Source organism: Lissotriton helveticus, chromosome 7, assembly GCF_964261635.1.
Source record: "Lissotriton helveticus chromosome 7, aLisHel1.1, whole genome shotgun sequence".
Taxonomy (NCBI): domain Eukaryota; kingdom Metazoa; phylum Chordata; class Amphibia; order Caudata; family Salamandridae; genus Lissotriton; species Lissotriton helveticus.
The window spans coordinates 754,319,610-755,473,042 of record NC_136068.1 but is presented as its reverse complement, the minus strand read 5'-3'; the positions used below and the strand labels follow the sequence as shown (position 1 = coordinate 755,473,042).

At 46.1% G+C, this 1,153,433-nt stretch overlaps 1 protein-coding gene across 1 annotated transcript; it reads right to left on the bottom strand.

Annotated features, from left to right (window-relative positions):
• Positions 1-190,831: 190,831 nt before the first annotated feature.
• On the bottom strand, positions 190,832-808,366 carry PDLIM4 (PDZ and LIM domain 4). The gene is made up of 7 exons (XM_078653108.1): positions 808,140-808,366; positions 657,046-657,197; positions 517,774-517,852; positions 341,016-341,203; positions 319,686-319,843; positions 211,058-211,178; positions 190,832-191,599 (listed from the first exon to the last, which is right to left on the bottom strand). The coding sequence occupies exons 1-7, from the start codon at positions 808,230-808,232 to the stop codon at positions 191,395-191,397; spliced, it is 996 nt and encodes a 331-aa protein (XP_078509234.1). The 5' UTR covers positions 808,233-808,366; the 3' UTR covers positions 190,832-191,394.
• Positions 808,367-1,153,433: the final 345,067 nt, after the last annotated feature.

The following is a 1,153,433-nucleotide window of genomic DNA, read 5'->3' as shown; positions in this document are numbered from 1 at the left end:
TCGAACGTGCCCAGCTCCCCACACCCTCTCCAGCAGAGGTCGCTAATGTGGGGGTCAAATTGATGACGGCACTCAGGTGTATGGTACCAGTAGGTGGCCACTTTGGTCAGGGTTTCAGTCAGTCCATCGTGATATGCGGAATGCCGTGCTCTATGATAGATACCGCTCCATTCCTTGTGTGTGAGGGCCCTTCCTAGTTCCCGCTCCCGCCGACACCTACCAGTGTTATATGTGTAAATGTTTGCAAGGAGGAGATGTTGGTACAGGTCAGAGATCAATTTTTTCTCGGAAGTGCGAGTGACCAGCCATTTTTCGTAGGGAGTAAGATGTCGTTGTGCTCCCGGTCTGACCTCAGGGTGAAGTGCCCAATGACGCACCTGCATATAGGCTAGTCTGTCATCCTCTGGGATGCCGTAGCCCTCCTTTATCTGTTGAAAGGAGAGAATATCATTCAGCTTAAAAAGATGTCCTAGGGCCCTGCAGGGAGAATGCCGCCAGGTCGCAAATGCTTTAGGATCAAGGCCCGGGGTCAAGTCGGGGTTGGCAAAAACGGTGTCAAAGGGGAGGGGAAGGATGTCAATTCGTGTTTGGTGGCGACCCGATCCCACACCTCCATGACCGTGCCTGTGATTTGGGATGCGTAGTGGTTAGGCGGCCGGTGGCGCTTGGGGAGAAAGGGAATCCCTTGAAGGGTCACGCCCGCCACAGCCTGGTCCTGGAAGAGCCAATTCTTGCCCAATCCCAACTGATGCCATTCCACCAGGCTCCAGAGTTGTGCCGCGTGAAAATAGAGTTGGAGATCCGGTATCCCCATGCCGCCATGGCCAGGCGGAAGGACTGCGATGGCATGTTTTAATCGCGGTCGACGACCCTGCCAAATGAAACGCGCCAGTTCAGACTGTGTCTGTTGGATCCAGCTCTTCGGTGGCCGTAGTGGAAGAGTCTGAAACAGGTAAAGAATCTGTGGCAGGAGAGTCATTTTGGTGGCAGCTATCCTCCCCAGCCAGGAGAGGGAATGGCGTTTCCATCTCCGGAGTTCCCCGTGGAGCTGCGTGAGAAGTCTGGCATAATTCGCTTCAATGGTGGCTTGGATGGTGGGGCCCAGGAGGACTCCCAGATAGGGGACCGTGGTGCCAGACCACTGCATATCATGTTCCCCCTGCACCTCGGCTAATGTCTCGGGTGACGGGAAAACGTTAAGGGCAATCGATTTGTCTGTGTTGATATTGAACCCGGAAGCGAGTGCAAAACTATGTAGTTCAATAAAAAGTGCAAGTAGCGATTGGGCAGGTTCGGTGAGGGAGAGTAAAATATCATCCGCATAGAGGCTGATTTTGTGAATGTCCCCTCCGAACGGAATGCCTTTGATGAGGGCGTGCTGCCGGACCCTCTGTGCCAGCGGTTCCATATAAAGGGCAAACAGGATAGGGGAAAGGGGGCAACCTTGTATGGTCCCCCTGCCAATCGGAAAGCGAGAGGCACTGTGGCATTAGGCTGTCTGTAGTAGTTAAAAATACGGGTACAGAGAACATCCCCTAGGCCGAAGAGGTGCAGGACCTGTTCCAGGTAGGGCCAGTGCACCCTATCGAAGGCCTTTTCGGCGTCAATAGTGAGGAGCATGCAATCCGGTCGCAAACGCGACCCCGCTTCAATGAGGTGGAGCACACTCCTGGTGTTGTCACTAGTCTGTCACTGAGGTATAAAGCCCGCCTGGTCTGGCTCCACCAGCTGTTGCATGTAAGGTGCGAGCCAGCTTGCCAGAATTCCCGTGTACAGTTTGAAGTCAATGTTTAAAAGCGAGATCGGTCGGTACGAACCACAGCGGGTTGTATCCCTGCCAGGCTTCGGTATGACCGAAATTGCTGCGTCCAAGAGTTCTGCGTGAATCGCGCCAGACTGGGCAAAAGAGTTAAAAAGATCCCGCAGGAGGGGGGCCACCTGGTGGCAGAACGTTTTGTAGAAATTTGCCGGGTACCCATCGGGACCGGGGGATTTCCCAAGCTTCAGGCGTGAGATCACTGACACCACCTCCTCCAAGCCTATGGGTCTATCCAGAAAGTCTGCCTGGGCCGGGTTCAAAGACGGAAGACGTGCCCCCTGTAAGTAAGTCTGACCTGCTTGCGGGTCAAGAGTGTCGCCGGCGTAGAGGGACTGATAAAACGTCCCGAAGGTCTCCGCTTTCGCAGCATCGTCCGAGACTAAGTCGCCTCGATCTGTCCGTATGGCCTGTACCCCCTGCCTCTGGCGCTGTTCACGCAGCTTATTCGCCAGTAGCCATCTGCACTGGTCCCCTCCTGCGTATTAGGCCCGCCGAAGACGGGGGGCTGCATACTCCGCAGTGTCTTGGAATAGAGCGGCTAACATCTTCCTCTCGAAGCACAGTTGACGCCATGCCCGCGCCGCCCCCGTGCGCTGGTGCATTTGCTCTAGCTCCGTCACCCGTTGCGCTATTTCGGCCCTTTTCTGCGCTCGCTCTTTATTATTGGCCGTGGCGATAGATATAAACTCGCCTCTTAAGAGCGCTTTAAGGGCAGCCCACTGAGTAGCCCGTGTGGTGTCGGTGTTGTTGTTGTGGGTCAGGAATTGTGTAATAGCGGTTTTAATCCATTCTACTGTCGAGGGGGTGTGGAGAAGGGTTTTCCTGAGGCTCCAGTGTCGTTGTGGGGTCGTTGCGGCTGGTAAGAGGAATGTGGCTACCACCGGGGAATGGCCAGATAGTGAGGCTGGCAAGATATCTACTTCCTGCGCTCGCGGTACCAACGGGGAGGCGCAGAGGAAGTAGTCGAGCCTGGCGTAAGACTTATGGGCCCCAGAATGGTAAGTGTAGGCGGTACTGCGTGGGTGAAGGTGTCTCCATAGGTCAGTAAGGCCTCGGAGTGTCCACCCTTGGAGAGGGCTCCCACCTTGCTTGTTCTCTGGCAGGAACGATCTGCTGTGTTATGGAAAACTAAGTTAAGGTCGCCCCCAAGCAATAAATTTTGTTCGGTGTTGGCTGTGGCTGCTGCTAACGCTGTCTGGAGAAAGGTTTCCTGCCCCTCGTTGGGCGCGTAGACCGAGCCCAGTAGTATTGTTAGTCCTGCTATTAGGAAGTGATATACCAAAAGTCGCCCTTTTATCTCCGCCTATCGCTGGAGAACTTTGCCCGTGAATGATTTGGATACCAGTATTGCTACCCCTGCCGCTTTTTTGGGGGAAGACGAGAAAAGTTGCGTGGGAAAGGCACAGGTTTTAAGTCGGTGCTGGTCTTTGGGTAATAAGTGAGTCTCTTGGAGGAGGCAGAGGTCGGCTGATGAATGCTCTAAGAGGGATAAAACCGCCCGACGCTTAATGGGGTTGTTGAGCCCTCTCACATTAAGGGAAAGGACTTTAAGTCTGGAGTGTGTCATTGTCCTTCAGGGTAGATTCCGGATCTCTGAGTAGCGTGTGAGAAATAAAACAGAAAAGAAGGTGGACAAAAGGGAGCCCCTCCCCCCAAACAAACCCTCCCAACAACCCCCCAAAACCTTCCCAACCCCCCCCAGAGCCCCAACCCCAAATCCTCCCCAACTAGTGAACATAGTCCCAGTCCTGCTCTCCTGCAGTGCAGGGCTGTGGTGTGTTACCTGTGTGGACGTCCAGCCACATCGCTCCCCGTGGCGCCCCCCGCACGTTACCCGGACCTGCGGAATGACTGATGCTAATGGTTACCCCCCTGGGGAGAAGAGGACGAGGAGCTCTTCTCCATGCGGCTCTTAGTGTCTCACACGGTCCGTTCGGCGTAGATACAGCCCCTGCATCGGGGGCCCCCAGGCACCAAGTCCCCTCCTCTGCTTCGGCCTAGGGTGGACGTGCGGGGTGACTGCTCCCTTAAGGACCTCTTCCACCTCTCCTCTCCTAGGTCGCGAATGTAGGCCGCAAGTGCTCCCACGTGGCTCCGGTCGGGCCGGTTGGTCGCGCCCCACTCGTCCTTCGGGCCCCTGATGTCTCCGCCGGCCCCCAGGACCCTGGTGTTTCCTGCTCAATTCGTCGACCCCTCCCAGCCGCCATGGGGACAGGCCGTTGTGGGGGGGGCCCCCGGCTCCTATTCGGGCGCTCTCGAGGCAGCGCCTCGGTGTCTGGCGTTAGGTAGCGCTTATGTGCTGGGCCCTAGTCTGCACTCCTGGCCCCCTTCCCGGTGGTCCCTCTCAGGCCCTCCGCAGTGCTGGTGGCTGCCGGGGAGCAGCTTTGTCGCGCTCGTGCAGCCGCCACGGTCTTCTCCAGGCGTCTCGCTGTGCTAGGCGGCAGAACAGGCCCGCGTGGCTGGGTCCTGGCACCTTCAGATGCAGGCCGAGTCCCGGCCTCGATTGCTCTCTACCCGGCCAAGTGTGCAGGAGGGGGAGCCTCTCCACAGGTCCCCAATAGTTGTGGGAGTGCCCGGTAGGTCCCGTCCGAGGCGTTCCACTCACCGGGACTCTCCGGGCTGCTAGGTCACCCCCCTGCGAGCTTTCCTCGATGTGGCACATCCGGGGGGAAGCAGCGGCTCTCCGGGTCTCAGCGGTTTCAGATGCGGGGCTCACGCTCCTCACCGCGCTCCGTTAGTGCCGCGGCCCCGGGACCTCCCCAGAGCCTGCCACAGGACGAGCCGCCGTTGCTGGTGTCTGCCCGCTCTCGCTTCCGCCGACCTTTGGATGGCAAAACCGGCTCCGTTCACAGATGGGGCCAGTCTCTTTTCACTCCTGCCCCCTGTGCAGCACTGTGGGGGGGAGATGTGCGGCATCAGGTGGTCCAGGAAAGGTAGATGCGGAGGAGCTCACGGAATGTGCGACTCCTCACTCCGTCATCTTGGCCACGCCCCTCAGTACATATGTTTTAAACTACTATATGTGAGTATTAATGTTTATAAGTGAGTATGTATGAGAGTGAGAGATTGGAAGAGTTCCTCTATAAATAAGTATGTGTTTCTATAAGTGATTGTTTAAGAGAGTAAGTATGTGTACGTTTCTGTAGAAGTAAATATAGTGGTGTGTGTATAGCTGTATATGCAACTAAATGGATGTTTGGTTCATTTGCATGTGTGAGTATGTGTGTAAGTAACTCTATGGATGAGTATCGGTGTGGAACAGGATGTATAGGTGTATGAGTACATATGATGAGTGAGTACATGTATGAGTGACTATATAGAACTGTTGGTGAATGAGTGGATGTGTATGTAGATGTTGGAATTACTGAATAGGTTATTGTAACTGGTATTGGTATCTCCATTTTTTTGAAAATTTTAGTTTCTATTTTTGAATGTGTCTATCAAAGGTTATATTAGGGTGAGAGGAGCTACCATTCTTTCACAAGGATGATGTCATCAGTGATGCCATCAGTGATGTCATTTGAGATGTCATCATTGATGTCATGAGTGATGTCACTGACCATGTCATGAGTGATGTAATATGTGACGTCATCAACAGTGCATTGCGGGCGCCCGAGTTATAGTTAGCGGAGCTAACTATAACGGGGGAATTTCAATGGTTTTGTATGAGTGAAATTTCCAGCTAACTATTACATGTGTGAAACCTATGAATTTTTCAGTGAATTTGCAAGGTTTTTTAAATGCTAATTCCTAACTATAACATGGCTGAAACCTATGGTTTTTTCAGTGAGTTTCAAAGGTTTAGTAAATGATCATTTTTAAATGTATAAATTATTACATTTCTTTCTTTTTATACTAATTTCTTACATTTTTATGAAAAATATTTATAATAATCTTATTTTTTTAAAATTATATTATATATTCTTAATGTAAAATAATAACAAAACTAAATCCCACATTATTTTTCTCAATTTTTTACAATTACAATCTCTAGTATTCCTTTTTCATATTTTTTGGGATAATCGCACCGTACGCGTACAGTGATCACACCACACTTTGTACGGCAAATGGTCCTCTGCGCATAGCCATGCACTCGTTACAGATACACTTTGACCTTGCGCATGGCATCAACGCTTTTGCATGACGTCATATATGGCGCCCCGTAAGCATACGGCGCAAAAGTTTCTAATTGTTCAATAACATATTTTTATGTATTTAATGTACATATTAAGGGAAGACAGTCTATAGGACAAACATGAAAATACTTTTTTTAAACTTTCAATAAGCAATTATTACTTTTAAAAGCAATTACGCAAATCGCAAAGGCACGTCGTACATACTCCCATCTTAAGAACACTGTAAGAGCACTGTAAGCGTACGCAAAGTCATCTGACCATAAAAGGAGAGTTTTGATTAGTTCATATTACTTCCTATTCCAACTGTTGAAAGAAGTCTCTCATTTTGATTATCCTACTTCGACTTTCCCAGGAAAAACATCTATTCAGTGGAGCTGTAGTCTTTTACAACCAAACTCTACAATGGCTTCTCTTTTAGAGACTTCATCAGTACATTACTCTAAGAAACATTTTGTTACTAAGCCACGCAGAAAAAGAGAAAAGAAGCATTCATTTGAAAGTTTTCTTCATTTCTGGAGGGACAGAAAAACGTGAATGTACCGAAAGTAACATGCAAGATCTGTGAAGTTACACTTTCCAGGGCTGACCCCACTAAAAAGTACTCTTTCGGGACAGCCTCAATGGTTCACCATGTCAAAAATTTGCATCCAAATATTTATGGAAGGATGTCAACACAAAGGTTCCAGGAAAACCCTCAACCTGCAGTTCCTTCCACCTCAAAAGCACCACCACCTCCTCCGTACATTCCGCATCCTATTATTGTGCCTCAGTTTGCAAATGTTACAATTCATTGTAAATTTTGCAGAGAACTCCTTTGTTACGGTGTTCAGTCTATTCACCTCATTGTGAAGAGCAAAGAAGAGCACCGTTGCCCAAAACAATTATGTATTTTTTTCTTTTTTCTTCCTGTTCCACAGTTTTTTTGTTTCCAGTTTCATTTTTTTGGTTTAAAAAAAACAACTAAAAACTTTCTGAAAAATAAAAAAAAAAGTAGAAAACTAAAAAGAAAAAAAACATTTCTTTTCAGAACTACCTCCACTGGCTTAAAAAATAACTATATTTCTATATTAGTGTCTAAAACCTTGTCAGAATGAATGTGTAGTGCATAAATGAACGAATGAATTAGTAGTGTATGGTGAATGTGAAAGAGCAAAAAGTATAAGAGAGTGCTACAGCATAAATGTATAAGGCGTTTACCTATACTACACTGTAGTACCTCCAAAGCACTTCAATGTAACACATCCATATAAGTATGTTAGAAGTCCATACTTCAATTTGCACTGCTAGTGAATCTGCCTGGGTGAATTTGTATGTGTTAGGAGCAAATTTACAACCCACTTCTACCTCTTTTACACATCTTTTCCGTCACTTCTGTGATGCTGCAGTGTTGCAAAAGATGTACCATTGTACCTGATATTTACAATGTGATGCATATGGAAGGTGCATCATATTCTAAAGCCCTGCGCCAGAAATACACTTTCCTGCGCAGAGAGGGGGGGAGGGAGTGCTAGTGTTCTAGCATAGGAACACCTCCTAAAAGTGACTGAGTGAAATCTATAATATTTAATTCAGTCACTTTTAGTGCTATGCTACATCAAAACCCTGCTCCTGCTTGAAACAGGTGTAAGGATTGACACAACTTTGTGAGCATAGAACCCCAAGAGCATTGCTGGAGCTGCGTTGCACTTGGAACGCAAGTCAAGCAATGCACCACCTTCACAACACAAATACATCACATATCTGTGCCGTTTTGGCTCCATAATACACTACATTGTAAATACGGTGCATCCATTGTGCTGATATCACAGTGCACAATAACTGCCATATCTCTGGGAATGTACCACTTATTGTACATCTCCTGATTACTGTGTCAATGTAGAGAATGGATTACTACACACTGATCAATGAGTCACTACAAAACTATAAGAGGAATGACAGAGTGTTTGCTGGAAGTTTAAGGATAGAGACTGGGGAATTAAAAATATAAAAGGAAAATTTGCAGGTACATAGAACAGTACATGCATAGTAAATAGGAGTGTGAAGCAGTCCATATACTAAGGCCTACTTTGCTCCATAATATTCCTTTTTCATATTTTTTGGGATAATCGCACCGTACGCGTACAGTGATCACACCACACTTTGTACGGCAAATGGTCCTCTGCGCATAGCCACGCACTCGTTACAGATACACTTTGACCTTGCGCATGGCATCAACGCTTCTGCATGACGTCATATATGGCGCCCCGTAAGCATACGGCGCAAAAGTTTCTAATTGTTCAATAACATATTTTTATGTATTTAATGTACATATTAAGGGAAGACAGTCTATAGGACAAACATGAAAATACTTTTTTTAAACTTTCAATAAGCAATTATTACTTTTAAAAGCAATTACGCAAATCGCAAAGGCACGTCGTACATACTCCCATCTTAAGAACACCGTAAGAGCACTGTAAGCGTACGCAAAGTCATCTGACCATAAAAGGAGAGTTTTGATTAGTTCATAATACTTCCTATTCCAACTGTTGAAAGAAGTCTCTCATTTTGATTATCCTACTTCGACTTTCCCAGGAAAAACATCTATTCAGTGGAGCTGTAGTCTTTTACAACCAAACTCTACAATGGCTTCTCTTTTAGAGACTTCATCAGTACATTACTCTAAGAAACATTTTGTTACTAAGCCACGCAGAAAAAGAGAAAAGAAGCATTCATTTGAAAGTTTTCTTCATTTCTGGAGGGACAGAAAAACGTGAATGTACCGAAAGTAACATGCAAGATCTGTGAAGTTACACTTTCCAGGGCTGACCCCACTAAAAAGTACTCTTTCGGGACAGCCTCAATGGTTCACCATGTCAAAAATTTGCATCCAAATATTTATGGAAGGATGTCAACACAAAGGTTCCAGGAAAACCCTCAACCTGCAGTTCCTTCCACCTCAAAAGCACCACCACCTCCTCCGTACATTCCGCATCCTATTATTGTGCCTCAGTTTGCAAATGTTACAATTCATTGTAAATTTTGCAGAGAACTCCTTTGTTACGGTGTTCAGTCTATTCACCTCATTGTGAAGAGCAAAGAAGAGCACCGTTGCCCAAAACAATTATGTATTTTTTTCTTTTTTCTTCCTGTTCCAAAGTTTTTTTGTTTCCAGTTTCATTTTTTTGGTTTAAAAAAAACAACTAAAAACTTTCTGAAAAATAAAAAAAAAAGTAGAAAACTAAAAAGAAAAAAAACATTTCTTTTCAGAACTACCTCCACTGGCTTAAAAAATAACTATATTTCTATATTAGTGTCTAAAACCTTGTCAGAATGAATGTGTAGTGCATAAATGAACGAATGAATTAGTAGTGTATGGTGAATGTGAAAGAGCAAAAAGTATAAGAGAGTGCTACAGCATAAATGTATAAGGCGTTTACCTATACTACACTGTAGTACCTCCAAAGCACTTCAATGTAACACATCCATATAAGTATGTTAGAAGTCCATACTTCAATTTGCACTGCTAGTGAATCTGCCTGGGTGAATTTGTATGTGTTAGGAGCAAATTTACAACCCACTTGTACCTCTTTTACACATCTTTTCCGTCACTTCTGTGATGCTGCAGTGTTGCAAAAGATGTACCATTGTACCTGATATTTACAATGTGATGCATATGGAAGGTGCATCATATTCTAAAGCCCTGCGCCAGAAATACACTTTCCTGCGCAGAGAGGGGGGGAGGGAGTGCTAGTGTTCTAGCATAGGAACACCTCCTAAAAGTGACTGAGTGAAATCTATAATATTTAATTCAGTCACTTTTAGTGCTATGCTACATCAAAACCCTGCTCCTGCTTGAAACAGGTGTAAGGATTGACACAACTTTGTGAGCATAGAACCCCAAGAGCATTGCTGGAGCTGCGTTGCACTTGGAACGCAAGTCAAGCAATGCACCACCTTCACAACACAAATACATCACATATCTGTGCCGTTTTGGCTCCATAATACACTACATTGTAAATACGGTGCATCCATTGTGCTGATATCACAGTGCACAATAACTGCCATATCTCTGGGAATGTACCACTTATTGTACATCTCCTGATTACTGTGTCAATGTAGAGAATGGATTACTACACACTGATCAATGAGTCACTACAAAACTATAAGAGGAATGACAGAGTGTTTGCTGGAAGTTTAAGGATAGAGACTGGGGAATTAAAAATATAAAAGGAAAATTTGCAGGTACATAGAACAGTACATGCATAGTAAATAGGAGTGTGAAGCAGTCCATATACTAAGGCCTACTTTGCTCCATAATTACTTGCGTACTGACTGCATGATTGCAATTCTGCAAAGAGAGTGCATGACTGAATTTATAAGCGTTTCAGGTTTACCACAGTACATATATATAAGGAAATACTGCTGAAAGGCTCACTACAATATTGAAACAGTAGAGTGAGAGTGATTGTGAAAGTCTAATGATACAGACTGGACTATTGAATGTTTAAAAAAACATATGTACACCTACATAGAAGAGTGCAAGCATACTATATACCGGTTTAAAGCAGTACATGGCCTAAGGCCTACTTTGCACCATGATTACTTGAGTACTGACTGGATAATTACAGTTCTGCAACGAGAGTGTCTGTCTGAATTTGGAAGAGCTTCATTTTTAGCACAGTACATACATAAGGGCATTCTGCTAAATACTTCACTACAATACTGAATCAACAATCACAAAGAGTTTGCTAGAATTGTAAGAACATAGACTGGATAATAAAAGCTATAAAAGACAGGTTTGCCCGTGCATAGAAGAGTGAATGCATAGTGTATAGGACTTTGAAGCAGCCCATGCCCTAAGGCCCACTTTGCACTATGACTACTTGGGTACTGGCTGAATTATTACAATTCTGCAAGGAGAGTGTCTAGCAAAATGTACAGCAGCTTAACTTTTAGAACAATGTATACATAAACACATACTGCTGAATGCCTCACTGCAATACTAAAATATCAGTACCAAAATGTTTGGAGGAAGTGAAAATATACAGATTAGGCAATTAAAAGTTTAAAAGCCAAGTCTACAGGTGCATAGAAAAGGGCATTTATTATTTAATAACCTTCCCAAAGCCCCAAGCGCCAGCACACCTTTCCGTGGGTAGGATTACGATCTCCAAATGCTAGCATTATTTAAATAAAGAACCATAAAAATAAAAAATATTAAACTTTTTTTTTTCTTCTAATGATAACGATATTTTTTATACCTCTTCTATTTAGATGCTTTTAATCATGAAAATGCAAAGAACACAGTTTACCGGGTAACACTTTTTAAACTCTCCAACGTTTGTAGATAATAATACCTTACACGTGTTACTATCAAAATCGAAACCTTTACAGCTTCACAGTTTGAAACCTTTCTGAACACGTGCAGACAAAAAACAGTTAAAACGTGAGCACGTATAAACTGCAAAACATGCCATCTACATAGGCGGAGCCACATCTTCCTTCCATAGACTACTAAACAACAAAAAACTATATAAACCACACCTACTGTGCAATTAGTTTCGCTTTCCCAAGTCATTTCTAAATCGCCAATCTCTGTTGCAGGTTCCGTTCTCCAGCATCGGATTCTCTTTTTGCATCAAGAAACATATTCCGGAGTTGTAAGTTGTTTCAAGATGGCATAGGCATAGTGCTTAGTTATAAATTGTGACTATTTGTCAATATTTAAACATTTATATGTAGAAAAAAAATGTATTGCATGTTTTTCCCTTTTTCTCTGTAACGTCAGCAGCTTGTTCTTAGAAACAGATATATTGTAACAATTACTCCTTTACTGGCTCCTTTTACCTTATATATAGTGACTTTTTATATTATAATATTGATACTGTACTTAGCTCGAGAGGTGTTAGTGACCCGTCGACGCAAACCCTAAAAATTTACAATCAATGTCACCATCTTCCACTTATTATTGTGTTTTCCCCTAGAGATCACATATTGTTAATATGTATATTATAACATTAACAGTCTTGGCGATCTTAGTGGAGTTCACGATCCGTCGTCACAAAGAGTAACGATAAGTAAGCAACGTTAACGACTTGCGGCTTTCAGTCTATTTTCTCCTTGTGATCATATGCTGTGAGAATATATACATATTATTATTCTCACCTTCATGATCTCAGAGGAGTTTATGACCCGTCGCCACGAAGATCGAATTTTTTCACCTCCCGGAGAAAAGAAGTTCAGTAAATAATTACCGCTCGAAACTATTTCATTATGGATGTTCTGTTAAAAACATAACTTTATTTTCCTTTTCTTTTTACTGTAACAATGGTATCAATCGTGATATTATAATAGATTTTCCTATTGCTACAGAAGAGGAATGGGAGATTTTTCAGCGCCATCTGTAATATAATTATCAAATATTTATAAAAACTTGATCAGATATTTTTATATATATTAAAATATAGCTATCATGCATATTTTCTTACTTTAAATATTTAATAAACCCTACATTTCTGAATGTTATTTTCTAATTTCTATTCTTATTTGTGATTCCTATTCACCTTCTCACTAAAGAATATATAGGACGTGTACTATATATTATAAAAGTAACATTCTGTATATTCTTTGGTGAGTATGTGATTTATTAGCGGAACAGTCTGCAACTTGTAAACACTATGACAGCATGTTTCTGAATTGTACAGATTACAAATTTTAAAAACAAGCATTTGCAATGCAATAGGTCTCGCAGTAGGAAAGTTTGAGCTATTGGTACTGTAAATGGCAATATTTCTATGTATGTTTTTAGTTTTGGAAATAGGTAAGTTTCCCTCAATGAAACATTATCACCCTCACAATACAACCACCAACACGTAAATCCATTACCTCCTTCCACCACCATGCTTCCATTTCTCGCAGTACTGTTAAACCAATCAATAGCCCCACACTAGCACCCCAAAGGGTTTGCACTACACTACTATGTAATAGTGTCTCTGCACTTTGCACGCATGCATAAAAATTTTATTAATGGCACAAAAAAGACGGAGACCTATTGGCATTGTCCGTACTTGTTCATTTAGACATTCATTGAGATAAGGGAAGTAATTCACGGCAAGGCTCTACTACTTAATAATGGGTTTCGTGCCTACGATCTTTACAGACGAAGCTGACACTGAACAGGTAATTTTTGCATCCCGAGGTAGAAAGGGAACTTGATTAGCTCACTATCATTAGCTCTTGTAAATTAATGACATATAGTAAGTGTTTTTATAGCTGAAATGTTGTTAAAATAAAAAAATAAAGGGGAAAATATTTTGGCACGGCTTTTCTTAGACTTTGACGGTTGCTGTTTTTCAAATATATGAATCTATTTTCCGATATTTATAGGCTTGTGTGAGAAAGAGGTCCTTACACAGGTTTGCCCAACTTGCGGTGAGGACTGCTTGCAGAGGTGTTAATAATGCTTCACTGTGGGAGAGAACAGTGCGTTCACGGCCCGGGCATGTGAGCAACGAGGCATAAGGAGCATGGAGCTCAGAGCCGGGTTTGGGCTCCACCGAGCTGAGGAGTATTGCAGCAAGGGAGACTACTGTATTGCTGTTGTGACTGGGTGTGAGGGCGGCATGCCTAGCCCCGTGGCACACCGTGATACATCGAGGTACATTGCATATCTCGCCTGGCACGCCCAGCTCATCCCTGCTTGTCCTGGACTCAGACTTTGGTGTAGCATCAGCGGGGCGACTGAACCTACCTTAGCTTCCAGGCCTTCAGTGGCCCTTACTGGACTCCTCAGCCATCCCGCCCTCCTTCCAGCGGAGCGAGGTGAACCAGGTGCAGCCAGGCATGGAGAGGAGGAAGGGTGAGACGGGATCAGGAAGGCGCGAGAGCGAGGCAGGGGACAAGCATTAGGTTGTAACCCCTGGGTTTTTTTGTGGCGCGACTGAGGAATGGGCCGCGTTGAACTACAAACGTTACGTTGGTCACGTCATTTTGTAGTTCAAAGCGGCTCGCCTCTCATCGGCCGCGAATGAAAAAAAGGCTTCAAGCGCAAGGGCTAAAAATATTTAATAAGTAAAGTGCCCAAAATTAATTCAAAGCTAGTGCACCACCTCTCCTTCAGGAAGACGATCTCTGGGCGCGAAACCGCGGTGGGAGCGCACGAGACGCCGTCGCCCGCCGTGAGCGTGCACATCGGCTGTCTCGGCGCAAGCTGTGGATGTGGATCGCGGAGAAGACACGCCGAGCTCCGACCCTGAATCAGAGCCTGCTGCTGCCGAGAGTGACCCGCTGGAGGGAGAAATCAGAGCCTGCTGCCGCCGAGAGTGACCCGCTGGAGGGAGAAATCAGAGCCTGCTGCCGCCGAGAGTGACCCGTTGGAGGGAGAGGGACATGGTAAAAGAGCCCGGTGAGTGAGGGGGGAGTGGGGGTAGAAGGAGGGGATGTGTGTGCATGTGTGTGGGCGGGGGGGGCGTTCTCTATGTATGCATGCGTGTAGAAGGAGGGGATGTGTGTGCATGTGTGTGGGCAGGGGGGCGTTCTCTATGTATGTATGTGTGTGCCTGTTGTATTGGAAAATGCAGTGCCGTGCGTGTTCCATAAAAAACAGGTGTAAACAAAACTGATTTCACACTAGTCAAAACGAAACTTAACAGCCACTAGCAAAAGCGCGTCCACAACAAGGGAATGAGGCAGGAGAGGGGCACGGCGCCGTGCGCGCTCACGAGGTCAAAACTGAGCAGATCTGCGCTCGTGCACCCTCTCCTGTCCACATTCCCAAAAACGGGTGACATTAGTTGTCGAAGCAGACTGCAATCAATGCTTACGCATTGAATGCAGGTCGTGCTTCGACCTAATAATAATGCATGCATTTCTATGTAATATGAATGTGGGACTACACTTTTACAAACTGTAGCACAAAAATGAACTATATAGCCACGCTTAACTGATATTATATGAAATTCCATTTTTAATTGTCACCCCTTTCATATATACTGCAACAGTTTCTGAAGAAAGTTTGTATTTGCTTAATAAAAACTGTTTTAAACCTAGACTGAATTTTTTGCCGCGCAACCACACCTCCCCATCATGAAAGTAAACACCAAATTATAAGTAAATAGTAGTACTAAGAAGTATGTCACCTACAAACTTGATAAAAGAATACAGCGCAAAACACTGAAATTTTTCCGCCATGATTTATACACCACACCGCAATTATATAAATGGCCCTTGAAACATATATAAAAAATTGTTTACCTCATAATTCCTCTCCACCACCTTATGGGCAATGTACACAGATAATAGTTTTCCTAACTTACCCTCTACTACTTTCTTTCCCCATACTCCTTTGGCAAATGCATCACAATATCACTGACAACAGTGAACCGTTCCCACCCAATAAGGAGCAAACTTGTGTTCGGAACACTTTAGCTAATGAAATGTCCATGTTCTCCAAAGACGAGCAAGGAATGACTGCCTTCTACTTTTATTACTATACAGCCAATGAACATTAAACTTCGTAAAGTCCCGCTTGGAGCATGTTACTATAATACTCCCCGAACAGGAATGAATCCTTAATAAAACTTTTCCACAAACTTCTTCTACGACTAACGGTTCCCATGAAAAAAAGAAATATAAATCTCCAGCACAGTAAGTATTTCAATTACCAACATATTGTGGTGAACTTCTAACCTCTCTACTCACGCAAGTGATCCATGGTAACAGGCAGGAAGGTAGTGGCTCTGCAAACAAACATTTGAAATGCAATAGGTCTCGCATTAGGAAAGTTTGAGCTATTGGTATTGTAAATGACAATTTTTTTATTTATGTGTTGGTTTTGAAAATTGCGAAATTATTAGCTTTGTCATTTACAATGCCATTAGTTATAACTTTCGCAAATGTGACACCTATAGCATTTGTAATGCAATATGTGTTGTATTTATGTGACTTACATGTATTGCTATTACAAATAACAATGGCTTTTAATTTTTTTTTATAATTATTATTCAAATAAAAGTTATTGTAATTTATAATGGCAATAGCTTAAACTTTTGTAAATAACTTTTGTGAAGATTATGTGCAGTGTATTTTATTGTGATGAAAATCCAAGAACAGAAGTGAAATATTAACATCTTTTTGTGACATTTGTAATAAAGCTTGAAACATTGAGAGAACATATTTGAACCACTGATGCTGTGGTGGTGATGAGTGATGCTGTGGTTGCGCTGAGTGATGCTGTGGTTGCACTGAGTGATGCTGTGGTTGCGCTGAGTGATGGTGTGGTTGCGCTGAGTGATGCTGTGGTGGTGCTGAGTGATGCTGTGGTGGTGCTGAGGGGTGCTGTGGTGGTGCTGAGTGATGCTGTGGTGGTGCTGGGTGATAATGTGGTGGTGCTGAGTGATAATGTGGTGGTGCTGAGTGATAATGTGGTGGTGCTGAGTGATAATGTGGTGGTGCTGAGTGGTGCTGTGGTGGTGCTGAGTGGTGCTGCTGAGTGATGTTGTGGTGGTGCTGAGTGGTGCTGTGCTGAGTGATAATGTGGTGGTGCTGAGTGATAATGTGGTGGTGCTGAGTGGTCCTGTGGTGGTGCTGAGTGGTGCTGTGGTGGTGCTGAGTGGTACTGTGGTGGTGCTGGGTGGTGTTGTGGTGGTGCTGAGTGGTGCTGTGGTGGTGCTGAGTAGTGCTGTGGTGGTGCTGTGGTGGTGCTGAGTGATGCTGGAACAGGCAGGAAGGTAGTGGCTCTGCAAACAAACATTTGAAATGCAATAGGTCTCGCATTAGGAAAGTTTGAGCTATTGGTATTGTAAATGACAATTTTTTTATTTATGTGTTGGTTTTGAAAATTGCGAAATTATTAGCTTTGTCATTTACAATGCCATTAGTTATAACTTTCGCAAATGTGACACCTATAGCATTTGTAATGCAATATGTGTTGTATTTATGTGACTTACATGTATTGCTATTACAAATAACAATGGCTTTTAATTTTTTTTTAATAATTATTATTCAAATAAAAGTTATTGTAATTTATAATGGCACTAGCTTAAACTTTTGTAAATAACTTTTGTGAAGATTATGTGCAGTGTATTTTATTGTGATGAAAATCCAAGAACAGAAGTGAAATATTAACATCTTTTTGTGACATTTGTAATAAAGCTTGAAACATTGAGAGAACATATTTGAACCACTGATGCTGTGGTGGTGATGAGTGATGCTGTGGTTGCGCTGAGTGATGCTGTGGTTGCACTGAGTGATGCTGTGGTTGCGCTGAGTGATGGTGTGGTTGCGCTGAGTGATGCTGTGGTGGTGCTGAGTGATGCTGTGGTGGTGCTGAGGGGTGCTGTGGTGGTGCTGAGTGATGCTGTGGTGGTGCTGGGTGATAATGTGGTGGTGCTGAGTGATAATGTGGTGGTGCTGAGTGATAATGTGGTGGTGCTGAGTGATAATGTGGTGGTGCTGAGTGGTGCTGTGGTGGTGCTGAGTGGTGCTGCTGAGTGATGTTGTGGTGGTGCTGAGTGGTGCTGTGCTGAGTGATAATGTGGTGGTGCTGAGTGATAATGTGGTGGTGCTGAGTGGTCCTGTGGTGGTGCTGAGTGGTGCTGTGGTGGTGCTGAGTGGTACTGTGGTGGTGCTGGGTGGTGTTGTGGTGGTGCTGAGTGGTGCTGTGGTGGTGCTGAGTAGTGCTGTGGTGGTGCTGTGGTGGTGCTGAGTGATGCTGTGGTGGTGTTGAGTGATGTTGTGGTGGTGCTGAGTGGTGCTGTGGTGGTGCTGAGTGATAATGTGGTGGTGCTGAGTGATAATGTGGTGGTGCTGAGTGATGTTGTGGTGGTGCTGAGTGGTGCTGTGGTGGTGCTGAACGATGCTGTGGTGGTGCTGAGTGGTGCTGTGGTGGTGCTGAACGATGCTGTGGTGGTGCTGAGTGATAATGTAGTGGTGCTGAGTGATAATGTGTTGGTGCTGAGTGGTGCTGTGGTGGTGCTGAGTGGTGCTGCTGAGTGATGTTGTGGTGGTGCTGAGTGGTGCTGTGCTGAGTGATAATGTGGTGGTGCTGAGTGGTGCTGTGGTGGTGCTGAGTGGTGCTGCTGAGTGATGTTGTGGTGGTGCTGAGTGGTGCTGTGCTGAGTGATAATGTGGTGGTGCTGAGTGATAATGTGGTGGTGCTGAGTGATAATGTGGTGGTGCTGAGTGATAATGTGGTGGTGCTGAGTGGTGCTGTGGTGGTGCTGAGTGGGGCTGCTGAGTGATGTGGTGGTGCTGAGTGGTGCTGTGGTGGTGCTGGGTGGTGCTGTGGTGCTGCTGAGTGATGTTGTGGTGGTGCTGAGTGGTGCTGTGGTGGTGCTGAGGGGTGCTGTGGTGGTGCTGAGTGATGCTGTGGTGGTGCTGGGTGATAATGTGGTGGTGCTGAGTGATAATGTGGTGGTGCTGAGTGATAATGTGGTGGTGCTGAGTGATAATGTGGTGGTGCTGAGTGGTGCTGTGGTGGTGCTGAGTGGTGCTGCTGAGTGATGTTGTGGTGGTGCTGAGTGGTGCTGTGCTGAGTGATAATGTGGTGGTGCTGAGTGATAATGTGGTGGTGCTGAGTGGTCCTGTGGTGGTGCTGAGTGGTGCTGTGGTGGTGCTGAGTGGTACTGTGGTGGTGCTGGGTGGTGTTGTGGTGGTGCTGAGTGGTGCTGTGGTGGTGCTGAGTAGTGCTGTGGTGGTGCTGTGGTGGTGCTGAGTGATGCTGTGGTGGTGTTGAGTGATGTTGTGGTGGTGCTGAGTGGTGCTGTGGTGGTGCTGAGTGATAATGTGGTGGTGCTGAGTGATAATGTGGTGGTGCTGAGTGATGTTGTGGTGGTGCTGAGTGGTGCTGTGGTGGTGCTGAACGATGCTGTGGTGGTGCTGAGTGGTGCTGTGGTGGTGCTGAACGATGCTGTGGTGGTGCTGAGTGATAATGTAGTGGTGCTGAGTGATAATGTGTTGGTGCTGAGTGGTGCTGTGGTGGTGCTGAGTGGTGCTGCTGAGTGATGTTGTGGTGGTGCTGAGTGGTGCTGTGCTGAGTGATAATGTGGTGGTGCTGAGTGGTGCTGTGGTGGTGCTGAGTGGTGCTGCTGAGTGATGTTGTGGTGGTGCTGAGTGGTGCTGTGCTGAGTGATAATGTGGTGGTGCTGAGTGATAATGTGGTGGTGCTGAGTGATAATGTGGTGGTGCTGAGTGATAATGTGGTGGTGCTGAGTGGTGCTGTGGTGGTGCTGAGTGGGGCTGCTGAGTGATGTGGTGGTGCTGAGTGGTGCTGTGGTGGTGCTGGGTGGTGCTGTGGTGCTGCTGAGTGATGTTGTGGTGGTGCTGAGTGGTGCTGTGCTGAGTGATAATGTGGTGGTGCTGAGTGATAATGTGGTGGTGCTGAGTGGTCCTGTGGTGGTGCTGAGTGGTGCTGTGGTGGTGCTGAGTGGTACTGTGGTGGTGCTGAGTGGTGCTGTGGTGGTGCTGGGTGGTGTTGTGGTGGTGCTGAGTGGTTCTGTGGTGGTGCTGAGTAGTGCTGTGGTGGTGCTGTGGTGGTGCTGAGTGATGCTGTGGTGGTGTTGAGTGATGTTGTGGTGGTGCTGAGTGGTGCTGTGGTGGTGCTGAGTGATAATGTGGTGGTGCTGAGTGATAATGTGGTGGTGCTGAGTGATGTTGTGGTGGTGCTGAGTGGTGCTGTGGTGGTGCTGAACGATGCTGTGGTGGTGCTGAGTGGTGCTGTGGTGGTGCTGAACGATGCTGTGGTGGTGCTGAGTGATAATGTAGTGGTGCTGAGTGATAATGTGTTGGTGCTGAGTGGTGCTGTGGTGGTGCTGAGTGGTGCTGCTGAGTGATGTTGTGGTGGTGCTGAGTGGTGCTGTGCTGAGTGATAATGTGGTGGTGCTGAGTGATAATGTGGTGGTGCTGAGTGATAATGTGGTGGTGCTGAGTGATAATGTGGTGGTGCTGAGTGGTGCTGTGGTGCTGCTGAGTGATGTGGTGGTGCTGAGTGGTGCTGTGGTGGTGCTGGGTGGTGCTGTGGTGGTGCTGAGTGGTGCTGTGGTGGTGCTGAGTGGTAATGTGGTGGTGTGAGTGATAATGTGGTAGTGCTGAGTGATAATGTGGTGGTGCTGAGTGATGCTGGGGTAGCGCTGAGTGATGATGTGGTGATGCAGAGGGCAGAAAGGCACAAAAAACGAGTCTATCAGAGGGCAGAAAAACAAGGGAAAAACGAGTCTAACAGAGGGCAGAAGGGCACAAAAAAGAGTCTAACAGGGGCCAGAAAGGCACAAAAACCGAGTCTAACAGAGGGCAGAAAGGCACACAAAAAGAGTCTAATAGAGGGCATAAGGGCAGAAAAACAAGGGAAAAATTAGTCTAACAGAGGGCAGAAAGGCACAAAAAACGAGCCTAACAGAGGGCAGAAAGGCACAAAAACCGAGTCTAACAGAGGGCAGAAAGACACACAAAAAGAGTCTAATAGAGGGCATAAGGGCAGAAAAACAAGGGAAAAACGAGTCTAACAGAGGGCAGAAAAGCACAAAAAACGAGTCTAACAGAGGGCAGAAAGGCACAAAAAACGAGTCTAACAGAGAGCAGAATGGCATAAAAACAAGGGAAAAACGAGTCTAACAGAGGGCAGAAAGGCACCAACAAAAACGAGTCTAACACTGGGAGGGGGAAGGATGTTGAAATAGAGACATCCTGGCGGCGTGAAAGTGAAAGTACGGCCGTGGGCAGCAACAGCAGGGGTGAATAATTAGGGGGGAGGAGAAATGCCTGAGGCCGAGCGCACGCTGGGGGAACCTTCAGATGCCTGTGGGAGGGAGGCTGATGGCTTTGATGTGGACGAGCTTTCCGCACGAGTGCACCACACGAACTGTAGGAAATCCACGATGGTTTAAGACCTTGGTTTGCCCACTATACTCTCGTCTATTATCCCTTGCGGGATTAATAGGCGAGACCTAAAAAACGTTATATTTCCCTTGAATCCTCTATAAAAAGAGGCCCTGGAGGTGGGGAAGGGGGGAGGGAATTGAGTGAGGAGAAAGTGGTCCCCGGCCATGAGTCCCCCCGCATACATATAGTTAAACATCCGGGGGTAGCGATCCCTGCGCAGGGGAGACCCTCTAGGCCCCCCATTTTGAAAAACAAATAGCCCCAGAGATTTGACCCCCCACGGAGGCTAATTAACAATAAAGCGGGCTTCGCGATTTTTTTTTCTTTTTCACCCAAAACGCGTACCCTGCGTCTTTTTAATGAGAAAATATATATCCCGCATGACGTCATATACGGTGCCACGTACTCCACATAAGATTCTAATTATTCAAAAACATATATTTATGTACTTAACCCCTTCGGGGCTAATGACGAGCTGGGCTCGTCATGGCACTTACCTGTCGTGCGCTGATGACAAGGCCAGCTCGTCATCAGCCCCACCCTCGGGGGAAGCGCTGGCGCTCCCCCCGAGGGTCTCTGATCGTGGTTGTTTTGCTGGGGGCGGCAGCGGAAGAGCTTCCGCTGCCGCCCCCCCATGGGAATCCCTGATGACGTCAGCGCGCACAGCGCGCGCTGACATCATCAGGGATTCCCAGCACTCGGGAAGCCATTTGCTTCCTGAGCGCCGGACAAACAGGTAGGTTTCTCGAGGCTGGCGGGGGTTTGGGGGCAGCGAAGAGGCATCAGGGGAGAGGAAAGAGATTTTCCTCTCCCCTGATGTCTCTTTGCAGGGCATTTCTGCCTCACGATCGCGCACAGCGTCGCGATTGTGCGGCGGAAATGCCCCCACTAGCACCAGGGATGTAATTTTAGAATATAGGAAGCGACCCCTTGGGCAAGGGTCGCTTCCAGGCGGCCTCTGATAATGTTTTCGTTTTTCTGCCCCCCCTGGGGGCAAATCAGCCCGTTTTTTCGGCCGTTTTGCCCCCAGGGGGGGCAGAAATTCCCCACTAGCACCAGGGTTGTTTTTTGGAGCCAAGATGGCGGCCATATTTTTTGTTTACGTTTTTCTGTCCCCCCTGGGGGCAAATCGGCCCGTTTTTTTTGGCCGTTTTGCCCCCAGGGGGGACAGAAAATGCCCACTAGCACCAGGGATTTTGTTTTTAGCTGTTAGGAAGCGACCCCTTGGGCAAGGGTCGCTTCCAGGTGGCCTCATATTTAACTTTTTCTTTTTCTGCCCCCCCTGGGGGCAAATCGGACTGTTTTTCAGCCGTTTGCCCCCAGGGGGGGTAGACATTTCCCACTAGCACCAGGGATTTTTGTTGGGGCAATGTGTTTGTTTTGGGAAGCGACCCCTTGGGTAAGGGTCGCTTCCAGGTGGCCATGTTTGTGTTTTTGTTTTTTTGTCCACCCTGGGGGCAAATCGGCCCATTTTTTTTTGCCGTTTTGCCCCCAGGGGGGCAGAAAATGCCCACTAGCACCAGGGAATTTAAATCTAGTTTTTAGGCGACCCCTTGGGCAAGGAGTAGTGCTTGGCTGGTGGTGTGTGCGGAGTGGCGCTTGGCTTGCAGTGTGCGTGGAGTGGTGTTTGGCTGGCGGTGTGTGTGGAGTGGCGCTTGGCTGGATGGTGTGCGTGCAGTGGTACTTGGCTGTCTGTGCACGGAGTGCTGCTTTGCTGCCGGTGTGTGTGGAGTGGTACTTGGCTGTCGGTGTGCGCGGAGTGGTGTTTGGCTGGCGGTGTGCGTGGAGGGGTACTTGGCCATCTATGCACGGAGTGGTGCTTGGCTGGCGGTGTGTGTGGAGTGGCGCTTGGCTGGTGGTGTGTGTGGAGTGGTACTTGGCTGTCTGTGCACGGAGTGGTGCTTGGCTGGTGGTGTTTGTGGAGTGGCGCTTGGCTGGTGGTGTGCTTGGAGTGCTACTTTGCTGTCTGTGCACAGAGTGGTGCTTGGCTGGTGGTGTGTGTGGAGTGGCGCTTGGCTGGTGGTGTGCGTGGAGTGGTACTTGGCTGGCGGTGTGTGTGGAGTGGCGCTTGGCTGGTGGTGTGTGTGGAGTGGTACTTGGCTGTCTGTGCACGGAGTGGTGCTTGGCTGGTGGTGTTTGTGGAGTGGCGCTTGGCTGGTGGTGTGCGTGGAGTGCTACTTTGCTGTCTGTGTACGGAGTGGTGCTTGGCTGGCAGTGTGTGTGGAGTGGTGCTTGGCTGGTGGTGTGCGTGGAGTGCTACTTTGCTGTCTGTGCACGGAGTGCTGCTTGGCTGGCGGTGTGTGTGGAGTGGCGCTTGGCTGGTGGTGTGCGTGGAGTGGTACTTGGTTGTCTGTGCACGGAGTGGTGTTTGGCTGGTGGTGTGTGCGGAGTGGTGTTTGGCTGGCGGTGTGTGTGGAGTCGTACTTGGCTGGATGGTGTGCGTGGAGCGGTGTTTGGCTGGCGGTGAGTGGCGCTCGGCTTGCGGTGTGCGTGGAGTGGTGCTTGGCTGGCGGTGTGTGTGGAGTGGTACTTGGCTGTCGGTGTGCGCTGAGTGGTGTTTGGCTGGCGGTGTGCGTGGAGGGGTACTTGGCTATCTATGCACAGAGTGGTGCTTGGCTGGCGGTGTGTGTGGAGTGGCGCTTGGCTGGTGGTGTGTGTGGAGTGGTCATTTGCTGTCTGTGCACGGAGTGCTGCTTGGCTGGCGGTGTGTGTGGAGTGGCGCCTGGCTGGTGGTGTGGGTGGAGTGCTACTTTGCTGTCTGTGCACGCAGTGGTGCTTGGCTGGCGGTGTGCGTGGATTGGCGCTTGGCTGGTGGTGTGCGTGGAGTGGTACTTGGCTGTCTGTGCACGGAGTGGTGCTTGGCTGGCGGTGTGTGTGGAGTGGCGCTTGGCTGGATGGTGTGCGTGGAGTGGTACTTGGCTGTCGGTGTGCGCTGAGTGGTGTTTGGCTGGCGGTGTGCATGGTCTGGTGCTTGGATGGTGGTGTGGGTGGACTGGCACTCGGCTGGCGGTGTGTGAGTAGTTACTTTCTGTTGGTCACTACACACACTGCTAGTTGAGTGACACTCTACGCAGTCCATCATTTTCTGTAGTTGCTGTGTCAGATATGTGGGCGTGTGAAAGTGATGGGCCCTTGAATGGCGCTGGCGGCTGGCGGTGTAAATGTTTTGTATGTGTCACACGTACAAAAGGTGTATGAATGTCCTTACTGCCCCTGTGTGATGGGGGTACTGGTAGGAGCAAAAGACTGACTGGCACCAAAGGGGTCAGGCAGTAAAAAAAAATTAAAAAATTAACCAGTGTCTTGATGTTAAACCTCATCTAATCCCAATTGGTCTAAGCCCTATTTGATGTCCCATCTGTCTGAATTTAAATTTGGGGGGCAAATTTGTGTGTTGTTGTTTTAATTGTTATATTGTTTGTGAAATGTGGTAGTAATTTTTTTTTCTTCTCTATTTTTGTCTTGTTTCAGGCTTTTGCTGTTTGGATTGTTGTAGGTTGCGTGTCTGTTTGCAGCTTGTGTAGTTGCTTGTGCTTGGTAAGTGAATGTATTTTGTACTACTTTCCCTTGATGTTTGTCTTTTTGAAAAAGGTTGTACTTCTAGCAGTTTGTGTGGCTCTGTGGTTTTTTTTTGTTTTTTTTTCAGCATTAGTGTTTGATGTGCACTTTGTTTTCTAATCTGTCATTTCAGTTTTTTCTTTCTAGTGGGATATCATTTCTTTTTGCTGTGTCTCAACAGAGTAGGTGCTGGTGAGTGTAGCTGTTTGTGGATTTGACAATGGTGACAATGTCAAGTCCACCAGCTTTTGCAAGAGGGGTTACCTGGGTTTTTGGCCCCGTGCTAGACAGCCATCTAGGGAAACCTACCAAACCCACACATTTCTGAAAAGTAGACACCCGGGGCTTCCAAGGAGGTATGGCTTGCGTGGATCCTCCAGCGTTCCTTTACCCAGAATCCCTTGCAAACCTCAATTTTAGCAGGAAAAAATCAGTTTTTTCACACTTTTTAGTGTGTGAAAGCGTGGCATCACTGGGCTCACACAAATTACCTCCCACCCAGCATTCCCTAAGGTCTCCCGATAAAAATAGTACCTCACTTGCGTGGGTAGGCATAGTGGCTGCTATAGGAAAAGGCCCAATTCTTACTGTGGAGACCAAAAAATTACCTTTAGCCAAACAATCCTATTTTTTGAGGGGGTCACCTGAGCCTTTGGCCCGGGGCTTGGCGGGCATCTTTGGAAACTACCAAACCCAAACAGTTCTGAGAACTAGACACCCGGGGGAGTCCAGGGAGGTATGGCATGCGTGGGTCCCCCAATGTTTTCCTACCCAGAAACCCCTGCAAACCTTAAATTTAGGTCAAAAAACCCACTTTTCCGTACTTTTTTGGGTGGGATCTCGCTGCCGGCACAAATGTCCTACCACCCAGCGTTTCACTTGTTCTCCCGAGTAAAATGATACCTCACTTGTGTGGGTGGGCCAAAGGCCTGTGACTAAGGCAGGGGGGCTTAATTTGTGAAACTTAAATACTACTTTTTTCAAAATTCATTTTTGGCCTGTTCTGCTTTGGGGCACCCACACAAGTGAGGTATCCTTTTACTCGGGAGAACAAGGGGAACGCTGGGTGGTAGGACATTTTTGCCGGCACAGAGATCCCACGCAAAAAAGTTTGGAAAAGTGATATTTTTACCTAATTTTAAGGTTTGCAAGGAGTTCTGGGTAGGAAAACTTTGGGGGACCCACGCATGCCATACCTCCCTGGACTCCCCCGGGTGTCTAGTTTTCAGAACTGTTTGGGTTTGGTAGTTTCCAAAGATGGCCACCGAGCCCCGGGCAAAAAACTCAGGTCCCCCCCCCAAAATCAAGGTAGTTTTGCAATAGGGTATTGTAAATTCACCACCGTACGATTTGAACCGTTTCCTGTTGCAGCCACTATGTCTATCCACGCAAGTGAGGTACCATTTTTCTCGGGAGACATAGGGGAACGCTGGGTAGGTTGAAATTTGTTGATCCACGCAGATTCCAGAACTTTCCACCAAAGAAATGTGCGGAAAATGTGTTTTTTTTGTCAAATTGTTAGGTTTGCAAGGGATTCTGGATAACAAAACCTGGGGGTAGGCAGACGTGTCACCCCATCCTGAATTCCGCTGGGTGTCTAGTTTTCAAAAATGTATAGGTTTGCTAGGTTTCCCTAGGTGCTGGTAGAGCTACGGCGCAAAAACAAAAGGTAGTCTTTTTGTCCAAAACGTGCTAGATTTCACTGGGCAATTGAGGTGCGACCATGCTGCGTTTTGCGCTGTTTCATGTCGCAGCCACTATGCCTACCCACGCAAGTGAGGTACCATTTTTTTCGGGAGACCTGGGGGCACGCTGGATGGGTGGAAATTTGTTGATCCACGCAGATTCCAGAACTTTCCACCACAGAAATGTGAGGAAAATGTGTTTTTTTGGTCAAATTTTTTGGTTTGCAAGGGATTCTGGGTAACAAAACCTGGGGGTAGGCAGACGAGTCACCCCATCCTGAATTCCCATGGGTGTCTAGTTTTTAAAATTGTATAGGTTTGCTAGGTTTCCCTAGGTGCTGGCAGAGCTAGGGCGCAAAAACAAAAGGTAGTCTTTTTGTCCGAAAAGTGCAAGATTTCCCTGGGAAATTGAGGTGCGACCATGTTGCGTTTTGCGCTGTTTCATGTCGCAGCCACTATGCCTACCCACGCAAGTGAGGTACCAGTTTTTTTCAGGAGACCTGGGGGCACGCTGGGTGGGTGGAAATTTGTTGATCCACGCAGATTCCAGAACTTTCCACCACAGAACTGTGAGGTAAATGTGTTTTTTTGTCAAATTTTTAGGTTTGCAAGGGATTCTGGATAACAAAACCTGGGGGTAGGCAGATGAGTCACCCCATGCTGAATTCCCCTGGGTGTCTAGTTTTCAAAAATGTATAGGTTTGCTAGGTTTCCCTAGGTGCTGGCAGAGCTACGGGGCAAAAACAAAAGATAGTCTTTTTGTCCAAAACGTGCTAGATTTCACTGGGAAATTGAGGTGCGACCATGCTGCGTTTTGCGCTGTTTCATGTCGCAGCCACTATGCCTACCCACGCAAGTGAGGTACCATTTTTTTCCGGAGAACTGGGGGCACGCTGGGTGGGTGGACATTTGTTGATCCACGCAGATTCCAGTACTTTCCACCACAGAAATGTGAGGAAAATGTGTTTATTTTGTCAAATTTTTAGGTTTGCAAGGGATTCTGGGTAACAAAACCTGGGGCTAGGCAGACGAGTCACCCCATCATGAACTCCCCTGGGTGTCTAGTTTTCAAAAATGTATAGGTTTGCTAGGTTTCCCTAGGTGCTGGCAGAGCTACGGCGCAAAAACAAAAGGTAGTCTTTTTGTCCAAAACGTGCTAGATTTCACTGGGAAATTGAGGTGCGACCATGCTGCGTTTTGCGCTGTTTCATGTCGCAGCCACTATGCCTACCCACGCAAGTGAGGTACCATTTCTTTCAGGAGACGTTGGGGCACGCTGGGTGGGTAGAAATTTGTTGATCCACGCAGATTCCAGAACTTTCCACCACAGAAATGTGAGGAAAATGTGTTTTTTTGTCAAATTTTTAGGTTTGCAAGGGATTCTGGGTAACAAAACCTGGGGGTAGGCAGACGAGTCACCCCATCCTGAATTTCACTGGGTGTCTAGTTTTAAAAAATGTATAGGTTTGCTAGGTTTCCCTAGGTGCTGGCAGAGCTACGGCGCAAAACAAAAGGTAGTCTTTTTGTCCAAAACGTGCTAGATTTCACTGGGAAATTGAGGTGCGACCATGCTGCGTTTTGCGCTGTTTCATGTCGCAGCCACTATGCCTACCCACGCAAGTGAGGTACCATTTTTTTCGGGAGACCTGGGGGCACGCTGGGTGGGTGGAAATTTGTTGATCCACGCAGATTCCAGAACTTTCCACCACAGAAATGTGAGGAAAATGTGTTTTTTTGGTCAAATGTTTAGGTTTGCAAGGGATTCTGGGTAACAAAACCTGGGGGTAGGCAGACGAGTCACCCCATCCTGAATTTCCCTGGGTGTCTAGTTTTTAAAAATGTATAGGTTTGCTAGGTTTCCCTAGGTGCTGGCAGAGGTACGGCGCAAAAACAAAAGGTAGTCTTTTTGTCCAAAAAGTGCTAGATTTCACTGGGAAATTGAGGTGCGACCATGTTGCGTTTTGCGCTGTTTCGTGTCGCAGCCACTATGCCTACCCACGCAAGTGAGGTACTGTTTTTATCGGGAGACCTGAGGGAACGATGGGTGGGTGGAAATGTGTTGATCCATGCAGATTCCAGAACTTTGCACCACAGAAATGTGAGGAAAATTTGGTTTTTTTGTCAAATTTTTAGGTTTGCATGGGATTCTGGGTAACAAAACCTGGGGGTAGGCAGACGAGTCACCCCATCCTGAATTCCCCTGGGTGTCTACTTTTCAAAAATGTATAGGTTTGCTAGGTTTCCCTAGGTGCTGGCAGAGCTAGGGCTCAAAAACAAGAGGTAGTCTCTTTGTCCAAAGAGCGCAAGATTTCACTGGGAAATTGAGGTGCGACCACGTTGCATTTTGCGCCGTTTCCTGTCGCAGGCACAAGGCCGACCCACACAAGTGAGGTACCATTTTTATCGGGAGACCTAGGGAAACGCTGGGTGGGTGGAAATTTGTTGATCCACGCAGATTGCAGAACTTTCCACCACAGAAATGTGAGGAAAATGTGTTTTTTTTGTCAAAATCTTAGCTTTGCAAGGGATTCTGGGTAACAAAACCTGGTGGTAGGCAGTCGAGTCACCCCATCCTGAATTTCCCTGGGTGTCTACTTTTAAAAAATGTATAGGTTTGCTAGGTTTCCCTAGGTGCCGGCAGAGCTAGGGTGCAAAAACTACAGGTAGGCACTTTGCCAAAAAAGGGTCAATTTGTAACTGCAAAATTTAGGTGTGACCATGTTGCATTTTGCGCCGTTTCCTGTCGCAGGCACAAGGCCGACCCACACAAGTGAGGTACCATTTTCATCGGGAGACTTGGAGTAATTTAGATTTGTAAATCAACTGTTATTACCAATTGAGCTTTCATGCATTTCTCCTTTTCAATGAAAGACATTGTGTAAAAAAAAAAACTTTTTGAAAAATGACCAATAATTCTCATGCTAGTATGAGTATTCCCAATTTTGAAAATGTGCAATTATATACTGTTTCTGAACTCTATAATTTGTACCCAATTCAGAAATACATAGGTGTCTTTCATACAGATTTTTCCTTGTATACATTTTCCAAGACAAAGTGCTGTGTACCCAGTAAATGAAAAAATACCATTGCAAGTTGCTGCTCAGTTTTTGGATCTGGGTTCATCGGGTTCTTGGTAAAACTACAAGTCCTATATATCCCCACAACCAGGAAGGTCTACCGGATGTAACGGTATATTGCTTTCTAAGAGCTGTTAAAATTAGAAAAAGTTATAGGTGAAAACGTTGAGACAAAAGGCTGTTTTTTTCAACATATTTTCAATTATTCCAATATTTAACTGTTAGTTTCTATAAAGAAACCTTCATGGATTTAGACAAATGGCCCCTTTCTAAATTCAGAATTCTGTCTACTTTTTGAAAATGTACAGCTTTCCAGGATCCATTATTGCTTTCATACTCAGTTCTACCATTAACTGGAAGGAGGTGGAAAGCTCTAAAAATAGCAAAAATAGGCTATGTCCCAGAAAAATGCCAAAACTGTGTGAAAAATGTCGGTTCTCTGACAAAAAACTGTCATTCCCTAAAAGCTGAGAAAATGGAGATTTCAGCCCCACAAACCCTTTTTTGATAACATTTTCAGGGAAAAACCCAGAGGCTTTCATTTGCAGCCCGTTTTTCCCATTTGTCTGAAAAAAACAAAAAAATCACTATATTTTGGTTAATTTCTGCGACCCCTCCAAAGGGAATCCACAAACCCTGGGTGCCTTTAGAATCCACATGATGTTGGAAGAAAAGGACGCAAATTTGGCGTGGATACCTTATGTGGTCAAAAAGTTACAAGGGCCTAAGCGCGCACTACCACAAAACGCCAAAAAAAGCCTTAGCACAGGAGGGGAAAAGGCCTAGCAGCGAAGGGGTTAATGTACATATTAAGAGAAAACATTATCTGGGATAATCATAAAAATTGTTTCTTTAAACTAAAAAAGCATATATTACATTTAAAATCAATTACGGAAATATCGCACGTACATCGTAAGAGTAAAGATAGTTTGAAGACTAATACATTTTATAAAACAATATAGCACTGCACACTAAAGAAGAAAAGTCAACACAATTATTGACCCCTCTACCAACATTTAAAAGCCCGTGGGGGAGGTGGTAAATTAAACGAGACTGAATATGTTAGTAAAGCCTACTGTACTTACGCTACCAGAAAAACACAACAACAGTACACAGCCCAGATTTCCATTGTAGTGATTTCTTAGTTGCAGGTCTAGTTGTCAGATCAACACACACTCTCTCATGGCTGGTATACACCCACACCACACCTATCCAGCACACCCGTCACTACACACGTGACCCTATGTATAAAAAAGACGGGGCGCACGTGTTCTACGCCATTTTAGAGTTGTTCCCAAAGCACCGAACAAGGGGCCCACTACCACATGCGTGGCCTCCTTAGTCACTGAGTTAGTGGTGCCCCAAGCACTGAGTGGGTGAAGAACCTGCGATGATGATGATGGGAGCACGAATATATGGTTAGCCATAGAGATATCAAGACTCGGCACCATATATGAGACTTCTTTGTTGGAGATCGGAACTACCTCATGAAGAAGGTGTCTTTTCCACGAAAAGGTGAGCAGTGAGACTTGAGTATGCATCGCAAGGAGTCAAAGGGTTGAAGCTGACTACATATAAAAATGCAACTTAGTATTTTAGACTAACGCACTGCTACATAATGTATTAATTTATATCTTTAATTTTTTTCCCCAATAGCAGTAACGTTTTTATAATCGCTGAAATGTCCGAAATATATTCACAATACAAACAGTTCTTAGAAATCCGACAATCAAACGTCTATAAAAGCGCGATATTATCTAACTCCCATTATTTTTGACTGGTTGCGCCTCTGGCTTCACGTACCCCTCCCCTGTTGTGTGTGTCTCTCCCACATTTTAATATCCTTTTTTCCCTTTCTCTTTCTTACTCTCTCACATCATTTCTCTTTCTTTTTTAAAGATTTGGACGCTGCTATCTCCACTCTGCTGTATACACCCTTATCTGAATTGAAATGAATAACTCCCTTGATTACAGTGAAGGGTTCTTCTACACGTAGAGCACCATGTTTCAATCACACCAATGGCACTAGGTAACAAACAATTTTGTTTCCAAAACAACAACAAATAACAACAAATTATCTGTGAAAGGAGTGAGTGGGTAGTGTGCACCAGCTTCACTGTCTAAAAGGTTAAATTAGCTCCGAGCAGTGACAACACATAGGTTACAACAGTCTGACAAACAGATCTACAAGCTTATTACGCCCCTTTTGTGTCACTTTTAACATGGGAAAAGTGACGCAAGCAGCTTGTAAGTCTGACTTTTCAAGAAAAAATCTCAACTCCAGACTCTGCGAGACAGTTTTAATGTTGTTTTCTCTCTCTTTCTTTCTCTCTCTCACTCTTTGACATCATTTCTCTTTCTCTTTTAAACTTATAGACACTGCTGTCTGCTTTGACGTCTAGAACAGTTGAACTCAAGTTGTGAACTCCTGTGGCCGCACTGTTTATACAACGGTAAGCACAGAGGCCTAGATATACAATGCCTTTATTACAATGCATTCAAAATAACTCGGCATATTTACAATACCGTTCTGCCACTTTTGTGTCAGTAACGCAGTAGGCACTTCCATATAGACACCACTTGATCGCAGCACTATAACAGAACTGAAATGTACTAGCACACTGGACACGTAAAACTATAGTGTTACCTTCATTTGTGAAAAGAGACAGTGAGTAGTGTGAACCAGCTTCACTGTGTTGAAATGTATAATTACCTCTGAGCAGTGACAACAGATAGGTTACAACAGTCTGACAAACAGATCTGAATGAATGAAAACCATCTTATAATGCGCAACTTAGCCATTCGGGCATCAAGGCGCCTATCAAAAAACATAGTATGGAAGCCAAAGTGCCAGATTACAGATAAGCCTCGGCAAAAAGCCACGTCTTTAGTGCTTTCCTAAAAAGCACGATGAAGGGTTGTGCTTTCAGTTCCGGGGGGAGGGTGTTCCACAGCTTAGGGCCCAAGAAGGAAAAGGCCCTTCCTACCCACCTGACTCTACGAACCCGAGGAACAGACAGGAGCTTCTTGCTAGATGAACGAAGATTTCTGCTGGGTAAATAAGGAACCAGCATAGATCTTATACCGTCAGAGCTTTCACCAAACAAGGCCCCATAGACCAGGCACAGGATCTTAAAAGAGATTCTGGCTTGAATCGGGAGCCAATGCAGGCTCTTCCTAGCTGATGTGGCAGAGGGGAGGCCGGGAGCAGCAAGGACAAACCTGGCTGCCGCATTTTGAACAGTCTGCAGGCGTTGTATCAGGCCTTTGTTAATGCCTAAGTAGAGCGCATTGCAGTAGTCTAACCGTGAGGCGACTAAGGCAACCACAATCTGTTTACGAGTTTGAGGGGAAAGATAGTGGGTGATTTTCCTAAGGATCCTGATAACCCACCAACAGGTGGAGACTGTTCTGTTTACTTGCTGGACCATGGTCAGCGAGGTGTCAATCATCACGCCCAAGTTCCGAGCAGATTTCGTGGACAGAGGACAGGTTTCAAGGGATGGGGGCCACCAGTCACTTGACCAGATGTCCTGATCTCCACCGAAGACCAGGACCATGGTTTTCTTTCCGTTCAGCTTCAATGAGTTCCAAACCATCCACTGTGCGACTGCCTCCATGCAGTTTCTGAAGCTGAAGGCGGAGGTACTCACCGAGTGGGAGAGGGACACCATGATTTGGGTGTCATCGGCGTATGACACCACCTCCATCCCAAAAGATCTTACTAGCCTGGCGAGCGGAGCCACATAAATGTTGAAACGAGTGGGGCTCAACGCCGACCCCTGTGGGACACCACATTGCACCGGTGTAGCAGGGGACAAGTACTCTCCCAACTTGACCTTCTGCTCACTCTGAGTGAGGAAGAAGGTCAGAATGCTCAGTGCTGTGTTCTCCACCCCTATCTCCCTAACACGTGCTGTTTAGATAGTGGGAGACAGGGTGTTGAAAGCTGCTGTCAGGTCGAGCAGGACCAGCAGGTGGCCTGGCCCTGGTCGACCTTCGCACGAATGCTGTTTACAACTATGGTGAGGGCCGACTCGGTGCAATGAAACTTCTGGAAACCATGTTGTGAGGGATCCAGGAGGCCAAAGGCATCAAGAAAGGCCGTCAAATGTTGGTTGAAGTGTGTCTCAAGCATCTTTGCAGGAGCCGGTAGCAGGGATATTGGACGGAAATTCTTTAATATCTCCGGATCTAATGTCGGCTTTTTCAGCAAAGGCTTGACCACTGCTTTTTTCCAAGAAGATGGAAAAATGCCGTCAGTCATAGCACAGTTCATTACCTCAAGGAGGTGGAGCAGCAGGAACTCCCTACAGTCCTTCAGGATCTTAAGGGGGAAGGGGTCCAGAGGAGAACCAGATTTAGTCTTAGTCAGAAGCAGGTCTAACTGCTGGTAGGTAAAGACTAGTCAGACTACTATAAGGATACTTTGGCCGACCTTCTGAACGGGGCTGAGCCAAAAGGGAAGGAGAACCCAACAGATCCCTTTGCGATTCAAGAGTGGCATAAATGTCAGCTATTTTAGAATGAAAAAACAGAGAAATCTTGTCGCACAACTCTTGGGAGCTTACAATAGGGTCAGGAGTTTGCAGAGTGGACAGGGAATCAACTATCTTAAACAGGTCCCTAGGGGAGGAAAGGGAGGCCGTTAAGTTGGAAAAATAGGCCTGCTTTTCCTTAACTACCTTCGCTTTGTACTCTCTTAGAAGGAATTTGTGCTTTTCCCTTTCCCTAGGATCCCAACTTGTTCGCCAGAGCCTCTCCTGTTTCCTACAGCCCTGTCTTAGAAGCTTGAGTTTTTCTGAGAAGCAGGGGGCTGAAGGTCTCTTCCTAGCAGAGTAGCGATATGAGGCGGGGGCCAAGAGATCCACTGCTCTTGCAATGGAGTTTGAAAGTTCCAGAGCAGCGGCACTGGCGTCCTCCAGATGGGATATCCTGGTGTTTGCCATTAGAGGAGCCAGAGTATCATTGGAGATTCTTCTGAAATTCCGTTTAAGTTCCCTTTTCCTGGTATCGCATGGCAGAGTAGAGGGAAGGAGGAATTTAAGTTCCAATGGGACAGCCAAATGATCGGACCATACAAGAGGAATGGGGGGACCCGTCGTTAACCTAGGGTCATTGGAGAAAACCCCATCCAGAGTATGGCCAGCTAGGTGGGTAGGACTGTCTACCAATTGCCGGAGACCACAAGCGGCCAAGGACTCTACCAGGGAGCGGGTTTCACTGGAACCTGGGTCTTCTAAGTGGAAGTTCAAATCTCCTGAAGGACGCGGGGTGCCGGGTGGGACCGTGGGGGCATTGGGGCTACACCTATAGTCCCCAACGTTTTATGTAAGCCCTGGGGATGGGGTCTTTGGGGATAATAAAAATTAGTGATTAGGGCAATTTTTTAATGGTAAAATGGTACGCTTTTCAATGCCACCAATGCCCGGGGCTTTATGTATTATGGGAGGGCCAGATTTTGTAGTGTCCCGGGGTGCCCATCCCGCCGTCCCATAACAAGGAAATATGTTTTCTCTTTCAAAACAGATTGCTTTTGCAGATGGAGAGCTGCATGTTAGTAGTTCCTGCTGTGGAAAGGTAATGGCGGCTCCCAAACCTGTAGAAGTTGTGCACCAAAGGTGCTGCAGTCGCGCACCTATAGATTATAAGTCGTGCATCTAGGGCGTCCACAACAGGGGGCCGCAGTGAGCTGGGTGCGCAACTTTTACTTTTTCCATTAAAAAATAGCCCCTATCAGAACTTTCGAATATTCCAGGGGATCGTATCCCCCGGTTCTTATAAAAAAATATTGGGGACCGGGAGGGGAGCCACTATGCCCCCACGGTCCTGCCGGCTTTCTGCTTTCTTCGGGAGCCGGCATTGCTTTTACACATGGGGAGATGCAATCTTGTTTGTATTTTGAATGTAAGAACAGATTTTATTGCTCTGTCTTTCAAAATGCAAACTAAGGACCATATTATCAAGAAAGGGCAATATATTATCACCGCTTTTATCGCCAGGAAGCTGCCAGAACACCAGAACCCGGGCTTTTATGGGCATTCACAAAGGCATATTATCAAGCCCATTATCGCCGGTTTAGCGGCAGTTTCCTGTCGATAAAAGCGGCTATAATTTATTTTCCTTTCTTGATAATATGGCCCCAAGTTTGCTATGGGAGGGCGGGAGCCAGAAGACTTACGTCTTCTCATAGCAAACAGCAAAACTGGAGGATCCGGCTCTGGGTGTGGCGGTCTCCAGGGCTCTCGAGGTCACCAGGCGGAGGGCCACGCAGCCCCCGTCACACAATACACAAATCTCGGGGGGGTGGTTGTGCCCGGGGTATGAGAGGCGTCATTGAGGCCCACACACTTTTAATTTTGTGTGGGGGGGCCTTGGATGCGAAAGTGGCACAAGGGGAATGTAAATCTGGTACACAGTGTTTTGTTTTATTTTGCTTTCCTTTCTGTCTTGTGGAGGATCCAGGGTAAATATAACAGTTTTTGTACAGCTAGTACCTTTCAACTCTACCCCCAAACGGCTTTTTGTCTGTTACCATAGTAACAGTTTATGGATCACTTACGTGAACACAGAGGTTAGAAGTTCACCACACTATGTTGGTAAATGAAAAAAGTTAGTGTTGTGGAGTTTTAAAACTTTTCTAATTGGAAGCGTTAGTCGTAGCTATAGACTCTGGTACAGATCTAGTAAATAGTCTCAGAATTATACTTCAAATTATAAATATCATTTCTATTGGGGATCACTACCCCCCACCCAAAAAAAAATACATATATTTTTTTAAATAACTTTTATTAAAACAACAATAAATAACTGTAAAAGTAACTTAAAGATAATAATACAATAAAGAACTACAAACATAACTTTAATAAAACAATATAATAAACAAAATGTGATGTGTACTCCAATAGACGGTAGGTAATCTGCAAAACAAAAAAGAAAATTAGTGTTTAAAATTAGATCGATGTGACTAAATGAGGCCAAACATTACAAGTCAAGGTAACACTTGGCGATATTTTCTTATTTTTATGTCTGCAGTGTGCCTGATACATTTTATTTGTCTTATAGGCCCACATTCAAGCGGTGTCTGTATGGAAGTGCCTACTGCGTCAGATTTAAATTACAGATCAACAGGTCTTTAAAATGATTCAGAGATGAGACAGAATTAGGTGAGAGATCAAGTCATTATGCAGGAGAATATTCTTTAGGGCTTATGTACAAGAGTCCTGCGCCACTTTTGTGTTACTTTTTTCATGTTGAAAGTGACGTAAAAGTGGCGCAAGGTGCTTGTAAATAAGCTCCTTTATTTGTAATGCATTTAATGGGGATATTGTATATGTAGGCCGCTCTGCTTACCTTCTGTAAACACTGTGGCCAACAGAGTTCTCAACTTGAAGTCACCTGAGGTTGTACATGGCGGAGTGGACAGCAGCGTCCATAACTTTAAAAGAAAAATAGAAACGATATGAAAGAGAGTGAGAAAGAGAAAGAGAGAAAAAACGACATTAAAATGTGGGAGAGAGAAAGTTATAGTGGAGCTGTTAATACTGGAGAAAATACTCGTAGCTCACGTTTTTCCTCTGTTGTGTGTCCAAGCACGTGCTGGTTCATAGTGCACCCTCCAATTTAGTGATCTGAAAGATTGTATATAGAGTGGCGTAGCAAGGCGCAACAAGGACAAATGTTTTCATTTCTCCTCGTTTTTTTTCCTCTTTCAATGCGTGCTGCATTCTACACACGCATTGAAAGAGGAAAAAGCTTTTAGTGATTGTTTTTGTGCAGGAGGGTGCCCCTTCCTGCACAAAAACAGTCTACCCTTGGCGCAGGCATCCTTGCACCATGGTTCAAGGGAGCCTGCGTCGGCGCATTGCAGCTGTTTGTGCGCCAGTATTCTTGTAAATATGTTGCATCCCTACGCTCTGAAAGTGCCGCAGCGTGGTGCAGCCAAAGGGCTTACGGTGCCACGCTGCCGCCCTTTCTTGTAGAGCTGTCCCTGCGTATCTAGACTGTTGCACCTCATTGACTTGTAGAGTCTGGAGGTGAGTGTTTTTCTTGAGAAGTCAGAGGCAGATTTACGAGGTCTTTGCGCTACTTTTCCCATGTTAAAAGTGACACAAAAGTGGCGCAAGAAGCTTGTAGATCTGTTCGTCAGACTGTTGTAACCTATGTATTCTCACTGCTCTGAGGTAATTGTATATTTCTACGCAGTGAATGTGCTGGATACTACCCACTCTCTCCTTTCACAGATAACTTGTTATTGTTTCGGAAACAAGCTTCTTTGCTTCCCTAGTGCCATTGGCGTGATTCAAAGAGGGTGCACTACGTGTCGAAGCAGGCTTCACTGTGGCCAAGAGAGTTCACTACTTGCACATAGCTAAGGTTGTGCACGGCAGTGTGCACAGCAGCATCCATAACTTTAAATGAGATAGAGGAAGGATGTGAGAGAATGTGGGAAAGAGAGAGAAAAAACTACATTAAAACATGGGAGAGAAAAAGTTACAGATGGAGCAGTTAATACTGGAGAAAATACTCGAAGCTCACCTTTTGCCTCCGTTGTGTGTCCAACCACGTGCTGGTTCATAGTGCACCCTCCAGTTTACTGATCTGAAAGATAGTATAAAGAGTTAGTAATAGTATAGTCCCACTTTCTCCTTTCACTGATGACTTGTCATTGTTTCGGGAACAAGCTTCTTTGCTCACCTTGTGCCATATGCGTGATTCAAAGAGGGTGCACTACGTGTCGAAGCACCTTTCTCAGAAGTTGTTAATATGTCCATGCATCATTGCAGAATCCTCGAATATTGAGTTTTAGAGGTGTTGGGGGGGACGCCAATTTGTGAAACACAACCTGTAAGATAAAAAGGAAGTTAACATTGTGTGTAATTTTTTTATCAAAGGAGAGAGGAAGTGACTGAGTGCCTGCAAAGAATATTCGCAGCTCACCTTTCTGTCACCAGTGTGTTTTTTCCCACGTGCTGGAACATAATGCACCCTGAAGCTCTACATCTAAAAGATAGTAAAAGAAAGATGTTATGATTGGTAATTGTTACTATCTTAATGTGGAGTTGGATAACATCGCCCTTCCACACACGTTCCTTCTTACATTTAAAATAATTATTTTTATAGTTTATATTCTGGACATTTGAGCGATTATAAAAACGTTCCTGCTATTGGAAAAAAAATATATATATGTAATTTGATACACTATATAGGACTTCGTTTTTCTAAATCGCTGTGCCGCTTTTTTGTATCCATCTGCTACAGCCCTTTCACTCCCTCCAATGCGTACCCAAGCCTCACTGCTCACCTTTTCGTGGACAGGACACCTTTTGCATCATGTAGTCCCGATCGGCCATAAAGAAGTCTCATATATGGTGCTGAGTCTTGATATCTCTATGGCTAACGACATACCCGTGCTCCCATCATCATCATCGCAGGTTCTTCACCCGCTCAGTGCTTCGGGTACCACTAACTCAGTGACCAAAGAGGCCATGCATGTGGTAGTGGGCCACCTTGTTCGGTAGTTTGCGCCTACATGAAGCGTGCAAACCACCTGGACGGGCCATCACATCGCTTGCGATGGGAGCAACTCTAAAAGGATGTACAGCATGTGCGCCCTGTCTTTTTTATAGGTAGGGTGACGTGTGTAGTGACGGACGCGCTGGATGGGTGTGGTGTGGGTGTATACCAGCCATGAGGGAGTGTGTGTGTGCCGTTTTGACAACTAGACCAGGAACTAACAATTCACTACAATGGAAATCTGGGCCATGTAGTGTTGTTGAGTTTTCCTGGTAGCGTAAGTGGAGTGGGCTGTACTAACGTATTCAGCCTTGATTAATTTACCACCACCCCCGGGGCTTTTAAATGTTGGTGGGGGGCCCGCATGGCTACGGGACAGTGCAGGAGCTGGCCCTGGGGCGTGGCAGTCTCCAGGACCTTCAAGGGCTCTAGGCATAAGGTCACGCAGTCTGTCTCACACAATACACTAAAAAAAAAGAGAAAGTGATGAGAGATGATTTGTCACGTGTTTAGGCTTGAGAGGCTGGATAATCATTAATTGGGGTCTGGCAGTGAAGTGTGTACTTATTCTGGAAGAAGCCTTCCGGGGTCTTGTGAAAGCAAGTCTTCTTTAATAATTGCTTCTCGCTGCATGTACTTGCAAGGTTATCTTATTTGCTCGTATGTTAAAAACAGATACTTTCAACACCTCTTTTTGATTGTTTGTGAAGCATTGTAAGGAGAAGTATTAGCGACCGAGCCCTTTCCTTGCGTAGATTTTAAAAAACATTTGATTGACTGTTGTGTGGTTACGTCTACCTTCCTGATGCTAATTTTGATTGGCCTTTTTTTATGTGACGTTACGATACACTCGTAAATTTTAATAACTGGGCCCCCGTCAGCGGTTAAAATAGGGCTGGGGATGTTTAGGGAGGCGAGTTACTACCCCCAACATCCATCAGTTGGTTGACATGTTTCAGCCAGTGCCTTAAATTAAATCTGGCTTTCCTCAGGACCTTTTTAAATATAGTGTAGTGCAGGTAAAAAAGGAGTGTAATCCAGGCTATGTGTTACACTCACTAAGGTGTTTATCTAAGTGTGAAAGTCCTCGTACTCCTATCGGAGTACGAGGCCGGTGCAACAGGTACAAGGCAGGCTCTGACCAGAAAAGCTGGTCAACCCCTTACCGCTTCACTCCTGGAAGCACTGGCAGCAAAATGTAAGCGCATCTATGAGACGGGAATCCCCTCTGATCCCCAGCCTTATTTTAACCGCTGACGGGGGCCCAGTTATTAAAATTTAATTTACCCTTGGGTACTGGGACCCTCGCCAAGCCGTTTTAACTCACACTTCACCTTACAACTCACACTGCACTCTCAGTAATATACCAGCTCCACTGTAATCAGGCGTCACAGCACACCCGGGACACATTAGGGGTCACTGGGTGGGCCCGATGATGAAGCATGCCACCAACTAGATTGGTGGGTGAGGGTTTCATGAACTCACCAACGAGGTGCCCATGACAAATCTAATTAGAGTCCTAACAATATTGGTCATATTTAAGCTAGTCTCTCTTGATAACACATATAAACCACGGGGACTCGGACTAGCTTTCTAGTCCTCTCTCTCTCTCTTAATACGCGTATGTGTGTTACGATACACTCACCATGTATGTAGCCCATTTTGTGACACACTTTATTTTACAATGCGTTTAAAAAAACTAGTTGTGGTAGGGTGTTTTTAACTTAACTGTGTACTCTGCTTACGAGTTTGTTGACTGTAAAGGTATTTAAAAATATGCACAAGCTTTCAAAATATTTTTATTGAGTCTTTTATATTCATCATATGGGTGAAATGCACATTTTTTTTATTCATTGGTATCATGTGATGGACCACATTTCTTTTATTTTATCATAAGCACTCATTTCTTTAGTTTACATTATATAAGTGTTGCCCCATCATTTTTTTTAAATGTTTGGGCTTTTTTTACCTTCAGATAAAGTAGAATAGTAGTGCTATGACAAACACTCCCTCACTACATCTTTTTTTTATGTACATTTCGGGGTCATTTCCGATACGGGGAACAAATCCGTCCGACGATTCGAATTCGTAGCCGTTTCCGTACGAATCGTACAAATCCGTCCGAATCGTGTAGGACGATCCGTAGTAAAAAAAATACGTCCGAATCATTGCGAACCGTACGAAAAGCAAGGGAAAATCTGTTCTATACGGACCCTCAAAGTGAACCGTACGAATCTTAAGCATGCCGTACAACCCGACAAGTAAGATCCGGACCGGGGAATGAGTACCCGATTCGTACGGTAAACGTCGCGTATGAGAAATTCGTGCGGAGAGCCACACAATCACATAGGGTACGGTTCGTACACCCCATGATCGTAGGGGTACGGTTCGTACACCTATGATCATAGGGTGCTGTTTGTACACCCCACGATCGTAGGGGTACGGTTCATCCACATACGATCATGGGATACGGTTCGTAAACCCCATGATCGTAGGGGTACAGTTCGTACCCCTACAATCATGGGGTGTACGAACCGTACCCCTAGGATTATGGGGTGTACGCACCGTACCCCTACGATCATGGGGTGTATGAACCGTACCCCATGAACGTAGTTGTACGAACCGTACCCCTACGATCGCAGGGTGTACGAACCGTACCGGGGGTCCGTTTTACACGCATTTCGAGTCCAATTCTGCTTTTCCGGACGTTTTGAGCTCTCGTAAAAAAAGAGTCGTATGGAGTGTTGACTGGACGAATCGTACTTGCTGAGTCGGAAAATGATGCTTCGATCCGTACAGACATCACGTACTGCGGATTCCGAATGCGATTCGTATGGATTATTGAGTCGTACGGGCTTTGGTACGATTCGGACGGAGAACTGCTTTGGGTATGCATCGTACTACATCGTACGTACGGGGACGTTCGAGGATACGATTCGTATGGGAAAAATACTCTGTACGGCTATTCGTATGGGATTTTACCGAATTGTAATCGGCCCCTTCATGTCATTACATTTTACAATCATTTTTAAAAAATGAATATTCGCATTAATATTTGAAGACACAATTATATTATTTTGTTGAAAAAAAGTACTTGCGAAGATAATCCTCTTGTTCTTCACGAGTGGAAATTACTAAAAGCACTACTCAATATAAATACTTTTAGCCCATTTTCACTCTAGAAGTTAAAGAGTATTCTCTTTTATTGCTAAGTATTTTCTTGAAAGCTGATTTATACTATATTTTTTAATCATTAAGAAATACTTGCATACTTAAAAAAAATCTCGGTTGTAAGTCATCCAACTCTAGTTTAAGGATCATAAAGTTTAATATAAATTAAAATATACATCAAAAATATGATCCCTCTGTGGAAATGAAAGATAAATTGAAGATTAGGACATTGCTTCTAATCATTACTTTGCACGGAGTAATTCCTGAAATAACCTATATTTCTTGTAATGGTTTTTTACTGAACTCATTATTTTATTCTATTTAAAGGTAATGATTGTGGAGAAGCGTGGCTCAGTGGTTAGAGGCGACAGACCCGGAAGCTGAGATCGGCCGTGGACCAGGGTTCGATTCCCCGCCTCGGCGGGTCTTGGGCTAAAAAATTCCACAGACTCGACAATTCTCGCTCCTGTGCCTACTCGACTCACGGGGTCACACTCTGCGACTCTGAGCTTGCTTAATCTCCACTACGGCACCTCGCGGCGGGATGCCTTGCTTTCACCTTGTGTACACCCTGCCGGGGTATCTCACAGGGGAATACCAGGACGGGTTCCCTAAGCAAGCACTTAGATACCGTGTCGGTGATTTGTGCTATATAAATACATTTACATTTACATATCACATTCTAAGATCATCTAAATATTTTTGCTTTCTTTCTTAAATATATAAAACATAAACCCATTAAGATAATTTGCCTCTCTTCGATATTCTTTCCTTTCTCCGTCGAAATTCATCCAACTCCTCTGGAGGGGGCATAATGTTTTATGTATTTTTAAATATACATTAACAATATGTTCCCTCTGAGGAAATGAAAGATACCGTCTAGATGCTTCTGCAGTCCTGAATCATTACCTTGGTCGTAGTTTCTTCGCCCTTATTGATTCTCTGAAACAAAACTAATCGTCCCCCGGGTGTGATTATATACTTTTTGGTTACTTTATAGTCTATGGGATCAATTTATTGCTCCTCCCACTTTTAAGTCACGTTTTTCAGTTGACAGGTGTTCTCATTTCCACTGTTTTAGTGCGTCATGTGTTTATGTAAACGTGCCTCTTTCCATACTTTTCAACTCTCGTTTACTTTCTAAAATGCTTTATTTATACTCATTTTTCTTATTAAAGCATTTCTATAGGTTATTTTTTTTAATTCGAGTATTAACATTCATTCCCCCTTTTTTTGACGTATTTTTCTAGTAACTTCCCTTTTTTTGTAATTCATTCAGTAGAGTAAAAGTGAACCAATTAAGAATTCATTCAGTGTCTTTACCTATATTAATGTAATCATTCACGCATTAAGCATGTACTCATGTAGTGAGGCAGGTTTTAGGGAATGGAGTGCTTTAAAGTATCTATGAGGTATGCATGGGTACGCGTACAGTACGGCTACCGTTGCGCAGCAGTGTACGAGGACGGTACGCGTACCATACGTTTACCACAAAAAAATGCTAATAAAATATAGAAAGAAATTTTCATATAATTGAAAAAATATATAAAATAAAAAAACATTTTTTTATTGTTTTACATTAAAAATATGTAATGTAATTTAAAAAATAAAAAAGCTAAAAAATATTATTATAAAAAATGTAGTAAATCAGTATAAAAAATAAATATAACAATTAATACATTTAAAAATTGGCATTTACAAAACCTATGAAATTCACTGAAAAAACATAGGTTTCAGCCACGTTATAGTTAGGAGTTAGCATTTAAAAAACCTTAGAAATTCACTGAAAAAAACATAGATTTCACACATGTTATAGTTAGCTAGACATTTCACTCATACAAAACCATTGAAATTCCCCCGTTATAGTTAGTTCAGCTAACTATAACTCGCCCGCCTGCAATCCACTGCTGATGATGTCACATATTACTTCACTCATGACATGGTCAGTGACATCACTCACGACATCACTGATGACATCTCAAATGACATCACTGATTACATCATCCTTTTTGAAAGAGTGGCAGACCTCCTCTCACCCTAATATAATCTTTGATAAACACATTAAAAAATAGAAACCAAAATTTTTAAAACAATGGAGATACCAATACCAGTTAAAATAACCTATTCAGTAATTCCAAAATCTACATACACATCCACTCATTCACCATCAGTTCTGTATGTACTCATACACCTATTGTTAGACCTGGCACCATTGGTGTGGGTCTCCCTTCCATTTTTCTGTGCCTCATGTGTTTTTGCTGGTGTAAGATGCTTTGGGCACTGTGCCACTGCGGTCCAGTGCCACATATTGTAAACTGATGTATGGATTAGTGATTACATGTTTGGCTATTTTGGTTTACTTGTCAGACCCTAGTCTAGTGCACTGAGTATGCCAGGGCGTGTAATCCAAATGCTGCTGGTTGGCCTGCAGCCCTGGTTGTGCCACCCACAGAAACAGCCTTGTAAAACGTGTCTAAGGCCTGCCATTTCAGAGCCTGCATGCAGTCTGGTACTGTCATGCTGACTGAGCAAGTGCACCCCCTTGCCAGTCCCTAAACCTTCCCTTTTCTTCATATCAATCACCCCTATGGTAGGCCGAAGGGCAGGGTGCATTGTAAGTATAAGGTAGGACAAGCCCTGATGTGTGTGGCATGTCCTAATAGTGAATTGCAGCAATTTTCTTTTTTCACTTTTGCAAGGCTACCTGTTCTCCATAGGCCAGAATGGGCTGTTAGAATTGTTACATTTTATAATCCTACCTGTCTCAGAGAACATGGTAGAAATTCGAGTTTAGTATGGCTGAACAATAAAATACATCTTTTAGTAAAGTTTATTTTAATATTCTGTGTTTGCAAATACCACTTTTAGAAAGTAGGTATTTGCTTGCCTAACCATTCAAACCTGCCTCTGCTAGGTTGTGTATTCCTATGTCTGGTTTTGTGAGTGACAGGGCTGGGAATTCCAGTAGACAGGCTGAGTCACCCAGTGGTAAATAGAGAGATCTGCATCTAGATGGGAGGGAGGAGTGCACCTGAACCTTGAACAGGGCTGTGCCTGCCACCACAATGCTGGCTCCACCCTCTGGGGAGCGGCTGATGTCTCTGCCCTGCACACTGAAAGAAGAGAAGGAGTCCTGTAAACAAAGTGCTCCAGGACTGTACTTGCCTTCCACAATGCTGGCTCCACCTCCTGTGGGGCGTCTGATGTGTCTGCCCTGCACTGTGAAAGGAAAGGAGAAGTCTGGTAAACAGAGTGCTTCAGAACTGTTTTGGACTGGGCAAAGGCCCTTCTTCCCTTGGGGAACAAAGAATTTTGGGGTATAAATATTGGAACCCTGCTCTGATGAAATTAGATCACTTTTTGACTACAAGAAGAAACCTTTACTGAGGAGAGGAACCTGAAGAAACTGAGGAGAGACTATTCCCAAGCTGAAGTGCTGCTTGGGGGATTGGCCTGCAGTGGTTACCTTACTGCCAAAGGAAGGAGAAAGGAACTTTGTGTACTTTGCTTTCAACTTGTGAAGGATCTCCAAGGGCTTGGAAAAGAGCTTGCCTCCTGCTAAAGTCTCAGGGACAACAGACTTCGCCCCCCAGCTCCCCAGAATTCTTGTGGAAGTGCCGTTTGCTGTTTTGGGCCTTCTGAGGAACTATGTGTCGCAAGGAGCTGGAAGCGCGACTCAATGAGAAGAAGCATGTCGCCATCACTGTGCCTGCCGTCGCAACTCCGAAGGCTAGAACTGTCACACTGCACTGCATTGGAGAGAAGCTTGCCGCAACGAAGAGGAAGCGTGTCGCCGTAGCTGCTGCAGGTGTTGCAACTCCGAAGAAGGAGGGTTTTGCCGCTGGAGCTATCGCACTGCACCGCATCAGGAGAAGAATCTCGCAACGAGGTCGGAGCGTGTCGCCGTCCCTGTACCTGCCGTCGCAACTCCGAAGGAGGGTGTAGCTGCTGGAACTGTCGCATTGCACCGCATCGACCAAAAACAAATGCGCAACAGTTCAGATACTCATTGCAGAACTTGTCAGACTTGTCAGGCAAGTTGAAAGAGTGGGAGGCAGCACAAAGCTCCTCTCGAGCCATTCCCTCTGATCAGTACCCCCTTTGAATGGGCGGGGATTGACATTGTGGGGCCACTGGCCCCAAGACAGCCATGGGCAACCGGTTCATCCTGGTCTTGGTGGAACATGTCACCCGGTACCCGGAAGCCATACCTCTGAGGCAGCGACGGCCCCCGTGGTGGGATGAGCACTGATGGGAATTATCTCCCGAGTGGGATTCCGGGGAACCAACTTCATTTCCAAGTATATGAAGTCCCTGTGGCAGCAGTGCGGGGTAACTTACAAGTTCACCACTCCTTACCACCCCCAAGGAAACAGGTTGGTTGAAAGGTTCAACCGGACCCTGAAAGGCATGATAATGGGTCTTGAGGAACCTATGAGGCGTAAGTGGGACGTCTTCTTACTGTGCCTACTGTTTGCATACCAGGAAGTGCCACATAAATCTCTAGGGTTCAGCCCCTTTGAGCTTCTCTATGGACACCCGGTCAGAGTACCTCTGAGTCTGGTTAAGGAAGGCTGGGAGCAATCTCCCAGAAAACCTCCTCAGGATGTATATAGCTACATGCTGGCCTTCAGGAACCAGACCAGGCGCTTCAGTGAACTCGCTCAGGCGAATCAGGAGGACAGCCAGGAGGAGATGAAGCGCTGGTATGACCAGAATGCCACTCTGGTAGAGCTTCAACCTGGACAGAAGGTGTGGGTCATGGCCCCAGTGGAGCCCTGTGTGCTCCAAAATAAGTGGACCGGACCTTTTGAGGTTGTGGAGCGCAAGAGTCCAGTTACCTATTTGGTGGACTTGCGGTCTCCTAGGACCCCCTTGAGGGTCCTACATGTCAACCGCCTTAAGCCCCACTTAGAGAGGTCTGAAGAGGGCTTGCTCTTGGGAACAGATTCTGGGATGGAGGAGACTGAACCTCTTCCTGACCTCCAGTCAGCCTCAGAGCAAGATGGGTCAGTGGATGGTGTTAACCTCTCTTCCACCCTGACTCAGGAGCAACAGAATGACTGCCGCCAGTTGCTGGGACAGTTTTCTGATCTGTTCTCCCTGGTTCCTGGTATCACAGATTGGTGTGTCCATGATGTGGACACAGGAGACAGCTTACCTGTGAAGCACAAGTCTTACAGGGTAACTGACAAGGTAAGGGCTTGCATTAAAGAGGAGTTCTCAAAGATGTTTGCACTTGGGGTGATTGAGTCATCTAGCAGTCATTGGGGCAGCCCAGTGGTCTTGGTCCCGAAGGCTGCAGGGCCGGGTGCCACACCCGAACTCGGTTCTTTGTGGACTACAGAGGGCTCAATTCAGTCACGAAGACGGACGCGCACCCCATCCCCAGAGCTGATGAGCTCATTGATCGGCTAAAGGCTGCACTGTACCGCAGCACGTTTGACTTAATGGCAGATCTCCTTGACTGATGGGGCCAAGGATAGGTCAGCATTCTCCACACCAGATGGGCATTTTCAGTTCTGTGTTATGCCTTTTGGGATGAAGAATGCCCCTGCCACCTTTCAGAGATTGGTCAACCAGGTGTTGGTTGGACTGGAAGAGTTCAGTGCCGCCTACCTGGATGACATCGCAGTGTTCAGTGCCAGTTGGGAGGAACATCTGCACCACATCTGGGAAGTGTTGATGGCGCTGCAGAAAGCAGGCCTCACGATCAAGGCGAGTAAGTGCCAGATCGGGCAGGGTTCTGTGGTGTACTTGGGACACCAAGTTGGGAGCGGCCAGGTGGCGCCCCTACAACCCAAGATTGAAACCATCCTAGTTTGTGAACCACCCAAAACCCAGACAGAGGTGAGAGCCTTCCTAGGTCTCACAGGGTATTACAGGAGGTTTGTCAACGGATATGCCAACATTGTTGCACCTTTGACAGAGCTGACTTCCAGGAAGCAGGTCAAGAAGGTGATCTGGGCTGACACCTGTCAATAAGCTTTTGAGGCCCTGAAAGCTGCCATGTGCACGGTGCCCATGCTCCTGGCACCCAACTTCTCAAGAGAGTTCATTGTCCAAACAGACGCTTGAGAGCATGGTGTGGGGGCTGTTCTGTCACAAATGAATGAGGAGTGCCTAGATCAACCTGTAGCCTTTATCAGTAGAAGGTTACTTCCACGGGAACAGAGGTGGAGTGCTATTGAGCGTGAAGCATTTGCTGTGGTCTGGGCACTGAAGAAGCTGAGACCATTCAGACAGACCACAGGCCCCTCAGATGGTTGATGCAGATGAGGGGTGAGAATCCAAAGCTGTTGAGGTGGTCCATATCCCTACAGGGTATGGACTTTACGGTGGAACACCTCCCTGGTACAGAACACGCCAACTCTGATGGTCTGTCCAGATTTTTCTACCTTAGTGAAGAGAACTCCCAGGAGTTACGATAGTTCTCCCCACTTTTCAGCTGGAGGGGACACTTGTTAGACCTGGCACCATTGGCGTGGGTCTCCCTTCCATTTTTGCTGTGCCTCATGTGTTTTTGCTGGTGTTAGATGCTTTGGGCACTGTGCCACTGCTGTCCGGAGCCACAGTGCAAGTGCTCCCTATTGTAAACTGATGTATGGATTTGTGATTACATGTTTGGCTATTTTGGCTTACTTGTCAGACCCTAGTCTAGTGCACTGAGTGTGCCAGGGCGTGTAATCCAAATGCTGCTGGCGGGCCTGTGCCACTGGTTGTGCCACCCACAGAAGCAGCCTTGTAAAAGTGTCTAAGGCCTGCCACTGCAGAGCCTGCGTGCAGTCTGGTAATGTCATGCTGACTGAGCAAGTGCACCCACTTGCCAGTCCCTAAACCTTCCCTTTTCTTCATATCAGTCACCCCTATGGTAGGCCCAAGGGCAGGGTGCATTGTAAGTATAAGGTAGGACAAGCCCTGATGTGTGTGGCATGTCCTACTAGTGACTTACAGTCATTTTCGTTTTTCACTATTGCAAGGCTACCTGTTCTCCATAGGCCAGAAAGGGCTGTTAGAATGGTTGCATTTTATAATCCTAACTGTCTCAGAGAACATGGTAGAAATTCGAGTTTAGTATGCCTGAACTCAGAATAATAAAATACATCTTTTAGTAAAGTTTATTTTAATATTCTGTGTTTGCAAATACCACTTTTACAAAGTAGATATTTGCTTGTATAACCATTCAAACCTGCCTCTGCTAGGTTGTGTATCACTATGTCTGGTTTTGTGAGTGACTGGGCTGGGAATTCCAGGAGACAGGCTGAGTCACCCAGAGGTGAATAGAGAGATCTGCAACTAGATGGGAGGGAGGAGTGCACCTGAACCTTGAATAGGGCTGTGCCTGCCTTCCACAATGCTGGTTCCACCCCTGGGGTATAATACATCATTATCTCGGGAGCAGGCTGTGCCCGAGCACACAGACCCTCTCCCTCACAGGGACAACCAACTCCAGCCTAACCTATATATATATCGTTGGAAGCGAAACGCGTTATGGCGGCTGGCTGGCTGAGAAATAAAGCACTCTGAAGCACGAAATCTGGGTCTGCTTTTCGTCATTTTCTACTAAGGCAGGAGCCTTGTCTTTGGTGGCGAGTTACTTATATATATATATATATATATATATATATATATATATATATATATATATATATATATATATATCACACACAACAGGTTACAAGTCTCTTCGCCTTTATCCATTACCCAACGCGTTTCAAGCAACTCTCTGCTCTTGTTCACGGGTAAAACAGGTGAGTTTAAACAAACCCAGCATGTTCTTTATACTGATAGTAAGTCCCCCCTCAAAGGCACCTGCCCTGAAGCATGCTGGTCTTAGTAGTTTAGTTAATTGTTATCCCAAGTGGGTGGCGGTGTTTTTCTCCAATGTCCTGTATTAAAATTCCAAGTGGTTTGGAAGGGAAACAAAACGGCAACGCTGTCCCATTATTTCATTCTACCATACGGCCTCCTCAGCTCATCTAAGCTTGGTGGTCACCAAACTCACGATCCGGATATCACCAGCAGAGCGTCTCCGCGACCGGGCGGGCCGCTTCAAATCACACACAACAGGTTACCCTTAAGGAGACGCCACAGGCTGAGAAGTTTAACTGCCTTTTAATGGCGAACAACAGCGTGGCAGTGATGAAGTCTCTTCGCCTTTATCCATTACCCAACACGATTCAAGCAACTCTCTGCTCTTGTTCACGGGTAAAACAGGTGACTTTAAACAAACCCGGCATGTTCTTTATACTGATAGTAAGTCCCGCCTCAAAGGCACCTGCCCTGAAGCATGCTGGTCTTAGTAGTTTAGTTCATTGTTATCCCAAGTGGGTGCCCGTGTTTTTCTCCAATGTCCTGTATTAAAATTCCAAGTGGTTTGGAAGGGAAACAAAACGGCAATGCTGTCCCATTATTTCGTTCTACCATACGGCCTCCTCAGCTCATCTAAGCTTGGTGGTTACCAAACTCACGATCCGGATATCACCAGCAGAGCGTCTCCGCGACCGGGCGGGCCGCTTCAAATCACACACAACAGGTTACCCTTAAGGAGACGCCACACGCTGAGAAGTTTAACTGCCTTTTAATGGCGAACAACAGCGTGGCAGTGATGAAGTCTCTTCGCCTTTATCCATTACCCAACGCGTTTCAAGCAACTCTCTGCTCTTGTTCACGGGTAAAACAGGTGAGTTTAAACAAACCCGACATGTTCTTTATACTGATAGTAAGTCCCGCCTCAAAGGCACCTGCCCTGAAGCATGCTGGTCTTAGTAGTTTAGTTCATTGTTATCCCAAGTGGGTGCCGGTGTTTTTCTCCAATGTCCTGTATTAAAATTCCAAGTGGTTTGGAATATATATATATCCACCATATGCAGGTTAGCCCCAAAGGAGTTCAACCACCAGAAGTTCACATAGTTCCACTATTTATTTGAAAACTTGCAAGCAGGTTGTAAACAGGATACAGGCATCAATAGAATCCAAATGCCAAACGCGTTTCAGGAGTCCCAATGTTCCTTTCATCAGTGGCAAAACATTATAAACCACTGATTCCTGTCCAAGGTATGTGTACAAACGCATAAGATACCACTCAGCTTTGTTGACCGCATCAATCTAATTAAAATGAAAATAGTACATAAATTTCATTATTTATTTAGGTCAATTCCATTACACCTTAACAACCTTTTTTTTTTTTAAACTTGATGGAATATGTAGTAGCTATATTTGGGGGTACAAAAAAGCTCGCAGATCAATTCAGTTATTGAAACTCCCAATTGAAAAAGGAGGTTTAACTTTCCCCGATTTTAGACTATATTTTTTCGCAACTTTTTTTGGTCGGATCCGAAGCCTGCTTAAAAACGAAAACTCGCTATTTTTTCATCAGCTTATGTTAGAACCTGATTGTAACCAATTCTTGGCTAAGGTTCATGATCCAAATTATTTCAAACGAGTTAAGTTGAAGACCGCCAGGGATATAATAAGAATCTGGAAGAAGATTATGATTTTTTGCAAGACCTCTTTTTTCATGCAGAACTACAGCTACTGGGGAATCTTCTCGGATAGTTAGGACCTAGTTTCCATAGGAAATCTTCGCAAAATTTTCAAAACTCGTGGGGCGCTCTGGTCAGCTCCTATCTTGAAAGTGATGGGGTGATTGGGCAAGCGGGGGCCGAGAAAAAAGGGTATCCCAAAACGTGTTTTCCCCTTATTATTTTCCTCAGGAAACTTTAGATACGGCAACAGCCCGAACTGCTGAACGGAATTTCAACAAATCTGTGGCTGCGAAGGGAGAGACGTCCAGGCCCGGCAAGGCCACAGTAGATGTAGTGGTAAGCCAGCAGGCGATATACTGGGGAGGGCAGCGTATGTCCCAGCCGGCCTCCCCCACCGTCATAAGTAAGGAAGCGAAGGGATGTATGCCCACTTGGGTGCAATACCAATGCAAATCCAGCAGTGCGTGCGTTTAGTTGTATGTTACTACTTGCTAATGCACAATTTAATGATGTCTCAATTAGAGGTTGTAAAATGTGAATTTGAACTATTTTGCACTTTAGTATACGATATAATGTGTTTCTACCTCGCGTCAATATTTACATTCTATATTTATGGATTAGATGTAAAAAAAACTACAAGTCTGTTGTCTGGCTCAATGGTGGTAGTCCTCACGTGACTGTATCACATGCACTGTTTAAAAAATTTGATTTTTTGACAAAAACACAGTTGGTGAACAAGCCTGCTGGTTCAGGCGAAACGCGTCCAACACAGCCGTTAATTAAATCCTGCTGGCGAATTGTCAAGACACGGTGTCGTCGTTTCTTTTGCTTCTCATTATTCGGACCGGGTTTGGAAGGTGAGTGCGGCAGCTGTACGCAAGCAAATTGAAGTAATTTGGTTGCTGCCGCCCCCTCCTTCACACAAGGAGCATTTGGTGAAGTTCTCAATGAACAATCCAGCGTGGGTAACGGCAGTCCAAACGAGTCGGAGGACCCGCGGAAGCACCGTGTCCCAGGTGAGGAGCGTTGATTGAGTGTGAAGAGAAGCTGGAAAGCCAGATTGTCATAGAGTCCTGTGTCCATGGAGTAAACAGCAGCTGGCGGTCCTTGCCCCGGTTACTTACCTGTAATCTTCATTACTCCGAGTCCATGTCTTCCTCGCCACAGTAATTACCCATGAGCTTCCGGCTCCACACAGAACTCCAAGCATAAAAAAACAGCGCTCTAGTCTCCCTCTCCCTCCTCCAAGATGGCCCCCAGTGGCTCAAGCCAATCCCATAAAGGGATACAGAAAGACCAACACGACCTGAAGAACCAAGCCGCAGACATGAAGCCACCAACAGGGCCGGGAGGGAAGGGAAACTATACTGTGGCGAGGAAGACATGGACTCGGAGTAATGAAGATTACCGGTAAGTAACCGGGGCATTACCTCCTCGTCCTGTCTTCCTCGCCACAGTAATTACCCATGAGCCGATACCAAAGCAATCAGCTTCATGCAAGGAAAACACTCCACAGAATCATGTAGAGAAACAAATTTTAACCACAAGAGGTACAATATTCCACAGAAACATACACCTCAAAAAATCCCTGCCGACAGTACAGAAGAGGCAAGGAAACAGAACCCCCACCCCCAATCCGAAGGTGATAACGGGACTGGAAAGTAAGCGGGGACGACCAAGTGGCAGCCCGGCAAACATCCACCATGGACACCCGCTGAAAAGCGGCCCATGAAACAGAAACAGATCCGGTGGACCGACCCCGAACAGACAGAGGGGGAAGAATAGAAACAGAACCATAAGCCAACAGCATGGCCTCCTCAATCCAACGACTGACAGTGGACAGGGAGGGCTTCAGGCCCTGACGAGACAAACCAAAGTTGACAAACAAATTGTCAACCGTACAAAAGGAAGAAGTGCGTGATAAAGAAACCAACAATGCACGACGCACATTCAACAGGTGGACAAGGCAATCCTCAGCCTAGGAAGGATCAGCACAAAGAATCGGAAGAACCACTGCAGCACAATGGTGAAAATAAGAATCCACTTTAGGAAAAACGTAGGACGAGGGTGCAAGACCACACGATCAGACAAAATTACCAAAATGGAGCAGACCGCAGGAAGGCACCCAGCACACCAACACGCCTGGCAGATGCAATAGCCACAAGAAACACCACTTCGAGTGTCAAGAACCCCAGGCCCACCGACTCCAAAGGCTCGAAAGGAGCCGACTGCAAGGAACGCCACACCAGAGGAAGGTACCAAGGAGGAGAACAGAAGATAGGACTTGGACGTGGCAAAGAAAGCGACTAAAAAAGCAGAGCCTACCAAAGACAGGACATGAAATGCCCGAACGGCGGCCCATAGAGCTCTGAGAGCGGAAATGGCCAAGCTCAAAAGGAAACCATCAAGTAAAATCTAGAATCCGAGCAGGGTCCAAAGAAGCCAACGACAGCCTGTGACACACACATCAAGAGGCAAAGTAATCCCAATGCTTAGCGTAGGACTGAAGAGTATAAGGCCTCCGAGATTGCAGAATGACGCCAGCAACCGCAAAGAACAACCTGCACGCAACAGCGATCCCCTCACAAGAGCCAGGCCCGCAGACCCAGGGACCGGAACACAGGCAGAGGCAGAAGAGGACCCAACAGAGGATAAGGCACGAACGGTAACATCCAGCCCGGAGATACATCCAATTCCAGCAATAGGGGATACCAAGGACGACGGCACCACCCCCGAGCAACCAGAAGGACAAACAACTGCTCCCACTTGATCTCCCGCAATACCTACGGAAGCAGGGGAACAGGAGGAAGGCACACAACAGGCCCCTCAGTCAAAGAAACGACAGAGCGACCACACTCCAAACATCCAGACAAGGCATAAACGTGTAAAAACAGCGGAATGCAGCCGAGGTCCGGGAAGCAAAGAGGTCTACAATCGGAGACCCAAACAACCACCGCAACAATCTGAACATCAAGTGTGGCAGGGACAAAAACCCCATGGATGGAAACACACGGTTCAGACAATCCATCACAAAGCACTCCCGACCAGTCAGAAAAAGCCCAAACAGGGTCGTCAGGCCCAACACCGCCCAACAACAAATCGACGGCCGAGGCAACTGAGGGAACGTGAGAGTCCAACCTGACCTACACACGGTGACCCTGCGGAGATCCGAAAAGGTCAACAGACCCAACAGGAAGGACCCAGCCTCTCGTAGTCGGAAGAACAAGACAACACCGCCTGAGGCCAAACCCCGAGTCATAGAAACCACCAGAGAAGTACCCTACCTCAGCAAGCCGGAATCGGCAGTGAGAAGCCGCGAGGGAACAACCAGAAACGGGCGGCACCTTGACCGACGACATTCGGCCAACCATCACACCAGAACCACCCGAACGCCCGGGGGGACACAGGGAACAAAACAGCCATATCCAGGGAACAGGGGTTCCAAATGCAACAAAAGTGCGGGACACCCACAGACATATGTGAAGGCGAGCCCATGGCACGGTCCACAAAGATGCAGACATCAGACCCAGAACCCGCAATCACAGGCACACATGAGGATTGAGGAGAAGGCCCCGACAACAGGGACCGCACAGCAGACTCAGGTACAGAACCGATCAGGGGGCAGGAACACCAACCCCAACTGAGTCCCTAACAGAGCCCCAAAGAAAGTCAATACCCGCATCGGAACCAGGGATGACCACGGAACATTCACCAGTAAATCGCGATGCTCCAGGACACGGCATAGCATCCGGAAATGCAACCTCGCCTATGAAAGAGAAGAAGTAGAACAATGTAACGACCAGACAGGGAAAAAAACACTAACGTCCCCCCCCCCGGAAATGGCCAATAAGAGGAGCCAGAACCCGAAAAATACCATGGGCGAAGAGCAGAGGCCAAAAGGCAATACCAGGAGCCGAGAGTGACGACCCAGGATGCAGCAACGGAGAAAAACTCAGAGAATCCGGGCAAACAGGCACATGCAGTGAAGCAACCTGTAAGACAAAGGAGTCCAAAAAATCCCCAAGAAAGATCAGAGGGAGGAAAGCCCGGAGGGAAACCATTCCGAAGAGGAACGAAAGCATATACCCAAACAAATCCTCACATGACCGAGAACCCCCTTGCCCAACGCCACCAGGAAGAGGATTGAATAAACCCTCAGAGATCGTCGGGTACGGGAATCATGTCTTTCCACAGAACAAGGGACTCGACACCCTCCAAAAAAGCCACCCGCAGAAGAGGGACCCTGGGACACGGAGAAGACCCGAAACAGCCTGGGGGAGACAGGGAAAATCCAAGATGAACCCCTTTGGATACCACCTGCAGCACCCACTGATCTGACCCAGACTCGCACCAAGAGTCCAAGAAGCAAGTGAGGCAACCCCCAACCGGAAACACTCCAGGAGCGACCCAGTCAGAACTTGGAATGCGGGATCGGAGTAGGTAAAATCACCGGAGAACCGGGACTTGGCAAAGGAAAAAGCACCCCGGCCCTGCCCCATCCCATGAAAGGGCTGACCAGCACGTACCCTCCGCGAAGGACCAAAAGACCTTCGGGAACCAAAAGCCCGGAAGCGGCCAGAACGCTCAGGAGCCAGAAGCAAACGGGCCTCCGCCGTCTACCGAAACAAATTCCCCAAATGAGAGCCAAACAGGCACACACCAGAGAAATGGATGCACATCAGCAGACCCATGAGTGCAGCATCAACCTACCACAACCGGAGCCACAACAGCCTGCACGCAGCGAAAGAAGACCCAGCAGCCAAAGCAGCCGTCCCCGAAGAATCATGTTGTACCATTAACGCCAGAGTAGAAGAGACATCTACCCCCTGGTCCAACAATACAGCCAAAGACTGAAAATCCATAAGGAAAGACTGGACGGCATATTAAGAACAGGCCACAGCCCGGATGGAGAAAGCAGCCGCTGCAAAAGTGCGCTACACCGTACCATCCACCTCACGATTCACAGGGTCAGTAGGAGAGGAATCCTCCCAAACAATCATCCCATGAGAGGACATACCGGCCATCAAGGAATCAACCTCAACAGAGGAAGGGATTGCCACAGCAAAGTCCTGCAGAGGATAGCGGTTATTCAAAAAACGCGGAACAGAGCCCTTGTCCACATCCTTCCACTCCGACTCTAAAACTATCAAAACAGAAGAATGCAGAGGCAAAGAATCAGGCTCAGGACGCTGATAATGACAAATAATCATCTTGCATAGGCACAACAGAGCCAGGAAAAACCAAGTTCCAGCGAATGTGACCCAGCACCACCTTCCGGTCGGCACCCTGCACAAAACGATCGTTGACGTCTACATCCTCCTCCGATTAAGAGTCAGGAGCAGGATTAATACAACTAGCAGAAAGTTTCGGTGAGATCTCTGGGTATACAATCAATAAGGATAAAACTGAGATCATGGAATGGAATCAGGGGGTAGCTACGGCAGGTTGTAGGACAGAAATGAGATATCTGGGAGTACACTTAGTTAAAAAAATAGAGGACATTCCAAAAATCAATCTGGATAGGGTTATAAAAGATACTACAGCCCTACTCCATCGTTGGTCATCTCTCTCATTAAATATCTTTGGGCGGGTGAACCTACTCAAGATGATTATCCTCCCCAAGATCACCTTTTTATTTAATTCAATACCCTTATCCTTTCCCTTGATAACTATTAAGAAGCTACAAGGGAAATTGGGATCCTTTATCTGGAACACGAAAGCCCCACGAATAACTTGGAAAAAGCTTAGAAGAAGTTTAAAGACTGGAGGATTAGCCTTCCCTGACTTATATATCTATTGCCACGCCTTCCACTTTAAACACTTCAGACTAATGGCCGGCAAAATTGACCAAACTTCCATGGGTGTACTATTTCTAGCACTGCTGCAGGATATCCCCCAGGGACAGGATTCTTTCTTGTTTAAGTTTGGGGACCCAAAATTCTTCAAGACGGTCAGGCTTAAGATTCTGGGGACTGCGGTTAGAAACTGGGTATTTGTCAGGAAGAGGCTTAACATTCCCTACTATGCAGTACAGGCCCCGATATGGGATTCCCCTGGGACACCAGCTTGTCTTGACGACCAACTGTCTCGACCATTGAAGGTAGCAGGACTGGAACACTGGGGGGACCTACAGGAAGGAACCCAGCTCCTGACATGGGACGCTCTTTCTAACTTGACAGAGGGATCACTCACCAGGTTCAAATACTACCAGCTGTCTGGTTGGTGGTCAACCAGAAGGGAGGGCAATAAAACCCCAAACCCAAAATTTGACGCAGTAACTAGAAGAGGAAGGTGGAAGAGTCAAATTGCATACTGGTATACATCGTTGCTCGAGGAGGATGATGTAACTGAACCCGAACTGAAAAAACTCTGGATGAATAAGTTAACCACGGACATTATCAACCTTAGAGACTGGTGGCTCGACTCCTTTGCTATCCTACATTCAGTAGTCGAACCCGCGACGTTAAAAAGAAATCACCTGTATACTATGTATCGGGTTTATATAACTCCAAAGAAATTAGCGAAGATCACCAAGCTAGAGCATTGTTGCCCGAGATGTAGCCATCCTGAAGCTGACGATGTTCACATGTTTGCTGACTGTCCCGAATTGAAAGGCTACTGGGAGAAAATCACCGACTTCCTGGGAGAGGTTCTAGGTGTCCCTATTGCAATAACTATAACTACCATCCTGACGGGGCTAAGTATGGGCTATAACATCAATGACCCCTCTACAAAACTTGTCTTTTATGTCATCCTTCTTGCAAGGCGAGAAATATGTACAGCCTGGATGGACACAGCCCCCCCCATCTTCCCATGCTGCTTACGACAAATCATCCTTACCAGTAAGTCCGATTTGGCATGCGATCCTACAAGTTTGGTTAAAGTTTGGGCGGCCCTCGAGGCATGGCAACACGGTTGATTGGTCTTCCAATGATTTATCTGGAGCCTTGCTGGTTCCCTTGACTCCAAAGTAGCACGGGGCACCAGTAAAACTGCGAAACGGAGTATGGATGGGAAAGCAGTGGCTACTTGAGGGATCAGGTTCACCTATCCCGCTTCTGGTCAAGCATAACAACAACGGCCGGATCAGGACGACCAAACAGCGCGAAGGTTACCAGTTTCCCATCAAGACTTCCAAGAATGGTATATGAGGATTACCAAAAATATAAAAAAAAAAAAAAAAAAGAGTCAGCAGCGGGAGCGACATCAGCCCTAGGCCATTTAGCAGGAGGAACCTGCCCCATATCCCGTAAGGCAGCAGCCATAGCATAAGCTATCACGCACAGCAATATTCCCACAGAAGGAATCGTTACCCCAGAGCCAGAAGCCTCCAAGGAATCAGGAGCAGCCAAATCCGAAGAACCACCCTCCATAAGAGCCAAACATGAGTGACAAACACAGGCAATCCACAGAAAACACCTGATCAAAAAAAAAATATATATCCGAGGTAGCCAAGCAACCAATGGAAAACACCCACTGCACGCCCCCAATAGTACAGAAAAGCAAGGGAAGTCTTGCGCGCATCCCGGTGAGAATGCCCGGACCCAACGTGCACAGGGAAAACAGCACGAGAAGCATGTCTCACCTCCCGCAGCCCCTGAATCATAGTCAGCAGAAGGCAAGTGCGAGTCACCGGGATCCCCCGGCCCCCACAGGCACCCGCAAGCGACCACGCACACAACCGCATAGCAGGACGCACCACGAGTCCACGGGAGTCCCCGGCCCCCCAAGGAAAACGTACCCGGCTGCGCACACACCCGCACAGCAGGATGCTCGACCGGGAGACAGAACACGGCCAGTAAGACCCCGCACAGCAGGACCCAAGGCGCATTCACAAGTAGCGAGGCACAAGGCGCCCAGTCCACAGAAACACCCCCAAGTCCGCTAGAGCAGGACCGGAGCACAACGGCAAAAGAAGGGGGAGAAAAAAACATTAAACAAAACAACACAGTCAAACCACCAAGGAATGGCAATACAATAACATCCCCCTTCCCAATACCAGAGGACAAGCGGGGCTGCTCCAGCAGTACCCCAGCCCCCACTCACCTGACCAGCAGGGAACACAGCACTCGGAGTAGTGCAGAAAAAAAGAACAGGTCGTGTTGGTCTTTCTGTATCCCTTTATGGGATTGGCTGGAGCCACTGGGGGCCATCTTGGAGGAGGGAGAGGGAGACTAGAGCGCTGTTTTTTTATGCTTGGAGTTCTGTGTGGAGCCGGAGGCTCATGGGTAATAACTGTGGCGAGGAAGACAGGACGAGGAGGTAATGTGGATTTAAGATGTTGGCAAAGGAAATGAAGGAGAGAGAGGAAGCAGCCCTTTCTATCTTTGATGATACAAAAAAATTACCAAGAGAAGCACAGGTGAAGGGAACGCTTTGCACAACGATAAAACGTCAGATGTGATGGTGAGATTGAAATGGTTTGAGAAGTTGAAACGCAGCGAGCTCTCAAAATGGTGGGAGGCTAACTCTCTGCAAAGATACCTAGAGGTGAAGCATATCCCGAGAGGCTTAAGAATCCTAGTCGCTACAACTTACGAAGACCCCAACCCCAACATGCTGCACAAGTGGGCAGATAACAACCAAGAATCCTCGCGCAGAATGCTTGCTATCCTGATCAAATACACAGACATTGATCAGACTAAAATAATGCAGAAAATACGGGCAGATAATTGAAATGTTAAATAAAGAGGTAGACCAAGAGCTGATAACAAAATTCATGCAAGACATGACGGAACGACTGCGGAAACTAGAAACTTCAATCAAGGAACGCAAGGCAGAAATTTTTTTAAGAATTAAAGGTGACTATGAAAGAGGACAGATCTACACATTCGCCAAGAAATTTGCAAATGTACGCAGGCAAAAGATGAATCCTGGCGCTACAAAAATAGGAGAGGTGCAATCGGGCCTCAGTAGCTTACAAAGTTCCGAGGTTGAAACATCAGCGGATGAAGGTTCCAATAGCCTCTTAAGTAATCAAGTACCCTCAGTCCTAGACGAGTTCGGTTTTTTACAAGAGGAAAGGAGGTTCAACCTCCACCCAAGAACCATAACGAATTACGCAGGGCAAGGAAGGGGAAGAGGCAAAGGAAAAAGAGGCGCAAAGGTGCAAAACAACGGTGCCAGAGATGGAAAAAACAAGAAGAAATAAATGAAAAATGTGCCGCTAATCAAACAGCAGTTATCAACTTGACGTCTATTCCTCTATCTAAAAAAGAAGAAAAAATATTACAATTAGGATTGTAATTCTGTCTTCCTGCAGAGTTCAATTATGTCTCCACTAGGATTGACACCTTCAAATACACCAGGATGTTAAAACTAAAAAAACATTTTGCACTAGATCCAGGCAAATATAGAGTACCGATTTCACAAAGAGGAACTGTGGTTCAAGAAGATCTGAGAAACCTACAGGTCAATTATATGGATCTGATAATGGAATTGGATCAACTGGGTACTAGTCAAGAGAGCACTGCAACCATGACATTACAAGCCAGTCTGCAACATCCTGAAGAGGCTGCAACAGAACAAGGCATTAAAATTGGGGATAGCGAACCGACCAGCTTCAGACCCCGGTCTAGATTTACCCCTGTTGCGATGAGAGACTCTGTGGATGTCTTCAATGAACTGGTAGTTAATGATTTAAAAAATCTAGAAAAATGCACTGGACTGAAATATAAAAAATGGTCACAGCAACACGATGAGTGTTTGAATCTTATTAAGAAATTGTTATCTAATAGTGAATGTATTGTTCAGAATGTGGATACGGGTGGGAACATAGTCTTGTGGGGTAGACAGAAATATCTAGATGAAGCCTACAAGCAGCTTAACAACAAAAATAACTATGTGAGAGTTCCCTCCCAAGTGATGATAGCTAGCCACGATGCATACAATAGGCATCTACAAGAGTGGTTTGAACAGAATCTACTAACGCATGATGAATTTCGATACCTGGAAATTAAGAACCCGGTTACTCTAGCTTTTTACCTAATACCGAAGGTACATAAAGATCTGAATCATCCAATTATTTCAGCCATTGGTAGTGCTTTAGAAAACATTTCCAGGGTCATTGACTCGTTTTTGTGCCCATTAGTGACGGTCCTGCCATCATTCATTCAAGACATGGGGATCTGCCGTAGTTTTCTCTGATGACTGTGTTTGGATTGCGGTGTATCCATATGCCAGGATATTTAACCGGGTCTGTTTGCCATTTCAAGGGATAGTCCAGTGTAGGTTGTGTTGTGGCCGGTGTGAGAGGTATGACTATTGATTTGTCCCAGTTTATTCGGAGTCCTGAGTAAGGTTCAAAACAAATATTTTCCCTTATGAGGGGATTCAGGTTAGTGTTGGGGTGGCGTTTATATAGGACCATATCATCTGAATATAATGATATGCTGATAGGATGTAGAGTGAACTGTAGAGCTGACTAAGAGTGTTTTTGACAGATATTGCATGCTAAAGGTTCTAAGCATAAGGCAAAAAGCATTGGTGAAAGAGGACAGTCCTGTATCGTTCCTCTTCTTATGTCAATAGGGTCTGATGTGTTCCGGTTTATTCTGACTCGAGCACGAGGTTCAGTGTATAGTAGTGCCATCCATTGCAGAAACGACTCAGGAAAGCCCATCCTACGCAGGACCGTGAACATGAATACCCATTCTATTGAATCGAAAGCTTTTGCCGCGTCCAATAGGGCCTCGGCCGCAGGGATATCGGGATCTAATTGATGGTATAGAGCAAATATTGTGCGTATATTTTGGCTGGTAGATCGTGTTGGCATAAAGCCCGCTTGGTCCGGTAATACCTGGTTACACAGTAGTGGCTCTATGCGTGTTGCTATAATTTTGGCTAATATCTTGGCATCTATGTTTATTAGGGATAGCAGGCGATAGGAGTCACACTGAGTTAAATCTTTATCTGGTTTAGGAAGTGCAATCAGGAGTGCTTCGCGTAGTGTTGTCGGAAGTTTACCCCTTCATAGGCCTCTTCAAACATTTCGGCCAAGTGTGGAATCAGTAGGTCACGAAATTCTTCTCCTGGAGGCCATCTAGACCAGGTGCTTTATTATTGGGGAGAGAGTTTATCTCGTCTATAATTTCATCTTTCATGATATGATGGCAAAAGTACTCTCTGTGTTTGTCCGATAACTACGCTAGCCCTATGTCGTCCAAGTACTCATGTATGTCCGGTGCAGAGATTGTCGCTTGAGTAGTATATAATTTAGTGTAATAGTCTGTAAAACAGTCGAGTATGGCAGGAGTACTATATAGTGGTTGATGGTGTGCAATCATTATCTGCGTAATGTACGTTGTTGTGTGGGCAGGTTTTATTTTATGTGATAGCGCGCGGCCGAGTCGTCCCCCTTCCCCGTAATTGCGTGCTGTGTACCTACGCGATATATATTTTAGCCTATCCTCTGCAAATTCATAATACGTATCTGTCTTTTGTCTGATTTCCGCTAATATTGTGTTGTTTTGCGTCATAATATCCCTCTCTACAATTGATAGTTGTTGTTGTATGTCCCAAGTATACCCACATGTTTACTTATGCAGTGACCCCTGACAGTGGCTTTGAAGGCCTCCAACAGTGTCCCTGCGCTACTAACAGATCCAGAGTTATGGTCAAAATAGTGTACTATCGCCTGGGGCAGTTCGCTGCAGAATACCTGATCCAAGAGTGTATGTTGTTGCATCCTCCATGTGAATTGTTGCGGTGAATGTGTAGGGATGGCCAGTATGAGCCGTACCGGGGCGTGATCCGATTATGTTTTGGGTAGGTGTTCAACCCCAGTTGTCCATGTGCACACGTCCTGTGTCACCAGCCAGTAGTCGAGCCTGGACCATGTGTGATGTGTTAATGACATGCAAGTTCCCTCACTGCGGCCAGGGTGTCTCAGTCTCCACATGTCTACAATTGCCCATTCTGCCAGTCCGTCCCTGAGAACCCTGCTTACCGTATCTCTCGTTACCGGTTGATCTTTCTAGGGCTGGGTCAAGGCATGTATTAAAATCTCCACCCCAAATAATGGCTCTTCAGTATTTGGACCATATGTGGTGATGATCATTATGACTGTGCCCCCGAAATTGTCTTGTATGATAACATATCGCCCTTGGTCGTCCTTTAGAGCCTTAATAATTGTAAATGGGGTATTTTGTTTGACCAGTAACATGACTCCTCTAGCATACGAGGAGTATGAGGACGCCATCTTGTATACCTCCCATCTAGTGCCTATTCTACCCTCCCTGAGGTCTGTCAAATGGGTTTCCTGTATGCAGGCAACATCTATCTAGTGTCTGTCTAAATAAGCAAAAACTTTGTGTATTTTCTGCTGGTTTTGGAGTCCGTCAACATTCCAGGTCATGAACGACAGTGTTCGGAAATGTGTCAAGTTGCTAGGCATGCACTGTCTTGGTTGCAATATCTATGTGCTGATCGGGTTTTAAGTTGCATGGTATCCTGTATACATATACTTCTAGGTCTGCCGTCGGTTATTTTTCCATATTAATACCCCGCCCCCCCTCCCACTCCACCGTAACGTGTTCATTTGAGACAATCCCCAAACGTGAAACATACGTTTAACCCCTCCCTCCCCGGATCAAACAAGAAAGAAAATTAAAACAGTGTGGTATACACAAGTGGGCGAGGGCCGCCGATTAGAAAACCCTGAATTAGTTGCAAGTGGGACACCAACTCTTTATTAGGTTAATGCCCTTTTGAGAATCCAGAAATGCTAGTCTAACCCACCACAGCTACCATTTACTTCAATGAGTCTGTCTGACATACTGGGGCGCCCCAAGTAATCACAAGGTTTGGGCCTGCATTCGTATGATTAGCATTAATTATGCCACAAGGACCCCCAGGGCCAATAAAAACAATTTCTTTTTTTAAAACAGCGTAATGCCCGCTGGGCACAGATCCGGACATTTTTTTTTTTAAACGAACCAAGGGCTTCCTCGCTTCGTTACTTTTAATCCCCAGGGTGGGCCAGGTCCTGGGGGGATTTTGGAAATTTAAAGCAGGGCCTGCGGGTGCCCGTGCAGCCCCGGGGACCACCACCTGCCGGGGCTCTGTTTTTTAAATTAAAAATACTTATGTGGGGGGCTCGAGCCCCCCCACATGCCCCGGGGACCACCACCTCCCAGGGGCTTTGGAAAAGTTGGGTGGGGGCTGTACAGCCCCCCTCCTGGAGCCTTTGATGGCCCTGGGGACCGCCAACCCCCAGGGCCGGCTCCTGCAGTGTCCCCGGGTTCTCACCCCCGAGACACTGCTGTTTGCTATGGTAGGGAGGGAGCACATCTCCCGCCCTACCGTAGCAAACTCTGGTTTGGATTTTGGAAGAGAGAGCAGGGAAACCTGCTCTCAATTCCAAAATCGAAAGCAGATTGTGTTTCCACAACAGGAGCTGCATGTCAGCAGCTCCCCATATGGAAAAGCAATGCCGGCTTCTGCAGGACGTGGGGAGCCGGCGAGACCGTGGGGGCATTGGGGCGTGGAAGTGGCTAGGCCCCAGGGGAAGGGGTCCCCGGGACGAATATAAATTACTGGTAGGAGCAGGGTTTTAAAAAAAAAAATATGGAGGCACGGCGCTCAGTGTGTCCTCCTTGTGTGAACGCGAGGGGTGATTGGCTCCCAGTGCGGCCCCCAGGTGTGAACTCAAGGGGTGCGCAGCTCCCAGCGTGGTCCCCTGGTGTGAAGAACCCTTGTGTTTATTGGGAGATTTTTGTAGCTTCATGTAAGTGCCAATGCAGAGTCTTAAGTTGTTGAGAAGGACTCTGTTTCCCTTATCTGTTAATATTAATGTTAATGTTATGGGGTACTTGTACACGCGCGCAGCTACTCCGTGGAGTGTCCCGGCGCTGGGAAAAGAAACCAAAAGACCCTGAAAAGAGAGACCCAATTTACTCCCGATCATGCACTTATTTCATTATTGATGAAACAGCCAGGTCTTGAGTTGGCGTCTGAAGCTTAAAAGCTCTGATTCTTGTCTCAGAGACAAAGGGAGTGCGTTCCATAGACTGCTAACTACCACCTGGAAGGAGTGTCCGCCCTTCCTGGTCAGACAGAATTTAGGCACCATCAACAGACGTTGGGTCAATGACCTCAAAGTTCTGGCTGGAGTATAGGGCAGAATTCTTTTTCTAATATACTGAGCCCCGCTGTTATGAAGAGCCTTAAAGGCCAACACTAGAGATGTAAAAGCAACTCTGTTCTTTACTGATAACCAGTGAAGTGCTTTCAGATGACTCGTCATGTGTGTTCTGGGCCCAACCATGGAAATTGCTCTTGCAGCTGAATTCTGAACAACCTGAAGACAGCTCAGTAGATACTTAGGGATACCTAAATGGAGCACATTGGCATAGTCCAGCCTTGACATTATCAAGGCTTGGACCACTGTCTTCCTGTGGGACAATGGCAAAAGTGAGAGGAAATTCCTCATCATTTTTAACGTCCTAAAACACATGCCAGCCACTGATTGCACCTGTGTCTTCATAGAAAGATCTGAGTCCAGCATCACTCCGAGATTTTTTAGAGTAGTAACAGGATTTGCAGGAGCCGGTTGATCCTGGGGCCACCATTTCCGCCATTCATCATCCGGAGTATGCCCGAAGAAAATAAATTTAGTCAAAGTCAAAAAGTACTTTATTCGGTTAAAAAAAAGCAGTAACCATAAAAGCGACAAGATAAGAATTCATTTACAGTGAATATTACAGCAAATTTCATCAGAGGCAAAGGAAGCAATTTTTACTGAATACATTTAAAAATCATCCAAACATAACGATTTTCGCAATTTAAAAACATGTTAAAAAAATTCTGATAAAGATGCAACAATAAAAACAGTGTCCATTCTTTGTAATTCTAAAAATGCTGGGCGGCATCTATTTAAGTTCATATCTTTAAGTGCAGGGACAATAAATTTTCTACGAGGCAAAGTATAAAATTTACAAAAAAATAAAACATGGATATCCGATTGCAGAGACAATTCATCACATGGGCACATACATAATTCATTTGACCAAGAGTTCATTTCTGGGAACGTCAATAACCTAAAAAGTATATTAAGTCTAAAACATGTTAAAAGGAATCTATCACGGTTCGACATAGGGAGGCTTAAGTATTGCTGTAATTTGTCTCCAGTTAAAATCAGCTGGTGTGCACAGACCGTCTTTTTCTTTATTTCTTCTGACAGTCTTTTTTCCCTTAGGTATTCCATACACATTTTTTTCAATGATTTTCTCGATATGTGTACCATTGTCAGTGGGTCCTCATAATATTGTAAACAATCAATTTCTGTCAGGAAGGTCTTTACATAATTTAACCACTTAAAATCACTCACATGATCAAGTTTTAACGCATCCTGGAGTAAGGCACGGTTTACAACACACTCGTTTATAGTCCATACTCTGTGCCACAGGAGGATGGGCTGTGTTCTAATTATATCAGAGATATATGGCTGCCCCAACTCCACGTGGCAGATAGAGTTTGCAATGCTTTCCGGTATGAACAAAATATGCCGCATAAACTTGTTCTCCACTAATTGAATCGATTTGATGTTGGAGTACCCCCACAATCCTGATCCATGCAAAGCCACAGATAGACACGTTGCGTTATAAATAGTTAAATTTTCCCTTATTGGTTTCTTTCCCAGTTTTTTAATGAAACTCTTTAAGGCCATTATTGTCTTTGAGAACAAAAGAGTTCTTGCTTTTATTGCACTTGCCCAGGAACCACTCTCATGAACCAGGATGCCTAAATAAGGAAAAGTAGACGTATTTTCTAAGGGAGCATTATTTATAAACATCGTTTTCATTTGTTTATTCGTTCGTGGTCCACAATTCATATAGAAGGTTTTTGCTGGAATTAATAATTAAATCCAGGCTGAGCATAAAGTTATTAAAGGAAGTTAAGAGTTTTTGCAGGGCCATCGGGGAGCGGGCCATTAAAACAGCATTGTCTGCATACAAGAGCGCAGGGATAGATCTTCTACCCACCATGGGCATATCCCTGCACTCTTGCAGGAGACGAGCCGCTAGACCATTTATGTAGATCAAGAATAAGAAAGGTGCCAGGACGCACCCCTGGCGTACACCACACCCTATTCCAAATGATCTACTACATTCCCCTCCTTTTCCATAGCGAACAGTAGCAGTAGCCCCCGAGTACAACTCCCTCAGAAACCGAATAATCGGTTCTTCCACCCCCAGCCTTGGCAGCAAATCCCATAGTTTATTGTGGGATACACAATCAAAGGCCGATGTAAGGTCGACAAACGTAAAGTATAAACGCTCCCTTTTTATCGTTATGTATTTCTGCTGAACGATAAATACGTTTAAGCCCTGTTCAATGGTTCCTATACCCTTTTGGAATCCAAATTGAAGATCACTTATTACCCCGTTGTCCTCAGCCCAATATTGTAATTTTTCTAAAATAACTCTACCAAGGATCTTTATCGATGAGTCAAGTAGGGATATTGGCCTATAACATGCACAGTTTTTAACATGCACAGTTTTGTCTATCTCCCTTCTTGTAAATAGGGACAATGATCGATGTATACCATGACGGACTCAAACCCCTTGATAAGGCTGCATTAAAAAGCTGCACCAGAATGGGACCCCCGATGTCACTGTTTGCTTTATACAGGTCCGCTGGGATCCCATCTGGACCTGCAGCCTTTCCACCCTTTGTGGCTTTTATACTCCTTAAAACTTCGGGGAGAGTTACCGCCAAATTTTGTACATCATCCCCTTTCTCATACACACTGTTTGATCCTTTTTTGGGTGTTTTTTTAAAGACCTATAAAGAGTAGAAAAATGTGCAACCCACTCATCTTCATTTATCGCAATTTCAATGCGTGCTTTGGTATTATCACAAAGGAGGGGGGCATTTACCACCCTCCAAAAGGCAGATATATCTTTAGATTCCGAGGTTGCGCATAACTCTTCCCAGGCCATTTACTTTATGGCGTTCTTTCTATTGGTCAGTGCCAAGTTATAACATTTTCTTAAGTCTCTTATTAAAGAGGGATCCCGGGGCACCCGATGTATCGCGTGTTTGAGCTCAGTCAGGGCCTTGGTACATTCCGTATTAAACCATCTTTTGTTATTTTTGGACCCATTCCTTAACTCCACCCTTAGATTCTGCTTAATAGTAGAAGCTATAATGTAGAAGTGTTCTATTATATGTTCGCTCATGGAATCTTCATCCAGGCAAACTCTAAAGCTATCTGAGCAGGCATTCACCAATTTAACTAAGAATTCATCCGGGACCACCTTACTCCACTTGAGTGTATACCCATTTTGTCTACCCAACATCACGTCCTGGGCTTCTTGGGTAGGGGACAGATATTTTTGCCGTGTCACAAATGGAGTATCCATCTCAAGGATTTGTGGGAGGTGATCACTCATTGGTGTATCCAAAATCTTGTATCCAATTAATTTAAGGCCATAGCTATTTGAACAGATAATAAAATCAATGGTGGTTGATGCCCCCCTACCAATAAAGTTCGGGGCAAATGGTGTTGGTTGATGGGCCACTTCATTTGCATATCCCAAATCATAGTTAAATAATATCTCATTTAACAGATCCCCAAGCAGAGTATGATCAAAATGTGTCAGATTAATGTCTTGTTCTAACATTAAACCACAAATGCCTTTTTTGCCCTTTTTACATAGTGGACAGTTAAAATCCCCCCCCCCCCACAGTATCATTACTTCCTTCCCCTTGCTATCTATTTCACACTGTAAATCATTACTTAACATTTTCAATATGTCCTGTATCGCACTACTTGGAATATTATTGTAGAAATTTATGATAATGAGACTAGCTCCCCTCCTAGTGTCAATTACCATTTTATGATAAAAATTACATTTAGAGTAAAAACGTACCCTCCCATATGACAAACAATTTGAGAGGAACGTAATTAAGCCACCCTTAGGTCCCCCATAAGCTCCTCCCACTGCCGGCAAACAGAAAGTTTTATAACCGTTCATATGTATGGGATCAACGGTCCAAGTTTCCTGCAAGGCCACAACATCATGATTATCTATAACAGTTTCCCAAGAAGGATTGGTCATTTTCTGTCTTAGGCCTGCGACGTTCCAGAACATCAGGCTACAGGTTTCTTTATTCTTATTTGCTGCTACCAAGTCGGTGACGGCGTTTCCCATTTCCTTCCCATTTTCTACTGAATTACTTTTACCATCGTCTTTTTTAGGTACAGGGAATTGACCACCCTGCCTCTTATATCCTGCTCCATTATTACATATGTTAGACTCCTTCTCCAGGTTTAATCTGAACCAATCAAACACGATGCTCAGACACAGATGTATTTGGCTTTCATTAAAGGACTCATCATTTTCATATGTGAACAGAAGTTGAGTCGTTGGCGTAGGTAAGGACCTTCGCCCCTAAGTTCTCTGCTAACAGTGCAAGAGGTGCCATATAAATATTAAAAAGAGACGGGCTCAAAACTGAGCCCTGAGGCACTCCAACATTCAACACAGGGATATCAGCTGAGAAAGGTGGTGCCCAGACAGACTGCTGATGGCCTTCTAAAAAGGAAGAAAACCACCTTAAGACGTGCCCACGAACCCGCATTCCTTAAGCCTCTGAAGGAGTTGCCCGTGGGGCGCGGTATCAAAGGCCGCCGAGAGGTCTAGCAGTATTAAGACTGCCTTAGCTCCTCGATCAAGGGTGTCTTTGATGCTTTCTGAAACCCCAAGTAAGGCGGTTTCAGTGCTATAGTTAGCCCTGAAACCCGATTGACTCGGGTGAAGAGCATTAGTGGCCTCAATAAAATCCGTAGTAACCTTATTTACATGCTTCTCCAAAGTCTTGGCAAAAAAAGGGAGCAATGTAATAGGCCTATAATTACTAGCTACGGTAGGGTCCTCTGAAGGTTTCTTCAGAAGTGGTAAGATTTTTCCCTGTTTCCATCTAGCCGGAACCTGTCCACTGGACAAGGAAACGTTCAGGACATTATTCACAGCAGAATTTAATACTTCAGCAACAGCTACTATTATCTTCGCTGGACATGGATCCATAGGGGACCCAGTCTTTAGTGTCTTCATAATGGTAAGGGAGGTATCCATAGACATCGAAGGAAACTCCAGCAGTAGTTCTTCTCTGGGGTCTTTCTTCAGGGAAAACACATTGTTCTGATTCAGGACAACAGGCATATCAAAAATATCTTAAATTGCCTTAACCTTGTCATAGAAAAAGTCAGCAATCTGAGTGGTCCATTCAAGAGTAGGAACAAAAGGATTTGGGGTAGCTTTAGGAGAAGCAAAGTCCTTTACAATCTTAAAAAGTTCCCTGCTACTGTATCTGGCTGAGAAAATTTTTGTAGTCAGGTACCTTTTTTTCTCATCACGTACCTTGAGATAATGTGCTTTAAGTGCCAGTTTATATATCTGTTTACTTTCAGAGTCGAAATTTTTTCTCCATAGGCGTTCCAGACATTTGCAGGCACTCTTGCTTTTCTTCAATGCTTCTGTGAACCAAGGAGCAGAAATATTTTCTCGAGAGGCCCTATGCACCTTAGGAGGAGCAAGATGCAATGCCCAATTCTGCAGCCAATTTTCAAGATTAAATGTTACATCCTCAAGAGACCCTTCTCCAAGGATAGGGTGGCGGTCTAGAATATCAGCCAAAGCGCCAGGTGTAATGAGTTTAAAGGATCTAAATTCTTTTGTTTTTCTCCCGCCCTAGATTGAAACTTGAACATATCTTTCTCCATCCAAAATGTTAACATGAAATGGTCGGACCATATGATAGGGAGAGGGTCATCAAGAACAATATGGTTTGTGGAAAAGATCGGTCTAGAATATGACTTTTTTCATGGGTGGGAGATATTACATACGGCGTCATACTAAAGATATCCAAGAATTCATATAACTTCTTAGATTCAGGGTCTTCCTTTCGGTCAAAATGGAGGTTAAAGTCTCCAAGTACCAAACATTGGCTGAATATCGTGGCAATAGCTTCTATGGCATGGCCAAAAAATGGCCGACGGCCCCGGAGGTCTGTCAATAATTACCCCAGCCACTGACTGGTGGGCAGAGACTGATAAAAGAAAGCCTAACCCATCTGCTCCTTCTAGGCCAATAATAGGTATAGATGAACATGGGAGGGTGTTCTTAAATATAATTGCTACACCTCCTCCTCTATTGCCCAATCTATCTTTTCTAATTATCCTATATTCTGGGGGTATAGCATTTGCTAAAGTGGGGTTAGATCCCTCATGTAGCCAGGTCTCGTTAATGAACAGAATATCCGGCTTGGCTTCTAAGAGTGAGTCATACATTTGGGATTCATGCTTCTTTATAGATCTAGCATTAATAAGGATAGCCTTAAGCTTTTCCACACTCAGATCCGTCAGGGGAGCTTGTGATATAGGGGTGCAGTTATTTCCAACAACAACCCTTCCCTCTGTCCCACTGCAAGCAGCCTCCCAGTTACAGGTGTCACATAGCAAATGCTCAGAGTCAGCAGGTATCCTCATAGGTAAATTACTTTCACTATGGTTCCCAATCTTCATGAGGCTGTCTCTGCTGTATTTGAGCATTAAGATATTCTTACCGCTATGACCTCCAAACCGATGGGCAGCATCTCCTGCGCCGGGCGCTATCGGGACACGGACGGGCACAGACAGGCTTGCATTTGGCTCGCCGAAGTGGCGCATCCAAGCGTCCCTTTTTATTCCCTCAGGAGCGACTAGACCGCCCCGCAGGAGGAAAGATGGCCGCTCGGGCGTGCAATCAAAGACTGTCTGCCCCCGGCTCAAGTCCCCAGCAGCTAGGTGTAGCACACCATCCCCAAATTCAATTCCCACACAGCAAAAATAAACACAGTAAAAACAATATTTTCAGTAAAGGCTGGAAGGGGAAATTCTATAAAAATTTGCAAATTTAAGCAAGATTAAAAGGAGCTTTCGTGGATAAGTAGGAGCAGGAAAAAGCATCTGCTCTCATCAAGGGTCGTGTGCGCTAGTGTAGCGTCCCTTTTTATTCCCTCCAGTGCGACTAGACCGCCCCGCAGGAGGAAAGATGGTGGCTCGGGCGTGCAGTCAAAGACAGTCTGCCCCCAGTTTGAGTCCCCAGCAGCTAGGCATAGCACACCACCCCCAAATTCAATTCCCACACAGCAAAAATAAACATAGTAAAAACAATATTTTCAGTAAAGGCTAGAAGGGGAAATTCTATAAAAATTTGCAAATTGAAGCACGATTAAAACAAGCTTTCGTGGATAAGTAGGAGCAGGAAAAAGCGCCTGCTCTCATCAAGGGTCAAGGGTATGTGAAATGTACACCATCGCTCCTGTAGATACCATCCTTATCAAAACGTAGATTGTTGTTGTAAATGGACCCCATACTGTGGTCTCTGAGATAAGCAGAAACAGCTTTATTAAAAAAAATTCTAGCTTTCTCAATCTGTTGACAGAAATGATTGGACCAGTTCCATTTATGTCTTTGGCATATGTTAGAGTACACAAAAGCAGTTTGGGGGAAAAGCAACATCAATTCTGCAAAGGTGTCCTTCATTAGCATTTCCAGACCTACCCCAGTCATTGTGCCTAGGTCATTGCCACCGCTGTGCTCAATCATGAGGTCAGGTGATTGGAGATTCAAAAAGGATTTAACCAATGGCATCAATTGGTGTCACTTTAATCCTCTCTGTCCAATCCATTTAATGTCTACATTTTGCAAAGCTAGGTCTTTGTCAATACCTCTGCTTTCAGCATACCTTTTGCACCAGAAAACATAACTGTGCCCAATAATCCACACAGAAAGCATCTTGAAGGGATCTCTGTAGGCAATCAGAAGATGTCTGTAGCTGAAGTAGGCAGGTAGTAGAATGAAATGTATCTAAAATGGTGGACAAGATGCTGTTTTTAAGAAAATAGGGATTTGATTGACTGTTTAAGAGGGAAACGGCCACTACAACGCGGCCGTTTCCATGAATACATTAACCACGCATGCATTACAACGCATGCGTGGTTACCACGAAAGCCTTTACCACGCATACCTTTACTACGAGGTATGTAGTAAAGGAATATGTGGTAAAGTTCAAATTAAAAAAGGGGAGCTTGGGGGGGGAATCACGTCAGAATGTGCGGGCAATCGGTGTCGTTTAAGACGAAACGGAGAGAAACTTCCGCTTCCTCTTAACGACATAGGACGAGGTTAAGCTTTGAAATACCATTCCGTTGTAACGCATGCGTGGTAAAGGCATGCGTTGCAACGGACACTGGGAAGCAATGCCATTTGTGGCCTATGTGTATATGTATGGAAAAATAGAGGGAAACGTTGCCAGTACTGGTTTGACTTTGGAAAGTGTGCTGTTCTATATTGACTATGTGTTAAACAGAATCCTGTCTGAGCGTGTGATATTTTTCAGTCAACAGATTTATTTAAAAGGTGAGTTATATTTTTTGAGATTTACTTAATAGAGAGTTGACAATTTCATGAAACTGTGCTGTTTAAATTAAATTATTAAATGTAGAGATATATATTGGGATGATTTCTATTGTATTTGAAATTTGTTTAGAAAATAGTATGTGCAGTAATATATATATTAAGTGTCTTGAAAGGTATAGTTGAATGATGCCTCTTATTTATTATTAATTGGTTAAATATGCACTAAGAATGTGTATTTTCAAAAATGTTAATTTAAGGTGCAGTTTATTAAGCATGATTATTTCTTCTCTGTAAAAAGGTATAGTTTAATAATATTGCATTATTATAGATAGTTTGGTAAAATGAGGTACAACTGTGTTGTTTGCAAGATGATCATATAAGGTGTTAATTATGATTCTGTTATTAGTTTGTACAGTTTGTGCGGTTTTTGAAATTCTCAGTTTGATGATGCTGCATATTTCTTGATTTAATTGTCAATATGTAGCTCAAAAGAAAACAGTATATTTGATTCTTTCTGGTATGTAGTAGTTATCTACTTAAGTAGATGGTATGTCATGACTCATGTATTTGTTTAGATTGTTTTTTTAAAATGTTGTATTTATATTTACTGAATTAATGAGAGGTACCTGACAGATTAGAGGAATGCAAAGGTAGTGAATACGTGGAAGAGGTGTGGCGCCGCGGCCAGGGCGACTGACTCCGGAATCTGGGGATCACGGTTCAATCCCCAGCACCGGCGGCAGATTAGCCCAGCACCATGTGACTCTGGGCAATAGCTTGCTTAATCTTCCTGACTGCCCCCAGCGCCTAGAGACCCTTACGGGTGATTGTGCGCTTTACAAATGTGGATTTAGAAATGTGGATTTACGTGATTTTATAAGCGCATGAGAAATTATTTACTGGTTCTATATTGTCTAACCTCGTAGTTAGTATTTAAGTACTATCCATGCATTTAAGGAGTAAGTCAAACAATAACTTATGTAGAGGTAAAATCAGCAATACAGTATAAATGCAATCCAGCAATTCCTTTGTCACTCCCTGTGGACTCTTTCAATCATTCTGCCATGTCCTTATTTATTCACTGTACCAAAATGCAAGCAGTAATACATTCACCATTCTATTAACGATGTCTTTATCTAATCACTGTGCCTGAAACATAAGCACTCATAAACTCACCCTGCTGTCAAGTACCAGCACTCTAACTATCCAGTTACTGTCCATGCATTTGTAAAATGACTCAGGCATTAAGATACGCAGTGCTACAGTCACATGTGCCCAATCTATGCGGTCCCATAACCCCCAGCAGACTACTGATTCACTCCTGAAAAAATCCAGGTAGCAGCCAAGAAGTTCAGCAATCACAGTGTTAGTCTCTGTGCACTCCTGCTATCATCCTGACAGAACTATATCCTTATCTAATCACTGTGCCGAAACATAAGCACTTATAAACTCACCCTGCTGTCAAGTACCAGCACTCTAACTATCCAGTTACTGTCCATGCACTTGTAAAATGACTCCGGCATTAAGACATGCATTGCTACAGTCACATGTGCACAAATTATGTGGTCCCATAACCCCCTGCAGACTACTGATTCACTCCTGAAAAAATCCAAGTAGTAGCAAAGCAGTTCAGCAATCACAGTGTCAGTCTCTGTCCACTCATGCTATCATTCTAACAGAACAATGTCCTTAGCTAATCACTGTGCCAAAACATAAGCACTTATAAACTCACCCTGCTGTCAACTACCAGCACTCTAATATCCAGTCACTGTCTATGAACTTGTACAATGCCTCAGGTATTAAGACACACCGTTCTACAGTCACATGTGCACAATCTATGCAGTCCCCTAACCCCCTGCAGAATACTGATTCACTCTTGCAAAAATCCAGGTAGTAACTATGCAGTTCAGCAATCACACTGTGACTCTGTGTCCACTTCTGCAATCATTCTGACAGAACCATGACCTTTTCTATTCACCATGCCAAAACACAAGCCCTTATAAACTCGCCCTGCTGTCAAGTACCAGCACTATAACTATCCAGTCATTGTCCATGCACTTGTAAAATGACTCAGGCATTAAGACATGCAATGCTACAGTCACATTTGCACAAATTATGCGGTCCCATAACCCCCTGCAGACTACTGATTCACTCCTGAAAAAATCCAAGTAGTAGCAAAGCAGTTCAGCAATCACAGTGTCAGTCTCTATCCACTCCTGCTATCATCCTGACCGAACCATGTCGTTATCTAATCACTGTGCTGAGACACAAGCACTTGTAAACTCACCCTGCTGTCAAGTACCAGCACTCTAACTATCCAGTCACTCTCCATGCACTTGTACAATGCCTCAGGCATTAAAAGACGCAGTGCTACAGTCACATGTGCACAATCTATGCGGTCCCCTAACCACCTGCAGACTACTGATTCACTCCTGCAAAAATACAGGAAGTAGCTATGCAGTTCAGCAATCACAGTGTCAGTCTCTGGCCACTCCTGCTATCATCCTGACAGAACCATGTCATTATCTAATCACTGTGTTGAATCACAAGCACTTCTAAACTCACCCTGCTGTCAAGTACCAGCACTCTAACTATCCAGTCACTGTCCATGCACTTGTACAATGCCTCAAGCATTAAGTCACGCAGTGCTATAGTCAAATGTGCACAATCTATGCATTCCCCTAACCCCCTGCAGACTACTGATTCATTCCTCCAATACCCCAGGTAGTAGCCATGCAGTTTAGCATAACACTCACTCTCTGTCCACTCAATAACAATAAAATACGTTTATTACAAGTAGAAATATATTATTTTATTATTTTTATGAATAGTTTAGATAATCTCTTGTCCCAATATGTACATTAAAGTTACATATGTATGGTTGTATAATGTAAAAACGTTTACGGGAGTCGCACACCCAGCGCGCCCCAGCACGTATATGACTTCACGAGGGTCCCACCACCGCGCAGATGTCACGTACCGTAATACATACGTGACGCGAATACATGGTAACGGGAGTCGCTCACCTGCCAATCACGCACATCACATAGGGCCAGATGTAGGTAGCCCAATACCGTTTGGTTACGGCCGAAATGCGGTAAATTAGCGGGTACCGACCGGTATTGAGGCCATCGAGATGTAGGAGGGCAAAAAGTAAGGATTCGGCAAATATGAATCGGTAAATACTGATTCATCATTACCGAATTCTTATTTATCGAATCGGAATTTACCAAATTCATATTTACCGAACCGGTATTTACCAAATTCTTATTTACCGAATCAGTAAATAACAAACGGTAAAACGAGAAAAGATGTGTAGGTAAAATCTGAAATACCGAATTTCATGAAATTTGGTATTTAAGAGTCGGTAATTAACACCAACTGGAAGCAGGTGGTAATCAGCCACATGGTATATAAGCAATCCCAAAATGCAACAGTGTGATCACTATGGCGGCTTTGTATGTCATTGCGAGGCGGCTACGGCTACAGGCAGCAGGAGAGAGGATCTGGAGACGGGAGGAGCAAGTCTACAGACAGCGGATCACACTCTTCCAACTTACTAAGGCAGAGATCTTGCAAAGATACAGGCTACACCCCCACACCATCCTTGACTTGATAAGGGACCTGCACCCACTCCTGGAACACCCAACACCGAGGGCGCATGCCATACCATCACATGCGCAGGTGCTCTGTAGCCTACATCTCCTTGCATCTGGCAGTTACCAGGGGGTGATAGCTGCGGTAGGCAGGGTATCTCAGAGTTGCCTGTCCCGTTTCTTTAGAAAGTTCCTGGATGCCATGATGCAGAGAATACACCACTACATCAGCGTCCCAAACACACAGGCGGAACTGCAGAAAACCAAGACAGACTTTTACCTGATGGCACAGTTCCCGCACGTCATAGGTTGTATTGATGGAACACACATTCCAATCTGCCCTCCTGCAGCCACTGAATACAAATACAGGAACAGAAAGTCCACCCACTCAATAAATATGCAGGTGATCTGCCACTCTGGCAACATTATTACTGACATTGTGGCCAAATTTCCTGGGAGCACCCACGACTCATACATATTCCAGAACAGTGGGCTCTACACATGCCTGGCTGCGAGAGAATTTGGGGAAGGATACCTGCTAGGTAAATTACTGTGACACACCCTGATAGATACTGCAGCTGAATGCTTTTTTCTGGTATGTAACTAATGGCACTCTCTTTCCCACCTAGGCGATAGCGCTTATGCTGTGCGGTCCTTTGTCCTCACTCCCTACCTGAACCCATCAACCCGGAGTGGGAGACGTTACAATGTGGCACACAAATCAACACGCAACTTTGTGGAGTGCACCTTTGAACTTCTGAAAAGCAGGTTCTGCTGCCTCCACAAAAGCAGAGGTGCACGTCAGTACACACCCATCATCTGCTGTAAAATCATTGCAACCTGTACTATGCTGCACAACCTTGCCACCAAGAAAGGTACAGAAGTTGAAATAACTTATCATGAGGACATTGATGATGGACTTGAACAGTCAGAGCCCTACGCAGCAGGAGTAGCGCCAGCAACAGATGTGAGACTGAGACGTGCAGAGATCTCACGCAACAATTTTTAAATAACTAAGGAGACACAGCCATGCGTTGCATGTGCATGACGTAGGTTATTGACTGGGCACTACGACAATTAACAAATGGCACACCATGGCAGTCCAATTGGTGACAACCTTACTAGGTAGTCACAGGTTTCTTCACCCAAAATATGTTCTTAAAGGTTGGGCAGCATTAACGTCTGCGCCCACTCAGAACAGTGCTGGATGCCTGCAGCTGGCTTTCCACACTGGCTGTTGAGCCAGGGCCCGCAGAATGGCACCTGCTGCTCCTTTGTGTGTCTAGTACAGGTGTGCTATTGCTGCTCCTGTTGGGGGTCTCTTCACTCTCCCCCACACCTAGAGCACCAGCGTTGGCTGACTGGTCGGTCAGCAGCAGTTCCATTGTGGATGTCACCCTCCCCATCCCCCTGGAGACATCAGTGCAGCAGTGCACAAGCCCCTCCTGCATTGCCACAGAGCGCCTGCAGATCATGGAAGAGGCAGTTGCCAGACGGTTCACCGCCTTGGTGTGCTGCTGCATCTACTGCCTCTCCCTGCGCCTTCTTGCTCTGTCCTCATCCAGTTTGTCACAGAGTACCATAAAGGACTGGGACATGTCCCGCATTCCCTCTGCCATTTCCCTGATGCCCTCCGCCATGGAGCTGATGCCCCGGTCTATATTTACAATGTTTTGGCACAAGTGCCGCATTTGTCTTTGCACTGATTGTATGGCCTTCCCCTGCAGGCGCTGTACTTTAACCACTGTGGCATCCAGCCCTCCGAAGACCCCGTCACCCTGCCAAGTTGTGCTGCGCTCCCGGACCCTACGGCGTCTTGCACCTGTGTGCACACCCTCGGAGGTGGACTGCAGCCCAGCATTGGTTTCCTCCAGTGGAGCATTTGTAGTGTCACCCTCCCTTGTGTCGTCAGAGGATGACTCCATGACATGGAGAGTGGGTACAGCATGCCTCCTGGGCCTTACCACTACCGATGAAGTTGAAGCTGGTGAGGCGGACTGTCCTTGTGAGTCCTGCTGTGGTGATTCAAACGGTACAAAAGGGGGTGGTGATGGACGGAGCATCTGACGGAGCATCTGAATCAATCAAACACTCACATCCAGTCAAAAGATCTGGATGCTTGTTTCCAGTCCAGGGAAGACATGGCTTGGCAGTTCGGGCTGGACTGTTCCCATGAGGCACAGGGTCAGACTGGTTTGCATATAGCCATGTCTGAACTGGGGTGGCTGAGTGAACTAAAGAATGGTGATGGATTAAACCCAGATCAGTTGACTGGGGGTGAGTGTTTGATTTGTTCAAGCGCTCCGTCCATCATCCCCTTTTGTATCGCTTTGTTCGCCCTAAGCGTGGCAGGGTATGCTCAGACGTGAGTCCCTTGTTCACTTGGCCACTGGATTCAAGATAGCCTGGCTGATGAGGATTATGATTCCGAAACCGGTCCCAGGATGCTTGTTTCCGGTCCAGGGAAGACATGGCTTGTCAGTTCGGGCTGGACTGTTCCCATGAGGCACAGGGTCAGACTGATTTGCATATAGCCATGTCTGAACTGGGGTGGCTGAGTGAACTAAAGAATGGTGATGGATTAAACCCAGATCAGTTGACGGGGGTGAGTGTTTGATTTGTTCAAGCGCTCCGTTCATCATCCCCTTTTGTATCGCTTTGTTCGCCCTAAGTGTGGCAGGGTATGCTCAGACATGAGTCCCTTGTTCACTTGGCCAGTGGATTCAAGATAGCCTGGCTGATGAGGATTATGAATCCGAAACCGGTCCCAGGATGCTTGTTTCCGGTCCAGGGAAGACATGGCTTGGCAGTTCGGGCTGGGCTGTTCCCATGAGGCACAGGGTCAGACTGATTTGCATATAGCCATGTCTGAACTGGGGTGGCTGAGTGAACTAAAGAATGGTGATGGATAAAACCCAGATCAGTTGACTGGGAGTGAGTGTTTGATTTGTTCAAGCGCTCCGTCCATCATCCCTTTTTGTATCGCTTTGTTCGCCCTAAGTGTGGCAGGGTATGCTCAGACCTGAGTCCCTTGTTCACTTGGCCACTGGATTCAAGATAGCCTGGCTGATGAGGATTATGAATCCGATACCGGTCCCAGGATGCTTGTTTCCGGTCCAGGGAAGACATGGCTTGGCAGTTCGGGCTGGACTGTTCCCATGAGGCACAGGGTCAGACTGATTTGCATATAGCCATGTCTGAACTGGGGTGGCTGAGTGAACTAAAGAATGGTGATGGATTAAACCCAGATTAGTTGACTGGGGGTGAGTGTTTGATTTGTTCAAGCGTTCCGTCCATCATCCCCTTTTGTATCGCCATGGTGATTCAAACAGCAGTGGCGATGCTGGCTCTGCTGTTGTGGCTGGCTGTGGTGTTGAAGCTGCATGTGGTGTTGGTGCGGTGGTGGTTCAGTGCTGTGGCCTGCACTTGTGCTGGCATCCTCAGTCCTTCCCTTAAGGGGTACCCTTCCCTCCTTCTCCTGCGCTGTCCTGCGGGATGACTCTCCTGTGGACAGATATGGACATTAGCTCAGTGGTCCTGCAACCCTGTATTTCAGTATTAAATTACAATCCTATCACTCTATCTCCATGTCCTCTACTGTTTCTGACTGATGTGTGTGGAATGCCTTGTTGTTATGTGTGATGACTGTCATGATGGGTGTTTCACTGACTGCATCTCCCATGATGCATTGCTGGTGTATTCCAAAACATGTACTGGAGTGTGGGTCACACAGCCATATTAGGGAAGGGGGACAGGGAAGGGGGGGAGGATTGCTGGGCACGCTCCTTACCTTGTTTTGTGGCTGCTCTGGCTGAGCTGTCTGCATCCCCGATCCCAAACACACTCTCGGGCTCCAGGGTCGACTCCACCAACTGCTCAAGGTTAGTGAGGGCAGGTGCCCTGCTCCTTCCTCCCCCTGTGACACTGGCCTCTTTCCTCCTTGCAGCCAGCTTCTTCTTGGTAATGATCCTGAGATCATACCACCTTTTTTTTTTTTTTAAATCATCGATCTCTCGTGGGCTCACCCCTATGGCGTTCACCTTCGCCTGAGTTGCCAGCCAGGTCTTCCTTTTCACAGCCTCTGCTACCTGCGGGGACAGTTTCCCAAAAAGCTGGGTGTGGTGTTTCACCACCTCCACCACAAGCACCTGAAGCTCACTTGTACTGAACTTCAACTTTCTTTTTCTGTCTGCTCCTTCCCTCTGTGATTCTTGGGATACCATCCTGCACTTCTGCTCAGCACAGTTCAGCCAGTGGCTCAGTTGCTCACAGCTCTCCAGGAGGTTCTGATTGTCTGCACCTGCGTGGGTGTGGCCACTTCCTGGTTGTGGGGTGGAGTGGGTGCACAGGATTGGTTGATTCCTCAGATGCTTGGTTGTGGGGTGGGGTGGATGCACAGGGTTGGTGGAATCCTCAATAGCTTGTATTTTGAATCTCCGATTCGGTATTTACCGATTCGGTATTTACCCATTCGGTAATTCCCATTCATTCCTATTGGCCTGGGCCCATAGGAATAAATGGGAATTACTGAATTGGTAAATACCGAATCGGTAATACTGAATATTACCGATTCTGTAAAATGTACCGAATTTTTATCTACATCCCATTTACCGATTCGGTAAAATTCGGTATCTTAGAATCAGTAAATAGGTATAACTTACATCTAGCCCATAATGTTTTAAGTATATGACGTAATATGAAGCTACGCACCCGTCGCAGACCCTAGGCGGATCCTTCGCGACTTTTCCAATATGACAGCTGGCATACGCGTACCCGCCATGTTAGGTGTGCGTTGGGTGCGTGACTCCCAGAAATTGGGGGGGGGGGGAATAAAAGACAAAGGACATTACATAATTATATTAAAATAAAAAAATAAAACCAAATAATCATAAAATATCACAGTTTTAAAAATTCTATTTTTTTTTATTGGAATTTTCAGAAAAGTATAAATTATTGTTTAATAAATATTAAAATTACAAATTAACAATTAAAAAACTCTAGAAATTCAGTAAAAAAATATAGGTATCACAACCATTATACTTACAAATTAGCATTTAAAAATACCTTGAAATTCACTGAAAAAAAACATAGGTTTCAGGCACATTATAGTTAGATATTAGCTTTTACAAAACCTTAGAAAATCACTGAAAAAAACATAGGTTTCAGAGACGTCAGAGTTAGAAATTAGCATTTGAAAACCCTTAGAAATTCACACAAAAAACATAGGTTTCAGGGTTGTAATAGTTAGTTGGACGTTTCACTTGTACAAAACAAGTGAAATTCACCGTTAGAGTTAGTTGAGCTAACTATAACTTTCGCGCCCGCAATGCACTGCTGATGACGTCACTCATGACATCACTGATGACATCTCAAATGACATCACTGATGACATCAGTGATGACATCATCCTTGTGGTAGAGTGGCAGACCTCCTCTCACCCCAATATAACCTTTGATTCACACACTCAAAAATATAAACTAACATATTCAAAATAATGGACATACCAATACCCATTACAACGTACCCATTCAGTAATTCCAAGATCTACACACACATCCACTCATTCACCAACAGTCCTATACAGTCACTCATACATGCACTCACTCATCATATGTACTCATACACCTATAAATACTGTTACAGACCGCCACTCATCCATAGAGTTACTCACAAACAAAGTATCACACATCCATTTACTTGCATATACAGTTATACACACACCACCACGCTTACTTCTACAGAAGCTTACACATACTTTCTCTCTTAAACAATCACTTATAGACACACATACTTATTTATACAGGAACTCTTCCAATCAATCAGTCATTTGTGAGTGCATTACTTACCTGCGAGGGTCTCAAGGCACTGGGAGGGGGGGCGCTACTGATCAAACAGCCAGGTCTTGAGTAACTTCTTGAAGGTCAGCAGGTCTTGTTTCTGCTTTTCACCCTGTGAGAAAGCAGTGGGCCAACGCTCCTCCGCCCTGGTGGAGGAGCCGCCCTTGGTAACCACAAGAAATGACATCACAGAAAATGACATTGCAGGACTATTGATCTTATTTGGCATCCCTGAAGAGACCTAACATGGATATCAGTAACATGGACAAAAAGATAAATATACAAATGAAATAAGTCCATATATTTTAACCCTTTCGACGCTGATGACGGAACCGCTCCGTCATCAGCTGCGGTGGCGCTGTGCTGATGACGGAGCGGTTCCGTCATGGCCCTGCCGCCGCGCCTGAGCGGCGCGGATTCCGAGCCTGCGCTGGGCGTTCTATTGAGCGGGCGGGGCCATGACGGACCCGCTCCGTCATGAGCACAGCCCAACCGCAGCTGATGATGGAGCGGTTCCGTCACCAGCGTGCGGCCGCCGCGCGGCCTCCCCGCCCGTTTAGCACTGCGGCGGAATAGCCACCGCAGTGAAGGTGTTAAAACTGAATTAAATGGATTACATTTGTCACATTGGATGGAAAAGGTAGGTGCAGGTCTCACAAAGATGTATATTATTTACTCCTCATTAACTGATTGTTTCGAGATGAGTGCATGATACAATTTACAGTTCTACCTCATAAAAGGGGGAGATCCTGTGAGGTAATGAGGGGCAGGATCATTCAAAATATAAAATGACACAAGAGAAAACCTCTCACACCATGGATATAATTGCAAAATTTCAAAAGACTCCCTTATCATTCTGTGCCATTATTGTGCTACCTTAGGATGACATTAATACTTCGTAATTTGTTTTAACATAAATCCCCTCTCTCACCTGTATCCCACACCCACATGCTAAGAGACGTAGGACAATCTTTTTTGTGTGTAGGCTCTTTACTTTCCAGAATTATGTTAAGTGTTAAACACAACACATATTGTAAAAAACATAAGGCTAAGGGAGAGAAAGACATTTGGACATCGCAGAACAGGATCATGGCTGCAAGGTGTAGGAGAGCAGGCTAGCCGTCATGCAAGCAAGGCAAATTGTGACTCCCCACTACCCTCTGGTCACTGACTGAGCAGTAAAATACAGCCATAATTTGGGTGCATTGGACGCATAACCCCACAAGACCATGGTCCCATTGCACTTTCTACACTAATGATAGCTATACCCTTCAGATGTCGCCTCTTGCCCTAAGCATGGAATTCATGAATCTGTGCTGCCTCTCAGCATTGGACGATGACAGTGTGGCCTAGGGGAGGGTGGGCCTTCTGTGTGCTGCACAGCAGTACTGGATCATGGCTGTGCGGTGCAAGGGAGAAGGAACCAGTGACATAGTAATGTTGTCATGGACCGTGATGCAAGAAAGAGCCCTGGTGCCAATGTACCTGCTGCACTATTGTTAACTACACCCCCTGCGAGAGGATCCATGGGCCTCATAGCCATGTTCCAGTGATGCTTATCTTATAGGAGGATGCCTCCTCTTGTGAGTATCGAACCATGGCTGTGATGCCCATGAGAGGGAGGGTCTCTTGCAGGCCTCACGGCTCTGTAAAATGGCTGTGAGGCCCATGAAAGAGAGGGCTGTAGCACCCCAGTGGTGCCATGGTGCAAAGTGAAAGCATCTCTCACCCTCGTCCACTGGCTGCACAGTACAGTAAAGCATAATATGGGAACATTGAGCTCTTAATATGCCTGAGCCTGGTGCCACACCACCAGCTGCACTATCGATTGCTATTCCTTTGTTAGAAACACATACACAGGGCCATGGTCCAGCACTGTGAGAATAATTTAATTGGACCCAGGGATGGGGCCCACACAATGTGCACCCCTCTCCTGTGCCTCTCAGCCATGGTGTAGCATTGAGAGGATTAGGATAGACCCATAGGCCTATCAGCACTGAACCATGGCTATGAGACCCAGGGGAGAGGGGCCCTCTGCAAGGCCTTTCAGTGCTACACCATGGCTTCAAGATGTGGACCTCCCCACCATAAGCCCGAGCTGTAAGGCCCAGGGGAGGGTTGTTCCATCCCCTTGCATGCACAAAGTTACGGGCCTAAATGAAAACTACAACAAAGGGCCAAAAAAGGCTTAGCACGGGGTTAGGCCTAGCAGCAAAGGTAGTTTAGGACCTGTACCCCCCAACAAATCACATTAGCCAGTGCTTGAACATGGGTGATGGAGTCCGAGCTCTAGCCTAAGAATTTGTACTGGGATAGCAGAGCTTAGGCTACAAATGTTTCATAAAATCTTCCCTTTGTATACATTTCAAATAGGTCAATTAAAAATGGGCATATACCCAAGGGCATAACTTGGGGTAGGCAACATTTGTATTTGATATATTTGCATTCGATGTTTAAAGTGTTTTTCTCTCCATAGATTTGTTAAAAAAAGAATTGTAAAACGTAGCCTAAGCCTTAAACTACTTGACACGGTACTGCCCAAATAGACATAATTTTTCACAATCAATTTTTTTCGTAACTACTAATTAAAAGGTAACTTTTTTCCCCTCAAAGCTTTGGGGACGCGTAACATTCATGCAGGACTGAAAGGAGGAGTAGAACACTACAAACTCTCCACCAGTGGAGACTGCCAAACATTTGCAAAACAATTAACATTTTTAACTGACCTGACACACAGCCCCTAGACTGAGAGAGCTCTTAGGAACGCAGAGATTGATAGCTATTTGCATCTAAATTACGGAAGGTGCTCCTGACCCTGCATGGTGCATGCCCCCCTCGTGTGCTACAACGCCTTCCTTTCTGCCACTGACCAGCATCTCTTTCGCAGCTCATCAGCATCTGAAAGAGTGAGAGTTACTTGTCTTTACAAATCGTTACAACTATCAGACTCCAAAATGCGTGCTCATTGGCACTGGAGTGGGAAGTGGACGGTATCCCCAATTACAGGTCAAACCTGCAAATGCAGAAGGGCCTTGCACTACATGTGGGCTGCACCGCCCAGGGAAAAAGGGGCCCCCTCCCTGTGGGTTAACAGACATTGTCCAGTGCTGCGCGGCACAGGGGAGGGGGCCTCTTCCCCTATTCCTACACATGCCTGCGAAGCCAAGGGGAGAGGCAGCCCTTCCCTGGGCCACGCAGTGCTCCCCACAGGTGCGAGGCCGGTGGGGAAATACTTTTGCGAGGCCTTCCGTTGATGGACTGAGCTCGGGCCCTGGGTATGCCTAGCGCCAGCCCTGTATGGATGAGGAGCGTAAAGGATATCCTCTTGTTGACGGGGAGCCAGTGCAGGTTTCTCAGGTGTGGGGTGATGTGGCTGTGGCGTGGTAAATCGAGGATCAGTCATGCTGATGCGTTTTTGATGCGTTGCAGTCGTTTGATGAGCTTGATCGGCGCTGCCGCGTAAAGGGCGTTTCCGTAGTCGAGTCTGCTGCTGACGAGGGTCTGGGTGACTGATCTTCTTATATCTTTCGGGATCCACCAGTAGATCTTGCGGAGCATGCGGAAGGTATTGAAGCAAGAGGTGGAGACAGCGCTTTCTTGCTGGGTCATGGAGAGCGTTGAGTTGAGAATGAATCCCAGGTTGCGTGCATGGTCGGTGGGTGTCGGGCTGCCCTCAGTGCTGTCGGCCACTAGGAGTTGTCTCAGGCTGAAGGGTTGGAGCTGAGGATAACGACCTCCATTTTGTCTGTGTTCATCTTCAGTTGGCTGATCTTCAACCAGTCGGCGGCGGCCTTCATTCCTTCGTAGAGGTTGGCTTTGGCGGTGATGGGGTCCTTGGTGAGGGAGAGGATCCGTTGAGTGTCGTCGGCGTAGGAGATTATGTTGAGGTCATGCTGTCGGGCGACGTGTGCAAGTGCGGCCATGTAAATGTTGAACAGTGTCGGGCTGAGGGAAGATTCCTGGGGTACGCGCAGATGATCTCAGAGGTTTTGGATTGGAATGAGGGGAGGCAAACGCTCTGGGTTCTGACGGAGAGAAAGGAGATGGTCCATTCCAGAGCCTTGTCTCTGATCCCTACGGTGTGTAGGCATGCGTGTAATGTGCAGTGGCAGACGGTGTCGAAGACGGCAGAGAGCTCCAGGAGGATGAGGGCTGCGGTCTCACCGTTGTCCAGCAGGGTCCTGATGTCGTCGGTGGCGGCGATGAGGGCGGTCTCGGTGCTGTGGTTGCTGCGGAACCCTGACTGGGAAGGGTCCAGCATTCTGTTTTCTTCGAGGTATCGGGTTAGCTGCCTGTTGACGATCTTCTCGATGACCTTGGCTGGGAACGGGAGCAGAGAGATGGGCCAGAGGTTCTTGGGATCTTTTGGGTCTGCCTTGGGTTTTTTGAGTAGGGCGTTGATCTCAGCGTGTTTCCTGCTCTCTGGGAAGGTCAAGGTCACGAGGGAGAGATTTATGATTTTGTGCAGATGGGGTGCGGTGGAGTTGCTGGCTTTGTTGAATATGCGGTGCGGAAATGGGTCTGACAGGGAGCCGGAGTGGATTGTGCTCATGGTCATGACGGTGGCATCTGTGCTCACGCTGGCCCAGGCTAGCAGGGGGGTCACGGTCAATGGTGTGCAGAGAGTCTGTTGTGTTGCTGTCTGTTGGGACTGTCTGGGTGTTGAAGCTGTCGTGGATGTCTGCTATCTTGCGGTGGAAGAAAGTGGCGAGGGAGTCGCAGAGGGCTTGCGATAGCGGGATGTAGGTGGTGTTGGGACTGGGGTTGGAGAGTTCCTTCATGATGTTGAAGAGCTCCTTGCTGTTGTTTGCGTTGTTGTTGAGGAGGTCTTTGAAGGAGGTCCTCTTGGCAGTCCTGATGAGGTGATGGTGGTTGCGGATGGCATCTTTGTGGGCTGCGTGGTTGCCCGGGGTTTGTTCACTGTGCCATTTATTCTCTAGATTCCGGCAGGCTCGCTTGGAGGCTAGGAGTTCTGGGATGAACCAGCTGGTCCTCTTGCTGGTGTCTCTGTGGGGGGGTTTCTTCAGCGGGGCGAGGGTGTTGGCACAGTCATCGGTCAAGCGTCTGAGGCTATGGGCAGCATCGTCGGTGTTGGAGGGTTTGGTGGGTGGGCTCAGAGCGAGGTTTGCGTGTAGTTGATCTTCGGTGATTTTGCTCCAGCATCGGCGGGGAATCTGTTTGATGCGGTGCTGTGTGTTGGGTTTCTGGAAGGTGAAGTGGATGCAGCGCTGGTCGGTCCAGAGGAGTTAGGTGGTGTGGCTGAAGGAGACGTGGGGGCTTGAGGTGAAGACGGGGTCGAGCATGTGGCCAGCGGAGTGGGTAGGCGTTGTGACGAGTTGCCTCAGTCCAAGGTTGTCAAAGTTGTCGATCAGGGTTGTGGAGCTGCTGTCGTTGTTGTTCTAAAGGTGAAAGTTCAGGTCTCCGAGGAGGATGTAGTCAGTGGAGGTCAGGGCATGCGTGCTGATGAAGTCTGCGATGGAGTCGCTGAACTGGGGTCGGGGTTCGGGTGGTCTGTAGACGAGGGTGCCTATGAGGGTGGAGTTGGGGTCTGTGTGGATCTGGAAATGCATGTGTTCGGCAGTGCTGAGAGTGTCGTTGGTGCTGGTCGAGACCCTGATGGTGTTCGTGCGGTCTCAGCGGGTGACCTTGTAGCTGTCTGGGACGGCTATAGCGATGTCGGGTGAGGAGGAGTTGTTCATCCACGTCTCTGTCAGGAAAGTGACGTCAGGGGATGATGTGCCGGGCAGGTCTCAGAGCTCGACGGCATGTTTACATGTAGAGCGGGTGTTCAGTAGGATGCATCGAAGGCGGTTGAGGTCTTTCTTGGCGGGCGGTTCGGCGGCTCTGAGGCTGGTGTAGCTGCAGTTCCGGCAGGTGAAGGGGCGGTGTGTGCATTTCGGGGCAGCCTTGAAGCAGGTGATGGCCCATCTGGAGTTGAGAGCATGCAGTGTGCTGGCATCGTAGTGGTGGCGGTCGACGTGGTGGGCGGGGGGACCAGGGGTTCTGGGGCTGGGAGCGGTCCAGGCACGGACGGGCACAGACGGGCTTGCCTTAGGCGCACACCGCAGTGGCCGACATATATGGGGAGGTGGGTGGGAGGAGCAGCTGCGCGGCAGGAGGCGGGAGGTAGGGGCAGCGAATGGGCAGTCAGGGGGTGGGGCTGCAGGGGACACAGTGGCAGGAGCGGCAAACGGAAAGGACGGCAAGGGCACAGAATCACGGGGGTCATAGAAGGAAAAGCGGGCACAGAATCACGGGGGTAACAGAAGGAAAAACGGACACAGAATCACGGGGGTCACAGAAGGAAGAACGGGCACAGAATCACAGGGATCACAGAAGGAAAAACCAGCACAGAGTCACGGGGGTCACAGAAGGAAAAACGGGCACAGAATCACGGGATTCATAGAAGGAAAAACAGGCAAAGAGTCTAGGGGGTGACGATGGGAACAGAAGGAAAGAAGGGTACAGGAGAAAATACAGGCACAGGGGGAAGTCAGACAACAGCAGTCACAGACAACAAAGAAAAATAAGGGCAATACAATGAATGACACCGACAATAGGACGGACCTAAGGCCTACTGCTGGCCACCAGGGATGAGGCGCAGGTGGTAGCCTGCGGGTGGAGGAGGGCCTTAACTTTCCTCAGCAGTGGCAACTGGGGCAGGGTCAGGACGCGCAGGCGGTGCTGTGCGGAGGGGGAGCGACCTACTTAACACGGTCAAGGGTCGCACTCACATATACTCACTTATATATACCAATACTCACATATACTAGTTTAAAACATATGTAGTTACATATATATGTATATGTAGTTGTATGACCAAAGTGATAGCATTTGTTTGTTCTCTGTTACAGGTCTCCTTACCCGCTTTTTCCTTCCTTTTCTTCCCTTGCTTGACCACCTTAAATTTTGGGGCTATAAGAGCAAAACAGAATTAGGGCTGCCAAGAGGTGGACCTATTGAGCATCGAACCGACCCCGAGGAAGTGGATAAGAGTACTGCTCCGCAACACCTGACAATTTCAGTTTCCTATCCATGCCGCATCTCCTCCTGGTAAAGGTTTACACAATCTTCTTATCTTTCATTCCAGAGCATCAATTTGGTACTCCCATTTACTTATTCCTCGCAAAGATAGAGAGACAATTAAGGTGGATCTATCCTGGGAACAAGACTTTAACATGAATTGGTCTATCCTATTGCGGAATAGAATATGGACCAAGATAAGGCAATCCTCTAGAGCAGCAAATACCATACAAACATACTTTAAAAAATAACAATGTTGGACTTAGCCCTTTTCGCAGGGTCATCTCTGAACTTTTTGCCTTCCTCCTGTATTTAATCTGACCTGTTTTTGTTGGTTTTATGACTCAGGACACTTTACCACTGCTGATCAGTGCTAAAGTGCATATGCTCTCCCTATTGTAAATTGATGTATGGATTAGTGACTCCATGATTGACTTATTTGATTTACTGTTAGACCCTAGTACAGTGCACTGCGGATGCCCAGGGCTGGTACATCAAATGCTGCTGGTGGGCTTGCGGCACTGGATGTGCCACTCACAGAAGCAGTCTGTAAAGTGTGTCTCAGGTCTGCCATTGCAGAGCCTGTGTGCAGTCTGGTACTGCCATGCTGACTGGGCAAGTGCACCCACTTGCCAGTCCCTAAACCTTTCCTTTTCTGCATATTGGTCACCCCTATGGTTGGCCCAAGGGTAGGGTGCATTGTAGGTAAAAGGTAGGACATGCCCTGGTGTGTGTGGCATGTCCTAATAGTGAATTACAGCCATTTTCATTTTTCACTATTGCAAGGCTACCTGTTCCCCATAGGCCAGAATGGGCAATTTGGTTATTACATCTTATAATCCTAACTGACTCAGGGAACTAGGTACAGCATGCCTGAACTCAGAATGATTAAAATACATCTTTTAGTGAAGTTGGTTTTAACATTCTGTGTTTGAAAATACCACTTTTAGAAAGCAGTATTTTCTTGCCTAACTATCCAAGCCTGCCTCTTCTAGGTTGTGTTTTCCTTGTATGGAGTTTGAGTGACAGGGGCTGGGGGATTCCAGGAGACAGGGTGAGTCAGCACAGGGCTGAATAGAGAGATCTGCATGTAGATGGGTGGGAGGAGTTGCACCTGGGACCTGAATAGGGCTGTGCCTTCCCTCCACAATGCTGGCTCCACCTCCTGTGGTGCGTCTGATGTCCCTGGCCTACACTGTGGGACACCTCAAGACCTGGTTATTCGAACAATAGCAGGCACCCCCTCCCTTCAGCGCCTTAAGAATCTCACGGGTGAGTAGCACGCTTTATAAGTGTATTGATTGATTGATTGATTGTGTTAAGTCTATATAAAAATACTTATTTTTATGCTACGATTTGTGTGGTGTCCCTCCGTAGTGTTGTCACTGGGTTACTGTATGTGTTCACAAATGCTTTACACAATGCCTCTGAGATAAACCTGTCTGCTCATACCAAGTTACCAAGGGGGTGAACACGGGTTATTTTAGGAGTGTACTCCCTTACCCTGACTAGATGCAAGGGACCCTATTTGGACAAAGGTGCCAACTAGAGACCCCCAAATCTAACAAATACTAATAGACTTCTCTTATCTCCTATGGTATTACCCAAAATACACATTGACTTTCCTGATACTTGTTGGGCTTGTTCCACCGCACATGCTGCTTTAAAACACTTACTCTTTACTTGTCCTTATGTACACCATTTTTAGAAGAATGTTTGGACTCAGAGTAACTTAATTTTTTCGTTTCACAGCTCCTTTTTCCATTGTTAACATATTTTAGGTACTCAATCTAATGATTGGAATACTTGTTCATCTAATGTAAAGATTTTAGATTTATTACTAGCAGTTGCTTTGTAGCAGATTACCAAAAATTGGAAAGATTTAACTAAATTATCTTTTTTCAAGCCTGGTGGTCTGCAGTTTGTCATAATCATAGATTAGACACAGCATATGTATACCCTGCTTCTCTCGCTGGGAAACATTCAGCTATATGGTCGCCTGTTACCCCATTCTTCAATGTCAATGGAAAGCGTTCTTTTGCCTGAACCTCTATTCAATAAGAAGTTTCTCAACCTCCCTGACTCCCCTTGTATTGATATCATAAACATTTGAGTATGCTTAATATTGCGGTCTTGTTCTGTAAATGATGATGTACTCATATATACCAACCAACCCAATTCTAGGAGGAAATTCCAGATTGTTTAAGCCTAAAATGGCTTTTTAGGTCTTGCCTAGTGTTGCGGCGCATGTTCTGCTCACTCTGCGAGGTCTATTGTCGTCGAGTAGATTTCGGAAGTGGAGTGGAAGCTCTGCCCATGCTTTTGATTGGCACGTGTCACAATTTATGCTAAACACTCATTTTTGATTTGAAGTGAAGCTTGTTTGTACCCTCCCTGTCTCCTTTTTGGCTCGCCCACACTGACTGGATCTTTTGATCGCGCACGGCGCCTCTTAATTATCCACTAAGCACTCATTTACTCGGCAGCTCATATGTCAGGAAGGGGAGAGGGGCGCCTGGCTGGAGCCGGTATGATACTAGATCTGTTTGAAGCACAGAATCTCAAAGGCAAATATTATCAGCCTGCTCCATGACAAGTAACAAACTTGTTCACGCTCACCATTCACTGCCAGCTCCACAGAAAACATATTTGTCAAGAAAATCTACATATCTGAGAGCCCCCTTCATGTTTGCATTAATAGAAATGAATTTGTAAATTGATGCTTCAGCAATTTGTCTTTGTTCCTCTTCAATTAGGAACACAAAAGAATTTGATACATGCCAACCCTTCTGATTCAGTCAGGAGACTACAGATCTCAAATCTATCAGAAAACAGATTCCTCAGCAGGCTTCAGCAGACAGGGACTGGTCTTGTGTGATTCTGAGTAAGTACTACGACCAGCCTGCTCCTCCAGGCCAGTGCACAATATTTTTGTCATGCTCTCTCTCTCTGACTTTCATAGTGAATTCTCTGTGCTCTAGAGTGTTAGACCTGGCTTTTTCAGTAGGTTTTTCCCCAGACATTTTGCTTTTTGGCCTCCTATTACTGACCGATGTTTGTTGGTTTTAGGACTATGGGCACTTTACAACTGCTGTTCAGTGCTATAGTGTGTATGCTCTCTGTGTACATTGTTAATATAAATTGGTGTTTCTATGATTGGCTATTTAATTTACTGCTAAGTCCGTGGTACAGTGCCCTGCGTGTGCTCAGCGCCTGTAAATCAAATGCTACTAGTGGGCCTGCAGCACTGGTTGTGCCATGCACAGAAGTAGCCCTGTAAAGGTTTCTGCCGCTGCAGTGTTAGCGCATAGTTTTTACTGCCATCTCGACTTGGCAAGTGCACCCACTTGCCAAGCCCTAACCTTCCCTTTTATTACATGTGAGTCACCTCTAAGTTAGGCCCATGGTACCTCTGTGGGCAGGGTGCAGAATTTGTGCGAGGTAAGACATGTACTTGCATGTGTGACATGTCCTGAGAGTGGAATACAGTGTATTTCGCTTTTCACTATTGAAAGGCTATCTGTCCCATAGGATAGAATGGAGAATACTTTGTTACATCTTACAAATATAACGTCCCATAGGGACAAGATAGAAAGGTGGAGTTTAGTATGCCTGAACTCAGAATATAAAATGCATCTTTTGGTAAAGGGGCTTTTTATTTTGTGTGTTTGGAAATACTACTTTTAGAAAGTGGGCATTTTCTTGCTTAGCCATCCTGTGTGCCTCTTCTGGTTTTTGGATTGACTGATTGGCTTTGGAGTGACAGGGGCTGGGGATGTGGATTCGCTTCAGACAGCCACAGGGGGTTGGGTTGTGTCCTGCCTTCCCTGGATGAGTCAGGGCTGGGCTGAATAGACTGAATAGACCTGAGCTGTATTTAGAGAAGGGGAGAAGATATCCGTGCCCCTGAATTGGCCTGGTCTGCCTTACATAATGCCCGTCTCCACCTCCTGCCAGGAAGCTGCACCAGGACTGGTTTTGACTAAGCACTAAGCATCCCTACCACCAGAGAACAAAGAGAAATTGAGTATAAATATGGGGCCCAGACCCCAGAAATTTAGAATACTTCTTGACTCAAGAGGAACTGCAGGGACCGGCACATCGGGGGACTGTGACTGGAGAGATCGATGCAATACCATACCTGCCGCTGCTAGAGCCAACACCTTCCGAATCCCCATGCATCACACCTGGACGCCAAGTCTACAACTTCGCCTGAGCCATAGTAAAAACTGACACACCCCTCCCCGCACAGTAAGGAATCAACGCATCATCCCCTCTCCAGTAAGGAACCGACACAACACCTCCCATAGGTGGCAGAAAGGAACCAACTCTTCGCCTCCCCTGGAGCAAGGAACCAACACATCACCTTCCTTGTGCCTAAAGAAGCAACACATCACCTTCCCTGCGGCTGTTTTTGTTTATGATTTTGACGCATCCAAGTTACTTTGATTTCAAACTGTTGCATATATAGATTGGTATGGACAGAACTGTTTTTACCTTTTAAAAGTCAGATCTTGAAAACTGTACGTTGGATTTTTGTCGTTTTGGTCTTGTTTGGTCTAGACAAACATTACTTATTGTTAGGTCTCGCCTGGTATTAGCAGCACGCATGCGCTGCCCTCGCCATGGCGAGGGCCTTTTGAAATCAATACGGATTAAAAGCGTGCACGCGGTGGGACAGAAGATGTGCATGCAGGGACTGGATACTTTACTGGCGGCGTGACACACTTGGGACTTTTTTATCTACACATCCTTCTGCCGTCACTTGTTAATGTCTTTTAACACTCGTCTGAGTAGTTCTTGATAGTCACGCTTGGCCTGTTTTGGGGGACTTTCTCTGACCTGGAAGTGGCATTCAGCTGAGACACGTAACTTTCTGGTGGGTGCTTCTGAATGACAACTTTGTTGGGATCCGGGTTTTGATTGGTGCACAAATAAAGTGGATTTCCCCGGCCTGGATTCACGGAGCTGAAACCTCCCAGTAACTTGAGATCGTCTCAGAAGGCAGACGGCCACATGGGCCCCTGGTGCAGGGAGGGGCACAAATTAGTTGCTGGGGCAGAGAAGCCCAACAGATAAAGGGACTGCACCGCCTCCCTGCAGCCAGAAACCAGAGGTAAGGCTGGCTGCATGTTACCCGCCTGGCACTTGGGTGTCTTGTCTGTATTTCATGTCTGTGTGACTTCACCTCCCTGCCCTGGATTTGCGCCTCTTGGGTCTTTAATATGCAGGTGGAGGGGACCCCGCTGGCTCTGAAGGGGCGCCAGTCCTGTGTGTACACAGACTTCTTTGTTCACAGGATCCTGGTCAGGGGTGCTCTGCTTAGAGGCACCCATTGTCACACTTTCACCAACAGGCTCTAACTGTCCTTACACACCAGACCGAGCTGGAAAGTAGCGCTATGGTGTGCACCTATGAGGACGCAGCAAGTGTGTGAGGTGCAGAAATTGTCTTCTTTCGTTTACTTCCTCATCACCGGGAAGGGGGGTTGCTCTTGGGTTCCCTTTCTCGCCCTTAGGTCTCCCTTTGCTAACACAAGTGTTGGTGCAGAAGAGAAGTGCATAGAACTAGTAAAACTTTAAATAGTGATAGTGTGTATAGCGTGAACCATAACAACACAATGATGAACACGGAGTAAGCTTTATAACACATATCCTCTGATATAATGGTACAACGATTTATTTGATCAAACACTAGCCAATGTCAGTTGAAATTCGAGGAGCTTTTGAACATGTGGGTGGCTTAAAATGAGGATGCTCGGGTGACAGACCACAAAACTGCCAGTTATATGCATTTTTCTTAATACTGCTGTCTCTCTGGATTTGCTGTTATTTCTTTGCTGTTTGTTATTTACCTGAAGTCCCCGCTGCTGTGTGAAGGCCGCAGATACCCCTCTGTATAGCGCAGGTACCTCTCTGTATAGCGCAGATACCCCCTCTGTATAGCGCAGATACCCCCCTCTGTATAGCGCAGATACCCCTCTCTGTATAGCGCAGATACCCCCTCTCTTTATAGCGCAGATACCCTCTCTCTGTATAGCGCAGATACCCCCTCTCTGTATAGCGCAGATACCCATTCTATGTACAGCACAGGTGCCCCTCTGTATAGCGCAGGTGCCCCTTTGTTTAGCGCAGATGCCCCCTATGTATATCGCAGATACCCCCTCTGTATAGCAGAGATGCCCCTCTGCATGGCACAGATGCTCCCTCTGTATAGCGCAGATACCCCCCTCTGTATAGCGCAGATACCCCTCTCTGTATAGCGCAGATACCCCCTCTCTTTATAGCGCAGATACCCTCTCTCTGTATAGCGCAGATACCCCCTCTCTGTATAGCGCAGATACCCCCTCTATGTACAGCACAGGTGCCCTTCTGTATAGCGCAGGTGCCCCTTTGTTTAGCGCAGATGCCCCCTATGTATATTGCAGATACCCCCTCTGTATAGCAGAGATGCCCCTCTGCATGGCACAGATACTCCCTCTGTATAGCGCAGATACCCCTTTTGTATAGCGCAGATACGCCCTCTTTATAGCGCAGATGCCCTTCTGTATAGCGTCTCAGTTGAGGATGCCCCGCACACCCAGGTCCGCTGGAGGAGGTGCAGATATCAGTACTGATCACTTCACCGTGGGTGGTAGCTAAACTAGTACTGAACAGAGAGTTCGGTACTGGCTCTGTACACAGACCTACCCTTTTGGCGTATGGCTAATTTGAACATGATGCAAAGAAGGGATGGGGGTTCTGTTCTTCTGGGATGGGCTCTAGTTAGAGCCTAGAGCTGCAGCCCAATGGGTGGTCTCCACTGCGGTTCTCCCGTAGACACCCAGCGCTGCACTGCTGGTGCAGGCCGCTTCGCAGCGCCCGCGGCTTCATGTTGATACACCAGGGCCACTGCTCTTGCGTCTGAGGGCCTGTGCCTGTCCCCGCTCTCTGACAGCTCTCGTGACATCACATGGCTCTGCTGCCAGCAGAGATATGTGTGTGTGTGGTACATCTCACCTCGAGACAGCAGCAGTGATTCAGAGAGATGCAGACAGACAGTCACCCTCTAGTAGGGTTCTGCCCCTCGACAGGGCTGCCTGAGCAAGGCATTGCCATTTTATCTATCTTCCCCTCCGTGTACGCTTGCAGCTTTCGTATACGAGATGAGTGGAGTGGATTACATATTTTATTTTGCTTAATTTTAGTGTGCAGTAATGAATGTATATACATGCAATACGGCGAGAACGTGTAAATGTATTTTATTATCTGTGATGATAAATTATGGCATACGGTTTGCGTGTGCCACACCTGTCAATCACTTTTTCCCTATGTGCAATGTTAAGTGACGTGTTGGCACCTAATTTGTTTAGCAGTGTATATGTTGAGTCCCCAAGCTTAAATGCTACTGCATTGTGAGATTAAGCATGAAAACTAAACTGCTTTCCTCGATTCTAGGATGCGGAAAATGTTAACACTTGTTGTTGGTCACGTGACGCTCGGTTGTATTTCCTTGTAATACGTTGTTGAGTGTGGACAGAGGGCGTGTGGTTTCGGACTCTGATGTTTCTTGTAGTTTACTTTCTCAGCCAAATAAATGCTACTGCTGCCCGCAATGTACGATTCTTTCCATCAGTGCCACGCATTTTCCCCTGGCGAGGCTGAGGAAAGCCTCATAGCCTGGGAAGTTGCCTTAGGGAGTTATATCTGAAAGAGACACGTTAGTGATAGATTCCTTACCTTAGAATATCCCCAGGCGTCAGACTGGATCCGTAAATTTTTGCGTAGCAGTACCCTTGCGCGTCGGTAGGCGTCGTCTGCGGCTCCGCGTCCGTCGTCGGCGTCGTGGGCGCCGTGATGACGTCGTCGGAGTACTTAGACGCCGCCTCCACGTGCAGATCTGGAAAAAGCAGAACTTTAGTCACTTTTTGACTAAACTTTTTGATCTCTTTTGATCATCTTTCTTGAGTCTTGCGACTCCGGACTGTGCCGATAGGGATGCCAGGTTTCAAGCCTTGTGAGGATTGCGACCGACTGATGTCGGTCACCGACCCTCACCGTCGGTGTCTCCACTGTCTCGGCGTCGACCACGACGACTAGACCTGCTCCGACTGCCGGGCCCTGACTTCGAAAGCTAGGCGGGAGCGGTCCCGCAAGCGACTCGAACTCCGGCAGTCAGCCCCATGCAGCGAGAGGTCCCGGTCCCAACGGTGGTCGAAGGACAGGTCGCCGGGTAGGAGCCATCACAGCTCCGGGAGTTGACATCCCTCCTCCGGGTCGAAGTCGTCGTCAGGTAAGCACAAGAAGTCGAAGAGACGTCATCGCTCTTCCGACTCACCCCGACGCTCGCGCAATGCGGCCGGGGGTTCGGGTGACACCGCCCACGCGGCTCCATCGGAGTCGCAGGCATCGCTGCCTGCTCCACACCCTCCGGTCCCTGGGCAGCACGCGACGCCGGAGGAGATCGAGCGCTTCCTCATGGCCATGAGGTCCCTCGCTTCTCCGACTGGCTCCGCGGCGCCTTCAGGCCTAGCGGACCCATCTGGGGGCCCTAGCGGGTCGGGGGCTTCGGTCCCGACGCCGTCGGGTGCCTCGGCTCTGACACCGCCGGCGCCTTCAGGCCTGGCGCCGTAGGGCCCCACTGGATCTGCTTTGGGATCTGGGTCGTCGCCGGTCGACCTAACGACCTCACTGGCGCCGGTCCCTCAGGTGTCACCTCCGGCGCCGTCCTCACTTTCGACGCCGTTTGGGGAGTTTATCTTCCATGAGCCGGCCCCATCCTTTGACAACCCTGATTATCAGGAGGTGGGTGATGAGGAGTATTGGGAGGGGTCTGAGGACCCTCTGACACAGGAGTGTCAGTCCCAGGAGGACTGGACAGGTGGACTTGGGGATGCCTGTGGTCTGGAAACCTCACCAGACACTGACTTTGTCTCGCCTCCTACCGTGGCTTCGGAGGCGGGGGCAACCTACAGTGTGATGTTGATGCGGGCGGCCAAGGCCTTGGGCCTTGAGCTCCCTGTCGCGGCCGTGAGGACTAACCTCCTCACTGAGGTCCTTAAACCGCAGTCAAGCTCGGCCGAGCCTCTGCTGCCATTTAATGAGGCCTTGACCGACGTTCTTTTGGGCACTTGGTCCAGGCCCGCTACGGGTCCGCCCGTAGATAGGAACGTGGCCAGACGCCACCGCCCGGCCCCGGCGACCCATGTTTCCTGTCCACCCACCCCACCCCCGAGAGCCTGGTCATCCAGGCTTCGAATTCCCAGACCGCATTTCCGCCGGAGAGGGAATCCAAGAGGTATGAGCAGTACGGCAAAAAGGTCTTCTCCTCCCTTAGTCTGGTGCTGCGGTCTTCCAACACCGCATCCCTCTTGGGCCGCTACACCCACTCTCTGTGGGACACGGTCGCGGAGTTACTGCCAGAGTGTCTGTTGGAGGTACGGGCCAAACTCGGCCAAACCCTTGTGGAAAGCCGGGATGCAGCAAAATATTCTATCCGGTGTGGGCTGGATTCCACCGACTCACTAGGCAGAGCGATGGCAACGACGGTGGTGATTCGTCACCACGCCTGGTTGAGGTCCGCCAACTTTTCAGCCGATGTCCAGAACACACTCATGGACATGCCGTTTGATGGCCGTTGCCTTTTTGGCGACAAGGCAGATCATGCGCTTGAGCACTTTAAGGACTCTAGCGCTACGGCCAAGTCCTTGGGTCTCTCGGCCCCGCGCCAGCAAACGGGTGCCTTTCGCTGCTTTCGTGGCCAAGGAAGGGGCACCCCCACACTTGCTGCCAGCCACGCACCGCAAACTAACATCCAACCCGGTGGCGGCTGTGGAAACCGCCGTGGCGGCGGTCGGGGACAACAGCGAGGTCGGTCCACACCTTCCCCCGCAGCATCGGCCTCAAAACCCTCCTAGTCCGTGCTTTCAGGCCCATGTGACGCCAGTGGGGGGCAGGGTCCGCCATCACCTCCACCACTGGCTCACTGTCACTTCGGACGGGTGGGTGCTGCAGATCGTCTGAAGGGGCTACTCCCTCCCCTTCGAGACGACCCCTCAAGCCATGCCACCACGATACCACCGCGTATCGGGGGATCATTTGCGACTTCTGGTGGAGGCCAAGGGGGCCATCAAGCGCGTTCCTGGGCCAGAAGTAGGGTGTGGTTGCTACTCCCACTACTTTCAGGTACCCAAGAAGGGCAAAGGAGGCCTACGCCCTATATTGGACCTACGGGACGTCAACGGCTTCCTCCGGAAGGAGAAGTTCAAGATGCTGACACTGGCTCAGGTCCTAGCTGCCCTGGACCCAGGAGACTGGATGGTAGCGTTGGACTTGCATGATGCTTATTTCCACATCCCCGTCCTGCCGGCCCTCCGGCGCTACCTGTGGTTCACGGTAGGCCATGAGCACTTTCAGTTTAACGTGCTCCCTTTCGGCCTTACCAGCGCCCCATGGGTGTTCACGAAGGTGATGGCGGTGGTCGCAGCTCATCTGCGCAGGTCAGGAGTTTCAGTTTTTCCCTACCTTGACGACTGGTTTTTGAAGGCGGGCTCGCCGCAGACAGTCGTCAGCCACCTCCAGACTACGGCAGACCTCCTGCACCAGCTGGGGTTTTCCATCAATGTGCCGAAGTCACACCTGTGTCCCTCTCAGAAGCTCCTCTTCATCGGAGCGGTTCTCAACTCGGCGCCGTTTTGGGTTTGTCCACCCGAACAGCGGGTCCGGGATATTCAGGCTCTCATTCCACTCTTTCAGCCTTTATCCCAGGTCTCGGTCAGGTTGACGCTGCGGCTTCTGGGGCTGATGGCCTCCTGCATCCTTCTGGTGCATCACGCCCGGTGGCGGATGCGGGCTCTGCAGTGGGACCTGAAGTTTCAGTGGGCCCAGCATCAGGGCAACCTATCCGACCATGTCCTGATCTCGGAGGGCACTGCGAGACAGCTGCAGTGGTGGATTTCGAACCGCGATTGGGTCAGCGACAGATCCCTCTCCCTTCCCCAACCGGAGCATGTGGTTGTGATGGACGCGTCCCTCCAGGGCTGAGGAGGCCACATTGGAGAGGCGGAGATCAGAGGCCTCTTGTCTCTGGCGGAGTCCCGGCTCCACATCAACCTTTTGGAGCTGCGGGCGATTCGTCTAGCACTGAAGGCATTCCTCCCCTCTGTCCGGGGGAGTGTAGTGCAGGTGTTCACGGACAACACCACCGCCATGTGGTACTGCAACAAACAGGGCTGGGTGGGGTCGTGGACCCTATGCCAGGAGGCTCTGCGCCTCTGGCAGTAGCTGGAACATCAGGGCGTGACCCTGGTGGTTCAACACCTGGCAGGTTCTCTGAACGCCAGGGCGGACGAATTCAGCCGCCGGTGCATGATGGATCACGAATGGCGTCTGAACTGGGACGTGGCGCAAGGTCTCTTTCTGCAATGGGGAGAACCTTGGTTAGATCTATTCGCCACAGAAGAGAACGCGCAATGTCATCAGTTCTGCGCATTGGAATTTCCAAGGCGGCACTCCCTCGGAGACGCTTTTCGTCACGAGTGGAGTTGCGTTCTGTTGTACGCCTTTCCGCCTATACCACTTCTGCCCAGAGTGCTGAAGAAGATCAAACGCGACCGGGCCCAAGTCATCCTTGTGGCTCCGGACTGGGCACGAAGGTACTGGTATCCCGAGCTACTCAGTATGTCAGTCGATCCCCCAGTTCGTCTGCCTCTTCAGGAGGACCTTCTGTCGCAGTAGCAGGGGACGGTCCTCCACCCAAACCTGTCCAGTCTCCACCTCCATGCTTGGAGATTGAGCGGCGACAGTTGAGGCCATTTGACTTGCCTCCTGAAGTCTGTAATGTCATTCTGGCAGCCAGGCGTCCTTCCACAAAGTCGGTATACGCCTGCAGGTGGAACAGATTTGTGCCATGGTGCACAGCAAAGGCTGTGGATCCTCTAAATGCCCCTCTTTCTGAGGTTCTCCTCTTCCTTCTTTCTCTTGCCCAGCAGGGCTCTGCTCTGGGCACTGTCAATGGCTACCTTTCTGCCCTTTCAGCCTTCTTGAGGCTTCCTGATCAGCCTTCTTTGTTCAAGTCCCCCATTGTCAGCAGATTCTTAAAGGGCATCACTCATATGTTCCTTCCTGTTCCTTTCGTGATGCCCCAGTGGGACTTGAACCTGGTTCTAACTTACTTGATGTGCGCTCCCTTTGAGCCGCTTCATATCTGTCCTCTACGTCTTCTTACGCTTAAGACTGTTTTCCTGGTTGCCATCACCTCTGCAAGGAGGGTGAGTGAGCTTCAGGCTCTTTCCTCTAAACCTCCCTTCCTTTCTGTCCATCCGGACAAGGTTGTGTTGCGTATTAAACCCTCTTTCCTGCCCAAGGTAGTCACAGCCTTCCACATTGGGCAGTCCATCACCTTGCCCACCTTCTTTCCGCCTCCCCATCCCTCGAAAGAGGAAGAGAGGCTCCACCGTCTGGACCCAAAACGTGCGCTCTCATTCTATCTGGATCGCACTAGTCAGTTCCGGGAGGATGACCAACTCTTTGTTGGTTACGTAGGCGCTAAGAAAGGACGGGCGGTGCACAAGTGGACCATCTCTCGGTGGATCATTTTGTGCATCCAAGCGTGTTACTCCTTGGCTAAGAAGGAACCTCCTGTCGGGCTCCGGGCCCACTCCACTCGGGCCACGGCGACTACTACTGCCCTGGGCCAGAGAGTCCCCTTGCAGGACATTTGTAAGGCAGCTACGTGGGCCTCGCTGCACACGTTTGCACGACACTACTGCCTGGACAGCCAAGTCCGGAGGGATGGCTTCTTTGGCCGTTCTGTCCTCCAGGACTTTCTGGTGTGATTATTGGTTCGCAGACCCACCACCTGGGTTGGAATTGCTGGGGTATCTATTCTAAGGTAAGGAGTCTATCACTAACGTTTCTCTTTCAGATGCACAGTTTACTACTTGTGTAACGATATATCTGTAAGAGACATTAGTTAGTGATAGATTCCTTACCGACCCACCCATCCTCCCCGTTCTGCGAACCGATATCTAGGGTTAAGGTCATCCCCTTTCAGGGCCCTAGTTTCAATGGAACCAGTGTTGGTTTTTAGCATGGCTCTGCGTTTCTGGCACGGAAAAGCTGTGTCTAAGAACTGACATCAGCATGCGGAGGCGGCGTCTAAGTACTCCGACAACGTCATCACAGCGCCCACGACGCCGACGATTGACTCGGAGCCGCAGACGACGCCTACCGACGCGCAAGGGTACTGCTATGCAAAAATTTCCAGATCCAGTCTGACGCCTGGGGATATTCTAAGGTAAGGAATCTATCACTAACTAATGTCTGTTACTACTCGTTACACAAGTAGTAACTTGTGCTTTAGGCTTGTTATTGGAAGCACATGCCTTAGGTCCATGGGCATCCATAGAAATTTTTCCTGGGGGGTCAAAATGTTAACGTCATCACCATCCTCCGACATGATGTGTGCCTGGTGCGGCACAAGAAACACTGGGGCGCAGAAAGAGCCATGGGGGATAGGAAGCAGGCTGCATATGATCCTATACACCATAGGGTTGGTGTGCCACAGCCATCTCTTTCTTTTGTGGACTTCGGAAGATATCATTCACATCTTCTAGCAGTTGGCAAAGAAAAAAGCAGAGCTCAGCTGCCGACAGGAGCGGCTCTTGGCCAAAAGTGAAAAAGCACAGCCATGCAAAGGGTTTAGAAACCTGATGCAAAATATTAATGGAAGGATCAAGCTGCCATTGTCTGATTAGCAATTTCTAATCTGTTTTTATGTCACCACTATTGAATATACCACATTATTCATACACACATGATCAAGGCAGTGAATGCACTATAACTGCATTATAAAAAAAAACATGTAAAGTCAGTCTACATTTGGTGTTAACATGCACAAACAAATGAGAGTTAAAACATATGACCAGTGTATTTATTTTGAAAATGTATTAACTTAAATACATTAAAATAAATAAAATCGAATATATTACCATAAATAAAATAGCAGCTGTTCTCTTCCAAATTGGAAAAAAAACATATACACTTAACCTGGATAACTGTTACAGGAACTGCAAACATGTAGAGTCTTGCTGAAATGTAACAGTCACATTTTTCAATGAGTAGTAGTTTTATACAGTTTTTGTTCGCTGGTTAGTTTACTGATCTCGAAAAAGGAACTGTAAATGTCTGTAGTCTTGTGCAAATTTATCAATTACTTTATCAATCAGCTGTTGTTTGTTTTCATCAATTTTTGCTCGATGTATGCTCATCATGCACAAACCCAATAAGCGATCTTCTGCCATTGTCGCCCTCAACCAGACAGCTATGGTACTACTTGTCATGTCTACAAAACGTACTCCAAGTGATATCTGTTCTTTTCCAGATATGTCAGCACTTTCATCGGCAATGATTGAAAATCCATTTGACCTATTGACTAGGGATACTAGATCTTCTCTTAATGTTTCTTCACATAATCTAATTAATTCATGTTCAACTCGAACAGATGTATAACGTGCATTAACTGGTGCATTTTCCAGATGGTTCTTTAAGGTGACATCTCCTGTTTCAATGTGAAATTGGTACATACTTTGCACATTTTCGGATGTACTTTTTTTCCCCATGTAATGCAATGTTATGTGTACCACAAAATAAGATAGATGACAAAATTGGAAATAACTTTTTCCGATTGTCTTCAACATGCCTTTTCACTGCATTGTCTATTTGGCAAACAATACTTGTTTCCGGTTTCTTTCTGATAGCCAAAAAGTGAGCTGCATCCACGTGTGCGTTTTTATGCCAAGACGTGCATGCACTTTCATGGAAGTCTTAATATTTAGTGAAAGGCGTAGTTATGAATGCTCCTTGTATCCCACGATGAACAGGCTGTGGAAAAACTGTGCAAACCCTGCAAATTGCACCTTTCAGTTGTGGAGAGTAGCTAAGCCATGGTGAATATTGATTAATCCACAAATGAAGGAAACAGCGTGTTCCACCTGAATCTTTTTTTAAGTCATACGTTTCTGGTGGAGTATACGTATTTATTAGAAGATTGCATTTGACGTCGTCTGTTCATTTTTTTGCTAAATTAAAATAAAATCCAATATCATTTATAGAATCATCAACATCATGGCTAGATTCTGTTGGAGCTGAAAGTGGACCTGCAGAACTACTTGTGCTTAGTTCTTCTGCCTCCTCCTGTTCACCATGTCTTGCCTCCGTAATATCAGATTCTACATCATCCAATTTTTGTTTTGAAAAAAAGTTTTGGATGTCAATCCCTAAAAAGAAATGGGGATCATTAAATACTCTGCTCATCACCAGGATGGCTGCATTGAATAAAGTTAGTTGTATATGGCCCCTGACCCCCTAAACTTATACATTCCCTGAACCCTAAAATTACCCCTGGCACTCCAAAACCCAAACACAGCCTGATCCCTAAAATCAGCCCCCTGGCACCCCAAAACCCATTCCCACACTGAACCCTAAAATTACCCCTGGCACACCAAAACCCATTCTGCAAAACAAACAAAAAAACTAAAATTACCCCTGGCACACCAAAACTCATTACCACCCTGAACCCTAAAATTACCCCCTGGCACCCCAAAACCCATACCCACCCTGAACGCTAAAATTACCCCTGGTACCCCAAAACCCATATACACCCTGAACCCTAAAATTACTCCTGGCACCACAAATCCCATACTCGCCCTGAACCCTAAAATTACCCCTGGCACACCAAAGCTCATTACCTCCCTGAACCCTAAAATTACCCCCTGGCATCCCAAAACCCATACCCACCTTGAACCCTAACATTACCCCTGGCACCCCAAAACACATATACACCCTGAGCCCTAACATTACCCCCTGGCACCCCATTACTCATACCAGCCCTGAATCTTAAATTTACCCCCTGGCACACCAAAACCCATATCCACCCTGAACCCTAAAAGTACCCCCTGGCACCCCAAAACCCATATCCACCCTGAACCCTAACATTACCCCCTGGTATCCCATTACCCATACCAGTCCTGGATCCTAAAACTACCCCTGGCACCCCAAAACACATATCCACCCTCAACCCTAACATTACCCCTGACACCGCAAAAACCCATATCCACCCTGAACCCTAAAATTACCCCTGACACCCCAAAAACCCATATCCACCCTGAACCCTAAAAGTACCCCCTGGCACCCCAAAACCCATATCCACCCTCAACCTTAACATTACCCCCTGGTATCCCATTACTCATACCAGCCCTGGATCCTAAAATTATCCCCTAGCACACCAAAACTCATTACCACGCTGAACCCTAAAATTACACCTGGCACCCCGAAACCCATATTCACCCTGAACCCTAAAATTACCCCCTGGCACCCCAAAACCCATATCCACCCCAAACCCTAAAATTACCCCTGGCACACCAAAACCCATATCCACCCTGAACCCTAAAAGTACCTCCTGGCACCCCAAAACCTATATCCACCCTGAACCCTAACATTACCCCCTGGTATCCCATTACCCATACCAGCCCTGGATCCTAAAACTACCCCTGGCACCCCAAAACCCATATCCACCCTCAACCCTAACATTACCTCTGACACCGCGAAAACCCATATCCACCCTGAACCCTAAAATTACCCCTGACACCCCAAAAACCCATATCCACCCTGAACCCTAAAAGTACCCCCTGGCACCCCAAAACCCATAACCACCCTGAACCTTAACATTACCCCCTGGTATCCCATTACTCATACCAGCCCTGGATCCTAAAATTATCCCCTGGCACACCAAACTCATTACCACCTTGAACCCTAAAATTACGCCTGGCACCCCGAAACCCATATTCACCCTGAACCCTAAAATTAGCCCCTGGCACACCAAAACCCATACCCACCCGAACCCTAAAATTACCCCTGGCACACCAAAACTCGTATCCACCCTGAACCCTAAAATTACCCCTGGAAACCCCAAAACCCTTACCCACCCTGAACCCTAAAATTACCCCCTGGTACCCCATTACCCATACCAGCCCTGAATCCTAACATTTCCAACTGGTATCCCATTACCCATACCAGCCCTGGATCCTAAAATTACCCCTGGCACCCCAAAACCCATATCTACCCTGAACCCTAAAATTACCCCTTGCACCCCAAAACCCATATCCACCCTGAACCCTAAAATTACCCCTGGCACACCAAAACCCAAATCCACCCTAAACCCTAACATTACCGCCGGCACCCCATTACCCATACCAGCCCTGAATCCTAAAATTACCCCAGGCACCCCAAAACCCATATCTACCCTGAACCCTAAAATTACTCCTGGTACCCCCACATCCATACCCGCCCTGATCCCTAAAATTCCCCCTGGCACTCCAAAACTCCTTATCACCCTGAACCCTAAAATTACCCCCTGACACCCCAAAACCCATACCCACCCTGAACCCTAAAATTACCACTGGCACCCCATTACCCATACCAGCCCGGACCACTAAAATTACGCCCTGGCACCCCATTACCCATACCAGCCCTGAATCCTTAAATTACCCCCTTGCGCTCCAAAACCCATACCCTCCATCAACCCTAAAATTACCCCAGGCACACCAAAACTCATATCCACCCTGAACCCTAACATTACCCCTGGCACCCCAAACCCATATCCACCCTCAACCCTAAAGTTACTCCTGGCACCCCAAAACCCATACCCACCCTGAACCCCAAAAATTACCCCTGACACAGCAACGTTTATTACCACCCTGAAACCTAAAATTACCCCCTGGCATCCCAAAACCCTTACCCACCCTGAACTCTAACATTACCCCTGGCACCCCAAAACCCATATCCACCCTGAACCCTAACATTACCCCCTGGCACCCCATTACCCATACCAGCCCTGAATCCTAAAATTCCCCCTGGCACCCCAAAACCCATATTCACCCTGAACCCTAAAATTACTACTGGCACCCCAAAACCCATACCCACCTTGAACCCTAAATCATCCCCTGGCACCACATTACCCATACCAGCCCTGAATCCTAAAATTACCCCCAGGCATCCCAAAACCCATATCCACCCTGAAAACTAAAATTACTCCTGGCACCCCAAAACCCATACCCACCCTGAACCCTAACATTACCCCTGGCATCCCAAAACCCATATCCACCTTGAACCCTAACATTACCCCTGGCACCCCAAACCCATATCCACCCTGAACCCTCACATTACCCCTGGCACCCCAAAACCCATAACAACCCTGAACCCTAAAATTACCCCATGGCACCCCAAAACCCATACCCACCTTGAACCCTAAAAGTATCCCTGGCACACCAAATCTCATTACCACCCTGAACCCTAAAATTACCCCCTGGCACCCCAAAACCCATATCCACCCTGAACCCTAAAGTTACTCCTGGCACCCCAAAACCTATACTCACCCTGAACCCTAAAAGTACTCCCTGCCACCCTTAAACCCATACCCACCCTGAACCCTAAAATTACCCCTGGGGTCCCAAAACCTATATCCACCCTAAACCCTAACATTACTCCATGGCACCCGACTACCCATACCAACCCTGAATCCTAAAATTACCCTTGGCACCCCAAAACCCATATCCACCCTGAACCCTAAAATTAATCCTGGCACCCCAAAACACATATTCGCCATGAACCCTAAAATTACCCCTGGCACTCCAAAACTCATAACCACACTGAACCCTAAAATTACCCCCTGGCACCCCAAAACTCATACCCACCCTAAACCCTAAAATTACCCCTGGCACCCCATTACCCATACCAGCCCTGAACACTAAAATTACCCCTGGCACCCCAAAACCCATACCAACCCTGAAGCCTAAAATTACCCCCTGGCACCACATTACCCATACCAGCCCTGAATCCTAAAATTACCCCCTGGCGCCCCAAAACCCATACCCTCCCTAAACCCTAAAATTACCCCAGGCACACCAAAACTAATATCCACCCTGAACCCTAACATTACCCCTGGCATCCCAAAACCCATATCCACCCTGAACCCTAACATTACCCCTGGCACCCCAAAACCCATATCCACCCTGAACCCTAAATTTACTCCTGGCACCCCAAATCCCATACCCGCTCTGAACCCTAAAATTACCCCTGGCACACCAAAGCTTATTACCACCCTGAACCCTAAAATTACCCCCTGGCATCACAAAACCCATACCCACCCTGAACCCTAACATTACCCCTGGCACCCCAAAACCCATATCCACCCTGAGCCCTAACATTACCCCCTGGCACCCCATTACCCATATCAGTCCTGAATCCTAAAATTCCCCCTGGCACCCCAAAACCCATATCCACCCTGAACCCTAAAATTACTTCTGGCACCCCAAAACCCATACCCGCTCTGAACCCTAAAATTACCCCTGGCACACCAAAACTCATTACCACCCTGAACAGTAAAATTACTAAGCGTGGGCGTAAAATTCGATTCGTTAGCGGAATTTCCGAATTTTGGGCAAATTCGTGGTCCGCGAATCGCGCGAATTTGCCCAAAAATCCGCATATTCGCAAGCTGCGGATTTTTTTGCTTGGTCGCGCTTGAAAAATACAATATTGCGTGCGCGGCGTTGACTTACCGTGATTCTGAGTCCGCCGAGTTGTTTTTCTCCTGGTTTGCGTGTGCTGCGCCATTTTGGATCTTGCTGCGCGATCGCACGAGAGTTTTTCAAATGCAATTACGTCATCGCGGCTCGCCATCTTGCACAGCGAGAGATTGACAACGCGAGTACGTCAAAAGGGCCCGCGATTACGCATTGCTGGAGTAAACAATGCCGAACAGGTAGATGCGACGCGCAGCTGACTTATGGCGGGAGATTTGAACAGCTCGCTTTCCCGATATTGCTAAAATTGCAATTCTGCACAAGAAATCCACCGCAGGAAGCATAAACCTTCTGAAAATGATGATTTTGATCAGAATAACTCCTCAGATTGACATTTGGCTGCACTTTTTGGTGCAAGGAGTCCATTTTTTTTGGGGGGGGTGGGAGGAAGGAAGTGCCCCAGAGTCTCCAAATTCCTGTTCCTGTCCAGCAGGCTCCTCCCAGTGCTTTGTCCATGTCCTGGTCACTTTTGATTTGGATTTGGAGCTGGAAGGATTACTTTTTGTGGCTGCTGCTGGATATTTGTATTTGAGGACTTTTTGGACTTTGAAGTTTGGATCACTTTTGGACTTGAGATTTCACAAGTAAGTTGGTGCTGTTTGTTTGGGGCATTGCAGTTGCTGCAACTACAGTTTTAAAACTTTTTTCACAAGTTTAAAACGATATATATTGTGGGTAGCCACAGTATCCAGTAGGCCCAGGGTTAGTCATGGGTGCATGATACAACTGTTTCTGGGATTTGTTTTTTTACTTAATTCTCATTTATGTCATGGAATTTTAGCTCACTGTTATATGTTGATTTTTTTAAATTTTGGGGTGCCTGTAAAGCCTCACTAGCCAGTAGCCCCAGGGGTAGTAAGTGGTGCATGGACCGAGTCTTTCTGTGGTGTGTCTTGAATTTAAACATCATTGAGGGCATGGATGGCATTGGATCGTGGTGATTTTTGTGTGTTTTTTTACTTTTTGGGGTGTTGTTTGGTCCTGGCCATGTGGGTGGGGGCCATTTTGAGGACTGGTACAGGCAGGGCCTGGCCATGTGGTGGGGGTCAAGGGGCCATTTTGAAGCCAGGCAGTGTGCTCAGGCCTGCACCCAGTTTGCCTTGCTTTCAACCATTATGCCCAGGGGTAGTCAGTGGTGCATGGACCTAGTCTTTCTGTGGGGTGTCTTGAATTTAAACATCATCGCGGGCATGGATGGCATTGGATTGTGGTGATTTGTGCGTGTTTTTTTACTTTTTGGGGTGTTGTTGGGGCCTGGCCATGTGGGTGGGGCCATTTTGAGGCCTGGTACAGGCAAGGCCTGGCCATGTGGTGGGGGTCAAGGGGCCATTTTGAAGCAAGGCAGTGTGCTCAGGCCTGCACCCAGTTTGCCTTGCTTTCAACCATTATGCCCAGGGGTAGTCAGTGGTGCATGGACCTAGTCTTTCTGTGGGGTGTCTTGAATTTAAACATCATTGAGGGCATGGATGGCATTGGATTGTGGTGATTTTTGTGTGTTTTTCGACTTTTTGAGGTGTTATTGGAGCCTGGCCATATGGGTGGGGGCCATTTTGAGGCCTGGTACAGGTAGGGCCTGGCCATGTGGTGGGGGGTCAATGGGTCATTTTGAAGCCAGGCAGTGTGCTCAGGCCTGCACCCAGTTTGCCTTGCTTTCAACCATTATGCCCAGGGGTAGTCAGTGGTGCATGGACCTAGTCTTTCTGTGGGGTGTCTTGAATTTAAACATCATTGAGGGCATGGATGGCCTTGGATTGTGGTGATTTTTGTGTGTTTTTTTACTTTTTGGGGTGTTGCTGGGGCCTGGCCATGTGGGTGGGGGGCATTTTGAGGCCTGGTACAGGCAGGGCCTGGCCATGTGCTGGGTGTCAAGGGGCCATTTTGAAGCCAGGCAGTGTGCTCAGGCCTGCACCCAGTTTGCCTTGCTTTCAACCATTATGCCAAGGGGTAGTCAGTGGTGCATGGACCTAGTCTTTCTGTATGGTGTCCTGAATTTAAACATCATTGAGGGCATGGATGGCATTGGATTGTGGTGATTTATGTGTGTTTTTTTGACTTTTTGGGGTGGTGTTGGGGCCTGGCCATGTGGGTGGGGGCCATTTTGAGGCCTGGTCCAGGCAGGGCCTGGCCATTTGGCTGGGGGACAAGGGGCCATTTTGAAGCCAGGCAGTGTGCTTTGAGCCATAGGCCTGCACCCAGCCTGCCCTGCTTTCACCCATTATGCCAGGGGTAGTGAGTGGTTCATGTACCAAGTCTTTCTGTGGGGTGTCTTGAATTTAAACATCATTTTAGGGCATGGATGGCATTGGATTGTGGTGATTTTTGTGTGTTTCTTGACTTTTTGGGGTGGTGTTGGGGCCGGCCATGTAGGTGGGGGTCATTGTTAGGCCTGGCCATGTGGTGGGGGTAAAGGGCCCATTTTGAAGCCAGGCAGTGTGCTCAGGCCTGCACCCAGTTTGCCTTGCTTTCTTCCATTAGGCCCAGGGGTAGTGAGATCAAGTCTTTCTGTGGGGTGTCTTGAATTTAAACATCATTGAGGGCATGGATGGCATTGGAATGTGGTGATTTTTGTGTGTTTTTTTACTTTTTGGGGTGTTTAACTGATGTTCCTCTGGCTTCCATTGCTTTTAGGTGCACAAGAGAACCACCTGTGCCAGGAAGAAGTCCTGCAGTGGTGTGTGCAGCACAATGTCACGTGACGTCACGTGTGGCCACAGACAAGACAACTCTGCAACTTGTGCAACTGCGGCCTGCTGCTCTGATATCTGAAGAAGATGGGCCCAAAGAAAGGTGGCCGTAGCGCCTCAGCGAAAAAAGTTGCCAGTGCCACTGTCAGTAAGAAGGAGCAGAAGAAGCAAGTGGCACCACCTACCAAGGAGACTGGTGTGCCCACCGACACCTTTTTTGGGAAAAAAAACACTACGCCTGCAGCAGCAGCGGTGTCCGCCGGGGACGAAGCTGGAAGCAGCACCTCTGCTTCATTGCGCTCAGTGCCACCACCGGTACAAAAGGGGGTGGTGATGGACGGAGCATCTGAATCAATCAAACACTCACACCCAGTCAAAGGATCTGGGTTTAATCCATCACCGTTCTTTAGCCCACTCTGCCACCCCAGTTCAGACATGGCTATATGCAAATCAGTCTGACCCTGTGCCTCATGGGAACAGTCCAGCCCGAACTGCCAAGCCATGTCTTCCCTGGACCGGAAACAAGCTTCCGAGAACCGGTTTCTGGTATTCCAGCCGTCTTCAGCCCGGCTTGCTTGAATCCAGTGGCAAAGTGAGCAAGGGAATCACGTCTGAGCATACCCTGCCACACTTATGGCGGCCAAAAGCGGTACAAAAGGGGGTGGTGATGGACGGAGCATCTGAATCAATCAAACACTCACACCCAGTCAAAGGATATGGGTTTAATCCATCACCGTTCTTTAGCCCACTCTGCCACCCCAGTTCAGACATGGCTATATGCAAATCAGTCTGACCCTGTGCCTCATGGGAACAGTCCAGCCCGAACTGCCAAGCCATGTCTTCCATGGACCGGAAACAAGCTTCCGAGGACCGGTTTCTGGCATTCCAGCCGACTTCAGCCCGGCTTGCTTGAATCCAGTGGCAAAGTGAGCAAGGGACTCACGTCTGAGCATACCCTGCCACACTTATGGCGGCCAAAAGCGGTACTAAAGGGGGTGGTGATGTGGAGTTCTGGACTTTTTGGTTCCGTCCAGAGGTGTCAGGGAAAACACCCGAAGACCCCGGAGTTCAACCTGTCTCGGTGCACAAACAAACAGAAACACGGGCTTCTCGATGGTGGCGTCAAAGACCAAAGGTTTATTACTGCAGGGACACAGAAGTCACAGAAACTGCACACGGGCAGTGTCTAGGAGCCTGTTCAATTTGTACAAAGAGGGTTGCTCCTTATATACTGAATATTCTGCTCGGGGCAAATTCTTTACATGTTACCACAGTTCAAAACATTTGTGTCTTAAACAATAAATATTTGGCGTTGCACAGGAATCGTCAACAGTATCTGATGTCAAAACATTACGAATGAGGGGTTCCCACTATTCCATCATAATCCCATGTCAATTTCTCATTCAAGACCCGGACCGCCTCATCGTAAATTTCGTTACCTCCCCCTAATAAAGGCCCAGAAGGAAAGGAGCAGAGCCAGGTGCAGAAGATAGAAAGACAGGATAAGAGATGTTTGTGGGTCGTAAATGGGCACGGTTACCAGCTTCGGCCGCCTAATCATGATCAGGCCAACGGACACAAGAACCAGTATAGCAGGACTGGCCTCAGGCTGGGGAGGCAGTTCTTGCCGAGTCATGCTGCTACAGCGTTGCTGGCCTAAGGTGCACGTGTCACTAGCAAGGTGAATCGCCGGTTAAAGCCTACGTGTCCTTTAATGAAGAGAGGTCATTGCGTGTCCATTGACTATGTGAGGGCAAGGAATACAAAATGGCTTCCGTGTTCTAAGATGGATGCCATGGGTAGAACAGAAATGTGTTTGTAACTGGAGTGCTCTTGCTCGTAGCATAGCGAAAACACCAGGATATACTAAATGGATCATTTGCGGTTCACTGATACCAAAATTATGTATTTAGGACAATGTTACAAACACGAGTAAAATCGTCACGGAACCTCAGACCCTCCTTTTGCCCTTACATAGGCAATTACTCAGTCTATATCAGAGTCAGAGTCTAATTCTATGCTCATTAGGTCAGTGACATGTTGTTGTATCATCATCCTGTCTCGTGCCTTTTCTCCAAATGCAGGTGGTTTTCTGAAACAGGTTGCAGCACAGAGACTACACAAAGCGGGACCACATTGGATAATAAGGCAGCACGAGAACAGAAATACTAGGATGACACCAATGACCATCAGAACCTTCCATCCCCACGCTGATACCAGAGTCCAAAACCACTCCATAAAGGACCAGTTTCCCTTATCTACGTGTATAGAGTCGGAAATCTTGTGTAGCTTAGAGATCGCTTCATAGACTGTTGGAGCATTATTTGGAATAAAGACACAGCAGCTCGATTGGATCATTCTGCATACCCCACCTCGATCTGCAAGTATTATGTCTAGAACCATTCGGTTCTGCAACGTCATGAGACGATCCGCCTGAAGCTCAGCTGTTAAGTTACTAAGGGCACCAGCAGTTTCTGTAATAGTAGATTCAACTACCCGTGTTAGTTGACGTAGATTTCTACTATTGGCCATAGGCCCCCAAAACGGAAGGAAACCTTTGAAGAAGTCTCCAGCTTCCTGACCAGCGGTATCTTCCTTGCTGAAGACACCTCTTGGTACTCTGGTTTTGTGATAATCTGAAGAAGCAGTGTATGTCGGAGGTAACAATCGAGCAATATAACATGAACCTGAAAAGTCAGCAGGCAGCCATGTATATGCTCTGTCCTGACAGATGAAGTAGGTACCCCTAGCAGTCAGAAAGGCAGGGGAGGAGTTAGACGGAAATACGTAAGTCTCAACGCACTCACTCCTCCCTAGCTGAGCTCTCAGATTTCTCCCATTTCCTTGCAAACAGACCTGACCTCGGTGAGGCACGACCCAAACTGAAGTGGAGCTTTTACGCTTGCTTTCTCCCAAACTAAGGCGATACTCTGTAGAGTTCCAACTCAAATACACCCGTAATTCATCTCTAGGGTAAGATGGAGTATTATTGACGTCTTTAATCATGTCAATAATTCCCTGGACTAAAGCTTTGTTGGCTGAGTTGTATTTAGTGGACCGTGGTGGACGCGGAGGATAGGTCTCAAGGGCATATGAAAAAATGGTCTGAAAGGCCTGAAATGATCCATTATAGCTGAAAGGCAAGACTAGATAGGGAATGCCTTTGTCCATAGTGTGAGGTATCAAGCCACACACCCAGCAGTCTGTAGTATTAACTACCAGTTGGTGTTGATGCAAGAGCTGTACAAATGTATTGTTAATAAATTCTGAGCGTCGAGCTTGTTCGTGTTCAGGAAATGAGTGAAAAGAATGCATAGAAGAAACCGTAGAAGTAGTAGGATCAAGGGGATGTACTGTAGTTACTGGCATAAAAATCAAATGTACACCAAAGACGATTCCACCCACCAACGTTATCAAAACAATTAAAAATGTAACTGCACATTGCATTAGAAAGCATTTGCTGTGAAGTATTCTGTACAGTCTATTTCTGCGAACATAAATTACATTTTCTCGTTGCAGCTCAGGAAGCTCCATCTTCTACGACCGTTCGCGACCACTGATGATGTGTACGTAGATGAAAATGCCTCTATCAGCCCTGGGAGTTCCCAGAACTAACAGAAAGATCGACCTTGTGTCTGACCCCCGCAGATTCAACTAGGCACACAGCCACGACCCTACGGCTACCCAGACGGCAAGGCAATTTTAAAACAAAAAGAAACAATACAAAGTATTAGCAAACTTCCTGGCTGGAGGCAATGTATAGAAAATTCAAATCTGAAAATAGGCAGTTTCCTGCTTTATTTGTCCATATTGCGAGGTCGCAAGTTGTATCTCAGTTTTGCAGGAGCTGTCTGGTCTGGAAACAATGTATTTTCAGCTGACGTTGCAATGTTCACGTTCGCAGATGGCAAATGTTCTTTTGGTGCAGATGGCAAATGTTCGTTGGGTGTGGATGACAAATGTTCAGGGTTCAAAAGAGCAGTTTCAGGAGGAGAGTCAGAATTTGGTGAATCCGTGATCAGTTCTGCATCGCTGAAAGGTATGAACCTGGGGATTTGTTCCGTTTCAGAGGCACCGATTCCTTTCTTTACCCAGTTGTCGTAAGGAAGTGGCAAAGGCACACGTTTGACATGTGTCGTATGGATCCAGTTCTTCCTTCCGGCCACACGAATAGCAGTTCTCGTTGCTAGTAGGACTTGGAAAGGGCCAATGAATCTGGGCTGAAGATTTTTCGTTCTTGCAAAATTTCTAATGACCACCTGATCACCCGGTTTCAGCTGATGGCCTGGACTCTCCGGTGGCTTTGGCAATGCATCGAAAACCTGTTGGTGAATAAGACTCAATTTAGCAGTCAAGTCGAAAAGGTAATCAATTAACATTGGGTATTCCAGCTGCTTGAATTCTTTTGGTCTAGGTACCCCCCAAACATTTGCAGGACGACCAAAAACTATTTCATAAGGACTAAGCCCTACTCTAGAATGTACAGTTGCTCTTGTTGATAGCAAAGCCAAAGGCAATGCGTCTGGCCAGGACAAACCCGTGGATGCTTGTATCTTAGCAAGTTTCAGTTTAAGGGTGCCATTGTAACCCTCGACTAAACCCGCGGACTGGGGATGATTCGCACTATGAAACTTCTGTCTAATCCCTAGGCCGGCACACACACTCTGCATAACTTTCCCTACGAACTCACTTCCGTTATCTGACCATACAATCCGTGGCATTCCGTATCTGGGGAAGTATTCTTTAAGAAGAATTTTGGCAGTGGATAAGGCAGTATTGTCCTTTAGCGGGTATGCTTCGATCCATCTGGAGAAAGCACAAACTACCACTAGGACGTATTTCAGATTATTACAACGATCCATGTGAATGAAGTCTAGCTGGATCACTTCAAAGGGGCAGGAAGGAGGAGCGAAATGACCTGCAGGTGTGGGGATTCCCTTGCCAGGATTATGCATCAAGCATACCATACAATTTCTCACCACTCTCTCTGCACACTTACTAATCCCATCATTCTTCCAGACCGGAGCCAACATCTTACAAATCCCTTTTGAACTGATGTGCGCTGTTCCATGTGCCATCGTTACTACTGCAAGCACATACGCATCAGGCAACATCCAACGCTGTTGTTCCGACAAGTCAATCCAACACCCACTCGAGTCCAATTTACCCGTGCTCTCTTTCCATGCAAGTTTTTCCTCCTCAGTCGCCTCTTTCTGAATTTCTTTCACGCTTTCCACTGTGTCTTCACACATTCCAGACTCAGAAATCCATCTTGCAGATGTTGCAACATACATTCTACTCATCATATTTCTAGCTGTCTGTTTTGCAGTCTCATCGGCAAAAGCATTCCCACAACCAACATCATCCGTGATTGCTTTATGAGCACTGCATTTCACAATCGCAACTTCAGTCGGCAAGGTTAGAGATTCCAACAGGTCATTAACTAGCTGGCCATGTTGAATCTTAGTCCCATGGGACGTAATGAAACCTCTCTCTTTCCACAAGCGGCCAAAACTATGGGCCACGCCGAACGCGTACTGACTATCTGTGAACACATTCACTCTCTTTCCCTTAGCTAAAACGCACGCTCTTGTTAGCGCGATCAATTCTGCAGCCTGGGCAGAATTCTGACTCACTCTTGCAGTCTCCACAATCGTACTAAAGGTCGTTACTGCATAAGCAGCAGTCACATCACCATTCTCTAATTTGAAGCAAGACCCATCAACATACAACGTTCCATCTGGATCTGATAACGGAGTGTCTTTTAGATCAATTCGTCCTTTTGTTTCTTCCTCAGTTTTGAAATAACAGTCGTGTGGTTCGGAATCACTCAACTCCTGACTAGTCGGCAACAATGTTGCTGGATTCAATACATTGCATCTCTTGATCTGAATATGACTAGCTAGCAATGTCAGTTCATAACCTGATAATCTAGCACTGGTAAGGTGCTGCGTCTTGGTTCGGTTCATGAGTGTATCCACAGCATGAGGAACCATAACCACTAGCATGTTGTTCATTACTAAACCAGCAGATTGTCGAATGGAAGCTGCAGCTGCGGCTGTAGCTCTCAAGCAACTAGGCAACGCTCTAGCTACTGGATCTAATGTTGATGAAAAATACGCACAAGGGCGTTGTTTATCACCAAATTTCTGCGTCAACACACTCAATGCACAACCTTCTCTCTCGTGGACATAGAGCGTGAATGGCTTACTGTAGTCGGGTGTACCCAATACAGGTGCTGAACACAGTGCATTTCGTAACTCAGAAAAACTCTGCTGACATTCAGCAGACCATGGTACCGGACTCGGAACACCTTTCCCAGTCAAGGCTACCAATGGTTTTGCTAAAAGAGAAAAATTTGGGATCCATTGCCTACAATATGAGGTAATACCTAAAAAGGCACGTACTTCTCTCTGCGTGCTAGGAACATTCATCTGTGTAATTGCCTTTATTCTCTCTGGGGTCAACTTCCTTCCCTCCTTTGACAAGAGATGACCTAGGTAGGTCACTTCTTGGCAGCAGTATTGCATTTTTGAAGGTGACACCTTGTGATTCAAATTTGACAAATGATGCAATAAAGAAATCGTAGCTGTTTTGCAAGTTTCCTTGTCATCAGCAGCCACTAGAAGATCATCGACATACTGTACTAAAGCAGAACCAAGAGGAAGTACGAAGGAATCTAACTGGCTTTTTAATGCTTGACTGTAAATGGATGGGCTTTCACAATAGCCTTGTGGAGCGCGTTTAAACCTGAAGCTTCGTCCTCCTAGAGAGAAACCGAAGATATCTCTGCTTTCTTCGGCTATCGGAATGCTGAAAAAGGCATTTTTCAAGTCGACAACCGAAAACCATGCTGCTGTAGCAGGAATCAACGTTAACAATGCAGTAATGTCTGGAACCACAGGAAACTGTGGAATCACAATTTTATTAACCTCTCTGAGATCAATTACAAACCTATATACTGGAGGTTTTGTAGGGTCAGTTCGTTTCAAAATAGGCAGTACAGGACTGTTACAGACATTACCTCTAGTTTCTTCTATTACGTCTTTCTCAATCAGATCATGCACTATTAGTAGGAGCGCACGCTCACCTTCACTAGAGATTCTGTATTGTGGAATTCGTGGAAGTTTGACATTCGCTTTCAAAGTTACTACATAGGGTGGAATTTCTAAAAGACCTACATCATTAGGACCAGTCGCCCAAAGAGTGTCAGGGAGTGAACGCAGCTCTGGTGGGAGCGCATCCATCGACAAGTACATCGGAGAGATTATTCTTTTACCCAACGTAAGCTGTACTCCTTCTGGAGAACAGTATAATGTCGCATATAGGCGTTTTAACAAGTCTAAACCAAGCAGATTTTCGTTACAACCTGTCGTCAAAATCAGGGGTGCTTTCAATTGACAGGGTCCAACAGAAATAGACAAAGGACCAGAAACAGGGTTATGAACAGGGGCGCCCGAAAAACCTACTGAAACGTTTGTTGAGCCAGACAAAGGTGCGCCAGGGAGTTTCGCATGTATGATAGAACTTTTTGCTGCACCAGTATCCAACAGAAACGGTTCGACTATACCTGATGTTGCTACTGCGACATAAGGCCCACTCTGATCTACTGGAACTGATACTACTCCCTCTCTTTGTCCATGGCTGTCCTAGTACTCACTTTGCTGACCTTCCTCACTAGCTTCATAATAGTCTTCAACATGATACTGTGGAGACCTATTCTGTTGGGCAGATTGTCCATTTCGCTGGTCGAAATAATTAGAAGGGCGATCACTCGTCTGCGGAGGCATAGCACCTCGTCCTCGACCTCTAGAGTTTTGCATAGAACTACCACGACCTCTCTGAGCTGCCGCAGCATTATTTTGTGCCCGAACTGGACACTCATTTTTGTAATGACCTTCCACTTTGCAATAAGCACATTGATTCCATTGGTATTGTGGCCTTTGAAAATTATAATCCGTTCTTTGATATGACCCTTGCTGCATATTAGTCTGATTCGTGCGAGGCGGATAAGCTTGCTGTAAAAGTACTTTAGTTTTTAAATCTTTCGTCTTTTTATCTGATTTTTCCTTCTCTTCTTTATCCCTATTTTCATAGTACTGGGCAGTCGCAAGTATTTGCGCAGTCGTAGAGACAGCCCACGCACTTTCAGAATTCTTTAATTTACCACTAAGTTCTGGCAACAGATTGTGCACAAATTTATCAACAAATAATCTCTGGCCTCCTTCTGTGCTCATATCCTGACCACTATGATCCACGAAAGTTTCCTCGAATCTTGTGAAAAAGTCGGAGACGCTTTCGTCTTTCTTTTGTTTGCACGCGGACAATTTGTCCCAGTTAACGCGCAATGCTGGCATCAAGGTTTTCATTAAATCGATTATTCTACCAGGTAAATTAGCAATTAGGGGTTCTGGTTTGGAACCACCTATTTGTTGACCATCCGCTGCAATTATAGCTGCCCAGTCACCACCTAGGGCAACTGGATGATTCTCTTTACGAATTTTAGCCCAAATTGGTTGTGGTACTACATTACCAAATAGCAGATCTATGTCAGCAAGATTCAATACACAAGCGTCAACTGTTTGAGCCAACTCTTTGTAGTACCCTGCAGGATTTTTACGCGGATCTGGCAAGGCCTGTTTTACTGCTAATACTTCAGCTCGCTTCCATGGAATATGTATCCATACTCTCTGGAATTGGGCCGGAGCGGCTGCAATACCAAGGTTTGCGTTAGCTTGCACAGCTTCACGCCAAATTGGTGGAACCTCTCTCATTGGGTATTGACGATTTTGTTTCGTACTACGTTTCTCTAACTCTCTTGGTGAACGAAGGGATGAGTCGGTCCTATAACTTAGAACCAGTTCCATCGCTTCTTTTATATTTTGTCCAACTATCATACCTGCAGCAAACTCTTTCTGAACATTAATTAATTCTTCTAGATTTAATTCAGGGTCATCCTCTTCCAATTCCTCACGTAGAAGGAAACACATTTCATCGAACACATATCGTTGTGTCGGTTCATTCCATTGCATAAATGTATCTAATACATTTTGTACATTATATCTTCCAACTTTTGAAACCCATCTAAGAGCAGTGGAATCTAGTATTCCTCTTTCTTCAGTACTGGGAAGCTGACTACGTCTCTGCACAGAGTCAGAGGTAGGAGTCTTAATCAGAGTTTTATAGAAGGGAGATAGAATATTGGAGACAGAATCAGTGATTCTCCGACGAACAGAAAGTGGAGTCATAATATTAGCAGAGGCAGTAAATAGAGTAGCAGTTGGAACAGATAGATCAGGAACAGTAGGAGTAGCAGGCAAAATAGCTTGTGAACTAGCAGGTGTGAGCGACACAGGCATAGGTAAAGAAGCCGGCAACCCTGGAAGAGGGGTTGTCAACGGAACATTAATATTGACCACAGGAGGTACAGGAACTTGATTCAGGGGAGCGGGAACACCAGGTTGTCCAGCAACCGGTAATTGAACATTCGGTATAGGTGGAGCCGTAGCACCCTGTGCATACGGTGGGGGTGATCGTAACAAGTAAGACAACAGGGGATCCTTTTCAGGGTCCTCTACTATCTTAGCCGTACTCGATGGCAAAGCAGGATAGCACTTGTCTATCGCTAAATTACGCTCTCTATTGGCCACCTCCATCGCTTTTTCAGACTCGTTGAGTTGCAGCTGCTTAGCAGACTGTTCTAAAGTCAACTCTTGCTCTTTCTGTTCTTTCTTCAACTTTTTAATTTCTCTCTGTTTAGATTCTTTTCGCCAATAACGGAAAGAATCAAACATTGCCGGCCGGGCTTTCTTCTTAAACAACCTTCTTTCTAGATTATCGAGAACTTCAGGTTCAAAACTACCATGTAGTGGCCAACTAAGGACACCATCTTTCTCTGTGAAGCGGATCCATACCTCGTTATAAGAGATAGGGCCCACACCAAACTTGCAATATAGATCATAAAGGGGAGTTCCAATCGGAGGAACCAAACACGAGTCCTCTAACTGGGAATCACTGTTGCAACTAAAACAAGACAACATACAATTTTTCCGACTTACCATTTTATAATCCGGAACACAAAACAAACAAGACACAAACAGAAAAGATGCGCACTCGAACCAAGAACTTAGGCCTACCAGAACTGACAAATGTATCGATACCTGAACTGAACAGAATGATTATCGTAACCAGAATAACCAGTGATAATCTTACAGAACTGAACTGAACTGAGAACTAAAAGGATTATCCAAACAGGAGCAACCCTCACAAAATACTTAACTGAGGCACTGAAGACGTCACCACGGAGAAACCCGTCACGTCTCGCCGTACTAAGGACTGCACCTCGGGTCCAAGACAGGGCGACGGTCAAGGCAACGGACCACTGCAGCCGTCTGAACGGGAACCCTCGTGGAAGAGAACGTCGGGGCCACTTTTGCGATATGCCGGGATCGATGAAGTGGGGCGCCTCCCTCTGAAATCTTCACACGAGGCTCCTCGAACTCTTCAGGCTTTTGGACCGGTACCGAATGACGTCGCCCCACGTTGGGCGCCAATTGGAGTTCTGGACTTTTTGGTTCCGTCCAGAGGTGTCAGGGAAAACACCCGAAGACCCCGGAGTTCAACCTGTCTCGGTGCACAAACAAACAGAAACACGGGCTTCTCGATGGTGGCGTCAAAGACCAAAGGTTTATTACTGCAGGGACACAGAAGTCACAGAAACTGCACACGGGCAGTGTCTAGGAGCCTGTTCAATTTGTACAAAGAGGGTTGCTCCTTATATACTGAATATTCTGCTCGGGGCAAATTCTTTACATGTTACCACAGTTCAAAACATTCGTGTCTTAAACAATAAATATTTGGCGTTGCACAGGAATCGTCAACAGTATCTGATGTCAAAACATTACGAATGAGGGGTTCCCACTATTCCATCATAATCCCATGTCAATTTCTCATTCAAGACCCGGACCGCCTCATCGTAAATTTCGTTACCTCCCCCTAATAAAGGCCCAGAAGGAAAGGAGCAGAGCCAGGTGCAGAAGATAGAAAGACAGGATAAGAGATGTTTGTGGGTCGTAAATGGGCACGGTTACCAGCTTCGGCCGCCTAATCATGATCAGGCCAACGGACACAAGAACCAGTATAGCAGGACTGGCCTCAGGCTGGGGAGGCAGTTCTTGCCGAGTCATGCTGCTACAGCGTTGCTGGCCTAAGGTGCACGTGTCACTAGCAAGGTGAATCGCCGGTTAAAGCCTACGTGTCCTTTAATGAAGAGAGGTCATTGCGTGTCCATTGACTATGTGAGGGCAAGGAATACAAAATGGCTTCCGTGTTCTAAGATGGATGCCATGGGTAGAACAGAAATGTGTTTGTAACTGGAGTGCTCTTGCTCGTAGCATAGCGAAAACACCAGGATATACTAAATGGATCATTTGCGGTTCACTGATACCAAAATTATGTATTTAGGACAATGTTACAAACACGAGTAAAATCGTCACGGAACCTCAGATGGACGGAGCATCTGAATCAATCAAACACTCACACCCAGCCAAAGGATCTGGGTTTAATCCATCACCGTTCTTTGGCCCACTATGCCACCCCAGTTCAGACATGGCTATATGCAAATCAGTCTGACCCTGTGCCTCATGGGAACAGTCCAGCCCGAACTGCCAAGCCATGTCTTCCCTGGACCGGAAACAAGCTTCCGAGGACCGGTTTCTGGCATTCCAGCCGTCTTCAGCCCGGCTTGCTTGAATCCAGTGTCAAAGTGAGCAAGGGACTCACGTCTGAGCATACCCTGCCACATTTATGGCGGCCAAAAGCGGTACCGCTAAAGAACGGTGATGGATTAAACCCAGATCTTTTGACTGGGTGTGAGTGTTTGATTTATTCAGCTGCTCCGTCCATCACCACCCTCTTTTGTACCGCTTTTGGCCGCCATAAGTGTGGCAGGGTATGCTCAGACGTGAGTCCCTTGCTCACTTTGCCACTGGATTCAAGCAAGCCGGGCTGAAGACGGCTGGAATGCCAGAAACCGGTCCTCGGAAGCTTGTTTCCGGTCCAGGGAAGACATGGCTTGGCAGTCGGGGCTGGACTGTTCCCATGAGTAAGTATGGGCAAAATTTGCGAATTCGCGTTTTGCAAATTCACGCGAAATCGAATTCGCGATCCGCAAAATACACGAATTCTTGCGAATTTGTGGATTTTTAGTTTTTTGCGTGTTTCCAGGTTTTTTGGCGTGTTCGCGGGGTTTTGTGAGTGTTTGCGGGGCTTTTTGCGTGTACGCGGGCCGCTTGCATGGCGAAGTTACCCATGCGGTCGTGTATGGGCACAGCACCCTGTGGTTCACCACTGCCACCCTCTGGTTAACCCCTGCCACCCTCTGGTTCACCCCTGCCACTCTCTGGTTCACCCCTGCCACTCTCTGGTTCACCCCTGCCACCCTCTGGTTCAGCACTGTCACCCTCTGGTTCACCACTGCCACCCTCTGGTTCACCACTGCCACCCTCTGGTTAACCACTGTCACCCTCTGGTTCAGCACTGCCACCCTCTGGTTCACCACTGCCACCCTTTGGTTCACCACTGCCACCCTCTGGTTCACCCCTGCCACCCTCTGGTTCACCACTGCCACCCTCTAGTTCATCACAGCACCCTCTGGTTCACCCCTGCCACCCTCTGGTTCAGCACTGTCATCCTCAGGTTCACCACTGCCACCCTCTGGTTCACAACTGCCACCCTCTGGTTCATCACAGCACCTCTGGTTCACCAGTGCCACCCTCTGGTTAACCACTGTCCCCCTCTGGTTCAGCACTGCCACCCTCTAGTTCACCACTGCCACTCTCTGGTTCACCACTGCCACCCTCTGGTTCACCCATGCCACCCTCTGGTTCACCCATGCCACCCACAGGTTCACCCCTGCAACCATCTGGTTCATCACTGCTACCCTCTGGTTCACCCCTGCCTCCCTCTGGTTCACTCCTGCCACCCTCTGGTTCAGCACTGCCACCCTCTGGTTCAACCCTGCCACCCTCTGGTTCACCCCTGCCACCCTCTGGTTCATCACTGTCACCCTCTGGTTCATCACTGCCACCCTCTGGTTCATCACTGCCACCCTCTGGTTCACCACTGCCACCCTCTACCGAGACCTTTTGTGACGCAGCAGCAGCACAAAAGATGCGCCATGGTGCTGGGTATTAACAACGTAACGCATCTGAGAGATGCATCACGTTGTAAAGCCCTGCGCCATCAGGAGGCGTTCCGGCACAGGGGAGGGCGTTCCTGCGCAGGAACGCCTCCTAAAAGTGGCTGAGTGAAATCTACAAGATTTCACTCAGTCACTTTTAGGCCAATGCTGCGTCAAATCCCTGCGCCTGCTTGAAGCAGGCGCAAGGCTTGATGCAGCATTGGGGAGATAGGGCCCCCCCAGAGCATTGCTGGAGCTGCGTCGCAAGCGCGACGCAGCTCCAGCAATGCACAGCTTTTACAGCACAGATGCGTGAGGCATCTGTGCCATTTTTGCCACATGGTGCGCCGCATTGTAAATGCGGCGCACCATGGGTGGCGGAGCTGCGGCGCACAATAACTGGCACATCCCTGGGGATGCGCCAGGTATTGTAAATCTGCCCCTATACATTTAGCCACGAGGGAGCACTTACTGATTAGACAGTAGACAGTACTTCAGTTGAGTAGAGGTATTGCACAAAAAGGTGGCATCTTCGTGGACAAACAAGCAGGGCGGATTCATTCTGCCCCCTGTTAGACTCGTTTTTTGTGCCCTTCTGCCCTCTGTTAGACTCGTTTTTCCCTTGTTTTTCTGCCCTTCTGCCCTCTGTTAGACTCGTTTTTCCCTTGTTTTTCTGCCCTTCTGCCCCCTGTTAGACTCGTTTTTTGTGCCCTTGTGCCCTCTGTTAGACTCATTTTTCCCTTGTTTTTCTGCCCTTCTGCCCTCTGTTAGACTCGTTTTTTGTGCCCTTCTGCCCTCTGTTTGACTCGTTTTTGTGCCTTTCTGCCCCGTAAGACTCGTTTTTCGTGCCCTTCTGCCCTCTGTTAGACTCGTTTTTCCCTTGTTTTTCTGCCCTTCTGTCCTCTGTTAGACTGATTTTTTGTGGCCTTCTGCCCTCTGTTAGACTTGTTTTTCCCTTGTTTTTCTGCCCTTCTGCCCTTTGTTAGACTGCTTTTTGTGCCTTTCTGCCCTCTGTATCACCACATCATCACTCAGCGCTACCCCACCATCACTCAGCACCACCACATTATCACCCAGCACCACCACAGCGCCACCACAGCATCACTCAGCACCACCACAGCATCACTCAGCACCACCACAGCACCATTCAGCACCACCACAGCACCACTCAGTGCCACCACAGCATCACTCAGCACCACCACAGCATCACTCAGCACCATCACATTATCACTCAGCACCACCACAGCACCACTCAGCACCACCACAGCATCACTCAGCACCACCACAGCATCACTCTGCACCACCACACCATCACTCAGCACCACCACAGCACCACTGGGCACCACCACAGCATCACCCAGCACCATCACAGCACCACTCAGCACCACCAGAGCACCACTCAGCGCCACCACAGCATCACTCAGCGCCACCACAGCATCATTCAGCGCCACCACATTATCACTCAGCACCACCACAGCACCACTCAGCACCACCACAGCATCACTCAGCACCACCACAACATCACTCAGCACCACCACAGCACCAATCAGCACCACCACAGCACCACTCAGCACCACCACAGCACCACTCAGCACCACCACAGCATCACTCAGCACCACCACAGCACCACTCAGCATCACCACAGCACCACTCAGCACCACCACAGCACCACTCAGCGCCACCCCAGAATCAATCTGCGCAACCATTCAACAACAACTGGTTCAAATATGTTCTCTCAATGTTTCAAACTTCATTACAAATGTCACAAAAAGATGTTAATATTTCACTTCTGTTCTTGGATTTTCGTCACAATAAAATACACTGAACATAATCTTCACAAAAGTTATTTACAAAAGTTTAAGCTATTGCCATTATAAATTAAAATCACTTTTATTTAAGTATTAATCATTTAAAAAAATTAAAAGCCATTGTAATTTGTAATATCAATACAGCTAAGTCACGTAAATACAAAACATGTTGCATTACAAATGCTATACGTGTCACATTTCCGAAAGTTATAACTATTGGCATTGTAAACGACAAAGCTATTAATTTAGCTATTTTCAAAACCGACACATAAATAAAAAAAATTGTCATTTACAAGACCAATAGCTCAAACTTACATAATGCGAGACCTATTGCATTGCAAGTGCTTGTTTTTATATGTCAGTGCTTCCTGTTGAGGTTTAATTTTCGTGACAGGCGCCTCATTGCCTACTTGTAACTATTCTCTGACCCTGCTTCAAGGGTCAGAGCAGGGTCAGAGAATAGTTGCAAGTAGGCAATGAGACGCCAGGAAGCACTTACAGGCTTACAGCAGCAGGTGCCCAAGTTGAAGTTAATTTCTTTGTAACCCTTTTGTAAAAGGTTACAAAAAATTAGCTTCAACTTTTGCACCTGCTGCTGTAACCCTGTAAGTACTCGGCTGAAAATGTGTCCCCGCTGATTCGCGGATTTTACCATTATTTTGCGAGATTTGCGGATCGGGAAATCGCAGAAAATCCGCAAATTCCGCGAGCGGAACAAATTTTCTGCCCATGAGGCACAGGGTTAGACTTATTTGCATATAGCCATGTCTGAACTGGGGTGGCAGAGTGGGCTAAAGAACAGTGATGGATTAAACCGAGATCTTTTGACTGGGTGTGAGTATTTGATTGATTCAGATGCTCCGTCCATCACCACCCCCTTTTTTTACCGCTTTTGGCCGCCATAAGTGTGGCAGGGTATGCTCAGACGTGAGTCCCTTGCTCACTTTGCCACTGGATTCAAGCAAGCCGGGCTGAAGGCGGCTGGAATGCCAGAAACCGGTCCTCAGAAGCTTGTTTCCGGTCCAGGGAAGACATGGCTTGGCAGTTCGGGCTGGACTGTTCCCATGAGGCACAGGGTCAGACTGATTTGCATATAGCCATGTCTGAACTGGGGTGACAGAGTGGGCTAAAGAACGGTGATGGATTAAACCCAGATCTTTTGACTGGGTGTGAGTGTTTGATTGATTCAGATGCTCCGTCCATCACCACCCCCTTTTGTACCGCTTTTTGCCGCCATAAGTGTGGCAGGGTATGCTCAGACGTGAGTCCCTTGCTCACTTTGCCACTGGATTCAAGCAAGCCGGGCTGAAGACGGCTGGAATGCCAGAAACCGGTCCTCAGAAGCTTGTTTCCGGTCCAGGGAAGACATGGCTTGGCAGTTCAGGCTGAACTGTTCCCATGAGGCACAGGGTCAGACTGATTTGCATATAGCCATGTCTGAACTGGGGTGGCAGAGTTGGCTAAAGAACGGTGATGGATTAAACCCAGATCTTTTGACTGGGTGTGAGTGTTTGATTGATTCAGATGCTCCGTCCATCACCACCCCCTTTTGTACCGCTCAGTACCAGCACGCCAAGTTAGGTCCAAAACCATGAGTGCTGCTGCGGCAGCCACTTTGGTTGTTCAATCACCATCGACCAGTGATATTGGCTCATCACAAGAAAGTACCATCCAATCAACGCCGGGTGTAACTCAGCTGACAAGTGTTCAACAACCACAGCTGCAACGACAACCACAGGTGCAACTAGTACAAGCGCAAGTTCATTGGCAAGGAGAGGCGCAAGGAAAGGCGCAAGGAAAGGCGCAAGCAGAGGCGCAAGGAGAGGCGCATGGAGAGGCGCATGGAGAGGCGCATGGAAAGGCGCATGGAGAGGTGCATGGAGAGGTGCATGGAGAGGTGTAACTAGAGGTTCAAGGAGCGGCACAACTGCCTACAACGCTTGTTTCTCCAGAAGTAGGGGCACATCAGGAAATTGATATTCAAGCGGAGTTATCATCCGAGGAAGCCACTCCTCCTGATGATGATCCATTGTCTTCCAGATCCCCAGCAAGAAAAAGGTCAAAGAGGGCTACTACTACTACAAGTTCTTCTTCAAGTCCCCTTCATTCTGATGACCTTGCTCCTGATTGGAACCCACAAATGCAGTCTGAGAGTGAGGCACCCCATGAGCCGACAAAGGTAGCTAAGCCTAAAAGGAAGGTTCCCGCAAGGCTTCGACTTATGTGTGATGATGATGAACAAGAAGTGGTGTCTTCTGCTGCTGATGAACAGTTTGACGACGACCCAGCCATCACAGACGTCACTCCAGCACCAGCGGGCATGCAGCAGATAGACATTTTCACCCTATCACGAAAGGCTGCTGAGCGGGATGTGGGCGGCGTGGCACTGGTACCACCACCAATGCAGTTAACTACAACACCAACACGACCTACAGCTTCCCTCTTTTTTAGTCAGAAGGGCCGGCAGGGACCTCCATCCAGCTCGACCTCCATTACCTCAAGTAGTGGTTTTTAGTCTAAAAATAATTTAATCGTTTTCCCTTGCTTTTAATCTACTCCGCATACCTGCACTATAATTGTGCCCCCCACCGCGGCTTCAGCGGCTCTCCAGCGCGCTCCCTGGGAGTCTCCTCGCTTCTTGGGGGTCTGAAGGGGACGTCGGCCGGACGCCATTGTGGTCAGCGCTCTAGCAGTCAGGCTGACTTGCTTGAGGCAATTGAGAGGCATATTTAAGGCTATGGGAAAGGTGGGTCAGCCTTGATGAGGCAACCTTTTACTGCGCGTCACGTTTTGGCATCTGTGCGCTGTCTGCATTTTTAACTCCCCGTTCTGTCTATTTTTAGTCTAAAAATAATGTAATCGTTTTCCCTTGCTTTTAATCCACTCCGCATACCTGCACTATAATTGTGCCCCACACCGCGGCTTCAGCGGCTCTCCAGCGTGCTCCCTGGGAGTCTCCTCGCCATCTTGGGGGTCTGAAGGGGACGTCGGCCGGACGCCATTGTGGTCAGCGCTCTAGCAGTCAGGCTGACTGGCTAGAGCCCTATTTAACCTCAGTATGCAAGCGCGCGGCGTGTGCGCGCGGCGTGGGTGCCGCAGTAACGGCGGAGTCACGCCAGAGTCCAGCCCGTCTGCGCCCGTCCGCGCTAAGGACGGGCTGGACGAGTGGGCGACTGGCCCTACCGGGGTGTACACGTTCGTATCAGGTATTCTCATCATGATCTGATCAACCTTAAACCATCTCGGTTACCGTGTCACTGTATGAACCCCCCGGAGGCTTTCCAAAAGTGATCCCCCTGTTGCAGGTGTTTTCGGACAAGCTGCACGGGATTTGTTTCGCCATCTGGACCCACTAAGGCAGTCACTAGTGGTAAACCTGTGCTTAGCACGAGGAGGGAAAATGGATTCCTTATTAATGCTAGATCTTTGATAAAGAACAATATTGCCTTTAAGGACTTTGTCTCGGATAGAAGACCCTCTTGGGTCTTCGTTACGGAAATATGGGCTAAAGACTCCTCGGGACCGGACCTGGTGGAGGCGGTACCGGAAGGTTATACGTTGGTTAGGCAGAATAGAGTGGGACGTACAGGTGGAGGGTTGGGCATCCTTTATAAGGATTCTCACTCCTGCCGTATTACCCCATTATTAGTCCCAAAGGATGCCTTTCAGGCCCTCTATTTGTCTATCAATGCAGCATATGCTGCTCCATTTATGGGCATTGTCATCTACCGCCCAACTAGGCCTAGAGCAGATTTTGGTCAGCATCTGCTCAGCATTTTAGAACCTTATTTTGGGTGTGAGCATTTAACGGTACTGGGAGATATGAACTTCCATCTAGAAAATCTAGAGGCCAGTGAAACCCTCTCTCTCCTAGATGCTCTATCCGCTTGTGGGCTGCAGCAGCTAGTCAAGGGTTCTACCCACCAGGCGGGCCATACGTTGGATGGGGTCTTCTCGAATGACAGTCGGCTGACTATCGATGTCCCTATCCCGCTCACCTGGTCGGACCACTTTGCGGTCCCCTTGGAATTGGTTGCTACTCCTGCAAACAGCAAGCGGAATGGACCTCGTAAAATGGAATCCAGGCGAAATCTTAAGAGTATAACTAATGACTCACTTGCTCCCCTGATTCCCATTATGGCTATTTCTACGGAGGAGGATGTGGGTTCGGCTGTACTTAAGCTAGAAAACTCCATCATAGTAGTGATGGACGAATTGGCTCCAGCCTCCCTACGCTACTCTGCCAGAAAAAGGCCGTCGGCCCCTTGGTTCTCGGAGTCATTAAGACTACTGAGACAGGTTTGTAGGAAGCAGGAACGACTATGGTGGGCCAGCTGGGCTACGCAGGACAGGGAAATCCACAAATCCCTTTTGAGGGGATATAAGGCTGAGGTTATGAGAGCAAAGCAGGAGTATTTTACCAATCTTACTACCTTGCTAACCTCGCCGAAAGAGTTGTTTAAGATCGCGGACTCGCTGTCTACCCTGCAGACCCCGGACCCAGTCGCTAGCACACAGCAGCTCTGTGACGATATTGCCCAATATTTCCATTCAAAAATTGTCGACATTTACTCGGCCTTAGAGTTACAAAGGGCGTCAATATTTTTCTCCCCCTCTCCATCCATCCCCCCTCAGTATCTGCCGGGGTTCCTTCCCTGGTGTGTTTGTCCAGTTTTACACCTCTTTCCCTTCAGGAACTGGATGTTCTCTTGAGTAAGACCAGGTCTGGGTCTCCCCTTGACCCTTGCCCACTTAAACCTCTTAAACAGTGTAAGGAAACTCTCTTGCCCCCATTACTGGACATTATGAACAGGGCAATGCGGGATGGCATTTTTCCCTCTCAGTGGAAGAGGGCGGTGGTTAAGCCCCTTTTAAAAAAGCCTACCCTAGACTCGGAGGTTCTTAAAAACTTTCGCCCAATTTCGCTGCTCCCAGCTCCTGCAAAGATGCTGGAAACCCATCTCAACCAGCATCTTGCAACATTTCTGGAAACCTCTGGTCTTTTGGATCACTCACAGCATGGATTTCGGAGGGGTCATAGTACGGCCCTTACCATAGTGCTTGATAACATCTGCACCAGAGCTGATAAGGGCCAGACTTCCCTCCTCATCCTGTTAGATCTTACGGCTGCTTTCGATACCCTGTCCCCCTCTGTGTTAATATCTCGGCTGAGGGAGATAGGGGTGGAGGGGCCAGCACTCAGTTTGCTGGCCTCCTTCCTTGACCAGAGGGAACAGAGAGTCAAGTTGGGGGAGTTCCTATCTCCATCCAATCCTGTGCAGTGTGGGGTCCCACAGGGGTCGGCATTAAGTCCGACCCTCTTCAACATCTATGTGACCCCACTTGCCAGGCTCATTAGATCGTTTGGGATGGAGGTAGTCTCCTACGCTGATGACACTCAGATCTTGGTGTCTCTCGCCCAGTCCGTCAGTTCCTCTGTCTCCAATTTTAGACACTGTATGGAGGCAGTTGCTCAATGGATGATTGACAATTCATTGAGGCTGAACGGCGAGAAGACAGAGATCTTAGTGTTCGGTGGGAAGGAGGACATCTGGTCCGCGGAATGGTGGCCTTCGTCGCTGGGAGCTTGCCCTGTACCCACGGCCCTGGCTCGGAACCTGGGAGTCTTGATCGATCCGGCCCTTGCGATGGGTCAACAAGTGAACAGGACAATATCCACTTGCTGGGGTATTATCAAGATCCTGCGGAAGATCAAACATTATCTGTCCTTGCAAGCCCGCAAGCAAATTGTGGTCGCATTAATAGCTTCCCGGCTCGATTACTGTAATGCCTTATACGCAGGAATAAACAAGGGCCTGTTACAGCTACTACAAATTGTGCAGAACGCTGCGGCTAAGTTTGTGCAGGACGTGCCCGGGCGCTCGTCAGCCACTGCCGCTAGGAAATCCCTGCATTGGCTTCCGATTGAAGCCAGGATTTCCTTTAAGGTTTTCTGTTTGATTTATGGGCCCCTTAACAGGAATGGGACGGGAGGAATAAGAGACCTGCTGGTTCCGTATGCCCCCTCCAGAAACCTTCGTTCCTCCAAAAAGTTCTTGTTATCAGTCCGCCGCGTTCGAAGAGCTAAGTGGGGAGGCAGCGCTTTCTCTAGCCTTGCTCGGAAGTTGTGGAACACTCTGCCCTGTGAAATCAAGTCCCTGCCATCATTGCAAGCCTTTAGAAGGGCTCTGAAGACATGGCTCTTTGCCAAAGCCTACCCTAAGTTTTGGGATCTGCCTTTTTTGTGATTTTTTCTTGATAGGCGCCTTGATGCCTCCAGGCTAAGTAGCGCTATATAAGTCCTCATTTTTTTCATTTCATTTCATTTCATAGTGGTGCTGTAAGTGATCAACAGAAACTAATTCAGCCACGCCCATCCTCCACTTCATCTGGCATTGAAAGTCAATGTAGCACCTCCACCACCAGCAGACATCTCCAGTCCCCAGCTCGGGACTTCTTTACTGTTAGCGAAAAGGCGGAAAACATGGTTGTTTGTTCGATTTGTAAAGTATTAGTTAGTCGGGGTAAGCTTGGTACCAACTATGGTACCGGAGGCCAGAGAGGTCATCTCAAAAAACACCACACTATCAAGTGGGATGCGCACCTAAGGAACATCCGGGAAGCCCAAAGTAGAACTGATCCAAATGTATCCATTCACATTGCATCTGATGCTGACGAGGGGCTTATTGTGCAGGCGGGAAGTCAAGAACCGACCGACATTTTTTCTGGTACACCCAGTACCCCTGGCAGCAGCACTGCAGTGGTAGCGCCCACACCCTCTACCCCTGCAACATGTATGAGGCACACTAAGAGTCTGGGACAGACACCAATGCAAAAAAGTACATCAATGAGCCTAACTGGTTTGAAGTCTGCATCATCATCATCATCATCACGTAAAACGGTCCAGCCCACCATTAGAAGCATGTTTTGGTCGGAGGTGCCATTTGAACGCTACCACCCAACAGTACGTCTGTATAACGCAAAGCTGGCTAAAATGCTAGCGCTGGACCTTCTCCCTTTTTCTTTCGTGGAAGGAGTGGGTTTTCTAGAATTTATGGCAATAGTCTGCCCTAAATGGAAGGTTCCTAGCCGGTCCTATTTTGCCAGAGTTGCGGTTCCAGCACTACATCAAGATGTGCTGGAGGTGATTGGGGCAACTTTGCAGAAGAGTGCTGTTCACACTATCCACTTGACAACAGACATGTGGACCAGTTGCCAAGCTCTTGATTACATGTGCATCACTGCACACTGGGTCTCTTTTGCAGGGGTTAAAGACAACAAGACAAATCCAGGTGTTGACCCGGACATAGTTTTTCAAGCTATTCGGAAGCATGCAACATTAGCCATATTTGCCATGGAGAAAACTCATACTGAACCTAACCTTTTGGATGAGTTTGATAGGAATGTCTCTGAATGGCTGCATCCAAGAAATCGCACAGTTGGTTATGTTTCCACGGATAATGGCAGTAATATAGTTAAGGCCATACATCAAGGTGGCTATTTCAGAGTGCCATGTTTGGCGCACAGTATTAACATCGTGGTGCAAGATTTCTTGAAAAAAGAAAACACAGTCATCAAGTTACTGACCATCTGCCGAAGAATCTGCACACATTTCAGCCATTCTTTTAGGGCCCAGAAGCAGCTGAGGAGCATTCAACATGAACGTAGACTGCCAGTCAAAGGACTAATCCAGGAGGTGGCAACACGTTGGAACTCAACCTTTTACATGCTTGAGCGTCTGTGTCAGGATCGTCAGCAGCGCAAGCATATAGAAATCGCCACTAACCTGTCTCCTGTGACCAGCAGAGACGATAACAGACGATATCCCTCCCTATTCCCTCTGTCGCAACTCCCGGCAGAGGTATTGTACCTACTGCTTGAAATTTGGCCCAAAGGGAAAAGGGAAGTGGAGAAAATAATAAACGTGCAGTAGCTTCTGTATCCCCTCAGGGTCTGGTCTGGTGGACTGCACGGCTGAGGTAGGGGGTGTGGGCTGCAGGACAAGGAGACAAGGAAACAAGTAGACAAACATTAGAATTCGCCCTCTCTCTCTCTGGTACTCTCTCTCTCTCTTTCTCAACTCTAACACGCTCAAACTCACCAGAAGATGTACAGCCTTGACTGTATTACGAAAGACAAAGTACATCGAAAGTCCACAGTAGATAATCACCCTAGACTAATAGTTTCTTAGAAGGATGCTACTAGGATCCCCAAAGTATAGGTGTTGTTATCGTCACAACACAAAAGAGGGAAGAACCAGACAGAAGAAAACACTCGAGAGTGAGCGACTACTTGTAGGACACCAGCAAGTACTTCTCTCACGGACCACAATTCATTACTCACGAGGAAAAAGGAAAATAATCGGGACTATAGATGCACTCCTTCGTGCTCCGAGTACAAACGAAAATAAAACAAGATACAAGATAAATATTCAATGGAAGGAGGCGAGCCCGCACTCCTTCCGCGATACCTGGGAGTCACCGAGGAACCTTCGGAAGTCAGGAAGCAGAAGTCCACAAAGCGGCGATGAACACAGTGGAACTGACCACGCAGGCTCTTGATCGGCGATGAGGAACTAACCACGCAGGCTCTTGATCGGCGATGAGGAACTGACCACGCAGGCTCTTGATCGGCGATGAGAAAACTGATTACGCAGGCTCTTGATCGGCGTTGGTTAGATCTCTGGCTGAAATCCGGCGGGGATACTCCAAACCGCCATTCCGGGAACTGGGAGAATTGTTAAGCACCTTCCCAACGTGTGGGAGGTGCTTATATAGGACCCGCCCTATACCGGGCTCTCATGCGCCCCATGGCCTGCTGGTAGTAGTAGTTCCTTCTCCTATGTAACAGCGAGAAAACGGGAACTACTCCGAACCGCTTCTTACGTCGGGCCGAAATCGCTACAGCACCCCCTCTCGAGGACAGCCGACACGGCGGTCGACCAGGTTTACCCGGATGATCTTCATGAAACCGGTCAACCAAGGCAGGGCAATGGAGGTGGTCCCTGGGTTCCCAAGTCCGATCCTCAGGACCGAACCCCTCCCAGTCGACCAAGTATTGAATCCTGCCCCTCACCAGACCGGAGTCCAAGATAGCATGGACTACATACTCCTCCTGTCCGTCCACCTCCACAGGCAGAGGCCGAGCCGGCAACCTCATACTAGGGGGACAGGGTTGAAGCAAGGAGACATGGAACACGGGATGTATTTTCCATGAAACAGGCAGTGACAACTTCATAGCTACGGGGTTAATAACCTGACTGACACCATAGGGTCCTGCATATTTCGGCTTCAGCTTAGCAACCCCTCTCAGATGTAGATTCTTTGTGGCCATACCTTGTCCCCCACCTTGTACACGGGTTCAGGGGACCGTTTCCGATCTGCAAACAGCTTTTGAGACGCCTGAGCCGCTTCTAGATTACGCCGCGCGTCTAACAACACCGCTTTGAGTGTTCGTGTACACAAGGAACTGGGGAATTGGCAGGCCATTCGAATGGGAGCATGTTGGGGTGAAACCCATTGAGACAAAAAAAAGGTGAACAACCTAGGGTGGCATGTGCAGCGTTGTTGTAGGCGAATTCTGCCATCCATAGGAGAGTAGTCCAGTCAGAGTTGTTCTGTAGGGTGAAACAACGGAGATATTGCTCCAAGGTCTGATTTAGACGTTCAGTCTTTCCATCGGTTTGCGGATGGTAGCTAGAGGAGAGCCGTGCTTCCATTTTCAAGACAGTACAGAGGGCTTTCCAGAAGTGTGACGTGAACTGAGTGCCCCTGTCAGTGATCAAGACACTAGGTATTCCATGTGCACGTACAATGTTTTGGAGAAACACCTGGGCTAATTCCAAAGAGGTAGGTAGGCCAGACAAGGGAATGAAGTGTCCCATTTTCGTTAGATGATCCACTACCACCAAAATGACTGTCTGATTTGCACAAGGAGGCATCTCCACAATAAAATCCATTGATAGAGTATGCCATGGCCGTGGAGGAATGGGTAATGGGCGAAGTAAAGCAGAAGGTTTAATATGGATAGCTTTTCCTTGAGCACAGATCGCACAATTCCTTACATATTCTGTTACGTCTTTACGTAACCCAGGCCACCAGAAGGAGCGTTCTACGTTGGCAGTGGTTTTATAGACACCCATATGGCCACCCAACACAGAATCATGCGCCCAATTCAGCGCTTGGTGTTGTAGTCTTTCGTGCGGTAAATACAAAGCATGGAAGTGATAGGCGAGATTATCTTTTTCGCAGCGATGTTCCGGCTCATCCTGTTTCCATGCCATAAGGTCCACATCTGCCACTGCTATTTTTACATCCTCCCTTCTGCACCCGGACCAGATGGTAGGCGCCACGAAGGTCAAGTTTCGTAAAGTAATGTGCGCCCTTCAGCTGATCCAGTAACACTGGTATCAAAGGAAGCGGGTAACGGTTTTTAACAGTTATCCTGTTTATAGCTCTATAGTCAATACAAGTCCTCAGTTCTTCGCAATCTTTCTTTGGAATAAAAAAGAGAGGTGAGGACGCTGGGGACGAGGAATGTCGGATGAATCCAGAGGCTAGATTGTCTTCGATATACGTTTTCAAATACTGCGTTTCTTTCTCAGTTAGTGCATACACACGACTGCAAGGGATATCTGCTCCCGGTGTCCATTCGATCTTGCAGTCATATGTCCTATGAGGTGGTAACTGTGTGGCTTTCTGTTTGTTAAACAGAGCATAATACTCACGATATTCCGTAGGTAGGACAGTGGCACAGCAGAAGTGGTATTGGGTGCAGGCAGCCGCCAGATGAGTAGCAGGTGATGGTATTTGGTTCTCAAACATGGATGTCTTGTTTTGGCAATGTTCTTTGCAATATTCTGATGTCATGGTAACAGTGCGAGAAGCCCAGCTAACCAAGGGATCATGTAAGGTAAGCCACAGCATCCCTAGGATGAGGCGGAATTGGGGTGCATTGATGAGGTCAAACTGGATATGTTCATGAAGGTCACTACCAAACTCCATCAAGAGAGAGTGAGTATGGTAGACCACTGGACCAGAGGAAAGGACGGTTCCGTCCACCGCTTTCACAGTTTCTGGTATCTTTTTCTTTGCCCATGGAATTCCCATTTTCATGGCAAAGTCTTGGTCGATGTAGTTACCGGTGGCACCGGAATCGAGCAACGCATCCACCTGCAAGCACTCCTGAGTATTTTTCCAGAGGGAAACACTGACGTTCATGTGGGCTACTGCCGGATGGAGAGTATTCGCTAGGACAGGGGAGACCATAGTACAATGTTGCCCCAAATCAGAGATCTCCTTCTGATTCGGGACCATTAGTTTTCCGCCGGTTCACTGGTTTTCAAGGTTGCTTGTAGTCGGGGAACAAAGGTTCTTTCTGGACCCGAATTTCTGACTCGGCAGTCTTTGATGAAATGCCCCCCTTTACCACAATATAGGCACAGTTTTAGTTTACGTCTCTTCTCTCTCTCTTCGGATGTGAGCGGCCCTCTTATTACTCCGATTTGCATCGGTTCTGGTCCTTTAGTGGTATTTGGGTGCTCTTCCATCAATACTTTTGTTTTGGGATAAAAGGACCGGCCTTCGCCTCGGCCTTTGTCTCCTTTTCTTTCTTGGAGACGGTGGTCTAACTGAACCGTCAGATCAATGAGTTCCTCACAGTTCGGTGGTAATTGTACTACCTGTGCTAGCACGTCTTTAAGCTCTCCTCTTAGCCCTTGATAGAACAAGGTTATTCTCTTGGAAGTAGGCCAATCCGTCTCAACCACTAGACGATTGAAAGAGGGGATATATGTCAACAGATCTTGGGACCCTTGACGTATGTAAGCAGTTCTTTGTCCAGTGATATCATATGAGATTTTCGATCGAATAACTTTCGTAATTCGAGACAGAAATCTGAAAAGTGGTGTAGGACAGGATCGTTCTTTTCCATCAAGGGAATTGTCCAACTAGCCGCATTGCCACCCATATAGGACATCATAAATGCTGTTTTTGCAGCCTCATCATGGAAGACAACAGGCTTACACAAAAAATGAAGACGGCATTGATTTAAGAAAGTCTCAAACTTCTTTGGGTCCCCGTAAAACCTCTCAGGGGGAGCCAAAGGTATTCCAGTATTTTGTATGATTTGAACCGTTGGTACGGTATCTGATGAGGCAAGGGGTGTGGGAGGTGAAACAAAAAACCCACCCCCTTGGGCGCTTGCGGAAGATGCCTGTGTGGCAGGAGGAGGCAGGGTGGCTGGTCTGATGTATGAATCCCTTCCTGATCCCCGGTGTGTAAGACCTGCTACCTCCCTACGCATTGTGGCCAATTCCCTATGTATGGTCTGATTTTCTAAGCGCGTATTTTGTACCTCCTGCTGCAATGCATTGACGCTTTCCAGCAATGAGGCCAAAACCTCGTTTGTATCCATCGTCCGGGCTGGGCGTTATCCTTGGGCTTGACAATCTGTCAGGATCGTCAGCAGCGCAAGCATATAGAAATCGCCACTAACCTGTCTCCTGTGACCAGCAGAGACGATAACAGACGATATCCCTCCCTATTCCCTCTGTCGCAACTCCCGGCAGAGGTATTGTACCTACTGCTTGAAATTGGGCCCAAAGGGAAAAGGGAAGTGGAGAAAATAATAAACGTGCAGTAGCTTCTGTATCCCTTCAGGGTCTGGTCTGGTGGACTGCACTGCTGAGGTAGGGGGGGTGGACTGCAGGACAAGGAAACAAGTAGACAAACATTAGAATTCGCCCTCTCTCTCTGGTGCTCTCTCTCTCTCATTCTCAACTCTAACACGCTCAAACTCACCAGAAGATGTACAGCCTTGACTGTATTACGAAAGACAAAGTACATCGAAAGTCCACAGTAGATAATCACCCTAGACTAATAGTTTCTTAGAAGGATGCTACTAGGATTCCCAAAGTATAGGTGTTGTTATCGTCACAACACAAAAGAGGGAAGAACCATACAGAAGAAATCACTCGAGAGTGAGCGACTACTTGTAGGACACCAGCAAGTACTTCTCTCACGGACCACAATTCGTTACTCACGAGGAAAAAGGAAAATAATCGGGACTATAGATGCACTCCTTCGTGCTCCGAGTACAAACGAAAATAAAACAAGATACAAGATAAAAAATCAATGGAAGGAGGCGAGCCCGCACTCCTTCCGCGATACCTGGGAGTCACCGAGGAACCTTCGGAAGTCAGGAAGCTGAAGTCCACAAAGCGCCGATGAACACAGTGGAACTGACCACGCAGGCTCTTGATCGGCGATGAGGAACTTACCACGCAGGCTCTTGATCGGCGATGAGGAACTGACCACGCAGGCTCTTGATCGGCGATGAGAAAACTGGTTACGCAGGCTCTTGATCGGCGTTGGTTAGATCTCTGGCTGAAATCTGGCGGGGATACTCCAAGCCGCCATTTCGGGAACTGGGAGGATTGTCAAGCACCTTCCCAACGTGTGGGAGGTGCTTATATAGGACCCGCCCTATACTGGGCTCTCATGCGCCCCATGGCCTGCTGGTAGTAGTAGTTCCTTCTCCTATGTAACAGCGAGAAAACGGGAACTACTCCGAACCGCTTCTTCCGTCGGGATGAAATCGCTACAGTCTGTCTGAGCAGTGATAGGTAATAAATGATTATGTCTATAAACTGGGTTCTACTATGAAAGACATGAGGCTAGAGTTGGAGGAATGGAAGCTAATTGCAAGCCTGAGAGACATGCTTCGTCCTTTTGAGGTCTTCACTCGTGAAGTCAGCAGGGAGGACTGTTCTTTGGGCAAAGCTATCCCATTGTTGGTCATGTTAGAGCACCAACTGAAGGCGGTGTGTTCAACATTCCAAGATGATGCTGAAAAGCAAGACGCATATCAGTTGGCGGAGAGGTTATTAAGCCGCCTAGTTGACAATGAAAGGCTTAAAAACATACATACCGAACAACATTACATTTGGGCCACTATTCTGGATCCACGGTACACAAAGGCAGTGGCCAGCAAAGCATTCATTCCTTTTGATGAATCAGATGTTTCAAAGTACAAACATTGCCTAGCTGTGTCAACCACTCGGTTCGAAAAAGAGCGGCAGAAAATTCAAGGAGCCGGCAGAAGTACAACTGAATCAGCAGGCAATCTGGCGTCAAGTTCCACTTCTGAATCTGTGGCCGAAGGGAGTCACTTTCCCTCACAGCCGTTAACGACACCAGCAGCAACCGTATCATCACCCTCACCTGCACCAGGCCCAGCCATAATATTGTCGGAAGCAGATTGGCTAACTCATCAAGCGTTTGCTCGTTCCAGTGCTGCAAAGACCACATATGGTACGCAAAGTGGAGCAACCGTGGAGAACATTGAGTCGATGGTGCAGGCCTATCTGGATGACCCAACAGAGGTCTTTATTAATCAGAACCCATTGCTGTATTGGTATAGGAAAAGGCCTCTATGGCCACTGATCACCAACCTAGCTTTAAATTATTTGTCTTGCCCACTCGCAAGCGTATCTTCTGAACGTATTTTCAGTGCTGCTGGTGCCATTGTAACTTCAAAAAGGACCCGCCTCTCGCCCACAAAATGTGGAGAGGTTAACACTGATCAAGATGAATCAGCACTTCATACCACCAGATTGCAAAATACGTGAATGCATATAGGAAGAAGAGGACACCGACTTAGGTCACGGAAGTTCTTCTCTGTTAGCTGACCTACTCCCGTCTCAATTCATAGAGTTTGAGGACGAGCTCTACTTCCCTGACACAGAGGCCTGAAAATTACTTCCTTTTTTTTGTCCTTATTCACTTTTATTCCTGTCTGTCTTTCTTTGTTTTGCAACTTTTACCACAACAAAACTCTCACAACAAGTCCATCAGCAGCACTGTCTTCATCTTATTTTCCTTATTGATTTGAAGGTGCCGCAGTCTGCATTCCTGAGGTTCACAAGTTCACAACTCAATCATGCTCCTCTATCCTCCTCCAGACTCCACCTATCCATTTCCCTCAAGGCAGATGGATTACGAATAAATAAACTTTGTTTTCATAGACAAGTCCCCCCAAGTGGGACAGAAATTACTGACTGACTACATGCTTGCTGATTGCTGACAGAGTTACTTCTGAAATTGACAGGAGAGACTGCCCTGAGGGCCCTCACTTTCCGAAGAAGATGCGGACAAAAAGTAGAACAGGTAATGAATAATTGAGAAGATGGCATGCAGTGGACAGCAATGGCTGTCTGGCTCTGATGAAAACAATTGCTGTTTGTTTTTTGTGCATGAAATGAATCATATGTCTTGTCTTAGTTATTATTTAATCTTTTACACAGTAATTGTAACTCATGTCAACTACTCTGTTTTTTTTACCTTGTTTAATTCAAATTGTACTTTAAATTCCGGGGCCACTATGTTGCATTTTACAATATGCAAAATGTCCTTGGAGTGGACTCACTTGCCAATATACCATGATAATTGATTAAGTAATATATTTTTTTTCTTTACAGTCACTCACTGGGATGGATGGATCATCAGCGTTGGTTTACGGAAGAACTATGGCCAATTCGTCAGTGGCAAACAGGTAAACCGGTCTACAACAACTACTACAGCAGAACTAGATGTCTGTCTATTCGTGGTATGTAGTGGTTGAGGGCGAGGCAGTGTACTGTTGTTGTGTTATGCCAGGCAGAGTCCACTCCAGACAACATTTCATGTCAAATTGGGGCTATGTGGCTTGCTGCGTACAATTAGATATGCTTTATCTGTTTGACAAAGAGCCTAGGTATGCTACATCAGGTTGCTTCACTCAGTGGTGCCTGCCTTGACCGTCTGCATGGCACTGCCTCAAGCTTGGGCCAAACATCCGTTATGTTTGTGAAATTTGCTGTATTTCGGTTTTTACGCGAATCTCGTGAAATTACAGAAAAGTCGCTAATTCTTGGGCGGAACGGATTTTTGGACCATGCTTGCAGCAGGGCCATGCAGACGGTCAAGGCAGGCTCCACTGAGTGAAGCATCCTGATGTAGCATACCTAGGCTCTTTGACACAGACAGACAAAGCATATCTAGGGTTTAGGGTTCAGTGCGATTTACTAGGGTTTTTGGGTTTAAGTTGGCAGGGTTTCTGCTGAGTCTAGGGCTCAGGGTCTGATGCCGGCTTCTTCATAATGATGTTGGCAAGGTTTTAGGGGGGTTTGGCTTTTTCTGCTCCAGAATTGGCAGAATTGTGGGCTTTTTTGGTGTTTTGCGTTTGTGAGACCTTCTTCTTCTTCTTCTTCTTCTTCTTCAAAGAGCGCAGTGGTTCGATTTTGTTCTGCCTTGCTGAGATTCTTGGGAATCGCTGGAGCAAGTGTCCAGGTAAGTTTCAAGAGGATCGAAGTAGTGGAAGTGCTGAAAAGTTGAACAGCAACTTTTGGTGAACAGTGCAATTTGCAATGTTTTGAATATACCAGTATTACATGTTTTTGGGGGGCTGTTTGGGGGTGCCCTAGATTTGTGGGGGTGGGTCGGGGGGACTGCGAGCACTGCTGGGATAGTCTAATTTTGATTGCAAGTGGTTTGAAGAAAATCTGTGGTGGAAAAGGGGGGTTTGGGCCTAGTTGCAGACAGCGTTTTGGCACAATTTAAACTGAGTCCTAGCAGTATTGTGTGTTTTTGGGGGCTGTTTGGGGGTGTTCTAGATTTGTGGGGGTGGGTCGGGGGGACTGGGAGCACTGCTGGGATAGTCTAATTTTGATTGCAAGTGGTTTGAAGAAAATCCATGGTGGAAAAGGGGGGTTTGGTCCTAGTTGCAGACAGCGTTTTGGCACAATTTAAACTGAGGCCTAGCAGTATTGCGTTTTTTTGGGGGTCTGTTTGGGGGTATTCTAGATTTGGGGGGGGTCTGGGAGCACTGCTGGGATAGTCTAATTTTGATTGCGAGTGGTTTGAAGAAAATCCATGGTGGGAAAGGGGAGTTAGGGCCTAGCTGCAGAGTATGTTTGGAGTGATGTTGGCTGGTAGTGTCACATTTTCCATTTTTGCTTTTGGCCTGTTTGGGGGTGTTCCACTTTTTTGCGGGTGGGTTGACGGGTCTGGGGGCATTGCTGGGAAGGTCTAATATCGGGCGCAAGTGTTTTGGATCAAATACATGGTGAAAAAGTGTTTCCGTTTTTGCTCACTTGCCTGTCTTTGGGGGGCTGTTTGGGGGGCTACTAGGTTTTTGGGGGTGGGTTTTGGAGTCTGGGGGCACTACTGGCACAGTCTAATTTTGATTGCATTTGTTTTTAAGAAAATCCATGGTGGAAAAGGGGAGTTAGGGCCTAGCTTCAGAGCGCGTTTGGACTGAATTGAAGCCAGGTAGGCCCTAAATTTTCTAAGTATGTTTTGCATTTTTGCTTTTGCCTGTTTGGGGGTGTTATACTTTTTTGCGGGTGGGTTGACGGGTCAGGGGGCATTGCTGGGAAGGTCTAATATCGGGCGCAAGTATTTTGGATAAAATCCATGGTGAAAAAGTTGTTCCGTTTTTGCTCACTTGATTGTTTTTGGGGGGCTGTTTGGGTGGGTTCTAGGTTTTTGGGGGGGTCTGGGGGTCTCGGAGCACTGCTGGGATAGTCTAATATTTATTGCAAGTGGTTTAAAGAAAATCCATGGTGGAAAAGGGGGGTTTGGGCCTAGTTGCAGACAGCGTTTTGGCTCAATTTAAACTGAGGCCTAGCAGTATTGCGTGTTTTTGGGGGGCTGTTTGGGGGTGTTCTAGATTTGTGGGGGGGGTCTGGGAGCACTGCTGGGATAGTCTAATTTTGATTGCGAGTGGGTTGAAAAAAATCCATGGTGGGAAAGGGGAGTTAGGGCCTAGCTGCAGAGTGCGTTTGGAGTGATGTTGACTGGTAGGCCGAAAACTTTCTAAGTGTCACATTTTCCATTTTTGCTTTTGGCCTGTTTGGGGGTGTTCTACTTTTTTGCAGGTGGGTTGACGGGTCTGGGGGCATTGCTGGGAAGGTCTAATATCGGGCGCAAGTGTTTTAGATAAAATCCATGGTGAAAAAGTTTTTCCATTTTTGCTCACTTCCTGTTTTTGGGGGGCTGTTTGGGGGGCTTCTAGGTTTTTGGGGGTGGGTATTGGGGTCTGGGAGCACTGCTGGGATAGTCTAATTTTGATTGCGAGTGGTTTGAAGAAAATCCGTGGTGGGAAAGGGGAGTTAGGGCCTAGCTGCAGAGCGCGTTTGGACTGAATTGAAGGTAGGTCCTAAATTTTCTAAGTGTGAGTTTTTCCATGTTTGCTTTTGGTCTGTTTGGGGGTGTTCTACTTTTTTGCGGGTGGGTTGACGGGTCTTGGGGCATTGCTGGGAAGGTCTAATATCGGGCGCAAGTGGTTTGAAGAAAATCCATGGTGAAAAAGGGGGGTTAGGGCCTAGGGTTAGGATTAGGGTTCTAAAATCGCAGTTTACACTTTACACCTAGCTTGAGGGGAAAGATCCGCAAATTTTGCCCACACTTATTTATCCTTGAAAAGGAGACTCAGAGTACACACTTTCGAAACGATGCTTGTATGTTTTGTAATACTGTCGACTCTGAAACTGAAAGTGTTATTTTTGCACTACACAGCGTACCGTATATTTTTTTCTCCGTGGTGTTTTAATATCACTTCCTGTTTTTCCATCAACAATTACAGGCCGGCTTTTACCCTGTGCAATGGCAAAAAGGATGACCTCAGGCTTAGCGACCCGCAATTCAGCATCTACCAGGCAGGCAGTGGACAAGGTGTTTTCTGGTCCCCAACATTGATCGGCGGAGCGTCAGATGGAATGGAGGAGTACCGCGAAAAAGAGGAATGGCTGGATGCATGCAACTTCCCAAATTCAACAGGACAACTACAACAACATACAGTTACAGAATCCATCTTAATTTCTACTTATCTTTTAAGTAATGTTATTGCTGTGAACTTCTGTGAGTGTGACTCTGTGCTTTTGCTTGCTCTCTGCTTCAATTCATCCCTCCAGCAATTGTGTACTTTTTTCTTTGCTATTTTTTAAACTAATTTAATGTACTAAGTGGTTCTTCTCTCTGAGGGCAGATAGGCAAGTGAAATTGTGTAATTAATGCAGCCCTGTACTGTCACATTGTTTCTTCATAGTTAGTACATTGTAGAAAGCACTACTTACTTTACAGTAACCTATCCATTTAGCAAACAACTTCATGCATGCAGTAGTGCATTCACTTCCGTTATGTCCCTTAAAAGATGTATGGATAGCTTTGTATCCAAAGATTTGTTTATCTTCATTTGTTGTTTGTCCATGCTGTGTTTTTTTTTTACTCTCTCCACAAAACTTTCCCCACAAACCCCATTCCCATCCAAGTTTCAAACCCTAACCCTCTTCCCCCAGGCTGTGTGGTTTTCATTGAGTTGTGAGTAAACTACAACAATAATTCCACACACTTGCTGGGGAGGATAAGGTCAAAGCAACAGAAAACATCCTCCTCCTACACGTGGTGAATGATTACGCTGCTGTGCCCTTCACCTTCAGTACTATTTCTTGTAGTAGGCCAAAGCCAAACTCCACGCAACTAGTATACTTTGGAAACTTTAGCATTTGTTAGGCTAAATTATGGCACTGTTCTTGTGTACTATGCTATCTATCGTACTGTTGTAATGATCCACTCTGGCCACTGAAGGTTTCATTTTCTTTTTTTTCATATGCTGCTACTGCCACTGTGTACCACCACTACAACCACAACGATACTATTCCATCCACCCGGGATTGCCAATCTTCATCGCCAGTTGCCATGCAGCCAGCCCTGTGCCTAGCCCTAGGCCTATTCTCAAACATGAATCACAGGTAAGATAAGCGTTTGGGGGGGAGGAAGAATAATGGAGTAGGAGGAGAGCAGAGAGACTGATGGTAGTACTACTAAAGTAGTAGGACAATTGAATTCACAAACTCTGTGAGTGGCACTTACTTTTGTAAACATTTGGGCGATTACTTAGACAATTTGAATCAAGCAGCCAGTTAAGTTTCAGGAAAACAAACGAATAGTTAACCCCCCCGCCTCCCCCGCAAAACAGTAAAAACGCGTATGCAATGTTTAAGTTGCAAGTAAATAATTATTTAAATCCATAACAAAAATAAACTATCCCGCAAGACCCGACCCACCCCCTTTCCTAACCCCAAAGAATGTCCGTGAAAAAACCCAACTCCTAATTCCCCCCCCAAAAGTCTTTAAAAAAGGGGCAAGGGACAGTCTCTCCTGCTCTACTGCCGCCGGCGGTATCCTTTCGCCTGGTGGGCCCGTTGCTCCCCGCGGAGGTTCTTCTTGAGCAGGCTTTTCATTCTCTCCATCTCCTGCTCAGGGTTGGACACCCTGAGGGTTAGAGGCTTGGGCTGACTGGCTGACCCAGGGAGCGCGGAGGAGGATGCAGCTGTCGCGGTGGATGTTGTGGTGGACTGCAACTGCGTGTCCTCCTCCTCCTGGGCCACTAGCCGTCGATATTCGGCGACAATCGCCTCCAGCTTCCTTTGCCGGGCCCGTCTAGCCAGCTCCTTCCGTGTCACTTTGGAAGGAGCATCTATATGAAGAAAGAAAGACATACTGTAACCAATGCTCTTCGAGATTAACACGAAATAATTCAGCAGAAAGTTGTGTCACAGTAGAACTAGCAACTTGCAAGCACAGTACATAACATTTGTGGCCTGTATCTATCTAACCTCCCACTTCGTCAGCCTCTGTTCTAACATTAGTGGGAGTGTCAGGAATCAATTCTACGAGCGCTATATGGACTCACTACATTAGAGTCGACTATGGCAGTACACCAGTCTTATTCTTCTTCTTCTCTCTTGTTTAGCGAAATTGGTACGTAAACTGCTGGAAGCCGGCATAATGCCAGCGCAGTCAACTTGTACCTGAGAAAAACAGACGCAAGCCATGATGACACAGACTTGCATTACTGTACCAGTCCAGTACATGCAGGTGGTGAAGCTCTTACTTTTCTATTATGGGTAGCACGGAGAATACTCTGTTACAAGGGCTACTGCTTAATTAATTTAACTTTCACCCTACAGTGCCAATGACTACTAGAAAAGGAAAATGAAGAAGATAAATAATATGATTATCCCTTCACAGGATATTTGCTTACATATGGGATGACTTTAGGTGCTTTGTTTTTTATTGAGTGAACACTGATAGGCCACACATGAATGACAGAGTTGTACTAAAATTATTAACAGAGGTAGTGAGTGGCCCCCGTAATTGCTGTGCTTGCAATACAAACTACTGCTACTATTCATGGTAGTATTCGGAAAAATTACAACTTCTTTTCCTTGCCTTTGCTACACTGGAACAGACGTGCGGGTGCGGTGTTACATGCTCTTCAAAGTAACACTTACTTCATCCGGTGACCGTCTTCTCTGTCTACATACACATATGTTATCTAGGAGTAAGATAGTACCATGATCCAGGCATCTATCCATTCAAAGTAAATGTCAATCATTCTTCTTAATGTCTCAACTGGACAAACCTTAGTTTTTCTCAAGGAAAAACAACATTTTCATTTTATTTTGGAAACCGCAAGCCATGCATCCGTGCTTGACTTGCATTTGAATTTGAAGAAAAGGATATATTGCACACACATACAGATTCTGTTTCACCCACCCAGGTAGTCCTCTTCCCTTTCTCCTTCCACCCATCCTTGCTTCATCCTTCAACCGGCCATGCATCATATTCCCAGCCACCTCAGGCAGCATTCAAAAACACGTATCATTCTTTGCCAGTCATCATTACTTTTAACTCGCTCATCCTTCCACACTTACTTACACCCTTCTTTCCCTTTTAGTTCATCCCATCCATCAAGTTCATCTCTGATCTTACTTGGCTTCTCGATAAAACTTTCACAGCTGAGATGAAGTCAATTTAGAGGAGGCTACTACCTGGTTGATAAAAACTTAGTTCTAAATTTGTAAGTCTTCTTAACAGTAAAGTATACTTGTACTGTACAACATATACACCCGTGCAGAGAGTACACTCTGCAGTCTGCGATCTTAATAAATAAGGAATATAATAGCTTACCACTGCCCGCCACTCCCGTGGCATCCCCCACAGCATTTCCCGCTGGCTGTTGCACCGCCTCCGCCCCAGGAGTGCCCACCTCCGCGCTGGCCCCGGCACCAGTGGATGGCTGTGCCAATGTTCCGCCTAGAAAATACATTTCAGATTCTTAGATGCCATATACACCACTCCCTAGTATTTTGTCTAGGAATGAAAAAATGTTACTGTGACTACACAAACAAATGTAAGAATTTGTGACTCTCTCGTCTAAACTACAAATTGACCTTTTTTCAGGGAAGGGTGTTTTTTAGTTATGCTGAGCCGTAACATGTCTTGCTACACTTTTTGACACAACTGATGAATGCTTGCTTTTTAACACGCACCATTTTTCTCATAACAGACAGAAGCTTCCTTTCTAAGAACAAGAGCAAGATCAGATCATCATCACTTGGACGGAGTCAGCAACGATTCAGCACCACAAAGAAGACTTGAAGTTCCAACCTGGTGAGGGCTCGCCCACAATTAATGTGTGAAATCACTAAGCACTTTTCAATTTTCAATCCACCATTTATGTTGTATGATGAACTTGATTTTAATAAATGTTTTTACTTTTAATAAAGCTTTAAAACTTTAAAACTTACATAGACTCTGTGGTTTTTGGTCATGAGTGAGTGAGCGAAAGGGTTTGCAATTTGCAAGCATGAGTACGTGGCTCTGAGAGGTCGGGACTCTGACTCCGTAGTCTTATGTCCTGGGTTGTATAATAATTGGGGATCAATCATCGATGAATTCGGGAGCTAAATGACTCTGACACACTAGCTAGTCAGTAAGGAGATTGGGGGTTTAAATTCTGTTATGACTGAATTATGTGGAAAGTCTGACTGCGCCTATTATAATTGATAAACAATGCACTATTTCATGCCCATAGTTCTGTTTGTGCAGAATAGTCCCTGCAACAGTAGTAGTATGGATTGTCCTCCTATCCAATCAAAAAGTAAACTAGTATCTTATTCTTTCTTGGTGGCCATTGACATTTTATTGTTGGGAATTGTCAAAGTATAAACATTTAGAAGACTTCCAAAGAAATTATGGACAGCACAGAGGACTGCACTCAGTGCATAGAGCTATTGCTGAATAGAATGGGAGTTTTGATTAATACCTTTTGCCAACTGTGCAAGCTTAGTTAGCTACACAGAAAGACAGGGAGTCATAGTAGAGGCAGGATAAGAATTTAGAAACAGTCTACAAGAAGATCAAAGACGATTTAGAAAAAATCGAATGAGGAACATTAGGAAAAAATAGGTGCTGTAAAAGATAGGGAAGTATAATTATTAATATTAACAGGAAAACTTACTGGGGCCAGCAGAGGAGCCCCCGCCAGACCGATCCTGGCCTTCCTGATCTTGTCCCTTCTCCGCCGGCGCCGCTACCTCCTCCTGTGTCCCCTTGCCCCTGGGGGGTGCTGATGTACAACATGAAAGAAAGACACAAACATGGATGATTGTTGTCAACCAAATCAAACATTTCAAAAAAACAATGACAAATTATCTCGGGGAAATAGACAACAATTGCACTAAATTTAGTGACCTATCTGTTGTGGTCTACTAGGATATTAGTATTGCTGGATTCGCGGACCATCTACTTGGAAAGTTATGTAACTCACTAAACCAACTACAAAAAGGTTCGACTAGGACTGGCAGGCAGCACTCCGCAGCACGCGAAGTGACAGACACAGTCCATCGTGATTGCAGACCAGTGAGAAGTTAAACACTAAAAGGTTTCTTAATAAATAACCAGTCATAATATACTCAAACTATCAATCCACCACCACTATCTCTTCTTAGTGGCAGGAGTACAAAGGAAGGACTGGACTTGAGTCTCTAGGGGCAGATTTACAAGCCCCTTGCGGCTCTTTTGCTTCGTCGTTGCGTGACTTTTGTGATGCAGCGACAGCGCAAAAGAGGCGCCATGGTGCGGGGTATATTAACAACGTGACGCATCTGGGAGATGCATCACGTTGTAAAGCCCTGCGCCATCAGGGGGCGTTCCGGAGTAAGGGAGGGCTTTCCTGCGCAGGAACACCTCCTAAAAGTGGCTGAGTGAAATCTACAAGATTTCACTCAGTCACTTTTAGGCCAATGCTGCGTCAAAACCCTGCGATGCTTGAAGCAGATGTACGGCTTGACGTAGCATTGGGGAGATAGGGCACCCCAGAGCATTGCTGTAGCTGCGTTGTGCTTGCGACGCAACCCCAAAACCCATACCCACCCTGAATCCTAAAATTACCCCCTGGCACCCCAAAACCCATACCCACCCTGAACCCTAAAATTACCCCTGGCACACCAAAACTCATATCCACCCTGAACCCTAACATTACCCCTGGCACCCCAAAACCCATATCCACCCTGAACCCTAAAATTACTCCTGGCACCCCAAAACCCATACTCGCCCTGAACCCTAAAATTACCCCTGGCCCACCAAAACTCATTACACCCTGAACCCTAAAATTACCCCCTGGCATCCCAAAACCAATACCCACCCTGAACCCTAAAATTACCCCTGGCACACCAAAATCCCATATCCACCCTGAACCCTAAAATTACCCCTTGCACCCCAAAACCTATATCCACCCTGAACCCTAAAATTACCCCTGGCACCCCAAAACCCATACCCACCCTGAAAATTTACTGGAACTTACTTAAAAACTGCTGCCTGCTCTTCTGATACTATTCGGTCGTCCTGGCATCCAGCCCCTCCCGAAGGTCTCACTGTGTAGATCGATGTGGGTCAAATGTCTCCTGGTTTCTCCTTGCCTGGGCCTCCTCTGCTTCTTTGTGTGTGCCCTTGGAGGCAAAAAGAGACAGATCCATGGCCCTGTTCACCATTTATCTGGTGAGCAGCACCGTGGATGTGTATTCCATACAAGTGCACAGACAGCGAGGGGAAAGGGATGGCAGTGCAGGTGACCTTTTCCTTTCTAAAGTAATTCCTGCTGGCGTCATAGCCCAGGGTTTGCTGTCTGTGCACCTGTATGGAATACACATCTATACAAGTTCACAGACAGCAAACCCTGGGTTATGATGCCAGCAGAAATTCCTATAGTAAAGAAAAGCGTCACCTTCATTGGCCAGCCCCTTTCCCCTGCTGTGCACATCTTCCCACTCCCGCCCCATAAGGAGGCAGTTAGAAGTGGCATTTGTTATTCTGAGGGGTGTGAATGTTATAAGAATGAGTGTGCCCGGCTGAGACAGCTTCCCTGGCTCACACACAGCCGCACCTGAGTACTTCACACAGGTCTTTAAAAGACCATTTACTTTGTAATGAGGCTTTGTTTTGTTTTCCCCCTACTTAGAGCCCCTGCATCTCATCTCTGCATATGGCTTTGGCTGGATGAATTAGCCCCCCCTCCCCCCGACATTTTTATCAGCCCCCTGCGAGTCTCCCAACTCCACGAGCTGACCGAGTTCTTTTCCCAGCACTGGCCTCTTCTTTCATGTGGTGGTGATAAGTGGGCTGCAGGGCGCCTGCACTTGTCACCTCTGTGTCATCACATCAGGTCAATCTGAATGCAAGGATTAGCCCCCCTCCCCCTCTTCAAACCATCAGAACCTGGAGGGGTCGCAGTGATATCCTGCCTGAGGACGAGCCCCAGCGCCAGGCCTCCCTGCGGGGCTATTTCATCATAATTATAATCACAAAAGACTGGTTTAAAAAAACACAAATCTGCAGCCTGCACATGGGCGTGTGCAGGCGGGGCAAGGAGGGGTGCTCCGAGAGGGGGGGGGCAAGCACACCTCCTTGCCCCCCCTGTGGACGCCCATGCTGAGGTCTGAATACATACAAGGCACACAGCACACTCCGGCCTGTTGCAAAAGTATGGGTTCAATATGTCACTAGAGCACTGACTTTAATTTAAGTAGGTTTCATTTTAAGCCCCAGTTCCTCTTGTGTGGGCTCAAGGGAGTTTTTGCTGTCACTTTGTGAGCAGACAGTTGAAGGGTTGATTTATTTCTGTTTTTTGCATTCCTTGAGTGATGTTACTGTTTCACTACTCAGCTGTAGAAGTCGGATCTTCAGTTGCTCATGTCGCGATGGCTTGCTGATGTTTTTCCGTCTGTTCCTTCCGGCTGTCAGAATAGAGGGAGGGTGGGGGTGGTGAGTTTAGTGCCAATATCGGCAACACTCATCACCACTCATGCAGCTTCATACCCAATAAATAAACAGACAAGACACTGTTTTCGTGGAGAAAATTGCTGCAGGTTTATTAGCATACCAACTATGCCAATATGGTGGGTTATCTTACAGGCGATCCAAAGGCAAGCTGCCCCTCGTGGCCTACCACCTGATGGGCCAACTTGCATCGTGTCCTTAGACAATCGGTGCTTAGCAATTATGGTGAGGGGATAGCCCCTCCCAGTTCCAGTGAACCGTCGGTCCACACCATTACTCACGCCCCCCCTACGAGGGGCAAAGCGTTCAAGCGACCCCCGGTTGTACAGGTTTCCAACCGCCCATAGGACAGACGGGCGCCGTCGCAGCTCAGGGTCCACCGCAAGGACTATCTGGGGATATTAGGCCTCAGCACCCTTTGTCCTCCTGAAGAGGGTACCCCTGAGTACCTTTCTGCTCTGGATTGCCCTGTAACTCGGCCACTGCCCTGAGCGTGGCGACTGTCTCAGCCAGGGCCCCCTCCAAGGCGGGCATTCCTACTTATATCCTGCTATTTCTAGGGCCTCCCCAGATCCAGCAAGAACAAGTCCATGCCTATTCTACGAGAGCTGTACCCAATCGTCCTTAAAACACCCTGTGGATTTGGCGTGCAGCAACCCATGTCTAATGAAGCCAAATCCTCGCTGCTTGGTAAATTTACACATAACGCCAGTCACCCTCCTGCGCGCAGACTCCATTGCCTCCCCTGACTGAGCTCCATGCCACAGGAGCCGAGAGGTGATCTCGGACCACCAAAGTTCACATGTCTCCAACTGGTTGCTCAATTTGCACATTTGTGGTCTTCATATTTTGAAGCAATGTCCTTTTCCCCAAGGCAGTCAGGTCATTCCCCCCCAGATGTATCACGAGAACGTTGGGAGGATGGGTGCGTCCCCAGTCTCTGCTCCAGTTTGCCCAACAACCCATTCCATTGCATGCCTGGGTGCCTCAGCCAAATTATGTCAGTGTTGGAAAAGCCATTTCTCCACTACCTGCGTTCAGACCACTGTGCCAGTCTCAAGACGCCAGAATGCCCAATTATCCAGACCTTTGTTCCTGGCAAATAAATAAATGTGATGTTGCAAAAACGTTTATTGACACCGCAGCACTTTAAATTGCAAACAATAAACTCCACTCCACAACACACTGCTACCAGTCACAGCGACTCCGGTGACTGAAACAAAATTAAGGTTTGTGGACTCATGGCAGTATGTATCTCTTAAAACCTTGAGATTCCCACCGCCCCACTTGTTTGATACCTTCTGCTGGCAAGCCTTCCTTAAATGCTGTTGTTGCTGCTCCTATGCGAAAAGAGTGACTGCAGAAGCGCTTGCCCAGATCAATGTTGTCTGACTACGCCAGGCATGCGTGCGTTATGTGTTCCAACTGGATATTTGTAAGTGGCGTGCCATCTGCATGCAAAAGAAGACACCCTTCTGCTGCCGGGCACAGGGCCAGATAGGCGGCGAACAGCCCACTGAGCAATACCTGGCATCACCCAGACTGTGTAGCCAGAACACACTCCCCTCCCCGGAATGGTCTGTCGTCGATCTTCTTAGAGTTAATTTGAGGGAAGCCCCCGAGAGCACAGCATCCTGAATCTTCAAAGCTACCCTTGACATGTTGTGCTTAGATCTAGTCACTATCTCACTAATTCTGAGGGCCCGATCAAAAAGCCAGGCTGAAGGTGGCAGCAAATAATGCTGCCTCAAACGCTGAGTGAGTAGCCTTGTGCACCCAGTCTAGCATCCCCTGCAGGGTCTTGAAGTCTATGGGGGACCTATTGTCTGGTGCCCTTGGTTCACTCCTGGCCCAACCTTTTAATGTTGCTCTAATCAAGAAGGATTTGGGGAGGTCGGACTGGCCCCTTAGTCTAGTGTGGTGACTGATTGCCGCCAGATGACCTGAAATGCAAGAATGACTCTTCCCATTGTCCTTGGCCCACAATATGAAAGATTGTACCCTGCTTTCTAGAGATGACCCGCTTTCCTCCCAGGATTCCACCACTGAACAGAATTTTACCACGCAGGACCTGTATCTCTTACTGGTCCTGGGTGCCAGGGAAACCTCACCCAGCCCCCTCAGTCGGTTTTCCACTTCAGCAGGAGGTGTGGTGGGAAAGGGGTAATCTCCTCTCTCGACCTCGCCTCCCGGAAACGGGGGCACTGAAAACGAGAGAGCGCAGCAGCTGTGTTCTGTACCCCGTGAATGTGCTGCGCTCTGCATTCGACATTATTGTACAGACACGCCCGCACCAACTCCCTCAAGAAGCACAAAACCAGAGGGCAACTCACTGACTGGTGAGGTTCCGTGACGATTTTATTTGTGTTTGTAAACATTGTCGTAAATACATAATTTTGGTATCAGTGAACCGCAAATGATCCATTTAGTATATCCTGGTGTTTTCGCTATGCTACGAGCAAGAGCACTCCAGTTACAAACACATTTCTGTTCTACCCATGGCATCCATCTTAGAACACGGAAGCCATTTTGTATTCCTTGCCCTCACATAGTCAATGGACACGCAATGATCTCTCTTCATTAAATGACACGTAGGCTTTAGCCGGCGATTCACCTTGCGAGTGACACGTGCACCTTAGGCCAGCAACGCTGTGGCAGCATGACTCGGCAAGAGCTGCCTCCCCAGCCTGAGGCCAGTCCTGCTATACTGGTTCTTGTGTCCGTTGGCCTGATCATGATTAGGCGGCCGAAGCTGGTAACCATGCCCATTTACGACCCACAAACATCTCTTATCCTGTCTTTCTATCTTCTACACCTGGCTCTGCTCCTTTCCTTCTGGGCCTTTATTAGGGGGAGGTAACGAAATTTACGATGAGGCGGTCCGGGTCTTGAATGAGAAATTGACATGGGATTATGATGGAATAGTGGGAACCCCTCATTCGTAATGTTTTGACATCAGATACTGTTGACGATTCCTGTGCAACGCCAAATATTTATTGTTTAAGACACGAATGTTTTGAACTGTGGTAACATGTAAAGAATTTGCCCCAAGCAGAATATTTAGTATATAAGGAACAACCCTCTTTGTACAAATTGAACAGGCTCCTAGACACTGCCCGTGTGCAGTTTCTGTGACTTCTGTGTCCCTGCAGTAATAAACCTTTGGTCTTTGACGCCACCATCGAGAAGCCCGTGTTTCTGTTTGTTTGTGCACCGAGACAGGTTGAACTCCGGGGTCTTCGGGTGTTTTCCCTGACACCTCTGGACGGAACCAAAAAGTCCAGAACTCCAATTGGCGCCCAATGTGGGGCGACGTCATTCGGTACCGGTCCAAAAGCCTGAAGAGTTCGAGGAGCTTCGTGTGAAGATTTCAGAGGGAGGCGCCCCACTTCATCGATCCCGGCATATCGCAAAAGTGGCCCCGACGTTCTCTTCCACGAGGGTTCCCGTTCGGACGGCTGCAGTGGTCCGTTGCCTTGACCGTCGCCCTGTCTTGGACCCGAGGTGCAGTCCTCAGTACGGCGAGACGTGACGGGTTTCTCCTTGGTGACGTCTTCAGTGCCTCAGTTAAGTATTTTGTGAGGGTTGCTCCTGTTTGGATAAACCTTTTAGTTCTCAGTTCAGTTCAGTTCTGTAAGATTATCACGATAATCATTCTGTTCAGTTCAGGTATCGATACATTTGTCAGTTCTGGTAGGCCTAAGTTCTTGGTTCGAGTGCGCATCTTTTCTGTTTGTGTCTTGTTTGTTTTGTGTTCCGGATTATAAAATGGTAAGTCGGAAAAATTGTATGTTGTCTTGTTTCAGTTGCAACAGTGATTCCCAGTTGGAGGACTCGTGTTTGGTTCCTCCGATTGGAACTCCCCTTTATGATCTATATTGCAAATTTGGTGTGGGCCCTATCTCTTATAACGAGGTATGGATCCGCTTCACAGAGAAAGATGGTGTCCTTAGTTGGCCACTACATGGTAGTTTTGAACCTGAAGTTCTCGATAATCTAGAAAGAAGGTTGTTTAAGAAGAAAGCCCGGCCGGCAATGTTTGATTCTTTCCGTTATTGGCGAAAAGAATCTAAACAGAGAGAAATTAAAAAGTTGAAGAAAGAACAGAAAGAGCAAGAGTTGACTTTAGAACAGTCTGCTAGGCAGCTGCAACTCAACGAATCTGAAAAAGTGATGGAGGTGGCCAATAGAGAGCGTAATTTAGCGATAGACAAGTGCTATCCTGCTTTGCCATCGAGTACGGCTAAGATAGTAGAGGACCCTGAAAAGGATCCCCTGTTGTCTTACTTGTTACGATCACCCCCACCGTATGCACAGGGTGCTACGGCTCCACCTATACCGAATGTTCAATTACCGGTTGCTGGACAACCTGGTGTCCCTGTTCCCGCTCCCCTGAATCAAGTTCCTGTACCTCCTGTGGTCAATATTAATGTTCCGTCGACAACCCCTCTTCCAGGGTTGCCGGCTTCTTTACCTATGCCTGTGTCGCTCACACCTGCTAGTTCCCAAGCTATTTTTCCTGCTACTCCTACTGTTCCTAATCTATCTGTTCCAACTGCTACTCTATTTACTGCCTCTGCTAATATTATGACTCCGCTTTCTGTTCGTCGGAGAATCACTGATTCTGTCTCTAATATTCTATCTCCCTTCTATAAAACTCTGATTAAGACTCCTACCTCTGACTCTGTGCAGAGGCGTAGCCAGCTTCCCAGTACTGAAGAAAGAGGAATATTAGATTCCACTGCTCTTAGATGGGTTTCAAAAGTTGGAAGATATAATGTACAAGATGTATTAGATACATTTATGCAATGGAATGAACCGACACAACGATATGTGTTCGATGAAATGTGTTTCCTTCTACGTGAGGAATTGGAAGAGGATGACCCTGAATCAAATCTAGAAGAATTAATTAATGTTCAGAAAGAGTTTGCTGCAGGTATGATAGTTGGACAAAATATAAAAGAAGCGATGGAACTGGTTCTAAGTTATAGAACCGACTCATCCCTTCGTTCACCAAGAGAGTTAGGGAAACGTAGTACGAAACAAAATCGTCAATATCCAATGAGAGAGGTTCCACCAATTTGGCGTGAAGCTGTGCAAGCTAATGCACCGCTTGGTATTGCGGCCGCTCCGGCACAATTCCAGAGAGTATGGATACATATTCCATGGAAGCGAGCTGAAGTATTAGCAGTGAAACAGGCCTTGCCAGATCCGCGTAAAAATCCTGCAGGGTACTACAAAGAGTTGGCTCAAACAATTGACGCTTGTGTATTGAATCTTGCTGACATAGATCTGCTATTTGGTAATGTAGTACCACAACCAATTTGGGCTAAAATTCGTAAAGAGAATCATCCAGTTGCCCTAGGTGGTGACTGGGCTGCTATAATTGCAGCGGATGGTCAACAAATAGGTGGTTCCAAACCAGAACCCCTAATTGCTAATTTGCCTGGTAGAATAATCGATTTAATGAAAACCTTGATGCCAGCATTGCGCGTTAACTGGGACAAATTGTCCGCGTGCAAACAGAAGAAAGACGAAAGCGTCTCCGACTTTTTCACAAGATTCGAGGAGACTTTCGTGGATCATAGTGGTCAGGATATGAGCACAGAAGGAGGCCAGAGATTATTTGTTGATAAATTTGTGCACAATCTGTTGCCAGAACTTAGTGGTAAATTAAAGAATTCTGAAAGTGCGTGGGCTGTCTCTACGACTGCGCAAATACTTGCGACTGCCCAGTACTATGAAAATAGGGATAAAGAAGAGAAGGAAAAATCAGATAAAAAGACGAAAGATTTAAAAACTAAAGTACTTTTACAGCAAGCTTATCCGCCTCGCACGAATCAGACTAATATGCAGCAAGGGTCATATCAAAGAACGGATTATAATTTTCAAAGGCCACAGTACCAATGGAATCAATGTGCTTATTGCAAAGTGGAAGGTCATTACAAAAATGAGTGTCCAGTTCGGGCACAAAATAATGCTGCGGCAGCTCAGAGAGGTCGTGGTAGTTCTATGCAAAATTCTAGAGGTCGAGGAAGAGGTGCTATGCCTCCGCAGACGAGTGATCGCCCTTCTAATTATTTCGACCAGCGAAATGGACAATCTGCCCAACAGAATAGGTCTCCACAGTATCATGTTGAAGACTATTATGAAGCTAGTGAGGAAGGTCAGCAAAGTGAGTACTAGGACAGCCATGGACAAAGAGAGGGAGTAGTATCAGTTCCAGTAGATCAGAGTGGGCCTTATGTCGCAGTAGCAACATCAGGTATAGTCGAACCGTTTCTGTTGGATACTGGTGCAGCAAAAAGTTCTATCATACATGCGAAACTCCCTGGCGCACCTTTGTCTGGCTCAACAAACGTTTCAGTAGGTTTTTCGGGCGCCCCTGTTCATAACCCTGTTTCTGGTCCTTTGTCGATTTCTGTTGGACCCTGTCAATTGAAAGCACCCCTGATTTTGACGACAGGTTGTAACGAAAATCTGCTTGGTTTAGACTTGTTAAAACGCCTGTACGCGACATTGTACTGTTCTCCAGAAGGAGTACAGCTTACGTTGGGTAAAAGAATAATCTCTCCGATGTACTTGTCGATGGATGCGCTCCCACCAGAGCTGCGTTCACTCCCTGATACTCTGTGGGCGACCGGTCCTAATGATGTAGGTCTATTGGAAATTCCACCCTATGTAGTAACTTTGAAAGCAAATGTCAAACTTCCACGAATTCCACAATACAGAATCTCTAGTGAAGGTGAGCGTGCGCTCCTACTGATAGTGCATGATCTGATTGAGAAAGACGTTATAGAAGAAACTAGAGGTAATGTCTGTAATAGTCCTGTACTGCCTATTTTGAAACGAACTGACCCAACAAAACCTCCAGTATATAGGTTTGTAATTGATCTCAGAGAGGTTAATAAAATTGTGATTCCACAGTTTCCTGTGGTTCCAGACATCACTGCATTGTTAACGTTGATACCTGCTACAGCAGCATGGTTTTCGGTTGTCGACTTGAAAAATGCCTTTTTCAGCATTCCGATAGCCGAAGAAAGCAGAGATATCTTCGGTTTCTCTCTAGGAGGACGAAGCTTCAGGTTTAAACGCGCTCCACAAGGCTATTGTGAAAGCCCATCCATTTACAGTCAAGCATTAAAAAGCCAGTTAGATTCCTTCGTACTTCCTCTTGGTTCTGCTTTAGTACAATATGTCGATGATCTTCTAGTGGCTGCTGATGACAAGGAAACTTGCAAAACAGCTACGATTTCTTTATTGCATCACTTGTCAGATTTGAATCACAAGGTGTCACCTTCAAAAATGCAATACTGCTGCCAAGAAGTGACCTACCTAGGTCATCTCTTGTCAAAGGAGGGAAGGAAGTTGACCCCAGAGAGAATAAAAGCAATTACACAGATGAATGTTCCTAGCACGCAGAGAGAAGTACGTGCCTTTTTAGGTATTACCTCATATTGTAGGCAATGGATCCCAAATTTTTCTCTTTTAGCAAAACCATTGGTAGCCTTGACTGGGAAAGGTGTTCCGAGTCCGGTACCATGGTCTGCAGAATGTCAGCAGAGTTTTTCTGAATTGCGAAATGCACTGTGTTCAGCACCTGTATTGGGTACACCCGACTACAGTAAGCCATTCACGCTCTATGTCCACGAGAGAGAAGGTTGTGCATTGAGTGTTTTGACGCAGAAATTTGGTGATAAACAACGCCCTTGTGCGTATTTTTCATCAACGTTAGATCCGGTAGCCAGAGCATTGCCTAGTTGCTTGAGAGCTACAGCCGCAGCTGCAGCTTCCATTCGACAATCTGCTGGTTTAGTAATGAACAACATGCTAGTGGTTAGGGTTCCTCATGCGGTGGATACACTCATGAACCGAACCAAGACGCAACACCTTACCAGTGCTAGATTATCAGGTTATGAACTGACACTGTTAGCTAGTCATATTCAGATCAAAAGATGCAATGTATTGAATCCAGCAACATTGTTGCCGACTAGCCAAGAGTCGAGTGATTCCGAACCACACGACTGTTATTTCAAAACTGAGGAAGAAACCAAAGGACGAATTGATCTAAAAAACACTCCGTTATCAGATCCAGATGGCACGCTGTATGTTGATGGGTCTTGCTTCAAATTGGAGAATGGTGATGTGACTGCTGCTTATGCAGTAACGACTTTGAGTACGATTGTGGAGACTGCGAGAGTGAGTCAGAATTCTGCCCAGGCTGCAGAATTGATCGCGCTAACAAGAGCGTGCGTTTTAGCTAAGGGAAAGAGAGTGAATGTGTTCACAGATAGTCAGTACGCGTTCGGCGTGGCCCATAGTTTTGGCCGTTTGTGGAAAGAGAGAGGTTTCATTACGTCCCATGGGACTAAGATTCAACATGGCCAGCTAGTTAATGACTTGTTGGAATCTCTAACCTTGCCGACTGAAGTTGCGATTGTGAAATGCAGTGCTCATAAAGCAATCACGGATGATGTTGGTCGTGGGAATGCTTTTGCTGATGAGACTGCAAAACAGACAGCTAGAAATATGATGAGTAGAATGTATGTTTCAACGTCTGCAAGATGGATTTCTGAGTCTGGAATGTGTGAGGACACAGTGGAAAGCGTGAAAGAAATTCAGAAAGAGGCGACTGAGGAGGAAAAACTTGCATGGAAAGAGAGCACGGGTAAATTGGACTCGAGTGGGTGTTGGATTGACTTGTCGGAACAACAGCGTTGGATGTTGCCTGATGCGTATGTGCTTGCAGTAGTGACGATGGCACATGGAACAGCGCACATCAGTTCAAAAGGGATTTGTAAGATGTTGGCTCCGGTCTGGAAGAATGATGGGATTAGTAAGTGTGCAGAGAGAGTGGTGAGAAATTGTATGGTATGTTTGATGCATAATCCTGGCAAGGGAATCCCCACACCTGCAGGTCACTTCGCTCCTCCTTCCTGCCCCTTTGAAGTGATCCAGCTAGACTTCATTCACATGGATCGTTGTAATAACCTGAAATACGTCCTAGTGGTAGTTTGTGCTTTCTCCAGATGGATCGAAGCATACCCGCTAAAGGACAATACTGCCTTATCCACTGCCAAAATTCTTCTCAAAGAATACTTCCCCAGATACGGAATGCCACGGATTGTATGGTCAGATAACGGAAGTGAGTTCGTAGGGAAAGTTATGCAGAGTGTGTGTGCCGGCCTAGGGATTAGACAGAAGTTTCATAGTGCAAATCATCCCCAGTCCGCGGGTTTAGTCGAGGGTTACAATGGTACCCTTAAACTGAAACTTGCTAAGATACAAGCATCCACGGGTTTGTCCTGGCCAGACGCATTGCCTTTGGCTTTGCTATCAACAAGAGCAACTGTACATTCTAGAGTAGGGCTTAGTCCTTATGAAATAGTTTTTGGTCGTCCTGCAAATGTTTGGGGGGTACCTAGACCAAAAGAATTCAAGCAGCTGGAATACCCAATGTTAATTGATTACCTTTTCGACTTGACTGCTAAATTGAGTCTTATTCACCAACAGGTTTTCGATGCATTGCCAAAGCCACCGGAGAGTCCAGGCCATCAGCTGAAACCAGGTGACCAGGTGGTCATTAGAAATTTTGCAAGAACGAAAAATCTTCAGCCCAGATTCATTGGCCCTTTCCAAGTCCTACTAGCAACGAGAACTGCTATTCGTGTGGCCGGAAGGAAGAACTGGATCCATACGACACATGCCAAACGTGTGCCTCTGCCACTTCCTTACGACAACTGGGTAAAGAAAGGAATCGGTGCCTCTGAAACGGAACAAATCCCCAGGTTCATACCTTTCAGCGATGCAGAACTGATCACGGATTCACCAAATTCTGACTCTCCTCCTGAAACTGCTCTTTTGAACCCTGAACATTTGTCATCCACACCCAACGAACATTTGCCATCTGCACCAAAAGAACATTTGCCATCTGCGAACGTGAACATTGCAACGTCAGCTGAAAATACATTGTTTCCAGATCAGACAGCTCCTGCAAAACTGAGATACAACTTACGTTCTCGCAATATGGACAAATAAAGCAGGAAACTGCCTATTTTCAGATTTGAATTTGCTATACATTGCCTCCAGCCAGGAAGTTTGCTAATACTTTGTATTGTTTCTTTTTGTTTTAAAATTGCCTTGCCGTCTGGGTAGCCGTAGGGTCGTGGCTGTGTGCCTAGTTGAATCTGCGGGGGTCAGACACAAGGTCGATCTTTCTGTTAGTTCTGGGAACTCCCAGGGCTGATAGAGGCATTTTCATCTACGTACACATCATCAGTGGTCGCGAACGGTCGTAGAAGATGGAGCTTCCTGAGCTGCAACGAGAAAATGTAATTTATGTTCGCAGAAATAGACTGTACAGAATACTTCACAGCAAATGCTTTCTAATGCAATGTGCAGTTACATTTTTAATTGTTTTGATAACGTTGGTGGGTGGAATCGTCTTTGGTGTACATTTGATTTTTATGCCAGTAACTACAGTACCTCCCCTTGATCCTACTACTTCTACGGTTTCTTCTATGCATTCTTTTCACTCATTTCCTGAACACGAACAAGCTCGACGCTCAGAATTTATTAACAATACATTTGTACAGCTCTTGCATCAACACCAACTGGTAGTTAATACTACAGACTGCTGGGTGTGTGGCTTGATACCTCACACTATGGATAAAGGCATTCCCTATCTAGTCTTGCCTTTTAGCTACAATGGATCATTTCAGGCCTTCCAGACCATTTTTTCATATGCCCTTGAGACCTATCCTCCGCGTCCACCACGGTCCACTAAATACAACTCAGCCAACAAAGCTTTAGTCCAGGGAATTATTGACATGATTAAAGACGTCAATAATACTCCATCTTACCCTAGAGATGAATTACGGGTGTATTTGAGTTGGAACTCTACAGAGTATCGCCTTAGTTTGGGAGAAAGCAAGCGTAAAAGCTCCACTTCAGTTTGGGTTGTGCCTCACCGAGGTCAGGTCTGTTTGCAAGGAAATGGGAGAAATCTGAGAGCTCAGCTAGGGAAGAGTGAGTGCGTTGAGACTTACGTATTTCCATCTAACTCCTCCCCTGCCTTCCTGACTGCTAGGGGTACCTACTTCATCTGTCAGGACAGAGCATATACATGGCTGCCTGCTGACTTTTCAGGTTCATGTTATATTGCTCGATTGTTACCTCCGACATACACTGCTTCTTCAGATTATCACAAGACCAGAGTAGCAAGAGGTGTCTTCAGCAAGGAAGATACCGCTGGTCAAGAAGCTGGAGACTTTTTCAAAGGTTTCCTTCCGTTTTGGGGGCCTATGGCCAATAGTAGAAATCTACGTCAACTAACACGGGTAGTTGAATCTACTATTACAGAAACTGCTGGTGCCCTTAGTAACTTAACAGCTGAGCTTCAGGCGGATCGTCTCATGACGTTGCAGAACCGAATGGTTCTAGACGTAATACTTGCAGATCGAGGTGGGGTATGCAGAATGATCCAATCGAGCTGCTGTGTCTTTATTCCAAATAATGCTCCAACAGTCTATGAAGCGATCTCTAAGCTACACAAGATTTCCGACTCTATACACGTAGATAAGGGAAACTGGTCCTTCATGGAGTGGTTTTGGACTCTGGTATCAGCGTGGGGATGGAAGGTTCTGATGGTCATTGGTGTCATCCTAGTATTTCTGTTCTCGTGCTGTCTTATTATCCAATGTGGTCCCGCTCTGTGTAGTCTCTGTGCTGCAACCTGTTTCAGAAAACCACCTGCATTAGGAGAAAAGGCTCGAGACAGGATGATGATACAACAACATGTCACTGACCTAATGAGCATAGAATTAGACTCTGACTCTGATATAGACTGAGTAATTGCCTATGTAAGGGCAAAAGGAGGGTCTGAGGTTCCGTGACGATTTTATTCGTGTTTGTAAACATTGTCGTAAATACATAATTTTGGTATCAGTGAACCGCAAATGATCCATTTAGTATATCCTGGTGTTTTCGCTATGCTACGAGCAAGAGCACTCCAGTTACAAACACATTTCTGTTCTACCCATGGCATCCATCTTAGAACACGGAAGCCATTTTGTATTCCTTGCCCTCGCATAGTCAATGGACACGCAATGATCTCTCTTCATTAAATGACACGTAGGCTTTAGCCGGCGATTCACCTTGCGAGTGACACGTGCACCTTAGGCCAGCAACGCTGTGGCAGCATGACTCGGCAAGAGCTGCCTCCCCAGCCTGAGGCCAGTCCTGCTATACTGGTTCTTGTGTCCGTTGGCCTGATCATGATTAGGCGGCCGAAGCTGGTAACCATGCCCATTTACGACCCACAAACATCTCTTATCCTGTCTTTCTATCTTCTACACCTGGCTCTGCTCCTTTCCTTCTGGGCCTTTATTAGGGGGAGGTAACGAAATTTACGATGAGGCGGTCCGGGTCTTGAATGAGAAATTGACATGGGATTATGATGGAATAGTGGGAACCCCTCATTCGTAATGTTTTGACATCAGATACTGTTGACGATTCCTGTGCAACGCCAAATATTTATTGTTTAAGACACGAATGTTTTGAACTGTGGTAACATGTAAAGAATTTGCCCCGAGCAGAATATTTAGTATATAAGGAACAACCCTCTTTGTACAAATTGAACAGGCTCCTAGACACTGCCCGTGTGCAGTTTCTGTGACTTCTGTGTCCCTGCAGTAATAAACCTTTGGTCTTTGACGCCACCATCGAGAAGCCCGTGTTTCTGTTTGTTTGTGCACCGAGACAGGTTGAACTCCGGGGTCTTCGGGTGTTTTCCCTGACACCTCTGGACGGAACCAAAAAGTCCAGAACTCCACTGGGAGTTGATGGCCTGCACTACTGCCAGGTTGTCAGACCAAAAGAGGACGCTCTTAGTCACCAGTACTGCAGGCCACAGGTATAAAGCTACCACTATTGGGAACAACTCTAACACTATGATGTTGGCCGTGATCTTCTTCTTGTGCCAAGAGTTGGGCCATTTCTTAGCACACCATTCTCTATCTAAGATGGCCCGAAACCTTCTCTGCCTGATGCATCTGTAAATAGAGCTAGGTCCAGACTGCCCGCCCAGGGGGCCCTCCAAATTACTGAGCCATTAAAATTGGCAAGGAACTGCGCCCACATGACCAGGTCCTGTCTCATTCCTTTGCTTAGTTTCACCATGTGGTGCTTCTTTTGAACCCTGGCAGTGGCCCGGGCTATCCCGGCAAACACCCTTCCCGCTGGGATGACCTTGGCTGCAAAATTCAGTTTCCCCAGGAGGCATTGGATGGATTCCAAGGTGGCCCTGTCCTGCCTCACCGCTGACTGGATTAGTTGTGCTAGGTCATGGACCTTGTCTGTTGGCAGTCTGGACTACCCTGCAATGGTATCAAGCTCAATCCCCAGAAAAGTTCAAACCTGCGCCGGACCCACCATCTTACCTGGTGTGAGTGGGACCCCCAAGTGACTGGCCAACTTCTTGAAGTCCACAGGGACCTGATTACAGTCCTGCGTGCCATCACTCCCTATGAACAGGAAGTCATCTAGGTAATGGTTCAACCCTTCCACCCCATAGGTCTCCTGGAGAGCCCACTGCAGAAGCAACTGAACACCTCAAAATAAATATGCACAGGACATGCATTTGTTGTAAAAGTACTTGCCCTCCAGCTGAAACCCAGCAGGTGATGGCTGCTCGGGTGGACTGGTAGCAAGCGATAGGCAGATTCGATGTCTGCCTTGGCTAACCAGGCCCCATTGCCCGCCCTCCTGACTAAGTCCAATGCCACGTCCAGAGTATAATACGACACAGAGCAGGTGCCCTCCTCCAGCCCATGGTTAACTGATGCCCCTTCCGGGTATAAAAGGTGGTTATTTGCCGAAAAGCCCCTAGTTTCTTCTTAGGCACCATCCCCAGGGGCGAGACCACAAAGTTGTGCAATGGGGTTGCAGGAATGGACCTGCTACCCTGCCCAAGGACCTCTCCTTCTCTACCTTGGCACAAACTACCATGGGTCGCTCCCTTGCCGATCTAAGGTTGTCGGCCTCCCTGCTGCCCAGAGGGCCCACATAGGGGATCTTGAAGCCTTCGCTAAAACCAGCCAGCAACAGGTGGCTGTCTTGTTTGTTGGGGTACAGTCTGAGGAAGGAAGTGATGTTGGCCAGGCTGACAGGGGACAGACCTTTGACTGTGTGAACGGATGCTGAGGAGTGACTCTGGTGATCTTTTGGTCTCATCTTTGTTGCCCGCCTTTGCCGGCTGGCTGTCGATCCTGCTTCGTGTGGCAAGAACACTCTGGGTGGGGCCCGCCACATATGTTGCATGCGTGCAAAAACTTGCACGTCTTACCCAAAGAGCAGGATCCATAGTTAAAAATGTGGCATGTCCTCGGGGGAGACCTTCTGAAACCCCCCCTTTGTTCCCCCCCACCTGTGAGATCCCCGAAAGGTCTGCTTGAAGCCTGTGTGCCTGCCTGAAAGGCCCCCCTGGACAAAGACTGTCCCACCTGTGTTTTCACCTGGGAGCCTACACTCTGTTGCGTGCTGGAGCCCATGTGGTTCATCCAAAGCTGAACCTCTTTTTGGTTCCACCCCATCTCCGGGCACTAGGATATTTTCCTCCTGAATTCCTTGTCATAATTCAACCAGCCACCTCCCCCACACTTCATAGACTCGTAGTGTATCATCCTGGAATACTGCACCAGGCCGAGGACCAACTCTGGAAATCTCTCCATCGTCACGGCGGCCAAGTTAGAGAAAGCCTCAAGCAGGTTCTCTATGTTCTTCTCTGGCCAAGGCTGGTACTTTACTTTTTTATCATCCTCCTTCTCCCCTATTTTCCTGGCGTCCAGACTCTCCTGGCCTAACATGAGCAGGGTAAAAATGTCTATAAACTTGCACCTCCAAATTCCTTCTTTGGCTGCTTGGGGCACTTGCCAGGCCAGCGAGCAACGGCCTAACAGCAGCTGGCGGAGTTGACTTGCCGGTCCGTGGGGGTGTGAAGGGGGACCGGCGTACTTAACGTGGGGGCGAAAGGAGACACTACAATTGCGGCCGCCGTACTGGTGGTGCCCAGAGTTGGCACCGGGCTGGGTGTTTGGGGGGAGCACGACTGGTGCTGGCGTGCTGATATCTCCCCCTGAGGTAGGGGTTGAAGAAATACCCGCCGGAGGGCTGGCCCCATCCTTGGATGCCTCCCGGGTTACGGCAGCAGTGGCCCCCCGCTGCTCCAACGGCTCACTAACATCTGCTGACCCTACACTCACAGACGCTAGCGTCCCCCCTTCCATTGAGCTAATATTGTTACCCATATGTGCGGGGCTGTGGCCCCCAGGACCCGCTTTAAGCTGTGAAATAAAACTGTTCATAGTGTCAATGAGCTTGGCAAACTTGTCTCTAGTAGCATAGTTACCTGGGGCTTCGGTACTGTCCATCGGGGTGGGCGGCCACTGGGGTTACGGCAGCAGTGGCCCCCCGCTGCTCCAACGGCTCACTAACATCTGCTGACCATACACTCACAGACGCTAGCATCCCCCCTTCCATTGAGCTAATATTGTTACCCATATGTGCGGGGCTGTGGCCCCCAGGACCCGCTTTAAGCTGTGAAATAAAACTGTTCAGAGTGTCAATGAGCTTGGCAAACTTGTCTCTAGTAGCATAGTTACCTGGGGCTTCGGTACTGTCCATCGGGGTAGGCGGCCACTGGGGTGGGGGAGAAGTCAGAGCTGGAATGTCTTCCTTGGGTGTCAGAACTAGTCTGCTTCTGGTTGGTGGCAGCGGATCTGCCAGGAAGTCCCTGATCGTGGGCCTGGGGACCCGCTTGGGCCTAGAGGGGCCTGCATTTGGGCTGCTGTTCTCTAGCTAGGGAATCGCTGACTATGACAGAGTTCTCCTGCTCGGAAGCGTTCAGAATGCCAGTGGCCCACGCCAGGCCTTAGACATTGGTCATCTCGAAGAAGGTCACCCATTGCGCGTCTTGGGAAGTGCCTGGCATCGAGGCCTCCACTTGGGACCTCTCCGGGAAAAGGGGAGAGGAGCCCTGGCTATCCATGCTGGCCTCTGTCACCAATAGGACTACCAATCTGAGGAGAAATTTTTTTGATCAGCAAATAGGATTCACTGCGTTGCCTAGGGCGGACCTCTCAGTCCCCTGCTGCCACAGGCGCCCCATGCCCACACCTTAACCCTATACTTACTTATTGTGCAGTAGCAGAAATGGACCTGGAGAGTGACTTGCCAAAAGGCCGGTTCAGTGTGTGCTCTGCATGTGAGGATGAAGGGGGGCCTGGGGGGACCCGTGGCCCATACATGCTCCTATTTCATGCTGTTCCTCCCTTTTAGCAGGACCGCCTACGAGGTTGCCTCACTAATGAGCCGCTCTGACCTGGAATAGAAAAGAGAGTTTTAATGCGCTCCTGGACGAGTCCTGTGTCCTGGAACCCATTGTACGCTGCCGCAGTGACGCTGGTGACCCATGGTACCTGCTGAAGCTCGTGCGTCACCAGACGGTTCGCGAAAAGTAACAAACAACATCGAGAGACACAGCCCCTGCATGTAAACATATGTTAGTAAAGCAGTACATGCATTAGTGTACATTCACCCCAGGTCTGCATACCTGTCCCAAGCCTTGATACAAGACATAAAAGGGGCAGGCCCGCACCACAGCCATCCAGGGCGCTGCCTGTGCCTCCACGCAAAGAAACCCATTTTTGAAGGTGTTTTTTTTGGGTGGGGGATTGATATAGCGCGAACTCGCCCATTTGTTTTGACGCGCATTCCACAAGCTCACGCGAGTTTACGACTTCCTCCCCCAAAGCAATGCCATGTTTGCGCTATTGGATGGCTCCCGCCCCGAGGCGCGGCCTTGATGGCGTTAAGAGGTGGGGGTAGGAGACAGGGCCAGCCACACAACAGCGATGAGCCGACAGGAAAGGGGCGGCCGCACGGCCCCCACGCACATATGGCGGGGTGACCCGGCTTCCACCCTCCCCCCGTATCTTCGGTGGTGGGGAGTGCCCGCCCCTTATTGCCGCATCTTGATGACGCGGCGGGGGTGCCTCCACCACCGACTGATGCCGGTCCCACTGTTGACCCAGAAGCAGTAGAAGTGCTTCCGGGTCAAGGGGAGGGGAGCTGGACAGTCCCCAGGACAAAAGGGGACTTTAAAAGGCCTGGGGAGCGCAGGAGGCGCCCTCTTGCACCCACGCTCCCCAGGCTTGCTCAGTGCCCCCCGGCGAGGGGCAGAATAATTTTTCCCGGGCCCCCAGCGGCCCGTAATTTCGTTTTCCTCTTGTGTTCCCTCTGCAGGTTTCCGTCGTGAGCTGTGGAATCGACAAGCCAACTGGTCTCGCCAGCGGGGGAGGCGTGGAGAACTTTTGGGAGACTCGAGCGGACACCATAGGATTTTCCGGTCGGAGGCAGTGCAGCATGGTGGGCAGCCTAAGCAGCGCCGGAGCATCATTCGTCGCGGAGTGCAGGGCACACCAATTTCCCAGGCCAAAAGGTTGCCGTGGGCACAGGGGCGGATGGTATCTCGTAAGTTTCACCCGCCATGTATTGTTTCAATGTTGAGCGCTGGGTAGCGAGCGGTGGTCGCAGACCGAGGCTTCTCTGTGTCCTTTCTTGTGGGACGCCGTATAACCTAATCAGGGTATGTAGCCGTGTGTTGTTTCAATGTTGAGCGCTGGGTAGCGAGCGTTGGTCGCAGACCAAGGCTTCTCTGTGTCCTTTCTTGTGAGACGCCGTATAACCTGATATGGGGATGTAGCTCAGTGGTAGAGCGCGTGCTTCGCATGTGGATGACCCCAGGTTCAATCCGTGGACTCTCCTGTTATATTTATATAAATGTGCTTTTAAGAAATGCTTGGGGGGGGTGAGGGATAAATGCTCCCGCCTTCGTAGATGCCTTATAACCTGGCAGGCACAAATGGGGTTATGATTTGTTTTCAGGCCTGCCACTGACACGTCCTTTTGTGTGCTGTTATGTTTAGGAAATACTTTGGGGGGTAGAAAGATTAAATGCGCCCGCCTGCATAGACGCCGTATAACCTGGCAAGCACAAATGGGGGTTATGATTTATTCATGCCTGCCACTGATGCGGTTTTTTGTGCGCTGTGCTGTTTTAGGACATATTTTGTAGGGCGAAGGATGAATGCTGCCAAAATAGAACAAGCATTAGAAATGCAATCGGGCTCGGATTTATTTGAGTTTGAGCTAATGGCATTGTAAATGCCAATGTATTGTTGCTATGTGTTATGGAGTGTGTTCATGTGGTGTGTACTGCCAGTGATCTCATTGTGAGTGTGAGAATATTGCACCGTTACTGCCTGTGTTGTCCTTCTTGTGAGTGTGAGAAGCTTGCACCTCTGCTGCCTGTGGTCTCCTTGTGAGTGTAAGAAGCTTGAACTGCTGCTGCCTGTGATGTCCTTCTTGTGAGTGTAAGAAGCTTGCACTGCTGCTGCCTGTGATGTCGTTGTTGTGAGTGTGAGAAGCTTGCACAGCTGCTGCCTGTGAGTATGAGAAGATTGCATTGTGCATCTCTGTGCTGTGCCTGTTCTTTATAAGGGACTCTTGCTCTGTTGCTGCTGCTGCCTTGGCACAGTACCTGCTGTGAGTGTGTGAGGGAATCTTGCACCGCTGCTGCTTGTGATGTCCTTCTTGTGAGTGGGAGAAGCTTGCACCTCAGCTGCCTGTGGTATCCTTGTGAGTGTAACAAGCTTGCACAGCTGCTGCCTGTGATGTCCTTCGTGTAAGTGTGCTCTGTCATCGGTAGTGGAGAGTGGTAGTGGAGAGTGGAGAGTGTTAGTGGAAAGTGTTAGTGGAGAGTGGTAGTGCAGAGTGGAGAGTGGTAGTGGAGAGTGGTAGTGGAGAGTGGTAGTGCAGAGTGGAGAGTGGTAGTGGAGAGTGGTAGTGGAGAGTGGTAAGTGGTAGTGGAGAGTGGTAGTGGAGAGTGGTAAGTGGTAGTGGAGAGTGGCAGTGGAGAGTGGTAGTAGTGAGTGGTAGTGGAGAGTGTTAGTGCAGAGTGGAGAGTGGTAGTGGAGAGTGGTAGTGGAGAGTGGTAGTGGAGAGTGGTAGTGGAGAGTGGTAAGTGGTAGTGGAGAGTGGTAGTGGAGAGTGGTAACTGATCTAGTAAGAGACCACAGTAACAGGCGGAGTGGGGGCCTCTAAGGAGAGGTAGAGGCCACGCTGAGGAGGCAGATATCATGATATCACATTGAAAGGGAGGCCGGGGGTACTGTAGCATGCAATTCTCCACAGGAGGTTGCTCGCCGGATGACGGTCAGCTCAGCGTTTCTATGACACACACATACAATCTCGCTGTGAAACGAGGGGCATCCCCCATTATTGCTTTCTACACCCTTCGAACCTGCAAGGAGCGCAAAAGGGGGCCGGACGCAGGCCAGATAGAAATGACGTCTATAAACTGAAATTTCTGCAGGAACTAAAGAGGGAGACAGGCCGCCCTCCCTCCGGCGCGGAGTCACACGGCGAGGTCACCTTCCTAATATAGAAGTATCATGCCATGCTGCCGGCGGGTCCTGTGACCGAGGGAAGGGCGGGGGGCACCAGGGGGAGGCCGCCCCGCACACCCTCAGCGGCATTTCTATGCATCCACCTAGAGGTCCGTTTATTCATTCATCTCTTTGTGCGTTTTAGCCTGAGGTTTGTATAGCGCCAACATGCCCCTTTTTCTGATTCAGAACGCTTCGTAACCCTGGAAGGGAGAGAGGGGGGACAGAAATGCCTCACCGCAGAAATAGCAACTGCACAACTCAGTATAGGAATGCAGAGCGGGTCGACACCTACTGCATAACCTTTATCAATCTCCCGTCTGCGGTGGCACACCCTGATCAAAGTCCCTAATAGTCAATTATTCTAATTAGTTGAAGTGATTTATAGCGGCCACATACAAATAATCTCGTCTGTACCTATATTTACTGTCGAGAAAGTTTTTCGCTGAAACACAAGGATACCTGTCCGATTACATAAAAAATGTTATTCCAAAATAAATATTAGGAAAGCGCCCCGTGTCTTTGCCGAATTCCTGGGCCACGTGGGTGGTGAGTGGGGACAGGCATCGGTGGGTGTCTATTACAGCAGTGGTGTTATACCTTCGAAGTACCTGTCATTTTTACTCAAATCAATAGTATTCCGTGTACAGACTTCGCGTAAATGAAAGGCAGAACCAGTCGTGCCCATGTGATCCCTAATCTGCATACAGCACTCTTCATCAAGAGTGCTCAACCCGCCGAGCTATCTCACCGACATATCACGACCCGGTCCTCACCTCCCGTGGGGTCTGCGGGCCTCGTTCCCTTGTGGCCCGGCGACGGCTCCGGTCCCGCTCCTAGGGGGCTCCCCCACCTCGGGTTGGCGCGGCTCGGCTGCTGCCCGGTGGCGCCCTCCCTGGCTCTCCCCGGCTGCAGGAGACGCTCTGCGCCGCTCCACTGGCGGAAATGGACCGGTGTCAACAGCCGTGGAGGAGGCTGTGCTGCAGTGACAGCTGCTGCCTTCAACTTTGCAGGCCAAATAACTCAAGCGCCGACAGCTGAGAGCCGGAGACACACAGAACACGCTTCGCGAGACACACAGAACACGCTTCGTTCCCGTCATCACATGTGCGCAAAACCGAGCCCAACTTGGAGACACCCAGCCCGCGAGAGCGCCGAGCTGGAATGCAGCATCGCGGGGCTATTCACGGGCTCCAGTGCGGCCGCAGCGCCGCTGAAGGGCGTTTCAGCACAGATACGGCAGAGCCGTGTCACGCAGGAACCTGTCTGCAGAAATAAAACACAACGGGCATCTGTGGGTCAAATGCACTTCCTCTGTATTGATGAAGGGCATGCGGTCCTTGGCTACGTCATTGAAACCAAAAGCTATGGGCACGCACTCCTGCTTACCAAAGTGAAAAACATTATACCCGATGCTCCGGTTGGGAACCTGCTTCCTGCAGACCAGAGAGAATCAGTGAACGCGCCCGGCCATCTGGATTCACTTACGGAGGCACCCTGACAGCTCCTAATTATAATTAATGTACTTCTTTGCGCGAGCACGAACGAAATATGCCCAAGATGGCGGAACAAAACTACATTTACCCTATCACTTCAAGCCTATTAAAACGACAACACAACGAAGACGAATCACTGGCCAGATGACAGAACACGCTAAGGAATGTGTGGAATTTGTCTCGGCCAAAGCCCTAGGAGATACTTCTTTTTTTCTTCTTCAACATTAGTTCTCAAACTCCTCCCACTTTCAGTGGGGAGGAGTCCGAGCCCTAAAAAACAAACCTAGTTGGTTACCATTAACGTTTCGTATTGCATTGAAAGGGCTGACCATAATAGGACGCGACATTTTTCAGAGGAGAGCATTTATGCCACCATGGCCTGCGTGGCGTTTGTTCTTGTGCCTGAGTGTCTAGCACATTTTGCAGTATTATACCTCAGATTGTACTTTGTTTTCTCTTGTGGCCTGCACACTGGTCACTTTTCCTCCTGTGCACTTTTTGGCTACCTCATGTATTTTGTTTGCTCGCATTTGTCACTTTTACCTTACGTAACTTAACATCTGCTTTTGTAATCTGTTCTCGTGTAATGTTCTCATCATGTATCATTTCTGTTCCTATCGTGAAGCGCTCTGACGCCTTTGGGTAAAGTCCGCGCTATATGAAAAGGCATAAATAAATAAATGAATACACTGCGAGTCCACGCGCAATGCGGCTCGGGTTAGTATCGCATTAGGGCATACAGCTGGCTGAAAGAAGATCATTAAGATGGAGGGTATTACCAAGTCGATAGGCCTCTCCTTTCCATTGCTCATTTTGTGGAAGGCTTCGTAGGTAGCAATTTTAAACACTGCACATACTGGCATGATTTAATGAAGATGTACGGAAGCAATTATAATAACAGGTGGTGAGATTCGTTCATGATACAGTAAATTGGATTAAGCTGTCTGTGCTGCAATCTAGTGGGCCAATAACGTCACCGCACGCACAATACAGCGAGAATAGATAGTCATTGTAAAGCACATCTTTCATTATGTGTGATGTGTTAGTCCCTGGCATGGGTTTGGGATATTAACTCCTAACATTTAGAGATGAGTTGTGCACAGTACTGGTGTTCGGTTTAGGCAAAGGTAAATTAAATGTTACATAATAGTGTCTCATTTCTCTAATGAACACTAATGGTAAACTTGGCTAGCCACAACACTGTCAGTGCTTGAAACAAAACACAAACTTTTTGCTCAGCAGAGGATTATCCAGTTTCTTCTTTCATATTTGCTCCTCAGTAAAGTTTCTGTTCATACATTAGTGGGTAATGATGATCAATATAGACTCACCTTTGCAATCAGGTCAGACAAACAGCTACGTCTTCAATGTATTCTAAATTCACATGAGCATGACACAGAGGCATCTGTAGCCTCATCCGGTGATTCGTTCATGATACAGTAAATTGGATTAAGCTGTCTGTGCTGCCATCTAGTGGGCCAATAACGTCACCGCACTCACAATACAGCGAGAATAGATAGTCATTGTAAAGCACATCTTTCATTATGTGTGATGTGTTAGTCCCTGGCATGGGTTTGGGATATTAACTCCTAACATTTAGAGATGAGTTGTGCACAGTACTGGTGTTCGGTTTAGGCAAAGGTAAATTAAATGTTACATAATAGTGTCTCATTTCTCTAATGAACACTAATGGTAAACTTGACTAGCCACAACACTGTCAGTGCTTGAAACAAAACACAAACTTTTTGCTCAGCAGAGGATTATCCAGTTTCTTCTTTCATATTTGCTCCTCAGTAAAGTTTCTGTTCATACATTAGTGGGTAATGATGATCAATATAGACTCACCTTTGCAATCAGGTCAGACAAACAGCTACGTCTTCAATGTATTCTAAATTCACATGAGCATGACACAGAGGCATCTGTAGCCTCATCCGGTGAGCTCTAGACAACTCGACAGCCATAGATGACAGGGTGAAAATGAAGGCTTTGTTACAATTACGAAGACTTCCGTTGAGCTTTAGACATAGATGACAGGAAAAAGAATGAAGGCTTTGTTACAGCTACAAAGTCTTAATTTTGCTACAACCCCCCAAGGGACAGATGGGAAGCCAGTAAGAGCTCTAGCAGTAAGTGATTATGTGAAGACAATGACATGTGTGGCAAGGTCAACATTAACATATCGAGCATAACGTCCGATATGCCAAACCTAGAGGTCCCAAACCCTCAATTAGTTCAAGTATGAGTCCATCCAATTGCTTCTCCTGTTCAAATGAAAGCTAATTAGGATGATTGCTAAATAAATCTCCGATTCCTCAATCTAATCACATCTCTCATCAGAGGTGGATTAAGATGACATGCATTTGCATATGTACTTTACCAAATAACAGAGATCAACCCCGACCCTTTATATGGATTACTCAGAGGAAATATTGCCTCTGTTGGGATGCAGTTATTTCTCATCCACTGTCTTAGGTAGGGGGCAAGAATGCCTCTTCGGTCTGCCAGTAAGAAGTCTGATGGGGATGTTAAACTTTGTACCAGACATTGCTGGGATACAGTATTGTATCAGTTTAACTTGGACTGCATCTTTGTGAAGAATGGATGTCGAGTAAGTTGTCACAGTGAGACAGTTTAACCTTGCAGGGGGAAGGATGATTTTACTTGCTCCATCTATGTCGGTGTGTGTCATGATCTGCTGCACCCTGTATCAGTAAGAAGTCTGATGGGGATGTTAGACTTTGTACCAGACATTGCTGGGATACAGTATTGTATCAGTTTAACTTGGACTGCATCTTTGTGAAGAATGGATGTTGAGTAAGTTGTCACAGTGAGACAGTTTAACCTTGCAGGGAGAAGGATGATTTTACTTGCTCCATCTATGTCGGTGTGTGTCATGATCTGCTGCACCCTGTGCCCAGTATCAGTAGGGATTATTTCTCTGAAGGTTACTATTTAAGATGATATGACAGTACAATAGCGATTGCTCTGTAGGATTCGAAATGCATCAGGCTAAATACGGCCAGGCTTAGACTCTGAAACCGAGTGTTCCATGTGCACACCGAGGGTGTTTTTAATACAGTCAGTGCTTATGAGGCGAGGCCATGAAAAGGTCTGAACAGACCAGAAACATGTTGCAAACTAAACAGCATCTAGCTCCAGAGAATGCACAATTTATTGAGAACTAAAAAGCATCTACACCAGAGCATGCACCACTTAGTGCAAACTCAACAGCCCCAGGTACACTCGCAGCACTGACTTCAAGACAATACACCCCAAGCTCGGTGGTCATACCATCAAGGGTATCCCTAGGCATCAAAGGGTGGTACGTTTAAGCGTTGGGGGGGGTGCCATGTCACACAGTACGCTTATACACGTAGGTGTGGACAGACTTCGTAAATGCCCATAACATTGGCCTGGCAGGAAGTGTGCTGGGCTGCAGCATACCTTTTAGTAATCATGAAAGCTGTTTCACTGCACTTCACACTATGTACTGCCCATAAGTAAGCATGGATGGGCTATTGCATTCGCGGGGGACTCCAGGTCTATTCCTGCAGGAAGGTAATACTACCAGGCACCTTCGCGGTAACACTAAGTGGAATGCTCCGCATGTGACACAAATTGATACTAGGCTGGACACTTGTGGTTGCATGTTGGATGGATATGCATCTGGTGCTAATCTTAGCTAAAGGATTAGCAGGTGACAGCAACGTAATACGCACATATGTACTGGATCTTTCGTCGGGAAACAAGAAACACTGATCATTTGTGTTTGTGTTTTCATTTATGTGGACAAAGGTGCTATTGTGTTCAGTAAGGACCCCAGGTCGATTATTTACTGAGGATCATACTATCGGGCACCATATCTGTAATTCTAGTTCAGATACTCCACTTGTGACACAGACTGATGCCGTGCTAAATACTTGGGGGCAGATTTATGAAGGCCTTGCTCCGCCGGTGCGTCACTTTTTACATGGGAAAAAGTGACGTACCGGCGGCGCAGGGCCTTCATAAATCTGCCCCTTGGAATGGTGTGTTTTATTGGTAGTGTCTGGTGCTAATCTTAGCTAAGGCTTAGCATGAGATGGGGATGTAATACAGGCATGTGTACTGGAGGTTTCGTCAGGAGCCAGAAACACTAATCGTGTGCTTGTCTTTTCATGTTATGCATGGCCGGGGGCATGGCGGATATCTGGGAAGTCCTACACACCCCAACAACTGGACAGCCAAAGAGACGTGAACATCAGGTACAGGAACGACAAGCAACGACCTCAAAAATGATGGCTGATCCTTGAAGGGCTCCGGGGTGCCAACACTGGTTTAAGTGTTTGTTGGTGTGTTAACCCCAGCTTTTGCTGGCCATGGTAATGCAGGGAGAGGTTGCTGCACATAAAATGTCAGTAAGTTCCTTATCAAGAAACTGTGTGGCTACAGTAACGGCGCTGGTGCTCGCAGGGCACCGCAGTTACATTAGTATATTCATAGGTTGCCAATTGGTATAGTCAACGCTGGTAATTGTGGCAGTGCACAGAGGGATGCCTGGCCAAAGCCTGGAGTAAGAGGCCTTTGCAACACCTCAGCACCTCTCGTCGGGAACCGGGTCCCTACCGTCACGGGTCCTGAGCTCCCAGTTGCCATTTTAGTAGGCACAGCACGTTTGGGGACTTCCATGGTAAGGAGGTAGTCGCCCTAGCAGAATTGGCACACATTGTTAGGGGCTGGGTCCCGGAACGAGCAGGTACGCCAAGACGCCCGGGTAAAAGGGGATCGACCTGTCCATACCTCTGGTACACCCCGGCTCAGACAATTTAGAACCCCCAAAGTGGGGAGGCAAGTCTGGGAGGCCATATACGTCGTCCGTTGTGCACGTGGGGGCTGGGAACCATTGCAGAGAATTTTCTCTTGCCTACAAAAGGCATTATAGGGACAACATATGACCTTTGCAGGGAATTGATAGGGCCCGATAGTGGGACTGAACATGGAAGGGCTAGGTGTAGGGTTTATGACCTTTCAGTGATAGAGGGTAGCAGTTGATACTTGGGCTGCATGAAGGGAGGGAGGACCTTGTTAGGGCGTTGAATCACTCGGTAAAGAGGATCAACAACAGGTCAGAGAAATAGTTTGAACACCTCAAGTACGGAGTATTCCACATGGGTGCATCTGGGAGGGACCAATTTAATTTCTGGATGGGTTCCACTGGGCTGAGGCAGGCGACGTTACTAGCAACAAATATTGTAGCATGGCTAGAAGGTTCACAGATAGACATTATCTAACTATGTGTGGGAGGGTATACTCAGACGTGAGCCCCTTGCTCATTGCACCATCAGGATTCAAGCAAGCCGGGCCGAAGAAGGCTGAGATGCCAGAAACCGTTCCCCGGAAGCTTGTTTCCTTCCCAGTATAAGAATTGGCTTGGTAGTTTGGTTTGCCCTGTTCCCATCATGCACTGGGACAGGAACAGACTAATTTGCATATAGCCAGGTTCTGAGCTGGGATGGTGCAATGAGCTAAAAACGGTGATGGATTAAAACCATGATCTCTTGACTTGGTAAGAGTATTCTGCATCATTCAGAAACTCTGTTCATCACCACCCCCCTTTTCCAAAATCGGTTTTATCCACACTATGTGTGGGAGGGTATACTCAGACGTGAGTACCTTGCTCATTGGACCATCAGGATTCAAGCAAGCCGGGCCGAAGAAGGCTGTGATGCCAGAAACCGGTCCCCGGAAGCTTGTTTCCTTCCCAGTATAAGAATTGGCTTGGTAGTTTGGTTTGCCCTGTTCCCATCATGCACTGGGACAGGAACAGACTAATTTGCATATAGCCAGGTTCTGAGCTGGGATGGTGCAATGAGCTAAAAAACGGTGATGGATTAAAACCATGATCTCTTGACTTGGTAAGAGTATTCTGCATCATTCAGAAACTCTGTCCATCACCACCCCCCTTTTCCAAAATCACAGATAGACATGACCTTTCAGAGTAGGAGTTTGTTGGGGGGGGGGCAGATCGTCGGTCAACAATCTGGCCTGTGGCGGTAAGGTCGTGATCGGTGAGCAGCAATTTAAGGTCCTTAGGGGGCGTCAGCATTCTTGAATGGGGTCGCCAGGGGGAGGGGCCAATGGTCTCTCCCAGAACTTCAGGAGCAGGATATCCGCTTGGTCTGAAGGGTGCGGGGGAGGGAGTCACGCTTTCTTCAGGTTGGTAGCCACCCCGCACATACACTATGACGTCATCAAATGGCGCGAGTGTAAGGGCCCTCCTGTTATGGTTAAATGGAGTTCAAGGTATGTACGAGGGTAACCAGGAGAGGTACGTACTCTCCCGGTAACCGAGCCCTTGTTGCGCATGCGCACTCATACGTGAGTGCGCAGCTGGAAAAAGGATCTGACACCGTAGTTAGCGACCTTGCCGTAGGCCTCAGTATTTTTTAATGCAAAATTGGTAAGTAGGATGTTAGATTTGGTTAGGAACACACTGTATTAGACATTTGTTAAGGTTAGCCCTTCATACCTGTCTACCTTGCTGTAAATCTAATGTCAGAATTTTGCATTTAATAACTATGTAAATAATGTTTATTTTACCATTTTTATTTGTTTTCATATTTTAATAAATACGGCCGGGGGGTCCCGTGACCCCCTGCCTTCCAAAGAAAACTCCTCGCATGACTGATTGCTTTAGGGGTTTATGTGGCGGTATACACGACAGGGAGGGGGTGGTCGGTAGTCCCAGACCATAAGGAATGGGGGGGCGCTCGGCCCCCGCGCACATATGGCGGGGCGACCCGGCTTCCACCCTCCCCCCGTATCTTCGGTGGTGGGGAGTGCTCGCCCCTTATTGCCGCATCTTGATGACGCGGAGGGGGTGCCTCCACCACCGACTGATGCCGGTCCCACCGTTGACCCGGAAGCAGTAGAAGTGCTTCCGGGTCAAGGGGAGGGGCCAGAGTGAGCTGGACAGCCCCCAGGTCAAAGGGGGACTTTAAAAGGCCTGGGGAGCGCGGGAGGCGCCCTCTTACACCCGCGCTCCCCGGGCTTGCTCCGTGCCCCCCGGCGAGGGGCAGAATAATTTTGCCACCCACCAGCCCTTGAAGCAGAGGTTCATTTGAACGTTAGGTGGAATAACCGTTGAAAGTGCTTTAACATTGTGAATTATTGGGGTAATTTTCCTTAGTCCCTTTTTCCCTTTTACAGGCAGTATGAGGGGGAGGGGTACGAATTGTGTGCAGTTTGAGGTAGGTGTACTTGGTTTTGTCTTTAGGCCTTTTTTTCCCTTTCACAGGCCACTTATTTGTTGTATTCATTATGATGTATGGTCAGGGTACTTGGTTTTGTCCTTAGGCCCTTTTTCCCTTGCACAGGTGACTTATTGTCGTGTGCGGTTTGATGTTTGGTCAGGGTACTTGTTTTTTCCTCGGGCCATTTTCCCCGTTGACAGCTGACGTCTTTGTCGTATGTATTGTGATATTTGGTCAGAAACTTGGTTTTCTCCTTAGGCCCTTTTTCCCTCTCACAGGTGACTTATTTGCTGTATTTATTTGAATGTTTGTTCAGGCGCTTACTTTCCTCCTTAGGCCTTTTTCCCCTTTCACAGGTGACTTATTTGTCGTATTTATTATGATATTGGGTCAGGCGGTAAGGTCATGATCGGTGAGCAGCAATTTTAGGTCCTTAGGGGGCGTCAGCATTCTCGAATGGGGTCGCGGGGGGGGGGCAATGGTCTCTCCCAGAACTTCAGGGGGCAGGATATCTGCTTGGTCAGAAGGGTGCGGGGGAGGGAGTCACGCTTTCCTCAGGCTGATAGCCACCCCGCACATACACTATGATGTCATCAAATGGCGCAAGTGTAAGGGCCCTTCTGTTATGGTTAAATGGAGTTCGCGGTGTGTACGAGGGTAACCAGGAGAGGTACGTACTCTCCCGGTTACCGGGCCCTTGTTGCGCATGCGCACTAGTACGTGAGTTCACAGCTGGAAAAAGGATATGACACCGGTTAGCGACCTTGCCGTAGGCCTCAGAATTTTTTAATGCAAATTGATAAGTAGGATGTTAGATTTGGTTAGGAACACACTGTATTAGACATTTGTTAAGGTTAGCCCTTCATACCTGTCTACCTTGCTGTAAATCTAATGTGAGAATTTTGCATTTAATAATTATGTAAATAATGTTTATTTTACCAATTTTATTTGTTTTCATATTTTAATACATATGGCCGGGGGGTCCCGTGACCCCCTGCCTTCCAAAGAAAACTCCTCGCATTACTGATTGCTTTAGGGGTTGATGTGGTGGTGTACACGACAGGGAGGGGGTGGTCGGTAGTCCCTGACCTTATGGGGCCTGCAGAAGCACCAAAGTTACTGCTCAGAGGGCAAAGGGTTACCGCACAGGGGGAAGAGGGCTTGAATGCATTTTGTATTTCACGTAATTATGGTGCGGGGGATCGCTGCGTGCTTAATTCGGCACCGGAGCAGGCGACCAGGGCCTAAACCTCCGTGGATGGTGCCCCCGCATGAAGCTCGGCCCCCAATGCACCGGAAACCTGGGTGTATCCTGTGGCACACGGGCCTAGCGACCCCCGCAGGATGCCCCGACACAGAACCTGACAGTCAATTGCATACTCCAATCTGCCATAGTAGCCCCCATCACTGCTTATAAGTCATTTAAAGTGAGTGACTCAATTTTCAATTTTATATAACTCACCAACATGGCGTGTTCATTTTTTAAATACACGATGTCGGGCGGGCATCAGGCTTTGCCCGGCTTTCTTTACGCTATAGTCGGCCACTCTAGCCTTGCGCCTCACCTCACCCGAGCAAACGTGGTCACTGTACTGCCCACGACAATACCCCATAAATACAGTTATTCTACCCGTACTCGACTGCAGAGTGGCAATGGATAATTACTGACTATGGTCTGCGAAGTCGAGGGACCAAACACAGTCATAGGCCCTGTAGGCCCTATCCACCACCCCCACACTTTGCATACAGGGGAGCGCTTAAAAATCCACCCCCGGGGATGGGCTCTAGGAAGTGGAGGACCTCGATCTCGAGCACCGCCGGCACCCAGGCCCGGTTCTAGAGGGTGGGCCGGGTGGGCCGGGCCCACCCAAACATGAGCCTGGCCCACCCAAACACAAGCCTTGGACTGAGGCCTGATGTGAGCCGTTCCTCCCCCATCAGTGTTCGTGCTGGCTCTCCTGATCCAAAGTCAAGAGGCTGCTGCAGCCTCTGCGCAGACCAGCACAGATTATCGCGGCCCATTGTCACATATAGAATGACAATGGGCCAAAGCCAGCAGGCACAGCATGTGGTGGGAGCTCCGGCCCTGGCCTTAGGGCACAGGTCTTCAAACGGTGGTGCACACCTCCCTGGGGGTCCGTGATTGCATTCCCAGGGGGGCACAACTGCGTCTGCAAGGAAGGAATTGTGAATGAAGATCGCCTGCAAGCGTCGACGTTTATAAGGTGAGTTCACAGGCTGTCTTCTTTTATATGCAGAAGTTAAACAGCATAAAAAGTTTGCACCTGTAATCCTGAGTGTTTCCTGGGGCACTGTCAGTGAGTAGGGAGCCGGGGTTCAAGGGTAAAGACAATATGCTAATAACTATGTAATTTTTTCGTCTTCATATAATTGCATATTTTAAAAAAAGCGCACACACAGTAAATGAAAAAACAAAGCAAATGAAACGAATTTTGCAAAAATATACTCTCTTACGTTATAAACCTCAGTTATCTAAAGCAATCACTGCAGATTTCTGTGTCTGACCAGAGAGTCGCCGATTTGAATCCTGGTTTTCACAGTGGGAAATAGTAACTAGTGTATTTATAGAGCTACACATTCCATGCCTGTGGTAAAAAGCACTTTGGCATCACATAAAGAATATATTAGCTCCTCGGCTGCTTTTATGTGTGTTGCTTAACCAGTTGCATAGGGTCCAGTGTCATGAGAGGCCTATTAAAGCCAGGGTCACTGGAATCATGCGGCAGGGGAGGACAAAATCATGTGGCAGGGTTGACTAAATTATGTGGCAAGAAAAGGAAACTTATGTGGGGTTATGCAGAACATTTTGTCATGCATCTACTTTGTCATTTTTACATTTGGTAAAAACTATCTGGGCATTGATTTTACCTCATTAATGCTGGTTTAATACCCAAATATAGCAAAAAGCAAAAGAAAGGTGACAAGTCAAGCTTTGCGAAGGGCGTTTCACAGAGAGATGAGAGCACCTTCACTGCGAAAAGGTGGGGACAGCCCATTGGAGGTCATTATTTCTAAAAGGGAGGAGTTGTGTCCTAATGGCAAGAGCTTCCTACTTTGGAACCTAGTTCAGGTCCTCCTGTCAGCTCAACTCAAATCACTTAATAGTCCAGTGCCTAAAATAAAAAAATATATATAATACATTTTATGAACTTGTATTTGTGTAATGTAAATGGTGCTTATTTAAAGTTTCCCAATGCCCTTGGGCCGGGTCTTCCTTACGTAAAACCAAAAAAGTGATGGATAACCTGTTTCAAGATTGGAGTGATAGCCATGGTCGGTAAGTTGTGAAAGAGGCAGTGGAGGTAGGGGCTAATTAGGGCCTCAGCTATAATTAGTGCAGTACATAAAATTCCATTGGGGCCCAGGAGTGCGAGGGGCTCACAAGAACCAATTTATTGAGAGAACAGGTTTTTTGTCAATTTCTGTTATTGCTTGATGATTTTCCCTATCATATGTTTCTCATTTACAGTGGATTATGAGCTACAAAAAAGTGTCCATGATATGATCTCAAAAGCTCTGCCTTTGCTCTCAGCCCTGCCTCTCCTGTCCTGCTTGCATCCTGGACAGGAGCTGAGAAGCCGTGGCACCCGGTAAGCTACATTTAAAAAAAAGATATTATTAAATTACCCCCCCCCCCCCGTGTGACCCCCCTGCCCCCTCTCCCCGCGAGTCATGCCGGACGCGACTAACTCAGTGGCCCACCCAAATACACCATTGGCCCACCCAAATAAAAATTCCTGGAGCCGGGCCTGCCGGCACCCCACATCCTCCAGACGGGCTTCTAGGGAGCCCACACAGGGCCCGGGGTAGATCGGCGGAGACATCTCAGGGTAACAATAGCTGCCCAAACCCCCCCCCCCCCAGGCGGCTCGTACCACCAATAACTCTCTAGGCTGCCCTGGGAGGTGACGAGCACACAGCTGCAGTGATAGCCGCTGGGCCTGGGTCACCCCCTGTGACCAATACGCCTGACCCGGAGATGGCGCCCCTTGCCGCCGGATCAATCGGTGCCGGCCCCCCAGGCACGGTGAGGCCACCCACTGGGGCCCCAGGAGGAGGGCTACGTGGCATCCGCTGCCTCCCAACGACAGGACCCTAGGCTGTCGACATAACAATCAGCCCCCCAAAGCAGCTGGAGCACACAGTGCCCATGCGGGGCAAGGCCAATCCTCAGGCACCAGCTGCTGGAGTCCACTCGGGCCACGTGGGTGAGGCCCCATAGGGCCTGCGGACAGCTGCCGCCCCTAACACCGATCCCCACCCTCCCACCAATGTGAGGCCGGGGAAAGGGCTGGATACACCTTATCCATCCCCAGGGAGCTGCCCCGACCAGGCCAGCAGCCCCCCCCAAGGCACCAAGGCAGCTCGCATGACCGAGCCACCCTTCTACACTATTCAACCCCGCTGGGGAGACCGGGCATTAGGGGGGGACTGGACAAATGCACTCACCGTGTAAGTAATGCTGGCAGCTCTCGCGGGGCACGTCAGAACGGCGTCAGGGGTGAGGAGAATGAAGCCACTAGGTGGGCGGGGAGGCACTCATGCCTCTACCCTTCTGACACCCGGGCCAGACATGGCGAGCGGGACCCCAAAGGGGTCTCCCGAGGCTGGGCTTTCCCGTGTGCCATCCTGTGGCACTAAAAGGGCCGCCCTCTTAGAAGGGTCCCCTTCGTGGACATCGGGCAGCCCACGTTTGGGTTACTTGGGCCTTTTGTTGTATTTAAAGTATGTCACTTGGTAGTAGCCAGATACTCCGTGTGGTTGACTGTTCCCTTTGTGTTACTTTGAACTAATTCCCTCTAGGATCTGCTGGCTGCCAAGAGCCGAAGTTGGACCTGTGCGAAAACATGAATGTCTTGTTTTTTGTGTGGTTTTTTTCACTGTAAACTAAAGTTAGAGAACACTAACCATTAGTAAAACCAAATTTCACGAAGAGGCACAGCTTAGTTACCCTTTGTTTTTTCTTTGTATTCAGGGGTTACCCACTTAAGGTGCATGACTAAACATCTTGTGCAGCCAGTGGAGTACCCTGAGCTGGCCTGCCCCAGAATGCAGCAATGCGAGCTGAAATGGTAGAGAGAACCTTCTGGCATGTTTGTATTTTTATGCCCTGAATTGTAAATCAAACAGTTGTTTTCCGCGTCACTTTAGCCGACGCACGGGCCGTTTATTTTGTTTTCACTGCTGACTACTTGTGCGTCACACACGTTGACTCTGGATGCAAGTTGTTTACCTGGGCGCAAGCAAAGGAGAGGGTTCCAAAGCCTTTGCGCGTTGTTCAGGCTCTCATTCGTGGCACACCCAGCTAGTGCACGTGCCTGACATTGGCTGCCATCACCCTTAATTGATATTTGATGTGATGTGACAGTGCTGGCACTCTCGATGCTCGGGGGGGGGGGGATTCAGTTGTAGTGCCACGCAGAGGTAGAGCCTCACTTCACTGCAGATATCTTTTTGCAGCTAAGTGTGTTAACAACGTTATTTTAAAGTCAATCTTTATTCGAGTATTCGAATAAATAGATTATATCTTATTAAACAAAGTTGATTTATGCAAACTAACTACTGATTTTAAAAAGCATCCCACAGATTTGCAATTTGTTTCACATTGTTTAGCATTTAAAGAAAATAAAATGCTGATCTGCATTTCTCTAAATTGTAGTTCTTCAATGCAGGAATTAAAACAAGCGCATGAGGTTGGTAAATGTACAGAAAAACAAAGTGCAGCAACGTCTGTGGTGAGGATTCGTCACGGCCAAACAAGGACGGATTTTCACTCATATTGGCCCAATGGGACACTGAGAAGACTGGGTATGGTTCCCACTCCAAATCTGGTCTACAAAGATCTTTTCCAAAGGGGTTACAACCATCAATAAATACGGTTTGGCCCCCTAGAATAGATTTCAGGACTGCATAAGAATGGTTTTTGAAGTTCTCGGCCACTCTGATGCAATTTCTACCCAGTCCAAAGTTGTCTTTGACCCATTTGCCACCCGATGGTTGATCAAGTGTAAGGTCCCATGAGGCCTTTGCCCGTGCAGAGCGAGGGCTACCTGTTTGATATAGCGAAGCTGTGGACTTTTATATCCAAATCACAGCCTCTGCTGTCCTCAATAATACACCTATTTAGACTAGATACATCGTTAGATCAAACAGACAACCATAAAAGTATCTGAACTTAATTAATATTGTCCTCAACATAAACTAAACCCAATTATTTATGCGTCAAACAATGCGGGGAACTGGTGGTAAGGCAAGTAAGGCCCCTGCGGTAGCTGTTTTCTTCCTCCTGGAGGTTATTAGCTCTGACGTAGCCTCTAGCCCCATAAGTTAAACAAGTATTGGCATAGGCAATAGGTCTCGCCTTTGGGACCTTATAAGTGTTTAACCATGCAACAGTTAATGTTGTTGCACCAAGGATATTGTGCGCATAACTAAATACTTATAAGGTCCCAAAGGTGAGACCTATTGGCTATGTCAATGCTTGTTCTAAACTGGTGTGGTGTCTATTTGTAGTGTTTTCACTATACTACTGAATGTGTTCACAAATTCTTTACACACTTCCTCTGAGATAAGCCTGTCTGCTTGTGCCAAGCTACCAAGGGGGTGAGCAGGGGTTGTTCTAAGGGCCCAACCCCCCTCCACACCCTGACTAGGAGCAGGGGTCCCATACTTGGACAAATGTGCAAGCCAGTGCCTCATTTCTAACATTGGTGGTCAACTATGAGGATTAGGACTTGCATTTGTGCCTAACATCGGTTACTTACTGCAGCCCCGGTGTTGTTGTAGACTTGGCACCCGGTACAATGCATAGAGATTCGAGAGGCATCGACTCTCGAGGTGACGGCAGCAACAGCGTTGCGTGGATCTCTCCAGCCAAGGTCCCCCAATGTATCAATTCTTGCAGTCACACAGAAGGGTCTGTGTAAGAGTCGCAGCGGTGATCTCGGACTTCAGAGGTTGGTGTACGAGACTCGGCATCCTGCCTTTCCTGGATGACTCAGGCCTGGGCTGCATATAGAGTAGGGGGAGGAGATTTCCTTGCACCTGAAGGGGCCCCATCTGCCTTACATAATGCTGTCTCCACCTCCTGCCGGAAAGCTGGACCAGGGAGGACAGAACTGGTTATGAATAAGCACAGTGCCACAAGAGAACAAAGAGATATTGAGTACAAATATTGGAGAAACCTCTGCCAGGAAGACGACCTGGGAAAGCTGAAGAAGTACTGCGCCCTTGCAGTGTGCTGTCTGGGGTTGGCTTGCAGTGGCTGTTTCTGCCAAGGAAAGGACAATTACTTTGGTGTGTGTTGTGTCTCCTGCTTGAAGAAGATCTCCAAGGGCTTGAAGTAGAGCTTGCCTTCTGTTTTGAAGTTTCAGGGACACAAAGACTTCTCCACCAGATCCCCTGAGCTTCCTTGCTGGGAGTTCTGACCTGCCAAGAGTTGTCTATTCCTGTGTTGGGCCTGTGGAGGTTGTTTCTGCTGCTTGGAGCTGAAGAAAAAGAAGCAAACAAAGAAGCATGATGGATCAGCACCAGTTTCCGACGCAACACCGCCGTGCCGGAAGAATTCTCACACATCACCCGCGTGCCGCTGAAGAAACAGACCCAGCGCGTGCCTGCGGCTGTAGAAATCGCCACACGCCGAGTCTCTTGCACCGACCTCTGAAGTCCGAGATCACCGCACCGACTCCGACGCAGACCCTGCTGTGCGACTGCAAGAACTGATGCATTGCAGGACTTTGGCTGGAGAGATCAACTCAACGTTGTTGCCGCCGCTGCCACCACGAGAGCTGATGCCTCCTGAATCCCCATGCATCGCACCTGGGTGTCAAATCTACAACAACACCGGGTTCGCAGTAAGTAACCGATGCATCATCTTCCGGCACAGTAAGAAACTGACACATTACCTCCTCTTCAGTAAGGAACCGACACATCACAGAACTGTTTTTACCTTTTTAAAGTCATACCTTGATAACTGTATTTTGAATTTCTGTTCTTTTGGTCTTGTTTGGTTTAGATGAAGATTACTTATTTTTCTAAAATGGTCTGGTGTCCATTTATAGTGTTTTCACTGTATTACTGTATGTGTGCACAAATTCTTTACACACTGCCTCTGAGAGAAGCCTGTCTGCTCGTGCCAGGCTACCAATGGGGTAAGCAGGGGTTGTCTAAGGGCGTAACTCCCTTCCCTTGACTAGATACGAGGGTCCCTACTCGGACTAAGGTACATACTAGTGCCAATGAGAGACCCCCGTTTCTAACACTGACAGGTAATAAAAAACATGCCTTTACATTTCTAATATCCAATCCTGCAGCAGCACACTTACTTGCAAGACCCATATATGACAGTAGACCAGATTCGGGCCACAATAGAAGCCAACGGAAAAAAACATTCTCCCGATTATTATTTTTTAAATCTCTCACTTCTAAAATGTTGACATGTATGGAATTTAGCACCTTCAGCGCGGCGCGAATTTTCGCGCTGTGCTGAACGTTCTATTGAGTGGGCGGGCCATGACGGAACGGTTCCGTCATAAGCACAGCCCAACTTGGTCTTACCCTAGTATAAATAGAAGCAGAAGTATATCACTGTGCTAAATCTTGAGTGTAAGGAAAATACTTCTGGACAGAGGTCATGAGCCAAAGGTCAGGGCTAAGTATCGTTCTGGGTTCACAATTGCTTCTGCTAAACTTATTTTAATCAGATTTCGTGGAAGAGGTGTGGCGCCGCGGCCAGGGCGACTGACGCTGGAATCTGGGGACCACGGTTCGATCCCCGGCTCCGGCGGCAGGTTAGCCCAGCACCATGTGACTCTGGGCAATAGCTCGCTTAATCTTCCCGACGGCCCCCCAGCGCCTAGAGACCCTTACGGGTGATTGTGCGCTTTACAAATGTGGACTTTACTTTACTTTGTGGTCTTCACAGATTCAGCACACAAAAAAAAACTAACTCCAGTGTTGTGTTTCTGGAACTCATCTTTATGATGGGGACCAGGTGGAAACAGATTTTATCATTTGGAAAAGTCACAAGGCAAAGCGGTTAGTTTATTGCATTTCTGCATTAGTGAGGCCAAAGGGAAATATGCTTTTTTTTTTAAAAACAGTTATAAATCTGCGTTTCTTCTCTTAAAGTGCCTCATTTGCAAATATGTGCTGTTTTTTTCTTTAATAGCATTCATGTATCTGTAACGGAACTACAAAAAATATATACCAGTTTTATTGCTGCTGCATTAGAAAACGCTTCTTGTTATTTACACAGACCTCTATAGATGCCAGAGCAGAAAACTGAAATAAAACGCACACAAACATATACATTAAAGACCTCAATTATCATAAACAACGTTCTTGTTAAAAAGGCAACAGCGTTCGAACACTTCCAATGTTATATACGCTTTAGATCTGCAGTGTATTTGAACCATCAATCTTCTAAAATACAGTCATCTGGTGATGACGTCAATTCTCTGGAAAGAAGATAACGCATGCTCAGAGGCCTTTTGCCTCCTTGGAGTCAAAGAACGCAGTCAGACAAGTTCAACTTTAGAGTTGGGGTAAACGGCTACCACGTCGTAGCCTTCCGGGGGCTTCACCCTCTCCTTGGCGTGAGTTTCACAGAACAGCTGCTCCTCGATGAAGAAGTAGCCCCTTTGCTTTAGGTTCAAGCCACAGTCATAGCACATGAAGCACTCTGGATGGTACAGCTTATCCCGCGCCTTGACGATTGTGCCCCTGGAGAGAAAAGACCAGAAAGAGGCGTTAGTATCAGGCAAGCAACACCCATTGGGCTCACGGGGCTTCAGCCCCCCCCCCCCCCCCGTCGTGTGTCAGCCCGGGCAGAGACAGCTTCGCGGGCTGGCGAGCATCTCATTGCAGACCATTTACTTGCAAATGAGGCTTTTGTTGTGTGTTGACCCCTTCTTACAGCCGCTCTGTCTATGGTGGAAGAATTAGCCACCCCCCTTGAAAAAAAATTCAGCCCCCCCCCTGAAATTTGGCTCTAGTTGCCCGCCTGGTTAGTATCACTAGCGTAATGAAACTAGAGCCCCCCCCCTGCAAACCACATGGAAGGGACCCCCTCCGGACTCAGTCATGCTAGGGTACTGTGCTGAGGGGGCTCCCTGAAGTTCGGGGACCCACCCGCACCGCGGGGGCCTTTGTTACGCCACTGGTTAGAATCTGCGTGGACAACAAAGTCACAGACATACATATCCAAGTAAGCAGTGCAATGTTAGCAGTTGCAGGCGGACATCTTTCTCGAGAGAAGTAGCCCATGAGGATTTTCAATTACATTCAGCAAAGCTAGTAACCACTACCACCATTTCTAAAATTCATCTAGGCTGAAAATAGACAGATTGTATCTTTAAGCTTGCAACTAAGGCACAGCTTTTAATAGTTTTGAAGGCAGATATGTTGAAATAATGATCAAAAAGGTTTGTTTTTGATCTGCTTCTGGTAGAATTCATCTAAAAGTGTTACAGCTTGTGATAGAGGAATCAATGATGACTCTTGGAATTCTTGTTTTATTTGCTAATGTTGTCATTAAGATAATTATCAATTTACTAAGTCATTTTTTGACTTTCCAGGAAATGGTCTGATGAAATCCTTATAAAAGACATAAGCATAGACATACTTTTGTACAATTGCTATTTATTTTTGTGGCTTCTCTTTATTTACCACACAAATCGGTTTATGAATGTAATCACTATAATGGTCAAGTGGACAATTACATCCTAGACATTCAGGGTCAGATTTGCAATTAAAGAGACTCAGTGTGTGCCGCAAGCCAGGGATGCAACAAATGTACAACATTGTCACATCTCTGTGCTTCCCCCTGCTCTGGCGCTCAAGTGCTGCCATGTGCCGGCACAGGCACCCTTGCACCATGGTGCAAGGGTGCCTGCGTCATGGGGTGATTGTTTATGTGCAGGAAGGGTTCTCTTCCTGCAGATAAACAATCAGAAATGCCGTTTTCAACTTCTATGTGTGTTGCATTAGCACACATAGAACTTGCAAAACGTCATTGTTTTACTGATTGTTTACGTGCAGGAAGGGATACCTTCCTGTACATAAACAATCACCAGAGGTGATTTCCTCTTACTGTGGGTGCTGCAGAATGCAGCGCAAATAGAAAGAGGAAATAAATGAGGAGAAATTAATACATTTCCCCTTGCTGCGCCTCTCTACACCTCCCCTGGGGAAGCATAGCATTCAGACGCATTTCTAGATTTGCGATTTCTCGTAAATCTGGAAATGTGTCTGGTTCTATGGGTGTTGCGTGGAACACCCCTTTCACGCAAAGTGCTGCGTGCAAAGGTGCCATTTTTACAAGAACAGGTAAAGTCAAGCAGGGTGGCTTTTCCAGTCCTTGCAAATAAATGGCACTAAAATGCGCCGCCGGTGTGTCACAAAAAGGGATGCACCAGTAGCGCAAGGGGCTTGTAACTCTACCTCTCAGATTTCAACAATGCTGATCGAAAGCCACATACCTGAAGCAAACTAATAGGGTCCCTCACAAGCGAGGAACCTGAACAAAACCTGTCGCATCCGAGGACCGCTCACTGCCTAAGCATCTAATTAACTCCTTCCACGCGGGGCTAATTCCCCCGCAGTGCGGGGAGGAGGAGGGCCGCGTGTGGCTGCGCGGTGCTCGTGACGAGCTAAGCTCGTCATGCTGCACAGTGGAGCTGTGATCATGATGAGCTGAGCTCGTCACGACTCCGTCCACTCTGTAGAACGCCAGCACAGGAGGGGAATTAGCCCCGCATGGGCGTTTCGCTGCTGTTATGATGAGCTCAGCTCATCATGAGCACAGCTCCACTGTGCCTCATAACGAGCTGAGCTCGTCATGATCGTCGAAGGGGTTAAGCAAGACCCTCACATGTGAGAAAATATGACCACAGCCCCTTTGTGCCAGAACCCTGTAGCTTTGAGAGTGTCAGCCAAGGCCTCTCAGCTGTGAATGTATCAATTAAGGCCCTTGCAAATACTCTAAGTAAGAGACCTTATATGAGAGTAGTCTGAATCTGAGCACGGTCTGAGCGTTTGATGTGAGGGGTCTAGATCAGGTTTCCTCGATGAAAGAATCTTGTTAAAGCCCACATGATGATTTGTACCAGGACTCCTCAGATAAGAATGGCTCAGCAATCGTCCATCACATGTGAGGTGTTCAGCCAGCAAATTCTCAGATATGAGAATCCCAGAGAAATATGAAGTTTTATGCCACTACATTTTGTGCAATAAAAGCATAAAAGCATACACTCGTTACATGTTTATTCACTGGGGTTAACCACCTCAAGGTAGCTGCTTGCGGGGAGATTGAGGCAGGGCCTGGTTGCAAGCCAGGCCATGCGGCCAATCCCATACCACACACAACGAAAGGCGATGCGCTGCATGGGGTTTGTCACCTCCGGATGGCTGCCTGTGGGGAGTTGGTCTCAGGGTTTGGCTGCAAGCCAGGCCATAGGGCCAACCCCACGCCGCACACAATGAAAGGCTGTGTGCTGCGTGGGGTTGACTGCCTACAGGGTTGTTGGCTGCCTACGGGTGGATTGGTAAAAGGCAGCGTTGTTTACCCTCTGCTGTGCATGGCCGAAATAAACAAGTTGCCATGAATATCTCCTTTCTACTTCTCTTATGTTGGATGTCATGCATTGTACATATATAAATATACATGTTATTCATAGCAACTGTACTAATAAACACACATTCACATGTGTATTACTATAGTACATAGGCCAAATTTGAGTTTATTACCAAAGCACAAAAAACAGACACGCCAACTATTGTTTACAGCCTCAAAGATTGCATGTAAAAATTATTTTACACAAGGAAACATGTAAAAATAACTTTACACAGGGAAACGAATCTCCTAATTGTCACTAGGATATTTGATTATGGTGTGCACAAATGTAATGCATTCCATCCTCATTTTGGTTAAATATCGTTTGTTACAACAATCACAAAAGAAGTAGGTTGCCTTTACCAAAGCGGTCAGGATCCTGTGGTAAGATGTCAAGATCTAAATGCTTTAAGTCATATATATTACAAGGAGGTCTAGAAGACCATCCTAAATGGAAGAGGATGCCTCACACACAATATTGTGTCCTCTCCCCACTCTGGTAAGATGGTACTACATGGGCAGACTCAACCCTCGCGAAGACTTGGCGAAAGGAGGGAGTTATTGCATAAAACTTACAGGACAAAAGATGGGATCCAGTTCAATTGAAAATACCTTCATATGCCTCGGTTGTCACCTTTATTAGTGAGGACCTGAGGTACGTTAAAAACAAACACGTTGATGGATCCCACAGAGAATAATGTCTCTGATCCATCTTGTCATAAGCCAACATGTTTCTGCCCTCTCAAAGAGCCTTCGTCAGGGCTATCAGATCCCTATCGAGTCGTTATCATGTGTCCCTTGTATCCCTAAATGCTAATGTGGGGGGTACACCTAAGGTGTGCCCAAGTGACTCCTACCTGGAATACTTCTTAAGCGCAATACGTCAATCACCCTAACCTTTAGGGGATACCAAACACTTCGGTCAAAAGGAGGGGTGTGACCTTCGTAGTCACACATTCTTCAGAAAGCCCGCCACTTAGAAGAACCTACTGAGTCTGCTCCCAGCTGGATGTGTGTTTGTTAACAAACATATTTAAAAATGCCCTGGCATAAAATAGGCAGGTGCTCAGAGTATTTTATGCTCATCATGACCCACTCGCCGATTCGCCTCTCGGGAGTCATGGGTGGCTCCTTCCCACACTCATCAGTGGTAATAAATCTCATATTACACTCTGCACATCTGCATACATACCATACACACATGGATATGGTACTCATTCTTTTTTTAGATAAGTGCTTCTATTCTTCTGGGAGCACTTTTGAAGTTTTGGACAAGCAAAAGCTTTAACACATAACTTAAGATTTCAGTTTCCAAGTCGAATCTACCTATCTGGTACCTTGACCATGGTTGAAACAGATCGCAGTTCCATCTGTTGCACATGGCTCAACATTATAGTCCAATTAATGTCCTAATGGTGCTGATGACAAGCCCCTTCAGCCTGCCTTGTCCTCATAAAAAAAGTACTTTATTAGATTGCTGAGTGCGTTGACAAAAAACAGAATGCCACAAATACACATTTATGAGAAATGCGATCTGAAATCAAAATTCATAGTGTGCCTAGATTCAAATATTTCGGCCGCCTCTAGAGCAGAGGTTTATTGTTTCCACTCCATGCTCTTTTCCATCTTTTAAATGCTTTTCATAACATTCCTGTATTAAACCTTATGGGGAAAGGGCGACTGCGCTAATGATTCAGCTTTGCAACATCTGCATGATCCCGTGTGCAGGGTTCAAAACTCAGCATGGCGCACGGTTTTTAACAGCATTCAACATCCTGAGCACTTTGTCAGGCGCCAGTAGAAGCAGAGATTAAACAAACATAACCTGTAGTTTTATAGACACATAGCAGATAAAATTAGCTCCAATTGAAAATGAATGAGTGAATCCACGTGTAGAGATTACACACTGCAGAAGAAACGATCTGTTGTAAATTAAGGAGAAAATAAACACGAAAAGGGGGGAGTCGGTAGAGTTAATTTCCGTTTGCAGTGCATGCATACTATGCTCTCCGTCAGTGCGCACTTGGCCATATGCTCGTAAACCACTGTCCTTCCGTGAGCAGGAAGGACCACTCGCGTGAGAGAGGAGGCGGTGCCTAGGAGTGGGTGGGACCTAGGAGTTGGAGCTCTGATGCTGTCACTGCCTGAGCAACTGTGGAGGAACCTTTGTGGGTGGGTCTTTGTGCCCAGCAGTGCAGAAGAAGCCTGCCAGCCCTAGACTCCGCAGAAATACCCACAAGGCTCACCTTGTGCTCACTGTGTGATATCTCTTCCCTGGGAGAGTGCCACTGTGTTTATTGGTAGGCTTGCTCCAGTACTGAGGGGCATATTATCAAGGGGGTTTATCTCCGCTTTTTTGGCTTTAAAAGCCAAGAAAGCGGAGATAAAATTATCTCCCTATTACCTAGCTGTCGCTAACACCAGTTAGCGACAGCTAGTAGGAGATAGCGACCATCTTGGGCCCCACTTTGCATGTCAGTGATATTTATCACTAATGACATGCAAAGTGGGCGTGCCAAGATGTTAGCGACTGGAAACAGTCGCTAACATCGCTATCTCCTATTACCAACTTTTGGAGATATTCGCGCTAAGCGCGAATATCTCCAAAAGCTAACACCTGCCCCATAGCAGTTCTTAGCCATGTTATCCAATGTTAGGTGGATAACATGGCTAAGAGCATTAGCTCGGTAATGCATGAATATCGCGGACTTTTCAGCGATATTCATGCATTGCGGCCGATTTTTATCGCATCTGCGATAAGGTATCTGCGATAAAAATCGCCGCAGCTCAGCGGTAAATTTTTGTCTCTAACCAAGCAATAGCGATAATTATCGCTATTGCTTGGTAATATGCCCCTGATTTTCTACGAATGTCCCACATGTTCTAGATTTTGAAGTGGGAGGCACCTTCATGTATACCTGTACACAATTAGTCAGAAGCACTTATGTAGAAGTAAATTAAGTGCCAAATGTTTTGGGTGTCAACGGTTGCTTTAAACTGCAAGCCTACTGTGTCATTAGCTGGTCCAGGTTTTTGTTTTTGAAAATATCTGGACACGCTGCCATAACTATTTCATTCTTGAACTGTGTAGTGTCTGCTGAGTAATAACACCAGCTAGTGTCAGTGTTATTTAGTGTTCTCTTGAGCTCTAGATTTGCTCATATTCAAATATGTTATATTAGAACATTCATATTAACATTTATAAGCAAACTAACAACGAGTAACAACTTCTAGGTTTTGACAAAACTACAGCATCTTCATATTCTTCTCGGAAGCTTTATGGTTTCCAGCTCTAGCATATAAAAGAGGATTCCAGTGAGATGTATGCCGGAATATCGACTTCAAAACTCATTATTGTGGTACAAAGATATGGTAGCCAAAATATTGTGTTGTATATTTATGAATGAATGAACTTTGTGTGTTTACTAATATTTAATCTGTCTTAAGGTGACTTTCTTGCACAAATTTTTTTCTTTAGACCTTTATTTTTCAGTATTTTAAGAAACAAGTGAACAGCAGATATCGGAACACAAGACAGAGTACATCAGGCAAATTTCAGGCAGACACATTAATAGCAGATTATCCCACAAATAAGTTACTTAGTTTCGGTAATGATATATCTACAAGAGACATATATTAGTTATGGATTCCTTACCTTAGAATTACGCCCAGGCGTCAGACTGGATCTGGAGAAATTGTTATCGTAGCAGTACCCCTGCGCATCAGTAGGTGGCTTCGGTCGACTCCGCGTTTGTCCTCGGCATTGTGATCGCCAGGATGACATCGCGGTCTCTACATAGACACCACCCGTGTGCGCTAACGTCAGTTCTTTACACAACATTCCACACCCGAAGCGCAGAGCCATGCAAGACACTGACCAATGGTGCATAAAACTAGGGACCTAAAAGGGAGTCCCTTACCCTAGAAGTCAGTTTGCAGAAAGGGAAGGATGGGTGGGGCGGTAAGTAATCCATAACTAATATATGTCTCTTACAGATATATCGTTACCAAAGGTAAGTAACTTGTTTATCTGAAAGAGACATAGTTCTGGATTCCTTACCTTAGAATAGATACCCCAGCAATACTAACCCCGGAGGTGGGTCTGCAAACAAAGTTCACACGAGAAAGTCCTGGAGAACTGAACGGCCAAATAAGCCATCTCTTCAGACTTGGCTATCCAGACAGTAGTGCTTAGTGAACTTGTGCAAGGAAGCCCACATAGTTGCCTGGCAGATGTCATGAAGGGGGACTTCACGTCCCAAAGCAGTAGTGGCTGCCGTCGCCCTGGTGGAATGGGCGCGCAGCCCTACTCGAGGTTACTTTTTCACTAAGGAATCGCGATAGCGGAAGGACGACCGAGTAGACTGCCGACGCAGTTCTCCAGGGATTCTACCCTCACAAATTGAAAAACTGGATTCTAGTTTGGAAAACTTTGCACATAAGATGAAGAATTGTAAAGAACAAAAAATATTGTAATTAGCCTTGAAAAAGCCCTGGCGCAAATCGCCATAGGGGCGAAACACGTGTCGGCTGTGCATGTTCTTATCAAAACAATTAAAGATCAACTTTTCTACTAAATAAGGATTTCTGACTCTGATTATACAAACAAGGATTGAGCCTAAGGACACTTATAATGGATACTTAACACACTCATTACCCCCCTCAAAACTTCATTGTTCAAAAACTCAAGAGGTCCAGAGTTTTTTTGAGTGTGTTACCAATATAGAAACTGTGTGAAAACTGATATGGACTTGGATTTTCCTGTGGACCACCCTCTCCTTGTAGAAAGCTTAGTGAACTTGTGCAAGGAAGCCCACATAGTTGCCTGGCAGATGTCATGAAGGGGGACTTCACGTCCCAAAGCAGTAGTGGCTGCCGTCGCCCTGGTGGAATGGGCGCACAGCCCTACTCGAGGTTACTTTTTCGCTAAGGAATAACAAACTTTAATTCGAAGAACGACCGAGAGAGAGATGGTTCGCTTTTACACGGCCCGACCTTTCTTGGCACTCACATCGCCAACAAAAAGCTGACCATCCATCCGGAATTGTTTTGTGCGATCCAGGTAAAATGAGAGAGCATGTTTTGGATCCAGACGATGGAGCCTCTCCTCCTCTTTCGAAGGATGCAGGGGTGGGAAGAAGGTGGGCAAAGTGATGGTCTGTCCTATGAGGAAAGAGTTAACCACTTTTGGAAGAAAAGAGGGTCAAGTTCGGAGGACAACCTTGTCCGGATGAACAGCGAGGAAAGGAGGCTACGAAGAAAGAGCCTGAAGCTCACTCACCCTGCGAGCAGAGGTGCAGGCAACCAGAAAAACAGTATTTAAGGTCAAGAGTCTGAGAGGACAATTCTGTAGCGGCTCGAATGGAGTGCACATAAGGTAGGGCAGAACCAGGTTCAAGTTCCACTGGGGCATTACAAAAGGAATAGGAGAAAACAAATGCGTAATGTCCTTAAGAAAACTATTTACAATAGGGGACTTGAAAAGAGAAGACTGATCAGGGAGCTGAAGAAAGGCCAAAATGTCCAAAAGATAGGCTTTAAGAGTGGCCAGAGCAGAGCCCTGCTAGGCCAAAGAAAGAACGAAGAGGGGAACCGCTGAAAGAGGGACAGAGAGGGGATCCACACCCTTTGCTGTGCATCATACCACAAATTGGTTCCATCTACAGGTGTATAACATTTTAGTGGAGAGATGCCTGGCTGCCAAGATTACATTATTGACTTCGGGAGGAAGGTAAAAAAAGTTGCCAACTGTCACCGCTCAATATCCAGGCAAGGAGGTGGAGGCTGGACAGGTTAGGGTGGAGGACTGGCCCCTGTTGCTGCAACAGAAGATCCTCCAGAAGAGGCAGGCTGATCGAAGGATCGATGGCCATGTGCAAGAGCTTGAGATACCAGACTGTCCATGCCCAATCTGCAGCCACAAGGATGACTTGGGTCTGGTCACGCCTAATCTTCTTCAGCACTCTAGGCAGAAGTGGTATAGGTGTATAGAAGACAGCAACTCCGCTCACAACAAAAAGTGTCACTGAGCAAGTACGGCCTTGGAAATTCCAGCAAGCAGAACTGCTGACATTATGCATCCTCTTCAGTGGCGAATAGATCCAACCAAGGCTCTCCCCACTGCTGAAAGAGACCTTGCACCACCTTCGAGTGAAGAGGCCATTCGTGATCCATCATGCACCTGCGGCTGAGTTCATCCGCCCTGGCGTTCAGGGAGCCTGCCAGGTGTTGAATCACCAGGGATATGCCCTGATGTTCCAGCCATGTCCAAAGGCAGACATCCTTTTGACATACAGGCCACGACCCCACCAGCCCTGTTTGTTGCAGTACCACATGGCAGCGGTGTTTTCCATGAACATCTGCACTACTCTTCTTTTGACAGAAGGAAGGAATGCTTTCAGTGCAAAACGAATCGCCCAGAGCTCCAGAAGGTTGATTTGGAGCACAGACTGTGCCGGAGACAAGAGACTTCTGATCTCTGCCTCTCCCATGTGACCGCCCCATCCCAGGAGTGACCCATCTGTCACCACTGTGAATGAACTCTGGTTGGGGAAGGGAGAGGGATCTGCTGTTGACCCAATCCTGGTTCGTTAGCCACCACTGCAATTGGTGTGCAGGTGCCCTCTGAGATCTGGACGCAATCGGAAAGATTTCCCTGATGTTGTGCCCACTGGAACTTCAGGCCCCACTGCAGAGCCCGCATATGCGACCTGGCATGATCCACCAACAGCATGCAGGAGGACATGAGGCCCAGTAGCCTCAGGGTTATTCTGACCCGGGATAGAGGCTGAAAGATCAGAATCATAGCCCAAATATCCCAGACTCGTTGTTCGGGAGGATAAGCCTGAAACTGCCTCATATCCAGAACCGCTCCGATGAAAAGGAGCTTCTGAGAGGAAATCAGATGTGACTTTGGCATGTTGAGAGTGAACCCCAATGAATGTAGGAGTTCCGCCATAGTCTGGAGGTGGGAGATGACAGCCTCGGGCGAGCCCGCCTTCAACAGCCAGTCGTCAAGATTGGGGAAGACTGGAACCCCTGGTCTGCGCAGATTAGCTGCCACCATGCCATCACTTTCATGAACACCCAAGGGGCACTGGTAAGGCCAAAGGGGAGCATGATAAACTGAAAATGCTCATGACCTACCGTGAAACGTAGGTAACACTTGTGGGCTGGCAGGACATGGATGTGAAAATAGGCATCCTGCAAGTCCAACGCTACCATCCAGTCTCCAGGGTCGAGAAAAGACAGAACCTGAGCCGTTGTCAACACCTTTAACTTCTCCTTCCGGAGGAAGCAGTTGACGACCCAAAGCTAAGATAGGACGCAGGCCTTTGACCTTCTTGGTCACCAGAAAGTAGTGGGAGTAGCAACCACGACCTACTTCTGACACAGGGACGCGCTCGATAGCTCGATTGGCCAAGAGAGCGATTACTTCTTGGCGGAGAAAGGCCAAGTGATCCTCCGACATGCGATAGAATGTAGGTGGCATGGATGGAGAGGTAGTCTCGAAGGGGAGGGAGTATATCCTTCGGACAATCTGCAAAATCCACCTGTCTGACGTGATGTTCTGCCAGTGGGGGATGGCGAATCCTGCCGCCCATTGGCAACTGGTTGCCCTGGAGGTTCGGACTAGGAAGGTTAGGAGGCTGCTGCAGAGGGGGCACTGGTGAACTGGTCTGCCTGCTGTTCCCCTGACCCACAACTCTGTGTCCCATGTCCCCGGTCGCGCAGAGTCTGAACAGTTTGTGCAGGCCTGTGGCTCTGGGCGGAACGTCATGCGGCACCCCTTCTGTAGCCAGGAAAGGGGCGAAAATCAGACTGCATGGGGCGAGAGGTTGTAGCGAGGCCCAAGTATCTGCCCGTGGCCCTAGAGTCCTTAAAGCGCTCGAGCGCGTTGTCCTCTTTGTCGCCAAACAAGCAATGGCCATCAAAGGGCATGTCCAAAGGAGTCCATTGGACATTGCCCGAAAAGCCAGTGGACCTCAGCCAGGTGTAGTGTCTCAGGGATACAGACGTTGAAATTGTTCTGCCTAGCAAGTCGGCATGTCCAGTCCACATCGTGTGGTGAACTTCGCTGCATCACTACCTTCAGCAACCGCACGGGTGCGCACGGCCCGGGCCATCTACCGGCACTGTGGCAGCACCTGCACAACCGTGTCCCACACAGAGTGGGTGTAACGGCCCAAGCGACATGCAGTGTTCACCTACCGCAGTCCTAAGCTGGCGGAAGAAAACATCTTCTTCCGAAGGTGATCCAGCTTCTTGGATTTCCTATCAGGTGGAGCGGTAGGGAATGCGCCCTTGGAACCAGAGGCTTGGACCACCAAGCCCTCGGGGTAGGGTGTTGGGAGAGGAAAATGGGGTTGACCGGGCTGTGGCGTTGAGCAATCATCCTATCCGCAGGGGCCCCTTCGCTGGGCTTGGACCAAGTGCCAAGCAGGATGTCAGTGAGGGCCTCATTGAACGTCAGCAGGGCTCCGAAGAGGCTGATACTGGTTGAATCACCTGGGTCACAAGGTTAGGCCTGACCGCTACCATAGGAAGCTCAAGGTTCAAGGCCTCAGCCACCCTATGCAACACCACTGCGTATGATGCACACTCCTCCGTAGCCACTGTAGGGGGAGAGAGCATGCCAAGGTCTGGAGAAGTGTCCAGATAATTGGCCTCACCCAACTCTTCTCTCCAGTCCGGTTCTTCCAACAGGTCTGACTGAGGGTCCACAGACCCCTACTAGTCTTTCTCAAACTCTCTGTTTGCCACTCAGGGCGATAAGGAACACCAGGGTAGGACAAGGGTACAAAAGTATAAGTCTGCGCCGGTACCGGCGTCTGTTCGGCTCCGTGTCCATGTCAAGGGAGAGGCCAGGGTTGACGTTGGTTGGGGACAGACCTGGCATCGGAAGGGACGGGGGGGTCAACTAATGGATTTGACACTGGAGGAGGTGTTGTAAGGTCAACCGGCACCAATTTGGATCCAGGCCTGGATACCTGGAGGCCATGCGGCGCCAGGGTCGCAGCCGCCGGCATTGAAGGCCTAGAACCCCAGCCGAGTCCGCCGGGCCCGAAGGCGCACCGGCAGACTCGGGCTACTCAAAGATGGAGTGGGGGACTTCGTAAAAGCTACAAAGTTTGGCAGGGGTCGCTCAGGCTCCCGAGAAGGGAGGGAGGCTTAGGGCCGACCCAACAGGCTCTGTGGGCAGAGCCGGATGACTACCTTCCGCATCCTGCATTGCCCGATGGACGGGTAGAACATGAAGAGCGACGGTGCTTCCTCGCCTTCTTTTTGTGCTTCGACTTACCTGAAGACGAAGACTTCGGCAAGGAGTGGGGGTGATGACTCCGAGACCGGTCCCACAACCTCCCTCTCGACCGGGACCTCGAGCAGCACAGAGCCAACTACCGGGCATCCAGAAACTTTTGGGCCATGGCCCAACAGTCGGAGCACGACTTTGGGTCGTGGTCGGGCTCCACACACCAGAGGCACACTAGATGTGGGTGCGTCACTGACATTAGCTCGTGGCAGGAACCACAAGGCTTGAAGCCGGTCCGTTGAGGTAACATCCCTGTGCACCTGGAGTCAAACGACTCAAAAAAGAAGTCGACAAAAGTCAAAAGAAGACAGTAAAGAAAATTATTAAAGGTACCGTTCTCTCTGGATCTGCGCTGTCTGGTGCGCAGGGGTGGCGTCTAAGTAGATTCCGCAATGTCATACGGCGATCATGTCGCCCACGAGGAACGCTGAGTCGACGGGCGCCACCTACCGACGTGCAGGTGTACTGCTACGAAAAAAAATCTCCGGATCCAGTCTGACACCTGGGGGTAATCCATAACAAATGGTCTCTTTCAAATATCTGATTCTATAGAACCCAACCAGAGTGCACACACCCCTCACATTCAGACATGTCACAATGTGCTAGACCACTATGCAGTTTCCCCTTCCCCCACTGTGTGTGTGTCTCCCTCACCCTTATCGTCAACGCTGTCACTGTCCATGGAGGCCGTAGTAGACATGGGGTCTAGTAGCATGTCACAGAGATCCCTCCAGACTGTGAGATCATTGTTTATCTTCTCAACTCTCCTACTTAGCTTCATGTGGGTCTCCTCTGCTAAGGCCCATTCTAATATGTCTTAGTGCCAATGGTCAAAGTCTGGTGATCTCTGACCCATCCAAGTGAAGGCTATCCTGCGTCGGTCCAAAACCAGTTGCAGTTGTAAGAATATATATGCCACCTTCTTGTCCCTTGGACATTTGACGCTGCCCAATAGGCAGCACTGCGGGGTCAGTTCAAGGGGTAGGTGCAACATCCTCTTTAAAGTCGGCAACCATCAGGGTCCAAAAGCACTGGACCTCATTGCACACCACCATTACCACATAGAGGACAGCTGTCCGATTTGGGGGAGGACACTCAATGTAGGTCTCAGGGTGAGATAGATCTAGTGCAGGAAATTATAGGGAATCAGATTGAAGCGGGCATTGTATGACACCGTGTGGATAAGGCTATGAACACAGACCCAATCCCCATTCTCTAGATATGTCTTCAGATCTGCGTGCCATGATATCCGCAACCACGTAAGTACCCGCGCCGTGTCGGTTCTCATTGCCTTATATAGGAGAATATTCAAGTGATGGCCAGAACCTAAGGTTAACAGTATGCCTAGAGTTTGTGTAGGTGCAGGAGCGGTGCGGTTGGAGGGGAAGGTTTCCTGTGCCATGGCTGCTAAACCAGCATGGTGTATGAAGTGGCCGGGTCCAAGAGTAAATGTAAGACAGGACTCTTTGAAGGATATGAATGTCTCTCCGGGATACAAGTCTCAAAGAAGCTCACACCCGCCCTTGCGCATTACTTGAAAGGACATATCAACCATCATTTGTCGTATGGGTGTTATTATCCAAATCAGTAGTTCTCTGTGGAATGGGACATTTTTCAGCACTGACTAGGCGAAGAGCTGCCACAGTGCAGACGTATCGCTAACTATGTGTGGGGCATCTTGTGGGCACCCGTACCCTCCACCAGGATTCTGTATAGGCGTCTGTCCGGGACCATGCCTGCAAGCAGGCGTTTCTCCCAATTATCATCTGGGTCTAGCCATCTGGCAGAAAGCTGTAGGTGACATGCAGCATAGGTGGAGTCGAGGGACCTGCAGCCCACCTTATTCATACAGTCGTGTAAACGATTACAGGGCCACTCTGCTACGTTTTCCCGCCCAAAGGAGGGCTATGAGAATCAAACCCGGAAAGATTCTCTGAAGTGTTCTATTAACTGCAGCAGTACTGGCATGGCTGCGTGTCGTCCTCATAGAGTGAAATTATGTGACGGGTATCTCTGTAACATATGCTTTAGTATTGTAATTTAGAGTGCAACCAAATCGCCAGTGCGAACAGGAGTGGCGGAAAAGGACAGCTATGCCACGTCCCAATGTCCAAGCTTCCGGGCTCTCGGCTCAGTATAGAGCAGGCATAACCATATACGAAACTGGTGCTCGAAACTCATGAGCAGGTAGCCCCAGTCTTTTGTATCGAAGGCCTTCTCCAAGTCAATGGCGAACTGCACCATTTCCCTGTCCTGTGTTTGGTTTCTTGAAGCATATGGGATAGACACCTCAGATTCATCTCAGTGTTACGGCCTGCTGTGAAACTGCACTGGTCCTCATACACAAGTGTGGCATGTGTGCAGTCAACAGAGTGGCAAGAAATTTACAGACAACTTTCATATCTGAGTTGATCATCATGAGGGGTCTGTATGCAGCCGGATCAGCCTTGTGCCTTAATGGTTTCAGATGCAAAAACAGGTGATGGACAGAATGCAGAACAATGTCATACATTCACCCCAGTACAGAGATCTGGGCCTAAATCCATCATTTTTTTGCTCACCATGGCATTACAGTTTGAACCCAGCCATATGCAAATCAGTCTTGACCCTGTACCTCATGGGAACAGTCCAGCCCGAACTGCCAAGCCAGGTCCTCCCTGGACTGGAAACAAGCATCCAAGGACCGGTTTCGGGCTTTCTGCCCTCATCAGCCTGGATAGCTTGATTCCAATGGCATGGAGAGCCCGGGACTCACGTCTGAGCATACCCGTCCCCCAAGTAATCGCGTTACCATTTATGGATATGCCCCAATGGCCGAAGCATTGCATGATCCCACACTTGCCATCAACTTACAATCACTGTAATAACATTCAACCATCCCGTCAGAGTGTGGCTTTGAGTCACTTCCTTCTAGCAGTCTCCCATTAAGCACTCAATCAGCCTTACTCGCAAGAGCATCAGCAGTCGCCCCCAGTCAGCCATTTCCACTCTTCAGTTCTGGAGCGGACAAGGTGTCAGTCACAATGTTCATTGTAAGGCTCGGGCTACAACCACGGCCATCCGTCTGTCTTGCGATAACTCCCTCCAATTCCAGCCATTTCCACTCTCCACTTCTGGAGCGGACAAGGTGTCAGGCACAATGTTCATTGTAGGGCTCGGGCTACAACCACGGCCATCCGTCTGTGTTGCGATAACTCCCTCCAATTCCAGCCATTTCCACTCTCCACTTCTGGAGCGGACAAGGTGTCAGGCACAATGTTCATTGTAGGGCTCGGGCTACAACCACGGCCATCCGTCTGTGTTGTGGTAACTCCCTCCAATTCCAGTCTGACCCCTGCGTTCAAGTTCATGGTACCATCCTCACTTATGGGCCTCAAGATGGGAAGTGTTCGGGTCTATACCTACTTCCTGATATCTGTGGGGGTTTCTTCAGGGGCGAGACCCCCAGAATGCACACTGGCCATCTCCGGAGCGGGACATTGCAGCATTGTTCCTGAGTTCAGACCAGTCCCATACATCTTCTGAGCTATCAAAGAGGTGGGCTCCATCTTAGAAGATGACATTTAGCCTTGCTGGATACAAGAGCATATATCGCATCAGGAGGGAGCTTAATTTTTGCTTACACTGAGAAACGATTTGCGTTGCTCTTGAAATAGCTCTGTATAGTCAGGATAAATGGCAATCATACTGTTGCCGAAGAGGGGCAACCCGCTCACTTGTCGCTCACAGAATTCAGTCCATGTCACAATAACTAGGAATTTTAGTGATTAATGGCCTTGGGGGAGCCCCGGGCCATTGGGGAAGCACCGGAGCTCTGTGAGCTTCACAAACAGATCTGACAGGCCCTGGGGTTTTAGCTCAGTCTGCACCCAGTCTTCCAGAAATTGTTCAGTTGATGCCCCTTTCAATTTCTCGGGCAATCCCAGTACGTAGATGTTGTGACAGCATGAGCGGCCCTCTGCATCTTCCACCCACTTCTCTATCTCCGCAGCCTCAGTGGACATCTGAGCCATTTGGCACTTAAGGGCAGCTACCTCCCCTTGCAGTTCCGTGAGGTTAGATTCTGCGGTCATGACCGTGTCTGTTACCCTTCTGAGGTCAGCACGTAGGAGAATTACATACTGGACTAAGCCTTATTACTGTTAAAATGTAATCTTGAGTAAATTTGTATATATATATATATATATATATATATATATATATATATATATATATATATATATATATATATATATATATATATATATATATATATATATATCTCTCTAACCACTAGTATATGTAGTAGACATTTGTACTCACTACCATTCCGATGTGATTTTAGAGTTTATCTGTTTGTATCTCTTCATTTAGTGACTTTACAACTGCTGCATTTGCAATTTTTCCCTCCTTTCACTCCACTTGTATATATAACTCTAACCACCAGTATATGTAGTAGAACTTTGTACTTACTACCATTCCTATGTGATTTTAGAGTTTATCTGTTTGTATCTCTTCCTTGAGTGACATTACAACTTGTACATTTGTAATTTTTCTCCTTTCACTCCACTTGTACATTTGCAATTTTTTTCTGTTGATATCTCTTGTGTAACTCATGTAATCCAAAGTCCTTATGTAACGCAACTGGTTCTTTTGTAAATCACTCTGACACCTTTGGGTAATGTTTGCGCTATATAAAATCACAATAAATAAATAAATAAATGGATACAGTTTCAATCTTGACCTTCAGAGCTTTCCAAGATCCCTGTACAGCTGTCAATAGTCCTGCCCTAGAGGGTTCAGCATCACCCTCTGCAGAATCCCCATTGTCCGTAGCCCCCATTTGTCATGTGATCCTTTGTGTGGGCTGGCATGGCATGATGTACTGGGTGATGGTATGGGAGGCATGGGCCGGCTTGTTCTTGCCCATGATGTCCCCGAATTAGGGCCACAAGTGTCCGAGATGAGCAACCATGTTGTAGCTAACCTCCCCGGTTAAGGTTTTGCTCAGCAGGACCCATGGAAGATCCTGCAGCAAGGGACCACCATCGCCAAGGGGGGGGGATCCCCAGTGAACTCTACTCCCGTATTGGAGTGTCAGGAAATGGATCTGCCAGTTTCCGATCAGAATGGATTCAGGGCTCCCCATGCCCAGGTCTACACCAGTGGAGCACTTACAGGAGGGGATCCGGGGTCTGAGGCTTCTATTCTCAGTCCTGAGGGTTGTTTGGCAGGAGGGAGAGGATCCCCAGACAGCCCACCAGGGGAGCCGCAGAGTTGCACCAGAGTTTCAGAAGCATACATCGCACAACTTTAGTATGGCAGAAGAAAGCTGTTATATAGCCACTCGCACATTGGGCAGGATGTGTATGTCAGTGAGAGTAATATGTCATACATATAGGTACACTGGCAGTTTAAGCAGGGCACTTCAGTTTTATGCACGCTGAGTCGTCTATGAAAGCAGACATTAAATGTGTGGTCTCCTCTGGAATCTGCCGGATCATTGCTTGTGCCACAACCTCTTCAATAGCACAGAGGTTCTGTGCTTCGCCCCTTTTACAGCAGTGTTCCTGCATCTCAATGGTTCCACTGCCACCAGTGCTTCTCTATTGGTGTCTTACCATCACAAACACATTCTCTAGTCACCCGCTGGGCAGATATGGTGCACTATATACTGCCTAGTGGGTCATGATGACTCTCCATAAGGTCACTGGTACACACACAAGGCTGGCTGGTGCACCACATCGAATTGTCCACACAAAAGACAACGCAAGAAATTGTACTTGGTCTGACCTCTGTGAAATGAATGATAATTAGTTAAGTCGCACATTCTTGTGCTGGGTCACACTGGCTCCCCACTCACTTAAATTATATTGCCCAATGTTAATATAAATACCACATATGACGCGTGATACTCCCCACCCTGGTTTTATTTAATTAGATTCTTATTTATGAAATGGAGATATAGCTTCATGAACTCCGGCATTTGTAATGATGGAAAGACATTTTCAAACATATTAAACTATCAAAACGAGTGGCTACTTTAAACTACTATTATGTGCAATGAATGACAGGTGTTTTCTCCCATCTTATTTATATACTGTATTACTGTAGTTTTTGGTGAAATCTGTGAACATTATAAACCTCTTTGCTCGATTTTTACGTCGGGTCAGTTCAAATTTAGGAGGAGATGTATTCCCAGGGTAGGAAACTACGAGTACAGCTGAAGCTGATGCACACCCTGGGTCTCCTCTTCTGTTGAAAGCAGGAAGAATTGATGTGATAAAATGGCCTGAAAATGGGATTCCGCATGTGTGAAATTGACCAGTAATTCAAGCCCTCCATTTTAGGTCTTGGAATTTGGGGCCTGATACAGAGTTTGTCAGAAAGGGTACCCCATCACAACTGCCACAGAGTACCCTCTCCGCTAAACCCTTGGCCCACCTGCCAGAATTGATGTAGGCAGACCTTAAGTATGTCATCGACGGAGCCTTCTCCATCGCTGGCATACCCACTGGAACTGACCTAAGGTGTGAGAGTGGTTGGGCTACCATCTGCCCGATTTGGAGTGGAATGCGCTATGTATTTTTTGGGCTGTTTGTCATCACCAGGTAATACTTGGTGGTGAGAGACAGGGTCAAAAAAAGTATGACCTCCCACCCAACAGGAGACCAATCCTATGGTGTGAGGGTCATTCGTTTTTGCTTTTTTAAAACACAATCCCACCCATCAAGCTTGCTAAATGTTTGGCGGGCAAGGGTCGGGTTTGACTGGATCGGCCATGAGAGCAGTTCCTTCCAAAGACTAGAGATGGCCATAGGGCTGGTGGACATCTCTAAATGTGGAGGACGGGCACCCTTTCAAGGCGACAGGGTATTTTACTCCATTGCCCTGGAAATCTAAAAACTGTATTCCACAATTTAAATCAGGCCCTTGGGATAGTATTGTGTCAGGGAGGGGACAGGGGGAGGGGGGGATTACTGTACAGAATGCCAGCCCCACTGCACTGCCCTCGCGACCTGCCTGTAATTTATGTCAACGACAGAAATCTGGTGCACTTTCTACAAGCACAGTTTAAGGAGTATGCAAGAGTGAATACGAGTGGTATTTCATTCTCAGTGGTAATGTGATAAATAGATAAATACGTTTTTGGTAATCCACAGAATTCTGATTGTTTTAGCCCTCTTCCCTGGATCACAGTAATGTATGTGTGTAATATTTATTTAGCGTGAACCTAGCCAAAATGTTTTTAAATGTTGGGACAAGCTTCACTTACACAATTCCATTTCCACACCCAGTGCACTCAGGAAGCAGCTGTAAACCAGGCAAAGGACTGCCAAGTTTTGACACTGGGGACTTTAAGCCTCTTGTGTTTGCTGACCGTTCGGGTCTCTCACCTGCCGAAAGTGGAAAAAAAAGAAAAACAAATGAATCATTCATATAACAATGGTTTTATGTTAGCTTTATTGCCAAGAATCAATACTTTGTACTCCTGTTTAAAACTGCCTTTATGTAATAAATGTGAATGCAAGCACCAATGCGTGACTAAAGCTGACTTCACATGTAAAAAAAAAAAAAAAATGGTGTTCCCTGTGGTATACCTACTCGCTCTGTAGGAACACCAGTGTAAGAGTGCTTGCAACTATTTTATTGCAGTTTGGCACCAAATTACCACGCGTGCTTTATTTCTGTGCTGAACTGCGACACAAAAATCAGCGTAATAATAAAAAACTCGTGACTTCGGGATCTATGGGTCTGTTGCATATATTTGGAGCAGCACTGTGCTCTTCTTTGCTGCTTTCAAATGTATTAATATTTTTTAACTTGCTGGCGCATGGGTAGTTGCTCCCCATGTGCATCTATTTTTGAAACAAAAATGTTTTAAATGCAAGCATCAGTCCAGAAAAGCAGGCCAGCCGCATCCTCATGCCTGCTGCTGGCACTACGGGGGATGTGATGCTGGAACAATGTGCGCGGGTACTTGAGAAGGGGTGACCTCCTCACTATTCTACATTGCCATGACATAAGTGCATTGACTAGCGCAAGAAGGGAAGACGCCATCTTGAAATGCAAGTCCAAAAACCTGCAGGGCACCTGCTGAGCTGTACCTATTCACTGAACCTTCTGGCAGCGCAAGCTGCTATTGGGGGTTGGCGCCTCAGCAGAAAAAAAGCAAAATGATGCTGAAGATGAACATCAGATTTACTGCGGAATTTAAAATGTAAAGAAATCCCACGTCTGATAGGAAACGAGATGTGATTGATGTTCATATATTGGATATCTCCATAAACCTAGGCTGGGAATTCTTTCATCAGCAAGTACAAATTGGCAAATGTCAAAACAGAAGATTACATTATTCAGTGGCAGAGACATAATTTGTTGTTTAGTGGTGTACAGTAGCATTTTAATATCATTGATTTTCTATTAGCTTTGAGTGTATCCTCACTACTCCCATTATATGCATGAGGGGCTGTTTTACATCAGAACCACATTAGATTTAAATATGTATTTCATATCTCCATTGTACATAGCAAGCAGTGTCTTTTACTTCAGTAGTCTATCTTAATGTTTGTGTCAGGACTGGAGTACGAGTCTAAGCCCATTTATGATATCGTATTGTATTGTAATTGCATTTTTATAGCGCTTACTACCCCTGACGAGGCGTCGAAGCGCTTTTTTGCCGAGTAGCACGTTACTCCGGGACCCAAAGAGGATTAGTGTTGAATTAGTATAGTGAAACATGCAAGTACATTTTAAGTGGTGGATAGGTTAGTCAGTTATTTGGTTTTGGAATGATAGCAGCAGGATAGAGGAGGAAAAATGTATGTATTTATATAGGGCTTGTTGACTCACGCTATTGAGGAAGCCCATAAAGGATTAGTGGTGAATTAATATGGTGAAATATGAAGTAATTTCAGTGGTGGATATTAGTCAGTTATTTGGAGTGAGAAGGATAGCGGAGGGATAAAAGGGGAAGAAAGGTTTGCATTCATATAGCCCTTGTTACTCCTGATGGGTGTTGAAGCGCTTTTCTGGCGAGTAGCACGCCACTCTGGAACCCATAAAAAGGATTAGTGTTGAAAATTAGTATAGTAAAATATAAAGTCATTTGAGTAGTGGATATGTTATTCAGATATTTGGGTAGAGAAGAGTTGGAAACCTGATTGCACATGCCAGGCTCAACACAAGAGTCCTGATGGCGGATCTATCCGGGTGATGGAGGACTACTTTGGGACTCGTTTTGCCTGGATGATGGAAACCAACTAAACCTGGCTGCTTTCAATTGAAAACTGAAGGCACGCCTAAACAAAGCTCTGCTCCAATTCCCAAATCAGAAATACGAGGGCTACTCCTCTCCAAAAACGGACAGAGCCCTTTTGAGCGCCTTTTTGAACCCCTTCCAAAGTTCTCCCCGTTCTAAGTTCACATCAGAAATCTCACGTATACTCATCGACCATCACCCTCGAAGGGAGCTGCTCATATCAGGACCTGCTTCATAAATAAATACTGTGGTCGAATTAAGTTCATCTGAATAACCTCTGTAATGTTTTTTACTTAACAAACTTTTATGGTGATACATTTTTAAATCACTTTTATCTAGATCATGACTTAATAATAAAGGATTGCCTATACTTCGCAACCTATCCAGTCCAGGCTAAAGAACATTTACCAAAACAATAGCCATGAACAAAAGCCAATTTGCATCTCAAAGATTTAAAATCATTGATGTGGGCAAATAGAGACTTTGGTTTGAAAACGTTTGGAGAGTTTCCAGCTTCAGTAAATTGGTTTTCTCCCTACAGAGACAAGCCTGAAACTGAGTGAGGCAGGAGTTTCAACCTCAGTCACCATCACAAAACGCCAAGGACTAATAAATCCTAGCAGTGTGACTTACTTCAAAGCTAAACGAGAACATACATGTTGTCTTTTACTGCATACCATGCTTGTTTCTAAGACTGAATCTTAATTCAAACAGGACTGCCCATTATAACTCATCCATCTTTTTATAAAATGGCCGACACTGTAACTCAACACTCAATTATGGTGCATAGGTTGAATGAAGCATCAGTATATGCTTAGCACTGTACTTCATCACATTTTGTGCTGTGATTCATAAGGTGTAACTCTCATCGTTAAGTTATGGGTTCAGGCTTAAGGTCTCAAGAGATCAGTAAGACCGCAGTCCATGTAATGGGAGGCTCTGGCCTTCGTTCCCTGGTGGTGGACTGCCATCCACATTTTGAGAACCCTATCTATGTGGCATGCCCTGCATGAAATTGGGCAAGGAAATTCAGTGACAAACACCCTAGACTAAATAGGGTTGTGTGAGTATCATCTTAACCTAGCCGCCATGTTGTGGAATGACTGACGGGTCAATGTTTTTTCGTGGTGGAGCCAGCTGGCGCTCCTCTGTCAGGAACCTTGCAGCTCCCCCATCTCTAAATGGGGTGAAGGAACCACAGGTTTGGAGAGGAAAACCATTGACTTTTTTTGCAAGATGACATGCGTCCGCATAAGTCAACATGACTGTCTCACTTTCAGGATCTCTTACATTAGGCTTTTCACTGGATTTGACACATTTCCTCACATGGTACTTGATTACTAATTTTTTTTATGCAAAATCTTTCTCCGCAGAATTGTGACCAAGATGGGTTGTCTTTCTTGATACGTCGTTGGAGTAATATGTTGCCTATTGAATTTTAAGTTTGCTGTTCATTTTTAGAAACAATTAGGAAACCTACCAGCAAGTCTAAGAATACATTAAATCCCATATTACCTAAAGATGGTATATGTACAGTGAGAGTTGAAAGTATAACTTATTTAAGTGATACACAGAAGTAACTTTCTGTTGAGGTTCACATAATTTGTTAAAGCATTCTATTACACTGATACTAATCTATCGTAATGTGTGACTCATTATAATTAAGCGAATATACAATGAAACATTGGCAGGTTACAAAACATTTAATCAAAAAAACAGTAGGCAACAAAGAAATTCAGTAGTAAAAATTCAGGAATAACAAGTAAGTAGGATGGACGGGTTGATTAACACCAGCATATGAGGATTTAGGGTTAATCAAAGCAGACCTATGAATGTGTTATAAATTATTCAAGTATAACTTGAAGAGGACAGTCTGAACTAAAGAGGCCCTTTTGATTTACAATACGTGAAGAGACCAGGGTCTTCCGTTTGAGGATGGGTTGGCATCACTAGGGCGAAAATCACCTTGGGCCTCATTTATGAAAAGTGACGCATCGCTGCGTGAAAACAGCGAAGCGTGACTTTGCACTGCGCCCTCCTTGCGAGACCAATGATGCGTCATATTTACAGTATGACGCATCATGACGCAAGGAGTTACAGATACGTCATTATTTCTGACGTATCTGTATGGCGCAAAAGTGACGCATTGTTGGAGTGTGTCACAAAAGTGACGCAACTCCAGCAATGTGTCCTTTCACATGGGGCAAGCCCCATGTGAAAGGTTCTGAGTCAGTCTTACGCCTGCTGTGAGACAGGCCTAAGAAAGTAACGCATTTGTGTCCTAGAAGTGGCGCAGTGAAATCTCATAGATTGCACTGCGTCACTTCTATGACCCTGTCTTGCGTCAGAACGACCCCCCTACATACATTATACCTGGCGTAGGTATAATGTAGTGCAGGGGTTTACAAAGTGACGCATCTACCTAGATGCGTCACTTTGTAAATATGGTGCAACAAGGCACATTTTTTACGCTGCTGGTGCGTCACAAAAAGTGACGCACTGGCGGCGTAAAAGTGACACACGGCCTCATAAATGAGGCCCCTTGTATCTAGCGGCATTCAGGGCTCTGATAAAGTAAAGTTTTCTGCAGACTATGTAGCTTGCGGGATCTTTATTTCTTTATCAGATTTATAGATCTCAACTTCCCGAACAGCATGTAACGTGAAATATGGATGAGTGGATTTAGTCGGGATATTATAGTACTTGTCACAGCCAGTGAGAATCCAGGATAGTATATATTCATGTAAAGGCCAATATGCCATCTTGGCCATCAGCAATGTGCCCAATCACACAAGCCCCATTGTACAATTTGCCACAGTTTAAAAATAAAATGAGAGTGAGAAATACTTAGGCTCGTTGAATTCTTACATGAGTTACAAATGTTAGTCCTAATATGTCATTATGCATGGATTGTTAGCGTTCACCAAAATTCAAATTTCACCTCCAAAGTTAAACAAAGTTTACTAATGTTGCCTTTTGCATAGGCTGTAAACTTATGCTAACTAACCATGGGTGCTGAATCTCCTCTCTTCGCTGAGTTAGCAGAGTTTTCCGCATTCTGCAGAATTCCCAAAAACTCTGCTCTGCTCAAGCTCATGTTGTCAAGCGAGAAAAATTCACCTTCCGGCAAGAGTTTTTTTTCCTCGCCAAGGTCTAGTTGGCAATCGTAAGTGAGGAAAATTAACCTCCTGGAAAGATTTCTGAACGCGGGTGGTCGGATGTCTCAATGCGATTGGTCGCAGCAGGTCGCGACCACCCGATTTGAGAAACCTTCCGTTTGTGTTGAGAAAGCTGAAGCTCAAGTAGACAAATCTACTTCAGCAGCAGAAATGAAGCTGTGTCTCTTGTGCTGCTCATGGTGCAGTTCACAATGATTTCACAACGCAGGACAAACACCAGGCGCACAAAATCCCAATAAGCGGCATGACTATAGCGCACTCCGCTGCTCGCGGAACTCCGTGTAGCACAGTGGAGTTTTTTTGTCACGCGGAACTATGCGAACTCCGCCCAGGCCTACTGTAAACCTGCAAATCTTTCTTGCAGGAGGAATCTCTTGTTAAAAATATTTTGAGAGAGAATTCTTTCATCGTTTAATACTTCAGCTGACTTTTCGTACAGGAAAATCTACATTTGTGGATATTTTTTCTCTCAATTTCAGCTGCACAATTATGGAAATATTGCAGAGCTTCCAGTGCTACAAATGTTCAACTATGCCGAAACCTCTGACATGGGGGTGGCTGGATGCCTTTACGTTAGATGCACAATTGCTTCACAGCTTTTTGAATGCAATGCATAGCTTCAAATCCTGCCACCCACCGGCAAGATTTTCAAAGAGTAAATTACATGAGCGGAAATCTCAATGGACCCAGAGCGAATTAGTTGCCACAGTGAAATAGATTTGCGTAGACTGCTACTTGGTGTATTTCCAAAATCTTTCAAATAAAAATGTCTCTGCTCCTCATCACCACCAATTCCATTTTTAGGTCTCGCCTGAGCTAGCGCATGCTCTGCTATGCGGGACATTTAGTTGGGGCTTTTAAAAGTGCTGCCACACGGCCTAGCGCTTGCGTTCACGCGTGCGTGCACGTGCGCAGCCGCAACCTTTCAGCGCCCTGGCTCTGCTTTATGGTTTTCCTTTTCTGCGCACACAACTGCTCCCCCTCCCGCCACAGAGCGCATCTCGCGGCCACGCGTCTCGCTTTTTTTATTTTTACAGTTACGAGCCGTCATGGCTCATTAAGTGCTTTCGCGCGCACCACTGCCCATACGCCATGACTGCGCGGACTAATTGAAATCAAAACCCTCATGAATAAAATAAAAACATTTGAAACAGATACATTTGTTGCCTTATCACAGCCATTTGGAACATCACCTTTGCCCCCAAACTGCCAAACATATTTTAAACTAGAGGTTTGAGAGTGCACTCGCTCTTTGGTATGCAGTTTCTTAAAAATTTTAAATACATGGCTTCAGCGATCCAGCATAGCCAACACCCCTTAAAGAAATACCTTCTGCAGGTTCCTGACCTGCACACTCTCCACATTAAAGCTGTTGTGTCTGATATGAAACCCCAGCGAGATCTCGGAATTTTAAATCCGCAAAACATGGTGCTGTAAAGAAATGCCAGCGAAGTAAAATTTTCGCCTTTCATGGAGCATTTCTCACAAACACAAATAATATTTTGGCAAAACATCATTAAAATAGGTCTCACTCTTAAGAAAGAATTCTTAGCAAACGGCTTACAAACATATCAAGCATTGACAAAGCCATTAGGTCGGTCTTTAATGAGCAAACCCATGCGAGGCAGCATGTTTATATATCAGCGTTAGAACGTGGCAGCATATTAAAGCAAGACCTTTTGGGTTTCCCAAGTGAGACCTGGATCCTAATCATGAAAAGCTGCTGCAGTTGGTGAAAACCTGCAGTTCTCAGGAAACTTCCCAAAACCAGGTGGAACTCTGCAATGTTGGCACAGCCCATCACATGGTTACTACCCACCACACGGTGTTTGTATGTGTAATACCCATATAAATGTGGCCAGACTCTCGTCTCTACTAATATGTGAGGCATTTTACTATTACAGTCCCCCTTAAAATGGTGGCCTGAAAGAGAGAAATGTGCCCAAATCAACCAGCCGGAGTAGTGCATTGATCCAGATCTGTCCATTTGACAGATTGTTATGTAATGAGCAGAAGAGAAAACACCACTTGACTCAAGCAATTAAAGCCTTGGCACCTGACACACTATCCTGCAGGGACAGAAACACAGACGCTTCCATATGCACTTCTCAGGGTCTGACATGTTGCATATGAGCACCTTTATCATGAAAGCCCCCTGTACACCTGTGAATGAGTGTGTGTGTTTGTCTTTGTGGAATGTGCGTTTCAGAGTGCTCCGGTGGGTGCGTGTTTGCACCTATGTAAGTCAGTATGAAATGCGTCAACACGAACATTTGTGAGTTTTTGTGTAATACTCTAGATTATATTCGTGACAGACCAATATCATGGAACGAGGTAAGATCAAATGATGAACCCTGTTAACACGCACGTTTGGTGTGGGATCGCACTTTGTAAGGACGATAGTAAAGCTGAATTAAAAGTAAATAAGTGCGGGACTTGAAGAGAATTTCAAGACCTATAAAGACCTATATGAAATGTAAAACTATCTACTGTGAAGAAAGAAATGCTCTACTGCAGCCTCCTACTCAACTGTAATTTAGCTTTGTGGGTGGATGGACATTAGCCGAAGAACATATTCACACCACCACACACTCATTATGGCACACATACAAGTCACTCTGGCTCCCACAATCACAAGAGCGCACACCCTTATACAAACTAACACAATCACACTTACTCTATCTTACTCCATCTTCCTCGCATACCTACAGGACCACACATACAAAACATGCACAAACAAACACTCGTGCAGCCAGTCCATCACCCTCATTTATGCTATGCTCTTCTTCAAAAACACAGGGATACACGCACACAGAAGCACCTTTAAAGTCACAAAACCAACTCTTTCTCCCCTCACACCTACATATGTACTTGCCTTTCCTCACACACAAGCTTGTACAAACTCACACAAATACACACTTGATCTCGAACACACACACACACACACACACACACACACACCTGCAATTAATATAACCAAGGTCCAAGTTAACCTTTGAACAGCGTGGCATAAACATAATTTGCAGAAAGTGAAAAATCTGATATATAGTGTTAGCTGCTCTTTGAGGAGAGCAACAGAGCATATTTGATGAAACAGACTGTAGCACAAGTGCCAAAGTAACAAGCATTGGCATAGCCAATAGGTCTCTCCTTTGGGACCTTCTAAGTGTTTAGCCATGCTACAGTTGATGTTGTTGCAGGAAGGATGTTGTGCTGCATAACTAAATACTTATAAGGCCCCAAAGGCGAGACATATTGGCTATGCCAAAGCTTGTTCTGAATAGCTCTTTGCTAATTAGCTTCTAATTATCCCACATTGATTCAGCCATGTCGCCAAAACGATTAGCGCTTTATTTGACTTCTACCTACAAATGTATTTTGCATATTATAATGAATATTATTTTACAGGCAGCCAAAGTGGTTGTCATTTATTTTTTGCTGCTGACAATTAACCCGAGTCCAGTGTGAGCATTGCAACCTGCAGACCGGTGCTCACTCTATCCCTTCATTTTCTCCAGCTCCTAAATGCCTTTCTATATTTACCTGCCCATGGGCAGTCTGTTTTATCTCTGCACTCTCCCTCCTCACAGATTCTTTCTCTTTGTTTCTTTTGCGCCCCCTGCCGCTCTCTCCCCTGTTTCTTGGCCCTTTTGTTATTCTCTTGGTGTGCCGCGGTCTAGTCTCAGACAGGCTGTCTACTGTCTGTTAACATAAGATGCTTATTTTTAGGGCTCGGACTCCTTCCCAGTGAAACTGGGAGGAGTTTCGAGAACTAATGTTAAAGGAGAAAAAAAGAAGTATCTCCTAGGGCCTTGGAGAGAGAAATTCCACACATTCCTTAGCGTTTTCTGTCATCTGGTCAGTGATTCGTCTTCCTTGTGATTTCGTTTTAATAGGCTTGAAGTGATAGGGTAAATGTAGTTTTGTTCCGCCATTTTGGGCATATTTCGTGCGTGCTCGCGCAAAGAAGTACATAAATTATAATTAGGAGCTGTCAGGGTGCCTCCGTTAGTGAATACAGATGGCCGGGCGCGTTCACAATTCTGCAGCGCTCAGCGCGCAGCTTCCTTGTTTTGTTAGGCACGGTGAGATTAAGTGATTTGCTCGTGACGCAAGGCCTATAGTTACCGTGTCTGCTTTCCAGGAGGACAGCACTGGCCGCGCGCGGCGATCTGTTAAGGTCACGCGCACGAGAACGCGCTCGCGGCCAGTGCTGTCCTCCTCGAAAGCTGCCTCCCTTCCCCGTGCAGGGCGGGCCGCCGCGCTGCCTGCGGCGACCCGAAAGCATTGCCGGCCAAACCGGAAAGTCGGAGCCAGATTGCTGGATACCGACCGCCTTTTAACTGCACGCCCGCTTTCATTTTCACCATTGAGGGTTTTATTATTTTTATTTAGAGGGCGCACACCTTTTCGTGGGAGAGCAGGCCAGTCGCTGTTGCACTCCTCTGCTTCTCCTGCTATCTGTAATATGGTGCCCCTGGTATCCGTCCTCCTCTCAAGCAATGGGGCCAGCGCACCTTCCTGCGGCTCATCTGCCGCCTCGCCGCAGCACCGCCCCGCCTTCACTCTCCCCAGGGTGTCTCCTCAGCCCAGCCGGCCGATATTAAGGCCCGCGCACACACGCCAGTCCACAGGTTTTCAGGCGGTGCTGCAGTATGCTGCTCCCGCCACCTCGCCAGTAACTTTGCCAGCCCCGGGGCTCCTAATCTTACCGCCACAGATGCCCGCCGCCTCCACGTCACCAGACAAGGACTCCAGTGCCCTCCTACTTCTAGGCGATCCACCGCAGCGTCACAGTCGTCTCTCCGGCTGCGGGTCCCACAGCCGACAGGAACGTCTTGCAGCACCTCCTCAGTCTGCAACGGGGTCCGCTCTCTCGGTGCAAGAGCCAGCGGGTCTCATAAATCGGAAGGCAAGCAGCGTACCAGCAATTCCCCGCACGTCTTCCAGCAACGAAGCTCAGCACAGCCCCGCCTCCATGTTTTGCTCCGAGAACTCAGGGGGGGGGGGGGCCAAGGCGATTTTCTCCGGCAATCCAGCATATAGCCGCGATGTAACTAGCTGATCCTAACCCCGCTGCGTCCTGACTTTCATCAAAGGTCAGTTTGAGTTTTTAGAATTGCTTGCCACTTGTTTTATTGTATATCGTACTTCAGTACTGAGCTGCTCTACAAGCCCTCTGGGTATAGGTTTTGATTTTTATAGAACAAAATACGTGCTGCAATAGTGATGTCGTCCAGGGGTGTCTTCTCCTACTACCCTCTAGCCCCAAGTTTCCAGGAGCGTGTATATGTTCCGAGTTTCGTCTCGATCTAATCGCTGGAGGTGAGGAGCTTCATAGTATCACTAGTCGCCTCTGGATTTGTAAACCGGCATGCGTGCAGTGGGTCCTAATATCTCTTGGCCTCGACCTGTGGGCAGTAGTTCTGCATATATCAATATCTGTTCTTGCCATAGGAGGAGATCTCCGATCCAAACTTCACATTTGGGCGCCCTCCCTCCGTCCCACCTGCATTCTGCACCCCACCCTCCGCTTAGCTAATAAAAGGCTCAGTGCCGTGAATCTTTGGCATGCCGAGGGTATGTCTGCCGTGTAGCCCATGAGTGCAACTACAGGAGTTTGTGTGATATCTGTCATGATCATGTGCAGAGTGAGAGTGACAGCAGAGTGAGAGTGACAGCAGAGTGAGAGTGATAGCAGAGTAAGAGTGACTGCAGAGTGACAGCAGAGTGAGAGTGGCTGCAGAGTGACAGCAGAGTGAGAGTGACTGCAGAGTGACAGCAGAGTGAGAGTGACAGCAGAGTGAGAGTGACAGCATGAGTGAGTGTGACTGCAGAGTGAGTGTGACTGCAGAGTGAGTGTGACTGCATGAGTGAGTGTGACTGCATGAGTGAGAGTGACTGCATGAGTGAGAGTGACTGCATGAGTGCGAGTGACTGCAGAGTGAGTGTGACTGCATGAGTGAGTGTGACTGCATGAGTGAGAGTGACTGCATGAGTGAGAGTGACTGCATGAGTGAGAGTGACTCAGCAGTGTGAGTGTTCCAGAGAGAGCAGTGTATGCTTGTGCGCTTACACTGTGTGTGTGAGCGTGCAGGTTGAACATTGTGTGAGTGTGTAGGGTGAGCAGTGTGTGAGTGTGCAGGGTGAACATTATGTGAGTTTGTAGGGTGAGCAGTGTGTGAGTGTGTAGGGTGAGCAGTGTGTGAGTGCGTAGGGTGAGCAGTATGAGAGTGTGTAGGGTGAGCAGTGTGTGTGTGTAGAGTGAGCAGTGTGTGAGTGTGCAGGGTGAACATTGTGTTAGTGTGCTGGGTGGACAGTGAGTGAGTGTGCAGGGTGAGCAGTGTGTGAGTGTGCAGGGTGAACATTGTGTGAGTGTGTAGGGTGAGCAGTGTGTGAGTGTGTAGGGGCAGTGTGTGAGTGTGCAGGGTACGAAAACTCGAACTAAGTCCACCACACACACACACACACATAAGACCACACACATAAGATCACACACACCCACACACACCACACACACACACACACTCACACCACACTCTCACCACCACACACTCACCACCACACACTCACCATTACACACTCACCACCACACACGCAATCACACACACAACCACACACACACACCACCAGCCGTCAGTGCATGCTTTCACCGGGCACAAACACCACCAGCCGTCAGTGCACGCTTTCACCGGGCACAAACACCACCAGCTGTCAGTGCACGCTTTCACCAGGCGCAAACACCACCAGTTGTCAGTGCAGGCTTCCACCAGGCACACACCACCAGACGTCAGTGCACGCTTTCACCAAACACACACACACCACCAGCCATCAGTGCACACTTTCACCATGCACACACAACACCACCCGTCAGTGCACGCTTTCACCAGGCACACACACCACCAGCCAGCAGTGCACGCTTCCACCAGGCACACACACCACCAGCCATCAGTGCACAATTTCTACAGGCACACACACCACCAGCCATCAGTCCACACATCAATTGTAAACGCATCCACAATTAACTATTGTAGCAATCGCAGTATGGTGCAATTTACTTTTAAACTTATTCATCTAAAGTGCAGCATTCCACCATTGCTACAATTCCAATCCAACCCACATAATTCCACTACACACCACATGCATACACTCCATAACACATTGCTAAAAGACATTGCCATTTACAATGCCTTTAGCTCTAACTCAAATAAATCCGAGACCTATTGCATTTCCAATGCTTGTTCCTTTTTGGAGTGGCCCAAGACCGAAACACTCTTCAAAGCTTCAATGAATTGAGCATAAAAAAACAAAAGCCAAGTGTTAGAGAGCCCAGAGATTCCTCCCATAACCGTGTCAGACTCACCTATTCACTCTAGGAAAGCCTCGCACACCCACACTTGAAAGGAAGCTGTAATTAGCTGTTGGTAGGTAAAAATGCCCTGAAGTTCATAGAGGGACCAACTTACCAAAATTAGATTTCATTGTCGGCGTTACGCAGATTCGGTTTCTTTTGTAGATATAAAGTAGTAAATGCCTGCAGTCAAAAAAGAATGTATTAGAGGAAGTGCAGTTACAGCACCCTCCGTCGTTGTCATGGTACCTGGGTAGCAGTCTATTTACTCTTGTTACTTGCCTTCTCCTCCAAGAAGCTAACGACCACAGCATAAGGCCGAGAGACAACATTTTAAGTTTGAACGTTCAGGCCCTCACCTTGTTTACAATCCCATAGGTTGACTTTGCCACTCCCGTGAAGTATACTTTCCGGGTCCGTAGCTCAAGCCTCGGCCTCCTTCCTTTGTTGCTATGTACAGTGCTTGTACCTTCCACCCACGGAAACTCCAGTGGTCCATAGTTTCCGATCAGTCACTGAATAGCCTGCCTCCATGCCATCAGTAACATCCTAACTAGGTATTGGTTCAATACTCATCTAGTAACCTCCATCCCTTCACCTTTTCTATGTTTTGGTTTATCAAGGTGACCACACTGGTGGCTTTTGACTATCACAACTGTGATTGACATTACAACACAATTGACTGTCACAATTGTGCTGTAATGTCCACCATTATATGAGTTACTCTATTGCTCCCGTCTTCTTGGACTTCCTTCTTCAGTGCTCTGATGCCCTTGGTGGAATGGTGCTCGGTATACAAATCCTTAAGAATAAAAAAAATAGATAACACATAACTTGCCCCTTGATTCACTGGGGCAGCCGCGCAGTGTGGTTGCAGTACAGCGAGGCACAACCTAATTATGATGATTAAATTAGGGGGCTGGTGGCATCCCTTTGAAGAGCAATCGTTTCCAATTCTATTATTTCGGCAGGCAAAAGAAAATGGGAATGCTTTACATGTGGATAACGCTAATCACTGCAACTTTTCGCTCTAATCTATGAATATTTTGAAAATGATTACCCTTTGAGTCATAGGATGTCTGGGGACTCTTTCCCCGACAATGTTTCCAGGAAAGGGGGGGGCGCTCGGCCCCCGCACGTATGGCGGGGCGCCGGCCACCTCCTTCCCCTGATCTCTATCAGTGGTGCGGCGTGCCCCTGCCGCGTCTTGATGACGGTGGGCTTGCCCCACCACCAATTGGTGCTGGCTCTCTGGTTGACCCGGAGGCAATATAATTGCTTCCGGGTCAAAGGGGGGGAGCCACGGGGGGGGAACAGTTGCAACTGGTCTGCCCCGGAGGGGTTAAAAGGCCGGGGGAGAGCGGGAGGTGTCCTCTTGTTCCCGCGCTCCCCAGGCTTGCCCCTTGCCTCAGCCTCCGCTAGGCCCCAAATAATTTTGTTTTTTGTATTACTCCAGGTGGACCGCGCGAACAGGGTCTGGATACCTTCAACAGAGCTCCGGCATCGGCGATACTACACCGGCGGTGTCGGCATTCCCCGGGCCTCTCCCGCCGGCCCCTCTTGTGCTTTGTATCACTCGGGCTGAGGCTGCAGATGCGACTGACATCAGGAGCGGGAGCAGACCGCTGATCAGCGTCGGGGGAAGGGCGAAGGTTTGATCGATAATGAGGTACGGGGATCTCGATTGGGCAGTGTGTACGGGCTGAGGTCGCTGCACGGGTTCAGATCCAGCCTGAACTGCAGCTGCGCGCACACCAGTTTTTTGGGCATTTGTTTAAAGCAGGGGTGATGCTCTGATTGTTTTTAATCAACGAGAAGTACTCAATGTGCTGAGCGCTTCCTCACCTTTTAGCGATCTAGTATTTGTTTGAACTGACTGCATAAGAGCATGCGAGTATTTAAAGGGCATAGGGGGGTTCGAGTGTGCATGCGACAGGCATTGGGGCGGCTGGGTTAAATCCCGAGTGAGGATTTGTGCAGGTGAAACGCGATATCTAGGAAGTGAAGCAGGCCATGGTTAGTACTTGGATGGGAGACCGCATGTGAAACGCTTGATTAAGCAAAGCAAAGCAGGGTCGGGCCTGGCTAGTACTTGGATGGGAGACCACATGTGAAATATCAGCAGCCTTCTAATTTTTTACATACCTTGAGGGGTATACACAGGTCAGCTTTGCGTATTTTACTCTGTGGGGAACATTTTAGAGTGAGTGTGGCAACAAAAGGACATTGTTTTAATAAACACGGTTGTGGGTAAGCTAGTGTCTTCAAAGGGAAGGGGAGTAATCGTGTTGTAGTGTAACGCTTGCCCATTTCGTGGTTACCCAGCTTGGAGGTTGTTCGCATTGCATTTGAACGACATACTTGTTTTGTTGCTAATCGTCTTTTCATCGTAGAACTTCAGTGAGGGCGGCACGGTTGCAAAGACTGCGGGGACCGACGCGGTGGACAACGCAATCTGGGGACACAGGCAGGCCTGCATTTCACTGCTCCTGTTGGGCCCCCAGGCTAGAGTACGCTCAACCACCACTCAGGTTAGCTGGTGTGTTCCGCGGTCACAGTTGCATGGTGCTTATGGCCAGTCTGTGTACCTCCAACTTGGCACAGGTAAAAGCCAGGTCAGGTCCTGGTGGGTGCAGGAATACATTGTGCTCATAGGGTTGGCACAAGTGTAGGTGGTTTTACCTGTTGCAAGGCAAAAGAGGATGGCTAGTAGACGTGGCGCTAAGGGTTCCCGCTTGGAACATATGCTGCAGGGTGTAGGAGAGTGGGGTCTGCAATCCCATGGCCACCCCAGATTTTTGCTTTTTGCTTCACTGATTTACGACTTTCCCTGGCTGTGGGCCTGCTAATCAGACCCACAGCCTAGCTGTTCTCTCTCTACATTACAATCATGTACCCTAGGTGCATTTACCAATTGGTACTGGGCCACCTTATCAGTCCCTGTACAGTATACCTTAGGTATCCAGGGCATAGGTGTACCCAGGGCCTACCAGGGGCTGAAGCATGTATTATGCCACCCCTGGCTGGCCATCTAAACAGACACAACTGGCTGCACGACAGCTGGGGCAAGGTGGTGTAATCACCCTTTGCTTTAGATATAGTTCCCTATATCTAAACCTAAAATGGACACATATATTCCTATCAGTCACTCCTATGGCAGGCTTTATCAATCCTGAAGGCAGAGTGCTTGGAATTATGTGAGATGGTGCTCTGGCATGAGCTGAGCTAGTTTGCAGCTTGCGGAACCAAGTCCTAATAGCTGTTCCATGATAACGCTATACCATATACTCTTAGGTGCATTATAATCCTCGCGGTTAAATGCTAACTTTGGCATAGCATTATCAAAACATGCCGAGTAAGGTGTCATACGAATTGGAATACTAACCCCTCGCCAATTCTGGCGACGGGGTTAGCATTTTACCCTTCTAGAGGGGCACGACATGTATGTAACTGTGAACCCCGGTTAAAGTCGAACACAGCCTCAGCTCCACAAAATGGATGCTGCCACCGAGACACAAGTCTGCCCTCCTGCTGCTGGGAGTACTTCCAGCGAGGGAGGCTTGGACAAAGGGTTTCCTGTCAGGGGTGGTGCCAGCACCATCCCAGACAGGATTTTGTGTATCCCAGGTAGGCAGTGCTGAAAGGAAGGTGACTGCAAATGGCACCCCGGTGCTCACTGTGCATATGCCGGCTCAAACCAATTCCAGGGGCACCCCAGCCCCTGAGCTGGGGAGAGACCGGACAAAGGAGAGGGGTGTAACCACCCCCCTCCTGGTCCCACCCATGGGCAGGACCTAGTCGCGTGCCAGCCCCTTTTCTTAGGATAAAGGTAGGAGCAGGCCCCCTTCCCAAATTAGATCATCTTGAAACTTGAACTACTTTCCACGAAAGGAACTCTTGTCACTCTCTGAAGACTCTCCCTTGTGGCTAAGGAGTAGCCACCCTGCACCAGCAGGCACCATCTAAGCGCTTGCGGTCTGCTGCACGTCCATCCTCCGGATCAAGACTGACCAGCTCGACGAGACCCGGTTTTCCCGCCATCTCTGACCTCTACCTGCATCATCAGCCCAGCTGAGATTCGTGGGTGTGACAAGACCCGTGGGACCGGCTACCTTCAAGACCTGCACGACGCTTAACCAGCACGACCTCCGAGGGACCCTCGAGTTAGTGCACTGGGGTTTGAGAAGCCCCAACCCTAAGCAGCTCCAGCACCGAAGTCCAGCCCCCCAGCATCCACGAAACCTGCGTGGGGCCCTTCTGCTTCTTTGCTGCTTGCCACGTTGTCCGGTCACTTGCCCGTTGGCTAGTGACCCTCCTGACGACGTACCATGACGTTTTCACCGCTGGCCTAGGTCCCCTAGACTGGCCCTTTCTCCTTGTACAACAAGAAGTATCCTGGACCCTCCTGGTCCACTAAAAGACGCCATTTTGACTCCACCGCGTGGGCTTGTCTTTGCCAAGGTTTGTTGCTCCAATCTTGGATCCAGCATCGCCAACAGCAGACACCATCGTGGGACAGCTCGCACCTCCAGCCTGGACGCCGACAACGCCTCTTGGCCTGTGTGACTGCAGAGTCCAGCGTCGCCCACTCACCTGATCGCGGTGACTTCATCCGGTGCCATCCTGGTGCCCACACAATCACTGGCTAGTGATTAAAAACTAAGTCCCCTCTGCTTTCAGGTCGTCTCCTTCACTGATCCAGCCTTGGATCACACCGAACTTCTTCACTGGTCGCCTGCCAGCAACATCTTCTTTCAGGCTCCATAGACTACAACGAGGATTCCCGACGTCTTTTGAACCCTATGCAGCCGCAGCCCCTGGGCTAGGTAACTCGAGCATTTCGGTGCTCCAGCACAGGTTCACTATCCTAGTGTCCAGATCCTTTTTCGTTTTTAGTCTACCTAGTCGGATTCGTCCGGAATCAGTAACTTTAAGAACTGCTAGCATCCATAGACTTTGTCCGGCATCCCGCATCCCGCGTAAGAGTTCCCACTCTGCACCCGGGTTCCCTAGGCCTCCTGCTCCTAACCTGAGGGTTCAGTAAGGTAGTCCTAGCGGTCCTGAAGCCTCTGGATCGTGTTGCTTACCTGCTAGTATTTCGCATTCCACTTTTAGAGTATATGGTTTTTCGTGCCCCTCGGGCATTTGTGTAAATTGTGCAACTTGTAGTATTTTCGTAAGAGTTTTGTATTGTGCTTAGCTGCCTGACTCATAAAGAGTTCAGGGTAGACTTGTTATTAATAAATATCCTTTATTTTTATAACAACTTGTGTGGTGTCCTTTCACTTGGTGTTCAAGGGGTATATGTGATGGTAAAACAGCTGGCTTAACACGCCCTCTAGAGTTTAGCCTAAAGACTGCTCTTGTCCACGCTACTAGGATAGCTGGTCTAATAAGGGTGACTTACAACCAATCATCAATAAGGGTTGTTTGGAATGATACAGAGTGATCACTAGAATAGTGAGCACTATATATCAGGCCAACTTCTCACATTGGTGAGCAGCGGTGGGATTTGAGCTTGCTGTTGTTTTTACCACACACGTATCCTAAGAATATCATTTGAAAGATCACATAAGTACCAAGGTACATATAACTTAACTTAGACTACTCTGAGTTCTACTGAACCAGCTGCTGTAGGGTAACAGGGCTTAGCACACCCTGACTACAACTCTTAGCAAGGGATCAGTAGGTAAACCCATAGTGTAGGTAGGTGCATCACTTACACCACACTAGAAGCATGTCTACCCATGGAGAGTCTTCAGAGACTCCCCTTGTGGCTAGTGACCCTCCACAGGTCCTTTCCAGATATGCAGCTCTCAGTTTCCAGGAGATGAGACAATTGTGTACCTCCAGGAAATTGAAACAGGGTTCTAACCCTACCACTCCTTTTCTGTTAGGTCTCTTAGAGACTTATGATGCTAGAAAAGCTTCTCATACAGATGGGAGCATGCCCCCCTTAGAAGGTACCCTTGGTGATCCAGATCTCCCTGAAACAGAAGATGTAGAAGAGGAGGAGGAAGAAGAGGAAGTCTCTGGGGATGAGGCAGACAAAGGTCCTGAGCTAGTCAGCAGACTTACTAGGGCCAACTTAGACCGACATAGGGAAGGATCTGGGGGACCCCCAGTACTGACACTAAGCAGGCCTAACTTTGGAGTTAGAAGAGATAGGTCTCCTTCTAGGGACTCCAATAGATCTGTGCACTCTCATGCCTCTTCTCAGAGGAGAAAGACTTCTCCCCAGAGGAGAATGACTTCCCCTCAGAGAAGAGAACATGAAGCAAGAATGAAACAAGCTAATCTGAGGATTGAGAGGGAAGAACTTGCCCTTGCCAAGGAGAAGCTTGCCTTTGCTAGAGAGCAACAGTTGAGTGGGGTAGTCCCCACTGGTGGCAGCAATATCCCTAAGGATGAAGACAGGAGTTTTGATACTAGACACCTGAGTAAAATAGTGCCCCCCTTTAAACAAGGGGATGACATCCACAAATGGATGACTGCTTTGGAGAGGGCCTGCACTGTCCAGTGCATCCCCCAGAGTCAGTGGGCAGCTATATTGTGGCTCTCCTTTGAAGGCAAAGGTAGAGATAAGCTCCTCACTACTAGAGCTGAGGATGCTAACAATTACCAAGTCCTGAAGAATACACTGATTGATGGGTTTGGCTTAACCACTGAACAGTACAGGTTGCTGTTCAGAGACACCCAGAAAACTCAGTCTCAGGATTGGGCTGACTTTGTTGATTGTGCCAATAAGGCTTTTGAAGGCTGGTTACTGGGAAGTAAAGTTACTGATTACACAGGATTGTATAATCTAATTATGAGAGAACAAATCTTAATTAATTGTCAAAATCAGTTGTTGCATCAGCACCTTATTGACTCAGATCTGACCTCTCCCCAAGAATTGGGAAAGAAGGCAGACAGATGGGTCAGGACAAGGGTCAAGCAGCAGACCCAGAACCAGGGTGGTGGCCAAAAGAAAGCAGATTCCAAGGGTAATGAGAATAAGCAAAATGACCAGAAGTCTTCAACAGGGCCCCAACAATCTAAAGAGGGTGGGTCCCAGAATTCCCAGAATTCCCAAAAGAAGAAGAATAATGGTCAGAAGAAACCATGGTGCCAATACTGTAAAAGTAATACTCACTGGTTTAGTGAGTGCACCAAGAAAGGCCCAACTCCTACCACTACTGCCCCTAAGGCACCTGCACCCCCTAGTTCAGTTAGTAGTGGTAGTAATCCTCCTAAGGCTATAGTGGGGTTAACCCTGGGGACTGAGGCGGGCTCTGACTTAGTCAGAACACCTACTCATGCTGTTCTTGTTTGTACTGGGGACATGGATATGACCCCTACAATAAGTCCCAGTACTCTGGGCAAGTACAGGCAGACGCCTTTGATTAATGGAAAAATGGCTCAGGCCTACAGGGACACTTGTGCCAGTGTCACCATGGTGACACCAAACTTTGTGGACCCTGACCAGGTAATACTGGGATCAGACTACCTGGTGACCAATGCTAGCAATGCCACTACCTCCCATAGTATGGCACTTGTTAACTTCTCCTGGGGAGGTGTAAATGGCCTCAAAAGGGTTGTTGTTAGTTCAGACCTCCCAGTGGACTGTCTTTTGGGCAATGATTTGGAATCCTCCTTATGGTCAGATGTGGAGTATAGGACTCATGTGGACATGTTAGGTTTATCAGCACATGTCCTTGCTGTGACTAGGTCACAGGCCAAGAAATGCCCAGCTGAACTAGTGCTGGATCCTGGAACAATGGACCAGACACTAACCAAGAGAAAGAGCAGTAGGGGTAAGGTTGACCCTTCCCCCCTGCCTCAGGTAGAGGATCAGCTCTCTCAGGAGACTGACCCCAAGACCCCAGAAGGAACTGTCCTAGGAGAGCTTGAGCCTGAACAGGTTGAGTTTCTTGGGACAGGGGGCCCTTCCAGGGCAGACTTGAGGCAGGCACAGTTAGACTGTTCCTCTCTTGAACCCCTCAGACAGCAGGCTGCTGCTGAGGCTGCAGGGAATGCTACAGGTGCCCATAAGGTATATTGGGACGATGGACTCCTATACTCTGAGGCAAGAGACCCCAAGGCTGGTGCTACCAGGAGGCTGGTCATCCCCTTGTCTCTTAGAGGTTTCCTTCTCACCTTAGCCCATGAAATTCCCCTTGCAGGTCACTTAGGCCAGAACAAGACTTGGGACAGGCTTGCCCCACACTTTCACTGGCCTCATATGTCTGAGGACACTAAGAACTTTTGTCGTTCATGTATCACCTGCCAAGCCAGTGGCAAATCAGGTGGCATAACAAAGGCCCCCCTTATACCACTACCTGTGGTGGGGGTTCCCTTTGAAAGGGTGGGGATTGACATTGTTGGACCAATGGACCCCCCAACAGCATCTGGGCACAGATTTATACTGGTGGTAGTGGATCATGCCACCAGGTACCCAGAAGCTATTCCCCTTAGAACCACTACAGCTCCTGTTGTGGCTAGAGCCCTGGTTGGAGTTTTCTCCAGAGTGGGGTTCCCTAAGGAGGTTATCTCTGACAGAGGTGCAAACTTCATGTCAGGATACTTGACTGCTATGTGGAAGGAATGTGTTGTCAATTACAAATTCACCACACCCTATTACCCACAATGCAATGGGCTTGTTGAAAGATTCAACAAGACCCTCAAAGGGATGATAAAAGGGTTACCTGAAAAGCTTAGGCGAAGATGGGACATCCTTTTACCCTGCCTTCTGTTTGCTTACAGAGAGGTCCCACAGAAGGGGGTTGGTTACAGCCCTTTTGAGCTTTTGTTTGGACATCCTGTAAGAGGACCCCTATGTCTTGTGAAGGAAGGATGGGAGTTACCTCTCAAAAAGCCTAAACTTGACATAGTGGACTATGTACTTGGTCTCCGCTCCAGGATGGCAGAGTACATGGAGAAGGCATCTAAAAACCTGGAGGCCAGCCAAGAACTTCAAAAAGCTTGGCATGACCAAAAGGCTGTCCTAAATGTTTACCATGCAGGACAGAAGGTGTGGGTGTTGGAGCCAGTGGCCCCAGCAGCTCTCCAAGACAAATGGTCTGGACCCCACATCATCATTGAGAAAAAGGGAGAAGTCAGCTACTTAGTGGACATGGGAACTCCCAGGAGCCCTCAAAGAGTACTTCATGTGAATAGGCTCAAAGCATTTGTTGACAGGGAGGACATGGGCTTGCTCATGGCCACAGATGAGGGACAGGAGGAAGAGAGTGACCCTCTCCCAGACCTGCTCACTCAGAACCCTGATGATGGGTCAGTAGATGGTGTAGTCTTTTCTGACAGCCTCTCTGAGCATCAACAAAAGGATTGTAAGCAAGTCCTTCAATCCTTCAGACAAATGTTTTCTCTGACCCCCAGTCAGACAAACTGGTGCACACATGAGGTGGACACTGGAGACAGTCTGCCTTATAAAGAGTACAATCTACAGGCAACCTGACCACGTCAGGGACTGCATAAAAACTGAAGTACAAAAGATGTTGGAATTGGGAGTCATTGAACCCTCAGAGAGCCCTTGGGCTAGTCCTGTAGTTCTAGTGCCTAAACCTCACACCCAGGATGGTAAGAGAGAGATGAGGTTTTGCGTAGACTACAGGGGTCTCAATGCTGTCACTAAGACAGATGCCCATCCAATACCTAGGGCAGATGAACTGATAGACAAGTTGGCTTCTGCAACTTTCTTAAGTACATTTGACCTGACAGCTGGTTATTGGCATATCAGGTTAGCTGAGGATGCCAAAGCCAAGACAGCATTTTCTACCCCAGGAGGTCATTACCAATTTGTGGTGATGCCCTTTGGTTTGAAAAATGCACCTGCCACTTTTCAAAGGTTGGTGAACCAAGTTCTCACTGGGTTGGATGACTTTTGTGCAGCATATCTAGATGATATTGCTGTCTTTAGCTCCACCTGGGAGGATCACCTGATCCACCTGAGGAAAGTTTTAGAGGCCCTGCAAAAGGCAGGCCTCACTATCAAGGCTACTAAGTGCCAGATAGGGCAGAGTCAAGTTGTATACTTGGGCCACCTTGTAGGTGGAGGCCAAGTTCAACCTCTGGAGAGCAAGATACAGGCCATAAAGGACTGGGCTCCTCCAACCACCCAGACACAGGTCAGAGCTTTCTTGGGCCTGTCTGGTTATTACAGGAAATTTGTCAGAAATTATGGAACCATTGTGACTCCACTTAATGACCTGACAAGTAAGAAAATGCCAAAGAAAGTTTAGTGGACAGTTAGCTGTCGGGAAGGCATTCGATGACCTAAAGCAGGCTATGTGCACTGCACCTATTCTCAAGAGTCCAGACTACTCCAAAATCTTCATTGTCCAAACAGATGCTTCTGAGTTGGGTGTGGGAGCTGTTCTATCTCGGCTGAATATTGATGGTCATGACCAGCCCATTGCTTTTATAAGCAGAAGGCTGACCCCTAGAGAGAAACGTTGGTCAGCTATTGAGAGGGAGGCCTTTGCTGTGGTTTGGGCCCTGAAGAAGTTGAGGCCATACTTGTTTGGTACTCACTTCAAGATTCAGACCGACCATAAGCCCCTCTTATGGCTAAATCAAATGAAGGGTGAAAACCCCAAACTTCTTAGGTGGTCCATTTCCCTACAGGGGATGGACTTTACAGTGGAGCACCGCCCAGGGACTGACCATGGTAATGCAGATGGTCTCTCCAGGTACTTCCACTTAGAACAAGAAGACTCACCTGGTCAAGGTTAGTTTAAAGTCCCTAAGTTTGGGGGGGGGGTTATGTAGGAGAGTGGGGTCTGCAATCCCATGGCCACCCCAGATTTTTGCTTTTTGCTTCACTGATTTACGACTTTCCCTGGCTGTGGGCCTGCTAATCAGACCCACAGCCTAGCTGTTCTCTCTCTAAATTACAATCATGTACCCTAGGTGCATTTACCAATTGGTACTGGGCCACCTTATCAGTCCCTGTACAGTATACCTTAGGTATCCAGGGCATAGGTGTACCCAGGGCCTACCAGGGGCTGAAGCATGTATTATGCCACCCCTGGCTGGCCATCTAAACAGACACAACTGGCTGCACGACAGCTGGGGCAAGGTCGTGTAATCACCCTTTGCTTTAGATATAGTTCCCTATATCTAAACCTAAAATGGACACATATATTCCTATCAGTCACTCCTATGGCAGGCCTTATCAATCCTGAAGGCAGAGTGCTTGGAATTATGTGAGATGGTGCTCTGGCATGAGCTGAGCCCGTTTGCAGCTTGCGGAACCTAGTCCTAATAGCTGTTCCATGATAACGCTATACCATATACGCTTAAGTGCATTATAATCCTCGCGGTTAAATGCTAACTTTGGCATAGCATTATCAAAACATGTTGAGTAAGGTGTCATACGAATTGGAATACTAACCCCTCGCCAATTCTGGCGACGGGGTTAGCATTCCACCCTTCTAGAGGGGCACGACATGTATGTAACTGTGAACCCCGGTTAAAGTCGAACACAGCCTCAGCTCCACAAAATGGATGCTGCCACCGAGACACAAGTCTGCCCTCCTGCTGCTGGGAGTCCTTCCAGCGAGGGAGGCTTGGACAAAGGGTTTCCTGTCAGGGGCGGTGCCAGCACCATCCCAGACAGGATTTTGTGTATCCCAGGTAGGCAGGGCTGAAAGGAAGGTGACTGCAAGTGGCACCCCGGTGCTCACCGTGCATATGCCGGCTCAAACCAGTTCCAGGGGCACACCAGCCCCTGAGCTGGGGAGAGACCGGACAAAGGAGAGGGGTGTAACCACCCCCCTCCTTTTCCCACCCATGGGCAGGACCTAGTCGCGTGCCAGCCCCTTTTCTTAGGATAAAGGTAGGAGCAGGCCCCCTTCCCAAATTAGATCATCTTGAAACTTGAACTACTTTCCACGAAAGGAACTCTTGTCACTCTCTGAAGACTCTCCCTTGTGGCTAAGGAGTAGCCACCCTGCACCAGCAGGCACCATCTAAGGAGCTTGCGGTTTGCTGCACGTCCATCCTCCGGATCAAGACTGACCAGCTCAACGAGACCCGGTTTTCCCGCCATCTCTGACCTCTACCTGCATCATCAGCCCAGCTGAGATTCGTGGGTGTGACGAGACCCGTGGGACCGGCTACCTTCAAGACCTGCACGATGCTTAACCAGCACGACCTCCGAGGGGCCCTCGAGTGAGTGCACTGGGGTTTGAGAAGCCCCAACCCTGAGCAGCTCCAGCACCAAAGTCCAGCCCCCCAGCATCTACGAAACCTGCGTGGGGCCCTTCTGCTTCTTTGCTGCTTGCCACGTTGTCCGGTCACTTGCCCGTTGGCTAGTGACCCTCCTGACGACGTACCACAATGTTTTCACCGCTGGCCTAGGTCCCCTAGACTGGCCCTTGCTCCTTGTTCAACAAGAAGTATCCTGGACCCTCCTGGTCCACTCCAGACGCCATTTTGACTCCACCGCGTGGGCTTGCCTTTGCCATGGTTTGTTGCTCCAATCTTCGATCCAGCATCGCCGACAGCAGACACCATCGTGGGACAGCTCGCACCTCCAGCCTGGACGCCGACAACGCCTCTTGGCCCGTGTGACTGCAGAGTCCAGCGTCGCCCACTCACCTGATCGCCGTGACTTCATCCGGTGCCATCCTGGTGCCCACACAATCACTGGCTAGTGATTAAGAACTAAGTCCCCTCTGCTTTCAGGTCGTCTCCTTCACTGATCCAGCCTTGGATCACACCGAACTTCTTCACTGGTCGTCTGCCAGCAACATCTTCTTTCAGGCTCCATAGACTACAACGAGGATTCCCGACGTCTTTTGAACCCTATGCAGCCGCAGCCCCTGGGCTAGGTAACTCGAGCATTTCGGTGCTCCAGCACAGGTTCACTATCCTAGTGTCCAGATCCTTTTTCGTTTTTAGTCTACCTAGTCGGATTCGTCCGGAAACAGTAACTTTAAGAACTGCTAGCATCCATAGACTTTGTCCGGCATCCCGCGTAAGAGTTCCCACTCTGCACCCGGGTTCCCTAGGCCTCCTGCTCCTAACCTGAGGGTTCAGTAAGGTAGTCCTAGCGGTCCTGAAGCCTCTGGATCGTGTTACTTACCTGCTAGTATTTCGCATTCCACTTTTAGAGTATATGGTTTTTCGTGCCCCTCGGGCATTTGTGTAAATTGTGCAACTTGTAGTATTTTCGTAAGAGTTTTGTATTTTGCTTAGCTCCCTGACTCATGAAGAGTTCAGGGTAGACTTGTTCTTAATAAATATCCTTTATTTTTATACCAACTTGTGTGGTGTCCTTTCACTTGGTGTTCAAGGGGTATATGTGATGGTAAAACAGCTGGCTTAACACGCCCTCTAGAGTTTAGCCTAAAGACTGCTCTTGTCCACACTACTAGGATAGCTGGTCTAATAAGGTTGACTTACAACCAATCATCAATAAGGGTTGTTTGGAATGATACAGAGTGATCACTAGAATAGTGAGCACTATATATCAGGCCAACTTCTCACACAGGGTATGATGCCTAGTATGGCAGCAATGAAGAGGAGATGGGGGAAAGTGGACCAGATAGGAAAAAGCGTGGCTGAGCTCAGACAGAGGTTGGATGATCAGGCTGGGCCATCTGGAAGACCCAAGCGAATAATAGTGCCCCCGCAGCCCAGGGGGGAATTGGATCCTCTGCCCAAGCGGGCCAGGGCCAAGAAGGGTAATGGTCAGGTCCCCAAGCAACAGGGCGAGGGGGATCCTTCTGGGGGGGGTCCCTGAAGGGGGGGCTTATACCACCGGTGGTTCCTATGCCTACTCCCCTAATCCCGGCAAGTGTACCTGTAACACCGGCACCTGCCGCACAGGTGCCAGCACCAAGCACAGTGCCTCTGGTTGTCCCAGTGGTAGTCCCGGTGGTACCCACGTTTAACCCGGCACCTATCCCGGTACCCAGCACAGCAGCTCCCATCCCAGTTTCAGCACCTCCAGGGGTGGATCAGGTCCCTCCGGAGCTAGCAACACAGGTAGCGGCAGTACTCCCTTGGCTAGGGATAGGGGGGATGTTACCTTCTTCTGTGGGCGCGAAGGAGAGGGGGAGGGTCCTTTGGCAGAGGCGCATAAAATGGTGGCAAGGATCATGACTGCCCCTGGTAGCGGAGGGGGCAAGTGGGCCTATTACTCCACAAGCAACATGTCCAGGCACCGACTCCGGAAAGGACAAATTGTAGAACCAACACGAGCCGGGGAAAGTGGTAAGGATGTGGCATTACCAGTACTAGGTGAAGGTACAATACCCTCCAGGAGGGAAAATTTGGCTCAAAATGTAACACAAGAAGTGAAGGATTTGATTTGGGCGGGCAAATATGTCAATATGTTTTCTTTGCTCGTGGATAACAGGGAAATGGAGTATGCTAGGAAGCAGAAAGACTGGATGTCGCCTAGCGAGTGGCGGGGAGAAATGGCAAGATTCAGGGTGGAGGAGACATTGATCAACTGGATTAGAGCCTTTTCTGTGTTTATGGCGATTACAGCCGAGCGTTGCCCTAATTTGCAGGCAGAGATGGCATGTTACCAGAGTAGGATCACAACTTTCAGTGATAAATATGAAGGGGAAGGGTGGAAGGAGTATGACACGAGTTTTAGGAAGGTGAGGGGTTAAAGAGTTTAACCCCTCACTTTCCTGGGATTGGGTTTATTCCATTTCATGATATGGCCAGTTTACAGCAGGGCAACCTGGTAGTGCGGGGCCAAGTTGGAACAGAAGCTACCCCTCCAAACCCCAGCAGCCCTTTCGGCCGGCACAGGGTGGTGGCACTGCCCCTAAGATAGGGAGCAGTGGGGGGAGAAAAGGGGTGTGCTTGGATTTTAACAAGCGTTCATGCACCAGGGCACAAGGCACCTGCAAGTTCAGGCACACATGTTCCATTTGTAACCAACCTTCCCCCCCAGAAACAACTTGCCACAATAAAGGTAACGCCTCTGGAAACAGGGGAAGAAAGAAACAGGACTAGGGAGGGAGGACGGCTGGTATCGCAATTACCCATTGACGTTCTGGCTATGACTCCTTGGTTGAACAGGTACCCAGACCATGCCTCTGCGAGGATGTTGCAAGAAGGTTTTTTGAAGGGCTTTAGGATCCCAGCAGTGGGATACACTGGAACAGCAGAGTGTAGGAACCAACTATCTGTTAGGGACAACCCAGATGTGGCAGCGACAAAAATTGCTAAGGAGCTGCGCCTAGGCAGGATAGCGGGTCCTTTTAATAACATCCCTGTGCCTAATTGTGTTTGTTCGCCTCTCGGCGTGGTGCCAATGAAGGAGGAGGGCGAGTTCAGGCTCATTCATTACCTTTCAGCACCTAGGGGCGCTTCTTTAAATGACGCCATCAATGAAGACATTTGTAGCGTTAGGTATGCGTCCTTTGACCAGGCAGTGGATATGTTGAGGATTCTGGGACCTGGAGCCTTGTTGGCAAAGTCAGACATTAAATCTGCTTTTCGGCTACTGCTGTCTCATCCCCTCGATCAGCATCTACTAGGCTTCTCTTTTCAAGGCAAATTCTATATGGATAAGTGTATGCCCATGGGTTGTTCTGTTTCCTGCGCCTACTTTGGAATGGGTTTTTAGGCAAACGACAGGACACCACCATGTCATGCATTACCTGGATGACTTTCTCTTTCTCGGGTCGGTGGGCTCGCAGGAGTGAGCATGGGCATTGCAGGAATTTTGTGTGCTCATGCGGGCCTTTTGGGTCCGGCTGGCGCCTGGGAAAACTGTGGGTCCAGCAACCACATTGGAATTCTTAGGCATAGAATTAGACTCGGTTGAGGGTTGTTTCAGGTTACCAAACGACAAAATCATGAAATTTAGAGCAGCTCTCCAGCAATGTCTGACCAAAGACAAAGTGACATTACAGCAGCTACAGCAAACTGTGGACCAGTTGAATTTCGCACTGAGAGTGATACCCATGGCACTCCCATTCTCCCGCTCAATCTCACAGACCATGACGGGTCTGCGGGAGAAACACCATCGCACGAGACTGCCAGCTGAGGTCAGCCAGGACTTGCGTAGTTGGATCGCATTTCTGAAGGGCTTCAATGGCAGAGTAGTGTGTTCCGCCCCCCCCCCCACTACGTCTGCATAGTTAGGTTTATGGACTGAGGGATTTTGCGCCATACTTGGAAACAAGTGGGTGGCACAACGGTGGCCGGTTTGGTGGGAGGAGAGCGGCCTGACAACTAATATCGGTTTCTTTGAGCTATTTCCAATCTGGGTTGCATTAACAGTTTGGCTTTATCAGTTGTGTAATCAATCTGTAATCTTCTGGTCGGATAACATGACAGTAGTTGAATGTATCAACCAGCAGGCGGCACGGTGTAAATTTATACTTCGCCTATTGAAAGAAATTGTGCTGGTTTGCATGAAGATCAACATACAGTTTAGGGCCAAACATGTTCCAGGGGTGTTAAATAATGTAGTGGACGCACTCTCTCGCTTTAAGATGCAGGTATTCAGGGAACATCTTCTATCTGCGGAGGCGACGCCTACACACTTCCCAGCAACCCTCTGGCAAATTGGTGCCCCCAGCTACAGAACCTCGTGGCAGCTAGCCTAGCGCCCAGGACCAGAACCGCTTACGAAGGGGCGCTTTTGTCTTATTGCTCCTTTCTGGGACAGGATTGGGTGGAGAAATGGGATCAGGCAGGGAATTTCACTCAGTACCTAGATGCATTACATAAGGAAGGGCGCTCCGCAGCAACAGCTAGCAGGCACATGGCAGCTGTTTGTTTCTTTGCTCAGATCAGGGGGGCCAAAGATCCCACAAATAGTTTCATCGTGAGGAAGGCACTAAAAGGGTGGCGGCGCCTGCAAGCAACCACCACGGACACAAGACAACAAATAGGTTTAGAACGGCTGGCATCATTATTGAATGCCTTGTCTGGCATCTGCAGTTCATCAGGGGAGATACTGCTCTTCAGAGCCACTTTCACATTAGCCTTTTATGGGGCATTCCGGGTAGGTGAACTGGTGGCTAGCAATAAGCAGGACATGCTAGGTGGACTCCGGCTGGAACACACAAGGATACTGGGTGATACGCTGTTGATCACCATACGTAAATCAAAAACTGATCAGGAAGCCCGTGGGGATGGGCTGGTACTCCATCGGGCACGGACTAATCCTTGCTGCCCAGTGTTCCATGTGGAGGCCTTCATCCAACAGAAAGCAGGCGCAGTGGGGGAGCATTGTTAATGCATGCAGATGGTACCCCACTTACCAGGTTTCAATTCCAAAGGGTATTGGCTATGACAATAGACAGGGCTGTTTTAAATCCGAATGATTTTGGGACACATTCATTCCGAATAGGGACTGCTACTGAAGCAACTGCTAGAGGGTTACATGCGAGCAGTGTGAAGAGGATTGGGAGATGGTCTTCCAACTGTTACAAGCGTTATGTGCGGCGGCACATGTTGTGAGGTGGCAGGATAATTTACGCTGATGCCTGTCTTGTTTGTTTGCTTGTATTTCAGTTTCTTGAGCCTGTCACGCAGGGCGGAAACTGCCATCGGATCATCAACAGCAAGTATCTTCATCACGGCCGACCCAGGCACATATAAAGGAGACACAAGTTGTATGGGTTGTTGGTCACTCATTTGTTAAACATGTGAAATCTGTTTTCCTTGTAGGTAACGATAGACAGAGGGCGGAACAGGGAGGTCTCAGGGTTTCCTTTCATGGTATGGGGGGTCTATGCCTCAGTCAGTTTAGGGGGTTCTTTACGGAGTTGCTCAATAGACACACCCCGCCGCCCACAGTTGTTATCTTACATTTGGTCGGCAACGACCTCGTAAAATTGGGCAGGAGGGTCCTGATGGAAGAGATAATCTCGGAGGTAAGTTGGTTAGCTAAAATACGCCAAGGCTGCACCATAGTTTGGTCTCAGATGATTCCTAGACTCAGATGGAGGGGGGGACTCTGTCAAGGCGTTGAATCACTCGGTAAAGAGGATCAACAACAAGATAGAGAAATTATTTCGCTCACCTCAATCGCAGAACATAACACATGGGTGTGTCAGGGGGGAACAGTTCTTCTTACAAGACGGGGTCTGCTCGTTTTTTCCACAGTGACTGTGTTTTGGTGTGAATTTCCCTTAGGCCTTTTTTCCAGTTTACAGGTTGATGTATCAATTTATTCTAGTTTTTCACGGTAACTGTGTTTTGCATGTGAATTTTTTCCTTAGGCCTTTTTTCCCGTTTACAGGTCGCACAATTATCGTATTTATTGATATTCCTTGGTCAGGCGGTAAGGTCATGATCGGTGAGCAGTCAATTTAAGGTCCTTAGGGGGCGGCGCCATTCTTAAATGGGGACGCCCAGGGGGAGGGACAAGTGGTCTCTCCTAGAACTCCAGGGGCGGTACATTCGCTTGGTTGGATGGGTGCAGGGGAGGAGGAGTCACGCTTTCTTTGGGCTGGTTAGCCACCCGGCACGTGCACTATGACGTCATTAAACGGTGCAGAGTGCAAGGGCCCCCCTTTGGTTAATGGAGTTCATGGAGCGTACGAGGGTAACCGGGAAGGGGGGAAGTACTCTCTCGGTAAAGGGGCCCTCTGCGCATGCGCACTCATACGGGAGGGCGTAGCTGGCTGATACGGATCTGACACCGGTTAGCGACCTTGCCGTAGGCCCAAAAATAGGATATGCAGGAAAAATTTATAATGTGTGATTATGATCCAACATATTAGATTCGGTTAGGAAACATTCTGTATTAGAAAGTTGTTAAGGTTAGCCCTTTAATACCTGTCTACATTGATTGTAAAGTAATATCAGTAGATTTTTTCTGCATAAATGATTGTGTAAATATTGTTTATTTCACATTTTTTAATTTGTTTTCATGTTTTAATAAATACAGCCGGGGGGTCGTGAGACCCCCCGCCTTCCAAAGAAACTCCTCTGATGTCCAATTTCTATATAATTATGGGGGTGCACAAGACGGGGAGGGGGGATGGTCGGTAGTCCCTGACCATAATCATTCCGTCATTGTCCCCGATGTTGTGGAAACACTGGGCAGAGAAGGGTGGCGATACGCAGCTTGACATCTGTTCCTTGTGCCCATGACTTTTATGAATGTCATAAGGGCTTACAGCACTCCATTTTTTATGACAAAATGATATGTCAATACAGCAATCAAGGGTTTCATTAAAAAACCTATGAAATAGTTACGTTCTTTTTAAATGGAACGCTCTGTGTGTGATACCGAGGATTCAAAACTTGATTCATGAGTTTTGCTGCACTCTGTTGTAAGTAACCACAATGACTCCAATAAATCTCCGTACGTCTTCATAAAGTGCAAAGATCCCCAAAATCGCCTCCCTATGCAGGTTTAATTTCAAATGTAACCACCTCTAATCCTGACTTTGCCACCAATATCCAATAGAATGGATTTAGCTTCAAATTTGATGTATTTATCTTAAACCTATTTGGCCTGCATCAAGTTTGGTGCCAAATATAAGTATGTGAGTCCCTCTCACTTACGAAACTGCCGACAGTCAATTAAGGCTTTACTGAAAACATTCGATATTTGCAGCGAAAAGTCGCTAACATTTTTGAATGGCTTCTGTGCTATAGGTCTTACATGATTACCTATTTTAATTTGTGGCCAATATGTCTTCTGCTATTAGTAGGCAAGAGCTTCAAACAATAATACCTAAATCCTTTATCAGAAAAGAAAATATCAGAACTCAGAGGAATGTAGATTAGCGGGTAGCAACCATGGCATAACCTCCCTGTTCGTCTTCCTGGAACCAAACCGGTGACTATGTCCAGACACAAACGCAGGAACAAAACTCACCAGTGAAGCACAAAGGATGCCGAACCAAACCAAAGGTTTAATACTACAAACAAAAACGAATGCAGCTCAAGATACAAAAGGATTCAGAAAAGGGGGTGGTGATGAACAGAGTGTCTGAATTAAGCAGACCACTCTTACCCAGTCCAAAGATCAGGGCTTGATCCATCACCGTTATTTAGCTCACTGCCCCATCCCAGCTCAGAACCTGGCTATATGCAAATTAGTCTGTCCCTGGCCCAGTGCATCATGGGAACAGGGCAGACCAAACTACCAAGCCAATTCTTCACCAGAAAGGAGACAAGCTTCCGGGGACCGGTTTCTGACATTTCAGCCGTCGTCAGCCCGGCTTGCTTGAATCCTGATGGAGCAGTGAGCAAAGGACTCATGTCTGAGTATACCCTGCCACACCTATAGTGGCCAAAAACGATTCAGAAAAGGCGGTGGTGATGAACAGAGTGTCTGAATTAAGCAGACCACTCTTACCCAGTCCAAAGATCAGGGCTTGATCCATCACCGTTATTTAGCTCACTGCCCCATCCCAGCTCAGAACCTGGCTATATGCAAATTAGTCTGTCCCTGGCCCAGTGCATCATGGGAACAGGGCAGACCAAACTACCAAGCCAATTCTTCACCAGAAAGGAGACAAGCTTCCGGGGACCGGTTTCTGGCATTTCAGCCGTCGTCGGCCCGGCTTGCTTGAATCCTGATGGAGCAGTGAGCAAGGGACTCATGTCTGAGTATACCCTGCCACACCTATAGTGGCCAAAAACGATTCAGAAAAGGGGGTGGTGATGAACAGAGTGTCTGAATTAAGCAGACCAATCTTGCCCAGTCCAAAGATCAGGGCTTGATCCATCACCGTTATTTAGCTCACTGCCCCATCCCAGCTCAGACCCTGGCTATATGCAAATTAGTCTGTCCCTGGCCCAGTGCATCATGGGAACAGGGCAGACCAAACTACCAAGCCAATTCTTCACCAGAAAGGAGACAAGCTTCCGGGGACCGGTTTCTGGCATTTCAGCCGTCGTCGGCCCGGCTTGCTTGAATCCTGATGGAGCAGTGAGCAAGGGACTCATGTCTGAGTATACCCTGCCACACCTATAGTGGCCAAAAACGATTCAGAAAAGGGGGTGGTGATGAACAGAGTGTCTGAATTAAGCAGACCACTCTTACCCAGTCCAAAGATCAGGGCTTGATCCATCACCGTTATTTAGCTCACTGCCCCATCCCAGCTCAGAACCTGGCTATATGCAAATTAGTCTGTCCCTGGCCCAGTGCATCATGGGAACAGGGCAGACCAAACTACCAAGCCAATTCTTCACCAGAAAGGAGACAAGCTTCCGGGGACCGGTTTCTGGCATTTCAGCCGTCGTCGGCCCGGCTTGCTTGAATCCTGATGGAGCAGTGAGCAAGGGACTCATGTCTGAGTATACCCTGCCACACCTATAGTGGCCAAAAACGATTCAGAAAAGGGGGTGGTGATGAACAGAGTGTCTGAATTAAGCAGACCACTCTTACCCAGTCCAAAGATCAGGGCTTGATCCATCACCGTTATTTAGCTCACTGCCCCATCCCAGCTCAGAACCTGGCTATATGCAAATTAGTCTGTCCCTGGCCCAGTGCATCATGGGAACAGGGCAGACCAAACTACCAAGCCAATTCTTCACCAGAAAGGAGACAAGCTTCTGGGGACCGGTTTCTGGCATTTCAGCCGTCGTCGGCCCGGCTTGCTTGAATCCTGATGGAGCAGTGAGCAAGGGACTCATGTCTGAGTATATCCTGCCACACCTATAGTGGCCAAAAATGATTCAGAAAAGGGGGTGGTGATGAACAGAGTTTCTGAGGCCAGGGTCAGACTAATTTGCATGTAGCCAGGTTCTGAGCTGGGATTGTGCAGTGAGCTAAAAAACGGTGATGGATGAAGCCCTGATCTTTTGACTGGGTAGGAGTGTTCTGGTTAATTCAGACACTCTGTCCATCACCACCCCCTTTATGAATCGTTTTGGCCACCACAATTGTGGAAGGGTATGCTCAGATGTGAGTCCCTTGCTCACTGCACCATCAGGATTCAAGCAAGCCGGGCCGAAGACGGCTGTAATGCCAGAAACCGGTCCCCGGAAGCTTGTTTCCTTTCCAGTAAAGAATTGGCTTGGTAGTTTGGTCTGCCCTGTTCCCATGATGAACTGGGCCAGGGTCAGACTAATTTGCATGTAGCCAGGTTCTGAGCTGGGATGGTGCAGTGAGCTAAAAAACGGTGATGGATGAAGCCCTGATCTTTTGACTGTGTAGGAGTGTTCTGCTTAATTCAGACACTCTGTCCATCAGCACCCTCTTTATGAATCAAGATACAAAAGGAGCAGAATCACCCTTCGCCACAGACAGGATATGATCCCAAAGGAAGGAGGAAAAAAGCCCACCCAACTGCAAACAATCGTGGGAAAGAAAAGTGTGATGGGAACCCCAAGTAGCTGCAGCACACACATCCCGCAGAGAGGCCCCCAAAGACCACCCAAGAGGTAGCCAACCCCGCCTCGAACAACATTGCACAGGCAGGGGAGAAGAGGACACAAACACCTAATAAGACCTCACAATGGTAAATTTAATCCAGCTGGAAATGGAGCCCGTAGAAGGTTGAGAACCCTTATTTGGCAGACCAAAAATAACAAAAAGTGACTCAGTCCTCCGAAAAGAAGAACACTCCAAATAAATGGACAAAGCCCGACAAAGATCCAGGGAGTGCAAACGAACCTCCTCAGCCGAAGAAGGGTTGTGAAAGAAAACCAGAAGGACAATGTCTTCTGAACAATGAAAACAAGAAGCAATCTTAGGGAGGAAAGCAGGGCCAGGCCGAAGAGTAACCTTTTCCAAAAAGAAATGGATTAAAGGAGAAACCAACATCAAATCACCAATCTCTCCAACCCTGCGCCCGAAACACACAGCAACCAAAAACATTACCTTCTCCATCATATAATTGAAGGAAACCTCATCCAGAGGCTCAAAAGGAGGACCAGTCAGTGCCCAGAGCATCAGAGGCAAATACCAGGAAGTAACCGGAGAATTGGAAACTGGTTGCTGCATAAGAAACCACGAAGGAGCAGAGAGGCTAAGGGAACAACATCAGAGAGATGATCCCCACGAAAAGACCGAAGGGCTGCCCACTAGGCTATAAGGGTAGAAACAGCCAAACCCAAAGAGAAACCATCCTGCAAGGAATCTAAAGTCCGCAAAGGAGGACAAGATGAGGAAACCAACACCACCTATGAAAGTGATCCCAATAGCAAAACGTATGACTTGCGAGTCGGCATCTTGCGGGACAACAGCCTTAGAACAACCCAGATCCAACAGTCCATTGCTCAGCAGCCAGACCCCCAGATTGAGACACTGCAGGGAAGAAGGCTCCAGAATGGGATGACTCCGAGGAGAGGGAAACAGAGGAAACACCCAGGGAGGGTCCACTGACAGTTGAAGAAGCAGAGGGAACCAAGGCCGCCTCGATCACCCCAGAGCCACCAAAAGAACCCTAGCATGGTCGTAGATCACCTTTTGCAACACCCTAGAAATCAAAGGAATCAGTGGAAAACAACACAGGAGAACCCCTGGCCAGAGAATCGAAAGGGCATCCGTGGCCCAGATGACCCTTGTTGAGGTTGGCCGGGTTCAACCACTACTGCATGTCACGCACCACTCACCGAGTAACGGGAATCCGGGCCTCGAAATCCTGAGACACCGCAATCCAGTGGTGCAGCACATGCTGCACCAATGAATAGAGATGCAGCCACCTCCAGGGGACCAGAGCCAGAGTGGCAGCCATCTTTACCTGACTTCTGAGCCACCCTCACTGGAGCAGACACGTGGGAAGACAGGCACAACATCAGCTTGTCTCTTCATGCAGGAGCCAGAAAAACCTCTGCCAAGTCCATCCAGAAGAGGGCCCCATATAAACTGCAGGGACGGACAGATGCAGGTAGGACTTTGAGGCGTTGAGCAGAAATCCATGTATGTGCAACCCGACGCCACACACCTCCTCGACATCTTGGCAAGCCTTAGAAAGAGAAGAAGAGGCAATTAACCAATCGCCGAGGTAAGGAAACACCAGAATACACTGCAAGTGTCAAATACCCACCAGGGGACCCGGCAGCTTGGTGAAAACCCTGGGAGCTGATGCCAACCCTAAAGGGAGGTAGCAAAACTGGTATTGGCGACCCTCTACTGAAACCTTAGGTATTGCTGATGCAGAGGAGAGATTGGGACATGCAAATAAGTATCCTGCAGGTTTAAAGATGCGAGGAACAGGACAGGACTCAACAGTGGTGTCAGGGGGCACGGCAACGCCGGTGTCTGTGCTCGCACAGGCACGTAGAAAGTCCGGGGGAAGACTACAACTCCCGGCAGCCTCTGCGGTGCGTCTGACGTCAGACGCACTGCCCCCAACGTGACGCCGGAACACCCGGGATAAGGCGAGGCAGTGGCAGAAGATGCTGCCGATTATTTCTGAATGTTCGGTTCGGACGCTGGCTATAATCCACACTTACCAGTCGGGTAAGGGTGCCAATGTCACCGTTTGTCTCTATTTCGTTTGGTTTATTTGCATTGGCAATCTGAGCTTTATCTAGGCACGTCAGGTTATGGAGCACGTAACGTTCTTTCCCTACGTCGGTGAGCTCGCGTGCTGGGAGTATTATTCACAGAGCTCTTGCGAGGAAAAACTATAGTGCCTGGCATCTTCTATGTTAATTTGCACGTGAAAACTGAGATATTCTTATTTTCTTCCCTGTTGGAGAGCCTGGACTGGCTCATGCAGGTAAGAAACTGTTTTCTTTCATATTGGTTTTCATCGTGCTGGCTAAGAGAGTGACTTTCAACTCTCTATTTGCCTCTTTTGTTTATCCCGGATGTTTCCTGGATACTGTTTTTAGGATTATGCTCCTCAAAATCTTCTTATTTGATATATGCTCCTTCTAATGTGCTTCAATAACATTTGTATTTAACAACAAGGGGTGGTGATGGACAGAGTTTCTGAATTAAGCAGAATACTCTCACCCAGTCAAGAGATCAGGGCTAGATCCAACACCGTTTTTTAGCTCACTGCACCATCCCAGTTCAGAACCTGGCTATATGCAAATTAGTCTGTTCCTGTCCCAGTCCATGATGGGAACAGGGCAAACCAAACTACCAAGCCAATTCTTACACTGGGAAGGAAACAAGCTTCCGGGGACCGGTTTCTGGCATTTCAGCCGTCGTCGGCCCGGCTTGCTTGAATCCTGATGGTGCAATGAGCAAGGGACTCACATCTGAGTATACCCTTCCACGCTTAGGGTGGACAAAATATTTAACAACAAGGGGTGGTGATGGACAGAGTTTCTGAATTAAGCAGAATACTCTCACCCAGTCAAGAGATCAGGGCTAGATCCAACACCGTTTTTTAGCTCACTGCACCATCCCAGTTCAGAACCTGGCTATATGCAAATTAGTCTGTTCCTGTCCCAGTGCATGACGGTAGCTTGTCTCCTTTCTGGTGAAGAATTGGCTTGGTAGTTTGGTCTGCCCTGTTCCCATGATGCACTGGGCCAGGGACAGACTAATTTGCATATAGCCAGGTTCTGAGCTGGGATGGGGCAGTGAGCTAAATAACGGTGATGGATCAAGCCCTGATCTTTGGACTGGGTAAGAGTGGTCTGCTTAATTCAGACACTCTGTTCATCACCACCCCCTTTTCTGAATCGTTTTTGGCCACTATAGGTGTGGCAGGGTATACTCAGACATGAGTCCCTTGCTCACTGCTCCATCAGGATTCAAGCAAGCCGGGCCGACGAGGCTGAAATGCCAGAAACCGGTCCCCGTAGCTTGTCTCCTTTCTGGTGAAGAATTGGCTTGGTAGTTTGGTCTGCCCTGTTCCCATGATGCACTGGGCCAGGGACAGACTAATTTGCATATAGGCAGGTTCTGAGCTGGGATGGGGCAGTGAGCTAAATAACGGTGATGGATCAAGCCCTGATCTTTGGACTGGGTAAGAGTGGTCTGCTTACTTCAGACACTCTGTTCATCACCACCCCCTTTTCTGAATCGTTTTTGGCCACTATAGGTGTGGCAGGGTATACTCAGACATGAGTCCCTTGCTCACTGCTCCATCAGGATTCAAGCAAGCCGGGCCGACGAGGCTGAAATGCCAGAAACCGGTCCCCAGTAGCTTGTCTCCTTTCTGGTGAAGAATTGGCTTGGTAGTTTGGTCTGCCCTGTTCCCATGATGCACTGGGCCAGGGACAGACTAATTTGCATATAGCCAGGTTCTGAGCTGGGATGGGGCAGTGAGCTAAATAACGGTGATGGATCAAGCCCTGATCTTTGGACTGGGTAAGAGTGGTCTGCTTAATTCAGACACTCTGTTCATCACCACCCCCTTTTCTGAATCGTTTTTGGCCACTATAGGTGTGGCAGGGTATACTCAGACATGAGTCCCTTGCTCACTGCTCCATCAGGATTCAAGCAAGCCGGGCCGACGAGGCTGAAATGACAGAAACCGGTCCCCGGTAGCTTGTCTCCTTTCTGGTGAAGAATTGGCTTGGTAGTTTGGTCTGCCCTGTTCCCATGATGCACTGGGCCAGGGACAGACTAATTTGCATATAGCCAGGTTCTGAGCTGGGATGGGGCAGTGAGCTAAATAACGGTGATGGATCAAGCCCTGATCTTTGGACTGGGTAAGAGTGGTCTGCTTAATTCAGACACTCTGTTCATCACCACCCCCCTTTTCTGAATCAATAACATTTGTTGCTTACGTTTCTCATCGCTGGTGATCCTTCTGTTTTACATCTACAGGGGTGAATCAAGGCAGGAGTTCCTTCTGAGCTAGAAGCCCTCCTCTCACTATATCAGGGTAGGTGTTACATGTGGGATTCGAAGGCACATGTTCCTATGCAGAAGAGGTTAGACGGGTAGGCAGAATTGTTATACTAATATATCTTTTGTTGTATTTATCAGGCATATGGCTAACCCCTGTTAGCCGGCAACATTTTCTTTCCTTACAGGTTAGTGGAAGTATGGGTACATCTAAGTATGATGGGTATAGGGAGGTTGTAGAAAGGCTTAGGTGGCAATTTGTTATTTTGTATTCACAGGTCTCCCTCCCCTCTGTCCCCATCCTTCCCTTCCCCCCTTGACCATCCTATAGTCTGCATGTATATATATATCCAGACTTGGGACTGTTGAGAGGTGGACCTCATAGAGTATCGCTTCGATCCTGAGGATACGTTCAGGCACGGGACAAATGGATACTCTGCAGGGTGACCATTTTGAAAGTTTGAGCAACCAGGAACCGATTGAAAAGCCTTTAAGTCCAACACAGGGAAATAGTCTCCTGTAACCTTCTAGACCAAAAAAAGAATTGGGTAAAAGCCCAGCCAGTATTTCCCTCGTTGGAACCTGAATCACTGACCCCTTGTCGAGGAGTTGCTGAATCCCATCCAACAGGGCAAGGTGACACACTGGATCTCATGGAGGAGGAGTCTTGCAGAAGAAAGAACCCCGACTATACGAAAACTCCAAGCGATACCCCACGGACACGACCTGCAAGGCCCAAGCATCCAACACGTCCTTCCACCATTGGTCCTGAAAATCCCAAAGGCGTCCTCCCACTGGAGAGGCACGCCTTGTATTCATGCTTTAGGAGGCTGGGAGTTGGCAGCAGAAGAGGAAGACTGGATGCGGGGTGCCCCTGAAGTGACCCCTACAATGAAAGGGCTGGGGTGAACCCTTTTCAGAGTCGGAAGGAAAAGCCCTCTTAAACACAAAACCCCTGTCTTGTGTGAAGGGTCTTGCTGGTGCCATCAACTTCTTATTCTCCGCCGACTTCTTGACCATTTCCCCAAGCTGCTGGCCAAACAGCTTAGGGCCCTCAAAGGGCAGGCTCATCTAAACAGCCTTCTTAGCAGCATCACTCTTCCAGTTGTGCATCCATAGATGTTCATGAGCAGCAACAGCCGCCCAGAAGTAGCCGCAGAAGCACACAGGCTGTCGAAGGACTTATCAGACAAAAAGCGTACCTGTTGCTCCATCAGTGTCAGCAGATCCTAACAATCTGAACCCTCAGACATACAATCTGACAAGGCCTTAAAATTCTTAAGCAAAGACTGCTCAGTGTAAGTAGTGTAAGTGTTCACACGAACAGAGAAATTGGCAGTAGCATAACATCATTAACAGTACCATCCGCCTTCCTATTCACTGCATCAGGGAGGGAAGGATGCCAGCCATAAGATTATCCACCTTAACCACTGATGTAAACTCCTCAGCAAATTTGTCTACTGGAAAACGGTGGGAGAGAAATTGAGGGAAGGCCAGTTTGTACCCCTCTTTCTACTCATGCGATAGCACCCTACGGATCGCATTAGGTAAAGGCACATTTTCAATCTCCGCCTGTTGATAATTTGCCCAAAAATCATTCTCATCAGCCGATTGACAAGTGGCAGGGAGACTCAAATTGTCCGGAACATATTGTAAAAGATCCCCCATCTCAGGACTTTGAACATACTGCCCACACCGGCACTCCTCCTCGAATATATGATTATACCACGATTTCAATTACCACGCATGGCTTTACCACGCGAATTTTACATCGCAAGTGGCTTTACCACGCTGGTATTTACAACGTAGGATTTTGCTACGCCTAGAAACGTCTTACCTGCACGTCTTTCTCTACGAGCCCTTACTTCCATCCTCCATTGAAACAAGCGTCAAAACACGTATACCAAAATAAAAAAAGGACTGTTTTTTTGACGTACACGGCACGTCTTTGGGGGAGGCTCTTTCCTTTTTCTTTTAAAATTATGTTCGTTTTTTTTTTTAAAGTAAACTGCTTGTTATTTTTTGGGGGGGAGACCCCCCCCAGCCCCCCTCTGCCCCCCGCTTGTTATTTTTGGGGGGGGAGACCCCCCCCAGCCCCCCTCTGCCCCCCAAGCCCACGCAGAACGACTCGAAGGAATACCACATCTCCCCCCCAGCCCGTGGTAAAGACGTCGTGGAAGGCACCCTGCGTGGAAGGCACCCTGCGTGGTAAGTGTCACGTGGTAAATGTTAGTAGTGGTAATGCCTTCGTGGTAAATGATGTTTCCCCTCCTCCTCAGGATCACCCTCAGGCTCTACCAGTTCTTGCCTGGGAAGTTTAGGCAGAGGCTGCCACTCCCGGGTCTTAAAAGCCACCTCAACCGCAGCTTTAATTAGGTGTTGCAGGAACAGTAAAGAGGGGTGCACCAAAGGACCATTGACGACCTCAATAGGCTCCATAGTACATCCAACACCAACCAAAAATGCGGAAACACTAAGCAGTCAAAAGCCAAAACAGGCTATATATATGTGCCACATGGCCTAAGGTCACATGGAAAACGCCCATAAAGGACTGCCAGGGGGAGGAGCCAGTCCCATATAATCCCCATACGTCACACGGGGAATAAAAGCCGGGCAAACCACGCACCATCGGCTGCATAAAGGACCGCTCAGCGAGTCTGGATAGGGGAACAAAAGCAGAGCAGGGAAGCCCTGCCCGATATCTGCAGAGTGCTAGGGGCACCAAAAGGAGAACCGGTAAGCCCTGACCTCTATGAGCAGAGACTACGGGCTAAGAACAAGGAAGCCTGTGTGTTTCCCCACTCCCCCCCCCCACTAAAGTAGAGCACCCAGGGCTGGGCATGTCATGAAGACATAACAGCACCACTAAGCAGGACCCCATGGGGTGGCAAAACATGCCACACCTAAATGTGAGCATGACAAGTATAAATAAAGCCCAGCTCGCTAAAGCAGAGCAAAACGGCAGAACAAAGATAGAAATTAAAATGGAACAAAAACACCACAGCCAGCAGACGAGCGTCAGACTAGGGCACCTCTGTTTCAGAAAGGAATAAAACAGGAAGTGATTCATGTGTTCCTCCCTTTTGTGGTGGCTCATGGGTAAGCGGGGCCATCTTTGGGGAACTTTTTGAGTTTCAGCTAGGGAATTGGTTCTGCCAGAAGGGAGAAGTATCATGCGTGAGGAGTGCATCCAGGAAGACGGACGAGGAGGTAACCAGAATAACGAGTTTTCCCCGGAAAAGTTTCAGCATGTGAAACTTGCTGAATTTTACCAGGAGAAATACACAGTAAATGGCCGAACATGCAGCTTTTATGGGTACATGCAGATTTGTGTGCGTAAAGCACCAAAATCGACATGTTATGCCAAGTGCTTAATTTGAGCAGGTGGTTTCCGGTGCTCGGCACCAGCATTTAATTGTCCAAAATGGTGCGTGTGACAGTCTGCCACAAGGTGGCGCTGTCTGGCTCATTTGGAGATGACCACAACAACAGTTAATTATTAATTCAATATGCATTAAAAATGACAATTACCTGCCACCTAAGCCATTCTTGTAGCTTAGGGGGCCTGAAATAGTCCGAACTGTCACACTTGCAGGAGTGTGATGGTTAGTAGCTGTGTTACTATACCAGGCTGCACAGCAGGGGCAAAGTGTGGTGCAAGCTGCAGTGGTCTCCTGCTGTGAGCAGTAGCACTTTAAAAAAAAAACTTTTTGTACAAATTAGGCACTGGCTATGCCCCATTTTAAAGGGCAATAATAGCCAATAAATATCATACCGTTTAATTTCGATCCTCATGGTATTGGAAGAGTAGTAGCAAAAACATAGTTAGGGGACAAATGTTAGGTATAGAAATTGTCACACCTTTGAATTAGCACCCCTTCTTTTTTTGCTCCTCTTCTTTTGTCTTCCTTTATACCACATTTTCCTTTCTGCATGTGGGAACACAGACTTGAAGTGCTGCTTTTTTCACGAATTCAAATTGGGGACTAGAAAAACATTAAATAGTTATTACGCTTGGTTGCTGTTTGCACTATTATGGCACCATTGTTGCACATTTTTTCATCAGTTTCACATTTCTGAGTTGTCACACTGCTTCCATGAATGGTGCAACAGAGCAAATCGTATGAAGTATAACAAATCAATCACCCATCTGAAGTCCCTATTGAGGCATTAAGGATACAGTCACTGACTGCATGTGTCCAGACTGTTTTACACTCGAAATATACCAGTGGAGTTAAACTGAAGGTTTATTTGGAAAGTTAAAATGTGCATACCTTTTGAAATACGATGCAGTACTGCCAAAACAAAGGTGCATGCCAAGGTTGAGGTTTGTTTTGAAAACGGACAGATTCTGGGAGACATGTTGGTGAAACTTGAGCCTTAAGCAGGCAACCCAGTGATTTTCTAAAAATGCGTGTAATAAATATATGTAAATCATACCTCAAAGTTTGGCATGTTTTGTAAATAAAGGGTTTGTTTAATTAGATTTTTAGTTCTGTTTCTCTATATGTCATTCTTATTTAAAAGAAGAGATGCTTCACTTTTAACCGGGGCTAACTTTTTCCACTGATGTTAAATGATGATTGCCCAATGAGACAATGCGTCGTCAGATTGCATAAATAACGCCTCTGAGGGACTGGTATGTTGGGGCAATACACATCTAATATGTAGGCAAGTGACATGTCTAGGAGGGTAAACGATGCAGTTCATGTCAGTCAATATCATATTATGGTGTCATAGCCGAGGCAACCGCAGTAGGAATTAAGAAACTGGATGAAGCCAATTTGATACCATTATCACAAGGACGGAGGGATTTCATAGATAGATATTTCCTGCATTGTCTTGTAGTGTAGTTCCTATATTCCCAATAAGCTCTGCGCATTGGAATAATATATCCTGTAGTTTAGACGTAGGACTGAGGGCGACTAGGTATCTACCGAATATACTAAACTTAATTGTGTGTGCCAGGTGGCTCAGAGGTCACTAGAAACTTTCTCGAATTCACAAGAAGGGATTAGTCTCTGACAACCGCATAAACATGACAATTGGTTCCCCAAGATAAAATGTATCTTCAGAGTCGTGGAAACAATAGATAGATATTTTACTCAGTCAATCGTGCATGCTTCGTTTCACGAGAGGTGCAAAGAAATAGATAGACGGGTGTTTTCATTAAAAGATTTATTGAACAGCCTTCTTTCTCAAGCATAAGAAATAAACTGCTACAATCGTAACACAGTTTATAAAATATAATGCATACAGTATAAATAGTAGAATAAAATAATACTGTAAGAGCATTGTATTGTTCCTAAAGCATAGATAAATACATACATAAATAAAAGAGGCTAAAAGTACTCAACTGGTGCATCTAAAATACGCCTACCCCAATGTACCTAACCTAAGCTTAGTATGAGGGAAGAAGTAAGTGAGGTGTAGCATAAATGTAGTATTCTTTTTGCCAAGAATCTGTCCAAGATTTCTCTAAGGGTCCAATAAGCTCCGTACCTTAGTTTAGAATGAAGAAGGCTTGTCTCGGGACTCGATTTCCCAACAACCTGCAAGGGTAGCTTGGAAACACTGGAGCTGGATTTCTCGGCAGAAGAAAAGACAGCGTCTCTCTCAGCGCGTCTGCTGGAGGGTCGACTTCCTTCGGCACTTGCTGTAGCAGGCTGCGTCGGGCAAGTAGATAGTCGAACTGCTCCAAACCACCGTGTGTTTGCTTGGGCAAGTGTGGGCATATTTATACCTGGAAGGTGCCGGGTTTGACGTATGGTTGGATATAATAACGTAATCAAAGAGTCAGTTCTTTGAAAACTCCATGAGTTCTTGGATAAATCAGTACTGAAGCAAGGGGAAGTCCCTGACTGCTGAAGGCGGGTTTTTCCAAGAAATCGTTGTGGATTTTCGGAACTAGGGGAAGTAGCCCTGCCATATTTGGGCAGCATGAGTTAGGCCTAAATATGGTTATGATTTCTATGCCTATATAAGGATATGGTGAGTTATACCTATATAAGGGCATGAATCGGGAAACTTACAATAGGGTCCTAAAATAATACATAACAGTCTGAGGACAACTGGGACTGTATGAGATTGGTTGGGCTTCAGTATTAAATGGTCAGCCACGTTTAGAAATGCATTCCAGCAGCAGAAGGAACATTTGATTGATGAAACCTACAAGGGCCTCGAGTTTAGGAACTAGCCTACCGAGTTTAGGAACTAGCCTACTAGTAGTAATGTAAGAAATGTAAGTCATACATCAAACATCATGTAAAAATATCATAAAGTTGCATTAAAAACAAGTGTATTTTTTTCTAAATATGCGGGTGTGTTTCACCTCAGTGAATCAGATTCGATCACTGCATTGAGAGGCATTTATGAAAAAAATAGTTTGAAAATGTACAATTAGAAATATTGATGCCTCCTCATGCCCTGCCGTCAATGCCACTTCTGAAATCGGAGGCAAGTCAGTTGTTATGTGCACGTCATATATACACTTGAGCTCCCGGACATGCACATTTGAAAGTACTCTCATTTTTAATAATGATTAAAAAGGAGGCTTGGTGAAACATAATATTTGACTAATGGCCTAAGACAAGCAACCCTAAAACAAATCCTTTAACCAAGGCTTTGCCTATGCTGCACATCTTAACCCCTCCCATGCTCGTGACGGAACCGTTCCGTCACGAGCCTCGGGTGGGCTGTGCTGGTGACGGAACGGTTCCGTCACGGCCCCGCCGCCGCGCCTGCGCGGCGCGTTCTATTGAGCGGGCGGGGCCGTGACGGAACCGTTCCGTCACAAGCACAGCTCACCCGCGTGCCATGACGGAGCGGTTCCGTCACGAGCACGTGACCGCCGTGCCGCCACCCCGCCCCCTTAGCACTGCGGTGGAATAGCCGCCGCAGCGAAGGGGTTAAACAAAGAGATGGGTCATCTGTCCATCCCATGTATCCTGTGTCCAGTTCAGCCAGGAGAAGCATGGACCAAGCAACAGCATGTTATTTGGCAGAGATTACCTCATTTCCAATATACTATCTGAGACTAACAATTTCCACAGAGGCCGGTTGCCATGGAGATGTTGCACATTCAAAGGAAATGCACTTTCAATATTTGTTTCCCCTTTTAATGTTTGGGGACAGCTTTGAATCTGAGTGGTCAGTTGTTTGAAGGCCAACTGTTACTGTACTGTATATAAACTAACCTGCTCTAGGAGAAAATTGTCACATAGACACTGTACATGGTGGCTTTGCACTGTACAACCAGTAGGAGCCATGAGTGGGCCAGCAAATACTACATAATTGGGCTCATACTAGTTCAAATAGTTAATCAAAATGTCTCACTGTGTGCTTTGAAATATGAAATCATAATAACTCAAAAGGACCTGTGCAGCCCAACTTCTTTGTTTGGATGTGAATAAAGTTCCTATTATTACTATAATTAAAGTAATCATTTTCTTCACTCAACTTAGTGAACATCATATCATGATCTCTTTTAATACACTTACTTTTACACCCGAGGAAAAGCAAATTCTGTTTATTTATGCACTAATTGTATGTTTACGTATTGATTAATTATTATCCTTGGGCCTCTAATGTATGGCATAAAGTAGTCTACTATGCATTTTAAGAAATCACTGGGGAGTTCAGTATCCATAAAGAGTTATGAGTGAGTGCCTTCATAAGGCCACAAGATTATGTTGGGTCTTGCTATATCTTTTAATGGTATGACAGAGGACCTTTTATACCTATAACTGACAGATGCCACACCATTAGACTTAGGGCAAGCAGCTTAAATCCTTGGTCACTTGCCTATGAAAAGGTTAGTATGGCTGCAGAAATGCAGAATAATCCAGGAGGAAATTGAACACCCCAATGTGCAGCTAGTGATTTGTTCCAAAAACGTATTATAAGGAGGTGAGTGTAAGTTCCTTTTAAAATGGCTGCCAGGTAAAGTGAGAGGCAATATGCAGGGAGGTTCCTGTTTTCCTCTGATGAACGCTAGCAGTGCAAATAACAAACAAACTGCCATAAGTATCAAATTTCTGCTAATGACTGTTCATTTCAAGGAAACATAGGCTTGCATAGAATGAAAGCTGGTTCTCCCATTCATGATAAAGGGCAGTTGTAATTATGCTCGATGACCTGCTTAACACACAGCCTGCTGGTTCTAGTAGCATTCTGACATCACAACTTTCTGTATGTTTACTCACTTCCATTACAAAATAAAAGATTGTATTATTTTCACCACTGGATTATTAGAAAAAAAAGACAATGTGAATTTACACTGTAATGCAGCAGCACATATTTGATGTTCAAAAAGTATGTATGTCATTACCAGAGGTAGTCGGTCAAAGCTTTATCAAGTTGCACTTGCATCCAATCAAGCGGTTTCCTTATTTAGGAAGTTAAATATCAATAGAAGGGGCGGTCTCGTGCATTTTTCTATTCATGTAGTGTATAATCTAACATTATTGTGGTATATTTGTGTTATGCACAACCTTGTACAACAAGTAGGCGAGAAAAATGAGTTCCATGCTTTGAAAGGATAATGCTCATAGTTACACCACTAGCACTGAAAAATGTACGCTGCAAAAAAAGAAAGATGACATCAACCATGAACTATGGAATCTATTTCACTTTGAAGGCACAGTAAGAGGCACTCTGACACTGCAATGAGGAATTCTACATATATTTGAGCATTATGCATCATAAAAATAAACAGCACATCTGCATAACAGTTCCCGGCCTCCTATAACACACCACAAGCGCTAGTTAGCATTCAGCTTTGTAGTTGATCTGTTCTTTTAATTTGCTCTATAGTTGACAATTTTCTGAAGAACCTTGTCAGAACCCTTTTACGGAGCATGCAGCAGTTACTGGGCCCATCCATGGGGGTTGAAGCCCTTTTCTCCTGATGCCCCGGGACCGACCTACTATCGATCCTGCTCAATTGAGCAGAGTACCCCTTCTGCACTTCCTCTCACTGTTATATTGCTTGAACAATTAGTCTAAGGCTGTGGATACGGATTACCGAACACAGCTCATAACTCAAAAAGCGCACAGCAGCAGCAATAAATCAATGTCCAGCAAAATACTAATTGTATAACCGAAAGAAGTATTTTATTTCTAACTCCACTCATTGGAAGGAAGGCTACAGTGTTCGCAGATAACAACACATTTTCTCCTTGAGGTTGGGGCTCTAGTGTTTCATTAGCAAGTCACTGTCCCACCCCTTCCTCACAATGTGATTGGCGTTTTTCCCCGTTCACTGGTGGCCACAGCAAGGGAATGTTCACGAACAGGCCTTATCTCAAGAGTCCACTTGGACTCTTCAAATGCAGTCAAAAGTGTCTTAGCACCACAGCGCTCTCAGCAGCGAGTCCTTCAGGGCTCAGTAGGCCTATGACAAATGTTACCACTCTGGCAGGGATGAAGCGTGCAGCGTCTTGGAGGCTACCTATTAGCAGGCACTCTGAACAGCTCCAGTCCTGCTCAGGTGAGATGACTGCACTTGGGGGCAGCACTCATAAAGGGCAGGGTTTCTCCTTAGCCTATGCAGTAGTGCTCTGGCAGCGATCAGAGGTGTTTCCGCACTCCTTCTGCAGGGTAAGTTTCCAGTCTCCCAAAAGGGGCTCCTGATCTTGATCCCCCTGAGGTGGTGATGCTCCCTCTGTGTCCTCATTTGATCCACAGGATTTGATCAGTACAGTCCTCGTTAATCCTAGTGATCTACAGGTCACCTCTGCTCACAGTTCACTGGCTCTGGTCAGTACCACATGGCACAATTATATCCGGGATAGCGCATCACTGCAACGCAAGGCTTCGGACCTTACGGCACGGCAGCCCTTACCATGGCTGCCCTTCAGGGCATACGAGATCGCAGCTATGGTGTCCCACAGGGTTCGACCCTGATCTCAAAGCAGTCGTTTCCACAGCAGCGTCTCCTGACTCATGGGGTCTCCAAAATTGTGCCAAATAGGCTTATGCTCTTATTGCACAGCAATCTTTTTACTTGGCTATCTTCAAGGAGACACTCTCCTGGCATACATGGTTGCGTACTCAGCCCTGCACACAAGTAAAAACCCTATCAGTTAAGCAGCCGTCTCCTCACACTAGGAGTCCACTTGACAGGCTCCTCCCTTTGTCCTCGCTTCCTTAAACGCTCTCCTCTTCCTCACAGGGCACACTTGTCTTGGCAAGCAGGCAGTGGCTGGTGTTATAGGCTCCAGAACACGCAATCTTGGTTCCCTGAGTGATGTCCCCTCACCCATCAGGGAGACTAGCAGGCATTGGCTCCAAGTCCTGGTCACAGGCAGAACTTTTGCAGAACTTCTTCTACTCACAAAGCCCATCTGGCAGCTTGGCAGATGACACTTTCTGGGGTCTCAAACTCCTCTTCTTATAGTCCATTTTCAGATACCAAACGGGATTCAGGGTCTAGGTATTTAAGATTTTACGTTGAGATTCTATTTGTTTTGAAGGACAAACTTCTCCTCTCCCTCTTCATCTTGAAGTCTGTCTGTCACAGCAGAAGAGACGATGAAGGTGATAGTCCCACAACACAGGCCATGGGAATGACTAGAGTTCTCACTTCGATGTGAGCGACAGTTATATATGTATAAAAAAGCTTTATATCGGGCTCCCAGCACCACTCTTTATCATTCTCTTATCATCCCCCAGTCCTTCCTGAGATGTGCCCAGTGCCCTTCCTTGGGATCTCTCACTGAATCAAGGAGCACCCTTTGAAATGTACAGGGGGAGGCTTGCCCTCTGTTAGAAATGGGATCCCCGGCTGGCCAGAGCTTTCGCCAAAGTCAGTCAGAGACCACCACTCCTAAGTCAGGGCAAGGGAGTTACACGCCAAGATAACCCCTGCTCACCCTCTAGGTAACGTGGCGCGAGTAGCAAGGCTAAACTTGGAGGCGATGTGAGTTAAGTATTTGCGCACGCACCCCAGCAACAACACCCAAAGGCCCACCACAAAGGAAACTTCACACAAGGTTATATAAAAATAGCCTTTGTATTACACCAAAACACATTAGATAAAAACGCACACTTTACAATGTGCCAGAGGCACGGGCAGAATTTACAGGGGATATGTACAAGACAGGGCCACCTGGACCACTGTCAGGAATCAGCACTTTTAGAAGTAACACTTTTAGAACTAGCACTTAGAATATATAAAAAAATAGAATATAAAATCACTGTAGTACAAAATAGCACACAACCAGTAATTACTGGTAACCAGGACCTCACTAGCACCACCTGCACTAGGAGAAAAACAGCCACCTAAGTATCACAATACCTGTAGGGGTAAAATGAACAATTGCGCCAAACTCACTCATTCACCACCTGTGACTGTCCCTAGGCCAACTGGCCTTGTTGGGGCTAGGACGCCCTGTGTCCCAAATGTCAGGGGACCTAAACGTGGCAGCTGCCCACAAAGTGCTGGGCAGCTGAAAGAACAATGGTGGGGCCAACACGATGGGGGAGCCTCACAGGCTCTGCAGAAACAAAATGTCCCCCTGAGCCTCTCTGGGCTCTTAAATAAATATGGCGCTGTGAGCCTCTCTCAGGTTTCAGGAAACAAATGCGGGTCGTGGGGTCCCTCTCAGGGGACCCGGCGGAACAAGGATGCACTAGAGCCCTCGTGGCTCTATGAACAAAGTTGCTGCCTGGATGTTGGAGCCTCGACCGGCTCAAAAGAAATGCAGCCCAACGGTGGAGTCCTTCTCTGGGACTCGAAAAGGAAATGCCCCCGGAGCGTTGGAGCGGCCCCCTGCCAACTGGAGCCGCTCTTGAGAGCAAACAGAAACTGCCTCCAGAGCCTCGCAGGGGCTCTAAAACAAATATGCGGCCCGAGCCTCTCTGGGCTCAAAGAAGGAATGCCCAAGGCAACGTAGGAGCCCCGCTCGGGGGCCTGAACACAAGATTTGCAGAGAAGAACTTCCGTCACCTAAGTCGGTGTCCTCTTCTTCCTGCGTGCATTCATGTATTTTGTAATCTGGTGGTATGAAGTGCTGATTCATCTTGATCATTGTTAACCTCTCCACATTTTTGGGTGAGAGGCGGGTCCTTTTTGAAGTTACAATGGCACCAGCAGCACTGAAAACACGTTCAGAAGACACGCTTGCGAGTGGGCAAGACAAATAATTTAGAGCCAGGTTGGTGATAAGTCGCCATAGAGGCCTTTTCCCATACCAATACAGCAATGGGTTCTGATTAACAAAGACCTCTGTTGGGCCATCCAGATAGGCCTGCACCAAGATTTGCCCCTGAGCCTCTCGGGCTCTAAAACAACAATGACCTCACGTTGGGGGAGCCTCTCAGGGCTCTGAAAACAACTGTGAGCCTCTTTGCTGGAGTGCCCCTCCTGGGGACTCAAAAAGGCAATGATCCCTTCTCTGATGTTGTTGGCACTATCTTTAGGGCCCAGGTACTGTGTTTTCGAAGTCTGGGCCCTCTGGAACGCTCCTGTGCGCTCCGTACGATTAAAGGCAATGGACCCTACCAAATCTCACGCATCTGGCGTGAGATGCGTACAACGCAGCCGGTCCAGACAAGGGAAGGGGTACGCTTGGGGGCCTGGAGGGGCGGGCAACGGCAAAGTGCCCCGACGCCCTCCTCGTTGCTTCTTGACACCGGCCCCCCACTCACCGGCTTGTAGGCTTCCTTTCTCGGCTCCGGGCTATGTTGGGAGAGACTTCCTGCCCCCCTCTCTCTCTCTGGGCATGGGCTGACTCGGCAGCCAATAGCAGAGCGGCCTCCCTGACGAGCCTCCCTCCTCGGCTCTGGTCGCGCTGCTGAGGCAAATCCCGGGGAAAGAAGCAGAGGGTGAGAACTGCCGGGTGGGCACCGGCCCAAGGTGAGAAAAGCGCTCCCAGCGCTAAAAGACATAAAAGCGCTCCCAGGCGCTAGGACGAAATAAAGCGCTCTCAAGCGCTAGAGGCCCCAAATAAAGCGCTCCCAACAAGTCCAGCAAAAGTCCTCCAGGGATGTAGAAAGGCAGGGGGGGGCAGGCTGGGCCAGGGGCCAGCTCACTGGCCCTCCAGGCAGGGAGGCAGTCCAAGTGGCGGTTCCTCCTGGCACCAGCACCCCCTCAAGTAGGATCAGGAAAAGAACAGTTTGTGTGGGGACACAGCCCCATTTTTATACTATACATTCCTTTGTCTGTAGGTGCAGGGTGGGGGCAGAACCAGTCGCAGCTGGTCTGTGAGCACTGCTGATGGGCTCAACCACCCTCTCTATTCACTGGCAGGGCTAGGGTCGTTAGTCGCACCACAGAGGGGCGGAGCCAGCATTGTCAGGGGAAAACCCAGCCTCATTCAGGAACAGGTACACTCCTCCCCAGCCATCAGCATGCTAATCTCCCACTCACCACCGGGCAGACCCATCCAGCCTTCCTGGAGCCTGGCATGCCAGCCAGCTCTAGCCAATCACGCTCCAGCACCCTCACTGCACACACACACAGCCATGTCTAGAAGTGACACTTCCCCACTAGACACATACATGCCGCATACACCATCTCGCAGCATTCAATCACACGAGTCCACACATACCAGACTCGAGCCTGTACACCCCACGCATCAGGAACTACCAGGGACACATACATTCCCCAAGCATTCCTATGGGAGGGCAGGCCAACCTCACTCCACGCACTCAGAGTGCGCTCGCACTTTCCACTGGGACACAGTGAAAGTGCGAAGAAACCAAAAATCACCATCACCAGGTCACCATTACAAGCAAAAAGTTTAGGGGTGAACCTGCCATAAGGGCCAAGTCCAACACAACCCCCTTCCAGCCAAAACGCAGGGTAGACCAATCACCACCGTGATGGCTTCCCTGCTTGGGGCGATAGAACACGGACGCGGGCCAGCAACTGCAGGGACACCCTCCTGTTCTACGCCACGGTGAACCCATGGGATTGCTTCTAAAACCACTGTCTGGACCAACTGGGCTACACCACTGGTACTCCCAAGCTGTCCGCGGCCAGGTGCCACTGGTCCATGCCTATTCGCAGAGCGGGGGGTAGTAACCCCTGGCACATAGAGCCATTCTCCACTCTTCCTGTCTGCAAGACAGGACTAGACTGCCACTGGTTCTCCAGCCTAGGGCCTACAACCTCAGGCGGACCAGGAGTCTCGGGGAAGGCTCTCCTCCCCCTACCTCTTCTACTAGGGTTCCTCCACCTCCGACGAGGGGTACACCTAGAACGCCATTCCAACCCAGGGCTTATCCACTCAAGTTGCACCGGGGTCAGAGGTGGGCTCTCCCTCCCTCTGCACCCCCTTCCAGAGGTCTGCCCTCTCCCAACTGGAGAACTTCCTCTGGAAGAAGAACCGGTCAGGACACTGGTTACAGTCGTCCTACCCTTCAGGTCAGGCTGATCCTGAACCTGGCCTCCCAACCTCTGGTCTAAAACCTTTGGTGGAACAATTGCCTGGCACTTGTAGCAATCACGTGGCCTAGAGGACTATTACCATACCATTCACGCAGGTACTGTTGTTTCCCTGGTCGATCCACTAAAAGGGGTGTTAATCGTATAGACTGCAACTACCAGCATGCTTAGGGGCAGGAACTGTGAGGATTCGGGCGGAATTTACTTAAGCACCTCCCTTCCATGCAGAAGGTGCTTGTCAATCAACTTTGTATCAGTGAGGAGTGGCGGATGGTGTTCCCCGCCGGATTTCAGTTGGAAGATTGTAGCCCCTGGAGTGCGGGACATTGATCAGGAGATTCGAGAGCAGTTACAAACTGTACCAGGTACTTTCACGGTAGGAGTGTGGGCTCGCCTCCTCCGTGCTACAATTCTTGTTGCGAGTGTCTTTTTAAAGAAAAGCCGCGCTGCAATGGTAAACGCGAGGCTTCGCGTTTAAAGTGCAGACTGCGGGTAGAACTCGATGTTGCTCTAAACGCGACTGAAATTCAAGACGCGTCTGGAGTAATCTCGCTTGTAGTGCTGAAGGTGAATAGTTCGTGACTCTTCTTCCAACTATTTAACCCCTTCCACACTCATGACGAGCTGGGCTCGTCATGAGGTAGCCTCCTGCTACGCTCATGACGAGCCCAGCTCGTCATGTAACATGTGTTTTTGTTGCTTCCAGCACACAGCGGGAAAATGCATAGCATCGATGTGGTTAAACTGCACGGAAGCGAAGACTTTAATTCCTTGACATCGAGGGCATGCCGGCTGAGGAACAGTTTGTTTTCTTACGTTGTGTCATTAACAGCGCATGTCATCAGCATAAGACTTTTGCCTGAAATTGCGATCACGAGTTGCTGGGAAACTTCTTGGTTTTTGTGGATAACATTAATCCTGTACTGTGTAGCTGTTGAATCCACCAACAGAGGAATACTTGAATTGGACAATATTTGTGTTTCACGATTATTATTGGTTTTTTAGTGAAGGAAAAGGGAAAGAATACCCTTGAGAGGCTGTATTACCTCTGGTAAGTCAAGGCCACAGTTTCCTGCATTGAGTTGTCGAGCATAGGATGAAACTGGTATTATATTCTTGTATTCTTGTTCCCTTCTGCAGAGTGGGAATCCTTCTCGGTGCCTAGCAGTGCCTTAGACCAGACCGTGAGGGACCCATTGGAATTACAGCTCTTTTATTATTTTGTCCAATTCCCTTTTCCCCGGAGCACGAGTCCACGCAGAGGGTGTTAAGATACCTTTGTTGGGAGTCTTGCTGGGGTGGAACTGGGAGGCCTTTCGTCTGACATCGTCTCTGCTGGTCACAAAGTTGAGGTTAGTGGCAATTCTTATCCTTGAGCTACTGCCAATCCTGACACACTCCAGGACTTCTGGGGATTCACACGCCATCCCCCTGAGGCTGACACATGACCCATGTGTCGTGTGACTGTCTGTCTGGCGCAGATCTCCCGTCCCCTGTCCACCTGACAGGGCGCGAAGATCCCCCAGAACAGAAGTGGTGTCACCATGGTCACTACACGGGAACCTAGCCCAACTGGGTAGTCCCTGACCCACTGGTTCTTCCACTGGGGAACTCATCCCCCATTCACTCCTCACTCTGGACTCCTGTACCCTCCCTACCGGAGCGGTACTGCCAGACTCTAGAACCACAGGAGCTCTGTTTACAGATGCTCCAGGTCCTCTACTCACTAGGAGATCCTCCTCAAATGGACTAACAGGACAGCCTAGGTCCCCAACCTGGTGTTCCCTAAAGAAACCATCCAAGTCCTGAGGCAAGGCATCGGGCACCTGGGGACCCTCGGTCACCCACTTACTCCTGCTCCACTGAGCCAGGCAGTAAGCCCATACACCCTCCTCGCTATCCTGGGACCTAGCTGGGCTACACTGAGCCTCTTCCACCACGCTGGGCTGGAAGATCCCTGAACCACTACTTTTGGAGTCACTCACCAATGACTCTAGAGAACCTCTAGTCCTTTCCCAGCGGTCTGCTTCATCTGCAAGCTCACATGCGTCAGACAATCCACACCCCAACAGGTGTGTGCGCAACCCTGGTGAACAACAACTGAGCAGGTGCTCTTTGACAATCAGATCAAACAAGATGTCAAAATCATCTTCCGTGTGGACCTTTACCCAATCAAACAGTGTCCCACAACATTCTTCCTCAAAATCTTCCCAAGACTGGTGAGACAGTTTCCTACTGTCCCTGAACTTCACCCTTAACTCCTCCTCTGGGGAAACAGGTACCAGACTGGGGGAACTGGGACTGGGATTTCCTACACTGAAATCTAAATAGCTGCCACCACTGGACCCAACCCGCCCTGGGTAGTCCAGAAAATTAAAACTGCGCGCAGGGGATAGTCTACCCTCCAGAGCTACTTTGCCTCTGGTGGAGGCCCTCTCAGCCTTCTCTATCCTTTCCTGCGCTAAGACCCTCTGAGTCTCTAGCTGTTGCTTTCTAACGCCCAGCTGTGCCATAGCCTGGGCATGCTCTAACCTGAGCTTCTCTAAAGCCAGCTGGTGCTCCCTTTCTCTCCTCCTATCTTCCAGCTCCTCTGGGGACAGGAAAAGGGATGAGGCGCTGCCTCCTACGCTGGACCCAGCAAGGGACTCCCTATCTATGGGGTCCTCACTATCTGCTGGCGTCCCTGTGCAATCATTTTCTTCCTCCTCCTCAGACTCTTCAGGGCTCCCCTCAGACCCACCACCCTCATGGTGTGAGACCCGGGCCCTCTCCTCACTGTGCTCACGCTCCCAGTCATCCTTCTGCCATTGGATTAGGTTACCCCTAAGTTGGGACTGGGTGTCTGACTCGTTCACTGCAATGTCTCTCTCTTCGCAAAACTCTCTCAGTTCATGCATAAACAGACCCCAGACATTAAAAGCAGACTCCATCTTGGCAGGATGCTCACAGACACGTGCAACACAGGGGACTTAACTGTCAGAGCTGAAGCAAGAGTCCAAATTTACAAAGGTATTCAGCAAGCTCTCTACCCCATAGAACTCACACTCACTTGTCTAGTGCCACACACCATTCATCCACACACAACCCTCCCCTCGGACTGGTGAGGCAGTTTCTACCACCCCTGATTCCTCAACCTGACCACACGTGACATAGGTACCGACTCTGGGCGCAGGGCGGGGGACAAATGTACTTGACACAATTACACAATGATACCTTCAGGAGAAGAAAATAATGAACTTCAAAAAAACAATCCCCTAAAATGTGGTCATCTAAAATGCAGAGTTTTGTAGTGTGGCCAGTTGCCACTGTGGTACAACGCAAACACAAATCCTCATCCTCACCGCTTGCCGCCAATGTTAGAAATGGGATCCCCGGCTGGCCAGGGATTTCGCCAAAGTCAGTCAGAGACCACCACTCCTAAGTCAGGGCAAGGGAGTTACACACCAAGATAACCCCTGCTCACCCTCTAGGTAACGTGGCGCGAGTAGCAAGGCTAAACTTGGAGGCGATGTGAGTTAAGTATTTGCGCACGCACCCCAGCAACAACACCCAAAGGCCTACCACAAAGGAAACTCCACACAAGGTTATATAAAAATAGCCTTTGTATTACACCAAAACACATTAGATAAAAACGCACACTTTACAATGTGCCAGAGGCACGGGCAGAATTTACAGGGGATATGTACAAGACAGGGCCACCTGGACCACTGTCAGGAATCAGCACTTTTAGAAGTAACACTTTTAGAAATAGCACTTAGAATATATAAAAAAAATAGAATATAAAATCACTGTAGTACAAAACAGCACAAAACCAGTAATTACTGGTAACCAGGACCTCACTAGCACCACCTGCACTAGGGGAAAAACAGCCACCTAAGTATCACAATACCTGTAGGGGTGTAAGCACATAACACATGATGCAATGCATAACATTCATTCAGAGGTGTAAGGAAGGAAAACACATGATGCATCAACAATACATTCAAAGGTGTAAAATGAACAATTGCGCCAAACTCACTTAAGTCACCACCTGTGACTGTCCCTAGGCCAACTGGCCTTGTTGGGGCTAGGACGCCCTGTGTCCCAAATGTCAGGGGGCATAAATGTGGCAGCTGCCCACGAAGTGCTGGGCAGCTGAAAGAACAATGGTGGGGCCAACACGATGGGGGAGCCTCACAGGCTCTGCAGAAACAAAATGTCCCCCTGAGCCTCTCTGGGCTCTTAAATAAATATGGTGCTGTGAGCCTCTCTCAGGGCTCAGGAAACAAATGCGGGTCGTGGGGTCCCTCTCAGGGGACCCGGCGGAACAAGGAGGCACTAGAGCCCTCGTGGCTCTATGAACAAAGGTGCCGCCTGGATGTTGGAGCCTCGACCGGCTCAAAAGAAATGCAGCCCAACGGTGGAGTCCTTCTCTGGGACTCGAAAAGGAAATGCCCCCGGAGCGTTGGAGCGGCCCCCTGCCAACTGGAGCCGCTCTTGAGAGCAAACAGAAACTGCCCCCAGAGCCTCGCAGGGGCTCTAAAACAAATATGCGGCCCGAGCCTCTCCGGGTTCAAAGAAGGAATGCCCAAGGCAACGTAGGAGCCCCGCTCAGGGGCCTGAACACAAGATTTGCCCCTGAGCCTCTCGGGCTCTAAAACAACAATGACCTCACGTTGGGGGAGCCTCTCAGGGCTCTGAAAACAACTGTGAGCCTCTTTGCTGGAGTCCCCCTCCTGGGGACTCAAAAAGGCAATGATCCCTTCTCTGATGTTGTAGGCACTATCTTTAGGGCCCAGGTACTGTGTTTTCGAAGTCTGGGCCCTCTGGAACGCTCCTGTGCGCTCCGTACGATTACCGGCAATGGACCCTACCAAATCTCACGCATCTGGCGTGAGAAGCGTACACCGCAGCCGGTCCAGACAAGGGAAGGGGTACGCTTGGGGGCCTGAAGGGGGGGGGGCACCGGCAAAGTGCCCCGACGCCCTCCTCGTTGCTTCTTGACACCGGCCCCCCACTCACCGGCTTGTAGGCTCCCTTTCTCGGCTCCGGGCTATGTTGGGAGAGACATCCTGCCCCCCTCTCTCTCTCTGGGCATGGGCTGACTCGGCAGCCAATAGCAGAGCGGCCTCCCTGACGAGTCTCCCTCCTCGGCTCTGGTCGCGCTGCTGAGGCAAATCCCGGGGAAAGAAGCAGAGGGTGAGAACTGCCAGGTGGGCACCGGCCCAAGGTGAGAAAAGCGCTCCCAGCGCTAAAAGACATAAAAGCGCTCCCAGGCACTAGGACGAAATAAAGCACTCTCAAGCGCTAGAGGCCCCAAATAAAGCGCTCCCAGGTGCTAGGGGCCAACAAGTCCAGCAAAAGTCCTCCAGGGATAGTGAAAGGCAGGGGGGGGGGCAGGCTGGACCAGGGGCCAGCTCACTGACCCTCCAGGCAGGGAGGCAGTCCAAGTGGCGGTTCCTCCTGGCACCAGCAGCAACAGCAGCCCCCCCTCAAGTAGGATCAGGACAAGAACAGTTTGTGTGGGGACACAGCCCCATTTTTATACTATAAATTCCTTTGTCTGTAGGTGCAGGGTGGGGGCAGAACCAGTCGCAGCTGGTCTGTGAGCACTGCTGCTGGGATCAACCACCCTCTCTATTCACTGGCAGGGCTAGGGTCGTTAGTCGCACCACAGGGGGGCGGAGCCAGCATTGTCAGGGGAAAACCCAGCCTCATTCAGGACACAGGTACACTCCTCCCCAGCCATCAGCATGCTAATCTCCCACTCACCACCGGGCAGACCCATCCAGTCTTCCTGGAGCCTGGCATGCCAGCCAGCTCCAGCCAATCACGCTCCAGCATCCTCACTGCACACACACAGCCATGTCTAGAAGTGACACTTCCCCACTAGACACATACATGCTGCATACACCATCTCGCAGCATTCAATCACACGAGTCCACACATACCAGACTCGAGCCTGTACACCCCACGCATCAGGAACTACCAGGGACACATACATTCCCCATGCATTCCTATGGGAGGGCAGGCCAACCTCACTCCACGCACTCAGAGTGCGCTCGCACTTTCCACTGGGACACAGTGAAAGTGCGCAGAAACCAAAAATCACCATCACCAGGTCACCATTACAAGCAAAAAGTTTAGGGGTGAACCTTCCATAAGGGCCAAGTCCAACACCCTCCTTCCTTCATTATGTCCCACCCAGTTCACAGGAATGCAGCAAAACACCAATCTGTCTGAGGGAATTCCTCGACCTTCCTTATGTCTTCAATATAAAGCTCCCGGCCTCCCAAAATGGTACCCAGAGTCCTCCATGGCATGTACCATTAAAGGCACACTTGCACTCATTGTATGCACACTGCACACACTGTACAGCAATGTTACCTTCATGTGTTGTGCCAGAACAGGTGCACATACACTCAGCATACACATTCAGCCTGCATGCACTGCTCATTACTAAAGAAGTTCTGTGATGTGCCACTTGCAGTCACACCTACAGCCAGCGCATCATGTGCACCAAACTACACCTTTCAAGTGCTGTACTCCTCCAGGTACACATACACCCAGTACATGCACTCACCATGCATGCACCAACCAGCCCTACATCTTTCATGTACAGAACTCACAGTTACACATACACCCAGTACATGCACTCACCATATGCGCACTGCACAGCACTGCTCTGTCCCTGTACTGTACCCTTCCAAGGCACACACACAACCAGTGGAGAGTCCCAGATACTGCACAGCACGGCATTTCATATCTAACTGATATAGACTAAGGTTGAGTCAAGTACACATAAGCATAATACACATTAAAAAGGGCCTGTTCACTCCTACCTATCACTACACAGTATGCAGTCACCAATGTGCTTGTGCTTCTTATATTCGGGTGAAGGCAGTAAACTTCCATCACTCTGAGGGTTTCACTTTGTTTGCCCTTTTCCAGAACAAGAAGACTGCAATCCATTTAGACAGGCCTATGTCATGACACACACACATGATTCATGTTTCCTTATGAGAACAGAAATCAGCAATAGGTATCCAGACAATAGTACAGTTGGGCACGCAGAGCAGGGGGTACACATCCATTACCATGCAGAAGTCTTTTCCGCACCAACACACCTCAGTTCCATACTTCTGAGACTCTCCGCAACAACTCTTATTAACCCTTTTGCTGCGGGGGGTAATTCCCCCGCTGTGTTGGGGGGCAGGGGGGGCACGCACAGCGCCCCGGTGCTCATGACGAGCGGTGCTCCTGTGCTCATGATGAGCTGAGCTCGTTACAGGTGCACCCGTTCCCGTGGAACGCTCAGCACAGCAGGGGAATTATCCCTGCATGCGAGCGTTCCACAGCTCATGACGAGCTGGGCTCGTCATGAGCACCGGAGCGCCGTGCCTCATGGCGAGCTTAGCTCGTCATGAGCATAGAAGGTGTTAAGAAAACAAGTCACATTTTATAACATTTGTAATGGAATATATTCACACCAGCAAATGCATCTTCCTAAACCCATTTACCTATTTGTAATTTCAATGTCTTTATTAAATTTTCTCACTTTATCCAGGCTATATATGGTAAGTCCTTGTGTTTCCCTTCATAGAAATTATGAGGGGCCATGTCAATATCTTGTGTTTAGACTTCCTCTGTTGTGTTCATAGCATTTTGGAGGCTGTGACCTGCACATGTGAGCACCTCAGCGAAGCCAGACCATCAACTATACACTGGTAACATAAACCTACATTTAATCTTGGATTATTCCTCCTTCTGTGCACCACACCATTCAATCTGATTCTCTTCCTGCCCTGTCCCTCGCCTTTGAAATTACTTCAATACGCCATTTTATCTCACCAGTACAAACACAGAACCTCCTATTTTGCATATAGCTACATTGAATCCTAGTTTCCATTGCTCTAATATTGCTTCAACTGTCATGAAAACCATTCTCATTTCCTTTACTTTTTCTAGATAATTGCTTCTGTGGTAGATCATTGAGGTATTCAGGTTTTTCTAGTACTCTTACACAGTCACAGATGGAAAAGTCTGAGACCAAGTGCTGAACTTTCTCGCCTTCCTCTGGTCACTATCTCTTCTGAATGTGAACCTCATTTACCGCCAATCTCTCTATAGAATTTCTAACCCAGTTCACTTGCCTGGAACACACGGAATGATGTAGCCAAGTACATCTGTTATATTTTCATGTTCTAAAAAGATGAAATCATGGTGCCATAAACACTATGAAATCATTGGTTCTAGTTATTCTACAAATCCTTCTCATATGAGTTTGTCCATTGATTGCAACAGGTACACACATCTATGATTATAATTCACATTTTTTAAACCTTCAGGTGCATTGTTGTCATTGTAGCACACACTTCTAGTAAAGGAGTATGTTAGTGTCATTTCCACCTTTGCTCTTAATTGGTGGGCTTCTTTGGGCATGCTAGTGATAAAAGTGGGAGATGTATTTGCTGCTTGATTTCAAAATCCCTTAAACGCAGAAGACAAGCAGCGTCTGGCAAAACAGGAACAGTTTTTTTAATTAAACATTACGACCGGGAGAACAGTTACAGGCACAAGGTCTGAGTTCTGTCTCAATTTGCAGCCATTGCACTTCTTTTGTTCAAAATGTGTTATAAAAGTTTCCAATGTACCAAATATGGTGAGGAACGTTGGTTGCTGCCTTTGGAGTCATAAATGAATTGTCTGTACTACAGGTGGGTCTCGACCTCATATGGACACAATTTGGCCAGTGGATAACGTGTTCAGATGTGCGGCTTGGGGAGTGTGCGATCACTGCATTTGCTAGGTCTGGATTAGCTATGTGTTCCTAATTCATGTGGCATTCGACTTTTTACGGTGTTAGGAGTGCACATACCCCCTTTGGCCATGTGTGCTTTATGGGGGCAATCTCCCTTGACCATTGTAATGTTGTGGCGCTTATCCGAGGGACTGATCAAGAATTTCTTATCCTAGTTTTTGCTTGCCACCTACGCGGCCTCCCACCTGGGTCCTATCGTTCAGTAATAGCGTACTAGCTCTCACGGCCTGCTTGACTACATATACACGAGTTGAGGTTGATGTGGAGTTAACAATGGGCGATTATGTTAATGAGGATGAGATTTCATTTTTAGCGACAAATGCATCGTTTTCAATATTAACATGGTATGTGCATAAGAGGTTGTTGAACAGTTAAGTTCATTGCCATTAGCCCTTTGATTGTGGAACTGCATGCATATCAGAGGACAGCAGTACATCTCTGAACAGCTATACTGCATTTACAAGCCTCCATACTAATGAAAAAGTACAGGAGCTGAAATGTGTAATCGCACACTAATAGCAATGCCGTGGAGAGAAAGAAAGCCATTTTGAAATAACTTCAATCCAAATTGGATACGAATGAAAAATAGGCTACCAAATCAATGCTTTACTGCAGGTCCACACCTGGAAGACCTTTGTGGTTGCTAATTTGTTTGAGGCGTTGCCTTTTTGCCGGTCTTAAACATGTTAATGTTTAATTATGCCTGTGTGGGATTCTTTCTTACTTTCTTCGTTATAGAATCGATGTAATTCTGAAATAAATTCAATAGTTAAAAATGTTTACAAAAATATTGACTGAGCTTCCTTGATTAGAGAACAGATTGTATTGATATTGCTACATTTAAGTTTTGAAGAGTTGAGTTGCGTTGTTGAGGAGTTAAACCGGTGTTTTTCAGGTGTGAATGAAAGTTTCAGGAAAGAACAACAAAGCCACGATTCCACAGAGCAATAAAACACATTTCCTACTCTTTGGGGATCCTAAACACAGTCACAGTGAATCATGGTCCCTAGACATCTTTAAAAGTATTAATACTGAAGTCAATAAATAGCTCTTCTCTGCATTCAATATAAAAAAATCAATTTTAGCATATGCTAATGATCATGTATGGATCAACAACTCATCAGAACCAATACGTTTATTTCTGTGGAGTCTTTCGAGCTATCCACGTCTCTTTAAAATATTGCGTGGTGATCACAGGTGAGCAAACCCTTAATTTAAATCATTCTGAAATCCTAAACTTGGGCGTCATTCTATATACGACAGAACTCGCCAGGCCTGTTTGATTTATGGTTTGAATACTATCAGATTCAAACGTTTCTTTCCGGACTTTCTAGCTTTCCTATGTAACCCGATACGTTATTAATTGCCTTTGTTATTCATGGCATTACGTTTCCTCTGCAGGCCTGGGCTGCACACATATTAAGTGACTGAATAGTTTGGTGGGACTTTTAAGTGCAAACAAGAGACTACACCTATTAAGGAACTAGTGGAACAGGTGTGTGTTGTGCAGTCAGTACAATGGCGAGCTTAGGGCTTCACACAATTAAGCACAACCCACAAACCTTTCAAAAAATTTACTGAAAAGTAGTGGGAGTTATGGAGAGTTTTCATCAAAGAAAGTAGAGAAACACAGTTCTAAAGATGGGCCCTTTGGCCCTCAGCACGTGTGAACCTGGATGTGAGGGGATATTTAATCGGAGCTGACAATACCCATCTCAGGGATAGGATTAATTGGTTCCAATAATTTAACTCCTTGTTATGAGATTGTCCCCGGAAAAGGGATGCTTTAAGCTCCAAAATCAGCATGTTTCTTTCCATTCAGCAGGTTTGACCTGCCGAAATAGATCAGGGGAAGCCTGCTGTGGTGTTGTGTTGGCTGCTAAACATTTAATTGCTTTAATTGTGATAACAAGTGTTACCGCATAATTTTGCAATGAACTCATAATGATGAGGCCTGCATTGTTACATATGTACAAGAACTACTAAAATACTGTTTTGTATTCTGCAAATCAAATTTGTCTATTATACAATAATTTGTACAGTGTTGTTAAAAAGGCAACCTTATTGTATGTTTCTTTATGCTACATTGCTCAGCTTATTGAGTGCTTTTGAAACCACACTTGACCGCCTGTTCCAGTTAATTGAGGCATTCTACCTAAACAGCAATCCTGATTGGTATTAGAAAAGGTCAGCATCAAAAAAGAATATTGTTTTGCTCTCATTCTTAGAGTAAATGTTGCTTGTTCCACAGTGGGGACCCTTGACTAAAAAGGAGAACTCACTAATATTGTGCTACTTGGATCCAGGCATGTGCCTGCAGTAAGAGCGCTTAAAGACCAAAGATGTGCCTGGGTATAGTCTTGAATTGTGAGCAGATTAATGATGGAATGAATTCATGAATATTTTTTATTGCCAGATGTAATTAAAATCTTAGCAAATCTTCAACCCATACCATCGTGATATAGCTTTTCACAATCCCGCGTGCAACCATAGATCAGAAAGCTCCATGCTTCTTAAAAGAGAAAAACTTGTGGAAAGGAAGTGGAACTGTACTTTCATGCAGACTGTTCATTAAAAATGTGCGAGCAATACCAAAATATAATAAAAGCTTTCATGTAGGTTACCAATGACAAAAACACAATTTTCGGAAGTTTAAGATAACAACAAAGAGCATCGACTAGCATTGAAACTGTCAATCTTAGGCAGAGACAGAACAGCGACAGGGGCTTGAAAACATGCGAATGAGCGGGATGAAGTGCAAAGACTGCCGCGTGCAACAGAGCAAGGTGGGAGGCAAGTGCTTCGGTTTAGTCTTTAATGATGGTGATAATACGTTACCCGCTGCATGCATGATTCTGAGGTCATTGAGAGCAAATGCTGTGTCTAATAGAGAGGCGCTGCAATGAGGGCAGACTATGTATACAGTACAACACGGTGACCAATTTGCATCATTGTTGGAGCTGCAGTTTTCACAGATGCTGAATGTGTTTAACCAAGTAATTTGTGATTCATAAAAGCAATCAGTCATAACCGGCATTTAGACATAAAGGAGGTGGCCCAAAGCAGCTGGCTGATCTCATGAAGTAAGTTTTGGAGCCAGGTGCCAAGAAGCATATCAGTAGCACACAATGAAAGGTCTTCCTCAAATTCTCAAAAGCAACAGAATGTCAGCACCAGGCTGGATGTTATAGTCCTTGTGCTGTCTACTAAGCCTCATATTGAGCTCGATACCTCCTTGTGCTGTGTGGGGGCCAGGACTAAGTAGATCCTTCCATAAACAAGTGCAGGGGGTGGGTGAAAGTGTGGGTGTAAAGGTCAACAGCAACATCAAGTTGGTTTGTGTGAAAAGTCCTCTCCACAACCACCCAGTCTTATCCCACGCTTATCTTTGAAGTGGATACATGTACTTTACTGATTAAGGTAAGAACTGGAGGTCTCTTGTACAAGGCCTAATGAGAATGCAGTACTGGGAAAAAAACTAATAGATAATACTTGACATAAATTAAGACCCAACAACTTACTAACAACACTTTGCTCATGCTAGCACTTTAAAACAATTCAATGAATCGTTTCATGCTCTGACAGGAGGTAATGTAACAGTGATTACACATAAAAAGAAGGTCAGTTTATTTAGTACAATTTCAAGACGACTCAAACAAAGGTCACACTTCAAACCTGCACAGGCCAAACTATAAATATGTTGCTCTGCCTCGGTCTGGCCATGTGCAGCCTTAAATATGCGCACAGTACATAATTTCATAACTAATAAGCCGTGCCCACTGCAACTATGAACGTGTGCCGCTGGGTGGGCATCGTGTATCAGTGAAAGATGAGTGGACTGGCTGTTTGAACCCGTTGGCCCACCTTTTACTGAAGCGGCAGGCCCCACAGGTTTAAAAGGCAGAAGAGGTATCCCTGCAGGCAAGTGCAGTAAGTGACTGCACCTGCTTGCAGTGGGACGTCTGAAGGTTACCTGGTAAAATTCAAGCGGTTGAGATGAAGCTCTGACTGCATTTCAGTTTTTAGGTCTCGCACCTGGCGATGCAGCGCGAAGCTCTGTCTCTCCTGCGAGACCTATAGTCATCGGCTATGCTTTCAAGGAGACAGGAGATGGGCACGCGCAGCATGCCGGAATCGGATCAGGTCGCGTGTGTGAACACGCGCTCCATTGCTCCATTGTGACTGTGAACAGCATGCCAGAATCAGATCAGGACGCGCGCACACACACAGACATACGAGCACACCCACACAGACACACACGCTCGCGCACACACACACAGACACACGCGCACACACAGACACACGCGCGCTCACACAGACACACGCACACACACACACAGACACACGTGCACACACCCCCTCCCCCTTCCACTCACCGGGCTCTTTCCGCTGCTACAGGCTCCGTCACTCCGCCGCATAACCAGGCACACGCTGCTCTTCCTGGAAAGTAAAGGTACAGACTACCACGCTGGTTGTCCCTCTCTCCCTCGTCAGCGGGTCAGTCTCGGCAGCAGGCGGGGCTCCCCACGAGCACGGGAGCCCCGCTAGCTCACGCGCTCACTTCTGGCTGGCTTCACGGGCACAGGAGCGCGGGGTAGGCTCCCATCTGCTTCCTGTCTTTTTGCGGCCCGCCCCCGTCCCAACACAGGTTGCCTGGCTTCCTGTCCAAGCCGGGCTGTGGCGGTGAGTTCCTCAATACGTGACTTGTGTCTTTGGTGGCTGCTGGCTGGTGCAGCACGTCTTCGCTACAGGCGATTCTTTTCTCTCGAGGATGTCATCATGGCTGCCAGCCACTAGTGTCGCTGCTGCCTTTCTGCTTATGTTCAATCTCCTGGAAAACATGGGCAGTGTCCTTCGCCACTGACGCTAACTGCAGGGTGAGTTCTGCGTAAGGAAACAAGAGGCAGCTAGGGTCCCCACCCACAGGTGCCTGCCCAGCGCAGGGAAGGTGAAGCAATCTCACGCCTATGTTCTCAAATGCTGTGGCTCCCAGTGCCTGTTGAAACAAAGGTCGTGGAAGTGCCACAAGACCCCCACTCTTTTGTCACTCCTTCTAGAGTTATCTCCGTTACATTGTTGATCATTGTGTGTGCCTAAAAGCAGCGCCATATTCTGTAGCGCTCTGCCATCCAGGAATGCGTGTGTACAGTGTGTAGAATGTATCTGATATCCGTGGAGCAGCTGCTGGCCACGAGGGTCACTGACTTAGACCTCCTGCACTGTCGCCCTCTTTCAGCTTTGGGAACCAAGCTCGCAGCACGATGTGTAAAATCATGCGGAGAGCCGAGAATTCACAGGCACAACAGGCAGTTTGTTGTTGTTGTTTTTGAACTGCATTTGTGCTGGGAAGCTGCCTACCCGAATTATAATTAAACCTTTTAGAGCCCTATGCCGTTTGTGTCATCTACACTAATTTCAGTGGGGTTGCTTTAAAAAAGCGTGTTTACATTTTTTTTTTGTTGCTGTGGTACATTCACGCACTCGATTTATCGGTGACAATAGGTCTTTAAAGATTCTTACAAAAGGCCACATTGTCAGTGCTGTAAAGGCTATCATTAATTCCTAAAATGAGACGGTCCAGGCGACGGAATTCTAAACATTTACAGTCTTTTAAGCAGCTAAGTTTTGCTGCTTGCATTTAATGTATATCATTTGACAATATTGAAGATTTTACCTTTCCTTTGTATTCTGTATTTGAGTGAAGAGTTAAAATACCAAACACATTGGAATTTCATCTGAACTCTAATTTTTTTTTTTAGATCACAGCTTCTCCCCTGCCCACTCTACCTTCATTCTGCAGTTTCTCAGAAGCGGTCAGCTCCATTATTTCTTTCGTTTGTGGAGCCTTTAATTTCGGGTCAAGCTAATTCAATCTTTCACAATTGCCCAGGGAGAGCAAGCCGAGATCAGTGGGAGCACATCTACATGGGCCCTCACTGTAACCATACTACTTTTGTAATTGGTAAAAATTCACGGCTTAACTAATGTGTTTACTTTAACTCTGGCTTAAGCACTTAACATTTGTCTCAGCCTTGCAAATGAGCTCCCTGCCAGAAACTTGGCCAGCAACCTAGGTTTAATTCTCGTCGATAGTTTCTGTACCATGCTGATAGAGCCTCGCTGTACCAGTTTCACTTCCATGAACTGTACATGACTTTGTGCACGTTGCTGTTCTCTAAAACATGCCATAGTATATTCCCTTCCTGATTGGGTATTACATTTAAAAAAAAATCTTGAACATTGCAATAGCTCATACTCGCGTAAATGCGAGACCTATTGCATTGCAAATAATTGTTTACAGTGCTGTGGTGCTTGCTGGAAATAATTTCACTTTTTCGTCTTGCCTGGTCCAGTTTCACAGGGGAGGGTCTTATTTGTGGCCTCTTTCAGCAGGATGTGGGACTGGTTATTGGTTTTGCTCTCTTGTGCTCTCTTGTGCTTCTCTTACTGTGTTTTGTTTAAGTTTGTATTCTTAATATGTTATCTAGGAGTGCTCAGCTTTACATGCTTGTAAATATATATTTTTTTAAATGTACGAAATATTTTCGTATATATTTCTGTACATTATCATACTTTTGTGTTTTGATAGATTGTGGTTGAGTCCTATAATATTGGTGGGGTTTACAATGTATCCATTATTGACTGGTTCTTGGTGTATAGTTTTTGTCCTACTTGTCTCCGTAAAGATGTGTGATTGTAGGCTTGAGATAGGTGTGTCTTTATATGTGGGTGTGTATTTCCCGGTCTCTTTCTCCTGGCTGTGTACATCATTTCTGGTCCCAGAGTACAGTGTCTCATCAGAGCTTTGTGTTGATGGTTGGCCCTTCTAGCATCAGAGCCCTACCAGATGGGATGATGTAAGCGAAAGAAAATTGTTGATGGCATTGCCTAGAGCAGAGTCTGCTTATCAGTCAGCATCATCCTAAATACCTGCATCTGTGCTTTGCATATGCTGCCGAGGGCAAAATAGACTGCAGTGAAATAGATCTGAGTGGATTGGTGGTATACTCCCACTCCCAATCCGATTTTTACAGGAAGATGGTGGCATTCACAAAGCCAGCATGTGTATTCGTACCACTGGTGTGGATGTTTGGATTTCTGTTTTTCATCTGACCTGAGCAGTGTGAGAAGTTGGCCTGATATGCAGTGCTCACTATTCTAGTGATCACTATGTATCAGTCCAAACGACCCTTATTGATGATTGGTTGTAAGTCAACCTTATAGACCAGCTATCCTAGTAGCATGGATACGAGCAGTCTAAGGCTAAGACTCTAGAGGGCGTGTTAAGCCAGCTGTTTTACCATCACATTACCCCTTGAACACCAAGTTAAAGGACACCACACAAGTTGTTATCAAAAATAAAGTGTATTTATTTATAACAGGACTACCCTGGCTCTTTATGAGACAGGGAGCTAAGCACACAACAAAACTCTTAAAGAAACACTGAAAGTCGCACAATTTACACAGATGCCCGAGGGGCACGAAAAACCATATACTATGAAAATGGAATGCGAAATTACTAGCAGGTAAGTAATACTTTTCTAGACTTTAGGATCGCTAGGCCTACAATACTAAACACTTAGGTTAGGAGCAGGAGGCCTGTGGACGTCGTGTGCAGAGTGGGAACTCTCACGCGTAAGGCGGGAAAAAGTCTATGGATGCTAGCAATTGCAAAGTTACTGTTCTCGGGCGAACCCGACTAGGTGGGTCGAAAACGGGAGTGGATCCGAACACTTAGGGTGTTGGACTATACTGGAGCACCGGAGTACTCAGTTTACCTAGCCCAGGGGCTGTGGCTGCATAGGGTTGAAGTTGCGTCGGAAACCCTCGTTGAAGAACCAGGAGCCTGAAGAAAGAAGTTGCTGGCAGGCGGCCAGTGAAGAAAGTTCGTGGAGATCCAAGCCTGGATCAGGGGAGAAGAAACCTGTAAGCAGAGGGGACCAAGTTCTGAATCACTAGCCAGTGATTTAGGTGGGCACCAGGATGGCACCGGACGAAGTCACCTCAGCCAGGTGAGTGGGCGCTGCTGGGCTCTGCAGTCTCTCGGACCAGGAGGCGTTGTCGGCGACCAGGGTGGAGGTGCGAGCTGTCCCACGAAGGTACTTGCTGTCGACGTTGCTGGACCCAGGATTGGGGCAACAAGTCTTGGCAAATGCAAGGCCCACGCGGTGGACCTAAAATGGCGTCTTGAGTGGACCAGGAGGGTCCAGGGTGCTTCTCTGAAGAAGGGAAGCAAGGGCCAGTCTGGAGCAACCAGACCAGCAGTCTTTGTCGTCGTGGAGCGTCGTAAAAGGGCCACTAGCCAACGGGCAAGTGACCGGGACAACGCGGGAAGCAGCCAAGTGCAGAAGGGCCCCACGCAGATCTCGTGGATGCAGGGGGGCTGAACTTCGGTGCTGGAGCTGCTCAGGGTCGGGGCTTCTCTTACCCCAAAGCACTCAGTCGAGGGTCACTCGGTGGTTGTGCTGGACAAGCGTCATGCAGTTCTGAAGATGGCCGGTCCCTCGAGGTCTCGTCACACCCACGAATCTCAGCGTAACTGACGATGTAGGTAGAGGTCAGAGGTGCCAGGGAAGCCGGTTCTCGACGTGCTGGAGCAGTCTTGATCCGAAGGAGAGACTGGCAACAAACCGCGATGCTTGGTTGGTGCCTGCTGCTGCAGGGTGACTACTCCTTAGTCACAAGGGAGAAAATCTTGAGAAGAGTCTTGAGTTCTTCTTGTAGAAGGTCGGTTCAGGATTCAAAGATTGATCTAATTTGGAAGGGGGCCTGCGCCTACCTTTATCCTGAAAAAGGGGGCTGGCACGCGACTAAGTCCTGCCCTATGGGTGGGACCAGGAGGGGGTGGTTACACCCCTCTCCTTTGGCGGGCTTTCCCCAGCTCAGGGTCTGGTGTGCCCCTGGAACTGGTTCAAGCCGGCCTATGCACAGTGAGCACCGGGGTGCCACTTGCAGTCACCTTCCTCTAAAGCCCTGCCTACCTAGAATACACAAAACCCTGTCTGGGACGGTGCTGGCACCGCCCCTGGCAGGAAACCCTTTGTCCTTGCCTCCTGCTCTGGGAGGACTCCCAGCAGCAGGAGGGCAGACTTGTGTCTCGGTGGCAGCATCCATTTTGTGGATGCTAAGGCTCTGTCTGACTTTAACCGGGGTCACAGGTTACCAACATGTCGTGTCCCTCTAGAAGGGTGGAATGCTAACCCCGTCGCCAGAATTGGCGAGGGGTTAGTATTCCAATTCGTATGACACCTTACTCGACATGTTTTGATAAAGCGATACCAGAGTTGGCATATAACCGCGAGGATTATAATGCACTTAAGAGTATATGGTATGCGATATCATGAAAACGGCTAAGGGATAGATCCCGAAAGCCGCAGACAGGCTCAGCTCATGCCAGAGCACCATCTCACATGATTCCAAGCACTCTGCCTTCAGGATTGTCAAGGCCTGCCATAGGAGTGACTGATAGGAGATCTGTGTGCCCATTTTAAGTTTAGATATAGGTATACTATATCTAAAGCAAAGGGTGAGTACACCACTTTGCCCCAGCTGTCAAGCAGCCAGTTGTGTCTGTTTGGTTAGTCAGCCCAGGGGTGGCATAATACATGCTGCAGCCCCAGGGAGACTTCTGGGTGCACCTCAGCCCTGGGTACAGGGACTCAGAGAGGGCCCAGTGCCAATTCAGTACCTGGGTACAATTTGGAATAGAGAGAACAGCTAGGCTGTGGGTCTGATTAGCAGGCCCACAGCCAGGGAAGTCGTAAACCAGTGAAGCAAAAAGCAAAAAATCTGGGTGATCATAGGATTGCAGACCCTACTCTCCTACATGACCCCCCCCCAAACTTTGGGACAATAAACTAACCTTGACCAGGTGAGTCTTCTTGCTCTAAGTGGAAATACCTGGAGAGCCCATCAGCATTGCCATGATCAGTACCAGGTCTGTGCTCCACTGTAAAATCCATCCCCTGTAGGGAAATGGACCACCTAAGTAGTTTGGGGTTTTCACCCTTCATCTGACTTAGCCATAAGAGGGGCTTATGGTTGGTCTGAACTGTGAAGTGAGTTCCAAACAAGTAGGACCTCAGCTTCTTCAGGGCCCAAACCACAGCAAAGGCCTCCCTCTCAATAGCTGACCAATTTTTCTCTCTGGGGGTCAGCCTTCTGCTAATAAAAGCAATGGGCTGGTCGTTACCATCAAAATTCAGTTGAGATAGAACAGCTCCCACACCCAACTCAGAAGCATCTGTTTGGACAATGAATGGCTTGGAGTAGTCTGGACTCTTTAGGATAGGTGCTGTGCACATGGCCTGCTTTAGGTCATTGAATGCCTTTTGACAGCCTTCTTTCCACTGAACTTTCTTTGGCATCTTCTTACTTGTCAGGTCATTAAGGGGGTCACTATGGACCCATAATTTCTGACAAACTTCCTATAGTAACCAGTCAGGCCCAAGAAAGCTCGAACCTGAGTCTGGGTGATTGGAGGAGCCCAGTCCTTGATGGCCTGTATTTTACTCTCCAATGGCTGAACCTGGCCTCCACCTACAAGGTGGCCCAGGTATACAACCTGTGTCTGCCCTATCTGGCACTTAGTGGCCTTGATAGTGAGGCCTGCCTTTTGCAGGGCCTCTAACACTTTCCTCAGGTGGACCAGGTGATCCTCCCAGGTGGAGCTAAAGACAGAAATATCGTCAAGATAAGCTGCACAGAAGTCATCCAACCCAGTGAGGACTTGATTCACCAACCTTTGGAAGGTGGCAGGGGCATTTTTCAAACCAAAGGGCATTACCACAAATTGATAATGCCCACCAGGGGTAGAAAATGCTGTCTTGGGTTTGGCCTCCTCAGCTAACCTGATTTGCCAATACCCAGCTGTCAAATCAAATGTACTTAAGTAGTTGGCAGAAGCCAATCTATCTATAAGTTCATCTGCCCTTGGTATTGGGTGGGCATCAGTCTTAGTGACTGCATTGAGGCCTCTGTAGTCTACGCAAAACCTCATCTCTTTCTTACCACCCTGGGTGTGAGGCTTTGGCACTAGAACTACTGGGCTAGCCCAAGGGCTATCTGAGGGCTCAATGACTCCCAGCTCCAACATTTTCTGCACTTCAGTTTTGATGCAGTCTCTAACATGATCAGGCTGTCTGTAGATTTTACTCTTGACAGGCAGACTGTCCCCAGTGTCAACCTCATGGGTACACCAATCAGTTTGGCTGGGTGTCAGAGAGAACATATGTCTAAAGGATTGCAGAACTTGTCTACAATCCTGTTGCTGATGTTCAGAGAGGCTGCCACAAAAGACAACACCATCTACTGATCCATCATCAGGATTCTGAGTGAGCAGGTCTGGGAGAGGGTCACTCTCTTCCTCCTGTCCCTCATCTGTGGCCATGAGCAAACTCATGTCCTTCCTGTCGACATATGCCTTGAGCCTGTTCACATGGAGCACTCTGAGAGGGCTCCTGGGAGTTCCAAGGTCCACCAAGTAGGTGACCTCTCCCTTTTGCTCAATGATGGTGTGGGGCCCAGACCATTTGTCTTTGAGTGCTGCTGGGGCCACTGGCTCCAGCACCCACACCTTCTGTCCAGGCTGGTACACAGTCAGGACAGCCTTCTGGTCATGCCAAGCTTTTTGGAGTTCTTGGCTGGCCTCTAGGTTTTTAGATGCCTTCTCCATGTATTCAGCCATCCTGGAGCGGAGACCAAGTACATAGTCCACTATGTTGGTTGCAGGCTTTTTGAGAGGTCTCTCCCATCCTTCCTTCACCAAACACAGGGGTCCTCTTACAGGATGCCCATACAGAAGTTCAAAAGGGCTGTAGCCAACCCCCTTCTGTGGGACCTCTCTGTAAGCAAACAAGAGGCAGGGTATCAGGACATCCCATCTACGCCTGAGCTTTTCAGGTAGTCCATGAATCATCCCTTTGAGGGTCCTGTTGAATCTCTCAACAAGCCCATTGCACTGTGGATGATAGGGTGTGGTGAACTTGTAGTTGACACCACACTCCTTCCACATTGCAGTCAGATATCCTGACATGAAGTTTGCACCTCGGTCAGAAACAACCTCCTTAGGGAAGCCCACTCTGGAGAACACTCCAACTAGGGCCCTTGCCACTACAGGTGCTGTAGTGGTCCTAAGTGGAATAGCTTCAGGATACCTGGTGGCATGGTCCACCACCACCAGTATAAACTTGTGCCCTGATGCTGTCTGGGGTTCCATTGGACCAACAATGTCAATCCCCACTCTTTCAAAGGGAACCCCCACCACAGGTAGTGGTATGAGGTTGAGCCACCTGACTTACCACTGGCTTGGCAAGTGACACAGGAGCGACAAAACTCCTTGGTATTCTCATTCATGTGGGGCCAGTGAAAGTGTGAGACAAGCCTGTCCCAAGTCTTTGTCTGACCTAAGTGACCTGCAAGGGGAATCTCATGGGCCAAGGTGAGAAGGAAACCTCTCAGAGACAAGGGGGTGACCAGCCTCCTGGTTGCACCAGGCTTGGGGTCTCTTGACTCAGAGTACAGGAGTCCATCTTCCCAGTATACCCTGTGGGCACCTGTGGCATTCCCTGCAGCCTCAGCAGCAGCCTGCTGTCTGAGGGGTTCAAGGGAAGGGCAGTCTAACTGTGCCTTCCCCAGGTCTTCTCTGGAGGGTCCCCCTGAGCCCAGAAACTCAACTTGATCAAGTTCAAGCTCTTTAGGCTCAGTTTCCCTCAGCTCTCTCAGATCAGCCTCCTCAGAGACTTGATCCTCAACCTGGGGCACGGGGGAAGGCAAAGCCTTAACCCTACTGCTCTTCTTCTTGGAAGGTGTCTGGTCCATTCTTCCAGGATCCAGCACCTGTTCAGTGGGGCATCTTCTGGCCTGTGACCTAGTCACAGCAAGCACATGTGCTGGCAAGCCTAACATTTCCATGTGAGTCCTCTGCTCCACTTCTGACCATAGTGATGACTCCAAATCATTGCCCAACAAACAATCCACTGGGAGGTCTGAACTAACCACAACTTTCTTTTGGCCACTTACCCCTCCCTAGGAGAAAGCAACAATCGCCATACTATGACTGGTAGTGACGTTGCTGGCATTGGTCACCAGGAAATCTGTACCTGGCATGATCTGTCCAGGGTCCACAAAGTTTGGTGTCACCATGGTGACACTGGCACAAGTGTCCCTATAGGCCTGAGCTATTTTGCCATTGATCAAAGGTGTCTGCCTGTATTTGCCCAAAGTATTGGGACTTGTGTCAGGGGATATATCCATATCCCCTGTACAGACAAGGACAGCCTGAGTGAGTGTGCCAACTAAGTTGTCAGACCCCTCAGTTCCCAAGGTTAACCCAACTAATGCATTGGGAGGTGCACTACCACTACTGACTGTACTAGGGGGTGCAGTTGCCTTAGGGGCTATAGTGGTAGGAGTTTGCCCTCCTCTTTTGGTGCACTCACTAAACCAGTGAGACTTACTTTTACAGTACTGGCACCACCTTTTTGACTGGCCTTCTTGAGTCTTCTTCTTCTGGGAAGCCTGACCCCCACCCTCTTTGGTTTGTTGGGGACCTGGTGAAGACTTCTGGTCATTTTGTTCATTCTTAGTATTACCCTTCTGGTCTGCTTTCTTCTGACCACCCTGGTTCTGGTTCTGGTTCTGCTTGATCCTTGTTCTGACCCATTTGTCTGCCTTCTTTCCCAATTCTTGGGGAGAGGTCAGATCTGAATCAACAAGGTGCTGGTGCAACAACTGGTTCTGACAATTGTTTAAAATTTGTTCTCTCATCATCAGATTATACAATCATGTGTAATCAGTAACCTTGCTACCCAGCAACCAGCCCTCCAAAGCCTTAGTGGCACAATCCACAAAGTCAGACCAGTCCTGAGACTGAGTTTTCTGGGTGTCTCTGAACAGCAACCTGTACTGCTCAGTGGTTAAACCAAACCCATCAACCAGTGTATTTTTCAGGACCTGGTAATTGTTAGCATCCTCCACTCTTGTAGTGAGGAGCTTATCTCTACCTTTACCATCAAAGGAGAGCCACAGTATAGCTGCCCACTGACTCTGGGGAATGCACTGCACAGTGCAGGCCCTCTCCAGAGCAGCCATCCATTTCTGGATGTCATCCCCTTGTTTAAAGGGGGGCACTATTTTTGTCAGGTTTTTAGTATCTAAACCCTTCTCTCTATCTCTTGGGAGATTGCTGCCACCAGTGGGAACTATCCCACTCATCTGCTGCTCTCTAGCAAAGGCAAGCTTTTCTTTGGCCAGGGCAAGTTCTTCCCTTTCAATCCTCAGAGCAGCCTGTCTCATTCTAGCTTCATGCTCTATTCTCTGGGAGGAAGTCAATCTCCTCTGGGGAGAGTTCCTTCTCCTCTGAGAAGAGGCATTAGAGTGCAGAGATCTATTGGAGTCCCTAGAAAGAGATCTATCTCTCCTAACTCCAAGGTTAGGCCCACTTCGGGTCAGTACTGGGGGTCCCCCAGATCCTAGCCCAAGTAAGTCTAAGTTGGCCCTAGTTAGCCTTCTGACTACCTCAAGACCTTTGTCTACCTCATCCCCAGAGAGTTCCTCTTGATCCTCCTCCTCAACTGCATTTGCAGTGTTGGGGAGGTCTGGATCCCCAGAGGTACCCTCTAAGGCTGGCATATTCCCATCTAGCTGAGAAATCTTTCTCGCATCATAAGTCTCTAAGAGACCTATTAGAAAGGGAATGGTGGGGTTAGACCCCTGTTTCAGTTTCCTGGAGGTACACACTTGTCTCATCTCCTGGAAACTGAGAGCTGCATATCTTGAAGTGACCTGTGGAGGGTCAATAACCACAAGGGGGGTCTCAGTAGACTCTCCCTGGGTAGACATGCTTTTCTAGTGAGGTGTAAGTGGTGCACTTACCTACACTATTGTTTGCCTACTGATCCCTTGCTAGAGTTGTAGTTTAGGGTGTGCTAGGCCCTAGGAGCTACAACAGCTGGTTCAGTAGAACTCAGAGTATTCTAAGCTAAGTTATATGTACCTTAGTACTTATGTGATCTTTCAAATGATATTCTCTAGGATATGTGTGGTAAAACAACAGCAAGCTCAAATCCCAACCGCTGCTCACCAATGTGAGAAGTTGGCCTGATATGCAGTGCTCACTATTCTAGTGATCACTATGTATCAGTCCAAACGACCCTTATTGATGATTGGTTGTAAGTCAACCTTATAGACCAGCTATCCTAGTAGCATGGATACGAGCAGTCTAAGGCTAAGACTCTAGAGGGCGTGTTAAGCCAGCTGTTTTACCATCACATTACCCCTTGAACACCAAGTGAAAGGACACCACACAAGTTGTTATCAAAAATAAAGTGTATTTATTTATAACAGGACTACCCTGGCTCTTTATGAGACAGGGAGCTAAGCACACAACAAAACTCTTAAAGAAACACTGAAAGACGCACAATTTACACAGATGCCCGAGGGGCACGAAAAACCATATACTATGAAAATGGAATGCGAAATTACTAGCAGGTAAGTAATACTTTTCTAGACTTTAGAATCGCTAGGCCTACAATACTAAACACTTAGGTTAGGAGCAGGAGGCCTGTGGACGTCGTGTGCAGAGTGGGAACTCTCACGAGTAAGGCGGGAAAAAGTCTATGGATGCTAGCAATTGCAAAGTTACTGTTCTCGGGCGAACCCGACTAGGTGGGTCGAAAACGGGAGTGGATCCGAACACTTAGGGTGTTGGACTATGCTGGAGCACCGGAGTACTCAGTTTACCTAGCCCAGGGGCTGTGGCTGCATAGGGTTGAAGTTGCGTCGGAAACCCTCGTTGAAGAACCAGGAGCCTGAAGAAAGAAGTTGCTGGCAGGCGGCCAGTGAAGAAAGTTCGTGGAGATCCAAGCCTGGATCAGGGGAGAAGAAACCTGTAAGCAGAGGGGACCAAGTTCTGAATCACTAGCCAGTGATTTAGGTGGGCACCAGGATGGCACCGGACGAAGTCACCTCAGCCAGGTGAGTGGGCGCTGCTGGGCTCTGCAGTCTCTCGGACCAGGAGGCGTTGTCGGCGACCAGGGTGGAGGTGCGAGCTGTCCCACAAAGGTACTTGCTGTCGACGTCGCTGGACCCAGGATTGGGGCAACAAGTCTTGGCAAATGCAAGGCCCATGCGGTGGACCTAAAATGGCGTCTTGAGTGGACCAGGAGGGTCCAGGGTGCTTCTCTGAAGAAGGGAAGCAAGGGCCAGTCTGGAGCAACCAGACCAGCAGTCTTTGTCGTCGTGGAGCGTCGTAAAAGGGCCACTAGCCAACGGGCAAGTGACCGGGACAACGCGGTGAGCAGCCAAGAGCAGAAGGGCCCCACGCAGATCTCGTGGATGCAGGGGGGCTGAACTTCGGTGCCGGAGCTGCTCAGAGTCGGGGCTTCTCTTACCCCAAAGCACTCAGTCAAGGGTCACTCGGTGGTCGTGCTGGACAAGCGTCGTGCAGTTCTGAAGATGGCCGGTCCCTCGAGGTCTCGTCACACCCATGAATCTCAGCGTAACTGACGATGTAGGTAGAGGTCAGAGGTGCCAGGGAAGCCGGTTCTCGTCGTGCTGGAGCAGTCTTGATCCGAAGGAGAGACTGGCAACAAACCGCGATGCTTGGTTGGTGCCTGCTGCTGCAGGGTGACTACTCCTTAGTCACAAGGGAGAAAATCTTGAGAAGAGTCTTGAGTTCTTCTTGTAGAAGGTCGGTTCAGGATTCAAAGATTGATCTAATTTGGAAGGGGGCCTGCTCCTACCTTTATCCTGAAAAAGGGGGCTGGCACGCGACTAAGTCCTGCCCTATGGGTGGGACCAGGAGGGGGGTGGTTACACCCCTCTCCTTTGGCGGGCTTTCCCCAGCTCAGGGTCTGGTGTGCCCCTGGAACTGGTTCAAGCCGGCCTATGCACAGTGAGCACCGGGGTGCCACTTGCAGTCACCTTCCTCTAAAGCCCTGCCTACCTAGAATACACAAAACCCTGTCTGGGACGGTGCTGGCACCGCCCCTGGCAGGAAACCCTTTGTCCTTGCCTCCTGCTCTGGGAGGACTCCCAGCAGCAGGAGGGCAGACTTGTGTCTCGGTGGCAGCATCCATTTTGTGGATGCTAAGGCTCTGTCTGACTTTAACCGGGGTCACAGGTTACCAACATGTCGTGTCCCTCTAGAAGGGTGGAATGCTAACCCCGTCGCCAGAATTGGCGAGGGGTTAGTATTCCAATTCGTATGACACCTTACTCGACATGTTTTGATAAAGCGATACCAGAGTTGGCATATAACCGCGAGGATTATAATGCACTTAAGAGTATATGGTATGCGATATCATGAAAACGGCTAAGGGATAGATCCCGAAAGCCGCAGACAGGCTCAGCTCATGCCAGAGCACCATCTCACACGATTCCAAGCACTCTGCCTTCAGGATTGTCAAGGCCTGCCATAGGAGTGACTGATAGGAGATCTGTGTGCCCATTTTAAGTTTAGATATAGGTATACTATATCTAAAGCAAATGGTGAGTACACCACTTTGCCCCAGCTGTCAAGCAGCCAGTTGTGTCTGTTTGGTTAGTCAGCCCAGGGGTGGCATAATACATGCTGCAGCCCCTGGGAGACTTCTGGGTGCACCTCAGCCCTGGGTACAGGGACTCAGAGAGGGCCCAGTGCCAATTCAGTACCTGGGTACAATTTGGAATAGAGAGAACAGCTAGGCTGTGGGTCTGATTAGCAGGCCCACAGCCAGGGAAGTCGTAAACCAGTGAAGCAAAAAGCAAAAAATCTGGGTGATCATAGGATTGCAGACCCTACTCTCCTACAAGCAGTACTTTCATTGCCCTGTCAGTTTCTACATTGAAAGGGAAAACAATGTTGTTATGTTTATTATAGGCACTGCTGGTCGAGTTTTCTCCGTTGTTACTCGACGAATAAACAATTCATCTTGGATCCCATCAGTTCCAGTGTATTATTTATAACAAATGTACTCCCACAACCATACAGTAGAGGTGCCTGTACTGGATAAGCTACTGGATATGCGCCTATTCCTGTAAATTTCCATTGAAATCCCAATTTCTTGGAGACCAAAGGGCAAATGGTCTACTCATTGAGGAGGAACATATGGTGACTGGCTGGAGCATGGAGCATGTAGCTTTCCTGTATCTCAACTAGCCCAAAGACAACGCAGGGTCATAGAGGGATTTGTTACAGGAACATTGCACCACAAGAGAAAAACAATTCCTGTAGGATATCCTGCAAGTTATAATTTACATATCCACCCTATCACTATCCATGAATAGCTCATGCTGCTTTCTGTAGGATATGTTTATTTGTCTCCCAAAAAATGTATGTGGCTGTAAAGAAAAAGCTATACTTGTTGACTGGTTGACAATTAGGCTAATCCCTCAAGAGAACACATTCCTGATTAGTGAGAATGCTTCAGTATGTTATAACTCAATGAAGTTAAGACCAGCACAAGAATATGCCCATCTGTCAACATCATATAGCCAAAATAAATGCAGGTCAAAGAGAGACCATCCTTCCAGGTCCAAGGAAGCTACCATTTAGCCCTTATCTCCTTTTGTAAACAGTGTGCTTAGAAATATTGATGTGATGCAGGACGATAAGATGGCCTGCAAATCACAACTGTCTTCAGAAACTACGTAAAGCAAAGGCAACTCACCATGCAACTTCTCATGAATGAAAGAGCCTTAGGGCCTGATCTAGAGGTTGGCGAAAGGGCTACGCCATCACAAATGTAACAGATATCCACCACATACAGTCTGTTATGCCAGAAGTCGTGTCACTAGCATTGTCATTGATCATGCAATTTATAATGCCATCTGATAGGTCATGTGTGAAGACTTGATCAGGTGAATGCGGTGGGATGTTGCGCTATCTTAAAAGGCAAACCTATGGACTTTTTCGGTTTGATTTATAGCCTTTACATCCTATCAAATCAGGTTTTTTCATGGAATTTGTGGGGTAGTTACTGACATATGGTAGCCTTTTAGCCTGGCATGACATTTAAGCACCCAAAGGTTATATGGGACTTTCTTGGGTATTGTGATGAAATAGCTTGACAAATCATAATTACATCACTGACCAAGTGTTTCCTATGAAGCTCAAGTACTGAATACTCCAACTGCAGCGTTCACTTGTGCCCTGCGTTTAGTACTTGTGAATGGTTCGCACACTACCTCCTCTTGCATACTACATGTTGGGCAAAGGTTAGGTTTGTGCAATGTGGGTACTATTCTGATACTTGAAACATGGTGTATTACATAGAGTGTGTGTGTGTGTGTGAGACAGAGAGAGAGAGAGAGAGAGTATATGGTACTGAGTGAAGAGTCTGCTATTGTACTTGTTATTTCAAGTGGAGTGACTTTTGAGCACTTTAAGTATGAGACGATTGTGGTTATTTGATACCCATCTGCTAAAAAGCAATGCAACCCATCTGTGTCACAGATGTAAATTATTTACAAATCACATGTTCCTTTTAAAATTGCCACATTTCCATTAGAACTCTGATAATCTTTACTAATGGACTGAACACAGATTATTAGTGTTAACAATGTGAAACCTTTCTCTCTGTCCGCGGATTGACACCGGTTTTATTACAGACAGTGGGTTTATACATAAATATTGTCATAACAAACCTGCATATAGATATAAGCACTGTATGTTAACACCGAAGACATGTTTGCATTCCTCGTCCAGTGTTTATTCTGTTGCTTAACAAATATGTGAGTACAGAAAGTAACCCAACTTGCTCAAATTATTGTGTTTTTGCATTACAAAAAATCACCTTCATATGGTGAGCAGGTTTCACCATATTTGGTAAGAATCTTTCATGGTTTTGAGTTTGTGCAAGAATGCCCAATGCTCAATTTTATTTCATGACATTGTGCAGAATCAATTCACGATTTTGGGACAGATGGTTTAAACAAAGATATGACTCTCCAAAGTGTAATGATGCGGGTTTTAAGATTTTCTACTATTTGGTAATTGATGTTAGAATTGTAGGCAACATTTCCACTAAGTTAAATTCACTTTAGGTCCACTTTAGGTGGATTTGGAATCGGACTATGCACCAGTCTATAGTTAGCCCTGTCTGTTCTCTTCTTCTTTCCTTCTGTTGTTTGATGGCCTGCTTTACCGTCAATGACCTTGTTTGTGTTGTTAGGCAAAAACGTTTTTGTTTTTGCAGGTTTGATAGGTCTTGAAATGTGTATGCATATCAGTCAGTTAAAACTTTATTTCGGCCATTTAGGCCATAAAAGTGCATAGCAAAAGATGATCTCCAAATATTTACACATAAAATTCAATAATTACACTTCCATGATTTGTGCACAGTTAAAACCACTGTCAGACGCATGACAGATTCGAAGTTCTAAAAACAATCATTACAGTACACAGAAAGTTGGAAAAGAAATCCTCCAAATAGTCTTCCCCTATAGTTTCTTTAAAAGTCCTCTCCTAATGTGCCACATGGCATTTAAAACAAGCATTTGCAATGCAATAGGTCTCGCATTAGGAAAGTTTGAGCTATTGGTATTGTAAATGACAAATTTTGTATTTATGTGTTGGTTTTGAAAATAGCTAAATTAATAGCTTTGTCATTTACAATGCCAATAGTTTTAACTTTCGCAAATGTGACACCGATAGCATTCGTAATGCAATATGTGTTGTATTTATGTGACTTAGATGTATTGATATTACAAATAACAATGGCTTTTTTTTAAATAATTAATACGTAAATAAAAGTTATTGTAATTTATAATGGCAATAGCTTAAACTTTGGTAAATAACTTTTGTGAAGATTATGTTCAGTGTATTTTTTGTGACGAAAATCCAGGAACAGAAGTGAAATATTAACACCTTTTTGTGACATTTTGTAATAAAGCTTGAAACATTGAGAGAACATATTTGAACCAGTTGTTGTTGAATGGTTGCACAGATTGATGCAGTGGTGGCGCTGAGTGATGTTGTGGTGCTCCCGAGTGATGCTGTGGTGGTGCTGAATGATGCTGTGGTGATGCGACAGATAGAAAGAGCGAGTGCGATATATAGATAAGGTGAGGGTGACAGATAGATAGAGGGAGGGCGATAGATAGATAGAGGGATTGGTTCTTGTGGGCGCGGATGGTTGTGTGAGTGACCTAAAGGGATCAGTGGGATGCGATGAGAGTTAAGAGGACAGTTACCTAAGAGAAGAGCGAACAAGGAGGAAGAAAGTTAGGGAGGAATTAACTTGTGAGTAAATCTAAACAGGGTTAAAGGTGGTTTAGTTCCCTTTGTAAGTTTCAGTCAGGACTCTGTTGTTCCACTTGTGTGCTCAATAACAAATCAAAATGGCATGTAAAGATTTTCCGCATATACAATCAAGACTTACCATTGAACTTGTGTTATGAAAAAAGTGAACAAAAATGCACTTCTTTACCCTAGAGCGGTTTCAGCCTACTTAGGCCTCATCAGTGATGTGCAACCCGAGGTAAACATTGAAGGTCTCCCACTGAGGAAAACAAAAAAGTGCTGGGAGGAAGGCTTGAAATACTGGGTGACAGAATATGTTGCCTGCTCTGATTAATAGCGGCTGTAATTTGAAGATTCTGTAATGAATGACATTCCATACCCTTACAGGCATTCCTGGCTTGCCTACGGATTCTGAACAGTCTCAGCCTCTTGCGGATTTCTCCTGCTGTTTCCTTCCTCTTCTGTTCCCTACCCCCACCCTCAGTGGTTTGAGGCATATAATAGTGGCGTGGGCGCTCTACAAAAACATAACTACACAAGTATACGGTGACACCAATCAGACATAGACATCCCAATAGCCGCGTGGAAAACTTCACGGTGCTCAGATAGAACAGGAAGTCTGCACTGCTTCTTCAAGAGCAGCCGGCCCCACCCTGAAAAGATTATTGCAGTTGCCAACAAGGTGCAACGCAGAAACACATTACGCAACTACAACAGGATGAAAACACAAGAATAGAAAATAGCACATTCAGTGTTCACTTCAACATCCCTGGCACAAATTTCAGTTTACCCATTATTACTGTTTTTAATCCAACTGCTGCAATAGGGCTGTTTTGGACATTAAAGTAAAAGTAACCAGCAAAAATTGTGAAATGTTACTAGCCAAATGAAAATATTTATTGAAACCAGGAGACATAATTTGACACCAATTAAGAACATCTAATGGCATTTCGAAAACCTGCGCTCCAAAATGCAAAAGGAATATCCCACGGAGACTGAAAGAATACATGTGCTTTTCAATGATCTTGAATCGTGAGGGGTGTTTGTCCATGCCTTGTCCACTCCAGGAGGACGTTCAGGGCGAATTGCTGTCACTGGCAGACAGAGGGACAGCAGTTTACTGATAATCCGTCGATATACCCGAATGGAATGGGTTGGGCTTGTCAGGAATTTACAAATCGCATCTATCTATGTTCCTAAATTGGTGAATGGTGGAAAGACAATAGTAAAGCCTTGTCGGGTAAATGTTTGGTACCCGTGTATTACTAAATAGATTCCTTTCAGCACCATGTAAATAGGTTCAGGTAATAGTGGGTTTTAGGTCCTTCCCAAGATGGCCGCCGCTGTGGCCACTGAAGCCATTTGGAAGTTAGTACCGGAGGGCTAGTTGATGTGTGCCTCGCGCAGCATTCAAACTGCGCACTTCAACTGTTCGGGTTTCTGAGGTAGCAGCTAGAGTTCCACGCTCCGTGTCTGTTTTCATGACAGGAGTTCGTCGAGTTAGTTTAGTCAAATTCTTGAGTCCGCTTAATCGGGCTACTCGCCAAGTGCGTGAACATTTGTCAAAAATTACTTTTGGGTGAATTCATTGAAGACAGTTTACAGTTCGTGAAGAAAAGTTCTTCCGTCAGCTGCAGTGACTGAGTCTACGTTCTTCTCCATCCGCCGTCGTCGTGGGAGCCAGTTCGCCCTGCTGAAGTTCGACAGGGTTTCCTTCACAGAAGGTTCCACAGACTCCTTGACCTCTTGCGGAGAGTGGCGAGAGGAACAGTAAGACAGCGGCAGTTTACCCCTTGATCCCCCTTTGCCAGCAAACTACATACTGAGTAACTATTCCCTTCTTGCGCTTTCCCTGCTCCTATCCTTTCCCCTTCTTGCCTCCCTTGTTCCTTTTTGCGCGCTAAAGTCCACTCAGCATTGGGACCCTTGGAGCCGCATGTTTGCTGCAAGACACTAACAGAACCGCAGTTGGGGCAAATACAGAGAGCTTACAGGTAAAGAGAGAGAGAGTGAGAGAGTATTAGTTTATAGTTCGTAGCTCACAGGAAAGGTCACACAGTAACGTTAGTCTCTGTCTCACAGGCATGAAGCTCCCTGAATGTTTCTACACATCCTAATGAAGAGTAGCAATACCTTTGGGAACCACTGGTAGGATAAGATTTGATTATTACATAGAGTGAGAATATTGGTAGGTGGAAGTTGTTGTTTATTCTTTCCCTCCTTGTTCTGTGCATTAGGCATCTACAGTAACCGAAGTTAAGGTCCAGACTGATCTACCCAATCGGTGAAGGTGCCAGAAGTTCTCAAGGTGTCTCTTCTCTGTCCACTTCCCCTTTTCCCTTTCGCTAGTGGATTCGCCCAAGTGGCGGAGTCACTGGTGGGAGGGTGATTGGGTACAGCATCTACTGCCTCTGCGAAGTTTGGAGCCTTCTGACAGGGCTCAAATGAGATTTAGGGAATGGAAAATTTTCAAAAATAATAAGTCCAGTGATGGATCAGTTTTCCCCTTCCACTGCGCATTTGCCAAGACTGCCCTATGTCCTATGTCCTTTTGTGAGGACTCTGCGCTGCCCCCTCACCCCACTTGGCTGTGGTTACCACTCATTTCACCCTCATGCTTGTCTACTGTATGCCTCTGACCTTTTATGCTTGTTTTATTTGTCTTCTCTCGTTTGCGATGCGCTGCGCATAGAACCTGGACCCCGGGCGCTTGTTACGCATTACAAGCCCTAAACAATCATGTGAATTTTTGAAGACTGCCGAGACGCCACAGGTGCCCTGTGCAGCCGAGGATGCTCGGTGCTGCCGCACAGGAAACAGACGTGCACTACTAGAAATTGTAGTGCACGTCGCCGTTACGGTTTCTGTCAACACAGCCAGGTCAACAAGGCTGCGAGACACCTGTTTCCGCACAGACACTCAACGCCTTCCCCTTGCCGTGGGTGTGCTTTAAGGACCCGTGGGGGTGCCGGACATGCCGACAGGTCCGCACTGAAGCAGGCGCCGCCGGGGCGCAGCCGTCCTCACAGTTTCACTCAGATAAAGTCCACTTGTTCGAGCCTCTACCTTCGCTTTCTGCTGCTCGGGCACCTCCAGACTGAAGCCCTTCGCCCCTCGAGTACTCAGCAGGCGCCCGGGTGCCTGCAGCAGTAAAAGTGCAGCAGTGAGGCGCGCCAGCCCTGCGTTTGAACCAGACGCCCCTCCGCCCGTGTACTCACCGACGTGCGCAATGGCATCCTGGGGGTCCCTCTCCTGGCCCCGGCCGTGCCACCTCACCCCCACACGGCCTATGCGGGGGTTAGAGGGGCCCTTCGGCTCGGCAGCAGCAGTGGCTTGGCGTGCTGCATCGGTGCGGTGCGTCTCCCATCATGCTCCAGACTGCACGTCACCGGGAGGAGGCGCGCGCGCCAGGAGACACACTTTCCGCACACTTTGCGGCGGTGGCTGCACCACGCATCGCATGCACATGGGAGAGCGGCGGCTCCCCAGTAAGGGTGAGATCAAGGGCGAACCGGGGAAGCAAGGACGAGGGGACATGCAAACCTCCAAGGAATGCAACAAGTTGGTGTTTCAATCTCCCAGGTCAGCCGTACAACGCCAGGACCACAGGAGGCAGCCGCTAGCTGGATTTGCTTGTAGCAGACACTGTCACCGCAGACACACATGAATCAACACAACTCCGCGTGCCCTATAGCGCCTCTAATTGGCCGTTAGGAAGGGTCAGTTCGCTGCATGATGTCACCATACAGATCAAAACCCGAACACACGTTAAAGTAAAAGCATGGGGGAGCGCGAGAACAGACGCTGCTAAAGCCGCCGTATACGCTCACAGCTCATGCCAGCAGCAAACGCGCGCTCACGAGGCCAAATCCGAGACGGAAAATGCACGCGTCCGACTCGTGTCCACATATTCAGTAACCAAATAGGTGTACTAAAGTATACAAGAGGTCCCTTCGCTACGCTCGACCTAAAAATGAGATACTGCAAATACAATTGGAGGTTTTAAAACTCTGAAAGCCTCTGTGCAACGGACAAACCCGAGGTTTTTACATATTTGGATTATCCAGCGCTTGCGAGACGACACATAAGCAGGGGAGAAAAACAGCACATGAATTTCAGATTCAGATGTTGAATTGCAAGTTGGGCACACACTTGAATTCTCGGGGGCCCATAAACTGGTGTGAACTGCCAGTGGTAAATTCCCCAATCTGAATTGCAGGTATAGTTTCCTGGCTATAGGAGGGTAAATTACATCCAAGAAGGGTTCCTTCATATACACCTCTTTTGTATGCATATCTCAAAATTAAGTGGTGCATGGGGCTTTATTGGAGGGGATTTCTCAAACTAACCAAGCAGCACTTTCTTCCTTACTCCGGGACCTTGCAATAGATGTAGAGTTTTATTTACCTGGTAGCCTCAATCTATTCTTCATTCCTCCTCTCAGAATGTTCTGGGCTGATTTTGGGGCCGCAGGGTCCTTTGATTTGAGCAAACAGGTAGAGGCCTGTAATTCCACGAGCAGGACACCCAAGATGGCCACCGTGGAGTACCTAGTGGGAAAAGGCGTTTACCTCTCCAGCATCATCGGTAAAAATGCATCAGACACACAGAGCGGAGCAAAGGAAAGACCCAGAGCCACTAGAGGAGAAGACGCCGCAAAGGGGAAACAACAAGGTACACGAGAGCGAGGAACCTGCGCAGAGGAGCCGGGAGAAGAAGATACCTGCTGAGGCCAGCATGGGCAAGACACAAATGGGATCCCCAGCTGAAACAGATGGCGGGGAACAGTCTAGTGGCATCATGTATCAATCCAACTATCCCGAGAAGAGAGAGGATACCTGGACTCCTCTCGCCATGACCCAGAGAGGCAGTGGCTATAGGCAAGTACCGCACCTCCGTTATTTTGCTGTAGGGAGGTCGTGGGGACTTTAAAACTGCGAGGAAAAACGAGTTGGCTCCCGTGGGGGTAACGTCCCCAAATCGGCACACCAAGCCACTTCTATGTAACGGAGCATGCACCACACCCACCAGGGTGTTTCGGTGAGAGTTAATCAAAGAGTCCCTGAGCACTTTGCTTACATTATTTATTCTGCTACTATTTTTGAGGGTAAAAGTTATCCCCCCCCCCCCCTTGTGGCTGACAATTGAGACGAAGAGAAGAGGGAAGCAAGTCCTACCTTATATCCTGAGGGGAGAAAAGACCAGATGGAGGAAGAATACTTCCTAAAGACTGTGGACTTTCGTAAAATACTTCCTAAAGACTCTGGCCTTTCGTAAAATAGCCTCTGTTTCCTTCATTTGATGCTTTGGGACAAGTAATCTCAGGCTGCTGGTGTGCCAACTTATACTTGACTCAAATAAAGCACACAAGATTTGATTGAAGAGTGTGATTGGAACATCTCATTGAAGTTGAAATTTTGGAAATTTGGACCATACTTTGAAAAGACTTTTTTCTTACATTTCCATTGAACCTATGTAGTGATTGGAGTAAACAAATAATTACTGGGTGTGTCCGGGTGTAGTGTTAAAGTAATCTCATTAATCGGTGTAGCTTGCCACATAATAAAACAACAGCTAGTCCAATAGAACATTTTTTGAGTGTGTCCCTTATTTTCACACCGAGTGATTACAAGGCCACATTCATCATCTGAATTGGATACGGTGGAAGTAGCTCATTCCTCATATGGATATCCTCCTCTGTGCATTCTGCAGTTAAGATGTCACATTTGTGTAGACTTTTTGTAAATGTTTCATAATGTTACATGTGTCACAGGCTTTTCTCATATTTCCATTGTCTTGTGTGTGTTCTGAGAGCATTGATTAGGCTTCTTGGCCTGATAAGAGTCCTCTGTTAACATGTGCTGTGGAGCTTCATTTTTGATGCTGTTTATCTCGGTTATGTGTGTTCAATTACCCCAATTAATATTGCACATTTTCTGCTGGTCAGGGTACTGGAACCTGGAGAAGAGTTTTTGGTTTCTGTGCTGCACATTGCCCACAAGATCTGCTAGCAGATTTCACATCATATAAGCTCCATCTGGTGGAACTAAATACAACAGCATAGCAGCTTCCATATACTTCCTAAGAACTAAATCCAGGCAAGCCAAGCAAGAATGCATTTTTCCTCACTCCATAAGCTATAATATGATAAAAGGGCGCAAAAAAACCCTACAACTGGAACAGGGTTAGCGTTCTGACTGGTTGCTGGGAAAAAATGCTGAAAATCTGAGTTCTTCTTTGAGGACTGCTAGTGTGCAGGCATGCAAGGGGGGGGCATTACATGAGTAGACAAATGTCATGTTAACTTAATACATCAGTTTTGAATCTTTGCAATAAAATAAATTAGGGAATTAGACTTTTAGTTCAGGGATGTGTGATGGATATGAACAGTATATTGGGTGTTTCTAGCTTTGACACTATATTTTAATTACTGGGCTATTTATGATGTATCTGAATGCGTACTAATGTTGGGGTTCATGACGAAGTCAGAGATATCACCTGCAGGTATAAGAGATTCTCTCACAGGTTTGTCTCACTCCCAACACTCCCAATTCCTACGTGAAAAGCATGGTGAGATGAGTGAGACACACCGGCTAGTGTTTCTCTGCTCTAAGAAGATTGTAATTTCCATTTGAAGTTCTTGAAATCCCCTGGGTGTGACCCTAAAACTCTCCAGGTACACAGAACAAAGCATGTCTAAGATGAGGATAACTCTCTTTAGCACCACCGTGTTTGGAACTGCTGAGGACAGGGCCACAACCTCCGCTCCTATGCTTCCCCACTACCTCTAGAATGTCTCTCAGGTAACATGCCTTACACCTGTACAAATAAACTCCATATGCCTTTTGTACATACAGGCCATGATTAGAAGTCAAGTGGAGTGGAATTAACACATAGAATTCCTCTCTGCCTGAACATAGGTTGGCATGGTTTTCCAAATCCAGTTTTTCTGTGTGTAGGAAAACCTTGCTTGACTTTGGTGGGCAGAAAATCCTGCTATAGAAATTGCATGAGAGTTTAGCTGCAGCCAAGCCTTGTTCCTAATTAGTTTCTGAGGGGGCTGGGGGGCATACAAAACTCCTCTGCCAGAAATCACCACCCCTGTTCCTCTTTTATTCCCCCACAGTGTCCCTTACCCCGAACCCTCCCCCAAGGTTGATGCATACATTTACCACCTGCTCAGAGTAAGTGGTAAATGCATATATGAAGCCCAACGAAACTGTGAATTCTGCGTGGCTCAGCGATCTGAAAATATGGGCCCACACTAATTCACAAGGGAATTCATTGGACACTACTGGATTTACCGCACGGTAACAGTAAATTCTCATGCATCTGTACCAGCACTCGTTGATGCCTGGAGTTTATTTTCTATACAAAAGGGGATGTTGGACGGAGCGTTTGAGCAAATCAAACACTCACCCCAGTCAACTGATCTCGGTTTAATCCATCACCATTCTTTAGCTCACTCAGCCACCCGAGTTCAGACATGGCTATATGCAAATCAGTCTGACCCTGTGCCTCATGGGAACAGTCCAGCCCGAACTGCCAAGCCATGTCTTCCCTGGACCGGAAACAAGCATCCTGGGACCGGTTTTGGATTCATAATCCTCATCAGCCAGGTTATCTTAAATCCAGTTGCCAAGTGAGCAAGGGACTCACGTCTGAGCATACCCTGCCAACTTAGGCCGAACAAAGCGATACAAAATGGAGTTTATTTTCTAGCAAGTATCATTAAATCTCACTAACCTCTGCAATTCCTTTAAACGTACATTTAAGTGGACCTAAAAATCATGCCAACTTACCCTTGCTTCTCCTCTCTACCTCTTTCGTGTTTGCACATACACGCCTATTTGCCTGAGTAACTCAAGCTATACAGCTACCCATACAAAACAGTTTGTCTCACATAACTGGAAATTATCACCTCTGTACATTAAGTCATGGATTGATTCTAAGTAACTGATGAAACTCTAGGTAAGAAACAAATAATAAAGCACAAATGTCACCTAACCAAACAACATGTCTGCATTGACCCTTATGTTGAGACTTGAAGATTTTACTTTAAGTGAGTTGTCCCATTGGCTATTCATTTATAGATATGCGGCGTGAAGATTACCCCTCACCGCGTTCGCCCATGAGGACATACATTGACGTTCCTCTCGTGAGTTTAGACAGAGACCTCCCTGTCTTCCATTTTTTCTGATTCAATCCTTGGCTATGGAGCCTTTTTAAGACTCTACTTTTACGCTAATATCACATTAAGTGCACAGTTAACTTGTTGTTTCTATTTAATTGTTTCCACGCTGTTTATCTTGACAGCGGTTGGATGTTATGTTTAGCCACATGATTTTGGAGGCAGAATATAATTTACACATTCACAGAATGGTAAACAGGTTGTGATGTCAGATTATGTTAATCGTGACACTGGAAATATAAATTAACTATCCTATTGATTTATTTTATTTTTACCCCACCTCTCCATAAAGGTGTTTTCCAACTGGGTGAAGGGACTGAGTGGTATTCAATTGGTAAATGCACCATATTAGGTGAGATCGTTTCATTTTAATTATGAAAACATTTCTCCCTACAGGTACCTGACTCCAGTAAAATTGATGTAGTGGTCTTGAACGGCTTTTAGCCGTAAGTATAATAAATACAAAAAAGAAAAAATCTTTTCATTTTTCTTTTCACACGAATTCCTCACGGCAGGGTGCACCTTAGGGCGTGTACACCACCGGAGGATCACACTATATGGTCCTGATGAAAGCTGAGCGACTTGGGCTCCAAAAAGCAGAAACATGTCGACCAATCTTATCCACTATGGACTAGGGGTCTTTAATAACTGAGACCATTCCTATGGGTCCATTTTTATCTGTTTTTAACCAGTGCAAACCGGACTATTAATAAAGTAGTTGAAAGACACGAATTTGCACTTTTTATAAAAGTCCTTTTTTACTTTTTTGCACTCACCTAGCTTAATTTGGCCGAAACACACCCTCAACACACATGAACCAGCTCCGCTGTAAACAGGCGTCGAAGCACACTGGAAAGACACTAGGTCTTTCCAGTGGGAACCCAGTGATGAAGCATGTCACCTCTAGGTTGGTGAGTGAGGGTTCTTAAATTACCTTGTATTGTCTCATCCCTCTGTTTTCCCTTCCACCTCACATATTATTTTGAGGTTGTCTGTTTCACTCTTTTGTTGTTTATTGCTAGTAAGGTAAGTGGTGTGAGAGTGAATATCCATACCCTTACTCTCCTGTTGTTTTTTGATGCATTTGTATATAGTAAGGCATACAGAAGATAACGCAACACAAAAAAAGATGATGGATAAAATGTTCATTGTCAAACATTCATTCCCAGTCACAGATCTGGGTTTAATCAATTGTTATTTTGCTTGCCATGCCATTCCAGTGTGGACCCACCCATATACAAATCAGCCTTGACCCTGTTCCCCATGGGAACAGTCCAGTGGAACTGACCAGCCAGGTCTTCCCTGGACCGATAAACAAGCATCCGTGGACCAGTTTCAGGGCATCACCCCTCATCAGTCAGGCTAGCTTGAAACCGGTGGTGTAGCAAGCCCAGGACCCACACGTGAGTATACCCTTCTCACTTAGGGCGAAAAATTGCTACACAAAAAGATGACGGACAGAATGTTGAACATTGTCAAACATTCACCCCCCCCCCCCCCCAGTGACTGGAGGTAAGTGGTTGAAAAGTTTCAGCACTCCATCCAGCATCTTGTTGTGTTTGCCATGTTCATCCCAAGTGGCAAAGTGTATGCCCAAAAGTGGGGTCCCTTGCTCACTGTGCCACTGGATTCAAGCACGCCTGGCTGATGAGGGGTAATACCCTGAAATAGGTCCCAGGATGCTTGTTTCCGATCCAGGGAGGACCTGGCCAGGCAGTTTGGGATGGACTGTTCACTTGAGGAACAGCGTCAAGACTGATTTGATATGGCTGGGTCCAAACTGGGGTGGAATAGTGAGCAACAAAACAATGGATTAAACCCAGATCTGCAACTGGGGGTGAGTGTTTGAAAAGTTTCAGCACTCCGCCCATCATTTTGTTGTGTTTGCTATAAAGAAGATTACCCCATATAATTTTCAGCATGCATACTGGACCTTCAAGAAGTTGTGTGTTGTTAGCACTGTATATTCCTGCATTCCTTATTAGGGGTTGATATTCAGAGTGACCTTCGAACTCCTCTGTTATCAATGCATACCTCATTTGGGTCAAACTCCCTAGGGATGTTGAGTGACTCACAGATTCCACTGTATGCGTCAGTATTAACAGTGTGTGCTCTGGGCAGTTGACAGCTGCCATTGTGTATTTCTCTGTTTTGTTCATCTGGAGGACTAGTCTCAGAGTACTCCTTAACGACCACTGAAAACCTCGGTATTCCTCACGCAGGCATAGCTCATTTGGAGTTGGGTTCTAAATATAGGTAAGCTAGGTTGTGTTTGTGTACTAAGTACTTCCCGGCTACCACTGTAACATCTGTGCATTCTCTATCAGAATGAACAACGCAAGAGAAGTCTTTTGGGAATAATTATCAACTACCTCTGTGTATGTATGTGTTTTTGTCATGCCTCATCTGGGTGTACCACACATCTCCATCAGACATCATAAAGTGACACTCTGCCCCTGTAGCCCTAGGGCTATCATTTGAAGGATTGGGCAACCCCAACCCACCCAGCTGCTGTATATAACTGCTTTATAACACACAGCGCACATAAATCACCACCATGCCAAGGAGAGGCCTGACCCTGCTCATCATCAGATGTCAGCAGCATTTCCCCCATGTGTACTCATTTTCTCTTGCTTCATTTGAAAGGGCTGATAATGTCATACTTTATTTTTCATTCAATGCCTGTCATAACCTAAGCACAACTATCTCATTTAAGCAATTTAAAGTTTATACTGCTTCTTTTCTGTCTGCAGAAAACTTGACTTCCAAAAGAATACAGTCAGCAGAAAATGTCACCCACATCCAATGCAGCACAAATATGGTCTGTCACCGGCCATCATCATGATTCTGTATTCCTTCAGTACATGCCAGATTGAAATACAACGGTTCCCATCTTTGGCCGTCACTATGGTTCTTTAAGTAGCACTTTCTGTGCAATCTAATCTTAGACCTTTTAGAAGACTGGAGGCTGTTTGGTATGACTCTGCTTTCACTGATGTGTGTGCATGCTTGCCGCTTAGTTTTCACTGTGGCAGTGCTGTAGCAATTCTATCTTCTTGCTTCTTTGCTGTCTTTAGATTTCAGCAAATTGCTTCCTTATCTATTCCCAACTAAGGATTAGACCTCAATGCTCTTCATGAGCTGCACATCGAGTGATTTTTTTTTTCTTGATGGTTTTCTGTTTCTTTTATTTGTAGGGTTTCTACACAAAATGCCTGAGACCTTACCCTGATGAAGAGCCCACAAATATTTTTAGGAGGGCAAAACTTGTACATTGTTACTCGGGGTCGGATTAGTAACACAGGCACTCGGGCAATGCCCGAGGGGCCGGTGTCCAGTTCCAGCTGTGGGCTGCTTTTTTGAGCAGTCTGGGGGACCGATATGGGTGGTTTCTGTGTTGTTCGGATGGCGCCTGCGGCCCAGTGGGTGCCTGAGTGGCCTTTGTGGAGGCAGATGGGCATCCATTGCCTCCCTTTTATCAACGGGCAGAGGTGTCACTCCCTTTCTCTTGCTGGGCCGGTCCATTAATATATAACTACTGAGCGGGGCAGGGTGACTGAGCAGAAGTGGCCTCACTTGTTTTCAGCTGTGTTTCACCAGTGTAAACTAATCCGTGCATTTTTTAACCCCACCCCTTTTTTTTAAATAAAATTTCGCCGAGTAGTGTCTTGCGGAAAGACAAATGCAAATTTGGGCCAATGTTTTATGCGTGCCCGGGCCGATTTTGAATCCCAAGCCAACAGTGTTGTTACTTTCTTAGTCACTCGCCATGCTCGATTTTTGTCACCACGTTTGAGTACTGTGCTGTAACCATACATTTATGTAGGTTGCGAATTGGCTTTTGTTACACAATGAAAAACACAGAACCAACCAGTAATGCTTGTATTAGATTTTAATCTTGTTAGAAATATTTGATTCAAATCATACTGTTTTGAAAGGTTAAATAGATCATGAAAAACAAACTGAAAAGTGATGTGGTACAGGCAGGTGTTGAATACCTGCACATGGAGAATGGAGTTTCCCTAACCAACCAAATATGGTATTTTCTTAGCATTTTTACCCTAAATCACAAATGCTAAAAGATTGCAGTTATTCATCTGTCTTCAAAAAGTTTGATATCCCAATCGACTGTTTCTAGATTCATTTTCTACTAATCGATGTTTGAGAATGTGATTTTACCAAATTCCAACCCCCCAAAAATATAATTGGCTACACAACAAAAACCAGCAATGTGGTTGCTTTCCAGAAAGCATCTGGGGCCAGATTTACCAAAGTGTCACCCAATGCGGCACAGCAGCCAAAAATGCAGGAGAGCACCATATTCCCTGAGCTATGCCACTCTCCTCCCCTTTCCCAAGTGCTGGCACAGAATTTAGCTGCCGAGTGCCACACTTACCACCAAAGTGGGTGAGTCTAGCATAGGCCTCGTAGTGGAATAGTTCACTTCCAGTGCAAAATACTATGCTTAGACAAATTTTAAAACGTTTTCTACTTTTCATATGTGCTGCACTGTACAGCACACATGCAAAGTCTGAAAAGAAAGGTGCCTGCTTTCAAGTAGTGTTAATTTTGTATGCAAAACCCTGGCTGCAATTGTTCAAAAAACCTGAGTGGCTGCATGGGAATGCTCATGTAGCACCCATGGAATTTTTTACTTGATGCTAAGTAGCGCTGGTTTTCACTAGTTTCCGACTACTTTCCAGCACATAACATGATTTTCACTGGAAAGTAATACAAAAGGGGATGATGGATGGAGCATTTGAGCAAATCAAACACTCACCCCCAGTCAATTGATCTGGGTTTAATCCATCACCATTCTTTAGCTCACTCCGCCACCCCAGTTTAGACATGGCTATATGCAACTCAGTCTGACCCTGTTCCATATGGGAACAGTCCAGCCCTAACTGCCAAGCCAGGTCTTCTCTGGACCGAAAAAAGCATCCTGCCACTGGTTTTGGGGTAACACCACTCATCAGCCAGGCTAGCTTGAATCAAGTGGCAAAGTGAGCAAGGGGGCACGTCTGGGAATACCCTGCCAACTCAGGGCAAACAAAGCAAATACAAGGAGACGATGGACGGAGCTCTGAAACTTTTCAGACACTCACGCCCAGTCACAGATCTGGGTTGAATCCATCATCGTTCTTTGGCTCACTTAACCTCCCCAGTTCAGACCCAGCTGTATGCAAATCAGGCTTGAACGTATTCCTATACGACTGCCAAGCCATGTCTTCCCTAGACCGGAAACAAGCTTCCTGGGACCGGTTTCGGGGTACCACCCCATATCAGCCAGGCTTGCTCAAATCCAGTGGCAAAGTGAGCAATGCTGCCTTCCACTGCATGGTGAGGGACCTTCTAACAGTGAGTAGGGCCAAATCCAGGAATTTGGTTGCTACTCTTCCAGTTTTTGGACTGGTATGGAGTCCTAGAGTGCAGTCTTCCAGTGCACACAACTCACTGCGGCCAGTGTCAATTGCTAGTGTAGTGCCAATAGAATTCCGGAATATTTGCACAGGTGGGAAATCCCAAAAATATGTCTGTTTGTGGTGTTGAGCATTGTGGGCAATTGGGAGAGGCCAAGGGATAGATTCTGTGGATTTGAAAGGGCATCAGGTAGGCACAGTGGCGTATGTTATGTTGTATGTAATGGAATCTGGGATTCTGGTATATTTGGCATGGAAGGGAGTTAGATAACTCCCTCTTCATCTGTGTCACATGTGGTGTGGAGCCAGGTGGCATGGCGTTGGGTCTGTGATTGCCCTGAAAAGCTAACAGATCAGTCTCCTGCCAGCTCCAGTTGTGTACATTGTCTGGGTTTGTTGTTGTGGGGCCGCCCTGCATTGATGATGCCCCAAATGCTTTCCAGCTTCACTGTAAGGGGTCTGTGGATCAAACAGTGTCCTGCTGGGAGGTCAAATTGTTCCATCAGCGAATCGAAAGGTATAAGGGCCCCATCTTGGAACAAATCTCCCGTGCATAAAACAAGTCCACATTATATATGCTTCAAGAGATAATTCAGTCTGCAAAGTGCCCCAGTTATATAAATGTTCAATATTCTATTTACTTTCCTTTATTGCGGCACCTCAGTGTGTCAACAAATCTGCAGTTGAAATCTGCTTTTAATCCACAGGTTTTCGCAAGAAAATGAAAAGAGACAAATGAATTTAACAATATCATCAAGTGTTATTAGAAGTACCAAGATGTAATCTAGATTTCCTACTAAGATGGAATGTGTGACAACCCAGTAACAGACCCCTGCAGTAGAAGTAATGTAGTCCGACGCTTAAACGTCTTGTAACTAAAGTGTTAAGTTGGACCAGGAGCAGCTTGTGAAGAGTTGGACAGGGCAGGTTCAAGGAACTGTTTTTTCAAGCTCTAAAATGGAAACACTCTTTCCTAAGAAAAGTAATAGGCAGGAACCCTCTGACCCAATAATCACCATGGAGACCCATACTCCAATTGTAACACATTTTATAAACTATGTTTTTGTAAAACACAAATCACTTTACAATTCAGAAAAGTCTAAGGTTGACTTAACAAGTAAGCTTCGTCTATGCACCAAAATACAATATATGGCTTACAATGTGTCATTGAGCTTTACAGTTTCTGATCTTACTCCAGAGCTCATGGATGTTCTCTAGGGCCTCTACACTTCAGATAAAGATTATATCCTTATCTATCTCGGTCCTCTAAACTCTCAGTCAGGACAATGCTTCTATACCCGATGTCAGAAACAGAATCTACAGACGGAGATCACACTGTGGGGTATTGCGTGCTTATGATCATCATCATCATCATCATTAGCCATAAATACTCCGCCTACGATTGATGCCTAAAAAAGATTTATTTAGATGATTTTCTAAGCCCAGTCTCTTGATGGAGTAACTCACAGCATGAAAAACTAAAATAGGCATATGCAAGCCATCAACTTCCCTGTACCTTTGATTTTCAAAGCTGACTCCTTTCACGTATGAACCGCTGACTACTGCATTGGATTGAGAGTTAGAGCTGATCTGGTGTCATGTCTACTCACTTCAGATTGACAATGGAAGGGTGTAATATATGCTTTATCTTCTGCTTCTGTTGTTATTATGTCTTTGGACATCCTTTCAATATTCATCACACACTTTTTTTACCCAACTAAATCTGCACAATGAATGGATTCAGCATTTGGACAGTTCACGATTAAGGGTCTGTTCCAGTCTGGTCTCTCAGAAATCACATGTGTGGGAAGTTTATGCAATAGTGGGCCAGATGGTGCTCGGTCCATGTGGAAATGAAAGCTGATCAGTTACAAATGGTTTAAACGGGATCCAGCCCCTGCATATGTGATTTTGGACATCACTGGACTGTATTTGTTTTCTTCAAAGACATTGGAAATTCTACTAGGTTAACAATTAAATTCAAGAGAGAAATTAACAAAAAAAATGACATACTTTAGACATCAGTTCTTTTTGGAAAGAGGATTTGTTTCTATAGTATGTCCTTAAGTATATAAATTCTTGATACCACCCACCTGGTGTCGCAAGGAAAAAAAAGCTTACTACCAAATTTACATAACGCACTGACTGCAGAAGGCAGATATGTCATCAATATCCCGTCAAAGTGATTACAAGTTGAGTAAGGAGTCTCAAACTAGCTTGGAGAAATAGCCAGTGTGTTCTAATAGTAGTTGTTTAACCACATCAGTCGAGAAACACGTCATGGTAGAATGAAATCTAAGATCTGAAGAAATGTGCTGAACATTGTGTTCATCAAAGTAATGCAGAAGGCACTGAGGAGAAGCCTGTATATATCACCTTCTAAGAGCATGCTGCCTCGTTGAGCTGGAAACAAATACTCAGGCCCCTGAGCTCCCACTGCACGCCGTGTTCATCCCTGCGAGGGAGTAACTGTAAAATCACTCACAATGTAACTTTTAAGTGAAATACATACTTTACTTTAGGGCACAATCTTTGCTGATTTCAGGAGAACAAGTCCTGAGATGAGGCGCCATCAAAAGTCAAAAGGAAAAGATGCAATTGAAAGTCGAAGACCCTCTATCCTTAATCTGGCCATTAGTTGGGACACCGGTTGGGACAATTGTCGTGTGAGTGTCACGGTGCATGCAAACATTTATAAACCCCACCATCACCGTAGAAAGATACTTCACCCATCCCTTCCGATTTGGTCTACCTTATGTTGAACATTCTCCTTATGCATCAAATCTGCAAGAGAGCATCCTGATCCGAAAAATACACTACTCTGTGCCTCACCCCTCCCTTGCCTCTCAGTGCAGCTTGTCGCACCTCGAACCCCAATCTCACAACTCCTAGAAAGAAAACTCCCTCTCCTCATCATCAGGTCCTTTGCTCCCATATTCCTAATCATATTTTGGCATCTGACCTCCATACTTCTCCTACATTGCCGAAGGTGACCAGTGCTGCAAGCAGGTCACATGCCGCTCTTTTATACAACTTTCACAGCTCCACGTAGAAAGCTGAAAAGAAAGCAAAGAGCACTTCCAATCCCACTGAGCATTCAAGGTCAGGCACAGACATTTAGCTTGTTTCTATCGATTCCAGAAAATCAAACTAATTGGGCGAAACGATCAAAATGTCAACAGTGGAGATTTTGCGATTACAGGAAAGAATCAATGGGGCACATGCATCATTGTAGGAATTTGCGATTCCTAAATTGCGAAAATTAAGGAATCGCAATTTAGGAATTGCAAAATCCTATGCATCAATATATTTCAAAAGTTTTAGCGATTCCTTAATTTTCTGTATTTGCGATTCCTTAATTGCGTTCTCATTTTGCGAATTCGCAATTAAGGAATCACAAAATGAGAATACAATTTCAAGGGAGCAGGGGGGTGTCCAAAGGACCCCCCCCTGCACCCCTGAAATGTCACGTAAGTACATTTTACTCACACACATGTCTCAAGGGCATGTGTGTGTGTAAAATAGAAGTTTCAAAAATGCACTTTTGTGCATTTTTAAAACTTTTCGCAAATTACCATGAAGGTTGACTTCATGGTAATTTTCCCCTTCCTAATTGCGAATTCGCAATTTAAAAAAAATCATGCATAGCATTTAAGAAATCGCATAATTTGCGATTTCTTAAATGCTATAGCAATTTAAGAAATCGCTAAAAATTGCGATTTCTTAAATTGCGAAAAATGAAAAAAAAATGATGCATCCCAAAAATGGTTTTTGCATTCACAAACGGCCGATTTTTGCGATTCGCACCGTTTGCGAATGCAAAAACCAATGATGCATGTGCCTCAATGCTTCTTCATCTACTGTTTAGCTTCCCAATGTTTTTAGAAGCACAACACACTTTACTGAGACCAGTGTCTTTAAACAACCGAACACACACTTGTAAAGAAGCCTGGGCTCACTGCCTAAGCACTAACAGACTGATGGACCATGCCCGATTTGGGAAATTCTCAAAAACTGCACTATGCCATGAACAGTTTCATTATCCCTGCACAGTAGTTGGCTCAGCTCGTCCTTGCAGTATCTACAAATAACAGCCTCTCTTGTTACAAACTTAATTATCACCATTCGCCTTTTTTCTTTTAATATTTACTGATTTTATGTTTGTGTTTTTATTTTTATAGCATCTTGCTGTTATTGTAGCATTTTATTAATTTCACAATGAGGGTTTTACACACACACACACACACGCACACGCACACACACACACAGACACACACACACACTCTCTCTCTCTCTCTCTCTCTCTCTCTCTCTCAGCCAATCACAATAGATGTTATGTGTCTGTTTCTCTTTTCATGCGTCCTCACCTTTGGCACAGGGCAATAACTGTGTAAATGAAAATTACCACCAATGAATGCCATTTTAGAGGACGTTAATCACTGTTACTTGAGCAGTGGACAGTAAAGATTAATTAACTGAGCACTTGACTGTTCTGTGACTGTCAGTCTTCCATGATCAGTATGTGTGTGATTCTCTCTGTGTGTACATTTAAATTCCGCAGATGTTTGCATGCATTTGGTAACAGGGTAAATTGGTAGAAGTTTTCAGACCCAATGGGTTGTGTGGAAATGTTTTTGCAAGAAGCCCATATCGGGCTTAATAAATAACTTAAAATGTGCTCACTAACTTAAACCAAACCATTGGCGCTTTTTATGTACTTTTGTAAATACAATATGAATGTTTATAGAACCACAGCTATTAACAGGGGACATTCATTCATTTCCTCCATTGCCAAGCAGAAATTATCAATAATTTTCCTCGGCAACTGAGAAACCTTCTGGGTATTTCAACTCTGGGTGTTTTTTTATTTTTTTATTTTAATACATTATTTAAAAGGGTTCCTTGTCCTCGTCCATTTGCCAAGGGCATGTGACATCAAAGGCCTTGTGGGAGCGACATGTTGTACCTAAGGTGTCATTTGCCAAGACAAATAGGTATGTCTTGTTGCTGTACTCTCAGTACTGCCAGCTCTCACCAGGGGACTCCTTTGTCAAGATGGTGTCAGCCAAAGGGTGAGGAATCGCTAGGCATTGATAAAAACATTCTACAAAATGGATTAACTACACATGTGCTCTAGAAAGCAGGTATCTGATGGCGTGGAGCCTGCAGTATAGGCTCATCTCTTAAAATAAGTACTTCTTCATGTTATATATTGTTTTTAACTGCAAACACTCAATATCAAATAAATGTAAAAGTGTAATGAACTGAAATATCTTTGCTGTTCTTTGAGGCCGATTATCTCCAAAGGCTGCAGGACTCCAGCTGAGGACACACAGAGCCTTTCAGAAAACCTGTCAAATTCACAGCAAGAAACTGCTCTCATTTCAGAAACAGTTTGGAGCTATCGGTATGAAAACAAACAGTGCTTTTGGCAGCGAAACTTTCCATCCTATAAAAATGCAACCATTGCCTTTTTTGTAGATTCATAGAACGTGGATGGAGGTACGTTTGACACTGCTGGACGTCATGTTATGCAACTGTGAGGTGATGTAGCCAACCCAAGACGACGGCGGCCACCAGGCGCTCGGAATTAAATAATGGAGGCGTGGCCACCCACAGGAGGTCCCCGGGGATCTCAGTTGCAACCCTAAGGAGCCTCTTCCTTTTCATTTGAACTAACTGCTCAACCTCAGTTTCCTACTGGGATGGATTGTGGAGACATAAATGCATTTGCTCAGCACCCGTGTTATGCAGGAACCTGGACGGACCTGAAGCCCAACCAGTCTGTGATCCGGTACCCTATGACAGTGGCATTTTCCATGTAGTTGATGTCTATATTTCTGCTTCTGATTGCAGTACATGTTTATAAAGGCTTGTAAACACGGTGACGCTATTTATTAGCTTCACACTGTTCTCAGTATTAATTTACATTCAGTTGTGATGACGCCATCAGAGTGTCATCTTGTGATGTCACTGGGGACAAAGATCATGTGATGCTCTCCCCTATTTTGAAATACAGGCATCATGGTAAAAGTGATGTCACTTTCACTATCCCATCATCATTTTCATAGTCTTCACAACCTTGTTTTCACTACAAACAATCCAAACCATGAAGAGAAGCTGTATGTTATGCTCCATGTAAATATACGTTTTTTTCTACAATAAAAAATTACAGAAATAAAAAACAAAAAAAAAGAACCCCAAAAAAAAAAAAGAATGATCTGAACAAGCTATATAGTGGTGCACCAAAATGGCCTCCACTTGGATAGCTCTGGTTTACCCTGCAGACCAATTACCGTGACAGTAACTAAATGACATTTTAATAATTCCTTCAATCTCTTGGGCTGTCGGTGCTTGTAGAGCTCCACAGAGAGTTACGAGAGGTGCTCTTGGTCTCAGCATTGCGGGGAGCTGCTTCTTTCCAGTCCCAATGTGTCTATTCAGAGGGGCCCGTAGACCCTCCTCCTCCTGAGGAGGGTGCCACATGAAAAGGATTGCCTTCCACATCATGCTTCAAGTTGATTTCAATTACTGCAACATTTAGGAATTCTTTCCCCCGCAGTCACTTTATTATTATGAGTCAATATACGCAATTAATATGGATGGTGCTGTATTATTAAGGTTTTACCCACAGTTCAATTAACGTTCACATACACTGTGGGTATTGCTGGATAACCTGGAGCAAGAATAGTATTTCCAGTTATTTCAGCTACATTTACCACCTGCTGTTATAAGAGCTAATGGTACTCTTCTTCTCTCATATATTTCCTGCTTCTAGCAGACAACTTTCTTTTTATAACTGCTTCCTTCTCTTAACTCACCAGCCGCGGCCCATGGAGGGAATTCCAGTGGGGCAGAAAGGCGGGGAGGGGCAGGGTGGGGCTGCTAAAAACCGGAATATGGATAAATGGATGTAAGTAAACAATTTAATAAATAAAACGAATTTCGTAGCACGCCATGCATTGCAAAATGCAAAAATTGGCTTATCAATGAGAGCATCTAGCAACAAATTTTGGTTTAAGGACAACACAGCTTTGATTAGTGTGCTTACTTGTGTTGTTGCTAAAGCTACTCCAATGAAAACATCTCTGACAGACCTCGAGAATAGGAACAAGCAATATAGGGCCATATGTAGGTAATCTAATTTTACCAATTCATAAATACCGAATTTTACCGATTCGATATTTAGGAATCGGTAAATTGAATGTAGGTAAAAATTCGGTAAATTTTACAGATTCGGTAATATTTGTTATTACCAATTTGGTAATTCCCATTCATTCCTGTGGGCCTAGAGGCCCATAGGAATGAAGTCATTCACTATTACTGATTCGGTAAATACCCAATCGGTAATAGGGGGAGCATATTCAAGGGTGGCAGGGTGTCACATTGACACCCTGTTGCACCCCTGAATCATGCATGAGTGCACATGTGGCTTGGTGAGCAAAATAACGATGGATTAAACCCAGATCTGTGACTGGGGGTGAATGTTTTGCCATTGTGCAACATTCCGTCCATCATCATGTGTGTTTTGCTGTTCACCCTATGTGGGAATGGTATGCCCAGACGTGGGTCCCTTGCTCACTACGCCACTGGAGTCAAGCTATCCTGGCTGAAGACGGCTGATAGCCAGAAACAGGTCCTAGGATGCTTGATTCCGGTCCAGGGTAGACATGGCTTGGCAGTTCGGTCTGGACTGTTCCCATGAGGCGCAGGGTCAAGACTGATTTGCATATGGCCATGTCTTAACTGGGGTGGCTTGGTGAGCAAAATAACGATGGATTAAACCCAGATCTGTGACGGGGGGTGAATGTTTTGCCATTGTGCAACATTCCGTCCATCATCTTCTGTGTTTTGCACATGTGGCGCACATACATGCCCTAAGGGCATGTATGCCTGTAAAATGGCACTTTGAAAAAAGCTAATTATTGCTTTTTCAAAGGTATTCGGTATTTATCACCAACTTGTAGTTGGTGGTAAATAACGAATCCTGAATGCAAAAATTCACTCACTTGAGTGCCTCCTACATTTCTTTTAGGGATTTGGTATTTTACCAATTCCTTAAAATAAGGAATCGGTAAATTACCGAATCCTTAAAACCTGCCTCCTACATCAGAAAATGCTAAATACCGGTGGGTAACGGGATAATTACTGATTTTCGGCCTTTACCGACCGGTATTTAGCTACCTACCTGTGGCCCATAATCTCCATCTTTTTAATGTACCAGCAAATGTTCAATGACAAAGTTGTAGAGATTATCTGCAAAATATCTGTCCAAAACAACTACATTTAACGTTTACTGCGAAGTTAGAAAAATCGATAAAGGCCACCCAAATCTTTCAAATTGCGAGGTTCATTAATCTAATCCCACGCATTTCATCTTCAAGGTACTGTGTCATCATCACCCGGTTATCGTTAATTATCGTTAAAAAAATCGTTTCTTGAAGCACCAACCGTGGTAGTAGCTAGAAAAAAATATATACACCAATACTTTGCTAAGGAAACAGTATTTCACTTAGAAAACGATTGCTATACATGAAGAGTTCTCTGCTTTGAGGCCCTGTTTGAAAGATACAGGGACCAAATATAACCTCTTTGACCCACTGATGATTAGAATTTAGCAGAATGTTATATTTAAATCTTTTGACTCTCATGCAGGCATAATTGTATATCTTGATCAACACGATCCTTTTTCAATGAACTCACAACATTCTAATGAGTTATAAAAGTTATGTTGTTGGTATTATATCTCCTTATTGTACTGATTAGCTAAGGAAGGGACTTATTTTGCCATTTCATTTACTTAGTTATGTGGTTCCTATAATGAAACTATTCTTTGTTGTCTGTCTTGTGTATCCGTTTTATGTGAGCTACAATATATTTCAATCAGCCACTATTATTTGCTGTTATTTGTGTTGTTCATATTTTCTTTTTCTTTTCCTCTTTAGTTATGTCTGGTTTTTGCAATCTTAAAATTGCAGAGTGGTGAGATAAGTGTTCTTTAGAAACGACAGATAAATTACAACATTTTATGAAACCTGAAAAGTATTTTATTGGGTCACCAGTTAAATGTCAAAATAATGGAGATGCTATCCTTTTTTTTCCAAAGTTATGTGCCCAAATTGTATATATGTATAATGGCTCAGATGGGAGATATGCTCACGCTAAAGTTAAATGTAATAAATATATCCCATATAAAATTAATGTAAATGATCTAACTGCTTACAATCCTACAATTTGAGAAGATATTACATCAGAAATTATTATTTTCTATGATTTAGGAACACATGGAAGGACTATATATTATTCTGTCTTGCCTCTCAAACATTTTAAGACATGAAAACAAAAAGAGGATGGTATTGAAGACAAGGAAGCCTTCAATTGTTTCCCTTAATTTCAGCCTTTCGTTTCTTCGAAATTAAGATAAACAGATAAAATACTTTCTACTGGCGGCATTAATGAGTGTCCACTATGAGTGAAGAGTGGATAGAGCCATGAGGGTCGCAGATGGGAAAGTGGGAGGGGAAGAACAGGATAGGTTGGGGGCTGAGGGCTAACTAGGAACACATAGTTTAAGGTCTGAGGGATGAAGAAGAGAGAATGGTGAGTCGTGGGAATGAAATGCACAAAGGAGAAAGAAATAAGGGGGCAAAGGAGAAACTAGATGGGATTGGGTGGGGATTGAGAAGTACACAGGGGAAAGAACTGACAAGCACGAGAAGGGGTGGCAGATGGGAGAAACAAATAACGAGACACACAGGATGGAACCAGCAGAGCAGAGAGAAGTCTATAATTGTATAGTCCTTCGTGGAATTCAAACCAAGCACTGCCTTTTATGCAGAGATATATACCTGAACAGCCAATAACATCTTCTGAGAGATACATATTCCTCTGGGTGACCCAAGATCTGACTGGCAAAATTTCAGAGAGAAAATGGAAACAAGGGGACTAAAAAAGCCAGTAACTAAAGGGGCGGGCCCCAAGCCTATTCAAAGTATTTTGTAAGCAAAAGGTTTAAAAATGTAGAAGAATTACAGTGAATCATAATTTCCAGGATTTCTGAATCAATCTACAATATACTCGCAAGACTTGTTTTCATTTTCTAATTCTTATGGTATTTTTTGATTGAGTGCAGCACTTCTCAGAGGGGCCAGGAGTGAGCTCTTGAAGATGGAATCAATTATAAAACGCTTTATGGAGCACAGACATCTGTCGGTTCCTTCCAAATAAATACATTAGAGAAAAGAGAGTGTAGAGCAAAGTGTAAGAGAAAGTAAATGTGTGGAGGTCACTATTTCAATTCCCCACAGTAGCAATTTAGCATATTTAGGTAGCTGTTTTCAATTCTGTTAATGATCATGACTGCTAAATTGCACAATGCCTTGGCAATTTACTACATGCAACCACAGTCAGACTTCTCTTGAACTTTCATAATTGCATTTGTTGAACATTAAGTCTCTGAGAGGGCCTTGGAGGATACGCTCGTATGAATGACTGTGAAAAGAAATTGAATTCATTCAGCATTTAGGAAGAAGGTTTGCCTTCTAAAGTCTGTTTATTATACAAAATGCAGCATCAGCTGATGCGACTTGATGCTTCAGATGCACATTTTATTGTGTGCTTGTTGATATCTGCAAAAATCTATCAAGGGAGAAATACGTTTTCCTGGTATGTTCACTCTTCTGCAGTGAGGCCAATGTAATTGTACTTGTCTGTGGAGTGTTAATGGGGCACGCAGACCTCTGCCTGCACCAGGCACGTGCATGTAGGTTACATACCTGCCAACTTGAACAATCTCACAGTGTGAGGATGGGCGGGGCTTGAAGGGGGTGTGGCCTTGTGCCCAGAAGTACCTAGTAGGCACTTTTGAACCCCGCCCCCAATCCCTCTCCTGACCCTCAAAAAAAGCTTATTGCTGCTGGTGCCGATGTCCTGGGCTGTTTTCATACCCCTTAATGGATGTCGGAAGTTCCAGGCCTCTCTCTCTAAAACGAGCTGGAAAACACTATTTACAGTGGTTTTCAGCTCGTTTTCCCTGCCACAGTGTGATATCGGCTCCTCGCTGGGTGATTGCGTGATGGGAGCCGATATTGTGTGTCACACAGTGGTACCGTGTGAGTTGGCAGGTATGAGGATACACACCAGTTCAAATCAGGGTCAAGTGGTTGCCAAACTAAATGTCGCTTGACTTGTTTTCAAGGCAGTCACACGCCTGTAGATAATCAATTACATTTAGGCTAAAAATAAATAAATAATGAAAATAACAATAATTATTTTTGTTGTTGTTATTAATAGTATTATTCTTGTTGTTACTGTTATTATTGTTCTAAAATAATAATATTATTAAAGCCAACCTTTGGTTATTAAATGCACTCCACCTAGTTTATCCTCAAATTTGTCATCATATTATTAAAGTGAAAAAAAACCTTGTCTTACCATTCTCGCCAGCTTCTAACATTCCCTGCAAATATTTGAAAGATCCTGACTGTTTGGGCTGTGAAACTGGTTCTTCGTAATCCTGAAGCATTCTGTACACATCAGAATCCATATCAATCCCATTCCTTTGTCTTGGATTTGACCGCTGAGGATCGGCGCTGGGTAAAAAGAGAAAAAGGCCAGACATATGTCAAAATATCCTCACAACTCCCCTTTGTTTTGCAACACAAGAAAACACTTGCCACCTATTTCGTCAAATGCTTATTGTTAATTTGATATAAATAATTATATAACTGAAATATTAATCAACATTTCAAGCATGGTCAGCACTCATTTTTCAGACAGCAATTGGTTGAGAAGTGAGGGGTGGGTGAGCATCTTAAGATGTGTGTTTTCATTATAACCATAGAGATATGTCATACTGCCAATCTCACATTTCCAGGCTCGACTGCCAAATGTGAGGAGCTTTGCCTAATTTCTGTGCTCATTCTTAAAGTTTATGTTTTCTCTCCGTTGAGCATATTCATCGACTTATAAGACTATATTCTTGACTATGAGGCATTCTTTCAACTGGATTTCTCGAGACAAACTACTCAGGATCAGCTTTAATCTTAAATATTCCACCCTCTTTTCAGATCCTCTAATAAATATATCAGATTTGACCTCACCCTCTGCTGGATGAAACTGTTTTTAATGTAAGGAAAATGGCCCGGAAGTCCCAACCCCTTACTAAAAAACCTTTGTGGAGCACTTCAATGATTTTGAACCAGAGCCTGTTACACATTTGTTGTTTAGCCAGAGATAAGTCTAGCAGTATATGTTGCATAATAATCTTCTTGTTGACACAGAATCTGGCCTTGGAGCAGACTTCAGTTCTGAGTGGACGAAGTTGTCGACAGTGTCATTAACTCTGGCAGTCTCTGCCTCTTGATGCTCAAAGCCCCGATGGCAGCTTTTGATGTTTTTAATCATGCCATCTAGTTGGATGCATTAAAATAAGGTTAAGGCTTTGAAGGGACAGTTTTAAACTATCTTTCAATTTACCTGACTAACGGATCCAGCTAGCAAAACTTGTTTTCCAACAAACACCTCCAGAACAAGGTGTTCCACAAGTTCTATGCCTGCTCACACACTTTAATCTGTCTCCAGAACTCGGCAGAGAGCTTCTTCACTGATTGGGCAGACTTGCAGTCTTTAAATCTAACATCTCCAAAGGGCATCACATTTCTTGCTTTGAACTCTGAGAAAATTAAAGCCTGGTAATGATACTTCCACCTATGATTAATTTCACAATGAAAAATAATATTATTCAAAACGTGCCCTCTCCTAACCTACCTATATACCCTGATTTTACGTCATATCTATCCTTACTAGCAAACCTTGCATCATTGACTAGACAAAATCAATTAACTTTATTCTTGACAAAATACCTCATTTGTATACAAAATTAACAGCATTACGAAATAAACTCAGGGGCATATTATCAAGGGGGTTTATCTCCGCTTTTTTTGGCTTTAAAAGCCAAGAAAGCGGAGATAAAATTATCTCCCTATTACCTAGCTGTCGCTAATACCAGTTAGCGACAGCTAGTAGGAGATAGCGACCATCTTGGGCCCCACTTTGCATGTCAGTGATATTTATCACTAATGACATGCAAAGTGGGCGTGCCAAGATGTTAGTGACTGGAAACAGTCGCTAACATCGCTATCTCCTATTAGCAACTTTTGGAGATATTCGCGCTAAGCGCGAATATCTCCAAAAGCTAACACCTGCCCTGAGCAGTTCTTAGCCATGTTATCCAATGGGAGGTGGATAACATGGCTAAGAGCATTAGCTCGGTAATGCATGAATATCGCGGACTTTTCAGCGATATTCATGCATTGCGGCCGATTTTTGTCGCATTTGCGATAAACCTTGGTAATACCAAGGTTTATCTGCGATAAAAATCGCAGCAGCTCAGCGGTAAATTTTTGTCTCCAACCAAGCTATAGCGATAATTATCGCTATTGCTTGGTAATATGCCCCTCAATTACAAAATAATTTACTGCGAGGGATAAAAATATACACCTCAGAACAAGATCTCGCATTCAATCAAGTCAGTTCTGTTCATGATCGCTTTTAGCAACTCACTTCTCAATGAGGTTCTGGAAATCCACCTCACCCTTTTGAAGGAACCTCTTCATGCGTAGGCCTGTCTATTAATTGGCTGCAAAGAATATGATCATACTACTCGCATACTAGTCATGGTGCAATGGATACCCAGAGATGGTAGATACATATGGACTACAGCGTGCCTGCTTAATATAACTCACAAGCGGACATAAAAAAAAATGCCAAAACTTTGAGAGACAGAGCGTGTACTCAGAAGCTCAGAGATCTTTCTCTTAGAAATCATGAGTTAACGAATCCCACCAAGACAGCGTCCTTTTCATGTAATGGCGAAAATATGGATCTCCCTCCCTCTATTTTCAAACCTATTTCATTGAATGCTGGTTCACAAAAACATAAAACTATTTTGCATGACATTTCAATATTGGACTTTGTTAACAAATTATTTCTCCTCCATTTCATAACCAACGGTCTAATCTCACAAAATAGATTCTTCTTCGTTACGCCATCAACTCTTGATGTTTTCCAGCACCCTCTGTTTAAAACAGATTCTCCTCAAGCCTACATATTTGCCATATTACAAACTGTAAGAATTTGTCCTGCCTCTTTAACAAATCCTTCTTCACCGTACTTAGGCTCTAGACTTATGAACCTTTGTTCAAAGCCAGTCTAATAAATGCTTGTTAGAAATGGGATTTCCAGTTGGCCGAGGCTTGCGCCAAAGCCAGGCAGAAACCACCACTCTAGTCAGGGCAAGGGAGTTACACGCCAAAGATAACCCCTGCTCACTCTCTAGGCAACGTGACGCGAGCAGTAAGGCTTATTCCGGAGGCAATGTAAGTTAAGTATTTGTGCACGCACCCCCAGCAACAACATCCAGGGCCCCCCACAAAAGGAACTCCACACAAGGTTATATATAAAAATAGCCTTTGTATTATACCAAACACATTAGATAAGAAACACACACTTTACAATGTGCCAGAGGCACAAGCAGAATTTACAGGGGATGTATGTACAGGACAGGGCCATATGGATCACTGTCAGGAAGAAGCACTTTTAGAACTAGAATTTGGTAGAATTAGCACTTAGAACATAGAACAATAATAACTGTAGCACAACATAGAAAATAGAGCACACAACCAGTAACCACTGGTAAGAGGTAAGTACCACCTACGCAATCCTAACTGCCTTAGGAAGATATCACGCAGGGAATCATGAACTCACTAGCATAACCTTATACTAGGAAAAACAACCTCCTAAACACCACAATACATTCAGAGGTATAAAACATTACACATGATATAGCAGTGACATTAGGCAGGTATCACAATTGCGCAAAGATCACATGAGGCCAAACATGTACCCCACGCAAGGGCACAACACCAGAACTGTCCCCCAGGCCAACTGGCCTCTCAGGTGCTGAAACGCCCTGTATCCAAAATGTTAGGTCAGGCTGCGCAGGCAGCCAAAGAAAGATGTGCAAAGCCTAAACGAAGCAGCTGCCCACTAAGTGCTGGGCAGCTGGGGATCTCCTCTGGGCTTTTTCACGGAGGCAATGGGGCCCAAAACAATATGGGAGGGTGGGAGCCTCGTGGGCTCTAAACAATAATGCCCCCGACGTTGGAGTCCCCCCTCTGGGGACTCGGAAACCACGAAAATGCCCAGGCGCCTCTCGGGCTCTAAATAACGAAGTACCCCGTCGTTGGAGCGGCCCTCTGGCAGGTGGGGCCACTCGGGTATGCCGGCGCCGGTCCTGTGCCTCACCCTTGCTCCCCCGGTCATCCCCACTCATCGGTGAGACTGCGGGGCTCCTCTGGCGGCCTGTGAGCGGCGGGCGGGGCTCTCTTCCTCGGGAGAGCCTCGCTGGGGGACAGGGCCGCGAGAGTCCTGGTTACCGGGCAACCCTCCGGCCGGGCTAGCACGCGGTAGGCTGGCAGGGCAGCCAATGGCAGCGCGGCCCTGTGGACGAGCCCCCAGGCTCCGGGTCGCTCTGCTGAGGGTAGCGTGGTAATTTCTTCGCAGAAGTACGGGGTAGGCTCCCGTTTTAGAACTCGGTCTCTGGCGGGGTGAAACGAGGGGTAGGTTCCCTCTAGGCTGGCGATAACCGGCGGGGTCGGCACCCGCTCAAGTAAACAATCCTACAGGCGGCAAGACAAGGGGTTGGCTCCCTCCAGACGCCCACAAACCCCCAGCCAAAGTGATCACAAGCACCCTCCTCAAGATGCAAAATAAAGCGCTCCCAGGCGCTAGGGGAAGCCAAGTCACCATTCCAGGCAAAAGTCTTTAGGAGGTGGGGGGGGCAAAGGCTGGGCCCAGGGGCCAGCTCACAGGGCCCCCCAGGCAGGGAGGCAGTCCCAGTGGTGGTCCTCCTGGGGCCCAGCAGCTGCAGGCCCCCTCAAGATAGGACCAGGCAAGAGAACCCTTTGCAAGGGGACACAGCCCCTTTTTATACATAGAAATCCTTTGTTTCCAAGGGTGCAGGCCAGGGGCGAACCAGATACAACTGGTTCCTGAGCACTTTGTTTTGCTCAGCCCCTCTGCCTATTCACAGGATGGGTAGGGTCATCAGTCGCACCACAGGGGGCGGAGCCAGCATTGTGTGGGGAAAGCCCAGCCCTATTCAGGTCCCAGGTGCACCCCTCCCTCACATCACTCATGCAGATCTCTCCACTCACCACCGGGGCTGACCCATCCTGACTCCTGGAGCCTGGCACACCAGCCAGCTCCAGCCAATCATACGCCAGACAGCCAATTCACATAAATTACACAAACATGCCCACTTCTAGAAGTGGCACTTCCACCCTAGACACAATAACGCCGCACACATCATCGCGCAGCATTCACTCTCACGAGTTCACACATACCAAACTCGAGCTTGCACTCCCCACGAATCAGGAACTAACATGGACAAATACATTCCCCATGCATTCCTCTGGGAGGGCAGGCCAACCTCACTACACGCACGCACTTTACCCTGGGACACAGTGGTAAAGTGCGCAGAAGCCAAAAATCACTAACACCAGGTCACCATAGAAAGCAAAAGGTTTAGGGGTGAACCTGCCAGAAGAGCCAAGTCCAACAATGCTCTTCTTAAATCTGTCTATTAAGATAAGGCATAAAATAAGGCATGTTGTCCTACAATGTTCAATGCAGTCTATACAATACATCTATATAATTGCTCCCTTCACCAAATGACACGGGCCCATCTTACAGTTTCTTCACACAATATGTATTTTTGATTGTTTCAATTTGTGCAATTATTTATTTACTCTTCAATATGTCTTATATGTACACTATATTTAGTTGCTACACCCATTATATGTAACATGCTCTGATGCCCACCACAACTCACAGGTCCAGTTTGCACTTACTACAACCACCAAATAGCAAAATAAGCAGATTCTTTGTCTTAACTTTATCATATTGAGAAGGAGTACACTACTCAATTGTAAAGGCTAGTATGCCCTGCCATCTATCTCCATCTTCCAATGTGATGGGCTTCTATGGGTGTTGGAAACTCTGACCCAACTCAGGGAGGTGTATTCTGTTTAATAATATGTTGCAATAATGAGGTGTTACGATCCCATATCTAAGGCACTACTTCGAAAAATGTAAACAATTCAAAATATCCTCTTGAATAAATTCATTCACCATGGAGTTCCCCGAGTTAAATGTTTGGGCAATTATGTCTGTCCTTTACATGTACTGTGCAATACCTAAAAAGGAGATCTTACTCTGAATAATATTGCTAAGGATGTTGTGCTCAGGCAAAAGAATGTGGTTGCCAAGAAAATATTTTTTGTTTACCGTAACTCATTATGACTAATATTGGGTTATTTACTTGGGCCACTAACGTCAGAAGTAAAGGATATTTATCTATACACTTCCTAACTACTGCAGTGTGTTATAAGATATTATCTATTGAGCTAGTGGCTGAAGTAAAAAAAGGCACGTAAGTGCTTTTTGATCTAAAATAAGGTTTATGACTTGGATGTAAGAACAGCCATTTTGAACGTGGCCACTGATCTATCTGCTCTTTAATGGCATGATACTGTGAAGATCTGTAAACAACATTTAGGCAGAATTTAGGCAAAAACCAGTGGATGGGCTGAAGCCATGCTTCGTTTTCATCAACAAATTGGATTTTTCGGAATAAGGTCATATGCTTTGGAACATCTAAAGCAGTGCATTGACTCACATTGTTGGATGCACTTCCCTACTAAGGGTGAGGTAAAGATGAAATCTAATGAATGCCTCAATTGGAGCAGCCTAGTGTTTGGTGCAATATGTATCACACTTGATAAATAACAAAACCCTGGAATGATTATCAGGTGTGATAAAAATCTGCAATTAGGAGTTTCCCCATAGTGAATGAAAATAATTTGTAGATTTTGGTATTTTTCGCAGCAAAATGATGTTTTTCTGTAAATATCTGGTGAATTTTCATACAACCCGCGGAACTTGACTTACGGGATATTAGCTAGTGAGTTTTGAATCATGATGGTGTTGTAGGCAGTAATTTGATTTGCTAGTTTACCGCATGTGTCACACCAGTCAGGAGCTGGTCCATCTTGTTGGCTACATCCAGTTACTGTGTACCCAAGCATTAATAGCTGTGTGTGGTTGTTGAGGGTGAAGCCATTCAACAGCTGTCCCCCAGACCTCTTAGAGAACAAGTGGGGGTCTGCAGCAATGTCAGCTACTCGAGTACTCAATACATGATGAGATGCTTTAACATAAAAAATAAAAGGGAAATACAATGACACACCCTGTGCATCCTTGGAGTTGGTTTGAACTGTTTTTTTAAAGGGATGGCTCAGAAGTGATTTGGCATTAGCTGTTGCTGTGAAAGAAGCCTACCCTCCTGATTACAGCATTATTTCGTAGTCAGGATATGAGATACATATCTAGACATGTGAATTCCACCTACCCAACAGGTTGATAGTTTCAAGGTGCCATACAGGGTAGATTGTTGGATAACGTGCATGACTTCGGACACAAATTGGATGGCAGACATTAGATGATAGTGTGAATTTATCACTGAGGAGACTTTTAAGGCACTACTTATGATTTGCTTGGTGTTGGACTTGGCCCATTTTGCAGGGTCATCCCAGAACGTTTTCCCTTCCTCCTGTATTTTTTCTGACATGTTTTTTGTTGGTTTAGTGATCCTGGGCCCTCCACCACTGTTGATCAGCACTAAAGTGCATATGCTCTCTCTTATAAAGTTGGTAAAAATGGTCTACACCTGTTTGGCATATTTAATTTTCCTGTAAATCCCTTGTACACTGGTATCCCATATTCCCAGGGCCTGTAAATTAAATGCTACTAGCGGGCCTGCAGCACTGCTTGCTTCTCCCATTGAAGTAGCCTTTCAAACCTGTCTCAGGCCTCTGCCCCTGTAGGACAGGGCCTGCGCGCGCAGTTTAGTGATGCAGTGAGGTGGCATGTGAAGTGGTTGGCACTTCTGGAACTCCCCTTTTACTACATGTCACCCCTAAGGTAGGCCCTAGTTAGCCCTATGGATAGGGTGCTGTGCAGGTAAAAAGTAGGAAATGTGTCTTAACTGTGTGGCATGTCCTGGTAGTGCCGAACAGCCTATTTGGTTTCTCACTGCTGTGAAGGTGCCCTCTCATATGTTTGCATTGGGGATTCCCTGATATGTGCCACAGTTGTAATTTCTGATATGAGAGGGGTAGCATAGCCATGTTTGGTATGTTTGGAATACTAGTGATAAATCCTGCTTAGTGGTGAAAGATGATTTGTAATTACTATTTTAGAAATTCCACTTTTAAAAGTGGGTATTTCTGTGTGCTTTTGAGTCTTTGTTCCCTGTCTGCATTTGCATTCACCGTCTGGTTTAGACTGACAGGAGAGAGGGGCTGTGCATTCACTCTAGACAGTCACAAGGGGGGTTGAGGTGTGTCCTGCCTTTCTTGGGTGACTCAGCGCTAGGCTGTGTAGACCTTGGCTGCATTTAGAGCAGGGGTCTCCAAACCGGTCCTGGAGGGCCGGATCCATGCCAGATTTTTTGGATGTCCCCATTGAGATACATGTAGTTATTTAAAAAATCTGGCATGGATCCGGCCCTCCAGGACCGGTTTGGAGACCCCTGATTTAGAGTGTCAGGAGGAGTTTCCCTTGCACCTGAATAGGCCTGGTCTGCATTTAGAGTGGTTGGAGGAGTTGCACCTGCACCTGAATAGGGCTGTGGCTGCCTTCTACAATGCTGTCTCTGCCCCCCCGGAGTGTCTGGGGCCAGGGCTTGGGATGTGAATGGGGGTGTTGTGAACTTCTAAACAGTGTTTGATGTACCCTCCCCAGAACAAAGACTTATGAACTATTTAAGTACAGGGGCTGTGACCCCATGTTTTTAGACACTGCGTGGACTTGGACCCGTAACTGGAAGGCTGCTGGACTGCCAGGAGGAACTGCTGTGTGACTGGATCACCCTATAGTATGGATGTGCTGCCCCGAGATAAGGACTGCTGCTCAGCTCTGAGGACCCCACATGCTGGTCTGCCTGCACCTTGCTGATGTACCCCCTGCTCTGCAAACAGTGCGTGGTGAGTGTTCTTAGCTCCTTCCTGCAGAAAATAGCACATGGGGAGCGATTTGGATTCTGGTGGTCCGCTCTATTTTGCCAGAGCCCTGGTGCTTTTATTTTATTGATAATTCCCTAGTCCTTTGCTTGTGGCAAATTTCCTGGTGCCCTAGTATATGAAATTCCCCAGTGCTGTTCCAGGAGATATCATCTGGCTCCTGTTCCTCACTCCCACCACAGCGTGCACACTCCAAAGGCACCTCTAGCTGTGCTGTGGGGGATCCAAAGTGAGGAAGAGAGGGCAGAGAACAAAGCAGGGCACGGGAACACACCAGCTGATTGAGCATCCCCAAGCATCTCCTAGCAACCAGAGCCTTAATGAGGCTTCTGGGAGTGCACAACGATGCTCACGGACACTGATGAAGTTCCTGCGGTAATAGGAAAGGGGAAGCATCGACGGCCACGGCAACGACCAGTACGGGATAGGGCAGTGCCCAGAAGAGGCCTGTACAGGCACAGCAGGAACGCTCTCCAAGTACCTTGGCTCGCACCCCCATTCCAAGCTTTACATCCGAGGAGGAGTGGGACCGCGTGAGTCCGTCTGCCCCCTCCCCCTGTGAGGAATTCCATTGGGGGCATTTTCTAACTTTCACATATCGGTCAGCTGGCCCTGGAGGAATCGGGACATGCTACAACCTTGTTGCAAGTCTGCCGGGCTCTGCAATTACTCAACGAGTTCTCGGACGGATACGAGGCATACGCGGGAAACAGCGAGGTCTTCCAATAGACGCTGCCAATGTGTAGCCCGCCGTGTTGGTGAATACCTTGGAGGGGGCACTTGGTTGCTATAGAGGTAGCAGGATGGGGTAGACCGCAGACGAGGGTCCGACCCTGTGGAGGCTACCTGAAAACGGATATAAGAAGCGCAGAGGCTCCTATGTCATGCATGCAATCCTTACCGCCTAGCATGGAAGAGGTGCGCAGATGCGCTGTCTTGGGTCCCTGCAGTTGTGGGAGATCTATCCTATGTGTTTTGAGTGGCATTGATATGGTGATTCTGATGATTTTTATGCATTTTAGAAGTTACTTCATATTTGTGTCTTGCCTGGTTAGACCAGTACTGATATCAGAAACTGCATAATATGTAAATGTAAATGTAGGTGTACTTATATAGCGCAAACCTGTCACCCAAAGGGCATCCTGGCGCTTGCTTAGGGAACCCGTCCTGGTATTCCCCTGTGAGAAACCCCGGCAGGGGCCGTTGTGGAGATTAAGCAAGCTATTGCCCAGAGTCACAGAGTGTGACCCCGTGAGTCGAGTAGGCACCGGAGCGAGAATTGTCGAGACCGTGGAATTTATGAGCCCGAGACCCGCCGAGGCGGGGAATCGAACCCTGGTCCACGGTCGATCTCAGCTTCCGGGTCTGCCGCCTCTAACCACTGAGCCACACTTCTCCTAATATGCCCAATTATGGTATTTTGCATGATGTTATGAGTGGTGCAAATGATGAGTATTGACTTCCGTGCTCTATAGAGTTATGTGTTTTCCCAAGGTTTTTGGATCTCTGCAACCTATAGTTATTTACTTCAGGGCACTTCATGTGATGTCATGATAGTTATCTTATGGCACAGTGATCTATGTTATTATGGTCTAAATTGTTTTATGTGCAATGCAAAGGATATTTTTATATAACCTCTCTTTTTGTGGTGTGCTAGTGTGTCACTGGTGTGTGTATGTTGCGCAAACGCTTTACACATTGCCCCTGGGATAAGCTTGACTACTATGCCAAGCTACCAAGGGGCTGAGCAGGGGTTATCTTATGTGTGTAACTCCCTTACCCTGACTAGAGTGGTGGGTTCTGCCTGGCTTAGGTGCACACCCTAGCAAACCAGAATCCACATTTCTAACACTTGTAATGTACAAGGGGTTCAATAATAAGACTAACCAGGCCAATCAGGATTCTGAGTAACACAGTAAACCCATGGCTTGGAGCCTGGACCTTATACTCATACTGCTCAAAACAGCTCAAATGTCCAGGTGACAATGCAGCAGAAAATGAGGACTAATCTGGGAAATTGGTTGTGGAAAATCTGATTCCTCTAGTTATTGCTCGTATTTAATGAACCCTTGGTGTCCAGTAGGCTGTTTCTTTTAGCTAATAGTTATAGCATCAGCTGATAACTGTAACGCTGGAGACCAGATTTACCAATCTAGGGGCATATTAGCAAGAACCTCGTTAAAATTATTGCCATTTTAGCGGCAGGAAACTGCCGCTAAAACAGAGATAATGGGCTTGCTAATATGCGTTATAGAATTCCAATACAGGCCCAGGTTAGAAGTCCTGCACATCTAACCTGGGCTTCTATTGGAATTCTATAACGCATATTAGCAAGTCCATTATCGCCGTTTTAGCAGCAGTTTCCTGCCGCTAAAACGGCGATAATTTTAACGAGGTTCTTGCTAATATGCCCCCTAGTTACCATGAACATTTTAATGATAGCATTCATATCAAGTATTACTTTTGAAAGAAATATTAATAGGAAAGTCACTATGCAGTGCGACAGAAAAGTAATTCTGATTTTGCGCACAGAGTATGATTTTGGAATAAAGCTATGCTCCGTTTATTAAGGTTTGCCTACCCAGCTAGTTTAGAAACTCTGTATACAAGAATGTTTTTGGGGTTTTATGCTGTGATCATTCTGTGAACATGGCAGGCTGGTTTTACACACCGTTCTTTCGTTAGACATACATACAACCCAAAACGTAACTGTGCGTCTTATTTTGTTTTTTCTCTCCCTCACCAACACACTATATACATTAAAAAAATGGAAATTGCACCCTCCACCCTAAATAGAGCAGGCAGGGTAATGCCCTTGCTCTGATGAACCTCTACTTCATCAGACCATCAAAAAAAGCTTCCTATTGACTGAGGCAATAGGACTCAGTCGATGCATTCGTTTCTAAATGAGGCAGATGGACCTAGAGTTCGTCGGATAGGGTTTGCGACAGAGTACCAGGTGTGCCAAACTTTAAATCAATCCCTTACTTACAATGTGCATATTGTGCGCCATCACAGTAATGCCCCTGTAATGCATGTAGGTACATTTTTGCCGGCAATACCAGTGTGATCTTGACTAGGCTGAATGCAAGGGATAGCTACTATGAAAGAGTAATCTAATCATGTCCGGGTTATATTTATTTTTCTAATTATATATCTAATTTGGGAGTGCCACCTGATATTGTTGCTTGACTTTGGCTAGGATGTCTTTCCAAAATGTTAGATAAGCCCTTTAGCGCAGCTGATGCAAGTCTGATAATGTGAGTCTAAGAAGATTAACAAGATATTTTAAAACCATCCCTGTTGGCACAGTGGTAAAATAAACAAATGCTTGCCTCGGATAAACAAAAGCTTTAGCACAGTGCTTTTATGGAATCTCCGGAATCTAAAAATAGATTCACACCTACATCCCTTTCCATGATTACAATCTCCCCATAAAGGTCATTAAAGGCCATCCACAAAGGTCATTGATGGCTCCAGCTGTTTGCACAGTGCACATGTAGCATTCAATCATTACAAATGATGATTTCTGGTTAGGATTAGGGCATCAAGGATTGAATATGTAGGGTGGGATAGATCATTTTCAGATATCTATTTGTTATCTTTGCATTAAAGTGTGGTATGCTGACCACTGGGAAATGGCTAACTTGCACCATCTTGGGAGTAGAAGACCGATTGCAGAGGAGTCCTCACACCCCTATGTCCCAGTGCCTACTGCATCGCGCCATCATGACAACGGCGCCCCAGATAGCTGGGAACCACAATATTGATCCGGATCGACTCTAGCACATAAGCAGACTCTAAAGAAAGCACCAAACAGAAAATGCCTTGCAAAAGATGTAATTTTATGTACAATGAAAAGGGTTGTGTGGAGGGAAAGCATGTGTCAGAAAAGAGCCGAAGAAAAAGCAAAAGCAAAACAGGAAGCTAGAATTTGAACACGAAGTTGATGGAGAAAGCACATGGTAGTAGACCAGTCTCAGCTTTGTGGAGCCAGCGACATCTTACCAGTGAAGCCCAGAGATGCGAAGAGGTTTACCGTGTAATAAGGGGTGGAGGGTGCGGGAGGTCTTTCTCTCATCCTCTGCTGAGATGGTACAGCAGCGGCCGCTGATAAACCACTTGCATTGTGTCTTGGAATATGCTGAAATATTACTATGCACCAGGGCTTCATTTTAGACTGAGGTTTACAGTGCTCAGCTCAGGCACTTAATCATCAACACCAATGCTTTTCATGTGCACCAGTTAAGGACACATTCATTTATGGGAGATTAAGTGATTTGCCCAGAATCACACATATTAAACCAACGCCAAGAAGCAAATCTGCTTCCCCTGCTCCAAAGTCAGCAGCTCTGATCATTACGCCACATCCTATCTCTACTTTCATAGTTAGTAGTTGGTTCTGTTTTAGGTGGCTCTAACATGAGAAATGGGCTGGTGCAAGCTGCCCCCTGACGGGAGCCCTGGCACTTCGTTTTTTACCAATTAGCTACTGATCTTCACCCAGGATCCCTGTATAGTTTGGTGCTGCCCAACGTGTAAGGAGTATGAGGGCTATTCATGAGGTAGGGATGCTGCAACTGATTTTTCTTTCTCTGCAGAAGTGGACTATTATAAGAGGGTGTCATATGTTTCTATTACATGAGAGTGCCCGACCCGCAGAGGCAGGTGTGCTGTAAATTCAAAAAAGATATTTTTTCCTTGAAATATTTCCCCAAAAATATTTGTAAACTCCTCTTTGTGGGAAGTGAACAGGGTCTGCAACCTTCTAGGGTAAATCTGTGCCATATTCCAAAGCTGCTCAAGTATAATCATGAATCACTGGATATCACTTGAAGGGCCTACTTCAACTCTGTTGTTGTGTATGTAAGAGTCTTCAAAATATAACAGGATGTTCTGTTTTCACGATTGTTAAATGCACAACGGTGGATCTGATATTTACGGCCACTAAACAAGGTTGGATTTCTATACCATGTTTAATCATTTTCTCATTTATAAAGTACATTTCTGTAAAGATATGGGTGCAAATGTTTTAGTAAATTACAAATAGAATTTAAATTAGTTTTGAAATATTTTTGTTGTGAATGTGTGTCCCAAGTGGCAGATATCTTGGGGGAGATTAATAAATCCTGCTACTGCCAGCCCAGCATCAGCAAGTGTTGTGTTGTGCTAGGCATTGCCTAGCAATTAGAAGAACTTGGCCAAGAGAGTCTGTTTTCACTCAGGTCAAGATGCCTTTCAATACGAATTTGGAATCTACCCAGTCTTCTCCTGCTTTGTAAAACCACAAGAAGTATGGACAAATCGTGATACTACAGAAGAAAGCAGAGGAATATGTTTTCATTCTAGGTTGGAGTACTTTTGCTTGACTCTCCCTTCCTTTCTGTGAGCCCAAAGTATCAAAAATATTGCCCAGTATGCCAATATCCTGTAATGTCTAAGGACGTTAAAACAGATTCTACATTTGCCAAGGGAGGTATTTGTTCGGGAAAGAAATCGGTGTACTGCTGTAGCCCATCAATGCCAGGACCCGGTTTAAAGTATGGAAATAGTTCATGCTCTTGTGTCCTTTAAAATATAAAGTTGTAACGCCCAATGTGGAGAGGAGCAGCATCCTGACCAGTAAGAGCCAGAAGTAGTGCCCAGCCAATTGACGTTTGAGTGGAGGAGCTGTATCTGTGGTGAAACACCCAGGAGCCACAAAGTACATGTATCCCAGCAGGCCTGTATTCACCCAGACCATCTGTGTATCAAGAAGATTGAGGGCCATCCAATGAGCAATCCAGGACTAGGAGTTGGGGAGCCTACATCATCACCACTAGTCCTGTTGTAACTCAGCTGGTCGGGTTTCCAGACCAACCAGGACAACTTCGTTTTCTTTCATCAGCTTAGACCATAGCATTGTTTGCCACTGGATGTAGCCAATCGCCCTGATAGCCAAACTCTTTGAATCATCCTTCTAGCCCTTTACATTCTGGGAATATCACTGTTAGAAGTCCTCCCTGGACATAACTTGGACTTTGGGATTAGTTATATCCATGCCTGCTCCCCCCTCAGCTGACTTGCTACATAACAATTGTTAAATTCATTGTAGGCCATTAGTGGGACCCGGAGACTCTTAACCTTTGTGGCCTTGCTCTTGGCATCCTTAAGCGTTATATATATTGACTTAGGATCGCGGATTATTTTGGCTCATGTGTTTCTGGGTGGCTTTGCTTTTGGGGTTACCTATGCAGATAACGGGTTCAGCAAAAATAGGGTAGTGAAGGCAAAAGGTCCAGGTGAATACCATGGAAAAGATGGCCATTTCCAACACGTACTGATTTTAAAATCCTAAAAATCCATTATGTTGTGGCTCTCAGCTGCCCCGGGCCTTGGAAATGGGTTGATGGTAGAGTCTGTTAGACCTTTCCAACATCCGTGCTTTTACCATCACAGATTAGGACCGATAAGTACTCGGTGACTTCAACACACTTGTGCAGCTAAAGAGAGGAGAAGTTAAGGGTACATTGGACGGACATTTGAAAGAGATTGCTGGAATTTTGATATGGAAGCCAATCGTGGATCTTGAGATGTTTATTTCCATTACGCTCATGTGCTTGTTTTCTGCATTCCTCGATATTATGTACATGTTGAGAGACAAGGTGTTACTTTTAACTGTGAATAGCTGAGTGTAAGTGGTGTTTATGAATCTTTGATATAATACGCCGTGACTTTCGTGACACCTGCACTATCTGCCCAAGGGCCTTCCTCAGTCCCACATATAACATCACTTCCGGTAATGTTGTTTCAGGTGAAGTATCAGGGGTTCAACGATTCTACAATCCAGCCCACCCTCCCCTCCCCCCCAAGAATATTTGGAATGTGGCTCCTCTGTAAATTAATGTTATGATTTTTATAGGAAAATACGAGCCGTTTTGTCAAAGAAGCCTACATGTTCCTAAGCAGGTGGAGTGTCGCCAGAGTCCTTAGACCTCCCAGCACAAGAGGGTTCTGCACGTTTTCCACAGGTCCCTGTTTTTTTAAAACCCTTTGAAGCTTTAAAAACTCAGCTGCGTGAATCATATTTTCTAATTTCAAAGTGGGAAGGGAAACGAGGCCAGGTATTATGAAAACATCATTACCAGGAAAGATGTTTTGCTATTCTGATGGCTGACAGAAAACTCGAACAGAAACAGGTATACAGTTTCTTGTTGTTGAAACTGACGCTGTACTGCCCCAGGGCCTGAAAACAAATGCAGACGTTGCTTTTTCTGCAACTCTGTCTAATTACAAAACCAGTATTTACTTAAGGCACTGGGACTTGCCTCTGCGCCGCGCCATTTCCTATGGCTTCGGGGGGAATGTAATTAGCAGCAGTTTCATGCAATCAATAGAACATTATGTCAAATGATCATCAACCACATGCCATAAACATTCGGCATCCTCGCAGGCCAGAAATGACCGCCACTTCCTCCCTTTCTCGTAAAGCCTGGACCGAGCCGGGTCGGTGCTTTCCTCCTGGGCTCTCTGACCTTACAGGCAGGACCCGCCCTTCTCCATGCCGAGAAAAGCCTTTCCTGGCATAGGGCTGGCATATGGCCGGGTCCCTTTAGGGGCTGCTCATTCGATGCCCCCTGACAACACAATGACTTTGCTTTACGGATGGATCAGAGCCGGATGCTTGCTGCTGCAAAGGGTCATACACGCACTTATTTCATGAGTGATATTTAGAAGGTGTCATTGTTACTGGGGGCTGGATATTGCAACCCTGCTTGCAAAACTGATCTCCCATCAACAAATCCGGGCCACAGCTCCAAATCCGGCCCACAACCTTCCAGCCTTTCGGGGAAACTCCTGATGCCCGGAACGGCCAGTCCGGGGACCACGTTGCGGCAGCCCGAGTACTATCTCCTTTCAGCAGAGGATTTGCTTCTGGCATCATTTGTACCTTATTACTCACACAATGGGGTGCATGTTTCTGGTAGGCAGTCTACAGAGCTTTTCAATGTCCGCTTCTTATCCTAAATTAACACATAAAGGTACAGCATGGCATACTTTGTGAAGGTCTCTCCATGTTCACAACACTGCAATGGCAACACAGCCAACATGGTGCCAACCAGTGGAGAGTGGCTTTAAATCTAATGTTCTTCCTAAACAGGGAGCCTATAGCATGACTTTCTGAAGTGAATTCTTATCTGGGGCTGCGGGAGTTAAGGGCAGGCAAAAATCATTTTGTTACTGGAAACCCTTTCATTCCACCAGGGACAGATCTTGGAAACCCTTTCATTCCACCAGGGATAGATCTTGGAAACCCTTTAATTCCAACAGGGATAGATCTTGGAAACCCTTTCATTCCACCAGGTATAGATCTTGGAAACCATTTCATTCCACCAGGGATAGATCTTGGAAACCCTTTAATTCCACCAGGGATAGATCTTGGAAACCATTTCATTCCACCAGGGACAGATCTTGGAAATCTTTTCATTCCACCAGGGATAGATCTTGGAAACCATTTCATTCCACTAGGGAGAGATCTTGCCAAAAAATAGTGAGTGAGTGCCCCCGCCTGTTTGGGGGATGTTTGGGGGAGTAAAAACCGGAACTTCAGATACCATTCCTGCTGAAACATTATCCTTTTTCATCACGCTTTCCCCCACCCAAATGTTTAATGGAGTTCTACTCTATCGTCCCCCAGCGGCCCGAACGCCTTTTCTCCAATCCATTAGCACTTTATTAGAAACAGTGCCAGAAGTCTCTGACTTCACAATACTTGGAGATTTTAACTTTCATTTAGAAAACATATTAGACAAAGATACTTTGAGCCTGATTGAGGATTTCAAGGCCGTTGGCCTAAATCAGTTAGTTACCTCACCCACGCACAAAGCAGGTCACGTTCTTGACGGACTATTTACTAATAACCCGGCCATTACCCCCCCCATTGTTATTCCTATTGTATGGTCAGATCATGCAGTGGTGATTTTCTACACCTGTGTCAAGAAACACAAAAATCAACTCTCGGCAAAAAAGCAACAGAGGCCCAGCAGAGAATGGAAAAACATAGATATGAATATACTAGCCGAGAATCTAGAAAATACTAAACCATCCAAAGTGTCAGACCCTCAACTAGCAGCAAACAATTACAACCAATGGCTCACAGACACCTTTAATCAAGTAGCGCCTCTAAAGAGAGTGCGGTTAAATCGCGCAACACCATCAGCCCCTTGGTTCTCTGAACTGCTAAGAATAGAAAGACAGAAATGCTGCAATTTAGAAAGGCGCTGGCGGGTTAAGTATGATAACAATGATAAAGAAAGATACAAACAAGCGCTATCAGGCTATAGGAAGATGCTAAGACTGGAAAAAAGTAAATATTTTTGTGAACAGATTGAAAAAGCAAAGAACTCCAGTAAGCAACTATACCAGGTAGTGGCTACACTAACAACCATACCAGCAGCCAATACCACTGAGACCACCCAAGACTTCTGTGATCAAATGGCTGACTTTTTCAGGACCAAGGTCACAGAAATCTTTGATAAATTTAACAATGGCATGACACGGGAACCATCAGATAACATCAAGAACGTACAATTCACATTCTCCTCTCTGAATGAATTTCTCCCTCCATCACTATCGGAAATAAAAGATCTCATTAAAACAACTAAGTCAGGCTCCCCACTGGATCCTTGCCCATCGACCATCATCAAGCTAACATCTGATGTGGTAGCCCCTATCCTGGAGAACATCTGCAGTACCATCTGTGAATCAGGAATTTATCCTCAAAGTTGGAAAACTGCCACAATAAAGCCACTTCTAAAGAAACCCACTCTTAACACCTTGGAATTAAAAAGTTATCGCCCTATAGCAGCCCTTCCTTATCCATCTAAAATACTTGAAAAAGTGATAAACAAGCAGCTGGCTAGCTACATTGATCATAACAACTTGTTAGATAACACTCAGTTTGGGTTTAGGAGAGGACACAGAACGGAGACGGCGCTCATTAAGGCTTCTGAAGAGATCAGACAGATCATGGACCAGGGTGGTTCGGCTGTTCTGATCTTGCTTGATCTCTCAGCGGCCTTTGACACGGTCGATCATAACATCTTGATCGACCGTGTCACAGCCATGGGCATAAAGGGCAAGGCTGCGGAGCTTCTGGCCTCTTTCCTGGCTAACAGAGAACAGTCAGTAAAGATGGGGAACTTCTATTCACCTACGTTTGTGCTGCCTTGCGGAGTCCCCCAGGGATCCTCGCTGAGTCCGACACTTTTTAACATCTATGTGTCGGACTTGGCGAGGGTCATCAAAACCTATGGAATGGGAGTGACTTCGTACGCTGACGACACTCAGTTGGTGTTGGCAGTGCACAAAAATGGGATCGAAGTGGCAGCCAACTTTCAGACAGGCATAAGAGCCATCAGTCATTGGATGGACAGTAATTGTCTAAAATTAAACACCGATAAGACCGAGGTAATGGTGTTTGGAGACCTAAAACCATCTTGGTCGCCGATCTGGTGGCCACCCGAAATGGGCAATCCACCCACCCCAGTCTCAAAGGTCAGAAACTTAGGAGTGCTGTTTGACAACAAACTAAGTTTCACCAATCACGCCAATGCAGTAGTTTCCTCTTCCTTTTTTACGCTACGGAAAGTGAAAAAGCTACTACCTTACCTTCCCCTGTCTGCAGGGAAAACCCTGATGTCCTCCTTGGTGTTATCCAAGGTGGACTACTGTAATGGGCTTCTGCTGAATGCTCGAGAGCAGGTCTTTAAAAAATTACAAATGGTGCAGAACGCCGCTGCACGAATTTTGACCAAAACCCCCAAATTTGCGCCTATCTCATCCGTCGTTTATCAACTGCACTGGCTCCCAGTAAAAAAAAGAACAAAATTCAAGGCTTTGTGTATTACATACAAGGCACTGAATAGCCAAGGACCCGAATTCTTTAGGGAATCACTGCAGACGTATGTTCCCAAGAGAGCGTTAAGATCTGCCTCTTCCGCATCCCTATGCATTCAACGAGTGAGAACAGTCACTTGGGGAGATAGACGTTTCTTGGTGGCTGCCTCGAGGCTCTGGAACTCCTTACCCCATCATATAAAAAACAGCTCTTCACTGTTGCTTTTTAGAAAGCAAGTGAAGACTTGGTTATTCACTCAATAAATACACAGGAAGTGCCTCTCTGTCTGCCCAGCGCCGAGACACCATTCGTGGTATTTGTTCGCGCTCTAGAAGTTTCGAAAATAAATAAATAAAATAAATAAATGCCTGACAGATAAATGGGACCACATTTCCCCCTGAAAAGGGGTGCCCTCAGGGCGCACACTGACTATGTGCCACCACTTTGTGGCCATCAGACAATGGTCCCCTTGCCTTTGTGCTTGTATTCATATTTCGGCACGGGTGCAAAAGCAAAGTGTTTCACTCAATTGGAGCCACGACCTCATGGAAATGAGGGAATGCCGCTTTAGCACAGCACCAGCGTGCATGTGCTCCAGCTTCATCTGTATCACAAAGGTCTCCAAGGCAAGGGGTGCAAAAAGTGGGTGCCCACACCCGTTGTACCCCGAGGCACTTTCGGTAATATGGCCTCTGGATGTTGTTCATTTATAGGTTTGAAGTATTTATTATATTTGTTGATTTTATAGCGCAATGTGTCCCTTGCATAACATGCATAGGTTCTTAAAGCAATCTGTTATTCTCTTAATTTGTCCATCGTCATTCCATTCCACCACAGATTTACGTGTGCTGAATGTTTTTTTGTTATTAGAATGGTAAGTAAGAGTGCAATCTCCTTTTAAGAAAATTCATTGCAAGTTACTCAATAAGATCGGCAATATGAGCTTGTTTCAATTTAGAAAATCTAGCTGTGATGAAAAAGGTAAACTAGGGCAAGCATTTTAATATCAGAAGAGAGGCCCTTCTAAAAATGTGAAAGGTAAAGAGCTGTGCACAGTACGTAATTTGTAAAGAAAGAGTGCCGATTATGAAGCCTGCGGCCGGTGCGTTTAAATGTCGGCACACCTAATACTAAGGCTGGTATTCTTAAACCCACCTCATGCCTCTTTAATCCACTACCAGACACTCTCTGTCCATTTATCTAACTCTTGCAGGTTCCTACTCTCCTTTCATGTAATTTTTTCCGTTTTTATCTTCCTCAGTCTTTTCCATTTGTGTGTTTTCCCTTTCTTCAGCCGCGGCTGGCAGTGGGAGTAAATGCAGGGCAGTGACGTGGGGAGGGGAAGGGACAGAGTGGGGGGCAGTAATGTATGGATTACAAAGTTTTACAGGTAAGTAAACATTTAAATAAATAAAATGAATTTCGTTGAGTACACTACATCCCAAAACGTGATGCAGTGGGCGCAACGAACGAACAACGAAAGAACCTCTACCACTTGTCAGTTCACTCCTGAGTTTTTTTAATACATTCCTACACATTTTAGTGCTACTACAGAGTACATAGCTGCCCCTAGTAGGAAGTACGTAAAACAAATTAATTCTGGTGACTGGTTCTATCAATCAATTCTTTCAAATGTTAACAGAGAAGGTTTAGATAGCTACTTGTTTCTACATAATTACATCATGTTGAGATATCTTGGTTATAACAGCGAACATTAACCACGTTGAAACCGCGGCATACCTTTGCGGAGGAGAGATGTGAAGCCCGCTCACTTGTGTTGTTAAGTTAGCGTCCGAGTTGTTGTTCATGTAGATCCTGGATGGATTATTATATGGTGAGTTTAGCATTGCTCTGCTGTCACTTGGGCTTCCTCCAGGAGAAACCGGCATTGACCTTGTGTGGTGACCATTCCCAGCAGGCGCGTTCTCCTACAAAGTAGAAAAGCAGGCATGGTCACAGTTAGGTTTCACTTAGTGAGTAACAGCTAGAGTTCTACTGCTTGGAAGTCTAAAGAAGATTGTATGACGCTCATTTAATTCTGGAATTGGTTTCACCAGACAAATGTACACCTTATATTAGGATATAGAACACTTACAAGTACCAAGTAAAAAATATGATTTACATGATTTGCTTGGTTCAAACGTTGTATCGGAGGTCTGGAAAAAGTATTGGCCTTATTGACATTGTTATTGATATTCACAGTTATTCTCTTTCTCTCTCTTATAAAGTGACTATTTTTGCAAAATGTGATCAATCTAAAGTTTTCTTTCTAACCACAGTATTACCAGAGGGATTATAGGTCTGTGTGACAGAGCAGCTGTCTGGAAGCTCTATTATTACCAAATCTTTAAAACATACATAAAGTGTACTTGTACTTCACCCAGAGCAGTGTTGCTTTCTCACCTAATGCTACTGGATATTTGGTGTATTAATCCGCCTTCTTGGAAGTTCACGATTAAATGTATGCAGGACTATTTTACAACACTTATTAATCATCACACTCATTTATCACATTCAATGGTTTATGTTTTTTTTTTTTTTTCAGTTTAATAAAGTTTTATTGAGCATAAGAGAAATGACACATCATAATATAACAACATGAGATAACGCAAAGTCAATAGGAGATAATCATGAAAGATATTTGGAGATATAAAGAAGAAAGAAACGGGGTAGTAAAATCATGTAATTGAAGAAAACCGTAGAGAAAAAGAAAGAAGAAAAAGAAGGAAAGAGAAAAAGAGGAAGAAAGGAAAAGAAAGGAAGGAAGGAGGGTTAAGGGGGGGGAGGAGAGGATAAGAAGTTGGAGAAAGGTAGCCAGGTAAGATCAGACTTGATTTTTAAGGAGACAGATGAAGAAGAAGCAATAGCAATTCTATGCTCATCACACACAAAATTCCACCATGTCTGCACAGACAGTTTAGAGTTATCTTTCCAGCAAGATAAGATTACTTTGTATAACAAATATCTTAAGTACAAGGGTAAATCTTTCTACTTCAAGTATTGGAAAGAAAAGGATATTATGTTTGTCTACCAATTTTTTTCAGATTCAACCATTATTTCATTTGATGTAATGCAAACTAAGTTTGATCTATCTGTACAGTATCGAAATGAATTTGACATCATTACCAATGCCATTATGTCTCACCTCTCTACCCTCCCTACGTTTGATATCCTTCCTTCCCTTACTCCTTCCACCCCTCTATACCCTATGTTTACTCAACAAATACCCAAAGCTGCTCTGATTTATAAAATGTTATTAGAGAATGTTGGTCTTAGACCTAAAACTGTTAATGAAGTTGCTTGGGAAACTGATTTCTCTTTCTCGTTATCTGTTGATATTTGGGATCGGTTATGGTCCAAACTGTTTAAGACTTCAGTTTCGGCCCGTATTACTCAATCACTTTTTTTTCTGTACCATAGAGCTCTTTTTACCCCTGTAAGCATTACAAAATTCTCCCCATCCTCCTCACCCCTTTGTTGGTCATGTTCCTCTCACCCAGGCACACTTAAACACCTCTTATTTGATTGCCTATCAGTTCTTAACTTTTGGAACTCAGTTTGGAAATACTGTATGCGTATTTTTCATTTTTCTGAACCATTTTCACCGTTACATATTTTTCTAGGTTCTCTGTCTGATGTTTTGGACTTACATTCTTATAGTGCTAAATTGTTTGATCAATGGTTTATGTTTAATATTCATTCTGTACAGAAAACAATAATTTTTTCTACTTTTTCTTCTACATCTGCAAAGTCAATATACAGGCTTTATTGTAATAAACAGCATTTGTGCATGCTGCATATGTAAATAGACATCTGGCAGAGCCTAATATTAGACAGAATTCAGAAACGAGCACTCATTTTTGGAGTCCATGACTGTGCTAGCATCATTTGACTTTGACCCAGAGCAAGAGAGAATGATTGAAAAGGGAGAATAAAGGAGGAAGAGAAAGGAAAATAAGTGAAAATGGAAAAAGAAGTGATGAAAAACACATGCAATAGCAATAAATAGACATACAATGTGTGGTGGAGTAGTAAGAAATGGAAACAAGGCTAAGCCACGGTGGTATTCAGCAAACCCAGCACTAGCAGCATTGGCAGCAGGCTTCTAAGGAAACTTTGGGCACTGTGGATGCCATTTGGTTGTTTCAGGAGTTACAGCTGTGACCCCTAGCTGTTCCCTTGCAACCTCTGGCAATGCCATTGAACAGTGAATGAGTCACCTATCAACACACTCCTAGGGACTCCCAGGCCACACACTGCTCTAAGCTGGAGTATGTTGGGCCTGTAGGCTTTTACTGTTGGTGTGCACTTCCACTCCAGACTGACCTGAAAAGGGCAAGTTCAGTTTTCTGGTGTCCATACCACTGATGTCCCTGAGCAAATATTCTGAAATGCCACAATTCCTGTATACAGACACAGTCAGTGGTCGTTCTTTCATTTACCTTTGTTTCTATTTATATCAGCACGTTCGGGTTGCCACAGTTGTAGCATTACATTTCTTAAAACACTATATTTCAGCAGTGGTGTTGCAATGGAGCAAAACGCCCTAGTCCATGCAAGAAAAATGGGCCCTTAGTCTGCAGGCTGAGTCATAAAGTGCAATGATAATCTGGCTCAGGAGGCTCCTCAAGCCTCTGGGCCCTTGTGCTACTGCACCTTCTGCACCATTGACAGCTACGCGCCTGTGTTTCAGACATTTTTGTTCCCTTGTTCTCTTTCTCTGTCTGAAAGAGTGTGTTGGAGTGAAGCACAGGCACCAGAGTTCTGTGTGGTGCTACTTTTAAATGCAGAATCTGTCCAGCTCACTAACAAGACCTCTGCTAGTCACGTGCATACCGGGAACCAGGCGAGTCTGGTTCTATCCATTAAAAGCCTATCTTTCAGACTGACTCCTGTTTCGGGCGATTGGTTTGGAAGTGAGTGGCCGACGACTGTCAACCTTTAAACTTACTCGAGCATGATAGTCCACAGCTAGGCACTAGAGAAAATTCATTCATTCAGGACCAATGTTATGGCACTGTGTTAAGTAATACATTATACTGTTTTATTTTTGTGAAAGAGTATTGCCTCATGCATCCGTAGTGAGGGTCAATGAACAATCTGGAGCGAGGAGGATCTGAGGCATTGATTGGGAAGGGGAACTCTGGCCATAAGCACTGAATGAACTCACCACAGCGGAGTCCAGCGCTTAATTTACAAAAGAATACATGCTGAGGCTCAAAGTTTTGTTCAGAAGCCATGGCCAGCGCTGGGGGTAATTTTAAGTTAAGGAATCTATAACTAATAGTCTCTTTCAGATTATCATGACTGTGTTGTCTTGATTTCAAGTAACAAAAATGAAAATTCCTTTCTGTGTTCTTTTTTGTTACTGTTAATACCCAGTCCTTTCTGGTTTTCTGGGAAACTCTCTTCTTTTGAAGTTGTCTTGATTTCAACTCATGCCTCTATAATCCACCACCAGACACTGCCTACCTTCATATCTCTATTTCATCCCTGCTTTCTCTGTGTATTGTTTTTCCATCTTTTTCTTCCTCCTTATCTTCCCCTTTTGTGTTTTTCTTACTCTTACTCTGGATAAAGGTTTGTGGAGGACATATAAGTGCCAGTCCTCAAAAATGAGTTCTGCTGGGCCCTGCCTGCTCTCAAATTAAGCACTGTGAGAAGTGCTCATCAGAATCCACCACTCGTCATTGCTACCAGCTCACTCTCAGTCCGCGACAACAATACTATCCAAAGATTCATATTCAGAAACACATTTGTTTGTCGGCTCACAAATGACTACCAATGGTTACAAAAGTCACCATCGCACTTGTATTTACATCGTTGGTTTGTTTTTTACCGCAGGGTGTTCCTTAATGGAACCACCTTTAACAGCACCCTACTCCCAGCGCTTAGACGCCTCCTGGCAGTAATGCACTCAACAAGTCCCACTAACATAACATAACAACACGTAATACTATATTAAATTAAGTTGAGCAACCTAATTATCGTAAGTACAGACAGTTGCCATATGTGTTTCCATCAGTCAGTTGTGGCATTTTAGCCAATCCACCATACTTGCGATGATAATAAGCAAAACTATATCACACAGAATGCATAAATATAAAGGCTAAAAGAGCAGGATTGACTGACAATTCCACCCAATTAGGTCCTTTGGCAGCTATGACAGACAACAACTTCTTCACCTTGCCATGACTTAAAGCTGCTGCAGTAGCAGCCGGCATAATGTTATGGTAGCAGGTAGTACACGCTTTTGACAAAAGACTTTGGCTCAATCGGAGTAATTTCCTAGCAAATGTATTCCTTACCGTAGGTAGTGTTTGAAATTGTTTCAACAGTAGACATTTCATCTTTTTGGACAGTTATTCGCAAAAGGACATTTTCGTCCAAGAAATGATCAGACAAGTAAAATGTCAAAATAATATAGGGCATTAATCATGTATGTAGATGTCTGGACGGTGTTAAAAATTAAGTTGAATGTGAAGGCTTACCGGTCAAGTGAAATGATTGCCACAAAGTGGGCAGCATGTACTGAATATTCCATATTTGTTGCATTTTCTGCGCTAGATTTCTGGATCTGGTACCCTGTCCTTTAGTAGACTCTAAGGGGCATATGTGACGTTTGCATGCAGGCACTTAATAATAGAGTGTGCATCTGCACTTTTGAGCGAGATATAGAATCTATATTATGATGTCTCACACAAATGCAGTGATAGTTACCTACAAAGTTGCAAAGTGATCGCATAACGCCATCTTGGCAAATCTTTGCAAATCACACATCAAGTTACTAAATCTCTATGCTTTACATGCACATATTAGGGTTTTGTGATTTGCAAATATACACAAAAATGGCCTGGCAATGTTTCATGTGTAGAATATATTATATCTGTCAACATGTACATTAAGGCACATATCACAAAACAATTCACAGCCACTAATATAAATATTCTTGGATGTACACACACTAACATACATTCACACACATGGAAACAAATACAAAAAGAAACGAATTCAGAAGCTAGATGGCAGTTTTCCCAGTGTCATATAATGATCAATCATTTAGGATATGTTGGTTTATTCTAACAACATAAACGTTTCTCCTTGAAAACTGCATACTTTCTCACAGAATTGCATTAAAAATAGCCAGATGACAGATCAGTGAGACATTTAATTTATTGTGCACAGTAATAGTTGTGCCCAGACCGTGATAACTGTCGCATTGACATATTCTATAAATACAATGGTATGGCAAGGTCGGGAAAGTATTCAGTAAACATTAACTTTCCTATTAAAGGGAAGTTGATAAGCTTCTCTGCAAGGGCACAAACATAACATGGCCCAACTGATATTGGGTCATTCCTGCTGTTAACAACAAATAAACACTAAAAGTAAACATAAAATTACTATCTAATGGTACCCACTAGGTGCTCTACTTGAGTCCCACACACGCACCCATCACAGCAAAACAGGCACTTTTTGGCAACATTTTGCAACACCCACAGTTCATGCATTTCTTCTGACCAATCTACAGGGCAAACACTCAAAGGAAGTTATATATACTACACTCACTCACACAAAATATTGTATCAAACACACATAATAGGCAAAGATGCCTCTCTACTAAACACCCATGGCAAAATGAACAACGTACAACCTTACTACCAGAGCTGAAAAAATCCTTTGTTGTGGTCTGCGCACTGACACACACAGGCACACAAACACGCCCATACACACACACATATTCATACTCATAAAGTTCTACACATATTCACAACAGAATCTAGTAAGTCAATATCCAATATAATTAATAATTTTTTATCGGAATATTATTAAGTTCTACAATTGCAGGCATATTCACATTTAATTCACCTCTAACGATTATAATGCAGGCCTAAAACAATGCCAACGATCCCTGTGATTCTGGTCACCAGGAATCTCAGATCTATATAGAGGACGCCCAGATTCCAAACGAAAAGTGGTACCCTAAAAATGAGAACTGTGCACTTAACATAACGTAACAATATATAACCAAGCAATATTTGTTTGAGAATAATAAAAATATAACAGTCTAAATTTAACGACACTATATCTCTTTTTGATCTGTCGATTCCATATATATGACGGACGGGTAACAAAGTATTTAAATAATAGTTACTTATAACAGCAAATTGAAAGCTGGTTCAATGTATGTATTCTTGATAAATCACGAATGGTTGGACCCAATAAACATTTACATTGGATCCATCTAATCTCCAATGTACATAATGAATTACTTTTGAGCGCACACTACAAACATTTTCTTAAGAACTGTAAAACTGTATGCTGCCGTCCCTAACACCTCTGGTTAGGCCACATACCTAGGAATTGTAGAAAATTCCAGCTTCAGATGTTCCCCTCATGTTCTGGTAAGTGAGCAGCCTCAATTTAAATAACACATCATGTCTATAATAATGTTCCCAAAAACATTTCAAATTCTTCCTCCTGCACCAACCAGCCCACAGAGAAATTCTACATACAAATATTAAATAAATACGTGGATTCCACAATGAGCGTACAAATCTTCAATAGTAAGTTAAACAGAGCCTCTCACCCTAACACCTTAGACACACGTGCATACAAATACACAGACACACACACACACCTGTGGACACAAATACACACATGAACAGGCACACAGACAGAGGTTAACTTAGAACAAAAATACCAAATGAAAATTGGCTATTAATACCTATAAACACATTTCCTACAGCAATTTCCACGAAACATCGCCCACTGCACAGCAACTTTCCAATTACACGGATGCTTTGCCGTTCACAAACAGAACACTGGACATAGCCCTGGCACACTCATGTGCACAGCATGGCACCTAAGCCATATAGTTAAGTGTTGCCAGTTCAACAGAGAGTTCCCACATATGTTAGAAAACTATTCATATACATTAGCTAAAACAAACACCTCGCCAGTGTAGCATCATATCACAGCAATGTACCTGGGCTGGTAAAAATGTCTAGTAATCTATCCGCAGTGCTCAGGTAATGGCTAACTGACCACCCAGCGCAATAAAAAAGGGCAAAGTCCTTTGGCACACCCAACCATACACAAACCACGCACAAAGACCGGTACCTGGATCAAACTCACGCTAAGTTCACATTGTTATAACAAACCATTGCCAAGATAGACATTTAACAAATGCCAACTAACCAATCAAACACAAATGGACAATCATATGTAATCGATTGACAGAAAACCTAAAATCAGATGCAGAAAGGGCTTTCCGGCTAATGGCAAAAGGCATGGGCGTAGGAACTGTGGGGGACGCGGGGGACATATCCCCCCCAGATTTTGGAGTGGGGGGGACACAGGGGACAAGGGTGGGGGGACGCGGGGTCAAACAAATTTCCCCTCTACCTCCTGAGAGGGAGATTGGCAGGCCATCAGCGCTGAGAGAGTTCAAAAGGGCAGTGGCAGGGGGGCGAGTGGCCTCTGACGTCACCTTATGCTGTGACTATCGGATCAATGGCCCTGCACTTGACCTGGCGCCTCTCCAGTTACCTGTCTGTGAGCCGCCAATGATCCGATAGTCACAGCATAAGGTGACGTCAGAGGCCACTCGCCCCCCTGCCACTGCCCTTTTGAACTCTTTGTGTGGCTCAGCACCCCTGAGGCTCCAGGAATGATTTAGTTCTCACATCAGCTGCCTGTAGCCAGTGCTCTGGTTGATTTGCTGGCTGACCTGACCTCGTCGTCGGACTTCTCTGTTGCAGGCTTGAAGACAGAAGGGCTGCAGGCAGCAACACGCTCTGACGCTCGGTTAACTTGTAAGTAGGGGCAAGGGTTGTTACACTGCATTGCCAGGGGCGCCTGGTGACATCTGAAAGTGGTCAGGGACGTAACAATAACCCCCGCAGCCCATGCAGTGCGGGGGGGGGGGGGGCGAGCTCGAGGGGGGCCCCCTTCAGCACTGTGCACGGGAAGGCCCAAGAGCACCAGACTGGGTAGGCAGCGTGGGCCAGCCCTGCCAAGCATCATGCCTAAGGCATTTGAAGTCACGTCCCGAATCACTGCAATAAAAAAGATAATCACGCATTTGTGCCCCTGTCCCTTTGTAAAGGAGCTTTGAAGAGTCATTCCGGCAAGTGCGCATTCACAGCTCGTCTGTTTACACATTTAAATGTTTCCAGGGGTGTACAAGCCGGCCCAGAGACAGATTACTATGTTTGCCATGGAATTCTTCTCTGGGCCCGGATTGTTACAATTTTATTTCTATCATGCCTTTTGTCACATCTTGTTTGAATCCGGGACCCCTGTGCTGCTGTGATTGAATCGTGCTGTCTGACGGAACAGGATGTAATGGGTGGTGCCTTGAGAGCCCAGAAACTTAACAGCAGTGTCACTGCCACACCCGGGCGACCACGTGTACCAGATGCAGGGACGGCTGTCTCAGCATCAGCAGCATGTTGAGAGCCAGCTCTTAAGTGAGAAGGTAAGCGCTGCGCCCAGAACTCTGCTCAGCCCTTTCTCCAGGGTTGGTTGAACTCTGAGCATAGGGCACATGTTGGCAGCCTGGACTGAACACCCAGATTGCAGCAGCAGGAACTAGGCAGGTCAGCCATCGCAGCTCCCAGAGCATCTGCACAGTGGGCTCTGCTGAAAATCAGCAGCAGAACACTGTAAAATTTCAAGTAAGCCAAAGCCTGAAACGAAATTCTCTTGTATACTGACAGTATTGGATATCAGAATTTCCTGATATTTTATTCAGGCACATCAAAGCACGGGTAGCGCATTTTTTATTACATGAGCAAAGTCTCCGTAGATTCAGATTATTGGCCTACTTGCCCAATTAGGAGGTTCTTGTTTCATTAACGTTTGTGTCATTTTACCCACAAAACGGAAACATTTCTTTCAAAGCAGTAGTTAGAACTAAAAATGAAGGTGCATTGCATGTAGATTAATTTTCCATTAAGCAACTTAATTGGTTGACAAATGTCTTATTTTAACTTGAAAACCAACATACAACTACAATTGGTAATAATGATAGTTTTCTCAGGAATTGAGAAATTTGCAAAGGAAATACTTCACAGCTTCCCACCCCAATTCAAAACAGCCACCCCCTACAATATTGCACAGCTTTTTTTTATTGAACATTTTTTATTTTCATATGTGAAAGGTTCCTGTAAAAGGTAGCTGGCAAATATTCATAGGATGGCCAATGAATTGTGTTCAGTGAAAAGTTAAAGGTTCTGTATCTGCCCCTAAAATAGACTATGAGCCTTAAAAATCTGGAAAGGCTGTCAGATGAACACAGGTCACCCAGCCCTTGCAGAACAACCAATGGAGTCAGTGCCTTTGGGAAAACACAAAGATTCTGCATGTTGTATCTGTAAACTCCAATGGGTGTTTGTGGGGTAGGGAGGACTGTGGTGATGCAGGACCGTGCGTGCCTTTTGTGGATATTTTTTATCAAATGTACAATAAACAGGCTCAGATGTCAGCGGGGCTGTCTCTCCTACTCATCCTCATCAAGCCGATAACATCCAGGACTGCTCTGTAACCGTGACGTGTGTAAAATACATTCTGTAAAGTTCTGTGGCTGTGGCAGAGAGGGAAACCACAAAATACATTGATGTAATAACCCATGTCACAAACATACAACAAACCCTTCTGGGCTTTCTAGTTTTGAGGGAAACTCCTAGTTGTTTTAATGAAACTTCAATTTATTTATTGCATATGAGGGCGAGTCAAAAAGAGCGCCAATGAAATGGACAGGAATTATCCGATATCTGGGCAGGAGGGGTTAAGGTTTCCGAAATCACGGGATGAGGGTTCTCTTGGTGTTGCCAAATATCACTTGTATCGCACACAACTAGGCCATAGGCCAGTATCATTGGATTCTGCAGGAAGGAGCAGGCCCATCGATAATCAGTGCAGCAGGTGCTGTGGCACTGGGGCAAAAGCCTGTGATTGGACCAATGTACCCCAATTATTGCTAGATTTTGGTTACCATTTTGTTTAATGTGTTCGTTGAGGCAACAAGAAATGATAGAAAAATAATCAAACATAGAATTCACTCACACACTAGGATTTGTAGTCCTTCATGGAGTGCTTCTGTTTTTTTTCTGTCCCTTTGGCTCGGTCTCCCCAATCAACTTTGTAGAGGCAAGATTCAAGAGTTTATTTACTTTGTTCATGTGACAAAAGCACTGACTCCTCACCAAAGCACCAGGTCTGAATGGCTGACACACTGGGCATGAAGATACAGACTCGCTGGAGGAGAGAGAGGATGGGGAGCCCAGATATGGATGGTGGTGGATGACTTCCAGTATGTGGTGGGAAAGGAGGCAGAAAGTGGAAAGGCAGTTATAGTGCTACCCTTATATATTTAACTTAATTGCCTGAAAAAAAAATGTCATTATTAACACAACCAGTTTGTTTGTGAATGAGAGATGACAGTGGGTGGATTCCTAGGACTGGAAACAAGCAACCTAGGACCAGTTTCGGGGTTTCACCCCCCTTCAGCCAGGATAGCTTGACTCCAGTGGCATGGAGAGCATGGGACCCACGTCTGACATTGTTTCTGTATTCTGTCCATCAATTGTTCTTTTTGTATTTGTCACCCCGAATGGGATGGGTATGCCGAGACGTGGGTCCTTTGCTCACTTTGCCACTGGATTCAAGCTAGCCTGGCTGATGAGGGGTGTTACCCTGAAAATGTTCAGTGCTCCGTCCATCATCTCCTTGTGTTTGCTTTGTTTGCCCTCAGCCGGCAGGGTATGCCCAGACGTGGGTCCCTTGCTCATTTTGTCACTGGATTCAAGCTAACCTAGCGGATGATGGGTGATACCCCGAAACCGTTCCCAGGATGCTTGATTCCGGTCCAGGAAAGACCTGGCTTGGCAGTTCGGTCTGGACAGTTCCCATGACACACAGGGTTAAGACTGATTTGCATATGGCTGGCTCCGAACTGGGGTGGCAAAGTGTGCTAAAGAACGATGATGGATTCAACCCAGATCTGTGACTGGGGGTGAGTGTCTGAAATGTTTCAGTGTCTGTCCATCATCTCCTTGTGTTTGTAATGTCTTGGTCATACCATCCCCTAGCTGTTACAGTCTCAGCCTTGCTGCGTTTTCTTTTACTGCAGGTATGTGTGGCTGAACTCAGCACATGGTGACACCAGAGCTTACTACAGATGTTGTATCCTGGCAAAATCCCTGTGTAGCCAGCCTGCTACTTGGGGTATTTTCTTATATTTTTTATAATTTAGACTGGGACACATGCAACACTCACCAGGCTTTGTCCCTTTTGCAGGAAACAAGCACATTCCTACCTAATTACACAGGCACAGCTACTTTGACCTGCGATAAAGTGTCACTCAACGTGTCACACATAAGGCACTGCAAAGTCACGCATAAGCACACTTCAGCCATTGAAATGTCACACATAAGCAACCTAGCACCTTGGCAGTGATGCGTGGGGGGCCCCCTATATGTACTTTGCAGGGGGGCCCCCTCCAGTTTCGTTACGCCACTGAAAGTGGTGGGGGTGTGAGGTTTACAAGTTGTGACTGAGTGGAGTCTGGAGTGCAGCCTGAGCCTCGGCTCTGCCTCGCCCTCACCTCTGCTGCCAGTGCTGCTTTTTTATTTTTTTTATTTATAGTGCGTGAAAGCCCTCTCCTCGTTACATTTAGTTTAAATTGTGCCCATGTATGTTCTGTCTTAATTCCGCACTTTGAATAACTCCCGATAACAAAGGGCCCTTTCACGCCGTGTTTCTGTAATTATTAGATTGGAATTGTGTAAATGTCACCGCAGACTAGTGTTTGCAGGCCGGTCTCTAAATTCGGCTATTCACGGGCATTGTGGCTCAATATTCTTGCTTAAATGTGATACTTTTCTAATTATCTGAATGATGCTTACAAAATAGATTTAGTTTTATGAGCGCGGACGTGAGAAATCTAACCTCATAAGGACTGGGAATTAATCAGACGGCTGCTTACAAGGCTTTCAAGGGGTGAATGAAATATCTGCGAGGTAGGAAGATGGGGAAAGATTTTGGAGATTGTTGTGCGAAAATGGACATTCGTGTGTTTTTAACGCATAGGCTGGGGTTGCTAGCGCTACCTTCTGTTCTGTCATTCTTGTCACTGTCCATTTGTGAGCAGCGTCCCGCACCGTTGTTCTTGGCATGCTGTCAGTGCAGTGAGTGTATACATCGCGGCCCCAGGTCACCTCACTTTGCCGCAGCTCCGCACACACCTTTGGTTCTCTGGGCACACCAGGTGCAGGTCTCTTCTTGGGCCCGGCGCGGCGCAGCCCAGCCGCAGATTGGACACTTATATAATGCTCTGTGTTGACGTGCTGTAGTGTTCTTTAAGAACTCTGAGGAAGCCTTTTGGAAATTTTCAAGACTTTCTTCCTTAAACTACTGTGATAGTTAAGACTGTCAATGTTTTCAGTATAACTAGATTCGTACTGACACATCTGACATTAGGTCAAAAGTTTTTTTTTTATATTCATTTAGGGGATGGTGCTAGACATTGCTGTATTACATTGTGTATTCAGAGTTGTCAGTGTGTGAAATGATATGTGATCACCTTATGCCTACACTGTAATTTTCATAGTGTATTTTCATTTAAAAGGCAGGGGCGGCTGGTGACATTTGAAAGTGGTAGGGCGTAAATACTGCACTGTGACGAGCGCGCGCAGCGAGCAAGGCCCAACCACCTATGGGGGATTCGGGGGTTCTCCCACGAGAACATTTTGAAAAAAGAGTGGGCAAATAGTGCATTCTTAAGCACATTTGAGAAAGAGGTATCTTGGCCAATACATCTCTGGAAGTAGCCAGACAAGTCTCTTTGCACTTGCACAGATACATCTCTCTCCCTGCATTCGCATAGGCACAGTCACACTGCACTCATAGACCCATTACTCACCCTTCCCTGACACATCACTAAGCCAGCATTCACCCATCCACATCACTCACTCTGGACTCACACAGGCACACTGCTCAACCTGCACTCACACAGACATCACTCACCCTGGACTCACACAGGCACACTGATCACCCTGCGCTTACACAGACATCACCAACCCTGCACTGTCACAGACATCACTCACCCTGGACTCACACAGGCACACTGCTCACCCTGCGCTCACACAAACATCACCGACCCTGCACTGTCACAGACATCACTCACACAGGCACACTGCTGACCCTGCGCTCACACAGACATCACTCACCCAGGAATCACACAGGCACACTGCTCACCCTATACTCACACAGACATCACTCACCCTGGACTCACACAGGCACACTGCTCACCCTGCGCTCACACAGACATCACCGACCCTGCACTGTCACAGACATCACTCACACAGGCACACTGCTGACCCTGCGCTCATACAGACATCACTCACCCAGGACTCACACAGGCACACTGCTCACCCTATACTCACAAAGACATCACTCACCCTGGACTCACACAGGCACACTGCTCACCCTGCACTCACACAGACATCATTCACCCTTCAATGCACTGCACTCAATAGGTTTCATGTCTTTCAGCCTGTCTAGGCCCGACATTGCCTGGTGACAGACTCCAGTACATAACACCACGTCAGCTGGGGCCTCTGAGCAGCTGGGGGTGCTCAGCACAGACCCAAGAATGCAAGCAGCCCCCCCACAGACACTGGTGTTATTGTAGGCTGTTTGTCACTGCAACACCCTACACTGCAAAGGAAAGTGGGACTGTGCTGGCATTCAGCCACTTTTTCCTGTTCCTTGGTATCTGGCCTTTTTCTTGAGCTCATCACTTTAGTCCCTTTGCCCACCCTTGCTTTGTATCCAAAAGCCTCAAAGGTGAAGCCCAGCCATGTGGGTTGGTGCTGCTGTGAACTAAATGTATTGGCATGCTGCTTAGACAACAGTGAAACTTGCCATTCCGTACTTAATTGGTCTTATTTCACAGGTATGACATGACAGCGACATCGTCCGGGAAGGGGGGGGGGGGGGCGAATTACTACTACTAAAACAGCAATGAAATCAGCTGACATGAAAAAATAGAATGATCCAGAAAACCAAAATCCTGTTGTGATTGGATATGTTCTGTGACACACATTACATGTGTTTTTATAAGACATGTGAAAAACACATGACTTTAGTTTTGGTTAAAATTCTTAATTTAGGGGAACAATTAATAATTTAAGGAATAAGTTACTTCCAGTGAATTTTGACATTTTTACACATACCTCCAGTCTCTGCAAAGATTTTGCCTTGTTAGTACCAGTGTAACATACAAATGCAGCAATGAGAAAGGTGACCAGTCAACCTTTGCAAAGGGCCCTCCACTTTGCAGCAACATAAGAGAGATGATGGACTCTGCAATGAACGGCGCAAGAAATTATTTGGCTTTTCAAAATAAAGTTAATAATTTTAAAACAGATTCCTGCAGCAAGAAAAACAATTTCAAATTTGTCCGATTGCATTTTGAGATGTAGGAATGTCGCTAAGAGCGTTTAGTTTATTATTCCTTTTTTTTTGTCCCGCCTTTGTTTTCTTGGTGCATGAAGATGCAAGATTCATATACATATTTTTTTCCCATTTGGTCTTTATTGTGAATGTAAATAAAAATAAAGCATACTTGCAGACTGTGACTACTTGCCTGCCTTTCTCAATATTTCTCTTCATAACTATGCGATTGTATACGTTTAACGCGCGTACGGTCTCGCACAATGGGCGATTTGTATAGGGTCACTGGAAAGTCCACAAGGTTGTCCCTGTCCCCCCCAGAAATTTAGTGTCTCCTACGCCCATGGCAAAAGGTGCAATACACGTAGTTTTAACATATAAAGTCACATAAAATACCATAACATGAAATGTTGTTTATCAACAACTTTAATCCAGATTGACTGATTGATGTGTCCAGATTGACTGATTGATGTATCCATCTTTCCTCATAGCTAGTGCCATCGGAATTCAGGGCCTGTTACCACTGGCTGTGCCATCCTCTCAGTGCCCTCTTTTAGGCCTCCTTGTTTAGCTTACAATAAAGACATCGGATAAGATGCATGAAACATATCCCCACAGTACACTATAGCAGAGCAGCCTGATCTACTCAGATGTGTGGAGGTTCTCTTTGGTCCAAAATGGGGCTCTGTCCTAGGTGCGACCAGAGGGACAGCACGTGACCCTTCCGTTCCACTGCTAGGTAACACAGGCAGGAGCCAGGATTGGCGCACAGCTCGGCTGCCACAGTAGGCACTCGACCTTATAGAAGCTGCAGCTGTCAGCACGGATGGAAACGTCACTGTGAAACCAAACATTGCGCTATATTATTTCTGTATTTTTTTACAGGAGAAATCCAGCGACAAAGTCACTGGTAAACCTTTATTAAGAAATAATTATCATGACAGGACCACCTTGGAAACTAAAGATTCATAACTTTTAGCGTACAACACGTTTATGATGAGATGAAGTGACCCCGCTCAATCTGCAGCCTAACACCAAAGACACCTTCCGAAACAATAAAAAAAAACTGTCGCTTTAAGGGGAAAGGGCTGTCTAGGCGACTTTCCAGTCTTGCTGCAGTAGGATGCTCGTGTCTAAGAAATGTCTAACTTTCTGAAATGGAGGGGCTTCTCCCTATTGGCCCAGGTGACACCAATTACCTCACTAGACTGCATGCCTGTCGCGTTGCCACACAACGTTCAGTAAAACGTGACCAGGTCGCTGTGTGTAATGGGCAGGAAACTCAGTGGGAAGTAAGCTTCAGGGACTTTCTCTGCACAAAGTTCAGTTCTTCATTCAAAGGCTGGGCGCTGTCCCTCGACATTTTGCGACACTCTGAGCCGGGTTCGCCTGGGCAAGGAGCCATGTCGCCGTGCGGGGGTTGCCTCAGCTCGGAAAACACTCCGTTATTTCAGACTTTTTTCCAAGGCGTTCTTTCCATCCAGGAGCGGGCCCTCCAAGAGGCGCTTTCCTCGGGGTGAACTCATCTTTTCCGCGGGCTCAGAGCAGCTCCTTTATGCGGTGTCCTGAGGGGGCTGCGCGCCCTTGGCTTCCGGCCTCACTGCTCCAGACGTGCGACTTCACCCGCCTACTGCTCATTCAATAGGAAATGAATTAGCAAAGCAAAAAAAGCAAAAATTCGGAATAACGCATTTCCATAGCGCTTGTTACCATAGTTTAGCTCATAGCACAGTAAACAGTTTGTAGCGTATTGTCCTCCTGAACATTAAGGATGGAATCAACCATAATGTGATTTATAATGGTGGGTTGGCACTCTCCTTAGCTGCCAAGTTTTCAATGTGTTTATGTGTGGCATTTCAATGCATTGCGTGCGGCACTTGGAGTGACACTTCCTCGCAAGTAGAACAAGGCAGTATTGTTCATGGAATGAGGTAAACGCCTGATATGATCTGCCTTTATGGAAATATAATGTTCTAGAAACCGACTTAAAAGATCCATGGGGCCCACTCCACAGCCTTGATGCAGAACTGAACAAAAATCCATTTCCAGGCCACAGGGCAGCCCCACCGAAGGATGCCAAGGGACAGGCGCGCCAGCATCGGACATCATTAGAAAACACCTCTCAACTTATCTGAGCCCACAAACCTCTACACGCAGCTCCAGCATTTTACCTTATAAACGTGATCCTATGTTTTTAAAGAGAGTACTCCATTTAAGGAAAAGTCTAACTATTACAGATTAATTTCAATTGCTCTTTAACTATTTAAAAAAAACGTTTTTTATGTATTTTACTTATGAATGCGTTGGTTTTATAAAACTGCTGCTGGTCCTCAATTTTCTTTTTTTGATTGGAAAGCGGTGTATACTTTTTTCTTTGTGCTTTTATGATTGTAAATCCACAACAGTCGAATGAAGGTTTCTTGATTGATTGATAATCCTATATTCATTTTACCCTTCAGTGGTAGCCAGTGAAGAAGGGCCCATCACTTGATTCAAGCCCTTGTTCTGCCCTTAGACCAGTGGTTCCCAAACTTTTTTGACCTGTGGCTCCCTTGGACTAATTGGCAGCTGGCCGTGGCTCCCCACCATTTTTTTACCAGTGGGCGGGTGGGGGAGGGGGGGGGAGCCCGACCTCGGGAGTACTTCCTGTCGTCTTCCGAAAGTCAAGTAAGAGTAAAGTGAGTTGGGGTGTTTTAGAAGATGTCAGCAAGGTTGTTATTGTTTTCACTCTAGTAACAGAAATGAAAGAATTACATTTCAGCAATAAAAAGTGATTTAAAATAGCTGCGTTCTAGAAAGTGTTTTCCCACTTCATCAAATTGTGTGATCCTGGGCACATTACTTTATCTTCACGTGTCTCATTGTCAACATGTGCGAAAACAATCGGGAGTGTTAATATACGTGATTCAATCTACTGCCGTGCTATAAACAATCATTCACTCAGTGAACATTCTGAAAATAGAATTCATACTCTTCCTTCCTTTTCACACTGATCTCTTGTTGCAATTACTCACTGATTCCTCAGGTCAGGGCATCTGAAGGGCAAATTCAGTGGCCTAGCTCTTCTGCGTATGCAGATTTTATCAAAAAGCAAGCCTGCCCTATTGACTTTGCTAATGCTTGTTTTTTGCTTCCTTTAATTCCTACCTGGGGACCGCTGCCAGCTTCCAAGGCTGCCCACGGATCGCTATATGCTTGTGTCCTCACAGGATTCCGTGCCTTACTCCAATATACTCAATACAGCGGTTCTTTCAGGAGTGTTGGGCCCAAAGTCCCGCACCTAGGGAGATATGTATACAAAAAACTAAATATACAGTAACATTGTGTTCACTGTATAGTCGTCGTGCTCCTTCTATTGCCGCCAGCACTTGCCTTTGTCATGGGGTTTGTGAACGCTCCTGTTCAGAGGCAGAGGCCTCCGTGCTGGGCCCTTAGCATAGGATTGGAGGAGACTCCCTGCATGCTGTGCCTGCTCAGCCGATCATTGTCGTTCTATACCAGGGGTACTCATAGTACGGCCCGCGGGCCAGGGGCGGCCCGGCAAGCCTTCCCTGGCGGCCCGCGGACCCTCGAGACCTTATACCTGTGTTTTACGTTTTTTTTTTTTAAAGTGTCTGCAGCAGCGCGAGAGACTCTGCTGCTCTGTGGGGTCTGCCGGCCGGGCGATCCTAGCAATGGCCAGAGTAAAACTGCAGGGGCCTAAAAAGAGGGGAAATACAAAGGCCTCATTAACATGCAAATGGTCTTTTGAAGACGTGTGAAGTGCTCGCCCCGGCTGGCACACAGGCAGGGTGAGGTGACAGAGGGATTGGGAGGGAAAGGGAGTGGGAGGGAAAGGGAGGGGGAGGGGGAGGGGGACGGAAAGGGAGTGAGAGGGAGTGAGAGAGAGTGAGAGGGAGGGAGTGAGTGAGTGGGAGGGAGGGAGGGAGTGAGAGGGAGTGAGTGAGAGAGAGAGAGGGAGTGAGTGAGAGAGAGGAAGTGAGTGAGAGAGAGGGAGGGAGTGAGAGAGAGGGAGTGAGTGAGAGAGAGGGAGTGAGAGAGAGGGAGTGAGAGAGAGGGAGTGAGAGAGGGAGAGAGGGAGTGAGTGAGAGGGAGTGAGTGAGAGGGAGTGAGAGAGAGGGAGTGAGTGAGAGGGAGTGAGTGAGTGAGAGGGAGTGAGTGAGAGGGAGTGGGAGGGAGTGACTGCGAGGGAGTGAGAGGGACTGAGTGAGAGGGATGGAGTGAGTGAGGGATGGAGTGAGGGATGGAGTGAGGGATGGAGTGAGTGAGGGAGGGAGTGAGGGAGGGAGTGAGTGAGGGAGTGAGTGAGTGAGTGAGGGAGGGAGTGAGGGAGGGAGTGAGTGAGGGAGTGAGTGAGTGAGTGAGTGAGTGAGGGAGTGAGTGAGTGAGAGGGAGGGAGGGAGTGAGAGGGAGTGAGAGGGAGGAAGTGAGGGAGGGAGGGAGGGAGTGAGTGAGTGAGAGGGAGGGAGTGAGAGAGAGGGAGTGAGTGAGAGAGAGGGAGTGAGTGAGAGGGAGTGAGTGAGAGGGAGGGGGTGAGAGAGTGGGAGTGAGTGAGAGGGAGTGAGTGAGAGGGAGTGAGTGAGAGGGAGTGAGTGAGAGGAAGTGAGTGAGAGGGAGTGAGTGAGAGGGAGTGAGTGAGAGGGAGTGAGTGAGAGGGAGTGAGTGAGAGGGAGTGAGTGTGAGGGAGTGAGTGAGAGGGAGTGAGTGAGAGGGAGTGAGTGAGAGGGAGTGAGAGGGAGGGGGTGAGAGGGAGGGGGTGAGAGGGAGGGGGTGAGAGAGTGGGAGTGAGTGAGAGGGAGTGAGTGAGAGGGAGGGAGTGAGTGAGAGGGAGTGAGTGAGAGGGAGTGAGTGAGAGGGAGTGAGTGAGAGGGAGGGGGGTGAGAGGCAGGGGGTAAGAGAGTGGGAGTGAGAGGGAGTGAGTGAGAGGGAGTGAGTGAGAGTGAGTGAGTGGGAGTGAGTGGGAGGGAGTGAGTGGGAGGGAGTGAGTGGGAGGGAGGGAGTGGGAGGGAGAGAGTGGGAGGGAGTGAGTGGGAGGGAGTGAGTGGGAGGGAGTGAGTGGGAGGGAGTGAGGGAGTGTGTGAGTGAGGGAGAGTGAGTGAGGGAGAGTGAGTGAGTGAGAGGGAAGGAGGGAGTGAGAGGAAGGGAGTGAGTGAGAGGAAGAGAGTGAGTGAGAGAGAGGGAGTGAGAGAGTGAGGGAGAGGGAGTGAGTAAGGGAGAGGGAGTGAGTGAGAGTGAGAGGGAGGGGTGAGAGAGGAGGTGAGAGGAAGGGAGTGAGTGAGAGGGAGGGAGTGTGTGAGTGAGAGGGAAGGAGGGAGTGAGAGGAAGGGAGTGAGTGAGAGAGAGGGAGTGAGAGAGAGGGAGTGAGTGAGAGAGAGGGAGTGAGTGGGAGGGAGTGAGTGAGTGAGGGAGGGAGTGAGTGAGTGAGGGAGTGAGTGAGTGAGTGGGAGGGAGGGAGTGAGTGAGAGGGAGGGAGTGAGAGGGAGGGAGGGAGTGAGAGGGAGGGAGTGAGAGGGAGGGAGTGAGAGGGAGTGAGTGAGAGGGAGTGAGTGAGAGGGAGGGAGGGAGTGAGAGGGAGGGAGTGGGAGGGAGGGAGGGAGTGAGAGGGAGTGAGTGGGAGGGAGTGAGAGAGAGGGAGTGAGAGAGGGAGTGAGAGGGAGTGAGAGGGAGTGAGTGAGTAAGTGGGAGTTAGAGGGAGTGAAACGGAGTGAGTGAGTGAGAGGGAGTGAGAGGGAGTAAGTGAGTCAGTGAGAGGTAGTAAGTGAGTGAGAGGGAGTGTGTGAGAGTGAGAGGGAGTGAGTGAGAGGGAGTGAGTGAGAGGGAGTGAGTGAGTCGGAGAGGGAGTGAGTGGGAGAGGGAGGGAGAGGGAGTGAGACTGAGACAGGGAGGGAAAGGGAGGGATAGGGAGGGAGACGGAGAGGGAGGGAAAGGGAAGGAGAGGGAGGGAAAGGGAAGGAGAGGGAGGGAAAGGGAAGGAGAGGGAGGGAAATGGAGGGAGACTGATAGGGAGGGAAAGGGAGGGAGACTGATAGGGAGGGAAAGGGAGGAAGACTGATAGGGAGGGAAAGGGAGGGAGACTGATAGGGAGGGAAAGGGAGGGAGACAGCGAGGGAGGGAAAGGAAGGGAGACTGAGAGGGAGGGAAAGGGAGGGAAAGGGAGGGAAAGGGAGGGAGACTGATGGGGAATGACATGGAGGGAAAGGGAGGGAAATGGAGGGAGAGGGAGGGAAAGGGAGGGAAATGGAGGGAGACTGATAGGGAGGGAAAGGGAGGGAGACTGATGGGGAGTGAGATGGAGGGAAATGGAGGGAAAGGGAGGGAAATGGAGGGAGAGGGAGGGAAAGGGAGGGAGACGGAGAGGGAGGGAGACGGAGAGGGAGTGAAAGAGAGGGAGACGGAGAAGGAGTGAGAGGGAGGGAGAGGGAGGGAAAGGGAGGAGACGGAGAGGGAGTGAGACGGATTGAGAGGGAGGGAAAGGGAGGAGACGGAGAGGGAGTGAGAGGGAGGGAAAGGGAGGGAGACTGATAGGGTGGGAGAGGGAGGGAAAGGAAGGGAGACGGAGAGAGAGAGGGAGGGAAAAGGAGGGAGACGGAGAGGGAGGGAGAGAGAGAGGGAGGGAAAGGGAGGGAGACAGAGAGGGAGGGAGAGAGAGAGGGAAGGAGTGAGAGAGAGGGAGTGAGATAGAAGGAGTGAGACAGTCAGAGTGAGACAGAGGAGGGAGAGCTAGAGAGAGGGAGAGAGCTAGAGAGAGGGAGGGAGACAGAGAGAAAGAGAGAGATGTGTGTATGCTGGGACGGCTCATTGGACGAAGGCGATCAACCTCATGGTCAGTTTTATGTTGTTGCTCTAGCCCCGCCTCCCTCCCCCACTTACCCCGCCCCCCACCGATGCGGCCCTCGGACACAAACCAAACTGTAAATTTGGCCCCCGAGAGAAAGTTTGTGAGTACCCATGTTCTATACAGAATGACAATGGCCGGCCAAGAGGTTTTGCTAAGTGGGGAGCCTGGCCCGTCCCTGAAAAACAACATCCCACATCTGGCCTCAGGAATCTGTCGCCTGGCACCAGCGAATAACCCACCTTCCAAATCCGACCCTGACTGAAGGCAGGTTAGCAGGTCAAAAGCAGGGTCGGCATATTTCCATACTCGTACTGTTTACACGATCTTGTCAGCTTCAGTTTCCCACATCGTGTCTGCGGCGCCCCTGGCTTCTCATTCCGGCGCACCTGGGTGCCGCGGCGCACAGTTTGGGAACCACTGCCTTAGACCCTAGGGTCTTCCTTGTGCTGTGAAGGGGCTGGAGGATGGACAACGAATGCAAACCGCAGCACGTAAACAGGTATCCGTGAGCCTGGTTTCATTCCTGTCTCTTTCACAGTACCTACAGGAGTCTTGCTTCCAAGACTCCTAAGGGCTAGTAAGGCGACCTTGTGTGCCATCCCGGGGTTCAGCCAGCTGAGGCCCTTCTGCTCAACCAACGCCTTCGTTAGATGCCAACAATGATGTTAGTTTAGACACAGTGAATTCTAAAGAAATGAATTCACTTCATCAGAGGGGGAAGGTAAATGTGAAGCAAGGTCTGCCAAAGCATAACATTTTTACTTGCATAGTGTGCAAGTTTTTAAAGTTTCAAAAGGTCAAAGAGCAGATGTCACAAGGTCATCAGCAGTGTAGGGTTGTATGGCGTTACAACGCATTCCGATGCAACACATGCCTTTACCACGCGTTACAAGGCGAATGCCATCACCACGCATATCCTTTACCACAAAAATGCCTTTAACACGCATACTTTTACAACGATTTAGTTGTTAAACTATGCATGTTAATGGCATTTTTATGTTAAAGGATATCTCCGATCCCTACAAATGAACCCTAAAAATGTACCCACAAAATTTACTCCTGTGCGACACCACCCCGTCATTTCCCTTTACCTCTCCACTTCAAGCACTTCCGATTTGCGTTTTACGTCGTTAGGAGGGAGCGGAAGTGTCTTACCGTTTCCTCTAACGACGCCGATTGCCTCCATATCTTTTTTCTTCTTTAACTGAAAACGGCAGAAACAGGTGCATATTTTTTCTTTTTTTTGGGGGGGGAGACCTGCCAACCCCCCTCTTTTAAACCCACTCTTTTTTGGGGGGGAGCCCCCCAAACCTCCCCCTTTTTTTTTCTTTACCTTTATAACACATGCCTTTACTACGTATCTCGTAGTAAAGGTATGCATGGTAAAAGCTATTCGTGGTAGCCACGCATGTGTTCTAATGCGTGCGCGGTTATGGTTATGTGTGGAAACGGCCGCGTTGTAGTGGCCGTTGCCCCAGTGTAGCACACAAGTGAATACTTCCCTTCACACACACACAAACACATGCATAGAGAATAGGCATAACAAAAGCACTGTGACAATACCAGGGCCGGAATCTTTTTGTGATTTGTCCCCTGCTTATTGTGTGATCCTGGTGATTGACATCTTTCCTTAAAGATACCTCAACAGAAAGGGGCATCCTTTGAAAAATTATTTTTAGATGTAGATAGTAAGAAATGTGCTTTGACAAATAACCTAATGAGTATTTCTAAAGTGCTCGCTCACTCCTGGATCAGAAATAATAGATGTTTATTATTACCCAACTTAATGTTACTTATTTTATTAACCTTGGAAGGGTGAAAGGTTGAGTAGACCCAGTGGGATTCAAATCTTTTGACCAAGAGGTCAAACATAGATTTGTGGAATGGACGGTGTAGTCCACTGAGCCACAGTGTATGAGAGTGGATTTAAACCAATAGGTGGTTGCATACATTTTAGGATACGATTCCCAGGATAGCCTTTCCAGATGAGCTCCAAAGTGTACCCGGATGCAGAATACATTGCAGTGCCATATAGCTGATGTTGGGCGCTACATCAGATAATAAACCATGTGAAGTATTACAAATATCATGCCACTATGTAAAACAACTATAAATTAGTTTTTTTTTTGTAAATACATTGTGTCTGTGAAGTGGTTTGCAAGATTGCTTGCAAAAAGTTTGCTGAACCTCCAAGGTATGTTTCCACACAAGAAAGATTGTTTGAATCATTTATATATTACAGCGATAAACAGAGAATTTTAAACATGGCTGGTGTAACATAAGTAAACCGCTCGCTCTAAAAAGTAATTTAAGATAAAATTACAAATCTGCAGATATCTGTATGCCCAGGAAGACTCTATGCATGATTCAGACTTAGATCACCCAGTCTTGCAGACTTTTGAGACGGACCCGAGCAGAATCTCAAAATTGATCAATTATTAATCACAGAGTGCGCAGAAGAATAGATATCCCTATTTACACCCCAACCTCACATTTACTTCATTATTGACCTCTTATCTGCCATCTTTTCGCAAAGCTTCCTTTAGACTGCAGGTAATTGCCTTTATGGCAATGAAGAATTTGGCATCAAGACCAAGTGTGGGGACATTGTCAAGAACTCTACCTAAAACATCATTAAATTATTAAAAAGCAGAATTCATGCGTCCTCCAATCGTAACAACGGTGCCTACACACACGAAGCATGCTACTCTCCACACACTGTGTGTTCAACCTGTCAGGGTACACAGCTGTCCACACACAAGAATGTAACACCTATCCAAACACGTCATAAAAATTGCATGCAAAAACCAGACTCTGCATTAAGCTCAGTTGTACCTCAAAATTGAATCTAATGCTAATGATCATGCATGAGAGCTCAGGGTTTACTCCACTTGTTGAGTGCTCTCTTGATCTTCTGCCAGGTCAACGCTATTACATACATACCCAATATCTCCTCAACAAAAACACTGCACCCATCTTATCAATCATTACACAAGGTAAGAAGAGCGATCATCACAAATGCAGCAGTGGGCGAATATTCCCCGATTCGCAAGGTCTGAGGCACCCAATAGAAGGATCTGTGCCTGGCCCCCATTTTGCAGGTTCTACTACTTGTGGCCAACTCAGCCTTTCTATACATCATTTAGTTGAGTAGCAATAAAACAACTGTTGTTTAATACCAACATGTCCACGGATGGTAGGGCGCTATTTTAAGATCATGTTCATCTACTATTAACCATGTCGCCAGTTCCATGTTTTCCCTTTCCTTCTAAAAGTGCCTTAACATTAGGATGTCTATAACATTTAGCCAATTTGATCTTCTTTATTAAAATAAATATGGAAAACAAGGACCAATACAGACTGTTTCTCTCCTTACTCGCTGCAGCCTTTAGAGTTACTACACACACATTTTCTCTATTGGGTCGATCATACTTCGATCTCAATACAATGTAATGCGTGGGTCTTAATTACTAGCCCTGCGTAATTGATGCAAAATGTGTTGCACCTGAATAATAACGACCCCCGTGAAAATGGGTCTTAACACGCTGATTTTGCCGCTTCTAGTGCCAAAATCCACATGTCCCTTCCTCCATCCAGGCCTTTTCACACTGTAAATTTCATGAGGTTTGATCTGCCAAAATATATTGAGGGGAAAATCTGACTAACTCAAAACCCTGTCACCTGTGCAAACAGGTTTGCGTGTATGCCAGAATTTAATAAGGCTCTCGGAAAAGAGCAATTGGAATAACTAATTGGAGTGCGGGGTAAGAACTGGGACCGTCTTTCCCGTATAAGGCCATATATAAATGACTATATTCTAAATGCGAAGTCCAGTAGTAGTTGCTGTGGTCCAGTAGCACTGGAATCTGAGGCAAGTGAGGTGAATATGTTGTTTCTGCCATACTGGGAGTTCACAAGCTTCATAATTCAGTATGCCCTGGTTGTTTTGCTGAGTGTGTAAGCTAAACTACCAAATAATATCAGTGTGGAAAGTGTGAATTGTTTCTACTATGAAGGAGCACCAGGAGTGACAGGGTTAAAGAGATATCCAAGCTGCTGTACCTCAGGATTCTTGTCATTGGCTTGAAAGAACAATTTTGGTATCTCTGAATGTGTGTGTCCTTTGGTCCTTGTTATGATGAGGACAATTGAATTCATCTCATGGAGGCATCGTAGAAAAGAATCAGAGTAGACTCATCATGGCCATCTAGTTCCCCCCTCAGAAGACACCTGAAACAGAAGTCTTTGTCTGCCCTTCACTGTGTCCCTCACATAATTACTTACTCCAGCGTCCACAGTCCACTCTTGGAGTGAAAAGATCCTTTCAACCAAGTGCATGAAATGTGGTACCAGAATATCCGAGCTTGAACCAGTGACTTTTCTACCTACATTTTGCTTGTGCGAATGTTCCCCACTTTATTCTCTATAATGCCTCCTGCAGTGGCAGGGCGTGCCGAATAGTATGTGGGAATTTACAAATATTTGTATAACATGATCAAAAAGAAGGAATTAGAAAAAATTCCACTAACGTGCCCTGGCACACAAGAAAGCATGTCCAAAAGTATTTTTTAACCAGGCTTCATGAGTCACTCAAATATCATATTTTGCTTCCTCGGGTCATTTTATGACGAGCTAAACTGGTTTGGGGGCGTAATGCATTTAATTAGCTGTTATCTTTGGATATCCATCCGAATCTTTGATATGAGATACTTTAGAGGGTGCGTTTTGATTGTCACTCAGAAGGACAGTTACTGTTTGCACAGTTGCCACCCTCTCGACACGTGCCACAATATATTTCCAAGAATGGCGAGTCATCTTTGACGTGCCAGTAGGATTTGCAACCTTAAGTCCAGCTCAACTCAGCTTTAAATGGCCCCTGCTGGAGGTATTCTAGAAATCCCCTTCCTGTCACCGCAGGGATTATGCTTTGCTGGGGAGACTGGCAGTCCTTTTCATGACCCATCAACGTTTTATCACATGAATATTAAAGATCCCCCTGTGTTCGTTTTTAAACAAAATGCAAGTTTTAAACACTTGCACCCACCAAATACAGTCTTCGATAAAAAATGACACCCCAAATACCCCCGCCCCCGGATAGAATTTGGCAGATTACATCTACTGGTATTTATTAGAGGGAAATGTGCCGGGTACATATCATAAATGTTTCCCTAAACACTAAAATCTGTGCGTTATTCACCAATTGTAGTGAAAAACTAGGGTGTTATTAATTGCACGCGGTAAATGACGAACGCCACTGTATCTTCATCAGGTGTGATAAACACTGCTCCTAACTCCAGGCCTGGCCAGGTTGGACTGTGGGAGAGCTCCTTTAGTAGAAACATTTTATTAACTGTACCTGAAATCACAATTAGCATGACAGGGAATTTCCTGTGTTAACTATTTCCAGCTACACTGAAGCATGTGGGGATTTATTCACAGCATATCTTTTTTTTTTTTAAATATGGCGTTTTATAGTTGTATATTTGAGTATATTTCTATAAGATGTATGTTTTGTAAATAAATGATTGATTGATTATGGTGCAAATTGTTTATCATAAAGTACATTTGAAGTAAGAACTCGGTCAAAAGTGGATATGCTTTAGAGAGAATGATGCCTTTCAAATCACGATGGCAGAAAATCCAAACAAAGGAGCAGGGAGCAGGCTCCATTACATAATGGAAAATATAACAAGAGCTGCCACTGCCTATAAACACTTTAGAATGAACATACCCACACTTAATCGTTTTTGTACAATTATTTTTCTTCAAAAAGGTTGAGGGGAATGTTTTATCTTTGTCAATGGCCAATGTTATCACAATTAAATTCTTTAGTGGGTTAATAATATTCTTTTCAGAGAAGCCAGCTTACAAGAAGTTATAGTAGACATCGGTAGTGCTGATAATGACCAGCGTGATGTAGTGTCAAGACTCTAGCTCATGAAAAAAAACTATATTCTCCTAAGAGGTATGCTTTAGAGGAGCCTGGCCTGTGTCAGGAAGGGGACTGGAGGCATTGCTCATCTCTTGGTACTGGACAAGCGTTGGAGGGCAATTCTCCAAACCTGCTTGTACTGAGTTTCTTTCAGAGAAGAACAGGCGGAAAGTAATCACAGTGTCTCAGATCTGTTTGGACTCAGGCTATATGCACTGAGAGGGGAACAGCCTTTACAACGCGGGCATTACCCCGCGCTGCTATTACAACGCTGATTTTACAACGCAAGCCGTTACAACGACTTGCGCTGGAGGGCGCTGTTGGATAGGGAATAGTTTAATTTTCAATTCCAACACCTTCCCTACTGTAACGTGGGCTGGAGTTGGAATCGAAAATTAAACGATTCCACTATCCAGCGCCCTCCAACGCAAGTCGTTGTAACGACTTGCGTTGTAAACACAGCGTTGTAATGGCACGCGTGGTAATACCACGCGTTGTAATGTCATACAACCCACTGAGACATCATGCTATGTGGCAGCATTCCGACAATGAACTTCAATTCCAGCAGACCATAAATTCTCACGTATTCTTGAGGGGCAGCACCACACTTGGATAGCTGGATACAACTTCCCTCATGGCCACTGCATCTTTACTCGGCATTTGCGATGAAAAGTTGCTGCAAGCAAGACCTTGCTAAAAGGATATAGGAAATAACTGGTAGGAAATTAGGCAAGTCTCAAATATAACACTTTACACAAATCCTCCACACTCCCTTAAGCTGCAGTATGTCAGCTAATCATTCTAAAGTGCAGTCTACAAGCAATAATGAGTAGGGGATGGCTGCACTTACGGGTTGTGTCACTCAACAATGGTCCAATGCTTTCTCAAATTTCCACAATGGGACGACTACTTCTCCTGACATCCATTCATTCGCTCGTCAGTCCTCCAGTTCTGTCAAACATAGCCCCTGAGGTACTACCATAAAGCTCTTACGTTACACCCAACAACAATGTCCACATCACTGCATACTGCCAACACAGCGGCGCTTAACCCAACCCTAGGGTACCTGTCTACAAATATAATCCAGTCACCATTTAACAAACGTCTTTTCAGACACTGTGGCACGTATATGTGACAAAATCAGTATCACTCGCATTCATCCTGACACCGCCATGGCTAGGGGCCTGAATTAGATCTTGGTGAATGGCTTACTCCATCACAACTGTGACGGATATCCCGTCTGCCTAAATATAAATCCATAGGATATAATGGGATTTATATTTCAGTCGATGAGATATCGGTCCGTGTTGTAACAGAGTATCCCATCAGTTATGATCTAAATCAGGCCCTGAGTGATGCTTAAGTCTGTATGACCCACAAGTGACCACATCATGAAAAAAGGAAACGCATGGTTCCCACAGCTACTCTACCTATCATGCATAGGAGCTCCAGCACAAAACTAACCCAGAACAACGGAAGCATGTCTAGAGTGCAACCATAAGGATGACGCATGCGGGCTTTGGCCTAAAACTGTTCATACAAGGCTGCAATGACGCAAGCCCACACTAATGCTATCTGTGTGCTATACCAGTAACATGTGACAATAACAATCATCTCGTTCTTATGATATGATGAGGAGTAGAGGCAACACTGTTTTTCTAAACTACCATGAAGGTGTACCGTGGAGTAGCCTTCTGCAGTCCTCCAGCACTGGAGCACCGACCCTCTTGTGTTACTTCTTTTGTTTCTGCATTCATAAGGGAAATCCAATAGCACTCTTTATTGCCAGGTCCTACCGTGAAAGCTTTCAGTGTTGGATGCTGACCACAATCATTCATTTATCCCTGGCCTCTCTAACTCTGTCAGGGTCCAGATTTCATGTCTGCCCCAACCACACACTGATCTGTTGTTACTGCTGTAAATTCCTTAACAGTCTAGAGGATTTGGAGTCTGTGGCTTCAACTGTTAACATCATTCAGTGTTCCTGGCAGGCAGTGCAAGTACTTCCTTGTACAACAGCCCAGCGACATGAGGCCTGCTCCAGCATAGAGCAGGGCTGGGTTTATATGGGACATGGACTTTTTATGCACCTGGTTTTAAACCAGATTAGAAACTATTACAGAAGAAGATATAATTGGAAAGTGCTTTGTAAAAAAAATTACAAACTGTGTTAGCTGAATTGATTTCCCTTCCTTGAGTAGTATCACCCTCATTACAAGTCAAACACAAAAGTAATTCCAGGCGATGCAGGCCCTTCTGATTCTGAGTAACCTGATGTTCCTACACCCAAACTTTCTGGGAGGGGGCGGATATAAGGCCCAATTTTGAGTAGTGCAAAAAGCAGCTGATAAAATTACCATTGCTTCAAGTAGAAGCAATGAGCAGAGGCTCAGGCCAGCTCCCACCACCGACTCCCAAGGTGCTAGGGGAGCATGCAACACTCCTCCCGCAGCCCAGGAGCGCTCTCAGTCCGACACTGTTCCACCCCCGGTCCAATGCCCACTGGCAGAAAAGTCCTTGGTATGGGAAAACACGGGGAAAAGGTCCTAGCAACTTCAGGTATAACAAGTTATCCCACATTCTATGGATTTTGACACAAGATACCAGAAATTAGGGACCTAACCTGCTGAAATTGGTATCGCCAGTTACTCTTCTGCTTGATTCTTGGTATCTTATAATGAGGGTCTTTGTGATTTATTCTGCAAAGGACCCCTTCACATGACAATTTTTCTTCAGTATTACTAGTGCTTGTCAGACCCCGATCGGGGCGGGGGCACGAGACAGACAGGAGTCATTGTGAAGTAATCACATTACACAAGAGTTAAGTGGGAACTCTGCGTTTATTGACTGTATGTCTCCACAGCTTCCAGGAACTGTCTTAGTTTCACAGAGATTCAAACAGTACCATTCTATCACTATGACAATCACATCATAAGGAGAAATAGCTCCAAGTAAGACTGCAGAGTTAACACATAGACTACTACACATTGAGCCCCAACTGTGCCTTGGAATCTTTTTAAAACTGGTGTCCTGATATCTGTCAAACTACGGCTCTACAAACTGAGCCAGGTTTGTCCTTTCTGCACTTGACTTCCCAAAGAGAAGCAATCAAAGGCTCTTGAGGGAGGTTGTGTGGGGACAAGAGTTTAGAACTCGCCAGTATTCCATCGGACACATTATTTTCCAGCCCAGTGCTCATCTTTTAAGTAAACGAAAGTACTTTATTTATGCATCAAAACAAAATACTATACATTCCAAAAGTAGTTTCAATTACAGGGTTGGAATACCCCTTAAAGGCCTAGCAAAATGCTGGTTCCCTCTGTTGTAACTATCTTCCACTATCTCTGGAAGTTTCCTCCTCCAGGGCAACTTTGGCAAAGAGGCAGCAGAAGACATATTAGACGGAGGTGCAAGTCACGATTAATTTCATCCAAATTTTAGCTTGTAGATCAGTTGACTAATCTGAAGGCCCAATGGGTTTGTTGTGGCAAAGGTTGCCACTCCAGCAGCGAAAATATATTAGGTACAGTCTGATCATGCACAGTCCCTTGTCAACTAATCAATGAAAGTAGGAGTCCGCGATAGAGCATGGCCAGCGTTGGCAAACCTCTGGGCCTCAAGGTTGCCGTTTGGGTTATGCAAACAGAGATTGTGCACCTCTTGAAAGCATTAGAATTGAACACCATATGCAGGTGACTTGTCAGATGTTGCAGCTCCAGCATTTGAAACCTCAGGCTTATGTATTAGGGCGCACATCTTCGACATTTACTGCCCCAGGGGGCAGGTGCTCATCTTTGGCAGTTGCTGCCTCCGGTAGGATGCAGAAATGCACTCGTCTTCTGCACTTGTGGTTTCTGGGCCAATGCTGTGGCTCCTCAGAGGTGAACAACCTTAATGGCAGAGGCTGCAATTGGTCTTCATGGCCATGGCAGGAAATATGGCTAAAACTATGATGATTTGGGGAAAAGCGTCTTGCACAGCACACAGCAGAAACTGCAGCAAGATACACCTCAGACTTCAGGTGTATACAGGCTTTGCTCTCTGACAGCAGTCATCTAATTCTAGATGTTAGCTGTATGCTGGACTTCTTTACCTGGACAGCCTCTCATTCTGCAGGCCCCAGCTCTCTCCTTCCCTCTCTGAGTATGGAGGCAGGATTCAAGGAGCATGGCCAGACATTTAGCTTCTTCAGAGAAGTGTGGCTCAATGGTTAGAGCAGCAGACCCTGATGCAGAGGTCTAGCCTGGGACCAGGGTTCAATTCCCCACCTCGGCGGGTCTTGGGCTCAAAATTCCACGGACCTGATAATTCTCGCCTCGGTGCCTATTCCAATCATGGAGTCCCACTCCGCAACTCTGGGCAATAGCTTGCTTAATCCCCACAACGGCCCCCACAACGCTAAGGATGCCTGGCCTCCACCTTGGGGGTGCCCAGGAGTGGACACCTCACAGGGAAAGCCAGGATGGGTTCCACAGCGGTATTCGTACAAGCGCCTTGAGACCCTTACGGGTGAGTAGTGCGCTATACAAGTATCAATTTTCAGCATGTTGCAGAGTTCGGATTATGTCCCTTAATCTGGGGTAGATTGGCGCCATCCAGGCACCACTGCTGGTCACAGACGAGATCTTTCAATGCTCTGTGAAGCACTCCCTTCCTTGGAGAAGAAGAGTTTAGAACTGGAACAAAGTGGAATGATCTGCATGGTTTTTACACATTTTACAGACAGAGAATGTAGATCCGTTGGCTGCAGCATTCTTAAGAATCGGTTTGGGAGGCTTATCTTGCAAATGTAATTGTCTGATTATTCTACAGACACAGATGTTGAGCAAGGTGATGGGTCACAGGATGTAGCAATTATATTGGTTCCAGTCAGGAATAGCCAAAAGAAAGGCACAATGGGGCGTGTGATCTGTGGACTGGCTGTTATCAGTCTTCATAAAGTAGAAATCAGTACTTTTAATTGTAGTAGACAGACAAAAGAGGCAGGGCCTACCTAGAAACTTCCTCATCTTGACCAACACAAATTGCAGTCTCACCCCTCACCCCCATCATCTGTCCACATAATATATATTTACATGCAAGATATTTAAATGGAATTAATTTACAGAGGAAGTGGTTATCCTGATAATCTGGCTTGGCAACAGTCTTCCTGGGAAAAAACGGCCACAGCCTTCTACAGAAATCACAGTGCACTTTTATTCAACTAAACCTGAAGTGAATTAAATCTCCCAAAAACTTTCATGGGACAGAAACACTTTTTCATACCCCAAAGCCCACTGAGTACTAAGGTTGTGTGATATGAATGCATAATCTGACAGGTTTGAACACACTGCCGCTGCTTCAGCTTTCAAATGGAAAGCAAAGTTAAAATCATCACAACAATGATTTCTAAGTGTTGCAAAGAAGGATTTGCTAACATAGGTACATCTAATCTGTTGAGCTATCAATACAGAGGAAACGGCTGAAGGGAATGCCTTTACAGCCACTCTACACTCCTACGTAAACGTTTATGTGTTATTCCTAAGAATGCACAGTTATAGAAAGGAGGGATCTGGGAGCTACTGACATTTTTATAGAAACCCATGCTTCTTTTTTAGTGGAGAAAACCTGGGACAGCGACCAAGCGTGCACAAGATAAACGGTTTAACATGTGTGTGTTAGAATTTTAAGGCGGAGGAACTATTGTAGGGTTGGAAAAATGCAACAGCTTGTTTAACTCTTTATGCTGCTGGACATTACACTCGGTTGGCTGTTGTGGAGTGACTCACGTCACAATGTCATCATTGTGCCTCAGATGCACAGACAGTGTGGTAGTGGATCTTCAGACTTGTTGAGTATGAGCAATCATGAAGGGATTTCCTCAATGATTAAAGACACATGGTCAACCGCGCGGCCTAGTCCGCCAGAGCTCTGGATTTGGAAGCGGGCCATAGTTCTAAGATAGCGGATCAAGGTATTTTACAGAGAGTGCTGCTAGCCAAAGGTGAAGCGGATCTACTTTTAATAGATAATATCTGGAGTCATGGAAAATAGTCTGCATATGTTGGCTAAATAAAGACATGCTTTTAATGGCCAATTGAGCTGCATCTCACACATAAATCCAGCTGTCAGAGCACACAATGGAAAACTAGTGCAACAAAATGAATAATCGAATTGTGTGGCTGCTTTATTGACCAAAACAATCGTTAGTTATTACATTTTTCCTTTCCTAGTGTCAGCATCGTACACTCACCTTACACGCAGGGCTCGAGTTGGGGTACCACGCGGGTGGACGTTGTTCCCCCATTTATTTTACCGGGTGGACCCCGTCCCCCCTGCCAAACAGCTGGACTTCCCTCCTTGGCCTCTCTGGGGCGAGATCAGAGCTCACAGCACGCTGCTCACGTGCTGGCTTCCCAGATGCAATCTCATCTAAGGGGTGAGCGAGGGGAGGCAATGAGCCCGATGGTGCAAGCCACCTTACGTGACGTCACTCCCTGTCATGACGTCACTTCCGGTGACAGCGTCCCCCCACTTCTTTTTATAGGACTTGCGCCCTGCTTACACGTCACATAATGAGATGCAAATCTCTTTGTGGACGATCCGCGCTCTCACAAGGTTCCTTCGTATGAAAAGCTCTCGCTTCGCCCCTCATCATTAAAGAGGACTTTTGAAAGTACTAAAAAGTCTAGAAAACGAGCCTTGATCACAGTGCATAATGTTTAAATTCTTCCAGACTTAAATACTTCCAGACTTTAGCACCACATTGTCTGCTGTATTCTGCAGTTAACACCCCCCCTTCACCCAGTCCATCATTGATTGCAAACTACTCTAAAGAAATGTTAAGGCAGCGCATAAAGATACCAGCCCAATAAAGGCCTATGTTATGTTCTAATCTGAAAAATGTTATGCTTTGGTCAGAGAGAGCACTGCTCGCTTGGGCTCTGTGGCGGGTACTAATCTCACTGTTATCAACCACAAGTAGAAGGCATTGACTACTTAGCATGGGCTTGGAGAGCCTTCTCCCATGTTAGTCTGAACTGCGCATGGATAGCAGGTCAACAGTCACTGAAACACATTTCAATCTGATAACAGATAGATGTTTTGGTCTTTAGTGGGTGCACTGGGGGTGTGGTTTGTTATCAGAGGTCAAAAGTCAACCCTTACTTAAATGTACCACTCCAATGGGCACCAATGGTAACAGGCATAATACAGTTTCCACCGATTGGATAGGTAGGGTTTGGCCACAGAACAAACATCAGATAGACTCAGGGGCGGCTCCTCCACTAGGGCGGAGGACCATCGCCCCACTGCTTTTTCGCAGTGCGACAAAGCCAAAACATAAAATGTTAATAACTTTTGGTTATTACCATTTTATGTTTCTTTCTGCATTGCGGGCAGGTGGCCGGAGAAGCCGGGGCAGGGCAGGAGTTGTTTGCCCACTCCTGAGTACGCATGACTAGTTTGGTCGGCCCTCTCAGGCACCCAAGCCAGTCATGAGCACGCTGCACTTCTCCATGCAGGTTGCATTGCAGCCTACATGGAGAACATGCAATCCCCTACAGCCCCTGGCTGGGAAGCTCCTGACCAATCACAACGCTCCACTGGAGTGTTCTTATTGGCTTAGGGCAGGGGAGCAAGGCTGCCTGCTTCCTGTTTCTGCAGGAGGCAGGAATGCAGGAGCAGACCCAGCAGTGAAGACACAGGACCGGGAACAGCAGAAAGGTAGGTTTTTATTATTTTTATGAACCACCACCCTTCCCGCACAACCCCTTGCCCACCCTCCCTCCCCGAACCCTTACTCGCCCGCCACACGTAAGCAATGCTGGCAGCGACTCAATATACTAGAGAGTGCATCTAGAACCCTACAAGCTAGTGATAGGCTCGAAGCCTAGAAAGGGGAAGCTGTTTGCTCTACTGAAAGCACTTTCTTCAAGGGTTCAGGTCACAGAAGCTATCAATAATACTTATAAATGAGCTTCCATTTGGCATTAACAGATGTTTAATGCAACTTTCAAAGTGAGAATGTCCTCTCAACCTTCTAAAAAGTGAGCTATAGTAATGTGTAAATCAGAACCTTGACAAATCAAAGTAGCAACATTTGGCAGGCCTTCTGAAAAGGCTTCCAAAACTGTCAATAAGTCATGTTATACCCAGTATATATTAAATGTTCCTGTACTCCACACCTTGTAAATTATAAAACCACAAGAAACTGGCTACTTTCAGTTTTGCTTGTCTGGCTCCTCAAATGTGAGTGGAAGTTTGTAAAGACACATTTGCAAAACATCCAGAAAATCATGTGTTCTATTTGGGGGACAGCCAGTAATGAAACATTAGCCCCCACGTTGTGGGTGGCCTCCCTCCAGCACTGTGCACCTGCGGCAGGCACGCACCTGGCCTGAGAGCTCCTGACTGGGTCCGGAGCGTGGGGTCCCCCCTTCATGCGCTTTGCAAGTGGGCCCCCCTCAAGTTTCATTACACCACTGGGGACGGCATCTAATCTGTGTGGAGCATGAAAGTGAAAAGCCAAGAAACCTTACATTTATTAGGTTATGAAACCCCACAATGGTTGACTTCGCTCAGATAACCTGAAATACCGCTTATAACTGAGCTTCACTTGTTAAAAAAACATAGGTTAAAGTAGGCCTGGATGACGTCTACGTGCTTTCCTTTGTGGAAATTACACAAAAAGCTTTTAAAATATACAAAAAAATTACACATTACATGATGTGGCCTAATGGTGTAATCTCAATCATTTTGTGTAACAATAGGAACATGAAAAGCCAGAAATTATTTGAGATTACGCTGTCATAAATGAGATTTCGCTAGAGCCTAGGTTAAAGTAGCACAGAGTACCTTTCACTTGGGTACTATGAGTAGTATTTTGTTTCATATACTAAGATTAAACTCTCAGTTTCCATGTCTTTAGCACGAGTATGTGCTTCGATTCTTTTAAGAGAAAATTATTTTCCTAAACATTCAATTTTCAGAAAGGAATCTTTTTTTATACCAAAAACTATATTTAATGCAGAAGGCCCCACAGACTGCCCATAAATCACAAAAAATGCTACTGCAACCGTACATACCATGTCGGAATTGATTTGATTTTATATTTGTATTCCCGAGTGCGTCCAGGCGATGTCTCATCATTTTGTACATAACCTTGTAATGTTATTTATTCCCTTGTTGCTTTAAGAGCTCGTGATGTGCTCTGTAGAATGTGTGATGTCAGGGTTGGAATGTGGACTGATGGACTGTTAGGGCTGAAGGGTGGCAGTTATGTTGTAGTGTATCCTGGGACGGAGCTACCTCCTGGCACTCACCTGTATTGTTAGCTTATCTTAATAAAGCTATCATCTATATCTGCCTGCGACCCATCATTACAATTGGCGACGATGGACAAATGAAGAAACCCATTATATGAAGAGGAAACCTTTTCTGATGATTTTTATCGTCTTCAGGAATTAAAAAGGAACAACTTTAAATGTGGACACCTCGAACACTTTATCTCCGGTGGAAAGAATTACTCTGGACACGCCGGTGTATGTGGAAAAGGTAGCGTAACAGAATTAGATTACTTATCTCTTTAAGTTGGCTGGCCCCGGTCGCAAGGTTTCCGTTGAAGAAATTCCGAGCGGCATTTTTTTTTTAAGTGGGAGCGAGATCCAACACGGGCCGCGTGCAGCTGTTGCGCGAGAGACAAAAGCTGCCTGGAGACACCGGAGGATGTCAAAGTTAGAGGAAAGACCCTAACTACGTGAGGCCACGTTGCGTGATCTTACGTGGGGGACATCTTTATTGCATTTCCTGTTCCACCGGAGCAACGCGAATGAGGAGATGGTTTCTGTGAACAAATCTGAACAGATCTACGCAATGAAAAGGAATTAACGGTGACTTTATTTTTTTTTCTTCCTTTTCTCTTGAGTAATTCCTCCTTATTGACTCGTGTAAAATATAAGACATGTTGGGCGCAGAGTGTAATTATTTTTAAGGCAGAACAGTATTTTTTTTTAATACAGGTGAGGGAGTCGGGCAGGAGCAAACAGATTTGCCACTATTTCTCTTGGTGTATTTTTCGTATTATTAAAAAAAAAAACTGTGGGAGTTGTATGTGATGGACCAAGGTGATACAAGTGAAGCCAGTGGAAGTACAAGTATATTAATGGCTCAACAGAATTTTACGATTAGTGCCCCTGAACCTTTTTGGGCAACTGGTACAAAGCCGGTTATTAAATGGATTGAGTGGAAGGAGTATTTTATAAACTATGTTGAAGCGATCGATGAAGGAAAGAAAATGAAACCGGAGCAAAAGAAAAGGATTTTATTACATTCATTGGGCCCGATTGGTTTGAAAACTCATTCACGCATGAGCAAGGTTGAGGACTCAAATTTGGATGTTTTTGAAAATTGCATTAAAGACATGGATAAGTATTTCGCACCCAAGGTATGCATTGGTGTAACGAGGCATAAGTTCTTCCAGAGAAAACAAACAAAACAGGAGACTGTTGATGACTGGGTGGACGACTTGAAGAAATTGGCTATTGATTGCAATTTCAGAGACTTGCACGATGAACTAATAAGGGACCAACTGGTTATGCATAACAATAATACTACATTACAGGATAGGTTATGGGTGAACGGCGATGCGCCTTTGGATGATGTTTTGGCCATTATGAGAAAAGCAGAAATGTCGGGCAGGTGTTCATCGGTGGTAAAAGAAACAGAAGAGGATAAGAGCGCAAATACAGTTTGTAAAATACAGACCACCTACAAACCACAGAGTAAATTTCAACCAGGCTTACAGGGAAAGGGGTTGAGCCAACCTTCTAGATTTCAGAAATTTGATGTAAAAAGAGAGGAACGAAGATGCTATCGCTGTGATAGCAAGGAACACTTAGCATACAGCAGAAATTGTCCTGCTTTAAGAAAGAAATGTTCAATATGTGGATTATTAGGCCATTTTAGCAAAATGTGTCGAAAAAGAAGCAATGTTAAATACATATGGGATGAGGAGGAAATTGAACAAGTTGAGGATGAAAGTGAATGTGTGAAAAATGTAAGGGGAAATTATGTGATTAATATTTCGGAAGAGTCGTTACAAGGCAAACCCCTATGTAATATCTCCTTGGGAGGTGTGGTTGTGGAGGTATATGCGGACTCTGGGTCTCCCTACACTATTGTCAATGAGGATGTATGGAAGAAGAATTTTGTGGGTAAAATTGGAGGACAGTTGTATGAGTCGGATATTAACCCCATTGGATTCACAGGCAAGAGGATTGAAATGCTAGGTTACAGATGGCTAACATTTTTGTTTAAGGGAAGGAACACAAGAGGGAAGTTGTATGTATCTAAGATTGGGCCGTCGGTATTGGGGTGGTTTCACCAGAAAAATTTGAACATCATCCTAGACCCCAATAGTGAGGAGAAAGTGTTGGTGGTGGATGAGCAAAGTAAATTGAGTGATGTTCTACGCAAAGAATTTCCAAGAGTATTTAGTGAAGTGTTGGGGAAGTTACAAGGTTTTGAGCATAAAATACAACTTAAGACTAACGCGGTACCTAAGGTTCACAAGGTGAGACCCATTCCGATGTTAATCAGAGAGGAAGTGAGAAAAGAGTTGCAAGGTCTGTTAGCGAAGGGGATCATAGAGGAAGTGGAGGCGTCTGAGTGGATTAGTCCTATTGTTGTCGCACGTAAGCCTAACGGCAACATCCGGCTGTGCATTGATTTACGCCATCTTAATAACAACATTGTTGTGGAGAAATTTCCATTACCAAAAATTAATGAAATGGTCTCCCTGTTGGATGGTGCTTCATGGTTCTCTACCATAGACCTTTCAGCTGCGTAGCACCAGGTGGAGTTAGAACCGGAGTCAAGGAGTCTTACGGCATTCATCACGCCGTTTGGTTGTTATCAGTTCAAAAGGATGCCTTTCGGGCTGGCATCAGCTGCCGCTGTCTTCCAGCGACTGATGTACAGATTGTTAGGGGACATGGAGATGATCTCATTTTTCCAGGATGATATTTTAGTTGCTGCTAAGGACCAGGAAGAGCATGATGTCAAGCTAAAACAAGTTTTAAAGGTATTGGAGAAAGCTGGGCTTACTGTTGAGTTGCCAAAATGTAAATTTAGTCAGAGGAACGTATCTTATTTAGGTCACATTATTAGTGAAGAAGGTGTCAGGCCCAAACCGGAATTGATTGAGAATATCGTGAACTCGGGAGCACCTTGTACCAAAGAGGAGGTGAGGGCATTCCTTGGGATGGCGGAGTATTGTGCGAAATTTGTGAGCAATTTTGCATCTAAGACATTTAACATAAGGAATTTGCTGAAAAAGAATATCAAATTTGACTGGACAAAGGATTGCCAAGACGAATTTGTTAGGATCAAAGATGATTTACAACATGTCAATGCCTTGGCTAGTTTTAACCCTAATGCTGAATCTTTGTTGACAACTGATGCCAGTGATAAGGGTCTGGGGGCTGTGTTAGCACAAGTGGATGGTCAAGGGAAAGAAAAGATTATTTTATTTGCTTCCAGAGCACTGTCACCTGCTGAGGTAAGGTATCCTATCATTGAGAGGGAGGCGTTAGCGTGTGCATGGGCATTGGAGCATTTCAGAGCTTTTGTTTGGGCAAACCAGTGGTCATTCGCACGGATCACCGACCGTTGGTGAAAATTTTGTCATCGGAGGGGATTTCTGGAGCTTCAGCAAGAATGGCCAGGTTATCCATGCGCATGAGAGAGTACATATACAAGATGATTTACTTACCTGGCAGGGACAATCTAGTTGCAGATTGTTTGTCGAGATTGCCTTCTCCACTTGAAGAGTGTGCTGATGACCCTTGGGGTGCTTTTAATGTAGCTCTGGTGCACGATTCGGGAGCTCCTGCTATTAGCAACGAAGAATGGTTAGTAGAGCAGGAGAAGGATGTGGAACTCAAGAGGGTTCTAGAATATATATGTAAGGGGTGGCCTAAGAAATGTTTCAGAGATGATGGGTTAAAAGCCTTTTGGGAGGTAAGAATGGAGTTATCTCTCGAAAAGAATGTACTCTTTAGGGGTGATAGAGTCATTCCCCCTGTCTCGTTGAGACAAAAGATTTTGGAATTATGCCATGAAGGGCATTTTGGAATTGGTAGGAACAAAGTGATTGTTAAAAATATGTTTTGGTGGCCAGGGGTTGATAAGGATACGGAGAAATTTGTGAGGAGTTGTAAGGTTTGTTGTTCTGCTGACAAGACTCTCAGAACTCTGAAACCAAGCATGAGTGAGGGATTGATTCCTGATCTTCCCTGGGATACCATTGCTGTCGACATTATTGGACCTTTGGGTGCCATGAGTGAATTTGGTCTGGTTGCTATAGACTTATTTACTAAGTGGCCTATAGTCAGGTTTGTTGACAAGGCGGACACTGTTTCTGTTTTGAAATTTCTAGATAAGATTTTTATCATGGAAGGTCTGCCAAGTTGTATTCTCACTGATAATGGCGTTCAGTTTCTGTCGCATATGGCTGAGGAGTATTTTCGGAAATGTGGTGTTAGGCATAAAACTTCTGCTTTATACAATCCTAGTGGCAACGGCACTGTCGAGAGGTTTAATAGAGTGATCAAGGGGGTGATTCAGGCTGCTGTTAACAAGGGATTGGATTGGAAAGTTCAGGTGCAGAAAGCTGTGTGGTCTTATAGAATTACATCACAGACTGGCGTTGGTCTCTCCCCATTTGTCATGATGAGGGGAAGGTTGCCTAGGAGCAAAGTTAACCCTGGGTGGTTGGTGGAAGGGAAAGTGTCTCAGTGGTCTCCTTCTAAAGTTAAGAAGGATTTGGAGCTGCTCCACGCTAAAAGCAAGAATTATTATGATGCTCATCATGGTACGAAAGACATACATATTGCTGAAGGAGACTGGGTGCGTGTGAGGAAGCCTGGGAAGGTACCGATGGGAGAGAGTTGTTTTGATCCACCAAAACAGGTTAAGGAAGTGTTGAGAAATGCGGTAAGACTAAGTGATGGGAGAGTGTGGAACATGAAAAGTATTGAAAAGTATTGCTGTTAATCCTGAACAAAGCAATATGGAGAGTACTGTGGTGAGTGGTGAACGGAATGGTTATGATTGGATTGAAGATCATTTTGAAAATAGTTGTTTGCAATCCCAACTTGCGGATGTGGGGGACAACAGTAGGGGTGTCTTAGTAGACTCTTCTGTTGTCAGTTCGTCCGTTGGTGAGAAGGGAGAGGGGTTGCTGATAGCGATGTTATTTCTGAGTCTGACGCTAACAGTGGCATGGGTGGTTCCGCCGCTGTGGGAAGGGGGCATGGAAAAAGAACTTGTGTTTTACCTTCATGGCTTAAGGACTATGTTACTTAATGTTCTATGATTTATCTATTCATTTTTAAAAAAAAATTTTTATCTTCTGGTTATTTTGTTTTCTTGCTCCTTTTGATTAAGGGAGGGGGATGTGTTATGTTATTTATTGCCTTGTTGCTTTAAGAGCTCGTGATGTGCTCTGTAGAATGTGTGATGTCAGGGTTGGAATGTGCACTGATGGACTGTTAGGGTTGAAGGGTGGCAGTTATGTTGTAGTGTATCCTGGGACGGAGCTACCTCCTGGCACTCACCTGTATTGTTAGCTTATCTTAATAAAGCTATCATCTATATCTGCCTGCGACCCATCATTACAAACTCCCTCTTGGTTTTACTTTAGAGATCCATAATTAGTGCAGAATTGGCCCAAAATGCTCCACGTTCATATTTTTAAATCCTCCACCAAACATGGTTGAAAATGACATGGCTTAACATACTTTAAATATGCTGGTTAAAAATCTCTCTGGAAAATGTTGAGTCAATATGTTAAATTGTCTTCTGAATTTGTCAAAATGCCACTCACTGCTATCAAATCATATACCGTAAATGTGAACATTTCATTAAATCCAGCAGCATATTGCATCTTTTGAAAGAGCATCCTGTTACCGTCAGATCATTGGTAACATGGGGAGTATTTCCTTTACAATATTTGCTTGTGCAATGATATATTATCTTCCTCTAGTCTTTTAGCCCAGTGCTACACACTTATGTGCAACAATTTGTCTTTCGTAAAACTGATGCTTAGCCTAGGCGTGCAAGGAGTGATTCATGGCCTGAATGCCACTAATAATAATGACCATTTCATATTTCCCTATACTAATTCCCAACTAATCCTGTTTGGGTTCCAGAGTAGCATGCTACCTGCCAAAAAGCGCTTCAACACCTCATCAGCGGTAGCAAGTGAGATATTATATTATATTAATATATATCATTACAAACATGAGCAAGCCGTGAGGTGAAACGCGTTGTTTGTTTTTGCTGCCTAAATAAATCTTTGAAGCACAGCAACCTTTGTGTGTCGTCGTGCATTTCCTGTTAACTGGGAAATTCTTCGTAGTGATATATATATATATATATAGTATCCTTTTCAATCCAAAATACAGACTAACATGTCCACTGCTCAAAGTAATTTCATATTTCCCTAGACTAATTCACCACTAATCCTTTTATGGTTCCGGAGTAGATTGCTACTCGCCAAAAAGCATTCAACACCTCATCAGGGGTAGCAAGTTTTATATAAATGCAAACCTTTCTCTCTTCTATCGCTACACTATCCTTCTCAATCCAAATACAAGACTAACCTGTCCACTGCTTAAATTAATTTCAAATTCACTATACTAATTCACCACTACTCCTTTTGGGTTCCAGAGTAGCGTGCTACTCCCCCAAAAAGAGCTTTGAAGCCTCGTCAAGGGTAGTAAGCGCTATATAAATGCAATTACAATACAGTACAATATCCTGTTCTCAGTGCCCGCCAAACTCCCAACATTGCCCATGCAAGGCGAATAATAACCAGCCGCAGATTTTTTCGGTCTCTGTCTCTTGGCCTAGATATGTTGCATTTTCACATGTCTGATAGGTTTGTGCCCTCGATATCATATGGGTTTACAGGTTAATTAGATACCAAATTCCATATTGAACGTGGTAGATACAGGAAGTAGAGTACTCTGTTGTAATGGTCTTTTCTTCTTTATTTGAAAACAAGTTAAAAGCAAAGAACAGCTGACACGTGTTTCACCCAAAAGACCAGCTGGCCAGGGCTTTCTCTATGCAGGTTATCTCATATTTTGATTGTAAGGTCTAAAGTCAGCAAATGCCGGTTTCCCAGGTGGACTCAAGCACGATGCGTAAACTCAGTCTCTGCCGTCCAATTCAGATATGGTGTATATGGTAAACATCAGCTCTCATACCTTTTAATAATGTATCCATTGTCTACTCCTTGAGAACCCAGATTCAGTGCCACACCCTAAGTGCGATGAACATGCCCAGATTTGGTTACCAGGATCACTGTACCACTGGAGCCAAGCTGCACCTGACTGACGAACCCCAATCAGGGCATACACATTCTTGGGTTAGTGTATTCCAGTTCTGAGAGGACTGGACCTGGCCATTTGGACTGGACTGTTCCTATTGAAGCAGGACAAAGACTGATTTGTATATGGATGGGTAAAAAAATGAGGTGGCATGGTTTGCAAAATAACGATGGACTGGGATGAGGCCCTAGTAATTATTAGTGGCTGAGATTAAATCAAGCATTCCATCCCTCACTTTTATCTATACACACCTTTGAATTACTGACTGGACAATTCTGCTAGTTTTTAGACTATGAGAAAGCTTAGGTCGGTTGCATGTTAGTCACAAAATAAATAAGTAAATTAGAGTAAGTCAAGGAGTGGAAAAAAATGTAACTGTTCCTAATTATAATTTGTGGAGAGGTCATCTGACAGATAAAATAAAGAGGTAAAGAGTGAATCAAGAGTTCAGTTTAGTCTCACTCATCTGGGGCTACGAAAGTGAATTGCATAATAAATATATTACCTAAAATACTGGATTAACTGTTAGCTAGAACAAAAAAACAAGCATTAGTCTTCATGAGACAAAATGTAGTACTCTATGTCCTACAACAATTCCAACAGCACAGAACAACAAAAAGAATGAACATAGAGGAATAAAGAAACCCAGTGGGTCACACTTTCATGCAAAAATAATTTAACCATGCTCAACTAAAGAAGTCCCATTCCATAGTGTCAAATGCCATGGAGGAGGCATACCATATTTGATAATGAAACTAAATGTGTGTGCATGGAATTGCTTTGTCTTAGTCAGTTGTGAAAAAAGTTCAACAATTTGTTTTGCTTTTACTAAGAATAGTCACTGACCAGAATGAACAGTGAGACAGGATGCCATTTATCGCCTTAAGCACAAGAGAGCAAGACTGAAAGTGACAGAACGTAGAAAGAAAAAGGACAGGAAGTGGATTCATTTGAGGGAAGCAGCCACCTCTAATAATGCAAGAAAATACTGGACTTCAATCGCACAATATTGTGACTCCAGAGTTGCCGTTGAGCCAATCCCGATATCGGATGCCAATTGGACGCAGCACATCTCTGAGTTTTATACTTGTAACTCATGTAGTAATGATTTACCCGTCCTAAGTCTTGATGCAGATTCCTTACTTGTATATGGCCCACCTCTCGGTAAGGAACTTGTGGGATTCATTAAAGATCCCATGGGCCCTGTTGAATTTGCGATAGCAATCATTAAGCATGAGGTCTCCTTATGGGCTACCGTTTAATGCCTATTATTTAAGCAATGCTACTTTTCGGGAGACATTCCAACTTCCTGGAGGGGTAGCATTATTGTTCCACTGTATAAAAAAGGTTCGAAAATGTCTCTGGCCAGTTATAGGCAATTCACCCTTTTGGATGCGACAGGCAAATTATTTGCTTAAACAATTTTATCCATCTCCAAGAGTGGGCATTCAGAAATAACATAATTCCAGTAGAGCTGGTGGGCTTTCGAAAGAATTGTGGTACCCTTAACACCTTTCCAGCAGCCGCGATGCCGCATAATGGGCGGGGCTGCGTCGGCCAACGGCCGACGGCAGCACTAGCGAGGTAGTGCTCCCGTCGGCCAACGACCTACAAAAGCATGCAAGGGGTTAATAACATTACGGCTTTACAAACACTGATAGAAAAGTATCCTCAGCTGATGGGCATGCCTGTGCACTCTGCATGTATGGAGTTCTCCACAGCATTCGATAGGGTAGACCAAGGGACTCTGTGGAGAGAATTACTTGCGCTAGGAATCTCTGCACTTCTTTTGAGGCTAATAATAATAACCCATCACTCCTCCATGTGAACTTAAGTCCTGATGGATGGGAACCAAGGTTTGCTGAAAAGAGTGGCGACGCGGATTGGTTTAAAGCAAGGATACTTGATGGCGCCGCTGCTCTTTTCGCTTTACATTTATGAACTGCCTTGTGGAATAGGTATGGCAAAGGGGGCTCCTCCTAAACTTGGTTCAATGGATGATTGTTGCGTTTTATATGCTGACGGCGTAGTCCTTGTGAATTTAACCCCAACAGCACTCCAAAGGTGCCTTACTGCTTTGTAAGTCTATGCAGAGGATCACTATCCAAAAAGAAATATCTCAAGGAGTAAAGTCCTGACCTTTAGAAAGAGGGGTGTTGGAATTTGGCATAATGTTAATTGGTTTGTAGGGAGTGCAAAAAGCGAAAAGGCACAATGTTACGGTTACTCGGTAGGATTTGCAGGTAATTGGAACAACAACGATCAAATAAATCATTAAAGTAAGCCACTGCCCCAGGCTTCTGCCATTCAAAGATTCGGTAAGAGCTGCGGGGAAAGGCACATTGCACATGTCCTATTGGTTTAGAGGCAGACATTCTGCCCATTTTGAGCTATGCATGTAAAGTAATGTACATGCAGCACTGGATCTTTTTCAACATTTTGAAGGGGGTATTTAGCCTCAAATTTTTTATTTGATTTCTTTGGTTTCCCCATTTGTTCTTCAACTTAAATTTGGGTTACCTTCCCGGGTGTGCTTTTTATGGCGCCAGTTTTGAGGTGGGGGAACAGCCTGCTCGCAAGTGAAACAGGGTCAATCCAAGCTGCGCTAAAGCAAGAAATCTTCCACACGAAGAGAGAAAAGTGGAATGTATTCCTCCTTTACAAAAACAGTGGAAATGTTTGAGATTGTTGAGAATGGGGATTAACCATTTCCAAAACATCTTTTAAAAAGCTTATTAAAAAAATCTCTATATAAAGTGAACATGCAAAGGGATATTTCACTCTGTACACAGAATGTGAGGATTACGGTTGTAACAGAAAGTAGTATATGTAAAAATCCTCAACCCTACCTCACATGGAACTTCCCACATGAGGTTCGGGGAATGATCTAGCTCCTAAGGTTAAAGTTGCTTCCTCTGCACGTGATCACAGGAATATAGGAAGGCATTACGAAGGAAGAGCGACTTTGTTTTAATCATGTTCAAGATTTAAATCTTGTATTTTTGTGTGTGTCCACATTTGCACTTTGCAGGTCGCTACTTTTTGGGAGCGATCTTTTTGAAATATTATATATGTTCAGCAGCTGAGGCTCATCAATGTTTATTTGCACCCATAACCCCCTCCCAAAAAATGGTCTGTGCAATTTTTTAAAAACCTTTTTGAAAAGTTTCTTAAACGTGTTTTAATCATGCATGATTACGGGCATTAACACTTTTGCACTTTATTATTAAGTCGCAGTGAATTGTGGATTCTTTAATGCGGTTATACGTTACATTTGCACTTTAAATGATGTCACCTTTTAAACTGTCTTTTGTGTATATTAGTATTCTTGCCCTTTATTGAGTGTACATCTTATTCAAGCAGCCATAGGTATCACCTGCACTTTATATGCTGTGACTTCCTTTATATTGTCTTTTGGGCATATTAACATTGTTCCAACCTCATTTTTGTGCTGAAATAAATTATCAACTATAATTCCACAGGTATTTGTTCATTTGCACTTTACATGATGTGACCTTCTTAGATTGTTTTTAATGCTATTGCAATAACCCGTGCGTAAAAGTACATAATGGATGTATTTTAGCATTACTTATGTGGATCTCAGTTGAGTTCCAAAACAAATACAAATTGAATTGTGAAATGACAGGAATGCAAAAGGTCGTGTGCAGTGGCTAGTCTTGGAAATGGCACAATCAAGAACACTACCTCGTTCCCGCCTAAAGGTGTGATATTACAATTATAATGATAACTATGGGTAGCACAAGCAAAAATAATCTGTAAAATAATACCATCACTCAAGAAAAAGGCGAATCGAAAATATGAATCTAGTCACCCGCATACAACTACTATACATTTTAGATGGACCCATGAACAAATCAGCAGGCATACAACCCAGTGGCATATTGCGGGCCCCTGCTGCGCAAGGGGGCACCCAACGCTTCAATGCCTCCCAAACCTTCAGGAGGACCCCATCTACCCCAAGGCCAAAGTATGTAAAATATGGGATACTCGGGGGCCCCTTAACACATTCTGCAGGGGGACTCTTCATTTTGCATTATTCCACTGTCCAACACTCTAGAATCTAAAAATAGTAATTTAGAAAATTAAGTGAAACATGGCAAGACAAAGCCAGTACATGAGTTCTCTCGATTTCAGCAGTCACCCTTCAGCCATTTGATGCACCAAATAACGATAGGCCTGAGCCCTGTCGGTCTTGAAAGGAATAATGGCAAATTTTAACGCTAGCTATGCTGGATTCCATAGAGAGGTGGTAAAGACTGAAGAGAGTAGGGCTAGTATGCACATATTCAGAAACCTGACTCAAGGTTCTGCAGTACCTGAAGCTGAGCATATAGGTTATTTCTATTTCCTTGTCGATTGAAATAAAGGTGTCAATCTTTGATTCCAGGTGCTGAATAAAAGAAGAGGTCTTAAGAGTGATGGACTATGGCATCCGTATGGACTCTCCTATTAAGACTCTATAGTCAGACTTCCCTGAAGTTGTTAAACATCATCTCTGTCTTGAATCAGGAGTTAGTTGAATCTCCTAGAGTCAACTGTTACCTTAACCCCTTCGACGCTGATGACGAGCTGGGCTCGTCATGAGGTAGCCTCCTCGCACGCTCATGACGACCCAGCTCGTCATGTAAAGTGCGAATCCCTAAAACCCAGCGTACGGGCGGAAATCCTACCGCACGTAATGAAAGAAACTAACCAACAAACAAAGCAAAGAAGGAAAAAAGGAAAGAAAAAAGAAATAAAGGAAGAAAGAAAGTAGAATGAAATCAATAAAGAATAGAGATACAAATGAGACGTGAGACAAAGAAAAAAGAAGGAAAAAAATAAACAAAGGAAGAAAGAAACCAGAAAAAAAAAAGAAAAACTTGTCACTGGTCATTCAATGAATCCAACTGCAGTATTCCACCACATGCCAGATGTCAAAGATCTAAAGGAAGGCGCCTCTTGAAGGTTTCTGTTTTATGAATTAAAAAATGCGAAATTATAGGAATAAATGATCTGGTGATTTAAAAAAAAAAACGAATTCTAAAAGAATTGTTTGTGCTGCAATTTAATTCAGGTGTAACATTTTAATGAGAAATAAGTTATAAAGAAAAACGATCTGAGGACCCTGTACTCTGGCTGCCATAAAGTACTTACTTTGCTGGAAGGTTCATCAGGGGAAACTGTTCCCAGACATCTCATTTTAATCATTACCTTGGAAGCAGGTTTATTTTGTTTTCACAAGTTAAATAAAACCAAACCATGTCATATGAAATATGACTATTTTAGACTATGACACATATAATAGGTTTTCATCCATCAGTAGGAATGTTTGGTGGAATTTATCCTGAAAGTGCTGCAGAGTTAATGTACAGCAGATGGGATCTGGGAGACCAGAAGCCAGGGAGGGATTTATGCATAAGATGTCCAGCAAAGAGACGAATGCAGCCTTAGAACAGTGACTTTTGATAATAGGCACGCTGCTAATAGCGCAACTGGGAAATAAAACACACATGTGGAGAAAAGAGCTCAAGATTTATCTTAGACGTGGCTTGTACCAAATATAGACATTTTTCTTTAAAAAACACTGTGTTATGGCAAACTCATCCCACGACAGTTTCCTGTTTCACTCCCACAAACCACAAGAAAAGTAACTTTGAAAAACGCTGGCTACCAGAGTGAGCAGCACGTGAACTGTTCCTGGCCGACCTATCAGCTCTGACTTTATTTAACATGGTCTCGTGCGTCAAATACATCGTGAGCTGACCCCCTCCCCTGGCTGTTGTACCCCTCTACTCCCTGCCAACGAAAAACAATGGTTTCAACAATAAAAAGCATAAACGTGCAGCTACGGTTTTATATCCTCCATGGAAATAACTCATTTTTTTTCAAATATATAGAATTGTAGATGAGCAACAGTGATCTGCGGGGATGCTTTTTCAATGAGGGTTGTGAATGACATCAAACAATAAAAAAAAAGCTCGCTTGCCTATGATGTCACTCATAAGGCAAAAACGTTCCCATAATTCACTAGTTGCGCATTTATAATTTTATGTTATATATGGCCCCCAAAATCATCTACCTACCCCTCAGCGACAAATGAGTAATGGGGGGTGGGGGGTTGATGGGGGTAAGCATAAACTGGTCTCCATTATGTATCCCTGTCCCAAAGGTGTAAGAAAAAACGTACATTCCATCTTTGATTACCCCCCGCCACCTCCCCTGCCTCCCTTCCCCTTCCTGCAGCTGTGCTTTCTGCTTTCTGCTTTCAGACAAGCATCACTGCCCTGACAGACTCCCAGAGAGCCTGGTCAGCCTGGCCTGGAAGACCTTATGGCATCACAACGTGGGGAAGGAATTTAAATATCAACTGTTGCTATGTTATAGCAGTGGATTGTGAGATTCAGAAACAGAAATTAACAATAGAGTCTCTCTATGAGAACCATAAATAACATATAGAATTATAGATGGGTGGCAGTGAATTACTGGGATGTTTTTCATTGAGGGGTTTTGAGAGACATCAAATAGATTTGTGTTGTCTATTATGTCACTCGGAACACAATTAACGATTTGAGGTCAGAGGTGAGATTGACAGTACTTTAACTATATATAAACACTGTGGGTAGGTAAGGTCCTCAACATTTGACCCTTAAACATCATATCTTCAGGCAGAGAGCGTAGTGTCACTTCTTCCACATCTAGTCTCTCTGGGCCACATACAGGAATGCCCTTCCTGCAGACAGCCACTCAGTGGCAGGCAGAATCTTCTACCTCGTTAAGGAAACCCTGTGGCGAAAAGTGGGTGCTCCTATTAGTGGTGAATCCCTGCCTGAAGGATCCTTTGCCCATCATCACTGGAGGAGGGGCAGATAGGAGGGCCTGATTTGCTTGTGGTTTGTACCTGGCACAACAGGTTTGCAGCCACTCAATGTCTGCATTTACCAAATTGTATTTATGGAGCCTGTAATGTAGGTGCACCCAGCACCCACTTTTAGTCCACTTTTTCGCTGGTCTCTTTCTATGGTTATTGATACATGTACTATGGGGGACTTCTAGAGACCTATCATAGTTTGAGGGTCCCAGGGAATCCCTTCCACCTATTGGGAGGGTGTCAGAGCGATCACCTCCCCTGGTGTACATCATGACTCTTCCTGGGCCTTACTGCCTGCCCATCACATACAATAACTACCTGCAAGGCAAACAGTAAATTCCCTCTACTGGAGTGATGCACTCGGTTAGTAGTTGATCAGCTGCAAAAAGTGGTTGACTGCACTGTTTATATGTTAACTCACACACAACAACCACCAGGCCCACATGGCTTGACTATTTCTTGTTCAGTGGCCGTAGTCATCAGATCGGTCCTTTTGGACGGCATTTTAGATTATCATTGAGAGCTTTGAGTAACTTTCACAACACACAAGCGACATAAGTTGTAACAGTCTCGCCATCCGCCCTCATTTCAGCTCTCACGACTATAAGACGCCAGCTACCAAGGTAACCCCAAATCAAGTTGCACTCATAATAAAGAAAATGCGCTCAGCAGGTGCCCCAGAACCAAACGGCATTCCCACCCAAGTATACAAAGCCTCCGCTCAGAAATGGGCCAACCTGCTGGCTCCTCTTTTCGAAACAGCAATTCTGGGCGGATCCATCCCGGCTTCCTGGCGAGGATCGTTGCTTGTCCCCATCCATAAAAAAGGCTCTCGCTTCAGTCCCGACAATTATCGGATGATAGCCCTTCTCGATGTAGATGGAAAGGCGTACGCGAGTGTCCTTTTATCAGAACTGACAACCTGGGTTGAAAATTGTAATTTAATTCCCTCTACACAAACTGGCTTCCAAAAGGGCTGTCATATTGAAGACAATTTAATCTGTCTATTCCACATGATCGAATCCACACTAGCCACAAAAGGCAAATCTTTATACCTGGGCTTCATTGACTTTCGAAAGGCTTTCGACAGTGTGATTCGCCCCAAATTGTGGGAACAATTGGCAAAATGGGGTATTCCTCAGCCCCTATTGAAAGCTCTCATTTCGTTACATACAGATACCTGGGTGAAAATAAGAGTCACCTCGAGATGGACTACAACCAACAAAATCTTCACCACCAGAGGCCTAAAACAAGGATGCATCCTTGCACCCCTACTTTTCAACCTGTATCTAGCAGATCTCCCTAAATGCCTAGCCGGATGTTGAGCTTTCCCCCCGCAAATCGAACTAAAAAAGATCCAAACCTTGCAGTATGCTGACGATACCATCTTACTCGATCAGACCCAGGTGGGCCTCCAAAGATTATTCAACTCCCTCGTGCAGTACTGTAACATCAATATACTGGAGATTAACATCGCCAAAACTAACGTTATGACAGTTTCATCCTTGAAAACAAGAAAATGCACTTGGTTTATTGAGGGCAAGGCACTGGAATCAGTCTCCACATACAAATATTTGGGTGTCTGGATAGACCATAAGGGGAGATCGACTGCGCACATTACCGCAATGCAGAGTGTCGCCCGAAGTTTGGAGGGAGCGTTCATTAGAACAAAGAGCGCCCTCCACTCTCCAGATCTCGCCCCACTAATAAGACTGATAGGTGCAAAACTTCTGCCGACTATAGCTTTCGGAGCTATACCCTACAAAGACAAAATGTCCTGCTGGCTAGATAGAGCTCAATCAGCATGCTTCCGCAGAGTGTTTTTATTGCCAAATTCGACCTCTCATGCTCAAATCCGAATGGAATTTTCTTTGTCCTCCCAACACTGGGTCATGAGTGCAAGGTTTATTGCCTATAGTCTAAAGACAAAACTAGCTCGCTCCCATACTTTAAAGAGCACTATATGGTCATTATTCAGCAATCTGGATATATCTTGGAACAAATATCTTTCATACTGCTTGAACTCGCTAAAAGCCCAAGACATATGGTCAGCATCGCTACCCATAGACGACATCAAAACTCTTGACTAAACAAGCAAAGATTTTGTCCTACGAAAACGATGCCCAATCAGTATCAAAGCTCTTCCACGGCAGTTGAGCCTCTAAACTCTACGCTCCAAAAACATTACCGCTCTACCTTTCATCATAAATGAAACCATACATTAAGCACCAATTAATGCAGTTTCGGTTTGGCCTAATTCCACTAACGGCGTACAAATATGGACAAGGATATAAAAAAGGAATTTCTACAAATTGTCGTTTTTGCAACACAGCGGAAGAAAATCTAATTCACATCTTGTGCATTTGTCGACCTTTGATTGCCCTACGAGCCTTCTGGCTTCGTCCATTCTGGCTTTATTCAACATTAGGACATGTCATGAAGCATTAGAACTGTGTATAAGGGGCGAATCACCCCAGATGGCCACTCGCTTTGTAAAATTTATATTAGGAATCAAAAATTTATTACCCCAAGAATGAACTTTAATCCCTAAAATCATCTCCCTCTTCTTTTATGTGCCGTTTACAGTTTTCTTTTTTTTTAATCGCAACTATTGTCTGTACAAATTGCAATGATTTTAATTAATTATGCAAATAAAAATATTTACTTACTTACTTTCACAGGACACATTTCAGATTCATAAGGGTTATGGAGTTGCAAAATACTATATACCCCCAAATATGAGGGGAGAAATGTACACCTTAGCAGAGACGTAGAATGGGGTAGTTTAATAAAAAATACGATTTTCACCTAACTACAACATAGCAATTTGTTTTGCTGCACTATGATAATTCAAAATCACTGATATCCAAAGAAGGTCTGCCATTCATTAACACCAGATAAACATAAGCCTTGTTCGAATCATATGCATGTAGTTTCCTATTTGCCTGTTGTAAAATATACATTAAACCACAATATTGTTCCTTGAATGAATCACACAGGGCGCCGGAAACAGTATTTACTTCAAAGGCCTGCTCTTTTAAACAAGTCAGTGGTAATTTCCCGAATATTTTTGAAGGGTACATTTAGGCAGCAGACTCTGGTACAATTCTTTTTTTATTTATTTTATTTTTTCATTTCAAAGTATTTTATTAATTTTTATAAACATATACATTAGCATTTCTGTTACGAGGTTAGCCAACCGTAGTTTGTAAGGCCAATTAGGCTCTGGTACAATTCTAACGACTGCACTCTCCTTTAAATGGCATGCATTCACTGTGGGGCTGTAGACGGAAGAGGGGAGTTACTCTCTAGTTTCCCAAGGCTAGTGATTACAACTCTTTTTTGGAAGGTCTGACAGTAGAACTTCAGTGCACAAACAGATTTACAAGGAATTACCTTCAATAAAACACATTTCACAATACCTTTTTTATATTTGGGTGTAAACTGTAAATCAGTGTATTTTAGGCTTATTATGTTCATTACTTTCATATAGGGGTATTCATTAAGAATATATATGAGCGTTGTGAAGTGATAACATTCCATGAATGAACTTCCTAAGATCCAAATGCTCTTTTTCCTGCATTGGTATAAACATTTTTCTTAAACGCACTCTAAGACTGTTGAAATTCAGCTTCCATTGAGACATTATTCTGCTTTTTTTGAGTGAGTGACAAATGACTTTAAAGTGACATAATGAATGTATAATCTGGGGGATAAGATGAAGGATAAAGGTCACTTATTGCAGACTTTAAAGTGTGGAAAGGGTGCTCTAACATATTAATCCCAATATATAAATAGTTAGTAGATCCTTGTCACACATTTGAGGAGCTTCGAACACGCTCACAAACTTTTAAAGAACATCATGCATTTAACCGGTAAGTGCTTAGCTGAAGTTTAACAAGGAACATATGAAGGAGTGGGGGGGAAACAGTATCTCCCAGCAGCCACGGCCCGTGGAGGGAGTGTCGGTGGGGCAGAAAGGCGGGGCGGGGAGGGGCAGGGTGGGGGGTGCTAAAAACCGGAATATGGATCATTGGAGGTAAGTAAACACTTTAATTAATAAAACGAATTTAGTAGTGCGCGCTGCATCGCAGTTTGTGATGCAGGGCGCGCTACGAAATTCGTTTTATTAATTAAATTGTTTACTTACCTCCAATTATCCATATTCCGGTTTTTAGCACCCCCTTCCCTGCCCCACCTTTTTGCCCTACCGGAACTCCCTCCACGGGCCCAGTTCACTCCTCCTTCCCTAGAAGAGCTGAAAAGGATAGTGCCGAGCATAAAATCGGGATACCACTTGACCCAGCCACACCTAAGGTCATTTGTGCAGAACTAGGAACAATATTTCCCTATATCCAGCAGCTGTTAGAAACGTTCTTCAGAGAAGGGAAGATACCTGATATATGGAAACAAGCCATTGTCCGCCCACTGAAAAAAAAGCCGACAGCTGACGGGAACATAATGGAAAATCTGTGACCAGTCTCACTACTCCCTTATTTTTCAAAAATAGCTGAAAAAGTGGTCAATATACAGTTAGGGGGTCACATTAAGACACATGACCTACTGCATCCAACACAATCAGACAGCACTGCTCTATGCCACAGAGTCAGTACGGAAGAGAGTGGACGAAGGTCTGACAACTGCGCTGGTTCTTTTAGACCTCAGCGCAGCATTCGATACAGTGTCACATGAGTTGTTAGTGCATCGACTCAGAAGCGGGGTATAGACGGGGCGGCCCTGAATTGTATGGCTTCTTACCTGCATGGTCGCAGCTTTCAGGTGTCAAAAGCCACACACACCTCCAAACACATCAAGTTAGCACAAGGAGTTCCACAGGGTTCAATATTGAGCCCAACCCTGTTTAATCTATACGTCGCCCCCTTGGCCGAAATAGTGGAGACACACAGTGTCACAATAGTGTCATACGCAGATGACACACAGCGTGTGGTCACCTTAACCCAAAAATCTGCACTAGCAGCCAGTAGCTTTGCGGAATGCCTGAAAGACTTAGCTGGCTGGATGACAGATTATTGCCTAAGGCTTAACATCAATAAAACGGAAATACTGATAGTCGGAAACACACCATCGATCTGGTCATCGGCATGGTGGCCAGCCAGCTTAGGTCAGGTCCCCACCCCAAGGACGGAGGTGAATAACCTGGGGATATGGATAGACCATAGATTATCTTTTGAGACCCAAATAAAAAGGGTTGCAGGTAGATGTTTTGGAATCCTCAGATTATTAAGGAAGACCCTAGACCTCCTACCTCTGGTAGCAAGAAAGACCCTGACCAATGCACTTGTCACTTCCAGGTTAGATTATGGAAACCTGCTGTACTTGGGTGCCAACAAAAAAGGACTCCAAACGCTGCTATCTGTCCAGAACCGGTACAAAAGGGGGTGGTGATGGACGGAGCATGTGAACCAATCAAACACTCACACCCAGTCAAAAGATCTGGGTTTAATCCATCACCGTTCTTTAGCCCACTCTGCCACCCCAGTTCAGACATGGCTATATGCAAATCAGTCTGACCCTGTGCCTCATGGGAACAGTCCAGCCCGAACTGCCAAGCCATGCCTTCCCTGGACCGGAAACAAGCTTCCGAGGACCGGTTTCTGGCATTACAGCCGTCTTCAGCCCGGCTTGCTTGAATCCAGTAGCATAGTGAGCAAGGGACTCACGTCTGAGCATACCCTGCCACACTTATGGCGGCCAAAAGCGGTACAAAATTTGATTTGCATATAGCCATGTCTGAACTGGGGTGGCAGAGTGGGATAAAGAACGGTGATGGATCAAGCCCAGATCTTTTGACTGGGTGTGAGTGTTTGATTGGTTCAGATGCTCCGTCCATCACCAACCCCTTTTGTCCAGAACAAAGCAGCCCGTCTGGTTCTAAATCTGCCAAGGAAAGCATCCTCAAAGAATGCACTAAAGACATTACATTAGTTACCTATCCAGAAACTAATCACATTTAAGGCACAGTGCACTGGGCATTGAATCTTGCAGGGCAGGTGTCCACTGTACCTCAATAACCTTATGATTCCTTACGAGACAGGAAGACAACTGAGATCTACTGAGACACATTTGGTGAAAGTCCCAAGGATCAGGAAGGCACGAATGGGAGCACGCTCCTTTGGTTACTTAGCAGGAAAAAGCTGGAACTCCCTTCCCCTGACCCTTAGGGGGAACCATCGGAGAAACTTTTCCGGAAAAAACTAAAAACATGGTTGTACATACAAGAATAAGAAGTAGTACTTGAACTGGAAGACACTAATTCCTGAAGGGTGCAGAATTGTCTTAATAGCGCAGGGACACACCAGTTGGTGTAACCAGGCACTCTAAAAATGCAGAAATAAATAAAAAAATAAACATCACTGTGGATCCTTCTCTATGCCAGTGTGAGTTTTCCAGGAATTTAGCTCTTGGAGAACAACAGTTTGTAGGGGATATGGGATCCCTACAGTTTTATCCATGCAATGCACAGAGAGGCATGAGTTAGTTCAGTTCAGTTCAGTAAACTTTATTTCGATGATTAAAAACCATCATAAAAATTCATTGTACAAAATCATCAATTACATTTCTGAACCATAGAATATTAAAAACAGAGTTAATACAGTTTAAAAACATATAAAAATTATGTGCATCCTAGATCAGCCTCTCGTATTTCTTAAGTTAACTTTTAGAAAGCTAATAATAGAACATAAGGTACGCATGTCAGAAGCTCTTTGCAGAAAAAGTAACGCCGATTTAGCATGGCGGAATTTTAACTCTTTTAAAATATCTACAAGAAATCTACGGCAAGGGGTTCGATAAAAAGAACATAAGAATACAAAATGAAGGGTGTCCTGCGGAGACCTATTGTCACAGCCGCAGGCACCCTTCTGCTCAATTGTTAAAGTAAAACCAGGCGGATAAGCTAAGATATTAGGTAACAAATTGAGCCTAAAACGGCACATTAAAAATCTGTCTTGCTGATTATACATTAAAAATAAATATGGCTCCATACCCTCCCCGTTGCTTACTGAGCGATGAGCAACTACAGATGTTTTTAGAGAGTCAGAATATTGTCTGCCCAGTTCATATTTAGCTAGTAATAGCTTTTGGGTCCGATATTTACAAGAGGTGTCAATCAAGGTCGGATCCATGAACAGTATCTGATGGTCTATACTCCCTAATGTGTCTTTAACATATTTTAGCCATGGGATTTGGAGGCACTTATCTTTCTGTAGGCAGTCTTTGACTATTTGCCTGCTTAGCTCCGCTTCCGGATTTACCCAGATACGGAGCCAAGTCAGGATAGGTCTCATCTTTATCTGGTCAGTGATATAAGGGATCCCAAGCTCAGTATGTACAATTGCTGCTGGGATACTCTGTGGTGTCTTCAGAATCCTACGTAGGAACTTGTCTTCCTCTACTTGTAAGTGTCTTACATCCCTGAAGCCCCAGACCTCTGCCCCATACGTGGCCTTGGCAGTGCTTACCGCTCTATACAAAGTCATTACTTGCTCTGGTGACCAGCGGCCCAGCCTACGGGCAAAGTTTAATATAGCACCATTTGCTGAAACCAATTTCCTACACCTTTCTTCGAGCAAGGAGTCAAACCTAATCTCCCCATCAAATAAGAGACCTAAATATGAAAAGGTGGTAACGGTTTCTAGAACATGGGTCCCTATTTTGAATACAAATTTCTTAGGGGGTTTCTTCCCTGCCACAATTACAAAGGATTTGCTCAGGTTCACGGAAAGATCTAAGTTTTCCATGAACTTCACAAATCCATCCGCAAGGTGTTGCAGACTCAGTGCTGTTCGTGCAAGCAGGACCGCGTCATCCGCGTACAACAGTACTGGTACGTGGAGAAGTGTGGCTCAGGGGTTAGAGGTAGCAGACCCGGAAGCTGAGATCGGTCCTGGACCAGGGTTCAATTCCCCGCCTCGGCGGGTCTTGGGCTAAAAATTCCACGGACTCGATAATTCTCGCCCCGGTGACTCCTCGACTCACGGGTTCACACTCTGCGACTCTGGGCAATAGCTTGCTTAATCTCCACAACGGCCCCTCGCGGCGGGAGGCCTGACTTTCACCTTGTGGATACCCTGCTATCTCACAGGGGAATATCAGGACGGGTTCCCTAACCAAGCGCCGGGAAACCCACTGCGGGTAGCTGTGCACTATATAAGCTCAACTACATTTACATTTACATTTACATATATGGCGCGATCCTACTTTGGGGCAGTCCGTCTCCAAAGCAATCAGTGTACTTTCTAGGTCATTTATGTACAGAGAGAATAAGAAGGGAGCCAGGATACAACCCTGCCTCACTCCGCTAGTGCACAGGAAGGGATCGGTACTCACCCCCCCCCGCGCTATAGCGAACCTTAGCAGTGGTGTTCCAATGTAATTCTTTTAAAATGTTTATAAGTCCAGGGTCGATTCCCAAATTAGACATCAAGGCCCAGAGTTTGTTTCTGTTTACATTATCAAAGGCCGCGGCCAGGTCCATAAACCCCATATACACCGTTCCGTTGCTGGCTTTTGTATATTTAGCAACTAATAGGTAGAGGTTAAGACATTGATCGCTAGTTGATTTGCCCGATCTGAATCCGTATTGGGTGTCTACTAGGGTGTGGTGCTCTTCAGTCCAAGCGGTGAGGCGGTCTAAAACTGCCCTACCTAGTATTTTAGCGGACACGTCTATCAGCGATATTGGTCTATAGCATTGCGGATTGTCCCTACTACCTTTCTTGTAGATAGGGACAATTAATGCTGTTGACCAAGATCGCGGCAGCCCAGATTTTATCGCTGCATTTAACACCCTAGTTATAACGGGCGCCCATAAATCAATGTTACTTAAATAAAGATCTGGTGGCGTGCCATCCGGGCCTGGTGCCTTATTTCGGGTCAGACCCTGAATGGCCATGGTGATTTCTTGTAGAGAGAATTCTAATTCAGTGGGGCGCGGCCCCTCCCAGGACTCTGCCACAACTGCGTCACCTTGATGATTGTAGAGGTTCTTAAAATGGCTGACCCACTGCTATGGGAGTATGTTAGTGTTGATGACCGGGGAACTACTATCTTGAAAACAGGGCCTATTAATAATTTCCCAAAATTGAGTATAGTTCCTGTTTTCCCCTGCTTCCCTCAGGTCCGCCCAGACTTCCTTTTGCAGCGTGAGCTTTCTCTGTTTGACCTGTGTTTTGTAGCTTCGCCTACACAGGGCAACTTTCTGCTTATCCCTCGGGAGAGTCTTAAGGCAGAGTTTTAACTCCCTCAGTGCCCGTGAGCAATTACAGTCAAACCATCGTGGAAGTACTGTATCCTTTATGGGACGTTTAGTTTTTAGTAGACCATCAACCACCTTGGTTAAGGACTCGAATGCTAAGACCACATCTCTGCCCTCTACTGTAAGTTCTAAGCAGGCATCTATTTGTTCTTTTCCTCTTTCTATTAAGGTTCTGTAAAAATCTTGAGCATTGATTTTTGACCATCGTAGTCGCCTCCCCTGGTCCGTTGGGCGCATCTCGGTGTCTTCGAGATCGTTCCTTATTGTGATCCCATTAAAAAGAATTTCAAGGATTAGGGGATTGTGGTCACTAAAAGGGCTCCAGTCCGTTCTCACCTCTTTAACCTGGTCTTTTGCAAAGGTGGATATTAGAATGAAATCTATGATAGATGAACAGCCTCTTCCCTTGTATGTTGGTGTGAGAGTGCCATCTATTCTGGGGGCCAAGAGGTCAATAGTGTGTGTAAGAGCATAATTATCAAACAGCTTCATTAGCAGTTTTCCCTCTTTATTGTGCTCGAAGTGTGGTCCACTTTCTATTGGACAGGATGCCCAATCAGGGCTTACGGGGAGAAGTTTTGGGCAAAGGTGACAGTTAAAGTCACCCATGACCAAAATAATTGGTTCTACACCCCCTTTCCTTTGCTCGATTTCTTCATTTAGTCTGCTCTCTAATTCCTCTATGACCGGATAGTTCCCGTCAACCGGTCCTGAGTTATAAAAATTTAATATCAGCAGCCTCTGACCTTGTCCTTGGAATACCACTGCCTGTAAAGTATGTGATACCCAACGAGGTTGCGTCCATGTGCCTTTTAGATCAAGGTCAACATACAAGGCCAACCCTCCCTTTGCCCTGCCTGATCTTCCTTCCTGTGCAGGCACGAAAAAGCATTTATAACCGTCTAACTGATAGGGAGAAGAATCGAGTGTCCAGGTCTCCTGGAGTGCTATTATATGGAAGCCACAGATGTACTCCCTCCAGTCCTTGTTTTCAAATTTCCCCCCCAGGCCCGCTATATTCCAGGACAATAGAGCTAGCCCTGCCCTGGAAGCTTTCCCACCCATACGGTCCTGATCATTCGGTCTGTACCCCGCCATCTTAAGCAACTTTACCCCGCTATCACCCACGCTACAGTGTGTTGGGGATTCTTCAGTCCTCATTACTTCATGGCTTTCCCCAGCCCCCTTCCTAGTCCGTTCAAGTCCATCCCCTGTGGTCATCTTTTCTTGCCCGTTCCCTACTGGGGGTAGTCAGTCGTTTTCGTGAAGGGACTGTAGGGGACTGAATCTGTTTCTCTACTGTGGGTAGTCTCGAGATGGTGAAAATTGGCCTGGGTGATTGGGCATTCTGTCCCACTGTCTAGGTGGTGCCCTTCCTGTACTCCACTTGGGATAGAGCGGAGTGTAAATACTCCGTCTCCTCGGGTAAAAGTATCCCAATGGTAGGGTGCGAATGGTGCTGGTCTGGTTTCTGTTTGGGTTTCCTAGTATATATTCCACTAGGTTGGTGTCTCTAAAATTCGCCACAATACAGTCCCCTATGATGTCTTTCTTTCTACCACCTAACCAATTCGCTCGTCTTACATGGAGGATCTCACCACATTCCCCGGTATTCAAGGGCCTATGAATATTCAGCCATTTGCTTATTTTAGTTTTTAGGTCTAGGTGTGATTCTTCTTCTGCAGCCCTGAGTTCTGGAACCCCTGCGAACACAATGACGTAGGGGCAAGCTTCAGGGGGCAGATGTGGTGAACATTTTTCTGGTCTTTCATACAAAGCATGGTCTTTTTGATGTAGACTAGTTAGTCCTTGAGTTGTGTGATACCCTTCTTGCCCCATTTGCGTAGATGTTCGCTGTTGGACTTTATCTATATTCCTAGTTCCCTCCTTCTGAGCATTTCCCCTCTCTGTGTGTACTGAGGTTTTAGGTGAGTCGTGTACCTGTCCGATCGTGCAGTGCATGTTACTGACACAGTTGTTTTTAACTTCTTTTTGGCCAATAACCGTGTTGGTAGTTTGGTTTGGTCCTAGAGTAAGATTACTGCTTATCGGGCCCTTGGTCTTTCCCTGTTTAATCAGTTCGTTAGCTATTTTGTCTATTCTACTGACAATCGGTTTTAGTTGGCTAGTGATGAAGGCCTCGAGCTGCTTTTTTAGGTCTCCGATTACCTCGTCTAACCATCCTGGTGGGCCTGAGTGGTCTGGCACTACTTCCACAGGGATTACCTCTTCGCTATTTTTAGATCGATACACCAGTGTGTTTAATTTGTTTTTCTTAGGTTGGCCCTTCCTGCGCCCCCGTTGTTTAGGCCTTTTACATGTGATTGGATTAGTGTCCCTGGTATTGTCTGCCCCTGTCTGTTCTGCCAACTGTGCGCAGGGGATACCCTCACTTGAGTTGCTCACTATCTCTATGTTGGAACTTACAGATGTGCTTAAATCCCTAGATTGTGTGGGGGTGACTAGTAAGGGAATTGGAGAAGAGGACAGACTCCTCTCCATGCGCTCAATCTCCCCTGTGACTTTCCTCAGCATCAGGTCAATCGCGGTAGGTTTTTTAGTTTTATTTGATAGACCGACATTTGGCTCAGGGTTAACATGGTTTGGTGTACCGGCTAGTTGTGCTTTACTCATAGCCGAGCGCGTTTTGGGAGGTTTAGACATGATTACATTTTAACTGCGCTTTCGCCTGACCCTGACCTTCTCTGACGATCTATCAATGGGTATCAGGGTAGTAAAGCAGTTTCTTCTTTCCCTTCCCACCAGTCCACAATAGTATAATATTTGTGTAGTCTTTAACGAGTAATTTGAAAATGTGACAGTCGTGGTATCCTCCCAATGACAGGTCAGAGTCAATAAAAAGTACCTTCAGAAGTAAGTCAAAGGGCCAGGGGGGTGGCCCAGCCAGGCCTCGTCCGACCCTGGACGGCCACAGACGGCCCCGCCCTTGTCCAGGGTTTCTCCGGGCGCGCTCCCGCGCGCGTTCCTCGGGACGAGGTTCCGGTGTGCCCTTTATGCGCCTCCTGGCGCCACGCGATGACAGATGCGGCATCCTTGCCACTGGCGGGACAGCTGGGAAATGAAGTCCAGTGAGGGGTATCTCAGCGGAGCCAAGCCCGGCCGAGATAGAGAGCGGAGCCAAGCCCAGCCCACAGGCGCTGCAGACAGAGAGGGGGCTCGGCGGAGCCAAGCCCGGCCGCAAGGTAAGAGCAGAGCTAAGCCTGGCCCGCAGGGAGCAAGTCTGCCCAGTCGAAAGCAATCAGGGAGGGGACTCAGCCCCGGTGTGCCCTTTATGCGCCTCTTGGCACCACGAGATGACAGATGCGGCGTCCTTGCCGCTGTCGGGACAGCTGGGAAAAGAAGTCCAGTGAGGGGTATCTCGGCGGAGCCAAGCCCGGCCGAGAAGGAGAGCGGAGCCAAGCCCGGCCCACAGGCACTGCAGACAGAGAGGGGGCTCGGCGGAGCCAAGCCCGGCCGCAAGGTATGAGCGGAGCTAAGCCCAGCCCGCAGGGAACAAGTCTGCCCAGTCAATAGCAATCACGGAGGGGACTCGGCCCCGTTGTGCCCTTTGTGCGCCTCCTGATGCCACGCGATGACAGATGCGGCATCCTTGTCGCTGGCGGGACAGCTGGGAGATGAAGTCCAGTGAGGGGTATCTCGGCGGAGCCAAGTCCGGCCGAGAAGGAGAGCGGAGCCAAGCCCGGCCCACAGGCGCTGCAGACAGAGAGGGGGCTCGACGGAGACAAGCCCGGCCGCAAGGTATGAGCGGAGCTAAGCCCGGCCCGCAGGGAACAAGTCTGCCCAGTCGATAGCAATCAGGCATGAGTCAAAGGAAGTAGTAGGCAAAATAGCACAAGGGACATATGGCCACATGTACAAACCTTTTTGCCGATCTCAAACGGACCGATGCACAGCATCAGCCTTTTTGCGGATGCACAAACGCTTTTTGGGATGTAGAAAGCCCTACTTGTGATTCAATACCTATTATGGAATTCCAAATTGAGTTTGCGATTAGTTATTAGGAAGGGGCATGTTTAGGGAGCAAAACACTTGCAATATACAGCCAATTTCAATTTGGTGGTAACCCATTTGCCAATGTGAAGGGGTCCCCAAGTGAACCCTTCCCCTTTGTGAATGTTTGTAAGAACCTACTCTTAAAAATGCAAAGAAAACTTGTAATTTTCTTTTTTAAATGCATCTGGGTGTCCTTTGAGGAAAACGGGGCTGCTTTTATAAAAAACATGGTGGTCTGCTGAACCCAGCAGGTCACCATACCTGTGATTTTAGAGATTCCCAGTGGGCCGCAAACCGAGACCAACCCCGTTAATATTCATGAGGTAGTCCTATTTGCAACCCATTGGGAATCGCAAATGAAACTCAAAAGAGTCTCATACGTATGAAATGGCAATTTCCTAATACCGGTTTGTAGGAATTCGCAATTAGGAACTCGCTGTATGAAAGTTTAGTACATGTGGCCCATGAAGAGGTATGTGAGGATGAATTTGGTTGTACCAGATCAAAATGCACACATATAAGAACAACCATTCAACTGTGTCCGAGAGGACTAAAAACAGCGTTGCTACTGGATGGAAAATACCTCCGGGTGCAGTCCTGTCATTACAGTTAAAGGGGGTATCTGGGGCTAAATATGACTCTTCTTATCACAACAATGTGCTACTAAGATCCTGAATGCATATGAGGGAACAAGTCCTAGCTCTTGCTGCCCTGCCTTTGTCAGCATCTGGGGATTAAACCTTCCCTCAATGCTGTATATTTAGGATCCTATTGGTCAGCTGTAGGCCTGTAACTGCAGGAACCACCTCTCACCTCAGTACCACACAAATAAAGAGCCAGGGCCCAATTGGTTCTCCTCTCTTCCTAGTCTTGACAGGCCCCCTGGTTAGCACATTTTAAGCCAGAAATCTCCCTGGGATTCCTTTTATTTTATTCTTTTTCTCCCATTTTTACAACATGGCCGAAGGACATTAGAATGCTTTGCAATTAATATACATGGGGACATTCCTATCCGAGATCAAACAACACTCCTGTCCTGATGCTATCTAGCGCTAAAATGTTTCACTTCTTTTGAAGTGGGGCAAAAATTGACGTGAAGGCTATTCATATTTTAAACTTTTGACTGTATGTGGCAATTAATACTGGTGATGTGCGTCTCGCTCTGAGTATTCGGGGGCTAAATTAGCCTGAACTCTTGAATATATCCAAACTATAATCAATAAATGAAGCTGTGTTTATTCATCCCACTGCTTCCTCAAGACTTCCATGGGCAACAGTTCCCTGAGGGCTCATCTCTCTACCCAGTGGCATAGGAAGGGGGTCCTGTGGGTGCAGGCTGACCAGGGTGTCATCACTGGCTGGGGGGGGGGGGGAGGGGTTGACAAAATGGCAAAAATGTGTGTTTTAAACACATATTTTTGCAATTTTGTCAAGCCGGGGTGTGACAAGAATTTTTCTACACCGGGTACCACCTGACCTTGCTACTCCACTGACTCTACTTGCTGCTTATACAACTGAGGGAAGGGGTTTTGCTCACTAAACATCATATATGTTTAACAAAGCTGCTGAGTGATCTCATGGGTCACGGGTACAGAGGCTTCTTCAGGGACAATAAAAAGCAACCTATTCCTAGCTCTAACCACTTTGTGCTGGCAGGCCTGAATCTACATCCTGGCTGCTTTCTCCCAGTTCTAAACTCCTATCGGCTTACATCCAACTCTCAGCTATTGCACTCTTCTTCACCTCAGCACCAGCCCCAGCATTCCAATGATGTCATCCCAAAAGGCATCAGTCTTGGCTGAAACTGGAACATTCTGTTCATCAGAGACAAACATCTACAAATGCGATACATATAAACAAACAGTTACACTATGGTAAAATGTACTCCTTAAAAGCTAATAACAAATGTTGTCTTGAGTACTGCTTATACTAAATAAATAAATGGCGGAGAGTAGAGCAGAGTATCATGGATTACAGGGGAGTGTCGGGTATTACAGCTGACAGCCGTGAATTAGAGTAGAGTATCGTGTAGTAGTTTGGTGTAAAGTGGAGTGATGTAGAGTGGCATAGAGTGCAGCGGTGTTGCATAGAGGGGCATAGCCTCACGGGTGATAAGCAATGATATACAAGGAGTGATTGTTTGATAGTGTGGAGGGGCATATAGTGGAGGGGCAAAGAGTGGAGGGTCACAGAGTTGAGGGGCATGGAGTGTTTTGGAGGGGCATAGAGTGGCATAGCATGAAGTAGATTAAAGTGTCAGACTAGCATAGAGTGGAGGGGAGGGGAGGGGGTGCTTTGTCGTAGAGTGGCATGGAATGTCATAAAGTAGAGGGTCATAGAGTGTTGTGGATAGTCATAAAGTGTTGTGGAGGGTCATAGAGTGGAGGGTCAGAGTGTTGTGTAGTGACGCGGAATAGCATAGAGCATGAGCACTCACAAACATGTGCCCAAGGGCTGCAAAGTTTGGTCTGTAATGTGACTGAGTGCCACATTGATGGGAGAAGGGCGCGATTCAGGGAGGAGGGGCGGTAAGGTGGGTATAGATGAGTGAAACATATATATTTAGTGGCAGAATTGCACAATGTGAAACCAGAAACCCTGGGATTAATCCCAGCTTCCCCACTTTAGCAAATTGTGTGATCCTATGCAATTGCTTCATTTCACTTTCCCTCCTTTTTCTTTTATTATCACATGTAAGAGGACCTTGAAATACATGACTTCAGGATGTGCGCTGCACAAAACCTTCTCCTGTTTATGATTTAATAAACTGTAATGTAGTTCACGTATAATAGGGGGCCATCCTAAGAGTCCTCACAACTGAGTTACCTCTAATTTCACTATTGGCATTGGTGTCAGAGTGGAGGAAGATTGTATGTTTCTAAATTCATATTTGAAACATATCACTCCAAAAACTTTTCAATGCACTGATATAATCTGATATACGAAGGTGAAATGGTTCTGCATGCTAATAAAATACTCGTTTTAAACTTTTGAAGAAACCTTTGCTGCAGGATGGCTTTGAAAATGAAGGTGGTCCTAAAATTAAGTGGCACAGGACAACCTAGTTACTTCCTTTCTTTAACTTTGCCTACATACTTAACATCATTTTAATGTTAGTGCGGAGTCGAGTGAACAGCAGCCCAGTGCTTCTGTTGATCAGGATCATGTAAAGTTTAGGAGGGTGCATGCACCCCCGAGTAATACTTTGAGTATCACTGGCGTAGATTGTTGTAGATTCTAGTGGAGAAGAGTGCTGTAGAGTGGAAGAGCGTAGAGTGGAGTAGACTGGATTGGAGTGTCATAGAATGAAGTGGAGTAGAGTGGCATAGGATGGAGTGGTGTAGAGTACTGAAGAGTGGTGGGGCTAAGAGTGGCGTAGCACAGAGAGGAGTAATGTGTTGCAGATTGGAGTAGAGGGGAGTGTCAGAGTGGAGGGGAGTGGAATACCATAGGGTGGAGTGGTGTAGAGTGGGGTAAAGTGTCAGAGTGTCAAAGATTGGAGTGGCATAGAGTGTGGTCCAGTGGAGTATTGTAGAGTGTCTTAGAGTAGACCATCACATAGTGAAGTAAAGTGTCATAGATAGAGGTGGGCAGAATTTTCATTTCGCCCATGAAATCGGAGGAATTGGGTGACTCTGTATTACTCTTGGTGTCCTCTAGCGACGTATTCTAATGTGGGCAGTCGCGAGGGGTCGCAGTCAAAGAGTTATTTTGCAAGTAAATCTGATGCTGCTTGAATAGATTTTCTACTTGAGCGGCAGCAAAATGAACTTGAATGGCCATGTGCTCTTGAGCACCGCATGGGGCTGTTTGCTCTGATTTTTCAATACTACTCCCTTTAAATCACAGCGTGAGCTGTGCAAGATGCATGTTTTCCACCTTTTGGCAGAACTCCGTGGAATTACACAGCACTGTAATTTAAGACTAGAATCTCCATTTTGGATGGATTAAGATATTTTGTTTTGGTGCTTCTATTTCTGGGTGTTTGTTGGGTAGCTACAGTTTGTTGCTGGCCCCTGAATCATTGTGTGGTTTCAGTTATATTTGTGTATCACAAATGTGTGGAACTGCGTGATATCTGTAACAGGGGTAGTGAAAGTATGTATATGTATCTATTTCTTTATGATTTGTATATAGTTTTATCTGAGCACCAACATGACCCAGGTGATGATGGATCTTTACCTGACCGATAACAGATCATACACAGTACCAAATGTAACAATAACAAAAAAGAACATTTGAAGAGTGTGTGGTCTGTTTACTAAACAGAAAAGCTATTCAAATACAATGTAACAGTGTGGCTATATAACTAAATGCACAAAGGGAAGTTACAAAACATTCGATGTGGGCATACAAGCAGTCACTGGCAATGGGAAAACTCTATTTTGAAGAGGATATGGGAACAGAATGTATTTTATGTCTCTTTTTGAGTTATCAAAGGAGGAGGGTGTTTGTTTCAGATCGAGGAGGGATTACAGTTTCTTATCAGAGGAGCACTCCTCCCAGAGAAAGATTGAGCCAGAGTTCTGTGCTTTCCAAAACTAGGACGTTCCAGAAGACAGATGTCAAAGCGCACAGGAGAGTGGTGCCCACATGAAATAGCCACTTTTTGAAGGTTACTGATTCTCAATGCCAGATTGGAACTCCTTGCTGCTTCCAATGATAAAGGACAGGGTTATTCCCCTTTTCATAAGCTCCTTTAAACGTTCATTTCATGTCAGTGTTTTTATTGTACCCCAGGATTCATCCTTCAATATGAAAATAGGTCAGGATGTGCATTATAAATAGGGTGAGGCTTAAGGCTGGAGATGGGATTAAGATTAAACTATAGGTCAGTGATACAGCACCTGTTAGGGCTAATGTCAAACTTAGAGTAAGGGGGATTTCTCTGCCTCGTTGACGTTTTGCTACAGCTATGTGGCCCTTCTATGCAGACACCTACTCCATTATATCGTAAGATATCATGCATGTGCCTGGTAGCAACAAGGATGAGTCGCCGCTTTTGTTGGGCAAATCAAATGAAAGAAGCAAGAGTCACCATTGCGTCTAGCACTCAACATGTCTACTAGTGACACCTTTGAATCTTTCATGATAAATAGTTGAAACCTTTTTACAGCATTCATAGCAGCCTTGCCTGTAACTTCAGCTCTTCAGCTTTTGGATGCTTTAAAATATCGCCATGGGCAATTTAAGGAACTACTTTCACCACTTCTCGCACATGAGTCTCCCCACTTCAGATGTAGCTGGCCCTGTCACATAGGCATCTTGGATCCTAACTTAAGGGCTGATTAGGATGGCGGGCGGACCTATCGGAAACCTCAACGCCCAACAGGCTGTCGGAGGTCCAGCAATAGGCATTACAAAGCGACTGCCACCAAGGCGGTTGCAATGCCTATCTTTTGCAATCATAGGTGCCCCCCAAAACCACGCAGCTTCGGCCCAGAGGGGAAGGGGGGCCCGCTACGGGCCCCCAAATTCCCTTTCGACCTGCCTTTTCATGGCAGGTTAACCCGCATTGAAAAGGCGGGCGGAAAGGGACATCATAATTCCTACGGCGGTGCCTGGTAGGCAACGCCACCCTTGTAGGGATATGATTCCCCTCCGATACACCGGCGGGCTCAAGGAGCCCGTCGGATGCGTGGCGGTTGGTCTTTCCAATCACCACCTATTCGCCCGGCATAGTAATATGGCAGGCAAATATCATGGTTCCAATGGTGGTGGCTGTCTCACCGTCATCATAATCAGCCCCTAAGTCACCGTGAAAGTTTTCTCTTTTTTCTTAACTAACATTGTTAACTTGTAGGTCAGCCGATTCTTTATTGTAGTGTATTGTAACATTTATGTAGTGATTCATACCACCCAGAGGGCCAAGAATGTGTTCTGATTTGCATCAGGGGCTTGGACAAATCTCTGAAGTGCATGCTTAAAGAGGATGCGGACTGTAGTTTTGAATATATGAGATATTGGATAAGGTGCATGCAGTATGATGACGTGCTTTAAACATGGTGGGGTAGCATCATTGCGATTAATCCTGAAATGTTTGTGGAGTGTGTTAATAGACGTAGCAAGACAAGTTGAAACTTATATTCTTTAGGATAGGCTGTATCAAAAACAGAAAGCTGAAACTACTAGTGACGTATATCAGTGGGTCCACAAATAACATACCAGGGGCCCGATGTAGGTAATCCCAGATTACCGATTCTTAAATACCGAATCATACCGATTCGGTATTTAAGAACTGGCAATCGGGATTTAGGTAATATTTCCGATTTCATTACCGAATCGGTAAGTTTCGGTAATTACCGAATCTGTATTTACCGATTCGGTAATTGCCATTCATATGGGCCTGTAGGCCCATAGGAATGAATGGCAATTACCGAATCGGTAAATACCGATTCGGTAATTGGGGAAAACATTGAAGGGTGGCAGGGTGTCACTTTGACACCCTGTTGCACCCCTCAATTGTGCATGGTTGCACATGTTGCAGACATACATGCCCTTAGGGCATGTATGTCTGCAACATGGCACCATTTTAAAAGCAAAAAAAATGCTTTTGAAAGGGTTTTCATTATTTACCACCAACTTCTAGTTGGTGGTAAATAACGACTTCTTAAACCCCTGTAGCACTGATTTAAGTGCTACCTACATGTCAAAATACAGAATCGGTAATTTTATCGATGCGGTATTTTACAGAATCGGTAAAATTACCGATTCTGTATTTTAACATGCCCCTACATCTACATCTTCAAATACCGGTCGGTAACGGCCAAAATCGGCCGTTACTGATCGGTATTTAGCTACCTACATCGGGCCCAGATGTTTGTACCCAGGAGTAACAGAGTGTCACTCCTTAATACTATGAAGTTATCAGGACAAGTAAATGGTGTCACCCAAAAGTGACAAATGCCAAACCCCTGGATACACAGTTGAGCAACTAAACAATATTGTATGTAGTGTACTCAGGAGCAACAGAACAACAGATGTAAATCACAACCAGTGACTATAAAAAATGTGGGCAAATTTACTAAAACACCCAGCAGAGCAACTAAGGTAGCTGTGCTGCGTGGCTTGAAAGCAAGAGAGGAGGACAGCCTCATATTTACAAATATATGGTTCTGTTCTTTTCTCCCTCTATGCCGGTACACTTTAGGCTGCCTTGCGTCATGCACACACCCGTCCACCAAAGTGCTGGATATCTAGCAATTTTTTTCCTTTACTGGAAGGGTACCCTTTCATTACAAAATATTATGCTTAACCATGGTTTAGACCCTTTCTAACTTAGTAGGTATGCTGTAAATTACAGCATACATGCAAATTTAGAGTCTTTGAGGAAGCTGCTTTTTTTTGTTAAAAAGCCTATCTTTACCTTTTTTAGTAGACAGAGCTTTGCATCAAAATCCATGGGTTGTTTTTTGGAAATACCCACATAGCACCCTGGGGTTACCCTCTTGATGCAAAGTAACACGCAGTAGCTCAAAGCACTACTTTACATTACTTTAGGCTTTCTTTCCAGGGCAAATCAAGATTTGTGTTGCAAAGTAAATCCAAAGTCCAGACTTTGCGGAGGTTGGCGTCACATTTTGTGCCAGTTCACCAGAGTAAAGCCTTGATAAAAGTGGCCCATAGACTTAGATGAAAGAGGTGAAATGAGAAATCTTGCAGTAAAACTGTAAAACATGAGGAAGTTGTCAAATGGGTTTAGCACTGATCTCTAATTATTTATTTGCAAAAATGTAAATTATGGACCGAAGATAGAAGCCACATGAATAGACCATGGATAAATCATATCTCAGTATATAAAAAGAATAAAATTAGTTTTCAGAGACCATATTTCAGCCTGAAGCAGGGAAATGAAGAGATTTTTAAGATGCAACGTGGAAGAATGATTTCCTGACACTGCACAGTGAGTGCGAGCCAGCAAAGGCTCAACCAACGGCTAATGGACAGGCAGCGTTCCAATAGTTTAATGCAAGGGATTGCTAAAACGTGCTGTTAGCAATCATGGCTTGACTCGCAGAGGTTTTTCCTTGCTTTAAGCAATCTTAAAATAGGTTATATGCAGAATAGAGACCACGTTAAACCAGGAACAATCTTTTGCTAGGCACTAAGGGTCAGATGTACAAAGTTAGGAATAGTGATTCTCAAACAGCGATTTTATCCGAATCGCAATTTGGAATTCACTATCCCTTATGTATGAAACCTTTAGTTTCATACTTGTGATTCCTAGTGGGTCACATAGAGACCTAACTCGTTAATATTAATGAGGTACGTTTCAGTGACGCATTAAGAATGCTTATTATCACAGGGAGGGTGGCCTGCTGAGGTCAGCCGAACACCATGGGGTCAATTCCGATCCGGTAAAAAGCGATCCGAATCGTCGTACGGAGCATTTTTTTCCGTACGATTCGTACCCGTAACCGTCCCTGTACGAACGACGTAGTACGATCCACACCCAATGCAGCTATCCGTACGAATCGTACCAGGGACCATACAAATAGAATTCCTGTACGAATCGCCCTCGGAACCCGCTGTACACGACGTTTGTACGGTTCGCGGCTGCTTTTTACGACCCGGCAAATACGATCCGTATTGGGTACGCTCCGTACGACCCTTTTTCTACGGGAGCTGGAAACTGCCGTAAAAGCAGAGTTTGCACCGAAACAGCTACGGAACGGCCCCCCTGGGTACGGTGCGTACCCCACATGATCACAGGGGTACGCGCCGTACACCCAGCATACATGGGGTACGCGCCATGCCCCTGCGATCACGGGGTGTACACGCCGTACCCCTGCGATCACGGGGTGTATGCGCCGTACCCCTGCGATCACGGGGTGTACGCGCCGTACCCCAGCGTACATGGGGTACGTGCAGTACACCCCATGTACGCTGGGGTACGCGCCGTACACCCCATGTACGCTGGGGTACGTGCCGTACACCCCATGTATGCAGGGGTATGGCGCATACACCCCGTGATCGCAGGGGTACGGCGCGTACACCCCATGATCGCAGGGGTATGGCGCGTACACCCTGTGATCGCAGGGGTACGGCGCGTACACCCCGTGATCGCAGGGGTACGGCGCGTACCCCCTCGATCATGGGGTGTACGCGCCGTACCGTGTGAATGTGATTGTGCGCTTTTCCGTACGAATCGCCCTTACCTGACGTGGATCGTACGACTCGCGTCCTGGTACCCCGGTCGGGATCGTACTCGTCGGGTCGTACGGCATCTGTACTAGTCGTATGGAAACGGCTCCGGATGCGAGTCGTACGGACGGTGATTTTACCGGATCGGAATCGACCCCCTAGTGTATGATTGCTTTTGAAAAAAAAAAAGGTTTTTTGTTAAAAGAAAATTATATCTGTTTCAACTATAAAAAGGGTTTTGTTTTCATATTTTGAGAGCAGGCAGTGGTCTGTGAGACCACAACTTGCTTTTTAAAATATTTTTCCAAAACTCACATGAGGACCCCTTCCCATTTGTGAATGCATTACCATCAACTTTGAGTTGGTGGTAAAATATAAAGGTTTTGCAACTGCATTTTGATCGCTAAACATGGACACATAAAACTAGAAATCGCTATTTTGAAGGGAAGCACTAAACACGCCTCTTCAAAAGAGCGATTTCTACACCAAAATTGCGATTCTGGAGAATAGCAGTTTAGATGTTTGTACATCAGGAAAGGCATTTTTGCCATTGCAAACTACTTGATTTTGTAAATTGGCCCGTTTGGGAAACAAAAAATCTTTGTAAATATGTCCCTTAGAGTTTTGCATAATTGTAATTCCTGAGATTGTGAAATGTTTAAATGAAAACTTAATAAAGTCTTCATCTTTATTGCTGGATTTCATAAACACACGTGAAAACACAATTAGAATAGACTACTTCATAAAAATCCAGGGGGGTGCGGAAACATCTCATAGCCAATCTTTGGAAAGAAGTGCTAGCAGCATGGGAAACATCGACACAGTCGTGCGGTGGGAGAGGGGGGAGTGGTGGTGAGCAGGAACAAGAGGACACGTAACAGTGTAGTCATCCCGTCCCTCTGACGAGATATGGGACTAGATATTACTATTGGACACCAGTGACGTCTACAACTAAGAACGAGATACGAGCACACAAAAGACACTTTCGTACTGTGGGAACCCTTCTAGTCCTATCAAGGAACCACCGATGGGCACTGTAATCTATACACCCCGAGTAGATCTTTAAAAACTATACACATAAACAACTCATTTGCATAAGATTTTATTTTTTTCTCGGTTATTCCTTTTTTGTTTGAACAATGGTTGTGGAAAGTTATTTATTCTTTACAATCCAAAGGCAACCACTATGTAATAGAATAAATACTAACAGCTACTTACCTAGAAAAGAATGCATAGAATGGGAATTGTTAGGCAGACTAAATATTTATCTGTTAGAAGTTGAGATACGCCAATAGACGACATTCCAATGTTAAGGTCAGTATATGTATGAATCAGATATACACTTTATGCACCGGAATAGACACGATCCGATTTAATATAGTATGATACAAGCCAACTGGATCTGATTATATATATATATATATATATATATATATATATATATATATATATATATATATATATATAACTAAAAATATATATTAAATATATTATATAACATTAATTAAAGAAATACATTTAATATACAATAAAAATATATAACAAATAAACTTAATTTAATAAAGGTAAAAATATGTTTAATAATTAATATATTATATATTTTCTTTAAACAATTATTAAACTAATAGTTGTTATGTATTTTATCATTTTAAAATTATAATTAGAAAAACATTTTAATTAAATTAATACATTAAACTATTTCAAAAATATTTAAACTTAGGTGAACTAACTTTCCAAATAACAAATATCAATAATTAAAAATATAATTTCAAATAAACAAAACATAATAATTTAAAGGATAACAATGCAAAATTAATTATAACATTTAATATGCATACTTTTCCCACTACAATTTAAAGAAAACTATGCAAACTATTCAAATAAATAATATACAAACATTTACCACTCCCATTCAGAACAACACTTAAATATTAACACTGGATATAAATAAAATTTACAAATCTCCCTCCAATAAATGCAACAGTAGTAAAAGTGATAAATTACACAAAGAAAATAGTTACAGCACCTATTCCAGACAATACCATATCAAGGAAACTATTAAATTACTATTCCCACTAGACTGGGGGCAACAGTAGGGAAAGTGTTGGATGCGGAGGGGTAAAAATTACTATTCCCACTCCAGTGAGTGCAACAGTAGGGAAAGTGATGGATTGCGGAAGGGGAAAATGTACTATTCCCAGTCAAAGACAAACAAAATATCACCAACAAAACAAAAAATATTTATATAAATGAAAATATATATAATTATGTTAAAAAATTTAAATATATATATTTATTTATTTAAAAAAACATATAATGTTAAAAACATACCACAAATACCAACAATTATATTAAATAAAATAAAAAACATTATCAAACAAATAAATATTTTTATCTAGAAATTGTTTATTAACAAAACATTATTACATACATTTAGTTTATTTACTTCCTACCCTATAACACCACACAATTCACAACCTACATCTGAAATGAAAACAATACTTGAATAATTAACATAATTAATTATCAATCAAACAAATATTAATTAAAAAACAAATTAAAACACAAAAATGTATTAACTTCCCCCTTTACCCCTATAATCTCCACAACCTACTCCTAAAATTAAACTGTAAAAATATTAATTACACAATTAAATATTATTTTCAATTTAATAACTAATAGTATTTAACAACGAATCATACAGTAATTAAAATTAATTTACTTCCCACACTTTACTGCTATAAACACAAAACCCCCACAAAAAATAGACAATTACCCTCATTAATTAAATAATAATAATTTTCAACTAATTATTAATAAAATAAAAATAAATTGCTTCCCACCCTTTACCCCTATTAACCAGACAACCCACACCTAAAATGAATTACACAAATTCCATATTTAATTGTCAATTAACTAATAATTAACTAATTAATTACAAATAAATAACTTACCACCTTTTACCTTTATAAGCCCAAAACACCCCCCAATAAAACATATAATTAAACAATTAACAAAAGTAATTACCAATTATTTATTATTCATTATCAAATAATTATTACTTAATTAAAAATAAAATACTTCACACCATTTACCCCATAAACCCCACAACCCGCACCAAAAATCAAATTACATTACTATAATTAATTACCAATTATTATTAATTAACCAATTAATAATTAATTAAAAATAAATTACTTCCCACCTTATACCCCTATAAACTCCACAACCCACACATAAAATTCACCAAAAAAAATGTAAAACACAATTGACACTATAGAATCTCAATTAAATAAATATTAATAAACGAAAAATAATCATTAATTATAATTACATTACTTCCCACCCTATTCCCCTCTAAACCACCAACCCGCTACGGAACCAAAAACACAAAATGTTATTAAATAAAATTAACTAGTACTAAAAATTGTACACATATATTAAAAAACAAACAATATTTATACAAAGAAAATACATAACATACATTGAAAATATATACTAAAGTACCTAACACTAATTAAAAAATCCATATTTTAAACAATTATATTTTTGCAAAAGATATTAATGAAATATTTTTTAAAACAATATTTTTTACCTTAAATGTAATATTCGTGACCACGATATACTTGCCGTCGATATTTGTGTCACGATATTTACAACTCGATATTAGTGTAAGTCGACACTTCCAACTCTATATTTTGTCTGAATGCTTAGGGGGAGCTCAGCTTAGAGCAGACTGGTCAATGCCACTTCCATCAGCATCCTTTCTCTCCTGGACTACCATGTATACCATGGTAGTAATGGAGAGAGAAAAAATCCTACAGTATCCCCACATTCTAGGAGAAAACTCCAAGCAATAGGGTTATCCTGAAAATGTACCCTTGTGTACATTTCTCTAAAGTCGCTCCTGGTCACCGATGGAACCTGTTTAAGTGGAAAAGTGTACCCCTCACCCTGCTGCAGCTTTGTAGTGTAGCAGCTGGGGTCCTAACTTCTAAATCTTGTGCTCTCTCTTCATTATTGGTATCAAAGAAAAAGAAAATATGTTATTATGTTTTGCGGCGTTTGTGGTTTTATAATTTTGAAATTACTTTTTTATTAATGATTATCAGAATATTAATTATATTTTAGCTTGTTTTGTAATTGTATTTCGCTGCTGCTATTTTAACTGTATCTTTATAGATTGATGTTGTAAACAAATTGATGTTTGACTGGTTTTATGTTGCACAACGTTAATACACAACAGATGTTTGTTTATGCCTTAAACAACTGTGGAGATACCGCTTGAGGTGTGGGTGCATTGGCTCTGGTGAAAAATATGACAATTTAGTATTTATCATGGTCTCCTGTCATGTATTAAGTTGCACAGCGTAGAACAGGCCTTATTTTTTACCCAGCATAGGCTTGACTGTCTATCTTCATGGTGTATTACCATCTGTGGTGATATTAATACAAAAGTATTTATGGCCTATGTTGGACCCGGTCCTTTGGGCAGGTCTACCCCGTGACTTTTTGCTTTTTCCTAGCCTGTTTTTGGAACCTGGATTGGTGATTGTAGGCCTCTGCGCACTTTTTCACTGTGGTACAGTGTAAAGTGCGTGTGCTTTCTGTGTATGGATGGTGAGTGACCTGCCCTCCCATAGGAATGACTGGGAATATGTATGCCCATGGTAGATTCCTGATGCATGGGGAGTGCAGGGTCGAGTTTGATATGTATGAACTCGTGAGAATGAATGCTGCAAAATGATGTATGCAGCATGACTGTGTCTAGTCCAGAAGTACCACTTTTGGAAGTTGGCATAATTGTGTAAGTTGGTGCTAGCGTGTGATTGGCTGGTGAGTCTGCCCAGGCATGCCTGGGCCTGTTGGTAGATGGACTGTCTGGTTTGAGGAGAACAGGGTCTGCAGGGTCCGCAAGGCCCCGGAGGAGGGCGTAGATGAAAGGCCCCCCATCTGCTGTTAGGGAGGAGTGGAGAGAGCTCTGGTGGTGCCAGGCTGTGTCTGTCGGCCCACCCTGGATGACTCTCCCTCCCGATGGCCCCCTGTCACCTCTGACCTGAGGCTGACAGGGGAGGGAAACCAGATACTCCCAGAGCTTAGGGCTCGCCTTGCACGAAAGCTTCAAAGGCTTCAAAGCTTTTTCTGTGGATAAGAAGGGGCTCTGCCCTTTCCAAAATGTTCTTGTCCTGGCTCTTGTGGCTGACTCGGATCTACCAGGGGTGGGCGCTGCCCAGCCCCTGGATACCTGGATAGCTGGATTCCTGGACTCCTGGGGGACCCTTCTGCCCTGCCTGGGCTGAAGGGGGGACTTGGCTTTGCCCCTGGGGAAGTTCTGGGACCCTGGCAGCATGGAGAAGCTGCCTTTTCCTGGGGAGAGCGCTGGAGTTGATTTCTAGCGCCTGGAGGCGCTGGGCTTCCCCCTGAGCGCATGGGAGCGCTCTGCCTGCTGTCTAGAGCTCTGGGGCGCTTAATTTTCCCCACGCGCTTGAGAGCGCCTTTTCTGGACTTTCTAGCGCTTAGGAGCGCTTTTCCTGCTGGTTTATAGCGCTGGATGCGCTGAGGATTCCTGCCTGCATTGATTAAATTATCTACGAGTGCCCACCTCGATTTGCCGCGGAGAAAAACCCCCACGAAGGGGCCGCGACGGGATTGGCCCGTGGATCGTCGTGTCATCGGCGAGGCCGCGCTGCCATTGGTTGGCGGCCTCGCGTCATGAGGGGCTTGTCGCAGGAGCCGCGACGGGATTGGCTGGGCCGCCGTGAGGCCGGTGCACGAGAGATGAGGCGGAGGAGAAGCATGGCGGCGGGTCGGCCGGGCTCCCGTGATCTGAGGGAACCCGGCGGCCTCTGAAGAGGCGTGTGGTCGGCTTCGGGGGCTCCCGTGTGCAGAGGGAGCCCCGAGTGAAGGAGGAGCGGCAGGCGGAGACTTGCGGCGGGGGCGCGAGGCACATTGTCGGCGCCTGCCCCAGGAAGACGGAGGAGCCGCCCCGTGAGCCCCGGTGAGTCTGGGCTGAGGGCGGGCCGAGTGGGGCTGTGCCTGGGAGGTCCCCCTTCGTCAGAGCGGCCCCGGATGGCAGCGGGCCGCTCCAACGGTGTGTAGAGCCTGGGAAGGCTCGAGGGGCCAGTCTTTGTGTTGAGCTCGCGCCTAGTGCCAGTAGGAAGCCGTGAAGGCTTCCTGGGCGGCCCCAGTTGGCAGTGGGTCGCCCCAACGCGCATGAGCCTAGAGAGGCTCAGAGGGGCCGCATTATGTTTACGAGCCCGTTTGGCTCCCGAGAGGGCCATATTCGAGAGGGGGGCTTCGGGGCATATTTTCGGTGCTCGTCCCCTCCTGCCCCTGAGTGTGAGGGCTAGAGTCCGGTGAGGCTCATGGGGGCATCTGTGTTTTAAGAGCCTGTGTGGCTCCAACGGTTGGCATCATTGCTTTAGAGCCTTTGAGAATCCAACGTCTGGGGCATGTGTGATATGCCCAGAGCCTGTGTGGCTCCAGCAGTGGCGCAGTTGGCGCCTAAGGGCCAGTGAGGGCCCTAGCACAAGTTTGTTGTTCTCCAGGTGCCCAGCACTTTGTGGGCACCTGCTACGTTTAGGCTTTTTGGTACTTTGAGACTGGCGCTGCATGGCAGCGCACCCTGACACTGAGACTCAGGGCGTCTGAGCCCCAACAAGGCCAGTTGGCCTAGGGACTGCCACAGGTAGTGGCTCATGTGATAGTATTTGCCTAATGTGAGTTTGGCGCATTGTGATGTGGTGCTAGGAAATGTAATTCATTTAGTATGATTACGCACCTTGATCTTACACCTCTGAATGTTTTTAGACATCATGTGATTCTTGCGCTATCGCTTTACTTTGACACCCCTGAATGTTTCATGCATTATGTGTCTTTCTCTTCTTGCGCTACACCTCTGAATGTTTAGTCATCATGTGTCTTCTTGCGCTGCACCCCTGACTGTATTTTAATTGCATCATGTGCTCTGTCCTGAACACCGCTGAATGTGTAGGTCTATACATCATGTGTTTTCTTTCTTTACTACTCCTCTGAATGTATATTCATGCATCATGGGTAGTGTGTTTTGAGCTATACCCCTAAGTGGATTTCATCCTTAGGTGGTTGTTCTTTCTAGTACAGGTGGTCCTAGTAAGGTCCTGGTCCCCTGCGTGACAGTCTCCCAAGGAGTTTAGGGTTGCGTAGGTGGTACTTACCTGTTCCCAGTAGTTACTGGATGTGATCTATAACTGTTACTTTGTGTTACAGTGAAGTTTATATACTTTTATTCTAATTTCTGACAAGTATTTCTATATCTGCAAAGTGTTGATTCAGACAGTGGCCCATGTGGCCCTGTCTTGTAAATAATCCCTTGTGAATATTGCCGTGCCCGTTGGCACAATGTCCATGTGTAATTTCTATCTGATATGTTTTGACAATACAAAAGTTATTTTAATATAACCTTGTGTGGAGTCTCTTTTGTGGTGTACCTAGTATGTTGTTGCTGTTGTGCGCTGACGCAAATGCTTTACACATCGCCTCCGAGTTTAGCCTAGACTGCCCGCGCCATGCTACCTAGAGGGCGAGCAGGGGTTATCTTGGCGTGTGACTTCCTTGCCCTGACTGGAATGGTGGTTTCTGCCTGGCTTTGGCATAAGCCTTAGCCTACCAGAAATAGCCGGTTTCCAACATTGGTGGGTCAGCGGTGCGGATTTGGACGTGCGTTTGCCCAGTGCCATAGCGACAACTGGCTACATTACAAAAACTCTGCGTTTTTCAGATAGTCACATGTTTGGGATTATTGTTTCTGATTTTGTTTTTCCTCAAAAGTGTCATTTTCAGATGGTGTTCCTGCGCTTTATGTTAAGTGGCAGATGAGAGAAAATGACAGGGCGGGACGCCAGTAGAGAGGGGAGGTTCCCATAGATTAGGAATCCCTTGCTGGGTCCTGTGTCCAACTCCTATTCCTGTCCCTGTGCGGGTAGATGGAAGAGAGGGAGGGTGGAGGAGAAATTGCTTGCTCAGGAGGGTGGTTATTCCCTGAGTGTAGTGTGTGTGTCTGGATTCCCCGTATGGTAGGATCCAGTGGTGGCAGCTTAAATGTGTCCAGTGCGTGAATTCCCATTCCCAGTTCCCAGAGTATGGTGCCTGGTGCTCAGTAAGAGAGTGACAGGTTGAGAGTCAGAGGCAGTGAGGAACTGTCTCACCAGTCTGGAGGGGGAGTGTGTGGATGTGTGGTGTCTTGAACTGGAGGAGTTCGTGTGAGTTTTTTTAAGGAGCTTGCACGTGAGGTGTACCTCTGGTGGTGTGCAGTACGTCCTGTAGAGGCATTGGACAAGAAGGTGGATGTCTGGCGGTGTGCTGGATGTCGTGCAGAGACATTAGAAAGTGATTCTAAAAGTAGTGGCTTGTGTATCTGATGATCCTGTGTAGGTGAAGAGGTTCATGTGTAGCCCAGCTATGTCCCATTAGGATGATAGGGGTGTAGGGGCTCACGTCCTGTCTCAGTGGAGGCGGAGTGAGTGTGGGACGGTGTGTCCCACGTTAGCCCGAAACCTTGTCTCGGGGCCTGGAGGGTTCCCTAAGGGAGCGCCAGGTCAGGGGCCTAGGCTGTACTTATAAGTCATTTGAGGAGGATCTTCCTGTGTCAAGAGGACGGGGAGTTTCTGTAACCAGAACTCCGGCGGTCCTAGTGTTGGGCTGTACCGCTCCTAAGTGGAGGGTGCAGAAGTCCTGGTTCGCTGGGCATTTGACCGTCTAGAGTGCTTGACCATTTGTGGGGCCTCTGGAGGTTGTTCCCCGAGGAGGGGGGAGGCCAGGTTCAGGTTCAGCCTGATCTGGAGGGAAGGGCATCTGTAACCAGTGTCCTGACCGGTTGTTGGCTTCCAGGGGTACCGCTCCCAGGTGGGAGGGTGCAGAACTCTGGAGGGGGGTGCAGAGGGACGGTGTCCTTGCTTCTGACCCCGGTGGGAGGAAAGTGTGTTGCTGATACGCCGCTGGCGTGTGCTCTGTCTAGCCTGGAACATACTGAGAATCACTCTGTGATAGGGAGTACTGGAAGAAAGTGTGTTGCTGATACGCTGCTGGCGTGTGCTCTGTCTAGCCTGGAACATACTGAGAATCACCCTGTGATAGGGAGTACTGGAGGAGAGTGTGTCGCTGCTACGCCGCTGGCGTGTGCTCTGTCTAGCCTGAGACATACTGTGCCTGTGATAGTGGAACTGGAAGGGGGTGCAGAAGGACGGTGTACTTCTGACCCCGGTGCAATTTAAGGGTGTAAATCCTAGGTTGGGAGATTAGGAAACTTCTAGGTCAAGAGGAGTCTCTACTAAAGTGGATCAACTGAAGAGACTGAGGAGGCGGCCCTTGCTGTGTGTTCGGGGGCCCACCTGCAGTTTGTTGTTTCCACTAAGGTAGAGGAAAGGGGGCTTTGCTGTGTGCTGTGTCCCCCCACCTGCTTGAAGAGGGACTGGTGCTGTGTGCTTTGTACCTCAGAAGTGGAATCGTTTCCAGGTGATAGACCAGTGACGGAGTGAGGTCCTGATCTGGTAGGAGAGTTGTGTTCTGGTGAGTGCTTCCCTGTGAGGGTTATTCCTTCACCCTGACTGGAAGCCAGGGTCCCTACTTGGTCTAAGGTACTTACCTCTGCCAACATGAGACCCCCAGTTCTAACATTGATGGAGGTAGGGTGGGGCATGCTTGCCCGTGACCTCTAGTCAGCCTGAGGGTGTGGTCCCTAGGTTGTAGGATCAGTGGTAGTGTAGCTACCCTGAGAGAGAGAGTGGAGATTGGCTATTGTGTGCCAGGGGCTTCTGCCCCCACTCTGTGGATTGGTTAGGACCTGTGATGTTTGTATGGCCTCGGGCCTGGTCCTGGCTGTGGATGACTAGTGTGTACCAGTGGGGTATCCTAGTTGTGTCAGAGAGCTTTTGTTGAGGGAAATCCCTGTGGGTTCCGAGTGGCGAAAAACTGTAAGGTGGCCCTGCCCTGCAGGCCCGTCTCCGTGGTTTTGTCGCCCAAAGCATTGAAGACCATCAGTGTATTGATTGGTCTACCCTGCGTTTTGGCTGGAAGGGGGATGTGTTGGACCCGGTCCTTTGGGCAGGTCTACCCCGTGACTTTTTGCTTTTTCCTAGCCTGTTTTTGGAACCTGGATTGGTGATTGTAGGCCTCTGCGCACTTTTTCACTGTGGTACAGTGTAAAGTGCGTGTGCTTTCTGTGTATGGATGGTGAGTGACCTGCCCTCCCATAGGAATGACTGGGAATATGTATGCCCATGGTAGATTCCTGATGCATGGGGAGTGCAGGGTCGAGTTTGATATGTATGAACTCGTGAGAATGAATGCTGCAAAATGATGTATGCAGCATGACTGTGTCTAGTCCAGAAGTACCACTTTTGGAAGTTGGCATAATTGTGTAAGTTGGTGCTAGCGTGTGATTGGCTGGTGAGTCTGCCCAGGCATGCCTGGGCCTGTTGGTAGATGGACTGTCTGGTTTGAGGAGAACAGGGTCTGCAGGGTCCGCAAGGCCCCGGAGGAGGGCGTAGATGAAAGGCCCCCCATCTGCTGTTAGGGAGGAGTGGAGAGAGCTCTGGTGGTGCCAGGCTGTGTCTGTCGGCCCACCCTGGATGACTCTCCCTCCCGATGGCCCCCTGTCACCTCTGACCTGAGGCTGACAGGGGAGGGAAACCAGATACTCCCAGAGCTTAGGGCTCGCCTTGCACGAAAGCTTCAAAGGCTTCAAAGCTTTTTCTGTGGATAAGAAGGGGCTCTGCCCTTTCCAAAATGTTCTTGTCCTGGCTCTTGTGGCTGACTCGGATCTACCAGGGGTGGGCGCTGCCCAGCCCCTGGATACCTGGATAGCTGGATTCCTGGACTCCTGGGGGACCCTTCTGCCCTGCCTGGGCTGAAGGGGGGACTTGGCTTTGCCCCTGGGGAAGTTCTGGGACCCTGGCAGCATGGAGAAGCTGCCTTTTCCTGGGGAGAGCGCTGGAGTTGATTTCTAGCGCCTGGAGGCGCTGGGCTTCCCCCTGAGCGCATGGGAGCGCTCTGCCTGCTGTCTAGAGCTCTGGGGCGCTTAATTTTCCCCACGAGCTTGAGAGCGCCTTTTCTGGACTTTCTAGCGCTTAGGAGCGCTTTTCCTGCTGGTTTATAGCGCTGGATGCGCTGAGGATTCCTGCCTGCATTGATTAAATTATCTACGAGTGCCCACCTCGATTTGCCGCGGAGAAAAACCCCCACGAAGGGGCCGCGACGGGATTGGCCCGTGGATCGTCGTGTCATCGGCGAGGCCGCGCTGCCATTGGTTGGCGGCCTCGCGTCATGAGGGGCTTGTCGCAGGAGCCGCGACGGGATTGGCTGGGCCGCCGTGAGGCCGGTGCACGAGAGATGAGGCGGAGGAGAAGCATGGCGGCGGGTCGGCCGGGCTCCCGTGATCTGAGGGAACCCGGCGGCCTCTGAAGAGGCGTGTGGTCGGCTTCGGGGGCTCCCGTGTGCAGAGGGAGCCCCGAGTGAAGGAGGAGCGGCAGGCGGAGACTTGCGGCGGGGGCGCGAGGCACATGGGCGGTGCCTGCCCCACCGCGAACGAAGGAGAGCCCGGGGGCCCGAGGCGCATTGTCGGCGCCTGCCCCAGGAAGACGGAGGAGCCGCCCCGTGAGCCCCGGTGAGTCTGGGCTGAGGGCGGGCCGAGTGGGGCTGTGCCTGGGAGGTCCCCCTTCGTCAGAGCGGCCCCGGATGGCAGCGGGCCGCTCCAACGGTGTGTAGAGCCTGGGAAGGCTCGAGGGGCCAGTCTTTGTGTTGAGCTCGCGCCTAGTGCCAGTAGGAAGCCGTGAAGGCTTCCTGGGCGGCCCCAGTTGGCAGTGGGTCGCCCCAACGCGCATGAGCCTAGAGAGGCTCAGAGGGGCCGCATTATGTTTACGAGCCCGTTTGGCTCCCGAGAGGGCCATATTCGAGAGGGGGGCTTCGGGGCATATTTTCGGTGCTCGTCCCCTCCTGCCCCTGAGTGTGAGGGCTAGAGTCCGGTGAGGCTCATGGGGGCATCTGTGTTTTAAGAGCCTGTGTGGCTCCAACGGTTGGCATCATTGCTTTAGAGCCTTTGAGAATCCAACGTCTGGGGCATGTGTGATATGCCCAGAGCCTGTGTGGCTCCAGCAGTGGCGCAGTTGGCGCCTAAGGGCCAGTGAGGGCCCTAGCACAAGTTTGTTGTTCTCCAGGTGCCCAGCACTTTGTGGGCACCTGCTACGTTTAGGCTTTTTGGTACTTTGAGACTGGCGCTGCATGGCAGCGCACCCTGACACTGAGACTCAGGGCGTCTGAGCCCCAACAAGGCCAGTTGGCCTAGGGACTGCCACAGGTAGTGGCTCATGTGATAGTATTTGCCTAATGTGAGTTTGGCGCATTGTGATGTGGTGCTAGGAAATGTAATTCATTTAGTATGATTACGCACCTTGATCTTACACCTCTGAATGTTTTTAGACATCATGTGATTCTTGCGCTATCGCTTTACTTTGACACCCCTGAATGTTTCATGCATTATGTGTCTTTCTCTTCTTGCGCTACACCTCTGAATGTTTAGTCATCATGTGTCTTCTTGCGCTGCACCCCTGACTGTATTTTAATTGCATCATGTGCTCTGTCCTGAACACCGCTGAATGTGTAGGTCTATACATCATGTGTTTTCTTTCTTTACTACTCCTCTGAATGTATATTCATGCATCATGGGTAGTGTGTTTTGAGCTATACCCCTAAGTGGATTTCATCCTTAGGTGGTTGTTCTTTCTAGTACAGGTGGTCCTAGTAAGGTCCTGGTCCCCTGCGTGACAGTCTCCCAAGGAGTTTAGGGTTGCGTAGGTGGTACTTACCTGTTCCCAGTAGTTACTGGATGTGATCTATAACTGTTACTTTGTGTTACAGTGAAGTTTATATACTTTTATTCTAATTTCTGACAAGTATTTCTATATCTGCAAAGTGTTGATTCAGACAGTGGCCCATGTGGCCCTGTCTTGTAAATAATCCCTTGTGAATATTGCCGTGCCCGTTGGCACAATGTACATGTGTAATTTCTATCTGATATGTTTTGACAATACAAAAGTTATTTTAATATAACCTTGTGTGGAGTCTCTTTTGTGGTGTACCTAGTATGTTGTTGCTGTTGTGCGCTGACGCAAATGCTTTACACATCGCCTCCGAGTTTAGCCTAGACTGCCCGCGCCATGCTACCTAGAGGGCGAGCAGGGGTTATCTTGGCGTGTGACTTCCTTGCCCTGACTGGAATGGTGGTTTCTGCCTGGCTTTGGCATAAGCCTTAGCCTACCAGAAATAGCCGGTTTCCAACAGCCTACATAGCAAGCAATATGGACAATAAATAGGTCAATTTTATAGGAAATAGAGCTTAAATTTAAAACTGTCTCGATGCATCAGAAAACATCAGGGGCCATATTATACATTGTGCACCGGAGGCGTGATGGGCACGTGTGCCTGCTTTGTGCACCTCCGGGGCACAATAGTATTACAGAAGGGGCCGGAGACTCTTGTGCTTCCCCGTCTGTAATATTGGTAACACTGATGCACATGTAACCCCAGCAATATCATGAGGGGGCGTTCCCTCCTTTGCATGGTGGGTGTGGCCCCAAGCAAATGAGGAAATCACTATGCCTCTGCACCTGCAGTATTAGGGATGCGGGTGCAGAGGCAAACAAACTCCTAGGATGCGCACTGATAGTACGCCACAAAAATGTGCACTGTACAAAAATGATAACAAAGCCTGGCTCCTTCCTTAAGTTCTAGCATTGACAGGTTTTCCTTGAAGTATGTTGCTCAATTTAAATCAATACCTATAGGTTTTACACTGATCTCTTACCCCCTTTACCTATAAACATACTGCGAGTATAACTATGGTGTATAAACATGTATCTAGGCACTTGAATGTGAAAGGTACGCAAATGTAAGAGTTTCATAATAAACGACTAGAAGCAGGGAGGTGCGCGTGGAAAACACTACAGCTGCTTTTGTTACAGGGGGCGGATACTACAGCTACTCTACAAAACCGGCCCCCGGTAATAAAAACGCTCCCCCCAGCTGTCCAAGACCGATAATTTGAATGTACCTTACTGAAAAATTATAGAGAACACTGCTGGCAACACCTATATATATATATATATATATATATATATATATATATATATATATATATATATATATATATATATATATATATTTATTTTATTATATATATATATATATTTGATATATATATATATCAAAACAAAACAAAACCCTTTCAGGCATAGAGTGACGCATAAATTATGCAAAAAAGAAGGAGAGAACTCTGGGTAGGTCTCAGTTTAGGTGGAAAGCAGCTCCTTTTAGAGCACTCTCAACACCAGCGACACTCTAGATCTGCTCACCTCAAATGTCTGTTTTTCTATCAAAGTTTTTAAGCATAGGATTAGACAGTGCTATCCATGCCGAGATAGAAAATGACAAAGTCTTTCGCCATTTAAACAGCAAAGTCTTTAAGCATAGGACTAGTACAGTGCAGTCCTTGCCGGGCTGTCAAATAACGAAAGCCATTTATCACTCCAGGCACAATATTACAGCTCTGAATTGGTAAAATACCAACTCAAGCCAACCTGAAATGATTAAAAGCAACCCCTGACACAGTGTTTCGCTCTAATTAGAGCTCTTCAGAGAGGTATAGCTTTGTCCAGACACAAGGGAGCACCCAGTATTAAGTCAAAACAAAACCCTTTCAGGCATAGAGTGACGCATAAATTATGCAAAAAAGAAGGAGAGAACTCTGGGTAGGTCTCAGTTTAGGTGGAAAGCAGCTCCTTTTAGAGCACTCTCAACACCAGCGACACTCTAGATCTGCTCACCTCAAATGTCTGTTTTTCTATCAAAGTTTTTAAGCATAGGATTAGACAGTGCTATCCATGCCGAGATAGAAAATGACAAAGTCTTTCGCCATTTAAACAGCAAAGTCTTTAAGCATAGGACTAGTACAGTGCAGTCCTTGCCGAGCTGTCAAATAACGAAAGCCATTTATCACTCCAGGCACAATATTACAGCTCTGAATTGGTAAAATACCAACTCAAGCCAACCTGAAATGATTAAAAGCAACCCCTGACACAGTGTTTCGCTCTAATTAGAGCTCTTCAGAGAGGTATAGCTTTGTCCAGACACAAGGGAGCACCCAGTATTAAGTCAAAACAAAACCCTTTCAGGCATAGAGTGACGCATAAATTATGCAAAAAAGAAGGAGAGAACTCTGGGTAGGTCTCAGTTTAGGTGGAAAGCAGCTCCTTTTAGAGCACTCTCAACACCAGCGACACTCTAGATCTGCTCACCTCAAATGTCTGTTTTTCTATCAAAGTTTTTAAGCATAGGATTAGACAGTGCTATCCATGCCGAGATAGAAAATGACAAAGTCTTTCGCCATTTAAACAGCAAAGTCTTTAAGCATAGGACTAGTACAGTGCAGTCCTTGCCGAGCTGTCAAATAACAAAAGCCATTTATCACTCCAGGCACAATATTACAGCTCTGAATTGGTAAAATACCAACTCAAGCCAACCTGAAATGATTAAAAGCAACCCCTGACACAGTGTTTCGCTCTAATTAGAGCTCTTCAGAGAGGTATAGCTTTGTCCAGACACAAGGGAGCACCCAGTATTAAGTCAAAACAAAACCCTTTCAGGCATAGAGTGACGCATAAATTATGCAAAAAAGAAGGAGAGAACTCTGGGTAGGTCTCAGTTTAGGTGGAAAGCAGCTCCTTTTAGAGCACTCTCAACACCAGCGACACTCTAGATCTGCTCACCTCAAATGTCTGTTTTTCTATCAAAGTTTTTAAGCATAGGATTAGACAGTGCTATCCATGCCGAGATAGAAAATGACAAAGTCTTTCGCCATTTAAACAGCAAAGTCTTTAAGCATAGGACTAGTACAGTGCAGTCCTTGCCAAGCTGTCAAATAACGAAAGCCATTTATCACTCCAGGCACAATATTACAGCTCTGAATTGGTAAAATACCAACTCAAGCCAACCTGAAATGATTAAAAGCAACCCCTGGCACAGTGTTTCGCTCTAATTAGAGCTCTTCAGAGAGGTATAGCTTTGTCCAGACACAAGGGAGCACCCAGTATTAAGTCAAAACAAAACCCTTTCAGGCATAGAGTGACGCATAAATTATGCAAAAAAGAAGGAGAGAACTCTGGGTAGGTCTCAGTTTAGGTGGAAAGCAGCTCCTTTTAGAGCACTCTCAACACCAGCGACACTCTAGATCTGCTCACCTCAAATGTCTGTTTTTCTATCAAAGTTTTTAAGCATAGGATTAGACAGTGCTATCCATGCCGAGATAGAAAATGACAAAGTCTTTCGCCATTTAAACAGCAAAGTCTTTAAGCATAGGACTAGTACAGTGCAGTCCTTGCCGAGCTGTCAAATAACGAAAGCCATTTATCACTCCAGGCACAATATTACAGCTCTGAATTGGTAAAATACCAACTCAAGCCAACCTGAAATGATTAAAAGCAACCCCTGACACAGTGTATCGCTCTAATTAGAGCTCTTCAGAGAGGTATAGCTTTGTCCAGACACAAGGGAGCACCCAGTATTAAGTCAAAACAAAACCCTTTCAGGCATAGAGTGACGCATAAATTATGCAAAAAAGAAGGAGAGAACTCTGGGTAGGTCTCAGTTTAGGTGGAAAGCAGCTCCTTTTAGAGCACTCTCAACACCAGCGACACTCTAGATCTGCTCACCTCAAATGTCTGTTTTTCTATCAAAGTTTTTAAGCATAGGATTAGACAGTGCTATCCATGCCGAGATAGAAAATGACAAAGTCTTTCGCCATTTAAACAGCAAAGTCTTTAAGCATAGGACTAGTACAGTGCAGTCCTTGCCGAGCTGTCAAATAACGAAAGCCATTTATCACTCCAGGCACAATATTACAGCTCTGAATTGGTAAAATACCAACTCAAGCCAACCTGAAATGATTAAAAGCAACCCCTGACACAGTGTTTCGCTCTAATTAGAGCTCTTCAGAGAGGTATAGCTTTGTCCAGACACAAGGGAGCACCCAGTATTAAGTCAAAACAAAACCCTTTCAGGCATAGAGTGACGCATAAATTATGCAAAAAAGAAGGAGAGAACTCTGGGTAGGTCTCAGTTTAGGTGGAAAGCAGCTCCTTTTAGAGCACTCTCAACACCAGCGACACTCTAGATCTGCTCACCTCAAATGTCTGTTTTTCTATCAAAGTTTTTAAGCATAGGATTAGACAGTGCTATCCATGCCGAGATAGAAAATGACAAAGTCTTTCGCCATTTAAACAGCAAAGTCTTTAAGCATAGGACTAGTACAGTGCAGTCCTTGCCGAGCTGTCAAATAACGAAAGCCATTTATCACTCCAGGCACAATATTACAGCTCTGAATTGGTAAAATACCAACTCAAGCCAACCTGAAATGATTAAAAGCAACCCCTGACACAGTGTTTCGCTCTAATTAGAGCTCTTCAGAGAGGTATAGCTTTGTCCAGACACAAGGGAGCACCCAGTATTAAGTCAAAACAAAACCCTTTCAGGCATAGAGTGACGCATAAATTATGCAAAAAAGAAGGAGAGAACTCTGGGTAGGTCTCAGTTTAGGTGGAAAGCAGCTCCTTTTAGAGCACTCTCAACACCAGCGACACTCTAGATCTGCTCACCTCAAATGTCTGTTTTTCTATCAAAGTTTTTAAGCATAGGATTAGACAGTGCTATCCATGCCGAGATAGAAAATGACAAAGTCTTTCGCCATTTAAACAGCGAAGTCTTTAAGCATAGGACTAGTACAGTGCAGTCCTTGCCGAGCTGTCAAATAACGAAAGCCATTTATCACTCCAGGCACAATATTACAGCTCTGAATTGGTAAAATACCAACTCAAGCCAACCTGAAATGATTAAAAGCAACCCCTGACACAGTGTTTCGCTCTAATTAGAGCTCTTCAGAGAGGTATAGCTTTGTCCAGACACAAGGGAGCACCCAGTATTAAGTCAAAACAAAACCCTTTCAGGCATAGAGTGACGCATAAATTATGCAAAAAAGAAGGAGAGAACTCTGGGTAGGTCTCAGTTTAGGTGGAAAGCAGCTCCTTTTAGAGCACTCTCAACACCAGCGACACTCTAGATCTGCTCACCTCAAATGTCTGTTTTTCTATCAAAGTTTTTAAGCATAGGATTAGACAGTGCTATCCATGCCGAGATAGAAAATGACAAAGTCTTTCGCCATTTAAACAGCAAAGTCTTTAAGCATAGGACTAGTACAGTGCAGTCCTTGCCGAGCTGTCAAATAACAAAAGCCATTTATCACTCCAGGCACAATATTACAGCTCTGAATTGGTAAAATACCAACTCAAGCCAACCTGAAATGATTAAAAGCAACCCCTGACACAGTGTTTCGCTCTAATTAGAGCTCTTCAGAGAGGTATAGCTTTGTCCAGACACAAGGGAGCACCCAGTATTAAGTCAAAACAAAACCCTTTCAGGCATAGAGTGACGCATAAATTATGCAAAAAAGAAGGAGAGAACTCTGGGTAGGTCTCAGTTTAGGTGGAAAGCAGCTCCTTTTAGAGCACTCTCAACACCAGCGACACTCTAGATCTGCTCACCTCAAATGTCTGTTTTTCTATCAAAGTTTTTAAGCATAGGATTAGACAGTGCTATCCATGCCGAGATAGAAAATGACAAAGTCTTTCGCCATTTAAACAGCAAAGTCTTTAAGCATAGGACTAGTACAGTGCAGTCCTTGCCAAGCTGTCAAATAACGAAAGCCATTTATCACTCCAGGCACAATATTACAGCTCTGAATTGGTAAAATACCAACTCAAGCCAACCTGAAATGATTAAAAGCAACCCCTGGCACAGTGTTTCGCTCTAATTAGAGCTCTTCAGAGAGGTATAGCTTTGTCCAGACACAAGGGAGCACCCAGTATTAAGTCAAAACAAAACCCTTTCAGGCATAGAGTGACGCATAAATTATGCAAAAAAGAAGGAGAGAACTCTGGGTAGGTCTCAGTTTAGGTGGAAAGCAGCTCCTTTTAGAGCACTCTCAACACCAGCGACACTCTAGATCTGCTCACCTCAAATGTCTGTTTTTCTATCAAAGTTTTTAAGCATAGGATTAGACAGTGCTATCCATGCCGAGATAGAAAATGACAAAGTCTTTCGCCATTTAAACAGCAAAGTCTTTAAGCATAGGACTAGTACAGTGCAGTCCTTGCCGAGCTGTCAAATAACGAAAGCCATTTATCACTCCAGGCACAATATTACAGCTCTGAATTGGTAAAATACCAACTCAAGCCAACCTGAAATGATTAAAAGCAACCCCTGACACAGTGTATCGCTCTAATTAGAGCTCTTCAGAGAGGTATAGCTTTGTCCAGACACAAGGGAGCACCCAGTATTAAGTCAAAACAAAACCCTTTCAGGCATAGAGTGACGCATAAATTATGCAAAAAAGAAGGAGAGAACTCTGGGTAGGTCTCAGTTTAGGTGGAAAGCAGCTCCTTTTAGAGCACTCTCAACACCAGCGACACTCTAGATCTGCTCACCTCAAATGTCTGTTTTTCTATCAAAGTTTTTAAGCATAGGATTAGACAGTGCTATCCATGCCGAGATAGAAAATGACAAAGTCTTTCGCCATTTAAACAGCAAAGTCTTTAAGCATAGGACTAGTACAGTGCAGTCCTTGCCGAGCTGTCAAATAACGAAAGCCATTTATCACTCCAGGCACAATATTACAGCTCTGAATTGGTAAAATACCAACTCAAGCCAACCTGAAATGATTAAAAGCAACCCCTGACACAGTGTTTCGCTCTAATTAGAGCTCTTCAGAGAGGTATAGCTTTGTCCAGACACAAGGGAGCACCCAGTATTAAGTCAAAACAAAACCCTTTCAGGCATAGAGTGACGCATAAATTATGCAAAAAAGAAGGAGAGAACTCTGGGTAGGTCTCAGTTTAGGTGGAAAGCAGCTCCTTTTAGAGCACTCTCAACACCAGCGACACTCTAGATCTGCTCACCTCAAATGTCTGTTTTTCTATCAAAGTTTTTAAGCATAGGATTAGACAGTGCTATCCATGCCGAGATAGAAAATGACAAAGTCTTTCGCCATTTAAACAGCAAAGTCTTTAAGCATAGGACTAGTACAGTGCAGTCCTTGCCGAGCTGTCAAATAACGAAAGCCATTTATCACTCCAGGCACAATATTACAGCTCTGAATTGGTAAAATACCAACTCAAGCCAACCTGAAATGATTAAAAGCAACCCCTGACACAGTGTTTCGCTCTAATTAGAGCTCTTCAGAGAGGTATAGCTTTGTCCAGACACAAGGGAGCACCCAGTATTAAGTCAAAACAAAACCCTTTCAGGCATAGAGTGACGCATAAATTATGCAAAAAAGAAGGAGAGAACTCTGGGTAGGTCTCAGTTTAGGTGGAAAGCAGCTCCTTTTAGAGCACTCTCAACACCAGCGACACTCTAGATCTGCTCACCTCAAATGTCTGTTTTTCTATCAAAGTTTTTAAGCATAGGATTAGACAGTGCTATCCATGCCGAGATAGAAAATGACAAAGTCTTTCGCCATTTAAACAGCAAAGTCTTTAAGCATAGGACTACTACAGTGCAGTCCTTGCCGAGCTGTCAAATAACGAAAGCCATTTATCACTCCAGGCACAATATTACAGCTCTGAATTGGTAAAATACCAACTCAAGCCAACCTGAAATGATTAAAAGCAACCCCTGACACAGTGTTTCGCTCTAATTAGAGCTCTTCAGAGAGGTATAGCTTTGTCCAGACACAAGGGAGCACCCAGTATTAAGTCAAAACAAAACCCTTTCAGGCATAGAGTGACGCATAAATTATGCAAAAAAGAAGGAGAGAACTCTGGGTAGGTCTCAGTTTAGGTGGAAAGCAGCTCCTTTTAGAGCACTCTCAACACCAGCGACACTCTAGATCTGCTCACCTCAAATGTCTGTTTTTCTATCAAAGTTTTTAAGCATAGGATTAGACAGTGCTATCCATGCCGAGATAGAAAATGACAAAGTCTTTCGCCATTTAAACAGCAAAGTCTTTAAGCATAGGACTAGTACAGTGCAGTCCTTGCCGAGCTGTCAAATAACGAAAGCCATTTATCACTCCAGGCACAATATTACAGCTCTGAATTGGTAAAATACCAACTCAAGCCAACCTGAAATGATTAAAAGCAACCCCTGGCACAGTGTTTCGCTCTAATTAGAGCTCTTCAGAGAGGTATAGCTTTGTCCAGACACAAGGGAGCACCCAGTATTAAGTCAAAACAAAACCCTTTCAGGCATAGAGTGACGCATAAATTATGCAAAAAAGAAGGAGAGAACTCTGGGTAGGTCTCAGTTTAGGTGGAAAGCAGCTCCTTTTAGAGCACTCTCAACACCAGCGACACTCTAGATCTGCTCACCTCAAATGTCTGTTTTTCTATCAAAGTTTTTAAGCATAGGATTAGACAGTGCTATCCATGCCGAGATAGAAAATGACAAAGTCTTTCGCCATTTAAACAGCAAAGTCTTTAAGCATAGGACTAGTACAGTGCAGTCCTTGCCGAGCTGTCAAATAACGAAAGCCATTTATCACTCCAGGCACAATATTACAGCTCTGAATTGGTAAAATACCAACTCAAGCCAACCTGAAATGATTAAAAGCAACCCCTGACACAGTGTTTCGCTCTAATTAGAGCTCTTCAGAGAGGTATAGCTTTGTCCAGACACAAGGGAGCACCCAGTATTAAGTCAAAACAAAACCCTTTCAGGCATAGAGTGACGCATAAATTATGCAAAAAAGAAGGAGAGAACTCTGGGTAGGTCTCAGTTTAGGTGGAAAGCAGCTCCTTTTAGAGCACTCTCAACACCAGCGACACTCTAGATCTGCTCACCTCAAATGTCTGTTTTTCTATCAAAGTTTTTAAGCATAGGATTAGACAGTGCTATCCATGCCGAGATAGAAAATGACAAAGTCTTTCGCCATTTAAACAGCAAAGTCTTTAAGCATAGGACTAATACAGTGCAGTCCTTGCCGAGCTGTCAAATAACGAAAGCCATGTATCACTCCAGGCACAATATTACAGCTCTGAATTGGTAAAATACCAACTCAAGCCAACCTGAAATGATTAAAAGCAACCCCTGACACAGTGTTTCGCTCTAATTAGAGCTCTTCAGAGAGGTATAGCTTTGTCCAGACACAAGGGAGCACCCAGTATTAAGTCAAAACAAAACCCTTTCAGGCATAGAGTGACGCATAAATTATGCAAAAAAGAAGGAGAGAACTCTGGGTAGGTCTCAGTTTAGGTGGAAAGCAGCTCCTTTTAGAGCACTCTCAACACCAGCGACACTCTAGATCTGCTCACCTCAAATGTCTGTTTTTCTATCAAAGTTTTTAAGCATAGGATTAGACAGTGCTATCCATGCCGAGATAGAAAATGACAAAGTCTTTCGCCATTTAAACAGCAAAGTCTTTAAGCATAGGACTAGTACAGTGCAGTCCTTGCCGAGCTGTCAAATAACGAAAGCCATTTATCACTCCAGGCACAATATTACAGCTCTGAATTGGTAAAATACCAACTCAAGCCAACCTGAAATGATTAAAAGCAACCCCTGACACAGTGTTTCGCTCTAATTAGAGCTCTTCAGAGAGGTATAGCTTTGTCCAGACACAAGAGAGCACCCAGTATTAAGTCAAAACAAAACCCTTTCAGGCATAGAGTGACGCATAAATTATGCAAAAAAGAAGGAGAGAACTCTGGGTAGGTCTCAGTTTAGGTGGAAAGCAGCTCCTTTTAGAGCACTCTCAACACCAGCGACACTCTAGATCTGCTCACCTCAAATGTCTGTTTTTCTATCAAAGTTTTTAAGCATAGGATTAGACAGTGCTATCCATGCCGAGATAGAAAATGACAAAGTCTTTCGCCATTTAAACAGCAAAGTCTTTAAGCATAGGACTAGTACAGTGCAGTCCTTGCCGAGCTGTCAAATAACGAAAGCCATTTATCACTCCAGGCACAATATTACAGCTCTGAATTGGTAAAATACCAACTCAAGCCAACCTGAAATGATTGACATTTGAGGTGAGCAGATCTAGAGTGTCGCTGGTGTTGAGAGTGCTCTAAAAGGAGCTGCTTTCCACCTAAACTGAGACCTACCCAGAGTTCTCTCCTTCTTTTTTGCATAATTTATGCGTCACTCTATGCCTGAAAGGGTTTTGTTTTGACTTAATACTGGGTGCTCCCTTGTGTCTGGACAAAGCTATACCTCTCTGAAGAGCTCTAATTAGAGCGAAACACTGTGTCAGGGGTTGCTTTTAATCATTTCAGGTTGGCTTGAGTTGGTATTTTACCAATTCAGAGCTGTAATATTGTGCCTGGAGCGATAAATGGCTTTCGTTATTTGACAGCTCGGCAAGGACTGCACTGTACTAGTCCTATGCTTAAAGACTTTGCTGTTTAAATGGCGAAAGACTTTGTCATTTTCTATCTCGGCATGGATAGCACTGTCTAATCCTATGCTTAAAAACTTTGATAGAAAAACAGACATTTGAGGTGAGCAGATCTAGAGTGTCGCTGGTGTTGAGAGTGCTCTAAAAGGAGCTGCTTTCCACCTAAACTGAGACCTACCCAGAGTTCTCTCCTTCTTTTTTGCATAATTTATGCGTCACTCTATGCCTGAAAGGGTTTTGTTTTGACTTAATACTGGGTGCTCCCTTGTGTCTGGACAAAACTATACCTCTCTGAAGAGCTCTAATTAGAGCGAAACACTGTGTCAGGGGTTGCTTTTAATCATTTCAGGTTGGCTTGAGTTGGTATTTTACCAATTCAGAGCTGTAATATTGTGCCTGGAGTGATAAATGGCTTTCGTTATTTGACAGCTCGGCAAGGACTGCACTGTACTAGTCCTATGCTTAAAGACTTTGCTGTTTAAATGGCGAAAGACTTTGTCATTTTCTATCTCGGCATGGATAGCACTGTCTAATCCTATGCTTAAAAACTTTGATAGAAAAACAGACATTTGAGGTGAGCAGATCTAGAGTGTCGCTGGTGTTGAGAGTGCTCTAAAAGGAGCTGCTTTCCACCTAAACTGAGACCTACCCAGAGTTCTCTCCTTCTTTTTTGCATATATATATATATATATATATATATATATATATATATATATATATATATATATATATATATATATATATATATATATATATATATTAAAAAAATAGAATGAGGGAATAATTTGCCATAAAAGCGCTCATCAATAGAGATGATAAATTAAATAAATAGAAAACAGGAACATTCCTAAGTCCCAAATGTGCAGCAAAACGACCCGTTCAGGCAGCAGAGACCAAGAAGATCTGCCTCATCCTCAAATTTAGGGGGTTTTATAATGAATTTCACCACAGAAAGCAATGGAAATGTTTACAGTCAACACTGGATGAGCAAATGTATTCCTTCATCAACCAATCATAATACAGTATTGTTTTACATGTCATATAAACCCACTATCCTAACACTAATCCGTTATATGTATATTGATTCACTCCTAAACTAATGCCATCAGAGGTAACTGAACAAATATGCTACAATAAACAATGCAAGGTCTCATCTACAGCGTGCAAACAGGAAGTGCCTTGAATGTTGCAAGGGGTTCTCCGGAGTTCTTCAAGAGCAGTGTTGCATTACAATAGAAACAGAGCACATCTTACTGTGGCTGGTGTCAACACGACAGATATAAACGCACAATGATTATTACTAAGCAGCTGCAGCCATCCTTTTCAAGATGCAGGTGAGGCCTATTCGAGGCTTAGTTAAGCACAGACCAAACAAACACATATGTTCATAATCAAGAAACAAATCCAACAGCTGAGCACTCCTCACACTTGAGAACAAACCATGACAGGTGGTGGATGCCACCTGGCAATGCTGCTACACTACAAAGTATAACACAAAACCAAACTGCACCCTCACAGATAAAACTCACAGATATAACTCAGCAATACTTTGTAGAGTATCTGCCTGTGGGTGTCTCACAGTAGCGGCTGCTACGTAATGGCGGATGGGGGTGGGCTGCAGTGAAGATGAAAAAAATTAAATTAAAAATCACCTGCCTGTCTGTCAGCCGCTGTCTCTCGGTCCTCTTTGCCCGCTTCCAGGAGTCCAGGGGCAGGAACAGGAAGCACCCGGCTTCCAGACTCCCCTAGCCCATCAATACACTGCAGATAGCAGTGTTGTGATTGGTCTGAGCACCGAGGGCATGTTCTCCACCCAGGTTGTGCAACACAGCCCAGTAGAGAACATGCAAAGTGTGCGTGACTGTTTGGCCGGGCCAAGATGGTCGGCTAAACAGTCATGCGCACTTACAAAGTGCCACCACTCCTCCCCCTGCTCCTCTGTGTGTCCCACCTGAGCAAGGACGGATAATTAAAATGAGAATAACAATATGTTATTTTATTTTTCCTTTTTCACCTGCTCACAGATCAGTGGGGTGATGCTCCTCCGCCTAGTGGAGGAGTCGCCCCTGGTGTCTCATGCTGCGTATCATAGGCCATCAAAATACATCTGCCTCATCCTGCATGCTTTCAACATGACCCAGTCCGTATGACCCACGCATTAAGCGGCAGGTCAGCAGTAAACATTTGAATCTGAGACATTATAGAAGTTTACATTTCCATGTTTAGACTGTGACTGTTCGACAGGAAGTAGTAAAAGAGTGCATCAACTGTTTAGCATCAATCTGCTGACACAGGAGACAAATAATGCCTCTGTGAGCTTCACCGGGCCTCTCTCCGCCATCTCATAGGACCACCATGTTGAGAGGCCGTCTCAAGCGAAGCCGCCAGCTCCGGAGAGGCAGCAGCAATGCAAAGCTGCTTCAGAACCAGGGGGTTGGGATGGTGCTCCTAGGCCAGACCACAGGACTAGCTTCTGTTCAGAGCTCAGAACTCAGTTGATTTATAAACTCGGATCTTGATCCTTTAAGCTACATGGATCCCAAACTCATTTTGAAACCCAGGCATGTTTCATAACAGATAAGTGATCTGTGAAAAGAGGAATGAGCGAAATGTGTTTTCACTTATGAAGAAAATTGTGTCACCATATAGGGCTGGGCCTTGTGGCCGCTGAACATCGGTGTAAATACTCAGATGCATGAGAAGGTTAGGGTGATTTTACTGTCAGAGGGTTGATCTGTGTATAAGTAGTAAATGAGGGGTGTCTGGGGAGGCATGTGCACACTAGTAGAAGCGTGCATGTTTGTGTTTCTTCTGTAGTTATTACGTGGCAACAACATACCTACATATGTAAGCAACATTACCCCATTTTACTGAGTACACCTACTTCGGTTCTACTTAGCAAAGATTCATTCTGTTCTGTTTGTGTCAAGGGTATGGCGTGCCTGAATGCAGTGAGTGTGCAGGGTCTGTGGCTGAGAGGGAGGGCTGGTGGACTCCAGGTATGTGTTTGACCTCCTGGTCACAGGTTTAAATCCCAGGCTGTACACTCAGCTTCTCCTCCAAGCAAAATTGACAAAACAATTAAAGCTTAAAAACAGATATCCGCTGTTCAGTGCCAGGATGCCCCAAGCGATAAACGTGCGCTATACAAGGACAGGTGAATGCATCTGTGGTTCGTGTGCGACCTTGTGTCGGTGTCCACAGTGCTTGTTATTAAATACGTCAGACAACCGCTCTCGTGCTATACATGGACGCAAACAATACATAAATATTAGTTCCATTAGGAGGATCCTTTAGCTCAAGCCTAACCTTCCAACGATGCATGAAGTCTACCTGGAACTGGATGGGCAGCCGGTGGCTAAAGGTAAAATGCGGACAAAGCGGAAGTGCTTGTGATCCATAGTGATCAATAGTAGTCAAAACCTGTGGACTGACTTCGAGTGGCCTTCGAGGATGGGTGTTTTCGTTCCATCTATGCCCACAGCAAAGAGTTTAGGAATCTGGTTTGTTACCAATCAATGATCAATCACATTTCCTCAGTTGTACCTAAATGTACCTTTTACTTAAGGCCTGGGAAAACTTTACCCATTTCTGAACAGTGACCGGAGACGATGGGCAGTATCTGCCATAAATGAATCTGGTTTAGAGCAAGCGAATTCCCTCTACGTCGGAGAGCCTGCTTACCAACTTCGAGGCTATAGATCACTCAGACTAATGCTGCATGCTTCAGACCAGGAACACCTAGCTTCTCCAACGTCCACCACCTCTTTTCCACCTGTACTGGCTCCCTATAATGAACCAAATACAATGTAACAGGCTGTGCACTGTTCACCTTTCACGGTCACGTCCCTGCACTCAAGTACGGCTCTAGGCTCATGGTGGCCCTGGGCAGGATCGTAGGTAGGGGGCCCCGGAAGAAGGGGTCTGGGCGGGGTGAGCCCCCCGGAGCTCAGGAACCAGGAGGAACGCAGGCGTGGAGGCCAGTGAAAAGGAGGGGGACCGGGGTCAGGGTGTTTGGAAGTGGAACAGAGCCGGAGGCCGCCAAATCCCTGCCAGGGGCCGCCACGCAAATATGTATCCATCCTCAGAGGATTATTATATTAAGGATATATATTGGCGTGGAGGCCCCTGGGGTTTGATGGCCCTGTGCAGGTGCACAGCTTGCACATGCCTAAGGCCGCCCCTGCAGTGCACTCCTAAGAACTCACCTCAAAAGATGCATGCCACCAAGAGGCTTGATATCAAGGTGAGCAACCTTGCTAGATGTTCCCAAGTTCAACAAAGATAGACTGGGTGGCTGTAGCTTTTAGGTCTGTTCTGCTCAACTTCGGAATCCTCTACTGATGTAAACTAAGTCGAACTCGAGGCATAGCCACTCCCAGCCACCTTATGTACTTGATAAAAACCTACTCGGCTCCCCCTTAAATCCCATTGATTCTGCATTACCTTGAAATCAGTGGTGACAGCGCGTGCTCTATGAGTATTTTTAACACAACATCATTAGTAATACAACACAGTGAATGTTATTGCACAAATGAAGGCACTGGGATTCCACCGTTCTACTGAACACTCTCGTAAGGACTGGATCCCCTCCCCCCGAATCATATTATTTTCATTTTTCAGAGGCATATTTATTGCATCGTTCTTAATACAGCACTCTCTGAACATGCTTCCTGTGTCGCGCTTTGTTCTGTTGTTGGCTGACAAATGCCACTGTACAGTTGCCTGGAAATAACATTGGCGTGACGCAAAAAGAATGGCCGCTGCCCAGCCACTCAACAATGGCGTCTCTGTTGACACAGGCTGGAAGCGCATGCTTTTGTTTTGTTTTCAAAGGGTGGTTTCCAGGTAACGTAATGAAGAGTCCAATTCAGAAATTTATGAGCCACCATAAAAATGTGAAGACACCAAATCCAGAAGAGAAAACATTTACTTTTTGCAACTGACCTGCCATGTGTAGGAGTTAAGAAAGATGTATGTTCAGAATAACGCCTTTTGCTGTTAAATAGCTGAAACAATGAATTGTGTTTTAAAGAACCTTTATTTATGCCTCCTCTAATTTCTATTTATCTTTCCCCAACCGGGCCAGGTAATATTAATTGTGTTACCCAAATGTTAGTGGCTTTACATTACACAGTGTCAAACCACCTACAATTCATGCAAAATGGGTAGCTGAGAGCTGCGTAAAAACGCCCATGAGTCCAAGCAAAAGCCAGATTAACCATAATAATGTAGAGTAACTCAATTTGGCTTTACGCAAAACCCTTGCGATGCTTAATTGCATTTAACATGGCAGAAAAGCAGAATTCTTTGAGCTAGATCGACCAATGACATAAAATGCATATGCCTCATACCAAACACGTTGATATACAATGTTTTACCAATCACAAGACTCAGCACTGCAGATATTCTATCAGTGCTGTGTTGCATTATTCTAGGTAACTATTTCAGTTCTTTTTACTTTTTTTTGTGTCCTCATACATGCCTATTTGTCAGCTCTAGCCCTGGGCTTTCATTTTACAGCACAATGAATTCTGGGAGCTGTAGTTCTTGTCAACTTCCATTGAGTCAATTGTTCTATAGTTCTTGATCACAAGGTTTTCTTGAAAGGAAAAACGAAACTTCAATATATCTTTGATACATTGAGTCATCTAATAATAATGTTAAAAGAATTGTCTTTTACCTCAAAATAAAATGTATAATTGATTATTGTACATGGAAATTGCATCGTCTATAGCTGAAGACAGAACATTGAAAGCGACGTGAATGTCAGTAAAACAGAGTGATATGGTCAGAGTGATATGGTTTTGTGTTAGAACATGAAGGACAACCGACCTAGCAGGTATCACTTTCCTTCTGTCCACTTGTCCTGCAAGGTAATATGTGGTCATCAACCTATGTTTTCCTTAAATCCTTTTTCGTTACATTTCCAGGGATTATATCAGGCTAATTCCAAACCAGAACGTTTAGCAGGTGCAATAGTAGCTATTTGTCGTGCAGTAAGGTGATTTTCATTACATATCTCCGACTATGAAATGTTGCTCCTGTCCTCTTCCCGTTTCCTCGTACAAATGTTTGCATCCGTTCACACTCTCCATACGTTCTATCTACTTCGCAGCCTCACTGGTAACTCCCCTGTCTTGCATTTCCTCAGATGACTTCCCTTCTGTCCCCCCCACGACTGAACTTCCTTCTGTGGCCCTCCTCTCAGAATGGCCGCCTGAGCGCCACGCGTCGAGATGGTAGGGTTGGTGGCATGGGTTTTGCAGGACGCATGCGAAGATGCGCGGTTGGGTGTAACCATGGACAGGACCACTCGGGAGTCTCTTTTGGAAGTCTGAGTCCCTCCAAGAGGTGTGGCCCTCTCAAGGTCTTCAATTCAAACAGTTCCAAGAACAGGAAAAAGCGTCTACCTACCCTCTATCATCTGGGCCGCGAGATAAAGCTCCTCTTTGTTTTGACTTGGTGGCCACCACAATGAAACATCATTTTGAGTAGCAGCCACTAAATGAAGGTTGCCTTCCTGTAGGTTTGGAGATGATCCAGTTTCATTACAATGCAAGCAAACATTTCCTGTTTGCATCCTTGGGAGCGGGAGCAGACCGAGCCTTGGCGCAGAGCTGTTTGCTTACTGTGAACTGTCGTTTGCTCGGCAAAAAGGAAAACAAAGCATGAATCTTACAAAGGTCTTTTAAGACTGCATACACTTGGCTTCAGACTACAAAAACAACACACAGAGAAGCGTTGAGAGAAGGATTACCTATCCTCAAAACACCACAGGTACATCAATGCTGTGAGCTGCAGCAATATATTGTATGAGTGGTCATTGTAAACACAGAACAGCTAGTCAAGCCCAGGGCTGGGGAGAAAGGGGTTCAGGGGAGTCAATCCTATGATCTGACCTTATATATAGCATTTGTTTTAACAGATGCACCATTGAGTAATGAGCAAATGCTGTTTTTTTATTGCATGGGTTGTGTCTGCGTGTGCAGGCCTGCCTTTGTATTGTGAATGCACCTTGCAAATATACTAGCTTGTACTAAGTCCTTTAGTGCCCCATGACAAATAAGAACTATTTGGCAGGGCAGCTGTCCTGCTGCTCTGTTTGCAATTACAAGCAGGGTGTCTCACCCGCTGCTGGCTGTGGCCTCTTTGACTTTGTCCAAGACTTCCTCAAAGATATGGAATATTTTATCCCTCAATACTGAAGGTTAGTCTCTCCCACCCTTTGGCAAGGTAAGGGGTGTAGAGGGCACACTTCGTTCCTCCCACAGAGTAAGGAAAGTTGGGTGGAAGCAAGAGATCCCCAGCCTTGGGCACGCTGGGTAGGGGTGATGAACAAACCTGCCTCTCCTTCGGCAAGGCCCTCTGCGCTCCTTGTGCACCTCAGCCAAAGCCTTACTTGCCTAAAGCACGAGTGGGAAGATTTCTGTGCCTGTGGCCGCTGTGACCTGCCCTTGGTTCTGGTCATTTATTGAGCAAAGCAGCGGGCAGCAATACCTCCCTCTACGGCCCTTCGGCGAGGTCACATATGGAGGGGTAACAAACAGTCTCCCCTGGGCCTGGGCAAGGCAGAGGATTGGGTTTTGAAGGGCTGGCCAACACAATCCTCCCTGGCCACTGTAATGGAGGAAATCTTTAACAGCCTGGCTGTGAGGTAAGGCTGTGGTGTACTTGTAACCCTTTAAATCTGCACCCATGCATGGTCAGAGACCAGCAGATGCAAATATATGACCTTGCTTTGTGGATCAGACTCAGTGTTGCATGGTGCAGCACCAGTGGAGTAGCCGGGCCCATCACACCGACGTATGCTCTACCCATAGCCTTTATATGTCTGAGGTTGATCAGTTCTCACTTGACTTTGCAAGCAAAGCTGGAGCGCTCGCCTATCCTAGCTGCTCTTTGGGACATAGGTCAGCTGTGGATGATGCTGTAATCAAACATGGTAGGCATCCCCTGAGGATCACCAACACCGGAGGACAGGTGTACGCCTTACGCAGAAAATATTCTCATTCGCCCACCAGGCCTCCCATTATTTGTTTGCAGGCATTACAATCCGCCCTTCATAAGAGTCCACTCCTTTTTCTATGCCAACAACTGTTGTGAACTTGGGCTCAACTTTATTTCACTCCGTTGGGGTTGGACTGTATACAAAGGTTGTCTGAGTGGCTAAGAAGAGGCCGTAAATCCACCAAATGATATGGCCTCAAGGGGCAGCCTGTGTGAGTGATGAGGGTGCCTGGATAGCCAGAGGAGAATGGGACAACATAAGCCTTGTTTTAATAGTTATTCGATGTTTAGCGGATGGGTATGGGAAGACAACCTTCCATGGGTGATGTCTGATGGCTATGTTGACTCACAAGAAGCATCATTATCCGATCCCTGTAAGATCATATTATGCCGGACACTCTTACTGACTTCATACATTGTGCACATTCCTTCATCCCAGGTTTGAGGCCGGGCCTGACTGGCCATGTATCTCATCAGCATCTCCCTGGAGGCAGGAGGTATTAATGGTAGACATCCACCACTATTGAGCTCTCCAGCTCCCCAGGGCATATGATAACATGCACTGCAGGGGCTTAAGCCGAGAGTGTGTGAGAGACAGAGAGGCAGAGACCGAGAGAGAAAGAGAGAGAGCGAGAGAGAGCGAGAGAGAGCGAGAGAGAGAGAGAGAGAGAGAGAGAGAGAGAGACAAACAGAGAAATGAAGACAAACGGACAAAGTGTGTGTGAGAGAGAGAGGAGGGACAGAGATGGAGGTTGCCGCACAGTAATCACTAATTCCACACAATGTGGAAAAGTAAGAGGCTTTCTTTAACAATGAGTTACAAGACAAGGATAAACGGCAGAGTGGGCTAAAGAACGGTGATGGATTAAACCCAGATCTGTTGACTGGGTGTGAGTGTTTGATTGGTTCAGATGCTCTGTCCATGACCACCCCCTTTTGTACCACTTTGTTCGCCATAAGTTGGCAGGGTATGCTCAAACGTGAGTCCCTTGCTCACTTTGCCACTGGATTCAAGCAAGCCTGGCTGAAGACGGCTGTAATGCCAGAAACCAGTCCTAGGAAGCTTGTTTCCGGTCCAGGGAATACATGGCTTGGCAGTTCGGGCTGGACTGTTCCCATGAGGCACAGGGTCAGACTGATTTGCATATGGCCATGTCTAAACTGGGATGGCAGAGTGGGCTAAAGAACGTTGATGGAATAAACCCAGGTCTGTTGACTGGGTGTGAGTGTTTGATTGGTTCAGATGCTCCGTCCATCACCACCCCTTTTGTTCCGCTTTGTTCGCCATAAGTTGGCAGGGTATGCTCAGACGTGAGTCCCTTGCTCGCTTTGCCACTGAATTCAAGCAAGCCTGGCTGAAGACGGCTGGAATGCCAGAAACCAGTCCTAGGAAGCTTGTTACCGGTCCAGGGAAGGCATGACTTGTCAGTTCGGGCTGGACTGTTCCCATGAGGCACAGGGTCAGACTGATTTGCATATGGCCATGTCTGAACTGGGGTGGCAGAGTGGGCTAAAGAACAGTGATGGATTAAACCCAGATCTGTTGACTGGGTGTGAGTGTTTGATTGGTTCAGTTGCTCCGTCCATCACCACCCCTTTTGTACCGCTTTGTTCACCATAAGTTGACAGGGTATGCTCAGACGTGAGTCCCTTGCTCACTTTGCCACTGGGTTCAAGCAAGCCTGGCTGAAGACGGCTGGAATGCCAGAAACCGGTCCTAGGAAGCTTGTTTCCGGTCCAGGGAAGGCATGACTTGGCAGTTCGGGCTGGACTTCAGATGCTCCGTCCATCACCACCCCTTTTGTACCGCTTTGGACCGCACACCAGCATCAACCATCAGCTGATCCGCACTCAAACACCAACATGCATTCCACCAATCTCTTCCATTACACCTGAGCTGAGAGAAAGTGAGCAAACCGAGAGTGACATAGGATGGTGGAAGATCAGAGACAGCACAAGGGAGTCAGAGAATGGATGGATGGGAAGAGAGGGAGCCGGGTGGGAGGAAGGGAGCAGGCAGGGCTGCTTTTGGTGCCCGGTCCACACCTGGTTAGAGGAATTGCACAGTTGTCCACCTGGAGCTGGCGTGTACTAGGCGTGATTTAATAGCAAGACCTGATCTTCGTCAAGATGGCCCTACCTCCAGGTAGCTGAGACAACCAGTGCACAATTGAAATGGGGATATTATTGTTATTTGAGACACCGAATAACTACTCTAACGAGTTGCGTATGAGCAAGTTGGATAATCGACATATGAAACAAAATTATATATTAATCGGTTTTGTAAGTAGTTATGGGTATTTCCCATGGTAACTTCCAAGTGCTGTTACAGTATGGAGGAAACGAAGCTCAGTTGGCATGAAAGAAAGGGTCCTGGGCAGCTATAGTCGCTGCACACAATGGAAACGGTGTATCGCTGTTATTACTCAGAACTTCGTGCAATGTGGTTAGTAGTGAGTCTGCAGCAGAAACCAATAACAGTGCTTTTTATTCGTGTACTTGTAGAGTGTGCTGTCCCCGGGCGGTTATTCTGACGCTAAGTGAATCAGTGGCTGCTACCAAAGCCAAAGCCAGCGGGAGGAAAATATGTAATATTATAGCAGAAACATTTTTAGCAATTTGGGAATGGGTAGGTGATGCTCAAGTGACCTCACAGAACAAGCATATTTACAATGCAATGGTCTCGGCATTGTTAAAGTTAGAGCTATTGGCATTGATCATGACATTATTTTTATTTATGTTTTTGTTTTTAAAACATATAAATAAATGGCATTGTCATTTACAATGCCAATAGCTTAATCTCTCGCAAATGCGAGACCTATTGCATTTGCACCCACACACAGAGCCCCACACACAGAGAGAGCCCCACACACACACAGAACCCCCCACACACACACAGAAAGCCACACACAGAGAGCCACACACACACATGCAGAGCCACACACACACAGAGAGCCCCCCACACACACAGAGCCCTTCCCACACACACACACACACAGAAAGCCACACACACACACACAGAGCCACACACACAGAGAACCACACACACACACAGCCCCCCCCACACACACATAGAGCCCCCCCCCCACACACACAGAGCCCCACACACACACATACACACAGCCCCACACACACACACACAGAGCCCCACACACACACAGAGAGCCCCCCCACACACACACAGAAAGCCACACACACACACAGAAAGCCACACGCACAGAGAGCCACACACACAGCCACACACACAGAGCCACACACACACACACAGAGCCCCCCCACACACACAGAGCCCCGCCACACACACAGAGCCCCCCATACACACACAGAGCCCCCCCTACACACACAGAACCCCCCCACACACAGATCCCCCCCACACACACAGAGCCCCCCCCACACACACAGAGCCCCATACCCACACACACAGAGCCCCCCCCCCACACACACACACACAGAGCCCCCCCACACAGACACAGAGCACCCCCCACACACAGACACAGAGAGCCCCACACACACAGACACAGAGACCCCCACACAGACACAGAGAGCCCCCCACACACATACACAGAGCCCCCCCCCACACACACAGAGACCCACACACACACACACAGAGCTCCACACACACACACACACACACAGAGCCCCCCCCCACACACAGAGCCCCACACACACACAGAGCCCCCCCCACACACACACACACACAGAGCCACCCCACACACACAGAGCCCCCCCCACACACACAGAGCCCCCCCACACACACAGAGCTCCACACACACAGAGATCCCCACACACACAGAGAGCCCCACACACACACACAGAGCCCGACACACACATACAGAGCCACACACACACAGAGCCACACACACACAGAGCCACACACACACAGAGCCCCCCACACACACACACACAGAGCCACACACACAGAGACACACACACACACAGAGAGCCACACACAGGGAACAGAGGCCAGAAAAACGATCACAACGAGGGAACAGCGGCCAGAAAAAACTATCACAATGAGGGAACATGGGGCAGGAAAGCAAGCACAGCGAGGGAACAGGGGCCAGGAAAGCAAGCACAACGAGGGAACAGGGGGCAGGAAAGCAAGCACAACGAGGTAACAGGGGGCAGGACAGCAAGCACAACGAGGAAACAGGGGGCAGGAAAGCAAGCAGAACAAGGGAACTGGGGGCAGGAAAGCAAGCACAACGAGGTATAATTCTATTATTACACTTCCCTCGCAATGTCTGCCTTCTCTGTTGACAAATGTCCCTAGCCCTTTACCAAGGTGGCAGACAGGTCGCGCCACTGTGCTTGGTTTCTTTTTGAAAAACGCGCCGGGCCACTAAGAACTTTGAAATAACAGCGGCTTCATCCCCGAGAAAGGGGGCCGGTGGGGGGGCTTGATAATGGTATGGGGAGCGGGGCGGTGACAGCGAGGCAGGTGCCGGGGGAGCACCCCCTTACCGTGGCCGTCGGTCTGCTGGTCCCCGCGAGCGAGCGGGCAGCAGGCGGAGGGAGGCTGCGGGGTGCCGGTCGAGCTCAGGGCGGAGGGGCGAGGATGTTCCAGCGGCTCGGCCTTTCCTAGGATGCTCGGTGATGCAGCGGCCGACGAGTTTGCTGCCACCATTGTGACGCAACAGCGGGCCCGCCTCTGTACTGTAGCCGGGGCTCTGCGGCACGCTCCCTGCGGGGTCGGCCACTGCTGACACGGACGGGGCTCGAACGCGAGCCGGGGTCAGAACCGAGCGCGTGCCGGGTTCAGAACAGAGCGCGAGCCGGGCTCAGAACCGTGCTGGAGCCGGTTTCAGAACCTAGCGCGGATGCTCGATCAGCCCACAGGTTTTAGATAGCAGCAAAGAGAGCATGAATTAACACACTTATGTAACGTCAGAATTATACCAGAAGAGTCTACCATATTGCTATGGATACCCCTACTACGCGAAAAAGTAACACCAATATGTGATGCCCGACATTTTAACAGACTTTGAATGCCCTGTCCTTTTCGGATTCGGGGGCGTGTTTTTCTTTAGAGAAACGAAAAAAACACGCCCCTCAATCCGAAAAGGATGGGGCTTACAGTGAAAAGAGATTGTCACAGAGACCTCTTCTCCAATGGCTGGCCGCCGTTTAGGAGGCCAGCCAATGGAGAAGAGGGACGGGTTTAAGCCTCGCTACTCTGAGACATACGATCTCGCAAGCGAGACTGCGCATGCGCAGCCTACCCTAGCCGAGACCTAAAAAGGAAGTGCATTCCGTGTATTGGTGGTGAGATAAAAGAGCGATTGGCCGCCCATGAGTATAGGTTAATTTTAGGAAGAATGAAGGGTCGCTGGGAAGCAGAGTGTACCAAGTGAGGAGGACATTAAGGAAGGGACTTTTGCTGAAGACAAATGGGGCCTTGATGGTGCATTGCAGGGTGCACCGAACAGAAGGCCTTATAAATGAGGCGCAGAGAGATTGAAAGGGAGGGAAGACCATGTTCTGCTGGATGACTGAGCGGGAAGCTGAAAGAAAAGACGGACTACTGCATTCTGAATCAGAGTTAGACATGCGAGAGACGATGAAGGAAGACCAAGATAGAGAGGATTGCAGTATTTCATGCAAGAAAGAACTGTAGCTTCAATAACTAAATGACAAAGACTTTGAGGCAGGAGTTAGTGAGCTTCTGGAGCAAACGGAGTTGAAAAAATCAAGAAATCGGACTGATCTGAGTGGAATTAACAAGGCAGTGGTAAATAGAAAGCACAGATTACGGACTGAGGTCACAGGACATGGTGGGGGGCGATCGGAGGGCCACCGACCTGATGCCCAACCGGTTCAATTATTACCTACCACCCGGGCCCCAGCACCAGTCCAAGAGTTAACGGAAGAGAGTCTGTTCTGTAACATGAAGTGACTGACATGTAAAGTTCTGTCCAGTCTTACCATATATGAAAATAAGAAGAAGGCCAAAAGAACATATAAGCTCACTCAGAGTAGAGGTCCAGGTCTCTCTTCTGGCTGAGCTCATATGTTCTTTTGAAAAGCATAAGACTGAGGGACCCCCTGATGCACACTCAGAAAATTAGAATGGATAGAAGGAAGACGGATTGCCTGGGAAAGGTCACTCAGATAGTCTGCTGGCCAGGCTAAGGAAACCCACCTAAATTCCCACTTCATGAGGGAGAGTTAGCAAGATGATATGGTCGACTGCATCAAAAACAGCAGACGGGTCTAGGGGCTCAAGGTGGCCGGTCTGCCTTGATCTGCTAGTAGCCTGTGATCATCTAAGGTAGAGAGTAGAGCTGTTTCCATGCTGTATAGAGGGTGAAACCCAGTCTCAAAAGCGCTAAGAAGCTGATGTGCCTCAAGGAAAGTTGAAGCTGGAAGTTAACCTTTTTTTCAAGCATTTGATGGGCAAGTGGAAAAGAGAAATGGAACGGAAATGACTTAGAATAGACATATCAGCTGCATGCTTGTCCAATGATGCTACCACTGAAGCTTGTTTCCAAATTTGAGGGACAGAGTTATGTGCCAATGACAAGTTAGAGAGATCAGGAAAAGGTGGGGTTAAAATGGGGAAAGATGATGAAAGATGGATGCTGGGCCGGGGTCTAAAGTTGATCCTGAGTGGCCTGAGTGCAAGACTTGGCCATAACACTTGCAGGTTTAAGGAACAGAGTAGTGCAAAGAAGGTGTAGAGGTAGATTTAGGAGAGCTGGGCAAAGGGAATGAGGAGGGAGATAGGGTAGATGAGGGAGGGGTGGAAAAACTTCAAATTGTTTTGGATCGTTTGGTGAAACAAAGGAAGGAGCATTAGGAAGACTGCAGCGAGATTGCAGCTTGAAGATTGAGTGAGCAAGCACAAATATCTATGGTTCCTCCACCCACAAGAGGCTAACCAGACAGCTTGCCTTAAAACGGCCAGAGTTGCAAATATGGGTCACTTTTTTTTTATTTACTAACCAGTTCATAAATGTGGGCCACTCTTATTTCAGTGCCCGGCCTTCTTTCTGTCCCAGTCCTCCCCTGTCCCACACAGAAGCAAGCACGCCCTGTAACGATGACCCCACAGCCCACCAGCTCTCCCACTGACACTTTCTGCCTGCTCAGATCAAGCAGATAGTGTGAGGGGTTTTTCCACCATAATCAGGAAATACTCCCCAGTAATGCACCCCATAACTCCAGGACCAAGCAAATTAGTCAGTCTCCCCCCTTTTCTGAGGAAACTCGCAATGCATGTACTTTGGTGCGCAGATACCATCCGGTGATTTAAATTCCGACCCCCTACCCCCATCACACTCCACCCCAGGTCTCTCCGTGCCAATATCAAGCCAACTCATGATGAGGGCGTTTGTATTTAAGTTAACGATATTTAATGAGTCTTCTAGATCAATATTATTTTTAATAGACAATATAGAAAGACTTATTAAAGCAGTGACGAGTCTACTGATTAGAAATGGGCACCCTATATACGGATTTCATGCCGTAATCAGACCTTCCAATGCACATGAAGTGATCATCAATTTAGCAGCATGAACTCGAGCTGAATAAAATGCCCATAAGTGCCGGGCTGACATGATTTATAAAGTAGCTGCGAGGCTTCTGCATGTTTCAGTCATTAAATCAGTAAACGAAGAGAAAGTTCAAGGGGTTTCCAGATGACTGGTGAGCGAAACAGGTGCCAGGCATTACCTCATCCAATAAATAGTTTTCTAAAAGTGTGAAACCCGTGCCTTCCCTCTCTGTAAGCAGCTCAGTAAATGTTGCCAGAGGTAGAACAGAATCGAGGCCTGTTTTACTCAAGCCTTTTCCTTCACATATGAATTAAATGTGATTTATTTCCATTTAGGAAGGGAGACTTCCTCAGGCAGGAAATTTCCTCGGCTCTGGAGCCAAGGCCCGTGTGAGGTAGTTAACACCAGCAACCAGGATGCATAAAGGCATGGCGACATGGCTCTGGAAAACCAATTCAGACGCCACAAATTTCAAGCTAGGGGAACCTCTGTTTTCTGTTCATTACAGTCAAATCGTTGGAAAGGGATAGTTGAAAAAAACATCAAATTTCGTTGAGCATCGTAGAACTTAGTACTGGTTATAAAGTCTTCCATTAAGGCCGCCGTTATCACCTGGAGCAAATCAAACCCATCTTCTGTCCCAAAACATTTAGGGGCAGGGCCTGCCAGACGTCAGGTACTGCCGTGACACAATAAAGCAACGGGCAGTAATACCCTTCAACATGACTTTGCCAGTGCAGTTAAGAAAGGGAAACAAGGAAGGGTGGTGTAGGCGGGACAGAAATAAGGAGACAGAATCATGAATGTAAAAATTAATTTGAGTATGAAATTCAGATTTCTTATCAATATACATTGAACTCTCCGTTTTCCGTTCAGTCCGTCTTTTGTTTTGTTGATTATAATATACAGGAATCACCCAGGTCAGGGCCAGACTGGCCGTAGTGGGCACCGGGCAATCCCCAGGTACGCCACACGGGTGGGGAGCCGGTTTGGGGGCCCTGGGGGCCATTTTTGGTACAGGCCCGGGGGATGGGGGGGGGGGAGATGTTATGGGCGGCCGAGCATTTTGCCAGGGCCGGTTTTGGTTCCCAGTCCGGCCCTGACCCTGGTTAATCTCCATAGTCTTTGACTTCACCACTAAATGGCACACAGATTCTTCCTAGGAACCTTTCCTCATACCCCATACCTCAGGGAGAAGTAGGGAGGTATTATGTGCTTTGAAGGTGTAATCAATGCCTTTTATCCTACCCAGAGTTTAAAAGTCCCCTTTTCCCAGACTCTCTCCAGAGCCTTACAACACCTTCTGTGTTCCCTCTTCATGATAACACTGGTGCTACCTGGCTAAACCTCTTACTGAAGATCTGATCACCATCACCACACCCTACGGATGGCCGTTTACCACAGCCGGTGCCTCAAATACGACACCTTTCGTACTTATTAGTGAATATGGGCTACTCGCATTCTTAAAGCCACCAGGTAGACAAGGTTTTTCTCCAGTCTGGTAGACTTAGGCAGCTATGTCCAAGCATATGTGCTTTGGTGGGCTTTGGGATTTCAGTGCTATTTTGCCAGACTCTGTAGCTGGTCGTTCTTACTCGTCCTTCAACCTAGGGATGATGCTCTTTGGCTGCGTGAGGGACTTAGCTTGGCCCCTTTATTCTTCTCTCTGCTTGACCTCTAAGTTGGCATCCTCTTCAGATCCTTATCTCTCCTTTGTGCTGACTTATCTCCAGGCCTGATGTCCTTTCCTCCTCCCTCTCTCCCCTAGGACACCCCCTTATGATGTCTTTTGTGGTTTTTGTTGTATTCTTTACATGAAGACACTGGTAGCCATGCTATGAGTTTCTAAGTCTTCTTTATTAGTTCCAAGTCAAGTGGTATCAATCAAGGTTCAGCCATGTAACATCTCCTACACCAGCCCCACTAGGAGGACCTAGTCTGATTACATGTAAATGTAATACTTAGGATATACAAGTTTTCAATGGCCTGCTGAAAGTGATTCCGGATCAGACATGCTGCTTTCTTACATCCAACTCCTGCGTTATTCTGGATGGCCTGGCTTCAGTTTTTGTTTACTGGGGATACAATGTGAACAACGAATTTCCAGTGAAACCAGCCTTGTCTTTGTGAAAATCTGGTTAAGAAAAGTGGATTTGTAAGGGAAGAGTTCTGAAGGTTTGGTACGATCCTGTCCCAGCATTAATGGGGCTGGGGAGGAAGGGGGAGGCTAATGCTTGTGGCTATGATAGGAATCTTCCAGTAGCGAGGGCGAAGTTAAATGTAGCAATGTAATTCTTGTGAGAACATGGGGTTTAGTCATACTACATGAGAACATGAGTCCATGAGATAAATAGGACTTTTGTGATGCTTTTCATTATGAGATCCCTATTTTTACAATCTGGTTTTGGCCATAAATGATCTTGTGTATATTTCCCTCAAGGCGGTCCACTATCCAGTTTCTGTGAGTTACACAATGAATGTTGCTGACACACACAGGATACTTCCAGTTTCTCAGTTCCAATGAGGCATTTGTGCTGAAATCCGCTCTCTTGTGACAAAAATCTATGCAAGAATAGGTTTGCATATTAAAAAATTACTCTAAGGCATATTTATGTGTGCTTTCTCCAAGTGTTATAGTTTTGGTTGTGTTTCTAAGAAGAGAACGGCGTCTGTGCCATCAAGTTCAATGCCCACTTTCCACTTCATGGATGTGGTGCACTTAGTGTTAGGTCCAGGGACAATATTAGAACACCAGCGAATGAAGATAAATTGGGCACTATGTGCAAGATGGCAAAGGAGGGTTGAATCTAAGTGAAGTAAACATCTAAAAGAAATGTGTCTGATGTGCAGATTTATCTTGCCCCTAATCCAAAATACACATTCCTCAGAAGAAAACAAACTATAAGGATGGTGGACCTTGGATGAAAAAGGTGTTGGATGTAAAGCAAATGTAGGAGGGGTTGTCCATTAGACTATTCACTGAAATATTTTCTGATTCAAAATACTGTGTCCTAAATATGGTTTATGAAAATGTCACCCCTTTGGGTATAAGATCTGAATATGATGGTGATAATCTTAGAAGTCAATCTCCAGTGGGGTTGTGATATTCAAATGTGGGTGTGTCATGTTTACATGCTCTTGGGAGTACTAGTGGCATCGTCCTTGAGGAATGGGTGGGACTGTTTAATGAGCATTTAAAAGGTCATCCCTTGAGCATACTGCTAGTGATAAGTAACTTTAATGTGAGGCTCAAACCTTGAACCCCAAATGTTATAAAAGGGTAGGTGTAGTGTTATGAGAGTGACTCTTAGAACATTGAAAGGAAGAGCAGAGAGGGATAGCTCTTAACGTATGACTTCTTCGAATATACCAAACTTCCTAATTGATTTTGTGTACCTGGATATTCTGATTGTTCACATATGTGAACATGTGATCTGTCAATGATGAGTGCACATAAAATGCATTTTGAAAGTAATTTTTTTTTAGATTTAATACATATATGTTGACTGGTTTCTTCTCAAACCCAGGGTTATGAGAATTACCTCCTTTTATGCCTCTTCATGGATTCCATTTAAGAATGTGGGTTTGTATTAAATACAATTAAAATAGTGTCTAGTTAGCACCCAGGGTTTAGATTTAAATAATGTAATCATGGAGCATTAATATAATATTTTTTTCTCTTCTTTTTTTCGTGGGAAGTCACCATATTCCTGATGGCTTCCCTTGAGCATATTAACTCTAGTCAAGTCTAGATTCTAAATATATTCTTCTACACAATCCAAAATTCCCAATTATTGGCTTCAAACTATATTTTCTAGATAATGTGTGTTCTGACCTGTAAATTATGCAGGGTTAACAAATTGCCAATAAGACCACCCATTCTCTTGGTCAAAGTTGCTGCCCGTTGCACATTTTCAACTATAGAAGACGAGTTTAAACCATCAAATGGTTGATTCAAGGATGTTGTAAGTACACAAACGTGTGGTGCCCCTAAACCCGACAAAGGACAGTCGACCACCATCCAAACTCACTCTGTTGCTGGTGGGGTGCTACCTATTAGGTTATGGGGATTCTCCCTGTGCCCCGTCAGCTGTCCGTCAATTCGTCCAACACCAAGGATGTTAGAGTCAAGCTCTCTTTTAAGCTGGCACAGCAGGAAAGAAAGATGGTGGCAGGACCCACCTGGTCCTAGGTGGCCTTGCTCACCTGTCTCCACCTATCCCTTTCTCAGGATGTTCTCGGGTATTCCCTGCAGATAAGGGAGAGGGCAATGGCATCAACTTCTCAGTATAAAGGAGCATGGTGATTTGTAGGATTGCATTCTGTGGAGTGTTCAAGAAACCCTACAAAAAAAAATGTGGTTCATAAGATGGAATCCACAGGAATGCTTAATGCCACCTAAGCACAAAGAGTTTACATGTCAAATTGCCCATTAACAAAAAGTCATAAAATGTGTTGCCTAAAGAGTATTAAGTAAATTGCAATCTGAACTGTGATTGGCTGTGAATGCGGGACTAGCCTTTGACGGATAGTAGACCTCAAATGAGACCTGTGAGAATCAACCATAAAGTGAAGGTTGACTTTTTGAGGGTTCAGTTCTATCTCATTATTTGTAATACCTTGGTGTGGTTTGTGGGGTGAAAACGTCTGCTACAAATACATTTGAAAGGAGCACCTAGACATTAATGTTGTTTTGTTGTATTTTTACAATTGTGTGCTGTATACCTGGGTCTTGTCAACCTCATTAATTTTCTATCATCGCAAAAGCATGTTTTTTTTTTTAGTGGTGTATCAAATAATAATGACAGCTTATTGTTCATATATCTATTCCTACTAGTCCTATTTGTTTTCGATCAAAGTAAATAAAGGATGCTACTCAAATTATCAGCATCAGAAGCATAAACGGCTGAATAAACCATGTCAAAATTCACACTCATTGCCTGGAGAATACGCTCAAAGCTGTACAGGTCTCCTTTTCGGTCATGTTATTGTATCAGTATATAAAACTGTATTCTTTTCGTATCTTGAACTCTCCGTTCATTCAAAGAGAGGCTTTGTGCGCAGCCTCCAGGCCCCAAACTGAATTCCCTGGCCTATGTTCAGAAGTTGTTGATCTACCTCAGTGTGACGAATCTGAACCTGATCTGGATTTTACATCCTTTTTGCATTGAGAGTCACAAATCCCCTCGGGCCTCCTCTGATCCTTATGTGGTAACAACAGAAAGTTCTCATTTCCATTTTCCAGTTTTTGCGGCTTTGCCATCTGTTGTCTCAGGTCTATTTTTAGCATTTTGCTTTCTCTTGCTCATCGATCCCACAGTGCAAGATTAGGAGATTTGAAAGGCTTTAAACAAAAGGATACAACAAAAACAACGTTGCCTTCTCTGGCCTAGAGGCGGGAGGGCCAGGGTAGGCCCTGATGAACTCCTGGCTTAGAAGACGGAGCGCAGTACCTCACAGTCGCTTTTTAGGCATGAGGGTCGGAGCCCCTTGGGAGCAGGGGTCTGCGGATTCACTTTACAGTAATGTCATCTATGGCTACACTTGCTCAGACAAGAGGAAACAAAAGACTCCTGGTTTAGCGGTGGGCCGACTGAGGACATGGTGAGTTGCAGAAATGTGGTGGAAGAGATCCAGCAGAGTTTTACAGATGTTTGATACTGGAACAGAAGTGATGGCTCAGCCTCAAGGAACCGCTGCGGCCTCACACGATTGAGGAGGCCAGTGGAAGGCCCTGGTCAGAAACGATTTTCCCTCCATGAGGAGCATTTCTGACAGAGGAGGGATGCACTGACTAAAAACGTTCCTCCCTCACAGGATCAGGAAATTCTAGATTAATAATATTCTTTAGCACATCATTGCTGCCATCAAGTCGAAGCTGTATATGAGGGCTTTAAGTGGGGTGGAAACACTGGAGGGGGTCTCTTAAAGGGGAATGGCCGATGTAATTAATAGTGTGGCACCTGACTGATATTTTGCTGCTTCTGTCCCTTCATCCAGATATAAAAACAAATAACATCATACCTACAACAAGTCAGGACCATTCGTTTGGTCAATGATTGTTAGTTGCATAAGATAAATAAGCAATAACTATAGTTTTGTTGTATACAGTGCTTTAAGTGGGATGAAAAAACTAACTGTGGGGAGGTCTCTCAGAGGGGCATGGCCGATGTAATTAAGGGATGTCTTAAAAACATATAAGCTAAAAATCTGTGCTTATCATAGTTTGCCACCTGTCTGGTATTTTACTGTTTCTGTCATTGCATCCAGGTATATAATAGAACAAGTAACAATACACCTACAGGAAGCCAGGACTATTGGCTTTGTCAATGGTTGTTAGTTGCATAAGATAAATAAGCAACAGCTTTATTATATATGCTTCGGTGCTGAAATGACTCTGAAAGAACTAAAACGAGTCTCTTTGAAGTTACATCAAAGGTTTTGAATAGTGTCACTGCTGCAGAGTTGAGACTTTTTTTGCACCCTGGGGTGACTGCAAAAAAGGAGAGCCCGATGGGGCCCCATCCCAGCACCAGCTTTTTAAAACTGCCGGCAGGACCCAGCCCATTTCAAGCCCTGGTTGTATAGCATATTGAAAATACTTGAGTTCTGCAATGATGAGACTGTGAAAAAACTAAAACGCGTCTCTTTGAAGATGGAAAGGCAGTGAAGGGTGGTACTGCTGCAGAGTCAAGATTGATTATTTTCACCGATGCTTTTTAAAACTGCCGGTGCTCAGTACCGGCAGGACCTGGCACACTTAAAGCCATGGGTATAAGTGTAACCACATGGAATGTGATAGAAATTGGGGAATGCCCAAACCTTGGTTTGCTGATGTAAGAGAGAGGCCTGGTTGTAGAGCGTTGCCCGACCAGTAACGGTGTTCTTTGCACCAGTAAAACGTGCTCGGGATGGTGAATTGTAGGGTTATTTGCATTTTCACACCGATTCCCACGAGTTTCCTTCTTTCTGGGCACTCTTCCCCACACTCCTTTCAGCAGGTATTTCCTGCTGAAATGTGGGTGGCAATATGCCAGTGGCGAAAACGCCACAACAGTGCGGTGTTCCCACACAGTTTGTAATCCAGATCAAGCCATAAACTCGTTTTTGCGGCCTAAACAGGATTACCATAATTCTTGTAATGAATGCCTACGACCAAAACAGTCATGAAAGAAAGGACGGAAAACACGATTGACTGTGAGGGGTGTGGAGGGCTGCATGCCACAGGTGGTGGAGTTACCCGACATCCCGTATCTACAGTCCACACAAATCATTGGTCAGAAGTTTTTGATCACCAGGACACTGGGTCTAGGATCATTTGCCTTTTATCGCCATTGTCTAATAGAGCAACCCCTGCTGATTCTGCAGCTGAAGTTATTAACGCACTAATTTTGCAATTTTCTTTTGTTAGTGTCAAATCATTTTTAATCTTGATTGGTGCTAAAATGCTGGAGGGGCACTCCTTGAATAACTGATGTGTCAAGAGTGATCCTAATAGAAGCAGTCTGTCTCTTGTTGCTCCTGTTCTATGCGAAATTAAATCCTGATTCCTGAGAAAGTGAGCATGCGCAGTGCTTTAAAACAAGTTACAGTGTCTTTATTTAACATATGCAGATGATGTCACACGCCCTGCACAGTGTTCGATTGCTATGCGTAAAGAAAGATCTCACGCCTTTTATGCAAACTCAGCATGACACATTCACACAAAGGGCGATGGAAGGAGATTGCTTTGCTGCTATACAGTAACATGCTATAAATAACATGACGTAAGCACCCCTACAGCTAAAATGAGGTGCTCACTCGCATCGGGCTCTGACACTTCATTCAATTTACCCGAAGAATTGCGAGTCTTGGCACGCGTTTTCTGGCATTTCACCAGCTGGACTACGTAATGGGCCCAGAAACGACATGAACTTTGCAGGGAGGCGTCCACCACAGCACCTGTTGTAAGTCTTGTTTTACAGTGTAACACTGGTGATACAAGAGCTGGCACAGAGCAGGAATCTCAAACGCTACTCAAAGCTGTGGAATTCACACAGTGCTTTGCTATGTAAGCACAGGCTTTATTGTGTTTGCTAGTGAGGTCACATGCTTAAATATGTTTAGATGGTAATATTATGCAATGTATCCTGCTCTCACACCATTGAAGAAGACTCCTATGGTGTGGGTGGTCATTCACATGTTATTTTACAAAAATAAACTGCTTTTGGGGTTTGTTTTTCAAAAATAAGAAACACTCTGGAAAGGTCTGGCGGCCTGCCATCATGTTTGGCAGGGCCATCCATCAAACCTTTCCCTTGATTGTGCCACTAAATATCAACTCCCAGAAAATTGTGGGACAAGACTAACGAGGGCAGAATATCGAGGGGTAAACTATCGAAAGGTAAGTGCATATAAGGAAGTATTGATTTACTATTTCTAACTCCACAACTATGTACCTTGAAGATATAGGAACAACATAGGTACAAATATGTGGAGTTAGATAAAAAGAATCTTGAGTAGCCTGTCGATTTTTTAAATATTTTGTTCTCAACATTGTGTTTCTTTGATATTCTGGGGCCAAAGGTCAGGGTGCGCACTTTTTCCTCACAGAATTTACTCCGTCCTCCAAACTCTAATTCAGACCCAAAGTCGCTTTGGGGGGCTGAATCTAATTGTTAGAGGTTCCCTTCATGAGCATCATATATTTTGTTTTTTCATCATATGCATGAAGAATGTGATATTATTCACCATTAGTATAATCATTATTATTTTTTTTAAACATGGAGACTGAAGCCCCCACCGACGTCCATAAGGATGAGCTGCTTCTGTATCTGGCACTGTTTTTGCCACTGCTGACCCTCGGGGTCGCAAAGGCAGTGTCAGGGGTCACAAGGGGCATGCCCGAGGTCACAGCAGTGACCCCTAAATGGCGTCCATGTACACAAGTACACAAATATCATCTCAGTGCCCCATTGGGCATTATCTTACTTGACACAATGATCGCAACAACTCCTTTTTAAACAGAAAATGCCATTTTTTTTAATGCGGTCATTTTTTAGGCCTCAAAACAATATCTTCTGCATTAAATGGTTGTACGGACGAACCTGTTAAAGTATTTCTGTTAGATGTGCATCACCTCAATGGCATGGATACTTTGGCGCCATAGTTTTGTGTTCCCTTTCATTTAAATAGCTCCTGTGGTCATAACCTCCTCAACTCAGCAAAGGTCCTTGAGGCCCTCCCCCTCAGTGATGAGGGGTAGTGTCCCTCATTGCCTCATACCTGTTGCTTCAGTTTTAAGCCCTGACGTGCCCAGGGCCAAGTGCCAATCAGTGAAGCTTCTTCACAGAGTGGGGTGGGGTCAGCAGTTTTACTGACCCCATCCCAGTCTGTGAGGAGTTTGGGAGAGCTGCTTACCCTTATTGACAGGCCGGAGGCAGCAGTCCCAACCCTCATGGGACCTCCCAGGCTTGGGACTGATACCTTCCCTCATTAGCTGACCTAAGGTCAATCAATGAGGGAAGGCAGAATTCCCAACCCTTGCAAGTGAGTGTGTATGGGTGGGTGTGTCCCGTCCGCCTCCCTCATCCTAAAATTACCAGTGCGCCACTGGTTCAGGCTAAGCCTAGCATATCCCGCCGTGCAGACTGCTCCATAAATTGGCATGGCCTTCCTTCAGCCTTTTCCGCCATTACCCTGCTCATATTATATAGGTGACAGAAACTAATGTCTCATGATGTCTCATTGCCCTAATGTAAACAATCAGGCTTAAAACACAGAACCCTGGTCTGATACACTCAAGCATTTAATTCCATGAAAAAGTATCCATATTTTTCAGAATTAAAACGAGGAACTCAAAACATTCGCATTAAAAGTAGACAATAACAAAGCACAGTTAAGTATCCAAAATGTTCTGGCTAATGTACCTACAAAGCAACAAGTAAATACTTAATGCACAGTCAACTTTCATCAATGTGCACGTGACAGTCATACACATTAATCAGATCCATATTTGGAGTGTGCCTTATAGATGTGTTGTGGCCATGTCTAAAGGGAATGAACCAATGAGCCTCACGTAGTTGGGTCAGATGTCAGGGGACACAGCAGTCCACAGCAGTGTTATAGTGCACTCACTATTGTCAGGATGCACAGTGAATGTCTACTCTAAGGCCTATCTGTACGAATGGATTTTGCATTCCAAAATATGCAATTTCCTAATAGTGATTGCAATCCGTAGGACTTGCTATTAGGAAATCGCAGGTTACATAAACTCCCTTTTGCGATTTCCAAATAGCAATTTCTATGGCTTCGCTATTTGGTAGTTTCGTACATATGGGCCTAAGTGTCCGCACTTCTAGCTGCACCTTCTACAGAACCTTACTATTATAGTTCCACTCATTTTTTAAGCACAGTGCGACAGTCATCTCTATTTTGATTATAAGCTATTGCGTCTCTGTTTACTAGTCGTGGTTTTATTTTTATCCTCGTGCCAGCAGTAACCATTGATCATGCTTGTCATTGTTGTGTCCTAGCTGACACAGTCTAGTTGTTAACAGGATGTGACTACACTTTACACCCACCCACCACTGTGTCACGAGTCACGTGACACAGGCAATTAAAGGAGCCGAGCGCACGTGCTCTGGGCTCATTAACCCACCAGCTAACCTGTGTGTGTGTCCATTCATTTTTCATGCTAATGAGGGCCTAGGGCCCACGACGCAACAATGGTGACGAGGGATGGAGCTGAGCCCCGGTGTGCTAGCCACTGTTGAGAGGGGGGAGAGAATCCAGCCCGAGCGAAGGGCACCCCCAGAGGAAGCAGCGCCGGCCGCCGAGTGCCCACGGGGCGTGTACCGTGCCCTGGGCCAAGCCTTTAATAAGGAGGTGATCGGGAGCCCACCCCGCACCTATCTAGCCCTGCCGTGTGCAGCCGGGCCACCGGCGGGACCACAGAGAAGGAGCGGACCGGCCGGAGCCCACCTGCACCGGCCGCCATTGACCCCCGCCATGAAGAGGCTATACGGAGCCCACCCACGCCAGCCGTGACGCCAGCCGGACTTGAGGTGAGCCCGTAGGCTACCCAGAATTATCAGGGACTTACCGGAGGTCCGCGGGAGTCCACCCCACCTCCATGACTGCAAGAACAATGAGGGGGAGGGAGCGGAGTAGCTAACCGCCTCCCGACCCCCCTCGCAACGTGAGGAAGTCGAGCGGCAAGCGGAGCCCACCCGCAAGTGCAGCGACTCCTTGCCCGACCTTCATTGATAAAGCGGAGCCCACCCGCATACTACCGAACACAATACAAACTTTAAACAAAGCAGCGCCAGCGGAGCCCACCCGCGGCAGGCCTGCAGTGTCCCCCGTCCCCGCCGCGCAGCGTGGGGAAGTGAGGCTGCAGCGGCGGGGGAATAAACTTTAAAGAACGGGCGCCCGCAGCGTTGGGAGAGCTGCGGGTTACCGATGACTGTAAGCGGAGCCCACCCGCGGCTACCTACATAGCCCTGACAATGTCCTTAAGGCGGGAGCCTACCTCACACGTCAGAACATGGCTCCTAGCCCCCCCCTGCCCACGCGCGATGGGAATGAAGCTGCCACGGGCAGGGAGCGGGAAAAGTCAACATAAACGCTGCCGCAATTTAATTGAGGCGGCGGGTGCTCACCCCACACAGCGCAAAGACGAATCAGCCCTCCCCTGCCCGAATGAGGACTATGAGGCTGGCAGGCAGAGAGGGCAGAAAACAAAAGAATAGAGTATGGCCGCCGCAAATCTGCCCCCACCCCCTAGGTCCCCAGCAGAAGAATGAGGGGTCTTCAAGCAGCAAGCGCGAAGAGATAAAAAAACCAAAAGGGACTTACCGGCTATCAGGAGGAGTCCCCCGGTGGTGCCTTCGAGCTGTGTGCCCTGTGGTGTGGCCTGTGGGTGTCTGGAGCAACAGGCATCGGGAGAAGGGCCCGTCCACGAAGAATAGGAGTAGAGAGCCGGCAGCTGGAAGGAAGCTACGGGGAACAGAAAGGCAAGCAGAGTCCAATCACCACTGCCACCTAGTGGGCATTCTTCTGAACTGCAGCCAAAAGAAGTAGAAAGACTAAACAAGCCTTGGACAAACCAACACCAAGAACTCGTTACCAGGCAAGCCTGCATCTACGCAGACTTAAGACTGCAGCTCACGCCAGTTGTTAAGGCAAAACGGGGACAAAGAAGCAAACAAGCATTGGACAGCGCCTAACAGAGAGGAAACCACACCCAAAGCACCAGAAGACGTGCGAGGCAAGTACTCAAGTGTGAAGAAGAAAAGAGCGACACGCATGTGGCGAAGAGCGAAGGCGCAAAAGAAGATAAAGGAGCGGAAGGATCAAAGCTACACTGAAGATGTACCGCGGCCGGTACGAAGTGAAGCAAGAACTTGTAACCACAATGCACACAGACGTGCAATGGAAGAGTTACGCAAAGTTACCCCGCAGCCAAAAGGAGGCGAAGAAACCACGCACGGTCAACGACCCCAGAAGCTAAAGAGCCTCCCCGGAATCGCGTGCGACAAGTGCACCCACCGGAGAAGATTCCAGGAGAGGTGGCGTAACCCTCCGGAACATGAAGAGCGCAGACAAAAGTACGCCAACGCAAAAGCCGATCACGAAGATGGTCGCCCGAAAGGAGAAAGAGAAAGCTGACTTGCCAACAGGTCACCGGAATGCTGACCCGCCAGAAAAACGCAGCGAAGGTATTCTGCCAAGAAGTCAGAGAGAAGATGTCCTGTCAGAAGACGTCCGTGAGCTGAGACATCAGGAAAATGTCCGAAAGAAGACCCGGCGAGACGAATGCACAATCCACAAGAAAAGAAGTAATAGGAGGCAAGAGAGAAGATCGTAATGACCAGTCCATTCACCGAAGAGTGGAGAGAAGACAGTGCCCTAAAGACAGGACAAGACCAGACGGAAACAGGCGGAGTGCACGCTGCTTGAAGAAGCCTGGTCAGCAAGACAAAGGAAGAAAGGTGACCGCACCGTGTCGCGAAAAGGAGAAGGGAGAAAAGAATGAAGAAAGAAGTCATGTGGCACGACATCTGGAAAAGGTGAAGGTGAAGAGAGGTGACACACCACAACATCGTGTACAGTGAACCACACGTCCAGGAGAACACTGATGGCACCAGGAACAGATCAAGCATCTAGTCACAAGACCCCGACGACCCGTCGACTACAGGAGAGCACAGGCCGGGCCATTGGCAACACCCACCTTTGGGATCGAGCGGAAATCTGGATGCGGAGGGAGCTCAGATGGCCTGAACAAGGAGAACTGACCATTCCACTCCAGCCCGTGGAGATCCAAGGGTCAAAGGCCTCAGGGAAACCGGTGGCAGAGGGTCCCAACACGAGAGATGGATCCATCGCCGTCTACCCTGCACGTCCCAGGAAGAAGAGGAACTTGACCGCGAAGGCAGGAGTCAACAACAACCCTTCAGGTGGAGCTACGGACTTTGTGAGGTAGTACCCTCATCGTCTCCTCCATTCACACGCAGAATGTGGAGTTGGAGCAACGCTGTGGAAGAATACCCGGCCCAGTGGAAACCTGAGGAAAAGGGCCTCCGGGACACCTCGTGGCAGGAGAACACCCGAGAGAGGGGCGTCCTAGTGAGAAGAATCCCCTTCAAACACTCCATCCTTTGTAATGTAAAGCCAAGCTGCCTACAGTGAAGAAACCGACGGACCAGTAGAAGACAACATCCTTCAAGTCCAACATCTGGTCATCCTGTTTGACGTCACCCTCAAAAGCAAGATCTCAGTGGACTGACCAACACACTTCAGCGGCGTAAGTCCAGAAGAGCACGCCCACCGAGAACCAGGACGTCAAGCCAAGAAGAACTAAAGTTTCAGCAGCAATTTCCACCGTTGTCATCAAGCAAGCAGCTGAAGAGACTCAATGTAAATTCAGACTTTTGTCTTCCCTTAATTTTTATCGAATTTTGGGAGGAATGTTGTGTCCTAGCTGACACAGTCTAGTTGTTAACAGGATGTGACTACACTTTACACCCACCCACCACTGTGTCACGAGTCACGTGACACAGGCAATAAAAGGAGCCGAGCGCACGTGCTCTGAGCTCATTAACCCATCAGCTAACCTGTGTGTGTGTCCATTCATTCTTCATGCTAATGAGGGCCTAGGGCCTACGACGCAACAGTCATTATCTGTAAGCTAGATTGTTCTATTGTTAGAGCTGTCGGTCCACATTTCCTCTATAGCGAAAGAAAGGAAGGAAGGAAAAAAGGAAATAAAGAAATAAGTCTAGCTTGTTCACCAGCCCCTTTGGAACATTAAAAGTTCTAACTGGTGCAGAGTATAGGAAGAGACTTAAAGTAGGTCTTCAGTTAGCTCTCCTCATTACATGGTGCTCTGGTATTTAGAAGATGGCTTGGTATAGGTGCTTCTTAATCACTTCTAAATGGTCACACACATTTGGTACAAATATGAGCCTCGAAAATATCTGCAGAAAATGCTCTCAATGAGCAGCAATCTTAGCTTCCTTCCAAGTTTCTAATTGTCACTAGCATGGAAAGTCTATGTAAATCAATACAAGGATCTCTCTCTCTCTCCAAGAGAGAACTTGTGCCACAGAACTGATTCTAAAGAGCAACATGTTACTGTAATCTATATGCACCCTTACCTTCCTTACCGTTGAATGATAACTATAAGTATAATACGGGTGCAAGAGAAACCCAATTTATGTGCTGTAGTTATAACAAGCAAGTAGCTATCTTTTGAAAGCCATGATAAGCTGTTTAGGATTTGGGGTGGGGGAAGGGTGGTGGGGGTGAGGGGGAGACTTTTAGGGTTGTAACAAGATATTAAATCATATTATTTATTTGTGTGGAGTGCATATTTGTGCCTACCAATTGTGCCATTTGGTTTCTGCGCTATGCATACAGAAAACTAACATGGTGTATGTACCAGCAGCTTTAGAAAATACTAGCTCTCAGAGAAGACATCTGTAGATTTTTTTGACTTCCTTGCGTCTTTTTTTTTATTTTAACAAAATGACCCTTAAGGGATTTATTTAATATTTATTTGAATATTTTTTAAAGTGTGCTCCAATGTCTAATGCGCATGTTATGGTTTTATATGCAGTCCACAATCTAGCTGACCTTACAAGGCCATCTGCCATCGAACGGCTGCCAATTTCTATAATAGCCCTCCCTTCACAGTGTCTCACATGTGGCTCTAGTCCTCTTACTGCCAATAAGCTATCAGTTTCAGTGATACGCTATCTCAAGGGCAGAGTGAAAAAGGCCTCCTTTATTGGTACCACATGGTTATACATTAGCTCTGGCGAAAACCTGACTTGGGAGGACAAGCAGTAGAATGAAAAGAAAGGAACTCATCATCATCTTTACTGTCAGATCGGATCAAAAAATTATAGCATAAAAAATGATCAAACCTAAATGTAATAATTAAAAAAAGGTAGTTAATCGGATAAACAAATAAGTCTATTTTTTTAATCCTAATAAAAAACACATGTTCTAGTTATACATTACAAGTGTTGGACTTGTCCACTTTTTAGACCTTATCAATCACACCACTTACAGAAATGTAGTAACAAACACACACTATGCGCAATTTGGTTTTAGTTCTACACATTTTTAACTCATGTATCGGGTACGACAAACGGGACAACCCATTTAGTTTTGGATCTATAATAAGCGGAGCAGAAAAACAACAGATGTCCTGCAGTTCCTCTGCCTGACCACAAGAAGGACGCAGTTTTGACTTAATGGGAGAGAATGGCTGTCCAGGAAAATGCGAATTTAGGTAATGGTAACACAACATATCTAAACATAACATATATAGAGATCGTCAAAAGAGGTGGATTAATATGATCTAAAACTTCTCACAATTAAATAAAAAATTTAGGTGCAAAAATGCTTTTGATAAAGTGCCTAAAGATGTTGAGGATTCCCTTTCCTGCCTAAATAATTATGGATACCGAGCCTTTACCCTAGCAGTTACAATTGGACTAATAAAGGATGGGGTTATACCAGCTGTCTCTCAGGCGAAGTTCTAAGAAGGACATCTTAATATCGCTTAGCCAAGGAAGATTGAAGGGTAACGATCGGGTAATAACGTCATGGAGTGTGTCCCTATATCGTCTCTGCTCGTCAACACAGCAGATATGAAGCCAGTAAAATAAAGGCCTGTTAGGTGAGTTCTACAATGAGCTCCAATGCAAGATCTAACCTTAAGAGTAATAGAAGAATATTCTAGCCCAGGTTCGTTACATTTTTTATAAATATATTCTCTTGAATCCCTAGATTTTTAACATCAGAATATCCCCATAACTCTGCAACATAAAGAGCAGTGTTAATTGCTTGAGTTTTATAAATTTCTATTGCAGGAGAGAACGAGTTCAAAGAAGTGCGTTTAGCAAACCGGAGCATGGTCGACAGCCCTATGTTAGATGAGCAGGGAGCTTTTGTGATTTGTGACACCCATGAACTAGAATCAGATATCCTAATTCCCAAATAACTTAATTTGCTAACTCTTATCAGGCTATCCACTCCCAACCTCATCTCCCTCACGCTCTGCCCCCCAAACCTTCTAGGTCTATCAAAACACATACATTTGGCCTGGTGGGGTTTGGCTACCAACCCATATAAATCACAAAGGTAGAAAACCTGTGAAGGAGGTTTTGGAGTCCCTTTGCGGATTTATAAATGAGCAGCAAAGAGTAGCATCTGAAAATGCTCCCCAGCTAGTTAGGGCGCATCAACTAATAAAAAAAAGAAATTGGGGAGGGCGCAGGGCATAACCCTGGCGAACACCTTTATTAAGATTGATTCTGCCTATCAATTTGCCCTTCGGGGCCCCATCTAACCTGAGCATAGTAGCCTTCATGAATCTGCTTTATTATTTTTAAAAGGTCAGGTGGATCTGCCATTTCAGTAATAACTTCCAACAGCCTCGTTCTGGAGACCAGGTCAAATGTGGCTCTGAGATCAATGAAGGTAACATAAAAGTTCCCCTTCGTCTATTCCCACTATCTTCCACTTAGTTACCAGAAATCTAAAGAACGTGTCCACCGTTACAGTTTTCTCCCTAAAGCCTGCTTGATAATGGCTTTGAATATCATATTATTTTCCTTGATCAAGTCTGTAGTGCTGGTTTGTCACCAATAAAGACGCTGGAGCCAGGGAACCTTTAACTGTATTTATTTAGTTAATCTCCCTAAAGAGCGCCGAGCCTCTGCCTTTCATTCCGGCTCTCGCGCTGCTTTCGTGCCACTGCCGAGCGCTGTGCGCGCGCAGCCAATCCTGGCCGCCGGCACGTCACGTCTCTGACATGACGTGCAACACTAGACCGTCACTACATATCTCCCCTTTTTCCAACACAAACAGCTTTACTTACAGTCCGTCGCTCAGGTCATAGTCTCTGAACCTTGTAGGTTTGATCACCACCCTGCCCCGCCGGGTCAGTCTTACAGGGGTGGTGGGATTCACTCCTTCGCTGCTTCTCCTGCTCCCTTGTACCTCCTCATTTCCATTCACGTCACTAGGATCCTCACCGACCCTCTGCTCTTGCTCAATGCTTCTCTCTTTTACTTGTCGCTGTTCTCTTCCTCTCATTTCATGTTCCTCCTCAGGATGTCCTTGTTGGTCAATCCCGCTCTCTCCATCTCCTGCATCTGTTCCACCATAGTCCCAAGTTAGGACTTTGTTGCATCTTGCCATGCGGTCCTGTGACCATACGTTTCCATCACTCAGCCGTGCCGCTCTGCCCATTACTTCCTTCACCTGCATAGGCTTGCTGTATTTGATCTCTCCTTTCCTTTGTATCGTGGGCAACTTTACTCTCACCCATTCCCCTTTTTCTAGTCCCGCGTCTCTCACATTCCTCCGAGCATTGTAGTGTTTTGTGAAGACAGCTTGTGCTTTCTCTATGTTGGCACGCACCACTGCGAGGGACCATTCGCTCACAATTGTTTTCTCTTTCCACACTCGATTGTCTTGGGTGAATGGTTCACGGCCTCGCAATATCTGGAAGGGGCTATAACCGGTCCATGTGGGAGTGATCCTGTACGCCCACAGCATGTGCCATATGTCCTTCTCCCAATCTTTGTTGTCCGAGATGGCTGCTTGAATTGACCCCATCACCACTCTGTTGAAGCGCTCCACTTGACCATTCCCAGCCGGGTGGTATATGGATGTGTGCTTTGCCAGGATGCCGTTTCTTTGCATGAAATTGTTCCATTTTTCCGATCTGAACTGGGGGCCATTGTCACTGAGGATGGACTTTGGGATGCCTTCCCTTACAAAGGTGTCCGCCAGGAACTTTACTATGGTTTCTGTGTCCATGGTCTCCTCTATCTTCAGTTCAGGCCACTTCGAGTACTTGTCTACTAGGACACACACGTACTTTTGGACTCCTTGTGTGTCTAGGATCGGGCCTAGGATGTCCACTGACAGCTCCTCCCACGGGTTCTTCGGAGTTTCGAACGTGCCCAGTGCTGGGCGTAGTGGCTTGAGTGTCTTGTCTACCCCTTGGCACCGTGAGCAATCTCTTACGTGTCGTTCTGTTCTCACATCCATTCCTGGCCACCAGTAATTTTGTTTAGACCTCAGTTTCAGTTTTCCTATTCCGAGGTGACCCTCGTGTAGCATGTCCAGTAGTCTGGGGATAATACTTGTCGGGGGAGTGACCTTTTCTCCTCTATACATAAATATTCCATGGTCGTCCATGGACAGTTCTTCCCTAACTTCGAAATAGGGGTTGAGTTCCCCCCGGGTGTGTCTCTTGTCAGGCCATCCTTGGGTGATGTGCATCTTCACTTCCTCTAGGGTCTGATCCTCCGTATATGCCTGTTTCCATTCTTGAAGACTGATGACCTTCTCGTGGTCCTCCGTGAGTGCTACCCACTCTTCTGTTCCCACCTTGTCTTCCTCACTCGGTTCCATGGCCGCCGCTCTGCTCAGATGTCTGCCACTCTGTTCTTGCTGCCAGGGATATGCTACACGTCATACCTGAATTCGAGTAGTTTCAGTGTCATTTTGGATATTCTGGGCGTGGCATCCGCATGCCCACTCTACGTTAGCACTTTCAGTAACGGTTTGTGATCCGTCCGCAATTGGAACCGTGTGCCCCACAGGAATTGTCTGAATCTCGTGGTAGCCCACACCACTGCCAGCATCTCTTTCTCTATCACGCTGTACTTTTTTTCCGTTTCGCTCAGTGTGCGTGATGCGAAGCTCAGTGTCTCCAGTCTCCCATATCCTCGGTCTTGCATGAGGACTGCACCCAGTCCTTTATCACTGGTGTCTGTGGTTAGTACCGTCTTTCCTTGAGGGTCGTACCCTTGGAGCGGTATTGCTCCTGCTACTTCCTTCTTGATGATTTCAAATTCCCCTTGTGCTTCTTCTGACCAGCAGAATTCCGTGTTTGCTTTCGTCAGCTGCCTCATGTGGTGGGTTTTGGAGGCAAAGTGCTGCACAAATTTGCCGTAATACTCTGCCATTCCAAGGAATGATCTGACCTCTTTCTTGTTGGTGGGTGGGGGTGCTTCACAGATTGCTCTTACATTTTCTGCCTTTGGAGTCACTCCTTGCACCCCTATCTCGTGCCCTAGGTAGGTCACCGAGTCCATCCCTATCCGGCACTTGGACCACTCCGCTGTTAGTCCCTTTCTCTCTAGGATACTCAGAACCTTCCCCATTTTCACATCATGGTCAGGTCTGTCTCTCCCCATCACCAGGATATCGTCCTGAAAGTATTGGACGCCGGCGATATCCTTGAACAATTGGTGCATTAGTTTCTGGAATACCGCTGCCGCCGAGGCCAGTCCAAATGGCATTCGGCGGAACTGATAGCACCCAAACGTGGTGATGAATGATGTGAGTTTGCGGCTCTCCGGGTGTTGAGCTATTTGGTGGTACGCTGAGGTCAAGTCGAAAGTGGAGTACCACTTAATTCCCCTTGTGCTGGCCAGCATCTCCTCTATTCTGGGTAAGGGGAACTTCTCCACCACAATATTCTTGTTCAGTTCACGCAGGTCGACACACAGCCGGACCTTCCCGCTGGGTTTCTTAACTACCACCAAGGGCGCCAGCCATTCCGCACATGTGATGGGCTCGATGATCCCCTTCCTTTCCAAGTCTTGAAGCTCCTCCCGTACTGCTTCCCTCACTGCCAACGGGACATTTCTAGCCTTGTGGGCTACCGGCACGGCGTCTTCCTTTAGGACGATTTTGTGTGCGAACTTCTCCAGCCTTCCCACCGTGCCCCCGAACACTTTGGGGTATTCACTCTTCCATCTGTCGAAATCCGGCGATGCCTCCTGTTCCGTTAGTAATATCTGTTCCTTGCCTCCCGGATCCAGCTTTATGCCCAGGTCGCCTTGATCTAGCCATCCTAGGACCGAGGGGCCCTTCTCCGACACATAGAGCTTGCAGTGTGCAGACCGCCCTCTGAATTAGAAGTTCAATGGCCTGAACCCTGCCATTGGTATGCGGTCTCCGTTGTACGTGACGGGGCGGATGTCTAGTTTCTCTAGTTCCGGGCATAGATGTGGTGCGAATTTCTCCTCCCACACCGCTCTCTGGACAATGGTGTAGGGCGAGCCTGTGTCTGCCACCACGCTGATCGTGATACCTCCTATCGCCATTTCCAGGACCGGTTTCGTTGTCCTTTTCCCGTCTATGCTCAGGACTTGGCCGTCCACGCTCAGCACCTCATCATCGATGTAGATTACCGTGACGACATCCTCCTCAGCGCCATCGTCTTGATCGTCGCTGCCTTGGCCGACATATCTGACCGTGCCCTTGGAGGCCTTCTTCCGACATACTTTTTCGTAGTGACCGATTATTCCGCAATACAGGCATTTGGCGCGAAACGCTGGGCACTTCCTGTCATGCGCTTCGTGCGACCAACTGCCGCACCTATAGCATGGCTTCTTGTTGCTCCCTGCCTGTTTCCCCGAGGAACTTGCGTTGCTCTGCCATTTGTTGGGTCCCTTCTCCATTGATCTCTTTTTCTGATAATCTCTGCGGGGTGTTTCGTCGTCCACCTTGTTTACCATGGTGCTGGGCGCTGTTTCTTTCTTCGTTGCTTCTGCACACCGTCGTGCTAACTCGGCCCTTTTGACGATGACCATTACTTCTTTCAATGTGGTGTCTCCGCTGGCCCACAGTTTGTCCTGTACTGCCGTGCACGTGGTGTGCATCACCACTTGATCTTTGATGAACTCCTCTTCCCAGTTGTCATACTTGCACGTGGATGCCAACCGCTTCAGTGCCGCCACATATTCCTCCACCGTTTCACCCTGGCGTTGCTTCCTCTGTTGGAAATTGAACCTGTCCACAGACACACACACTGCCGGCCTGAAGTGTTCATTGAGATCGTCGAGCGCATGGGCATATACATCATCGTCTGTGGACGTTCTCTGTTTCGGTACTAGGCTCTTGTAAATTCTTAGACCTTCCGGCCCCAGGTTCAGCAGCAAGATGCGTTTTTTTCTCGCGGGTTTAAACACCTCTTCATTCTCATCTTCCAGGACTTCTATGAAATTATTAATGTATTCTCTCCAGTCCTCCCACTTCATGAGTGGTTCTCCAGGACGGGGCAAAAACTGCACCGGCACCGTTGCATACCCAGTTTGCGCGCTCATTTTCTCTCTCTTGACCCTGGGTTGTGCACTCACTTGGCTTCTGGGGCTTCCCGGTGTATTGTCCTGCTCTTCCTCGCTTGTTTGGGCTCGGGACTACCTGCGTCAGCCCCCTCACTCTTCGGTGGGATATCCAGCGCGGGTTCCCCTGTTTTGTGGGCTCAGCTTGATTGGCGCGCTGTGCTGCTTGTCCCTGGGGTCAATCTTCCCTCTGTTGTGTCTCTGTGCCACCCCCTCGGGTGTTCTTGGGCTCTGCCACGCTCTCTAGGGTACCTGTGAGGTGATTGATGATTCTGCTGGCTCTCTGTTCCTCTGGGCACTTTGTTTGGTGATCCTGCTTGCCACTGGTGCTCTCTGTGTGACTGTTGTCGCTCTGGTGTTTCTTCCTTGCTGGGGGCCTGTTATCCCACCCTCGTCGCCATTGTAGTGCTGGTTTGTCACCAATAAAGACGCTGGAGCCAGGGAACCTTTAACTGTATTTATTTAGTTAATCTCCCTAAAGAGCGCCGAGCCTCTGCCTTTCATTCCGGCTCTCGCGCTGCTTTCGCGCCACTGCCGAGCGCTGCGCGCGCGCAGCCAATCCTGGCCGTCGGCACGTCACGTCTCTGACGTGACGTGCAACACTAGACCGTCACTACAAAGTAGCTTAACTTAACAAGGACATGTTTGGCAAAGACCTTCTGGTTATTAGCCAGGACAATCAGGGACATTTTAAGTTTTTCCGGGGGCCCTGAGCCAAACGTATTTTGGGGGGAACCCAGTTCAGAACAGCTTTGAATTCATGCCCTCTTTGGTAAGGTCACTGATCCAAATTCTAAATGTATTTGTATCTAATATTCAGGGTAGTGATGTGTGTTTTCAATATCCTAATACTGCAGCAGCTCACTAATATAATTCCAAGTTATCTTTGTGATGCCATCCGATTTCTCACATGTGAGGTCCTGCTTTTATCTAAAAGAAACATTTTGTGACTGTTGCATCTTGTTGAAAAACAAAGGTTTCTCTGCAAAAGGTCTGTAGTAGACTACCTTACATCACCCACATTAAAAATAAATGATAGGAAAATGGTATTTAAAGCAGTTTGTTTAAGAAATTTTCATGGTCATTAGGGCAAGGCTTTCTGCAGAATACAGTTAGTTCTATCAGAAAAGGTTGGGTCATGGGCTAGGGCCCACTTTGCCAATGCTATAAAATGTCTCCGAGGACACTAATGGGGTGATGGCTTTCTTGCAAATTTCTACAACTCTTCTTAAAGATGGGTACAATCTCAGCACCGTTCCATGAGGAAGGAATTGAAGTGCCCGCAGCTATGGCCGGAAGATTAGGTTTATTTGGGCACCTAGCTGTTGGGCTCTGAGAGGAATAAGTCCTGAAGAACCCTATCCAAACCAGGGGGCTTCTCCTGACTCTGGAAAGTAAGTGCATTTTCGGTGTTTTGCAAAGAGAAGGGGATGGTTTGTCTAATACCACTTCCTCTGGAGGGTAATTCACATCGTGGAAGGAATCTGGAGGAGAGGGCGGGCTGGCACTAGCATAAAGCGATTTAAAGTTGTTCACCCAATCATCAGGCTTGATGTGGGTTTCTGGCCTCATGGCGATACTACCAAAACCTCATCACCACAACAATGGTCTTGGGTGCTTCCAATAATACTTCCCTTAATCCCAGTTCCCACTCCATGTTTTTATGAGCGCTGCGTAGCTTTATAAATTGCCCTGACATCCACTATTTTAACCCCGTCGCCCTACTTAATAGATGCTAAGAGTGCAGTTTTGGTGGCTTTACAAATCGGTCAGAACCATTCTTGAAGCCCTAGGCACTCTAGTAGTGAATTTATATTCTTTCTGAAAGAAAATTTGGGATTTCCAAAAAAGGCTGCAGTGAGTTTCTAGAACTAAGTTAGATCCTTGAGATGGCATCATTGGATTTGTAGAAGCTGTTTCATATGGCAGTCCTGCGGATGTTACCAACTGTCAAGACATCACAGCTGTTACAGGCATTACTTGCTCATTCATCTAGGAGTAAATCATGTATTTTCAGAGATATTAGCAGAACACATTTTTCGAAAAATGTCCAGGAAGACTTCCTATCTCAGTACAATGCTTTGACGATCCCCTGGATTAAATATATTAAAAAAGGCTTTACAGATTTAGGTTTTTCTAGAGCTCTTCTCTAAACTAGAGATACTAAGGAGAAATGTTTTGGCCCAGGTGAAAGAGGTCTTCAGGGAAGGACAGGGAAGTCTTCATAAGGAAGATTTTGATAAACTCTGCTGTAGCACTAAATACAATCTAATCAAAACATCGTTGGGATGAGAGTTTTATTTGTGATCGACGTTTAACATGAATCTTCGGTTTTATCTCATAAGGTCTTGCTTTAACAAACTGCACATTTTGTTGGCATTTCCAAAGGATGCTGATTGGAGTAAAACGTTGCCAAATTTTCAGTGTGACAATGCTTCTAAACTAAGCACTTTGCATTTTATTTACATTTGTCACCTATTTCTCATCCTCGGATGTGCTTTTTGATTCCAATCTTACATTTTTCGAAAATAAGATCTCATAGGGAGAGGTGTGTTGCAGTGGAAAACTTTGACCACTGTGCACTGAGAATTAGAAATAGGCATGGGACAATGTAATGCACTAAGTTTATCACACCTTGATTGTTAATATGTATGTGGCTGCTGATCGTTTTAAAGTTTGATATACGTGTGTTGTTTTGCAAATGTGAACTGTTTTTACGGCGTGCTTTTTTGGCACTTTATAAAGCCGAATAAAAACTTTTTGACTGACTGGCTGAGAAAAACAACCACTGATTAAACAGGACAATATCATCTTTCTTCTTTGTATTTTCAAGTGTATATTTATATCTATTTGCTCTTACACTCATTAAAGGAATCAGTGGGCACTGTGTATACAGAAACATGCAGGCTGTAGCCAGGAGGATCAATAGACGGTGGTCACAGTGCTGTGAGTCCCCCATAGGGCCCAATGTAGTTTTCCCCTTTGTCAGCCTAAATACACATATAATAGGCCGCTTTTGCTTTGCATACTTTACGGAGTAACACTCTTGTTTTTGTGCCACATAGTTATTTTCTAAATAAGCTGCACATGTTTTGTTATTTATCTTTTCTGCTGGGATTCATTCTGCACATTTCATGCAATGCCAAACATCATTGTTCCCTGTTTCTCTGTGGTTGGACACTAATACCTAGACATAATGGAGAGATCCAGCTGCTGTTTCCCGAACAGGACAATTCTTATCACATAAGGCAAGGCTTGGTCTAAAAACAGAGTGAGGCTTGAGGAGGAAAGAGCCAACGAAGGTCAGGTAGTAGAACACCAATACTGGGTATTCTTGATTCAACCTTGTGCCCCTTTAATCCATCACCAATTTATCTCACTCTTTCAGTTTCTTTCCCATCCTGCTTTCTATTTGTCACAGTTTTTCCTTCTTGTTCTTCCTTTTTCTATACTTTGTGTTTTTCTCTCTATTGCTCTGGATCAAAATTTGTTGAATAAAAATAAATGCAAGTCCCTAAGAATTCCCTAAGAATGGGTAGACAAAGTGCATAAAAAGTGACATCACAAGAAGATAGATAAACAAGGCTTTTGCTGCACATGCCAATCTTTTTCCAAGCCAAGGGCAGGCACTGTTGACTATACTCTGAGCTAGGCATAGCCACTAAAATGATTTTTTAATAGGTTGGGTTTAGACAGAAAGAACGGGATCCAAACGCTCATAACAAAAACATAACACCCAAAATGTTTCATGACAATTATTCAAATACAAATCTATGTTTTAAGTAGTCCAGAGACAAAAAGAACTAAAACGTGTTTGCAAACCCAAATTCTAAAATTCAGACTGCAATTGACTAGGCTCAATATTTATAGCTCAAATATTATATACGAATATTGATTTATTTGTACATCAATGTCCAATGTATGTGCTTTTAGGTTTGGGTATTTGACAGCACAGTTCTTAAAGAGTGATTTGTGGTGTCACTCCTTTTAACCACTGGCTTTCTTCAACAACCCTCTTTCAGTCATTGTTTTGAGACTTTGTCAGTCATGTCTTGTCTCATGGGAGTGGAGTATTCATCTCTCACTTAATGCTATTGGCTACTTGGGTGCATCCTTCCACTCTCACTCAAGTGCTACCTCTCTGTCTGCTCCAGCTGGTGCTCTCCTGTGTATGTCTCTCTGTTCCTCCTGTCTGTTCCCTCCCACCCCAGCCTCCTTCCCCTGTGTTCTGCTTCCTTGCATCTCCCTCATGTCCTGTTCTCTTTCCCCGGTGGGCCTAATTCCATTGGCTTTAAACCCGTGGTAGCTCCCTTTCACCTGTTCTTGCCCTTTGAGCTCTTTGTTCCCCCAATCCACCCTTCCCTCCCAGCAGCTGGTCATATTTATTTTTTCCATTTCATAGAAATGAAAGGTGGGATGTATTGAAGACTTCAGTGCTGTCAATAAAGCCCTCTAAGAGCTCATAAGTCACAAGAAGGTCTGGTAGCATGGAAGCATTTATAATAGTCTGCGTTTCATTTAATCGTTGGCTTTAATATGTTTACACGGCATGCACTAGTCCATTAAACCAAGAGCTACTGTCTTTGCCAATGCTTGTTAATCTTTCTAACCTTGTAAACAGAGCATGACGCAACAGAAAACAAAGCTTCCCCGAGGTGTAAGTTCATCACTTCAGTCAGATCACAGCGTTGGCGATATCTGTGTTTGCAGACATTAGGTAATAGTTTCATTCTGAGCAATCCCGTTTCACTTCTCATCAGAAGATTGCGGATGACACACTCCCAGGGTCCCCTTTCCACTGAACTAGGCACTTCATCATGCATTTCAAAGCAGGGTGTGCGCTTACATCATTACAGCGGAATGCAGATGTTGGGAGTGCATTTCAAGTGAAGAATATCCAATTTTGGAGATTTGAAACAACACTTTTGTGATCAAAGCTTTTGTGAAAACGTTTTACGGTTTTCTGAAAAGATTCAGCTGTATATTTGTAATGCATAATTGGGCAATGGCTATACAACAGGCCCTGCTAAAAGGTTAACGTTATATATCACTAGAGGGAAAGACAAATCTTCAAACTACGGTGACTTTTATGTAAGTCCGACCTGTGTACATCTTGGCTTTTTTGCCTGATGTCCAGTCAACTGCTCGCACGCCTCTCTTTATGTTTACAGATATGCTTTTCAAATCTACACCAGGTTTCATATGGGTCAATTTCTGCTGGAGAAAAGCCTGGGATTGACCGACAGAGGAGCTGCAATGCAAAATTGCATAATGTAATCATTTTACTATGTCCACAGTTCCATATTTATTTATTTATAAAGTTTTATAGGCATAGTAAAAAGACTGCTACCTGGGAGCACACCGAATTTAGCTGCTCATGAAGAACTTGGCTGTTTGCATTTATCTGACATAGTTGGACTAAAACCGTTGCTGTGCTGGGTAAAATTATGGTTAAGTGATGCAATCCCTTTGACCCACTTGATAGTGGAGGATCTTTTATCGCTTGACCACGCAATGCGAGTGCCCTGGCTCAAATATTTGAAGTCTCAATTCTTGAAGCTTGGCCGAGTAAACTTGTTTGATAACCCGGGGGACATAGTTAAGGGTGATGTTGCTGCAATTAAGAGTGCTTTTTACCTGAACCGTAATGCTGTAAGAGATGAAGTTGAGCTCTTGAAACCTAATGTTAGAACGTACATTATGCTGAGTACCTGTAATTCAATGGAACTGTATCTAACATGCTCCTTCACCACCCATGAAAAATTTTTGCTGACCCGTTTCAGGTTTAACATCTTTCATCAGCTTTTAATTAGACCCAAGTCGGACATTTTTAAGAAACCAGCAGCTCCCTGTGGCTGCGACGGGAAGTCTCCACAGGATATGCTGCATTTTATATTTTTATGTACGTTTTATGAATATCCCCGTAAGCGGTTTCTGGTTACCCTTTTAAAGAAATTAAATTTTAACCAAATTAGACCCGCCCTTGTGTACTTACAGTTGTTGCATCCTGATAGTGTTCTTCAGGTGTTAGAATTTTTAAAAATGACTATGAGACTAAGAAATTGTCTGGATGAGTAAATGTGCATTAACTGCAGTTTATGGCACTATCGCACTTTATTTTGTATATTCTGTATTGGACATTACTTGCACTTTTTATTCTGATTCTGTCAATGCACTCGTTTTTATGATATATTTGAGTGTATGTAATTTAAGATTGACTTTGTGACTACTGTGATGTTTTTATTATGTTTTATCTATTGTGTACTTTTATGGATTGCAATATATCCGAAATAAAGTCAATTTGATTTGATTTGATTTGACTGCTACCTGCTATACACCATATAGTAGAAGGCAGCGTTTTAATTATGGCTGAAGGACTCTAGTAGAGCAAGCATTTGCAATGCAATAGGTTTCGCATTTGCGAGAGTTTAAGCTATTGGCATTGGAAATGATAATGCCTTTTATTTATCTGTTTTGATAATTAACACATAAATAAAGGCATTGGTATTAAAGAAAATAGTGCCTACAGACTAAATAAGACATGCAGTGTAACAGCAGTAAAAGGGCCTGTCCTCATGAGAGGTTACAAATGACGACAAGGCGGTATTAAGGAGGGACCAACAAGCCTTTTAACAAATCAGAAGTCAGCATGTATAAAGGACAATGACACAAGCCAATGAAAAATATGGGCAGAGAGTGGGTGAAGCTTCAAGTCCATACTCAAATATAGCATGCCACACAGAGCAGTGCATGCGCTGCCCAGGCTCCACCTAAAAATGACAAAAGTTTGTAATATTGCTCACATCAGATTGTGGCTGTTTTACTATTGCTTCCGTTTTGCTGCAGGCAATACAACATACTGCAGTGACTTTGAGGTAAGCATCAACAGATCTCAGGCTATGGAAACAAGGAACTATTATTATGTTTTTTATTACAACTACAATCTGTGGGGCCGTCCATCCACCACAGAGCATTATAGTCTTAAAAAATGTCTCACTGCCCTATTGGAAGGACATCTTGAAGTGCAATATAGAAATGTTTTTTGTGAATGTTATTATTGTTATTTTTTTCTTGCAGGTTGATCTTCACCTAACAATTAGAAGGTACTTTGATAGATCAAATCCAACTTTGCACTAGGAAAAGTAATTGTGTTTTTTGTGGTAATTGGTTAAGATCTATACAGAGCAAGAAATGAAACTGATATATTAATATACCAACATTGATCTATGTTGAGGTTTTTTTCTTGCGTTTTAAATACCACGTTATTCTGCAGAACAAATGAAAATTTTTCCTCGTCTTAGCTTACTGTCTGTGAAAAAATACATGGGTCCTTGGGGTAGAGGAAATACTATCATCAGAACTCATAACCTCATAGCGAACAGGATGGTGGCACGTCAAGGTGTACTCAAAGCGGGACTGTGGAAGTAATGTTAAGGGAGGGATTGGGGGGCTAGCTCTCTCACTGTAAGACATACACAGCTGGGGAAACACAAAAAACAATCACTTATAAAAAATGGAATTATAGAAAAGCAATGTTGTTTCTGGAATACGCATATTGGTCTCTCTTTTAACAACAATGTTCTAAATGGACCATAAAGTGAACGATTTTCGTTTTAAATAGGAATGCTATGCCTAGTTGCACAAAGATACTCAGTCTAAAAGAAAGTAACTTGCAACACTGTACCACCCAATTTGATGCCAATACCACTCCTGTTCGAGCCCTATACGTTTCTATTAGGATTCAAGATACTCAATCCTTTTTATTCATATTATGTTATGTTATGTTATGTTATGTTAAAAATGCTCTTTTATAGCGCACGGCTACTCCTAGGAGTGTCCCGGCGCTTTGACAAAGAGCCCTCATTCTGAGAGAAACACAACACTACTGAAACAGAAGAAACAAACAAAAGATATTACTGAGTAAAAAGCCAAGTTTTTAAATCTTTCCTGAAAGAAAACAAATTCTCGGCTTTCCTGAGCGAGACAGGCATGTCATTCCAGCCTTGAGACGCCAGAAGGCGAAAAGAACGTCCTCCAATTCTAACCCGGCGGCTGGAAGGAATCGAAGCTTTGAGAAGAGTTGCAGAACGTAAGGTTCTACGAGGTACGTAGAAAGCCAGACGCTTCTGGAGATATTTAGGGCCAATCCGGTGCAGGGCTTTAAAGGCGAAGGTAAGCGCCTTGAAAGCGATCCTCTTAGCGACTGGAAGCCAGTGCAGTTTCGTACGTAATTCTGTGGCTCCGGCCCTGCGCTGAAGACCAAAAATAGCTCTTGCCGCAGAATTCTGCACAATCTGCAGTCGTGTCAGAAGATACTTCGGGAGGCCAAGATAGAGAACGTTCGCGTAATCAAGACGCGAGCCTATCAAGGCTTGCACAATGATCTTTCTGTGCTTCAGTGACAGCAACGGAAGAAATTTCCGTAACATTTTCAAAAGACCGAAGCATTTTCCGGTCAGCCCGGAAATCTGAGGGCCAAAAGTAAGGCCATCATCAATCACAAAGCCCAGATTTTTGGCTTTGGAAGAGGCCATGTCCGGCGGAGACATGTCCGAAGGCCACCAGGCCTTCCAACCAGGGTCTGGTGGACAACCAAAAAAAAGCAACTCCGACTTGTCGGGGTTACATTTAAGGCTGTGGCACTGGAACCAGGTGAAAACGGCTCCCAGACAGTCCCTAATCCGTGGGCCATCAAAGCCTTCTCAGATGTAAAGAGCAGCTGGGTGTCATCAGCATAGGTAATGATCTGGGCACCGTAAGACTCCGCAACCACCGCCAGAGGGGCCATATAGATGTTAAAAAGGGCAGGGCTTAAAATTATGTGGTATTGTTCCTCAAAATGCTGTTCTATACAGACAAAAACGTTTTAAACTGTCCTGCATTGAGATGATACCATTAAAATGGTTTAGCAGTGCTTCTCTGGAGTGTTGAAAAGAATTCAAAGGATTTCAAATTAGGCCTAAATGCTTTCTATCTACTTGACCTGATTCAGTTGGGCATGTTCCCTGAGCACCCTAATGAAAGTACAGATGCTCCCATTCGGTAGAACATCGCAACTAATGGCCATAAAACAGCTACATGGAGAGAGTTTTCCATAAGACAGTGAGTATACATGTCAACATTGTAGCTGCAGGAAGCACAGCAAATTTTAGTAGTTGCCGTAATCATATGTACCCTAAAACACCTAATGGCCTTATTTAGAGTTTGGCAGACAGAGTACTTTGTCACACATGGGGCAGAGTACCATTGTCTGTTATATTCAGAGTTGGATGAATTGCCGTCTTTCAGCCAGCGGTGCCCCCTTCTGGCAAAGCTGGCAAAAACCGCTGACCAGCATCCCAACAGATTTTAGAACATTGGTCAAAGTACTTCAGGCTGTTCGCAATGAGGGTGGATGTACTTTTTCCTGTTCGGGACCAACAGAGAAATCCTGTTGATCACAAACAGGAAAGCAGAAAAAATTATTCCTGCCTGGTGAAGATTTCTAAATCTGAAGCACGTTCTTTTGCATGGATACCAGAGGACATCCCTCTGCATGTCCTCGAAGCCAGGGAGACAGGTTGCCAAACTGTAACTAAAATAATACATTTCATCACTTCATTCCCTTAGAAGGTATTCTAAGGGAATCTGAATTATCTCATATGGATATTCAGTAATTAGTCACCTGGATATTTTAAAATGTATACCAGTCCTGTTAAAAAACAAGCCGACTTTGACCCCGCCCAGGTCAATAAGTACCACCCAAACATTGCTGATATTAGTAAAAGTGCTAGAAATATCAACAGAAACTTGGATACAAGCGGGGGGGGGGAGGGGGGATAGCCCGGAACGGTGATGACCGCCTAAGCCCGAGGATCTCCAGAGTCATCGGAAAAAACATGAATTATCCTGCAGCTATAGTTAGTGTTGCTGCCCCTAACACTGCCCCTGAAGCATAGGAGGGGGTCCGGTACCGTATGGAGAGTCTGGCCCGAGCCAACCTGGCTGTGGAGCGCGCCACGACTTCTGGAGAGTTTGCTGCATCTGGGCCGCGGATCCCCGGCCCACAGTGGTGGAGGTGGCCTGGTGACGTCACTCGACGTGCGGACTGTTCGCCCCCCCTGTGCCGCGGTCGGAGGCGGCCGGCCGTGAGAGGAGCTGGGGAGTCACCGCTTGCGCTGGTGACCAACGGGGGTAGCGCGAAGTACAGCTGAGCCCTTGCTCTCTATGCTGGAGGCTCTGGGAGCTTACCGGAGGGGCCGAGAAGAGTGCGGTGAGCTGCGGAGCCCGGTTGTAAGGCGCGAACTCGGATACCTGCGGCCCCCCCTGGTGTCCTGTGAACCGGTGCGGGGACGGCGCTGGTGTCGAGGGCAGTTGCAGCGCACTGGATTGTACGGCGGGCCGACGCTCCGGGAGTTGGGACCCACGCTACTAAACCTGCCTTGCAATAGTGAAGGGGTCACAGCTGGGTGACCGGCCTGCCGTGGCCCACAGCATATACCTGAACACGCTGAGTGGTGGTGCCCCTGTACTGCCCTAGACCCTGACTGCGCGGGAGGTGTGGAGCGGTAACCTACCTGCACGGAATACAGTGCATACTGCCAAGGGACTACCCGGGTGAGACTATACTAGCTCCATACGTTTGAGCAGGGGCATCATAATCATACAGTTGGTGCCCTCCCGATGTGCTGTTTTAGTGAGAAGTGCTCTGCAACATATTGTGTACTGGTGGCATAGGCGGCCCACTTCATAGCCTGAACTACTGAAACGCTAGACAGCGGGTGTGCGAGGCGGGAATGCGCATTGCAGTGGCCTGGACTGGAAGTCCCATTTTCAGGAAAAAATGGGGTTGACCCTGTGTCCCTCAGAACCTGGGTAATTTATGATTAAAAGAAAATTGGTTCTGTCGGGTAGCGAAACAATTGATTTGCAAATTCTCTCTGCATTCAATATTACCTCCTCCCTCTGACAGGAATTCACAACAGGTTCTTACAATAAATGAAAAAGAAAAGCCTGTATAGAACTATTTTTATCTTTATATTTTTCAAGATGCATTCAAAGCAATTCATAAATGACTGTCAATATCATAGTAAAAAGTGCAACAAGTGACAATAGTGAATAGTGATCATGTGACACATACAATATGTACAGTAATTATTTTCAATATAAACAGTTTGTATACATATATACAGGTTTGACTTTCAGAAAGGGCCGTCCATTAATACAAATTTACAGAATCCTATATGTTGCTTGTTAATTTTGTTGGGATTCTGGGATATTAGGGCCAGTTGGAAAATGTCGACGTTTCGACCCTTCGCGTGCCAAGATGAATGAGGTCGCAGCGGGTCTTTCTCAAGACAGATGTATAAAGCACGACAGTCCTGGGGTTCAAGTGCTGATGAGTCACCTGGACCGGGTTAGAATGAAATCCTTAAATCCGAAAACGTGAAGGGAAATGTCCATACGAATCACGGCTGCTCTCGGAAACGCTGTAATCAGTCAGCTTGAGAAAGACCCGCTGCGACCTCATTCATCTTGGCACGCGAAGGGTCGAAACGTCGACATTTTCCAACTGGCCCTAATATCCCAGAATCCCAACAAAATTAACAAGCAACATATAGGATTCTGTAAATTTGTATTAATGGATGGCCCTTTCTGAAAGTCAAACCTGTATATATGTATACAAACTGTTTATATTGAAAATAATTACTGTACATATTGTATGTGTCACATGATCACTATTCACTATTGTCACTTGTTGCACTTTTTACTATGATATTGACAGTCATTTATGAATTGCTTTGAATGCATCTTGAAAAATATAAAGATAAAAATAGTTCTATACAGGCTTTTCTTTTTCATTTATTGTAAGAACCTGTTGTGAATTCCTGTCAGAGGGAGAAGGTAATATTGAATGCAGATAGAATTTGCAAATCAATTTTTTCGCTACCCGACAGAACCAATGGACTGGAAGTCCCAGCATTGGAGCCTAACCTTATAGCGAGACGAGGGGAGAGTCCCAACGCATACCTCTGGCAGGCGCAAGTGCTACCTGGCGCTATGGGTAAAGGAGATAAGACAAAGACCAAGATGGCATTTGAACAGTAGTGTGCCAAGTCACAAGACCCCGCTCTGGATAGGGGGCTAGGGCGCCGTCACAAGCTCCATACGATGAGAAATCGTACATACGCAGCATTTTGAGAGCTATGGAGGAGTCTCTGCAGAGTGGCATCACATCCTTGGGCATCAGAATTGCTGCCCTGACATATCGGATGGATAGGATGGCAGAACGAATAGACAAACACGCTGAACGGCTGGATATGTCTGAGAGGCACATACCACCCAGGACAACGACAATATTCAACTGGGAAAGGTCCTGCATGTCCTACAAGACAAGACTGAAGACATTGAAGCACGTTCCCGGCCCTGCAACCTGCGACTCATTGGCCTTGCGGAAATTATGGCAACGGGAAATATGGAGAAGTTCATCGAGAAGTTACTGGTGACATTACTAGGGGATGATGTCTTCTCAGCTATGTTTGTGGTCGAGAGGGCGCACAGGGCTCTGGGACCTAGGCCACCGTCGGGTGCTGCACCGCGCCCGATAATTGCAAAGCTCCTTAACTATCGGGATCATGATGCTGCCTTGCGTGTTGCCAGGGAAAAGAAAATCCTGAAATACGAGGGCTCGGAACTTGCGTTGTAGACCGACTTCACGTCCCGAGTTCACGAAGCTCGCAGACACTTTGTACCACTCAAGCGACAACTCCGGGACTTGGGTGTGGACTACGCCATGCTGTATCCAGCGAAGCTGCGGGTCAATAGGCAAGGTAGATCGCATATTTTTACAGACCCTACAATCTTGCAACAAGCCATCAAGAACTGGGAGAAGGAACGTAAGGGCAGCCCGGAGCAGCACAGACCGGAGGAATCGGAGGGGTCTACGCTAGACAAACAGGACTGAAAAACTGAACTGGTAGATACAGGGGCGGTGGGACGTCCAGGGGATAATGGGGTGTGATGGTTTATTCTGGTGATACATAAAGTTACACATGGGCGGGGTGGGCACTCTGCTGTTTGACTCCTGTCGCAAATGGGGTGGCTTTGATCCTGAGATTTGGTCTTTGACAGTGGACGGTAAGCACCCTGGGACAATAGAATCTGTGATGTGGGTATGCAACCTGAGACATTAATGGCCCCCTTTGAGGGTCAGCGGGGATAGATTCTTACATTGTACTACGGAGATCTAGTTCTCTGCCAATGTGGGGCTCGACGTACTAACACTTAGCTGCTTATATGTTTATGATGACTCGTGGGGGCGGGGGCTGGTCATCATTGTTGCTGGTCTTTGTTTCCATTAGACACAGGGGGCTACCTCCGCTCACGTCATTTCTCCCCCCTCCATGAAGGTTAAGGTTTGGGGGGGTTTGGAGTGTTGGGGGATCGGGACTGGGATTCATGCAACCATGTTGGGGGAGGTCTGCTGTGGGTGGGGGGTAGAGGGAAGACGCGGGGAGGTTCCCATCCATGATTTTTCTGGAAGTTTGTTGTTTTCTAAGCGGATGATGCACGACATGTTAGCTCACATACGTTCCTGCTACACGATCTGGTCTGCATGCGTAGTTAATGGCACGTGACACATTAGATTCCCAGGAGAGTAGGGGCGGGCTGCGGGTGCTGTCCTGGAATGTCAGGGGACTCAATGATCATCGTAAGCTCCGTTAGGTCATGAACTATCTCAATAGACAAAAGATTGATCTAGCTCTTTTACAAGAGGCACATCTCCCTGTTACTAGCCCTATGCTTAGGCTCAGAGCGATGGAAGGTAACATTAATACGACGGGGTTCACTACACATGCCAGGGGGGTTTTAACTTGGGTCAATCCCAGGTCATCACTCACACTTACGATGCTCCAAGAAGATGCAGATGGCCAATATGTTATATCCAAATGCCGAGGTCGGGGCTTGGATTTCCTCCTTGTTAATGTATATGGACCTAACTATGATTGTCCCGAATTCTTTGGTGAACTCGCTAGGATTGTTTCCCAGTATGAGGACACTCAGATCCTGTGGGGGGGGGGGACTTCAACATGGTCAGTGACCCAGAATTAGATAGATCGGCTGGTCCTCCCAGGAAAACCGCGGCAGCTGCGAGAAAGCTCGAGGAAGTGATGGTGTGCTTAGACATGTGCGATGTGTGGCGAATGAGAAGTGGGGAGAGAGGGGCGTTATACACATTACTCTGCGTTCCATGATCTTCACACACGGATTGACTATTGGTTGGCATCTGCCACATTATTTAATCTTGTACGACAATGTATAGTATTACCACGCACGCTCTCGGACCAATCTCCATTGCTGCTGGTCTTGGACCCTCCTAGGAGAAGACTGCTGCCATTCATGTGGAGATTCCCTCCATACTCCTTGTTAGACCCGTTATTTCGGGAGAGATGACTGTAGCCATTGAGACATATTTTAACATTAATATAGGCTCTGTAGATAGTTTCCAGACGATTTGGGAAACTTTTAAAGTGTATATTAGAGGTATAGCAATGGCAAAGCCCTCTGGCGTGCTTAGAACGATTCGGAAGACCCTGGCTGATCTGGAGGGTAAATGGAAAAGCCTAGAGCAGCAGAGAATCGCAGGGAGCGATGAGAATATTGAAGGTGAAATTAAAGTACTGTTGGAGGAATATCATGAGGAGGCTGATCGTGAAGTGAAGCACCTGGGCAAGTATGCCACGGCACACTCCTATGGTGAGGGAGAGAGGCCGGGATCTGTTTTGGCACGGCTGATGAAGGCCAGACGCGGTAGGACTCAGGTGTCGGAGATTAAGTCGGCGAGTGGTGAGCTCTTAACAGAGGAGGCGGCTGTGGCCGAACGCTTCAGGCGGTATTATGCTGACCTATGCAGGCCCCGGTCTGAAGGGTCAGAAGAGCAGATTTCAGAGTATCTGGAGTACATACAACTGCCATTTCATCCGGATGCGCACAGGGAACTCCCTAAAACATCCGATAGAGAGGGATGAGATTGTTAAAGCCTTGGGCAGCATGAAAGCTAGCAGTGCTCCGGGGTAAGATGGTTTAACAGTTGCTTTCTATAAAGCGTTCACAGAGCAGTTGCTCCCACACCTTGCGGCGCTGTTTGAGGATATGTGCGAGACGGGCACAATGCCCCCATCGATGAGGGAGGTCATGCTCGTCGCCATCCCTAAGCCAGGTAAAGCTTTGGATGAGTGCAGCTCGTTCCGCCCTCTGCCCCTTCTTAATGTGGACACTAAATTGTTCGCTAAAATATTAGCCACCAGATTGGCACTGATGTCTCATGTCCTGGTTGCTCCGGAGCAGGCGGGATTCATCCTATCCAGAAACTTAACTTATAATAATCGAACTGTGTTTGGCACGATGCAGCACATCCGCCAGGAAAATAAAGCAGTGGCTGTTTTTCTGGATATGGAAAAAGCATTTGATCCGGTGGAATAGTCGTTTTTACGGCAAGTGTTGACAAGAATGGGGCTTGGGGGAGTATTTTTGCAATTTCTCGGTACTTTATACCATATGCCCACTGCCAGAGTGCGAATTGGGGACATGGTCACCGCCCCCTTTTGTATTACTAGAGGAACCAGACAGGGCTGCCCCCTATCCCCGCTCTTATATGCCCTGGTGGCGGAACCCTTGGCCTGCGCCCTGCGGGAGTACCATGGGAATGAGGGTATTGGATTTCCCACATACAGAATAATTGTGTCCACCTATGCTGATGACATGCTACTTTATGTTAGGGAACCCGAAGATAACTTGGCGGCAGTTATTAGAGAGGTGGTCCGCTTTGGGGCGTTATCGGGCCTGAAGGTCAATTTGGAAAAATCGCTTGTATTTCCGCTCACGCCGGCAACAACGGCATTTGAGATGGACTGCCCTTTACATTGGACTGAGGACTCAGTACGGTATTCGGGCATCCGACTGCACACTGATGCTGATATTGTCTTTCGAGAAAATTATGGTACAGCCATCTCTAGGCTAGAGGATGATGTGGAGCTGTGGACTCGCTCCCACTGTCTTTAATGGGGCGTATTTCTATTATGAAGATGGTTGTTCTGCCTAGACTCCTTTTCACAAATGTTCCTTTGGTTCTACCGCGCACATTTTTCCATAGGCTGCGACAATTAATGCTAAAGCTGGCCTGGGCAGGTAGGCAAGCTAGAGTGCAGTGGGGGATACTCACGCTTTCCTACCATTTGGGGGGGCTTGGCACGCCAGATTTTGAATTGTATTATAGGGTGGAGCAGGGAGCTCTCCTCCATGCTTGGATCCATGGTGAGGCAGACGTCCCCTACATACGAATGGAGCGACTGTTTGCGAAGCCGATACCTTTGCCGGCAGTCATTATGGAACCGGCCGACCGTAGAACTGGTATTGTGGACTCCTTAAACTCTACTCTGCATGCTTGGCATTGGCTCCTGCAGAACCAGGCAGGTGCAATACTATATTCGCCAGCTATGCCTATTGAGTGGATGAGATGGTTAGGACCTTGCACAGAAAAGGGGGTGATTCTGGCATTGCGCGCATTAAAACTGAAAGTGGCAGGGGACCTCTTTCATGAAGGGACGGTCCGCACTCCAGAGCAGCTTATGGGTCCACCAGAAGGTTGTACACCCTTAAATAAATTCCAATTTTAAGAGTGAGGGGGGCCCTGCGTGCACTGTTGGGTGAAGATATGGTTGAACCTCCAGAGGTACGTGAGTTGACGCATGTTATTAAGGTGACATCCTCTCGCAAAATGGTAACTTCTCTTTACAAGATGGCAATATCACACAGGGCGCATAAATACACTGCGGCTAGGCTTGCATGGCAGTGAGATTTGAATATTCAGCTGGATGATGATAAATGGTCCTACTGCTGTATGAATACTAGGAAAATATCTCTCCATGGCAGACACAGGTTGGTCCACTTAAAGTACCTTAATAGGGTATATTATACCCCGGAAAGACTATGTAGATATGGCCTGCGAGAGGATGCGGAATGTGAGAGATGCCACACAGATACAGCGGACTTCATGCACCTAGCATGGTTGTGCCCGGGAGTATACTCCTTTTGGGTGAGCGTATTCGAGGAGCGAGGTAGAGTGGTTGAAACTAAGCTTGCATTGGACCCACTGGTTGCTCTCCTTGGGTACACCAAATTGCTCCCAAAGGCAATTCGCAGATTGGTCGTTATGGGTCTGCTTATGGCCAAGAGAAGAGTTGCTATGTGCTGGTTGAGGGGCCGGGTCCGGACGCTGCAACAATGGTCCCGTGACATGCTGTACTGCTCTACGCAGTCGGAGCTATATAATGAGCTGCTACCTCCAAGAAGTAGACCTAAAAACGTTTGGGGATTATACACTGCATACGTACAGGGTGAGAAGAATGACTGTGTGGAGGAGGCAACAAATGAGGGAGGCTCGGATGTTACATGTGCTCTTGAGCCTGCAGGAGTTGGCTGAGGTTGTGCAATAAAGAATGGCATCCTCCGATAGACGTGAGAGAGCACTAGTCTGAGAAAAAAATGTATAAGTGCATCATATTTACAAGCACGTAGTTAGTTAACATATACCTTGCACCAGAGTGTCTTATATTTAGTAGTGAAACGTATAGAGTGTTCAAGTAGGGTAACAATAATCATAACAGTGTGGGACTAATGTAGAAATGTTGGAATGAATATGAAAACCTCACGTTCTCATGTTAAAGGAATCATGTAAGAGTTAAGTGGAACTTTACAAAACCAGTTATATTGTGTAGGCCTCATGGCAATTCACAGAAAATCTAAACGTGCTGCTAAAATAATGTGAGGTGGGGTTAACATGGTTCTTCCAAAATGTATTATCGAATTTAGTTTGAAATATATGCTTTATAGATGTGTGCTTTAAGAAACGTATGTTAGTTAAGAATACTGTTTAAATCAAGTTTAATGTTTTCAGAGTGCAGGGACTCGCTTCATGTAAATCAAGTAGGCTCGAACTGATAGGGATGTTCCTTTGAACTGAAATGTGCTCGTTAGAGGAGAAGTCGAGAGGTGCTAAGTACTGTGCTTTCCATATGCTTTATGACCTATAGATATGGGGGAGCCTGGAATTTGAGGCCCACTGTAGGATGGCCTGTATGCAGGTGCGAGGGGTCCTAATCAGTTGAAATGAATGGAGCTTTGTTCAGTGGCGCTTGGCGCAGGCCTGTAGGAGTCTTCAGGAATTTCAGGGGGTATCGGCGCACTGGAGAAGAAGTCTGGGAACCAAGGTCAACTTTAACGAGGGTCTTGAAGAGTACCATCATGGAGTTTACCGCGCAAAAGATGTACCACGTGAGGGGCGTCCCAAGGGGCGCTCCTATCGGAAATGTGATTTGGTATTAGGGAAAGCGACCCGGGAGGAGAGCAGAGCAGATGATTTTGGGAGCCTAAGGAAGCGGATGGGTAGGCAGATAGGCTGATCAGGAGAGACCCATTATCAGAGAAGGAACAAAGAGAAGTGCGTGATCTTCTTAGGAAGTCACCACGGCTGACACCTTTTTGGGGTAAAGATCTTGTTAAGTAGGGATGTCACTTAGTCTAGTGTAGGGACAGACTAACCTGAATTTTCTTTTCTGTAATGACTCTTAAGTTGCAACTTGTATCCATTTTGGTTACACTGATGATATTTGAACTTGTACTTATTATTCTGTTTTGTAGACTCAGACTATTCAAAGAATTTATGTTCATAGTGATACCAGTTTATCTTTTGAATCTCATCTTAAGAAGTTTGTATCTTCAGTTATCTTTGGTTTTATATTAAATCTTCAAAACTTAATCCTGGTCAGTGGTCATTTAGAGTGGTGTAAGTTCTTAATTGATTGACCTATTGTTAGATTGCCTTTTACTCAATGACAGGTACCAACGATCCAGTCGACTTGGTTTGGGATCTGGTAAGGTAACTAGTAACCAGTAATCCCGCGTTAACAGTTGGTAGCAGAGTAGGATGGTTATCTTCTTGAGGAAGGTAATCTAGAGAGGTTAGTTTACCCCAAGGCCCCTAGACATCGAGAGACGAACAGCGGAAGAATCGTGCGCCGAAGGTGCAGACGGTGCGAGAAAAGCAGCAGTATCGGAGGAGAGTGAGTATAACAAGGGTCATGCGTGAACAGATTGCGGTGTTTTGTGTTGTATTTGTATTGTAATGTCTTGCGGAGTTGAATGCCTGTAGTGTGAATGAGAGAAGGTTGTGAGCGCGCACAACCTGGTGAACCGGTTACCTGGTAAACGGGTGAACTGGCAAATCTTAAGTTCAGGCCAGAGCTTAAGTGGTTTTGGGTGTATCGAACATCCAGAGTAGTTGTTGACCATAGTACGGAGGTCACGAGGTACCATTGACCGCCGTGGGACCGAGATAGGGGGAGTGTAAGAGTGAGCGTATGAGTAACGGACGCTGGTCGAAAGTTACTGTGTGTAAGCAACCTATCAGAGAAGGCGATTGTCTGGACGTAAACGGAAAGACATTTCGTCAAGTTAAGGTGACAACTACAGAAAAGACTGTGGGCGTACAGTCAGGAAAGGTGATCGCTTGGACGGAAGTAATCATTTTTCAGAGTATGAATGAGATGCATGCGTGACCGAGGAGACGAGCTGAAAAAGGAGGGGAACTGCTGCGAAGGGGGACGGGTGACGTCGGATAGAGCCGCGCTGTGATTGAGCGGTTGGTGTGACGTTAGCTAGAGCCGCGCTCTGGTTGGGCGGCTAGAGTGACGTAGGAGGAAAGCCGCGCTCGGATAGGCCAGTTAGCGAGAACAGCACGGCGATTGGTAGATTGTCATTAGGAAGTTAACAAACGCGGAGAAAAGAGAAATCATGAAGTGTTTTAAGTGTTTGAAAGGGATTTTTAAAAGAAAAAGAAGTGAACATTATTACGGGGAAGAGGCACCGCCGGAGGGTACACCAGCTCATTATATGGCAACGAATGTGGGGCTGCATACGATATTATGGATTGGGGCTTGGAATAAGCTTACGGAAGGAAATGAGGAAATGCAGTTCCCAAAGTACGGAACGTTTAAGCTAGAGGTGTTACATCGGCTAAAAGCAACCATGTCCTCATTGAAACCTTCACCTAGACCAACCCAGTTTGAGGCCATTAATGCATGGATTAGGGCGGCACACGATAGAAATTTGGACAGGCGTCAACAAAGATTGACGCGATCGGTAAGAGCAGTGCGAGATTCCAAATGGGACGAGGAGGCAAAGAGATGGAGGGTACAGGCTATTGAGGTAGAGAAGTTGTATCCAATGAGGGAGGTGGTAGGTGGGAGGAACCTCATGGAAGAGGATGAGGAGAGCGAGTCGGAGGACAATGTGATAAATAGATTATTGATGGACAGACCACCTCAGAGAGTTGAGGAAATTGGAGATAGAGGGCTCGCAAGGGAAGATGGGAATGCCATAGAGGGGTATACACCACTCCCTATATCGGAATGGACACCTATCAAAGGTGGGGAGACACCTCAACCCAGTACAGTACAGAGTGTAGTGGGAAGGTTTGTGGTGCAGAAAACCCCAGCCACCGAAAGGGTTGAGTCTTTTGGATTGCCAGACGCTCTTCAAGTGCCTGTTACCATAGGACCTATAGTATCAATCTATAACCCTGAGAGAGATAGAGAGGAAGAACAGAGGCAATTGGATAGAGAAAGGATAGAGATGGAAAGGAGGAATAACGTGACAAATGCATGGAAGCAATTGCCAGGATCGGTAACGTGGAACACCCCATTAGATACAACTGTAGGTCCCAACACAGGACAAGGAGGTCAGAGAGGACCGATGGACCTGAGGGGACCGCGGCCGAAATCTTATACAGAATTAAGAACAGATTTGAGAGAATGGGAGGGGTCCACGGCAACTCCGAGTAATAGGTCAAGAACAGAACCCGAGTGGGAAAACCGAGGTAACGGGACTGTATCTCATTGCGGGGCTAGCGAAAGCAGTCAGGGCCGAGAAGGTCAAAGTCAGGAGAATAGAGGAGTTACATGTCCTATGAATGAGAGGGGACAGCAAGAGCAGAATGGTAGGAGTATGGAGTGTGAGGAGAGGTCTTGCCTCATGCAACATGAGGGAGATCGAAGAACGCAAGAATACAGGGAGAGGTTTAGGTGCACTCATCACGCACCTGGGGAAAGTGTACAGCACTGGCAAAGAGGGAACAGTGAAAGATCACGTCATACATCAAGTGATCAAAGGTCACAGATGCACGAGGAAGAGAGAGGGAGTAACGGAATATCTTACCATGCATCCCGTGAAACTAGACAGGATGGGGAACGTGGGGCTATGAGGCGTGAAGGAGTGTTTCACCATCCACCCCGAGAAGATGGAAAGGCATGGGACCTAGAGAGATGGGAGCAGGGGAGGACTCCCTATAACTCACCAGTGCCTAGGCGCAGGACTAGGAGCTGGGAGGGGAGGGATGTGGAAGGAGCATCTGGAGCCGACGTACTAAAGGCTGCGATAAAGGTTAAAAGGCTTGATGTCTCCAGTCTAAAATCAGATCTAGACGAGATTATAGAAGGGACAGTGCCTTTAGAAAGGATTGAGTTGTATGAACAAGATGAGTTGCTGTTCATAGCGAAGGATATTACTAGGAAAGCTAGAGCGTTCCATGAGAAACTGACCAATTTGGCAGACAGGTATGCCGTGGATTTATCTAGGACAAGGGCATTGCAGAGTAACCACAGATTGCAGTACTCAGACCAAGATCTAGATGAGAAGAGGACTACTGGATTAAAAACACACATAAGAGAGTTGGTATCAGGAATAAGAGTGTGGAGAGAACTGGACAAATGGGAGGAAAGGTGGTCGAAAAAGGGCACAGTTAGACGAAGTACAAATGTGATGACCCCCGAGGGAAGGGTAATGCAGATGGAGGCATTCCCTTTGCGAGAGATATCAAATGGGAACTATGTACATGTACCATGGAGTACAGGAGATTTGGCTGCATTTACCAACTCATTTCCGAAACTGAGGGAAAACCCAGTAGAGTGGTATAAGCAGGTAGAAAGGTTTGTAAAGATCTCCGAAGTATTGTGGATTGATTTGAACACCTTGTTCGACATTGTGGTTCCAGGGGATTTGTGGGTAACGTGCAAGATTAGTGTCCAGTGGCCAAATGCAGAGCCTGAGAGGAACGCTAGAACTAATGGACCATCGGACAGTGTCATGGAGAAGTACGAAAGGGTAATAGCCTGGTTAAAGGATAAAGTGCCTCCACAAGATATAGATTGGGTAAAAATAGACCGAACAAGGCAGGAACCCAAGGAAACAGTTCACGAGTTTTATGAGAGATTACTGAAAATATTCAAACAATATAGTGGACTCGATGTCATGGATCCCAAAGACATAGGACAGTTTGTGTCAAAGTTCGTTTTGGGTCTGAGACCAGATATTTGCTTGATGATTCAACAACATTTAATCTGTTGGCAGAACAAACCACTAGATGAGATCCTGCGATATGCGAGATACTGCAGTGACAAAATAGATTCTAAAGCAAAGAATCTAAAGGAGAAATTGATGGTAGTGCAGATGCAGTCAGCAGGGAAGGGTGGACAGCAGAAACAGGGGATGGGACGAAAACCAAACGGTCAGAACAAAGATAATGAAGAAGGGCAGAGACCCAGGGTAGACTTTGCCACTTTAAAGAAAACGACAAAGTGCCATTTGTGTCACCAGGTGGGGCATTGGCGACGCGAGTGTCCCTTTAACCCTGAAAATGGAGAGCTAGAAGTCGAAGAGCAGGTTCAAGAGGTTCCGGCTCCAAAGGGGACAGTTACGGGAAGCAAGGGGGCCAAAGGGGGGACTTCGGCTCCACGAGCTCAGTTCCCACAGCCACCAAAAATATCGACAGGGGAAAGGTCTTTAAACAAATGCCTCTCTTTATCGAGGAAGAAAAGTGTTATTATATTGATCCATTGACAGGACAACGTGTGAGTAGTGAAGAGGACTGTACCCTCGGGGCAGTCCTAGAGGTGGATCAGAGAGGGCCGTTTGTTGAGGCAGAAGTGGCAGGGTGTCCTACAACGTTCTTAGTGGATACTGGAGCTACTCGATCAACTCTGAGATCAGCGGTGGTTCCAGACTTGCCGATGTCAGGGGAAACAATTCAGGTGGTAGGAGTCGCAAACAAAAGGCTGACTAGTCCATTGACAGAACCAGTGTCTGTGAAGATAGGAAACCATATGAACGAACATCAGTTTGTGGTTTGTGATTCGAGTCCTGTATGTCTGTTAGGAAGGGATTTGCTGTGCAAATTGAACTGCACCATATACTGCACCCCGCAAGGAGTGGAGGTACAGACTACAGACGATGATGCTACTTTCAAGGTAGCCAATTCAAAATCCTGTGTAGAACTATATCCTACTCTGACAGTAGATCTTCCCCAAGACTTACGAGATACAGTAGCGTCAGAGGTATGGGATTTCACAGGAGAAGAAATAGGATTGATTAAAGGGGTAGAACCAGTAAAAATAATGGTAAAACCAAATGCCGAGTTTCCAAGAACGCCTCAATACAAATTGTCCCAGGAAACGATTGCAGGAATAAAACCTGTGATCGAGTCAATGATTCAACAGGGAATACTGAAAGAAATCGTGGGTAGTCCCTGTAACTCCCCGATTATGGGTTTGCAGAAACCTAGCGGGAAGTTCAGGATAGTTCAGGATTTACGAAAAATTAACAATATAGTAGTTTCATGTTGTCCCGTGGTACCGAATCCATCAGTGATACTGTTTCAAATACCATGTCAAGCAGAATAGTTCACAGTGATAGATCTTTGCCAGGCTTTCTTTTCAATCCCATTGGATGAAGAGAGCAGGTATCTTTTTGCTTTTAAAATGGAAGATCGCGTTTTAACATGGTGTCGAATCCCACAAGGATTCACAGACAGCCCATCTATCTTCAACCAGTTGTTGAAGAAGAATCTCGAAAATCTAGTACTGCCGCAGAATTCGGTTCTGGTCCAGTACATAGATGACCTACTTGTTGCGTCAGAGACTGAGGAAGCTTGTAAAGTAGATTCCATTGCCTTATTGAACCATTTAGCTGAAAATGGACATAAGGTATCTCCGAGCAAGTTACAGTACTGTCTGACAGAAGTACAGTATTTGGGGCACCGGTTAGAAAAGGGAAAACGCAAGGTGTCCCCAGAGAGGATTGAGGCAATAATGAAGATGAATGCGCCTACGACACAGAGAGAAGTTCGGATGTTTCTAGGAATGGTTGGTTATTGTCGACAGTGGATAGTTAACTTTTCACTGAAAGCAAAACCCTTACAGAAACTGACGCACAAGGAGGTGAGTGATCCGGTACCATGGGATGACGAATGCCTAGTGGCGTTCTTGCAGCTGAGAGACGACTTGTGTCGTGCTCCGGCTCTGGGGATGCCAGACTACGAGAAACAGGGCCGGACTGGGAACTCAAAGCAGCCCTGGCAAATTTCTGCAGACCAGCCCCCGTGCGTCAGGTAGCTCACGAGCGTAGCGAGCGAGCCCGACTGCTACAAGGGGGGTTTGGGGGGGTTCCCCCCACAAGAAAATTTTGGAAAACAACAGACCAAAATGGTGAATTTTACAGCACATTTTTCATTACCTATTCAATTGTATCAACTATCAAAGCACAGTAAATAGTAGATGATGACCTTAAAAAGCACCAGGTTACCCACCCAGTCATATGTACCCATAGAAATTCTTTCAGAGAGCACCAGAATAGACACAAGTAGTGAATCAGAGAGAACAAAGTAAAAGTGAGACCAGCCCCCCACATGGTGTGTAGCGAGCAAGCACAGTGAGCAACCACTACTAAGGGGAGTTTGGGGGGTTTAACTTGTCCCCCCGAAGAACATTTGAGACAGAAAGGCCAAAACAAAGCATTTTTTAAACACATTTTTCATTACATATTAGATTGTATTAACTTTTAAAGCATAGTAAATTGACACTCATGGTGTCACACATTAAGCACTGACATGTGATATCACACATGAGCACACAGGCCACTGACTGAGGCCAGAATACTGTGGAAATGTCACACATAAGCACCTAGGCACTGATCCAGGCCCGGTCACACCACCAGGCCAATAAGCAGGCAAACGTCACACATAAGCACCCAGGCCAGTAAGCATGGAAATGTCATACATGAGCCTCCATCTCCAGGTCACTGAGGCCAGCAACTATGGAAATAGCACACATAATTAAGCATCAAGGCCAGAAAGCATGGAAACGTCACACATAAGCACCCAGGCTGACAGAAGGCATGGAAATGTCTCAAATGGCACCTGGCCAGAAAGCATGAAAAATTAACACAAAGGCCCTGGCCTTGACATGAAACATCTTTAAATAGCCTACTTAAGTGGGTGGCACAATAAGTGTTGCAGGCCAACTAGCAGCATTTAATGTACAGTCCCTGGGTACATGTAGAACCACATTTCTAGGGACTTACAAGTACATTAAAATTGCCAATTCAGTGTAAGGCAATTTTACCATCTTTGAAAGGAAAGAGCGCAAGCACTTTAGCACTGGTTAGTGGCGGTAAAGTGCACTGAGCCCTAAGAGCCAACAAAAATTGAATTTTTTAATATAATAAAGCAGATGAAACCGTATTTTAATTTTGAGAAATCTGAAGCCAACAGGGACTTGTCTAACCATGTCTCAGCAGACAGTATGAACAATATGTATCTAAAATACATTTTACATGTGCCAATGGCGCTGGGACTTTTTTTGTAGCTAGACCTAAACAAGAGTGCTTTAAATGTGCAGGGACAATCAGGTACTCACTACCTGCACTTTAATTATGAAGGAATAATACGGGCACTTCTCGGCACTGCCCTCAATTCTTTTAATGAGATAGTACCAGCACATCTCAGCAGCAAACAGGCCGTCTGAGACGAGGAGTACCTACGATACTATATTTCCATTTTGAGCACTAGTAAAAGCTCTCCCTTTGGTGCAAGCTACTTTGGCTGTTGCAAATTTTAAGGCCTTCCCTTCAACCAACCTCACATCATCACACTAAGGGTGTGGGCTTGCGTGTACACTGATTCACTGGAGAAACTTCTCACCACATAATGCATGGAAGGGACCTCGGTTACTATAGATGGGCGATAACCACTCACTTGCAACAGCACATCCCTCCTTGTCTCTGTGCAGTTTAGGACACTCCTTACCCAATGATCCTTCCTCATTTCTTATCCACGATATCTTAACACCTGCCCTCTGCAGAGCTGCATCCCTCTTCAAACCAGCAAGTATAGCTTTACCTACGTCATGTTACGCAAACTTACTAGCACATTCACAGGGTAGCCACATGGTGTGGGGTTGTTCCCCTTAGCAGCAGCAACTCATTGGTCCTGTGGGGGTTGAAGCCGGCAGTCTGATGGTGAGGAGCTTGCTCATGGTCCTTCTGCAACGGAGCACCAGCACACAACAGCAGAGCGCAGCTTGGACTGGGCTAACTGTAGGGCAAAAGTGCACCATCGGCTGAGGGGCATGACTTTCAACCACCATGCCATCTGCCGACGGAAAGCACATTTGCTTTAGGTCCAGGCGCGGCGTACACGCGCCAATGACTCTTCTCATTACTTCTGTAAGATTGACCGCATCGACATCAGTGACACAAAAACTGGACTATAAGGCCACCACCCCCTTTAGACTGAGATTGTTGAAAGAGCAGAGGGACACAGGATACAGAGGCTAGTACCATGGCCATGCACAAGCTCAGACTTCCAGACTGCACCGTGGTCTTTTAAGTACTCCTGTATGATATAGTAAGTCTAGCCAGTCGATCCCTAGGCGACAGGTGTAGGTTCAAAGTTGGCTAATTTATTGTCCAGTATCCATTTTCTGTTCCCAGTGTTTCCTTGTGACTGTTTGTAGGGATCTTCCTCGGTGTGGGACAGTGGAAGTCAGTGGATTACATTTATTTATTCATGCATTTTAACCCTCTGAAACAACTTTCATGGATCTTCTTGAAAACAAGGAAGGTCCGAAATAGTGGGGTGGTACACAAACAGTCAATATGGCACTGTAGACTAAAAGCAGAGGGCTGCCTGTGAAGATCGGCGAGGAGCTAAGGATATACACACTTGAAGGAAACATCGTTCAGTTGGAAGACTATGATACAGGTCAAATGAAAAAGAATCACAAGTAGTGGCACCCGGTGGTACAAAATATATTTGCCAATGCTAGAATCTTAACTATAGGTGTAAAAAGGACCCTACAGGCTTCTGATGAGGAACAGACAGGTAGAATGTTACACAACGGTGCTAAATGGCTGCTGTAATGATTTAGCAGTTGAAGTCAAGCATCTGGCGTCCCTTGTTAATTGCTGGTACCACAGTCTGTGGAGCACACGTGAGGCGCTGGGAGGATTAAGTCATAACGTGCAATAAGCAGAGTGAATCTGCTTGTGTGCAGGGCCAGGCAGTTGTGTCTCGTGAGGTCTCAAGTTAATCTTAGCGTGTCCAGATGGAGAGGGTTACAAAGCGATACAAAAGGGGATGATGACTGGGGTGAATGTGTGACATTGATCCACATTCTGTCCATCATTGTTGTGTTTGCAGTTACCGCTTCAGATGGAGAGGGTGCCAGGATTTTTAAGGCAATTATTGGTGCCAGAATTGGATGCCGGGGCTAGACGAGGCCCAAGATTTGCTGCAGAGGCACAAGACTGGGGCACAAGGGTCAGTTCGGGCCCAGGTCCATACAAAGTAGTGCGTGTGAGGTGCAGGGATATCCACACGTCTGTGCTCAGAGTCTGAACCGGGGGCAGTTGCGGTATGCAAGACAATGCTCCAACTGGCATGAAAGACTAGAGGGCAGCCCAGAGCAGCTTGACCTGACATGCACCTGCACGGAGCACATCCAATAATGGAGCATAAAGGCACAACGAGATTTTGAGAGATCCGGGGGCCAGCTCGGCCCTAGGTCTCTCAACCAGTGAAACGACCAGAGACACCACACACATCTGAAGCACCACTCTGTTCCTCTCACCTAACTCCTGTCTGCAGCATTGAGAGTCCCACACTCACAGGTGGACAGGCACGCATTATGGAAACACGTACATGGGGCAAACGGCGACCCTTCTTCGACTTTGAGCGAATAAACTTCCCGTGTGACAATTATGAAAAGGAAAGAGCAAAGGTAAACGTTGTCACTTATTGTTTTTGTGAAGGGAGGAAGCTCTTAACATCCTTCGAAAGCCTATGACGTAGATAATGCTTGATGCTGAATGTATAATCTATCTTGCCTTGGAAAGCATAAGGTCCCGATAGACATAAGGGTGGCTAGAAAAGTAGTCTAAATAACGTTGCTTCTTAGGATCGTTAAAGTTTTCACCGGGGGAACATACCGAAAATCAAATTCTACATCTCCAGCCTTCTGTTTCTCAGGATTTCACCATGTGAAACGCATTTAAGTTCCAATGAATCTTGCGGATATGTTCCTTCTGAACGGCATAAAAAGCCTGGTAAGAAAAGATTTCCCATCGGCGTCCTGAATCAGAAAGCATGCAACAGTTCCAACTTTGCCTCGAGCTGCCTGCACCGCTACAGCAACAGGACAGAGAACAGAGCTGATTTCTTTAGCTTTCTTTGATGACAAATGAAGGACAGGTGCTATTCTTATAAATTATATATGGCGATGGGTCATTTTCCATGTAAATTGAATAACCTTTAATTGGTGAGGTCCAGCCATTCAGTATTGTTTTCCCTTGTAACCATGACACAGGAACCTGCATGTTATAGAACCGATGTTGTTTTGGTGTCCAAGATGGGCCCGGTAGCAGATGTTTGAAGAATAAATCCACAAATCTCAAATGGCCAGTCTTTTTTTTTTTTATTATGGCTGAAATATTTTTCTTCTCATCATATTTTTAGCCTAATAAAATGTAGACAGAGACTATATCATATAGTCTCTGTCTACATTTTATTAGGCCAAGATATATCAAGAGTCAATGAATCCTCTCAATTGCACAGGGACAACACTTAAAATGTCTACCCATGTATTTATATCCCTTATTTCCCTTCTGCTGCTCTGCCTGGTGTGAGTACTAATATCCTACTGGTATTGTCTAAGTAGAAAATGTCAATAGATGTGTGCTCTCTCCGAGGCCAGTCATATAATATTAGTTTGCAGAATGTGTTTCAACACTCCAGTGCTAGTATCACGCTTTTTAAAATGAAGCCTGTTGTTGAGTCTGCCCATGGGGCCCCCTTTTGTCATTTTGTTAGCCTATGGTGGGGCAGCATCATTTTCCTTTCTGTCATAAATCCAGGTGCCAACTTGTTGATGGTGAGCAAATGTTTTTCAGCCCAATATTTATTGGAATTCCCTGAATACAGAACTATTGGCTGATAAAAAAATAATATTTTCCGAATGTCAGACAATCCCTGTGGGGTAAGAGCGATGGTAACACACATGTCACTAATCCGGTCTTTTGTTACAGTAAAGTGAATCCTTTATCATTGTTCGCAGCCCACCTAAGTGTTTAGCCAAAAAAGTCCGCTAAAAATAGAATGTCGGAGTCCTTGATGTACCACAAGCACGGGTTGGAAAGCAAGGAATGGCCCCAGCCAGCAGCTGCCACCAAGTGGTTAGAAAAATACACCCATGTTTGGGGTGCAGAGAACACATACAATTCTACAACACCAGCTACAGTCCCAGCCCTGCACAATACAACCTCCCACTGACCCACACCAATTCCACAGTATCACCTGCAGTCCCAGCCCTTCCCCACACCACCTACTGTCCCAGCACTGCACAATTCCACCTCCCGCTGACCCACTCCAATTCCACACACCACCTACAGTCCCAGCCCTGCACAATTCCACCTCCCGCTGACCCACTCCAATTCCACACACCACCTACAGTCCCAGCCCTGCACAATACAACCTCCCTTTGACCCACTCCAATTCCACACACCACCTACTGTCCCAGCCCTGCACAATACCACCTCCTGCTGACCCACTCCAATTCCACACACCACCTACAGTCCCAGCCCTGCACAATACCACCTCCCGCTGACCAACTCCACCCAATTCTAAACTTAAATGTTTCATTATGAAACTGTGCAAGCAACTGTTTAGGCACTGGCCACTGCCAGTAAGCACGTGCCTAAAAGATGTTATTACTAAAAAACTCATGTGTAATGATAATCCTCTTCAAAGGTCAGCGAGGAGCGTGGGTGTGTGAAGGCCCTTCTGGGTCCAAGGCATTCCTACGCATGCTGGCACTTGTATTAGCGTTTATCCTACTCTGACATCGGGACTACACGTCCCAGAATGCAGAGGGAAATATGGCCCTGTACTGTGACTAATTCTTAGACTTACTGAACGTGCTATCTCTGCTTTCCTGAAACTTCTGTACTTTTACACAGGAGTTATTTATTTGTCGAGAAATAAAAATATCAGCACTCACCTACTACAATGACAAATCAAACTAAACTACATGAGTGACGAATCTCCACAGAAAATTGTCCTTTCTCATCTCCTGGGTTTTCAAATGACCAGCCGAGGCAAAAGGCTACTTGCCTACAACGAGATAAGGCCCAAAGATGATGAGCTGCAAAAACCCTAAAGGCTCACACCAAGATGCCTAAAGAATGCAAGAACACCCCATGTTAAGAAGCGATATTCTATTAATTCTAGGAATAATGCAAGTCTGACTCAATATTGCTGGATTCTCCGAAACAACAGCTAGCTCCAAAAAGAAAAAAATGCTGTAACCACCTGAGCTGCCTGGCGGGCTTTCACAAATTACCTAGAGCAGGGGCGACCTCCCAATGCGCGCTGGCCCCTTCGGACACCCTGCGGACTTCACACAGACAGACTGATAAATTGCGAAAAGCACAGGATTTACCGACAGCGACATGATCACCTACCACTACATAAAGACACCACACCTAATTGAAAAGCGCTCGAAGACCAGGAGACAGTTAGCAATTGCAGAGTAAACTCGAGGATCGCCCCTGGAGTCAGAGAAAGGGCGGAGATGGCTGTCACCAAGGAATTGCCAGGTTCCATTTCTTGTGAAGCGTAGACGTGCGCGGCGCTTCCCAGTGAGTTACTCGCTCCTCTTATCTAGAGAACTTATCTCACATGAATCACATCTCGTATCTGCGCACTGTATATTATTTATCTGATATAATGCACAGTGCGCAGATACGAGATTATCTGATTGCATTTTCGCAGTTGCATTTTCCAAACACTTGACTCACCTGGAGGCGGGCGGAACTGGCAATCCCTCGGCAGGAGCCAGGGACTGTGGACACACACACTGGGACAGGCATGGCGCGGGGGGCGGGGGGGGGGGGGTGTTAGGCTAGAAATAATTAAATTATGGGCAGGAAGGATGGCGACTGAGAGAGAGGGCCTCTCGTTGTCACGGTCTCCCTCTGGATTCTGGAATCAGGGGCAGGCAGGGGGTCACGCGCACTTTTAATTGCGCACGGCCCAATGCGCATGTGTCACCAGCAACAGCCGCGCACGCCCACCCCCAGCCCCACCGCCCTAAGGTGGATGAACTTAATGTGACCTGGAGGCTGAGCAGGCCGCGCAGACGCGGCGCTTGCGACCTGACTGACCCACCTCCTAAAATGGTCCTGCTACATTATTTATCAAGTATTGCATTTTTCCCCACGCACGGAGTGAGGAGACAGCGAGAAGGAGCAGATGCAGCAATACAGCTCACTAGTGAGTAAGTGTCTAGTGACTACTGTACTAACTGACTGCAGTACAAAAAAATCGGCCCCCCGCCCCACCCAGCAACAAAACCGGCCCCCGGCCCAAAAACCGGCCCCCACCCCTGGCAGCCGACCGGGGGATTGCCCGGTGCCCGGCATTGCCAGTCCGGCCCTGACGAGAAATCATTTTCACTCTATTGCTGTGAGAGGGAGGGATGTGCTTTGTCAGTCTTGGCACAGACCCACGGAAATGCCCGTAGACCAGTTGCATACGTTTCGGCTACATTAGATCCGGTAGCCGCAGCGTTGCCCGGATGTCTCAAATCCGTTGCTGCAACGGGTGTCAGCATTGAAAGGAGCGAGAGTATTGTGATGGGACATTCGTTAGTGGTGTATGTACAGCATTCTGTAGAATTGTTAATGACCAGGACGAAGACGCAGCATCTGACTAATAGCAGGCTCACGCGCTACGAGCAAGTTATTCTTGCCGCGGAGAACGTGACCCTCAGGAGATGCTCTGTCTTGAATCCTGCTACTTTGATGCCATTACCTACTGTAATAGAAGGCGAAGGATGTGAAGACCACGATTGCCTTGATGTGACTGAACTATGCACGAAACCCAGACCAGATATTGTTGATGAGCCATTGTCTGACCCTGATGAGATTTACTTTGTCGATGGCTCATGTTTAAGAGACGATACTGGTCGGTTGAGAGCAGCTTATGCTGTTTGTACCATTACTGGAGTTGTGGAAGCCGCTTGCCTGGAAGGAGTACATTCCGCACAGGTAGCAGAAATCATTGCCCTAACCCGTGCCTGCATAGCAGGAAACGGAAAGAGAGTCACCATATACACTGGCAGCCAATATGGTTTCGGTGTGGTTCACGATTTCGGGCAGTTGTGGTCTCAGAGAGGTTACATGACCTCCTCTGGTTCGCCCATTCGAAATGGAGAATTTGTGCGATTGTTGTTAGAAGCACTACAAGGTCCAGTTGCCATAGCAATTGTGAAGTGTGTAGCTCATACTAAGAATACAGATTTTGTATCACAAGGCAACAGGTACCCTGATGAGGTCGCACGCTATTGTGCGGAACAAGATTATTCTTTTTCAAAAGTGGAAATAGGTGGTGCTGAAGAAAAGACAGAATTAAGCATGATGTTAGAGACTGTAGACACTTGGGAGGATTTAAGAGTGATGCAGGAGAACGCACCTGAAGCAGAGAAAAAGGCATGGGAAATAGCAGGTTGTGTGCGAAGTGAAATGGATTTTTGGATTTCAGCAGATGGGAGGGCTGTGTTACCTGAGGAACTAGCGAATCCCATGGCGAGGCAAATACATGGTCCAGTACACCTAGGAAGAGATGCTATGATGAGAGTGTTTAGGCAGACTTGGTATTGCCCAAAATTTAGAATAGCAGCAGAATCAGTATGCAAGCGATGTGTTACCTGCCAACAATTGAACATAGGCAAAAGGACACCAGTCACACTGAGTCACATTGGGAGGTCAGGGGGGCCTTTCAATAGAATGCAATTAGACTTTATTGAAATGCCAAGAGTCAACCGCCTTAGGTGTGTGCTGGTGGTTGTATGTATATTTTCCAGATGGGTTGAAGCGTACCCTACACGTAGGTGTGATACACTCACAGTAGCTAAATTGTTGCTCAGGGAGCTGATACCGCGCTTCGGGGTGCCTGCCTCTCTGGAATCGGACAGAGTAAAACATTTTAACAGCGAAATAGTGAAGATGTTGTGCTCCACATTAAAGATCGATCAAAAACTGCATTGTAGTTATCGACCAGAAGCCTCAGGAATTGTGGAACAAGTGAACGGCACTCTGAAGAATAGATTGGCTAAAGTAGTGGCATCCACATCTTTGAGTTGGCCAGATGCTCTTCCTTTAGTGCTCATGAGCATGCGCAGCACACCTGACAGGAGGACAGGTCTCTCTCCACACGAGATTCTGATGGGGAGGGCCATGAGACTTCCCACAGTTCCAACTGCTGCCCTATTGAATATTACAGATGATCTGATCTTGGATTATTGTAAGGGACTGTCTGACGCCATCCATTCTGTGTCCCTTCAGGTGCAGGCGGCTGAAGTTCCAGCATCAAGGAATCTGTGTCATGACCTGAACCCAGGAGATTGGGTGTTGGTCAAGAAGCACGTCCGGAAGAACTGCCTAGATGTACGCTGGCATGGGCCCTTTCAGGTAATCCTGATCACGAACACCGCGGTGAAGTGCGGAGGGCTGCCAAATTGGATCCATGCATCCCATACTTGAAGAGTTCCAGCACCTCTAGAAGAAACAGCTCCTATCCCAGACGAAAGTTCAGTCGCGGAAGAAGAGTCACAGGAGGGGATTGGATCAGCTGAGGGGGTGTCGGAAGAAGTTGGGAACGCATCGGATCCAGAAGAGGAGAGAAGACAGGACGGCAGTGAGACTGAAGACGCAACTGAAGGAGAGAGCTGCAGTGAATACGACTCAGACACAGATCAGTACCAGAGCGACCAAGAACCGAGTGTGAGGACGAGAAATAGGAGAACAAGGCTTGGAGCTGCCACTTGGCCGGAAAGAAGAAGGAGGCTAAGTTTAAGGTCGGCTCAGGAAGAAACGCTTGCTCCTATATCCAAAGACTCGGATCCAGAAGAAGATACCCAGGATCAAGCCGAGGAGGGTCTTAGAAGATCAAGGAGGGTGCGAGTGCCTAGCAGAAGGTACTCTACTCCCGATTGGACCTACCTCGTTGCAGATGTCTGTGGGACACCGAACCGGGAGGATCAGGGAAGTGAGCCTGATCAGAACTGATCCGATCATCACAGTGCAAATAAGATTCCTGCTGCCAGGAGCGGAGACCGAAAGGTTGCTGACACTCAACATCGTCTATCCTCCTCTCCTGAGCGGAATAAGAAAATTGATTTTAGAGACAGTTGATTTTCCGGTTTGCTGTTCACGATATCCAGTGTTGGAGGGAACTCTTCTTCGACTGGAAATGCTTGAGCGAGTAGTGGAAGTTCTTGGAACACTCATTGTCTTGGATTAATACCTTGTTGTAAATGTCTTCAAAGGGGCGCAGAACTGGGAAAGTGAAGAAGGTGATCCTGGTCAGAACGGACCCCTTTGTAACTGTGGATGTAGAACTGATAGTACCAGGAGTGGAGATTGATAAGACATTAACTCTTCATTTTGTTCGTCCCCTGGTCCAGAGTGAAATAAGGAGAATAATCCTAGAGACAGTTGAATTCCCATGTTGCTGCAAGGAATGCCCAATACTTGAGGGAATGTTTCTTCGAATGGACATTTATGAAGACGTAGTGTCACTCCTTGCAACATACATAGATTCTGCTTGATAAAAGACTTTTTGAAAAGGACTTTGAAAAATATTGCTGCAAGATAACCTAGCGCCGAGTGGAAGAAGAAAAGGATAGGGTCTCCCTTTTAGAGGATGGAGAAGGGATAGGGTTGTCTTTTTCCTACAGGACTTTAAACTGTTTTGCGGAGCAAATTGTCAGCTTCTAAGTGTTCAAAAAAGAGACATTGTTTGAAAGCAAGTCTTTGTTCGGAGAGAAGAAGAAGTTGATGCTGGAAGAACATCCATAACTACACTGTTTGAGATCATGGAGGCTGGCAACCCGAACCGCAGGGCGAAATGTATAGTTGGCACACTTTTAGGGGTGGTGATTTCACTTATAGTTTTAGTGGTTACTGTTTCATATATAGTGGGACACGAGAGAGATGCAACTGCAGTTAAGGAAATCAAGGGAGTGTCAACACAGAGGACAATCACTGTAAATAGTAGGGGAAACATCAATGATAAAGACAAAGCGTTGTTAGAAGCGGAAATAAAAAGATTACACACTGACGAGTCGCAGGGAAACTTCAGGTCAAATGCTTATGCCAAATTGCTTTACGAATACATTGATGTCATGGAGGCGAAGAATTGCTACGTTTGTATGCAATTACCAGCTTCGGTAGAGGAGGGTATCAGATACCATCATCTTCCATTGACATATGGAATTACATGTAGTTTATTGTTGAGCATATTCTATGGACGAGAGGGGTTCGAGTATTATTTCTCGAACTTCGATTCGACATTACCAGAGGTCCCAAATTACAAGCATCTGAATAAGTGGGACTATTACAAGAGCGAAGACAGATTACACAAATGGTTCATTCCATGGAAAACGTTAGATACTTCACATGCCCGAAGAAATAATCTGACTTGTCAAGTGTCAGAAATCGAGAAAAAGTTTATAGGGCAGGTAGATACTAGATACAGGAGGCAGAAGATTCTAAAGGCCTCAGGACAATGGGAAACAGATTGGACCAAGGAGGAAAGGATACATCAAAGAAAGGGTAGCTTTGGCCCAATTGCTTTAGACAAGGAGAAATGGGGGAAACTGTGCATTCACAGGAGTTACTCCTATTATGAGAATCTGTATGTAGGTCAAGTCAGTTGTGAACATGCTTTTCAATTGGAGTACTACTCCAAAGATTTCCTGAAAGAGATGCAAGCAATTCCAAATGTATATTTTGTATGTGGAAGAAATGCCTATGTGAAGCTACCAGATTAATTGGTACGGATCATGCTATCTGGCAATTGTCTTCCCTAAAATATATCATGTTGAGAATTTAGAAACGACAAAGAAAGGAATACCAACTAGAGGGAAGAGAGGGCTAGGTGCAGCAGAAGTAATTGGAGATGTATTCGGTGCTGCATTTCCTATCCTAGGAGTGATACTGAATGACATCAAAATTAGGAGATTGGCTACAGTCGTAGATAGGTTATCTGCCAGTACTGCTAGATCATTAATGCTGGTGGAGGGTGAGATGCAATCGATAAGGGCAATGGTTCTTCAGAACCGACTTGCTCTAGACGTTCTGTTAGCCAAAGAGGGCGGAGTCTGTAAGGCTTTGAAGGTCCAGGAATGTTGCACTTACATTCCAGACAATTCAAAACCTCTAGAGAAGTACATACGAAACATCACTGCCATACACCATGAAATTGAGGATCTGACAAAGATAAACGTGTGGGAAAAAGTAGGTCATGGGATGGGTAAAGTTGGAGGTTGGTTTGCCAACCTAGGAAAGGGTATCGTTTGGTACATATTGAAACCCATCATCATAATTGTGATTTGTGTAATCACTTTGTGGGGATTGGTGCGTTTGTATCAGTGGTATAGAGCAAACAGATTGCAGAGATCTATGAGAGAACAGGAGAAAAGGTTGACAGTGATGCAAGATACACAATATAAGAGTCTGAAGGCATTGGAGACAATGAAAAGAAGTGGTACTGCCACGACCTCACTTTGAAGAATCCTACATTTTTGTGATGATGTTTTGATGGTGATGACCCCTGAAGGTCATCAAAGGGGGGACTGAGAGAGCACTATTCTGAGAAAAAAATGTATAAGTGCATCATATTTACAAGCACGTAGTTAGTTAACATATACCTTGCACCAGAGTGTCTTATATTTAGTAGTGAAACGTATAGAGTGTTCAAGTAGGGTAACAATAATCATAACAGTGTGAGACTAATGTAGAAATGTTGGAATGAATATGAAAACCTCACGTTCTCATGTTAAAGGAATCATGTAAGAGTTAAGTGGAACTTTACAAAACCAGTTATATTGTGTAGGCCTCATGGCAATTCACAGAAAATCTAAACGTGCTGCTAAAATAATGTGAGGTGGGGTTAACATGGTTCTTCCAAAATGTATTATCGAATTTAGTTTGAAATATATGCTTTATAGATGTGTGCTTTAAGAAACGTATGTTAGTTAAGAATACTGTTTAAATCAAGTTTAATGTTTTCAGAGTGCAGGGACTCGCTTCATGTAAATCAAGTAGGCTCGAACTGATAGGGATGTTCCTTTGAACTGAAATGTGCTCGTTAGAGGAGAAGTCGAGAGGTGCCAAGTACTGTGCTTTCCATATGCTTTATGACCTATAGATATGGGGGAGCCTGGAATTTGAGGCCCACTGTAGGATGGCCTGTATGCAGGTGCGAGGGGTCCTAATCAGTTGAAATGAATGGAGCTTTGTTCAGTGGCGCTTGGCGCAGGCCTGTAGGAGTCTTCAGGAATTTCAGGGGGTATCGGCGCACTGGAGAAGAAGTCTGGGAACCAAGGTCAACTTTAACGAGGGTCTTGAAGAGTACCATCATGGAGTTTACCGCGCAAAAGATGTACCACGTGAGGGGCGTCCCAAGGGGCGCTCCTATCGGAAATGTGATTTGGTATTAGGGAAAGCGACCCGGGAGGAGAGCAGAGCAGATGATTTTGGGAGCCTAAGGAAGCGGATGGGTAGGCAGATAGGCTGATCAGGAGAGACCCATTATCAGAGAAGGAACAAAGAGAAGTGCGTGATCTTCTTAGGAAGTCACCACGGCTGACACCTTTTTGGGGTAAAGATCTTGTTAAGTAGGGATGTCACTTAGTCTAGTGTAGGGACAGACTAACCTGAATTTTCTTTTCTGTAATGACTCTTAAGTTGCAACTTGTATCCATTTTGGTTACACTGATGATATTTGAACTTGTACTTATTATTCTGTTTTGTAGACTCAGACTATTCAAAGAATTTATGTTCATAGTGATACCAGTTTATCTTTTGAATCTCATCTTAAGAAGTTTGTATCTTCAGTTATCTTTGGTTTTATATTAAATCTTCAAAACTTAATCCTGGTCAGTGGTCATTTAGAGTGGTGTAAGTTCTTAATTGATTGACCTATTGTTAGATTGCCTTTTACTCAATGACAGGTACCAACGATCCAGTCGACTTGGTTTGGGATCTGGTAAGGTAACTAGTAACCAGTAATCCCGCGTTAACAGACGTATTGATATTGATGGGAGGCCTGTACAGAGAATTTATGTGGGGGCTGAACCAGTTAACAGGATGATAAGGGGGTTCAGTGTTGGCTTTGAGAGCTTGAGCTGAAGCTGATTAGCGAAGGTGCTCCTTGAAGTGCCCCTTCACTGTGTTCCTGAAGTGAGTCACTCACTACTTCACCTATTGTATTGTGAATTAGAGTTTATAGACTACCGCCGCCTGCCCACTCTGGGATGTTGGCATAACGGCTGTGTTAGACAACTAGTGACCATGCTGGGTACACTTTGTGATGTTGAGCTGAAACCACTGTGCCATGATGTGTATTCATCTGCTGTTCTAATACAATTTAATAATAAGATTTAATTTAAAAAAACTTGGATACAAGCCAACCTTGGAGACTGAAAGTTAATTGACCCAAATCAATCAAATTTCACCTGGAATAATCTACTAAAACAGCCTTCCTTCTGGTTTGGCATGATTCGCTTAGCATAACCGATAGAAGCTTCTTCAGTTTTTTAATTCCTCTGGGCCTTCCAGTCGTGTTCATTTTGCTTTATCTTCCCTCAGTAATGTTTGAATGTATACTGCACGGACATGTCCAGAAGCAATAGAGTGCTTTAAAATAAAGGGACATATTACCATAGTAAGTGCCATGGTAGAAAGTCATAAGAAAGTAACATCATAATAAACGTGGAGTAATTCAATACAGTGCCAAACAAATTAATAATAAACATATAATGTGGAGAAGAAAGCGTATTAAAACTGACTATATATATTTCCACCGACTAGGTGCTAGAGACCTCAGCATGTAACTGAAGCCTAAGAGACGCACTATAACAGCTTTGAACCAATAGTAGGAGACTGTTGTGAAGCAAAACAAGAAGTATCTTAAGGAGCAACCTGTTAGGACAAAAGAGAAAGAAGGAGAGGAAGGTAAGGGCTGTCACTGACAAGGGAAACTGACACAAGATTGAGATGGAGTGACAAAAGAGGTGTGAGTTTCAAAGATCAAAGGTAACAGTCAACTGAGTCTGAATGGAGCTTCTCTGGAAAAGAAAGTTTAGGTTATTATTTTAATAAAGCTGGGGCTTAGTAGTTCATTAAGCTAGCGGAAATGAGTCACAGATTCTAGTCCCGCTGCCTGAGAAATGTTGGACTAATGTGTGCTCTTTTGCGAAACATGGTGTTTCTAGGAGACACATTTATGCACGGAGTGAAGAGAATGATGGAATCCTAACAGCTTCATTGTGTTACATAAGTAAAAATAAGAGGCTAAGGAGTAACCTTGTGCGTGACAGAAACTGTCTTGTTTAAAGATCTAACTTGAATGGGGAGCCACTGAAGCTTAGGTAGCATAAGTGAAATGTGATCTATAGTTCTGCTTCCAGTGACCAATCGAGGCGATGCCTTCAAAGTTGTGCGGTATGCTTAAGGCAGACCTAGACAGCACCATGAATTGAACGAGGATCTTGAATTTTTGTGATGGGATGAACTGATGGATTCACAACAAAAGTCGCAATACGAGCTGTATACTTTTGACCATAGAATTGATTAAAGGTTGATATTAAGACTTTTGTCTAGAACAATATAATTTAATATACTGAATATAATGAAGAGGACCAGAAGCAGGACTTTGACAGGCTTGGAATGTGACCTTTCTCACCAAAGTTAGTCAGTGAGTAAAATTTGAAGAACATGTATACAAATGCGTGCATTGCTTTTGAGCGTTCCCAAAGTAGTTTAACCAATCAGTCTTTAACTGAAATGCCTGGAGTAGTTTGCTCACTTCACTATTTAAATTCTTGATCCATTTCTGGACATTAGAAAACTGCAAATATCAAAAACACATTGCACCTTAAACCATGTCAATATGCTGTTGTTGTTGTATGTACTTTATTCGATAACATTTTATCATAAAAGTATGCACATCCTTTACAGTATAAAAAGAACCACCAATCCATTCTTACATACAATTGTGCGTTAAAAATACAAAAGTATTACTTTAAAAATAGAATATACAATAATAACAGAAATTAACAATCACATAAAAGCAGCATAGCATAATCCATATAAAATCATCTATGGGGGAGATTGCTTTATCCTACGCAGGCGAGTCTGCCAGGCGCTGCCCAGGAATTTTGCTACCCCAAAGACCATAACTAGGGAAGACGTATCGGTGGTGAAAACCCGCAAGGCCATCTTATGACACCTAAGGCCTAGCTCCTTACATATTGGTTTTAACCATGTCTTCCTTGCACCCCTATATGCTGGGCATGCAAAGAGGAGATGAGCCACAGACTCCTTAGGGGCTGCACACCCAGGGCAGGATATTACTGGGGAACTTGGCTTTTTCCATCCTGCAGTAATTTCATTCACCGGGAGGGTCCCGAACCTTAGTTTTAAATAAAGTGATCTGTCCAGGGGTTTTTGTAAAAAGTCAAGGAACGGTTCGAGTTTCCTTACTGGTTTAAACTCTAGGAACCGCTCTGTAAGGGTACCCCTTTTGCCTCTACACAAGTCCTCCTCCTGTACCCAGTCCCAATATAGTTTCTTCATTACTTGCTTTGAGGGTGGAGTTTGGCTAGCCCGTATTTCATTCAAACCTAGTCTTAAAACCAGCTGTCTAAGGTTACTCAGCCACTTAATCTTATTACCCGAGTTGAGTAAGATTAGTTCATCCAAGACAGCTGCATAGTTTGAGAGTTCTGGGGTCCTTCTAAGACGTACCCAGAAGAGTAGCGGGCGCAGACAAACTATGTCTTTCAGAGAGCGTCTACCCATATCTTGTCGTAGGGGTATTACCGGAGTAGAGATGGGGAGTGACACCAATTCTCTCAGGAACTTATTTTCTGATGTCACTAGGTCGGTTGTATTCTCGAACCCCCACAGCTCAGATCCATAGACTGCCGAAGGCAGGGCTTGACCTTCGTACATCGCGAGAGCCGGGGCTACAGGTTTACTCATAGACTCTCGCTGTTCCCGTAGGATCGCTCCTGAAACTCGTTTGTGATTTAAAAGCATTTTAGCCAAATGATCCTTCCAAGTCATCCTACTATTAACCCTTACCCCCAAATAGTCGAATGAGTCTACCAGCTCCAATGGGATACCATTAATGGAGACATTGTTCTTAAATCTTTTTGAAGGCGAGATGGCCATAAGCTTCGTCTTGGTAGTGTTGATAATAAGACCCCTATCCTCACAAAATGAAATAGGGCGATCCAACAGCTTTTGGAGGCCGCAGGGGGTTTTAGAGATCAGGATGGTGTCATCCGCAAAGAGCAGGGTGGGTGTTTTTTCCCCCACCAGGGATGGGGCGTCGGCTGAGTCCTTCCTCAGGTGGTCCACCACCCCATTCACAAAGAGGGAGAACAGAGTCGGTGCCATTACAATATGCACAATGCATTCACCCATATTGAATCTTGTATGGCCCACAGATTCCTTTCGCTGAATCGATATAAAAATGAATCAGCGTCAGTCCCAAAAAATTGAAGTGTCAATATTCAATAAACAAATTAAAATAGGAACATATAAGTCACCTTCACAAGCTCCTTCTGCTGCATAAGTGACTAGTCACTAGACTGTGTATTGAATTATTTCCCATACTAATCAAAAGTCCTAGAGAAAATGTAACTTTTCATCCCATTCAAAGCAATAGTATAGTACATGTCAAAGCGATTTGCTGCCATAGGGATTGTCGTAATTCTATAAAACTCTTCACCAGAAAGTCAATGATTGTCCTCAAAGAAAAGGAATCATGCCACTTGCCTAATGACCCGAGAATGTGTTATGCAACCTTTCAAATAAATTACAAACCAAGTTCAAGATTAACCGTATTTTTCATACACTTGTATAGAATATTGTTTCATTGTACCACAAAAATTTTTTTTTGTTCTTCTATTTCCTGATTTACACAAAAATAGAAATTAAATAATACATTATATTAAGGAACTGTTTTTGCTGTAGATTATACATCTTTCATTGGATTTTAAAATGAAGTATAGTATGCCTTTTTAGTTTATACGAGTCAGTCCATTCTGTGTAAGACCTTGAAAGACTTTAAATGATCATAGCCTTCCCTGCTTATAAAGTACAGCCTCCTGCAGAATTCTACAACAGTCATATTTTCTCAATAGCTGAGCCTACCTTCTAAAAATGTCTCTCCCTGTGAGGGAATATCCTTTCTAAATGGCCTGCAACTCTTATTAAGAGTAAAGATCCCACAGTACAAAGAAGGTATAATATGTCCTGGCTGATGTAATCAGTTAAACGTACTATAAATAATGCAGTGGATTGCGCACAGTGTAATGTGATCAAAGTGAGAATCAGCTGAGATGAATAACGCTGTGGTGCATACTGTACAAAATAACTGAATAAACTAGTTAGAAATCAGCAATAACGGTTCCCTGTATAGACACAGCACAAAACATGATTTCATCAGGACATACTTCTGAATCAATGCTGTATTTGCGAGACTGCATCCTTCGGTCTTCTGTGGGGTCTGGAGTCCATGTTTTGCCATCGCCTCTGAAATGAAAAAGTTAATAGACGAGTGAGTTCATCATAGATATTCTCAATCCATTAATTTAACATTACACTGATATCCTACTGAGGAATGTTGGATGATTCTAAACTTGTGTGTACCTATTATGATCAATATATCAGTACAATTTAATCAGCCTGTAAACAATTTTCAAGTCAATATGTATGTACGTTTAATAGTAACACTTCTGAGCACACTTTGGTACCAAAATTATTTTCCAAACAATACACCAGTAGATTTCTCTATAATCCATTTCATATATTGTCATGTTCAGATTGCATCTGATATATCTAACTTCAAATGGATATAAGAACAGAAAACAAATAGTGTCCACTAAAAATCTGCAAAATAATCTTATTCTAGATATATGTCAACATGAGGCACTCTCTATATGAAATTCTAGCTGTTAAAGGCACATTTTACATAATAATATGAGTAGTTTAAAAACATACAAAATAGTGATACACAAAAAGTCATCACACTTGCTACTTATATCATTTTTTATTCATAAACATATGTAAGAAGTTAATAGGAATCATTCAATCTATAACTTCATCACTCATACAGCTACATTTTATAATTAAAAATATACAGTTGGTGCATGTCCTTTCGTTATCACTGAGCAGCATAAACCAACTTGGTTTAGGTTGTTGCTATCACCATTGTACAGCAAGGACAGTCTATAACGCTCAACCGATTTACACCATGGATCCATTGCTTTACAAGGACAAAGCCCTAGTCCTAAAAAAGTTTGGATTCATCTTAGTTTCGGCATACATTGGATATTTGGCTTAGTGTGATACACATTGGTATTGCATTTTAAGGCATAAGGCCAAAGCCATTATTTCTTCTAACACTGACTGGAGATCTACAACCCGAAAACAGGCAGAAAGGCTGCTCAGTGTTAGATGATGCACCTTGGGTTTTTATCTGATGTAATGTTGAGGATAAGCCTTTGGATTAATTTTCTTGAGAAACAAGTTGACCATTAGCATTCATTTTATGGTTAATATGGATAGTAAATTAATGAAGACTGATTATCCCTTCCTGTCCGACACCTCTACTTCTATAAACTGATTCTTTCACCCCTTCATACCAGGACCCTAAAATATTGACCATATTCACAATTACACCTATTGCTCATTTTGGCCCATAGTTCACTCAACTGCCTTGACTTGAAGCAACAGAGAAGCCCACATTGAACAAAACTGTGAAATATCACCAGGAGAAAAGGCATGAGCGGGCCCACTGCACTGTGCATACTGAACATTTCTGTACATTTCTGTACGATGTTCAGGATGCGTCTTAGGCATTAAGTAATATTCTTCAACCCACTCACCAGATATGTTCTCATAACCTGGGTGAGCAGCTTTGCACATTAGCACAACATGAGGATTTTCCAAACAACTGTATACTGCTGGTCATCACCCTTTCTCCAGAGAGGAACTAATTTTGCAAGAAGGTCAGGCCTGGTACCTTGCGATAGTAGATACAGGAAGGAGAACCATCACTGATGTTCACCATCCTTCAAGGACATTGCTTAGGCCATTTGATTAATGATCAATTACCACTGTCATTACCACATGCATTATATAGGCCCAGGCCTATATTATAGACGAGTTGAACTGGTCAAAAGACAAGGCAAATATATAGGGACTGTTTCTACTCCATCAATATGGAATGGAGCAAAGACATGTGGCCCAAATCGATATTACAGAAACAAATTGGAATGTGGATATATATATTGCCAAACACATGGAACACATTTTTGTTTGTTTTTAAATAATTTTACACTTGGAATTGGCATTTTAACTAAGAGAGTCTGGCCATTTTTTTTTAAAAAACAAAAGGAGCACATTGGCTTGCTCTACTTTTTCTATTGATAGGAAAAAAAGGTAACACCGTTTTTTCTATAAATCTAGCCCCATCTGTTAGATAACTAATTTAGATTAAGTGGTGTTTGCTCTATTTCCTAGCATGCAAGCACCCAAACTGGTATAGAATTGAGGTGTCTTGTTTTTCTTTCAGTTTGCATCTGTGAAAATGTGCATTATTAACACCAAGTGCCCCTTGAATCTCATCTCTGTGAGCCAGGTCATATTTGATGAATACTTTAATTGTCATTTTCCAGGATTTACCAGTTCTAAATTCAATGTTTAGAAAACTGCTCCACAGTGTTCATGGAACTGACAGCAAAACTCAAGTGCAGGGTGATTCCTTTCGACGGAGTACCTCCTTGTATTGGATTTTCACAATTCAGAAATGTATTTTCACATGATTCTTACCATCCTGCCTCATGACCATTTTCACTGTTATTCTTTTTCTTGACATAATCCTTCAATCTGTCCTTTCCTGTGGTATGCTAACCGTGATGTAGCATTCATGGCCATACTGAAATGTACCTGCTAAGTACTCTTTAATCCTTCAGCACTTACCTTTCTTATCTTATAAACACTATCTCACTAACATGTCACAGTAATTGTTCCTCAACAGATGTGTGTTGTTCCAGAATTCACTCAAATCTGTTACCCCAGGCAAGACAACGCATAATTATTATGCAGTGCTTCAAATATTTTTCTCAGGCCCTTTGGAATGCTAGATTGTGTAAATGTTTAAAATACTTTCCGCATTTCGCAGCTGCGGATCAAATGGTTTTCCAGCATTAGACTCTGTCGCTCAGTGTCAGTCATCTTTGTAGTAACCCAACAGCAAAGGGCGTAGCTTGTGAGGGGGAGGGAGGGTGCTTGGGGTGCTACAACCCCCTAATCAATGTATTTTTTTCTGATTAATAGTTGCGTGCAGGCCGGCCAGACTGGCAACAGAAACCAGCCCTGGCAACTCCGCTTGACTGGCCTCTTGGGGAGTGGGGTTGCTGCTGTGAAGCGCTGTCCCTTGGGAGGGTACTAGTGTCAAGTACCGCTGCTGATTTTTTACAGAGCGCTCCTACAAAACCGCACCCCACGGGTCAAAAACCGGCCCCCATCCTTCCGGCCCACCAGGAAAACGCCTGGTGCCCGCTACGGCCAGCTCAGCCCTGCAAGCAGGTGCTTTCAGTAGGGTATGGTGAGTTGTCTGTTGGATTTCACCTGGGATATTTGAATGCACACCCTGACAAAAACACACTAACTCTTTCCCATCTCTGTTTTAAAAGTTCACAAAAATTTTGGTTATTTAACAAAATATTGGTTTTCTCTCTGTACTCCTACCAACCTGAGTTCTCTCCCTTTCCACTGCCCCTTAAACCCCTTTCATGCGCCCTGCTTGTCCTATAATGTATTTTAACATTATATGCAAGAGTGATTGTTGGAAAACTGAAATCTACCTCCCTCCCTAATCTTACTGACCAAGCTACACCCCTGCCGACAGCCAGTGCCTTGTATTGGACGGCGAGTTATTACAATCACTCTGTGATGCACTACTTACTAGCATGACATATAACAGTCCTATTGACTCTAAAAGGAAGTGTTACATACAAAAGGAGGAGGGTCCCTAGAATCTCCTCATCAAATACTTTCCTTTCATTCAACAGTGTACAGCTGAACTCATTTATGTAATCAATCAATAATGCATTTTATTTCACGTGTCAGAGACACTTAAAAAACTTCAAATAGATGGTATAAAAACGATAACCTGTTGCGGATTTTAAAAATGAGCCGACAGCAAAACTAGAAAACTGCTATTTTGTCCTTTCTCAATGAAGTTAATAAAAAATGCATAGTAAATGATTTATAAAATGTACAAAAAAAGGTAAAGGGCAGCAATGTCTGTATTGAAGTACCATAACACGGGCAGATGCAAATATCTGCCAGGCTGTATTGTTCTGGAGGAAATCATAAAATAGGCTCAGGGCTTGACTGGGAACCCAAACCAGCCGTGGCAATACAGCTGACCAACCACAGGGAAGGGGGGAGATTATGCAACTGAAAAGCACTGCTGGCTGCTTTAGCACTGCTGTAGCTTTTGTTACAGGGGGCCAATATTGCAGCACTGCTGCAAAACCGGCCACCATTAACACAACTGCCCCCCACAGCTCAGAAACGGGCCTCCACCCTTCCGGCTCACCAGAAAAACACCCGATGCCCGCTACGGCCACTCCAGCCCTGAATAAGCTCCCTACAGTGCCAGACCTAAATTGGAAGAGTAATGCTCGCTCCCAAGTTCAGGACCAACTCCAGATAAGACTTAATGCTGCAACACGACTGTAACATCATGTGTTGCCTTATCGTCGATTTTTTCGGTTCCATGTCTTCGCTCTTAAAATATAAATGATCCAAGAATCTCGTTTTGTCCTCTTTTAGAATGGACAAACGGCCCAGCTTTGCTAAATTCGCTTCAAGGGACATCAGCCAGTGGATATAAAACCCTTTGCCACAGGTTAGACAATCCATAATAATTGACTAATGAAGGTGTGTATGAGGGTGTAATCAAACAGAGTTCTACAACAGTAACCGTTCCAATTTAATATAGTCCTCATTATAATTAATTCCAAGATCAGTATGGCATAGGTAGTGTGCAGTACGTGGTGACACAGACAAAAGACGTCTTAAAAAATGTTTTACAGCAATTTGAAAAGATTGTAGATCACCATATCCCCAGATTTCCACCCCAAATGTTACAATGCGCAAACATCGTGCTTATGGATTTCAAGCATGGAGGCAATGGGTTTACCCCCCAGCTAAGATAGCAGTTTAAGGTGGGCGCCCATGGACTGCATAGATTTATGCTGACAAGCAGAAATGTTAAGCTTCCATGTAGAAGCATCAAATAAAATACCCAAACAGGGAAATCTATGGACCTTTTCTAATATGTTATTTCGGGCCGGACTAGCCGTAGCGGCCACCAAACGCTTTCCTGGTAGACCATAAAGGGTGGGGGTCATTTTTGTTACTGGGGGACGGTTTTGCATCAGCGCTGCAATATTGCCCCCCTGTAACAAAAGCAGCAGCAGTGTAGCAGCAGCAATGTTTCCACCAGCACCTCCCCCACCCCGGGGTCCGAGTTAAGTGCCAGGGCTGGTTTGTGTTCCCAGTACGGCTGTGATGTTATTGTCTATGTTACACATGCCTAGCTTCTAACTGAGCAGTCACATGACATAGCCATTGATTTGGAACAGTTTGTACTTATGTCTAGGTTGGACATAAAGTCAGTAAAAGATAACACCAACTTTCTTAATGCCCTTGGGCATAATCCGCCTAAACTACTGGGACAAAAGATCCTTTGTAGCAAAAAAGAATTAGTATTATTTATATACAAAATAAAAAACTAAAGGGGCCAATATACAGTCTTGCCTTTTTTAGCCTGAAATATTCAGTTAGCCACCCCCCCTTTACGTCCATACCTCATGGTCACTGTCAAAATGCTGTTAAAATTAGCAAGAAAAGTGACTAATGCAGTGTCAAGACTTTGATCCAGTAGCAGGTACCACAGCTTAGAGTGGTTTACCCTGTCAAAGGCACTGAGAAGTCCATAAATGTTAACTAAAGTGAGCAACACCTGGTGATAGTATACTTGCCAATCAATAGGTTAAGATTTAGGCATTGCTCCATCATGCCTAAATTCTTCCTGAAGCCATAGGGATAGGAACTCAAAATATTCCTCAAGTAAGGATTCATGAATTATTAAAAATACCTAAGTGACTTTCAGTTTAAAATGATTCAAGTGTGAGAGATTGTACTCTCTGGATTCAACTTAATGAATTGTGATATTTAGAGTAACCATCATCCAGCCTTTTTGTATATATTTTTTTTTACTTCATACAGTTTGCAACAAAACACAAAATGAACACAATGTGTATGCTTCATAGTTGCCAAACATTGTTTTGCATGGACATGTGTCCCTTCCTAATAACCCCCCACCCCAGCTTAGCATACATACACAATCATGGGATGCCCAATACACTGAACAGGGCCCAAACACACTCATCATGTTATAGGGATGTGTGGTGATTTCTCTCCTGGGCCCACTGTGTTTCTCATTAGTTGAACCACACATAACACATTTGTTTTTGTGCCATTATTCAGGAATATGCTGTGTATGTTGTATTTTATTCAGTGATTCTTCTTGGGAGTCGGTCTACACATTTTGTACAAGGTTGCCTGGAATACATAAAAACATAATGTACTGTTTTCTTTATCCCGGTCAGCAACAGCGCCTAACGTTTTTGACATAACACGGTAGTGCTGCTGCAGCTTTTCAAAGCAGTAGTTTAATCATATAAACTGTGTTTTGTCCCTTTAGGGGCAGAGAGGAGAAATGTAGCACAAATACCCGTCCAGGAACTAACTCATGCAGAGCCTGGCATGCAGCCTTGTGTAAACTGAATTTACACTCCTGATGCAGACCACCTAAGTAGACACACCAGGTATGGGGTCTGTGGCTAATCCCAGAGATCACTAATATATCCCTATGCTCACACAGTGAGGATACGGATAGACTGATAAATAATTTGCTATGGTGGGGTTGTTTATTGTATACAGCCTGCTAGTAATGCTGATTACATTGCTTAGTTATAGTTGCCTACTTATTGCAGCACATATGATTCATATTAGACTATCAATAAATGTGTTGTAAACTTTCTTCATGTCTTTCCTTTGTTTACTAAAGGTATGCATGATTGAGACAAAAGGTAACAATCTGTTTCAAAGGTTCCCTTCGAGACTAGAGGGTCATGTTCTAGGTTTGCCAATATCACCTGCTACTCTGGGAAGGTAAGGAGTTCAGGTGAGGCACTGAGAGATAACTGGATTTGAGCCGACAGATACTGATGGTGTAGAGAGAATCAGTCCCTACATTCTGAGATCCTGTCATCCCAAGGCACAGATCGGCTTACCAGGAGAATTCCTCCGACAGGTGTACATATCACCAACATTTGGCTAAGTGTTCACTTTGATTTATTGATTACAAGCTCTTTCACGTCATGCGGTGCCTGCCTGCCCAGATTCCCAAATCATCCACTACTTTGTCATCTCATCTGCTTATTTTGATGTATGTCTCGTCAGACAGTGCACACTCAAACGTGTTTCTTACCCACAGAGCGACAGTTGGGTGGCGCTAATGCCATCATCCCATGGCGATGCATCTTTTTGTCACACCAGACACCAGAAGTCTATTCAGTTGCTTAAAAGAGTTGGATCCCAGGAACACTGAGCATTTTGCAAATGATACAAATAACGTGGCAGAAGGTCTGTTTTTGCAGATACCACCTGACCCATAATTTACAGTGGGAGTGCCTTCCAGAATCTCCCTCCCATATTGCATGTTTATTGTCTATGTGGAGTCAAAGCAACTCTGATACGTAAGTATCAGAAACTATTTACCTCCCACCACAGCCCTGGGTCAGTCATCTGCTCCCACCCATAGTGTGTCAACCCCACTAAGGAGAAACGAATGGGCTTGTCCTTGTTAACCTTGAGGCCAGAGAGGACACCAAGAGTTTCCAAGTGATGCATTAGTTTTGGGAGTGAGAGCGAAGGCAAGGAAGGTTAAAAGTGTGTCATTGGCATACAGGGACACAGTGTGAACTGTGTATCCAACCCACCAGAATAGGCCTTTCCTAATCACGATGGCTAATTGTTCGAGGGCTAGATCAAAATGGTGAGAGTGCACATTCTTGATGTGTGCCCTGCACGATATTCCAGCTCTCCGACACCATACCTCTGGATCTATTTCTTTCTGTGGGGCCTGTGTATAGCAAAAACTTGAAAGACGGGTCCAAAACCCATCACCTGCAGCACCTTTAGTGCATAGCCAACACAACATGTTGAATGTCTACTCCAGGACTACCACAACCAAGGAAAGTTCCTTTGCACAGTCTTCAACAGAGTGTAGAACATGGTGAGTCTCCATATAATTGTAGCCATGCTCCACCCCGGGATATTGATCCTGAGGGACTTCAGTGCTTCCCCACAATCAGGCCTCAGTGGCCAGTGGCCGGTGGCAGCAGCCATATGGAAGCGCACAAGCAGCAGCATCAATAATCCATTACCCACATCCGCCACTTAAATAAGTAGCCGGATGGAGCCACCATGGCTCTCTCCATCTCTGGCTGCGCTCCAGCCAGTTGCCGTCTCTATCCCCCCTCCCCCACCCCCGGCCAGCAGCAGTCAGGCACTTCAGCCTGGTGACCGGGGCTGGAGGTTCACATGATCCCTCCTCTGCTGGGCCTACAGCAACGATGGCCCAAGCCACCACTCCAGTCTGGTCCCCAGGGAGCTCACTCCACCAACCATCCCCATGGTCTTGGTCTTTCAGCACCCTCATTGCGGCATCTGAACCTCCCGCTGGAAGGCCCCAGTGCCACTTTCTATCACATGGGTGCAGTATTCCACCTTTGCTGTCAGGGCTTAAGAGTGCAGAGGTGGCTGGAGAGTGCTCACAAGCAGCAGTCCATCCGCAATCAAGGCCTCTTCATGTGTCTAGGCCTCCGGCATTAATTCCCCGCACAGGAGCCAGCCTAAGAGCCCCCAGTGCCACCAACCTCCACAAAAGGACTCTACAAGGCCAAGTCTTCTGAGCTGGTAGCAATCAGGCTATTGTTGGGGAGGATGATAAAGTATAAAGACGGGGATAGCGGACGTCCTGTCAGGCAACTAGCATGGCCACGCCTCTAAAGCCTTATTGTATTAAAATACTAATAATTAAAAAGATTTAGTTGTGCAAATAAATGTGTATATGTCCTGGATTGTTGTGCACTGTAGGGGTATTTTTCCCTAACAAGCCTGATAGAGCACCATGTTATTCTGAAATTTGTAGGGGTGCATCATAATCACTGATAGTCAGCACCGGCATATTTACAGGACTGTAATAGCATGTAATCATGATAAATGTAGTACTAAAATTGCATTGATGAGAGCAATTAGAAATGTAACTATGTAGTGTATGTACATCAAAGCAGAGGTTAATCGGAAATGTGCTTTAGATGATGCAGCATGTATTAATTTACGTGTAAAGTGATGCATTACAATTAAAACGTGCACCATATTAAAGCTTGCACGTGTAGGTTTGCTTATAAATGAAATGTAATGCTTTAGGTATTTATGAAATGAAATGTTCATAAGGTAACTATAGCACTGCATGTTTAAATGTGTAAAGGTCTGATCGCATATACACTCAAGAGAAGGCCTATTTGTGATTTCTTATGTTAGCTGGATGTTGCAGGCCCAAAATGTATTTTTCCTTGGGAAGGCACTTTTTCTTAGTCAAATGTTGACTGTAGAATTTGTGTGCGTGCAACGGTGATTTGCTCACAGGCTTTCTGTTGCAGGTGCAAGGACACATGTCTCGTTAGGCAGAATAATTCTTTGTTTTAGGAGTTAGGATGGTAGGGGAAGGCGCCAGGGGAGTGAACTGGAATGTCGAGAAGATACTTTAAGCGGAAAAGGTGCCTGGGACCCAAGGTCGACCCAACGGTTTTTGGATGAAGTCAAAGTTTCAATGGAAAATACTGGAAGTAGGCCTGCCTGAAGGGGTGTGCGAAGGGCGTGCCCTGCTGTTTTGGGATTTTGTATTATGGACAGTGCCCCGAGGGATGAGAGGCAGAATAGGATCGACAGAGGGTAGGATAGGATCCAAAAGGAGCATCTTAGAACAAGCTCTGTAGCTTTGCTTACTCACCTATTCAAAGTGAGTGTACTTCTTAGTAAGTCTTCACTGCTGACACCTTTTCTCTGGCCTGGGAATGATGCTAAGTAGGGATGCCACTTTAGTGTTAGTGTAGGGATAGATTATTAATCTTTCTTTCTTTTGCTATAATGCAGTCAACTCTTCAAGTGGGGACTGTAATAATTTGCCTGATGCTTTTAGAAGTAACGCTCATCATCATCTTGAGTCGGTTGAGACTCCTGTAGGATTATGTTTGTATTATTGCCAGTTTATTTTCTTAACCTCTTGCTGAGGTGCTTGTATATTCAATTGTTTTCGGCTTTGTAATAAACTTCAAAACTTTACTTGGTAGTCAGTAGTTCCTTTGAATCGAATCGATTTGGTTATTGATAAAATTGAGATTGGCAAAGTATTCCTCCCCTTTCCACTTCTTAGCAGACAAAAAGATTGAGAACGGACGAAGGATTCTTAGGGTTGGTAAAATAAAGTAACATTTTAGAAATAAGAATCCGGTGGCAGCAAGCCCATGATTACAAAGGTATTTAATGCAACAATAAATTTCACTTCTCCAACACTCACTCTGTTTGTTTTCATTCCCTCCTGAACTGAGACCTCCCTCTTCCCCATTTTTTGTCTCAATTCAACCCCCTCTTTTCGGGCTCCCGCTTTCGGCTTCTCTGCCACCGTCCCGTATATTACATGTTGATAAAAAGATTTTCATCCTGTCTACTTTTCAAAGACAGAACAAAACTTTAAACTGCTGATGGTTTCTCTCTTGAAGGACTTCATAATCCACTCAACATCAGAATCTGCTCCATTGTTTAGGAGCACACAGGATATATATATATATATATATATAGCAATTAGTTTATAGAAGGCAAGAGGGGAATTTGCGCAATAACCGTGTATAAATATCACAGAGTTAGTAGGATTCTCTAGTCTATGCTCTAAGGATGAGATACAACCCTTGCCTAAAGTTGTAACCACTGACAAATGGAATTTGTCTGATTAATTACTCACAAGATTCTCTACCTGAGCAATACTAGCTAGATGTATATAGATCAATTAACCATAGAGTACGCTTGGATTCAATAACAGTAGATATCAATACAAATATTTTCATTAGATCTTCTTTTATTTCTTCATTTTCTTTCAGTCACTCAGTACCAGTATTTTCATAATATAATGTTTGTTCTCTTTTGCCAACACGTGTTCCGTCCAGCTTTACAGCAATTGGACTTCATCAGGGCTAAAAATCAAGTAAAACATATATTTAATTACTAATATATGCATAAAAAAATACTTTATATTAAGAAACACATTTTATATGTCCTAGAAGATGTTATCTGACATATTATAGTGTACTCTATGGTTAATTGATCTATATACATCTAGCTAGTATTGCTCAGGTAGAGAATCTTGTGAGTATATATATATATATATATATATATATATATATATTCAAAGTTTACAGGTTGCCCATTGCGGGGTGCACTCACTCTCGGCGTTCATAGGGTCAGGGAAGATCGTAGCACACTCAGCGTCTTGCAGCACCTGACGCGTTTCTGGCTCCGCCCTTCTTCAGAGGTATGCTGCTACAGTGTGAGTGCTGATGCATGAGTATCCAATAAATACCCTTGTGCTGGGTGCTGTGACCAATCAAACTCCAGTGAGTGTTTAAAGCACTAAGTCTTGTGGGATTGGTAGTCCAAATCAAGCTCCAGTGGGCCGGCAGCACTTACATTGTACAATTAAAATTTCAAATTCACGGGCATGCTGCGAATATCTTCCCCCATTCAGCCACTCGCCAGTATGTCCCGTAGTGCTCACGGAGAGCACCGGAGCCGCCACGTACGCGGCGGTGCAACCCCCCGACCGGACCGGCCGGATAATATTCAAAGTTCACAGGTTGCCCATTGCGGGGTGCACTCACTCTCGGCGTTCATAGGGTCAGGGAAGATCGTAGCACACTCAGCGTCTTGCAGCACCTGACGCGTTTCTGGCTCCGCCCTTCTTCAGAGGTATGCTGCTACAGTGTGAGTGCTGACGCATGACTATCCAATAAATACCCTTGTGCTGGGTGCTGTGACCAATCAAACTCCAGTGAGTGTTTAAAGCACTAAGTCTTGTGGGATTGGTAGTCCAAATCAAGCTCCAGTGGGCCGGCAGCACTTACATTGTACAAATTAAAATTTCAAATTCACGGGCATGCTGCGAATATCTTCCCCCATATTTATATATATATAATACACACACACGGTATTTGTAAAGCGCAAATTACTTGCCCCAAGGGTCTCAAGGCACTGGGGTCCGTCGGGGGGATTAAGTGAGCTATTGCCCAGAGTCACATGATGCTGAGCTGAGGTTCTGCCAGGGATCAAACCATGAGCCCTGCACTCCGGAGTGTGCCGGCCTGGCCACTCTGCCACACCTCTCCCTCAACTATATCAAGGATAGGTAAAATGAAGTTTGATTCTGCTCAAATGCACACAATCACTAAAATTTGGCAGTTATGGTATGTAGTGTACACAACACATGCCATAATAACATACAATGTCCACCAGGCACAAAACACACATTTGTAAATAGCATTGGAAAAAAAGTTAATCAAGCAAGAGTTAAATATGGAACATGATGCAATGTGATTTAACCTTACTCCAGAAATGTAACCATTTTAATCCTTATTTTGGTTAAATACCTTTTTCTAAAGAATATGCATATCAAAATGCCAGTCATAAACTAAATATGCAGATCTGCAGAGTGTAAAATGCAATTTCTTAAAATTGTTAATGGATGGTAGGGGCTTCGTGATCTACTCGTTGTTGAAAGTCACAGCCCTTTCCCACACCAAATAAAGGTAATAAATTGGTGTAATCTCGTCAGTATCTTTAAAGAAATGTGCATTCAAACTTGTTGGGAGGGCTTCAAAGGGTTAATGGAGAGGGACTTTTGTATATCTGGGCAAAGCTGGATCCTCGATTTGAAAAAATAAATGATCTTATTGACGGGTAGCAACTGAAAAGATTAATTCTGGCTGTCCTTACAGGATGCCAAGATCCAAAGCCGGTATCCTGAAAAAAGTGACAGGGGGAGAACAAATGGCCAACAGAACATTGCTGGGCAGGATGTGGTGGGGTTTCTGGATGGGCAGTTATAGTCCCCAAAGCTAAAAACAAGTCTGTGTTTTTCCTCACAGGACTATAGATCCAATTTCAGTTCCGCGGATCTGCTACTAGAATTGCAAATTTATTGCCACTCACATCAAACACTGTGGAGCCTGGGGGCGGCTCAGAGCATAGACATAGGTCAAGCCGTGCTTCTAGACAAAAAGTACATGGCCTAAAGCTGCTCACTGCTGCTTCAAGGCAGGAGAGCTGGTACGAGGGCCTGGCGTCTGATCAGGCTTTCAGAGCCCACCACAACAAAAAACTGGTGATGAATAGAATGCTTAAATTACTCTCAGCCACTGGCTATCACTTTGGGCAACATTTCAGTGGGAAACAACCATTACAACACAGTCATTACAATGCACTACCTTTACAACGCAGCTGTTACAACGCAACTGCCTTTACATCGCATGTCATTACAACGCATGCCACTACAACACATGCCACTACAACGCATGCCATTACAACGTATGCCATTACAGCGCATTATAAGGTAAGTAATGGAGATTTTTTTTTGTTTAGGGTGGGTATGGGTTTTGGGGTACATGGGAATAGTACTTTTAACCCCTACACTATCCAACACTTTCCCTACTGTTGCACTCTCTGGAGTAGAAATAGTAATTTTCCCCCTACACTATCCAACACTTACCCTACTGTTGCACTCACTGGAGTGGTGATAGTAATTTTTACCCCTACACTATTCCCACTGTTACCCTGAAAGCATTATGCGTTGCAATGGTATGCGTTGTAATGGTAGTTTTTAAAAATACGTTATAATGGCACACGTTGTAAAATCATGCGATGTAATGGTGGTTGCGATGTAAAACCACGTTGTAAAGGCTTGCGTTGTAATTGTTTGCACTGTAACGTCATATATTCCATTCCAGTCCATCATTTTTCACCCATTATGCCATTCTTGAGAGATACCAGCCATATGCAAATCACTCTTGGTCCTGCTATAATAGGAACAGCCCAGCCCAAGTTGCCAGACCACGTGCCCTCCAGACAGGAACACAAGCAACCTCAGACCGGTTTTTGCCTACTTATACCTTATCAGCAAGGTACAACTTGAGTCCTGTGGCACACATTGATGAATGGGTCCGATCTAGGTCAGCCATTGCACAATGGATGCTCACTGCAATAAACAATTAGGCCAATACATATGCCTGAAGGCTATGTGCAGCTGGTCTAGCCACGCAGAGGATGTCACAGGGCCTTTTTGCAGGTCAGGTCCTATGCCTCCTATGCCCTACGCACTGATGAAGGCAAAGAGCAGCTGGGACTGTGACAGGGTGACAGGGCCTGAACTAACAGCCAACTACCACTGACTCAACACATTCAAGTCCAGTACTTAGTGGAGCGATGACTGGGTGTGCTGGAGGTTGGGCATGGGGTGAACTCTGCCGCGGTCAGCCAAAGGCCGTGCACAGCAAGGTTTGACGCACAGGAGTTGGGCATATGGCCAACCTGGAGGGTGTAGCAGGAGTGATTACATAGGAGCTAGGGTGCCAGGTCAGGACACAAGGGCAACCCAGAGCATGCATGTGGAAGAAGACTATGCACAGCTCGAGTTAAGATCTTGGAACTTTAGGCACAGGCACAGGGCCTGGCCACAGCCAAGCCCCTCCCTCCCTCCTACCCCACCTGCAGGCCCTCATACATGATCAGGCCCTCCGAACAGGGGGCCGAATGTATACACACAGGAGCTGCTCTGTTATCCATTAATGCCACTCAGCAAAGTGGTCGTCGTGATGGGCGGAGCATTGGATGCCAGCTGACTCTTGTCCTATCGTTCGCATTGCCATGGGGAGATCGCTTACATTTATGGACTTGCCCCTACTTGTCAATTCCTAGGTTTGACTTTCATCCTCAGAGTAGGAGCGTAACTCTGTACTACAGGTGGAATACAGGGTTTGAAGTCAAGACAGAAGACATTACTGTTTAACTGCCTGTATTACAACTACGCCTTGCTGTGGGAGCCCAGTGAACACTCAGGCCCGCCATAAAGAAAAGGAGGGGGGCAATGAGCACAGATTTGAGTCTTTTCCCTGTGCGTAAGGGTGAAGCTGGATTCTGAGCCTGTCCCAACTTCTACCATGCTTCTAGCGCACAGGGCCGGCCTTAGGGTAGTGCGACTGGTGCGACCGCACTGGGCGCTGACCTGTGGAGGGGGTGCTGTGACCTCAGGGGGGCACTGTGTTTAGCAATATCTTATGATAGGAGAGATGAGGGGCACTTTTGCAGGTGGTAGGGAGAAAATACGAGGAGGTGGACATGGGGGGGAGCCTAAAGTGATTGTCGCACTGGGCGCCACCAGTGCTAAAGCGGACCTGCTAGAGCAAACATTGTCAGACTATCTTCATGTTCGCAGCATTTTGCAAATTCCATCTCTTCATTTCTGCATTTCAGGACGCCCTCAAATTTTATAGCCGTAAACAAGAAAATATTTTCCTATTCACTAATGTTCCTAAAATCCATAACATGACACTGGCATACCACGTTGGCTGAGGAAGATTAGCCGCCATCAATCAGCACTCAATAACAGATGCCTGTGAGCATTTCTCTTCAGAGACACGGATCTGCTTGTGACAGAGTCATTCCGACTTGGATTTAGCAGTTGAAGCCGCCTGCCTCTTTCTCATTCTCACAAAGCCCAGAGTTAATCTCGCTGAAATCAAAGGCTTTCGGCACAGAAAATAGAATTTTCCACTTAGCTCCAGTGGGCTTATGTGTCTACATTTTTGGGAAATTGGGGTTTATCTTTTGTGAACAGTCGTACTTCGTTTGCTGTCGGCCTGTGGATCCGCCCCCCCCCCCTCACCGCTCCAGACGCACATATCCTGTACCTTCCCTTCCAGGGTACCTGAGAGGGGCTAACAAGCAGGGCTGGTTTGTGCTTTTATTGCTACGGGGAACATAGACAGGATATGATTTTATCGTGCACCCATGTTGTCTGTTGTTTTTGACATTCGCTCTGGGTTTTTTCCAAGTAACTAAGTTATAACATCTGTGAAACAAGCAGTAAAACTACATTTCCATGTCACGGTTTGTGATCCATAATTGTGGCATTTGACACTGCAATTCTCGCGTGAGTTCTCGAACATGGATAGTGCCTGCTGTCTAACGGTCTGATAAAAATGGCCTTCATTTGCACCACTTTGGCAAAATACGAAAATTATCTACATATCAGTTTGTAATAAATGGATTCTATTTTTCTACAATACTGTTATCGTAACATGCCCATATACTTTTCCCCAGTGTATTGTCTCGCCTGCAAAGATTTCTGTTTTTAGGTCTCACCTCTGATAGTGCATGTGCTACATGCGCTCCCTCTTGCGAGACCAAGCGAGTGATATTGTATACAACAAGGGGCATGCAGCCCACCTATTGCATAACATTCGTTGGCTTCATTGTCACACTTATCTGCTGCCTTCTAATTGGCAAAAGCGTGCTGGCATCACTTCCTCTTCTTTCGGCTGGAGCATAGACCAAGTACTGATTGTTTCCCCCGGTTGAGGGTTGGGTGTGGTTTGCCACGAGGCCAGGCCTTGTGGCAAACCAACCCCAGGCGCTGCAAGGCCTTTGACCGTGCACAGCAGGGGTTTCACTACAGGTCCTTGCCTGGGGCCAGGCCCTGTATTTAACTCACCCGGAGTACCTGCAACAAGCTCCTTGCAACTCCGGTCAGGCAGCCACCTGGAGGCAGCCAACCCTCACACCGTTCAGGCCTTTGGTCATGTGTTGCATGGGGTTAACAGCCTGGCACTGTTTCCAACTCCCTGCAGACAAGCGACCCCACCCTGCGCACAGCCTTTAGCCGTGTACAGCGGGCGATTGGCACTGCCTGGCCTGCCACCAGACCCTGTGGCTAAATCCCTGCAGGCTACCAGCCCTACACTGTGCACAGCGTTTGGCATGTGCAATGAAGGGGTGGCCTTCGAGCCCGGGGGACCCCAACCCCTGGGGCCAAAACATATATATTAAAGAGAAGGAGACCTGCAGCCTCATCCTCAACCCTTAATTTGCCCCAGGGTCCCAATTCTCTGGGGCCAGCAGTTCCAGAAAAAAAGGGGAGGGGCCACATGGCCTCCCTCCACAAGCATTGAAAGGCCCCGGGGACCCCATCCCCTGTGGACAAATACAATTAAACAGGGAGGAGGATGTACAACCCCCCTCCATGAGCCTTAATAGTCTTTGGGGATCCAACCCCCTGGGGCCAATTACATTTACAAAAGAGGTGGGGAACCTCCTCCCGAGCCTAACTAGGCAATGGCGACCCCATCCCGCTGGGTCCAAATTAATTAAAAATGGGGAGGGGCCCACAAAACCACATCCCTGAACCTTCTCAGGTCCAAGTACCCCACCCACCAGGCCAAATGCACTATAAGAGGGGATGGGTGCAGCGCTGCCCACTCCCATCCTTCTCGGGCCCTGAGTAGCCCATGCCTAAATTCCTTTTAAAAGGGGAGGTGCTGGCCCCCCTCCCTGAGCCTTATTTGGCCACAGAGACTCCCGCCCCAGTCATTTAAAGGTGGGTGCCACAGTGCCCTCTCAGGGCACCCTTCAAGCCAAACAGTGAGGGCCACAGGTGAGCACCAGGGCCTTGTTGCCCCAGCAGGCTCTCCGCATGGTGCAGGAGCTGGCGGGGAGCCAGCAATGGTCCTGCCCGGAGGGAGCAGCTATTTATGCTTCTCCCTCTGAGCGGGAGCAAAATGTGTTCTATTTCCCTGCCCACATCAGTGCAGACAGGGAAGCAGCCTGTGGGAGCCTTTTTAAAGCTCAAGCTAGCTGGGAACAGACTTTGTGTTTGCTCTAGTCTGGCAGAAGAATTTTCAAATCTCTTGCCAAATGGGAGCAAACACGTTTCCCTGCCCACACCGTTGCAGGCAGGGAAACTACTGTGTCCTGGGCTGTGCTCACCAGGATATGAGCCGGCCCCGGGGGATAAAGTCCCCAAGGCTGAATACATCTTGGAGACGGGGGGCTCTCTTTTTTTCAGTGCAGCGGAAGTCCAGCAGAATTGTGGAAGGAACTGCTGATTTATTTATTTTTTGGCCTGAGGGACATGTTTAGGACTGGTACTAAGACCCCGAGTCCTGTAATGGATGCCGGCAACCGTTTTCTTATGTTCCTGTCAGCCAATCAGGGCGCTCACTTTTGCAGGAGTCTGACTCCCGCGGAAGCGAGATGGTCCAAGAGAAATAAAGGTACCTGGGCTAATCAGAACACTCTATTTGTAATTTGGCACTCCTGTACAAGTCTCTTGAGCCTCTTGCTGACCCATCCGTACAGAGATGCAAATATATTTGACCCATAATTTTTTAAAAAACTACTGAACGGATTTACACCAAATCACAAACAACACAATCTGTGGTCTAATCTAGCTTCCTCCCAAATTTAGGGTTACTCCGTTAAGCAGTTTTTGCTGAAGCCATTCTTAAAGAAGTCTATGGGAAATGCTTGGGGAATTTGCATTTTGCCCCCCCCTTTTTTCTCTGCCCCCACTTGATGGATCAGCCCACAACTTTCCATGCACAAACTAGTCAAAGGACCTTTTGAAAATGTTTGTTTCGATTCTTTAAATTGTGTCTTTTTCCTATGGGACAGCTCATTATAACTATAACTAGGGATATATACAAATATATATAGAACATTTCTGCAAAGTACATTTTCTTTTTAGTTTATTTTTATCTCTTTTTAATTTGCCCTGTAGTTTTTTAATTTTTTAAGCAGGATAACCTTAATTTCCGTAAAGTACATTCCTCCAGACTCCTATACTGCTTTTAACGGGAAATGAAGAAAGAGAATGGTAACATAAAAGCTGTGCTTTCATTCAACTTGAAATCAAAGCTTTTCTATTGCACAATGACAAAGAACATTCATTTGGCTAAACATGTCTTTCTCCAACTGAGTACAGAATGTCTCATGTTCCGCAAACATATCCATTCCTATATTACACATAAAGGTATCTCCAACTAGTTGTTTATAAATAAATAGATTCTAGCTAAGGTGCATGATGCTAATAAATACATGCTATCTTTTGTAGAGAAATAAATATCACAAAGTGTGATTCAAGGTGTAAAAAGTGGTAAATTACTTTTTTTAATCAATTTCTAACAAAATTCCCTCGCAAGAATATATATATATAATATATATATATATATATATATATATATATATATATATATATATATATATATATATATATATATATATATATATATATATATATATATATATATATCCCGAACACTCGATCCACTTCCAACTCGTTTCGAGCTGGAAAGCTCTTGCTCACGTGATATACATATATATATATATATATATATATATATATATATAATGAAATATTCAATGTTAAAAAGTGCAATTTATGGAGAGAAATAAGGTGCGTCACCTGATCAATATATGGAGACAAATAAAAGTGCTTCACTTAATCGATTGTTACAGTACATGGATATTAAAGCACTTAGTTTGTGCATGTCTTAGTTGGCTTCATAGCCAAAACATCATATGAAGTAAAGAGTAGAAATCACAACTTAAAGAGAGAAACATAATAGGAGATCTGATTTTAATAGAGTAATTAAGCATTAGAAATTACAGAGATTGGGGATAGAGAAGGAAAAAGGGGGAGGGGAACAGAAGCCATGGAATTACATATGTACATGTAATTCTGCATTCCCATTAAAAAGGTATGTCTGTCCCCATAATAATAATCAATCTTGATTTTGCGATTCCGTCCTCTCGGTTTGATCGAATGTGTTGAATTCTGTAATAGCAAAAACCAGTCAAATCACCATTGTGTTCCTCCCAATATGTTTCACAATTGTATATGAATAGTGTCTTCTGTTAACGGCTCTGATATGTTGGAGCATGCATAGTTTCAGTTTGTTCACTACTTCCAACATATTTCTTGCCGTAGACCACTATAACACGTATACAACATGGGAGGTTTCACAAAATATAAGTTCTCTCATTTTCTTTGTTACGCCTTCACGTGATTCAAATTCCTTCTTAATGCATCCAAATTGGCAGACTACACTTTTGACACTTATAAAAGCTGGTTCTCTTAAGCCAATGTCCTCTGTCACTCTCTTTAGCTGAAAAATAGCTCTGGGCTAAACAATCTCCAAATGAGGATGTTTTTCTATATACAGTTTAGGATGTTCTGTTATGCAGTCCTTCAGATCTTTATATTTTCTTATAATATTCCAATTTTCTCTTAATGCTTTACTGACTTTTTTAGCCGAGAGGTTAAAATCCAGTATATAACTTGTAATAGCTTAATTTGCATCTTTTTGGCTGTCTTTGGTATAAGTATGTCCTCTCTGATTCGTGTTTTTACTCTTCTCTTGGCATCCTCTAAAACAGTTATAGGATAACTTAATCTTTGAAATCGTTCATACGTTTCATTTATTTGTATCATAAATTCTGTTTCTTTAGAGCAGTATTTTCCAGTTCTTAAAAACTCTCCATACAGTATGCTCCATTTGAGAGCCCTGGGATGTGCACTGTTTGCAAAAAAATGCTGTTGCAACTAGTCAGTTTACGATATAATTTTGTGCAGATTTTATTGTTTTCAATACAAATTCGAAAGTCCAAATAATCAATCATTTCCCTGCTTTTCCATCGCATTTAAAACTAAAATACCTAAAGCTACGCATGGGCAAACTGCCAACAAATGGGGACCAACCTGGCTGGAGGATACCGGGCCCGAAGGATTGTAACCTATGTGGTGCTGCAGTACAAGATATCATCCACTTGATCTGCATTTGTCCAGTATTGGATTGTGATCGCCGGAGCCTACTAAGGGTAAAGTTCAACGAAAAAGGAATTCGCACATGCCGCTCAGCGATATTACATGCGTTGGACTCAGCGGATCCACAATTCATTTGTCGAATAATTAAATATGTTATTAACTTTGAAAAAAAACTTACTGAAAAGCTAACACAAGCCTGAACTTTTTGAACCTTGAATTTGCACTGGCTAATTTAGAATCTGTTTCCGAAATCATTAGGATACCAAGAATACCTGTGTTTTTATCGTTTTAATTAACGGTTGTTTTAAAATTTGTATTTTTTTGTACAATAGACCGCACAGGAAAGTATTTTTACTTATTGTTATATTGCATTGTATACTGTAACGGTTTTCATTAACTATACAATAAAGAATTTAACCACTCAATCATTCCCTTGCTCATTTCATATGTGAACTGTAGTTGCTGTGCTTTTTCATTAAGAGAATCTAAAAAGCATTTTAACTCTTCTTGTTCATCTTTCCAGATTAAAAACAGATTGTCGATATAACAAATCCATAAAATGATTCACTTCAGTGCCTCACTATCCTTTTCCATCCAGATAAATTCAGCTTCCCAGTGACCCATTGTTAAGTTGGCATACGTTGGTGCAAAGGATGCGCCCATTGCTGTACCTTTTATGGGATATAAAATTTACCATCAAACAGAAAAACATTGTTTATAAGACAATTGTGCATGATTTCTAAAAGCATGTTTGAATGTTTTAATAAAGCATGTGAATATTCTCTACAGTCGAGATCTTTAAGTTTAAGGCCATCTTCATGTGCTATAGATGTGTAGAGAGAAACCACATCTACTGTGTCCATTATGTAATCTGTTTTCTGTGGTAGGCCATTGATGCGATTCAAAATGTCTGTTGAGTCTGATGCATGACGGGAGATCTGCCACATAAGGGAATACAAATATATTGACAGATCTGAAGGTGTTTTCCAGCAAGGAGTAACACGAGCTAACAATTGGGTGCCCTAGAGGATTTTCCAGGTTTTTATGTACTTTTGGTAGTGCATAAATTGTAGGTGTTATCGGATTAGTTGTTTTTTATATATAGTAACTCTTCGTCTTCCATTAATCCGTGGTCATGCCATTTGTATAATTTATTGTGGAAATCTGACAATTTATTTTGTTGGTTCTACTTTTAACCTCTCACAGTAGTTTGGATTATATAGTTGTCTTTTTACTTCTAGTTTGTATTTCAATCGATCCATAACTGCTATGTTTCCTCCCCTGTCAGAAGGTTTAATAATGATATTAGGGTCATTTTGTGAAGAGCCCACCAATATTCTGTGGTCATATTGTTCTGTTGGTGGAAACTGTTTTTCTTTACCTTGAAAGATATATCTCTCAGTTCTTCAATCATATTCTCCTGAAAAATATCTATTTTGTTTATAGAAGGAAGCTGTGGGCAGAATTTTGGTCTTGGTTTACAACCACTAACGGCTGATTTATTTGTCTCAATACCCATCATTTGACAATATTCATGATCTGATATTGCTTCCAAATTGTCAACTTCTTTTGGAATATCTGATTCAATTTCTAAGCTAGTTAAAGCTTTCAAGGGGATCTCTTTAAGTTTTAAAGTCGAGCGGTTTTGAGGGACAATTGGTCTTTGAATGTTGTGCTTTTTCTTAGCATAATACTTTTTCAATTTCAATTTTCTACAGAATTTCTATAGATCAATACGTGCTGTAGCTAAATTGATTTCAGTAATCAGACAAAACGTGAGCTCTTTGTTTAACAGATTGTTATGTTCATAGTTCAAAACTTTTGTTGATAAATTGATCACCAAGTCATCCTCGATAATCATTGGCTTGTTTATTTCTTCCTATTTTTTACACTTTTTCCTCATCCTTTTTCGGCCTTGCCTTGTTATTTTTGTTTTCCCATCACAGGAACTCCTCTGCATCTCCGTCGAGTTGTAATCTGGAAGAGGCTCATTTCCCCGGAAAAATCTAAACTTTGTCATGTCAATGAAGATCCTTCGCCCCCGAACTGACTTTGGAACTTTTAACACTAGATGGGGGTCTCATTGTTTCTTGTAGTTGTCCATTGCCTATCCATTACATTTTGCATCAACGCGTTTGGCAAAATACTATATCCTCCCTATGGCATAATCTATTTTGTCCCTATTAAACTTCTTCAGCTTTTTCTGGTGTACCTCTCGTTCATGTTTTTCCACTTTTTTCTCAAGATCTATACATATATATATTAAGCTTTTGCTTCCCATTCCCCTTCCAATTCTACTGCCCCCCTCCCTAGTCCTCCTTTATATTTTTTTCCTCAAAAGTATAGTAATGATTTCCAGGCTACAGGACTGCTAGTTTTTGTGACAGTTATTGACACTTAGCAGGGTGGCTTACCAGGGTGGTGCACACACTGCATGTTTTATGATATTTAAAGTGTGTCTCCACTTTAGTATCATGCTCATGAGAGCAGATCTGAGGGATTAGGAAGGTGTAGGCAAGTGCCTCTTTTGACAAGGTTAGCCCCCACATTTTGCCTGTGCATGGTGTGATTTCAAATGAAAGTGCACTGTCTTCCTGATAACCAGGTTCCCAGTGTCAGATCTCTTTCCTAAAACTGTATCATGATTCGCACAACTTCATAAATCCCTCTAAGTCCCTAGTAAATGGTACCCTGGGCATTGGTGATGAAGAGGGTCCACTGGGGCTGTAGGAAAAATTGTGCCACCCTAGGGACCCCTCAAAAAGACCATACAAACTGCCATTGCAGGCTGCATGTGTTGGTGCAATGAAAACTGAAGAGTCACCATGGCACACACCTCTGTATGCCATTCCCACAGGCAGTGCATGAAGTATAGGTAAGTCACCAATACTGCATGCCTTACAGCCCTAAGGCAGGGTGCACTATATCCCATGTGTGGACATAAATATATATTGTTGGGTCATATCTGCTCATGCAGGTAAGTCCATTTTTGGATATTGTAAAAGCCCTGGGAAGCCATAGAGAGTACATGGGCTGGATACTTGTCATCAAGAAATGCCTAGCTCCAAGATGGCTTCTCTGTACCGTAATATGATTGGTAGCAAATATCTTGTCTTAATAAATCCTCACTGATGCCAGTGTTGGATTTATTAATAAATGCACACAGGGGCCACATTAGAGGGTCCCCTGAAACCTTATCAAATATTGTTGTGGTCTCTAACTAGTCTTATCCAGCCTGCCACCACCAGACCTGCTTCCGATCTCATGGGGTGAGAGCCAGCTCTCTCAGAGGTTAGAAACAAAGTCTGCTCTGGGCAGAGGTGCTTCACAGCTCCCCCAAGCCGGAATGGCATTCCAAAGTGGGAAGCTTTAAAGACAATGCCGCCTTTGGATATGCCTGGGTTGCATTTCAGACAGTGAAGCATGCAAACCCCCCTGTCCTGCTCCACATTTGGTGGGAGGACAGGAAGGGCAATTTGTTAGATTAGGAGGTGTGCCCAATTTAGCCAGCACCATCCCTAAGACGAGGCAGGTGATGTGGACACTACTTTACTTTTCCAATTCCTCCATCTTGACATGGCACGAATTACCCTATCAGGCCAAGGGTAGTGCCCCTTCCCACAGGAAATGGTCACTTAGAGGGTGTACACACACTAAAGGTAAGTAGCCCATTGGCTTCTACCTGTCACTCCTTTAACACCCCAAAACATAGTATTTAGGTGGCATCCCTGGACCCTGAACTTAGATTCAACAGATAGAAAGAAGAACTGGACAAAGAAGAGCTGCTGACCAGCGAACCAAAGACCTGCAGTAGAATTTTGGTGCAAAACCCTTCCTGCTGCTTCCAGGACTCAACCATCATGGTGTATTGTCTTGTACTGCAACTGTGAGGCCTCCAAGAAATGCGAAGCACTTCCAGACGTTCGCCAATACCCAGAGAGTTCCCTTGGGGTAGAGTAACTGCGGGTCCAGTGCCTGTGGACTGCAGGGAAGTAGAGTCCAGTTTAGTGACTTGCTGCTCCCTGGCGACTCCAATGCAGCATCCAAACAAGAAGAAGTACATCAGCTCCAGAGGGTCAGATCTGTCTAGCCATCGAGTGTGAAGACACCTGGATACCACCAATACCCAGGGTACCGGACCACCTGCTACCTACACCGAAAGGAAAAGTCCAATCCGGGCTCCAACTGCCCAGGAAACAAGCCCCCATTGAGAGACATTGAAACCCCTGAGACCTACTTCGTGAGTGGCCCAGCTGTCCCGGAATCGTCCCTGCAACCTGTCTCCCCTGACTGCGAAGACATCTTGACGCAAGCCGCCCGGCGCACCTATCTGCTCTGCATCCAGCCCGCCTAGCCTGGGTACCGATGAACCAGCTGTGCTCCCATGGTCCTGAGGCCCTTGTGACCTACTCCCTCGAGTGGGATCCCTCAGATGTACCTTTAAATTCCCTTGTGCAGTGTGTTTTCTGGTGGCACCCTTCTCCGTAGCGTGCCTACTTCCAATGACCTCGGCACCCTGCTCCCGGCCGAATCCAGGAAGCTCCCGACAAATCCACTGGTGGAATATTGGACCTGGCCTTACTACTTCCCTAAATCCAGAAGGTGAACCTTGAGATTCAACTGTATAATTTGATATGCCTTTTCCAATTTTCTCCCATAGACTTCTATGGTGCGTGATTCTGGACAAGAGTGTGTTATTTTGCAAACTTTGAAAATTCATATCTTAAAAATGTTATTACCTTAGAATGAAGTTCTTGGTCTGAAAAATTATATAAAAATCTATGTTGTTTTTACAAATTGGTCTCAGATTTATTCTTGAGTGTGTGTATCATTTATTGCCACTGTGGGTACAACAAATGCTTAGTACTACCCTCTGATAAGCCTAACTGCTCACCCACCCGACCACAAATACAGCGTTAGTATTATCTACTTTTCCCTCTGTATACCAATCTGGGAACCACTGGACTCTCTGTACAATGTACTTTGTTTTAGTGCACTATATAGAGAGTCAGCTTCCTACAGAAGGGACGTGATGCACCATAAAAAACATACAATTGTACTGGAGTCAGCACCGGCAAGGGAATATTTTACACCTTAGTGTTCCCATTGACATAGGCAACAAGTGCAAAGTACTTATTATCTATGGTGAAATCTGGAACATCTTGGTGAAAAACATTATATTGTCTGTGACATTTACCCATTTACAATTCTATGCATAATAAGTTCTGGTTAATATTTTTTGTAGTTAATGTTGCGATGTTATATTACAGTCTGTTAAGTTATGTTAGAAGTATTGGTAAGAGCGCATTCTGCCATTGGTTTTGGCTTGCCTTACTAATAACCATGAAACCATCAGAATATGATTTGGCTACATTGTACAAGGACATACAACTTAGTGTAATAAAGTTTAATCTTGATGATAAACAGTCCAAGGATAATTATTTTTTGTATGTAGACTGAAACTCGCCCCTAAACCTGCCACAACACTATTCCATTGCAGAGCATCAGAGTCTTTTAAAAGGTCAGTGCACATTTTTCGTTAAGATTCTTTATGTTCTTAGATTGTGGCCTGCTGTCAGTCATTTTAGGTGCTCATACAGGATGAATACCACAGTGAAGTGTAACGCAGTGATTTGCCGCAGGGAGGAATTCCATGGGTGGAGAGTGGGTATACCTGTGGATTTTGGCACATTATCAGATTTACCAATACTGGTAAACCTGGGAACGCGTCAAAATGCTACGCCTCCCCAGAAGAGGCATAACAAGGAGATATATCTTTACTGCTCCTCGTTGTTACCTCTTATGTCTGCTGCATTCTGCAGCACACATTGATAGAGGAAAATGCACCAGATATTTGTTTTTGTGCAGTAAGGTGCTCCTTCTTGTACACAAACAATTCTGCTTAGAATTCAGGAACTCTTGCACCATGGTGCAAGGGTGCCTGCGCTGGCACTATGTAGCAAATTGTGCACCAGAGCAAGGAAAAGACAGGAATGCACCACATAATGTTAAATACGGTGCATTTCTGCCCTTCCCCTATCATGCAGCGCAGTGCAGAGCAGAAAGGTGGCTTGCTGTGCTGTGTGATGTTTTGATAAATGTGCCCCTAAGTGTATTAAATGAATTGTGCTTTGGTAGTTTTCTGTTAAAATACTGCATGCAAAGAAACATGAAAGTAACGTGGCACACCTATTCCATGTAATGAATGGTCATCTTCAGGAAACATTGACTTGAGTTATGCCTTTGAGAGAAACAAAGCATGCAAGATCCCTGCCCCATGTATTGCACTGTTGTCTATGATATATCAAAGGGAAGTTGGATGGATGGAGTGAAAGGGAAGATGCATGGTTGGATTGATGGATGGAGTAGTGAAAGGATGGACGAGCGAAAGGATGTATGGAGGAGTAGAAGAGTGAAAGTATAGATCGATGAGTGAAAGGCTAGATGGATTTATAGATGTATGAACTTATGAGTTGATGGGTGGAGAGTGAATGGCTGAGTGAAAGGATGGATGAGTAAAAGGGAAGATTTATGTATGACGGATAGGTGATTGGAGTGAAAGGGTGGGTGGATGGATAAGCAGATGAATGACTGAAAGGATGAATGGATTGCTTTGATGAATTGGTTTGATGAATAGGTTTGGAGATGATTGGATAGGTTTGGATATGGATGGGTGGATGAATGGATGGACAGACAGAATGCTGAAAGATTGATGGTCAAAAGAATGATTGGAACAACAGAATGTAAAGGTGAAATGGTGGCTATCAGTGGGCGGATAGAAAGATCACATGATGAATAGATAGATGCTTGAATGGAAGAGAGAAGAGGGGGAGGGTTGCGATTACTTCCTTCGCTTGCTTGGTGCCTTATGACCTTCAGTTCAAAAAGGGGGTTAGTTTAATTTTATGGCTACTGCCTTGTTATAATTTGTAGGATTTAGATACAGACAGTTTTGCAATACATAACAAACTTAGAGTGAGTTTTGGGTCAGGCCATTACTCATGATTGGACTGCTTTGGTGTCTTTCCGGTTGTCTGTGCCCAGTTTGATGTCCTTTCTTGCTACCTGTGTCTTTATCCTGCCCAGGAGCATTTCGGCCTCACAGTGAATGATTTGCATCCTTCCACGACATACTTCATGAGACTCTTCTTTAGGTCGAGCCTGGGCTGCGCATGCGCTGTTCTGTAGCATGCTGTATTGGAGTAAGGAATAGGAGCCCCACCCACTCTCCACCCATATTTGTCATTGGCTTGTGTCATCGCCCTTCGTAAATCCTGGCTTCTGATTCGTTAATAGGCTTGTTAGTCCCTCCTTAGTACTGCCTTGCCTTCATTTGTAACCACACATGAGGACTGGCCCTTTTACTTCATTTGTTACACGGTATGTCTTTTTTAGTCTTTAAGCACTATTTTCCTTAATGAGATTCTCCTACTGCAGGCAAGACATGCTTTCCTGCAACATTCAGTGTGACATACGCTCTTTCACTTTCCGAGGAGCCCGAGACAATGGCGGTCGCTTCTTTGAACATGTCTCAAATTTACAAGAGTTTGAGCTATTGGCATTGTAAATGACAATGCCTTTTATTTATGTGTTAATTAGCAAAACAGACAAAAGGCATTGTCATTTACAATGCCAATATCTTAAATTCTTGCAAATGCGAGACCTATTGCATTGCAAATGCTTGTTTTTATTTGTTATTGAGAACTCCATGGGAGTGCTTGCGTATTCCTTTTCTTTATCCCCTTTTACCCACCCCTTCTCTATGTCACTCTCCTGCTCCCTAATCAGCTAGTCATATTGATTTGTATGTATTTTTGTCCACAATGGCCGGGAAGGTGCAAAGAGCTTGCTTCATTTTCTCTGCACACTTTTTAAGATGTTTATTTACCTCGTTAACATGGGTATCAACCATGTTAGAACTGAAACAAAAATGTGTACCATACATTGTGACACGTACATTCTTTGATAGTAGTTCTGTGAAAGATTTAATAAGTCTGCTGAAGTTCACTTAATTCTCACATTTTGCAATACGCAAAAATTCCTCAAATTACAATTAAAATTTCACGTTACACAACTTTATGTAAATTGTGTATGCAAGAGACTCGTGCCCACAGAAAATATCTCATCAAGAGAAATGTTTTGCTTGAACCAGTCTCCTGACTGTATTTTGCAAGATTTATTTCTTTACATGCTTGTGTGAAAAAAGTCAGCAACATACCCAAACCACGTTTGCTCTCAAAACAATTTCACCATTTAAAAAAAAAAAGAAAGTTTACTGGAAAAATATTCTCAGGATATCGCCCACACTGAATTGAAACCCCATTTCAAGATTGTTAATCATGCTTGTACTTGCTTCTGGAAGCATGCGTTCTCGTGCCAGTGCCAACAAGCATTTGCCAAGGCAATAGCTCAGGCTTATGAAACAGTCTTTTGAAGCACTGAAACATCTCTCTCAAAATGAATCCTTGGCTGTGAGGTAAGTGTTCACAATACTGGTAAATGATGTTGAACCATAGCCACATTTTCTTAGCGCCCAGGGAGCACTTATGTTTTTGAGGACATATTTCACAATGTAAAATATTCACTCAACATATCTTTAATGTGGCTGTTGTGTGTTTTTTGCTTGGACAAGGGCATTTCCACGCTAAAGGTCATGAAAGCTTGGTACCACTTTGCAGTCATTTAATGTCAGCTAGGGAACGCGACTAATTGCTCTAATAAATGACCGTATTCATCGCTTGGTTTGCTCTACTCGAGACTTTGACATTTTCTCACATGACAGATGGGAACAGCCCGTTGTAACATTCCTCTGCCTGGGCCTGGGAGAGCAAAAGGCCAGATGCAGTTCCCGAAATCCACACAGATTTCCATTTGGTGAAAAGAAAAAATGAATGCTGGATTGTTAAACCCCCATGACCAATCCAGAAACAAATGCATTTTCTTTGGTGCAGCAGGGGAGGTAGGGTAATGCTTTCCAAATCTCCTCCAAGGCTCCATTTTCAAAAGAATGGTGTGTGCGAAACAGCTGGAATTTAATTCTCGGCTGTGCCCAGAAAATACAACCTAGACATTTATCAATAAACGCCACATGTTAAAGGTGAGGTCTGGAGCAGCGGGTGAGTCACGGTCCTTCTGACCCGCGCTCACAACCAGCACAGGGAAGTGTTTGCATACTGGGCTGCAGCAGATTAACTACTTTACCTAAATTAAGATGAACTGTCAAACAACTGCATTTGTTTTTTAAGTAAAATAGTGTGATGTGCTGTAAAGTGTTCTATTGCCTGTTCTGGTCATAACAGTGTGACTGGAGTATTGTTATTCAACTTTTTACTTCCCATGATTGCATCTTTATATCTAATGTATTTTGGTATTGGAAGTGAGGGGAGTTTTACTGTCCCTACTGCACTGTTTCAAACAACTCCTGGCAAGCCAGTGCTGTAAAGAATACAAAAAAGTGATGGATCGAATGCTTGTATTAATCTCAGCCACTGGTATCTACTTGACCCCCATCCAGTCTACTGCTTTTTTGCCCACCATGCCACCTCAGATTAGACCAAGGTGTAGCAAAGCTGAAAACAGTCTAGGGGTCCTTGTGGTCTCCTTTGGAGGTCTCTTCTGGCAGTTCATGGTCCCATGAGGAGCATGGAGAGTACTGAATTGCATAAAACAGGTCTTTTTCTAGAGTGGCACTGCGGGCAAAAAACAATGGGTTGGAATGCTACCCTGTGCAACTGCCAGTGGGTAGACTATTCAAAAACATTCCTCCCGTCACTTTCTGCATGTTTCATAAAATGCCCTATGTGGCCAAGGGTATGACCAGGCTTGTGTCCCTCATTCGCTGTGTCATAGGATCCAGGCTATACCTCACTGATGAGGCCTAATAAGGCTGAAACCACTATGGGATTTCTTGTGGTCATTTCTTCAGGGTGCCCTGCCTAGCAGTTCAAGATGAACTTTTCCCATGAGAAGCAGGGTCAATGCTGATATCAATAAGGTGGGCCTTTGTCTATAGCGGCACAGGGAGTGAAAAAAGCTGGGTTCGAATGCTACCCTGGTAAATGGTCAATGGTAAGACTATTTGAAAGTATTTCTCCCATCATCTTTTCTGTGTTTTATCCAGTGCTGTAGCAAGAGAGTCATGGGGCTAGATGCAAGCAAAGAGAACAATATTCCTAGTCCAGCAGTTGAATGGTAAAGGAAAGCCATAAGTTGGCTTACAGAAAACCTTTCACACCCATGGACCCCTGTGCAACTGCACCTGCTACATTAATGATACCTAACCCTGGTGTTGTCTATCAGCTGAAATAGATGGATCTATCTATCAACTGGCAAAATGCTCTCAAGTATGCAAGATGATCACTAATGTGCAGGACCTACATTCAAGGAGTTAAATCAGAGTTGTAAGATAAAATCTCAAATGTTTGTGTACCTTATATAGGCAGGTTACCTAAACTTTGCTCATAAAGATGAAGGCAGACTCCCCCATCATTACGGAGCTTTTTATTTATTTCAGGGGATTTGGAAATCCCATTTAAGCTAAACACTACCCATACTAAGAACAGGCAAGCATCTGCAAAGCCAGTAGGTCTGATATGGCAGGCAACTTTTTTTATATTTAGTTATTTTTGCAAACATTTGGAATCAATATCTAATTTTAATTTAAAAATTAGAAATAAAGTAAAAAAGGCACCTGGGGTACTTGCATGATCTCAACAAATTCTATAAAAAAATAGAATTGAAAGGAGGGATTGGCCCATTAGCCCTACTAGTGAAGTGCAATCACTCACCATGCAGGAGAACCAATAGTTGACACGGACTCACTCATTTTGACATGATGAATGCTTTGGTGGGCGGAAGTAACTTATGAATGACAATTTAATAGACCAATTTAATAGCCCAATGGTTGAATAAGGCTGACACATGGTACCTCTATTTACCTATATATGTGTTCAATTTTATCTATGCATTTTTTTAAATACATCTGGCTGGTGAGACATGTAAAGCTGCTTCTATTCCAGACCAAAAATAAAGACCATAAAATGCACTCTATAAATAGAAGCACCATCCACCATATTAAAATCTCGCTGGTCACACTCTGCACCCATGGCTGTGGGCTGTCATTTTGTATCAGTCATTGTGTCTATCACAGATCTAACCATAAAGAGCAAAGCACATGTCCATCAGTTCAGGGACATTACAGGCCCAGGATTCCACAGGTGTACGTCTAAATTCACAATCTGTGACAAATTCCTGGGGGACGTTGAGGATAGCAAGACTGTGAGTGTTCCTCCCACACGGGACATGACTACCCCTCTCCTATGTGGACTTAGATGGGACTGCGGCTTTAAATTGTTTTACCTTTAAACTTTGGATTTTATTGACTGCTATATGTGGGAGAGTGCTTTTTTAAAGGGCACTTCTGCTCACTAAGAACTAGACTGAATGGTAATCATCTGTACCAGATGAAAGGAGTTGGTGGTCTCAGAGGGCAATAAAATCTCATATATTGTAACCTGTGCTGTATTGTTGTATTTAGGCGGGTAACTTCAAAGGGAAATGCTTCTTAGCTCTGGACCACTGAATCACTTAGATCAGCATTGCAGAATAAGTGAATGTTTTTTACCTTTTGATGTAATGATGTGGGAATTAATTGCATCTGGAAGGGTCTAGATGAAACCATCTGATTCTGACGTCTTGTTGCTATTATCTCTTTTCATATAAATTGCTTGCATATGCAGATACTTTGTATAGGTTCATATGTATGCTATGCTATACAATGCAGTATTGCATTGTCCAATACTATGTCATGTTCCGCTATGCTGTTATGCCAAACTCCACTCCTTTATGTTATGCTCTGTGATGTGATGAGATTCTATGCTCTGGTTTGTCATCTTATAATAGGCTCAGTTGTATTATGCTGTGCTGTTATGCTATGCTGATTTCACATTATACCCCATTAGGCAAGCCCAATCTGCAATGTACGTTTTGTAACAAAACAAGCTGGCATGCTCATTGCCTTTATACCAAGAAGAAAGATTCATTCACCAATAATGTATATATATGTTTTTTAATGGAATAGTAGAGCAATAGATATACACATACAGGCTTTGCATATCAACATTACTATATCAAATTGAATATCACCATAAGCACACATTTATATTATCATTGCAGATCAATAACAGCACATTCATAAGATGCAAAAATATATTATTAATTCTAAAAGACCAGCTTCCATGCGTCTCGTGATAGCTTTTGTCCTTTTTTCCCCCTAGCTTTCAAAATTTTTGCTTACATCTCAAATAAATGACATAACAGTGTCCACCAGTTCCTCAGGGAAAGTGACCTGGAAGATTTCCATTGTCAAGCAATACAGCGACTAGCAGTAACAATGGATAGTATAAAAAGAATAGGTATACACTCGCCAGGAGCACTCCAATCGATACACATCATTATAATATCAATGTTCAAGACAAACCAACCTGGAACCTGTTAGATAGATACCAATTAATTGTATACCAAACAATATGCAGTTTTTGGCAAGTAGCAATCATGAGATATAAGTACATTATAAAATTCTAGGAGAATCTTATTGCTGTGCTGAGGGCCACTTTTTCCATGAGCATCGGACCAATGCAAATCCTATGTTCCACAAGACCCAGACTCAAATCTCTTTCTTACTTATCCTGATTTTAGATTAGTCTGGCATGCTTTCTTTCAAGGGATAGTAATTTAAGCAATGCCTCTTTCTTCTTATTTCGTGCAGTCCTATTTTATACACCACAAAATGTGCAGTTACAACCCCTATATCAGCTTTCAGGGCAGACCATATGAAAGTTATTTGGTTAAAATATCGGTATATAGAAATATCGAGAAAAAAATTGTTAAACAAAAATATTGTGGTGTAGAAATATTGTTGACAAGAATATCGATTTTTTTAAGTAAATAAGATAATTTTCAACAATATCTGTGTTGTTAATATCGTTTTCAATAATATACTTACAGAAAATATCGATTTTTGTTATCTTTGTGTTTTGAGTTCACATAGTAATGTTGTATGTTAAAAATCATTTGTATAATTGTTTAGAATATTTTTAAACAGTTTGTAATTTTAAGTGCTTTATCATTTTTAAGTTAATGGCTAATAGAAATGTATGGTGATGTAGCTGGTTGTGAGGTTTGTAGGGGTACCGGGTGGTAAGTTAATTAAGTATGACTAATTATCAATTAATTATTGATTAATTAATAATCATCTACATATTATTTATATAAATTGTGCAGTTATTATATTTTTTAGTTACACATTAGCTGTGGGCTGTTGGGTTTGAAAAAATTTAGGGGCTCATAACGATGTCGTTCAGAGTTGCTTCCGACTGACACTGTCTCGAACTCTAGACCGACCGACCTCAGGTCGGTGGTTCCGACCGCCTGATTACGATGAGACCAAAAACTGTACAGTTGCATACTCACTTTCTGTCTATAGGAGCTTGTATCATGGCCATAAACTGGCCATAATACAGAGAAATGGACGTGTGCGTAAAATCCTGCACCCTGTGGCAGGCACCCCATGGTACCTGCCACACGGTGCATGTATTTACAAGGGGGTGCGAAACAGTTGGAATTCAACATCGTAATCCTGACAGCAGAAACGCTGTGCATAAGGGATTACGGTTCAGTTCTGACTGGCTTGAAGACTCCGAGAGCCTGTCGGAACTGAGTTGGAATGACTGGCTTTCCTTTTTTTTACGAATTAACACCCATACTTTCAGAGCTCCCAATAAAATCTTAAACCTTACTTTTTTGAAGAACTTGGGGTCTCCAAACTTAAACAGGAATTGCTTTTGGCCCTCCCTCAGTTCGCCAAGCATTGCTCCAAAAAGAATTCCTACGGCAGAACTATCCACTTTACTTAAGAGCATCCGACAATTCTAAAGAAAAAGCATGCCCATATGTGAACAAATCTACATGAACCAACCCACCCTTCTCCAATCTCCTCCTTAATTTCTTCCACGATATGCGAGAGCCCTTAGAGGCCCAAATAAACCTACCTAGCCTTACCTGAAGCTTGGCTATCTCTCTTTTGTCAAATAATAATGGAATAGAATTAAACAAAAATGTAATTTTGAGTAAAATCACCATCTTAATAAGATTTACCCTACTATTCAAATTAAGAGGTAGATTTGCCCATCTCACCACCAGTCTCCCAACTTCCTGGCTGATCTTTTTTCAATTCACTGTAGTAACATCGGCCAATTTCTGAGTTACAATAATGCCCAGATATCGCATGCTTGATTTTACCAGCGGCTGTTGCTTAGGTTGGTTCCATTCCATAATTATGGTCATATTTGTATTAACCTTATACCCTGAAATTTTCATGAATACTTCTGCTTTGACCATTAATAAGGGAATAGACACCTGTGGGTTCCAGGTATAAAGGAGGAGGTCATCAGCATAAAGGGCTAACTTAATCTTAATTAGATTACTGGGAAATCCAAATCTCTTTAAGACCTCCCAGAGGTATGGCCCGTGTACCTGGTCAAAAGTCTTGGCAGTATCTACTGCCGCGACCGTCACAGGTAATTTATACGTTTCCGCCAGGTCTACTACTCCAAGCAGTAATATAGTTAATTCATTAAGCTGCCTTCCTGGAATAAAGCCTTTCTGGTCATTGTGTATAATACACTTAATAACCTTGGCAATCCTGGTGGCCAATATCCCAGCAAAAACTTTGTAGTCAGTATTCAATAAGGATATGGGCCTGTATGAGTCAGCCAACATCGGGTCCTTAATCAGTTTCAAGATTAGTGTTACTGTTACCTCTGCCCAACTTGACGGCGGATCTTCTCCGTCTTTTAAAATCCTATTAAACAGCTCCTTTAATGCTGGTAATACTTCCTCCAAAAGAAAATGATAGATTTCAGTTGGGAGGCCATCTGGCCCTGCCGCCTTCCCTAAAGCCATTTTCCTGAACTGCTGTCTAATCTCTTCTTCTGTTATTTCAACTGATAACTCCCTCTTCTGATCTTCACTAAAATTCAGAAGTTCAATATCCTTGAAGAAACCTTCAATACTGGCCCTCCCTGGAACAGTATCTTCGGTATACAAATGGCTCATATGTCTGGAGATTTCCCGCCCTATACTAGCAATGCTATCAACAATATCTCCCGTCGCATCCTCTCTGAGACTTTTAATTTGATTGCGAACAGAGGTCACGTGTTTGGGGAACATGGTCGCTGGCTAACGCCGGTCTGGAGGATCGCCGGGCCGTGGAGAGACTGAGTCACGTGGAGGATCGGTGATTTGGTGCTACGATGTAAGGCAAAGTGGTGAGAGCTGTGACTTTCATGCCGTAAACTGAATAACTTGAAATAATTGCATAATTGAGCGTCCGAGCACGCTTTGCATCTACTGTGGGACGCGGCTCCGCCTCCTCTCCCCTAAGGAAGCTAGAGATGGGAGGCATTGCGAGCAGAGCCTGTCGGGCTGAAACTGGGCTTTAACTAGGGTATGCAGTGTATTTGAGTGTTATTTCCAATTGCCTGCCTCTTATCCTGCCGCATGGGTCACGGAGTCCGCCCAGAATTTACCGTGACACACGACTCCCCATCCGCCTCCCAGGGAAGTTGGAGTCGGGCTGCGGCTTTTCTAAAGCACGCTCGGTTGAGTGTGGCTAAGTTACATGACTCATGGAGAGGCACAGTGAGGGAGGCGGGGGAGTTTGCTGGGGTGTTCACGCTGCAGATTAAGGGTGGTGAAGAAGTTGAAATAGCCACTATAAGAGAGGACGTCTGGGGGGCTCTAGGATCCTCTCTTCAGACAATATCGCTCCTGGTGTTCTGGGAGCAGTTTTTTTAACTTTAGCCTTAATCCAGGGTGGATGGAGAAAAGTCGAGTACTGTGTGCTTCAGCGTCACTGTCACTGTTAGCGTCCAATATGAAGTCTTTAAGAGGCGCGAGCCCCCATATTAAGTCAAGACCAGGAGCAGGACCAACACATAGCGGAGGTGTTGCATGCTGTGAAAGACCCAGAGGTTGCAGGGCGGTCTAAGGGGATTCGGAGAGGTGTACAATCTGCGTTGGCTGCAAGTAGTAGATACCTTTTACACCCCGCTCCGGAAAAAAAGAGCGTTACTGCAAAAACAAAGCAAGCGAGTACGCCTCAAGCTGTAACACAGATTAAAAAACCTTTGAAGGGAGGTAGAATGAAAAAGTGTAGGACAAAAGAAGCATGGCTCACATCCAAACCACCCCTTCTCTCAGGTCCTATTTTAAAATTATGGAGCATGTGGCAGGCTCAAGAGGGACGTAGAAGCCCCCCGAAGATGCCTGATGTAATGACCACACTGAACTGCTGTGGTTGGAGAACCGTTTTGCTCCTCTTACAGATAGTGGGGCGGAGCGCTTGGAGGAACATACAATCAGCCCCACAGGAGTTTTGACTGCCCCCTTGCAAATTCCATCTACGTCAATGGTACAACCTGTTCAGAGGGAATCCAGGAATAGTGAGGAGGGGGTGAGGAGCTGTGATCGTGCCTTGGAGGGGGTTCCATTAGCAACTCAAGTGACGGATCTCTTACGTGGTATGAGACAGGACATTTTGCTTAGGTTTGAAACCTCTGAACAGAATCAGAAAGAGATTCAAGTAAAAGGTGGGATCTTGGAACAGAAGATCAATGGGATTGCCCAGCGCACGTTAGCACTGGAGGAGGAAGTGAAGGTGCTGGGGGAGGCCACTGGTGCCAATGCTAAGGAAATAGCTGGCCTTATAGAGGAGAATAAGTCCTTACAAGAGGTTCTGGAAAGGCTTGAGATACATGCCAGGCGCAATAATGTTTGCATGTTAGGGGTTTCTGAAAATGCATCTGATATAGACTGGCATAAAGAACTTCAAAGAGTTCATAGAGACCCCTATAAGCTTCATCCAGGGAGAAAGGCGCCTAGAAGAATTTCCAAACCTTTTCAGTTAAGGAGTTGGTGTTGGGGCGAGCATTGAAAGAACGGCAGTTAAAATTTGGAGATGTGACTGATCAGATTCGCTCTGATTTGGGGAAAAGGACTGTTAGACCCGGCTTCCTGGGCACCAGGGCACTCAGGGGTAACTGCGCTCCAATCACATCAACTGGAGTGTTACCTCACTGGTGTCCTGGGGCCTCAGTACTAAGGGACCCAAAACTGGATAACCAAGTACTCCTCTCCAGCATTTGACTCTCTCAGGGTAGCGAGACAGAGCAGTCCAAGGCTTACTCAAGGAGGTGAGGTGGGGTTAGACATTCAGAATACAGTGTAAACCGTACCACCAGCTGATAAACTCAATGTCCAGTCAGTGCTTTAATTTTTATAAAAGAAAAGTACTTTAATACACATAAGATAATTATTCTACACATAAAACTAGGATAAACAGTGAAAACCAGAAGTCTCTACAACCCTCTGGGGCAGAGTTCTGACCCCAAACAGTATTATAGCGCCTAGACGCCAAGCACTATAAAAACACAGTTAACATGAAAACACACAGTAAGCATTGCATATTACAGATCATGTTACACAGGGCTGTTCTCATTCACTAGAGCCTTGATACAACACTTTGTATTGAAAGGATATAGTTTCAGCATATGATGTGAATTCAAATGTTCATGATCAGCCCCATAACCCCCACCCAAAGCAACAGAAGTGCCCTCCCATGGTGAATGAGGACACCGCTCTAGTGGTGTCAGGGATCTGATCAGAGGTGCCGGATGTCTTGGCACAGTTTACTGGAGTCCCACTAGTCCAGTAGCCACTGGCTAGCTGAAGAAGGGTAGTGGCTGGGCAGAGTGCCAGTTCACCCTGATACCCTCAGAGTTCACAAAAAGTAAGGTGGGGGTCTGCTTCACTGGCCTCTCTTCCCAGTTACTGCTTGTACAGGCTCCCACAGAGCAAGGGAGGAGCCTAGAGGGGATTTGATCTCACCTTCAAAGACTAGAATCAAGCATCCTCCTCTCTCTGGCTCTCTTCCTGTGCTGCAAGCTTCTTTCCACCAGCCTCTGTGATGTGCTGTAAGCTTCCTTTCCACACTGGGTGATGTGCCGCAAGCTTCCTTTCCACACTGGGCAGCTGTCTGTAATTTCCTTGGTCCAAAGCGAACGCTCCTCCAAGCCTCACAAAAAACAGCTGGTCCTTGAAGACCGCAGTGAACAGAGTCTTATCTTCTGCCTTCACACCGCGGGGTCCGTGCCTGGCTATCTTCTCTGTCATAGACCAGTCTTTGAACAACAGCTGACCACTCAGGCCAGACTTTTATCACCTCTGATGGATAGGCTCATCCAATCAGAGGGTCTGCCGCTTTCTGCATTCTGAATACACCTCCAATCACAGACCATTCACCGCGTGTTCAATGCATGGGTAAAGCATGTAGCAGGTCCTGTTCTGGTATCAGGCTGTGCAACCCTCTAGAGAGGAATTTTAATTAACTCCAGCCCAGGAGGCCCTGACCAGTCGGGGAGGAGTCTCTCCACAAAGTTAGTGCAGCTAAACCCAGATAAGAGCTGAGTGTCTCCCCCAGCCCACCAGGCCTTTCTAAGGAAATAGGGAGGGGCACGGGGGGAGCTGGGATGTCCAGCAGAACAGCTCGCATTCCTCACACTGGCTCAAATCACCATTCTTCCCCTGTACACCCACGGGCTCTCAAACACACATCAGTCAGACAAAGGCAACAGGCCCACAGGCATGGCAAATTGCACAGACATGGTCAGGAGGGTGCCTATGGACTCACCCCTCCTGACTATAGATTTATTGCTGCCACCACTGTCAGTCTACCACCGCCATAATAGAGAGGGCAGTAGCCACTCTCTGAAAAATAGGGGTGCAATAGGCATGCCCCCTTGACCTCAGAGCCAAGCTCTAGGGTCTCAATCCATGTAAACAGGGAGACCCTCAGTGGACATGTATGATTGTCATGCTCACTGAGGTAGGGATCTAGAAACTATACAGTAGCTTTTGAGTGACTTGCCTGGAGATTAGCATAAGGTAGGGGAAGCACTCTCTCCAGAGACATGCAGGAGACTTCCCGTCCCAACATATGCCCTCCCCAGATCAGAATGGCCGGTACTTACTTCCCAGTGGGAGAAGACCGATCATCTGATTGGATAAACCGGCGGGAAAGTCCATCTGCATTACCGTGCTGTAAGCCTGCTTTATGTTCCACTGTAAAATATAGTCCCTGCAGAGATATGGACCACCTGAGCAACTTTGGATTCTAACCTTTCATTGTCATAAGCCACTTGAGGGGCTTGTGATCTGTTTGAACCACAAACTTTGCACCAAACAAGTAAGGCCTGAATCTTCGAAGGGCCCACACTATGGCAAAGCATTCTTTTTCAACTGCAGACCAGTTCTGCTCCCTGGGGAGTAGTCGGCGGCTGATAAAGGCCACCGGATGCTCCCTTCCCTTTTCATTGAGCTGGGCAAGAACTGCCCTAACTCCCTTGTCTGAAGCATCTGTCTGCACAATGAAGGTCTGACTGTAATCAGGGGCCTTCAACACAGGTGCATTGCATAGTGCAGCCTTCAATCCATCAAATGCCTTCTGACACTCTTCAGGCCAGATCACCTTCCTGGGCTGCTTTTTAGCAGGCAGGGTGTCCCCTGTGTCTGTGTCAAGCGCACTGACAGGCGTCAGCCCAGGGGTAAGTGAAAAGAGACGGGACAATCTCCCCAGCAGCTCTTTACACTCCACCTGCTGTTCAGGTGTCAGTTCAGAGGCAAGCTTAACTCCCTCAAATGAAACATCCTTCTCATCATCTTGCAATAAGTCAGGGAGGGACTCACTCACCTCTTCCAACTCTTCAGCCATTGCAAGTAAAGAAACCGTGTCATTCCTGGGAAGACACACCACCCTCTCTAAGTGTACCTCCATGACTGGTAGGGGAACCAAGGGTGCCTTCATCGGGCCACCAGACATGCTGCTGGCCTGACAGACCAGGCAGGTATGGCAAAACTTCTCCACCTCCTGACCAACTCCTGGCCAGTAGAACAGAGGTGCTAACCTGTCCTTTGTCTTGTTGATGCCCAGGTGACCAGCTAGGGGTACATCATGGGCTAGCTGCAGCAGGAAATTCCTGTGTACCTGAGGAACCACCAACCTTTTGCTGGTTCCTGGCTCTGGGTCAGGAGGCTCACTGTAAAGGAGTCCATCTTCCCAAGCCACCTTGTGCTTTCCGACTACTCCAGTGGAGACCTGCTCCTGAGCAGTCGTCCGCAGGCCAACAAGTGTAGGACACTCAGCCTGTGCCTTACAAAACTCCTCACGGGACGGTCCTCCTGCCACAAGCAGCTCCTGCAGCTCTGGCAGGGACCCAGACTCCAACACCTTATCCGCCTCTGGATGCACACCCTCCTCTCCAACAGGAGCAGGAGGTGCAGACACCAGGACAGGTGCCTTCTCAGAATCTGCCCTTAGTTCTTGTCCTGGCCTGTTCCCCTCCAGTGTCTCTTCCACTAGAGCGGTCCCCACTTCACTAGGAAGCAGTTTTTCAGTCTGTGCCCTAGTGAGCACAGCTGATGAAATCCAGGCCTTATAGGCCTCAGGGCCTGGTACTAACCCGGGTTCAACAAGATCATTCCCCAGAAAGCATCCAGCACCCTGCTTCTCTCGCACCCCGACATTGACCATGGCCTTCTTGCCATTCACCCCTACCTGCACTCTAGCAAGAGGGTACTCCATGTCATCACCACTAGCTACAAGTCCATAACCCTTGGAACCAGGAATGATCTCTTCGGGTTTGAGATATTTGCGCTCAACCATAGTCCTGTGGGCACCAGTATTCCTCATGGCAGGAACCTTCCTTCCATTGATACTTGCCACACTCATATACCCCGTTGAGTTAGGGTGAATATGCTTAAGGGCTTCTGGGTCAAGTTCCCAGATGTCCCTGGTGACTAAGTTAAACTCACTTGGGCCTCCCTTCATGTCTGCCCCCACTGAAAGCACACTTGCTATCACGGGTGCCACTGGCACCACATCCTTCACTGGGCAGTCTGGCTTTAAGTGTCCCTCTCGGTGGCACTTTTAGCATTTAATCACCGTTGGAGTGAAAGGACCCTTACCTCCTTTCCCCTTCTGGTACTGAATAGAGACCCCGTTCCCCTTAGACTCTTGTCCTGACTGAGAGCCTTGGGAACCGTTTTGGCCCTTTCCCTCTGGTTTAGGGCCAGCCTGCTGGGAGTTCTTCTCCCTCTTGGGCTTGGAAAGGGGTTGCCATTGCCCCCTGTTCACTCTGTTGGCAAGCCACTTATCTGCCATCACTGCAAGTTTCTCAGGATCCCTCTCAGGAAGGTCAGACAAATACTGTCTGAGTGGGACAGAGCACTCCTCCCGGAGACGCTCTGCAATCATCACCTGATTTAGGGACTGGTAATCATTTGCTTCCATCCCTCTCACCCACTCATTCCAGTCTCTCACTATGTCATGGACCCAATTCTCAAAAGGAACCCTCTCTGCCTTCTTGTTCTCACGGAACCTCTGCAAGTACTGGGCTGGTTTCAACCCAAACCGCCTAATCAAAGCATCCTTCATGCACTCATATGTCAGACTTTCTTTCTCAGGCATCCTTTCAATCACTTCAGTCCCTTCCCTAGGGAGGCGACTCAGTAAAGTTGCTGCTTTGGACTGACCATTAAGACCTTGAGCCTTACATGCTAAATGAAAGGCATGCATCCAACTGAGAATATCAGTGCCAGGGACATACATGTGTATCAATTCTTTTGGTACCTTGGTGGTATTTTCCTTTCCCTGGGACTTTGAAGTGGATGCACCATCCACAGAGCTAAGCCCTCTATCAGCTGCTAACTTGAGCTTCTCTTTCTTTAGGGCTGTCCGCTCTTTCTCCAATTCCCTATCCTTCTCTTTCTCCTGTCTCTCCCTTTCTTTCTCCAGCATCTCCCTTTCCCTCTCCTTCTCTTTCCAAGCCCACTCTTCCTGTCTGACCCTTTGCTGCTCCTCTTCTGCCTGGCGGGCCATCCTTAGCTTCTCCCTTTCAAACTGCCTTGCTTTCTCCTCTGCTAAATCCTTAGCTTCCTGGAGTTTCAGCTGAAGTTTAAGGGTCTCTGCTAGCTCAGTCCCTCCTAAGGAGGCGAATCCTGGGACAGGGGAAAAGGTAGCCCTGGAGATAGGGGGAGGTGAAAGTCTAGGGGCAGGTCTAGGGGAATACCTAGGGGAAAGCATAGGGGAAAGCCTTGGGGAATGCCTTGGGGCTGGTACAGGAGAAGCCTGCACTGACTGACTTGGCAGGCTTGTGGTAACAGTGCTCTCCAACTCTTGCACAACAGTGACCTCTTGCTCAAAGCATTTTCTCATGTGGCTAATCAGGTGCTCCCTGTCCTTAGACCTTGGGACCTTCCACCCCCTTTCAGCACACATTTGCTTTAATTGCTCCACAGTCAAGTTCTGCAATTCCAATTCCTCTCCAATGTTATCTGTCATTTTACATATAGCTTATGGCTATCTGCTGGAATTATCAACTGGCCTCAGTGTCCACTGAGTCTGAAGTCTAATGATCCGTCACCGCTTGCCACCAATGTTAGACCCGGCTTCCTGGGCACCAGGGCACTCAGGGGTAACTGCGCTCCAATCGCATCAACTGGAGTGTTCCCTCACTGGTGTCCTGGGGCCTCAGTACTAAGGGACCCAAAACTGGATAACCAAGTACTCCTCTCCAGCACTTGACTCTCTCAGGGTAGCGAGACAGAGCAGTCCAAGGCTTACTCAAGGAGGTGAGGTGGGGTTAGACATTCAGAATACAGTGTAAACCGTACCACCAGTTGATAAACTCAATGTCCAGTCAGAGCTTTACTTTTTATAAAAGAAAAGTACTTTAATACACATAAGATAATTATTCTACACATAGAACTAGGATAAACAGTGAAAACCAGAAGTCTCTACAACCCTCTGGGGCAGAGTTCTGACCCCAAACAGTATTATAGCGCCTAGACGCCAAGCACTATAAAAACACAGTTAACATGAAAACACACAGTAAGCATTGCATATTACAGATCATGTTACACAGGGCTGTTCTCATTCACTAGAGCCTTGATACCAAACTTTGTATTGAAAGGATATAGTTTCAGCATATGATGTGAAGTCAAATGTTCATGATCAGCCCCATAACCCCCCACCCAAAGCAACAGAAGTGCCCTCCCATGGTGAGTGAGGACACCGCTCTAGTGGTGTCAGGGATCTGATCAGAGGTGCCGGATGTCTTGGCACAGTTTACTAGAGTCCCACTAGTCCAGTAGCCACTGGCTAGCTGAAGAAGGGTAGTGGCTGGGCAGAGTGCCAGTTCACCCTGATACCCTCAGAGTTCACAAAAAGTAAGGTGGGGGTCTGCTTCACTGGCCTCTCTTCCCAGTTACTGCTTGTACAGGCTCCCACAGAGCAAGGGAGGAGCCTAGAGGGGATTTGATCTCACCTTCAAAGACTAGAATCAAGCATCCTCCTCTCTCTGGCTCTCATCCTGTGCTGCAAGCTTCTTTCCACCAGCCTCTGTGATGTGCTGTAAGCTTCCTTTCCACACTGGGTGATGTGCCGCAAGCTTCCTTTCCACACTGGGCAGCTGTCTGTAATTTCCTTGGTCCAAAGCGAACGCTCCTCCAAGCCTCACAAAAAACAGCTGGTCCTTGAAGACCACAGTGAACAGAGTCTTATCTTCTGCCTTCAAACCGCGGGGTTCGTGCCTGGCAATCTTCTCTGTCATAGACCAGTCTTTGAACAACAGCTGACCACTCAGGCCAGACTTTTATCACCTCTGATTGATAGGCTCATCCAATCAGAGGGTCTGCCGCTTTCTGCATTCTGAATACACCTCCAATCACAGACCATTCACCGCTTGTTCAATGCATGGGTAAAGCATGTAGCAGGTCCTGTTCTGGTATCAGGCTGTGCAACCCTCTAGAGAGGAATTTTAATTAACTCCAGCCCAGGAGGCCCTGACCAGTCGGGGAGGAGTCTCTCCACAAAGATAGTGCAGCTAAACCCAGATAAGAGCTGAGTGTCTCCCCCAGCCCACCAGGCCTTTCTAAGGAAATAGGGAGGGGCACGGGGGAGCTGGGATGTCCAGCAGAACAGCTCGCATTCCTCACACTGGCTCAAATCACCATTCTTCCTTTGTACACCCACGGGCTCTCAAACACACATCAGTCAGACAAAGGCAACAGGCCCAAAGGCATGGCAAACTGCACAGACTTGGTCAGGAGGGTACCTAGGGACTCACCCCTCCTGACTATAGATTTATTGCTGCCACTACTGTCAGTCTACCACCGCCATAATAGAGAGGGCAGTAGCCACTCTCTGAAAAATAGTGGTGCACTAGGCATGCCCCCTTGACCTCAGAGCCAAGCTCTAGGGTCTCAATCCATGTAAACAGGGAGACCCTCAGTGGACATGTATGATTGTCATGCTCACTGAGGTAGGGATCTAGAAACTATACAGTAGCTTTTGAGTGACTTGCCTGGAGATTAGCATAAGGCAGGGGAAGCACTCTCTCCAGAGACATGCAGGAGACTTCCCGTCCCAACAAGGACCGTTCGGGGCAGTGGGAACTTGGCTCCAAAATGAACGAATTATGCTCTAGGGGGCTCAAGTACAAATTAAATTTCCTGCCATGCTCAAAATTATGTGGCAAAACAAAATGCATACTATTAGAGACCCCGCGGAGGTCGACTGCCTGTTAAAGTCGATGGGAAGCCCAGATTAGGGGTTTGATGTATATAGTTGTATACAGATAGTCCATGTAGTAAGGTAGGAAGTTACTATTCCATGTAAAGGCACAATATAAATAGTGAATGGTTGTGTTTTCATTTATATAATATGCACCAGTACACCTTCTTTTTTCTATGATTCTTCATTTTTCTTTTCTGACTCTTTTTCTCAAGCAGGGGGAGGCCTCATAGGCTTGGCCGGTAGGATAGAATGGGGGTTCCCCATGGGGGTGGGGGAGGAGCACAGGTGGTTGGGAGCATGTGGGAGAAAAATTAAAAATATTGTCCTCATTCCGCTATATAGCTGGTGGTCTATTTAAGGGAACGCTTATTTGTGGAGGCTGTTACATGTACAAAGGGTAGTGCATCATATGATGCTTGTTGAAGGAATCAGCTGTGATTTGGTTCTAATGATGGACAAATGAAAAAGAATTCAGTGCACTTTTTGTCCTGGAACGTGAATGGCCTGAGGTCTAAGAGAAAGTTAGTACGTGTAATGGAATTCCTGAAGAGAACCGAGGCCAGTGTAATTTTACTGCAAGAAAATCACTTGTTGAAGCATGAATGCCCTGATGTATTTAATAAGTGAGCCTGGGTTCAGGATATTTTTTCTTCAGATCAAAGCTGTAATACAAGGGGGGGTAGCCATTCTTATTAGAAGTAATAATGGTATTATATTGGAAAGTCATCAGACGGATTCATCTGGGAGGTGGGCGTTGTGGCTAGCTACTATGGGCCTAATGAGGATAACCCAGATGCACTGATTAAATTGGAATCATGTTTACTGTCCTTTAGTGCTCCTGTGATACTTGGAGGGGATTCTAATTTAGTTTTGGATAAAAGTTTAGATAGAACCTCCAAAGCTAAATATATCACCCCAGCAAAATCCATTTCAGTCCTCAAAACTATGATCAGCGAGTTGAACTTAACCGATATTTGGAGACTTAAGATGGGAGATAAGAGAGGTTTTACGTTTTTTAGCAAAAAATACGGGCACCATTCACGGATTGATTATTTCTTATTAGACCGTGCACTGGTGTCAGGGATTGAAATGGTTAATCATGTACAGGCCATAATATCGGATCATTCGGCTGTTCTTCTATTGTTGAATATTCCAAATAAGAGGGTTGTAAGCAGGTGGACACTGGACAGGACAATTTTATTGGATGAGGGGGTCACACTGAAATTGAAAGAAGAGGCTGCGGTCTTTTTTGAGGCTAATAGAGGGTCTGCAAAACCACAAATTGTATGGGATACCTTTAAGGCCTTTCTGAGATCTAATGGTACGGTTATTAGGGTGGCTAAAAAACGCAACAAGAGGCAACAAGAAAAAACATTTGTGAAACAATTAAGAATAAAGAGCAAGAGGTATAAAAAGCTTCACTTGAGTGCCCGAGTGCGGTGATCTCCCTCACGAAACAATTAGAATTATTGCAAGCAGAATATCACGGAGCCCTTGATAAAATATTACTGGATAGATGTAGGACTAGTAAACTGCAGCACTTTGCATATGGTGAGAAGAGTGGCTCATTGCTGGCTTGGAAAGCTAAGACAGACAGAGTTCGCAATCAAATTAAAAGTCTCAGAGAGGATGCGACGGGAGATATTGTTGATGGTCGTAGGCTTTCCGACCGACATCGTAATCGCCCCATAGGGTGGAAAGTCAATTAAGTAATAATTAATAATGAAGTACTCATTTATTGCTCGTTATCTAATTGACTATTAATTATGTAAAATGTGTAGTTTTTATTTTTTTTGTATTATTTTGGGTGGTGGTACAGGGTTTGTATGGGCATAGGGTGGGATGTTAATTAAGTAATTAACAATTGTTTAGAAATGTATTATGAATTAATTGATTGATTATTAATTATGTAAAATATATTAGGTTTGGGAGGTTGTTTTTGTAGGGGCATAGGATGGGAAGGTATTTAAGTAATAAATAATTATTTAATTGATTATTAAATATGTTCATTGTATTAGAACTGAAAGAAATATATTTTAAGAGTGGGGTACTAGGTTTGTGGAAGTATAGTTTTATATTTCTGGTAAACTAAGAGGGTCATTAAAATATGTTGTGTTTGTGAAGTGAAGCACTTTACATACTGCTGCACAGACTGGAGTGGGAATAGTAAATTTAAACCCCCTAAGTCCAAAGCTTATTCTACTGTTGCACAGAGTGGAGTGGGAACAGTGCATCTTTTATATATATATATTCAAGATAAGAAATCCATTTCGTTTGTCAAGGAAATCATCCGGCACTCGTACGCGGGTATCGTAAACTTAGGCTTTTAATTCTTTATGTTACATTCATCAACGCGTTTCGGGAGTCAAGCTCCCTTGATCACGATGTTTGTACTGCCATTCTACACTTCTAAAAATACACACACAGGGTAGCAAACAGTGTAAAAGGACAATTCAAATACAAACAAGTTGCCTTCTAATTTGGGGGCCATTTGAACACTTGCAATTCAAGGGAACCTTTGTACAGCAACAGTGAAAAGATGGTACCTGTTTAGGGCAAATGCTAATAACAGAGTAATAAATACAAGCATCTTATTATCATTTTACGTATCATTTCAGAAAATATTTATAAAAACTTTGTTTATATAACACGCAAGTGCGTGAATAATATTATTTTCAACCGTTCAAGCAATAAGGATTCCACAATTGTCTGGGCAAGTGCCCCTAGACCATTAGCGCCTCAAAAGGAAAAAATAAATATTCATAGGATTATTTACAATTTCATATCACATGCTGTGCAACTTTCGTCCCCAATTGATTGGTTTCATAAGACCTTAGACAACTAATCGATATTGTTTATCTTAATTTGCCTCGTGGCTGTTTCAAGTTAATCTAATTGGAATGAGAAAACAATTCCTAGTAATGCTTTTCAATTCAAGAAAACCTTATTATTTAATCATAAAGTGCTAGTGCCTATTTGTAAACAATAATACTCTCTTACTGTAAGCAACTACTCCATATGATACACAAAGATCAAAAACTAGAGAATAAAGTGCTAGTGCTTCAATATGCTACATTTCCAAAAGTGCTAATGCTTAAATAACAACAATAGTACTCCGTACTCTTTATGTAAACAATCCACTCATATTGCACAATAGAAAGATTTTTGTAAGTGTCAGTGCAAAAAACATTTTGAAAAGCATTACTTAATTCATTCCATTATTTCAATGTCATTTCAATTTTACCCATTATACTACCTCTTATGCATTCAAAGAAGCGAAGAAAAAAGATTTATTTAAAATTACTTTTTGTCAATTAAAAATATTTCAAATTCATAGTTTCGATATGCAGTTTCAGTATACTCGAGGTTGTTCTATTATTTCATTAAATATTCGTGCAATCAGGCTAAGCATGTATACAGATCCTCGTCAACATTCAAACCCTGTGGCTCTTTACAATTGAACTCCAAGATAAAATAAGTTTCCAATTTTCTAAGTTCACCTTTCCTGTTACCTCCTCTCTTTTTCGATGGGACCTCTGCAATACACGAATATTGGAGGCCTGCGGGGTTACTTTGGTGGTGCGACTCAAAGTGCCGCGCTACGGGGTAGGATCTGTCCTGATTAACAATTGCACGTCTGTGCTGCAAGATTCGCTGGTGCACTGGTAGGATAGTGCTGCCAATGTATAGCTTGGGGCATGGGCATTGTAGTAAATAAACTACATATTCACTTTTACAATTAATGGCAGTTCTGACTGTTACTGTTTTGTTAAAACAGGTTCTAAAATCCGTGGGATTCATTCCATGCTGGCAAGCTTTACACTTAGAACATCTTTTGAAACCTGGCTTCAGTTTCAGCCAATCGGTGTTACTTTTCTTTTTATCTATGAACTCGCTTTTTACCACTAGATCTTTCAAAGATTTGGATTTTTTATACGTAATTTCAGGATTCTTTTTCACCTTTGAACGTAACACTGGATCGTTCCTTATTAAGTACCAGTGTTTTCATAGAATTGCTCTTATTTCTTAATGTTTAGTATTAAAGGTTGTTATGAATCTTGAAGAAACTTGATCTTTACGCATTTTATCCAAATTTTTCAGTTTCTGAGTTCTAGATGGTTCAAAAAGTATATTCTGTCTTGATAGCTTTCTGGCCTTATTGGATGCACTTTTAAGGATCGTCTCCTTATAACCTCTTTGAATGAATCTCTGTGTCATTTCAATCTCAATCTTGTCATATTGCTCATCACTGCTGCAGGTACGCCTAGCTCTATAATATTCCGGAATACTTCTTATAAGAGCCGTTGGGTGGGCGCTTTCAGCATGCAGGATTGAGTTCCCTGCAGTTGTCTTGCGGAACACAGTAGTTTCCAATTTACTATCTGTGGGAGTAATCCTAATATCGAGGAAATCTATTGTTTTTTTACTTGAATTCTCCGAAAATTCCAAATTTAGTGAATTCTGGTTCAAGTCCTCAATAAATAGATCGATTGATGTCTCCGTGCCCTGCCACAGCACGAAGACATCATCGATATACCTAACCCATAGTAGGATGTGTTCCGTCCAGTGATCAAAGGGACCCCCTCTGAGCACCTGTTCCTCCCACCAGCCAAGATGTAAATTGGCGTAACTGGGGGCAAAACAGGTGCCCATCGCGGCCACCCTATCCTGGAGGTAAAGATCACTGCCAAAGAGAAAAATATTTTTAGTTAGACACCACTCCATAATTTCAAGGATCATTCTATTTTGTAACACAAGTCGTGCCGGTCTCAAATTAAGGTAGTGCTCACATGCCTTCAGTCCATCTACATGTCTTATACTTGTGTACAACGTTGAAATGTCTAACGTTAAAAGAACCATCGTTTCAGGATCCCAACAAATATCATATATACATTTAAAAAAATCTGTTGAATCCTTCAAGTATGAAGGGAGTGATCTGACAATAGGGTTCAAGAAATAGACTAATTATCGCGATGCGTTCTCAAATAGGCTTTCACATGATGAAATGATGGGCCTCCCAGGTGGACTAGTGGAATTTTTGTGGATTTTTGGTAACATGTAAAAGACTGGAACCACCGGATTATCTTGTTTGATGAACTTATGCTCGTCCCAGCTAAGCAGTCCATTTTCTTTCCAGTGGTCCAGTCTTTTATGAAATACCACTTTCACATTCTCATATTCCTTGGGGCTTATTCTCCTATAGCAACTGCAGTCTTGCAACTGACTCAGTGCCTCCTTCTTATATATATATCTTGCTAGGAGTTTGTTGGTGTAATTTTATATTATTTGTGTACATCTATATATTTATTTTTGTATTTTTTGTATATTTTTGGGATTCATATATTTAATTAATTAGCTAACTTATTTTAATGTTTTGTACTTGTGTTTTAATATTTTTTATGTTTCATTTAAATATATATTAATATAAATACAAACATATTTCTATGCTATTTGTAGTGGTAAATAAAATATAAAATAAAAATATTTAATATACATAAATATTTATATCATTAGTAGTTAAGTATTAAGTGTTATATTTATTATGTATGTGTAGAGGGGTTATAGTAGCTTCTGGTAAAAAACACAATGCTCTTTCAGTAGGACACTTATGATTTGTCTGTGTTTCATGTTCATTTTGCTGAAATGAAACTTCCAGTAAGTGCTAGTCATTAGCTTGATACCTAGATATTCAAAAGCATCAGACCTTTCAAGTTTGACACCCCATATGAAGATCCTCACCTGAAAGGAGTTGTGCTGGTTTATGGCTATATTTTTGGTCTTTGTCGTGCTAATCTCCAAACCACGAGTAGAACAAAATTCATAGAATCGATTTAACAGTTGTTGCAGGCCACCTGGGGTTTTCAATACTAATAGCGTGTCATCAGCGAACAGAAGTGCTGATACTATTTCCTTAGCAAGAGAGGGGGCATCTATGGGACATATGAAGAGGAATTTGCCAACTTCATTCAAATATAATGAAAATAGTGTTGGGGAGAGCACATATCCCTGGCGTACACCATTGTTTACAGGGATTTGATCTGTGAGCAGGGCCTGCTTTCCCCAGTGAATTTTAGCAAATTTGTCCTAATGGAGGCATATGACTAGGACTATAATCTCCTGCGGCATTCCCCGATCAAATAGCACAAGCCAGAGCTTTTGCCAAGGTACCAAATGAAAAGTCGATTTCAGGTCTCTAAAGCCACATAAAGGTGGCCGTTGCCTATTACAACATTTTTCCAGTACAAAAGGCGGAAACAGAAAACCTGATCTAAAGGACTGGTTTTTATTTTTAAGAAACCAGCCTGCAAAGTGGTTAATATATCTAGATCATCATTCCAGTCCTGGATTTTGGCCAGAAACATGCGACAGACTTCCTTTTGAATAGAGTTGATTAGACTAATAGGTCTGTGGGTGGTAGGCATATTGTGGTCACTCTGCTTGAAGATGGGTACCACATCAGCTCCTTTCCAAGTTCCAGGAATGAGGGCACCACCAGCTGTTGCATTTGACAGGGCAAGAATATATTTGGACCAGCTTCCATTTCCATGGATAAAAATATGCCCTGGTACGCAATTGGGCCCTGGTACTTTAACACACACTAGACTTGGCTTCTAAGGAAGTAGTGATACCACTTACATCAAACAGATCGTCCTGCCCTGGCCAGTATTTATGTATGTGACTATATATATATATATATATATATATATATATATATATATATATATATATATATATATATATATATATGCTTCAGGGCATTTGCTTCAACATATATATATATATATATATATATATATATATATATATATATATATATATAGATAGATATATAGATAGATATATAGATATAGATATAGATATGTATAGATAAATATATAGATATATATATATGTTTTTAAAGGAGTATATATTTATATATATGTTTCAATTGTATTTAAATGATTTAATTTGCCTTATATTTATCTCATATTCATGCTATATGTTACAATAGTTAAGAGTTACTATTTTATACTACATATATAATTTTTTACCATATTAGTGTGAAACTATATGTTTGTTCAATATTTTTTTACTTACCATTATAAGTATAGGGAAACAATATTTTTGTAATCTATATTTTTGACACTATTTCTAGATCATGATATTGTTTTGATCACCATACTGTCAGTGATCCATATTAAGAGGGGCTCTGCAAATTTTAAGAGAAAAAAAACCTCTTGGATGGCCATAAAAATCTGACTTTTGTACTCCTGATCTAATACAATGGAGAGCTCAACGGTCAACCAACCCGTCCCTTTTATTATTCCGTTATCTTTTATTTCTTGCCATAATGAATTACGATCAGATGAAATCTTGGAGCAAATATCAACCTGTATGTCGGCCGAGAACTTGGATGGAACCAAGGCAAGATCTTTATAAGAATAATGTTTATGAACTCCGGAATCAAAAATGCATCCTGGCTGTGTAGTTTTGACGACTTGCCATTCATCTGAGAGAGCATGTGCCTATATGAGATGTAATATTTCTTTACAGGCTTTAGGACTCCATGAATGTGTATGGCGAATTTTAAAGTCAGTTTTATGGTTTATTACACAATTAAAATCACCAACCATGATTAGCAATCATGGCCAAACATCAAACACCGATGCTAATGTGTCGAACATCTAGGAATCAAACTATTAGGGCCATAGGCGACATTAATGCTGTACGTGGTATAGTCAGCCTCCAATTAAGCTATCACCCCCCTCCCACATCAGCCATGGTCCGAGCTATTTTAAATTAGGTAATATTTGTTTAACCAATATTTTGTTTTAATGGGCTTCTAAGGAAAATCCAAATGTATGGTAAACTGTTACAATTTTTCTCACAGTTTTCTAAAAAAAAAAGGCACTTTATGGTGTCTGCAATCGTGCCACCTAACAGTGTTCTGTTTGTGTGGGAAGTGATGAACAGCTGATAGCTCCTATGTCTTTCCCAAGCATAGGTCTCGATTTAAATACTACAAGATATGCGATGATGAGTGAGTTATCTAATTAACCAGTCCCAAGGTCTGCCTTTTTATAGCTCTGTGAAAGTAGATGTATCATGAGGTGAGGGAGGGAATGTAATAATCGAAAAGATGAGGCCAGACAGTTTTTAAAAATGTGATGTTTTCGTATAACAGGCTTGGAAGTAACATACTGATCATTTGCAATAGAGGATAGCAAATATATAGACCAACCTTTCAGGAGGGACTAAATCACTAATATAATTCAACAAGCATTTACAATGCAATGGTTTCGCCTTTGGAAAAGTTAGAGCTATTGGCATTGTAAATGACAAATTTTGTATTTATGTGTTGGTTTTGAAAACTGATAAATAAATGGCATTGTCATTTACATTGCCATTAGCTTAATCTCTCGCAAATGTGAGACCTATTGTACCCTACGGACGAGCTCAGCAGACAGCAATTACTACCACACACACACATCCAGAGCCACACACACACACCCAGAGCCACACACACACCCAGAGCCAGCCACACACACACACACCCAGAGCCACACACACACGCACACACCCAGAGCCACACACACACACACACACACACAGAGCCACACACACCCACCCAGAGCCACACACACACACTTTGCTCTTCTGAAATGTTGGCATGTATGGTAGTGAGCTGTGTGTGGTGAGCTGTGTGTGGTGTGGGGTGTGTGGCGAGCGCCAGGCGAAACCTAAAAACCACAATCCTTCAGTGCAGGAAGTGATGACAGTGAAGGCCCAGCCAATGGAAGACCCGAGAAAGAACAGCGATCATACAGAGTGTAATTCAGGGTAGTAGTGAACCTGCTACGTTAAACGATGTTTTAGTGAGAGTCAGGCTATTCAAAAAGCACCTTAAGGACGACCAACACCCACACATTGGAAACGCAGAAAGGTGAGGCAGCTAAATAGTGCCAACCTAACACTGCTAATACATAAGGACACAAACATTGCATTCTAGAGGTAAGCTTTTAATAGCGATAAAAATTAGAAATGTATTACATTTTCAGAAACCAATACCCCAGATAGATAATTCAAGCGCTTCAACTTGATCTCACGTTGTGACAACCCGGCAGTATGGACCCAATACCGGTACACATCAAGTGTGGCAACCACCGATTATGTGCCAGCCTTATTTACTGTAGGGGAAAGACACTTAGAGACAAGGGGAAAGACGGATGGGAAAAAACTTACCAACTTACCAACTAAGCATCAGTGCAGAGAATGGAACCACGAGTGGCATCAAGCAATAGCTCTACAAAATAAAGTGATTATCTACATATGCTCGTAACCCTTACGTTAAAACCGTGTAGTCAATTTTTAAAATGAAGCTCTAAAAAAGTAACCTAAACAACTTGTACCTTCACGGTTGCATGTAAAGCCATCAACGTACCACCTCAAATAACAATAGAATAAAGATCCCAGCTCAGGAGAAGATAATACACACATCAGATTCACTCTTCAATACAGAACACTGTAGTGCTTCTCCAAGCAGAACTGTCACTAACGAAAGCGAAGACAGAAGATGCAATCACTGGGGAAAATGTGAAGAGATGTCAAAAGGAGGGGGGCGTCGAGTATGGATGGACCTATATGCACCTGCAGGCATTCAGCCCGACAACAGGAGTGGGCAGCGGTGCTGAGAAGCCATTCACACGAAATGTCGCTGACCACAGTTTTGAAAGCGTAGCTACAAATTTTTCGCCCATACAGTGAAAATAGCATGACATTAACTAATTAGGGTTAACTACATAAAGCAACATTCTGCTCTTAGTTTGATGGTATCGGTGGCAGTAGCAGGGTACAGAATGAGATGTAGGGTGATTTAGTAAGTTTATCGAACTGCTTCATGTCCCCAAGGGCCCGATGCTCAAGTCCTGGGCTTATTTTTTTCTTCTTCAAAACATTAATTTCAGGTATGTTAGTTCAACCGAAGAAACTAAATCTGGATTACAACTATAATAGGCTGCAGATTCATAACCTGGGATTGGATCAGTTCACTCTTGTTAACATGGATTTATTTGGTAACTTGATAATCGGAAGACAGAAAGGTTGTCGTGGTTTGGCAAGCACGGTGCTCGTCTTAGCTGGTCACTGCAGGAGGTGTACTACGCATCATCTTAAAAGGTAAACATGAGGCAATTAAGCAGAGTGACTACTATACTAACATTCTAGATGGAGGCATGGGAAAGCAGGCCCATGGCTGGGGAAGTGTGCAGATGACCACGTTAATAGTTTGGGAGTGACTTGGGAATCATCTCGAGAAAAACAAAATTCACTCAGTTGTGAGGTTTTACGACTCGACTAACAGCAACCAGCAACGTGAATTTTTAGCTAGAAAAAAATATACATGCTCTGCTTGTTAAAACTGTTGTTAGTAGGGTTTATCCCATACAGTGTCTAATGCTATGTATGTGGTATTAAATTATGTGTTTAGGCCCGTTAAGATTTGTGATTTAATGCTAATATTGTATATGCTTATTTTTGTGTGAAAATCAATGTTATATTTGCGAGTAGGTTTTTATCTAACATACAATAAAGCTGGGAAGAACTGAACTAAGGTAATAACTCTGCCTAGATGCAAGATAGGGCACTGTGGGAATAATGCGGCAGTCAATCTTGGCGATTACCAGGGAGTTTCATCAGCAGGAATTTACACACTGCCAAGACAGGTATTTTCCTTAAGTTTCAAAATGATCACCGTGCCTTCTCTTCTCTGGAAAAAAAAACTTTCCATAAATTAACAGGAGCAGGTCATTACAGGCTCCAGATCACCTTCCCAAAAGACCTTTCGTATTGACTCCGCAGAGTGAAAAAAAGGCATCGATTCCTCTAATTCCCCCGACTTTCCCACAGGAGTGACCCCTGCTAGAGACACTGGAGTGACCTCCCACAACGTTCACACCCGCACTCTTACCGCAATGATGTGCTTCTCAAAATCAAAGTCTGCCGCAACGCCGTCCGCATACACTGAGCCGCCGTGTCTGACCTGTCACACAGCGCACACATGCCGGTCAAGCAGCACCTCCTCCGACGCAAAGCAATGACGCACTCCCGAAATCAACCAATCACTACACTTACAACTGCCACGACATAAAGCAACGCCGAAGCCATTCACTCTCTGGAAACAAATAATAAAGCGGCCATTGCTAAAGCCGCCACTCTGCTGAGCAAAAACTTAGGCGAGCTGCTGCTTTCGATAAACGGTAAAGTTATAAGGCTACTTGCAAATCTTATCCACAGTTGCATATACCGCATATCTTAACAAATTGCGTGAATGTGGCCACAATTTTACAGCTTGAATTAATCCCAAACTGTTCCAGTTTCCTGCAGTGATTCATAAGATTATAATATTTATTTACAGTTTGTGATTAAAGTTGATATTATAACTGAATAACTTCAGATGTGTAGACTACCGACAGTTTTCTACAATACGAAGGAGGGAGCGGAAGTAGGGAAAAAGTCATTTTAGAGTTTGCGCAGCCAATGATCGGCCGTTGCCACCGAGCACCTACGCTACAGCCATTGGCGGGTGCCAGCTACTTTAGGAATTTGGGCTCATACCCCAGAATGCTTTGCAATGGTGCACAGCATTATGATTTCTTTCTCTGAGGCACTGGTAGCCTGTGCATTTCGTTCAGAGAAGGGGGCTGTGATCTGACATGTTTAGATTTATTCAAAGCCATATCCCTTCCAATGGCTTTGATATAAATTCTGTGGTGGTGATCTGGCTCGGGTAACCCCAAAGGCCATATCAAGATCAATTAGGTTGGTGTATTGAAGGAGCATCATGGGTTGTCACTGGTCAATGATATCCGGTGTGTGAAAGAGACCTCTAAAAATTATTTGGGGTCATTTGAATTTCAAGCGAAAACGTCAGATTTTTTAATGAAAATCGATGACTGGCGACCTTACAAAATACCTCAGAAAGGGCAAAAATAGTCGAAAGGGGCAACATTTGAAAGTTAACTATTTCTGACTTTTGGAGCTAAAATATTTATGTTTGGAGTCGTTTTCATTGTCTCAAGAGGCCATAATAAAAATGTTTGATTAGGAATAAAAGGAACCCCACCTCCTCTATGCCAAAACGACACGATTTTTAACGTTAATAGCACTTATGAGAGAGGTATATCACAAACCACAAAAAATTACATTTAAACCTGACTCTTCAGGAAGAGAGGGAAGTGGACTCTGGCGCCTTTAAAGGTACTGACCCATCAGTATCCCAGCTGGTGACCGACATAGTCATGCACCGGGAATTCTGTGGGAAAACATTACCCTAAATAAAGTTGAAATTCCTTCTAAAACGTCCATTTAAGCATGCCATTCAACGTAGATAAATTAAAATGTTTCTTTTTTAAGTGAGAGCGCCCTTTAATCATTTTGGCAGTTTAATTTAAAACGGATAACTTGCTGCTCATGAAGGGTAAAATTGTTTTCAGGTGGGCTCCATTATATTGCCAGGAGTTCCAGACGGCCCTGTTGGTTGCATGCCTTTGTGTACCACAGTCTAGTTTCACATTTCAAACGCACAGTGCTCAATAACAATCATTTTTATTGTTATATATCGGAGTGTGTGTGCGTCTATGCAGTTTCTTTTCAAAGCATTACATGTCGAAAAGTGAAAACATAAGGAATTTAAAGAAACAAAAATAAAATCAGATGTAGAGCACCAGCTGTCATCATTAGCCAAGTAATCATTCAATGTAAACTTAGACATAACAGAAATGTAAATACCTTTAACACATAAACATATACATTGTGGCTGTCTAAGTGCTGTAAATAGCAGATGTAACCATAACCCAATTTATGGTTCTCTGTTTAACATCCTCAGAGGGATGGAAGACTGAATCTGCCGGGCCAGGATTCAAATGAGCTCCAGATCACTTATTAGCAAAAACGCTCACTTCACTGAGCCATCCAACTTATCCTAAACAAAATCAGCTCTTGTGTGGATTTTTATCTTGGCCCTCCGCTGCTGACTAGAAGTTATCGCCCTCATAGACTGAACAAACAGGGCAGCCATTTTAGAATGGAACTCGAGAACCCTGGGCCTATGCTGAACTCTCATTTAACATCAAAAGGCAAAACATTAAAAAACAGAAACGGTGCATGCTACTCGATGCTTAGCAGGGTGGAGCACTTTGAGCAGGAGATGGGTGCACTTTACCTCACTAGGAATGGCAGGTAAAACTGTGTTAAAAGTTTACTACTCAGTGGATTCTATTGAACCCCTCGAAAAACAGATATAAAAAGTAGGAAATGTTCCTCACCAACAAATGTCCCTGGAAATCATAAGGGCTTTGGGTGCCTGGCCATTTCTGTAAGAGTTTGTGTGCCTCATCATGGTTCATAACACAGGCTATTCTTGCTCAAGAACTGAGTACTGCACAGCTTACTATCTGCCTCCTTGAGCTTTAGAAGACTCACTGCCACAGAAGGTGGATGACGATGCTCCTCCATCCTCCTAGGTGCGGTGCAGTTAGTGCTGTACCCCACTATGTTCCAGTAAAATTAATAATATGGATGAGAGGACTGCTTAATAATATTGCTCTTTCTGCCTCAATGTTGAAATTTGACACTATAGGCCAGGACACTATAGGCATAGAAGTGTGGCTCAATGGTTAGAGCGGCAGACCCTGATGCAGTAGTCTGGCCGGGACCAGGGTTCAATTCCTATCTCGGCGGGTCTCGGAACTCATTTTCCTCGGACCTGATAATTCTCGCCTCGGTGCCTATTCTAATCATGAGTCCCACTCTGCACCTCTGGGCAATAGCTTGCTCAATCTCTACAACGGCCCAACAAGGCTGAGGATGCCTGACTTCACCTTGGGGGTGCCCAGGAGTGGGCTCCTCACAGGGAAAGGCCAGGAAGGGTTCCTCGGCGGTATTAGTACAAGCGCCGAGATGCCTATGGGTAGTCGTGCGCTATACAAATGCGTAATCATTTAATTTCATTTCATTTCATTTCACTTATGATGGTGGTGAGACCGCCACCGATTATGATCCAGCGGTCAGAGGCCATAGAGACAGATGCTACTTTTCTGACAGGCTCAAGGTGCAGCGGTCGGACTGTAATCCCTACAATAGGGGCAGTGCCTGCACAGGCACCGTTATAGGGATTAAGATATCCGTTTCCCTTGGCCTGTACATGGTGGCCCAACCGCCATGTACAGGGACACAGAAAGGGTCTTCGGGGGCCCTAACAGGTCACCTGTTGGCCTCCGCTATGAGGCCTGAGGGGGCACGTGGTGCCCCCAAAACATCAGTGGACACTGTGCCTGGCACCTCATGGTCCCTGGCACATGGTGCATGGGTGTTTAAAAAATGCCGATTGTGGCTTGTGCTGCAGCCCTTTCCTAGGCTGCTGCACAAGCTGCAATTGAAAACGGCATGTTTCAGACCACCTGCTGGGCTGTCGAGTCGTAATTTTACAGGTGGAACCGCCGACTACATCAACCGTTATCCATACCGCAATGATGGCAGACCGCCATCATAATATGGCCCTATGTGCGAGGCTGAATCAAGTCAATCACAATCATAAATCATGAATCAATGCCAAAGGAGACAAATAAACATCTGAATGCATAAGATTTTTCTTTTTGTTCAAAAGAAGGAAAGATGCACTCTTACATGTATTCATTGGGCCAAAAAGGGAGGCAGCACAGACCACAGACTAGCTTGTTGGTGTGAAAAAGGCAGCTTTATTGGAAACAGGTGCACCTTACATACAAGTTCCCTTGTCCTGTGCAGCACAAAACTAAACCTCACTAAATATTGTCTTCCTACTTTACCCCCACTCCCTCCCCTAAACATGTTCCCCCTGCAACAATTATAAACACAACTTGCAATTTCCTAACCTTTCTACAACTACCTAACTAGGTAAACTTCTTATGTTCCTTCATAACTGTAACTATACATCATTATACCACAACTGACCTAGGAAAAATGCCCCAAAGAAACATAACGCACCACACCAGCAGCTGTTCCAGCAACAACCCTAATACAAAATCCCCCCATGCTCCTGCTCCCAAGAAATCTACCTAGCTGAAAAAGTCATAAGCTATCCAACAACAAACCCTGCAAAAAAACAGCCGGAAGCTCGTCCCTAGGGAGGGTGGGCGGGACAAAACTAAACTGCCCAGTGTCCTTACTGACCGGCTGCTGTGTCATAAACACCAAAATTGTGAAGTGACACAAGATGGCCGGTTAAAACCCCCCCAAGCCCAAAACTATCCCAACCCAAGCCCAACAAGCCCATCGCCAGCCCAATGGAGCCCAACCAACCCAATGGGCTCTGGCTGCCAAGCCCAAAACTATCCCAACCCAAGCCCAACAAGCCCAACACCAGTCCAATGGAGCCCAACCAGCCCAATGGGCTCTGACTGCCCCCGGCCCAAAACCCCCCGGAGGGGGGGCAGGCCTCCCGCTGGTCGGCCGCCCCCCCAAGCCCTATTGGGACACAAAGGGGGGGCAGCACAGATCACAGACTAGCTTGTACCTAACTAGGTAAACTTCTTATGTTCCTTCATAACTGTAACTATACATCCTTATACCACAACTGACCTAGGAAAAATGCCCCAAAGAAACATAACGCACCACACCAGCAACTGTTCCAGCGACAACCCCAATACAAAATCCCCCCCATGCTCCTGCTCCCAAGAAATCTACCTAGCTGAAAAAGTCATAAGCTATCCAACAACAAACCCTGCAAAAAAAAATCCCCCGCTTTATCGGAAACAGGTGCACCTTACATACAAGTTCCCTTGGCCTGTGCCATACAAAACTAAACCTCACTAAATATTGTCTTCCTACTTTACCCCCCACCCCCTCCCCTAAACATGTTCCCCCCTGCAACAATTATAAACACAACTTGCAATTTCCTAACCTTTCTACAACTACCTAACTAGGTAAACTTCTTATGTTCTTTGATAACTGTAACTATACATCATTATACCACAACTGACCTAGGAAAAACGCCCCTCGGAAAGTCGACCCCGGTGGCTTTCCGACCCCCCCACTAGGACTCCTGACGCTGCAGGTATCTGCACACCCCTATCGCCCTGTCCAAAGCCTCCTTCAACTGCACTATATACAATTCCATGCCATAGTGGGACAGATGCACCCCATCTTCCCTGAAGGAATACACTGCCGCATAGCGCAACTCCGGATGTTCCATCCTTCCATGCGCTTCTTTGTTGCAAAAAACTCTCATGTCCCTATTAATCTTCCTCCGTGCCCTATCTATGGCCGCTGGCCGTTCAGCCCCTCTCCAACATCTCCTCGGTATAAACTCAGACCATCTCACATGACAACCAGACCACTCTCCAGCAAATCCCGCTTCATTTGTTTCAGCAATGCCAAGCCTTTGCATTGCACCAGATAATTTTCCCCTAAATGAATAACAAGAACATCCAGGCAAACTCCCCCCTTAACTACCTTACTCAGCGTTGGAATTAACTCATGCCACCTCATGCTCCCCTTCCCTTGCCAATAACAACGAAAAAGCCTAGGATCCAATTCTACATTCAAATTCCTAGTCTTGTCCCCTTCATATCACTGAGCTCGTTTCACAAGAGAGTGTCCTAAGATGAGGATGGCCAATCCTGCTATGGTTGGTTCCACCACAGCACCTGAAAAGACACATATGTGAGACAAGTGACAACAAATCAAGCCTCCTCCTCCCCGAAACCTCGCATCCTGATGTATGTCTTATAACAGTCCGATTTCCCGTGCCCCAGTCGCATCAGATCCTCCCTCCCCACCCCTTCTTCGCCGCGTCTCTTGCCGCACCTATACGAAAGAAGTGCGTCCCAAACAGTCTAGGGTTCTCACTCATAGTGCGAAGTGTGTGCCGCAGAACCCCAAAGTAGTTGTGCCGCTGACACCCGGCTACCCTCGGCCTGTCGAAAAACCTCACCGCCTCATCACTCGCCCTGGACGCCAGCATCTCACCCCACACCGCTGGTCACACCACCCGATCCGCCACTGGTCCCATGACAACCCACTTCCCCACTCCCCGTTGATCAGTCTTCGAGCGCTGCAAAAGAACCGCCACCTCCCTGGTCCGCAACTCCCCTGTTTCCCTCTTGTCCCCAAAGCTCTGATACCCGAAAAGCCCCGAAATACATCCACGATATTAGTGTGGAAAACAGAATAGCTTCCTCTCTGTTGAGGCAAATCTCTGGAATAAGACTTATCAAGCCAACAAGAATCTCCGCCGTTATTGGTGTCTCGTTCCCGTGCCCATCCTTCCAATAAACGTGCACCCAGTTCTTCCGCTGACGGTGCATAGCCCCACCACAATTTTCCCATGAATGCTATGGCCAACAGCTTGCCCGCGATCGTCACCTTGAACATTCCTTTGTCTATCATTGCCAAAATGAAGGGCACCACCTGCTCACCCCTCACCCAATGACTGCCGTGCCCCGTCGCCCCACTGTCCAAAAAGTCCCGCCAAGTCTGCTCGTACGCCCTCCACTTTGAAATGGGAACTGACCCTCTTACCAGTTGAACGACCCTTACTGACCACATCCCTGTTGGCACCAGCGTCTTGCATTCGTCCACCTCAGTGGCTAGTCCATGGAACATCTGCCACTGTGAACGAGACAAAGCATCTGCAATGTCATTGTCCACCCCGGCACATGCCGGGCTTGAATCAAAATGTCATGTTCCAAACATTGCAGCACAAATACCCTCAACAACTTGAGCACCTGTGGGTCCCTGGCCGACTGCTTATTCACGACATGTCCCACCGACATGTTATTCACCTTGAAAATCACCTTTTTGTGTGCCAGCTCCCCTGCCCACACCGTCACCGCCTCCACCATGGGAAACAGTTCCAAAAATGCAATGCTGTTCGTTTCGCCTCGTTCTGCCACTGTGGGGGCCAAACCTCAGCGCACCACTTGCCCTGCCAATACAGTCCAAAACCACCCACACCTGCCACGTCCGAGGAGATGGTCGCGTCCCATTCCCAATCCTCAGGGGGGCCATGGGAATACCATTAAATCGTCCCAAGAACGCCCTCCACATGAGCAGGTCTTTCTTCGTACCCGCCGACAGGGGCAGATGATGGTGCGGTAGTCTCAAACCGGACAGGAACACGCCCAGACGTCTGCAAAAGGTTTGCCCCACTCGTACCACCCGGCACGCAAAGTTCAAGTGCCCTAAGAGAACCTGCACCTCCTGTACCGTCACCTTCTGTTTGGCCAACATGTTGTTGATCACCAGCAGCATGTGTACCTTCTTATCTCCCGGCAAACGGGCCTCCATGGCTACCGAGTCTAGTTCTATACCCAGAAATGACAGCACCGTGCTGAGACCTTGTGTCTTCTCTGGCACCAGGGGCACACCCAGGCAGCCCATGAGCTCTGTAAAACTTTCCAGCTACTGCTGGCAGTCAGCTGAACCAGGCAGTCCCACCAGGAAAAAGTCATCCAGGTAGTGCGTCACCGTCTCTTTGCCTGTGTGCCACGAAAAAACCCACTGCAAAAAGGGGTTGAACCGCTCAAACAAAGCGCAAGAGAAGGAATACCCCATGGGCAAAGTTTTGTCCATGAAGATGGACCCATGGAACTTAATCCCCAATAGTTGAAAATCCTCCGGGTGTACCGGGAGCAGCCGAAAAGCTGACTTGATGTCTCATTTTGGCATGAGGGCGCCTGTCCCCACCGTCACGACCAGCCGCCATGCCACGTCCACGGAGGAGTACGAAACCGGCGACAGATCGGCCGCTATGTAATCATTGATCGACGCCCCCTCCGGCCATGACAGATGCTGAATCAGCCAATACTGTCCGGGCTCAGTCTTCAGCACCACTCCGATAAGGGAGAAAATCAGGTCCCAAATAGGGGTCATTTGAAAAGGCCCTGCCATTCGCCCTTCCCAGACTTCCTTTCCCAGTTTATCCCGTACCACCACCCCATGTGTGCCGGCAGATTTTAGATTTTCGGCCCATCTGGCAGCTCTCGGACCCTCGTACCCCAGCCGGAAACCCGGTGCGAGCGGTAAACCGCTGGCCGTGTATATCGTTTTGCCAAACTTTACCCCCCCCATGGTCTGCTGGTATAGATCTGAATCGATTTCCCCCCATTTTGCCTCCAGGTCCCAGGCCAAGCGCGCTTTAAACTCTTCACCCCCAGACGGGACCTGCGCCTGCCAGATCACGTTCATGTATTTAAAGAGTGCGACAGACCAGTCTGGGTACTTTTCACAGTACACGCTGGCAAAGATCAAGAAACCCGCCGACCAATTTTCAATGTTCAGGGGCACCCTTGGCCGCTTAGTCAACTCCAGCTCCTCCTCCTTAGAACCCTCCTTTGCCGAGAGCTCACGATGCAGGAGTTTTAAGATATCCACGTACTCCCCTTTCCATATCTTCTCCTTGGTGGCCAACGACAAGTGTGCCCCCAAGGGCTTCGTAATGCCCATATACGGCAGCTTCCGCACCAGGACCTCATGACTCTCCTTACCTTCCTTACCCTCCTTGCCCTCCTTGGGTATCGCCCATCCGCCTTTCCGCCCGTGGCTCCGCTCGCGCCTGGACCAGTCTCCTCTGGCGACATCCCCGTGTCCGGCATGGACGTTCCTTTATTCAAACGCACCCCCTCTTCCTCCCTCCATCGCATTTGTGCCGACCGAGACCTTTTCCTGTGGGGCCCCATCCGAGCCGCTCCCCACCCTGTCCCGTGCCTTACCTGACGTCAAGGTTGGCATCCGCACTGGATCCCGTCGCCTAACCAGTTGAGCAGGGGGGGTGTCACTCTCTCCGCCTCGGGTCTCTTTCGCGCACCCTGCAAGAAACTAGGAACAGCTCCGATCCCACCCCCATTCTGACCCTCCCCGCCTCTGCTCCAATATTTCTCCTTCCTCCACACTCTCCTCATAATAATCCAAATATGACGGGCCAGCCCTGTTAGCCCCATGCGTTCTTGTCATAGGCCGCCCTCCAGCCTGCTCAGCCCTGCCCGCTCCCTTCATGTGTGGAGCAGGTCACCCAAATCCAAACTCTCTCTCCTCTGCCCTGTGTGCCACTCCTCTGGGTCCCGATCTGAACTGACGGACCTCCACCCCCATTCCCCGGTGGCCGCATCGACCCGTTGGGGTGGGGCTGGCGGGGATTTACTGCCCCGCCTCCTGTAGGACGCTACCGTCAAGTCCCTCGTGGGAGCGCGACTGCCCGCATGAGGCAGCCCATTCTCTTGGTGGATTGGAGCCGCATGCTGCTCCTTCCGAAAGAAAGAGGTGGAGTCCAACATGCCGGGGTTAAACCTGTCCCATAAGTCACCAAACCCACCAGCGTCCCCCCAGGAGCCCCTCCACCACCACCGCACCAGACAAATAGCCCCCGTGCTGCGACGGGGTAGACCGGTAGGCCCCAGGCCCCACTTCCCTGCCCTGAGCGCCCCACTCCCCTCCCCCCAACCGCCTGCACTTTCCTTGCGTCACTCTATACCAAGGACTCCAGCTCCCGGCGGACTGCGCCTCTCCCCGGTCCCCCCCGGCACCCCTGCACCCACCTGACATCCGATGATCCCGCAGGCTCCCCCCAGACCCCAGCGGATGGCCACCGATTGCGCTGATCCTCAGACGCCCTCCAGCACCACTCCCCCGCATGGAACCCCAACGTGGAAAATCCCTGCCCACCCCCCTGCCTCTCCCCCACCCGTCGCCCAGCGTCTCCTTCTCCCGATATTCTTGGGGAGCCCCCGCCTCTCTCCCACTTGGCCCCTCCCCCACACCCAGACTCCGCGGCCTGGCCTGTACCCCCACACCCCTGGCATCCCCCCTTGGACCCTCTAATGCAGAGGTCTTTAAACTTTTTTAGGTTGAGCCCCCCCAACTGAATTTTTGTAGATGATGGGCTTCCCCACCACCTGACAGAAATTTCTGGAATCTGGTACACTACATGATCGACTGCCACGCGCATATTACAGGCCATATCCGGCAAATAATGTTCAACCCAATAAGAGTGTTTAGTAAACTGCAGGTTTGTGAGCGGGTGTGGTGAAATGAAAGAGGTGTATTACACAGCTCAACCCATTCAGCCATCCTTTCACTTACTCATCCATCCACCCAGTCACTCATCCGTCCACCCATTCAACCTTTCACTCATCCATCCATCCTTTCTTCCTGCTCTCCACCCTCCCTTTCACTCATGTATGCATTCTTTGACTTATCCATCTTCATGTTCTTCTTTTCACTCATCCATGCACACATTTGCCCATTCATTCTGCCAATCATTCATCCATGTTTTCACTCATCCATCTATCTATCCTCCCTTTCTCTCTCCATTCTCTTTTCACTTAGCCACCCATCCTTCTATCCAACCATCCACCCACTCATCCATTTATTCATCCACTCATGAATCCATCCATTGACCACTCATCCACCCTTTCACTCTTCTATCCATCCTTTTGTCCATCTACCCTCCTCACTCACTCATCTATCCTTACATTCACCCTTTCACTCATCCATCCATCTATCTATTCATTCATTCACCCTATCACTTCTCAAAACATCAATCCATCCATCATTTCTCTCATCCATCCACCCATTGACTCGACCATCATCCACCCTTTCATTGATTCATCCACCCTTTCATTGATCCATCCACCCTTTCACTGATCCATCCACCCGTTTACCCATCCATCTACCCTTCCACCCATACATGCATCTATTTACCCTCATCCATCCTTCCACTCGTGCATCCATCCATCCTTTCTCTCATTATCCACCCAACCTTTCACTCATTATCCCTCCACCCTTTCACTCATCTATCCATCCTTTCACTCATCCATCCACCCTTTTACCCATACATCCACCGTTTCACCCATACATCAACCATTCCACCCACCATTCCATCCATACATCCACCATTCCACCCATACATCTATTTATTTACCATTTCTCTCATCCACCCTTCCACTCATTCACTCATCTATCCATCCTCTCTCATCCTTCCATTCACCCCTTCACTCATCCATTCATACTTTCACTAATCCATCCAGCCATTCACCCATTCCTTCACTTATTCACTCACCCCCTTTTCACATTAATTATGAGCTAAGCCTTTGTCTGCAGAGTTGCAGACAGAAGAGGCCCATCAAGAACTTAGCCCCTGCTGTATTTCCTAAAGCAAGGGGTGGGGTGAGGTGGGGGGAGGGTTCACTATGCCACTGTACATAGGCAATCTGAAAACTTGGAAGTCATGAGTCATGCATGATGATGCACAGTGCCAGGACCTCAGGTGACTGTGACATGGTGTTCTTTCTAAGGCTTTAAGTGGGATGAAAAAACGGGGGTCTCTCCAAGGGGCCTGTCTGATGTAATTAAGGGCGTGTCTTAAAACACTGAAGCTAAAAATATGTACTGAGCATAATGTGCAGCGACTGGTATTTTGCTGTTTCTATCATTGCTCCCAGTAACATTAGACCTACAATAATCCATGAAAATAGGCTTTGTCAATGGATGTTAGTTACATAAAATGAAAAAAAGCATCAACTATGGCTTCCTTGTATAACACATTTTGGCTGCAAAATGTCTGTAATAGACTCTTACACATTAAATATGAATGATAGAAAAACGCTATTTAAAACATTGTGTTTAAAAATTACTCAAGGTCATGAGGGCAAGACTGTAGAACAGAGCTGGTCCTTCCCCCCCCCTTCCTGAAAGGCTGGGGCCCTGGGCTGCCTTAAAACTTCTCTGGAAACTTTTCCTTTCTGGGAAGAGCTAACTCTCCCAGGAGGGGGTTAATTCATAGAGCTGAAATGCTTCAGCTGCAGTGGGAGGCAAGGGGTCTCCTCTGCTTAAACCGAAAGCGTGTCTGTTTGTTTGCTTTAATTTTTAGCAGAGGAGACTCCTTGCTTGCACTGCAGCTGAAGCTGTCAGCTCCGTGAATTAACCCCCTCCTGGGAGAGTTACCCAGACAAAAGAACGGGCACGTCGTGCCCCATCGATTTCCCCTCGCACCCCCCTCCAGCCATACCAGAGTTCTCCAAACAAAGGTAAGATTGGATTGGAGTGCACCCCCCCTAGGATGGTGTTGCGCCCCCCCAGGGGGGCGCGCCCCACAGATTGAAGAACTCTGCTCTAATGCCCCATGTCCCCCCTTACCCCCTCCCCTTCCCCTTCCCTCTCCTCGGTGCTGTCAATAAGAAAGGGGGAAGACCCCCCACCATTCCCCGGGGCAGGCACGTCCCCCCACCGCTCTGCCCCTGTTCTGGGACCACCACACCTCTCTTATTGCCCCGTTTCGGCTTGTGGGCGCCACCCCCACTTGCCCGCTTCACCCCGGCGTCCCCTAATCCTCCCTGGGCCGTGCCGCCACCTCCTCCCCCTCCCTAAACACCAAGATAGGCCGCGGAGCAGCACCCCGCGTCCCACTCCATGGGCATTTGACAGGCACAACCGCGTGAACCGTGGGGCTGCGCCCCCCCCCACCTCTGCTGTCACCCGCTTCTGCGCTCGCGGCGACTCACAGGTGATTACTGCCACTGCGACGCCACTCGCTGCACGCCTAGGGGGCCTCACCTTCATGTTGGGCCGTAGCATTTTAGTGCGGCCCGCATCCTCTAAGAGGCGGATGGCCTCTAGGACACGCGGATCCTCCAAGTGCGCCATCCCTCTCCGTCAATGGGCCCCTTGCAGAGATGCTCCTCAGATCTCCTCGCTGACACCGGGCACCGTCCCTCGCTGCTGTTGATCAAAGTCTCCCGCTGCCACTATCTTCCGCGAAACGCACAACAGAACGCCACCACACCCACCACAAAGGTAAACAAAGCTAAAGTCAACAAAGCTAAACTGCCCAGTGTCCTCCCTGACCTGCTGCTGTGTCACAAACACCAAAATGGTGGCTTGTGACACAAGATGGCTGGTTAAAAAAAAACCAAGCCCAAAACTAGCCCAACCAAAGCCAGCCCAACCAGCCCAATGGGTTCTGGCTGCAAAGCCCAAAACTAGCCCAACCCAAGCCCAACAAGCCCAACGCCAGCCTAATAGAGCTAAACCAGCCCAATGCTCTGGCTCTGGCTGTCCCCCGGCCCAAAACCCCCCGGGGGGGGGGCATGCCTCCCGCTGGTCGGCCGCCCCTCCCCAAAGCCCTATTTGGCAGCGCTTTATTTGTAAAGTAGTAGGTGCAGGTGCCCAAAGTGTAGCTCATAAGCATGCAGCCAGTGTTATCGAACATGTATCAAATACCAAGGCTGCGTAGGTAGTCTTCATTTCACCTCATGCCTCCCTAATGCACCAACAGAACCTCCCTGCCCTTTATCTCGATCTTACAGGTTCTCTTTCATCCCTGCTTTCTTCCTTTTGTTACTGTTTTTCCGTCTTTCTATTTCTCCTTCTTTCGCCCTTTTCTAGTTTTTCTCTCTCACTCTGAAACATGTGCCAGCCCCAAAATGTGTGCCAGGGTGCCCCACCTTCAACCACCAGCTGATATTAAGCACTGCTTCTGTAAACACTGGGATTTTACAATGAGATAATAAATACCACATTATGTTTACTAACAAAAATCAATTTCCCATCTGAACAGCTGGAAACACACATGCAAGACATTAATCTAGAGGGCTGAAAAAAAATCTTTGATGTTCGTCAGTGAAATGTCCGGGGTCAGACTGGCCTATAAGACTGGTCTGACAAGCCAACGTGAGGGTCTTTTTTGGGTTGTTTGTGGGTGTGTTTTTTTTGTTGTTATTTTTTTGCAGAGTTTTATATAGCGCGAGCTAGACCCGAACCGAATCAGGTATCAGAGCGCTTTACATAGCACCAGTTACGTTACATGAGGACACACTTTCATTTTTTTAGGCACGGGGAGATTAAGTGATTTGCCAGAATCACAGGAGGTTTTTGATGTTGTTACCGAGACTCGAACCCAGATCCCCAGGTCCGAGGTCGAGCGCCTTAGCCGTTAGGCCAACCCCTCTCCCCTATGGTCTCCCCTATGGTTTTATGGTCTTCTGAGCCTGTGTTTACTGTTAATTTCCCTGATATTAAAACAAACACAGCCCGCAGCAAGCTTAAATCCAAGTAGTCTTCCATACATCGAAAAACACTTATACAAAATCTCAATACAAGTTAAAAACTACCCCAATTTGCAAACATGGATCATTTTGTTAGCTAACCTATTCTCTGATGGGAACCACCTTCTGTCCAGCCTGGACCTACTTTCTGTCCCAGAGCGACCCTGCCCCCTGGTGCATTCACCACACAGTGGCATCCTACAGTCTTGAATGCTCCTTCCGCGAATGCGCTCGTTGATCTGGAGACAAGTTAAAAGGATTACCCTGAAGCAGAATGAACCTGGCGTGCTCCACAAACCAAGCCCTGGTTTGTTGCACCCTGTCTGACCGTTCCCATAAAAAGAGAGGTTAGATGCGATTAAAGAGCTTTTCTGCAGAACCAAGTTCAGGCATCAGATCCTCTCAGCGATCGATCCCAGGCAAACTGTGCGCCAATGATCTGCTGGATCACCATGCTCATGGCTACACCACAAGGAGGCTGCTCTGCCTCCATGTGTGAGTGACCTCTTGCATCGCGCCAGCCTGCTGGCACATCCCGGGCACATCTCTAGGTAGTCACTGATAGACATGCCTGCAACAAGACAAACCTCTCACTCAGCCTGGGTTGTCAGCAAGTGTATCTCACAAGCTTCCAGCTGACTTCTCAGGGCCTGCAGGCTATGGAGATCAGGACAGTAAAACCTTTGTCACTGATTGAAATTCAAAACTTGAACCTCTCGTACTGAAGGTGACCTGCCTTGGCCGTTCCAGCTGCCTGGAAACTCTTTTGATCTGCACATCACTGCCAAATATTGGAGCAACTGACGAGGCCATGTTAACATGTCCTGTGTATGAAGCCAGAATTGATTGTTCGGTTGCAGAGTGTTTATGCAAATTATGTTTGCGAGGAGTGAAAAAGATAACTGCCAGCCAAGCCGATATCCGACGCTGTTGTTCTGAACTGCATTGGGTCTGGCAATTTATCGTCTTCACACACAGCCATCTTTATTGTGTACCCACAAAAAATCTTACTACTTTTTATTTATTTTATTTTTTATTTTATTTAATGCGATTTTATATAGTGCGAAAATTACCCGAAGGTGTCAGAGCGCTTTACATAAGAACCAGTTGCGATACATAAGGACTTAGGATTACATGCGTTACATAAAATATACAAACAGGAAAAAAAAATGCGAATGTACAAGTTATAAAGTCACACAAGGAAGAGATACAAAAAAACATTGCAAATGTAAAGGTAGTAAAGTCATTCAAGGAAGGGATACGAATGGATATACTCTAAGAGTGACATAGGAATGGTAGATGGTACAAAGGTCTACTGCATATACTAGTGATTAGAGTTATCTCTATATAGATAGGGAAGGGATATGAATGGATATAATCTAAGAGTCACATAGGAATGGTAGAGTACAAAGGTCTACTGCATATACTAGTGATTAGAGTTATCTCTATATACCTAAGGAAGGGATACAAATGGATATACTCTAAGAGTCACATAGGAATGGTAGAGTACAAAGGTCTACTGCATATACTAGTGATTAGAGTTATCTCTATATACATATATATACAAATAGTAGATTTTCTCTGCATGTACAAGAATTAAAAGCCTTCATATACTATTCATATTACACTGAGTAATTGATCCAATATCTTGTCCTTTTAGAACTTCCATAAAGTGACACTGGTGAGACATAGTCTGCATTAGCCAGAAACAGAAACTTCTATTCCACTTTATCCATTTTTCTTTCAGCAGCCACAGTGGTCTCTGAGACATTTATGCTACACACTTATTGAAGCTGTCTGTGTTCCTCTCTGCTCTGCCATGTTCCACCCACCAGAAGTCACACTCATCTATTTACACTGTGAGTGGGCACCTCAGACTAAATGTGGCTGCTGATCAACAGAAAATTCAAATGTTTTTTCAACAGAACCGGGGTCTCATTGAAAACTCTAAGGGTGCTACACATTTAGTAGTTAGGAGGGGAAATGAGTTATAATTAAGGTTATTGATCGCACCATTGGCTCAAACAGTGCAGACTTGAACAGAAGATGACATCAATAAGTTTGGTAATTGCAGTTACATATATGTGCATTTTTTCTTCTAACACATATGAATTACAGTTGGTTTGGGGGGTTACTGTAAACTTTTATAGATGCTAATCGAGCCATTTATCATAACACAAATTTGCATTTACCTACTACGACATCTGTGGTTTCCATTTCTCCCAATTATATCTGCTTGTGGATGGGAATTATAGCTCTTCTAAAGGCCCAACTGGTTTGTTAGATGCAATACTAATTGTAGACGGTAACATTTGGTAAACCTGGGATGAGTCCTCACTACCCATTCTATAGTTTATTTTCTGCCAGAGGATGGTAACATCTACAAAAGGACTCGATTGCAAATAATTGGCCCATTTTGTAGAGTTTCCAGGCGGCCTTCAGAAAAGCAAGCTCCTGACTCAGAAGTTTACTGAAAGTAGGCAGTAGTAGGATAATCTGTGGCCAAAACGGAAGTTAAGTATACCAATAATTTAGACTCTACAAAGTATGCTTACTTGCACTTTAAGAATATAATCCTGTAGCAGGATTGTTCACACAGTTTTGAAGCTTGTGCATCTACATTCTAAGGCCACGCTTAAAATACAACCGCATTCCTCCTGAGTCTATATTTAGACATACCCCTCACCAATAGCCGCTGGTCATTGCATTGGACTTAGTGTGGTTTATTTCTAGTTCCCAAATAAGCAAGACACTCCTTTAAATGCTACCCACCACAGCTTCTGACAACAAATTCTTGAAGGATCTCAAGGGCCAGTCACAGACCTGCAGGAGAATCCCAATCTGGTCTTAGTCCATGATTTCCTAAAGTTGTTGTGCATAATCATCATACAAAATGCGAGTGATGGGCCCTTGTGATCTGAAAACACACATCCTACTCACAGCCTGCCCCGTCTTCCTCCACTGTAGTTCATCCGGCAAGAAAACCTGAAGGCGTGGATCCATGAGTTGGCCTTAGGCTTCGGATGAGTGGATTCTGGGGAACACTCTGGTTAACAGAATTACTTGTCCCCCTGAGACCCCTTAAAGGGACTCTATATTTGAAATAAGTTTACTGTATTTTTCATTGCAGTTTCTCTTGCAGCATGTTCTGCTTGCCACATGTAAACACTCTCACCAGAGTGTCACATTCACCTTAACTTGTACCTAGCTTATAGTTCAAGTAGCATAATTCTAGGCTTTCTTGGCTATGCCTTTCACAAATGCAGGACTACCTTTCTTATATATTTACAAGTGAAAGAACACTGTGATGGGCACCTAAAAAGCATTAGGGTGCTTTACATACAACAATATGAAGGATAGACAGAGTACGTGTGGGTCTTGTAAAATTATAGGGGGTGGTAATGGTTAATGTATGTGCTCAAGATTAGATGTGGTGGTGCAGAAATAATGCATTTCTTTTTAGCAATTTTCAGAAGGAAAGGATCTTGGTTGGGTTAATAACTGATGAAAAGGGTAGTTCCAGAGATAGGTTACACCACCAGTAAAGGATTGTTTCAAAGCTACCAAAGTTTCACATTTCAGAGTTTCGAAAAATGTGTGATTTAAGAATAAACATGTCAAAACTAATACTTGTTACTTTGAAACATTTTGTCATAGTCCATTTATGGACCATGCCAAAAATGTCAAGAGCCTCTTGTACCAAAACCACATTCTGAACAAAGTTATATTAAAATACAGTACACATGCAACATAATTGTGATAATAAAATCATGGTCATGCTGATCAATCTGAAATCTGAAACGTCCATCAAGTGGCTTAATGCTATACCTTACATATAATATAAGCACATAGATGATCATCAAGCTTTGTTGGGATTATACCTCTATTTAAATAATCTTTGTGGGCACTCACATTCCAGTGTGGGCATTTTGCAACCTTCGTGTGTGACACTGGGGTGGCATCAGGTTGCTTCACCTTTTGTGCACCCCATTGCTTGGGACCTGACCTAGTACACTTCCACAGTTGAAATTCCCTTCCTATCAATATACATTCAATTACCTGAGGTGGATACAAAACACACAAGGGGCAGGTTGTGGGCAAACGTTTTATCAAATTACCCTCCCACTACTGTATATTTCAACCAAGGAATTTCCATAACAGTGTGAATGGGTGGCAACTTGTTAAGCCTAACTGGTCTGATGCCTACCGTGAGGTTTAGTCCTGGATTGTCTGTCCATTCACTACTAACTGGTACACATCTAGGCACAGCTACTTGCGCTCATCATCAGAAGACGTTGGAGCCTAAGCTCAATCCTCATGCCCATCCATTACTTCCAAGGACTTTCTGCTATTACTAGCAGCCCGTCCCGACGTTGTCCGGGTATGAATTGCTGCCGGCCAGTAGTATATTGTTTTGTACGATTTAGTTTTGATAGCATTTCTTATCTGTGACAGGCCTGTGAAACGCTCCGATTCACAGTGCACTGCTGATGCACTTAAGAGTGCGCGTTCAGTAGTGTGTGAACTCGAGTTTCCCTACTTTATTTTTCCTTGCAATATTATATAGCGTGAACTCGACAACATGGCATGAGCACAATTTACATTACGGAAGAGCACATTCATTTGTGGTAGGCACGGGGAGACAAAGTGATTTGCCTGGAATCACAGGATGTTGAGCTGATGCCGAGATTCGAACGTAGCTCCCCAGCTCTAAAGTTCGCAATTCTAGAACTTGTGGCGGGAGGTGTGTCTAAACGTGTATGTCGGTGCGGCCATCAATTAGAGAGACCTGTGCATTTTTCAAATCGGTGGTGAAAAAATATGAGCATGTTGCTGGATATGTGGGCCGCCGTGCAACCAATGTACTTACCGGGGGAGGGTAAACACCCATTATTCCGCAACTTTCTTTCCGCATACCATCACTCCGCATACTTTCATTACGAAAGTACCATGAATCCGCAATGCCATTATAACGCATGGCATTACATTTTATATGCTTTTACCATGCATACATTTACAACGAAATTCGTTGTAAATGTATGAATTGTAAAAGCATGTTTTTTTTTATGTTTGTATAAGGTAAGTATGGGTATAGGGGTATATGTTTTGGGGTACTGAGGTATATGTTTTGGGGTGTTTGGATATTTTAAGGGTTCAGATATAGTTTTGGGTTATGGGGTACATGGGTAGTGTTAGGGTTTAGGGATAGGTATGGGTTTTGGGGTACAGGGGTATCTTTAGGGTTCAGGGCTAGGTTTGGGTTTTGGGGTATAGGGGTATTTTTAGGGTTCAGGGGTAGGTTTGTGGTTTGGGGTACAGGGGTATTTTAAGGGTTCAGGGCTAGGTTTGGGTTTTGGGGTACAGGGGTATTTTTAGGGTTCAGGGCTAGGTTTGGGTTTTGGGGTACAGGGGTATTTTTATGGTTCAGGGGTAGGTTTGGGTTTTGGGGTACAAGGTTTTTTTATGGTTCAGGGCTAGGTTTGGATTTTGGGGTACAGGGGTATTTTTAGGGTTCAGGGGTAGGTTTGGGTTTTGGGGTACAGGGGTATTTTAAGGGTTCAGGGCTAGGTTTGGGTTTTGGGGTACAGGGGTATTTTAGGGTTCAGGGGTAGGTTTGGGTTTTGGGGTACAGGGGTATTTTTAGGGTGCAGGGCTAGGTTTGGGTTACAGTGGTATTTTTAGGGTTATGGGGTAGGTTTGGGTTTTGAGGTACAGGGGTATTTATAGGGTTCAGGGCTAGGTTTGGGTTTTGGGGTACAGGGGTATTTTTAGGGTTTAAGGATAGGTTTTTATAGGGTTAAGATGGGTTAGTGTTTAAGGGTGTTGGGGTATTTTAAGGAGTAAGGGTGGGCTATGATCATGGGGTGCAGGAGTATTTAAATGGAGCAGGGTGGACACCCGGAGCTGGAATGTACAGAACCTGAGAAGAAAAAACAATGAAATATTGGGCACAACGCTCGCTTTTTTTCCGTAATCCCGCGCCCCGCACTCGCCCACGCCCCCAGCACACGCCCACAGCACACGATAGGAGACATGGCATGAAAGGTGGAATGAACCACACGCCCCCAGCGTTTATCACGCCCCCAGCACATGCCCACAGCACAACGCAGACACGCCCACAAGGGACTACTTTGCTGGCACGGTTCTTTTACCTTTTAAATGTATATGGTGGCCGTCTGCATAGCCTATGTCCTTCTGCTGCAACTGCCCTTTCCAACACTGTATTGGGTGTTGTGATTGGTGCTGTGCTTCCTGAGATTACCCGCCTCAAAGGTTTGGGCTCTCTCTTTATAATATTAGTATGGATGGATAAGAAAGAAAGCAAACATTCACTAGAACGGTTGATGAATCAGTAAAGGAACTTTCCCAAACCATTAGTTGACACCCCCTCTAGACAGTATATGTGAGTCTACAGACTGATAATATTATCCAAAAGTGGGGGGTAGGGAACTGACCACTTAATGGGGTTAAGCTTGGATAAGACTTGATTACTATGTTAACAGAATGGGAAGATTTATATTGGTACACCAGTGTTAGCAATAGGAGGGGCGGCATCTTGTTAAGGCCGCAACCACTTTGACGAGTCACTGCGAAACACTTGTGCCAGTTTGATCATTTCTGTGGTTTTTTTTTATTAGATCTGGAATCCCGCAGCAGAGCTGTCAAATAGACCAACTGCTACTAATATAAATATAGGGGCATTGGTCCACCCTTTCCAGCCATTGACTCTCTACAACCACCCTCTTTCAGATATTGGCTTGAGAATTTATCAATCACGTCTTGGCTCAGCTCAGAGGACCACTCAGCCAATAGCATTAGGTGACAGATGTTTGAGTGTATCCATCTGTCTTCACTTGAGTGTTTGCATTGAACTACATGATGAACTACTTTGCAACTATAGCAATGTCTATCTGTCTCTGCTGGCTACCTTGCATGTGTCTCGCTCCAATATGCTAACACTGCACGTGTTCGAACACCAGGCCCAAATCTATAGGTTGTGTTAAAGCTTGTTTAATTCTTTGTATGCTCACGTCCATGACAGACCTCATTTAAATTTCTCTAGGTGAGCTAATCAACTAAAAGCTGTTTTTTTTAAATCTCTCGAACTCGCCTTTTATCACTTTTTTAAAATATAATTTTTTTTAATATATATTTTGGTGGCCCTCACACTTTCTGCTGACTTTTTTCATTGTGCAACTTAAAGTTGAAGAGCAGGGCGATTTCCAGACCAAGTACAAGGAAACTCTAAACGTGATACATTTCTGCTCTATTGACTCTGCTGAAACTGTTGATTTGATGGATGTGTTTCCTGGTGTGAAGCTGCAAAGTAAGTCATATGCTATGAGTTGAACTTTGACCCTCTGACCTCGAACCCGCTGTCATCTCTTCCCAGGGCCCACTGATATTTGTCTACACAGTAATCCAACCTCTTTTTGGTTTCCTGTCTTCCGGAGTAGAACACCAATTTTGAGGTGACCTCTTCTCACATGTGAACTCTGCTTTCTCTCAGGAACTTTAGTGTTTCTTTACATTGCTTTTTAATGACAGACTCTCCTAGGAGCCTGCTATTTACTCCCAGCTGTCCACATCACATTCAAGACGACTGAAGGCCCATCCATGGCTTTTAATTATGCAAAGTTCCCATGGTCGGAGCCACAGCAGTGAGTTATGCCCTAGTGTGCAATCTAAGCAACTAATTGCAAAAGTATTTCTGTTTGAACCATTAGTGGTATTAGGGTGTTTTGCCTAGAACGAAAAATAAGGAACAAGAATTTTATAAATAAAAGCATGAGGCATCCAAAGCAGTCACGTGAAGGATATACCGCATCTTCACAGATTACAAGCAAAATAGCTGCAGTTTATTTAGTTCCTGGAGCAGAGACAAGTTGGGCAATGCTAAAATAACAAAAAAGACTCAAACAATACACGAGGCATATAAGAACACCCAGTGGAGAAGAACATGGTTGAACAAAAATACACAGGGTCATGCCTAAAAAGTGCCCTCTGGTTATGCCTAGGCACATGAGCAAAACACCCAGGCAATCTCCCCCTAATAGCATCCCAGGAAAATAGTGCAAGAATGACCGAAAAGTAACTAATAAATGCAAGGTGGCTCCACATTTCATGATTACAATGCAAACTCAGCTCCAAAGTCTTCTGAACTGGCCAAGTGGTCAAGGACAATAACTAGCCACCTGTCCCTCCCACCCTCCCCACCATCCTGTAGAGACAATAAATCAGAAGCCATTAACAGACACAAACAATCGGAATAAAGTTCAACTCCCAAGTCCTTATTCACAACAAAACACGACTCACCCCCTAACAAACAAAATGTCTCACATCTACATATGTCCCCTGTAAACCACCCAAAAAACTGCCATGACCAAAGATATGCAGCCCACAATGAGGTTACCCATAAACAATCCCTCATGCAGGTCTCAAGTCCTTGACAGACATGAAAACAACCCGAACCACAATGCACACACCACGAGGTTACAAATAACTTAACCACTCGCTTGCTAGTTTTGTGGTGTGGTTAAGTGGGTCTCCGTGCCTGTTTTCACCAGTGTTTTCAAATAACTCATACAGTGACGGAAGAGAATATGGCTGGCATTAGTCGAATGTACCACTCTCACTGTAGAGAGAGCACGAGCACCAATCAGGAGGCTCTTGAACTTTTGCTGAGTCATTCGAACTCTTGTCCTTCCGTGTTATTTACGAGTTTACATCATTAGTGCTATCTGTGCCAAAGTGTATAATTCGTTATCGTTTTGAGTTTTTCTTTGCTTACAATTTAGTCATGGTAAAGTCGCAGGTGCAGTGTTCAAACACGGGAACCAAGCTCAACAGCCTTAAAGCATCAGTGGAGAACAAAACAATAAGAAAGAGACACAGTAGAATAACAGAATGTCCATGTTTCTCTGAAATTAAAACAAAGGGAAATAAAGTCACATGCAGAAGGTGAGTTAGAGAAAATTATGAAGCTGGAACAGATATTTTTTCGGAAAGTCATTAAAATATTACCGTAGTAGAAGAGTGAGAAACTGGACAACTGGAAGGCTAATTTAGAGCTATTTAGAAAGACCTAGGCCTCGCCGGCTAGTTCATCAGAGAAGAGAAGGTAGTAGTGGACTGAATATCGCACCTCGTATCAATATGCAAATTCTAGTAGGAATGCAGTAATAAATACGGAGAACAGCAAATTTCGGGATGGTGCTTCTGAGGTTATCCCGCACCCTATTACCGTAGGTGTGAGTGTACAATAGGACCATAGATCTAATGCGACAATCATATAACAAGGAAAACCAAAGCACTCAATATGTACAAAACAAATATACAGTTCAAACAGGAAGGACTAGTGCTGAGAAGAGAATTTTCGTTATTGTAGAGGTACATCTATTAGGTGATCTTCAGTAAACTTGAGTTTCACACAATTAATATTTCTTCAGTTCTGAATACTGGATAACAGCTGACACGTGTTTCATCACACAGTGACTTTTTCAAGGCTGGGATTCATAGTCTTTGAAGAAAATGTGTCATAACTGGTGACAGGGATATGAAAATAATTATCCTGCAAGTCCAACACCACCAGTCAGTCTCCTGAGTCGAGTGCAGACAGAACTTGGGCCAGGATGAGCATTTCGAACTTCTCCTTCCAGAGGAAGAAGGTGAGGGTCTGGAGGTCTAAGATAGGACGCAGGCCTTTGTTCTTCTTGGGTACCAGAAAGTAGCAGGAATAACAACTACGACCTACTTCTGGCACACAGACCCTTTCTATAGCTGCCTTGACCAAGAGAGCTGGTACTTCCTGGCAGAGAAGTGCCAAATGATCCTCTGTCATGCGATCGTAAGAAGGTGGCATGGAAGGAGTGGTAGTCTCAAAGGGGAGTGATTAGCCCCTTCAAACTATTTGCAGAACCCACCTGCCCAACGTGATGGATTGCCAGTGGAGGAGTTGATGGCTGATTTTGCCTCCAGTTGGCCGTTGATGGGCCTGAAACGTTGGACTAGGAAGGTTTGAAGGCTGTAGCAGGGGAGGGGGGCTGGCCCGCCCACTGGCTCCCTGACCCGCGAGGGCGCTGGGTTCCTGGTCTGCGGCAATGGACAGTACAGTTCCATTAAATAGGGTAGATTTGTCAGAGCTGGTTCATTGAAATTCTCTGATGCAATGAGAACAGTTAGAGCAGTGGTAACCGGTAGTAAAATGGTAAGATTACAACAGTGTTTATATCCCACATGTACTGAATACAAAAGTAGTATGAGCTCATCAGTTGTGGGAAATTTGGTTTGACAAATAGTAAACCTCAATCTTCAAAACATTTACGATATCCTCCCACATGGTGTAAGAATGATCAAATGCATTAGTTATTTGGTTTGCTTACCATGGCATTACCTTATGTCAATTGTTCCACCCAAGATACTTTATAATTAATTTTTATTGGTGTCATATTATTGTATATTGTGTTTAGTATATTTATAGTAATAGTTATGTTATCAATCATTCCTGAGGGCAACAAGTGGCATCCTGTCTGGAATCTCCGTATGCGTCCAATCCTAGGATTCCATGTTGAGCATCCAGAGAGTGTCGCTCAGCCTCAGCTTCTTCCTAATGTACCATCCATCAGGTGAAATCCTTCAGATCAAATAATTGTAATTACTTCAGCTTCCTCAGATTTGCAAAGCTAGGGGCTCTTTTGTTTATTTCACTTCTAAGCTATGGAACTCTCTCCCTCTCAGTCTTCATCTTGCCCCCTCTAAAAAGTATTTTTTGAACGAAATTAAAGACTTTTCTTTTTTATTCCTGTGTGGATGACTTCTGAATCTGATATTGGTTGCCTGGTTAGTTTTGGTACTGGTCATATGCTGCGAGCTCCGGGAGGCTCCTTTGGAAGCAGCTGTACGCCTTATAAATGTTATTGTGTTGTACTGCATGTAGACTTCCAATCGTACTTGTAATAAATATTTTCCAACAATTGGGGTCCTGGATCACTCTTGTGACCCATGGTGGGACCTATACCAAGTGCTTTATTTGAGCCAGTGGTTGGAAGTGGGGTCTTCATGAGTGAGTTAAAGTTTCAGGGAGAGGCTGGTTGTGGATTAAAGAAGCATGAGTTGGAATCAAGCTTACCCAACGTTAATATTTGGCAACCCAACCTTCTATAGCACCAGCCGCAGAGCTTCTGAGCAAAACTTTGGGTCCCATCACTAATTCTTTTTCAAATTAGGCATGGCCTATACCACTACATCTTACATAGATACAGAGCTGAAAAAAAGAAATGAAAAATCTCATTGCAGTTCAATCTTATCCACTTGTGAAGTGATAGCTGAGTCTCTGTTTTCCCTGATGTTGTGACGATTCTCGTGGCCAGGGCTAAGCATCCAGCTCTGCGTCACCTCACCTCAACACCTGCTTTCTTCCAGGACACAGTTCAGACAAAGGGAATTCCCACTTGTGGAGTGAAGCATTTGAAGCGAGGGCAGCGGGGAAATATAAATAAGAGCAACCATTGGCCAAGACGATAGGATTCGCCTATACGAATTCTATTAACTTTGTCAATTTTTTTTTACATACTGCACAGCAGTTGAGCTGCTGTGCAAGATAGCTTAAAGTAAAAAAAAATGCACCATGACATAGACAATGCTTTTTTAAAAATGTTAAACAATGTTACACAGCAGCGTAACTGCTGTGTGACATTAAAAAAAACATTGCCAAAGCCAATAGATTTAGTCAAGGAGAAACCTTTTGGCTTTGCCAATGCTTGTTTTAATCTTTTCTCACAATCGTATGTGTGGCGATAATTGAACGACGAGCCCCAAGAGTGTAACTGCAGAGGGACTGTAAGGTAACGAGCAGTGTCCAACAAGTTGTGCACGGCTGCACCGTTAAACAGAAGAGTCATTTGCGACTGCAGTGATGAACATAGGTTTGCAAGAACACATGATCTCTGCTGATTACACAAGCGGTTCAAGAACATACTGTGGGTCCGTTACATGCCCACGATCAAGAGCACGGGTTTGTGCACAAGCAACAACTGCTGTTCTTGACACAAAGGAGGATTTGCATTGCTAAACACCGATGGTCATGCATATACATTGCATATGTTGCACACACACACACTCATGCACAGGATGATTACAGTCAGAGCTTTAAATGGGCTGGCGTTGTCCGGTACTGAGTACCGGCGCTTTTTTATTTTGAGGGGGAGTGTACCGGCACTTCTCAAGAGAAATGTAATACTTTAAATTGGAGGGTACTGGCACTTCTCAGAAACAAGCAGGTACTCTGGTACAGAGTACCTGCACTTCTATTTTTCTATTTTAAGCACTGATTACAGAGCTATACCATAAAAATGTGTGCACCCGAACTGAGGACCAAGACGGTGTAATCATACTGCAGCAAACTTACTGTCCTATGCCAATGAGAAGTAAGTAAATTACAATAAAGTTGGAATAAACAAATGGTAAATTCAGGTAAGATTTGGGAGGGTTCTGATCCCCTTTTAATTTATATATTTTTAATACAAGAAATTTCGCAAGCACGGTTCAAGCGTTGTGCAGGTGAAACCTAAAAGCAAGCCATCACTTTCCTGCTCTGCCGACTGCTGCCTACTCAGAGAGAGCATCTCTGCATGTGTCCTGGTGTCGAAACACTGAACGTGGAAAGAGTTGTAATGTTTGCTGCTTTTGGCCCAGAACACAGGTTCTGCTCAAAAATCGCTGCCTGGTCAGTAATCTGGGTAGTTTACTACTCTTTTCCACCTCTGTGATATTCGAGAAAATACAGAGGTGGAGGCTTAATATAGTGAGTCTCATATTGCAGAGGATCCAGTAATTAGGGAAACGACATGGGCCTGGCAACTCATCTCTCTCACAAAATAAATATGCATGTTTTTGTTTGTAAAAGTTTGCACACTTCAACAAAGTCACCGCTTTATTCTCTAAAATAATGACTGAAGTGGAAATTGGATACACAAGCAGGCCGCCGTCACGCTTTCCTTCCTGACTTGTTGCCATAAAGCAGGATGATAAATGCAACATGCAGTCAAGAGTTAGGAATGTCACAGAGGGATGAAGACGTCGACCCTTGACAGCAGAGTTCTGCAGGCCCTGCAGACAGCCCCGCCCACGCGCGGCTCCAGCAGCCTGGAGGTGGCCTGCGAGGCCTGTGGTGGGAGATGAGAGGGCCGCTATGCGCCCCCCCAGCGCCTGACTCCTTTCATGTGTCGCTCTTTCTGTGACGTCATTGACCGCGTCTGACCCAGTCGGAGAGTCTGACCTCATGAGACGGTTCTGGCCGTCGGATAAAGGCGCTTCTGTGCTGGCGTCTGTCACGGGCTCTGCCGTGCAGTGGGCGTCTGTCAGCGCAGGGCCCCGCACGCTGATTTATGTGACGCCGAGTGCCCCTCTGCAGCGAGCTCAGGGCGTGTCTGGAGGATGCAGGGCTCACCTCCCGGATCCCCAGCACTGACCGGCAGTCCAGGCAGGACATGGCGCCACGGGGCCTGCTTCCATGGTCCGAGTCCCTGCTGAGAGCGCCCGGAGCATCGCGTGTGAGATGTCACCTCTAATGCCTCTCCTAAAGCCATAATGCCCTGCAGAAAGAAGATAACCAATAGGATTTGTCCTGATGTAATTAGCGTTATGTTGCCCCTCAGCTAATCTTTCCTACATCGATACATCCTCTGAGGATGCGAGCATTTTATTCGAATCAGCTTTATTGCGAGGTGAGAGAGAGAGGTCTTTTGAAGATGTTCGGCGAAAACTAATGTGATATAATGCGGTTTGAAGGTATGGCCATGCTACTAGAATAAAAAAATGAGACAAAGCAAGTCTGTGATTGTTTCACATCTTTGAGAGATATTTGTTTGACTTTACATGCTGATTGATTATGGCTTTTGATCTTAGCCTGTGCCCCGAAGATACAAACATATATCTCTCAGTACAATAACATTCTTGCATCGTCTGCAAGCACCTTAATTCTGGAATCAATCCCGTGAGAAAAATTCAGGGCAGATATTTGTTTTTTAAACTTTTGCAATAAAGCAATCCTAATGGCATGACACACTTTACCCCTTTGCTGCCTCTGGGTCCGCATTTTTGTATAACAAGAGGGTCAATATATGCCCCAAGTGTACAACAGAATTCGAGCCTGCTTTTGGAGATTCCAGCATTCAGGGGTGGGTGTCCTCACGTTTGCATGAAGGAGAGCTTGGAAGAAACTCAGAGAATCCCTTTTACCTAAGGAAATGTTTCTTATACAGAAGACGACACACCACCGTCCCTAAAAAACTTACCCTGTGAGTGGAGGGAACCCGGAGTGGGCTTTATCGAAGATGGGGAAGTGGCCTTGAGCCCACTACCTTTCCAGACACAGAGCGCCACTGAGAGGGGGCAAGCTTTGTGCTGGTCTTTGCCTGACAGCCACTCAAACCCCCTCTTTAAAACATTTTTTTTAAAAGCTTCTAAGGCTGCAGCTGATGTCCAGGGGGGGATTGCAAATCCCCAATGGACGAGTGTTTGATGGTATTCCGCATGCGTATATTACGCATGCCTTGGGAACGCCATTATTTGAACAAATGCGTCTTTAGCACACAATCGTTCTGCACACAAGTCGTTATCACAACTTGCCTTATGGGGGGGCTGGAATTTGGAATAGTTTAATTTACTATTCCAACTCCAGTCTGCGCAACAGCAGGGAAGGTGTTGAGCTTTAATTCCAACAGTATTCCACCAATACGCCCCCCCTAATCCAAGTCGTTGTAAGGACTTGCGTGTAGAACTATTGCGTGCTAAAGACGCGTTCGTTCTGTTGCCCGCACTGTGAAAGCACAGCATGATTGGTGCCTCGTCCTAAAGGACGTTTCCCCCAATGGACAACAGATGTGCTCACCCTTCACACAAAGAGTCGAAAACCTGCTCTTTTCAGATATTTTCAATTTACATTGTCTACTACTGAGTGATAGCAGCTCCTTACCGGGGGGACTATGTTAATTGAGCCACTATAGTGTGTCACACGTGATGGCTTGTGGGTTCAAAGGTCTGCAGACGCATGCAAGAGGCAAATAGGTCCCATGGAGAAATACTCACAATGTTCATGTCCCAGACATTAGTTGATCGTTAAATCTCCTCTGGCCTTTTGTGTGGTTACATTAGTTGATATTTAACAAGTTCTTTCCAACAAGTTATAATTTGGGATCAACATCGAAAGTCGCCGGACCCTCCAAGTGTGCGAGATAGGCAGTCACCGACTGTAGCCCTTCATGTGGGTATAGTCCCTCTCCAAAGACAATTTGAGGGGTTCTAAGGACACCACCTTCCTTTACAGCAGGAAGGTCCCTGACAAGATGTTGCATTCAGACCCTACACCCAAGTCTTTGACAGGGGCATTAGATTCTTCATGAGTGCGGGTGCAGGGCACACTTATCACCATTGTTACTGTGACTCCTGAGGACTTTGAGTGCCTGCACAAAAGTGCTACCATTCTCTTTTTAGTGATGATTTCTGGTAACACACTGCAGTCTCCTGTGCAAAACATCTTTAGGTGTATAGAAATCAATACAGTTTGATACACAACCCCCCTTAGTTTGCTTAGAGGCTACATGGCCATCTTATGTCATTCTTTGAGAGGTAAAAGCGAACATTTGCAATCTAGCCAGATTCCCAAGAAGTGATGTTGCCCAATTCGAGGCATTGACATGTCCCACAGTTAAGGAAGCTTACGTCTGCCGAAGGATTTGAAGGGGAAAAACCTTGCCCATCCTCAGTCAAACTTCACCAACACAGGTCCTGTCAATGCTGCTAATTGGACATTCCCACCTTCACCCCATGCCTCTCCTTATTAATCTTGTTCAGTGCCACTAATAAAAAACACCTACAGACAAGAGCTTGATGTACACCTGACTGACTTCCAGAGAAGTGACTGCCTCAAACATGTATAGACATTACAAGGGATGCCAACGATTAAATGTACTGTTCTGTTCATTTAAAACCATGTTAGGTGAAGAGAGCTGTGCTGTTACTTTCTAAAAATAGAATCCAGAAACTTGCATCCAATTTTGTCTTTGTACTGTATAACCGCCCGAGCCTCTTAAGCCATCAAGGACGTGTCCATGTATAGGCCACAGACACGGAGAGTAGGGCACACTCCATTACTATCCTATAGCAGAACCTCGTGGGATGATGCTACTTACACCACCACTCTCTTCTAACCATGTTCGGCCCTCTCGGAATGATGACAGGGCCACGATCACCAGACTTCTTTGTCGCATTTAGCATCACTCCTAGTTTAGCACTATCCACTCTCAACTAAAAGCTCTGAAATGTAAAAAACACCCCTTTCACCTGTCATCAAGCACCGTCTTACAAAAATACTGCTCTCAACCTTCAATTGCTGATTAGCATCATACTGTTGCAACTCGAACGCGGTTCAGTGTGGCTCGTCAGACGGGGAGGCGGCTTAGGTTACTCATCGCTGCCTGCCTTGGACTTCATTTATGAAATAAACCCGCAGTAAACTATTTTCCAGCAAACCGTGTGCTGAGTGAATTATCTATCTATCTATCTATCTATCTATCTATCTATCTATCTATCTATCTATCTATCTATCTATATTTAATATCTTGGCAAAGTTAAAAAATATAATGGAGGACAGAAGTAGCCCGGGCAACAGAAACCGCAACAGCATTTGTGCTGCTGCTCAGGCCATGTGCACCACACAAAGCCTTTTACAGTGTTTCTGGAACTGGTGGACATGTAGAGAGAAGTATCTATTATTGTAAACCACTATGTGTGGATGAGGTGGCCCACAATTTTCAATGGGAACAATGACCGAAAGTATCCTACCACCCTTTCACCTTTGCCTCAGCTCTGCCTTTTCTCCAAAGAAGATTACTTGTATTTATTCTTTATGGACACTCATGCACCCTACTGGTCCGCCCACCGCAAACAATGCTGGACGTGACATAGGATCACCTCAAACCTGTGGGGGCCAATGGCATGGGTGAACTGTGGCATTCCTATGTCAAAAGTGTCACAGAATCCTTGGAGAGGTAAGATGAAAAGCCCGGAATTCTATTCATGACGTTAAGAGGGGGCAACAAGGGGGGGACTAATCTCTCACCTCCAATTTTGTCAGTGTGTGACTACAGGGACATGCTCCACCAGCCCATATAAGGTGTGACTATACACCGGAGAGGGTATGATCATTTGATAAAATGCACAATATTATCGGTGTGGGGCTATGAAATTCAGAGAGTGGATAACAGATCTTAAACTATGCTTCACATTCTGTACTCCCATGCAAAAGGTTTTTTCTTTAAAAAAAAAATTCCAGTGGCAAAGACAAGTAAACTTGTTGGTTGGTCTCAATGCATGGAACAGAGTGCAATGGCATGCGTTTTGCAAGAATGCATATATATGTTGTTTGCTTCCGGCTTCTAAAATGCAGATCAGATACTATTAGTTAAGTCTTCCATTTCTCTATTTTTGCACATCATCAACACAATTAAAATAGGCACCAATAATAGCCTCTCCAGCCAAAGTACAGGCAAGTTGGCATGTCCTACATGCTTATTTATGTTTGTCTATGTCAAAATACGGTTGACTGACTGACAAGCAGATAAGACAACAGAAATATGGGAATAATCAGGGTATTGAATATAGTCCTGAAGAAACCCTGGGGCCCGTATTTGGCAGTTTAGAAGTGCTGAAACATTTCGACACATAATAGGGTGCAGGGTACCCGATTTTTAGCTTTTTAACCATACCAGTAGCACCCAACAATAAAGTGAAACTGGGGTGTGAACTAGGTATTTTTAATACATAAATTTGTCTCCGTTAGGTTAGGAACAATATCCAAAGCGCTCCCGGAATATGGTTGAGTCCACTGCGGATTTTAGGGACCGGGGTGCGACCTGATGATGAATCATGACACCAATAGAGTGTGTGAGGGTCCAGAAAGATTAAGCACAAGTGCTCTTCTTTAGAGAAAGAGTAGAGCTCAGGCACAGGTAAAAGGGTAGTAGGATACTTTTTGGTAATATGGTTAGAGTGAGCCCGCGACCGGCGCAACTAGGGACTACGGGTGGCACACAGCCATAATATAGCCTGATGCCTGAAGAACAAGAGGGGACTAATGGCACCCGGTGCCACTTGCACTGGAGGGAGTCTGGGGGGGGCACAGAAAGGGCATTTAATCAAAAGTGCTCCATTGGTCAGCACCAGCGGAAAGAACCGCCATGTGCCATTGGTTACTGTCCTCCACCCCGGGTACTTTTGATGGACAAATCGAGCCTAGGGGGGCAGCAGCACAAAAGGGGGCAAGAGGCCCTAGCCGCGCATCTGGCAGCAACGACACAAAGAAGAGGAGAAGTCCAGCAGGGAGAAGACTGGGTGTCACCAAGGATGGCAACCAGATCAATGAAGCTCTGTACTACTGAAGCTGTAAGCAGGGCCATCCAGGGCCACGTCAGAAGCAATGCAGCCCAGCAGCGGCATCGAAGACAGAATGGCCAAGGACCAGCAAGCAGGAGGCAGCTGTAACCTGGGGCAACAACTGCAACAGTGCAGTCCAGCGGGATGTCGACCCAGAGTGCAGAGTGGAAGGGAATGGTTCATCCGACAGGTTTTGGGAGAGTGCATCAATGAGAGGCAGGAAGGAGCAGAAGGCAACGAAGGGCAGCAAGACTTACTAGTGATGCCAGCAGCAGCGGAGAAGCCTAAAAAGAAGCAGAGGGCAGCCAGGTCGTACAGCGCAGAACCCAGTGACCGGAGGCAATAGACAGGGGTAACTAACCAGATGCCTGAAGCCTCCACATTGGCCTATGGCCAAGGCCACCAGAACAAAGATGGAGCACCAGAGCCCCGGTACGTGTAGCAACAGATGCACAGCAGCCAAGCAGTGTTCTGTGGGTGGCACCAAGCGAGGTCTGGGGGGGGGGGGCAGTGTATTGGCATACAATAGACATGTTGGTACGCAAAGGGGCATACCAAGGGGAGCAGAGAAAAATGGCATGCAGCTGGCTCTGAAAGGACATGGCACAGTGCTGGCGTAGGCTGTGGCGGCCAACTAGGTTTATGAGTCATGGGGGGCCATCAGTGCATATCACACAGCAGCCAACACAGGCCCAGCCCCAAGGGGGTCAAAGGACGATTCCACAGGCATATCCCAGCGGTCCATAGGGACACATGCAGCCACAGTTTATCAGGGACCCTCTCATACAGATGGGGGTCCATCTATGGGATCAGGTGACAGAGCGTTGGGCCAGATCACGGCCCACAGATGGCCAAGCCCATGTGGAATGATGCAGCAAGGGCAGACCATAGGTGCACAGTCAGGAGCAGGTGTCTCATGGGTAAGCAACACAGCTGCTCAGGAGAATGCAATGTCAATGGTTGTGGCAGATCTAAGCAGACAGGGGTGGCCCACGTGCTGGAAAATAGGTCCCAGCCCGTACCCAGCACAGGCACAGGTGCCCATCAATATGCTACAGGACGAGCTGCATGAGGTGATATAGGGGAACACAGGTAATGCACTACAAGGGGTTACACACGCGGGCATTCCCGGGCAAAAGTAAGAGAAAGGCTCAGGCTAAGGTGCACTACCATATTAGCATCTGGAATAATGGTGCACAAGGCTAAGCACTGGCAGGAATGGGGGAAGACCCCACAGCAGCATGGCTTTGGGTGCAAGGGAACCCAAGCATGACGGGCTAGACAAAGTGAGTACATGAGGCCAGCGCTGGGCAAACTACCAAGAGTTTAAAAATGTCAAGTGTAGCCAGCTTTATATCACCAGTGGTTAAGGAGTGCATAAAGCATAGACAACTTTATGCCTAATGAGCCACAGCAAGTGAGTTTGGACTTGTCTGTCGGAGAAAAGAAGAAAAAAGGTAAGAAAGAGAAGTACCGGCAAACAAGACAGGCCATACAGAGGCATCAAGCTCTGGGTCTAAAGGGGTGGCAGCAATTTCCAGCAAATAGGACTGCTCGTGGTGGGTAGCATGTAAGTTCAGACACATATGCACCATATGCAGGGGAAGCTACCTATGGGCCAACTGTGGAAAACCAGAGGGGACGTCTATGAAGAGAGACGCTGGCAAAAAACTGTGAAGACGAGGAAGGAGGAATAAGGAGGACCCAGCCAGCTATAGTGGGAAGGGGTGGGACTGGGCCCTGGTGTGGGCGAGGGCCCAATACATCCGGGACCCTCTTAAAGATAGGGCGCACTTTTACTGTTTGCGCCTCAGTGTACCTTTAAGCAGGTGCGCCTAGTGCAAACAGGAAAAGTGCACCCTATCATATAGCGTGCGCTGCCCTGGGGGTAGCACATTTAAGAGAAATACAGCGCAGCTGCTTAAAAGCTGCTTGTCGTTTCTCTACGCAGGCCGCAACCCGCCTGCCTTTGAAAGAGGGATTTGAGATCCCCTTGCAGGTGGGTGCAGTGATGACTGCACCCACCTGCAAGATGAGATCTGGGGGATCCATAGGACCCCCTTCTCCCCCTCTAGTGCACCTCCTGGTAGTTTCTTTGCTTCTGCGCCCTTGTCTATAATACGGCGCAGACACAGAGGCAAAGGGATTCCCTCCTGTGCATGGGGCCAGGCCCCCATGCCAATGAGGGAATGCCCTCTTGAGAAAGCACTGGCACTACATGCATGCCAGCGCATTCAGCGTTACAGAAGGAGATGCACAAGTGTTTGTGGACCCTTTTGTGATACCAACTTGCCCCGAGGGCGCGCAAAGTGGATGCAAACGTTTGTTGCGCCCCCCCGGCCACGTTCTGTAATAGGGCCCCAGGGCAAAGGGAATGGTGGCCTCTTCCCCATTGGCTGATACCTCCATATAGAGGGAGCCACTAAGGAGGCTGTTGAATGGCAATCAATGGGTGACACAGGCACACGCAATAATGGCTGGCTTCCAGGAGGGATTCCTACTAGCCTATGAAGGACAAAGTGGAGCACGGATATGCAAAAACCTCAAGTCAGCAGTGGAACACCCGGGGTGATGAGAGACAAAGTAGCCAATGAATTGAGGTTGGGGAGGATAGCAGACCCATTGCAGATACCTTCAATGCCAGACTTCATAATATCGCTACTAAGGGGAGCCCAAAGAAGCATCCAGGCCAATGTAGGCGAATTCAACACCTGTCGTATCCATAGGACAACTCGGTGTATGACAGGATGAAACCAGAGCAATGCTCAGTGGCCTACACCACCATGGACAATACCATTGACTTGGTAAAGATAGCGGGAAAGCAGGCATTGATGGGTAAAGCAGACATTTAGTCAGCTGCATGCGTGTTGCCAGTGCACCGGAAAAGATACAGCTTTGTGGGGTTTCTGTTTGAAAGCCAGACCTACTATAACAAATACCTACCAATGGGATGTGCAATCTCATATAATGAATTCGAGATGTTTGGCATGTTTCCCAAGTGGGAAACATCCTTTACAACGCAACTTTTACCACGCAGTGCCTTTACGACGCAACTTTTACAACGCAAACCATTACAACGCATTGCGCTGGGGGGCGCTCTAGGATAGGGAATAAGTTTAATTTACTGTCCAACACCTTCCCTAGTGTCCACGGGGACTGGAGTTTGAATAGTAAATTAAACTATTCACTATCCAGCGCCCCAAAGCACTATGCGTTGTAATGGTATTCATTGTAAATACCGCGTTGTAAAGGCATGCGATGTAAAAGTATGCGTTGTAACGTCATACATCCTTCTCAAGTGGGCGATGCACATGAGACAGCCCGACAGGGGAAGTTACACTATCTGGTTGACTTTCTCTTTGTCAGAGCCCCTGGCAGTGAGCAACGTGGATCCTTGTTAAAGGCATTAGCCGGATTGACCAAAGAGTTGGGTGTGCCATTGGCACCTGAAAACCTGTTGATCCAACAAGAATTAATCATAGAATTAGACTCTGAGCTAGGGATCTGCAGTCTCCCACAGGACGAGCTAAGAGACCTACGCAATGCAATACACAGGACGGGTAACGAGGCAACGCTGACCCTGCACAAGAACCAGGAGGTTTTGTGGGAAGCTCAGCTTTGCAGAGAGAGACATTCCAGCCAACAGGGCATTTGCCAACCGCTTGGCCAAGCTGGCAACTAAAGTTACGAGGGGCCACCATCACATCAGACTCATAGTGGAAGTGCACAATGTCTGACAGATTTATGGCGGACTTTAATGACATTATGATTTGGAGAGAACCTTGAGTCTTGTCCCAACAGGGCAGCTGTTCACAGACCCAGCCAGCAGTGTGGGCTTTGGGGCAATACTGGGGAATGCGTGGTGCGCTATGACGTGACCAGACAGCTGGAAAACACATGGTCTCCCAAAAAACACATTACAATACTAGAACTGTTACCAATAACGGTTGCTTTTCTCATTTGGAAAGGGAAGCTGCATGATAAAAATATCACTTTCGTGCCGGACAATCATGCGAAAGTGCAATTTATTAACAACAGCACCACAGAATGCCCTTATGCATTGAACTGCATTGCCTCTCGTTCAAGTACGCAGATCAAAGCAAGACATGTCAAGTTACATGGACTTAGTAACCAATGCTTTTTCTCACTTACAGATGCAAACATTCAGGGAGTTGGCTTCCGTGGCCGGCCAGGAGATACCTCAGATAACCCAGCGGCTATGGGGACTGATAACACAGATATAGGAGAGCTCATCAACAACAGTTAGCACCTAAGACAGCCACAAGGTACCGTAGGTACATGGCAACATTTATTTAGGTCACACGGCCCCACATGCTGGGGTGACGCGGCCCAAGCTCAACAGGTAGTGGAGAAATGTTTACACTAGGCTTTCGACTTCGGGGAAAGCATGGCATTGGTGCAACCCCGTCTGGCGGTGGAAGCACATTTTCTAAGCTGGAACATCTCTCAGATCCCATGCGCCACCACTATTTCAAATCGGTCATAAGGGGAAGGGGCAGTTTCCGGGGCAAGTCCATGGACACTATACTACCCACAGGCTTTGATAAATTGGCAAGGGTGTCTGGGAATTGGCATTGACATGCATGTCATAGCACAAGGAGGCAATGTTCAAGATAGCCTTTGGGCTAGCTTTCTTTTGGGTGATACGGTTGAGTGAGGTAGTTTAACCAGCTAAAGCTACAGCTGGAAACACATGTATACAAGGAAAGGTTGTATACTTGAACAAAGAGCACATTGTTATCAAGCTGAGATAGTCCAAGACCAACAAGGAGGGGAGGAGCTTGTGTTTGAGTGCATAGAGGCAGCTTAATGCTTCCAAGTGTGCTTGATGAGGGCATCCCTAGCATTGTGGCTGTCAGGAACCCGACCCCTATTCATGCTAGCAGATGCTGCCTTCCTGAGAAAATACCAGTTCACTGCAGTAATGCACAGGGCAATCGAGTGGTGGCGCTGGCTCACCATCCTTTAGGATAGGGGCAGCTACTCAGCAGAAAAGCAGGGGCTGCAGAGAGAAGCTATGAGGTTGGGCGGGTGGGAGTCAAATGCATACAAGACCTCTTTTAGCACAGCTTGGTGCTGGCATCTGTTTAACTCCTTCAGGAGACTCACAGGGCAGGAAGATAGTGTGCCTAGTCGAACATTCCTGTGTGGTGCAAGCACAAAGATGGACAGATGCTCAAAGGATTTGGTTGGCAAACACACAAGTCAAGGGGTTCTTTAGATCCGGCATGACTTGAGGTCACCTGCTCCCATCAGTTAAAGGGCCGCTAACAAAGTGGACAGGCCCGATGTGCTAGTCATACATCTGGGGGCAATGACCTCACAACTAAAGAGTGAGGTCACCTGCTGGAGGCAATGTAAATGAACATGGCGGCCATAGCACAACTCATTGGAGCTTTTAGCATTGTATGGTGCAAACTCGTACCAAGGTTCAACTGGAGGGGGCTGAACTCCAGGACATCAGTTTGCAGAGGGATGTCGGCAGCGTAGCGTAATTGCACATATTTATGAAATAGTGTGTGGGTAAGTTGGTAGTGATATTGCAACTCTTGGAATGTCTGTATATAGCCCCCTGTCCACACATCCCCTAGAACCGAGATGCCTATATTATTCCATTTTTTAAACTCCTCCAGGCCTGCCATATGATGAAGCTATTTGCCTTTCTGTCCGGGAGTCAGCAGTACCATTTTACGATCCCAGCCAAGGAGTCGTAGAGATGATCTCAAACACAAGAGAAACACCCAAGTAATGTTTGGGAGAGACTGAGGTATTGTCACACCGCACAGTATGCCCATTGCTTTGTCTAGGCCCAGCAGGGAAAGTTCCCCAAGGTAGGCCGGATCATCCAATCCACCGCTATGCCAATCGTTAATAACGATTATCTGCGAGGCCTGATAGTAACTGTGAAGGTCAACCATTCGCAGGCCTCCATCGTATGGGGATTGCCGACCGTTGGCAAATGCGATCCAGGCCTGCCCAGAAAAATTAACAAATGATGGATTCGAGGTTTTGAAACTACTGGTTAGAAATCGGAAGTTGCCAAGTTTTTAAAGTGTATAGGAAGCAGGGCAATATCAGTATCTTAAAACGTGGAGTTGGAGTCGTGCCCACCTCTGAATGTCCCTTTTCATGCCAGTCACCAGGGTTACCAAGTTAAGGTGTCTTGTGAGCTCTGGAATTAAAGAAATATGGATCCTCAGGCGAGAGATGGCACATTGGGATATCATCAGATTGCCAGGAGTGGACGCTCTGCCATGGCTCGATTTAAGTTTCGTGTTATTATATAAATTGTAAGATGGTGCCCAATTATTTAACTGAAAAGCAGCCAGTTGTTTATGACTATGGTCTATTTGTTTAAATGCAGTAATAGATATGGTGCATGGATTGTGAACAAGGCTGAGCTTAGCAGGCGAAATGTGGAGAGAGTACTTCAGCTAATAAATCATGCTACTGTTTCCCCAAGAGTGGTGCCGGTCTCATCTGTGAGGAGGTGTGATTTTGGTACTAATTTCACATATATGTCCCTGCAAAATACATATATCTTCAAGTTACATACATGTACAGCTGGAAATAATAAATATGTGGCTCCCTATAGGCATGCCTTTTGATATAGTGTCCCTCGATATTCTGTCGCTGATATTAGTATGCCACGATATTGTTGGTCAGTAGTATACAATACGTGGCACAGTAATGCTGTTCAATTGTCTTAGATAAGCAGATCATTTAGGGTGTTTGTTTTTCTCTGGCAGTAGCACAGATGGGAGCAGGGCAGTCATGAGTAATGTGCCGCTGTTTTCCAGTCTCCTCCTCTCCCCTTCCATCATTAACTTTAGACTTGGGAGTGCAGTAGTCAGTTTGATAATAGTATGGCATACTCAGGGCTACACCAGTCTAAATGCAATTTACGGTTCAAAAGTGACTGACATGACTTTTCTTGAAAGGAGGTAGGACGTCTATTAGGATGGCGGGCCGATAGCCCCCGCCAGGCCGGCGGTGGCTACTGCCGGCCTGACGGGGGCGATCCTCCCGCCATCCATGCCGGAATGACCCCCTGCCATATTATCATGGCTGGGAGGTCTGCGGCGGACAGAAAGACCATCCGCCGCTTTTCCACCCCGGTAGCCTTGCGACCGGGCGGAAAAGGGTTCTCCATATTAGAATGGGCATTTTCCAATGCCTTTCCGCCACGGAAAGGCATGCGGAGTCTGCTTCAGGCCCCCAGGGACTCCGGGGGGGGGGGGTACCACCCAGCAGTTCCATGCACAACGTGGCAGCCACCGCGCGGTGCCTGCCATGTGGTGCATGGAAGTGCACAGCATGCCTTCCTGGCAGTGTGGCGGGCGGTGCAGAGTGCACCTCCCGCCACAATGTCAGGAATGTTGGATGCGCCCGCCACTGTGGCGGGCGCATCCTAATTGCAGGCACGGGACCCCCGCCCTTATGGCGGGTGGTCACTCTATACGATGGGATGGCGGGCGGACAAAGTCCGCCCGTCATCCTAATGGGCCCCCAAGTGTTAACTGTTCGGTTTTCCAATATTGTTGGACCGCAAGTGAAATCTGCGAGCCCAGACAACGGGCAAACAAATATCGTCATTTAGTAATTGTTGAAGAGTCGCAAGGAGCTTTACCAACACCTGCTATCTGTTCATGTATTTACGGGCCAAAACACGATCATTTTTTTTTAACTCAGTGCCGTTAAAATATGGACAATAACTATCTGAGCACATGCTTTTGCGTCCAGAATGGATTGGGTCCAAAGTAACGCAAGGCTTTCCAGATATAATGGTGGATACATATTTTGCATACTTTTATTAACGGAATGGACACAAGAAATTAAGAACCGGAGTCTACAATTTGCACCTGCTAATGCTATACATGCAAACAATATGGAAATCATTTTCACTGAGGTACATACACATTAAAGGGGGAAGACTACACTAATTATTGTTTTCTTTAAAATCCCACAGAAAAAAGGATATTCTTCAGTCAGGAGGAAATGGTGTATAGACCGGGCCTTTTTCAAAGTAGGTGCTCCAAGGTTGTGAGGCACTAGCTCGGCGATTTTTGAGGGTGTCAGGGCAATTTAATTCATATAGAGTCTTTGTATCTTTTCTCTTCAGATTGGTGACAGAGGTGGCAGTCTATAGGCGTTCGGAAACGGTTTTTTGCAGAAGAGAATCACATTCAGTGAATTTAAGAAATGGAGGTAAAGAAATTGGGCCGTGTTGTGATCGAGTGAGAGAGTGAAAGTGAGGATGAATATCGTGTGTTAATCATAGCTTTTTTTCAATTTTCAGCTCTTGAAAGGTTCTGTGTCCTGAGAAGAACCCTCACAGAAACGTGTCAGGGTTCGAAACGCATCAACAGCTTCTTTTTTGGCCAAATAAGAGTTGAAATGTATGTGTCACCACTGTGGCTCACAATTAAGTATTCTTAAAAAAAAAGTCCTCGTTGGCTAAGTAGGGTTACTATTTGGCCGCTACCTCTGCTTATACTTATAAAAAACATTTTCCAGTGAGAAAGCAGTCAGGGCTATTATGACATTATTGAAGTTTTGAAATTATACAGAACCTTAGCCCAAAAACCTTTTTATATGTTGTGTTGGTCTTATGTTGTATATGTATTATGTTGTGTGATTTTTACGTTATTTTCATTGCTGTCATTTTTGTAATTCCTGTGTATAGTGAATTTTTTTTAAAATATGTATCTAACTTTCAAAAAACATTCAAAGAAACTTTATACAAAAACAAAAAATTGAAAACCTAATAAAGCATTTCAGTTAGTGGATCATAACAATTGGTTTGTGGGATCTTGGTGTGAATGGATCGATGATCCTAAACATCTCAGACCTGATTCACAAAGAACCTCCGCACTCATGGCGGAGGCCCCTCAAGTGAGTCATGGGGGACTCTCTGGACTCGGGCGGAATCTCGGCAGTGAGAATTCTTATAGCGCAGATGTTGCCCTCTGTGTGTAGACTCCGCCACGGGTGCGGGGACTCCGCCACGGGTGCGGGGACTCCACCACGGGTGCGGAGACTCCGCCACGGGTGCGGAGACTCCGCCACGAGTGCGGAGGTCCTTTGAATCAGGCCCCTCGTGTGTAACTAGCAAATGGATGAAATGCAGAATATAAGTGTTACTTTCTGTTTCACAGTATGATGAACACACGCTTTGTTTATTGTCGACAACATGTCCGCTGGCAAAAAGCAGATGTTATTTGGACTGTCATGGTGCTGGATCTGTCTGAAGATGTTATTTGCCAAGCAGCCGCAGTAACTAGCAGAGAATGTTCATTGTAATCAGCTGTTGTGTGCTGTAGTGGCAGTCTGTGTGATGAGCAGCTGGCTAGCTAGCAGTGTGAGGGTGTCAGCGCTGCAACTGCAGATGTTGCTGCTGGATGGAGGCACATCAGAAGAGTTACAAGTGAGTCCAAGATTGTGACAGCAGGCTCTGTTGCAGGATAGAGATACATTATACACACTGTATGGGAGTCAAACCATGGGAAAGTAAAGTAAAAGTCCACATTTGTAAAGCGCACAATCACCCGTAAGGGTCTCTAGGCGCTGGGGGGCCGTCGGGAAGATTAAGCGAGCTTTTGCCCAGAGTCACATGGTGCTGGGCTGTCCTGCCGCCGGAGCCGGGGATCGAACCGTGGTCCCCAAATTCCAGCGTCAGTCGCCCTGGCCGCGGCGCCACACCTCTTCAAGTCAAGAGGTACTACTGAATAGAGGAGAGAGAGCACAGAAATTAACAGGACGAGGCAAGCCAGAGGTCTGTCGTGGCGCTTAGAGCACATGCACGAGCCACACCAGAAAATATCTGGCATGGAAGTTATGCAACAAACATCATGTCAAAAAATATGATTAAGTTGCTTCAAAATAAAAATAAAAATCTGCTTTATTTAACATGCAGATGCTTTTCAGTACTTCAGATTATATCACTGATTTGAGAAGAATGTATCACAAGGGATAGTTTTTAAACATTAACTTAAAAGCATTCCTGCTCCCTCCACTCTGCCCTCCTGACAATGTCATTAGGAAACAAAAAGCCAAGTCAGCTGTCAGGTGTACCTTATATATGTGGTGCAGATTTTCATTACAGTTAATTAAACCCCAAAAAAGTGTTTTTATAGCACACATCCTGAACACATGTATTAGGTGGCTCTCTCAATTGTGGTATTGAAGAAAAAGGAGTCTTGGTGAAAGATATTTGCCCAGGATCACACCATTTCGTCAAGCAAGGAAGACAGGATTTCTTACTTTACACTGTGCAATTCGTCCGCTTCATGGGTATCAGTTTCTTGTCTGTGTTACATCAAAGGTTTGTCATCAAAACTTTGTCTTATTTCGCACCACATGAGGTAACAACCTGAGTGGCAGGCAGCAGAGACAAGAAAGGTCAGTTCATTTTGGTCTCGAGGGGTCAAGAGGACCTCGAGCTGAGCCAGAGCCAGGCACCCGGCTTGAGCCTGGCTTGGACTTTCATTGACTCGCCCTTCTCTACTACTGAACAGGACTCCAGAGCACCGGTAGTGCTACAAATGAATTTCAGCACTGAGAAATCAAGTGTTGCTGTAGACTGAAGGTACATCATCTGAGCTGTTGCAGCATGCAAGGTGCATAGCATGAAGCTAAACTGGTGGTGTTGTGCAGGGGTGTTTGCGCTCTAATGAGGGAGAGAGAGAGAGAGACAGTGCTTAATTTCAGCTAGTGGTTTCCAGTGCTCGGCACTTAATTGCCAGCACCAGTGCGTATGACAGTCTGCCACATGGTGGCTCTGTCTGGTTAAATTACCAGTTTATTAGTTGAATTTACATTTACAATTATTAATACCTGCCTCCCCTGCCATTCGTATAGCTCTGGGGGCCTGGAATAGTATAGTTTTAATTTGTAAAAGTGTGATGGTATGTAGCTGTGTTTGTACTGTCATTGGCAGCTGGCAAGGGCACCGTGTGGTGCAAGCTGCAGTGGCCTTCCGAAGAGAGCCCTGGCACTTATTCTGTTACAAATTAGGCACCAGAGAGAGACATTAACAGAGATGTGTGTATGAGTGAGGCTAAGCACTGTAGTAGTAGTACTGTTTTATACGCTTTGTTTTATATCAACCAATAACTATGTCTTCTTAAATGTATTGTTTAACCTATTGTGTCCAGTGAAAAGGGGAGCTTCACAGCACTCAAGAACAAGATGTCCCACTCTTTGTTACACCTGCAGCACATACAGCAGACAAACCTTTGATTGGTGTATTTAGATTTTTCATAGCAAATTTTAACCCACACCAGCATTTCAGAGGTTTTCACATAAAAGGAGATACATTGGACAATACTGAACTAGTGATGAGTATGCAGTAAGGTCCAGAAATCAGAAATGATGTTCAGCATCAGCATATACGTGTAGGATCAAACCTACATATGTCTTTAAAAGTGTGCAAGTTTCTAGATAACGTGAAAACCCCAAAAGAATCCATCTTAATCAACAAAATGGTAATATCCTTCCTAAGTCTGTTCAACACTATTCATGAACTATGTGTACCCCAGCAATGTGCAGGGAAACACATTTTAACAGACAAGATGTGCATTTTAGATGAATAGACATATGGCACCTCATCTGGGGCTGTATTACACATTATCACTGATTGCACCGGGTGCACCTTTCAAAAGGTGTGCCGGGCGCATACAGTGATAACACACCCCATTATGGTGCTCTGCCCCCAGGGCAGCCACAAAATCGCACTGCCCTAGGGGCAGCTCATTCATGTGAAAACACAGAGCAGCTGCTCTGTGTTTTCATAGTGCAGGCGCCTGCAGTTTCAAAGGAGATTAGAGATCCCCTTGCAGTCAGGTGAAGTTAGTGACTGCACCCACCTGCAAAGAGATGTTTGGAGGTTCCATGGGACCCCCCCTGCCCCCTGCAGGGGGCTGCTGTCAGGAGGTGCACTGACAGTGCGCCACCTTTAAAATGGCGCTCTGTCAGTGCGCTTCCTGAGGGCTTCTTTGACTCTGTGCCTACGTTTGTAATATGGCGCAGTTGCAGGCACAGAGTCAGGAATTCCCTCATTTGCTTAGGGCATGCCCCAATGCAAATGATGGAACACCCTATGTGCCAGTGCTCTTGGTATTATAGAAGGGGACGCACAAGCGTCTGCGTCCCCTTCTATAATATCAAAGTGCCCCGGGAGCACGCTAAGTGGGCGTAAACACCCGTTGTGCCCCGAGGTACCATCTGTAATACGGTCCCAGGTGTTGCTGTTGCATCACGTGGTTCCACCCAATGGGATTCTTCCTTGGGACCAGGGTCTCCTTTTTGCTTATGGTCTCACTCATGCTGGCCTCTGTGCGGCATGGGTTGAGTAGGTGAGGGCGCAATGGTAAAGACTCCCGTCCCACGATACTCTTCCTGGCCGTGGGTGGGTGGAGGAAGCAGGGGTGGGAGGGCTTGCATGAGGTAGTTGGGGAAACTATGAGATGGCTGTGGTACCTGGGCCAAGAGAGTTGGGGATGTTTTAGGATCATGGTGTTCACATTTTGTTGCCACCTTGTTCGCTATCAATTTTAAAATGACCTTTTCCAGAAGAAAGGGGATAGCGGCTCGCGGCTCTAACCAGCAGCTGAGCATAAAAAGTGAGCTGCCTGGAAACCCTTACACACACTTTTCAAAGTGCTGTCTATCCTAGCTTGGCTAGCCTTCATTGTACGCAACACCACTGTTGTGTACGTAGTTGGATGTGAGTTGTATGTATACAAGACCCCTTAAAATAATGAAGCTGATTCAACATGGTTTCTTTGTGAAGGAGAAACCTTGGTCACCCTGGTTTTCGAGAGCAGAATAAGACTGAAACCAACTAGCAAGCAAGAACATAGTAGCGCTTAGCATACCATTTCACGAATGCCTACTGTTGACCACGGTTGTACCTCCCGTACTGCCTTAACACAATGCCATTAGTGAACCAAGACACAAATCAGTTGTAATGTGTACCCTGGATGTGGCCTCTGTTTGTAATATAGAGAGAGTAAAATTAAGTCAAGATTTTATTTTGTTCAGTGCACATCCTGAACTGATGTTTGTTAAGGTGCTCTCAAATGTGATGGTAGAGGAAAATGAGGTACAGTGGAATAAGGTAATTGCCTTCAATCAGAAAATGTAGTCATAAGTATGGAAGCCGGTCAGGTACATTGGAGCCATGGAGAGGTATTGGCCTGAGTGAGTGAGCAGCTTTGACGAATGTTTGACTACAAGCGCTCCTCCCCTCCCGTGATAATAGCTCATGGGGCTATAGTGTGGTAATAACAGTATTAACTTATGAAACTATACCAACCTGGTACAGTACTAAGTGCATGTTACTTATGTGCATTGTATTCAGCTAGATTGTTTAGTTTTTTTTTAAGCAGCCTTTTCCATGTTCTCCTTCCTCTTTACCTATAAAGAGGCAGACAGAGCAGGCACTGCTACTCGCCATGGGGTCATTAGTATCGGATAAGGACAGCACTTAACACCGAGTAATTCCTAGCCCACCCCTAGTCCACAATCTGGGGGAGCCAGCAGAACAAGGCACTTGTGTCTTTCAGTATATACGTTTGGAAAAGTGCATCCCCAGACCCCCCACTGAGATAGTTCAACACTCTAGTGCTTCCAACCCACTGAGTACTAACAATACTTTTGCCAAGACCACCGAGAATTTAAACACAGCTCAGTGTTACATTTAGTTCCTTAAGGGGCAGGAAGTACAACATTTTACTATGCGTAACTGTGTACTCTGCAAACAGTATATTGATGTGTAGGTGAAGCGCTCAGGACTTGTGCAAGGATTTTAAGCACTGTGGGAAAAATAGCATTTCGACTTTGGAGCGCTCCCTGAATTTTTTTTCCCCTCAACATTAGCAAAGTCATCATGGCTGACTTCCATATGATAAACTTTATTTGTGCATGTAACCCATGTAAACAGCATCTGTGTATGCCTATGTTCACATGTATTGGCACATTATAGCCAGACCTACTGGCTTTCCAATGCTTGGTCTTTCTTAAACAACTTAGAATGTAGCAGTGAAGCATGCCGAACTGACTATATCCATTGCTTTATCTTTGCTGATGTGCATCACCTTTTGTGTCTCATCCACTCAAACCCACAGTAAAAAAATCAAATGTTGATTGGCATTTTAATTTTCAGTTTCACAACAAAAAAATAAAGCCCAGTCACAGTTATCCACCCGAGTCAACACCTGAATTTACTCCTGCGTTGACTTCCTAGCCCCACTAAAAACCACCACCACCTCCAAGACAAGACCGCAAGCAAGCTGGTGCGCAAAGAACTCCGACTTTTCAAGCGTCATTGCTAGCAGCTGGAATGCCGCTGGAGGTACACCAGGAAGAAAATGACAGAAGAACCTTCAGTTCGGTCCCACTATACTACCACCTGCAAATTAGAGACACCAAAAGCACAGCCCCGACTGACCAAATCATAAACAGTGTCAACAACGCCAAAGAAATCTTTGCAATAGGGAAAGACTTAATCTCCCCTGCTGCCAGCTCCATCACCATCTCTCCCTCACAGACCCTCGGCAACCAGCTCTCCCACTACCCCTAAGACAAAAATGAGCAACATCTGCAATAACTTCTCAGCCAACCGGACCCTTTCTCCAAGCCATCCTCCAATCCAAAGAGATGATCACTGAGAAATCTTCCTGACATGCTGCCTTACATTCTGGAAACGGCCTCAACCATGCGATCCATCCATCGGAGTCAGATATCTAGCTCCCTGGTGCAAGGACTTAGTTCAGTGCACCAACTTGAACTAGTGAATCCAGTTGAACTGTGACACAAACACAACCCACTCAGTAATCTTGAGTAGGAAGTGTTTCCTGCCTGGATCAGTCCTATAAGATAAGTTCAGGGGCAGCAGTTGAACTTCACACAATATTTCATTAATGAATAACACTCGAGGATCACTAGAAAATGAATATACACTTTAAAATATGTATTTTGAAATTCTAATGTAGTGAACCCAGTGTTGAATGTAAAATCGCAGAAGATAAAAATTTAAAATAGTGAAGTATTTCATGAACAGTGCAAAATGGGAATATGGTAACATGGTGATTACATTTTGTAGCCCTAACTCCCTCACTGTGCTACCTCACGGCACTATGCTAGTTCTGGCAAAATTAATTACTAATAAGCCTGTTCTCTGAGTTTAAAAGGTGGTGTGCATAGTTGATTTGGGACAACAAGGTCTGTTGTTGTCTAGAATAGCTTGGCTGCTAGCTCAGTTGCAAGGGCAGGGACATCATCTCTGTTTGAGAATGAACACAGCCCTCTAACCAGTCCATGCACCTGGAGCCTCACAAGTCTGTCTCCGGAGCAGTCTTCGGTTAAAATAGTGGAAGCTGGCGCCATGCCCATCTCGGTCTTCGGCCGCAGAAAGTTCCTTTCCTAATAAATGGGCAACATCTGGGGTTTCTATACAATTAGACCACTGGCATTATCTTTTATTTACAAAATTAAACTGATTTTGGAGACACAGCCCACTGTCAGACTAAACTAACATGGCGCAAAATGTGTCCGCTCTATCCACTTGTTGGCATTAAGCATCCATCTTTGTAAATAATAAGCTTACACTGCAAGGAGCCATATTGTAATGACTTGCCAATTAGCATAAACAAAAAAACATGTTAGCCTACAGAGTTGTCGACCATGATCATATCAGCATTTTGCATGTGCTCTAATATAAAGAACAGCTAAAAAGCACAGAATAAAAACAGACCAACCAATCTATACGCTTCCCAACCCAGCGAAATTCCTAGAAAAACTCAACAAGGGATGACTACCTCGTTGACAACAACCTCCTCAACCCTTCTCATTCGGGTTGAGTAAGTTAGAGGACCGCCGTTGATGACATTTGCATAATCATAGACAGAGGAGACATGGTGGATTTCATTCTGCTTGACCTTTCTGTCGCATTCAAAACCGTCTCCCTCCCCATCCTCATCTAAAGGCCCATGACCCTGGCATAAGAAGATCTGCTCTCCAATGGTTCCGCTTCTGGTTCATGAGGCAAACCCAGTTGGTCAGCCTGGCAACCTAAGCTTCTAACACAGCCAACCTTTTCTGCGGGGTTCCCTAAGGATCCTCGCTCAGCCCGAAGCTATTCAACATATACATGACTTCCATCAATGACATCATCCAAACCCATGGAATCAACATCGTCACTTACGTGGATAACACCCAACTTGTCTCTCTCCTTAGACACGCCAAACCATCTTCTCCACCTGCATGTCCGAAGTTGGCAACTGGTTGTAGATTCACTATCTTAAGCTCAACTCCAACAAAATGGTGGTTGTACTCTTCGGAATGGACACCTCTCTGTGGTCTTTGGCATTGTGGCTAGCTGAACTTGTACATGCACAAACCCCTACCGGTCAAGCCAGGAACATCGGCATAGTGGCAGACAAACTACTCTTGATGATTAGCCAATTCAACACAGTGGAATCATCCGGTTTCTATATGCTCAAACTCCTCAAAAAGATCTTAAAGTTGCTCCCTCTCGACAAGAGGAGAACAGTTAACCAGCAAAATGGACTACAACAATGCTCTGTATGTTGACATCACTGCTCACCTCACCAGACTTCTCCACTTCATCCAAAACACTACTGTAAGACTCATGCTCCATATCACACACACACACATGCTCCACCAACAGCCTCTGAAACCAACACTGGCTTCCAGTACACAAACGTGCTATCTTTAAACTACTTGCTCATACATGCAAGACACTACACAGTCTTGGCCTAACCTAATGAACAGCAGCTTCAGATTCCACACTCTGACCAGAAACTTCTGTTCGACCAGCGTCCTGCTGACTCACATCACCTGCATCGGCAGAGTTTCAGCAAGCGGTCGAGCTTTCTTGTGTCTAGTTCCTGGAGCTTGGAACGAAGTCTCTATTGATGTCAGAGCTGCTCGATCTGTCCTTGAATTTCACAAGAAACTCAAAACCTTGCTTTTCAAATAGGCCCAAACCAGGCTCCGGCATGTTTACTTCTTCATGCGCCAGAATACCCTCCAGGGTGATATGTACACCATACAAATACATGTATCAGGCACAGGGAGCCCTGATCTAAAGTTTGGCAGTTGGCTTATTGTTTGACAGGGCAACGCAGTACTTTACTCCGTTGCCGTGACATACATCCTTTTCACCAAATTTGGAGGTGTCTGTGAGCCCCGTGGACATCTCTTTACATTGGCAGGAACAGCCGTCATGGCAATTCCTGACAGTGTTGGAAATTTAAGATAGATGGCTCTATCAAACATAATGGCAGGCTGTCAAACTTTTCCAAAGATTTACATTTCCTGAAAACAAACTCCCAAAGCAGGAGTTTGCTTTTGAAAAGTGTAAATCTAAGGGAGTTGTCTTATCCGACTGCCCACTCTAAATCAGGCAGATGGTTGGATGGCTTATCTTCAATATCCTATACTCAGTCAGGTCGTCCGAGTAGTATGTAAGAGATGGAGCTGTTGTTGGCTGTTTCATACACATACTGTTGGTATCCCCAGCCATAAACTGGGTGGGCGGACAGAGAGTTTTTTTGGAAAGGGTACTCCATTGCGGTTGCAATGGAGTACCCTCTCTGCCAAACTTGAACTAAGCTCCTAATTTCTTTTGCCAAAGACAATACATTATGCAACTAGAATTCGGAACTATAATACTGGGCTCCGAATTCAGCCTTTTTGTTCTTAGAGAGAGCTTGGTCCCATGGGGTGGCAGACGGGGGGTGAGGATTTCCTGGTGGATCAGTGCCTCCTAACAGAGTGTTTTCATGATAGGCTGCTCCCGAACCATTCATGGTGCTTTCGCTCGTTACGTGAAGAGCGGCTTGATGAGCGGAGCTTGTTGCGGCAGGTAATGCTGCTTTCCAGAAGTGATTGCCAAGGATGTAGCTGTCACCCTCTGCCATAGTACCCAGGGTGAAAAATACTGAGTCAGCAGCCCTGTACAGACAAAAGGCTGAGTTCAGCCTGTGCAGAACAATGGCGGGTGACGGCAGCACAAACACTTGAGAAGGCAAAGTCTCAGAGCGGAGCCCCGAGGCCACTCTTCCTCAACAGAAGCGAATTGGTAATCCAAACACCTCTCAGCTTCTCCTTTGAGCTTGTCAAACACTAGTGGATGCCATGTCTCTGAAAACAAAACACAGTTGTTCTGCACACTCATGAAAAGATTAGAACTTCCGAGTAAGGCATGAAACAGACCAAGGAACCTGGGATCGTAATGTTGACGACTCCCCTCCCCTAGAGCAGGGTCAGTCGGCAACCCCAGGTAGACTTATATCTGGATCTTACCTTTTCAACGGGGAGTTTTAGAAAGTTCAGCAGTCACAACTCCTGAAAAGTAAATGAAGAATGTATAACCGTAGTGGCAGGGGGTCATCTTACGGTCTATGAGAGCGTAAGATTCAATATCTTCACCGAGGGAGCCTTCTAGATAATGCAGTGACTATGCTACCAAGAGAGGGTGGTTGCTTTGGAAACTTGCTCCGGTAAGCCAGGGCACAGATCTTGGATTGACTGCTTCCCAGCTTCGGTGACTTAACAACGGAGATCCCTTAGTACTGTTGTGATATGTTCAATTTCTTTTGTGGACATTAACAGTTTCCCCGTGAACTATGCCAGCTTTATGCGGGCAGGTGAGGTTGGCGCGACAATGGCAAGCATGGAACTTTCAAAGTCTGGCTGAGAAATGTCCCGAGAATGGGCTGCTGGTCTCAGGAGAGTAGACAAGAGTAGGCTTCTCAACTTTTTGCGCGAGCAAAGGTGTTAGTGGTTATTTTATTGATGCGTGAAGTGAACCAAAATTGGAGTGTAAAGTAAAAGGCAGAGATTTTACAGAGGTAGAAATCGATGAAAGAAAACTTTTAAAGTGAGCTTAACGAGAAGCGAAGGATTGAATTTGTTTTTGTGTTTGGCAGCAATCAGTGGGAACTCCAGCTTTTGCGGGCTGAGCATCAGAAAGTATTCAGACATTTATGTTTGAAGTTTCATAAAGGCAAAGGGTGAGGATATTGATGATGGATCTAATTTTTATATAATGCTGGGTGTCACCCGCCACCTGGTAGATGAAGATTTTTCTTTCACCCAAAAAAAACAAACTCAGCACTTGAGCTACAAGTTGAAAAGTGTGTGTACTCAGATAGAGCCCTGAGGAAAACCACACGGTACTGCTGAGTTCCAGTGTTGATCTTGCAAATTCACACAAATTGGTATTGATTGGTTAGAAAGAGGAGAACATGCTGAAGACGTGGCCGTGAAGGCCCATGTGGTAACACATGGTTTACATTAGTCTGTGGTGACCCCTGTGGCAAAGGCAGATGGGAGGCTGAGTAGAATAAGCAGAAAAGACTCCACCTTCTCTAGCATGCAGCACACGCCGTCCTGGGGTTTTACTGTAGCTAGTTTTATGCTAATCCAGATGGATTAATAATCTGCCAGCAGATGCACAAAAACCCACATCACATATGATGGTGCCAAAAACTGAGCATGGGGCTAAAAAGAACACATTCTAGCCTCTCGGAGATATGTATGTTTTGTTGGTATCTATATATCATGTACTGGGCTGTAGCGCAATAGAGCGCCGTACCTCAATTGGGAGTCAATTCAAGATTGTGTACATCAAGTGGGAATTTTACACAATTGTATTGCACCTCTGTACATTATAATCCAAATTATAATCCAAATATATATATTTGTAAGCACAGGGAAGTTATGTGATGTGCCCAGAATAACAGATTAGCTGGTCAAGTATTGCAGGTCAGGGTTAGAACATAGGTCTCCAACTTCGAAAGTCAGCAATTTATCTTTTAGACTGCATGTTCTATGCCATGGACTCGTGAATTAAATTTCATAATTGTTTAACTTATGTTGAAGCATATATCACCTTGCTGGGAAAATCCATGCATGAGATGAAAATATCTTTATACATACTCAATCAAAAAATTCAATTTTTACTAAAGCATCTCCATGTATGCCTCCTCATAAATGGATTTTTTTAGGTCAGCTTTACTTCTTTACACTCTATTCTCTTAAATCCTAAATCTCTCACTAGAATCACCACTTTTATAACATTGTAAATTGTATTTACCACCGATATTCCTGACGCAACAATGATATCTCTGGGCAACCGCATGTTTTAAAAAATGTGCAAGAAAAGCGACGTGCTAGAATTCACATTCTGACACTCCTTAGCTCTTGTATAAAGTCGTATTTATTCCCTGTATGAAACTGACTACAAAGAGCTGAAAAGTACTTTACAAAGAAAATGTGTTTTGTAAGGATGTATGACGTTACAACGCATACTTTTACCACGCATACCTTTACAACGCGGTATTTACAACGAATACCGTTACAACGCATAGCGCTTAGAGGTGCTGGATAGTGGTAAGTATAATTTTCTATTCCAACTCCAGTCCCCGTGGACACTAGGGAAGGTGTTGGATAGAAAATTAAACGTATTACTTACCCTAGAGCGCCCCCCCAGCGCAATGCGTTGTAATGGTATGCGTGGTAATGCCTGCGTTGTAATGGTAGTGCGTTGTAAAAATTTCGTTGTAAACGTTACATACCGTTTTGTAACATCGCACCTGAAACCAAAGTTTCTCCGCATAGAAGAGGGGGTGAGGGGAGATCGTATTTAGGCCGTGCACTGGAGAGATGACATTTTAATTACACTGTCCATGGTTACAGTTTCAGGCTCTGGGATCTGAAGTGATAAATCCAGAATCGTATGGTTATTTTGGCGAGTGTCAAAGCCAGAATTTGAACACAGGCATGCTCAGAGACATAGCTCACCTCACCTCACCTCAGAGTGGGTGGGTGGGTGTGTGGGTGGTCCCAGGTCACTTTACACTCCATTGTACGCCATGATTTAAACTACAGAAGACAGCATGCAGCGAGATGCCTTACCAGTGGCAGGATAAATTCTCTGTATTTGACTTAATCTCGACTTGAAAATCAAGCTTGTTTAAATCACAGGAAACATTATAGATGTTGTTACAAAGATAAAATCAAGCAAAAAAAGGCCGGAACGCACACACAGCCACCTCTTGGTCTGCCAGACGCCCATAACAGGGCACATGCAGAGACATTGCTAAAAGCTCAAGTAATGCCCAAAGCTGGTCACAGCTCAGAGCAGTGCTTCGTGCTCCCTCACTTGTGGACATGCTCTGGATGACTGAGGTTGATGCCAGTGCTTGGCAGCCGAATGACAGAGCTTACAGAGTGTCCCTCCTGAAACAAAGCACTGTCATACAATGAAATAAACAGGGCAGGACCCAGAACGGAATTCAAGCAGAACCAGAAAAGGGCAAGCACAAGGACTCCTGGTGCCTCAGGCACACTGACAATGTGCTGCCCTTTCTCCGGCAATGGGGCCGTATTTGACGATCTTGGGACTGCTCAGCGCCCGTTGCAAGTACACTTTATGCCGCCAAGTGTCTTCACACACCATAAAGCCCCGCACTGACGATCCCAGATCAGACTCCTGGTCCAGCTAAAGCAGCAAAGTCTCAACATTGAACACAACACAACCATTGACATCACTTGGAGGTAGTGGCTGCTATCAGCAACTTGCCCTATGCAGAGCTGCCAACACACAAAGTGTGAATGTGTGTCAAGCGATATCATCCTCTTCACAGGCTATCCTGGGGAAGAGATGATATCACATGGAGGACGACAAGGCGAACTGGATACCCCGCAGCGGAGTGAGTTTCCATCTTGTGTGGTGGCTCTGCAGAGCTCATGCCCGTTCTTGGGGTTTGTAAGCTGCACAGGACATGGGTGACCACTTCTGTAGCCTTCGTTAGTGTTTTAACCCGTTCCATGCTTGTGACGGAACCGCTCCGTCATAAGCCTCGGGTGAGCTGTGCTGGTGACGGAGCGGTTACGCCATGCCCAGCTCGCTGTCCCTGCGCGGCACTGATTTTGCGCCTGCGCGGCGTGTTCTATTGAGCGGGCGGGGCCATGCCGGAACCGTTCCATCACAAGCACAGCCCACCCGAGGCGCGTGACGGAGCGGTTCCGTCACGAGTACGGGAGCGCCGCGCGGCCCCGCTCCCCCCTAGCGCTGTGGTGGAATAGCCGCCGCAGCTAAGGGGTTAAGTGGAGGGGAGGAAACTCTGCTCAGCCGGTGCCGAAATCTGAGCCCTTCGTCCTTTCATTGGACCCTCCCCATCTATGGTCCCTCCATGGGTGGTGAGGCACTGACAGCTCAATTTCCCATTTACCCACCCCCCACCCCCATACAGTGAAAATATCTCAAAGTGTGGCAGGCCTGCCCTTAGCAGACCCTTGTGACCCCCCTAGTCCTTGGTCAAAGAGGTCCTGAACACAGGGACATAGAGCAACATGCCTGTCTAAAACTGATCAACACAAATGCATACATTCCATTAAACAGAAGCCATCAACTTCAGCCTTGCTGTAAACACAAGGTCACCAAGCATGAGCCAGACATTCACAGTGTGACCCTTTGACCCGGCGGCACAAACAGTTTCTCCTAAAAGCACTGCTGCACACCGAGGAGGGGTCACAAGACTTACACTGAGTCTAATGCAAGGGCAGTGAGCACAGCAATGAACGCTCACCAATGTTCACAGTGTAATGCAGATAATTACAGGTACACAATGAACACATTCAGGGTTTTTCCAGCAGGAACGCTAACCTTATTCATTGTTACATAATACGCCTTGCTCACAGGTGTGAATATCGAAAGAATGGGACAAACGGGCGTCATGGAGGATTTTGACCTAAATAGGCTGTCTTGAGTTCTTTCCACATTTCCTAACTAACTCTGAATCACGAGGGCGAGTGCCAAGCACCAGGAATGTGGCAAAGAGAAGGCGGCTAATTCACCCAAGCAGCTCCATCTGTTGTTTGCTAACCAGCAAAAACAGTCCCTTCGACTTGGAGTACCGTGGTAATATGGCACTGCCCAGGACATCAGATGCAGAGGGAGTGAGGAGACTTAACATATTACATAGGCACTATTGTGTATTTTACTCTAACCGGCAGGACCCAGCATAATGACAGCACCAGATCCCCTGAACTTTTCATGTATATGCAAGTATATATGTATATATATATATATATATATATATATATATATATATATATATATATATATATATATATATATATATATATATATATATATATATATATATATATATATATATATATATATATATATATATATATATATATATACACACACACGCACACACATATATATATATGCCCCCGTTTGATGAATTCCGGCATAAGGAGGTTGGCGTGGTCTGGGGACACAGGGAAATACAAGACTCGTTTTGCAGCAGGACATTGGTTTTACACAGCACCTTTGGATACTTTGCTTGCAGCATGGTCACTATGGCGTTAATACTGCCCCCATCTTTCGTTACCTGAACGCCCACTGCATTCTGGTACCAGTAGTTCACTCCCTAAGTGTTTCATCTGGAGTAGTGATCAGACACACCTGGTGAGGGCGGAGCTGCAGCGGTCCTATCACTACATGGTAGGACTATTTAAAGAACGTGACTGTGCAAGCCTCCTGTTTATAATGCTAGGCACTGAGGAAGGCCGTCTGGCCGAAATGCATTTGCCTGCCGAGAATAAAAGTATTTTCCTTCGTTCCCCTGTGTGGCCTCTGCTCTGTCCGTGCAGGAAGGAGATTGGTGTCATGTTTTCGCGTCGGCCAGTGACGCGTTCAGAGGCCCCCACGCTGTAAGCTGGCCCCAATATTTCTGGCTGCTGCCTCGGCAGTTTTGTGGCGATTTCCAAGGGATTGGATTGTTGGGGCCCACCTCCACTTACCGGATGAGAGAAGACGGTTGTGAAGTGACTTCGCCTCACACTGGGCGGGATGCACGGCCATACCTGCCCCCGTTTGATGAATTCCGGCATAAGGAGGTTGGCGTGGTCTGGGGACACAGGGAAATACAAGACTCGTTTTGCAGCAGGACATTGGTTTTACACAGCACCTTTGGATACTTTGCTTGCAGCATGGTCACTATGGCGTTAATACTGCCCCCATCTTTCGTTACCTGAACGCCCACTGCATTCTGGTACCAGTAGTTCACTCCCTAAGTGTTTCATCTGGAGTAGTGATCAGACACACCTGGTGAGGGCGGAGCTGCAGCGGTCCTATCACTACATGGTAGGACTATTTAAAGAACGTGACTGTGCAAGCCTCCTGTTTATAATGCTAGGCACTGAGGAAGGCCGTCTGGCCGAAATGCATTTGCCTGCCGAGAATAAAAGTATTTTCCTTCGTTCCCCTGTGTGGCCTCTGCTCTGTCCGTGCAGGAAGGAGATTGGTGTCATGTTTTCGCGTCGGCCAGTGACGCGTTCAGAGGCCCCCACGCTGTAAGCTGGCCCCAATATTTCTGGCTGCTGCCTCGGCAGTTTTGTGGCGATTTCCAAGGGATTGGATTGTTGGGGCCCACCTCCACTTACCGGATGAGAGAAGACGGTTGTGAAGTGACTTCGCCTCACACTGGGCGGGATGCACGGCCATACCTGCCCCCGTTTGATGAATTCCGGCATAAGGAGGTTGGCGTGGTCTGGGGACACAGGGAAATACAAGACTCGTTTTGCAGCAGGACATTGGTTTTACACAGCACCTTTGGATACTTTGCTTGCAGCATGGTCACTATGGCGTTAATACTGCCCCCATCTTTCGTTACCTGAACGCCCACTGCATTCTGGTACCAGTAGTTCACTCCCTAAGTGTTTCATCTGGAGTAGTGATCAGACACACCTGGTGAGGGCGGAGCTGCAGCGGTCCTATCACTACATGGTAGGACTATTTAAAGAACGTGACTGTGCAAGCCTCCTGTTTATAATGCTAGGCACTGAGGAAGGCCGTCTGGCCGAAATGCATTTGCCTGCCGAGAATAAAAGTATTTTCCTTCGTTCCCCTGTGTGGCCTCTGCTCTGTCCGTGCAGGAAGGAGATTGGTGTCATATATATATATATATATATATATATATACATACACAGACACACACTTTAGTACATAAATAGTTTGAATTGTTACTTCTGTTCCCACTGAAGAACATCTTACATCAGAGGTTTACAGAAATGACTGCCCACCCCTGCGGAATGTGACAAGGGGCCCCTCGGTGTTTCATATATAACATCTTTTGAAGGGCCCCTGAAGGTCTGGAGCCGCCCTGCGCCGCAGGGGCTGGTGTTACACCCTAGATTACATTCCCAAGCATTGTTCTAGGACAGGTGGCAAAAGAAATGCATGTACCAGGAAATAGCCCGTATTTGACTGTCTCTTTTTGTCAGCTCGATTGTAATGCCAGACGTGAGATTTAGCTTTGAGGCCCTGCTGATAATGTGGTGTCAGAGAGAGTGCTTCAACAATGAAAACAATTTCCGGTAACCTACGCAGTCTCAGCCACTAGACTAAGCTGTGACATGTCTGTCACTCACACTGTCTTCCACACCCAATCTCCTTTCACAGAAGTGATCCTCGAACACACCCAATGTTCACCATTTTGCACGCAACTATAGTGTGTCATATCTTTTCCTCGCGAACACCAGTGTGGGTCTGGTGCAAAACACTAACCTTTACGTTCGCCTTTTCATAGTTTGCAAATAGTAGAGTGTGAAAATAACTGTTATTTGAAGATTCTGCACTTGTAAAGTGTTATTTGCTGGTAGATCTAAAACAGCGTATGGATTTGCTTGGGCAAAGTGACACTTTGCACATCCCTACTATTGTCACGGTTTTTTAAGGTAATGCATGACACCTCAGTACAATAATGTATTTGTATACTGTAGTGCTACTTTTACTACTAAATTCGCTTCATAAAACCACAACTGTCTCTCTAAATATTTCTTACATAAGCAAGAGTTGAAAATATGTCAGTGGAACTATGCCCATCCAGAGGGTGCCTTCTCGCAGTTCATTCATATGTTAAATATGTGCTTGGTAACATCCATGCTGCTATTGTTCAACTTTAAAAATGGACTCGTTTGTGTCACATAACCAACCTTTTGAGTCAACTTCTTTCCACAACGGAAGAGTCTACCCTGACCAGTTCTTTTACCGCTTACCACAGACTGATCAAATTTGATTATGTCCTACACTCATTTGTATGAATACTTTAACCATAACAAACTTTGACCCTTATTGCTTCATAACCGACCAGTACAAACGTGGCCGATCCTCTTACAATTAACAAACAGCATTTGCTTGATGCATCCTGTTTCAAGATTGACCAGTTACTCTATCATCAACAAGCATACTCATGCTTGAAAAAGACTCCCGGAGCCTTGAGAAAGTCTTTTAAGACGAAACACGTGTTGGCTGAATTTGATGTAAGCAGCGGCAGCCGGCACAGGTAAACGCGGTAGGGCGGGAGTGTGCCTCCCATTGCTGGATGTAAGTGACACTGTAACCCAACAGTTGGAAACATCAACAAATAAATCCAGCATAAAAACCTTAAAAGTGCTTATGTGCATTGATTAGGGAATTCTAATCCTATGCTACTGTATTGATGTCCTTCCATCTTTTGATGGATGTTTATGAATGATTGTTATTTCCGGTCACTTGTCCCACCCCCCCTAGGTAGCAGAGTGTGTGCTTGGTCAGCGCCACAAGTACTGAAAAACAGACGCGTCCATGCACCTTCAATTTGTTCTTTACTTAAGTCATAGTATCTCTGGATGTGCAACTCCTACTCCATTATAATAGTTGGCAATGCTTTTTGAGTGGTATACCTATTGGCAAAAGTGATAAGCCAGCAGTGGTGTAGTGAACACCCCACTTAAGAAGCGTGGGGAGGGGCTGCTACTGGGCCTGGTGGGCAAGTGAACGGTTACCACTAAATTCTTATCAGTTGGGGTGTGGGAAGTGGGTTGAAATGCATAAAAAGAAAGAGAGAAGTGATGAAATTATGAAAATCGGGGAAACACAGACAGGGACAGACTGAAAAAGTGAGCATTAGCGAGAAAGGTAAGGAAGGAAAAGTAACAATGAAAGACAAGATAGGTAGATTGAAAGAGGGAAAAACGGCTGGAAAAAAAGAAGGGTGGAAGAAGTAAATAATGTGAAAAAAAATAAGGAAGAAATGGTGATAGATAAGATGGGAAGGTGAATCGAAGGGTGAAAGAATGAATGGATGGATGGAAGGGTAAAAGGTTTGGTAGACATAAGCATGGGAAGAGTGAATGATAAATAGGTGAAAGAGTGAATGATACATAGGTGAAAGAAATGATGAATACAGATGGATAAAAGTGAAGGGATGGATGGGTAAATGAATAAATGCATGTTGATATTGATGGGTGAGTACACGAAAGAATTGATGTATGTATGATAGCGTGAAATGATGGATGAAGGGATGGAAAGGTGATGGGATAGACCGATAAAGAGATGAATAGATAGAAGACTGAAAGAAAGGACAGATGGATGGAAGGAGGTTGAAATGGTGAATTGAATTTTCCTAAAAGGGGTTAGGTTTGCTAGCTTTGCTTATGCGTTTGTGATTACACGTATAGCGCAAGTGGCGGTTACTTTCTGTATGCCTCCTCTCTTGTAATCAAAGGTATTTTTTTTGTGTGAATAATACCATGTTCTGCATGAATGAAAAAAAATTCCCATGTATCTTAATGGTATATGAAGGTATACAAACACAATACCAATAAATGTAGAGTATGCAAACCACAAAACTTAAACCTCTAAATCAGTGTAGGAAAGAGGTCAAGGAAACAAAAGGAGGAAGAGGAGGAGGACAAGTGCAAACTATTTCATGTCCAGCTGCATATTGGATTTCAATTGCACTTTGCAGCACCCTTGAACTATTGCACCAATTCTTCCAAACACCACCTTTGAGCACCCAGTAATAACTCACAATTTCAAGTGCTTTTATTCAGCGTCTCTTTGCAGGGACAGAACATGTCTACAAATGTGTGTCTGAACCTGTGATGAATTATTTGTATAGCATACGTGATCCAGTTAACAACAAGGATTTTAATGCCTTTATTTCACATTTTCTCACTTTTCGTTGTTGTTTTGGTATGGCGCACAATGTGAACTGACTGGTTTGTACAACGACCAAATCAAAACAAGAGACACCATGCTCTCAAGAATCACTGCGACTAAGAGCTTTGTAATATGCTTCTACCAAAGAGAGATTATCATGATTCACGGAAAACCAGTCTAGCCATTAACAATTTTAGCTCACACTAAAAACATCTGCTTATCTTTTGATGTGTAAAAATATACAGACGTGTCAGGTGCTCTACACACAAAAATTACTCTACATCTTAAAGGCTGTTCATACACAAGACAGAGATTATGTTGAATCAATGCTCTCACTTTACAAAACAAACAAAAAGTAATGGGATTTAAAAAAAAACAACGTGAGATGAAAGCCATGTAAGGTTTTAACCAATCAGACTGCGGCTGACCCATTTCGGCTTTATAATAGGCCCCCATCAGGGCCCCAACTCTCACATGCATGAGCTCAGCAGCAAAGATAACTTCCCTGTAAAACAGTGCAGGCTCAATCATAAAAGGGGATTTAGTAGACCCATTTTGGGTGCAAACTTTCATTTGCCTCAGAAACTGTGTGGCTCAAAACGCACTTGCTGAGGCTGTTTGCCCTCACAATTTTTGGCAAGTAAAACCTAGAGAAAATTGAGATGACAAAGAGCTAAATGCCAGTTTGGAAACCGGACGTGAAAATTAGCGTGTAATTCCCCATTCCGAGGTGCAACTCATAATCAGAATGAAACAGAGCACCAGCTATTTATTGAACCCTGCATTTGCAGATATATATGCATATGCAATTGCATCGACCATTATGCATAACTTGTAAGCTCCTGCTCCGTGACAACAGGATGACAAAGCCCCAGCTATGAACAAGGATTATTAGTGTATCTGTGTGATTGTCAGTGTGCGTGACTGACAGAGATAAAGAAAATATTCTCATATGGCTTACAATTATTGGTCAATCCTGTCTCTGGACGCAATGCTCTTTCCTGCCAAGCTCCATGTGGTGGCGGAGGGGAAGGCGTGTTTTTTTGATACGCCTGAAGAGGCGAGGGACTGGCTCGATGGATGGAGGAAACCAGGAGACAACAAGAATCACTCCCGCAGAGGTCGGGAGGAGAAGATGTGGCGTCAGCCGGAATGAAATTGTGATGAGGAGATAGGGATGACTGACTAGAGAACTAATGGAAGTGGACAACCACCAGACCCCAAGCTGTCGCAGGTAAGTATTGGCGAATTTTGCGGATTCGCGGTCCGTGAATTCGCATGAAATGGCAAAAAAATCCGCGAGTTCGCGGATTTTCCTGCGAACTCGTGGATTTCTTTGCCATTTGCACAAATGTAACCACGTGTGTCTGTAACTTTGCCACCGCGCCGAAAGGCACCGAGGTCCCTCGAGTGAGCTGTCCATCATGCTGAGGAAAGGGCGGGAAGACGTTGCATACCCTAGTGTGTGTGTGGCGGGGCCAAACGGGCGGGGCTTCTATGCGAGTTCACATGCCTCTTGTTTATAAAGGGTCAGAGACCGATCAGAGCACCAGATGAGAAGAAAGCAGCCTCCTGTTCACAGGAAGTACTCGGGGATTACGCTAGAGAAACTCGTGGATGCAAAGACCTCCATCAAGGATTACATCTAAATGTAGACGGTAGATATGGGGAGGAAGCACACCTGCCTAGCCTAGACCGTGCTCACTAGTTGTTTGGGCTGATTATTTGAGCTTCAACTCTGGCATGTGCCAAAAAATCCGCCTGTGAGCGAATTTGCGAATTTTTCGGCAATTTCGCGAGATTCGCGGATTGCAAAATTGCAGAAAATTCTCAAATTTCGCGAGCGGAATGGATTTTGCGCCCATACTTAGTCGCAGGTGGGCGACGATACAGACAATCATTGATTTGCTGTTACAGATTTTTATGGAAGCAAATCTAAGATTAGACCCAAGGAAAACTCCCACCGATCCATGCGACCGGCTGAAAACTGCTCAGCTGTTTGAAACGTGTTGCGGACCTGATGCTGCTGAAAGAGTGAAGTTGGAGACAACTCAACACTAAATTGATCGTAACTATATGAACATGCTTAGGAGACATTTATTATTTGTTGGGGGTGGAGGGGAGGCTCCGACAAACGAGGGAGGGTTCAGCCGCGCTCCCCTGCCATTATCGTATGTGGTTTTAGGGTTTATAGGCACTCTGCAAAGTTTGGAGGGTGGGCAGTTCTAAGTCCACATTGCAGGGAGGAAGGGAGGAGGGTGAGGGTTAGTTTTGTTCAAGGGAAATTTCAATTGCGTTTTTGCATCATTCAGACAGTGCAGACAGCAAAGCGAACCTTATGCCACAATTGCTAAATAATCAAGATGCACATCATCATCTTACCTGATCTGGAAAGCGATTATAGCTCTTATACCGTTTGCTTCCCTTAGACCGCTAGGAGGCCGACCAATACATGCTATAAGATAGACTTGCCCCCACCACATTTCCATATCGCTTAGATGCAAGACAGTGCAACTAGAAGGGGACATTTAGACCAATTGGTGATCCTCTCCTGGAATGTCAATGGCCGAGGAGACAAAATTAAGAGAAGAGTGGTGTTGCAATATATCAAATGAAGAGCACCTGATATTGTCCTACTACAGGAAACCCAAATACAGGGCACAGCTTACTGCACACTTAACAGATGGGGCTACAAGCTAGTGGTGCATGCGGGGTACACAAGAGGCTCAAGAGGGTGGGCATTTTATTACGCAATTCTTTACCATTTACGGTGCAGAAAGTGATGAATGACCCATTAGGTCATTTTGTGACATTATCGGGCAGTTGGGTTGGTAGGCTCTTCCATGTTGTTTCACTTTATGTCCCCCCCACGTCTGCACTCCTCTGCACTGACTGACCTGGGTGCCCACCTAATAAAACTACCGTAGTGCGATGTACTGATTGGGGGAGACTGCAACCCAGCCCTCGATGGGGAAGTAGACCGTTGGCCGGCCAGGCACACATACAGCGCAGGTAATGCGCTGGCAGAGTTCCTGTCAGCTATTGGCCTTATAGATGTGTGGCGTACATGTAATCCATCTACCCAGCAGTATACTTTCCACTCGGGAGTGCATGGGAGCATGTCTCGAATTGACTACGTGTTTGGGCTGTCAGGTCAACTGTCGCAATTTAATGAGATCTTTCATCTTCCAAGGGGTATCTCCGATCACTCTCCAATCTCAGTGACCTAAGGAGGCGCCCCCGCAACTAGGGAGCCCCATATGTCATTTAACCCATGGTATCTCAAGATCCCAGATATCAGAGACGAGTCAATGAAAACAACGACTAATTATTTTAAGGAAAATGAGGGGTCGGTTGACTCCCATCAAATCCTGTGGGAGGCCTTTCAAAGCTGTAGTTAGGGGACAGGGCATCTCCCTGGTTTCCGCACACAAGAAGGAAAAGGCAAGGCAGCTAGTTGAAATAGGGCATGCACTTGCACAGCTGGAGTCAGAAATACTGCGTGCAGAAACCCCAGAACTACAACACAAACTGCAGCTTAAACGGAAGGAATTCAGAGACATAGCCGAGAACCAAGCTAAGGCACTCTTCCGGATGACCTCGCACCGACTATATGAAGAAGGGGATAGAGCAACAAAACTATTGCTGTGGCTAGATAGGTGGGAGCAGGCCTTGCGGTGGGTCTTCGAGGTCACCCACGTAGGGGGAGAACAAATTAGCGACAGGCAGGGAATTGCTGATACTTTTGGAGTGTAAAACCGACAACTGTACACATCCTCGGCTTGGACCACCCAAGCAGAGGCTAAGGAACTTTTGGACACCCTAACTATACCTTCCCTCGATGAGTCAGACAGGAATAGTTTAGAACTGGAACTGTCAGAGGCTGAGGTGATGAAAGCGATTCATGTGTTGAAATCAGGAAGAGCAACTGGTCCTAGTGGCCTGCCGATCGAGCTCTTCAAAGTGATGGCCTCTCGGACCGTGCCGTACTTATTGAAAATGTTTCAGGAAAGCGTTCAGGTGGGGCGATTGCCTGAGACTCTAAGACTGCCCAATATAGTTGTGATTCATAAAGCCGGTAAACCTCCAGAAGACTGTGCATCGTACAGGCCAATCTCGTTACTCAATCCAGAGGTGAAGGTCCCCGCCCAAATCCTCGCAATCCGCCTAGCTCCAATAATGCATAAACTGATCCACCCTGACCAATCAGGGTTCATGTGCTACAAGAGGTAAGCAGTTCCTAGGGGGTACGGGGAAGACAAGTCTTTCTTTGTAATGCCCTCACACCCCAGAAGGACCTCATACTTCCACTCAGAAATAGGGAAAATAAAAACGGCAAACATGGCTCAGCTCCATGGTATTCCACAGAGCTAAGAGCACTCCGCAAAAACTGCAAAAAGGCTGAACGTCTTTGGAGAAAGACCTGGCAACATGCCAACAAAGAAGACTACCAGGCTGCGGTCAAAATTTACAAAGAGGCTATCAAATCAGCCAAAGCTTCCTACTATACCACTCGTATACAAGAAGCATCCAATTCAGCCCAAGAATCTTTTTTAATCGTCAAAGAGCTGACCAAGGTCCCCACCACCTCCTCCTCTAACACGCCCAAAGTTGACAGAAGTAACGAGTTAGCCATTTTTTTTCAACGAGAAAATTACCCGTATCCTGGCCTCCCTCCCTCCCTCCAGCCTTCCCAGCCTTACGGAAAGCAATCCTGTCCCCAAAATGTTTGAAAGCATCTGTCGTCCTTCGCTTAAGACCTTTCGACCTGTCACCCCTGCAGAGGTTGAGCGAACCCTTGTAAAAATGAAAAGTGGATCGCCCCTGGACCCAGCCCCTATCAGGTTCCTTAAGACAGTAGCCCCAGTAATAGTTCCTACCATTACGGACCTCATCAACTGTTCGTTTTCCCATGGCATCGTCCCCGACAGCTGGAAGAGTGCGGTGGTCAAAGCACTCATAAAAAAACCCCAGCTGGATCCAGCAGACCTGACCAACTATAGGCCAATATCCCTACTCCCTGGCATTAGTAAAGTCACCGAGAAATTGGTAAATATCCAATTATCTCAGTTCCTGGAAACAAACAAACTACTCAGACAATCCCAGACCGGATTTCGCCCAGGCCACGGAACGGACACCGCACTGCTTGCGGTGATTGAAGAGGCAAGGGGCTTACTAGATTCAGGAGGATCAGTGGCAGTGATCCTCCTGGATCTAAGTGCAGCCTTCGATACGGTTAACCACCGTGTCCTTCTGAACAGACTGGCGAAGGCAGGACTTACCGGGACAGCTGTCGGATGGATCGAATCCTATCTTACAGGACGCACCTTTCAAGTCTGGGATGACAGTCACCACTCATCCACCCTCCCACTCACTTGCGGCGTCCCCCAGGGCTCTTCCCTAAGCCCCACGCTTTTTAATGTCTATATGGCCCCCCTCGAGGACGTGGTAACACCATTTAACATCAAAATGGTGAGTTACGCCGATGACACCCAACTAGTCGTCTCCCTGTCCCAGCTGATTGACCATCCTGAAAACCTGACTAACTGCCTCATAAACATCCACAATTGGATGAACGAATCCTCTTTGAAATTGAATGGGACAAAGACAGAGGTAATGTTACTCGGTAAGCAATGGACAACTATCCCTCCCACGATATGGCCCGATGTGTTCGGTGAAATCCCCTCCCCCAAATCTGAAATCAAAACACTTGGGGTGTGGCTAGAGCCACAACTCACGATGAAGACCCAGGCTACCAAAACCTCGGGCACATGTTTTGGGCTCATGCGTAAGACTCGTAAAATCCTGCCCCTACTCCCTCCTATGTCCAGAAAGCTCCTTATCCAGGGCCTAGTGCTGTCCCGCTTAGACTACAGCAATCTAGTCTATCTGGGAGCCCCCGAGGCTACCATCTCGAAACTCCAGCGGACACAGAATGCGGCAGCACGCATGATTACCAACACCCCCTCCAGAACATCTGCCAAGCCAGCCCTTAAAACCCTACACTGGCTCCCTGTTCGCCAAAGGGTGCACTTTAAAGCAATGTGTATTACACACAAGCTCTACAACGGTTCCGGCCCAGCGATCCTCAGCAACATGATTACACCCTATACAGCAACCAGAGTGCTACGATCGCAAAATGAGAATCGAGTCCACATTCCCAGATTCAAAAAAGTCCGCACAGGAGGCCGTCAATTCTCCGTTCAGGCGGCCAAAGGCTGGAACGCACTCCCCCTGGCCCTCAGATTGGAATCCAACTTCCTGGCGTTCCGCAAAAAACTTAAGACCCATTTGTTTCCCAAGTAACACCCCTCAACTACCTCCCGTCTCAATAGGTTCAAGTTACATAGCGCGGGGATACCCTTGGGTCACCAGGCGCTGTAGAAATCGCTAAAATAAAAATAAATAAATGCTTTGCTCCTCGTCGGGCTGGCGTTGCAATGCCCGATGGGCTCACCGGAAACGGGGCTCTTTGGTGGAGCTCTTGTTGAAGAAGCCGTGGGGTGAGTGCAGGTAAGAGGGCATGGGGTAGTGCAAGGGATGTGGTAGTTATAAGTCTGGAGCAGTCCTAATCAATCATTTTTAATGTTAAAGGTAGTTCCAGCTTGGTTAAAAATATGTGGATGCCCTATGTGGATGTGATGTTCCTAGAGGGCTATCACTGTGGAATGGGTCAACATGTTACGTGCCTTAATTTCTCCTAACGAGTCATGTGGCACTTCATCAGGACCTATGTGAAAAATGTGGTGCACTACAAGAGGTCTGGCTCCGTGTTGGTGGGGTGGTAACCAGACAAAGTAGAGTGGCGCCCTAGTAGACCTGTACTAGGTGGCAGCGAAAGACCTGTAAGGGTGAAAGAAGGGGGGTGGGGGAAAGGAGGCATGAACAAACACAATGGCAATTAAAAACCTGGATAGTACAGGGGGGGTGTGGCTCTGTTGTAGCAGAGGTCTAGCACATGGCTGAACGAGAGCAGGGGGATGCGTTGCCAACCAGTGCAATCCGCTGCCTCAGCTGTGTTTATTGAGGGGTGACCGAACAAAAACTTGGTCAATGCTTGTGATGAGAAACAGGTAACTCGAGATTACCTGTATATTCTAGAGTGTGAGATGCTAGTATTGCACTGTGTGTAACATGACACTGTAAGAAGTATCTTGACTGTGCTGTTTGTAATTGTCTATTTTTGTATGCATTGTTATAAAATAAAATAAAACCATGTGATAAAAAAAACCCTGTCTCTGGGCTCTCAGTCAGTACACAGAAACGCTTATACTAATGCTCTCTCGCCAGACCAGTAGGAAAAAAATGGATTCCCCTCGGAGAGGTCAGCGGCGCAGTCAAAACAAGCAAACCAGGTATGTCTTGTGTGGTAACAGAAACCTTGCAAAAGTTAGAGCTGGCACAGGAACTACTTTCAGGACCTAAACGAACAATAAGTCAGTTATCCTGAGGTTAGAGCTCAGCTCTACGCTGATCTCCTGTTCGCTTTATGTTTATGGAGTCATCAGTTGCACATTTGGCTTCCAAGTAGGAAAGTACATGTCACTCCAAAGAGTTGGAAATGTTTTTAAGTAACGTGGATTCATCACTTTATTATATTCCTCTGCTAGAGCTTTCAATTATTGTTGCCTGCTGTGTTAACCAGTAGGTGTTTCTATGAGGGGGCAACTCTTATGTCCTTTTTTGACGTCTACTTTGAAATAACATTTATCATATGTTATTGTTACAAAGGTCTGGAAAAGCAAGGCACTGCTCACCTTATGTAGTGAGTGAGAACTATCTGAAAAAAATATACAGTCATAAAACGTGCAAATAATCATTATGCATTAATTGACACTTCTGTCCTGAGGCAAAACAGCCGGGAGCTTTGTTTGTCTAATTTTTAAAAACTGTGTCACAAATACCTGTATTTTTAAAAGCACGCCGCTCTTGGCAGTCAGGAATCCATTGGGAGAACAAGCGCTGCACAGCTGATTGAGCGCTGTCGCTGCATTTCGCTTTCCCTGTTCACTCTCGCCGCCATCAACCGCGAGGCGCGAGGCCACGCCCACTCAAGGCCACGCCCCCTTCCTTGCACTTAAAAGCGCTGAAACACAAGCGCTAGAGGCAGAACCTATTTCCTCCTGAGGCAAAACAGCCGGGAGCTTTGTTTGTCTAATTTTTAAAACTGTGTCACAAATACCTGTATTTTTAAAAGCACGCCGCTCTTGGCAGTCAGGAATCCATTGGGAGAACAAGCGCTGCACAGCTGATTGAGCGCTGTCGCTGCATTTCGCTTTCCCTGTTCACTCTCGCCGCCATCAACCGCGAGGCGCGAGGCCACGCCCACTCAAGGCCACGCCCCCTTCCTTGCACTTAAAAGCACTGAAACACAAGCGCTAGAGGCAGAACCTATTTCCTCCTGAGGCAAAACAGCCGGGAGCTTTGTTTGTCTAATTTTTAAAACTGTGTCACAAATACCTGTATTTTTAAAAGCACGCCGCTCTTGGCAGTCAGGAATCCATTGGGAGAACAAGCGCTGCACAGCTGATTGAGCGCTGTCGCTGCATTTCGCTTTCCCTGTTCACTCTCGCCGCCATCAACCGCGAGGCACGAGGCCACGCCCACTCAAGGCCACGCCCCCTTCCTTGCACTTAAAAGCGCTGAAACACAAGCGCTAGAGGCAGAACCTATTTCCTCCTGAGGCAAAACAGCCGGGAGCTTTGTTTGTCTAATTTTTAAAAACTGTGTCACAAATACCTGTATTTTTAAAAGCACGCCGCTCTTGGCAGTCAGGAATCCATTGGGAGAACAAGCGCTGCACAGCTGATTGAGCGCTGTCGCTGCATTTCGCTTTCCCTGTTCACTCTCGCCGCCATCAACCGCGAGGCGCGAGGCCACGCCCACTCAAGGCCACGCCCCCTTCCTTGCACTTAAAAGCGCTGAAACACAAGCGCTAGAGGCAGAACCTATTTCCTCCTGAGGCAAAACAGCCGGGAGCTTTGTTTGTCTAATTTTTAAAACGGTGTCACAAATACCTGTATTTTTAAAAGCACGCCGCTCTTGGCAGTCAGGAATCCATTGGGAGAACAAGCGCTGCACAGCTGATTGAGCGCTGTCGCTGCATTTCGCTTTCCCTGTTCACTCTCGCCGCCATCAACCGCGAGGCGCGAGGCCACGCCCACTCAAGGCCACGCCCCCTAATCTCTGATCCCCTTGATAAACATGTGCTTGCACCGGACGCGCAGCGGACGGGCGCAGCGGGCGCGCCGTCAGCGCGCCGAAGGCGCGCCAAAGGCAAGCCCGTCTGGGCCCGTCCGGGCCCAGACGGCCTTAGGCCTAGACACTCTGCCCAACTCACATATTCGTACCACTTACACCCGAGATACACTGCTCGCCCGGAACCCTATGAAACATCCCCAGTGCAAATACATCCTCAAGGAAGACACTCCCTATGTAGGTTGTAGCCTCTGTTACACACCCGTGGTAACGGATGAACACCAAGGACTCCGCCTTGGCCTCCTAAATTGCAGATCCTTAGTGAAACATGCCCACGAAACTAACATTCTCGTCCAGGACTTGATGCTAGACGTCCTGTTTCTGACTGAAACATGGCTGACCCCACACAGTGACTTTGACATGGTCAATGCAACACCCCCCGGTTACCAAATTTGCAGCCTTAACAGACCGAGCGGGAGAGGTGGTGGTCTAGCCATACTCCACAAAGACCATCTCAAGTGCAGAATGGAATGTGGAACTATCAAAGACTGTGAAAATTGTAATTTCACTATTCAGATCTCTCCATCAATCTCTCTTTCGGGAGTTTTGGTGTACCGCCCGCCTGGCTTACTGGGAGAATTCACCAGCACCCTGATGGATTACATCTCACTAAAAACTATTTCAGTCTCTAACCTCCTCCTCCTAGGGGACTTCAACCTGCACTTTCTGGACCCGGCGGACAATGCCGCAGCCAATTTACTTGCTGATCTCACCACAGCCGATCTCCATCTCCAAAATACTAAAGCCACCCATGAGAAAGGTCAACTCTTGGATCCAATTTTCACCAACATTAAGAACCTGAATACCCAGGATCCAACCCCTTTGCCCTGGACAGACCATATGCTGATCCCTATGCACTGGTCACTCAAAACCACCACTGCTCTTAAACAGAAAACAAGGATACGCACCAGACGGTGGTATAAACTAGTACCGGAGGAATGGGAAGCTAAATTACGCGACACCACTGGCCCTCTGTCCACGGACCCCAACTCCGCCGACAGAGAGTTTAATGACTGGCTAGCCCACCCCCTAGACAGTCTTATTCCTCTTACCAGCACTTTAAAACACGTTAAAAGAATTAATCCCGCTCCCTGGTACACACCCGCCCTCAACGCCCTTAAGAAGGAGTGCAAAAAGTCAGAACGCTCTTGGAGGAAAAACAAGTCGACATCAGAAAAAAATGCGTACCAATCCTCCATGAAAGCATACAAACGAGCCCTCCACGTTGCAAAAGGTGCCTTTTACGAGGAAAAAATAAAAAGTTCCTCCTGTTCAGCCAAAGAGACCTTCTCCATCCTCAAAGAGCTCCTCCAAGTCCCTGATCCCCCACAGAAACCCATGGACCTCAAAGCAGCGGAGGGAAAATGCGTCAATCTGGCCACCTTCTTTGACGACAAAATCAAAAAAATCCTCATCTCCCTTCCTGCCGCTAATCCTGACATCAGAAGGAGAGCTAAAGAGTCGTCATCCCCACCCAATGAGCCACATCTTGCCTCATTCGGCCCAGTTACAGAAGAGGAAGTGATGGCCACACTCAGTTCCACTAAGAGCGGAGCCCCCAGCGACCCAGTTCCCATACGGTTCGTCAAAACCATCTCGCAGACCATAGTCCCTCAATTGACGGCCCTCATTAACACATCGTTGGCACTAGGAGAAGTCCCTTCAAACTGGAAGGAGGCCGTCGTCAAAGGGCTTCTCAAAAAACCATCGCTAGATCCTGCAGACCTATCCAACTACAGACCTATCTCACTCCTCCCCTGGATAGGCAAGGTCGCGGAGAAACTAGCAAATAAAAAATTGTCACACTTCCTGGAGTCAAACCATCTCCTCAATGACTCACAGACGGGCTTTAGACCAGGTCAGGGTACAGACACCGCCCTCCTAGCAGCCGTAGAGAAGACCAGGGAAATTATCGACACAGGAGGATCAGTGGCAGTGGTCCTCCTGGACCTGAGTGCGGCCTTCGACACGGTCAGTCACCAGGTCCTAATCCATCGTCTTGATAACATCGGGGTAAAGGACAAGGCGCTAAAATGGCTCTCGTCCTTTCTCTCCCAACGTTCCTACCAAGTATGGGAAGGCGAAAGCCGCTCCCCCTCCATTCCCCTCCAGTGTGGTGTGCCACAGGGCTCATCCCTGAGCCCCACGTTGTTCAACGTGTACATGGCCCCACTGGAGGAACTGGTGTCACCCTTTGGAATCTCTATAGTTAGCTATGCCGACGACACACAGCTGGTGGTAACGCTCTCCCACCCCAAGCTAGAGCCCTCCAACCTCCACGATTGCCTATCCAATGTACATCAGTGGATGAGTGACTCTGCCTTGAAATTAAACGGCTCTAAAACGGAGATCCTTCTACTAGGACATAACGCCACGAATCTTCCCCCTAACATCTGGCCCGCCTGCATGGGTGAACCCCCCACCCCTAAGACAGAGGTCAAGAGTCTTGGAGTATGGCTGGAGACTGATCTCACCTTTAGGACACAGGCAAGAAAGACTGCCGGCATTTGCTACGGACTACTGAGATCTTGCAGGAAGGTACTCCCTCTACTGCCTTTTCAATCGCGTCTCCTGCTGATCCAAGGCCTAATTTTATCCAGGCTGGATTACAGCAACACCATTTACCTAGGGTCTCCAGAATCCACTCTCCAAACTCTTCAAAAAGCCCAAAATGCCGCAGCCCGACTCCTAACGAACACCCCGGCCAGATCATCAGCCAAGCCCGCACTGAGGACGCTGCATTGGCTCCCCATTAGGGAAAGAGTAACGTTCAAGGCCCTCTGCCTGGCCCACAAGGTGCTGCACAAGACTGGCCCCCCAATCCTTGGGAATTGGATTACACCTTACAGACCCACGAGAGCGCTCCGTTCCGAACATGGAAACTTCATCACGATCCCCAAGGTGAAGAAAGCCCGGATAGGTGGCCGTCGTTTTTCGGTCAATACGGGAAAAAAATGGAACGCACTCCCCCTGAACCTCAGAACAGAACCAAACCTCCTACGGTTCAGGAAGTCCCTCAAAACCCTACTCTTCCCCTGAGTCATCTCTCGCTCTCGACTATCTACCCTTGGTGAGTAATAGGTTCAGCGCTGGGATACCCTTTGGGTGACTACGCGCTTTAGAAATCCTTTAAATAAATAAATAAATAAATAAATAAATAAAACTCAGGTGGCATTATCCAATTTGCAAATCACACAAAAATCAACAATCTGACAAAAAGGTTTATTTTGAATTAGAAAGCAGAGAAAGTAGCAAAGAACTCAAATGACAAAGGGGAAAAGGGAAAAAGTTATGAATGTGCTCCCATAGGGTTACTCCTTCGTTTGTAGTGTAGATTCAAATTAAGAAAATGCAAAATGTGAATTTACACTCATTACATAAGCCATTAGTACATACAGCCTAGCCCTAGGTGAACAAATGGCTTAGTGAATCTTTCCATGTCACCCATTTCACTTCCACATGAAAGACCCCACTTACCCGAACTCGGTCGCTCTGCTCAAGGAACTACGCATCCTCAGCCTCATCCACAATCAGACAGAACCCACACACTCTGCCCGTCACCTCCTGGACCCTATTTCTACCACCTTCTACATCATATCGGTCGACAAGCCATTGACAATCACCTGGCTTGATCATGCCCTCATAAAGTACACCATTCCTGTCCCGCAACAACACAGAACAACCACTGTGACGCAGGCTCACCGAAACTGGAACAACATCCAAGAGGAAGATTGGATGACCAGACTCGCAACATGTCAGCCAGTACACAGCATTAGCCTACCTGTCACTATCAAGAACTTCAATACGTAGACCACAGCCGGTGTTGATACCCTGACTTCCCTCCAGCCCAGCACAGCCACAAGATCTAGACCACAAGCCAGCTTGTCAGAATGACAAAAAGCCACTGCAAACAACTGGAGTGCAAATGGAGAATGGGCCAAGACGATGCAGACAAAAAACTGTATAAAACCACCATTTGACACTACGATAAGCAGGTCCAGATCACCTAACAGTCTTAACTCGCAAGACTCGTCAATGCCAGCACCAATACCAGCAAACAGAGCATCACTGTGGAAAATGTCAAAGTCCCAGTGACTGCCTCCAACATCACCCCTTCATAAGACCTCTGCGACAAGCTCTCTCACTACTTCTGCAGCAAGATAACCATCATCTAAGACAATTTCACCCCATCCAGACCCGACAGACATCACAACATAACTCTCCATCTTACCCAAGGAAATGACTCTGACCTCATGGCCCGCCATCTCTACTGACAAAACCACCACCATCACCATCATGAAGCCCATCTATTTGTGGCCCCTTTGGACCTTTGCCCTCACTATGCGTATGTCAAAAGACTTCAACTCATTAGCAGCCCTGCTAAGTAGTCAGTGGTTAAACTAGCGCATGTTAGTGCTGCTGTCCATATCATCGCACTACGATGCATTATGGCAGCCCAACAGCCCACAAAACACACTCTAAGAGGAGCTTCAATTAAACATTGATCGAGCCGGTAATTACTTTGCTGTGTGGGGAAAGAGTGTCTGTCTCAATTCTTTACTTCATTCCCAACAGTGGCACTCCTCACATGACATGATCAAATGAACTCTGGCACTGTGAGGGCATGTGAGCCTGGGAATATACCACATGTCTTTGTCATGATAAAAAATTCCAAACCCAGCAGAGTACCCCACGTGGATCAAGGCGGGCAGCACTTTGCCTATTGTTTTCTCAGGCAAGGAGCCTGACCCCCTGTGACCACAAAGGTTCTAATTGGCCAGAGGCAGACACTAGGGAAGTGGGTGGTAACATCGTTTTTCCTTCCCGTGACCACCACCACCAGTGGTGTCTTTACAGTTCATGGCCCACATACATGACCAGCAAAGAGAAGGCGGGTCACACTCACACCAGCGGCCCTGTTGACCTCAGCACTGTCAGATAATTGCCACTGCACGTGTGGAGTCCTGCCGCTGCCCAGGTGAGGGCCTGTCCCTACTGCAGGGCAAGTACCAGAGATCGGACTACAAAAGTTATCAAGGTGCATGGGAAAGGCATATTGCAAGCTACAGTAGTGTCTTTCTGTTGTGGGGGCTGGGGGTCGGAGGACGTGGAGTGGGTGGTTGCATTTCTGTGAGGACAATGGAATTGGATGAGATAGAGGACTCATCAGAACACACAGCCCTCTCATTTTGTAACTATGTCTAGGCATAAGCTCATGCTAAGCGTCAGTTAGAGCCGAGCTACTGTCCGCGGCCGCTCCTCCGCAATTAATTAATTAATTAATTAATTGTGGGTTTCTAACGCGCTAGAATCGACTCCCGAAGGAGTATCTCTGCGCTATAGACCGCTGGGGAACCCGTCCTGGCTTTCCCTGTGAGATGGTCCCTACTGGGTATCTCCAAGGTGGAACCAGGCATCCCCGGCGTATGTGGGGGGCCGTTGTGGAGATGAGGCAAGCTAATGCCCAGAGTTGCCGAGAGTGATCCCTAGTTAGAGTAGGCACCGAGGCGAGAATTATCGAGTCCGCTGACCCTGGTCCAACACCCTGCCGCATCGGGAATTGAACCCTGGTCCCGGGCCGTCCTCTGCTCCCGGGTCTGCCGCCTCTAACCAGTGAGCCACACCACTCCACGTGGAGTGGCAATTGCAGAGGAGCGTCGCCCCACTGGCTCAGAGCCAGCTGCTGAAAAATAAAACAATATTTTACGATGGTTTTATTTTTCAGCTGCTGGCTGAGCCAGGTGTGTAGGGCGGAGAGGAGCTGGGGTCACAGGAAGTGGTTGTGCACTTCTAAGTGAGCCTGTCTGTTTGGCCGGATGTCTAAGGCCGGCCAAGCAGACATGCGCAGTTAGGTTTAACCCACCTGTATTCTACAGCTCAGTGGAGAAATGGCACAGACTCCCTATGCCTGAGCAAAGCATCAAAGGAGCCCTCTCAGGCCAATCCTGGCACTGCTCTTACAGTAAGAGAGCAGCGTCTGGAGTGGTTGGAGGGTCTGTCCCAGGGACTGTCGGGAACAGCTGCAGCAGGAAAATGTAGGAGAAGCGCGAGGCGGCCGCAGAGTCAGGTAAGTTTATTTATCTTTTCAATTCAACTCGGGCCCCCCCCCACCCCCGCCCCCGCCGCTGCTCTCTGCCTCACCGCTGCATATGGCAGCAGCTCCAACTGGCTGCTGTGCTTAGCGGGTAGAACTGTGGAAAGGAATGATTCCAGAAGTTAAACCCAAAGGGCGTGCAACATGTCTCTCTCTGAGCAGCATCTCTCCAGATTCCATGCAGCTACTTGAAGCACACATTGCAATCTGCCCCAATGTTTCCAGCAAAAGTCGTGGTTTTCCTGTGGAACATCAGCCTCACGGCATAAGACAGAATTCTATGTTTCACAATTTGTAACTTATTTAGAAATAGGCAGAAACCATAATTTGAAAATGACATGCATTAATATCCCAGCGTCTGCATATTTTTTTTCAGAGTGTAGCTCTCTGTTACAAGTTTGTTTTACTTTCAGGCAAATCTGCCTTGTCAGCCAACATCACTGGCATGCCACGACTGGGACGCCCATACTTGTAATGAGAAAAACAAGACTGCATGTCCCAGAAAGCAAAGAACTGTTTGCGGGAAAAGCTAAGACTTCCTGATTTCATAAAAGATGGGGTTACGTGGGACCTATGCTTTGACACAAGGCCCACCAAAGTGAATCAACTTTCCATTATGGATCATTAAGAAGCTTGTAGGACATAATCATCCCTCTGCACCTTCCTTTTTCTCAATAGCGCATTGTTTCTGTCGGGGTATTTGGCAGTAATTCGTATCACGTGAGTTAAGTTTGGTGTGAAGCATTCTGTTTGAGACTTAATGACAGACTTAATGTTATGATGTCAATGGCAAGGTAGCTCACTTGGGTCATTTATGTTATGGGGGACGGCCCGCTGTTCCTCCATGGGGACAGAGTAGATACCTCTGTCCCCATGCGGAAGCATATAAATGATCGCCAAGCAGGCAGTCATTTATAAGGCATTGGCAGGAACTGCCATCACGTCCGTTCCTGTCAATGCAATCCGCTGTTTGGTGCAGGGCTGCGCCAGGATGATGCAACCCTGCACCAAGCAGTATTCTTTTTTTATCTTCAAAATCAAAATCGCAAATGGGATTCTAGTTTTGAAAATAAAAAAAGTCATGCTACCCTCGCCAAAGGAGTCATTTTGCATGGCAGGGTGAGCATTATATGCTTTTTACTGTTCCGCACTGCGAGGGTTTGCCGGGCAGTGACGAAAGCTAATAAAAATGGCTATATGTCTGCCCATCCTGATTGGGTGGGTGGACATGTAGCCATTGCTCCAACTGACCTTATTCCATCAGGCTGTCAGTGAAGTTTGGCTATAGCGGTGACTGAGTCACCTCTGCAGACTAACCAAAGGTCCACCTTCATTTAAACTGGGCAGGCCTTCGTGTTGACGGTTAGGATGTCCTGTTGCGATGGAGTATACACATTGCCAGCATACAAATCGTACCCTTATTGCCAAGAGCAGTCCATTCTCAAAAGTCACAGATTACAACACCACAGTATGGCCCCTGTTCAAGAAACCCTTTGTGTACTCAACAATGCTTGCCAACCACAGACCCATCTCCACCACAGACCCATCTCCCTGCTTCCGTATACACCCACAATCCTGGAAAACACATGCCTCACCAACCATCTCAATGACCACTAACTCCTTGGAGTCACTCAGTCTGCTTTCAGATCAAGCCACATCATAGAGACAGCCCTCATTACTGCTGCAAAGGATATCCAGATAATCCTGGACAGAGGAGACGCTGCTGTACTCGTCCTTCTTGGTACTCTCCATGGCATTCGATATGGTAAGACGCCTGCATGAGACTGGGATTTATGGATCCAGGAAGGGCAGAGTCAGTCAGTTTGGCTCCTTACTTCTTTGAAGCTCACATACGTGTCTGTGGAGTACCACATGGATGTTTGCTGTGACCCACCCTCTACCCACTAGCAAGCATCATTCACACCTACAACATCAATGTCTAGTATTTAATTTGTAAAAGAATAGGAGCAAGGGCCCAAAGTTTTCCTCCGAATCCCGCAGTTAGATATACTGGAGGTCAGCATGCCAAATAGCAAGACTGTATAGTCTTGATTCTGCATCAAGCCTATTTAATCCACCACCTGACACTCCCTGTTCCATTATCGCACTATTGCAAGTTCCTACTTGCGCCCTTTGGCAGGTTTTTCCATCTATCTCTTCCTCCACCTTTCACCTTTGTGTGTTCTTCCCTCTTTTGCTTTGGGTCAAAGACTGATGAGCCAAAATAAGTGCCAGTGCCCTAAAATGAATGCCGGTGGGCCTCACATGCACCACCATGTTGAAAGTAATAGCTCTCTAAGTTGTGTTTAAAAGTTTTTTCTGGCTGCACATCAAGGCTCCCGTCATATAAAGGCAGTCATTGAATAACTGGCCTGCATTCTGCATTCCATGATGGGGCACATTCCATAGAATGCAGAATGCAAACCAAACCATAACACTGGCATGTGTATTTTCAGTAATCTAACGAAAATGCAACACAGTGGCTCATATTAAGCACTGTCAGCATCCTATCCTATGCCGAGGTCATCAGCTTATAGCCTCCATCTCGAACATGATACACAATACACGCACCAAGTTCACTATCTTTAAGACTGAAAAAGCTGACTGGATGAAGAACAATTGCCTCAAACTTAACACTGACAAGACAGAAGTTGAGTTATTTGGGACAGACCCATCACCATGAAACTAAATTTGCTGGCTGACTGAACTCTGAATCCCACCGACCCTCAACACCCATGCCAAGAACGTCAGAATCATCATAGACAGCCAACTCAACATGTCCGCCCAAGTCAACACAATCTCAGCTCCATGCTTTCACACCCTGAAGATGCTGAGAAACATTCTTTGAATGGCTCCCAATCAGCACCCACAAAACCTTCAGACATGCCCTCATTCTAAAGAAGCTGCACTACAGGAACACCAGCTACGCTGAATCAGCAAGCAACTCACCAGATGACTCCAAACCATTCAGAATGTGGCGGGCAGGATGACACTCATCCTTCCACTCAGCATGTACATCACAACGTACATCACGGAGAGCCACTGGCTTCCACTACACAAAAGAGCCCAGTTCAAAATTCTCACACACACCTTTAGAGCTCTCCCCAACACAGGCCCAGACTACCCCAATACGCAAATCTCTTTTTACAAACCTACCAGACACCTCTACACTCCTCCTTGCACACATCCCAAGCATACACAGAACCAGAAAAGGCAGTCAAGCCATCTCCTACATCGTGCATAACCTGCATTACACATCAGAGCCACAGCTTCAATTCTTGAATTTCGCAATAAGCTAAAGATCTGGCTCTTCGAATAACCCACTCGCCAGCCCTAAGCCAGGCTAGAACCACACTTGCTACCCCAGGATACCCTACTGGGTAACAGTGTGCTGTACAAATACACATGACATAACGAAACATAACCCACGAAGGGCAGCATGCTTGTATTATTTCATGGATTCTGATCAAGTCTGAATGAGAGCTGGACAGGCCACTCTGGCATTTTCCCGGTGGCCCAAAGACTAGGGGGAAAGTTTCAGAGAGGGGTGGGCTGCCACCACCCATCCATGTCCTCATTGCACTCGTGAAATCTTGCTCTGTATGGCTGATTTCAACATTCTTTCCAGGGATGAGTTTGGATCCCAGTCCGGTCATGGCTTGAATCATGTTCCATAGGCCTTACTTCACCCTCAAGAAGTCTATATCGCCTTCTAGCTAACGCAATATTTTAAGTTACGATTCAAATTAGTTTTGATTTGCTGAGTGCCATTAACTGTTAATATATCTGCATGAATTAATTAAATGAACAAAGATTCCCAAGACAGAGAGCCCACTAGTCGGAGATCCATTGTGTTCTTTTTTTGTGGCAATCATAGACGGCACCAGTGATTATCGCTTTCTAGTGAGAGATCACCAAGGCAAACAAACAGAACGAGCAGAATTTAGAACTAGCTCATAAGGAGAAATCCTCAATTTTTTTAAATGTGCAAAATCGAGATGATGCAAGTGGCTCTGTGCCTTTGGAAAAGGTGCACTGGGATACCACGGACTGACGACTCTCCGTTGCTAACACAACTCCATGGAGCATATTAGCAAGAACCTCGTTAAAATTATAGCCGTTTTAAGGCAGGAAACTGCCGCTAAAACGGCGATAATTGGCTTGCTAATATGCGTTATGGAATTCCAATACAAGCCCAGGTCAGAAGTCCTGCACATCTAACCTGGGCTTCTATTGAAATTCTATAATGCATATTAGCAAGCCCATTATCGCCGTTTTAGCTGCAGTTTCGTGCCGCTAAAACGGCGATAATTTTAACGAGGTTCTTGCTAATATGCCCCCATGTCCGTTGTTTCCCCACGTCATTTAGAGGCATGCAACACAGAGGCATACCTCGGGCGCAATTGTATCTGGGTGACTTGAAATGACGTAGTGAGTGGACATTGAAAGTGGACCTATCTCGCGCACGAGATGCATACGTGGGTAGAGCAATCACGTGACTGTCTCTACCACAGCTCAACTGCTCTTAGAGCAGCGAGCCTGGTGTACAATGCTCAGACTGCCACGCCGGTCAGACAACTCTCTCTCCCCATGCTCCAATCAATATCGGTGATTCACTTTCTTGTAAATGTCCCAGGGATCATCTGTTTAATTGTTCGGTCACCATCAAACTCCTGGCATAATCTATATCTGAAAACCAATAAACCACATAGCATTTCCATTTCCATCGAAACAAACACTTGAATAAATACAAATGGATTACATTTACCGAGCGTGTAATGCAGCGTTATGTCCCTCCCCTATGCACTTGCACACAATATTTGCATAAAGATTTTGAGATGTCTAAAACGTGTGGGCTGAAGAAGACTTTGGACACTGCCCTAATCTCTGCGAACAGAATATAATATTTACCCGAAACTAGACCGCCTGCTAATCAGCTGGTGTTTGTTTATGCACCTAACAGTTTCCATCCGAGGCGGAACTGTTTGCTGTCGGAAAATGTCAAAATAGTCACAAAGAGCATTTGTTAAACTCGAAAGCGATCCGTGTGACCTTTTTTTAAGGCGCACGTGGCTGTGCGTGTAGTGTTGATATTTACACATCAGCCATCACTGGATTCAAACCACATAAATGCCCTGGGAAGCCAGAGCCCTTGGAGGCCGGTTTCGTCCTCCGGGAGTGGTGGCAGGTGCATGTTACGCAATCCCCGAGGCAACTTGAAATGGCTGTTCTGGTTCCAGCGGCATTAGTGCCTCTGCAAGGGAAACAACGTTTACAACGCAACTTTTACAACGCACTACCATTACAACGAAACTTTTACAACGCAAAAACTATTACAACGCATACATTTACAACGTATGTTTTTACAACGCAGATACCTTTACAACGCATACCATTACAACGTAAGTATTGGTAAGTATATAATTATATTTAAAATGTTATAGTTTTGGGTTTTTGGGTAAAGGGGTATTTTTAGGGTTCAGGGTCAGTTTTGGGTTTTTGGGTAAAGGGGTATTTTTAGGGTTCAGGGTCAGTTTTGGGTTTTTGGGTAAAGGGGTATTTTTAGGGTTCAGGGTCAGTTTGGGGTTTTTGGGTAAAGGGGTATTTTTAGGGTTTGGGGTCAGTTTTTAGTTTTTGGGTAAAGGGTTATTTTTAGGGTTAAGGGTCAGTTTTTAGTTTTTGGATAAAGGGGTATTTTTAGAGTTAAGGGTCAGTTTTTAGTTTTTTGGGTAAAGGGGTATTTTTAGGGTTCAGGGTCAGTTTTTAGTTTTTGGGTAAAGGGTTTTTTTTAGGGTTCAGGGTCAGTTTTGGGTTTTTGGGGTACAGGGGTACAGTGTAAAAATAAAGTAAAATTAAATTTAAATTAAATTAATTTAATGAAATTAAATTAAATTAAATTAAATTAAATTAAATTAAATTAAATTAAATTAAATTATATTCATTTTAATTAATTTACATAAAAAAATTATTATATACTTACCAATACTTAACGTTGTAATGGTATGCGTTGTAAAGGTATATGCGTTGTAAAAACTTGCGTTGTAAATGTATGCGTTGTAATAGATTTTGCGTAGTAAAAATTTCGTTGTAATGGTAGTGCGTTGTAAAAGTTGCGTTGTAACGTCATACATCCCCTCTGCACATGGGAGCTGAATGTGTGTGTCATTTTTGCCAGGGCTGTTTTAGGTTCCCATTCCGGCCCTGGCAAACAGAGGTGCATTTTCAGGCGAGCGGTCACATTGGTTTCCATTGTTGGTTAATATTTCAAATCAATCATTTTTTTGTGCCCTGGCTTGACCGTGGAAATGTATATTTATCCATAAATATCTTCTAAACTATGTATTTTCGATCAATGCGGTTCTCTGTCAGCGTTGGTGGTCCCCAAAGTGAAACATCAGCTATCATTTGAATACTTGCTCCAATTGGCTTCTCTTGGCACAGCTAGAGACTATCAGAGCAACAACACCCCGCATCACTGCAGGGCGGACGAGCAACTTCAGAGGAACCTCTGACTGATTCACTAAAAAAGTTCTAAAAGGAGGCCTTCCAGTTCTGCCTAGAACATCTCTCAAGGCAGCCTAAACAGAAGGGGTGCCTCAAATCGGATTACTAATATATTGTATTCTGTATCTAAAATAATTATAATCTCAATATCAGTTACGCCTGCTCTATTTTCACAGTGGTCACTTTCATATCACCATTCATGCAGTTCCTCTCTTACTACTTAAAGGGTGCACAGTTTTTAATGCCTTTCGTGTGGTCAGTGGAGGCAAGAGTGGCACGTGTTGAGAATGACACAAAGCAGATACTGGTAGGAGCAACCTTCAGTAACTTCCTCCCATGACATTAACCTCAGACTGCCCGTTAACATCCATATCCCCAACCGCCTCAGCTCAACATTCTATACCAGCTCTCACACTGGCGAAAGTAAGGAGTGGCTATGCGGAAAATACTGAAACAAGCAAACTACACCTGAAGTGCATTTTTCAATTAAATTCAAATTTGTTGTAAATATGAAACTCAGAAAAACAGAAAACCAAACTCTAAATTGTTGATAGACTCACCTCTTGACGGATAGTATCAGGTGGTCTGTACAAGCTTTGATCTTGTTCTGGGCTTCCATGTGCGTCATAGTCTCTGTGCTCTCCCCATTAATGGCCAGGATAACATCTCCTGGGCAGAGATTAACAAGCGCTGCTTTACTTCCAGGATTTATCTAAAAAAGGAAAAATATATAGTCCATCAAGACAGAATCTCAGAATAGTTACTTGAATATTTCACTGTGCAGCCCTTGGCAGGGTGACGGTGTACCAGCACACAAAGCCCCACAACACTCTCGTCTTCTCTAGCTCTGGATAAAGTAAACATTCAGATGGACTAGAGCATATGGTAGCTGACGTTTTTTTTAGACTGGGAAGAATTCTCAGTGGGTCAGGTACATGTGCCTGAGGTGTAGAAGGACGCGCCGGTGAGAAAAGGGAAAATCAGTATTAGCCCTGGTGCTTTTGCATCCCTCTCAACTGTTCACATTGGCTTTCAGGCACTGAAGCATGGGTTGATAACACTGGCGCTGCAATTGAGGGAGTGGTAAAGTGCAAAATGATGGGGTCTGTCTACAGAATGTGAAGAGCCAATACACTCTATTATACTTTACTTCACACTACGCAACGCCACTCCACTCCACTGTATGAGACTTAACCTCACTCTGCGCTATTGTACAACAATCTACTCTATGCAGCTCCACTCTTTAACACACACTGAACTCTGTGCAACTTCACTCTACAACATTCTACTACACTCTATGCCACTCTACAACACTTTACTCCAGTCTATACCCCTACACTCCACTGTACAACACTGCTCTATACGGTATGCCACTGTATAGCACTCTACTCCACTCAATGATGCTCTACAATATTCTAGTCCACTAAACAACACTGTACACAACTCTTTGTATGCCACTACACCCCACTTTACTCCACTCTTATCTATGACACTGTACTGCACTGTATCCCACTCCACTACACCACTCTATGCCATTGTACTCTAAAAACCGGTATGGAAATCCAATTTACTACCCTTCACAACACTGTACTGTACAGTACACCACTCCACTCCACAAAACTCTACTAGACTGTATACCACTCTGCACTACTGTTGTGGATAACATTTTGCAATACTGTATGACATGCCACTACACTCTACTGTACAAAACAATACTCCAATTCATGACACTTTACTTGTCTATATGCTACAACACTATAGCCTTCGACACTTTACTCCACCCCAGTTTACTCCACTGTACTATACTCCACTCTACGCCTCTGTACTATACTCCGCTCTACAACACTCTACTATCAGACACACTACTCCACTGTATGCAACTCCACTCTACAACACTGTACTACACGATCTGCCACTGTACTCCACTCTGTTCCAATCTACTCTATGCCACTGTACTACACTGTATGACACTCAACAAACACAGTGCATGGTAGAGAGCTAACAGGGTTAGTGTTGTCTGGTTAGCGAACTAAACAGTGTGTATGGATGTGAGCTACTCCTAGTAATTTGAAGGTGGTGGATACATTAAAAATTCAGAAGATATAGTTATAACTTCCATTTACAAAGTTTGTGTAGTTTAAATTTGGTTTGTATAGAGTAAAAAAAAGTTTTCCCAACTATTTCTAAGCTTTAACCTTTGTTTTTTTTAAATTGAGGTACAAATATGAAGAAGACCTTACCCTTGCCCGACAGGTCCTTCAGGATGGGGGGTAAGGGAGGAGGGAGTGAGAGATATAACGTCCCCAGAGCCCCAATAAAAATGGGTGGAGATGAAGGACACTTATAGCCCATATATAAGAAATATGCAAATTTAAAACAATGTTTTGGTGAGATCCCTCAGTGAAAACAGTGGTACACTAAACAGTAGTAACATGAGTACGCTGAATCATGATGGTATAATTGTAACCAATGTCTGCAATACTATATAGAAGCAGGTTTAGATTGAACTATATGGATGGGCCACAATGAAGATTACTACATAAAAGCCCAATTTGCTGGCTTAGGATGTTGGCAATATGTCTAATGAATTATGGACAGACTGTGCAATATAAATGCAGAATAGAGTATAACCATGTAAGAATAATGATATATCGTTGTATTAAGATAGGGTTGATCAATTATACATGTAATTTTTACTGAAGTATGTCTATTTACAGGATTTCTTCGAAATTGGCAACCATCCAGTGCCTGATATAGGAGAGACATATATATTTGGTCTTGAAAAAGATGGCCGATTGTTTTTAAACCATCGAAACGCGTCGACGCCCGGTTCACATAATCAAGGGACAGAGCTTACCCCATAGACACCAAAAGTAGAGTGTGTCCTGGAGTAGTGGTTTACATTAAGATTCCCTGATATGTATTCATATGACAAATAGGATTGTCTGTTGTTTTCTCTCCTCATTTTCTCTTTTTTATGATTTTGTATTTTATATTGTATTGTACTGGCCAATTCCTCTAACAAAGAATTGTCTTTTTAATAGTTAAAACACTTTTTAATATGATGCAACTGTACATGTTTTTGAATGCATTTGTTATGTACTGTTTTTAATTTTGTGGCAAAATTCAAACAAGCTTTTTAATATAAAAAAATAAAGAGTAACTATACAATTTAGTGGTTGGTTTGTGGATATCTATTTCTAATATATGGGCTAATTTGGTGTTAACCAAATACCATTGTGTGTCACAAGTATTTGTCCCCAAGGGATCTCCTTTGTCACTTTTTTAAATTGAAAACATATATATATTCCTCAACTCGCTCTCAGCTTCCACTTCCATCCAGGAAAAACTAGCGTGGACCCAGGTATCTGTGCAAATTTATTTAGTTTTCTTGCCAGTTCTGCCATTATGCGTTTCGGGCGATCCAGCCCTTGATCACATGAAAAATCATTAGCATTTCATTTCCCCTTTTAAAGTGCAAGTGCAATTGACAATCCCATGGACATGGAAAAAATACTCATAGTTTCACATATCAGTTGGCCACAAAATAAAAACATAAATGTTGTAAGGTGGCCAATAAATACCATACTTAGTCCGATTCAAAGATATAAAAATATATATAAAAATATATATATATTAATATCAGCTTAAAATGCATGAACCACGTCCTAAAAGTATAACCATGTCCAATTAAAGAAACCATATAATGTGCATACCTAATCAGTGCAATAATCAAAATTTTGCGTGAACATAACACAAATTATACTAAAACACTTCAACAGTTTCTAGTTCCAGCATAGTAAGAACCACGAAGCAAATTCTTTGAAGGGCCCCTTTTGTAAACCTATTGATCATAGTCCACTTCCAACATTATATGTTTGTGTATATTTATTCACCAATAGGAAACGTATAAAGTTGTGCAAAAAACATCAATTATAAAGTGCATCTGTGCTAAGGACTTTTATATATATTTTATGAATACCAAATATTTGATCCCTCAGAAAGTCACATTAAATAATTAGAAGTATACAATACACTTTCCACATAGGATTTCTAAAATTAAGCCATAAATATCATAAATATATAAATTACCTTAAAATGCAGAATTAAAAATCATGTTTTTAACAGCAAATTCAAAATCATTACTTGAGAAGGTATATGTATCTTTCTGTATCTCATGTCAGAGTATTCCATCTTGTCTGTTTCTCCACATATCAGTCAACCTACATTCAACCTATATTCTCATAAACATGTGTACAGATCTTCACTGGTATTCAGGCCCCTTGGATGCTTGGAATCGAATTGTAAGATATATGTAGTTTCCAATCTCCTTAATTTCGATTCCCTATCTCCACCTCTTTTCTGGCGGGCTACGGCCTCTACAACATAGTATTTCAGATGCTTAAGGTCAATGTTATGGCTGGTCTTAAAATGCCTTGCCACTGAATAGCTTTCTTCATTAATATCAATGGCACGTATGTGTTGGAGGATCCTTTTATGCGCTGCCAATTTGGTGCTGCCTATGTATTTCAGATTGCAGCAACACGTTAAAACATATACTGCGTATTCTGACTTACAAGTGAGGTGTTGTCCTATGTTGCAAGTCCTAGCGCTAAATGCAGTTGTATATGTTGTGGTGTTAGCGCCATATTGGCAAGTCTTAGAAACAGAACACTTATAGAATCCTTTACGTGTTGAAACCCAAGAACACTTACCTTTTACCCCAAATAAATTATAAAGGGCGCTGCAACAGGCCACCAGTGCCCGTTTGAAGTGCAAGCGCACCGCCACCTGCTGCTTGCAACTGCTGCCTGCAGCGCACTCCGCCACCACCACCGTGACGTACAGAGCGGGCCAGTGAAAGGAAGTTCCGTTGAAGTACAGACTAGAGGTGAAAGGAAGCACCGCCGGGGGTTTTAGTACAGAAAGGTAAATTGGTTCAGAATTCCTCTGCGTGCAGTAGGAAGAGCGTTGCACACATGGGACTTTCTTACCGCTCTGTGGGTCACTAAAAGTATGGGACGCAGGTAGGGGCACGGGAAAATGACAACACAGGCCCGTGTCTGTTGACTGAGCTGCCGATGAAGTTATTTTGGTCCTAATTGTGCTGTAAAATGTGTCCTCAGCTACCCATGGGGTGCACTGTGTTGGCTCCGCGATAAACATGTCCCTGGTGCCCCCGAAGACAGTCCGTCAGTGACCCGGGACACGGGCAGTGGTGTGCTGCAATAACACCTCGGGGTCACCCTGTAGGTCACCCGCCTCCACGGGTGCGTGATGAAAAGCAGCGAGACTCCCAAGACTTTCGATACTGCTTGGTACAAACCACCTCTAATTCACCTTAAGAATAGCGATCAAAATAACGAGGCAGGGGCTGGCAGTTGGAAGGCGAAGAACAAGTTTATTGCTCTAGAGGAGAGTACATCGCATCCAACACCGGGTCTATCGTCAGCAGGTGCTCTAACTGCATCTCTAAGGCCTGGCCTTTTATATGTTTCTTTCGTCACTTTATTGCATGGTCAAACATTCCTGGCATTACTTTATTACATAGTGAAACATCCTTGGAATCCCCGCCTTAAGCTAGTTCTCACACAAGTCCAGTAGCAAATGTTCCTCCACCCGGATCTTACAGATGATCGATATCTCGCAGCTGGACATTCTGACAGGACCTAAAACATGTGGGATCGGTCAGATCAAAGGGGTCGGGTCACTGATTAAATTCCGGCCCCTTTGTTGGTGAGGCAAGTTCTGTTGTTACATGGGCAATAAACTAAGTCTGCAGGGGTGGGTTAGCGCCTGGGGCCGGATTGAGTGGCCAGGTGTAGTGGAGGAGGTTATCAGGGAGGCCTGATTGCGTGCAGAGGATGAAAGGACAAGTGGGTTTGGTGTGGGAAGTGGCTCTAGGGTATTGTCATGCTGACATGGTTTTACGACCCCGGTATGTGTGCTCGGGTTCAGTCAGAGCGCGGGGCGGATGAGGGCAGCTGGGGTGATGTGCAGGTGACCAGCAATGTGGTAAATGGCTGCAGTGACTAAAATGGTTGCCGCTTACGTGCTCGTAGGGGCCTTCATTACACAAGATGGCGCCGGCAATGTTCATATTTATCGTCTTAATTCCACATGCACTTTCTCCACATTCACTCCTGCGCCCTCCTCTGGCTTGTTGCCTTTGGGTGGGTAAAAGTGGGTTCCCCACGTGGAAGGCGAAGGGGTAACGCCTCTGAGTCACGGTCACCCCGTCTGCCACGTTTTCACAGACCATCTGTCGACTGTCGGGCCTATATTGAGAGGATCTGGGCCTGCTCTGACGGACGGGGCAGGTCGAAAGAGCGGGCTGTGGGGCAGGTGGGTGAGGGCAAGGTTTATCCAAAACTCGTGGAGCTGAGGGAGCACTAATCATGAAAATAATAAGTAGCAATGGGTAATATATATCTGGTAACTGTGTCATGACAAGAGGTTGCACCCCAAGGATTCTCAAAGATGAATTTTTCAAAAAATATAGATATTGAACATTCATCGCTTCAGAGACAGTGGATAATTTTAATACCTTGAATGGACTCTGAAGCAACGACGGAACACACTTTACTTAAATAATAGCATTTGTACTCTGCTTAATTATTTTATGTTTATTTCCATTCAAATTTTTGCCGTGCTGAATGATTTATGCAGCTCATATTTCGTAGTTTATGTATGTACATAACGATTATAGAGATCATTAGGTGTGTGAAATCACATGGTTGGTGTTGTGGGGTAAGAATGACACCAAGAGATGGAATCTGGAAGTAGCGTTGGGTTCATTATTAGGTTTTTTCACCATATTGTTTGAGACGTATAGTTCAACAATGACATGTTCCGTGGTAACAGTGGGTTTGGGTAATTAGTTAAATGGAGTAGACACACAAGGGTGCACACATTATACCTATTGATATTATTCTAATGGGTAGGTTGGTAGGTAGTGAAAATGGTTGTATTAGTGAGAATGGCTAGTAGTGGAAGAGTAAGTTGGGCTTTCGGTTGTGGATTTTCAGGGCACTTGTTAAGGTTTGGAAGATTTGGGTAAGGACAGTTTGAATGGGTCTGGTTTAGTAAGGAAGAGGGAAGGTATCGGCACATTTATTTTGCACAGTTTATACTTTTAGTTTAGCGGGGTTATACATAGTATTAGGGTGATCAGCATTACGCTTTTTTGTGTGTTTATTCTCAGGTGGAGTATAAGTGTCCGGTTTCATGATGGATCCCCGAACAGTGTCATGTATGTGCATGTTTGCATTGTGCTGAGGGGATACCAGGTAATCGGTCATGCAGCTCTCTGATAGATGTCACATGCAGTTTTTCTTAGTCTCCAGATAGATCATGGTCTGTGTGTTCTCCTTTGTACTGCCGGTCACCGGTGTTTTCAACTGTGTAGTCTTGGACCGTGTCATGTATGTGCATGTAACTTGCATGATCGAGGTAACTATTAGCGGCGAAACTACGTGTCTCTCGGACCTCTTTCAAGTGGTCGCCGTCCTTTTTCCCCAGCACCCCCCTCCACCTCCCCCAAGGGCGGCAATCTGAGGGATAGCCCCGGGCGCCACAAGCTCTAGGTACGCCACTGAAAGGGTAATAACTTTCCAATCACTGGATCGTCCCTCACGATTGGCCAATTCTGTCTCACAATTGCCCTAATCGGTTTTTCTTGTCGTGAGAAACTTAAAATCAACCTAGTGGGTTCTTCAACGACATCTTTACTGATGTTTTTCTCCCTATATTTCAGCAAGTCAACTCGTGCCAATGTTTTGGATTTGGCAATTGCTGCATCAATTACATCAGTTATATATATCTATTTCTAATAAATGTCTTCATGAGCCCCGCTGAGTCCCTCGCTTCTCTTTGAATGAAGGAAGCTTTATGTCACATATTCTGCGTGCAACCTGTAGCGCGCAATAGGGGGGACCCTTCCTACAAGTGGCTGTGAGGTTTACAGGACGTCAGGAAACTGATAAAAACTTTCACCGAGTTATCGGATCTTCACAGCCCGCCTCCTTGCTCGTGATCTTCAAGTACTGCTGCCATCTGCTGGTCCGAGACTTCTCGGGGGGGAGCGCGTGCACTGTCTCTGCACCCCCGGCCTTGACGACGCAGGTACAAGGAGACTGGGAAGTTGGGGACTTAAGGACATTTGTTGCCCAGGATTTTTGCAAGATCTCTCCCACTGCAGCTCATGGAATACCAGCAAGGTGCATGATGGGATCGGCAGTCCGTGGCAGGGGCTGTGGAGGCATCAGCACGTAATGAGCTTCAGCTGGGCCCTCTATCACTGGGTAGGAGGAGCCCTATAAACACTGGATGGGAAGAACGAGCGAACTGTGGCATTTGAAAAAGGCTCCATGCCGAAACCGGTCATGCCGTTTGCTTTTCTAATAAATGTCTTCATGAGCCCCGCTGAGTCCCTCGCTTCTCTTTGAATGAAGGAAGATTTATGTCATATATATATATATATATATATATATATATATATATATATATATATACGTTCCTTTCGTGAAAGCCTCCGAAGAAGCTTACAGCGAAACGCGTCAGGCACTAAGAAAGGCTGCATGACAATCTACTTGCTGCCACAGCGCTCTCCATACATATATATATATACAAAGGGCGAGTAAACCCGAAACGCGTTGCTGTTTTCGTGAATAAATCTACATCTTTGCTGTACCTGGCTGGTCCGTTTCCTTCCTTTGGTGTCACGCCGCGCTGTGCTATACCAAGCTGTGTGGAGCTGATTCTGCATATATGTATATATATATATATATATATATATACATATATATAAAGAGCAATCCAAACTTACCTGTAAATACTTAAGCTTGTCGATATCTTGGTCATCATATTTGTGCTATAGTATTTAAATATGTTGTTCGGACATGCAGGCTTATTTCGGATTATATTTTTCCCTTTGAGAATCTCCTTTACCTACACCAATTCTGTTCTCATCTTTGAAGGGGAATTAGTCCTACCCTTGACAAGTGTACGTAACTGACTGTGCCCAGGGTTGTGCTCAGGGTTGGCAAGTGTCAGGGAGATACTTGTGAATTCCCACATTTTCTCGAGTTTGGCTCTTGCCACAGTGGAATAGTTGTCCTTCACCAAAGTGTGTTGAAGGGACAGAACCAGATGCTCTCTCTTTACACTTTCAGAGAAGGTGCATCTGCTAACTAGACTTGACTAGCAAAGGGCATCGACTAATCCCATCAGTAGCACGTGAACAAGGCAGCACAATCAAATACAGAAGCATCACCCCATATAGATATACCACATAAATGCACTGCAGCCACTTTTGTGATACTGCAGTATTCCATGAGGAAACCTTGTTTTTTGTGAACCATGTTTTTTGCCTGTGTGTTAACACCCCTGTTTACACAGTAAGATGCAAGAACAATCCAACAGACACACAGACACACGCACACACCGAGATATCTGTATTTTCTTTTGCCATTGTCCCCCAAAAGCTGCCAGATCACTTTGTACTGTATGAATTCCTAATGCTGAGTAGTATGAATATGTTGTGGAAAAAGATTTCCAATCTATCATTATTCATGAGAACCTATTTCCAGCCCACACCTAGGCGGTTTAATTCACTGTGTGCAGGGCCTAGGGTTATGAGATTTCCAGACTGCATCCGTGCACAAGTAGACCAACTACTTCATTCTTAGTTCATGAGTTTCGCATCATTGCGGTCTGGCTGCAAGGTTCCATTTTCGCTTGTGAATTTCCATGCCTAAAGAACATGTTCTTTTGTAAAATTACAGTCTGAGCCAGTTATGTCTTTTATATGAAACATGCTGCTGCCCCCTTAGCTTAGGGATTCTTCTACCACAAAAATGATGATTGAGACAAATCGCATTCTACCACTGATAGTTTGTAGTCATGCCATGTAATGAGAATTTCCTGCTTTTTGCCTCAAGTACTTTCCCTCCTGCAATCCCAGATCCTCAGAGCTTGCTTTAGTAAATCATCAATCCTTTTGAATCTGGCTATAGACCTACCAGGAGCAGAAAGATCTTTCCCAAGGCTGCTGCCAATGACATTAGAATGATATTACACTTAGGGGGCTCTAGGGCCCTCATTTTACTTCACTTGCCAACAGCAGCATATGACACAGCCTCATGCTCCATCCTGCTAAACGGGAGGCAAAAGGTAGGGTCCAAGGAATAGTATCTACAAAGAAGGAAAGCAGCCAGGTTATAGGAGACTGCACTACCTAGATCTGTCACGTTCTTCAAAGACGTGGTCATTTTTAGGTTTTGCCTCGCCGAAAGGCTGCGCAGCAGACTTTCGCGCAAGGCGAAAGCTTATGTCTAGAGATGTGTACTCATGTCCCGCCCCTCTGTTCCATTGGCTAGCTCCATAAATGGAGGCTAGCCATTGGAACAGAGATCTGTCCGTCATGGCCGGAGCAGATTCGTGGGCGTTCCGGCCATTTTTACTCATCCCGCCCCCTTGCGATCGTCATGCGGCGGTGGGCGGTGTTTACTTTTTTTTTTTACAGCTTTGTTTTCCACCATTTCGGAAGTGTCCTTTGCAGGGGTGGGTTGCGCCATGTCCCGCTCTCCGTTCCCGCCCCCCCTCCCGCTGTCCGTGTGCCCGTTCCTGCCCCCCCTCCCGCTGTTCGTGTGCCTGTTCCCGCCCCCCTCCCGCTGTCCGTTCCCGCCCCCCCCCGCTGTCTGTTCCCGCCCCCCCTCCCACTGTCCGTGTGCCCGTAGGTGCTTGTTTGGTGCTGTTAAAGGAATGCTAGTATTGTCTGCTACAAAACTGGTTAATATATGCCAGTGCCCTACGAACCCTGGACTAAGGCATTGGAGGGCGCAGCCGCCTGCGGTAGGCGATGGCTGCTCTGGCGTGGATTGGTGGCTGGTATCGGCCTACAAGCTGCCACAAAATGGCCTATTTTTCGCACTATGTATCAGATGGTTTTCGGCACTGTGTTCAAAGCAGAGATCGAGAAGTCCTTCGTTGACATCACGGCACAGGAAACTTCAGGACTACAGCTCCTCTGAGGGAAATCAGACAAGTGACCTAAGGCCATCCCTAAAGCTAAACGAACAGAACCCAGAATGAAAAGATGCTTTTACTTCAAGATCGAGTCAACTCTGCGCAACAGAGGCTCGCCTACATTCAGAGAAGAGTAGTCTTGATTTTTTTTTTTATTTAAGAGCGAACAAACCTGCTTCAAGGCAGATTTGATTGCCATGGTAACAGAGGGAGAACGACGACTGGGCGTGAATCTTCGCTAATCCTTCCGGCTTTGCGATGAAGCAGTGTTCCGTCTTGTCCCCTTGTAGCTCCCAGGAAGCAGGCTCTGTATTGCATCTCCTGCCTTGTACGCCCAAGGTGTGGCCCGGGCCCGGGGGTGATTGCACCCTGCGCGCCTCCTCCGGAGTGTACCGGGTGCTCCGTGGAGTGCCCTGCAGCGGTCGGTGCTGCACTCAAACTTTTACTTGTTGCGCACATGTTTTTTAGGAATCGCTTATGATTTTAGTTTTGATATTCGAAAAAAGGCTGCTGGTTACAGACATGAAAGTGACCCTTTTCCCTTCAGGATTCGCCCACTGTGTGTCAGTGGTGAGAGCCAGTGAAATGCATATGAATTTATGTATTCTGATTGGCAAACGTTCCGAGCAATGTAAACATCACACTTTCAGGTTGGAGAAAGTGACTCGAGGAATACTAATTTAAGACGCAGGCAAGCCACGGGCGAGAGTGGATGGCTGTTCCGAAAACATGGCCCGCCCATACATTGAGCTGGAGATGTAACACAGAGGGACAGCTCTTGTCTGTTACTCAGGGAATGTAGTCACTCAGGGCTATTCTCCTTTGACTAACCCAGAGACTCCTAAAATGTCTCCAATGAGAATATTAGGAATTCACAGAAAAAAAAATCCCTGTGAAGAATATGGTGACCTTCAAAATGAATTTTGGGAATACTAGTAAATTCCCTAGAAAACGCTTTGCTTTTCTGAAACAGTTACCTCAAATTTCATATTGAGATGAAATTGACACCAAAAGAGCAAACCATATTCGAAGATCAAATCTCATCTCAAATTTGGCAACTGGTGTCCAAGGAAGCTTATCTAATTGAGGGAAATTCCTGTGGTCACTCACATCCTAGATTCATATAACCATTCCCCTAAGCATCCCCTCCACCCATCAGAAACCTTGGCGTTGTAAATATTGACTGGCCAGCCAACCTGAAAACAGGAAAAGTATAATTGCTCCCCTCGCTGTGCTTGCTTCCCTGCCCCCTGGCTGTGCTTGCTTCCCTGCCCCCTGGCTGTGCTTGCTTCCCTGCCCCCTGGCTGTGCTTGCTTCCCTGCCCCCTGGTTGTGATTGCTTCCCTGCCCCCTGGCTGTGCTTGCTTCCCTGCCCCCTCGCTGTGCTTGCTTCCCTGCCCCCTCGCTGTGCTTGCTCTCCTGGGTGGGTGTGTGGCTCTGGGTGGGTGTGTGTGGCTCTGGGTGTGTGTGGGTGTGTGTGGCTCTGGGTGTGTGTGTGCTAGGGAGTGCTAGGGAGTGCAGAGTGCAAGGGAGTGCAGAGTGTAAGGGAGTGCAGAGTGCTAGGGAGTGCGAGGGAGTGCAGAGTGACTAGGGAGTGCAGAGTGATTAGGGAGTGCAGAGTGACTAGGGAGTGCAGAGTGACTAGGGAGTGCTAGAGAGTGCAGAGTGCTAGGGAGTGCAGAGTGCTAGGGAGTGCTATGGAGTGCTAGGGACTGCAGAGTGACTGCAGAGGCTAATGGCAATGTAAATGACAATGCCATTTATTTATCTGTTTTCAAAACCAACACATAAATACAAATGTTGTCATTTACAATGCCAATAGCTCTAACTTTTCCAAAGGCGAAACCATTGCATTGTAAATGCTTGTTCTTCTTTCCCTGCGCACATACCACCCAGGTCTTACCCAGGATAGCACTTGTCCCAGTCACATGTTCACCCTTTTTTCTCCTCCCGTCCATCTCCACTGTCTATTTTTCCATTCTACTCTCTCCTATGGCTCTTTGTCAACTAATGCACAGAACACTATAGTCTTTGATCCACGGTTGTTTCTGGGTTTTCTTTTAAACACCTGTATATTGTGTGCCATTACAGCCCTGAAGAAGCCCCTGTTTGGGCGAAACGCGTTGGCTGTTCACATTGAATACAATACAAAGCACACCTGAAATAAAGCCACCCAAAGACTCGTACCAACGACTTGCTATATATTGAATCTCCTTACTTGTTATCCGTTCATATTGCCTCTCATCCATACTGTGTCCAAGGAATGGTATTGATGTGGTTCGAATCTTTCCTAAGTATAGAAAACAGGTTGTCCAATTAGCACCTTTTAGGTCCAAGGTAAGAGGCTTAGGATGCAGGGTCCGACAGGGTTCCACTCTTAGCCCTGCACTTTTTAATGTTTATGCCGCGCCTCATGCAAATTTAATTGCCTCTATTTAATATCAGTTTTATGCATACGCAGATGACACCCACATTGTTCTGCATCCAGATGGCAACCTTAATTCTGTACAGGACCGATTTAAAAGTTATTTAGAAGTGGCAGGTTTAATAACACCAATCCCTATGTCTCAATTCTAGCAGAACAGAGAACCTGGTCTTTGCCAGCCCCTTCTACAGGTGGTCTGAATTTTTTGGCACATATGCAAACCCAGGTTCCAATGTTGGTAACCTGGGAGTCAAATTTAATCCCATGGTGTACTTCGAACCTCACATTAGAAAACTCTTTTACAACTTGATTATTCACCACAAAGGTAGTAAAGACAATTCTTCCGATTGTACACCAGACCTCCAGACAGCTGCTGGTTCAATCAATGGTTATCAGGAGGCTCTACTACTGCAGTGCACTGCTTGTATGCCCCCCTGCCTACATAAAGCACAGAAGCAGTTAATTCAGAACGCTACGGCTAGACTAATAGTAGGCACCCGTAAATAGGCCAGGAGTTCAGGTCATTTCAAAACTCTACATTGGCTCCCTGTTCAGAAAAGGAGCATCTTTAAGACTTTCTTTTTTTGTCACAAGGCCATTTTTTCCATTCATTCGCCCAACTACATCCGACAATGTTAACAAGGTGCAGGCTTTCTAGACTGCTGCAGTCCTCTCCTTCCATCCGATTATTCAGGACCACTTTTACATGGCCAGACTTGGTGGGCTGACTTCAGTTATCATGAAACAAGCCTGAACTAACCCCCGCCCCACGATTCACACTGAACCCACTCTTGTTAGACGTGATTAATTCCTTTAAAAAATCTTCTGTTTTAATCCTGTGTCTCCCCCAAGCATAACGTTATTCGCTGTTTCTGTTCCTTAGTCTGAATTCCCATTTTAGTGCCGAAACAAGTACGGGTAACTGTGGGCTTTATAAAGCAGAAGGGGGGCTTGAGGGGGCAGCCGACCCCTGGGAGGTCCCCCCCCCCGGGCAGTTTGGGAGGGTCAGGCGGGGGGGGTGGGTGTTCAGGCCCTGGGCGGCTTTTGGATATTTTGGGCTTTCTTTTCCTACTACGGGAGCCCAAGCATAAATGCTGTTGGCTCCTCCTCCCGGCCACCATTTTAGGTTTGGTGACCTGGTGGCCGGGAGTTAGCTGTGAGAATTGTTTGGTGAGGTAATTTAGTGTGGTGGTAATTAGTACTTTGTCCTAGTTATTTGTAGTTATGGCGACCGAAGATTACATGATTTTAGAAGCCATCCGGCTTCTCAGTGAGGCTGGGAGGCTTGATTTAGTCATCGGGAATACTGAGGGCCCGTCGCGGCCCCACCGTCAAGCCTCCGACGGTGTTGCTGCTGTAGTGGCGGCCTGTGTTACCCCTAAGCGCTCTCGCTCGGGGGGCCTGAGCGAGCGCGGACGTTCTCGCTCGAGGAAAACGGCCCAGCGACGGATGGAGGAGGCGGCGGTTGTCGAAGCCCAGCGGTCTTCGTTGTCGGTAAGACCCGCGTTGGTGGGGACTTTGTATGCTGGTGGGCCGCAGGAGCGGTCTCTTGCTCCTTTGGCCTCTGTGAGGGCGGGCTTGGTTTCAGGGCAGCGGGGAAGGTGAGGTGCGCAGCGCGGAGGCCAGAAGCATTCTGCTTCGGCCTCCGCGTTGATGTCTGAGGCAGTTGCTCGGGAAGGGGGGGAGGAGCGGGTGCCCGTCGCGTGCTCCCCGTCTCTCCCTCAGCAGAATTTGTTGCCGATTGAAGGAGAGGAACGGCATTCAGTAAGGCCTTGGGGTCTGCCTTGGTGCCACATTCTGGGGTGTTGGGGAAGGAGGTGAGCTCTTTCCAGCATGTTCGTCCCATTTCGAGTTGCCAGGAGGTCATGGTGCAGCAAAAACGATTGCACGTGCAAGCAGCAGAAGACGTTTTTGGTCAGGTTGCGTCAGGGCAATTCAGCCCTTTGTTGTTTTCCCCGGCAGCTTCTATTAGAGATGAAGTGCTTTCTGTTCATAGTGGGTCGGTGGGGGAAGGTGAGTGGGCTCAGACAGGGGGTTGGATAGATATGTCTGTTGGGGCGCGTGGACAGGAAATGAGTAGGGTAACTTCGCCAGTTTATTCATTGAGGTCTGGCAGGGTGCTTCCTATTAATTTGTTGCAGGCCAGCTCTCTTTCTCCGTCAGGGGTGGTGAAAAAAGGGCTTGTTGTGGGAGCACGGTCTTGGGAAGGTCTGGATGTTTTTCCTTCATGGTCTGAGGGTATTCGGGACTCTGCTAGGGGCAAGGATGAAGTGGGCCTTGGTTTTCAGGGAGAGTCGGGGCAGGTTGTGAACTTACATAAGCCTAGTTTGGGGAGTCAATTTGTTAGAGGCTAGTGATGTCTTAGTTCAGAAACAGGTTACGTCTGGGGGCCAAGTTCAAGGTCCTGCGTCAGCTGTCTTACAGGCTATGCTGGATTGGAGTAGTGGGGAGGAAGTGGTGGAGCCTTCCCCTCCTCATCGTAGGGTTTGCTTTCAGTCGGGTGATGTGGTGTTGCAAGGCGAGAGGATCATGCAGGGAGATGTTTTAAAGGGGTCAGTTGGTCATGGTGCGGTCCGTTGTCAGGGTCCCGGCACATCAGTCCAGCCTTTTTCTTTTCAGGTTAGGGATCAGCGTGGGACGGCAGACTCGGTAGGGCGAAGTCCAGCCCATTTTCGCCGAGGAGAAGGGAGGGTGGAGCCCGGCGCGGCACATTCCGTACCGTCGGGGGATCCCGGCGCGGTCAGCAGATGCAGGTCCAGCGCGACCTCGCTGGCCCCTACATATCTTCATTCACGACAGATGGATTTTTCTGCTGCTAATATTTACAGGAGTAGTAGAAAGTCAGAGGAGTCCCGGCGCGTACAGTCGGCTCCCCCTTTGAATGTTCAACAGAGGGTTGGTAAGGCCCAATTCAGTGTGGTAGAGCCTGGTAAAGCTCATAAAAGGTTGCTGGCGCCAAGCCCTCCCCGGATGGAGGAATCTTTACTATTGGATTATGATGAGGACAGCCTCGAAGAAGGGGAAATACGTGATACTGTGTCTGGGGGGGGCATTCTCATACTTCTCCTAGTGTTTTACAGGCACCGGTGGCGGTGCAAGCAAAGAAAGTGGTGGTGTCTAAACTAGTTCGAGAGCGCGGCCCCGCAGGAAGGGTTCCTCGGATGGTGGACAACGTGGACCGAAGGACATGGAGGTCGGGGCCAGGGCAAGCCCCCCTGTTGAATCCAGGTGAGCTTCGTGAACCACAGGCCAAACCAAAAATGGTGTCAGTGGGGATCGGGGTGAGCCTTCAGAGGGTGAGTCAGGATGTAAATTGTTTAAGGGCCGCTATGTTAAAGATCAAGGGGTAAGTACAGGTGATGATGAGAAGGCGGCCGCTAAGGTTGATAGTGGCACGTGCACTGAGCCCTTAGGGGAAGGGAAAGATCCTTTGCATAGTAAGGAACTGAAAATTAAGAAGTTACCCTACATGGGTGTCACTAAGCCTTTAGGAGCACATTTGATGCTTTCCACTAAAGAAAGGATTTGGAAAGGTGAGTATGTAGAGCTTTTGAAGCTGCTACATAGGGAGGTGCGTTCTAAGGAAGGCTCAAAGGAGGAAGAGTATGAGCTAGCTAAGCGCCCTAAGGTTCCGCTGACTATTGAGAACTGGACGTCAGCCTTCTTAATCTATGCTAGTGTGTACTGCGAAAAGTTTCCAGAGCGCTGCGTTGCATTATTTAAATACATGGATGTTATCAGGAAAGCTCAGATCACTGGTAGTGGTTTTGCTTGGGCACAATATGATGAGGAGTTCAGGGCCCGTATGGCGTGGGACCCTGACGCTAAGTGGGGCGAATTGGACACTGATCTTTGGCAACACACAATGGGTGTTTCAGCGGGTGGTAAGATAATTTTCACAGCTAGTGGCTTACCGTTAGTTTACCGGCCCTTTCAAGCAAAACCCACCAGGGGAGGGGTGGGAAGCTCGGCAGGCACACAATCAGGAGGAGGCGCTTGTTGGGATTTTAACAAGGGGTTCTGTTCAAGGGAATTCTGCAGATTTCGACATGAATGCTCCCAATGTGGCAGGAAACACCCTTCAGTCAAATGCTGGGGGCCTAGACCGACAGGGGGGCAACAGTGGGCACAGCAGGGTGGTGGCACGACCGGCCCCTCTCAACAATCCCAGGCAAACAGAGGGGGGAAAAGTGCTTCTGGGGTTGGGCCCAAAGGCTCGTACTCCGGTTAGATTGGTCCAGTTGGCTGCCAGTCTGTCGGAGTATAGTGATGTGCGAGCTCAGAAAAATGTGTTAACTGGTTTTCGTGAAGGTTTCAGATTAGGATATACAGGCCCTCGTGTGCGGCGTTGGTCCAGGAATTTAAAATTGTCTGATGAGCTTCCAACAGTGGTACAGGACAAACTGAATAAAGAAGTTTTTGAAGGGAGAATGGCAGGCCCTTTTGATGATAGGCCTTTGGAAGATTTGATAATTTCACCTATAGGAGTTGTTCCTAAAAAGGAACCTGGTCAATATAGGTTGATTCAACACTTATCGTGGCCAGAAGGAGCATCAGTGAATGATTTTATTGATGAGGAGTCAGCTTCAGTGTCCTATTCTCCTGTTGATGTGGCCATGTCTTTGGTGGTAGCAGCGGGTCCCTTGGCCGAAATGGCAAAATGCGACATCAAATCTGCATTTAGACTGCTTCCAGTCCATCCTGAAGACTGGTGTCTTTTGGGTATCCATTTCCATGGTAAATGGTATGTGGACAAAGCACTGCCAATGGGTTGTTCGATCTCCTGTGCCCTTTTTGAAACTTTCAGCACCTTCTTACAGTGGTTTTTCACTCACCAATCTGGTCATGAGCTGGTCACACATTATCTAGATGACTTCTTCTTTGTGGGGCCTCAGGGATCATCTGAGTGTCAGGCAACATTGGACACATTTCAACGACTTATGGATTATTTAGGAGTGCCTTTGGCTCCGGAAAAGACCATGGGTCCATGCGCGACCATGTCTTTTTTGGGAATCGAGCTTGATTCAGGAGCCATGCAGGCTCGTTTGCCACAGGATAAGAAGGTGAAAATGTTGTATCTTCTATACACAATGCTGGTGAAACCAAAGGTTACGGTGAAGGAGATACAGGTGTTGTTGGGTCATTTGAATTTTGCCTGCAGGGTGGTGAGAGCTGGCAGAACTTTCTGTAGGCGTCAAGGCAGGGCTCTGTCGGGACATCATTTACCCCATCACCGTGTGAGATTGACTGGAGTGAAAGAGGATTTGCGGATGTGGTCTACCTTTTTGCATTCCTTTAACGGGGTTCCTTTGGCTCGTGAGGAGGACTGGTTGTGGGAGGTTCAAATTTTTTCAGACGCGGCAGGCAGTGTTGGTTTTGGTGTGTATTGGCAAGGCAGGTGGTGTGCGGAGAAGTGGCCGGAACTGTGGATGAATGGTGGCAGAAGCATTGCTTTTTTGGAATTGTTTCCAGTGGTTGTTGCTTTGACGCTGTGGGGGCAGGATTTTGCTCACAAGAAGGTTCTCTTTCGAATCGACAATCATGCTGTGGTGGACATCATTAACAAGCAGTCTGCCAGGGATCCCCAGATTCTGAAACTGCTGCGAGTCTTTGTGTTAGGGTGCCTTAGGTATGACATCAGCTTTAGGGCTCTACACATTCCTGGTGTGGACAATGACATTGCGGATGCTTTGTCTCGCTCGCAGTGGGAGAGGTTCCATGGGCTTGCCTTGGAGGCGGACAGAACACCGACATGCATGCCGGAGCACCTATGGGAGGTCGGCAACACAGGGTCCTACAGTTGGTGGTAGGTTCTTTGTCTTCATCTACTCAAGCCGCATATGACCTGGAGGGAATTTTTGGCATCTGGATCTATCAGGCGTGAACCTGCTGGAGGCGTTTGGATGATGTGGTTCAATTTATTCTGGACTTGATTGACAAAGGGTTATCCAAGGTTACTATCGCGGGGAAGTTGGCGGGCATCTCTTTTATGGGTAAACTCCTTTGGGGTTACTCTCCTTCGGCAGGTGAGGTCGGGAGAAGATTGTTGGAAGGGTGGGCCCGTGAACATAGTGCACAGCAGTCAGTCCGGAACCCCTTGTCATGGCAGTCCCTGGCCCGGGTGGTGGAGGCACTTCCTTATGTTTGTACTGATGATTTTGAGGTTTGTCTGTTCTCCACACTTATGGTGTGGATGTTCTTTGGAGCATTCCGGGTTTCTGAGTTGTTGGGGTCTAAGTTTCATGTGGGTGTTCGGTGGGGGGATGTTCATTTGTCCGAGAGGGGTGTTCATGTATGGCTGCATCGTTCAAAAACGGATCAAAGAGGTAAAGGGAAAGGGGTCTGGTAGGAAGCATCCTCCCCCCTATTGATGTGCCCCCTGCAGTGGGCCAGAAGATGGTGTGTTGTTTCTGGGGGAGCTATGGAAGCTGGCGTTTTTCAGCACGCTAATGGCGCCAGGGTTACTGATTATCAATTGCGCATGGTGCTACGCAAAGCGTTAAGGAGCATTGGTCTGGATGAAAAGAAATATGGCACTCACTCCTTCCGAATTGGGGTGGCCACTGAGGCACATAATCGGGGTTGGTCTGGGCAAGATATAATGCGCTTAGGGCGTTGGTCATCCAAGTGTTTCGGCGCTATGTTCGTCCTGAAGCGGGCAAGGCGCTTGCGTCATCCTCTTTGTCTTAAAATTTGATGCTGCTTTTCTCATTCCAGGTTCGGTGGCTGGTCCCCGGTCAACGGCTCTGACCATTTGGATTGTCGGGCACTCATTCGTGAAGTGGGCACAGATTCAAGCACGAAATAGTTATTTTGGTCCATTTCTTGGTTTTAATGAACGTCTCTTCAATGTTATTTGGAGGGGTAGGGGGGGAATGTGTTGGAAGGAACTGATTCCTGCTCTGAATTCCTGGTTGGGTGTGGGCCATTGTCCTGATGTTTTAGTTATACACCTGGGGGAAAATGATCTGTGCAAGGTAAAGGGAGTTGTTCTTCTACGTGCTATAAAGAAGCGTGGCTCAGTGGTTAGAGGCGGCAGACCTGGAAGCTGAGATCGGCCGTGGACCAGGGTTCGATTCCCCGTCTCGGCGGGTCTCGGGCTCAAAAATTCCACGGACTCGACAATTCTCGCTCCGGTGCCTACTCGACTCACGGGGTCACACTCTGCGACTCTGGGCAATAGCTTGCTTAATATCCACTACGGCCCCTCGCGGCGGGATGCCTGGCTTTCACCTTGTGGATACCCTGCCGGGGTATCTCACAGGGGAATACCAGGACGGATTCCCTAAGCAAGCGCCTTGATGCCTTCGGGTGATACGTGCGCTATATAAGTCGCAATACATTTACATAAAGAAGGATCTTTCTCTATTGAAGCAGCAGTGGGCGGGTTGTCACGTTTTTTGGACTGATTTGGTCCCGAGAAGATCTTGGCGAGGAGCTAATAAGCCCAAAGCAATTGATAAGGCTCGAAAAAAGATTAACTCAGAGGTTTCCAAGTTTTGCAGGGAGTTGGGTTTTGACCGTGTGTCGCATGGTGACATTCGTTACGATACGGTGGAGTTTTTTCGTGATGATGGTGTTCACTTCTCTCGTTTCGGTATGGATTTGTACCTCTTGGAATTGCGCGAAGTTTTGTCTCGTTGTTTGAAGGTTCAGGAGTTTTCTGGTTAATTTTCCTCTTCTTTTTATTCCTTTAGTGTATTTGCGATTTTTGGGGGGCAGAAAGGGGGGTGTATTTCCCCCCCCCCCCCACTTTCTGGGTGGCGGGGTTTAGTTGTTTTTGTCAGGCTTGGTAAGTTTGTGGTTGGTTTTTACTTGGTTGGCACATTCGGCTGGGGGATTGGGGCATGTTGACGGTTTGGGATGGTTGCATACGTTGGGGGACCAAGAGGGGTTGAGGGCAAACTGTGGATTTTGTTTTATGGTTTGGAGTGTTTGATAAGTTGAAATGTTTATGCGGGGTTTTGCATTGTTGGATTTGTAATGATGTAATGCTTGGGTGGGGGCGGGGTCAATGACATTTTAGGGGTGGGGGTGGGATTGTGGAAATTAAGGAAGTTAGTATTATTTAGTGAGGTTTAGTTTTGTAAGGCATTGGCCGAGGTTTTTAAATTTGTTAATGTGCACCTGTTTCAATAAAGCGGCCTTTTTCACACACATATTCTTGTTCTGTTGGTCTGCTCACCCCCCCCCCCCTCGCCTCTCCTTCCCAATCAAAGCAATTCAAATCAGGGGAAGAAGACAGTGGTCAGAGGAGGGGCTACGCTAAGGTGTAAAGGGAGTGATACCTGGACCTTGTGTCAGATGAGAGGAGCGGATCATGTCGCGGCCCACAGAGAAGAAGGTGAGGTGCATTTACAACAAAAAACATCGTAATAAAACTACTGCTACAGTTAGGCGCCATGCAGGCAGCAGAATAAATAGAGATGGTAGAGCACAATAAATAGACTATTGACAGTGAAAGAAATAAGCAAGTCACGCATTGGAGAATCAGTGATTAATATGTTAAAAATAAAATAAACAAATCATGCTATTATTATAGCTTTGGGTGGGCTTAAATAGTCTAAGTGGCATGTATTGTTATTTATTAATGAATATTGACTTATTGAACAATCTTGTTGTGCTCATCTCAAAATTCGTCCACTACATGGTGGGGCTCTCTGTCTATCACTAGAGCCAGAGTTGACAATTAAGTGCTGATGCCACCACCGGAAACCACCGGCTCAAATTAAGCACTGGTCGAGAAAGACCACAGGCAGGGGAGGACAATGGGTAACATGGAGATAGTATTATCTTACACAAAAACCAAGATGGAGTTGGCCTCATGGAAAGTTCTAACACCATTCTGCAGCCACAAGAAGGATCCCCCTGACTAAAGTTGGTTGAGAACTGTTTGAAAAACATACCTTTTTTAGGTCAGATATATGGTCAGTATGAACTTTTCCTCTGATTCCAGAAAAAAAAATCCACTGATTTGATGTTTCTCACCCATCTCTAAAAATAATTTCGATACCCATTTATCTGATATAAAGAGTGTTAACCTCAGCAACTGGAAATGACCATCACTATATGGGCGGGCCATTGTATTGTTTCCACCCAAATTAAAATTCGAAGGTGATCAGGAAAGACCTCTCCCTGCGGGATTTTCTCTTCACGATATTTGCCCCGATGTATGTCATGTTCAACTGGCGGAATTAGTGCAAAATTCTGAGTTCTACAACTCTAAATGGTGGAAAACACATGACATCACTGCAGTATGCCCCATTTCAGCGGCAAAGCTTGGATTGATGAAGTAATACCACACTTATTAAATACCACATACTGCCGTTTCAGTACTCACCAGGTGTGGTACTACCACACCAAAGATGCCGGTAATCGTAACCACCAGGACCAAGGTACTTGGTCTAGAAACACTAGGACTTGCTCACCAGTCAAATAAACCATTTAACTTGACATTTGGTTCACGAAGAAAGCATGAGAGCACTCCTCTGAGACCAAAATAAACTTCATAAGCATTTTGGCAGGAGCAACTATTTATTTCTTCAAGATGACACGCCAACTAGCAATGGAACCAACAGAGAGATTGCCTCTTTTCGCATGTGATATTAATTATAAAAGAAAAATTGAGAATGTATGTAGCAACACTGTAAACCAAATTGTTCCTGTCCGTGAAGTATTATTTGATGTATCAGCCAGTTCAAAGGTATCTAGTTTATCCAAACAGAAGGAGGAAAGGCCGAGCTGTCCCTGCTGGGATTGGAACCTGTGACCTACAGAAGAAGCCATCAACCCACTGAGGCGTGACACTGTAGAAAGCAATGAATGAGTGCGGGACGGTTTCGAAAAGTGTTTTTAGCTAATGAAAACAGACATGGTGCAAACTCTTTTCTTTTTCGTTTTTGCAAGGAGGGCATTGTACTGAAATCCCCCGTCACTAGTTCAAGGCACCTATGATTTGCACAGGGATCTGCTCGCGCCTCCCAGGGCGTGCCCGACAGGCGGCTGCAGATCAAAGCAGTGTCCACCAGAGCACAGCTGGTTCCCATCGCATAAATCCTTTTCTTGGCGTGTAGAAAATTACAGCCCCGCGCCGGCTCTGTATCTCAGCCACGTCACTTTCGCTCGCGCAGCATTTCAGGGATTAGCATGAGCGTTTCCAGAGGTTTCTCGTTTTTCGAGGCTTTTGAAGGGTGCACTGGGCCCCGCGCAGGGCATGTTGGGGGCTCCAGTTGCAGCTCCGATTCAGGGTGGTCCGGAGTGACATGTCCTTCAGATAAAGCTCAGAATGCTGCATGTCCACAGATAAGAGCCAATGAAAGCACCGAGACCGATTTAGGAGGGAAACTCGGCTTCTGTGGCTAAACACTGAAACCAACAAGCACTGGCAACAACACCAAGTCTGTCCTTATTGTGATAACATATACAAACACAAATATTACATATGTGCACAGTCTCTATCTACAATGTCTGTGCAGCCTGTCCCTTAGTGCCATCCATTTCTGTATTGAAAAAAAACCCAGGAAGAAAAGAGGTTTCCGGGTGAAAGGCCTGTGTGTACCATGTCCACTGATCTTGCAAAGCAAACAAGTACGAGATTCCACGTCATAGGCAAGCTCGCCTTTATATTACAGTTACACTCAGTTTTGGCTTGCTTGTAAGTCTGGCTTAACAGCACAGCTGTCTGCAGACTGATGTTTTATAAATTCTTTAAAATTTACATAGAGTGGTTTTGGCTCCACGTAGAAAAGAATAACCCTCAGCTCATGCCATTGGCTATTGGGTGTATCATTCCGCCTTCAAGCATATGCTTCCATCGGAATGGAATGGATGCAGGATTAATTTACATCTGAAACATACATATATTCAATCATCATTGTGTTTGCCACATTCAATCCCTTATCTCCTGTATACTTTCTAGACAGAAGGCAATCCTTTTTACTACTTTTTCCCAGCATTGGCGAAGACAAGAAGCATGGATTTAAGTGGGATGAAAAAGGTGGGTGAAGGTCTCGAAAGGGGGTGTGGCCTGTGCAATTAAGGCATAGTTTAGACATGTAAAGTCAATTGCTATGATTTCCATAGTGTGGCATCCGAACGGTATTTTGGGTGCCTCTCTGAGTTTTGTTTTTGCAACAAGATCTAGAACACTTCAACTGATATATACCTAAAACCAGTTAGATAGCTAACAGCCATTGGCAAAACCAATAGCCCTAAGGTAAAAAGTAACAACAAGGATTTTGTTGTAAATTAATATTGAAAATATTTTCATTCTGAAAATATGAGACTGAGTTAAACACAACTGAGGTCTGTAGAAGGTGCAGTGGTCTACAGAGCGTCTCAATAACTCCAGTTGTGTCACTCTATGTTAGACCTGAACACCGTTTTTCTCTCCACAGCTCCACCTGCATATAGTATACCGTACCTCTTTCCTTTTCAGCATACTAATTTCACTCACTCCAAAACGCACTTCTTCCCATCTCCTTCACCACAATGCACCCGCTCATGTCAGTATTCGGCAACTGTGTCCCTCTTTCACACGCTGAATCCTGTACAGAATCACAATTGCAACTGGATTACGTGACCACTGCTCTGCCTGCTCTCCAGAAAAGCAAAGGACTGGGGGCAGATTTACTAATATTTGGCATATCACAACGCAGCAAAACAACTTGCTGAGTAAAATGGAAAGGGCAGGAATGCGCCACAATTACTAAGACATGGCACATTTCTGCTCTGTCTCTGGGCTGGGGCGCTTGTGGCTTCCAAGCACTACTGCAGGCACCAGTGCAAGGGTGCCTGTGTTACAGCCAGAACTGGTTTTGTGCAGGAAGGAACACCTTCCTGCACAAAAACAGTCCTATGAGACATGTTCATATTTCTACGTGTACTGCAGAATGCAGCACACATAGAAAAAGGAACAAACTAGGAGAAATAAACATATTTCTCCTTCTTACGCCTTCCCCTGGAAGGTGTACCATTTTCACACATTCCCAGAAATACTGGTGCTAGTAAATCTAGGAGTATGCCAAAAACCATGCGTGGATGAATGGGAACTCCCACGCTCCACCCATGGAATGCCTTCCCAAATGGATGCCGGGGAACAATTTATGCCGCCTTACGTTACTCCAGATCAACTATGCCACGCAAAGCTACACAAGGTGGCTTGGCCTGGCATAGTAAAATTTCACTTAAAGGTTTGCGTTAGCCCTGCGTCACCTTGTATGATGCAAGGGCAGCACAAGGCCTTGATAAATCTGGCCTTGGTTGACCATGCATTCTGAACACCTTTCTGACCTACTGAGAGATACTGAGAAACTCATACTCCATTCAGCTTCAACTCGAGAGATGTCAATTGTGGTCTGTTATAAACAATGGTGGCAACTACTGGAGTAATATTCAAAATGAGAAAACGTATAGAAACACAACATCCTGGAAAAAGAAAATACTCTTAAGGAATGCAAAATGAAATAAAACGTGAAATATTAACAAAAACTAAATATCATGGATTACCTTATTTTTTACATTCAATGTTTAGAACTCGATCCGAGTTATTTACAAGTCATTTTATGGACATGGATATAGGGCCTGATTGAGATGTATTTCAATGTCAGTTTTTTTTTTATTACTTGCGGGTTTCAGACTCAGAGGGACCTGGCCCACTTAAAGCCCTGCCAATAAGGAAGTCTTTAATGTGATAAAAAGCACTTGTGCATTCAACTTATGTAAACAGCATTTGTGAATGTATGTCTTTACATGTGTTGGCACTTTAACAAGCACTGGCAAAGCTAATAGATTTGGGTTTAAATGTGAGATAATTTCAGTCTGCTCCTCTATTTGAAAATAAAACATCTTTATTTAGGGTATTTGTGGGGTACAATTCAGGTCTGGATAGACTGCCTCTACTCCTACACACTGTGGTTGAGAAGCTGACATATACCCTGGGAGTGGTGGTGTTAGCCCAGTGACCGAATTACAACTGAGAGAGAAGGAATGTTTAATCTGTAAAAAAAAAAGCACCGGGGCCTGACATTTTTCTTTTCTTATGCGCCAGTTCTGCTGAATGCTGGGTTTCCTCAGTATTATGGCTACCTAGTCTTAATTTCACTGCATGCCTCTTTCTATCACCACCATATCACCACCACCACTACTTTTATATCACTTTTACAGGTTCTTTACCATTCCATCATTGTTCCCTAGCCAATGCCTTTTCCCATCTTCCTTTTCTTATTCTTTCACTCTTTTATGCCTTGTTCTCTCTTGCACTGGGTCAATGTCTGAAGATGAAGAGAAATCCCTGATTCCCAAGCATGAATGCCGGTGCTCACCTTCAGCATGCAGCAGCACAAATGAAGCACTGGGGGCATGTTGGGTGGACAGAGTACAATCAAAGTAGCATGATTTTGGATCAGTCAGGATCATTCACAACCTATTGACATGGATACATTGAGCCTCACCCAGCAACAGATGCTGACTGGAGTTGAGGCTAATAGGTGTGGTCTTTCAATGAAACCCTGCAGGACAGCCGGATTTATACATCTGCGTAATGATTTTTTATGGGGAATGATCAATGCAATAATTTGTGTCACACAAATGTTATCTTTAGACACTGGGGAGAACACTACACTGTCCAGCCTCTTGAGGATATGGAGGATGTCTTCTGATTGCGCTTGGATTGCGCTGTTATTTGGGTACACGATTAGATACATGCAGCATGTCCAATCTATCAAATTAACATACCATCAGCACTGTAAAAGGTGTCTGATTGTTCAACATATTTATCGATCTTGATTTGACAACTTTAGGATTCCAGTGGAGCATTGTTTAGCTGAAGCCATTATTCGGAACTTCCACATACAATTTATGAAGCGGGCATAGCTTGGTGGAAATGCACTTAGCCACACAGTGCCTGTTTGTGGATTGATTCTAGGGAATTCTCACTTCGAAAGGATTGAGGGATGAGTGTTTTACAGACGACCATATTTGCGACACTATGACTGTAGACATCAGTCTAGGGCAGTCTTGCGCAGAGACCTTCGCACTGTGTCTGCAGTGTCACAGACTTACATTTTCTTCGGCAGCTAATAGAGTAACAGCATGACAGTGTGAAAGATGGAGGCGGTGAGCTGGGTGTAGGGTTAATGGTCTTCGCAAGCAGTGGGTAGAGTTTTTATTCTGTTGACAGAACTCTATTTAATTCAGCAACTTTACACTTCACAAAGTTGCAAAATGTCAATCTTCCTTCAAAAGCATGCTCTGGTCAGATTTTTGTCCAGAAAAACCCTTTAAGAAGCATCATTTTTTCGCATATAATCATGAAGAGTGTGGGTCTGAAGTACTGCAATTTCGGAAAACCCTATTTTTAGGTCTTGCCAATGCAGTGCGCATTCGCTACATAGGAGACCTTTAGCCGCTGTGCAGCTCTTTTTCAAAGCACATACTCGCTCGTGCTTGTGGCGGCATACGCCTTGCGGAAGTGCACAGCGGCTCGCCACAAGCACGAGTATGTGCTTTGAAAAAGAGCAGACTGCTCTCCACAGCGCCCGCGCACCACGCGCGGGTGCACCCCCTCAGCCTCTCTCTCCCACTGCAGCCTGAACACCTTTTTTTAAAAACATTCAGCAGGAGGCACACGCTTGCTTTTTTCAAAATGTTTATCTCCCTTCTTGTTTTAACACACTATCTTCATGCTAAACTTGTGATCCGCCAATGCCCCTCCCCCTGTTATGTATCGCTTACAAGAAACAAACTACTGAAACCACATTTCTTTCCCAATGCAAACAGGGTGCAGCCACTTTACACCATGGAGGTGGCCACACAGCCCGCCTCTACTTCCTCACCTCCACCCTCCCAAGTTACAGAGGCAGTCTGCCAGGCTTGCAGAGACACCGGAGCGATGGTGGCGCTGTTGCTCTCCTTTGGTACCCGGTCCGCACAGACAAACGGGGTTGTTGTCGGCCAAGCGCTTTACACCTCACAATGAGTTTGGTAACAGTTATATAATTATAGGCAGAGTACAGAACACATGCTCTGCAAATCGGATCTGTGTTGCTGCCATACAGAGAAGCTAACGTACATTACACTATGAAGGGGAAAACGAAGGGGAAGTCTATGCATGTAACCTGCCAAGCTGTGACAAATCTTGTTACACTTCCGGTGATTGGACCTATTTTTCAGGTTAGTTTTCCACTTAATTTCCCCTATTATTTGCACTATTGCTGAACAGGTGTGCACATGTGCTTGCTTAGGGCAGGTCACGGGAGTTAGCCGGCCTGGCTCGACATTCACCAGCATCTTTCATCACTGCAGCCATCTGCCTCCTGAGTCACACAAGGATACCTGAGAACTTGCAAGGCCAGTGGGTTCATGGGGTGGGCATGGCCCTGCAGACACACCTACTGCATCGCCGCTGGGGTGGATTTCACTGGGTGTGCAACGCAACGAGCAGGCGGCACTAGAGCTGGCAAGTGTGCTTGGTGAAAAAGAAGTGCTTTGAATGGGCAGGTACTTTCAAGTACTAGGTACTGTATCCTCAAATTGAACAGGAGAGTACCAGCTCGCAATGAGTGTACCAACACTTCTCATTAGTAAACAAGCACTCTGGGATAGCCACAACAAGCACGTTTCAATGTAAGCACACTGATTAACTCATCAAGTCCACATTTTTATTTTGCAAACTGGGCTCCTGGCCGGCGTAGGCCCAGCATTGGGAGCTGGGCCCACGACCAGGACGTTGACATTCAGATGGGCGCATGGGACAGTCTGTGTGCAGATGATGCAGTTTCCCACTGGAAGGGTTCTTGGGATTCCGCCCACATTGCGTTTCAGCCTTCTTTTTTTAGGTCCAGTCTGGGCAGCGCATGCGCTGCTCGCTCTGCAACGCAATCAATCAATCAATCAATCAGAATACTTGTAAAGCGCGCTACTTACCCGTGAGGGTCTCAAGGCGCTGGGGAGGGGGCTGCTACTGTTCGAAGAGCCAGGTCTTGAGGAGTCTTCTGAATGCGAGTAGGTCTTGGGTCTGTCGTATGTGGGTAGGGAGGGTGTTCCAGGTCTTTGCGGCGAGATAGGAGAAGGATCTGCCACCGGAGGTTGTACGTTGGATGCGGGGCACAGCGGCGAGGGCGAGGCTGGCAGAGCGGAGCTGGCGGGTGGGGGTGTTTAAGCTGAGTCTGCTGCTCAGGTAGGCTGGTCCGGCATTGTGGAGTGCTTTGTGTGCATGTGTGAGGAACTTGAAGGTGATCCTCTTGTTGACGGGGAGCCAGTGTAGGTGTCTCAGGTGGGGTGATGTGGTTGCGGCGGGGGACGTTGACCATCAGTCGGGCGGAGGTGTTTTAGATGCTTTGTAGTCGGCGTAGATGTTTGGCTGGGATTCCTGCATAGAGTGCGTTGCCGTAGTCCAGTCTGCTGCTGACGAGGGCATGTGTAACCGTTCTTCTTGTTTCGGTCGGGATCCACTTGTAGATCCTGCGGAGCATGCGGAGGTTGTTGTAGCAGGAGGAGGAGACGGCGTTGACCTGTTTAGACATGGAGAGGGAGGAGTCGAGGATGAACCTAGGTTACGTGCATGGTCGGTGTGTGTTGGTGCTGTTCCCATCGTGGTCAGCCACCAGGAGTCGTCCCAGGCTGAGGGGGTGGGTCCAAGGATGAGGACCTCCGTCTTGTCCGAGTTCAGCTTCAGCCGGCTGACGCATGCTGTATTAGGGTATGCATTGGAAGCCCTATCCACTCTCCGCCCATATTTGTCATTGGCTTGTGTCATTGTCCTTCGAAAATGCTGCCTCCTGGTTCGTACATAGGCTTGTTAGTCCCGCCTAGGTACCGCATTGTCGTCCATAACAAATGGATCTTTTACTTGGCTCGTTTACACAGTCTCCGTTATTTAGTGGGTGAGCACTATTGTCTTTAATGGTCTTTCCTTATTTCACTTAAGCGACCGCGCTACTTTATTTAATTAATTTGCAGCGCAGTCCGCATCAGTTCCGTGTAGCACAGGCAACAAGCATTTGCAATGCAACAGGTCTCGCATTTACACGAGTTTGAGCTATTGGCATTGTACATGACAATGCCTTTTATTTATATATTGATTTTTTAAACATAAATAAAACACATTGAGCCAGATGTAGGTCACCAAATATCGGTCGGTAATGGCCGATTTCGGCCGTTACCGACCGGTATTTGGTGATTGAGATGTAGGGGGCCTATATTTTACAGAATCTGTAAATATACCGATTCGGTAAATGTACTGATTCTGTAAAATACCGATTCTGTAAATTTACCGAATCGGTAATTCCATATGTAGGTGGCACTGGAAACAGTGCCACAGGCCCCTAAGAATTAGTTATTTACCATGTAATACAATTGCATGGTAAATAACGAATTCCTGTGTACATGCACATCTGTGCATGTATACCTGCCCTTAGGGCATGTATGTGTGTCACATGGCACACAAGCCTGAATCAGGGGTGCAACAGGGTGTCAAAGTGACACCCTGTCCCCCTTGCAAAATCGGTAATTTTACCGAATTGGTATTTACCGACTCGGTAATTGCCATTGGTTCCTATGGGCCTCAAGGCCCATAGGAATCAATGGCAATTACCGAATCTGTAAATAGCGATTCGGTAATTACCGAATTTTAAAGATTCAGTATTTTTTACCAATTGTTTTACCTACATTGGATTTACCGAATCATAATTACCGAATCGGTAAAATTCGGTATTTATGAATCGGTAAATCCAATTTACCTACATCTAGCCCATTATCATTACAGTGCCAATAGCTTAAACTTGTGTAAATGCAAGACCTAATGCATTGCAAATGCTTGTTTTCCTAGTTAGCCGGGGACAGTATAATGGGAGCTGGTAAGTTGGTGCCCAAAGCCTGAGCATTGTAGTCTGCCTAAAGCAGTGAGTCTGTCACACCTACGGCTGGATTCACTTAAGTGCACAAAAATGGCATTTGTGTTTCTAAATTCCACATCCTGATTTACAGATTTAGAGTATGTAGATGATTAGGATTTTGCACTTAGGGGTAGATATGGCAAACAGAGTGTGTGAGCAGTGGATGGTATCCACAGTGGAAACACTTGTAATGTTAAGCCCAAAAAAGATGCAGTAACTTATGCTTTCGGGAAGAGACTGGGAAGAAAACACTAACTTCTTTTTTAATTGTTTTCTCCTGCCCCAAAGTTTTAAACATGTAAATGCACAATTCCACCATACTTGTCTAGTAGATTACCCACATGTTGGAAAGAAAAGGGGAGGAGTGCTCAAATAAACCTATACCTTGTGTAGATTTACTTGAGAATTCTCTCAGAGTTTTGTGAATCCCATAAATGTAGAAATCCGCTCAGAAAGTAGGAGAGCAGCGACAGAAGTAGATTTCTGATTTGTTTCAAAAAGGCTTTGTTCATCAGACTCTAAAGGAATAAGGGCCATGTTAATGCAGGACACCAATTTTAGGAATCAGTAAACATTTACTGCCTCCTAAAATGGGTATGGCAATGGTTGCCAGTGGAAGTGTTATGGGCATCCCTTCTAAATTGTGAGTATGGGCTATATGCAAGGCTCGAGTCAGGGGTACATGCAGAAGAAGTTGAGCCCCACTCCAAAATATGCTAAACTCATCCCTGTGTAAGTTTGAGACACCGGGATTCATTCAGCAGCACCTGCTCAGTATCTGCTTTCCTTCCGAGCAGCAACGTGCAGACGGGGAGGGGGGGGTTTGTTATTTGAGACTCCAGCTGGGTCATAACAAAGCAAAAGACACACAATTGATGGACGCAATGCAGAACAAATCAAAACATTCACCCCCAGTCAAAATAGCTGGGCTAAATCCATCATTCTTTTACTCACCATGCCACCCCAGTTTAGACCTGGCCATATGCAAATCAGTCTTGACACTGTGCCTCATGGGAACAGTCCAGCCCAAACTGCCAAACCAGGTCCTCCCTGGACTGGAAAAAAGCTCCCTAGGACCGGTTTTGGGGTTTCACCCCTCATCAGCCAGGATAGCAGTATAACATTGTTCTGCATTCTGTCCATCAATTGTTCTTTTTTCATTTGTCACCCCAAGTGGGACGAGTATGCCTAGACGTGGGTACTGTGCTCTCCATGCCACTGGAGTCAAACTATCCTGGCTGATGAGGGCTGAAAGCCCGAAACCGGTCCTAGGATGCTTGTTTCCAGTCCAGGGAGGACCTGGCCTGGCAGTTAGACCTGGACTGTTCCCATTGGGTGCAGAATCAAGACTTGCATATGGCAGGGTCCAAACTGGAATGGCATGGTGAGCAAAAAAACAACAGATTTAGGCTCAGATCTCTGTACTGGGGTGAATGTATAACATTGTTCTGCATTCTGTCCATCAATTGTTCTTTTTTCATTTGTCACCCCAAGTGGGACGAGTATGCCCAGAAATGGGTCCCGTGCTCTCCATGCCACTGGAATCAAGCTATCCTGGCTGATGAGGGCTGAAAGCCTGAAAAAGGTCCTAGGATGCTTGTTTGCAGTCAAGGGAGGACCTGGCCTGGCAGTTCGGGCTGGAGTGTTCCCAATGGGTGCAGGGTCAAGACTGATTTGCATATGGCTGGGTCCAAACTGGAATGGCATAGTGAGCCTAAATCCAAGCAGTCATAGGGAGTGCTGTACTGGGGTGAATGTATGACATTGTTCTGCATTCTGTCCATCAATTGTTCTTTTTTCATGGGCCATAACAAAGGCCTAACTTAAGGGCCCATTTGGCCTTCTTTGCCCGAGTATCCAGGCTGGGGCCTGCCTGTAGCCTCACACCTAGATGTAAATGCAGAGGAAGAAAATCAAAAGCACCAGCTTGTTAACACCTTAAAGGCACTTAAGAGAGGCACGTTTTTCACTTTGTTCGGACCCCCATATATAATAGATATTCATGCACTGTAAGAATGTCAGATGAGTTACTCTGTCCCAGGTCAAAATAGCAATTTAAATACCAGTATTTTGTATTTGTTTTACAGCGCTATTCATCCCAATGTAGGGTGCCAGATCACTTTACAGTAAACATACATATTATATTGTCAATAAATCACACAAGTTTGCAAATCATTGTACAGGATGTGTTACATAAGACAGTGAGGTTTACTGGGTGTAGGAGTCACATATCATCCTTCATAGGTCACTGTGCTATACTAGAAGGATTACAATGCAACTGCATGTAACAAAAGGATCTCTGTGTTCAAAGCAGTAACCTACTTACCTATCTACATAAAATAAAATCTTTAATCTGCATGTTACATGATGTGCTGTGCAGGAGCCGCATTAACCCTGTATGCTACTTTAAGTCAAAACTAGGACTAGACAAAAACAGATCTTTCCATCTAATGTGTTAACCACCAGGCAGCTAAAGCAAGCACGCCTACATGGAAATGTGCTGCACATGGAATATTATGCCTGGTGGGGTAGGCTGCAGCAGAGTTAGTTTGTCAATCCTTGGGTAAAGGAACCTGTCACCCACCGTGATGTCATTTCCTGTTATTGTCACTTCCTGCAATGCCACATGCTGTGATGTCACGTTCTGTGATACTACCTAAATTAGAGAGTCCCCCACTCCTTTGTTTTTAGGAGTGTGACCTGACTACATGTATCAAGGGTTTAAAACTGGAATTTCAGTCGCAAACCATTGAAAAATTAGTAAGCCCCAAGCTGGGACGGTAGCCCCTTTGGACCGGTTAATCTTTGCAAATTGTGGGAACATATTCCGGCAGGGAGGGCAGTGGTCCTGGATACCACTGTCAACTCTCACCGAAACCTTGAAATTTTTTTAACTATTTTTATTATAAGCATCCCTGTTTCCAATACAGAAATCAGCCTGTGTTTTAAAAAAAGAAACAAATACAGACTTGGTGATCTGCAAACCCTTGCAAGACACTATCCTTCTGTCCGTCGCACATCAGAGTGAGTTGCCGTGTGTGGCCTACCTAATGAATTATGATGAAGTAGTTCAGACTGTGACACCCTCTGATTCATTATGTTGCAAACCAAGCTATTGGTGCATAGGTCTGTTCGCAAAATAAGTGTCAGGTTTCAAAAGACTGGTCACAAATTGCGAAAGCTTTCTGCAGAGTATTAGTACTACTGGCCCTACGTGTTTTTCTCGTTCTACCCCAATCAGAAGGAAACATTTATAACCCTAATATATCAGTACCTCATGATCACCATTAGCTTGTGTAAACCTGAACTAGGTTCTCAACCAGCTATCACTGTATATGATGTTGCATGAAATGTACACTAAAAGAAAGAGCTGGTCGTGGGTTATGTGTCTCAATGTAAATTTGAAGATAGGTTGAGGGAGAATATATGAGAAAGAGTTCCCTAATGTATTTCAAAGAAAGCTGTATCATCTATACAACTTCATCTGAGAAGAACCTTTTGATTGTTTATAAAACAGGCATTGGCAAAGATAATAGGTCTTGGGAATGCCCGAGCTATTGGTGTTGTCAATGTGAATGTCTTTTAGCCATGGTGTATGGAGGCACATTAGCTGTTCAGCATAGCTGAAAGTCATGGCATTTTGTGTGTCAGGAGGGGCGGGACAATTAACTCAACATGGGTCACGAGGAGACAGTGACCCTGTCTAACCGACCCCTAAAACTGAAAGCGTTGTAGAGTAACGTAATTTTTTTGTTGTTGCAGTTTTATAAAGTGCAAACTCAACCCTAAATTATTGGAGTGCGTCACCGAAGCATGAATTACATTACACAAGGACACAGTAATTTGTTTTTGTAAGCACGGGGAGATTAAATCATATGACCAGAATCACAGATTGTTGATCCGACACAAGACTCAAACCTGGGTCCCCTGCACCAAAGTAGGTATAGGTCAGGCTGTAACACCACATCCTCTCTGCATTAATGCTGTAGGGCTCAAGATGGGAAAAAAGAATCAAAGATGGAGGCAGTGGTCGTGGTAAAGAAGCAACATGAATGGAGGGCGGGTGGGAGGGGATGAAGAAAGTGAAAACACAAGCAGTCATAGGGAGTGCTTAAACACACATAAAAAGGTAGCTCCAAAAATGGGATCAGTGCATGGACACAAGGACTTGGTCCATGCTTTAGGGGAGAGACAAACACTAGAACAGGCATAATGCATGCATGCCATGGACAAACGGGAACTAAAAATACGAGAGCGACATTGAAGCAAACAAGTAGTAAGCCAATGGGTGGGCTGTAGCCCACTGATTGTAAAGAACATGTCTCTAAAAGACAGAGCATGTGCTGTCTAGCCGAGACCTGAAAACAAACTATAATGCTTACATAAAGACTGAAAACCGTTGCCAGAAAACAGCTGCTTTAAGCAATCAGAGGCATAGAAGCATTCTGAACCGTAATCGGTTTGAATTTTGTTTACGCTCCACCCTTTGATCTGAGTGTGGCAGCCATTTGCCTGTTTTACAGATTTCCTTAAAAAATCTATCCACTCTCACCAGAAATATGTCAGAATAGTGTTAGCAAAAATATTCACCCGACAGAAGTATTGTGTCCTAAAAATCTTACGGCTGTAGATGTTAGAATATTAATATATGTTATATTATTAAATTCAGTGGGGTGCTATTTTTTGTGACTGATATTTAGCACACAATATTTCTGTCAGATGATACTTTGGTTATGACATTCTTGTACCATACCATCTAACCACTTTAGGAGATTAAGTGCTTCCTTCCGCATGCCCTGTTAATATGACTGGCTAGGTCCCTCAAGAGATTCTTTTATAGAGACATTTAGTAATTCCAGTGTTTGGGTGCAATTACCAGCTGATTCCAAGTGGTAGCTGAGGATCCACTGAGAAATAAGGAATTACTTTAGGAGCCTGTAATTCTGGTCCTTATTCACAGTTTATTTATCATTCCCTGGTATCTGATCAGAGATCCCACCTGCTGTCAACAGGTGAATTCTCCAGGTAGAGTGCACAGCACCTGTAATAATCAATAGAGCAAAATTAGTGGTGCTTTGGGCATCCTCACCTGGATTTCTTTCCATCTGATTCTGTCGAATGCTAAGCATTAAGACGTTATATATCTACTGCTTTGTTCTCATCATCGGTAACAGTTTTCAAGAATGCATCTTGAGGTTTGCTGTTATAAGTACAGCTTTGCAATCACTTACATGCAGATCTACAGGGTGAGGTTAGGAGCTCAGGAGATCTTTATAATTACTTCTGCTGACAATTTGTTCTTTGTTCATGATAAATGCCCAAATCATGACCATATTCGTTTAGGAGAAGGCAGTTATATTAATGTGTGATCCTATGATGCCCCAGCCAGTAGTTCATTAGATGGAATCTTAGCAGTTTCAGACCCTCAGGCACCCAAGCGCATCTTCCACCGACCTACAGCCCTCTGGAGCATCTCGGTTGCTCGCTCCATCAAACACCAATAAGTATTTTTCTTCCGATATATATACTGTCTAATGTTCAGCTGCACTGAGCTAAACTCTTAATCTCCGTGACCCTACTTTCCAAAACTGAGGTATTAAACATTCAATTAGTCACTTGTGGTAAGCCAGCTTTGGGGAGATCAAAGCGCGGCAGCATGCGGACTCATGCGCGCAAAGAGCATGAGCTGAAATCTCGCCATTTACTCTTCCAAGTGTGCTGGCTCATCCCAAATCCACATCTTGATTTGTTCTGCATTCTGGAGCATTGTCAGAGGGAAGTTTGACGACAAGGTTACTAACATTGGTGGCTGCACTTTTGGCCTAAAGGATCAGGATTGCTCCTAATAATGGAACAGATGTGCCACCACGCTTAACAAAGTTCTTTGGGAAGTGTAGGAGTTTTTTTGCATTAATATTATTTGTGCATAACTAACAATGTGCAGAATGTGGATCTGCGCTCCGATTCACATGTACACACTTATTTGATGCAAATATCTTTGCAACAATGTTCCTATGGCCTGTTGAAGTGACTTTTCCTGGTGTATACTAACTACGCCTCTGCTAGGCCTCGACACCATCTTGTTCAAAATGGAACAAATTGTGAGCAGCAGTAATAATAAATAGTGAATGTACGTCATGTTCGTATATTTAGGAATGACGTTGTTCTAGTAGAAGATTTCTCTAACATGGGCCCAGTAATATTCAACTGCTCAAGGCCTCTTCTGCTTGCTAGCTGTGGTACATTCATTCACAATAGTTCACTGCTGTAAGATTTTAGGAGCTCCCCACGCCCAAAGAAACAATGCTGGATTTCAACTATTTCAGTCTAACATTTCCAGTGCACAGAACTAGAATTAGACAAGATTCTTTGTCAAGCCTCAAATCACAACGTTTACTATTAACTTGATTAGTATAGGCAGTGAGGAGAAGGGAATAACAACATGGAAATTGGAAAGGCTCCTAAGACTGTTTTGCATGAAGTGATGCACTCTTTTCCTTTCCAGATTCTAGGACCATTAAAACTACATGAAGTGAGAGACACAAAGCCCTTCCACATAACATTGTCCAGTCCAGACATCTCCTGCTTCAAATCAAGTGCACCACCAATTACAGAGTGATTTAGTGGCCAAATGTTAGCCATGGTGTTTCAGCCTATTCTTTTTTTTTTGCAGTTTTATATAGCGCGAACTAGACCCGAACTAGACCCGAACCGAATCAGGTATCAGAGCGCTTTAGATAGCACCAGTTACGTTACATGAGGACACACTTTCATTTTAGGCACGGAGAGATTAAGTGATTTGCCAGAATCACAGGAGGTTTTGGCGTCGTTACCGAGACTCGAACCCAGATCCCCAGGTCCGAGGTCGAGCGCCTTAGCTATATGTGATGCCATGGCACTGACATGGAACTTTCCATGTCCCCAACATCCTTATTGTAGTATTCGGTTCCGACCATCTCTTGTGACCTACCAACTCTTAACAGATTGCAAGACAGATTCAGTATAGACATCATTTTCCCTCTCTTCATTTCACTGATTCGTGAAGCATAAGGATGTATATTTCCAAATGATTGATGGTTCCAAAATGTAAATGTCTTGTTGAGCTTGAATGCATCACCGGATAGTACACGTGTCCCTCCAGACCTCAGGAAGGGCTAATGGACTCATTGTGTGGCCATGATTTTTTTTCATTTGATCTTGGCAATGTCATTATTTAAGTTCAATCAGGAGCAGAAAATGTATTATCAGAGATTGTTTAAGAACAGGACACTGCTCCTACAAGATTTATACTGGAAGAAAGAAATGTCAGCTCTCTTGAGAGAAGCTTAGGAAAGCACTGCACAAGAGTCAGAAGTTATTCCTAGGGAACCTTAGCAGACATCAGACATGTTACTGTATACAACAGTGCTCGGTTCATTTTCAATATAGACTAGACCAACTGTGGTGCCCCGGTACATAATGGAAGTCAAAGAGTTCCAGAGGTAGCCAGTCTGACAGAAGATGAGGAAGCATAGTAAATCTTTCGTACCCTACTGTGGGTATGGTGTAAACCATGGAGTGACTGGGTCCTTTATCAAGAATCCAAATGTTGGTGATTTAGGATGCCTTATGTGTAAACTGTGAATGGGAGGGCGGAGAAATCAGGGGGTGAAAATTCATGACAGCCACTTAATGAAGGAAGTGGTGCAGGCATAAAAGGTGAGTTTCAAAGAGAGGAGAGTTATGAAGCATTCCAGTCTTTGATCAATGCCCACTTCACCCAAAGGGAGTTCCCTGGCAGTTGGAGGAATTTGGAAAATCAGAGAATAACTATCAGGATGGCCTGCATAGAGGAATGGAAGCACAACAAGCGATTGGTGGAAAGCTCAAATTAATCCTAGTTACTAGCCATATTCTATGCTGTTATTTTTAAAGGAGGTCTGTACTATTAAAGACAGGGACCAACCATATGAGGAAATGTGTCACCTTATATGTAGCCTCTTTGAAAGCTGACCACCAGCCAGACCCTCATCAAACAGTTTCACTTGTTAAGGCTCCTCGCATGAAGGTCAGAAGAGGTGGTTTATGGTATTAGTAGTTGAATGATTGTGTACCCCACATCTTCTCACGTAAGTGAAGCTGTTAGGTATTGTTTGAGTTTGTTTATGAGCCACACCCAACAAGGTATGTTAGAGGCAGAAATAAAACAACAGCGATCAGAATCAATCAATCAATCAATCATGAAATTTGTAGAGCGCGCTACTCACCCGCTAGGGTCTCAAGGCGCTGGGGGGGAGGGGGAGTCGCTACTGCTCGAACAGCCAGGTCTTGAGTTGTTTCCTGAAGGAGAAATGATCCTGGGTCAGTCGTAGGTGGATGGGGAGGGAGTTCCATGTCTTGGCCGCCAGGTAGGAGAAGGATCTTCCTCCGGCGGTGGATCTGCGAATACGTGGGACGGTGGCGAGGGCGAGGCTGGTGGATCGGAGCTGGTGAGTGGGTGTGTAGAATGCGAGGCCGCTGTTGAGGTACTTGGGGCCCCTGTCGTGGAGATCCTTGTGTGCGTGGGTGAGGAGTCTGAACGTGATCCTCTTGTTGACGGGGAGCCAGTGCAGGTCTTTCAGATGGGCAGAGATGTGGCTGTGACGGGGGGATGTCCAGGATGAGTCGTGCAGAGGCGTTCTGTATGCGCTGGAGTCTTTTCTGGAATTTGGCTGTGGTTTCGGCGTAGAGGGTGTTCCCGTAGTCCAGTCGGCTGGTGACGAGCGCCTGGGTGACCGTCTTCCTGGTTTCGGTGGGGATCCACCGGAAGATCTTTCGGAGCATGCGCAGGGTGTTAAAGCAGGACGACGAGACGGCGTTGACTTGCTTGGACATCGTGAGGGAGGAGTCCAGGATGAAGCCCAGGTTGCGAGCATGGCCCGTTGGCTTGGGGGCGGTGTCCAGGGCAGGGGGCCACCAGGAGTAGTCCCATGCAGAGGGAGAAGGTCCCAGGATGAGGACTTCCATTTTGTTTGAGTTCAGTTTCAGATGGCTGAGCTTCATCCATTCCGCGACGTCTTTCATTCCTTCCTGGAGGCTGGCTCTGGCGGTGGTGGGGTCGTTGGTGAAGGAGAGGATCAGCTGGGTATCGTCAGCGTAGGAGATGATGTTTAGGTTGTGTTGGCGTGCGATGGCTGCGAGGGGGCACATGTAGACGTTGAAGATGGTGGGAGTGAGCGAGGATCCTTGCGGAACGCCGCAAATGACTTCGGTGGCCGCGGAACGGAACGGGGGGAGGCGGACTCTCTGGGTTTTTACGGCGAGGAACAAGATGATCCACTCCAAGGCCGTTCCTTGGATTCCGGTGTTGCGGTGTCGAAGGCTGCTGAGAGGCTGCTGAGAGGCCCAGGAGGATGAGTGCCGCAGTTTCCCCGTTGTCGAGCAGGGACCTGATGTCGTCAGTAGCTGCGATGAGGGCGGTCTGGGTGCTGTGGTTTGCTCGGAAACCGGACTGCGAGGGGTCGAGGGATCCGTTTGTCTCGAGGAAGGCGGAGAGTTGTTTGTTGACGGTCTTTTCGAAGACTTTGGCAGGAATACAACGTTTGCCATTACTAATAATAGTTAATCCAAATCAAAACTTCAAGACTTCAGATCTCTGCTTCAGTGAGATCCAAAATACAGAAATGAACCGAAAAAGCCAACAATCTTTCAGATGTTTATCAACCAATGAGGTCAAGGATATCTTTTTGGTGCCTGATTGGCCAAAACACTTAAGCTTTTCCATGCAACCTGTGATTTGATTAATCATTCTGAACATTGGACCGGTCACCCTCCGCCTCAAAGCAAGAAGTAATTCTTCCTGTTCTACGCAGCTTCCTCGTTACAGGTCTGTCGTTCCAAGCCAAAACAATTTAATGTTACGAGTAACCTTTTATGGAGCATATTGCTCTAGGATATCACCTATGTGAATACACAATGCATAGGTTGATGAAGTGCTCCATCTCATAGAATGAAATGAGATTTGTCTGCCGACTCTTGTATCTCTGTAAGGAAGTTCTGGTACTGTCAACCATGCATTACATATCAAAACCCAAAAAACACAACACTTTGGGACTGAGGCAGAGTGCTCAGCTGTTTTCCTTTTACTCAGACAACAGAAAGAAACTGATTGTGATGAACTATTGAACTCCTTCAAGATCCAATCCCCTCTTGTACTGTGCTCTTCAATATATATGTTAAACCCATCGCAGAGCTAATCACATTTATGGCCATCACAATGCACACATAAGCTGATAATTCTTTTCACTAACTTGAAACCACAGCACAATAAGAAATATCCTACGCTGTTGGCTGCCTGATATATATCCAAGAGCAGAGGTCCTAACAGCACCTACAATTAAACTCCCCAAAATACAGCTCCTCTACCCTGTTCCTTTTTCTCCAAGTTTCCTTTACAACAATGGATGCCCTCACAGACTGTTGACATGATCTCACCTATGCAAGATTTCATTTCCAAATAGTGCGACCGTCACATAAACTGTAAACGGCACCTTTATCTTCAACATTACCTCAGTTAAATGAGGCTACAAATCAGTTGAATCGGTGAGATATTCTGAAAACTGATTACTAAAAACCAACATACATTTTATAGTTGGCTATGTCGCAAACTTAAGTTCTGCAGCAACACCCGAGACTGTGCAGCAAAGACAAGGTCTAAACTGGGGAAAGAAAAGCAGCCTAGCAAAAATGCTTAAACCAGCCCCACTCCTGCTGTCTCCTCAAGCAATCTTTCTCCATTGCATCGATCCAATCACTCTTTCTCCCTTTCTCTCCTCGCTTTCTCTCTTTTCCATTTCTGATCACTTTCTCTCCACTTCCCACTCCCTCTCTCTCTTGAAACCGCCCGGATCCCTTCCACAGTAAGTAACAGAGGCCCCCGGGGCAGCCTTGGAGTTTCAAAACCAGCTTCCAAAGGCTACAGCCCACCAGGGAAATGCCCAGTGGAATAAAAGGACTGTCTGGCCCTGGTAAAGACAAGCCTTGTTGGAAAATCCAGAGATTCAGGGAACAGAAAATCATGAAACAATCTTTCTTGCATAATACCCTCAAGATATGTAACTCACTGCCCACCCAGCAAGAGCCAAACTTTGTCTCTCATCTTCATAAACGACTTTAAAACACTACTTTTTAGAAATACCTCCTTGGCGATGTTTAGTCCCAGACCACCTGAATCCAGTTTGAAGGGGTACCACATTTTCACCTGCATCCCCACAACAGGAAGGCCACTGGCTTGCATACAGCAACACAACATGGTGAGATAGGTGCCACCTGCAGCCCGTTCCAGCACACTTGTCTACAGTTGCAAAAGCCTCCATCGTTAGGAGTTCTGAAGTATATCTAACCCCCGCTCTTTAAGGTCAAATTAGCCCCCAAACTACCACTGGAAGACGCTTTCAGGCTGTGTTGCTGCAGTTATGAGGACACAGCAGTTATGTACCATGGCCCAGCAGACCAAACCAAAGAAACCAGCAACAGTAAACAACCACTTTGCACTCTGTATGCATAAGGCATTAACAAACATACCACACATGTTACTGCACGATGGCAGATCATTTGCAAATGGTTACTGCTCGTATTAGTTTCAGCCTGCAAGTGTCAGACTGGTGCTGAGGTGAAACTTTTGCTTAGACCTAAAATAATGTGCGTTAACATGACAAAAGAGAGTATTGCCACAAAATGTACTGCATTATGCCCCAGAAAATACCTTTTCTCTTTTTGTATTATTTAGTCAACCATGCCGCATAATTCGGCCCTTCAGTGTTTCATAATTCCGGTAGCCCTGATCACAGAGTATGCTGTATAATCGATACTTGCAAGCAATGCCTTTGGGTGTACTTGGACAATGATAGAGGAATCATTCATTCTTTAGATAGAGTAATCAAAGACGTTGTTGTGTACACTGGCGCTACACTTCTCCCTCCCCTCTAACATACTCCAAGGGTCACACCAAAGATAAAGACAGCTTTCAAACCGGGCACCCTGGAACTTTCCATTCAGCCCAGATAGCCTTTGTGTCGAGGCCTCCACAACTCAGTGCGCACATTGTAGGCCAATGTTGACACACACAGGAACAAATTGTGACTAATTGGAATACGTGCGCTCCCATCAGTCCCCATTTGAAGAACAATATATGCTTCTGTTCCCAGATAAGCGGTTCACGTTGACGCAATGTTAGCTCGACAAACAGAGCCTCGCTGCAGAGCACACCTCAGCCTTCTTTCCCGCGCGACCTCTGCGACGCCATGACAGGAGCCCTGCCCTTAAGAGCCTGCGTGTTCCCGCCATCTCCAGGCTCAGACAGCTCAGTATAACATTACCAAGTCAATCTCTCGCACGAGATGCTCCATTGTCCTGTGAGACCACCACTCCTCTAATCCTCGCTCAAATATTTAACTAACCCTTCCTTGCCAATGCAAGGCGTTGACACCTAGCAAGCGCTCAATTTCGCGAACGCTTCATCCGATAAATGAAAGAATTTTCCTCAAACCGAGGAGCACTTGATGAAAAAGGCCCCCTGGAGACAGTCCCAAAATTCCATTGGAAAACTGCCTTCATGTATCTTTTGTGTTTTGCTGCCTGGAGTCAGCGGGCAGCAGTTGTTGCTGTAAGTGCGCCCGGTTCACGCTGTGGCTTAGGCCGCCTCAGCACCGCGGTGTCCTTTTGTTCCAGAATAGGACGGCCAAAAGCAATGAAGCGGCGCCTTTATCTTCCAGAAGGACCCCATGGGGTGTTCTGCTCACTTTCTAATCCTCCGCATTTTTATAGCCCTTTAAGTCCTTTATCTTCCGAGTGGCCACCCACTTCTCACTTTCCCTCCATGAGAGTGCAAGAGCCCACTTCAATAAGACCCTTTGTGTGGCCAAGAGGGGCGGTAGAGAGTGCTGACAGGCCCGAGAACCTGCCTGCACCCCAAGTGTGTGACAATACTTAGTTCCTGTGCATTATATAGGGCCGCTTTCATGCCCTCTCTACAGTCCCTGTCTAATGCATGCGGCATGGTTTAATAGTCGTTCTCATATATTACTCTAGCCTTCGCTAAACATGCACTGGCAAAGCCAAGAGGTCTAACTTTTTGTTCTAAAAAGAAAATCCCATAAAGAAGCAGCATCTTGCGCTACAGCGGTATGAAAGCTGGGAGTGGGGCTCTTTTGCAGGAGAGGCTGCATTAGCAGAATTAAACTGGACAATCAAAGGAGGGTGCTATGAAATGAGTCAGAACTGAAGTGCCTTTGTACAAGCAATGCGTGGCTGTGCTTCCGGCGACCTCACAAAACTGACGACGCCATATCACCAGGCCAGGCAAGTACAGGCAACCTCCTGCTCTTCCTGATGAGATGCAAATACCTGGTGGCAGTTTATTCAGTCACAGGGCTGATCTTTTGAGCTGTTTACTCTTGACTCTCAACCTCGTGGCAATACTTTAGAACAGTGGTCTTCAAACTATTTGCCTGCAGTGAAAAAATAGAATTAACTGCCCTCCCTCCGAATTTTTCACAATTATTTCATTAAATTGTCAATGTTTAAATATTTGTCAGTTTATTTGAACACGAGACATTTTGAAACATTGGTTGCATTTTTAAAACAGTAACAGACTTTAACTGGAAATACATGATTGCAAAACAGTATTTTGGTCCAGCAGGCCTTTCTAACGTGTAAAAGTATCCACACTGTGATTATTAGAAATGTCCTATTACTTCTGGTAATCTTCATTACTCCGGGTCCCGTAGTCCTTGACACCTTCAATACTAATGAGATTATTCTATCTCTGACAGAAAAAAGAAAAAGAAGGATGCTGGACCTACCCTCCCCCTCCCGCCGGGAGTACATAAGGGTACATGTCCCAGCATTCCCTCTGAAATACCAAGCCAAAGGATGAAGGCCGGCAAACAGGGCGGGAGGGAGGGAAGTCATGAAGGTGTCGAGGACTACGGGACCCGGAGTAATGAAGATTACCAGAAGTAATAGGACATTACCCCCAGGTCCCTACGTCCTCGACACCTTCAATACTAATGAGACATACCAAAGCAAAACCCGGCATTCATCCCAAAAAACACAACAAACAACCAGTACAGCAAAGAACCAGGCATTTATTGTGCACAGAACAGAAATCATGGGCGAACACAACCCAACACCCCCAAAGCAAAACCGCCCTCATCACCCAGCAAATTGAGAAGACGGTAATGCCTGATGAAAGTATTGGAAGAAGCCCAAGTGGCCGCCCTACAAATCTCAGAAAGAGGGACACCCCGGACCTCAGCCCAGGAGGCCGCCACCCCCCTCGTAGAACGACCCAGAACACCCACAGGAGGAGGGGACCCAGAAAGAGAATAGGCCAAGGAAATGACCTGCTTCAGCCAGCGACCAATGGACACAGATGAAGCCTTACGCCCACGGGAAGCAGCCCCAAAGGAGACAAACAGGGAGTCAGTCATCCGAATAGCCGCTGTGCGCTCAAGATAAACACGCAAAGCCCGGCACACATCCAACAAGGACCAACAGGGACCACCCGGGGAATCCAGAACAGAACCCAACGCAGGCAAGACCAACTCCTGGGACCGGTGAAACTGAGAAGCGACCTTAGGCACGAAGGAGGAATCAAGGCGGAGCACCACCCCGTCCTCCGAAAAGGACAGGAAAGTTTCCCGAGACATCAAGGCCCCCAACTCGCCAAGGCGCCGGGCAGACGTGATGGCCACCAAGAACACAACCTTCAAGGTCTCAAACTTCAAATCCACCTCCGACAAAGGTTCAAAAGGAGGACCAATCAAGGCCCGAAGGACCAAGGGCAAATCCCTCAGGGGAAAAGAAGGCCGGGAAACCGGACGAGAAAGAGAAAAACCGCGGAGCAGCCTGGAGACCAAGTCCTCATCATCAGAAAGATTACCCCACGGGGAACGAAAAGCCCGGACAGCCGCCCACTGGGCACGCAAGGTGGACACAGCCCAACCCTTCTCAAAACCCTCCCACAAAAACTGAAGCACCGCCTGCAAAGAACAGTGCAAAGGGGAAAGGTCCAAGGTCGAACACCAACGACTGAAGGTACCCCAGTGGCGATCATAGGACAGGAGTGTAGAAGGGCTACGGGAACCCTGGATGGCAACAGCTAAATGCTCCGGGAACCCACGCCGCCACCACCCCTGCCTCTCAACCTCCACACCGACAGCCGCAAGCGGAGAAGAGACAGGGGCGGGGAGGACCTCAAGGGAGACGGGGACAGAGGGGGAAACCAAGGGCCCCGCACAGCAAGAAGACGAACCGTCGGAAACCAAGACCTCTGAGGCCAAAAGGGCAGAACCACAACCACCTCCCGATCCTCCAGACACAGACGGGACAGAAACCTGGGAATCAGTGCCAGAGGGGGAAAGGCATAGAGCAGGCGGGACGGCCAGGGAACCGACAGGGCATCCACCCCCCAACAACCCTCCTGCCGAAACCTGGAGCAGAAGCGTGGAAGCTGCGCATTCAGCCGGGAGGCAAAGAGGTCCAGAAAGGGACGCCCAAACCTCCCGCACACAAGCCGAAACGCAACCCGGGTGAGAGACAACTCCAGAGGTGCCGGAAAGCAGCGACTCAGGACATCCGCCGCACCGTTGTCCACTCCCCTGAGATGAATCACAGCCAGAGACAGCAGATGACCCTTCGCCCAACAAAACAAGGGAACCACCACTGCGTTCAAGGAAGCCGAACGGACCCCCCCCTGATGGTTGAGATAGGCCACCAACACCATATTGTCTGACCTCACCAGGACGTTCCTGCCCAGCAAACACACCCGAAAACCCATCACGGCACGGGACACAGCAGTCAACTCCCGCCAGTTGGAAGACCTGCGACTCTCCAGCCGGGACCAACGACCCTGAAGGGACCGAGATCCCAAGGTCGCCCCCCACCCCAAAGCGCTGGCATCCGTCGTCAAGACCAGCGACGGAGCGGGCTGCAAGGGGAGCCCCTGAGACAGATGGACCGGATCTGACCACCAAAGCAGAGCAGGCAGGACTACAGGAGACACGGGCACCAGACACTCCCAATCGCGGGACAACGGATCCCAGAGAGACAGAAGGTAACACCACAAGGGGCGGAGGTGAAAACGAGCCCAAGCCACCGTAAAGACAGTCGCTGCCATCAGACCCATAAGACGCAACCAGAGGCGTACCCGAAAGGAACCCCCCGCCCGGAACCTTCGAGCAAGGGACAACAGGGACACAACCCGAGGATCCGGCAGGAACACACGGTTGAGGTCCGTGCGAAACCGAGCCCCAATGAACACCAGATCCTGGGAAGGAGTCAGCTGGCACTTCGGCAGATTGATCAGAAAACCGTGCCGCCGCAACTCCGAGCACACCAACTCTCTCGCCTCCAACAACAGGTCCCGAGATGGAGCATGGATCAACCAATCGTCTAAATAGGGATACACCATCACCCCCCGGAGATGAAGCCAGGTAACCAAGGGGGCGACAACTTTCGTAAAGACCCTCGGGGCAGAGCGAAGGCCGAAGGGCAAAACCCGGAACTGAAAGTGGCACCCCTGAACACAAAAACTCAGGAAGCGACGGGACCTGGGATGCACCGGAACATGGTAATAGGCGTCCTGCAGATCCAGGGAACACATGAAGTGACCCGGCAGCACCAAAGGAATAACCCGCTGCAAGGTCTCCATGCAGAAGGGAATCCGCAACACCCACCGGTTCATGACCCTCAAATCCAGGACCAGGCGGAAACCCCCGGTATTCTTGGGCACCAGAAAAATCAGGGAATAGAAGCCCGACCCCACCTCCGAAGGAGGAACCGCCTGAACAGCGCCCTTCCGAAGAAGATCCTCCACCCCTTGGACTAGGTGGGCCCTCCTGGACCGGCAAGCAGGCCAGGGAGTCGGGCGGAGGCCGGAATCTGGAGGGGGAACAGAAAACTCCACCTCGTAACCCTCCCGTAGAACATCCAACACCCAAGCGTCTGAACATGACTGAACCCAGGCATCCAGGAAGTAGCGCAGCCGCCCTCCTACCAACAACCCAGGAACCACAGCCAAAGAGTCAGGAGCGAGGTTTCGGGGGAGGAGGAGACCTAGCCTTACGGTCCCGACCCCCGCCAGAAGAAAACCTCCCTCGGCCCTTCCCAAACTTCCCACGAAAGGAAGGCCGAAAGAAAGATTTAGACTTAGATGGGGCAGAAGAAGCAGCAGCAGAAGCAGAACCCTTAAAAGAAGAAGAATGCTTCTTTTCTTTAAACAGCTTGTGCAGGTTGGTCTCCAACTCCCCCCCAAACAGCATAGAACCCTGAAAGGGCAAACGCAAGGCACAAGCCTTCTGCGCAGAGTCTGTCTTCCAGTCCTTAAGAACAAGACTGCGACGAGCCGCCACACAGGCCCCACCAGAAAGAGCAGCAGCGCGCACCACATCAAAAGACACATCGGACAGAAGTTCAACCTGTCGCTCAATGTGTTCAAGAAGACCTGAACAGTCCGTGGCATCGTCCATCGACTAGTAGAGAGACTTAATGTCCGACAGCAGAGACTGCGACAAATAAGTTCCATAAACACCGGCCCTCAAGGCCAGATGAGAGCCAGAATAAACCTTCCTCAGAGCCCCGTCAGCCTTCTTATCCACAGGGTCCTTCAGCACAGCGTCCTCAGACAAGGAAGTGCGACCCACCAAACTCGCAACAAAGGAGTCAATGGGGATCGTATCAGGAAGATCCGTAGCCATATCCAGGAGGGGGTAAAGACGGGCCATAAAACGTGGAACCAGAATGCGATCCGGATCAGCCCACTCCCTCTTCAGAACATCCTTAATAAAGGGATGAACAGGAACATCCACCGTGGCAGAACTCTGGAATTGGTGGAGCAAAGAACCCCCCGAAGTACTGGGAACAGCGTCATCAGCAAAGCCCATATTCTGCTTCACGTGCATCAGGATACCAGGAAGAGCGTCCTTGTCAATATACTTCCCCTTCAGCTCAGAGTCCCCAGCCCAAGCCGACTCGTCATCAGAAGAAGCAGAAGTACCTGAAGCCGCAGCTGGAACCTTGCGTCCGGCTCCACCAGAACCCATTTCTGAAAGGGTCTCCCTGATCAAACGCTTCAAGCGCGCATCCCCACCCCCACCACGGCGTCTGGACCGGGCAGGAGAAGGAGAGCGTGAGACACTGGAAGAAGAAGAAGAGGACCTCTCCCGGTGATGCCTCTTCCCCGAACTTTTCCCCATCCTGCACAGCAAGGAACAACACAGGAAGCAGTAGCAACAAGCAAACAGCACAGGAAAGAAAAAACGCTACGCGGTACTCACCAGCTGCCCCCGTTTATATCAGCAAAAAAAACGACCGGGCAGAAGCGCCTGACAACGTCCAAACCGGAAGTCAGGCAGCGCCATAACAGGAAGGCATACCCAAACCAGCCAACCAAAGACGCGAAGGCGGCCGCGCCCCCTAACAAGCCCGGCAGGCAGGAGGGGCGGCCATCGGGCAGACGCGGGGCCCACGCGGTCAAACACCCACGCGCGGCCCAGAGGAGCGTCAGACGCAGCCCGCGCCACTCCCTCCAAGCCCGGCAGGGAGGGAGAGGCCATCCAAGCCGCCGAGGACAACGAAGCCCCAGCGGAGGTAAGTTCGGCGCAGGAGCCTATTGCAAGCTCCTCGCGCCACAGCAATCCCTGTCAGAATGACAGAAAAAAGAAACAGAGGGAATGCTGGGACATGTACCCTTATGTACTCCCGGCGGGAGGGGGAGGGTAGGTCCAGCATTCCTTCTTTTTCTTTTTTCTGTCAGAGATAGAATAATCTCATTAGTATTGAAGGTGTCGAGGACGTAGGGACCTGGGGGTAATGAGGGTGGGGGTTTTGAAGAACAGTTGGAGCCTCTTCCCTTTTGACACCTTCTCCCTCCCAGGATATAAATGACAAAGGATGATGGGGATGGCCCATTACAGAGGGGCTTACTGCTAGTCATTTTTTCCCCTGCTTCAAACAAAGAACTGCTATCAGCATAATGCTTCCTATGGCCATAGCCTCGCACCCCCATGGGATAACTTGAGGCCCCCTTCAGGGGGCCCCCCTACCACTTTTAAGACCTCTTCTTTAGAACGTTCTAGAAAGATACTCAAGGAACCCTTCGCACCAAGAAAGTAATCTTAATTCTACCTAAAGTCTCTCTACTGTCCATGCCCTCGTACTGTAATGCTAGGTTTCCAGGGATTGTATGCTGCTCCGCAAATGATGAAAGACAGCGAGAAATATACAAAATAATAAATAAATGACATTGATTTAATGAAGAGCAAATGGGCAGGATATTTGGAAAATATATTTTTCAACACTCTTTCGACTGATGAAATGCTAGGCTGTGCTGTCTAGTGAGGAATCAGGAAGTTTAATGGGTTTGTGTCCTGAACTCTGATGGTTTTCCACCATATCTCTTTCTCCTTCAGCACAACTGGTCATGAATGTTGATATAACATTATTAAGATCCGTACAATTTATGAGCAAAGCGTGGCGCCAAGATTCAGAGTCAGTTGCAGTAGAAGAGTGACCTCCCTAATGAAGATCTGAGATTTGAAGCGACATTCCTCCATGAACGGATGTATGGGGACATGTGCCAAAGACGCTTTTGTAGAGAGATGCTTCTTGTGATTGGTAGAGGTGACAAGCTGTCGACCTTCCCACCATGCTTGTTTGACCTGCTTCTCAAGGGGTCTCAGCATCCTTGCAGTCTTCTCGTTACAGGGCAGTCAACAGAATGCGATTGACGTAGGAAACAGGAAACACCACAGACTGCCATGATTCCATGGCGCCCACAATGAGGCAAACCTCTTCTACACTGGATTCTGCTGGTCCAACAGGATACAGTAGAAATGGCAGGATATTAAAAAAAACTAAATTAATAATAACTGCACAAAATGTTCTTTAAGCTCATTGTTTGCTTCCTGCATCTTTCAGATCTAATGGGCCATTAGAGGACAATCCACCTCTAATTGAGGGTTAATGATTACATAATGTCATTACACTCAGAAATGATTTGTTTTTACGATCTTGTCCTCAGTAATTCTGATTGAACTCTATAGAAAACGATGCAATTTGGTTTGTTCAATTTTACATTCACAACAGGGTATTTTTATGGGATACTGCATATTACATGGGAGCTGTCAGTCATGTAACAATTATTAGTGTAAATGTTTTGTTATGCATAGTCACGAGGAGTTCCCGATTATTGGTTTATTATAGCTCCCATAATTCCCTTTTTTCTTATCCCTACGCGCTTGTATAGGTTTTGGTCTTTGCGAGTGTTAGCCAATCAATACTAGCGATGGTCATTTTACATGCAAGTGCATTTATTGATCAACTGATGCAAGTGCATGCCATTTTACACTTTTTTCAAGCAAGTACTCTGAGTTGGTGTCATGATGGTAAATCACAAGCATTTAGAGTTATACTTATGATGCAGTTTGCGTCGCCATTGCACAATGCAAGGTGGCGCAAGACGACGCAAACCTAAAGTCATGTTTTTCAAGCCAAGTAAAGCCACTTTGCGTGGCTTTTAGTGGCTTCGAAAATATGTAGTAATGCAACAATAATTCTGCACAAAGGAGGCATTCCATGTGCATTGTGTGGGTGTTCCCACACAACTCCCATGGTTTTTGACGCGTTTCCAGATTTACCAAACCTGGTAAACCTGGTAATGCGCCAAAAAGATATGCCTCCCCAGGTGAGGTGTAACTCATAGAAATATATTTATTTATCCTTTTTTTTCTTCCCATTTCTATGTGTGCTGCATCCTACAGCACACGTACAAAGAGGAAAAAACCTCTCAGGATTGTTTTTGGGCAGGAAGGTGTTCCTTTCAAAGCAATCCTGCCTACAACACAGGCACTCTTGCACCATGGTGCAAGGGTGCCTGCGTTGCTGCTAGGCTGCCAAAACAGTTCCAGTGCAAGGGGGACGGACAGGAATGCACTGTATTGGATAAATGCAGTGCATTCCTGCCCTTTCCCTGAGATGCAGGGCAGCTCAGCAAGGTGCCTTGGGTTACCTAAAATGTTGGGTAATGAAGCCAGAAAAAGAGTTTGGCTTCCCCACAGAGAGGCTTTCTGGGAACCCAGGTTTGTGTATCACAATATCGAGCACTGAAATATCAACCTTCAAAAATACTGTAGTAGTAATATCGACTATACAAGGATGTCAGAAAGGTAGGTGTATATAGGGTAGTATATAGTTACTCTTCTACACTCCGCACCTCAGGTCTTTAAGTGGGATGAAAAAACTGGGGGGGGTCTCTCAAAGGGGCGTGGCCAATGTGATTAAGGGCATGGTATAAAAACACATAAGCTAAAAATCTGTGCTTAGCATATTGTGCACTTGTATTTTGCGGTTTCTGTCATTGCATCCAGATATATAACACAACAAGTAACATCATACCTACAACAAGTTAGGACTATTGGCTTTGTCAATGGGCGTTAGTTGCATAAGATAAATAAGCAGCTACTATGGCTAGTATATAACATTGAAAAAGTTTCCAATTAAAGCCCTGATGACACTATGGCAATGTTGCTGCTCCTGAGTTACAAAAAGAGAAGGGAATCCAGAGAGAAAATGAATCTCTTTAAAGGATTTCCCTTCCCCTACAACGCTCACCTGGCATGACATTATGCCGTAACTTCTCCACTAGTGAAAAGTGAGCAGTGTGAGCACGCGCATATCGATGTGCCTGCTTTCACTGCAGTCCGGAAAAAAACGGACCTCCTGTGCCAGGGCACAAAACAGAGACAGAGACCCGTTTTGAGGCCTCCTTAAAAAAACAGCCTGTGCTCAGACCCGGTGAGAGCCAGCCCACTGTAAGGCCTTCCGCACCTACATAAATACCTTGAAGATATATATTGTCACAGTACATATATTGAATCCATACTTATCTACATATCTTTTTTTCATATTTTATTTATCCCTTTCAGTACACAGCAATGTACCAAGCGATGTACAAACATAGGAAAAGTCTTTGGCATATCTCGACAATCACAACCCGTCTGGAGGAGGCAAACCTGCTATACGCATCAAGAATGAGATGTAGACTGGATCACCGAAAAAAGTGGCATGGTACAGACGATTAGCAGAGGATTCAACCACATATTAATGGCAATACCATCAGTTACATACAATATTTGAAATTACTTTTATCATTTGGTAAATCTGTGCTGTCATCGGCCATCATCCCAAGGTAGATACAGTGTGGACCATAAGTGGATGGCAGACCATCTGTGTCTGTTAGAATAAAACATTTCAAGGGGCTCCAGATATTTCTGGGTCTAGAGTCCGGCAGGATCAACTCTGCCTATATCTCAAGTTCATCATTTCAATAGATGAGAGTGTAAAGCCATTTCTTGTAAGTCCAGAGTCTGCCACTACCACAGCAGCATGTCTACTTATCTACATATACTTACCCCCCCAATATTTTGTAGTTTATATTAAGGCTATGGTATTTTTATACCATGATGTAAAATTCCAAGTTTTGGTCTTCTACCAAACCAGGACATTAAAAGTAGAACTCATCTTGTACATGCAAGATCACTTTGCGACCAAAACAAATGAAACAAAAAATAATATGTGTGATTATCACATTCTAAATAGGGGAAGTGTTTGTACTGACTATCCCTATTCACTCTGAAAGAGGTAAACATATCAGGGACCGCTTCAAAAGAATAAATTGACCACGGTGGTGCCCCCTGCCAGGTAGCACTTTGGGCAATTCCTAAAATCACCAGGAAGTATGCTAACCAAGTAATGATGCAGCACTTGTACAGAAGGTCCTTTAAATAATTCAGACTTTGAGGGCTCCCCTGTGCTGTCCAGATTAGTGTGAGATATTAATCTAAAATTATACTTCAGTAATAATCATCGTGGTATTGTGTGTGACACATATGTCGTTAATCAGTCAGATCGAAAGGACCATGTTACCTGCATTTTGTGTCTAATATGCTTCTGACGCAAAATGAGTCATATTCCCACCACCCAATTATCCACACTTTTTATGATTTCCAAACCTCAATAGGCCCTAAAGTCAAGTTGGCCCCAGGCCATTTTCTTTCAGCGATGAGGATCAGACCACATGGTTTCCTTCTTGCTTCGTTTACAAAAGATGAAAGTGAATCCCCAGTGCAACTTGGTCTTTAATCAAAGAATACAAAAAGGCCTCGCAATTTAAGATTGTGGTTTGCACATCAATGAAGTGAAGGTTGATTTCAGTGATATTACAGTTCACCTGCCACCCCCAGAGGAGCTCACAAAACCCTACCCAATGTGGTGCAGTTTCAGGCACACTGATGGTACCCTGCGAACCCTTATGTTACGTGGAGTTCAATAATATGAGTAAGGAAATTAAATCCACTAAAAGTCTTCAAAGGGATACAAACATTTTTTTGCAAAAAGTTTGCAAAAAGGAATAATATAAATGAGTGCAGGAGGTGACTGTGGGCTGGAAGGAGGAAGGAGAACATGTATATGAGAAAATCCCCCAAAAATAAAAGTAGAATGCAATACTTTTGTTGGCAAATCATATCTCATAGGAGGGTTGAATTTGGCAGATTTAAGACGAGAGTGAAAAGGTAAAAGGTAATTATTCAGAGTAGTAGATCAAGCTAAAGTTGTGACACTCTAACAGGAAAAAACTGTTAAATTCATGGCCACCTTTTGGACATTTGGGGTTATATTGCAGAAACAGTACACTACAGTATTTAGCTGCTTGTTCAAGATAGAATGAAACAAATACATTTTGCTCCAGTCTATCTACTGAATATTTTTTGCAATGACAACAAGAAGGAATTCATGAAACCTGGGGTAAGCATACACAACACACAATTTTTGGATTTTTGATTATGTGATAGAGCGTTTACTTGCCTGTGTGCCTGCTGTTGCTCCCACTGACCTCTTGCTTCCGTGTCTGCCCTTGAGGAGAGAGAGACCTCGCCGGACCCGCTTCGCGGGTCCCGCAGCGCCGCACACCGAGTGTGTGCCTTCTGGGTCAGGAGTGCTGACCTTGGGGCTTCTGGAGCTGCCGGCAGGGTTGCGAGCGTGGAAGCAGGGACTCAACTAACCAGGAGTCCCTGCGTGCCCTATTCACAACACCTGGGCTGCTCTCCCTGCTGGCCCCGCCCCCCCGCCCACGGAGTGAAAAGCGGGCGAGGAGCCTGCTTCAACGGGACCCTTTTCTTGCCTGTGTGCCTGCTGTTGCTCCCACTGACCTCTTGCTTCCGTGTCTGCCCTTGAGGAGAGAGAGACCTCGCCGGACCCGCTTCGCGGGTCCCGCAGCGCCGCACACCGAGTGTGTGCCTTCTGGGACAGGAGTGCTGACCTTGGGGCTTCTGGAGCTGCCGGCAGGGTTGCGAGCGTGGAAGCAGGGACTCAACTAACCAGGAGTCCCTGCGTGCCCTATTCACAACACCTGGGCTGCTCTCCCTGCTGGCCCCGCTCCCCCGCTCACGGAGTGAAAAGCGGACGAGGAGCCTGCTTCAACGGGACCCTTTTCTTGCCTGTGTGCCTGCTGTTGCTTGTACTGACCTCTTGCTTCCGTGTCTGCCCTTGAGGAGAGAGAGACCTCGCCGGACCCGCTTCGCGGGTCCCGCAGCGCCGCACACCGAGTGTGTGCCTTCTGGGACAGGAGTGCTGACCTTGGGGCTTCTGGAGCTGCCGGCAGGGTTGCGAGCGTGGAAGCAGGGACTCAACTAACCAGGAGTCCCTGCGTGCCCTATTCACAACACCTGGGCTGCTCTCCCTGCTGGCCCCGCCCCCCGCCCATAAAATCTCCCCCTCATTTTAAAAGGAGCTAATTGTTCCGCGGCGCGGGAGCGCGCCCGGGAGAAGCCCGGGACAAGGGCGGGACCGTCTGTGGCCGTCCGGGGCTGGAGGAGGCCGGGCTGGGCCATCCCCCTGACTTTGATTCCAAACGGTTATTATATTCCGTAGTACATTGCTGTGTCATACAAGTGCTCACCAGCAAGTGTTGTAAAGGGCTGGTAACTTCAAGGATTGCCGGAACTCCCAAGTAGCACCGCCTTGATGACTGCACCGGGCGATGCTGGGCCAACAGTTGTAGGACCTTTAGATAAATTTTTCAACCGCCCGAATCAGCCTATTGACAGAGAAATATCGCTTGCAGAGAGGCGTGCGGAGCGGAGATTATCCATCGAACTTCTTAAAAATCCAGCGGATAAGCGCTCTGCACAAATCTATCCTGCATTGGTAACACCGCTGCCATCACTAAACTTGCCTGTTGTAGCCGAATTAGTTCATGATGTGATCACTAATAAGGAGAACCAGGGTACAGCGGGCAAATTGATTCCATCTTGTGTGAGTCATACAGATCCCACAACTTGTACAGCTGAATTATGTGCTCAGGCTTCATTGACCCACCCTAAATCAGGTTCTAAAAGAAAAAGGAATACTGTATCTAGAAAATGTCTCCCAGCTAAGCCCCCATACAAACTCAGAAAAATAAACAAAAATATGTGTCCCAGTAAGGCTGTCACCGAAGTAAGCCAAGGTAGGGAAACCATACAAGAGGGGGTTGTTGTGACATTAGACAGCTCAAATCCTAGTCCAATCAATCTTCCAGTCACTGGGTTGGTAACGGCTGATAAACCGCCATCCCTAAGCAGCTTGTTTCCTGACTTAGAATGGTTGTTACGTTCAATATTGCTCCCATTAGAGGAACGTATTAGTAAGCTTTCTGAACGCTTAGACCATTTCGAGCAGGTAACATTAGATAATTTCTTTTCTACAAAGGCATTGATAAAAGCTCAGGCTAGGCTGGACGATAGCAGTAAGTGCCAGAACACTACCCAAGTTGCACCACAACTTAAGGGACAAAAGCAACAACCTAACTCTCTATTACCACCAAAGAATGTTAGTGCGGTTGTGAAGAGACCTCTTAAGCCTCCCAACTCAGCACCACTGGGACTTGTCATAAATCCCCCCTCCATTGTAGCCCCAGCCCAGACTGCGGAGCCACAACCGCTGCCCAGTTCAAACTCCTTGACCAATGTAGCAGCAGGGGGTGTTGTGTGTACCAGATTGGGTACTGCTTTACCATCTGCTCCACCTTCTAAAAATCAACCTTTAGTAAATAAACCTATACCCCGCCCTGCTCCTATTGTCCCCAGACCGCCCGTACCACCCCCGATAAAGCCACCCCATAAGAAACCCCCCATGAACCTCATCCCAGATTCCTTCCCCTTTGTAGTAGTCCTCATAAATGTCCCACCACTTCTATCGGGACAGAGAGAAACCTTCCAGATGCTTAAAAATAAAGCTATGCACTGGCTAAGGGTGAGTCGGCCGCTACCAGGGGAAGTTGATGGTCTCATATTAGGGGTAAGGAGAATAGATTGGATAGGCTCTACCACCAAAAGCCTGGGGGGGGACTGTATTGTGGTTAACTTTCAAGATCCAAGGGTGGCAGGATGGCTAACAAGACAGGGTTGGGGCACAAGTAATGGAGGAATTGGCATTGTTGACCTTACTTTTTTCTACCCATGTCCTACCAGTGTTTTGACTTCTCTGTTTAATGAGCAAAATTGCCCCCCAAGTTGTCCGTGGCCAGGGATTGTCGCATCAGCTCCACAGCCACAGTATTATAACCATACTACTGGCCCGATTTGTAATCCTTCGGGTGGTTGGCAAGACCTAGGGAGGGGATGGTGACAAACTCTTGAGCACCTGAAAACTAGTAGGGGTAGAATCAACAGAGTGGATAGAACATCTAATATTAGAAGCTCAAGATCTGTAGTACGAAATGACCCACTGCCCACTCCTGGGGAGCAGGTCACCCCTGGTGATGCATGGGAAGTAGGGGTGGCGATGGTCCAAATTGAGCCTGACACTGTCTGTCCTCCCTCGGGAGACACAGACACGGAGGGCCCTGTTGAGCCCAGTAGCATTTCGGCTGTGGCGGACCCACTTGTTAGGGTCCTCAGTTGGAATGTGGCCGGTCTGGACAGGAAATTGGCCCTGCCCGACTGGAACGCCCTTGTGGAGGAGTACTCCATATGCCTTTTCCAGGAAACCTGGAGTAGGCAGCTGTCCCATAAGGCAGGATATTCATCCCACCACATACCAGCTGTACACTCAGAGACTGGTAGGGGTCGTCCCTCGGGAGGCCTCCTTGTTTGGGTAGCCTCCTCTCTTAATTGTAGGGTGGAGGAGCACAACACAAAGTGTCCAGATCTCCTTAATATCATTCTCAAATCCCCCAAGGGCCGTGTTATTCTAAACATCTATAACATCTATGCACGAGGAATCAAGGGGGGTAGAGCATCCCCTACTATAACCTGCCTTGAGGGTTTGCTTCGATCCTCCCCCTATAAGTCTTGTACCCTGGTAGCGGGCGACCTCAACTGCACATTTGAGCCTCTTGGCTCAGATGTTACACAAGATCAAGAGGATGTAGATTATAGGAGGGGGATACCGGCTTTGGAGATCAGCCCTATTAGGAGATGGACGGAAGTGGTGCTCCAGGTAAATTCCCTATTAATGGAGTTTGACCTGAGGGCCCTTAATGGTAGGACTAAATCGGACAGAAAGCGAGCGCACACATACAATAGGCCCAGCCATACGTCAAGAATCGATTATATTCTGCTTGACGTCAACCTATGGAGTTCGGTCAAAGACATGGAGATTATACCCTCAGTCGAGAGCGATCACAATTTGCTCTCTCTCGACATGACCCAGTGGTGGTTAGAAGGTACAGGGAATGGAACCCCATGTGCCACTGTCTCTGACCTGTCATCTGTCTCCAACTGTGGACGACGGCTAAAGTGGGCAAGGCTGTCGCTTTCAGTCGAGATAACATCCTCTATAACGCAGCTTCTAGCGGCAGCCCTAGACAACTCTGACCCCCTTGAGGGTGGGGTGGTGGGGGTGTCTAATAGGTTTTGTAACCTAACTCAGGCGCTAACCAACCTGTTTATTGTCCCAGCCAGACCCAACGGGAAGAAATCACGGCCTCGGGCCAGACAGGGTTGGTTTAATCATAACTGCAGGGAAGCAAAGACATTGCTTGTAGAAGCGGTTAAATCCAAATCACAAGCCAGGACTAGGGAGGCCAGAAGGCTTTATTCACACTGTTTAAAAAATGCAAAAAAGGAATGGGAGGACAGCTTTTGGCAGGACCTTTTGGTCGCTAGTCGAGGGAGAGACGCCAAAGGGTTCTGGGACCTGGTGGGGAGCAGAAACCGTCCAGATGACACCTTGAGGACTTGCACTATTACTGCCCAGGCGTGGTTTAACCACTTTAAGGCTCTCTATGCTGCCGTAGAAGGCACACTTAACGACCCTTTTTTTCTCCCCCCTTCACCTGCGGATAGAGGCACTGACCTCTTCTCTGTACGGGAGGTCACGAATTTGATTAAAACTCTAACAGCACTAAAAGCAGCTGGTCCAGACGGGCTGCCAGGGGACGTTCTCCGAGCCTACCCAAAGGAATGGGGAGTGCTGATCTCTGGCCTCCTTAATGCTATTCTCGAGGGAGGTCTTGTGCCTGAGTCCTGGAAAGGGGCAGAGGTAGTCCCAATTTTTAAAAAGGGTTGTCGGGACTCACCGGGAAATTATAGGCCAATAAGCCTCATTGATTCAACCCAGAAGTTGGCGGGTAAGGCAATTCTAGGGAGGATTCTCCAGTGGGTGGATGACAACCACATATTGTCCGATATGCAAGCTGGTTTCCGTTCAGGTACAGGAACTATCGAGCAAGTCTTTAGACTCCTGTTACTTTATTGGAAGGTGGTGGAGCTGGGCAAAGGCAGTCTTTATCTGGCCTTTATAGACCTGAAGACTGCCTTTGACCTGGTTCCTAGGGAGGAACTCTGGAGGGTGTTGTATGGTCTGGGGATGCCCCCTTACATTTTAATGCTCCTCATCAAACTGCATAAAGACAACTATGCCCAGGTGCGATGGGGACTGAATGGGGAAAAGACCGATCGGATCCCGGTCATTAGGGGCGTCCGGCAGGGATGTGTACTAGCTCCCACCTTATTTTCCTTGTATGTGAACGGGGTGGTAGAGCACCTGCTTGGCGAACCAGCAGATGCACCTTCCTTGGGGGGCATTAGGATTCCAACCTTGTTGTTTGCCGACGACACCCTCCTCATTTCCAAAACCCCTCAGGGCCTTCAGAAGCTCTTGAACCGCTTCCAGGACTTTTGTACAAAAAGAGGACTTGTCATCAATGTGGATAAGACCAAATACCTCATTATGCACCCACCCCGTAAGCTCGGCCGCCCTCCCATTCTGAACTCTATCCCTCTCGAAAGAGTGTCAGAATGTGACTATTTGGGAATTCGTATGAGTGATGTCATGAGCTGGATACCCCATATAAATAAAATGATCATCAGTCACAAAAGGGTGGGGGGAGCTCTGTTGAAGGAGTATAAGAATTCATCTAAACAATGTGTAGCTCCAATAATAGATATTTACAAAGCCCGAGCTGTAACTGCATCACTTTATGGGGCTGAGCTTTGGGGCTTAGGTAAGGTGGAGGCTCTGACTAAAGCAGAGAACAAATTCCTATAGGACCTCCTGGCCATCCCGATGAGCACCCCGACAGTTCCTGTGCTCTTGGATACGGGTTGCAAAGCAATTAAGGATCAGGCCTGTTTACGGCCTCTCCTCCTTTGGGCCCGTCTGTGGAGGGTTCCGGAGCTAAAATCCTATGCAGACGGGCTGTCAGAGGTGATGGGCTTGGACGGCTGTAACAAGATCAAATGGCTTAGGGATATTAAAAATCTCTTAGGGGACCTAGGCTTGGGATCGTGCTGGTCCACCCATTGTGCACCCCCGAAGGCGACCTTAAAAAAACTTTATTTGGAATGGGTCTCTGCCAAGCTCATTAGCAATCAGCGCCACTGGAATTCCACCGCAGTTTTTTTGCAAATAAAAGACGTTGTTGCCCTTGAGCCATATTTGGACATAATCACGAAACCTATGGACCGGGGACTCTTCATTAGATTTAGACTAGGTACACTACCTCTAAATGACCTTATCTCTAGATGGGACAAGCCCGCGCAGGTTTCACGCTACTGCGCCCTATGTACTAATAGGCCCGAAACTGTGATCCATCTCCTTTTTGAATGCCCTGACTATGCCCGTCCAAGATCCCACTAGCTGAAGCCGCTTTGCAGACAATTGGGGACTCGCCAGCATTTGGTGGCTTTACGGATTTTATTATCTGATACATCCTCTCGGGTCGTTTGTGCTGTATCTAAATTTTTAAAATGTGCATGGTTGATTCGCTTAAAAAGACTGTCTTTATCCATGTAATATACTTTTAATTAACTCATCGCTGATTTTATTGCTACTTTTTATCTGTTTTGTTCTTAAATGTACAGTCTTTTGACGATGTGCTGTTTTTTATAAATTTTGTAATGCTTTTATGATACTTGCATATCGAAATAAAGCTATCAATCAATCACTAAAGAATTCTGGTCCATTAGTAACAAATATTATATAAATCTAAAATATAGAACAAGTCATTTTACACCCCTACTTCCTTTGTAATGAAACTGACTATGCCACAAACTGAATCCTGCCTCTCACATTGGAAGGAGTAGAAAATATATTTTCCGAAATGCCGCTTCTGTTTTCTTTCTCACATTTGTAACGGCAAGGAGGTCATTTTAACCATCAAAATGCTGCTCCAGATTAGGAAAGAGTTAAAAACTCATTTCTTCACCACCATGCATTATCCGTCCATAACCCAGTTACCTCTCCTATCACTCGCTGACTTTATGCTTACTTTTGACACTCTACAGTGCTCCGCTTCCTTTTTGGCCACGTTCTTGCTATGGAATGATCATATTTATACACATACATGTACATACATATGAGAAACTGAAAAGAAGGGTCTGGACACTAGCTGACAGTAGCGGAAGCTCTAGCAAGCATTACACAGTCACCTTTAGTTGTTTGAATGGCAGAACCACTTCGATGTTCCAAATCCCACCAGAAGTATGCCATGGCATGGTAATAATGGGTGGTGTTTCTGCCGCTGTCTGCCTGAGAATGCCTCTGCAGCTAAGTGATTCACAGTCCTGAAGAATCACCCTAGGATTCGGCTCTATTAAATCTGCCAATACTATACAAATCATCTCTCTTTCTCTTCCACCTCAGAATTCTCTCTTGGTTGTAAGGGAAGGGGGTTCTGAAAGCCAGTGGTTCATGCAGCACTACAGTACACACATTATCTTGTTTAGAAATGATTAATTTACTTTTTAAGACTTTCAAGAATTCCCTGTAGAATTGAGTATGAGACAAATATGAGATTTGAATGTGGTAGGTTTACACACCCAATACTTGCAGAAAATGTTCAGGAAAAATGATCTTTTGTTCATTGTCATACTGGAGCATCACAGGGATTTTTAGTTAGGACAAGCTGTAAGCAGGTGCTGTTCCTTAGGGCCTAGCTGCAGGCAAAGACCTTGCTAGCCCTCAAACCTCATGAAGTGCTGCAATATCGACCCCCAGTACCAAAAGCATCAGTGTTTCCCACCCGCTACCCCACCCCAAAACACCACCCCACCCCTGCGGCCAGTCCGACTTCATTGCCAGGGTTGGTTTGTGTTCGCAGTCTAGCACCGCTGCCTGTGTATTATCTCATGTGATACCCAGCCTGATTGTCTATGAACTAGCATAGTTTAATATTAGATAACAGTTCTCCTCAATGTGCCAGTGTGGTGCAACCTGATGCATGTATTCCAAGCGATGTCTCGAGTATGGGGTGAACGAAGGGTGCGACATGATTATTTCACAACTATACAGCAACAGCCTTACAGCCGGCCTTCATTTTGGTCTATCCCCAACTACATACAACCTAAATAAACACAAAATCTTTCCACACGTGTTCATTTTTGATCAAATAAACAATGTGATAAAACAATGCCTGTGCATGTAAACTCAAAAGCATTTGATCGGGGAGGAACTCATGTTCTATATCATGGAGAGTGACCCCGCCTGTCGTGCTTAATTTGTACTGTTGGTTGCTGATAGTTGGCAGTGTCATTCATTTTTGGGGGACATTTTCTTTCATTGTTACTAATTGAGTCAGTACAAAAGAAAGGCAGTAAACAGAGAATGGAGGATGATGTGAGATAGGAAAACAGTTGAAAGAGACAAGAGTAAATGAACAGGAGCCTCCATGAGCGAGCGAAAGAACGGAAGCGTAGGGTGGTGGAAAAAAGAAACGAGAAGTGTGATCAAGAATAGGCAGCCTTGATATTCAGCAATTCTGGTATTCGGCCTCGCTCATGACCAACTAACTCCTATGTGAAACTTTAGGCTCCCTCCCTTAGGGGTAGATTTTCCAAAATTTTGTGCTGGGTTAGCATCGCAAAAGTGACGCTAACCAGCACAAAATGTTATTTTTACCATTTAGCTTTCCAGTGCAAAACTTGCTTTGCATTAGAAAGTACCCTACAAGTAACGCAAAGCAGGCAAAGCCTTGATTTGCATTACTTAGCACCAAGGGGGCATTACATGGGCATTCCCTTGCAACCACTCATGCCTTTTGACACAAACCCCTATCTACATACAATTATAGACAGGGGTTAGCACCAGAAGTTAACTCTATCTCTTATAACAGGCCTGCAAAGACATCAAATATATCTTTCTGAAAAACCGAGCAGACCAGAGATTCTGCTTGCGCTGCTTAATTAAGCATGAACAAGCTAAATCCGAGCCCTAGAAAAGAACCGGTGGGAGTGTCTAGTCTAGACTTTAATGCATTGGTTCTGTTGACGTCTGCTTGCAGTAAATTCTTCCCCAGCCTATTCTCAGTGCTTGTGTCTTTTACTTGCTGATGTCACCAGGGAAACATCTCAGAAATGCTGTAAATCCCCGGTTGACAGTCTGGACAATACGAGAGGATCTCATTCAAAGTCCAAATGCATACACGCCAACAGTTTCCAGCAAGCAAGTGGGAGAAATGTTCTAAACATAGTCGGGAGAATGTATTTTCTGCAGTGACATTGAGGCAGATGTAATATGCCTGAATCTGGGCTGTTATGCATGGTGACAATATGTTTGAATTTTGTTTGGGGCAGTTTAATAACATAGAGGATACAAAAAGTGTTCTGAACTCCGTTTTTGTTTGGGCTATGTAAAACTGCAAAAAAAAAAAAAAAGTCGAGGCCAAAACAGGCTCTAATCTCCTTTTCCAAGAAAGAAGACAAAGTGTTAGTTATCCTTTGATGTCAGAGGTAATCTTGGAGTGGAAGATTGGAACTTGTGTGACAGGTGCATCAACATTTTATTTTTGGCCGTTGTACAAAACTTCAAATCCGGTTTCTGCACGCAGGAATCGGAAGGCTGGAGACTAGTATTGTGATCGGTAGTCTCCCGCCTGAATCGGTAGGGTTGGCATGTGTGCGGATGTGCCAGGCCCTACCCATGGGTGAGTCCATTCATCAGGAGAAGCGCGTGACTCATTTTTGCCTGCACTTCCGGGTCCCCGGTTGCTAGGGCTCTTACTGGTGTGTTAGCTCAGCCTACGGTCTTTTGTACCGTGTTTTTTTTTCAGAGAAACTAAGATTTGAACTAGCTCATTGTGCTCACCTTTTCTTTAGTGACACAGGGAGGTATGTCGTTAATGTAAAACCAATGCAAACAAACGTCACAGCTTACTCAATGAGGCCTAACTTGCAAAACAACAAATAAGGAGGCACAGTTAACATATATGCTTTGCAAGCTTCAGACATATCGAAAGAACCATTCATTATAGTAAATGGGGTAACCCAGTATAAAGTCAAAGGACCTAGGTATCGATCAGTAAGGAAAACAATTGGTCCTAGGCAATCCAAATTACACTTGAATTGGTAATGGTAAGAAAATTATTATGCGATCAAATCATATGAACAAGAGATATGTAATGAAAAGGCACATTCCACAGAAATGACTCATAGATAAAAGGCACCGAAATGTCAAATAAATTGCAAGCATTCATTTATTTCATGCTGGGTCATATTCATCAAATAAAAAACGTACACAAAGACATGACGTTCAGTATGTAATACTCAAGAGGTTACTTCAAAGGAAGTGAAAGTTGGTGCTCATGTGTGGGGTAAAGAAAAAGATGAAAATCATCAAGAAACACTTGGAGGAAACAGTTTAAAAAACTCAAATTAGAGGGATCTGGCTATGGTTCACAACAGGGCCAGTATCCCACTGAGATGGGCCTGCCCCTAGAACAAAATAGCAATATGTAAATGTATGAAACTTATATAGCGCAGGACTTACCCTGGGGCATCTCCGCGCTTGCTTAGGGAACCCGTCCTGGTATTCCCCTGTGAGAGACCCCGGCAGGGAATCTACAAGGTGAAAGCCAGGCATCCCGCCGCGAGGGGCCGTAGTGGAGATTAAGCAATCTATTGCCCAGAGTCACAGAGTGTGACCCCGTGAGTCGAGTAGGCACCGGAGCGAGAATTGTCGCGACCGTGGAATTTATGAGCCCGAGACCCGCCGAGGCGGGGAATCGAACCCTGGTGCACAGCCGATCTCAGATTCCGGGTCTGCCGCCTCTAACCACTGAGCCACACTTCACACATCTCTTACTCCAGCCTCTCCAGCCCAACTCACTCTTTTCTATAGCGCTGGGACGCCCCTGGGTAGCCAACGCGCTTTACAAATCATCAATTCAATTCATTCAATTCAATTCAATCTGAATTTAAGAAATGATTTCTTAGATTTGAGGCACAGTGATAACTTCATCTGTGGTTGGGGCAGGAAGGGGGTAGATGTTGAGTGCAGGCCCACTGGGAAAATGTCGAAGTTTTGACCCTAATGCAAAAAGGGTTAGTAGATTCCTCTGCTGCGGGTCTTCCTCAGGACAAGGGAAGGGAAACCTATATTCGACGATGTCAAGTACACTGGCCCCAAGTGGTGGGTGGTCCAAACATGGTCGTGGTGTAATTAATTCAATTCCAGACTATTCTTTTATTCACACTGTACTTAGAGTAATCCAAGTAGGGGGAAAATTCACTCCGGGGTACCGTTGGAAAGTAGCGGCGTGAGACCTCCTGTTTTTTTCTGTCTTGGGTCCCTTAAAAGTATTAGATTCTTCAATCCAGTCAGAGCCACAGATGACATCGCACATAATATGAATGGCATAACAGAAGACATTATAAATACCATCCCCTTTAACATCATCAATCTGAGTTTTAGAAGCCTCTGCTTATCCCAGTGTGAGTGTTTCCCAAATTATAACTGTAATCCTCCCTAACCCCACCTTTACCATATAACCACCTACCTCCATCTTTTCTGTACATCAGTTCATTTGAAGATAGGCCACAAAAGTCAAACTTATATAAATAATTGTTTACATTTTTAAAAAGTTAGATTTGTTTGGTAGATATATTCTCTTGTATAAAATATTTTGCTTTGAGGAAAACATTAATTAGGTTGTTGATGAAAATAATGCAAGAAGCAACGATTTTGATGATGATACAAGCCCTTAAAATTATGGATAAAACTATGATACTGAATTTCAGCTTCATATGAACATTTTAATGAAACTGTATCTTGGTTATGTGTGACTGCAAGTAATAAGGATCTCACACTCCCTATCCTCTATCAGTCAAGAGAAAAATAAAAGTGTGAAATACAGGAGATACATGCCATTTATTTTTAGGTCTCAATTCACAAAGGTAAACTTAAGACTTGAAGTTTACCTTAGTGCACTGGGCCCGAAACTTAGAGGTCAGGTGTAAACTTAGACCTGAAGTGTAAGTTTACATTTGTGAATTGTGCCAATAGTGTCGAACTGGGCTATCGGGCAACCAAGCAGTTAGTGTCTGATGGGCTGGTCTGACAGATCATTGCATGGGCTGGTTTTATGTTTGTGGGCCTGTTTTATGGTTCGGCGGGCACGTTTTTTACTATTGATTGCCCTAATATTGCCATAAACATTGCCTGCAATATGCACAAATGCATGCAGTCTCCGGTACTTTGCACAACACTTATACATCTTGTCATTACAAGTTCAAAGCTGTCTCGCTTTGCAAATTTGGGCCACTTTTTTGTATTTTTTTAAAGCTATTTTACTCACTAATGGGGGGCACTTTTATTTTGGTGCCCGGGCCAATATCCTGTCCCATCATGACCCTGGGTAGGCCTCATTGTTTTCTACCTCACGTGCTTGCTCTTGATTTAATGGTTTCCATCCCACTTTTTGTCTTTGTCCCACCCAGGAGCATTTTGGTCTCACACGGTTTTGGTTGGATGAGTTGTATCATTTCAGTGCTTGGTCCACCATGCCTGTTACAACATTCATCGGAAATGGGGCTAATATATCAGCAAGCACACTAAATGCGGGAAGCCGAACACTGGACAGGCTTGATTGGTCATGTGTGCCAAAGGCGTTAAGTAAAAAGCATACCTAACGAAGAGTCAAAACCAACAACGGGAGAAGAGACGCAGGACCAGAACTCGGAGGAAAAAAGGCCGGATAGTATTACGATCTGCTCATGGATTGTCCACAGGTTTAAAGATATGGACTAGGACCATGAAACCCTAGCCTTTTCCAGCAACAAGACATAATCCTGCTCCAGGAAACTTGGAATATGACTCCAGCTTCAATTCCAGGATTTGAAGAACACCACATTCTCACAGAAAGATTTTCAACTTTTGGGCACCCGCAAGGCGGTTTATCGATATATGCCGCCCAAAAGTATGACTGGTTAACTGAGGAACTGGATGTTGGGGTTAATTGGGTACAAGTGATTAAAATTAGTGGTAAATCCCCACTAAATAAATTGAAGTGGCAACTTCTACTGATTAATGTTTACATTCATCCAGAGAGAAAGACCGAGAAAGAAAAATATTGTACTTTAATGACCTTGATAAAAGCAATCCAAAGATCTCATTAACAATGGCCTATGTTCATTTCAGGAGACTTCAATGGTAATCTCACAACCAAAAAACGGATAAAAGGAAAGAGGCTAGTGAACTGGGGAGGATGGATAATAACAAACACACTAGAAGACCTTGGATCGACAATTCTGAATGGTAACACAAAGGGAGACACACCACTGGCAATAACACACTTGAGTGGTAATGTTCGCTCAACATTAGATTTCACAATTATCAGTAATAAGCTATTTCCTTGTACTGAAACATTTCATATCGTCCAGCGCATAGAAAGTGATCACTTCTCCCAAATTACGAAAATGAATATCTCTCTCACACAGGCCCAAAAAATGAACTCCCTTACACGTCATACCGAAAAGTTTAACGTAAGAAAACTAAAATGGCAAGGGGGGACTTGAAAAGCATTCAGGAGACAGCCAGGGAGCATGTGAGCAAATTGGGGATACAGACAGAGGAGGAACGTGTAAAAAATTTGGGACAGCTGGCCCAGATTCCCACCAGAAAATTTCCAGCCTTGCCAGGTAGCCAAAGAAGAATAAACACCAGGAGGGAACCAGGGTTCAACACCGATCTACGAGACCAAAAGAGAAGGATTGCAAGAGAGGTATGATTACAAACACGGGCGATAAGAATGGGAAGAAAACCAAATAAAAATAAATTGAAGGAAATAAGGAACAACTACAGGAAGATGCTGAGGAATGCTAAAACAGCATATAAGGAAACCATCTGGACAAAACTATTTGTGTGCAAGTAAACTGCCAAACAGCAGGGACTTCTGGAGCATCATAAATAATCTGAATAAAGGAGCAAGACTTCAACAAGAAGCAGGAATTGGAGAGGAAATGTGGGTTCCACACGTGCAGAATTTGTACAGCAGCACGGATTTAGGGACCATTGAAGGGTTCCGAGGGCCGTCGCTGGTAGTGGAAAGAATAAAAACAAAATCCAGTCAGGACAACACGGAATGCGAAGACCTAGAACAAGAGAAAGGTGGTAATGAACAAAATACCCTGACCAACACTAAACAATTAAGAGGTATAATACAAAAGCTTAAGACAGAAGGAGCGGCAGGTCCGAATGGGCTGCCCAATGAGCTTTTTAAGAATAACCCAGATTTCTGGTCGGATAATTTAATGCCTCTCTTCGATCATATCTATACACAAATCGACGTCCCAGATTCTTGGAAAGGGAACATAATCCATCCTATATTGAAACAGGGAGACCATCGCAAACCAGGGAATTACAGGCTGATATCTCGAATTGATGTAGAGGCCAAGCTCTACGCTTCTTGCCTCCTAGTTCAGCTGCGAGATTGGATGGACGATAAGAACATAATTCCAAACGATGAGTACAATAACAAACCTGGCTATCGTGGCGCTTTTAACTGAAAAAGCAGTAAAAAAGAGAACACAGTTGTATGCATGTTTTGTTGATATAAAATCCGCCTTTGACCGAGTGAGTAAAAAGCGTCTCTGGGAAAAGCTAAAGGCATGTGGATTGCAGAGTCAACTACTAAATGCAATAATTGCAGCCGCGGTCGGTAGGGGAGTACCTGCCGGGGCGGTAACGTGGGGAGGGGGAGGGGCAGGGTGGGGGGTAGTAATCTATGGATAATGGATGTTTACAGGTAAGTAAACATATAAAGAAATCAACGAATTTCATTGCGTACACTGCATTGCATCTAAGGATGCAGTGCACACAACGAAATTCGTTTGATTTATTTATATGTTTACTTACCTGTAAACGTCCATTATCCATAGATTACTACCCCCCACCCTGCCCCTCCCCCTCCCCACGTCACCGCCCCGGCAGGCACTCCCCTACCGACCGCGGCTGAATAATTGCCCTATACAGTGACACGTGGGCAAGAGTGAAAGTAGGCGATGGATACAGTACAACTTCGAGCATCGACACGCAGCAAGGTTTAAAACAAGGATGTGTGGTAGCACCAAGCCTATTCAATTTTTTTCTCTCAGACATCAGCAAAAACATGGAAGCAGCCGATTGTCATCCGCCGAACATGGCCAACAAGCCGATTTCCGTTTTACAGTACGCGGATGATATTGTAGTGTTAAGCCAAACCCCCATCGGTCTACAAAGAGCAATAATTAACTTAGTATCCTATTTGGGCCAGGAAAACTTGGAACTAAATAAAGAAAAAACAAAAGTCGCCCGCCTAGTGAATTTCAAAACAATTAAGTTAAAATTGTCGGTGAAAGGGGTGACGGTGGAACAGCAAGGGTCCTATAAATACCTTGGCATAACATTAGGCCATGGCACAGCACACAAGGAGCACAAACTGGCCATAAAAGCCAAAGCGCAATTGTTAATTTTTGCGTACGGACTACTAAAAACAAAACTGGATTGCCCGAATCATAACCATCTTTTAAAAAGTGATGGCTACGCAAATCTTGCCCACTCTGTCATACGGTTTAGTCACTTGGCGTGGCAAGGAGGTTGTTCTATTAAATGATCTCCAGACGAAGATTTACAAGGCCGTTTTCAATCTGCCAAAGTCTTCCTCCCCGTCGCAAGTCCAGCTTGAATTCGGTCTCCAAAACCAGAAATTTCGGGGCACGAGTGGCTTTGTAAAGCTGTGCCAGAAATTTCGCTCCGCAGACCCAGACACAATGGACAACTTATGCTGGGAAGAAATTAAGCACCAGGTGGGCCAAGAAACACGAGCTCATGGGGAAGTGATTAGAGATCTTGTTTGGCCGACTTGAAAATACAAACAGTATGGGAAAATAGGCTAGATAAAGGAAGTATCAGTAAAGCGGCCAATGAGGCAGCAAAAAAGAAATCTTTTCTGGAAGACAAAAATACAATTTCCAAACGTCAGCATGGGTGGACTGTCATCACCTCTTATAAATCACTAAAGCCGCAAGTATACTTAATATCTCACTTTAGCCGGCAGTTAAAAAAGAGCTTCACAGACTACCAGATGGGCCTGTACGATTCAAAAGACCTACAGCCGTCCTGGAAACACTTCAAACAAACAGCACAATGTCGACTGTGTGGCTATCATAAGGAATCTCTAATCCATCTACTATGTGTATGCCCAGCAGTCATGGTCCTGAGGAGACAGTACTTAAAACCCATTTTTAACAAACTGAATATCCGTACATGTAGGCAAGCTGTAATACGCTGGTTGGACAGCTCCTCCATAATTCTGGCCTGCCGGGGAGTAAAATACCTGGCAGAGGTAAGAAAACTCTGCCAGGTTCTGGAGGAAAACAAAGCAGTATGACCAACTAGGCATGGGCCCAGCAGAGCCAGCTGCGTAATATATGGACTGAAAGTAAAACATATCAAGAGTCTATTTTGTTAGCAGGATCATGGAAGTTGGATTTAATTTTAATTATTGTATTTATAACATTTTATGCGTTGGTTAAGCACACGCACTTTATTTAAACAACCAATGGGATATTATCAATGTTGTCTGGTTTTAACTGCGAATGTAAATATATTTTATTTTTGGGGGATATTTGTAAAGGTTTTAATTAATCATACAATAAACTTTGACTTTGACATTTCAGTGCTTGCTTCAGAGAACTTTTATTTTGCATTCAGCACTCCACATAAGTGCATGCATTTACTTGCTCTATTCCCTTGTTGCTCCTCTCATGCTTTGTTTTAAGTCCCTTCTTCAATACTTCACTCGCAGACCTGCTTGCATGTTATTTTTTTATTTTTAATCCTATTTTTTAAAGAATTTCCTGCAGCTGCAATGTGCTTCTGAGCTGCTCGCTTCCTTTTTAGCACTGTTGCACACCTTTTTTCACTTTCCCGTTAAAATAGTGTTACAACATGGCTGTCTTGTGCCCTGATGCATGTGGACGCATCATGATACATATGAGAGACTGCATTGTGACAGTTGCCTACATATCAACAGCCAGATTGGGATAAGTTTTCTTTAACATAAAGCTCAAAGTAAGATTGCTGCTTACTTGCTAACACACTCATCTTAATTCAAGCACAAGAAGGATCAGCAATCAAAAAAGCATTGTCGAAGCCAATAACTCAGCATTTAGGAGCTGAGACCAATTGGTTCTGCCAATGCCTGTCCCCAATTGTAAGTGCACTAACAGTGGCTCTAGCCTCATAATTCACTGTAATTACTTTTTGTAACTAATGGGTCACAGAAACTGTATAATTCCTTTGAAATGTGGATTTCAAACATCAACCTCTCAATGGTGTTATAAGCCCACGATCCTTCGATGTTTCCCAGAATGCATGTGGTAAGAGCACGCTTTCTGTTCCACAACTTTTGCTGACCACCTAGAAATATCTTAGAACACATCCTACAAGACAGAATGTTATTTCCGCCACTGGCTGGACCAAGATTTCTATAGTGGATTACATATCCCTCATTACTGCTAGCTGCAATATGAATGTGACAGTGAACCCAAAGGTCTGTTTCTCACAGGCTTCAATATAGGTTTAAATGTACCAATAACAAGGTACCTAAAAGAAGGCAGCTTTTCAGAGGTCCATCTTGATTACTACATTCCTGAGAGAAAAACATTGTTCAAAAAGGCCCGTCTTTGAACTTTGCCTCTAGATGCAAGGCATCTGTGCAGGTCACTTATTAACTTAAGAACATCAATATACTCTCTTGCTGCCCTTTTATTAATGTGTCACTTTTCTCTTTCGAACGCACCATGCCACCAAAGGGCAGAACTGTAATGTCATTGTATTTGTTATGTATGGCTCTCACTAAGGGCCTCATTTATGAAAAGTGACGCATCGCTGCGTGAAAACAGCGATGCGTCACTTTTCACTGCGCCCTCCTTGCGACACCAATGATGCGTCATATTTACAGTATGACGCATCATTGCGCAAGGTCTTACAGATACGTCAGTATTTCTGGCGTATCTGTATGGCGCAAAAGTGACGCATTGCTGGAGTGTGTCACAAAAGTGACGCAACTCCAGCAATGTGCCCGTTCACATGGGGCAAGCCCCATGTGAAAGGGCCTGCGTCAGTCATACGCCTGCTGTGAGGCAGTCGTAAGAAATTGACGCATTTGAGTCCTAGAAGTGGCGCAGGGAAATCTATTAGATTTCACTGCGTCACTTCCATGACCCTTTCTTGCGTCAAAACGCCCCCTTGCATACATTATACCTGGCGCAGGTATAATGTGGCGCAGGGTTTTACAAAGTGACGCATCTACCTAGATGCGTCACTTTGTAAATATGGTGCAACAAGGCAAATTTTTTACGCTGCTGGTGCGTCACAAAAAGTGACGCACCGACGGCGTAAAAGTGACGCTCTGCCTCATAAATGAGGCCCCCAGAATCGCTAGCATAAACAGCAGAATCTGATTATTCATTGCAATGACGCAGCAACAGTGGACAATTTAAGTTACCCACTGCTGCTACATCATAAAGGAACTCCAGGCTGCTATGGTAGGTCCCGCTGAGATTCTGTCAGAGCAGCACTGGCTTCCTGCCTGGAGAGAGGGCAGAGGGCAGCCACGGCCGCTGCAGGTAAGAGTGGTGAGGCCAGCGGGTGGGATTTCGAAAAACGACGACAAGGTAAGTTTAATTAAATAATTAATTTTGCCTCGTGGTCGTCTCAAAACCCCCACAGCCGGCCCTACCGCTTCTACCTGCAGCGGCCGCGGCTGGCAGAGGGCCCATATTTGGGAAGTGCAGGATGACAGAGATGTGGTGGGTTGGTGGTTTGAGGTTAGTTATTATTTTGTTTACATTAGGGAGAGGGAGGAGAAGACATTTTGTGTATGGCACCACAGTATTCCTCCAGCCCTGCATCGCAGTTGAAAGTAAGCAAAGGCAATTTTGAGGAATGTGAATGCTGTCTCTTAGATAATCTGTGTGATAGTCACAGTGCCCAGATGCGGGGTTAGGGACGTTTTTGTCCTCAAGAATAGATGAGGTAAAATATTCCTAAACAAGTTTCAAATCAGCATTTCAAAATACTGTCAATAATAAAGGCTAACAAATGGGAGTTTGAGATCAGAAATGTAGGCAAATTGTGCAGTTCTATTTAAAAATTCAGGTACAATACAGAAAGATATACATAATTCAGTAAAAATACATAGAAATCAATTGCCATAAAGACTCCTTGGAATTTTAGACAGATGCTGCAATAAGAACAAGCATTGAAAATGCAATAGGTCTCGCAATAGAAGAGTTTGACATTTTTCGTTTTGCATATAGATGAGTGGCGTTGCGTGGATGAGTGGCGTTGCGTGGATGAGTGGCGTTGCGTGGGTGAGTGGCGTTGCGTGGGTGAGCGGCGTTGCGTGGGTGAGCGGCGTTGCGTGGGTGAGCGGCGTTGCGTGGATGAGCGGCGTTGCGTGGCTGAGCGGCGTTGCGTGGCTGAGCGGCGTTGCGTGGGTGAGTGGCGTTGCGTGGGTGAGTGGCGTTGCGTGGGTGAGTGGCGTTGCGTGGGTGAGTGGCGTTGCGTGGGTGAGTGGCGTTGCGTGGGTGAGTGGCGTTGCGTGGGTGAGTGGCGTTGCGTGGGTGAGTGGCGTTGCGTGTGTGTGTGGCGTTGCGTGGGTGAGTGGCGTTGCGTGTGTGTGTGGCGTTGCGTGTGTGTGTGGCGTTGCGTGGGTGTGTGGCGTTGCGTGGGTGAGTGGCGTTGCGTGGGTGAGTGGCGTTGCGTGGGTGAGTGGCGTTGCGTGTGTGAGTGGCGTTGCGTGTGTGAGTGGCGTTGCGTGTGTGAGTGGCGTTGCGTGTGTGAGTGGCGTTGCGTGTGTGAGTGGCGTTGCGTGTGTGTGTGGCGTTGCGTGTGTGTGTGTGGCGTTGCGTGTGTGTGTGGCGTTGCGTGGGTGAGTGGCGTTGCGTGTGTGTGTGGCGTTGCGTGGGTGAGTGGCGTTGCGTGGGTGAGTGGCGTTGCGTGGGTGAGTGGCGTTGCGTGGGTGAGTGGCGTTGCGTGGGTGAGTGGCGTTGCGTGGGTGAGTGGCGTTGCGTGGGTGAGTGGCGTTGCGTGGGTGAGTGGCGTTGCGTGGTTGAGTGGCGTTGCGTGTGTGAGTGGCGTTGCATGTGTGAGTGGCGTTGCATGTGTGTGTGGCGTTGCATGTGTGTGTGGCGTTGCGTGTGTGTGTGGCGTTGCGTGTGTGTGTGGCGTTGCGTGTGTGAGTGGCGTTGCGTGTGTGAGTGGCGTTGCGTGTGTGAGTGGCGTTGCGTGGCTGAGTGGCGTTGCGTGGCTGAGTGGCGTTGCGTGGCTGAGTGGCGTTGCGTGGGTGAGTGGCGTTGCGTGGGTGAGTGGCGTTGCGTGTGTGAGTGGCGTTGCGTGGTTGAGTGGCGTTGCATGTGTGAGTGGCGTTGCATGTGTGAGTGGCGTTGCATGTGTGAGTGGCGTTGCATGTGTGAGTGGCGTTGCATGTGTGTGTGGCGTTGCATGTGTGTGTGGCGTTGCGTGTGTGTGTGGCGTTGCGTGTGTGAGTGGCGTTGCGTGTGTGAGTGGCGTTGCGTGTGTGAGTGGCGTTGCGTGTGTGAGTGGCGTTGCGTGTGTGAGTGGCGTTGCGTGTGTGAGTGGCGTTGCGTGGGTGAGTGGCGTTGCGTGGGTGAGTGGCGTTGCGTGGGTGAGTGGCGTTGCATGGGTGAGTGGCGTTGCGTGGGTGAGTGAATGGTTAGCTGTTGCTTATGCGACGTATAGCACTTAATACTAAAGTAGGCAGACCTTCTTAGCCTTTGTGAGAATAATAGCAAAATAAAAATAAAAACCAGATCAAGTCAAGGACGCAAACGGCACCATGCTATTGTTTATTTACTCAGATGATTTGCATAAAAATGTAACTTGTGAGCACGTTTCTCTAACTCTCCAATAATCCCATTACAACACTTTGTACAAATGAGATTGGGACTCATCCTTCCGAAGTCGAGAAAAATGTGCAACGCTGTGTTGAAGTTAATTTTTTTAATTAACAAAATGCAAATAATGTGGAGAGATTTCAAGTGATTCAGGAATGGGCGCCCTTGTAAAGAGAAAGTAAGGCCGGCCTGGGCAGTGATAGGGGAGGAGGGAGGAGAAATGCGAGTCACGGCAGCAGCAGCCTTTGATGTGCCTGCCGGCCGGCCGTGAATAATTAGGGGGTGAGAAATGCGCTCGGAGGGCTGCCTTTGATGTGGTAATGCGAGGCAGGCAGGCAGGCGGCTGGTGGCATTGTGCACGCGCTTTTTAGGGCTTGCGCAAGCGCAATGACCTAAAAAGCACATGCACTTGAAGGAATCGCCAGTGGAATCGCCAGTGGATAAACACTGGATAAGCCCCTATAGAGCTTCGCCAGCTATGCGCTGAAGCGCATCAGCAGGCGAGCCCTAAAAATCAGAAAAATTGACTACATTCAAAACGTGCAGTAAATAGACAAATCAGGAAGGCGTGCAGTAAATAGACAAATCAGGAAGGATCCTTACAGACTCAAAAAGGAGTCACGATTCACCCCCAAATGTAGGGTTTATATAGCCAATTTCACCATAGAAAGTATAAGAACCTGCATAGTTAGCATGGTGTGAGCAAAAGTATTAATTTTACAACAAACCACAACTCAACATTCTACAACATCCTATAATACCACCATCCTAGCACTATACCACGTTATGAATAATTATTACATCCCTTCTGACCTTATGTCATCAGAGGTGTCAGAACAAACTAGTTACATGAACAATAAAAAGACTCATGAATGAATACAATACTGTGTGAAAGCAGGAAGAGCCATGAAACATAAGTAAAGGTTCCCTCCAGAGTTCTTTGAGAATAACCTGTCATTCGAAATAAACAAAGGACATTTTGCTACATGCGATGTCAATGAGGAAATATAAACACACGATGAACGTTATGAAACAGCATCCATGTTTCATAAAGTGGAGTTGCGCCTAGTTAGCATAGGCCAGAAAAATAATGTTCTACACATCACTGTATTTTTGTTCCAATTGCAAATGATTAATATTATTAAGCACTTATAATTCTAATCAGAAAATAACTTCTACAGGGCCATGCACAATAAAAATGATACATGGGTGAAAAGAGAATAAATGGGATGTTTTTCACCTTGGGGTTCTGAAAGAAATCATAGACAACTCAAGCTTCGCTCTCATTGTCTTTTTGATGTCACTAAGTGTTGGACTTGGCCCTTTTTGCAGGTTCACCCCTAAACGTTTTGCATTTCTCCCAGCCTTTTTCTCTGTGTAGTGTTAGTGGTTTTAGGCCGCTGGGCATTTTAGCCCTGTGGTCCAGTGTAAAGTGCGTGCACCCTCTGTTACATTTAGTGGGAGTGAGAGTGGCCTGCCCTCCCATAGGAATGCATGGGGGATTTCCTGCTCAGTGTGTGTCAGTGGCAATTCCTGTTATGAGAGTAGCAGTATGGTCAAGTCTGGTATGTATGAAATTGTGAGAATAAATGCTGCGCAATGGTGTGCGCAGATTTATTATGACTATGTGAAAAATGCCCCTTTTAGCAGTTGGCATTTCTGTGTGCTATGTGTCCGCCTGCCTGATGTGAATTGCATGTCTGGTTTTGGAGGGACAGGGCAGGCTGAGCCAGACCTAGGTTGAATAGAGAGATCTGCAGTTGGACTATGGGGAGGGGTGACCCTTTGATCTGAGCAGGGCTGTGTCTGGCAAGGTGAATGATGACTCCACCTCCCACTGTGCGGCTGATGGCAGACCCCCTCTTCCTCAAAGGCAGGATGCAGCCTTGGAAAACAAAGTGCTCCAGGACCACACCAAACTGGTTTTGGCTGGGTTCAGTGACTTGTGACTTTTGAGAACAAAGTATTTTGGTGGTATAAGTAAAGGGGCTGTGACCCCATGAAATTGTTTGGTTCCATGGTGCTCTTCTAGGATGATGTGCTGTTCCTGATCTTGCTAGAGCATGCTGCTGCTGGGACCCAGAAAGAACTGCCACGAGGGCTTGCCTCCCTGGGCCCTGCATTACCCCCTTAATTGCTGAGGCATTTTGCTTTTGGAGCTATGGTTCCCTGAGCCCTATGAGCACTATATTTTAATTCTTTCCTAGAGGAAGAACGCGTTACGTCTGGATGCCAAGATGAACCTCTGTCTGTGTAACTAGAGGGAAAGGACGTTGAAACTTTCATCCATCTTGCTGAAGAAACTACCCAAGGGCCTGATTTGAACTTGCCTCCTGCTGAAGTCTCAGGGACATTAGACTTCACCCATCAGCCGTCCGGATTCCTATTTGAGGGGAATTCTCCTCGCAGGTGAGGCCTCTGTTGAGAATTCTAGAGTCTCTGGTTCTACTGCGGGGAACGCGGGCTGAAAGTCATCGTTATCGCTATTGTGGGCCGCCGCAGCTGAGGAACTGTTGCCGCTGAGAGCCCGCATTTGCCTGTGTTACCAAAGTCATTGTTATCTCTATTGTGGACCACTGCAGCTGAGGAGCTGTTGCCGCTGAGAGACGGCATTTGCCTGTGTTACCAAAGTCATCGTTATCGCTATTGTGGGCCGCCGCAGCTGGGGTCAGGCCCGGACTGGCTGTAGAGGGCACCGGGCAATCCCCGGTGCGCCGCACGGGTGGGGGCCGGTTTTGGGCCCCTGGGGGCCGATTTTGTTACAGGGAAAGAGCTTGGCGGCACCCCGAAGGGTGGGGGGGGCGCCCGAGCACTCTGCCAGGGCAGGTTTTGGTTCCCAGTCCAGCCCTGGCTGGGGTGCTGTTGCCGCTGAGAGCCCGCATTTGCCTGTGTTATCAAAGTCATCGTTATCGCTATGTGGGCCGCTACAGCTCGGGAGCTGTGGCCGCTGAGTGCCTACATTTGCAGTCCTGCGAGAATCATCGCTATCACTATTGTGGGCCGCTGCAGCTGGGGAGCTGTGGCCACTGAGTGCCCGCATTTGCTGTCCTACCAGAATCATTGCTATCGCTATTGTGGGCCGCTGTAGATAAAGAGCTGTGGCCGCTGAGTGCCTGCATTTCCCGTCCTACGAGAATCATCGCTATCGCTATTGTGGGCCGCTGTAGCTGAGGAGCTGTGCCGCTGGGTGCCCGCATTTGCCGTCCTACGTGAATCATCGCTACCACTATTGTGGGAAGCTGCAGCTGAGGAGCTGTGCCGCTGAGTGCCTGCCTTTAAGCCCTGTACTTTCACAGCTGTGCAGCACTTAGTGCTAGCCGCAATGTTTAGGTCTGCGCAATTGCGCACATGGATTCTGCTGCATTGGTAGCCGCCCTGACACTTTGTGCATAGGGCATTTTGAGCCCCACTGAGAAGGCCAGTTGGCCAGGGGGACTGTTAGGTTTGTAGGGTGCCAGGCCCTGATGTGATGGATGTGGTGCTAGGAAATGTGATTTATGTAGTATGATTTATGCACCCTTTTTTATGCCTCTAAATGTGGTTTTATGATTATGAGGTTTTGCATACTGTATTTATGTTTGAGTTATCCTCTACTGTGGTTTTTGCTAGTGAGATTATTTTCTAATGTGAGTTATGCTTAGGAGGTTATGGTCTAATATGTTTAGGCTTATGAGGTTGGCGCAGGATATATTTCACGCCTAATGTGATACTGTGCATTATATGATTTATGTTACAGAATGATGCTGAGTCCAGTGTTTGCCAGTAATTACTGCTTGTGTTCTATGCTTATTATATGTTCTCCATTTACTGTCTTTACTAAGTGATGGTTCTGACAGTGGTCCAAGTGACCCTGTCATGTGTATATAAGCCCCTGTAAATATTGATCAGGTGCCAGTTGGCACAGTGCATATTGTGTGATTACTATTCTAATGTGTTCTATGATAATACAAATGCTATTTTCGATATAACCTTGTGTGGAGTTCCTTTTGTGGTGTGCCTAGTATGTTGTTGCTGTATGGGTTGCACAAATGCTTTACACATGGGCTCCGGGATAAACATGACTGCTCGTGCCAAGCTACCAAGGGGGTGAGCTGGGGTTATCTTTGGCGTGTAACTCCCTTGCCCTGACTAGAGTGGTGGTTTTCTGCCTGGCTTAGGCGCAAGCCCTAGCCAACCAGAAATCCCATTTCTAACACTAAGAAAATTCCCCAGTGAAAAACATCCTCGTTACTCCTTTTGCCATCTATAAATCTATATATTTATATCTGTAGTATCACTCTGCTTGTCCTGTTTGCCACCTTTCTGTTACTTCAGGGCGCTAATTATGCTGTGCAACTACACTCATGATCCACAATGCTTTTTCTGCCTCTCAGTAACCTTTGAAAAGGTGATAGAGACCTCAGGAACTCACAACACATTCACAGCAGTATGGACAAATACAAACTGGTGGGCCTTTAATCAGTGGCATGTCCATGTCTCAATTTAGGAACACTGAGAAATAAAGTTCTTGGGGTAGCTAAATTAGGACATACAAAACACTGACTGAAAACAATTTGGTAGGATACAGGTAAGTACTGTGTAGTAAGGTGAAAGGTTACAGAACGCCTGAAGTGTACAGTTAGCGGAGGGTTAAGTTTAAAAGAAAGGGATTAGGTTAAGGAAAAGAGTGAAACTTTGTTAAAAATAAAGAAAGAAAGAGGGAAGGTAAAGGTAGGTGTTTGGGGTTATAGGTAAAAGCACAAAGAAATGTATGTTTTAGTTTATGCGAAGGAATGGGATAATGATGTCTTCTCCAGTATTTCTATTTTTTTTAAAGGACCTCTGACATTTACCAATGATTTACATATATGTGAGCCCCAATATTTTGGGAAAATACAAATAATTAGAAATTGGGACACGCATATCTTCAACATATTATTTAGAAAAAGGTATCTCCAAAATTAACCTTGGATTTCCTGATTGAAATGACAAGAAAATTGGAAAAATACAAAATGTAGAAACCCAAGATTAATTACTATAAGATTAATCATCTGGGATTAATGTGGAAGTGTTTTTTCATTCGGGGATAAGAGCATGGAACCCTTGATATTAGGCAAATCAGAAATAATGATTATATACTCGAGAAACCTCTGAATAATGCACTAGATGGCCACAAGAGTTCCTGCTCCACGAGGGTGGCAGAATATAACTTCACCCAAACTCAAGACATTGAGCGTGATACTGAACAATCAAGTTAGCGAGGTGGTTTGATGGTAGCCCACTGCTGAGTGAGTGGCACACTAAATATGTTGAAAGAGGTGGAAGAGTTTTTTTTTAACTTAATTGCTTATTATTGTTATTGCTCTTTGTCAAACTAAATTGCAGATACCGCATGTCCAGCCCGAATGTTTTGTTACTGCAACACTAAAGCCAACATGCCCAACAGCAAGGATCTTTTTGCCGTGGTCAAAGAATTTGCCAAACCCAGCACAGGGACAGCAGACATCTCACCCTCCCAAGACTTCTGCAACAACGTCAGCGCCTTCTTCCACCGCAAGATTACGGAGATCTATGAAAGCTTCAACAACCTCGATACCCAAGACCCTCTCACCCCACTCACCACCACTGCACCTGACACCAGAACCCAGCAGATCCTGATCAGTTGGACTCCCTCTACTACTGACGACACCCTCAAGATCATGAAGAGCATCCACTCAGGATCACCCTCAGATCCCTGCTCGCACCACATTTTCAACAGAGACGGCACTTCCATCGCGCTCAAAACCTGCGGCACCATCAACTGCTACATCAATTCTGTGACATTCCCGGAAGACTGGAAACATGCAGAGATCAACCCCTTGCGGAAGAAATCCTCTGCCAACCCGAAGAACCTCAAGAACTTCAGACCCATCTCTCTGCTCCCCTTTCCAGCCAAGGTCATTGTGAAAGCAATCAACGCCCTACGTTCCGAGTTCGAGCGAACCACATTCTGGACTGCTCTCAATCCGGCTTCCAAAGCAATTACATTATGGAGACCGCCCTGCTCGCTGCCACAGATGACGTCCGCATCCTCCTCAACCAAGGCGAGCCTGCAGCCCTCATCCTCCTGGACCTCTCGGCCACCTTCAACAGCATCTATCAACACACCCTATGCACAAGACTCCATGACTCTGGCATCTGCGAAAATACCCTAGAATGGATCTGATCACCGGCCGAACACAGAGTCAGGCTACAACCGTTCCACTCGGAACCCATGGAAATGAGCTGCGGTGTGCCTTAGGGCTCCTCCCTGAAACCTACTCTCTTCAACATCTACATGACCCTGCTCACAGATCCTCTTGCTCACCAAAAACCCACAGTCGCCAAGAGCAAATTCTACAACGGGATGAAGGCTGTTGTCACCTGGATGAAGGAGAGCTGCTTCAAGCAAAACTTAGAAAAGACCGCTCTCTCCTCATCCTGGGCTCCACCCCCTAAGCTTGGGACGACTCTTGATGACCCGCAGATCTTGGACCTCCACCCACAGACCACGCACGAATTCTCGGCATCATGTTGGACTCGCGCTCACCATGAACCGCCTGATCAACGCCATCTCATCATCCTGCTTCCACACACTATGCCTGCTCTCAAAGATCTTCAAGTGGATCCCCACTGACTCCAGAAAGACGGTCACCCACGTACTCATCAGCAGCAAACTCGACTATGGCAATGCACTCACGCCGGCATCACCCAGAAACTCCTCTAGAAACTGCAAAGCATCAAGAACGCCTTTTATAGGCTCATCCTCAACATCCCTGCATCTGACACATCACCAGCCACCTAAGAGACCTCCACTGGCTCCCAGTCAACAAAAGAATCACCTTCAAGCTCCTCACACATGCCTACAAAGCCCTACATGACACGGGACCTGCATACCTCAAGCACTGCCTCACCCTCCATGCACCCATTAGAGACCTCCGCTCCACCCAACTGGCCCTCCGCTCCTCCCAACTGGCCCTGGCCATCATCCCACGTATCCGCAAGACCACGGCCGGGGGGAGACCCTTCTCCTACCTCTCAGCAAAGACCTGGAACACACTGCCTCTCCTCCTAAGGCAATCACTGTCCCTTCCCCAATCCAGGAAGGACCTCAAGACCTGGCTATTGGACTGAACCACAGTGCCTTGCGACAGATCTGCAGCCTACCCCACCCACTGCCTTGAGAGCCTTACGGGTGAGTAGTCACGATTTACAAGTCACTTGATTGATTGATATCACGTGGAGAAGTGTGGCTCACTGGTTAGAGGTGGCAGACCCGTAAGCAGAGAACGGCCCGGGACCAGGGTTCGATTCCCGACGCGGCAGGGTCGTGGACCAGGGTCAGCGGACTCGATAATTCTCGCCTCGGTGCCTACTCTAGTCAGAAACCACACTCGGCAACTCTGGGCATCAGCTTGCCTCATCTTCACAACGGCCCCCCAGACCGCCGGGGATGCTTGGTCGCACCTTAGAGATACCCATCAGGGACCATCTCTCAGGGTGAGCCAGGACGGGTTCCCCAGCAGTCGAAGCGTGGAGCTACTCCTCCGGGAGTCGATTCCTAGCGCTATATAAACCCGCAATTAAATTAAATTAAATTACATCAACCTCCAGGTATATTGTGGAAACCTGATCTCCTATCCTTTTGACAACTGTTGCTAATCTCTTTTGCCCTCATGAAGATATTAGAATATGAGACATTGTTACAATATAAGTGGTACTATAGGTAACTCAAAGTGACTAAAGAGCAATTTAAAAATAACAGCAAAGTATTTGAAATTCCGTGGATACTACCTGCATCTCCTATGCAGACACCTTGTCCTTCAGTAGTACCACAGAGTTCCAGTGACTAGAACCCCCAACTGTCCTGGGAAATTACCATTTCTATATTTCACCTCTGCGTGTGCCTTAAAATTGTTCAACACAATGCAGAAACTCCATGGCTAGGACAGGAGCCATGCTTTCTGATAAAAATCATATTTCACCAAACTGCAAAGGCTTTGACATTCTTTATGACATCAGCTAAAGACTCGAGAAGTGGCAGACCACTCTAGGTGGCAGGAGTCAAGCTCGTGGTATTCTCCCTATTGTCCTATTTAAAGAACAGCATTCAATGATATGAAAAAGATAATTGAGAACATAACATTATTTGTTAAAAAGAAATGCCCTGCCATTTTACCCTGAATTTCAAAACGTCAAAACATACATTTAGTGCAGATGGCTTCTTTGTGCTAGCTGAGGAAAAGGAGAATAACTTACAACTAACCAAAAGGTAACTTCCTATTCGTAAGAGACTTGAGTTTTGAGACTTTCGTACGAAATTTTTAGAGAAGGCAGGGCTGACCCTGTGTTTCTAGCAATCAAGATGGAATGTAATTAGGAATTTGGGAATTATTCCAAATTTGGAGAATGACTAAAAATATATTTAGCCTGAATTTAGGCTCAGGCTGTGACCAGTAAGATTGATTGATGGGGTAATATACATCCCGTAAATGATTTTCTTACATTCATCCATGTAATTCAATAAAGCAAGTACCAATGACTCCTTGGTAACACCATCCGCTTTCATGCATTTGATAATTCGGAGTAAAAAATAAAATACCCTGCTGCCCCTTGCCATACATTCCAAGCAATGAAAAGGGCAAATTATTAATTCAATGTATTTTGCCTCACCCAAAATATTTTTGAAACACTTGACCGGTTTTCAAGCTTTGAGCGACACGTAATGTGAGCATTGCCTAGGGCTTGGGAAGTGCAGCCAGTCTTAAAATTCTTATACTGACTTTTATCATGGTGCCAAAATGCAGCACATACTCTGTTCTTTCTCCTTGTAGGTAAAACCAGTTTAGTAGCTTGTAAAGTGCTCAAACATCCGGTTTGGATGAAATATAAAGACCTATAACTGACAGTGCAAATGTCATCATGACCTACTTTAGGAGACTTGCCTACAAACCACACAAAGGTGCCAAAGAAGTACTGGTGCTTACAACATTCTTTAAATAAATATGGTGTCTCAAAATAAAAACACAGCTAAGTAACGGTGCAATGCCACCCAAAAAAGGTATTACATTTGCATCCAACCCACCCACCTGTAATCCGTTCCTCAATGAAAGAGATACACGCAATAGATATCAACTGGTAACAGCATAGCAAGGTTGACCTAGGTTCTAATGCAATCTGACTCTTACTCCTGATAGGTAATAAAAAGGAGGAGATGTGGCTAAAGCTGCTGACCTTGTACCTAGGACTCCATTTTGAATCCCTTCGTTCAACATAATATGCTTCTGGGCAAATCACTTAATTTCCCTGAGCCTAAAAATGTGAAATGTATTTGTGTAATTCCTCATTTGATGTACACAATCTTGTAGATCGTCTTCCAACCCCCTGCAGTGTAGATCGGTTTTCTAGCTAGGTTTGCGCTCTATAAATACCAACCCATATATAATAGGGGTGCATTGGACCCATCACACCCCTCTGCACTGGTGTCACTGCACTTGCTGCACCATTGATAGCTAATCCCTGGCTGGTGATCACAGAATTCCAGACACCTGGCAGCAGCTATGATACAAGGTCGAACTTCATGTGTGAATGTCCGTCAGCACTTAGGCTAAGCTGTCCCACTACACTGCCAGGAAAAACTGAGCAAGGGAGTTGGAGTGGTTGCTGAAGAAGTGTGAAGGATGAACCTGTTGATGACTGACAGGTTGGGCGGGTTAAAGGGGCTTTAATTGTGTGTTGTCTATCAGAATCAGCTTATCCCACTCGAAGTTCTCATCCCTTGGGCCTTGCCTTGGATTCATTTCCAAACTGTTAACATATGAGAACAGCTTTTTATTCTGAGATTAACATTTCTCCTGGCAGACTAGTAAAGGAATGTCCGCATGCAGATGGCTTTTAGAAAGCTAAATTTCATGTCCAAGAATGGGGATGTCAATGTCACGGTCTGCGCCCTTTGGGTGGAACCCAAACAGTCAATGATATGTCATTGGGTTCTCATTGCACTGAAGACATGTTTGGTTTCAGTGCTTGACCTCACATCGTACTGGAAGCCTGGAGTCCATAATCACATATTAACCCTTTACATCAGACGCAGTGATCGGAAGAGCATCGATCTCCCGAGGCAAGTCTGTCACAGGGTGGTAGGTTTTCTATGATCCACAGGTGAGTATGCCTACTTTTGAGTGGTTGAGTTTCAAGTGATTTTACAACCAGTTACCTTCTAATTATCAGTCTTGGATGAGCCAGGGTGGTTCTAGTTTGGAAGGCTTTACTTATTTTTGGATATTCCTGATATCATAAGCATAATTACAATAAGTAAACATGAAAGAATTGACAACATCTGGGTGTGGTGACTAGTACACATGAAAAGCAGCGGCGCAATTACTGAGCTTTGAGGGACGACTACCCATGGGAAAATAGATCTAGACAAAAAGAAAGCACGGTCAAAGTTTGGACTCTGTCTGTGAGGTTAGACTCAAACTGGGACACAAGTGCTACTGTCTGGAAGGTGGCACTCACCCAGTGTAGGATTGTGCCCAGCCATTCCTCTGGACTGGACGGAATGTTTGACTTTATCCCAGATTCCAAGTAACACTGATTTGATGCCTATTCCAGATTATAACACATCTTTCCGTAAAAGAGGAGGTTGTGTTGCTACAGGAAATCTACATGTGAGTGGCTACTGCTTTTTCAATTAACTTGTCCATAAATAGCCTGTCGAATATAGGACTATAGTTTGTTGGGTCTAACAGAAAAAGTGGAATATTGTGACCTGCAAACCCAGACTATTTGGGTGGAAAGAAGTAGTATGTTTTACAGCCATTATTTTTGAGAGCACTTAGTCCAGATTAATCCATGGGGACAATAGACGCCTTGGTGGCCTGACATCTGAAGTTCATTGAAACAGGTAGTGATAAAGCAACTACACCTTCTCTTTACAATGAAAATCTTTTGTGGGTTAAGTAGGTGTATGCTATGCATGAAATGTATGTAAAGAGGGCAGCAGGCTTGCTAGGTGCATGGTTTTGTTGCCATGAATGTTATGGTTTTTACAAGAGAGACAGTGATCTTCATGTAAGAGAGATTAGTTTTGTGCTGGAAAGGGCAGAGCAATCAATATTGTGCTCTTGACTGACCAATGGCACTTTGTTTATGTCTCTGCAAGTCAGAATAATGTCTACCACTGTAAGGCACCTCCCCCCCCCCCCTTGCATCTCACCCCCACATTCCTGCACAGATCAGATTTAACGCAGTGATTCACATTTGAATCTCAACATTGCTTTCAGAACTGGTTAGAATCTCAGTAATACAGCTCAGTGGCTCAATGTATTTACTGCAGAGATCTGCAGGTCACAAGCCGGTCATAGGTTCCAATCAAACGGAGACCTGCTGTCCTTCCAGAAACCCTGCGTGGCCTCCAAGAAACCCCACACAGCCTGTAACCTTCGCCAAAGTGCCAAGGACCTCCCTATGGACTAGAGGCTCTAGTCCCCGGCACCAGCCAGTACAAGACCTGACACAGGGAGGTCAGACACTTATGCCGATGCATTACTCACTACAAGAGAACCCCAAGAACCACCACAGTTAAGGACCAAAACTCCTGTTGACACAATTCCCTGCTATCCGAGACCTCCAAAGGCCACAGTGGTAGAGGATCGGCACTTGTGCCAATACAACTCTGCTCTGCCTGAAGAAAGCACTGCAGCCAGATGGCCTCCACGACCTCAAAAGATCCTCCCAGCCCCGCGACCATAGCTGTTCACAGCCTTATGCCTAAGAGCACATAACCTCCTGCAAATGGCCCTGTTGGCTTCCTCCTGCCTGACTGCGAGGGCCCCCGGACTGTCCAATGATGGTGGAAACCCAGCCGATGTACAGCAACCCACTGCCAGCGACCACAACAGTACTTGTGTTGGCCGCCTGCTGAAACCTCATTGACGCTGCCGACCGCAAGGATAAATATCATTGCCGGTATCAACCGCCGCGGCGCTGATACTGAATTTCACACTTTTTGAGTGATCACAACCTCCCACCACTGACGGCGCTCAGTGGTGGCCTGTTAGCATAAGTATCTTCTACTAAACTATAACATTTAATGTACATGAAAAGTGTTGGTTGATGCTATCCAAACCTATTGCCAAGGATATAGAAAATATTGCATAATTGCAAAGTCTACTTGTCTGTAACTGAGTTCACTTGGTTCTCAAAATAAAAGTAACTATAGTAATATTTTTACAACCATTGCCTGGAGTTAAATCATTGAGTGTGTGTTCCGGCCTTGTTTGAGTATGTACAATAAATTCATTCAAACTACCCTCTGATAAGCCTAACTGCTCAGCCCAGATACCACTAAATTGAGAGTAAGGTATTATCTACTTTAACCTCTGCCATACTTCTGGAGACTCACTTGACTCTGTGTACACTATACCTCTTTTTGGTATATTATATACAGAGCCGGTTTCCTACAAGCATTATTACAGTTTGAATAATACTTATCATTAAATACCTTCTGTGTCTTGGTGGCCTGAGCTGATCTTGAAGAGGGCAATATCCAGACTAGTGTTTGACAGTGTCTATGTCTGGGGTGAATTACTCCTTACCACACATCAAAAAGCAATTGAAAGCGTACAACTATCTCTGTGGCCATACAGAGGAACAAGGCTGAGGCAAAATTAATTTGTAAGGTCAAACCATTCAGAGCTGAGAAGAAAAACTACTTTCTAGGTTTAGTGTTAGCCTAAATCTTTTGATTTTAATACAATTATACATATATTTTTTACTTATTTTCAGCCAGCTTTCTTCATCCATTGGTTTGTCATTGTGTTATTCACATTCCTAATCCCCCCAACTGCAGCATCCATCATGGGCCAACTTCCGGAAGTTTCAAGACACATCTCACTTCAGTTATTGGCCATCTTCACCGTGACTGACAGCCTACTGCCTTTCACAAAAAGCACATCCACACATTAAGTAGGTACCTTCAATGCAGGGTTTACTATGGATATTTGTGCATTTTTTAGGACCAAGAAATATCTCTGCTTTGAGATAATGCTTTTTTTTTTAGCCCAACAGCAGTTTCCCCAACAAGAACATTTTGCAAGAATCTTGACAAAACAAATCAAGCATTGAGAAAGACAAAAACACTTGCAGTCAACACCAGACTTATTGGCTTTGCCATCGCTTGCATTTCTATGGTAGGGGATATATTATTCCATATAACACAAGGTCAGCTCTCTTGAGCTGCATCCTATCAATACGCCGTGCTCTTTCCCTTGCCTGGAGAAAATGGAGGTAGGCAGCACATAGATTGTTGAAGGTGTAGGCCACCATAATTGCGGCTCACCCCCAGGCTGGCGTACATACCTGCTGCTCACCTCCTATCTGGCATACATAACTCCTGCACACCCCCGGTCTGGCCTACATAACTGCTGCTCACCCCGGTCTAGCATACTTAACTGCTGCTCCCCCCCGGTCTGGCATACTTAACTGCTGCTCACACCCTGTCTGGCCTACATAACTGCTGCTCACCCCCAGTCTGGCATACTTAACTGCTCCTCACCCCGGTCTGGCATACTTGACTGCTGCTCATCCCCGGTCTGGCATACTTGACGGCTGCTCACCCCCGGTCTGGCATACTTAACTGCTGCTCACACCCGGTTTGGCATACTTAACTGCTGCTCACCCCCAGTCTGCCATACATCACTGCGCCTCAACTCCGGTCTGGCATACATAACTGCTGCTCAACCCGGTCTGGCATACATAACTGCTGCTCACCCCGGGTCTGGCATACATAACTGCTGCTCAACCCGGTCTGGCATACATAACTGTTGCTCAACCCCGGTCTGGCATACATAACTGCTGCTCAACGCGGTCTGGCATACATAACTGCTGCTCAACCCGGTCTCGCATACATAACTGCTACTCACCCCCAGTCTGGCATACTTAACTACTGCTCATCCCCGGTCTGGCATACATAACTGCTGCTCACCCCCGGTCTAGCATACATAACTGCTGCTCAACCCGGTCTGGCATACATAACTGTTGCTCAACCCCGGTCTGGCATACATAACTGCTGCTCACGCCCGGTCTGGCATACATAACTGCTGCTCACCCCCGGTCTAGCATACATAACTGCTGCTCAACACGGTCTGGCATACATAACTGCTGCTCAACCCGGTCTGGCATACATAACTGCTGCTCAACCCGGTCTGGCATACTTAACTGCTACTCACCCCCAGTCTGGCATACTTAACTGCTGCTCATCCCCAGTCTGGCATACTTAACTGCTGCTCACCCCGGGTCTGGCATACATCACTGCTACTCACCCCCAGTCTGGCATACTTAACTGCTGCTTACCCCGGTCTGGCATACATAACTGCTGCTCAACCTGGTCTGGCATACATAACTGTGCCTCACCCCCAGTCTGGCATACTTAACTGTTGCTCACCCCAGTCTGGCATACATAACTGTTGCTCACCCCCAGTCTGGCATACATAACTGTTGCTCACCCCGGTCTGGCATACATAACTGTTGCTCACCCCGGTCTGGCATGCATAACTGTTGCTCACCCCCAGTCTGGCACATATAACTGTTGCTCATCCCCGGTCTGGCATACTTAACTACAGCTCACCCCCGGTCTGGCATACATAACTGCTGCTCAACCCGGTCTGGCATACATAACTGCTGCTCAACCCGGTCGGGCATACATACCTGCTACTCACCCCCAGTCTGGCATGCTTAATTGTTGCTCATTCCCAGTCTGGCATACTTAACTGCTGCTCACCCCGGGTCTGGCATACTTAACTGCTGCTCACCCCCGGTCTGGCATACATCACTGCTGCTTACCCCCAGTCTGCCATACATAACTGCACCTCACCCCCGGTCTGACATACATTACTGCTGCTCACCCCGGTCTGGCATACATAACTGCTGCTCAACCTGGACTGGCATACATAACTGCTGCTCACCCTGGTCTGGCATACATAACTGTTGCTCACCCCCAGTCTGGCATAAACTGTTGCTCACCCAGGTTTGGCATACATAACTGCTGCTCAACCCGGTCTGGCATACATAACTGCTACTCACCCCCAGTCTAGCATGCTTAACTGTTGCTCATTCCCAGTCTGGCATACTTAACTGCTGCTCACCCCGGGTCTGGCATACTTAACTGCTGCTCACCCCTGGTCTGGCATACATCACTGCTGCTTACCCCCAGCCTGCCATAGATAACTGCGCCTCACCCCCGGTCTGGCATACTTAACTGCTGCTCACCCCCGGTCTGACATACATCACTGCTGCTTACCCCCAGTCTGCCATACATAACTGCACCTCACCCCCGGTCTGACATACATAACTGCTGCTACTGCTGCTCACCCCGGTCTGGCATACATAACTGCTGCTCACCCCGGTCTGGCATACATAACTGCTGCTCAACCTGGTCTGGCATAGATAACTGTTGCTCACCCCCAGTCTGGCATTAACTGCTGCTTACCCCTGGTCTAGCATACATAACTGCTGCTCAACCTTGTCTGGCATACACAACTGCTGCTCACCCCGGGTCTGGCATACATAACTGCTGCTCAACCCGGTCTGGCATACATAACTGCTGCTCACCCTGGTCTGGCATACATAACTAGTGCTCACCTCGGGTCTGGCATACATAACTGCTGCTCAACCCGGTCTGGCATACATAACTGCTGCTCACCCTGGTCTGGCATACATAACTGCTGCTCACCCCGGGTCTGGCATACATAACTGCTGCTCACCCCGGGTCTGGCATACATAACTGCTGCTCAACCCGGTCTGGCATACATAACTGCTGCTCACCCTGGTCTGGCATACATAACTGCTGCTCACCCCGGGCCTGGCATACATAACTGCTGCTCAACCCGGTCTGGCATACATAACTGCTGCTCACCCCGGGTCTGGCATACATAACTGCTGCTCAACCCGGTCTGGCATACATAACTGCTGCTCACCCTGGTCTGGCATAAACTGTTGCTCACCCAGGTCTGGCCTACATAACTGCTACTCACCCACACCCACACCTGACGCCCCAGGATAAACCCATCCCCAGGATTTAGAAACGTTATTTTGTTACTTACTTTAAAACCATAGTAATGCTACGGTCTCACACCCTAGACGTGTAAAAAAAAGAATCTACATTTGTCAGCATACCATTTCAAAGTCATGAATAAACCGGACCCAAGCAGGCATGCGCATATTAATGTTCTCCGAATTCTTTCTCTTAAATATGCTCGAAGGTGGCACCCTGAGCTTGAACTTCCTTCAGGCAGATGTTGGTCATAATTAATTTACAGCTGACATTGCGGGGTGGGACTGTAGGGAGGAGTAAGTCTGCTCACAGTCTCATGCGTCAGACGCTATTGTTCACCGCATTCCACTGCAATGCTTTTTGGCAACAGAAAATATCGAAATCATGAAGTACCATTTAACGGCCCACCCATTCTTAGTCAACAAAAAAGTTCATTGATAACTTAAGTAAAAAAAAGTAAGCTTCTAGAAATAACACTGAAGTGTTTTCTCCCACTATTTGAGCTTAAAGTGATCGCTCCGTTGTTTGCAGGGCAGTGCTTAAACCTGCCTCGTTGCCTCACGGCTGCTATGGTGACAAGGGTACACAACAAGTGTTCCACTTTTTGTACGACACACTTCTCCTTTGTGTAGGAAAGTCGAATGTTTGCACAAGTGCACGAGGAAGGTCATCACTTAGAGAGGTTTGTCCTCTTCTCTGCCTTACATCATTCGTTCCAATGGCTCTCACATACTCAAATAACACATAACACCCATCAATCATAAACTCAACATTGTTATGTGTGATCAAATTAAATCATACACCCAACATCGCTCCGGTTATTTGTGATGAATGTGCAACCTTTGGGACATTTGACTGATCTTGCAAAGTTAAAAATTTGCCACTGGAGCAGTCAGCATGCTTATGAAAGAAAACAAGCATTGGCAAAACCCAAAAAGGCCTGTCTATTTCTATTAAGAAATGGTATTTGGATTTTGACACCTTTCAAAACTTCAATGGTTACTTTCTTGATACAGGCTGCTATGTCCTAGGCCATTGCCAGAGGTTCCCTGAGGTACCCGGAAGTGTTTTCTGCAGCAGGCTCCGGTGCTACAGACCCTTAGGCATGATTTACCGCTCTTTTACAAAAACTTCACCTCACGGCAGGTGTAACGTATATACATCGCCATCACACAGGTGAAGGTAGGTTTGGTATGGTAAGTAGGTGAGGTACTGGAGCTTTAGGAGCTAGATCTGGTAGCTATGGTGAGTATGTTCAGGAGGCAGGTAGAGAAGATGCGTAGGTAGGCATCACATGTTAGCTGTAGTAGGTATGTTAAGTACAGTAGGTAAGATATGTAGGTATAGACGGTTTGGTAGGTGAATTATGGTAGGCGTGGTGGTAAATTATGTAAAGTAGGTTAAGTACAGTAGATATGGTAAGTATGTTTGGTAGGCCAGTTATGCTATAATAGGCAGGATAGGTTAGATATGATAAGGTAAGGCAGGTTGGTATTCTAAGTTAGGTATGGTAGGTAGGTAGGTATGTCTGGTACAATAGAGTATGTATGATACGTATGTAGAAAGGACAGGACTTAACATTTTGTCTGACAATTCAAAGTTTGCACTATTAAAGTATTTTCTAGAATTATTGCTCCTAAATCTTAGCAATATCATTGAGAGCGTAAACATATACTAAATATTAATAAAACACTCAATCAAATCAATCAAAGTAAGTTTTATTCAGTTCTTTGTTGCTGTATTTTGCTTTTATGGTTCCTATACAAAGACCGTAGTTAAAATATGCGACGCATAAGCAATAAAAACTTAGGCATAAAATACATAGATATATCAGACAAGTTACAAATCTGTCACAGGTTTTTATCAATCTCATAGCAGCTTTCAAAAAGCATACCACATAAAAAAATGTACTTCTTCAGGTAACAATTGCATTAATAAAACATAATCTTTGTGCTTATAGGTGAGCCGTTTGTCATATATAATACTGTAAATTGTTTATATTGCTTACAATACACAACATGAAAAAAAATCTAATCACGCAGAGGAAAGAGAGTGTTAGTGTGTGTGATAGCTGCTATTCTTATTGTTAATAATATTATTATTTTTTAAAGTGTATTGCCGCTGTACCCTCAAAGAAGAGTGTTATGAAATCAAGACAGATGATGAAGTTTGTATTGAAAGTGGTGACTTTAAAAGACATACCATTAAATCTATTGCATAGGGAATACTTGCTTTGAGTAAGGGGCAGTGTTTTCTGTGGTCTTTAAGAATGACTATGGACTATCCCATCTATACTTTGTGAAGGAATAAGCTGTAAATCCAACAAGATGTTATCATGATGGCAAACAAACAAAACAAGGCAAAAAAAGGCAAGAGTCATTCATGAACAGCACTGGTGCCTTCATTTTATGACAGGCTTGGGTGCCAAACAGCAAGTAGAAAAGCCATAAACCAGGGGCCTCATTTATGAGAAATGACGCATCACTGCGTGAAAGCAGCGATGCGTCACTTCTCAGTGCGCACTCATTGCAACATACCTGATGCGTCATATTTAATGTATGACACATCATGTTGCAAGGAGTTACAGATACGTCAGTATTTCTGACGTATCAGTAAGCGCAAAAGTGACGCATTGCTGGAGTGTGTCACAAAAGTGAAGCAACTCCAGCAATGTGTCCTTTCACATGGGGCAAGCCCCATGTGAAAGGGCCTGCGTCAGTCTTATGCCTGCTGTGAGGCAGGCGCAAGATTTTGACGCAACGGCGTACTAGAAATGGTGCAATGAAATCTCATAGATTTCACTGCAGCACTTCTACAAGGCTTTTTGCGGGGGAACGCCCCCCCCCCCGCATACATTATACCTGACGCAGGTATAATGTAGTGCAGGGCTTTACAAAGTGATGCATCTGCTTAGATGCGTCACTTTGTAAATAGTGTGCAACAGGAGGCATGTTTTACTCCACCGATGCGTCACAAAAAGTGACGCATCGGAAGCGCACAACTGACGCAAGGCCTCATAAATGAGGCCCCGGCAATTAAAGCATTGCTGTGCCAGCAAATTAAATACATCCAAGAGTAGAAACTGGGTACTTGGTTCCAGCCCCAAAATCTTACCAGAACACAAATGGGACAATGTAACCATCCTCAGAATGGCATGGCCCAGAACTGAAGGATGCCCCACCAAGCAATGACAAGTAACGTAGAACATGAAAGCCTCCTGCTCAAAGAGGCTGACCCAAAGCTCACTATCTCGCTATTCTTCTAAATACTTTTCTGATGTCACAAATGAGTTTTGCACAGTAAAGTTGACTGTAGGGAGACCTTTAAAACGCTAGTTTAGAAAGATAGGTAGATCGATCAATGGGCTGATGGCTGCTTGTTATCACATTTGTCAGTCCTAGTGGCTCTAACTCACCACCCTTCTTTTTTATCACTTGATAGAATACGTAGCACTGAGTTCAGTAATAAAAGCCCCTATTGATGAGAGCAAATATAGCTAGTAGCGTTTGCAAGATATACAAACAACTTTAGTATTAAGATACTGACCTACCTAATACAAACTCACTTTTCATGCCATGGATGCCACACATATGCCAGGAATTACCACCATTATTCCAGGGGTCAGTATTATGTCAATGCAGATCTACTACCAGATGTCGGCACAATCAACCAATCCCTGTCCACAATAGGTCGGGAATCATCACCATCATTGCTATAGGTATTTTTTCTGAGGTCCTTTGTTTTACATTTGTTTCGCCCAACTCAAGTGCATACAAATTAGTACTTCTTCATATTTATGCCGGTCTGGTGGCTCAGTGACTAATGCATCCACAGCAGGGCCTGTGTTTGACCTCATTGTCACAGGTTCAATTCCCGTTGGGTCCACTCAGCCTCTCATCCTTTCTGAGGTCGCTAAAATGAGTACCATTGAGTTGGGTAACAATAAACATATGTTATTCTGTGCCAAGATGCCCCTTTGGGGGTGAACCTGCGCTTTACAAATACACATGTTGCAATCTGGTTGAGCATTTAAAATCATTAGTGAGAGTGTCTGGTACCACTTTCATCAGACTTAGACTCTTTTTAAATGAAACAAAAAGGAAGTTGGGAGGATTTAGGACACTCCTGTCCTCCTCAGTGGGTAGTCATTATCCTTCATCTAGTTATGTACATCGTATAATTCATCAGTGTGGATTAGCTTTTTCAGATCTATGATAATCACCGTGAGCATGCCGGACAGTCTTTCCATTCTCTAGATGAGTGATCAAAACACCAAGATCCAGGATGGGATCAGGTAAATTGGCTGCTCCCAAATGGTATTGGAGAAGAACTGGTCCTAATGGCCAGGGAATTCACAATGATGTACCTTTCCCATTCTCTTACACAAACGAAATACCTGCTTCACATCTTGCTGTCATTGTATACATTTTGGGAACCATGATTAACAGACAAGACTGTGGACTAAAACATAACATAACAATTGTATTTGTAAAGCATGGTTTCACCCAGAAGGGTTTCTCGGAGCTGAATAACAGATATTTATTGTTACCTAACTCAATGGTACTCATTTTATTGACATCAGAAGGATAAAAAGCTGAGTGGACCCGCTGGGATTTGCACCTGTGACCATGAGGTTGAATGCAGGCCCCTACAGTGGATGCATTAGTCCACTGAGCCACCAGACCCAGATAAAACAAACACTAAGGGGCCCATTACGATGGCGGGCGGACATAGTCCGCCTGCCACCGTAACGGTAAACGGGACCGACCACCAGAGGTGCGGCGGTCCTGCCGTGCCCATTAGGATGCGACTGCCACCCTGGCGGTCGCATCCCCATATTTAACATTGTGGCGGGCGGTGCTGTAAGCAGCACCCGCCCTAATGTTAAAATGCGTGCTGAGCATTTGGCATGCACAAAGTGACAGGTACTACGCGGTACATGCCAGCTTGTGAATGCCAATGTAGGGGGGTGCCATTGGTACCCCCAAGTGCAGCCCCCCAAGGGGGCCCGCAACAGGCCCCCAACGTAAACTCTGCATGCCTTTCCATGGCGGAGTCTCCCCATGGAAAGGCATTCCACTGCACACATCATAATATGGATGACTGTGCTTTGGCACCGCCACCATTTTATGGGCCTTTTCCACCTGGCGGAAAAGCGGCAGATGATCTTTCCGTCCGCTGCGGTACCGCCCGCCATGCTAATGTGGCGGGTCGTAAATGGCCGTCTGGCGGGGAGTTTTGGCAGGCGGATCGCCACTGCAGGTCGGCGGTGGCTATCCGCCCACCATGATAATTGGCCCCTAAGTGAGCAGGAAGACAGACTAGGAACGGCAAAGGGCTAAAAGTATCATAACTCCTTTTAAATGGACATAGGAAGTGTGGGATATGTGGAGGATGTATACCCTCTGCCCAGATATTGAAGTAGGTGGCATAGAGGGGACAAGGTGTCAGAAACAAGAATATCCTGAGAACCATTACAATGAGCAGAGCCATTTCCCCTGCCCCTCTCCTCTTATATCACCAGGGAACAGAAGATAGTTGTCTTACAGTTGTTTTATAGACTCCCATACTGTGCTGAGGTGTCTCAGTGAAGAACCACAGCACGTTGTAAAGCGAGGCAAATCAGCATCCAAGAAGGCACTCAGCTGACACCCAAGCTCATGAGATTTCCGTTAGCTTCACAACAAACCTTTGAAAAGAAGAGAGGTTATTTCATAAAAACAAGTTTGCACTATTTTAATATGAATTGTAACCGAATTTGGCAAAAGTTTGATGCTATATCAAGTTTAAAAGAAGGACAGTGAAGGACTGTGAAGTAGTGTGGCTCACTGGTTAGAGGCGGCAGACCCGAGATCAGAGGACGGCCCGGGACCAGGGTTCGATTCCCGGCGCGGCAGGTTTCTGGACCAGGGTCAGCGGACTCGATAATTCTCTCGCCTCGGTGCCCACTCTGATCAGCGATCACACTCGGCAACTCTGGGCATTAGCTTGCCTCATCTTCACTAACGGCCCCACCAGACCGCCGGGGATGCCTGGTCTCACCCTGGAGATACCCATTAAGGGACCATCTCTCAGGGAAGCCAGGAAGGGTTTCGCAGCGGTCGAAGCGCCTTGGGACCCTACGGGTAAGTAGTGCGCTATATAAATGCCTATACATACATACACAGTTCCATATTGTAGAAAAAGGCAGGTTTTTTTTCAAGGATCATTGTGCTTCTCTTCATCACCTTCCCTTCAGTCTTGTAGGTACTATTTACGCTTATTAAGTCCTGGTTTTATGATTTGCTTTCAGGAACTTTTAGTTCTGATTTACTTTTATGGCTGAAAACTAAATGTCCAAGAATGCAATCAATCTGAAAGTAGAAGTAGGTGAGCCACTCAAAGCTCAAACCAGGTTTTAGCCAGACCTCTGGCTCCGCTCTAGGACCTCTTGAAACCTCGGGCACAAACCGAGCCGAGCCTTCACAGAAGGCGATGTGGCCTCACAGCTACAGCTGCCAACCATGTAACATGTGAAACCAGATTCGAAATGCAGCCTCACCTCCCCATCCTGTGAGCCCCAGCAAATCCCACAGTGGCAAAAGAAAGCACGTTTCGCAGTCTGAGCTCTTTTGTCCTTGGGCAGGTGTGTGCTATGTAAAACTGTACAAAATAAAATGTGGATACTGACTGTCACATGTGCTCTAATTTCATAGTCTAAGAATTTTGGACAAAGCATTAACCCTTGCTGTCAGAAAGAGATACCCATCTAGTGGCTGAATTGCTTGACCAAAATGTGTTGTCCTTGGTCATGGGTACTCACAAACTTTCTCTCGGGGGCCAAATTTACAGTGTGGTTTGTGTCCGAGGGCCGCACTGGCGGGGGCGGGGTCAGTGGGGAGGGGGCGGGTTAGAGCAACAAAAAAAACTCTGACCATTAGGTTGAACACAGGTCCCTGCAGCGGACACCTTCGTCCACTGAGCTACCAGACCCGGCATCTATCTATCTATCTATCTATCTATCTATCTATCTATCTATCTATCTATCTATCTATCTATCTATCTATCTATCTATCTATCTATCTATCTATCTATCTATCTATCTATCTATCTATCTATCTATCTATCTATCTATCTATCTCTCTATCTATCTATCTATCTATCTATCTATCTATCTATCTATCTATCTATCTATCTATCTATCTATCTATCTATCTATCTGCCTCCCTCCCTCCATCCCTCTATCTCCCTCCCTCTCCCTCTCTCCTTCCCTCTCCCTCCCTCTCCTTCCCTCTCCCTCCCTATCCTTCCTTCTCCTTCCTGCTCCCTCCTTCCCTCTCCCTTCCTTCTCCCTTCCTTCTCCTTTCCTCTCCTTCCCTCCCTCACCCTCACTCCCATTCTCCCTCTTCCCCCTCTCCCTCCCACCCTCACTCCCCTTCCCTCACCCTCACTCCCCTCTCTCCCTCCCTCACTCCCCTTACCTCACTTCCCTTCCCTCCCTCACTCCCCTTTCCTCACTTCCTTCCTCACCCCCCTTCTCTCACTCCCATTCCCTCACTCCCATTCCCTCACTCCCCTTCCTTCATCCCCTCCCTCACTCCCTCCCTCACTCCCTCCCTTACTCCCTGTCCCTCATTCCCTCCCTCACTCCCCATCCCTCACTCCCTCTCTCACCCCTCCCTCACTCACTCCCTCACCTCTTCCTCACCCCCTCCCTCACTCACTCCCTCACCCCCTCCCTCACTCCCTACCCTTCTCTCTCTCCCTCACTCCCCTTCCCTCACTCCCTCACTCCCTCACTCCCCTTACTCCCTTCCTCACTCCCCTTCCCTCACTTCCTCCCTCCCCTTCCCCCACTCCCTCCCTCACTCCCCTTCCCTCACTCCCTCCCTCACTCCTTCCCTCACTCCCTCCCTCACTCCCCTTCCCTCACTCCCCGTCCCTCACCCCCTCCCTCACTCCCTCTCTCACCCCCTCCCTCACCCCCTCCCTCACCCCCTCCCTCACCCCCTCCCTCAACTCCTTCCCTCTCTCCCTCACTCCCCTTCCCTTACTCCCTCACTCCCCTTCCCTTACTCCCTCACTCCCTCCCTCATTCCCCTTCCCTCACTCCCCTTCCCTCACTCCCCTTCCCTCACTCTCTCCCTCCCTCACTCCTCTTCCCTCAGTCCCCTTCCCTCACTCCCTCCCCTTCCCTCACTCCTCTTCCCTCACTCCCTTCCCTCACTCCTCTTCCCTCACTCTCTTCCCTCACTCCCCTTACTCCCTCCCTCCCTTTTCCTCACTCCCTTCCCTCCCCTCACTACCTTCCTTTCCCTCACTCCATTCCCTTCCCTCACTCCCTTCCCTCATTCCCTCACTGCCCTTCCCTCCCTCCCTCCCTCCCTCCCCTTTCCTCCCTCCCTCCCACCCTCACTCCTCTTTCCTCAGTCCCCTTCCCTCACTCCCTCCCCTTACCTCCCCTTCCCTCACTCCCTTCCCTCACTCCCTTCCCTCACCCCCCTTCCCTCACCCCCTTCCTTCACTCCCCTTCCCTCACTCCCCTTTCCTCACTCCCTCCTTCACTCCCCTTTCCTCACTCCCCTCCCCTCACTCCCTTCCCTCCCTCCCCACCCTCCCTTCCCTTCCCTCACTCCTTCCCTCGCTCCCTTCCCTCACCCCTCCCTCACCCCCTCCCTCACTCCCTGCCTCCCTCACCCCCTCCCTCACCCCTCCCTCACTCCCCTTCCCTCCCTCCCTTCCCTCCCTCTGTCTCCTTCCCTCTGTCTCCCTCTGTCGCCCTCGCTCTCTGTCGCCCTCCTCCTTCTGTCTGTCTCCTTTTCTCTGTCTCCATTTCTCGGTCTCCCTTTCCCTCGCTCTGTCTCTGTCTCCCTCCCTTTTCCTCGCTCCCTCTGTCTCTGTCCCTCTACCTCCCTCTATCACCCTCTATCATCTCACCCTGCCTGTGTGTCACCGGACTGAGACAGCTTCCTCAGCCAGCTTCCCCAGCGTGCACAGACACACAGCCCCACCCGAGCACTTCACAGGTCTTTAAAAAGACCATTTGCATGTGAATGGGGCTTTGCTGTATTTCTCCTCCTCTTAGGCCCCTGCAGCTCCACTCTGGCCTCGCTGGAATGAATCGCCCGGACCCCACAGAGCAGCAGAGTCTCTCCGAGTGTCTCTGCAACCGGCAGTGTTTGCAGACACTCTGAAAATGTTTTTTCAAAACATGGGTACGATGTCTCATGGTCCACGGGCCGCCAGGGAAGGCTTGCCGGGCCGCTGACGGGCCGCGGGCCGTACTATGAGTACCCGTGTCCTAGGTAAATGCTTTAGTTCACCGTATCTCTTTTTGTTTATTATGCCCCTTAATAAATGCAAAATTGTAGTCCTATTTATGGTTTTCAAAATGTGTGACACAAATCCAGGGCTAAGTGTTGTGTAGCGATTTATTTTCCAAAACAAATTCTGTTATGTTTTATGCAAAGTAGAGTTCCATGCTGCTTTGCGGTAAATGGATGCCCATGTGTTGTAATTGAGCATTCACATGCAACTACCCATGGTTTTTGATGCAAAGCCCTATCTACTCCCTCCCAAAAAAATGGACACTACTTTGTGCCTAAAATGTATGCTTCCTCGAGGCAGACGTAAAGATTGAGAAAAGTTTTCTTTTCTCTCAACATATGAAACTTTGCATGCATGCTGCACTTAAATGTTTTTACCACTTTGTGTGTATGCTGTAAAGGGTAACCATCCACTCCAAAACCTATACTTGACATCATATGTCAACCCTTACATTATTGCAGGATGTAAAAAACAATAAAGCATACTGTGACTACATTCCTGCCTTTCTATTTCACTTCAGAACTATGTGATTGTATAAGTTTATCCAACTCTGCAGCCTGCAGACCACAGGCATTTTGTATAGGGTCAATGGATTGTATACGTTTATCCGACTCTGCAGCTTGCAGACCACAGGCATTTTGTATAGGGTCAATGGATTGTATACGTTTATCCGACTCTGCAGCCTGCAGACCACAGGCATTTTGTATAGGGTCAATGGATTGTATACGTTTATCCGACTCTGCAGCTTGCAGACCACAGGCATTTTGTATAGGGTCAATGGAAAGTCTCCAAGCCTGTCCCGTCCCCCTCATAAATGTACTGTCTCTTACACATTGTGCCTTTAGACCTGAGAAATGCGCTAGCAGCCTTTGCCTTGTGCAACTGCGTTACTGTAACATAGTGAACTAAAGATACTGTGTACAAGGCATAAGCCACAATGTGGGAAATTCCAAGTTTGTATGAGAATAAGTGGTAAGGACCAGCAATATCTGTTCAACCTCTAAACGAAATTACATTTCTTCCGCCCCTCAAAGGCTGCCCAGTGGACCAAGATCCGTACAAAACATACCATTCCTTCACACAAATAAGCACAACCTCCTTCTCCTTAAATAAGTCCACTCCCTTCTCATTCCACAACTTCATCTTCTAAAACGAACCCTTCCGTGTGCTGTCCCAGGAGCAAAAATGAGCATCTCTTTTGTAAAAAGTGCCCTGCGGCATAACTCAATCTTACAAACCAGTTAGCGAAAAATATTACTCTGTCTCTAGTCCTTTCTACACAGGGCTGTAGCTTAATCAGTCGGATTCACAGGATGTGAATCTCAAATTTCAAACTAAAGCAGCAGTGTACTGCAGGGTGGAGGGATGAGATGACCATGGCTCGGTATGGGCTGTCTCTATGAGGAACAAGCTCAGTACTGATTTGCATTAGGTTGGCCTCTGTCTAGAATGGCATAGTGGGCGAAAAACAAAGGGTTGGAAAGCAACCCGAGCTATTGCCACTGGTCAGACTGATTCCAAGCATTCATCCCATCTTTTTTGGGTTTTTGATTGCCTAAAGTATGCCTGAAACCTGAGACTGGTGCAGTTCTCCAAGCCTACTACTGCCAATGTGTGTCAACTCCAAAAAGAAGTACAGTTCCATCCATTTAAGGAGGACTTCTGTAGGTGCAGATTTACAGTTTTTTGGTAAACCAGTCACTACATATATTTAAACTAGTGATCCTAAGAATAGAACAAGTTTTAGTGAAATGAGAATGACAAGAAAAACTGAAACAGACTTAGCAGACCCCCAGACCCAACTACCAAACCAAGAAAGCATTAGAGCGGTGTCACAACACCCCTACTGAAGCTACGCCCCTGGCTGTCCCACCTGAGCGTGGTATTTCTCCCTGGGAACTCATGACCACGGTCGGGTACAACACAGTGCTCTAATGTCCTTGCCCTAGGGTCACTTATTTTAAAAGTATTTTCACTGCATGCAGCCTTCTTCATTTCTGCAACAAGAAGCCAAGTTGCTCGTGCTCACCTTTTACACATTATTTATCAAGTGACTTGTCCCCATATACTAAGCCGCAGCTGCAAATAAAGGAAGGCATGCAGGCAAATTAATAATACGGGCCAAGCCAGAGCCGAGCCATGGGTCTCGCTTGGCTGTAAAAAGATGTACATGAGCTGAGCTATGAAAACATTTGGAATGTATTTAGTGCAAGAAACAGAATGCAAAAATATGATACACTGTTTTGAATTCTGACGAGATTGTATTTCTTTAACATACTGAAGTTTTCCAGCTAAGCACATCAGCAGTATTGATTCCAGGTTATCTGGTTTCACATTTTGAAATTCTGCTACCAGATGGGTATCTCTGTCTCTCTCTTCCTTTCACATCTAAGATCACTGTTGTGAGGAAAACCGACACAGAGATAGCAGCCCCTACTCAAGGTTCCATGACCCAACTGTCAAGCCAGGAAAGCATTTATTTGGGAGGTGTCACGCCCCAAACACCTCCACTGAAGCTACAGCCTTGTTTTTACTTTCTGTCTACCTTGCTACAATCTTTGTACACAAAGGGGCAGATTTACAAGCCCCTTGCGACACTTTTATGCCGCCGTTGTGTCACTTTTGTGACGCAGAGGCAGCGTAAACAATGCGCCACGTTGCGACTTATTTACAACGTGACGCATCTAGGCAGATGCATCACATTGTAAAGCCCTGCACCACATGAAACCTGCGTCAGGTTTCATGTGGGCGTTCTGTCGCTGGGTGGGCATTTACTCACAGGAAAGCCCCGTAAAACTGACGCAGTGAAATCTACAAGGTTTCACTGAGTCAGTTTTACGACGCTGCTGCGTCAAATCCTTACGCCTGCTTGAAGCAGACGTAAGGACTGACGCACCACGTTGAGTATGGGTGGCCCCTGTGCATTGCAGAAGTTGCGGCACGCTTGCTACGCGACTCCAGCAATGCGCCGCCCATAGGCCACAAGATGCGTCATGCATCTTCCCTTCCTTGCATCATGGTGCGCCGCATTGTAAATGCGGCGTATCTGTGGTGGCGCAAGGAGGGGATTGCGTGGCGCATCTGTTCTGGCGCATCCCTGCTGATTTGCAGAGATGCGCCAGAACATGTAAATATGCCCCAAAGCGCTTTTGCCCAAAACTGCATATCGAAAATCTGTATACAGTTTTAACTGCCCAATGTAAATCGGTAATCATTTTATCGACCTAAGAATGCTGTGAGGTGGAGTTCTACATTGCCTGGATTGACACATTCGACCTGCAGTAGACACTCAGATCTCAGAAGCAAGACCTTTACCCGCTGAACTCCTTCAGGTACAGCCCATGCAGGTAAGAGTGGTGTGGCCGGGTTGGGGGTGGGGAGGATTCGACAGACGACCATGAGGGAAATTTAAATAAATAAATGCAGGGCTGGACTGGGAACCAAAACTGGCCCTGGCAAAGAGCTCGGATGCCCCCTTGGCCCTGTAACAAAAAACGGCCCCCAGGGGCCAAAATCGGCCCCCACCCTAGCGGCCCACCGGGGAAACGCCCACTGCCCACTACGGCCAGTCCGGCCCTGAATAAATGATTTTCCGTTGGCTGTCGAAATCCCTCCCCCCCCCCCCCACCAACCCTGCCCCGGCCCCACCCCCACCCCTCTTACCTGCACGGGCCGCTGCTGGCTACCTTATCAATAATCATGGTGGAAATACCTCTTTGACTACAAATTATGGTCCATCCTTCTCCACTTTCTTTCACTCCCTGTAACACGTAAAGTGTTTTATGTTAAAAATCGTAGGAGCACCCGTATACGCATTGATTAATATTAATGCCTTGTTGATTCTAGGACTCGCCGTGCAGTGATTTGTGTGCAGTGCAGTGCAGAAGTCTGGCCTGGGAGAGCAGCAGCCGATGCTAGCCAGAGCCGCACCTGATGACAGGTCAGCGCGCGCATCTTTCAGCAGAGCTGTCCGCTCCTGAGAGGGAGGCCAGGAGAGCGTCAGGGAGAGGAATGCGTCCCGACCAGGCCCCGTCCAGCTCCTCCCGTGGACAGGCTGGCCACCTAGGATGCTGACGGAATAAAATCCTAAACAGACCGAGCCTGGACAGGCCTCCAAAACAATAAGCTGGGGTCACGTGTTCACGGTTTCTTCTAAAGAAATGGCCCCGTTTTTGAGTTGAAGAGAAACTTCTCGAAGGCTTGGCTGCTTTCTACATGCTAGACAGCCAGTACCCAAAGTGGGACCAGAGTGGCCTTGTTCAAGCTCACCGGTGTTACGTTTTTTGGAATAACCAGCTAATGTGGTAAACTGTCTTTTTTTTACCAATATTCAATTATACTTTTCTATACTAAAGATCAATACATTCTGCAACTGCCATCTATACGCCATTTTCTATTGGCGGCAGGAAAAAGGAACATTCTTGCTAGCAAGCCCTGTGTCTGACAACTACAAGTCTGTGGACTAAGTTTTTAAAGAAAATATATCAAGAATTGCCCTTGAAAATGTAGCCCTAAATATACATCTCATGATTGATTGTTTTTGTGTGCCAAATTATTTAACCACTGAAACACGTTTCGTGTATGTGGCAACTAAAGTGACAAGATTAATATTGTTAACCCACTGACTTGAACTGGGAGCCCTCAACATTGAAAATATGTCGATAGACACTACTTATGAATTTGTTGAAGGGAAAGGACAAGGTGTGTGGGAGGATCTAACACAAATGGCAGTATGTGGAGGTGGTCATTGGCCCAGTGCATCAACTGCAGGGTTCTGTCTTTTAGCGCATGATCACAAGTTCAACTCAAAATGAATGATCCCCTACCAAAAGGGACCAGCAGTGCCCCGCCACCCCCACGCGCCTTGAGTAGCCGCTTTTTACAAGCCCCTGATTGATTGATTGAATGCATTTAGTCTTTCATCTTTCCAAAGCTGATAAAACAATCACCATTGACAGCGCATATCGTTTGAATGAGTTACGCATTGTTTTCAGTTATTTAAATATTTCTACCTTCCCAATCTCTTTAAATTGGTTTCAAATGATTTCTTGTTGTTCTTCACTGCACATCTTTAATCTATATTTACTCTTTTGAAGGTGAAGCCCAAGATCTGAAGACAATTATACTCATGTTTAGACAACATTAATTTGTAACGTCAAAAAATTGTCGTTATTACGCTAATTAACATCCCATTATACACCTCAAGATACTGTTGCATTCTGCTCTGCATTGTAAGGTGAGATATTCCCACGAGAACTCATTTATAATGACCTCCAGTACCTTCTCCACAACCTCTCAATCACAGATATACATGCGCACTTACCTGCATTGAATGTAGGTTGCAATATCTCTGAACACTTATCATGGTTTCCTAACATCTGACTAACAAAGTTGGGGGCTTGAGATATCATGAGCAGCATGGTAGGCATTCTGTAAGACGGGATTGTGGTTTGCTGACCCAGTCACCAAAAACACTGCATCACAACCTCTCCCAGTGTGAGGTGGGCATGGGTTGTTTCGGTCAACCAAACTGGCCCAAAAATCAACAGGTTAGGTTGATCGAGACCTAAAAAAATGGTGAAAACAAAAAATCGGACCATTGCCGATCTTGAAATGGTGAAACAGTGCCCCGTCCTGCTAAATCAATCTTCATCAATGGATGGGCTCCGTTTCACCAGAATCTACTTTAACAGGTGGTGCTTAGCTTTAAAATCACTTCCATCATGTATCTGGAAGCTGTTATGTTAAGAAAGCTTGGACTTTAAGTATTAATCACACAAGCCCGCGGTATTCACAGTTGTTGAGAGAATACATACTTTGGCAAGATCTCCCCATTCTGTTGAGCTCCAGATTGGTGTTAAGGGTAATGACACTAACAGCCGTGGCCGGTAGTGGGAGTACCGGCCGGGTGGTGACATGGGGAGGGGGAGGGGCAGGGTGGGGGGGTAGTAATGAATGGATACGGACTTTAACAGGTAAGTAAACATAAAAATAAATAAAACAAATGTTGTTGCTTGCACTGCATCACCAAATGCGATGCAGTGCGCGCAACGAAATTAGTTTTATTTATTTTTATGTTTACTTACCTGTTAAAGTCCGTAATCCATACATTACTACCCCCCTCCCTGCCTCTCCCCCTACCCACGTCACCGCCCGGCTGGTACTCCCACTACCGGCCGCGGCTGGACGCTAAACCACTTTACACATGCAAGAAATTATGGGTTAGCCCAATGGAGGGTGCGCCTTTTACCTCCTACATGGCTGACCTAGCATTTTGCACAGATTGTCAGCCTGGGTGATGTGCACAGACACTGTATGCTTCTGATGAGCTTCTCTGGAAGCTTGCAAGTCTTAAACATGCACAATTTCTGCATTCAGCAACTTTGATATGGCCTATTTCTGCTTCAGCATGGAGAGCTCAAACCAACCGCTGGATATCTCTCCTGCCCTACGTGAGTAAGATCTTGAGGGCACACGTGGCTGGCTGTATGAGCTCCTTTGTCGAGGAGTCATTCCATCTGGACCCCCATCAGGCGGGCTTCAGGCCTGCTCACTCGACCGAGGCTGTCATTCTGACAGTCATGAATGAATTACGCACTGGAGCAGACCTTGACTCCCCCCAGGCCCTGATCCTCCTCGACCTGTCCGCTGCATTTGACACGGTCGATCAAAACATCTTGATCGATCGTGTCCACAGCGCAGGCATTGGGGGCCAGGCCCTGAGGTGGATACATTCCTTCCTGACGGACAGATATCAATCCGTCCGCGTAGGCAACTTCTGTTCAAAAAAAGGTTTACTTCCTTGTGGAGTCCCACAGGGCTCCTCCCTATCCCCCCCTTCTGTTCAACCTGTACATGCAGCCCCTGGTCACCGCATTGAAGGAAATGAATGTTCTGGTGTTCAAATATGCAGATGATCTGCAGTTAATCTTTAATATCCAACCCACAAGTTTATCAGAATCCAACCTGCAGACTACTATTACTTACATCAGCAATTGGATGAACGCTAACCAATTAACATTGAACCCAGACAAAACGGAGCTGATCTTGACAGGTGGCACCCTAAACCCTTGGAACGCCAACTTCTGGCCTCCCTCCTTAGGCTCCCTGCCTGAACCAGTATCTACGGCAAAAAGCCTGGGGGTCATGATAAGCAAGGACTTATCAATGAAATCCCAGATCAGCTCCGTGGTGTCGGTCTGCTTCCTCATGCTACAAAAAATAAAGAAAATAAAAAGATTTTTATCAACAGAAGCATTAACCCTGGTTGTTCTTGCGCTTATCATCTCGCAACTGGATTATGCCAACTCACTCTATGTTGGAATTCCAGCATATCAATTACAACGTCTGCAATTAATCCAGAACCATGCGGCCAGGTTAATCTTTCAACTCCCGGCCCGCCAGCACGTAAAGCCACTGCTCAGACAACTGCACTGGCTCCCGGTGAGACAACGCAGTGTCTTCAAGCTAGGCTGCATTGTACACAAGGCGCTGTCAGATGAAGGTCCTAAGTTTATCTCCAAAAGGATCAAGAAATACATCCCTCCCCGCACCCTCCGTTCCTCTGGTCAACATCTTCTGACCATCCCTAGATATAAGCGCATTAAACATGGCGGGATCCGGTTTTCCATGCTGGCTCCCCAAACCTGGAACTCTCTCCCTCTTCCAATACGGACTACTGATTCCCATCTTCAGTTCAGGAAACAGCTAAAAACTTGGTTATTCTTACAAGCCTATTCCATCTAAGTCTCAACCTATTTAGAGCTCTGTCCTCTGAAGCGCCAAGAAACCTACCCGGTGAACATTGCGCTATACAAGTATTTTAACATAACATAACATAACCGATAATCAGAGAGGAGGATGTGGTAAAGATTATCCCAACACAAAAACATCCATTGTGTTGCTGGTAGTTGATATCTTACTGGCCTAGGAAATGTTTCCCTGAGTAGAATCCAGTTTTCCTACACACAAGAGTAATCTCACAGAGACAAGGAGGCTTTTAGGATTTGTTTTCCAATAAAGTTCACAAATATCTAGTACACTGTAGTTTACCTTACTGGAAGTCCACAAGTTATTTTATTTCTACATTATTCTATTGTCACATTCACTTGGAAGAGACAACTGTAGAATGGACCATGTACCACTTAATGAAACATTTAAAGATTGATTTATTACGCAGCACTAGTGTGGATGGAATTACAAAATGGACTCCAGCATGTGTAAAAGCAATACATGAAGAAGTCCGACAAAGAAGTCAGCTGGGAAACACTTTCACGTTTATCATTTTCTATGTGCATTGTAGTTTGCATGTCTATTGAGTGTGTCAGGCATCCCCAGCTGCCACAGACTATCTGTATATTAAGTAGCCAGTCATAACTGCATTGTTTAAAAACGGGATGGCCTAGTATTAATGTTTAGAAAAACCATCACTATTAGAATTAATGGTCTCGCCTCGGTGGCCCTGTGACAGATTATGTAACTTGACTCTCCATTTGTCGTGATGCATTGTTGGTATATGTTCCTCTAAAGCATCCCATCCCTAGACAGATTACATTTTGACCGACAGAACAACATTAACTGCAGCGGAATGTGAAATTGCTGTCATGCTGGATGATTTCAATGGCTGGTTTGACAAACGCTCTCTCTAGATCACACGACATGCCATTGGTACCTTTACATCATCTGGGTAAACCTCAGGGCTCGAGTCGGGGTACCATGCGGGTGGACGGCGTCCCCCCACTTATTTTACCAACAGTAAACAAACAGCTGGACTTCACTCTTTGGCCTCTCTGGGACGAGGACCTCGGCACATTTCGTGACGTCACCTCCTGTCGTGACGTCACTTCCGGTGACAGCGTCCCCCCACTTCTTTTTTGACGACTTGTGCCCTGGTAAACCTGTCTGTAGTTTGCCCTGCTCATGAAAAAGGACATGCTCCAAGGACTTTTTCAACTTCTTTTTACCCTAATCGAGTGGCATAACGAAACTCGAGGGTACCCCACCCCCCCTGCAAAGTATATTCTGGGGGCGCCCTACGCTCCGGACACAGGCCGAAGCTCTCTGGCCAGGGGCCTGACAGTGCCGAAGCCCGACAAACATGCAATGGGTGGCAGCTGACTTGTTTATCATGTTTTATGTTCATTGTAGTTTGCATTTCTACTGTGAGTGTCAATTTCAGTAACGCCTCTTGGACACAGAACAAAAGAGTTAAAATTATGGAACTCTTAGAATAAGCAACTGTTACAGATTCCTTATTTTTCCTAATAGGGTTTCATTTTCTTATCCACATAGACTGGCCTTAGAGACAAACTTCGAAGAAGGTTGGGAATGGTTAGGGGGTTGTCTTTATCATGCATATAATCTGTTGTTTGCAGACAGACATGGCGGCGTTTAACACTAGCTATACAGCAGTGACAAGAACATTAAACGTAATCTGGATATTTCACTTTGGAAGCGGAGTCTACTGTGCCTTACGAAAATGTGCAGCAACCAATGACCAATAGTCCAGTGCGGCATTTGCGATAGTTGAACCCTTCGTCAACCAACTGGATTCAGATTTTGGGCACATGCCATGGGAGAATTCAGATGAACTCTCTCGAGAGACCAAGATTAATAACTTGCTCACTGCAGCCTTAGCCACATTTATACATCCGGCTGAACACTAATCTACAGGTTCAGAAACCTTTAGTGTTCACCAAGATGGGTTTTTCGATTAAATAGGCAGCTTTTTGCCCTATGCAAAAAACTATTCTTCCAGCCCCACACTAACATTTCATGTGATGATTGCTAGCAGCAAAAGGTTATAATTCTCCTCTTTAGCCACGCTCCAAACTCCGAGGCTACGTAGGCAGTTTCCTTGGGTGCGTACACACCACAAAAGCAGGACTTTGTAATAAGAACTTCTGCTTGAGGAAGAAAGTGAACAAGAACTGCTTTAAATGTGTACCATTTGTCTCTGTAGCGAAAATCCTCATGTTGTTACATTTAGGGCGATATGTATGAAAAGTACCATTTGCGATTCTCAAATAGCGATTTTTTGCAAATCACTATTTGAGAATTGCAAAACCCCGTGTATGTAGGATTTGCAAATAATTTTGCGAATCCTACATATTCCTTAATTGCGAATCACAAATTGCGAATCGCAATTAAGGAATACCTCCCCATTCATTCCTATTGGCCTAGAGGTATATAGGAATGTAAATGTAAATGTAGTATACTTGTAAAGCGCACAGCTGCCCCAGCAACGGGGCGTCCCGGCACTCTATAACTCTGGGGAACCCGTCCTGGCTTTCCCTGTGGGATGGTCCCTTGCTGGGAGTCCCCAAGGTGGAGCCAGGCATCCCCGGAATTGGTGGGGCCATTGTGGAGATTAGGCAAGCTAATGCCCAGAGTTGCCGAGTGGAACCCCTGATTAGAGTAAGCACCGAAGCGAGAATTATCGAGTCCGCTGACGAAGGTCCACGACCCTGCCGCATCGGGAATTGAACCCTGGTCCCAGGCTGATTTCTGCTCTCAGGCCTGCCGCCTCTAACCAGTGAGCCACACTACTCCACAATGAATACAAACACATTCTCAATTTGCGATTCCTAATTAGAGAATTGCAAATGCAATTTCAAGGGTGCCAGGGTGTCAAAAAGACACCCTGTTACACTCCTGAAAGGAGCATGGGTGCAGATGTGGCGCATGTATGTGAGTCACATGGCACTTTGAAAAATGCATAAAAGTGCATTTTTCAAGGAAATCGTAAATTACCACAAACTTGAAGTTGGTGGTAATTTGCGATTCCTTATGCCCAAATTGCACTTTTTGTTTGCTTCTTACATTAATTTGCGATTCCTTAAATGAAATTGCAAAATAGGGAATCGCAAAATTTGCGATCCCTTATTTTGCGAGGGGTACTTTTGTGTCATACATATGACACTGCTGTTTTGCGATCGCAAAATTGCCTTCATACATATGGCCCTAAGTCTTATGGATACTGTGTGCATTCTTGTGCGTCGTACACTTCTAAATAAACTCAAATTAACGTTATTTCCAACATGCATGCTCAAGACAGAGGCTTTTTACATGCTGACTTTACCCCATCTTGCAATCAACTTGCACTGAAGAAATAGGATTGTGACAAAAGAGGATAATTATGAGCCTGGACTGATCGTGTACCACTGCTCTGCATCAAAGCACCCAAGTAAGTAAAGGCAGCAAATACTTCATGTAGCCGAACCCCAACCTATGTTCGGAGTTCTTTTTTTTCAGTGTAACATTTTTTTCATCCTCTGCAAAAATCACTGATGCAATTTTCTATCCTTTATTGAGGATCCTCAATCTCTTATTAATCGGTCATTCAAGGGGTCGACCATTTTTAGCAGGGCAGCTATGTAATGGATGAGTAAAGCTGGCAGAATGCTACATACAGTGACCTCCACAATATGTACTTGGAAAACATTCACCCTTCAGGGTACACTCAATTCTCACATTAGCAATCGTACTCATAAACAAGCATTGGCATAGCCACTAAGTCTCGCCATTTGGAATCCAATGCAGACCTAATAGTTATGCCATTAGTTTTTTTCTGATGTTGTTCAGCATCAGCAGAAAAAAGTAAAAGTGCGATGATGTGCATGCATGCACATGCAATTATAAACTGGGGAGGTAGAAGAAAGAGCAACATGGAATGAGCAAATAAAGCACATACGTGAGAAAACAGGGAAAAATGCATTCCCATGGAGTGGTGGTGTCACAATTTAGTACAGAGTAGAGACACCTCATGTAAGTACCCAAGAGTGAGTGCACCATAAAACCCCAGACATGCATGTAGTTGCTACATTTTTTTCATGGTAAATAGCAGAAGTAAACTCGGCCTCGCATATATAAGGCATGATCTCATGCACGGTACGCATGACAATGTATTACAAACGGCACAATAACAACTAAAACAGACATTAAAAAACATACGTGCAGGGGGCAAAGATGTTCTTAATACTTCACTTCTCAACACCCTACTGAGGACCCAAGAGTTCCACCTGGTCACCACCATGCTTGTGAGTGGAATCATGCAAAGTAGCATAGTTTGTGCAAAACTTCAAGAAAACAACCAGTCATGCACTTTAAGTGGAATATTCTCTTAGACAAATATGAGCATCCACCATGATTTCAATACAAGCTCCAAATTATTTAGCCCTTGAAAATGATTAAAGTGCACAGTGTCATTTCTGTCAGTGACGACAAGGCGGTAATAAATAAGTTAATGACATCATTGTAATTAAACACATCTCAGTAACAGAGCCCGCATTTGAAGCTCAGAGCAGCAGAAACTCACAGTCTCATTGATGCTCAAACTGCTAGTTTTCGTGCCTCCTATACGCCATCCCTGATAATGTTTAGGGTGGAACAGGATTTTATTACAACAATAGTATAATGATTTTAAACTAAATAAACTTGTGTATAATTACTATTGAAACCCTGCAATCCCCTGACAACCAGTCAAGAGCAATGGGATATCTTTTAGCAAACCTGCACTGCAATTAGTCTCCTACAAACGAGTAGCAGCTCTGCATAGTCATCCGACTCAGCCCCTTTGGAGTGGTAAGGGCAGGGAAAAATACAGAGATCACTACGTTAAAGCAAACCGCCAATAGTGAAAATGTATCTATGTAGCAGACAGGCAGCAATTAACTAAGCACCGCCAGCCTGGCGGCTGAGAAACTGAAACCCCCAACCTTTTTTCCTTGCACGCAGTACAGAAACAAGAGCGGGCGATTGTCTTACACATTCAACTATGCATGACCACCGAGAATGGAGTCGAAAGCTACAAGAGCCACCCTGGGCCATGTTCTGCAGCTACTCTTCCTGGCTCCCTCAACCATGACTAAAGACCTTGGTGTCCATTAAATGTCAACACTACTAATAAGCTTCAGTCTTCCCCGAACCAGACAGTGTACTGCCGCGTTTATAGAAGTCACTGAAGCAAGGATGACTTTGTATAGAATAGAAACTGAATTTCATCCAATCACCATCTTGTCCCAATGGCTGACATGATAGAGACCGGAACCTTCTAATCACTTCCACTATATTTGCCTTGAGCACTTTTGTTGCGCCTGAGTTTGTCCTCTGAAAACAAAGGGCTGTGGACAGTGATCGAACAGCATTTTCTTGGAACACCGTAATGTGAACTCACTGGTTTATTACCTTCTGGTATTCTAGCATGAGTGTTTTTTTATCCTAAAGTTTATTTTAAAGCTAGCGCTAGAACTTCATTGTAAAGATTGCTTGTAACTTAACTAAGTTAACTTTTATGACTGAGCGAGCACTACAATTCAATAGACCACTTAAATTCAATTTAGCTGCAGTACGATTGAAACCACTAAATCGCATTTGCTTCAACGCATCATTTCAAATCATAAAAAGAGACGCCCTCAAAAGCAGCGTATGACATTTGATCACGGTCTTTGAATGCCCAACGAATGTGAGGAGATAACAAGAATTACAGCCCTGTTTATAGAAACAAAACCCTGAGCTACTGAAAACATTGAGCACACGTATGAAGTGCTCTTAGACAAAGGAAAAAGTAGTCCCCTTTATAGTTGCTAAAATGGGGTACATGTAAGGCTACAAGTAATGAGGAGGTCCTCCATGGGAGAGAAAAATTCACAAAAAGGAGATAAACATAGGCAAGATTAACCACTTGGAAGCAACGATTTTAAAGACCCCCGAAAGAAACAAATAAAAAGCAATGGGTGGGCTGTAAGCCCACAAAGTAAATACAACATGTCTCGAAAAGACAACACAACCTAAAAGGTTCTAAAACAGAAGGCCTTCACAAATGCAAAGTTAAGTTTATTTTCTAACACAATCTCTATTAGACAACTAACAAACCCTGCCCATTACACTTTTTGTCCTTTAAGTTCCCTGCTACCTAAAAAGATGATTGTCCATGGAACGAACTGAGCATTTAGAATTAAACGGTCTCTTCACGTGGTAACCAAATATTCTTTGTGGCTGACCCGAGAAATGATGCTCTTTAAACCTCTGTTTTAAATTCTTGCACTTGGTGAACCCACTGGCAGATCAGGTGTTGTCTTTCATTCTACATTTTTCTATTTTCCCTTTTTAGATTATGACATACAAATTAATCAAAGGGCATCTCACCCAGGTGGATCACAGTGTCAACTCACTAAAGAATCATAAAGTTAACAGCACCCCACCAGCACTCAAAGCCCTCTTATAACCCCTTACCACCTGAAAATAGGTTCGATCTGAACCCAGATTTGCAGCCCTGGCTCACATCCACAATTGTTTAACATCTTCATAAATCTTCAATAGCAAATATTATCAAAACTTTTTCTAAGATTTGACCACCCTGGCAAAATATGGGTTGTATCTGTTTCTGCAGTGCATCTGTTGACCTTTTCATTCACTGCTTTTAAGTAGCAAATTTGGTTCAAAGTGTGATAATTAGGAAAAATACTATAAACTTTAATAATAGCTATTTTTGTTGCTTGCACTTTGGGTACCCAATTATATGGTGATTTAAACCGGCCTAACGCAGGTTTTGCGGCGCAGTCCTCTGCCCAGAGCCACTTGGTCAGCCTGCGCGTCACTGTTGCGTCTTTCTACTGTTTACTCCCCTCTTCCTGGTTGCCCACTCTACCTCGTTGCCCACTCTACCTCTGTTCCAAGTTAGGCTATCAAGTTTGTGGTGAGTTTAACTAGCACCTCTGCCCGCTCCCTCACTCGTACAGTTATAGCTCCGCAGGAGAAAGCTGTCGATTCCATTAGTGATACACACTGAAACCTAAATGCACGTGATTTAAGCTGCCAAATGCAAGGGCAGACGCCGTGCTTTTAATTTTTGTTGTTAGACACGGAACTATATGAACACATGATGTCTTCAGCTGCAACTTCAGATTCCTTGCTGAGGAACCAACGTATAGAAAACGCTTTTTTAAGGTTCGTTTTAGCAGACCCAACTAGCGCCTCGGTTTTCAACTGTCATTCTGAGTTAGGGCTGGTTTATATTTCCGATTTAATTAAGGCCCAACCTCTACTGCTGTGGCACAGAATCTGGTCTTCAGGGAGTACGGGCCTCAACAGAGAAATAATAAGAGACACAATGAGCCTAGAAAATGCCCCCAACATTTTATGGCTAAAATACATTAAAAATGTTATGTACGACATTCGTCACCCGGAATACTATACTTCTCCTGATAATATGAGGTCCATCAATCGCAAGGAGTTTTAAAAAGTTTGTATGAATCACCTGGAAAAAATCAGGTTAACCCTTGAGATTGAAAAACCCACAGTGGCTATACACCAACTCATCACCATTACGTGTGATATTCAACCCTATTTGTCACATTTACTGGATGGGTATGACAGATGGATAATACCCCTACTTAAACAGGGAGGATGGAGGCAATGTCGCCCAGCCTTTATGCACCTACAAATACTGGGTAACTTTTATTGTATTGGCTCAATGGTGGGCTATTTAAAGAGTGTGATGAGAACCAGGAAATCTTTAAATAATTGAATCAATGGGTTCGAAATGTAGTGGCCCTCCGTATTGTCAAATGGATTAAGTAGGATTGTCCCAGATAATTAGAAAATTATTGCATTTGCACTTTATAAATGTCTGGTCAATTTCCATTGATAACTGTATGCTAATGAATCTTTCCGTTTTTAACGACGATTATGTATTTTTATATGTTTGCTTTTATGATTTTAAGGTTTAAAATCGAATAAAGCTCGTTTCTGATTCTGGTGATTTATTTTCCTTCTCCTTTTTAATGTTGGTGTAATAATAAATTGTAAAAGTGACACTGTAACATTGTAGCTGCCTGAAATAAGTGACATTGCAGCATTGTAGCTGCATGTGATTTGTGTGCTTGGTTAACTTCAATTAGGTGTCTCCTTCACACATTATTATGAAATGCATAGAGCATATGAAAGGCTTATTATTAAAAAACATATCACTAGCAAACAAAATCTACATCAGGGAATGTTTTTAAATGCAACATTGTTATTACAAGCATAAGGTGGCCATGTATAGATGACAGCATGTTTTCTACTCATTTTTATATTTTATGCTAGCCAAAAAATAACCATTGCAGCAGCTTGCAAACGCCAGACCTACTGGATTTACTAATGCTTGTTCTACTTGCAGAAAATCATTGTTTTGTAATTCCTATTGACACACCACCGCACTGATTTAGGAATATTCAAATAAAGCTATCATGCTGCTTCTCAGAACTTGCCTTCCTCAAGGTCTGGTTGTTTGTTGGTTGATGATACGGCTTTTCATAATATTCCTTGTTTGAGGTATGGCCAAAGTACATTTCAAAATCTCAAGAGCTGGTGTATGCGTACCATAAACGACTGGTAATAAAAATATATTTATGACCAAAGGTTGCACGAATCCAAAGTACACATCTACACAGTACAGCTTTTATCTATCATCCACATCAGTCACTGCACTTCTTAATTACACCTGTAGGCTGCTACCTTTGACCAGGTGCAAGCGATATTATAGCATTCGTTTATTCATTCATTAACTCATTCATTCATTTTTAACATAGAAGCTATAAAAGGCAAATATGTCAAGTGGTGGACCGGATGCTCTGAGGCAACTGTTGATGGCTCCCCAGTGGGCTTTAGCTGGGCATACTTTCTCTCCTTCACTTTCACACAGTGTTAGTTTTAACATGTTGTATGCTGCTTGCATGCCCACTTCAACCCTGCGTTGACACTATTGTCATGCACACTGTGTTGCTCATAAAATCTGTTACCTTCCATCCGCCAAACTTGAAGATCCACATTAAAATCTTTGGCCCAACTGTCCTTTGTTTACAGCACCAGAATTGTAGGTTATTCATAGCAATTACCTCAGTGTCACTGCACAAAACAGTGCATGTTTTACTTGAAAGAAATGGTTCTACCAGCCTGGCCTTGGGCAGAGACTTTCAGGGGCACTCCCACTTTCAGGTATATTGGACCTGATTACAAGTCAATGATAAGACATTAACTCATACTGGCATTAATTTCGCTTTGCCTGATCATTAGTGGTTAGATTTTTTTCGGCCCCTAGATTTAGCAGGTGTGGAAAAAAAAAACTGACTGGAACAATTGTGCGAGACTTCGACTACAGCAGCCAAGTCTCATGCTGCTTTTTATTTCTTTGCCTCCACTGGCTAAAAAAAACTTCTTCCCCTTCACTCCATACTCTGCCCACTTCTGCTCCGCTCCCTAAACCACAAACCCGAAAATTGGGCTTGCATACATCTAACACCTGCTTAGAGCAAATGGCATATACATGCAATAAAACTGCATGGAATATGGGTTTCCGTGTGGTTTATGGACGGAGAAATTGGCGCTACGTGGTAATTCCTCATTCCACAGGGTTTCCTTGTAACGCATGGTACGGGTAAAATAGCATGCGACTTTACCTTGTGATAAAATCACCTCAGTACCATGGGAATCATAATTAGGGTTATTTTGTTGACTTCCTCCCTGTGCTCTACAGTTCTGATGGTGGCTTTGGAGGTGATGGCTCTCAGAGTTTCACTTCAGCACAAGTTTTCCTAATCCGCCTGTTCTCTTTTCTCCTTTTCCTCTTGAAGACAGCCAATCTCAAGACAAAGAGGCACTGACTTGTATGTAGTTCATGCTCTGGCTGGGAAGTTGTGCCCCTCAAAGCCCAACTCTTTCATCAGTACATATTTCAGAACAATGTAACAGGCCCGAATCTTCCACCAATAATTCCCTACCGTCTGTTTATTCAACATGGCGTTGTCCTTGTCAACCGTTTAGACCCAAAGTGCCCGGCGGCCATTAGTCTGGGTTTGCACCATGCAAACGTAGGGTCGCACAATAGCATCTTTCAGCACATTATGAGTATTTTACTGCTGGTCTTTGTGCCATGCTTGAGTACTTCCAGAGCAAACACAACTCAGCCGCCCATCAATCATGTGCTCTCCAGCGAGCCTAGCCCTCTTTGACTCAAGTCACCCGTGCCTCTGCTCTGCACAACGAAATATAATCAGAGAATTACATTGAACTTGCTGTTTTAACTCTTTATCTGCCGGATTGCATGTGCACCTCCTACTGCAGGAATTGTTTTTAATTTTTGAGCGATGTTGTCCAGAGTTTGGACCTTCATGAGTCAAATTCGCTCATACTCCTTTTCATTAATAATTATTTAAAAACAATGCCAAAAATATACTCTATTGGTGGGCACATGTAAAGGGTTAGTGATAAGGCTAAAAGGAGGGGCGAGTTACTACTTCATATTGTCAAAGTTTGTAGACATGGAGTCAGTAGTAAATATATACACTTCTGCACTCAATATAATTGCAGGGCAATATTTTTTAACTTGATATTGTACCATACAACTGCCTCCTGAGATTCTTACTCCAAATAGTATATCTCTCCTGAACTGTGTGTGCAGCCACTCTATTTAAAACCCTTTAGTAGTTAAACTAGACAGCCTTCATAAAAAAGAGAAAATGAGTGCACATATAGAAATTGTGAGAATAGTTACAGCGCGCTCAGACTCCTGCAAATTTCATAAAGTTTTTATGTTACCTAAAAGTAATAAAAAAAGTATAGCTCTAATTCCTTTATGTTTATAGTGCTTTTTACAGCATTTAGTCCATTGCTCAAACACGGAAAACTGCGAGTCTAAAATAAATATGATCAGCAGCGAACTTGAAATGCCCTCTGCAGTAAATTCCCTTCGCAGTGGCCTTTTAGTAAAACACTGTCCTTAAACGGGATATGTTATGAATTCCTCAAGCCTGGTTTATGAAACTTTAAACAGGGCCTCAGTGAAGCATTCACATCAGCCACCACCTGTGAATTATTGGAATTCAATCACCCTTTCTGCACAGCTGGGCCGCTCAACCTGGATGCCAAACATTTTTGTTATTTTCCATTCTTCATAAGCCTATTGGAGTCCTCCCGCCCCTTCAATTAGTAATGCTGCGTAAAAGTCTCTCTAGTATGTTGAAAAAGGTTTATGTCCGAAAGGTACACCCTAATGATTGTAAAACTGCAATGGCAAACTGTTCGAATTGTACTATGCCTCCCTTACCGTCAAACTTTTTTTGTCCGCATGCTCCATGGGGACCTCATCAATTGCACTTTCTAAAGCACCTATATTTAACTCGAAAATTCACCAAGTTATTGCATGAGCGGCAGCCACCACAGCACAGCTCAGAAACAGCGAGCAGTGGTTGCCTCTGTTTCTGAAGAAGCCTCTGGCGAAACATACATACATCTGGACTTGTTTGTTAGCCCCAACATTTCTAAGGTGGTTCCTCACTTAGATATGAAATTACACTTTAAAAATTTATTTAAATCCCTCCCATTTCCACTGATGTGTCATTCATCAATAATATTTACATTTGAAGAAAATGGAGCAGCATAATTTTGAATCGATCCTTACACGTCACAAATACGCTATATAAATGTGCACTTGGCACCTGTCTCTGTGTGCCCTAACAATATTAATGTAAAGTGTTGCACATGACATCATTATTGAAGTCCCTTCACTGTATGAATAGAGACTCATGAATATACTGTGTCTCCAAACGTTATTGAATGTTATATTATTTAGAGAAGATGGGAAACCATCCTCACACAGTTCAATTGTATTCACTTTAGAAACTAAATTGATTTTTGTAATGTGTGCACTGTTTCATATTTGCATTGAAATGTAGTTCTTAGTCATTCTTATACACATGTATTCAAGATTTTACTGTATGCCACATGTGATATGAATCTAATGCACTTTGCAGTTATTTGTGTTTGAAGGTGTGCATGTATAATAAAGGTGCACCATTGATTTAATACTTTCATTTGTCCTGACTAGGCCTATATTTCTTCTTGCATAAAATGCGTTTTTCCATTTTCTGCTTGCATATCTTTTTACACGCAGGTACGTTCAGATGGTTTGTTAGTTTAAGAATAGATACTACACTGTACTAGAGATAGAGAGAGAGCCTAAGAAAAGGACCTTGACCAGGAACATGGAGCGCCAGAGTTAACTGAAAGTGTGCATTCACAGGTAACAAAGAACAGCACCGTTCCCATGTTCAGCTTTGGATTTATGGTGAATTTTGCAGCTTGCAACATGAGAATGGAAAGGACAATGAAGTCCCTGATGATGCATACAGAGGAGCGATACTCTGGATATTTTGGTGGAAAGAACTACTGTTCATACAGTCTGAGTTTAGGCCACTTCCATTTGGACTTTGAGAGTTTTAGACCTCTAAGCTTTTCCTTTGATTCTTTCCTAAGGGTGGCTTAGGCTAACACTTATTCCAATGAACAAAGAAGACTCTTGACTACCTTTGTGAAATGCTGGCACCTTCCTATACCTTCCCGCACTCGCTCTGCATTTTTCCTATTTTTCTGCAATTCCCTGATTTTTTAGATCCTGTTAGGATATTGAACTATCCGCCTTAGTTTGGACTCTAGCTTAGGTGATTTTATACTTCACTCATGTTTAGAAAAGAGAACCAAAAGCTCTTCTATAAGCATCAAATCTTGCTATTGATGTTTTGTATTGCTGCGACTGAACTTCTTGTTTGCCTTATACTGCTATGCCTAAACTTCTTTAGGGAGTTGGGTTACCCAGTTGTTATTCTGTATCCACAAAAATCAACCATGCCTGTGTCAAATACAATTGGACCAGTGGCACGAAACGGACCTCTTAAAGCCCCAGTCATCAGCTGCAGTACAGTTCTGTTCTGCATACATGCCCAACACACCTGCCAATGATTCTCTAGAGAGGACCTCTGTGCATCCTCACACCCCTCCACACAAACTCATATGACAGTAACTTATACCCTTGTCCCGACATATCTCTTTTCCGATCTTCACATCTTCTAGGTCTCCCTATGCACCAGCTTCTTCCCAAAGCCCTTTTCAGAGTTCTATTTGCCTCCCCAACACATTCCTAAAAGAATCCTGACCTGGACCCCAATGACCCCACAGACCATCAAACCTCGGCAAGATCCAGCTCCAGAAGGCTCTTCAACTTCAAAGCCTCAACTACAGCCTCAGACTCCAGCAAGCAAGACTGTCAATGACCCCCTCTTCATTATCCCGGTTCTCAAAGTGACCATTAACACATCAAATCACCTAATCCTACACAACACCTTTCCACCCTTTCCAGCAAAGTAATCATCGCTTAAAGAGAGCTCAAGTGATTTGCCTCCCTCCTTGACAACAGATAACAGCATTTCCAGATGGCTTACCCAGATGGGCTCCACATATGGACGCCATGAATTATGTTTCCATGCCAGCCCCAGTGACGTGAAATATGTAAATGGAACCACTGGTAGTCTGCAAATATAAACAAACAAATAACCCACCAGCAACGCTCATAGCATGTAGCACTAGCTTAAAGTTTCATCAGCATCTAATGTACATTTTCTAAACATCTGCCTTCTCTCATATACTCCAGGATGTCACCTGTCTATCTCAAACAAAGCATCAAACGTGAATTCACCCTCCTAAATGGCGGCCCACTCCATCCCCTACAACAAAGAATGAAATAGCAACACACAGCTTGCTGGTGAAGCCAGACACGTATGTCCCTGTACTTCTACCTCAATCTGGCCTTTCATTAACTTCTCACAAAGAGGCAAACTCTTCCTTCCAATGCACAGTGCAAACTCAGCCTCCGGCAGTGTGCGAGAGAACATGTCCTGCTCGCTGGCCTCCTGGACTTCATGGCTAAAGGCCATCCCACTTGCAGCTGACCCTCTCATCACTGGGTAATGCAAGCATAACCACTTCATGAGTCTGGCAAAGTCAATGATTTCAAATAATGCTCTCTACAGGGAAGTGCAGGTACTCTCCCTTTCAAATGAAAGGGAGAGTACCAGCACTTCTTGCATTTGAAAGGGAGAGTACCCGCACTTTTGAAAGGGCGAGTACCTGCACTTCTTGCATTTGAAAGAGAGAGAACTTGCATTTCCTGCATTTGAAAGGGAGAGGAGAGTACTTGCACTTCCTGCATTTTAAAGGGAGAGTACCAGGACTTCCTGCATTTGATAGGGAGAGTACCAGCACTTCCTGCATTTGAAAGGGAGAGGAGCGTACCAGCACTTCCTGCATTTTAAAGGGAGAGTACCAGGACTTCCTGCATTTGATAGGGAGAGTACCAGCACTTCCTGCATTTGAAAGGGAGAGTACCAGCACTTCCTGCATTTGATAGAGAGAGTATCTGCACTTCCTGCATTTGAAAGGGAGAGTACCAGCACTTCCTGCAGTTGAAAGGGAGAGTACCAGCACTTCCTGCATTTGAAAGGGAGAGTACCGGCACTTCTTGCATTTGAAAGGGAGAGTACCGGCACTTCCTGCATTTGAAAGGGAGAGTACCTGCACTTCTTTCAAATGCAAGAAGTGCAGGTACCCAGTACCTGCCACCCCCTGTCCATGTAAAGCACTGCTTGGCAGTCACCACACAGGTTTCACGTGGCTTGTTTCGCATTAAAGGCTTACAGCAAAGAAAACTAAACATGAACCGTGGCTGCCCAAAAAACCATCTGAACTGTAGGAAAATGCACGCATCACTCCCATGGAGACACATTCCACGCTTCCCCTGCGAGCCCCTCTCCTTGGCAGCTCTGGCATATTATTTTTGAAAGCTTCTCGGGCCTTTCTGTTTGCAGTAACAATCTGCAGACAGGCAATCTCTTCAGACTGAACAGAAGCGAGAGTGAGCGGGCAGCTCTGCGGCGGGGCCGTTCATCACTCGCTGCATCCGCCCTCGCCGCGGCTGGAGCCGGGCCTTTGTGGCCGCTGCCCAGGGACGTCAAAGGATCCGAGGCCGCGCCGGCTCTTGGCGCTTTATAAATCAGAGCAGCCGCCAGTGACCGTGAACGTGAGCACGGGTCATTAGCAAGCAGCCTCGTTACATTCCCCATTACAGAAAAGCTTTCTCCAGATCAGAGAGAGCACGGAAACATGCGCGTAGCACCTCACGCTCTTGGACGCGGGCCTACCGAGGAGGGGGAAGACAGCCCGGGGACCTCAGGGGCCCCGAGAGAGCTCTTGGGCAGAGGGCTGCGAGGACTAGACAGGGCGTCCGCCTGGGTTCAAGCTCCCCTTAGACGCATGCTGCACGTATACAAGTAAAAGCACCTGGTCAACCGCCAGAAGGTGCTTCCCTCATCTGCTAAACTACTAACTTCAAGATCCGGCTAAGTGGAACATTTTGGGATTTCCGGGTTGGTCATTTAAAGTGTATAACAGATTCAAACATGTGTTAAGTGCCAAGTTACACAACTCTGCTCAAAGAGAAACCTCAGTTGACCTATACGGAATGTATATATTCTAAAGAGACTACTATACATCAATGCAAAGGTTGAAATGGCACTGAATATCATTACATTGTAGCCAGAGTGTCATAATCCCTCGCACAAAGTAGGAAATAGGCCCCCCTTACTGATGCCTGAATTAGAAAAAGCAGCAATATTCAGGGTTTAGGGGGCCCCTCAGGTTTCTGGTCCCGGGTGCACTGCAGCCACTGAACCATTGGAAGCTATGCCCTGGATTGCAGTAGGTGCTATGGGCGAGCAATTAAAGAAGAAAAAGAAAACGTAAGAGAGCCCAACTATCCACTCTCTGTGGGAGATTAGAATTAAGAAACATAGAAGACCTAAAAGAAGCACCAACCAGATCTATACTTCCTACTGAACACCTGATGCACACCAAGTAAATTAGATCTGGGCTCCCCAACTCATTGAATAGTACAACCGGGTCAGATTTTCAGGCTATCTGCATTAAATACGCATGAGGAAAATGTTTCAATATTTATCCATAGGCTATTAGGCCATTCCACTCACCCCTTTAAATCATTTCAACCCCAGATAATTCAGTCACTAACACTGAGACGTCTCCATCCACACAATACCCCATCCCAGTCACCACGGCCCGCCATTTATTTATGCTGCGGCACTCTGGTGTTATTCTTCGAAGGCAGTTATGCTGATATCTTCCAACGTCCTATAAGAGGAAGGGAAGAAATGGGAAAATTGCTCTGAAGGGTGTTTAGACAGGTGACCGCCCTGACCTGGTCAGACACGGTCACTCCACCCGCTCCTGGCCATCCCGTAGCGCTGCCACACTCTGTGCCTGACTGTACCCCCGATCTCGCCTCCTGTGGTATCGTATTGGCTGCTGATCGCTGCTAAAATAATTGGTGTGCCAGCCTGTGCAGCGCGTATTGCTGAAGATCGCATTTGCTGCTGCTAAAATTGATTAATTTGTGTGCCAGACTGTGCTTCACGTTTCTGCTGCCTGAATTATTTTCTGTGCCCCGATCTCGCCCTGCATCACCTTGTTGTTGTTTGGTGCCATTTTTGTTGTCCCAGGCCGTCTCCCCTCCCCGCTCCCAGCCGCTGCTCCCCCGCGGCCCCACCCCCGCTCCCTACAGCACCTAGTATCGATCCCCTCTCCACTCGCCACCCCGCTCCCGCCTCCCAGCTGCTCCTCCCTCCCACTGGATCCTAAGAGGAGACCGGAACGGAGAAGAGCTGTGACCGCCCTGACCTGGTCAGACACGGTCGCTCCACCGGCTCCTGGCCATCCCATAGCGCTGCCACACTCTGTGCCTGACTGTACCCCCGATCTCGCCTCCTGTGGTATCGTATTGGCTGCTGATCGCTGCTAAAATAATTGGTGTGCCAGCCTGTGCAGCGCGTATTGCTGAAGATCGCATTTGCTGCTGCTAAAATTGATTAATTTGTGTGCCAGACTGTGCTTCACGTTTCTGCTGCCTGAATTATTTTCTGTGCCCCGATCTCGCCCTGCATCACCTTGTTGTTGTTTCTATTATTATTCTATTCTATTCTATTAAAAATATTTATAACGCGCACTATCACCATTGGTTTCTTGGCGCTCATTGACGGAAGGCGTTGATCCAGAATGGGAGGGTTAGTCGTAAGCAGCTTGGAAGAGCAGAGTTTTTAAAGATCTACGAAAACAGTCGTACTTTGGGCAGAGACGGAGAGAAGAGGGTAGGGAGTTCCAGGTGAAGGGGGCCTGTTTGGTGCCATTTTTGTTGTCCCAGGCCGTCTCCCCTCCCCGCTCCCAGCCGCTGCTCCCCCGCGGCCCCACCCCGCTCCCTACAGCACCTAGTATCGATCCCCTCTCCACTCGCCACCCCGCTCCCGCCTCCCAGCTGCTCCTCCCTCCTACTGGATCTTAAGAGGAGACCGGAACGGAGAAGAGCTGTGACCGCCCTGACCTGGTCAGACACGGTCGCTCCACCCGCTCCTTGCCATCCCGTAGCGCTGCCACACTCTGTGCCTGACTGTACCCCCGATCTCGCCTCCTGTGGTATCATATTGGCTGCTGATCGCTGCTAAAATAATTGGTGTGCCAGCCTGTGCAGCGCGTATTGCTGATGATCGCATTTGCTGCTGCTAAAATTGATTAATTTGTGTGCCAGACTGTGCTTCACGTTTCTGCTGCCTGAATTATTTTCTGTGCCCCGATCTCGCCCTGCATCACCTTGTTGTTGTTTGGTGCCATTTTTGTTGTCCCAGGCCGTCTCCCCTCACCGCTCCCAGCCGCTGCTCCCCCACGGCCCCACCCCCGCTCCCTACAGCACCTAGTATCGATCCCCTCTCCACTCGCCACCCCGCTCCCGCCTCCCAGCTGCTCCTCCCTCGCTCCGCCCCCCTCCACTTTCCACTTATGTCAGATCAGCTGACGCGCAGTGTCCACGCGCAGCGGTCGCGCCCCATGCGCGCCAAAGGTAAGCCCATCTACGCCCGTCCGTGCCTGGACCGCGCCCAGCGCCAGACCCCCTGGCCCCCGCAAAACCCACTCCACCCGCATAACATACGATTCCGCTACCCTCTCAGCACTCAACCCCGGTCGCCTCCCAGAATGCTACCAAGCCGCCCCAGGACACTCCCATGGACCCTTCACCTGCCTTTCCTGCAAGTTCGACTGCATCAGGACCCGCACCAAATCCACAGACTCCAAACAGAGCTCCGATACTAACCACCTGAAGTGCATCCTACTCAACACCCGCTCGGTCCACAGACACGCCATTGAACTTTGGAACCTACTCGACACCACATCGCCGGATGTCGTCTTTCTAACGGAAACCTGGATGAACGCCTCATCAGCGCCCGACATCGCCATAGCCATCCCGGCCGGCTACAAGATCATCCGAAAAGACCGCATCAACCAAACAGGAGGAGGAATCGCCATTGTTCATAAGAACACCATCCGCATCACGACCAGTTCCGATGACAACCTCACAACCGCCGAACACCTTCACTTCCAGATTCACACCGACCCTAAGACCACACTCAGAGGCACCCTCATCTATAGACCACCCGGACCCCGCACACATTTCAGCGAAGACATCACTGACTTCATCAGCCCTCACGCCCTCCCCTCCGAGGACTATATTCTACTGGGAGACCTCAACTTCCACCTGGAAAAGAACAACGACAACAACTCCACCATCCTTCTGGACAATCTCGCCAATCTCGGACTCAAACAACTCGTTGACACCCCCACCCACTCGGCCGGGCACACGCTCGACCCAATCTTCACCTCCAGCAAACACATCTCCTTTAATCACACCACAGCTCTCCATTGGACGGACCACAGCTGCGTCCACTTCAACTACAAAAAGACTACGACCCAATACCACCCACAACCAATTCCCCGGAGAAACTGGAATGAAATTACCACCGACCAGCTCCTTACATCGCTTCACCAAAACCCTCCTGCAAAATCATCGGACCCAAACCAAGCAGCCACCAACCTCACACAATGGATCACCCACAGCGCTGACGAATTAGCACCCCTGAAAAACCATCAAATCAAGCAAGGCAGCAAAAAAGCCCCCTGGTTTAATGATGACCGTAAGAAATCCAAGAAGACCTGTTGCACCCTCGAGAAAGCCTGGCGAAAAAACCCAACCACTGACAACCTGGCCACCTTCAAGAACGCCACCCGCAAACACCACCAACTGATCCGATCCACCAAGAAATCAGCATTCAAGGATCGACTCGACAACAATGCCCACAACAGCAAAGAACTATTCAACATCGTCAAAGAGTTTACCAACCCCACCGCCGGCACCAACGATATCACTCCATCCCAAGACCTCTGCGACTCTCTAGCCTCGTTCTTCCACAACAAAATCGCTGACTTACATAACAGCTTTGGAGACCAGCCCACCCCACCTACCTCCGAACCAAAACCCCCCTCCAACAACGTTTTCACCTGGAACCCAATCACCACTGAAGACACCATCCGCCTGATGAACACCATCCACTCAGGATCGCCAACCGACCCGTGTCCCCACCACATTTTCAACAAAGCAGACTCCACTATCGCACCCCATCTTCGAGACGTCATCAACTGCTCCCTCAACTCCGCCACCTTCCCGAAAAGCTGGAAACACGCCGAACTCAGCGCCCTCTTGAAGAAACCTACAGCAGACCCCACTGAACTTAAGAACTACCGCCCCATTTCGCTCCTCCCATTCCCTGCCAAAGTCATTGAGAAAGCCGTCAACAATCAACTCGCCGCCTTCCTCGAATCCAACAAATCCCTCGACCCTTCACAGTCCGGCTTCCGAGCCAAACACAGCACCGAGACCACCCTCATCGCAGCAACAGACGACATTCGAACTCTACTGGACAACGGAGAAACTGCTGCCCTCATCCTACTCGACCTCTCCGCAGCCTTCGACGCGGTCTGTCATAACACCCTCATACAACGCCTCAGCAACGTCGGAATACAAGGAAAAGCATTGGAATGGATAACCTCGTTCCTCGCCGGAAGAACCCAGAGAGTCCGCCTTCCCCCTTTTAAATCAGAGGCCACCGAAGTCATCTGCGGCGTACCCCAAGGATCTTCACTCAGTCCCACCCTCTTCAACGTATACATGAGTCCCCTCACACCCATTGCGCGCCAACACAACCTCAACATTATCTCCTACGCAGACGACACTCAGCTGATCCTATCCCTCACCAAAGACCCAAACACCGCCAAAACCAACCTACATGAAGGGATGAAAGAAGTGGCCGAGTGGATGAAGAACAGCCGTTTAAAACTTAACTCGGACAAAACGGAAGTCCTCATCTTAGGGTCATCCCCCACCGCCTGGGACGACTCATGGTGGCCACCGGCCCTGGGAACCGCACCCATACCAACGGACCACGCACGTAACCTGGGCTTCATCCTGGACTCCTCCCTCTCGATGACCAGACAAGTCAACGCCGTCTCATCATCATGCTTCAACATCCTACGTATGCTCAACAAAATCTTCAGTTGGATCCCCACCGAAACAAGAAAGACGATCACCCATGCACTGGTCACAAGCCGACTAGACTACGGAAACACCCTTTACGCCGGAACCACAGCCAAACTACAGAAAAAACTCCAACGCATCCAAAACGCCTCAGCCAGACTAATCCTAGACATCCCCCGCCAAGCTCACATTTCCGGTCACCTAAAAGACCTCCACTGGCTCCCCATCAACAAGAGAATAACGTTCCGCCTCCTCACCCACGCACACAAAGCCCTGTACGACCTAGGACCCGAATACCTCAACACGCGCCTGTCCTTTTACACCCCCACCCGCCAACTTCGCTCGTCCAATCAAGCCCTAGCCGCCATTCCACGCATCCAAAGATCCACCATGGGAGGAAGATCCTTCTCCTACTTAGCGGCCAAGACCTGGAATTCCCTCCCCATCCACCTCCGCCGCAAACAGAACCACCTCACCTTCAGAAAACAACTAAAAACTTGGATATTTGATAAGTAATACTCCCCCCCCTCCCTCAAGCGCCTTGAGACCCACTGGGTGAGTAGTGCGCTATACAAATTTAAACTTGACTTGACTTGACAGAATATCAGAAACAGAAATATCATGAGACAAAATATTGTGACTAAAATATTGTGAAGTTTCTATAGGCAAGCAAAGTTTTTCTATATATTACTCCACTTATATGTACCATACCAATATATATATCTTCAAGGTACATGGGTGTGGAGTTAGCTAAGTATAGATTTACTATTCTTATTTTAAGTTACCGTCTCGATATTTTGGTCTTCAATATTTTTGACACGATCTTATGTCCACATGATAGTTCTGTTTCCGATAGTCTGTCAGTAATGCCTCTGAAGTGATGTGTTGCCAAGATATGAGATCGATTTGCTTTATTACATAAATGTGTTCTATATTGACATGTACCACGTTGAAGTTACTACACCACTTTAGGAGCATGTAGACATGGGGATAGGGGCCTTGGGGCTCTTTTAGGAAATCGATACTGAGTACATACAAAATAACAAATATCTCTCTCTTCTGGCAAGATTTAATGTCTGGCTGTATGCTTATGGCGATACACAAAATATGAGAAACGTTCCTTCAATGGCCATATACATCAATAATGTGTATGCATCTCTAAATGTCCAGATAGAGTGACAGTAACAAGTTAATATAGGACACTAATTATTCAAAAATTGTGTTTATTTTTCTTTTTTTATATATATATAAATTCATATAAATACTGTTTTGAATCAAAAAATTACATAGAAAATCCATCAAATAATTACAGAAGATCACAAATCATACATTACAATCATATAAATAAGCGAAAAAATAATGATACCCCTAGGTAACAATCAATCAAACAACTCACTTACGTGCTACCAGTCATACTACAACCATACCACATACTAAGATGAAGAGAAGGAACTGGATTCCAATTAGCTAGATAACAACGCTAATACTATACAAGGGCCACCAGATGTGACAGTCGGCCCTCGTAGCAGGTCTACGCGCGTTTCGGTGGTTCAAGCCACCTTCCTCAGGACCTTGTACATCATCAAGTGCAGATACCAGGGGTTCAGAACAAACAAAGGGAGAATAGCAATATAATATACGAGTATCTTTTCAAAAGGAATATATAGTCAGTAAAATCCAGAGTAGGATGAAATCCGGTGCACAGCTTCAATGATTCCACTCACGATGGAAACAGGGGACAGAAAAGCTAAAACGCTTCATATAATGGATTGGATAATCAAACTGTTCCGTGTTGCTGGCCAAATAGTCGCAGGATGTCCGTGCTGATAGTGGTTCTCAATATACTCATATATTTGGTATTTATCAATACGAGGATCTCAATTAAATACGGACGGCGAGGGAGATAATTTCTGTTGCTTCTCGATTTCTGTATATGGTCAATAAGCCATCCATAGGTAGGGTATAGTTTCCAACACCAGCGACCTTGGTGTTTCGCAGCGGTGCGACGTGATCCCTCTACGTCGGAAGAAACCCTCAGCCAACGTAGAGTTGGCTGAGGGTTTCTTCCGACGTAGAGGGAATCGAGAAGCCGAGAAATCGAGAAGCAACAGAAATTATCTCCCTCGCCGTCCGTATTTAATTGAGATCCTCGTATTGATAAATACCAAATATATGAGTATATTGAGAACCACTATCAGCACGGACATCCTGCGACTATTTGGCCAGCAACACGGAACAGTTTGATTATCCAATCCATTATATGAAGCGTTTTAGCTTTTCTGTCCCCTGTTTCCATCGTGAGTGGAATCATTGAAGCTGTGCACCGGATTTCATCCTACTCTGGATTTTACTGACTATATATTCCTTTTGAAAAGATACTCGTATATTATATTGCTATTCTCCCTTTGTTTGTTCTGAACCCCTGGTATCTGCACTTGATGATGTACAAGGTCCTGAGGAAGGTGGCTTGAACCACCGAAACGCGCGTAGACCTGCTACGAGGGCCGACTGTCACATCTGGTGGCCCTTGTATAGTATTAGCGTTGTTATCTAGCTAATTGGAATCCAGTTCCTTCTCTTCATCTTAGTATGTGGTATGGTTGTAGTATGACTGGTAGCACGTAAGTGAGTTGTTTGATTGATTGTTACCTAGGGGTATCATTATTTTTTCGCTTATTTATATGATTGTAATGTATGATTTGTGATCTTCTGTAATTATTTGATGGATTTTCTATGTAATTTTTTGATTCAAAACAGTATTTATATGAATTTATATATATATAAAAAAAGAAAAATAAACACAATTTTTGAATAATTAGTGTCCTATATTAACTTGTTACTGTCACTCTATCTGGACATTTAGAGATGCATACACATTATTGATGTATATGGCCATTGAAGGAACGTTTCTCATATTTTGTGTATTTCTATTCCCCTCTGTTCCTTGGCCACAAATTATTCATTTGAGGGGGTCCCATTATACATGTTGCCTGTATGCTTATGGCGGCCACGAAGAACATGACCATAATGATGTGGTGGTGATGAAATGTCTGGTAATCAGGTTTCCACATATTTTTTGCTGCCAGAAGAGAGTTAAGATGGAGCGATGGCAGTCCTCTTTCAACTGACACTCCAGGCTAGACTCCAGAACCTGGAACAGCATTGGTCCAAGGCCACACAATGGTTAAACTCACACCAACACACCGACTGACCTGACACCACAGTACAGTACTGCTGTAAACCATCAAAATATTAGAGCGACAACCATACCACTCACTCTGATTGTTTGGAATGAAGGAAGGTTGTATTGCATTTAGTGACATTTTATAGCACTTTGCTACATATGTTATACCCAAGAACTTCAAGCTGGCATATATACACTCTGGTTGGTAATCCTCCCTAGCAGGATAGAAAATATGACGCGTGAGGGAGTGTGATTGTTGGGTGCATCACTGGAGAACACAACCTTTAGGGAAGGAGGGGTTAAGTATTTGATTTGGGTGAAATACTCCCATCTTAGAGCCACTATTACAAATATTTCATTACAAAACCACATTTTGAACAGCTAGCATTAAAAACAACAAGCATTGGCATAGCCAATAGGTCTCGTCTTTGGGACCTTATAAGTGTTTAGCTATGCAAGATATTATCCTGGGTGGTTTGCCGCCAGGAATTTCTGAGCTATACAACACATAAACACAATGATGGACACGTGCATACAAGTGTGCTCAATTTCACTACTCACAATGAGATATTTTATCTCCATATTCATAATCCTCACACTCATTCAATGTTTCAATCTAATGCCAGGGTGTTTATAACACAATCACAGTTAACAAATTCAAATATCGAAAGCTTTCACCACCAACAAATGGACATACAACCAGCAGAAATCTTTTGGCGTGACCAGGTTAAAGCAACAGCCTTAAAAATTAAGGCCTCGAGTACAGTGTGTGCATGTATGCAGTGCACCCTGGGAATCCTCAGAGGGCCCCAAGAGCAAAAGAACGTGTGACCCAACAAGAGGCTGAGCTTAGCAGAGGGAAATAGTCTGTCTGCCCAGAAGCAAGATAGTGACCAAATATCCTGGGGATAACAACACTTATGGTACAACTAGGATTCAGACTCAAAGAGGGAAGACATAACACGATCACACCCTTAGGTTCTCTGCCCTTCACCTGAAAATATTTGATGGACTCTCCGGTGATTTAGTAGGGGAATGAGTGGTCTAGAAACCATTTCAACTGAGTTCAAGTCAAAATAGCACCACTAGTGGTTTAGCTGGCAGTTGCAATTGTGGCAGCAAAGAAAGGCTATCAGGACATTCAAGAATATCAGTGCAGGCCACTTTTTATCCCGTGTGACCCGGAAGAATGCATAATAGCAGTTTCTGCTTTGAGATATTTGCTATCCCCACACGTTGCTTACCATATATAACCGTACAAGGCTGAACTTTAAGCATTGCACCTTCTATCGTGTCTTTGGGAGCTGGGACCGTTTCAAAGTGCAGGAAGCCTTACTTAAAATCTGTTGCAGTCCTGCTAAGTCGGAAAGCATGGTTTGTAAAGGCCTCTTTTTACGGGGAACCAGAGCACCTATGACTATGATGATTGCATATATACTGCCTGTGTTTTCAGGGGAGAATCATCTGCTCTGTTTGCAGGGTTCTCAGTCCTCAGGGACATTAATATTTTAACGCCCCTATTAAGTACGGCAGTCGGTCTTGGTGCATGGTAAGTTTGCCGACAGTTGGGGAGCAGCTACATTCAAAGTTCAAACCTGTGAGTGTCTGCGTGTGTCAATTCGTTTTCTTGTGTGCTGGAGTATGAGAGCTAGGGCTCTGCATCTTGTAACTGTAGAGATTACACTTCTTGCTACCTGTGCTTCTCTAGGACATGGCAGCCTTACATCTCGTAGATCTTCGTGGACAGAACACCTGCGTCTGTATATTTTACACAAGAACTCCTGGCATCATCATGCACACAGGATGTAACACAACTCCAACCTATATAGTTGGCTAAGTGTTTGCCATCTGTGGTACATTGAAATGCAGACATGCACATCCCCTATGCATAGAATGACATCAAAGCCATATATTAGAAACTGACAGCAGTGTACGTAACGTAGACAGACAGGACCATTACAGGTTCTAGCCAGCTGTTATTATTATGCTTTTTCATCAATGAGCTATACATTAGTTTTCCCCAACTTTTCCAATAACGTCGATTATCCCTCACATCTAAGCAGCAATAAATGCCAACAGAGCACATTGACACCAGCCAGTGAGAAACCCCTGAACTGCTAAAGCGCGTAAGATCAGGTATTTGGTTCGGAATATTGCACAAATGCACTTAACATAACATGTACCCCGAGAGAGACGGAGGTCGCCATCATTTTTAAAATTTTGCAGAATCCACTTTGGATACCACTATGCAGGAGACCCACTCTGATTGACCACTGCAGCGTTGATAGTGCTTCTGCCTTTTGCCTAGCCATGATGTCACATATACATGTTCTAGAGGGGTGACTTGTCATTAGAGCTGGAGCAGCTGAAGAGACCAAGTGTGTTTACCAGGGAGGCAATACATATACGTTTAATACTATTTCTACGTGTCCTCTTCAGTACAATCACATACATAATAAGTGTAAACTTCTAGCTACTCTGAAAGTAGAGGGTTCAGATCAAATAGTAATTGCAGTGCAGTTGAAGTTATTGAGTCATGTGTGCCTTCCCTTTCACTTACACCAGTGTGACCCAAAAATGTTAATACCTTTTTCCACAGTATTGCCATTTGAGCTCTAAATATTCCCTTGCTATAAGTTTATACATTACTATTGTGGTCATTTTCACTCCTCAAAAATTAAATTCTGAGTCCTATTATTCAGTTATTTGATATACCACCTCGAACCCAGCCCCAACGAGCAGTGGAGCACCTCAGTCCTGAGCTGGTGAATGTAAAACAGCCTGCATGCAAGGGAACGCTTTAAACCAGATAAGAGTAAACAAAACCAGACATGATGGAGAAGAAGGTGGAAACGTACCCGGGTCAGTAATTGCGCATGGTGTGGTTTTCTTTTTACATCGTAAATATTAACCATTTGAGGCACAAGTGAGAGAAAAATAAGATTGCTTGATCACTAGCCTAACTCTGAACTAGAAGCAGCGGTATAACAAATTCCGCAGCCCTCACAGAAGGGAAGGTGGCATGGGTCTTAGCGGGTTTCGATATGATAACTTTGCTGCTGCCGGCTGCTATGTGAAGTGTTGCGCTTGGTTATAAAAAAGCTTCCTGCAGGAAGTGGCATGGAGTCGCGTTTGCCCCGAATCGCAGGTTACAGGTACAAAACACCCAGCTGCCGCCTCCGAGGTGGGCGTGCTGCACAGAGGTAACTAACAACTTTACTTCAGTAGGTGGGTGGGAGTGCCCTTGGAAGTCGGTGGGGGAGGGTTTACGGATATTTGGACATTGTGGGACATCTGGAGCATGGTGGCATATGCACAAAACAAACACCATCGCAGTTGGTTTCGTTATTACAATACCTGATGATGCTGAGGTTCTCCACGGGGGATATTCGCTCCAGTTTGCAGCGCGCCATTTGAGTCGCCTAATGCGATCGCAAAAAAAAGTGAGTGGTGACGCAAAGGGGTGACTCGAGTGGTGCACATGCGCGTCACAGCAAGTATTACCTTGCCGGCCACCAGCTTGCTATTGCGGGCACGCGCGCACGCTCTTGTGGCATTCCAGCAAGCTGGTCGCTGGGAAAGTAGCACTTTTAAAAGCAGCTACTAAATGTCTCAGCAAGATCAGAGCATGCGCTGGATCAGGCCGAGACCTAAAAAGGGTGGTATCGATGTTCCATTATATACAAGTACAAATAGAAACATATAGCTTAACGCTGTTAATGAAACCACCACTCTTTTCCCAGGAGCATAAGGATTAAGGACCTGATTTAGAGTATGGTGAGCAGGTTTGGTGCCTTGAATGCAATGGATAGCCTGTTCGATGAATTACAAACGCCAGAGGATTTAGTGCACTTGTACTAGAGTGGAAGGGATATCGGAAAAGTTTGTGATGGAGTAACCCATCTGCCAAACTCTAAACTGGATCCTAAAATTCAGGACTATGCCAAACCTTCCCACCAAAAAACATTTGGGAATAGGCCCCAAACGCACCCTGTCAAACACATTTAAGATGGTAACTTGTGTTTTTGATACAGTGCCTAATCTTTTTTCCATTTCTAAGCACTGTAAATAGCTGCATTTCTGTTACCACTACAACACCACCAACCATCCAACTGCTCCCTGCGCCAATGAACTTATTAAAAATGTCTGTGACCTGTGAATTCTATTTATAAACACACCTCTGGCAGTAATACTCAACCGGATACTGAGCCCGGCCAATCCGCATCAACATTATGGCTTCCAAAAATATTATTAGGGAGTCTTGGAAAGCTTTCTTATTTATTTCCAGTCATTCCCTTCTTATGCACGGGTCATATTTTCCACGTCTGCACTGATACCTACTGGTGAGGACAGAGTGAGTCGTCAGCTGATGCCGGGCAGGCCCAAAAAGCCACTCTGTCCAGACAGATGTTTCTGCTCTTAGGGCCAGTGATGAATGGGCGGACCAAATTATTTCTTCCATTCTGAAAGCATGTGACAGCGTGATGGAGCTCGGGAGCCTTTCCAGTCTACTGCGAAAATAAAAGTGCTCTTGATGAAGAGAGATGGAAACATGGACGTCCAATATGTAACACTGCCATGAGAAGAAACAGAGCAGCGCGCTTGGCAGAGCACCCACCCGGCTGCGAGAGCAATAAAACACACTACCAGAGGTGTTTGCTCTCAAGATTCCCATGGGCATTCCTTTTTGACTATGTGTAGTATATGTGTCGATCAAGAGAAAGTATTACTTCCTATGAGAAACCGTTAGAAGGTTTAATCGTAATGTGACCAACTCTACCAGCACTAACCCCATTTGATTTACTGACCGATCAAATGACCAATGGGCGTAATGTGACCAACTCTCTACCAGCACTAACTCCATTTGATTTATTGACAGATCGAATGACCAATGGGCGTAATGTGACCAACTCTCTACCAGCACTAACCTCATTTGATTTATTGACCGATCGAATGACCAATGGGCGCAATGTGACCAACTCTCTACCAGCACTAACCCCATTTGATTTATTCAGCGATCGAATGACCAATGGGCGTAATGTGACCAACTCTCTACCAGCACTAACCCCATTTGATTTATTGACCGATCAAATGACCAATGGGCATAATGTGACCAACTCTCTACCAGCACTAACCCCATTTGATTTATTGATCGATCGAATGACCAATGGGCAATCTGTTTATTGGATCCAAGTTACTGGAGGACAAGGTGGTGCACTTGAAGGTTACGACAACTACCATTCTCCCCACTCTTCCTTCGGTTACTGCCTGGTCCATGCAGGTGGTAAACAGTCATAATGAGAATCTGGTCCATGTATGACCTTTTCTAACTTCTACAGACCGCAGGCTAGTTATAGCCCTGGGCGTAGCTACCACTGGTAGAGCAGGTGTGGTGGCACCGGAGCCCAGAGCCCCCAGGGGTCCATTGAACCTTGAAAATTCCTGTGGTTACTACCACAACAGCAGTCAAAGGGGCCATGTTTTGTGCATGCACCCCTTGGTACGCTACTGGGTACAGTGTATTGTTCTAGAAATGTTACTACCTCACAACCTCATTCACTCCCTCACTCACTCACATCCTTACTCATTTTCTTGTTCCAAGGACTTTCAATGTATGAAATGGCCGCTCCATGTATCTCTTCCTCCTTAGAAGGCGACCCCTTGCCTCATTTCTGCTTCCATCTCAGTAGAACATCCCTCCACCCGAACTTCTTTGAAAATCTGACTACTTTGTCCCAATGCATCGATCTTGCAGAAGCTTTTTTTCTTAATGCCTAGTACTAATATTTTCTATAGCGCAAAGCAATACGGTGGATTTAAAACAGCGGGAACATGGGAGTGCACCTGCACATTTGATACCCTTAGCCTTTAAAGTGCTCTTTTCCATCAAATGCCATTGTATCACTCTTAAAAAGAAGTGTTTTTATTTTGTAATAAAACAATGTAGAGTTTGAAGCTGGGTTTACAGTAAGAGTGAACTGAGAAAGCCAGAAGGCGCACATATTGAGGTAGAGTGAAAGATTGAAGACGCCTAATGCAGAGATTCAAAATCCTGTTGAACCAATGCAGCTAGAGGCAGCATCCAAGCACTCAGAGCTAGGCCAGCTCAGTGAGCTGGATAGAGCAGGAGACTGCCCCCCTAGACAGGGAAACAGGGCCGCTTTAGCACTGGTGGCGCCTGGTGTGACAATCATTTTTGGCACCCCCACACCCATGACCGCCTACTCGGATTCTCTCACACCACAGGGAAAATAGCCTCTCATCTCTCCAATGATAAGGTATTGCTAAACACAGCCCCCCACCCCAAGGTCAGCACCCCCTCCACAGATCAGCACCCAGTGCGGTTGCACCGGTCGCACTGCCTTAAAGCCGGCCCTGCATGCAAAGGCTGCTTCCGCAGTAGAGTCAGACCGGAGCGATGAGCAGTCAAGCTCTACTGATAACTTACCTTCTCACAACTCTGCTGGAAGGAGACATTTCCTGCAATGAAAATAAGGTTTTGTGGACTCATTTTCCTGCATCGAAAAATGTGCACACAAAATAAATTTGTGGAGTAATTCTATTCCTTTAAACAGATGTTGCATAGTTTTTATTACTATGCAGCCTACATTAGGCTGATTCTATACCCTCAGTTTTGCACACACAAAAATAATCAGAATGAGCATTATCAAAGTTGCTCACCTTTGCTGTTTTACCAGTTAAATGGTCAAACATGACATTTTATTGGAAGCATGAGAGAGTAGGTGGGAATCTTAGGTACTAACTTGGACTGTATGCAGTCATACTATACTCACAATAAAAAAAAATCAGGATTATGACATCTGAATCACTCAGTTGACAGACCTGTAGTGACATTCACTAGGATATGCCGATAGCCTCAGGTAATTTGGTAACTCTGCAATCACACCGCCACTTACAGCAGGACGCAATAGCACTCAGATTTATCTGGTGTAGGGAATAATTTGGGGAAACAGATAAATTGCACATGCTGCCTGGATCTAATTTTTCACTCGACAAGAAAGACCTTCCCTGCTTTAACGGCAACAAAATAGAGATCCAGCTGCTAAGTGGCACTGACAACCCATTGACCCAATTTCAAGAAACAATCCCAGAACAAAGTCAGAAATCCGAGCATATTCTTCAGCAGAGAATCTAACCATCTCCCACAGGTTAACCCTATAATCAATGTGGGCAATTTTTAAAGTTTCCATGTCCAGCAAAATTCTACAAGTACATTAAATTAACTGTTGGCACAAGCTCATTAATACCTGATCATGGTGCCCCTTGACAACTTTCAAGCTCATGTTATACACATCATACTCCTTATAAAGGTAATTGACACATTAATGCAAGTAAAAAATCAAGTGAAGAGGCAGGGAACCTCCCTGAAAAACACAACCATTTCAATCCCTCTTTGAAGCAGTTCCACTGACTTCTGCAGGAATCCAGGTCTGGGAACCACATTCAGGACATTCTGCCTCGAAAGCCAATGGTATACGGAGACACAGACCTACACGGTGGGTCAGCCCCTAAGGGCCAATGCTCAGGCAGCAGTCAGATCATCCACCAACAGAAGGTCAAGTGCCTAAAACACTGAACATTTCCAAGGCATCTACGAGAGGGCAACCCAACCATCTCCACTAAAAGCGCCTGAAAACTGATCAATCAGAGGTGAAGAAGGCCTTCAAGGGATTTCGTTTGACTAAAGGAATTGTATTAATTGCAACTTGTTTGAAGGGTGAGTCATATAAGAACAACCACCAAAGTGTCTTTAGACAACAGCATTAAATGTGAATTATGAACACAGTACACACGGGAAATCCTATTTATATGAAAATATATGTATTTTTATATAGCAGAAATTTAAGAGTAGATAAAAAGTAAACAAATCAGCAATATGTCTGAAAAGGTGTCAAATCAAATTAGTCAGACAGTTCATAACAAAACATCAGCTCCATCATAAATAGCAAAGCGACTGATCTCCTCATGAGAATAGACGTCACTTGAGAACAACAAGTTTCTCTGGAGTTGATGGCAAGGTCGACGTTTCGGTCTTGTGCGCCAGTCCCTCAGACCATCATCAGGACAATAGGTATTGCAAAAAAGAGAGGACTCTTCTATTCTTTGTTAATCCAGCATGAAACTTATGCATGGAATATTGAAGCTTGTCTGAACATGAAACTATGTTCAAATCCGTAATCAAGGCACTGATATATAATCTAGAATGTCGTGTAAATATTGGGACCAGCAGAGAAATCGGCAATGGCAGTGCAAACGCTGCACCTCAGTTCGTGAGATTTACTGATATTTTCAGTTAAAGCGTCGTAATGAACCGGCAGCAGTCAGGATCAAAAGACGGTACCATGATCAAGAGACTGGCTCTCGAAACGCGTAATGTTAGTTAATAAAACCTTGTTTTTCCTGCACTGAGAGTGCGCTGTTATTTGGATCGTGGGAGAGATAAGATTGTCGGCAGTGGCTCCACTGACGTGTAACGAACCACCAGACCACGGGCAGATTTCCATGGAGGAGCTGAGTTGTCCTGACAAAATATATACATATGTATACATATATATATATATATATACATATATATATATATCACAAAAACTTGTGACACTGTCTTCTCCGCCTGCATGCGAAATGACGAGGGCAGACCTTCTTGGTGCAAAATTAATTTATTTTCTCCAGTGTACCATCTTGACGCGTTTCGGACGTCCAAGCGGCCTTGATCACATGACAACGCTTAGTTCTTACCCCACATTTTTAAAGTGCCAGTGCAAGCCCAATTAAGAGACATAGAAAACATACTTCCATAGTTCTGGGGGTCTCATGTACAAAGCGGAATATCGAAGACATACATGTGTATCTGCTTAAATGCTTTAAGAGTTGTACTGTACTTTTTACAAACTTCATATAAGCTTTTTAAACATTATATTTGTACATGATTGACAACATTTCTTGCTTAAATGCATTTAGTAGACCCAATTTTTAATGACTCTCAATAAGGGCAGAAAAGAAAATTTGGTGATAAATAAAGTGTTTTAAAATTACTACAGCTCCCTAATGGAGGAAATGGAATCAGATTCCACTGTATACTTCTTGTTAATTAGGCAGACACAAGTAGGTACCCCTATTCAAAGAAAAGGTGAAAACCTATTGTATGTGGAAAACGGTCCCGATATTCACATTCCCGGAGACATGTATACACAGTTTATTCAGAAACTTATATACTATAACTCCCACATTCGCCACTCCTTTGTTAGGGTTGTTAGTTCAGAATACAGACCATAGCTCAGTGGCTGATACTGCAAAGTGTACAATGAATAGCTTAAATGCTGACTACTAACAACAATCCCTATCTAAATAAAGTGACTTTGTACTACAATATCGAGGATAAAGTGATTTTGTGCTACAGTACTTGGTGATACTGTGCAAAACTATGCTGAAACTGTGCAAATTTCATATTTAAGTCAGGTTTGGACAGATGTAAAGACAATGCTGTTATACAGAGGTTATTTCATCTACTTTCTTGTTTGACCTTTGATGAGGAAAGGGCTATTCACTAAAAGCATATATATACAAATACACAATAAATATCCAATTTAATACATGCCAATAACCCATTCTAAATTGACCAGTAAAAAGACAAAAAGATAAAAACTACCCTCCCGTCTAAAAAATAATCACTAAAATCTGGGTATACCAATCAATAAAAACTGTGTATTAATAAGCTGGTCTTTTTGTTACCAATAGCGATGCCTGATGGTGACTACGGGTTCAGTTATCCTCGCCACTTTATGATGGTACCTTTATCAGTTTTATCTCAGTATTGTTAATGCTTTCTAAGTCGCCACTAAATGTATAAAATGTAATACTACGCTGCAGGTAAAAGAGGGGTACGTTATTGTAGAAAGGTATGGAGATCTTCCGTAGCGTTTAATCCACCCGGAGACTTAGAGTTGAACTCTAAAATGTAGGTTGTCTCCAGGCATCGCAATTTGGCCTCTCTATCCCCTCCTCTTCTCATTACAGGAACAGCTTCAATCGCATATTAACGTAAATGCTGTGGATTGCTACCATGTACTGACTGGGAATGCCTGGCAACTGGGTATGTCTGATCTTTATTAGTTATTGCCTTCAGATGTTGCAGGACCGTTTATGAACTGCCAGTTTGGTGCTGCCTATATATTTTAGTTGACATTCACATTCCAAGACATAAACACAATATTCGGTTTTACAAGTAAGATGTTGCTTGATTTCTCTAATGTTCTTGGAAAAGGCAGTTGTGTATGTTTTAGTATTGCTTCCAAGCTAGCAGGCTTTATAGGTTAAACATTTATAAAACCCCTTCCCAGTGTTCAACCACGTATCCTTCCAATAGCTCTCCTGGCTATTCTTGGCCAGCATATTACCCATACTCACTGATCTTCTGAAGGAGATAGATGGATTAATGGGCATCAGATCACCTATCACATGGTCTTCCTGGATAAAGTACCAGTTATGTCTAATGATGCTCCTACGTTCTTTCTCCTGCTTTGAGTATGTTAAAATGAGCCTCACGGGTTGTTGCTTTGTTTCTACAGCTTGCTGCGGGCTCTGAGCTTTGTACACAAGGAGATCCTCCCTGGTCCTCACTAGTGATTTATTTATAGCAGCCTCCACAGTTTCCTTGCTGTAGCCCCTGGCTAGAAATCTGGCACCACTCTCCAATTGTTTAATTCTTGCATCCTCCAGATCACTACAGATACGTCGGATCCGGAGCATCTCCTCATAGGGGATACTTCTGATTAAATGTGGAGGGTGGGCACTCGACGCGTGTAAAAGTGTATTCCCCACAGTCGGTTTTCTAAAAAGGGTAGTGGTTAAAACCTTATTCTCAACTAAGATCTCAACATCTAAAAAGGTCACTGTACGTTTGCTGATGTTAAAAGTGAATTTCAAGTTAAAATCATTTTCATTGATTTCATATATGAATTCTAGCGCACTTTCCTCACTACCTCTCCATACAATAAAAAGATCATCTATGAACCGCAGCCAAGAAACTATTTTTGTGGTGTATACCTCTTCATGTTTGTGCATGAGGACCAGCTCCTGCCACCATCCCATAAACAAACAGGCATAACTGGGGGAGAAGCTGGCCCCCATCTCAACACCCTGAACTTGATGATAAAACTGACCATTAAAAATAAACATATTGTTGTCAAGGCAGAAACGTAACATGTCTAACAACATTCGTGAGTGCTGTGCGTACATCATCAACCTTTTACTTAACCCCTTCCACGCTGATGACGAGCTGGGCTCGTCATGAGGTAGCCTCCTCGCACGCTCATGACGAGCCCAGCTCGTCACGTAACATGCGCTTTTAAAAATCTCCGCGTACGAGCGGAATTCCGCCCGCACACATGCGGTTAAAAAGTACTCCACTGCTTTTAACCAATCTCGGTGTCTTATGCATGTATACAAAGAGCATACATCCAACGTTATAAGTAATAGATTTGAGTCCCAGGACAGATCCTTGATTTTGTTTAGAAAGTCACTGGTATCCTGTACATAAGACCCGAGTTGTTTCATGTGCACCTAAAGAAAAAAATCAATATATATATATGTGTGTGTGTGTGTGTGTGTATATATATATATATATATATATATCCTGAAAGTCATCTCACCCACAGGAATTCAATCTCCACAGAGACAACGCGAACCCAAAGTCGTGCTGCAATATTTTTATTTTTCACCCAGCACCTCCGCCATGACGCGTTTCGGTCCTCCTCGGACCTTGATCACATATTTTCTAGTGCTATGAAGGGCTGGAACACTACCACTGGCCCGGTTAATAAAAATATATCCTTAAAGTACACTGATAATGGTGCTGGTCTGAAACAAACTGACACAGAATACCAATAAAAATAGAATTAGTGAAGAAAAATGCACATCCTTGTGAAAGCAGCAAGAAAGTAACACATAACTAAAATGAAACCGCTTACACTGAATGCAATTTTCTGTGTAGTAATGTAAAAAATATATATCACAGCATAGAACCTAAGCTTCAACTGCAGAAGGTTGCCTCTTTTTCAGTAGAATCAAAACAATCAGCTTTAAAAATCCTAGTTACTCGAGTCGGGGTACCACGCGGGTGGACGGCGTCCCCCTACTTATTTTACCAGGAGCTCGATTGCTGGAGTGAATGGAGCCACACATTCACTCTTTGGCCTCTCTGTGGCAAGATCGGAGCTCATTCAGAACGCTGTTCACGCGCTGGCTTCCCTGATGCAATCACATCTAAGGGATGAACGAGGGGAGGCAATAAATCTGATGGTGCAAGCCACCTTTCGTGACGTCACTTCCTGTCGTGACGTCAGCGTCACCTCACTTCTTTTTTTATGACTTGTGCCCTGGGCTTACCCTAAACGATTAGTCAAAATGTAATCTTAGAATTTTGCTGCCGAAAACCATGACTAAATGGCACTAAAATGCAGCAAATTAGCACAGGCTTACAATATGGCCCCCGGTGGTGAATTACTATAAATGTAAAGTGGTCAATGCCACCTCCGTTCAAATGTGCACCACTTGAACAGTTTATGTTGTCCGGCCCTAGATGTGCAAGAGACTCCACGAAGTCATCTCACCGACTCCTCTGGAGCCCAAACATGCACAGCTGTCTTGGCATCAAGAGCAACGGAACTACTGGTGCAAAATAATTTGTAACAACCATAACTCTAACGTGCAAGCACAATTTCCTCTTTTGCTCACTATTAGAGCACAACTTCATTTTTTTAAAACAGACACTTCAGAACCTGATGAGATTCTGAGTGAGCAGCCCATATTCGGTGATACATTTAGCTCGCAGGAGGTCAGCAATTTCGGAGCCCAGAAATTTGGCACACGTGATCAATATCTTGTTGATTTTTCCGAGTGACTTCAAAAGCTATGCCGAGTTTACATTTAAAATATGAACGTCAAAATAGCATGTGCGTGTTGAGTGACCTCAACGCACGTGTGTTCCTGTCAATCAGGAGCCTGCAGCATTTCCCATTTTAGATCAGATTTTTCTGTCAGTCAACCAAGGTCACATCTGTGAGTGTTCTTTGCTTAATTGCTTCTTCATATTTTAATGGTTTCTCCAAGACGCCGTTTTTGAAGGCGCTAAATTGAACTTTAGCATGTAATCTGGACCTATATGGCTGGATCTTGATGCTAAGTGTTAACATTACACTAATCTATTTAGGGTTAAAATCTGTAAAATGGATCGAAGTAAAATGATAGCTCAGGCTACTCAGAAGAGGCCTGCACAAACATTACAGTGCCCACAAAAAAAATATGACTTCAGCCCTCTAGCTACTGTTGCAGAAGCTTGAACAATGGACACTGTAGTAACACCACATACAAAGGAAATGAACAGAGATGCATGCCCCCCCTCACAAAGAAAAGTTCATTAGGATTCAGCTTCTGTTCCTATGCCAATGACAAAAGTACTCGTGACACTGGATGGGTGTCAAAGAGCTCAGGCAGCAATCACCCACACAAGCTCTTGAAGGAGTTTGATTGACTGAAATTAAGTGGTGACATCATTGAGGCATTAACCAATGGAGAAGAGCTGTGGTCAACTTCTACCTGCACTCTGTATAATTTTCAGCAACATTCAACAGTAAAGACTATGAGCTTCTCACTCTTACACTCAACTCTAATACAAGCCTGTGTTTTATGATCTAAGAACAATAAGAATAATAGCTATGTACCGCCTCCTTCAACATAGGGTAGACGATTGAATGGTGTGATCTTATCAGTGCTCAACCACCCAAATTGCTGGTTTCGGTGGATCCGTGATACCTGCTCAAGAAGCTACAGATGGCCTGACATTTCACAGCATGTCACTTGCTTCTGGTGCAAATTATGGTAGGAATTAGCTGGTATTTATAATTTGCTCAGAAAGTCTCATTTTATATTTCACAATGGCTATTATGCTAGAGGCAGGGGAAACGGGCAGAGGGCTACCTGGGTAGTGTATTTGAGAGAGAGACCCATTAGGAGGGTTTTAAGGGACCTAAAACATAAGCAGCTACCCAGGGCCAACCTAATCAGAAGACCGGTATTGTGCAGTAGGCTCATACAGAAAATGGGGTGGGTAATCAAAGAAGGCCTATTAATCTATATGACATGTGCAAGACAGAGATGCTGTCAGATAAGTAAACTGATGCCACATGGGCAAGAATGGGAGTTGGTGAGCATTATCCATGGGCCTTTTCAATGGCTGGGATACTGCCAACTACTGCACAAATGCACCTCATAAGTGAGCAGCAACGTGGGAGAACAGCATGTGCAGAAAGTACACAATCTATAAGAGGTCCAGATTTCAGACTCATGATGGGAATATGGGGGCATAATGTGGGGAGGTATTCACACCCATAGACCTTCTCATGCTTTCAGTGTCCCTTAAAGGCAGACAGACACGTGGGGTCAGCCTAGGTTGGGTCATGGCTCAGCCATAGCCAGACTAGCACTGTGCACATGCGAGGGTGAGAGACGAAGGGCATTTGGGGATTTCTGCCCTGCCAGCACAAGAACAAATTAACTCACTCCATGTTACCCTCCTGACTTCACAACTCAAGTGAGACTCGTTTTCTTTCTTAGCCCAAACAGGTCCTTGCTCCTTCGAGGTCTATATGACTAGGCATCCTCCTGCCCTTCTAGTATTTCTTCTGAGACAACGTACATGGTCATTGTTAGAAGGGAATACGTTTTCAGGGCAAAAAGAGGCAATATTGAGAAAAGAGCTGAAACAATGGAAGCAGATTAAAGACAGCAGAATGGTAAGTAACACACTCCAAATTTACATAGAGCCACATGGTCCGCAGCGGTAGACATGCATGTCTCTCAGTGGGTTATCAGGAGCTACAGAAGGCCTGCACAGTGCACTGAAGTTGAGTTTGGGAGATCAGGGGTTACAGTGGAGGGTGGTTAGAGGTAAAGGTGGTGGAGGAACCAGCAACAGAGAAAGGAGAAGGTCACACCTGAGGAAATAAACAATACACACACACAATAAAAGAGCAGACTAGTCGGGATGCGGACCCTAAAAAGGGTTTTTTAGCAGCTGTTACAACAGAACACAGTTAACCAGAGCTGAGGAAAAGTCTAATCCACTTTTTTTAAATGACCTTGAGGTCAGCAGAAGTACAAACACGTGTTTTCTCAGTACCTTGCCTGCATCTGAAGAAGGCCTGCACTGGAAGAGAGTGTGGGAGAGAAGGACTGGAAGGAGAGTGGAGAGGTTGCAACAATGGGATCTGAGGGGACTAAAGGGGTAGAAGAAACCAACAACAGAGATTAGGAAATGATACGCCTGAGTTAGAGAGCAATACACACATAGGAATGTATTCATTAGCAAAGCCAATAGATCTCACTTTTTTAAACATGAAATGGCAAAGCAAATCGCTCCGGCTATTTGTTAGAAAAAGTGTTTGGTTAATAGTTGGGTGATTGTGTGAGTTGCTCCTGGTTACCCTAGAAAGAATATATGAGGAAGCAACCTCTTGGGCTCCAACAGAGAAGAAGCTGGGAGTAGGCTGCCCTTGTTGAACAGACTGCATCAGGAGAAGTAATATATATCCTCAAAAAAGAATGCCAGGAGCTTTATCTTTTGACTCTTTTTTATGTTTTAAGTGGTGAATTTAAATGGTCCAAAGAGCAATATATTGCATATTAGATACTTTTGAATTTGGGCCAATATTTGTGGTGCATCTGTAAGAAAACCTGTATGTGTGCATTTTACTTTGGGACGAAAAAAGCTGTAATTCCAGAAAGACGTAATATTTTGGCAGTAAAATAATACAACTGAATGTGTAAGTATGATAAGTGAATAGCCTTAGCCCGTCTCAAAGACAAACAGTGGCACTTGATACATTAAAAAGCCATTAAAAGGTCCTTAGAAAGTCGTTATGTCAGTAGACATACACAAACTGACTTTAAATTACAGACTACCCTTGATTTGCAGTCAATCCAATTAATTTCAACCACATTATTGGTCCCACAAGCCATCAGCAGTGCAACTTGTGTATTTATATTTACACTTCCAAACTAAAAGATTTTGCGGCACCAGTACATGTCAAGAATATTCAGTACTCACAAAACGAAGAATGACGAGGAAGTGGTGGTGGTGGTGGTTTCAGCATCCAACAGATGACAGTGTTTAGCAACCCAACACTAGTTGTGTTTTTGGGCTAGAGACAACTTTAGCTGTCTCACCACCATTTTTCCGAACAATTCAGGATACAAAAATGGTCTGGTCAGTCCTCATAAGCCATTGATCTGTTCAGTGCCATTCATGTGTGGTTTCTACCCACCACATCATGGGGCAATTGGTCAGCCCACTTCTCCCATTGGCCATCTTGCAATGTAAGTGACAGGATTTTAACCTGATCTCATGTGCACCGCCACCTGAAAAAGAGTGCTCTTCTGAAACAGGGCTGGTGTGCCTCGGCTACTGCACCACTCTTTTATTTTTATGTTTATTGATTTTGTAAATTACATATTTTTGCAAAAAAATAATATTTTTTGCTTGCTGAGATCTAATCTGATCTTTTTCCAATGCTTGTTGTAGATTTGTTTTAAGTTCAGTTCAGGGCGTTTCTCACAGGTGTATTTTATGCTTGCAATACAGACACATTATTCTGAGTTCTTGGAAACATTGACAGTGTCTAATCACCTGAAACACGAGTGAAGTTTGAGTGTGACTCCTTGTACTGCAGTGACTCCACGTGTATTCTCCCAGACCACATGGTACAGCAGAAGGAGACCTGGCAAGCTGCTCCTTTTCTCAGTGTTTGGAGACCCACCTGTGAGCAGGGCCTTCTACTCACTAAGTGTTGTGAAATATTCCACTATCCGTGAAGCGCAGCCTTGTGAGTGTGGCTGACAGAAATGGAAAGTACAGCACACTGTGGGTTTAAAGGGTATGATTAAGGACATTCCCCAGAGAAAGCCTGCAGCTAGCGGTGACGTCATACTTCAGTGACTTAGAGCAAGGCTATTTGCACAACACACAAATGACCTGAACGGGGAATAACAGCAAACACAGTTGTGACCCAGCTGGCAGCTGAAGGAAGTGTTGGCGCCAAGTCATATATAACCCAGCCCAAGCTCTGCTTGGGGTGAGTGAGGCGTAAGTAGGAAGGCCTGCGTCATGCACAATAACACCGCAACAGGTATTTACAGACTGGGAATAGGAGCAGCTGGGGGTGGAGCCACGGAGGACAGGCATGCTGTATCTGAGAACTGCGTCATCTTTTCCGTGCTCTAAAGAGAAGTTGTATAAAACAGCTTTTGGACTTGAACAATATTAATACAGTATTTTATGTATCACCACATGTTACAGTTGTGTGACTACCACTGTTAATTAATAGATGATGTTACTATTCAGCTCAGCTGTACTCAATTCATTATTCTAAGAAAGATGAAATGCAGAGTCATTCCTACTGGGACTTAATCACGAAAACCATAGACTATGCCAAGGTTGCCAGATGATTCGATGTCAGTAGAGACTGTGTTTACTCACGGGTTGGAATTATGAGCTTGAATGCATTTACACATCCAATAATTAGTGAAACCTGCCAAAATGTAACAGTGAAAAACATGTGGTATTTACTATATCATGTGGCGTTTGGTGCGTTAAACACCAAAATCCATGTTAGTCCCCATGAACTCGTGATAGGTGTTATTTATCGCACCCATACCCCGTGGTATCCTTATGTATCAGTGGTGATAAATAACACCATCGTACATAAACAGGCCCTATGTTACAAACATATGTATGCAGCAGCAGATACACTAACCCACTGCGCTGCCTTACTGTCTTCAAGTGACTGCCCTTAGGAGCGGCTGCAATTTTTGCTCCACCTAAGTCGTTAATATTCATTACTGCGCCATTGCTGTCGGGAACCACCTGGCCACCACCAGCCCCTCAACAGTCAGTGCGCTACCGACCAGACTACCACAGAGTCTAATCAAAATAGAGCAGCCACGTGCACCATCTGTTGCACTATGGAAACCGGCTCACCCGGGTCGGTGCGAGTCTATGTGACATAGTGACTCCTCCAGACCAATTCCAAAAAGTTGGAGTGTTCTCAAAGACAAGGACTACGTGTCTTCACCTTCAATAGCACAGCAGACCACGCGCGTCCTTCCTCAGCACACTATAAACACCTGGACACATGTGCCCGCCCGACACTGCTGCACCGGCTCTCACACGCACGCGCCAGTGTGTGCCCTGTGATTCACGTGTCCCGCTGCCTGCATCAAAAGCCATGCAGAATACGTGGCTTTGCAGAATCCTGAACCCAAACCTCGCCGCCGCTTGGCATTCCTTCTCAATCCACACTTCAGCATAACCAACTTCACGTCTTAAAATAGCACGCCGTCTCGGTTCTATCACAAAGGGCATGCAGCGAGTTTCATTACATTTTAGAAGTACAGAAGTCGGAAAAGAGAAACCTTGAGAGAACGGTGTGTGGAGGTGGAGTGAGGACAAAGTATGAGACAGAGATGGATGAATGGATGGATGGGCGATTCTGTAGGGTGAGGTGGTCGGAGGGATGGGTTGGGTGATAGATGACATTGATGGATGTAGTCAATGGATGGATAGCTGGGTGAATTAGCAATGTGGATGGATCAGGTGTGTGCATTAATGGGTGGATGACAGGGTAGATAGATAGATCGGTAAACAGTGTATGCACCTATAACTAGAGAATGCAAACACCTCCAAAAGAAAGGAACTCGCCGTTTCTTTCCATCACAACTTACCCTGGAGATGGTCAGAGGGGTGCTGAAATCCTTGCCACCCACCAATCTAAAGCCCCAGGGCGAGGGGCCGTTTATAGTGACCGTCTGCGCCATGGCGGTTTGTGAAGTTTGCTGCTTATCCCGCGGAGCTGCTAGTGCGAACAGCGTGTGAGCAGTAACTCCTGGCCGGGCTGGAGCTCCGCGCGCTGCCTTGCTCCTGCTGAGGTGAGGTTTATCACTGCACTGGACGCAGCCTCCCTCGCAGTGTTACAGGAAACCACAGGCTGCAGGGCGACGAGAGGAGCGAGCGCCCCCTGGTGTGCAGTCCATGCAGCTAACACCACAGACATCTTCATAACTTGAACCAGGCCAGGCACCCGAGAGCTTTGTATTAAGTGACAAACCACTCTTAAAACACGAGTTCGTTCAGGACTCGGAACACTCCAAAACGCAACCCCGTCATCAAATACAACGAATAACTATTTCACATTCCCTGCGAAAATGATTTAAGTTTTCTTGGCATTTTTTCCACTATAACGATCATACCGTACACTTGAATTTGGCACAGCATTGGTCCCATGTCGGGGTTCTAAATTAAAAAAATACATTTCTTGATTGCTAATCATCGGGAAATGGATATCCTAGGCTCCCTGTGACGCAGGGCCTGCTGCTACGCATGCTTCCGAGGAGGATGGGGTTCCTTGTACTTTGTACATGTGTCAGTTTGGATTGGGGATGTTGCTCCGATGCTTTTGAACCCGTTCCACATTGTTTTAAGCCTGTCATTTGAATTAAGTGCACTGGACGAGCTGTTCTGTCATCTCAGAGCCACGGGGAACAATATACTCGCGGAAAGGACCGCAGTGAAAGCCAACGCGGCGCTGAAAATGTGTTTACCAGCTCCACATTGAACCGAGTCAGCGAGTCCAATCATTTAAAGAAGCTTGAGAGGCGTGGCTTGGCCGGGGTTCTCTCCACAGGCATTTTGGAAAAACTGTAGCCAAACACTGCATACCCAGGTACTTATTGTCAAACAATTCCTCGTGGATTTCTACATGAAAACAGCATATGTCCTCTGCAGCAGCAAATACTGTGTGTGCCCGAGTCCATCCGAAAATAGTGTACCTTTTAAACACAATGATGCTCTGCAACTCAGCAGTACAAAAATGTCCACCTTTAATTATGAAGCAGACTAAGGGTGGACTTGTGAGCAGGACACTACAATTCTAGCAGGATACCTGTATGACGGATCTGAAGGCCCCACAGCAGGCCCAAGGCTGGAGGGAGTGCCTGGCCACTCCAGTCTGTGCTACAGCACTGCCAGATCCTCACATTGCCCTAGCTAGCCACTTACCTGCTCACCTGTTGCTTATAGCCCTGGGGGTGTGTTGGTACTCACCGTTGCCAGGGCTTTAAGAGGAATGAAAAGGTAGGGCCAGCTATAAAAGGGGCGTGGCTTAAGATGCGTAATTAGGAATAATTACATATGCCAAGTCTCTTGGAAATTAGGGGTGTGTCTTAAAATACATAAATGGAAATCCTACACTTCACAAAGTGTGACGCCTTCCCAGTATTTGGGTGCCTCTCAATGTCACACAAAAGCCAACACATGACCCTAAAACAAGCCACCACTACTGTCTTTTTCTTTTTCTAAATTTTTTTATTGAGCAGAGCATTTGGTAAAAGACACATTTCAGAATAAAAAAAAACAAAAAAAACACTATTATTGAAACCTTTCTAAAAACATTGAATAGCTTCTTCCTACTATGACAAGATTTAAAAGGATAAAAGATAAAAGATAAAAACAGTAGCATCCAATATCATCATCAATGATTTCTAAAAAAACAATGAGCAAAATCCTGCAATAAAGTGCAACAGCAAAAAGAGATACAATATAGTGCAACAGCAGAAAAAAGTGCAAATATTCCAAAGTGCAAAAACCACAAAAGTGCTAATGCTTCTAAAGTGCAACCATAAATGAGAAAAAGTGCTAATGCTCTTAATCACGACGACTGCTACCGTTTCAATATCAATGTCAAGTATAAATAATCCCCCCCTTAATTCTTCTAGGTTCTCAAAATACTTCCAGTTTTTTTCAAATTTCCTGATGGCTCCCACCCGACTTGCATATGCCTTTTCAAAATTGCGAGTCATTTTCATTTTATTGAACCACTTCAATTGGGAGGGAACCTCACTAGATTTTCAGTTCTGGAGGATTAAGGAGCGGGCTACAGTACAATATATAAATACGAACCCTTCCTCAGCCTTATTTAACATCCTCCTATCTTTACATATACCAAATAGGGCCAACTCGGCCTCAGGCTGGAGTGTCTTCCCAATAGCCAACTCTATATCCACAAGTATTGCCTCCCAGAAGGGTTCTAGCTGTGGACAAGTAAAAAAAAATATGGTGCCACCCGCCCTGACCGTTGGCCTGGCATCTGAAACATTTGCTTTCAACCTCCGGATATCTTTTCCCCAGGGCCTCTGGAGTCAAATAAGCGACCCAACGTGATAGGAATGCCATCCTTTTAAAAGTGGCTGCGCGTAGGGATTTACTTCCCAAATTACATAAGGTCTCCCAATCCTTAGGTGAAAAAGCGCATCGTATCTCGTGGCCTATTTTACCTAAATGGCTTTCTATCAATAAAGTTTGTCCAGGGCGGTGAAGCAACTTATACCAATTTCCTATGCTGTTAATTTTGACCCCATAAAGGGCTACTACCAATTCATTTGGAGAATCAAAAAGGCCGCTAATGTTTTTAAAAAAGTGAATGATTTGCAGATATTAAAAAAAAATTGGTCTCCTAGGGTTATTTGCCCTTGTCACCTCTTGCCAAGTAATCACCCTATTTTGGATAACAAAATGTCTAAGCTCTCGAAGCCCACAAGGTTCCCAGTTTATTATATGACTTGACTTCAATTGAAGACCTAAACTGGTGCATTCCCTCAAACTCAAATATGGTACGCCTGAGGAACCAGACCTTTTAATAAAAGACTGTAGTCTAAACGAATATTCCCTTAGGATCTTGTACCTCGTCTTTATTGGAAGCTTGGAGGTTTTTAAAAACACTTGGGCTTGAGAACCAATTTCTTGTAGCATTTTTTCGAGGAAGAAGCTACCTCGAATTTATTTTAATCCCATCAATCCCGCCACTGTATCTAAAAAGGCGGCCTCATAATATGTTTTTAAATGGGATAAAGCAAGGCCCCCCTGGTCGGTGGATAGTTGTACTACTGACAGCTTGACCCTAGATATTTCCCCCCCCAAATAAAGCCTCTAAGCATCGTTTCCATTTCTTTAAAAAAGGATGAATTAATCTTTATCGGGACATTACTAAACAAAAAATGAAAGCAACGGTAGTATAAACATTTTAATTAATGATACCCTGCCTACTAATGAAAGAGGGAGTAGAAGCCACTGTTCCAAAAGTCTCTTACTATAATTTTTCATTCTTGTATAGTTCAGATGATATAGCTGATGGTACTGGCTAGTTACAAATATCCCAAGATATCTAACTGGATCTTGGTTGGCAGCTTGAACCCGTAAACAAGATGGAAAAAGATTTAGATCAGTGTTTAGGGCAAGGACCTCTGTTTTATTAGAATTTATTTTGTTGCCACCGACTTGCTCAAAATCTCTAACTTCCCTCAGTATAATTTCCATATTTTCTTTGTTGGCCAACAGATGTAAAATGATGTCGTCCACGAAAAGTTTAAGCTTCGCCACTTGAGGGATAGGGGGTTGGATAGCACCATTATTTCTGATTTTAATTACTAAAGGCTCGATAAAAAAGGTGAAAAGCAATGGTGAAAGTGGACAACCCTGTCTAGTCCCTCGGTTTATTTTTATCGATTCTGCCCGTTTTGAATTGATTAATACCTGGGCCGAAGCTCCCTGATAAATATTGCGTAGCATATCGATTACTTGAGCTGGAAACCCGAATTGACCGAGTGAAAAAAACAGGGTCGTCCAGTTGACCAGGTCAAATGCTTTTTCAGCATCGACCATTAAAATACATACCGGGGTTAAATTGATGTTAAAATAGTCCAAAGCATGTAATAAAAGCTCGGTATTAGCTTCCATAGATCTTCCCGCTATAAAATCTGTCTGATCACTATGAATTACCTACTGGGCAGCAAATACAAAACGTTCGGCCCAAACTTTCATTAAAATCTTGTAATCCGAATTTAAAAGACTGATGGGCCTGTAAGAATTTACATCCTCTGGATTTTTGTCTTTTTTGACAAAAGATACTATAATTGCTTCCTTAAAAATTGCAGGCACCAGCCCTCCTTGCTTGATATAATTAAATATTTTTTTCAAGGGTATCAGTAATTAATTGGAAAAGGTTTTATAAAATTCGATTGGGAAGCCATCCTGGCCACATGCTTTTGCCCCGGCTGTTGCTTTAATAGAATCCAATATTTCTGCAGAATTTATATCTAACCCTAATTGATTAATCCTATTGTCTGAAATTTTGGGAATATCTATATTAGAAAAATAATCCTGTATCAGTTCTTTCCCCACTAAATATTCCGTAGAATAAATACGATCGAAATGCTCTAAAAAGATCTTTGGAATCTTATCACCATTAACCTCTTCCTGGCCGGACTGGGGATCTCGTATCTTTACTATTATAACCGACTCCTGTCTCTTCCTTACTGAATTTGCCAATAGTTTCCCTACCAACTGACTGTCTTCATACACCTTTTGGTGGTATGTTTTTGAGCTGTAGATTTCTTCCAATATAAAAAAGTCTCTCAGAGCCGCTTTCGCCTGCTCAAGTTGATTAGGATACTGCTGGAGCTGCAGGGTATATTCTTTCTTGACTACCTGAGGGCTTCTATAATTCTTTTGGTGTTTGGTTTTAGTTGTTTCTTGTTTTTATATGAGGTATCTTTTTTCAAATCTTGTATGAAATTAGCATCCCCTCCTATAGTAAGCTGACCCGGGACCCCTCTCAAAAACTCATTAATTTTTACCAAACTAGAAGCATCGTCCGAAACCGTACCATAATAATTCACGAAATTCAAAATTTTCCCCTGTAGCCTGGCCACTACCTATAGCCATCTCCCCTGTGGATCTCTTTGAACCTGTAAAAATTCCCAGGATAATCTTCTTGAAAAAGAAATGGCGACTCCTCTCTGGGCCACCCCTGCCGATGCAAAGAATACATGGGAAAAAAACCTGGGTAAAAATAATTTAGGAGCATTCGACTTTAGATGTGTCTCCTGGAGGAATACCGCTTGGGGATTAAAAGATATCAGTCATTTTACAAGGGCACTATATTTTTGTTTGTTTAAAATTCCATTAGCGTTGATCGACAGGATATTACATTTGTTAGTTTCCATCAAGGTTTCTACTCACTAAATAACTTAAGCTTTTAATTGAGTAATATCTGTACCTCTTGCTCTTACTCTTTTTTACTGCTATTAACCCTAACCCACCCCTCCTACCCCTTACAAAACCCCTCCCACCTCTGAAATTTGAGAACCCCCCTACCAACCACGCTGCCCACATTTCACCCCTCCCTTCTAACCTAGGTGTCATATGATCACACCCCAAGTGTCCCCATTGACCCCCGACCTCCCCCCCAGCAATGTGCCGCTATTAAATATTTAAAATTGCTAGCAGGCACAACAAATATTTGGAATAAAAAAAAGCACATGTTCTGCCAAATAATAACGCTATCAAACTAAGGATCCTCTTCAATATCATAAGACTACACCAAGCGTTCAAATCAGCTTGAGTATTGAAAGAGGAGATCCTTTACCATTGCTATTGGTGAAACTACCCCTACATAAATATTCAAACACTATCCCCTGCTGAGATTTCTTTGAGGAGGGATTGTGCTTCTTCTAGATCTGTAAACATAAAAAAGTTTCCTTCCACCAAAACTCTCAGCTCTGACTGCTGAGCGATTGAAGCTTGTGCACCATGTGCTTTAAATAAATGGAGAATTTTAACAAATTCTTTCCTCCTCTGTGCAGCAGCGGCAGTCATGTCCGAGAATATGCGGCATTTGTTTGTCTCTGTCACAGAAAACTGTCATTGCTGAATGGCTTTTGACAGGATCTTCTCCTTAATCTGGAAATCTGCAAAATTCAGCAAGATAGTTCTGGGACTAGTAGAATTGGTGAAACGCTGTGCAGGAACCCTATGGGCTCTCGTAATGGTGAGATCGCCCTCAAACTCTGGTAATACTTTCTGTTGGATAAATGAGTTAACCCATTGAAGCGGGTGAGAACCTTCTATGCCTTCTGGGACCCCCACAATCCTGAGGTTTGACCTCCGAGAATGGTTCTCGAGCTCCTCCAATTTACTTTCAAGAAAACTCTTCTTTTTTGCCGCATCTTTGGCCTCACCCATTACCAGAATAATTTGATCCTCTAATACGGAAATTCTTGCCTCAGCCATTGTCTGTTTTGTCTAAATTTTGTTTATTTACAGAGCTGGCTCCTGGTGACTTCTAGGAGTTCATTAGTACGGTGATAAACCGTGAGTTTTTGGAAAACAATCTTTTAAATAATTTTTCACACATATATCCTCACGGAGTGGACACGCCTTAGTGAGCGTGGACCCCCCGGGGGATTTCACTTTATGGTCCTGAAGAAATCTGAGCCGAATGTGGCACGTAACAGCAGAAACATGTCGACCTCTTGTTATTAGGACATAGTGATTCTCAACAAAATCACCATATAGTCCACACCTGTTTTTAATGTGACCAGCTGGCCCATTAATAAAGTTTTTTTAGGTACTGCTGGGATCTTTTAAATTTTGCACTCACATCACTTGAGCACACACAATTTGTTTCACAACAAACCAGCTCCGCTGCAATTGCAGGCGTTGAAGCACACGGGGGGGGGACATTCGGTCTCCCTCGTGGCAACCCCATGATGAAGCATGTCACCACTAGGGTGAGTGAGGGTTCTTTTAACTAATAGAGTTGTTCTTTCCCGTCTCTGTTCTTTCCAAATTTTTCCCCCCTTTTTTTCTTTGTATTCCCCTTGTTTTCAAACCATGTACATCACATATAATTGTTAGTCACTCTTTAGTTGTTGAATTATTATTGATAGGGGTAGAAGAGTGACTTCTGAAACCCTAACTCTCCTGTTGGTTGGTTATCAATCATACATTACCAAAGAGACCAGAACAACCAGCCGTGGAGGGAAGCAAGTAATTTATTAGCTCGAGCTAAGGACAGAGGTCACAGAATGGTACAAAGACAATTCTATGGAGACTGCTGCTTTACTCCACAGCATTACAGATATTTATAGCGCTAGCCGCGCCCATTCACACAATGCAAGTTCTGCTTTCAAGTTCTTCTTTTGTCATGTGCTTCATCAGCCTCGCATGGTGTGATCGTAACGGGGGACACCCGTCCCTGTATACACAATGTCCACAGCCTCGTGCTAACTTGCCAAACCAGCGTGATCAAGTGACATGGCCTCATGCTACATTGCTCCATTCGGCGTGATCATGAGGCATCGGCCTTGTTTCCCCTTTTTCGTTGTGGTCACGGGGCAGTTGGTTCGTGACTGGCTTAGTCACCAACGATGCACAGGACGTGGCTAAGTCTTTTGACACCATTGGGGGTGGTGAAGCATACGGGCAGTTTCTGGGAAATGGTTTGAACACATAGGGGAACAAAGGTTTGTGCAAGATTCCACGGGTATTAGGAAGACGGGCCTTCGTCAAGTTGTCGAGAGCATGGCAACACAAAATGGCGTCTCGAGGGTTTTTCGTTCACGGTTCAACAGACGCTCCTTTTGCCATGCCAAGGCAACAATCAGTCATCTCCTACATCAATGTCCATCAATTCCTGGACCTCTTTCTCTACCATCATCGTGGCATTGTGATGGCTCGACTTCGTTTGCTTGGGTGCCAAAGAGGTGGCACAGAGCCCACACAATGCGGGCATGCATTGAACACAAAGGCAGCAAGAGAACAGTCCAGCTGCAACGATGGCAATGAAGATTACTACTTTCCATCCCCATTGAGATATCAGGCTCCAAAACCAGCCGGCCAGGGACCATGAACCTTCATTTGGATGGATGTCGGAAGCAATCTTGTGAAGCTTCTGGATTGCTTGGTAGACTGTTGGTGCGTTGTCAGGGATGAAGATGCAACAACTTGTTTTGATCAATGTACAAACCCCCCCACGGTCTGCCAGTACAATGTCAAGCGCCATTCTATTCTGCAAAGTCATGAGGCGGTCTGCTTGAAGTTCAGCTGTGATGTTACCAAGTGCGCCGGCAGTTGCATTGATAGTGGCTTCTACCACTCTCGTGAGGTGTTGCAGATTGCGGCTGTTGATCATAGGGCCCCAGAAGGGGAGGAACCCTTTAGCAAAGTCCCCAAACTCTTGGCCAGCTGTGTCATCTGCGTCAACCACACCTCTCTTCTGGATGTGGTGTGTTGCATCAGCTGTGTAGGTGGGAGGGAGTAGCCATGCAATGTAACAGGTGCTGGCCCATGATTCTGGCAGTCTGTTGTAGGCCTTGTTCCCACACACAAAGTACGTGTTCAGCGAGGACACCAGAGCTGGGGATGTTGAACAATTCAGATGTAGGGTGTAGGCACAGTCACTTTACACTACCCACACTGTTCCATTGCCTTTTACATAGTACTTTCCGGGTTGTGGGTAGACAGGGAGATCTTTGATGGGTGGCAGTCTTTTCTTTCCCCCACCATTGTATATGTTTGATGGGAAAAAGGACCCATGATGGTTTTCATACTCATTTTTCTCTGCTGAGTCTTTGTCCATGCCTGGCCATTCTGCAGCCATGATGTGGCGAGGGGCTTGTCTGCTGCTGATCTTCCCCACAGATCTCTTTATTGTGTCATCTGAATAGAATGCATCAAAGAACACAATGTACCAGCTGTTGGCAGAGCCAGTTCGAGAGAATGGAGCAAGAATCAGGGCTATTCCGGTGCCTGCAGTATGTGGCAGCAGACCACATACCCAACAGTTTCTTTTGTTCATCACAAGCTGGTGCTGATGTAGCATCTGGATGAAGGTGTTGTTGAAGAACCCTGTCCTTCTGTTTGTCTCATGGGTGGGTGGTGGTACATGCTGGTGAGGTGTCTCTGTGGAGGCAGGAGACTCAGGTGCTTTAGCATGTATCACCCACCCGATGCAGGCCAATATCAGCGATATAGTCAGTAGTACCATTAGACAGAGGGGGTACGGGCCACATATTGTCTTTATGCATTTTCGTTTTCTTGCTTCTTTGCTTTTTAATCTTCGGTATTCATATTCTTTGTCACCGTCTGTTTCACTTGGTCCTCTAGGGTGCTGCCTGTGATTGGAGGTTGCTTCACCAGTCAGTGATTCCGGCGGCCCTATTAGCCCGGCCCGGTCCGCTGTCCTGGCTCCGGCCGGAAGAACAAAACAAAACAAAAAAAAATGCCGGTGTATCACAGCCCTGCAGCTATTTCTGGTCCAAGTCAAACAGAGGGAAGAGACTTTTGTCTCTTCAGTCCTTATTTCTGGGTCGGAGGTTGTACCGCGTGGACCTGGGCGTTGTCTGATCGGAAAACAAAGTCTCTGGCTGTGGGGTGCCTCGTAACCTTAGATGCGGAGGAATGGCAAATTGCAGGATGTCGTCGTCCTCTCTTTCAGATGAAGCCCAGGAAATGTTGGCGTCACTGAAAGGTACAAAGCGGGGAACTTTTTTGCACTCGTCATCTCCCAGGCCCTCCTTGACCCACTGGTTGTGTGGTAGCGGTAGGGGTGCCTTCTTACAATGCACGCCGTGGACCCAGTTTTTTCTTCCTGCCACCTTCACTGCAGATCTCGTTGCTAGCAAAACCTGCTGGGGCGGTTTCCACCTCGTCTCCAAGTTCTTCGTTCTCTGAAAGTTTCGGATGCAGACCCAGTCACCGGGTTGGATTGTGTGACCTGGGCCTTCTGGTTTGGGTGGCAGGATATCTTGCACCTGACGATGAATAAGACGTAAATTAGTGGTCAATTCATGCAAGTAATCAATCAAAATTGGGTATTCAATGTCAGAGTATTTTTTCGGGCGTGGCACTCCCCAAACGTTTGCTAGCCGACCAAACACTATCTTGTACGGAGATAGTCCTGTACGAGAATGTGCCGCTGCTCTGGTTGATAGGAGAGCGAGGGGCAAGGCATCCGGCCAGGGTAGTCCGGTGTCAGCCTGTATTTTTGCCATTTTCAATTTTAAAGTACCATTGTGGCGTTCAACTAAACCTGCTAACTGGGGGTGGTTGGCGGCGTGGAACTTTTGTCTGATCCCCATCCCTACATAAACTTTTTTCATTACTTCCCCTGTGAAGTGACTTCCGTTGTCGCTCCAGATAATTGTGGGCATTCCATATCTTGGAAAGAACTCCTTCAACAGTATCTTTGCAGTACTTATGGCAGTGTTGTCTTTCAGGGGGTAGGCCTCAATCCATTTGCTGAAGGCACACACAACCACTAGGACATATCGGAGATTGTTGCACCTCTCCATCTGTATATAGTCTATCTGAAGTACCTTGAAAGGATGAGATGGAGGTGCCAAATTTCCTGCGGGTGTTGGTGTGCCTTTTCCTGGGTTGTGCATCAGACAAATCATGCAATTTCTGACTAATCTTTCAGCGTATTTTGGGATGTGTTTGTTTTGCCATACCGGAGCTAGTAATTTGCAGATACCTTTTGCTCTAATGTGGGTCAAATAAGTCCGTCCAACAGCTGTCCTCATTCAACAGGCCTGTTCTTCCCAGAGAGCTTTTTCCTCTCTGGTTGCTTCTTCCTGTATTTCTTTCACATTTTCGATGGTGTCCTCATGCATTCCCTTCTCTGGCACCCAGTTTAAGGGGCCCGCTATATACATGCGGGTCGAGACATCTTTGGCTGTCTCTTTCGCAGTCTGATCGGCGAATGCATTACCCCTTCCTATGTCATCGGTCACTTTCTTGTGGGCACTACATTTGATCACTGCTACCTTTGAAGGGAGAGTCAATGCTTCCAACAATCTAGTGACCAGATGACCATGCTGTACTTTAGTACTGTGGGAAGTGAAGAATCCCCTTTCCGCCCAAAGGCGCCCAAAGTTATGGGCGACGCCAAAGGCGTACTGGCTGTCAGTGTAGATGTTGACGGCCATTTCTGCACTAAGTTCACACAACCTTATTAGTGCCACCAACTCAGCGGCTTGTGCTGATTGGTAAGGTATTCTCTCACTCTCCACTACTGTCTGTAAAGTGGTGATAGCATAGGCGGCAGTCGTGCTACCATCAGGGAGTTTAAAACAAGAACCATCCACATACAGGGTACCATCAGGGTCAATGAGGGGTATGTCAGTTAAATCCACATGACCTTTTGTTTCTTCCTCCGTCCGGAGGACGCAATCATGTGGATCTGATTTAGCATCACTATCAACAAAGGATAGCAATGTGGCTGGATTCAGGGTGATGCAGCGGCGGATGGTGATATGGCTGGCTAAGAGAGTTAGTTCATATCCGGACAAACGTGCACTAGTGAGATGTTGGGTTTTTGTTCTGTTTAACAAAGTGTCAACTGCGTGAGGAACCATGACTGTAAGTGCGGTATCTAAGACCAGGCCAGCAGATTGGCGAATGGATATGGCAGCTGCAGCTGCTGCTCTCAAGCAACTGGGAAGTGTGCGGGCCACGGGATCTAGAACTGCAGAAAAATATGCACAGGGGCGTTGTTTGTCACCAAAATACTGTGTTAATACTGACAATGCGCAACCGTTGTGCTCGTGTACAAAAAGAGTGAAGGGTTTCTGATAACAAGGGGTGCCTAGCACTGGGGCCGAACACAAAGCTGTTTTCAGTTCATCAAATGCATGCTGGCACTTGTCTGTCCAAGGGAGTGGGTGTGGAACATCTTTAAGTGTGAGGCTCAATAAAGGTTTAATGAGTAGAGAAAAATTGGGTATCCACTGGCGGCAGTAGGAGGTTATACCAATAAAGGCACGTACCTCTTTCTGCGTTTTTGGTGTGGCCATTTTGCTGATTGTTTGTATTCGTTCGGGGGTGAGGCGGCGTCCCTCCTTCGACAAGAGATGACCTAAATAGGTCACCTCATGTTGACAATATTGTAGTTTGGAGAGGGAAACCTTGTGATTGAACTGTGCCAGGTGTAAGAGCAACTTCATTGTAGCTTCTTTACATAATGCCTCTGTGTCTGCCGCTATCAGCAAATCATCCACATACTGAAGCAATGCGGTACCTTGGTGTAGGGTCAGGGAATCAAGTTGGCCCTTGAGGGCCTGACTGTAAATCGAGGGGCTCTCTGTATATCCTTGTGGAGCTCGGCAGAATCGAAAACTTCGTCCTGCTAATGAGAATCGAAAAAGATCTCTACTCTGTTCATGGACTGGTATGCTGAAGAAGGCATTCTTCAGGTCTATGACAGAAAAGAAACATGCAGATGGGGAACCATAGTAAGTAGGATGGTGATATCTGGAACCACAGGGAACTGGGGAACTACTATTTTGTTTATCTCTTGTAAGTCGATGATGAAGCGATAAACAGGGGGCTTGGAAGGGTCGGAGCGCTTTGGGACAGGCAGAATTGGACTATTGCACATATTTCCTCTTGTTTTCTCGACCACGCCCTTACTGACAAGTTCGGAAATGATCTGGGCAATGCCCTTTCTCCTTCTTTGGGTATCTTGTACTGTGGGAGTCGGGGAGGGCTAGCATTTTCTTTCAGGGTAACTGGAAATGGGGGTATTGACAAAAGGCCAACATCAATCAATCAATCAATCAATGACACTTGTAGAGCGCGCTACATACCCGTAGGGTCTCAAGGCGCTGGGGGGGGGGGGGGGGGGGGGGGGTCCGCTACTGCTCGAACAGCCAGGTCTTCAGCTTCTTCCTGAAGGAGAGGTGGTCTTGGGTCAGGCGCAGGTCGGGGGGGAGGGAGTTCCAGGTCTTGGCGGCCAGGTAGGAGAAGGACCGTCCTCCTGTAGTCGCTCTTCGGATGCGGGGGACGGCGGCGAGGGCGTGGTTGGCTGAGCGGAGGTGGCGTTTGGGAGCGTAGAAGTTGACTCGGCTGTTGAGGTAACTCGGGCCTCGGTCGTGTAGAGCTTTGTGTGCGTGGGTGAGGAGGCGGAAGGTGATTCTTTTGTTGACGGGGAGCCAGTGAAGGTCTCTCAGAGGTCCGGAGATGTGGCTGGTTCGTGGGATGTCGAGGATGAGTCTGGCTGAGGCGTTCTGGATCCGCTGGAGTCTCTTCTGGAGCTTGGCGGTGGTACCGGCGTAGAGGGCGTTGCCGTAGTCCAGACGGCTGGTGACGAGGGCCTGGGTGACGGTCTTCCTGGTCTCGGTGGGGATCCACCAGAAGATCTTCCGTAGCATGCGTAGGATGTTGAAGCACGTCGAGGAGACTTTGTTAACTTGCCTGGTCATGGAGAGGGAGGAGTCCAGGATGAAGCCCAGGTTGCGTGCGTGGTCTGTCGGTTTGGGTGCGGTGCCCAGGGCGGGAGGCCACCAGGAGTCGTCCCAGGCGGAGGGTGAGGAGCCCAGGATGAGGATCTCCGTCTTGTCCGAGTTCAGTTTCAGGCGGCTGATCGTCATCCACTCGGCTACCTCTTTCATCCCGTCGTGCAGGTTGGCTCTGGCGGCGGCGGGGTCGTTGGTCAGGGAGAGGATCAGCTGGGTGTCGTCGGCGTAGGAGATTATGCTGAGGTTGTGTTTGCGTACGATGGCCGCGAGGGGGCTCATGTAGACGTTGAAGAGGGTGGGACTCAGAGATGATCCTTGGGGGACGCCGCAGATGACTTCGGAGGCCTCTGACTTGTACGGTGGTAGGCGGACTCTCTGTGTTCTTCCATCGAGGAAGGAGATGATCCATTCCAGCGCCTTGTCCTGGATTCTGACGTTGCTGAGGCGCTGTACTAGGGTGCGGTGGCAGACAGTGTCGAATGCCGCGGAGAGGTCCAGGAGGATGAGGGCCGCTGTTTCTCCATTGTCCATCAGGGCTCGGATGTCATCGGTGGCGGCGATGAGGGCGGTCTCGGTGCTGTGGTTGGCTCGGAAGCCGGACTGTGAGGGGTCGAGGGATCCGTTCGTCTCGAGGAAGGCGGCCATCTGCTTGTTGACGGTCTTCTCGATGACTTTGGCTGGAAACGGGAGGAGCGAGATGGGGCGGTAGTTCTTGAGGTCGGTGGGGTCCGCTGTTGGTTTCTTGAGTAGAGCGCTGAGTTCGGCGTGCTTCCAGCTCTCCGGGAAGATGGTGGTGTCGAAGGATGTGTTGATGATGTCTCGCAGGTGGGGTGCGATGACAGCGTCGGCCTTGTTGAAGACGTGGTGAGGGCAGGGGTCGGTCGGTGATCCGGAGTGGATGGAGTTCATTGTGCGGATGGTGTCTTCGGTGCTGATCGGGGTCCAGGCATGAAGGATGGTGGTGGGGGGTGGTTGTTCGGTCACGGTGTGCGTTGGTTGGTTGTTGAAGCTGCTGTGTATGTCCGTGATCTTGTTGTGGAAGTATGAAGCGAGGGAGTTGCAGAGGTCTTGCGATGGGGTGACGTCGTTGTTTCCTGCGCTGGGGTTGGAAAGCTCTTTCACGATGTTGAAGAGTTCCTTGCAGTTGTGTGCGTTGTTGTCCAACCGGTCCTTAAATGCTGTTTTCTTGGCGGCGCGGATCAGCTGGTGGTGTTTCCGGGTGGCCAGTTTGTAGGAGGTCCTGTTGTCCGGTGTCGGTTCCCTTTTCCAGACTTTCTCGAGGGCTCGGCAGTTCTTCTTGGAGCTCTTGAGTTCGTCGGTGAACCATGGGGCCTTCTTGCTGCCGGGTCTGCTAGGCGGGGTCCTCAGAGGGGCGAGTTCGTCCGCGCAGTTGCTGATCCACTTCGTGAGGTTGTCGGCGGCCTGGCTGGGGTTCGCTGAGCTGGCAGGGGGGTGCTGGCTCAGGGAGGTGGCGAGCTGGTCTGCTGTGATCTTGTTCCAGCTTCTGCGGGCGGCCTGTTGCTGGTGTTGGTGGGTCGTCGTTCTCTTGAAAGTGAAGTGGACGCAGCTGTGGTCCGTCCATTGAAGCTCTGTGGCGTGGCTGAACTCGATGTCTGTGCTGGAAGAGAAGACTGCGTCGAGTGTGTGTCCGGCGAGGTGGGTGGGGGTGGACACCAGTTGCTTGAGTCCAAGGTTGGCGAGGTTGTCGAGCAGGGTGGTGGTGCTGCGGTCGTTGTTGTTTTCCAGATGGAAGTTGAGGTCTCCCAGGAGGATGTAGTCAGCGGAGGGGAGGGCATGCGGGCTGACGAAGTCGGCGATGTCCTTGCTGAATTGTGTGCGTGGTCCCGGGGGTCGGTAGATCAGGGTGCCTCTGAGGGTGGTGGTCGGGTTGGTGTGGATCTGGAAATGCAGGTGTTCGGCGCTGGTCAGGGTGTTGTCGGTGCTGGTCGTGAGACGGATGGTGTTCCTGTGGATGATGGCGATGCCTCCTCCCATCTGGTTGGCGTTTCGGTCCCTCCGGACGATCTTGTAGCCCTCTGGGATGGCGATGGCGATGTCGGAAGCTGAGGATGCGTTCATCCAGGTCTCCGTGAGGAAGGCAACGTCAGGGGCTGTGGCGTCTAGGAGGTTCCAGAGTTCGATGGCGTGTCTGTGGACGGAGCGGGTGTTGATCAGGATGCACTTGAGGTGGGTGCTGCTGGCGTTCGACTTGGTGGGTGCTGGTGCGAGGCAGGTCCGGGTGCAGGTGAACTTGCAGGCGTGGCAGCTGAACGGTCCGTGGGTGCGTCGTGGGGTGGCTTGGTGGCAGTCTGGAAGTCGGCCGGTGTCATCATGTGTATCATCTTGGGCCCAAAGGCTGGGGAGACGTTCTGGAGCTCTCGGGGTATTTGATTCGGGCGGCTAGGTATACTGGATTAGTGGTAGGGGGACCCATAGTGACGTAAACCCCATCGGGAGAACAGTATATGGTCGCATGCAATCTTTTTAGTAGATCTAAACCCAACAAATTTTCACCACATGTGGAAGTCAAGACTAAAGGGGAGTCAACTGTGTAGGGTCCTATCTTTAGTTCCAGTGGCTGTGAAACGGGTCTGAATACTGGGGTACCAGAGAATCCCACAGAAATGTTATTTGTGCCAGACAAGGGGGCCCCAGGGACTTTAGACCTAGCAATAGAACTTTTTGTTGCACCAGTATCGACCAAAAATTTTTCAGTGGAGCCCAATGTTGTAACATGGACATACGGTCCCTTCTGGTCAACAGGAATAGGTACGGGTCCCTTCCCTTGTCTTTGGCAATCCTAGCGGGACAGAAATCCCGTTCCCTCTTCAGGCTCGTAATCCTCAGTAAAATAATTACGGCTCCCATTGTTAGCGGTATCAAATTTATTCTCTCGCATAAGTGTTCGCCTGTCTTTCATTTGTGGCCTAGGTCCATCTCGCCCTTGTCCTCTCTGGGGACGTTGGCCTTTGAAACGGTCAGTAGAAGCAGAGTTGTTTCGGGCCAACAAGGGACACTCGTCGCGCCAATGACCCTCCTGGTGACAATAAGCAGACTGGTTAGGTCCCAGCGGCGGGCGAGGAGTCACATTGGCAGGTCTCTGAACTATTTGCTGAAACTTGGGGTTATCTCTGTTTTGAGTCGGGGTCGGGTATGCTCGCTGTATCAAAACCTTCGTTTTTAAGACTCTAGTCTTTTTGTCTGTTCTGTCTCGCGCTTCATTTTCCCTATTCTCATAGTACTGAGTCATTGTCAAAATGCCGGACGGGGTGGAGATGGGCCATGCACTTTCTGACATTTTTAGTTTAGTCCCAAGTTCCGGTAACAGATTGGACACAAATTTATCTACAAACAGTCGCTGTCCCCCCTCCGAAGTCATGTCCTGTCCACTATAGTCTGCGAAGGTGCTCTGAAATCGTGTGAAAAAGTCAGATACACTTTCGTCTTTCTTTTGCTTGCAAGCTGCTAATCTGTCCCAATTAATACGGTGAAGTGTCAATATTTTCTTCATGGCAGTAAGTATCTGGACTGGAAGGGCTAGAATCATAGGGTCAGGTTTCTCCCCACCAGTTCGGGCTCTGTCAGCTTCCTCAAGTTCTTTCCATGTATGGCCAAATTCTGTCTGATCAGCATGACGTATTTTTGACCATACCTCAGTCGGTACTACTTGTCCCATTAACATGTCTATGTCTGCTAAGGTCATTACGCAAGATTGGAGTGTCTGAGTTAATTCTTTGTAGTAACCTGCAGGATTTTTACGCGGGTCAGGCAATTGGCTTTTAAGTTGGAAGACGTCAGACTTTTTCCAAGGGACATAGACCCACATTTGTCTAAAACCTGCCGGTATTTCAGGTTGGCCATCCGTGCCAGCAACACGGCCCCTCCAAACGGGCTGTACCTCCCTCATGGGAAAACCTTTATTTAGCGCAGCTTTGGACAAGGAGTCTTTGTAGGTCACTAGTGTGATTAGGTCGCATAATAGTGCTGGGCCCTGTATGTCCCCCTTCTTAACCCTCTGGCGAAGTTCAGACAGACCCGGGGGTGGACCTGACTCTACAAAATCTTCCCACATCTGGATAAGTATGTCGCACATTTCACAAAAGTTATCAATCTGTTGGATGTGTGTCCACTCATCCATCGTCATCCATATGTCTCGGGCAGTGTATATAGTGTTATTCTCCATCCACTTATGGGCCTGTTGGTCATAGCTAGCTGTTCTGGAGTATCCCCTACCAGGCTGCTCAAAGTGTGTCGTCTGGGAGTGGGTGGCCTAGGTGGAGTTACATAAGGGATATAATCGTGGGCTACTGACCATGCATTCGCTATCATTCCTGTACTAGGGGAAGGTGTCAGATGATTGCCAACAGGGAGAGGGTTAGTCGTGGCAGGAGTTGAAGGGGCAGACACTGAATTGGTGGAAGGTGTGACAGGGAGAAAGGAAGGGTGTACTTGCATGGATACAGTGTTCTGAATAGTCGGGGCGTCGGGAACAGATGGCGGGGGATTCGGGCAAACCGGGGGTATGGGCAAGAGCAACAACTGGAGCAGTGGCAAGAGGCAATTATACATGGTCAATGGTTGGATACATGGCGGAGGTATAGGGCGGAGGGGTGCTCAACATAGAAGACATAGGAGGGTCATCTTCCTTATCCCGGGCCTTCTCGGGAACCTTCTTTGTAATATAACATCCATCTATCTGCATTCGGTACAATCTGTCACGTATTACCATATCTTTTTCTATTTTCTGATTATCATGCGTCTGGGCTTTCTGGATCACATTCATATGCATTATTTTAGCTTCATTCTTTTTGAGTTTGATTTCTTTCTGCTTGGACTCTTTCCGCCAAACCCGAAAAGAATCAAACATTGCAGGCCTAGCTTTTCTCTGAAACAATTTTTCTTCTAAATTATCTAACACAGAAGTTTCAAAACTACCGTATATGGGCCATTGTAACTCGGCATTACCTTTCGTGTACTTATGCCAAAGTGAGCAAAACATAATCGAGCCTACACCATGTTTAGCATATACTTCATGATTAGGAGTCCCCAAAGGGGGAATCGGACAAGATTCCTCCAATGCGGAGTCCTGCAAACAATAACAACAACACAATTTCCGGAACTTACTAAACCCAGGCATCTCTAGACGTGTATCCGGGTTCCAAACGTCAAAGGGCAAAATTCAATTGTTACAGCCTAGAACTGTACTTACCCTTCGGCTTCGGCTTTTGCAAAAGTCGAATAAAAATACCAAAAACAAAGATACCAATTCACCAAAGAAGTGGGCCACTCCCACTCTTACCTGACCATCAATCTTCCGTCGCACGGCAGGTGTCACAAGGATCTCGATCTCCAAAGACTAGGAACCAGAACTGGGGTGTCAGTCGGGGCCGCAGTCGGGTAGCCCTCTGGAGGGAGTAGTCACACAATCGGAGACCTCGGGACCACAATGACAATTTTCAGCCAATGCAGTGGCGTGCCTCCTTTAGCGTTTGATTGCAGACTCCTCATGACCACCAGGCTAGATGACGACCACCGTAGACGCCCTACGTTGGGCGCCAATTGTAGAACCGGCTTTTCAGAGACCCTCCCCCACTAGGAGAGTCAAAGCCAGTGGCGCAGGGAGACGCCTTAAATCTACGGGTCCTTCTTGCATCAATCATACATTACCAAAGAGACCAGGACAACCAGCCGTGGAGGGAAGCAAGTAATTTATTAGCTCGAGCTAAGGACAGAGGTCCCAGAGTGGTACAAAGACAATTCTACGGAGACTGCTGCTTTACTCCACAGCATTACACATATTTATAACGCTAGCCGCGCCCATTCACACAATGCAAGTTCTGCTTTCAAGTTCTTCTTTTGTCATGTGCTTCGTTAGCGTCGCATGGTGTGATCGTGCAGGGGGACATCCATCCCTGTATACACAATGTCCACAGCCTCGTGCTATCTTGCCCAACCAGCGTGATCAAGTGACATGGCCTCGTGCTACATTGCTGTATTCGGCGTGATCATGAGGCATCGGCCTTGTTTGCCCTTTTTTGTTGTGGTCATGGGGCAGTTGGTTCGTGACTGGCTGAGTCACCAATGATGCACAGGACGTGGCTAAGTCTTTGGGGGTGGTGAAGCATACGGGCAGTTTCTGGGAATTGGTTTGAACACATAGGGGAACAAGGGTTTGTGCAAGATTCAACGGGTACGTGGAAGACGGGCCTTCGTCAAGTTGCCGAGAGCATGGCAACACAAAATGGCGTCTCGAGGGTTTTTCGTTCACGGTTCAACAAAGGCTCAAATTCAATACATCTCGGATATCTAATTGATGCCTTGCCTCAGCTTTGACTGACATTTTTCAACAGGATACCGGTATCGACATTTGCGCACACCCCTTGGGGTCCAGCTGTACGGAAGGACCAGGTGAGATTGATAGAACCTCCGGTGGAACTCTTCTTGAGGTCCTATCTGGAGTTATTGTGGCTACCGGCAGAGAAAGGGGTTGTAATACTGCTGAGTGAAGTGCCACCCGATTCCCTGCAGTCTCCGTCATGAGCTCGCTGCTTTTAACAATCATGTCCAGCACTGGGGATGGATCCGGATTAGGTACTCCATCTTCTACTTCATCATTCGGGGGAGCTAAGGATGTAAGAGACGCCGCCGACCCTTGTATTTGAAGCCGCGCTTGAGTCTGATCGATCTGCTGCTGCAGTGCCCCTAGACCGTTCATTTCGGGAAATTGTTGCGTTAGTCGCAATTTTCCAGAGGATATTGGTGCTGTTGGGATCTGTCCTGTATCCAGTGATGAGGCTTTAGATGGCTTGGAGGCGAAATCCTGAGTTAAGGGGGATTGTGGATTTAAGGATTTTGGTGTGGTTCTCTTTATCAATAAAGGAAAGTCTTTCATTTCTTTTCCTCCTATTGTGCCTTTCTTTGGACCATCTTGAGCTGGACTTGTTGACACAGCTGGGGCTCCCAGTACCTCTGATGTATCTTTTACATGTTCGCCCTCCTCTATAGCGTCAACTTGTCCTTTGCTTTGTAAGGAAGTGGAGGTGAGGGGGAGCTCGTCTTGCGAACTCTCCAGGGTAGTATCCAGGACCAGGGAGGCCGAGTTACCCTCCCTGTTTTTATCCTTATCCTTGGCCGCCTGACGTGCAGCTTTCTTCGCCAAAGCTTGGCGTGTTTTAATTTTAAGACGGGCGGCTACATCAGCTTTGCTGGGTTTACGACCATATTTCCATCTTTCTGTGGTTTACCCATTGCTCCCCTACAATCACACTTTACTGGACAGGACTGGACTGGACTGGATTCAGGAAAGGTCTTGTCTATTCCTTCACAATATATACGTTTACATTTTAATTTCTTTTGTTCTGCCCTAACACTGCAGATAGTCCCCAAAGTCAAACCCTACTCACCTTCCTCTGCTGGCCGGGTCTTTTTGCTGAAATCCGTGTTTTTATTCTGCCTCACTTAAATACAGCAGACTTCATCTCATTTTCTTATTTTCACAGCGCCAACATCTTGAAAGCAGCCACCGGAGGGGGTAGACAAGCTATCTTCCCTTCGGCCAATAGTAATTAGCCCGAGTTGAGCAGACGCGCATTCCCCACTCTACCACTATTGTCTTTGTTGGTGCTTGCTAGTTGTATCAGATACATGAACATCAATAATGTTGTTGTAAATAACTAGAAATGAATATTTTTTATTTCTTGAAATATAGGACCGTGAACTAAAAATGACTAAGGTCAGTGGAAGGGGTAGTTACCCTTAGTGTTTTTGAGATACTCCCGTTCTCCCCTTCACACCACTTTCTTCTGCAGTCTCCAACCAACCTAACTGCCTTCAGGATCATGCTCGAAAGAAACAACACTCTATACCTGCACCGAGTTACTATGCTTGTGCCAGCAGGTCTGACAGGAGGGAGACCTGCTGTGCTCAGCATTCAAGGCAACTGCCCTAGAGTGCAGTTTCCTTCGGCTATTCAGAGAGTGACTGCCTGCTTCCTGCTTCAGGGCTGGATTGGGATCGAAAATAGGCCTGGATACCCTAAAAAAGTGGCCCACATTTGCAGATTGCGCTTTGTCGCATAACAGTACCACCCCATCCCTCTAATGATACTTAAAACATGGAAGCAGAGTTCTCTAAGAGGCATGTTTTGTTAACTTCACCGAGATAAAAAAGAAAGCAAATGTTGCCAGTGGTGAACCACACATTAATATAATTAAAGCCACTTCTGCTCAGGCCCACTGCTCAATCTGCATACATTCATGGGTTGCCCAGTGAGAGATTTGGAATTACATCTCTACCCCGTTGGTAAAAGGGAGGTAAAAGAAGCCCATCTGCCTCCAGAAAGGCTGCTCAGGCTCCCCACTGGGCCTCTGGCGACACCTGAACAGCACAGAAACAGCCGAAAATAGGCAGCACGCTGGCCAAAACAGTGGCCCACAACTGCAACTCAGATACCAGCCCATCGCCCGAGTTGCCGCCTTACCAATCTGACCTGCTTGAAGTACTACACATGCAAGGTACTTGTGAGGAGCGCAGCGGGTGGAGTTGTCAGCTTCTGAGAAAGGTTGAGAGTGGCGCATGAAAGGGGGGCGGGGGGAGTCAAGGTTGTGGCTGCAGTGTGAAAGTAAGTCAGGAGTGGTTTCTGATAGTCCTTGGCACTTGACCTAAAAGAGCTACTGGGTCCGGAGTGCTGGTTGGCTTTGTCAACATTTTTCTCTCCTTTCATGTGTTTGGTGGTGGCTTGATTACACTTCTCTATACTCTTTCTCTGAGCCCTCAGAGCTTTCCCCGTTGAATTAAACACAACATGAAAACTATCTCACAAAAGACAACAGGGGGAAAGCAGGGAAAAACAATGCCACCCATATACCCAATATCAGCAAAGTCAGCAGGGAATACCATGGAAAGAGCAACTATAATTCCAACAACCTTGGTTTTTCCCACCCTTTTACAGCCAAGTTCACGTAACCATGGTGCAAATAGAAAGAATCGAGTTCTAATTAATTACTGTGTTCGGAAGGGGACTATTTCATCAGTGAATATTGGGTCAAAGCACTTAACAGATTCAACCTAATCGAGTCATCAATAAGCGTAAACCCTCTTTCATCTGCCTCTGATATCCCCAAGGTAGGATCAACCTGAATCCCTTCCTCATAATTACAAACTTGCTGCAAAAGATCAAAAATATCTTCATAGTATCAAAGTTTGTGTGTTTTTGATAAAATAATGCTTGGTGTCAGTTTGAGAATATACATGTTTAGCCACATAAAATGTAAACTCACTTGGACCTCATTAGATTGGATCTTTCAATGATTACTCTCGAAATGTTTAATAAACACAGTTTCCCCCTCCTCTTTTTTTTAGTAACAACTGTTAAAGAAAAACCCTGACGAAGGCTCTGCCGAAACGCGTTGGTAGATGACCATCTTGACCAATGTTCAGAGATTGGTTATTATGATATCATCCTTACTCAAACTCTTGGATCTACATATTAGATTGTATTGAGTGTTTAACAATTGAAAACGATGGTCTAAGTACGGCTGTAGTTCAAAGTAGGGTCTCCTGGTGTGTACTATTTGGTGGTTCAATATAAAAATGTCTTTTAAGTATAATCATGCTTGAATTCAACATTGTTCATATGCTGTTTTATCTTATGTAAATAGCTGCTTTGTTTGTCAAATGCCTTAATAATGAACCCAATAAGATATCAAAATAATAAATCAAAAATATATTTTTTATAATTGAGTCTGTGCATTTCGATTGTAATAGAGGGAGCCAGCTTGTGAGTTTCTGACACAAAGATTATTCAGCACTGAGCCCGGTGCAACTTGTTTCCCAATAATATAGCTATAATCAGTACCATAACATGTGCATTAATTTGTCGGTGACTCAGACTTCCTCTCAGAATCTGGAGAATATAAGGGCTTGCCAAGGAGACAATCTCAGACTCAGAATCAGACACATTCTGTGACATGAACTAATTCAGGAAGAAATCAATTGTTTTCAAATTCACTGAATGATTCAAGCCTGCTCCATGAGATGGCAGATCTGCAGGAGATCCCACTCAAAGAAACAGTATCCAATTCATCTTCTACATTCGGGAATAAAAAAAATAATCAAACAAACAGTTCAGGTTTGCATGAGGTTATACATGAGACATTTGCTCCTCTGGTTTATCCAGTCCTACAGGTAATTGCAATAATTTTGACCAAAATAGCAGAAGCGATACATTGTCAATCAGTCTGCTGCAATGAACAAATACCTTTATTAAAGGATATAAAAACGAGCTCCACATTGTGCGTAACCTCCAAGGGAACCTCCTAAAAAATCAGAAACCTTTGGAAAAGCTGGAATCTCACCTTTCTAATCTGATGAGATTGGATGATATCGTCAATCTACTACAATTGTTACTGGAAAAACGCCATTTAAGTGAATCTGATGTTCTACGATCTGATGAGAATGGATGATATCGTCAATCTATTACAATTGTTGCTGGAAAACCGCCATCTAAGTGAATCTGATGTTCTACGATCTGATGAGATTGGATGATATCGTCAATCTATTACAATTGCTACTGGAAATCGCCATCTAAGTGAATCTGATGTTTTACGATCTGATTAGATTGGATGATATCGTCATTCTATTACAATTGTTACTGGAAAAAGCCATCTAAGTGAATCTGATGTTCTACGATTTGAACCATTTAAATCATAATCTGAGTCAATTGGAAAGGTCAAGCAACACGCTGGTAAAGCGATTAATAACAGGATTCAATCCAATTTATAATGTGAATCCAACGAACATCTATCCCTAAACCAATATCAAATTGAGAGGGAAGATACATGGGACCAAGAGCTAATAACTGCTGATGCAGATTACAAAGAAGTCACAACCGTCCCCTCACTGTGTGTGAACAAGGATGACTTTCGGCCGTACAATAGCAAACGTTGCCTACATTCTAGCAATTCCCAGGCAGAACATACTGATCTAAAAAACTAAAGTAACATTTTCTCCGATACTGAATCAAAAAGGAGAGGCTTTAATAAATAACTATACTTTAGATGTCGAGCTTGATAATAATGTGGATGACAATGCCAGTGGGCCTACCGAATATGCCAAATCCATAATAATCAACAGCACTTACTTCTAGCAGTAAGCACAATGTCTCAGGAGACCTCTACTTTGGATTCTTTCAATACTAAATATCACAGGGCTGAAGAAACCACAATTATTGCCAAGTCTATAGCGGATGGTTTTACATGTTTAGCAAAGTACTCTCTAGTGTAGCTTCAGCTACTGGCATGACTACTAATCAGTTGTCAAGTTTGTAGAATCATCCTCAGCCACAACAAATATGGGCTGAAAGCAAGGAACAAAAAACAACGCTCAACTAGGAACGACAAATCACCCCGAGTATTGGCAAGCAACCCTTTATCACCTCAATGTATTCCTAATATTATACTAACCTCTACTGCAAACTGGGCTAAAGATATACCGACCTTGGATTTTATTCAAGAATATGTTTCACAAGGGTTGTATGACCTCCTGAATCATTAAATATTTTCAAATTCTTACATCATTTTCTAGAATTTATGGATATAACCTCTGTGGACTTGTTAAGTGTACGATTTATTCAAAAAAGTTAATAATCAAATCGTGGTCACAAGAACCATTTGGGCAAATGAACTAATTACACAACCGTTCTAGCACAAGAGGCCAAGCTCGCATTAAGAGGCATTGTATTATCGAAACCAATAACATTAAAATATCCATCTATATAACAAGAGACATTTGCACATCACAGGCCTATCAGTAAAAGAAGCCATTTTTGAGGTGCTACTGTACTTAATCTAGGGATTAATGTTGTCAAACGTCCGAAGGCTGAACATGCAGTTAGTGTTGTTAATCTGTCAATACACCATCTTTCTCAGATTATGACTTTACCAATTTATTCCCAGTCAAGTGAGATCTAGAAATATACCCTTATTTGAAAAGATGCTCATTTGTTCTTGGAATATCGCATGGATTGAAAGGCATTTAAACTTTGGTGGGGTAGGATTTGATAACATTTCTAAATCAATATGAACTAATCGGTTTCCAGAAAACCTGGCTTACAAAACCTTCCAAATTAATTTCACACGAAATTTGAGCTATTGCAGATTCCATGGGGACACCCATCGGGTGGGCTCGCAATATTAGTGCATCCTAGTATTAATTTGAAAAGCTCTGTTATTAAGACAAAAATTGATTGCCTGCTAATAACTGTCTTAGAGGAGACTAGACATCAACGAATCATGACGTGGAATGTCAACGGACTGGGTAACAAAATAAAGAGAGTGATGGTCCTCCAATTTATTAGACGCCATGCTCCGGACCTAGACCTCCTACAAGAGACGCACTTAGTGGGTAACTGTTGTCGTGCACTTCAATGGGGGGGTATAAATTAATGATCCATGCCGGTTTCACCTCTGGTTCCTGGGGGACAGGCATCCTTGTTAAGAAGACCCTGGCATTAACACTCACAAACACATGGGCTGACCCACAGGGGAGATTTGCAGTCCTAGAGGCGACACTTGAATATAATCTCCGCTTACCTTCTGCCAGCACTGGGTGGGGAGGCTCTGCGAGTCCTAGGCAAGATCATGCTGGACCACCCCAGAGTACATTGATAATAGGGGGTGACTTCAACCTGACAATGAACGACCAACTAGATAGACACCCCCAGAGACGCTCCCACAAGCCAGGGTCTGACCTGGTGAACTTTACACAAGCAATGGGACTCGAGGACCTCTGGCGCTTACAATACCCTGCCACTCCCCACTTCACACACTACTCTAATACCCATAAAAGTATGTCCCGCATTGTTTATTTTTTCTGCCCTTCGGTGGATGTGGGGTATCTTCGAGACATGCGGGGACTTCCCCGAGGTATTTCCGACCACTCCTCCCTTAGTGTTGACCTCACCTACCACCAACAATTCACACGCGGACCGATTGTTATTAGCCCATGGATTCTGAAGATCCCAGACATCAAGGATGACTTGATTGACATACTGACTTCTACTTCTCTGAGAACGTTGGTTCTGTACCATCAGCGATTACGATATGGGAGGCCTACAAAGCCGTCCTTAAAGGAAGGGCATTGGCCCTCAAAATAGGTTATGTGCGCAAACACAATGAACAAGTGACCCAAGCCGAAGCTGATTTGCTTTGCCTTGAATCCGCCCATAATGCTGACCCCTCTGATGACTCGGCCCGTAGGCTCCTAACGAAACAACTGGAGTACAGGGCACTGGCCTCGGAGCTGTCGCAGGCCCGGCTCCTCCACACCCGCCACAGAATCTACGAACTAGGAGATCGCGCTGGTAAAATGCTGGCGTGGTTGGAACATCGTGAACAGGGATCGAAATGGGTCCCTGTTGCTTATCCGTTCCGATAATTTTCGTGTCACAGACCCTCAGGGAGTGGCCGAAACTTTCGTCGACCACCTCAAACAGGTCTATACGGCCAGGGCCCAGTATACCGCCGAAGATTCTCGGCAACTTTTAGAAGAGATGCACCAACCCACTATATCCGAGGCAGAGGGAGAGGTGTTAGACGCGGAGCTCACGTTGGAGGAAGTCAATAACGCCATCTTTGCGATTAAATCCGGTAAGGGCATGGGTCCCAATGGAATCCCGATCGAATTCCTGAAGGCCACAGCCCTGGGTATAACTCCCCACCTGAAAAATATGTTCGAGGAGAGACGCGAGAATGGCTCTCTACCGCTCGACCAGAGATTGGCCTCCATAGTTGTCCTTCCCAAACCGAATAAGCCGCCCACAGACTGTGGCTCTTACAGGCCGATTTCGCTAATCATCTCTGAGGCCAAGGTCCTGGCCAAACTCCTGGCGACCAGGCTTCTCACGGTCCTTCCATCACTAATCCACGCCGACCAGTCGGGATTCCTCCCAGACCGCAATACGGCCTTGAATCTCCACAGAGTCAATAACGTATTATGTAGAATGCCGTTTATACAGGAGGAGGCCGCGATCCTCTCACTTGACGCCACGATGGCGTTCGACTCAATCGAATGGACTTACCTCTTCGCAGTCTTGGCATGGTTTGGCTTTGGCATTAAGTTCATACAATGGGTCCGGTTGTTGTACACCGACCTAATGGGACAGGTACGAGTTAACAACCATACCTCCAGGCAATTTCCGCCACATAGAGGGACCAGACAGGGCTGCCCCCTGTCACCGCTGCTGTTTGCCCTCACTCTGGAACCGCTGGCTCACTGGATCAGTTCAGACGCCTCCATACGGGGCCTTAAATGGACCGACGACGTTACCGACAAAATCTCCCTATATGCGGATGACATCTTGGTTTACATGGCATCCCGACATCTTCCATTAACAGCCTATTCCATGTTGTTACGAACTTCAGGAAATATTCCGGCTACTCAATCAACTGGTCAAAGTCAGTCCTATACTTACTACACGGCCCCCCACCCATTCTGCCCGAGGCTACTCCATTCCCCTGGCACTCGACGGTTTCAAATACCTCGGGATCTTCGTTACTCCAGACCTCAATTTTTTTTACGACCATAACCTAAAAGGTCAACTGCAACGACTGCATGGTGACATCTCTCACTGGAGGTCGCTGCTGCTGTCCCTCTCAGGTAGGGCCGCCCTATTAAAAATGCTAGCACTCCCGCGCTTTTTATATGCTTTCCAAAACTGCCCTTTTCCCATTACAGATTCCTTTTTTACCGCGCTGGAAGGAGACATGCGCCTGCTACTGTGGGACAGCAGGGCTCCTCGCATCGCTCTCCGTAAACTCACCAAGGGATGGTATGACAGTGGCATTGCTCTGCCCAACATGCGCCTATACTATTGGGCATCCCAGCTGGTGGCCACCAATTTTTGGATCCACGGTTCACCCACGAACCCAGCATTCTATTTGGAGAGATACCAGACGGGACGTGAGGATTACTTGGGGGCACTATACAGTAGACCCGTTCGCAACCGCTATGTAGGTCCAATGCGCCAGACGGCGACCATATGGCACCGGGCCACAAAACGCCTGGGATGGTCCAACAGGTTTACCAAGGCCACTCCCCTCTGGTCCTCTCAGGCCCTTGGCTCCCTATGTTTCCACTTGGGCTTTGACAAATGGGACACCATTGGCATATCCACCTTGGGAGACTTGCTACACAAGGGGACGTCCTATCCTTGTCTGATCTCCAAAAGAAACATGCACTTACACAGGGGGAGGCCTTTCGATACCTCCAGATCAGGCATGCCATCCTTACCCGACCTCCCTTCCCTCCCCGAGGCTTCACCCCTCGAAGACAGATTACTCTCGGAGCCCCTTCTAACGAAGGCTATCTCCTGCACGTTCCGCAAGCTCTGTAATAATCTACCTGACTCCTTTCAGGCCCTGCATGACAAATGGGAGGGGGATGTGGAACACTTAGAAGAGGAAAATTGGCAAACGGCACTGATGTCCCCTCGGGAATCGGCAATTAGTCTCTGTTTCCGCTTGATACAACTCAAAATCCTACACAGGACATACATGTCCAGTCCCCTACCGGCTAGACTTGGCAGACGCCCGAATGACTTATGCCTGCGGGGCTGCGGCTTAACTGGTACTTTCTATCACACCCTATGGGAATGCCCCGTAATTCAACTCCTGTGGACCAGAGCCACCAAGAAAATGGCGGAGGCACTGGGGAAACAGATCCCAATGACACCTAAGGGAGGGATCCTCAATGTCTGGGAGGCAACAGATCTGACAGAGATAGAACATCAATGGTTGGCCCTCGGCTGTCTCCTCATAAAACGCTCGATAGCTATGAAATGGGGCTCATGGAATGCTTATAGGGGTGAAATCTGTAGCTCTCCCACCACGGACATGGCCATGGACAGGTTGAGAACTGTGCATTGAGACCCAAATTGATATGTATTGATTATTATTCTATTGTGTGTTATGTCCCTTTCTGTCATTGGACGTTTTGTAAGATTGTATGTGCTTTGATTTAGGTTTGCGACGTTAATTACCAGAATTGATTCTGAATGTCCCGATGCTTGTACTATGGTCACATTTTATGCCTTTGTGATTCTCTGTTGCTGAATGTGCTCTGATTTTTTTTCTTTTCAATAAAATTTTAATTAAAAAAAAAATTATGAAAAACAAACTGAATTCCAAGTAGCGGTGGATGAACTGCAATCAATTCTTGACCAGAAAGCCTCATTGATGATAATCATAACAAGGGACTTTAATAATAATGTATTATTCAACCGTCGGTCTTCTCCCCCTTGATCAATATTCCCCCGATTGTTTCCTATGCTGCTTAAGGCTCAGCTTCTTTTTACCCTGGACACCCCCAATGCTTTCAGCAGATTTAAGTCATGTCTGATTGCAGTCTTCCAATGGATGCAGCACAGTAACGTTCAGTGCAATGCTAATTAAACAGAGATCCTTTTATTTGGCATCCCTAAAAGAGTGGGATAGCGAATGCTGGCCCAGTTATATCCCATCCCCACCTGCCCGTGCCCTATTGTGCTCAACTTAGGGGTAAAAAATAGAAGATCAAACTTTACCCCCAAATTGTGGGCGTTGTGGGCTCGCGCTTTGGACTTTTTCAATCCAGAAGACATTTCTGTATCTACTGCCATTGGCAACCTAGAAAACTGTTATACAGGCTCTCATTTACTCTAGGCTTGATTATGCCCATGCTTTTTATTTATTGGGGCCTGCCGGCTTACCAGCTTAAGAGACTGCAGTTGGTTCAGAATGCTGCTGTTCGGCTACTAGTGAAGGTTCCCCGGGGGGCGCACATCCACCATCGTCTTAAGGAGCTGCATTGGTTGTCAATCAAGGAGAGGATATGGTTTAAAGGCCTTCTTGTGGCCCAAAGAGCTTTTCACCAGACTGGCCCTGCACATGTTTCCAAGAGGCTTATCCCTCATCACCCGGTGAGAACCCTGCGCTCCTCTGGCGACCTTTTGGTAACAGTTCCTGAAATAAAAAGGAAAAGATGGGGTGACACTTTAATTTCATACCTAGATGCCATGGCCTGGAGCGCTCTCCACTCGCATTTACATGCCATGGAGGACGAACACTGTTTCAGGCGAAGTTTGAAAATGTGGCTATTCCTCTCAGTATTTCAGTAGGATGTTTTTCTGCAAGGATGGTCACTTAATCTGCTTAGCGTTAGGACACTTTCAGAGTAGCTGTGCACTTTAAATAATAAAGAAGGATTTATATTGTTCCTCTTTTAGACTACAGTTCTTTTCGATTGTGTCAAGATAATCAATAGCTCCAACACCCGAAAGTGATCACAATCCACAACAGATAACCTTGGTGTTAGAAATGGGGGTCTGTAGTTGGCAGAGGTAGGTACCTTTGTCCAAGTAGGGACCCTTTTTCCTAGTCAGGGTAAGGGGGATACACTCCTTAAATAACCCCTGCTAACCCCCTTGGTAGCTTGGCACAAGCAGTCAGGCTTATTCTAGAAGCAGTGTGTAAAGCATTTTCACATAACTAACAGTAATACAGTGAAAACACTATAAAAGGACACCACACCAGTTTATAAAAATATTCAATATATTTATATATCTGAAACAAGACCAAAAACTATACAAATCCACAATACAGTACTTAAAAAGGTATACTTTGCAAGACTACTTGAAAAATACAGTTCCTTGAAGGCGGTAGCTCCATCTGGGGCTTCCACGGCGTCGTGAACAACAAATCCAAACAGTTCTGACTGACCACGGTGTCGCGGGCCAGCTACGCTGTCTGGAAGACCTGCAAGACAGTACCTTTTAGAAATGTAGGGCATTGGCGACCGCTCGTTGAGCTCTGATGAGCCAGCATCAGTTCCGGAAGTTGGTGCAGGAGTCGTTGGGCCCTTGGAGTCACATGCGTGGCAGATCAAACTCCTTGAGTTTGAAGTCGGGAAAGCCGCTGTCGGCAGGCGTCGGGTGCTGCGGTGCCCTCAGGTCATGTTGCAGGCAGCAGCTCCGTGACGGTTGGCTAGCGGAGTCGGTGAGACCAGGACTGCGGTACGAAGTGATGCAGTGCACGTCACGGTGCTGGCAGGTCACGGTGCAAGCAGCAGCGTCGTTGTTGCTGAATCGGTGTCATCAGCTGACGAACTGGAGTCGATGGTGCCGGTGGGCTAAGGCTGCGGTGTGGGAAGAGGACGGTGCGTCCCATAACTTACGAGCAGTGCCCTTGAACCTCAGTGCAAGCTGCGATGGCGCAGAGCGGCGTCATCGGGGATACCAGGACAATGGCATGAAGCGAGGCGGTGCAGAGTGTGGTGCCCACAGGTTGCGGTGCAAGCAGCGGGTCGGTGGCAGTGGCAGGTGGTGTCGTCGCTGAGACCAGGGTGGCGGTGAAAAGTGTGGAGGTGCCCTCTGTTGTGACTTCAGGACAAAGAGTTGACAGCAGCATTGTAGAGGGCGTCAGGCTGCTTTTTCTTCTGTTGCCGCACTAAACACACAGTCCCCAGTGCTGATGGCAGAATAACTTGAAGTCTTTGCTGTTCCTGTGACTCTTGAACAGGGGGCATGCTCTACCTCAAGCCATTGGAGGAACTCAATAAAGAAGTTGCAGAAAGTTCAGTCCAGTGCTTTCACTGCCCAAGACAGAAGCAGCCACTGCAGGCCAACACAGCAAAGCGCTCAGCAAAGTTGTAGTTCTTCCTCACAGCTTCTCCAGCTCTTCTTCTTGGTAGTCTTCTTGGTCCAAAAGCGTTCTAAAGTTCTGGGCCCCAGTATTTATACTACAAAATATTTTGTTCTCTGAGGCAGAGTGTCTATGCTTAGTCCAAACCAGTTCTGTCCTTTCTGGCCCAGCTTCCTGGCAGGAGGTGGAAACAGCATTGTGGAAGGTAGACCAGGCCCATTCAGGTAAAAGGAAATCTCCTCCCCTACTCTAAATGCAGCCCAGGTCTATTCAGCCCAGCCCTGACTCATCAGACTCTCTGGAGCCACTGTCAAGCCCAAAGCCAGATAGTCATAGTAGAGGCACACTGGATGGCTAAGCAAGAAAATACCTACTTTCTAAAAGTGGCATTTGTAAACACAGAATGCAAGAATGTAAAAATCACCCTCAGTGTGAGATGCATTTTAACATTCTGAGGTGAGGCATTCTAAACTTTATTTTCCTACCCTGTTCCCAGGGGTCGTAATGTTTATAAGATGCTATAAGCAAACTCCCCATTCTATCCTATGGGAGCAGTAGCCATGCAATAGTGAAAAAGGAAATTGGCAGTATTTCACTATCAGGACATGCCACACAGAGCAGGGCATGTCCTACCTTTCACATACACTACACCATGTCTACAGGAGCACCGTGGGACAACTTTAGTGATGACTGACATGTAAGAAAAGGGAAGGGTAGTGGGTGCACTTGCCAAGTCCAAAAAACAGTACTAGACTGCACACAGACACTGCACTGGCAGGTCTGAGTCACCTTTTCAGGGCTATTCATGTGGGTGGCACAATCAGTGCTGCAGGCCCACTAGTAGCATTTGATTCACATGCCCTGGCACACTCAGTGCACTTTACTAGGTACTCACCAGTAAATCAAATATGCCAATCATGGAAACACCAATCCATAACACAATTTCACAGAGAGAATATGCACTTTAGCACTGAATAGAAGTGGTGGAGTGCACAGAGTCCTAAAACCAACAGCAACAGATCAGGAAGAAATAGGAGGAAGAAGCAAAACGTTTGGGCATAACCCTGCAAAAAGGGCCATTTCCAACACTTAGCTTTTAATTATAAATTTTGGAGGTCAAAGGATTGGTATCTAGATGGTACAAATAACTCTTCCAACCCATGATCAATTAAGTTAATGTTAGTTTCTATCACAGATTAACATTATTGAGTAAACAAAACTCTTATTTCTCCCAGCAATCTAACAATTGGTGTAGCGATTGGCTGAATCAATTACAAGACATATTCCATTTTATTTCTACTTACACAATTAGGAGAGCATTGACATATCCTAAGAAAAGATAATTGTAGCAAAAAAATCATCGAAAACTGCTGAAAGAGATCCTAAAGAAACGGGGAACTATATTGAGTGATATTGTGATAAAATGGGGAAAAAAAGCATTTTTGACTTGAAGGTCAGTCAGAAAATTTGCAGACACTCTCATGATTTGGATTGGAAGAAACTGCACTACTCTACTAAAACCCATAATATAAGAGTATTTTGGACTTTGGTTGACCATTGTACTGGTTTTATAAAACCAGCGAATTACTTCTATATAGCTTATGAAGAATGGAAAGTGCATGTGGATAATCTTAATGCCTTCTGTACCCCCATTTTCTTCGAACTACCAGGTTATCACAATATCAACCTTTAGATTTACAAAGACGAAATTTAATAACAAAATATTGTTCTTCAAAAGCCTTGGCCCCAATGTGATACCCATTGACTTGATCAAAGCCGATCCTCTGCTATGGGGTGAACTAATTTATTTACAAAGGTCTTGGAATCGGACAATTTACCAAATCATGGAAAGGGGCTGTAATAAACCCCCTGCACATAAAAGGTTCAAACAGTAATTATCGTCTTATTGTCTTGTTGGATGCGGAAGGCAAACTCTTTGCAAAATGTATGTGCGATAGCTTATTACGGTGGGTGTCTGATTCCAATTTAATCCCCATAGAGTAATCTGAATTCAGAGCAGGATGCTTGACTGTTGATCATGCCATTGCACTAAAATTATTGGTAAATAAAACTTTGAAAAGTAATCTCAATTTATACTCATGCTATATTGACTATTGGTTGTTGTGCAGGGTTTAAAAAAATGTAGAATGGTGGAATTAATACAGTAATGGCACAGTCTCAGAGTTTTTTTCAATTGAATTTGTTTAACACAACACCTGGCTCCAGTTTAAGTTGACAAACTATATCCTGTCACCAAAAATAGCAACATCTAATGGACTTTAATAGGGCTGTATTTTAGCGTTGCTTCTTTTCTCATTCTATATTGTTGACTTATTAAACATTTTAAATATCCCTGAGGTAAATGGCACATAAGTTAGGAAGTAAACCAATAAGTTACTCTGCACACACCAATGATATAATGTTATTCTCATTGAGAGTCAGGACTCCAATCAAAATTATGGAACTCACAACAATTTAACATCGAAAATTAGTTAAAAGTTAATCTTAGAAAAACAAAGGTTATGGTCTTTGGAAAAGCTCAGAACTATGTTTAACTAAACATTTATGATGACTTCCTGTAAGAAGTTTCAATGTACAACTATCTGAACCTTATGGGTGATAATTTAAAATGGGCAATTCACTTTTCCAATTTAAAAACCAAGGCCATTCGGTATCACTATCAGTTACGAAATGTATGAATGCTTATGGAGGATATGCAATTTGCCAGTCTTTAAAGGTGTTTGAAACAATACTAATTCCTAGACTGAAACTATCTCTTATTTCATTAATCCTATGAAGTTTTTCAGCAATGTTAAACTAGTATCACAAACGTTCACAAACAAAGACTCATTGAGGTCTTTGATTTACAATGAGGTGGCAAATCATCAAAATTTGTCTCTTGGGTTGAACCTGGCATCTGTTAAAGTAATTGTGGAAAACAATTTACCGTCATTCATAGATTTTATAAAATTGCCCTGTCAGGAACGAAAGAGGCTTATCTGACAAAATCTCAAGAGGAGTGCTAGGGTAATTGACAACATTAAAGAAAACATAGACATGCTCATTACATAACGGAATCGTATTCTTCAATTCTTAGGGCCTAATTACAAGTACGACGGTCCTGGGACCATTGTACCCGTGGATGGCAGTCCGACCGCTGCCATCGCGTTGCATCTCCCGTTTAATCATGATGGTGGCGTTGGGATCGCCACAAAACCGCCGCCACCGCCAGGATCCTGTGCTCACGGCAGTGGGAAAAGCAGGTGGGAATCAAGGATTACGACTTGCCTTTCCACCAAGTAATTCAGGCATGAAATTCTTGGCGGCAAGGCATGTAAAGAGCCCCCCCAACAGGGCCCTTGGGCAAATCTGCTCATGGGGGTGCTTGTAGGAGGCACATGATTGTCACAGGCAAGTATGATAGTCGCAGGCAAGTACTGCTAGAGAACAGAGCATTGTTTTAACCTCAGTCTAAATTTTTGTTTGTTTTAACCTTAGTTCCTTTTTAACTAGCTGAAAAGTCCACTATTACACTGATTCACGGAGACTGCAGATAAGGTGTAGTCTTTTAAAAATTACATAACTACTTAAATACTATATCATTGGCTGTCATTTGTATGCTGACTTTGAATTCACCGTAAAAACTGACAAAATGCTTGCAATCTTCCCCGGTCTACCGCAGCTTCCTGTGCTGCTTGAGTGGAGGGAAGTATTGAGATTTTGACTCCTTCACTTCCGGCGAGCCATTCTGCTGTCGCCATTTTGGGAAGGAGACGTATACTCTCCTCCCTGTGCAACTCACTTCCGGTACTTTAACAAGGGCTGGCGCTGACGCGCAGATGATAGTCGCAGGTAAGTACTTCTAGAGAACGGAGCATTGTTTTAACCTCATTCTAAATTTTAGTTTGTTTTAACCTTAGTTCATTTTACTTATTCACTGAGACTGCAGATAAGGTGTAACCTTTTAAAAAATTACGTAGACTACTTAAATACTATATAATTGGCTGTCATTTGTATGCTGACCTTGAATTCACCGTGAAAACAGTCAAAAGGCTCGCAATCTTCCCTGGTTCACCGCAGCTTCCTGGGCAGCTTGAGTCGAGGCAAGAACTGAGATTTTGATCCTCTCACTTCCGGCAGGCCATTCTGTGGTCACCATTTTGGGAAGGAGACAGTCTTGTCTCCTCCCTTTGCACCTCCCTTCCAGTACTTTAATCAGGGGTGGCGCCCGCGTGCAGTGGGCGTGCCACTGGCGTGCCTAAGGTGTGCCAAACCCAAGCCCGTCTGCGCCCGTCCACGTCCGGAACACGTCCAGTGCCAGAAATGCTGCCCAAATAATGCAAAGGGCATGCTTTACACGAGAAAATCATTTAAAACTTAACAATAATACTAATAACTGCAAAGACTCTATTGATGTGACCAAATGGAGTGGTCCAATTAGCTGCAGATTCTGCAGTACAACTTTTGAAACCTCTCAAACCACACCAATCAGAGACACCTCTAAATCGATATATTTGAGAGGGGGACTGCTCAATGCCCGATCACTATGTTAACACGCCCAACACATTAATGATCTCATTATTAACGGCAACCTAGACTAACTTCTTATCTTATAAAAGAAACCTGGCTACAATCCTGGTGTAATCCAGATATTGTTTGCGCCCTCCCTCCTCACTACCTAATTCACAGGATGGGCAGACCTGAACAGCAAAGTGGAGGTCTGGCTATTATCTACCGTAGTTCTCTGAGATGCTCTGCATTTGAAACATCTGACCTTAATAGGGCAGAACGCATTTTTTTCTTTTCAATTAGAGGAGTCCTATGCCTTCTCAGGAGCCCTGGTCTATCGCCCACCAGGCCCCAGTAAGACTTATTAGAACGCATAGGGGACATCTGACTGCACTCACCCTTAGATTTGCCAATTCCACCCTCCTAGGAGACTTCAACATTCACTTAGATGTCCAATGTGACCCTAGGACCATTCAATTCTGAGAAACTATGGCTATGCTTGGCCTCAAGCAGCAAGTATTGACCCCTACCCATGATGCAGGTCAAACTTTAGATGACATCTGCTGAATCCTCCCAACCCTTACGGTTAAAGAGCCAGTATGTCTCACCTGGTCTGACCCGAAGCGTATACACTTGGAAATCAGACGCCTGCCTGCGACAAAACACAAAGAGCACGTATACACCAGCCTGATCTCAAAGCCTAGATGGAAGGATATGGCCACCCACACTGATCTCATTCTAGCAACCTCAGTAGATAAGCCTACACTAATAAGAGACCCAAGGGAAGATAACAAGTGGTTCACATCATGGCTAACTAAGTTGAAGGATCACTTTGTGGCAGTTGGTGCCAAGAAACGCAGCTTGCTAAAGAAGCCCTCAGCCCCTTGGTATACCAAAGTGTTAAAAGAAATGCAGAGCCACTGCAGAAAATTAGAACACAGATGGCAACTCAAGTACACGCAGACAGATCGGACCAGCTTTGAGGCTGCGCTTAAAAATTACCATTTAAACATAAAAATTGCCAAGAAATCGTACTTTATCGGTCTGTTTGAACAGGATAACTCTAACCCAAAAACTATTTTTAACATTGTGAACTCCTTTTTAAACCCCACGTCACTCAAACAAGAAATCCCCCCCCCTCACAAGCTGTCTGTGACCGCATCGCGGATATCTTTGAGGAAAAAGTACAGCTGCTGAAAAAATACTTTTCCTCTCCCTTTTTGTCCCCTACTCACCCTAACATTGCGCCGGATAGCAACCAACCCTCCCTCCGAGTATTTCAAAATCTCAACCTAGATTACGATTAACCCTGTCATCCACAGTATATTAAATACTTCACTGTCCACAGGGGAGGTACCTGATGAGTGGAAACTTGCAGCAGTTAGACGCTTGCAAAACAAACAGCTGGCAGATCCAACCACCCTCTCTAATCTTCGTCCCATTTCCCTTCTCCCTTGCCTAAGTAAGATCTCAGAGAAACTGGTCAATTCACAACTTACCACTTACCTGGAAGGGGCTAACATTCTACACCCAAACCAATCAGGGTTCTGATCACAGCACTCGACTGAATCCGTCCTCCTGGTAATGGCCGAAACCCTAAAAGCTGCCCTGGACCAGGGAAAAAACGCAGTGTTGGTTCTTTTGGACCTACCAGCGGCCTTCGACGTGGTCTCACATGACATACTCCTAGACCGTCTCGAGACCTACGGTATTTACCACCTTGCACTGGCCTGGTTAAGATCCTTCCTCCGAAGGCAAGTCATTACCCTTGGGCTATATCAGTCAGCAGAAAAACCTCTGCTCTCTGGGGTCCCACAAGGTTCTATCCTCAGCCCAGTTCTTTTCTATGCATCTATGGCCCCACTAATCAGGTTAATTTCGTCCTTTAACATCGAGACTATATCATATGCTGATGATACTCAGCTGGTGTTGGTTCTAGACAAAAATACGACACAAGCTGAGGAAAACCTCTGCCACTGCCTCACAGCTGTCTTCCATTGGATGAAGGCAAACCACCTGAGATGCAACTCTAAAAAAACCCCAGATATTATGCCCCTACGGAAGGGTAATAACTTCTGTCCCAGTCAATGGTGGCCAACTGTTACCCCCTCTCCCCGACACTGTAACTACCGCCAAAAACCTGGGGGTCAGATTCGACTCTGCTTTGTCTTTCCACCACAGGCATTAACTGTAGCTGGCACCTGCTTTCACCTTATCAAAGCACTAAAAAAGATTTTTGATCTACTTCCCTTTTCGACAAGGCAGACGGTTGCTACAGCCTCGATTACTTCTAGACCTGACTATTGTAACAGCCTTTATGCAGGAATTAATAAATCAGTCCTTCAAAAACTTCAGATGGTTCAACACGCCGCCCTTAAAACACTACATTGGCTTCCTGTTCACAAAAGAATACTGTTCAAACTTTTATTAATCACTTTTAGAAGCTTTCATTCCTCTGGCTCCCAGTAAATTCGATCTAGGTTTACACACTACATACTTTGCCGCACACTTAGATCTTCTAGCTCAAATCTCTTAAAACCCCAACCTTCAAATGTATCTCCAAAGGTGGCAATTCGATTGCAGTATTGGGCACAAAGGCTTGGAACCTACTCCATTGTAACCTCCACCCCATCCAATCAGAAACCCTCTTTAGAAAGTCCCTTAAAATCTGGATTTTTACTTCTTCAGATGCCCGATGCAGAGCCCTGATCTTACTCCTTTAATCCTGTTCTCAGTAGCTGTTGCACTATACCTGTAACTCTATCATCTATTGCGCCATGATGCTCCTCAGAGCGACAGATGTGCTCTACAAATACCATTTAACATAACATGGTGTACCCACAAAAGTGCACAGTGGTGCATGCACTGTGTAGCACGGCGGTAGTATGCTTATCAGGCTCACTTATGAGCCAAACATTCCCACTGCCATGCCACCGCTGCATTGCCAACCCTGGATTACTGTTGCAATCCGGTGAGCAGCAATGGCGACAGTCTTCCTGGGGCTGCGGCGGCTGGGGTCCTACAGGAAGACCGCCAAAGTCGTAATAAGGCCCTCAGTCTGTAACCTGGACCCAAGATGCAAATGATTATATATGAGAGACTGTTTTATGCTGATACCTGTAGCTCCGTTTGAGGTGTCCTGAACAAACATTGTTTATCCTCTAAGGCTTGCTTTTGTGTAAGTATAAGGAGATGATTGAGCATTTAATCTGTTTGTGTCCTAGCTTATTAGAGCTGAGAAAGAAATACCTGAAGAAGGCATGGAATTTAATTAACTGTACATCTGTCAAGGAGGGTGTTGCTCATTGTTGATCCACACAATATTGTCAATTTATCAGAAAATGAACTACGTTTTTAGACTTTGTTTATTGTCATCTTAAGGAATTGCAAATGAAATGCAGATTTTATGAAAGATTTATATTATTTGTGATTTCATGGAAGTTATTAGTGTATAACAATATAGAAATAATAATCAAAATAATATATTTATTCATTACTCTGCAGTCTCTTACTCCCATGCCATTTTTTCACTTCATATTTCAGAAAATCTCCATTTGCATATCCCACACTTTCCCACAATTACTACTAGCACACATGAGATTAAGCTCTCTGCAGAGAGGCCAAGAATTGGGTGTACATGTAGTCTGAACACCTGTATGACCCACTGACAGGCACTGTGAAAACCTCACACTGCCTTTTGCCTCAATTTCAGAGGTCTCAATCATGCCCCATCGTATCTACTCACCCACAACTGGAGATTACTCCACTGAAAGTATGCACTATGCAAGAGTCAATAAGTGCATTCAAACTGCAGAAACACATCACCTTGAAAAAAGCAAATACTGTTGGGATTGCAAGCTGAAGTAAAACTTGTGAAAAGCAAGCAGGGATTGTAGCACTGACGAGCAATAACATAAGGGATTTTATCACTCATTGTTGACAATTCGATCACTTTTTTTGCCAGTTAAGAACTTGCACACAGAGCCCCATAGGGACGCGTTTCAAAGTCAGGTTTTAATTTTTGCCAAGTCTAAGTGGGCCAGGTACTGACAAGTCTTAAAGGTCTGACCGTTTCAGGAGCAAAGTGCGTGGCAGTCTGTAGTATCCTGCATTTACAGTGCCTGTGCTCTGACTCATTAGAATGTTGGAGTCTGATAATGCCTCGGAATGTTGGGACTGAGAGCTGAAGTGACAGTAAGTCATGGGCTGAGCAGCTGACAGGCAGCTCCTGGAGGGGCTCTGATCTACCACATATCTACTTGATGTTATCAACGTTACTACTTGTTTTCTTCATGAATAAATCTTACTGAATTACAACCTTCCTGAGTGGACCTTCATCACTACACAGTCACTAGCTGCAAAACCACTGTAACCATCCAGGAGAAAACCAGAACCAGTCCTGCAGCTACTGTGACCCCTGCATAATTTGTTTTCTATGTTCATTTATAACATGTTTGCTGATGTGCTAGCTTAATCTTGAACGTGGAGCTGTGCCCTAAAGTAGAACCTGCATGCCACAGTGTTGAGATGGAGAATATTGTCAAGATTGGTGCTCAGGCAGCGTCGTGATTGGCAGGGAGAGTCCAGAAGTATGGGTGCATCCAGTGCTGCCAGCAGATGGAGGAGAGGCGAGTTGCTGCGGAGAAGGTACTTTATTTGTTATTATTTCACACCCTCCACCCCTGTTCAGAGGCAGCCGCCACTGGGTGATGCAAATATTGACTGGTGAAAGATAGTGAATGAAAGACAAAGTGAGCAACAAAAGTATATATTTTATATTAAATTATATTTTTGGCCATTTCAGAGTTCATGATGGCCCAACGTAGCAGAGACGTAAGATAGGTAAAAGAGAGGGTTACACACCATTTTTGTTCGTCAGCAGATGATGATGAGTTTTTTTTAGGAGTCTTGAATGCTGCGGGGGGGGGATTTATCCCAGGACTTGGGGCAGTATATTGCTATGGGAGGCTGAGAAGAATGAAAACCTGTAATATAGATGTACTGCAAGAGGTTTGAGGGTGGAAAGTAAGGTGTAAATGGCAGACCACAGATGTCTAGTAGGGGGCGTATCAGGAAAGCATGTTAACGTGGTCTGGTTGAGAATCGCAAGGACTGTTTTGAAGACAATAAGCAGTCACACATTGGATCAGGTTGAATTCTTACAATAAGTGTTCATCAGTCGCTGTCTTCACTATAGAATTTAAGTCCAAAAAGTAAAATACTGTAAAACATGTGTTAGGGTGTTGCACCTATCAAATATTATTCAATACTGACTTTTCCATCTATGCACCCAGGATCCGGAACAGCATGCCTGTATCCATAAGGACCACCCCAACACTGCTCCAATTTAGGAAAGAGTTGAAGACGCACCTTTTTAAAGAACAGCATCCCAATGTAGCAATAATACAATGGCCAGTTACCGCTCCGATCACTTGTTGACTGTATGCTTGCCTTTAGACACTGTACAGGGCTCCACTCCATTCTGGATAGGTTTAAGCTATACAAATACCACATACACACATGAATATATTTCTTCTCAATTATACCTCAAACAATGATCTTTGCTGCATACTTCAAATAGCTCCAAGTTCACCTGAATTATGTTCCTGCTTTCATGTGATGTCCTTCCATAACCAATGCTCTGGGTGAGTTCACACCAACTGAGCAAGAATTCATGATGACACTGAAAGGTCTTAACTAAATGCAAGAGTTACTTACCTTTTGTAACGATATATCTGGTAGAGACAGTCTAACCGCAGATTCCTTAATTTAGAATATCTCCCCAGGCGTCAGACTGGATCCAGAAAAAGAAATTTTCCCAGCAATACCTCTGCACGCCGGGAGGCGGCGTCGCCCGGCTCTGACCTGACGTCGTCCAAGGAAGTGATGTCAATGGAACCATATAAGACCCTCCCGGCGTGCTGATGTCAGTTTTCTATAGGAAACTTTTCCGCGCCACAACGCAGAGCCATGTCAAAAGCTGCGATAGCATAGGAACAGTGTGTTATAAAAGATAAAAACAAAATATTTGAAACAACAACGCAAGTAACATAAAAATGAGAGTCAAGTCATGTAGAATGATAAACAATAGTAAATTGAGAAGCACCCATTACCATGAGGGAACTGAAGGGAGCCCACAGAGCACTTACTGCAAGCAAGGGTATACGTGCCATGCCGTGCCCCATTTGAAAGGGGTACTGGCTGCGGCACGAAAGATATGACAAGCCAGTCCCAGCCCATCACCACAGTAGGTAGGGTAAAAGAAACACTACATCAAAGTGACAGGTTGCTAGACAAGTGACTAGAAGTGAACGACCCGAAGAAAGTACACTACACCCACACTTCGGGGAGCGAGGTACTGTATTACCAAAGAGAACCCAACCAAACTGACTGCCATAGAGGAAGGAGGCACAGGTGTGGGTGGTGGGAGAGAATTAAAAACATAAGAACTCCACGCATGAAGAACACAGGTGGAGCAACTTGAGAAGGCAGTGAAAAGCAGAATGTGAACATAACGTGAACCGCTTAAAAAAATGTGGATGGAGTGGAGAGCCAAAGGCCTCCATAGCCAACCAACACCCCCTGCACCAAGGAAGATGCGAGAACACACCATCAACCACACACTAAGACGGAGGGGAGGCCGAAGGGCCCCACGCAGAACAACACACCCTACCCTAGAGGGAGGTGTGAGAACAACCCTCTGCAAGGCCACCGGAAAGGTGGGGGGCTAGGTAGAAAACACCACCTGAAAAGGTCTTCATAGAGCGGGGAGGATTGGTGGGTGTTAAAGAATCTGCAGCTAGACTGTGTCTCTTACATCTGATAGAGACATCTAGCCGCTTATTCCTTAACTTAGAATAGATACCCTATAGAAGGAGGGTCTGCGAGGCAACCACCAAGTTTCAAGAGAACCGATATGTCAAAATCTGATGAAACACGGTGGGAACCGCAATGCCTGGGCAACTGACATGAGACCCAGGAACCTCCGTAAGGAACAAGAACAAGGGACGGCAAAGACACCACAATACCGCAATGGACTGGGTAAGACCTGTGTTGTGCAGACACATTTGAAAAGTCAGTGCCAAAGTAAAAAACAATGGAGTGACCCCTACAAGAAGGAGTCTTGCACAAGGCCCTATTATCTATGAGGAGGAAGGCCCAAAGGGGCCAAACAACGTGACAACAGTAGAACCTACTGAAGGAAAATAGAGCACAGTGGATGGCAAAGGAAACAGGGGACAGTGGGAAGGAGCCGCAATAGGAGGCCCGCGTGGGTATGAAAAAACATAAGCCATAAGTCCAGAGCGACAAGTACCCCATATCTAGAAGACCAGAATGAGAGGACGGTATTTAAAGAAACGCTTACCGACCGCCTCCAAGCAACCGACACGGTGCTAGGGATCTTGCAGACATTACCACCAGGAGAGGGAACCGACTCAGCCAAGTACAAGCACGACAAAGATCCACCTCTCGAACCTATTGTCACCATTCTTTCGGGAAACTTCAACCCCATTTCCGATAATCAAGAGTTTTACTTCAACAATTATCAAAATACTGGAAAATCGCCTGCAACTGCCTGAGCATAACCTCCCTATGTATCACGCAAGACGAGGAGCGCGTAGGAGCTCCTGCTTATCCAACGGGGTTAAAACCATCTAAAAATGAATCGATCTACTCTAAAAAAGAGAATCACACCATTTGTGTGGAACTACAGCCCCAAATGCCCACGGGCCTAATGGTCACAAGTCCCTCCCGTCCAGAGATTGGTTTGGAAATCTACCACCACGGGACTAGCCGAGGCAGTGCCGAGCACTGACAAAAGTATGTTAATAAGGGATAGTACACCAAAACCGAGCATCAACAAAAGTATGTTAAAAAGGGATAGTACACCAAAATGGGATATTCCAGCTACTATTGACAGCCTCAACCAAGTCTCTTTGCCAACTCTTAACTCACTGGCCACTGCTTCTTCTCGTATCTCCTACCAAACAACTGGAGAAAAAGGACCGGTACCAGCAGACGGCCCAATGGTCTTAGCTGGAAAGCAAGTTCATGTGACTCTACCTCAGGACCAACAGGAGTTTACTAACTCTTACCTACTTACAGACTCTTGGCAGGCTAAGCCAACTACCACTCTAAAAACTAGCAATAACGAGAATCATCAATTTGACTTAGGCAAGCTAAGGGAATCATTACTGGACACCATGCAGCTTTCTGTCAAGTCAATGCAGTATCACTCCGACAAGATGGATGCCCAACTTTCCATCCTCAATTCAGTGGCTACTCACATCTCAAACATCGATAGTAGACTGGTAGACATGAACAACTTAATCAAAAGGGCCCAGGCAGATACATATCTGGCTCCACGCATTGCACCTGTTTCTCCATAGTCGACAAACTTTCCACTCTTCCAGTGATCATGGAGGACATCCCAGCAGACATCCGGAAAACAGCAAAAACCTCCAGTAAACAATCTTCGGTCGCTCAAACTAACAGCCCTTTGATGGACGAATTCCACCCCGATAATGAAAAGGTGAATACAGGATGGGAAAAGGGACTACTACGTAGTTTACAAAATGAAAACCGATTAGGAAATCACTTAAGCGATAGCCAGATAATCATTACCAAAAAAGCAGAAGATCAAAAGAGAGAGGACCCTGGAAATCATAATAATAAAGAGCACTTCATGGGTGATAAGCTCAGCTATGCTCACCCTTCGGAGGGCCCCTTAATAACAAATTCTGAATCAGAGGTCTCAGATAAATCTGATGTTGGGGGGCCCAAAGATCACAAACCAAGTCGTAAACAGAGGAGAAAGGGAAGAAAAAATAAAAAGAATATAATTTAGTTATTTTCGCACAGGCAGCATAAAAATTGGGGAAAAAGGGCTCCCTACAAGTGATTCAACTGGAGCACTGTACCCAGAGGGAGTCGCAGTGAGCGCCCCGAAGACCACAATAGCAGAGGACTCCAAAGCGGAAAAGAAAGTGGACGAGCTGACAGAGCTATCCTCAACGGAGCAGGGAGAATCGACAAAGAATGCCCGAGATCCAGCACCCTCTATTAAGATTAGATCATCAGGGAATTTCATCACTAAGAAAACAACAGGAGTAAGGAATTCAAGTTCATCAACTTTCCCACTATCAGGGGTCCGAGAACAAAAGATGCATAAAACTGTGGGTGAACCATTAGTGCCACCCATAGTATAACAGAATGTGGACAGTAATCGTGTAAGTGGAGAACCAGTATATGCCAGCTTGGAAAGGTCCAGAGAGGCAGCCATTTTAAGGAAATCTTTCACCATAACCAGGTCAGACCAAAGAGCACTTCAACATACACATTTAATTGAGCACACCGAAGAGGAGACAGTAAATCAGGCAACACCCATAATGGCTAACCAATCACAACCCAAAAATAATTCCATTCTGTTCATCCCCGAATATAAGTCCAGAGGCGGAGGGGACATCCTCAACAGAGGGAACATAATACACCTGTTACAAGCAATTGACAATTTGGCAGATATAAATACAAACGATCTTGAAAGAATTGCATTTAAATGTATCAAGGGGATTTCAGAAAGAGAAATAACCAAGACGTCCTGGGTCTCAGAAGAAATAGTAAGGAGGATTTTAGCAGAGGAAACACAACTGAAAGTATGGGGGATAAAAATACAACTTGACCATAAGCCTGGCTACCCACATCCATTAATTCCAAGTAAAAAAGACCAAGGGCACTTAGCTCCTACTTCAGCGTGCACACAACAGCAATCTGTACTGAAATGCGCCCGTAGCACGGACGCTCGACCATCTGACAGGAAAAACCATCAGCAAATACTCGAGCCTGGAGACTGGTCATGGCTAGCTAAGACCATAAACCGACAAGTCGAGAGCACTTGACTTAGGCCAAAAGAAACACAGTCAGGGGACACTAACTTACGAATTTGCTCTTGGAACATAAATGGTCTGGGGAACAAAACCTCATATAAAGAGCTTTTGGTTTACTTTCAAGGCTTCGACCTTATTCTACTCCAAGAGACATGGTTAGAAGAACCCTTTCACTTATTTGGCTTTAAAACCCATCACAGTCCAGCAGTGAAAAGTTCCAAATTGGGCCATCTAAAGGGGGGTTTAACAATTTATTCTACAATAAAGAGCATAACATCGACTAAGGACGTAAAAACCTTCACATCCCCAACTAATGCAATCAAAGCTTTTAAAGTGGACATAAGGGAAGGAAATATCAACCAACACCTTTTACTCCTAAATATCTACTTACACCCGCGCGATAAAATTAAAGGAGCAAAAATAGTAGGGGCAGAAATAACTAGATTACTGGCAGAAGAATCCACCACAAATTTACTAATGTCGAGGGACTTTAACATGCATTTGATGGGGCCACAGAATAGGGACGAGCTCCTTGATGAGCAACACATTGCCTGGAATATTCCTTGTCAGGAGCCGAGCGCCAATAGGCGACAAACATCACACGCTAAGAACCTTGTTAAAGAGCTGGAACATCTAAGCCTTGTGGCTCTCAACAGGCGCTTTGCTGGAGACCAGCCACCGGCGGCAACATTCTACAGCGCAACCTCAAGCACGTTGATAGATTATACTTTTGTATCCCTTTCATTCTTCAGCAGGATCTCAGGTTTCCAGATCGGGGACCATGATCAAAGCGATCACTTACCACAAGAAATTTCTACAAGACTATCTGGAACATCATTAGATATCCCAGTAGAGGACCCAGAGTCCATCCACACAGACAACTTCAGGAGGTTAAAAATTAAAACTAATCATCCAGAGGAACTACTATCAACAGCAAAGGCAATATGGGACCAACGGGAACAGACAGAAGTTAATGAAAATATGATAACATACTGGGAACATCTAACCAAAACATTGGGAGCAAAGAATAGGAAAAATGCTACCCCAGCTTCTATGACGAACAGTGTGCCAGTCCATCAGGAGAGGCAATTTCTAAATTACAAAACCTCAAACCTCCGGAAGCTCAAGAATGCAATAAATAAAATAACACGCAATCTTCGGCGTACAGGCCATGACCCCATTTTATTGAGGGAGTTATCTCAACTAAAAGCAGAAAAGAAAAAAGAAATTTGGCAGGAAAAAAGAGAAAAGGATGATAACCTGTGGGCGAGGCTATTGCACGACTCCAAGACGAATAACAGCGCAAGATTTTGGCGAACAATAAATAGCTTAGCCAACCAGAATGTGCAAAGAGTAAACTCCCACTTGTCAGAGGAATCCTGGGCATTGTATCTGCACACACACTTTAATGCCCTACTGAGGCAGATCTCCAACATCCTAGAGGTATCCTACCCACATTTAAAAACTCCAACTGAGTACGATCATCTTTCATTTACAACCACACAGATCAAGAAAAGGATAGCCAAAGGCAAGAGGGATGGCGCTCCGGGCCCTAACGGTATTCCACCAATTTTATTCAAATTGGACCCGGAATACTGGGCCTCTGCTCTACTACCGCTGTACGGCCAGATAGCAGAAGGGTCCATCATCCCGGACTCATGGCGGGGTTCAATTATATCTCCAATATACAAAAAAGGGGATAAGAACTCAGCAAAGAGTTACAGGCTTGTAGCCTTAATTGACATGAAGGCGAAATACTACGCTGGCCTCCTTCTGGATGATCTAACTGCCTGGGCCAAAGATCATTCGATTATACCAATCAACCAAACAGGCTTTTGTAAGGGCATGGGAACAACTACTAATATCCTTGCATTGTCCCTGCTGATAGACAGGGCTAAGACATCAAAAATACCTCTATTCATGTGCTTCATCGATTATTCATCAGCTTTTGACAAAATCGATAGAGGAAAACTCTGGGAGAAACTGAAGGAACTGAAAATACCATCTGCTCTCCTAAACCAGCTAATACTCCTTCATACAAATACTTGGGTCCAAGTGAAGCTAGGGGATGGAAAGTACTTGTCCAATAAATTCCAACAACCATGGGACTTAAACAGGGGTGTGTTCTGGCACCTACGCTTTTCTACCTATTTATGTCTGACCTCTCTTCAGAACTGGACTCCTGCAACTCTCATCCACCTAAGCTGGGAGGGCTCTCAATTTCCAACCTCTTGTACGCAGACGATCTCGTACTGGTCAGTCACACCCCCATTGGTCTCCAACTTTTATTGGACACAACTAGTCGATATTCTATATCTAATGGACTAACTATTAACCATGACAAAACGCAGGTTATGAGAATACATCCAAAGAAGGAAACTTCCAAATACAGCTGGCATATAGCAGACTTTTCAATCAAAGTAGTTGAACAGTATAAATACCTAGGTGTGATTATGGAAAACAAGGGGTCTTTTAATCTACAAAAAAAAACAATTAAAAGAAGACGCAACTCGATCGCGGTAGCCATAAAATCGATCAAAAAGAGAACGGCCGGCCAAAGCCTTGTTCCACTGCTACAAGTCTGGCAGGCGAAACTCATCCCGACAATCACTTATGGGAGTGAGTGTCTGAGAGGAAGAGATGCATTGACTTTGGACAGAACTGTCTCTAGAGCTGCCAGAATAATATTTAATCTACCAAAGTACATCTCGCCAGCCCAAATAAGGCTAAAATTCGGCATGCACAGCCAAGAAATTGCCCGCAAAGGACCTACGCTAAGACTTGATATAGAATAAAAAAATCTGCAGCAGGCACACTGAACTCACAATTATGGAATGAAATACACCTAAAGAGGGAGTGTGCTGCAAGGTCTTACTTGATAGCATCTATAGACCGTTTGGGACTTAAGGAGCTCTGGGCCGCCCCAGGGTCCTACCCTTGTTTTAAACAAATTGTTAACAAAACAGTGAAAAAGCTATCACTAGTAGAAGACAAGGCGACACTCACAGAAAGAACCCACGGATGGTTTGTGGTTCACAGCTATGAAAAATCCTCTCCACAGCCATACTTAGGCACGGGCTTTAATAGAAAGAGGAAAGAAAAATATCTTCACTTTCGTTTGGGTATTTTACCATCCTTACCCCCATGGAAGCGTCTTCAGGGTCAGTCAATATGCCGCCTATGTGCTGACGCCGAGGAAAGTGTACTACACCTACTATGCATATGCAGAAATCTACAGACAGAACGGCGACAATTACTAAAGCCGCTGTTTGTAAGTAAGCGGATCAGAACCTGCAGACAAGCTGTGAAGGCATGTTTTGGAGGAGGAGATGTACAACTAGCGTGTTGCCTTGTTCAATTTTTGCAAGCGGCAGGGGCAAAAATTCTTGCGTCAAGTGACCAGACTGTTTAATCTTTGCGTTCCATGGCCCCTCAAAGCCAACAGCAAATCTTTTTCTTACTGCTGGTACCAACTAGTTGACGATGGAACAGTTTTTCTTTTTTTCTTTGAGAAGTGAATCCTGCTTTTCTTAAACTTATGTACTGCGTAAACATTTACTGACAATTGCTCTGTGTTTGTTATTATAACACAAGAAAGTCTTATGTTTTATCGTACTAGTTCTAGAATACAAATTTTGCTGCTGCTGCTCTGTGAATGTTAGCAATAACTCATGAAAGCTCCATATGTTTTATTTTAATGGTTTTAGAACATGAATTTTGTGACTATTATGTTTTTTTACATGGAAATTGTAAAGGTTTTAATTAGCCAAACAATAAATATATTACTTACTTACTTACATATTAAATGTGTACCCCCTAGGACATGAGGCAACAGTGGAAGGGCCGAACCCAGAGTATAGGGGCAACAAAGATAGAAGAGCTACCATCAAGCAAAAGCGCAGTAGGTAGGCATGAAGCCAATCATTCCAAAAGGGACCACTGTGCAGGGATAACCGGCAAAGACAGTAACACATAGAAGACTCCAATCCGAAGGAGAGAGTGAGCAAGAAGTCCCAACACTAAGGCAGAAGGAACCTAGTATGGAGTAACCCTGTGGTGTGTGGAATCTACGCCATGTATACACAAAATGGGCTGCCCTTAGTTTGGAATCCTGCAATTTCCTACAGACTTTTATTGAGGTGAATCACCTGTGGGTGCATCTTGCAAAAAGTGATGGACTGGCCTCACACACCGCCCGGTGTCATGCTTCATCATAGGCTGTCCTCGCCCTCTAAAAACTTCTTTTGATAGAGTCCGGGCATACACCTGGAGACAGGGATGCACTTCTAAAACTAAGTGGTGGCCCGTGAGGTAGTGAGAGGTGATCTAAAACCATCACACTTGGCAATAAACTGTTTTTATTCAAGAAGCCAGTGCATGGTATTAAAAGTGAACGATGACATGGGACGTTACTCTCCCTCCACCGAGTTAAGTGTGGTCAACATGCCCTCGTGTCCCCGTAGGGTACGTGGCATTGGTCAGGATCAAAGGGTTTCAAAAAAAGTGGGCTCAGCCTCTTTGCACGTAGTGCTAAAAGGAACTACCACTCAAGGGACGGGGGTTGTAGGTATCTAAATCCCCGCTCAGTGTAGTACTGGGGTGAGCAAATCTGTAGGAAGAAAGGAAACAAGAAAAATATACATACCGCAAGGTTATGTATATTTAAAAGTGGCCCAGTGACCTTTCATGCGTCATCACACCTATTGCGCGCGTGGTGTGGTCTGTATGAGACACGTGACTAGCATACGTGTCATCACTCAACAGATGAAATGACAAGAGTTCATTTCTTACCCTAAATTCCTATCCTACTTGCTACATGGGAGGTCGAGGGTGGAAGGGCCTACTGTGACTTTCTGTAATGGAGAGGTCCACAATGGTCGAAGCCTGTGGATGTGACTACAGGTCTATGACTCAAAAAACATACTTGAATACTGTTAAAAAGATTTTTGCCAAGTGTAGGCAGCAAACACACACACTCAACAGAAGGTGAAATTCAGTTACACCTTCGCAAACATACGTGGCAGTCACACTCTTACTGTCTTAATTCAGTACGCCATACACACAAGCGACAGGAATGTTGCACATATACGTGAAGTGACAAAACCCTAAACAGGGGATTCGCTCAATAATTACACTGTACCAATGAGCGGAATAACAGTCACAGAACACAGAACAACAGCAGTACCCCGAGGGGGAGAAATCTGACCTCCTGTGATGCATGGAAGGACAGAGACCACAATACTGGCAGTAAAAGATCGACAGAAAGCCGTGAAAAAATGCTCTCACAGTAATGCTACTGAAAGAAGCAACCCTGGCAGAAAAGGATTGAGACCTGTTATTTGAGAGCAGCTGGTGTGGGAACCATTACCAGTGCTACAAATGTGAAAAAGAACCGACACCCCAGGAAACATAGGGGGTGAAGCACAGATACAGTGGCAAAAAGTTATAGACTAGAGCAACTCAGTGAAGATGTAAGAATATGAACAGGGCAGTAGCGAGTAAACAGACAGTGCTTGAGCCTGAATGAAAGACGTGAGGCACAACCCGTGTGCACTAATACTGCGAGTATTCACAGAATCCAGAGGGACCTGCCTCCCCAGGGGCGCATGTCCATTTGGTAGACAGGCAAGATGACCACAGCATTGCCGTAAGAACACACCCAGAAAATCCAGGCGTGACAAACCCCCTTTGAAAAGGTGTGGAAGGGCGCCCCTACGGAGGCAGGAAGGAACTACGGATGAACCATAGACCACCAAAGGAACACCCTGAGAGAAACCAACCCTATGAATCTCACCAGAGGAGACATCCTACAACAGTAGGAATAGACAACCCGCAGCAAAACTGCCTGGTAAGGAAGTGTAGCAATATAACTGCCAACAAAACCCCACATATGGTAAGGCACAACCCTACAAAAGAAGGGTCCCTCTTAAGCAAGCTCGTAGGCAGAGACTCAATAGAAAGGTAAACACAACTAAACTAGCTGTAGCAGAACATTAAAATAACATGGCTGAACAGCCACACAATCTAGAACATCTGTAACCCACAAGGGGTAATGGAAAAGAAAGTGACGGTACCGCCACAAAACCAAGAACCCTCCATGAGGATTAAGACCTGGGAAAACAACCATACATCGGCAAGAGGCGCCTAACCACCGAATCAGCATGGGCTTCAAAAAGAGTGACCCCATTAAAAGGTAAATCCTGAAGTTGCTCTTGAACATGCTTTGGGAAGACGCCATCGTGCAACCACGCATGGCGGTGTATGACCACAGATCGGGCCATAGCCCTACCCACGGAGTCAGTGGTGTCCATGGCAGCCCTAATCGAAAATTGTGCCATATCATGGCCATCACGGATTATGCTGGCTAAATCGGCATGAGAGCTCTCCGCCAAGGAGGGAAGGAGCAGCTCTACAGCATCCCATAGGGCAAAAGTAGCCTGAGCAAAGTCACACACAGTGTTGAGGGACCTGAGTGCGGAGCTTGTGGATGTGAACACATCGCGGCCACATGACTCCAACCACCAAGACTCCAGAGTGGGAAGATGCATTGGAAGCGAAGTGGTAGAAATAGCTGCCTGAAGCACAAGACCTCCAGCCCCAGGATGGAGGGTCAAACAGGTGGGGTCATTAGGAGCTGGCCAATGGCAATGTGCCACAGCGCTGCACAGGGTCCCCAGAAGAGGGCCTCGCCCATGTCCCAAGAAGGATGTCAAATAACGACTCTGCAAATGACAACAGTGGCTCCACGTCCCCCGCACCTTGGTGGAGAAGATCCAGCAAGGGTTCCGCAGGTCTAGACACAGAGGGTGGCTGCATCCTCAAAAAAGGTCGGCAGCCCTGCAAACAGCCCTGATGAACGTGCCACTTGCCTCAGTGGCCCCGCGAGTCGGTGACAGCAAGTCGTCAGTAGGTGACGGACACAAGCTAAGCCGGCCACTTAACAGGGAAGCAGCAAAAGGATAAGCGGCCCAATGCCCCACTTGTGCCCGCTCTGTAGAGCGTTGAAATGAATGAGTGGGTGGGGTATACAAAGGGAGTCCTTCCTCCACCAATAAAGCCAGAGATAGCCCCAGCGTCGAACGGCAACGAGGTGACGTCGAGCCAGTGTCGACGACCTCAGAAAGGACCTTGACCAGCGGAGTGGAGCCGGCGCCGACGACCTCTGAAAAGGCCTCGACTGTCTGAGTCGATCCGGCGTCGACGACCTCAGAAAAGGCCTTGACTGTTCGAGTCGATCTGGCATCGGAGTCGATCCGGCGTCGACGATCTCCGAAAAAGGCCTCTGGACCGGCGGCGACTCAACATCTTCCGAGGTGGGAACCTGCAGAGAGAGAGTGGGCCGAAGCGGTGTCGTGCACCGCGCCGCAGCCCCCTCCAGTGACGCCGCACGGAGCCCCAGGAGGCTGTGCGTCGGTGCTGTGGTAAGGCGAGACGTCATGGGATGGCCCTCCAGGCCGTGTCCCGACGTTGCGGTGACTCAGGAGTCGGAGTCAAGGCACTCGGTCGGAGCTAAGGGTAAACCCGCCGGCGGAGACCCAACCTGAGTCCCTACTCCCCTGTGGGGCCCGAAGGCACACCAGGGAGAGGGGGCAAAGTCAGAAAAGATTGCAGGGCCCGTCAGTAGTCCTCCATCTGAGGCAGAGTCACCCCACCACCCGTAAACGGAGGGTACACGGGGTCTGACTCCTGAGGGCCTGAGTCCGGTAAAGACCGGGAGCCAACATGATGTCGACGCGAAGCCGACGACCTCCTCGACTTCCGTTTGTGCTTACCGGAGTTAGGTGAATGATGACTCCGGTCCCGGGACCTGCCCCGAACAGGAACGTCCTCCAGTGTCTACTTGCAATGCGTGGACGGCTCCGGGCGGAGAAGGAGACCTGAGTTGCGTGGGATCTGTACGGGACATCCGAGCAGACAGCAATTTCATGAGGCATGAATAGATCTAACCAAGGCTCTCCCCACTGTTGAAAGAGACCTTGCACCACCTCCGAGAGAAGACGCCATTCGTGATCCATCATGCACCTGCGGCTGAGTTTATCCGCCCTGGCATTCAAAGAACCTGCCAGGTGTTGAACCGTCAAAGAAATGCCTTGATGTTTCAGCCTTGTCCAGAGACGCAGAGCCTCCTGACGGTGGTATTGTCTGTGAACACCTGCACGACTCCGGACCTGGGTTAGTGATCCCTGCCACAATTTGTGAAGAGATTCAAATGGCAGATTCACCTATGCTGGTTACCGTGCGGGAGCCCCGTTGGTGTAACACGGCGACCAGCATAGGCGAATCTGCCATTTGAATCTCTCCACAAATTGTGGCAGGGATCACTAGCGCAGGTCCGGGGACGCCCATGAAGCCAGTAATCACAGTGCTTCCAGTTTTTTTCCGGCAAACAAGGAAAAGAACACTGTTTTGACAACGGATTGCAATTTTTGTGATTCCAACTCTATTGCAGACGAGGGCAGGGTGGGCCTTAGCGTGCGTACACCACCCAGTCGGCAACACATTGGTCCTGACGAAAACCTTATATTGACACATAGGTTGAAACATGTAGACCTTTTTTTAGAAACATAACACAACTTGTTTAGACACCAACAGCCCACCTAATTGGGTAAAGGTGTCCCATATTACTTTTAACCTTTGTCCAACACGCTCCAGAATAAACTCTATGAGTGGGTAGTATTGGACATTTTTAAACACTAGAGGCACAAACAATCTTCTGCTAAAACCTCGAAGATTCCGGAAGGAAAAAACTTATAAACGCTCCTTCTCGGGAATGGCACCCAGAATCTGGAACTCACTTCCTCCTGAAAGCAGGCTCATCTCCTCCATCACACTTTTTAAGAAAGAAGTAAAAGCTATTCTCATGGCCAAATACACTTGACCTATTATCGTGGAGCTGTAAAGACTCTACACCGATCTGTATTATTTTGCTCGAACTCTACGACTATGTGTCTCACCTGTATTATTGACTTACCTGACTATCTATGCACACATGTAGTTGTAATATTTGCATTATTGATGTACCTGTTCTACTTTGCTCCCTCACGTACCTACCCATCTCACTTATTATGTTTAATTTCGCTACACCTAAAGACCTGCTACTCACTCTCTTGTTGTATTCCCAGCTTTGTAAAGCGCTCTGATATCTGCAAAGATCTTGTTCGCGCTATATAAAACTTTCAAAATAAATAAATAAAATAAATACTTCTTCCGCACATATAATAATAAAAAACCAGCTCCACTGTAGTCAGGTGTCGCAGCACACCTGGATGGCACTCGGCTGTCCAGGTGGGCCCCGATGATGAAGCATGTCACCAACTAGGTTGGTGAGTGAGGGGTCTTCTAAGGACAAAGGTTGGCCTATTTTGGGTTGCGAGAAACACACCTCGTTGTTTATTTAAAAAGAGGCAGTATTCTTCCTCTAGTGGCCACTCCTCCATTTTGTTGTTAAATCATTGTTAAATCATTGATACAAGGGGACCAGGAGTTCCCACCCCACCTTGACGGTGAACGACCCTTTCTCTCCCATATTGTTTATTAATAGGTGGGTAACAACTGCCTGGTGCAAGCCTGCCTTCAACGGCCAGTCATCGAGTTAAGGGAAGACTAAAACCCCTGATCTGCGCAAATGAGCTGCGACCACCGCCATCACTTTCGTGAACACCCGAGGGGCGCTGTTAAGGCCAAAAGGGAGCACGGTGAACTGAAAGTGTTCGTGGCCTACTGCGAACCGCAGGTAATGCCGGTGGGCCAGAAGGACGGGTATTTGAAAATATGTGTCCTGCAAGTCCAACGCTACCATCCAGTCTTGCGAGTCGAGGGCAGACAAGACCTGAGCAAGTGTGATCTTGAACTTCTCCTTCTGGAGGAAGCGATTGATGTTCCAAAGGTCTAAGAGAGGACCAGGAAGTAGTGGGAGTAGCAACCACAACCTACTTCTGGTGTCGGAACGCACTCAATGGCCCCCTTGGCCAAGAGGGCCGCAACTTCCTGCTGGAGAAGTGCCAAGTGATCCCCCAAGATGCAGTGGTACTGAGGTGGCATGGCTGGAGGGGTAGTCTCGAAGGGGAGGGAGTAGCCCTGTCAGACTATTTGCAGAACCCAACAGTCCGAAGTGATGGTGCGCCAGTGGGGGAGGTGATGGCGAATTCTGCCATCCACTGCATGTGGTGGGCCTGAAAACACCGGACTATGAAGGTTTGGAGGCAGTGACTGCAGGGGAGATGGTGGTCTGACCGGCCTGCTGGCCCCGTAACCCACCTCTGTGGGTCCCACGTCCACGGCAGTGCTGAGACTATTGCTGCGCAGGCCTGTGGTTCTGGAACTAACGTGTTTGGGCGCCCCTTCCTTAGCCACGAAAGGAGCAAAAAGCAGAAGCGGAAGGAGTGCACGTGGCTGAAAGGCCTAACGACTTGGCCAAAGCCCGCGAGTCCTTTAAACGCTCCAACGCACTTTCACCAAAAAGGCGAGTGCCATCAAAGGGCATGTCCTTCAGAGTGTTCTGGACATCCCCGGAAAAGCCAGTCATCCTCAGCCAGGCGTGGCGCCGTAGCACCACTGTCATGGAAATCGCCATGCCCAGCGAGTCAGCGGTGTCAAGGCTGCGTCTCTCCCCTCAGCAATAGCTTGGGAGAGCACCGTCCGAGCCTCCTCCGGACACTGAAGCAGCACCTGCGCAACCGTGTCCCATACAGAATGGGAATAATGTCCCAAGAGGCATGCGGTGTTCACAGACCGCAGGCCTGAACTGGCAGAAGTAAAAATGTTCTTCCCAAATTCTTCCAGTTTCTTGGATTTCCTGTCCGTAAGTGCGGAAGGGAATGTGCTGGGGGATGCAGAAGCTTGAAAAACTTAGCTCTCTGGGGTAGGGTCTTGGGAGAGAAAAATGGGGTCGCCCGGGGCCGGGCAATGTGTTGGGCCTGGACCAGGTGCCCAAAAGAAAGTCCAAAAGTGCGTCATTAAAGGGCAGCAGCGGCTCCGTAGAAGAAGACGCCGGCCGAAGCACTTCTGTCAGGAGGTTAGTCCTGATGGCCACCGTAGGGAGCTTGAGGTGGAGAGCCCTGGCCGACCTACGCAACACCACAGAATATGTACCACCCTCCTCCATAGACACGGTAGGAGGAGATAGTGTGCCAGGTTCTGGAGTAAAATCCAGGTCACCAGCATCCTCCAATTCCTCTTCCCAGTCCGGGTCTAACTCGCACTGGGCCGTGAGAGGGTCCTCAGACCCCTCCTAGTCCTCTTCATCCTCCACAACCTGCCGGGCAGGCGGAAAAGAAGAAGAAAGGGATAGAAATTCCCATTGGCGTCGATCGTCACCGGTCCGGCACCGTCCCCACGTCGGGGTGTAAGCCGGGGACAGCGTTGGTCTGGAAGCCAGCCGACGCCGGTGCTGGCGCCGTCGGTGGAGGTTGTACTAGGCCAACTGACATCGGCTGGGATCCATATTCGTAAAAAGAAGGGAACCCCTGGAACTAGGAAGAAGTACACCTAGGCAGGGAAGGTACAATTATGTAAAATTTCTAGGGCTACTTCAAAACCATTAGCAAATCCCTCTTACTTAATTAACGGAGAACACAACAGTGACACTGAAGACAAGAATATATTAGAAAAATACAAAAAAATGTATTCATTTTTTGATATTAGTTAATCATCGGATATATTATACATGATCATATAAATATATTGGAGAGCTAAAATGACAGACCTTAACTACAGAGACTTCCACAGACGCACAACATTCTTTCCGCTTTCACTCAAAACCATGTTTTAGAACGTCCTTGGCGTTGCATTTCCTTCTGCCGAGCAGCCGATTTGTATCCCTTTGTTATCTACATGACGAGTATTTTCTGACAACACTGTACCCTTCATCTTGTTGGGGCCGTGTACCGCTATCTCTGGCTCGAGATAGATTTATACATCATTAGAGCCATATAGCATCGCTCTTCAACTAGTGTAAACATCTCTTTTTAAATTAGCGTACTTCCTGGTGTCCCATTGAACTTTCATAATTTTTAAGGATCTCCTCGTTTTTTTCTGATTCCCTCATCTCTGTGGAATCGAGTATAATAATAACCCCTGCTTCCGTTGGAAGATCATTTGGTTTTATGTACCCTTTCCTTGGAGACGTTTTCTTTTCATATGAGCACCGCTTTCAAAGGTGAAAACTCCTGATGAAGACAGTGTTTCTGTCGAAACGCGCGTTGAGTCAGCCGTCCACCTGGTCCAATTTAAAGACCTGACAATCCATTGACACAAAATTATTATTGTGTGTTTCTCTGTGGTCATTGTGCATTAGATATCATCCTTATCACCTCTGGTGTGACAAAGTATTTACGACATCTAGTTGAGGTTCTGTGAATTCTGAACCCGTGGGTTCCATTTTGTGTATGGCAGCCATTTTGTGGTTGCCCTCACATAGGCCGATGACTGTGGCTGAACTAGTCTTTTAAGGACATGTACACCTTAGCTCGAGTTCGTGCTGATTCCTGTTTGACCAGAGTAAACTCACCCTGTTGCCTGAAGCTGACCTTGTTAAACCAGTTCCTGCCCTTTAGCTGATCAAGATTAAGGATCAGAGCACAGGACATCATAAAGTTTTACTGCACACAAACATGCCTTATCCTACTTCTATCTGTTTCTGTTTCTTCTTTTATGGTCTATTTACGATATGGGTTGTGGTCCTTTTTATTATGGGTTTGTCCGGCTTGTCTAAAGAAGAATGTTGGGTTTGTTCAATGATTGATTATGGGCCGGACAACTGTAAAATGGGTTTGTCGTCATGCAATACTTTCATTGTGGAAACATGTGATTGGTTAAACTGTAAACAAAGAATGTTTGCCTGAAGCATAATGTTTGGCATAAAAAGGGATGACTTGCTTTGTAAAGTTGAGCCGTCTCCTGAGAACTCATACCGTGATGATTTCTACGACTTCTGTTACTGGCTGCAGCCAATAAATTTGATCTTTGACGCCACTCAGAAGTATCCCGTGTCTCTGTATTCTAAGACAGGTGAACCCGAAGACTTTGGGTGTGCCCCTGGCGCCGCTGGGTTCTAAAACCCGGTACTTCAGTTGGCGTTTCCAACGTGGGGCGACTTCAGCGGTACCGGTCCAAGCCTGAAGATCGTGAGGAGCTTCGTGAGGAAATTCTGGAGGACGGCCACCACTTCATCGACCCCGGCATGTCGAACGTGGACTGAAGGTCTTTGCTGCGAGGCTTCCCGCTTTCCTGATGGCTACGAAGGACTGCTGCCCTGACTGTCGCCCTGTCTTGGACCCATTTGTGATGCTTTGTACGGCGAGACGATAGACGGGTCTTCTGGTGGCGTGACTGATACCTCAGTTAAGTAGAAGTGGGTCGCTCCCAGTCCTTAGTTTTTGGTTCTTTGGTTCTTAGTTTGTTTGGTCCTTAGTTTTGATTTGAAAATTGCATTTTCCAAAGCCGAGGGACTCGTATATTTGTGAGACTATCGTTGTAGATAATCCCTTGAAGTTTGAAGCTAGATTAGTGAGCGAAGATGCCTAGTCTTTGCAAAATTAGGAGGATATTCTGTTGTGGTTGTAACAGGGATTCCAGATTAGAGGATTCATGTCCGATACCTCCAGTTGGAACTCCGACTTATGAGCTCTATTCTAAACACGGTGTGGGCCCCATTAGGTTTAATGAAGTATGGGTCCGCTATACTAGAAAAGATGGTGTCTTACAATGGCCCCAACATGATAGCTTTGATACAGAGATTTTAGACAATTTGGAAACTAAATTATTTAGGAAGAAAGCCCTGCCGGCAATGTTTGACTCCTTTCGCCTTTGGCGTAAAGAAGCCAGACAACGAGAAATTAAAGAAGCTAAAAGAGATAAAAGAGAAAAGGATGTATCAATAATGCAAGCTGCTAGGCAGTTTAAAGAAAACGAAGAAGATAAAGCAATTGAGGTGTCAGATAGGCAACATAATATGGCTATTGATAAATGTTATCCAGCTTTGCCATCTCTTCTTGAGAATGCAACGAAGGACCCTGAGAAGGATCCTTTGATGTCACATTTGTTGAGATTACCACCCCCTTATGCACAGAGTGCTACGGCACCTCTGCAACCTCCAGTTGCACAACCTCTTGTTGCTGTTCAGCCACCGGCTCCTCCTCAGCTGGTTCTTCCTCCTACGGCGCAGCCTCCTCTGGGGCCGCCGACTTTGCTATCGGTTTTGTGTGGAACTACTTTGCCTTATTCTCCTGTACCTTCAACTTCTCTTGCTACTAACCCTACACTTCTATCACCTCAAAATACTTTGTCTCCTGTCCTTATGACAGCTTCTCCTTCTGCTCGACAACGAATGACTGATACTGTTACTGGTCTTTTGTCTCCTTTCTTTGGGTCATTGAGTATGACCCCTGTTTCTGCACATAAACAAATGCGTAGTCAGCTACCTGGTCCCGAAGAACGGGCAATGTTAGATCTCTTGACTCGCAGGTGGATTTTGAATGTTTCGAGGTATAATTTAGAGTCAGTTATGGATGTTTTCCTGCAGTGGGAAGCACCCAAGCAAAGATATGTGTTTGATGTAACGTGAAAACCAAAAACACTTTGGCTAGGGTCTAGGCGGGAATTTAAAGACCATGCTCTAGTAAGTCCCAACTATCCAATAAACTACAAAAGTACTAGAGGGTCTAAATATATGCAAAACAATAAAGGGACAGGAAATCAAATTAACATCCCAAAAGTATGGTCCACCCACAGTCACCCTTCACCACGACCCTCATGGTGGTCAGGAAAGGATGCCCATCAGTCACCACACGAAACCGCCCTTCATCATTTGGGTTTCTTTTAAGACCACCACGAAAGGTACCTCTCGTCTAGCACGACGAGGGCCCAGATGTTAGAACAAGTCAGTGCTCATTCAGACAGATCTTATGTGGTCTTATAACTCATTGTGAGGATGTGAAAGTAACCGGGACTGATGTTGCAGTGCAATAAAGTGTATATAAAAAAAGAGAAAAAAAGTGTGTTTAAAATTGGATTAGTGGGCACTGATAACTTTATTCTGTTGTTACCCACTACGCCAATGTTAAAAAGTAGTCAGAGACAATCAAGACATTACAAATTGTCTAGATGTTTTTTGGGGTCGACATGTTTCAGCAAGTCTGGCATACTATGCCGTTGCTTTCTTCAGGACCAATCTCTATATACAGCTACTGCAAATTAGTGATAAAGAAAATGTGTTAAACAAACCATACATGATACAAAGATCACCTGACTCTGCTAGGTGCCCTCATCGTTATCCACCTTCCCACTTCAGACCAATCTCCGATTTGGGAGGTGTAAGAACCTCACCCCACCTGGCCACGGCTCAGGGATAGGGGAAGCACCGCTCTCTCCGTCGGTACTCCAAGTCTTAACTTCTGAGCCGATCGGTGCTTCCCCTATCCCTGAGCCGTGGCCAGGTGGGGTGAGGTTCTTACACCTCCCAAATCGGAGATTGGTCTGAAGTGGGAAGGTGGATAACGATGAGGACACCTAGCAGAGTCAGGTGATCTTTGTATCATGTATGGTTTGTTTAACACATTTTCTTTATCACTAATTTGCAGTAGCTGTATATAGAGATTGGTCCTGAAGAAAGCAACGGCATAGTATGCCAGACTTGCTGAAACATGTCGACCCCAAAAAACATCTAGACAATTTGTAATGTCTTAATTGTCTCTGACTACTTTTTAACATTGGCATAGTGGGTAACAACAGATTAAAGTTATCAGTGCCCACTAATCCAATTTTAAACGCACTTTTTTTCTCTTTTTTTATATACACTTTATTGCACTGCAACATCAGTCCCGGTTACTTTCACATCCTCACAATGAGTTATAAGACCACATAAGATATGTCTGAATGAGCACTGACTTGTTCTAACATCTGGGCCCTCGTCGTGCTAGACGAGAGGTACCTTTCGTGGTGGTCTTAAAAGAAACCCAAATGATGAAGGGCGGTTTCGTGTGGTGACTGATGGGCATCCTTTCCTGACCACCATGAGGGTCGTGGTGAAGGGTGACTGTGGGTGGACCATACTTTTGGGATGTTAATTTGATTTCCTGTCCCTTTATTGTTTTGAATATATTTAGACCCTCTAGTACTTTTGTAGTTTATTTGATGTAATGTGTACTTTCCTTCGTGAGGAATGGGAAGATAATGATTTGGGTTCAGTCCCAGTGGAGTTGCAAAATATACAGTCCGAGTTTGCGAAAGGGACGATAGTAGGTCCCGGAATTGAGAAAGAGGTTGCAATGGTACTTGCGTGTAGAAGTGATTTCCCTTCTCAGCGACTATTTGAGCCTGATTCCGCAGTCAGGAGAAAGGTACGACAATATCCAATGAGAGAGGTTCCCCCAGTTTGGAGAGAAGGGGACGCAAATGCTAATCCGCCTGTTCTGCCTCATTTTCAGAGAGTATGGGTACATGTGCCATGGAAGAGAGTAGAAGTTTTGGCCCTTAAACAGTCTTTACCTGATCCCCGTAATAATCCGGCTGGCTATTACAAAGAATTGTCCCAGACTGTTGACGCATGCATTATGAATTTAGCCGACATGGATATGCTGTTGGGTAATGTAGTACCTCAACCTCTATGGGCAAAGATTCGTCATAAGGATCATGCGGTTGAATTAGGTGACTCATGGCTCAATATTGCTGCTGCGGACGCTAGACAAGTTGGCGGTTCTAAGCCTGAGCCTATAGTGGCAGATCTACCTGGCAGAATTATAAATCTTATTAAAACGATAATGCCAGCGTTACGAGTAAATTGGGACAAGTTAGCAGCATGTAAGCAGAAGAAGGACGAAAGGGTATCTGATTTTTTCACTAGGTTTGAAGAGACATTAATAGATCATTGTGGTCAAAATATGAGTACGGAAGGTGGACAAAGATTGTTCGTAGATAAGTTTGTCTTTAACTTACTTCCTGAACTATGTAATAAGTTGAAAGATTCGGAGAGTTCTTGGGCTGTTTCCTCGTCGGCCCAGATATTGGCGACTGCACAGTACTATGAGAATAGGGATAAGGACGAGAAAGACAAAGTAGAGAAAAAGACAAAAGACTTGAAAACAAAGGTCCTTTTGCAGCAGGCGTATCTGCCTCGCTCGAATCAGCAAGAATCGCAGCAACGCCCACAGTTTCAGCAACCTCCACCATTTCAGAGACTGCAACAGAACGTTGGGTATTTTCCTCCAAGACCACCTTTGGGTTTAAATCAGTGTGCGTATTGTAGGGAGGAAGGTCATTATAAAAATGAGTGCCCTGTTTTACGACAACGCGTGAGTGGTATACCGGCCCGAGAGGTCGTGGTGGTTTCCAGCAAGTGTCAAGGGGTAGAGGACGTGGTGCGTTTCCCCAGAACGAACGTTCCTTTCCTCCGCAGAATTCTATTAATTGTTTTGATCAACCGAAAATTGCGTCTGGTCAGTCGACTCAGTACTATGCTGATGACTATTATGTTGAGAGTGAGAATGCTGACTATGATGGTTGCTAGGACAGCCATGGACAAAGAGAGGGAGTAGTGTCGGTTCCAGTAGATAAGAGTGGGCCTTATGTTGCAGTAGTTACATCAGGTGTGGTAGCGCCTTTTCTTTTGGATACTGGTGCAGCAAACAGTTCTATCAAGCACTCTAAACTCCCTGGCGCACCTTTGTCAGGCTTAACGAATGTTTCGGTAGGATTTTCTGGCGCCCCAGTACGTAATCCAGTTTCTAGTCCTTTGTCTCTTTCCATTGGGCCTTGTGAATTGGAAGCACCCCTTATTCTAATGACAGGTTGTGGTGAGAATTTGTTGGGTTTGGATTTGTTAAAAAGATTGCATGCAACATTGTATTGTTCTCCTTCGGGAGTACATCTTACATTGGGTAAGAAAGTGATCTCTCCAATGTATTTATCTAAAGATCGACTTCCACTGGAATTGCGTTCTCTCCCTGATACTCTTTGGGCTACTGGTTCTAATGATGTGGGTCTTTTGGAGTTTCCACCCTATGTTGTTACGCTCATATTGAATGTTAAATTGCCACGTATTCACCAATATCGGATTTCGAGTGATGGTGAAAGAGCGCTTTTAGCGATTATCTATGATTTGATTGAGAAAGGTGTGATTGAAGAAACAACAGGTAATGTGTGTAACAGTCCTGTTTTGCCTGTCCTGAAACGCACTGACTCTTCTCAGCCACCTGTTTACAGGTTTGTGATCGATCTTAGAGAGGTTAACAAGATTGTTGTGCCACAGTTTCCAGTTGTTCCGGATATTACTGCTTTGTTGACTTTGATTCCTGCTTCAGCTGCCTGGTTTTCAGTCATAGACTTGAAAAATGCTTTCTTCAGTATTCCAATTGCTGAGGAGAGTAGAGATATTTTTGGCTTCTCTTTAGGAGGCCGAAGCTTCCGGTTTAAGAGAGCTCCCCAAGGCTATTGTGAAAGTCCCTCCATTTATAGTCAGGCTTTAAAAACTCAGCTCGATACTCTTGTGTTACCTGCTGGTGCTGCTCTTATACAGTATGTGGATGATCTGTTAGTGGCCGCTGATGATGAGAAAACTAGTAAAGAAGCTACTCTTTCTTTGTTGCGACATTTGTCGGACTTGCATCATAAAGTGTCACCTTCTAAGTTGCAGTATTGTCGCCAAGAAGTGACCTACTTAGGTCATCTCTTGTCAAAGGAGGGAAGAAGGTTGACCCCAGAACGAATTCAAGCGATTGCGCAAATGACTGTACCAAGCACACAGAGATAAGTGCGTGCTGTCTTGGGTATCACGTCGTATTGTAGACAGTGGATTCCAAATTTCTCTCTATTGGCGAAACCTCTGTTGCTTTGACTTGTAAAGATACACCAAATCCTCTTCCGTGGTCTGACGATTGTCAGAAAAGTTTTTCTGAATTGCGTGATGCGTTGTGTTCTGCTCCAGTGTTGGGTACTCCTGACTACAGTAAGCCTTTTACACTCTATGTTCACGAGAGAGAGGGTTGTGCATTGTCAGTTTTGACTCAACAGTTTGGTGATAAGCAGCGTCCATGTGCGTATTTCTTGTCAACTTTAGATCCGGTAGCTAGAGCGTTGCCAAGCTGTTTGAGAGCTACAGCGGCAGCGGCTGTTTCCATCCGACAGTCTGCTGGATTGGTGATGGATAATACGTTGGTTGTGATGGTTCCACATGCAGTGGATACTTTATTAAATCGAACCAAGACTCAGCACCTTACTAGTGCGAGGTTGTCGGGTTATGAGTTGACGCTTTTGGCTAGTCATGTGCACATCACGCGGTGTAATGTATTGAATCCAGCAACATTGCTGCCGATTTCTGTGGATACAGATGGTCAGGAACAGCATGATTCTTTTTTGAGGACGGAAGAGGAAACAAAGGGTAGAGTCGATCTTAAAGACACTCCTCTTTTGGATCCTGATGGTACGCTATGGGTTGATGGGTCATGCTACAAGCTCCCGAATGGTGATACGACTGCAGCATATGCCGTGACGACATTATGCACAATTGTTGAAACTGCACGAATGAGCTATAATTCGGCACAAGCAGCGGAATTGATTGCATTAACAAGAGCGTGTATTCTGTCTGAGGGAAAGAGAGTGAATGTGTATACCGATAGCCAGTACGCGTTTGGTGTTGCACACAGTTTTGGACGCTTGTGGAAAGAAAGGGGATTTCTCACATCCCATGGGACTAAGATTCAACATGGGCAGTTGGTGAATGAGCTTCTTGAGTCACTTACTTTGCCAAAGCAAGTTGCGATTGTGAAGTGCAGTGCTCACCGGAAGGTTACGGATGATGTTGGTCGAGGTAATGCATTTGCGGATGAAGTTGCGGAAGAAACAGCGAAAAATGTGATGAGTCGAATGTATGTTGCAGGCCCTGCGAGATGGATTGGTGCAGTTGGAATGTGTGAAATACGATTGAGAGTGTGAAATCAATCCAGGCTGAAGCTACTGAAAATGAAAAGAGTGTGTGGAGAGAAACTACGGGTATATTGGATTCGACTGGTTGTTGGGTTGAGTTATCAGAACACCAAAGATGGATGTTGCCGGATGCGTATGTGCTTGCCGTGGTTACGATGGCACATGGGTTGTCTCACATTAGTGCGAAAGGAATTTGTAAGTTGTTGGCTCCAGTTTGGCAGAATGCTGGAATTCATAAATGTGCTGAGAATGTGGTCAAGAATTGTATGGTGTGTTTGATGTATAATCCAGGTAAGGGAACTCCAACTCCAGCTGGTCACTTTGCGCCTCCGACGTATCCGTTCGAGGTTCTGCAATTGGAGTTTATCCACATGGCAACAACCTGAAATACGTCCTCGTAGTTGTTTCTGCCTTTTCTAGATGGGTAGAGGCATACCCCCTCAAAGATAATACTGCCTCGTCCACAGCGAAAGTGTTGCTCAAAGAATATTTCCCTAGGTTTGGGTTGCCAAGGATGGTGTGGAGTGATAACGGAAGTGAGTTCGTGGGGAAGATCATGAAGAGAGTGTGTGAGGGTTTGGGCATAAAACAGAAATTCCATGCTGCGAATCACCCCCAATCAGCTGGATTAGTGGAATGTTACAATGGCACTTTGAAGCTAAAGTTAGCCAAAATTCAGGCGAGTTCTGGTCTCCAATGGCCCGATGCTTTGCCGTTGGCACTTTTGTCAACTAGAACTACAGTGCATTCCAGAATCGGACTTAGACCGTATGAAATAGTTTTTGGACGCCCGGCGAATGTGTGGGGAGTGCCGAGGCCAGTGAAGTTTAGTGACATTGAGTATCCTGTGTTGGTGGACTATTTGTATGACCTGACGGCTAAATTGCGTGTCTTGCAATACGATAACTTCCCACCAGCATCTGTGGACCCAGGTCACACCATCAATCCCGGTGACTGGGTCCTCGTGAAAAACTTTCAGCGGACCAAAAACGAGCAGCCCCGCTGGACAGGCCCCCACCAGGTGCTCCTGTTGACAAGAACCTCGGTGAAGGTCTTCGGGAAGCGGAATTGGGTCCACGGCGTACATTGTAAAAGGGTGCCTTTACCTCTACCGTACGACCAGTGGATCCGGGAAGGTATTGGTGACTCAGAGACAGAACGGGTGCCGAAGTTCATGCCGTTTAGCGATGCACATCTAGTATGGACAAAGTCTGAACGAGAGGACGACGACATTTTGCAAGCAGCTGTACCTCCGCATCTGATATTGGACACCACTGAGCCTGAACTTCTGTTTAAAGATCAGACAGTGCCTGGTAAAGGCCGTTATAATTTACGACCAAGAAACAATGGACAAATAAAAACATAATTTTTCCTTTTGTTTTTGGAGAACTGCACTCTCTCATCCAAGAAACTGTTTTGGCCTATTTTTCTTTTTCGAGCTGCCATCCGAGCTCAGCTGTAGGGTTGTGGTATAAAGACTTGGGATTGCAGCCGTGTAGACACAAGGTCGACGGTTCTGGTTGGTCCTAGGGCGTTCCCTGGACTGACAGACGCATTCCTTAGCGGCAGAAAACCAACTGCCGCGAACAGCACGGTTAGAGGATGGAGTTTTTGTGATGGAAAGAGCTGCCGAGGAAATGAACTTTAAACTGAAACTGTGTAAATTAATGCATAGCAAATGTTTTCTGATAACATGTGTTCTGATGTTTTTAAGCATGACGTTAGCATTGGTGGGTTGGATTGTTTTTACTACCCAATTGACTTCTGCACCCACCTCCCAACCTATGTCTTTTCCTACTACTACTTCTTTGCATTCTTTTCATATCTTACCTGAACATGAGCAGATTAGAAGGTCGGAATTTGTGAATAATTCTTTTGTACAGCTTCTGCATCAACACCAGTTGGTAGTGAACACCACTAATTGTTGGGTGTGTGGTCTTATGCTGCATACTACGGATAGAGGTATTCCCTATTTGGTTCTACCGTTTAGTCAGAATGGGTCTCTATGGGCTTTCCAAACGATGTTTATTTATGCCATCGAAGTCTATCCCCTGCGTTCCATTAGAGAGAACTCAAGTAATAAAGCCTTGGTGAAGGGAATTACGAATATGAGTAGAGATATCGAAACGTATAGGACTATTCCCAAGGATGAGTTACTAGCATATGTTGGTTGGAATGCAACCGGATATAGTATTAGTCTGGGTGAGAAGCAGAGAAGGAAGAGGTCACCTCCGATTTGGATAGTACCCCACCGAGGTCATTTTTGTTTGCAAGGTAATGGCAAGAATCCGAGAGCTCAGTTAGGGAAGAGTGTATGTACTCAGGCGTACGTTTTTGCGTCTCAATCTTCCCCACCGTTTTTAGCAGCTAAGGGCACATATTTTGACTGCTTCAACAGAGCATATACATGGTTGCCCCCTGATTTTTCGGACACATGTTATGTGGCGTATTTGTTACCCCCTACGTACACTGCTGCTGCAGATTACCACAGAACGAGAGTTGTTAGAGGTGTCTTCGATCAGGAAGATACCGCTGGACAAGAAGTGGGAGACTTCTTTAAGGGGTTCCTGCCGTTTTGGGGACCTATGGTTAACAGTAGGAACATACGCCAATTGACAAGAGTGGTTGAGTCCACCGTAAATGAAACTGCCAGTGCCCTTAGTAATTTGACTGCTGAGCTTCAAGCGGATCGTCTTATGACGTTACAGAACCGTATGGTTTTAGATGTCATACTTGCAGATCGAGGTGGAGTATGCAAAGTGATCTAATCGAGTTGCTGCGTTTTCATTCCAGATAATGCTCCTACAGTATACGAGGCCATTTCCAGACTGCATAAGATCTCTGAGTCTATACATGTGGACAAAGGAGATTGGTTGTTGACTGGATGGTTTTGGGGACTGTTACGCACTTGGGGATGGAAGACTCTGATGGTCATTGGTATGCCTTTAGCGATTCTTTTTCTGTGTTGTCTTTGTGTACAGTGTGGTCCTGCCATATGTGGCCTTTGTGCTACTACGTGTGTAAGGAGACTGCCTGTCTCGAGAGAAGTACAGAGAGATAGAATGATGCTCCAGCAGCACCTAAATGACCTGATGAATATTGACATCGATTCAGATACAGACTGAGTGATTGCCTATGTAAGGGCAAAAGGAGGGTCTGAGGTTCTGTGTATTCTGAACCCGTGGGTTCCATTTTGTGTATGGCAGACATTTTGTGGTTGCCCTCACATAGGCCGATGACTGTGGCTGAACTAGTCTTTTAAGGACATATACACCTTAGCTCGAGTTCGTGCTGACTCCTGTTTGACCTGAGTGAACTGACCCTGTTGCCTGAAGCTGACCTTGTTAAACGAGTTCCTGCCCTTTAGCTGATCAAGATTAAGGATCAGAGCACAGGACATCATAAAGTTTTACTGCACACAAACATGCCTTATCCTACTTCTATCCGTTTCTGTTTCTTCTTTTATGGTCTATTTACGATATGGGTTGTGGTCCTTTTTATTATGGGTTTGTCCAGCTTGTCTAAAGAAGAATGTTGGGTTTGTTCAATGATTGATTATGGGCCGGACAACTGTAAAATGGGTTTGGTGTCATGCAATACTTTCATTGTGGAAACATGTAATTGGTTAAACTGTAAACAAAGAATGTTTGCCTGAAGCATAATGTTTGGCATAAAAAGGGATGACTTGCTTTGTAAAGTTGAGCAGTCTCCTGAGAACTCATACCGTGATAATTTCTAGGACTTCTGTTACTGGCTGCAGCCGATAAATCTGATCTTTGACGCCACTCAGAAGTATCCCGTGTCTCTGTATTCTAAGACAGGTGAACCCGAAGACTTTGGGTGTGCCCCTGGCGACGCTGGGTTCTAAAACCCGGTTCTTCATAGTTTTGTGTGTATGTTTGAAGGTCATATGGTTTTGAGTGAAAGCGGAAAGAATGTTGTATGTCTGTGGAAGTCTCTGTAGTTAAGGTCTGTCATTTTAGCTCTCCAATATATTTATATGATCATGTATAATATATCCGAAGATTAACTAATATCAAAAAATGAATAAAAACATGTATTTTTCTAATATATTCTTGTCTTGAGTGTCACTGTTGTGTTCTCCGTTAATTAAGTAAGAGGGATGTGCTAATGGTTATGAAGTAGCCCTAGAAATTTTACATAATTGGCTGGGATCCATGCATGGATCCAAGGGGTCTCTCGGCGTCGAGACCGGAGTCATCAACGACGTCGGGTCCGGAGCTGACGACGTAGAAAAGCGAGGACCCCCAGTCAGGCCCTCGGGGCCTGAAGGCGTGCCGACGGGCCAAAGACGCGTGCCATGGCTGACAGGAACTCCTGCAGCTGGGCAGGAGTCGCCGATGGACCCGGAAAGGGAGGTAGGCCATCGGCAACTGCTTAGGCTCCTCTGGAGCCACAGGGGCGGCGCAACCGCACCCTCAGCCATGTCGCGCCACAGGCTAGGTGAAGGCGAAGAGCAACGTCGGTTCTTCGACTTCTTGTGCTGCGCCTTACCTGAATCCGAGTGCGAAGACTTTGTCGAATGATGGTGATGGTGGCTTGGCGACCGGTCCCTCAACCTCCCAGTGGACCGGGTCCATGAACGGCGGAGCCGACTCCCGGGCCTCCAGCAACTTCCGGGACCGCTCCCGCAAAGTTTTCCGAGCCAGGGCCCGGCATTCAGGGCACGACTTGGAGTTGTGATTGAGCCCCAGACAGGAGAGACACTCACAGTACGGATCCAGCACCAACATTGTGCGGGGACAAGCTGCGTAAGTTTTAAAACCTGGCATCCCTACACGCCAGGAGTCAAAGACTCAAAAACAGAGATTAAAGCCCCAAAAAAGTCAGTCAAAAATTTACTGGGGGTACCGCTCTCTCCAGATCTGCGCTTGCTGGCACGGAAAAAGAAAGAACTGATGTCTGCACGCGTGGGAGCGTCTAAGTAGCTCCAGCTGCATCATCTCGGCGACTACGACGCCAACGACGTACGCAGAGCCGTACGACAACGCGTACCGATGTGCAGGGGCACTGCTGACGAAAGCTTTCCGTATCCAGTCTGACGCCTGGGGGTAATTCTAAGGTAAGGAATCTATTCTAAGGTAAGGAATCTATCACTAACGTGTTTCTTTCAGATATGATTTTTACTGGGTTCACAAATTCTATATTCCAGATAAATACATGTAGCAAGCAATGTGTGTTTAAGTAAAAAGGGGCTATATAGCCAAACTATGTGGTATACTTTGTGCAGAGAAAGGCCAAGCGTGCACATTATATCACTACCACTCAGTGGAAATATATTGTCATTTAAACGTGCACATGGTGAGACATATTTCACATTTCTTACCCTTCCACTGCTCTGGGCTGTAAACAACGAGGTGAGGTCATTTAAATACTAAAGAGTTGGAGGAGCAGCAAATGCACGTGGATACCTTCCCTCAGATCTGTCGACCTTAAAGTATGAGGTTGAGGCAGTACCTGATGCTAGACAGCCTCCCGCATCTCTGCTGAGACAGACGGAGAAAGGTGCCGCACATTCAATCTCCAAGTAATAAGTGGGGCTAAGTTGGGGTCTTATTGCAATGTTGGTCTTGTGGCATTGTTGCAGCTGAAAGTAAAGTACAAGTGCTTTCAGCAAAACTGGGCTCGTGTACCAAATTTTTTATATATATTTTTTTATACACTACTTTATTCCTCATCATACACAAGAACCAGCCTTAAAAAATATTACTGACCTGTAGCAGTTGCCTTGCAGCTTAAAAGAATTCTAGACTCCTCATCCTATGCATTATTCGCCAACTAGTGTGAGTCCAGAAAATAATGTAACAAAAATAATTATTTGTTTTGTCCTAGCTACAGAGGTGGTTTGTAAGACTCATTATGACACTGAGGATATGCCCACAATGCCCAACTGCACTAACAACATCTTGAGATTCTCTTTTTCACATAAGGTTCCTAAACAATCATGATAAATAGTGCCACAACCCATTGCTAAGAGCCAAGAAGTAAGAGTATCATTGCTAGATGAATACGAATACCAAGAATTGCAAGTGAGCAAAACTCAATCTTAAGCTCTTTCAAACTTTTTGCTGCAGGACTTGTTGAAAATAAACATCTTTGAAGTCAATTCTCTTCCAAACATCATCTCACAAAACTGAACTAATACATACTTGAGTCTCCTTAGTTAAGAGACGTCCAATGCCTCAAACATTGCCTGTATATCATCCAGACCGGCTTGTCCAGCACATACCTGAAGCTCAAACCAACCAAGACAGAACTCTCGTCATTTGCCAAGAACAGCACACAAGAAGAAGTACAAATCGGGCACACAGACATGAACCTTCAACGTTTGAACCCCAACTTTCACCAAATGCCAAGTTATTTGGATTCACCCTCGACACTACCCCACCCTCAAGGAATACATTCCCAGAAAAACCACAAGAATGACCAGCACCAGCTGTTTCCTAAAAGAAGGTGCTAGGGCTTCTTACAGAATACGATTTCAGAACTGCTGTTGAGGGCTTCATACTCTTGAATTTGGATGTTGGCAAAACCGTGCCCATGGTCTTACAGACCCCACACTAGTACCCGTGTCGGATAACCTACATGCCACCCATGTCAGATATAGGGCTTAAAGAAATGTGATCACGTCTCACCCCATCAACCCACCCTAGTCCCGATGGACATCCATTGGCTCCCCTAGCAGAGACTCAGCGTCTTCAAAAGCAGCTGCATCATTTACAAAGACATCACGACAAGCATCCATGCTTATCCTGCAAGCATGCCCACCATCTCTGGTGTTTCTTGGCACACTGCCAACAGCCATGGCACCATCACACTCCAGACTAAGAAGTGTAAAAAAGAGTTAGCAGGCCTTTTCCATTTGTCACCTAAACCACATTTAAAAAAGTGTCAATTATAAAATCATATCCCGGCCTTCGGGCAGCCGGACTTGATCCCGATGCAGAACAGATGGCCTGTCTCCCTGCTGTCCTCGTGCAGAGGGGATGACTTCATCCCAGAATTCCAAGAAGAGGGCTGAGCATTTCCAACCCCTGGGATGATCAAATAGATAATCGTCCTAGGGGAGCGTGGATGCTGTGACCTGAACAAGGTCACCAGGGGCCTCGTGGAATCTGCCAGCTGCATAAAGGGGCCCGTTGGAGGGACGGACATGGCGACTTCACCTCTACACGCATGTACCTCGTGCGTATGCTATCTCACCATTGTTGCCATTGCCACTCTAGGTCTGCTTATAACAGCACTCAAATGCAGTTTCTATCTTGGAATGAGGCTAGAGAGCACCTGTGACATCAGCAGCATTGGCAATAATATGCCATAATAGTGTGATGCTAAACTGTGACCTACCCTATTCTCCAACGCTCACTTGTTTCCAAAAACTCTGTAGGAGGCCACCGCGAGCTCGGGGGAAACGCGGTAAATCGGGCCAGCGATCCGGAGCTGCCTCTGAACCCCCCCCCCTACTGGGATAAATCCGACCAGCCTGAGGATTAAATAAAAATGAACTTTGCCTGACCACAACATGGCCACCACAGTTGACATCACCACGATGTACTGCGAACCCTGGTCAATCATAAAACTGGTCATCGATCTGAACTGGATCTTAGCCGTCATCCAACCTGGATCCTGCACTCCATTCAGGACATTTACCCGGAGAACTATCTCCTACCTAGACGGACTTCGGGCAAACGCTCCCGCGTCTCTCCTGACCTTATCTTCCCCCTCTCTCTTCCCCTACCCTGTCCTCTGTCCGCTCCAACTCTTTCCAGCTTCTGTCCTCAGCCATCACTTGCCACTGCCCCTTGTCCCCACCCTATTTCTGAGTGAACCTCTTCCCTCAACACTTGAGACGGAGCTATTTTGTCTGACGCCCGATGGAGCTACCTTGTTTAGCTATAGGGGAGATGGGCCATGGATTCCCTCCTTGGTCGTCACCTACCCAGTCGGTCTTTATACAGACTTCCTTTCGTCTCTACGGCTGTCTCTTCCCTTATCCTCTCTTTCTCACCTCCCTACCCCCTACTACTTCTCTCTCTCCTTTCTCTCCTCTCCTAATGTGTTGCTGATTATCTGTTTTAATGTTTAACTGTCAATATTTTTCTGTTATATTGTTGAACCTCATGGTTCCACTTTCTTTCGTCTCTCCTGTCCTCTCCTCCCGCATCCTCCCTCCATTTTATGCCTCTCCTTCTCTCCTCTCTCAATGTATTGAGACTGAACTATTTTGTCTGATGCCCGATCGAGCTACCTGGTTTAGCTATAGGGGAGATGGGCCGTGGATTCCCTCCTTGGTCGTCACCTACCCAGTCAGTCTTTAGACAGACTTCTTTTCGTCTCTCCTTATTGTCTCTTCCTTTATCCTCACTTTCTCACCTCCCCTATCCCCCACTACTTTTCTCTCTCTTTTCTCTCCTCTCCTAATGTGTTGCTGATTGCTTTATGTAATGTTTAATTGTTATTCTTTTTCTATGATATTGCTGAACCACATTGTTCCACTTCCTCTCGTCTCTCCTGTCCTTTCCTCCCGCATCCTTCCTCTATTTTATGTCTCTCCTTCTCTCCTCTCTCAATGTTTTGAGACTGAACTATTTGTCTGATGCCCGATGGAGCTACCTGGTTTAGCTATAGGGGAGATGGGACGTGGATTCCCTCCTTTGTTGTCACCTACCCAGTCGGTCATTAGGCAGACTTCTTTTCGTCTCTCCTTATTGTCTCCTCCCTTATCAGCACTCTCTCACCTCCCCTACCCCCCACTACTTTTCTCTCTCCTCTCCCAATGTATTGCTGATTGTTTGATTTAATGTGTAATTTGTTGATCTTTTTCTGTTATATTGTTAAACCACATTGTTACACTTCCTTTCATCTCTCCAGTCCTCTCCTCCCGCATCCTCCCTCTATTTTATGTCTCTCCTTCTCTCCCCTCTCAATGTATCGAGGCTGAACTATTTTGTCTGGCGCCCGATGGAGCTACCTGGTTTAGCTATAGAGGTGATGAGCTGTGGATTCCCTCCTTGGTCGTCACCTACCCAGTCGGTCTGTAGACAGCTTATTTTCTCTTCTATTATCCTCCCTTTCTCACCTCCCCTGCCCCCTCCACTACTTCTCTCTATCCTTCTCTCCCATCCTAATTGTATTGATTATTTTTTGATGTACTGTGTAATTTGTTGAATTTGTTCTGTTACATTGTTGATTCTCATGTAAAGCGCTCTGATACCTTCGGGTCAAGCCAGCGCTATATAAAACTCTTTAAATAAAAAATAAATAAATTATATAAAGTGAGCAACAGCATGGACCAAATGCCTAGATTCGATTTGTGGAAAATCGCGAATATTCCTTCACATAGGCTGTCTTTAACTGAGCTGGTTTCAGCCTTCTACATTTAACAATATTGAATCCAACAAAAAAAGAGCCTGAAATTCCTTCCCACAGCTGCACAATGTAAAAGCACAAGACTCTATTGTATTTAGAAAACACATCTGTGAAGGTAGGTCTTGAACAAGGTAAAGTCACAACTAGTGCACCCAGCTGAATTTTTGAGGTGCTCATAAGGGGGATTTCCAGACTGTCTGACTGCTGGTCCCATGGGGCCAGGAAACCAGAGGCTGCGAGACGGCACATTCCTAAACACTGCAAGCAGAATCGTTTCATACAGGCCTATTGTGCGGATGGATCTGTGAAGCGACGGTACCAAACTGGTGGATCAAGTCCCTATTTCATCATGGCAAATAGCGGCTAAAGGTGGATTCTTTTAAAAAGTTCTAATATAAGTCTCGGAAAGTAATAACATGCAAATGTCCTAGGTCGTACTTAAAATGTATACATGTAATTCAAACACACGAATATTTAAAACGGATCCCGGGATACTGATCGGACACTCCAAACATTCTTTGTTTTTTGGATAACCAGGGCCCATTCGGCACAACTGTCAGTCTGTATTTTATAATTACATTTAATACATACCAGTATAATTTCATCCTAATTTTTCATGAAGTAAGACAAACACACACGAAAATAGGTTTAAGTGTATAGTAGGTTGAGAAAGACTGCAGAGTAACTGCTTGAGTGCCAGATGCATTTTAGCATGTGATCCAATTAAGTGCTGGAAGACATGTGGCATGTTTGAGCTTCATTACACAGACTTATCTCTACATGGTTCAAAGATCAACACAGTAGATTCTATGCAGTCAAAAGTAAGGATGCAGGGGCACAGCTCAGAACCATTCGCTACACAAATATTTGTGGACATTCTTGCTGGAGAGGAACGTATTTCTTTAAGAGCAATATGTCTTTCTACACTGCTGAGGCACCTGAATATTTTTGGAGAGAGATTTGTTTAGTACTATCTTCGAATATATTTAGATTATTTTGATGTGTAACAAAAATTAATACATTTTGCAAAGATGCTCTCCTTAATTTTGAGTCATTGAGCTGTGCACACGGACAAGTTGGTGCATAGAAGAGCACACACATGCTAGAGCAATTTGTATTCTACATTTCAACTCGAATTTACATCTTCCTAAGCGTGTATTTAATTTTTTTTTAAAGTATTTATCATTTTTGGGTGTTGGGTTAATTGGGACATTTGATGGGTAGTGTTTCTTCTAATGATATATTAATTTATGCTAATTAATTTGGTAATTATGTTTTAGCTTTTCATTTTTACTTTTTTTTAAAAAGCTTTAAGATGTTTTTTTAATAATTATGTATTGAATATTTATTTTGGGTTGCTGGGTTTCTTGCTGCATCAAGGGGGTATTTGTTAATGAGTATTAGAATTAATTAATATTAATTGATTCATTTTTTTTAATTTTGTATTAATTTATTACATTTTAAGTTTAAGTTAGGAGCACACAGCCTGCAACACTCCCAACCCAAAATTAACATCATCTCCCTAAACATTCTGGAGACGATAAAGGTGAACAAAGCTATTTGAGGATGCCCAAGTAGCCACCTGGCAGACCTCCACAATAGACACACCCCATAACTAAACCAATGTAGCTGCCACCCCCCTAGAACATCTGTACACTCCCCCTGGAGGAGGATCCCTACCCAGAGAAGAAACTAACTCAATCACCTACTTGAGCCACCTATTGATGCACAGCGAGGAAGCCTTATCCCCTAAGAGGAAGACTCAAAAGCAACAAACAAGGCCTCAGACTTCCAAAAAAGACCCAGTACACTCCAAATAGACCTGTAACACCCTCTCCACGTCAAACAGGGTCCAATCCAAATCAGCCTCTGAGCCAGAGGCAACCACCAAAGCAGGTAAAATAAGCTCCAGAGATTTATGGAACTAGGGGGCATATTACCAACAACTAGCGATAATTTTTGTCTCTAACTTGTTTAGAGACAAAAATTATCGCCGCACATCGGCGATTTTTATCGCAGATAAACCTTGCTATTAGCAAGGTTTATAGCAAATGCGATAAAAAACGGCCGCAATGCATGAATATCGCTGAAAAGTCAGCGATATTCATGCATTATCGAGCAAATGCTCTTAGCCATGTTATCCACCTCCCATTGGATAACATGGTGAAGAACTGCTCAGGGCAGGTGTTAGTTTTTGGAGATATTCGCGCTTAGCGCGAATATCTCCAAAAGTTGGTAATAGGAGATAGCGATGTTAGCGACTGTTTCCAGTCGCTAACATCTTGGCACGCCCACTTTGCATGTCACTGACATGCAAAGCGGGGCCCAAGATGGTCGCTATCTCCTATTAGCTGTCACTAACTGGTGTTAGCGACAGCTTGGTAATAGGAGATAATTTTATCTCCGCTTTCTTGGCTTTTAAAGCCAAAAAAGCGGAGATAAACCCCCTTGATAATATACCCCTAAGAAGCCACCTTGGGCACAAAGGAGGCATCCAACCTCAACACCACCCATCGTCTGAAAATTACAAGTAGGGCTCCCTGGCCATCAGAGCTCACAATTCATCAATCAGTCAGGTGGAAGTGATTGTCTCACTCAAGGTGGTTTTTTTGGTAACTAACTTAATGTCCACCAACTCCAAAGGCTTGAAGGGAGCAGACACTAGAGCTTTCAACACCAAAGGCAAATCCGATAAAGAAAACAGGGGCGTCAGCAAAGAACGGCAAAGAGAGGAGCTGCACAGCAGCTGAGCCACCAGATCATCCACATCAGCCAGATTACCCCAAGGGGCCCAAAAAGCCTTAATAGCCACACACTGAGCCCACAAGGTGAGACTGCCAAGCGCTTCTCAAGCCCATCCCACAAGAACTGCAACCCATCTGGCAACAAGCACTCCAGGGGAAACAGCTGAAGGGACCCACACCAACGCTGAAAATTCCCCCAATGCCTCTCATAGGATTTCAAAGTGGGAGGCCTACGGGACTGCTGGATAACAACAGCTTGATGTTGTGGAAGACCTCTGTTTTGCAACCTCCTCCTTTCAGCTTCCAAACTGACTAGCAAAGCCTTGGGAGAGCCGGAGACAGGACAAACCATAGAGGAAAGGGGAAGCAAGGAGTCATCCAGGGATCCTGAATCAACAGCATCTTGAGACTGGGAAACTATGACCGACAGAGCCTAAACTGCACCACCACTCTGGACTCCCTCCCCACCCATGCCCGAAACGTGGTAACAAGAGAAATCAGCAGGAAAGCATACAAAAGGTGGTCCAGTCAAGAAACATCAGAGCATTCACCCACAAAGCCCCCTCCTGAGGGGAACGAGAAAAAAAGGGGGTACCTGAGCATTGTGCTGGGAAGCAAATCGGTCCACAAAAAGTCACACCAAACCTCTCGCACACTTGACGAAAGACCCCTCTGGGTAGGAATCAGGTGGTGAGAGGGAGGAAAAAACCTACTGAGGACATGCACCACCCCACTGTCCACCCCTTGGATATGCACAGCCACCAGAGACTGAAGATGACTCTCCTTCTACTGGAGCAAAGGCAGCACCTCATTGAGTGACCTGGACTGAACACCCCCCTGATTCTTCAAATAAGCCACAGTCTCCTGATTGTCAGACCATACCACCAGGTTGTGCCCCTCCAGAACATGTTGAAAACCCATAACTCTGGAGACTGATATCAGTTTCCTCCAATTGGAAAAATGTCTCTCCTCCTGAAGAGACCAACTGGCCTGCAGGGACCTGTCCCCCAGAAATACCTCCAAACCAAACGTGCTGGTATCAGTCAAAAACAGTGGAGGGTCAAGCTGCAAAGGCATCCCCTGCGACAGATTGTCCAGCACTGTCCACCACTCCAGCTGCAGGAGAACCTCCGGAGAAACTGGCACCATCAGATCGAAGTTGCGGTAGCAAGGCTCCCACACAGACAGCAGATACATCCACAGAGGAGAAAACTTGCCCATGTGACTGGAAACACAGCCACTGCCATGTACCCCAACAGGCACAACCACAGACAGACAGGCAGGCTTTACCCATCACCTCCTGGGCCAGGGACTGCAACACCTGAATCCTGGGAGCAGGAAGGAACATCCTGTTGAGATCGGTCCAGAACCAAGCCCCAATGAATGTCATATTCCGAGAAGGCACAAAATGACACTTTCCCGGTTCAGGAGAAACCTATGAGTCTTGAGGGAAGCACACATCACCTCCAGATTGTCAAGGAGCTGCTCCTCCAATGATGCATGGAGTAGCCAAGTGTCCACATAGGGGAATAGGTGAATCACCTGGAGATTAAGCGATGCCATCAGCTTGTCTACTACCTTGGTAAACACCCTGGGGGCTGACTGTAGGCCAAACTGAAGTACCATGAACTGATATTAAACCCACATATGCAAAACTGTAGAAACATCTGGAACTGCAGATGGATGGGCACATGGTAATATATATTCTGCAGACCCAAGGTCCACATCAGATGCCCCTGCAGCACTAATGTAATGACCCTCTGAAGAGTTTCCATCTTGAAGCGAAAATGTAGCACACACAGGTTCAGAGCCTTCAAATCCAAAAACAGCCGGAATCTGCCGGTAGCCTTCACCACCAGAAACATAATGGAATAGAGCCCCCTGCTTCTTTCTAAAATGGGAACCTCCTGAATGGCCTTCTGCAGCTGAAAACAAATCCCCTGGGCCAAGGCTACCTACTTCGCCTTCATGAAGTGCCCATGAGTTGGGCAGACGCCAGACACTGAAGGGACCTCCCCAAATTTGATCCGATACCCATGTCTCACAATATCCAACACCCAGGTGTCTTGAAGTAGATTCCTCCCATGCCGGGTGAAAGTGTTGGAGATGACTGCCGACCACAAACTCCTGCTCCACAATATAGTCCGGGACAAGGCTTAGGAGGGGCGTGACTTGGCATTCCTATCCTGACCCCTTCCTGCAGAGAACATCCTTAGAGGCCGGGGAAACTGCCTCCTGGACGATGGACAAAAAGGGGGCTTGGGGTTAAATTACAGTTTCTCCCTAGATGCAACCTTGAGGGAGGATGAAAATTCTTTTCCTTGAATAATAAGTGCAGCTTGCCCTCCAACTCCACCTCAAACAACTGAGACCCCTGAAAGGGTAATCGAATTGCTGAAGCCTTCTGGGCATAATCCGTCTGCCAGTCCTTCAGAGCCATTTCCCACAAGCAGCCACACATGCTCCCCCAGGGAGGACTAAAGACTGCACCACATCAAAAGACACATCCTAAAGATATTCCACCTGGCGCTAAATATGTTCCAGCAGGCCAGAGCAATCAGCGGCATCATCCAAATATTGTGAGGTTTCCTTATTGGTTGGTGCTTCTGGGAGGCTGGAGGGATGGCACAGAAACAATAATTTCCTGCATTTAGCTAGATGTTCTCAACCCCTTTTATGTCTTCTTGTCACACGTTGTCCCTGAACCTGCGAATGCAGATTTTCCAGCCACAGAGCACCGGTTTGGCAAGGTCTGCAGAGACCATTTCTGTGGTATTTTCAGGGAACTTTAAAATAGGCATTAGCCTGCCACACCCAGTACTTCAAAGCCAGCAGTAAGGGATTACTCTGCAATGCTTCTGGTGCAGGCAAGGGATTACCTCACCAGTGCACCGCATGTCCCTGGGTTTAGACTGCAGATATACATACCCAAGCCTGTAAAATTTTATTAGTGAAGCCATGCTTTCTAATTATAAGAAGAAATAATTACACCGTGCTGCAGCCTCAGACTGACGCTCATAAGGTGTGATGAAGGGAAACGTTACCGTCCCCTATGACAAGCAAACCTCGCCCTGATGTAGCGCATTAAGAGTCAGCAGCCTCCCAGCACGACTACAAAGCGTCCACACGTCAGTCAGCGGGACGCTACCACTATACCTCAGTCCAGAGGGGGCAGGCAGCCAGCACTGGAGGACGATTTCCATTTAGATGAAATGCCAAAAATGAGTTCTGTGAAATACTGAAAATGAACAACACCTACCAAATATGGTTTATCTAACTTCTCCACGAGCCCAAGAGCTACTGTACAAACGTCTGTGTTACTTGCTTGTGCCCGTCGACACCTCTAGGTTAGAGACATGCAATTTTGATAGACGCACGGAGATGCTTGGTATATCTCCTTGGTTTATGAAACCTTCCTATTCACCCTACGAGTATTCCCATGAAAATGTCAACGAAAAAATAGTTCCATTACTACTTTTTGTCAGGGCCTCGTTTTGCACTTCGTTCTATAATTCTGTTATGTGATGCTCCTAGCCTTACCTCGACGGGCTTTCCTCACTCCTGTGTGCTCTCCCGGCTCCAACATACTGCCTAGCTAGGGCTGCTCACCGTACTTCTTACTTCGGTATTTCGTTATGTCGGTCATATAAAAGAATCAGAATTATTTCTCCTTCTCAAGCACTCACCGAACCCCAGCAGTACGACAGAAATAAAGTGACTAGAGATGATAGAAATCCGTCTCTATCAGACCCGGAACTTACTCTCAAGGGTTCCTTAAAGATGCTCCCCAGTCTGATGATCATATAAAAGCCCCCGTTTCCAATAAAATATATATTTCAAAACCGATACCCTCTCCTTGATTCAGTTATGAGTTAAGCAAACACCGTGCAAACAGCAAACATGTAAACAGGGACAGCCTAAGGATTTTGGGGACCATGGGACAAACTTATTTTGGGGGGCTTTTTTGGAACAGCTTTGAATTTATTATTCAATTTCAGCTCTTTCATGCCCTTTGTGGCCAGGTCACTGACAGTGCACAGGCACACTTCGTCCAAATTCTAAATGGGTTTACATCTAATAATCCGGGATAGTGATGTGTGTTTTCAATATTGTAACAAAGCAGCAGCACACTAAAGCTACTACAAATCTCCGTGACACCCTCCCATTTCTCATAAGAGGTCCCCTTTTGATTTAAAAGAAACTTTTTTTTATAGATGTTGTATGAAAAACACATTTCTCTGCAAAATGTCTGTAATAGAATCTCAGATTTAACACACATTAAAAATAAAGTAAAGGGAAACGGCATTTAAAACAATCTGATTAAGAATTATTCAAGGTCATACGGGAAATATTCTCTGCAGAACAGAGCTGGCTCTATCAAGGGCCCCCCTGAAAGGTTGAGGCCCTGGACAAGAACCCACTTTCCCATGCCTTAAAAGGTCTCTGCATCTAAAGCACTTATGAGAGCCCCAGCTACGGTCCCAAACGTAAAACTGGAAATAAATCTGCTTTAATGACTAATAAAAATGCTTTTAAATCCAGAAATCTGAAAATCAAAAACACAAAAAAGGACCATTTAATATTACATCCAAACTGTGTTCTCCATCTTCATCATTTGGCTCTAAAAATGTCTCAGCAGCCTTAGCGGAATTCTTCTCCTGGAAAATTAGAGCCATTACAGACAATATTGCCAAAGATTTCTCTCTTAGAACCTCTGCGTCTTAACCTTATGTTGTAGACTCTTTCCCACTTGGTTCATTCTTTGAACCTCAAGATTTACTGTCTCTTCTTCAAGCACTTAATCGGTGTAAACCTGGCTGTATGTTAAAGCCAATCCTCAACTAAAATCTACTATTGCACATCCATTACTCAACATTTTTAATGTATGCTTACTATGGAAATGGCCCCATCAGCTGTTAGGTCTTGCTGAGTCAACGCGCATGCGCTGCTCAGAGAGACATTTAGTAGCGGCTTTGGGAAGTGCTCCCAAAGCGGCGACCAGCTTGCTAGAACGTGCACGGGCACGCGCGCTTGCACGCGCATCCCTTGCATGTTTTAGCACGTCATCGCGATCACTTTCGCTTTCACAGTGATCGTGATCGCGATGACTTTCGTGGCCAATGCTTGTTTTAAAAAGCCATCTACAAAATAGAATCCTTCTATGTATCAGCATTTATATGCTGTAGGCCACTTGCTAAAAATGTTAAGAGATCCGACCCTGCAGTAAAGGCCGCAATATCCTTTTCTGCGCCTGCAGATGAGTATTTTGACAACCTCACTTCATACTCTGTATGCAGGCTTCCCGACGAACGTATGAAACCATTTCATCTTACTCTGCCACCAAGTCTGACATTCACCCTTCATTAAACAGCTGCTATCTGTTTGAGTCAATAAGGTTTGTCTTCCTGACCTGACAGCTTCCAATTGTGATTCATGAATAATTGACGACCCAGACATCATTTCCCTCTGATATGAAGCAATCAATACATTTGCAGTGTGGCGGGAAACAGATGTTACCACCAGTCCATTAACGCGTCTTTCTCCTCTTCCTGTTCAATTGCAGGCTCTGTGTACTACGACAACGTGCGCCCGCTGGCCTATTCTGACTCGGACGCCATGCTCATCTGCTTTGACGTCAGCTGTCCGGAGACCCTCAACAGCGTGCTTAAAAAGGTAAGAGGTGGGTTAGTCCTCACTGGGTCTCGTGAGGTGGGTGATAGCCAGTGGAGAGTCAAGCATTCTTAGAAGTGTTCAGTGCTTAATTTGTAAGAAAATAATGTCCGGTGCTATTAATGTCGGCGCGCAGGAGGGCGTTCACCTCAAGTCTTTTACAACCACAACCAGTCATTCCTTTCCCATTTATCCCACTCTTTCAGGTTCCTAATTTCTACTTTTGTGACGCTTTTGACGTCTTTCGCTACCTCCGTCTTTCCACTTTGTGTGCCTTTCTCACTCTGGCTCAGTGGTGGGCCGGTGGTGTCCGGTACGAAGTACCGGCGCTTTTTTATTTTGAGAGGGAGAGTACTTGCACTTCTCAAGAGTGACATGCTACTTTTAATTGGAGAGTACTGGCACTTCTCAGAAACAAGCAGGTACTCTGGTACAGAGTAACTGCACTTCTGTTTTTCCATTTCAGGCACTGCTCTGGCTCTCGGTAAAAGTTTGAGGTAAGATAAGTGCTGGTCCCCAAAAATGAGCGCCAGTGGGTCCCACCAAAAACCACTAGATGTATATAAGCGCTGTGCATACACGGGCAGCCGTAAGGCAACAACATTCATTTAGTCAAGTTATATAGTGATTGCAATGAGGTGCACTGATATGGCAAGCGATTCCTGTATAAACAATATAAGGGCCACATACATAAGCAACAAATTAGCATTTTGTAAAAAATGCTCTATTTAGCAAAAGAACAATGGAATTCTAATTACACTTATACAGTGCCTACTACCCCTGAAGTGATATTGATGCACTTCACTTCAAGTAGCATGCTATCTGATTTCCAGCACCCAAGGCTAATGGTTATTCCAGTGGTTATTTGGCTATTGCTATTAGTCCTTTGTTCTCAAGGAAACCTTTCCATGCATTTACTCCACTTTCCTTGCAGTAGATTAAATTAAGAGTTACACACTCTTCTGTCAGATCCGTCCATTGGACACTGCCTGATTGACCTACAGGCCAGTCCAGCCATGATGGGGAGCAAAAGCAACAAGCATTGACATAGCCAATAGGTCTCGCCTTTGGGACCTTATAAGTATTTAACCATGCAACAGTTAATGTTGTTGCACCAAGGATATTGTGCTGCATAACTACATACTTATAAGGTCCCAAAAGCGAGACCTATTGGCTATGCCAATGCTTGTTAAAATAGTAATCATGCTTGTACCATTGAAAAAAAAACCTGTGCTTAATCCCTCAGACTCCACTTTTATCCCATCACTCTTCTGACGGCAGCTGCCAAAATCCTTCAATCTCATCTAAGTCCATTTTTAGTTAGAGTCTAATAACCTTCTACACAATGCACAAGTTAGGTTTCAACCAAATAGAAGCACTGAAAGCGCTGTTCATGTCGAGTGCCAGCAATATTGGCATGGCAGCGGCTGGCGACACTGTAAAATCCCTGATTTTCGTTGATCTATCAATGGAATTTGACACTGTTGATCGACGCCTATTAGTTCAGGGACTTCTCAAAGCTGGAATGGGTGGGATGGTGACCAAGTGACTTACCTTGCTTTCTTGTAGCAGCAAAAAGAGCTCTTGGTTCCTTTTTTGTTAGCTTCTAACCCGCTTGAATGCTAAATGCCTCAGGGTTCGGTGTTATCTCCATACCACATTTTTAACATGCGTGTGTGCATGTTAGCCATAGCTACTGTAATTCAGTTTCGCTGGCTTGTACTGCACTCCTATACCGATGAGACGCACATACTGGCCAGACTCAGTCAGTCTGACGACAAAAAAACACTTTAACGCGGTTTGTCAGAAGTCAGAAAAAGAAAAGAATGAGCCGATACTGGCTAAAATTAAACACCACTTTGGCATTCTTCTCCATGGCCGGTCAAGCTTGGTCTTTGTTCCATGCCAAGAAGCTCTGTAAAGAGGCTGGAAGTGCATATTGATGCACCTTACAGATGGCAAACCACAGTATCTGGTGTTGTATCCAACTGCTCCTTCATGATGAGGAGAATTCGCTCCCTTGTCCACCTTCCATCTGAGAGTTGTGGATGCCTGGTGATATCTACATTCATTGGCTCCAGATCGGACGATTATAAGGCTGTATTTTCAAGCATCAAAACAACAGTACCTTAGAGACTTGAAGCAATTCAAACACAAGCAGCGCGCACATCTCCCTGGCGCCCCAGCATTAGAGTGCTGCTCCTCTTCTGAGATCCTTCCACTAGCTTTCTATCCAAGAGGGCATCCTTTTTTCAAGGCACTGGCGCATGGCATCGCCCCCAATTAGGAGAGATCGATAGTCGAGCTGCTTTGTCATAGTCCTGAAGTAGTGGAATGCTCTACTCTTGTATCTTAGAGCGACTTTTTCGCACATGCTCTTTAACCTACCTTAAAAAGTGTGCTTTTCAAACAATTTCTTGTCTAATCTTTCTTGTTACAGTCACACCTCAAATGTTTCATAGGCCCTAAGAGACCTTTTATAACGATATAACCATCACATTCCTACAAAAGTGCAATTGATACTATACCAAACCCACAAAGCTGTAAGAGTGGCTTGTGGGGCAAGTATTAGTCCTTTTCAGAGTATGAAGAACCAATAAACAAATGTGATTGTGCTCATCCGAAATTTGTCACATGGTGGCACTGTTTGTCTGACTGCCATAAGCGTTGGTGTTGACAATTAACTACTGGTTCTGAGTACCGTAAAGTACTGGCTCAAATTAAGCACTGCACAAAATAAACAAAACAGCACTGTAATTTCTGACAACATCTGGGGAAGTGCTGTGAGATGAGAGGGCAGGCGAAAAATATAAACCTACAATAAAGGTTGTATTCAGAAGAGAACAGGAAAGGGGCAAAAAAATAGCAAAGGGTATTGCAGAGATTCGTGGGTCGGAAGAAGCTGTAAACAATGATACTTTTTGTTGTTGGTGAGCGGAGTTGAAACCGTTTGATTTTATGATTACAGTGAAGAGATACAGGTGGATTACAGGTTAATGAAGATTGAGGAACATAAAGTAACAAAAGGTATATTCACGAGGAGAACACCTGAGGAAGTGACAGTATTAGGATTCCAGATTTCTGCTACTGGATTACCATTAAACCTGTTGGGCGAGGATCCTTACTAGCAGGACTTTCATCTTTTACCTGGTTGCAGTTGCTGTCAAAGTAGAATTTAAGACGAAGTGATTCACCTTTGGGGGAAAGAACCCTTGTTTCTCCAGTACAAATTGCAGCCTCATCGCCCAGCAAGGCCTCTGGGCTGATTTGGAATGGCAATACCACAAAAATGAATGTGGCCCCCATTAGTAAATAACTACTGGATAACCCCTGCTCACCCCCTTGGTAGCCTGGCACTAGCAGACAGTGAAAACACTAGAGATGGACACCACACAGGTTTTATAAAAATAAGTATTCTTTATATAGACTTAACACAAGACCACAAACGACAAAAATCCACAATACTGTACTTAAAATTGGCTTAAAGATGGTAGAAGTTACTTAATTCAAGTTGGTGATGAATGCGACAAAGTTCTCACAAAAGTACCTGGATGCGTAACGCAAAACAAACAAAAGGTTTGCAGGGATGGAGATGCGTTGGTTCCTTGCTTTGGAGGAGATGATGCTTCGCGCTTCAATGCTTGCGCAGAGTAGGGGATACGTCTTGGTCCTTACAGGAGAGGAGGTGATGCGTAGATTCTCGTGATGCGTTCAGGTTGCGATGCGACAAGCTGGTGCTTCGATGCAATGCGACGATCCGGTGCGATGCAACGACGTGAAGACGATGCTTGCACGCCCGGCAGCAGTGCGGTGAACTTGTAGCTTTGGAGCCACGACAGGCCCTGCAACACGCTTCTCCGGTGATGCGACGGTGACCTTGCGGCCATGATATGTTTCTCCATTGATGCATTGGGTAACAGATTTGACGAAGGCACTCTTCTCTGGTGATGCCGCGGCGACCTCGGCGGCGGCAGCATGCATCTCCGGCGATGAGACAGCAACAACTGCAATTGCGACATGCTTCTTCTCGATGCATCGTGCTTCCAGCTCCCAGCGACACGCAGGCTTCTGCAGACAGAATTCCCAGCAAGGAAATTCAGAGGGGATCTGGTAGAGAAGTCATTTGTCCCTGAGACTTCAGCAGTAGGCAAGTACAAGTTCAAGCCCTTAGAGTAATATTCTGCAAGATGATGAAAGTTCTGTAAAAGTTGCTTCTCCTTTCCTTGGCAATAAAGAAACCACTGCAGGCCAACCCAGCAACACAGCACACTGGCAGGGGGGCAGTCCAAACTCCTGCAGCTTCCTTGGTTCTTCTCCTTGGCAAAAGGTTTGTCTTGTTCCCAGAAGTGATATAATGTCTTGGGGTCTGGGTCCCCATATTTATACTCAAATTGTCTTTGTTCTCTGAAGGCAGAGAGGCCTCTGCCTAGCCCAAACCAGTTCTGGTCAGTCCTGGAGCACTTTGTTGACAAGATTCCTTCTTTCCTTTCACTGTGTAGGCCAGGGATATCAGACACACCACAGGAGGTGGAGCCAGCATTGTGGAGGGAAGGCACAGCCCTATTCAGGTCCCAGGTGCAACTCATCCCTCCCATCTGCATGCAGATCTCTCTTTTCAGCCTTGTGCTGACTCACCCTGTCTCTAGGATTCCCCAAGCCCCTGTCACTCAAACTCCAGACAAGGAATACACAACCTAGCAGAGGCAGGCTGGGATAGTTAGGCAAGAAAATACCTACTTTCTAAAAGTGGTATTTTGAAACACAGAATGTTAAAACCAACTTTACTAAAAGATGTATTTTATCATTCTGAGTTCAGGCATACTAAATTTGAATTTCTACCACGTTCCCTGCGTCAGTTAGGATTATAAGATGTAATAATCAAACTGCCCATTATGGCCTGTGGGGGACAAGTAGCCTTGCAATAGTAAGAAACGAAAATGGCTGTAATTCACTATTAGGACATGCTACACACCAGTGCATGTCCTACCTTATCCTTACAATGCACCCTGCCCTTGGGCCTGCCTTAGGGTGTCTGATATGAAGAAAAGGGAAGGTTTAGGGACTGGCAAGTGGGTGCACTTGCCAAGTCGACATGGCAGTCACATACTGCACACAGACCCTGCAATGGCAGGCCTGAGACACACTTTACAAGCTGCTTCTGGGGGTGGCACAACCAGTGCTGCAAGCCCACCAGCAGCATTTGATTTACAAGCCCTGGGCACACATGGTGCACTATACTAGGGCCTGACAAGTAAATCAAATAACCCAATCATGGATTAACTAATCAGTACAACAATTTAACATAGGGAGCACTTGCACTGTGGCACTGAATAGCAGTGGCACAGTGCCCAAAGCATCTAACCAGCAAAACAGATCAAAACAGAGGAGGCAATCAGTAAAACATGGAAGGGAGACTCACGCCTATGATACCAGGTCTAACAGTTTGATATAAGGAAAATTAATAGAAAAAAGTGGTCCAGAAGACCATAAAACCAGCCCAAAAACCGACCACGCAATGACCCATCAGGCAAGCCCACTGGGCACTGCCTGATTGCCCTATAGGCCAGTCCAATCCTGCCCTTGATACCAGTAGATGTCCTACGCCTGACAGTGTCAAACGCACCACAACAGTGAAACGTACTCCCAGCGCAGCTCCAGCACTCCAGGTTCAATGGAAATTAAGTAAACTACTCCAGTCCAGCATGCTTGTCCTACTGACTACTGAAAGTACCAGGAGCCATAAACAGTGGTGGAGTTTATAAGTGACAGCAGCTTTACATGACATAGAACAGACGAGGCTACTGAGCAGAGCCCTGAGGACCTTGAAAGAACCAGTGCAACGCACACAGTAGGAATGGAAGATACTTTAAGATGGGTATATTAATGCTTACCATCAAAAGCAAAGGGGAGATCAACAGAAAAAGAGTTCAGACAGTGAGGCAATTCAAGGGATGCAGACAATCAACATCAATGTCGGTAGGGGAAGTAGATGGAGCGATGGAAGTGTAGACAAGAGAAGAAATCCTTCAAGGTAAGAGAAGCACTCACCGTAGACCCGGCACAGCGGTGCAGAAAGAAGTCATAGACCAACATTAGAGAAGAAAGAAGAGGAGGACCCAAACCTTTGGTGGTCGTAATAGCACGTCTCTAAAACACTGCTGAGAAGACAGCAGTCTGAAATAAAAACCAGGCAAATACCTTACTGCTTAGAAAAATATATAGATTACCACAATTCTGGGAATAATACATTAAAGGCATCTAGAATCATATTGTATCCAGGTGAACTATTGGTTGAGGGTGATATAGCGCTTACAGCACTCTGAATTGAATGGGTGCATCATATTCATGGTTTAAATGCACTCACATATATTCTGTTGTTTGTAGTGTTTTACGATTGTTAAAATACATTTATTCAAGTCACATGAGTATTTGAAATGTAGTGTGCACATTTAAGTAGGACTTTGTATGTATTATAAAATCCCATAATTCCTGTATGCATAATGTGCAGGATGTCATTATACCCAAATAATGTAACCGTGTATTGTTAACGTTGCCTGCACTGTAGGTCTTAACTGCAGGTTGTTGTTAGTTTCGATATTTCTTGGTTGCTCAAGAAATAATTAAATGAATCCTTTTAGTATGTGAAGACAGTATGTTCTCATTCTACTGCAGGTGCAGGAATTCGACCTCGTTATTCTTAGATTAAAGGGGATATCCGGAATGTCTTTAAAGAAGACTTGAAGGCAAAAAGGGAGGGTGCCTTTCGTGTATAGCTGATCTGGGAACCAAGGCCACAGAGCAGGAGCTGAACAACACAGCTCCTGTGGAAAAGTACAGACAGATGAGATTGAAAAGCTTTAGCAGATGTTTCGGGGGCAGAATATTGGTTTTTTTGTATGATGCGCAGGGACAGTGCGGAGAGACTGCTTGCATTTTTAGAGGAGAAGGAGCATCTTAGAGCGAGCTCCATAGCCTTAAGCTATCAGACCCATTTTACATGAGTACTTCTTAGGAAGTCAACACGTGCTGACACCTTTGGGCTATGATATAAGGAAAATAGGCAGGACCCTCAGTGATAGCAGTGTAGGGAAAGATAACCTTTTATTAATCTTCCTCATGAAAAAGGATTTGGACTCAGTTTCAATTCTGTGTTGCATTTTGATTTTGGAGTTCATCACATTATGCCTTTTATCCCAAATGAATTATATTCGTACACTCGGTTCTGTATTGATTTTCATGTACCTATATTCTCTGATATTAAGGTGTGTTTTATATTAAATTATTTTTGGCTTTAAAATAAAATCTATAAATGGGAATTCGGAGTCTGTGGTCTTTTAAGCATGACTACATTGTAAGTATAATCGTGAATTGTTTACTCCCCTCACCACTTTCAGCAGGCAAATAAAAGACTATCTATGCTGAATTTAGTAGGGAAGTCAAGGAGTAAATTTAGCATAATCAAATGGTAACAGAGGATGGTTTGCCTCTAAAGTGAGGGGAGAATGAGCAATTAGAGTAGAAGTGGAAGAAAATTGGGCTCTGGACTTGGAGTAGACGATGGCGAAAACGAAGATTGATAGAGGTCGGTGGATGCTGATGGTGCGGCGGAAACGGTGGTAGAATGAGTATGAAACTGTGTGGTGTGTTAGATTGCGGTGGTGAAATAACTTGTGTGATGTCTTGCGAAGTTGGGATGTAAGTTGAGTGATTGTGGGTTAATCGGTTTACTGGTCCAGACACGTACTGATCAGGAAGTTTGGTGAGCAAACTCAAGAGAAGTCCAAGATCCCGGAATAGTTTTCTATATGTGATTGTCCGATTAAAATTGTGGGTGTCATGAAGCGCTTTCAACGATTTACTTGTGATAGGGAACTTTGTGTGAATATAAGAGTACGTCGCAGTAGAAAACCTCAGGTACCAGGGGTAGACTACAGCGATTAAGTGACCAACGCAGGTCGGGGGTCACAGTGAATGTTCCTTTAAGAGTGTTCTATTGATCTTTTAGCGGACGGACCATTACTTGTTATATATAACTGTAAGTCATAGTGACTGTGTTAGGAAGCAGTTACGGAAGCAGTCACTTGGTTTAATAACTTTTTGGATATACAGTTACTTGTGTACGTAAAATTGTAAAGGAGGGTGAGCTGCTGCAAAGAGGGAGTTGTGACGTCATTGCGTGCCGCGCTGGGGTAGGTCAGTTGGTGTAACGCTGTGCTGGGATTGGTGGAAGTTCGTCCGGAGTTGAAGACTGAAGTTTGAATTGCAGATAATCAATTTACAATGAGATGTTTTAAGGTGTTGCATGATTTGTGCAGAGGCGACACATGGGTGGTAACTCGGGTGGGAGAAGAAGCTCCACCGGTGGCTACCCCGGCACATTCCATGGCAACCAATATAGGACTTCATACTATAGTGTGGTTGCAAAATTGGCATAAAATTACAGAGAAAGAGGGGGAATTGGCTTTCCCTCGTTATGGGTCTTTTCAAATGGAGGTACTGTACCAGCTGAGAGGAGTAATGGCTTCTCTGAAGCCTCCTCCTAGACCAAAACAATTTGAGGCATTAGACGCATGCTTGAGAGCAGCAATGGCAAAAAGAAGAGTAGCTTCACAGGGAAGAATGAAGAAAGCAATGAAGGCATATCAGGATGCCAGGTGGGATGCACAGCTGAAAAGATGGAGAGTAGATACCATAGAGGGAGAACGATTATATCCATTAAGGTTATTGGAAGAATGGTCTGAAGGAAAGAGTAAGACAGAGGAGCACAGTGATACAGATGATAGCTTTCTGGAAAGACTGCTAGCAGAACGTCCTCCACCTTATGACTCCAGATCAGTGCTGGAGAAAATGTAGCAAACCGCCGGGGAAGCTTTAGGAGTGAGATGACTGAGTTCAGAGGAGCAGACTGCAGAAGTAAGAGGGAGAATGTCAGTGGGAATAAGAATTCCAGGGGTATCTGGAGGGCCAGGAAATGCAGATCCTGAGCAAGACGGAAGTGCGCTATGCAGTTACCAGACTCTCTTACGGTACCAGTTACCATTGGACCTGTGGTTTCAATCTATAACCCTAAAGAGAGAACAGGTGAAAGTCAACAGCAGACAAGAGGAGGGGAAGAGACTATCTTTGGAGGGAGTCTTACAATGAGTGGAACAGGTATGGCTCAGATGCCAGTGGAAGCTACTACTCCATTGCCAGCTTCTGCTGATCCATAAAGAATGGACAGTGGGTCGGAGCAAAGATTAACAGGAGCTTTGGCAAATTTTAGGTCAGACATCAGAATGTGGGTTCCGCCAGTGAGGGAGTCAATGATACAGAGAGAGGAACTGGAGATGAGACAAGAAGCAACTAGGGTACTGTTCGAACCACAGGGATTGTGTGAAGGTAATCATTGGAGAAGTCGAAGTTGCGAGAAAGAAAGTCACCCAGAGTTGAGAATGGAGGAGAATGTTGGTCCAAGGAGAGCACAAAGTTGTGGCAGGGAAGAAACAGGATGTGAGAGAGGTCAGAGAAGCATACAAGTAGCAATGAAGGCACCATTGATAGATGCGGTAAGACTAAAAGCAGAAATAGATCAGGTGATTGAAGGAAATTTGCCATTGGACAGGATTGAAGCATATGACCCAAGCAAGTTGCAATTTGTAGCTAGAGATGTTACTAAAAAGGGAAAACGACCTCATGAAGCATTGATAATGTTGGCACGGAGGTATGAGGTGGAAGCTGATGCAGGGAAGCTGTAGATTGAATTATACTGATCAAGATTTGGAAGAAAAGCGAGTGACAGGATTAAAGGCACAAGTTAGAGACTTGATAATAGCGATGCGACCATGGAGAGAACTAGATCAATGGGAAGAAAGATGGTCGAAAAAGAAAAGTGCTAAGAAAGTGATAGGAGATACTCCGCCTCAGGGTGGAGGGATGGGAACAGCAGGAAATTTCCCTCAGAGAGAAGTACACATTGGGGGGTATGTACATGTGTAATGGAGCAGGGATGATTTAGCAGCTTTCACTAATGATTTTCCTCGGCTGAAGGAGAAACCTACCATAAACAAATTGACCGGTTTGTCAGAATTTCTACGGTGATATGGATTGATTTGAATACCTTGTTTTATATAGTGGTTCAGGTGATTTATGGACGGCATGTAAGGTTGCAGTTGATTGGCCTATTGCAGAACCAGCTAGAGATGCGGTGACTCATGGTCCTTCGGCTGAGGTAATGAAGAAATATGAACAGGTGATTACGTGGTTGCAGTCTAAAGTGGTCCCTCAAACTGTTGATTGGCTTAAAATCGATCGTACTACACAAGATCCTAAAGAATCGGTACATGACTATTAGGAGAGACTTTTGGTGGCCTTCAAACAATATAGTGGATTGGATACTGTCGGGCCAAAAGATATGGGACAGTTTGTTTCGAAGTTTGTGTTAGGATTGAGATCTGATATCAGTTTGATGATATAGTACCACTTGATATGTTGGCAGAACAAATCTGTAGATGAAATCTTGCGCTTTGCAAAATATTGCAGTGAACAGGTAGAGGCAGCACAAAAGAAAACAAGGGAGAAATTGTTGGTACAGTTGAGGAATGCGGAAAGGACTGATTAGATACAAGGCGTTGGAGGAGCAATGGATTGAGGAAAAGGAATTGGTACAGGAATGAATCAACAGACGGTTCCTCAAACTGGACAGGGAAGAGAAAGGTGCATGGATGCTGGTATGGGAGGTGATTAAGGGGCAAATCAAAAAAGAGTCACAGCGTGCCATTATTGTAAAAAAAATGGGTATTGGAATTGTGAGTGTCAATTGAATCCAGCAAATCAAATGCAATATGAGGGAGAGGGACAGATGACAGAAAGTTGAAACACTGTAACAAGACCAAGGTCCATGTACGTGTGAGGCTGTGAGTCACAAATGCAGATTCCTCAGCCTCTGCGAATACTCACAAGCAATCATGTGTATCAACAAATGCCTTATTTTGAAATACAAGACAGATTAGGTCAAATTCAAGGTCCTCATGAGTATCAGAAGGGGGTGCAGGGAGAGTGCACTTTGGGCGCTGCCCTTGAAGTGGATCAAAGTGGAAAATTTGAAGATGCAGAGGTGAATGGACATCCTGTTGCCTTTTTGCTGGATACCGGAGCTACACGTTCCACAGTAAGGACAGAAGTGGTCCCAAATTTATCCCTTTCAGGACAATCAATCCAAGTGATGGGAGATACCAGTCTGAGAATGACTAACCCGTTGACAAACGAGTTACCTGTGAGATTAGGACAGTTATGAGACAAACATCAATTTGTGGTGTACGATTTAAGCCCAGTCTGTCTATTGGGACGAGATCTTCTGTGTAAGCTAAATTGTACTATATCTTGCGCTCCGAAGGGTGTGGAGTTGCAAACCTATGATGACGATTTTAAGATGGCCAATATGAGCTTGTGTGCAGAGCTGTTTGTGGTATAAATTGACTCCGGAAACTGTGGCTGGAATAAGACGTGTAATCGAGTCCATGACTGCACAAGGCATTCTGAAGGAGATAAGAGGAAGTCCTTGTAACTCGCCTTTTATGGGGCTGCAGAAGCATAGTGGCAATTACAGAATAGTGCAGGATTTGCACAGGTTCAATAAAATCGTGATCCCATGTTGTCCTGTGGTACCGAATCCAGCTGGTATATTATTTCAGATACCATGTGAGGCTGAATGGTTTTCAGTCATAGATCTCTGCCAGGCGTTTTTCTCCATACAATTGCACGAAGATAGCAAATATATTTTTGCATTTAGGATGGATGACCGTGTGTTAACATGGAGTCGGATCCCTCAAGGGTATACAGAAAGCCCCTCTATCTTTAGCCAATGTCTGAAAAAGAATCTTGAAGGGCTGGTGATGCCCCAGAGCTCAGTCCTGGTTCAGTATATCGATGACCTTTTGGTCACTTCATAGACTGAGGATGCTTCCAGGATCGACACAGTGGCTTTATTGAATCATTTGGCAGAGAATGGACACAAGAAACAAATGTGGGTTGCTGAGCAGGCTGCCAAAGTATTCTCGGGTCACAGTACCTCTCCAGGCGCGCAGGTGTCTCTCCACGAGCTCGTCAGCTCAAATGGCTCGAGCGATCCTTTTAAACAGGAAACAAATGTGGGATCACACTGCTTCACCTCCCAGCAGGCTTGCCCCTAGGCATCATGGTAAATGCAGTTTGCCAAGTGTGTGTACTTGCAAAGTCTCTCAAGTGTTTCACTAGGTAGGTGCAGATTAGTGCTGGCCATCTCTAGACACGTGTTTCTGGATTGTTATCCGTCATCAGTAGAGATTAGGCAATTCGATTGTATGGGGTTGCTGAGCAGGGTGCCAAAGTATTCTCGGGTCACAGTACCTCTCCAGGCGCGCAGTTGCCTCTCCACGACCTCGTCAGCTTAAATGGCTCGAGGGAGTCTTTACAACAGGAAACAAATGTGGTATCACCCTGCTTCACCTCCCAGCAGGCTCGCCACTTGGCATCATGGTAAATGCAGTTCGCCAAGTGTGTGTACTTGCAAAGTCTCTCAAGTGTTTCACCAGGTAGGTGCAGATTAGTGCTGGCCATCTCTAGACACGTGTTTCTGGATTGTTATCTGTCATCAGCAGATATTAGGCAATTCGAATGTATGGGGTTGCTGAGCAGGCTGCCAAAGTATTCTCGGGTCACAGTATCTCTCCAGGCGCGCAGGTGCCACTCCACGAGCTTGTCAGCTCAAATGGCTCGAGGGAGCCTTTTAAACTGGAAACAAATGTGGGTTCACACTGCTTCACCTCCCAGCAGGCTCGCCCCTAGGCATCATGGTAAATGCAGTTTGCCAAGTGTGTGTACTTGCAAAGTCTCTCGATTGTTTCACCAGGTAGGTGCATATTAGTGCTGGCCATCTCTAGACACGTCTTTCTGGATTGTTATCTGTCATCAGTAGAGATTAGGCAATTCGAATGTATGGGGTTGCTGAGCAGGGTGTCAAAGTATTCTCGGGTCACAGTACCTCTCCAGGCGTGCAGGTGCCTCTCCACGAGCTCGTCAGCTTAAATGGCTCGAGGGAGTCTTTACAACAGGAAACAAATGTGGTATCACACTGCTTCACCTCCTAGCAGGCTCGCCCCTAGGCATCATGGTGGTAAATGCAGTTTGCCAAGTGTGTGTACTTGCAAAGTCTCTCAAGTGGCTCACCAGGTAGGTGCAGATTAGTGCTGGCCATCTCTAGACAGGTGTTTCTGCATTGTTATCCGTCATCAGTAGAGATTAGGCAATTCGAATGTATGGGGTTGCTGAGCAGGCTGCCAAAGTATTCTCAGGTCACAGTACCTCTCAAGGCGTGCAGGGGCGTCTCCACGAGCTGGTCAGATCAAATGGCTCAAGGGAGCCTTTTAAATAGGAAACAAATGTGGGATCACACTGCTTCACCTCCCAGCAGGCTCGCCCATAGGCATCATGGTAAATGCAGTTCGCCAAGTGTATGTACTTGCAAAGTCTCTCAAGTGGTTCACCAGGTAGGTGCAGATTAGTGCTGGCCATCTCTAGACAGGTGTTTCTGCATTGTTATCCGTCATCAGTAGAGATCAGGCAATTTGAATGTATGGGGTTGCTGAGCAGCCCCCCAAAGTATTCTCGGGTCACAGTACCTCTCCAGGTGCGCAGGTGCCTCTCCACGAGCTCGTCAGCTCAAATGGCTCGAGGGAGCCTTTTAAACAGGAAATAAATGTGGGATCACACTGCTTCACCTCCCAGCAGTCTCGCCCCTAGGCATCATGGTAAATGCAGGTCGCCAAGTGTGTGTACTTGCAAAGTCTCTAGAGTGTTTCGCCAGGTAGGTGCAGATTAGTGCTGGCCATCTCTAGACACGTGTTTCTGGATTGTTATCCGTCATCAGTAGAGATTAGGAAATTCGAATGTATGGGGTTGCTGAGCAGGCTGCCAAAGTATTCTCGGGTCACAGCACCTCTCCAGGCGCGCAGGTGCCTCTCCACGAGCTCGTCAGCTCAAATGGCTCGAGGGAGCCTTTTAAACAGGAAACAAATGTGGGATCACACTGCTTCACCTCCCATCAGGCTCGCCCCTAGGCATCATGGTAAATGCAGTTCGCCAAGTGTGTGTACTTGCAAAGTCTCTAGAGTGTTTCGCCAGGTAGGTGCAGATTAGTGCTGGCCATCTCTAGACACGTGTTTCTGGATTGTTATCCGTCATCAGTAGAGATTAGGAAATTCGAATGTATGGGGTTGCTGAGCAGGCTGCCAAAGTATTATCGGGTCACAGCACCTCTCCAGGCGCGCATGTGCCTCTCCACGAGCTTGTCAGCTCAAATGGCTCGAGGGAGCCTTTAAAACAGGAAACAAATGTGGGAACACACTGCTTCACCTCCCATCAGGCTCGCCCCTAGGCATCATGGTAAATGCAGTTCGCCAAGTGGTTGTCACCAGATCTCATAGAGACGATTCTGCAAATGGGAACTCCGAAAACACAGAAAGAAGTCTGCATGTTTTGGGGAATAGTCGGCTATTGTCGACAGTGGATCCCAAATTTTTCTTTGCAAGCAAAGCCAATATCAAGGTTGACTTGAAAAGACATTAGTGATCCGGTACCATGGGATAATGACTGCTTGAGAGCCTTCCATGAGCTGAGAGAGAGCCTCTGTCACGCTCCATCTCTGGGAATTCCAGATTACAACAAAGCGTTTTTGCTCTTTTGCTGTGAGAGGGAAGGATGTACATTAGCGGTCCTTGTACAGACACATGGAGGTGCCCATAAACCAGTGGCTTATTTTTGCACTACATTAGATCCAGTAGCTTCTGCATTGGCCGGATGTCTCAAATCTGTTGCTGCAACAGGTGTCAGCATTGAGAGATGTGAAAGCATAGTGACAGGTTATCCCCTTGTTTATGTGCGGCATTCAGTACAGTATGAGCAAGTTATATTGGCTTCTGAAAATGTTACTCTGAAACAATGTACTACCTTGAATCCTGCGACAATGGTACCTCTTCCGCAAGAAGAGGAAGAGGATTGTGAAGAGCATGACTGTCTGGATGTTACTGAACTATCTACCAAACCCAGACCTGCCATTGTTGATGAACCTCTGCCTGAATCTGATTTGATCCTTTTTTGTTGACAGTTCATGCTTAAGAGACAATGAAGGATGTTTGAGAACAGCTTTTGCTGTGTGTACCATCTTGGGGGCGGTTAAAGTTGCCTGTTTGAAACGAGTATATTCTGCTCAGGTGGCTGAGATTATTGCTCTGATACATGCCTGTACCATCGAGGATGGAGTCGGAGTGGCTTTCTATACGGACAGCCAATATGGGTTTGGAGTGGTTCATGATTTTGGATAGTTATTGTCTCAGAGGAGATTTTTGACGTCTTCAAGATCCCCCATCCGTAACGGAGAGTATGTGTGTCAATTATTGGAGGCTTTACAGAAACCTAAAGAGATAGCTGTAGTCAAATGCGCAGCCCTTGGGAAGGGAAAAGATTTTGTCACCAAAGGTAATAACTATACTGATGAAGTAGCTCGTTTTTGTGATATACATGCTTGTGTTTTTAATGGCGAATATGTAGGAGAGAGCACAGAAGAGACCGAGCTCAGCATGATGTTAGCTATAGCTGATACTTGGGATGAGGTGAAGCGGCTGCAGGATGAGGTCCCAGAGGAGGAAGCTGGATCATGGGTTAGAGCAGACTGTGAAAATAGAGAAGATGGCATTTGGGTGTCGACAGATGAAAGGGCAGCATTACCCAATTGTTTGTTGAGCCCAATGGCAAGGCAAATTCACGGAGCAGTTCATCTTGGAAGAGACGCCATGGTACGAGTGTTTAGGCAAACTTGGTTCAACCCACGATTTCGTGTACATGCTGAAGCAGTCTGTCACAGGTGTGTCACGTGTCAACAAATGAATGTTGGAAAGAGAACTGTGGTTGCAATGAGCCACATTGGCAGATCACGGGGTTCTTTAAATAGGATACAATTGGATTTTATCGAGATGCCGAGGTGCAACAGGCTGAGATATGTTTTGGTGGTGGTGTGTATCTTTTCACGCTGGGTAGAGGCATATCCAACTAGACGATGATACAGTCTCACAGTGGCAAAACTGCTCTTATGGGAACTGATACCGCGCTTTGGATTTCCGACCTCAGTGGAGACAGATAGAGGAAAGCATTTCCGTAGAGAAATCATGAATTGTGGTGTACAGCCTTGAAAATTGATCAGAGACTGCATTGTAGTTACAGGCCTGAGGCTTCTGGTCTTGTGGAGCAAATAAATGTCACAATCAAGATGAGGGTGTCAAAGGTTTGTATGTCGTCTTGAAATGGCCTGATGTGTTACCATTTGTATTGATGAGTCTGTGTAGTACTCCTGATAGGAGGACAGGGCTTTCTCCTCATTAGATATTGATGGGACTGTCTATGCGATTGCCTATGGTGCCAGCTACAGCATTGATGAACATCACAGATGATTTGGTTACGGATTATTGTAGGGGACTGGCTGATGTGGTTAATTCTGTGTCCCACCAGGTCGAGGCTGCGACTGCATCCACCTCGAGAGACCTGCTGCATGATTTTAACCCTGGTGACTGGCTGCTTGTCCAAAAGCACATGAGGAAGAGCTGCCTTGATGCTCGCTGGCGAGGACCATACCAAGTGATTTTGGTCACGTGTACGGCTGTAAAGTATAGAGGTTTGCCAAACTGGATCCACGCTTCACGTACTCGTAGAGTGTCTGAGCCTGTTGATGAAATGACTCCCCTGGTTCAGAGAGGTGCCACTGAAATTGCAACAGAAACTAAAGGAACAGGGGCGTGGCCAGCAGCCGACGATGGCGGCAGCTTAGAGGGAGAGCTCCGCGGCTGAAGCGGCCTCCAAGGATATCCGACCAGTGATCCGGACACTTATTTCCCAAAGCGGGAAGGTACTGATGCCCAGGACCGGGCGGCAGAGGTTCGGCAAAGCGGGGACAAAATCCGGGACCGGAGTGGCGAGCTCGAGCAGACCCAGAGTGGGCCCCTGTGGAGATCCTGAGCCGGGGACCTGCCTGAATTGGCGAACCGACAGGAAGTGAGTCGACCTGGGCAGAGAGCCGCCGGAAACGACCGCCCGCGACGGCGTCGGTGGAGCGACCCACAGACGTCCGGCGGAGCTTCACGGGCTCAGGGAGATCTGAGCGCGACACCAGGCGCCCCAGCGCTGAGAGGCGGGGGGCGGTGCAGGCGACTGAAAGAGACGGGCAGAATCGCCCAGAACGGAGGAATCAGATCCGGGGCCCGCCATCTTGTGGACCCGGCGAGGACCCAGTGGCAGGTCGGGTGCTGGAGAGCGACGAGGGAAGGCGCACAGTGAGTGTGGCGGGCACAGGCGGGCACTGAGGCCTCAGTGACATACCGTGTACCCCACATAACCTCTACCCCCCAAATTCGGACAGGAACACCAGGAAGTGTCATTCGCCCCACGGAGGCAGCGGGGGGGTGAGGCAGAGACAGACAGCGACGGGCGTTGGGGGGGCGCTGAAGGTGCCACCTATAGCCAGATAATAGTCCCGTACCACTCGAAGGGGCAACTCACGGTGCATCGGCCACACACACAGCGGGCCAGGGGGTTCACACGCAGAGACGTTGTGGAGCCTACGACGAGTAGGGGGATAACAGGCCGGGGCGCCCGGGGCCACGGCGGAGAGTAGGCTGTGGACCGGTTATTCCCGGAAGGCTGGTTGCCCCAAAACAGTATACAGCACCGGGAGTTGCCAGACGGAACTCGACGTGAGCAGCTCCACGACCAAGATGGCCGGCAAGGGGCTGAAAAACAACGCGACGCAGTCTCGCCTGGACCGCTTCGCGTATGAGAAACCAGGCACCCCCCCGCCGGACGCCAGATCACAGGGGGGCAAGTTAGTGGAGGCGACGGGCGGCAAAAAGGCTACCCTAGATGACGTCATGCGAGCTCTCACTCAGGTACAAGCGACGGTGGGGTCCATCTCAACCGAAATCACGCTGATCCGGGCGGATTTCCACAAGATGACGGAGAAGGTGAATAACATGGAAGTTGTGACGAAAGCCCTGGTGGAGGATGTTTCAGAGCTACAGATTGCGATGGAACGTATCTCAAAGGAAAATAAGGAACTGAGAGATAAGCTCGATGACCAAGAAGGGCGCTCGAGGCGGAACAATGTCCGCATAATAGGTGTGCCAGAATCGGAAGACACAAGAACAATGGATTTGTATGTTGAGAACTTGATCAAGCAGCACCTACAACCTAAGGGACTCTCGAACTTCTTTACTGTGGAGAGAGCCCATAGGGTCCCTGGTGGCCGCCGTCAAACGGGAGCCAACCCCAGGCCGATCATAGCGCGGCTCTTTAATTTCAGGGATCGTGATGTCATTCTACAGGCAGCGAGGACATCACCCCCCATCAAGATTCAAAACGCAACGATTGCCTTTTTTCCGGACTACACGGCGGAGGTTGCGAGGAGAAGGAGAACATTCTTCGAGGTCAAAAAAGAACTTCGCGCCAGGGAAATCCCTTATTCGATGCTCTTCCCAGCCAAACTTCGGGTGGTGGACGGTAATAAGACTTGGTTTTTCGATACCCCGGAGGCTGCACAGGATTGGCTGGAGGGCTGGCGGACGGCAGGTGCCCCTCGTCGATCAAGCAGACAGTCTAAACACCGCAATGGCGGGTCACAGCGGAGCACGCAGTCAGCAGGGGGAGAAGAAGAGTCGTTGTCACCCATGAGCGATATTCCAGAGGGGGACAATGAGAGAGAGCAGTGAGCCCCGGAACCTGAACAATTGGACAGTGATCACCACAGACCGAGAATGCCGCTGTGGACACTGGGCAGAGGGCCTCCGCGAACAAGAAGGAGGCCGCCGACTGCGGAGAGTCCTTCGCCCCAGCGAGCAGGTACTATGTTATGGGGGGGGATCAGGCACTCTGCTAAGTTGGGGGGGCGGGCAGTTCGTAGTCCGTTGAGCAAGAGGGCAGGGAGGGGGGGAGTTGGGGTGAGGGGAATAGTTGGGGTTTTGGTCAGTTTACAGGGTCAGGACACAAGAAACAGGGCGCAAGCGCGTAGGGTACAGGTACCATGGCACGACATGCTGACTCAATATCAGTCCAATCATGATGGGTGGAGGTGATACTATGGGGCAGGCGGTCCCGCTGAACATTATGTCTTGGAATGTGAGGGGCCTGGGAGATAAAATAAAGAGAGGGTTAGTGATACAGGGCATCAAGAGGCTGAATCCTGCTCTGGTTTTATTGCAGGAAACACATTTAACGGGCACAGCGACACGGGCCCTGGATAGAAAGGGGTACAGCATGGTGGTGCACTCTGAATTTACCAAAGGGTCCCGTGGTACGGGGATCTTAATGCACCGCACGTCAAAATTCATAGTCCAATCCACTAAAATCGATACACAGGGTCGCTTTGCGGCGCTACACGGAAGATGGGAGGGGAGACCGCTTAATGTGGTGTCAGTCTATGTCCCACCGGCACTGCATGCCACGGCTCTCCCAGAGCTGGGGAACTTCCTCCTGGAACTGCCGGGAGGGGACCTCATCATAGGGGGCGACTTCAACGCAGTGGCACATAACACGATGGACCGCTTCCCGGTGCGCACACAAACACCGGGGCCCTCCCGACTGCATGACTTCATGGAGGCACAGGGGTTGGTGGATGTTTGGAGGCAGTCTTACCCCGGGGACCGTCAGTACACATATTACTCGGCGGTACATGACAGCTTATCGAGAATTGATTATTTCCTCACAATGGGGGGGGGCCTCCTCACTGTAGCCGATGTTCGAATCCGTCCACGAGGGATCTCAGATCACTCCCCACTGACAATGGTACTTTCCAGTCATGAACATGCACGCAAACGCATCTACCCTATCTACCCATGCTACCTTCACGAGCCATCAATAGCCAAAACACTAAAAAGGGGCACTGAGTCCTACTTTGCTGAGAATACAGGGTCAGTGCGCTCCCACACTACATTGTGGGAAGCTTACAAGACGGTCCTGCGAGGGCAGGCCGTCTCCGCTATAACACACCATAAACGCACGAAGCGCCAGACTCTGCTAGACCTGGAGGACCGACTGGAACAGGCCACACAAAATCATGAGAGGGACCCGACCGACCACACGCGGCACGTGCTCCGGCTGTGTCAACAGAGTCACGCAGACCATGAGCGCCGCAGGGCAGCGGATGCAATGGCAGCAACAACGAACAGGGTGTACGACGTGGGCGATAAGGCCGGAAAACTGTTGGCCTGGCTGGAGAAGAAAAGGGGGGGACAAAAGGCCATTCTGCAGCTGAGGGACCCGGACGGAGTGCTGCAGACCAGCCCGTCAAGGATAGTGGAGGTACTGGCGGAATACTTCCAATCAGTGTACTCCCCTGACTTCGTAGTTACCCAAGAAATAGCAGTGGGGTCACTAGAGGGCATACATACTAATACTTTACCGCAGGGTACAAGGGACGAGCTAGACTCGGACCTGACATCAGAGGAGATACGGGCAGCGATAAAGGCGTTACACCCTGGGAAGGCGCTCGGCCCCAATGGGGTGCCGATTGAGTGGTACAAAACCATGGCCGAGACGTTGTCTACGCCCCTACTCCGAATGTACAAAGAGTGTCTGGGAGAGGGGCGGCTACCACCCGATCAGCGTACGGCCACCATAATAGCGATCCCAAAACCAGGTAAACCACCGGAAGACTGCGGATCATATCGCCCAATTTCTCTCCTTAACGCAGAGAGTAAAATCCTGGCGAAACTGTTAGCCAATAGGTTGCTGCCGCAGCTGGCGCACCTGATACACCCGGACCAATCGGGGTTTATGCCACACAGGAGTACGGCAATGAACCTTCGCCGGCTTCACGGCGTAATGGCACGCGCCCCACTGCTCGAGGAACCAGCGGCGGTGCTCTCCTTGGATGCCAGGATGGCGTTTGACATGGTGGAGTGGAACTATCTCCTGGCGGTCCTGGCACACATGGGTTTCGGCACGACATTCATATCGTGGGTCAGGCTACTATATACTGAACCCGTGGCACGAGTGACGGCCAATGGCCACATATCGAGTGAATTCCCGCTAGCGAGAGGCACGAGGCAGGGATGCCCACTCTCGCCGTTGTTATTCGCACTAGTTTTGGAACCCTTGGCGACAGTCGTCAGGACCACACAGCTGCTGAAGGGCATTCAGTGGGGAAGCGACTGGGAAGACAGGGTCTCCCTGTACGCCGACGACATGTTGGTCTACCTCACGGACCTCGAGCAGGGGGTGCCGGCCTTACTGGCCTTATGCGAGAGACATGGCACGGCATCGGGATATAAAATTAATTGGTCGAAATCAGTACTCTACATGCTGAATGGCACCCCACCGCCCCTGACGGCAGACTGCCCGTTGCTGATCGAACCCCTCTCCTTCAAGTACTTGGGGATCCACATTACCCGGGAACATGCGACCTTCCTAGACATGAACCTCAAGCCACTGCTAGATAGGTTCAAGGCAGATGTGCGACACTGGAAGTCCCTCCCTTTGACATTGCTAGGCAGGGCGGCGCTTTTCAAAATGATGGCACTGCCACGCTTTCTGTATGCCCTAGAAAACACGCCGGCTATTGTTCCACAAACGTTTTTCAAACAGGTAGCGGCGCAAGTATCAAGCCTACTGTGGGGTGATAAACCGGCCAGAGTCGCGCATGCGAAACTGGTAAAGGACTGGTACAGCGGAGGGATAGCGCTCCCGCACCTTGAATTGTACTACTGGGCAGCGCACCTTAAAGCGATTAATCAGTGGATACATGCGCCACAGAACGATCCCGCGTACATGGCTGACAGGAGGCAACTAGGCATAAAGACTCTGATAGCACCGTTATATAACAAAAGTTTGTTGACGAAGTTGATCGGCCCGACCAAACACACGGTGACTCTGTGGTATAAAGCTCAGAGGCGACTGGGATGGGAGGGTGTGATCACCAAGCTAACGCCACTATGGGATGCCAAGAGCCTGGGTAACTTGCGACGTAGTAAGGGGTTTGACCAATGGGACGACATTGGGATCTCCACGGTGGGAGACATGTGGACGGGGGAAGGGGTGATCTCCTTCGCGGCCCTGAGGGAACAATACGAGATGGGAATAACTGAAACATACAGATATGTACAGATCAGACATGCACTCCTATCTGTGATGGAGCCGGGCACCGCAATCCCAGAATCGGCTCCGTTAGAGGACCGGCTTCTGACAGACTACATGGAAGCAAGTGCTACCTCACTCACATACCGCAAGCTGATTAATAACTTGCCAGACCCACTGGTAAAACTGAAGGAACGTTGGGAGGAAGAGGTTGGGGATCTGGATGAGGCTGACTGGAATGCAGCACTGGCATCGCCCAAGGAAGCGGGTATATCCACACGCTTTCGACTAGTACAGTTTAAGGTCCTACATAGGGTCTATTACACCCGCACGACACTGCACAGGATCAGGAGGGCTGAGCACCCCTACTGTCTGAGGAATTGTGGGGAGGAGGGTACGCTGTTCCATACGTTGTGGGACTGCCCAAATATCCAGGGTTACTGGCGGAGAATTACACGCACAATGGGCCAGACCTTGAACACCTCAGTGTTCCCTGATCCCAGAGTATGCCTACTGAATGTATGGAAGCCGACAGACCTCACACTACACGGGAAGGGATGGGTCATCATTGGGATGATGTTAGCGAAACGTGACATAGCACTGAACTGGGGAGCACGTACCACCCCGACCCTGAATCAGTGGAGTAGAAACATGGACATGCTAATGATTACTGAAAGGGCAGTCTACCAACAGAGGCTCAACCCACGAAAATGGAATAAAATATGGTCACCGTGGAATGTATATAGGGGGGAGATATGTGAGCCACTTCCCGAGGATGAAGAGACTGATAGTGAAGGGGACGAGGAGGAGTTAACATGAAAGGGAGGAGTAGGGGTGGGACAAGAGAAATAGGGGGAGGCGGGATGTTTGAGCCTGATGGAAAGGATTGAGGATGATACCAGTCGGGTAATGTACAATGTTAAATGCCTAGGGAAACCTATACTCAAGCGAGAATGTTGAATTTTACTATGCAAACTGACAACTGTTGAGACCCTGTTTATGGTTTAGTTGTAAAGAGTAACAGCTTATTTGAATAGTTGCATGAGTGGCTGTTTACGGCAGAATGTTGATGCCGCGATAGGACATAATGACGGTGCATACTATCCTGGTTTCTGCAACAATAAAAACAAGTTTTAAAAAAAAAAAGAAACTAAACGAACAGGTCAGATCCTGAGAACTCTTGAGGAGGCTGAACAAGCAACAGAGCAAGAAAAAAAAGCTCAAACTGCTCCAGAGTTGAACTCAGATTCTGAGATAGACGAGATTGTAGAAGTGAACTTTGAACCAGAGCAGAGTGAACAGCCTGGTGCAGAGGATCAGATCAAGAGGAAGAGAGGAGAGCAGATGCTGCAGCAGCAAAGTGGCCAACAAAGAAAGAAAGGCTGAACATAAGGCTTGCATCTGAGAAGAATCTCGCTCCCATTCCTGAAACATCTGAATCAGAACAAAGCGAAACCGAAGAAAGACCGGATGGTCTAAAACGATCCAGAAGAGAGAGTGTGCCGACTCAAAATACACATCTCCTGAGTGGACGCATCTGGCTGCTGATGCAGAGACCGGAGAGAAATAGGAGGTTGGAGACCGGCACAGTGAGTCATAGAGAGAGCCCTCTGACAATTGATATTCAGTTAAAAGTCCATGGAATTGATGCGTTTGGAATTCTGACTCTGACAGTTCCTGATCCGCAAAGGCTGAGGGGTTTGTGATTCTTGATCCTTAACCAAGTTGCTTTCCCTACCTTTGATCAACAGCCTACCACACAAGAAATGGGAGAGATGCATGCAGAGATTCTGCAACTTGTTCTTGCCATGTTTGGATCTAACGTCATAACTGATAAAGCTTGAACTGTGAAAAAAAAACGTATTAGCCGTAGAAAGAAGATAACCTAGGCTCAAGTGGAAGAAGATTTAAAATCAGGGACTTTCATTAGAAGAACTAAGGGTTAGGGTTGACTACATCTCTACAATAGGTTTGGTATCGTTGGACTGGAAATTGCAGTAATCGAATGGAAAACAGAACATAAGAAGACATTGTAAATAACAAAATCAAGCAAAGAAAAAGACGACTTTATTGAGTTCATTTATGTTTCAAATCAACAGTGGTTCAAAATGAAGCCTGAAAAATCAGGAAGCAAGCAGAAATGCATAATTGGTACCCTTATTGTTGCAGTGCTTATTGTCATAGCTGTGGTGATTGTTACATCTTTGGTTGGGTCTCAAGATGCTGAAAAGAATGGGGAACAAGTGACTTCTACCCCACCCACCTCAGATGCAGGAGGGGGGCATCTGCCAAAGATAGGGATATGATCAGAGAAACTAGTTGAATGTTACATGAAGATTTGCCAAAAGGTGATTTCATGCTGAATGCATATGCTCGCTTATTATATGAGTATGTTGATACTATGAAAGCAAAATATTGCTATGTGTGTATGCAACTGCCAACATCATTAGAAGAGGGCATCCAATATCACCACGTACAAGTAACCTATGGCATCACATGTAGTATGTTGTTAAGCATGTTCAATAGTAAGGCTCATTTTGAGTACTTCTTCTCAAATTATGACATGGTACTCTCCGAAGTCCCAGTTCTTAAGTACATGAATATATATGATTACTATAAGGAGGTGGAGAAGCTATCTAAGTATTTTGTACCCACTATTACATTTGATACATTGTATGCTCATAGACACAATCTGACTTGCATGTTATCTGATATCGAAAAGAAATTCATAAATCAAATAGAAGATCGACATAGGCAGACTTTATTTAGGCCAGATCCAAATCATAAGGTTATCTCATGGACACAGGACGAATTAGATCATAAGGCAAAGGGAAGTTCTGGTCCCATAGCTTTGGATTTTCAGCGAAAAGAAAAACTGTGCATTAGGCATCCATCAACGTATTACGACAAAATATTTGTGGGTGACAGTGATTGTGAACACATTATCTTGATTGAGGAATCAATTATAAAAGGCGCTATTGGATAAATTAACCATAGTAACTATTATGTATTTTGTATGTGGAAAGATTGCTTATGTGAAAATGCCTAAAAATTGGTATGGTACATGTTATTTGGCTGTGGTATTTCCTAAAATATTCCATGTGGATGATTTATGGCCTTTGGAAGGAAAAGGGCTTCAAAGAGGGAAATGTGGTGCAAGTGCTGGAGAAATTATTGGAGATGCATTTGGAGCCTGATACCTAGTGTAGGTATAATTTTGAATGATGTGAAAATCTGAAAATTGACATTGATAGTAGATAAGCTCTCCGTGAATACAGCTCAAATCGTATTACTTGTTGATGAAGAGATGGTTTCGATAAGGGCTATGGTTCTTCAAAATCGTCTTGCTTTAGACATACTATTAGCAAAAGCCGGAAGAGTCTGTAAATTATTGAAAGTTCACCAGTGCTACACGTATATTCCTGACAATAGTCGGGATATACGAAAATATATTAGTAACATCTTAGAGACACATCAAGATTTACGTGATTTGGCTGCAGATCTGATTTGGGAACAAATTAGCAAGAGATTTAGGAAGATTGGAAGCTAGTTTGGAAGTCTAGGACAAAGAATAATGGGGTACATCTTGAAACCTATCATAATAGCGGTCATTTGTATAATTGTACTATTGGGAGCCATTAAAGCTTACAAATGGTAATAGGCACTTCATAATGAAAACTACTTGAAGAAACGAGAGCAGCAGTTAGAACGACTGCAGGATAGTCATTATCTGCACCTGAAAGGGTTAGACAGATTTAGACAGGGATGGCAAGCTACAACTTCTGTTTAGGTCGGTCTTTTCTACAAGGAGAAAATTATGAGAGTAAGATGTTGGTGTTATGACACTAGTCATTAGAGGGGGGACAGATAGAGCGCTTACAGCACTCTGAATTGTATGGGTGCATTATATTCATGGTTTAAATGTACTCACATATATTTTGTTGTTGCAGTGTTTTACGATTGTTAAAATACATTTCTTCAAGTCACATAAGCATTTGTAATGCAGTGTGCACATTTAAGTAGGACTTTGTATGTATTATAAAAGTTCATAATTCCTGCATGCATCATGTGCAGGATGACATTATACCCATATAATGTAACTGTGTATTGTTAAAGTTGTCTGCACTGTAGGCCCTAACTGCAGGTTCTTGTTAGTTCCGATATTTCTTGGTTGCTCAAGAATTAATTAAATTCATCCTTTTTAAATGCAAAGACAGTATGTTCTCATCCTACTGCAGGTACAGGAATTCAACCTCGTTATTCTTAGATTAAAGGAGATATCCGGAATGTCTGTGGAGAATACTAGAAGTCGAAAAGGGAGGACGCCTTTCGTGTCTGGCTGATCTGGGAAACCAAGGCCACAGAGCAGGAGCTGAACAACACTGCTCCTGTGGAAAAGTACAGACAGATGAGATTGAAAAGTTTTAGATGATGTATTGGGGGCAGAACATTGGTTTTTTGTATGATGCGCAGGGACAGTGTGGAGAGACTTCTTGCATTTTCGGAGGAGAAGGAGCTTCATAGCTCCATAGCCTTAAGCTATCAGACCCATTGAACGTGAGTACTTCTTAGGAAGTCAACACGTGCTGACACCTTTGGGGTATGATATAAGGAAAATAGGCCTCACTCTCAGTGAGAGCAGTGTAGGGAAAGGATCACTGAAATAATATCGACTACCAAAATATCGACTACCCAAAATATCGACGAGAAAATATCTACAACCAAAATATCGAGTTTGTATGTACAAACAGGTAAGTACAAAAATATCGAGTACAAAATATCGTGTACAAAAATATAGTTGTAAAAAATATCGACTTTAATAAAAACAATGTTTAATTACATTAATATAAAAAATTAATTACTAAAATATAATTAACAATACTTAAAATAACTTTTAATAATTAAATAATTAATGAAAGTAAAAAAATAATATTTTTTTAATCATATTTCTTAAAACATATATATATATAGTAACAAAATGTAATTAAATAATAGCCAATATTATTAACGTACAAATACAAAAGAGTAAAAATTACTATTCCCACTGCAAAGAGTGCAACAGTGGATATATAACGTTACAACGCAACTTTTACAACGCACTACCATTACAACGTAAGTATTGGTAAGTATATAATAATTTTTTTTAATTGAAATTATTTAAAATTATTTAAATATAATTTAATTTAATTTCATAAAATTAAATTAATGTAAATTTAATTTTACTTTATTTTTACACTGTACCCCTGTACCCCTGTACCCCAAAACTGACCCTGAACCCTAAAAAAACCCTTTACCCAAAAACCCAAAACTGACCCTGAACCCTAAAAAAAACCTTTACCCAAAAACCCAAAACTGACCCTGAACCCTAAAAATACCCCTTTACCCAAAAACTAAAAACTGACCCTGAACCCTAAAAATACCCCTTTACCCAAAAACTAAGAACTGACCCTGAACCCTTAAAATACCCCTTTACCCAAAAACTAAAAACTGACCCTGAACCCTAAAAATACCCCTTTACCCAAAAACTAAAAACTGACCCTGAACCCTAAAAATACCCCTTTACCCAAAAACTAAAAACTGACCCTGAACCCTTAAAATACCCCTTTACCCAAAAACTAAAAACTGACCCTGAACCCTAAAAATACCCCTTTACCCAAAAACTAAAAACTGACCCTGAACCCTTAAAATACCCCTTTACCCAAAAACTAAAAAACTGACCCTGAACCCTAAAAATACCCCTTTACCCAAAAACTAAAAACTGACCCTGAACCCTAAAAATACCCCTTTACCCAAAAACTAAAAACTGACCCTGAACCCTAAAAATACTCCTTTACCCAAAAACTAAAAACTGACCCTGAACCCTAAAAATACCCCTTTAATTTAACATAATTAGCAATTAATCAATTAAATTAAATTAATTACCAATTACATTTTAATTAATTAACAAATATTATTTAATTACCAATTAATTAAATATTACTACCAATTAATACATTTACATATTTAATAAATAATAATTAAATTACTTCCCACCCTATTCCCCTATAAACCCACAACCCGCTACAGGAAATACATTATTTTAATTTACATAATTAGCAATTAATCAATTAAATTAAATTAATTACCAATTACATTTTAAATAATTAACATATAATATTTAATTACCAATTAATTAATTATTACTACCAATTAATAAATTTACATATTTAATTAATTACAATTAAATTACTTCCCACCCTATTCCCCTATAAACCCACAACCCGCTACTGAATAAAATTACACAATAATTAAAAAAATCATTAATTAAAAATAATTATAACATAAAATGACACTTTTCACACATATTATAACATAAAAACACTATAAATAATTACATATTATATAAAAAAAGATATTTTTTACTTTCGATATTATTTACAGTCGATATTACTTCACTTACCTTAAAAACGATATTTTGGCTGTCGATATTCTGTCCTGTCGATATTTTCTCCAAACGATATTTAAAACTCGATATTTTGTCCATTCGATATTGTGGAGTCGATATTATGTCTGTGCACCGTAGGGAAAGATACCTTTTATTTTTCTTCCTCATGAAAAAGGATTTTGACTCAGCTTTAACGCTGTGTCTGTCAGCTTTGACTAGAGTTTAGATCTTGACAATGGAGTGGAAAATACAGTTAGAAGAGATGTTACATGTTGAGTTGACCAGTGTTGGAAAACATAGTATTGAGTAACCTTTTAGCCTTGCTTGGAATCAATAAAGCAACTTAAAGATATGCACAGAGTTGTCAATAGCATTGTTCACCATTTGGGGAAGATTTCAGAGTTTTGTGAGATTCACAAATATCCTCAGGAGGTGTAGATTTTCAAAAATCCAAATTCTCAAAGTGTATGCATAGGATATTTCAAATAGGTGAAAACTGTAGGAGTAAACGATAGGTAAATATTTTCACCACACTCTGAAAAACCATGTACTCTTGCCTATCATGAGTAAAGTTATATGCATCTCCAGGGTGAGTGTTTGGGAAAATCCTCACACTTGATCTTTTAATGCATTTTGAGGGCACCTCTTCTCCCAATGAATTCCTCTACTCAATCCTACCTCTATACATCTGTCAGTTAAATAGGTCAATGAGTATTTTCCGCTGTGGGAACTAAAATTGATGATCATAAAAGTACAAATATCCTCACTCATTGAAGTTAAATATTTTTTGAATTCGAGCACCCAAGTAGGACTTGGGTTCAAAATCTTTTGGGGTCTCTATCCATCAGGTTTTTGTATATGGCTGATTGGAAAATGGCCAGCGCTGCAGTCACCCCACCACACCTATTACCACTGACTGCTTTTACAACACAATGTACACATGCATGCCCAATAGTGCATAGCTCAAATCTCCAGAGGATTTTCATATACATGCGACTCCCCAACAGAGCCATCCAAATAGAATGCCATATCACCTTGAAGGTGGATGACATAGTAGCCAAAGTAAATGGGTCCACATATTACACAAGGTGCTGACTGTCTAAAACTTAACTGCCCCCAGGAACATCACTGACATTTGGAGTTTTCTAGGGATGGCCACTACTGTCAGCATATTATTGAAGATCTAACAAACTTGACCAAGCCTCTGCATGAACTCTTAAAGGCAGATGTGCCATTGGAATGTACCTTTCTTTGGAAAGCAAGAAGCTTTGCACCAAAACCAGAATGAGTTACTATGATCCAGCACAGCCAACGGAGCTGCTGGTGGACAGCAGGATTACAGGACTAGTCATAGGAAGCTCGCTTTTTATGTGGTAGTGCCAATGTAAGGGCACACCATGCAAAAAGTAAAGATTACCAATATTGGTTTACAGGGCTAAAGTTAATATTCCTATGTGCTCTATTTGTGGTTGTGTGGTTGAGCAGCTTAGGCGTATCAGAGGGTAGAGTTAAGCATTTATTGTACATGCAGAGTCAATAATTGAGACACACACACAAGGAGAAACTAGAGACCAATTTAGAAAATTAACAGATTTGTATTTAGTTTTAGATGCCAAGATTAGAGCCAGGTAAGTACTTTTGGAGTTATAGCTTTTTGTAGTGTTAGCAATACAGTCAAATAACAGTTTTGAGGGATGAGCCTCAAACGCAGTAATGTTATTCTTTAGGAGAAACATACTGCATACAAATACTTGCAAATGGTGTACAGTGTTCTTCTCCTGGACTTAAGATGCTCAGGGGCCAAGGTCCAGAAACTACCAGCAGTTCAGGTTTACCTGCCCTGGTTTTGGTGACCTGAAGAGGGAAAGAAAACAAGACTGCAGTGCCACTCTCACTGATGACCTTGGAGATCCTGAAGTCTCTCATCGGCAGGTTAGTGTTGGCATCAGTGGTGTCCGGGCTGAACACACAACAAGCATTGGTGCTTACATGGGCTCCAGTACCCCAGGTATTGGTGTAGGGAGGCTCCGGGAAGGCTCAGCATCTTGAGACTTGGAGAGGCAACAAGGCTAACCTCCTGGACTCTTAATGACCACCTCCTAGCGGGTTGCTCCCATGGTGGGCCTGATGGTCAGCAAAAAAGTAACTTGGGCATATTTGGTCGGTGCCTGCAGACAATGGAAGATGGCTCCTCCACCTTAAAGGAGATGCTTCTTGGTTGGCAAAGTACTGGATAGTCCTCCAAGGGTTTGGAGGGGCTGTTCAGTGGCAGGATTAGTCGTTTCTTGCAATTTTCAGGAGAGCAGCAGCCAGGCAGGGTTTGGTCCTTACATTGTTGACTTTGTCCTTCTGCTGCTTCCAGTCAGATGTCTGAGTTCCTGGTGTCAGGGGGCCACCTAAATACTGAATTGTGGGGTGCTAAGTGGAGTGTAAGGTAATAACCGATGGGTTACCTACCCCTGGGGTAACTACACACCCTATATGACTACGTCCTGTGGAAAGTGGGCATAAACCTGACTCAAAGTTCCTAGCTTCACCAAAAACAAGATGGTCAAACCCTTCTTTCAATGTCCACTTCAGGTGGCCCCCGTTAGGCATGTGCTTAGGCTGATAGTGCTCTGAAACAAAAGGGGCATCCCAGTAACTCAGGGATTGGGCCGGATAACTTTTAACAAAAGGGTGGTCCCAATGGGGGAAGTGTAGCCCTTGACTTGTTTTGTTTTGGAAGCAATTTGAAAACAAGTGTTTAGCATTTCTTATTAAACACTCCTCTATTCAAGGGAGTTTTTAATGGTTAGGCTGACCACATCATCCTAATGGTTACCTAGTCTTTCTTTTTGCAGCATGTATGAATACCTATTTTGAAAACTGTTTGAAGACTGATGTTTAAAGTTTCTCTTTATTGGTGGACTAATTGCCCCAATCAGTTGATATGTATCAGACATACTTTTTCAGTCACTACAATTTTATGATGAATGCTCACCCAAAATGAGTGTCTAATCTAATTTGTTTGCTTACTTATAGGTGCCCTATATATTTCTGTGCCCTGATAATGACCCCCTTTTAAATAATTTAAGTTCAGGGGTGGAAACGTCGGCAAAAACATTACATGTGGACTGTTTTTCAAGAAAATGATGGTGGCTATCAACGCTCGCTTAGCAGGGGAAGATCTCTAACGCTCTAATATCCCAACCTGCCACATGTATATATTTCTTTACTTACCACGTATGCACTTTCTGCACTTAAAGTCACTTTCACTGCACTATCACCTCCCCTTTTTGTTTCGGAGCACCTTGTGTTTTTAATAGAGAAACTATAAGTTTTACTTCTCACTGTCAACAATCAAAGAAAAAGTTGTTAAAATAAAAAGATAAATATGTGATGCTAAGTCATTTGAGTAAGTGGTGTTTGTATCCCCTTTCGTGACACTTAGCCTGATAGTGCATCATGCCTACTGACTAGCTAAGCTTCCCACCTTCTCTGGTGACAAATGGACCCCAGGACAGGCGTGGCATTCCACAGGTCTGGAGGAAGCTGGTGTTGCATATGAAAGTTGGCAGAGGATTTGAAGCCTCTGGCCTTGGTATGTTAATTCACTTGCCATCCTGCTGGAGGTGGTGTTATCACCTTCCTTCGGAACAGGCATTCTTCCAGTCATCTGAACGTTGTCTCTCCCAAGCAGGAGGGTCTGAAATGTGTCCCTGGTGGAAGGCTGGATGAGCCCAGTCAGCCAGCACACTAAATGACTATTAGGTTTCAGGCGGTACCTCTAAGTTGCCCTCTGGGTGTATGTCATAATACATCCACATTAATGCCAGTATTGTATTTATTAAGACGGCATGGTTGATACCAAGCACCATTATTTTCAGTAAAACCATTATGCAGCTGGGTAACTCGTAATGATCAGTTCTCCGTACATATGCTTAAGATGGGTTCCTGATCACTTGTAATGGCTTGACAATGGAATCATTACCACTTTATTTATTATCCTGCATATGGTATCTTCATCATTACTCACATAACCGCACAAGAAAGAATTCAGGAATACATTTATGAACATCCTCATTATAAACTGAATTCTTCTTCCCCCTCATCCTTCCTATTTGAAAATAATACAATTGGCAGCGTCTAAGTGACTGTGTGGCTTGTCCTGAAGAAGGCGCTGGTCGCCGAAACTCGTGTCGAGACTCATTACTTTTGTGCCACCAATATTTCTATGTATTGTTGTTTTCTATATTGTATTCATTTAGATTTGTTTGTTTATATTTATTGATTGATTTTTTAATTATTTTTAGATTATCGCTGTCGTACTGAAATATTGTAACCCTTCTTTTAATAAATTGTTGTTGTATTTATAAATAAATTTTGTTTTTTAACCTCAGTTGAAATTGGTTCCTTGCCCTTGTTATATGTATCAATTTTTTGTCTGCCTAGGTTGTTGTTTACCAATGTGTTGACAATGGAACCAGACACCACAGGGGCATACCTGCTCAGGCAGATATATCCTCACATATAATATAATGCACCATGCCTTAGGGCTCTAAGGCTTGATTTAGTGATGATTAACACATAGTATATGCAGTGTGCATGGGCATGGGCATAGCACACAACATGGCACTATCCCCGTTTTCTCAAAACAGTTTGCATGATTTTATGATTTTACGCATCCTGCAATCGCAAGCTGCATGCAGATTTTGTGTGGGTCCCCATGGGTGGCACAGTACATGCTTTAGACCATAGGGACCCTCTTTAGTGCCCATGTCCTAGGTAGTGGAGGCACCATTTACTAGCGACTTACAGTTGTGCTAAAGTGCTTGCCAATTGGTTGGTTACAATTTGACATTTACCTGTTTGAAGGGAAAAGTCAGGTTTTGAGGAATTTCCTGAAAGAAATGGGGTTCAGGCTTTCCTTCAACTGCAGCGGGAGAAAGTACCACAGTTTAACAGTTCCCTAAATGATACTTCTACCTCCCCAAGAGGCTCTTTTGAACTTGGGGACAGACACATATTTGGCTATGCTTTCTGGGGGAGAGTACCAGATAAATTTGTTTCTCAAATACTCTGGGGCAAAACTGTGTACGGCCTTAAAGGCATTGCAGAATACCTTAAATTCTATCTTTTTTTATGGGAAGCCAGTGGTGGTTAACCAAGGCCTGAGATGCTCATTGGCGTTTGGGGATTTCTAGTAGAAGATGTGCTGAAGCATTCTGCAGTATCTGCAATTTGTGGAGCAATCTTTGTTGAACATTCAGAAAAAGAGTGTTGCAGTAGTCCAATTTGGATAAGGCAAGAGCAGTTACTATGGTTTTCTGAAGGTCCTTAGGAATGAAAGGACATACCTTCCTGGTAATTTTCAAGGTAAAGAAAACTGAGGCAGCTAGAGAACTGACCTGATCTCCAAAGGTCAATCTGTTTTAAATACAATCCCCAGATTTTGATCTTTCTTCATGGGATTAGGCAATGCACCTAGTTCTTGTGTCCAACAGCTAGAAGTCCAGAAGTAGGTGTCCTCACCTAAAAGAAGGATCTCCGTTTTCCCGGAGTTCAGTTTAAAACAATTGATTATTCTCTACTTGTCTTTCTACATGTCTATCTGACTTCTGCAGCTATTAAATCTAGTCGCTGCCTTCTCTGGATTACTGGAAAACGATACCACTATCTGAGTATCATCGGCGTTTGAGACAATTGAAAATAGGAGGGATCTGATGAGCCTTGCCAGTGGGGTGATAAAGATTGAAAGGATCTGGGCTCAGGAAGGAGCACTGGGTCACCCCACATGGCAGATGGAACACATCAGAAGTAAATTCTCTCATAGCTATAAATTGTTCCCTCAGTTATAGAAAATATTTCAGAAGTTTGAGAGCAGATTCTCTAATGCCAAGATTAAAAACAATTCATAGGTCATGATTAGTGATCCCCGTTTTTCGTTTTTACTGATTTTTGCAGATAAATGCAGACAAAAGTGTGTGTCCTTTTTTAAAAGCAGAAAAATACAGATAATTTGGCTTCTTTTGAGTGGCTCTTCATGCTGAGATTGATGACTTACTTTCAGGCCAGTGGCTGTACAAATTAGCAGCATGGGAGTTACAAAGCTGAATGAGATTTGCTTAAATTACTGCATATCTCAAAATGTATTTCTACAAATCTGCTAGTGTTTTCATGTTCGTTTATTATTTTATTATTTTCTGGCTCTGTAATGTGCTAAATCTGGACAGGCCTCAAAGTATGAGTGTACGTTTATCAATTAAATAAATACAGAAATATACGCGTTATCACCTCATCTGTTCACTAAACACAAAATAAATATGGATAAATACCAAGAAGATGAGAAAAAAATTAATATGGATAAATAACGATGGAAATGTTTAAAAAATAAATGCCATAAAACCAGGAGCCCTAGTCATGATTGACTGTATCAAAAGCCGCTGAGAGTTTCAGCAGGATAAGGGCGGCCATGACCCCTTATCAAGTGTGGATCTAAACTCTTCCAAAGTGACAATCAGAGCCGATTTGGTGGTATAAGCATCTCTAAATCTGAATTGTGTGGTGTTCAAGAGCTTATTGGCATCAATAAGGGAGGCAAGTTCCTGATTGAATACCTTTTCCAAGATTTTAGCCGGAAAAGGTAGACGGGAAATACGCCTATGACTACTGGGCTCTTGCGGATTAATGCTGTGATTCTTGAGCAGAGGAAGGATGGAAGTTTTCTTCCATGTATTCTGTATTATTTATCTCATTCAAAATTTCAGCCACATTGGTGCTTATAATTGGCAGGGACCCAGTGCACTTTCAGTCGAAAAGCATCAGTACTAGTGCAAAAAGTTGGGGTGCCCATGTCAAAAAGGGTCACTTTCCTACACTAGGTGAAATCCTACTCTAGTTTCAACAAATCAGACAAAGTGCTCATGTAGCATACATACGCTGGTTGAGTACTCATTGACACTGAACAGACAGACTATAATATAAAGAAGGAAGCCATAGCCATCCTCTGAGGGTGTCAGCACTTTCATGTCATATTAAGGCATGCATGGATTACCAGCCATTCACCCCATTTTTTAATGGAAGTGCATCACAACAATCCCTCCTCCAATTGAAAAATGGGGGTCCAACTACAGGTGTACTCCTTCAAAGTGGTGTATTGACCCTTTCAAGGGAATCTAGCGGATGTCCTCCCGTGAAAAGCCACCAAGAGCCAGAAGAACTAAGCAAGGAGGACAGAAGAGCACTTTCATCTGGTGATAGAGAATCACTGTGTTAGGATCCATCAAAGCAATGTCAGACACCATAATAGCCGATGAGTACCTCACTTTGGCAACAAAGCTGTGACCTCTCATAGAAGTGGTGAGTAATCACCTTTCTGCAGAGGACATGTCAATCAGTGAGAGAGAAGTGAATTGTCTGTTGCCAACGATGGACTCCTACTCATAAGAAAGAGAAATGCTGTATCCATAACTCTCACACTAAGATTAAAGAACCCAGCCCAATAGGGGCATTAAGACATTGTGAAGAGAATCCAGCAAAAGGTCTGGCTTCCAGAAACTGACTCACAAGTAGAGAAAGTGCCTGTCCAGTCAAACAACTGGATAACTGGTGGAGCTCCTAGCATTAATCATATCTGAAGACCTACCGGAAGCCTCTTGGCACAAACATTAAAAAAAACATAGCAAGGATTTTGCTAATTCACCCAATGGACATCACTTGCTAGTAGTAACTGGTGACCTTAGCAAGTATCAAGAGGTAGAATTTGTCCAGTCAACTGTTGCTGGATAAACGGTCAAAAAGCAGAGTATATCCTAGTTACACGTGACCTCCACTTCAGCACAAAAATGACAATGGGCCTCCATTTCAATGACAAAAGTTGAACACTACCTACCATCCCTGATAATTATGCACCGCAAGAGAACACCAAGGTGGCCTCAGCCTAATGGGGAAGCTCAATGATTTATGCTCACCCTGAAAAAAGTTATGTGGCTCTCTGATCTTGAATAGGATGATTTGAAGTGGGCCATGTTCAAATTCTTAAGGTCATACTGACACAACCCTCCCCTTCGACACATGAGTAGGACACACCACACTGCTGTTCAGATGACGCCTAGCCGTCACGCACCTTGCCACCGCCTGGGGCCCCATGACTGGACAGACATGCAGAATAGACAGGTCTGTGCCAATTGTAGGATGAGCCAGCATCAGAAAGACAAAGAAACATCCAGGAAATGGGCGCAGTGCTACTCCATGACAGAACGGCTGGTCCAAACCTTCATTCGCACTAAGACCATGGGTCATAACAAGAGTAAATGCCATAATTATATTCACCAGGCGAGGGCACATTACGACAACCCAGAATGTGCCCTGGTTTAAAAAGCTTGGGATGTTCAGCAGTCCGGCGATGCCACCTGGATGACTTACTAAATAATGGAATGAGCCCCCGAAGATCCACGACCCATCATAGTTCCAACCAGCAACAACTCCGCAAGCACAAGAAGCAGAGTCTAGTGAGCAAGTGGCACCTGGCCAAAGAGGAAGCATTGAAACAACCTGAAGCCGAACCCATCGCCATCCTAGAACCTTCAGGAATTTGTAGTGCGTTGGCAAACCCCAGATGTTTTGCAGATGAGATTGCTCTTGTGTTGGACAATAGTGTGCTGCTGCTGTTTATGTGCCTTGCTGTTTATTATATCTGTTTTGTGTTTGCATTTTTTAGTTTGTTTTTGTGGGATTTAATGTCCGCAAGCTCGTGAAACATTGTTGAAGGAGAGGCCTGGGTGTCCTCTCTATCTTCCCCAAGACTTATAATGCCATGAGTGCAACAGACATCATATAAATAAGCATGCTCGAGACCTGGCGAAGTTACCATCCTGGTGGATGACCGTCAAGCCACCATACTGTGCAGTATCCTTTTTGTTGTGCGTGTCCTCTGTCCCAGGCCCACAGACAAAACAGGCACAGAGGCCATTTAGGTCACCAGGGGTCGCATCTGTACCTCTGAACTTCAGCTTCGACCCAATCCAGCAAAACACTGCATCCCCCCTTCTGTTCACTGGGACACCCTATGTCAAACAAGCTGTTGTGTTTCTTAAAAGATCTGCAACAAGATTCGGGTTGCACATCTGGGCTTGTGATGAAGGAAGAGCTTGAAATAGGGGGTTCCTGCTCTGCTGCCCCCAGCCTGCCAGGGGGAGGTGGAAAGATGAGGGCAAGTATCTGAGGTAGAGCCCAATAGTTGGTCATCAGGGGTAATTAATGTGTGGTGTGCCACCAGTTCAGTTTCAGTTTCTCAGCAGCTTTATATTGCCATATGCAGGGCAGGGCCTGTGACCTGAAGGAAATCTAAGGATGGCACGAGGGATTGGGAGGCTGTGGTCTCAGGAGGGGTGATGCGTTTGCATGCGTCTGTGTATTGGCAGTGTCCATGAGAACTCTGGCTGAACTGTTTCCGAGAGTTCGTACAAATCCTGCAAATCAGAAGTATTTTTTGTTCTCCTTGTAAATATGCTGGGAGGTGCAAGCCACAGAAACCAGATATTAGCGTTGGTTTGTAATAGTATGCGAGTTGCTGGATTAAACTCAACGAAATGCAAATAAATGATCCTCAAAGCACATATTAAATCGTGCCCAGAAACCCAGATATTAATGTTGCAAAAACGCCACTGCCAGATCCTTAAACCGAGGCCTAGCAGTGAACAGTGCAGCGGGTGCACCAGCCCAAAGGCCGAGGAGCCACATTCCACCCAACTAAGGTTACATGTTACTATTAAACGAGGTAAAGAGGAATACCCTTTCTGCTTAGAGTGGGACCTGAGGCACTTCCCTGCCCCATTGTTCCTGCTCAAATTCCACCTTGTTCTACCTTCGGACTAACAGTGCTTTCTGGAACTCAGTAGTTTTTTTGTCCCTTTTTAAACTAGCACGGGGTTAGCTTCAGAGTTAACTTTTGTTGCCTTTCCAAACTAGAATAGGGTTAAAGATCCTGGTTTGCAAAGCATCACACATGACATGGTGCATCCTGTAAACTGTGCAACGACTATCCCTTCATTGTCACCCATGCTCTATTCTAACTGATATTTACACTTTACTGCTGTTTTAATCCATGCTTTGATGCTATATTTAGTGCTAAGGGCTTATACTGCTCCCTGCATCCTGTGCTGTATCTCTTTTGTACGGACGGCTGCCCATGATGTCCGTGTTTCGTGTGGGAGAAGCTTCCACATCTCATGCTGATGCTGTTCCCATTTCGTTGCAGAGGCTTGCGCTGCTCCTTCCCGCCCTCTGCCTGTTTTACATTCGAGCGGTTTTCATGCTGTCTTTTTCTGTATTAGTTTAGCATGCACTGCTGCTCATGTTGTAACTTTTTAGCGTCAGAGAAGCTTGACGTTTCTCTCTGCATCCCATCTTAAACCTCTTGTGTGAGAGACAAGGGCCAGCTGGTATCACCAATGCGGTACCTATTCTGTGTGGAAGCAAATCTAGCCCTCCTTGTATTTTTTTTAGTGAGTGTTATGCTTGTAATCAGTGCTTATTTTTTAAATTAAAAAAACCCATCTGTGGAAGCCACAGCAGCTTGCACCACCCATTGTCCCAGCCAGCGCTCCCAATGACAGTACAAACACCCAAACAACCATCACACCCCTACAATCGTGACAATTAAAACTATTCCAGTACACCCAAACCTATAAGAATTGCTTGGGCGGCTATTAGTCAAGCAATCAAAACAAGCTTTATTCGAATTTGCAAATAATTCATAAAAGCTACAGAGCAACATTTGTCTCAAAAACAATTAAAAATCAATATAAAAATAGAATAGATTAAAAAGATAAAAGCAGCGATACATAGCTACAGTCGAATACACAGTCGATACCAGTTTTAGTTTAAGTTGCGGACTACAAATGCTTCCTGCAATTAATAACTACCGGCAAAAATCGAGACATTACAGCACAAGTATGAATGTTCGGTAGCATTTGCAGGTACAAAAAAGCTAGGCGACATTGAACAAAGCCAAGCTGCGATAACAGAGGGCCAATATGTTTATTCCTCTACCCAGAAAAATGTTTATAGAACAAAACAGTGTGCATTGTGGACTGCAAAGAGATATCGTCACAAGTGCTTTTCCCCATGTCAGATGACCAGATGTTAATAGTGGGGAAGCTGATTGAGTGATGAAAGATGTTCAGACGAAACTGAGTCATGACAAACCTGTGGTGAGCATTAAACACATTAGCTAAATATAATTGTATGTTAAAGCTAGTCAATATCGTCTGATTCCTCAGTACAGAAGGTTTTAAAATTTCAGATGCGAGTCTCGTTTCCTCTAAAAGAGATAAGCACTTCATTTTGAGTACTTTTCTTTGAACATCCCGATAGCTTGGTTTCTGTTCAAAGTACTTCGTGAGAGCAATATCAGACAGAAAGTTAAGCACGTATTTAAGCCAGGGAATTTTAAGGGCCGACATCGATCTGAGGCAATCGGTTATAATGACTCGGTTAAGTGTAGCATGTGCAGATTACCAAACTTTTATGTCATAGTAGTACTGGTTGTATCTTAATCAGGTCTGCAATATACGTGACTCTCAGTTCTGTATGGCAGACGTAAGTTGCACTACTTTTCGGAAGGGCAAGAAGGTTCCTTAAAAATTCATTTTCTTCCAGTTGGAGGCTGTCTCTGTCCATGGCCCCATAGTTGAGACCCATGTATGGCAGTGGATCTGCCTTTGCCCTTGTATATAGTCAACAAATCCATCAGGTGTTTAATTCCATGAGATCTATCAAATTGCAGCAGGGCCCTTGTAGTTTTAACAAACTGAAGTTGCCTTGATTTTATAGCCTGTTACCACTTCCCAGAGTGGCTAAATACAATCCCCAAATAGGAAAAAGTAGTGGTATACTGAATTTTAGTGCCCTCAATGAAAAGGTCACGAGGTTGTGAGGTAGAATGCCAAATTTTCATAGCAAAAGTTTTGCCAATGTTGATTTTTAGAGTATGAGCGATTAGCACAGCGTTGTCAGCGTAAAAAAGTGCCAGAATTGGACAATGGCCTACTTGTGGTAAATCGGCACACTTACTTGCCAGGATGTCACCAATGCTGTTCAGATTGAACAAGAAGGGGGCGAGCACACAGCCTTGTCGTACACCACTTTTAATAATAAATGGCTGAGTGCAATCACCATTAACACTGTAGGGGACTCTACCATGACCTAGAGTGTACAAATCTCTAAGAAAATGAATAATGGTGCAGTCAACTCCCAGGCTAGTCATGATGGACCATAGTTTCTCATTTACCACACAATTAAAAGCAGAAGATAAATCAACAAAGGCCAAAAACAGATTACCTTTCTTAATGCACATGTATTGGTTAATGAGGAAGCCCTGATTACACGCCTGTTCCATGGTCCCCAAACCAGACCTAAAACCATACTGCAGGTCCGAGAGAATGTTGTTGCCCAGTCCTGCAGTCGGTCGAGGAGAATGTGCCCAGCCACCTTCACTAGAGAATCTAGTGGAGAGATTGGCCTGTATTGTGCTGGGCTATTACGATCACCCTTCTTGTATATGGGTACGGTGAGGGACTCAGGCCAGGTTTGCAGAAAACCTTTGTCCCAACAGGATCTAAAGAGAAAGGTAATAATAGGGCCACAAAGGTCAATGTTTACTTAAACAGGTCAATCGGGATCCCGTTCAGGCCTGGGGCTTTGCCACCCTTACTTGTCTTCAGTGCCACAACTACCTCATCCAGAGTAAATACTGGATGATTCCTATTGCTTGGTGGTTGGATTGTGCTACGCAAACAAGTGCTCTCCATGCATCTGGAGTCAAGCTATCCTGGCTGATGAGGGCTGAAAGCCCGAAACCGGTCCTAGGAAACTTGTTTCCAGTCCAGGGAGGACCTGGCCTGGCAGTTCGGGCTGGACTGTTCCCAATGGGCGCAGGGCCAAGATTGATTTGCATATGGCTAGGTCCTAACTGGAATGGCATGATGAGCTAAAATTTGATGGATTTAGGCCCAGATCTCTGTACTGGGGTGAACGTATGACATTGTTCTGCATTCTGTCCATCAATTGTTCTTTTTGCATTTGTCACCCCGAGTAGGACGGGTATGTCCAGAAGTTGGTCCCATGCTCTCCATGCCACTGGAGTCAAGCTATTGTGGCTGATGAGGGCTGGAAGCCCGAAACCGGTCCTAGGATGCTTGTTTCCAGTCCAGAGAAGACCTGGCCTGGCAGTTTGGGCTGGACTGTTCCCAATGGGCGCAGGGTCAAGTCTGATTTGCATATGGCTGGGTCCAAACTGGAATGGCATGGTGAGCAAAACAACTATGGATTTAGGCACAGATCTCTGTACTGGGGTGAATGTATGACATTGTTCTGCATTCTGTCCATCAATTGTTCTTTCGGCTGACCCAGGACCATCTCGCCTTCAGGAAACAACTCAAGACCTGGCTGTTCGAGCAGTAGCATACCCCTCCCCCCAAGCGCCTTGAGACCCTCCCGGGTGAGTAGTGCGCTATACAAATGGCATGATTGATTGATTGATTGATTTGCATTGGTAGTTGGATAGTGGCAGGCTCACTGATAGGGGGACAGTGAGCAAGGGAATCGGATTGTCATTTGTGGAAGATGAGAGATCTGTAAAGTGGGATAGCCAAGCAGCCTCCGTAATGGCTATCTCAGCTCGGGGGCAGTCCCCAGGATCATATAAAGGAGAATTAATGATGCACCAGAACATAATGTTGTCGTTATACAAACTGGCTTCAAGTAAACTATTCCAAGTATCCTCCTTTAAACTCTTTTTTCGTTGGTTAACAGCCAATTTATATGCGGATCTGCATTCCCGAACCTTCAAAACCTTTCTTGGTTTTTAAGCTCGAGCTAGTTTTAAATTTCTGAGGGATTTAGTAGATGATGCATCAAACCAACGAAGATGATGTGTCCTGGCTTTGCACTGGTTAACGAAAATGCCTTCACCAATACCCTTTTTTATGAGGTCAAACGCTTGAATGAGCTCATGGGCCTCAGTATTCTCATCAAGGCACTGTTCGAAAGCCTCCCTCTCTTTCAGAATTAGTTTTGCTTGAAAGTTGGGTGGATCCACCAGGGACCATCTTAATGCATACCCGTTACGATGGGAAATATCAATATTCTCCACAGTAGTGACTATGTGAAGCTCCTCTCCGAAACAAAAGGTTGATATTCAGGTCAACACTTTGGGGCAAATGATCACTGATTGCGATACTGTGTATGGAAAATCCTAGGACCAACTGCGCATAATGCTGGGAGAAAAGTAAAAAGTCAATCACACTGTCCTGGCCTCTACCATTGTAAGTACAGTTTACTGTAACTGGAGTGCTAGTGAGCCCATTACAAGAAGACAAGTTATATTTAAAAAGTTGGTCTTTTAAGGTATCCCCGTATATTGAGTGGGAAAAATTAGTAATGTTGCTATTGTCAGGAGACGTCATGCCGCATACCTTATTTGATGGATACGGGCACGCACGTATATTAAAATTGCCGCCACATAAGATAATTGGGTTCTTGCAATCTATTGGAAAAGCGGTTTCCAAGTCATGACCTAGGCAATTATGAACTTAGTGATTTCCTGGGTGCAAACATTATTGTAGAAGTTTATGATAGTAATAGAAGATTGTACAGACATCTGTAAAATAACAATTTGATTAATAGCGCTGGTATCAATCACAATAGTTTTCAAGGGTGTCAGCAAATTTGATACATAAATGCCCAAGACCCCTTTTGAGCGGCCGCTGGTGGATTGAATAGCTGGACAAGTAAATGTTTTAAAACCAGTTATATGAATTGGCTCCACTAACCAAGTTTTCTGTAGGCATAGAATATGAAATTTGGAGATAAAATCAAACCACTCAGTCATAGAGCTTTTGCTGCGTAAGCCAGCAACATTCCAGTACAAAACAGTATTGGCTTCCGCAGAAGGCTTAATGCCCATAGGAGATGCACTCGGAGATATAGGGTCAACTTCAATACAAGGCTTCTGGGGCACAGCAGTGCACAGTTTTTGAATCATACACACCTTGTCAATATCTGGGCAAAGGGCCCCAGCGTGCTCTGGAAGAATAACAGATCCACACAGTTTATCATCGTTGTTAGGGGCCCTCAGTCAATCCACAGTCAAACCGGTTAGTAGTTTCAATCAAAGGATATTGGGACGTGGAGACATATACCTGATGGTGTGTGCGGGCTGCTGTTAAAAAGGGGGCTGGTAAAAGAACCCAAGAGGTAAGATAACAATCTGCTTTGTGGTAAGGGATAGTAGGCTAGCTTTCTCAAGTATTAATTTCACTAGATTAGGAGATGTAACCATGAGTACCACACAGTCACCCTCCAACGTTTTACTTCCCATACCCACCCATTTAACTCTTCTTATCATTTTCAGGTCAGCAATAAGTACTCTTCCAAGCCCTACCCTTGCATTCAGCCAGTTTAGACTTTTATTCCGAAGGGACTCCCATGATTCATGTATTGAGCTAGACACTTTGGGGACATTGGCTAAAATTACCACATATGGTGTGGCTGCAGGCGGAAGTTCCAGGTGGTACATTTTAAAGGTGGGAAAGACACGTGGTGTCTCTACGGCTATGTGATTGGAAGATATAGAGCTTTGAAGACTGGTAAATGATGTGGGGGGAAGATTACTAGGAACTTTTAGGCGTGACGGGGGCAATGGAGCAGGATTAAAACTAGGCCCTAATGGTTGAATCTGTAGCTTCTGTCCTCGCTAGAGATGTAAAGGAAGGGTGATATACACCTCGTGTGGTGGGCAAAGAGGCGCTATTCATACCCCCAGTGACTGCATCAGAAAGCGACTGTACTAGAGTAGTCAGAGAGGCATAGTCTCTGTGAGAATAATTTACCGATGTTGTGGAGGTTTTTACGGTCGAAGGAAGCTTTTGAGACGCTTGCCTCCACCGCCCGCTCCCCCAAACAAGGATGAAGTCTGAGTGTTTATAGTGTTTTGAAATGTTTTCTAGGAGGTTGGGGGTCTGGTACAACAGTAAGGGGGGATTTTGGGATGCACTTGTCATGCTCCTCGGCTTCCTACTGCCCCTTGTCTAATGAGCTGCTGGGGAACTAAATGGGGATTGTATCAAGGGCAGTTGGAATCGAGCCTGAGATACCAAAGATATTATTAGTACAATTGGTTAGGGATACCTCAACGCTGATAAAAAAAAATTCCAACACCCCCATTGCACCCGTAATATAATTCAAGATGGAAGAGGACGACTGGTTGGCTCTTGGTGATTTAGCTGCCCCCCCGATGCTTTCTTTTTACCATGGCTGACTTAATCTGAGTAGCCCCCCCTAGAATGACGTGTATAGATAAAAGCAGTAGGAAATCTGCTGTAAGAATAAAAACAGATAAAATTGGATCAATATATCAGTAAGTCAACAAGGACACTGCCAATCTGCCAGTCCCCCAGGTCCCGAAACACAAAATGTCAATTACCACAGTGTCCTATAAATATCTTTAAAAAAATGGATAGTAAAGTCAAAGGCAGTACAAGTGAGGACCATCCTTGGCTGCAGGCTCAGTGAGTGCAGAATGCTCCGGGACACGAATTGGTGGAACAGATCTAAAACAAAAACACCAGGGAGGGTGGCCCTGCCCTGCCTCTTCCTGTTGCTGATGGGCGCATCCCGCGCTGCGGGAGCCACGCTGTTGTCTTAAGCACCTTCTGGAGTGAGAAACAAGCATCGGCGCCTCCTGGTGGTGCGAAGTGGTCTGGTACCTGAAGTCCCTTGCTGAGGCGAGTAATGTGTGACGTGGGGCTGAAGCGGTGTCCCGCGCTGCGGTCTTATGCGCCTCCAGGCACGGGAAACAAGCGCTGGCGCCTCCTGGCACGAAGTGGTCTGGGACCTGGAGTCCCTTGCTGCAGCGAGTGTTGTGTGGCTGAAGCGGCGTCCTGTTTAATGTATACTGAATCATTAAACAACTGTTGTCATACTCATCTATAAATTAGACAAATAGCGGCATCATGTGGCAGACTGTCGGAACTGCCGGTGTTGACAAATTAGTGCCAGTGCTGAGCACCGGAAATCACAGGCTCAAATTAAGCACTGCTTGCAATGCTCCTATCAACATACTAACATTGCACTATACTTATTCCTGCTGTGTTGTCACATTTATTTTCTAATACTTGCAACTCAATGAAAGTGAATCCTGTGCTGCCTAAATGAAGAAAGTGGTGACTGCATCCTGACAATGATAGAAAAAGCAAAAAATACATGGCGAAGGCGAAAGACAAGGAGAATAAGAAGGCAGAGTTAATCAAAGGAACTGATATTGAGATAAAAGAGTGAAGTAAAAGGATTAACTGGAGAGAAAACATGGGCAAGAATTGAGAAATGAAAATGTCAAGGAAAGAAAAGGGTTACACGACTGAGGGGGGGGTGAGAAAATTGGACGGGTAGGAAGAACTCGAAAAAGGAAAAGCAAAAGGCAATGAAAAGAAGTAATAGTTACTGTGATTACTGTGAAAGACAAATAAGAAGGGGGAATGGAAAACAAAGCTATAGAAAGAACCCGAAAGACAAATAAAGGGACTGATAAAGATATAAAAGGAAATGCCCTAACAAGGAAAAAGAAAGGAAGTCAAGCACAGATTGCCGGGACACTATGGATGGTAACACAATAGACGTATGAGAGCAGCCAGTGCACACAAGAGGTTGAAGAACTGGCATAAACAGGATAGAGTAGGTTTTTTGTCCATAAATGAAAGGACGCTAAGTGCACACAGCTGAGAGAGGGATAGGTGCAAATGAGCAACGATGGAATTGCAGCTTTTATATTAGAGTACAGACAATGAACACTGCTGAGAAGAGTTACATACTCACATATGGAAGTGGGTTGAGAATAAAGAAATGAGTGGGAACATCCTACACCGAGGTTTGAGTGGGAGTGGGGTTAGGTGCACACCTAAAAGGTGGGGTTATGTGAGATTGGCTCCGTGGCCCAGAAATCTGAACTTGTCTGATTTTAGTGTAAGTAGCTGGCGATGCCTCTGTGTAAAAGGCTGACAGCGGCTAGGTGGGAGCGAGCAAGGTGCACTGGTGAGGGATAGGTGCAATGCATATGGGAAGGAAAGTATAGATGTACAGTATACCGGTGAGAGGGGCTATTTGGATGAAGATGTGAGTTGTTGTACACAGTGAAAAGGCAAGATGCCCACAGGAGAAAGGGAGCACATCGGAAAGAGTATGACCTATGAGCACACGCATGATATGGGGCAATACATGCAAACATGAGACACAGATTGAAGAATGCAGGTGGCAGAGACCTAAGTGCACACAGATAAGAGCGGTCTAGCTGTACATATCTAAGATGTGTTTGTGTTCATATGGTTTGTACCAGCGAGATGTGGCTTTGTGACACAAGCCTAAAATAAAAAAAAAGGTGTTCTGTTAGATAACAGCTATCAATAAAATACCAACAGGTAATTCAGTTTTTGATGTATATGACACACAATAGTTACATACAAGGGAGTTCAATAAGTTTCCAATTAGGGTGGATCCATGGCAGAAGTTAATGATAGCCACCTAAATAAAATGTACATGGAAGTATTCTAAATAAAACGTATTTAAACTGTTGAAGTTGAAGTTGGGGTAGTTTATAGAGCGCTCATACACCAAACAGGTTTCATGGCGCTAATCAGACCGGTAGCAGACCAGGGCAATAAATTAGACCTCAAAAGCTTTAGTAAAAAGCCAGGTCTTCAGATTTTTATGAAACTCCATATAAGATTGAGAGAACCGAAGATAGTCAGGAAGAGAGTTCCGAAATCGAGGGGCCTGGAAAGAAAAGCTCAGTCCCCCATGTTTCTTCCTGACAAACCGTGGAACAACAAAAAGGTTCTTGGAGGAGGAGTGTAAGTTTCTAGAGGGAGTGTAGGTTCTAAGCCTGGAAGCTACATAAGAAGGAGCTAAACCTGCTGATTTAAAAATAAGACAACCCAGTTTAAATAAACATCGATGGGTGACGGGTAACCAGTGCAGTTGCCTCAAAAGTGGTAGAGCATGATGGTATCTAGACCGACTAAAAATCAGTCTAGCTGCCTGATTCTGAATGAGCTGTTATCGGCGTAGTTCATAGGCAGGAATGGCGATATGAAGGGAATTAGCATAATCCACTCGAGAGATGACAAGAGCAAGGAGAATGAATTTAAGAGCCTCAATGGTAAAGAGCTGGGCAGCCTTTCGAATAGTACGAAGGCACAAAAAACAAGATGAGACGACCATGCTGATTTGAGTGTGCATAGAAAGGTCGTCACTGATTTTTATGCCCAGACTCTTCACAGATTTCACGGGGGAGGGAGCAGGGCCAAGAGAAGGAGGCCAAAAATTAGAAGACCAGGGATTGGATGAGCCTCCGAATAGGACTAATTCCGTCTTATCGGGATTTAGTTTAAGATGGTTTAAGCTCATCCAGTCCTGAATGAAAATCATGGTGTTCTGAAAGCGAGAAACAGAGTCATGAGAGGCAGAAAACGTAAAAATTGGTTGAAGGTCATCAGCGTAATTGAACACTGTGACATTCCGTTGACGTAAAGCAAAAATAAGAGGAAAAATATAAAGGTTAAAGAGAAGGGGGGAAAGGGCAGAACCTTGAGGAACACCGCAGGTTACCACCCGAGGGGTAGAAGAAAAGGAAGAAAGTTGAACCGCCTGGTGGCGGTTCTCCAGAAAGGAGGAGATCCAACATAAGGCCACCTCTGAGATGCCAGCAAGCCGGACACGGTCGACCAAAAGAAGATGGTTGACCGTGTCAAAGGGGGCCGATAAATCAAGAAGTACAAGGGCCTGGGTAGATCCATGATCGGCACCAACTCTGAGCTCATCCAAAACTGAAAGGATGACTGATTCTGTCGAGTGAGAAGGATGGAAGCCAGCTTGATAGGGATCAAAGTAATCAGAGGCCTCAATAAAAGAACTGAGGCAGTGAGTGAAATGTCTCTCTAAAACTATGCCTATAAAGGGGAACAGAGAGGTGGGTCGAAAGTTAGATGGAATAGTCGGATCAGCGCCTACCTTTTTCAAAACAGGAACAATCTTTGCTGATTTAAAAAGATTAGGGACAATACCCATAGCCAAAGATTTATTAAGAAGGGCAAGAGGAGGGTCGGGACAGACCGAAAAAATCTCGCGAAGAATGTGAGAAGGACAACTATTGTGGGGGAGCCAGATTTCGTAGACCCCACCAAACTGAGAAAGTTCTCGGTCAAAATGGGTCGAAACCCAGTGAAAGAATGAACGCTGGGAGGGGGTAAGGGTGGATCAAAAGAGGGCGAGGGAGAGGGAATATGGAGCTTAATAGTAGAGATTTTAGTAAAAAAATAATCATGGAGGGAGTCACAGAGATCTTGGGAAGGGAGAGGTTTGGCAGTGACTCGATCAAGTTTAGAAAGACTAGTCAGAACGGAAAAGATTTCCTTGGGCTTATTAGGGGAGGATAGAATATTTGCAGAAAAATATTAGGTTTTAGCAGTACGAATATCATGTTTATATTCCCTCAAAGTTGTAGAATAAACAATTTTATCAAGAGGATCATAGCTCCGACTCCCTTACGTTCTGCCTGTCTGAGTTGAAGTTTCTTAGCTTGTAAGGAGGGGGAGAGCCATCTTTGAGTGTTGTGAGATCGTTTAAGCCGAATTGACTTCCAGGGGACCAGGTCATCGCAAGATGAGGTAAGCCAAGAGTTAATGGCTAAGGACTAATCATGCAGGGAGGAGTCTGAATAGTCAATGTTTTTTTTTTTTTTTTGAAAATATGTTTATTGTGGCGAAGATAGCAAATAGGCACAAATCGTAGTCATCAAACCAGTTGATATGTAGAGAACAGGGAGGGTAGCCCCAAAGGAAATACACAGCCAATTACGGCCCACATCCCGGAGGCAGGGCGGCATCAGAGTGAACCCATGTACGAGTAGAGAAAATTGCATTTGTGCTCTAAAAAGCAGAAAAACAGTATCAATGTCTACGCCAATTTTCTTATGTTACATTTCCACACTATATAACGGTATAACAGTAACGAAGAACCCCATGAATGGCATTTCTAGTGCTGATCCGAATACAGAAGGGGACGAATGCAAGGGCCATTTAGGACGCGGTCATCACAATGTAAGGTGGTCAAATGGGAGTCACCGCTAAATACAAACGTAGCTATCAAGGAATACCAGCGTGGCACAGGGGATCTCTACACCGCCTCCCGACACCCCACCCCAGACCCCCCCCCATCGCCCAACTCCGAGGAAGCGGAGGAAAACAACTCAGCGCTAGTGGCATCCGAATCATCCTCCTCCAACCCCTCCATACACATAGTTCTCCAGGCGAGTAGATCATCCTGAAGCTTCTCATCCCTACGAGTGCGCTGCATGTGTGTCTCCTCCGCCAAGGCCCATTCCCTAGCGTCTCGTAACCAGTGAGAGAGGTCAGGCGCCCTCTGGCCCATCCATGTAATGGCCACCCGCCTCCTCGCCAGAACCAACAGGAGTTGCAACAATTTGTAAGACAGACCTTTTTTCTTCGGCTTGGGTACTAACGCCAGCAGACAGTGAAGCGGGTCTAGCTGCAACCTAAGATGCGTGGTCCGGGCAATATGTATCACCACCCTTCGCCAAAAATCTTGTACCAAGGGACATTCCCATGCTAAGTGCAGGAATCCCGCCCTCTCCATCCCACATCTAGGGCAGTTATGGCGTCTATCTGACGAAATGCGGTGGAGGGAGACTGGTGTCATGTAAGTGCGATGAACAAAATTGAAGTGAATAAGTTTGAAACGCGCATTGCAGGACACTTTGCGAGTCAACAGTCCAATCCGCTTTCTCTGGGCAGGATCCAGTTCTATCCCCAGGTCTGCCTCCCAAGCCACCCAGGCCGGCGCCAACGGGGGTGTCGAGTCTCTTCGCATGGCAGAGTAAAGGAGGGAGACCAGGCGCCTACCCCTTCCACAGGATAAAATAATGTCCAGGGTATTAGTGAGCTGGGGTGCCTCTGGGAATTGGGGCCATGTTATCCTGGCCACGTCCCTGAGACTTCCATAATGCAGGTATTGGCCCTCACCAAGTCCAAAAGAGTCCACAGCCCTCTCAAATGACACAAAAGAGTCGTCCGGGTAGAGGTCTGCGAGGGTCTCACAACCGCCCAGATGCCACTCTCGGAAGGACATGTGTGCCTCCAGTTTGAGTATCGGGGCCAAGATCCAAATTGGGAGCTCCCTGTGAAACGGCGCGCGTCGCAGTACCTTCTCAACGAACCGCTGCCAAATGTCAGACGTATGTCTTACCACATAGGGCAGATTGTCATTCGCGCCCCGGCCTTGCATGAAAGCCTCCTGCAGGTCCTTGTCCGTAGCCGCACCAGCTAACAATGCCAGCTCCCAGTTCCCGTCCTCAGCAAACCACCTGGCTGCCGGGAGAAGCTGCGCCGCATAGTAATACAGGTCAAACCTCGGGGCCTCGAGTCCGCCTTCATCCCAACACCTTGTGACCGTATGCAATGCGACCCTACTGCGACCACCCGCCCAGAGTAGGGAGGTGAGGAGGGAGTTCAGCGTGCGAAACACCCGGGGTGGCAATGGGCATAGAGTATTCTGCAGCACATAGAGGACTCTAGGGAGCATCACCATCTTGGCAACTGCCAGCCGCCCCATGAGAGAGAGAGGGAGTGTGTTCCAAAAGGCAACAGATTTACTGAGGGCCGCGAGAATTTTGTCAATATTGTGAGCCAGGAGAGTCTCGTCAGAGGCAGCCACCTGGATACCCAAGTACCGGAATGCCAGCCGTTCACAGCGGAGGCCGAAATAGGGGGATTCCGCATCCGGGTCAGGGACAGCAGCATTCAGCGGGAACACCAGAGATTTGTTGACATTCATGCGCAGTCCAGAGGCTGCGCCAAAGCGGTCCAAAAGCCGCAACAAAGCGGGGAGGGCCTCCAACGGGGAAGTCAGGTAGAAGAGCGCATCATCAGCGTAGAGGGAGATGACATTGGTAGTGTCCCCCACTACTATGCCCCAGTCGTGCAACTCCTTGCGGGCAGACATGGCCAGAGGCTCAATTGCGAGAGCAAACAGGAGGGGGGAGAGGGGACAACCCTGTCGGGTGCCCCTCCCCAGCGACCATTCGTCGGAGCGGGCTGATCCCAGGCGCACCCTGGCCCGGGGCGCTCCGTAGAGCACCCGGATCCAGTTGCGAAAACCAGGGCCAAATCCCATTTTCAGAAGCACATGCATCAGATAACCCCAGTGCACTGTATCAAAGGCTTTAGCCAAGTCCACGGAGACCAACACGTGGGGGACCTCACGTCCCCGGACCTCATGTAATATGTGATTCAGGCGACGCAGATTCATCGCAGTATTGCGACCGGGGACAAAGCCACACTGGTCTGGATGGACGAGCCGGGTCACGTGAGGGGCCAGGCGAGTGGCTAGCAGTTTAGTGAGGATTTTTGCATCTGAGTTTATCAATGTGATAGGGCGGTAAGCTGCGGGGTCTGTTTTGTCTGCGCCCGGCTTCAAGATCATACAGACCTCGCCCTGATTCAAAGTGGGTGGAAGGGTGCCCGTACGCAAAGCTTCATTATAAACTTGTAGGAGGAGGGGGGCAAGGGTATGTCCGAAAGCATGATAAAACTCCGCTGGGAATCCATCCCCGCCAGGAGTCCTGGCCCTGGGGAGGGCAGCTATCGCCTCGGTAATTTCACCCAGCGTCAGCTTGACATCAAGTTCCTTCGCCGCCGCCTCCGGCAGGGTCTGTAGGCAGAGGTCTGCAAGATATAAGCGATAGATATCCTCCGATATAGACGGATCAGCCTCATATACGAGTCGCAGATGACCTCGCAGAACTGCGAGGACGTCAGCTTCCGAGTGGACCATAGCACCACTGGGGTTCCGTAGGGCTACGATCCGTTCGGGCGTGAACTCACGACGAAGTATCCAGGCCAACAAGCGTCCAGACTTATCTCCCTCACGATGCAATCTCTGCCTGTATTGGCCCAGTGTAAATTTATCAAGCCGCGTGAGTATGTCGTGGATCGACACCAGGGCAAGGCCCTCCGCCTGTCGATCCGACGCGTCCGGATCAGCCTGGGATTGAGCTCGCAGGAGCGCAGCCTCCGCAGTCTGCAAGTCCGAAAGCAGTTGTTTCCTAACCCCGTACGACAGGCCCATACACGCCCCACGCACGACTGCCTTCAGTGCCTCCTATTTGGTGGAGTAGGACAAATCATTCCCCGCCCAGTTGAGTTCTAGATAGTCGGAGAGCGACAACGCCACATGGTCCCGGGCCACCGGGTCCTGAAGCAGGTCAGTCGGCAGTGTACACGTGCGCGGACGCTCCGTGCGATCAGGCCACTGCGCCACGCACGTGACCGGAGTATGATCCGACAGGTATCGGGCATGGTGTGTAACCGTCAGTATAAGAGAGGAGGAAAGATTGGCCGCGAGCACTCGGTCTAGCCTACTATGTGTACCATGCGTCGGGGTATAACACGTGTAAAGCTTCAGTGCGGGGTGGCAGGTACGCCACACATCCACTGCCCCGATATTATGCATCACTTCCCGTAAGCGCGCCGTCATACGGGGCTTAGTGCCCGCTCTGGGTGGATGACGGTCCAGCTCATGATGCAGTACGCAATTGAAATCCCCGAACCAGAGGAGGGGTGCGTCGAGGCTCGGAGCCACAAGATCCTGTATCTGGGAAAAGAAAGCCGGGTCATCAATGTTTGGTGCATACGTGTTAAGGAGCAGGAGGTCTTTATCATCCAATCTGAGTCTCGCTAGTATGTACCTGCCTTCCACATCCGCATCTATGGATTGGACAGCGCAGGGGATCCCTGGGGCCACCCAAATCAGAACCCCCCTAGCATATGTAGAGTAGGAGGAGTGAAAAATCTGACCCCTCCACTTCTTGGCCAGCCGTTGTACTCCGTCATCATCTAAATGGGTCTCCTGTAAACAAGCAATTGAAACCCCATGGCGTTTAAGGAAGGTGAGGACCCTATGTCTCTTAGTGCACGTGCCCAAGCCACGCACATTCCACGTTAAAAACTTAAATCCCATGACCAACAATCACGCCCAAACGGGCTGCAGTGTAAGCGCATCCTGAACCGACTCCGTTTGGCCCCCGCAACATACAAATATTGGGATGCAGCACATAGGACAAGCTCCCCACAAATCGGAATCAATACGCACATAATGCCAGTGTCATCTGTGTCATGAACCCACTCCCACCCCCCAACAACCCCAACATACGAAACTTTTGCATGAACACCCCCATCCCCACCACCCACGAGCAATAGGATAGCAACAACCAAAACCGCCCCCCGCCCTTCCCCCGCCAGTGCCAGGACGTGCACAGCCACCCCATACAACACACTCCACACACACTCACACACAGCAAAACAACCCCCCCACCCACCCCCCAGCTCCCCGAAAGACCTCACGATTCTGGTAAAGAACCCGGGTACATCTCCCTCGCAGAGTCGGCAATGCGGGAATGACATCCGGCACCCCCCCTCCTACCCCCCGCAGCACATATGACCCATACGCCAATCACAAGGTACCAACCAGTGTTCAAAAAGGTCCCAGCGACAACGATGACACACGATAGGTCGAGGAGTTGCAGGGCCATGGAGAACTGCACAACAAAGGCGGGTTTACAGAGGAGTCAGTGGAGGTAGAGCAAAGATCATTCCAACTCCGGCGCCTGTAAGGCAGTCTCCGGGACCACCGGAGCCGCAGAGTCCGTGTTTAGTGGCGTTTCCTGCAAAGTGTCCGGTACCAAGATATCATTAGGGGCCGCCGCCCCAGTCGAACTCGGGCCAGATCGCGTAGGTGAGTCGACCATAAGGATGGCCCCATCCGGTCCCACCGTGGGTCGAGCCTCAGGAGATCCACGGGACCCAGAACGGCGGTTTCTCCTGCCACGCCGCCTCTTCTGTGGCCTGGTCCCCCAAGTGTCGCGCGAGCCCCCTCTCTCACCTGGGGGCAGATCGTCCCCTCTGATCTCAAGCCACTCCCATACCTCTGCCGGTGTTTCAAAGAAGTGTGCCCGACCCTGGGAGAGCACTTTGAGCTTGGCAGGATATAGAAGCATGTACTGAAGCTGCATTGAACGTAGTTTTTGCTTAACTCCCAAGTAGGATTTCCTTTGTTCCTGCACCTGCGGGGTATAGTCAGGGTAGATTGATATGCGACTGTTCTCAATCGTGTGAGGCCCCGACTCCCTCGCCGCCCTGAGAATGCAGTCTCGGTCCTTGTAGTTCAGGATTTTCGCGATGAGGGCTCGGGGGGCCTCCCCCGGTCGTGGAGGGGGCACCAGAGCCCTGTGCGCCCGTTCCACTATGAAGACGCTGGACAACCCATTCGGACATAGGTGCTCTCGGATCCAAGTCTCTAGGAAGCGCTCAGGGTTCCCCGCCTCCAGCCGCTCCGGCACTCCCAGGACCCGTATGTTGCTCCGACGCGCCCTCCCCTCTGCATCCTCCGTGCGCCTCTCCAATGCACGGGTAGTAGAGGTGAGTTGGGTGAGCGACTTTTGCAGGGAAGCGACCTCCCCCTGTAGTTGAGTGATGTTGCCCTCCGCATCAGAAACCTTGTCCGCTACCTTGCGGAGGTCTGTCCGCAAAAGGTTGACATCGATGGAGACCGTCTCTATATTGCGTTCCAGGGCAGTGTGTGAACCCTGAATAGCCTTAAGGAGTTCCGCTCTGGACGGTTCCGATGGGTCCTCACCCCCGTCTTCAGTGCCCGTCTGGCGTGTGATCCTCTGTGGCTGCAGGCGAGGGGTAGTATACTGCACGATTGTATTAGGCTGGGAGGCCTTAGTGCCCCGACCTGAACGTAAGCATGGGCGGATCTAGCGGATCTCGCGTACGCGAACTTGCGGATTTACGGATTCGCAATCCGCGAAGATCCGCGAACTCTAGCGGATTTGCGGATTTTCCCGTTTTTTGTGTTGGCGCGCGTTCGCGCCGATTTTGGGACAAGTTCGCAATTGCGAACTTACTTTTCGGCTCGCAACGGCCGCGACTATGTTGTTTCTACGTCTGGTTTATAATCACAGGTTCACAGCACCCTCTGTTTCACCACTGCCACCCTCTGGGACACCCATGCCACCCTCTGGTACATCCTCACTGCCACCCATTAGGTTTATTTATCACTGTAGATTATGGTGGTTGAAAAAAGCAAGCACACCTGCCCTTCTTCAACTGCCATCAATTAATTTGTGGGTCATTAATGTGTCAGTAATTTTGAAACTTCCAGTCTGGCTGGCACCTGCTTCCTTCCTTATCTGTAATTTGCTTTTTGTTGCAGTGAATTTTTTTTTCACAGGACCTTTATGGTCTACTTGTAGCTATTCTATGAGCCTGCTGTTTGGGTCATAGCAGGGTCATAGAATAGTTGCAAACTCTGGAGGGGCCCCTCAGGAAGCACTACCTTGAATGTTACTAATGTTAAGTTTGAACTTTTGCACCTGCTCATTGCTTTCAGTTTAGCTAAAATCGTTTTTTTCTGCAATTTCGCGTGTTTTTTGGGGCTCGAATCCGTGCGAGATCGATTTCGGAAGCCGCGAATACGTGCGAATACAAAATTGTTTTTTGTGCGACGTGTATGTTCGCGTGATCTTGCGCGTGTTCGCGAGGCGCTTCTAGCTATACGTTTGCCAAGTTACCCTATCGGTCGTACACGGGCGCGGCCATCTTGTTGGCGTGACGTAATTCCGTTTCCGGCCGCTATGTGTAATCTCGCAAAGTGTGCTGCTCGCTAGTACAATTTCGCGCGTACTCGCAAGGAAAATCTCGCGCGAACTTACCCACGCGGTCGTGAACGGGCGCGGCCATCTTGTTTCTCATTCATTGCTATGGTTCTGGGCATGCTTTCTCTATCCTCTCTCAATCTCTGCCATCCTTTGCTTGTTTGAAGTTTTTTTGATCTAATTTTACTTATTATCTATCCCTCTATTTTTCTAGCTCTATATTTTTGTGTTTTCTGCAGCTTTTAGTTACTTTTAAACTACTTTATTAAACTCTTTTCTTTTCTTCTTCACTATTCTATTTCTTGTTTATCATTTAACTCTATTTCTGCCCAGACCATGGTAAAGGGAGCCGGGAAGCACCCTGAGAAGGGGAAGGGTCCCGCACCCCGTGCCCGGCTCCCGTGCGGGCGTTTAAGGGGGGAGCAAGTGGTCCCGAGGGAGATCTTCAGCGCGGAGGAAGTGGCGGCACTGATCTTCCACGTCCAGCGCCGCCTCCCCAAGACGATCCTGGGAGGCGGCAAGATCGCGACTGGCTATGGCATCCGGGAGCGTCGCAAGCGGTGGGAGAAGGTGTGCCGGGCCATGTACAAGATCTCTGGGGTCCGGCGCACATATAACCAGGCCACCCACCGCTGGACCGATGTCATGGACCAGGAGTGGGACTTGCTGGACGCGCTCGGCGTAGAGGTCCCCGGGCTTGGTGAGTAGTAGTAGTAGTACATTTACTACTCTGTTTTATCCTGCTCTGTTATTTGCAAATCTTTGTTCTTTACCAAGAGCAATAATGCTGCCGATTACATTGAGGTAAATTATATTTCAAAATCTTCTATGCATTTCAGGTGCACTGCTCTCCTTCTCAGTAGCCTTGCTTGCTACTATGCTTCTTTGTTTTGTATGTTGTGTTCAGAAGCATTTCATTGGCCTGAGAAATTATGTATGAGTGTAGTGTAAAGATAAGAACTGCGTAATGCTAGACAGTAAGGGTCATATTTTCAATTACCGGCGCATCCCTGCAAAGTAGCAGGGATGCGGCAGTAATTGTGTGCCATGCCACCACCACCCATTGGCCCAAAACGTCACAGAAGCCTTACGCATCTGTGCCGTAAAGGCAGCGCATTGCTGGAGTTGCGTGCCAACGATGGCGCAGCTCCAGCAATGCTCTGGGGTACCCTATCTCCCCAATGCTGCATCAAGCCGTACGTCGGCTTCAAGCGCGCAGGGTTTGAGTCATGCATCATTGTCCTAAAAGTGACTGATTGACATCTTGTCGATTTCCCTCAGCCACTTTTAGGATTCGTTCCTGCGCAGGTACGCCCTCCCTTGCGCCGGAACGCCCCCTGATGGCGCAGGGCTTTACAACGTGATGCATCGCCCATATGCCCATATGTGTTTTTTTTTTAATATATATGCCGCACCAACACCATGGCGAGTCTTTTGTTCTGCCGCTGCGTCACAAAAGGCACGCAACAATGGAGGAAAATGAGCCGCAACTTCCGCAAGGGACTTCTAAATCAGCCCCAACAGACTGAAGTCCAGGGTTTTCTCACCTGTTGCCTGTTGTGGACTAACGAGGGAGCTTTGGACTGCGAGCACGCAGGAGCTGCTCTTCCTTCAACCCTCATTTCACTCCTCGCGGAACCCGCTCCGCGGGTCCCGCTTCGCCCCTGGTTCTGTTTCAGCGCTGCTGGAAGTGCGCTGTGTCTTCAGGACTTTTTCTGACTGAGCCTCTGTGGCGGTGGTGTGGGCAGGGCTGCGAGCGTGGTCAGGCGAGGACTTCAAGTCCCAGGAGCGCCTGACCCTCGGCATCACCAGCAGCTGACCCGCTCTCCCTGCTGGCTCCTCCCCCGCCTCAGCGCGGCTATAAACCTCCTCTGTGACACCGCAACGCGGGAGCGCGCGGGAGCGCGCCGGGAGAAGCCCGGGACAAGGGCGGGACCGTCTGAGGCCGTCAGAGGCTGAAGAAGGCTGGGCTGGGCCCCCCCCCTTGGTTCTCCGGTATCAAATTAGTGTGTTATTGCATTTATAGGCTTGTATTGTATTTTAAGGCTTTGTTAATTAGGTTTTATACTATATAATTGTTATCATTTCTTTTTTTATTTTTTCCCTCCTTTTAATATAAGTCTCATGACGGCTAAAAAACTACGCTCTGGGCGTGTGATTGTGGGGAGATCTGGGTCTAAAACCAAATCCAACCCTCTACGGAACAAAATTGCATCTTCCATGCAACTGAAAGGTCAATGCCAGCTTTTCAACTTATGGGACAAAGGGAAAGATAAACCCACTGATTTGCAGTCCCCGAATGAAATTCCGGGTTCTAATGAATCGGTGCCTGTTAACCGGGTCATTGATGTTTCTTCTAGTTTAAGCTTGGTTGCTAGTCAATCTTTGCCTATTCTAGTTAGCCCCGAAGTTTTAAGGGGTTCGCCGTCGGCGTCTAACAATGTGCAGCTGAAACAGAATGCTCCCCTTGAATCTCTGGGTAATATGCCCTCAAAATCTGTCAAAATTGTCCCCTCTCAAGTTGCACTAATGGATGCTCCTAAAGTTCCAGTGAATATTGATCTTTTTTCAGCTGCGCTGGTTAAATCCCCTGTGGTAGGGAATGATTTTACATTGCCTGACATTGATTTAACAGCTCATAGGGCGCGGGTAGGATCGGTACAGGGGAACCCTAAAGGTGAACCTTTAGAGGAAGCAATAACGATTTCAAGTTCCGGTCCTCTAAGTAGCACACCTTCTAATAAAATAGATTTTTCCCTTCCACAATTAAACCTTACATCCTGTTCAGGTCAAATGTTGAACAATTTAGGGGAGGGTTCCCCAAATATTAATGGGAGGTTAATCTCTAATTCTTTGTCCTCTTTGGAATCAATTCTCTCCTCGATTTTAAGTCTGCTTGAAAAGTTTGTGGGAGGTTCGGAATGTATTTTTGACACTGTAACGCAAATTTTGCAAGTTCTCTTGTTAAGTAAAAATGAGTTAGTGTCAGATCTTCCCATACCATCGGCCTCTTTGTTGGTACACCCGAAAATAAGCGCGCCCTCCGCTTCGGCAGCTTTGGATTCAGCTCTATCTTCTCCTTTGATAGAAGGACAAAAGGAAAAGAAGCCGGTAGTTCTCCTAGCTGTCCCCAATCCTTCCAAAGTGGTTTCGGCTGGCGCTAATTGTATAGCTCTAATTAGCGACAAGATAGAGGCAACAGTAACTTCCCCTCTCATTCCCAAATCCGAAATTCCATCTCTTTTTCCGATATTCTCCCTGCCTTCAAGTAAAGAAGAGGAGATTCCTAAAGTAAATACGGGAGTGATGGAAAAAGAGAGTCCTCTGAAACACAAAAAGATTAAAATAAAGAAGAGGAAACCCATTCGAAGGTTTGCTAATAAAAGCCAGAGGAAACTTTTCTTTGATAAGAATGCTGAATTAAGTATGGATGATTCCCCGCAGGCGGAGCAGCCTCTTCCCTCTCATGTAGAAGTTAGGGTTGTCTCGCCCAAAGAAAATGCCCTCTCCCCTGGTCTAGGTCCTATAAACTTTACTAATCCTTTTCTTCCCAAGGTTTCCTACCCTTCCGCAAATCCTTTTTCTTATTGTAACGTTAAAGCAGGATCTGGCCAAGTAATTTCTAAGGTTTCCTCTCCTTCTGTCATCCCGTTTGCGCCTCCGTTGAATCCGTCAGCAAGACCCTTTCAGGCTTCATCCTCAACGACAGTTAGTGTCCCAAAAGAAAAAATAAACGTGGATACGTTATATCTTGATTTCTCTCCCTTATTTGAACCTGATTTCATTTTAAATCGATCTACCCTGTTGATCTGTTTCAAAGAGATCGAAGGTTTGAAATTAATTCAAACGTCCGATTTAGATATTGTATTTCTCCTTAATTCCTACATGGGGAAACCATTAAGATCAACAAGGGTGAAATTTTATTCGAAAGTTGTATTAAATCTTGTTCTACAGTGGGCAGAGGAATTACAAGTTAGAGGGATAGATGTCATGCCATACTTCGGGGATAAATGTTCTCAAAGTATTGTTGCTGATTCTTCACTATCACTTCCCTTAAATATGGGAGTGCAGTTGTCGGATTGGTCTAATCCTAGATCAGAGGACCTAAAAATTTGTGTGGCTAAGAATGAAAGGCTAGTTTCATACAAAAATCCTCCTCTTAAGCAGACAGTGAAGGATGATCAATCTAAATGGAGTTGGTTACCTGGAGTTCTAGCGAGTAGATCTGTTCCCGGTTTTAAACATCATTCCAATTTTTAACAGAGAGCTGAAATTTATTTCATGGAACACTGCTGGATTCAAGGATTATAAGGAGAAATTGGGTTTCCTACATTCTCAAAAGGCTGACATAATCTGTTTGCAGGAAACATGGGTCGAAGGAAGATTAGCTTTGGAAAAAGATTTCTTTGTTTTGGATTGCAGTGCAACCAGTACTAGAAGAGGCCATGCTAAGGGAGGGTTAGCATGCCTGTTATCTAACAGATTGCATTGGAACTATTCATATTACTTAGATCCAGGAAAACTGTTTCAAGCAATAACGCTAAAAGATGTTTTTGAGGATTGCCCTAATAGATTGTTGATTGTGGTAAACATTTATATTCCTCCCAATTGTAGTTTTAATGCTGGTCTAAAAACTCTGTTTACTTTTTTAACTAAAGTGTTTGATATCTCCCCTACTCCGCATGTGTTAATGTTTGGGGACCTAAATTGTAATATATCTAACTGTGGTTTGGAGTTGTTTAGAAATATTTTATTGGAAGAGTCTTTGAATATACCATCAGCCCAGTTTCCCTCCAAAATCAAAATTAACAAAAGAGGTAAAATTATATTAGAGGGTCTACTTAATGTTGAATGCTTAATAGTAAATGGGAGGCTTCCATCCGACATCCCGGCAGCTTATACTCGTAAATCTGAAAAGGGAAAATCTATTATTGATTTTATCATGGTAGACTATGCCGGTTTTCACCTATTGAAGGATATGAAGGTCATTGAGACTAATCTTAGTGACCATAATGTGTTGACGCTTTCTGTATCTGTTAAGCTTCAAAAAGCGGATCCGTGGAGTCTGGATACAGATTCTGTGAATTTTGACTCCAGCTCAGGGAAATGTTTTTGGAACCCTTGTATTGTTGGAAATCTGATGCCTCTTTTGTATTTTACTGTTGAGAATTTACCCCTCTGGGAAGGGAGAGTGCTGTTATGTTTTAATAATTTTTTTGATTCTGTAACGGCTAGTGCAAAAAAGAAACCAGGTCTGAAACAATCCCTTGTGGTCCCTCATCCACTAAGGGCTTTAAATAGAGAAATAAACAAAGTTGTAAGGGGGCAATTTTTATTCTTTACCGAAGAAGCTAAGTCTAAGTTGCTTCTCTTAAAAAGAAGGAGAGTTAGGCTCAAGGCCCGCTTAAAACGGTCTAAGGAAGATGCCCTCTGGATCCAACTGAGGGAAGCTTCTTATAATGGCCAAGCCAAGACATTCTGGTCCCTAATTGGCAAAGGTTGTGGTACCAGAGCCAGTCCTACGCCTATTGCCATTGAGGAACAGGTGTGGGTTAATTATATTGAGAAGTTGTACAGTAGCAATAATTTTCATGTTTTTAATGTTGAATTGGATAATGTCTCACGTATACCTGACTGTCCCACAGAAAAGGAAATTGAATGTGCCATTAAGAATATGCGCTCCTCTGGTGCGATGGGTCCTGATAAAATCCCAATTTTAGTATTAAAAAACCAGAGTGAACTTTGGAGTAAAATACTCTTCCCAGTGTTTAAATTTTGTTTTTCTAGCGGAACAGTCCCCCCCTCCTGGAAAGGAAGTATTATTGTCCCTTTATATAAAAAAGGGGCACGAGATCTACCACAAAACTATCGTCAAATAGCTTTGCTTGATGCGATTGGTAAGGTCTTTGCAAAATGTGTGCTTACTTTAATGAATCAATGGGTATTTGAACATAAAATCCTTCCCATGGAGCAAACAGGTTTCAGACAAAATCACGGAACTCTTGACAACCTGACTGCATTACAAGTTATCAATGAAAAATATGTGAAAGTCCGTGGTGGTCAGGTATATGGCGCCTTTATTGATTTCTCCACCGCCTTTGATAAGGTAGATAGAATTTTGCTTTGGAGAAAGTTAGTTAACTTGGGTATGCCTTCATTCCTTATTAAGTTAATTCGCGCCCTTTATTCTGACACTTGGTGCAGAGTTCTACTTGGAGGTGAACGTGGTGTATCTAAATTAATTCCCACCTCCAACGGGTTGAAGCAAGGTTGCCTTTTGGCTCCATTGCTTTTTTCCTTATATACAGTTGATCTACCCGTTACTCTCTCTGCTTGCGCCGGTATTGCCCCGTATTTGGGTGGAGCTCCAATTGCATGCCTTATGTATGCAGATGACATCTTGATTTTGGATCTCACCCCAAAGGGCTTGAACAATCGGCTGCATGCATTGTCTGAATATGCTGAAAGCCACTTCTTATCTATAAACACGGCAAAAAGCAAAGTTATTTGTTTTTCTGGTAGAAAGAAGCCTAAATGCCTTAACTATCCATGGGTTGTGGGGGGGAAAAAACTGGAATGTGTGAAATCTTATACCTTCCTAGGTAAAATTGTCACTTATAATTTAAGTGACAAACTACACATTGACAATAACTCTTGTAAGGCTATTTCGCAGGGAAAGAGCTTAGTTTCCCTATATAAAGCCACAGGTAGAAGGCATTTTTCTATTCTCTTAGATGTTTTTAGAGCGAAAGTTCCTGCCTCCCTGTTATACGGTATTGAGTTAGTTGATCTAAAAAAGTGGAGTTTTTTTAAACTCTGCGGAAGGGAAAATTTTACGTAGTTTAATGTCTGTAGGTACTGCAAATTCAACTGCCTCCTTGAGACAGGAGCTGGGTTTACGTAGCAGCTGGGTCCAAGGTTTGGCAAGTATCATACGTTGGGTAGTAGCTTTATCTAAAGGTGAACCTAATACTTTACGAGTTCTTATAAAAAATGAATTATTAGGATCTCTTAATGACTTCTCACTGATTGTAAAAAACTTCAGATTTGCCGTGTTAAAATTGAAATTGGATGAGGAGACTTTATTTCTATTGTCCTCTCTCCAATTAAAAACGGTTCTGAAGTCAGCCTCCTGGGAATTGGGGTTTTGTCAGGATAGAGACCTCTGTGTAGCAAAAAAAGGTTGTACGCCTGTTATTGAATCTTATACCCTGCGGAAAGCTCAACCATATATGTATTGGAATATCTCCCATGGCGCCAGGCGCCTTGTGTACTTATTAAGACACAATTTGCTTCCGCTGAAAGTTCTACATGCCAGCTGGTTTGGTCATCCGGCACGCTGTGATCTTTGTCAATTGTATGATCAGGACTTAGATCACGTCATGTTTGTCTGTCCGACACTGATGCCCTGCAGGCGTAGATGGTTAAGACCAATTTGCCTACAACTCAACATATTATCTGCTTCTTTGTTTAAGGCTGCCTTGATTAACCCACCTAATGAAATGTTTGCTTTTAAACTGTACAACTTTTTTAAATGTTTTTTGGACTTGTATTAAGATGTCTCTTGTAATTTCGTTGGAATAATATTTTAAGTATTTCTTGTTTGTATGTATATGCTGTTTTATGTGGACCTCATAAAGAGTTCCTTATCATAATAAAATAAAACTTGAAACTTGACTGAAGTCCAGTCCTTCCTTTAGACACATGGCTATAAGAAGAAATAGTGGCGGTGGTGGCGGGTGGATTGATAGTTTGAGTATTCACTGATCTGCAAGCAGGATGGACTTTGTCTGTCACTTCGCGTGCTGCGCACTGCTGCCTGCAGTGCCAGGCCTAGGCAAACCTCTTTAGTAGTCTGTTTATTGAGTTACATAGGAACTTTCTAAGTCAACGTTCCGCAAATCAGGCAATACGAATAACGTAGTATACCACATGAGATAGATCCCGTGGAATAGTTGTCTATCTATTTGCTATTTTTCCAAAATATTTTGTTATTGTTCTTTTGAAATGTTTGATTTGGTTGAAAAATCTCATTCATGTTTTCTGGTTTTTCTTTCTTTCATGTTGTACATCAGCTCCCCCCAAGGGCAAGAGGACACAGGAGGAGGGTGCTGAGGATGCAGGCCAGGATCGGGCAGGCGAGGGCTCCTTTGCTGGCCCCAGTAAGTTTACATTTTAATAAACAGTACCTATTTTTTCCTAGCGTTCCTCATTCGATTTATTCTAAATCGTCTTTGATCTTCTTGTAGACTGGATATAAATTCTTATCCTGCCTCGAATATGAGTCCCTGTGGTATTACTAGACTATTCTTATTAGTCTGTCTGTGTAGCTAACTAAGATTGGACATTTGGCAATTCCATTGGACTCCCATTATATTCAGCAATACCTCTATGCACTGTCTCCTTACTGACTAGATAGTGTGGCAGAGTCATTCAGCTCCCGAAGTCACCGATTATAGATCCCCAATGATCTCTAGATTATCGTACGCAGGACAAGAGAGTAGTACGGAGTCACAGCACAGTCAAGAAGTGTCAGAGGCACTCATGCTTGCAAAAATTCCAAAACCTTTAGCTCATCCACTCTAGTCTGGAGGAACAAAAACCACAGAGTCTATTTAAGTTTAAAAGCTTTATTAAAAGTAAACACATTTATTAAAATCTACTTTGTCATAAAACTATTTAACTGAAAATGGAAAAGTGGTTAGTGCTTACGATAAATTGGACACATTTCTTGTGGTCGAGCCGAGCTCTCACCTGGTTTGAACTTGATCCTGGTCGTGTTCTTAGGAGTCAAGCTTCTGTCTGTTAGGAGAAAAAGTGGTGCGTGTTAAAAATCAAAAGCAAGCATTCATCAGTTGTGCATAAAAGTGCAGCAAGACAACAGCCTTCCCTGGAAAATGGGACATTTTTACTATGGAGTAGACAGTCACAAATTATTACATTGTATTCTGTTTTTTTAACATTTCTCCTAGACCAAATATTATATAGTAGTGAGTGGTGTATTCTAACATTCTTAAATGTACTTCGTAGGTGTAACATCTGGTGACGGGGCCAGCGCGGAGGTGGCTGTGTTGGGCGAGGACTCGGAGGACTCTGGGGAGGAGGCGGTGCAAGAGCCGGCGGACGGTCCTGTGGGGGTTCAAACGGTGGTGGCGGAAACAGGTAAGCTATATATTCCTTACTTATTGAGATTGAAGACTGCATAGTGTGCTTTCTGCACGGGTGTATTACAATTACAAATCAACCAGGTAGTAGCCTCCTCGAAATGTACTTCGACTTAGCTGTGAAGTTTTTGGTGAGAAGAATCCCAATAAGTTCTGGGATGAATGAAAAGCGAAAGAAGGGTGTAAGTAAGTGGGACGCGAACTTGTATGATGGCTGGCAAAGAAGAACGATATGTGTTTGCTTGGCCCCCGAGGTGGCTGGGAAGGAAAGAATATGGTATGGTGCATGGCTGGGTCAATGATGAAGCAAGGATGGGTGGAAGGACAGCAGCCTGGGTGGGTGAAACAGAAACTGTATGTGTGCGTATACTTTGACTGAATGGATGCCCGGAGCATGGTATTCTCTGACTCTTAGATAGCACATGTGTATCTAGAGAGAATAGATGGTCGCCAGGTGAAGTAAGTGTTACCTTGAAGAGCATGTACCACCGCACCCGCACGTCCGTTCCAGTGCAGGGAAGGCAAGGAAAAGAAATTGTAAATGTGTCCAATACTACCATGAATAGTAGCAGTACTTTGTATTGCGTTTGCAATCACAGCATATATCTGGTTATTACGGTGGACACTCCGTACCTCTCTTAATAATTTTAGTTTACTTGTAGTACGTCATTCATGTGTGGGTGTATCACTGTTCACTCAATATTAAGCAAAGCACCTAAAGTCATCTCATATGTCATCAAATACGTCCCATGTGAAGTGATAGATAATCAAATTAGTTAGCTTCTTCATTTTCCTTTTCTAGTACTCATTTGCACTGTAGGGTGAAAGGTAAATTAATTAAGCAGTAGCCCTTGTAACAGAGTATTCTCAGTGCCACCCGTAATAGAAAAGTAATAGCTTCACCACCTGCATGTACTGGACCGGTACAGTAACGCAAGTCTGTCTCACTCATCATGGTGTGCAACTTTTTTTCTCGGGTGCAAGTTCACTGTGCTGTCCATGTCATTCTGCCGGCTTGCATAAGATAACGTAACAATTTCCCTAAACAAGAGAGAAGAAGAAGAATAAGACTGGTGTACTGTCATAGTCGACTGTAATGGAAGTCCATAGTGGTCGTAGAATTTGTTCATTAAACTACCACTAATGTTAGAGCAAGGATGCAGAAGTGGGAGGTTACATAGATACTGTCCTCAATAGTTATGTACTGTGCTTTCAATTTGCTACTTGTACTCTGTGACCCAACTTTCGGCTCAATCACTTTGTGTTATTAATAAGGAGCATTGGTTACAGACTATGTCTTTCTTTCTTCATATAGTTGCTCCTTCCAAATCAACAACAAGGAGGGAGCAGGCTAGATTGGCCCGGCAACGGAGGCTGGAGGCCACTGTCGCCGAATATCGGCGGCTGGTGGCCCTGGAGGAGGAGGAGGACACGCAGTCGAGCGGGGCAACAACGACATCCTCGACTGTGACCACTGCATCCTCCTCCGTGACTAAGCCAGCAGGACCGAGCCGGGCTAAGAAAGATGACCGCCACCGCCAAGCAACCGAAATACCAGCTGCCCCCCACAGGAGCTGCAAGGACCGCCAACGCCGCCTACGAGTCCGCATGTCCAACCTGGAGCAGGAGGTCCTGAAGTATAAGAACTTGGTTAAGGGCCTCCGCTCCGAGCTTGCCACCCTCCGCAAGGAGTATGATGCCCATGCCGCATCATGCACCAGCACCAGCACCCTCCAGTAGTGGAGTGTCCCTTGCCCTTTTTTTATAGACTTTTGGGGGGTGGGATTTGGGAGTTGGGATCGTTTTGGGACGTTTCAGAGACAATCGTTGGGGTTAGGGTGGGTGAGGGAGATTATTTTGTTAGGGCTAAATAAATATATTTTTAAACTTTATCTGACCATACCTGTTTTTTACTGCTTTTCAGTCTGGTGGGTGGGGGGCGGGGGTGTAACAGTAACTTTGTTTTCCTGAACAGTCGTAGGACTTTAGTAGTACAACCGTCAATCTCTTGTCTACTCCGAAATAATACTCCATTATACTACCTCCCACCAAACGCTTATCTTACCTGTAATTTGTGTTAGAAATTAGGGCTAGGCCCAGGGCTGGCTCCAGGTGAAATGGGGATTAACGTTGTCAATCCTGGGCGGGTGACATTTCCTCATTGCGGTGGTACTAGTGGTGTGACACAGTGGCAGTTGCATGCCTATGGAAAAAAAGAAAACGAAACCTTGTTTGTCCTCCTTACTGTAGCATTACAACGGTTACGGTACGATCGAGAAAATAGCAGGTGACAGTACACTAGAACAGTGCCATAATGTAGCCTAACAAATGGTAAAGTATTTGCTTGCAAGTATAACTAGTACTTGCGTTGAATTTATTTGACATTGGCTACTACTACTAGAAGATATAGTACTGAAGCTGAGTAAGTCTAGAAGATATCCTCGTATTCCTTCACCAGCCTGTTGCTATGACCTTATCCTCCCCAGCAAGTGTGTGGAATTATTGATGTCATTTTAGTCAGACATCAAGCAAAACAACACAGCCCGGGGGAAGAGGGTTAGGGTTTGTAAAATGGATGGGAATGGGGGTTTCTTTTTGGGTAGGTTTTGTTGAGAGAAGAAAAAAAAAGCAGAGCATGGACAAACAATAATTGAAGATACAGACAATCTTTGGTTACAAACTAAAGGTAAGCACATGCAGTCACACTCATAGAATAAAAGACAACAATGGATACTGTATCTGTATTGCGTATGTTGTTGGAGTTGTCCTGTTGAATTTGGTAAGTAAGTTGCATGCAGCAAACAATTCCTCTTATTGGCGGCACTCCTCCATTCCAGCTGACGCTTCGTCCATCAATGTGGTGACCACTGACAGAAGACACCCTGTCCACTGCCTGCCTGGCGGATGTTGACTGAAACCCGGCCTGTAATTATTGAACGGAAAACAGGAAGTGCTATTACAATACCACTGATAAATAAATAAAAGGTATGTACGCTGTGTGGTTCAAAAAGTGACACTTTGATTTCCCTAATAGACAGTACAATATGTTTTGAAATTGCGTGCTCTGTCTGAGTCACCTTTTTAAGGATCAATAAGTATGGCCAAAATATTATAGCGGATCTTTCCCCTCAAGGTAGGTGTACTACTGTGTTTTAGATCAAAATTTGACCTTCCCAGCAATGCTCCCACCAAGACCCTTACTAAAGCCAGTCGCAAAAATGTAGAAGAACCCCAATCAGATCTCCAAAAACGATGCCTAGCAGAAAAATGGTTACAAAACGTACTTTGAAAGTAACAGTAGGCCCAAATACAGACCGTGGATTGTATTCAAACCACTTGCAAGCAAGCAAAAGTATCCATAGCCAGCATCGCTCCAACAGTGCTCTACAACAACAGAACTGCTTTGCAATAGAACCCCCCGAAACACATGCAATCCTGCTGCTAGGGCTAACCCTAACGAACCCTAACTTACAAAAAGTGCCAAAACTGGTGTTTCCTTATGGATTTTGTCCAACACACTTCTATCCGGTATTAGACCTTCCCAGGAATGCCCCAGGCAAGACCCGCCAACCCACCCGCAAAAAAACACCCGACAACTGCCCCAAACAGCGAAAAAGCTAAATCTCATACTTACAATGTCTCTCGGCCTTCGGTCCAAACGCGGCGCTGTGCAGCTAGGTCATCATCATCATCATCAATCATCATAACTCCTGTTTTCCACCACGGATTTCCTGAAAAGCAAATGCAATCAAGATTAGACTGTCGCAGCAGTGCTTCGACAGAGACCCCGGCCGCAACCCACCCACGAACAGCAGGAAGCCCCCCAAAACGCTACATTGAGCAAGATGTCAGAAGAAATAGCAAAAAAAAGGCTGTTCCTTATGGATTTTGTCCAAAACACTTCTATCCGGTATTAGACCTTCCCAGGAATGCCCCAGGCAAGACCCGCCAACCCACCCGCAAAAAAACACCCGACAACACCCCCAAACAGCGAAAAAGCTAAATCTCATACTTACAATGTCTCTCGGCCTTCGGTCCAAACGCGGCGCTGTGCAGCTAGGTCATCATCATCATCATCAATCATCATAACTCCTGTTTTCCACCACGGATTTCCTGAAAAGCAAATGCAATCAAGATTAGACTGTTGCAGCAGTGCTTCGACAGAGACCCCGGCCGCAACCCACCCACGAACAGCAGGAAGCCCCCCAAAACGCTACATTGAGCAAGATGTCAGAAGAAATAGCAAAAAAAAGGCTGTTCCTTATGGATTTTGTCCAAAACACTTCTATCCGGTATTAGACCTTCCCAGGAATGCCCCAGGCAAGACCCGCCAACCCACCCGCAAAAAAACACCCGACAACACCCCCAAACAGCGAAAAAGCTAAATCTCATACTTACAATGTCTCTCGGCCTTCGGTCCAAACGCGGCGCTGTGCAGCTAGGTCATCATCATCATCATCAATCATCATAACTCCTGTTTTCCACCACGGATTTCCTGAAAAGCAAATGCAATCAAGATTAGACTGTCGCAGGCTCGCAGCAGTGCTTCGACAGACAACAAAAATTACCCACAAACACCCGGAACCCCGCCAAAGAGCACCTCAAAGTCAAGCAAGTCAGCAAAAACAGCAAGAAATTTCCACCTCATATTTGGTCCAAAACACTTTTGTCCATTATTAGAGCTTCACAGCAATGGGCCCAAATCCGTCAACTCACCCGCAAAGAAGTACAACACCCCCACAAGTGCTGAGTCTTTCTTCATTGGGCGTAATCCAGCACTCTGCTTGGAGGGAAATCGCAGTCTGGAGGAGGAGGATAGAGGAGCATGTTCTTCAGAACTTGTGAACCTGAGGAATGTAGACTGCGGCACCTTCAAATCAATAAGCAAACAAGTGAAGACAGTTCTGATGATGGTCTTGTTTTTGGGATTAGGTGATTAAAGTTTGAATTAAATTAACTGTGCAAAACAAAGAAAGAGAGACACAAAGCACACAGGAATAAAAGTGAATAAGGACGAAAAAGAAAGTTCTTGATTGATTGTCTCATTTTCAGGGCTCGGTGTCAGGGAATAAGAACAAGATTTCGTCATCATACTCTGCGAATTCAGGCTGGATGAGGTCAGTGCCACCGAACAGAGAAAAAATCCCCTCATCTACGTTGCCGTCCTCCTCGTCTTCATGCGGCGTGCTTTCTCGTACTTTGTAATCTGGTGGTATGAGGTGCTGATTCATCTTGATCATTGTCAGCCGCTCCACATTTTTGAGCGAGAGGCGGCTCCGTTTGGGAGTTACAATGCCACCAGCAGCACTGAAAACACGTTCAGAAGACACACTTGCGAGTGGGCAAGACAAATAGTTTATAGCCAGGTTGGAGAGCTGTGGCCACAATTGTTTTTTGCCATGCAAATACTGCAATGGCTCCTCATTAAGAAAGACCTCTGTTGAGTCATTCAGATAGTCCTGCACCATCGACTCAAGGTCATCAGCGGTTCCTCCACTTAGCTTACTTTTTGCTGTGCCTGTGACTTTTTTTCGAGAACCATACCCAAGCAAACTTAGCCAATCCTCTACAGCAGCCACTGTTTTTGTTGTATGTAGTGCAGATGATCCAGTTGCCGGTGTCTTTAACGGCTGAGAGGTCACTTCAGCCACAGGTGCAGAAGTGGATTCTTGTGACTGGGGATGGCCTGCTGATGCTGATGCTGATGTACTGGCTTCTCCTTCAATAACCTGCCGTTCTTTTTCAAACCTCTTGGCTGACCAGGCTAACCAATGTTTGTACTTTTGAACATCTGCATCAGCAAAAGGAAAGAATGCTTCGTCTTCCAGCGCCTTTTTGTAGCGTGGATCCAGAATAGTAGCACAAATGTAATGCTGTTCTGAGTTGATCATTTTAAGACGTTCATCACCACGTAGGCGCTCTAATAATTTCTGAGACAAAATAAAATGGTCTTTTTTTTTTCATCTTTTTCAAACTCAGAAGACACCAACATCAGTTGGTGCTCCAGCATGCACAACAATGGGATAGCTTTTCCCAAATTACAGTCCTCCTGGCTGACTGCACGCGTGAAGAACTCAAAAGGACGAAGCATGTCTGTCAGGCTTTTAACTATGTCCCATTGCGCCGCACTCATCCGCAGGTCCTCCTTCTGAGATGTACCCTCTGTGAAGAAATAGTGATCGAGTACCGTATACTGCTCATACAGACGCTCAAGCATGTAGAAGGTTGAGTTCCAACGTGTTGCCACCTCCTGGATGAGTGCTTACACTGGCATTCCACGTTGAAGTAGCAGTCTCCTCAGATGCTTCCGGGCCTTAAAAGAATGGCTGAAATGGTTGCACATTTTGCGGCAGGTGGCCATTACCTCGAACGCTGTACTGCCTTTATCACTCAAGAATTTTTGAACTACCAGGTTGATACAGTGCGCCAAACACGGCACTCTAAAATAGTGACCCTGCAACATGGCCTTAACTACATTGGCGCCATTATCCGTGGAAACATAACCAATCTTGCGTTTTAGGGGGGATAGCATGTTCAAGACCTTTTTGTCAAACTCTTCCAAAAGGTTTTCTGCTGTGTGACTTTTCTCCAAGCCAAACATGGCTAGTGTTGCATGTTTCCGAGCAGCTTTGAAAACTTTGTCCGGGTCAACACCTGCGTTTAGCTTTGCTTTAACACCTGAAAAAGAGACCCAGTGTGCAGTGATGCACATGTAATCAGCGCCTGCGCCACTGGTCCACATGTCTGTTGTCAGATGTATTGTGTGAACAGCACTCTTCTGCAAAGCTGCCCCAATCGCCTCCAGCACATCTTCATGTAGTGCTGGAACCGCAACTCTGGCAAAATAGAACCGGCTCGGAACCTTCCATTTAGGGCAGAGCGTTGCCACTAATTCAAGAAAACCTACCGCTTCTACAAAAGAAAAAGGTAGAAGGTCCACAGCTAGCATTTTAGCCAGCTTAGTGTTATACAGACGCGTCAGTGGGTGGTTGCGTTCATATGGCACGTCTGAAGTAAGCATTGTTCTAATGTTGCCCTGGACCAAGCATTTACGGGCTGATAATGACTTCGTTGACCCAATTTTGCTCGCTGGTGAACTTTTGTGCGTTGGTGTCTCACTCGCTCCAACACTCTTAGTGTGCCTCACATTGGGTGTGCTGCTGACAGGGGTACTGGGTGTAAGGGAAGTGTTTGACACGTCTTCTTCCTGCTCGTCATCATCAGATGAAACATCAACGTTTCCTTGAATTTGGCCTTTCTTGATCGCATCTAGGTGCGCAAACCATTTGACAGTGTGCTGTCTCCTAAGATGACCTCTCTGGCCTCCGGTACCATAGTTGGTACCTGGCTTACCACGACTAACTGCTTGCTTACAAATGGTACAAATGGCAAACTTTGGATTTTTTGGACAAACAGTAAAGAAGTCCCAAACTGGGGACTTGAAGTGTCTGTGGGACATGGAGGAGGCGGCGATACTGGTGGTGGTGGTCATGAAGCTAATGCCAGATGAAGTGGAGGATCTGGATTGCCCAACTTTTGTACGTTTTGCACTTTCACCGCCACTAATTAAGGTCGAGGTTGACGGAGGTCTCTTCTTGCCAGAAAGAAATATGGAAGCGGGACGAGTTGGTGTACTACTTAACTCCAATGATTGTGGTGTTTCCACTGCCTCCTCATCGACAACATCATCACCATCATCACGCTCAGCAGCTCTTCGGGCTAGGGTCAAAATGTCTGTTTGCTGCATGCCCGCTGGGGCTGCAGTGACCTTTATGATGACTGGGTCGTCGTTGGCAGAGTCTTCATCAGCAGCAGTATCCGCCACTTCTTGTTGAGACTCATCACACTCCATAACTCTGAGACTTTGGACGAGCTTCCTTTTACGCTTAACTACCTTTGTCGGATCATGGTGTGCCTCACTCTCAGACGGCTGTGGTGCTGGTTCCCAAGTTTGATCCGTATCATCAGAAGGAGGTGTGCTTGAAGAAGATGTAGACACCACCCTTGATCTCTTCCTTGCTAGGGGTGTGAAAGACAATGAAGGATCATCAGGAGGAGTGGCTTCCTCAAATGATACCTCGCCTTGATTGTCGATTTCCTGATGTGCCCCTACTTCGGGAGGAACAACTATTGTGGGCACTTGTGACCCTCCATGCACCTCTGCTTGCGCATCTCCTTGCGCTGCCTCTCCTTCCACATGTACTTGGGCTTGTACTTGCACATGTGATTGTTGTTGCGGCTGTGGTTGTTCAACACTCGTCAGATGAGCTACAACAACCTGTGTTGATTGAGGGACATTGCTGCTGCTTTCTTGCGATGAGCCAACATCACTGGTCGATGGTGATTGAACAACTATACTGGCTGCCTCTGCAGCACTCAAGGGCTTGGACTTAAGTTGGCGTGGTGGTGGTGGTGGCACTGAGCCCAATGGAGCGGGGGTGCTGCTGCCAGCTTGGTCCCCAGCAGATCCCGCTGCTGCTGCTGCAGGCATACTTTTTTTTTTACTCCCAAAAAAAGGGGCGGGCAGCACACCAGTGTCCTTGGTAACTTGCTTCTTCTGCTCCTTACTGGCACCTTTCTTGCTAGAGGAGCTACGGGTTACTTTTTTGGGGGCCATCTTCTTCAGAGCAGGTCAGCAGGCAGCAGTTGCACGAGTTGCAGAGGGTTCTGTGTCCAGACGTGACGTCGCGTGACGTTATGCTGCACACACACACCGCTGCAGGACTTCTTCCTGGCACTGGTGGTTCTCTTGAGTCTTCTTGTGCACCTAAAAGCAATGGAAGACAGAGGAACATCAGTTCAGTTATACACCCCAAAAAATCGAAAAAACACAGAAAAATGAGCACAATCCCATGCCATCCATGATGTTTACATTGAAGACACCCCACAGAAAGACTAGGGACATGCAAGTATGCAACACTCACTACCCCTGGGCATAATGGATGAAAAGTAGGCAAAATAAGTGCAGGCCTCAGACACTGCCTCTCCTCAAAATGGCCCCTCCCTTACACCCCAAGCACATGTTGCCTGTACCAGCCAGCACTCAAGATGGCCACCACCACCACCCACATGGCCAGTCCACATCAACAGTACACCCCCAAAAAACAGAAAAACAGCCAGAAATCACCACAATCCAATGCCATCCATGATGTTTACATTAAAGAGAGTGAGACCACACCACAGGCACACTCAGTCCATGCACCACCACCCCTGGGCAAAAGGCCACACCAGCACCCCCTCAAAAACGACAAAAAACAATAAAATCAGCACAATCCCAGCCCATCCATGGCCTCAATTATGTTTAAATTCAAGAAGACACCCCACAGAAAGACTAGGCCCATGCAACACTCACCACCCCTGGCCAAAGGGCCCCACCAGCAGGCCCAAAAAAACGACAAAAAATAATAAAATCAGCACAATCCCAGCCCATCCATGGCCTCAATGGTGTTTAAATTCAAGAAGACACCCCTCAGAAACACTAGGCCCATGCAACACTCACTACCCCTGGGCATAATGGATGAAAAGTAGGCAAAATAAGTGCAGGCCTCAGACACTGCCTCTCCTCAAAATGGCCCCTCCCTTACACCCCAAGCACATGTTGCCTGTACCAGCCAGCACTCAAGATGGCCACCACCACCACCCACATGGCCAGTCCACATCAACAGTACACCCCCAAAAAACAGAAAAACAGCCAGAAATCACCACAATCCAATGCCATCCATGATGTTTACATTAAAGAGAGTGAGACCACACCACAGGCACACTCAGTCCATGCACCACCACCCCTGGGCAAAAGGCCACACCAGCACCCCCCCAAAAACGACAAAAAACAATAAAATCAGCACAATCCCAGCCCATCCATGGCCTCAATTATGTTTAAATTCAAGAAGACACCCCACAGAAAGACTAGGCCCATGCAACACTCACCACCCCTGGCCAAAGGGCCCCACCAGCAGGCCCAAAAAAACGACAAAAAACAATAAAATCAGCACAATCCCAGCCCATCCATGGCCTCAATGGTGTTTAAATTCAAGAAGACACCCCTCAGAAACACAAGGCCCATGCAACACTCACTACCCCTGGGCATAATGGATGAAAAGTAGGCAAAATAAGTGCAGGCCTCAGACACTGCCTCTCCTCAAAATGGCCCCTCCCTTACACCCCAAGCACATGTTGCCTGTACCAGCCAGCACTCAAGATGGCCACCACCACCACCCACATGGCCAGTCCACATCAACAGTACACCCCCAAAAAACAGAAAAACAGCCAGAAATCACCACAATCCAATGCCATCCATGATATTTACATTAAAGAGAGTGAGACCACACCACAGGCACACTCAGTCCATGCACCACCACCCCTGGGCAAAAGGCCACACCAGCACCCCCCCAAAAACGACAAAAAACAATAAAATCAGCACAATCCCAGCCCATCCATGGCCTCAATTATGTTTAAATTCAAGAAGACACCCCACAGAAAGACTAGGCCCATGCAACACTCACCACCCCTGGCCAAAGGGCCCCACCAGCAGGCCCAAAAAAACGACAAAAATCAGCACAATCCCAGCCCATCCATGGCCTCAATGGTGTTTAAATTCAACAAAACATTTGTATCATGCACCCCTAACCAACCCTGGTCCTACTGGATACTGTGGCTACCCACAATATAATTTATTTAATGTTCTGAAAAAGTTCAAAAATTTTACTTGCAGCAACTGTAATGCCCCAAACAAACTTACTTGTGAAAGTTGATTTCTAATCCAAAAGTGATCCAAAGACAGTCAAAAAGGCCTCAAATCCAAATATCCAGCAGCACCCACAAAAAGTAATCCTTCCAGCTCCAGATCCAAATGAAAGTGACCAGGAGATGGACAAAGCACTGGGAGGAGCCTGCTGGACAGGAACAGGAAGTTGGAGACTGTGGGGCACTTCCTTCCCCCCCCCCCCCAAAATGGACTCCTTGCAAAAAAAAAGGCCATGCAAATGTCAACCTGAGGAGTGATTCTGATAAAAATCATAATTTTCTGAAGGTTTATCCTGTTTGCTGGTGATTTTCTTGTGCGAAATTGCAAAATCTCTATTTCGCAAGTGCGAGATTGTTCCTTTCCGCCGCAACTACGTGTTCGCAATTGCGAACTCTCGCGAGGTGTGCTGTGCAAGGTGGCAAGCCGCGAGTACGTATTCGCGGGCGCTAAACTCCCGCGGGAACACGCAGCAAGATCTAAAATGGCGCGTCACTCGCAAAGAAAAACAACTCGGCAAACGCTAAATGACGGAAAGTGAACGCCGTGCACCACGCCGCGCGCCGCAACCAAGCAAAAAATCCGCCGCGAGCGGATTCACGGATTTTCGACAAATTCGCGAGAGTTCGCGGATTGCGAATTTGCCGAAAATCCGAAAAATCCGCGAGCGGAGCGGATTTTACGCCCATGCTTACCTGAACGGCCCGCCATAGTGATTGGTGCAAATTTGTGCGTGGCAAGCTGCGCACCTCAGGTCCAGCTGGCTACGAGAGGCCCCCCGAGAGCAATCCAAGGAAGAAAATGGAGTAGTCGCACACCACAGTGCACAGAGGACGCAGAGCAAGTGGCGCCCAGGCAGTCCAAGCAGACCAAGAGGCAAGGCAGCTCAGGAGCAGCTCACGTCCACTCACCTCCACTAGGTAACCAGGATTCAGGGCCTCAGGAGACAAAAATGGGCAGCACAGGATGGAGCGCGGAGACCACCACCTCCTCACGTCGCGCTCCTTGCTTCCCTCAGGGCATCAGCTGAAGATCACCCAGCAACGGGCAGGGTAGGACACAGACGTACCCCGCTGCCAGTCGCCACGGACCCCCCAGAGGCCGCCCGGCACCGCGCTCAAAATGGCGGATGCACGGGGGAGGGGCGCAATCCGTCTGCGGACCAAGCGACTCTGCTCCTCAAGTACCCCCACTGCAGTGGGATAGCGAAGGGTAAAAACCAGGGTGCAGGACAAGATCCGGTGGGGGGAGGCACACAAGCGGCAAGGCCCCGCAGATACCAAGGCCGGGTCCAATCAGGTGCACAACAGTCCGGGACCCCCGCACGCACTCCACGCCGCTATCAGGAGCCAGGGCAAGCGGCACTCACATCTCCCACCTCCAGGTGCAGCCGGGCGCGCAGTCTCCAACAACAGCGAAAAAAGGGGGGGGCAGCACTCCGGCACAGGAGCACCGCACAAAATGGACGGCGCCTCCGTCCCGTCCCCCTCCTCACCGCACAACAGGATAGCCCCTGTATCGCCGTCACCCGACCCTCCAATCTCGGACCGGGAGCTCCAGCTATGGCACTTGCGCTCGTCAGGGGGCTCACTCAAGGCGGGGAGCCCCAGATGGATACCCTCAGTCCGGCTCCAGCAAGCAGGCCCAGTCCGCGGCGTCTCGTGATGAAACGCGCCGGCGCCGCCTCCAGCAGCAGTCAGGCCAGCGCTCTCGGAGGATCACAGGTCGCGGGTCCGATCTGTCGAGCACAGGAGTCTCGGCGGGGTTACTGCCACCTCCGACACGCTTTCCAGCAATCGGGAGAGCCCGGGCAGGATAATTCGAAGGATTTAGCCGGTCTTCGGGACGGAGCTGGTGGAGCTCACGTCCTGTCGGCCATGCTGCTTGGCCACTGAATAGTCAATGTTAAACGGACTAGTGGTGGAAAGCATTGAGCAGAGTGAGTTGTCACTGAACTGTCAGGGGTTATCCTGAAAATCTGGCACAGACAAAATCTCCTTTGACCTATATGGGATAATTTGGGTATATATAAAACAAAACTATATTAAATACCATTCATAGGCATAGCATAAGCCCCTCCGATTAGTTAAGAAACTAAACCTGGTCTTCTCAGAATATGCACCCAGGTTTCCATTGCACACAGGCAGCGGTGCTGGAAGACGCGCAAAGGATTAATAATTATGGGGGAAATTAGTATATACATATTTTTGTGAGCACATTTGTGCCTGGGCCTTGGTTTATGTGGATATCGACTCCAATAATGAGAATATGCACATACGTAGCACTTATGGTGAGCATCTGGTTAATGATTGTGCCCTCATGACGCAGTCCTTGGCACATCGGTTTATTCTTGAGCATGTTTTTTTTGCCTTAGCCTAAAGCCCAGTCAAAACCTTCACATGCTACCTGTGGGTATGTATGGGTATGTTAGGTTATGTCTAGGAAGTGTATGGCTGTGCCCTCACAAATGATGGTCGTGTTTAACAAACAATTGGGGTGCCTTCACATATGAGGCATTGACTGAGCATATGAAGCAGTGATTGGAAACAGCATGACTGCAGCTGCCCTAGTTTGGCTTTTCAGTTCCCTGGTATATGATGGCTGTGCTCCCCACGTTTGATGGTTGTGCCCCTAGCATACCACGACAGCAGCCTAGTCGTTATACGGTTTATAACTAAAGTGCATTTGTTTTTATCATAGTAGCCTTTTTTCACTATCGCTAATTGCAGGTTTGTTTAACTTCAGTGATGTCATGCAAAGATCACGAAACAACACTTTGGGATTTTGCCAGGGTCAAAATTAATATGACATTACTTCCTGTGATGTCATCTTGGGGTGAAAGGGCATGCAATGTGTAGTGACTGTAAACTGCGCCAGTTGCTTTTTAGAAGTAATGTAGAGGTTTCTTTAGCCATTTGAACCTTGATTTAAGCGTAGATTCTTCTAGTCCTCGTCACCATAAATATTGTAGTGATCATGTCCACATAGATGATGTAGTAGAGATGTTTATTTGTAATCAAGTAGTTAAGATTGTAATAACGCCCCACCAGGAACATCTAGCATGATGCTCAGCCCCATGCCAACTGAACTCCTCAGTCCACAGAGCCCCAACATTCTACAATGCATCATAGCTGTAACATTCCACAAGCTGGGGTAGAGAGGGATATAACATGTAATGTATCAACAGGATACCAGAATACTACACAATGTAACTTCTACCACCCCTTATGTTTTGGTGAACTGACATCCGTGATAACAAACAGTCAGGGTGGTTACTATTCAACAACGTTTGCAGTTAGTTTTCCAGCCAGGAAAAGCAGGAAATGACCTGTCTAGGGCAATAAAATGTGCACTTTCAAGGGTGGATTCAGAGGGAACACACATCTATGTTCAACAATGGTGTACAATAAGAAACAAAAAATTGTTAAAAGCGCTAATGTACATTTGCTTTTTATTTACACGAGTGGATTTGTACTTTGAAATTCAGCATTTGATATTTTGGGGCCCACCAGTAGGAAAGGGGGGAAGCACTGACCACAGACACACAATTAGCGTGACAAAGGCCGCTTTATTGGAAGCAGGTGCCTCCTAACATTTTACCCCAACCTTGGCCTGTGCCGAACAAAACTACGCCTCACTAAATATTCAAACGCCTAACAGCCCCCCACCCCTAAAATTGTTCTCCAAAAATGCAATATAAACACAACATCCCCAATTGTAACAGTCCCCCTACCTAATTACTTATCACTTGACCTCAGTGTCCCCCATCACCTGCCAAAGAGCCCAGGCCTCCTGCAGTACCCTCCCCTTTCAACTAGGAAAACAACGCCACTTGAAAGCCGCTAGCGACTTTCGACCCCCCCCATAGGACTCCAACCTCCTAGGATATCTGCGCACCCCCAAAGCCACATCCAGAGCCTCCTTCAACTGCACAACATACAGCTCCATCCCGTACCGTGACAGGTGGACTCCGTCTTCCCTAAAAAAGTACACCGCCCCGTACCTAAGCTCAGGATGCTCCATCCTACCTATCCCTTCCCTGGCACAAAATTCCTTCATCTCTCTATTGATGTTCCTCCTCGTCCTATCTATGGCCCCTGGGCGCTCCGCTCCTCTCCAAACCCTCCTGGGAATAAAATCTGACCAAATCACGTAGCAACCTGACCATTGTCACCGTATCTCCAACAAATCTCTCTTCATTTGCTGAACCAGCGCCAAGCCCTTACACTGCACCAGGTCATTTTCTCCCAGATGAATAACCACCACATCCGGGCACACATCCCCCCGCACCACATTATTCAACAAGGGCATCAACTCATGCCAACGCATTCCCCCCTTTCCCCGCCAATGACAGCTAAACAATCGCTCATCCAGCTCCAAGTTAAGTTTCCGGTGCCTGTCCCATTCAGCCCTTTCTGCCCTCTCGACAAAGGAGTGTCCCACAATGTAAATCAGCACCACTGCCGCCTCCGGCCCCGCCACACCACCTGTAAAGACACACATGTAAGAGGGCAAAACAAACATGTCAATGCACCCCTTCTACCCCCCGCATCCTGATGTACGTCCGGTAGCAATCTGACTTCCACTGCCCCAGCCGCTTGATCTCATCCTTCCCCCAACCCCTCTGAGGTACTTCCGTCGCCACCCCGCTACGAAAGGAATGCATCCCAAAAGCCATCGGGTCCTCACCCATTCACCGCAGGACCCACAGAGCCCGAGCCGCTGTCACCCTACCTCCTTCCCGCCGACCAAAAACGTCCTCCCCCAACACGTTCCGGCCCTTCGCCAACCGCCGACCCCACGCCGTGGGGCACACCCCCTCCCGTCCCCCCGGGCCCAGCACCACCCAAGTCCCCACCCCACTCTGATCCGTCTTGGAGCGCCGTAAACGCACCACCTCCTCCTGGGCCCGTATGTCCACGTCCTCCCACTCCCGACCCCCCTTTTGGGCCCACCAACTCCGACACCCGGAACGCTGCAAAGAAAAGCCAGGACATGAGTGTCGAAAACAATACCGTCTCCCCTCCGTCCCGACACACCGCCGGCAATGCGCCAAGCAGACCCTCCAGTAAGACCACCGTGATCGGCCGCCGCTGACTCACCCTCGCTCCCCTCTCCCTCACCCACCCCTCCAGCAATCGGGCCCCCATCTCCCCCGCTGACGGCGGATAACCCCACCACAGCTTCCCCATGAACGCCACCGCCGAGAGTTTGCCCGCAATCGTCACCCGCAACAAACCCCTATCCATCAGGGCCAACATGAACCTGACCACCTGCTCCTCCCTCTGCCACCGATCCCCGCACCTTACCGCACCAGACGAACGAAACTCCTCCCAAGCCTGAACATACGCCTTCCACGTGGACGCGGCCACCGATGCCCTTACCAGCTGAATGACCCGGCGTCTCCCACCGACTAAAGCTCCCTGGGAACCGGCGTCTTGTCCTTCTCCTCCTCCATGGCTAGCCCATGGAACCTCTGCCACTGTGAACGAGACAAAGCATCCGCAATGTCATTGTCCACCCCAGGGACGTGGCGAGCCTGAAACAGAATGTCGTTCTCCAAGCAGCGCAACACAAACACTCTTATTAGTTTCAAAACCTGAGGGTCCCTGGCTGACTGCCGATTCACCACCTGCACTACTGACATATTGTCAACCCTGAACAAGACCTGCTTGTGTGCCAACTCCGGCGCCCACACCGTGACCGGCACAACCAACGGGAACAACTCCAAGAACGCGATACTGCGCCCCCCCGCCTGCCAATGCGGCGGCCATTGCTCCCCAGCTCCACGCCCTGTACAAACCGAAGCCTCCAACTTCCGCCGCATGCGAATACAACGTGACATCCCATTCCCAGTCCTCCGGCGGCGCCATTGGTACGCCGTTGAACCGCCTGAGAAACGCCAACCACATCCGCAAGTCCTCCTTCGTCCCCGCCGACAACCTCAGATGGTGATGCGGCATAGTCAAACCCGACAACGCCAACCCCAGCCGTCTGCAGAAAGTCCGGCCTGCCCGCACCACGCGACACGCGAAGTTCAGATGCTCCAACAGGACTTGCTCTTCTCACACTGTCACATTCCGCTTGTCCAGCATACCGTCTACCAAAGCCAACATGGCGGACGTCTTGTCCTCCGGTAGGCATGCTTCCATGGCCACTGAGTCGAGCTCTATACCCAGAAAGGATAGCACCGTACTGGGACCGTGCGTCTTCTCCAGTGCCAGGGGAACCCCAAAGTCCCACATGAGGTCCGTAAAACTGTCCAGCAGCCGCTGGCAGTCTGTCGAACCGGGCCAACGCACCAGAAAGAAGTCATCCAGGTAGTGCGTCACCATCTCAGTGCCTGTGTGCCTGGAAAAAGCCCACTGCAGAAAGGAACTGAACCACTCAAACAATGCACGGGGGATGGGGGTAGTGCGGTGGAGAGATCGAGCAGCCCATTGGCAGCGCTTTATCAACAAAAATGTCCCAGTCGAACTGAATCCCCAGCAACTGGTGATCCTCCGGGTGCACCGGGAGCAGGCAGAAAGCCGATTTGATGTTACATTTCACCAACATCGCGCCAGTGCCCACTGCCGCTACGAGCTTCCACGCCACATCCACCGACGAGTACGACACGGACGCGAGGTCAGCCGAGATGAAATCGTTCACCGACTCCCCCTCCGGCCACGACAGGTGCTGTATGATCCGGAACTGTCCTGGCTCTTTTTTGGGCACCACCCCAATTGGGGAGATGATCAACCCTGGCAATGGAGACTCAGCCAACGGGCCCACCATCCGACCCTCCCTCACCTCCTTGAGCAACTTCTCCCGCACAATACCCTTGTGCGCATTCACTGACTTCAGATTGTCCGCCCAGCGCGCAATCCGCGGGCCCACATAGCCCAACCTGAAACCCCGGCGTAACACGGCCGCATCATCCGCCCGCGGATACGCCGCCAACCACGATACCATCCTCCCCAGCTTAGCCGGTGTATGAGCCTTTTCCCAAGGCCCCTGCCCCCCCTCTCGCCCCCCCTCTCGCCCCCCCTAATCCCCCACCCTCGGGCCCTCCACTCTGTGGTCCCCCCGCTGCGGGCTGCTACCCTGGCGGACCCCCGACACCCCAGCAGCGTACCACTGGGTGCCTCCGCCCACATTTGGAGCACTCGTGCTGAAAACGGCACACCTGCCGACCATACGCCCCCTTGTTAAAGTTCCAGCATGCCCCGACCGTAGTCTGCCCTGCAGATTCCCCCTGCCCCACCCCCCGCGGGTGAGGCTTGCCAAAAAGGGGGCCGGCACAAGCGGCAAACCGCTGGCCGTGTAGATGGTGTGACCAAACTTCGCCCCGCCCATCGTCTGCTGGTACAGGTCAGAATCCAGCTCCCCTCACTTCGCCTCCGGATCAGCCACCATCCTCGCCCGGAACTCCTCATTGTAGTGGGACCAGGCGTACCCCCCATACATCACCTGCGCCCTCCGTACCACGTCCATGTACTTGAACAACGCGATGGAACGATCCGGATACTTTTCACAATATACGCTAGCGTATATCAGGAAGGCCGCCGACCAATTATTGATCGTCATGGGCACCTTGGGGCGCATTGCCAATTGCTGCTCCTCCTCCTTGGACCCCTCCTTCGACGTAAATTCCCTGTGCAACAGCTTCAACATGTCTATGTACTCCCCCTTCCAAATGTTCTCCCCCCCATGTATGGGAGCTTGCGCACCGGCACCAGACAACTCTCCTTCCCCCCGGCCGCAGGCTCCCCACTCGCGCCACCCGCCGCCAGCCCCCCACTCACCCCGACCCATCCCCGGACCCACCAGCCACCGCCACGCCCCCCCCTCCGTGCCTACCCCGTGTCCTTGACGTAACAACCTTTCACCAGCCGCCCCCATTCCTCTCCACCAGCATCCGTCCCTACTGACACCTGCGCGCAGCGCCTCTTGCCCGCACCACTCCCCGCTCCATCCCCAACCTTACTTGGCGTCAAGGTCGGCGTCCGCTCCGGGTCCCGCCGCCTAACCAGTGGAGCTAAGGGGGCCGTCACTCTGGGCGCGTCCTGCCGTGTGCGTACCTGCAACACACTGTCAACAAGGTTACTCGTCCCCCCTCCCCCTCCCTAATCTCCCCCTCCTCCTCCGACTCCCCCACACCAACATCCATTGCCTTCCGGCCACCCCCTAGGGGCTCCAGCCGGCTCAGCCCTGCCTTCTCTTGACACACCCGCATCAAATCCCCCAAATCCACACTCTCCCCCCGCACTGCAGCTGAGAAAGAAATAGCACTCGTTTCCACTGCGCCAAAGCGTGCCCCTCTACCCCCGGCGGCCGTCGCGACCCTTTGGGGGGGCTGGTGGGGACTCATCCCCCCGCCGTCCAATGTGCCCCCCTACCAGGTCCCGTATTGGAGTACGACCGCCCGTACAAGGCAGAGCCGGCCCATCCTCTCGGTGGGCTGGAGTCGCATGCTGCTCACCCGAGCGCCGTGCCAACAGCTCCTGCCAAGGAAACAGGTGGAGTCCAGCATTGCGGGGAAAATCTGCGACCCATCTGCCCCCCACCCGCTACCCCCAACCCCGCTGGGCACCCCTCCCCATCCCGTGAAGTGTCCCCCCGCCTCGCTGGGCACCCCTTCCCCCCTCCGTGCCCCTTGCCCCCACCCTGCCCCCTCCCCCAGCCCAACCACTGTGGCCCCCCTTCCCCCAGCCCACCCCCAAACCCCCACCGCACACCCCCACCCCCCACTCCCCACCGCACTACCCCCATCCCCCGCCGCTCGAACCCGCGCCGCCCGATCCCCACCGCCCCCCACCTCGCTCCCCAGGCACCCCTTCCCCGCTCCCCCCCGGGGACCGGCTCGGGCCCACCATGCTCCCCCCCTCCGCCGAGGACGACCCCTAGTCCAGCTCACTCCCCCCGCCCTCCCTGCCCCCAACCCCCCCCGACCCCCTCCTCCTCCAGATCAGAGTCCTCCACCAGCAACGGGGACACCACTCTCCCTCCCCCCGCACCTCACCCCGCCCCCCACCCTGCACATGCAGTCCATCCCCCCTCCCCCTGGTCCTCGCTCGCATTCCCCTCAACCTCTCCCGCCCCCCGGGCGTCTCCCTCACACCCCCACTGGGCAACCCCGGACCCCCTCCCCCCGCGCCCGCTTCTTCCCGCCGTGCCGCTTCACTGACCGGCCCCGCCGCTCGCCTCCCTGCGCCCCCCCCGCCCTGGGCCTTCTGCACACGCGACCGCGGTGGCACACAGGCGAACACAGCCGACGCGTAGCCACTCGCAGCGCGCCGTGGCGGCCTCACCTGTATGTCGGGCCGCACCAGATCCATGCGGCCTGCCTCCCCCAGGAGCCGCAACGCCTCCTGTACTTACGGATCCGCCAGCCCCGACATGGTCCTGCCGCTCAGTCTCCGCCGCACCTCGCCAGCAATCAGTGACGCCGCAACACCGCCGCCTGCCACCAGGTATCCGCAACCGCGGATACAACATGACGATGACGCGACGCTATCGCCACAACCTCCTCACACCCCAAACGCCGCTACTCGTCCCCAGAGCGACGCCCACGCCACGGTCAAAGGCCAAAAATTCTTGAACCCCAACCGTCCCTAGCCCGGCTGCCGTGTCACTGCCACCGAAATGGTGGACAGTGACACAAAATGGCCGCACTTAAACCCCCCCCAGCCCAACAAGCCCAAAAGGAGCCCAAAGCACAACCCCCAGCCCAACCAGCCCAAACATCCTCTAAGCTGTCATCTAGTGCCCCCCCCTTCCCCCTACTGGCCCTAAAATTCCCCGGCGGGGGCAGGCCTCCCGCTGGTCGGCCGCCCCCCCCCCAAATCCCCATTAAGCCTGTAAGTACTTCTGAACATTTACAACTTGTGTAGATTTGGAGTAGTGCTCCTAGAATTCTTGAAGTCCAAAAAAGGTCAAAAACTAACTAAATTTGGAATTCTATTATCAGCGTCTTCCCCTTTACCTTTGTGAATGGGGTGGTCTGTGAGGACATTGATCAACGAGGAACGCTATTTTATCATTTACTTTATATACTTTTAGAAATATTTTATTAGCGTTTACAGGATACAACTTACATTTATTGATATGTTTTCTTTGTTTTCGGTTAGGCATTCTGTAAGTGTCAGGCACATATCTAAGTTATTCCGTTGAATATTATCAACGACAACCGAAATCTGACCCAGTCTGAAACTCTAATCAGCATATCTCATGCTCCAATGACAGAGAGGATTGTAATGGCAGTTTATGAACTTCATATTTTCCTGTTTGCAATTTGCAAATCAGCAGATGGCTTCCATATGGTTTCACTGGGCAAGCTCCTTTGCATAAACTGAACTGTCTGGAAATGATAACTTTATGACAGAGATCCCCTATATTACCAGGGATCTGATGGTACCTCCCCAGACAGATGTTTGTAATCATAAGCATTAGCAGGGTGTTTCCTCTTATCTGACTAAGTACGGATGTTAATAGTGCAAGCAGAATGTAACTCTCGCTAGGAAATACTTTTCACGACTGCTGTAATACATTTTATGAACAAAGCATGGTTGGAACACAGTGAGAAATGTGTGCCTTTAATCATGGCAATTCAATTCACAGCATTATACGAACATGTGTCAATTAACCAAAGCACAGACGCAGATTGTAAACACTAACCACAGGTTAAAATATATTTGTCTCGTATAAATTAACACTCTTCTTAAGTATGGTATAGATTATGTTTGTGTGACGCTGCACAAATAAAAGTCTACCTCCACTGTGTGTATTTTAAGGTCTGCTGTGAAACTAGTTGTGAGAAATTGGTTTATTAGTTGGGCTTCCCCCTCCCCCGATCAAGGAAACAACCACAATCCTTGACAGGGTGAACCACAAAAGTCTCTGAATGAACCTGTCCTTTACCCCCTGGTAGCTTGGCACAAAAGCAGTCTGGCTTAAGTGAAAACACAACACAACAAAAATGTGAATCCAATTTTTAAAAATAGAGCAAATTTTAATGAATAAACGGACACAAAAGTAAATTAAAGCCAAATAGTAGCACCGGAGTTATCATTTTTTTAAGTTTTTAGCAAAATCCAGAGCCTAAAAGCACAAAGGCCACTTGCTGTCAGCTGGTCATGTCGCAGACCAGAGTAAACTCACAAGATTAGGCTGACGTTGATGGAACTCGGGACGAATAAGGACTAGGTTAGTTGTGCTAAAAAAGTTACCTTCTCAAAGTCCTGTGCGAAGAATTCAGTTCACAGTGGAGGATGCTGTGAGGTGTAAGCAGAGTGTTGTGGATGGTCATCACTGTAGCTTGAAGAGCAGGTCAGGTGGCGCAAGCTGTCATCGGACGTCACGAAAGGTTGCTTCACGCTGGTGGTTACTGCATGTTGTTGTTGGCCTGGCACGAAGTGCAGATCTTGGTTTGCCAGTTCTCAGTGGTGGTCACTATAGTGTGAAGAGACGAATTCTCCAGAATTTTATGAAGCCGGTCATCGTGGACAGCAGAGTCTTGACACGAATGGCCTGTTCGCATTTGTGAAATGTCCAAAACTTTAGTATTGCACCTTTCCTCGTAGAGGAGTTCACTCTGATGCCCGCCAAGGGTCCAATAAAGGGGAGGCACCTTTTGGGAATCAGACACATTCTAGCAGAGGCCAGCAGGGCTCATGCAGATTCAGGTAGATCCAATTGCAGCAGGCCAGATGGGTAACTGCAAACTGCATGAAGGTCTCTGGAGCTTGTTGTGTCCCTGTAGCTTAGAAAAGGTGGTCAGCCAACTGACCCTTGGAGTCACTCAGGTTAGCCTGGGATGAAGGGAGCCGGTCCAGTCTTCCTTCTCAGGCCTCGAGCAGCAAGGCCGTCCTCTGGTAGCAGCAGGGCAGTCCTCTGGGGAACTAAGCAGGCCTCGAGCAGCAAGGCAGTCCTCTGGTAGCAGCAGGGCAGTCCTCAGAGGAACAAGGCTGTCCTTCCTCTGTGGTGTCCACAGGTCCAGGAGTGCACTGTTGAGTGGCTCAAGAGGTCCAATACGTATACCTGGAACCAGCCTTTGAAGTAGGGGAATTCACAATACTAACCACACACCTGGTTCTGGAAAGTTTTTTCCTTCCCCTACCAAGGATCCAATGAGTCTGGGGTGACAAAAGACTAGTGCCAGTTACCTTTATGTGTGCTGGGGCCACCCCTTTAATGTGTAAGTAGGGTAGGAAACAACTCCAACTCCATGGCCCATCCTGCCAAAAGCTTGTCTCCTTTTGTGTCACTGTCTGGGAGGAATACACACCCTCCCCAACAGCAGATTAATGTAGCCAGCTTACTGGCTGAAGGCATTTACTAAATGTAATAAGATAACATAGTGTTAGTCAAAGGGAGAGATAGGCCTCAAAGCAGTGAAAAACTGCTTTAAGATTTACATATCCTAGAAGTGAAAAACTCCTAAACACACATGTCCCACTTTCTAAGTACAAAGCACCCGGCCCTATGAGCATCTCGGGCCTACCTTAGGGGTGACATATTTATTTATTTTTTATTTATTAAAGTTTTGTATAGCGCTAGCTGGACCCGAGGGTATCAGAGCGCTTCACAACACGTACAAATAGGCATCAGAAAGTCAGTGAGGAAGGAGAACAGTGTAGGGAGCACAAGGGTGAAGAGAAAGACTTTGCAATAGTAGCAGGAGCGCAAAACAGGGTAGAGTCAAAAGCAAGTCATCCGGCTCTTGGAACGCAGAGAAAATGGGCTTTCAAAGTCAAACGTGTAGATCATAATACTATCCAGAGCGCTCAAGGAAGAGGGCTTTGAGTAACATCTTGAATTTCGGGAAGGAGGCGGTCGTTTTGATATGTGGGGGGATGGCGTTCCATATCTTGGGAGCATTGCCCGCAAAGGATTTGCTGGATGTTTTGTGTTTCTGGGATTCCAGAGGAATGAGTAGGAGCGTGTTGGAGCTTCTGAGGTTCCTAGACTGACCGGCCTTTTTGAGCTTGTTGGCCAGATATTCTGGTTTGCCTGTATGCAGGGCTTTGTGAGTGAGGCAGGCTGTGCGGAAACTGGCTCGTTGGACAATAGGGAGCCACTTCAGATCCTTAAGAGCCGGGGAGATGTGATCGTATTTCCTAGTACCCGTTACCATTCTTGCTGCGGCGTTGAGGGTAGAGGTCAGAGGACCCAGGTGTGATTTGGCTGATCCAGTCAGAGTAGCAATGCCATAGTCAATTCTGGAGAGTACCACAGCCTGAGTGTCCTGTTTCATGTCTTTCGAGGGGAGGAAGGGTTTCAGTTTGTAGAGGAGTTTCAGGTTCAGGAAAGCACTTTTGGCAGTTTTTGAGATGTGTTCTTTCATGTCCAGTTTAGGGTCAAGGGTGATCCCTGGGGATTTTACGGAGTTTGTGGGAACAAGAGGAACATTCAGGGCGTTTAAGGCTTTGAGCCATTCTAGTATTTGGGGGTTTTCATCTTTGTTCAAGATGAGGAGCACTTCGGGTTTTCCTTCATTGAGTTTGAGGTTGTTGGATGAGAGCCAATGTTGAACTTCAATGAGTGTGCAGTTCAGTCTGTGGATGTCTGCGATCGAAGTGGTTTCCAGGTAGAGTTGTGTGTCGTCCGCGTAGAGGTGGAAGGGGATGTCGGACTTCCTTAGAATTGACGTGAGGGGCTCCATGTAGATGTTGAAAAGTTGAGGTGAGAGTACTGACCCTTGAGGCACACCTCTAGTGATGGGGAGGTGGTCCGATTCGCAACTTTTAATTTTGATTCTTTGAGTGCGGTTGTTGAGAAAGGAGGAGAACCATTTTAGGACCGTGTTTTCCAGACCTGCTCTCTCCTGGAGAACATTGAGTAACAGGGCATGATCCACTGTGCCAAATGCAGCCGAAAGGTCTAAGAGGATGAGAAGGCTACATTGGTTGGAGTCGAGCGACATGTGAAGATCGTCCAGGACATTTAGGATCGCGGTTTCTGTACTGCAGCCTTTTCTAAACCCTGATTGGTGTGGGTCGAGAAGATTCGTGATTTCTAGGTGCTGGGAAAGCTGAGACAGCACGCATTTTTCCAGAATTTTCGATAAGAGTGGAAGGTTCGAAACTGGTCTGAAGTTGTTCATGTCCTTGTGATCCAGGCCGGGTTTTTTTAGGAGTGGCGTGACTTGACCTATTTTAAGGCAGTCAGGGATGGAGCCCTCGCTCAAAGAGCTGTTGATGATCTTGGCCCAAGCTGGGGCTAGAGTGAGCTTCAGGTCTTTTGTTACTCTCAGGGGAAGCTGATCAAGGGAGTGGGATGAGGGATTGGTGGTGGCTATGAGATTGCTTATCACTTCAACCTGGATAGGCCGGAAGGAGGACCAGCGAATGGCTGAGGTTGCTGGCCTGATGAGGGTAGTTGCGGAGGGAATGGCGGAGGGCATAGCGCAGAGTGAGCGATCAATTTTGGCAATTTTTTCATTGAAAAAGATGGCAAAGTCGTCACATTGAGATTTCGACGCCACACTGTTGTCTATCACAGTAATGGAGGTTTGGTTCCTGATGATGTTGAAGAGTTCTTTTGGGCGGTTTTTAGCATTGTCTAGAGCGGAGCAGAAGAAGGATGACTTTTTATTCCTGATATGGTTATAGTAGATTTTACGAGCTGCCTGCTGAGAAGTGTGGCTCACTGGTTAGAGGAGGCAGACCTGGAAGCAGAGGTCAGCCCGGGACCAGGGTTCAATTCCCGGCTCGGCGGGGTCTTGAGTCCTAAAATGTCCATGGACTCGACAATTCTCGCTCCGGTGCCTACTCGATTCACGGGTTCACACTCTGCGACTCTGGGCAATAGCTTGCTTAATCTCCACAACGGCCCCTCGTGGCGGGATGCCTGGCTTTCACCTTGCGGATACCCTGCTGGGGTTATCTCACAGGGGAATACCAGGACGGGTTCCCTAAGCAAGCGCTTAGAAACCGCTTGGTGATTTGCGCTATATAAATTCCTGTACATTTACATTTACATTTGCCTTGAGTTGGTCCCGGTTGAGGGAGGTGGGGTTGGTCCTCCAGGATCTTTCCATGGATCGTAGGTGTCTTCTTTCTTCATTGATGTCTGTGGAGAACCAGGATCTGGAGGGGATGCTTCTTGTTTTTTTTAGTTTCCGTGGTGCCAGCTGATCTAGGACGAGCTCCAGGTTGGCGTGGTACAGCGAGGTGAGTTCCGTGGTGGAGAGGAGTTCCATCGAGTTCGAGAGGAGTGAGCTAAGTCCCTCTTCTAGCTTATCAGGAGGGATTCTCAAAAAGTGTCTGACCCACTTGGGGGAGGTTTGAGTAGGTGGGAGGGACAGAACCGAATGATTGATATGAAAGAGAATGGCGTGATGGTCCGACCAGTCCACCGGGATGATGTGGGTGATCGAGATTGTCTTTTTATCCTCGATGATTGCATCAAGGATTGCTCCTCTATGGTGGGTTTCCTCTGTGCAGTGCTGGGTTAAATCGTAGTCATGTAGAAGGGAGGCGAGAGACTGGATGAGCGGGTTTTTAGTTACATTCCATCTTATGTTGAGGTCGCCAAGAATTATTCTGAAGTCGCTATCCAGAGCAGTTTGCGTGATCAGATCCGTCAGCTGAGCGCCAAATTCGGAGGAGTTGCCCGGAGGATGGTAGAGTAGAAGGCATTGAAGTGGACAGTGGTTAGGCGAATTGAGGTTGACCGAAAGGCATTCAAAGGAGTTGTAATTGACGGAGGGAGATTCAGTGATGGAGAGGTCATTTTTGTGGATAATAGCTATTCCGCCCCCTTTGTGTGCGGGCCTGTCTTTGTGGATAATTGCGAAACCGTGCGGCACTAGTGTGTCCATGATGGGAAGGAATAGAGTGTTAAGCCATGTTTCAGTGATGAAGGCTACATCCCGGTCATGGGAGAGAATGGTTTCGGTAATTTCCGTTGCATGTTTGACGACGGAGCGGCAGTTGATGAGCATACAGTTAATTGGGCGGTCAGCTTTCGATTTTGGATTGCCAGAAGTAGCCCTGGGTAAGGAGGAGAGATAGGATGGTGGTCTGGCAGCTTTTCGGGGGGGCGGGTCTCTCCCCACTCCAGTGATGACTTGAATCGGGGCGAAGGGTGAATGGGATTGGGGTTGAGCTTGGGCTGGCTGAGTAGGAGGGGATTCGTAGGAGGCAACGAGGGAGCTCACTTCTTGGGGCGAAAGGGAGGGAACAATTCTTCTAGGACTGTCAACTCGTGGCTCAGTCCTGGGTTTGGTGGGATGAGGTCGGGAGACTGGGGGGGCCTGGACCCGACGGGAGGCAGAGAGTCATTCCTAATGGGAGGCGAATGGAGGAGGGGTAGTGCGACGTAATGGGCGGGTGGCAGGAGTTTCTCTAGGGAGCATAGGGGTTTCCTTCAGGCCAAAAATCAGAGTAGCGATCTGGGCTTCTAGAAGGTCCAGGCATTGCGTTAGTTTGGGTGCTGGGGGGTGGCGGGGGGGAGGGTGGGTGAAGCTGGGCCTAGTGAGGGAGGGGCAGTGGGGCAAGACTTTGATGAGGGGGATAGTAGGGGTTGGGAAGACCGGTTCTGAGTTAGAGTTCGATTGTGAGAGGACTAGAGAGGGAGAGAGGCTATGGGGCAAGTAATTATTCGGGAGGATAGTCGGGTGGGAGGATCTGAGTCGAGTTTAGAAATCGGGAGGGCGAGAGATAAGGAGGGAAGAAGGATGTGTTCCCCTTGGGGGTGGAGGTTGTCTTCACTAAGGGGGGCGGTGAAAGCTAGAGGAGTGTGGGTTCGCGCCGGGGGCTGTGGCTCAGTGTTGATGGGTGGTCTGGGATCTCTACGGGTAGGAGACTGAGAGCCTAGAGAGCTTTGGGAGACGTGGACTAGAGGGAAAGGAGTCGGATGGGTAGGTGGGGTGGTTGAGTTCTGGGAGTTTGGGTGAAGGGGGGCAGGGGGTGGGGGGTAGAGGGGGGTGGGGCTGGGGGGGGCGAATGACTGGAGACATGATTAAGCGTGGGGGAAGGGGAAGTTGAGGTGATGGAGGCAAGCTCTTCGGGTTAGGAGTTTGATGGGAGTCATTAGGGGTAGGGGAGCGCGGCTGTTGAGGGTGGAGAGCCGTAGTCGTTTTAAGAGCGGGGAAGAGGGAGTCGAAGAACTCTAGGTTTTCGTCTTTCGCCTGAATTAGAATGGTGCCATTCACAAAGATGGTGATGGAGATATCTCCGGTCAGGGACTGTTGGTTCAGGGGGGAGATGGTTAGTTTCCGGTTGTGTTCTGTGAAGGTGGTTTTGGAGACAAGGAGGAGTGAGTTAAAGGTGGAGACCCATACGTCTGGCCTGGTGGTGTGGAGTGAGCAATGGTAGGTGTCCACAATTAGTGTTTCGGGGTGTTGCCTAATTAGATTTAGTTTAAAGCGTTTTTTAGCTTTGAAGGAGAGACTGCGTGGGAAAGTAATGGAGTAGGTGTCCGGCCAAGCGGAGACAAGTGGTTAAGTGACGGGCAGGGATGCGTGTCTAGACGCATGGATTGCGGCATCGTAATAGAACTAGGGGGGGAGTGAGGCCGTTCGGTGACTGAGGTGACCGGCCTTGACGGAGGTGGGAGGGCTTAGTTGTAAGAACGGAAGCTCGGAGTTCAGCCTGTGGCCGTCATTGCACCTTCCTTGGGAAGACTCTTGAAATTGGTCAGAGAGGTTTTGTTTAGCGAGATTGTGGGATGACCGAGGTGGCGACCAAAAGTGGCCAGGGGGCCCTATGGCAGGGTCTGCGAGAACTGCAGCTGCGTGATGGGTCCCGTATGGAGTCCCTGAAGATCGGCGATTAGTCTCCTCTGGTCGTGGCGTCGGGTTAGCGCCGCGGGGACCCAAATGAAGTATTTAAAGTTGGGGGTCTCCTTAATCGCCTAGTGCACGGTTATGAGATGTCCGAGGTGGTGGCCATAATGGGGCCAGGCAGCCCTAGGCAGGGGCAGAAATAACTGGAGCTTGCATGGGGTGCAGGGGATGGTGCCCCTAAGGATCGGCGTTTGACTCTTCTGGTTGTGGCGTCGGGCTAGCGCAGCAGGGGCCCAAATGGAGTAGTTAGAAATAAAGATAGGAGACTCCTTGTTCTCCTTAACAAGTTAAAGAGATGTCCGAGTTGGCGGCCATGTTGGGGCCAGGCAGCCTTAGGCAAGGGTGGAGAGAACTGGGGCTTGCTTGGTAGGCAGAGTGTGGAGCCCCTGTAGATCAGCAATTTTCTCCTCTGGTTGTGGCGTTAGGCTAGCGCAGCGGGGTCCCACATGGAGTCATTGAGGTGGGTGATCTCCTTATTCGCCATCTTTAGGTTTAATGGATGTCCGAGGTGGCGGCCATGTTAGGGCCAGGCAGCCCTATGCAGGGGTGGAAAGAGCTTGAGCTGGTGGGGGGGGACAGAGTAAGGTGCCCCTGAAGATTGGGGCCTGTATATTTCATATTGTGGCGGGGGCCCAAAGGGAGCACTACAGGTCAGGGATCCATCTTGGAGGCAGGCAGCTCCGGTAGAACATCGCATCTAGGACCGGAGTGTGGAGTGGGGGCAGCGGCCTTTCCGCTACGGGCCTCTCTCGTGGCTCTGCTGTGAGGTTCGGCGTCGCTCCGGTACGGATCCTGGTATTTATTCCTTACGGAGCTTCAAGCCGTACCCTCGGGGCCGCGAGCCTGACCGCGCCGCACCGGGCGCCACATCGAGCCCCCTGCACCGGTAAGTGCAGAACGATTAGTCAGCGGGGGGGGGGGGGCAGGCGAGAGCACTGGTGTTGGCCCGGGGAGGGCGGGTGACAAAGGCGAGTACCTCCTCTCGTGGCTGTCTCGCTCTGACACGGTTCCGTAGACGCTCTCAGGGGCACAGGGCAGCCACCGGTTCCGGGGTGAATCGACGGGAGTGTTGCTTGGCTTGCGCGGGGAGTTTGGTGGGGTCGCTCCGGTCGGGATTGGCACCAAAAGTGATCCAAAAGTGATCCATAGACCGGAGCTCAACCCAGTTACTCCCTCTTTGCGGCCATCTTGCGTGTTATCCACACATATGTATTACAAATAAATATTTAGGCCTGTCAAAAAGTTTATTTTGCCAGGTTTAAATTGTAGTTTAAAACTGCACTACAGGGTGAAGTAGAAGGCCTAAGAAATGTTTTTAAATGCTACTTTTAATGGGTGGCACAATGAGTGCTGCAGGCCTAATAGTAGCATTTCATTTACAGGCCCGGGGTGCATGTAGTCACACTGTACCTGGGACTTACGAGTAAATTAAATGTGCCAATTAGGTTAAAGCCGATTTTACCATGTCTGAAGGAAAGAGTACACAGACATTAGCATTGGTTAGTAATGGTTAAGTGTGCAGAGTCCTAAAGCCAACAAAAATGAATTCAGCAAAACAACAAGAGTGAAGGCAAAAGGTTTGAGGACATACCACACCAAGGATGTCAGGTCTAACAATGGCCTAAACCAGGGTAAGCAAATTTGGCAGCAGCTGAGGCTATTGGCCCCACATCCTGCTTTTTGCTTTTTTCAGCCCCCACACCCTTACAACTAAACTGATTTATATTATGGCAAAACAGGTGTGATACATTCTGTATAAGGCAGGTAACCTTTACTGCAATCTGGAGTCGCCATAAAACCAGAGCAGGACTCTGCTTTTTGTTTTTGACATGAGTCCCACCAAAGCTTCTGACAAGCCTGCCCTAACCAACTAAGCCTAAAGAAAAGTTTTTTTGATATGGAAAGAATTTGACTTCTTGAGTGTTGACAGTATCCTCTTCAAGGCAGCAAGATTCAAACATGAGGTGCTACTAGCAGTGATAAAGCTGTATACTGTTTATCCCAGGAGAGAAACAGTGAACTGTTGCTCAAGCAAAGCATTAAAGTGAGGGATTGTGCATCAAATGGAAAAAGAGGGGTAAAACTTCACCCTAAAGAAGCAGCAATATACACTTGGAAAGCTGGCAGGTACAGTAATGTGAAAAGGAGACAGATGAGGCATTTCCATAAATGCAGGTTAACAATGTGAAGCTCTGTTGGCACTACTATGGGTACAGTAGAGGAGGGCGAGACAACAAATTAACAGGAAAAGCCGAGCTGGAGCCACAGGAAGGGTTGGCTCTGGCTCTAAGAGCCAATGCACAAGCTGAGCCTTGAAAAAAGTTGGAATGTAAATCATGCAATAAACATCATATAAAAATATGTAGAGCCTATTCAAAACTTACAAAATTGTAGCACATCAGATTATTATTAGAAGTGATAGTTTTTAACCATGAACTTAAAAACATTTCCATAATATGTGTTAACAAAGAAAAAAGGAGGCTTAGTGAAATAAAATATTTGCCTAGTGTGAGAAACTGGGTTGTTGGTGGACTGCTCTGTGCCAAGCCACCGGAGTGTTGAGCACAGATTCATTTAGGCTTCGCTTCTGCTTCACTCTTACAAGGATTGTGGTTGTTGCTTGACCAGGGCTCACATCACAGTCAGGCTTAACTTAGACATAATGTGTAAAGTATTTGGGCAACACTTCAAACAGGATCCTTTTACGTACTTGAGGTTCAGATCAGGAGGCCAGCAGATTAGCCTTTGGATGCACCCTGGTGTCCAGGGCTCAAAGGTGAAGCGGCATTGTTGAACAAGTTTCTTAACTTCAGTAACACAATATCTGTAAGAGACATATATTAGTTATGGATTCCTTACCTTAGAATTACCCCCAGGCGTCAGACTGGTTCTGGTTATTTTTTTCTCAGCAGTACCCCTGCACGTCGGTAGGTTGTGTCGGTCGACTCTGCATCTGTCGTTGGCGTCGTGATCGCCGGAAGGACATTGCGGTATCTACTTAGACGCCGCCTCTGCGCGCTGACGTCAGGTCTCTACATGACATTCCATGCCAGAAGCGCAGAACCATGCAAAACACTGACCACTGGTGCATAAAACTAAGGCCCTGAGTCAGTTTGCAGAACAGGGAGGATATGTGGGGCAGTAAGGAATCTATAACTAATATATGTCTCTTACAGATATATATTTACCAAAGGTAAGTAACTTGTTCATCTGATATAGACTATTACTTATGGATTCCTTACCTTAGAATAGATACCCCAGCAATACCAACCCCGGAGGTGGATCTGCAAACCCAGTTCACACCAGGAAGTCCTGAAGAACGGAGTGGCCAGAGAAGCCGTCCCTTCGGACTTAGCTGTCCAGGCAGTAATGTTTAGTGAACGTGTGTAATGAAGCCCACGTGGCTGCCTAGCTGATGTCATGAAAGGGGACTCCACATCCCAAAGCAGTAGTGGCTACCGTTGCCCTGGTGGAATGGCATGCAACCCTACTGGAGGTTCCTTTTTCACCAAGAAACAACACATTTTAATGCAAAGAAACACCCCATCGAGAGATGGTTCGTTTTTGCATGGCCCAACGTTTCTGGGCGCCCACATAGCCAAGAAAGAGCAGATCATTCACTCTAAATTGTTTTGTGTGTTCCAGGTAAAATGAGAGCGCACGTTTTGGATCCAAATGGTGGAGCCTCCTCCTCTTTAGAAGGATGCGAGCAGGACGAAGGTGGAAAAAGTGATGGTCTGTCCTATGTGAAAAGAGGTAACCACTTTGGGAAGAAAAGAAGGTCGAGTTGAGAGGACAACCTTGTCAGGATGAACAGCAAGGAAAGGAGGCTTAGAAGAAAGAGCCTGACGCTCACTCACCCTGTGTGCAGAGTTGATGACAACCAGAAAAGCAGTCTTTAAGGTCAAGAGTCTGAGAGGACAATTATGTAGCGGCTCGAAGAGAGCTCACATAAGGATCAAATCCAACTAGGGCATTATGAAAGGAATAGGAGGAACCGAGTAATGCCCTTAAGGAAACAATTTACAATAGGGGACGTAAAAAGAGAAGGCTGATCAGGAAGGCAAAGAAAGGCCAAAATGGCCGAAAGATAGCCCTTGAGGGTGCCCAGAGCAGAGACCTGCTGGGGCATAGAAAGTAGGAAGAGGAGAACGTCAGAAAGGGGGCAGAAAGGGGATCCACAGCCTTTGTGACGCACCATGCCACAAATTTGCTCCATCTACATGCGTATACTGTTTTAGTAGAGGGACGTCTGGCTGCCAAGGTAACATTACAGACTTCAGGAGGAAGGTCGAAGGCGGGCAACTGTCGCCACTCTATCTCCAATTAGGGGTGGGCGGAATTTGCGTAATCGCGTTACGCAAATCTCCGTGGAAACGGTAAAAAATCTCCGTGAACACGCAGAAATTCCACGAACACGCGGAAATGCTTGTTCGCGCTGCTTTTTTCCTGTTCGCAATTGCTGTTTGCGTGCTCGGGAGGCAATATCTCACAAACACGCATTTTGAGAATGTGAACAAGCAAGAAATTTCACGAAGTCGCGGAACGCAGAATTCTGGGCAATTTTGCGTTCTCCGCAGAGCGTGAAATTACCGAAATTCCGCAAATTCCGCGAGCGGGAACGGAATTTACCGCCAAGGCCTAATCTCCATGCAAGGAGGTGGAGGCTGGACAGGTTTGGGTGGAGGACCGTCCCCTGCTGCTGCGACAGAAGATCCTCCCGAAGAGGCAGCCTGATCAGAGGATCGATGGCCATGTTCAAGAGCTCGGCATACCAGACTCTTCGTGCCCGGTCCGAGCCACAAGAATTACTTGGGCCCACTCGCGCTTGATCTTCAGCACTCTAGGCAGAAGTGGTATAGGCGGAAAGGCGTATAGAAGACAGCATCTCCACTTGTGACGAAAAGTGTTTCCTAGCGAGTGACCTCGTGGAAATTCCAACGCGCAGATCTGCGGACATTGCGCTTTCTCTTCTGTGGTGAATAGATCTAACCAAGGCTCTCCCCACTGCTGAAAGACACCTTGGACCACCTCCGAGTGAAGACAACATTCGTGATCCATCAAGCACCGGCCACTGAGTTTGTCCGCCCTGGTATTCAGGGAATCTGCCTGGTTTTGAACCACCAGGGATATGCCCTGATGTTCCAGCCATGTCCAAAGGCGAAGAGCCTCCTGACATAGGGTCCACAATCCCACCCCGCCCTGTTTGTTGTAGTACCACATGGCAGTGGTGTTGCATGTGAACACCTGCACTACTCTCCCCTTGACAGAGGGGATGAATGCCTTTAGTGCAAGAGGGATCTCCCAAAGCTCCGGAAGGTTGATATGGAGCCTGCACTCCGCCGGAGACCAGAGGCCTCTGATCTCTGCCTCTCACATGTGGCCGCACCATCCCAGAAGTGATGCATCTGTCACCACCGTAAAGTCTGGTTGTGGAAGGGAGAGGGATCTGCCGTTAACCCAACCCTGGTTCATTAGCCACCACTGCAATTGGATTGCAGTGCCCTCCGAGATCAGGACGCAATCAGACAGATTCCCCTGATTCTGTGCCCACTGGAACTTCAGGTCCCACTGCAGAATCCACATATGCCACCTGGCATGATCCACCAGCAGGATGCAGGAGGCCATGAGGCCCAGCAGCCTCAGGGTCATGCTCATCAAAACCCGGGATAGAGGCTGAAACACTGGAATCAAATTCTGAATATCCCAGACTCGCTGCTCGGGAGCATAAGCCCGAAACTGCGCTGTGTCCAGAACCGCTACAATGGAAAGGAGCTTTTGAGAGGGAATCAGGAGCGACTTTGGTACGTGGATAGTAAATGCCAGTGAATGCAGGAGGTCCACCGTAGTCTGGAGGTGGGAGACGACAGCATGGGGTGAGTCTGCCTTCAACAGGCAGTCATTGAGATAGGGGAAGACTGGAACCCCTGATCTGCGCAGATGAGCTGCGACCACCACAATCACTTTCGTGAACACCTGAGGGACGCTGGTAAGGTCAAAGGGGAGCATGGTAAATTGAAAATGCTCATGGCCTACTGTGAATCGTAGGTAACGCCTGTGGGCAGGCAGGACAGGGATGTGAAAACAGGATCCTGCAAGTCCAACACTACCATCCAGTCTCCAGGGTCGAGGGCAGACACAACATGAGCCAACATCAACATTTTTAACTTCTCCTTCCGGAGGAAGCGGTTGACGTCCCTGAGATCCAAGATAGGATGGAGGCATTTGTCCTTCTTGGGGACCAGAAAGTAGTGGGAGTAACAACCACGACCTACTTCTGGGGCAAGGACTCATTCGATAGCTTCCTTGGCCAAGAGAGCCGTAACTTCCTTGCTGAGAAGAGCCACGTTATCCTCCAACATGCGATGGAGTGTAGGTGGCATGGGTGGAGGGGTAGTCTTGAAGGGCAGTGAGTAGCCTCTATCTGCAAAACCCACCTGTCCGATGTGATAGTTTGCCAGTGGGAGAAGTGATGGTGGATCCTGCCGCCCACTGGCAACTGGTGGCCCAGAAAGGTCGGACTAGGAGGGTTTGGAAGCTGCTGCAGAGGAGGCATGGGTGGACTGGTCTGCCCACTGGTCCCAGACCCACGACACTAGGTCACACAGCTCCGGCAGCACCCAGGCTTGGCAGCTTGCGCAGGCTTGTGTCTCTGGGTTGGACATGGTAGGGCACCCCTTCCGTAGCCACAAAAGAGCCAAAAAGCAGACTGCGTGGGGTGAGAGGTGGTAGCGAGGCCCAATGATCTGGCCGTAGCCCTAGAATCCTTAAAGCGCTTGAGCGCTTTGTCCACTTTGTCGTCAAACAAGCGACGGACAGCAAAGGGCATGTCCAAAAGAGTCGATAGGACATAGTCCGAATAGCCAGTAGATCTCAGCCAGGCCTAGCGCCTCAGGGCTACTGACGTTAAAATTGTCCTGCCTAGGGAGTCGGTGGTGTCCAGCCCATATCATATGGCGAACTTCGCTGCATCTCTACCCTCAGCAACTGCACAGAAGAGAACTTCCCAGGCCTCCTCAATGAACTGTGGCAGCACCTGCACAACCATGTCCCACACAGAGTGGATGTAACGGCCCAAGAGACAATGCGTTTTCACCAACTGCAGTCCTAAGCTGGCGGAAGAAAATATCTTCTTCCCAAAATGATCTAGTTTTTTTGATTCCCTAGCTGGGGGAGCAGTAGAGAACGCGCCTGTGGGAGAGGAAAGTGGGGTCGCCTGGGCCCAGCAGTGGCATCAAGCAATCATCCTATCTACAGGAGCCCCATGTGCTGTGCTTGGACCAGGTGCCAGAAGGATGTCTGTGAGGGCCTCATTGAACGGCAGCAGGGGCTCCGAAGAAGCTGCTGCTGGTTGAAGCACCTCAGTCAGGAGGTTGGTCCTGAGTGCCACTGTAGGTAACTCAAGGCCCAAGGCCTCATCCGCCCTACGCAACACCATAGCCTAGGAAGCTCCCTCCGCCTTAGCCACGGTAGGGGGAGAAAACATACCCAGGTCTTGGGATGTATCCAGACCAATGGCCTCACCCAGTTCCTCTCTCCAGTCCGGCTCTTCCAACTGGTCTGCTAGAGGGTCAATGGACACCCTCCCATTCCTCCTCACCCTCCTCTTGCTGTCATTCAGTGCTATAAGGAACGCCAGGATAGAACAGAGGTACAAAAGTACCGGTTGGCAACGGTACTGGTGTCGGTCAACGCCGTTTCAACACCGTGTCCATGTCGAGGGGGAGGCCGGGGTCGATGCCTGCATCGGGAGGGGCGAGGTGTCACCAACGGATTCGGCACTGGAGGAGGGGTCGTAAGGTCGACCAGTGCCAATCTGGATCCAGGCCTGGATCCCTGGGGGTGCTGAAGCCTCCGGTATCAAAGGCCTTGAACCCCCAGCCTAGTCAGCGGGGCCTGAGGGTGCACCTGTAGAGTCAGGCTGCCCAAAGATGGAGTAGAGGGCTTCGTAAAAGCTATGAAGTTGGGCAGGGGTCGCTCCGGATCCTGGAAAGGGAGGGAAGCTCAGAGCGGACCCAACAAACTCCACCGGCGCATTCTGCGTTGCGTCGGCTGAAGGGCGATGGTGCTTCTGCGCCTTCTTCTTCTGCTTCGACTTACCCGATGACTTCGAAGAGGCTTGAAGATGGTGAGTCTACGACCAATCCCGAGACCTCCCTCTTGACCGGGACCTCAAGAGGCGGGGAGCTCAATTTCGGGTCATGGCCGCACTCCAAGCACCAGAGGCACACGAGATGTGGGTCAATGACCAACATCAACTTGTGACAGGAGTCAAAGGTTCGAAGCCGGTCCATCAATGTGACATCCCTTGCACCAGGAGTCGAACGACTCAAAAATCAAGTCGACAAAAGTTTTAAAAAAACTCTAGTAAAAAAAGACTAGGGGTACTGCTCTCTCCGTGCTGGCCGGATCCGTGCTGGCTAGAAAAAGAAATAACTGACGTCAGCGCGCAGGGGCGGCATCTAAGTAGATACCGCAACATCATTCCGGCAATCACGACGCCAGCGACGAACGTGGAATAGACCGACGCCACCTACTGATGCGCAGGGTTACTGCTAAAGAAAAATACTGCGGATCCAGTCTGACACCTGAGGGTTATTCCAATGTAAGGAATCGATAACTAGTAGTCTCTTTCAGATAGTTCTCTTTTTACCCAGGCAAGAGGGCAGCAGGTAGCAGGTCAAAAGAGCAGTGCTGCAGCTCCTTCAGAGGAGTAGTCTAGCAGAGTGGCAGTCCTTGTAGTAGCACAGCAGTCCTTTTTCCTGGAAGTGGTAGTGTCAGAGGTCCAGTATTTATGACCAGTTGTGCCTTTGGAGTGCACAGGTGCCCTGTCTTCCTGGCCATGAATCCAGACTATATACAGGGGGTATGCAGCCCTTTGTGTGGAGAAAGGACACAGCCTATTCAAATGTAAATGGGGCTGGGCCCAGCTTCTCCTTCCCCATCCTGCCAGTGATGGTCAATCCAGTTACACCTAAGCTCTCCAATGTGTGTGGCTGTCTAGGAGGACTACACAAAGCCCAAATGTCAAGTATTCCCAGTTATGTGATCCAGAGATAAACTTTAAGCACCCAATGGCTAAGGCAAGAAAATGGCAACTTTCTAAAAGTCAATAAGATGATGCATGGATTGCTGAAACTTTTCAGAAACTCACCCCCCAGTCACAGATTTGGGTTTAATCCATCAACATTCTTCTGCTCACTAAGCCACCCCATTTTGAATCGGTCTTGGCCCTGTGCCTCATGTGAAAAGTCTAGCCCGATCTACCAGGCCAGGTCCTCACTGGACCTAAAACAAGCATCCTGGGACCGGTTTGGGAGTGACGGATTTAACCCAGATCAATTGACTGAGGGTGAATGTTTGTTTTGCTTTGCATTTTATCCATCATCTGTGTGTCTTTTGTTTTCCCGTCCTAAGTGCACCAGGTATGTCCTGATGTGGATCCCGGGCTCACTGTGTCTCTAGATTCAAGCTAGCCTGGCTGATGAGGGGTGATGCCCCAAAAACGGTCCCAGCATCCTTGTTTCTGGTCCAGGGAAGACCTGGCTTGGCACTTCAGGCTGGACTGCTCTCATGAGGCACAGGGCCAAGACTGATTTACATATGGCTTTGTCTAAACTGGGGTGGCATGGTGAGCAAAAGAACAATGGATTTTACCCAGATCTATTGGCTGGGGTGAATGTTTGATTTGCTCTGCATTCTGTCCATCTTCTGTGTATCGTTTATTAACTTTCTAAAAGATGCATTTTCAAAATTGTAATGAAAAATCCGAATCTACAATAAGTTTGGAATTGTAATGAAAAATCCTTAGACACCAGAAATGAACAGGTCACCTGACCCAATTCGGTAATTACACTGGAAGGCTATTTGTACCACCTTAGGGAGGTGATTCAGGCTCCTCCCACCCTTTAAAAGGAATGCCAATGACAGGGAAAGATGGGCAGGAGAGCCTTGCACTTCCCTCCTGACTTGCCACGGGTCAGGCAGGTAGGACCCTACCTGCAAAAAGCATCGGAGGCTCTCCTTATCTGGGGCAAATAAAAGTAGTAGACAAGCCTGTCAAAGGCCTTGTGTTCCTGGCAGGTAATCTAGGGCAAACCATCATGAGCCAGCTTCAGTATAAAGGCCCTGTAGCACTGGGTGCCCACCAATACGTGTGTTGTCCCAGGCTTAGGAACCTTAGACTTGCAAAACAGAAGACCATTCTCCCAGTAGTTGAGGTGATCACCAGAGGTGTTGCCAGCTGTCTGGACCCCGGCCTGCCACTGTAGGCCCCCAAGAGTAGGGAACTGCATCTGCGTCTTGGTGGGACCCCCTTCTTTCTGCCAATTGGCCAGTTCATGTAGGCAGCTCTGTTAGGTTCCGAAGTGCAGCATCATCCTCCCCTTCCATGCAGGCTCCAGGGCATCCGCCTCAGGTTAGCATCCTCCTCAACTGTGGGAGTTTCAGGAACAGGTTACCCGCAATCCTTGCCCCTGTTTGGCAGGCACCTGGGCCATTCTTCCAATCTCTAGGCCCTCTTGGGCGGCCATGAACTGTGTAGCCAGGCACACCCAATCAGGCAATCCTAACATCTCCAAGTGAGTCCTGAGCTCCACCTCCCTCCAGATGGTGTGCTTTAGCTCATTACCAAGCAGACAATCCACAGGCATGAAGAGACTCACAGATACCTTAAAAAAATCAAAATCTTGGTGGAACACATTAGGGACTTCCTGCTGTGAGATGTCACCAGATGACATCTGATTGTTGTCATGCTGGCTCCAGTGTCTCCCAGAGCCTCCACCGTCTATATTTCCTGGTATTAACAGGCATGTGAGTTCTCTGCACCATCTCTCAGTTACCGAGGGTCACCAGGGTAACTTCTACAGTGACCCCCCCCCCACTCACTGTGACGATCTTCTCCCCAAGCGCTACATTAGCTATTTCCAGTGACTGCCCTCCAGTGGCAGGCTTTGCCCTCTTGGTACACTTGGCATCACCCTTCAAGTGGAGTTCCTTGTAGCACTCATACCACTTGGAGGGTGCCTTCCCTGAGACTTATTATCAGGGGACCACTTCTTTTTTATTTGCAGCTACACAAGCCAGGATAGAAGTGAGAGATGGGAGGTGCAAGTGATGAGATTAATCTCACAGCTAAGCATTGACAATGAGCCTCTAAAGTCCAACTCTAACAGATCACTGGTAAGCAGAGATAAGAAATGGAAAAGGCACAACCCTTTCATGAAACCTTTGCTGATATCGTATCAATTTACCATTCATTTCTAGCTCTGCCACAATGGGTTGTCAGCTCCTTTTCGTCTCCCTCATACTCATTTTAGGACTCAGTTCCTTATAGCCAAATGACGTCGGCAAAATGACGGGTCGTTAGATCATTATTGTAAACAATTATTATTTCTGGTTTAAAGATAAGGAAGACATTGAGGATGTTGAAGGTACTTTAGTAAAGAATCACATCTGTGTAAGCTAGGTGGGCATTGGTGCAACTGAATAAATGAACTTGAGCACTAATACAGGTATTTAGTAACATAAAATACTATTTAACAAAAGAGTGTAAACTGGCACTGCAACTTTTGGTAAACAGTTCAGGTCACTACAGGAAGATCACAAGGTTCTAATAATTGTATTGACGTAGGCATACGTTATAGGACATGCTCTACCCAATCACCATCTTTAGAAAACCTAATAGGAGGTTTTGGTATGTGGCGTTAAAGGCCAATTAACAATTCCTTTGACAAAACAGACAAAGCTGTGTTGAGAGGCACATGGGTAGCCAACCTGTAAAAACCATGACATGCTATTTCCCGGGCTCTATTGAAGATTGCCTAGCTCCTATTGGCAGGGTCATCTTAAGGCTTTTGGGTGCCCTGAACAAAACATATTTTGAGAGCCCCTGTATGGAACAACTTTGAATTTTGTTACCCATTTCCTGCTAATTCAAGGCTGCATGATGCCAGAAAATACTAAATTATGTTAATCGTTAACAGGGTCGCAAAACTAGATGAAATAGCTCTTGCCTGGAACCCCAAACATTCTTAAGATGACACTGCATACGCAGACAGAGGCAGAGGTAGATGTAGACAAAGAGGGAGAGAGGTTTAGATAAAAAAAATAGAATAGACAGAGGTCAAATAAAGGCAGGGTCCACTTTCCCAGGGGGCCCTTAGAAGGTGATAGCCCAGTTCAATTGTCCACTTTGCATATGCCTTAAAAAGTCTCTGGCATTTAGGGTGATAAATGAGGGGTTAGATCGAAGCAAGAAAAAGTGACATTATATATTTTGTCACAAACAACTCCATTGATACTTAATGTCCCTAGAAGGAAGAGTTACTTACCTTCGGTAACGATATATCTGGTAGAGACACAGTCTAGCCGCAGATTCCTTAACTTAGACTATACCCCAGGCGTCAGACCGGCTCCGGAAAATCTTTGGACGTCCTGACGTCGTCCACAGAAGTGACGTAAATGGAGCCATGTAAGCCCCTCCCGGCGTGCTGACGTCAGTTTTCTACAGGAAATTTTCAGCGCCACAACGCGGAGCCATGCAAAAAACTGCGATAGAAAAGGAACAGTATGTGTTAAAAATAATAAAATCATGGAAAAAGCACCCAGTACCCGGAGGGGCTGAAGGGAGCCCACATAGTACTTGCTGCGAGCAAGGGCCCAACAATTTGCCAAGTCGTGTCCCCCCTCGAAGGGGGCAACGACAGCGGCACAAAAGATATGACAAGCGAGGCACAGCTTGTCACCACTGACTGGAAATTAAAAGAACCACAATATTGAAGCAACATGTTGCAAGAAAAGGGACTAAAAGTGAACGACCACTAGAAAGTTCACCACACACACACTCCAGAGATTGAAGAACTGTAGCACCAAGAGAACCCAACCCAACCGACTGCCAGAGAAAGGAGGAGGCATAGGTGTGTGCGGTGGAAGGGAATTAAAAGCAGAATAACTCCACGCATGAGTAGCACAGGAGGAAAACATGAGGAGGTAGTAAAAAGTATAGACCTGAACCACCTTAAAACATGGAAGGAGTGGAGAGCCAAAGGGCTCAAAGGCTGCCAAAGGAAGGTGCGAGAGCACGCCACCAACCAAACTCTAGGACGAAGGGGAGTCCGAAGGGCCCCACATAGAACAACACACCCTACCCCAGAGTGAGGTGTGAGAGCACACCTCCGGGAGACCAAAGTCACCAGAAAGAGGGAGGGTAGGTGGAAAGACACCATATGAAAAGGTCTTCGCTGAGTGGGGAGGATGGTTGGACGTTAAGGAATCTGCGGCTAGACTGTGTCTCTACCAGATAGATCATTACCGAAGGTAAGTAACTCTTCCATCTGATAGAGACATCTAGCCGCAGATTCCTTAACTTAGAATAGATACCAAAGCCATACCCCATAGGAGGAGGGTCTGCGAAACAGCCACCAAGTACCAGGAGAACATATTCATCAAGAGGCTGACAAAAAAATGGTGGAAACCGCAATGCCAGAACAACGGGCATCAAACCCATGACCCACCTTAAGGAGCATGAACAAGGGATGGTAAAGAAACCAAATCCTATGAGGGACGGTGTGAGACCTCTCTCGCCCAGACACCGCAGTGAGCCTCAAAAGGCTGTGCGACAGCGCTATGAAAGGGCTAGATGTCGTGGGATGCCCCTCTGGTCACGTCCCGATGTTGCGGCGACTCTGGTGTGAGAGTCAGGGCACTCGGTTGGAGCCGAGGGTAAACCCACCGGGGGTGTCCCAACATGAGTCCCTAACCCCCCTATAGGTCCTGGAGGCGCGCCAGGGAGGGGGGCAAATGCTTACCTGCAGTGACTCTAGTGTCAGAGTCAGGGCATTCGTTGGAGCCGAGGGTAAACCAGCCGGCGGTGTCCCAACCTGAGTCCCTACCCCACATGTGGGGCCCGGAGGCGCACCAGGAAGGGGGGGCAATGCTTACCTGAGGTAGGCGAATGATGGTGACGGTGCCAGAACTGGCCCGCCGCGTGGACAACTCCGCCTGAGAAGGAGACCTGCATCACGAGAGGACCTTCCGGGACATCCGGGCCGATAGCAGCTTCATGCAGCGTTCCCGCAGTGATTGCGGCCTCAGCTGGTGGCCAACGTCAAATGGAGTCATGGTACTCTCCCAAGCACCATACATCTGTCGTGACGGTTTGAAACCCACAAAGGGCTTCAACACACTATTCCTGGATGAGATACCAGACCCTCCTTGCCCAGTCGGGAACCACAAGAATGACTTGGGCCTGGTCGCTCCTGATCTTCTTCAGAACCCTGGGCAGGAGTGAATGGGCTGAAAGGCGTACAACAGGCCTGTGCTCCACTAGTGACAAAAAGCATGGCCTAGCAATAGCCGCCTTGGAAACTCCAAAGTGCAGTACTGCTGACACTGCACGTTCTCCTCGGAGGACTGCTGAATTAGGCCTTGCGCCACCTCTGTTGGAGACACAACTCGTGATCCAGCTAGGCATTGACCGCTGAGTTTGTCCTCCCTAGCGTTCAGAGACCTGCCAGGTGTTGAACCGACAGGGCTATGCCCTGCCTTCCAGCCATGTGCAGAGATGCAGGGCCTCTCGACAAAAGGACCACTGGCCCACCCCGCCCTGCATGTTTCAGTACCAAATGGCAGTGTTGTCTGTGAACACTTGCACTAACTTCCCTTGACAGAGGAAAGAAATGCTTTCAATGCCAACCGAATCGACTGGACCTTCAATAAATTTATGTGGAGCCCTGTCTCCGCAGTACATTAGTGTCCCCTGATCTCCACCTCTCCCAGATGGCTGTTCCATCCCAGATGTGACGCATCCGTCACGACTGTGAAATCTGGTTGGGGAAAGGAGAGAGGTATGCCATTGACCCAATCGCGGTTCGTTAACCACCACTGCAGATTTTTTGCAGTTCCCTCCCAGATCTGAACCACATCGGTGAGATTTCCTCAATGCTGTGCCCATTGAAACATCAAGTCTCACTGCAAAGCTCACATACGCCATCTGGCATGCCTTACCAACAGGATGCAGGAGGCCATGAGGCCCAACAGCCTCAAATTCAGTCTCACAGAAATCCAGGATAGATGCTGAAATATCAGAATAATAGCCTGAATATCCTGGACTCTGTGCTCGGGAGGATAAACCCGAAACCGCACTGTGTCCAGAACAGCTCAGATGAAGGGGAGCGTTTGAGACGGAGTAAGGTGTGACTTTGGCACGTTATTAGAAAACCCCAGTGAATGCAGAAGGTTCGCCGTAGTCTGAATTTGGAAGACGACTGCCTGGGGCGTCGAAATGGCCTGTAAAAAATAAAAAACAGGCTCAAGGAATTACTTTACCGGATCCGCGTTAGGACGCGGAAAAGAAGAAAAACTGACGTCAGCGCTCCGGGAGGGGCTTATATGGCTCCATTGACGTCACTCCTGTGGACCGCGTCAGGATACTGCCTCCTGGCGTGCAGAGGTATTGCTGGGGAAAAAAGATTTTCCGGATTCAGTCTGTAATGCCTCGGCGGATATTCTAAGTTAAGGAATATGCGGCTAGATGTCTCTATCAGATGTGGAAACTACGAAGGAGGTCTGGGCTGTAATGAAAAGAAGAGAAAGGGAAAGACACACAATTGATGGACGGTATGCAGAACAAATCAAATAAAACTTTATAAATAAAAATGTACCCCCAGTCAAGAGATCTGGGTTAAATCTATCATTCTTTTGCTCACCATGATGCCACCCCAGTTTAGACCTAGACACATGCAAATCAGTCTTGACCCTGTGCCTCATGGGAACAGTCCAGGCCGAACTGCCAAGCTAGGTCCTCCCTGGACAGGAAACAAGCATCCTAGGACCGGTTTTGGGGTTTTACCCCTCATCAGCTATGGTAGCTTGAATCCAGTGGCACAGTGAGCCCGGGACCCACGTCTGGGCATACCTGGTGCACTTAGGGTGAGGAAGCAAAAGACACACAATTGATGAAGGGAATGCAGAACAAATCAAAACATTTACCCCGAGTCAAGAGATCTGGGTTAAAGCCATCATTCTTTGGCTCACCATTCCACCCCAGTTCCGACCTGACCATATGCAAATCAGTCTTGACCCTGCACCTCATGGGAACAGTCAAGCCGGAACTGCCAAGCCAGGTCCTCACTGGACCGGAAAAAAGCATCCTAGGACCAGTTTTGGGGATTCACCCCTCAACAGCCAAAAAAAAAGAAATCAGCATCTGGGCCTTAGGAGGAAGCCTTTTAAGTGACCTTGAAATTTTTGATTTAAAAAGCTGACCCAATGCCTGATTATGACGAAGGTGGGACCGACACCACCAGGCCATCGGTGGCCGTCCCACTACCATTTGACCTGCTTGGCCACCAGACACATAATGATGGCGGGCAGATGGAAGGCAGGCGGAGAGACCGACTGCCACAGATCCAACGGTTGGAGGGACTGCAATCCCTACAATAGTGGCGGTGCCTGCTCAGGCGCCGTCGTAGGGATTACAATGTCCCTTTCCACCGGCCGTTTTATGCTGCTTAACCTGCCATGAAAAGGCAGGTAGAAAGTGACTTGGGGACCTGTAGCGGGCTCCCCTTCCACCCTGGCACTCTGATATGGGCCCTTGGGGCACCTATGGTGACCCCCTACATATCCCTGCACCATGTGGCAGGCACCGCATGGTGCTTGCCACATAGTGCAATAATATGCAAAATGTGGGGTTTTTTTGTACTGCAGCAGCACAAGCCACAATGCTAAAAGGCGGTTGCATCATAATACCGGTAGTGGGACTGCTGACAGCTAGTCGGGCGTACCCATTACCGACAGGATGGTGGTCGGACGAAAGTCTGACTACCATCATAACCTCCACTGCTGCACTTAAATGAAGGCTCATATTTTTGTTAGTGTATTACTTTCCAATAAACTCTCCAAAACCTCTTCTAGTCCACTCCCTCACATCTACTGATGTTGTTCTCACCGTTTTGTTCTGGTTACATTACTACTGTAATGTTGTTCCGTGTTGTGATTTTTTCTCTGGTTCCGGGTAAAGTACATTTATACTTTTGGATATATAGAATTCTGGTATGGTAAATAAATAAATGAAATAACAAACAAGTTGTCATTGTTAAATAACTAAGATATCCTTCATGAAAATCTAACTACTGAAAGTGCATACCAATATTTTGCCTTTTCAAACTTGCCATAAGAAGACTTTGCGATGGTAAAGGCAAGGTGTCTTCTCTTGACCAGGGTCCTCAAATATGACCTATATTCTAGAGGGCGAGGTTATTCAACTTACATTGTCTGCATTTTTGCAAACCTACCCAAATTCTACCTCTTTTCTGTCAGAAGATGTAATGTAACAAATTCCTGACTCTCTTTCAGTTAGGCTGCTTGACTTCTTGAACCTGTTTGTAAGAATGGTATATTACATTTTCAGTGTTAAATCTGTAACAGCCGAAATTGGCATAAATAACATCACGTCTTGCGGGGCCTTGGAAAGCCCCAAAATAAATATATATTAGATATATACCCATATTTGTGCACATGCATGTGAGTGTGTGTGTAAGTCCTTGTGTGTGTGCGTGTGTGCATGCAAGCCCATATATGTGCTTGTGAGTCTGTGTGTGCATGTGAGTTTGTGTGTACATGTGTATGCGTGTGTTTTGGTGTGTTATTCACAGAATCGCAAAAATCTGCTTTCCTGGTTGGCTGGTTCTCTTATCAAATGCAGAAAAGTGTGCTGACTGCTCGCACAACTCTGGACATCAAAAGAGGATTTAGACCAGCACACACTACCACCAGGTAATCAGATTGTCTTTTAGGAACCAAAAAACATGGCTTCGAAACATTGATCTATTGTTCGTTGCAATCAGAATTCCTGAAACAGCATGTTTTTTCCATTTATCCATTTGCCCACCCTTTCAAGCAATCAGAAAAGGCCATCAGAATTGCCTGGACTGCTCATGACTTTTATAGAGATAGAAATCTTACATGGATTAGTAATGGACACCACTAGCTTTAATTATTTTTTAGCTCATTCGTTTTGGGATTCCGAAAAGGTAGAAACACCCTGAGATTTCCTTCTAGTTAGCATAAACTGAAAGCCAAATAGACACTTTCAGATAATTGAGGGTTAAATCCTTTGCACATCACTGCTGTCAACCAATCCTGTTCTTGAGCTTGTCTACTGTTGTTAAGTAGGATGGATGTGTTTTAATAGGTACTGTTCAATTTTAAGTAGGGTATAGACATCTGGCTATTAATGGTAAACATTCATTTTGGCACTCAATTTTGGTGTTCTCTATATGGTTCCATATTAAAGCTGAAGAGGACCACTGACGGTATAGATCCTTGGGGTACAACAAAGGTCACAGGATAAAGATCTAACTTTTAGGTTTATATGGAAGAGATGAACAAGTTACTTACTTTTGGTAACGCATTATCTGGTAGACACTATATATAGCTGCAGATTCCTTACCTTTGAATTTCCCAGGAGTCAGGCTAGATCCGGAAACTTCTGCATACTGTGGCATAACAAAGGGCGTGGGTGGAAATAAGTGATCCAGCCCTTTTCGAAATCTATTTGCAATTGGAGACTTGGAGAAAGGGCTGATCTGGCAGCCGCAAAAAAGCAGACAGAACAGAGAGGTAACCCTTGGGAGTTCCCAAAGCAGAGCCCTGCTGGGCAAGGGTCAGCATGAATAAAAGGACAGTAGAAAGAGAAGCAGAAAGAGGGTCAATGGACCTTCCTGTACAGTATAGTAAACATTTCTGGCAACGGCAGGCATATATCGTCGTAGTGGAGGGCCGCCTGGCCGCCAGAATAACGTTACAGACTTCAGGTACAAAGTCAAAAACTATCAACAGTCACCGCTCAATCTCCACGAATGGAGACACAGAGATGACCGGTTCGGTTGGAGTACCCTCTCCTGCAGCTGTGACAGACGATCCTCCTGAAGGGGCAGCCTGATCAGAGGATCGATACTCATTCTCAGAAGCTCTGGATACCAGACCCTTTTTGCCCAGTCGGGAACCACAAGAATGACTTGGGCCTGGTCGCCCTTTTCTTCTTCAGAACCTTGGGCAGGAGTGAATGGGTGGAAAGGTGTACAACAGGCCTGTGCTTCACTAGCGACAAAAAGCATCACCTAGCAATAGCCGCCTTGGAAACTGCAATGTGCAGTACTGCTGACACGGCTTGGTCTCTTCGGAGGACTGCTGAAATAGACCTTGCGCCACCTCTGACTGGAGACACCACTCGTGATCCATCTAGGCATCGACCGCTGAGTTTGTCCTCCCTGGCGTTTAGAGACCTGCCAGGTGTTGAACCGACAGGGCTATGCCCTGCCTTCCAGCCATGTGCAGAGATGCAGGGCCTCTCAACAAAAGGACTACTGCCCCACCCCGCCCTGCTAGTTTCAGTACCAAATGGCAGTGTTGTCTGTGAACACCTGCACTAACGTCCCTTGACAGAGGAAAGAAATGCTTTCAATGCCAACCGAATCGACTGGAACTTCAATAAATTTATGTGGGGCCCCGTCTCCACCATAGATTAGTGTCGCCTGATCTCCACCCCTGCCAGATGGCTGCTCCATCCCAGATGTAGAAAAACCAAAGGAAATTATGGACGGAGCGTTGACAATACAAGCACTCACCCCCAGTCAACTGATCTGGGTTTAATCCATCACCGTTCTTTAGCCCACTCTGCCACCCCAGTTCAGACAGAAAGGAAGACTGGCCACGGGGTGGAGGAGAGGCCCAAGGATCTGGCCGTACCTCGAGAGTCCTTGAACCTGACTAGGATCGAGTCTGCCTTTTCCCCAAAAAGGCGGGTTCCATCAAAAGGCATGTCCATCAAAAGACATGTCCATCAAATTGCCTTGGACATCACCCCAGAAGTCAGATGTTCTAAGCCAGGCGAGGCACCTCAAGGCCACTGTCTTTGAAATCGATCTACCCAGCAAATCGGTCGTATCTGTGCCACACCGTATGTTACATTTTGCAGCATCTCTCCCATCCTTGCAGCTTGGGAGAGCACAGCCTGGGCCTCCCCCAGGACTTGTGGCAGCACTTGCACAACCATCTCCCAAAGGGAATGGGAGAAACTGCCCAATAAGCATGCAATATTCATCAACCGCAATGCCAGGCTGGAGGAAGAGAACAACTTCTTTTTGAATGAATCCAGCCTCTTGGATTCCCTATCTGGAGAGGGGGAAGGGAATACGCCTCAAGACAAGAGGCCTGCACCACCACACTCTCTGAGGTAGGAGGCTGGCTGAGGAACTTTAGGTTGCCCAGTGCTGGGCGATGGCAGCGTGCAATCGTCCTATTCACAGGAGCCCCTGAGCTAGGTTTGGACCATGTTCCTAGAAGGATGTCGATAAGTGCCTCATTAAAGGACAAAAAGGGTTCAAAAGTGGAAGCCCCAGGTTGAAGCACCTCAGTCAGACGATTAGTCCTGACCTGCACCGAGGGCAGCTCTAGTCCAAGGACCTCGGCTGTCCTCTTAACCACCATGGCATAGGATGTCCCCTCCTCCATAGCCACTGTTGGCAGAGAGAACATACCAGTATCTGGAGAAGTATCTAGTGCACTGGCCTCCCCTCGTTCCCCATACCAGTCCAAATTCTCCTCAGAGACTTCCATAGCTTTCAAGAGGGTCCCCAGGCCCCTCCTAATCCTCTCCTGAGACTGGCACTTCCTCAAAGTGTTCATGTGACAACATAGAACCTCTGGGTCCTGTCGACCTCTGAATCGGTATCGATCCTCATCATTCCAGTGCTTTGTCATCAGGGATGAGGATGGGGTTCGTGCCACTGATGGGCATTGGTGACGTCGGGGGCACTGACTTCGGGTCAGACACCAGGGAAGGTTGCAATGGCACGACCGGAGTCGAACCGGATCCGGGATCAGATCCCTGAAACCCCACCAGCGCTGTGGCTAGAGAGGACAGCGTCAAACCCAATGGGGCCTCTTCTGACCCCCTGGGGCTCAAAGGCTCACCAGTCGGGTCGTTCTGCTCAAATATGCAGCACATGGACTCGTAAAACTCTTTAATCTGTGTGGGAGTTGCTCCGGCTCTCGGAAAGTGGGGGAGACGTAGAGTCTACTCTGGCTCCGGCTCAGCGGAACTGTGCCTAGAGCATCGGTGCTCCTTACCTTACCTGCTCCTTACCTCTTTCGACGTTGGATGCCAGTTGAGGTTTAGACGAAGTCCGCTTGAACTTCTTCACATACATCTTCCCCTAGTGTCCAGAGGACCACTTACGGGAGGATGAGGACTTAGGGCTCCGGGAGCAGTCTTGCAACCTCCTCTTCTTCGAGCGGGACCGTGACCTCCTTGGAGTCTTGCTGGATGGTGTCGACTGCCAGGCCATGAGTAACTTCATCGCCCACTCCCTCAATGTCTTCGGAGCCATCGTCCAACAGTCCGAACGTAACTTTGTATCGTGGTCGCGCTCAAGATACCAAAGACATACGTGGTGGGGATCGTGACCGGCATCATCCAGGAACAAGTCCCACACGGCTTGAAACCGTTCTTCCTCAAAAATATCCCTCATACAGGAAGTCAGAATAACCCCAAAATTTTGACAAAAGTCAAGAAAAAGCCTGCCAAAAAGCGATATAGGGGAAGCTCTTCCTGGCCCGGCGATTAATTGGCGCGGAAAGAAAAGAACTGACGTCCGCCAGCCTACGTGGCACCTATATAGGCACAGCGACCTCATAATCAATGCTAATAAGCCCGAAGTCACACGGAGCCACATGGAGCCACCTGATGCCGCTCACAAGAGGTATTGCTCAGCAAAGGTTTCTAGATCCAGCCTGACAACAGGGAAATTCAAAGGTAAGGAATCTGCAGCTAGAAGTCTCTATCAGATTATATTTATTTTTCAGCCCCATGGAAAATAACTGCATAACAAGGCACCTGAAGAACCTTCCTGAGGGGAAAGTATTGACAGGGCTTGATGCTTGAAGAGTCAAACACTGCTCAGTGATTGAGCAGGGTGAGAAGGTTTTTTCTTCAGTGAACTGTAGCTTAAATGCTGATTTCTGTTCTTGTGGAAGGGAATTTGTCTTAATTTGCCATGTAGCTGGGTACCAAATGCCTTCTCAACGATCTTGCTTAGGTAGAAAAGTTGGGTGATAAGGTGGTTGTAGGTGAGGTTGTTCAGTGGTAAAGGTTGGAGGGATGGTTCTTTACAATTGTGTGTCAGTGAAGATGCCTTGGTTCAGAGAGGCATTGGAGATATTCATCAGTAGCATGAATGTTTCATCTGTGATCAGCTTCTCTACTGAAAGCAGGTGATGCCAACTTCATATGAAGTGTTCTTGAGGGCACAATAGGTCTTAAAACATCATTGATGGTAACCACATTGAAGTGCATCCACTTTGCATTTCATTGGTATCAGCAAGTTGATAGCTGAATTTATGACATCATTTATGTGGGTCCTTTTTTTGTCAATCATCTCTTTGAAGATGTTGCGGATGTATACTTTTTCATGGAGTGTTCAGTGGGGTGGGAGTCTGATTTGACATTGACACAAGTGCTTAATCATCTTGAAAAGTCCTTTTCTTCTATATGAGACTATATTTATGTGGTAGCAGGATGCCTTTACTTTGGACACATTATTGTGAGCTGTGCAAGAGCACTTTTATGTCCTTGAGTTCTTTGTCTAACTGCAAGTTGTCCTGTTGCTTCCGAATGGCATGCTTGCTATCTTTGAGTTCTAATGGATATCTGGGGTAACCAGCTTGGGTTTTGATAAGATGGCCCATATAGGTGTTAGGTTGCCATGTGACTTCAGAAAGTGAGTTATTAAGGGTGTTGAGGTGGCATCTGTAGAGAGATACAATATGTGTTTAGTTCTTTTCAAGTGTTATTGTACAGCGCCAGTGGGGAGATCCGAAGTATTGCTTTTGTTTCGAGTCCAAAGTGTGATGTAATGTTTGATGTCAGTGATATTCAGAAGGGTGAGGAAAGCTTCTTTCTAAGTCTTGGAAATTAATCTTCTTAGAGTCATTCCGACCAAGGAGGTGATGCTGCTGAAGTAGCCAATTGCCGCTATGGTTACGCGGTCCGACATTTAGGTACTGTAGGTCACAGTGGTCCATGGAAACCTTTCGATGAGGTGGAAAGTGACTATGGGTTGGAAAAAGTGGGCAGTGGCTGGTGTAGAATTGTAAAAATTTAATTAATGACTGTCACTGGAGAGTGTGGCCCCTATTTATCGATAGATGACCACATGGCCAGCCCAGTCTTGCAACTTCTGTTCTCGTGCTGGTTGCAGATTAGTGACTGATGAAGGACTTTGAAGGCTTGGAAGTAGGACAGGGAAGGGGGGAATGTCCCCTTGATACATGCATGTTAAATTGCTAAATGAGTATACATGAATATGAGTTGTAGACTATGATTTATGTGATTGTTATGGGTAATGGTGAGAATGGTGTGAATTATATTGTGCCCAGCTGCTGACTGGTTGTCATCGACACTGTTACCATCATGAACTATAATTGGTGGTGATGAAATCCCATTCCCGTAATATTTTTAGAATGAAGAATGATTCATAAAACTCTTTATGCTCCTAAACGTACATATGTGCCCAAAAGGCATTGGAGATTCTAAATTATGATTCACAAAATCTCTTTTATAACATACAAACAGAAAAAATATATACTGTGAAAAAATGCAATAAAAAATACAATTAGTAAATGAATATAATAACAATTACAATCACTAGATATTAAAACTCCTTTAAATATGTTTCCAAAACATATGACTCCAATCATATATAACTAAAATGTTTAACGAAAATAAGTTTTAAAATTAAACAAAAAAAAATATGTTAACTAATGTAAAACAATTTACAGCTCTACTGAAAGTTTGGAATTTGGAGGGACCAGATTGACCATTCCCACTCCTAAATTAAAAATAAAAAACTAGATGAAATAACTAAAAATGTATTTCAAATAAGTATAATAATGTAACATTATATCATTTATATCAGCATTTAACAATTACTAAATTAAGACCCACATTAAGACTCACAATTATGACTAAGATTATATTTTAAAAAGTATCTATTAGAAACTTAAAAAATAGATTTAAAACACTTCCTTCTTTATCACTCTACAAATTCAATACTTACAAAAACAAATCAAAATAGTACCAGAAAGGATTAACAGCACACAATGATTTACAAGAATAATAATAAAGAATTCTTTATTGCATTAAAAACTAAAACATAATGCCATCAAAGTACGACTATTACAAAAATTAGGAAATTATAAAAAAACATCTATTAAACAATTATCAATTCAATATTCTTAAATTATCTATTAAATAACTTAAAAATAAAATCATTCACATAATTATTAACCAAATTAACAGATTCAAGGTTTTAAAAGAAATAAACAATTAAAAAATATTTTAAAACCTCTGACATTGTTCCCTACAAATACAATACATGCTCATATATACATCAATACAAATAAAACAAGAACGCTTTATACCAAACTTTTAACAAAATCTAATACAACAGAATAAAAGAATGAAAAGTTATTATATACAACTACTTTCAAAAGATGTCAAACACGTAAAAACAGGAAATGTAAAACATCTAGCTGATCGTTTCTAATGCTGTTTTTTGATTTAAACAGACTAGGACTAAACTCTCAATTGTCTTGGTCTACATAATTTAATATATTAATTCTTTAAACAAATTCCAAATTAAGTCATTTGATCAATTCACAAACAAATCTGGACAACACTGTGTTTTGTTGAACATACAAACTAACATAACAATCTAACAAAATGAAAAACGACTGATTTGGTGTTTCATAGACACTAAGAATACACAAACAATAATTACAAATAGTTAGAAATTTCCGGTCAGAATCAAAAAAATAACTCACGTTTCATTTCATCACATTTTTGAAAAGTATACACTGGGGTTACTGGCTAGAGGGGACAACCATTTTTTAAGGCAATAGGAGGTTACAACATTTAAAGGACCTACAGCCAGATTCATCATTGTCCCGTTTTGCGAGTCCTTAATAGCGATTATTAAGGAATCGCTATTAAGGACTTGCAAAACAGGATTCATGTAGGAATTGCTAAATAAATTGCGATTCCTACACATTCCTTATTTGCGAGTAGCAAATTGCTAATCGCAAATAAGGAATAACTCCCCATTCATTCCTAAAGGCCCATAGGAATGAATGGGGAGTTATTCCTTATTTGCGATTAGCAATTTGCTACTCGCAAATAAGGATGCCATTTCAAGGGTGCCAGGGGTGTCCAAAGGACACCCTGTAGAGTGTGTGTGTAACATGCAACTTAGAAAAATGCATTTAAATGCATTTTTCTAAGTTTTAGCTATTTACCACGAGGTTTGACCTCGCGGTAAATAGCGGTCTTAAATTGCAAATTCGCAATTTTTAAATGTGTCATGAATAGCATTTAAGGAATCTCTAATAGAGATTCCTTAAATGCTAATCCTCCCATATTTGCGAATTCTTTATTAGCGATTTTTGCATTTGGGATGATGAATCCCAAATGCAAAAATTGCACTCGCAAAGGGCCAGATTCTCAGTATCTGGCCCTTTTGCGAGCGCATTTAGCTTCATGAATCAAAGCTTCAGTTCCCTTTGTTGCTAATGTTGTTTTCCTAATACAATTCTTTCCCCATAGGCACAAACGTGCCGACGCGTTTTGAATCCCCCTTCAGTTTCTGGGATTCTCTTCAGGGCTAAGGCTGGAAGAACTCAGAAAGTAAACATAAATAAGGGTTGATCTTTTCTTGACTCTGTCCTCCAAATGATTAATCTGCTATTCTAAATTAGGAAAAGGATCAGTACCCGGAAGCTGTGTGTTTATCGTATCCGCATAAATTTTAAAGGACTCATGAACTTCAATCTGAAACATGGATAGATACAAGATTGTAATTTTTGGAATTAAAGGGTCTAGTGCAAGCGTTGAGTTATGCTAGTATTCATTGCAGTATCCAGGGGCCAAAGCATTTACTAGAGAAGGTAAGAGTTTTTCTGAAAGTCTTCGAGTTTGTTACATTCCCGCTGGGAATCGTTCTGTTGGTATCAAAAACAGAGATGGGAGAGACTTACTTTTACTGTGTTAGCTATACAACCGTGAATTTCTGATTTAAGAATTGAGCTTACTTACAAGTGTTCTGAGTTGTAGATGCATGTCTGTTTACTGCAACGACAAGTGCGTGCAAAAGTTAATATTTGGTTTTCTCGTGTTACAAAGGAGCAAGGAAACAGAAGCACTTCACTTCACTTACTTTTAAACAACGTTCGTGCAGCCGTTCGTTTGCTGCCTTCAGCACAACCGGGTGAAGGACTGTCTGCTCAGCTGTTTGCGCCTGCGTTCCACTAAAGCAAATCAGATGTTGGATACTTCTGGAGAGGATGTGGCCATTGTTAGGATGCCTCCTGGTAGTTGTAATTTATTTAGTTGCTGGAAAAATCTAGTTCTAGATATTTCTGACATCTGGTCCAGCCCTGATGCGGGGCTGCTATATTTAAACATTAAATAGGCCTCTTTTTGCAGCAACATTGCCTCCACATCTCCACCTCTAGGGGTTGGCTTGACGGCCGTCAGTACTGTTCAGTTGATATCTCTCTCATTATGATTGCCCGGAATGAAATGGCTGACCATTGAGGCATTTGCCACCTTCCTGTAGATTCTGGAACAATGTTGCACAATCCGTAACCTAACCTCTTGGTTAGTTTTCCCAATGTAAATTTTGCGACAAGGGCAAATAATTGTGTAGACCTTTTTCGCCCTACAGTTGGAGAAAATCTTGTGAGACCATTTGATATGGTTATGCACAAATTCAGACCCTTCCATGGTTGATTCGTAGGAGATGCAGTTCCCACATTTGTGGTGGCCTTCAATTGGTTTATGTTTCCACTGTGAGAGGAGGTCCTTCTTTCTCGTTGGAGATGTTAGATCTGTCCTGACCAACTGTTGGCCAATGCTAATATCCTTTTTCATGCAAAAACAACAATTGATGGACAGAATGCAGAACAATGTCATACATTCACCCCAGTACAAAGATCTGGGCCTAAATCCATCGTTTTTTGGCACTCCACACCACCCCAGGTCAGACATGGCCATATGAAAATCAGCCTTGACCCTGTGCCTCGTGGGAACAGTCCAGCCCGAACTGCCAAGCCATGTCTTTCCTGGACCGGAATCAAGCATCCAAGGACCGGTTTCTGGCTAACAGCCGTCAACAGCCTGGATAGCTTGACTCCAGTGGTGTGGAGAGCATGGGACTCACGTCTGAGCATACCCATCAAACTCGGGTGACAAATGCAAAAACAACAATTGATGGACAGAATGCAGAACAATGTCAAACATTCACCCCAGTACAGAGATCTGGGCCTAAATCCATCGTTTTTTGCACTCCACACCACCCCAGGTCAGACATGGCCATATGAAAATCAGCCTTGACCCTGTGCCTCATGGGAACAGTCCAGCCCGAACTGCCAAGCCATGTCTTTCCTGGACCCGAATCAAGCATCCAAGGACCGGTTTCTGGCCATCAGCCGTCATCAGCCTGGATAGCTTGACTCCAGTGGTGTGGAGAGCATGGGACTCACGTCTGAGCATACCCATCCCACTCGGGGTGACAAATGCAAAAACAACAATTGATGGACAGAATGCAGAACAATGTCATACATTCACCCCAGTACAGAGATCTGGGCCTAAATCCATCGTTTTTTTGCGCTCCACACCACCCCAGGTCAGACATGGCCATATACAAATCAGCCTTGACCCTGTGCCTCATGGGAACAGTCCAGCCCGAACTGCCAAACCATGTCTTTCCTGGACCGGAATCAAGCATCCAAGGACTGGTTTCTGGCTATCAGCCATCATCAGCCTGGATAGCTTGACTCTAGTGGTGTGGAGAGCATGGGACTCACGTCTGAGCATACCCATCCCACTCGGGGTGACAAATGCAAAAACAACAATTGATGGACAGATTGCAGAACAATGTCATACATTCACCCCAGTACAGAGATCTGGGCCTAAATCCATCGTTTTTTTGCACTCCACACCACCCCAGGTCAGACATGGCCATATGCAAATCAGCCTTGACCCTGTGCCTCATGGGAACAGTCCAGCCCGAACTGCCAAGCCACAGGGTCAGACTGATTTGCATATGGCCATGTCTGAACTGGGGTGGCTGAGTGTGCTAAAGAATGGTGATGGATTAAACCCAGATCATTTTACTGGGGGTGAGTGTTTGATTTGCTCAAGCGCTCCGTCCATCATCCCCTTTTGTATTGCTTTGTTCGCCCTAAGTTGGCAGGGTATGCTCAGACGTGAGTCCCTTGCTCACTTGGCCACTGGATTCAAGATAGCCTGGCTGATGAGGATTATGAATCTGAAACCGGTCCCAGGATGCTTATTTACGGTCCAGGGAAGACATGGCTTGGCAGTTCGGGCTGGACTGTTCCCATGAGGTACAGGGTCAGACTGATTTGCATATGGCCATGTCTGAACTGGGGTGGCTGAGTGGGTTAAAGAATGGTGATGGATTAAACCCAGATCATTTGACTGGGGGCGAGTGTTTGATTTGCTCAAACGCTCCATCTATCATCCCCTTTTGTATCGAATATCCTTTATTATGACAGATAGCGGTGGGTCAAAAGGACATTCCAAATTTTGCAGAATGTACCAATTCTTTAAAATGGCTTGACGAAATTTATAAGTGTGAGGTCCAAACGTGGACACACATACTAATTTCTCCACTGGTTCCTTGATCATCTTTGTCAACAGACATTCTCTTGGTGTAAACCAGGCTCCCAGTGTTGCGTGTTTCAGTAATTTCTTAGGGTTATCCTCTGTCTCTCAATTGATCACATGTTGTATTCATGTGAATCTCCAATGTGTAAAAAACCTCCCCCCTACGTCTGGACCGATTTCTGTAGTGGTTGTTATTGTTATAGCTTTATTTATCATTATCTATTATTACTACAAAATTAACTACTCTTTATGTCAAGGCTCATGAACCAAATCAAAATACTTTTTCCAGCATAGTAGCTCGCGTGACCGACTCTATCTAGTATCTTGATTCATTTGGTTAATGAATCAATTCCTATTTTCATTTAAAATCTAATGCGCTCACCTACAACAGTTTTGTGAAGATATGGAAAACCACATCATGACAAAATGAACAGCTAGGAAAAGTAATCTATTGTTATAAATTAAAGGCTGGAACTGACGGGGTAAAGATGATTTTCTTTATTTAATAAGTAACAACTCAGGAAAACCCGACCAGCAGAGCCGAGTTAGAATCTTTATCTAACGGCTCTGTCAGAGAACCTTGAGCTCGGAGACATGAGGGAAATGCCACCACGAGCCCAAGGACTCTCGAGCCAGCACGAGGAGAAACAAGATTAAATGAACATAACACATCTCCTTTCCTTTAACATAAAAATGATGACAAGGATGCATATATTATTATATATACATACAAATATTATGTTCTTGCACAATGTCATGAAACGTTGTGTAGTGAAAGATTAAAAATGGAAACGAATCAACATCTTAACATTTATACACAAATCGTGTGACTATAAACACTATCCACTCCTTTCCTAAAAAATTTTAAACAAAATCTCTTAAATATACAGGCGACTTCCTTTTGCGTATTGGTCTATTAACCTTATTTTCAACAATTTCTTGAGATGGTAAAGCTTGTGACTGAGGTTGTCTGTCTTTCTTTTGGTATAAGGCTACTCCTCGAAGGTTCCATGTCTGACCATTCTGTAATCTGACATAGTTCCCAGATACTGACTTAACCTGAAAAGGCCCCCCAAATTGATTGAAAATTCTATGTGTACCACCAGGTTTGACCTTAACCAAATCACCCTCAGATATGTTTGTTTTACTGGAAACATGTGAATGATGATCAACGTGTTATACTCCCCAGCACACGTTTTGACGTGTGCTGGGGAGTATAACAATTTGTATTTTGAGTTTAGGCTCAGGGTTTATAGAGTTTGGTGGTTCTCTATACCTTTCAGCACCGTCCCATACAAGTATCTTTACCAAATACATATATGTGAATTCCACCCGTAAGCGCCAATAACCTAGGATTAATACCACAATTCGGGATTTGTTTGAATGATGATCAACCACCAAATCCGTTTTTTGTAACCACGTGGGAACCGATTTTGTGCCTGCACGCCTGCCTCTCATAAGCTCAAAGGGTGTTTTTGGAATGTTTTGGTGTATTTTGGTACGGTATGCCCAAAGCATTTCTTTTATTTCCTTCTGAAAAGACCGATTAGAAGCTAAAGCAAGTTACATAGTACCTTTGACTAATCTATTCACTCTCTCGCATAAACCATTGCTTTGGGGATTGTATAGCGAGGTGCGTAAATGTTTCAAACCTACATGATTGAAGTAATTCTCCATTTCCCTAGACCTAAGTTGTGTACCGTTGTCTGATAGACCCATAGCAGGAATATCTTTTCTTCTGAAAATGTCAGTAAGTACCTTAATAGTGGAGTGTGTGTTAATACTTTTCATGAATGCAACTTCCACCCACCTTGAAGTGGAATCCACTAACACCAAAGCAAATTTCTCACTGTCTTGTAATTCATGAAAAGGACCGATGAAATCAATTCAAACTTTTTGCCACACACCTTCTTCAGATATCACATGTCCATGGGAGTGAGTACCTGCGCCTACTTGAAGCCTCTTTTCAGATTCCCTGCAGACCTCACATTGTTCCACCCATAATTTGACCTGGCAATCCATGCCAGGCCACCAAAAGTTTTCCTTTAGGCGTCTGGCAGTGAGAGTTTGGCCTAAATGGCCTTCATGAGCCAAACCAATTATGCGAGACCTGAGAGATTCCGGTGGTATATACTTCTCACCTCTCACTAAAATGAAGTCTCCCTGGGTGGAAATCTCATGTTGTAATTGAACATAAGGTCTAAGACTGGGCGACACTGTACTTTGTCTGGATACGCCCTCTTTGCACATCCATAAGAGAATCTTTCTTCATGGCTCCCATCCACTCATCTCTGGATATAGATCTAGAGAGATCTTCTGTAAGATCATCCAAATAAGCAACTACACTTTCGGTTACTACTTCTTGTGGGCTAATTTTTGTGTCTGGCAATCTTGATAGGCAATCTGCAACACTATTACACCACCCAGGTACATATTCAACATTACATATGAAATCTTTAATAATGACTGATAACCTGGCTAATCTACCTGAACAATTGTTAATGCCCCCAGGAGCCAAGACTTTCAACAAAGGCTTGTGGTCAGTTCTGAGTGTGAATGAGATTCCCCACAAATAAACTCTAAAATACCTGGTAGCCCATGCAGCTGCCAGCGCCTCTCGCTCAATGACAGAATAATTTATTTCACTGTCAGTCAACGAGCGAGAAGCAAAGGCAACTGTGTTTTGTTGTCCAGCATGTTTTTGCATCAGGTCAGCTCCAATGTCCACAGCCCAAGGACTCTCGAGCCAGCACGAGTAGAAACAAGATTGGTGGAAACATAACATCTATGCTCTCGGAGTACAAATCTGAAAGCTATGATTAAGAGACAGAAAAAACAACTCCTGTTGAAATGGACATCCCTACCACATCCTCCTGCGAGGGAAGGTTTAGCCGGATCTGGGGTCGGAAATATCATTGCGTGTGGCAAGGAGATGAGGACATTCACAGCTCTCGAGTCACAGTGTGCCAGGAATATGCTGCTTGTGGGCTTCACGGAGGGGGGGGGGGGTATCGCTGTACATTTGGATATCAAGAATCACATGGTCATGGAAGGGAAGAGATAATAAGGCGCACATTGTTATCGGTTTTCCTCCCAATCATTGTTCTTGAAAGGCTGATGTGAAAGAATATGGTACCACCTGCCACTGGTCGTGGCACTGCCAGATCATGGGGCTAAAGCTGCAGGGTGGCTTTCACATTGTGCTACCTTAAAATGTTAAATCCCATCATTGGCAGAATGAAAAAACCTGATTTTGAAAAAAGCGAGAGCAATAATTGATAAGTGCTCTGGGGCATATTTATGAGTTTGCCACGTAGTGCAGCTGCGCCGCATTGCGTGATTGGGAAAGGCCAGGAATGCTCCATATTTAAATGAATACGATGCATTACTGCCTTTTTCCCTGCGCTGGCTTCATTTTGGTTGGCTAGTGTGTAATGCAGGCACCCCTTGCGCCATGATACAAGGGTGTCTTCCTTGTGAGGTGAATTGTTTTTATGCAGGAATGGGCACCTTCCTGCACAATTGCAATCCCCTGAGGCACACTTTTGGGTCGATTCCGATCCGGTAAAATAATCCGGCGTACGAATCGTATCCGGAGCCGTTTCCGTACGACTCGTACAGACGCCGTACGACCGGACGATTCCGATCCCGATCGGCCGACCCGTGCGCGATTCGTACGGTACACGTCGATTCGTACGGAAAATCGCACGCTCACCTACACACCGTATGGCGCGTACCCCCCATGATCGCAGGGGTACGCGGCGTACCCCTGTGGATATGCGGGGTACGTGCCGTACACCCAGCGTACATGGGGTACGTGCCGTACACCCACTGTACATGGGGTACGGTGCGTACCCCATGTACGCTGGGTGTACGGCGCGTACCCCGCATATCCACAGGGGTACGCCGCGTACCCCTGTGATCATGGGGGGTACGTGCCGTACCCGGGGGGGGCCTTCCGTACCTGTTTCGGCGCGAACTCTGCGTTTACGACTGTTTTCGGCTCCCGTAGGAAAAGGGTCGTACGGCGCGTACCCGACACGGATCGTACTTGCTGGGTCGTAAAAACGTGCCGCGATGTCGCGTACTGCGGGTTCCGAGTGAGATTCGTACGGAGATTTGAGTCGTACGGAGTCCTGTACGACTCGTACGGAGTTCGGCACCTAGTACGGATCGTACTTCATCGTACGTACGGGACGTCTACGGATACGATTCGTACGGGGAAAAAACTCTCCGTACGACCATTCGGAGCGCATTTTACCGGATCGGAATCGACACCTTTGAAAGAGGGACAAAGGAGGAGAAATGAACATATTTCTCAGTGTTACGCCTCATCTGGAGAGGCGTAGGTTTTTGGTGCATTCGCCTGTCTACTTCTTCTTGTAAATCTGGGAATATGTGAAAATCCATGGATGTTTCGTAGAAACACCCACACAACACCCATGGAATGCCACCCTTGCACAGAGTAAGGCAATGCAGCGATTTGTGCTGCGTTGCTTTATTCTAGATTTATGAAGCCACTCAGGGCAATGCAGTATGGCCTTGCATGGCTTCCTTAATCCCATTTTTGAGTTGCGTCACACTCTCACCACGTTGCGTGGTGCAATACAGACGGAGCGGGGCTTGTAAATATGCCCCTCAGCCTTCTCCTGTAACAAAGCTTGGTCTCAATATAACAAAGGAGGATGGGCACCTGTTTTAAAAGTCTCAGTAAAATCCCCACTAGCTGCCGGCGAAGGCATAAAACAAGCGTCTTTAAGCCCAGGCGTAGCCCAAGGAGGAAGCACTAGAATGTTGTTAGACCGCTCCACACATGTTGTAAACTTAATAGAAATACATCAATCTGCGCCGAAGTTCTACTGTATATCATTTATTGTGGGCCCTGCGTTCCCTCCATTTTGTTTTACAAAGCCCCCCTTGCGCTCCCCACCAGAGCCTGGCAAAGGAAGGGGCAAGGAAAGGTTTATTTTCTCGTCTGGCAGAGCTGACAGGAAAGCTGCTCTCACACCAGCTGTTTCATCCGCTCTGTTACATCATAGCCTCGTGATTCTGTGGTGCTTTTATGTAGGGCGGTGCTAACGTCCTTTTTCGGCTCTTAGCCGGGCAGTAACTGCTGTTAATTACCTCCCTTTATTTTTGCACCTCACACGTTACCCTGGGCCACAACTGTGGGACAGGTGATTAAAAGCCGTTAAAATGGACAGATGCGGGCAATAATGCTAAAGTAGAGGCGAGACAAAGACCAGTATACTATTCAAGCCATCCACCAATGACGGTAGAATATTCTAAATTAAACAAGGAGTAACAGAGAGGCACTTATTGAACTACTGGAGTAAAAAGTACATATTGGCCATGATTGGGCACCTGACACTCCATTGTCTTCAGTTGCACCCCCAACATTTCAATGTTCTGATATGAATTGCATCAGTGTAATCTCCCTGCCAAATTTCTGCCACTAATTTGCAGAAACGTAAAAAACACACCTCTGCAGGACACTGCAGGATACTGATGGAGAGTGAAATGCTGCCAACCAGGCCAGTCCAAGTGCACGTCCCTTGATCCTTAACTTATTAAAAGCATTCTTGAAAGCTCTCTTCTTTATTTAATCATTTATTTATATCATTGGAACCAGGCCCAGAAAGGGCGTGGGCACTGCAAAAACTGGATAAATATTGAGATAATAGAAAACAAATGCTAAAAATAGGCAGCATGTATCAAGGTTATATTACACTGAGAGGGCCCTACAACAGGTCGAAGCAATATGCAGGGAGGCTGATGTTAACATTTCGGAGAGATGCACGGATTTACTGAAAAGGTACTTGCCCACAAAAAGAAGGCAGGTAGTACCAACATTTGGAGGGACGCATGTCTGGACACAGAGACAATTTATCACTTGGAGATCTCTGCAAGTTGGCGAGAAGTTGTCAGCAAAAGTGAGTTATAACAAACGATGGAATAGGGAAGGGCTGTGCGTTAATTAAAACTATTGATTTACGAGCTCATGAAAATTGAGCCTAAGAGCAGTTGGCTGCCAAAATGGGATTACTGTTCCAGTTGTAAAATAGATTGCGAACTACTTTTTAGCAACCTGAAAGGAACTACAAGGGATTACACCTTTCGCGCCAAATGCTCAGGTTTAGATGTTTGCCATGACCCCTTGCAGCTGATAAAACCTGCTTCAAATCGGGTGGGACAAGGCCCTTTACAGTTCCTCACAATAAAGGGGGAAAAACGATGTGTGGGAATTGTTAAAATTGCACTCCTGCAGCTTAATTTGTCCAAGATTAGCATCTACTTTTATAGGGCTGGGCAGACGTTTCCTACTTTTAGGAAGTAAGAAGGGATTTATATTTCCGAGCCAAAGACAAAGTAAAGATGGCGTGACTTTTTGTAATACATGTTCTAAAAAGAGCGGCTAAGTACTGTGATGGTTTTCGCATTGCAGCTGTATTTTTTCATCACTTGAGAGGTGGTTCAGAAGATTATCGGAGCATTATTTCAAACAATGTTTTAAGGAAGGCACTTGCTGGGAGCTCCAGTTTTACTTCTAAGGAATGGAGGTCATGCCTCCTCGAGTCTAGATTTATTGGACTTCCTCTATCATTATTTCAGCAGGAGCGCAGCAATGGGCTTTTGAAAACTCCTGCTCAATGGTACGAATTGATGCCCTATAAATATTGTGGTGGGAGTTAAACTTAGACAAAATGACACTCCACGAGTATGTATCATAGTGGAAGGACACGTTTGCCAAAGATGAGAGTTCATTGTCACACTGGCTGATCACAGTGGATCAAAGTCATTATGTGGTAAGAGCTGTAAGAACGTCGTTCTTGTTCATGTATTGGATGTCCATAATCATAACCTGCTCTTAAAGAGGTGTTATTATAGCCTTATAGCCCATCGTAGCGGGCTATAAAGGCCCGCTGAATCGTTAAAGGCCCGAGCCGAAGGCGAGGGACTTTAACGAAACTGCGGGACTTTAATAGCGTATAGCCCTGCTACGAAGGGCTATAAGGCTATTAGAACATTCTGCCACTAGAGGGCAGAATGTTCTAACAAATTAAACAAAGGGTTCTCGAAGCTCGAGGGGATATAAATCCCCTCGAACTTCGAGAAGCCTTTGTAGAACATTGGAATGTTGCTCTGCGGGCCTTTACCGGCCCGTAGAAGCAGGGAGCACTCCGTTGCCTGCAATGGAGCTCCCAACATTCCAATGTTCTAATTGCTAGGAGATAATTAGATGACTAGCAGTGGCAGCCAGTGCAGGTGAGCATGGTGTGGTAGGGAGGGGCGGGAGTTTGGAGATTGAAGTGACAAATGACAGAATAGGGAAGATAAAATAAATAAACATTAAAACAGCTCATCTTGCGTACACTGCAGGCAAGGTAAGTGGTTTTATTTAGGTATTTTCTCTTTTTTTTAGCACCACTGAACTGAAAGCATTAACAATCTGCACAAGCTCTGGGTATTATTTATTTAATTTAAGTTTTTGTGTCATGACAAAGCAATACATTTAGAATTGACCATATTGGGCATGGTGCGGGTCTGTTTTATATTCTTCTGGTGGTCACAAAAGATTGCAAGTAAATCAATAGGTATGGTGCAATGTATGTTTTTGTGACATACCGTGAACAAGCACTGGCTTGGAGGGGAGGAAGCACATTCAAATGAAATAAGGAGAGTCGGTCAGAGATCTGACACCTACTTGAGGCTCTCTGGTCGTGGGCAGATGGAGAACTTCTGGACTGGACTGTTCTGGTCTACCAGAGGTAAGGGCGACCTCTACTTAGTAGCCGTGTTGCTGCCAACACAGGCAGCGGCCAAGCAGGAAGTGCTCTTCAGAAGAAATTCCAACAGATGATAAAGCCAGAGGGCAAAAACATCTCCAAAAGGGAGTTGGAATACAGAAATCAAAGTCAGGAAGAAAAGAACTGGGAGGATCCAAACAGAAAGTAGAGCTGGAAAAGGCAAGGCAACAAGGAAGAGGTAAAAAATGCTGGCTGGAAAAAACCCAATCGAAGCAAGAGCGTGGCACACTAGGGAAGGAGCACGAAGCTTTGTGACTGTACTATTGAGCTGGACAGACAGACTTTCTTATATAGGGCAAGAAACTCAGGAAGTTATGCGGTAGCCATCTTGGTTTGAGAAAAGGTAATGGAGGAATAGTCTGAGGTGGCCATCTTGGTTTGGGCTGTATTAAAAACCAGGATCAGACCTAGGGCATGCTGGGAAGAAGAAAAAGCATGATGGACTGGAGGCACCAATGGCGTCCTCCAGCAGCAATTTCCCCCATGATGGAGGCAGGGACATGGCAGTACCGGCGGGTCTGATGCCACAAGTTAAGTGTCAGCAGGCTGTGCAGCGACCCGCTGATGAGCCACTCGTGCTTCCCGCCAGCCTCCAAAAGCGTGTCCTGCTTCCACCACAGGACTCCAGATATCAGAGTTTGGCGGTACGCCAGGGGAAACCAAAGCTGCTGCTTACAAACCACTCCATGTTTCTCTGTAAAGGCAGCAAACCATAAAGCATGCTTTAGGTTACGGTATTGAAAACCAATAATAACTTTATTTATAAAAAAAAGGCTGAAAATTGGATTATTCATACTCCGGATTTTCACAATTGAATTTTATTACCACATCTCTCAATTTCTGTATACTAATTAATTTTATCAAAGCCTTCCTTATACGCATGAGTTAGAATGCACCAGTAATAAGAACTTGTACCTGGCGATTTCACATGAAAACATATTTGTAATAGGAATATGTGTTGCTCCCTGCCTGTAGAATTGATTATATACGGGATACACTATCCCCTGGTGTACCGTATAAGGATATTATATGTCACTGAGTAGCAGTACCGTGACCCTTTACAGAAGGGAAGCTTGAAGGGTAAGTTCCTTTATAAGGTCATGGAACTCAGTGATAACTTGCAATATTTTTTAAACTGTACAGCAGGTGGTATATTGTTTGTAATACATGGTCACGCATCACATTTCCCTCAGGTCTTTTAAATTATTGATGCCTTTCTCTTTAATGTGAAAGAAATAGTATAGTTGCAGACATGAAGAATAAAAGCAGAATCGAATGTGAAAAAAAGAAAAAGCAGTGTGTAATTTGCTGCAAAAAATATTAGAAGTCCGATTAAAAACATAAGTCTCCCAAAGTGTAGATAAATGCAGACATTGTTTTCTACACAGAAAAGGTCATAACAGGACTAATAAAAACATGTTTCCACAAATATCTCCTTACTGTTCATCACTTTTCGTTTGAGAAAAATAGATCATAAGAATAAAAAAGCAGTTTTTGTTTTTGCGCTTCCTTTAAAAGGCAGCTGTAATTATGCTGTCACTTGCCTTTCACCCCGCTTGCTGGCTCTGGCACCAGGCATTGAGTTATCAGAAGCAACTGCAAAAAGTTATTACAGTTGAGCAGCAACCTAATTTCTTTGATTGGATAGGTCACAAGTTGTCTGAAATACAGCAATTAGAAACTGGCTTTTAAGGGAGACGCACAATCGCGCAATACAAAATGGCCACCGCCTAACGAGCTCCGGCGCGAAGGACCCGTTTTTTACAGTTTAAACGCCGAATTTATGTCAGGAAGTCGGCGAAAATCAGGTCGCCTATGTGCAGAAGGTATTACCTGCATGCTGTGAGGTTTTCAGCGTTTTTTGTGCGGTGTGCAGCGTTTTTTTCTTCGTTGTGCTTCCTGCTCCTAGCTCTGCTCCAAGGAATAGCCAGGTCAGTCAGTCAGGGGGGCGGACCAACTCCTCAGGAAAGGGCCTGGCTTGGGCCTAGCCACTCCCACAGCATATTATAGCTGCTGCACCGGCTTTCTTAAGGATTTCCTTTTGCTGCCTTCTAACTTCGCTTCCATTTTTAATTTTTTTTATTGTACCTTCTGGCTTTAGTCACTTAATTAAAATGGAAAATAAGACTCCTATTCATTCCAAAAGAAGGCAGCAAGATTCACCTCCACCAATTAAATCAAAGGCGGTTGAGTCAGCAGAACCTTCATTGTCTCTAATTTTGGAGGAAATTCAAGCACTTCGTATTAATCCTGACGCAATTGCTTCAGAAATAAAGAATGTCCGTAAGGAAATGGCGAGTTTATCAATGAAAATCTCTGATAATGCCATTAAAATTCAGGATAATAAAAATAAGCTTGACTCTTTTACTCCACTTGTTGCAAAAATAGTACCAATGTCTTCTCAATTTTTAGACATGGAAAATCGCAACAGGCAATACAACCTGCGCATTTTTAATTTGCCAGAAGAGGTTGAAGGTGAAAACTGCAGATTGTATTTAGAAAATTTGATTCCAGGCCTTCTACAAATAAAATTTTCAGAAAATTTTGAGATTGATAAAGCCCACAAGATTCCTTCTCATCGCAATCCTAAATATTCTAAACCTCGTCAAATGAATTTCAAAGTTCTTCGACATCACCATCTAGTCCTGATTCGGAAAGCTGCAAGGGAGATTCCTTCTTTGATGGTTAATGGGAATAACATTTTCATTCACCAGGATTTCGCAAAAGAGACTGTAGCAATGCACAAAGAGTTTTCTTCCCTACGTCCTCAACTACGAAGTCTTGGTTTCAAATATGGTCTTTTTGACCCTTCTACTCTGCGTATTTGGAAAGACAATTTTTCAAAATCTTTTCAGCATCCTGATGATTTACGTCATTTTTTGGATCAACAGTTGCACCATTCCATGGATACACATGACTCTAATACTTGATCCTAACCAATCTCGTAAGTCCTGACATGATATCTGCTGATATTTAATTTGGGCTCCAACGGTGTCCGTCATTCTTGTAGAACCATGTGCGTTTCTTTCTTCATATTAATGTGCTATGTTTGTCCTTTTCTCCCTGCTTTCTTTTCCCCCCTGTCATCTAGAGTTACTGTTTTCTTTCCATTTTCTATCTCTATTCTCTTCGCCTCTTCTTATTTTCTTACTTTTATTCAATCTTTCCTCTCTTACTTATGGCTCATTTTCATAATATTAAGGTTGTTTCTCTAAATGTTAAAGGCTTACGCCACCCAGTTAAGCGTACCAAAATCTTAGACTATTTAGGTAGTTGTAAAGCTGATATTTGTTTAGTTCAGGAGACTCATATTGATGATAAAATGTTAAGTTATATGAAAAAAAGTGGGTCGATACTATTGTCTTATCTCCAGCTAATGGTAAGAAAAATGGTGTTGCTATTTTCTTTGCTAAAAATTGCATTGTCTAGTTTTAAGTAAAACCCCAGATACAGAAGGGAGATTTATTATAGTTAAAATAAAAGGTTATGATTCAGTTTTATTCTTACTTAATATTTATGGTCCTACTGCTGATGACCCTATGTTCTGGTCTAATATTACCACAGAAGTCTTAAAGTTGGGTAAAGTTCAGTTGATTGTTGGTGGTGATTTTAACGTTATTGCTGACCCACTCTTAGATAGAATATCTAGTACTAAATTCCTCCCTCCTAAGGTTTTTCATGCTTTCAAATCCTTTATTCATACCACCAAATTAGCTGACATTTGGCATTTACATTTTCCTACTGACAAATGTTTTACATTTTTTCCAATCCCCACAATTCGCACTCTAGGATTGATTATTTTTTAATCTCTCCACAATTTATTCAATCTGCAACTAACCCTATGATTGGTAATATTGATATATCTGGTCATGCCTTGATTTCTTTTGTTTTAAATCTATCTTCCACTTTTGCTAAACAAACTAGATGGCGTATGAATACTAGCATTGTTCTTAATGAACATAATAAACCAAAACTCTTACAGTGAAGGACTGGACTTTTATCAGTACCAGCGGTGCCAGGGAACAACACCTATAACCTTCATGGGATACCTGTTTCGGCGCACAAACTACAGAGACACGGGACACTTCCTTCGACGTCAAAGATTCAAGGTTTATTACTGCAGGGAACACAGAAGTCACGACAAGTACAACACGTGCAACTTGGGGAGACTGCTTCAAATTGGTTCTGTGGATCGCTCCTTTTATACAGATTTTCCCCATAGGACATCATGATACACAAAGTTTACAACCGGTTCCCATAATTATTCCTCAGAGGGGTCGCTTTGGTCACTTTGAAGCACATAAGGTCCGGAACATGAGTGCGGAAACATTTGGTGGTTCCCAACTGTAAAAACCCATCTTCCCAACATTAGCAAATTCCAACCGGCAGTAAAACAGATCGAAATAGGAACTAAAACAGGTGGAGAGGAAGATGGAAACAGTGGGCGAGTCGAAAAGGGTGTAAAAGGGGAGGTATCGGGAAACACGAGATACAGGCATCAAAGGGACGTGCCTAATGAGATGCACGGCTGAGACAATAAACTGGCACGGCAAGATGAGCCTCGAGCGGGGCCATCTGCCTTACAGTATCATCCCCCTCATCATAAAGAAACTTACAAAGAACATGCGTCTTCCGCAAATATCGTGGGAGTCCCAGGGTCACGAAGCGGACAGTGTCCGTTCGCTGGCTACTTGAGGGCAAGAGACAAAATGGATGCCGTATCTAAGATGGAACCCGTAGGTACAGGTGAATAACCCACATAACTAACGAACAGTTTAAGTTAGCACAGCGAAACTGCGCACACTTACTAAACTCGTCATTTACGGTTCTTAGATACCAGACTCGACCATATGAGTCGAAAACATCACCTAAAATTGTCACGGAACCTCAGACGCTCCTTTTGCCCTCATGTAGGCAAGCACTAGTCGGAATCATATTCGATATTCATCAGACCCTCGAGATGTTGTTGCAGCATAGCTCTGTCCAATCGAGACCCTTTGGTAACAGGTGGCTGTCTCATACACGTTGTAGCACAGAGGCCACATAAGGCAGGACCGCACTGTACACAAAGGCAACACGTGAACAGGAACACTACAACGACTCCAATGATCGTCAGAATTTTCCAACCCCAAGTCGACATCAGGCCCCAAAACCATCCAAGTAGCGTCCAATCCCCTACATCCACGTGTATGGATTCGGAAATTTTATGCAACCTCGAGATGGCTTGATAGACAGTCGGAGCGTTATCAGGAATAAAAATACAGCAGGCCGAATGGATCACCTTACAGACCCCACCTCGATCTGCTAAGATCACATCCAAAACCATACGGTTTTGTAACGTCATAAGTCTATCCGCCTGAAGTTCTGTGGTGATATTACCAAGGGCACTGGCAGTAATATTAGCTGTCGATTCTACCACTCGAGTCAACTGTCTCAGATTCCTACTATTAACCATAGGTCCCCAAAACGGGAGGAAACCCTTGAAAAAGTCTCCTGCCTCTTGACCGGCAGTATCCTCTTCGTTAATTACGCCTCTCACAACTCTAGTCTTGTGATAATCTGCGTCTACAGTGAACGTCGGAGGCAACAAGTTTGCGATAAAACATGAGCCCACAAAGTCAGAGGGCAACCATGCATATGCACGATCATGACAGATAAAGTAGGTACCCTTGGCAGCCAGGAACACAGGGGACGAGACCATTGGCAATATATAATTTTCAGTGCAAGCACTCTCTCCAAGTCGAGCTTTCGATCTACGGCCACGACCTATTAGACAAAAATTACCAATGTGGGGTACGACCCATATCGGAGGTGAATCTTTAAGCTGTTTTTCATTAGTGAACACACTATATTCGCCTCTACTTAAAATCCTATAGGCTTGTACCTCTTCTTCAGGGATAAGCGAAAGATCATAGATATCGCTATCTAAATCCTCTATTGCTATCGACAAAGATTTTTGGTACGAGGTAGGACCAGAGTAAGGGGAACGTGGTTCTCGAATGGGGTGGAAACCCAGTGCGCTTCGAAACATTGTTTGAAATGCTCGAGCAGACCCTTGGGAGCTATACGGTAACACTAGATATGGAATTCCCTTATCCGTAGTATGGGGCATCAACCCACATACCCAACAATTAGTAGTGTTAACCACTAACTGATGCTGATGAAGGAGTTGAATAAAGGAATTATTGCGGAATTCTGCACGTCTAGCCTGCTCGTGTTCAGGTAAGATGTGAAAAGAATGAGGAGAGTCAGTGGGGATGAGTTTAAGGTCAGGGGTAGGAGTAGGTATGATAGAAGACAAGAAGTGAAACATTGTGTAATACACTGCACCTACCAAAAATGCAGAAATAGTCATAAACAATACGAATATTTGAAATATGAAACATTTGGTACGACTGAGTTGCTGCAGCTTGAATCTTCTTGCTTGAGCTCTTTCCAAGTCCATCAGCTTCGAAAATGCCATTCCCTATGACCGTCCGCAACGTTTCTTGACGCACTTCGTTCTGTGTAGCAATAGTCAATTCCTAGGAGTTCCCAGGCATCGACGGTCTTTAACCTAGCGTCAAGACCTACTAACCAGGAGGAAGTACACGCGCGGCCCTACGGTCTTTATTTCATAAATATATATATATATATACGCAAAAACAATGTCTCTCAGCTGTGGAAACAAAAAGGTGTAAAGAACGGAGCTCAATAAATATACAAAATAATTGTAATAACGTGAGTGTTTTACAGTGTTCAGGAAAAACGGGATAATGCACTTATCAAGGGACAGAACGGATTTTTTATTAGTCTCTGGTGCTTGATCGCAGAAAATAACGAGTTTTCCCAGATCGTGTCTGTTCATTAAACAAAAGATCCATCGGAGGGACAACGCCCTGTTGATCAGTTGAGTGTTCTGGTCTTGAGTTTTCTGATGACAAGTGTTCAGTAATGCCTTTTGGCTGCACTGAGGATTCTCCGACAGGTTGTGCGTCGCTGAAAGGTACAAACGCTGGCAATCCTTCGGTTTCAGTTGATGCAATGCCTTTCCTTACCCACGAGTCTGCTGGCAACGGAATGGGGACTTTCTTGGTGTGGGTGGCGTGCACCCAATTTTTCTTTCCCTCGAGACGAACTGCAGTTCTCGTGGCAAGGAGGACTTGGTAGGGTCCAGTGAATCTAGGGTCCAAATTGTTCTTGCGTGAAAAGTTGCGCGTTACCACCCAATCTCCGGGCTGGAGTTGGTGGCCTGGACCCTCCGTCTGTGTTGGCAATGCTTTGTGAACCTGTTGGTGAATTAACCTCAGTTTAGCAGTCAAGTCATGAAGATAATCAATCAACATTGGATACTCAAGTTCACAAAAAACACCTGGTCTAGGGACCCCCAAACATTGGCAGGACGACCGAACACTATTTCATAGGGACTGAGCCCTACTCGGGAGTGTACAGTTGCCCTTGTTGACAGTAATGCTAAGGGTAAAGCGTCAGGCCACGAAAGACCTGTCGTAGCCTGAATCTTTGCTAGTTTTAGTTTAAGGGTGCCATTGTACCCTTCCACCAATCCTGCTGATTGTGGATGGTTTGCACTATGAAATTTTTGAACAATCCCTAATCCGCGACACACACTCTTCATCACGCTCCCAACAAACTCACTTCCGTTGTCTGACCACACAACCCGAGGCATTCCGTAACGGGAAAAATATTCTTTGAGTAAAATTTTTGCCGTGGACAAAGCCGTATTATCCTTAAGGGGGTAGGCCTCAATCCATCGGGAGAATGCGCACACCACAACCAATACATACTTCAAGTTATTACATCTTTCCATGTGAATAAAGTCCAACTGGATAACTTCGAAAGGGTATGCAGGAGGAGCAAAATGGCCAGGTGGAGTGGGAGTGCCCTTACCAGGATTATGCATCAAACATACCATGCAATTCTTAACCAAACGTTCAGCACATTTCGTAATACCATCATTCTTCCACACAGGAAACAGCAATTTACAGATACCTTTCGCGCTAATATGTGCTAACCCGTGTGCCATAGTCACAACAGCCAGCACATACGCATCAGGCAACATCCATCTTTTCTGTTCCGACAAGTCAATCCAACAATCATTCGCATCCAACTTTCCCGTACTTTCTTTCCACTTCGTCTTTTCAGTCTCGGTAGCCTCATTCTGAATGGATTTCACACTCTCAATAGTGTTTTCACACATACTTGATTCTGTAGGCCACCTTACCGAACTCGTCACATACATTCGAGTGCTAAGGTTCCGAGCAGTCTCCTTAGCAGTCTCATCCGCAAACGCGTTACCACGACCAACATCATCCGTCACTTTACAATGCGCACTACACTTAACAATCGCCACTTGCTTAGGCAACGTAAGTGCATCCAGAAGATCATTCACAAGCTGGCCATGCTGAATCTTCTTACCATGTGACGTAAGGAATCCTCTCTCTCTCCACAGTCGTCCAAAACTATGTGCCACACCAAATGCATACTGGCTATCTGTAAACACATTCACTCGTTTATCTTTAGACAATACACATGCTCTCGTCAAGGCAATGAGCTCAGCAGCCTGAGCTGAATTTTGACTCAACCTTGCGCTCTCCACAATTGTTTTTAATGTAACTATAGCGTACGCAGTTGTCACATCACCATTCGGTAATTTAAAACAAGAACCATCCACATACAGAGTACCATCAGGATCTATCAATGGAGTATCTTTTAGGTCAATGCGACCCTTGGTTTCTTCCTCAGTTCTGAGGTAGCAGTCATGTACTGCTTCACTGCTTGATTCTGTGTCGATCGGCAGCAATGTTGCTGGACTCAACACATTACATCGTTTTATCCGTATATGACTGGCCAACAACGTCAACTCATACCCAGACAATCTTGCGCTCGTCAGATGTTGAGTTTTCGTTCGGTTTAATAGAGTGTCGACTGCATGCGGAACCATTACCGTGAGCATATTACCCATGACTAGACCTGCAGACTGTCGAATGGACGCCGCAGCTGCCGCTGTTGCCCTTAAGCAACTTGGCAAGGCTCTTGCTACTGGGTCTAAAGTCGAAGAAAAGTATGCACATGGGCGTTGCTTACCACCAAAAGATTGTGTCAAAACACTCAACGCGCAACCATCCCTCTCGTGAACGTATAGTGTAAACGGCTTACTGTAATCAGGAGTACCCAACACAGGAGCCGAACACAACGCATCACGCAATTCAGAAAAACTTTTCTGACATTCTTCAGACCAAGGTACTGGAGATGAAACATCCTTGCACGTAAGGGCTATCAATGGTTTTGCCAACAATGAAAAATTTGGAATCCATTGTCTGCAGTAAGACGTAATACCTAAAAAGGCACGAACATCTCTCTGGGTTTTCGGCACAGTCATTCGGGAAATCACTGCAATTCTCTCTGGGGTCAACCTTCTCCCTTCTTTTGACAATAAGTGACCTAAATAGGTAACTTCTTGGCAACAATACTGTAGCTTCGAAGGTGATACCTTGTGGTGCAAGTCATGTAAATAGTGCAATAATGATACTGTAGCCGTTTTGCAAATAGCTTCTGTATCAGCTGCCACTAAAAGATCGTCTACGTATTGAATCAAAGCTGCACCTTTAGGCAATATAAAGTCATCAAGCTGACTTTTAAGTGCTTGGCTGTAGATTGATGGACTCTCACAGTAACCCTGTGGAGCGCGTTTTAGCCTAAAACTGCGACCTCCTAATGAGAATCCGAACAGGTCTCTGCTTTCTTCTGCGATCGGAATACTAAAGAAAGCATTCTTTAAATCGATCACTGTGAACCAGGAGGCAGATGCCGGAATCATTGTTAGTAAAGCCGTAATGTCGGGAACCACAGGAAATTGCGGAACCACTATTTTGTTTACCTCTCTCAAATCTATAACAAAACGATACACAGGAGGTTTAGTTGGGTCAGTTCGTTTCAAAATTGGCAATACAGGGCTATTGCACACGTTTCCACGAGTTTCTTCAACAACACCCTTTCCAATGAGATCATGAATGATTCCTAACAGTGCTCGTTCGCCTTCAAGAGAAATACGATATTGAGGTAACCGCGGTAATCGCGCATTTGGTTTTAATTGGATCACATAGGGTGGAATGTCTAACAGACCCACATCATTGGGACCTGTGGCCCATAAGGACGCTGGGAGGGAATTCAATTCCGGTGGGAATTTATCAACCGATAAATACATGGGAGAGATCACTCTCCTCCCCAATGTAAGTTCCACTCCTTCAGGGGAACAATACAATGTTGCATATAATCGTTTCAACAAATCCAAGCCCAAAAGATTTTCACCACAGCCTGTAGATAGAATCAGTGGAGCCGTTAGCTCACGTGGTCCAATCATAAGAGGCAAAGGGTTAGAGACTGGGTTACTAACAGGGGCGCCAGAGAATCCAACGGAAACATTCGTTAAGCCAGACAAAGGTGCGCCAGGGAGTTTTGAATGCATGATGGAACTTTTCGTCGCACCAGTGTCTAACAGAAAAGGCTCAACTACACCCGATGTAGTCACTGCAACGTAAGGCCCACTCTGATCGACCGGAACTGACACTACTCCCTCTCTTTGTCTTAGGCTGTCCTAGTAGTGGTCATTTACAACAGTCTCGTGGTCTATATAATAATCATCAACATTATATTGTGCAGACCGAACTGATCCCGCATTTCGCTGGTCAAAATAATTATTTGCATCCGATTGATTCTGATGACGATCAATCTGATTGTGGGATGAACCACGACCTCTACCACGTGGTGCCTGCTGAGGACCACTGCCACGATTTCCTCGAGCTGACACACCATTTAAACGGTCTTTTAAAGCAAGACACTCATATTTCAGATGTCCCTCTTTCCTACAATATGCGCATTGATTATATCCTAGTGTAGATCTGGGATCAAAGTTGTCAGGACGCTGCTGCATCCTATCAGGCTGTGCACGGGGTCGATACTGCTGTTGCGCATCATTTTGGTTCGATCGCGGAGGGTATGCTTGTTGCAACAAGACCTTCGTTTTGAGTTCTTTCGTTTTCTTTTCTACACGATCACTTTCTTCCTTTTCCCTATTCTCATAATACTGAGCCGTTGCCAATATTTGCGCAGGGGTTGAGACTGCCCACGCACTTTCTGAATTCTTTAATTTGTTGCATAGCTCAGGCAGCAAATTTGACACAAATTTGTCAACGAATAACCGCTGACCTCCCTCAGCGCCCATGTCCTGGCCGCTGTGGTCGATAAACGCTTCCTCAAACCTCGTAAAGAAATCCGAGACGCTTTCGTCTTTCTTTTGCTTACAAGCTGACAACTTATCCCAGTTCACCTTCATCGCTGGCATGAGAGTTTTCATGAGCGTAATGATTCTCTGAGGCAAATCCAAGATCAATTGTTCAGGTTTAGCTCCACCAACTTGTAATGCATCAGCTGCTAGCAGTGCAGCCCAATCACCCCCTAATTCAACAGCGTGATTGGCTTGACGAATTTTAGCCCAAACTGGTTGCGGTACAACGTTGCCAAACAACATGTCGATGTCGGCAATATTCATAATAGAAGCTTCCATCAGTTGTGATAACTCCTTATAATAACCAGCCGGATTTTTACGCGGATCGGGTAAGGATTGCTTCACCTGCAAAACTTCCGATCGTTTCCATGGAAGATGTATCCATACCCTTTGAAAATGCGGCAGAACCGGAGGGTTAGCTTGCGGATCTCCAGGCACCCACAGTGGCGGGACTTCTCTCATGGGATACTGACCAGGAACCGCTTTCCAATTCTCAGTGGTATCATCTAATGACACTCGAGAACGTGCTGCGGGTCTAAATGCTAATAAACGTTCCACGGCACGTCGTACATCGTCACCTACAATCATACCATTCGAAAAGTTACTCTGGAGTTCAATTATGTCGGACGGTACATTCTCTACTTCATCATCGTACCATTCCTCCCTCAAAAAGTTACACATTTCCTCAAATACGAATCTCTGCGTAGGCTCATTAAACTGAGAAAATGTCTCAAAGACTATACGTGGAGTGTAATTAGCAGGATGTCTTATCCATTTACGTGCCATGGTTACTAACGTTTCTTTCTCCCTACCACTAGGGATCTGACTCCGTCTCTGAGGAGTTTCAGATGTATCAGACAAAAATAACGGACCAGAAAGAGGTGAATAAAGGGTAGCAACAGAATTAGGAACACGCTTACGAACAGAAGGAGAAAGAAAAACAGGAGCAACAACATTAGAGGTAAAAGAAGACATAGTAGGAACGGACAAGGTAGTCGGAGAAGCAGAAACAACAGTCTGAGAAGGTACAGGTACAGGAGCAGTAGGAACGATAACAGATGGAGGTACAAACGTAGGATTAACAGCGGGCTGGCCCGCAGCCGCTGGAGCAACAAGGGGAACAACAGGGGGTACTACAGGAGGAAGTACAGGAGCAGTAGCACCCTGTACATAAGGAGGTGGTGATTTCATCAAGTATGATAGCAAGGAATCCTCCTTCAAATCTTCTTCTTTCTTTTCTGATTTATTCGGTAAAGCTGGGTAACATTTATCTATTTTCATATGATGCAATCTAGTAGCTATTTCCAGGTCTTTTTCTTCTTTGTCTTGTCTACATTCTTTTATAGCTTGCATTATCGGAACAAATTCCTGCTTTTTATCCTTTTTAAGTTGTTTGATTTCTTTCTGTTTGGCCTCTTTACGCCATATTCGAAAGGAATCAAACATAGCTGGCCTAACTTTCTTTAAAAATAATTTAGCCTCAAGATTATCTAAAATCAAAAGTTCAAAAGTTCCGTGTGGTGGCCATCTAAGGTCACCGTCCTTCTTCGTGTAGCGGATCCAGTAATCATTATAGATTATGGGACCCACACCGTGTCGACTATATAGATCATGTATCGGAGTTCCAACTGGAGGTATCGGACATGAGTCCTCCAACCGGGAGTCCATTGCGCAACATTTGAAAATACGAAACAAACCACTATGGCTAGGCATCGTGCTCACTAACCTAGTATCAAACTTCAAGGATTACCGAAGCAATAACACCTCGTGTAAGTCAAAACCCTCGGTTTTTGGCAATTGCAACTGTCAAATAATACTAAGAACCAATACTAAGAACCACAAATGCAATGGAACCATGCAATACAACAAAGCCGTAAGGCTATTACAAAGCTCGGAGAGCTATTACCACAAAGCCTGAGGAGGCTATTACAAAGCTCAATGAGCTATTACAACAAAAACCTTAAAGGTTAACACCAAAGCTTTCAAAAAGCTAAAAACAATCACTAAGGACTGGGAGCGACCCACAAATACTTAACTCAGAACTTCAATGGCGTCACCAGGAAGGCCCGTCTATCGTCTCGCTTTGTACAAAGATCTACGCCGGGCGTCGAAGACAGGTCGACAGTCAGGGCATCGGTCCGTTGCAGCCGTCAGGAGGCGGGAATCTTCGCAGGGAAAAACTTCGGGCCACTTATTTCGACAACAGGATCGATGAAGCGGGGTGCACCTTCCCTCGGAGATTTCACACGAAGTTCCTCACGAACATCAGGCTTTGGACCGGACCGGTACCGCTGAAGTCGCCCCACGTTGGGCGCCAACTGAAGGACTGGACTTTTATCAGTACCAGCGGTGCCAGGGAACAACACCTATAACCTTCATGGGATACCTGTTTCGGCGCACAAACTACAGAGACACGGGACACTTCCTTCGACGTCAAAGATTCAAGGTTTATTACTGCAGGGAACACAGAAGTCACGACAAGTACAACACGTGCAACTTGGGGAGACTGCTTCAAATTGGTTCTGTGGATCGCTCCTTTTATACAGATTTTCCCCATAGGACATCATGATACACAAAGTTTACAACCGGTTCCCATAATTATTCCTCAGAGGGGTCGCTTTGGTCACTTTGAAGCACATAAGGTCCGGAACATGAGTGCGGAAACATTTGGTGGTTCCCAACTGTAAAAACCCATCTTCCCAACATTAGCAAATTCCAACCGGCAGTAAAACAGATCGAAATAGGAACTAAAACAGGTGGAGAGGAAGATGGAAACAGTGGGCGAGTCGAAAAGGGTGTAAAAGGGGAGGTATCGGGAAACACGAGATACAGGCATCAAAGGGACGTGCCTAATGAGATGCACGGCTGAGACAATAAACTGGCACGGCAAGATGAGCCTCGAGCGGGGCCATCTGCCTTACAGTATCATCCCCCTCATCATAAAGAAACTTACAAAGAACATGCGTCTTCCGCAAATATCGTGGGAGTCCCAGGGTCACGAAGCGGACAGTGTCCGTTCGCTGGCTACTTGAGGGCAAGAGACAAAATGGATGCCGTATCTAAGATGGAACCCGTAGGTACAGGTGAATAACCCACATAACTAACGAACAGTTTAAGTTAGCACAGCGAAACTGCGCACACTTACTAAACTCGTCATTTACGGTTCTTAGATACCAGACTCGACCATATGAGTCGAAAACATCACCTAAAATTGTCACGGAACCTCAACAGGCAATTCAAGATTATTTTTTATTTAACCCAGAAGACTCAACTTCTATGGTCACTAGATGGGACACCTTTAAGGCCTATATCAGGGGTGTTACGATTTCTATTATGGCCTATGAGAATAAAACTTTTAATGCTCATATTAATCATTTGGGAAAACAAATAGCTAATTTTGAACGACTCTTCATTAAATCCAATGATCCCTATTACCGAGTCAAGTTGCAAAAGCTTCGATATGAATTTAATTCGATTCTCAGTAAAAGAACTGGTATCCAAATCTGCAAATCTAATTCTAAATTTCGTTTTAATGCCAATCGATCTGGGAATCTTTTAGCAAATTATCTGCATATTAAAAAAGATAAGACGCAGATTACTTCTATTCATGGTCCTAATGGGAAAAGTGCACTATCCCACAATGATATTGTTAATGAATTTTTAGATTTTTACTCTACTTTATACAATAAGCCAGATTTTCATACCTCCTTAATTGAATCTTTCTTAAATACTTATGATTTGCACAAAATTTCACAAACTGATAGGTCTGCATTAGATCTACTCATTACTGTTGATGAAATTTTAGCAGCCATAAAATCTCTTCAAAAAAATAAGTCACCTGGCCCTGATGGAATTCTGGCAGAATTTTATAAAGAATTCCAAACCCAACTTTTACCTTACTTATTTCAACTTTTTACTTTTTTAATTCTTCTGGAACTATTTCAGGTTCCTTTACTGATGCTTTAATTGTTGTTCTTCCCAAACCTGATAAAGATCCTACCCTTGTTTCAAATTATCGTCCTATATCTTGAATTAATCAAGATTGTAAATTGTATGCTAAAATTATTGCTTCTAGAGTAGCCCCTATACTTGATTCTATTATTCACCCGGATCAATCAGGCTTTATAAAGAATAGATATTCTACACATAACACAAGAACCTTATTGCATGTAATTGAACAAAGTCCTAATTTAACTGCTCCCTCAGGAATTATGGCTTTATATGCAGAAAAAGCCTTTGATAAAATCCATTGGCAATATTTATTTCGGACCTTATTATCATTTAATTTCGGTCCTTTGTTCATTCGGATGATTTCTGCTTTGTATTCTGCTTCTCCTGCTAGGTTATTTATCAATGGACAAATATCGACTACGTTTTCACTCTTTAGAGGCACAAGACAAGGTTGTCCCCTTTCACCACTTTTATTTTTGCTTGGAATTGAACCTTTCCTTCATCATATTAGACACTGTAATAATAATAAAGGCGTTACGATGAAGAATGTTACTATCAAAACTTTAGCCTATGCTGATGATGTATATTATTATTTATTAGTGACCCTATCTCCTCAATCCCTTCCCTCTTAGAAATCATTACACAATATTCCATAATTTCTGATTACAAACTTAATAATAATAAAACAGATTTTTCCCCCTAAATGTTTTTTTGTACTCCTGATATGTTACCTATAAATGACAATATTTAGTGAAAAGATAAATAAGGTATTCATTCTTGAACTTCTACATTTATTTTTACAACACAGTTACCTTGCATGGAAAGAAGAGTTTTACTTACAAGTAAGAAGGACCTCCATGGGTTTTTCCGGGGCACCATCCTATGCCAATATTTTCATGTCTAAATTCGAGCAAGATTAAATCTTTACAGACACAGAATGGTACTCCAACTTGGTATTTTACGGAAGATTCAATGATGAAATCTTCATAATTTGGAATAAGTCTCAAGATGAACTAGAACTTATAATTCAGGAACTAAATCTCAAACTCACGAATACAATTCACACACACTATCAGCATGGAAAGCTTGCCTCTTCTAGAAGTCTTAATAACCAAAGGCTCGACCAACTTAGAAACAACCATTTACAAGAAGGAAAGAGACAGAAATAGGTTGCTGTTATTTTCAAGTTTTCATCCTCCCAGTCTATCCACAACCTTCCATACTCACAGATGTTGAGAATTATAATATTGCATCAACACAAGAAGCTCTAACATCTGCCACTGAGAATCAAATTGGTCACTTTAAGCAAGGGGTTAACCATCATCTACTCTCACTGATGCTGTTACAAGAATTGGCAACATCCAACGATGGGACTTGCTCACCACCAACATTAAGCCAACACAAAACCGAATGAGAACCTTTACAGTTGGAACCATATTTCAACAATCTATTTGCAGAACAACCATTATTTGCCCGCACCAGGAGCCAAAACATTAAGGAAATGTTGACAGGACCTAAGGCCATACAAGGGACCATAGCTACAGGCATGCATAAATGCCATAACTGTATGAATAGCAATAACGTCACTTTAGGCAACACCATCTCTCATCCACAGTCTGGCGAACCCATCAAGCTGTGACTGCAACTCTTCCTACGTGATCTATTGTATCAAATGTCCATGTGCCTTAAACGGGTTAATGTACGTAGGCAAAACAGAACCCTAGCTCAAAACCAGAATAACTGAACATAAAATCACGATTAGGACCAAGAACAACAAATTTAATCTAGTTGCACACTGGCTCGATCACCAACACACCATTGCACAATTTAGATTCTCCATTTTGGAAATTTTACAGATGAGAGCAGGCAGGGATAATTTGAAATTATTATCACAGCGAGATCTGGCGGATAAAACAGTGCAATACTATGACCCGAGTGGGCTAAATGATAAAATAGATATCTGTTTCTTGTAAACCACAGTATCACGGACTGAGTGAAGTTGACAGCAACTGTTTTCATGTCACATTAATAATGTTACAGTTACCCACTTGTGAAATCATTATAACACATGTGAGTATGCCAAGTGTTAACATTATATACTACCTTGGTTAACCACTGTTGTGAAGACCACCGTTCAATATTCCAGTTACACAGGTTTTATATCACCAGTGAAATCATGTAATTTCAAGTGCAGCATCCTGCATGTCAGTAACAGGTAGTTTGTGAAGTGACCGCATGTTTACCTGGCGTAACTACTCTTTTTGTGCGATATTAACTATGTATGAGTTGACCACTTGAGAATTCAGAACATTTGCGATGTATTTAATGTCTTATTAACAGTATTGTTTGCTAGATGACTGCATGCCTTCATGTATAAATTGGCATTAGAGATACTTAGGCAAATTATTTTAGCATGGGCTTTTTGCATTAGGGAACCGCACTTACTTGGAAATGGGTTTCATTTTCACACATTTTTGTTTTACCTTTCGTCCACATAAGCTATTGGTATTATACCCACTATTGGCTTATCTGGTTAAATTTGATGCAGAAGTGACAACGGCTACAAATTATTTGCATGCATTTATTTCTTTTCACGGCCTATCCTTGGTTGTTTTTTTGTCCTTTACAGACAAAATGTTTCCATACCATATCAGTACGAGTGTTTATTTACATTCACTCCTGATATAGTGTTCAAGAGGGCGTCTTCATTGGCTTTTCATTAAATGTGGTCCATTATACTTATGTAGTCTCTCAGACTTGTCAGAGCACTTCTCCAAGAAGGCGTTCAAAATGTTCGCCTTGTTAAACATTCGTGTGTGTACCTCGCTGCCCTGACTATCTTCTCAGAATTCTGCCTTTTTCGTACTTGATTATGTGCCATTAAATATGTTGGTTTATAGTTAGATGTTTTTTTCATATATGAGGCATACCACAGGAACTATTCCATAATGGCGACTATCCTGGGGGAAGGTTTACCAGTCCATGTTTAGGTCTCGCCTGGCGACGCAGCGCGTAAGCGCAGTCACCAGGGAGATCTATTGTTGCTGACTCGCCTGCCAAGGGAGACAGGAGATGGGTATGCGCAGGACGGACTGGAAATGTGGACACGCACGTACAGTCCATGTGTGCACATCTCCTGTCCCCCTTCCATCCTCGCAAGCCAGCATGCAGTTTCCCTTTTTCTTTTTTTTATGCGCATGCGCGGTCACTTTAACTTCTGTCCTCCAAAAGGGGCTTTTAAATAAACTATCCCCATCGTTGGAGCGGCCCGCAACTGCTGGTCCACTCCGGAAATAAACCTGGACATAGTGCCTTCATCGGCACAACCACTTACTGCCCGCTCAGTCGTGCACCCCCTCATCTAAGAGCTCAGCCCCACCCCTTGCAGAAACGCAAACCAACGAACAAAGGGAGAATCCCATACTCACCCGGTCTGCGGGGAGAACTCCTCCTCAACAGCAGCTCTGTAACTCTGCCAGCACGATGCGGGGCTCTCTCCTCATTCATGGGAGCCCCACACTGTTATCTGCCGCTCTTCACCCCGGCCCCTCCTGGGACCTGGGACTTCAGCTTCCTCCCTGGCGCCAGGGCTCCCTCTTCACCACAGGAGCCCCGAAAGGGGAAAGGCGCTGGGCACGAGCCGCAGGTACCACGCATATGCAAGCCCTCCCAGGTCTCCCCCCAGGCCCGGATGTATCTCGTTTAACCCCTTGTCCGTTAGCAGTGGATTGTCGGATTACTAATTTGTCAGAAACACAGAACCTACAGGGGCAACGAGGTTGCCGGCTTGCTCCTGTAGAATGTGAGTAATTGGGTACATCATGCCTTTGATGTTGTTCAAGAGAATGGAAATTCCTGATAAATAACACATGTGTGAAATTTGAAAGCTTGCAACGTAGGTGCGTGTGGCTTATGGGAATCTGAAATATCTAGTAGCCCAAGAGCACAGTATTTGAGCACGGTGTTTTCAGGCGCTCAACACTGGCTCCAGGTCATGTATGTAAGGGCAGAGTGTATCCTTAACGTAGCTGGTGTTTTGCTGCTCGGGGAAATGAATGCAATCTTGTCTGTTTAATATTTCTAGACAGACCTTTGATAAACTACTGATACCGTGGTGCTGCTGGATTAAATTAAAAGGTGCGATCGCGCAAGAATCACACTCCATGCTGTTACTTGAAGTGTAAAAGGCCATTTTATTAGGACAAGGTTGCAATCCTTTAAACTTTATGACATAGTACATAAATGCAATAAATATACTTTCCCCATCTCCTTCCGACTCATTCTCCATTCCTTTCTCTCAAAACCATCTCACCTGTTTGACTCTTCCCCATTCACTCGGTGACCTCCTTCCTCTCTCCATTCTCACCTTCACTTGCCCTCCGTGCACCCTGTTGAATTTCCTTCATTGCCTCCCGCGCCCCGCTATCAGTCACCCGTGTACCGTTCTCCCCCCCGAGGGGTGGATCCGCCCATATGTGACTCACCACCCCTCCAAAGTACCGCACATCTCTGCTCTGCAACCTGCCCTAAACTGGAACGCTCAGACCCAAAAAACACCTCAAGTCCATTGCTAAGACCTGGGGAAGACTGGTCTGCGACCTTTACTTCCCCTGGGGGCCACATTGGACCCCAAAACATGTTCTGTGCAAAAATGAAGGCGATGGGAACCGCGAGGTGTAAACGTCTTTCCTTAATGTTGTTTGCTTACGTCTCACGGACTGCTTGAAGGTTTAAAACTCAGAGATTGGTTATGTGCAATTTTCACTCAGTTATTCAGTCCTGGCTACAGAGACGACATGTTCCAGGCACCCTGTATCAAAACAGCACAGAGGCACATAGCCCATCGATTCCTTTACGCTACAAACATATGTTCACAATAGGTGATTTAGAAAGGCCACTCACAGCTTCATTCAAAGGTTAGTGGCCCCGAAATATGAAGAAAAAACTAAACCATTTTTTAGAACTGTCATAATACGGCCTCATTACAAGTGTGGAGGTACAATGGGACACCAAAAAGGTCCTGGGTCAATACCATTGCCGCTCTGAAGTGGTATTAACTACGGCAATGGTTGTGCCTTGTTCTAAAACCCTCTGCACAGGATGAAGTACATCAACACAACTCCTTGCAAGTGCTCTCTGTACACACATGTAGCTGAACGTAAGCACCGCCTCCAGGCCCCACACCAAGACAACTGGCTCCACACCAACTGTACCTTACCACTGTACAAAACGCCTCTCAGCGAATTTCCCTTCAGTGTCCGAAACAGCACAGTCACATGGGGCATGCCCATTGAACAGCAACAACTAGACCCTGTGCGCATTCTCAGGGGCGTCTTTATCAATAGTGCAACAGGTGCAGTGGCACCAGTGCACAAGTGTCTGAGAGGGCATGGCACCCCATAATGGCTATTTTTCATACCAAACTAGAGATAAGGGGACAGTATGTCTCCATCGCTTGTGTTAGGGCCCTGCACATTGTATCTGTAAAAAAAGCACATGCACATGGTAGGTGTAAACCAACACACTTCTTTTCATGTGCCTTAGACACAAATGTATCTCTCTACCGCTGCCCTCCATGCTCATACCATCTGCACAACATCCCCCATGCACGTGCCAACCTCACACAAAATACCTGTTGCACGTGCCCTCTAACCCCAACAGAACTCTGCAAATACCCCTATACGTGCAAGCAAGCTTTGCACATGGCCTCTATGCGCACTGCTGTATCCCAACACAGATGTCTGCAATGCTCCTCTGTCCATTAACACCCCTATGCGCACACACTCCCCATACAAATAAAACTGGAAGCGTCAAGGTGGCATTTTGATAGTAAAATGGCTGAATAATCCCAAAGGCCAAAATAAAATATTAAGTAGGAACTCGAGCCACCATTGGACAAACAACAAGAAACATTTTAAAGAAAAAATTCCAAGATAGACAGACTTTTTGTCATTAAATTGTCATTAGACATTTAGGCCTCTATTAGTGAGTAGACAGACTCTTGAGCCTGCTCACGGCAGGCTGTTATCCTGCTGGGACCTGCAGGGCATGTCTCTCTGCATTACCAGCCTGCTTGATGAACAAGCATTTGCAATGCAATAGGTCTCGCATTTACGTGAGTTTGAGTTATTGGCGGTGTAAATGGCCATGCCTTTTATTTATATTTTGTTTTTTAAAACATAAATGAAAGGCATTGTCATTTACAATGTCAATAGCTTAAACTTGTGTAAATGCATTGCAAATGCTTGTTTATCTCCTCTGTGACAGGTTTAAACAATGGCTCTTTGCCGTGATGGTTGATTGCTATTCCGGCGTCAGGATGGTGTCTCGTTAGAACGGACATTGTGTGAATCAGGCCATACCATACTCGGAAGAGGCTCAGTATCGATTTGCCGTAGGAACGGCATGTTGTCATTTGATGTTTTTCATGTATTTTTTTTAGTTTCCTTTACCACATAATGGAAGGTCGGGCAGAGTAAAGCGTATTATTTTCCACTTATCTCTACATATTTTAAGGTATTTGGACATACCCATTCAGGTTATGAGAATAGATACAAGGGTTCAGTATTATGGTTTCACGTTTGTTGTTTTCTTCCACATACTAGATTACCAGCCCGCATTTTTGATAATTTAACATAACCACACAGGTTGGGATTCCTGTTGACTGGAACTAGCTTATCTTGAGTTGCGGCAAAGCTAGTGTTCGGTGTGGTTCCACGTACTTTCAAGTACCATTATTTCGCAGTAGAGGAATTTGAGGAGTACTGTGGGTAACAGGTTATGTACTTGCATGCAGGTCTCATTTTTTCCCTACACAGATTATAGACAACACTATGCTCATTGACCGTTATTACTCCATCACGGCTGACGTCCAGTAAGCTTTGCATTACTACATATTATTCAGTGATCATGGTAGAACTAGGTGTTTGGGGGTATCCTATGGTGCATTACTCATTACCATTTGTCTCTCACAATTGCACCAAGGGTTTTCGTCCACTACCATGGATGTTGATGCTTTATTGGTTTCTGTATCTTCCACGGTGCTTCCCTTCTCATCGCCTTCATTTAGGGTTCTGGGTCACTACTATCATCAGTGTCAAATTTTTTAAAGGATATTCTACATTGTTTTTCTTCTCATTGCTTGCCATGCTCCCGTTTATTTTGGTGTGAAGGCGGCTAAGCCTGTGTATTGACAAAGATATCATAACATGATTGACGAACAGAATTTCACAATTTGTATTCACATAGGCCCCTGAAGAAGGGATTAATTATCCCGAAATGCATTGGGTATTATTGTTGATTGGAAGTCGAAGAACTCTGTAAATTTTGAACGTTGTTTTGTTCACATTGTAAATAGTTTTGTGTAACACGCTGTACAACATTAACATTGGTTGTTTAATTTGGAATTGCTTAACTGTGTTAAATGACACAACCAATGTCCTATGACATTAAATTATGATCGTAATATAACAAAAATTATTTCATGGTGCTTTCTTGATATGTGTATAAAATGAGGGGAATAGTTAAATCTACGCTGTGCAACCAGATACCAATGGAAGACACCTGTTCATACATAGAAACCCAAAGAAGCCCAGTGAAGAGCTGCAAGCATATGTATTGACATGCTTTAGGCAAACAAGGCAATTGAGAAATAACATTCAGCTCCACACATTGCTGACATAACGCAACTAAATGCTACAATGGTCTTCTCACGCCTTGATTTGAATAAAATTTATTATCAGTTGGAACTCGATGAAGATTGCAGGTACATTGCAACCTTTTCTACAGATGTTGGGCTGTCTCTATACAAACAAATACGTTTTGGTGTGTCGTCCGCTACAGAACTATTGCAAGACATCATACAAAGTATCGTACAGCCTGTCATAAATGTGTCCAATTACTGCGATGACATATTGGTTGTCGGAGCTACACAAAAATAATATGATAAAGCTCTTACACAAGTATATTGTTTACTTGCCTAAGCAGGTTTACATTGGAATGCAAACAAGTGTGAGTTCCATAGGGCAAAGCTAAATTCTTTGGCCATATCTTTTCTGACCGCCTGGACTCGAGCCAACACGGTCGCTCCCCCACGCCTCCAGACCTCCTAGCATAGCGCCTACTCTCGAAGCGCTTCCCCTGCTTTCAGCCACTGCAAGATCTGAGATCGAGACCAGACGCTTGGTATCGTTACATTCTATCGATTTGATTTATCACTGTGAGCCCCCTCTGCCGGTTTCAACAAATTACTCCGCAATATCACATTTAACTGAGCAGTTTGTCAGCGCGACTTCTGTTTACCATTTAGAAAGCCTGCGCTTGCCGTGATTGTTTATTTTGCATCTCTGTTATCAGCCCAGCCTAAGTTTGGTTTTTTGGTGCCCCGACCACCATCTTGTGTTGTGCTTCCCTGACCCCGCCTACCCGCCCCGCTACCGCCTCCCAGCTGACCTCCCACCCACGGATACAGCGCTCACCTCCTCCTGCGCCGCTGTGACCGCCTGGACTCGAGCCAACACGGTCGCTCCCCCACGCCTCCAGACCTCCTAGCATAGCGCCTACTCTCGAAGCGCTTCCCCTGCTTTCAGCCACTGCAAGATCTGAGATCGAGACCAGACGCTTGGTATCGTTACATTCTATCGATTTGATTTATCATTGTGAGCCCCCTCTGCCGGTTTCAACAAATTACTCCGCAATATCACATTTAACTGAGCAGTTTGTCAGCGCGACTTGTGTTTACCATTTAGAAAGCCTGCGCTTGCCGTGATTGTTTATTTTGCATCTCTGTTATCAGCCCAGCCTAAGTTTCGTTTTTGGGTGCCCCGACCACCATCTTGTGTTGTGCTTCCCTGACCCCGCCTACCCGCCCCGCTACCGCCTCCCAGCTGACCTCCCACGCTCCACCCCCCCCTCACCATTTATGACAGATGTCCCAACGCGCAGCGTCCACGTGCTGCGGCCGCGCCGAAGGTGCGCCAAAGGTAAGCCCGTCTACGCCCGTCCGCGCCTGGACCGCGCCCAGCGCCAGACTCCCTGGTCCCCGCACCACCCACCCCTCCCGCATTACATACAACGCCTCCACCCTCCTAGCACTAAACCCCGGCCGACTCCCCAACTGCGCCCAAGCCGCACCTGGACACACCCATGGACCCTTCACATGCAACTCCTGCAAGTATGACGGCACCAAGACCAACTCCACATCCACAAACACCAAACAGAGATCCGACACTAACCACCTAAAATGCATCCTGCTCAACACCCGCTCGGCCCACAGACACGCCATCGACCTATGGAATCTACTAGACACCATTTCTCCGGACGTCGCCTTCCTAACAGAAACCTGGATGAACGCCTCTTCAGCTCCGGACATCACCATAGCCATCGCAGAAGGCTACAAGATCATCCGAAAGGACCGCACCAACCAAACAGGAGGAGGCATCGCCATCGTCCATAGGAACTCCATCCGCATCTCAACCAGCTCTGACGACAACCTCGCTAGCGCCGAACACCTTCACTTCCAGATCCACACCGACCCCAAGACCACACTCAGAGGCACACTCCTCTACAGGCCACCAGGACCCCGTGCACAATTCAGTGAAGACATCACTGACTTCACCACCCCACACGCCCTCCCCTCCGAGGACTACATTCTACTGGGAGACCTCAATTTTCACCTAGAAAAGAGCAACGACAGCAACACCATCACTCTTCGGGACAATCTCGCCAACCTCGGACTCAAACAACTAGTTAACACCCCCACCCACAACGCAGGACACACACTCGACCCTATCTTCACCTCCAGCAAACACATCTCCTTCAGTCACACTTCAGTTCTCCATTGGACGGACCACAGCTGCGTTCACTTTGTCTACAAAAAGACCACACCCCACAGCCATCCTCAACCTACTCTGCAAAGAAACTGGAACAAAATCACCATCGACCAGATCTCCTCATCGCTTCTTCAAAACCCCCCTGCCCACTCATCGAACGCCAACCAAGCAGCCATTAACCTCACTCAATGGCTAACCAACAGCGCCGACAACCTAGCACCTTTGAAAAAACGTCAAATCAAACTAGGCAGCAAAAACGCCCCCTGGTTCAATGATGATCTTAAGAAATCCAAGAAACTCTGTCGCTCCCTTGAGAAAGAATGGAAAAAAGACCCAAACACCAGCACCAGAGACGCCTTCAAAAACGCCACCCGCATACACCACCAACTGATCCAAACTGCCAAGAAAGCTGCATTCAAAGACCGACTAGACAACAACGCCCACAACAGCAAGGAACTATTCAACATCGTCAAAGAATTTACCAACCCCACTGCCAACTCCAACGACATCACTCCCTCTCAAACCCTTTGCGACTCCCTAGCTTCGTTCTTCCACGACAAAATCGCAGACATCCACAACAGCTTCGACAACCAACCCGAAGACCAACCCACCCAACCTTCTACCGTACCTACACCCCCCTTGAACATCCTTAATGACTGGAACCCAATCTCCACTGAGGACACCATCCGCCTGATGAACTCCATCCACTCAGGATCCCCTACAGACCCATGTCCTCACCACATCTTCACCAAAGCAGACTCCATCATAGCACCCTATCTCCAAGACGTCATCAATTGCTCCTTCAAATCCGCCACCTTCCCGTAAAGCTGGAAACACGCCGAACTCAGCGCCCTCCTGAAAAAACCCACAGCTGATCCCACCGAACTCAAAAACTACCGCCCCATTTCGCTCCTACCATTCCCGGCCAAAGTCAGCGAGAAAGCAGTCACCAACCAGCTTGCCGCCTTCCTCGAAGCCAACAAATCCCTCGACTCATCACAGTCCGGCTTCCGAGCCAAACACAGCACTGAGACCGCCCTCATCGCATGCAACAGATGACATTCGAACACTACTGGACAATGGAGACACAGTCGCCCTCATCCTCCTTGACCTCTCCGCAGCCTTCGACACAGTCTGCCACAGCACCCTTTTACAACGCCTCAACAACATCGGAATCCAAGGAAAAGCACTGGACTGGATCACCTCGTTCCTCGCCGGAAGAACTCAGAGAGTCCGCCTTCCACCGTTCAAGTCGGAGGGCACCGAAGTCATCTGCGGCGTGCCACAAGGCTCTTCACTCAGCCCCACCCTCTTCAACGTATACATGAGCCCCCTCGCGGCCATCGCACGCCAACACAACCTCAACATCATCTCCTACGCTGATGACACTCAGCTGATCCTCTCCCTCACCAAAGACCCAAACACCGCTAAAACCAACCTACATGAAGGAATGAAAGAAGTAGCCGAGTGGATGAAGCACAGCCGTCTTAAACTGAACTCAGACAAAACAGAAGTCCTCATCTTAGGTACTTCCCCTTCCGCCTGGGACGGTTCTTGGTGGCCAGCTGCCCTAGGAAAAGCACCCATTCCAACGGACCACGCACGGAACCTGGGCGTCATCCTGGACTCCTCCCTCTCGATGTCCAGACAAGTCAACGCAGTTTCTTCATCTTGCTTCAACATCCTCCGCATGCTCAAAAAAACATTTCGCTGGATCCCCACCGAAACTAGAAAAACGGTCACCCACGCACTAGTTACAAGCCGCCTGGACTACGGAAACACCCTATACGCCGGTACCACCGCTAAACTTCAGAGAAAACTCCAACGCATCCAAAACGCATCAGCCAGACTCATACTAGACATCCCGCGTAAAGACCACATTTCCGGTCACCTAAAAGACCTCCACTGGCTCCCTGTCAATAAGAGGATAACGTTCCTGCTCCTCACTCATGCACACAAAGCACTCTACGAACTTGGACCAGAATGCCTCAACACGCGATTATCCTTCTACTCCCCCTCCCGCCAGCTACGTTCCTCCAACCAAGCCCTCGCTGCGATTCCACGCATCAACAAATCCACCATGGGGGGAAGATCCTTCTCCTACCTAGCGGCTAAAACTTGGAACTCCCTCCCCATTCACCTCCGCCTCACTCAAAACCACCCAGCCTTCAGAAAGCAGCTTAAAACCTGGATTTTCGACAAATAATTCCCCACCCTTCCTCAAGCGCCTTGAGACCCTCTGGGTATGTAGTGCGCTATATAAATTATTTGACTTGACTTGACTTGACTCTGATGTTTGAATGACACCAGATCCTGCTAAGATATAAGCGCTGTCAAATGCTGTTCCCCACAAGATGTTTCTATGGTGCATTTATTTTTTCGCATGGACAGTTACTGTTCCAGATACATACAAGGCTTTTCACTTGTAAGTGATTCTTTGACAGACTTGATGAAAATAATGTTTCATTTCTTTGGCCACATGAATGTGAGAAAAGTTTTAAGAAAATCAAACAAACCATTGAGAATGCTACTGAAATGGCATACTTCAATCCGAAGCTTCATACAGAGGTTGTCAGAGGTTGCCAGAAGTTTTAAGAAAATCAAACAAACTATTGAGAATGCTACTGAAATGGCATACTTCAATCCGAAGCTTCATACAGAGGTTGTTGACTCAAGTCCAGTCGGGCTAAGCGCTATCCTTGTACAGAACAGCAGACACCCAGATGTTCTACTTGCAAAGGCCACAATATGCCTTCGAAGTTTATCCCAAGGAGAACATGCTTACTGTCAACCAGAAAAAGAAAGTTTAGCTGTGGTATGGGCTTGTGACCATTTCCATGTATTTCTGTATGGATGACATTTTACTATGGCAACTGATCATCAAGCTTTACTGACTATTATGCAAATCCAAAGATCAAAATGCATCCTCACATTTAACGAATGATACTACTCTCACAGGAGTATAATTATATCATTGTGCCTTGTCCCAGGAAAGATCAGAGCCCTGTGGAATACTTTTCCAGAGTGCCTATTCAAGGTCACAGTACTCCATCTAAGACGACTGAGGCCTATGTTAACTTCATTGTAAAATCAAATACCATCTGCTATTTCACTTGCCCAGATTATCACTGCTATTAACCATGAAAGTGACATTAAAGTTGATGTTTAATGATATCCTTCCTTCACTCTACAAAAACTATTCACCACACCTTGAACATGTCAGAACTCCCAAAGCATGCATGAAAGAGAATAGCCTTTGACTTTTTCGGTCTACCCAACAATTGACATCACCTGATGGTGATTATGGATGAATACTCAGGATTTCCATTAACTGAATATCTTCTGTCTACTACTCAAGAGCAAGCCATTGAAAAACTAGGTGGCATCTTTGCAACATGGGATGTTCCAGCCATAGTGAAGTCTGACAATGACCAACCTTTCAACACCAAAGAGATTAAAGAGTTCTTGGAGCATTTGATTATAAAGCATCAGAAGAGAACAACTTTGTGGCCGCAGATCCACGGGCTTATTCAGCGGTTCATGAGTAAGATAAAGAAACCAGTTGTCATGAATCTTCCCCGGAGAAAAGCAGACATTAGCAATAAAGAGTGACAAAAGTAAAAGGAATTGGAAATGCAATAGGTCTCAGATTTATTTGAGTAAGAGCTAATGGCATTGTAAATGGCAATGTCTTTTAGCCATGTGTTATAAAGTGTATGCATGTGGTGTGTAGTGGAATTATGTGGGTTGGATTGGAATTGTTAGTTGTGGAATTGTGTGGCGTGAAATTGTGTGGTGTGGAGTGTATTTGTGTAGTGAAATAATGTGGCATGAGAGACAGGAAACATACACACAGAGACGCATAGACAGTCACGCACACATAGAGACTGACACACGTATAGAGACGCACACACAGACAGAGACACACATAGAAACAAAGATGCACACACAGAGATAGAGACGCACACATAAATATACACGCAGATAGAGACACGCACACCGAGACAAAGATGTGCACCGAGAGACAGAAACACAATGCCTTTTATTAATTTGCTTCGGTGTGTAAATAAGCACTTTGTACTTATAGTCTATGCTTATGAGAAGCAAGGTTGGCAGTCTCTTTTACTGCCAGCCTTGCTTATCGTAAGCAAGGACTTTACGTTCAAAGTGCGTGTTTATGCACCGATTGCAGGTTTTAAAAAAAAAATGAATAAAAGGCCTTGTCATTTACAATGCCAATAGCTCAACTTGGTACTACATGCATCAGTATACAGTACTTCTACAAATTGCAAACAACATACATCTACTCCACTACAAGCAAAAAACATAAGTCCAAAACAATATAATTTACAAAGCAAATAGCTCGAACTTTCACAAATGCAAGACAGATTGGATTGCAAATGCTTGTTTTTAAGTAGTAGTTGGGGGATGCAACATAGGAGAGCGGAAGGAACATGGGAGGCCTGGAGCAACACTGGGGCACACGTGAGTGAAGGAGAAGAAATGGGCAAGAAACTAATGTAGAGAGGGCGGGAAAGAACCTTTTTTTTGCCTTTGCCTCAAATTGTAAAGCGCTCTGATATCCTTCGGGATCAAGTACGCGCTATATAAAACTTTATAAATAAAATAAATACCGGCAAGAAGCCAACGGGGAAGTACAGAGGTGAGGAGGAAATTCAAAGGGCAACAGAGGAGGACAAGGGGAAGCAGCACAGATGTGTGAGTGAGTGGATAGATGAGTAATAAACGGATGCATAACTGCATGTTCATATGGAGTGCATGGGTGGTCAGGTAAGTGTATGCATGGTTGAATGAGTCATGTAGATCATGCGTTGATGGCTGAATGGAATAGTGCATGAATGCTTTAATAGCAAGTGAGTACAAAGAGGGCTGGGGGAAGGGGTTAACCATATACCCACACTTATCATTCATCACCCAGTTTATCTAATCGATTTGTTACCTTTGCCTCAAATTGTAAAGTGCTCTGATAACCTTCGGGATCAAGTTTGCGCTATATAAAATTTTATAAATAAATAAAAATAAAATACATCGCAATGATTAGAGTTTCTTATAAGCGACATTTATACTTTTACTTAGTATGTTCAAAGAGACAAATAGTATTGTTAAAAAAGTCTACCGCTGCTTTTATATTTTTGTTTTCTAATAAAAATGTATGTTAATCCAGACGAACCCTTTGATAATAAGCTTGTTGACTGCCGAGTAAAAGCAAAAGTGTTTGTAGCCTTCTTGAATTTATAATGCGTGTGTTCTTTGGACAATGTACAGCAGCCCCATTAATGTCAGGAGGAACATAGCTTCAGTGCACTGCCACTACACAATATAGCAACCCGATCGCCATTTAAAAAAAAAAAACGCCCGCTAGCGCGCCACTGCGAGCCTATGTCTTCAATTATCGCGGCCATCACGGCCGTGATAATCGAAGACATATGGCCTCTGGTGCGCGTAACAGACACCAATAGGCCATGGGCGGAGCTACGCGACTGCCCATGACCTATTCGTGTTCTGTTTTATAAGTACACACACGCAAAGGCCAATGAAAATGGAGCTAGGAAATAACACGCAAGAGCTGCGTGGAATTTCTAGGTCCATTTTCTAAACCCTGAGAAAAGGACTCTGGCTGCGCGACACTGCTGCGCAGTGTACGCTAGGCCTGAGACCTAAAAAGGGCACAAGCAACAGAAAAACACAAGTAACACCTTATCTGTTGCAGACTAATGATTGTTAATGGCATGTGTACTGTTATGTCTTTTCTTTAGTGTCCGTATGACCTCCTTATTCTTTCCTTTAGCTTTTTCTATTCCCTGGCACTATCTTTAGCATTTTTGCGTAGCTCATGTCTCTCTAAACATGAGCTTACGTGGCCACCATACGGGCGCCTCGCTTCCATAAAAGGAGCAACGCCCATCCACCAAACGCGGCTTATCCTGAGTCCTGAGGCTCCCAGTGAGTTGATTCGCCGACTCCTTCCAGCTTCTTCGGCGGCGGCGACACAGCAGGCAGGTGCTTTAAGGAACACTGAGAAAGTAGGAGACTCCGATGTTCAAGTTAATTATATTCGGCATGAGTGACAGTGCAGAGGGTTCTCCGATGTTCTGTATCGGGGAAATCAGTATTGGCTGCATAGTTTTGTTCAAATAAATATGCTTTTGTATAAGGTGCAGTACGAGGGCTTGTAATAGAACATGCATCATGTGACTTTGGGAATACTAACTAGAGTTGTGCATCTCGAAGTACATTGAAGATTAACCCCTTATTTGTTTAAACCTTGGAATTATTGACATATGATTGAAACATTAGAACATTTGGATATTTGACAGTTGCTTGAAACATTACAGGCTAGGCACAACTCTGCCACCGCTATGGCCCTGGGGCCAGGTGACATACAAGGTTAAATTCAATACATCCTTATGGGCACCTATTCTCACTGTAGTCTTTAATGTTATAGTGCTGGGGGAAATCCTACACACTTGGCCTGAGAATATAATCGTTCACATCTTGAAAAAAAGATGATAGAAATTAACCGAAATGTGACCGGCCTATATCCCTTTTAGATTCATCTGAAAAATTAATGGGCAGAATTAATTAAGATAGGCTAGAAGACTGGGAAACGGAGAATGGCATACTCACAGATACACAATATGGTTTTACAAGGGACATAGGGACAATTGAACAATGTGTTAACCATATCTTGCTTATTAGTAAATACGCTGAGGCAAAACATGGGCACATATACCTGTGTTTTGTCAACTTAGCTAGTGGCTTCAACCCTGTCAATCATGCCCTATTATGGAAGACCCTTATGGAGTAGGGGGCCCGAGCAGATATAATCAGTCACTGAACTGAAATTTATGAAAGGCTAACACAAGTGAGAAATGGATTGAGAGAAGAATGTACACCTAGTTTGAACGTCACAAGACGGCATAAAACAAGGTAGTGTCTAAGTGCCCTTTCTCTTCTCAATATATATCAATGGGGTAGACAAGGCACTACAACAGTTAGAAGCGTATGCCCCTAGAGTAGGCACACGTAAGGCTCCTGTAAGCAGATGATGCGGTCCTGATATCAAAAACTGCAAATGAATTGTGGCTGTTGATTCAGGGATTTGCACTATACATGGAGAATCGGCATTTAAGGCACAATTGATCTAAAACACACACTTTGGTGTGTAAGAAGGCTAATCTCATAAAAAGGCTGTACTCTGTGAGGGATACCAGAAAGCCAAAGCATCTAGAACTATGGAGGCCCTGACCAGATTTTCTAGAAAAATAGGAAATAAGCCTATAGGAGAACGGACTGAATTATACAGGAGCAAATGCAGTGCTACTGCTATTTACGAAGCAGCTGTATGGGGCTTGGCAGATAGTAATCCCCCCAAACCCAGGAAAATCGGTTTCTATGTATAACACTGGCTCTTGATATGCCATTCATAAAAGATTTGATTGACCAGAGCACTGCTATCTGTTGGTACAATATATGGAGCAAAACAGGGTCAAAATTTACAAAAGATGTTATACTCAATTGTCTAAACTTGACGAGTACCACAAGATCCCCTGGCTAAGCTATGTAAATAGATTGATTTCTGAGTTATTTGAGGGGGTAACTATTGCTAATCTAGAAAGCATTTTGCAGTTTCGCAAGAAGGAGATAAAACTGGTTTTCAATAAACATAGGAGGAGTTGGAGGGAGAATATCGAGAATGGCAAATCTTCTGTGACAAGATACATGTCTATAGAGTCTCAACCAGTACCTATATTTAGTGAAAAACACACAGCAGAGGTTTTACGTGACACACATTTGATTGGGCATATTACAGCAATTAGTTGTTTGCTTAAACTGGCTGCCTGGACATATGGCTTGCCAAAATGTCCTTGTAATGGCCAAACAAAATAATCCATTTTATGCTATTTTGCAGCCTATGCGGAGACATTAGGAATAGTTAATTACACCCAATTTTCTCCCTCAGAAGCTCTTTTTGCACCAGGATACATTCAAATAGCTATGTAAAGTAGAGGATAAATTAGTCTGTTATACAGTCACAAAGTACATCACACAAGTTATTGCCAGAAGAAAACAACTAACAGACTTGAAAAATTTGAAATATTAATAGAGCCCATAGAACCTTAATTCGTGGATGACATACTTGACCTAACTTTCCAAGTAATAGATTTTATTAAATGCATTTTAACAGCATGCAAGGATTTTAGATTACATATTTATGTAAATCGGATCAAGACTATGACTGAATAATTGGATAGATTATCCTGCATAATGTATTACTTGTTAGAAGTTATTTATGTGCGGTTTTTAAGCTGAGTATTGTTATACTCTTTTATGGTTATTTGATTATTTGGTTGAAGATATGACAATTATGGTACATCAAAATGATTGCCCAGGCGGGTTGACCGCTTAAGATGCTCATGACAGCTCAGTTTGCTTCCTGTTAACATACATTGAGGTTTTTGTATTCAGGGATTAGCCAAGAGTACATTTTTGACTGTATACAGCAACCTTTTGCACATTATATTCTAAATTTATATGTATGAATTTCCAATTATTGTTTTTACATGGTGCTTTTATGGTCAATATCGACCACACAAAGATATTTTGATTTAATTGTCCAATCAGTGCTTTTTCTTTCAAAAAAGAAAAGTACATTTGGGTACACACACAGACAAATACACAAAATTGAAATACTTATGATTAAATCACATTTGATCCCTACTGGTTCATGACCCTCTAAATCATTAAACCCACCAGACCAATATCTGATGCAACATCACAATATAAGATGGAGGGGTCATTTTAAATAAAGAAGGGCTGTTGGATTTGTCAAAGGTTTACCACACATAACATAAGGCAGACCTGTGGGCTTTGTCAAGGAGCCCCACATTAAAATATTCAGCAACCTTATTGGTTTTCTCAAGGGATCCCCGCATCATAATATAAGTCAAGCCTATTGTTTTTCCCCCTAGCCTGATGTTTGTTTGGCCAGAACCATATGGACCCCTGCCCTACCCACATATGGCTTTTTTCCAAGCACATCAACATTTTTTAGGAAGGGATGGAAGGAGAGGCAAACGTGGCAAAAGAGGCAACAGAATGGCTGCTTTAGATACTCATGACCATAGGAACTTGAACAGGATAGTCCCTCCCTACCAGAGTGGGGATGACACCCACAAATGGATAACTGCACTAGAGAGGGCCTTTAAAGTACAGAGGGTTCCTCAAGAGCAGTGGGCAGCTATCTTGTGGCTATCTTTTGCAGACAAAGGGAGGGACAAGATCCTCACTGTTAGAGAAGAGGATGCTGATATTTACACAGTCCTGAAGAGTGCTCTCATTGATGGGTTTGGCTTAACCACTGAACAATACAGGATTAAGTTCAGAGACACCCAGAAGGCACAGACTCTGGACTGGGTTGACTTTGTAGATCCTTAATAATTGTCAAAATGAGCTGTTGCATCAGTACCTGGTGGACTCTGATCTGGCCTCTCCCCAAGAACTGGGCCAGAAGGCAAACAACTGGGTCAGAACTAGGGTGAGGCAGAAAGTTCAGAACCAAGGTGGTGACTCTAAGAAGCAAGATTCTAAAACCTCAGATAAGGGTGGGGAGAAGGGTAAAGACCAGAAGTCTTCTCAAGGGCCCCACAAATCTTCATCTGGTGGGGAGTCACAATCAAACAAGAAGAAAGGCAAGAAGAAACCATGCTGTCATATCTGTAAACAGAAGACCCATTGGACAAATGATTGTTCAAAGTCCAAGGACTCAACTCCATCCACCACTGCCCCTAAGGTAACTGTTCCCCCTAGTTCAGCTCAAAGTGGTAGAACACAGAATAAGGGTGTAGTAGGGTTAACAATGGGATTTGAGGTGAACTCTGGCCTAGTCAGAGTTCTAACTCAGGCTGTGTTGGTCTGTGATGGGGAGGCATGGATATGGCCTCCCTATTTGTCAGTCCCAGTGACCTGGGCAAATACAGACAGCAGCCTTTGATCAATGGAAAGGAGGCTTTGGCATTCAGGGACACAGGTGCAAGTGTCACAATGGTGACAAAAGATCTTGTGACCCCTGAGCAGATCATAATTGGTGAGATGTACCAAGTGACCAATGCAAGCAATGTCAGGACAGACACATCCTTGGCAGTTGTTAATTTCACCTGGGGAGGGGTAACTGGCGGTAAGAAGGTTGTGGTAAGTGAAGACCTCCCTGTTGAATGCTTACGAGGCAATGATTTAGAAACTTCAGCTTGGGGTGAGGTGGAGCTCGGGACACATGCAGAAATCTTGGTCATCCCTGCAGATGTGTTTGCTATGAATAGGTCACAGGCACAAATGTCTTTCACTGAACAGGCCCTGGATCCTGGAATAATGGACCAAGTGCCTTCCAAGAGAAGAAGCAGTAGGGGTAAGGCAGTGTCTTCCCCCTGACTTAGAGTACAGATCAGTCTCTTGAGGGAGATGATTTTAGTCCTGAAGAATGAACTGTCTCAGTGGGACTTGAACCTTATCAGGTTGAGTTCTTGGGGACAGGGGGGCCTTTTAGGGCAGATCTGAGCCAGGAGCAGCTGAGCTGCCTCTTTCTAGAACCCCTCAGACAACAAGCTGCTGCTGAGGCTGCTGGGAGTGCCAGTGGGTCCCGTAGGATCTACTGTGACGATGGACTCTTGTACTTAGAGAGTAGAGACCCCAAGCCTGGTGCTACCAGGAGGTTGGTTATACCTCTGAAGTTTAGGTGCTCCCTATTGACACTGGCACATGATATTCCATTAGCAGGTCACTTAGGCCAAAACAAGACTTGGGACAGGCTTGTCCCTCACTTACATTGGCCTCACATGTCAGAAACACAAAGGAGTTTTGTCGCTCCTGTATCACCTGTCAAGCCAGTAGTAAGGCAGGTGGTACTACAAAGGCCCCACTGATACCACTACCTGTGGTGGGGGTTCCCTTTGAGAGGGTTGGGATTGACATTGTTTGTCCCATGGATCCTCAAACTGCATATGGGCACAGATTCTTACTAGTGGTGGTGGACCATGCCTCTAGGTATCCAGAGGCGATTCCCCTTAGGACTACCACAGCTCCTGTTCTGGCTAAAGCCCTCCTGGGAATCTTTTCCAGGGTGGGTTTTCCTAAGGAGGTAGTATCAGATAGAGATGCAAACTTCATGTCTAGTTACTTGACTGCTATATGGGAGGAGTGTGGAGTAAATTACAAATGTACCACCCCTTATCACCCACAATGCAATGGGTTAGTTGAAAGGTTCAACAAAACCCTCAAGGGCATGATTAAAGGTCTCCCTGAAAAGCTCAGGTGTAGATGGGACCTACTTTTGCCCTGCCTTCGCTTTGCCTACTGAGAGGTTCCTCAGAAGGGGGTTGTTTACAGCCCTTTTGAATTTCTGTTTGGACATCCAGTTAGGGGTCCTTTATGTCTAGTGAAGGATGGATGGGAGTTACCACTCAAACCCCCTAAACAGGATATTGTGGACTATGTACTTGGTCTCCGCTCCCGAATGGCTGAGTACATGAAGAAGGTATCCAAAAACCTTAAAGCTAGCCAGGAATTGCAAAAGGCCTTGCATCACCAAAAGGCTGTGTTGACTGTTTATAAGCCAGGACAGAAAGTATGGTTGTTGGAGCATGTGGTTCCAGCAGCTCTCCAAGACAAGGAGAGTGGCCCTCATATAATCATTGAGCAGAAGGGAGAGGTTACCTACCTGGTAGACCTTGGAACTCCCACGAGCCCCTGTAGGGTGCTCCTTGTAAACAGGTTCAAACCATATGTTGACAGGGCAGACATGGGCTTGCTCATGGCTTCTGATGAGGGACAGGAGGAAGAGAGTGATCCACTCCCTGACCTGCTCTCACAGAACCCTGATGATGGTTCAGTTGATGGTGGAGCCTTGGCAGGCAGTCTCACTGACCAGCAGCAAACTGATTGCAGAAAAGTTCTTAATCAGTTTAGACATATGTTCTCACTGACTCCAAGGCAGACTACTTAGGGCACTCATGAAGTGGACACAGGCGACAGCCTGCCTGTTAAAAATAAGATTTACAGGCAACCTGACCATGCCAGGGACTGCATCAGGACTGAAGTCCAGAAAATGTTGGATTTGCGAGTAATTGAACCCTCAGATAGTCCTTGGGCTAGTCCAGAAGTCTTGGTACCAAAACCTCACACCCAGAATGACAAGAGAGAGATGAGGTTCTGTGTTGACTACAGGGGTCTCAATGCAGTCACTAGGACTGATGCCCATCCAATACCCAGGGCAGATGAACTTATAGATACTTTGGCCTCGGCCAAGTTTCTGAGAACATTTGACCTGACAGCTGGCTACTGGCAATTCAGATTACCTGGGGATGCAAAGCCAAAAACAGCATTCTCAACTCCTAGTGGGCACTACCAATTTGTGGTGATGCCCTTTGGTTTGAAGAATGCACCTGCCACTTTATAAAGTCCTTACAGGTCTGGAAGCCTATAGTGCAGCTTATCTAGATGATATTGTTGTCTTTAGCTCCACCTGGGAGGATCACCTGGTCCACCTAAGAAATGTTTTGATGTCCCTGCAGGAAGCAGGCCTCACTTCCAAGGCCACCAAATGCCAGATAGGGCAGAGTCAGGTTGTATACATACACCACCTTGTGGGTGGAGGTCAGGTTCAACCATTGCAGAGCAAAATCCACACCATCATAGACTGGGTTGCTCTAACCACCCAGACTCAGGTCAGAGCGTTCTTGGGCCTGACTGGGTACTATAGGAGGTTTGTCAAAGGATATGGATCCATAGTGACCCCTTTAAGTGACTTAACGTCCAAGAAAATGCCTAAAAAAAGTATGTGGGCAGTTAGCTGTCAAAAGGCATTTGATGACCTGAAGCAGGCTATGTGCACTGCTCCCATTCTGCAAAGTCCTGACTATTCCAAACAATTCATTGTTCAAACTGATGCATCTGAATTGGAGGTAGGGGCTGTGTTATCACAACTGAATGATGAGGGTCAGGATCAGCCAGTAGCTTTTATTAGCAGAAGGCTGACCCCCAGAAAAAAACGTTTGTCATCTATTGAGACGTAAATCTTTGCTGTGGTTTGGGCTTTGAAGAAGCTGAGGCCATACTTGTTTGGCACTCACGTCATTGTTCAGACAGACCATAAGCCCCTCTTATGGCTAAAACAGATGAAGGGTGAAAACCCCAAACTGTTGAGGTGGTCCATTTCCCTACAGGGGATGGACTATACAGTGGAACATAGACCTGTGAGTAACCATGCCATGCAGATGGACTCTCCAGATATTTCCACTCAGAACATGAAGACTTAACTGGTCAAGGTTAGTTTAATGTCCTTACGTTTGGGGGGGGGTTACGTAGGAGAGTAGGATCTGCTTCTTATGGTTACCCCCACTTGTTGTTGATGTATCACTGTTTGCGACTTAGTCTGACTGGGATACTGCTATCCAGGACCCCAGTCTAGCTGCTTTCTCCTCTTAATTGACTGCATGTACTTTAAGTACACTCCAGATTGGATTCTGGAGTACCCTTATATGTCCCTTGTATATGGTATACTATGTGCCCAGGGCCTATGTACCCCAGAGGCCTCCCAGGGGCTGGAGCATGTATTGTGACACCCCTGAGAGACCATTCAAAATGGCACCATAGGTTTGCTACTGCAGCCTGTGTAAGGTGGCGCATGCACCCCTTTCTTAGATATCGGTTCACTATATCTATTCTAAATCACTGCACATATAAACCTATCAGTCACCCCTCTGGCAGGTCTTCTCAATCCTGAAGGCAGGGTGCTGGGTTTTATGTGAGAGAGTGGGGGAATGATTCCACCCTCCTAGAGGGACTTATGTGAAACACCGGTACACCTGGTACCAGCTTTCTCGACCTGGGCATCACAAAATTGATGCTGCCAGCCTCAGACACGAGTCTATCCCCCTGCTGCTGAGCCAAGTTCGAGCAGGGGAAGACTTGACAATAGGTTTCCTGTCACAGGGAGGTGTGACCACCTCCCAGATAGGCTGTAGTGTATTGAGGCTGGGTGGGTGCACTCTGAGAGTGCTTTTAAGTCTGCACTGGGTGCACATTTGGTGTCCCTGTGCATAGTCCATCTCAAACCGGTTGCAGGAGCATTTGCTCCTACTCTGGCGCAAAACTGAACTAAGGACATGGGTGGAGCCACCCCTCTGTCCTAACCCTCCCATAGGTGGGTCCCCAGAGTTTGTCCCACGCCTTCCTTGGGTATAAAGTAGGAACCCTGTCTACAGGACTTTAGATTTTACCTGGACTAAACTTTGCTACAGAAACTAAGTACTTCAACGATCTACACTACCCTGGATGACTGAAGAATCTCCCTTGTAGTAAAGGAGTTACTCCCCTGCGAAGCAGGCACCTTTAACGCATCTGACTGGTTTGCATCTCCAGAGCTCCTGAGGACTCCGAAGGTTCTGCAACACAGGAGGTGGGTTCCCGAGGTCTCTGAGGTTGATCCGCTGAGGTATCCATTGTGGGGATCGTGCAACCTGAACCCCTGTACACTGCTTAGTTTTGCAGCAGCATATGGATTTTGGCAATCCCTGAGGCTGTGCTTTGGTCTACGTGTAGTCCTGACCCAAGCAGTATTTTCATCAAAGATTTCAGGCCTACACTCCATGAGTGTTCCGTGTGCTGGAATTTCGTGATTCAGCTTGAGGTCCCTACGCGATCCCTGGTCCGTTGGCCTGTGGGTCCCTGTGAAGGTAACTTTGACTTTCTTTGGGCTTTCCTGGTTGCTCCAGACGTGCCCTGACTCTCCATAGCTTTGAGAGTCCCCAGGACCTTGCTGGTCCTCACCGAAGCTGATTTCCTCTGCACATGTGGGTTGCAGTTGCCAAGGCTTGTTGGTGTTCTATCCAGACACTGACCCCCCAGCACTCGACATCCTTCATGGGACAGCTCACCTCCGGACTTTGGTCATCCTCGACGTCTCCTGGTCCCCGTGGCTGCAGAGTAAAGCACTGCATCTTCTCACCTGAAGAACCCGACATCAGTGGGCACTGGTCTATCGTGCCCCTGGTCACTCTGAAGTGACCCAGACTCTGTCCCCTCTGCTTTCAGGTTCTTCTCACCTCAGATCCAGGCTAGGATTCCACCGGACACTTTTCATCTTCCCAGTAGCAGCACTTGTTTGCATCACGCCATTGAAAACGACGAAGGTTTCCGACATCACTTGACCCCTATGCACCCGGCTCCTCTGAAAAAGGTAACACAGGTGTCTCGGTACTCTCAAGGGTGCTGGCCTTAGAATCTTCTATGTTTGAAAGGGTTTGCTTAAAGTCCTCTCTGAAGTGTCCTTTATCTTAAAAATTTCAACTGCGACTTTCCCATAGGATTGTATGGAGCTCGCGCCTGTGTTCACACACTGCACTCATCCTCCGTGGGTCCTCTGAGTCACTACTTTGGGTGGTTCCTTGGTGGTCCCAGCGATTCTACGTGCTCTCGGCACTATGTTTAGTTAAGTCGTGGTTGTTATACCACTTTCTTAGTATATGGTTTGGTCTCCCCCTGGAGCCCACTGTGTATTGTGCTATTTACTGTCGTTATAGTGATTTAATATTGTATGCTTTGTGCTCTAATCTAATAAAGAGGCTAGTAGAGAGTGTTTAGTAACAAATATACATATTTTATATATCTCTTGTGTGGTTCTTCTTTCATTTGGTCATTCAGGAGGTTCTGATCTGGTAAAACAAGCTGCTTTACATTCCTTCGAGACTTAGCCTGAATGCTGCAGCTTTCAATAAAGGTTGTCTTTAACCTAATCATCAATAAGGGTTGTTTGGACCGGTAGAAGGTGCCCACTTTAATTAGTGGTCAGCATATACCAGGCCAACTTCTCACACTTATCATTCAATGTCAGACAAAATAAAAAAAATCGTTAATAGACATTGGTTTTCAAAAATTGAGATGGCTAGAAGTGAGAATACACCAATGTTCTCTTCCAAAAGAAATAGAAGTATACAGGACAGACTAGAACATGGTACGAAAAAAAAGACACCAAAACATACCGTGGAACTTACCCCAAGTAACAGGCCACTACCCTTGTGGACACTGCATGGCCTGCAGCCTGTATACACATACATGCACACTAGAACTAGGATTGACAACACCATGAGCGCAAAGAACCCACACAAACTACAACAGCAGTAATGCACAAGTTACTTACCTTCGGTAACTAAATATCTGTAAGATACATTAGATATAGATTCCTTACTTTATAATTACCCCCAGGCGTCAAACTGGATCCGAAAAGTTTTTTCATCAGCAGTACTTCTGCGCACTGGAAGGTGCCATCGGTCAGATGAGCATCGTCGCCGGCATCGTGGTTGCTGGGATGACGTCGCGCCAGCTACTTAGATACCGCCGTCAAGCGCTGACGTCAGTTCTGTACACCACTTTCCGCGCCAGAAACGCAGAGCCATGCAAGAAACTGACCATTAGTACAGAAAACTAGGGCCCTGAAAGGATGTCCTTAACCCCAGAAATCAGTTCGCAGAACGAGGAGGATGGGTGGGGCAGTAAGGAATCTATAACTAACTAATGTTTCTTAAAGATATATCCTTACAGAAGGTAAGTAACTTGGGTATATGAAAGAAACACATTAGTTATAGAATCCTTACCTTAGAATAGATACCCCAACAATACCAACCCTGTGCTGGGTCTGCAAACCAAGATCACACCAGAAAGTCTTGGAGAACAGTCCGGTCACAGACGCCGTCTCTCCAGATTTGGCTGTCCAGACAGTAGTGTTTGGGAAACGTGTGCAGTGATGCCCGTGTGGCTGCCTGACTATCACGATTCGCTCCCTATGTTCTCGTGTCCACCACCAGGGGGCTGAACTGTGGGACTCTCCAGTGTTCTAATATGCTTCCTGACACTCCCTTGCATGCATATCTTGACTTCCAGCCATTTGGACACTATTTGGGAATTGACATTTATTCCCAATCCATGCCGGGTTTTGTGAAAGCCAGCCTGCTTAGACTTAAAGCCAGCCGACTCATGTCTGAAACTCCATTACCCAGAATTCCCTGCTCACTGCTTTGTCTCCACCCCTGCAGGCCAAGGATGGGTGGAGGAATTCAGCTAACCTGTGTCTGGCTGCTGCTAGCCTGCTCACACCAGCTGCATGTGATTACTGTGAGCTCTTTTAAGCCCCAGCACCCTTCAGGCAAAGGTTGGTCATTGTAGCTGTTTACCGGTGAGACCAATACTTGGTTCCAGAGTTCCCTGAGCTTTTATTATGCCTTGTTCCTGACCTGCTGCTGTTTTCCCTGTTCCTGAATTAGCACTGCCTGCAGTGCTACCCTGACCCCTGAGCTTTAGTATTCCTGTACTACAGCAGTTTCCCTTCTCCTAAATTAGCACTGCTTGCAGTGCTACCTTGTTTCCTGATTCCTGAGCTATAGTTAATCCTTGTTCCTTGATTCCTGAGCTATAGCTAATCCTTGTACCTGAATTAGCACTGCCTGCAGTGCTACATTGTTTCCTGAGTTCCTGAGCTATAGTTATTCTTTGTTCCTGGGCTTAGCTATTTCTTGTTCCTGATTTGCACTGCTTGCAGTGCTCTCTTGACTCCTTGTTTCCTGAGCTGTAGCTATGTCCTGTTTCCTTGAACCAGTATTGCCTGCAGTGCTACCTTGACTCCTAAGCTCTAGTAATTTCCCTGTTCCTGAACTAGCACTGCCTGCAGTGCTACCTTGACTCCTGAAGCTTTGGTAGATCCCTGTTCCTGAACCAGCACTGTCTGCAGTGCTGCCTTGACTCCTGAGCCTTAGCTCACTTCTTGTTCCTGGCCCAGCACTGCCTTCTCTGCTACTTTGTTTTCTTGATTCCTTAACCTGCACTATTCTAGTATACCCTTGTAGCCTCCCCTTCTGTATATCCGTTTCCAGTCCCTGCCTTGCTTCCCATTTCCTTGGTTCCAGTTCTAGTTTGCTGCCTTTCTATTCTGCTGTCTTACTTCTGTTACCTTGTATGTTTATTACCTGCTTTCTGCCAAGTGTGCCCTGTCATTTTCTTGCTTTCCTGTTAAGCAATCCTCCTTGCTATCTCCTTGTCTATTGTGCTTGTGTTTAGTTCTACCCCTTTGCTGTCACTGCCTTGCGCATTCCTGTTTGATCGCCAGGATCCGTGGGCTCAGCTGACTACCTAGGTGGTGTTTCTTGTTCACTGTGAGTTTTGTCTTTGAGTTACATTTATAACATCACTACAGGTATAAGTTCCACAGACCCTGCCTTTGCATGCATATCCCACATGTGGGTATTTGCAGTCAGTATCTGTAACAGCAATTGCGGGTAAGAAACTTACTGAGCTTCAGTCTTACCATGTGGAGCTCCTGAGTGCTTTACCCCACACCCCCCTTTATTGTTAATGTTGTATTATATATACGTCTTGCACGTCCATCCTTGGTGTAGTTAGTCTGAATGCTAAATTGCCTTGTGAGTGCCCTTCCTTTCTGAGCCTTACCCATCTTGTTCACTTGTACAGGCTTCCCCTTTGGATCCCTTATTCTCTTCTGACTCCCTGTATGATCCTGGGCAGCACTGTACTCCTCCTTTCTGTGTACGTCTTCTACCCAGTCCCCAGTCCTTGTCCAAGTCCCTGACTGTGTTCCCCACATAGTCCCGGACAGTCCCTGACACTGACAGATGTCATTTAGAGGCACTCACCTTCTTAAGGCAGTAGTGGCTGCTGTTGCCCTAGTGGAATGGGTGCGTAGCCCGACTTAAGGCTCCTTTTTAGCCAGAGAGTAACATGCCTTAATACACAGCACGATCCACCGAGAAATGGTGCGTTTGTGCATACCGCCCGACCCTTCTTTGCACCCACGTAGCCAACAAAAAGTTGATCATCCAACCGGAACTGCTTTGTGATATCCAGATAGAAGGAGAGCGCACATTTTGGGTCCAGACTGAGCAGCCTCTCTTCTTCCTTTGAAGGATGCAGAGGAGGAAAGAAGGTGGGCAAAGTAATGGTCTGCCCGATGTGGAAGGCAGTGACCACCTTAGGAAGAAAGGACAGGTGCGTCCGGAGAACCACCTTGTCCAGATGAACAGACAAGAAAGGAGGTTTGGAAGAAAAAGCCTGGAGCTCATTCACCCTTCTAGCAGAAGTGAGGGCAATCAGGAAAGCAGTCTTAAGGGTTAAGAGACTTAAAGGACAGTTATGAAGTGGCTCAAAGGGAGCGCACATTATGTAAGTCAGCACGAGATTCAAGTCCCACTGAGACATAACGAAAGGGATTGGAGGAAAGAGATTTGTTAAGCCTTTCAAGAATAGGGTAACTACTGAGGACTTGAAAAGAGAAGGCTGGTCTGGCAGCCGAAGGAAGGCAGAGATGGCTGAAAGGTAGCCCTTGGTAGTGCCCAGAGCAGAGCCTTGCTGGGCTAAAGAAAGAAGGAACAAGAGTACTTCAGAGAGAGTGGCAGAAAGAGGATCCACAGCCTTTGCTGTGCACCATGCCACAAATTTGTTCCACCTGCAGACGTATACCGTTTTTGTGGAGGGATGCCTGGCTGCCAAGATTACATCACAGACTTCAGGAGGCAGGTCGAAAGATATCAACTGCTGCCGCTCAGTCTCCACGAAAGGAGGTGGAGACTGGACAGGTTCGGGTGGAGGACCGTCTACTGCTGCTGTGACAGAAGATCTTCCTGAAGGGGCAGCCTGATCGGAGGATCGATGGTCATCGTTGACCAGCTCGGGATACCAGACTCTTCGTACCCAATCTGGAGCCACAAGAATGACTTGGTCCCGGTCGGCGGTCGCGCCTGATCTTCTTCAGCACTCTGGGCAAAAGTGGCATAGGCGGAAAGGCATACAACAGACTGCAACTCCACTCGTGATGAAAAGCGTCGCTGAGCGAGTGCCGCCTTGGAAATTTCAACGTGCAGAATTGCTGACATTGCGCATACTCTTCGGTGGCGAATAGATCTAACCAAGGCTCTCCCCACTGTCGAAAGAGACCTTGCACCACCTCTGAGTGAAGACGCCATTCGTGATCCATAATGCACCTGTGGCTGTGTTCGTTCAGAGAACCTGCCAGGTGTTGAACCACCAAGGAAATGCCTTGACGTTCCAGTCATGTCCAGAGGCAGAGGGCCTCCTTAGATAGGGTACACAACCCCACCCCGCCCTGATTGTTGCAATACCACATGGCGGTGGTGTTGTCCGTAAATACCTGCACTACTCTTCCCCATACAAAGGGAAGGAATGGGTTCAGTACAAGACGAATTGCCCGGAGCTTCAGAAGGTTGATGTAAAGCCCGTACTCCGCTGGAGGCCAGAGGCCTCTGATCTCCGTCTCTCCCATGTGGCTGCCCCATCCCAGAAGGGAGGCATCAGTCACCACTGGTGAAGGGAGAGGAATTTTCCACTGACCCAGTTCTGGTTTGTGAGCCACCACTGCAGTTGTTTTTTTTTGTCAAACAATTTTTATTGCAGATTTACATATATGCAGTAGGACCTTAGGGAACATCACAGAGTGCAGAATCGTCATTTCTTGAGTGTAACCTGAGTCGTGAAAACACAGCCATTTAGCCCTCATCCCGGAGGCAGGGCGGCGCTAAAGTTCAAAGTAGGGTTCTTTTCAAGTTACTTCGATCATCTCTGATAGCGTTCAGCGTTCTGTTTCGTCTGCTTTTATCTTTTATAGTGGATGGAGTAGCCCTGTTGTATTAGTGTAAATGTACATATGTCGCTGCTGTTTCCCCCTAATCTACAATCCCCTACCCTACCTATCCCCCCCCAGTGCCAGCGTCTGTGTGTGGTGCAACTATAAGTACTTATGGGTTGGGAATCCGGATCACTCGTGTTATAGTACGTGTGTGTAATCCCCGGTAGTGTCATAGGGCCCTTTATTGCTGTTGGGGCTGATCTGTACCCACCTCTTCCCCCTCTTCTTCTTCTAGCGTGTTGTCTCTGAGAGCTTGTGCCAGTATTTCCCACGCCATCGCCGCTTCTTGCGCTTTATCATCTGAGTTGCGGCGGGCCAGCTGATATCGAATTGTGCTCTCTGCGGTAGCCCATTTTAGGAATTCATGTAGCCACTTCCTATGTGTTGGTCCCACCCTTGATTTCCATCCTTTAGTCAATTCTCTCTTTGCAATGAGTAAGCCCATGTCTATAAATTTACTTGATAGCTTGTTCTTTTTTGTGTGGGGGAACCAGTGTAATATAGTGACCGCACCGTCGTAGTGTAATTCCCTGTCTGTGATCGTGTTCAAGGTCTCTCCAATGGTGGTCCAATAGTCTTGCAGTGTGGGACACCCTCTCAGCATATGCACCAAGTCAGCTCCTATGTGATTGCATCTAGGGCAAGCCGCATCACTTACTTGAAAGTACTTAGCGATTTTATTCGGGGTAAGGTAGGCCCTGTGAAGGATATAGAGGTGTATTAGCTGAAAGCGTGCGCTCCTAGTGCTCTTTCTAGCTCTCCGCACTAGCTGCGCCCATGTCGTGTCCGGGATGTCTAACTGCAGGTCCTCTTCCCACTTATTTTTAAGTGACGTAAGAGGCAGTAACGTTTCGGAGAGCAGTCTGCGGTAGAGGCACGTGACGGCTTTAAACGTTCCCGCCGCCATCATCGTGTATTGTCATGTCTGAGCAGTCGTGGGTTCCGTCAGCCCTCCTCCCCAGTGCCCCTGTATGGCTCTCACCACCGCTGCGTGCAATAGGTAGTCACCCCTGGGGAGGTCGTACCGCTCCTGTAAAGTCTGATATGGGGACAGCACTCCGTCCTCGTATAAATCGCCCAGCATCTGGAGCCCTGCGTCTTCCCAGATGCGTAATCCCGACCAGTCCCCGCCATGCGGCAGTGCCGTCACCATGCCTAATGGGATTTCAGGGGCATAAGGGCGACCGGGTCCGATTCGCCTCTGTACTCGGTTCCAGCATAGTCGGAATGTACGTTCCTCTTGAGAGAGTCCCATCAAGAACAACTTCTGTTGTAGGGTGATATACGCCAGGACATGGCGAGGAGTGCCGTTCTCTCTGTTTTGTTCCGGCCCCCGATAGGCTCTTGCCACCTCCTGTGTAAAGTACTGCAGCTGTCCCGCCAAGTAGTATAACTCAAAATCGGGGACCGCCAGTCCCCCCTCATCTCTAGGGCGGGTTAGTGTCGCCAGCGCGATTCTACGCCTGCCCGTACCCCATAGGAACGACACCAATATTGTTTTCAGGTGTTTGAAGGTCGTCCCCGGTATCCATACGGGGAGGGTTCGGAAGAAATAGAGTAGTCTCGGCAGGGCAATCATTTTCAGGAGTGCCACTCGGCCTGCCAACGAGAGGGGTAAGGTGGCCCAAAAGGATATGCAACTCCTCAGGGCCCGTATACACCGGCCAATATTGCCGTCTAGGAGGTCGGCTGAGTCGTGGTATATGTGGACTCACAGATAATTCAGACAGAGGGGTTCCCATCGTATGTGTGGTCGGAGTGGCGGGCTTTCCTCCCCTCTCCGGAGTGGGAAAAGGCATGTTTTCGCCCAATTTACTCTTAATCCCGAGACATCACCAAAACACTCCAATAGTTTCTCAGCACCCTCCACCGCCTCTTCCGCGTTGTCTAGGAAGGGGAGGAGGTCGTCCGCGTATAAGGAGATGTAGTGAAGGTCTCCTCTGAAGGTCAGGCCTGTATAGTAGTCCCCTCTCCTGGCCGTGGCCGCGAGTGGTTCTACTGCGAGTGCAAACAGTAGTGGGGATAACGCACATCCCTGTCGGGTTCCTCGAGTCACCTCGAATTGGTCCGACACCAGCGACCCGATCCGTACCCTGGCCCTCGCAGTGGAGTAGAGCACTCTAGTCCATTGTATGTATCCCTCTCCCAGACCAAATCGGCGCATCACTTCGTATAAGTAATTCCATTCCAGGCTATCAAAGGCCTTTTCTATGTCGACAGCCAGTACTAGGGGGGAACTCGCCTCTGGCGGCTGTGCGTCCACCAATCGTAGAAGTCTGCGAATGTTGTGCGAAGTGTTCCTCGTGGGTATGAAACCCGATTGGTCTTTATGGATCAGCTCTTGCATATGGGACAACAGTCTGGTGGCCAACACCGTACTTAGAATTTTGTAATCAGTCGTTAGCATAGCTAGCGGCCGGTAAGAAGCGGGATCATTGCTCGCTCTACGCGGTTTTAATAGAGGGATCATTATGGCCTCGCTTATCGACTGAGGGAGTCGGCCTGCCTCTTTGGCCTCGTTATAGACTAGTTGTAGTCTCGGGGCCAACAGATCTAGGTATTTCCCGTAGAACTCGACGGGCAATCCATCCATCCCCGGTGTCTTGTTGCGCGCCATTCGCTTCACAGCACTTCGTATGTCAGACAGCGTAATGGGACCCCCCAGCGCGTCAGCTTGTTCCTGTTCTAGGTGTGGGAGTGGTAGGTCAGCTAGGAAGGCTTCCAGCATTTCAGAGTTGTTGCCCATCCCAGTTTTATATAACCTCTCATAGTACAATCTGAAACAGTCCAATACTGCGGGTTGCGTGGTGTGGACGTGACCCTCAGGCCCTCGTAAGGCCAGGATCGATTGGCTATTCCTATTGGGGTTTGCTAGCCAGGCCAGGAGGGATCCTGTTTTATCTCCTTCCGCAAGAGTCTTTGTGAGGTACGTTTTGTAGTCAAAGCTACGTAGGCGCTCCACCTCTACAGCCACCGCCTCTCGCGCCTTACACACTTTCTCCTGCAGTTCAGGGTGATTGGGTCGGTTGATCTCTACTTCCCGCAGCGTGCACTCAGCCTTCTCTAGGTCTTCTATTAACAACCTGCGCGCTCCCGCGTGTTTTCCAATACAGTGGCCCCGTACCACCACCTTAAATGCATCCCATTCCGTTGCTCTGGAGGAGGTGGTGCCCTCATTTTCACCACTGCAGTTGTTGAGCAGTGCCCTCCTAGATCTGGACATTATCAGACAGATTCCCATGATGCTACGGCCACTGGAACTTCAGGTCCCACTGCAGAGCCCGCATATGCCACCTGGCATGATTGACCAGCAGGATACAGGAGGCCATGAAGCCCAGCAGCCTCAGGGTCATTCTGGCCAAAACCCGGGATAAGGGCTGAAAGATCAGAATCATAGCCCGAATGTCCCGGACTCGCTGTTCGGGCGGATAGACCGTAGTATCCAGAACCGCTCCAATGAAGAGGAGCTCCTGAGAGGGAATCAGGTGCGACTTCGGCACATTGATGGAGAACCCCAGCTGATGCAGGAGGTCGGCCATAGTCTGGAGGTGGGAAACGACTGCCTGGGAGGAGCCCGCCTTCAACAGCCAGTTGTCGAGATGGCAGAAGACTGAAACCCCGGATCTGCGCAGATGAGCTGCAACCACCACCATCACTTTCTTGAACACCTGAGGAGCACTGGTAAGGCCAAAGGAGAACACGGTAAACTGAAAGTGTTTGTGGTCTACAGAGAACAGCAGGTAATGCCAGTGGGACGGCAGGACGGGGATGTGAAAATAAGCATCCTGCAAGTCCAACGCTACCATCCAGTCTTGCGGGTCGAGGGCAGACAAGGCCTGAGCAAGCATCAACATCTTGAACTTCTCCTTCCAAGGAAGTGAATGATGTCCCTGAGTTCCAAGATAGGACCCAGGCCCTTGTCCTTCATGGGAACCAGAAAGTAGTGGGAGTCACAACCATGACCAACTTCTGGGACAGGAACGCGTTCGATGGCTACCTTGGCCAAGAGAGCAGTAACTTCCTGCTAGAGAAGAGCCAGATGATCCTCCTACATGCGGTGGTAACAAGGTGGCATGGCTGGAGGAGTAGTCTCGAAGGGGAGGGAGTAGCCCCTTCGGACTATCTGCAAAACCCACCTGTCCGAAGTGATGGTGCACCAGTGGGGGAGGTGATGGCGAATCCTGCCGCTCACTGGCGTTCAAAGGGCCTGAAAGGTCAGACTAGGGTGGTTTGGAGGCTGCTGTAGGGGGGGGGGGTTGGTGGACTGGCCCGCCCGCTGTCCATCTGAACCACGACGCTGGTTCCCACGTCCTCGGCTGAGCGACGGTTTGGTAACTTGTTGCGGCCTGTGGCCCTGGGTGGGACTTAGCGGGCATAAGAAAGGGGCGAAAAGAAGACTGCGCCGGACGGGAGGAGAAGCCCAAGGACTTGGCCGTAGCCCGTGAGTCCTTGAAGTGCTCTAGGGCATTGTCTGCTTTGTCGCCAAAAAGGCGGCAGCCATCAAAGGGCTTGTCCATCAAGGTGTTCTGAACATCTCCTGAAAAGCCAGTAGGCCTCATCCAGACGTAGCGACGAAGCTCTACCGACCTTGAAATAGTCCTGCTCAGAGAGTCGGCGGTGTTTAGTCCACAATGGATTGTAAAGTTACCTTTATCTCTACCGGTGGCGACTGCCTGGGAGAGCACTGCCCGGGCCTCCTCCGGACACTGAGGCAGCACTTGCGCCCCCGTATCCCACACCGAAGGCGAATAATAGCCCAAGCAACATGTTTATGGACCACAGTCCTAAGCTGGTGAAAGAGAAAATGTTCTCCCCAAGATCGTCCAGCTTCTTGGATTCCCTTTCTGGTGGAGCAGTAGGGAAGGTGCTTTTGGAGGTGGAGACTTGGACCTCCAAGCTCTCCTGGGTGGGATGTTGGGAAAGGGAAGTAGGGTCGCCCGGAGCCGGGCGGGGGTGTTGGGCCATCATCCCGTCCACCTGAGACCCAGTGTTGGGCTTGGACCAGGTGCCCAAAAGGACGACGGTGAGGGCCTCATTAAACAGAAGCAGAGGCTCTGGAGAGCTCGCCGCCAGTTGAAGAACCTCAGCCAGGAGGTTAGTCGTGACCGCCACCGTAGGAAGCTAGAGGTTGAGAGCCTTGGCCGCTCTACTCAACGCCACAGTGTATGACACTCCCTCCTCCGTGGCCACAGTCAGAGGCGACAACATGCCAAGGTCGGGCGAAGTGTCAGGACGATTGGATTCCCCCAGTCCTCCTCATCTTCTTCTGGTTGCTACTGTGGTTGGAAAGGGGCCCCAGAAGTGAATAGGGTCTAAAGTCTAACGATGCCTCTGGTCTGATTCTCAAAATCTATTTATGAAAGAGCAATATAAATTATCTCCTTCAGCATGCCTTTAATCATTTCCAAGAAACTAAATTTTGCCTCATTTATATACCCATACCCAGTTCCAACGCAAAACACCAATTTCCAACTTATGCTTTATTTTTATGTATGATTTTAAAAATTAGAACAATTATGTACCACAACGACTTATTAATTTTCCAAACAATATTTCGGTACAATCACAAAATAAACATATATTTACACACAATATTTCTATACAAATATATATATACACACATATATTTTTTCAAAACATGTTAGCCCACCAATTTTTGAAAAAAAGGATGCAATAAACGTGTATAACTAAGCATTCCTATGCATTAAGATCTAACCAGAAATCAACAAAAGAGCAGACACGGTCTATATTCTTTCGACCTATCTTCTTATTGTACTCTTTTAAATATATATTTTCACAAAGTAAACTATTTTTAATACTGGTGTCTTTTCATGGGTGTCGACGCGTTTCAGCCCATTCACTACGGGCCTCATCAGGACAAGGGCTAATAATGATCCATCGTAATGAGTGAACTCCAACCGAAAGGAAGGCCACACACGGCGCAGTTCTTTTCTCAGTGCACTGTTCCAACACTCGAGAAAGCACGGGGGTAGGGGGCTTCTTTATTCCAGAAAGTATGTCCTGTCCGAATATCCTCTACCGCTGTTATTAAGGCCGCTCCCTAGTAAATGCAGACCTAACTCCAAACGAATCCGAGGGCGCAAACACTTCTATTTTCTATTTTCCGCAGGTTTTTAGTTAATCCGTCGCTGCTCATAAATCCAAGCGTTTGTTCGACATCTCCTCAATCCAACGCCATAGACGATCTGTGGCGTGCATAGGGGCACGAAACCCCACCCGGCACCGGATACGGCGTAGGTCGACACCGGTCTGGTTTCAGGGTCCACGTCAGGACGGCGGCTGGGGTCAACACCGGCCGAAGGGCCAACCTGCGTCGGGCATGGTAGTGGTGCAGTTGGAAGCAGTCCGGTGGAGGCATAATAAGGTCAACCTTCGCCAATCCGGATCCAGGCCTGGATGCAAGGGGGGCCTGCAGCGCCAGGGCCGGAGCCACCGGCAGCGAAGACCTAGACCCCCCAAGTTAGTCTGCACGGCCCGAAGGCTTACCGGCAGGGTTGGTCGCCCAAAGATAGCAAGCATCGCCTCGTAGAACGTATAAAGCTGGGCGAGGGTCGCTCTGGATCCCGGAAAGGGAGGGAAGCTCGGAGCTGACTCATCAGGCTCCACGCGTGGAGCCGCTGGAGTGCCACCACCCGCATGCCTCGTTGAGTCAGTCAGTCAGTCAAAATACTTTATTTTGATAATTCAATATCATAAAAGACGGTGATACATACTATACAATCAAAAACACTTTAAAAGCAATTACAATTATTATGTTTAAAAATATCCCACAAATTTCATAAACGTTAAAAAAATCATTTTACAGAAAGTTTAGCTGCCATATTACATTGCCCAATAAAAAGAAAAATATATACAATACAGAAAATCTAACTTTATAAAAATACAATTAATTACAATTTATCATTCTCTTGTTCCTAACCCTAACAGCACCCACCAAATAACTGGCAACATGAAAAATAACCCTAGGGCTATTTAATAGTTGTAAATATAGGAGAGCGGGTTTAACTTGAAAAAACCCTGCCTCCTTAAGGATGGGAACAAGAAACTTCGTCCTTACAGCCGTGTAATGACCACAAAACATCAAAAAATGCATTGTGTCCTGCTTGGAAAAATTATCGCAAGAACACGGTGGTGCCTGTTCAGGACTGCTCCATTCAGGAAAGTGACCAAAATTCAAATAGATCATATTTAGACGGAAACGTGTTAAAAGAAACCTGTGGTAAGAACGATTAACTAAAACAAGGTAAAGTTCAGGTCCTGGGGGATTGGCAACAATAAGATTAGCCCTTACAGTGGGTTTTCTGAGCTCAATTTCCTCTCTGTTTAGGACAGCATCTGTAACATGGCCCCCTTCGTTAATGCTATGTCCTTGCGAGTTATTTTATCTGGTGAGAAAAAGAGCTCCGGTCTCCCTAATTTATGAAACCACTGTTTAACATAAGATAACCACTTAATTTTATTTACATTGTCTAGTAAGAGGCAATCTTTAAGGATAACATGATTCAGGGAAAGTTCATCATTCAACCAGGTCTTCAGCCAGGATATTAAGGGGGCCACTCTTATCATGTTTGTAATAAAACCGGCCCCTAGCTCTGAATGGATCGTGTATGATGGAGTGGACTGTGGCACTGATAAGATCGATCTCATAAATTTATTTTCAGTGACTTGTAGACAGTCTATGGAACTATGACCCCATAATGAGCAGCCATATGTGGCTACCGTCAAACATTTAGCTTTATAAATGTTCAACAGAGCTACTGTGGGCCTAGCCCCCAGTTTTTTGCTAAAGCCCATGATTGCTGAGGAGGTTCTAGCAAAGGCAGCATTTTTATTTTTAATCTGCGGTCCCCAGTTTCCCTTCTCCTCGAAGATAATCCCCAAGTACGGGAATGTAGGGACTCTGCTAAGTTCCTCCTCACAACAGAGAAACATTTTCGAGTTTTTCTTTCTTGAACCCCTTCCCATAATCATGATTTGAGATTTCTTTACGTTTATTTTGAGGTCCAGGGAGGTCATGAAAAGGCCAAAAGCGTCCAGCAAACGTTGAAGCCCGACCCCGGTCCGTGATAGGAGGACCGCGTCATCCGCATACAGGAGAACCGGTATGCCAAGTTCCCCTATATGCGGTATGTCAAGCATGGCCTCCCTAAGAACGGGTTCAAGAGCGTTTATATAAACTGTAAACAGAAGGAGGGCCATGATACACCCCTACCTGACCCCCCTCTCTGATTTAAAGTGGCTAGAACAGCGCCCCTCTGCGTTCAACCTAACAGAAGCCAAGAGACCAGAATGTAGGTCCGCTAAAAAATGTACCAGGGCGTGATCAAGACCTAAATCAATTAAAATCTGCCATAGTTTTGTGCGATTTACAAGGTCAAAGGCCGAGGACAGGTCCATGAACCCCAGATTTAGTGACCCATCCTTGGCCTTGGTGTATTTATCCACCAGCAGTTGTAGGTTAAGGCACTGATCCGCTGGAGTGGCACCACCCGCACGCCTCGTCGAGTCAGCCGACAGACGAGGGGAAGGCAAAGAGCGACGATGCATCTTTGACTTCTTCTTATGCTTCGACGTACCCGACCCCGAGTTCAAAGACTTCGATGACTTCGAGCCAGACTGATGGTGGCTCTGCGATCGGTCCCTCGACCTCCCGCTCGACCAGGACCTCGAACGGCACGGAGCCGACTGCTATCATTAAAGCAGCTTTCGGGACCATTCATGCAAGGCCTCCAGCGTCAACAACTGGCAGTCGGAGCACGACTTGGGGTCGTGGTCGCACTCTAGGCAAAAGAGGCACACTCGGTGCAGATCCGTCACCTACATCAAACGGGTACAGGAACCGCAGGCCTTAAAACCGGGCATCTCTCGTGCACCTGTTCGGAGTCAGAGACTCGAAACAAGACGTTGACAAAAGTCAAGATAAAAACTTGGTCAAAAAATGACTGAGTTAGCACTCTTCATGGATCTGCGCTGGCTGGCGCGGAAAAATAAAGAACTTACATCCGCACATGTGGGCGGTGTCTAAGTAGCTGCTGCGACGTCATCCTGGCAACCACGTTGCCAACGACAACCGCGGAGCTGACCGACGCCACCTTCCGTACGCACAGAGGTACTGCTGACGTAAATTTTTTCCTGATCCAGTCTGATGCCTGGGGGTAATTCTAAGGTAAGGTATCTATAACTAACGTGTTTCTTTCAGGGGCAGGATCACATGCCCCTGTGACCTTCGCTACATTGGCATGACAACCGGTAAAAATAAGATCACAAATAAGTGTACAAAGGAGTACAGTTCGTTGTAAAAAGCTATCAGCCAAACTTACAGCACATTTCATTGAAAAAAATCATTCAGATGAAGATGGTCAATTATTGAGAAAGTGACCCAAGGTCGCCACACCACCAAAAGACTCCTGGAGAAGGAACAAAGATGGGTAAACAGACCACGGATTAATGCAATAGGACTGAACAATGCTATTCTGTGGAACCAATTAAGCCTATAATTCTAATGATTTTGCTGCCTTTGAGAGCAACACACATACTGACAGAGGTGACTACCATGGTGATGATACTGCTCTAAAAGTAGTCTCCACACAATAAACAACATGGGATGTGTAATTAAGCTGGGAATCCACATACATCATGTGATATCTCTTGTTTCACAACGATCTCACATGCCATCTGGAGAAGTGTGGCTCACTGGTTAGAGGCGGCAGACCCTGAAGCAGAGATCAGGCCTGAGACCACGGTTCAATTCCCGATGCAGCAGGGTCTAGGATCAATGTCTGCGGACTCGATAATTATCGCTTCGGCGCCTTCTCTAATCATGGTCCCTATGCTGCAACTCTGGACAATAGCTTGCTTAATCTCCACAACGGCCCCACCAGCGCTGGGATGCCTGGGTCCGCCCCTCACAGGGAGAGCCAGGAAGGGTTCCACAGCCTAAGTGCCGAGATACCCTCATGGGTGATTCAGCGCTATATAAATCTATAACTATAACTATCTGTTACAAATAAGTCCCTTAGCAGAAATCCGACACTCAAAACCACTTGAAAATTGTCATTTTAATTTGTGGCGTTATAAACTAGTCAGTTAAGGAGCTTTTTTAATGAGGTACACAATGCAGAACTCCATATCCCACAATGCCTCGCTGGTGCTGATTCAACATCATACTCTAACATGCCACTTGACGTGATATTTCACACCTGTACATCAAGCCACACTATAACGCATATCACACCCAAGAGTCTGTAACACACGATCATTGCATTAACATGTCGGGTTATGCATGGCAGCATCGTTGTGCCACTTACAATGCAGTTATAGGACAAACCACTCCCTGCACTTCCAGGCTGTAAATCAAAAAAGCACCAGCCCAGAGAGGTTGAAAAATTATGAAAAATCTCCCCAGGGCACCTTCTTAAGACACCATGAGGGTGCGTTGCAAATAGTAGCCTGTTGGCACGATAGGGATTATGATCTAATAATATATCCCACAAAAACCCAGAACTTAGCCCCATCATCCCAGGAACTCTAAAGAAGCCAGTGAATCAGTCGCTAAAAATGGAGTTCCTATATGATAGAGAATTTGACAAATTGATGGTGTAATGTGATCTTGTACACTCACTTGATTAATGCGATTTTGAGCGTTGCTCTCTTTTGATTTATGTGATTTTTGGTGTATCCACTTATGTTTTTGGCATGCATTTAAATGTATAAAAGATGTGTCAAATATCTAAAGCATAGCAATGAAACCGCTTGGACCAAGATAAAGAATGTCCTAAAAGTGGCATTTCCAAATTAACAATTTAAAATTGAACCTTACCATTTTTAATGACAAGTTAAATGAGTATTAACAGCTTAATTCAAACTTGTAGTGACTAGAGAAATATGTCTTCCAAATTCAACAATGTTGCCCAATAATTCCTTATGGCTAAAGTCAGCTTTCCAACAGTGAAAATCCTTCACGGGTATATTTTACTATAAGGACACTTTCAACATTAATTTCAACATCTCCTACTTTTAAATATCATGCCACCTACCTATATGGGAAATAAGGCCTATATATGGGAGACTTGTTAGCAGTTAAAAAAGAACGTTTAGGCCTTTCAAAGGTTGACTTTGCAGTTTAAAACAGCTGAACACTGGCAACCTGCAAGTGGCATCAGCCTGCGCGCTAATGTAATCTCTCACACACAACTTGCTCATGCGGACCCGTGCACAAGTGCCTGTTACCCTTGCTGGGTCACAGCAGCCTTAAGTGTTTCTTTATTGGTAAATACGGGCAGCCCAAGTACCATGCAATTATTATGAGTGATACTCAGATAATAAGATTCACTCACAATAAAGGCCTAAAAACCAGGGGATCACAAAGCAAAAAAAAACTGGTATACTAAATGGGTGGAACTCACTTGCAACAATACATTTGTCAACTTGCAATAAAAGAGTTGTATATCACAGGGTGAAGAAATAAACCTCCTTTGACAGTTGGCACCGTGCTATGTCCGAGACCGTCAGCCAGTTCTGCTCTTAGCTAACAGAAACTTGTATGTTTTACTTTACTTAACAGCACACGGCTTGTCCCAAAATGCAAGATTCTGTTGATTAGTCAGGAATTGCTGATGGGGTGACACAAGGCAATAGAAATGCTGGCAGTGATGGTATTTCTATCTGTCCACTGCTGCTGTACATGACGGCACCCACGCTAGAAAACAGCCTGTAATAGATTTGAACTATAGGTGAATCTATAGGGGAAATAGGGCTAACAAAGTAGCAGATTCATTGTCAATAAATAATTAATGTTTTTATTCTGCAATACATTAGATTATGGAATGCAGATCCTTTACCAGCAGAGGATCCTGGGACTTGGACTCTTGATTGAGCAATATTTACTTAAGAAGAAATGCCTGCAGGCGCTACCTTAGCCCACTAAACTATGGAAGCAAAGAAACCTTCTGATGGTGGCCGACGTGTCTGACAGCACTGCTTGCTGTGTTGTACTCCAATAAAGGCGAATCCCAAACTCAGGGTGCATGGAATACATTTGTACGTCAGTCCTGTCGCAGTCTGCTTCTTTTGCTCCCTCGTCTCTATCTGACTCCAGAGTGCTTCTCTTTTAATGGGGGTGGGTGTCTCTGTTGTCTGAGTGCCGAGCCGAGCACCAAGGAAGCCTGGCTCATTTGCGCATGCTTACCAATGCCGTTGAGAGGAACAGCCAACGCATGTGCACTTCTCTGAAAGCAAAAATCTTCCAAATTTAAGCAGATCTACCTTCCTGAAGGTGTTTAGGATGTCCTTGAAGAATCTATATTGATTACGGTCGATTTTTCAGATAGATGCATGTGCTTGCTCAGGAAAACAGGTGGGAAGAACCCCAATAATCCTGTAACACTGACCTGAGGCCTGCCAAAAAATCCTATCCCTCACACTGAAATCCGCCATCAACCTGAATCAAATTCTAAATCTAATCTCAACTGTAAACCTAACTAAATCTCAGTACTTAATCCAGTGGTCGAAGTGGGTGGGATAACAGGGCACAGCGTGCCCCTACTTCTTAAATTTAACAGATTCCGTTCCCTACTTTTTTTTAGTTTAAACACGCGTCCCAGGATGCCAGAAATAGTCAAGGCCTATCAGTGGTAGAAGTGGGCCGGATCGGAAGGGCACGGCGTGCCCCTACTTCTAAAAATGATTCCAGTATGTTCCCCTACTTCTTACTTTCAAAAAGGCATCCGGGGACGGCAAGAATAGTCCTACTTAAAAATGATAACTTTTTTTTTCTTTCAGCTTCCTGAGCTCTCACAGACTGAGGGCAGGCCCATTGTCATTCTGATTGAGGCCGATTGAGGCAGATTATCCCCTTTCGAATGACAATGCGCCCGCGCCCTCTGTCTGCCTTTAGCATATCATGTGCCAGTGAGATCGTAGTGAGTGATTACATAGGAGCTTTCCCCAAACAGAGTACTGTGGAGAACTTGCCCCCTTGTGTAATTTGTCAATGTTGTACACAGAGTAAACTGAGCAAGAGCAGTGACGGGACAGAAGAGGCAACAGGGCAGGAGAGGTGACCGGGTAGGAGAGGTGACCGGGCAGAAGCAGTGACGGGCAGGAGAAGTGACAGACAGGAGAAGTGACGAGGCAGGAGAGGTGACGGGGCAGGAGAGGTGAAGGGGCAGGAGAAGTGATGGGGCAGGAGAAGTGAAGGGGCAGGAGTGGTGATTAGGCATGGGCAGGAGCAGTAACCAGGCAGGAGCAGTGAACGGACAGGAGCAGTGAACAGGGCAGGAGCAGTGAACGGGGCGGAAGTGATGGGGCAGGAGAAGTGACAGGACAGGAGAAATGACATGACAGCCAAAGTGACAGGACAGGCAAAGTGACAGGTCATGAGAGGTGACCGGGCTGGAGAGGTGACAGGGCTGAAGAGGTGACAGGGCAGGAGAGGTGTCAGGAAAGGAGAGGTGACGGGGCAGGACAAGTGATGGGCCAGGAGAAGTGAAGGGGCAGGAGCAGTGATTAGGCATGGGCAGGAGCTGTAACCAGGCAGGAGCAGTGAACGGATAGGGGCAGTGAACGGATAAGAGATGTGAACGAGGCAGGAGAAGTGATGGGACAGGAGAAGTGATGGGGCTGGAGTGGTGATCGGGCAAGAGTGCTGACCGGACAGGAGCAGTGAACCGCCAGGAACGGGGCAGGAAAAGTGACGGGGCAGGAAATGGGACAAGGCAGGAAAAGTGACGGGCCAGGAGCAGTGACATGGGCAGGAGAGGCAACAGGAAAGGAGAGGTGACTGGGTAGGAGAGGTGACGAGGCAGGAGAGGTGACGGGGCAGGAGAGGTGAAAGGACAGGAGCAGTGAAAGGACAGGAGTGGTGAACAGGGCAGGAGCAGTGACGGGGCAGGAGCAGTGATGGGGCAGGAGAGGCGACAGGGCAGGAGAGGTGATGGGGAAGGAGAGGCAATAGGGCAGGAGAGGTGACTGGGCACAAGAAGTGATGGGCAGGTGACATGACAGGCAGGTGATGTGATGGGCAGGAGAGGTGATGGGCAGGAAAGGGGACGGGGCAGGAGAAGTAATGGGGCAGGAGCGGTGGTTAGGCATGAGCAAGAGGCAGGAGAGGTGACAGGGCAGGAGCCGTGAATGGGGCAGGAGCAGTGAACGGGGCAGGAGCAGTGAGTGGGGTAGAAGCAGTGAACGGGGCAGAAGTGACGGTGCAAAAAAAGTGACAGGACAGGAGAAGTGACAGGACAGGAAAAGTGACGGGACAGAAGTGGTGACCTGACAGGAGAAGGGACCGGGCAGGAGAAGTGACGGGCAGGAGAAGTGACCGGGCAGGAGAAGTGATGGGCAGGTGACATGACGGGCAGATGACGTGACAGGGCAGGAGAGGTGACCAGGCAGGAGAAGTGACCAGGCAGGAGAAGTGACCAGGCAGGAGAAGTCACTGGGCAGGAGAAGTGACCGGGCAGGAGAAGTGACCGGGCAGGTGACAAGACGGACAGGTGACGTGACGGGGCAGGAGAGGTGACGGGGCAGGAAAAGTGACGAAGCAGGAGAAGTGATGGGGCAGGGGCGGTGATTAGGCATGAGCAAGAGCGGTAACCGGGCAGGAGCGGTGAACGGACAGGAGCAGTGAACGGGGCAGGAGCAGTGAACAGGCCAGGAGAAGTGAAGGGCCAGGAGAAGTGACGGGCCGGTAGAAGTGACGGGGCAGGAGAAGGGAGGTGGCAGGGGAATTGATGAAGCAGGAGTGTTGATCGAGCATGAGCAGAAGTACTGACTGGACAGGAGCAGTGAAAGGGCAGGAGCAGGCATTTCCCAGGGCGTCTGGAAGGGTAGGGGGCCAGTTTAGTTTGGGGGACCGGTTTTGTTCAAGTGCAGGAGTTTTGAAAACACTGCAAAGTTCTTTGTATATTGAGCAGGTTTCGGTCAACAATACAAGTGCTAAGATAACTTTGGTGATCAATGTGCCTGCTGGAGAGAGATGGGAGCATGTTTTGTCTAGTGGCTGTTTTACTCATCTAAGGTAGCGCAGAGGGGTAATATGCCTGCTGCAAACAACATGTACCAAGCATATCAAAGAGCAATATTTTATGTGCATAGTTCAGTGGGTACTGCTTTGTGTTCACTTCCCGAATAAAAGGACACTTGAATACATATGGCCTGGCAGTTCGGGCTGGACTGTTCACATTGGGTGCAGGATCAAGACTATTTCGCATATGGCTAGGTCCAAACTGGAATGGCATGGTGAGCAAAAAACAATGGATTAAGGCCCAGATTTTTGTACTGGAGTGAATGTATGACTTTGTTCTGAATTCTGTCCATTAGTTGTTCTATTTGCTTTTGTCACCCGAGTGGGACTGGTATGCCCAGACGTGGGTCCCGTGCACTCCATGCCACTGGAATCAAGCTATCCTGGCTGATGAGTGCTGAAAGCCCGAAACCGGTCCCAGGATGCTTGTTTCCAGTCCAGGGAGGACCTGGCCTGGCAGTTCGGGCTGGACTGTTCCCATTGGGCGTAGGATCAAGACTGATTTGCATATGGCTGGGTGCAAACTGGAATGTCATGGTGAGCAAAGAAACAATGGATTTAGGCCCAGATCTCTGTACTGGGGTGAATGTATGATATTGTTCTGCATTCTGTCCACCAGTTGTTCTTTTTGCTATATTATGATTGAGCAGCTAGCTGGCTGACATGAATATGAAGGAGCCTTTGTGTGTTTCCGTGAGTCTAGATTCTCCTGAAGAGTCCCTTTCTCTTCTGAGCCCTGTTTAACACATGTGTACAGGAGGAGCCCTGTAATCATGACCTCAATTTTTGAGACAAAAAATAATCATGGATTTCTGAACAATGAGAGTAAAATCATTAAGGTAACATGCTGTTCCTGCTTATATTTCGCACGCTTTACATAAACCTGTATTACCTATGAGTGTTTGCTTTTTCCTGAATTAAACCTCAAATAAACATGTTTATCCATTGTTTGAATTAAATAACGTTATAAGCTGTAACTGGTCAGTGAAATGCTAAACGTACGAAAAATTGGTATGTTTTGCTATTTCTAGCCACACCCCTGACTCCGCCCACTGATTCAATCTTCGGTTATTCCCGCCCCCTGATTCTCCACCCACAGTTCTCCTACTTTTTTTTCCACTCCGACCACTGAGGCTTAAAGATAAAGCTTGGTGTTTGTGGACGTTCGGAGAGGGGGGACGGGCAGAGAAGGAAAAGGACTCTGTTTCTTCCTTCCTGCCCAGAGAAAACAAGGACAGGGTCCATTTATCCTACTCTGCCGTTGACAGCTGCCCACCGCCCCCAGCACCTGACCCCACCCATTTTGTTACTCTGCCTCCCTCTCTTTCTATCTTGTTCCTCCTCACTTATTGAAAACCATGACTTCAAGAAACAGTATTTGTTCCTCCGTGAAATGGATCCAAAAAATAAATCATTGTGGAAATGTCATCTTTTTCGGAAATTTTTCTATTCCAAAGTGCAGCCTTGAGAAGGAGAGAAATTAAAGGTTCAAAATGTGAAAACTAACTAAATAACCCATACACTAATAGAAAAACAACATAGTTTCTAGAAATCTCTCCAGTGGATAGCAGCGTGGTCTGTGTATTGAACATCAAGAGCGGTCTGTTCCTGGGTATGTACAACAAAGGAAAACTCTACGGATCTGTAAGTAACACCTTGATATGGGGATGAGGGAGGAGGTGTGCACATTGTAAGGACATGACGTGCACGAAGAAAGATGCACATATAAACATACCTTCAGACTACTCCGTCCTGCTGCAAGGCTCAAAGGGTCAGCATACCCTGGTAGGAAGCATGCCATATCTTTGAGGCACAGGCACGCTGGACTGTGCAGAGAACCTGTCATGCCTTTTAGTCCCCAACCGCCCCCCACCGCTGTTTGCACTTCCAGTCGGAAAGGGGCTATTGTCTTCTGGGGTGTGTAAGATGCAGCGAGTGTAGGGTAGCCATATCTTGGAACCCCACAAATGGGACATTTCGCAAAAATAGAGGAAGGCCCACAATTGTACATTAACCAGGTGGCAAAGAATGACAGCCCTCAGCAGCACAGAAGAGGCACTGAGAAGATATATAAAATGTAATTTTTAAAACCAGCATCATGCCTGTTAATTAAAGTACTTACTTATAACAGATGCTAACTAACCCTGCTTTGGAACCCCTAAAAAAGTGACTCCCACTGTTTTCAGTTGACCCTCTCTAAAAGCCGGGACATGAGCCAAATTTGTTGAAATCTATGGGGACAGCTGTTGAAAAACCGAGACTGTCCCAGCAAATCCAGGACGCCTGGTCAGCCTATGCCAGGGCCACAGAGCCTTCATTCCATAGCGCAGTCCTGCTATATAGTTGGAACCCACACATACACGTTGTTGTTCCTAGCGGCATAGATACTAACAAAAGAGAAGGCTTGCATGACCATCAGGCATGGTCTCTTCCCTGCCTGCTCTCACATTATGCACTCTATCTAGGGGATTAATTAGGCTGCCACACAGGAGACAGTGCTGAGGAATGGGCCTGTCAGGGCCTTTTCAGAATAGTAATTGTAGTTGCATTTATATAGCGCTTCCTACTCCTGACGAGTGTGGCACTCAGTTGTGGGGGGGTTTCGGCGAGAACCATCCTTCCTATGACACCCGCACATCCTTCTCTTGTCAAGCAGCAGCCGAACTATCAATCAATCAATCAATCAGAGCATTTGTATAGCGCACTACTCACCCGGAGGGTCTCAAGGCGCTGGGGGGAGGGGGTCCGCTACTGCTCGAACAGCCAGGTCTTGAGCTGCTTCCTGAAGGCGAGGTGGTCCTGGGTGAGGCGGAGGTGGGTCGGAAGGGAGTTCCAAGTTTTGGCGGCCAGGTAGGAGAAGGACCTTCCTCCTGTGGTGGCTCTTCGGATGCGGGGGACGGCGGCGAGGGCGTGGCTGGTCGATCGAAGCTTGCGTTTGGGAGCGTAGAAGTTGAGACGGCTGTTGAGGTATCCTGGTCCTTGGTTGTGTAGGGCTTTGTGTGCGTGGGTGAGGAGCCGGAAGGTGATTCTCTTGTTGACCGGGAGCCAGTGCAGGTCTCTCAGGTGTCCGGAGATGTGGCTGCGGCGGGGGATGTCCACGATGAGTCGTGCTGAGGTGTTCTGGATCCGCTGGAGTCTCTTCTGGAGTTTGGCGGTGGTTCCGGCGTAGAGGGAGTTGCCGTAGTCCAGACGGCTGGATACGAGGGCCTGGGTGACCATCTTCCTGGTCTCGGTGGGGATCCAGCGGAAGATCTTGCGTAGCATGCGCAGGATGTTGAAGCACGACGAGGAGACGGCGTTGACTTGTCTGGTCATGGAGAGGGAGGAGTACAGGATGAAGCCCAGGTTGCGTGCGTGGTCAGTTGGTTTGGGTGCGCTGCCCAGGGCGGGGGGCCACCTGGAGTCGTCCCAGGCGGAGGGTGAGAATCCCAGGATGAGGAATTCCGTCTTGTCCGAGTTCAGTTTCAGGCGGCTGTTCGACATCCATTTGGCAACGTCTGTCATCCCTTCGTGCAGGTTGGCTCTGGCGGTGGCGGGGTTGTTAGTGAGGGAGAGGATCAGCTGGGTGTCGTCGGCGTAGGAGATGATGTTCAGGTTGTGCTGGCGTGCGATGGCTGCGAGGGGGCTCATGTAGACGTTGAAGAGTGTTGGGCTGAGCGAGGAGCCTTGAGGAACGCCGCAGATGACTTCGGTGGCCTCCGATCTGAACGGGTGGAGGCGGACTCTCTGTGTCCTTCCGGCGAGGAAGGAGGTGATCCACTCCAGTGCCTTCTCCTGGATTCCGACGTTGCTAAGGCGCTGTACTAGGGTACGGTGGCAGACAGTGTCGAAGGCCGCGGAGAGGTCCAGGAGGATGAGGGCCGCTGTTTCTCCGTTGTCGAGCAGGGCTCGGATGTCATCTGTAGCTGCGATCAGGGCGGTCTAGGTGCTGTGGTTGGCCCGGAAGCCAGACTGCGAGAGGTCGAGGGAGCCGTTCGTCTCGAGGAAGGCGGCCAGTTGCTTGTTGACGGTCTTCTCGATGACTTTGGCCGGGAACGGGAGCAGCGAGATGGGGCGGTAGTTCTTGAGGTCGGTAGGGTCTGCTGATGGTTTCTTGAGTAGAGCGCTGAGTTCGGCGTGCTTCCAGCTCTCCGGGAAGGTGGCGATGTCGAAGGAGGTGTTGATGATGTCCCGCAGGTGGGGTGCGATGACAGCGTCGGCCTTGTTGAAGACGTGGTGAGGGCAGGGGTCTGTCGGAGATCCGGAGTGGATGGAGTTCATCGTGCGGATGGTGTCTTCGGTGCTGATCGGGGTCCAGGCGCGGAGGGTGGTGGAGGGGGGCGGTGGTTCGGTCGTGGCGTGCGTCGGTTGAGTGCTGAAGCTGTTGTGTATGTCTGCGATCTTGTTGTGGAAGTAGGTGGCGAGGGAGTTGCAGAGGTCTTGCGAAGGGGTGATGTCGTTGTTTCCGGCGTTGGGGTTGGAGAGCTCTTTCACGATGTTGAAGAGTTCCTTGCTGTTGTGTGCGTTGTTGTCCAGTCGTTCCTTGAATGCGGTTTTCTTGGTGGCGTGGATCAGTTGGTGGTGTTTTCGGGTGGCGAGCTTGAGGGCAGTCATGTTGTCCGGTGTTGGGTCTCTGCGCCAGGTTTTCTCGAGTGCTCTGCAGTTCTTCTTGGAGCTCTTGAGTTCGTCGTTAAACCATGGGGCTTTCTTGCTGCCGGGTCTGCTCGGCGGGGTCTTCAGCGGGGCGAGGTCGTCTGCGCAGTCGCTGATCCATTTCGTGAGGAACTCTTTACGCCCAAACATAAGATCCATGGATAACCACTTTATATTCAGTAAACCACTCAATTAATCTCTGAGTTTTATATAGAGCAAACTTGAGTCTTAGGTATCGGGTATCAGAGCGCTTTACACAAGCACCAGTTGCATTACATGAAGACACATACATTTTTGGGCATGGGGAGATTTAGTGATTTGCCCAGAATAACAGGATGTTGAGCGTCTTTGCCAAGATTGCCCTAGGCTTTAGGCCACATACTCTCCCCAAGAATTGGTTCTTCCCCACATAACCACCATAAGCAAACAGAAATATACAGCATATCCCTCTGTACATAAGCATTTATTTGTACTATAGATATGGTTTTATGTTCTAAATTCAAAGTTTGTGTTTCTCCAGACCAATCACTATTAAACTATACTGCCTACTATTATCGTTGTCATGTGACTCCTACACCTTGTAGTCCTTTGTCTTATGTAACATTTCCTATAGAGTAATTTACAAACGTATGATTGATTGTCGCTCTGTAATGTGCATGATATAAAGTGCTTTGACACCCTACACTGGTATGAGTGGCACAGTGAATCAAATCAAATGTATCTGAGAAAGTGAGTGGTTATGGAGACTCGAGGGGCACTGTTAAAGGGTGGTAGTGCGGGAATCCATGGCGGAGGGATTCATTGGGGGGCACCAACAAACATTGTCGCAAAGGGCACCACCAGTGCTAAAGCCGACCCTGCCCTTGAAACCAGTCCGCTGCACCCTTTGGTACCTCCATTGGCCTTGTCAGCAGTAGTAAGTGCAACTCACCAGGGGTCAGCAATGCAGGATTTCCATGCACACCAAACTAAGTTCACAAACTTCCCAGTCTCTCTGCTTCATGCACAAGCACTTTTAACATGTGCCGCCTGCTTTGAGGGCACTGGAATTATGTAGCAATGGAGGTCAAAATTATTCTTCAGTGTTGACTAAATAATGCAGCATTAAAAGGCTGCAGCGTAATGCTGTATATTTTCTGATACTTTATCATTTTGACATTTTTACACATGCTAACAGTCTGCAAAGATTTTGCCTTATTAGTAGCAGTGTAACATACAAATGCAGCAGTGAGAAAGGTGATCAGTAAACCCTTGCAAAAGGCTGTCCACTTCGCAGAAGCACAAGTTCCATTTTTTGGTCACTTTCGATCCGTTTGAGGTACAAACAATTTATTAGCTAAAATTGTCAAATTATGCAGCAGGTAATGCATTATGTAGCAAATATTGCAGAGCCATAATTGTATAGAAAACATTTGCAATCTAGGATATTCTGCCATTCATGTTTGAACTGCTCCTGTGGAAAAAGGGAGAAGTGCTGATGGCAGAAACTCCATGGCTCTGAGACAAATGGCTTGTGATTCCGCTTTTATGCGTATTTAGGACATACTGTGATTGGAAACGAATCACACTTTGTGAATGTCTTTTAATGTCAATAACACATATTAAGCCTTAAATAAACGTGTATCCATCGGTTGAATTAAATAACGTAACAAGCTGTGAATGGGTAGTGAAATGCGAAACAAACACTAAAAATTAGAATTCTTTGTATGTGTAGAAGTGTGGCTCAATGGTTAGAGAGGCAGACCCTGATGCAGAGGTCTAGCCTGGGACCAGGGTTCAATACCCCACCTTGGCGGGTCTTGGGCTCAAAAATTCCACGGACCTGATAATTCTCGCCTCGGTGCCTATTCCAATCATGGAGTGCAACTCTGGGCAATAGCTTGCTTAATCTCCACCACAGCCCCCACAAAGCTAAGGATGCCTGGCCTCCACCTTGGGGGTTCCGAGGAGTGGACCCCTCACAGGGAAAGCCAGGATGGGTTCCACAGCGGTATTCGTACAAGCTCCTTGAGACCCTTGCGGATAAGTAGTGTGCTATACAAGTATCAATTTACATTTACAATGATTTGCTCTTCCTGGCCACACCTCTGCCTCCGCCCACTGACCCAATCCTCGGGTTAATCCCGCCCACAGTTCCCCAACTTTTTCCTCCCCACTTCGACTACTGACTTAATCCTATTCCTAATCCGAACTCTTACTTTCAACCTGGCTCTGAAACTAGGTCTCCCTCCCACTACCCTTACTCTAGTCATAACTAACCATGCCTGCTTACCTTTTTGGAAAGTGTTTCCTCCTGAGAGTTTTCTCATTCATTGTTTTCTGGTAATTGAGTACGAGACCTCAACTCACTTGCCTGTCAGTCTGAGAGCCGGGCATGCATGTCCTCCCTGCATTGTAGTTTTCAGCCTTTGTATTTCCATCTCTCACTCAAACTACCTAAGATGTCGACAAAGCCCCCATTAAAAATGAAAACGTTTTAATTTAAACACTGAATAATGCACACAAAAGCTACATTTGGCTTTAGGCGACTACAAGAAGAAATATTGAAACAAACCAACCAAGAACAACAACCTTGAGCCAAACCCAGGACCTTGCATAGTTTGCAAAATAGAGAAAGGAATTTCAAATGTTTTTCTTACAGCACATTTTAAGGTTAAGTTTACCTTCTTCCTATACAAACAATCCCATATCTGAGTGTGCCAGCAAGTAATGAAAAGAAACATATTTTGTTGATTTAAAGCTTCCTTATAGAGCACTAGAAGGCTTAACTTGACTTTTTGTTAGCAATTAAAAAATACACAGACAAGGTCGCAGAGCAGAGGAAACCATTATTTTTTTAGCGCTTTTTGATATTTGCGTCCTTTAAATTTATGGTGTCCTTGTAGCATGGATTAGAAGAGCAATATTTATTTTTTTCTACATTTCATTGAGTATGTTTGATGTCCTTTCCTGTGTTGTGTTTCTTTTTAAGTTTATAATGCAAATACATTGTAATGTCACTATGTTATTTTCCTCTGTTGCTGACCCCGACACATTTCGCGTTTGTCCTCGGGAACAGTGCCAGTCATGAATGATGTGGTACTGTGAAAATAGATTTTAACATTATAGCGAAAAGTTAGAAAATAATTTCTTTCATGAATTTAGATCTTTACATTTCTTTATAAATGTTTTATCTACAATAGAGAGTTAAAAGTAGAACAGTTTCTTAAGGTACAGAGTGTAGTAGTAAATCATAAAACAAAGGGGTAATTTTTTATATACCTGTCCTTCCCCAATGTCGCACTCCCAACCGAGACACAAAAATATAAAAAAAATCATGTTCATCTTTTGTCTTCTATGAATTTTTAAATAATATGGTATTTACTAAACACAAATAAATCAATTACTAAAACGACTGAAACTTTGAAGGTCCTTAGTACAGGAAGGTTTAGAGCAAAACACTCTCCCCCTTTACTAGGTCTTAGTATTGGTAACAAAATTGATCCACTGTACCAAGTAGGAACCTGGGAGCACTATACATGAAAAGAAAACAATCGTTCATTATGGACTCATTTATTTCTATGCAAACTGCACAAGGTACATACTATTGTTGAGCCCAGAAAAATGTCTAAATACAAGCTCCGCGGAGAGAAAGTGGCCCTCTGAAAGTCAGCCCGGGGTACTACTGCCATTGACTCCTTAGTATATGCAGTGGGAGTTATTGACAAGGAAATTGTACTGGCAGAGAAACTCCTATCCTTGGTAATTGGGGGTTGGGGGGGTGGGGGTGGGGGAGGGGTTTGTGAGCCCTTATCAAGCACACAGGAGTTAACTAGTGGGCCGTGCATGAGGGAGGTGCCACTCGTGTCATTAAGCCCTACTTTCATAGTTGGGACCCCCAATCATCAGACCATTGTCCCCCAAGCAAATTCAACACTTATAATGGTCTCTTTGCCAGCTATCGGGGATTGACCACTGACAAAGAAACTAAAAGGAGCTAAGCCAACGGTCCATAAAAGGGTCTGAGATAGACTGCGCAAACGCCTAGAATTTGGGAACATTGGGTGCTTCTCCAAATGCAATTGTTTCATTGCCTCCGTCCAATGTGGCCAATCACTTTGAGTTTGAAAGTAGCAATTTGTCTCTAAAGTAAAACTGGATCACATCTTGGATACAACTCAAGCCTTATTGACTACAAGTGTTTCCTTGAATTTAAATAGACTTGCCATGCTAGAAGCTACTCTTTCTCAGCTCTTGACCCCTTTTACCAGCCAGAAAGTTTCAAAGGGGGGCTTATGGCTGCCTTGCTGACGCCCCTTATAATGCCTTGCCTGCTGCCCCGGAATTTGCTCATGGCTTCCAGCAGTCTGCTCACATGGCCAGCTCCTGTATATAGATTCCTTACAATACCGTCTGGCATTTCCATCAGCTCTGTTCCAGCTCCTGCATCACTCAATAAGTGAGGGTCCATTGATTTGAGAGGGGGGAAGACACATGTTGGTTTCCGAAAGGGTTATGGATCTGCACAAGGCAATTTAGTTGAAAGGTTCATCGAGGAAGCTATCTCATCCCATCCAAGACCTCCTCAATTTACCAGCTGTCCCGTAATACTGATTTTAGGACCAATGAATTCAGAGACATATTATTTGTTGGAAGGGCTGGTTGGTTGGGAACATCATGCAAGAATAAAAGTGGTGATTGTGTGGTATTGAACTGCAAAAATCCAAAATTGGTTGAACATCTAATCCATTGTGGTTCCAACTTGTGCAGGGTAGGTGTTGAGACATGTATAGATATTGCCCCATCGTGGTACTTTTACCACCTTAACACTCCCTTTGATTCGAACGTTCGACAAGGTGGAATCCTTGGCCAAGGCAGGATAGTGGCTTCAAGTAAAACCTCCCTCCTTGTTCGGAAAAAGTCTGAAACATTTTTCTAACTCTAAGGTATAGATTGACGCCATGGGCATAAGAGCCCCTATGTGACCCCTGTGAAATTAGAGCCCCCTCAAGGATTGGATAGGGGCAACGGTGAGGTGAAAGACAGTGAGCGTATTCCCATTTCTACAAACACAACTCTTCCTGGGAGGTAATTTTCCTCCTTTGATTCCCCCCATACTGGTACTGCCAATGCTTTGCATCCCTTGTGTACCCACCTTTATGCCTAATCACGTATCTGTGATCGCCCCACAGCTGCGCCATTGCCATCTGGCATCACAGACAAACCAATTGTAGTACCACTAGTCGTAGAATCCTCAACATTACTGTTGTCTTGGAACATCTCAGGCCTTAAGGGGAAAACTATGGCCCTAGAGTGGGGGACATTCATCGAAGCCCATGATATAGTTATCATGCAGGAAACATTGGCATTGGAAAAATGCATTAGATTATAGTATTGTAACTATAGCATTGTCACGGCCCCAGCCACTGCCCTACCCTCTATGAGTTTGTCAACCTGGGGACTCAGCCTGGGCCGAATTATACTTTCATTTTTTGGTTTGGGTTTGCTTTGCGTTTTTCTCCTGGTAACATAGTAGGAATCATTGACCTTGTCATTCAGTTAGTCAGAATGGTCTACATGATCACTGCTTATTTAAAATCCTTCGGAAAATTCTTAAAGCCTAAAAACAGCAACATGTGCGACCGGTAATATTAAGAAACAATTACTTTGACCTTTAACACTCCAAAGAAACTATAAGCTACTGCAGGTGTTGCCAATTAACCTCACATGAATAATTGGCATAACCTCGACTGTGCACCAATCAATCAAGCTTGTGGGAGCAAGTGTTGATCCTAATTACCCATCTAGCATTTTTTTCCCACATGGCCAGCTCCTCTATATAGATTGCCCCTAAACTGATTTGCTCGCTTGGTCTCTTTATTGGACACTCTCCTGTTTCCTACCACTGGCTCCCCTTTGGCTCTAGCATGCCTCCTGATGCTGTTCCAGCCTCTCCAGTGATTCACTCCAGACAGCAGCTTCAGGTTTGAACCAAGAATCCTAAAAGACAGGGAAGAGACCAGATTAAAGAAAAATCAAATCCGGCTTCAAGTTTTCGTCATTTAAAATTGATATTTTTTGCGCCCCGAGCTCAGTAACCTTCTAAAGACTAATTCTAAGATAATCATTTAACAGCATCTGACAGGGCTCTGTCAAGACACCAATTATATCTCTGCATACCTCGAGTGTTAACTAGTCAAGCAGTCTGTCTCAAGAACTCTTGAATCGCCTAATTTGTCCAGTATATGACAACACAATCAATCAACAAACTATTGTGTAGCTCTGTGTTAGAAACTTAAATTTCCTGCTGCAACATCCTCCACGGAACACAGTGCTTAATTTGAGCCAGTGGTTTCCGGTGCCCAGCACCGGCACTTAAATAGTTTCCGGTGTTTTAACTGTTCTAAGTATGGTGTTGACAGTCTACCAGATGGTGGCGCTGCTCCTCTAAATTAGAGATGTGCAGAACAACAGTTGTTTAGGAATACAATATACATTAAAATAGTGCTAATACCTGCCCCCCAAGCCATTCCTTTAGCTTTGGGGACCTGGAATAATCTGAACTGTCAAATGTACATGAGAGAGAGAGATAGTAGTTGTTTTGGCAGCGATGACAAGGGCGATGTGTAGTGCAAGTCTCAGTGGCCTCCTGGTCAGAGCCCTGGCACTTAATATTTTACAAAATAAGCACTGACGGAACCCAGCTGGTTTCCAGTTCAGAGTAACAGAAACTCATTCATTGGAAAAACAGTGCTTTTCAGATGTCTATTTAGGGTACAAGTCACAACTAAAAAGGCAAAATAAATAAAGGAAAATTGATTTTAACATTGTATACCTACCTATTGTCCTTGTGCCTTACAGATAACTACTATGATCGGGTGTTAGAAATGGGGGTCTCTAGTCGGCAATGGTTTGCACCTTTGTCCAAGTAGGGAACCTTACTTCTAGTCAGGATAAGGGGGACACACTACTGAAATAAGCCCTGCTCACCCCCTTGGGAGCTTGGCACGAGCAGTCAGGCTTATCTCAGAGGCAGTGTGTAAAGCATTTGAACATAATCCACAATAATACAGTGGAAACACTACAAAAACACCACACCAGTTTAGAAAAATATCCAATACTTTATATATTCAAAAGAAGAACAAAACAATAAAAATCCAACATACAGTACTTGAAAATATGCACTTTGCAAGAATAACCTTAAAATACAGTTTCTTGAAGTCAGCAGCTCCATCCAGTGCTACCGCAGTGCTGAGAACATCAGAATTCAACAGTTAAGTCTGACCGCGTCGTTCGAGGTGTCGGCTGACTCGTAAACAGTAAGATTTTGTTGCGACCGATCGAGTTGATAGGGCTGGTCATGGCAACCATCGATGTTGCGGTTTGAAGTAAAGCGGTGTAGGTTGCGATGCCCTCAAGTCGCGGTGGAGGCAGCAGCTCAGTGACGGTCGTCTAGCTGCATCAGTGAGACCAGGGTTGCACTGCGGAGTGAAGGCCGGGCTCATTGCGTTGCTTGCTGATAGATCTGTGGTGCAGGCAACAGTGCCGGTTGCCGCATGCTTGGCGTTGGTCAGTCCGGACTACGGTGTAGGATGAGGCAGTGTGTCGTGAGACTGACCAGCGGGCCCTCAAGCCACAGTGTGGTCACGGGTGTTCAAGTCAGTGGAGAGCGTCGGTGAAACCAGGACAGCGAATTGAAGCGAGGCGTTGCGAAGTGCAGTGCCTACAGGTCATGGTGCAAGCAGCGGCTCTGTGGCGGTGGTCACTGTCGTCGGTGAGACTAGGGTTGTGGTGCGAGATGCAGCAGTGCCCTGTACACTGCCTTCAGGACATGGAGCCAGCGACGGAGTCGGTAACTGATTTGGTTGCTTTTCCCCTCTGTGGCAACTGAAACCACGATTCTAGAGGGGGGAAACCAGAAGTCAGTGAAGTCTTTGCGATCCCGAGACTTCAGAAAAAGAGGTAAGCTCTACTTCAAGCCCTCTGAGATACTCAGCAACAAGTAAAGAACGTTCAGTCCACTCCTTTCACTGCCCAAGGCAGCAGCAACTGCAGACCAACCCAACAAAGCAACAACACTGCAAAGGGGGCAGTACTCCTCCTGGCAGTTCGTCCACCTCTTCTTGACATGTTCCTTGATTCCAGCGAGTTACAAAATTCTGGGGTCTGGGCCCCAATATTTATGCTCAGTTTCTCTTTATTCTTTTGGGCAGAGTGTGTTTGTGTCCAGTCCAAACCAGTTTTGTCCTCTCTGGTATAGCCTCCTGGCAAGAAGTGGAGAATGCAATGTCCAAGGCAGTACTGGCCCATTCAGGTGCAAGGAAATCTCCTCCCACTACTCTAAATGCAGCCTAGGTCTATTCAGCCCAGCCCTGACTCATCCAAGAAAGGCAAGACACACCTGGACCTCCAGTGGCTTGCTGAAGAGAATGCACATCCTCAGCCCCTGTCACTCCGAAGCCAGACAGTCAAGCCACAAACCCAGCAGAGGCACACAGGATGGCTAAGCCACCACCTCTCGTATCAATTAGTCTATGCTGTTTTTAAATTGCGCCAATAGCACTTTTGAATTTTAAATATACTTACTTGCACCAATCTGCTACCTAGTCCCTGGTCTGTCACAGCGCGTGCCGATTGTATGGAGGGACGCAAAGGCAGCTTAACTACTTCCGTTTGACCGACTGTAAACCACTGTCAGCATTCTAGCTCCCACCTTTAGCCGTACACCCTATATAAAGATACTCATGGACGCGTGCAGCGACGCTCTTGTGAGTATCTGCTGATTGAAATTGCGCCGAAAGCACTTCCAAATTTTAAATTCACCTCTCACATCAATTAGTTTATGCTGTTTTTAAATTGCACAGATAGCACTTTTGAATTTTAAATATACTTACTTGCACCAATCTATGAGAAGTTGGCCTGGTATATGATGTTCACTATTCTAGTGAACACCTTGCACCAGTCCAAACAACCCTTATGGTGATGGTTGTAAGTCAACCTTATAGACCAGCTATCCTAGTGGTAGCGTGGACAGAACAGTCTTAGGCTAAAAGAGTCTTGAGGGCGTGTAAAGCCAGCTGTTTTACCATTTGTAACCCCTTCAATATCAAATGAAAGGACACCACACAGGATATATATAAAATTATATATATTTATTTACTAACACACTCCTCTGAACTCTTTATGAGCACAGAGGCAAAAGCACACAACAAGATACTTAGTCAGAATACGTTAAGTTGCACAAATTACAGTTAGGCCCTAGGGGCGAAGCAAACCATATAGTAAGAAAGTGGTATAAGTACCACGTCACGAGAAAAGGAAAGGCCTAGGGCCTAGAGAATCGCTGGGGCTACACTATCTGAACCTTAGGTTAGGAGTAGGAGGCCCACAGGCGGCGGATGCAGTGTCTTTACACACACGCGTGAGTCAATGCAAAGTCAATGGGAACTTAGAAGTTAGAAAAAGAAGGATTTAGGACACTTCCAGTTTAGCTAGGAGGAAATAACTAAAAACCTAAACACTTGGAAAGTCAATATCCTTGGGAGCACCGAAGTACTCGCGTTACCTCACCCACGGACGGCGGGTGCATAGGTGTGAAGATGTGTCGGGTTTCGTCGTTGAAGCCTATGGAGACCTGGAGAAAGATGCTGCAGGAAACCAGGAGGAAGATGTGCGGGTGGATCCAAGGGTGGATCGAGGATGAAGAGGACCTGAAAGCAGAGGGGACAGAGTCTGGGTCACTAACCAGTGACCGGGTGGAACCAGGAAGGAACCAGACGACGTCGTGGAGCAATCAGGCGCTGTCGTGAAGCTTGTCTCTTCAGCCACGCGGACCAGGAGGCGTCGAGGACGACCAGGTGCTGGAGGTGAGCTGTCCCACGAAGGTTCTCGCAGATGGAGGGGTCGACTGCCGGATTGGAGTCAACAAGCCTTGGCAAAGGCCACTCACGCAGGATTCAAAGAAGGCTTTTGGTGCAAACCAGCAAGGTCTGAGGTGCCTCACCTGTGCAGGGAGGCAAGGGCCAGTCTGGAGCAACCAGACCAGTGAGTTGGTTCAAAAGGATTGTCGTCACAGAGGCTACTAGTCAACGGGCCAGCAACAGGACAACGCGTCGAGCAGAACACAAGCAGAAGGGCCCCACGCAGAACTTGTGGAGTGTGGAGGGCTGATCTTCGGTGCAGGTGGAGCTCGGACTCGGGGCTTCTCAATCCCCAGTGCACAGCTTCGAGGATACCTCAGGAGCTGCACAGTTAGCAAGTTGCAGGCTTTTCAAGATGTCCAGTCCACCATATCTCGCCGCCTCCACGGATCTCAGCTATGCTGCAGTCGGGATGTATGTCATCACAACGCATGTTTTTACTACGCATGCCTTTACACCGCAGGATTTACAACGCAAGTCGTTACAACGACTTGCGTTGGTGGGTTCTGGATAGTGGAATAGTTTAATTTACTATTCCAACTCCAGTCCCCGTGGATGGTAGGGAAGGTTTTGGATAGTAAATGAAGCTATACCCTACCCTACAGCACCCTCCAGCGCAAGTCGTTGTAAGACTTGCGTTGTAAATCCTGCGTTGTAATGGTAGTGCTTCGTAAAAGTTGCGTTGTGATGGATGTTTCCCCTGCAGTCGTGAAGAGAGGGTCAGAGAGGTCTGGAAGTCTGGGTCTTGTCAGGCTCTGTGCTCGGGTTCCGGCAGGAACGTCGACAAAGCAAGCCGTTGATTTGCTGGTGGTGCCTGGTTGCCCAGGGTGGTCACTCCTTGGCCACAAGGGAGATTCTTCAGTCTTCAGCTTCAGCAGAACGTCAAAGGTCCAGAGTTTTGTGTCAAGTTTCAGTTCAGGATCAAATCTAAAGTTTCAGGACTCAGCTCCTACCTTTATACAACTAAAAGGGGCTGGATTACTTTCTAGGTCCCTCCTGTGGGTGGGACCAGGAAGGGGGGTGGTTACACCCCCTCTCCTTTGTCCAGTTTCGTGCCAGAGCTGGGGCTGGAGTGCCCCAGCAACCGGTTTGAACTGGGGTATGCATGAAGCACTTAGTGTGCCTCAGGCAGTGTCTCAATCTATTCAGCCCTCCCTGTCCCAATACCCAAAGTCCTGTCTGGGGTGGTGCTCGCACCTCTCCAGGCAGGAAACCTATTGTCCAAACCTCCGTTACTGGAAGGACTCTCAGCAGCAGGAGGTCAGACTTGTGTCTGTGGGAGCAGCGTCCATTTTGTGACTCTGGGGCTCTGGTTAACTTTAACCGGGATAGTCAGTACTAACATGTCTTCTCCCTCTAGAAGGGTGGAATGCTACCCCCGTCACCAGAATTGGCGAGGGGGTAGTATTCCAAAGCGTATGACACCTTACACGACATGTTTTGATAAAGCCAAACCAGAGTTAGCATTTAACCGCGAGGTTCATAATGCACTTAAGAGTATATGGTATGGCGATATCATAGAACAGCTATAAGGACATGGTTCTGAAAGCTGCAGACAGGCTCAGCTCATGCTAGAGCACCATCTCACACATAACCAAGCACTCTGCCTCCAGGATTGTTAAGAGCTGCCATAGGAGTGACTTATAGGTTACTGTGTATCTATATATAAGGGTAGATATAGGAATACTATACCTAAGCAAGGGGTGATTACACGACCTTGCCCTAGCTGAGTGATCAGCCAGTTGTGTCAGTTTGAGTGGCCAGCCAGGGATGGCATAATACATGCTGCAGCCCCTGGTAGGCCTTGGTTACACCTATGCCCTGGGCACCTAGTGTGCACTTGTACAGGGGCTGATAAGGTGAACCACTTCCCAATTGTGGATGTACCTAGAGCACATGGTTTAAATTTAGAGAGATTGCATCTGGGCTGTGGGTCTGATTAGCAGGCCCACAGCCACATCTAAGTCGAAAACCAGTAAAGCAAAGCAAAAAGTGGGGGTGACCATAGGAAGCAGACCCTACTCTCCTACACAATCTGCTGGTATATTCCCTGGTCCGTCACGGCGTGTGCCGATTGTACAGAGGGACGCTAAGGCAGCTTAACTACTTCTGTTTGCCCAGACCGGAAACCACAGTCAGCATTCTAGCTCCCGCAATTAGCCGTCTTCCCTATATAAAGTGGGGCGCGGTGCGGACGCGCGCAGCTGCGCGTCAAAGGCAAGCCCATCTGCGCCCATCCGCGCCTGACCGCTGCCAGCTGTCATAACCCCAGCATCTTTTTCTAATTGTTCTTGTAGTCTTAGCTCTTGTCCTGGTATCTCATACTCATTAGCAGCTATTATGGCAATGCTGGTATATTCCAGCAATGAGCTAAAAGATCTAAACAAACCACATCTTAAACTCCCCCACTCACTGAAAATGAAAATCAATAGAACTCTTGGTGTATCGCGCACAACAGATCCCTTTTCACTGAACATAGTCCAAACATCTCACGCCCAAATTATTGCAGAACCTCCAAATCACTAAGTGCCATCTACCTTACCGCATGCTCCATCCCGAAGCATTTAATGGAGATATGGAGACTCATTGATATGGAGTCACCTGACATTTGCTTTGTCACGGAAACTTGGCTACATGAGTTCATCTCTACCGACGTACAGGTCGCCTTTCCTCCCCAATTTAACATAACCAGAGTGGACAGAAAATAGGCAAGAGGAGGAGGTCTACTCAAAGCCGCCACCCCTGGCCTGACCATCACCCCCTTAGAAACATAAGTTCAGGCCAATTAGAGTTATATATCTTCAGGATTGAAGGCCTAATTGGGGGCACCTGGAGGAGAGCCCTAATATACCACCCTTGCGGTCCTAAAAGCAATTTCTTAGATAAATTATTGGAGATAATCGCTCTGCAAATATTGGCATCTGATTCCTTTTTCCTAATAGGGGATTTTAACTATCATGCTGAAATATTGTCGTAATCGGACACAGATCAACTGATTACAAACATGGATATATTAGGATTGTCCCAACTGTTAACAGGTCCCACCTATAATGCAGGCCATACGCTTGATCTCCTTTTTTCTAACTCTTCAAATGTTTATGTTGAATCTCCCACGCTACTGCTATGGTCAGATCATTATTTAATAACATTTGCCATTCCTGCCCATAGGATCAAAGAGGACCCCATAAGTGAACTAATATGGCGTAGGTGTTGGCGCAAAGTTACTCCATTTCTATTCTCAAAACATTTTAGTCTGTCTCAGTCAAGCCAGAAGGTAAACATCAACCTTGCGACAACTGCTTTTGAAAAGGCCATCACGGCGGCACTATACAGAATAGCCCCTCTCACTAAGGTTAAAGTTAAATCTAGGGCTGCTCCCTGGTTTACGGAGCAGCTAAAGACAGTGAAGCTCTCATGCAGAGTAACAGAGTGTAAATGGAGAAAAGGCAAAGAAAGGATCGACCGTGAAACATATAAAACAATCCACCATGGCTACATGGAGGATACTAAGCAAGCAAAAAAAGAATTTCTTTTAAACCGAATAGACAAGGCAGAAAACTCCTGTAAGGAGCTCTGCAGAATTCTAAAAGAATTCACATCTCCTCCCACCCAGTTACTAACCCCAAACTCTCAAGAATGGACTGATTCTCTTTCCAAATTTTTTGAAGAATAAATTGCCATAATCCATCACTCCTTTCCGCTCCAAAAAATCAATGATCATTCAGAAAATGCATCTAGCCTACCTTCAGACCTCTCACATACCCTGGACGAAATTGTCAGTTGTAACATTGAGTCAGTGGCAACTGTTATGCAGAAAATGAAATCACGTTCTCCCACCGACACGGTCCCTCCTAAATTCTTTCCAATTATCGCGTCGGTATTATTGGAAAATCTAACCAACTTATTTAATAAATCACTATCGGAAGCTGAATTCCCGAATCTATGGAAAGCTGCCAGGATAAGGCATAGTCTAAAAGAAAAACACAGCCGATCCTAAACTCTGCCTGAACTATTGGACTATTTCGCTGCTTCCCTATTTTGGGAAAATGCTGGAATCATTAGTAAACCAACAGCTTGTCACCTATCTAGAGAACCACGGGCTACTGGATCCTTCACAGTCGGGTTTCAGGGTGGCACATAGCACACAGACCGCATTGGTGGAGGTAACAGACAACATCAGATAAGCTCTGGACAAACATCAGTCAACAATTCTTGTCCTGCTCGACCTGTCCGCTGCCTTTGACACCATCTCCCATAGTATTCTAGTACATCGGCTCTGGGAGATTGGTGTCAATGGGAACGCCCTAAAATGGTTTAAAAGCTATCTAACAGACTGTGTTTCAACGGTCCAGGTGGGAAACACTGTCTCATTTAATAGACCGGTCAAGATGGGAGTGCCACAGGGCTCCATCTTGAGTCTGACTCTTTTCAATCTGTACATGACGCCACTGGCCAGGGTGATCAGATCCTATGGTTTTGATGTTGTGTCGTATGCTGATGACACGCAGATCCTGGTCACTCTCGGCCCGGATCCATCAGAAACAAAACAGCGTTTAAAAAAATGTATGTCTCACATTGACAGGTCGATGAGTACTAACCATCTCCAATTAAACGGAGGCAAGTCCGAGATCATGCTCTTCGGCAAGGCTCACGAGAATTGGTCTAATGACTGGTGGCCCCTGAGCCTTGGCCCTTGTTCAACACCCAGGCCGACGGTCCGGAATTTAGGCTTCCACATGGACAGTCAAATGTTAGTGAAAAATCAGATCAACCACATAATCGGCTCATGTTTTGGAGTGATGCAAAATCTTCAAAAGGTTTTTAAATGGTTCCCAATGGAGTCCAGGAAACCATTAGTACAGGGTCTGATAATAAATCACATGGACTATGGAAATGCCCTGTTGTCCTCAATAAACGAAGGCCTACTGACTAAACTCCAGATCTTGCAGAATACTGCGGCCAGACTGGTTCTGAACCTTACGCCAAGAGCCCAGTCTGCCCCCTGTCTGAGATCTCTACATTGGCTTCCTGTCAGACAGAGAGTCCTATTTAAGACCCTCTGTCTAACACATAAAACATGTATGGAAAAGGCCCGGTGTCAGGATTTACCGAGTCGCCACAGTTAGCGTTCCTAGACGATCATTCAGTTCACTGGCAATGTCCGTTTTACCCGAGCTAATGTCTGGTTTCCCTGTTCTTCAGAGAAGCTTCGACATTATTAGGGAATTCCGAGTGATTACAGACACTGCTTAAAGGATTGTAACTAGTTCACTCCTCCTAAGATGGCCGCGTTATGTTCCTTCAGGGTTAAGTTGGGTGGTGCGTCCTCTAGTGGTTATTGGGAAGTCGCGCGCTTCAAACTGCGCACTTCAACGCAGATTTTCATGCAAGCAGCTGTTCATTGCCGCCGCTCCGCGTCAGAAATTCATGACGGGAGTTGTCGGAGTTAGGAACGTCAGAGTGTTTTGGAGATACGACTGGGTATCTTAGGGTCAAGGATTCTGTGAGAATTTCGTTTTCCGCTGAGCGCTCTCGTCATTCTGAGAGGTGACAGCTTTGGGAAGGAGTCACAGAGCTACAGCGTTCTCGACCGCTCTATGAACTGAAGTCCATTCAGTCCAGTCAAACAAGTTCCTGTATCCAGTGAAGTTTAACCACAGTGAAGATAAGGCTTCTTTCTGGAGAGTAATTATCGTAAAGACAAGTAAGGCAGTAAGGCTAAATGTAAATAATTGTTATAGTGTGCAGGAGTTACAGCGCTGAACTATCCAACAGAGTTTTCTCTCAGGACATTTCCCACTTGCGCTTTCCCTATCTTTACCTTCCCTAACCTTCCTTCCTGGTCCCTTTTTGCGTGCAACTGAGGAAAAGCTGAGAGAACAGTTCTTCGAATTGCACCAAAGAATGTAAACCTTCCAAAAAACAGAATCCCCAAGACCACATCTAGCAGAAGGCTTCACAGGTATTAGTTGGCCCTGAGGGAGGTAGAAGGGAGATTTACTGTGGGAGTAGAGACTAACGTTTATGTATTCTTTCACAGCTAGAAGCCTTGCCTGATACTTATCAACATTAATAGAAGAGGGGTAATTACCTTGACTAGAACTGGTAGGACAAGTTTTGCTTTACCTTTAAGAAAGACCGTTAGTGTAAGAAGGTTTGTGGTATATTCTCTTTCTTTCCCTATTCTGTTTATTAAGCACCTCCATAGGAAGACGGCTGAAGTTAATACGCAGTCCCTAGAAGGTGCAGGTGACAGTTGGAGTCAAGGTTTTCAAGGTTTTCTCTTCTCTGTCCACTTCCCCTTTCCCCCCCTGCTGGTGGTTTTGCTCTTAGAAGCGAGGGTACCGGTGGAGGGGTCACTACTGCCCCTGCGAAGAGTTGGAGCGCCTGACAGATTGAAGTGCCCACGTACTTCCTTCGCCCGGGCAGTATGACTGAAGGAATGAATTTAAAAGATTTAGGGGAGATTTTAGTAGGAATACAGAGAGACTTAGGAGCAGTCCGGGAGGAAAATCAGAGTTTAAAATTAGAGTTAGTGGCTTCTCGTCAAGAGACAAGATTATTAGCACAGAAGGTGGATGGGTTAGCCATGGGAAATCCTGTACAGAGTCCCTCAGTTCCTAGTACTAGTGATTTGAGCACAGATGCTAAGGCCGTTGCACAGGTAATCCCCATTGATTCCCTTGGCAGCTCCAGAAAGATTTTCAGGGGATCCTCAGAAGGCACAATATTTTCTGACGCAGTGTTCCCTCCATTTTATGTGCCGTCCTACCTTGTTCCCTGATGCTCAATCTAGACTAGCGTTTATTTTATCATACTTAAGTGGGGATGCCGCCAATTGGGCTATGCCCTTAGTCAGTGAAGATGACCCTCTGCTTTGGGACTTTACTAAATTTAAAGCTGAGTTTCTCAGGATTTTTGATCGGAGAAGGATATCTCAGGCCACCGATAATGAGTTGTTGGAATTGCGGCAAGGGTCTAAAGATTTAATTACTTACCTTACGCAGTTTAACAAATTGATTCTGGAGACCAGCTGGCCAGAGGAAAAAAGAGCAGCTTTATTTTACCGTGGTTTAAGGGATGAATCAAGGATACGCTGGCCCAAGTTCCCAATCGACCCACAGAATTGTCAGCTCTTGTGGATTTAGGATTGGAGTTGGATTTTCGCAATTCAGAAAGAAAAGGTGAAAAGAAGAAGGATTGGAAGTTAAATGTCCCTCGTTTTGACAGAGTGAAGACTGAGAAAGGATCTGGGGGAAGTAATGAATCGGAGCCAATGCAAATAGGAACAGTCCGAGGTCCACTGAGTAAAGAAGAAAAGGAACAAAGGAGGTTGAAAAAGTTATGTTTATATTGTGGAGCTTCAGGCCATTTTGTTAAGGAATGCATCAAAAGGCCCAAGACTCCGTTTAAGGGAAACAAGGTGAACCATCAGTAGGCGGGGTCGCTCTGGTGGTGAAAGAAGACAAGACGACTCCAGAACCTCACCAGATCTTAAATACTCTCCAAACTATGACGCCTCATGTGATTATTCATGTTACCTTACAATTTCGGGAACATCAGATCTTGGGAGTGGCCATCATGCTGGATTCAGGTGCCACAGGAAACTTTTGTGATATACGATATGCTCATCAGATGGGAATTCGAGCTATCAGGAAAGATCGACCGGAGCCGGTACGCGCAGTAGATGGTACCAATCTGACCTCTGGACCTATCACCAGTCATACCGAAGAATTGGAAATAACTCAAGCGGACGGTCATCGTGAGGTGTTATAATTTAATTTAATTGACGCCCCACAATTTCAACTGATTCTGGGATTGCCTTGGTTAGCTCTTCATAACCCAACCATAGACTGGGAAAATCGAACAGTCAGTCTGCAATCACAATTTTGTTAATCTCACTGCTATGGTCCAAAAACACTGGTGGAAGAACCCACTCAATCTATGATGTTGTCTTTTGGAGGTCAATCTATTGGAGCGGTTACTACTGAAGAAATTCCTTTGGAGTATCGAGATTTGGAAAAAGTATTTTTTGAACAGGAAGCAGATCAGCTGCCTCCTCACCGTGCTTATGAGTGCACCATTGATTTGGAACCAGGAACAGTTCTCCCTTGTAGCCGGATCTATGCTCTTACGGAAGCGGAAAACGAACACCTTAAAGAATATTTGGATCGATATTTAGCCAATGGATTTATTAGACCTTATCAGTATCAGTATCTTCGCCGCTGTTCTTCATTCCGAAGAAGCAAGAAGGAAGCTTGAGAACTTGTATTGATTACCGTGCTCTAAATCAGATCACCATCAAGAATAGATATCCGTTACCACTGATTTCCGTCTTGTTAGACCAAATAAAAGAAGCTAAAGTTTTCACTAAACTTGATTTGCGGGGAGGCTATCATTTGGTCCGTATGAAGGAAGGGCATGAATGGAAGACTGCTTTTCGAACCAAGTTTGGTCTTTTCGAATACTGTGTTATGCCATTCGGCATTTGCAATGCACCCGCGGTTTCCAGCATTTCATCAATGACATCATGAGTGATTTGATTGATAAGATTGCAATCATTTATCTGGATGACATTTTAATTTATTCCCAGAGCACCCAGGAACATTCTCAGCATGTGCGGATGGTCTTGGAGCGTTTGCAGGCTAATCATCTGTTTGTCAAATTGGAAAAATGTGTGTTTCATGCTTCCAAGGTGGAGTTTCTCGGATTTGTTATCTCCCCTCAGGGGGTTACGATGGATCCAGGAAAGGTTAAAGCGGTGGAGGATTGGCCAGCACCAAAAAATGGTAAAGAGATTCAAAGGTTCTTGGGCTTTGCCAATTTTTACCGACGATTTATTCAGGGATTCTCCCAGTTGATTGCCCCCATCACAGGTCTTCTAAGAAAAGGAGTTAAATTCGAGTGGAATACCGAGACCAATACAGCCTTTTTAACTTTGAAGAAAAAATTTGTCTCGGCCCCCATTCTCTTGCACGCTGATCCTACCGAACCTTTTTACTTGGAAGCAGATGCTTCGGATCAAGCGATTGGGGGAGTTCTCTCTCAGCGCCACTCAGCCACCGGCCAACTTCACCCGGTTGCTTACCGTTCGAGAAAACTGAATTCCGTTGAGCAGAATTACACCATCACTGAGAAAGAGTTACTAGCTGTGAAAGATGCCTTCGAGGATTGGAGACATTACTTGCATGGAGCACGGCATACAGTTACCGTTTTTTCGGATCACAAGAATTTACAGTTCCTAAAAACTGCCAAGACCTTAACGCCACGACAGCTTCGTTGGTCACTTTATTTTGTAGATTGTGATTTCGTGATTACCTATCGGCCTGGTCCTAAGAATGGAAAAGCGGATGCATTGTCCCGATTGCATACTGAAGAATCTGAACATACAGTGGAAGCGAGACCAATCATTCCTGAAGCCAAGATAGTGTGTACTCTTTCTTTAGACAACTTCCAGGAAGAAGTTTGTAAGAGCTTATCTACGGAGGATATCCAGCAGTGGGTCCAACAGGGAGAAGAAAGACATTGTCGGCAGCAGTTACCCTATTTTAAAGAGGCTTTATATCTTCCCACGACCATCTTACAGAACAAGGCGTTACAGAGCTGCCATGATCATCCGCTGGCTGGTCACAAAGGAATTGCAAAGACCCAGGAGTTGGTGCAGCGTTATTTTTGGTGGCCTGGGATGTCTACTCATATCAAAAGATATGTACAGTCTTGTGAGTCATGTGCTCAAAGTAAATCTAGTAGACAGGCTCCACAGGGATTATTGCAGCCCTTGCCCACCCCAACTTATCCCTGGCATACTATTTCTTTGGACCTCATAGTAGATCTGCCATTAAGTAGGGGTTTCGATACCATATTAGTGATAGTAGATACCTTCACAAAAATGAGTCATTTCATCCCAATGTCAGGAACTCCAACAGCAACTGAGTTGGCCCGCGCCTTCAGTGAAAATATTGTGAAAATTCATGGCGTCCCCAAGGTTGTGGTTTCAGATAGGGGTTCTCAATTTATTTCTCACTTCTGGCGGGCGTATCTGAAAGGGTTGGGAATTGAGAGTAGATTGTCCACTAGCTACCACCCCGAGTCAGATGGGCAGACTGAAAGAACCAATCAGGAATTAAAGCAATATCTGAGACTGTTTTTGATAGATCAAGGTGGGGAGTGGTCAGATAAATTGTGGATGGCCGAGTTTGCTTGCAATAATGCGAAGAGTGCTTCTACAGGGTACTCTCCGTTTTATTTAAACTTCGGTTGGCATCCAAACTTCTTGGTGACACAGGAGGAGTTAGGGGTTCCTGCAGCTAAGAGTTTACTCACAGACCTGAGCTCCTTACATAAATCTGCAGAACAAAATCTGATTAAAGCTAAGTCCTCCTACAAAAGATTTGCAGATACACATAGGCAAGTTGCCCCACAATATCAGGTGGGAGATCAGGTGTGGTTGTCCACTAAGAATCTCTATTTGAAAGGTAACAGGAAGTTCCAACCGAGATTTGTGGGTCCTTATCAAGTAGACAAGGTGTTAGGACCAGTTACAGTACGATTGAAACTACCAGCTAAAATAGGAATTCATCCAGTTTTTCATGTGTCCTTACTGAAAAAGATCAAATCACCCATGCGGTTAAGTAAACCTCCAGACCCACTTAACATTCAAGGACATACTGAATATGAGGTAAAAGACATTTTAGACTCCAAGTACCAGAAAGGGAAATTAAGGTATTTAGTGGATTGGAAGGGGTATGGTCCAGAGGAAAGGTCCTGGGAACCTGTTGCTAATATCCATGGCCCTCAACTGCTAAAACGTTTTCATTCCAGATTTCCACTCAAACCAGGACCGATGAATCGGTCCTTGAGAGGGGGTACTGTCAGGATTCACCGAGTCGCCACAGTTAGCGTTCCTAGACGATCATTCAGTTCACTGGCAATGTCCCGTTTTACCCGAGCTAATGTCTGGTTTCCCTGTTCTTCAGAGAAGCTTCAACATTATTAGGGAATTCCGAGTGATTACAGACACTGCTTAAAAGATTGTAACTAGTTCACTCCTCCTAAGATGGCCGCGTTATGTTCCTTCAGGGTTAAGCTGGGTGGTGCGCCCTCTAGTGGTTATCAGGAAGTCGCGCGCTTCAAACTGCGCACTTCAACGCAGATTTTCATGCAAGCAGCTGTTCATTGCCGCCGCTCCGCGTCAGAAATTCATGACGGGAGTTGTCGGAGTTAGGAATGTCAGAGTGTTTTGGAGATACGACTGGGTATCTCAGGGTCAAGGATTCTGTGAGAATTTCGTTTTCCGCTGAGCGCTCTCGTCGTTCTGAGAGGTGACAGCTTTGGGAAGGAGTCACAGAGCTACAGCGTTCTCGACCGCTCTATGAACTGAAGTCCATTCAGTCCAGTCAAACAAGTTCCTGTATCCAGTGAAGTTCAACCACAGTGAAGATAAGGCTTCTTTCTGGAGAGGAATTATCGTAAAGACAAGTAAGGCAGTAAGGCTAAATGTAAATAATTGTTACAGTGTGCAGGAGTTACAGCGCTGAACTATCCAACGGAGCTTTCCCTCAGGACATTTCCCACTTGCGCTTTCCCTATCTTTACCTTCCCTAACCTTCCTTCCTGGTCCCTTTTTGCGCGCAACTGAGGAAAAGCTGAGAGAACAGTTCTTCGAATTGCACCAAAGAATGTAAACCTTCCAAAAAACAGAATCCCCAAGACCACATCCAGCAGAAGGCTTCACAGGTATTAGTTGGCCCTGAGGGAGGTAGAAGGGAGATTTACTGTGGGAGTAGAGACTAACGTTTATGTATTCTTTCACAGCTAGAAGCCTTGCCTGATGCTTATCAACATTAATAGAAGAGGGGAAATTACCTTGACTAGAACTGGTAGGACAAGTTTTGCTTTACCTTTAAGAAAGACCATTAGTGTAAGAAGGTTTGTGGTATATTCTCTTTCTTTCCCTATTATGTGTATTAGGCACCTCCATAGGAAGACGGCTGAAGTTAATACGCAGTCCCTAGAAGGTGCAGGTGACAGTTGGAGTCAAGGTTTTCTCTTCTCTGTCCACTTCCCCTTTCCCCCCCTGCTGGTGGTTTTGCTCTTAGAAGCGAGGGTACCGGTGGAGGGGTCATTGGGACATTCGTCACTACTGCCCCTGCGAAGAGTTGGAGCGCCTGACACCCGGGGTACAGGTCCAAAAAATTCTGCACCAGGCGATTTTGTTGAAAGGTACATAGAGGAAGCCATCTCTTCACTTCCAAGACCTCCTCAATCTTAATCCTCACTGTTGCCCATATGTTCTGCACCTAAATCCAGACCAAGAATAAACAACCGCCCAGATAAAGAACAAAGTATGCCACCAGCTGTCCCGTAATACTGATTTTAGGACCAACAAATTCAGAGACATACTATTTGTTGGAATGGCTGGTTGGGTGGGAACATCATGCAGGAACAAAAATGGTGATTGTGTGGTATTGAACGGCAAAAACCCAAAATTTGTTGAACATCTAATCCATTGTGGTTCCAACTTGTGCTGGATGGGTATTGGACATTTATAGATATTGTCCCATCGTGGTACTTTTACAACCTTAACATTCCCTTTGATTTGAACGTTCCTCCAGGTAGAATTCTTGCCCAAGGCAGGATAGTGGCTTCAAGTAAAACCTCCCTACTTGTTCGGAAAAAGGCTGAAATCTTTTTCTAACTCTAAAGTATTGATTGACCCTATGGGCATACGAGCCCCTATGAGGCCCCTGTGCAATTAGAGCCCCCTCAAGGATTGGATAGGGGCAACGGTGAGGTGAAAGACAGTGAGCTTATCCTTATTTCTACAAACACACCACTTCCTGGGCGGGAATTTTCCTCCTTTGAATCCCCCCATACTGGTACTGCCAATGCTTTGTACCCCTTTTGTACCCACCTTTATGCCTAATCACGTATCTGTGATCGCCCCACAGCTGCGCCATTGCCGTTTGGATCACAGACAAACCAATTGTAGTACCACTAGTCGTAGAATCCTCAACATTACTGTTGTCTTGGAACATCTCAGGTCTTAAGGGGAAAACTATGGCCCTAGAGTGTGCGACATTCATCGAAGCCCATGATATAGTTATCATGCAGGAAACATTGGCATTGGAAAAATGCATTAGATTATGGTATTGTAACTATAGCATTGTCACGGCCCCAGCCACTGCCCTACCCTTTATGAGTTTGTCAACCTGGGGACTCAGCCTGGGCCGAATTATACTTTCATTTTTTGGTTTGGGTTTGCTTTGCGTTTTTCTCCTGGTAACATAGTAGGAATCCTTGACCTTGTCATTCAGTTAGTCAGAATGGTCTACATGATCACTGCTTATTTAAAATCCTTCAGAAAATTCTTAAAGCCTAAAAACAGCAACAGGTGCGTCCGGTAATATTGGTAATATTAAGAAACAATTACTTTGACCTTTAACACTCCAAAGAAACTATAAGCAGCAGCAGGTGTTGCCAATTAACCTCAAATGAATAATTGGCATACCCTCGACTGTGCACCAATCAATCAAGCTTGTGGGAGCAAGTGTTGATCCTAATTACCCATCTAGCATTTTCTTCCCACATGGCCACCTCCTGTATATAGATTGCCCCTAAACTGATTTGCTCGCTTGGTCTCTTTATCGGACACTCACCTGTTTCCTACGACTGGCTCCCTTTGGCTCTAGCGTGCCTCCTGATGCTGTTCCAGCCTCTCCAGTGACTCACTCCAGACAGCAGCTTCAGGTTTGAACCAAGACAGCAGCTTCAGGTTTGAACCAAGAATCCTAAAAGACAGGGAAGAGACCAGATTAAAGAGAAAACCAATCCGGCTTCAAGTTTTTTTCATTTAAAATTGATATTTTTTGCGCCCCGAGCTCAGTAACGTCGAAAGACTAATTCTAAGATAATCATTTAACAGCATCTGACAGGGCTCTGTCAAGATACCAAATATTTCTCTGCATACCTTGTGAGCTAACTAGTCAAGCAGTCTGTCGCAAGAACTCTTGAATCGCCTAATTTGTCCAGTATATGATGACACAATCAACAATAAACTACTGTGTAGCTCTGTGTTAGAAACTTAATTTTCCTGATGCAACATCCTCCACGGAACCCAGTGCTTAATTTGAGCCGGTGGTTTCTGGTGCTCATCACCAGCACTTAAGTGGTTTCCGGTGCTTGGCACCAGCACCAAACAGTTCTAAGTATGGTGTTGACAGTCTACCACATGGTGGCGCTGCTCATCTAATTTTGAGATGAAATGAACAACGGTTGTTTAGGAATACAATATACATTAAAATAGTACTAATACCTGCCTCTCCAGCCATTCCTTTAGCTTTGGGGACCTGGAATAATATGTAACTGTCGCAATTACATGCGAGAGAGAGATGGATAGTAGTTGGTTTGCCAGCAATGACAAGGGCAAAGTGCAGTGCAAGCCTCAGTGGCCTCCTGGTCAGAGCCCTGGCACTTAAAATTTTACAAATTAGCCACTGACGGAACCCAGCTGGTTTCCAGCTCAGAGTGGCAGAAGCTCATTCATTGGAAATACAGTGCTTTTCAGATGTCTGTTTAGGGTACGAGGCACAACTAAAAAGGCAAAATAAATAAAGGAAAATTGATCTTAACATTGTATACCTACCTATTGTCCTTGTGCCAAACAGATAACTACTATGATAGGGTGTTAGAAATGGGGTGTCTAGTCGGCAATGGTTTGCACCTTTGTCCAAGTAGGGACCCTTCCTACTAGTAAGGATAGGGGGACACACTACTGAAATAACCCCTGCTCACCCCCTTGGTACCTTGGCACTAGTAGTCAGGTTTATCTCAAAGGCAGTGTGTAAAGCATTTGAACATAATCCACAATAATACAGTGAAAACACTACAAAAGCACCACACCAGTTTAGAAAAATATCCAATACTTTATATATTCAAAACAAGACCAAAACAATAAAAATCCAACATACAGTACTTAAAAATATGCACTTTGCAAGAATAACCTTAAAAATACAGTTTCTTGAAGTCGGTAGCTCCATCCGGTGCCATCGCGGTGCTGAGAACAACAGAATCCAACAGTTAAGTCTGACCACATCGGTCGAGGTGTCGGCTGACTCGTAAACAGTACCATTTTCTTGCGACCGATCAAGTTGATAGGGCCGGTCATAGCAACCGTCGCTGTTGCGGTGTGAAGTGGAGTGGTGTAGGTTGCAATGCCCTCAAGTCACGGTGGAGGCAGCAGCTCAGTGACGGTTGTCCAGCGGCATCAGTGAGACCAGGGTTGCACGGCGGAGTGAAGGCGGTACTCATTGCAGTGCTCACAGATCCGTGGTGTAGGCAACAGTGCTGGTTGCCGTAAGCTGGCAAAGTCAACATGGCACACACAGCAGTGCTAATTGGCATGGCACACAGGCAAAGTGTAGGTATGTCACACCTCTAGCAGGTTTTCCAGCCCTAAGGCAGGGTGCACTATACCACAGGTGTGGGCATATCTGCAGATATGCCCGTACAATATTTAAAGCTATTCTTAGATCTTGTTAGTGCCAGGGGAGCCATGGAGAGTACATGAGCTGGAAACTCGACAATTCGAGTTTCCCAGCACTATGATGGCTTCTTTGAACTCAGGAGTCTTTGGTACCAAATTACCACCAGACATGTTTCTGGACCTCTGGGTTGAAAGCCTCTGCTCTCTGGGACCAGAAACAATACATTTTCTGAGCAGGTGGGTTATACCTCCACCCCTTGGATGGTAACAGTGCTTGGGAGGGAAGCTTCATAGGCCTGCCGCCTTTGTAATGTGATCCCCAGCCTCTGCTGCTAGCAGCAGATGGCAGCCCCCAGTTTACACCCCCAATTTGGGCAGGAAAACCTAAGAAGAATAGGAGGTGTGAACACCTCTGCCAACTCCACCCCTAAGGTGGGGAGGCGAGGTGACGCACATCTTTTAGTCTGTGTCATCTTGAAGATGGAGGTGAGTCCTCCATTCAGGGCTAGGACTATGTCCCCTCCTACAGGAGGTTGGCATAATTGAGGAGGTAGTTATCCCCAGGTAAGGTGCCCATTGTTGCTACCTGACAAACCTTAAAACACCCCCACATTTGGTATTCAGGTGGCTCCTCCAGACCCTGAAACTAGTTCCTGCCAACCTAAGAAGGACGAATTAGATGCAGTGCAGCAAAGCTTGAAGACACTTACTGACTTGGCCCCAGCCCAACTGGCCTACCTCCAGCTTCAGAGACCCTGCAAAAGAAGACGAATGTTCTGCAGCCAGGAACATCTAGGATCCAAGGAAGACTGCCTGTTTTTTTATACAGACTAGAGCTCCAGAGGACAGCAGATCTGTCCCCAAGAAACATTCACAAAGGACTCAGGTGCTGAGTGGGTAGGACACGTGGTTCCAGAGGGCACCAGACATCTCTGGCCCATGCACATATGACTCACCGATTCAGAACAGGTTCCCCAGTGATCTTGACCTCATGACCAGAATTGGCTGATCCCTCCTGGACTACATGATGATGCCTGCAGACTGAATCAGGAGGCTCCCCTGACCGGCTCCAGTAAAACGAATCCGATGTCAAAGGACACCCCTGCACCTGAAGCCCCTGGGCTGTGGTGAGCTGAACCGATGGTGTCCCTACGACCCTCAACACCTCAGCTTACTTCTAGTGTTGCTGGTTTCCTCTCTGTAGCCTCCGGTGCGACGCTTGCAGCCTACTTCTCCAACCGAGTTCTTCCTTTGGAAAACAGTGGCCGCCTGATGCTGAATTTGCACCCTTCACCAGGCCGCCCCTAAGCCACTGGTGGTGTACGTTTGGCGCTGCCTTGTGGCCCCCCTATGCTTAAACCAACCCCAAAGACACAAAATTCAAACTGTCAACATTTGAAAGAATGTTTGAAAATTGCACTAAGGTATTTTTCCTGAATTTCTATTACTAGCTGTGGGGGAATTAAACAAGGCCCTAACACTAGTTCAAATAAATTAAGTTAAAATATTTTTCCAATTTTTTAGGTATTTATTTTTTCTAAAGAGAATTTTCCTCTTGTAAAATCACTTCATAATTAAGTGGTACAAAAAAATGTCAAGTCTTGCATCCCACAGCTGCACCACCAATGAAGGGAGCTGGCTCTTTATATGGTACAATACTCTGTGGTTATACCTTGCAGAGAGTCCATAGATTCCCAATAAGTGTACAGGGATCAATGCAAACTCAAAGTGCTCTATTAGTGGTAGTGTGGGCGAGCAGCCTTAGGCCTAACACGGAGGAGCATAAGACATATACTGCACACACTTTGACCAATAAGGGACACATGAATCAAAAAGTAGCTCCATACCAATTTTATAAAAATAGGCTTTGTTCAAGTTTTATTTTAAGACCAAGATCTTTGCAAAAAGGTAAGTATGTTTGTCTGTAAAGTAATTAGGCCGTAGTAGTCCTTCGTTTATTTTTTACATCTCTAATAAGACCTCAACTACTTTAAAACCATGATTGAGGCTCCAGGGACCAGCCAGGAACTCAACCTGGCTCCCTATGCACATCTAAGAGTGACCCAACTCAAAGAGCTGTGAGGAGCAAGGAAAATTGCCATGGGTCCTAAACCCACAAAACCCCATCTCCAGCAGTTGCTGGCAGAAAATGACAAGGCCATGGCAAGTCAAATTTCCCCCAATAGGGAAGATGATGATGATGATTCCCAAGTAGCGGAAGAGGAGGACACTGACTCCATCACTACCCCCTCAGATATCTGGGACACTACTGGGGTTACTCTCAGTTGTGTTGCTGAGGTAGACGCTGAAGATGTAGATCTTCAGAAACTGACCTTAGGGGCTAAACTCTAGGCCATACAAAAAGAAAGAGCTGAGATGGGCCTAGGACCCATTTCTGGTGACAGCAAAATAATATATAGGGAGGTAGAATCTTTGGACTCTAAATCCCTGAAGGGATTTTCCCTACATTCTTTCAGGGTAATGATATAATTAAGTGGTTTATTGCATTTGAAAGAGCCTGTCTTGGGAGGGAGACAGGTCCACAGGAAGCTGTGGAGTGTTATCCTTTGGGAAATGTTCTCAGGGAAGTGCAAGGATAGACTCCTGACACTCTGTGAGAAAGATGCTAGATCCTATGACCTCATGAACGGTACCCTGATTGAGGGCTTTGGATATAGTACTGAAGAGTATAGGATCAGATTCAGAGAGGCTCAAAAAACCCAGAGCCAGACCTGGGTAGACTTTGCAGACTCCTCAGTGAAAACACCAGAAGGTTGGTTAGCTGGTAACAATGTACATGACTTTGAAGGGTTGCATAATTTGATGCTGAAGGGGCATCTTGTGATGTAATTGTCACCAAGAGAAACTATATCAATTCCAAATAGATGTAGGTCCCCTTTCTCCTCAAGAATTGGGAAATAAGGTAGACCAATGGGTCAAGACAAGGGTGACCAAAACCAAAACTACCACCAGTGGGAGAGACCAAAAAAAGAAGGTGAAAAGTCCCACCAAGGTAAAGAGGGTAATTCTAAAAAAGACTTCTTCAGGCCCACAAAAATATGTTCAGGAGGGTATGCCTAGAGACTAAGCACAGCCAAAGGGTGGCAGGGCAAGAACTGGGATGCCAAGGCTTTGTGCCATGACTGTAGGTCATTGGGGCACCGAACTGGAGACCCTAGCTGTAAAAATAAGAAGAATCCCTCTAGTCAGCCTGCAGTTGCTAATGTGCAGATAGGATACCAGGTGTGTCCTGACAAGGTCAGTGACCTCACTGAGGCAATATTAGTTTTTTGTTTTTAAGGAGGGGACCATTTATCCAGTGCTGCCTGCTCCACTAATGTGCACAAATGCAGGCAGTGCCACTTGATTAATGGCACTAGAATAGTGACCTTGAGAGATACTGGGGTCAGTGTCACCATGGTGACCCAGCACCTGGTTCACTCAGATCAGTACTTGACTGTCCGCATCAGTGACTAGATATGTCCTTCCAATGTCACAAAGATCCATCCCATGATTATGGAATCTTTTGAGGGTGTGGGGAGTGGGGAAGTAGTTGGACCAAAGGAAGTGATTGTGTCCCCACCATCCCGGTAGACTGTCTGCAAGGAAATGATTTTGAGACTTCCCCTTGGGCTGAAGTCGAAGTGAGGACCCTTGCAAATATGCTAGGGCTCCCAGAATGGGGTTTTGTGAAAACCAGAGTACAGAGCAGAGCTCAAAGTGAAAAAGAGATGTTGGACCCCGAAAGAATGGACCAGCCCTCCAAGAGAAAAGACAAGAGGACTGGGGCACCAGCTTCTAAACAGATTCCAAGTTATAACCCCTCAACTCAGGAAGAGGACTCGCTATCCTTAGAGGTAACTGAGCCTGAAAAGTTTGGGCCCTACACAACAGAGCTCTTGGGCCCAAGGAGACCCACTAGGATGGATTTGTGCCAGAAACCAGAAACCTGTCCCACTATGGAGAGCCCGATGGATTAAGCTGCTGCACAGGAAAAGGGTGACATAGGTGTATAGGAGTCAATCCTCCCAATAGACTCAGTGGGTGTCAGTGAGGCAGAGACCCCAAACCTGGTGCAACCTCAGATATTGAGAGAGTTCCTCTTCACTTTGCCCATGATATCCCCCGAGCTGGGCCCCTTGGTCAGGATGAAACATGGGCCGTAGAAGTGATTAACTAATTAGCTTCCGAGACATCCTGGGAGTAGAATGACATTTATCAGTATGGTGCCTCCTGCCAAGCCAGTGGTAAGGCAGGAGGCCACCTAAAGGTCCCTTAATTCCACTTCCAGTGGTTCTAGTACCCTTTGAAAGTGTAGGAGTCAGCATTGTTCCCTGAGGCTGTTTGATGGTCCAGGGGACCAACAGAAATATTCTAGTGGTAGTAGATCATGCCCCCTGGTATCCTGAAGCTATTCCACGTAGGAGCACTATTGCTCCAGCTGTGATCAAGGACCTCCTTGGTATCTTTCCCAGGATTCGTTTTCCTGAGGAGGTAGTATGAGACAGAGGTACCAACTTCATGTCTGCATACTTAAAACACATGTGGGCGGAGTGTGGAGTGACTTATAAGTTCAATACACCCTATCCCCTACCCCCCACAAACCATGGCCTGGTTGAAAAGCTTACACAAGGGAATGATGGAGGGAGCACTGAAGCTTTTTAGGCACTCACCCCATCACAGATCTAGGATGAATCCATCATCGTTCTTTATCTCACTTTGCCACCCCAGTTCAGACTCAGCTATATGCAAATTAGTCTTGACCCTGTGCCTCATGGGAACAGTGCAGCCCAAATTGCCAAGCCTGGTCTTCCTTGGACCGGAAACCAGCAATCTGGGGTAACACCCCTCATCAGCCAGGCTAGGTTGAATCCACTGGCAAATTGAGCAAGGGAACCCACGTCTGGGCATACCCTGCCAACTTTAGGCAAACAAAGCAAACACAAGGTATGATTCGTAAACTCCCTGAAAAACTCAGAAGTAGATGGTATGTTTTACTTCCATGCCTGCTTTTTGCCTAAAGGGAAGTGCCACAGAAGGGAGTGGGGTTCTCACTCTTTGAACTTCTGTTTGGGCATCCTGTTAGGGGTTCTCTGAGTCCTATAAAGGAAGGATGGGAAAAGCCCCACAAAGAGTCAAAACAAGACATAGTGGATTATATACTTGCCCTTCATTCCAGGATGACTGAGTACATGGAAAAAGGAAGCCAACACCTTCAGGCCAGCCAAGAGCTTCAGAAGAAGTGGTGTGGACAGATGGCTGCCATGGTTTAGTTGAAGCAGGACAGAAAGTATGGGTATTGGAGCTGGTGGGCCCTAGGGCCCTTCAAGACAAGTGGAGTGGGCCCTACCCTGTCCTTGAAAGAAAAAGGAAGGCCACCTCTCTGGACCTGGGTAGTTGCAGATATCCCAAAAGGATTATAAATGCCAACCGCCTGAATCCCTATGACAGAGCTGATGTGACCATGCTCATGATCACAGATGAGGGACAGAAAGCTGAGAACCTCTCACCGGTCTCCTCTCCATCAACAGACCCAATACCTGGATTGGTTGTCAAACACCATCACTGACCAACAGCAGCCTTACTGCAGGCAAGTTCTCAATCAGTATGCTGAGCGCTTCTCTCGGACTCCTGGTCAGACTAACAGGTATACCAATGATGTGAACACTGGTAACTGCCACTGTTTTGACAGGTAGGCTGTCGGATGCTATCTCTGACATGATCAAAGCTGAAATAAGCAGGTGCTGGAATACGATGTCATTGAAACCCTAGAGAGCCCTTGGGCCAACCCGTTTGTCTTTGTCTCCAAACCGCACTCCAAGGGTGAAACGAAAGATATGAGGTTTTGTGTGGACTATAGGGGTTTCAACGTTGTGACAAAGATTGATGCACATTCAATTCTTAGGGAAAACGAATTGATTGACAAAAACTTGGCTGCTCCTAACCAGAGTACCTTTGATCTCATATTAGGATACTGGCAGTTAGGTCTGACCCTTACAGCAAAAGAAAAATCTGCATTCTCCACACCAAGTGGGCACTTTCAGTTTATGGTGATGCCCTTTGGAAGGTGAGGGGGAATTCTTTAATCCAGAGGCTGTAGAACAAAGTCCTTCCTGGAATGGAATCCTTTATTGCAGCTTATCTGGATGACATTGATCCACCTGGCAAGATAACCTGATCCACCTTGGGAAGGTCCTCGAGACGTGCAGACCTTACTATCAAGGCAAGCAAGTGCCACCTGCTAGGGGAGGCTTGTACACTTGGCCTCCATCTACCAGGTGACACAAGTCCAGCCAAGCCACGAATCAGACAGTTCTGGACTGGGAGGCTCCAACAACCCAGATCCAAGCCAGGGCATTCCTTGGCTTGACGGGGTATTACAGGAGGTTTGTGAAGAATTATGGTTCCATAGTGGCCCCCCTGACGGAACATAACTCCAGTGTGTGAAAATCCTTTTGGCAGCTAACTGTTGCTTTCGTACATAAGAGACTACTCCCCAGAGAGCAGCCTTGAAGTGCCACAGAGAGGGAAGCCTTTGCTGTGGTCTGGGGCCTGATGAACTTGAGGCGACTGTTTTGCACTTATCTCCTAGTTCAGACAAATCCACCTGAGAGACCTGTGGTCTAACAGATGAAAGATAAAAAACCCAAACTGCTAAGGTGGTCCATCTCCCTACAGGGAATGGACTTTAGATTGGAACACAGACCTGGGACTACCCATGCCAATGCAGATTGCCTTTCCAGGTTCGGCCACTTTGAAGATGAAGACTCTCCAGGGGAATACTAGTTTCACCCTATTTCGTTGTGTGGGTTGGTCATGTGAGAAAGTGCCTCTTTTGAGTCCCTCTTCTCTCTGGGACCAGAAACAATGCACATCCTGGGCGGAAGTGTCACATCTCCTCCCTCAGGATGGGCATAGTGCTTGAAAGGCCTGCTGCCTTTGTAATGCGACCCCAGCCTCTGCTGCTAGCAGCAGATGTCAACCCCCGGTTTACACCGCAGGAAAACCTAGGAACAATAGGAGATATGTCCACCTCTGCCAACTCCACCCATAAGGTGGGGGAGGTGAGCCATCTTGAAGATTCTTCCAACCAGGGCTATGACTATGTCCCCTCCCACAGGAGGATGGCAGAATTGAGGATGTAGTCACCCAGTTAAGGTGCCCACTGGCCCTAATTGACAATCCCTTAAAGCACTCCTAAATTTAGTATTTAGGTGGCTTCCCCAAACCCTGAAACCAGTTCCCGCTGACCTAAGAAGAAGGACGAAGAAGGTTCCGGCAAGCGAAGACTGAAGATGTGTACTGATTTGGCCACACTTTCAAAAGTCAAAACTTTGAACTGTTTGAAAATTGCACTATGTCTTTTTCCTGAAAAACATACTTACCTTTTTGCGAAGATCTTGGTCTTAAAATTAAACTTGAACAAAACATATTTTTATAAAATTGTTGTGGATTTCCTTTTTGAGCTGAGTCTCCCTTATTGGTCAAAGTATGTGCAAGAAATGTATTACACTCCTATGTGTTAGGCCTAAGTATGCCCACCCACACTACCACTAATAGAGCCCTTTGGGTGTGTATTGAGCTCTGTACACTTCTGGGGAACCTCTACAGTGAGGTTGTGGTCTATTCCCGATCTTCACAATTACAAGCTAGCTATGGAGGACATCATGTGCCACAGAAGTCTCATCTTCTCCTCTGGCTAAAGCATATCAAATCCCATCTAATTGACCTGGGCTGAGTGACCTCTGGAATAACCCTTTATCAATGAGTGCGGATACAAAGAGTAAGGTTAAAACCGCATTTTGGTATAAGGGAATAAATGATCATCAAAACACAAGCTCTGGTGGGTTGGTAGAAGCTTTCCTGGAATGGAAAGTACTCCCTTCCAAAGAAGCATGCATTGATCAGATTCAACATCCGATGGTATGCACATTGAACATCCAATTCAGACTTGCAATATTTCATGTAAACAACTTTACACTTTACACTTTATTTCCCCAGCCTGTGATATTTGCAAACATGGCACTGTGGATGTTGAACATGTTATTTTTTTCTGTCCTGCAAATGACAGATCCAAGCAGAGATGGATTAAACAGCTGTTTACACTCTGGGTGTGAGGTCATATCGGGTGGCTTATCGGATTTTGAGATGGGATACTAGCCAGGTAGTGGCATTTGGAGTCAGTCAATAACACTATCTGATTTTTCCTATATAGCCGCACTGTATAGAGTGGTGTTTTAATTTGATATGTACTTTGATGGCCCCAAGGTCAACGTGTTTGATAAATGTAGTACTGTAGTGTTTTTTTATTGGAAATGTGATAGCTACAAATTTTTTTTTTTTAACTATTCTTGGTTATTTACTTACCCAAAGTAGTGATGGACTGTGTATGGGGAAACTTTCCTTTTATCTGTCTTAATGAAAACCATAAAACAATGTTTACCAATAAGAAATCAATTATTTTATCAAACTAAAATCGTATTTGATAATGCAATTAATGGTTTGTGTATAATGTCTTCATATGCTTTTATGGTCTAAAGAACCAAAATAAAAATGAATGTAACTATTTATATGTATTTGCCTTAAAACACATATCAATTTTCCATGACGTTAAAGCTATGCAGAATCAAACTAGCCAGTAAATACATGTTAATTGAGAATAGTTAAGAGGCAAATAACTATAAATGAGGCGCGCTGTGATTAAACATTGACTAGGCCCATTCTCTAGGATATCATTTTGTGTGTTTCTTACCTAAGTTGTTTGTTTTTTAGTATATATACACAGCCACTTGTCTTTGCACTGTGTAAAGCGTCGACATTTCAACGTTATTGAGCAATGTAAAAGATAATTGTAAGGATATATTTAATTTTCGACACCCAGCAGAGTCTAGAAAAAGTGATATGAGACATTTGTAATTAGGGAAGGGAATTGTCATTGGCTTAGTCGAACAAGTTACTTACCTTCGGTAATGATATATCTGTAAGAAACATTAGTAGTGATAGATTACTTACCTTAGAATAACCACATAAATGTCAGACTGGATCCGGAAAGTTTTCGTCAGCAGTACCCCTGCATGTTAGTAGGTGGCGTTGTGCGGCTCCACGTCCGTTGTTGGTGTCGTGGTTGCCGAGATGACGTCGCGGGTGCCACTTAGACGCCGCCCACAGGCGCGGACATCAGTCTGTACACAACTTTCTTCGCCAGCAACGCAGAGCCATGCAAGAAACTGAACACTGGTGCATTGAAACTAGGGCCCTGAAAGGGATGACCTTAACCCTAGAAATCAGTCCGCAGAATGGGGAGGATGGGTGGGGCGGTAAGGAATCTATCACTACTAATGTTTCTTACAGATATATTGTTACCAAAGGTAAGTAACTTGTTCATCTGAAAGGAACATAGTGATAGATTCCTTACCTTAGAATAGATACCCCAAGCAATACCAACCCCGGTGGTGGGTCAGTGAACCACGATCACACCAGAAAGTCACGGAGTACAGAACGGCAAAATAAGTTGTCTCTGGACTTGGCTGTCCAGGCAGTAGTGCTTAGTGCTTAGTAAAAGTGTGCAACAAGGTCCACGTAGCTGCCTGACAGATGTCTTGCAGGGGGACACCACGTCCTAATGCAGTAGTGGCTGCAGTAGCCCTTGTGGAATGAGCACGCAGCCCCACCAGAAGTTTCTTTTTAGCCAACGAGTAACAGGCTTTGATACACAAGACAACTCAGCGAGAGATAGTCCTCTTGTGTACCGCCTGACCTTTCTCGGTGCCAACGTAGCCACCCAGAACTATTGTGTGCTGTTGTGATAAAATGAGAGCGCACACTTTGGGTCCAGACGGTGGATCCTCTCTTCCTCCCTGGAAGGATGCGGAGGTGGAAAGAAGGTGGGCAAGGTCATAGTCTGCCAATGTGAAAGGCCGTAACAACTTTTGGCAAAAAGGAAGAACGGGGTCTGAGCACAACCTTGTCCGGATGGACTGAAAGAAAATGAGGCTTACAAGAAAGAGCCTGGAGCTCATTCACTCGCCTAGCGGAGGTGATGGCCACCAGGAAGGCAGTCTTCAAGGTCAAGAGAGATGAAGAGGACAGTTGTGAAGTGGCTCAAAGGAGCGCACATTAAGTATGTAAGAGGCAGGTTTAAGTCCCACTGAGGCATCACGAAAGGAATAGGAGGAAAAAGGTGCGTAATGCCTTTGAGAAATCTATTTACAACAGGGAACTTGAAAAGAGGGGGGTGATCAGGGAACCTGAGAAAGGCCAAAATAGCAGAAACATAGGCCTTGATAGTGCCCAGGACAGAGCCCTGCTGGGCCAAAGAAAGAAGGAACAGTAGTACTTTAGAAAGAGGGGCAGAAAGGGGATCCACAGACTTTGCTGTGCACCATGCCACACATTTCTTCCCCCTACTGGCGTATAACACTTTAGTGCAGGGACGCCTGGCTGTCAGAATGACATCACAAACTTTAGGAGACAAGTCGAAAGGAATCAACTGCTGCCGCTCAATCTCCACGTAAAGAGGTGGAGGCTGGACAGGTTCGGTGGAGGACCGTCCCCTGCTGCTGCGACAGAAGATCCTCCTGATGAGGCACTCTGATCGGGGGATCGATGCTCATACTGAGTAGCTCGGGATACCATACTCTTCGAGCCCAGTACGGAGTAACAGAATGACTTGGGCCCGGTCACACCTGATCTTCTTCAGCACTCTGGGCAGAAGTGGTATAGGCGGAACGGCGTGAAACAGACCTCAACTCCACTTGCGATGAAAAGCGTCGCCGAGCGAATGCCGCCTTGGAAATTCCAATGCACAGTACTGATGCCATAGCACGTTCTCTTCGGTGGTGAATAGATCTAAACAAGGCTCTCCCCACTGCTGAAAGTGACCTTGCACCAACGCCGAGTAAATACGCCAGTCGTGATCCATCATGCACCTGTGGCTGAGTTTGTCTGCCCTGGCTTTCAGAGAACCTGCCAGGTGTTGGACCGCCAGGAAAATGCTATGATGTTCCAGCCATGTCCAGAGAGGCAGAGCCTCCTGATATAGGGTCCACGACCCCACACCGTCCTGTTTGTTGCAGTACCACATGGTGGTGGTGTTGTCTGTGAATACCTGCACTTCTCTCCCCTTGACAGAGGTAAGGAATGCTTTCAGTGCAAGCTGGATCGCCCGAAGCTCCAGAAGGTTGATATGGAGCTTGGACTCCGCCGGAGACCAGAGGCCTCTGATCTCCGCCTCTCCCATGTGGCTGCCCCATCCCAGGAGGGACGCATCGTCACCACTGTAAACTCTGGTTGGGGAAGGGAGAGGGATTTGCCGTCGACCCAATGCCAGTTCGTTGCACTACCAATGCAACTATCATGCAGTGCCCTCTGAAATCTGGACGTGATCGGACAGGTTTCCCTGATGCTGCGCCCAGTGGACCTTCAGGTCCCATTGCAGAGCCCGCATATGCCATCTGGCATGATCGATCAGCAGGATACAGGAGGCCATGAGGCCCAGCAGCCTCAGAGTCACTCTGACCGAAACCCAGGACAAGGGCTGAAAGATCAGAATAAGAGCCCGAAACTGCACTGTGTCCAGAACCGCTCCCATAAAGAGGAGCTTCTGAGAGGGAACCAGGTGCAACTTCGGCACGTTGATGGAAAACCCCAGCAAACGCAGGAGGTTTGCCGTAGTCTGAAGGTGGGAGACGACTGTCTGGGACGAGCCCGCCTTCAACAACCAGTCGTTGAGATAGGGGAAGACTGAAACCCATGATCTGCGCAGATGAGCTGTGACCACCGCCATCACTTTCGTGAACACCCAAGGGGCGCTGGTAAGGCCAAAAAGGAGCACGGTGCACTGAAAATGCTTGTGGCCTACTGTGAACCGCAGGTAACGCCGATGGGCCTGGGATGTGGAAATAAGCATCCTGCAAGTCCAGCGCTACCATCCAGTCTTTTGGATTGAGAGCAGACAAGACCTGAGCCAGAGTGAGCATCTTGAACTTCTCTTTGTGGAGGAAGCGATTGACGTTCCGGAGGTCTAAGATAGGATGCAGGCCCTTGTCCTTCTTGGGCGTCAGAAAGTAGTGGGAATAGCAACCACGACCTACTTCTGGGGTCGGAACGAGCTTGATGGCCCCCTTGGCCAAGAGGGCCGCAACTCCCTGCTGAAGAAGCACCAAGGGATTCCCTGACATGCGGTGGTACCAATGTGGCATGGCTGGAGGGGTAGTCTCAAAGGGGAGGGAGTAGCCACTCCGGACTAACTCTAAAACCCACCTGTCCTATGTGATGGTGCGCCAGTGGGGTAGGTGATGGCGAAGCCTGCAGCCCACTGGCGTTGATGGGCCTGGAAGTCCGGACTAGGAAGGTTTGGAGGCAGAAGTGGCTGGGGTCGATGTGGACTGACCCGCCTGGTGGCCCCTTGGTCCGCCACGGCGGAACCTGCCTCCGCGCTGAGATTGTTGCTGCGCAGGCTTGTGGCTCTGTTGTGAACACTGCGGGCGCCCCTTCCGGTCCCCTGAAAGGGGCAAAAAGCAGAAGGCAGAGGAGGGAGGACTGCAGACAGCCCCGAGGACTTGGCCAAAGCCTGTGAGTCCTTAAACCGCTCCAACGCGCTGTTTGCTTTGTCGCCGAAGAGGCGACGGCCATCAAAGGGCTTGTCCATATGTGTGTTTTGGACATCCCCCGAAAATACAGTTGTCCTCAACCAGGCGTGGCATTGAACCGCCACCGTTATTGCAATTGATCTGCCCAGTGAGTTGACGGTGTCTAGCCCACAACGAATCATGAACTTAGCTGCTTCTCTCCCCTATGCAACAGCCTGGTAGAGAGCTGGCCGGGCCTCCTCCGGACACTGATGCAGCACTTGCGCCACTGTATCCCACAGAGAGTGGGAATAAAGGCCCAAGAGGCATGCAGTGTTCACTGACCGCAGCACAGAACTGGCAGAAGAGAAAATCTTCTTTCCGAACTGATCCAGCTTCTTGGATTCCCAATCCGGTGTTGCGGAAGTTAAGGCGGTCGGGAAAGCAGAGGCTTAGACAACCAAGCTCTCAGGGGTGGGGTGTTGGGAGAGGAAAATGTGGTCACCTGGTGCCGGGCGATGGCATCTGGCCACGTTCCTATCCACAGGAGCCCCTGTGGTGGGCCTGGACCAAGTGCCCAAAAGAACGTCGGAAAGTGCTTTGTTGTAAGGGAGCAGCGGCTCCGCAGAAGTAGCTGCTGGCTGAAGCACCTCTGTTAGGAGGTTAGTCCTGATGGCCACAATAGAGAGCATGAGGTGTTGTGCCTTGGCTGTCCTACGCAACACCACAGCATAACTAGCGCCCTCCTCCGTAGACACGGTAGTAGGAGACAGCATGCCAAGGTCTGGCAAGATGACAAGAATTAGGCGAAATTGTACCGAAGAGGAAACTTTTAAAATCCATATTGATGCCTCCAAAAACAGATTCGCCAAAAGGGGTTATTCACATAGAGTACCCGAAAAAGCTGAATCAAGAGTATATAATCTGAACTGGAATGACACACTGAAGGACAAATCTGCCACAGATAGTACCAACCAAAAAGCAAGATTCATAACACAATATACACTACATAGTAGTGCCATCTTTAACATCTTTCGTAAACATTGGCATCTACTCTCAGACATCCCTGGTCTTAAGAATGCCATTGGAGATAGACCATCCTTTACATATAGGAGGGGGATGGCTCTAAGAAATTCCCTTTGCCCTAGCTTTGTGGTGACACCCAAAAAGACACAAACATGGCTACCAACCAAACCGAAAGGTTTTTACACATGTGGGATATGCAATGTAAGCCCCTTGAGAAGGAACAAGACCTTATCCTTTTGCTACAATACATCTCAACGGTTCACAATAGGTCACTTCCTAAATTGTAACACCACCAATGTGGCCTATGTCCTTGGCTGCAAATGTGGGATTTTCTATGTTGGCAGCACTATTTGCTGCCTTAAGCTGAGGATACAGGAACATCGCCGAGCTATAAAGACAAAGGATGACAGATACCCCATCACAAATCATTATTATAAGGAACAACCCAGATGATTTTACCTTTTGGTTCCACACAATAGATCATGTACCTGTGCAAATGAGAGGAGGCAATAGAGAGCATCTACATAGACAGATGGAGTCCAAGTGGATCTGTCGACTAAGGGCAACCCTCTTGGGGCACAATACTAATGGGGAAATCCATTTTTTTCTATAAACATGAATGTTGTAGCGGGGGAGTGGCTCAGCCGGCCAAGATGGCGGACGCACTTCCCTAGTGCTCCGGTCGGCTGCCCACACAACTGGTAAACTACTCCACGCAGCCAGCCATGAACCAGCCCAAAACTATGCCATGGTAGAGCGACACAGGGGAAGACTCTGCTGTAATTGAATGACGCCCATCTGCATCAGGCGACCTGAAACAACCCGAGTGCGAGGCGGCCCGAGCTCACCTAAAATGGCGGCGACCATCCTCTGGTGATCGGAGGACTGGCGGTGACGAGCCGCGGGGGTGAGGACGCGGCGTAGTGGTCCCGCTGCAACCTGAGAGCCGCCCGGGAGCTGAGCCGGCATTCCCGCACTGTCACAGCGTGCACGCGGCGCCGAAAAAGAGACATACCAGGCTCACCCCAAAATGGCGGCGCCCGTCCTCCGGGGATCAGGGGACTAACGGTGAGGCGCCCGCGGAAGTGAAGGCACAATGCGGCGGTCCCGCTGCGGCTCAGGGGCTGCCCGAGGGCCGAGCCAACCTCACCACGCCAACGCAGTGAGTACACCACGAGAGGCTGGGGAGCCTGCGGTGCCGCGTCCCTGCTCCCGACCTTCCTGGGACACCCAATTTGTTACCGCCAGAGGGGCCGCTTACAGCAATCCTGCCCACAGCCTGAGCCAGCATATGAGGTCCCGCGACGCAGGGGGAACAGCGGGACTAACCTGGGGGACTGCAAGGGGGCATCTGTACCGGGGGCCCCCGTCTCCCCCAGGCATATGACCTCCCCTCCCCCCCACCTGACATCGGGGAGAGAGGTTGCAGGATAAGGGCTGAAGGGGACTCCTGCATGGGCCCCCCCGCAGGGGTGTACACGGCGCATCGGGATTAACCCTGGGCGAAGCACTACGCTATGCTCACGTAGTTTGCGAAGTTTGCGCAACTTCGCACTACGCGAGCTGCACGTAGCACAGTGCGAACACGCGTAGCGCAGGGTAGCGTAGTGCAGCGGTCATTTTTTGCTTGTTCGTGGTCCTCAACGTCATGTTCGCGACCGCGAGCAAGCAAAATGACATCCCGGTGAGATTCTAAACGCAGGGAGGTCAGGTTTCTCACTGCGAGTGGTCGCGCATGCTCGCGACCGCTCGCGATGGGAAACAACCAGTCCGCGTTGAGAAAGCTGCCGCTCGAGTAAAAATCTACTCGAGCGGCAGAAAACTACAGCTTGCACTGTGCAAGATGCCGATTTCAATGATTGCACAGTGCCGGATGCTTGTCCGCACTGTGCAATCATTGAAAAAGCATGTTGCACAGTGCGAACATGCTACTACGCAGCTCGCGTAGTGCTACGTGAAGTTCGCGTAGTGCAAAGCGCACTTCGCGTAGCTTCGCGTAGCGCTACTTCGCAAATTACGCCCAGGGATAATCGGGACCAGGCGACCCCACACCGAACACAAGACAACACCCTACCACTGAGGGGATTACTGCCAGGAAAACCCCTATCTCCCCTGTGTCGAGCACCAGCAGAAAGACGGACCAGCGGCGAGATCGTGAGAACCCCGCGCTGGAGTCTGGGCCACAGTGGGGGAATAGTGGCCTGCTGCACCAACTCTCACCCCACATATAGCGCCGGGGAGCCAGGGCGATGTGCACCTTCACCCCAGCTCGTGCACAAAGGCGGTTCACATAGGCCGCTCCTGCAAAGTCTGAGACGGCCGAACCCGACGATCACCCTAGAGACGACCCGGCAGGCAGCGAAGGAGCAGTACTGGCATACCGGCCGGGAGAAAGCTACTGGTGGCCTGGGAGGGCCCCCCACTCGCAGCGAGCCCCCCCCCCCCGAGACCACGCCGGATTTCAGCACCGTCCAGCAAAGACTAGCGGTGGACTCGGTGAGTGGCCGCATAGACCCTCCCCCCTTCTACGGGGCTAAGGCGTGCCCCCTTGGCGTTACCTGGAGATAAGAGACCTTTCACCAACACTGGCCGATCGAAGGCGCTGGCGATGGGGAGACCGCAACGCACAATAACTACGACGCCAGCGCCGGCCACAAGACGATCGCCCTCCCCGGGCCCCTCAGGAAGGCCAAAGTCTGGAGAACAGCCACGAACATAAAGACATGTCGACCAAGCTGGACAAGGTACTGGCGGCCATAGAGCAATCCCGGCTATCCATGGAAAACAAATTTGGGGAGCTCGCATCAGACATTGACCTCCTACGAGATGACCACAGGAAGTTGGTCGGAGACGGTAAGCCAAGAGGAGAAGACACTTCATGACCTAGGGCCCCAGGTCCACCTCCACCAAGAAGCCATCAAAGAACTACAGACCAAAATGAAATCCCTGGAACAAAAGGCCGATGCTTTGAAGGGTCGCTCCCGTTGGAGCAACATAGGCATTCTCAATCTGCCGGAGGGACTGGAGGGGGTGGACCCCATAGGCTACATAGAAACATGGATAAAGTCATTCGCCCAAACCCAGGACCTCACACCCTTTTTTTCGGTGGAAAAAGCCCACCGGGTCCCGGCCAGAAGACCGCCTGCGGGTTCCCCACCTACACCATTTTTGCTAAAACTACTACACTATCAAGACAGAGACACGATTCTACGTGCAGCCAGACAAGCGAAAACACTCCGGGTGGAAGACAAACATGTAATTCTGTTTCCTGATTATTCCCAGGCCGTATAACGTCAACGGGCCACGTTCCAGGCGGTCAAACAAACCCTCCGGCAACACAATGTGCAATATGCGCTCCTCTTCCCAGCTTGCCTTAAAATAATCCATGAAGGAACGACGCACTTCTTCACAGATCCAGCAGAAGCGCGGCGATGGCTGGAACACCACGATGGTGACGTGCCGTACCGGCGAACCACACTGCGGCACACCCTCTCCAGCAAACAGAGGCAACGGTCCAAGAAGGTTTTCCTCACACAACTGCACCGCCCGGTGATTCCCAACGCCAGAGGTACCCCGGATCTGGAACAAATAATAGCGGACAGACGGAAAGCCCTGCGAGCGGCGGCAGAGGCCCGACACACAGTTGATGACTCAGCCTTAGCCCCCACCTATTCACATCTGAAGATGAGGAACGCAGCGATACACACGCCTCCAGAGAGGGCTCAATCTCCCCACCACTGGTGACACCGCAAACAGCTGACACATTATTTTGAACATCACAGGATGGCGGATCTGATGTGCTCAGGAGACTTCAGTAGGGTGGACACAGGAAGGCATAGCGGCGCAATGGTGCAGGTAATGGCAACTGCGAGCACACTTACAAATACACTACGCAGTGGGTAGCCCGACATCGGACCCTCAGCAGCAACACCGAACCCCCCCCCCACGTAACGAGCTAGAGACAGTACATGATGTACAGTTTGGACTTATTGTGTCAAGCAATAGGCCCCTTACGTTGGGACAGTTTCCCAGGACTTGTTATTATGTTTTCCCATCCCGTATCCCTTCCTATTGCCACTGAGGGGGCAAACAACAGGACTACTGATGGACGTGTGGGAGGTATTTGTGTGGGTGGGGGAGGTCCCCGCTGCGCACCCCGACTACAGGTAACAAGGCCCTACGTGACATGACGAAACTCCCTAACACGGACATAACGTTCATTACACTGAACGTACGAGGGCTACATACGGCAAGTAAACGATATGCAGTATAGGTCTACCTGAAATGCCAGCAAACACACATAGCCCTCCTGCAAGAGATACACTTGTCGACTACGGAGGTCGGACGCTTACCGCGCAAATGGTGAGGCATAGTCTGTGCCACTGGGTACTCCGCGTTCGCCAGAGGGGCACTAATTTGGGTGAGGCCAGGTGTCCCATTCAAGGAACAGCTCAGGGTAGTAGATAAGGAATGACGGTATGTGTTATTGGAAAGCCTGTTGGATGGGCAATCAGTGCTGATAGGCAGTATCTACGCTCCTAACACAGAACAGCATATGTTTTGGAGCACCCTCACAAAAACACTGGCACACCACACCCACACCCCCTGGATATTAATTGGAGATTACAATTGCATCCTCGACACGACCCTGGACCGCTCCCATCCCCCCTGGCACAATCACCTGTACATAAACAGACGGACTTATTTAACATCTGGGTGAACCAGTGGGCACTGGAGGATGCATGGAGGGCACAACACCCTGCCACGAAACTCTACTCATTCCACTCTGTCCCCATGATCTGAGGGTACGCCTGGATAGGTTTCTATGCTCCACAGCCCTGCACGCGAAGGTACACCACACGGACTACCTGGGGAGTGTGATTTCTGACCATTATGCACATTCACTGACCCTTAGGTGGAAACCACCACACCCCCAGTTCCCACTTGGAAGCTCCCACTTGGAAGTCTCACGGACCCGGTTTTTACGCATGACCATGGGGAACACTTGCAGGGCCACTTTACACTTAATGCAGGGTCAGCGTCCTCTAGACTTTTAGAATGGGACGCATATAGGTTGGTGGCGAGGGGTCAATGCATACAGCAGGTAGTGGGAGTGCGCAGACTACTGGAGAGGACCTTACAAGATGCGGAAGACACGTTAGCAACCCTCACAAAATCAGACCACCATGGTGGAGTCGCTCCGGAACGAGTGGCTGAATCCAAAACGAGATATATGGAAACACTACGAGACCTCCGTAAATATAATTTTAGAGCCTATGCAGCTAAGATGCACCGAGAAGGCAATAGAGGGGGGACACTATTGGCCTGGCTAGCCAGACAAGACACAGAAGTGAAACCAGTCACCGAACTTAGGGACCAGACAGGACAGCTCCAGACATCCCAACTTACAATCTTACAAGTCTTTTTCACATATTACACCGACATTTACCGAGTCCCGCGGCAGAGTGACCCCCAAGCAACAGACACATTTTTTCACACCCTGACACTCCCGCAGGTCCCACCGGAAGATAGGAAAGAGCTAGAGCGAAAGATAACACTAATGGAGGTGAAACAGGCGATAAAAGCGTTAGCCAGGAATAAGGCCCCAGGGTTGGACGGGTTCCCGCTCGAATATTATAGCACCTTCTCAGCCCAATTGGTCCCACAAATGGTCATCATGTTCAACAAAGCGCTCAAGGCAGGGGTACTCGCAGGTTCCCTTAGGGAGTCGATCATAGTTACATTTTTGAAACCACACAGGGACTCTACACTCCCGTCGTCCTACAGGCCAATAACTTTACTCAACACGGACTGCAAAAGATTGGGTAAAATACTAGCAGAAAGATATGCCCAAATCCTGTCCCCACTAATCCACCCCGACCAATGTGGGTTCGTGCCGAACTGTAACACGTCACACAATCTCCGCAGACTATTCCATATTCAGGGCACGACTCGAGGGCTTTTTTCCCAATGCGGCATGCCTCATATTAGACCTCAAAAAGGCATTCGACACACTCTTGTGGCCATATCTGTTTGATGTCCTCAGATGGAATAATATCGGCCCGGGCCTGATAGCGTACACAAAAGTTCTCTACACGCGCCTCACATCCAGAGTCAGGATGGGCCCCTACATCTCCGCGGAGTTCGGGGTGGAGAGAGGAACTAGGCAGGGGTGCCCCCTGTCGCCCCTCCTATTCGCCCTAGCGGTCGAACCCCTGGCGATCCGTCTGCGGCAGGGGGGGGTGAGGCTTGGGGGATTCCTATAGCAGGCACTAGGCATAGCGTATCCCTATATGCGGACGATCTACTGATCTATGTACGCGACGCCACCAGCGACCTGACAAACATTGGGAGAGCATTAGAAAGCTTTGCAGAGATCTCAGGCCTCAAGGTAAACTGGAAGAAATCTTTGCTTTACCCGCTGAGCCCCCATATGGACCCGTTCGAGATTTGGATAGGCACCCAAACCTTGGCATGGAACGCAGACGCCCCCGTTATCTAGGGGTACGGCTCTATCACACTCCGGAGGACCTATATGAGGGAAGCCATCGTAAAACCCTGGCAGGCCTCCGAGCGGCGATTGGATTCTGGAAAACGCTACCACTGGCTCCCATAGGCCGAGTAGCTCTGGCAAAAATGATAATGGTCCCTAGGTTACTGTACCATTTTGTAAACCTTCCACTAATCCCACCGCGACCATTTCTTCAAAGAACTGGTGGGTCTCCTCACGGAACTAGTTTGGGGCGGAAGGCGGCGACGGGTCGCGTTAACCACACTATATCTACCCACGACAGAAGGAGGTCTGGGAGCGCCGGCATTCGAAGCGTATTTCTTAGCGGCCCAGCTCCAATGGTTATCATATTGGACAGCGGGGAGACACGTAGGCGAAACCATCACCACAGACGGTCCCACACCGCAACCCGCACTCCATAGATTGCTGCTACCAGGCACTAAGCCCATACGTGCCCGACCACTACAGATGTCCATAGCCCACACCTGTATGATGCGTGTCCACCGCATGTCCAAATCGCGGCCGCCATACTCACCCTTGTTACCACTGGTAGGGTTCCCACGGGGAGACTCTAATTACACGCAGGGAATGCACCAGGTTTGGACAGATCTATCCGTCACGGAGGTAGAATCCTTCTTTGAAGATGGACAGTTGAAACCATATGATCAGATGATGGAACAGTACGACCTACCTCCCGGACAATTTCTGCTCCACAGACAGTTAATAGATGGAGCCGACGGTACTGGAATCCCACAACAGGGGAGCCCATACAAGACCCAGTGATACACACGATCCTACACATGGGGGTTGGGCGGCATTTGGTTACCTGGCTTTACAAGGCAGTAGGCTCATTGCTCCTCCCATCCCTTCAACCTTGTTGGAAAGGCGACCCCAGGGGAGACAGAAGGTGTCTGACTGTCCGCCCCGAGACCCACCTCTCTGTATGGAATAGGCCGAGCGCCGTAGGGAGGCCTCCTTGGCGAGGCTCCTCTCCTACAATCGTAACAGCTGAGCAATCACACTACTTACAGATGGACACCACACAGGAGGAATATTCACAAGAATCTTTATATAAGCAATTAAGGCAAGTTCTTGGCAGGTTAGCAGGCAAGGATCGAGGGATCCGTAAAGTCTTGGTTTCGGGGATAGGGGGTAGCGGGACAGTCTTGGCACCAACTGGTGCGTGGATAGTTCAAGGGGTCAGGCCGCGACAGCGTCAGCAGGGCCTCGATGATAGTTCAGCTTGGTCAGGCCGCGACAGCGTCAGCAGGGCCTCGAAGATGGTTCAGCTCAGTCAGGCCGCGACAGCGTCAGCAGGGCCTCGAAGATGGTTCAGTTCGGTCAGGCCGCGACAGCGTCAGCAGGGCCTCGAAGGTGGTTCAGCTTAGTCAGGCCGCGACAGCGTCAGCAGGGCCTCGAAGGTTCCAGGTGCAAGAGTTCGGATCAGGATCAGCCGCGACAAGGTCAGCAGGGCTTCGACTCCAAGATACAACTGAAGTCCTAATCCAGGGCTGGCCCAGATATAGGACTGGAGTCCTTTGATGTCCGGACCCTCGCGCCTGGGGTTCAGAGGGGCCGGGATGAAGGTGTCCAGGCACCCAGCAGGGGGGTGGAGCCAGCGCCCAGGGAGGCTGAAGGGCGATCGATACCAGGCGTCCGGGGACGGCTGGAGGCCCCTCGAAACTCCCCTCTTCCGGGCTCCGCCAAGTGGCCACTCTACCACCTGGGAGGATCTTGGTGCCTCGATGTCGGGGCTTCGCTGAGGCCGGGGCCAGGGATGGCTGCGGCCACGTGCTCGGGACGTGATGGGCCCAAGATGGAGTCGGGCCGGAAATGGTGGCCTGGCATGGTCGCCAGACCGGCGGTAATGGCGAGCAGGGTCCGCCGGGGTCCCAGGGGGGAGAGCCGTGGGTTGCCAGGGGGGCTGCTCTCGTCGATGGTTCGTGTTCAGGGGGGTCGACAGCGGGTTGACGGAGGGCCGATGTCGTCCCAGGCCCGCCATGCGGGAGGGGTAGGACCACGCCACGAGGCCGAGTCCAACACACGTCCCCTCCAGCTGAAGGCGGGGAGAGTCACCCATCTTCCTGGGGATTCTCCTCGTCGAGGCGGAAGAATCGGGACAGGCCGTCAGCATTGGCGTGGTCGTCGCCAGGGCGATGCTCCACCGTGAAGTCCATCCCTTGGAGGGAGATGGACCAGCGCAGCAGCTTTGGGTTTTCGCCACGCATCTGCATCAGCCACCGCAGGGGCCGGTGGTCAGTCTGGACCCGGAAGTGGGTGCCGAAGAGGTAGGGCCTGAGTTTCTTGAGGGCCCATACGACGGCGAAGGACTCTCTTTCAATGGTGCTCCATCGCTGCTCTCTGGCCAGCAGCCGCCGGCTGATGAAAGCCACAGGATGGTCAATCCCCTCGGGGTCAATCTGGGATAGGACCGCCCCGATGCCGTGCTCCGAGGCGTCGGTCTGGACTACAAACTCCCGGCTGTAGTCAGGGGCTTGGAGCACAGGGGCGGTGCACATGGCTGTTTTCAAAGTCTCGAAGGCCACCTGACACGTGGGTGTCCATTGTACTTTTTGTGGCCGGTTCTTCGAGGTCAGTTCAGTGAGGGGCCCCACAATGCTCCCATAGTTCTTGATGAATCGCCGATAATATCCAGTGAGCCCCAGGAAGGCCCGGACGGCTGTCTGGGTGACCGGGGGCTCCCAGGCCACGATGGCGTCAATCTTGGGTTGGAGGGGAGCCACCTGGCCGCTCCCCACTGGGTGTCCCAGGTAGGTCACGGATCCTTGACCTATCTGGCACTTGCTGGCTTTCACAGTTAGTCCGGCCCGGCGGAGGGCCGTCAGGACCTCCCAGAGGTGCGTCAGGTGCTCGGCCCAGTGGAGGCTGTACACTGCAATGTCGTCTAGATAGGCGGCGCTGAATTCTTCTAGCCCCGCCAGCACTTTGTTCACCAGTCTCTGGAAGGTGGCTGGGGCGTTTTTCATGCTGAAGGGCATCACCTTGAATTGGAAGTGACCATCGGGTGTGGAGAATGCCGACCGCTCCTGGGCGCCTGGAGTGAGGCCGATCTGCCAGTACCCGGCTGTGAGGTCGAAGGTACTGAGGTACTTGGCGGCTCCCAGGCGGTCGATTAGTTCATCGGCTCGGGGGATGGGATGTGCGTTGGTTCTGGTAACAGCATTCAGTCCCCGGTAGTCGACACAAAACCTGAGTTCTGGAGGGGTGCCAGGTGCGGCGGCTTTGGGGACCAGGACCACTGGGCTAGCCCAGGGACTGTCGGAGGGTTCGACCACCCCCAGGGCCAGCATCTTGGTAACTTCTGTCTGGATGCAGGCCCGAACTCGGTCGGGAACTCGGTAGGCCCGGTGTCTCACTGGCTGGCTGTCCCCGGTGTCGACATCGTGGACACACCACTGGGTCACCCCGGGGGTGAGGGAGAACAGGTCCGTAAATCGCCCCAACAGTTCTTGGCAGTCTCGGCGTTGCGCTGGGGTCAGGTCGGAGGAGAGAGAGATTCCCTCACCGGAGCCGTCTTTCTCAGCGCACCTTAGGAGGTCGGGCAGGGGCTCGGAGTCGTCTTCGGCCCCATCGTCGGTAGCTAGCAGCAGGCTCAGTTCTGTGCGGGCAAAATGAGGTTTGAGCCGGTTGGCGTGCAGAACCCGTAGGGGGTTTCGGGGGGACTCCATGTCCACGAGATAGGTGACAGGGCTCTTGCGCTCGATCACTTTGAAGGGGCCCAACCATTTGTCCTGGAGGGCACAATGTTCGACCGGGGACATGACCCAGACCCGCTGGCCCGGCTCGAACTCGATGGATGAAGAGTTCTGGTCATACCAGCGTTTCATGTCCTCCTGACTGGCCTCAAGATTGGCCTCGGCAATGGCCCGGAACTTCCGAGTCTGGTTTCGGAGGGTCAGGAGGTACCGGTAGACATCCGGCGGTGCGTCTTGGACTGTAGTTTCCCAGCCTTCTTTGACCAGGCTGAGGGGACCTCGGACAGGGTGCCCGTACAAGAGTTCAAAGGGGCTGAAGCCCAGGGATTTCTGTGGTACCTCCCGATAGGCGAACAAGAGGCAGGGCAGCAGGACGTCCCATTTGCGGCGGAGGGGCTCTTCTAGGCCCTGGATCATCCCCTTGAGTGTCCGGTTAAACCACTCCACAAGTCCATTCCCTTGGGGGTGATACGGGGTGGTGAATTTATACGTGACCCCGCACTGTTGCCACAGGGACCGCATATACTTTGATATAAAGTTTGTGCCCCGATCGCTCACGACTTCTTGGGGGAACCCCACTCTGGAGAAGATCTCCATCAGTGCTCGGCCCACCACGGGAGCCGTTATGGTTCGTAGGGGGATGGCTTCGGGATAGCGGGTGGCATGGTCCACCAGGACGAGGATGAAGCGATGCCCTTGCGAGGTTCGGGGGTCCAGGGGCCCCACGATGTCTATCCCCACTCGTTCGAAGGGAGTGGTCACTACTGGAAAGGGTTGGAGCGGGGCCTTCACCTTCCGCTCTTTCCGCTGGCTTGGCATGTCGGGCAGGTGCGGCAGTGGTTATGCACATCGTTGCGCATCTTCGGCCAGTAGAAATGGGTCACCAGGCGGCTGTAAGTTTTGTCCTGCCCCAGGTGCCCGGCGAGGGGCACATCGCGTGCCAGGTTAAAAAGGAAGTCTTTGAATCGTAGGGGGACCACTAACACTTGGCTGGCCCCTAGCTCTGCAATTTTCTGTTCACTGTATAGGAGGCCGTGGTCCCAGTAGACCCAGTGGGACCCCGAGGTGTCCCCGGCAGCTTGGGCGGTGGCTTGCTGTCGGGTCCCCTCGAGGGAGGGGCAGGCCTTCTGTTCCTGCCGGAATTGTTCTCGGGTGGGACCATCCTCTTGGCGCCATTGGGCTAGTTCGGGGATGTCGCTGAGTTCGGCGCTGCCTTCTTGGTCATGCTCCGATGGCTCGGGCTCGGGGTCAGATTCTTCATTGACTGCGGCCGGTGGGGGCGCGGGCCACTCTGGCTCTTCAGTCGGGGTGGCCTCGGGTGCCGCCAGGGCCCGGGCAGTCATGGATCGGGTCGTCGCGCAGACCCACTCTGGTAGTCCCATCATTCCTAGATGCTCTCTCCGTTCGACTTGGGCCCAGGGAGAGCTCTCGAGGTCGTTTCCAAGGAGGCAGTCCACGGGGGCGTCGTCCCGGACGGTCACTTTGAGGGTGCCCGACACCCCCCCCCCACTCGAAGGGGATTCGGGCCATCTGACACAGAGTTTCGGAGTTGTCGGCGGCCCTCATGGGGCATCGCACGTTTGGTATGATCTGTTCGGGGGTCACCAAGTGGCAGCGGACGGCCGTCACACTGGCTCTCGGGTCTCGGAGGGCTTCGGTCCGTCGTCCATTGATGTGGACCCACTGACGGTACTTTTGAGTGTTCCTCGGTAGCGGGGCCTGGGGGACCATGTCTCTTTCGCCCAGGCAGGCTAGGGCCATGGCGGCCGGTTCATACTCGGTCTGATCTTCGTTGTATACCTCTTCGTCTTTTTCTCCCCCTTCCCCCAGGGCTGCAGCAGCGAACTGGCGGGTCGGAGGCCCGGTGGTGCCGGGGCGCTGGTTCATGGGGCAGAGGGGGTCACTGGCATAGTGACCGGTCCGCTGGCATCTGTGGCAAGTAATGTTCGGGTGGGGCCCCGGTCGTGCTGGTGGGGGCCCTCTTCTGGTCAGGGATGGCGAAGTGTTCTTCTGGGGGGACCCCCGAGGCGGACTCCGGCCCGGGGTCGACAGGAAGTCTCGGCTCCTGTTCTGGCCTCTTCCACCGCCACGCTGGCGGGGGTGCCCCTGGCCGTTCCGTCCCGTTTCTCCTATCGGGGTCCAGGGGACCCGGGTGCTCACCCATCGATCAGCCTCGACGGCGAGTTTTCGGGGCTCGGTCAGCTTACTGTCGAGGAGATGCTGCCTGAGCTCGACAAAGCAGTTGTTGGAGAGGTGCTCCCAAACGATGAGGTCGAACAGCTGCTCGTAGGTGGACACTTTGCTGCCCTTTATCCATCCTTCCAGGGCCCGGCTATAAAAGTTTACGTACTCCACCCACGTTGTACCGGGAATCTTTTTGCAGTCTCTGAACCTCTGTCGGTACATCTCGGGGGTGAGGCCATACTGGGTGAGCAGGGCGTCCTTCATGTGGTCATAGGAGGACATCACGTCCTCGGCCAGCTCCAGCAGGGTGTCTCTTCCTTCGCTGACAAACCTCCCCCATAAGCCGGCACCCCAATCTTTTCGCGGGATGCGGTGCGCGCTCATGGCAACTTCATATGCCTTGAACCATTGCTGGATATCGTCATTTTTGTAGTATTCCTTGACGATATCCTTGGGAATGTGGACCTTCGGGTCGGCAGGAGGTGGAGGGTTCCGGATTACAGCGGCGCCAGCCTCTTCGATCTTGGCTTTGATCTCTAGTTCTTTGAGGCCACGCTCGTGTTCGTACGTGAGCTTTTTTTCGTCCAATTCTCTTTGCCTCCGCCTCTCTTCCAGATCTCCCTCTAATCGTAGTTGTTCAATGGCCATTTTCTTTGCTGCTAATTGAAGCTCTCCATCCAGCCGGAGTCGGGCGAGCTCTAGTTCATGGAGCCGACTCCTCTCTCGCTCCCGGGCGTCTTCGTGGGAGAGGCCCAGTTCTTTGTTGGCGGTTCTTTCTTCCACTGGGGCCACGACTGTACTCAGGGGTACTTCTAGGACAATGTCCTCATTGGCTTGGGGTGGGGTCGCTCCGGTCTCCACCCATGTTTGTAATGCGTCTTTAAAATCGTCTTTTGTGCTTAGTCCGGTGGTAGCGATACCTAGGGCTTTGCACAATTGTTTGAGTTCTTTATGGGTGTACTCCTCTAATAGTTCTTTCTGGAATTCTGCGGTTGTTCCGGCTTCTTTAGTAGTCATCGTGGTTGTGGGTCTCTGTTAGTAGTGGCGAGTTACTCGCTGTACGATTTGCGCGGGCTCGGATCCCGTCGCTTGCCACCAATGTTGGAAAGGCGACCCCAGGGGAGACAGAAGGTGTCTGACTGTCCGCCCCGAGACCCACCTCTCTGTATGGAATAGGCCGAGCGCCGTAGGGAGGCCTCCTTGGCGAGGCTCCTCTCCTACAATCGTAACAGCTGAGCAATCACACTACTTACAGATGGACACCACACAGGAGGAATATTCACAAGAATCTTTATATAAGCAATTAAGGCAAGTTCTTGGCAGGTTAGCAGGCAAGGATCGAGGGATCCGTAAAGTCTTGGTTTCGGGGATAGGGGGTAGTGGGACAGTCTTGGCACCAACTGGTGCGTGGATAGTTCAAGGGGTCAGGCCGCGACAGCGTCAGCAGGGCCTCGATGATAGTTCAGCTTGGTCAGGCCGCGACAGCGTCAGCAGGGCCTCGAAGATGGTTCAGCTTGGTCAGGCCGCGACAGCGTCAGCAGGGCCTCGAAGATGGTTCAGTTCGGTCAGGCCGCGACAGCGTCAGCAGGGCCTCGAAGGTGGTTCAGCTTAGTCAGGCCGCGACAGCGTCAGCAGGGCCTCGAAGGTTCCAGGTGCAAGAGTTCGGATCAGGATCAGCCGCGACAAGGTCAGCAGGGCTTCGACTCCAAGATACAACTGAAGTCCTAATCCAGGGCTGGCCCAGATATAGGACTGGAGTCCTTTGATGTCCGGACCCTCGCGCCTGGGGTTCAGAGGGGCCGGGATGAAGGTGTCCAGGCACCCAGCAGGGGGGTGGAGCCAGCGCCCAGGGAGGCTGAAGGGCGATCGATACCAGGCGTCCGGGGACGGCTGGAGGCCCCTCGAAACTCCCCTCTTCCGGGCTCCGCCAAGTGGCCACTCTACCACCTGGGAGGATCTTGGTGCCTCGATGTCGGGGCTTCGCTGAGGCCGGGGCCAGGGATGGCTGCGGCCACGTGCTCGGGACGTGATGGGCCCAAGATGGAGTCGGGCCGGAAATGGTGGCCTGGCATGGTCGCCAGACCGGCGGTGTTGACGAGCAGGGTCTGCCAGGGTCCCAGGGGGGAGAGCCGTGGGTTGCCAGGGGGGCTGCTCTCGTCGATGGTTCGTGTTCAGGGGGGTCGACAGCGGGTTGACGGAGGGCCGATGTCGTCCCAGGCCCGCCATGCGGGAGGGGTAGGACCACGCCACGAGGCCGAGTCCAACAAACCTCTACGTCAGAAATGGGAGACGGAAATAGGCAGGATAGCGCACGACAGGAAATGGGACATGGCTCTGGAATATCCCAAAAAAGTCTCCAGGAATGCCCGATTCCGTAATATACAGTTTAATATTCTCCACAGAGCCTATCTCACACCACGTCGCTTGCATCAATTCTTTCCAGACACAGACTTTGTCTGCCCCCGCTGTCAGACCCCGGACGCAGATTTTAAACACATGTTCTGGGACTGCCCCATACTTCAGGGATTTTGGGACAAGGTCCATCGAACCTTAGAAGGCATCACTGCTATCACGACCATGTCCACATGGGAGGCCTGTCCACTTGGGATTTTCCGCAGGCGGAAAACCGAGAAAGTGCAGTGTCGCTTTCTATCCCTGGCCATTCTCTTAGCAAAAAGGGGTATAGCCATGCATTGCAGGTCCCCTACGGGACCACCGGAAGCAGCGTCGGTAGGTGCCATGCAAAAATGGGGAGCGGCGGAGGAAGAGACACTCCGAGACGAGGAGGTGAAGGGACACCGTAAACACCCTATATCACTAGAGGGGGCCCAGCTACTGCACGAGTTCAAGGAAGCAACACACCCACGGGAGACACCGGCGACCGCACAATCCCAGGCCCCCATAGCCACCACAGCCCCCTTAGCCCCAGTAACACCATAACCAACTAATTTGCAAGATGCCCGGACCTGTAGCCTGAGCCCCCGCAACGCAGCGCATAACAATACTTCCCCCCACACCACCATAGATTATACTCGGGGATAACGCCACCCCACAGCAACAAGGTTAGTAGCCCCCCGCTCCCCCCCTTCCCCCCCCCCGAAATCCCCATTCCCCTCCCGACAAGTTTGGTCTACGCGTTGGAAAAGTTCGAAAGTTTGAACCGGAAGGGGTATCCCCCTTTCTCCAGCGGTTTATTGGAACATATCTGTAGTCACCGATGACATGACACCGCATACAGACACGTATCTAGTAGGCCCTGTTGGCTACACCCGGGATGTCAGTACACGTGCCCACATGACACAGGTCTGTTACCCAGCTATGGGGGATGAGACAAATATTCATGACGGTTTCCCCACTCTGTAAGGGATGAGCTGATGCAATTGTAGGGGGTAGCTGGAATACACTAACGGACTGAAGTCCATTGAAAGTTCGACCGGCACAGGATTACTGTATGAAAATGTGTATTCGGCCCGTACTGGTATTTTGTACTTGTAGAGATGTACCACTGTACTGCATAACCACTGTCATGATGACTGTACGAAGCAAACAAAAATCCAATAAACAAATTTAAACAAAAAAAACATGAATGTTGTAACAAGATTGGTATTTTCCTAGACCTGTATATTGATATGAATCTGAGATGGGGCCAACCCAATGATGACCAATCTCCCCTTCTTGTTTTTCTGGCATGTTTGTCTTCCTTTATCATTTATTAACATCTATAAGTGCCGAAGTTGATTTTTTTCTAATTCTTTAATTGTTTATTAATTCGTTATCAATTATTTTGACATGTGTGGAGGATTTTGCCAACATATGATGGGATAGTTTTAACATACAAATAGGCATATTGTGTATTGCTACAGACATTGTCGATATGACCAGCTTGTATAGCATCTTCATCTTTGCCTCACTATCAGCTTTTTTAACAAAACTGCCCAGCACCCTTTCAGTATATCATGGGGATCTTATCAACATACGATGGGATAGTAAAATATATATATGACTTATCATATATGAAGTGTCCAAGCGCTAAGATCCAGACTCCTACGAGAAAAGAGCGAACGATAAGGCGGACCTTCTGATGCATCTACACCAATGCCCCAACACCTGCCATCAGTGTAGGGTTCCCACCTACACAGCCAGGAGGGCAACACAGTCGGAAACACAGCGGTCCACCACTCAAAATACAGTGGGAAGACTGTCAGTTTGATGTACAGGGTACTCTCCCACGTCAGTGAAGGGCCTCATCTTCCAAACTCAAAATTAGGCCCTTAGACATCAACAGCAATGAAGAACAATCAATAGAGGAGTCTAAAATGAGAAATACAGCTTAGAATAATGTACTCAATACAATCTCTCACATTAACTCAGGATTTAACTTCCACTTTTACTTACTGCAAATGATGGTGGATAGCTGCCAAAGAGTGCTGACTTAACCGTTCTATTAGCATTTTTTTTAGGATTTGAACTCTTGCCTTATGACGCCTTCATCCCCTTTAACTCGCCTCTGGTTCTGTCCAAGGTTCACTACAGAGGCCTGAAACCTATAAATTACAGATACAACACTGACTAAAGAGTGGTTAATCCCACACATCCTATCAAGAGGTTCAGCAGTGCTTGTAAATTCAAATAGCTCAGGCACTCTGGAACATCTGCCAGTATTTACTTTCGATGTGTGTGTCAGCCCTGTGGGTGGTGTGCTTGTACACAGGTTGTCCTCTGAAGTTTCTACACTAAGCAGATGCGTTTCCTTCTACCTTGAAATACAATATATGAAGATGTTGTCATTTATAAGCAGATTACTATGCCAATTGCCACGGGCAAAACAGGCAGTAGCATTTATAATACACATAAATTATGAATGTGCGCGTTTTGAAGCACCATCTTGAACCGGCACAGAACATATGTTCCAATGGAATACATACGAAGATATTCACGTACACATGAAATTAATGAACTTGCAAAAACACACGCACAGGGTTGTAATTGAAAAAAACTCTAACAAAAATTGTGGTTTCCAATTAAAAACAGTAACCATTCAACAATACATTTTACAAATGATACACATTCCGTTAAAAACTTTAAGTGAAGGGCGTTATGGTGGCAAACCAAACCATAAAAATATCCCTGCTAGGGTTAATGATATACCCATAATTATCTCATTACCTGCTCATGAGGTCACATGACATCAGTGGTGTCATCACCAATTACAACACTGATGAAATTAAGGATGAAGCAACACAATTTGCATTATTGTATGTTATATTTTAATATAGTGCCTAGTCCAATAATTTCGGTCTGATTCAAGGTGGGTTGCGAGTGTGTTTGGGGCATTTATTACGTGCTCACTCAACCCGTATGGGAGCAAACTACGTCATGATTATTCATGTGGGTGTCTACAGGAGGTGTGTTGGGTTTGTGGTCCTTTACCTAAGACATGTTAGCTACTGGGACCGAGCACATATCTGCAGGGGTGATTAGATTATCTCTGTTGGTACATGTCTAGAATATTGCTGTGTGGTGATTGCTATTGTTCTATTCAATGGCAGATATTTGGTTTCTTTATAGGTATAGATATGGTTAAGGCACCCTTAGTCACCAAATCTTACATAATTTTCCCTATTTTTTTATTATTGTGTGATGTGGTTGGATGAAGCAATGAGGTTTTGTGTGATGTGTGACGTGCATAGGGAACTACATTGATGACTGGAGTAGAGAGACGCTGCAGTCTTTGTTACCCTCGGCAGGGCTCCTAAAAAGTTAAACAAGCTAAGCTAACACATAGAAAGTAGAAGCAGCGATCTGAGGAATTCGTGGTTTTCTTTATTTGTTTGGCACAAACAAAAGAAATGTCTCAGAGAAAATGACTGCAGATTATTCATCAACAAGAAAACAACGTTCAAAGCACAAAATAAATTCCCAAATCAACCTAGTAAAAAGAAGGCGGACCTCATGATTAAAACACTGAAACAAAAGAAATCGATTAAGGGCTTAAAATAATTTGAATATAAGGAAAAAAGTCTCCGTAGAAAAGAACTGGAAACAAAACCATTGTTGGTCTATGAGGCATTGGGGGCCAGGCCTTTTTCATGCTTACCATGATAGAGGGTGGTTTGGGTAAAGGATAATGGTTTGCCCCAGTAAACATTTTTGCCTTCTGACATAGGGCCGATTTAGAGAAAGGCTGGTTGGCTGGCTGGGGGGTGTGGGGGACGGGGGGGGGGGGCAATTTAGTCTATTGATTCTGTAAGTCAGAAGTCGATCACCCTGATACTCTGAGATTTTTGCTTCAGGGTGAGGGGCTTTTCCTGGAAGTCCTAAAGATAAAAAAAAGTACATCAGACCATACGCTCTAATTAAGTCGATCAGTCTGATGTACTTACACCGATGGTCCAAAACCTCTTAGGCTGTCGATGTAAAGTTTCTGCTCGCAGAGCCACTGGGGACATCACTGGCAGAAACATCATGGTCTGCCCAACTCTACATACAGAGGGCAGGCTATTAGTTTGACAGACAGCGTACTCCACTTGTTTGTGGTGGAGTACCATCCCTGCCGAACTCAAACTTTTTCAGAAGCTAAAAACCTAAAGCACGGTAAGGCAGGATGCTGCGGCAGCAATGGACTTTATTAGGGTGAGCACATCTCATTTGCTGTCGCGATAAGACCTTAAAGTTTAGAACCGATGCTCCAAATGGGATGATCATGAAAATTGTAGCCGCTGAGTTCATTTCTCCATGGGGGTTACTTTATCATATTTTCTTGTTCTTTTGTTCAGATTGAGAATTGAACACTTTTTTAAATTTCAATATTTTCAAAGGGCAAGGTTTATATATTTTTGCAAAGTGCTAGGAAATAGGATTTTTCTTTCTGACTTCACCACATTCCATCAGTGTTTAGATTTCCAGATGCTGGACAGCTGTATTTAAAATAGTAGCCCAGCAATGATTGAAGGTGACCTTTAAGCTTTTTACTATACCTCGTACCTATGTTTTCCAGCATTTTCTACTTTCTGGGAGCAGCTATCCCAGAAAGTACTATTTTAAGATGGCAGAGAGGAGTCCTGACTTTGAAATGTGGCTAAAGAAAACAAAAGGCCTGCCCATCCCAACTAATTGTTAGCTCTCTTAATCATATGTTAGCTCTTGTATTGTTGAAAGTGGCCCATCGAAGAGGATTCTGAACCACACGTTCCATGCCTTCTGGCAGAGAGCACTTCTTTAGAGAAGTTCAAACTTTTCCGGACAGAATTCTGGGCGGAGGTAACATTGAATTATATTAATTGCAAGAGGTTCCTGGCATAGCTAGACTAGTTTTTACTCCTGTCTACTGAGGCAGAATTTAACAACCATCCTAAAAATCTTTTTAGGTCATGGGTACTAAAAATCCGAGTTCACTAGGGAATTGTTTGTCACTGATCAAAACATTTCACAAGAATGATACTATATTATGCTTAGCCCAAGCTACAAAAGTCAGACTTTCAAACACAGTGCAGGTTCAGTCGATTCACAGCTGACTCATGTTAGGTAGGTAGAAACAGCACACTGGTGTGGTGAATTGGGATATGGTGTGGTACAGTGCTACATTGTGTTAGTGTAGTGGGATATGGTATAGTAGGGTATCAGGAGTTGCATGTGTGATGTGGTGCAGTTTACTGTTCTGGGATATGGCTTTCTGGGGTGTCATGTTTGATGGTGTGACCTGGTGTTGAGCAGAGAGGTTTGGAGTGTTGTGGGCTTGGCAGGTAAAGTTTAGTGCAGTAAGGTGTTGCTTCATGTGCTGTGTCAAGTGAAGCCATATAATTTTTTATTTTTGTAATCTATGGAATGATATGATGTGCTTTTGAGTTGTGTGGTGTAATCAGTGGCTGGTATTGTATGGTTTGGTATTCTGGTTTTGTACTATGTTGCAAGGTGGTGATCATAGTCAGGAGTATATTTGATGGTAGGGCGGATATAACGACTATGTTGTGGAGCTATGTAGAATTTTAAGTGATGTAAAATAGCATTAAGTGACGTGGTATTGGGAATTGAGATATGCAATGATGTCATAAGTTGAAGAATACATAGTTGTAGTGTTGGTGCCACCATGTCCCCACAATTGCACAAAAACCTGGGTAATTCAACAGTGCAGTCAGATCACTGAGCCGACAGGAGAAGTGAGGAAATACGCCCAAGTCGTGAGGATATACGACAAATCGGACAAACCTTAACGTCTGCCATCTCAATGTTTTGCATTCATGCAAGGGCTAATTAGCTCCAGGAGGAGAGTTCAGGGTATGACACCCCAAATAAATGCATTCTTGGCTTGGTATTTGGGTCTGGGGCTCCCAAGTCGGGTCTGCAGTCTGTCCGTTTTTCTTGTTGTGAGCCAAAAATAAAAAAGACAAAATAGTGACATTTGATGTAAACAGGATAGAGAGAGAGAGGGAAAGATACCCATCCAGTAGCTAAATTTCAAAACTTGATACCCAAAAAACTTTAATCAACATCAGCTTACCTGCTTGTCCAAATTGTGTGATCCTAGGGAAATAGTTTATTACACAGAGCCTCCTTTTCTTTATCACATATTGTATTATATGTTTACATTTTGTTTGTTTGATGATCTCCAGCTAGACAGGGGGACTTAATTCGTAATGTTACGTCGCCAGCTAGCTTAATCGGCCAGGGGGGCTCCCCATGTTCCCCTTTTAATCCCGAACAACTTGGGCTACTACCTCGAAACATACAATCTTCAGTTAGAATGGGGGTACTAAATCAAACCCCATCATCGCCGGTTAGCCTATACTGCCAGGGGGCTAACTCAAGTTCTATTTCTAATCCCAAACCAGCTCCAGTAAAGATACTGTCTTGGAATCTGGCCGGTCTGGGAAACAAGCTCGATTCAACAGACTGGAGTACATTTATAGACTCGAAAGATATATGTATGTTTCAAGAAACCTGGGCAAGACAGGAACACACTCGCCCTGGTTTTGCAGTATTTTCCATCCCCGCTCGATGGGGGGGCAAGGGGCGTCCCTCTGGTGGCCTCGCCACCTGGGTGGCAACTCACCTGGGCTGCAAGGCAACATCTTATCCCACAGCTTCTGAGGACATGCAATGCGTCCGCTTGGAATGGCCCAATTCCATTAAAATTGCAGTAGTAAATGTCTACTCCAGGCCGGTAAACATCACCAGAGAGTCAAGTACCATTGAGGAACTTTCCAGTCTCCTCAATGATATCGCCAAGGACATGCCTTTTGTGGTGGGGGGCGATTTGAACTGCCACTCTGAGCCACTCCCAGGATTACTAGATGGACCGACAATGGAGGAGGACGCGCTGTGGCTAGTGCCTCCCATGGCGGCTCCTCCGCCCAGAGCTTGGACACCTTTGGCAGTTCAGATCACTGCCCTAACCCTCAAACACGCTATTAGGGCTTGTAATGGGCGTTTGAATTCAGACATCCCCCCCAAATGTACATACAATAAAGTAGGGATGGAGTCGAGATTGGACTATATTTTAGTCCAATTGTCCTCCTGGTCCAAAATTAAAGACTTCAGGGTGATAGCAAGGGACGATAGCGACCACAACGCGCTTGAATTAGAATATTCTCTCCCTGGTCTAGCCAACGAACAAACGGCTGGTGAAGACGTGGGCACTATAGGGTTGACCCTGACAAACAATAGACATAGAGTGAGGTGGGAAAAATAAGCCGTTAACTCTGAAAAGGTCTCAAAGTTGTATGGCTATGTTATCCCCATACTAGAAAAGGTGAGTGCACTTGTGGTTCAATCCAATGTCCATGAGACGCATAAAAAAACTTCGGTCCGCTCACGAGGAGCTTATTAAGAATACTTCTGAAGTCCTTTTTGCCCCAGCAAAAACTGGGGGCAGCACGCGCCATTGTTCAAAGTGGCACAATGCCGCCCGCCGAAAGGCTAGAGCAGATCTAGTGATTTCCCTAAAGCAGGGTAACAACAGATCCATAATACAGGCAAGGAGAAGGGACTACAAGCGCTTGACCACCCATGCCAAACAGAATGGGACCAGGAGAAATGGGAGAACCTCACTGCCACATTAGCAGTCAGGGATTCCCGTAAATTCTGGTGAATTGTAAACACTGGGTGCGCTGAGCCACCCTCGGCTATCAAACCTAATATCCCAGCCAAGGTCTGGCAAGAACACTTTGAAGCCCTTTACACAGGAGCTGAGGTGGATATAGTTGGGGCCTCAACTAACTTACTGTTAAACAGTGGCCCGCAACTAGAGGGGGACCTCTTTGTAGAGAAAGAGGTCCGGGCTGCCATTTCAGGGCTGGCATCTGGCAAAGCTCCAGGCCTGGATGGGCTACCTGGTGACCTCTTTAAACAAGAGCCAGACGTATGGGCTCCCTATCTCCTAACGATCTTTAATGCCGTACTGAGGGGCATGGAGGTGCCCTGTACTTGGCTGGGCGCAGAGATTGTCCCTTTATATAAGAAGGGTTCACCTCTGCTCCCAGCCAACTACAGGCCCATCAGTCTCATCGATGTGCCACAAAAGCTATTCGGGAGACTGATACTACATCGCCTCCAAGATTGGATCAAAGAGTTTTCTATTCTGAGCCCTTACCAGGCAGGATTCAGAAAGAAAACCTCAACAACTGATCAGATCTTCCATCTCAATCTCCTATTCTGGAAAACTGCTATAATCGAAGGCGGCAGCTTACATACGGTCTTTGTAGACCTGCGTGCCGCCTTCGATTTGGTGCCAAGACACAAAATGTGGTCCGTGCTAGCGGAGATGGGTATTCCACTCGACATCCTGAATATCTTGATAAGACTCCATTAAGAAAACTTTGCAAGGGTTAGGTGTGGCAGGAATGGGATGCTCTCAGCAAGATTCCCCGTTGACAGAGGGGTGAGACAGGGCTGTGTGCTTGCACCTACTCTGTTCTGCCTCTTTGTCAAAGGGGTAATCGCCCATCTAACTAGGATCAAGGACATCGACGCCCCAAGGCTCAATGGCAGCAGGGTGCCCGCAATCATGTTTGCGGACGACACCCTGCTGCTGTCTAAATCCCCGACGGGGATACAACGGGTCCTGGATGGTTTTGTGGCATTTTGTGGGGAGCGGGGGCTGGAGATCAATGCTTTGAAAACCAAGTATATGATCTTTAACCCCCCATCCTCAACTCGCCCCAATCCAACTATAGGCACATCGACACTAGAGAGGGTTCACACATTTGAGTATTTAGGGGTGACCCTCAATCAAAACATGACCTGGGACACTCACCGAATAAAGGCCAATCTTAAATTGGCGCAGCTTATAGGTGGTATCACCAGGATAACAAATAGATCGACCTATAAACCCCTCGGCCCAGTGCTTGAAATATATAAAATGCAGGCGAGGGGGGCAGTCACACATGGCGGAGAATTGTGGGGGCACACACCGGTATTAACCCCATGCGCGCTGCGGGTTTTCTCGCTGTGCGCTAACATTTGCGAAAAACCGTGTTACATATGGAGCTAAGCTCGTCATAAGCGTACGACAGGCGTAACTCATGACGAGCTGAGCTCGTCATGAGCGTGGAAGGGGTTAAATCTGATGCTCGCAGAAAATAAGTTCATCAGGCAGCTGGCAGCTCTACCTTCCAGCTCCCCGCTCTTCCCCCTCATACTCGATTTGGGCCTTAGATCAATAGAGGAAGAATAGGGTTTAAAACCATTATCATTCTGGCGACGACTTTGGATTACTCCAGAGCTTTTGACATATAGGATGGAGCTGAAGGAGATTTTAAGCTTACCAAATGCAAAAAAAACTCCATGGTTAAAATATATAACAACTACATGTGAGAACCTGGGAAGGCCAGAGTTATGGTTAGACCCTGAAAATGCTGTAGCAAGGTTACACGCAAACATTTATCCAGGGAATACTATGATTTAAAATTAAACACTTCACTAGGGAACGTGCGGTTGGGGTCCTTGACTAGGTCATTTATTCAATTTAAAGACTCCTACCTTCTTGAACATGTCCTAGATGACATTTACCCAGCCCTGACTAGGAAATTGTTTTTACAGTGGAGGTATGGCACTCTTCCCCTCAGAGCATTCACAAGTACTTGGTCTCTCTCTCCCTCCACTGAGCAATGTCCCGCATGCCTATCCCAGGTAGAAAATGAAATACACGTTGCATTTTGTTGTAAAGCTTATCAAAAACCGAGAAAGTATTGGCTTCTTCCTCTTCTTAAAAACCTAGGCTTCAGGCAATGCATCCCAGCCCATAGAATATTAAAGACAGACTTATCACCCCCAACTGTGTTTGCGTTAGCTAAATTTTTAACTGCTATGTGGCTTATGCGCACTCGCTACATCCAGAACTCTGATATAGACTTGGTACTGGTTTCATAATCACTCTTTTTTCAGACCAGGTCAAATTGGAATGATCCGTAATGGTTTTCACCATTTGATAGAAATGTGATTTTCCATAGTATGTAGCTGCTGGATTTGCACCCTGCACTAGCACTTTTGAACCTGTATAATAAGATGACAATTGTAATTATCTTTTTTAACTTCTGTTTTATGTATAAGTATCAAATCATGAATGTTTTTAACGTATGATGTATATCTTTTATGATCCAATGGATCGAAATAAAGATAGAAATGAATGAATGAATGATTATATAAATGGCAAATGTTTTCATGGCTCAGTTCATGCACGGACTCTGACAGCCGAGCTAGATCTATGACTTGACTCAACTTATTAATATGGCTACAAGCTCTTCTCCTTTTGCGACTCTGACTTAGTGCATGGGGCCTTTCGGTCACATGATAAAAATTATCTGTAAAAGGTATGTACTAGAAAAATGGAACCCTGCCCACATGTACTGCTTTGACAACTCTACCATTGACACTTCTTGTAGCAGGGAAAAAGCATGCGTGTAGCGAAAATACATTTAAAATAAGTAAATCATAACCGTATTCCAGGCAGTTTTGTAGCACGTGAACTGTGTGGCTTTTTCTCATAATTCATATTTCACTAAGCGGTTTTGTTCATTTTGTTGGACTGGGATCTTAAATATGTATATAGGGATAGGTTTACCAAAAAGGTAGGAAATCTGTCTGCACACATATAAGGACACCTTGAATGAATGCAAATGTACTACTTTTTGGAATTCTAAAAAATTTGCAGTAGTACACTGGAAAAACTGTGCCACACTCAAGATTCCAAACCTACTTTTGGCAATCAAACACTCAAAAGTTGATGGGGAAACATGCTTGCAGCAGTCTACAAGTGACATTCAGTCGGTGAGCATTCCATTCCATCATTTTATATCCACTGTTTCACTCTAAAAAGCGGATCCCAGTTAATATACACCAGCACTGACCCTGTTCCTCATGGAAACAGTCCATCCCAAACATTGGTCATCTCACTCATACACTCTGAAGCCCACTGCTTTTTTAGTTGGGTAATTTGAGATTCCCCCCACCAACCCAATCTCACTGACTAAGCTACGCTACTGTATCCAAGGTTCAAGATTTCTTTTTAAATGGTAAAATCGTGGGGCACAGCTAAATTCAGCAAATAAATGCACTACCTCGGATACATTCTATTGAAGTGCACCATTTATGAGAAGTATTTCTGGGTGACACAATATTTGCCCTCTCTTAGTAGCTTGGGGAATGTGTTAGAAAGTTTAAATGAGATCTACTGTCATTTCACTTCTTTT

What these genes read in the sequence shown, in the direction of transcription:
- PDLIM4 (XM_078653108.1), bottom strand. Translation starts at nt 808,232, where the DNA reads ATGGCGCAGACGGTCACTATAAACGGCCCCTCGCCCTGGGGCTTTAGA. An exon ending in CCCCTCTGACCATCTCCAGG is followed by an intron (nt 657,198 to 808,139) that starts GTAAGTTGTGAT and finishes TTCCTTTTTTAG; the next exon opens with ATAAATCCTGGAAGTAAAGC. An exon ending in AATACAGCATTGATTCAGAA is followed by an intron (nt 341,204 to 517,773) that starts GTATGTCCTGAT and finishes TCTACTTTGTAG; the next exon opens with GAGAACGCGCCTGCTGGGAA.